Raw genomic sequence first — 1,111,429 nt, forward strand, 5'->3', positions numbered from 1 at the left:
TTGACCACGTCACCACTGTTCTACTATCTGAACATTTGATTGTGTATCAGATTCAAAATCCTTGCTCTAGTCTTCAAGGGCTGTCTACCATCTGCTTCTACCTATATTTCCAATCTCCTTATTCCTTATGTCTCTACTCGGATGCTCTACTCTTAGAATGACAACCTCCTTGTGGTTCCTTCACTTTTTGCCCTTCACCTTACGATCTTCTAAGAAACCACCTTCAGCCACCTGTGCCCAAAACTGTGGAATTCCCTCCCTCCACCAAAAACCCTCTCTTGTGCGGTTTAAACCTCTACGCAAAGCCTTCCTCTTCCATGAGCCCTTCAGTCTTCCTTCTTGCTAATTTCTCTGCCCCTTCTTCCCCTTTTCCTACTTTCCCTTCTTCACCTATGTTGTAAACCACATAGTTGTCATGGATGGACATTTTGTGGTATAGCAAGCACTGGGGAAATAAAGAAATTAATTACTTAAAAAAAACAAATACAGAAAAAAGTGAATACTTTATTGTGAAGAGTTTAATGGATAGTTTTTATTTCTAACTTGAAGACAGACAAAAGTAATTTATAGTTCACAATCTCATTCTCATAATAAGTCTGTCTGGACTTCGTTATGTTTCCCAATTCCTTCTTCATTCTTTCTCCTTGGCATCATCACTCACCAAGTGGAGCAGTTTACAAAATCTGAAATAATGGAGGGAAAAAATTGCTGTGAACAGTAAGGTAAAATCTATCAAATTCCTGCCAACCTGCAGTCTGCAGCTTCTATTCAAACTTCTGTCTGTCTGATCTCAGAGTTAGATAACATTTAATTTCCCCAAATAGATTACATTCATTTTAATTTTGTTAAGATGGAGGCTTACCAACTTCCAAAAGCTTGTGTAGACCAAATCAATTACCTATGCCCTTTTTATAGTGAAGAATTGCATACACAAGGTTTCTGAGGTACTACATGTCATGTAAACACAAAGCACTGAGGTCAACTGAATATTAATGGCTGCTAAATTAAGTGCTTAACAACAGCTTTTCTTGAGAAAGGGTAACAAAGGAATCATCTGGAAAAGGTTGTTTATCACAGCCTGTACATTGTCATCTGCTCATTCATCCAGCCAGCCGGCTCTCATGGAGAAACAATACATTTTTTATCCAGCTGCTTTTTCCTATAGTGCAAATTAATTTTGCATAGCTAGTTTGAACGGCCTTTTAAACTGAAGGACCTATACAGGCCAGGTTAGCATGAATGCTAAGTGTGTTTAGCATACACTAAAATGGCATAGAGTAAAGCTTCATTGTGTATGCTTAATTAGTTTGAAAATACTTTACTGTCAGGCTTATTTTCAAAAGAGAAGGGCACCCATCTTTTGACACAAATCGAGAGATGGGCTTCCTTCTCTCAGGGTCACCCAAATCAGCATAATCGAAAGCCGATTTTGGGCATCCTCAACTGCTTTCCGTCGCAGGGACAACCAAGTTCACGGGGGCGTGTCGGAAGCATAGCAAAGGCGGGACTGGGGCGGGCTTAACTCATGAGCGTCCTCGGCCGATAATGGAAAACAGAAGGGCGTCCCTGATGAACACTTGGCCGACTTTACTTGGTCCTTTTTTTTATGACCAAGCCACAAAAATGTGCTCTAAATGACAAGATGACCACTGGAGGGAATCGGGGATGACCTCCTCTTACTCCCCCAGTGGTCACTAACCCCCTCCCACCCTAAACAAAATGTTAAAATATTTTTTCCAGCCTCTATGCCAGTCTCAAATATCATATCCAGCTCCATGACAGCAGTATGCAGGTCCCTGGAGCAGTTTTAGTGGGTACTGCAGTGCACTTCAGGCAGGCAGACCCAGGCCCATCCCCCCCTACCTGTTATACTTGTGGTGGTAAATGTGAACCTCCAAAACCCACCACAAACCCACTGTACCCACATCTAAGTGACCCCCTTCATCTCTAAGGGCTATGGTAGTGGTGTACAGTGGTGGGGGTGGGTTTTGGGGGGCTCAGCACACAAGGTAAAGAAGCTATGCACCTGGGAGCTTTTTCTGAAGTCCACTGCAGTGCCCCCTAGGGTGCCCGGTTGGTGTCCTGGCTTGTTAGGGGGACCAGTGCACTATGAATGCTGGCTCCTCCCACAACCAAATGGCTTGGATTTGGTCATTTCTGAGATGGGCATCCTCAGTTTCCATTATCGCCAAAAATCGGGGATGACCATCTCTAAGGATGACCATCTCTAAAGTCGACCTAAATGTTGAGATTTGGGCATCCCCAACCGTATTATCGAAACGAAAGATGGCCGCCCATCTTGTTTCGATAATACGGGTTTCCCCGCCCCTTTGCGGGGACGTTCTGCGAGGACATCCTCAGGAAAACTTGGCGCCCTGTTCGATTATGCCCCTCCACGTGATCTAAAATTAGCATTTATGTTAATTCAAATGAAGAAATGTCACATGCAAATGAATTTACAATGATGGTCCCGGCTGAATATCTGCTGGTACCTATGTTAGAGTTGGCCACACATCCCCTTGATTGGTATTGGCAGCCCCTCCTGCCATGCTGATAAGCATCACCCCCCCCTCCTGTCTTCTCAGTCAGTATGAGCATATCTTGCTGCCCCTGAATAGTATTGTCACCCCTCCTGCCTGCTTAAATTGCTTTGAATATTGACCATAAAACATATGTTTATCATCCCATATCAATTACCCATATGTTCCTTCATTTTTGCATTGGATTCTTATGCATGATATTTAAAGTAGGGACCAGTATTCATTTGTGCACAGTAGGTTAAATAGTGCTCCTTTAAAAAAATTGGATGCTATAACAAATTAACATATGCTACAGTGTAATATTTATTTATTTATTAGGATTTATTTATCGCCTTTTTGAAGGAATTCATTCAAGGTGGTGTACAGTAAGAATAAATCATACATGATCAATAGGCAATTACAGCAATAAAAATATTCAAATAACAGTACAAAGTATGGCCTAATACACTACTTACAATGTCAACACAATACGTAATAGAAGATTTTAATTGACAGTGAAGGGTATAAGCAAAGATGGAACATATAGATAGGTAAGAGAGTAAGAAGAGTTAGAAAGTAAGGCAACTAATTTAAAGAAAGTTGCACATGAGGTCAGAGAGATGGGTAAACATGTCCTGCTGCAGTACGTGCAGCCCGTGTCTCTCCTTGTGTGTATGAGTGAGACTAACAAGTTAGTTACTTCTTCCATTAAAGACCTGATTGAAGACCCAAGCTTTCACCTGCTTTCTGAAGTAGAGATAGTTTTGTGTTAAGTTGAGCCTTTCAGGGAGTGCGTTCCAGAGTATGGGGGTTACTCCGAAGAAAGCTCACTTGCGGGTATCACATCATTAGTGATAGTCCTTGAGAGGACCTTAATGTCCTTGGCAGTGTGTAGAGGGTCATCCTGTTCTTCAAGTACTCAGGGGCCATTTCCTTTAAGGGCTTTGAAGATCAGACATATGAGGTTCTACCACCAGTTTCCGGGGAGCTCAGCTTCTGGCAGGATTTTGTTAATATGAACTTCTGAACTCCTACCAATTGGTGTCAATGTGCCCCATCAGTCAGGCTGACCATGTTTGTTTACTCCACGGCTGCTATTTTGTGCCAGAAGCTATCTTGTTCCTTTCTGGACTTCTTTGTGAATCTAGTTGCTGTTTGGTTTCTTTGCCAGAGCTTTGGTTTCCTTCCACTACTTGGTGCTGTCTTGAGTTTGGCCTACTAGTTTATCACTGTATCCTACTCATCTCATTAAAGGCTTCTTCATTCTATTCAAGGTGCTGCTAAAGCTGAATCAAGAAGCTTTTTACTCTTGGCTTGCTTCCCATTGATGAGTACCCTATGCTTGTGTCTCAGTTGGCATTCCTCTGCTTTCTGATTCATTCCTCAGGTGTGGTTCCAGGCAGTGAATACCTAGTGGCCACTAGCACTAAAGCCACAGCTCAACCCAAAATGAAGGTGCACAGATAACCCTCCCCTATCTTCCTCTGTACCTGGGGTGTCATTCTCTCCTGGGTATCTGTCTTTAGACCTAGCCTGCTCACCACTCTAGGGTCTTCTTCATGGTTAGCACAGTGGGCTAAGAACTTGGAAACTGGAGTTGATTCCCACTATGGGTAAGTCATAAAACCTTCCAATGCCCCAGATACAAAACTTAGATTGTGAGCCTACTAGGGACAAAGTACCTGCATATAATAAAAGTAAACTATTTTGGTTGTACCACAGAAAGGTGGTATATCAAATCCATGACCATTTACCCATTGTTGACAAGAACAATCACAGTTAAGACAAGTAATGTACTTTAAAAAGTTTCAGTTGGACTGATCTCTGCAAAAATAGCTTCCAAAATGTGTCCACTGAAAATGATTCTCAGTCAAATGCATCTCTATGTAAACATGTAGTCATGTCTAGATTCTACCAACAAATAATACATTAAAAAGTTTTCTTAAATACAATCTATGGCAGTTGTAGTTAAAAAACAAAATATCTAGGGTCCATCAAGTCCATACTAGCATCAATTCCTTTTACTCTTATTTTAGCGTACTATTGTTTCTATGTTGCCTACACATTCTACCAGAATGATTGCAAGAGAAAGTGGAAAATTGCTTATTCTATCAGTTATTTTGTCTTTCCCAGTGGAGTAGAGCACTATTTATTTAATCTTAGCAAAACCCTCAGAGTAGGATATTAATCACAAAGTATTGATCACATAATCCATGAAGAGGGCAGTCTTATTAACCTGTAATTACTCTGTATTAAACATCTTCAATTTTAGGTCTTCAAAAAATATAGCTTAAGGTGATATAATATATAAACCAATGTCTTTCAAGCAAGCATGCAGAGGAACATTTTAGTAATAAACCAGGCATTTACGTTTCATGTGATCATCATGGATTCATTGCCTTCCCTAAACAAAAAAAAAAATGCAAACAATATTAATGCAGAGTATCTTGAATATTAGTTTTTCTGCTTTCCATAGTCCTGATCCTTGCTTTTTCTTTAACAATTTTCATTCTCATATCCATCTGGCAACATCCAGCTGTGGTCAAATGTAACTAGAGCTTCCTTTTCATGTTTTTGGATGCTCACTTTAATACTAGGAAGCACATTTCACTTCGGGATCTTGAGTCTCATCCAGGAATGAACTTCATAAATCCTTAATTATTGGATTGAACTCTCATTGGCAGTATTTAGCAAGTCTAGTTTACCCACCATTTATTAACATTCCCTTGTTAAACAACCCCTTTCCTCAGTCTGTTTTCAATAGATATGCATTAAGGTGTAATAGAAGTGGTTGCTATAATGACTGTCAGTAGTTTTCCTAAGTTTTCATTTTGAAATTGTTTTGATTGTGTATCAGATTTAGCAAATGATACTCATAGCCAAGACAAATATACAAAATGTCCATTATTGTTACTCTCAAGCTATTAAGCTAATACGAATATCATATAAAGTATGATTATATCAACATTTAATATTCAGAATGATTCCCTAATCCTTGATAAATAAACCTGACTAAATCTGATGCAAATAATATTTAGGGACTTTTTTTCTGGAGAGTGCAAAGCCTGAGTAGTACGCCCAGCATCTGCCCTGCATTTAACACATAGTACAGACACTTACTACATCGGCACTGCATTACATGTATTGACAGCTCAGGATCACCTACACTATCTATCAAGGCATGTATCCCTTTGCTGGCTGAGCACAGCTCTTCTGAGGTGCCACATGTAACATGGAGTAAAGGGGGAATGAGGAAAAAAAAAAACTTACCTGGGGGGGGGGGTAAACATCGTTGTTTTGGGCTTCCAATTAAGTTTGGGGCCAGTTGGGGCCGGGTGCAGGGTGGTGGCGCTTAAGGAGCGCTGCAGGGGGGTTCGGCAGGCTCTGGGGGGCTCGGCAGGATGGCAGGGGCTGGCGGCGCCATTTTGAGAGCTCGGGGACCGGTTTGGGACCGGTTGAGATGGCGCCACGGTGTTGGGCTTCCGGGGACGTTTGAGCACGTCCCCGGGAGTGAAGAGCGGTGTGGGACGTTTTGGGCCCTGTTTGGGCCAGCAAATATCGGGGGTGACGGTTCGGGGGCACATCCCCGGAACCGGAGCGGGGGGGAGCGCTCTAGGTGTGAGAGGCGCCGGGTCTTCGAGTCCTTCGCGAAAAGAAGATGGCCGGCGAGGGGAAGACGTCGGCGCGCATGTGCATGAGGCGGCGCGCCTCATGCACGAACCGGCAACGCGCATTTCCGTGACTAGGCCGAAGCCGGGGCCTAAATTTTGGGCCGGCTTCGGAGGTTTTTTGTTTTTGCCTCCGATTTTGGCTGAGGACGTCCGGGACCGGATACAACGGGAGTGGTCGTGTGTGAGGAAAATCGGGAAAGCAGGTAAGGGGTTTTTAACCCAGAATTTAAATTAGTTTATTTTTAAATTGTATTTATGCGGTTTTTGATTTTTAGAAATTAAACAGTTAATGATTTTTAAATTCTGTTTTTGGATTTGGGGTCGGGGAATTTTTTGGGATTTTTCTGGTATGTTAATTTTTGAATTTGAATATTTTAAGGGGGTCATTTGGGAGGGTCTGGTTTTAAGGGGTTAAGAAAGGGTTAACTGGTTAAATTCGACGGAGTAGGTTCAGAGGGGAATATTAAAATTGTTGAAATAGGTTTTAAATTTTTTTGGAATTTTTTCAGGGATTTTTAGAAGACTGTTGATTGGCGGGGGTTAAATGTTGGGATATTTAAATTTTAAAAACACCATTTAATAGAGGATGGGAGGTTTAATTGGCATGGGAAATTTGGGGTAATTTGATGAAAATTTATAGGTGTTTTATATTAATTGAAGAATTTCCCATTGATTTCTATGGGGATTTTTCAATTAAAATGGGGATTGAGCAGTGCTGCTCAACATTCCGCTTGTCAGCAGGGAGAGTTGGAATGTTGAGCAGGACTAGGGATTGGCTGGCTGAGGGCGGAATCCCAAGCCAAGCAGCCGTCTCCTAGGAAACGGTCATTGGGACAGTTGGCAGAGCGCTGGTGACTGTGGAGGTGGAAGGAAGTGTGTTTGGTGGTGTGTCTGATGTGGTGAGTTTGGAGTGATCTTGAGAAGGTTGGAAGTGGGATTTTGACTGAGCTTGGTGATAGGAGGGCAGTGTGTGAGGGGAAAGTGGTGAGTTGGAAGTATTTTGTAATTTTTTCTGGTGGAATGTGGAAGGTGTAAGGAGGTGTATATATGTTTGTGCTCATTAGTTTAGGGAAAAATAAGTAAGGTTAGGGGGTTTAGCGAGGGTATAGTTATTTTAATTTTCTTAGTTAAGTGTTGCCCAGTGTTTTAAATTGTATATATTTAAGTCATTTAGTGTGGGAAGGGGTTGGTTAGGGTTTTCCTTCCATTTATTTTTATTAAGAGCGAGGTGTAGGGTGACGGTGGCAAAGAATTCTGGAAAACCTGAGCTCCTATGCAAGAAAGACCGCGGAGGATTCTGCATCAGAATAAAGCGCAGCTAAGTGACAACACAGTGACAGGACAGAGAAATAATTTTTACTTACCTGAGTTGGGTCACTGGGGTTGTCTTACGAGGTCCTGTGAGAAAAGGGAAAAGAAAAAGGACACATGGAGGCTTATTTTCAAAGCACTTAGCCTCCCAAAGTTCCATAGAAACATATGGAACTTAGCCTCCCAAAGTGCTTTGAAAATATGCCTCAAAGTATCAATTCTTTAAAGTTGAGATACAAGGCAGAGTTAAGAAAGAAATTAGTCAGAAAGAAAAATTTACACTTAATACTTATCTGATAAGAATCTTGGTATCGATACCAGAGGGGGAAATTCTGAAAAAGAGAAAAAAAGTTATACAATTGTAAAATACATTTGGTTTTGCACTAGAATATAAATGTTGATATATTATTGTAATTGAGGGAAATTGGGGTATTGGAAAAGAAAACATACTGTTGTAATCAAATTCTATAAGGTTAGTGGTTAAAGTCTGTTAGTTAATAATTTATCCTTATAGTATTTGAATTGAATTAAAATATTGTTGTTTTTGGTTAATCACTTTTTCCGTTTGGTTATTTCAAAAGCAGGACAAATCCAAATTTAGCTTATTTTTCCCCTCATTTTCTTTGAGATTTTGAGGCGTGGTTAGTGAACTGTCGGCCTCTCCGTCCTTGGTGAGGTGATTCTGGGTACTAATAGTAATTTTAAGTACTCAGGGACACTTTACACTGAGGAACGAGGGGGGTACAATGACACCACAACTTCATCATTACAATCTGATTTTCTACACATGTCACTCTCCAATCTGATCTTCCACCGAGAGCAGACCTCTCCTAATCCAGTCTGCCCCCCAGAGCAGAACCCCAATCTGATCTGCCCCCAGAGGATATCTCTCCCTTATATGGCCTCCCCAGAGTAGACTTTCTCAATACACTAGCCCTCTCCACCCCGCCCTCCCCCCCTCCAAAAGCTACCATTTTGTTGCTCTGGTAATCTAATATTTCAGGAGAGATTGATCCCTTTCCATTCCATTCCTGGCACTGCTTTGTGTTCAAAATGATGTCTATACCCCCTAGTAAGTATGGTACATTTTAATCATCAGCTTGGAAAAGAGACGGATGAGAGGAGATATGATTGAGGTCTACAAAATCCTGAGTGGTGTAGAACAAGTAGAAGTAAATCGATTTTTTACCTGTTCCAAAAGTATAAAGACTAGGGGGCACTTGAGTTACATGGAAATACTTTTAAAACAAATAGGAGGAAGTATTTTTTTACTCAACAAATAGTTAAGCTCTAGAACTGCTTGTTGGAGGATGTGATAACAGCAGTTAGCGTATCTGGGTTTAAAAAAGGTTTGAACAAATTCCTGGAGGAAAAGTCCATAGTCTGCTATTGAGGCAGACATGGAAAGCAACTGCTTGCACTGGGATTTGTAGTATGGAGTGTTGCCATGATTTGAGTTTCTGCCAGGTACTTGTGACCTGGCTTGGCCTCTGTTCGGAAAACAGGATACTGGGCTAGATGGACCATTGGTCTGACCCAGTATGGCTACTCATATGTTCTTATGTTCTTTATTTGTTTAACAAAAAGCCCAATTTTTTTGATCAATGATAGAAATTTACCATACTCAAAAGTGTGAAGTTAAATTGGTAATTGTTTCTAAAGTCTTTTGATTGTGTGATTAGAAATTTTGATTGAGGGAGAGTGCTAGACTTGTTGTACATATATTTCAGCAAAGCTTTTGAAACAGTTCTACATAGGAGATTTATAAATAAACTGAGCATCTTCAATATGGGCCTTAAACCCCTGGGTCTAAATGGCAACTAAAGTTGCATATACAAATCAGTGCGTATAATCAGTGCTGATAATTGGCCACTAACAAGCAATTAGCACTAATTGGCACTAATTAGAATATATGCACATAACTTTCTAATTGTATTCTGTAAAGTGCTGCACGTAAATTCTAATGTGCAGATCACAAAAGGGGTGTGTCCATCGGAGAGGCATGGGTGGGTCATGGGCATTTCCTGAAAATTACTCACACTGTTACAGAATACACCTGATCTGCGCCTCAATTAGGCACAGGCTTTTACACCAGGTTTTATTTGGTGTAAAATTTCATGCCTAAATTTTAGTCACAGGGATAGGTGCTACAGGTATTCTATAAACTGCACCTAACTTTAGGTGAGGTTTATAGAATAGCACTAAGCACATTTTCTTCAGCACTGATTTATAGAATTTGGTCCAAAGTGACTAACTGGATGAGTTAAAGATGACCAAAAACTAATGATAAATGTAGTTCTCTTTGATGAAAAGTATATTACCAGCAGTATGCCACAGAGATCAGCTATTGGTTTGGTTCTTGTTTTTCATTTGTGTAACTGATATTGTAGAAAGACTATCTAGAAATGTTTCCCTTGTGCAAATGACACCAAAATCAGCAATAGGGTAGACTCTCTGGATGGGGTGGATAACATGAGGAAGGATCTTGCAAAGCTTGAATAATAATCTAGAATTTAGCAGCTAAGATGTAATACTAAAAAAATAAAATGAAGGGTCATGCATGTAGGCTGCAAAACCCCACAAGAGCTATACAGTATAGTGAGTGAAGCATTTCTGTACATGAAAGAGTAGGACTTGAGCATGATTATATTGGATAAGCTTAAGGAGGCCAAACAGTTAGAAAAAGTGATGGCAAAAGTGAGAAGGATGTTTGGATACATAGGGGGAGGAATGACCAGCAGGAAAAAGGAGGCAATATTTCCTCTGCATTAGTCTCTAGTGAGACTTAATATAAAGTACTGTGTACAGTTCTGGAGACTACGCCTTTAAAAATATATAAACAGAATGCAGTCAGTCCAGAGGGTGGCTACAAAACTGGCCAGTGGGCTTCATTCTAGGCCTGGTGCTTACAAATGGGGAAAATGTTTCTGATGTTACAGTGGGAGATCATTTGGCATCTAGTGATCACTGTATGGACACAGGAGGAGAGGGCTTATTCAAGATTGAAGGTCCTAGATATCAAAAGAACTAACTTTGTGAAGATGGGAGAATTTCTCAAGTAAGAGTTAGTAGGTTGGGAAGAGCTGAAGGAAGTAGAACATCAGTGGGCAAAAATGAAAGGAGCTATTTTAATGGCAACAAATCTTTATGTTAGAAAATTACATAAAAGTAAGAGGAAAAGAAGGTTGCTCTGGTTCTCAAATGTAGTAGCTGAAAAGGTAATGGAAAAAAGGTTAGCTTTCATACATTATAAGATGACTCAGAAAGAGGAAGACAGGCAAAAATACCTGAAAAATCTAAGAAAAGGTGAAAAAGCTGTCAGGAAAGCAAAGATGCAAATGGAAGAAAATTTAGCTGATATGGTAAAATTAGAGAACAAGACATGTTTTTGATATGTAAGTGACAGGAAGAAGTGTCATAATAGTATTGTGAGGCTCAAATCTGAGGGGGAGGAATATGTAGAAGCTGATAAGGATAAATCTGAACTGCTTAACGATTATTTGTGAGTGGCCTAGTGGTTAGAGTGGTGGACTTTGGTCCTGGGGAACTGGGTTTGATTCCCATTGCAGGCATAGGCAGCTCCTTGCAACTCTGAGCAAGTCACTTAACCCTCCATTGCCCCAGGTACAAATAAGTACCTGTATATAATATGTAAGCCGCATTGCATCTGCTATGAGTGGGAAAGCGCGGGGTACAAATGTAAGAAAAATGAAAATGAATGAAAGGCTGGGGTAGGACTGCAGTAAACAAATGTTAATGGATGTATGGTGGCTCAGAAGACTGTTTGTGAGGAGCTAGCAAAACTAAAAGTAGTTAAAGCGATGGGGCCTGATAGGATACATCTGAGGGTACTCAAGGAACTCGGAGAAATTCTGGAGGTTCCACTGTCTGAGCTCTTGAATGCTTCCTCAGAGTCTGGAGTGGTCCCTGAGGACTGGAGAAGGGCAAATTTTGTCCCTCTGCACAAGAGCAGAAGTAAGGAAGTGGTTGGGAATTTCAGACCTGTCAATCTGACCTCAGTGTTGAGTAAATTATTCGAGCAAAAAGCCACAAGCTGTGGAGGTGCAATGATTCCTACGAAAGTAGCCAGGTCAGGGAGAGAGGGTTAGGACAGGTTGGCTCTATCCAAAACCACCATATATGTATCAAAATGATTTGTGGCAATTGAGAAAACTGGGATACTGAGCCACACTACAAGGCAGGGAGATGGTTTGGTACGGAGTGCTTGCCAACATTCCACTGCCTCTAATAAGCACCATTATCTTACTTAAGGTCTCATACACAGGCACCAACACACTGATGGAATGTTTTCACTATTCTGAAACACTTCTAGCTCCTCTTTTCCAGCAGATATTTATTTTTTCTTTGCAATCACAACACACATGTTTGCATTCTTTGTGAAATGTAGAATACCCAGGTACTCAATTTATAATGTAAGATCCTCACCATTCCCTTCTAAAATCTAAACTGGAAAGTATTTCCAAAGTTTTATACTTGCATGCTTCTGTATGTGTTCTAGACATTGCTTCTTAATAGGTTTTTTTTCCTAGTATATCAGTTACAGGGAAGTGCTTTGTTCATGTGTGGCTGCCCTAGGGATCTCATCAACCAGAAGTGTTTGTTTGTGTGGAGAAAAGGAGAAGGGAATCAAGAAAGGAATACATTGAGAGCTGCTTATATACTGCTTATATTCCCTCTTTCAATTTCTGATTGCTAAAATGATTATTGCCTTTCATGTCTTGTATCTGCTCTATATTTAAGTAATCTTTCAAAATAATTCTAACACCCTTTTGTACCTGCCTTCAGTGTAAGGAAGGTCAGAAGATGGATGAAAGCTTTTTATATGCATGTATATACTGAGATTATAGCAGATATTCCTAAATAGACAAATAACCTGTTATCTCCTTTTGTCAAGGTATTTGCAGAATTACAACTTTTATTTCCTTAAAAGATGACTTAAATTTTTTTTCTTCTTTATAGGATACATGTCTGTAAGAATGTGCATTATCATAGAACCTTGTATACTTTGTCAGTTTCACATTTTGGGGAGACGAAGGGGGACAGCAACCATTGAGGGATTAAGGATGTGTTGTGCCTTAATCCCTACAATGGACAGCTGCTCAATCAGAACAACCTTTTGGAATCTGGATATGCTAACTACCAGGTCTAAATAACAGTGTCTATCTTTATAAATATGGATGTCCCTTCTCCTTATGATCAGAGTTGGACATTCATATTTTGGTTCCTTCCTAGTCCCGTCCAAAACATGCCCCCTTGCTGGTAGCCGGTCAAATGAGTCCCGTCTAAATAGTTTCGTCATTAAAGCCCCGTCAAAATAGCCAAGAGACAATATTGCCCAGAAAAGAATAACTCGTTTCAAAAAAGACTGTGAATTGAGTTCCTGGCAATATCGTCATGTGTCAAAAATGCCCTCCCACATAAAGGCTCCAGTCATTATAGTTTCCGACAAAACAGCAAATTTAGTTCATTTTTTTAGAGAGTATCTTCTTTTTTAAGGTGTAAGGTGGCTTCCGGTCACATACCTCAAGGTGTGGTGGTGGTCTAATGTTTGTTTCGGGGTGGAAAGGTTCCACTCTTTTTTTATGTTGTCGGGGTATTGTTTGTCTTGTTTGCAATTTTTTAATGCTGGTTTCCAGAGTTATAGTGGAAGTCTCGCGAGACTGCTATTGAAGTCTTGTGATGCTGTAGCTGATTTCTTGCGAGGCTGGCTGTGAAAGTCTTGGCAGTCTAGTTGAAAAAGTGCTGTAGAGAGGATTGGCGTCGTGGTTCCGGCCAAGAGACGCTGCAGCGCCACTACAAATTCGTAGAACGAGTAAGTTGACTTACCTTTAAACTTTATGTGTCACATTAGTAACTCTTTCCACTGGGAGCTTGGTACTCTAAATTCAGAAACCAGTAACAAAAGATAAAAGATATGTACATCGTTTTCCAACTCCTCCCCCATCTTTCCCTTTCTCACTCAATAAGTTTCAGTATCACTCATCTGCTCGGATGTATAATAATTTCTACATCAACTAACATAAGGCCATATATATTTTCTATTAGATACAAGGATTGATGCATAAGATCGTAAAAGGTAACAATGTGCTGTTTCCTATTGCTAGCCCATGACGATAGCATTATAAATTTAAATATATTTATCTAGTTGACATTTTCTTAATATATTTTAAATAATTGTTTTATTACCAGTCCATACATGAATCTAATTTTTGATGTTTAAACCATAGAATTTATATAGATTAGAAGCAATTTGTAAAAATTGAGATGCAGCTTGCATAAATAGAAATTAAGTTGCAATGTTACAAAAAGCTTGGCTTCTTTAAATACTTACTGCAATAAACATCTCTTTTATGCCAGCATTGTGACTTTCATATCAATGAAATAATTTGTTTTCATCAATTATGATTTTTACTTGTGTCATTATTTTTTCATGTATTATGTTGGCAATGATTATGAATTTTAATTATGTTATTATTATTTTTTATGGATTATGTTGCCATTGATTATGATTTCTAATTATTTTTTCATGCATTATGTCTTTGTCTCTTTTGTTTTTAACTTTCACAAGATAAATATTGATGCTCTTTTTGATAAATCTTAATAGATGGTTTTCCTCTGCAAACAAATTGTAATAGATGGTTTTCCTATACAAGTATTCTAAAGTGTCCATTATGTTCTCATCTCATTGGAACAAAAATTAAAAAAAAAATGTTTTTGTTTCTTTAATTTTCAATTCAATGTTTCATATTTTTTGTGATTTAAATTTTTTTTATGTTATACAATGGTGTTATATGGATGATTGCTTTTATTGTGGCATTATTCATTTTTATATTTGATATTTTATTTTTTTAAGTTCTGAAATCTTAATGATCAATAAACAGTTTTATTTGGATTTTTATCTGAAGCGTCATCATCCTCATTTTTTTGTCTTCTTCGCTGTTTTGTTTTTCATTAGTAAACAGGGCCCATAATATTAATTATTTTGAGTAGACAATGATTTTCTTGTTTGAGGCTGGTTGGTATGTAAATATTGCATCATGTATTACTTATTATGTTCCTTTGGTCTTTTACTGGTTATAGTATTTGGATTTTTTTTGGGGGGGGATTGTGGTGTAGTTTGATTGTATATATATTATATATTCTAAAAATGTAAATGTGTTTTTCATTATTAGTTTTGTATAGAAAGTTATCGCTTATTTTTAGAAGGGTTTTTTTTTCAGAAGTTTTGTGCTTTATTAGGTCCATGTGGTAATATTGGTAAGTTGAGATCATTATTTGTTGTTAATTTTATATTATGGTAATTGTTTTGAGTAGTTTATAAATCTTTTGTCTGAGTCTGCTTGCTATGTGAACATTTTATTCTGTAACTGAGAGGGGCATAATCGAACGGGGTGCCCACGATGTCATGAGGGCACCCTCACAGGATGCCCCCGTAAAGGGGCGGGGCGACCCATATTATCGAAACAAGGTGGGCGTCCATCTTTCGGTTCGATAATATGGTCGGGGACGCTGAAATCATGAAATATAGGTCAACCTTAGGACGTTTTTGAGATGGTCATCCCCGGTTTTCGCCGATAATGGAAATCGAGGATGCCCATCTCAAAAACAACCAAATCCAAGCTATTTGGTTGTGGGAGGAGCAAGCATTCGTAGTGCACTGGTCCCCCTCACATGCCAGGACACCAACCGGACACCCTAGGGGGCACTGCAATGGACTTCACAAATTGCTCCCAGCTGCATAGCTCCCTTACCTTCGGTGCTGAGCCCTCCAACCCCCCCCCCAAACCCACTCCCCACAACTGTACACCACTACCATAGCCCTAAGGGGTAAAGGGGGCACCTACATGTGGGTACAGTGGGTTTTGGGGGGGTTTGGAGGGCTCAACATTTACCACCAGAAGTGTAAGAGGTAGGGGGGGATGGGCCTGGTTCCGCCTGCCTGAAGTGCACTGCACCCACTAAAAACTGCTCCAGGGACCTGCATACTGGTGTGATGGAGCTGGGTATGACATTTGAGGCTGAGTGTGATGGAGCTGGGTAAGACGTTTGAGGCTGGCATAGAGGCTGGCAAAAAATGTTTAAAAATTTTGGGGGGGAGTGGGAGGAGGTTGGTGACCACTGAGGGAGTAAGAGGAGGTCATCCCCGATTCCCTTCGGTAGTCATCTGGTCAGTTCGGGCACCTTTCCGAGGCTTGGTTGTAAAATAAATTGGACCAAGCACTTGTCTTGATCTTGATTTGTCCCTGCTATTTTCATGGCATAGGCTGTAGAAGTCTACCCATTACCAGCTTCGCCTCCCAACCACCAGTGATGCCACTCAATCTCTGCTAAGCTTCTGAATAGGATTCCTTTATGTTTATTCCACATAATCCTGCTTCTGATGTTCCGAAGAATGAAGCATTTCGTAGTGTTGTTCAGATGAGGAGACATGCTGAACAGGGAAAGGAGAAGCCTAGGCAGATTATACAACAGTGTACTAATGGGATTTCTCTGGAGTCTGCTGTTCATCTTCCAGCATATGTTGCTTCGCAACCGGCCATACAGCGTAGATGGAAATGTGTTCATCATCCTTATGTTGATCCCCGAAGTGTTGGTGAGATTGATATTCCCAGTGGACTTTGCTCTACATTTAGAAATTCAAACTTTCTGTTATGGGATTTAGGTGCTGGCGATGAGAATCGAATATTGATATTCGGAACAAGTGAAAATTTGCAAATTCTTGAGAAAAATAATCATTGGTTCATTGATGGTACATTTAAAGTAAGTCCTGAACTGTTTTTTCAAATGTTTTCCATTCATCCATTGGTTGATAGAAGTGCTTTGCCGTTGGTTTATGTTCTTTTGAGGGATAAAAAGGAAGAAATATATATTTGTGTGTTCAGAAAACTTATGGAGTTAAATGTGAATTTGAATCCTGTAAGTGTATTAACTGATTTTGAAAATGCAAGTCAAAATGTGGTCACTAAAGTTTTTCCAGGTTCCTGTTTAAGTGCTTGTTTATTTTATCTTGGTCAGTGTCTTTGGAGAAAAGTGCAGGATTCTGGGTTGTCTGAGTTATATAGATTGAATGAGGATGTTAGGATTAGTCTAAAGATGTTGCTTGCATTAAGCTTTCTACCAATAGAGGATGTTTCAGTTGGGTTTGAGAATATTGTTGACAATTGCTCTCCTCAGTTAACACCAGTGACTGAATATTGGGAGGATACTTTTATTGGACATCAGCGTCGAAAGCGCAGAGCAGAGCTGCGTTATTCAATTTCTATTTGGAATATACGTAACCGTGTTATGGATGGTTTACCACGTACTAATAATTCTGTGGAAGCTTGGCATAGATCATTTCAACAAACTATTGATTGTCATCATCCTTTGATAGTTATTTATTTATTTGTTGCATTTGTATCCCACCTTATCCCACCTCTTTGCAGGCTCAAAGTGGCTTACAATACATCATGAGTAGTGGAAGAGTGTTAGTAATATAAACATTTAGTATTGCATGATTTTGGTTAGTATGATGATAAAAACAAAGTAGTAGTATACAAGCAGATTTTAAGAAACAGTTCCGAAATTGAATAGGCGAGTTTAAACTTGTTTAAACTTGTTGATCGTTTTAGGAGGGAACAAGGTCGTACTGAGATAGAAATTGCTCGCTATCTTGCAGGTTTTCTTCATCCACAGTGTTCTAAGTCAAACTATATACAGTTAGAGAAATGTTTGAGAGCCCTTGTTCCAACCTATAATGTAGATGATATTATTATGTTTCTTAAAAGTGTAGCTCTTAATCTGACTATTTAGAGGATGTTGTATTTTTGCAAGATGTCATGTTTTATTGAGGGTTAAAAAGGAAGAAACATATATTTGTGTTATTTGAAAGGTTTTGGACTTAAATTTGAATTTGAATCTTGTAAGTGTGTTATCTGATTTTGAAAAAGGGAGTTAGTATGCGGTGACTAAAGTTTTAGCAGTTTGCTTTGTAAGTGCTTTTGTATTTCATCATTTTTCAATATTCTAACTTGTTGATCATTTTAGGAGGGAAAAAGAGTGTGTTGAGATAGGAATTTGTTGCTATTGTGTAGGTTTTTGATATTGCTAGTGTTCTAAGGTAAAGTATTTACAATTATAGAAATGTTTATGAGCACTTGTTTTTTAAAAGTGTAGCTTATAATCTGAGTATTATAAACTAAAATTTAAAAAAGTTTTTCTGGTTTCTGTGTAAGTGGTTGTGTATTTTATCATCTTTCAATATTCTGAATTGTTTATCTTTTTAGGAGTGAAGAAGATTGTACTGTGATAGGAAGTTTTTGCTATTGTGTAGGTTTTCAACATTAACAGCGTTCTAAGTGAAAGTGATGGGCTCTGTGCTGGGACCGCTGCTTTTTAACATATTTATAAATGACCTAGAGATGAGAGTAACTATCCTATATAATAAAAACCAACCTCAACGTTCTGAAGCTGACTCTGTGGCTTCAGTGAAGAGTTTGTAACCTCTGAAGCTCACGCTCCATCTCTGCAAGCTCCGCCCTCACATCCAAATGTCATGATGTCGAGGGCGGGTCAATCGCCATAAAAGAATTGTGCTTCAAAAAACAGAAACAAACAGAGGTCTAAACTCCCGACGGAGGAGTACCGGCGAGGCAACAACAACAAAAAAAAAGAAAGGGAAATGTAGCTCCGCCATCGCGTCACAACGCGATGACGTCGAGGGCAGGGCGGTACACACAGCTGCGACGACAAAGGACTTGGAGGAGATCCCGGAACCCCCCTCGGTATTTCGGAATGGAAAGCCTGCCCGATCTCTTGCAATAACGCAAGCATGGAGGAGGAGGAAGTCAGGGAAGGAAGGCAGAAACGCTTAACAGAGGGAAAAGGAGGCGGGGAGGGGGTCCTCACAACAGAGAGATGGGGGTGGGGACCCTGCCAGAGGGGAGGGGCTCACACTCACTCACTCAGTAGAGGGAGGGAGGAAAAGGAGGGGGGAGGCCAACGGAAGGGAAAGGTAGGATGGGGAGGGAAGGGAGAAGGGGGAAAACCAGACTCTCTCTCAAACAAACTGTATCTCTGAGAAAACTTTGTCTCTCTCACTCACTCGCACACAGTCATTCTGAAAAACACACACTCACTCACAGATACACAAGCACCCCGTCTCAATCTCTATGTAACACACAATAGCACAGTCACTCTCTCTCACACACTCACTCTCACACACACACACACTCACTCAAACATACACACTACGAGGAAAACCTGCCTAGCGCCCATTTCATTTCTTTCCGAAATGGGCCTTTTATACTAGTAACTAGTATATACTGTATATAATTAGAGAAATCTTAAAAGTGTAGCTTATAATCTATTTAGAAAATGTAATAGTTTTGCTAGAATGAATTGGTATGTACTGTATGAAATGCCCTTTGGATATTTTAATGTAGTTATTTTATTTTGGAAATGCTATTTTTCATGGGTTTAATAAAGAATGCATGTCATTTTTTTGTGATGTGGTGTTTTGTTGTAGTGGGCTATTTTGTGAAGGGGCTGTTTTGTTGAGGCAGCTGTTTTGTGTATGGTTTGTTTTGTTAAGGGTTAATTTGTGGGAGGGACTATTTTGTCTAGGGCTGTTTTGTTCTGGGCTATTTTGTCAAGGGTTATTTTGGTAGGGGTTGTTTTGCCAAGGTCTGTTTTGTTATTAGCTTGTTTTGGTGGGGCCTTTTTGTCGGGTCTCTTTTGTCAGGGCTAGTATGTAGGGGTGCCCCCTTGCCATATGGATGTACTGCAGTATTAGATGTTCATATCCTGGCTTAATATAATCGGTATTTGTACATCCATGCTTTATGGACATCTAAATGCAAGTTTTCAGACATCCAAAACAAGAATTGAGCTTCTTAAATAACCACCTATGCTTCCTTATAAAATACTAGCAAAAATCTCAGCTTGAAAGTGCCTACATTTATGTCTGATTAGGAGGCTCCTGCACTCTGTTCTAATTTCTCCTTTAAATATACCTACCATAAAGTCACTTGCAAGCATGTGCATAATTGGATTGAACATACCTTTATGTATGTGGCACATTTATAAGAAACCTTTGATATGTGAAATTTAGCATTTTATGTGTGAAAAACAGTTATAATATGACCTCATTTGTGACATTGAACAAGTTGCTTTATCTCCCACTGCTTCGGTTTACAATGTGTGAGAAATAATAATAATGAGGAAAAGAACAATAGAGAAAATTTCAAGAAGGCTGTTATTGTTATTCAGCCTTAAGAAAATATCTTGTATCAAAAATTACTCAGCTTCTTCAGATATTTGACTATAGTTAAGACAATAGCTTTGCTCAAAATGAGGAGTTATTCTGAATTAAAATTGTTCATTTCTGTTTTGACACTCACACTGAGACAGCCCTTAATTGTTCAAGAGCAGGGAGAGTGCTGAATCTTCATGCAGAAATCTCTTCTTGTCCTTATTCTTCAGTCCTCATTCTTTATCCTTTGTTTTTCTATCTTCAATGACCCAATGCTTTATATATATAAATACTCTCTCTCTCTCTCTCTCTCTCTCTCTATATATATATATATATTGAAGATACATACCTGTAGCAGGTATTCTCCAAGGACAGCAGGCTGATTGTTCTCATGATTGGGTCGTCATCCGCGACGGTCCAAGAGACCGGCAAATCTCTAAGCAAACAAAAACTTTCTAGAATGCACCGGCGCATGGGCAGAGCAAACCATGCATGCGCGAATGGCTTCCTGCCCGCGGCGCGAGCGTGCCCTCCTCAGTTTAATAAAAAGCAAAACAGAGAACTAGAACAACTCCAAAGGGGAGGAGGGTGGGTATGTGAGAACAATCAGCCTGCTGTCCTCGAAGAATACCTGCTACAGGTATGTATCTTCACTTTCTCCGAGGACAAGCAGGCTGTTTGTTCTCACAATTGGGGTATCCCTAGCACCCAGGCTCACTCAAAACAATGAACATTGGTTAATTGGGCCTCGCAATGGCGAGGACATATCAGAGATTGACCTGAAAAGAAACACAACTAAGTGAGAGTGTTGCCTGGAACAGAACAAAAATGGGCCTAGGATGGTGGAGTTGGATTCTAAACCCTGAACAGATTCTGCAGCACCGACTGCCCAAACCAACTGTCGTGTCAGGTATCCTGCTGAAGGCAGTAGTGAGATGTGAATGTGTGGACTGATGATCATGTTGCAGCCTTGCAAATCTCTTCAATAGAGGCTGACTTCAAGTGAGTCACTGACGCAGCCATGGCTCTGATATTATGAGCCGTGACATGGCCCTCTAGAGTCAGCCCAGCTTGGGCATAAGTAAAGGAAATGCAATCCGCTAGCCAATTAGAAATTGTGCATTTTCCAATGGGCTCTGTGCTGGGACCGCAGCTTTTTAGCATATTTTAAATGACCTAGAGATGGGAGTAACTAGTGAGGTAATTAAATTTGCTGATGACTCCTCGGTACCGAAGAGGAGGACGTGGAATCCTCACACCTCCATGGGGCTGGGTCTGACGAAGGTCGATCCTGGGGGCCCTGCATAGCAGTAGGCCTCGAGACAGGTGGAGACCCACTCGATGCCTCGCTGCTCCCAGCGTGATATGGTCGTTCGGCAGCCATTACCTGCGCTCTCGGAGTTGATGCTTCCCTTGACGTCGATGCCGCCGACCTCGGTACCGATGTTGATGCCGACGCCGAAGGACCGGACCGATCCACAAAATGTTTTACACATTGAGGCTCCTGAGACACTTGGGTCTGTTTTTTCATTAAATAACACAGCTTACAAGCAGCTGGCAAACGATCGGGCCCAAGGCACTGGGGACACCATGCGTGGGGGTCGGTACCCGAGATGGTCCGGTTGCACCGAGTACAACGCTTGAAGCCACTGGGTGTCCTCAATGACATGGATGGAAAAACAGCAGCTGAAAAATTAAAGGACGTGATTGTGCCAATTAAAAAGGCACAAAAAAGGAAAATAAATCCCGGCCGTGATGAAAAAAGAAGGAAACTTAAACTTTAGTGGAAAAAACTAAAGAAATAAAGGGAAAATTATATTGTTTTTTTTTTTTTTTTTAATTCTGTGAAAACACAAAAACAAAGACGAAGAAAAAGGGAAGCAGTAACGCTAGAAGAAGTCTCCTGGGCCAAAAATGAACACAGCGGAATAGCGTGTCACACCGGACGCAGATGAAAAAGAACTGAGGAGGGCACACTCACGCCGCGGGTGGGAAGCCGTTAGCACATGCGCGGTTCGCTCTGCCCGCGCGCAGGTGCGTTCTAGAAAGTTTTTGTTTGATTAGAGATTTGCCAGTCTCCTGGGCCATCGTGGACGACGACCCAATCGTGAGAACAAGCAGCCTGCTTGTCCTCAGAGAAATATAGATATATAGATATAGATAGATAGATAGATAATATTGTATAAATATATTATATAATACTTTATATATACTGTATTATAACTCCTCGTTTTGAGCAAAGCTATTGTCTTAACTGTAGTCAAGTAACTGAAGAAGCTGAGTAATTCTTGTTACAAGATATTTTCTTGAGGCTGAATAACAATAACAGCCTTGTCTAAATTTTCTTTATTGTTCTTTTCCTCATGATTATAATTTCTCCCACATTGTAAACCGAAGCAGTGAGAGAGAAAGCTACTTGCCCAATGTCACAAATGAGGTCATTTTATAAATGTTTTTCACACATAAAATGCTAAATTTCACATATCAAAGGCTTCTTATAAACGTACCACATACATAAAGGTATGTGCAATCCAATTAAGCACCTGCTTGCAAGTGACTTTAGGGTAGGTATGTTTAAAGGAGAAATTTGGGCAGAGTGCAGGAACCTCCTGATCAGGCATAAATGTAGGCACCTTCAAGCTGAGATGTTTGCTAGTATTTTATAAGGAAGCATAAGTGCCTATGGTGGTTATTTTAGAAGCTCTATTCTTGTTTAGAATGTCTGAAATATATATACTTTTCTGAAATGCCTTGAGGATACAGTTAAGAATACTTGGCATTCACTAGTTGGATCTTAGACTTTCAAGATCCTACAAAAGGACTCCATAAATAATGTAACATAAGAAGTGTGATCTTATATAGTCATGTCTATAGATCATCATGTTACCAAACAACAGATAGTCAGTTGTGTCTAAAGTGAAACCAGCCCATTACCTGACATCCAAATTATCTTTGTTCAGTCTGTTTTCAGCCTTTGCCTTTCTATTGTCCATGTTTAGAAACTGTATTTTATACTTCAGCCTTTTTATGAATCAGTGTCAAATAAATGCAGTAAAAAAGAAAGAAAGAAAAAGAAGAACTAAAATAATCATCTCTCCACCACACTGCAAGTTATTGTAAGCTTTTGGGGGCATGATCATATTGTACCTGAATACTTATCTCTGTTATATGTCCAGTAGTGCTATAAAATAATATTGATATTCAGCAGGACTTGTCCATCTAGGAGCAGTTCCTACCTGGATAAATGCCGTTCACCAAACTGAAAATCATCTCTGACTGCTTTGGCACTATTCGAGTGGTGTCGTGGCAATCTGGAGGGGAAGTCAGAAGTTATATGGATGTTGATGATTTTCAGCATTGGTGCATTATCCAGGCAAATTAGGACAGAAACATAACAGTCATAATTTACCCGGAGAGTTATCTGGGTGCTATTGTTAAATATTTTCCAGCAGTCACTCTTTAGCTGACTATTCAGTGTAGATATTCAGGTAACAGCCAGCACTAAATATCCTTACAGTTTACAGTTTATTGGAGTTTGATATATTGTTATTTGGAATACTGTCATGGCTATTTACAAATAATAAGGAAATACAATTTCACATAGAACAGGTAAAACAAAAAATAACTGCTGAATGTCCCAGACCTATCATATCATGGCTGCCCCACCCCACCTAAATTTGGATGTCTGGAAAGATATGAAGAATATCTTTACAATTTAATCAGTACCAAAGGCATCTAGGAATAAAAAAGCCTTGAGGCCCTTCTTAAAAGCCTGATAAGAGGGCTCCAGTCATTAAAAAAATAGGCAATTTATTCCATAATGAGGAGCCAACAAAGCTGAGAATAGACTGGTGGATTGTATGTAAGCGAATAAAGATGGGACCACAAAAAGCTGGCGTATTGTATCTACTGTAAGGGGTCCTTTTACTAAAGTGTGCTGAAAAATGGCCTGCACAGATCTATTTATCAGAGTACCTGTAAAAAAATGTCTTGTTTTTGGCCAAAAATGGACATGCGGCAAAATGAAAATTGGCGTGCATCCATTTTGGGTCTGAGACCTTATCACCACCCATTCATTTAGCAGTAACGTCTCAAGTGTTAACCGGGCAGTAATCATCAATGCCCATACATTGCCGATTACTGCCCGGTTACCGTCGCACGCCCGAAAGTAAAATATATTTTAAGATGCATGTAATGGATGCACGTAAAAAATGAGATTACTGCCCAGGCCATGCAGTAGCCAAGCGGTAGTTCAAAATTGACATATGTGGCTTAGTAAAAAGGTCCCTAAGTGAATATGGATGGTATCACAAAAAGATTCTGATGGGCTGATCCAAGTGATCTGGATGAATCATAGGGTGTTAACAGACAAGATAGGAAGACTGGAAGTCCTGACTGATGAATCTTACAGATAAGTATTAGCATTTTGAAATTGATCCTTAGATAGGTTTGATATACAGTATATCAAATTTAATAAAACTTTAATAAAATATGAAGAATTGGGAGCCAATGCTCATCTTTCAATAGTGGATATAGATGGTCCCACTTTTGGACCCTTTAATGAGCTCTGTTTTGGATTATTTGAAGATGCTGAATGTCAATCAATTGATGACAAAGCAAAGAGTTGCAGTAATCAATGTTGCTTATTACTATTGAAAGTGCAAGTGTTTCTGGGAGAACAATGACAGAACATATTGAAGAAACATTTTTGGTATAAATCCAATATTGACCATGGAATTTAAATATCTGGGTGGGGGTGAGGAGATATACATAAGTATTAAATAGACAGATACCCAAGTGTGATGGTTTATAGAATTCACTCAAAGGAAGGAAAGGTTAGTAGTATAGTAGTCTCTTTGTATCAGGTGTTCAGCGCTGCGTGCGTCTGGTAGCCCTATACAAATGCTAATAATAATAATAATAGTGCTATTGCTGATTCTATTCAATTTATTTTAAGTGACATTGCTGCAGGTTTAGAAGGTAAGGTTTGCTTTTTTGCACATGATACAAAGATTTGCAACAGAGTGAATCCCCTGGAGAGAGTGGACAACATGAAAAAGGATCTGCAAAAGTTAGAAAAATTGTCTAATGTTTGGCAGCTAATATTTAATGCAAAGAAGTGCAGAGTGATGCACTTGGGGAGTTAAAATCCAAGGGAGCCATACATGCTAGAAGGTGAGAGGCTGATATGCAGAGACAGGTAGAGGAACTTTGGGATGATAGTGTCTGAAGATCTAAAGATAAGGAAACAGTATGATAAGAAGATGATGAGTGAGACCAGAAGGATGCTAGGGTGCATAAAGAGGGGCATAACCACAGAAGAAGTGAGGTGCCGATGCCCCTATACAAATCATTGGTGAGGCCCCACTTGGAATATTATGTTCACTTTTGGAGGCCATAACTTGTTAAGGATGTACAAAAGACTTGAATCTGATCAGAAGAAGATGAATGTTATGGAGCTTGCACCAAAAGACTTATGAAAAGAGACTAGAAGAAAGGGGATAGAGGAAAGGAGGGATAAGGAAGATATGATACAGATGTTTAAATACTTTTTTAAAATGTACTTTTTAAGTACATTTTTCCACATAAAGGGAAATGGTAAAACTAGGGGCATGAATTGAGGTTGCTGGGTGATAGACTTAGGAGTAATGTCAGGAAATTCTTTTTCACGGAGAGGGTGATCAATGTCTGGAATGCCCTCCTGAGGGTGGAGGTGAAGACAAAAATGTTGGTGGAACTCAACAATGTTGCGGATGAACACAGAAGATATATAATTAGAAAAAAGATGGTATAGAAAACAGAACTTAAATGACTGTATGTGTGTTGATATGGAGAAGGGTAGTTAGTGGGGTTCCTCAGGGGTCCGTGCTAGGACCGCTGCTTTTTAATATATTTATAAATGATTTAGAGATGGGAGTAACTAGCGGGGTAATTAAATTTGCTGATGACACAAAGTTATTCAAAGTCGTTAAATCGCGACAGGATTGTGAAAAATTACAAGAGGACCTTACGAGACTGGGAGACTGGGCGGCTAAATGGCAGATGATGCTTAATGTGAGCAAGTGCAAGGTGATGCATGTGGGAAAAAAGAACCCAAAATTATAGCTACGTCATGCAAGGTTCCACGTTAGGAGTTACGGACCAAGAAAGGGATCTGGGTGTCGTCGTCGATAACACACTGAAACCTTCTGCTCAGTGTGCTGCTGCGGCTAAGAAAGCGAATAGAATGTTGGGTATTATCAGGAAAGGTATGGAAAACAGGTGTGAGGATGTTATAATGCCGTTGTATCGCTCCATGGTGCGACCGCACCTTGAGTATTGTGTTCAATTCTGGTCGCCGCATCTCAAGAAAGATATAGTAGAATTGGAAAAGGTGCAGCGAAGGGCGACTAAAATGATAGCGGGGATGGGACGACTTCCCTATGAAGAAAGACTAAGGAGGCTAGGGCTATACAGCTTGGAGAAGAGACGGCTAAGGGGAGACATGATAGAGGTATATAAAATAATGAGTGGAGTGGAAGAGGTGGATGTGAAGCGTCTGTTCACGCTTTCCAAAAATACTAGGACTAGGGGGCATGCGATGAAACTACTGTGTAGTAAATTTAAAACAAATCGGAGAAAATTTTTCTTCACCCAACGTGTAATTAAACTCTGGAATTCGTTGCCGGAGAAAGTGGTGAAGGCGGTTAGCTTAGCAGAGTTTAAAAAGGGGTTGGACGGTTTCCTAAAGGACAAGTCCATAAACCGCTACTAAACGGACTTGGAAAACTCCACAATTCCAGGAATAACATGTATAGAATGTTTGTACGTTTGGGAAGCTTGCCAGGTGCCCTTGGCCTGGATTGGCCGCTGTCGTGGACAGGATGCTGGGCTCGATGGACCCTTGGTCTTTTCCTAGTATGGCATTACTTATGTACTTATGTACTTAGATGGTGACTCTAGCTATGCAGACCTAAGGCCAGTGCCATGCAGACTTCTATGGTCTGTGTCCCATATATAGCAAGACAGTTTAGGATGGGGTGGAGAGGACTTCAATAGCAATTCCAGTAGTTGAAACGTGAGGACAGTGCCATGTGGATTTCTATGGTTTGTGTCCTAGAAGTGGCAAAGAAAGACCAGGATCAGGTACTTTATAACACATTAATTGTTGGTTTAATCATGAATTGATAATGAAAGTGACTGTTGGGCAGACTGGATGGACCGTTCAGGTCTTTATCTGTCGTTATCTACTATGTTACCACGTTATCATGCTAGCAAGCCTCTAGACAGACCTCTTGACTTCAGCACCTGTATTTTTTACTAGGACTCCTAGTTATTACAGAACATGCAGTATGCCAAGCAGACCTAACAGCTTTTTGCTTCTGCTATCTCAGCCTTTCAGAAAATTTAGCCTCATGGTTACTTGTGCAACATTTTTTTTATTACCTTCTTGTCACACATTCTGACAGCCCCAACTCCAAATGCCTTACCAAGTGGGAGTACACAATTATAAATGTTAAAACATGTCACCAGGTTGTGCTGCTATCTCCACTACTAGAAAATAAGGATCATCTTGATTTAGCCTCATGGCTTAGAAAAAGCCTAAGGCTTGATGGAACTTCGGTCTGTCCCAGTATGGCAATACTTGTGTGCTTATTTCATGCCCTCTAAACTCGGTTTCTATGTTAGCTGCTATCAGCTATCCTGGAAGGATACCCCATATATCAGCTGTCATTGAATAAATTTTATGCATTTCTTTTCTGAACAAATACAGGAGGTTAAATCAACTTTTCTTCAAAGAAACTCACTCCTACTTTTGTGAAATGGTATAGAGACACTGTTAATTCTATCCAGTGCTTTTGCTAACTTTCCATATCCTTGTATGTTACAGAACTCTACCAGTCATTCCCATAGCAACAGTTTTGAGTACTAACAGTGCAAACATTTTAAATCTTTTTCTAGCTCATTGAAGTGCTCTGGGCAATGCTCATCAGTTTTAAAACTAGTTCTCAATTTTTCTATTCATAGTATGTCAATGGACTGTAAAATGTTCATGTCAGTCTGGCTCACGGCTTAATTCATCTTTCTGTTATATTGTTCCTGGAGGTACCATGATAAAAAGTGAAGGTATAAGCTGTCTTTAAATTTTTGCTTCTATAACTTATAGTACTCTGTATATTCATATTGAACGTAATCCATATTTTGTTAAAAAATATCTATATCTATATTTATAGATATAGATATATAGTTCACTGCAAATGTGGTACAGAATAAAGACAGCAAAAAAGCCTTAAAAGTTTGTGTCAGTGAAAGAATTTCTCAAAACTGCTTTCAGCAATGCCAAGGGTGATAACTATTGGAAAGACAGCAGCCAGCAATATTCCCCTGTTCAGCTCTGTCTACTACTTTTTCTTTCTCAGTTTTATTTACAACTTTTCAGTAGGTATTATATCACCCTCGACCTAATCCAGAAGCATGTTACATTTTTAAAAAAGCTTCTAATTATTTTTTTATAGGCTTATGCTCTCTGGTGAGTATGAAATGTTCTTTCTGAAAATCAAGCAATTTAGACAGAAATGTTGTCTGAATGATGGATAAAAAACTATCCTCCTAATTCTATAGTAACGTGAGTAGTAACATAGTAAATGACAGCAGATAAAGAGATATTCGGTCCATCCAGTCTGCCCAACAAGATAAACTCATTTTACATGGTACGTGTTACTTTATATGTATACCAGAGTTTGATTTGTCCTTACCTTTCTCAGGGCACAGACCGTAGAAGTCTGCCCAGTACTGTTCTTGTACTAAGTTCTGAAGCTAACATCAAAGCCCCTTAAAATTTACACTCTAGCCCATCCCTATCTATTCAGTCAAGATCAGGGCGTATAAAAGTCACCAAAATGTTTGTGTGCACACAGGTCACCAAGAGAGGGGGGGGGGGGCAAAGTTCCCAAAGGCCCGGGCCTCCGGGGGGGGGGGGAGGGCTGCGACCTCTCTCCATCTCCTGCTCCCAGGCCGCCAGTGCCGTAGTCCCCAGTCTCCACCTGCCAATTACCACCCGTTTAGTGTCACATGCAAGAAAGTTTCCAGTGCACTTAGTGGACGCGCGTAAAAAATGAAATTACCACCTGGGCCACGTGGTAGCTGGGTGGTAGTTCAAAACTGATGCGTGTGGGATGTGCGTACGCGCCTACGTGGCTTACTACAAGGGCCCCTCAGTTATAAGCCAACTTTGGTGCTCATTCAGTCATAATTACATATGGCACTTGGTCCTCCTGACATAAATCACATGGGCACAAGATAATATATGTTACATATTCCAATTTACGGTTAGTAACATATTTAGCTACTAACAATTTTTAGTATTTGGATGGAAGCAGGAAGTACTTGCTATATTGTATGCATGGCATTGGCAATGACAACAGGGAGAGTGGCCAAAATGATCTAATTCTTCTTTCCCAACCTCATCCTATATAATAAAACACACCTCCTACATTCTGAAGCTGACTGCATGGCTGAGGCATTCCTGCTCTCTGTATCCATCTCCTGAATTGACATCATGTACTTCCGGGTTCGTCACAAGCAGAAGTGACCAACCACACAAGGTTTCTCGGCTTCAGAATGTTGGAGGTGCATTCTATTAAATAGGATTGGTCAGTTCCTTGAAGCACAACCAGAGCTCAGCGTCCTGCACAGTAACGCTCAGACACCAGAAAGGGGGGGGGGGGGGGCTGACACCAGAGAGAGGGAGGGAGGGGGGCCTGACACCAGAGAGGGGGGGAGGTATCTCTGTCACACACACACACTCTCTCACACACACTCTCTCTCTCTCATACACACACTCTTTCTCACAGTCAGTGTCTTTCTCTCACTCTCACACACCGTTTCTCACACACTCTATGTCTCACACTGTATCACATTCACTCTCTATGTGTCACACAGTCACTCACACACTCTCTTGGTTTCATACACTCAGTCTCACAGAGAGTCTGTGTCTCACACACACTCTCTCTCTCTCGCACACACTGTATCTGTGTGAAACACACTCTCTCTCTCACACTGTGTCTCACATACGCACTTGCACACACTCTCATTCTCATACACACACTCTCTCACAGACACACTCGCACCCAGACTCACTCTCTCTCTCTCACACACACACACACACACACACTCGCACATTCACTCTCTCTCTCTCACACACAGTCACTCTCACATACACTCTCTCAAACATACACACTCCGAGGAAAACCTTGCTAGCTTCTGTTTCATTTGTGTCAGAAATGGGCCTTTTTTACTAGTATTTATAAAAAAGATGTTCTCCAATATCTTTAGTGCATTGATAAGCAATAACCAGATACTCTACAAATTCACCATGCATGTCATATATACCTACTGGATATCATTGTAAAAGTCTTTATAAAATAGGCTTTTACAATGATATCCAGTAGAACATAAATTCTCTCAAACAAAATTTGCTTCAGTTCCAAAGAAGATGCAAATGTGTTCTTGTACTCCATGTGTTCAGGTGTATTTTATAAAATACATGTGCACATTGCAACTCCACCCCAGCTGAACTGAAACTACTCCCCTAAAGGTGAGTGTATTTTTGTGGTGTGACATCTATGTGCAAAATATGCACAAAGGCATAGGTTAATCTTATACTAAACTATGTTAACACATGAAAATGGTCATAGTCCCTGTGAGAATCCGCAAAACACATATTGTCCCTGCTTTATGATGATTCTCTCTTTTCTACCTCACATGTACCACTGACAATCTACATCATATACACATCTGCTCTCACCCTTACCAGACTGAACTTAGTAAATATTACTAATAGAAAATTAATGTCATACTGCCCATTAATCATGAACCAAATAACGTTATATTTTACCTTCATTAATCATGTACTCTACTTAAGTTATATGTAATTATCCAATGTATCTTTTCTTTTTTATATTGTAAGCCACATTGACCCAAATGTTTCTTTGGATAATGTGAACACAAGAACTAAATGCATGCACACATTTTTTGTTTGGCGCCATTGTGAAACCGCCAACATGCAGCATGATGTGTTTAAGAGATTTGGTTTCCAACCAATCGGGTTGAAGTATTTCGTTCTGAATTTTTATAGTTCTGCTTTTGATCAAGTCCTAATGCAGGTGTTCTGATGCCGAAACATGGCCTGCGTCGGGTCTCATAATAAAGGATCTTTTATCCCACTCTTGATGGCTCTTTGTGCTGTTTTTCTGCAGTTTGTGCCATGTTCTCTGACCCTATTTCTGCTGTGTTGCCACACACAATTTTATAACGGCTATTTTTCACGTGTAAATCATGCTTTTCATGAAGAAATGCTTTATAGAACGACCTCCATTTGTGCTTTTTCCAATTGTTTTTACTTTTTTCCTGGTCTAGCCAGTGGCATACCAAAGGTGGGGTGATGAGTGCATTCCACCTCAGATACAGGCAGTAAGGGGGGTGCATCAAATAGACACAGAGCCACAGCCTACAAGCCGTGGCCAGCTGTAAGTTTGCGACTTCTTAATGAACCCCCCCTTACTGCTTGGAGGAGGGGAGGAGTTAATACGCTTGAAGAAGGGGGTGCTTTGCTGTGGGTGGCAGCCAAGCTAGGTACACCACCGGGTCCAGCTCTTTAAAGAGCATTTATTCTTGTTTTGCACATTTTGTTGCTTTTTCCTCTATATATGCTGATTGATTCTCAAACATTCTTTCTATTCATTGGAGTGCCTGTTCAGGTTTAAGGTGGAGAACATTTTGTGGTTGATTTTGTGAGAATTGGGCCCTTGCTTCCTAGACTCACAATCTGCTTTCCCAATGACTATGCTACTCCTCCACTCCACATTGCACATGTCCTATCCCAAGGACACTTGCTTCCCAAGTATAGGACAATCATGTACCTTGTTATACTAATGGCTCTTTTTGTCTATTAAAACTTGATGGGCAGGAGCTGGCTCCTTAGCTTATCATTCTGTACTGCAGGATGAAAGCCCTGGTCTAGTCCATGATTAATCAGTGCCATTCAGGAGTGAGTACACCTCAGAGATAATGTGTTAGGTCCAGTGAGATAAGGGAGACCCATACTTCTATCATGGTGGCCCTGTGATAACCTTGTGAGGGCCTTCTTGGTTATCACAGCATATTGTTTGAGGGAAAGTGCATGTCAGAAACTGCTGGACAAGAAGAAAGGGAAAAGGCACTGATTTTTTGATATCGTAAAACTGTTTGACATTCTGGCTTCCCTTCACTTCAAGATAAAAATACAACTTCAGCCTTGCCTTTGAATCTCTGTTTTATAGATAATTGATGTGGTTTGTCCTCAGAATGGTCAGTATGAATGGTATGTCAGATGGGGTCTATTGGAGCAAGTATTCTATCCAATGAAGGAGTGTACAAACTGAAAGCTGAAATGATCAATTCTTTATGGAATGAAAGCCTCTGCTCAAAAAAAGACTCAATAAACCCTTTCTCTCATTCTATCTTCTTTGTACTTCATTTTTCATTACCTGTGCCCATGCTGAGTTTGTCTTCACTCCCTTTGGATTTTCAGCAGCACAAAAGCTATTTCTAATTGAGAACAGATAGGAGGAAAGATTCCTGCCTGCCACATTGCTTATTTATTTATTTCATTTATATATTACTTTCCCTTTAAAAAAGCTCAGAGTAATCTGTAATGGAATAGCATTCAGTCATAACAAATAGCACCACAGGGCTCTCATGAAACTACTATGACAACAGGAAAGGGACAATGTACATTCCTGTTAGAGTGCTCTTATGAGTGTAGCACCCCCCCCCCCCCCAGGTTATCCTGTATGACATTTGCCAGAGGAAGGGAGAACTCATCAAAGAAAGACAACCCCCCCCCCCCACCAGGTATCACCATATAGGAACTTGGAAGGCTGCAGATTGTAAATGGTTCAGAGAAAGATGAATCCCCCTGTTCTGCCTTTGCACATCCTGAGTACTTTCCTGTCCCCAATAACCAGGGGTGCCACATCTTCAAATACAAAGCAACTTTTTAATCAAATAATTGTATTCAGCAGGGGTTATTGGAAAAGTAATGGAAGCGATGCTGAATGAAAGGATAGCGAATTTCCTGGAAGCCAATAAGTTGCAAGATCAGAGACAACATGGTTTTACCAAAGGTAAATCGTGCCAAACGAATCTCATTGAATTCTTTGATTGGGTGACCGGAGAATTGAATCATGTACATGCTATAGACGTAATCTACTTAGATTTCAGCAAAGCTTTTGACATGGTTCTCCACAGGAGGCTCTTGAATAAACTTGACAGGCTGAAGATAGGACCCGATGTAGTGAACTGGATTAGGAACTGGTTGACGGACAGATGCCAGAGGGTGGTGGTTAATGGAATTCGATCGGATGAGGGAAAGTTGAGTAATGGAGTGCCTCAGGGATCGGTGCTGGGGCCGATTCTGTTTAATATATTTATGAGTGACATTGCTGAAGGGTTAGAAGGTAAAGTTTGCCTTTTTGCGGATGATACTAAGATTTGTAACAGAGTGGACACCCGGGAGGGAGTGGAAAACATGAAAAAGGATCTGCAGAAGCTAGAAAAATGGTCTAAGGTTTGGCAATTAAAATTCAATGTGAAGAAATGCAAAGTACTTAGGGAGTACTTAGGGAGTAGAAATCCACGGGAGAGGTATGTGTTAGGCGGCGAGAGTCTGATATGTACAGACGGGGAGAGGGATCTTGGGGTGATAGTATCTGAGGATCTGAAGGCAACGAAACAGTGTGACAAGCCGGTGGCCGTAGCTAGAAGGTTGCTAGGCTATATAGAGAGAGGTGTGACCAGCAGAAGAAAAGAGGTGTTAATGCCCCTATATAAGTCGTTGGTGAGGCCCCACCTGGAATATTGTGTTCAGTTTTGGAGGTCGTATCTTGTTAAGGATGTAAAATGAATTGAAGTGGTGCAAAGAAAAGCTACAAGAATGGTACGGGATTTGCATTACAAGACGTATGAGGAGAGACTTGCTGACCTGAACCAGTGGTGTAGCTACGTGGGGCCACGGGGGCCTGGGCCCCCATAGATTTGGCCCTGGACCCCCCTGCCGACGACCCTCTTGACCCCTCCTCCCGCTGCCAACCCTCCCCTTCCACCGCCGTCGGCTACCTTTGCTGGCAGGGGACCCCAACCACTGCCAGCCAAGGTCCTCTTCTTCCGGCGCAAGGCTTCGTTCTGTTTCTGTGAGTCTGACGTCCTGCGGTAGGGGAGGGTTGGTGGCGGGAGGGGGGGGGGTCAAAGTTGTTGGTGGTGGTGGTGGTGGCAGCGGCAGCGGGGGGGGGGTCGGTGGTGCTGGGGGGGGGGGGCTAAAATGTGCCCCCTCACCTCGGGCTCTGGACCCCCCTCCCGCTGGTCTGGCTATGCCCCTGACCTGAACATGTATACCCTGAAGGAAAGGAGAAACAGGAGTGATAGTAAAGGATCACTCATACAATAGCCAACATTAAAGAAAGAGAAAGAAAAACACACGCAGTCAAAATTAAAATTTATCCAATCAAGTCAGTGAATCTACAATGCACAGTAGCCATTTGCCACTACATCTCTGAATGCTTTCTGAAACAAATGTGTCTTCAATGCAAAATCTGGAATGTGAAAGTTCAAGCTGGACTTTAGAAGGAAGGACATTCCATAATGATGATGAAGTGTAATAAAATGCACATCACCCAGGGATCCATTCTCTTCCCTCTTTTATTTAACTTATTCCTTAGACCCCTGGCTACCCTCATTCAACCTCTTGGCATCTTGGCATACTACTGTGCTGATGACATTCTTTTGGTCTTCCCTGTTTCACCTTCATCCTGCCAATCTATTGCTCCATTGAAAGCATGTCTTAACGAAGTGACCAACTGTTTACTTAAACACTGACTTGTACTAAATAAAGAAAAAACAGTTGCTTGCTGGCTTACTGGTTCTTGTTCACCTCCTATAATTCCTATTTCACTTTTTGGTTCAGCATTTATCCCAGTATCCAACTTTTACTATTTAGGAATTACCCGGGACTGGTCACTTTCATTTATTCCACAGATCTCACATCTGTCTAAAAGTTCATTTTTTTCTATTTCGTCAATTACACACCGTTCACTATCTTTTTGACTCTCATCATTTTCATGCCTTTATTCTTTCATTGTTCACCAGTCGACTCGATTATTGTAATATCATATATGTAGACCTACCTCAATTTGTGATAAAAAGACTACAATCCCTCCAGAACATTGCGATCAAATTACTTTGCCATGCCAGATGCCCTGATCATGTAATTCAACTACTCAAACATTATCACTGGTTACCGGTTGATAAATGTAAAATGTACAAGATAGCTCTCCTCATTTTCAAAGTCCTAAGACATAGCCTCTTAGATTATCTTTCACCCCTGACCATCCTCAATGCCCCAACCAGGCTTCTCCGCTCCATCAACAACCATCGTCTTGTTCTTCCCAGCCCAAAAAACTCACACTACAAATCCACAAGAAACACTGAATTCTTTTTCCTTTCCCCTTTCATCTGGAACTCTTTTCTCATTCACCTGCACAGTGAATTCTCATTGAACTCTTTTAAGGCTAATTTAAAAACTTATAATTTTGAACAGGCCTTCAGGGACATGGGGTGATGGACACACCGGCATGGGATTTTTAATGGGGGGAGGGTTCTTAACATCTCTTGACCTTACCTTTTAAATATGAATGAATGGCTTTTCTATTATTAGATTAGTGTTCTTTTTTTCTTTTCACTAACTCTATATTTGTTATAATTTTATGTAAACCTCTCTGCTCTGCCTTGGTTGTTAGAGTGGTATAACAAGTTTTAATAAATATAAACAGTAGCTTCTAGCATAGTAACCCTAGAAGCACTTTTGCAAATAAAAATCATTGAGAGAACGAAGGATCTGAAAAGGCACATAGGGTACAGACAAAGCAGTAAAATATGAGGGTGTACCATGATGCAGAGCTTTAAATATATGGATTAACATCTTAAATTGCACTTAGTAGATCATAGGAAGCCAATGAAAGGCAATACAGAGAGGAGTTACATGCTCAGAATGTTTTGTACGGGCAAGTGCTTAAATGGCCGTATTCTGTACTGTTTGAAGTATATGTAAGGAAGACAAAGGTAATCCAAAATAAATGGAATTGCAATAATCTAAGTGAGATGTTATGAGCCAAATTGTATAAATGGTGCCTTAAAAGTGGCCCAAAAATACATGCGCTTAGCGTGATTCTACAAACTACACCTAAAGTTAGGCGTAGATTATAGAATATACTTAGTGGCTATTTTTGAGACTAAAATTTAGGTGCACCCATTTAAGCCACCTAAAACCAGGCCTAAATACCTGAACCTAATTTAGACTCAGGTGTATTCTATAATAGTGTGCATAGTTTTTTGAAACACCCACGACCACCCATTCCATGCCCATGGCCATGCCCCCTTTTCAGCTGCACACATTAGAATTTACACATATCATGTAATAGAACGTGCCTAGAAAGATGTGCACATAAATTCAAATTAAAGTCAATTAGTGCCACTAATTTGTTGTTAAGTACCAATTATTGGCACTGATTGGCTTATTAATCGATTATGTTGTGCTCATAATTTGATGGTGTGGCAAAATTCACATAAACAACTTAAGGCACCATTTATAGAATTTGGGGGTATGAGCGTATGAAGAAAGGTCGTCTGAGAAGAAAGATCAAGAGAAGGCTGAGCAATATGGAATTGGCAAAGGAAGTTAAAAAAAGTCTTAATAAGGTTCGTAATTGGTTCTTTGAAACAAAATATGAAAGTGCAAAACCACTAAGAAAGAAACTACATTGGCTTCCACTTAAAGAATGCAACACATTCAAGATCTGCACGATTGTTCATAAAATCATATACGGAGATGCCCCATTGTACATGATGGACCTCGTTGACCTGCCACCCAGAAATGCTAAAAATTCTGCCTGAACATTTCTTAATCTACACTTCCCCAGCTGCAAAGGAGTAAAATACAAACTGACACACGCGACCAGCTTTTCCTACATGAGTACGCAGTTGTGGAACACACTCCCAACTCAATTGAAACTAATCAACGAATTAACTTCCGCAAATCTCTGAAAACCTACCTCTTTAACAAGGCTTACCAAGAGATCCCATAACTAACTACGACACAATTCCTATCTACCTTAACATTGACATTCACACTTCAGGCAGCCCTTAACACATACCGTATTTTTCGGACTATAAGACGCACTTTTTTCCCCCAAAATTTGGGAGGAAAATGGGGGGTGCGTCTTATAGTCCGAAGGTAGCGTTTTTGGACCTCCGTTTCGTACTTACATGATTCCATGTTCCCTGGTGGTCTAGTGACGTCGGGGCAGGAAAGAGCCCCCTCTTTCCTGCCCATCGCGCTGCTCTCCGTGCTTCTCAATGCTTTCTGATGGTCTCGGCGAGATTCAAAATGGCCGCCGAGAATCTCGGCGGCCATTTTGAATCTCGCCGAGACCATCAGAAAGCATTGAGAAGCACGGAGAGCAGCGCGATGGGCAGCAAAGAGGGGGCTCTTTCCTGCCCCGACGTCACTAGACCACCAGGGAACATGGAATCATGTAAGTACGAAACGGAGGTCCAAAACCCGGACAAGACGCACCGGAGCACCTAGGTTTTAGAGGAGGGAAAGAGGAAAATTTTTTTTTTCCTATTTCCCTCCTCTAAAACCTAGGTGCGTCTTATGGTCCGGTGCGTCTTATAGTCCGAAAAATACGGTACTTAAAATTTTTTAAATAATTCAAACAACAATTTCTTTTTTGGAATAAAATTTGGCTGCAGCTTTATTTTCAAATATTAATAAATTCATTTACTTAACATCAACTTAGTAACATATAATTTTCCACCAGGTTAACTTCAGAATGTGGTTAATAATGTTAAGCCCTTCGGTAACGAACTGGCTCACTTTCTCCCCACTTCACAGTGTGATTAATAATAATGTTAAGCCCTTCGGTAACGAACTGGCTCACTTTCTTCCCCCCTTACCCCCTTCCCCCCAGGTGACTTACGGTACCGTCAAGCCACCTCTTACTCATGGCGGTTCCGCCCACGAGTTCATTTCCATTTCATATATTTCATACAATTCCTTTAACCGCTTCTGGTGCCTCTTAAACCCCTCATCCAGGCACCCCTTTCCATTTAAAAGCTGCTACCATTTACCCCCAAATCCTCCACTTTCCTTAACCATCTCAAAATTTTGTCCCCACCACACACCCCCCCACCAAGGGCGGGCTGGGATGGGTCTTTCACTCCCTCCTATTCACCCTAACCCTCTCCTACCTAACTAAAAACTAATTCTGAGCGCCCAAATCTTCCCTATCCTAGCACTTCCCTTCCAGCCAATCCTATCCCTTAATTCCTACCCAATCCCCTTTCTCCCTTTCCTGTTGCTAACCTAAACACTAACTACTTCCAAACTAACTCCCTCCTGCAACTCCCCCCCCCCCTTTCCTTTCTTCTTCTGGCTGCCTGGCTTCAGTCAATGTTAACACCCTCACAGCTTAACTGTGAGGGCTTCCTAACATTGACATTCACACTTCAGGCAGCCCTTAACACATACTTAAAATTTTTTAAATAATTCAAACAACAATTTCTTTTTTGGAATAAAATTTGGCTGCAGCTTTATTTTCAAATATTAATAAATTCATTTACTTAACATCAACTTAGTAACATATAATTTTCCACCAGGTTAACTTCAGAATGCGGTTAATAATGTTAAGCCCTTCGGTAACGAACTGGCTCACTTTCTCCCCACTTCACAGTGTGATTAATAATAATGTTAAGCCCTTCGGTAACGAACTGGCTCACTTTCTTCCCCCCTTACCCCCTTCCCCCCAGGTGACTTACGGTACCGTCAAGCCACCTCTTACTCATGGCGGTTCCGCCCACGAGTTCATTTCCATTTCATATATTTCATACAATTCCTTTAACCGCTTCTGGTGCCTCTTAAACCCCTCATCCAGGCACCCCTTTCCATTTAAAAGCTGCTACCATTTACCCCCAAATCCTCCACTTTCCTTAACCATCTCAAAATTTTGTCCCCACCACACACCCCCCCACCAAGGGCGGGCTGGGATGGGTCTTTCACTCCCTCCTATTCACCCTAACCCTCTCCTACCTAACTAAAAACTAATTCTGAGCGCCCAAATCTTCCCTATCCTAGCACTTCCTTCCAGCCAATCCTATCCCTTAATTCCTACCCAATCCCCTTTCTCCCTTTCCTGTTGCTAACCTAAACACTAACTACTTCCAAACTAACTCCCTCCTGCAACTCCCCCCCCCCTTTCCTTTCTTCTTCTGGCTGCCTGGCTTCAGTCAATGTTAACACCCTCACAGCTTAACTGTGAGGGCTTCCTAACATTGACATTCACACTTCAGGCAGCCCTTAACACATACTTAAAATTTTTTAAATAATTCAAACAACAATTTCTTTTTTGGAATAAAATTTGGCTGCAGCTTTATTTTCAAATATTAATAAATTCATTTACTTAACATCAACTTAGTAACATATAATTTTCCACCAGGTTAACTTCAGAATGCGGTTAATAATGTTAAGCCCTTCGGTAACGAACTGGCTCACTTTCTCCCCACTTCACAGTGTGATTAATAATAATGTTAAGCCCTTCGGTAACGAACTGGCTCACTTTCTTCCCCCCTTACCCCCTTCCCCCCAGGTGACTTACGGTACCGTCAAGCCACCTCTTACTCATGGCGGTTCCGCCCACGAGTTCATTTCCATTTCATATATTTCATACAATTCCTTTAACCGCTTCTGGTGCCTCTTAAACCCCTCATCCAGGCCACAAGCGGTGACAGACTCCATCTTGTCACCGCTCCCCCATAACCAAAGCTGCCGCCAAATCCTTCTTTAAGCAATCCTCCAACAAATCTTGGAGTGCACTCAAAAAGATATCAGTTCCAATATCGGACAGATGAACTCCATCCTGCCTATACAAACCTGCACAATCTGACGAGATCAAATCATGTGCTAACACCAAACCCCCCATTCTCCCCATAAATTTTGACACTTCCCAATTCACCCTGCGCCTCAACCGCTCAATACCTTTTGGATTAACTGCCCCCCTCCACATTCTTCTGGGAATAATCTGTGACCATACAATCACTGCTCCTGGAAAATAACTCATCACCTCCAATAATTCTGCTTTCATTAAACGAATTAACTGAACTCCTTTTACAGCACATAAATCATTTCCCCCCAAATGAATACAACTTAGAACTGGAGAAGAAAATCGCCGAGCTTGCAGTAATGCTGGCAACAACTGCTTCCAAGTCATTCCTCGTATGGCCAACCAGCGGATTCGAATACCGAATTCCACCAATCCCAGGTTGGATCCCCACTTTGATTCCAGAGCATGCTTGTGTGCCCAAAAGACATATGAATGTCCGCAGATCCATACACATATGTCCAGAGGCAATACATCTGTAAAAGAAACTAGAACAATTAGCATAAACCTAATCACTTCTCATCCTGAACATACCCTTTATATCTATTAGACCTCCATCTTCCCACCCGCTGAATTAAAGCCACTGAACCCCCTTCTTGGGCTACATTGGAAGCAGCACCAATTCGAAAGGAATGTGTCCCATACTCCTTCGGCTCCAAACCCATATATCTCAAACCTTTATTAAGCCCTGCTGCAAATTGATACCTCGTTAAAGGCATACCATTGCTATGCACCAACCAAACCTCACCACCCACCGGTCTTACACCATTGAACTCCACTGCACATTGCACTGGACAAAATTCCAAAGTCTTAGCCGCTCGCAGACTAATCCAAATGCCTTTTCCATCTTGGTCCGTTTTAGACTTCCTTAAATATATACGCAACACCCCCTTTTCCACCACCACATCCCTTCTTCTCAAACCTTCATCATCCATAGCTCGCGTTGATGAAGCTACCAACTCCCCAACCCTGCAAGCTGAAAAGAAGGCTACCACAAAAGCCACCTGAAATAACAATATTTCATATTTTGAAAAACAAATATTGGTTAATACCTTGCACAATTGCACTACCTGTGCATAAAATAGCGGCCTCCTCACCCTCTCCATTCGTGATTTCCCATGTTCTCTGGAAAAACCACACAATAACTTACGAATCAAATATTTCCCAGCTGGATCTCCCCAACCCAGCAATTTAGACACAAATGCTATTGCAGCCATCGTCTGAGATACCATCCCAAACGACCATTTATTATCCACTGCAAAAGCAATAAGTCGGACCACTCTCTCTTCACAAATTGGGAAAACCAAATCCCAACCTCTGTCAGCCAGAAATGATAGGAATCGCCTCCATCCAACTCCATAAGCCTTCCCAATATTAGGAGCTAATGCTCTCATCAACAGCGCCTCACAACCTCCTGAAAATTGTGCCACAAATCTTCGGACATCCGTGTAGGCTCCCAATCTGCTGACGGAGCCAAAGCTCTGAAGCGATGTAACTGTAAACGAGATAACGCATCAGCAATCTCATTACAAACACCAGGCACATGTCTCGCTGTTAGCCATAAATTTAATTGCAAACATTTTAACACAATCAATCTCAACAGCTCCACTAACAGCGGACAACGCGAATACTGCTTATTGATTGCCCATACTACTGACATGTTATCAGAATACAAGGCAATCCTCCTGTTACACAACCTCCGTTCCCATAGCCACAAAGCCACCCAAATTGGAAATAATTCCAACAAAGCTATATTCTTGCACAAACCCATCTCTCTCCACCATTGAGGCCACTCTTCTGCACACCATGCCCCTCCAAAATAAATCCCAAATCCAATTTCTCCCGACGCATCCATGAATAATTGTAAATCCACACTTGAAACCAATACATCTTGCCAAACACAAGTTCCATTAAACACCGACAAAAATTCTCTCCAGATTTGCAAATCCGCTCGCACTGCCTGTGTCACACGCACTCTAAAATGCGCCTTCCGCAAACCAACTGTTAACAATGCTAAACGTCTCGAAAAAACTCGTCCCATAGGAATCACTCTCGTTGCAAAATTAAAATGCCCCAACAACGACTGAATCTCCTTCAACGTCACCTTTTTCTTGATGCATACCCTATCAATCTCCTGACGCAAAACCACAATCTTTTCTTTAGGCAGACGAGACTCCATTCTCACTGAATCCAACTCTATCCCCAAAAACACCAATTTGGTAACCGGGCCCTCACTTTTTTCTTTAGCCAAAGGCACACCCAACTCCTTTGCCACCGTTCTAAATGCTGACATCAAGGAAGCACACTGCAATGAATTTTCTGGACCCTCAACAAAAAATCATCCAAATAATGAACAATAGAATCCCAACCACTAACCTGTTCCACTACCCAATGTAAAAATGTAGCAAATGCTTCAAAATAATTACAAGAAATAGAACAACCCATAGGCATACATTTATCAAAATAAAATTTACCTTCAAACTTAAATCCAAGCAACCTAAAAGCTGTAGGGTGCACTGGCAATAAATGGAAAGCTGCTTCAATGTCCGCTTTTCCCATCAATGCACCTTTTCCCAAATTCCTCAACAAATCCACCGCTTGTTCAAAACTAGCATATTGCACTGTACACAAATCTGGATCAATAAAACTATTTACACCAAAACCTTCAGGATAGGACAAATTATGAATCAACCTGTATGTACCCGGCTCTTTTTTCGGTATCACACCCAATGGAGACACTACCAAATTTTTAAGCGGCGGGTCAGCAAACGGTCCTGCTATCCGCCCAAGACTCAACTCCTTCATCAACTTCTTCTGAACCACCTCCGCATGCTGAATCACAGATACTGAATTCTTACACTTATGATCCAACACCGGTCCCTCAAACGGGATCGGGAAACCTTCTGAAAAACCTACCCACAGCAAATATGCATCACCACCACACGGATACAGACCCAACCAATTTTGTAACGCCACTACCTTAATAGGAGAAGGGGCCTTGCCAGCCCACACCTGGGCCGCCCATAGCTCCTCCCCTCCCCGACCTTCCCCGACCTCCCAATCCCCCTCTTGGACATTTAAACACAGGGTGGAATCCCTGACAGACACTGCAACAGTGTCTGAATCTGCAGGCAGGCCTATTACATCGTCCTGCATTAAATTGGAAACAAGCATTACCGGGGCTACTCCCCTTTCCCCCCAATCCGCTTGTCCCCACACTTCCTCCTCCTGCCATTCCGAAACTCCCTGTTCGACCAACGCCCATTCCCCCGGTATTTCCAACTGAGCCACTACCATACCCGGGAAATCCAGCAGAGGCTCCCGAACGAAAGGGAGGATTAACCGAAGGAGTAAAATTAGCAATCCACAAATCCACATCTCTCACACCCCAATTCTCAGATTTGTCCTTCGCCAAACTCCGCCTAAACTGCTCATCATAATTTACCCAAGCCCAAACTCCATACATTTTATAAGCTCTCAAAATTAAATCACAGTAATTCCATAAACCCGGATAAAGAGCAGGTTTCTGACCTCCCAACACACTCGCAAAAACATGAAAACTTAACAACCAATTCATGATTGTCTTTGGTACCCTCCCTCTTTTCTTCTTTCCTTCTTCCTTACCCCCATCCTTCCCCCCATTAACATCCCTATCACGGACTAACAAGGCAAATAAATCTATATATTTTCCTTTTAAAATTCTCTGCTTCCATTTTAACGTTATATAACAATCCAGAGGGGCAATATTACATAATGTATGACCCATCCTCGAACCCATAAATATACCTGCCCTTTGATTCTCCCGCATCCCACTTACAACATTCCCCCTTTCCACCTCTACTTCATCCGAAGAAGATGAAGAAGACCCTGATGAATCCCAGGAGTCTGAAGATTCCCATACGTGCATAGGATCACCTGTTCCACCCCTCCTCTGCCTTTTTTCACTATCCAACCGCCTTACCACATGACACAAATTCCGCATAAATTTTTTATTCCGCAGCTTCTTTCTCAAACCTTTTCCCGACACCCCTTTTTCCCAACTACCCCGATCTCTAACCCCCTCCCGTACTTCCCCTCCCCCCCCGCCCCCTTCTATATCCAGTTACACACAATTCCTCCAACTCACCCATTGCTCTCCCAGCAGAAGGCCCCTCCAACGGATCCTCCGCCGCAGCATCCTGCAAAGGAACATCACCACGGGTCCGCATACCACCTGCCATCGCACTGGTTGCCATCCCACATTGCATCCTGCTACCCCTCTCCTGCTCGATATTCAATCCCACCTGACACCCCATTTCCACACCTTGTCCACCATTCACCCCTTCTGCAACATCAGCATCTCTCCCTATATTCCCCATACCCCCTTTAGCACTCCCCCCTCCAGACACATTCATCCCATGTTTCTTTTTTCCACTCACTTTACCCCCACTTTTCACAATCTTCTTTGGCCCCATTAAACAGTATTTTTATTTATTTATTATTTATTATTATTATATATATATATAATTATTTATTTATTTAATATAATCAATTACCCACAATCACTCACTCTCCCTGCTCCCAAGCAAACACCCCTTCAATTTTGAGTCCCTTAATCTCTCCTTTTAAAAGGTTACACTGCTGATTTAGGTCCCCTAATTTACCCATCCAGTTCCTGACCAGGGTTGCACCTGCTTAGCTTCCTGCTTTTGCCATGTGACATACACCTTCACCATGTGGGTGGCCCCCAATAAAAACTCTACCCCTAACACCTCACAAACCGGAAGTGCCTTCCCAACACACTTTAACTCACCCACCCCCCCACCCCCAACGTAACACACACTTCAAAAAACCCCGTTTGTCCGCCCAGCAATCAAAAAACCAACCCAAATTCCCCTCACCTCCGCGAAACCGGAAGTGCTATCGCGATGTTTTCTACCACGCCACTGCCAAACACCAGCCTCCCCCACCTCAGGTAATTTTTAAAGGGGAATTGAACCAGCAACCTTCTGATTACAAGCTCAGTGCTCTAGCCAGTGCTCCACTGATTAGACATAAGAATTTGTTTTGTTTTTTCCACTTTAAACCCCCCCCCAACTTCTCTTTCACTCCCTTCTATTCACCCTAACCCTCTCCTACCTAACTAAAAACTAATTCTGAGTGCCCAAATCTTCCCTATCCTAGCACTTCCCTTCCAGCCAATCCTATCCCTTAATTCCTACCCAATCCCCTTTCTCCCTTTCCTGTTGCTAACCTAAACACTAACTACTTCCAAACTAACTCCCTCCTGCAACTCCCCCCCCCCCTTCCTTTCTTCTTCTGGCTGCCTGGCTTCACTCAATGTTAACACCCTCACAGCTTAACTGTGAGGGCTTCCTTATTCAGATAGCATCCTTCTATAAATGCTTGACCAGTTCTTCTTGTTTTCCTTGACTTCTGTATAACATCAATTGTATTCTGTACCCTGGGATGGCGATGCCATAACAGGTCTTTGTAAGCCACATTGAGCCTGCAAATTGGTGGGAAAATGTGGGATACAAGTGCAATAAATTAAATAAATTAAATAAATAAATAAATAAGTTCTTGATCTATTATGATCCCCAAATACCTAAAGGAAAGGACTACTTTAATTAACTATCCATTTTGGGTGCCAAAGAAGGAGCAAAACATTTACCAATAACCCAAGTATGACTGTTTTTTTTCCTTTATATTAAGGATATGATGCCTCTCATTTAGCCAGGCAGAAAATAGTGACAAAGCAGGAATTAAGTTTGGTAAGATCCAAACACAAGGAATCAGTACAAAAAAACAATTAGAATGTTTTCTGCATAATAAAATGTATGAAGACCCTGTTCTTGTATATTAGTAGCAAGAGGACTAAGAAACAGCTTAAATAATAAAAGGAGCCTTGTGAGACCCAAGTATTTAAAGGATAGAACTTAGATTCAGAATTAATTAGGGAAACAGAAAATGTATGAGGCGATAGAAAAAAAGAAAACCAACAGAATCACCTTCCCGGCGACACCCATCTGTGGTAACCATGTGAGAAGCAACCCATGGTGAATTGTGTCAAAAGCAGATGTTAAATCCAAAGAAACTAAAATAGAAAAGTCACTTTTATTGATTGTTGAGTGAAGTTCGCTATTTAAGGCAGTTAAAATGCTCTCAACTATGGCCTACACAAAATCCAGATTGACAAGAATGTAATAAATTATTGCTCTCTACAAAAGTTGTGAGTTACTAAAAGACCACTCTTTCAGTAAGTTTTGAAATATAGCACAGATTTGAAATGGGTGAACATGAAGGCAGAGTTCAGAAAAGATGAACTGTTAGAAACAGAAAGTACATTTTGACTTATTTGAGACACTTCTACTTTAGAAACAAAATTTCTTTGATGCAAGGATATCTTGGAATGAAACTATTGAGCTAACTCTTCAACACTAGGGTGATTAGAGGAATTTGTTGAGCCTGCTGTATGTAGTAAGTTCCTTCAGAATAGAGAATAGTTTTTTTTATGTTTTTTTGGTTTGTTATTTTTTCAAGGTTGGTGTTTTAACTCATAAGACATTGTATGGTGATTTACCGGAATACTTGCAACCCTATTTTCAATGTTTAACTGGAAGTGGAGTTTACAATCTTAGGAACAAATTACTTTTAATTTTTCCATCAGTCAAGTCATCTGAAGTCTAAAAAACAGTTCAGTGCAATGTTTTCCTATCAGGCTGTGTTATTATGGTCTCTTAGATCAGTTAGGAATTACAATCAGTTTAGAAAACAGCTGAAGAAATTTTTTATTCACTGAGGGGTCTGTTTACAAAGCAGTGCTAACAGCTGTCCATGTGCTAGTGCCAACACAGCCCATTCAAAGTGAATAAACATAACAATGGCAGACCAAGTACATTTTCCTCCAGGAATTTGTCCGAACCTTTTTTAAACCCAGATATGCTAACTTCTTTTACCACATCGTCCGGCAAAGAGTTCCAGAGCTTAACTATTCGTTGAGTGAAAAAAATATTTCCTCCTATTTATTTTAAAAGTATTTTCATGTAACTTCCTCGAGTGTCCTCTAGTCTTTGTACTTTTGGAACGAGTAAAAAAATATATATTTACTTCTACTTATTCTACACCACTCAGGATTTTGTAGACCGCAATCATATCTCCCCTCATCTGTCTCTTTTCCAAGCTGAAGAGCCCTGCGGTAGTCCAGTGGTAGTTCCGTGTTGGCGCCCAGTAAGTCCACAGTGGACTTACCACTGCTTAGTAAAAGGGCAGTTTAATATGCTAGAAGGAGGAGAAGCTTTCTTTTTTGAAACTTTGAATACCAAGAGTTCGTGTAACAGCTGGTAGGTTAGGTAACTTCAGTATTGGTATTTATTAGTATTCATTTTGAACACGAATTTTGCTTAGTTATGATAGTAATTTTATGTGCTCTTCTGTTTTTTAGAGAGTTATTCAGTGTTGCTAGATGTTAACCATTGCTAGGTGTATGTGCCAATTGGGACCCTAGTAGGTATATGCGCCTTTTAAGGCTGTCCATTAAAAAGAAAAAAATCTGTTTGAAAGTTATTTTTAAGATTGATTACATTTATAAGTTGTACTAATACCAGTATGTTGTATTTATTATCTGGATATTAAAATGATATGTATGTTTTAATAGTAACTAATTTGTGATATAAATATGAGAGATTTTTTTAATGATTTGTAATAATTATATTTTATTTTATGTGTGTATTTCAGTGTAAAGTAAATACCTTGACACAGCCTCTTGGGAGGTGAAACGTGGCCACAATGGTTTTTTTAATAAACGTTTTGTGTTTTTTGAACATTGACTGAGATCCGTTCTGTTCTTTGATTGCTGTGATCTACGGACTTCTATTGCCTCTCTTTTTCTGGATTCTTATTTTATAAACCATTCAGCCCTTTCTGCACAGTTCTTAAAGTACAGGTGCATATTAAAGTGTCCCTTTTTTCAGACACATACATCCTCCATATATAAAATAAGCTTCCCCTCCTCCCATGTCTTTGCAAATCTTTTGTTTGTACAATCTCTAAGCAATTTTATAAGAGATGAATTGAGCACATAAAACATTATTAATATGGTTAAAAGTCTTTTTAGAATTGCACTCATAAAGCACTACTTTGCTATCACAGAATCTTTTTAGAATATCTACCCTGTGTGTTAAAGACTGTAAAACATAGTTTCTGTCACTATCTAGGATCTGTTGAATGGTGTAATGTTTTTCTGTTATGAAAATGGTTAAGAACAATATACTTTATTTTTAGATTTTTCAGTTGGGGGAGGGGATTTGTATTTAATGATTCAAGAGAGTTAAATGAAAAATCATCATCTAAATTTTTGTATTACTACTTAGTAAACTATATCTAATTATCCTGACAGTTACCAATTATTTTGGTAATTATGTTTTCCTAATCCAGTCTTGTGCATTGAAATGGAACATCAAATACCATGGTCTAAATATATGTTTACTTTATATGCAAACTCCGTTATGAAGAATGACTGAAAAGATGGTAAGAATTTCTGCTAAATTCCTATGCAGTGTACAAGCAAATTAGCTAGATCGTAGCACTTAAGCAATCAATCAATGAACTTACTGCTACTGCCCCCTATGCAATCAATCCTAGTACATTAAAGAAGATAAATTTAAAACTGTGTAAATTATATGGGCAAACGTTTTTATGGACTTTGCACCAAACCTGAGATGGCTATCTGCACTAATAACAACATGCAATAATTAATCACATGCTAACTGCAATGCACTGTTCACACTCATTCTCCACCCATTAGTTGCTCATTTTCCAACTCATAACAAGGTATAGCGCTCATTTACATAGCAGATGGATATCTCAAAATGGCCAAAATACAGGTCCATCTGCTGAAAATATCCAAATTGTGATTTTAGAAAGGCAGAAGTTGGATGTTTTACACTGCAGCTCATTCAAATAGCAAGGGGCGTATTTTGGGCAGACCTAGAGCAGGCCCATAATCAGGACATCTTTCAGTATGAACTCCCCCTCAAATCACAAGTCAGGAACCTTGGAATACAGTTAGATTCAACATTTACTCTGATTCCCCAAATCCAAGCAACCTTCAAGAGCTGCTTCTACTATTTGCGACAGCTACGCTGCCTCTCTCCTTACGTCGAGAAGGTAAATCTTATCCCAGTTGTGCATTCCATGGTAACATCAATACTGGATTACTGCAATGCACCATACAATGGTCTGACTACAAAGGGCCTGCACCAGCTCCAGTTGATTCAGAATGCAGCAGCAATACTCATAGAAGGTTACAAGTGACGTGACCATATCACACCATTTATGCAAAAACTTCATTGGCTACCAGTACAATACAGGGCTAAATTTTAAACTCTATGTCTGATCTTCAAGGCCCTGAAAGGAAATGGCCTTGAGTACCTGAAAAATAGGATGATCCTCCACACACCACCAAGGACACTAAGGTCCTCCCAAGGACTTTCACTAACAACACCCTCTCCAAAAGACACTACACGATGTGATACCTGCAAGTGAGCCTTCTCCGGAGTAGCCCCCACACTCTGGAATGCACTGCCTGAAAGGCTGCGCTTAACACAAGTCTATCTCTACTTCAGGAAGCAGGTGAAAGCTTGGCTCTTCAACCAGGCCTTTACTGGAAGAAGTAACTAACTCGTTAGTCTCCCTCACACACACAAGTACTCAGGCTGCATATACTGCAGCAGAACATGTTTATCCACTCCTACTCTAGCTGAGATAACATTTAACCATTTCTCCGACCTCATGTGCAACTTTCTTTAAATCAATCACCTTACTTTCTAATTCTTCCTACTTTCTTACCCTTCTATATGTTACATCTTTGCTTTATTTATTTATTTCTTGCATTTGTATCCCACTTTTTCTTACCTTTTTGCATGCTCAATGTGGCTTACAATATGCCGTAGTGGCGATCGCCATTTCTGGAATGAGAAATACAAAGTGGTATTGCATTAAGTGCATAAATGGTAGAGTAGATTACAGATTAAATTAGATAATCAGTTCATTTCGGTGTGAGAAATAAGGTGGTAGTGTATTAACATTCGATAGTGACAGAGTTATAATGTTCTATTACGTATTGTGTTGACATTGTAATTAGTATACCATGAGGCATATTTTCAAAGCACTTTGGGAGGCTAAGTTCCATAGGTTTCTATGGAACTTTGGGAGGCTAAGTGCTTTGAAAATGAGCTTGTTTGCCATACTTTGTATTGTTTTTGAATATTTTTACTGCTGTTACTGCCTATTGCTTATGCTAGATCTATTCTTACTGTACACTGCCTTGGGTGAATTCCTTCAAAAAGGCGGTAAATAAATCCTAATAGTCAGTATGGCTATTCTTATATTCTTATGTTCTCAATACTCACCCCTGTCTTTCCTTCTGCTTCCCTCCAGAGGTGAAAGAGGCTACCCATGGCAAACCTGGCTCATGACAATGTTCCCTTTACATGGTTGCTCACAAAAATGTTTTTTGTGCTATATACAGAAACACATTGTTAACACTGATGCTCAAAAATTGTTGCTTTTTAAAACTTGTTGTTTACAGAAAATAAAATTGCATACACCAGGCCACTCCTTGGAGAAAACAATGCTCATGACCCCCAAACTGTGGTGGAGGAGGACTACAATAGCAGGCATGAGACCACATGCTGCATCATAGAACGCACCTTTCTTCAGCTCAAGAATCAGTTCCAGTGTCCCAATTGGTCCAGAGAGGAGCTCATCTATAGCCGTGAAAAGGTTGCAAAGATATTCTCGGTGTGCTGCACGCTGCATAACCTGGCTCTCTGAAGACAATAGCCCCTGCCAGAAGAGACACCACAACCACAGCAGAAGGCCCAAGACCCAGAGGAGGAGGATTCCCTGCTTCTGTCCCCCACCCACAGAGCTGAACTGGGTGCACACCAGCTGGGGGAGCGAGGCAGGGAAAGACTCATACAGACCAATATTTCACAAATGTATATAATATTTATTTAGTGTAACATACCAACCCCAAACCTCCCCCACCACCACCCACTTCATACACACCCTCTTCCCTACAGTACACCCCTCCCTCACTACATCACATACTCTCCCCTACTCTCACCCCGACAAACACCTCCACCCCCTCCCCTTCCCCAGCACACACCCCTTCCCCCAACCCATCAAACACACCCTCACTACTTCACCCTCCCCCTTCCCCCAGTGCACACCACCACAGAAAGGCATGTAGCTGGCTAGCCAACCTACTTCTCCTCCCCCTCCCTCACCCCTCCCACTCCCCATCCTCTCTGGGCTGCACCTCACTACCCCACCCCCGAGCAACTAGCAATTAGCTGCCCCTCCAGCTGCAGATGGATTGTCCGTGCCTTTCACTGTGGGGCTTGCACTGTCCTCGCTTTCAGTGGAGGTTATAGCCGCCTCTGCTGCTGCATAAAAGTCAAGTCACCTGGCTGTTGGGCTTCTCTTCAGCCACATTTTGCTGGAGTTTGTCCTGCAGCAGCTGACACAGCACTGGTTGAGGTTGTTTGTGGTGGCTCTGTGGCCTCTAGACTTGATACGGCAGCAGTACCCATGGAGATCCCTGCGGATCCCTAGGTTCTGGTGCCAGATGTTCTCATTTGTCTGCTGGTTCTTCTCCTGCATGAGTTGCTGCTGCTCAGTGCAGTCCTGCAGCGCCTGCACCGCCTGCCACAGTAATTTTCTGGTGCCGGTAATGTGAATGAGAATAGTACTCTCAAGCCTCTATGACAGTCTCAGATGTTATAGCCAGATCCATTAGAGCAGAATGCAGGTCCCCAGAGTAGTGTAGTGGTGGGTGCAGTGCACTGTAGACAGGTAGACTCATGAACCCTCCAAAACTCACCATAACCCCACTGTACCCACATATAGGTGCCCCCTTCACCCATAAGGACTATTGTAGTGGTGTACAGTTGGGGGTAGTGGGGTTTGGGTGGGTTTTGGAGGACTCAGCAGACAAGTGAGCAATTATAAGATTGTATCTAGGAGCATTCATATGAAGTTCACAGCAGTAACCCCTAGGGTGTCCCATTGCTCTTCTGGGGTGTCTGGGGGACCAGTCTCCTAAAATGTTGGCCCCTCCTACATCCCAATGGTTTTATTTTCTATGTTTTTCACATGTGCATTTTTTTAATGACCTGAAAAGCTAAATGCACAGGGCACAAATCCCTGTTACAAACGGTAATTTTGACCAAAAAAAAAAAGTTTTGCTTTTTTGAAACTGGTTACATGTGCTATTCAGATTTGGGACATGTTAGCGCAACACACCCAAAGTCCAACTTCGATGTCATATCAAAAATGCCCCTCAATGTATTTTATCTTTATTCTCCTCTCCACCTTGGGGCTATTCTTCCTATTATCTTACTCAAATTCTATCGGTCACTCCATCAAGATTCCTTTATGTCACCAACCCTTTAGCAAGCAGTTCCTACCATCCTCTGCTATGAAAGATTATCGGTGCCAGGCCAGAATGAACAGACAGATGATGAAATTTAAACAGAAATGTAAAAAGCTAGCAAATTTGACAACACTATAATAATGTGTGATTTAAATTACCTCAGTATTGACTGGATAAGTGAATGTAAAGGTGATGAAGTTTTTTTTTTTTTGTTACATTTATACCCTGTACTTTCCCACTCATGGCAGGCTCAATGTGGCTTAGATATTGTATACAGGTACTTATTCGTACCTGGGGCAATGGAGGGTTAAGTGACTTGCCCAGAGTCACAAGGAGCTGCCTGTGCCTGAAGTGGGAAGTGAACTCAGTTCCCCAACACCAAAGTCCACCACCCTAACCACTAGGCCATTCCTTCCTAGATGAAATAAGTAAGGGGCCCTTTTACTAAGCCATGTAGGCGCTTATGTGTGCCCAACAAACGCAAATTTGAAACTACCGCCTGGCTACTGCGTGGCCTGCATAGTAATTTCATTTTTTACATGTATCCAGTACGTGTGCGGGAAAATTTCCAGTATGCGGTGCTAACCAGGCGATAATCGGCAGTGTACGCACGCTGGCAATTACTACCCGGTTAACGCATGAGACCTTATTGATGTCAGTGGATGGTGGTAAGGTCTCAGGTCCAAAATGAATGCATGCCAATTTTTATTTTGCCGCACATCCAATTTCAGGCCCAATAAAGGACTTTTTTGCAGGGGCGCTGAAAAATGAATCTACACGCATCCAATACACGTGTCTACACCAGCACAGGCCATTTTTCAGCAGCTAGTTCAGAAATCAACAAGAGGGAGAGCAATTTTAGATCTAGGCGTAAGTGGAATGCAAGACTTGGCACGGGAGGCAATGGTGTTGGAGAGGATTGCCAAAAGTGATGGAGTCGATAGAACACCGTTCACTGAAGACAGTGTGTATGAACAACTTGAAAGTCTAAAGGTGGACAAAGCCGTGGGACTGGACGGGATCCACCCCAGGATATTGAGGGAGCTCAGAGAGGTTCTGGCGGGTCCTCTTAAAGATTTGTTTAATAAATCCTTGGAGACGGGAGAGGTTCCGTGGGATTGGAGAATGGCAGACGTAGTCCCTCTTCACAAAAGTGGTGATAGGGAAGAAGCTGGAAACTACAGGCCGGTAAGCCTCACTTCGGTTATTGGAAAAGTAATGGAAGTGATCCTGAAGGAAAGGATAGTGAATTTCCTGGAAGCCAATAAGTTGCAAGATCCGAGACAACATGGTTTTAACAAAGGTAAATCATGCCAAACGAATCTCATTGAATTCTTTGACTGGGTGACTGGAGAATTGAATCAGGGACGTGCTATAGACGTAATCTACTTAGATTTCAGCAAAGCTTTTGAAATGGTTCCCAACAGCAGGCTCTTGAATAAACTTGACAGGCTGAAGATAGGACTCGACATGGTGAACTGGATTAGGAACTGGTTGATGGACAGACGCCAGAGGGTGGTGGTTAATGGAATTCGCTTGGATGAGGGAAAGGTGAGTAGTGAAGTGCCTCAGGAATTGGTGCTGGGGCCGATTCTGTACAATATATTTGTGAGTGACATTGCCGAAGAGTTAGAAGGTAAAGTTTGCCTTTTTGCGGATGATACTAAGATTTGTAACAGAGTGGACACCCAGGAGGCAGTGGAAAACATGAAAAAGGATCTGCAGAAGCTAGAAGAATGGTCTAAGGTTTGGCAATTAAAATTCAATGCGAAGAAATGCAAAGTGATGCAGTTAAGGAGTAGAAATCCTCGGGAGACGTATGTGTTAGGCGGTGAGAGTCTGATATGTACAGATGGGGAGAGGGATCTTGGGGTGACAGTATCTGAGGATCTGAAGGCGACGAAACAGTGTGACAAGGCGGTGGCCATAGCTAAAAGGTTGCTAGGCTGTATAGAGAGAGGTGTGACCAGCAGAAGAAAAGAGGTTTTAATGCCCCTGTATAAGTCGTTGATGAGGCCCCACCTGGAGTATTGTGTTCAGTTTTGGAAGCCGTATCTTGCTAAGGATGTAAAAAGAATTGAAGCAGTGCAAAGAAAAGCTACGAGAATGGCATGGGATTTGTGTTACAAGATGTATGAGGAGAGACTTGTTGACCTGAACATGTATACCCTGGAGGAAAGGAGAAACAGGGGTGATATGATACAGACATTCAAATATTTGAAAGGTATTAATCCGCAAATGAACCTTTTCTGTAGATGGGAAGGCGGTAGAACTAGAGGACATGAAATGAGATTGAAGGGGGGCAGACTCAAGAAAAATGTCAGGAAGTATTTTTTCACGGAGAGAGTGATGGACACTTGGAATGCCCTCCCGCGGGAGGTGGTGGAGATGAAAACGGTAACGGAATTCAAACATGCGTGGGATAAACATAAAGGAATCCTGTTCAGAAGGAATGGATCCTCAGAAGCTTAGCGAAGATTGCGTGGCAGAGCCGGTGGTGGGAGGCGGGGCTGGTGGTTGGAAGGCGGGGCTAGTGCTGGGCAGACTTTTACGGTCTGTGCCCTGAAAATGGCAGATACAAATCAAGGTAAGGTATACACAAAAAGTAGCACATATGAGTTTATCTTGTTGGGCAGACTGGATGGACCGTGCAGGTCTTTTTCTGCCATCATCTACTATAACATAATCAAATTTGAGCTAATAACTGGAATGAAGACACTAAGAGAGTATATTACGAATGAGTAGCATTCTTACCAGAACCAAATGTTATCACAATCAGACAACTTGCCTTATCTTCTATAGATATAATTACTTGCTTTTTTCAAGCTCAAGGCAAGTTACAACCAGGTGCACAACTTAATTCCCTGCCCACACGGGTTTACAATCTAAGAAATGTCTGAGGTAATGGAGAGCAAATAAACTTTCCCAAAGCCACAAATGCTAAGTTCCCAGTTTAACAGCCTGTTTCTCTAACAACCAAGCTACACTTACACATAAATAAAATGACACCTAAATATATATATATATATATATATATATATATATATATATATATATATATATATATATATATATTTATTTATTTGTTGCATTTGTATCCCACATTTTCCCACCTATTTGCAGGCTCAATGTGGCTTACAGAGTTTGGTTATGACATAATCATTCCATGATATCAGATACAATTAGTAACGTACAAAGATTAGGTGAGGGAAGAGAAAAGGAAGGTGTTAGGCAAGATATAAGGTGGACTGTAATGATTGGGTGAGTTGGTGAGGTAATTTTGTAAGGCTATGGGTACTCTTTGTAGGCCTTGTTGAATAGATGTGTCTTCAGAGATTTACGGAAGTTAGTTATTTCATCAATAGCTTTCAGGGCTGTAGGTAATGCATTCCACAATTGCATGCTCATGTAAGAGAAGGTGGTGGCGTGTATCAGCTTGTATTTTAATCCTTTACAGCTGGGGAAGTGTCATTTTATTTATGTGTAAGTGTAGCTTGGTTGTTAGAGAACCAACATAGAAAATCAAGCCATTGGGATGTAGGAGGAGCCAGCATTTTAGGAGACTGGTCCCCCAGACATCCCAGGAGAGCAATGGGGCACCCTAGGTGTTACTGCTGTGAACTTCATATAAATTCTCCTAGATATGTGTCTCACAATTGCTCCCTTATCTTGTCTGCTGATCCCTTCAAAGCCCACCCAAATCCCACTACCCCCAACAGTATACCACTACAATAGCCCTTTAGGGTTTAGTTAAAATCTTTAAATAAGAAATGTTGTCCTAAATTAGCTGGCTGTCAGACACTAACACTTTCCATATTTCAGGTAGAAATACTTTGTGGTTATAAGTAAACAGTAGATACTACAGTATTAAAACATCTTTCCCTCCAGCAAGTGAAGTGCTTCCCATATTGGTGCCCACATTCCTTAACATAATTCCATGATAATACATATTGCACGGCAGCTTTTTGAGTGGTATTAAATCCTTTTCAAAAGAAGTTATCATTAGGTACTGAGGAAAGCAGACCATTCACATGAGAAGGCAAGGCATTTTAAAATAGTCTGGTGGGCTTGGAGAAATGATTTCCAAATGTTTGTTCTCTCGAGCATAACAGTTTATGTGTTAAACTCTAATTTTCCACAGATGGCAAAACTGAAAGTTTGCTTGTCAGAAGTGTTTAAAGATTTAGGACAACCTAACATTTTTACTCTACAGCTGCTGAGCAAAGTAATGTACTGAGTAAATGTGTCCTCTTAACCCTGCCTTTCATCTCTGTTATAAAGCTATTACAGGTAATGAAAAAAGGCTTCACATGCACTTCGTTGTTTCTTGCTCAAGTGCTCACTGCATAGTTCTGTTTTTAGAGATTAAAGATTTTTTTCTTTGTTTTATCCCCCATATAGGTATCCTTTATTCATTAAATTCCCATCTTTCACAAAAACTATCAGAGCAGAACCATTGTGTGCCTTCAAAAAATAGCAAGAATGATAAAAGGCACTGCTTTTTCTTACCACAGCTGTGCTTTTAATGTCTAGTTAAAATAATATCAGTCCATTAGTGCAGCTAGAGTGCATGTTCACTACCCTATAAAAGCAAGCCTGTTTACCTCACGGCTTTATTTAGCAAGGCAAAGCTTGAAGAAGATGTTAGTGTACTGGAAAAGGGGATTGCAATCTCAGTTTTAAAGGATAGAAAGTCAGATATGGCATCTAAATATGTTATTCAGAAAATTTAGGCATACATTTTTTTAACTTTTAATAAACAGAAGAAAAAAAAAAGCAAAATTATGAAGTTCATCCACTTAAAAAGGTAACAATATATGTTTTGGCTAGTTTGCAAAGGCTAAAACCTTTTTTTCTCAGTTCAAGACAGTATGAACAAAAGATGACAATGTTTGAATGTTTCAGTGACACACAAGAGCATTTCTATGACATAACTCTGGCACTTGCACCCATTTCCATAACATGCATCCTTACATCATCACTGTAATTGTAACATCAAATTTGAGCTACTATCTAGGGTGAACCCGCAAAGGAAATCTACTGTAGCTGCATTTAATTTTAGAAAGGGTGACTATAATAAAATGAGGAAAATAGATAAAAGGAAGCTAAAAGGGTCAGCTGCTAAAGTTAGGACACTAAGGCGTGGACGTTATTCAAAAATCTCATCTTGGAAGCCCAGACCAGATGCATTCTACTTTTTTGCAAAGGTAGAAAGAAGAGAAAAATGCTAGCCAGCATAGTTAAAAGGTGAAATAAAAGAGGCTATTATAGCCAAAAGATTGTCCATCAAAGAATGGAAAAAGGACCCAAATGAAGAAAATAAGAAGCAATATAAGCACTTGCAAGTCAGATGCAAAGCATTAATAAAGAAGTCTAAAAGAGAATATGAAGAGAAACTTGCCGCAGAGGCTAAAACTCACAGTAACAAAATTTTCAGGTATATTAGAAGCAGAAAGCCTGCTAGGGAATCCATGGGACTATTAGATCATGAAGGGGCAAAAGGGGCACTCAGAGAGGACAAAGCCATAGTGGAGAAATTGAAATGAATTCTTTGCTTCGATCTTTACGGAAGAAGATGTATTGGAAATGGTTTTCAAGGGTGTTGATGCAGAGGAACTGAAAGAAATTTCAGTGAACTTGGAAGATGTACTGAGCCAAATAGACAAATTAAAGAGTAGTAAATCACCTGGCCTGGGTGGCATACATTCAAGGGTACTCAAAGAACTCAAGCATGAAATTGCTGATCTGCTGTTAGTAATATGTAACCTGTCATTAAAATTGTCTGTAGTACATGAAGATTGGAGGGTGGCCAATATGACAATGATTTTCAAAAAGGGTTCCAGGGGTCACCCGTGAAATAATAGACTGGTAAGCCTGACGTCAGTGCCAGGCAACAGAGTGGAAACTGTTATAAAGAATAAAATTACAGAAAAAATAAGCAAACATGGTTTAATGGGACAGTGTCAGCATGGGTTCAACCAAGGGAAGTCTTTACTCACCAATTTGCTTCATTTCTATGAAAGCATGAATAAACATGTGGATAAAGGTGAGCTGGTTGATGTAATGTCTCTAGATTTTCTGAAAGCTTTTAAAGATCCTCAAGAGAGACTCCTAAGAAAATTAAAGAGTCATGGGATATGAGAAAAAATCTGGTATGGATTAGAAATTGGTTATTGGACAGAAAACAGAGCGTAAGTTAAATGGTCATTTCTCTTAATGGAGGAGGATGAACAGTGGAGTGCAACAAGGATCAGTACTGAACCCGGTGTTATTTAACACATTTATAAATGATATGCAAAACAGAATGACAAGTGAAGTGATTAATTTTTCAGATGACTGTGAAATATTGCAGGAAGACCTTAGTAAATTGGAAGACTGGGTATCCAATGACAGATGAAATTTAATATGGACAAATGTAAGGTGATGCACAATGGAAAGAATAACCCAAATCATAATTACCTGATGATGGAGAACCATGATTGAAATATAGTTATACCAGGCTCTAATCTATTCAGGAATGACAGGGTAGGAAGAAAAAGAGGAGTGGTGTTATATTGTATGGAGTATAATCCCCAGCCACAACATAACTAGTGCATTACAGAGCTTGATTATACCAGATCACAGAATATACAATGCTCTATGCTAAAATAAAAAAAAAAGACTTTTGTTCAGACATGCCCAGATGTGCCTTTCAGAAGGAAGGAACCTGTGACCCAGTTAGAATGGTCGAGATGGCAATCTGACTGATACAAGCAAAAAGGAAGTGGGAAATGTGCATTTTGGAAGCACCTCAGAGACTTTCTCCTGTTCAAGACTTTTCATTGTTTAGAATAAGTGATGTATCTGTGATTTGACCTGATTTTTCTGCTTTTTGTAATTTGTTTATTGTATATTTTATAGATGTTTTTTATTGTAATCTGCCTTGCATAAGGGCAGAAAACAAATAAAAAACCTAATTTAATAAGGGCCCTTAGTCACATTGACCACAGCCTTCTGGAGCCTGGAATTCAAGGAAAATCATCCAGAGTGACATCAAAAAACATTCCTGTGGTTTGACAAGCCATAACAAAAGGGCACAAGCCAGTCACCTCCTGTGATGTTATAAAGCAACAGAGATATTGCTGCTATCAAAATGATATAAAAGGGCATTTACTGTGCAAGAAATTATAACTGTACCATCGTACCCGCCATCAACTTCTACAACATCAGAACACTTCAGTAGAAGGTCAAATGCGAGCACTGCCTGTGACAATGCAAACACCTGCTGTTCCAGTCATCCCTGAAAAGGAAGGAAAAGACTTATATCACATACTCAGGTTGTATACTGTAAGTCAAGATCTGTAATCACTATTCTATTGTGGGACAAACAGGTGGCATTTTACCATAGAAAATGTACATTTATTCCAATTGATACCTGACTAGTATTCATTCTACCATTTACACATCTTTTATTCTAATCTTTTGGCATTCTTGTCTATATTCTATCTTTGTAAATAAATTCTGTTATTGTTAATAGTTAAGTGTGTTTTTGTTGTTTATCACTAAATATCTAGAGAGAGTTTGAGCTCATCAGCCATACAGGAGATGTGATTTTATTATTCTAGTGTGCTAAGCAGTAATTTTATACATGTCTTTATCCTACCACACCTAGTAGTGATTAGGGGTGGTACTACCATCACAGTAATTTAGAGTTGGTTCCACTGAGAGAGAGAAAATATGATAGATATTTACTGATAAACTGCCTTTTTTTACTGAGCTGCATTTAAAATAAGATTTGTTCACTTTGAGTTCCTAGTACTAATTCAGCTTTTTCACTACTTACACTAGTGCTACAATGACAAGAACAGGCTTGATTCATAGCCAAGACAATTATCATAATGACCTTGGCTGACAGAGAGAAGTTTTTCTTTTATTTTGTACACAGTCTTTATAGGCAGTCAGCCCAGAGAGACATCTTTGTTTTCTGTGCACTGTAAGAAGTGAAAGAAAAAAAAAATACTGCATTGCTATTTAAATACTTTTGCCCACTCTAGCTGTAATAATTGATAAAGCCACCTTATTTCTTTGATGTGTGCTATATATTGCAATTAACTCTATCTTTATATAGCCTCAAACTAGTCATCATTGCACTAGCCTAGATCTTCAAGATTCCTTGTCTGCTGGAAGGGTTAAAGTCACCAGAAAACATTGCATACAAGAGATCAGTGTGTTATTAACTTGTAGTCATAGTACTGTGGGTGGATTATATTCGCTCCCTGAACACAAGCATTCATCATTGGTTTGATCTTACTGAGCTTTACTTTAAGTATTGGGGGAAAAAGTATTTTTTATATCGAATGTAGGAAGGTATGTTGGGGTTCTACAGAACCTGTGATTGTATCTGATCCTTCTGCTAAGTTTATAGCCTCTATATCAGATGTGAAGAGGAATATGAATCAGACAGGGAGTAGCATGAAATCTTGCCTTTCTGCCAGAATGTGATGCATCTGAAGCAGCCTCTCCCATGACAGTAGATAGGGAGGAAAGATCCTTGTGCTTAATCATGGACCCACTTCAGACCTTGACAGTAGAAATAGGGGTGGGGGGAGTGTATCCTCTTGGTTCTGTATCTGTATAGCAAACTGACAGCTGTTGGATCAGGGAAGTATCTATGTAATGTTAACATAAAGGAGTTTATCTATCTGCCAGATATCTCTAGTTCTGAAAGGGAGCAGGAAAAAAAAACAAAAACAGTTTTGCTCTTAGATGTTATAAGCACAGTTATTGAATCCCCTGCACCTAATCGCATAGAGGTAGATAAGTAGGTAAGGAAATATATCATTTGCCTAAGAAGTTAGAGGTTACAGAAGAAACCCCTGTCTGTATAATGTTTAATCAACAGAGCCCAGTAATAGAAGCAGTATAGAAGCTAGTGGTTGGATGCCCTCTACATACACATGCCGAAACAAGAAGTTGGTGTGGTGCATCTCCTAAGGGGGTAATAAAGTATCTACTCTGTGTATGGTTTTGACAGCTAGGGAAGATAGTGACAATGCTAGCAAAGTGGGACCAAACACAGTTACCAGGTTACCACATGATCTAAAAATCACACCTGTTGCTATATGCCCTAGTTGTAAGCTACCTAAGATCAGAAGGCTGCAGGAGTCCTTTGATAAAAGGGGGAAGCAAACAATTCTTTGACTAAATATGTATGCTTCCCCATTTCCTTTAACTCTGTTACACAAGTCAGAAGGAAGAAACGAAAGCCTTAAGGCACTAGATATCATCACAGAGGGGCCCTTTACTAAGCTGCGTAAGTGTCTACATGTGCCTAATGCACGCCAAAATGGAGTTACTGCACGGCTACCATGTGGCTCTTGCAGTAATTTCATTTTTGCCACGCATCCAATATATCGAATGTAGGAAGGTATGTTGGGGTTCTACAGAACCTGTGATTGTATCTGATCCTTCTGCTAAGTTTATAGCCTCTATATCAGATGTGAAGAGGAATATGAATCAGACAGGGAGTAGCATGAAATCTTGCCTTTCTGCCAGAATGTGATGCATCTGAAGCAGCCTCTCCCATGACAGTAGATAGGGAGGAAAGATCCTTGTGCTTAATCATGGACCCACTTCAGACCTTGACAGTAGAAATAGGGGTGGGGGGAGTGTATCCTCTTGGTTCTGTATCTGTATAGCAAACTGACAGCTGTTGGATCAGGGAAGTATCTATGTAATGTTAACATAAAGGAGTTTATCTATCTGCCAGATATCTCTAGTTCTGAAAGGGAGGCAGGAAAAAAAAAACAAAAACAGTTTTGCTCTTAGATGTTATAAGCACAGTTATTGAATCCCCTGCACCTAATCGCATAGAGGTAGATAAGTAGGTAAGGAAATATATCATTTGCCTAAGAAGTTAGAGGTTACAGAAGAAACCCCTGTCTGTATAATGTTTAATCAACAGAGCCCAGTAATAGAAGCAGTATAGAAGCTAGTGGTTGGATGCCCTCTACATACACATGCCGAAACAAGAAGTTGGTGTGGTGCATCTCCTAAGGGGGTAATAAAGTATCTACTCTGTGTATGGTTTTGACAGCTAGGGAAGATAGTGACAATGCTAGCAAAGTGGGACCAAACACAGTTACCAGGTTACCACATGATCTAAAAATCACACCTGTTGCTATATGCCCTAGTTGTAAGCTACCTAAGATCAGAAGGCTGCAGGAGTCCTTTGATAAAAGGGGGAAGCAAACAATTCTTTGACTAAATATGTATGCTTCCCCATTTCCTTTAACTCTGTTACACAAGTCAGAAGGAAGAAACGAAAGCCTTAAGGCACTAGATATCATCACAGAGGGGCCCTTTACTAAGCTGCGTAAGTGTCTACATGTGCCTAATGCACGCCAAAATGGAGTTACTGCACGGCTACCATGTGGCTCTTGCAGTAATTTCATTTTTGCCACGCATCCAATATGCACGGCAAAAAAATTATTTTTATTTTCTGCCACGCATATTGGATGCACGCCAAATGGCATTTGGCACGCATAGGTCATTACCGCCCGGTTACTGCATGAGACTTTACTGCTAGGTCAATGGCTGACAGTAAGGTCTCAGACCCAAAATGGACGTGCAGCAATTTTCATTTTGCCGCACGTCCATTTTCAGCAAAAAATTTTTAAAAGGCCTTTTTTACAGGTGCGCAGAAAAATGATTCTGCATGCACCCAAAACCCACACCTACACTATCGCAGGCCATTTTTCAGCACACCTTAGTAAAAGGACCCCAGAATTTGCAGGAAACCCAGATGTGTCAGATCCAGGCAACACACAGCTCAACACACAACTCAGAAGCAGGAGTGCCTCAGACTAATCTTGAAGGAAAACAGAGCACTAACAAAGCATTTTAACCAGGGGTCTGTCAATGACTTCTGTCTACATCTAGTAAATAAAAGGTTGGTAAGTCTAAGCGGTGAACATCAGTAGCATCCTGAACGGCGTGTTTACCTGCAGATCAATGAACTTCAAATGTAGGAGGTCAGATGATTTGGTAAGTCTCTTTGCTGGGATATGAAAGAAAGATAAATATTCAATAGAGTGAGAAGAAAGAGAAATTTCACAAAAGAGTTAAGTAAAAGCAAAAGTGCTGTTTGATGTAAAAACTCCTTTCTTGTCGCGGGGACGACCGAAGTTCACGGGGGCATGTCGGAAGCATAGCGAAGGCGGGACTGGGGTGTGCTTAACACATGGGTGTCCACAGCCGATAATGAAAAAAAGAAGGGCGTCCCTGACGAACACTTGGACGACTTTACTTGGTCCTTTATTTTTACGACCAAGCCACAAAAATGTGCCCTAAATGACCAGATGACCACTGGAGGGAATTGAGGATGACCGCCCCTTACTCCTCCAGTGGTCACTAACCCCCTCCCACCCTAAAAAAATAAATTAAAATATTTTTCCAGCCTCTATGCCAGCCTCAAATATCATACACAGCTCCATGACAGCAGTATGCAGGTCCCAGGAGCAGGTTTAGGGGGTACTGCAGTGCACTTCAGGCAGGCGGACCGAGGCCCATTCCCCCTACCTGTTACACTTGTGGTGGTAAATGTGAGCCTTCCAAAACCCACCACAAACCCACTGTACCCACATCTAGGTGCCCCCCTTCACCCATAAGGGCTAAGGTAGTGGTGTACAGTTGTAGGGAGTGGGTTTGGGGGGGGGCACAGAACACAAGGTAAGGGAGCTATGCACCTGGGAGCTTTTTCTGAAGTCCACTGCAGTGCCCACTAGGGTGTCCGGTTGGTGTCCTGGCATGTCAGGGGGACCAGTGCACTACGAATGCTGGCTCCTCCCATGACCAAATGGCTTGGATTTGGTCATTTCTGAGATGGGCGTCCTCGGTTTCCATTATTGCCGAAAATCGGGGACGACCATCTCTAAGGGCGACCATCTCTAAGGGCGACCTAAATGTTGAGATTTGGGCGTCCCCGACCGTATTATCGAAACGAAAGATGGACGCCCATCTTGTTTTGATAATATGGGTTTCCCTGCCCCTTCGCGGAGACGTCCTGCGAGGATGTCCTCAGGAAAACTTGGGCACTTTGTTTGATTATGCCCCTCCACTTGTACCCATCGTAGGTAACCAAACAGAAGATATGAGTTGCCTAACCCATTGCCTGTCATATCTTAGACAGGGATGTTTCCAATGCATAAGTGTGGATGAAAGTTTGTAATTATATCTGATCCTTCTTCTCAGTCCATAATCTCTATATCAGACAGTGAAAAGGAACATGAATCAGACAGGGGGGTAGCGCAAAACAAGTACTCAGCCAAATTGACAAGTTAAAGAGTGTTAAATCACCTGGACCAGATGGTTAACACCCAAAGGTACTGGAAGAACTCAAAAATGAAATTTCTGTTCTGATGTTAGCGATCTGCAAACTGTCATTAAAATCATCTATAGTACCTGAAAACTGGAGGGTGGCCAATGTAATGTTGATTTTTAAAAGGGGTTCTAGGGGTGATCAGTGAAATTACAGACTGATAAGATTGACTTCAGTACCAGGCAAAATAATGGAAACTATTACAAAGAATACAATTATGGAACACATAGACAAACATGGGAAAGAGTCAGCATGGGTTCAGCCAAGGGAAAGTATTGCCTCACCAATTTGCTTAATTTCTTTGAAGGTGTGAATAAGCATGTTGATAAAGGTGAGCCAGTTGATATAGTATATCTAGATTTTTGTAAAGCATTTGACAAAGTTCCTCATGAGAGAATCCTGAGAAAATTAAATAGTCATGGGATAGGAGGCAATGTATTTTTGTGGATTAAGAATTGATTATTGGACAGAAAACAGAGGGTAGGGTTAAATCACCATTTTTCTCAATGGAGGAGGGTGAATAGTGGAATGCCACAGGGATCTGAACTGGGGCTGGTGCTATTTAACATATTTATAAATTATCTAGAAATTGAAATGACAAGTGAGGTGATTACATATGCAGATGACACAAAACTATTCAAAGTTGTCAAAACACATAGACTGTGAAAATTTGCAGGAAGACCATAGGAAACTGGAAGATTGGACATCTAAATAGCAGGTGAATTTTAATGTGGACAAATGCAAGGTAATGCACGAAATTTAATGTGGACAAATGCAAACTGATGCACATTGTGAAGAATAATCCAAATTATAGTTATTTGATGCTAGGGTAGATAATACGCTGAAATCTTCTTCCCAGTGTGTAGCAGTGACCAAAAAAAGCAAAAAGGATCTTAGGAGTTATTAGGAAGGGGATGATAAATAAGTTCAAGAATATTTTAATGCCTCTGCATCACTCCATGGTGCGACCTCACCTTGAGTATTGTGTTCAATTCTGGTTGCCATATCTCAAAAAAGACATAACGGGATTAGAAAAGATTCAAAAAAGAACAACCAAAATGATAAAGGGAATTCCACTAGACATGGACAAAATTGTTCTTACACATTTGCTGCAAGGCTCAGGTCTAGACATAACCTTGGCTGCAAACTACTGCTGAGTGGCCATCATACCTCTCTTCACAAAAACGTTGGAAACCTATGTCAGTAGGCAATTTCCTATATACTTGGAACGATTCTCCATTTTACACCAATCACAATTTGGTTTCAGACCTGCGCACAGTACAGAATCCTTATTGATCGCCCTAACATAAGAGCATAAGAACATAAGAGTATACATACTGGATCAGACCAATGGTCCATCTAGCCCAGTATCCTGTTTCCAATAGTGGCCAAGCTAGGTCACAAGTACCTGGCAGAAACCTAAATTGTGGCAATATTCCATGCTACAAATCCCAGAGCAAGAGTTGCTTCCCCATGTCTGTCTCAATAGCAGATTATGGACTTTTTCTCCAGGAACTTGTCCAAACCTTTTTTAAACCCAAATATGCTAATCACTGTTACTACATCCTCCATCAATGAGTTCCAGAGCTTAACTATCGTTGAGTGAAAAACTATTTCCTCCTATTTGTTCTAAAAGTATTCCATGTAACTTTCCTGAGTGTCCCTAGTGTGTATTCTTGGAATGAGTAAAAAATAGATTTATGTCTACTCATTCAACACCACTCAGGATTTTGTAGACCTCAATCATATCTCCCCTCATCCATCTCTTTTCCAAGCTGAAGAGCCCTTACCTCTTTAACCTTTCCTCATACGAGAGGACCTCCATCCCCTTGATCATTTTGGTCACTCTTTGAATCTTTCCTAATTCCAAATACGTTAAACCAGTAGCGTAGCCAAGGGTGGGCCTGAGTGGGCCCAGACCCACCCACTTTAGGCTCAGGGCCACCCAGTAGCAGCACACCTATGATGTGGCTGGCAGGGATTCCCAAGCCCCACCAGCCGAAAACTCCCAATAACTGTCCCTCCCGCATACCTTGTAAATAGCAGATCTTTGCCTGCAGTGAGCAGCAACAGATACATGCTGTGGGGCCAACATGAGCAGTGTGTATTGGTTGCTGCTGGTGAAAATCTGCTATTTAAAAGGTATGTGGGGGGAGGGGGCGGGGGTTGTTTGAGAGATCATATGGTATGCAGGCGAGAGAGAGGGAGAGCCCAAATTGTAGGACAAGACAGAGTTCTGCCCACCCATCTTGGGCCCAGGCCCACCCAAAACTGGGCGTCTAGCTACGCCCCTGCGTTAAACAACATCTTTGCAAGAGTGATCAGGTGATATTACTCCAGTTCGATCATTTTTTTGTACCAGAAAACATTCACATTACTAGTCCAAATGCTGATCTTGCCACATTTTGACTACTTCAATATCCTATTGTTTGACATTAAGTCTCAATATCTAAAGAAACTGCAAATAATGCAGAATACTGCAGCAAGAATAATTTTTAAATTAAATAGATACAACAGTTTTTCATACTCTATATGGCCTGATCCAGTAGACTCAGGGCCCTGTTTACTAAGCCGCGCTGTAGGCGCGCTAACTTTTTATCGTGTGGTAAAAATTAGTGCATGCTAATGATAGAGACACCAATGTCTCTATTATTAGCATGTGCTACTTTTTAGCACACACTAAAATGTTTGCGTGCTTACAGCATGGCTTAGTAAACAGGGCCCTCAAAGAACAATTGTTCTTATCTGCTCCGTCTTAGAAGGGAATTAGATCTCAGAAGACTTTTAGCTCATTCTTGTCGGGAACTTCTCTATGGAACTCCCTTCCCATTGATATCAGGATAGATAGCAACTACCTCACCTTTAGGAAGACCTTAAAAACCTTTTTATTCCCAAGACAGCCATGTGATAAACCATCATCTTAACTGTTTACAGAACTTTTTTTTAATGTCTCTGAATCTTCTCACTGTTTATAGGTTTGATTTCTCTTGTGCTGTGCTAAACAATGTAACTGAAATAAACTGGCCTGAACCCTGGAAAGGGGATTTTAGCAGTATATAAGATCTAATTTGAATTTGAATTGAAAGGCTAAAGAAGTTAGGGCTGTTCAGCATGGAAAAGAGATGGTTGAAAAGGGGATATGATTGAGGTAAACAAGATCCTGAGTGGTGCAGAACGGGTAAATGTGAATCGATTTTTCACTCTTTCCAAAAGTACAAAGACCAGGGGACATTCGATGAAATTAAATGGAAATACTTTTAAAACAAATAGGAGGGAATATTTTTTTTTTCACTCAAAGAATAGTTAAGCTCTGGAACTCATCGCTTGAGGATGTGCTCACAGTGGTTAGCATATCTGGGTTTTAAAACGGTTTGGACAAGTTCCTGGAGGAAACGTCCATAGTCTGCTATTGAGATGTACATGGGGAAGCCACTGCTTGCCCAGGGGTTGGTAGCATGGAATTTTGCTACTATTTGGGTTTCTGCCAGGTACTTGTGACCTGGATTGGCCACTATTGGAAACAAGATGCTAGGCTAGGTGGACCATTGGTTAGATCCAGTATGGCTATTCTTATACTCTTATCACAGCTTTTGTTCTAGTAAAGATAATATTTAGAAAAGGTGGAGGAGTTCACAGAGGTACCTGTTTCTATCAGTTGCTTCACTGGGATTTGTTATAGAAATGAGCTGATCTGGAAGCAAATATAAAAGGTGCTATAGAAGACTCACAAGCTGATATAAAATGAATCTGAACATAAATGCAATTAGTCTTTCAAACTAAAACCATGGAGGTCCTTTTACTAAGGTGCGCTGAAAATGGCCTGTTCTTGTATAGGTGCGTGTTTTGGACACACGCAGAATCATTTTTCAGTGGGGGGAGGGATAGGTGGGGGGTGGTAGGGGGAGGGGGGGTGGTGGGGGGGGGGGGAACACTTGTGGAACTTGATTGAATTTTGACTTGTTGGAAAGTTGTGGGAGTCATGGGCTCCAGACTGTTATATTGATTGATGTTCAATAAAAATTTATAAATTACAAAAAAAAAAAAAATGCCTTTTTTTAGGGGGGAGAAAATGGGCGTGCTGAAAAATGAAAATTGGCAGGCGTTCAATTTGGGTCTGAGATCTTACCACCAGCCATTGACTTAGCGGTAAGGTCTCACGCGTTAACCAGCCGGTAATGGTCAATGCGTGTCCAAATGCCAGGCAGTAACTCGAAACTGGCATGTGTTGAGCGTGCATAGGCGCTTAGGCGGCTTAGTAAAAGGGGCCTCTTTATGTTCTATCACTATAGTCAGTTTACATGCATGTTAAAGTACTTTGAATTAATTAATTATGCTTAATATCCTATTAATTATGTATTCAAAATTATATAAGAAATACTTAATAATTTGTTCTGAGAATAAGTAGTGTTAATAAGTTTGACATGTCAATTCCAACTTTTGTGTCCCAGATATCGTTGAAGTATTGCACCCTAGAATTCTGTTAACTTTAACTCATTTCTCATCTTGGTCCTGCTATTCCTTCTCTATGAATGTAAACATATGGAACTAATTTAATTCAGGTTCAAGCATAAATTTCTTTTCATTTAAGGTTTGTCTATTACACCTTTATATGAGGATATGTAACAAGCATTTTTTATTTATTTTTATTACCTGATAAATGCTACCAGTTCAGACAAGTACTAACAAATTCCTCGGTATCCCACCCTCAAGTAATACAATCTGTTTCTCCCCAGATTTAAAACTAGTTTCTAGATCACAAAGAGTTCCATATGTAAGAAGCAACTTCAAAAGAATATTTTTCCGGACCCGCATAAGCATTGTGGTGTCACATTAGAGATTTCAAACATCTAATCCTGTTGTGCTTTTATTCCCACAGGACCTGAGACAGTGCATCGCCACTGCAGGAAGTTAAAGTTTCAGTCTAACATTTAAGTTAACCTTAATCATTTCTTTTATTCATAGCAGACCTGCTTTCATCTGTGTCTACACCGTCATGCTTACGATTTATAGCAGAGCTGACTTTACATATGTCGGCTGTGAATGCATAACTCATTGTGCTTTCTTCCCTAATGGAGGTTATAAGAAGATCTTCATGTCATTGGGGGGGGGGGGGGGGGGGGGGGGGGGGGGGAGGAAAGAGGCATTGTTTAATACACTAATAACCTAAAATCCTACAATTCCAGCCTGAGAGTGACCCTGTGATACTAGGATACGTATTGTTTTATGTGTGAAGTTAACAGGACATCTCTAATCATAAATTAATAACTCACAGCAATTACCACCTATGCTATTTTTCATGTTTCATGTGATCTTTCTGCCTTTGTGTTCCTGACGGAACCACATAAAGTTGTTTTCCTGCTTTGTCTTGTCTCCTTTATTCCCAAACCATACACTACTACTACTACTACTATTTAGCATTTCTTTAGCACTACAAGGCATACGCAGCGCTGCACAAACATAGAAGAAAGACAGTCCCTGCTCAAAGAGCTTACAATCTAATAGACAAAAAAATAAATAAAGTAAGCAAATCAAATCAATTAATGTGAATGGGAAGGAAGAGAGGAGGGTAGGTGGAGGCGAGTGGTTACAAGTGGTTACGAGTCAAAAGCAATGTTAAAGAGGTGGGCTTTCAGTCTAGATTTAAAGGTGGCCAAGGATGGGGCAAGACATAGGGGCTCAGGAAGTTATTCAGGCATAGGGTGCAGCGAGACAGAAGGCGCGAAGTCTGGAGTTGGCAGTAGTGGAGAAGGGAACAGATAAGAAGGATTTATCCATGGAGCGGAGTGCACGGGAAGGGGTGTAGGGAAAGACGAGTGTGGAGAGATACTGGGGAGCAGCAGAGTGAGTACATTTATAGGTTAGTAGAAGAAGTTTGAACAGGATGCGAAAACGGATAGGGAGCCAGTGAAGGGTCTTGAGGAGGGGGTAGTATGAGTAAAGCGACCCTACATATATTCACACTTGACAAGCTGTCCGAGATGAAAAATGAAGTTTAGTATGGCTGCAGCATTCTACAACTTACATATGCAAAGACATTCACAATAGTAAGCAATTACATACATGGATACAGTTTATAGGAACAAGAATTGAATACCTGACCCAATCCTCTATCTAGAGGCATTTTTGGGCAAGGGGTCTAGCCTTTGAGTCACACAGCTCCCTCTACTTCCACCTTACTCACGAAATAGATTCTCTGCTCCACTTGGGACATATACCGTAGACATTACTAGGCATTAAAATCATAGCTTGGCCGGGGGGGGGGGGGGGGGAGGTTGCCATAAAATCATCATTCCCTTCTCAACTGTTGACTCTCAACCATTACACTCTTTCTTCAAGCGTTTCAGCCTCCTCATTCCATCAAAGTCTGAGGTAAGCACCACCGTTCCTATGTCACTCGAGCACTAACTCCCTCCATACAAGAGGGGGACATCATCCATGCCACTGCTAGCATGGGACAAAACCACATCACATTTGACATTGAATTGGTCTAATACATACTGCTGTGTACTCTATTGGGCTAGGACCCACTGCTTGCCAATTGCTGTGACAAGATCCTATCCTCCCTGACATGGGGCAAGGTGGGATGGGTGATCCATTGGAGCAGCCTGCAAAATGGTGAGTTCACCTTGGCAAACGCCGTTTTTACTGCCTCCAATGGCCATCCCCTTTTTCCACCTCCAGGACTTCCCCTCATGTCACCTGACTCTAGCCCCCTACTCCTTCCTATTTCCCCTCCCTTTCTAATCCTGATCTAATTTACCCTCACCTGCCTACAAACCCTTCTCCGACTGCACAGCCCCCCTTCCCTCCCCAGACCACATTACTGGCTGTGCTGGGCCACTGCCCATTTGTGCATTTGACCGCCTATATGTCTGGGTCATCGTTCTTTTATGTACCTGGTAAAGTACTTTCATATTATACTGCATATGCCTATTGCGTTCCCATGTTGGTAGCAATCTATGTAGATTATCTTAATACACTGTGATCATTATTTTATCTGATACTGTTTGCTCAGTGATTCCACCAAGGCAGGCTACTCTCCCAGCTCTTTCCCATCCCTGAGGGAGGTCAAGGGAAAGAAAATACACACACACTCTCACACCACACCACTGTTTGTTAGATAACAAAACCCTTTGCAGACTAGACACGGAGTCCATTTAACAGCAGTAGTATTGTCCCAGACTAGCTTAACTCCGCAAGCACCTTTGCCTTTTTATTAGAGAGTTGTCAGGTCATGGGTTAACAGGTCATCAATTTACATCATTAGTCATAAAGGTGCAAATATTGACCATCAAAGGGTAAGTGCAGCTCCAATCAGCAGGCTATTAGTAATTCAGGACAAAGTTCAACAACGGTCAACAATTTAGTTCATTATCAGTGGTAATGGATCAATAACAGGAACTTAATATGGTTGGCACATGTACGCTGTTTTCGGCTTGCATATGCAATGTGCTCAGGGTCAAGGGTATGCAGGTTAACGATGTATAATCACCCTTAGTTCTCTGTTCTGGCTTACATAAGATATGCATATCACTTCAGACAATTTCTAACATCTGCACAGGACATTAGTTGTATGGTGAAATTCAAACTGCTTGTTTAGCAAGAAAGTGCTTTTACTATTGTGTATCTTATTCTTCCATCCCAATGTTTAACCCTTGATATTCTTCTTTGGACAGGGGGATCCTATTCTCATAAATGTTTTCAGGGTCATCAATACTAGGATAAACTGAAAATGTTTTAACATTTTCTTATGTGCCTTATGCTTAGCTATTGCATTATTGTTGTTATATCAGATTATTCTGTTCAATATCCTCCATATTATTGCTAACAAATTATTCCATTATTGATGTAGTGTACCAGACATGTTATACTAACAACCACAACCCTGCATGGAATCATGCGCTGCATATACCAGAACTGCTATCCTGTACCAGGCCTGAAACAATATACAAACTGCAGCTATAGTGTGAATTGACTATTAAAACATTTTTTTCTTACATTTGTACCCCGCGCTTTCCCACTCATAGTAGGTTCAATGTGGCTTACATATATATACAGGTACTTATTTGTACCTGGGGCAATGGAGGGTTAAGTGACTTGCCCAGAGTCACAAGGAGCTGCCTGTGCCTGCAGTGGGAATCAAACCCAGTTCCCCAGGACCAAAGTCCACCACTAGGCCACTCCCCTCCTTAATTGACTATTAAAACATTTTGGGAGAAATTCTATAAATGGTGCTTAAAATCATCACACAAAAAAATTATCACTGAACGGTATTCTATAATAGGTGTTCCACTATCAATGCCCTTTATATAATAGCACATAGTGCCAGAATTCACACTTTTCTTTACTTTTTCAGACATCATCTCAAAGCCCTTGGAAAATCCTCTGCTTACTTCAGTGACCAGTTGTCATTTCCCACTGCCAGCTTCAGAACTCTACCTCACTCTCAATTCAAGTTCTCCCCTCTTATTAGCTTCTGCCCCCAGTACAAGCTTTATAAGAGGGGACCATTTTATCAGTCAGACCAGAGGATGCCATTTGCTCAAAGTCCTTTACAACAGCACACCCTCTCTTCAGCAGCACCCCACTGTCTTGGGACTGTTAATAGTGTATACCTATCCCCCACTGACACCATCCCATGGTTAACACTCGGATCTGGGACCTGTTCGGCAGGACACCTACCAAACCCCCCCCCCTTTTCCCATCTCCCCCATCTACCTTCCCCTTACAATACCTTAATCAATAAAACTCACATACACTTCAACTTGGGATAACAGTAGGCCGCAGCTTAATTTATTAACAACTTTCAAACATATCCCAACAGACAGTACATACCCCCCCCCCCCCGAGCTACAGCTGGCAACATGGTAACAACATACATAACCCCGCTCCCCCAATCCACCGCTCGCCATGTCAGCAAAGCAGCACATCCGCTTCCGGTGGTTGCCGCCAATCTTCCTGTTCCATCTCCGCCATGACAGCAAGAGACCCAGTCTGTGTGGACCTCCACACCTTTAATCAGGGTCACCCAACCCGTCTTTGAATGACCTGGTTCATCCCCCATGAGCCCTTGCTCCTATAGCTCGGGTTTTTCCCCCCGCTGCAACACCTTAACATTTAAAAGAAAGGTCCAAATCTCCTTAACACTTGCCATCTGAAAAAAGAAGACTGCAACGCATGCCATTTCATCCACAGAGGAACAAATCATGGGCAGGCCGGAGGGAGGGAAAGCTGCCTCCGAGGAACAGGAACACCCTGATCTTCAGAGGGGGGCAACCTAATAATGAACATCCTTGTCCCACCTCTATCCACCTCTCCCAGCCATCCTTCTGCCCAATGGGCTCAGAGGCAAGCCCCTGCCATTACCCTGTCCAATCATAGATGAGAAAAAGCCCGCCGGACCTACAGGGCCTGCCCCCTGCCAGAATTCTCTCCTGCCCGTGCCTGCTCGAACGGTCCAGCCCTCGTTTAATCGGGCCCATCGAGACAGGCTCTCGGGCTTGTCTTTTCAGCTTCCTCTAAGGCTCTGTGTCTCTTCTTTGGTTCCTTTTCCATATGTGCAGGGTGAAGGCCTAATGTTACTCAGCATTGGCATGCATTGTCAGCTGTGGATGAGTTCTCCTCACTTAATCACTGTGAAATGGAGCAACTAAAATTGCCTCAGGTTGCATGGCTTTGACCCCCATGGCATCAGAGTCTGACACTTCTGGGTTTGTGTGTGTGTCACAGGACTCGCAATCATTTCCCTTGGATTGACTACTCTCACTCCTTCACCCTTGCAAGTCCTTTCTATAGTGACAAACAAGAAGAACAAGAGAGGCACACCACCATAAAATGAAAATCAGTCACAACAATGGAAGGGAACACCAGAGGGGAATACAAGTCTTATTGAAATAGTTAAAACAAAGAATTCACAAGTCTGACTTGTTCAAGTTTCAGCAATGAGCTTGTAACAAAAGTGAGCTCATATAAATTCTGTAAAACACACACATTTTTATACAAATGAAAACACATACAATACCTCCCTCCCATACATAGTAACCAGGTCACCCTTCTGGCTGGGACGGAGGCCATTCCTGCTTAGCTTCCTTTGCCACCTGTGAGCTGAGCCAGCCGGCAACCTCTCCTTCTTGCTGACTCCTCTCCTGTTGCTTTTAGAAACTCTTGCACACTCCACATCATTCTAAAATAATCAAAGGTTTTTATTATTTCAACGCTCTTAACATCAGATTTTTCTTGCTGGAGAACACCTTTCAGTCCTTATAGCTTATCTTATTATTAACAGTCCTCCTTTCTTTACATAGTGCAGACTCATTTCCCACATGACAGTTGCACGTTTCTGCTTCAAAATCCCACCAAACCTCCAGCAGCACTATCTCTTAACAGCAGACAGTTTTGGTGGTTAGGTGTTTCCACATCATCTCTTACAGAGTACAGTCTGAGTTTTCACCTGCACAATCCCATTCAGCAACACAATCCAACTTTTAGCAGCACTACCTTTTATTTATTTTATTTATTTATTGCATTTGTATCCCACATTTTTCCACCTGTTTGCGGGTTCAGTGTGGCTTACAATACATTGTGTTGATGGAAATACAATTTGTTACAACTCGATTATGGATACATGTGAGGAGTTAGGTTAAAACAAAGTCTACGTATCGCTAAGGGGAATAAAACAATGGAGTAGAACGATGGAACAATGGAAGAGCAACAGACATTGATAGGATTACATAATAATAGCGTTCGGGTCTAACCTTATTACCTGTAGATTAAGGTGTAAGTGTGTTAAGATTAGGGGGATGAGAGTACAGATGGGAAAGTATAGATGCATTACTGACATCGTGAGTGGACTTCGTGTTTTGATCCTTTCGATAGATTTTTTCGAAAAGATAAGTCTTCAATAATTTGTGGAAGTCGGTCAGCTCGTAGGTCACCTTCAGGTTACATGGCAGTTTATTCCAGAATTGAGTGCTCATATAGGAAAAGGTGGATGCGTGCAGCACTTTGTATTTATGCCTTTGCAATTGGGGAAGTGGAGGTTGAGGAAGTTCGGGATGATCTTTTAGTGTTTCTGGGTGGTAGGTCTATCAAGTCAGACATGTAGGCTGGGGCTTCACCATGAATGATTTTGTGGACTAGTGTGCATACTTTGAAAGTGATGCGTTCCTTGAGTGGGAGCCAGTGTAGCTTCTCTCGTAAGGGTTCCACACTTTCGTATTTTGGTTTCCCAAAGATTAGTCTGGCTGCTGTGTTCTGGGCTGTTTGAAGTTTTCTCAGTATTTGCTCTTTACAACCTGTGTATAGTGAGTTGCAGTAATCCAGATGGCTGAGTACGAGTGATTGCACTAGGCTGCGGAAGATGGATCTTGGGAAGAATGGTCTTATTTTTCAGTTTCCACATGCTGTAAAACATCTTTTTGGTTGTGTTGTTTGCGTGAGTTTCGAGTGTTAGGTGGCGGTCAATAGTGACTCCAAGGATTTTTAAAGTTTCTGAAATAGGGAGATTTAGTTTTGGTGTGTTTATAGCGGTGAATTCATTTGTGTTGTATTGGGAGGTAAGTATCAGGCATTGAGTTTTTTCTGCATTCAGTTTCAATCAGAATGCATCTGCCCAGGTGTTCATGATGTGTAAGCTTTGGTTGATTTCATTAAGGATTTCTTTAATGTCTTGTTTGAAAGGAATATATATTGTTACGTCGTCGGCGTATATATATGGGTTAAGGATATGGCTCGAAAGAAGTTTTGCCAAGGGTATCATCATTATGTTAAAAACGGTTGGTGAGAGGGGTGATCCTTGCGGTACTCCACATTCTGGTGTCCATGCTGCGGATGTAGATGAATTTGATGTGTCCTGGTATGAGCGTAAGGTTAGGAACCCCTTGAACCAGTTTAGGACATTGCCTCTGATGCCAAAATATTCAAGTATGTGTAGTAGGATTCCGTGGTCGACCATATCAAAGGCACTTCACATGTCAAATTGTAGGAGGAGTATATTGTTGCCGGTTGCAATCATTTGTTTAAGTTTAGTCATTAGTGTAGTTAGTACTGTTTCAGTGCTGTGATTCGATCGGAATCCTGATTGGGCGTCATGCAGTATCGAGAACTTGTCTAGATATTGTGAGCACTCTGGAGGGCTGGTGCGAGGGAAAGGGGATAGTGGGTCTTTCAGCCGGCATCATCCCCGTTCATTCAGCCCAGTAGGAGAACAGGGCGCCCTCTAGGGATCAAACTGCCAGGGAAAGCTGTAATGCAGGAGAAAAACTACACTTCCCAGAAGCCAGTGCAGGGTCAGCTGAACTCCCAGGAGGGGGAGGGTGGAGTGACTGATTGGGAGATGAGGTCTGATCCTGGAGATGGGGAACAGCTGGTGGAGCTTGGGGAGGAGGAGATGGAGTGGAATAAAGAGGAGTAGAAGGAGAAGGTAAGGAGTGCATGGAGGTTGGAAGGTTTGCTCAAACTTCCTCAGGAAAGGTAAAGGCTTTGGTGGCGGGAGTGTGGCCCAAGCTGTGCATACTTGGAGAGGATAAAATAATCCAGTGGGGAAGCCACTGGTGGAAGAAGCTAACCCATAAACTATCTAAGGGTAGAAGATAGTGCTGATGAGGGGAGGCTACAATTGGGAGCAAGACAAAGGTTTATATTCTGAGTTACAATGGGAGCAAGGGTATATTCTGAGTTAAGATTGGACTGTGTTAATAAGCTGAATGTGGAAAAACTGAACTGACTCTTGCATTCTTGAGGAAGTAACTGCTTGAAGATTAAAGCTGTATTAAAAGATGCTGAGAGAATAAAGACCTGTGGTTTTCAAGAACTATAAGACTGCTGGAGTTTGTGTGTCCCAGTGTGAGCTGATCCTGGGCGCAGGTCAGCTGGGCAGCAGTTAAACTAGGCCAGAAGCAGTGCAGCAAGGCGGTGGTTGCAGCTCGTACCGGGGAAAAGCTAGCCAAGCTAAGCAGGGTCGACCCCGGCTCTCACCTGGAAGGTGACCTGGTTACAGAATGGTGGCAGTGGTGGGATTGTCTGAACAACCCGCCGGCAAAAGAAGCGTGTATTTCCGAGTTCTGGTAAGCATATACGGGACTCGGGTAACCAGGAGGAGGGGGATATAGAGGGCCGGAGCTGTGTAATACCGCACTTGGAGAGTGTTCTTTGTTGTTCCCTTTCTCTCAGGTACCGGTGGCTAAGGCGACATGGAGTCGAAGGAGCTGCTGTCTTTTATGGCCCACCAGTTCCAAAAGCAGCAGGAAATGGCTCAGAGACTTCTAGAGGATTCCTTGGCTGCTTCTCGAGCACAGATACAACCGGTGCTGGAGGTGGTGCAGGAATTGTTACGGGCAGTACCCCTACCGAGGAAAGAGAGCCCTCATTGGAGGCTATAGCCACTGGAGCTGTGCCTGGAAGCCTGGAGCCTGGACGGGTTAATTGGCTGCCTTGGGGCAAGTTAACAGAGCAGGACGACATTGAGGATTATCTGGGGACTTTTGAGCGGGTAGCATTGGCGGCTGCCTGGCCTCAAGAACAATGGACCATCAGACTGGCTCCCGCCCTGTCCGGGGAAGCCCTGGCAGCTTTTCGGAGCCTGTTGCCAGGGGACGTGGTGGATTATCAAAAGCTGAAAATGGCTATTTTGGACCGGTATGGGGTAAGCAGACAAACTTATCGCAGGCGCTTTCGGAGTGGAGGTGGGGGGGGGGAGACTCCGAAGGCCTTGGCCCAGAAGCTGATGGACTTGGCTATCAAATGGTTAGAGCCTGATAAGCGGGCAGTGACTCAGTTAATGCAGGATCTGGTGCTGGAGCAGTTTTTAGAGGCTCTGCCGGAGAGTATCAGGGTTAATTTGATCAGGAAGGGATGTGAGACTCTGGAAGAAGCTATCAAAGGCTTTGAATACTTTCTGGAGTCACAATACTCTGAGGGGGGAGAGGGTGTCTGGCGGGGTGGTCGGGGTAAAATGTTCAAAGGATCTGGGAGGGGGAGGAAGGTCCTAAGGAGGATGATAGAGTGTGCTACCGATGTGGGAAGTCGGGACATCTGAGGAGGGACTGTCGGGCCAAGTTGGGGCTCATATCTCAGGTAACCCCCTCTAAGGAACCCCAGTTTACGCATTGGGTTAAGATAGGAGGGGGGACTTTTGGACTCAGGAGCGGACCAGACAATGTGCTCCCAGAAGTTGTGGGGGCAGATTGCCCGGAAAGGGGGTCAGCAGGGTAGGAAGAGAGACCGGTCTGTGGCTATTCAGTGCATACACGGGGCCTCCTCAAGGTATCCAGTCCGGCTAGTAGACATACAGGACCAGGAGGGCCTTCAGTGGGTGTGGGTGGCTGTACTTCCTAGGCTTCCTCAGGATCTCATTTTAGGAGGGATTGGGCTCCATTCACATACTGCCTTGGTGGTACGCAAGCCTTGGTATCTACCCGGGCCCAGGAGAGGCAGGAGAAGGAGCAGGAACTGTCCCTGGCGCAAGTATTTCCATTCCAGGGAGAGGTTATGGGGGGCCGGGGAAGACAAGGAAAGGCTCTCAGCAAAAGAAACGAGGTCAGGAGCAAAGGCGGCAGCATTGTCAAGAGCTCCTTCATCAGGGGAGGTTCCCAGGGGATACGGAACAGGTGTTAGAGAGATTCCCTGATTTTTCCAAAGAGCAAAAAGATGACCAGACATTGCAATATGCGTGGGAGCGGGTAGATCAAGAGGGAGAAACCAGCTTCCCTCGGTTTGTTAGTGACAAGGGGTTGCTATATCGGCTGTCCTGTTTAGCAGGGGGGAAGGAACCTCAGAAACAGTTAGTAGTACCGAGGGGGTTTAGGAACCTGGTGTTACGGGTATCTCATGATCATATCTTAGGGGGTCACAAGGGGGCTCAGAATACTCTCCGGCAGGTATTAAACAGATTTTACTGGCCCGGGGTGTATAAAGAGGTGGAACAATTTTGCAGCTCCTGTAGTCAGTGTCAGAGGGTATCAGAGCAAATACCGAACAGAGTGCCCCTACGACCCCTTCCCCGTATAGGGACTATTACCCGTATGGCAATGGATATGATCGGGCCCATTGATAAGTCCCGAAGGGGGTATTCCTATATTCTAGTGATCATGGATATGGCCACAAGTACCCTGGGCCGTGCCGCTTCGTACCACCTCAGCGAAAGTTATTGCGGCCCAGCTAATTCGGATCTTTTGTGAGTGGGGTTTCCAGGGAAATGATTACCGACCGGGGGACCAATTTCATGTCACGAACCCTGGCCCAGGTGTGGGAGGCTTTCGGATACAGCATATTCGGACCGCAGCTTACCATCCTCAGACTAATGGCCTGGTGGAGAGATTCAATAAAACCTTGAAAATGTTGTTGAGGAAAGGGTTAGGTTCCTCCCATGAGGAATGGGATCTATTGTTACCATTTGTTTTGTATGTGTGTAGGGAGAATGTTCAGGCCTCTCTGGGCGTATCACCATTTGAATTGATGTATGGGAGATCACCCCGGGGAGTGTTGGATGTGTTAAGGGAGCAGTGGGTTCCTCCGGAAGAGGAGGATCGGGATGTAGTGAACTATCTAGTGAAGCTGAAGGAACGGTTGCATAAATTGAGCCGCGGGGCTCAGCAACACTGGGAGAGGAGTCAGGATTACCAGAAAGCCTATTATGACCGGAAAGGGGTGGAGAGGGCATTGAGGTGGGGGACAAAGTCTTGATCATGTTTCAGACTCACCTCATAAGTTCGTGGGACGCTGGAGGGGTCCTGCGGTCATAGAAAAGAAGTTAGGTCCAGTCACCTACTTAGTAAGGAATGAGCAGGGCCGGGAGCAGACCTATCATATAATGTACTTAAACCTTGGCAAGAGCGAAGGGGACTATTTGGTCAGGCTAGGGGGAAGCTGAGGAAGAATTAGGACCACAGATCACGGAGATATAAGGCAGGAGAACCGCAGATTGCTACATTGCCAGGGAGTCAGCAGAAAGAGGTTCAGGCACTTGTGGAGGAGTTTCGGGATGTCCTGACTCCTTGCCCAGGGGAAACTCACCATATCATGCATGATATCATCTCGGAGCCGGGCCGGGTGGTCAGACAGAGACCTTACCGTCTCTCACCCCCAAAGAAACAAGAGGTGGTCCGACAGGTACAGGAGATGCTGGATTTTGGGGTCATTGAGGAATCTGTCAGTCCATGGTCGAGTCCTGTGGTGTTAGTGCCCAATCCGATGGTACGTGGCGGTTTTGCATCGACTTTAGGCAAGTTAATGCGCTCTCGGATGCCGACGCCTATCCGATGCCACGTATTGATGAGCTGGATCGCTTGGGTACTGCACGATATCTGTCCACCCTGGACTTGACAAAGGGTATTGGCAGATCCCTCTGACTCAGGAGGCCAAGCCTAAGACAGCCTTCTCTACACCCATGGGGCTCTATCAATTTAAACGCATGCCGTTTGGCTTAATTCAGCGGCAGCTTCCTGCCAGCGGTTGTTAGATCAGGTGTTAAGACCGCATCAGCAATATGCAGCGGCTTACCTGGACGATGTTATCATTCAGAGTGAGGATTGGCCCTCGCATATTATAAGGGTGAGGGCGGTATTAGAGGCTTTCGTCAAGCAGGTTTGACTTTGAACCCGCAAAAGTGTTGTTTTGGGCAGGAGAAGGTTAAATATTGGGATACTGGGTGGGGAATGGTCAAATAACTCCGCTCTGGGATAAGGTAGCGAGTATCCAGGACTTTCCATACCCCAAAAATAAGAAGCAGTTAAGGAGCTTTTTGGGCCTAGTGGGGTACTATAGGAGGTTCATACCCCACTTTGCCTCCATTGCTACACCCCTCACTAATAAACTTCAGAAGGGGTCCCCCAACAGTCTACGATGGGAGGAGGAAGGGCTGCGGGTGTTCAATGAGTTGAGAGTGGCCCTGTGTCAGGAACCCCTGCTGAGAGCCGTGGATTTTGATAAGCCCTTTGTACTGCAAGCTGATGCCTCGGGGGTAGGTTTGGGGGCCGTGTTGTCTCAGGTACACGAGGGGCAGGAACATCCCCTGATGTACCTGAGCCGGAAACTGCCCCCATGAGGTCAGGTACTCAACCATAGAGAGAGAATGTTTAGCGATAAAATGGGCAGTGCAGATGTGCCATTACTTTAGATGGTCGGAAATTTACTCTGATTACGGATCATGCGCCTTTGAGGTGGTTGGGCCAGATGAAAAATAGTAATGGTCGTCTCACAAGGTGGTATCTGGCTTTACAGCCCTATCAATTCAAGGTGGAGCATAGATCAGGCAAATTTCTGACAAATGCCGATGTTCTTTCGCGAATTGCCAGTGCAGGCCAGGAGAAGACTGGCAATCGTTTGAGCAGGGGGGTGTGTGAGCACTCTGGAGGGCTGGTGCGAGGGAAAGGGGATAGTGGGTCTTTCAGCCGGCATCATCCCCGTTCATTCAGCCCAGCTAGGAGAACAGGGCGCCCTCTAGGGATCAAACTGCCAGGGAAAGCTGTAATGCAGGAGAAAAACTACACTTCCCAGAAGCCAGTGCAGGGTCAGCTGAACTCCCAGGAGGGGGAGGGTGGAGTGACTGATTGGGAGATGAGGTCTGATCCTGGAGATGGGGAACAGCTGGTGGAGCTTGGGGAGGAGGAGATGGAGTGGAATAAAGAGGAGGTAGAAGGAGAAGGTAAGGAGGAGTGCATGGAGGTTGGAAGGTTTGCTCAAACTTCCTCAGGAAAGGTAAAGGCTTTGGTGGCGGGAGTGTGGCCCAAGCTGTGCATACTTGGAGAGGACAAATAATCCAGTGGGGAAGCCACTGGTGGAAGAAGCTAACCCATAAACTATCTAAGGGTAGAAGATAGTGCTGATGGGGAGGCTACAATTGGGAGCAAGACAAAGGTTATATTCTGAGTTACAATTGGGAGCAAGACAAAGGTTTATATCTGAGTTAAGATTGGACTGTGTTAATAAGCTGAATGTGGAAAAACTGAACTGACTCTTGCATTCTTGAGGAAGTAACTGCTTGAAGATTAAAGCTGTATTAAAAGATGCTGAGAGAATAAAGACCTGTGGTTTTCAAGAACTATAAGACTGCTGGAGTTTGTGTGTCCCAGTTGTGAGCTGATCCTGGGCGCAGGTCAGCTGGGCAGCAGTTAAACTAGGCCAGAAGCAGTGCAGCAAGGCGGTGGTTGCAGCTCGTACCGGGAAAAGCTAGCCAAGCTAAGCAGGGTCGACCCCGGCTCTCACCTGGAAGAGTGACCTGGTTACAATATTTGTGAGTTGTTTTGTTACCATCCCTTCGGTTATTTTGGTTATTAGTGGTATGGATGCTATTGGTCTGTAATTAGTTATTTCACTTGCGTTTTTCTTTGCGTCTTTGGGTATTGAGGTAAGTAAAATTTTTCCTTTTTCTTTTGGGAAGAGTCCATTTTGCAGCATGGAGTTTATATGGTTCGTTAGGTCTGTTATGAATTGTTGAGGGGCTGATTTCATGAGGTTGTTTGGGCATAGTATCTTTGCAGTAGGATTTGGCGAATCTTTTGAGTGTTTCAGATGAGGTCTTCTGATAGTAGTTCGAATTCCGTCCAGGTTCTGTCTGCTGGGTATATTTCGTCTACTGGGTCTAGACAGTCTAGTAAGAGCAGACAGTTCTGCAGCAAGGCTTTTCGCCCAGCCTCCTCTCCACTGCCTTACTCTCGACTTCCCCAAACTCCACAGTTGGGGCAACACAGAGGCCACAAAAGCTCTCATGTTGTCTGCATGAGATAGAGCCAAACCACCCACCATACACTCCTCCTCCCCTTCTCTCTCCCCCTCTTTATTACAATCCATCTCTTCCTCCTCCCCAAGCTCCACCAGCTGTTCCTTATCTCCAGGATCAGACCTCATCTCCCAATCAGTCATTCCTCCCTCCCCCTCCTGGGAGTTCAGCTGACCCTGCACTGGCTTCTGGGGAGAGTAGTTTTCTCCTGAACTAAAGCTTTCTCTGGCCGGCTCCAGAGTGTTCACAACATACAAATACACATGGCAAAGGACTACACTTACTAGAAAATTCTGACTTACCTTTCACCTATCAGGTCAGATCATACAAAACTAGGTGTAAAGATTTATAAACTGTTTGATTGAAGAGATTATATATATTAGCCCCCAAATCCCCCCCAAAACCCACTAGCCACAATTCTACATTACCATAGCCCTAAGGGGTGAAGGGGGCACCTACATGTGGGTACAGTGGGCTTTGGGGTTTTTTGGAGGGCTCTACATTAACCACCACAAGTGTAACAGGTGGGGGGGGGGGATGGGCCTGGGTCCACCTGCCTGAAGTCCACTGCACCCACTAAAAACTGCTCCAGGGACCTGCATACTGCTGTGATGGAGCTGGGTATGACATTTGAGGCTGGCAAAAAATGTTTTTAAAGTTGTTGTTTTTTTTGGTGGAGGAGGTTGGTGACCACTGGGTGAGTCAGGGGAGGTCATCCCCGATTCCCTCCGGTGGTCATCTGGGCAGTTCGGGCACTTTTTTGGGACTTGGTTGTGAAAAAAAAAGGGTCCAAAAAAGCGGACCAAATTTTTCCTACAGCCGCCCTTCTTTTTTCGATTATCTGCCGAGGGCGGCCATCTCTTAAGCACGCCCCGGCACGCTCCTGTCCCGCCTTCACTACCCTTCCAACACGCCCCTGGGAACTTTGTTCGTCTCCACAACAGACTGCAGTTGGGGGCACCCAAAATCGGCTTTCGATTATACCGATTTGGGCACCCACGGGAGAAGGGCGGCCATCTTCTGATTTGGGTCAGAATATGGCCATCCTTCTCTTTTGAAAATAAGCCTGTTAGACACATAAATGGTTATGAAGAAACTTACTGAAACCTAAGGATGACAGACTGAAAGCTGTAGCCTGGAGCAGTGGGTTACAGATGAAATTATTCACAACAAGCATAGAGAAAAATGATAAGAAGGACATATGCAGATTCTGGAGGAAAGAGCTGGAAACAATTCTTCATCTTAATTACTCGTAACCATAGTTCAGCAACCAAGGGATTCTGAGCCTATCTTGGCAGTCTTCTCAATTACAAACATTCAATCTTGGAATTCCTTCACACATAAGCTTCAGATTTCTTCTCATTCAACATACAAGGTCTGGGCTAGGGCCAACCTTCTTCCCTGGAACTCCACCGGGTACTATAGCCTAAGCCAGTTCACCTTGTGAGGATCCTTGCCCTCAGGACGTCTCCTGGAGACCTTTTGCCTCAGGGCCTCTCTGATGCATTATGCTCTAGGGCATTTAATCACCTTCCAGCCCGAGTCTCGCCCCTCTGACTCAGTCACTGACATGGCAGGTTTAGTGCCATTTGCCATAAGGAGGCTAAACTGCAACCTCAATGAGGGAGTATTCCTAGGGACAACTTCTGCTATACCACTCACTCTCTCACAGCAGCCATTAACAAAAATTACCATGTGAGCCCTTACTGCTACCTATTTTGTATACAGTAAGGGCTCACATGCTAATCCTACACTATTCAGTACACAGCAATGCTGACACACTAACTGAATTGCACAGAAACACCCATTCTCCACCCTCCAGACATGCCCCCTTGGGCTAAAAAAATTATATATATAATTATGCACATTTGAAATTTACTGCGGGACACCTCGGTGTGTGTCCCACAGTAAACCCGTTTAAGCTGCGGTAAGTACATGTTAGTTCTTACTGCAGCTTAGTAAAAGGACCCCTAAGAGAGTTATGGAGAAGGAAAGGTTTGTGATCGCTATCATCCCAGCTTTCAGAGCACACCCAACCAATCTTTTTAGGATATCCACAATGCACATGTATGAGATAAATTAGCATGCATTCCCTCCATAGTATGCAAATCAATCGCATGCATATTCATGTGGGCTATCCTGAAAACCTGACTGGTTACGTGTGACCTGAGGACTGGGTTGAGAACCAGTAACTAGAATAGTCCCATTCCGAACAATAAAAAACCAAACATAATGGTAAAGGAGAAAACCATGAGAACTGCATTGATAACAGAAGTGTCAGTGTCAAGCGAGTCATATGGAGAGGGAGAAGATCCTCAAATACCAAGAAATATAGTCAGGCCACAAAAATGTGGCAGAAAGATACAAAAATATTTTCTACTGTACTGAATGCTACAAGCCCAGTTAAAACTGACTTCATGCACACCTGGATAGGCTGTCTGTACTACTCCAGAAGGAAGCTCTCTTTGACACAATTCAAATAATGGTGAGATTGAGATCAATCCTGCCTTAGACATGAGATTCATAACTGATATGGTAGACATAAACCTAGTTCATTTGGAGACATTGTTCCTCAGAAAGCAAACCAAAATGAAAGCTCTGTGGGAGAATCCTTTACAGACCCAAAGCATTGTGGGGATCCTTTTACTAAGCTGCGTAGGCGCCTACGCGCACCCAGCACACATCAATTTGGAGTTACTGCCTGGCTACCGTGAGGCCCCAGCGGTACTTTGATTTTTACATGTCTGCTACATGCGCCAGAAAATAATAGTTATTTCCTGCATGTGGCGGAAACCGGGCAGTAATCATTATTCTGTGTGTGTAGATGATTACCGCACGGTTAACGCGTGAGACCTTACTGCTAAGTCAATGGCTGGCAGTAAGGTCTCAGACCCAAAATGGACACACGCCAATCTTTATTTTGCCGCACGTCCATTTAAGGTCCTTTTACAGGCAAGCTGAAAAATGGGCTGTGCTAGTGTAGTGTAGTGTATGATGAAGATTCTAAGAGGATCCAGGATCATAAGACTTTTGAAGTTACATGATAAGCAAGAAAAGATCATCAAAATCTTGGTTTCTTTCACATTGTAAACCACAACATTCTATTGCTTTGTCCGCTTTTCAATTACCATCATCTTGTCTTTCTCTTCCCCTCTCCCTTTCTCCCCTTGATATTATCATGGAATGTCTTATGAGTCACTTATATATCCTACTATATTTTTATCATACTGTCTTGACCTGAGGAAGGAGGTTTTAACCTCTAAAGGATAGTAAAAAATGTATGTTAGTTGAATAAAAAGGTATCCCCTTATATTCTTTTTTTTTTGCTTTTATTTAATTACCATACCTACTGACTTATCAAATCAGTAACTGAAGCAATCAAAAGAAAAACCTTAAAATATAAACCTGAAACTGTTTGCATTCATACTATTTATTTGTAAGAAAAATTATAATGGGGTACCTGAAAGAAATATGATTTAAGCATTTATTTTCATTTGGAATATAGCGAACACTCAAGGTTCTATTATTTCTGCTCTTATAAAAGGTTTCCAAAGTAGTGCAAAAAGATATATCACTGACAAAAGACTTAAATAAAGTGAGAATATGACAAATCTGTTCATTATTCCCTGCTGGTCTCAGTGTCAAGGTTATTTGTTTCCCTTGAGATATACATTAAGTGAAGTTACTCACGGAACACTTTGTAATGTGAAGCTTTCTAAGTAATGATATCACATGTCAGTGACCTGGCTCACCTCTGTGAAATCAAGAATCCATGGGAGGAAGTAGCAGACTATCTTGGGCACAGGTGCTAGTTTTAGTAGGGAGCCAGAGGGATTTTGTGGAGAGTGGAGCTACTGAGGATGGTGCTCCATCCACCCCCCCCCCCCCCCCCCCCCCCCCCCCCCCCCCCCCCCCCCCCCCCCCCCCCCCCCCCCCCCCCCCCCCCCCCCCCCCCCCCCGCTACATCATTACACTGGAGTGCACTGAAAAACAGCAGTCTCTCATGACATGGTCACATTTCAACCCCTCTTAGATTACATCCTTTTGGTGCCTGTGTGGAGTTTGTAAGACCCAGCATAACTTATCAATAATAGGGAAGAGAAAATTTAAATCCAGAGTATATGTCTCAGCTTTACCTCCTGTAAGTACTGGTACTATGGATAAGCATGTTCTGCCTGCCTCTCGATTAAGAATGTGCCTGGTATTTCTGGTTCACCTTCCAGGGGCTTCTTTGAGCCCTGTTAACAGGACCCCTCCTTTACCACCCCAGTTCGCTATTGGTGAGGAGGGTGATATATCTGCTCCCTACACCTGTCTGCTCATTCTGTACCCTTATCAAAGAAGGTGGTTCCCTTACCATCTGTTCTTGAAATCTGATCAGATTAGGAGGGGGCCAGAACATTCCTAGTGAAGATTCTCAAGTGGATATTTCTTGAAGGATATGCCTAGAATAGACTTCCTGAGCCAGTATATCAAGCTCCATCTCTGTTTGTCTTCAATCTAGGCTAAAAGTCCATCTTACATAAGTACATAAGTAGTGCCATACTGGGAAAGACCAAAGGTCCATCTAGCCCAGCCTGTCACCGACAGTGGCCAATCCAGGTCAAGGGCACCTGGCACGCTCCCAAACGTAAAAAACATTCCAGACAAGTTATACCTAAAAATGCGGAATTTTTCCAAGTCCATTTAATAGCGGTCTATGGACTTGTCCTTTAGGAATCTATCTAACCCCTTTTTAAACTCCGTCAAGCTAACCGCCCATACCACGTTCTCCGGCAACGAATTCCAGAGTCTAATTACACGTTGGGTGAAGAAAAATTTTCTCCGATTCGTTTTAAATTTACCACACTGTAGCTTCAACTCATGCCCTCTAGTCCTAGTATTTTGGATAGCGTGAACAGTCGCTTCACATCCACTCGATCCATTCCACTCATTATTTTATACATTCTATCATATCTCCCCTCAGCCGTCTCTTCTCCAAGCTGAAAAGCCCTAGTTCTCAGCCTCTCTTCATAGGAAAGTCGTCCCATCCCCACTATCATTTTCGTCGCCCTTCGCTGTACCTTTTCCAATTCTACTATATATTTTTTGAGATACGGAGACCAGTACTGAACACAATACTCCAGGTGCGGTCGCACCATGGAGCGATACAACGGCATTATAACATCCGCACACCTGGACTCCATACCCTTCCTAATAACACCCAACATTCTATTCGCTTTCCTAGCCGCAGCAGCACACTGAGCAGAAGGTTTCAGCGTATCATCGACGACGACACCCAGATCCCTTTCTTGATCCGTAACTCCTAACGCGGAACCTTGCAAGACGTAGCTATAATTCGGGTTCCTCTTACCCACATGCATCACTTTGCACTTGTCAACATTGAACTTCATCTGCCACTTGCACGCCCATTCTCCCAGTCTCGCAAGGTCCTCCTGTAATCGTTCACATTCCTCCTGCGACTTGACGACCCTGAATAATTTTGTGTCATCGGCGAATTTAAATTACCTCACTAGTTATTCCCATCTCTAGGTCATTTATAAATACATATAAAAGCAACGGACCCAGCACAGACCCTGCGGGACCCCACTAACTACCCTCCTCCACTGAGATACTGGCCACGCAATCCTACTCTCTGCTTCCTATCTTTCAACCAGTTCTTAATCCATAATAATACCCTACCTCCGATTCCAATGACTCTGCAATTTCTTCAGGAGTCTTTCGTGCGGCACTTTGTCAAACGCCTTCTGAAAATCCAGATATACAATATCAACCGGCTCCCTATTGTCCACATGTTTGCTTACCCCCTCAAAAAAATGCATTAGATTGTGAGGAAAGACTTCCCTTCACTAAATCCGTGCTGACTTTGTCTCATCAGTCCATGTTTTTGTATCATGCTCTGCAATTTTATTCTTAATAATAGCCTCCACAATCTTGCCCGGCACCGACGTCAGAACTCACCGGTCTATAATTCCCTTCCCGGATCTCCTCTGGAACCCTTCTTAAAAATCGAGTAACATGGGCTACCCTCCCAGTCTGTTCCGGTACTCTACACTCGATGTTAGGGACAGATTGGCATATTTCTAACAGTAGCTCCGCAAGTTCATTTTTTAGTTCTATTACTACTCTGGGATGAATACCATCAGTCCCGGTGATTTACTACTCTTCAGCTTGCTGAACTGACCCTTACATCCTCCAAGGTTACAGAGAATTTGTTTAGTTTCTCCGACTCCCCCGCTTCAAATATCTTTCCGGCACCGGTGTCCCCACCAAATCCTCCTCGGTGAAGACGAAGCAAAGAATTCATTTAATTTCTCCCGCTACGGCTTTGTCCTACCTTGATCGCCCCTTTAACACCATTTTCGTCCAGCGGCCCAACCGACTCTTTGGCCGGTTTCCTGCTTTTAATATATCTAAAAAAATTTTTACTATGTATTTTTGTTTCCAACGCTATTTCTTCTCAAAGTCCTTTTTTGCCCTCCTTATCTCCGCTTTGCATTTGGCTTGGCATTCCTTATGATCTATCCTGTTACTTTCAGTTGGTTCTCTTCTCCACTTTCTGAAGGATTGTTTTTTGGCTCTAATGATTTCCTTTATCTTACTGTTTAGCCACGCCGGCTGGCGTGTAGTCTTTTTTCCCTTTTTTCTAATACGTGGAATATAGTTGTCCTGAACCTCCAGGATGGTGTTTTTAAACAGCATCCACGCCTGATGCAAGTTTTTTACTCTGCGAGCTGCTCCTTTCGTCCTTTTTTCACCATTTTTCTCATTTTGTCGTAATCACCTTTTCTATAGTTAAATGCTAGCGTACTTGATTTCCTAGTTTCACTTCCTTCAATGCCAATATCAAAACCGATCATATTATGATCACTGTTATCAAGCGGCCCTCGTATCGTTACACCACCCCCTGCACTAGATCATGAGCCCCACTAAGGGACTAAGTCTAGTATTTTCCTTCTCTTGTCGGCTCCTGAACTAGCTGTTCCATGAAGCTGTCCTTGATTTCATCAAGAAATCTTATGTCCCTTGCGTGTACAGATGTTACATTAACCCAGTCTAATGCGGGTAATTGAAATCCCCCATTATTATGGTTTGCCCAGTTTGTTTGCGTCCCTGATTTCCTTTAACATTTCCGCATCCGTCTGTTCGTCCTGGCCAGGCGACGGTAGTACACTCCTATCACTATCCTTTCCCCTTTGCACATGGAATTTCAATCCACAGTGATTCCAAGGAGTGTTTTGCTCCTGCAGAATTTTCAATCTATTTGATTCAAGGCTCTCGTTAATATACAATGCTACCCCTCCACCAATCCGATTCACCCTATCACTACGATATAATTGTACCCCGGTATGACAGTGTCCCACTGGTTATCCTCCTTCCACCAGGTCTCAGAGATGCTATTAATCTAATTTTTCATTTAGTGCAATATATTCCAACTCCCCCATCTTATTTCTTAGGCTCCTGGCATCGCATATAGACATTTCAAACTATGTTGTTTGTTCCTAAGTACATCATGCTTAGTACTTGACAGTATTAATTGGCAAGCTTTTGTCTGATTTTTATTGTTATTTAAAGATACCCGATCTACTACAATCTCTTTGCAACCTCACTATCAGGATACTCTATCTTCCCTGTTATGGTGATATCTTTGAAAGATACCTTATCCCGAACCAGGCTCTTTGAGCGACTGTCGGCCTTCCCCCCATTTCTAGTTTAAAGCTGCTCTATCTCCTTCTTACACGCCGATGCCAGCAGCCTGGTCCCCCACTCTGGTTAAGATGGAGCCCATCCTTTCGGAATAGGCTCCCCTTCCCCAGAATGTTGCCCAGTTCCTAACAAATCTAAAGCCCTCCTCCCTGCACCATCGTCTCATCCACGCATTGAGACTCTGGAGCTCTGCCTGTCTCTTGGGCCCTGCGCGTGGCACAGGTAGCATTTCAGAAAATGCTACCCTGGAGGATCTGGATTTTCAGCTTTCTACCTAAGAGCCTAAATTTTGCTTCCAGAACCTCTCTCCCACATTTTCCTATGTCATTAGTACCCACATTTACCAAGACAGCCGTCTCCCTCCCCAGCACTATATAAAATCCTATCTAGGTGACGCGTGAGTCCGCCACCTTCGCACCAGGCAGGCAAGTCACCAGGCGATCCTCACGTCCACCAGCCACCCAGCTATCTATGATGTTGCTTTTAATTCCTAGCCCCTATTCACTTGTTCAGTACCCATGTCTGTTTTATCATTCCTCCCTTAGTAATATCCCTTATCCCTTATTTGTCCTGTTTGTCCTGAATAGATTGTAAGCTCTGTTGAGCAGGGACTGTCTCTTCATGTTCAAGTGTACAAGTGCTGCATACATCTAGTAGCGCTATAGAAAATGATAAGTAGTAGTATTTGGACTCTTGTATCAGAGATTAAACTATATAAGTACATAAGTACTGCCACACTGAGCAGACCTAAGGTCCATCAAACCTAGCATCCTGTTTCCAACAGTGGCCAATCCAGGTCACAAATACCTGGCAAGATCCCAAAAAAGGTCAATACATTTTATGCTGCTTATCCCAGAAATAAGCAGTGGATTTTCCCAAGTCAATTTAATAATGTTCTATGGACGTTTCCTTTAGGAAGCTGTCCAGAACTTTTTTTAAACCCCGCTAAGCTAACTGCCTTTACCACATTTTCTGGGAACATAGTAACATAGTAGATGACGGCAGAAAAAAGACCTGCACGGGTCCATCCAGTCTGCCCAACAAGATAACTCATATTTGCTGCTTTTTGTGTATACCCTACTTTGATTTGTACCTGTGCTCTTCAGGGCACAGACCGTATAAGTCTGCCCAGCACTATCCTCACCTCCCAACCACCAGCCCTGCCTCCCAATCACCGGCTCTGGCACAGACCGTACAAGTCTGTCCCAGCACTATCCCCGCCTCCCAACCACCAGCCCCCGCCTCCTGATCTTGACTAAGCTCCTGAGGATCCATTCCTTCGGCACAGGATTTCTTTATGCTTATCCCACGCATGTTTGAATTCCGTTACCGTTTTCATTCCACCACCTCCCGCGGGATGGCATTCCAAGCATCCACTACCTCCTCTCCGTGAAAAAATACTTCCTGACATTTTTCTTGAGTCTGCCCCCCTTCAATCTCATGTCATGTCCTCATCGTTCTAACCATCTTCCCATCTCCGGAAAAGGTTCGTTTGCGGATTAATACCTTCAAATATTTGAACGTCTGTATCATATCACCGCTGTTTCTCCTTTCCTCCAGAGTATACATGTTTAGTTCAGCAAGTCTCTCCTCATACGTCTTGTAACGCAAATCCCATACCATTCTCATAGCTTTTCTTTGCACCGCTTCAATTCTTTTTACATCCTTAACAAGATACGGCCTCCAAAACTGAAGCTGCTCAGTTCTCTCAAGCAGACTGTGAATAAGCTTGCAGAACATAACGCTAGGCTGGCTAACTTAGAAACCTTTTCAGGGACTTTAGAGATCCAAGTCTCAGCTATTCAGTATGGTAATACTTTGTTTATTAAGAATAACTTGTTCCTTCAAAGGCAGGATGAGGTTTTAGAAAATTCATATCAAACAATTTTCCTAAATTTAATTTATTAGATGCTAAGGAGCTGTTTATTAAATATCTAAAGGAAGTTTTGGAGTTGCATGAGGATGATTCTATTTTGATTTCTAACATTTATATTTCTTCTGCTAAAAACTGTTTCCAAAGAGAGGGTTATTTTACTAAACTATGCTAAACGTTCCTGTGGTATCAGTAACGAGGGGCTTTCCCGCATGCTGATGCCACTTTTAGCGTGACTGTAAAATGGCTGCAATATCTATTTCCCCATTGATGGCCACATGCTAATTTCCCAATTAACGTGTGGTCATTTGTGTTTGAGCCCTTATCGCCACCTATTTATTAGGCAGTAAGGACTCATGTGCTAACCATGGCGATAATCAAGCAGCAATCTTTGATTTACCTGTGCTAATAGATTAGCACAGGGCATGCCTACTCTCTGTCTCCAAACATGCCCAAGCCTTAAAAATAAAGCTTATTATTTAGTGTGTGAGTAGTGGGTTAGTACTTACCACTATGAAGAGGGGCATAATCGAAAGGGGCGCCCAAGTTTTCCAGAGGAACGTCCTCGCAGGACCGTCCCCGTGAAGGGGCGGGGAAACCTGTATTATTGAAACAAGATGGTGTCCATCTTTTGTTCGATAATACGGTCGGGGATGCCCAAATCTTGACATTTAGGTTGTCCCTAGAGATGGTCGTCCTTAGACCTTGGGTCGTTTCTGATTTTCAATCAATAATGGAAACTAAGGGAACATCCATCTCAGAAACGACCAAATGCAAGCCCTTTGGTCATGGGAGGAGCCAGCATTCCTAGTGCACTGGTCCCCCTGACATGTCAGGACACCAACTGGGCACCCTAGGGGGCACTGCAGTGGACTTCAGAAAAAAGCTCCAAGGGTGCATAGCTCCCTTACCTTGTGTGCTGAGCCCCCCAACCCCCCCCCCCCCCAATCCCATTCCCCACAACTGTACACCATTACCATAGCCCTTATGAGTGAAGTGGACACCTAGATGTGGGTACAGTGGGTTTCCGGTGGGTTTTGAAGGGCTCACATTTACCACCACAGTGTAACAGGTGGGGGGGATGAGCCTGGGTCTGGCCTGCCTGAAGTGCACTGCAGTACCCAGTAAAAACTGTTCCAGGGACCTGCATGCATAGTGCTGTGATGGAGCTGGATATGACATTTGAAGCTGGCATAGAGGCTGGCAAAAATGTGTTTACATTTTATTTTTTTGGGGTGGGAGGGGGTTGGTGACCACTGGGGGGAGTAAGGAGAGGTGATCCCTGATTCCCTCCGGTGGTCATCTGGTCAGTTTCTGGCACCTTTTCAAGGCTTGGTTGTGAACAAAGAGGGACCAAGTAAAGTCGGCCAAATTCTCGTCAGGGTCGGCCTTCTTTTTTCCATTATCGGCCGAGGCCGGCTGTCTCTTAACCACGCCCCCGTCCTGCCTTCGGTACACTCCGACACGCCCCCTTGAACTTTGGCCGGCCCTGCGACAGAAAGCAGTTGAAGCCGGCCAAAATTGGCTTTCAATTATACCGTTTTGGTCGGCCTTAGGAGAAGGCCGGCCATCTTCCGATTTGTGTCGGAAGATGGCCACCCTTCTCCTTCGAAAGTAAGTAGGATAGGCACATGGGAAAAATTACTGTTGGGACATCCTGTGGTATGCAATTTTTGCTGTGGGTAAGTGTATGCTAGTGCTTGCTGCAACTTTGAAAAAAAGCCCCTTAGATTGTAAGACCTCTGAGAACAGGAATAAGCCTGAATGAATCCTATCTTGAGCTACAACTGAACAGGCACAAATTAAAACCAAATCCAACTGTATTTGTGTCTGATATGCCTGGGTGTGTGTGGTACCTTCTCTTCTTATCACTCTCTTCCCCCTGTTCTCGCCCTGTACTCTCCTCTCCTCTCCTCTTTCCTCATTCCACTTTTAGTTCTCTGCTCTCTACTTTCTTCCCTCTCTTGCCCTCTTTTTCTTACCTCCCCTCCCTTCTGTTTCCTTGTATTCCTCTCTCATGCCCTCTCATTTCTTCTTCCTCTCTGACTCCACCTCCTTCTTCTATTCCGGAAAGCTTGGGGGTGGGGGGCATGTACACAAAAACACCCTAGTCCTGTAGCAGCAAGAACCTAATGCATTCACACATACCCAAGTGTTTGCAACCCTGGACCACAGAGACAAATGCACACCTTCAGCCCTGTATTATCAAAAGTGAAAATCATCTCCTCCCCTGACAGTACTGGTGCTTAGCCCATAACAAATGTCTCAGAAACAAACAAAGGGATCAGTGATGGTTGGAAGGATATACTTTTGACAGGTTTAGCAGTCCCAAGCTTGAAGGCAGTGACTATTCCCACTTCTTTGCTGGGTCTCTAACTGCTTTCTTGGAAAAGGAAAGGGGGAGGAGGATTTGAGCATTGGGAAAGTTTAGTAAGGAGGACTAGAGAGAATGGTGCAAGCCCTTAGTCATAGGAATTTGTAGATGAGGGGGGTATACTTAGCTCTCATCAATCTGGATATGGCTGTATCACAGTACAGAGTAAGCGTGTGCAGGCCGAACAAATGTTTTGTTTTGTTTAGTTTCCCATAGAAAGAAAGAAAATGAAGGCATATCATCTACTATCTCAGGCTCTCCCTTAAAAAAACCCTATGTACTTGTACCAAGCTTTCTTGAATTCACACACAGTTTTCATCTCCATCACCTCCACCAGGGGCTGTTGTATGAATTTACCAGCCTTTCCAGGAAGAAATGTTTCCTTAGTTTACTCCTGAGTCTGTCCTCTTTCACCTTCATCCTAAGCACCTTCATTATAGAACTTCCTTTCAATTGAAAGAGACTCACCTCCTGTGCACTTATGCCATGAAGGTATTTAAATGTCTCTATCACATCTCCCCTCACCTACCTTTTTTTCCAAAGTAACAAATTGAGATTCTTAAGTGTCTCCATATTTTGTATAATGAAGACCACTGACTATTTTATTAGCAGTCCTTTGGACCATCTCCATCCTGTCTACATCTAAATGAGGACTAAGTAAAGACTTATACAATTTACCAAACTTGGTATATGGTAAATATATTTGTACAAGTATATAAATATATGGATTGATATCCCCCAAAACTTAATTATACCTTTAAGAAGTATAGTTAGTTTTTTTTTTGCATTAAAACCTGTGTGAAGCATTTTACATGTGTGCTTTTTTCTACACTAATAGCTAATTAGCTATTTTGCATCATTGCACCTCATTACCCCATTAGTATATATTTCACTTCAACACTATTGTAAAGTAGTTATGTGGTTTAACAGTACTGTTATTGCATCTTAACCATTATGATAATGTTTAATGCATATTAACACATGTAATAGCTTCAAAGCCATGTCTTGAGTATATAAGTATTGCCATACTGGGACAGACCAAAGGTCCATCTAGCCCAGCATCCCATTTCCAACAGTGGGCAATCCAGGTCACAAGTACCTGGCAAGATCCCAAAACAGTGCAATACATTTTATGCTATTTTAGTCTTCAAGCAGGATTTTTTTTTTAACCATTTGAGGTACCAGCTATTGGTTTAAAACTGATATATTCTGGAGGCTAAGGCTCTCAAAGTTGCTAAATAAATCCATCTGTGGGACATTTATGCTTTATACAAGGCAGACAGGGCAGAGAAGGACAGACCATTGTGTAAGAAATGCTATATTTATCATCACTTAATGGTGCCCAGACAATCTCTTGTGTCACTTGTCAGATAACAATGTCTCCAAGACCAAAGTGACTGTATTCTAGAATTTTAAAGAAAGACTCTTTGCTCTTTAATACATTACAGATTGTTTGATTATCATTTCATAAACTGAATACCCAATGATTAATACTCACTTTCTGTAGCACAGTGTGTGTATTGAGATTTCATTTCTGGATGTACAAAAAAGAACACTAGTCACTGAAATTCATAATGCAGAAATTATAAATGTGAGAATTAATGATGAAAATATGGAGGGGGGCACGTATATAGTCAATCAAGTTAGTTTTAATTGACTATCACAATTCTATTTTTTTCTAGCCTTTCAAGAGCGGTATTTTATTGTTTCAGCTGAAAAAAATGTCAATTTGCATTTATTCCTTAAAACTTATTAGTAGATAGTTAGTAGAATTATTTCAAAAACCAAACAAGTAATTTAAAAAAAAAATATCCTTGAATTAACTGGGAGCTAAAATAACAAAACAATAAGCCTAGAAGCAGTATTCTGCAGGAGCTGGAGCTTTCTTTGCAACTTTAAAGATAGTGTTCATTACAGGGAATTACAATAATCTAATTACAGAAGTTGTAATGCTTCACTCAAGCCTTATGACTGTTCTGCTACCTTACTCCCAGAATGATTAACATGCAGTTTAATCCCAATACTGTAAGCATACATCACCAAGATAGAGTCTCAAAACCTTTCTTTAATGTAGTACTTTGAACAAGGAGAAAATAACGTAAAGGTATGTTGCTTAAGAAGTATTGTAGCCTTTGCTATCAAAGTCCACTCTCAAACTTGTGCCCTAAACTCATGGACCTGGAAGAGGAATTTCAGCACACACAGAAGTAATGCTGTACAGTAATATAGCAGGGAGTAGATTGGGTACAATGTGAGTGGTAAAAAGACAATGGAATTACAGTGATTTAGGAGACATGCATTGCTTGTTAAGGCAGACAGCTGCTTTTACCATGCTCTCAGGGGAGAGAGAAAAGGAAAAAAGGAGGGGGGCACTACTAGCCCAGCATGCTTAAAAGGCAAGCAACCAATAGGAAGCCTCTCATAAACCACAGGGAGCTATGCAGGGAGGTAATTAAATTTGCTGATGACACAAAGTTAATCAAAGTTGTTAAATCGCGGGAGGATTGTGAAAAATTACAAGAGGACCTTACGAGACTGGGAGACTGGGCGTCTAAATGGCAGATGATGTTTAATGTGAGCAAGTGCAAAGTGATGCATGTGGGAAAGAGGAACCCGAATTATAGCTACATCATGCAAGGTTCCACGTTAGGAGTCATGGACCAAGAAAGGGATCTAGGTGTCGTTGTTGATGATACGTTGAAACCTTCTCCTCAGTGTGCTGCTGCGACTAAGAAAGTAAATAGAATGTTAGGTATTATTAGGAAAGGAATGGAAAACAAAAATGAGGACGTTATAATGCCTTTATGTCGCTCCATGGTGCGACTGCACCTCGAATATTGTGTTCAATTCTGGTCGCCGCATCTCAAAAAAGATATTGTAGAATTAGTAAAGGTGCAGAGAAGGGCGATGAAAATGATAAAGGGGATTGGACGACTTCCCTATGAGGAAAGGCTAAAGTGGCTAGGGCTCTTCAGCTTGGAGAAAAGGCAGCTGAGGGGAGATATGATAGAGGCCTATAAAATAATGAGTGGAGTTGAACGGGTAGATGTGAAGCGTCTGTTTACGCTTTCCAAAAATACTAGGACTAGGGGGCATGCGATGAAGCTACAATGTAGTAAATTTTAAAAGAATTGGAGAAAAATTTTCTTCACTCAACGTGTAATTAAACTCTGGAATTCGTTGCCAGAGAATATGGTAAAGGCGGTTAGCTTAGTGGAGTTTAAAAAAGGTTTGGATGGCTTCCTAAAGGAAAAGTCCATAGACCATTATTAAATGGACTTGGGGAAAATCCACTATTTCTGGGATAAGCAGTATAAAATGTATTGTACCTTTTTGGGATCTTGCCAGGTATTTGTGATCTGGATTGGCCACTGTTGGAAACAGGTTGCTGGGCTTGATGGACCTTTGGTCTTTCCCAGTATGGCAATACTTTTGTACTTATGTATATATGCTCTGAAGGAGCCCATCAAAGAGAACTACAAAATACATAGATTTGTAGTTGAAAGGCACAATTTAATCCAGATCAAATAAATAATACGTTCTATAGGCAATATAGTTCAATATGGCCATTTTCGGCAAAAAGATTGCTTGTGTCAGGGGTCTAATCACATAAGCAGCTGATGTTAGGAATTATTAGGAAAGGAATAAAAAACAAAACTGAGAATGTTACAATGCCTTTGTTATTGCTCCATGGTGTGACCACACCTTGAATACTGTGTGCAGTTCTGGTCACTGCATCTCAAAAAAGATATACTAGAATTAGAAAAGGTAAAGAGAAGGGTGATGAAAATGATAAAGGGGATGGGACTACTTCCCTATGAGGGAAGGCTAAAGCAACTAGGTCTCTTCAGCTTGGAGAAGAGATGGCTGAGAGATTTATAAAATACTAAGTGGAGTGGAACATGTAGATGTGAATCACTTGTTTACTCTTCCCAAAAATACTAGGACTAGGGGGCACGAAGAAGCTACAAAGTAGTAAATTTAAAACAAATCAGAGAAAATATTTCTTCACTCAATGAGTAATTAAACTATGGAATTTGTTGCCCCTCCGAAGGGACACCACCTTGCAAGTGGTGGAGGGGCTTTCGTGTTTCAATGACTCAGAGGGCTATGCTGTAGGGTTACCCATATCAGACAGGCCTCTGAGGAGAAACCAGACAAAGAGTGTCCCAACCTGGAGGATCCAAGATGGCATTGAGGGAGGATGTACGCTAGTTGAGTTCCCATTTTACACCAGAATGCCTGAAGAAGAAGGCGCGCTTCCCAGAGAATGGGGAAGAGAAAAGGCAAAGCCGTGGTGCTGTCCTCCTCAAACACTGCTGGGGTTCCCACCACTTCTCAGTCTATTTTGGAGAGATTCAGGGTCATAACGTCGCTTTGGGGAACAGCAACGCTTTATTGCCGAATCTCAGTGGAGGGAGTGACTTTGAGTCCCCCTGTTGGCACGACCCCTCCAAGACCCAGAAATAGTAATGCTTCGCTATGGAGGTCAATAATGGAAACGCCCGAAGTGGGTTAGGATTTTCATGTGACCCGAGGAGGTCCTGGCACAGCATCGACTCCAGATAATAAACCAACTGTGGGATTGGAGAATGAGCTCTTCCCCCTGAAGATATCTGGAGCGGTTTCTGTGGAGAAATTGGACTTGGTGAAGCCAATAATGTCATAATGGACATACTATAGGAACTGTAGCAGAATGTGAATAACTCTCTTCTTCAGATGTTTAAAAATTTTCACTATGTGAGTTAAAGAATTTATATTAATACTTATCTAACAAAGTGGAAGTCCAAGATATAAAAATAGACTTTGATTACAGAAATGGCTTCTCTATGAAAATCAGATAATATGGTAATGAAGGATAGTTATTTTTCTTGTAAAAATTGGAATTTCTGGAGAACCAATTAAGGGAAAATAACTTGAGAATGATAAATTTACCTATAATATCCTATATATCAGCTACAAGAGAGACTTATGTGTTAGGCGGTGAGAGTCTGATAGGTACTGAAGGGGAGAGGGATCTTGGTGTGATAGTATCCGAGGATCTGAAGGCGATGAAACAGTGTGACAAGGCGGTGGCTGTAGCGAGAAGGTTGCTAGGCTGTATAGAGAGAGGTGTGATCAGCAGAAGAAAGGAAGTGTTGATGCCCCTGTACAAGTCATTGGTGAGGCCCCACCTGGAGTATTGTGTTCAGTTTTGGAGGCCGTACCTTGCGAAGGATGTTTAAAAAATGGAAGCGGTGCAAAGAAAAGCTACGAGAATGGTACGGGATTTGTGTTCCAAGACGTATGAGGAGAGACTTGCGGACCTGAACATGTATACCCTGGAGGAAAGGAGGAACAGGGGTGATATGATACAGACGTTCAAATATTTAAAAGGTATTAATCCGCAAACGAATCTTTTCCGGAGTTGGGAAGGCGGTAGAACGAGAGGACATGAAATGAGGTTGAAGGGGGTCAGCCTCAGGAAAGATGTCAGGAAGTATTTTTTTCACGGAGAGGGTGGTGGATGCTTGGAATGCCCTCCCGCGGGAGGTGGTGGAGATGAAAACGGTAACGGAATTCAAACATGCGTGGAATATGCATAAAGGAATCCTGTGCAGAAGGGATAGATCCTCAGAAGCTTAGCCAAAATTGGGTGGGGGGAAGAGGGGTTGGTGGTTGGGAGGCGAGGATAGTGGAGGGCAGAGTTATACGGTCTGTGCCAGAGCCAGTGATGGGAGGCAGGACTGGTGGTTGGGAGGCGGGAAGTACTGCTGCGCAGACCTGTACAGTCTAAATAAGGCAGGTACAAATCAAGGTAAGGTTTACACATATGTTTGTCTTGTTGGGCAGACTGGATGGACCGTGCAGGTCTTTTTCTGCCGTCATCTACTATGTTACTGAATTCTTGAAGAAATATTTCTCTGATACTTTGCTAATACCTTCTGATAGCCACCTTTTGGTGACTAAAATTATATTTCCTTTAAAATCTTCTTTATCAGAGAAAAGAGATGCAAGTTTAATTGACATTTTGGAAAATTCAGAAGTTATAGATAGAGTTATATTATTAGTGACTTTCGTCTTTGATTTAGATAGGAACAATGTTTTGAAATTGTATTTCCGATACACGGTTGATAGTTTTTAGGGTTCAAAGATGAATATATTTCCTGACACATCAAGGGAATCGCAGACTGGGAGGTGTGAAGTCTTGGCTTTTAAGCCAGGAATCATTGCCCTAGGTGGGACCTTCCTAGCGCAATTCCCTTGTAAGTGTTTTATTTCCTTATTACTTATTTGTTTGAACCTAAGAAATTATAAGAGTTTATGGAAACAGATGAAGAATCCTCTGCAGCAACTTCCTTCAGTTACCACTGTACCGGCTGCAATAACCGATTAACCTTCCTCCCTCAGAAAATATGAAGTGTAAGATCAACCATTTTGAGTTTTTCTTATTTTCTTTAAGATAGTTTTCCTGATCTTTGATCTTCCAATTGTGGACAATTATGTAAATATATATTGTTGAGAGAAAATGTTTTCCTTTTTATATTAATTTCTGTATTTCCTTACATTTATGTGATAAATGTGAATGTAATTAAATAAAATGATAAATAAAAAAAAAAGAATTTGTTGCCACAGAATGTAGTAAAAGCAGCTAGCTTAGCAGGGTTTTAAAAGGTTTGGATAATTTCCCTAAAAGAAAAGTCCATAAGCCATTATTAGGATGGACTTGGATAAATCCACTGCATGTTCTAGGATATGCAGCATAAAATCTGTTTTGCTGTTCTGGTATCTTGCCAGGTACTTGTGATATGGATTGGCCACTATGGGAAACAGGATACTGGGCTTGATGGACCTTCGATCTGTCCCAGTATGGCAATGCTTTTGCTCTTATGGTGATTTCATACAATGTCAAAGTATGAACCATGCATCAAAGAATAACCCTTCAGTGTGGAAGTGACAATGAAAGAGCAAACTCCAAACACAACTTCAGAGTTTCCTGCTCATGTGATTAGACCCCTGACACAAGCAATCTTTTTGCTGTAACACAGCCATGTCGGGTCATCAGCATTATACTGTGTCTGCTGGTTGGAATAAAGACTATTGGTTCCATTATGCATTTCAATTTCCTCACTGTGTCTGGCATTTTTGATTTTCTTCATAAAGTTCTGGTCCTTCTCTGCTGATTACCATTTTTTCTTAACACAGTAACTCTATTTGGTTAAAAATTCTCTGCAGCAATTTAATACTGTACTGGTCACACCCAATTAACTTAATTTATACAACAATTTTGAATGATCTACAGCTTCAAACACGGCTGAAATATCAAACCGAAGGAGAACCACCTGTTTCCACTTACTCAGATAACTTCTAACGTCAGATGTTAAAGTTAACAAGAATGTTTCTGTATTATGCTGATATCTAAAACCATGTTATGTGAAATGCAAACTATCAGTTAAATAAACAGTTAACCACAAATTCAAAAAGTTTAGCCACCAAAGGAATACTAGCAGTGGTTCTAAATTTATCCACAATTGTAAGATCTGATCCAAATAGCTGTAGCTAAAACTATATCAGCCAATTTATCAGGATAGGAGTTAATAAACCAGGTTAACTAAAGCACAACTTCCACAGAAATAGATTTCAATTAAAAAAAAAAAGATGGGCAGATATCCAGAGAACAAACCTTATTTGAAAGCTTTATTGGTATGTTAGACACAGAATCTGATGTATCTGTATAAAAAAAGACTAAAGTCTACCTCCTGGTATACTTTCTACATAATTACTCTCAGATGATCTTAACAGAGAGAAAACTTCTATTTCAGAAGTTTGAAAGTTTAGACAAACAGATGGAAGATCTGAAAAGGCTCAGTGCCTTGTTGGTTAAGGACAAGGATATGTTACATGAAGTACCTGAAAAACCAATCACAGAAATCTATTCTTAGGTTTCTGAACTTTCTGAAATCCGCTTTGATTTCTACAGGGGAAACAGTGAAAGACTACAACCTTTTACAAATCTTAAAGAAAGTAATGCCGTCTGTTGTTAGGTTGCAACATTTGTCTTCTAATTGTCAAACTAGCTGTCCTTGGAAATATTAGGACAAATGCCATTTGATATTCTAAAACTGACTGGATTTCTGGAGAGCTCCCTGGAGGTTATTACTGAAAGAACCTCCCTTTAGGTGACTGCAGAGGAAAAAGGAGGAATTCTTGGGGTTATGTACCCAGGATACTTCCATAAGACATAAGAAATGGCAAGTCAAATGCAAACCACTGATAAGGGAGGCAAAGAAAGACTTTGAAAAAAAAGATTGCCTTGGAGGCTTTTATTTCACCTCTTTTACATATTTATTTACCTTTACATGCTTATTTGTTGCTCCATTTTTACGTTAAAACATAGTATTTATGTTTTATTCAGTATGTTTAGTTTTATCATGTTTTGAAGAATGATGTTTATATATTTATTCATATAATTTTCTTGTTATTTGACTAACATATGTTCTTTTTTGCATATATTAACAGCTCTTTTATGCCCCTGATGCAGCTCATGTGTGAGTGAAATATAAGGCTGTGTTGGACACTTAGGTTTTTAATTTATATGTTGTGGTGATTAAAATTGGAGATGGATGCCTTTCTTCTGGTCTGCTACTCTTTTGTGCCATTTTGTAACCTAGGTACAGGACTTCACATCAAAGTTCCTCCATTTTCAGAGGGAGTAATGATTTTTAAAAACTGCACATGAGAGAACCCTACAGTTTAAGTAGAACCATCCCCCCATCCCTTCACACACACACACACACACACACGCGCGCACGCACACACACACACACACACACGTGCTTTCTAAAATTGCTACTCCCTCTTTATAAAGGGCCTCAATTCCTGCATTGATGGTCCCCATTGGATCACAGGTCCACCATGCCACAGTCTTCTCCAAACAAGGCCCCCTTACCCCTAAGAAGAAGACCTCCCCATGGAACAGTCACTCCCCTAATTGAGTCCCGTCCCCCCCAAGTGAAAGTCCTCATATGTGGGCAATAGTCCAACACATGCAGCCTCTCCCCAGGCCAACCCCCCACTGAGGTGAAACCTATTAACATGGTCCCCCTGCAGCCTTGACCCTACCCTCACTTGCTACAGTTTCAAGGTTAGGGCCATCTAAGATAGCCACTGAGACCTCTAGTTGTAGTACCATGATACTATCACTAGATGTCTCATGGCTACTTTAGAAGGCCTGAGCCTCAATGAAGCTAGATACTAGGGGCCCATTGTAAGCCAGAAAACCTGGGAAGTGGGTCATGAATATTTTATTTTATTTATTTGGATTTATTTACCTCCTTTTTGAAAGAATTCACTCAAGGCGGTGTAAGCAGGGGTGTATCTGCGTGGGGCCACAGGGGCCTGGGCCCCTGCAGATTTCGCCCTGGACCCCCCTACCATCGAACCTCTCCACCAGAGGGTGGTGGTGAATGGAATTTGCTCGGAGGAGGGAAACGTGAGTAGTGGAGTGCCTCAGGGATCGGTGCTGGGGCCGATTCTGTTCAATATATTTGTGAGTGACATTGCTGAAGGGTTAGAAGGTAAAGTTTGCCTATTTGCGGATGATACTAAGATCTGTAACAGAGTGGACACCCGGGAGGGAGTGGAAAACATGAAAAAGGATTTGAGGAAGCTAGAAGAATGGTCTAAGGTTTGGCAATTAAAATTCAATGCGAAGAAATGCAAAGTGATGCACTTAGGGAATAGAAATCCACAGGAGACGTATGTGTTAGGCGGGGAGAGTCTGATAGGTACTAGGCAGAGAGAGGGATCTTGGGGTGATAGTATCTGAGGATTTGAAGGCGACGAAACAGTGTGACAAGGTGGTGGCCGTAGCTAGAAGGTTGTTAGGCTGTATAGAGAGAGGTGTGACCAGCAGAAGAAAGGGGGTGTTGATGCCCCTGTATAAGTCGTTGGTGAGGCCCCACCTGGAGTATTGTGTTCAGTTTTGGAGGCCGTATCTTGTTAAGGATGTAAAAAGAATTGAAGCGGTGCAAAGAAAAGCTACAAGAATGGTATGGGATTTGTGTTACAAGACGTATGAGGAGAGACTTGCTGAACTAAACATATATACTCTGGAGGAAAGGAGAAACAGGGGTGATATGATACAGACGTTCAAATATTTGAAAGGTATTAATCCGCAAACAAACCTTTTCCGGAGATGGGAAGATGGTAGAACGAGAGGACATGAAATGAGATTGAAGGAGGGCAGACTCAAGAAAAATGTCAGGAAGTATTTTTTCACGGAGAGAGTAGTGGATGCTTGGAATGCCCTCCCGCGAGAAGTGGTGGAAATGAAAACGGTAACGGAATTCAAACATGCGTGGGATAAGCATAAAGGAATCCTGTGCCGAAGGAATGGATCCTCAGGAGCTTAGTCAAGATCAGGAGGCGGGGCTGGTGGTATGGAGGCGGGTACGGTCTGTGCCAGAGCCGGTGGTGGGAAGCGGGACTGGTGGTTGGGAGGCGGGGATTGTGCTGGGCAGACTTGTACGGTCTGTGCCAGAGCCGGTGGTTGGGAGGCGGGGCTGGTGGTTGGGAGGCGAGGATAGAGCTGGGCAGACTTATATAGTCTGTGCCAGAGCCAGTGGTTGGGAGGCGGGGCTGGTGGTTGGGAGGCGGGGATAGTGCTGGGCAGACTTATAAGGTCTGTGCCCTGAAGAGCACAGGTACAAATCAAAGTAGGGTATACACAAAAAGTAGCACATATGAGTTATCTTGTTGGGCGGACTGGATGGACCGTGCAGGTCTTTTTCTGCCGTCATCTACTATGTTACTATGTTACTATGAGTAGAGATGCTGTTTATACTCTGTTGAGTCTTTCAGATGATTCATTCCTCTCTCCCCTCCCCTCCCTCCTCTTCTCCTCCTAAACCTCTCTTTGTGGTGGATTCACCTCGAGATCACCCACTCCTTCCCCTGACACCTGCAATGCTGCATATTGATTACTCTGGCTCTCCAGAATCTCTGTTCTCCCCGCTCAGTCTATCCCCCTCCCCTCCTTTCTCCAACCCCCTTCCCTCCATGTTTCATTACCAGGGTCCATGCTTCCCCTTCTTCTCCCCCCTTCTCCCCACCTCCTTCTTCCATCCTTTCACTAATGCCCCTTCTTTGAATTTGATCCAAACCTGATGCCCTTTTCTCCCCCTTTCCCTTTTCCTTAGTGCCTGCCTCTGTGTGGATAGCGATATTTGATTTCTCCATTAGTCCCTTTAATGCTTCTTGCTTCTGTCCTTGTATCCTTGTAGCTTCTGCTTGTGCCCATTCCTCCCCCCTCCTCTCTCCCTCTGCCTGATTGTGCGATGCTTGTGGGCACTTGCTAAAAGGGTGCCCAAAGCCCCCACACAGGTTATAGCGTATGGTAGTGCAGTCGCTGGTGTCATGATCTGTACTGCCACATTGAGAGCACTTTAAAACTGTACAAGACATGCTTAAGTGACGGAAAGATCCACACCTGTAGCACTGTCTGGGTTGCCCTGCATAAAAGCATTGAATTCGATCCCTTCCAATGTATGCGGCTGAAGGTATGTGTTGGGTGACTTTGAGGGGCATAATCGCACAAGGCGCCAAAGTTTTCCTGAGGACGTTCTCGCAGGACGTCCCGGCGAAGGGGCGGGGAAACCCATATTATTGAAACAAGATGGGCGGCTATCTTTCATTTCGATAATACTTCGGGGATGCCCAAATCTTCACATTTAGGTCGACTTTACAGATGGTCGTCCCCGGTTTTCGGCGATAATGGAAACCGAGGACGCCCATCTCAGAAACCACCAAGTCCAAGCCATTTGGTCGTGGGAGGAGCTAGTATTCGTAGTGTACTGGTCCCCCTGACATGCCAGGACACCAACCAGGCACCCTAGGGGGCTCTGCAGTGGACTTCAGAAATTTCTCCACGTGCATAGCTCCCTTACCTTGGGTGCTGAGCCCCTCAACCCCCCCCCCAAAACCCACTCTCCACAACTGCACAACACTACCATAGCCCTAAGGGGTGAAGGGGGCACCTACATGTGGGTACAGTGGGGTTCTGGTGGTTTTTGAAGGGCTCACATTTACCACCAAAAGTATAACAGGTAGGGGGGGATGGGCCTGGGTCCGCCTGCCTGAATGCACTGCAGTACTCACTAAAACTGCTCCAGGGACCTGCATACTGCTGTGAAGGAGCTGGGTATGACATTTGTGGCTGGCATAGAGGCTGGCAAAAAATATTTTAAAAGTTTTTTTTAGGATGGGAGGGGGTTAGTGACTACTGGGGGAGTAAGGGGAGGTCACCCCAATTCCCTCCGGTGGTCATCTGGTCAGTTCGGGCACCTTTTTGAGGCTTGGTTGCAAGAAAAAATGGACCAAGTGAAGTCGGTCAAGTGCGCGTCAGGGACGCCCTTCTTTTTTCCATTATCACCCGAGGACGCCCATGTGTTAACCACGCCCCAGTCCCGCCTTCGCTATGCTTCCGACATGCCCCTGTGAAGCATATGCAATTATCTGAATTTTTATTCCAATACAATTAAATATGAATTAATAATATGAAGGTGCATTTGGTGTGGGCAAAGTGGTATCTAGAGGCAGGCACTAATGCATGTCAAAGATGCCATAAAGTGGCAATTGGGTACTTATGCGCTCTAGGCAGTATTCTATAAGGTCAATATAGAGAAATACATGTTATAATCCAGCAGAAGTTGTTTTTTTTTCAAGGATTTATCTGCACAGTACAAAGTAGAAATAATTTGAACACAAAAGATCGTAGTCATTAAATAAAATGTATGTGTGCTAAACAACGTAGACTTCAGAAATACAAATTGTGTAGAATGTAGGAAAAAAGAAAAGTGATTGACTACTTTGGTTGCAAAATTCAGTAGAATTCATATACAAAATGAATTGAAATGCTTACCTGAAATTTCTGTAAATGCTTATGCATGCAGCTCCTTGTGACTCTGGGCAAGTCACTTAACCCTCCATTGTCCCATATAAGCCGCATTGAGCCTGCCATGAGTGGGAAAGCGCGGGGTACAAATGTAACAAAAAATAAATAAATGAGACAGAGACACACAATTACTGTTTAATAATTGCATTTTATAGTATCAGTTAGTAATAAAATAAACCAACAGAGTTAATACAATCAAATGAATCAATTCCATAGATTAGTGCCTCAGTCTAGGTGCCCCAGTGCCGTGTGTTTAGCATTAATTCTATAACAACATATTGGCACCAAGATTCTGTTATAGAATACTAGAGTAAGGTCGGAATTGGTGCGTCCCTGTGTACGTATGCCCTCTTATGCCATGTCAATGGCAGACTTATGTTGGTGCATCAAGGTGTGCCAAGTGACATAAGTAGTTTATAGTCTGTGGTGTGCTGGAGCCAGCTTGCACTGGCTCGCGAAAGCCGGTTGTTGTTCTTTCCCAAATTTTGCAAGTCGGTTGTTGCGCCAGATCAGCTGGAGCAGGAGCGATTTTCCTACATTCCTGCCCATGCAATTTCCACTGTCTGTACAGAAAGTGACTGCCGTACGTTTTAGCAGTAGTCTCACAAGATTGCTGTGGGACCTCGCAGCAGTCTCATGAGATTTTTGTGGGAATTCATGGCAGCCATTTTCAGTACAGAAAGTGGAGACTGCATGGGCAGAAGCTTAGGAGGTCTGCTCCTGCCCCAGCTGACCACTGAACCACCAGGTATGTATAATGTAAAAGAAGGAGGCAGTAGGGGGAGGGGTTTTTGATAAACATGCTGTGCAAGGTAAAGGACAAACTGTGTGGATGAGAGGGAGAGAAGAGGACAAGCTGAATGAGAGAGAGAGAGAGAGAGAGAGAGAGAGAGAGAAGGGGACAAGCTGCATGGATTTCAGGGAGAGAAGAAGACAAGCTGCGTGGATGAAGGGGAGAGACGGGACAGGCTGCATGTGGATGAGAGGAAGAGGAGAGATAAGAGAGGGACAGATGTTGTACATGGAGGGAAGGGAAAAGGGAGAAAAGAAGGACATAGAAGGGGATGGAGAGGAGAGAAGAGGGGGACTTGCTGCTCATGGATGGGAGGGAAAGGAAAAGGGGATATGCTGTTCATGGTGGTTTGCTTTTTTTGAAAATATATCTTTTCCAGTTTTGTATTTAACAGAGTATGAAAGAAAATGCATTTTTGTTACTTTTAACAGTATTTTCACTGCATATAGGATATGGCTTTCTTGGGGGGGGGGGGGGGGGTGTCTGCAGTTTTTATCTGCATATTTTTTTGTGGTCTTCTATTTTGTATTAGTTGAGGGTCTGTCCATGTTCTGCATGTGCGACTGAGGTGAACGATTCTGCTGACATGTAGTGTCTGTGTAGGAATGAGTAACAGTCCAGCTAGTTCCAGTTTTCCAGTAGTGGGTATATTGGTATCTTGGCAGAGAAATAGCCTGACAGTAAATCATATGTCAGATTTAATGTCAATAAATTTATTGTGAAAAGAATTAGAAGACTGGGATGAATAGCAAATATAGGTTGGCTACAGATTCAAGAGTGCAACAAAAATCAACTGGCCGTTTGGAATTTACAGTAAAGAATATTGTATGTTTCAATATTACTTTTAAATTTGTTGCTGCCTGCATATATATCATTTGTATCAATAGAATGTATAATACAGTTACTTACATATCTACACGTTTTTTTTGGTTATTTTTTTAGAGAGAGCCTGTTGTTAAACATTTACCAGCACACCACCGTTTATAGTATTCTACACAACTATGTGTGTACCTGGGAGACACACCCATGGCCTGCCCATGTTCCTCCCACATGTATATCCCCCTTTCAGTTAGATGCTATGGCACTTAGGGAGTACCTCATAGAATAGCACCTAGTGCACATAGGTTCTTAACTGCCAATTTATGACACCTTTGATGCATGTAGGTGACATCTATCTCTAAGATCCACTTTATAGAATTGCATCCTTCATAGTGCTAATTCATGTTTAATTGTATTGGAGTAAAAATTTAAATAATTGTATGTACTTCATCTGCACCTAATTCTTCCCTTGCTCTTCCTGTGTATTTCCAAGAAATATCATTGGAAGGGCATCCAAGAAGATAAGGATAAAGGGGGGTATCACTTTAGAAAGTGAGGGACTTCTAACATTAAGGTGGTCTTTTACTAAGCTGCGGTAGCATTTTTAGCTCATGGTAGAAATCAGCTGGTGGTAAACGCCGAGTCACCCATAGGAATATAATGGGTGTCTCAGCATTTACTGCAACTGATTTCTACCGCGCATAGTAAAAGACCCCCTAGATGTACCCTCACCAATAAAGAATGCAGATTGTCCCATAAAGCGGACTCAGCCTTTGCATTATTGAACTCAATAGGCTCCTTAAGTAAGGGAAATGCTGGTCCAGCCTTATTTTTATTCCACTGTACACACAGATTTGCAATCCTGCCTTTCACAGGAATCGCAATAAGGAAATCAGATGATGTGCAAGCCCTGCATGTAAAGAAGGTACAGTAAAACCAGAGTTGAATTGAATTATCCTGGAAAAAGGGTATGTTGACAGCCTATGATTTTAGTTCAGTTTTAAGAGCTATGTCGGAGAAAATTAGCATGTTTATAGGTTATGATATAATCTAACTGAGTGACCAAAAAATTGCTAGAATATATGGCCTTTAAAGCCCACTTGTGTCTCAAATGCAAATGGACTGAAGCACATTTTCTTTGTGGAACCTTAAAAGAAATCATAACTTGCTAAGACTGTCAGCACTGAAAATGAAAGCAATAATTCATTTTTAATATAATCACTTCCTTTTTTTCTGTAGACTAGATTATAATAAATGTTAACATGGAAATGTCTCATATCTAGAAATGTACTTGCAAACATTAATACAAGAAATGAAGATGGTCAAACTATACTGAAAAAATGTAGAGCCTGTCTGAACATGCCAGAATAGAATGGACTTCTATATCAGCAAACTTGTGTTTTAATGCTTTTTGCATATTTTCTTCTTTGTCTTTCGAAATGAATGATGGAAGTAATCATAAATGTTCAGCGTAGGAGCTGAAATATTATCCTACTCTTTAATGTACTGCCTGCAGAGACAAAGGAAAAATAATAACATGCAACAGTTACAAAAAGCAAAATTAAAACAAAACATTTTTTGCAAAGTACAAATGCACTCAATCTGCATCCCCTCATTACCTCTCTACCCTCATTTCCCCTTACGTTCCCGCCCGTATCCTCAGCTCACAGGACAAATCCCTCCTCTCAGTACCCTTCTCCACCACCGCCAACTCCAGGCTCCGCTCATTCTGCCTCGCCTCACCCTATGCTTGGAATAAACTTCCTGAGCCCTTACACAAAGCCCCCTCCCTACCCATCTTCAAATCCTTGCTCAAAGCCCACCTCTTCAATGTTGCTTTCGGCACCTAACCTTTATACCTTTCAGGAAATCTAGACTGCCCCTATTTGACTGACTGTACATTTGTCCTTTAGAGTGTAAGCTCCTTTGAGCAGGGACTGTCCTTCTATGTTAAATTGTACAGCGCTGTGTAACCCTAGTAGTGCTTTAGAAATGTCAAGTAGTAGTAGTAGTAGTATATAGTAAGGAGACAAAAAAAATCAATGTTGCAAGCTCTCTTCCCTTACTCCCAGGGTAGTTATGAACATAAGAAAGGGCCTCAAGGTTGTCTTGGGATCTGTGTGTTAAAATGGCAACAACAACAAAAATGTTTTGTAGATGGTAAAAAAGTTCCAGGAAATATATGAAAATTAAAGAAAGTGCAATAAAAGAAAGAAAAACATACAAATTCAAATGAAGTAAAATATGCAAGAAATATCTTACTTGAGCATATACTATTTTGCAAGCCCAGATGGCAAGATAAACACAAGAATAAATTTTTAAAATGTTATATATATCTTTCTGAGAAGTTCTGAGAGAAGAGGACATTTCTCTGGTAAGTGAACACTATTTTGCTTTGTGCTTTGGGAACTCATTTGGGGTATAAAGGAGGAATTATAGGTTAGTGATAGGCAGAATAAAAATATAAAAAAGCAAATTTTATCAACTAATCTCCATAGTCTTTTCCCCTTAGTTTTAAAACTTGAACTTTGTACCACAGCATTAACAGATAGCCTCTAGCAGGCACTGCAGGATCTAGTTTAGTCTTCCCGCCCACCCCTAGGACAACTCTTCATTTATAGTCAGTTATTGTAATTAGGGTAACAAGCAAGGAGTGCTCTTACAGAGTTTAAAATACATTTCATTATTATCTAAGAAGGAAACACTAAATAAATAACACAATATACTATTAGGCTCATTTTCGAAGGAGAAGGACGTCCATCTTTCGACATAAATCGGAAGATGGACATCCTTCTCCCAGGGACGTCCAAGTCAGTATAATCGAAACCCGATTTTGGACGGTTCCAACTGCAGTCTGTCGCAAGGATGGCCAAAGTTCAAAGGGGAGTGTCAGGCGTAGCGAAGGCGGGACTTGGGCGTGCCTAACACTCGGACGTCTTTGACCCATAATCGAAAAAAACAAGGACGTCCCTGATGAACACTTGGACGTTTTCACCCGGACATGTTTTTATTACGACTAAACACTAATCATACAAACCAGGGTATAGTCTAATGGAAATAATACAAGTGAAAGGATTGACTCAAGAGTGTGCCAAAATGAGGTGCTGTATATATATGGATAGATGTATAAGGGAGTTCTCAGAGTATAAACTCACCCAAGCAACACAACACAAAGTGTTTTACGTCTCTAAGGGTGAACAAGTATCTCAATCATAGAACTTCTCCTTTATACTTGCAAATGAACCCCCGTGCTACAATACAAATAAAACAGTCCAAAAATGTGCACCCTCTGCCAATGTAGGCAACTGATAGATCAATGCTGTCACTAGTTTCCAATAACCTCATATGCACAAAAAGGTTTTTTAAAGTGCTGTAGTAAAGCTGACTAAATAGCTTATATATTTTTCTACTCTCTATAATCCTATGTTATAATGAAAAATAGGATAAAAGCACTTAGCATTATGTGGTCAAGAATGCCTCGGATCGAGTAGATGAAATTTCGATCTGTGGGGAAAATCTCATATAGCTATATCAATGCTATAAGTCAATTAAGCCAGCTGTTTTCCACTCATCAGCTCAATTCTGTCCATATCCACGAATAACTATCCGCTCTGATGGAATTTTTTCAAGCTAGACTTATAAAGAGTCCAATTCTCATATTGTTCAGCTGTCTTCCAAAGTAAATAAACTAGCTGTAGGCCAAGTCCTGTTAACACCAAACGCGATGATAATGTGGCGTTACCGCTCTGCTCAAACACAATTTTCTAAAAATGAAATCAATGAGAGTTCTAATCTCCATAGTCTTTCCCCCAATGAGGACTCTCATTGATTTCATTTTTACCAGAGGTAATCTGGGAATTTTTTGGTTTTTGACCATTGGTTTATTACGACTAAGGCACAAAAAGGTGACCAAAATGACCAGATGACCACTGAAGGGAATCGAGGATAACCTCCCGTTACTCCCCCAGTGGTCGTTAATCCCCTCCTACCCTCAAAACATCTTTAAAAATATGTTGTGCCAGCCTCTATGCCAGCCTCAGATGCCATACTCAGGTCCGTGACAGCGCATGCAGGTCCCTGGAGCAGTTTTAGTGGGTGCAGTGCACTTCAGACAGGCAGACCCAGCCCCATCCCCCCCTACCTGTTACGTTTGTGGAGGAAACAGTGAGGCCTCCAAAACCGACCAGAAACCCACTGTACCCACATCTAGGTGCCCCTTTCACCCGTAAGGGCTATAGTAGTGGTGTACAGTTGTGGGTAGTGGATTTTGGGGGGCTCAGCACACAAGGTAAAGGAGCTAAATACCTGGAAGTATTTTATGAAGTCCACTGCAGTGTCCCCTAGGTTGCCCGGTTGGTCTCCTGGCATGTCAGGGGAACCAGTGCACTACAAATGCTGGCTTCTCTCACGACCAAATGGCTTGCATTTGGCTGTTTTTGACAAGGACATCTTTGGTTTCGAAAATCGCAGAAAGTCAGAAACGTCCATGTCTAGGGACGGCCAAATCTAGGGACGGCCAAATTTAAGGCTTTGGTGGCTCTGACGGTATTTTCAAAACGAAAGATGGACGTCCATCTTTTTTCGAAAATACAGGTTTCCCCACCCCTGGATTCCGCCATTTTGCAAGGACGTCCAAATCGCAACTTGGACGTCCCTTTCGAAAATGCCCCTCTATATAAACTAAAAGACATTCTTATATTAGGCTAATATCCTTAATACTTTAGCAAGTTTTAAATTATTGAAAAACTCAAAAATACTAAGATGGAGTCCAGCAGCGAGAGAGGTGCTATCCAGTCTTTTGCATTGAGCGTCACATGTATGATTATCTCCCAGTTGGTGAGATGTCATATGTGTGTGCCCGATGCAAAGAGCTCCTAGCTCTCAGAGAATGTGTCTATTCTCTCGAGGCTAGAGTAGCAGACTTGGTGGAGCTGAGGAAGACAGAGAGGTACATAGAGGAGACCTATAGGGATGTTGTAGAGAAGTCCCACCTCCATCTGGTAGCCCTTGTGCTACCTTGGAGGAGGGAGGTCTCCTAGAAGGAGAGCATCACCCTGGTGAAGTAGGAAGTACTCCTGTAGCCAGGACCTGCCCACCAGGGGATGTACTATCTTCTTGCACCGAGGATATGTCTCCAAGTGCTGCCCAGGAGGGAAGGGTTAGGACAGCTGTTGTAGTTGTTGATTCAATCATTAGTCATATAGATAGCTGGGTGGCTGGTGGATGTGAGGATCGCCTGGTGACTTGCCTGCCTGGTGCGAAGGTGATGGACCTCACACATCACCTAGATAGGATTATAGATAGTGCTGGGGAGGAGCCGGCTCTCTTGGTACATAGGGGTACCAATGACATAGGAAAATGTGGAAGAGGTTCTGGAAGCCAAATTTAGTCTCTGAGGTAAAAAGCTCAATTCCAGAACCTCTAGAGTAGCATTTTCTGAAGTGCTACCCGTTCCACGTGCAGGGCCCAAGAGACAGATAGAGCTCCGGAGTCTCAATGCATGGATGAGAAAATGGTGCAGGGAGGAGGGTTTTAAATATCTTAGGAACTGGGCAACATTCTGGGGAAGGGGGAGCCTATTCCGAAAGGATGGGCTCCACCTTAACCAGGATGGGACCAGGCTGCTGGCATCTGCATTTAAAAAGGAGATAGAGCAGCTTTTAAACTAGAAACTGGGGGAAGGCTGACAGTTGCTCAAAAGCGCATGGTTTGGGATATGGTATCTTTCAAAGATATCACTAAAACAGGAAAGATAGGGTATCCCAATAGTGAGGTTGCAAAAGAGATCATAGTAGATCAGGTGTCTTTAAATAAAAATAAAAATCAGACAAAAGATTGCAAATTAATACTGTCAAGTACTGAGCATGATGTAAATAGGAACAACAAACATAGTTTGAAATGTCTATATGCGAATGCCAGAAGCCTAAGAAATAAGATGTGAGAGTTAGAATATATTGCACTAAATGAAAAATTAGATATAATAGGCATCTCTGAGACCTGGTGGAAGGAGGATAACCAGTGGGACATTGTCATACTGGGGTACAAATGATATCATAGTGATAGGGTGGATCGAATTGGTGGAGGGTTTGCATTGTATGTTAAGGAGAGCCTTGAATCAAATAGATTGCAAATTCTGCAGGAAATAAAACACATCTTGGAATCCCTATGGATTGAAATTCCATGTGTAAAGGGGAAAAGGAAAGTGATAGGAGTGTACTACTGTCCGCTTGGACAGGATGAACAGACGTATATAGAAATGTTGAAGGAAATTAGGGAAGCAAAGAAACTGGGCAACACAATAATAATGGGTGATTTCAATGACCCCCGATATTGACTGAGTAAATGTAACAACAGGGCATGCTAAGGAGATAAAATTCCTTGACAAATTCAAGGACTGCTTATAGAGCAGCTGGTACAGGATCCGATGAGAGAAGGAAAAATTCTAGACTTAGTCCTTAGTGGAGCACATGATCTAGTGAGGGAGGTAATGGTGCTGGGGCCGCTTGATAACAGTGATCATAATATGATCAAATTTGATACTAGCTTTGAAGTATGTAAACAGAGGAAATCCAATACATTAGCGTTTAACTTTAAAAAATTTAACTGGTCAGGAACTGCACCTGGCCAGTTAACTGGTATTTAGCTGGCTATCCGCTGATATTCAGCAGGAGATAGCTGGCTGTCTCCCATTGAATATTCCCTGTTAGCACTTTGTGGATAGCCAGTTATATCATGTGACATAACCGGCTGCTATCTGCTGATTTTCAGCACATCACTGGTATGTTTGGCAGCCAAATCTGGCCATGTAAATAGCAGGTCTATCTTTGGCTGCTATGAACGTAGCTGGCCAGCACTGAATATTGATTTGGCTGGCTATGTTCTAAGTGGCCAAAAATAAACGAGATATTCAATGCTGGTCACCAGAAATGGCCTGTCATTGAATATCCAAGCTCAATGCTGACCGCAAGAGACAGCCCAGCTACCTCCTGTGATCTGAGTATCGAACCCAATGTGACCAAATCAAAAGCAATGATTTTTGGCTCCAATTCATATTCATCATTGTCAGTTTCCCAGTTGTTTCTTCTCAAAAGATTCTTAGAATTCAACTAGATAGATCTCTTAATTTTCAGTCTCATGTTTTGTTTCTTGTTCAAAAATGATTTTTTTTAGACTAATATAACTCAATTCCATTTTAGGATGATATATGAAAGCTTTAACACTCTTTTACGATGAGTAATTTAGACTATTTTAACTTGCTTTTTTCCAGTATCCGTTTAAAAGATTTTAAGCGTTTACAATTTACTCAGCATACTGCTGTTAAGTTATTACTGGGTGCCACTTGTCGGATCATGCTACTCCTCTATTAAAACAACATTGGTTACCAGTCTCTGCAAGAATTCAGTACTAAATATTGATGTTGATTTATAAAATTTGTTCTTAACCAGCATTTTGTGCCTTATATTCCATCGCAATATCTCTGGTCCTCACAAGATCTGCTTCACATCCCTTCAAAACATCAATTTAGCTTGGAGTGTACACATTATACATTATACAATTTTCCCAGTTGTAGTCCCTTCATTGCGGAATAATCTTCCATTATTTCTCTTTAAAGAACAATCTTTCATTTGTTTTAAATACTATTCTGGGTGAATGACATCTACTTCAAAGATTAACTTTGGCTGGAACACAGATGATTTTCTGCATACTGATTGTATTTATTATATCTTTGATTAATTTTTGGATTTTGTAACTTTTTTCTTTCTTTTAATGATTTTATTGTAAACCGCTCAGATGACACTGTCAATGGGCAGTATATCAAATGAGAAATAAACTATGTTGATGTTACTGATGTTTTAGTATAACTACTGTACCTAGTGATTTTTTTGAATTAAAAATATTCAAGCTAAAGAACAGTAAAATAATGTTATTCAAATGATACATTAACAATGTATCAGAATTTTACAGTCACTGTGAATGTTCAAATGGGCCAATATTCAAAGCATCCCCCTGATGAACTGGCCGACTATCAATATTCAGCAGCACTTAACCAGATAGTGCCACTGAATATTGCTGCCAACCAGGGGTCCAGGGACTGAGTTTAGATGGAGCCAGAGCTTGGTTAGCAATCATATTCGGTCCACTAAACAGCTAAGTATGTAAGCAAAGTTAAGACAGCAAAAAGGCTGTCCTAACTTCATGCGTTTGGTTAACCAGGCACTGGTTTAATACTTGTCAGTGCCTAGTTAACTTTCAGGTCAACACATATTCCCAGATATTCAGTGCTGGGGAGCTGTACATGCCTAGGCAATGAATATCTGGGTTGCATTCAGCCTGTGGCTGTGAGCGGCTTACAATCCGCTTACTGTCTCGGGCTGAATGTTGGGCAAAATTATGTTACTTTCCTATCATAATACTGGAGTTATTTTCTTTTTTTATTTGTTTAGACATTGAAACCTCCATGACCTCTTTGATTTGGCGGTATAGTACATTTTTGAAATAAATGATAATTTGGTGTATGCCTCCTTCAAAGCAGGTGATTACTTGAAATTCCATTGAGTAACTGGAGTTCAAACCAAACTAGTCCCTTCACAATAGACGGTGATACTATGGCCCAGATTCAGTAAATGGTGCTCAAAAATTGGTGATGAAAAAGTTGATGCTAACATTTATGCCAGCTGAACCGTGGTGTAAGTGCCAGTGCCCAACTCATCAATGATCTATTTCCCAAATACTTATAGTTTCAAAATTTAAGTGCCAGCAGAGTAAATAGCACTTCGAAAGAACTTGCATACATGACTCAACAAGTTCTAAATATGTCTAGATACATTTTCATTTTCATAATTCATTTGTTAAATTTTTTTGAGGATCATTAGAGTTAACAGCATGAACGTTGCAATCCAAATTTCCAAGGCAACGATATGCACATCTTTATCGATCCATATTTTTTCAGTTTTTCAAATAGTTATTTCAATTATTCAAATAAATTCAAAAATGTTTAAAATCCATGCATAAACATCTCTAATTTTACAAATGTCACTGGTAGCGCTTAACTGGCAGCTGTTTTCCATGGTGTGACCTTACTTAAGACTAAGGGCTCTGTTTACTAAGGTACGCTAGTGTTTTTAGCACATGCACAAAATTAGCGTGCGCTGTGTAGGCACCCATAGGAACACTGTGGGCGCCTACACTTTTAGCACGTGCTAATGGTTATCACGCATAAAAAGCACTAACGCGCCTCTAGCGTGGCTTAGTAAACGGGGCCCTAAGTCTTAGTCCGTCATATATGAGTGCCCAACTCATGGCATTTGGCCATGTGAATGGTCACTATTCTATAACACTGCATCCTAATTTTCAGAATGCCTCTGACTCCTCATACTCTTTCCCTTTTTGGGTTGCACACAATGGATTTTGGTACCCAGGGTTATAGAATAGCAACTTGGCAGATGTATATGCAAATCCAAATTAGTGCCAATTAATATCAGTAATCGATTATTAGCATCTAACTATTGACTAAACTTGGCTGGTTAACTAATAAAGTTGTTGAAACTTCTATTTAATTAATATTGACCAGCAAGAGCTTAGTTACTAATGTGCGTTAAGGGAACAACACACTATTGTAGCCCCTTAAAGTATGTTAAGTAGAAAAATCATATGTTATTTTTTTACCATAATATACACTAGTTTAAGGTGTCATGGGCCGCAAAATAATAAATTCCAAAGGCATGCAGAACACTTCAGTTTTATGTAAATTGAATAATTCAGCATGTGTTGAACTCCATAAGTTGTGTTATTCATGGGAAAATAACATCAGAATTCAGCCGGCATGATTTTTTCAGCTCAGAAGCATTGGGATATTAATATGTGGCCCAGTGCTTCTGGATGCCATCAACAAGACATGAGGACCGGGAGACTTTCTCTTTCTTCCCTCTTACCATCTTTCCAAAGGGGGCCGATAGGGAGTCTTGGGAGGATCTAGGTGGCAAGCATGGCCTAAGCTCTTCTCTGACTATGGAGGGTAAGGAGTCTGAGGGTTGAGGCTCTCAAGACGGGTCTTGGCTGAGCAGGGGGAAGGAAGAAAGGGGGGCATTGGTGCTGATTTAAACCCAGAGTCTGATAGAGGGGGGAAATGCTCCTATCTTGTTCCTGTAGACCATCAGTGATTGCCCCCTGGTAACTCCTGGGGTGCTGGGGGGGGGGGGGTCAGTGGGTTTGGGAAGGATCAGGTTAAAGTAAAGGGAAGGGGCTTTTGTGGGGTTGAGGCTTCACAAAAGGTTTGGATTTGAGAGGTATAGGGTTTTCTGGGGATAAGATCAAATGGGAGGGGCTTCTTGGTGGGGGGATCAGATTGGATGAGAAAGCTTCTTAGTAGAGAGGCATCAGATCAGATGAGGAGGCGTCTGGGAGGGTTGATCAGGGAGTGATTAGACTAGGGAAGATTAGATGGGGAGGGTTAGATCTTGGGGGGAAACAGACCAGAAGGACAATGTGTGGGGGTGCACACCTGCAGCTTAATTTTTTAAATTGTGTCGGCATTGCATTACACGCTGTGAAATATTATGGGTGCTCCCACAGTATCTGCCACTGCACGTAATGTGGTGCCCATGCAGTAAGTGTCTGCCCACTGGAAAGATGCAAGGCAGATGCTGGGAATGCCCTCTGCATATACCACACAGGCTTTTCACTTATCGTGTGCTAGGTTTTGCACCTAATTCATGGTAAGAGCAAAATCTTACTGCACTTTAGTAAAAGGGCTTCTTAGAGTAGACGTACATGGTTACACCAACTTTGAAGCACATACAAATGTGTGAAACAGCTGTTGCATGGTATTGGGCTGGCTCGCAGTGTTTATATGTTTCTTTTAAAGCAGTGGCTTAAAATATATGCATTTTTGGACATCCCTATAGGTGTCCTGTTATAAAACTAGGCCCACAAATGGGTAAGTTGGGGGCTGCCCAACCTACAGAATATCTCTCCTGTGTCTGAGCTCTAGTACAGATGTTCATGTTTGGCTAGAAAAGCACTCTGGTGCTTTAATTTGGAGAAAAATGTTGTGAATAAGGAGAGAACTGAGACCAGAAACGTTCAGAATACATGCTGTCGCTTGGCGGCATTTAATCAGGGTTTTCTCATTTCTATCTGCACCAGTACAAGTTGTTTTTCGCTGTAGGATATCAGAAATCACATCATTACCTATTATTAATTATTGCATTATCTTTTTCTTTCTTCGGTGCCTGACTCAGTGATCTATCTCTGGCTTTGGTAACCTTTCTCTGCACGCTTGTATATTTGTTTTTCTTAATGTATGCATTGTGTTTCAATGCAATTTGATATGATGTGTTCATTTTCTAACAAAGTACAAATTACATTAAAAAAAAAGAAATCAAAATTGGATGAATGTAACATTGTCTCCTTGTTTTTCTATTTTTACAGAAATCCAAAATATTAATTTTGCTATTTGAAGAAATCATTTCACAGAAATTATAATTTCTATTGCATTTATTTAAAAAAAAGGAAAAAAGAGAAAGCAGAGTTGAAGAACATTCTAAGTATAACAAATCTAATATCTAAATATCTCTGCTGTCCAGAAGTCCTGTGTATATCTTTATGTTTATCTCTCTATATATCTATGGAGAGAGAGAGAGAGAGAGAGAGAGAGAGAGAGAGAGGGAGGAAGACTTAATACCAGAAAAGGTGTGTCGACAAAAATACCGATATAACAATGCAATTCAAAAACATCAAGAACAGTAGTGCTCAAGAACATGCTTTCAAATTGAAAAAAAAAAAATCACAATTTAAGAAAAAGAAGGGAAAAGGCTTCAGAAGTCTGCTGTAAGCAACTTTTTCATATAGCAACATGCAGACATGCAACTGATAGTACTCCATAAGTTGTTTAAACCATTTGTTGACACACCCATGACATGCAGATGCTCCAACCATATGTTTGCTCCCCTGACAGTTGCATGCTAAGCAATTTAGGCATAATCTCCCTGATATTCTTATCAGGGAGATCACCTCTCGCTTAGACTATTGCAACTTGCTTCTCACAGGTCTCCCACTTAGCCATCTCTCTCCTCTTCAATCTGTTCAAAATTCTGCTGCACGACTAATATTCCGCCAGTGTCGTTATGTTCATATTAGCCCTCTCCTCAAGTCACTTCACTGGCTTCCTATCCGTTTCCGCATACAGTTCAAACTCCTCTTATTGACCTATAAGTGCATTCACTCTGCAGCTCCTCAGTACCTCTCCACTCTCATCTCTCCCTACATTCCTCCCCGGGAACTCCATTCACTGGGTAAATCTCTCTTATTTGCACCCTTCTCCTCCACTGCTAACTCCAGACTCCATTCCTTTTATCTTGCTGTACCATATGCCTGGAATAGACTTCCTGAGCCGGTACGTCAAGCTCCATCTCTGGCCGTCTTCAAATCTAAGCTAAAAGCCCACCTTTTTGATGCTGCTTTTAACTCCTAACCCTTGCTCACTTGTTCAGAACCCTTATTTTATCATCCTCACTTTAATATTCCCTTATCTCTTGTTTGTCCTGTTTGTCTGTCCTAATTAGATTGTAAGCTCTGTCGAGCAGGGTCTGTCTCTTCATGTTCAAGTGTACAGCGCTGCGTACGTCTAGTAGCGCTTTAGAAATGATAAGTAGTAGTAGTGATATTCAGCACAATTTAACCAGCCAGGAATAGCTCCTGGACAGTTAGATAGTGTTTAGATGGTTAACAAGTAATAGACAGACGTAGAGGAGCATAATCGAACGCAAACGCCTATCTCCAAGGGGGTTTATCTCCGAGAACGGGTCCGTGAAGGGGCGAACCGAACCGTATTTTCGAGAAGATGGACGTCTATCTTTAGTTTCGAAAATACGGTTTGTGCCAGGCAAATGCATTGGATGTGGGCGTTTTTTGAGCTGGGCGTTTTCGGTTTTCAGCGATAATCAAAACCGAAGTGTCCCAGCTGAAAAACGAACAAATCCAAGGCTTGGGTCGTGGGAGGGGCCAGGACTCGTAGTGCACTGGTCCCCCTCCCATGCCAGGACACCAACTGGACACCCTAGGGGGCAATGGTAAAAAATAGAAATAGACATTAAATTACCTCCCAGGTGCATAGTTCCCTTCCCTTGGGTGCTGAGCCCCCCAAATCTCCCCCAAAACCCACTGCCCACAACTCTACACCATTACCATAGCACTTAAAGGTGAAGGGGGGCACCTACATGTGGGTACAGTGGGTTTTGGAGGCCTCCCATTTACCAGCACAAGTGTTACAGGTAGGGGGGGGATGGGCCTGGGTCCACCTGCCTGAAGTGCACTGTGGTACCCACTAAAAGTGCTCCAGGGACCTGCATACACGCAGGCCTCTAGAACTTGTTGCTGCTGTATAACATTGGCACACCAGTTGACACCTGAAGACTAATCTCTCCGAAAAAATCTTTTATTGGAATAAGCACGTTTACTCACAGTTAACTGCAGATCAGAGGTTGTGCCCCACTGGCAACGAGTCTCCCTGGTACATAAGTACATAAGTAGTGCCATACTGGGAAAGACCAAAGGTCCATCTAGCCCAGCATCCTGTCACCGACAGTGGCCAATCCAGGTCAAGGGCACCTGGCACGCTCCCCAAACGTAAAAACATTCCAGACAAGTTATACCTAAAAATGCGGAATTTTTCCAAGTCCATTTAATAGCGGTCTATGGACTTGTCCTTTAGGAATCTATCTAACCCCTTTTTAAACTCCGTCAAGCTAACCGCCCGTACCACGTTCTCCGGCAACGAATTCCAGAGTCTAATTACACGTTGGGTGAAGAAAAATTTTCTCCGATTCGTTTTAAATTTACCACACTGTAGCTTCAACTCATGCCCTCTAGTCCTAGTATTTTTGGATAGCGTGAACAGTCGCTTCACATCCACCCGATCCATTCCACTCATTATTTTATACACTTCTATCATATCTCCCCTCAGCCGTCTCTTCTCCAAGCTAAAAAGCCCTAGCCTTCTCAGCCTCTCTTCATAGGAAAGTCGTCCCATCCCCACTATCATTTTCGTCGCCCTTCGCTGTACCTTTTCCAATTCTACTATATCTTTTTTGAGATACGGAGACCAGTACTGAACACAATACTCCAGGTGCGGTCGCACCATGGAGCGATACAACGGCATTATAACATCCGCACACCTGGACTCCATACCCTTCCTAATAACACCCAACATTCTATTCGCTTTCCTAGCCGCAGCAGCACACTGAGCAGAAGGTTTCAGCGTATCATCGACGACGACACCCAGATCCCTTTCTTGATCCGTAACTCCTAACGCGGAACCTTGCAAGACGTAGCTATAATTCGGGTTCCTCTTACCCACATGCATCACTTTGCACTTGTCAACATTGAACTTCATCTGCCACTTGCACGCCCAATCTCCCAGTCTCGCAAGGTCCTCCTGTAATCGTTCACATTCCTCCTGCGACTTGACGACCCTGAATAATTTTGTGTCATCGGCGAATTTAATTACCTCACTAGTTATTCCCATCTCTAGGTCATTTATAAATACATTAAAAAGCAACGGACCCAGCACAGACCCCTGCGGGACCCCACTAACTACCCTCCTCCACTGAGAATACTGTCCACGCAATCCTACTCTCTGCTTCCTATCTTTCAACCAGTTCTTAATCCATAATAATACCCTACCTCCGATTCCATGACTCTGCAATTTCTTCAGGAGTCTTTCGTGCGGCACTTTGTCAAACGCCTTCTGAAAATCCAGATATACAATATCAACCGGCTCCCCATTGTCCACATGTTTGCTTACCCCCTCAAAAAAATGCATTAGATTGGTGAGGCAAGACTTCCCTTCACTAAATCCGTGCTGACTTTGTCTCATCAGTCCATGTTTTTGTATATGCTCTGCAATTTTATTCTTAATAATAGCCTCCACCATCTTGCCCGGCACCGACGTCAGACTCACCGGTCTATAATTTCCCGGATCTCCTCTGGAACCCTTCTTAAAAATCGGAGTAACATTGGCTACCCTCCAGTCTTCCGGTACTACACTCGATTTTAGGGACAGATTGCATATTTCTAACAGTAGCTCCGCAAGTTCATTTTTTAGTTCTATTAATACTCTGGGATGAATACCATCAGGTCCCGGTGATTTACTACTCTTCAGCTTGCTGAACTGACCCATTACATCCTCCAAGGTTACAGAGAATTCGTTTAGTTTCTCCGACTCCCCCGCTTCAAATATTCTTTCCGGCACCGGTGTCCCCCCCAAATCCTCCTCGGTGAAGACCGAAGCAAAGAATTCATTTAATTTCTCCGCTACGGCTTTGTCCTCCCTGATCGCCCCTTTAACACCATTTTCGTCCAGTGGCCCAACCGACTCTTTGGCCGGTTTCCTGCTTTTAATGTATCTAAAATTTTTTTTACTATGTATTAGTAGTAGCAGTAGTACCTTTCCGCTCTCATCTCTCCCTACACTCCTCCCCATGAACTCCGTTCGCTGGGTAAATGTCTCCTGTCGTCCCCCTTCTCCCCCACTGCTAACTCCCGGCTCCGTTCCTTCTATCTCGCTGCTCCCTATGCCTGGAATAGACTCCCTGAGCCAGTACGTCAGGCTCAGTCTCTGGCTGTCTTCAAGTCTAGGCTTAAAGCCCACCTCTTTGCTACTGCTTTCGACTCCTAACCATGACTCTCTTACTCAACACCCTCACTTATCACCCCTACCACTGCAATTCCCCCACCCCTAGCTGTCTGTTCGTCTGTCCAATTTAGATTGTAAGCTCTGTTGAGCAGGGACTGTCTTTTCAAGTTAATTTGTACAGTGCTGCGTAAGTCTAGTAGCGCTATAGAAATGTTTAATAGTAGTAGTAGTAGATCAGAGCTGGCAGAATGCTGTACAATGCCCTCTTTCAGCCACATTCAAGGTAATAACTAAGTTCTCTAATGTGGCTAACACATGAAAGGGATCTAAAACTGGCTTACAAAAATGGCCACTACCTCATGGACTACCGGAAACAAAACTGGACACACTCTGACCCAGTTAGCAGGGGGAAAAGCACCATGGGAGTACAGCCTACCAACTACCAACATCGTGAGCATTTACCACAAGCTAGTGGAATCATGGAGCCCACTACCCTACACCCATCACAATGCATTGCTGATGTGACTCTGTAGTGCGCATAACAGAAAAGGTGTCACACTCACCCGAGAGCCACATCAGAACCAGGGAAAGGCTGTCACAGGATAGAACACATTCTGCTGTCATGGAGGTGGGTACGGCATTTGAGGCTGGTATACAGGCTGGAAAAAAGTTTTTAAAGTGGGGTTTTTTTTGGTGGGAGGGGGTTAGTGACCACTGGGGGAGTCCGGGGAGGTCATCCCCAATTCCCTCCAGTGGTCATCTGGCCAGTTGGGGCACTTTTTTGGGACTTGTTCGTGAAAAAAAAGGGTCCAAAAAAAGTGACCCAAAATCGCGGTAAAAACGCCTTTTTTTTCCAATTATCACCTAAAGACGCCCATCTCTCCTCGGCCAATAACCACGCCCCAGTCCCGCCTTCACCACGCCTTCGACATGCACCCGTCAACTTTGACCGTTTCCGTGACGGATTGCAGTTGGAAACTCCCAAAATCAGCTTTCGATTATACCGATTTGGTCGCTCACGGGAGAAAGTCGCCCATTCCCTGATTTGGGTCGAAATATAGGCGTTGTTCTCTTTCGAAAATAAGCAGGATAGCCATTTATCTGCTCTGGATATTTACGATCAGTGTCAAAAAGTTAACTGGCTATATTGCGCGATAACTACTACTACTACTACTACTACTACTATTTAGCATTTCTATAGCGCTACAAGGCATACGCAGCGCTGTACAAACATAGAAGAAAGACAGTCCCTGCTCAAAGAGCTTACAATCTAATAGACAAAAAATAAATAAAGTAAGCAAATCAAATCAATTAATGTGAACGGGAAGGAAGAGAGGAGGGTAGGTGGAGGCGAGTGGTTACGAGTCAAAAGCAATGTTAAAGAGGTGGGTTTTCAGTCTAGATTTAAAGGTGGCCAAGGATGGGGCAAGACGTAGGGGCTCAGGAAGTTTATTCCAGGCGTAGGGTGCAGCGAGACAGAAGGCGCGAAGTCTGGAGTTGGCAGTAGTGGAGAAGGGAACAGATAAGAAGGATTTATCCATGGAGCGGAGTGCACGGGAAGGGGTGTAGGGAAGGACGAGTGTGGAGAGATACTGGGGAGCAGCAGAGTGAATACATTTATAGGTTAGTAGAAGAAGTTTGAACAGGATGCAAAAACGGATAGGGAGCCAGTGAAGGGTCTTGAGGAGAGGGGTAGTATGAGTAAAGCGACCCTGGCGGAAGATGAGACGGGCAGCAGAGTTTTGAACCGACTGGAGAGGGGAGAGGTGACTAAGTGGGAGGCCAGCAAGAAGCAGATTGCAGTAGTCTAAACGAGAGGTGACAAGGGTGTGGATGAGGGTTTTGGTAGAGTGCTCGGAAAGAAAGGGGTGGATTTTACGGATGTTGTAAAGAAAGAAACGACAGGTCTTGGCGGTCTGCTGGATATGAGCAGAGAAGGAGAGAGAAGAGTCAAAGATGACCCCAAGGTTTCGAGCTGAGGAGACAGGGAGAATGAGAGAGCCATCAACAGAAATAGAAAACGGGGGGAGCGGGGAGGTGGGTTTGGGGGGGAAAATGAGAAGCTCGGTTTTGGTCATATTTAATTTCAGGTGGCGTTGAGACATCCAGGCAGCAATGTCAGACAAGCACGCTGAGGTTTGGATGCAAGGTGAGATATCAGGGGTAGAAAGGTAGATTTGGGAGTCATCAGCATAGAGGTGGTAGGAAAAGCCATGGGATGAGATTAATGAACCAAGGGAAGAAGTGTAGATAGAAAAGAGGAGGGGACCAAGAACAGAACCCTGAGGTACGCCGACAGGCAGAGGGATAGAAGTAGAAGAGGATCCACCAGAGTGAACACTAAAGGTGCGGAGGGAGAGGTAGGAAGAGAACCAGGAAAGGACAGAGCCCTGGAATCCAAGTGAGGACAGGGTATCGAGAAGTATGCTGTGATCGACAGTGTCAAAAGCAGCGGAAAGATCAAGAAGAATGAGGATGGAATATTGACCTCTGGATTTAGCCAGTAATAGGTCATTGGAGACTTTAGTAAGCGCAGTTTTGGTTGAGTGGAGAGGGCGAAAACCAGATTGTAATGGGCCAAGAATAGCATGTGAGGAGAGAAAATCAAGGCAGCGGCGGTGAACAGCACGCTCAAGTAATTTGGAGAGAAAAGGAAGGAGGGAGATGGGTCGGTAATTAGAGGGACAAGTAGGGTCAAGTGAAGGCTTCTTAAGGAGAGGTGTGACCACAGCATGTTTAAAGGCAGCAGGGACAGTCTCAGTGGAAAGTGAGAGGTTGAGAATGTGACAGATAAAAGGAATAAGAGTAGGAGAGATGGCATTAAGAAGGTGGGTGGGAATGGGATCAGAGGAACAGGTGGTACATTTTGAGGAAGAAAGGAGAAGTGTAGTTTCCTCAATAGTAACTTCAGGAAAGGAGGAAAGGGAATGAGGGGAAGGAGAGAGAGGGGAACGGACTAGTGGAGGGAGAGCTGGTGAGGTAGAGAAAGCAAGGTTTATCTTTTGAACCTTGTTGTGAAAGAATTCAGCAAGGGTCTGAGGAGATAATGAAGGTGGAGTTGGGGGAGGGGGCACCTTGAGGAGAGAGTTCAATGTGGTGAAGAGAAGTCGAGGATTAGAGCCAAGAGAGTTGGTCAGTTGGATATAATAATCCTGTTTGGCACGTAAAAGAGCAGATTGGAAGGAGGTCAGCATGAACTTAAAGTGTAAGAAATCAGCAAGGGCCCGAGATTTCCGCCAGAGGCGTTCGGCGGAGCGGGTACAGGAACGTAGGTAGCGGATATTAGAAGTCAGCCAAGGTTGGGGTTTTGTACGCCTTACAGGGCGGGTCATCAAAGGTGCAAGAGTGTCTAAGGCAGAGGATAGAGTATTGTTGTAAGAAGAAACAGCCTCGTTGACAGACGTGGATGGTGCCACAGTAGAGAGGAGGTTTGAAACATGGGAGGATAGAGATGAAGGGTCAATGTCGTGAAGATTCCTAGATAAATTAGATAGGATAGGACGGGACTGGGAGGGAGGAGATTTAAGTGTGAAAGTTATAAGATGGTGATCAGAGAGGGGAAGATCGGAGGCAAGGAAACTAGAGGGTGAACAGTTGGAGGAGAAGATGAGATCAAGACAGTGACCATTTTGATGAGTGGGGGAGGTGGAGCATAGTTGGAGATTAAAGGACGACGTTAAAGCGAGTAACTTGGAAATATAAGAGTTGGAAGGATCATTAGCAGGAATATTAAAGTCACCAAGGATGAGAGAGGGGGAGGAAGGATCATTGAAGAAGGCAAGCCAGGCATCAAAGTCACTGAGAAAGGATGAAAGGGACTTATCAGGGGGACGATAAATGACCGCTATTCGAAGAGGCAGAGGAGAGAAAAGGCGGATAGAGTGGACTTCAAAGGAGGAAAAACAGTGAGATTGAGGTGGAAGAAGGGGTTGAAATCTGGAGGAGGGAGAGAGAAGTAGTCCAACACCGCCCCCACGGCCAGCAGGGCGAGGAGTATGTGAAAATAGATAACCGCCATGGCATAGGGCTGCGACTGAAGCAGAGTCATCAGGGCAGAGCCAGGTTTCTGTTATGGCGAGCAGATGGAGGTGACGCGAGATAAAGAGGTCCTGGATATAGGGGAGTTTGTTACAGATAGAGCGGGCATTCCATAGGGCGCAAGAGAAGGGCAGAGAAGAGGAGGGGAGTAGAGGAATAGAGATGAGGTTAGAGAGGTCACGGTGAGATCTGTAGAGTTTGGATAATAGTTGGTGAGGAGGGCCAGGATTGGGATTGATGTCACCAGCTGAGAGTAAGAGAAGGAGTAAAAGAGAGCGGAGGAGAGTAGGAGAGGTGTGGCCACGAAGGCGTCGAAGGCGAGAGGTATTTAGGTGGAATGGGGAAGGCAAAATGGAGGGAAGAAAGAGACGGAGATTAAAAGCCAAGAGGGAGGAAGAGGGTAGGAGAGAAGGTGAGGTGATGAAGTCAATGGATGGGAAGTGAGTTCCTGTAGTGGAGAGAGGTAGGGGGTGAGGGAAAAGATTAGGAAGGGACAGAGCTAGGAAGAGAATGTGAATAGGGGCCATAAACGATTAAGGTACTTTAGCAACTGGAAAAAGATTAGATACAAAGAGAAAAATGCCCCACCTAGAGCGGAGGCCCTGAGTGGATCGAGGTGGACCTGGGTGTCGCCCGGAGAAGGCTGTAAGGATATGCAGATGAGCTGCAAGTCCTCCACAGCACCTGAAAGGCAGCCGGTGGTAGAGGTGGGTACCTCTCAGCTGAGGAAAGGCTTACCAGGGGTTAGGCCGAAGCCAGCATTCCTCCCCCTGAGGGTCGCCTGATAACTGGCAACATTCAGTGCTGACAGCAGTCCTATCGTTGCCAGCTATTAACTTAACCAGCCAGCGCTGAATATTGGCTTAGCCGGTTAAATTAGCACTAGTCAAAAAAAAATATGGCTATTCAATGCAGGCCACTGGAAACCAGCATTGAATATTTGGATTCAGTGTCGACCGCACCACTTATGCAGGCTGCCTCCCACCAGCTGAATATTGGGCTCAATGTTTACAGAATAGCGCCTAGCATTTATGTGTGTAACTGTCAATTATGGTGCCAATCACATGCGTAAGTACTACTGTTCTATAAGCTAGGGCACTATTGGTGCCTAATTTTGGGAGCCAGCTTTTAGAATTGCCTTTAGAATGTTATGTGTAGACAATATCATTGTGAGTTCTATGTATAAACCATATTGTTTGCTGGTCCCTTCCAGACAGTCCTGGATGCCTCCTAAGCTCTTTGGGTCAGGTACCTGGACTAGTACAAGCAAAAGAAGGTAAAGTCTCTATTTTCAGCTGTGCACAGGCCAGGGCCGAGCTAAATTCCGGTAGGCCAGGGGGCTTCAGCCACCACCTTTATCACTTTAAAACAGTCCCAGAAAGAATCACTTTCACTCCAGCAGTTGCTTTTGTAAACTCTTCAACTTTTACTAACAGATCTTTAAACATAAACATTCAGCAACAAGTCAGTTTAAGGGCCTTAGATCTTTACTCCCTCAGAGGTAGGCCAGGGGGCTTAAGCCACCACCTTTATCACCTCTTCCAGTATCAATTCTTATTTAACATAAGGCACTTCAGCATCTGAAAAAATATTACAGGGTTAGGAAATCTTTTTTCCCCTCTCAAACTCTGCCACGCTTTAAAAATGGTTCAACCTTGTAGAAGATAGCTTGAGAATTTCCAGCCTGCGGCTGCTTCAAGAATTTTCAGGAGCTGAATCCAGTGCTGTAGTAGTGGAAGCCAAGGTAAATATTTCTAACACACAGAAGAGGAAATCTGTTTGTGCTTCAAGGGTGAAATGAGTACTAAAAGTCTATAGAGTATATAATAATATTTTGCATTGTGTGTATTTTAGAAAGTAGCTCCCTAATGTAGTTATAGTTTTATAAAATATTGCTTATAAAAATGTGTCATGATTTGAGAATAGTACCACAGGAGCACTGCAATTCTCATTTTCATTATTCATTTTTTATAGAGCAGGCATTTTTCTTTTATTTTATGCTTGGCAACAAACGTATGCAGTACAGTCTCAACTAGCATTGCTAACTACATTCTTGAAGTGTGAATATTTCTTTTTGTTGGGATCCTGATAGATTTTGTTCTTCGAGACTTGAACGATGTGCCTGGAAAACGTGTAACTACTTTGATATGTGTAAATAAGGGTCAACAAATGAATTAAAAGTAAAAACTAGACTCAATAAGAAATTATCCCCCTGGTTTAGTGACTCTCTTTTAGAAATGAAGCATAAGTGCAGACGGTAAGAAAGAGTCCGGGCTAAAATTAGAACCATGGACCAACGGATTCTTTGGAAAACAAAATCTTAAAAGAATATAAGCACTCAATTATTAAGGCTAAAACTACTTATAGGTGAAATAAAAGTCAACCCTAGGAAATTATATTCTTTGGTTAATAACTTATTTAACACTCAATCTGTTTCTAAAATTAATGAATCCCTGCCTTCAGCAGATCGATTGGCAAACTATTTCGAACAAAAAATAATTAAAATCAGACTGGAACTATATAGCTCCCCTCCTTCAACTGAGCATTTCCTGAATCAACATGATCAGTCATCCTCTTGTTTGCAAGCTGACAGAATTTGGTCTGTATTTCATTCTTTTTCAGTGGATCAAGTCAGACAGTTATTATGCAAATATGCCAAACTGCAATGTCTGTCTGACATTTGTCCAAACTATCTGCTTAGGTCCGCTCCCACACTGTTTTTTTTATTATATACACTCCCATCTTACTTTTATGTTAACCCTTGATCTATTTCCTCTAAGAAGTGGCAACATTACCCTGACTCCTATCTCTAAAAATTCCCAAACAAGCAAAAGCATTGTTTCCAATTATAGACCTGTAGCCTCAGTCCCATTTTTTGTCAAGGTCATAGAATGACTGGTCTCACAACAACTATTGGAATATCTCCAACTCCATTCCATTCTGCACAAATTGCAATCTGGATTTAGACCTTCCTACAGCACAAAAACTGTTCTTACCACTCTCTTAGCCAGCTTCAGATGGGAGCTCAGCATTGGTAATAAAATGATAGTACTCCAATTCAAAATGTGTAGCGCATTCAATTCTGTCAGCCACAATATTCTCTTCAATATTCTTGACCATTATGGTATTTGTGGTGCTGTACATGATTGGTTCTCAGGATTTTTGAAATCTAGATCATACCAAGTTAAATAATTAGACACTATTGGACTCATTTTCGAAAGGGAAGGACGCCCATCTTTCGACATAAATCGGAAGATGGACGTCCTTCTCACAGAAACGTCCAGATTGGTATAATCGAAAGCCAATTTTGGACGTCCCCAACTGCACTCCATCACAGGGATGGCCAAAGTCCAAGGGGGCATGTCGGAGGCATAGCGAAGATGGGACTTGGCCGTGCCTAACACTTGGACGTCCTTGACCCATAATCAAAAAAAAGAAGGATGTGCCTGATGAGCACTTGGACATTTTAACCCGGACCTGTTTTTCTAACACTAAGGCACAAAAAGGTGCCCAAAATGACCACTGGAGAGAATTGGGGATGACCTCTCGTTCTCCCCCAGTGGTCACTAATCCCTTCCCACCATCAACAAATATCTGTAAAAATATGTCGTGCCAGTCTCTATGCTAGCCTCAGATGTCATACTCAGGTCCATGACAGCAGTATGCAGGTCCCCGGAGCAGTTTTAGTGGGTGAGTGCACTTCAGACAGGCGGAACCAACACCATCCCCCCCTACCTGTTACATTTGTGAAGGAATCAGTGAGCCCTCCAAAACCCACCAGAAACCCACTGTACCCACATCTAGGTGCCCCCCTTCACCTGTAAGGGCTATAGTAGTGGGTAGTGGGTTTTTTTTTTTGGGGGGGGGGGGGGGTTGGTAGCCTCAGCAGACAAGGTAAGGGAGCTATGTTCCTGGGAGCATTTTATGAAGTCCACTGCAGTGCCCCCTAGGGTGCCTGGTTGGTGTCCTGGCATGTCTGGGGGACCAGTGCACTACAAATGCTGGCTCCTCCCATGACCAAATGGCTTGTACTTGGTCGTTTCTGAGATGGACGTCTTTGGTTTCGAAAATCGCCGAAAATCAGAAACATCCATGTCTAGGGACGTCCAAATCTAGGGACGGCGAAATGTAAGGATTTGACATCCATGACGGTATTTTCAAAAAATGGGTTTCCCTGTCCCTGGATTGGGACATTGTGCAAGGACATCCAAATCGAAACTTGGACGTCCCTTTCAAAAATGCCCCTCCACCTCTTTATCCTGGCTTTCTAGTTGTGGAGTTCCGCAGGGTTCTCCCTTGTCTCCCATCTTATTTAACATTATGATGATTCCTCTTGGTAATCTACTTGAGAGCAATGGTCTTTCTACTTTTATTTATGCTGATGACATCACAATTTATATCTCATTTTCTAAAACTCTTTATGATATTATTAACAAAATCAGATTACGTATCGCATTAACTAAATCCTGGGCTTCTAATTTTAAAGTTAAACTTAATACTGAGAAGTCTAAATTTTTATTAACAAATCCTTATCATCTGACTATTCTCAAAGATTTTACAATTGATAATATAACCTCAATGATAATCTTAGAGGTTACAATTGATCAATTTTTATCCTTAGAAAGTCAGGTCTCAAATGTTGTCTCTAGTTCCTTCCATATGCTTTGGAAACTAAAGAGATTGTGATCATTTTTCATAAGACCAGTCTTACATAACTTAACCCAATCTCTTATTCTAACAAAAATCAACTATTGTAATTCCATCTATGGTGGAATTAAATACAGCCTTCGTAAAAAAAACTACAAACTGTTCAAAACACAGCTGCCTGTCTAATTTGTAAATCACCTTGCTTTACTAAAGCTGTCCCACTCGTTCATAATCTACACTGGTTACCTATAAAGAGTAGAATTTCATTCAAGCTATGTACATTGGTCCGTCAAATTTCATTTTACATTTCCCCAGTTGAAGAAATGTATCTTACAAAACAATCCACAATGCTAACTTTTCTTTTCACAGTCAGGCTTTTGCCCCCTCCACAGCATGGAAACAGTATTACTCACTCTTCTAGCCAAATTCAAGCAGGAAATAGCAACAGGCAAAAACATCCTTCTCCTCCAATTCGACATGTCTAGTGCATTCGACATGGTAAACCATAATATATTAATAAGGTTACTAGATAAGTTCGGGATTGGTGGAAACATACTTAACTGGATCAAGGACTTCCTAACCACAAGAAAATATCAAGTAAAATCAAATTCAAACATATCATCACCATGGAAAGCAGACTGTGGAGTATTGCAAGGATCACCGCTATCACCGATCCTATTCAACTTAATGATGACCCCCACTTGCCAAGTCCTTATCCAACCATGGCCTTAACCCTTCCATATAGCCAGACGATGTCACATTCCTTATAAAACCAAACTGACAGAAATCACCAACGAAATCAAGCTCGGCCTGAACATCATGGATTCATGGGCAAATGCATTTCAACTAAAACTCAATAAAGAAAAAACTCATTGTCTCATCCTCTCATCCCAGCACAGCGTGGACATCCCCACAAGTATCAACACCTCAGATCACACCCTTCCTATCTCAGACAGCTTGAAAATCCTTGGCATTACAATGGACCGTAACTTAACACTAGAGAGCCAAGTGGCATCCACAACAAAGAAAATGTTCCACTCAATATGGAAACTCAAACGTGTGAAGCAATTCTTCCCAAGGGAAACATTTTGCAACCTGATACAATCAGGCCACTTAGATTGCTGCAATGGAATTAATGCAGGATGTAAAGAACAAACCTTAAAGAAACTTCAGACCGCTCAAAACACGGCAGCTAGGCTTATATTTGATAAAACGTGATTTGAAAGCGCAAAACCCCTCTGCGAAAAACTACACTGGCTCCCAATTGAAGAACACATCACCTTCAAAATCTGCACCCTGGTTCACAAAATCATCTACGGAGAAGCCCAGAGTGACAGACTTGATCGACTTACCAATTAGAAATACATCCAAATTAACATGATCTTATCTAAATCTGCACTACCAAGCTGCAAAAGACTTAAACACAAAACAACTTACACATCTAGTTTTTCCTACATAAGCACACAACTGTGGAACTCATTACCAAAAGCCTTGAAAACAACTTCCGGAAATCACTAAAAAACAACCTGTTTAAAAAGGCATACCCTACCGATCCAATTTAAATGCCTAATCTCTGCAACACAACCAAACTAAAGCACATAATGGACATAACACAACTCGTTCTCCGATTCCCTAATGTGGCTGTGCCACATGAACTTGATCTTACCACAACATCACCCTGTATTTGTTCACACTGGAGCCTGCAAAGGTCTCTCCGGTACTATGTAAGCCACATTGAGCCTACAAATAGGTGGGAAAATGTGGGATACAAACGTACTACTACTACTACTATTTAGCATTTCTATAGTGCTACAAGGCGTACACCGCGCTGCACAAACATAGAAGAAAGACAGTCCCTGCTCAAAGAGCTTACAATCTAATAGACAAAAAATAAAGTAAGCAAATCAAATCAATTCATGTGTACAGGAAGGAGGAGAGGAGGGTAGGTGGAGGCTAGTGGTTACAAGTGGTTACGAGTCAAAAGCAATTTTAAAGAGGTGGGCTTTCAGTCTAGATTTAAAGGTGGCCAAGGATGGGGCAAGACGTAGGGGCTCAGGAAGTTTATTCCAGGCGTAGGGTGCAGCGAGACAGAAGGCGCGAAGTCTGGAGTTGGCAGTAGTGGAGAAGGGAACAGATAAGAAGGATTTATCCATGGAGCGGAGTGCACGGGAAGGGGTGTAGGGAAGGACGAGTGTGGAGAGATACTGGGGAGCAGCAGAGTGAGTACATTTATAGGTTAGTAGAAGAAGTTTGAACAGGATACGAAAACGGATAGGGAGCCAGTGAAGCGACTTGAAGAGAGGGGTAGTATGAGTAAAGCGACCCTGGCGGAAGACGAGACGGGCAGCAGAGTTTTGAACCGATTGGAGAGGGGAGAGGTGACTAAGTGGGAGGTCGGCAAGAAGCAGATTGCAGTAGTCTAAATGAGAGGTGACAAGGGTGTGGATGAGGGTTTTGGTAGAGTGCTCGGAAAGAAAGGGGCGGATTTTACGGATGTTGTAAAGAAACGACAGGTCTTGGCAATCTGCTGGATATGAGCAGAGAAGGAGAGAGAAGAGTCAAAGATGACCCCAAGGTTTCGAGCTGAGGAGACAGGGAGAATGAGAGAGCCATCAACAGAAATAGAAAACGGGGGGAGTGGGGAGGTGGGTTTGGGGGGAAAAATGAGAAGCTCGGTTTTGGTCATGTTAAATTTCAGGTGGCGTTGAGACATCCAGACAGCAATGTCAGACAAGCACGCTGAAACTTTGGTTTGGATGCAAGGTGAGATATCAGGGGTAGAAAGATAGATTTGGGAGTCATCAGCGTAGAGATGGTAGGAAAAGCCATGGAATGAGATTAATGAACCAAGGGAAGAAGTGTAGATAGAAAAGAGGAGGGGACCAAGAACAGAACCCTGAGGTACGCCGACAGGCAGAGGGATAGAAGTAGAAGAGGATCCACCAGAGTGAACACTGAAGGTGCGGAGGGAGAGGTAGGAAGAGAACCAGGAAAGGACAGAGCCCTGGAATCCAAGTGAGGACAGGGTATCGAGGAGTATGCTGTGATCGACAGTGTCAAAAGCAGCGGAAAGATCAAGAAGAATGAGGATGGAATAGAGACCTCTGGATTTAGCCAGTAATAGGTCATTGGAGACTTTAGTAAGCGCAGTTTCGGTTGAGTGGAGAGGGCGAAAACCAGATTGTAGTGGGTCAAGAATAGCATGTGAGGACAGAAAATCAAGGCAGCGGCGGTGAATAGCACGCTCAAGTAATTTGGAGAGAAAGGGAACAAATAAAATAACGGAACAAATAAAATAAAAATAAAATGCACCAAAATCTGGAATTCTCTTCCTAAACAAATTAGATATACTAGTGATTATGGGTTATTTTGTAATTTATAGAAAATTTACTTTTTTAGCTTAATCTTCAACAATGTTAGAACTCAGTGCTGAATATTATTTAGTTCCTTATATTTCACTTCTTCCTGATGCCCCACTGAATTTGCCCCTATCATTTCATATACAATAGTTTTTCCAATACAGAACTCAGATTTCAAAGATTTTGAGAATGTATTGGAGAATAATGAAGGCACATCAATGAAGATAGCAAGTTGAAGACTGCTTGCTTACTCAAGGAATCAAAACTTAAAAGAATTGTTGAACCCTTCTATGTTGCCATTGAAGGATGATATACAGAAGATCATAACATTAACAAAGGGATGGTTGACTGGTCACTTTAAATGTGACCAATGCAAGAATTTTTAAGATTGTGATTCCCATAAGGAATTTGTCAACCCTGTAGAATGAAAAAAATATAAATGAAGACGTTTCATGGCCTTGTAAACTGATTATGTTGTATATGGAGTTCAGTGCCCTTGCAAAGAAAAATGTATCTTGGAAAAACCATACAAGCACTGAAGAACATGGACGAACATAAATCAAGTGTTCATCAGAAGAAAATGACAGCTCCTTTGATAATACATTGCTTGAGATTAGAAAATCAGTTTTAGTCTTTAAAATGTTTTGTGTTGGAATACAGGCATATATATGAGAGGACAGAGTGAAAAAAACTGCTTCATCGAGAGCTAATGTGGATTTATAAACTGCACAATCTGGAACCAAACAGTTTGAACAATGTTATAGAATGGAGTGTTTTTTTTTAATCAGTTTGTTGAAGTCAAGATTCTTTAAAATATAAGATTTTTGTGATAAATATCAGTTATGGAAAGAATCTTTTGACCTATGTTGTGAGAAATGATTGAAGTGTTAGCATTCATAAAGTGTATAGCCATCAGTGAGATACATTGGAAGGGGGTTATTTTTGAAGTAAGGAAGGCTAAAGATAAAGAAGTGTGCTTTAAGTTCATATGTTTGCTGATAATCTGTTTTGTTTTGCAGTGAAATTTTGAAGCCCAGCTTCTGAGAAAGCCAAAGAATGAAACAGCAGGCCACCACTGTCATTAAGTCAATTTTTGAGCTAAAATGATATATCAGAATAACACTGTAACAATACTACATTGACAAAAAAGTCTTTGAAAGAGATTTAAAGAAGTATTTATGGATTATTTTATGGCTGATGAAATACTATGTAGCACTAACCACTTTATCTTTGGTCACTTGCCTGCCTGATGCAAAGGTGATGGATTTCATGTGGCACCTAGGCAAGATTTTAGACAGTGCTGCAGAGGAGCCTGCTGTCTTGGTAAATGTGAGTACCAATGACACAGGAAAATGTGGGAGAGAGGTTCTGGAAGCCAAATTTAGGCTCTTAGGTAGAAAGCTCAAATACAGAACCTCCAGGGTATAATTTTCAGAAGTGTTCCCCATTCTACTTGCAAGATCCAAGAGACATGCAGAGCTCCAGAGTCTCAATGAATGGATGAGGCGATGATACAGGGAAGAGGGTTTTAGATTTGTTAGGAACTGGGCAACATTCTAGGGAAGGGGGAGACTTAACCAGGGTTGAACCAGGCTGCTGGAATCAATATTTAAAAAGGAGGTAGAGCAGCTTTTAAACTAGAAACTGGGGAAAGGCAAACAGTCACTCAAAAGTGCATGGTTTGGAACAAGGTATCTGTCAGATTCTCAGGTTCAGAACCTGCGGGGCCGGGCTCTGGAGCAAACGTGAGCCCTTGGGCTGCTGACGAGGAGCAACAGCAGCAGGCAAAACTCATCAACCAATGCTGGGCAAGCACACCGGCACCGGCAGGACTGCAGGCACCGCCCAGCGAGCCGGAACACACAGACTGGAATCCCCCAGACTGGAGGAAACAGGACTGGAACACTGGACCAGAACACACTGGACTGGAGCACCCCGGACTGGAACACACTGGACTGGTCCTTACAGCTTCACCTGCACTTAGCCACTGCCCCCCAAGGGTTGAGCCCTTGGGTTCGAGTGGCCGGCAGGACTTACCGGATACCGGATGACACAGGGACCAGGACTGGAAACAGAAGTACTCCTAAATCCTAAACTGACCTAAGAGCTCCCAAGCCCTAAACCAGCAGAAGTGTTCCTAACAGCAAACTAACAAAAGGACTTCCTAAGCCCTACACTAACAGGAGTGCCCCTAGGCACTGACCTAACAGGAGTGCTTCTCACAGCACCAAAAGGAAAAGCAGGGGAGCCACAAGGAAGAACAGGGAAGCTAGAAGCTAAACACATAAGCTAATAAAGGTGCTTCCTAAGCACCAAACTCAGCAGACCTAACACAGGTGCTCTGAGCACCAAGCTACAGAAGCTCTACAACTCTAAACTAACTAGGGTGCTCCCACGCACCAAACAACCAGAGCACTAAAAGGGAAGACAGGAGAGCCACAAGGGGAAAAAACAGGGAAGCTAAACACGTAAGCCAAAAGTGCTTCCAAAGCACCAAACACAAACAGCAAAGACTGCAATGCTCCCAACAGCACAAACACCCGAAGTACTTCTAACAGCCAAATCTGCAGTGATCCTAACAACACCAAATCCTGAAGTATTTCTATCAGCAACAGAGCTTCCAAAGCCGTACACACAGCAATGCTACCAAAGCACCAAGAAGGAAAAGCAGGGGAACCACAAGGGAAAAGGAGGAAAGCTAAACACACAGTCACCAGTGCATACTGTACTAACACTAACCTGGACCTTTAGCAAAAGCAAGCAGGGAAACTAGACACAAAGTCAGAAGTGCACACTGCACCACCCTACCTAAAGCAAACGTTGCAAAGGCCCTGAAGGGAAGAACACCACTTCCTTATCAAGGCCCTCCCTGATGATGTCACACTCCCTAGAGCCAGGCAGACAGCACACTGAAACCCCGAGAGGCCCAACCCACACCAATGCAGCACCGTGAAGCTCTTGAAGCCAGTACACTCAGAGAGAGGTAGAGCCAACTCAGTCCACACACACAGCTGCAGTATAGTGAAACAATTAACCCCATGCTGGTAGCAGCCAGCACAGCGAGAGAGAGAGCTAGCTCAGAAAGGACAGACAGAAGGAATGGAAGCCAGCTAAGAAACTGACCACCAGGAAAAAGGTAAGTTTGAGAGGGGTTCTGACCACGATCATAACAGTATCTTTAAAAGATATCACTAAAACAGGGAAGATACAGCATCCTGATAGCGAGGTTGCAATAGAGACTATAGTTGAAAGGGGTGGGGGGGCTTATTTACAAAGCACTTAGACTGACAAACATCCATAGGTTACTAACAGGCTCATTTTCGAAAGAGAAGGACATCCATCTTTCGACATTAATCGGAAGATGGACGTCCTTCTCCCAGAGACATCTAAATTGGTATAATCGAAACCTGATTTTGGATGTCTCCCAACTGCAATCCGTCGCAAGGACGTCCAAATTTCAAGGGGCCATGTTGTAGGCGTAGCAAAGGCAGGACTTGGGTGTGCCTAACACTTGGACATAAAAAAAAGACGTCCCTGACGAACCCTTGGATGTTTTCATCCGGACGTGTTTTTATTACGAATAAAGCACAAAAAGGTGCCCAAAATGACCAGATGACCACCGGAGAAAATCAGGGATGACCTCCTGTTACTCCCCCAGTGTTCACTAACCCCCTCCCATTCTCAAAAAACATCTTTAAAAATATGTCGTGCCAGCCTCAGATGTCATGCTCAGGTCCATGACAGCGCATGCAGGTCCTAGGAGCAGTTTTAGTGGGTACTGCAGTGCAATTCAGACAGGTGGACCCAGGCCCATACCCCCCTACATTTGTGGAGGAAACAGTGAGCATTCCAAAACCCACCACAAACCCACTGTAGCCATATATAGGTGCCCCCTTCACCCGTAAGGGCTATGGTAGTGATGTACAGTTATGGGTAGCGGGTTTTGGGGGCTCAGCACACAAGGTAAGGGAGCTATGTTCCTGGGAGCATTTTATGAAGTCCACTGCAGTGCCCCCTAGGGTGCCCGGTTGGTGTCCTGGCATGTCAGGGGGACCAGTGCACTACAAATGCTGGCTTTTCCCATGCCCAAATGGCTTGCATTTGGACGTTTTTGACATGAACGTCTTTGGTTTCGGAAATTGCCGAAAGTCAGAAACGTCCATGTCTAGGGACGTCCAAATCTAGGGACGTCCAAATTTAAGGATTTGGACGATTCTGACAGTATTTTCAAAACGAAAGATGGATGTTCATCTTTTTTTGAAAATATGGGTTTCCCCACCCCTGGATTTGGACGTTTTGCAAGGACGTCCAATTCCCAACTTGGATGCTTCTTTTGAAAATGCCCCTCCATGTAACTTTGTAAGTCTAAGTGCTTTGAAAATATTCCTCCAGGTGTCTTTAAATAAAGAGCAGACAGATTTTCAAGATTAAACATTATCACTGTAAATAGGAACAACAAACATTGTTTGAAATCTCTATACACAAATGCCAAAAGCCTAAGAAATAAGATGGAGGAGTTACAATATATTGCACTAAATGAAAAGATAGATATAATAGATATCTCTGAGACCTGGTAGAAGGAGGGTAACTAATGGGACACTGTCATACTATTGTACAAAATTATATCACAGTGATAGGGTGGATTGAATTGGTGGAAGAGTAGCATTATATGATAAGGAGGGCCTTGAATCGAATAGACTAAAAATTCTGCAGGACACAATACACATCTTGAAATCCCTATGGATACAAATTTTATGTGTAAAAGGAAAATGGATAGTGATAGGAGTGTAATACTTTGTATGAAGCAGCTGGTTCAGGAACCAACAAAAGGGGGACAATTGTAGACCTAGTCCTTAGTGAAATGCATGGTCTGGTGCAGGAGGTAATAGTGCTGGGATCACTTGATAACAGTGATCATAACATGATCAGATTTGATATAATCTCTGGAGTAAGTACACACAGGAAATCCAATACTTTAGTATTTAACTTTGAAAAAGAAGACTATGATAACATGAGGAGAATGGTAAAAAAATAAAAACTAGAGGAGCAGCTGCAAAGGTCAAAAATTTACATCAGGCATGGATGCTATTCAAAAATGCCGTCATTGAAGCTCAAACCAGATATGTTTAATATATTAAAAAAGGAGAAAGCAAGGCCAAACAACAGCCAACAAAAGTGATGTGAAGAAAGTTATTAAAACTAAAAGAAAATCCTTCAGAAAATGGAAGAAGAATCTGACTGAAAATAATAGGAAATAGCATACGTAATGGAAAGTCAAATGCAAAGAGCTGATAAGGAAAGGGAAAGGGACTTGATATATCACCTTCCTGTAGTTACAATCAAAGCACTTTATATACTATATACACGGTACTTATTTTGTACCCGGAGCAATGGAGGGTTCGGGGTCCTTTTACTAAGATGTGCTGAAAAATGGCCTGCGCTAGTGTAGGTGGGTGTTTTGGACGCACACAGATCCATTTTTCAGCACACCTGTAAAAAAATGCCTGTTTTTTATTTTGGCCTAAAATGGACTTGTGGCAAAATTTAAATTGGTACGCGTCCATTTTGGGTCTGAGACCTTTCCGCCACCCCGTTGACTTAGCGGTAAGGTCTCACATGTAAACCAGGTGGTGATAGTCTACTCATGTAGAATGTCTTTTATCACCTGGGCCACGCAGTAACCGGGCGGTAATTCCAAATTGACGCACCTTGGACATGTGTAGGTGCCTACGCAGCCAAATAAAAGGGCCCCTAAGTGACTTGCCCAGAGACACAAGGAGCTGTAGCGGGATTTGAACCCAGTTCCTCAGGCTCAAAGCCTGGTCAATTAACCATTAGGATAAGGCAATGAGAGATTTTGAAAAGAAGACTGCATTGGAGACAAAAACACATATTAAAAACCTTTTTATGTACATTAGAAGCAAGAAGCAGTAAAAAGAATCAGTTGGGCTACTAGATGACTGAGGGGTAAAAGGAGCACTCAGGGAAGGCAATGTCAAGAAAGATGTGAGAGAGATCCCAGTGCCAGAAATGGTAGTCAATGCTGATGAGTCAGAGAAACTGAAACAAATCTCTGTAAATCTGGAAGATGTAATGGGGCAATTTGACATATTAAAGAGTAACAAATCACCTCGACCAGGTGGTATACATCTCAGAGTACTGATATAATTGAAAAATGAACATTCAGAGCTATTGTTAGTAATATGTAATTTACGTTTAAAATCAAACATAGTACTGGGAGATTGGAGAGTGGCCAATGTAGCACCAATTTTTTAAAAGGGTTCCAGAGGTGAACCAGGAAATTATAAACCAGTGAGCCTGATGCACCAGTGAGCCTATGTCAGTGGCCGGCAAAATAATAGAGACTGTTATAAAGAATAGTTACAGAGCATATACAAAAGCATGGAATAATGAGACATAGTCAACATGGATTTAGTCAAGGGAAATGTTACCTCACCAATCTATTGCTTTTCTTTGAAGGGGTGAATAAGTATGTGGATAAAGGTGAGCCGGTTGATATTGTGTATCTGGATTTTCAAAAGGCATTTAACAAAAGTACCTCATGAAAGATTCCTGAGGAAATTAGAAAGTCATGGGATAGGAAGTAATGTCCTATTGTGGAGAAGGGTTAAATGGTCAGTATTCTCAATGGAGAAGAGTAGGTAGTGGGATTCCCCAGGGGGTCTTTGCTGGGACCGCTGCTTTTTAACATATTTATAAATCATCTAGAAATGGGAATAACTAGTGAAGTAATTAAATTTACTGATGACACAAAGTTATTCAAAGTTGTTAAATTGCAAGAGGATTGTGAAAAAATTGCAAAAGGACTATGATGCTGGGAGACTGGGCATCTAAATAGCAGCAAACGTTTAATATGAGCATATGCAAAGTGATGTATGTGGAAAAGAGGAACCCAAACAATAGTTACATGATGCAAAGTTTCTCATTAGGAATCAAAGTCCAGGAAAATGATCTAGGTGTCATCAAGAATGATATGTTCAAACTCTTTACTCAGTGTGCAGAGGTGGATAAGAAAGCAAATAGAATATTAGGAATTATTAGGAAAGGAATAGAAAACAAAAATGAGAATGTTATAATATCATTATATCACTCTATGGTATGACTGCACCTTTCATACTGGTCACCAAATCTCAAAAAAGATGTTGAGGGGCATAATCGAACGGGGCGCCCAAGTTTTCCTGGGGCCGTCCTCGCAGGATGGCCCCGTGAAGGGGCGGGGAAACCCGTATTATCGAGACAAGATGGGCGACCATCTTTTGTTTTGATAATACGGTCGGGGAAGCCCAAATCTCAACATTTAGGTTGACCTTAGAGATGGTCGTCCATAGGTCGTCCTTAGAGATGGTGGTCCTCGGTTTTTGGCGATAATGGAAACCGAGGACGCACATCTCAGAAAGGACCAAATCCAAGCCATTTGGTCATGGGAGGAGCCAGCATTCATAGTGAACTGGTCCCCCTGACATGCCAGGACACCAACCGGGCACCCCAGGGATCACTGCAGTGGACTTCACAAATTGCTCCCAGGTGCATAGCTCCCTTACCTTGTGTGCTGAGCCCCCCAACCCCCCCAAAAACCCACTACCAAAAAATGTACACCACTACCATAGCCCTAAGGGGTGAAGGGGACAGCTACATGTGGGTACAGTGGGTTTGTGGTGGGTTTTGGAGGGCTCACATTTACCACCACAAGTATAACAGGTAGGGGGGGATGGGCCTGGGTCCACCTGCATGAAGTGCACTGCACCCACTAAAACGTCTCCAGGGACCTGCATACTGCTGTCATGGAGCTGAGTATGACATTTGAGGCTGGCAAAAAAAAAAGTTTATTTTTAGGGTGGGAGGGGGTTAGTGACCACTGGGGGAGTAAGGGGAGGTCATCCCTGATTCCCTCCTGTGGTCATCTGGTCAGTTCGGGCACCATTTTGAGGCTTGGTTGCAAGAAAAAATGGACAAAGTAAAGTCGGCCAAGTGCTCGTCAGGGATGCCCTTCTTTTTTCCATTATCGGCCAAGGACGCACAACTCTTAAGCACAACCCAGTCCCGCCTTCGCTACGCTGCCGACACGCCCCTGGGAACTTTGGTCGTCCCAGTGATGGAAAGCAGTTGAAGGCGCCCAAAATCAGCTTTCGATTATGCCAATTAGGGCGACCCTGAGAGAAGGACGCCCATCTCCCGATTTGTGTCGGATGATGGGCGTGCTTCTCTTTTGAAAATAAGCCTGATAGTGGAATTAGAAAAGGTACAGAAAAGGGAGACAAAAATAATAAAGGGATGAAATGGCTTCCTTATAAGGAAAGGCTAAACAACTAGGGCTTTTCAGTTTGGAGAAGAGACAGCTGACAGAAGATATGATAGAGGTCTAGAAAATTCTGAGTGGATTACAATGGATTGACACGAATCGCTTGTTTACTCTTTCCAAAAATATTAGGACTAGGGAATACGCAATGAAGCTACTAAGTAGTAAATTTAAAACAAACCATAGAAAATATTTCTTCACTCAATGTGTAATTAAGCTCTGGAATTCGATACCAGAGAATATGGTAAAGCAGTTAGTTTAGCAGTGTTTAAAAAAAGTTTGGATAATTCCTTAAAAGAAAAGTCCATAAGCCATTATTAAGATGAACTTGGCTAAATCCACTGCTTATCTCTAGGATAAGCAGCATAAAATTTGTTGTACTGTTCCAGGATCTTGACTTGGATTGACCACTGTTGGAAACAGGATACTGGGCTTGAAGGACGTTTGGTCTGTCCCAGTATGGCAATGCTTATGTTCTTATGAAATCTCACATTATTCAGTTAGAGTATGCAAATCAGAACATACTAGCTGGATAATGCTTCCATACGCATGGCATGTCCTCTCCTAAATATAACAACATAAATAATACATGATTAATGTGTGCTTAAAGGCAAATTACCGCAAAGCACTTTAATGCAAATTATCCTCATTGATTTCAAAGCAGTTTGTAGATGCTAGGAAAAAACACAAAATCTGAAGTGTCTATATACAAATGCTAGAAGCCTAAAAAATAAGATGGGAGAGTTGAAGTATATAGCACTAAATGAAGAGGTAGATATAATAAGCATCTCAGAGTCCTGGTGGAAGGAGGACAATCAATGGACACTGTGTTATCAGGGTACAAATTATATTGCAGTGATAGAGTGGATCAAATTGCAGGGGCAATTGCTCTATATGTTAAGGAGGGAATTGAATCAAACAAAATAAATATTCTACATGAAACAAATTGGGCAACATTATAATAATGGGTGATTTCAATTAACAATGCATGAACAATTCTACCTCATACACAATAAGTGTGCCTGTCAGAGTGCCCTCAAACTTATTGTGTATGAGGTAGAATTGTTCATGCATTATTGATATCTTATTCTACCTATTCCAGGTGATTTCAATTAACCCAATATTGACTGGATAAATTCTACATCAGGGAGCACTAGGAAGGTAACATTCTTAGGTGTAATAAATGATTGCTTCTTGGAGCAACTGATCCAAGAACCAACAAAAGGGAGAGCTATTTTAGATCTCGTCGTTAGTGGAATGCAGGACATGATATCTGGAGTGAAGTCACTATAGGAATCTATTGGAGCAGGATTCAATTTTCGAATGGTGACTAGACAAAATGAGGAAAATAGTTTTTAAAAAACTGGGTTTGCAACAAAGGTTAGGCCTTTTAATCAGGCATGGACGTTGTTTAAAAATACCATCGTGGAAGCGCAGACCAGATGTATTCTACATATTAACAAAGGTGGAAAAAAGAACAAACGACAGCCATTGTGGTTAAAAAGTTAAGAGAAAGAGGCTATTATAGCCAAAAGAGCATCCTTCAAAGAATGGAAAAAGGATCCTTATGAAGAAAATAAGAAGCAACATAAGCAGTGTCGAGCTATATGCAAAGCACTGATAAAGAAGACTAGAAGTAAATATGAAGAAACCTTGCCTTGGAGACAAAAAAATCATAGTAACACCTTTTACAGGTAGATCAGAAGCAGAAAGCCTGTGAGGGAATCTGTGGGACAATTAGATTATGAAGGAGCAAAAGGGGCACTCAAGAAGGACAAGGCTATAGTAGAGAGACTGAATGAGTTCTTTGTTTCCGCCTTTATGGAAGAAGATGTAAGAGATTTACACATACTGTAAATGGTTTTCAAGGGTGACGATGTGGAGGAACTGAAAGATATCTCAGTAAACCTGGAAGACGTACTGAGCTAAACTGACAAAATTAAAGAGTGATAAATCACCTGAATGGATGACATACACCCAAGGTACTCAAAAATCACAAACATGAAATTGCTGATCTGTTGTTAGTGATCTGTAACCTGTCATTAAAATCATCCATAGTACCTGAAGATTGGGTGACCAATGTTATGCCAATTTTTAAAAAGGGCTCCAGGGGTGTTCTGTGAAATTACAGACCAGTAAGCCTGAATTCAGAGCCGGGGAAAATAGTGGAAACTATTATAAAGAATAACATTATGTAATAAATATACAAATGTGGTTTAATGGGACAGATTCAGCATGGGTTCAGCCAAGGGAAGTCTTGGCTCACCAATTTGATTCATTTCTTTGAAGGTGTAAATAAACATGTGGATAAAGATGAACTGGTTGATGCAGTGTATCTAGATTTTCAGAAAGCTTTTCACAAAGTTCCTCATGAGAGACTCCTGAGAAAATTAAAAAGTAATGGAATAGGAAGCAATGTCCTTTTCTGGATTTAGAATTGGTTATTGGACAGAAAACAGAGGGTAGGGTTAAATGGCCATTTTTCTCAATAGAGGAAGGTGAACACTGGAGTGCCACAAGAACCTGTACTGGGACCAGAACTATTTAACATATTTATAAATGATCTGGAAAATGGAATAAGTGAAGTGATTAAATTTGCAGATGACACAAAACTATTCAAAGTTGACAAAACACTTGTGGATTGTGAAAAATTGCAGGAAGACCTTAGGAAACTGGAAGAGTGGGCATCCAAATGGCAGATGACATTTAATATGGACATATGCAAAGTGATGCACATTGGTAAATATAATCCGAATCATAGTTACATGATGCTAGGGTTGATCTTAGAAGTCAGTACTCAAGAAAAAGATCTAGGTGCCATTGTAGAATACGATGAAATCTGTGCAGGATGCGGCGGCAGCCAAAAAAGCCAATAGGATGCTATGAATTATTAGGAAAGGGATACACAAAAAGACCAAGAATATTATAATGCCTCTGTGTTATTCCATGGTGCAACCACACCTTGATTATTGTGTTCAGTTCTGGTTGTCATATCTCAAAGAAGATATAGCGGAATTAGAAGAGGTTCAAATAAGAGCGAACAAAATGATAAAAGGGAATAGGAATCCTCCCATATGAGAAAGGCTAAAGAGGTTAGGGCTCTTCAGCTTGGAAAAGAGACGGATGAGGGAAGATATGATTGAGGTCAATAAAATCTTGAGTAGTGTAGAATGGGTCGAAGTGAATCAACTTTTCACTGTTTCAAAAAGTACAAAGACCAGGGGACACTCAAATTAATTTTTTTACTCAAAGAATAGTTAAGCCCTTGAACTTGCTGCTGGAGGATATGGTAAGAGAGGTTAGTGTGTCTGGATTTAAAAAAGATTTGGATAAGTTCATGGAGGAAAAGTCCATAGTTATTGAGATGGACATGGGAGAATCCACTGCTTACCACGGGATTGGTAACATGGAATGTTGCTACTAATTGGGTTTCTGCCAGGTACTTGTTACCTGGATTGGCCAATGTTGGAAGCAGGATGGACCATTGATCTGACCTAGTATGGCTTGTCTTTTGTTCTTATGTTCTAATGCATTTTGCAGTAAGTGGGTTTTTTTCTCACTAACCATGCATTAGGGCTGAATGTCCTTTAGTAAAATGGCCCCATGGTGTTTATTTTCTGATAAAGTAACAATCCATTGTCTTAAGAAATTTATGAACTTCAGTTATGGTCTTGGTTACAATGTTGAAAATCCTGTTTTGTTTATAATATAATTTGTTTTTTTAAAAATCAATTATAACATGATCTTAAATTATTTTTTATTATTATTTTGAATTTAGATCACCCCTTCTGATTACTCAGTTGTGCTGTTTTTTAATTATATTTTAGAAAACTACTATACATGTGAGTCTTTTTATAATTTAATTCATTTTTATTTATTCATATTATTATTTCACATTTTTTAATTCATTACATAATGATTTTTATTATTTTTCTGATTACTTTCTGTATTTTTCAGTTTTTATATCTACACACATATCTACTTAATCTTGACAAACAAAATAACATAGTAGATGACAGCAGAAAAAGACCTGCACAGTCCATCCAGTCTGCCCAACAAGATAAACTCATATGTGCTACTTTTTGTGTATGTTGCGTTCTCGGGGGCCTTGGCATGCTGTCAGGTCCTCGAGGCGGAACTGGGAATAGTGAGTCCTTGGACCCCTGCCGAGGAGCGGCAGAGGCAGGCAAGACCACCCTGGACTGGAACACAGGGAAGGCCCGGACTGGACCTCTGGATTGGGAGCAGGCAACTGGAACTAGCAGAACAGGAACCTCTTCACCTGCACTTAGCCACCGTTCCGCTGGAGTTGAGCTCCAGCGTGCAGGCGGCCGGCAGGACTTGCAGGACAAGGTGGAACTGGAATCCAGAGGACCCGACCCCGGGTCTAGGAAACATGAGGGAACAAACTATACTAGACTGCACTAAGCGCTGCATGCAGCCGCTAAGCCAGACACACCAGACAGACTAGACAGACAGAAGCTTATCAGGAGCAGGGACTAGGGCAGACATGCAAGCAGGGAAAAAGGGGAGACAGGGAATACCCACAGGGCAAACCCACTAGCTAGGTCGAGGCAGATAACAGGATAAATCCCCCAGAAGATACATGCTAGCTAGACAGATACAGGAATCAGGATACATAAGCAGGGATCCGGATAAGCACACAGGATATACAAGCAAGGTACAAGGTAGACACCCGGGACAGAAAGTAGCTAGGCAGAGTGGAAAGCCGGATAACACTAGCTAGCCAAAACCAGGACTCAGGATGAACAAGCAAGGACCAGGATGTGCACACAGGATATACAAGGTTCAGGATGTGCACACAGGGAAGATGGCAGCTAGGCAGAGTGGAAAGCCGGATAACCCTAGCTAGCCAAAACCAGAACTCAGGATGAACAAGCAGGGACCAAGATGTGCACACAGGATATACAAGGTTCAGGATGTGCACATAGAATATACAAGCAGGGAGTAGGGCAGGCTGCAAACACAGACAAGGAAACCCGGGCTGACCTGCAGAGGCTACCTCCACAGCGAAGGCAGAAGGACTAGCAGCCAGGATGTGCACACAGAATATACAAGGTTCAGGATGTGCACACAGAATATACAAGCAGGGGGTAGGGCAGGCTGCAAACACAAACGGGGAAACCAGGGCTGAACAGCAGGCTCCAAACACAGACTAAAGGCAGAAGGTATAGCAGCCCACGCAGAAGGGCAACCAGCCCACAGGTACTGGGAACAGAAGGGCACCAGCCCACACAGAAGAGCAAGCAGCCCACAGGTACTAAACAGAAGAGCAAGAAGCCCACACAGAAGGACAAGCAGCCCACAAGTCCTAAACAGATGGTAAAGCAGCCCACAGGTACAATACAGAAGGGAAAGAAGCCCACACAGAAGACAGGCTTAGAAGCAGCGCAGCAACACACTGACTAACCTGTAGGCCTCTGGGCATGACACCAGACAATGACACCATGCGAAGGCCCTGACTGCAAGCACAGGCCTTCCTTATAAAGGAACTCACTGATGAGTCACCACCAGTAGGACAGAAGCAGGAAGTTCCTTGCCTCCACACAGAGGCTTGACACACAGAGGAAGTGAGCCCACAGGAAGGACAAGCAGGAGCCATTTTGGATACTGGCATAGAGGAGGCGGCAGCCATCTTGGAAGAGGCATAGCCCACACAGGTGAGGTCCAGTAAGGCAATCAGCACACAGAGCCAGAGAGAAACTAAGACAGAGACAGACACAGAGACAAGCAGAAGCCAGCACAGCCACTGACTACCAGAAACAGGGTAAGTATGAGGGTGGTCACGGCCACAGACATGACAGTGTATACCATTCCTTGATTTGTATCTGCCATTTTCAGGGCACAGACCGTAGAAGTCTTGCCCAGCACTAGTCCCGCCTCCCAACCACCAGCCCCGCCTCCCACCACCGGTTCTGCCACCCAATCTTGGCTAAGCTTCTGAGGATCCCTTCCTTCTGAACAGGATTCCTTTATGTTTATCCCACACATGTTTGAATTCCGTTACTGTTTTCATGTCCACCACCTCTCGCGGGAGGGCATTCCAAGTATCCACCACTCTCTCCATGAAAAAATACTTCCTGACATTTTTCTTGAGTCTACCCCCCCTTCAATCTCATTTCATGTCCTCTCGTTCTACTGCCTTCCCTTCTCCGGAAAAGGTTTGTTTGTGGATTAATACCTTTCAAATATTTGAACGTCTGTATCATATCACCCCTGTTTCTCCTTTCCTCCAGGGTATACATGTTCAGGTTAGCAAGTTTCTCCTCATACGTCTTGTAACGCAAATTCCATACCATTCTCGTAGCTTTTCTTTGCACCACTTCAATTCTTTTTACATCCTTAGCAAGATATGGCCTCCAAAACTGAACACAATACTCCAGGTGGGGCCTCACCAACAACTTATACAGGGGCATTAAAACCTCTTTTCTTCTGCTGGTCACACCTCTTTCTATACAGCCCAGCAACCTTCTAGCTATGGCCACTGCCTTGTCACACTGTTTCGTCGCCTTCAGATCCTCAGATACTATCACCCCAAGATCCCTCTCTCTGTCTATACATATTTTTTTGTTGTTGTTGTTGTTACATTTGTACCCCGCGCTTTCCCACTCATGGCAGGCTCAATGCGGCTTACATGGGGCAATGGAAGGTTAAGTGACTTGCCCAGAGTCACAAAGAGCTGCCTGTGCCTGAAGTGGGAATCGAACTCAGTTCCTCAGTTCCCCAGGACCAAAGTCCACCACCCTAACCACTAGGCCACTCGTCCACTACATATCAGACTCTCACCTACTAACACATACGTCTCTCGTGGATTTCTACTCCCTAACCACCCTGTGGCGTCTGTCCGTCAACCAGTTCCTAATCCAGTTCACCACGTCGAGTCCTATCTTCAGCCTGTTCAGTTTATTCAAGAGCCTCCTGTGGGGAACCGTGTCAAAAGCTTTGCGTCGATAGCACATCGTTGATTCAATTCTCCGATCACCCAGTCAAAGAATTCAATGAGATTCGTTTGACACGATTTCCCTTTGGTAAAACCATGTTGTCTCGGATCTTGCAACTTATTGGCTTCCAGGAAATTCACAATACTTTCCTTCAGCATCGCTTCCATTACTTTTTCAACAACCGATGTGAGGCTTACTGGCTGAGTTTCCAGCTTCTTCCCTATCACCACTTTTGTGAAGAGGGACCACATCTGCCATTCTCCAGTCCCACAGAATCTCTCCCTTCTCCAAGGATTTATTAAACAAATCTTTAAGAGGACCCGCCAGAACCTCTATGAGCTCCCTCAATATCCTGGGGTGGATCCTGTCCGGTCCCATGGCTTTGTCCACCTTTAGGTTTCCTAGTTGTTCATACACACTCTCTTCTGTGAACGGTGCTATATCCACTGCATTCTCATATGTACTTTTGCCAGTCAATCGCGGTCCTTCTCCAGGATTTTCTTCTGTGAAAACAGAACAAAAGTATCTATTTAGCAAATTTGCTTTTTCTTCATCATTATCTACATAGCGGTTTGCAGAGTCTTTCAGTCTCACAATTCCCTTTTTAGTCATTTTCCTTTCACTAATATACCTGAAGAAATTTTTGTCACCCCTCCTTACCTTCCTAGCCATTTGTTCTTCCACTTGCGCTTTCACCAGACATATCTCTCTCTTGGCTTCCTTCAGTTTCATCCAGTATTCCTCTCCGTGTTCCTCTTCTTGAGTTTTTCTGTATTTCTGGAATGCCAACTCTTTAGCCTTAATTTTCTCAGCCACTTGCTTGGAGATCCATATCAGTTTCCTTTTTCTCTTGCTTTTATTTACTCTCCTTACATAAAGGCTTGTGGCCCTATTTATAGTTTCTTTCAGCCTGGACCACTGCCCTTCCACTTCTCATACGTCCTCCCAGCCCATCAGCTCCTTCCTCAGGTGTTCCCCTTTTTACTAAAGTCAGCATGCTTGAAATACAGGACTTTGAGTTTTGAGTGGCCGCCCTCCACTTCAGCCGTCATAGCAAACCAAACCGTTTGATGGTCACTGTTGCCCAGATGGGCACCCACTCGGACATTTGACACACTATCCCCATTTGTGAGCACCAGATCCAGCATCTCTTCCTCCCTCAGGGGTTCCGTCACCATTTGTCTGAGCAGAGCACTTTGAAAAGCATCCAAGATCTCTCTACTTCTTTCCGACAATAAAGGAAAACTGTGTAGGTGGGTGTCTTATTTAATTTGCAAATCAACTTACAATTGTTCATGTATTAGTTTTTCAAGTCAGTCCTTTTGATTACAATAGATGTTAATGTTAATTTAAACATTTTGACATTTACAGTTAAATTTATTTAGGTTAATTGATGCGTAATATATTAAAATTTTGATTACAATAGATGTTAATGTTTAATTTAAACATTTCTACATTTACAGTTGACAAAGTTATTTAGGTTAATTGATGCATAACATAATAAAAAACAGTTTCTAAAAATTATTATAGTATGTGGGATATTTACATTTAGATATTGTCAACTTTTATGTGTAATAACTGTTTTACATTTATTCATATATTTTTATATATGTTTTGTTGTCAAAATATTTTTAATGATTTTTTAATGATTTTGTATTGAGTATATATACATATGTATTATATTTGCATTTATTTGTTTATCAACATTTAGATTTTCATATTAATAATATAAGTATTTATATACATTTTTAACTTTTAACTTGTTGCTTGTAACAGTTAAAGTTTTTATATGTTATGTTATTTATCTTGTAGCCCCTGACGCAGCCCTGCTGGGCGAAACACAGCCTGTGTTGGGCTGATCTGAACATTTGGTTTTCATTCAATAAATCTATGTTTATTTTGTACTGATCTGCTTTGTTGCTTTTCCATCTTAGAGCTTGCAGATCGTCTGCCTTGTTGTTTTGTTGGATGCTGCCGATTTTAATGCAGGGGGCCCGGTGGCGGATAGAGCAGAGGGCAGGCAGGTGAGACTGGGGACTGCAGCGCCGGCATCCTGACCCCAGTGCTGGACCCCCCCTGGAGGTCTGGGGAATTTTGTCTCCCCTGCCCCCCCTCTCAGCGGCCCTGCTTGCTATGCAAAATCCATATAATTTTCATTGCTTTTCTTTGAACTGTTTCAAGTCTTTTTATATCCTTTGCAAGATACAGCCTCCAAAACTGAACACAACAATCCAAGTGGGACCTCACCAATGACTTGTACAGGGCCATCAACACCTCCATTCTTCTGCTGGATATGCCCCTCTATATGCAGCCTAGCATCCTTCAGGCCGCAGCCACAGACTTATGACATTGTGTCCTCACCTTCAGATCCTCAGACACCATCATCCCTAGGTCCCTGTCCTGAACCGAGCTTACCAATCTCTCCCCTCTTATCTGGTACATCTCTTTTGGATTTCTGCACCCCAAATGCATCACTCTGCACTTGGCATTAATTTTTAACTTCTTATGTATAAGCAAAATTTTATTCTTTGGAAGAGCAAACGTTCAATACACAAAATTCCAAAATCTTCTGCTCTAAAAATTAAGAGAGAGAAAACAAGACTACAAATCTTGCTAGGGTTACAAAAATTAGCCTCAATTGCCCCGGGCAAGTTACAGACATTTATGTTACACAATATTGTATAACAACCCTAAGGGGCTAACTCTCGTCGGTTTATATAGCACTGCTAAAACAGTCATGGGAAATAACTCTATTGAATAACAAGACAAAAAAAACACTGCTGAAAAAGTAACCTACAACTTAGGCATGAGTAAATAAACGGTGTTGTCTCTAGTTCATTTTCTACTGGTAGCATTCGATAAAACAGTTCCTGAAGCGCCTTAGTGAAATAAGGGGACCCTTGTCGGGGTCATAGAATTGAGACTTGTGGCATCTTGAATTTTAGATAGTTTGATTTTGATGGTGACGATGCAATGACAGCTGTAAAGTTGGATATTACACTACAAGATGAGTAGAGCATTTTTTTTGGCATGCCAGGCTCTATCCTATGAAACTATTTTATTGAATGCTACCAGTAGAGAGAACACCATTTATTTAGTCATGTCTAAGTTGTAGGCTGATTTTTTTCAGTAGTGGTTTTTTTCTCTTGTTTTTCAAACCTATATAATTAGTCATATTTTCATATGTGGCATTTGACTTACTTTCTTGAATATCTTTTTTCATCTTTGCACACATACTCATTCCATTTCCATGTTGATGATACCCTGTATGTACATCTACTCTTAGGGTCCTGTTTACTAACCCGCGCTAGAGGCATGTTAGTGCTTTTAGTGCGCGCTAACCATTAGCGCATGCTAACTGTGTAGGTGCCCACAATATTCCTATTGGTACCTACACAGTTAGCACGCGCTAGTTTTTTGCACGCGCTAAAAATGCCAATGCACTGCCATTAGATATGTATTTTACTTGTCTCATCGTATGCTAATGTTCTATTTTTTTTAATTATAGACCCAGTGAAGAATATACACAACAAGTATCACCCACACATTCATCTATATAACAAGTACCACCCATACATTTATCTGCATAACATAAGGAGGTACAACAAGTTTTTACTCTTTTTTGTTTTACTTATGGTTGGCAAAATTTGGATCCAGGTGTATATAGATAAAGATGTATATACTATACTTTTGTATATTTTATTATTATTTTTATTTGTATGTTTATTTTCATGACATTCTTTGTATTTTACCATTTAACTGTGTTACTGCACATTTCTTTTATATTTAAAATGGATCTTGTTATTACTTTTTCTTTGTATAATTTATTTCATTTTTTTTTACACCTAGGCATTTTTATGACATTATTTTATTTCTTATGTGCTTTCATTTATTTTTATGCATAGACTCCTGAGGCAGGCCGAAGGGCCAAAACACAGCCTTGTTGTATTGATCATAAAACTGTTGTTGACTAATACATCATCTAGACTATACACAGCATCATCCATTTTATTGAGTCACCTTCGCTGTGTTCCTTTTGGTATTTTTTTCTGCAAGGTTCTTTTGTTCTTCTGTATCTTTGTGGGAAAAATATTTATCAGAAAACGTGCAAAACAACTAATAGAAGAGGTAAATAAACATTTTCTGATATTAAAAAAAATGTTTAATAAAAAGATGCACTGCAAATATCATAGACTTTCTAAGATAAACATCTTCACCAATCGGAAATACACTACAGAAATCATGCAATGACTGTAGTGGTCCTCATGTTGAGAAAATGTCCATGACAACAGCAGGACGGTCCCTCCACAATCAAAACATGCATATACACTTCTGCATGTTTAAAGATGTTCCTCATTGTGGACAGCAATGTCTCTGTGCAGAGAGCCTAATTTCTCTATGGAGGAGTCTGGGCTCCTGGTCTTCCTGTGCACAGAAGAGAAGTATTTAAGCACCACCACCACCATATGGCATCACACAATGTCTTCATGACAGCATGGAGATCTATCAGGAGCAGCCTAGAAAGGTGAGTGTGAAGCAGTGCCTCCAAGAACTTCTTCAAAAGACTTGTGCGAGTACCATACATAGGCAGAATCAGATACAATGAGTTCTGAAGGAAGACCATCAGGCCCTCTGCCCATGGCCCATAACTGCAGAACAACCCAGAACATCTTCCTCAGGTCCCAATGGACCCTCTCCACCAACAATTAAATGCAGAAATTAGGGACTGTACATTTCTGGACACCCTACACTTGCAGCCCCAGCATGTTGCCTCATACATACATACTGATGGGAATGTTGGCAGCTGCTCACAAAGGTACATGTTTCCTACTACTGCTACTACTACTACTTAGCATTTCTATACCGCTGCCAGGGTTACGCAGCGCTGTACAAGTTTAACATGGGGAAGGACCGTCCCTGCTCAAAAGAGCTTACAATCTAAAGGTTACAAACTATGTAGTCAGTGTAGGTATCATGAGTGGGGAAGGTGGTTATGCGCCAAAAGCAAGGGAGAAGAGAGGGGCTTTGAGTAAGGACTTGAAGATGGGCAGGGAAGGCACATGACGTATGGGCTTGGGAAGGCTGTTCCAGGCATATGGTGATGTGAGGCAGAAGGGGCGGAGTCTGGAGTTAGCGGTGGTGGAGAAGGGTACAGATAGGAGTGATTTGTCCTGAGAGCGGAGGTTACGGGTGGGAACATATGGGGAGAGGAGGGTAGAGAGGTACTGGGGGGCTGCAGATTGAGTGCATTTGAAGGTTAAAAGGAGAAGCTTGAACTGTATACGGTAGCAGATCGGGAGCTAGTGACGTGACTTGAGGAGAGGGGTGATATGAGAGTATCGGTTCACGCGGTAGATAAGATGTGCGGCAGAATTTTGGACAGATTGAAGGGGGGATAGATGGTTAAGCGGGAGGCCAGTGAGAAGAAGGTTGCAATAGTCAAGACGAGAGGTGACGAGCGAGTGGACGAGGGTTCTGGTGGTCTGTTCAGAGAGGAATGGGTGAATTTTGCTAATATTATAGAGGAAGGAGCGACAGGTCTTAGCTGTCTGCTGGATATGGGCAGAGAAGGAGAGGGAGGAGTCGAAGATGACTCCGAGATTGTGAGCTGAAGCAACGGGGAGGATGAGGGCGTTGTCAACAGAGACGGAAAGTGGGGGAAGAGGAGAAGAGGGTTTGGGTAGAAAGACAAGGAGCTCAGTCTTTGCCATGTTCAGTTTCATCCAGGTCCGGTTGGACATCCAGGCAGCGATGTCTGAAAGGCAGGCCGAAACTTTGGCCTGGGTTTCGACCATGATGTCGGGAGTGGAGAGATAAAGCTGGGTGTCATCAGCATAGAGATGGTACTGGAAACCATGTGATGAGATCAGCGAGCCCAGGGAAGAGGTGTAGATCGAGAAAAGAAGCGGTCCAAGGACAGAACCTTGAGGAACCCCAACAGAGAGCGGGATGGGGGTGGAAGAAGAGCCATTAGAATATACTCTGAAGGTGCGTTGGGAAAGATACGAAGAGAACCAGGAGAGGACGGAGCCCTGGAACCCGAATGAGGACAGTGTGTCAAGAAGTAAATTATGATTGACGGTGTCAAAGGCAGCAGATAGGTCGAGGAGGATGAGGATGGAATAGTGACCTTTGGATTTGGCAAGGAACAAGTCATTACAGACTTTAGAGAGTGCTGTTTCTGTCGAGTGTAGTGGGCGAAAGCCGGATTGGAGCGGATCGAGGACGGCCTGAGAGGAGAGGAAATCAAGGCAGTGGCTGTGGACAGCGCGTTCAAGTAATTTGGAGAGGAAGGGTAGAAGAGAGATGGGATGGTAGTTGGAGGGACAGGTGGGGTCTAGTGATGGTTTTTTGAGAAGTGGTGTGACTACAGTGTGCTTGAAGGTGTCAGGGACAGTAGCAGTGGAGAGAGAGAGGTTGAGGATGTGACAGATTGAGGGGTTGACTGTAGGAGAGATGTTGTTAAGCAGATTGGTGGGAATGGGATCAGAGGAACATGTGGTGCACTTAGAGGAAGAGAGAAGGTGAGCAGTTTCCTCTTCGGTGATCTCAGGGAAGGAGGAGAAGGAGGAGGAGGCCAGGCTAGGTTGGTTGGGGGAGTGGGTTAAGAAGTCACAGGGAGGAGAAGGCTTGGAAGTGAATTCAAGGTTTATCTTCTGCACCTTATCGCAGAAGTAGTCAGCTAGTGTTTGAGGAGAGAGTGAGGGGGGTAGGAGCGGAGGGCACTTTAAGTAGGGAGTTGAGGGTGGCGAAGAGGCGATGAGGGTTGGAGCCAAGAGAATTAGTTAATTGAGAATAATATTCCTGTTTGGCAAGGAATAGGGAGGACTGGAAGGAGGATAGCATGAATTTGTAATGGGTGAAGTCTGACAGGGTGCGAGATTTCCTCCAGAGTCGTTCAGCAGATTGGGTGCAGGAGCAAAGGTAACGGATACAAGGGGTTAACCAGGGCTGAGGATTAGTGCGCTTAGTGGGTCAAGAGACAGATGGTGCTAGGGTATCCAGAGCAGTGGAGAGACAGCCGTGTCGACAGATTCGGAAGACGAGATGGAAGGGAAGAGATTGGAGATGTGAGAGGATAGGGTAGGGGGGTTGACGGCCTGGAGATTCCTGAAGGCAGTGGCTATAGTTGGGTGAGGGGGAGGGTGATGAATTTTAAGGTGATTAGGTGATGATCTGAGATAGGAAGGACTGAGGTGCAGAAATTGGAAGGTGAGCAGGAAGAGAAGAGAACGAGGTCGAGACAATGGCCATTACGGTGAGTAGGGGTGGTAGAGCATAGTTGGAGGTTAAAGGAGGATGTCAGAGTGAGGAATTTAGAAGCGTAGGAGTTGGATGGGTCGTCAACGTGAATATTAAAATCACCAAGAATGAGGGATGGAGATGAGGGATCAAGAAAGACGGTGAGCCAAGCATCGAAGTCAGTAAGGAAGGAAGAGAGGGGCTTATCAGGGGGGCGGTAGATGACTGCAACTCTGAGTGGTGTCGGGTAGAATAGCTGGATGGCATGAGTTTCGAAGGATGAGAAGCAGTGAGACTGTGGCAGGGGGAGGGGTTGGAAACTACAAGAGGGTGAGAGAAGAAACCCAACGCCTCCACCGCGTGCATCTGGACAGGGAGTGTGGGAGAAAAGATATCCTCCATGGCATAGGGCTGCGATTGAGGCAGTGTCGTTATTGGTTATCCAAGTTTCAGTTAAAGCGAGCAGTTGAAGGGAACGGGAGATGAACAAATCGTGGGTGAAGGAGAGTTTGTTGCATACTGAGTGGGCATTCCATAGGGCACACGAGAAGGGGAGGGAAGCGGGGGGGGGGGAGAAGGTGAATACTACTACTACTTAAGATTTCTACAGCGCTACTAGGGTTACGCAGCGCTGTACAATTTAACAAAGAGAGACACAGTCCCTGCTCAAAGAGCTTACAAGAGATGAGATTGGAGGCATTCTGGGATCGGTTACATGGATACGGAGAGGAGAGGTGGGGGAGACCTGGATTGGGATTGATGTCACCTGCAGAAAGTAGGAGAAGGAGTAAGAGAGTGCGGAGGAGGGTGGGGGGGAGGGTCGATGAAGATGGGATGTGTTAAGGAGGAATGGGGATGGGTTAATGGTGGGGAGGAAGTGTAGAAGGTTGAGAGCTAGGAATGACGAGGGGGGCAGGAGAGCTGGGGAGGTGGTGGGGGGGAGGTAGGGTAGGGGAGTAATGAGCAGGACGGGAGGGGACAAGGGTGGGCAGTGAGTTCCTGAGGTAAACAGTGGAAGGGGAGGGGGGAAGAGATTAGGAAGGGACAGGGCGATGAAGAGAATGTGTATAGGGGCCATATATAGGGGCTAAGGTGAATGCGGGTAGATGTGAAGTGGCTAAGGTGATAGGAGTAGAGGAGGAAGGCAGGAAGGCTAGGACAGGGAAAGCAGGCAGCAGCTAAGGCATAGGGAGTGATAGTGTTTAAAGGAATCCTAGCCAAAAAGCACCTGGAGACTCTGTGCACTTGGAGCGAGGGCCCTGGGAAGCTCGGGGTGGACCTGGAGTCACCCCGGATACAGCTGTGAGGAAATGCAGAAGGGCTGCAAGTCTTCCACAGCACCTGGTGGGAGTGCTGGGCACCTAGAGCGGAGGCCCTGGGTGGATCGGAGTGGACCTGGGTGTCACCCCGGAGAAGGCTGTAAGGATATGCAGATGAGCTGCAAGTCCTCCACAGCACCTGAAAGGCAGCCGGTGGTAGAGCTGGGCACCTCTCAGCTGAGGAAAGGCTTACCAGGGGTTAGGCCGAAGCCAGCATTCCTCCCCCTGAGGGTCGCCTGATCTAAAGGCACACCTGATTTACCCTACTGCCCATCCCCACCTCCAAGCAACAGTGCACATACTCCACAGAAAGAGCACCATGTTATCCTCAAAGAATAGTTAAGCTCTGAAACTCGCCACTGGAGGATGTGGTAACAGTGGTTAGTGTATCTGGGTTTAAAAAAGATTTGGACAAGTCCCTGGAGGAAAAGTCCATAGTTTGTTATTGAGATAGACATGGGGGAAGCCACTGCTCACCCAGGATTAGTGGCATGGAATGATGCTACTAATTGGGTTTCTGCCAGGTACTTGTGACCTGGATTAGCCACTGTTGGAATCAATATACTGGACTAAATGGACCATTGGTCTGACCCATTATGGTTATTCTTGTTGGAATGTATTGTATTTTTACATGCATTGCCTGTCAGATATTATTTCTCTGTGATTACTCTGTGACCTCTGATGTGAATTACTTAGAGAGGTCACACAGCTATGCAACTTCCTGTGGGGGTTAGATGCAGCACATGCAGCACATGGAGCACATGGAGCTCATGATCTCTCCTAACCTGAGAGGATCTATGGTGGTGTGAGCATCCATTACCATCTAAGCACATGGAAGGAGCTGATAATACAAATGTATAGTAATATGTATATATAAGCCTGTCTGATTATAATCTAACTACAAACTGTGAGTAAACAGATGTTTTGTTACTTCAACTTTAAAGTGACTCAGCAGTGAATTATTCAGGGGTGAATGAGAGAGAGATGAAGAAAGAAATTAACATTTCTAAAGCTGAAGCTGTGTGTACTAAAATCTGCTAATTATTTACTACAAATAATCCAACAAAAGGGTTATGGGCCCAGGGCCAGGAATTGAAAAAGAAGAGAAATATTACCAGGCAGAAAAAAAGGCCACATTTTTCTCTTAAGTTTTAAAGGAAAGATTCAGTCTGTCTCTCTCTCCCCCCACACAGCAGACAGAAGGCTAAGAAAATGGCTGAGGGAAGAAATTCACCATTTTTCTATTCTCTCAAGGTGCCTAGATTAACTGAGTTTAATTATCGGCAGTGGGAACTAAGATTCATATGTCTCCTTCGAGCAAAAAGATTAATATATGCTTAGACCAAGACAGAACAGATGAAAATATGGCTGAATGGGACAATGCAAACTATTATGTGAAGTGCATGCTTTTGGAAGCTCTCTCAGAGAAACAAGCCATATTAGTGGAGGGAAAAGATACACCAAAGGACATTTTATATAAACTGAGAACTATGTATGCAACTACATATGCAAAGCAGCAACCAATTTGGCTGGCAGAGTTGAATGAAACCAAATTAAGGGATAAAAGTAAATGTAATGATCACATTATGCATCTTATGTCTTCATTTCAAAAGCTAGAACTTTCTGGAATTCCCATGTGTGATGCATTGAAAAGAGCATTTCTTTTTACCTCACTATCAAAGAAGTTTGATGTTTTTAGGTCTGTAAATGAGGCCATTGAAGGGCAATCTTTTGAACAGACAACATCAAAACTAAGGCAGGAATGCATAATAAATGATTCTGAGGAGATGTGTTCTCAAAGTCAGTCAGAGAGAAATGAAACAAATTTCTTGGCAAAGAACAGAGGAAGGCGGAGCTATGGGAAAACTCCACCCAAGGGCAAGCTGATTTGCTACTCATGTGGAAAGGAGGGACATGTATCTAAATGGTGTAAGGAAACACAAAACACTCCCTCTAGCTCACCTAAGCCAATGGAACTAAAGAATTTTCAAACCAGGAAATGTATGAAGGACAAAGATAAACACAAGGGCTTTCTAATGGCAGAAAAATCTTTGACTATGGTAAATAATAATTCAAATGAAAGTACTTGGATTTTGGATTCGGGGAGTACATGCCATTTAACCAATTGTAAGAATTTCTTTCAGGAAATGTGTCCAGAGGAAGGTATTCTTAAAACTGCAAACGCAGGGACTGCTAAGATCCAAGCAAAAGGTATTGGATTCTTAAAATGCAAAGTGTCTAATGAAGTTAAAGAAATTCCTGTAAGTGATGTCTTGTATATTCCCCAAGCAGTTTGCAATATGCTTAGTGTATCTACATTAGATAAGAAGGGATTTGTGATTCATTTTGAAAATAGTAAGTGCACAATCTCTAAAAATGATGAAGTGTATGCTGAAGCTTTTATGCATAATGATGTTTATAAGCTGAACATTTCAGGTGAAGCCTCACATATGGCGCAAGTAAGGAAGAATGATGGTAAATGTAGTCTGGAAATCTGGCATCGCCGCCTGGGACATCGTGATTCTAAGGTGATCCAGGATCTTTACAGTAAGCAACTGGCCACCGGCATTCAGATAAGTGCAGATGCTGGTAAAATGGAGAAATGCATAGACTGTGTTACTCAAAAAGGTGTGAGACCCTCATTTCCTGCATACACAGGAAATAGGAGTAATAAAGTGCTGGACTTAATACACAGTGACTTATGTGGACCGTTTAATATCCCATTATTGGGAAATAACAGATGTGTGCTAATATTCTTGGATGATTTCTCTAGATATTGTGTGGCCTATTTGCTGAAAGAAAAAAGTCAAGTCACAGACATGCTGAAGAAATACGTAGCCATGGTGAGCAATAAATTTGAAAGAAAACCAAAGGTTCTTCAGACCGACAATGGTGGTGAGTTCACTTCACAAAGCATGCGCACATTTCTAGAACAAGAAGGCATTCAACATATCACAACAGTAGCTTATACACCAGAGCAAAATTCTGTTGCAGAGAGAAAATTTAGGTCACTTGTGGAAATGACCAGATGTATGCTGTCAGATAGCAATCTCCCTAAAAGACTATGGGGGGAAGCCATTCTCACAGCAGTGTACCTACAAAACAGAATGCCAACTAAAGGCGCTGAGCGCACACCACATGAGACATGGCATGGTAGGAAGCCAAACCTGTCACACATAAGAACATTTGGAAGTACAGCATATGCTCATGTACCAAAGCAAAGAAGGCATAAGCTGGATTCCACAACAGAAAGGGGCATTTTAGTTGGCTATACTCCAGGACACAAAGGATATAGAATTTTGAATCTGAAAACTGGCATTGTTGGCATAAGATATGTTACATATTTTGATGAAAACAAAAGGGTTGATAAAGGCTGGATTATCCCAGATGAGCCTTATCATCCAGAATATGAAACTAGAACCATAATAGACATGCCAGTGTATATAAATGCCATACCAAGGCAGATGTCTGAAAGCAACTCACCTGTATCTAACGAGGAACAGGCAGAGGAAACAGACACAGAAAGGATCATTGAAGAAGACAGTACAGTTGGAGAAGGGGAATCAATTGGAGAAGGACTCTCAGATTTTGAGGATGCGGAAAGGTCAGACCAACCTGTTGTCAGACGCTCATCCAGGGAAAACAAAGGTGTTCCACCCCCAAGACTGTCTTACCTAACAAAGTCAGCAGAAGCTCAAGAGCCCTTAACATGGGATGAGATTGAGAAAATGCCAGCAGAAGAAGCTGCTGAATGGCATAAAGCTGCACAAGAAGAAATTGATGCATTGGATAAAAATAATACTTGGATTCTTACAAAATTACCTCCTGGCAAGAAAGCTATAGGATGCAAATGGGTATTCAAGTTAAAAAGGAATGCACAAGGAAAAGTGGAAAGGTATAAAGCCAGATTAGTGGCAAAGGGATATCTTCAAAAATATGGAGAAGATTTTGATGAAGTGTTTGCACCTGTAGTGAAACACACGACAATAAGAACACTTCTGAGCATTGCAGTCTCAAAAGGCATGCAAGTCAAACACATTGATGTGAAAACAGCGTTTCTTCACGGAGATATAACTGAGGACTTGTACATGGAACAACCAACAGGTTTCATAAATACAAAACAAAGACAGCTAGTGTGTAAATTAAACAAAGGTCTTTATGGATTAAAGCAAAGTGCAAAATGTTGGAATGAAAAATTGCATGAAATATTGACAAATTTAGGATTTAAGCAAGGTGAAGCAGATAAATGCTTGTACACTAGGTGCAGAAATGGACAATATGCATACATTTTAGCTTTTGTTGATGATCTGCTCATTGCAAGCGAAAGTGAGCAAGAGTACAAGGGCATTGTAAAGTGTTTAAACCAGAATGTTGAGATAAAAGAACTTGGTAATGTGTCATACTATCTTGGTATAGAAATTGAGAAACAAAATGATGGTTCTTATCTTCTAAGCCAGAAGCAGAAAATAAATGAGCTTATTGAAAGTTTAGGTATGCAAGATGCCCAAGTTGTAAGCACTCCCATGATCACTGATTTTCTGAAGGATGAAACAGTAAGAGAACCTTTACCAGATAACATCCAATATAGATCAGCCATAGGTAAGCTTTTATATCTAGCTACCACATACAGGGCTGATATAGCAAATGCAGTAGGAATTTTGAGCAGAAGGGTCAGCTCACCTACCAAATCAGATTGGACTGCAGTTAAAAGGATGGTAAGGTATTTAAAGGGTACCATTGATTGTAAATTAAAGATTTCAGCCAATAGTAATCCAAAACTAATATGTTACTGTGATTCAGATTGGGCAGGGGATCATTCTGATTATAAATCCACAAGTGGATATGTGTTTATGTATGGAAATGTACACATTTCATGGGCCAGTCATAAACAAAGTATTGTGAGTTTGTCTTCTACAGAAGCTGAATACGTGGCCGTATCGGAAGCGTGCAGAGAACTGATGTGGATTGAAAAACTTTTGCTGGATTTCGGAATAGCTGAAAAGAGACCAATCCAGATAATGGAAGATAATCAGAGCTGCATCCGACTGTCACAGAATGACAAGGTTCAGTCACGCACCAAGCACATCGCAACGAAATACCACAACGTGCGAGAGTTGGCAAAAGAAGGGGTCATCAGTCTACACTATTGTCACACCAGTGAGATGACAGCTGACATCATGACCAAACCGTTACCCAGAGAACATTTTGTGAATCTGCGTATAAAGCTTGGACTTTGTATGAATAAATAATTGCATGACAGTTATGCATGAGAAGGGGTTTGTTGGAATGTATTGTATTTTTACATGCATTGCCTGTCAGATATTATTTCTCTGTGATTACTCTGTGACCTCTGATGTGAATTACTTAGAGAGGTCACACAGCTATGCAACTTCCTGTGGGGGTTAGATGCAGCACATGCAGCACATGGAGCACATGGAGCTCATGATCTCTCCTAACCTGAGAGGATCTATGGTGGTGTGAGCATCCATTACCATCTAAGCACATGGAAGGAGCTGATAATACAAATGTATAGTAATATGTATATATAAGCCTGTCTGATTATAATCTAACTACAAACTTTGAGTAAACAGATGTTTTGTTACTTCAACTTTAAAGTGACTCAGCAGTGAATTATTCAGGGGTGAATGAGAGAGAGATGAAGAAAGAAATTAACATTTCTAAAGCTGAAGCTGTGTGTACTAAAATCTGCTAATTATTTACTACAAATAATCCAACAATTCTTATGTCATAAGTTAAACTCTTGAATTCTTTCTACCAAGTCTAGAGGCAGCCCAAGGCAAGATGCTGCCTGAGGCAGGGCTGAGATGCACCCCTCCCCCCCAGCTGCAGTCTGGCATATTCACCCTTGCTTCATCTACCCCTTCCCTAAGTTTACATTCTTTTTCTATTTTCCAAAAGGCGGTGGCAGCAGTGATTCCCATACACTGTTGGCACTGGCCTCTTCTCTATTGCAGCCTGCCTCTGAGGAAACAGGAAGTTACATCAGAGAGGTGGACCACAGTTAAGAGAAGAAACTGGTGCTGGTGGCAGGGCAGCATATGGGAATCATTGCTGCTGTCGCATTTTTGGAAAATAGGAAAAGAAGGTAAGCTTGGGGAAAGGAATGGAGGAAAGAAGGGGGAGATGCTGCTCCAGGACCACTGCCAACTGAGGCCACTGCCTCAGGTGGCCTAATGGTAGAGCCGCATACTGACTAAGCCACATCTAGTTTGTAATTAAAGCACCATATCTGTTGTAGATGTGACAATATTAGTTGAAAACATTTCATTGTATCTTCAAAAAGCTGTGACCGCAGCAACTTAATCGATTAAGCTGATATCCAGTGCTAACTAGCTAAGTGCTCAGGACTAGATTCTATATATGATACTAAAAAATCGGCATAAAAAAAATAAGCACTAAGAATAGCACTTAGTGCCACACCTAACTTTTAGGTGTGAGGATTTAAACCAGGTGTAAATCCCCATATCTAAATTAGGCATGGATCAGATGTAATCTGTAACAGTGTGTGCAAATTCTGACCCTTCCATGCCCCTCCCATGGCCACACCCCCTTTTCAGATCCACACACTAGAATTTACGTGCATCTTTATAGACTATGCCTAGCAAGAGGTACCTGTAAATTCTAATGGTTGCCGGTATGCATCAGTAATTGATCATTAGCACCCAATTGTTATTATTATTATTATTTGTTACAATTGTATCTCACATTTTCCCACCTATTTGCAGGCTCAATGAGGCTTACATAGTACCGTAGTGGCATTTGCCGGTTCCAGTCTGCACAAGTACAAGGTGTGGTTGTGGTAGATTAGGGTCCATATATGATAGATACATTCGGGAACATTAAACACTTTAGCAGTGTAAACTTTTTCAAGACATCTGGAGGAAACACCCACCCTAAGTTTCCAAGATGGTGCTGATGAGAGAGAGCGGAGGGTGGACTGGGGGTATCACTGCTAATTAGTTTGTGATTCAATTAAAATGCATGCGCAAATTGGGCATACACTCAAAAACGTATACAATTTAAAGCACAATTTATATATTCCAGGGGCTAGTGTTTAGCAAATTTCATTTCAACATTCTTTTAAATCAGAGTGGTGGATTATCATATGCCACCATGAAAAACAATGCACATAATATGTTTTCAGATGTAACTATATGGATCACGTGTATAATTTTCTGTAGCTTGCCAAAAAGTAATTTTATTTCAACTTTCTAAAGTAGGGCATTTAGTAATGACTTTGGGTTTGTATTTATCAGGAGAGCAATCTCCTTGTTTATAGCTCTTTGAGACCTTTTTCCTGCTAGCCTGTAGACAACCTCCGTTGGAGGAAGTTTTTGTCATTTACTAACAGCAGATCCCCTCTTTTGGTTTTATTCATGATCGTTTGATCTGCATTTGAACCAACATCAGTATTTAGTTTATTCCTTTAGGAAGCCAGCCAAACCTTTTTTAAACCCCGCTAAGCTAACCACTTTTAATACATTCTCTGGCAACAAATTCCAGAGTGAAGAAATATATTCTATGATTCATTTTGAATTTACTATTTTCTAGCTTCATTGCATGCCCCCTAGTCCTAGTATTTTTGAAAAGAGTAAACAAGCGATTCACATCAATCCATTCTAATCCACTCATTATTTTATAGACCTCTATCATATCTTCCCTCAGCTGTCTTTTCTCCAAGCTGAAGAACCCTAGCTGCTTTAGCCTTTTCTCAAAGGGAAGTCATCCCATCCCCTTTATCATTTTTGTTGCTCTTCTCTGTACCTTTACTAATTCCACTATATCTTTTTTGATATGCGGCGACCAGAATTGACAAGGTGCAGCCGTACCATGGAGTGATAAAAAGGCATTATAATGTCCTCATTTTTGTTTTCCATTCCTTTCCTAATAATACCTAACATTCTATTCGCTTTCTTAGCGGCCGACGCACACTGAGCAGAGAGTTTCAATGTGTCATCAAGGTTGGTGACTCCTAATGTAGAACTTTGCATTGCATAACTATAATTTTTAATTTTATAATTCTGGACGTCCCAACTGTTTTCCTTTGCAGGAACAGCCAAAGATCAAAAGGGCATATCGGAGGCGTAGCGTAGGCGGGATGGGTGTGCCTAACACCTGGACATCCTCGACCTATAATTGAAAGAAACAGGGACGTCCCTGACGAACACTTGGACGGCTTTACCTTGTCATGTTTTTCTTATGACCAAGCCACCAGAGAGAATCGGGGATGACCTCCCTTTACTCCCCCAATGGTCACTAACCCCCTTCCCACCCTCAAAAAATATCTTTCAAAATATTGATTGCCAGCCACTATGCCAGCCACAGATGTCATACTCAGGTCCATCACAGCAGTATGCAGGTCCCTGGAGCAGTTTTAGTGGGTGCAGTGCACTTCAGCCAGGCGGACCCAAGCCCATACCCCCCTACCTGTTATGTTTGTGGAGAAAACAGCGAACCCTCCTAAACCCACCAGAAACCCTATGTACCCACATATAAGTGCCCCCTTTACCCGTAAGGGCTATTGTAGTGGTGTATAGTTGGGGTAGTGGGTTTTGGGGGGGGGGGCTCAGCACACAAGGTAAGGGAGCTATGTACCTGGGAGCAATTTATGAAGTCCACTGCAGTGCCCCCTAGGGTGCCCAGTTGGTGTCCTGGCATGTCAGGGCAACCAGTGCACTACAAATGCTGGCTCCTTCCATGACAAGATGGCTTGCATTTGGTAATTTCTGAGATGAACGTCCTTGGTTTCGATTATCACCGAAAATCAGAAACGACCAAGTCTAGGTATAACCAAATTTAAGGATTTGGATGTCCCCGAGCGTATTATCGAAACGAAAGATGGACGTCCATCTTGTTTCGAAATACTGGTTTCCCTACCCCCCGGATCAGGATATTTTGCGAGTACGTCCAAATCAAAATGAAGGACGTCCCTTTCGAAAATGCCCCTCCACGTAGTTTCCTATGTTGGTTTCTCTGATTTGAATTGTTCTTCCATGTTTCAGGTTTCTTCATTTATTTTACTAGTTCTGTTCTGTGGGGAAGAATTTTATTTGTTTGCTGTGCCTTCTGCTTTGTTATAAGAAATACTGAATCACCAGAAGCCTTACCATCTTCTATGGCTGAGTTCAGTTCCACCTGCTGGTAGATGGTCGCAACCCATAAGTTTCTGGATTCATCTGCTGCATTCTTTGTGTCAAACACAAGAAGTTACAAATGAAACATACTACGAGGATGCCTTCCAAAAGATATCTCAGTTAGCAAGGATGAGGATTGCCTCCTACTCTCAGGAAGAGGACCTTTGCCTTAATGGGGAGTGGAGGAGGGGGTTTAGCAGGTCCTAAAGATATATAAGTGCTCATCTTCAAAGCACATAGATTTACAACTGGGTGCATACAACTAGGTTCTAGAAGTAGGATAGCTGTACAATAGGTCTTATATAACTACAATGAGGTTTGTATATATTATTTCTGGGAGTGGAAATGGCTCTATTAGCATGTGATACCACATCAGCAGATCAGAAAAGGGGAAACAACAGATCAATACCACAGATTAAAGAAAAACCTGCTGTTAATACAAATTAAATAAGTATGGTGCAACCACCTGTCATAATTGCTATGCAGGCAGCACTCCAAAGTAGAGAAACTGTTTTCTTCAGGCAATACACCTCATTTGCAACATCCTCCCTGAGACGTTCAAAATGGTACCAGCACACAATGTTAGACACAAATAAATATACTGCAACAATGGCAGAAGGGCTGAAAATTAAAGGAGCAACAGCTCCTCCATCCAACATCAACAGCTCTAGAACAAGCAATGATAGTAACCCATGCAAAGTAGAGGCAGATTAGAGAAAAAAAAAGATTGCCATTCCGTTTGAGCATTGAAACCCACAGGTTCTACAGTATTCAATTTAAAAAACAAATCCAGCACCACCTGGAGTACTGTGTTCAGTTTTGGAGGCCGTATCTTGTTAAGGATGTAAAAAGAATTGAAGCGATGCAAAGAAAAGCTACAAGAATGGTATGGGATTTGCGTTACAAGACGTATGAGGAGAGACTTGCTGAACTAAACATGTATACTCTGGAGGAAAGGAGAAACAGGGGTGATATGATACAGACGTTCAAATATTTGAAAGGTATTAATCCGCAAACGAACCTTTTCCGGAGATGGGAAGGTGGTAGAACGAGAGGACATGAAATGAGATTGAAGGGGGGCAGACTCAAGAAAAATGTCAGGAAGTATTTTTTCACGGAGAGAGTAGTGGATGCTTGGAATGCCCTCCCGCGTTGGGAGGTAGGGCTGGTGGTTGGGAGGTGAGGATAGTGCTGGGCAGACTTATACGGTCTGTGCCAGAGCCAGTGGTTAGGAGGAGGGGCAGGTGGTTGGGAGGCGGGGATAGTGCTGGGCAGACTTATACGGTCTGTGCCCTGAAGAGCACAGGTACAAATCAAAGTAGGGTATACACAAAAAGCAGCAAATATGAGTTATCTTGCTGGGCAGACTGGATGGACCGTGCAGGTCTTTTTCTGCCGTCATCTACTATGTTACTCTTTCTCACGTAAAAATTGTTGTAGTATTGGAGACCAAATTATTTGAAATTTTGGGCAGCATTATGAAGAGTAACATTTAATATTATTTATTCAAATTAAATATATGTGGAGATTTTTTATGCCTATTATTTTTTTTCTCCATATTGAGAAAAATATTTTTGTTTACTAACATCATGTATTCCTCAAGTATCCTGATCTGAAGTTTTCTTTACGTTCTGAGAAGAAACATATTTTCATTATTTTAGGGGGGGGGGGGGAGAATTGATAAAACTGCATTAGGGCTTTAAGTTATGTTATTTAGCCCTTAACAGGACTTAAATGGCTGTAATGTCACCTGGCTAAAAATTCAGTAGTGATATTTAAGTCACTGTGGGTCACAAAGTAATGTAATGAAAAATATGCCAATGGATGTTTTGCCGCTCATTAATATATAAATATCATAACTCAACTTGTATTATGGCCCAGAAATCACAGTAAAATAACTTCAGCTTTTAGCTGGGGTTAATTTACCTCCTGGGATAATCAGGCTACAAAGTCATAGTCTGATGCTTTCAGGCTTGATGTGCATGGGACCATGGGGCTTCTTGTAACAGCCCTTCATTCAGCCACCCTCCCCCACACATATCATCCTTCCCTTTGATCCCTGCCCCTCTCTCTAGTCAGCATCTTTCAAACTCCCAAGCCTCCCTGCCTCCGGAGAGGGCCTTGGGTCCCTTATCTGGAGGTCCAGTGGTGACCGGGCAAAAGCAATCCCGTCACTCCTGTCTGGCACCACAACCAAAATGGTACAAGTACCACTATGTGTCTGATGTTCCTGGGTACACAGAATAACACTGCTTGTGATTTTGATTACCAGCAGCATTATTATTTTACATTGGATTTAGCAACCTGCAGTACCAGGATCCTGCATGTTGCTGAACCCCACAGGTGATCTTTTACCGCACCTTGATGAATTCCCCTCTTAATCTTAAAAATTAAAAAAAAAGAAAAACATCTAGCACTAGTCAATGTCTACATTTATTTATAACACCCACTGTCATCCCTTTTACAATATTCTCTTAAATAGTGCATTACTAATCTCAACTGCCTTTCTTAATGAACCTTGCAAATGTTCCTGGCGTCTACTGTAACTGGTAAAAGCTTTCACTTACTCTAGAAAGTGCTGCCAATTATTCAACTTGTTAAGACTGCAGATAACTGTCTTTCTGATTTAATTCTCTGCACTGACTTTATGATAAATTATGTCTAAGGGGCAGTTTTTATCACATAAATTATAAATCTGTTAAACTGCTGTAACCTTGGTTGAGTGAGCAATTAACAGGGCTCTTAAAAGTAATCTCTGCACCACATCTGACCAATATCATATGTCTCATAATAGAAGAATTGAGCAAAGGCAAATGAAAAGAAATGAGTCCTACAGACCTTGAGAACCTAGCAGCAAATGAAAGTAACTGGGAATTTGTCAGTAAAGTGGTAACTACAAATTGCTTTCTCCATAATTTAAACAGCATGTGATTTGCATTAGGGTTTTACAATGTCAAGAGAGTCGGATAATAGTATTCAACCCCCTGGGCTAATCAAAGTGTTCATTTATCTGTCCTTGAAGACATTGCTCTCCTGCAAGGTAACTACATCCATCCCCTTCCCATTTTCCTCCCAACAGAGTTCATTAGTATAGTTTACATTAACATAGCTAACACTGTATACAAACTGTAGCAATGTATCCTTCTCTTTCTGTTTGACCAAGGAGAATCCTACAATTTGAGGAAAGATTCTGAAACTTGAAAAGGCTTTCTTTTGTACAAAAATATCCTTATATCAAACTTTTTTATATTTACTTATTTTTCTCCAAGAATCCTTCTATGCCGGATGATTCTGTCTTGACCTGAGAAAGAGATGTTACTCCCAAAGACTAATCAAAGATTAGGGCCCTGTTTTTAGTGCATGCTAACCGTGTAGATGCCCATAGGAATATTATAGGCATATACACAGTTAGCTTGTGCTAAAAAAAACAAGGCAAAAGGCTAGAACTGAACTTACACAGGAACACGGCAAGACACAAGAACAAGGCTAGAACTGGGTTCAGACACAGCAAGGCAAGGCATGTTACGAACTGGATCCAGACACAGACTCGGCAGACACAATAGGACAGGAGCTGGGCAACAGGAACAAACAGACAAAGCAGTAGCCAGACTTGGCTTGTCAGGAACAGGAACCTGGAACAGACTTGACTTAGCAGGATCAGGAACCAGGAACAGACTTGGCTTGGCAGGTTCAGGAATCAGAAACAGACTTTGCTTGGCAGGAACAGGAATCAGGAATGGATCTTGACTGTAGCAGAAACCAGGAATGGAGCTTTGGAGGAACAAAGCTAGTCAGGAATCAATCTTGAATAGACTGTAGCGAGGCTTGGATAGCAGGAAAACAGGCAGCAGATGTGTCACTAGTCCTATGGATCAGCTATCTCAGAGTATCCCTCCTTCAATACTACGTATAGGGACAGCATCAGATTAATAAGTTTCTATAAACTCTGGGGATAGACCCCCCTTTTATTTATTTACTGCATTTGTACCACACATTTTCCCATCTATTTGCAGGCTCAATGTGGCTTACATTGTTCTATCATGGCGATCGCCATTCCAGAGTGAGAAATATAAGAGCTATTACATAAAGATCATGAATAACAAAGTAGATTAAGCAATCAGGTATAAAGAGTTCATGTTCGGAATAAGAGGTAGAGTGGTATTCCAATAAGAGTTCATAGGATGGATCATAGGCGTAGTTTGACTGTTTCATTTGGGGGGGGGGGCAAAGGAAGGGGCGGGGCATATTAGCATATTCATTTGCATATATGTATATTGTAAAAAGGACACACATGAGACCTCGTAGCACTCTGCTGACTTGCCTCTGGAACTCGACCGCTCCCACTATCCCCCACACAAGAGACCTCCTCTGGAGACTGATGCCTTTTCCATTCAGCTTCACTTTGAGTTCTCTAGTCCCCCCTGGGGATACAATTATTGCCTGGGTCCCACCAACCCTCTGCTCTTCCCTTGGTTTCAACTTTCAGACACTGTTATTCAACTGCCAAGGGTAGCAGGGATTCTCTGATGTCCTTGTCTTCAGGGGTGTATTCAACAACAAGGTTCCATCTGGGATAGTGCCCTTTGTAACTCCCACAGGGGTGCTCTGGTGTGCAGTGGCCCTCTAGTGGCTCCGGCCTGGCCTCACCAGCCTTTTACCTCAGGGAACCACCTTGAAACCAGACTTCTCTGTGACTGCATTGACTCAGGCCTCTAGGTTTGGTCCTCCCCTTTCCCTCAGGGTGACCTCTTCCTTAACCTGCAGTCCTGGCCAGGCCTCCCCGCTGTATCATCTGGTAACTGCCCCACCTTACCAGTTCTTCTGGTGGGGCCCCCAGGTCACCCTTCTCTGGAAGATAGCCCAGCTTCCTCTGCTTGCAAAAATATGCAAATTAGCTGGTTGCATGTAAATTCAGTTTATTAGCTAGGTTACAGTCTTGTGGGCCTGGCTTGCCCACTATTAATCTGTTACTGCGATTCACCCCCCTGAGACCATTTACTGGGGACATCTGGGTCTCAGGGTATAACAGCCTCCTCCCCTGGATAGGACCTTCTTTATTCACATTAACCTTACGGTCCTATCCTCCACCCCACGGCTGGTAGTTCTGTCTCAGTAGCAATTGTGCATAACAATCATATCCATTGCCTGCCCCCCCCCCCCCCCCCAACCAGGTAAGTACCTCTTTGCCCTTTGGAGGGAATCTTCTCCTGATCTCTCTCTTGAGCTCTACTTCAGCCAGCCTCTTTCTTCAGTCCCTGGCTTATAATTCTCCAGTTCTGGGTGTTGCAGGTCCCCCCATCTTCTCCTCTCTCCCTTGGCTAGAGGATGCTTTTTATAGGGTGCCCAATAGGAACAACAAACATAGTTTGAAATGTCTATATGCGAATGCCAGGAGCCTAAGAAATAAGATGGGGGAGTTGGAATATATTGCACTAAATGAAAAATTAGATATAATAGGCATCTCTGAGACCTGGTGGAAGGAGGATAACCAGTGGGACACTGTCATACCGGGGTACAAATTATATCGTAGTGATAGGGTGAATCGGATTGGTGGAGGGGTAGCATTGTATATTAACGAGAGCCTTGAATCAAATAGATTGAAAATTCTGCAGGAAACAAAACACTCCTTGGAATCACTGTGGATTGAAATTCCATGTGCAAAGGGGAAAAGGATAGTGATAGGAGTGTACTACCGTCCGCCTGGCCAGGACGAACAGACGGATGCGGAAATGTTAAAGGAAATCAGGGACGCAAACAAACTGGGCAACACAATAATAATGGGGGATTTCAATTACCCGCATATAGACTGGGTTAATGTAACATCTGTACACGCAAGGGACATAGGATTTCTTGATGAAATCAAGGACAGCTTCATGGAACAGCTAGTTCAGGAGCCGACAAGAGAAGGAAAAATACTAGACTTAGTCCTTAGTGGTGCTCATGATCTAGTGCAGGGGGTAACGATACGAGGGCCGCTTGATAACAGTGATCATAATATGATCGGTTTTGATATTGGCATTGAAGGAAGTGAAACTAGGAAATCAAGTACGCTAGCGTTTAACTATAGAAAAGGTGATTACGACAAAATGAGAAAAATGGTGAAAAAAAGACTGAAAGGAGCAGCTCGCAGAGTAAAAAACTTGCATCAGGCGTGGATGCTGTTTCAAAACACCATCCTGGAGGTTCAGGACAAATATATTCCACGTATTAGAAAAAAGGGAAAAAAGACTAAACGTCAGCCGGCGTGGCTAAACAGTAAGATAAAGGAAATCATTAGAGCCAAAAAACAATCCTTCAGAAAGTGGAGAAGAGAACCAACTGAAAGTAACAGGATAGATCATAAGGAATGCCAAGCCAAATGCAAAGCGGAGATAAGGAGGGCAAAAAAGGACTTTGAGAAGAAATTAGCGTTGGAAGCAAAAATACATAGTAAAAATTTTTTTAGATACATTAAAAGCAGGAAACCGGCCAAAGAGTCGGTTGGGCCGCTGGACGAAAATGGTGTTAAAGGGGCGATCAAGGAGGACAAAGCCGTAGCGGAGAAATTAAATGAATTCTTTGCTTCGGTCTTCACCGAGGAGGATTTGGGGGGGACACCGGTGCCGGAAAGAATATTTGAAGCGGGGGAGTCGGAGAAACTAAACAAATTCTCTGTAACCTTGGAGGATGTAATGGGTCAGTTCAGCAAGCTGAAGAGTACTAAATCACCGGGACCTGATGGTATTCATCCCAGAGTATTAATAGAACTAAAAAATGAACTTGCGGAGCTACTGTTAGAAATATGCAATCTGTCCCTAAAATCGAGTGTAGTACCGGAAGACTGGAGGGTAGCCAATGTTACTCCGATTTTTAAGAAGGGTTCCAGAGGAGATCCGGGAAATTATAGACCGGTGAGTCTGACGTCGGTGCCGGGCAAGATGGTGGAGGCTATTATTAAGAATAAAATTGCAGAGCATATACAAAAACATGGACTGATGAGACAAAGTCAGCACGGATTTAGTGAAGGGAAGTCTTGCCTCACCAATCTAATGCATTTTTTTGAGGGGGTAAGCAAACATGTGGACAATGGGGAGCCGGTTGATATTGTATATCTGGATTTTCAGAAGGCGTTTGACAAAGTGCCGCACGAAAGACTCCTGAAGAAATTGCAGAGTCATGGAATCGGAGGTAGGGTATTATTATGGATTAAGAACTGGTTGAAAGATAGGAAGCAGAGAGTAGGATTGCGTGGCCAGTATTCTCAGTGGAGGAGGGTAGTTAGTGGGGTCCCGCAGGGGTCTGTGCTGGGTCCGTTGCTTTTTAATGTATTTATAAATGACCTAGAGATGGGAATAACTAGTGAGGTAATTAAATTCGCCGATGACACAAAATTATTCAGGGTCGTCAAGTCGCAGGAGGAATGTGAACGATTACAGGAGGACCTTGCGAGACTGGGAGAATGGGCGTGCAAGTGGCAGATGAAGTTCAATGTTGACAAGTGCAAAGTGATGCATGTGGGTAAGAGGAACCCGAATTATAGCTACGTCTTGCAAGGTTCCGCGTTAGGAGTTACGGATCAAGAAAGGGATCTGGGTGTCGTCGTCGATGATACGCTGAAACCTTCTGCTCAGTGTGCTGCTGCGGCTAGGAAAGCGAATAGAATGTTGGGTGTTATTAGGAAGGGTATGGAGTCCAGGTGTGCGGATGTTATAATGCCGTTGTATCGCTCCATGGTGCGACCGCACCTGGAGTATTGTGTTCAGTACTGGTCTCCGTATCTCAAAAAAGATATAGTAGAATTGGAAAAGGTACAGCGAAGGGCGACGAAAATGATAGTGGGGATGGGACGACTTTCCTATGAAGAGAGGCTGAGAAGGCTAGGGCTTTTCAGCTTGGAGAAGAGACGGCTGAGGGGAGATATGATAGAAGTGTATAAAATAATGAGTGGAATGGATCGGGTGGATGTGAAGCGACTGTTCACGCTATCCAAAATACTAGGACTAGAGGGCATGAGTTGAAGCTACAGTGTGGTAAATTTAAAACGAATCGGAGAAAATTTTTCTTCACCCAACGTGTAATTAGACTCTGGAATTCGTTGCCGGAGAACGTGGTACGGGCGGTTAGCTTGACGGAGTTTAAAAAGGGGTTAGATAGATTCCTAAAGGACAAGTCCATAGACCGCTATTAAATGGACTTGGAAAAATTCCGCATTTTTAGGTATAACTTGTCTGGAATGTTTTTACGTTTGGGGAGCGTGCCAGGTGCCCTTGACCTGGATTGGCCACTGTCGGTGACAGGATGCTGGGCTAGATGGACCTTTGGTCTTTCCCAGTATGGCACTACTTATGTACTTATGTACTTATCCACTCCACCTTTCTTTAGGCCTCTCCCCCTGCTTCCAGAGAGGTCCGCACCCAGAACTTTCTCCACCTATCCAGCTTCCACTCAGAGAGTCCCCCTGGTGGCCTCCCCGGGAAGTACAAGTCCTATGCCAGGAGCACCCCCTAGCTGTTCCTTCTGGTCACTACCATGGACTATACTCTTTGGCTCCCTCTAGTGGCCAGATCAGGACATTTTAGGTTTTCAATGGGAGAGCGCCCTCTGGCGGCCTCCTCATGTAAGGGCAGACACTGTGGTTATCACAATATGCAAATTATGCTAATATGGAGGAAGGAAGGGAGCAAGAGCTGGCTTTTTTGGGAATAACCAGTGTTCGTTTGCCAATGGATAGCAACTGAATCGGAGAGGCAGCGGGTTTGGCGGCAGGCAGTGGTGTTCTGGTAAATGTTTAACAACAGGCTCTCCCCCCGGTCCCCCTCTGCGCCCCCCCCCCCCCCCCAAATTGCAGAGCTGGCTATAGCCGGGGAGAGAGCCTGGGGGGGGGGGGTATAAATAAGTAAATATAAACTTTTAATGTTGAGCACCTGATTCTCAAAGTGAACATATTCCAAACACTATAATGAAAATAAAATGATTTTTTTCTACCTTTGTTGTCTGGTGACTGTTTTTCTGATCATGCTGGTCCAGTATCTGATTCTGCTGCTATCTGTCCTCTTAACTCCGTTTCCAGGGCTTCCTTTCCATTTATTTCTTTCCTTTCCTCCTTTCTTCTTCATTTCTGGTCCTCAGCTTCTGCCTATTTTCTTCATCCATGTGCAGTTTTTCTCCTCTCTTCCTTTTCCCTCATCTCATCTCCTTCCTCACTCTTTCCTCCCCTCCATACATGTCCAGCATTTCTTTTCTCTCCCCTGCCCTCCATCCACCCATGTCCAGCGACCCTTCTCTCCCTTTGCCCTGCAAGCACCCATACTCAGCGACCCTCCTTTCCCCTGCCCTCCATCCACCCAGTCCAGCAGTGACCCTCCTCTCCCCTGCCTCCATGCCCAGTGGCCCTCCTTTCCCCTGCCCTCCATCCACCCAGTCCAGCAGTGACCCTCCTCTCCCCTGTCCCCATACCCAGTGGCCCTCCTTTCCCCTGCCCTCCATCCACTCAGTCCAGCAGTGACCCTCCTCTCCCCTGTCCCCATGCCCAGTGGCCCTCCTTTCCCCTGCCCTCCATCCACTCAGTCCAGCAGTGACCCTCCTCTCCCCTGTCCCCATACCCAGTGGCCCTCCTTTCCCCTGCCCTCCATCCACTCAGTCCAGCAGTGACCCACCTCTCCCCTGTCTCCATACCCAGTGGCCCTCCTTTCCCCTGCCCTCCATCCACCCAGTCCAGCAGTGACCCTCCTCTCCCCTGCCCTCTCTTCATCCCGCCCTCTCCCCGTTCCTTCTCCTCCCCCCCCCCCCCGCAGCGAGCCAGTTCTCCTCCCTCCCTCCGGATCCGTCCCTCACCAACTTGATCTTCGAATTCTTCACCTGCCCGCTAGCGCTGACTCTCCCCTGCTGGTTCGCGCTTCAAAATGGCCGCCGAGAGTTCAGCAGAAGTCTCGCAAGGCCGCCTCTTGAAGTCTCGGTGGCCATTTTTAAAGTGCGAACCAGCAGGGGAGAGAGCGCTAGTGGGCAGGCAAAGGATTCGAAGATCAGGTCGGTGAGGAACGGATCCGGAGGGAAGGAGGAGAGCCGGCTCACGGGGGAGGAGAAGGAACGGGGAGAGGGCGGGGCGAAGGGAGAGCTGCCTGGTGCCGGCCCTGCATTTGGGGGGGCATTGCCCCCCCTCGCCCCCCCAGTCTACGCCCATGGGATGGATCGTTGGAGCATGCCTTGATGAGGACATAGTAGATTCAAATTTGGAATGGGAGATAAAGTGGTATTGCGTTATCGTTCATAGAATATTATCAGCACTATCCCTCTTTAAGACGTCTGCTGGTTCCATACCACTCCAGGTCCGGGGTGTCGTCAGGGAGGTTCTTCTTTTTTCCATTATCGGCCGAGGACGCCCATGTGTTAGGCACGCCCCAGTCCCGCCTTCGCTATGCTTCCGATATGCCCACATGAACTTTGGTCGTCCCCGCTACGGAAAGAAGTTGAGGATGCCCAAAATCGGTTTTCGATTATGCCGATTTGGGCAACCCTGGGAGAAGGACACCCATCTTGCGATTTGTGTCGAAAGATGGGCGCCCTTCTATTTTGAAAATAAGCCTGATAGACATTCATGTGAAGGAGTAACCTAATGGTTACAACAGCCAACTGAGAACCAGAGCAGAGAATCAGAGGTTGCAAGTTCAAATTTCAATATAGCTGTTTATAATTTTCTTGTTTTTATTATTTTTTATATCGTATGCCCTCCAGGAACAGAAACATATCTACTGTGACTTCCTTTATTCCCTACAGTGGAGAACTGCTCAATATTTAAGACACTGACTAAGACGCTAGCATGTTCAACTACTAACTAATAATACTGGCAGTAAGAGAGGTTTGTGATGTTTGAAGAATATTATAGGATATTAATCCATTGTTTTATGTTATAGCAGATTTAATGAACCACTCCCCTGAAGAATATTATGAAATATCGGCCATGTCAGCAGTGGGTCCAGTTATTTTTTAAAAGATAAGTAAATAAATAATTAATCAATGCATGGAGTGAACTGCATAAAAATACATTATATAAATTGAGGACCAATTGAGGACCAATGAGGATTTGGGGCAGTTTTTCAGTACTTCTTAACTGCAAAGATTTTACATGCCAGTTCTGATGGTCCACAAATTTTTTTTTAATTCTTTAAAAGATTAAACGTTTGATTCTGTGCCTATAAAAATAATGACTGTTGGAATCTAATGAAGAAGATAATATTTATGGGTAATGTGAGAACATTTCTTAGGGCTGTACTTAAGTACCACAAGAGATATCAAATTGTAATTGCTGGGACATTATATTTGATTTAATCTTTCCCCAGGGCTATTATATAAGTGGTTTTGTCATGTAAGGGTGAATTTTGTGATTTAATGATGGCATACCCATAACTGGAGATTTTTGGATATTCGGATGAACAATTGTCTAAATTAATACAATGGTCAGCTTTTCTTGATGAAGATATATCTATTAACACTATGGCATCTTGGAGTGAACTAGACAACTTGAATAAATGCCTAATTCAGGCTGAACTGCATGGGGACATGCTTGTACAATATATAAAGAAGGATATGGTACCAAGAGGTTTGCATCTGCAAAAAGCTCATATATTATTTGCATATAATGATGCATTTGTGAATAAAAGGCATACCATTTTGAGTAGATGCAGTTGTAACCTAATGTTATTGATTGTGAAGACTAAACAGGACTTAAAGGCCAAGATGGAAGAAATGTCTCAAATAAACAACGAAAGACATTAAAGGAATACATCCAGCCTGTTTCAGAGAATGTCCAGCTCTACAATACCTGATGTTAGTAGTTGTACCTAAATACCTCAAGCTGCACCTCTAATACATCTGGGGACAAATGGACTAACCACGTCCTCCTAACTCAGAGTTTGGAAGAGGAAAAGGAAAATAGATTCAGGATTTTCCCAGAAATTAATGTCCAGAACCAATTAGTTGTGTATAAAAGTTTAATGCAAACTGTAAATGTGTTTTATATTCAGAAAGATTTTTTGGAAGCCTACCGACAGGAACACCCTGTTACATTATTCGAGCCATCATCATGTAGCGTTAAGGCAGGGTGTTCCTGTCGGACAACTTTTGAGATTAAGAAGGTTGTGTTGGTCTCTTGAAGAGTTTAAAATTCAGGCTCGCAAGATGACTGAAAGGTTTAGGCAGCGTGGGTACTCTATGCATATTTTAAAGCGTGCATATAAGAGGGCACGCTATGCTCACAGATCGTGGTTGTTATCCCCAAAGCAGACATCAATGGTCAAGCCCATAGCGTGTGTGTTACCGTTTTCTCATCAGGCTCCCGCGATCGGTCAGGTCATTCATAAATATTGGCATGTACTGGGTGTACATTCAATATTTAAAGAACATCCTAAGATTGCTTATCGCCAAAAATCTAATCTAGGTGAATTGCTGAAAAGATCCAGTACACACAGCCACGGGGGTCAACATTCTCCATGCAGTGTTTGTGTCTACTGCAGGTATGCTATCACTACAAATGCAGTTAGGATTCCAGGAACTAACAGGTATTTTTATTTACAAGCTGCTACTAACTGTAATAGTGAACGGATAGTATACTGCATTATGTGCCCCTGTAGCCAGTATTATATAGGGCACTCCAAGAGGAAATGAAAAAACAGGTTGGCTGAACATATCAGTAATCTGAGAAATTTGAGAATGGAAGCCCCTTTAGTTTCCCATTGGGTAGAACACAAACACAGCGTGGAGGACCTCCGATGTTTAGTTTTGGTACAGGCTCCAGTACCGTCACGAGGTGAAGATGTCAGCAGTTTATTATTTAATATAGAGCAGCGGTATATATTTCAGTGGAATACCGTAGCCCCGGGCGGTTTAAATCTTGAAGTTGAATGGCTGTAAGGGTTATGACGTAGGGCGATGGGCGGACAGATGAGAGGGTATTTAGCATGAAGGTGATTTTAGTAGAGGGAACGTTCGGGCGTCATTTCCGGTCTCTCAGGCTTAGAGAGCAGTCTCATGGGTAAGCTGCCAAGTATTGGTTTGATAGTGATTTATTATGTATATGAAGTAATTATTAGATGTAAGTAGGAAATAAAGTGGATATGTTAAATTAGGACTTGGTATATATGCATTCACAGATTGCGAGGTTTGGTTCTCCTGAGGAAGATGTTGACGAAATGCGGTCTCGCATTGAGAACCAGAATGTGTTAAGAACATTTTAATTGATGCTTTGGTGGTATCCCCAGCAGCCTACCTCTAGCTCCACACTATAATCTCACCAGGATGTAGCCAATTCAGCAGAGAAGGAAAAGGCTTTCATCGTGGACTTGGCAACATCTAATACGCCTATCATCATTTTTTGAAATTGATTGCAAGTAAACTCTGAAGGAGTTGAACATGGACAGTTGAGTGGTTGAATACCATAGGGAGGGGTGTTGAGATTCATCTTTAATGTAGAGCAAAGGTCACATGTCATGTCATGTCATGAAATGATGTATTTGGATATGTAGAAATCAAGAATAGATGGTTTTGGATGACTGAATTATATAATATATGCTTTGTGTGAATGTGAGCGGCTGAGGGGCTAGTAGTTAAGGAATACTGGGGTTGCTTTGTGTTATATGTGAAGGTTGTGTGTATCCTCTGATTATAACTGAATAAAAGGTTATAAGTAAAGGTACTATTATAGGAGTAAATAGTGAGTACTTTGTGAGTTTGGCATACTATGCTGGGGCCAATTTCTTCGCAGAAAAACAGTTGTGTTGTGAAGATTATGTTAGATATTAACTTATAAAACAGTTGTGTTAAGATACAAATCAATCATGTTCAAGTTTGAAATTGCATATTTAGAGGTTTTTCAGCCTATGATGAATGAAAGGGGGCTCGCTTAAGTTGGTTCATCAACAAAGGAGTTCTCCTTAGCATTTGAGGCTTTTCCTCATTTAAATCAGAGCATCACGTATACATAGTAATTGGATATCTTTGTATACTTTATCGTTGATAGATATTTGATGATAATCCAAGCCCCAACTTGACATTTAGAGTTATCATATGGTAAGGTATGTCACCAATCCTGACCAATATTCATTGATAGAGGAAGGCACCATGCTAACCCCCCCCCCCCCCCCCCCCCCATGCTGCTGAACCCACAGGATACTGAAGCCCTAGCTTAACTCTGATGCCACTCTTGATTCATTTGCCAGATAGGCAGGTTGGGCTGTAGAGAGATTTGACAGAAACTCCAGTAATTTGGAATGTGAGGACAGTGCTGGGCAGACTTTTACGGTCTTTGTCTCACAAATGACAAGACATATTTGGATAGGCTACAGTGGGCTTTGATGGCAACTCCAGTAGTTGGAACATAAGGACAAAGCTGGGCAGACTTCTATGGTCTATGTCCCAGAAACAACAAAGAAATACCATGATCAAGTGTATAATATCACATTCATTGCTGATTTATTCTTGAATTGAGAATGAACGTGACTGTTGGGCAGACTGGATGGACCATTCAGGTCATTATCTGCCATCTCTTACTATGTTACTATGTTACATAGCTTTTTATGGAGCTTATATGAAATGACTTCTAAATATGCCTCCCTTTCATTCCAACCTTATGGATATCTTTGATCAGATCCTTGTCCAATTTCTCCATTTGTGTTGGGGGGTCTGTAGATAACACCTGTATGGATACAAATCCCATCTTCTCTTTCCAGGATTATCCAAATAGCTTCTTCCTTTCCCCAGGTCCCTGCATTTCAATTGCTCTGATATTATTTTCCACATACAGTGCCACTGCTCCACCTCTTCGGCCCTCCCTATCCTTCCTAAAAATATTATAGCCCAGGATGGTCACATCCCATTCATGGGAATCATTGAACCATGTCTCTGTAATAGCAACAATATCCAAGTCTTCTGCAAACATCAGGGCTGGCAAATCTTGAACCTTTTTACTTAAGCTCATGTGTTAAGTGAGTTATTTAGATGTTTTTCTATATTAACATTTCTATATTAACAATATAATAAATATGTTAAATCTTATTATCAACTGGATAGTTGTCCATCTCATATTATAAAAACTCTCCTACTTGAATTTAAATTTATAATCACTTATTGGGCGCAAATATCATTTTCAACATGAACATTTCCAATATCCTTAAAGACATTCTTTTAACTCCAGTAGTGAAAGACCCTAAAGTGTCTCTCCAACGTGTATCTAATTTTAGACCTGTTGCAATTTAATTGAATAATGAGTTAATTAGCACCAACAATTGGTTTGTTAACCAATTATTGGCACTAATTAGATTTAATTGAAATATATGTACACTAATTATTTTGCGTGCAAGATCTAAAAGGGAGGGTCATAGGCAGAACGAGGGCATTCTTAACATTTGTGCGCATTATCAAAGACTGAGGGTTAATATGTGCCTAATTTAGGCACATATGTTTGCACCATGTTTCAGTTGGTGCAAATGGCTGCGCTTAAAGTTAGCTGCGATTCCCGGCTTAACTTTAAGTGCGGTTTATAGAATAGCGCTTTTTTTCAGTGCTGATTTTTTTTACATCATATATAGAATTCACCCCAACATATATGAACAGTTTTCACCTGTTATGCTAATATTCTATAAAGTTGGCTCTTATATGATCGAATAGGTTCCTAATAGGCAGTTGGCATCTAAAAATAAGTGCCCCTCTGAACTTTCCTTTAAAGGGTCACTCTTAAATTATAATTATTATTTCCCAACTCCCAGAGAATGTAGATACTGCCTTTAGAGCATCCCCTGCCCTAGATGACCTGAAACATGAAAGACTCATCACTAGGAAAGTATTAGTTACCTTCTGCATAGCACTTACACCCTGAGCTAGTGGACTGGCCAAATATATTTTATATTTTTTAGATATAGCAGTTGCATAGATTTTTTTGTCAATTTTTTGGTTTGCAATTTAACTTCCTTGATCTTTATTTCTAGTAGTAAGATGAATGCATAGCTTGAAAAAAAAAAATCACCTTGTGAAGTGTACACTGAAATGCTTATGGTTCTGTTCCCTCTTCAGTTTGTTTTCACTGCTTTCGTGATTCTAAATGATATATTCCATTATCATTGAACTCATTCTTTTGCTGTGTGCACTGCCTTTTGTAGAGTTCGTGAATGAAATGCATTTTGTCATTTTGTCAAACGATTCAACAATTTTCAGCATTAGAGACATACAAAAGCAGTTTGTTGCAAAAATGATTTTTTGTAGAAAAAAACTAAATGTCTTTTACTGGTACTCCCAAGTGGTTATAAAGTTCTCAAAGAAAAATATAAAAGATTTCATCTGTAATTATATTGAGTTACCAAAGTCCAGAGTGTTTAATTTCACTAGCTTTATTTTCACTTTCCTCAGTGTCTGATACCCAGTGGATACTAACAACTCTATAAGCATTTTGATAACTTGATATAAATTTCACACATTCAATCACAGACTTAATAAAAAAAAGCTATTATAGAACATGTCAACCTTCCCTAGAACCTAAGTTGCATTTGAATAAAAATTATCTGGATGATTTTCCATGGTAAATTGGCAACATTTCCAGAACCTGAAGTTGCTTAACCTGAGTGCGACTAGAATAATTTGCCAATTGTTTATTACTTGAAATAGGATGGCTCAAGATTTCAAACTTTGCACATACATTTCTTGGTAAAAATCAGTAATCTAATTTATCTTGATTTAACTTTCAATTTCCTGTGAGTCATAAATCATTCAGGGCTTCTTTTACAAAGCTGCATTAATGATTCCCACCCGGCAAATGAGAGGAAGCCCATAAGAATTGAATGTGCTTGCTCTCATTTGCTGCACCGAGAATCGGTAGCGCGGCTTTGCAAAAGTGGCCCTCAATATTTGTACCTGAATGTCTAGAAATACAAAAAGAGACTTAGATGAAAGGAAATCCATTTGAATATCTTTGTGAAACTTGTGATTTTATAACAAATAAATGCAACCAGTATGGGCGTTAAAGGAACTAATCTTTAACCAAAACATTTGTGGATTTCGGTCCTTGAATTCCATTCTGTCAAATAAACAGCCTGTGATTTGTTTACTCACCTGAGTTTCTGCTAGTAACTTAAGATGCAATGTCTGTTATTTGATCCTCTCAATTTCAGTACAGTGTTGTAAAGAGGACTGAGCATGCTGGGAGAGTAATCTAATCAGACGGTTCACTCAGGGCTCCTTTTAAAAAAGCTGCGGTAAAAAATGGCCTACAGTAGCATGGGTGCTTCTTCTAGGTGCACTGGGCCATTTTTTACCATAGCTGGGAGAAAGTCAATTTTTTAATGGGCCTGTGCTAATATTAAAACTAGCGCGTGCCTACTTACAGTCAGAGCCCTTACTGCCACCCACTGACCGAGGGGTAAGGGTTCACAAGCTACACATGCAGTAACTATGCAGCACGTGCCAACATGGAGGTAATGCCCCCACAGTAGAAAATAGAAAATTATTTTCTACCACTGGATTCAGCATGCGTCAAAATCAAAATTACCGCCAGGTGCATGTGCTACCCAGGCAGTAGTGCTGATTGGGCGCACACTACCCATGCATTAGCCCTCCCAAGATAGTGCTCGCACACTTAACTCCATAAGTTCAATGAGATTGAGGTCTTCTGCTCCTTCAGTCTCCTGGCAGTTTGTTTCCTCCACTTCCATCTCTACTGATTTTAAAAGGGGTTTGTTCACAGTCCATGGGCTCAAGATCCTCCCCTTCCTGTCTCAACTTCCTCTCTTCTTTTGGGCTAAGGGGCATACCTCTGTCTCTCAGGATCCTCTTTCCCTTGAGTGTTGTCCCTTGGCTGAGGTTTACTCTCCCCCCCCCTCTTCTTGTTTCTATTGCTAAGCTTAGGGGTCTTCCAGGGATACACAGTCTTATAAAAGGGGGGGTAGACAACTAAGCAGTTTACATTAAGCACATAAAAGGAGCAAATAACTAAGAAGTTTACAAAATCAGATAAATACAAATCAGTAGTAGATGTGGAGGGGCATAATCGAAAGGGACATCCTCGTTTCGATTTGGATGTCCTCGCAAAACATCCCCATCTAGGGGCGGGGAAACCTGTATTTTTGAAACAAGATGGACATCCATCATTCGTTTCGATAACACGGTTAGGGACATCCAAATCCTGAAATTTGGTCGTTCTTAGAGATGGTCGTCCCTAGACTTGGTCATTTCTATTTTTTGACAATAATGGAAACCAAGGACGTCCATCTCAGAAATTACCAAATGCAAGCCATTTGGTCATGGAAGGAACCGGCATTTGTAGTGCACTGGTCCCCCTGACATGCCAGGACACCAACCGGGCACCCTAGGGGGCACTGCAGTGGACTTCATAAATTGCTCCCAGGTACATAGCTCCCTTACCTTGTGTGCTGAGTCCCCCAACCCCCCCCAAAAAAAAAAACTCACTACCCCCAACTGTACACCACTACCATAGCCCTTATGGGTGAAGGGGGCACCTAGATGTGGGTATAGTGGGTTTGTGGTGGGTTTTGGAGGGCTCGCTTTTTCCTCCACAAATGTATCAGGTAGGGGGGATGGGACCAACATAACAAAGTGCAGAGTGATGGGAGGTGGAGAGCAGAATTGGCATGGGGGTAGTACCAGGAGGTTATTGTCAGCTGAACAGAGACACTGAAGAGAGGCATATGTAATGAGGTGGCTGTTAAGATAGACAGGGGCTGAGGGGAGCCTGGGCTTGTAAACTAGAAGGACCTTAAATGTTATGTGAGCAGAAACTGCATTATGTAAATGAAATAATGCAGCTGACATTATTTTTCTTGCAAGACAGCATCAGACCACTAACCAACAGCCTGATGTTCCAAGGCAGTGCCATAAAAGGGCTGGAGCTAAACTTTAGTTTTGTCCACCCCCATTAGGCCCCCACCCTTATAGGCATCCTCCAATTCTCCCTTCAAATATCTTCAGTGAAAAGCCCCACTGCAACAACAGCCCAAAGAACGACCCAAACTCAGCCCCCAGAAGAGACCCTATTCTCTATAGAAATGTCCCCCCTCCCGCTTATCTCATCCAATCCGTGGCAGTATAGGAGGTTCCAGGGCAGGGTTAAAAATGGTGCCTGTGACCCTTACCATGAGGGGTCAAGCTGCCATATAAATGCACATTATTTTTCAGTCTGTGGTGATTGCTTACTTATTTCATCAAACATCTGCATATGCAGGAGGTGAGCCTTTTTCAAATGAAAGAAAACTCTGGAATGAGGGGGCATATGATGAAGTTAAGAGGAAATAGACTTAGGGGAAATCTAAGAAGATACTCTTTTACCGAAAGGGTGGTGGATATGTGGAATGGCCTCCCGGTGGAGATCTTGGAGACGAGGACTGTGCCAGAATTTAAGAAAGAGTGGGACAGGCTTGTGGGATCCCTTGGGAAAGGAAGAATTAGTTTTTACTGAGGATGGGCAGACTGGATGGGCCTTTTGGCCCTTATTCCATCAATCAGAACATCACGAACATATCTAAATCTTCACCACCCTAGCTGCAAAGGACTCAAGTACATATCAATTTACAGATCCAGCTTCTCCTATATAAGCACACAACTATGGAACGCATTACTGAAAGCCATAAAGACAACGCACAACCATCTCAACTTCCGGAAATCACTAAAGACCGATCTGTTCGAAAAGGCATACCCTACTGACCCAACTTAAGTGCCTGAATTCAGCAACACAACAAAACCAAAACTTGCAACGAACATTATATAACTCGTCCTCTCTCGTTCCTCTAATGAGTCTGTAATGCATATATATCATTCTCTAATGTGTCTGCAACGCACATATCTCATTCTCTTTAACATTACTCTGTATATGTTTCATCACCGGAGGTGGTAACTCCTCATGGTACTATGTAAGCCACATTGAGCCTGCAAATAGGTGGGAAAATGTGTGGTACAAATGCAACAAATAAATAAATGTTTGCTTCAGATATATATTTTTTCAAATATTTGCCTTCCAGACACCAGAAAGATTTGAGAGCCGGTGGTGGGAGGCGGGGCTAGTGGTTGGGAGGCAGGGCTAGTGCTGGACAGACTTATATGGTCTGTGCCAGAGCCGGTGGTGGGAGGCGGGGCTGATGGTTGGAAGGCGGAGATAGTGCTGGGCAGACTTATACGGTCTGTGACAGAGCTGGTGGTGGGAGGCAGGGCTGGTGGTTGGGAGGCGGGGATAATGCTGGCCAGACTTATACGATCTGTGCCTTGAAGAGGACAGGTACAAATAAAAAGTAGCACATATGAATTTATCTTGTTGGGCAGACTGGATGGACTGTGCAGGTCTTTTTCTGCCGTCATCTACTATGTTACTATGAGATGACTTGAACCAAGAGTGGATTAGTTCACAAGAGACTTCAGGTAATACAAATATACTTTACAGAAAAACAAAATATTCAAAATGAATTGTGGAGCCAAATTACCCCTCAGCATATTTATGTATCATTTTTCAGAAAGTGGGCACTTTATATTTTGAATCAGCATTTCTGTGGCTTATTGCATTTGTTTACCTTTCCACTCTCATACATTTCCTTGAAGTCTTAAACTTTATGAAAACTGTAGGGGTCAATAAATTGTGCCAGCACTACCCATCACTTCTGTAATATGAATGCATTTTTCAAAACCGGTGCCCTGTTTAAGAGACTCAGAGACAAATAGTACTGCTTTTCGAAACAAGTAGAAGCAGTTCTTTCTGGAAGCTTTTTAAAAACATCTATTGTAAATACATTGCAAATAATTTACTTCAGCTCCACTAAACCTGCATATGTCTCCTTTAAAAGTGCACTGTGTGTCAGATGATAATATTCAAGTTCTACAATACATTTTCTTTTGTGGAATAAAATCCAGCTAAATGGAAACAGGCATACCATAATTCAGATATGCTATTCATGAAAAGAAAGGAATGAATTTTTAAAACTGACCTCAAAGACATCTTGGCTTTGACCTCTGTAGTGCTAGAAAATCAGAATTGATATTGTACAATATTGTTTAAAAAGTGATTGAATTGAGCTAGATCCATTTCTTTTGGTACATTTTCTTGTTGCTTATATTATCAGTCAGACCTTAAATAAAGAGAGTTTTGATCAGAAAAATTGAAGTCCCACATTTCAGCTGGGGCTGAATAACAGAGTCTGAAATAGTCCCTTCTCAACCCCCATTGATGATTCCTCTGAAAGTGGCGGGCAGAGCAGTGAGCTGGTAAGCATAATAATAGTAATAATAATGCAATCCAGCTTGCAAGCTATGTTACTCTGGTCCCTTGGAGCATTGGGCTATTAAAACACAGCTCAATGTTCCCAGGGAGCCTTCTTTAAAGGGGCAGAGCTGTATAAATGGTGGCCTGTCTTCTTCTTTTGAACAGAACTCCCCTCCCTGCTAGCACCTTTTCAGGCAGTCCAGCCCCCCCCCCCCCCCCACCTCTGTAGAGTCTCTTTACCCACCTGAAGCAATCTCTGGTGGTTCACTGGAACAGGGTAGAATCAATCCCTAGCTGTTTTTTTTTTCTATTAGATTGTAAGCTCTTTGAGCAGGGACTGTCTTTCTTCTATGTTTGTGCAGCGCTGCGTACGCCTTGTAGCGCTATAGAAATGCTAAATAGTAGTAGTAGTAGTTATTATTATTATTATAAAATTTATAGCCAGATATTCTAATATGCTCAATGCACTACAACAGACTATGGGGTTCATTTTCGAAAGAGAAAAAACATCTAAAAAGTGGCATAAAGCAGCATTTGGATGTTTTTCTCATACAAACATCCAAACTGGTATTTTCAAAACCATATTTTAGACATTTTTTCTATGAAGTCCGCCAAAAGTGCGTTCAAATCACAAGAGGGTGTGCTGGGGGCATTTCAAAGGTGGGATTAGGGTGTGCCTAACACTTAGACGTTTTATAGCCATAATGGAACAAAATAAAAATGTCCAGGACTAAGACCTGTTTTCAGGATGAATAAAGCACAAAAAGTTGCCCTAAACGACCAGATAAATACTGGAGAGAATCAGGGGTGACCCCCCCCCCCAATACCCCCCAGTGGTGACTGACCCCCCTTCCACCCCCCCCTAAAAAAAGTGAATAAAACTATGACTTACCAGCCTCTATGATAGCCTCAAATGTTAAAGTCAGGTCTATTAAGCTGCATGCAGGTCCCTGGAGTACTGCAGTGGTCAGTGCAGTGCAAAGTGGGGGACCCAGGTCCCTATCTCCCTCTACCTGTCATACTTGTGGTGGAAACTGTGACCCTCCCAAAGTCACCAAAACTGTTCTGTGCCCACGTATATGTGCCCTCTTCACCCATAAGGGCTATTGTAGTGGTGTACATTGGGGGTTGTATGTTTTAGGTGCATTTTGGAGGGTTCAGGGACAAAGGAGCAAAGGTGAGATGTGTACCTCGAAGCATTTTCATGAAGTGCACAAATCTGCCCCCTAGGGTGCCCCATTGCTCTCTTGGGATTTCTGGGGACCAGTCTACTAAAAATGCTGTCTCCTCCTGCATCCCAATGGCATGAATCTGTATATTTTGCACTTATTTGTTTATATATATATATATATATATATATATATATATATATATATATATATATATATATATATATATATATATATATATATAATGGATTAAAAAAACATTGAAAGCACAAAACCTTGTTTGAAACAGTATTTTCGAAAAAACAAAACAAAAAAGATAGACGTTTTTCTGTTTAGAATTAGGCAGACCCAATAAGAGGAGGCCACCCACAAATGGGCCGAAGGCCAGCGAAGACAAGGGGAAGGGGAGGGGTTTAGGAGAGAGTAGGGACAAAGAGCAGCTACAGGGGAATGAGGTGAGGAAAGAGTTAAGAACAAAGGGGAGGGAGGAGGAGGGGAGGGGCGACAGGCCGTTCGCTCCACTCCTGCTGCTGCTGTCATGTTAGTTTCGGCCGCGGACAGTGTTGCAGCGCCGCTTGGACATGGGTGGTTGTTTGCCTCCATGTTTGCATTGCTGCCCATTCCTACACAGCGCTGCAAAGAGAGCGGGTTCAGATGCAGTCTGTCGGTGGCGGGCTAATGCACGGTGGACAGGGCAGGAATGTGCGGTTCTTTTTCCACAGTTCCCCCTCTGGTCAGGGGCTGCTGTGTGAGCCATTTTCCTTCACTGCCCCGTGTCGCAGTTCAGTGCTGCAGGTGATTCCAGGGGGTCTTGAATGACTACATAGACCTGCACAGCTGTTCAGTACAATACGCCTCATTCGATTACGCTATAAAAATCATAAGAAATCACAGCACACATACACATTTTTGGGCATAGAGCTATACCTTCTAAAGCAATACTCCAGGCTTCCGGAAGACAAAATACGCAGGATCACCATAGCTGTCAATCAGATGCTACAGATCAAGAAGGCAACCTTAAAACAATTTCAGGAACTCCTGGGTCTCCTCTGCTTCGCCACCAGAGTCATTCCCATGGGGCGTATCTTTGCTAGCAAGTTAGCATTAGCAACCACGGGGGTAAGAAAACCACACTATCACATCAGAGTTACAAAAGACATTAAAGAAGATCTAGTTATATGGATACAGTTCCTCAGGGCATTTAACAGAATATATTTCTGGCAGGACGCTCCAATAGAAGCTATTGCACTACAATTATATATGGACACAGCAGGGGGAGAGGGGTTCGGTATATATATCCAGGGGGCCTGGTGTGCGGCTTGTTGGCCTCAGACTTGGATTGATGTAGGGACCACGAGAGATATTACATTCTTGGAGCTGTTCTCTATAATGGCAGTTTTCTATTTCTGGGGTCAACGCTTAGCAGACAGGGCACTCATCTTCCACTTTGACAACATGGCTGTGGTGGAAGCCCTTAATAAATTGCCTGCCAACAAACTCCCAATGATGAACCTGCTTAGAGAGATAGTGTTACACTGTCTAGTCCTCAACGTTGCTATTAGAGCTAAGCATATACCTGGCAAAGAGAATTCTATAGCAGACGCTCTCTCTCGTTTTAAGTTCTCAGAGTTCAAGGCCCGTGCCCCAATGGCAGACAAGATGCAGACTCCAGTTCCAGACAGAGTTTGGCAATTTGGCCCATAGAGGTTTGGGACTTGGTGCTACAATCCTTGTCAGACTCAACATGAAGAAGATACACGGCAGCATTCCTATCATTCATCCATCACATGGAACAGCAGGGTTGTGCGGTCATATTCAGTGTAAACGCCCTAGTCCACTTCATTCTGACGTCCCGTAGAACAGGAGTTAGTAAGGCACGTGTAACAACTACAATAGCCAGCATCAGTTTCTTCATGAAAGCAGTAGGTATAGATAACCCGACTAGGATATTTACCATCACTAGAATGATGAAGGGATGGAACAGGGCGACGGTGACACAGCCAGATAACAGACACCCCATTACACTCAATGAACTGACCCACCTATTTGGTACAATCAGTGAGGTATCTACCAGCGATTACGAGCCCTGCCTATTCAAATGTGCTTTCTCCTTTGCTTTCCATGGCGCCCTACGAATTAACGAATTGGTTGCAAAATCTAAATCAGCCTGCCTAGACATGGGTTTGCTACTCCGAGATGTAACCATAAAAGGCACATCCATTGATTTATTTATTCGGAAATCCAAAACAGATCAATTGGCCAAAGGAACCCACATCCTTCTAAACCAGAATGTAGAGGACCTCACGTGCCCCATCAACAACCTCAAAGTATATTTGATGGAAAGGCCACAGGGACCCAGTTGGCTGCTGATTCTTGCCAATAATACCCCGTTAACCTGATTTCAATTTACTAGGGTGCTGCACCTTTGTGTCCAGCGAGCAGGCATGCAGCCAAGTAGTTACAGCATGCACTTATGCAGAATTGGTGCAGCTACCTCAGCAGCAGCCCAGGGATTGCCTAAGGAACGAATCAAGGAGCTAGGACGATGGAAATCTAATGTATATAAATGATACATTAGACCCAATAATTAAGCAACACGACAGCACAACGGTTACTAATTAATCAATGTGGTTGACCCAATGTTCCTTGTTGTACTATACCTTTATAGCTTGATAACATCCCACTTCACATATGACTTACAGGTCGCCAGGACAAGCAGAGGCGAATTTGAATATGTGGACACTCATACGTTCACTGGGCACATAGAAGGGCAGCTTTCAGACCAGCCGGGGAGAACTTTGGTATGCATGCAGAAAGGTATCAGTTACTTGGATAGGTATTAGAGGGATGACATGGCCACAGCTAATGCCGACCTTATTATGGAAGCTGCAGACCCAACCGCCTACGTATACAATAATAGTACATCTGGGGGCAACGATCTGGCACAGGTCAACAGCTGCCTGCAGCGCTTCCACACGGAGGAGAGAGGCGCTGTCATGTCAGTACAGGGGGCCCGATATGGAGGGGGACGGGAGCGGCGGGTGGCGACGACGTCGGGGATGGGGGTGGTGGAGGTTGGTTAGCCGGCGCTGTTCCTGCATCTCCAGGCTCCAGCGGCAGCATCCATTTCCCTCTCTGTTCTGACGGCCGAAACACAACAGTTGTGTCGAGTCTTTTCATCAATAAGCAAGCTTTTTAAGATTCTTGTCTCCAGGATTTGAATTTCCGTGGTCAAACATCCCACTCTCACTTATACTTGTGTTTTCCCGTGGGGAGTTTGAGTTCTCCGCTTGGCTGCGGATTCTTCTGAGCAGCTTAAACAGGGCCAGATTTCACCTCCTATTGTTCCGATTAGGAACAATAGGAAGGCAAACTGTAAAGGAGAAGCCAATCTGCAGGCCACAATGATTAAAAATCACCCAACCCGGCCAAAAATAGCCCAAAAAGCCTCAAACTGTGGACATTCAAAATAATCCACAGGGAAGAGTGGGAAATTGGCAACTTTAGTTACTGGGAAAGTCCTAGACAGCTGTAGCGTGGCAGGCAGGGTTTCTTTTCAGATAAAGCTGCATTGCTGAACCTACCCTAGAGTGTGACTGTTCCTGATGGGGAAGCTGACCTCCATCCAGAAGTAAGGAGGCTGGCCAATGCCAGTGAAGACACAGGAAGATAAGTTTTGGGTATTTTTATTTGTGTATTTTACTTTTCTCCTATTAATATTATTATTATTACTTTTTTTTACATTTATATTTTAGGCATAGTACTCAGGTCTGGGGAAAGTGAGATTTTAATGTGGGAGACGTGAGTACATAAGTATTGCCATACTGAGAAAGACCAAAGGTCCATCAAGCCCAGCATCCTGTTTCCAACAGTGGCCAATCCAGGTCACAAATACCTGGCAAGATCCCAAAAAAGAACAAATCATTTTATACTGCTTATCCCAGAAATAGTGGATTTTCTCCAAGTCCATTTAATAATGGTCTATAGACTTTTCCTTTAGGAAGCCGTCCAAACCTTTTTTAAACTCCGCTAAGCTTTTACCACATTCTCTGGCAACGAATTCCAAAGTTTAATTACACGTTGAGTGAAGAAAAATTTTCTCTGATTTGTTTTAAATTTACTACATTGTAGCTTCATCGCATGCCCCCTAGTCCTAGTATTTTTGGAAAGCGTAAACAGACGCTTCACATTTACCCTATCAACTCCACTCATTATTTTATAGACCTCTATCATATTTCCCCTCAGCCGCCTTTTCTCCAAGCTGAAGAGCCCTAGCCGCTTTAGCCTTTCCTCATAGGGAAGTTGTCCCATCCCCTTTATCATTTTTTGTCGCCCTTCTGTGTACCTTTTCTAATTCCACTATATCTTTTTTGAGATGCAGCGACCAGAATTGAACACAATATTCGAGATGTGGTCACACCATGGAGTGATACAAAGGCATTATAACATCCTCATTTTTGTTTTCCATTCCTTTCCTCATAATACCTAACATTCAATTTACTTTCTTTGCTGCTGCAGCACACTAAGCAGAAGGTTTCAACGTATCTTCAACGATGACACCTAGATCCCTTTCTTGGTTCGTGACTCCTAACATGGAACCTTGCATGATGTAGCTATAATTCGGGTTCCTCTTTCCCACTTTGCACTTGCTCACATTAAACGTCATCTACCATTTAGACGCCCAGTCTCCCAGTCTCGTAAGGTCCTCTTGTAAATTTCACAATCCTCCCGCGATTTAACGACTTTGAATAACTTTGTGTCATCAGCAAATTTAATTACCTCACTAGTTACTCCCATCTCTAGGTCATTTATGAATATGTTAAAAAGCAGTGGTCCCAGCACAGACCCCTGGGGAACCCCACTAACTACCCTTCTCCATTGAGAATACTGACCATTTAACCCTGCTCTCTGTTTTCTATCTTTTAACCAGTTTTTAATCCACAATAGAACACTATCTCCTATCCCATGACTCTCCAATTTTCTCTGGAGTCTTTCATGAGGTACTTTGTCAAACGCCTTCTGAAAATCCAGATACACAATATCAACCGGCTCACCTTTATCCACGTTTGTTCACCCCTTCAAAGAAATGTAGTAGATTGGTGAGGCAAGATTTCCCTTCACTAAATCCATGTTGACTTTGTCTCATTAATCCATGCTTTTGAATATGCTTTGTAATTTTGTTCTTAATAATAGTCTCTACCATTTTGCCCGACACCGACGTCAGACTCACCGGTCTATAATTTCCCGGATCTCCTCTGGAACCTTTTTTAAAAATCGGCGTTACATTGGCCACCCTCCAATCTTCTGGTACCACACTCAATTTTAAAGATAAATTACATATTTCTAGCAATATGTCCGCAAGCTCATTTTTCAGTTCTATCAGTACTCTGGGATGAATACCATCCGGTTCAGGAGATTTGCTACTCTTCAGTTTGTAGAACTGCCCCATTACATCCTCCAGGTTTACAGAGAATTCATTAAGTTTCTCCGACTTGTCAGCTTCGAATACCATTTCCGGCACCGGTATCCCACCCAAATCTCCCTCGGTGAAGACCGAAGCAAAGAATTCATTTAATCTGTCCGCTATGGCTTTGTCTTCCCTGATCGCCCCTTTTACTCCTCGGTCATCTAGCGGTCCAACTGACTCTTTTGCCGGCTTCCTGCTTTTAATATACCTAAAATAAATTTTACTATATGTTTTTGCCTCCAACACAATCTTTTTTTCGAAGTCCCTCTTAGCCTTCCTTATCAGTGCTTTGCATTTGACTTGACATTCCTTATGCTGTTTCTTATTATATTCAGTTGGTTCCTTCTTCCATTTTCTGAAGGATTTTCTTTTATGTCTAATAGCTTCCTTCACCTCACTATTTAACCACGCCGGCTGTCATTTGGTCTTCCATCCTCCTTTTTCAATATGCAGAATATATTTGGCCTGGGCTTCCAGGATGGTGTATTTGAACAGCATCCATGCCTGATGTAAATTTTTGACCCTTGCAGTTGCTCCTCTAAGTTTTCTTTTCACCGTTCTTTTCATTTTATCATAGTCTCCTTTTTAAAAGTTTTTCCTTTGTATACTTACTTCAAAGCTAATATCAAATCCGATCATATTATGATCACTGTTATCAAGCGGCCCCAGCACAGTTACCTCCCGCACCAGATCATGTGCTCCACTAAGAAATGCTAAATAGTAGTAGTAGTAGTAGTAGGACTAGGTCTAGAATGTTTCCTTCTCTTATCGGCTCCTGTACCAGCTGCTCCATAAATCAGTCCTTGATTTCATCAAGGAATTTTACCTCCCTGGTGTGTCCTGATGTTACATTTACCCAGTCAATATCAGGGTAATTGAAATCACCCATTATTATTGTGTTGCCCAGTTTGTTTGCGTCCCTAATTTCCTTTAACATTTCTACATCCGTCTGTTCATCCTGGCCAGGTAGATGGTAGTACACTCCTATCATTATCCTTTTCCCCTTTACACATGGAATATCAATCCACAGTGATTCCAAGAAGTGTTTTGTTTCCTGCATAATTTTCAATCTATTTGATTCAAGGCTTTCGTTAATATACAATGCTACCCCTCCACCAATTCGATCCACCCTATCACTACGATATAATTTGTACCCCGGTATGACAGTGTCCAACTGGTTTTCCTCCTTCCACCAGGTCTCAGAGATTTCTATTATATCTAATTTTTCATTTAGTGCAATATATTCTAGCTCTCCCATCTTATTTCTTAGGCTCCTGGTATTCGCATATAGACATTTCAAACTGTATTTGTTGCTCCTATTTACATTATGCTTAGTACTTGACAGTACTAGTTTGCAATCTTTTGTCTGATTTTTATTTTTATTTAGGGACACCTGATCTACTACGGTCTCTTTTGCAACCTCATCATCAGGATACCTATCTTCCCTGTTTTAGTGATATCTTTGAAAGATACCTTATCCCAAACCATGCGCTTTTGAGTGACTGTCAGCCTTCCCCCCATTTCTAGTTTAAAAGCTGCTCTATCTCCTTTTTAAATGCCAATGCCAGCAGGGTGGAACCAGGCTGCTGGCATTGGCAGTCTACAGGTGAATTCATTTTATGATCACTGGCAGGAGGCTAGGGAGGACTTACGCACATATGTGTATGGGCTGCAGGAAAGGTTGACATGCATTGAAGCAAACAATTCCCAATGTTTCAGTAATTGATAGAAAATGCTGAAGGAAAGATTTGTTCTGGGCATCTGGGAGAAGAGCCTAAGAAGAGAAATGAAGAAGCGACTGGAAAGGGTGCAAGAGTTGACGTTCGCAGAGCTGCTCCAGGAGGCAGGCAAATGGGCTGAGGAAGATGTGCCATTTGATTGGGATAAAAGGCCTCTGTGAATTCTGACTTGGACCCGAAGTAAGGCTACCTTGTGGGGGGCAAAAACAGAAACCAATCTGAAAGCAGAACTGGGCGAGTTATGTCGGATGATGGTGGAGCTGTTAAAAGATAAAAAGCAAGTTCAAAGAGACTTTGATCTTTTCCATTGACCTTGATCTTTCCGTTCTGGTGGGGCTGAGACTTACATGCAAAGATCGGAGAGGGTCAACCAAGCTGAGGCCAGTCCTTCGAATGAAGATGAATGAAGGACAGGAGGAGAATGCCATTGAGAAATAAGCAGGGTGATCTGGGGTTCTACTTATGCCAGGAACCAGGACATGTGGCAAGGGAGTGCCAGAGCAAAAGAGTGAGAGGCACCTCGGATGTGGAATAGGCCGGATCCACTAGTGGGTTATCTAGTTCTGCAACAAGTAGGGTGATGGGTGGAACATCCAATGTGACACCAACTACAATCTCCACTACCATTCTCAGAGAACTGAATCCATCTCCAGTAGTACCAGCGATTCCTAACGCTTCTTTCACTACAAAGCCATCTACTTCAGCAGATTGGCTCTAGAGGGCAGATGCAGATACTCTGTTGTCTAAAACAGAGAAAAACAGAACTTTTGGCACAAGCCCAGTTCTTGAAATGTTGGGGGGGGGGGGGGGGGGGCGTGTGCCTGTCCAATACTGCTTAGAAACAGGGTCTGAGGTGACCACCATTACAGCCAGTTATTTTCAGCAACATATGGGAAATTGTGGTGGCTTCAAGAAAATACTAGTGAAATTGTCCGCCATTAATGGAATGAACATTCTGATCATCGGATGTATTGAAAATGATGTGATCTGTCTGGGACAGTTGATACAAAATTGTGGCATTTTAATAGTGCAAGATGACGCTGCCTATCAGCGAGTGAATTCTATTCCCAGAATTGTGGGAATGAACATATTGCAAGAGCTGGATTGGAATCAGTTAGCTGACAGCTGGTACCGAAAAGGAGAAGTATTCAAAATTTGGAAGCAAGTCAAAAATAACGAGCACAAAAGGATTTGGTTCATTAAACTTGTGGGAAGGAAGAAGATGGTTTTTCCCTCACTCACTGAGTCCATGTTGTTGGGAAGCTGTGTTCAATTACGTGACTGCGCAGAAATGCCTAAGGTGGTGTCAGGAACGGTGACAGCTATCTTAGGTATATGTGTGGCAAATACCCTTGTCAAGTCTGACCGTGATAAAGTGGTAATGCGAACCATGAATGGTGGTCAGCGGAGCATAAAGTAGCCATTGAGAATCCAAGTGGCAGAGGTATACTACTACTACTTAACATTTCTAGAGCGCTACTAGGGTTACGCAGCGCTGTACAATTTAACAAAGAGGTATACAGGCTCAAAGAGATTCAGGGTCTCTTGCCAGTATAGTGTTATCTGGAGGGAGACACGATGGTAGTAAGGAGCCAAAAATGAGAAATGCCAGAGGAAGATGAAAAAAAAATGTATCCAGAACTTGGCTGTTTAAATAAATTAGGCCGAATTGAAAATAGAGCAGAGTGAACAACTTAAATAAATGTCTGCTGTGTAAGCACCGGCGAGTCTTCTCGAAAAACAACAGTGACATAGGGTACACAGACTGGATCTGTTATCAAGTAAACACTGGGACACATGCACCTATAAAACAGCCTTATCGATGAGTTTCTTCCCATGTGTATGAAGAATTCAAGAGATACATGCAAGATTTGGTGACACAGGGCATATTAGAGCCAAGTATGAGTCCTTGGGCTTCTCCCGCCATGATCATCCACAAGAAGGATGATCCTCTACATTTTTATGTGGGTTATAGAAAATTAAATGGCATCACTGCCAAAGATGCTTACCCACTGCCACGCATCGATGAATCTCTGGATGCCTTGAGTCAGGCAACACTAATCTCAGACCTGATATTGGGTTATTTCTAAGTTGCTATGCATGAGGATGATAAAGAGAAAACTGATGGTACCACACCACTTGGGTTATTCTACTGGATGTGAATGCCTTTTGGCTTGACTAATTCCCCTGCTATGTTCTAGCACCTCATGGAATGGGGATTCAGTGATTACGTTGATGAGCACCACTGTAAAATTAAGGGTCCCTAGTAAGATTTAATAAATATATAGAAACCCATAATTTAATTGGAAAATACGGCCACTGTACTTGGATTCTCTCCTATGAAAGAACAAGGCACACCCATTAAAGGGGGGCCGAACACAACCGGGCTGAAGGCCAATGAAGACAAAGTGGGAAAGGGGGGGAGGGGGTGGGGAGGAGCAATTAGGAAACAAAAGGAAGCAAGGGGACAGGCAAAGGGAAGAGGGGAGGAGCGAGGGAGGAGACAAAGGAGTAGTAAGGGAAGGAAGGATAGGAAGGAGCCATTTCGAATTGGGAGGCAGGAGAAGAGCAGCGTGATCCCTCCCGCCCACCCAATACGAAGGGCAGATTGTCGCAGCGAGGCATTAGGCTACAATGCTTATGATCAGACAGCAAGGGGTACACAGCACCTTCACAGCTAGCAGTTACAAGCGTTGGGGTAACTGCTGCTGCAGAAGGAGTTATTTGCAAGCTGTTTGAAAGTTGAAAAGTTGATAAGTGTTGGGCTCGCAGGCGATGCAGCTTTATGATAAGCAAACTACATGGCCACTGCTTGTCTCCTGGCTTAGACGGCTGGGAGGCCGTGAGCGTCACCTGGTAACCAGCGGCTGGTGCCTCCTTCAACGGGTGACGCCAGGTGACAACGCGAGACCCAGGTGCATGGTCGCCTGGGGCTCAGAAGATTTAACTACGCTTAGGAGCTGTGTACCCGGGTAGAAATATGTGCGTAATGTAAGGTTATTGTAATGTTATTGTAATGTCATATACTTTTTAGTTAATGATTTAAATTTTATTTTGTGATGTATTAATATGATGTTAATGTGATTTCAAGATGTTAAATATATTGCATTTAAGTTGTAATATATAACGTACCTGGCTGCAGCCATAATAAATCCAAAATCGAACGAGGTTATGGCTTGACGAGTGGTATTTGGGTTAGGCGTGGGTTGACATGTCGGAGTGTGTGCCGAATGCCCGAGTTGTGTTGTATCAACTAGGCAAAAGTAGCACTATTTGTATGCTATGAGAAAATTGAACGCAAAGAAAGGAAATCATTGCCTAACTATAAGCAATAGTGCACACAAGGTGTGTTTTTCAGCCTTGTGCCTCGCAGCATTTCTAAAGTGTTATTTAATGAATCAATAAAGTATTACCTGCTACTTTTATTGTATAATAAGCATAGTCTGAAAAATAAAATGGAATTTGCTCAATCACAGAAAACAGACAGGGTGATTTGTTTTTTTTTTTTATTTAGGAAAGAGCTATATATGAAAGGCAGCTATGTTTTAAATATATTGCTGTGTGGCAATGCTCCTTTTGTAACCCTGGAAGGGATTTCATTTATTCAGTTGATTGTATGACAGAATCCAGCTTGTTCCAGTAGATGCTATACCCCTTGCTTTTTGTGAATGATTACACCATAGAAATGTGCACTGGGTAAAATATATTTAAAACTTATTTACAAATACATTAAACAATGCAGAAAGGTATCAGAGAATAGAGAAGTAAAGTTCTCAGTGTGAGTTACTGTTCTGAGGCTTTAGTTTTGGCTTATGGCAAAACGAAAGCAATCTGCATGCATATTTAAAAAGAAAAGCAGCTGCAGAATAAACACTGCATTGTTTAAATGTCTCAGCAAATTATAGCTCATATTAACAAGAGATAATCTGTATACTCTCACTTTGAAGGAGGAAACCAGACAAAGGATTACAAAGAAAGAAAAAGAACTTGCTGTGTATTTGGAGTTGTTTTTCTCCCTACTGGCACAGTATATGCTTTTTCTTATCCTTATAAGAATTTCTTGAGAATAAAAAAAATTAAAGTCGAATGATAAAGTAATACAATATAAACACAACTGAAAGGAGGCTTTGATACAAATGGTCATAGAATGAAGGTTAAAGAGAATAGAATCAGGAGTAATCTAAGAAAGTACAGTATTTCTTGTAGAAAGGTGAGTAGGTGTGTCAGCCTCCTAGTAGAGATGGTGAAGATGAGGACTATATCTGTATTCAGGAAAGCCTTATCTGAATTCAGGAAAGCCTGGGGCAATTACAGAGGATCTCTGAGAGTTTGGCTGGGAATTCAAATAGAGAATTATCTTAGATGATTTCAGAAGTGATGACTATCCTAGAGCAGGAGAATGATAGGCAGGTTACACAGGAAAAATATGAACATTTTTCAGAGTATTTCTAACAAATAATAGTCTTCATTATGATTGAAATGGCACAGCCATACTCTGAGTACAGATGGTACAGAAAGATCAGAGCTAAAGCAGGGGCAGTTTAGTTGTAATGCTTTTTAGCAAGTATATCAAGAGAAGGTGGTACAGATTGAAGAGAACATTAAATCTACCATGTGTATCAGATCAGTGCCCAGCTTAGTTGGTCAAAATGATTAATGAAAATTTGAGTGGGTTACTTTAGCATCTTATTAATGCTGTGTTAACTGAAGAAAAATATGTTCTCCGTGGACAAGCAGGCTGCTTGTTCTCACATGTGGGTCGACGTCCGCATCGGCCCAGGAAGCGGCAAATTTTGCAAGCAAAAAAGTTTTGCCAGAGACTTCCCGCGCACAAGCAGCGCACCACATGTGTGAACGACTTCTTGCCCGTCACGCGAACGTGCCCTTTCAGTTTTCTTTTTTCTGCATTGAGGTGCGGTAGGTTTTTACCTCCGCTCCTCTCAGGCCCAGGAAAAAAGAGTCTTCGCGAGTTTTTCGCTATTTTGTTCTACTTTCTCTTTATTTTACTTTATTATCATTAAAAAAAAAGAAATCCCATAGTGTCTTTCAGATTTCTTCACTTTTTCAAGTTTTCTTTGTTTTTCGCGGTCGGGTTATTCCCTTATTTTTTGTGCCCTTTTTTTCTTTTAACAGGCACAATCACGTCTTTTGATTTTGCCGAAGCTGTTTTTCTTTCCATGTCATCGAAGACACCCAGCGGCTTCAAACATTGTACTCGGTTCAACTGGACCATCTCAGGTACCAATACCCAAGCATGGTGTATCCAGTGCCTTGGGCCCGACCATAGCTTGTAGTCTGTGTCTTTGTATGAAGAAACGGACCCAAGCGTCTTGAGAAGCCTAACGAGAAAAGCTTTTTGGGGCTCAGTCCGGTCCTTCGATGTTGACATCAGTACCGAGGTCGGCGGCATTGGCGTCAACATCGAGAGGAGCATCGACGTCAGGAGGAGAGGTAATGCCTAGTTAGTGCTCAAGCTGAGACCGGCTATTTTGGAGGCATTCTGGGGCACAGCTGGCACTTAGCCAGTTAAGGGCCTCTTTTTATCAAGCCACACTAGCAGTTCCTATATGGCAATACTGATGGAGACCATTCAAAGTGAATGGGCTCTGTTGGCATTGCCGCACCTGGAGCCACTAGTGCGGCTTGATAAAAGAGGCCCTAAACGATCATTTTCATCATTTCCGTCTAAGAGGTCCTTTTATTAAGCAGCGCTAACAGATAGGAATACAATGGGCTTCTTATCATTTAGTGAACACTAAATCCATTAGCACACCTTAGTAAAAGGACCACTAAGATAATCGAATAAATAGGACTGCATATAATGTGGGTCTTCATAGCTGGTTAATTGCCAAATATCGCACTTAACTGGCTATGTTTTGCCTGTTCCATATGCCTGTTCCATGGACATGGCCTGGCACTGAATTTCTAGGTGTAATGCCAGCAGTAGTCAGCAAAACACTGGTCACTGCTGGCTAAATATTGAGCTCTTTATATTTTTACTGACTTTTCAAATAACAATATAGAAAAGTACAATAACCCACTATAGCTACAGTATATACATAAGAGCTGCAACAAGAAATGCATTATTTAAATCAGTAGAGAGAGGGCTAACAAAAAGAATGAGGCCAACAAATTATTCAACATTCAACTGACTTCATTAACAAAATATTAATGAGAAAATCCTAGCAGACATTTCTGTCACAGGTACCTAACTCCATTACATCCTCCTCATTGAAGATTGAAGCAAAGAATTCATTTAGTCTCTCTCCTATGTCCATGTCCTTCCTGATTGCTCTTTTTACTCCTTGATGATCTAATGGTAAAGGGTACAACAAAGCAGTTTACTTTTCTCTTTCCCTTAGTAGATTAAAAATCTAACTCACTTTTTGTACCGACTCACACACAGGCTTTCTTCTTCTAATGTACCTGAAAAAGATTTTAATATTAGTATTTGCTTCTATGGTAAGATTGTTTCCAAATTTTCTTTCTGTCTTCTTTATCAATGTTTTGCATTTAACTTTCTAGTGCTTATTCTGCTTCCTGTTTTCTTCATTCTGGTCTTTTTGCCATTTTTGTTTTCACTCGTATAGGCTCTTTCACCACGCCTTTTAACCATGTCAACTGTCATCTGGCATTCTTTCCAGAATTATAAACAGAAAGTAGTATTAAATGGTCAGTATTCTCAATGGAAAGGAGTAGAGAATAGGGTTCCTCAGGGATCTGTTCTGGAATGCTGCTTTTTAACATATGTGTAAATAATCTGAAGATGGGAAAAAACAGTGAGATAATTAAATCTGGTGATAACACGTGGAGAGGCTTTTTCAATATGACATCTAAGTCCAACTTTGGATGTTTTACACCTCTGAGAGAGAAAAGAATGGACAGGGAGGTCCAGTCCAGAGGAGGTCCAGCGACTGCGCTTGCCTGCAGAAGGAGCAGGCAGCCACAGCCTTGGATTGTTCTGTCAGAAAGGTTGGGTATAGGTGGACTGGATAGTGTTATAAATATGTAAATACTATAGGATTACTCAAGTTTATCAATTCAAGTACTAAGACTTCTACCAATAACAAGGACTGCTGTTAATGTCTTTACCAATAATGTGGACCACTGTTAAGTGAATAAAATGAAGTTTGGATATCTGCCTGTTGCAGCATTGCAGTAAAGTTATTTTCATTTATAAAAACCATTGCATAGAGAGTTTTGTGTAGTATGAGTATTTTTGCTCAAAGATTAAGAGAGAAAAAATAAAGAGAGTGGCTTAACACCCTACGGCCTACTGGGATCAAGCCTGGTCCTGACCTATGCCCAGCTTAGTAAAGTAGAATTTTGTATGTGGTCTTGGTCTCAGGTATCCAACACTACAGTTTAGGATTTGCAGTGAAGACCAGGGTTACACTTATAAACCTTTTCCACACCTAAAATGTTGATATATGCATGGAGAAGGTCTCCCTATAAAAATACATCATGCCTAAAAGAACACGTGGTGTAAGCCAGTGCTTACATGTACAGTAGGCATGCTCAGTGGTGGAGTTTGGACAGAACAGGATGTAAGCTAGATGATGTCAGAATTTTATTAAAAATATCCAAAGACTTGACACGAGTCGTATTTCAGCCACAGAGTTCTTGGAAAGCTAGTACATTTTATGACATCCCACAGAAGACTCCTAAGGCAGGTCTTTGCAGCTGAAACACAACTCATCTTGACAAAATAACACCTAGAGCTTTGTAGGTCCAGAATTTAGCATCAATTCTAAATGCAAGGTGCGTTCTCCAAAAACGCTGAAGAAGAAATGTGTCTCAAACTCTTTCAATCAATAATCACTGCTGCTCAAACAGCAGTAAAATGCTCTAGCTGTTATTGTTTGCTGTAATTTGTGTACAGACTCCTGAGGCAGACCATATAAGCCAAAACATGGCCTGTGTTGAGTTTTTTAGAAAACATTTAATAAATTCAGCTTATCACCATTTGTTGCTCTGTCAAGTTGGTCTTCTCATAAGCAACCAGTGTAGAGACTTCAGAATAGGAAAAATATGACAGTAACGTGATGAACCAGTAATTACCTGCACTATGGAATTCTGGGTGACTTGTAATGCCTTCAATAAACTACTTACAGTGTCAAACAAAAAGCCAATACAGTGGTCCATTAAAGGAACAAATTCTCTCGGTCACTTATCCATACAAAAAAACACATCATCAATAAATCTCTTCCATAAGAGTTTTAGATGAAAAAATAGATTGATAAACAATTCTTCAAAATGTGCCAAATAGAGGCCATTATAGTCGGGGCCACAGTAGCTCTCGTAGCCACCCCTCTTGTCTGGAAACAGAAACTATCATCAAACATGAAATAGTTCCTCCAAATAATCATAGAGGCTGCTGTGACCAAAAAATCAACATGTAAATCAAAAACAGATAAGCAACTAGATGACCTTTTTACTATATCAATAGTCCCCTGCTGAGGGATATTAGTATAAGGGCATTCACATCCTTAGATACCAATAAACTAGTTCTTCATATTTTATTCAACTGTACATATAATTTGCCTTCAGTTTGTGCTGCCTATATATCTCGATTGCACTTGCCCCCTTATGTTGCATTGAATTGTTGGAACTACCTTAGCATCATATCTATATTATTTGAATGTTCTAATGAGTGTCTATTAAGATGTTTCACCTGCATTGTGGTGACTTCATGAGTATTATATCTCTCTTACATAGTAACATAGTAAATGTTAGTAACATGTACGGTCCATCCAGTCTGCCCAACAAGATAAACTCATTTTACATGATATGTGATACTTTATATATATATACTCAAGGTTGATTTGTCCTTGCATTTCTCAGGGCACAGACTGTAGAAGTCTGCCCAGTACTGCTCTTGTACTAAGTTCTGAAGCTAACATCGAAGTCCCTTAAAATGTACACTCCAGCCCATTCCTATCTCTTGTTATATGAATGTTCTTCCATGCTACCTGTCATGGTGTCATTCATATTCTGATTACATCGATCATATTTCTGTTACATGATAGCTTTACGATACCGTTAAATGTTTATGTTTCTGATACTGTTTCATGTTAGTCCTCTTACTAGGATTGAATTTGCCATCTCCAAATTTACCTCATTGATTATATTCATGCTTAATTTTGTTCATTTTACTATTGTTTATACTGTTAAGAAAATATTAAATTTAATATCAAGCTGTACCCTGCAGTAAATAGATTTTTTACTCAATCCAAAAGTACAAAGACTAGGGGACAGTCAAGGAAGTTATATGGAAATACTTTCAAAACAAATAGGAGAAAATATTTTTCACTCAACGAATAGTTATGCTCTAGAACTCTTTGCCAGAGGAGATGGTAACAGCAGTTATCATATCTGGGTTTAAAAAAGGTTTGGATATATTCCTGGAGGAAAAGTCCATAGTCTGCTATTGAGGCAGACATGGGAAGCAACTGCTTGCCCTGAGATTTGTAGTATGGAGTGTTGCCATGATTTGGGTTTCTGCCAGATACTTGTGACCTGGCTTGGCCACTGTTTGGAAAACAGGATACTGAGCTAGATGGACCATTGGTCTGACCCAGTGTGGCTACTCTTATGTTCTTATGTACATCGCCTTGGCTTCATAAAAGGTTAATAGATCCTAATAAATTACAGTGGCTGTACTATCTTTAATGTAATTATGGCAATGCTGCTATGTGCTGTATCTCCTTAGTTTGGTGTATTGGGCTTTAAGTCTGATACACTGATAGCATTAAATCTTGTGGGTAACTTGCATTACAGTTCTGGTTTCTACATTGACTTCTCAGTCACCAGTCTTATTCTTACTTCACTTCCACCACAGAACAGAGAAATGATGGTGGTTAAGTATCTACAAGGCCCATCTAGTCTCTCCATTTTTCTGTGCAAGACTCTTGTTACTATTAGTGCAGTAGCCTGAGAACTAAGGGAACCAGGTCCAATTCCCACTGCAGCTCCTTGTGAGTCTGGGCAAGTCATTCAACACCCTCCATTGCCCCAGGTACAAAATACTGTAAGTAGAATAAGTGTAAACCGCTTTGATTGTAACTGCAGCAACACAGTATATTTCAAATCCCATCTCCTTTCCCTATAACGGAGTAGCTATATATCACCTGGTTCAATTCTCCTTTTTGGACAAAAAACAGTCATATTTAAGCAGTGAAATGGAATGCTTATCACCATAGCCAATTTTAATTTTTTTTTGTGACTCCGCATTGACTGTATAAAAAGTCAGGCCATATTAGGATTGCTAGGATTGTAATTTGTCATATTTATGCAACCCAGGCTGTGAGTGGCAAGTACACATTTTTTACTACCTTTAACTCATTTTCTTTTTAATATCCTTCATGAGAAGAAGACAAATATTTCTGGCTATCTACTCAGTTGTCACCCACTAAGGGATAAACATTTAGACATGAGTACCACATCCCATTCGTATAAAAAGCAGCTCGATACAGTAAAGCTGCCATCAAAATGTGCTCACAGATTCTTTTGTGAATTTTTGAGGTCTTTTGCAGTCTTCAAAAAGAGGAAACGTGAACAGGAAAGAAAAATGTCTGCACTGCACCATTAAGAGAGAAAAGAGAAATTCTAAAGGCACCTAAAGCAACTGAGTGACTCAAACGATTCAGAGAGAAAACTTAATTACAAGAGCATCAATATACTTGTCGTGAAATCAATATTTAGCAGACCTGCTCACATTAAGTCTGCTTGGCAGGAGAGATCAAAAGTTATGTAACTGTTTCTGGAGAAGAGAAACTGGATATGTATTACTGAAATAACTCTATATAAATGGCTCAAGAATTGTGTCAACAGTCGCATCAACAGTATATTAAAGATAACCCTGCTCAGCTTTCCAAGATGAACAGGGACATTAAAGAGCGATACTTAATGAAGGTTTCTCCTGTAATAACAAGGGCATTTTATTCAACAGCCTGTACAAGAGCAACCTCAGTCCTTCCAATGATTTATTCTGCTTACCACTTATGAAATATAAATTTTCTCCAAGAATAATTGGGTAATGCAATGAAGACATCCAATATGGAAGATGAAATGATATGTGTAGCACAGTTATGAGCAATATAGTTAATTTCCTAAACACATGCTTCTACTGTAAGGGGAGAAAATTTATTAGTTAGCAATGTAAGTATCTAGGCTAACTTCCTTTGTTAGTATTATTCTGGGAATAATATCCCATTTGGCATCTCTTCTAATATATTAAGTTGTCATTAGTGGAATATAAATGTTAAATTAAAATAAGGAATTGCTATTCATCATGGTTTACACAGTTAGAATCTCCTTCTGCCCATTTAAACCCTACATTGATCCAGCCAGCCGCCAATATTCTGTGGCACGTAACCAGGCACGGCCATTGAACATCAGCTTTAACCACCTAGGTACTGTCGAGTTAGTGGTAGGGTGGTTCATGGGTAAGTTCAAGGATGAATCAGCATATATGCAGGCATGGACCGTATTCAGTGTTGGTGCCCTCACAGCTAGCTTAGGCCACTTAGCTATGCAATTGCCAGCAATTAATATTGGCTGGCACCTGCATATCTTCTGGGTAGCAGCCTGAGGTGTCTCCCCCAACCTGGACCTACTTCAGATCCTTGGTGGTCTAGTAGGTTGTCAGGGCAGGATTGAACCCATTCACTTTTACTTCTGCTGGCTCTTGATGTAAGATGGCAGCCACAACCTCTAGCAATAGACAAGGTACTATCGCTGGGGGGGGGGGGGGTTGGCCTTCCATATAAGGGCAATTGCCCTAATATGGAAGGCCTACCCCTAGGCTGTTCTATCTTTATCCACTGAGTTAACAGGGCACTGGTCTGAATGTTGATTGATGCCTGAATAACTTCCACGTGACTCAAGTGGAGGAGTAGCCTAATGGTTAGTGCAGTGGCCTGACAACCAATGCAACTGGATTCGATTCCCATGGCAGTTCCTTATGACTCGGGGCAATTCACTTAACCCTACACTGCCCTAGGTACAAATGCTTAAATTGTGAGCCCAATAGGGACAGAATAAAGTGTTTGTATGTTACAGAAAGGCAGTATATCAAATCCCATCTCTTCTCCCTTTCCCTTGCCTGGATATTCAGTTCTGGAGCCTGGGCGTGGACTGGCATTGAATACCAAAGTGTAGTGATGTGAATGTAACATTGGGAGAAATTCAGCATATTAGCTGCATGAAATTATCCCTGCAGTTTCTAATTATTGTTTTTGTGCCTGTGTGCCTAGCCCTATGCAACCTTTTGCTGTTTTAGGTGTCCTGCCAATGAGAGAAGATTGCCTGAAAGATCTAGCAGCACTTTGTTTCAAGTTTTTTTTTTAAACAATCCTGGAGCTCCTAGGTTGCCCTTTTGGTGAACTTTTGTTTCCTGCATCTGCTAAAAACCCAGACCTTCTGGCACTAGAACTTTCCAGAGACTTGGGGAAGTCAATGGAATGAAATGGATGTGAAGGAGGGGTTAGATGCTTGGAGGATGTTCCTGGTGGTCACCCTAACTCTCTCAAAGTAATTTAAGCCCTTGCTTTTGCCCACCAAAATTTGTCTTAGGTTTTCTCCTGCCTCTGATCAATGTCCTGAGGGAGACCCTACTTGTTATGCCTGCAGCAGATATCCTATGACCAGTGAGAGCCACAAATTAACCCCATTTAAGCAGCTGCTACAGGAAGCCATCAAAAGAATCGATTGGACAGCTAGATGGCCGAGAGGTAAAAGGAGCGATCAGGGAAGTCAAAGCAGAGATTAAATGAATTATTTGCTTTGATCTTCACCGAGGAAGATTTGAGAGAGATACCGGTGCCAGAAATGATATTCGAAGTTGATGAGTCAGAGAAACTGAATGAATTCTCTATAAACCTGGAGGATGTAATGGGGCAGTTCTACAAATTGAAGAGCAGCAAATCCCCTGGACCGGATAGTATTCATCTCAGAGTACTGATAGAACTGAAAAATGAATTTGCGGAGCTATTGTTAGTAATATGTAATTTATCCTTAAAATCGAGCACAGTACCAGAAGATTAGAGGGTGGCCAATTGATGTAATGCTGATTTTTAAAAAAGGTTACAGAGGAGATCCAGGAAATTATAGACCGGTGAGTCTGACGTCGGTGCAGAGCAAAATGGTAGAGACTATTATAAAGAACAAAATTACAGAGCATATTCAAAAGCATGGATTAATGACACAAAGCCAACATGGCTTTAGTGAAGAGAAATCTGGCATCACCAATCTATTACATTTCTTTGAAGGGGTCAACAAACACGTGGATAAAGGTGAACTGGTTGATATTGTGTATCTGGATTTTCAGAAGGTGTCTGACAAAGTACCTCATGAAAGACTCCAGAGTAGGGTCCAACTGTGGATTAAAAACTGTTTAAAAGATAGAAAACAGAGAGCAGGGTTAAATGGTCAGTATTCTCATTTGAGAAGGGTAGTTAGTGGGGTTCCCCAGGGGTCTGTGCTGGGACTGCTGCTTTTTAGCATATTTATAAATGACCTAGGGATGGTAGTAACTAGTGAGATAATTAAATTTGCTGATGACAAAAGGTTATTCAAAGTCGTTAAATCACGGGAGGATTGTGAAAAATTACAAGAGGACCTTACAAGACTGGGAAACTGGGCGTCTAAATGGCAGATAACGTTTAATGTGAGCAAGTGCAAAGTGATGCATGTGGGAAAGAGGAACCCGAATTAGAGCTACGTCATGCAAGGATCCATGTTAGGAGTCACTGACCAAGAAAGGGATCTAGGTGTCATCGTTGATGATACATTGAAACCTTCTGCTCAGTGTGCTGCTGTGGCTAAGAAAGCAAATAGAAATTTAGGTATTATTAGGAAAGGAATGGAAAACAAAAATGAGGACGTTATAATGCCTTTGTATTGCTCCATAGCGCTACTGCAGCTCGAATATTGTGTTGTGTACTGTGGCCATCCCTTGTGAACGTGATCCTTTATTATTCCTTCCTTCTACATTCTGAGTCCTGCAGCACACAAAGTCAAGAGGTGAGAGGAATCTTTCTTTTGGGGGCTAGAGATGAGGGAGGGGGAAGGAGGGATGGACTAGGGGAAACATTTCAAAGGTTTCCTAATCTGACCTATCCTGACCTGAGAGTCCTGACCCAATCCTCAAGATCTGAGTTTTTGAGGCAATCATAAAAAGTCATCACCTTCTGGAGAGAAGAAAAACATCTGGATAAAGGAACCAGGTAGAGAGTTTAAATATATATTTTCACTGCTTATAGAATCTGACTTTCTTGGGGAATCAAGGTGACTGTGTGGCTGGGGCAGCATAAGGAGCAGGGCCAGGGGCAGGCTGAGGTGGGGCTAGGGTTGGGGCAGCAATTCATGTTTTTGTCTCCTCTTTTTTGTCTCTGTAAATATGGTAACCCTACACAGAGGGAAGAGGACAAGTATCAGATGTTATGCTATGTTATGTTATGTTATGCAGAGTTTATTGTCTGCAAATACCAATATTTAGTTCATTGCGGGTCACAAATCAAAAACACTGAGACATAAACCTCAGGAAGTATATATTATTATGGTTAAAACAAACAATTATAATTATGAGAAATGAGGAATGGCCTAGTTGTTAGGGTGGTGGACTTTGGTCCTGGGGAACTGAGGTCAATTCCCACTTCAGGCACAGGCAGCTCCTTTTGACTCTGGGCAAGTCACTTAACCCTCCATTGCCCCATGTAAGCCACATTGAGCCTGCCATGAGTGGGAAAGCACAGGGTACAAATGTAACAAAAAAATAAATAAAATAATTATCCCAGATATTCATGGAAGAAAAACATTTTGATGGCTTTACGAAATACTTGATAATTCCTAAGCATATGCATCTCCAAAACTAGAGAGTTCCATAATGAAACAATCTGATAGTGAAGAGAAGAACTGAACAACTTCTTGGATCTTATAGAACAGACTATTGGGAAATTTAACAACATGCGATTGTGGGTTTCCTCATATAGGTAAAAGAGTGCAACAATGTAGATGATCTTAAATGCAATTGTATACAGCTTAAACTTTGCCCTGGCTTCATCCGGGAGCTAGTGCAATATCATGAGTAAAAGAGTGACTGATGTATATTTGCGGCTGAAAAAAATAATGCTTACCAAGTGTCTTTGCCAACCATTATAAATAATGTCACAGTAATCCAAGCTAGACAAGGTCAGAACCTGAACCAATAATCTAAACTCATCAGGATCAAAGTAGTTCCGAATTTTTCTAAGTTTCCTTAAAGTATGTAATGATTTCTTGGTTACAGATTTTACATGATTGGAAAATGTTAATAAACTATCTACTTCCACCCCCAAAATTCTGGAGCAGAAGTCAAATGAAAAAGTGTTTGTTCCTAGAGAAAAATGTGAGGGAATCTTAGAAGGATCAAACAAGCCTATCCAGAATAATTTTGTTTTTTTCTGGATTTAATTTGAGTCTATGGCTTAAAATCCAGTCCTCAATAACCTGTACACAAGTTCCCAACTCTTTCAGTGTGCCAGCTCAAATCTTTCACCAGTCTTTGGATAGATGAGTATCTTAATATTAATGTTTACATTGCACACTAAGCATGATTCACACTTGTGGTATCCCACAAGTGTCTCTGGCTTCCTAAATTTGTATATTGTGGAAGTGCTGAATGAACTAAGAGGTTTTACCAGCTGTAAAAGCTCAGGTGTCATCTACATTGCACAATGCCCATATTGACTACTTTATATAGGGAAAACCATAAGACCCTTGAATAAGTGGATTGTTGAATATAAAAGTGCAATTAAAAGGAAAGTACTAGAGAAACCACTAGTGGAACATTGTCTAAAAAAGAATCATGTATTTGAAGAGTTTTACTTTTTTGTGCTGTGTGTGCCAAGCCCCTCACAGAGAGGGGTGATTTGGACAACCTTTTATTACAGATGGAACAAAGATTTATAAATAAGTTTAATACAGTAACCCCACACTTTTATATCAGGTCTAATTCCACGGGAAAACCATTTTGCTATCCGTTATGGGCTAGAGATGTTCATTCCATAACATAGACCAAAGTCACGCCTATGAAATGCCCCCCTCTGGAGACATCTTAGACTAAACGTATTGGCAATTTAGACTGACTTTTTTCTTTTGTTTGATAATTTGCTTTGGATGTTTTTCTGCGAAAAATATGTCTATCTGCCTTTTAGGTCAATTTTTGCATGTTGTTCTGTTTTGAAAATAATCCTCTTAGGCTGCTTTAGAAAATAATACATTTTGTTGGATAGTTCCTGAAGGAAAAGTTCATAAATCATTATTAGCCATATAGATTTGGGAAAGCCACTGCTTAACCCTAGGAATGAGTTTCAAGCAGTGAATCTAGTCTGTGGGATCCTGCTAGATACTTATGACCTGAATTGGTCTAGTTGGATGCCTGTCTTGATGGAGCTTTTTTCTGGCCCAGTGTTATACATCTAGGGGGGATTCTATATAAAAAAAATCAGCACCGAAAAAAGCACGTAGCGGTATCCTATAAACCACGCCTAAAGTTAGGCACAGATTATAGAATAGTGCTTAAGCCCAGAGACTGCAACTACATGTAGGCATGGCAATTTGCACCAATGAAAATGTGGTGGAAATGCCCATGCCTATATTTAGGCTGAGTCCCCTTATTTTATAATTACGTGCATAACTAAAATTTATGCCCCCGATCTGCCCTGATCTTCCCAAGGCCCTCCCATTTTCATCCCCCCTTTTCTGACTCATGCCTAAATTTATGTGCATACATGTTAATTGAATATAATTAGTACCAATAATTACTTGTTAAAAAGCCACGTATTGATGCTAATTAGCTTGCTATTCAATTAAAATGTGCACACACATTTTATAGCGTTTTATAGATCTAGGGGGCTAATGCTCTTACTCTATGTTCCTATAGTATATAGACTACATTATAAACTACATTCACTAACACTTTTTGCTATGATTGTTTTGAAAAATGAAAAATGATGAAAAGGAATCTTTGAAACAGAATGCATACTCTTAAGTCTTCACTGGCTAATTAATAGATCAGTAGACTGAGAAAGTCTTCCCCTGTGAGTTTCTTTTGTGAAATCACTGTTAAACTTCAGTTATAAGTATGTATATGAGGGAAGTTAAATCTATTTCCTAGAACTTACTTTTGTTCAGGATAATTGCTACTTTTGAATAATGCCTTTGGGACTTATACAGAGAACTATTCAAATTTGTAAAGGAAAACTATTCTGCTGGTCTCTAGCAATGCAATGTTCTATTTTATTGAAAGGTACAGTGAGATACAGTTATTTTTGCATTGATAAAACAAAAAAAAAGCAATTCACATCAGTACTGTATCCCACAAGAAAGCAGAGAAGTCCCCAATGACCTATTCACAGTAGGATGAGCTGCATAGGAAGGTGAAAGGAGATGACTCAGAAATAACATGAGGAAATACTTCTTTGTAGAAAGGGCGGATAAATTTGAAATGTGTCAATAAAATGAAAACTCCAAGAAGCCAGACTCTCCATGCAATACAACCTCAGAAGAACACAAACAGAAAATCATTTTTCTCATGTACTAAGTAAAATTTCAAAGACAAAAGAAATGCACATTTCCAAAGCTGACACATTACAATAACTAAAGTGGAAGTAAGCTTTTTTTTTCTTCCTTTGTTGTCTGAACTGATTTTTTTCTAATCATGTTGCTCCTGGTCTCTCTCTCTCTCAATTTTTAAATCCATTTTTAGGGTCTACTGTCCTTTTTTTCTCTCTCCTCCTCCCCTACATCTCACATTTATATTTCACTTTTCATCTTATTTTGTTCCATTTCTGTGTTCTCAGATTCTGCCTCTATCTCTCAATCTATTCTTAGCCGCAATCATATCTCCACTGATTGTCTAATCATCCCCTTTCACTATTTTTATCTCTCCACTGGTTCCCTAACCATCCCCTTTCACTATTTCCTCTTCCAATCACCTCTTCACATTTCTAGTCACCATTTATTCACCGCTCCCTCCTTGCTATTTTATGACATCTTTTTTCTTCCATTCTTCTTCATTCTGTGATATTATTCCTCCATTTCCCATCCCATATCTTCTTATTTTAACCACATTTATCCCTCTTGTTTCTCAATCATCCTTTTTTTTTTTTTGCCCTTAGGAGCTTTTACTAAACCATGTTATGCAGTTAAGGTGGAATTTATTTAAAAACAATCCAACACTCACAACTTATATGGGGCCCAACAGCTCCATTATACCCGTGACTCGCCTATCTCCTCATCGGTCCTTAAATATATCGTTAAACAGTTATTCCTCACAATATTTTTGTTGCAGGTCCTTTATAAAGATAAGTGAAATAAGATATAATAAATGAGATGGAAGCATTTAATAATTAAATAGATTTTGCAAAGCAATTATGAGGAATAACTGTTTAACGATATATTTAAGGACCGATGAGGAGGTAGACGAGTCACAAATGTAATGGAGCTCATGTGAAATGAGTCGGCACTGAGGTCTAGTAGAGCTGGTTGGCTCCATATAAGTTGTGAGTGCTGGGCTGTTTTTAAACAAGTTGTTATAGTGGCCCTCATGTAGTATTGGTTAAGGTGGGAATTAGCATACTGTCAGCACACACCCAATTTAAATGTTAACACAGTGGTATGGCAGGGATAATTCTAGAAAGTGGACACAGAAACTTAGCATATGCACACATAAATGTCCATAATCTTACTATGCACTATTGTGTAACTACATGCATATCTTTTATAGCATGTAATTTGCAGTTAAGTGTTCACATGGACAATGTGTGGGAAGGACTCACACTTATGCACATAACTTATGGAATATGTATGTTATGCGCATATCTCCGGAATCTAGGAGGAAGCATTTGCACCAACTCTATGGCTGTCATAAGTGGTTATACCTAACCACATATAGGCTTATATAAATGGTTATCATAGGATTCTGTAAAGGAAAGTAGGAATCAACTTTCCTATGTAGGACAGGCTCCAAATATAGGTGCCCCTTTATAGAATTATCACTTAGAGTGTAATTTTGAAACATCTTTAATCGCACATACAAGGATTTTTATAAAATTATCTTGGGGGTTAGATGTGTAAAGGTTTGCAGGGTACCAACAGACATGCACTTTGAGACAGCCTACCCACAGGTATGTTCATGGGTAGAGTCTGGGTGGTGCATTGGCAGACTTGCAATTTCAACATGCTATTTATAGAATGTGCTTGAGTAAGAGTAAATGTCCACAGCTTCAATTTAGATGCAATATCTATCTCTTTGCCCCTATTTATGTTCAAGAAATTTTTTATTGATGTTCAGCAGAGTACACACAACTGACCTGCTCCATATTAACATTAACATTGGTTTCATTTTTTTGCCCCTATTTATAAAAGCACATAATGCCCTATGAGGCCCTTTTACAAAGGCACAGTAGGCTGTATGTACGTGCAGCACCAAAACGAGACTACCACCAGGCTAACGCACCCCCCCGGCGGCAATTTTGTATTTGGTGTGTGCCCATACCGCTGGGACAAATTTTTTTTTAATGTCCTGTTCTGCACGGTGTTTCCGCCATTAATTGGTAGTTGATGCACACCGACCGGTCACCATGTGTGTAGCGCATGAGCCCTTACGGCTAGATCAATGGGTTGCGTTATGGGCTCAGGGCATAAATAGGCATGCAATGGTTTCAATTTTACCGCAGGCTCTTTTCCCGGCCCATTGACAAAAAGCCCTTTATCCCAGACGTGGTAAAAACTGGCCCGGCATGTGCCAAAAACACGTGCTTACACTACCACAGGCCACTTTTTGCCGTGGCTAAATAAAAGGACCCTTATGTGTCTTTTCAAAATAGGCAACTACTTGCGTTTATATATAGGTGCTCCATCATCCCTACTTTCTTCAGTAACTGAGAAGGGGTGGGGAATAGGTGGTGACAGTGCCTTACACTTAATGGTGGTAGATACATTATGTTAACTGTTAAGGGACCAGAAAATGCACAGCGGTTAGTGTTACCTTGCTAGATGGCATTAAGTGTATCTGTCTAAATATCAAATTCAGGGCTTTGAATTATCACTAAATATCAGTCAACGATAAAGTATCAAAAGATATCCAAATGCTCTATACGTGATGTGTTGTGTCTTTTATGTTTGAAAGAGGAAAAGCCTCAAATGGTAAGGAGCACTCCTTTGTTGATAATTCTACCAACTTTAGGAAGCCACCTTTCATTCATCATAGGCTCAAAACCTCCAAAATGTGAAATTTCAAGCTTGAACCTTACTTATTAGTATCTTAAAGGTTCTAAGATGCACTTATCTTGACAGCCTTGTAGTCGTGTTTCACCGCCTATGGCCCGACTTCAGCCCGAGTTTCGATTTCTGCCTCAGGGTCCGTGGTGCCATTAACTGTATCTGTGTCATCTGCAGTGTCTTTAAAATGTGCTAAGCTTATTTTCTGTATGTTAACTGTATTGGCAGTTGCTGTAAATAACACCAACAGTTATCACTGAAGCTTTACAGTTACCAAGTTTACAAGTTTATTGAGAGCTTGATATACTGCAGATTGGGCTGTAGGAGCAAAACAAGCAGTATGAAGCACTATGGGGGAGATTCTATATATGGCACCTGAAAATCCGCATGGAAATCATTTTCACCTAAGCATATTCTGTAAGATTTAGGCACGGTATATAGAATATGATTAGTTGATATCCCAATGCCTAAAATTACGTGCCTCCATTTACACCAATAAAAATGTAGTGTAAATCCATGCATATAGATTTACGCAGACTGGGCCATATTCTATAACAAAGAAAGTAAATTTGGGAACGCCCATTTCCTCACCTGTAATCATGCCCCTTTTTGGATGTGTGTATTAGAATTTAAGCACAGTGAATTACAGCATATGGTTAGCGAGTTTTGCGCGTAAATTCTAATTATTGCCAATTAGTGCTCATTATTGCTTGTTTAAGTGCTATTAGCAACGCTGATTGGCTTGCCTAAGTTACATGCATTGTTATGGAATACACAGATTTAGGCATGGAATGCTAGTTGTTATATATAGAATCCGGCAGTATATGTGTTCCTATATAACAAAGATATATGGGATTATAATACATGGCACTATCCAGCATTAATAACCTGACTTCAAAAATACAGACTCAAGCATATTCTAGCTTTCAATATAAAACCTATTGTTTGCTGAAGCTGCAACCTTATGTACAGATGAAGATTGCTGACAAGGATCCTGATGTGCTAGAATAACAAGGTTGTTATCAACATTGATGTCATGGCCAGAAGAGCCAAGGACTCTTGGAATTACCCTTGCAGCTAGAGAAATGCTGTTACTGGCAAATTGCGCAATGTTTATGGAACCCCGACTTCTTGTCAAGGTGACTTCTTCAATGTGGTGCCAGTGAGACAATCAATTGTCCCTTGAAGCCACAATATTTGAAGTAAAAAAAAGTTATGTGTGTATCACCCCCCAAGGCCAGAATGTATGTCATTAGCACCCATGTTTACTATATAAAAAGGGTCTTTTCCCTGAGGCAAGGAGGCTGCTGTGTTGACATTCCATCCAAGGAGCAGACTGCGCTGAATCTGATTGAAGATCTGAGGAACACACTGCCACCTGCTAGAAATCTGCATCAGGTTGTATGTGTGCCATGTACTTTTTTTTAATATAAGTGCTGTGGGCTCAGTGTGACTCTTTTACTTAGGAGTCTAGGTAAGGATTATGTGTGTTTATTCTGACCTGTTGCTATGATAAGACTTCTGTGTCTTTATTATTGCCTTCTTTGCACATTATCTTTGCTACTATTTTTATAATACGTGGTTGTGGAATTAGTTATTTCTATTATTTAGGGCAAAGTGAGCTTGGATCTAAGGATAAAAGGGAACACATTTGCTTCTGACCACTCACTAAGTCTGGATTACCAGAGACCTATTCCTGTTTGAATTTATGCTAAGTGTCAGGTACCCTAATAACACCCCCAAAAGGGTTGTATCTGTATGTGCTCACAGGGCAACAATCTAGGTGGTCTACAAAAATAAAAGTAGGGGTCAAATGGTACATCAATAGTAGTCAGAAAGGGACCAGGAGAGAGAAAGAAGGAAAGGTTGGTGAAAAAGAGGCAAAACTAAGGATAGAAAAGTGGAGAGGAAGATCAAAGCAAGAGGGCGGGGGGGGGGGGGGGGGGATATAAGTTGTGTCCAGCAGGTTCACCCAGAGATCAAACAGTACATACCTACATATAGTCCTCATCTCAAACAAATCAACACCATACTAATTATACTTATGAGAAAACCACAAAGAACCTCGGCACCGACTTATTTCTCATAAGCCATACACTTATGGCTCGCTTATATTCATAATTGGTTCTTAAATCATCATGACACTAGAACATTACTTACTTTTATTTGAACTCATTATTTGTAATTTGTTTTTTGTTATTTTTTTGTACAAAGAATATTTTATCATCCCTAGATAATTTGTAAAAAAGGTGCACTGGACCAACTGCTGACAGCTTCAGGGGATGGTCCTAATGTCTACCAATTATTATTGCTTTTCTCTGAGCTGGGGGGGGGGGGCAAAGGGCCCCTGCCTAAAGCACTATATACCAAATGTTAATATAAAAAATCCCAATGTAAACCATCGGTACTCAAACCACATATACCAATACAAAACCGGGGTACTACTTTCAAAAACATTTTTGAGAACATATATTCATGAATTACCAAAAATACTTTTACATATAGAGTATATATATACATATATATATATGTATATATATATATATATATATATATAAACCAGTAGCTAAAACACCAATCTGCATATATGGATCATATAGACCATATAAAAAAGCTTACCTAGTATGGGCAATTAAAGTTTTAAAGGGGAATTCTCACAATCAAAACTTACCCATGCAGGGATACGCACTTTTTTAGGATAATACCCTAGAAAGTGAATGTTTCTCAATCATTGAATACCCCACAGTATTCTTCTAATTTCACAAGTAGCCATTTAATTACAATGCTCTATATATGTAATAAAATGTACTAAATGTGTTCATTATTACATAAGTACAATATATCCTATCTTCTATATGCTCACTGCTACCCAGTCTTTCATTATTTCAATAGCATGTTCCCCCCCCCCTCAAAAAACATTTTTATAAAACAAACACATTATTTGTACTTTCCTAATCATCACCTATGCGAAAAATAGAAAAGCACCACCCGGCAGACCTTGCAGCACAACTGTTCTTCAATCCACCTGAGCTTCCCTATGCAATGGTTACCTCTACTGGCAGTGTCCCTCCTGACACCTGACACTGTGGGGTTTTGATGAACTCAGGGACTTGGGTTCAATCTGCCACAATCTTCAAAGAAACAATAACCTGCTTATAATCGAAATAGAAAAACGCCTATATTGTGACCCAAATCGTTTATCTCACAAAAATGAATAAAGCGGTATAATCGAAAGCTGAATTTGGACGTTTTCAACTGCACTCCATCGCGGATGCGGACAAAGTTGATGGGGGCGTGTTGAAGGTGTGGTGAAGGCGGAACTGGGGCGTGGTTATCGGGCGATCAGAGATGGGCGCCTTTCGCCGATAATGGAAAAAAATATGCGTTTTTAGTGAGAATTTAGGGCACTTTTCCTGGACCCTGTTTTTCCACGAATAAGGCCCCAAAAAGTGCCATAAATGACCAGATGACCACTGGAGGGAATTGGGGATGACCTCCCCTGACTCCCCCAGTGGTCACAAACCCCCTCCCACCACAAAATATGCCGTTTCACAACTTTTTATTTTCACCCTCAAATGTCATACCCACCTCCTTGGCAGCAGTATGCAGGTCACTGGAGCAGTTATTAGGGGGTGCAGTGGACTTCAGGCAGGTGGACCCAGGCCCACCCCCCCCCACCTGTTACACTTGTGCTGGTAAATGGGAGCCCTCCAAACCGCCCCCCAAACCCACTGTACCCACATGAGGTGCCCCCCTTCACCCCTTAGGGCTATAGTAATGGTGTAGACTTGTGGGCAGTGGGTTTTGAGGGGGATTTGGGGGGCTCAACACCCAAGGGAAGGGTGCTATGCAGCTGGGAGCTGTTTTACCTTGTTTTTTTTTTTTTTTTAAGTGCCCCCTAGGGTGCCCGGTTGGTGTCCTGGCATGTGAGGGGGACCAGTGCACTACGAATCCTGGCCCCTCCCACGAATAAATGTCTTGGAGTTATTCGTTTTTGAGCTGGGCGCTTTCGGTTTCCATTATCGCTGAAAAACAAAAACGCCCAGCTCAAAAAAAGATAAACGTCCATGTTTTTTTCGAAAATACGCTTCGGTCCGCCCCTTCACGGACCCGTTCTCGGAGAGAAACGCCCATGGAGATAGACGTTTCCGTTCAATTATGCCCCTTCACGTGCACCAACATCTCTACCAAATGTGCATGACAACTAACAACTTTTATAACACTCCTCTGACAGGAAATTATGTCACCGACATACATGAACACCTGGAAACAAAGAACCTTCTAACAAATTCCAAAATGAAATCTACAATTAAAGTCCCGAAGGGATCAAACAATAACTTGCATCTCACAATGCCTGTGCTGAATTCTGGTTGACTTTGTACTGTGTGTACTAAACAGTGCTTTCTGTGCTATAGTTTCTCTGTGCCATGTATGCAGAGCAATGTTCTTTCCCTTATGACTCGCCATCATGAGATTGTGAATAAAAAAAAAAATCATAAGCTGGTCTGTGCAAGTACTGATAGAGGTGAATTAACTTGGAGACATTAAGGTGCTGATGATCAAGCTAATTTGCAGTCTAAAGAAAAGGAGACTTCCCATGCCCCTTAGGACTTTACCTAGGACCTGATGAGGTGCCAGGATACTGATATATACCTCTTACAGCTGGAACCAGGGTTTCCATAGTGCTGACTTGCAGGAATGTGGGGCTTATCCATGTGGTGCAGTATAACTTTATATATTCTTATCAATTTGTATATATAATGTATGCTATACTAATAAAATTATATCTAATTTCTATTCATGACTGCAGTTACTAAGACAAGGCAGTGGCGTTGCCAGGGGGCACCAGAGGAGCGGCCGCTCCCCCAAACGGAGTTCTGCCGGCGCGGGCGCCTATTTTTTTTCAATGTGTTGCATTGAAAATGTGCTCTGGCACCGGCGGAAGTCTGTTCTCGCGCTGCTCTCGCTCCCCCTGCGCTGTCAACCTGGCTCCGCTTCTGAGACAAGGGAGAGGGGAGGGAAAAACCAAGTACTTGTGGAGGACAAAGCTAACAAGAACCATGCACCTGCAACTCATCCTTGCTTGTCATCAGTTTTACAAGCTCATCTTCAGGGCCAACGGAATGCGTTAAGCAGGGTATGCAGGGCAGTAGGAGGGGGGGTGTGCAAACATTTGGGGGCACCTGGCTTTAGCCCTCCCCAGCTGCCCTGCTTTTTTTAGTACATAAGTAATGCCATACTGGGAAAAGACCAAGGGTCCATCGAGCCCAGCATCTTGTCCACGACAGCGGCCAATCCAGGCCAAGGGCACCTGGCAAGCTTCCCAAACGTACAAACATTCTATACATGTTATTCCCGGAATTTTGGATTTTTCCAAGTCCGTTTAGTAGCCTCTTGTCAAGCGTATCTAGTGCACCAGCACCATGTACTTCTCTAAGTCACAAAATTAATTACTTCCAGTGTTGTGATACCAGAAGTAGTTAATCTGTGGCTCACCTCAAAGGAGCACACATTGCCAGCATGCTAGACCCGTTTGACTAGAAGCAGAGCTGGAGGTGGAAGCTGATCCAGACGACAGGTGAGAGAATGGAGCTGGGGCTGAAAAAGGGGGCAGGTTGGAGAAGGGGGAGGGAGAAGAAAGAAAGGCAATACTGGACTGGGATGGACTGGGGCAGGGCAGGGGTGACTGATAGTTTGTAGGGGGAAATGCCACTTATAGTTTGCAGTGGGGTGCCAGAGACTCTAGCACCAGCCATGGCTCATTCCATCATTCCAGGATCAGACTAAGGCATAGAAGGCAGCTAACTAATGCACAGGGCCCTTCCTAAAAATTGTGTGGACCCTAGGCATGCACTTAATTTGTCAAGGCCTTAATTCAGCTCTGCTTCTACTTGCTAGATCAGCTGAGGCTGAAATTGGTGCAGAGACAGAGGGAATCCAAATTATCAATCAATGGTGGACTTAGAACCCATGATTTCAAGGTTCCAGAAGGAGCCCAGATGCATGGTAAGAATTGTTGCTGCATTTAGTAGACTAAAGTAGGTTGGGAGTGGATATAAAAATGTGGAAGATGCTCCCCAAATAGAAATGAATGAAGACAGAGCCATGATCTAAGCCCTGATTTTAATTGAGACAGAAATAAAAATTGAGCAGGTGGAAACTTCCAAGCAGTAGCTCTGGTGGTACCCTGCTTAGATAGGGTCATCCCCACAGGCAGGTATTAAGAGAAAAGATAAGGTGTCTTCCTGGAGACCAAATGAGGAGTAAGGTAAAAGGTACAATCAAGGCTGCCAAAATCCCTCAGTTATATGTCTTGACATCAGCAGCAACACAAATTAGTGTGGGGTCTGTGAACCAACATATGTTTGCATACTCTGTACCTTCCTCCCACAGAGTTCCTCTTACCTAAGACACTCATCTGGAAGGACAGAGTGCCACCAGGGTCTTCTTACCTAGGATGCTCATGTAGAGGACAAGAGTGTCAGCTTTTAGTTATTCTAATATCTAGATCTCTGGAATAGGAGGATTTGGCATTTTGAGTCTGCCATTTCAATATTTTATTAAAAACTGTTATATTATGGGGAAAATCTTTTGACTTCTTGATCTTCTATTCCCTTTGCTGTTTTTTGTTTTGTTACATTTGTACCCCACGCTTTACCACTCATGGCAGGCTCAATGCGGCTTACATGGGGCAATGGAGGGTTAAGTGACTTGCCCAGAGTCACAAGGAGCTGCCTGTGCCTGAAGTGGAAATTGAACTCAATTCCTCAGGACCAAAGTCCACCACCCTAACCACTAGGCCACTCCTCCACTCCTAGTTACCTACTTTAATCTCTCAGCCTTTCTTCTAGCTTTTCTACTCCTGCTGCATCTTGCTTTTTTTGTTGTTATTTTTTGTTTGTTTTATTTTTGTCATTTATATTTCCCATTTATTTTTTTTCTGTGTTCTTGTTAATATTAGGATTTAAAGCGCTCTTAGCTTCCAGAGTTGTTTCATACTGTTAAGTGTTTTTTTTTTTTGCTCTGCTGAACCCAAAAAACAGAAAACTCTGCTCCTGTCATGTACTGTTAGAATGTTTTAAGCAGAAGATTTGTCAATTCCATGACTCTTTAGGCTCTGGATGTTGCAGTAGTTTAACTGCTGAAACAAACCCACTGAAGAATAAGTGAACTTTTTATTTTCGGCTGAGTAATGATGATGTTATCTGTTACTGGAATGAAAATTGCATGTTGTATATTGGACCCTGTTCCAAATCCTTTGATCAGGTCATCTCTGAACATCTTGAGTCTTATCATTGTTGTAAACACATCTTTACAGTGTGGACTTGTGCCACTGAACTGGAAGGAAGTTGTGTATGTCCAGTAAGTTGTGTATGTCCAGTATTTAAGAAGCTGACATGAGATGTACCGATCTTCTAAGCTTCTGTCCTATCTCAAAATGTGCCTTTTCTAACAAAGCAACTAGAAAAAGCAGTTTTACATCAGTTACAGAACTATTTAATTGACAACAATATTTTGGAAGCTTTTCAGTTTGGGTTTCATCAAAAATATAATGTATTACTTGTTGGATGGATGTCATGAGATGATGGTGGTACTTCTATATTACAGCAGAATTTAAGAACATTAGTCATGAGATCTTATGAACTTGGTTGCTATTTCTTGGTACTGGTCCTGTTGCCCTGCAGTGGTTTTGCTTTTATCATTGTGGGTATTATCAGAAAGTTTTAATTGGGGATTCTGCTTCTGTGTTGTCTAGTCTTACTGCAAGCGTTCCTCAGGGTTCCATATGGGCTGCTACTTTGTTTAATATCTATTTGTTGTCAATATGTAATGTGCTGGGATCACTTCAAGTACAACGTATAGACTGTACCCTGATGATATTCAGGTTTCCAGTGCCCCTCCCCCAATTTCTGATTCATGGCATGGAGTGAAGGCTTTCTGCACTAATTCTACCTTTATGTTATCAGACTGGATGACTATAAATTGTTTAGCTTTATATTTTTTAATGAATGAGTAATCAATATTTCTCATGCTTATGCCCTTTTGTCAGCTATGCTGTGGAATTTCAAATAAATGATTATCCCATTTAATTAAATCATGTTGTAAGGGCTTTAGGTGTGTGGTTTGACTCATTTTTCTACGTGGGAACAAATTAAATCTGTCGTTAACATGACCTATTATAAACTCAGATTGTCGAATCATTTAAAACCTTTTCTTCAGTCAGAAAGGTTTAGAACCATGTATATGCATTAGTGCTTAGTGTTCTTGACTATTGTAATACACTGTATATTAGTTTATTCAGGGGTGGCCTTGCCATAAGATGAACTAAGCATCCAAGTAGGGGACAGTGTCATGGCTCTGATGCATGAGAAAAGCCATCTTCATACCATGCCTGCTGCTGCAGCTGCCATCCCCCTGCCTGCTCTCAGGCTTGTCCAAAGCTTAAATAAAGCTGAGCACTGTGAAGCTTTCTAAGCACAGGCCCATACTCAAATTCTACCATGTCCCACCCCCTTCGGACAGTAAGTCTGCCTTGAAGAGGGGTGAGACACTGCAGTGTTTGATTGCAGGCTTGTGCTTATAGGGCCTGAGCAGTGCTTAGATTTCTCTAAGACTGTGGTCAGCCAGGAGGAGGTATGGGAGAGAAAAATATATGAAATGCTGACCACCTGGGGGGTAAGAAAGAGGAAAAGGAGAGATGCTGACAACCTAGCAGAGGGGAGATAGAGGAAAAAGAAGATCCTGGTGGTGGAGGAGGAAAAAAGGAGGGGAAAGAGAAATGCTGGCCACATAAGGGGTAAAGAGGAGAAGGAAATATGCTGGGTTACAGGATAGGACTTGTAGGGCAATTGGGGCAAGGGTTACAGGATAGGGCTGGTGGGTTTGTAGGGCAATTGGGGCAATTAGCTGATAAGCTAATTAGATAATCATTATTCTGGTTAAAAATTATGTTTTTTCTCATCTGTTTGGAGTATGGCTTTGCCCTTAGGAGATTCCAGAACAAAAATAAGGTTCATACAATGGTTTGCTGGCAATATAAGGAAAAACTGCCAAGTTCTGGTAATATAAAAATATATGTATATTGGTCTGGCAAAACAGTTGCAATACTAGCAGCAAACTATTATCACAAGATAAATCACAGTGATCAGTAGCAATTTGCAGCACAACTGTAATTTTCCTAGGGCAACCTTAGTATTTCCTAACAAATAAATAGTAGTGATCGTACCCATGCACCAATGATACTGAAATACTGCTCTTCCCCCATCTCTCAACTCTCATTCTTCTTCCTCCTTCACTCTCTCTCTCTCTCTCACCTCTCACTTTTAGCACATAAGAATAGCTATACTGGGTCATGCCAATGGTCCATCTAGCCCAGTATCCTGCTTCCAGCAGTGGCTAATCCAGGTCACAAGTACCTGGCATAAACCCAATTAGCAGCACCATTCCATGCTACAAATCCCTCCCTTTTCTCACCCTTCTATTTTCCCATCTGGGTCCTTCCTTCCCCTCATACCATTCCCTCTAATATCACTTCTTTCCTTCCACCGCCTTTCCTTTTACTACTACTACTACTATTTAACATTTCTAGAGCGCTACAAAGTGTACGCAGCGCTGTACAAACACAGAAGAAAGACAGTCCCTGCTCAAAGAGCTTACAATCTAATAGACAAAAAGTAAAGCATTTAAATTAAAAATATTTAAGCAGTCAAGCATAAGAGAACAGTCACAGAAGGACTGAAGATGTTGAAGGGTGGTCAGTGTGATTAGGTGTAACTCTGGTTGGAGTAGTGGGAGAAGGTGATAGAAGAATAGAAATGGGTGATGTAAAAGTAATGAGTGGGTTGATAGGGAGGTTATATATATATATATATATATATATATATATATATATATATATATATATATATATATATATATATATATATATACTTCTCCCTTTCTCCTCCTACATCTCTCTTTCCCATTGCTTTCTCTCTCACCTCTCCCATTCTTTCTCACTTTATTTTCCCTCCCATCTCTTTCTTCCCCTCTTCCTTTCTGAAGGAATGTCAATGCTGTAGGGCTCTGCTGAGAACATCAGTAAGAATGAAGGTGGCAGGTGGCAAAGGCAGCGGAGGAGATCATAGCCCTCCTGCCACCTATACTCCAGTCTTGATTGTACTATAAGCCACAGGAACTCAGGTCATATGCACTTCTGCCCATTCCCATGGACTCCTTCTTTCTTCTACCACTTCATCCATGGCTGTTATCAAAGTTAGTGGTGTTGGAATGTATTGTATTTTACATGCATTGCCTGTCACCTATTATTTCTCTGTGATTACTCTGTGACCTCTGATGTGAATTACTTAGAGAGGTCACACAGCTATGTAACTTCCTGTGGGGGTTAGATGCAGCAGATGCAGCACATGCAGCACATGGAGCACATGGAGCTCATGATCTCTCCTAACCTGAGAGGATCTATGGTGGTGTGAGCATCCATTACCATCTAAGCACATGGAAAGAGCTGATAATACAAATGTATAGTAATATGTATATATAAGCCTGTCTGATTATAATCTAACTGCAAACTGTGAGTAAACAGATGTTTTGTTACTTCAACTTTAAAGTGACTCAGCAGTGAATTATTCAGGGGTGAATGAGAGAGAGATGAAGAAAGAAATTAACATTTCTAAAGCTGAAGCTGTGTGTACTAAAATCTGCTAATTATTTACTACAAATAATCCAACAAAAGGGTTATGGGCCCAGGGTCCAGGAATTGAAAAAGAAGAGAAATATTACCAGGCAGAAAAAAAGGCCACATTTTTCTCTTAAGTTTTAAAGGAAAGATTCAGTCTGTCTCTCTCTCCCCCCACACAGCAGACAGAAGGCTAAGAAAATGGCTGAGGGAAGAAATTCACCATTTTTCTATTCTCTCAAGGTGCCTAAATTAACTGAGTTTAATTATCAGCATTGGGAACTAAGATTCATATGTCTCCTTCGAGCAAAAGGATTAAATATATGCTTAGACCAAGACAGAACAGCTGAAAATATGGCTGAATGGGACAATGCAAACTATTATGTGAAGTGCATGCTTTTGGAAGCTCTCTCAGAGAAACAAGCCATATTAGTGGAGGGAAAAGATACACCAAAGGACATTTTATATAAACTGAGAACTATGTATGCAACTACATATGCAAAGCAGCAACCAATTTGGTTGGCAGAGTTGAATGAAACCAAATTAAGGGATAAAAGTAAATGTAATGATCACATTATGCATCTTATGTCTTCATTTCAAAAGTTAGAACTTTCAGGAATTCCCATGTGTGATGCATTGAAAAGAGCATTTCTTTTTACCTCACTATCAAAGAAGTTTGATGTTTTTAGGTCTGTAAATGAGGCCATTGAAGGGCAATCTTTTGAACAGGCAACATCAAAACTAAGGCAGGAATGCATAGTAAATGATTCTGAGGAGATGTGTTCTCAAAGCAAGTCAGAGAGAAATGAAACAAATTTCTTGGCAAAGAACAGAGGAAGGCGGAGCTATGGGAAAACTCCACCCAAGGGCAAGCTGATTTGCTACTCATGTGGAAAGGAGGGACATGTATCTAAATGGTGTAAGGAAACACAAAACACTCCCTCTAGCTCACCTAAGCCAATGGAACTAAAGAATTTTCAAACCAGGAAATGTATGAAGGACAAAGATAAACACAAGGGCTTTCTAATGGCAGAAAAATCTTTGACTATGGTAAATAATAATTCAAATGAAAGTACTTGGATTTTGGATTCAGGGAGCACATGCCATTTAACCAATTGTAAGAATTTCTTTCAGGAAATGTGTCCAGAGGAAGGTATTCTTAAAACTGCAAACGCAAGGACTGCTAAGATCCAAGCAAAAGGTATTGGATTCTTAAAATGCAAAGTGTCTAATGAAGTTAAAGAAATTCCTGTAAGTGATGTCTTGTATATTCCCCAAGCAGTTTGCAATATGCTTAGTGTATCTACATTAGATAAGAAGGGATTTGTGATTCATTTTGAAAACAGTAAGTGCACAATCTCTAAAAATGATGAAGTGTATGCTGAAGCTTTTATGCATAATGATGTTTATAAGCTGAACATTTCAGGTGAAGCCTCACATATGGCGCAAGTAAGGAAGAATGATGGTAAATGTAGTCTGGAAATCTTGCATCGCCGCCTGGGACATCGTGATTCTAAGGTGATCCAGGATCTTTACAGTAAGCAACTAGCCACAGGCATTCAGATAAGTGCAGATGCTGGTAAAATTGAGAAATGCATAGACTGTGTTACTCAAAAAGGTATGAGACCCTCATTTCCTGCATACACAGGAAATAGGAGTAATAAAGTACTGGACTTAATACACAGTGACTTATGTGGACCGTTTAATATCCCATCATTGGGAAATAACAGATTTGTGCTAATATTCTTGGATGATTTCTCTAGATATTGTGTGGCCTATTTGCTGAAAGAGAAAAGTCAAGTCACAGACATGCTGAAGAAATACGTAGCCATGGTGAGCAATAAATTTGAAAGAAAACCAAAGGTTCTTCAGACCGACAATGGTGGTGAGTTCACTTCACAAAGCATGCACACATTTCTAGAACAAGAAGGCATTCAACATATCACAACAGTAGCTTATACACCAGAGCAAAATTCTGTTGCAGAGAGAAAATTTAGGTCACTTGTGGAAATGACCAGATGTATGCTGTCAGATAGCAATCTCCCTAAAAGACTATGGGGGGAAGCCATTCTCACAGCAGTGTACCTACAAAACAGAATGCCAACTAAAGGCGCTGAGCGCACACCACATGAGACATGGCATGGTAGGAAGCCAAACCTGTCACACATAAGAACATTTGGAAGTACAGCATATGCTCATGTACCAAAGCAAAGAAGGCATAAGCTGGATTCCACAACAGAAAGGGGCATTTTAGTTGGCTATGCTCCAGGACACAAAGGATATAGAATTTTGAATCTGAAAACTGGCATTGTTGGCATAAGACATGTTACATATTTTGATGAAAACAAAAGGGTTGATAAAGGCTGGATTATCCCAGATGAGCCTTATCATCCAGAATATGAAACTAGAACCATAATAGACATGCCAGTGTATATAAATGCCATACCAAGGCAGATGTCTGAAAGCAACTCACCTGTATCTAACGAGGAACAGGCAGAGGAAACAGACACAGAAAGGATCATTGAAGAAGACAGTACAGTTGGAGAAGGGGAATCAATTGGAGAAGAACTCTCAGATTTAGAGGATGCAGAAAGGTCGGACCAACCTGTTGTCAGACGCTCATCCAGGGAAAACAAAGGTGTTCCACCCCCAAGACTGTCTTACCTAACAAAGTCAGCAGAAGCTCAAGAGCCCTTAACATGGGATGAGATTGAGAAAATGCCAGCAGAAGAAGCTGCTGAATGGCATAAAGCTGCACAAGAAGAAATTGATGCATTGGATAAAAATAATACTTGGATTCTTATAAAATTACCTCCTGGCAAGAAAGCTATAGGATGCAAATGGGTATTCAAGTTAAAAAGGAATGCACAAGGAAAAGTGGAAAGGTATAAAGCCAGATTAGTCGCAAAGGGATATCTTCAAAAATATGGAGAAGATTTTGATGAAGTGTTTGCACCTGTAGTGAAACACACGACAATAAGAACACTTCTGAGCATTGCAGTCTCAAAAGGCATGCAAGTCAACCACATTGATGTGAAAACAGCGTTTCTTCATGAAGAAATAACTGAAGACTTGTACATGGAACAGCCAACAGGTTTCATAAATACAAAACAAAGACAGCTAGTGTGTAAATTAAACAAAGGTCTTTATGGATTAAAGCAAAGTGCAAAATGTTGGAATGATAAATTGCATGAAATATTGACAAATTTAGGATTTAAGCAAGGTGAAGCAGATAAATGCTTGTACACTAGGTGCACAAATGGACAATATGCATACATTTTAGCTTTTGTTGATGATCTGCTCATTGCAAGCAAAAGTGAGCAAGAGTACAAGGACATTGTAAAATGTTTAAACCTCAATGTTGAGATAAAAGAACTGGGTAATGTGTCATACTATCTTGGTATAGAAATTGAGAAACAAAATGATGGTTCTTATCTTCTAAGCCAGAAGCAGAAAATAAATGAGCTTATTGAAAGTTTAGGTATGCAAGATGCCCAAGTTGTAAGCACTCCCATGATCACTGATTTTCTGAAGGATGAAACAGTAAGAGAACCTTTACCAGATAACATCCAATATAGATCAGCCATAGGTAAGCTTTTATATCTAGCTACCACATACAGGGCTGATATAGCAAATGCAGTAGGAATTTTGAGCAGAAGGGTCAGCTCACCTACCAAATCAGATTGGACTGCAGTTAAAAGGATGGTAAGGTATTTAAAGGGTACCATTGATTGTAAATTAAAGATTTCAGCCAATAGTAATCCAAAACTAATATGTTACTGTGATTCAGATTGGGCAGGGGATCATTCTGATTATAAATCCACAAGTGGATATGTGTTTATGTATGGAAATGTACAAATTTCATGGGCCAGTCATAAACAAAGTATTGTGAGTTTGTCTTCTACAGAAGCTGAATACGTGGCCGTATCGGAAGCGTGCAGAGAACTGATGTGGATTGAAAAACTTATGCTGGATTTTGGTATAGCTGAAAAGAGACCAATCCAGATAATGGAAGATAATCAGAGCTGCATCCGACTGTCACAGAATGACAAGGTTCAGTCACGCACCAAGCACATCGCAACGAAATACCACAACGTGCGAGAGTTGGCAAAAGAAGGGGTCATCAGTCTACACTATTGTCACACCAGTGAGATGACAGCTGACATCATGACCAAACCGTTACCCAGAGAACATTTTGTGAATCTGCGTATAAAGCTTGGACTTTGTATGAATAAATAATTGCATGACAGTTATGCATGAGAAGGGGTTTGTTGGAATGTATTGTATTTTACATGCATTGCCTGTCACCTATTATTTCTCTGTGATTACTCTGTGACCTCTGATGTGAATTACTTAGAGAGGTCACACAGCTATGTAACTTCCTGTGGGGGTTAGATGCAGCAGATGCAGCACATGCAGCACATGGAGCACATGGAGCTCATGATCTCTCCTAACCTGAGAGGATCTATGGTGGTGTGAGCATCCATTACCATCTAAGCACATGGAAAGAGCTGATAATACAAATGTATAGTAATATGTATATATAAGCCTGTCTGATTATAATCTAACTGCAAACTGTGAGTAAACAGATGTTTTGTTACTTCAACTTTAAAGTGACTCAGCAGTGAATTATTCAGGGGTGAATGAGAGAGAGATGAAGAAAGAAATTAACATTTCTAAAGCTGAAGCTGTGTGTACTAAAATCTGCTAATTATTTACTACAAATAATCCAACAAGTGGAACAGTAGGTATTTATTAAATCTTCATCTGCTGGATTTTTTGTGAATTTCCATGTATGTAGCAGAGGGATGACCACCAGTAAAGCTCTTAAGGGATAATTTTATAGCAGGGCACTTATATGATACCTTTCCTATAAGGAAAATAAGTACCTACTTTTCTTTATAGAGTAATAGTTTAACCAGGTATATACAAACATGTAGGGGTAAACCCCCTGCCACAATATAGCCAGTTCATTACAGAGCTTGATTATACCAGACCTGGGGGGGTCCATCCTATACAATTCACAGACTATTGCCTAGAAATGCCTTTTTGAAGGAAAGAAACTTTGACCCTTTTGGAACTGACTAAATGGCAACTTGGCTGATTCAAGCAAGAAGGAATGTGAGCAATCATCATAAGGACCCTAATTAGTCACCTCAACTCATCCTGCCCGGAGCCCAGAATCTGGGGGAAAAACCTCCAGAATAACGTCAAAGGACATTGCTGTAATTTCTTTAGTCGTAACAAAAGGAGACAGGCTAATCACATATCACAATGATATCAAATTATCAGCTATATAAAGGCACATGCTGTGGCAAGAGATAACCATCCTACCAATGTTACCTGACCTACTTTCTTCCCCTCATATTATCACCATTGGAACATTTCTGAGCATCAGATCTCCATCAACAGCTGAAGGCCAAGCGCAAGCACCACCTGTGGCAAGGCAAACCCCAGCTGTTCCAGTTGTCCTTGAGAAAGAAGAGACTTACATCATCTACTCAGGTTGTATAAGTCAAGATCTGAAATCATTATCCTGCTTTGGGGGGTGGGGTGGGGGGCAGGGAACAGTTGCCAAAGGAAGTGTGTGTGTTTGATTCCAATTGATTCTGACTAGTGTTTGTTCTAGCATTCTAATAACTTTTATTCTAATCTTTGCTCTGTTCATTTTTGTTCCATATTGTATTCTTGTAAATAAATCCTTTGTTATTGTTATTAGTTACATGTATCCTTGTAGTTTATCAGTGAAATACAGAGGAATATAGGACTTAGGTCAGCTAAATAGTACAACTACTACTACTAATCATTTCTATAGCACTACTAGACATACGTAGCACTGTACACTTTATGGAGGAGATTCTATATATAGTGCCTAAAAATTGGTGCTGAAATCAGTGCCGACTAAACATATTCTATAATCGGCACCTAGATTTAGGTGCCGATTATAGAATACGCTTAGTTGATATCTCAGCACCTAAAACTATGTGCATCCATTTACACCAATGAAAATGTGGTATAAATCCCTGCGCATAGATTTACGTGCACTGGGCCAAATTCTATAACTATACACGTAAATGTTGGAATGCTCATGACAGGGACAGGGACAGTCTCTTTTAAGGACAAATTTCATAGCTTGCACAGCTGCAAAGTCAGTGCATACTTTTTAATCATGGATTTTGCACCAGTTCCCAAAGTGAAAGTATATATATATATATTCATTCAGGGCCCTGTTTACTAAGCCATGTTATAGGCACTTTAATATTTTTAACGCGTGTTAACCATGTAAGCGCGTTAACTGTGTACACACCTACAATATCCCTATAGGTGCCTACACAGTTAGTGCATGTGCTAATTGTAGGAACGTTAAAAATGCTAACGCACCTTAGTAAACAGGGCCCTCAATTTGATAATTTTCTGAAGGAAAGTTACAAACACACAAATGCTTGACCTTTTTTCAGGTTCTTTTTAAGAAAAAACACACATACTTATGAAAAATACCAACATGCAGACATTGTTGCGCTAAAAGAGCGCACATTATGGAGCATACTGCTACCCTTGCAGAGTTTGAAAAATGTTCAATCGGCTTCCTTCCAGCACTAAAAACTATGTTTCACTCATGGCTTTTTCACAAATTGTCAAAGTGAAATGATGCATGCATTTGTGCTTTGAGAATTGCCTAGGGAAAGAAAAAGTATTTTCCAATACTTGCCCCTCCATATTTCTGCAGGTACCTTTTCTGTCCAAACAATGCAGGAACTCTTCCAAAATACAAAAGAATGCTGGGAGATTAATTATATAACAGGACACCTACTTTAGGCCTATTTTAAGACTATTCTATAAAGAAAAAAAAGGCAACTACATTGCTTTACAGTCTATTGGTGCAAGTGGCGTCTATGTGCGACACCACCCCTATAGCTGGTGTAAATGCCTGTTCCTAGATGTGAACCAATATAACACTACACAAAGAAAATAAACACTACCCACTATGAATACAACTCTCTGGGGTCAATATTCAGACTAACTCCTTTGGTCCATGGTGATGCCAGATATTCAATGCTGGGCCATTTCTGGTGACCAAGATTAAATATCCAATTTATTTTTGGCCAGTTTGAACTTAACCGGCCAAGCCAATATTCAGCGCTGGCTGGTCAAGTTCCAAACATGTCAAACATATACCAGAAATGTAAGTGGCCAAACATGGCTGCCAAGCTCACGCTGAAAATCAGAAGATAGCTAGTTGTATTCAATTCTGGTTGTGTTCAATTCTGGTCGCCGCATCTCAAAAAAGATATAGTGGAATTAGAAAAGGTGCAGAGAAGGGCGACGAAAATGATAAAGGGGATGGGATGACTTCCCTATGAGGAAAGGCTAAAGCAGCTAGGGCTCTTCAGCTTGGAGAAAAGGCAGCTGAGGGGAGATATGATAGAGGTCTATAAAATAATGAGTGGAGTTGAACAGGTAGATGTGAAGCGTCTGTTCACGCTTTTCAAAAATACTAGGACTAGGGGGCGTGCGATGAAGCTACAATGTAGTAAATTTAAAACGAATCAGAGAAAAATTTTCTTCACTCAATGTGTAATTAAACTGTGGAATTTGTTGCCAGAGAATGTGGTAAAAGCGGTTAGCTTAGCGGAGTTAAAAAAGGTTTGGACGGCTTCCTAAAGGAAAAGTCCATAGACCGTTATTAAATGGACTTGGGGAAAATCCACTATTTCTGGGATAAGCAGTATAAAATGTTTTGTACATATTTGGGATCTTGCCAGGTATTTGTGACCTGGATTGGCCACTGTTGGAAACAGGATGCTGAGCTTGATGGACCTTTGGTCTTTCCCAGTATGGCAATACTTACTGTATGTGTTTAGCACGTTCGCTTTATCCTTATCACTCTCCACATAGCTATTCTGAGTATCTTTCAGCCTTGAAATTCCATTCCTATTTTTCTCCTTTCCCCAATATATCTAGAAAAGGTCTTGTCACCTCGTTTTACATCTTTAGCCATTTTTTCTTCTACCCACGCTTTCACTAGCCATATTTCCCTCTTCGCTTCTTTGAGCTTAATCTGGTAATCTGTTCTATGATCTTCTCATTGTTTTCTTCTGTATTTTTTGAACAAAGCCTCTTCTGCCCTTATTTTTGCAGCCACCTGTCTGTAGAACCATATAGCTTTCCTGTTTCTCTTGTTTTTGTTTACTTTACTTACTTAAACATTGGTTGCCATATTTATAGCAGTTTTCAGCTTGGACCACTGCACTTCCACTTCTCCAATTCCTACCCCTGCTGTCAGCTCCTTCTTCAAGTATTCCCCCATTTTATCAAAATCAATATGTTTGAAATCCAATACTTTGAGTTTTATGTGTCCATACTCTGCTTTTGCTCTTACATCAAACCATATTGTGTGATGATCTCTATTGCATAGGTGGGCATCCACACGGACATTGGAAACACTTCCTACATTTATGAGCACTAGATTCAACATCAACCCTTCCCTCGTGGATTCCATCACCAGTTGTCTGAGCAAGGCACTTTGACAGGCATCCACTATATCTCTCCTTCTTTCTGATTCTGTTGATGGGATGTTCCAATCCACATCAGGTAAGTTGAAATCTCTCAACAATAGCACCTTCCCTTTCATACCAAGCTTATGAATATCTTCTATCAGGTCCTTGTCCAGTTTCTCCATTTGTGCTGCAGGTCTGTAGATAACACCTGTGTGGATAGAGGTTCCATCTTCTCTTTCCAGGATTATCCATATAGCTACTTCCATTCCCCAGGTACCCTGCATTTCAGCAGCTCTGATATTGTTTTCACATACAATGCCACTCCTCCATCTTTTCGGCCTTCCCTATCCTTTCTAAAAAGATTATAGCCCAGTATGGTCACATCCCATTCATGGGAATTATTGAACCACATCTCTGTAATAGCAACAATATCCAACCTTTCCTCTAACCTCAGTGCTTGCAGATCTTGAACCTTTCTACATTGATTACAAGCATTTGTGCTAATTTCTTTCCATGTGCTAATTGAGTTGGAATGTTTTTTTATTTACATTTTTTATTTATTTCCCTCTGCTATCATGTTTTTTTTTCTGGGTGTGACTTTCTGAATTCCTTTGTTTCCTTTTGTCGCCCCCCGCCTTCTAGTATAAATGTCTAGAAACATATTGCCTGAATTTCTCCCCAAGGATCCTTTTTCCTGTCACAGAAAGATGTAGCCCATCATTACAGTACAGCCTATGATTTTGCCATGAACTGCCCCATCCTCCTATGTATTTGAAACCTTCTCCTTTACACCAAATTTTGAGCCACTTATTGAATTCCTCTGTTTTATGTGGAGGGGTATAATCAAACGAGGCGCCCAAGTTTTCCTGGGGCTGTCCTCGCAGGACGGCTCCGTGAAGGGGCAGGGAAACCCATATTATCAAAACAAGATGGGTGTCCATCTTTCGTTTTGATAATACGGTCGGGGACGCCCAAATCTCAACATTTAGGTCGAGCTTAGAGATAGTTGTCCCCAGTTTTCGGCAACAATGGAAACTGAGGGCGCCCATCTCAGAAACGACCAAATCCAAGCCATTTGGTCGTGGGAGGAGCCAGCATTCATAGTGCACTGGTCTCCCTAACATGCCAGGACACCAACCAGGCACCCTAGGGGGCACTGCAGTGGACTTCAGAAATTGCTACCAGGTGCATAGCTCCATTACCTTGTGTGTTGAGCCCCCCCAAAACCCACTCCCCACAACTGTACACCACTACCATAGCCCTAAGGGGGGGAAGGGGGGCACCTACATGTGGGTACAGTGGGTTTCTGGTGAGTTTTGAAGGGCTCACATTTACCACCACAAGTGTAACAGGTGGGGGGTGGGTGGGTCTGCCTGCCTGCCTGAAGTGCACTGCAGTACCCACTAAAACTGCTGTGTTGGAAGATGGGCGCCCTTCTTTTTCGAAAATAAGTCTGATAGTCTCTCTTCTCCCTTCCCTAGGAATAACTTCAGAAAAAGCTGCAGTCCAAACCAAAGATTTCAGTCCCTCCCCAAGCTTCTGGAACACTCTCTGTTCTCTGAACTTGTTATTGTTGATCAGAGAGAGCTGTATTCATGGTGGGTAGTGTTCCTCGATGTATGCATGAATGCAAGTAAGTTATAGTATTCTATTTATATGCATAAATGTGTATTCTGCTCATGTTCCATGCAAACTGTGCCCAAATGCATGCTCACCGGCAAAGTATTCACCATCAAAGCATGGCATATATTTTTCTGATAGTTGGTATTTTATAAGAGGTCATTTATGCACATAAGTACCCATTTACGCATATAGATGACTAGAATGCCACCATTTATGTATCTTCTTACTACAACTCATTATAAAATTACTCCCATTACTCCAATCCCCATCCTAAAGCCTTGTCGGAACATCTGCACTAAATACAGGTACAAATTGCACACAATGTGGAAACATGTTCATATTTCTATCTGCACAAAAGGTGGATCATTTTCAAATAATCCTTTTCCATTAGTAAAATACTGCTTTTCTTGATGGGATGCCTTTGATAACAGCTCTCTATATATACCTGTGTATAGCACTGGCAAATCCTTTTAACACTATATAAATGTAAATGCAGTAGAAAAGTAGCAGAAAAAAAGAAACATGAAAATGTCAGCAAATGATCATTTTCAGGCATATTAGCAAGGGGAAGAATGGACCCACTACGGTTAAAGTAGGAGAAAAAGCAAAAGCAGAAAGATTAGCCTTCAAGAAATACTACTGCCGAATGAGGAGGACAGACAAAGTTAACAAGAGAAATAAAGAAAGAGAAAAATGTGCAGTTAGTCAAAAGGCTCAAAGAGAGCAGCATATTGCCTAATCAGTGCAGATAGGGCAGATGTATCAAAATTCACACCTGAAGGGCTGCAAACTAGTCTTGTTTTTAGGATATTCATGAGATATTTGCCTACAATGAAGGCAATGCATGAAAATATATCTTATCCCTGATAGTTACGTAGCTCTTTCATTTGTTTTATAATATATTAATTGCTCTGTAATGTCTAGAATGCATCCAGTCTAGTGCTGTCAATTAAGCCACAGTTTGGTGGGAAAACCAGGTTTTAAGCAGCAGCTAGCATACTGTGTTTGCATTTATATTGAGGAGTAGGAGCAGCATAAGGCTTTCTTCCCTGAGATTAGTACAGTTAAACATACTGAGAAGCACTGTATTAACAGTATTTTAAAAGCTTTTCATAGGATAAGTTATATCTATTATTATTATTATTAACATTTGTATAGCGCTACCAGACGCACGCAGCGCTGAACAACTGACACAGAGAGACAGTCCCTGCTCGATAGAGCTTACAATCTAAAAATACAGACAGACAAGACAATTAAGGGCGAGGAAAGTACTGGGTGAGAAGGAACAAGGATAGGGGAATTGAGTAGTGGTTAGGACTCAAAAGCAGTGGTGAAAAGGTGGGTTTTCAGCATAGATTTGAAAACAGGTAGAGATGGAGCTAGGTGTACAGGCTCAGGAAGTCTATTCCAGGCATAAGGTGCCGCGAGGGAAAAGGAACAAAGCCTGGAATTAGCAGTGGAGGAGAAGGGGGATGACGAGAGATTTGTCCAGCGAGCGGAGATTACGGGGAGGAATGTAGGGAGAGATGAGAAAGGAGAGGAGAGGTAATGGGGGGCTGCCTTTATCTTGAACTGATGTTTTTATTTGTTTTAGAGACCATCTGTTTTTAGCTGGGCAGTTTGGAAAGATGATCCTGATGATTTAAGCAACAGTGTAAGGTTCTCATCTTTTGACCATCTGTAAGGTAATCTGTATTTCTTCATCTTTCTTTTAAGGAATAACCAAATGGTTGTTTTTATTCTTACAAAAGAGATATAGTTTTGTGAAGCGGGATTTTTTTTATTGTAATTTTTGTTGACTGTTTTGGCTGCCTTTTAAGGGCTGTTACCAGATGATCCTTGTTCTCCTTTTTGGGTAGATACAATTTTGACTTGTAAAGTTTTTTGTTTACAAGAAAAGGCAGGCAGGAGGGCAGCTTACTGGAGTGGGATGAAAGGAAATTGCACTGCACATCAGTAAAAAAGAAACAAAAAGGGAGATGCACTGGGCTCTCGGAAACAGTACCAATTTCACATGATTGAGCTGAGATTGAGGCTGAGCTGAGACTGGTAGTGCATCTGTGCATGGTTGGTAACTACACCTGTAATGGTATCAGTTTATTACTGAAATATGTAGCATATTTCCTGGATTATATATACACCAATATATTTGTGTATCTTTTAAAAATATATATTTGACACTGCAGCAGAGAAAATAGTCTCATTCCAAAAGCCCTCTTCCCTCTCCCTTTGGGGCCTCACCTTGCCTTTTCTCATTTCTCAAAACAAAAGACTTAAGACTGCTTTAAAGTTTTAAATTGACTCTATTCCTCTGATCAACACAACAAAGATTGGACCTAACCAGAGGATGCAAGGAGACAGAGAGTCTGGAGAACCCATTGAAGACAAAAGACTTCAGAGGGGAGACCATAAACAGGACATTTGCTTGTCAAAGGTATACCTGCCCCTCCCATCAGCTTTCAGACATGTGCAGAAAGGAAGGACTTATAATGTGGTCATGTGAACAGACTACATTAACCATAATGCCTTGCAAAATATCCAAGGCATGCACACACCATGCTTCTCTGCTAACATTATAAAAGGCCTGGAAACAGCCCAGCTCTCTCTCTTGGAACCTGCCTCCTCTCGGGACCTGCCTCCTCTTGGGACCTGCTGCTCTCTTTGGGGTCTGCTGATGCCTTGCTCCTGAAACATGTGCTCATCAATCAGCTGGACCACAGCATGCTTGTAACAAGGACTTGTAAGTTAACCTACCTGCTACTTTGTTCTATTTTATGCACAGATTACCTGTAAAGATCTCTTAAAACCTACCTCTCGTGTGCAAGTGTATATTAAATCAATCTTTTGAAGCTAAAAATACGGTCTCTTTGTGTTCTGAATATATATATACTTAATTTATTTAATTTATTGCAATTATCACCTTTAGTGATTGGTGGAGAAATTAATATCCTAAAACTTATAAATACAGCGCTTGCTCTTAAATTATAAACAGTAGCGAGTTGCTCTCGAGCTATTTTCCCCAAAATAAACAATTTCTTGTAACACACCTACACTGCAAACCTGGTTTTATTAAAATGGAGTCACATTTTCTGCACATTTTTACTTCATCAATATTCACACATACATGAACCATCTAAAGATTTAAAATTAAACTACTGAAAGACTTAAAGTTCATGAACAATTACCTACTATTTTTAAAACACCTGAAAACCCACTTTTTCCAAAAATTACTTTCCAATGATCCCATGTGGCAAAGCAGACTGAAGGAACAACTCCACAATCATGAAAATGGACAGAACTGAACTAATCCTCCATCACCCCAAACATCAGTACTACACTCAATTAAACTGACAAAAGTTAAATGTAAATCATACTGTAACATGGTAACGATAAGAGAATGGTATACCTGTCCTTCTACTAAGGTGTGATCACAAATGGGCAGTGCCAGTGTAAGCATGTGTTTTGGGCGCACACAGATCCATTTTTCAGCGTTCCTTTTAAAAAAAAGGCCTTTTTAATTTTTGCCAAAAATGGATATGCTGCAAAATAAAAATTGGAGTGCGTCCATTTTTGGTCTGAGACCTTACCACCACCCATTGACTTAGTGGTAAGGTCTCATGCTTTAACCGTGCAGTAATCATCTACATGCATAGAATAACGACTACCCCCTGATTTTTTAAGGTATATTAAAAGCAGGAAGCTGGCAAAAGAATCAGTTGGACTGCTAGATGACTGAGAAGTAAAAGGGGCGATCAGGGAAAACAAAGCCGTAGTGGAGAGATTAAATGAATTCTTTGCTTCGGACTTCACCAAGGAAGATTTGGGTGGGATACCTGTGCCGGAAATGGTATTTGAAGCTGACAAGTCGGAGAAACTTCATGAATTCTCTGTAAACCTGGAGGATGTAATGGGGCAGTTCTACAAACTGAAGAGTAGCAAATCTCCTGGACCAGAAGGTATTCATCCCAGAATACAGATAGAACTGAAAAATGAGCTTATGGAGCTATTGTTAGAAATATGTAATTTATCCTTAAAATCGAGCATGGTACCGGAAGATTGGAGGGTGGCCAATGCAACGCCGATTTTTTAAAAAGGTTCCAGAGGAGATCCGGGAAATTATAGACCGGTGAGTCTGACGTCGGTGCCGAGCAAAACAGTAGAGGCTATTATTAAGAATAAAATTACAGAGTATATTCAAAAGCATGGATTAATGAGACAAAGTCAACATGGATTTAGTGAAGGGAAATCTTGCCTCACCAATCTACTACATTTCTTTGAAGGGGTAAACAAACATGTGGATAAAGGGGAGCCGGTTGATATTGTGTATCTGGATTTTCAGAAGGCGTTTGACAAAGTACCTCATGAAAGACTCCAGAGGAAATTGGAGAGTCATGGGATAGGAGGTAGTGTTCTACTGTGGATTAAAAACTGGTTAAATGATAGAAAACAGAGAGCAGGGTTAAATGGTCAGTATTCTCAATGGAGAAGGGTAGTTAGTGGGGTTCCCCAGGGCTCTGTGCTGGGACTGCTGCTTTTTAACATATTTATAAATGACCTAGAGATGGGAATAACTAGTGAGGTAATTCAATTTGCTGATGACACAAAGTTATTCAAAGTCGTTAAATCGCGGGAGGATTGTGAAAAATGACAAGCGGCCTTACGAGATTGGGAGAGTGGGCGTCTACATGGCAGATGACGTTTAATGTGAGCAAGTGCAAAGTGATACATGTGGGAAAGAGGAACCCGAATTATAGCTATGTCATGCAAGGTTCCACGTTAGGAGTCACGAACCAAGAAAGGGATCTAGGTGTCGTCGTTGATACGTTGAAAACTTCTGCTCAGTGTACTGCTGCAGCTAAGAAAGCAAATAGAATGTTAAGTATTATTAGGAAAGGAATGGAAAACAAACATGAGGATGTTATAATGCCTTTGTATCGCTCCTTGGTGCAACCGCATCTCGAATATTGTGTTCAATTCTGGTCGCTTTATCTCAAAAAATATATAGTGGAATTAGAAAAGGTGCAGAGAAGGGCGACGAAAATGATAAAGGGGATGGGATGACTTCCCTATGAGGAAAGGCTAAAGTGGCTAGGGCTCTTCAGCTTGGAGAAAAGGCAGCTGAGGGGAGATATGATAGAGGTCTATAAAATAATGAGTGGAGTTGAACGGATAGATGTGAAGCGTCTGTTCACGCTTTCCAAAAATACTTAGACTAGGGAGCATGCGATGAAGCTACAATGTAGTAAATTTAAAATGAATCGGAGAAACTTTTTCTTCACTCAATGTGTAATTAAACTCTAGGTTAGCTTAGCAGAGTAAAGGTTTGGATGGCTTCCTAAAGGAAAAGTCCATAGACCGTTATTAAATGGACTTGAGGAAAATCCACTATTTTTGGGATAAGCAGTATAAAATGTTTTGTACATTTTTGGGATCTTACCGGGTATTTGTGACCTGGATTGGCCACTGTTGGAAACAGGATGCTGGGCTCAATGGACCTTTGGTCTTTCCCAGTATGGCAATACTTATGTACTTATGATTTTGGCTGTGTGCCGGCAAATAAATATTATTTTCCAGCTCGTGTAGTGGAGGCTGATAAAAAACAAAATTACTGCCCAGGCCACACGGTAGCTGGGCGGTAACTCCAAATCGATGCACGTTGGGCATGTGTAGGTGCCTACGTGGCTTAGTATAAGGGCCCCTCAACCTTCATAACTGTAACTGATCTAATTTTAGACAACTGTAAGCCACATTGAACCGACCAATAGGTTGGAAAATGTGAGGTACAAATGCAGAAAATAAAAAAAAATAAAATGTGCTCTACACATGTAAATTGTGACTCTGCCCAAACTCTACCCCTAGAATACACATTTCGGCATCACACATTGGACTAGATTCTATATATCACACCTAAAAAATTGGTGCTGAAACTAAATACACCTTGGCATATTCTATAAAGTATGCCTAAATTTAGGTGCACTTTATAGAATAAGCCTGAATTTCCATGTGATTTATAGAATACGCTAAGTGCTAATCCACATGACTAAATTTAGTCACGGGCAGTTATGCCAAGAAAACGTGTGCGTAAATGCCAACACCTAAATTATGCGCAGACTGGGTGTATTCTAGAACAACGCACATAGATTTTATAAACACCCACAACCCACCCATTCTACACCCATGCCCCTTTTTCAACTATGCAACTTAGAATTTACACACATCACGTTATAGAATATGCTTAGATAGTGCAATTATCAGCACCGATTGACTTGTTAAATAATTAAGTTGCCTGCGCAAATCCAGAATATGACTGTTTTTCACTGTTCCAAGTGGACCCAGGAAGATACACACTGATCCATGTTGGTGGTGTGTTAAGATTTGCACCATCTAGTATTGCATGCCCCTGATGCAGTCTGTGTTCTAGGTGAAACATGGCCATGTCGGGCATTTGAGAGTGTATCCTGGGAGCATTAATAAAGACTGCTTATTTTTCAGCAAAGTTCTGCTCTTTGTCTTTTGTTCCTCAGTGGATATTGTGGACTGATTGCCTTCTTGCTTTCTTACCTAAGGTAAAAGAACTAGCAATTACCAAGCAGCTTGGGGTCATCAACTCTGACCAACTCAGGTTCACCCGTCATTGTGACAAAGCATTTGGAAAAGTTGTTTGGCTACCAGGGAACATAAGGATAGGTACACAATAGAAAAAGAGAAGTAATATTGACTATCTGCAGATCTTTAGTGAGGTCACAAAAACTCTGTTTTTTTTTTTTTTTTTTTTTTGGGGGGGGGGGGGGGTAAAAAAAAAAGATTTCTACATGCCTCTCTATCAGCCCATGATGTGACCTCACCTTGAGTATTGTGTGCAATTCTAGTATCTCAAAACAGATATAGTGGAATTATAAAAAGTTCAAAGAAGGGCAAACGAAATGATTAAAGGGATGAAACGTCTCCCATACGTGGAAAGGCTAAAGAAGTTAGGGCTCTTCAGTTTGGAGAAGAGACAGCTAAGGAAGGATATGATAGCAGTCTACAAACTCCTTAGTGGAATAGAACAAATAAATGTGAATTGTTTGTTTACTGTTTACCACATCCTACAGCAACGAGTTCCAGAGCTCAATTATTAGTTGAGTGAAAAATAATTTATTCACATTTTTGGGGGGTGGATGAGGGTCAGTAACCACTGAGGGGGGGGGGGGGGGTCATCCCTGATTCTCTCAAGTGGTCATTTGGTCATTTAGGGCACCTTGTTGTGCCTTATCCATTATAAAAACAGGTCTAGCTCAAAATGTCTTAATGTTTTGTTTTGTTCAATAATGGCTGAAAAACATCTAAGTCTTTGGAACACCCAAATCCCATGCTTAACATGCCCCTGGCATGCTCCCTTGAGATGTGGATGCACTGCAGACAAACAGCATATAAAAACATCTGAAAATAGGTTTCAAAAATACTGATTTGGAAGTTTTAGTGAGAAAACCATCCAAATGCTGCTTTATGCCACTTTTTAGACTTTTTCTTTCTTTCTTTCTTTCTTTCTTTCGAAAAGGAGCTCCATGGAAAGCTTGGTGTATCTGATCCAATAATCAAAAAAATTGTCAGAGAAGAGAACAGAGAAGTAGATACTATGATGTACAGAACAAAACTATTATACCTCATCAGAGAGAGTCTGCAAGGATGTGTTCTATAACTTGTGGATCCTGGAGAATAATGACATTAATAAAATTTCCGTTCCAGGAGTGAGCAAGGAGTATAATGCAGGGAGAAATGTGTTGTCACAGTCAAATAAGTTCCTGCTTGCAAAATATAGGTAGAAAGCTTTTAGGCAGCTCAGGACATCTAATATATCAATTAATTCGGTTGAGTGATCCTCTACAGTAAGGGACTCACCTCGGGCCGCAGTAAGCAGTAATTATACGATCTGAGATTTTGCCAGTAGCACAGAAACAGATGGCACGTGCTGGTGCCATGCACTGCAGGAATATGTGTAGAAGCACTGCAATATAGAAAAATTGTATGTTCATAAGACCTCTCGGTCTGTGGCTTTGCTGTAATTTAGAGCAACTAGATTGGGGGTCAATATTTTAATAGTCTGTTATTATTTCTGGAGAAGATTATATGACTTCCAGATTCAGGCCACAGCAGGTAGCAGGCCCATGGTAATATACACAATGATGCCAGCAGCGCTGAAAAGGATAACTCGCATCAGCTCTGTGCATTACAAGAATGTATGTATAATCACTGTGGTACCTAGAATGTGTTCATTGATGTAATTCCAATCTTACATATTTATGGTACTCTGAAGCCGCTATTCACTTATTAACTAATGATGAAGAAGTAACTAATACAGATTGGTATCTTGCAAAACAAGAGATATTGTTCAGGTCCAAAAGATTTAAATACTAAAAATTGGGGAACATAAAAATTATAACAGTAATATTCAGTAGCATTTAGAGTTAAAGATTTAGGTGGTAAGGCTTGCAGAGTCATCATATCCTTTCAAGTGTATACTGTAACAAGTTGTGGTTGTGCAGCAGGGCCTGTAGAGGTGTACATGTGATGTCAGCATCTTCCAAACTAGGTCTATCCATATGACCTGGGGTCACTACTGATGATCAGGTTTCATGCCCCTTGTATCATAGTATAACCCGGGCCTCACCCATGCGCTAGCTCCGATCCCAGACCACAAAGCAAAGTTCAGTTCAGTCTCACATTCAGGGCCAATCTCACCTCACTCATCCATCCCAGTTCACCTGCAGTCAAGCTTGGGAGTGGGTCAATTGTCTGGAATAGAAATCTGGGGGTTTGATAGGCTATGCTTTATCTTCTAGAGCTGATCGGTTCCCTCAGCTCTCTTTCTTCCACAAACCAGGCAGTACTCAAAAATTCTCAAACAGATGCAAACCTTTTATTTGAACTCTTGCAACAGGGAAACAGCAACTGGCAAATTTTCAATCTAAAGTACTCATTCCCAAAAGGGAACACCTTTTTCCACTTCTTCCCCAAATTATATTGACAGGATATTTGGTGTTATATTTACATGTATTTACAGCTTCTCCCATCCATACCTATCCTGTAGAGAGACATTATCCCCAAAGGTTATACTTCTCTTCTTTACACCTGATTTACTCCTCCAGCGGTGAACCCACCTTTGGTTCACCCTGGTTATGGGATGAGCTCTCCCTGGCTCAAGTTCCCTGATCCTGGGTTGGGCCTTCTTATACCCACCCTTTGCACATTATCTCCCAGTTTCCACTTACTGGAGTCGCAACCTGCCTCTCACATCCAGTGGATCTCTCCAATTCTCAGGACTCCCCTCTCTCTCTCCTCCCCTTCAATGACAGGGGATGTTCAGCAACTCCAGACCTGCAAGCAAACAAAGACCCCCCCCCTAAAGGGTATAACTCTAGCTTTATATAGCTTTATAACCTTCTCTACTCCCCCCCCCCCCCCCCCGATCACTCTTCAATATCAGGGCACTATTTCTCTGCATTCTATTTCAAAACTATTCCCTGTGGGCTGGGCTTCCTCCTACCCAGGGATATCCTACCACTTCAGCCCTCTGGCAGGGACCTCCCTTCCTCCAGGGCTCTGGAAAAATCTATTACTCTAGTAATACCCATCCCATGGGGTAATACACTAGCAAGTCCAGGCCTCTGGTTTTGAATATTCAAATGATTAAATAATCATCAGGTTATGAGAATTTCTAGCCATTTTGATCTGTGTGTATAGTGTGATAACTGTAAAGTCACAAGCAGCATTACAGCAGGGCATGCTTGTTGGTGAACCATTATGGAGGTAAGGAAGCATGCCTTGGCTACAGGCTTTCATTCACTAATCTAAAACGTAGCTCCTGAAGCTTACCAATTTTCAATTATGGCTTGAGGAGAGCAGAGAAAGGAACACATAGAACATCACACTCTTCAAAGTCTACTATCTTGCTGGTGATGCATAATCACTTTTCCCATGTTATTTGGTTGAGTTGCAAGTAAAGATACTGAAGAGCAGCTGGGATTTGAGTATCACACTTGTGATAGTTATAGGTGAGAAAGGCTCTCACATCATGAGAAATTCAAATTTAAGCATTCCAGCTATAATAAATAAAACAAATTAGCTGAAAGTATGGCAGAGATAGCGAGTTAAGTGGCCATCTTGTCAGGCTTGCAAGATCCACCCTCTCAACATTAAATATTAGCTGTCAAATTGTAGACCATTCTTCAAGCTTCACTAGATTCTTCCTTATGTTACACATACCTTCCAGGGTGTTTACCATATTGCAGTTTTTGGCATCTTCCACAGAGGCAAACCTTACCAGACAGTCCTTCTGCAATATCACTTACAAAAATGTTAAAAAGAAGCAGACCAATAACTGATCCCTGTGGTACACTGCTCGTAATGTCCTTTTCCTCGGAGTGAACTCCATATACCACTGCCCTTTGTCATATTCCACTCAACCAGTTTCTAAACCAGTCAGTTACTTTGGGGCCTATACCAAGAGCACTCGGTTTATAAGTCTTCTGTGCAGAGCAGTATGAAAAACTTTGCTGAAGTCTAAGTATATCACATCTAGTGTTCTCCATCGGTACAACTCTCTGGTCACCCATTCAAATAAATTAATCAGTTTTGTCTGACCTACCTCTAGTATATTATGCTGCCTTGGGTCCTGAAAACCATTGGATTCCAGGTACTACCCTATCCTCTGTTTTAGAAGTGTTTCCATTAATTACTCACCTCAGAGGTCATACTAAAGCCCACCTCTTCAATGCTACGTTCGGCACCTAACTCTTACTGTTCAGGAAATCCAGACTGCCCCAATTTGACTGCCCCTCTCGGACTGACTGTTCACTTGTCTTTTAGATTGTAAGCTCTTTGAGCAGGGACTGTCCCTTTATGTTAATTTGTACAGCACTGCGTAACCCTAGTAGTGCTTTAGAAATGTTAAATAGTAGTAGTAGTAGTAGTAGCTTTGTGGAGAGGAACCACATCAGCCCTTCTCCAGTCCTCTAGGACCACTCCTGACAATAAAACACACTGAAAAGATCAGACACAGGAGCCACCAAAACTTTCCTAAGTTCCTTCAGTACCCTTGAATATATCCCATCTAGCCCAATTGCTTAGTCTACCATTAGTTTAGGTAGCTCCTCATGAACATGGTGTTCTGAAAATCGTTCAAGGTCTACATCCCTTCCATTCTCATTTGTGTTTGTTTTACATGTTCTTACTCCTGGGTCTTCATCTGTGAACACAGAACAGAAATATTTGTTAAGCAATTCCACTTTAACCTCATCAGCTTCTATATATTTCTCCTGTTAACCCTTGCGTCTCATCACTTTTACAAATCCTCTTATCACTAACATCAAAAAATGCCCCCTCTCTAGAGTATTGGCTATTTTTTTCTTCCATTTGTATCTTTGTTTTCCTCATCACTTTATTGTCTTCTCTTAACTTGTCTTGATGTTGTACCTGTATTCCTCTGCTATCTCTTGTACAGTAAATTGTGGAGGCTAACCTGTTTTCCTTATCTTTTCACATACTTCTTTTGAGAACCAAAGTGGTCTCATTTTCCAATTCATTTTATCTTCCTAACAAAAAGGTTTGTTGGCGTTAATGTGACTCCTTTCAGTTTTTTCCTTTGCTTTTCTAGTTCCCCAAGGTGTTACATCCAGCTAACTCCTCCTTGAGGTATTCCCCTATCTTGACTTAGAAAGAAAAAAAAAATCAAAGCACTTGACATTAAAAAGTCAGAAAATCTTTCCTCAGTTTCAAATATGTTCATTGCAGAAAGGCCATCTTGTCACATTTTCTTCTAAATGTTTTCACCCTGTTGCCTCTTGCTCACCATATTTTTATGTTCCATTTCCAGCCATTTGTTTTGTTTAATTTTTACTTTTGTTTCTCTTTATCCTATTTCATGGTATTTACCATGTTTCCCTTCTCACTCTTTCTCTCACATGCATCCCTCTTCCTCACACACACCTCACTCCCCTCTTGCTAAACACACATTCCTCCCCAGCATAGGCGCCCCTTAGAAGAGGCTTGGGGAGGCTTAGCTGTGTGAACTTCCCCGCCCATGGGCATTGCCCCCTCCCCCCCGAAATGTAGCCACTTTCCCTCCACCCAACACAAACCCAGACCTGCGAAGTCGGGAGACTCCCGCACTCCCGCCAAAGTGGGAAAGTCTCTGCTTCTCCTCTTCGGCGCGAGTCGCGCCACAAAACAAAAAATGTAAAGCGGCAAGAGCGGGGCCGTAGTAGCCTTCAAGCATGGGCTGTCTGCGCTGCAGCCGCTTCTCTCTCTGCCCCTGGAGGAGCAGGAAGTTGACATCGACTTTCTGCTCTGCTCCGGGGACGGAGAGGAGCGGTTGCAGTGCCGCCAGCCCATGCTTGAAGGAAAGCTGCTACTGTTTGCAGTTCTCGTGTGCGGGCCGGCCCCTCTCCGGTGCAGTTCCTGCCCAACGCTCCTCCAATGCGGTTGCAGCTGCGTGGTGTCTCCCAGCTGATTCCTGCTTTAGGGGCATGTAAGTAACGCGTGTTACTTTTTTTTTATGTCGGGGCGTTGCTGCTGTAGAGGAGAAGCAGCAGTGGCCAACAATTTAATACCTGGTGGAAGGGTGATCAGGAGGCACTAGGCAGGTATGATGGGAAGAGAAGGAGGGGGCATGGAGAAGGGCTGGAGTCCTGGAGAAAGGAAAAAGCTGCTGAAAATGAGCAGAAAGTGGGGGGGGGGGGGGGGGGGGGGAGGTGAAAGAGGGAAGACGCTGGAAGGAAGGGTAGGGAGAGAAACTAACAGCAGGAGAAACATTGAAGGATGGGGAGAGAGAGGGGGCATGATGAATGGAAAAGGGTAGAGAGAGAGAGAGACACTGGATGGAAGGAAGGGGATAGAGAGAGAGACACTGGATGGAAGGAAGGGGATAGAGAGAGATACTGGATGGATCGGGAGAGAGGGGGGTAGACGTTGGATGGCAGGATCGGGAGAGGGGGTAGACGAATGGAAGGATATGGAGAGAAAGAGAGAAGAGGAAAACAGAAGGATGGGGAGATAAAGAGGGAAAACGGATGGAAGGATGAGGAGAGAGGGGGTAGACGGGACAGGGGAGAGAAGAGAAATCACTGGACATGTAGGGGAGGGCAGAGGAGAGAGGAGAATTGCTAGATATGGAAGGATGGAGGGATCAGGGGAGAGAGGAGATTTGCTAGATGGATGGATGGATGGAAGGACCAGGGGAGAGAGGAGATTTGCTAGATATGGATGGAGGGCAGGGGAGGCAGGACAGTTGCTGGACATGGATGGATGAATGGAGGGGAGTGAGGAGAAATGCTGAATTTAAGGACTGGATCGGAACGCTTTGAGGGCAGATGCTGCAACTGGAGAAAGGATAGGGACAGGGTGCCACAGATGCTAGACAGAACGCATAAGGACACAGGAGGATGGTGGACATGGTGAGTGAAAGAATATCAAATGGAAAGAAGACACTGCATAAAACAGAAGACACTGGGACCAAAACGAATAGATCAGACAACAAAGGTAGAAAAAAAGTATTTTATTCAGAATGTATTAATTGGAATATGTCAGCTCTTGGAAATGTGCATCTGTGATATTTTGCATGTAAGTTTCAATTTCTCTAGTATTGCTGCATGCCGAGTCTGACTTCTTGAGCTAATTTTCCAGTTTAATATTTTGCCTTCATATCTTTTGATTTCTAGTTCCTTTTGTCATATCAGTTGTCATGTGTTTTTCATGTGTGATCAAGGTGCAGTATTCTGCTAGCATGTAGTATTTGCAGCCCTTTTTTTTTCACTAGGTAGTGTACTGGTGTTTTAGAGCCCGGTGTAATTACAGTGCTGCCTTTCCATGCATAAGGTTGTAGCTCGTCCTGTCCTTGGAATTAGTGCTGTTATGGTTTGGTAAGGTTATGAGTGGGTTTTTGCACAAGTTTGTGTATAGTGTTTTACAGTGGAAAGATTGTGTAGTTTTATAATATTTTGGAGGATCTGATGTTGAATTGTTAAAGGTATTAATTGTGACTATTTTACTTTTATTTATTTATTTTTCCTGTGTGTTGTCAGACAATTATGGATGTAAGCCCCACCCCCGGCACCACCCATAACCCCGCCCCCTTTAGCCTCCCCAAACAGTTGGGCCACCGACCGCCTATGCTCCCCAGGTTTCTGTCTCACACACAATGCTTATCTGTTCTGTTCTCACACACTATACCCCCCTTCCTCCTGCTTTTCCTCCAACCCTCATCTCTTCTCTATTCTTCCCTCCCTTATCTCTTCCCTAAACCTCTCTTTTCTCCTCTCTATTATCTGTATCTTGCCTAGTTTCATCATCTCTGTCTTCCACTCTTTCTTCTCCGTCTCTTCATCACTCTCCCCATGTTTGTTCCATCCATTTTCCCTCCCTCCCTCACTCCTTTCCTTTCCTTCAATGATGATCCTTCTAAGCCAGTGATAGATCTGCTTGCATGCAGTGTCTCTCTAAAATGGAGCAGTGAAACCTATGTGAGCTGTTGGGTCTCTGAACTTGTGTAGCACTGCTGCTCCCATGACTCACTTTATTTGAAGAGGAGGCACTGGAATTCAGAAAGGAAGCAGGCTGCAGGGAGAGGCAATACTGTGCATTTTCAGAGACTCCACAGCATGCACTGCTTTTACTGCTTTATTACAGCATTTTTATGCAGGCAGGACTGCCATTGTCTTCACTGGGAAAACCAACATTTTGCCCAGCACCGCCACGGAAACCCTGCCCCCAACCTCACTTCCTGATTGTGGCTACACCATTCCCATTGCAAATTAGTACAGTAAAAAGGGCCATGCTTTCACCTATGGGTAGTAATGCCCCCCCACCCCCTTTTATGCAGGGCTCAATGCAGCTGCTCCTTTTGCACATAGATAAAAGAAGCACTGCATATATGTGTGTCAATTTTAGAAAGGAAAGTATAGAACCACTTATGTAGCCATTCTAAAATTGCCTTCCGAATGAAATAAAAACAACTGAAAGGAAGACAAACAAAATTATGAATATTTTATTTATTTCATAGAACTTCATATATCGTTGTGGCCTGACAAACAGGCATAAAGCGGTTTACAAAACAAACAAACAAACAAACAAACAAACAAACGTAAAGCAGTCTATAAAATAGAAAAACTTAAAACAATAAAAACTATACATAAAATAACATAAATACTGTAAAAGGAGAAAAAAAATCACGAATTAAAGAGAAAAGACAAGGAAAACAGATGGGTCTGCACGGCTCATTTAAAGGATGGGAGAGAGAGTTGATTATAGATACTGAAGGGGCGGTTATTCCATAGTTTGGGGTCAAGATAGCTGAAAGTGGTGTCACAGGTAGATATTAAACAGATCTGTATAGGGGAGGGGAAGGTGAGAAGGTTGTTGTCTGGTGATCGAAGAAAGTGCAAAGGTGCATAAGGGATAAGAAGATTAAAGAGATAAGAAGGGGCAGAGAAAAGTTTTATGTGAATACCAGAGTTAGAATTTTGAATTGTATACATGCAGATAATGACAAAGGGGATGGGACGACTTCTCTATGAGGAAAGGCTAAAGCAGCTAGGGCTCTTCAGCTTGGAAAAAAGATGTTTGAGGGCAGATATGATAGAGGTCTATAAAATGAGTGGAGTTGAACGGGTAGATGTGAAGTGTCTGTTTACGCTTTCCAAAAATACTAGGACTAGGGGGCATGCGATGAAGCTTCAAAGTAGTAAATTTTAAATGAATCGGAGAAAATGTTTCTTCACTCAACTTGTAATTAAACTCTGGAATTTGTTGCCAGAGAATGTGGTAAAGGCAGTTAGCTTATCAGAGTTTTAAAAAGGTTTGGATGGCTTCCTAAAGGAAAAGTTCATAGACCATTATTAAATTGGACTTGGGGAAAATCCACTATTTCTAGGATAAGCAGCATAAAATGTTTTATACTTTTTTGGGATCTTGCCAGGTATTTGTGACCTGGATTGGCCATGGAAACAGGATGCTTGGCTTGACGGAAATTTGGTCTGTCCCAGTATGGCAATACTTACGTACTTATGGACTAACTGTAAACGCTTAAGGGAGTGTAAAGGAAGACCAGTATAAAGAAAGTTGCAGTAATCTAAATGAGAAATGACTAGTGCAAAGATCAAGGGACGGAGAATATAAGCTATTCAGAGAATGAGAAGGAGCTAAAGACGTAATATTCAAAAGAAAAAAAAAACACACACACACACACACAAAAGACTAGTGCCCCTCTTTTCAAAGCCACACCGGGGTAGGTATGTTAGAATAATTCAAATTTCTAGAAGGCTTCAATTAAGTTCTAAAAGGTAGCACTGAGAACAATTTTTCCCTGATAATTCTTGTGGGAAATTTTAGGAATGCATGGGATTAAAAGAAAGAAACAATGATGGTGGCATGAAAGAGAAGACCACAGCATGTAAGATCCATGAATGCACAATAGTCAGGAACAAATATGAAGACTGGATGAGCCAAATTGTACTTTTATGCTGACTATTTCTCTGTTTCTAAGGTTTTCAATCATTACCAGTTTTGTCTATGGAAAAATACATCAAGCTTTAGACCCCATATGGGACCTTGTCATTTTCTCTCTGTGTGCTACAATCTACCTCACTGTAATTGAGAAGTAATTGGTATGATATTCAGTTCTTTAAAATTAGCTCTGCACTCTTTTTAACATGGACAGATCAGAGCACAGCACAGTGCACTGCCTATTATTAATAAATATTTGATTAGTGAAATTGTAAATTTTAAATGACATTGAGTAATTGTACTTTAGTTTTTATGTCACTGGTGGATGATCAAACAGTATGGGGAATGATAACCCTGATGTTCAGGTACTTGATCAGAATTCTAAATTAAGCTGCGTTCTGCTTATCTTCCTATGGGATATGTTGAGAAGCAGAAATGCTGGCAGGGAGATGGCAGCAGATATTGTGCTCATTTCTTACCTAGGTATGAATTCCACACTGTATATTTGTTTTATACAAATCTGTCATTTCTTTCTAGCCGATTTATAATGCATAATATGCAGTTAAGACAGGTGATACACGGCTGAGTAAATTAAATTGATTTTTATAATATTTTAACAACCCACATTTTCTTAATCCAGGAATTTTGGGCCTTACACTAGGTTTAATGTTCCTTAAAACACAATCAGACCCCTAAATCCAGCTCTTGTAGGAAAATTCAACTATGCACAGAGACTTGCTGCAGGATCTAGCAGCCCAACACGAAATTCTGGGCCTTATTGTCATAGAGCTCAGGATTTTCCATCAGGAGCAGTGCCAACCTCAATAAAGTCAATGAACAATAAACATTGTGTTTATAGTTTTCCAGTTTTATATTTTACAAATACAATGTTTACAGATTTTTACATACAAAGGTCTGCTTCTACACTCTGTAAAAAAAAAAAAAGTGATTTCCTGTTGTGCAAGGCTGACAGGTGCTGTGGTTCCAACACTACTTGGCGTGCCCTGGGAAAGGGAGACTGCAGAAATGGTGGAGGGGTAAAGGTGACAGATGGGGAGAGAAGTGTCCATAGGGCCCTCAGTGTCCACGATCAGAGTATCTCTCCCTGAATTCCAAGTTCTCAACCAGAGGGATCTAATGTGCCCTGCAGTAGAAGAAGGCCCTGTGGGACTCAAACCTGACCCCTCCAGCATCCCAGGCCACACCCCAAACCATCATGCTGTGCTTCCAGTAGACCAAATTTAGGTGATGACAAATGTCTTAGGGCCTGCCACAGCCAGCGATAAAGGTGCTGCACCACAACACTTGACACAGATATAAAGTCTATACAAGCTACTACCTAGTTCCCTGAGGTGAAGGGGAACATGCAGGATTGCAGTCTCCCTTTCCACTCCTTTCTCCAAGATCATGGCTGTAGGATATCTGGGGAATGGGGCCATTCACAAGCTGACTCATGTGGCCAGATATTTCCCTGCTAGATCTTGGGACCAGACCAGTCCCTCAGTTGGTTAAGAAATGGCCAAGACAAATGTCCAGCATCTGAAGGAAATGTTGCTGGTGCATGCCAATGTCTCTCTAACAGATTCCTGGACCAACTCCTTACTGAGGGGCAGGACCTGGCAGGGCAATACCTAGTCTCTGGACTCGGCTCAGGAAGGTCCCCACTTCCAGATGCCCTACAACCACAGCCAGTGTCCCTCCAAGGATTAGGGGAAGGTTTTGAAGGTGAAAAGAACAAAGGAGATAATCCCTTATTATAATTACAGTTACCCAGAAATGATAATATAAAGTAGGTCATAGAAATAGCATTGTGGGTCACAGTATGGGCCAAACTACCCACCTACATCACCACTGCACTCTGTAGCCACCTGTCCTCTGATGATTCACAATCTGCCCATTATCCTATACTTATGCTGCCAACAGACATCTGGTCTGAGGAAAAGTTGGGGTTGATGGGAGTGCATGGTCCATGACATTAACAACCTAGCATGCTGGTCTCCCAGTCCAGCAACATGTTGGAGGCTGGAACCAAGTTCACATCACAGGTGTCCCTTGACAAAGAATCTAGGTAGACATTTGCACTGCTGGTCACAGGTAGGAGGCCACATGTGCTGATGTTGGCCACAATTCCCTACTCTAAGCATTTTCCTGTCTGTTCCTGACCAGCCCCATAACCTCCTTTACCCTGTAGCCCCACACCCTTTTGGCAGACTGCATAGAGCTCCTCAAAGTTAAGGTGTGTTGTCTCGCACTAGCCATCAGGCTGGTACCAACCAGCAGGTGTGCATAGGCAGTGGCTACATTATACTCTCTGCTCTGCATGCTTTCTTGCCCACAACCAGCAAGGTTGAGGGCTTTGGAAGATGCGCAAACAGATGCTTCATATCTACATATTGACATATTTACAGCAACAATGAATATTGGAGGGGAGGGAAGGGAAACAAACTAGATACAACTATGGGGGATATATACATGAGGAAGGAAAGGAACTGTTATACACGTCTGTTCTCTCACAATAGCAACCAGTCAGGTAGTAAGCAGGGCCACTTAGAGGGGAGGGCAAAATTCCTTGAGCCTGGCCTCCAATGGTGCAGGCAAGGCTTCTGGAGTCAGGCAGAATGTTCTGCTCCCTCGGTCTGTTTCTCTCCTGCTCCTGCTTCTGGCACACAGGAACAGAAGAATGACAGGCACAGGAAGGTAAGGAGTGGGAGTGGCAGTGGCAGTGGTGTGAGTGTGTGTGTGTGTGGGGGGGGGGGGAAGCCCTGCCCTGGGCCAGGTCTGTCTCCCAGTGACCCTGGTAGTAAGCAGCAGGTATCCTTGGACATAGCAGAGTTGTGCTAAGCAGGCCAGAGGACAAGAGATTAGGGTAGGCCCAGGCTCCGCTCATTCTGCCTCGCCTCACCCTATGCTTGGAATCAACTTCCTGAGCCCTTACGCCAAGCCCCCTCCCTACCCATCTTCAAATCCTTGCTCAAAGCCCACCTCTTCAATGTTGCTTTCGGCACCTAACCTTTATACCTTTCAGGAAATCTAGACTGCCCCTATTTGACTGACTGTACATTTGTCCTTTAGATTGTAAGCTCCTTTGAGCAGGGACTGTCCTTCTATGTTAAATTGTACAGCGCTGCGTAACCCTAGTAGCGCTTTAGAAATGTCAAGTAGTAGTAGTAGTAGTAGTTTTAGTAGTAGTAGTAGTAGTAGTAGTAGAAGAAGAGCTGGAACTGTTACTGGAGGAACCTCCCCCTGTGGATTTTGCAGATGGTCCTGTAGAGGGTGAGGTGCCCTACCTGAGGGACTACTGAACATGAAGGGCAGGATAGGGATAATGTTAGAAGAAGCTGGAATTCTGATTTTTGTGGGGGTGAGATAACTTTTTAGACAATTGCAATACATAAATAAAATGGTCCCCTTCAACCCTGGGAATGAGTAGGCACATGGGCAAATTGAATGGGGTCTATCACACAAATGAAGATGTGGAGGACTGTTAGTAAACAGTAGGAGCCAGCAAAAAAAAAAAAGAAAAAAAAGAGAGAAGAGAAGTGCAAGGCTGGAGAGAAGCCACCAGATGTGGGCCTCGTGAACCTCAGGCCTATGAGTAACATGATGCACACATCCTTTCCCAGGGCATCCTCTCCCCCAACCCCCTTGCTGGTTAGACAGGCAGCCACAAATGGGTGTCTCAATGATATTCACAGCTGCATATATCCCCACTATCCCACTTTGTCAGTTTTTCAACAACAAAGAGGTAAGCAGCATGAACTCAGTTTGTATCACAGGCCACTGTTGTTCCTTGGGTTGCTGCTGACCACTGCCCGTGCTCTATCTTGTCAGGAAGTGAGATTCTACAAGCAAGGAGTCCTTTGTTAGCAGAGTCATAAGGCAGACCAGGTCATCTCCCTAGCAGAAGAGGAAGGGCTGGATCAGAGGTCTCTGCTTACCTGGAGACAGTGGCAAAAGGGGACTTCAGCTGTTTCATGGCTTCCAGGGTTCAGCTGCCTGTTGCTGCAGAGACAAAGTGAAGAGCAAATGACTTAGTTTCCCTGGTATGGAAGATCCCAGGCAGATGAGAAGCCACTTCCCCCATAGGAATATTTAGGCAACATAGAGGTTTGAAAATAGCATTTATATCACAGGATATAAATATCCACTACTGCCAACTCCAGACTTCGCGCCTTCTGTCTCGCTGCACCCTACGCCTGGAATAAACTTCCTGAGCCCCTACATCTTGCCCCATCCTTGGCCACCTTTAAATCTGGACTGAAAGCCCACCTCTTTGGCATGGCTTTTGACTCGTAACCACTTGTAACCACTCGTCTCCACCTACCCTCCTCTCTTCCTTCCCGTTCACATTAATTGATTTGATTTGCTTACTTTATTTATTTTTTGTCTATTAGATTGTAAGCTCTTTGAGCAGGGACTGTCTTTCTTCTATGTTTGTGCAGCGCTGCGTATGCCTTGTAGCGCTATAGAAATGCTAAATAGTAGTAGTAGTAGTAGATTTAGACGCCATTCTTCCCAAAATGTTTCCATGTGTGGGTCATAATTAAAAAAAAAAAAAAAATCTATCTCCCAAACGTCAAAGTGGCTGCAGCTGAAATGTCTCCAGCGCCCTATAAAAACATGAAATTTTGGGATTTTCAACCCTCCACGACTCCATTATTGTGAAGGCACCCAAAAAGAATTCCACAAGCAGGAAGTGCAATTTCAGTGATGGCAAGATTGAGCTCCTTGTCAAGGAGATCATGGTATGTCATGCCAATCTCTTTGCTCCCAAGGGCCAAGCTATATGTGCATATACCAGGAAAAATGGCTCACGTGTATGCAACAATCTTAATGTGGTCCACCATGCATAGGGTTACCATATTTGACCTAAGAAAAAACGAGGACACAAAATATTACCTGCCCCAGCCCATCACACCCCACCCATCCTCTGTGACACCCCTGCCTTGTCCCCTGTCACTTTGACTCCTCCCCCCCAAAGAAAGCCAGATTCCCTCGCTCTCCCCCATATATATCCCCTCCCTAATTTTCCAGCCTCCCTCCACATACATGACTCCATTCACTACCCCTCCCCTTCCCTCCTGTACCTGTACTGTGCCCTGGTGGCCTAGTGGCCTGCTGACCTGTCTTGCTCCTGGTGCCGTTTCAAAATGGTTGTCGAGCGTTCAAGCAGTGACTTGATAGAGGCGATTTTGTACTTGTGGTTTCTTTGGATCTCTTATCGGTTTTCTACATCATTGGCCACTCTCTCTTACTGACCCACCTTTCCAGCATCAGACTTGCTAGTACTGTCCTTAACTGTTTTTCATCATTCCTGTCCTCTCGGTCTTTCTCGCTTCACAAAAATTCAGGCTCTTCTAATTGCTACTCTCTCTCTTGCAGTGTTCCTCAAGATCTTTCTTATCTTTCTTACTTTTCAACGTCTTTATGAGCCCACTGGCTACTCTTATACAGGAATTTATTATCAAAACTTTCTTCTATGCTGATGACATCTTACTCATATTTCCTACTTCCCCTCTCAACATTGATCTTGGTCCACTGTGGATTGCTTATTCTCCCTAGCATATTGGCTTTTGTCGAACAAACTTGTTTTAAATCCAGACAAAACCAAAACCTGCTGGATCACTGGCCAACTGCCCTCTCCTGATTTTGCCCCAGCACTATTTGAATGCCCCATGTCACCAGTCACTACTTTCAAATATCTGGGGACCTGATTTGATTCCCAATTATCATTTATGAAACAGATCTCTGAAGTTTTAAGATCTTGTTTTGCTTCTTTTCACACTCTTCGTCGCCCACATGATTTTCTAAACTTTTCTGCTTTACACACAGCCTGTCGTTCATTCTTGATTTCATGGCTAGACTACTGTAATTTTATCTATGTTGGTTTACCACTCTCTCAAATCAAATGACTTCAAACTGTACAGAATATGGCAGCAATAATTCTGCAAGTTTGATCATATTACTCCTCTTCTTACTCGCCTGCACTGGTTACCCATTACGTATTGGATCTCATTCAAGATTCTCATTTTGATACATAAAGCATTTTTTCTTGGGTAGCCCTCATATTTTTCATCCCTGACCATCCCTTATACCCCATGTCATGTACTGCGCCCTTTGGACTCAAATCAGCTAGTGCTACCTCACCCTAAGAATGCACATCTCAAATCTACCTGGCACACTTCCTCCTTCCTCTCTCCCTAATTGTGTCATGATCTCCCACCTCTTATTCTCTTTTGAAAAAGGCACTTTTTTGCTCTAGCTTACACTTCCTGAGCTTTCCTATTGTGGATCTGGGCTTGGCTGATGACAGGATAGACAGAATAAGCAAATAATACTATTGATAATTGGAGTGGTTGTTCTTGTATGATCGTAGTCCTCTTTCCTTTTAATGATGGAGTTATAAGAACATAAGAATAGCCACCCTGGACCAAACCAATGGTCCATCTAGCCCAGCATCCTGCTTCCAACAGTGGCCAATCTAGGTCACAACTACTTGGTAGAAACCCAATTAGTAACAACATTCCATGCTACCAATCCCGGGGGAAGCACTGGCTTCCCCCATGTCCATCTCAATAAAAGACTATGGACTTTTCATCCAGGAACTTGTCCAAACCTTTTTTAAAACCAGATACACTAACCACCATTATCACATCCTCTGGCAATGAATACCAGAGCTTAACTATTCTTTGAGTGAAAAAAATATATCCTACTATTTATTTTAAAAGTATTACTATGTAATTTCATTGAGTTTACCCTAGTCTTTGTACTTTTTGAAAGAGTGAAAATTTGATTCACTTTTACCCATTCTACACCACTCAGGATTTTATAGACCCTCAATAATATCCCCCCTCAGCTGTCCTCTTTTCCAAGCCAAACAGCCCTAACCTCTTTAGTCTTTCCTCATATGGAGAAGTTCCGTCCCCTTTACCATTTTGGTTGCTCTTCTTTGAACCTTTTCTAATTTTGCTATATCTTTTTTGAGAAACAGTGACCAGAATTGAATGCAATACTCAGCTGAGGCTGCATCACAGAGTGATACAGTGGCATTATAATTTTCTTGATCTTATTTTGCATCCCTTTCCTAATATTTCTAGCATCCTGTTGCTTTTTTGGCCGCTGCCGCACACTGGGCAGAATATTTCAGTACATTGTCTACAATGACACCTAGAACTTTTTCTTGAGTGCTAACTCCTAAGTTGTACCCTAGGATTAGGTAACTATTATTCGGATTATTCTTCCCAATGTGCATCACTTTGCATTTGTCCACATTAAATATCATCTGCCATTTGGATGCTCAGTCTTCCAGTTTCCCAAGGTCTTCCTGCAATTTTTCACATTCTGCATCTGTTTGAATAGTTTTGTATCATCTACAAATTTAATCACCTCACTCGTTCTGATTTTCAGATCATTTACAAATATGTTAAATATCACTGGTCCCAGTACACCTGCATCTGTGCTGTACACTATTACCCTCCTCCCACCGATTGGGTCACAACCACCTCTGGGTGAGTCTCCCGCTCTCAAATTATCCCCAGTGATTTCAAGGTTACTGGAGCCACACTCCCAGTGGTCTCACAGATCCCAGAAAACACTCACAGACCCAACACACAAATCATCAGAATTCTTTATCAGTCTAGACAGAGAGGCAATAACTAAATAGTCTTTATTGTCTTAAAAATTGAACAGTACACAAAAAATGTGCAATCAGCAAACAATAACAGGTAACTAAAATATGGATCAATTTTAGAGCTAACTAAACATTTGTTTACTTTCTAAAAAGTACCTGGGAAGATCAGGACATATAGCTGCTCACAAGATATGTAACTGTTTACAGGACCTTAGCAAAACGATCTGTTTCTTTCTTCTTCCTGGCTAAGACTGGAGCAACAGCCAGTACTCTCCAAATGAAAATGAGAACCTGGGCCTATCAGAGCCCAGAACAAGAACATTTCAAAAATATACTACTTCTTGCTTCCTGTTTGTGTGCAAAAACTAAAGAAAAGAACATTCATTTTCTCTGTAACAGCTGTACAGCAAAGAAACACTACCTGCTGGCCAAATAGGACAAATACACTTCAGGACATAATGCTGGAAAATATCCAATACATTTTACAGACTTAAAGCACACCATTTCTTCATACTTACCCTATATTTTCTGTCCTAAAACCAGTTCCTAATCCACAACAGAACATTGCCTCCTATCCCATAATTTTTTTAATTTTCTCAGGAGTCTTTTATGAGGAACATTATCAAAATCTTTCTGAAATTCTAGATACACTACATCAAACTGCTCACCTTTATCTACATGTTTATTCACACCTTCAAATAAATGAAGCAAATGGGTGAGGCAAGAAAGTGTTCCTTTCTTTATTTTATGTTGTTTTAGATTGTACACCACTTATGCCTGCTTGTGGTATACACGTTTTAATAAAACATAAACATAAAATACTTGATCCTAGTCTTTCTTTGCCATTTCTGGGACATAGACCTTACGTTTCCAATTACTGGAGTTGCTATCAAAGTCCATTCCAATCTATCCCAATCTGTCTTTCAGTATACAGGACACAGACAGTAGAAAGTCTGGCCCGGCACAGGCCATAGTTCCTCACAACCAAATCACCATCTAAGCATCACTCAACACATCAGCACACATTCAGTCATTCAAATTTTATTTTTTCTACCATCTATTTTCTAATTAGGGATCCCACATCTTTTTGAATTCCATCACCAATTTTCTCTCAACCACCTCCCTCAGAAGGACATTCTAGGCATCAACCACCCTCACCATAAAAAAGAATTTCCTGATGTTACACGTCAGTCTATCAGCCCACAACCTCAATTCATGTCCTCTAGTTTTACTGTTTCCCCTTCTCTGGAAAAGATTTGTTTCTATATTTATATATTTCAAGTGTTTAACACTGTATAACATTACAATTAAACTTTCTGCCTTAAAACTCAGCCATTATCTGAAAAGGAGCTAAATTATTATTATGAAAGGGGAAACAAATTAAAAGAAAGAAAACAAACATTGCTCTCCAAGGAGGTGCCTGACAAAATAAGAGCAAAATATCTAGTGTTCACAAATTACAAAGAATCACCGAAGAAAGAACATAGAAAACCCAAGGATTACTGATTGGTAGCTGCAGCTCAGGACACAATATTACAGATAAGATGGTTCACAGCATGTATAGAAAATACTGATACAATAGACATCTATAGATTCTTTAACAAAGAACACGAAATGGCCACTCATCTCAGTTTACTGTGACATTCTGATGGCAAAAAAAAATTCTATACAGAAAGCACAATAATGGAGACACATATAATTCATTGGAAATATTGTAAACATTACAGAATTATTGTACTGGAGAAGCAATGGATTATAGCCTAAGAGAATTATGGGAGAATGAAAAGGTTATTATCACTGGGGACATTCCCTTTCCAACTGATAAAAGCTGGATACAAGAAAATCAGACATAGTGGTAGAGGAGAGAATACAAGAACTGCATTGCCAAGTGATTATTCTATGAATCATGTAGAGAGAGGAAGATCCTCAAGTACCAAGAAGTGCAGTTGGATAACAAGAAAAACGGTGACAGAAAGATACGAAAATATTTCCCCATCATTTGGGAAGATATAAGCTTGCTTAAAAGGAATTTTCAAGCACACCTAGCTAAGTTGCCTACGCATACTATATTGTATGAACTCCAGGAAGCTCTTTTTAGTACTATGAGCTACTGATGCCAGCACAGCCAGCATATTGAGTACTGGTGGGTAACACTGCCTGATGCTGATCCTGCACTTTTGCACTGCATTACACAGCTGACTCAAGGTGAACTCTGGATTTCTTCAGCTAACAGGGCTTGGGAATCCGTACCAAGTACATGAATGGTTCTCTTGGCTGCTGGATGGGACTGAAGAAAAGTAGAGAGGCTCAAGTTAGTCAAGGTGTGGCTAAGTCCCTGCTCTATATAGTTTATTGGTAAAGCCTCACTTGGACTACTGTGTTCAGTTTTGGAGGTAGTAGCTTACTAAGAGGAAATAAAGACACTGAAGTTGGTAGAGAAGAACGTGATCAAAAGTGATAAGCGATCTCCATCGGAAGACATATGAGAAGAGACTGGAAATCGTTATTCCCCAGATTCTATATAGTGCAACTAAAGTTGTGCACACAAATCTGAGTGTATTCTGTTTTGTGCGCATAACTTAATTGGTTAACAAGCCAATTGGATGCTATCAAGCAATTATCAGTACTAATTAGCACTAATTAGGATTTACGTGCATATATTGCTACGTGCATTCTATAAAGCAATGTATATAAATCACACCGCATGGAGCTCAAAATGGGGGTGACTGTGGGAGGGACATGGGCACTATGCATTCACATGGTTATAGAATTTGGTGCTCTGTGAGGAAATCTCAGTGCACATATTTACATCAAGTTTTCCTTGGCATAAATAGACATCTACCTGAAGGACGCAGATCGCAGCACTAAGTGTTATACTATACATGGTGCCTTTGATTTAGTGCTCCTGTTGAACAGATTTCTTCTCCCATAAGGTAACCTGTTCTTTTAGTTTTGAATTCTGAGATATTTCCTTTTGTTCAAGCCATGCTTTTCACTTAGTCACAACAATAAAACATACACATTTGCCTTGTTTGATGGGGGATAGTTGGGTGTTCCTGTTGATTTGGGAGAGCTTCCATGCCACAGTTGGACTGACATTTCCAACTGTGCTGAAAGGTGTCTCCTCACAAGGTCAGGAGCCAGCTTGGTAGTGTGGTCCAATGCCTAGTACATCAGCCTTTGAACTAAGCAGTCAGGGGTCAAGTTCCACTGTAGTAGCTGCTGAGCAGATACATCAAATTCAGAGTTTTGTCTTGGGAACACAGACCGATCCCATGGAGAAATGTGTATTGGCATGTAACAGATGTCTCACAATATTTATTTTTCCAGGCCATTACATATATGGAAATGGTAAGCTTACCTGCTGAACTTGAACACGCTAATCTCCCAAAACATCTTGGCAAATGAAAGCAAAATTAGGCAGTGTTAAGTTTAGAGCAGTTGCCCTATCATTCAGCTGTAGCAGAGGGTGATTACTGGACTGAGCTATTCTACCACATGTCCTCATCTTTTGTGGTCCAGAGGCTCATAGTTTCAAAACAGGCTGACAATTCGGAGGGGGGGGGGGGGGGGGGGTGGGTGGAGGGTGTGTAGGTATGGGACCAGAAGCTCCTAGGACTGTCATTATAGTATCCAAGTGAGTACACAGAGCATTGGTCTGGGTGCATCATTGTTCTGTTTTCAAGCAGGACTCTGTCTTAGGGTACCAGTTGGCCTTTATCTGCTTCCTACCATTTGCTGAGCTGCCCTGACTCTGTTGTCTTGTATCAGTTCATATTCTGTTTAATGTGATTGTGGAAGGCCAATAAAGGCCTCATAACCTCATACTCATTCTATCATTCTGTGGTAGTGTATTATAGAAGGGCTTGGGCCCACTGAGCTAAGGTAGTGCAGCTCATCCCGCTCTTTAAAATAGCAAATAAGGTCAAAAGACATAAATAAAAACACAGGGAAGGCAACATATTCACTGGTGGGGGGGGGGGGGGGGAATGAATATGAATAATAACTAAAAAAGTGAGGAAGGGGAAAGGATCACTGTGGACAGGGAGAGAGGCCTCCAACCAAGAGCTGCCTCAGGAGGTGGGGCAGTCTAGGGGTCCTGGGATGAGTCTGTGCCCAGGAGACCAGAATGCTCAAGGGCAGATAAGACATGCCCTTTAGAGTGCTCCATCCTGGCCAGACCAGCTTCTTTGACCCTTAGCTGCTGGTTGAGGGCTTCACGCATTGCCTCTATCCTTTCCAATGCAGCAGCCTGACTTCAAGGGGCAGATACAGGGCAAGGTGCAGCTGTATCTGCAGGTGCACCTGCCTCTGGAAGCATCTGAGCCTCAGCTCTCTGTATTGGGGAGGAGGAGGAGGATGCAGGAAGCCATCACTCCTCCAGTAGAGCCACCAAGCACCTCCTGATGCATAGCTTGGCAGGGTAGCAGGTAGCCTAGTGGTTAGAAGACTTAGCTTCTCATACTGAGGTGACTGGTTCAAATCATAGGAGCCAACATTTTAAAATTATTGGGGGTGCTAAGCCCAGTGGAAATAACCCCTCCCTGGACACATACAAGGAATTTTCTCAATTATTGGGGGTGCTCAAGCACCTATAGCACCCACAGAGTCAGCTCCTATGGTTCAAATCCTAGCACTAGCAGCTGAAACCCAAAGCTACTACCTGACCTACTTCCATTTTGCACTCTTCCCCCAAGTCCTCCTGACTTGCCTGCAGTGTGCACTTGCCTCCCCAGGGATGCAGGCTTCCCTCTTGTAAGAGACATAAATGAGCCAGGGAGCAGATAGTCTAGTGCTTAGAAAACCTGGACTCTCATTCCAAGGTGGCCAGTTGAAATCCCAGTACTGCTTCCCAAGCTAGTTACCCCTCCCAGCACTGTCCCAGGAGCAACTGACCAATACAACCTGTAACATAACTTGCACACTATACTTTGCATAGCTTTTGTAGTTACATTTCTGGAGAAGGAAGTTTGGGAATTGTAAGCGACAGTAGACCTGTCACAAACCCTCCTGTAGTGCAGGTATGATATTCTATGGCCTGGCAGCAGAAAATATAGTTTTTCTTTCCAGAGAAAGAACTTGGCCAGGATCTGGGTGTCATGGACAGAAAATTTGGGCTTACGTCTCTGGACGCTGAAAAAATCAGCACGATTGATCTGGTAGGATTTTATAAAGGCTGCAGTATCTTAGGCAAATTCTATAAATGGTGCACAATCTAGTTAAGAGTATTCTATAAAACCTACAGTAATTTAAGCACATTCTGTAAATGGCATGGAATTTGACGCTGAACGCAATTCTGTAAAAGTTGCTCAGCCTTTGCAGAATGGCGCTCTATGCTTAAATCTTCCGTGTCAATTTTTTCAGCACCATGTATAGAATCTGGCCCTACAGGGCAATTCTATAAAATAAATGTTAACTTTTTCACACATTCCATGAAAAATGTTTAGAATACTTGCATATACATTCATATACAGTGGGGGAAATAAGTATTTGATCCCTTGCTGATTTTGTAAGTTTGCCCACTGACAAAGACATGAGCAGCCCATAATTGAAGGGTAGGTTATTGGTAACAGTGAGAGATAGCACATCACAAATTAAATCCGGAAATCACATTGTGGGAAAGTATATGAATTTATTTGCATTCTGCAGAGGGAAATAAGTATTTAATCCCTCTGGCAAACAAGACCTAATACTTGGTGGCAAAACCCTTGTTGGCAAGCACAGCGGTCAGACGTCTTCTGTAGTTGATGATGAGGTTTGCACACATGTCAGGAGGAATTTTGGTCCACTCCTCTTTGCAGATCATCTCTAAATCATTAAGAGTTCTGGGCTGTCGCTTGGCAACTCGCATCTTCAGCTCCCTCCATAAGTTTTCAATGGGATTAAGGTCTGGTGACTGGCTAGGCCACTCCATGACCCTAATGTGCTTCTTCCTGAGCCACTCCTTTGTTGCCTTGGCTGTATGTTTGGGTCATTGTCGTGCTGGAAGACCCAGCCACGACCCATTTTTAAGGCCCTGGCGGAGGGAAGGAGGTTGTCACTCAGAATTGTACGGTACATGGCCCCATCCATTCTCCCATTGATGCGGTGAAGTAGTCCTGTGCCCTTAGCAGAGAAACCCCCCCAAAACATAACATTTCCACCTCCATGCTTGACAGTGGGGATGGTGTTCTTTGGGTCATAGGCAGCATTTCTCTTCCTCCAAACACGGCGAGTTGAGTTCATGCCAAAGAGCTCAATTTTGTCTCATCTGACCACAGCACCTTCTCCCAATCACTCTCGGCATCATCCAGGTGTTCACTGGCAAACTTCAGACGGGCCGTCACATGTGCCTTCCGGAGCAGGGGGACCTTGCGGGCACTGCAGGATTGCAATCCGTTATGTCGTAATGTGTTACCAATGGTTTTCGTGGTGACAGTGGTCCCAGCTGCCTTGAGATCATTGACAAGTTCCCCCCTTGTAGTTGTAGGCTGATTTCTAACCTTCCTCATGATCAAGGATACCCCACGAGGTGAGATTTTGCGTGGAGCCCCAGATCTTTGTCGATTGACAGTCATTTGTACTTCTTCCATTTTCTTACTATGGCACCAACAGTTGTCTCCTTCTCGCCCAGCGTCTTACTGATGGTTTTGTAGCCCATTCCAGCCTTGTGCAGGTGTATGATCTTGTCCTGACATCCTTAGACAGCTCCTTGCTCTTGGCCATTTTGTAGAGGTTAGAGTCTGACTGATTCACTGAGTCTGTGGACAGGTGTCTTTCATACAGGTGACCATTGCCGACAGCTGTCTGTCATGCAGGTAACGAGTTGATTTGGAGCATCTACCTGGTCTGTAGGGGCCAGATCTCTTACTGGTTGGTGGGGGATCAAATACTTATTTCCCTCTGCAGAATGCAAATAAATTCATATACTTTCCACAATGTGATTTTCCGGATTTAATTTGTGATGTGCTATCTCTCACTGTTACCAATAACCTACCCTTCAATTATGGGCTGCTCATGTCTTTGTCAGTGGGCAAACTTACAAAATCAGCAAGGGATCAAATACTTATTTCCCCCACTGTATGCACACTTAAGCATATATATTCCAGAATGCATATCTAAACAATATTCTGCAAATACCTGTTTAACCTAGATAGCGCATATTTGCAAAGGAAGCATACATATGGGTGGAGCATGGGCAGGATGTGGGTAGGGCTCTCACTTACACATATAATTTACAGAATATTGTATGTCCCTGCTGCCGTTATCTTTTACAATGCTGCGGTAGAGCTACTGCAGCGTTGGCACATGCCAATCCAGCACCATTGCTGACCCACCATGGGAGCTGGCGGTAGTGCCGCACCCAGCGTGTGCCATTTCCAGTGTGACTGGACATATTTTTTATTTTTACTGCCGAGTTAAATAGGAGGCAGTAAGGGTCCCCTCAGGAAATGGCTGAGCGGCAAGTTTGTACTTACCGCAAGGCCATTTCCTTTTCTTAAAACAAGACCCGCTATGGTAAAAGGGGCCTCGACACACAGCAAATCCACACACCAATGCCACCACAGGGCCCCTTTTACCGCAGCTTGGTAAAAGGGCCCTTTAGCCATAGAACTGGTGCAAACGTGAGTGCCTAAGGGCAAGCACCTAAATCTTATGCGTGTAGGTACTCAGTTACAGTAGTATTCTATATGGAAAAATAGTCTCCTACTTTCCTTTATAGAATAAGTTGCTACTGTGCACCTGCCAGGTGCCTAATTGAATGCATCCACTTATAGAAATGCCTCTTTAATATGCAAATTTGCATATGCTAACTGCAAGCACATGAGGGTGGTAACTGTTACCATAGCTCAAACTAATTCATACATTAAACTGCATGCTGGGGGTTTTATTTTTTTTTTTTTTTGGGGGGGGGGAGTGGATTGAGTTGAGAATGGGCATGGAGTGCATATTACAGTTAGCACATGCTACTTCTCACATGCTGTCACTTGTGCAATCAGTGTGATCACACTTATTACCTCCTCGAGAGGAGGTGTTATGTGTACCCATACTAATTGTGAATAATTTTAGCGCACGATAAGGAACGTTTCTGTGCAGTAACTGCAGGGGACAATATGAACAAGTTTCTAACAGTTATCATATAGCCTTTGTACATACTGTATGTCAATATTTTGTTGTTAAAGTGCAGTAAATGCAAATTTTAATGTACTTTAGTAAAAGGCCGCTAAATGCAGAAACAGCAGTAATAACTTTAACTGAATAAGTAATCTATTTAAAGTTATTCCAGCACCAACATTCACACTTGAACACAGAATATACACGTAACTTTAAAAAGAAAACTTATCCGTTTAAAATGATACATTGGCCATCCTGCTGAATATTGATTGTCCTCTGTCAAAAGATTTTTCAGTAAAAATAACTACAAAATATTGTAAAGTAAAGCAAGACAGATGTTTGCCATAATTACTATGCTGCCTGTATTTATATATTACTGTATAAATCTGTATCTTTTCAATCTTCTAGGCAGAAACATTATTTCAGAAAGGCCTATAGGTTGGCATGTTGTCATTGTGCCTTTCTTCAGTAAATTATACATTTTTCTCAGGTGTAAATTAATGAAAAGAGAGAAAGGAGGAGTTTTCAGAAAAAAAAACCAAATCATAGGGATTGAAAGCTTACAAAATCCAACTGTTCTGTCTATAATATAATTTCAGTAATAATTTACCAAACGATGATTCCTCTGTGCACAGACAAGTACAACAGTGACATCTACTGTTGGAGAGCTGTGTGACAAATTTTCTATTCAATTATTGTTCCATTATAAGGGTCTCTTTTATCAAGCTGCACAAGTGGTTCCTGCGCGGCAGTGCCAAAAGAGCACATTCAAAGTTGGCTTTGTTGGCTTTACCGCACTGGGAGCCACTATCGCAGCTTGTTAAAAGAGGCCCTAAATTTGACAATAGTGCATTGATTCAAACATTGCATTGTGTGCAAACAATTTCAGAAATACTAGTGTTACCCTTATGTTCTGGGGGTCTTAACATAACAATGCAAGTTCTTAGTATATTTGGTTAAGCAGATGGTGAACCTCAAGTGGTAGACAAATATAAAAGTGTACATTCTTCAGTGAAAAGCTCCACTCCATCCTGTTACTCTCTTTTAATTATGCAGACCACAAAGTTTCTTGGCAAAGTTCCATGGATGCTTTGTTAATACAAATCTATGAAATATGAAATAAACAGGATTCATTGCTTTGATCATTCTGCAAACAGGAATTCTATTCAGACACTGTACAGAATTCTCAAGAGGTCAACTTTTCTTACCTGCAAAGAGTTTCAGCCTAATTGCTTTCTAGGTAAAACTTTCACTTGCAGTAACAGTAGAATTGAAGCTCCCTAAACTTTCCTCAGACTCTTTGATCTGACCCTATTATCTCTACCCACAATCACGGTTCCCTCTAAGCTGAGTGAGAGTCCTCCGCTTACACTCCTGTCAGTGGAGAGTGCTGTTTCACTATCAAAGTGACAGACAGACAAACTCTGTGAGACTCCAGGGAACCTGCTTATCCCTAACAATTAAAAGCACAGTATTGAAGCACTAGCCCACACTGGAAGAAATGCAGTTGAATGACTCCCTCTCAACTTAGAGCAGGGGTTCTCTACCCAGTCCTTGGGACATACCTAGTTAGTCAGGTTTTTAGGATACCCATAATGAATATATATGAGATAAATTTGCATTCGATTGAGGTAGGATTTGCATTCAATTAATGTACGCCATGCAAGTCAATCTCATACGTATGTATTGTAGGTATCCTGACAACCTGACTGGGTTGAGAACCCCTGGCTTAGAGGGAGTAGTGCACAATAGTACTATTGGAACTCCCCAGGTCTCCTACAGCATTTTAGCTGGCACTATGCTTTCTCACTAGACAGCAGTACTATGGAGGCTGTCCAGAGTTTCTTTAGGTGTTCCAACTAACAGCCTTCTCCAGCCAGCCTTTGTTGACACTAGCCTTTATCCAACATTCTTAATGCAATGACATTTACAATGTTCAGAAAACCTCCTTATTCATCTGTAGCCATATCCATTTCCTCATCTTTGGTTCACACATAGGAAACACTTCCTACAGGACAATTAATTATTTAACTACTGAAGCTCTGATCCTCCCTGGGGTCATGAGGTAACCTCACCAAGGAGCCAGTTGGTGAGCACGAGAAGAAATTTACAATTTTAGTTCAATATTGCTACAGCCAGTGGTTGGGAGGCGGGGATAGTGCTGGGCAGACTTATACGGTCTGTGCCCTGAAGAGCATAGGTACAAATCAAAGTAGGGTATACACAAAAAGTAGCACACATGAGTTGTCTTGTTGGGCAACTGGATGGACCGTCAGGTCTTTTTTCTGCCATCATCTACTATGTTACTATGTTACTTATAAATTATATTGAGGAAGAAGGTGAAATATAGACATCAATATAATGTACACTGTAATAGCACTCGGAGAATTAATTTTAGAAGTACAGCAAAAATCACATTCACCAATTAAAACTCAGTAAAGGCCCATAGTTTTTGTTTGCCTTAGAAGCTTGTAGTGTGGGAGCACCATGGCTTAGATAACTGAGCGCAACCATTATCTTTTCACATTTATTCTTTGAGGAATTTTTTGTTTCCAATGTGTACATCCCCTGCCATTCCTCACATAGGGGATATTTGTGTTATACAAAAATTTCCAACAGGCATCAGGCAAGGGAAGGAAAATGTAATGGTTGTAGTGAATGGGGTCACCTTTTTTGTATATGCTTTACATCGAGGCCTTCAAAGAAATCTTCAGCTTTTTTTACAGTCCTCACAGTGGAGCTCTGTTGCCCCATAAACCGCATTAATCCAGGCAATGAAATAGCAGAAGATAAGGTCTTGTTATTTTGACAGACACTCCATTAGTCTATTCATATGTTCTGAAATGCCCTAAAGAGAAAATGCACAGTACTGAACCCCATTAATCCAGTATACATAAGGCTCTTTTATTTTAGTGTGTCAGGCTTTATGGGTTCCCTACATCTTGTGAAGTCTTCATGCTGTATTCCTCAAGCTGTTTTGATTAAATGAACGATTCATTGTTGAAATACTAAGAACATGCTTGGGTGCTCTAGTAATTTTCTCTGTTCCATTTATTTACAAATCAAGTCAGGAAGGTCACCATCACCATGAAAAATATAAATGGGGCTTTGTATCGCAGTCAGAAACGTTTTTCTATCTTTTAAAATAAATGAATGGAAATACTTGGAGACAAGGTCCTCTCTATAGGTCTTTCTCAGAACAAGACACACACAATTAGGGAAATAAAAAGGAATTCAAAAAATAATATAATATAAAACTGTCATGTTACTTTAAAACATTGTATTTTAAAAATCATTATATAATAAAATGAATAGCTGTGCTGTCATTTAGCACATTCACGGTGCAGCTCATTTAAAATTTAAAATTATACATTGCAGCTCATGACATGGAATGTTCAAAATTAAAGTATGTCCATCATTATGGGGTCCTTTTACTAAGGTGTGCTAACAGATTTAGTGTGTGCTAACAATTAGCATGTGCTAAATGATAAGATGCCCATAGGAATATAATGGGCTTCTTATCATTTAGTGCATCTTAACGGTAGCCTACATTGATAATTTTCCCCCTTAGGAAGTTACCCAGGTCAGGGGCAGGGGAAAGGGGCATACAGCCCCTTTGGCCCTTTAAGATGCTGCCTTGGAGCACTAGTCCAAAGCTTTAAGGCCTGATGCTCTTGGTCTGTTGGAATAATGCATCTTGCAAGGTGATAAATCAAGGTGTGATAAAAGTTCTCTATTTGCAGCACCTTGATAACTTTCCCCCTAGATCCCATTGTATAATATGCAACCTATACTAAAACAGCATGAGCTAGTGGTAAAATAACCCATCTTAACAGTAGCCCACATTGATAAACTTTTCTGCTTAAATGTTTACAGGCTATACATACCCGACTCAGAGTTATCAATGTGAGCTATTGTTAAGATGCATTTTTAATGTTAACCCATTATTAGTAACTAGGTGTCATTGTATAAGATGGGATCTGTGCTAAAATAGGACGTCTTAGTGGTAAAATGGTACGTCTTTAACAGTAGCCCACATTGATAACTAAGCCCATTAATGGAGGTAATTTTTATACATGTTGTTTTTGCATGTGTGGCCTGTTCAGATGGCCTCTTATAAAACACCAACAGGCATATTTTCAAAGCACTTTGGGAGGCTAAGTTCCTTAGGTTTCTATGGAACTTTGGGAGGCTAAGTGCTTTGAAAATGAGCCTCCAAGTGGCATAAAGTACATGTCATGAAATGACTGTGCGTAGTTTGCCAAGTGTGTACGGGAAGAGTTTCAGTGGTGTAGGTTGAGATTACAAGTAGATAATAAAATATGCTAAGGTATGCGCATACTCAAATAATGTAGATGCAGACATTTATTTAAAATCAGGTGCAAATATCTATATCTATGAGGTAGGCACAACTTCTGCTCCTTAATGCTAGTACTTTAAAGGCACATAGGCCAGCTCCTTCCTTCACCCTCCTTTCCCATTTGCTCTTTTAGCAGGGTCAGCAAACTCTCCCACCTAATTTGCTGCAACAGGGGCAGTTGGGAATGGTAGAAGAGGGAAAGTTCAAGACATTTCGCCCGGATTCTTTATAGTGTGCCTAGAGATCTGTGCCGAAATTGGCACGGATTCTAAAACAATGCATGCAACTTAATTGGTTTAATAAGCTAATGAGCGCTGATAACAGCACTTAACAAGCAATAAAGAGCATGAATTGGCACTGATTAGAATCTATGTGAACAATTCACTAAGCGTATTCTGTAATGATGTGCACCTAACTTCTAACACGTACAGGCAAAAATGGGCATGGTTATGGGCAGGGAAATGGGTGTTTCATGGGCATTCCAAAATTTACACACCTACTTATATAATATGGCCCAGTGCGCCTAAATCTGTGCGCTGGCATTTACGCCACAGTTTCGTTGGTGTAATTGGATGCGTGGTGGGAGGCAGGGATAGTGCTGGGCAGACTTATATGGTCTGTGCCAGAGCTGGTGGTGGGAGGCGGGACTGGTAGTTGGGAGGCGGGGATAGTGCTAGGCAGACTTATACAGTCTGTGCCAGAGCTGGTGGTGGGAGGCGGGGTTGGTGGTTGGGAGGCGGGGATAGGGCTGGCCAGACTTATATGGTCTGTGCCCTGAAGAGGACAGTACAAATAAAAAAGTAGCACATATGAATTTATCTTCTTGGGCAGACTGGATGGACCGTGCAGGTCTTTTTCTGCCGTCATCTACTATGTATGTATGTTTACTATCCTGCTTATAATCGAACGAGAAAAACGCCCAAGTTCCGACCTAAATCGGGAGATGGACGTTTATCTCACAAAAACGAATAAAGCGGTATAATCGAAAGCCGATTTTGGACGTTTTCAACTGCACTTCGTCGCGGATGCGGACAAGTTGATGGGGCGTGTCAGAGGGTGTGGCGAAGGCGGAACTGGGCGTGGTTATCGCCGAACAGAGATGGGCGCATTTCACCGATAATGGGAAAAAAAGTATGCGTTTTTAGCTAGAATTAGGACACTTTTCCTGGACCCTGTTTTTTCACGAATAAGGCCCCAAAAAGTGCCCTAAATGACCAGATGACCACTGGAGGGAATCGGGGATGACCTCCCCTGACTCCCCCAGTGGTCACTAACCCCCTCCCACCACAAAAAAATGAAGTTTCACAACTTTTTATTTTCACCCTCAAATGTCATACCCAGCTCCTGACAGCAGTATGCAGGTCACTGGAGCAGTTGTTAGGGGGTGCAGTGGACTTCAGGCAGGTGGACCCAGGCCCATCCCCCCTACCTGTTACAATTGTGCTGCTTAATGCTTATTAGTCGTCCAACCCCCCCAAACCCACTGTACCCACATGTAGGTGCCCCCCTTCACCCCTTAGGGCTATAGTAATGGTGTAGACTTGTGGGCAGTGGTTTGGGGGGGATTTGGGGGGCTCACACACAAGGGAAGGGTGCTATGCACCTGGGAGCTGTTTTACTTATTTTATTTTTTTTTTGTAAAAGTGCCCCCTAGGGTGCCCGGTTGATGTCCTGGCATGTGAGGGGGACCAGTGCACTACGAATCCTGGCCCCTCCCACGAACAAATGCCTTGGATTTATTCGTTTTTTGAGCTGGGCGCTTTCATTTTCCATTATCGCTGAAAAACAAAAACGCCCAGCTCACACATTGTTGAATAAAACATGGACGTCTATTTTTTTCGAAAATACGGTTCGGTCCGCCCCTTCACGGACCCATTCTCGGAGATAAACGCCCATGGAGATAGACGTTTTCATTCGATTATGCCCCTCCATGTGTAGATTTAGGCACTAAAATATCAACTGAGCATATTCTATAATTGGCGCCTAAACACTGTTTATAGGTAAGTCGGCACTGATTTCAGCGCCAATTTTTTAGGCATCATATATAGAATCCCTCTTTCACGGCTAACAGACCTATTTCCTTCAGTATACTAGGCACCAACCAACACACATTTGACTAGATAATAGTTTATGCTGTCTAGAAATACCAACATAGTAGAATTTTATGAAACTATCATGTTTCAATCACAGTTTCCAGGGTTGTGAGGTACACAAGCCTAGAAACAAAACCACCCTATCTGGAATGGTTCCCCATCCCACAAAGTTAAGAGACTCTCTTAATAAGGGTCACTTTGGGTTGCATGGTCTTGTGTTTGAGGCAATGCTGTATTAGTCTAACTGGTGTATGGTTTGGCATGGCACTTGGGGTGCTTTAGGTAACGAATCCTATCTTGAGTTGGTTCTAGTGTAATCTGATGAGGTTGGCCTTAGGTTAAACATGGTAAGGCTCATTTCCCCTTTCCATAAATTGTTGCATACATTTTATCAGGGCCGTGCCTAGGGTCTCTGGCGCCCCCCTGCAGACCATCAGTTGGCGCCCCCCTGCAGACTATCAGTTGGCACGCGCGCCCCGATTCCCCGGTGCTTTAAATTTACCTCTCTCCGCCTCCGACGTCTGCGCAGCGTCAGTGAAAGCGCTGCCTGTCTGACGTCTCTCCACCAGCCTTCCCTTCGCTCGTTTGTTCCCTCTGTGTCCCGCCTTCTTCTGACACCATTTCCTTGAGGGCGGGACACAGAGGGAATGAACGAGCAAAGGGAAGGCTGGTGAAGGCTGACGCTGCGCAGACGTCGGAGGCAGAGCGAGGTAAATTTAAAGCACCGGGGAATCGGGGATGGAGCGGGGGAGTAAGGTTTTTAAAAAAAATACAACTAAGGCGCGGCGCCCTTGAAGGCAGGTGCCCCCCTTCGGCGCTTACCGCGCTTACTGTGTTGGCACAGCCCTGCATTTTATAGTTAAATTGACATTTCCTTTTCTTCTTATAATCTCTTCTTGTTGATTGAGAATAGTGGGAGCCTAGAAATAGCTAGACGTTTTTATCCTATGCACTTAAATGTTGACATATTTCCTCTGATAATTAACTAATAGGGTTGCAGTACCACAGTTCAATGTTTCACCATTTTTTGTTACATTTGTACCCCACGCTTTCCCACTCATGGCAGGCTCAATGCAGCTTACATGGGGCAATGTAGGGTTAAGTGACTTGCCCAGAGTCACAAGGAGCTGCCTGTGCCTGAAGTGGGAATTGAACTCAGTTCCTCAGTTCCCAAGACCAGAGTCCATCACTCTAACCACTAGGCCACTCCTATTTTGATCTATTAACTTTGCTTGCTAGGATATTGCTATTTTTTGCTCTATAAGGCTTAGTTATTTTTTTAATGTTTAGTCATATTCTAACATTTTATGAACCATATTATTCTACCAAATCCTTAATAGAATCCATATATCATCCATCATAGCAAATCAGTTACTTGATATGCTAAAAACCTATGCGAGAGCGAGAGAGAGAGATCCTTTTGGAAAGATTTTGTGATGTCCAGAGTCGTTAGTTTCATTCTATTGGATGTTTTCTGGCAGACATAAGTATTGTAGAATAAAATAAGACCACAAAATTTTAAACATATCTATTTTAAACAGAGCATAGCACATTTTTCTAAAATGTCACCTCATTGTCTGAACTAAAGACAACTTAAGTGGATACATATGTACTGAAATATAACCTGGCTCATATATCATGCAGGTTTGTGAGTTTGTAATTCTTGCAGCAAAGACCTCATACTTTTACTCACTGAACTTCAGGTTTTTGGAAAGCTCACAATATTAAAAAAAAAAACAACAACAAACTTGACTTGTTTAACAAAAAAACTCTAGATGTTCATCAAATACAAATTGGAATTTGGTTACAAACATAAGTGATGTCTCTTGATATTTCATTTGTCATTTATTTCAAGCTCTGTAACCGACCACTTTGTACTGTTGACCCTACACTATTAGCTCTGGCCTTTAGACCTTAAAGTTGAATCTCTGTTTCTAGATTTGAAAGAAGAAAGCTTTGTGATATGGATTAATTACATTTGCAAATTACCATCTAAGGATAAGCAAATCAACTACAGTTTCACCTTGATTTGCAATCTTTAATCTAAGAATTTACAAAACACAGCCTTAATTTTGACATGTATTACAGTTGTCAGAAAGATTAAACTCAGAGTTCAACCAAATATTTCACTAACATGGGTATAAGTCACTTCTTGATATGGCTACCTTTCAACTTTGGGGCACGGAGAAAAGAATCATTGATTTATCTACTACTGTAACTCTAAAGACGTTGAAAAGTGCATGAAACAAGCATTACACAGTTGCATTTCCTGCTCCTGCCATGAATATTTCAGTCAATGGGTGTGAGGGGAGGACTGTTTTTTCAATGAGAGGGGGAGGAGTCAGAGATATGATGGGAGTTCTTGCTCAACTTCCATCACCAAGGGGGAAGGCAGAGAAAAACCAGAAACATGCACAAAGGCATCCCTGAGGAAGACCTTTTGAAATGGAAATTTCTGTAGGACATTTGAAACTCATGGTGTATGAGCAAAGAAGTTCAGATAAATCTGCTTGTGTTTGTTTCTTCACTTCCAGTGTTGTTTAGAGTTAATGAGGTTCAATATATTAACCTCATTCAATATACAAACTTATAAAGAGGTTTGCCCTTTTCTTCCATCTTGTGGATTTTGGTGATGTAAAAAGTTACATAAGTACATAAGTACATAAGTAGTGCCATACTGGGAAAGACCAAAGGTCCATCTAGTCCAGCATCCTGTCACCGACAGTGGCCAATCCAGGTCAAGGGCACCTGGCACGCTCCCCAAACGTAAAACATTCCAGACAAGTTATACCTAAAAATGCGGAATTTTTCCAAGTCCATTTAATAGCGGTCTATGGACTTGTCCTTTAGGAATCTATCTAACCCCTTTTTAAACTCCGTCAAGCTAACCGCCCGTACCACGTTCTCCGGCAACGAATTCCAGAGTCTAATTACACGTTGGGTGAAGAAAAATTTTCTCCGATTCGTTTTAAATTTACCACACTGTAGCTTCAACTCATGCCCTCTAGTCCTAGTATTTTGGATAGCGTGAAACAGTCGCTTCACATCCACCCGATCCATTCCACTCATTATTTATACACTTCTATCATATCTCCCCTCAGCCATCTCTTCTCCAAGCTGAAAAGCCCTAGCCTTCTCAGCCTCTCTTCATAGGAAAGTCGTCCCATCCCCACTATCATTTTCGTCGCCCTTCGCTGTACCTTTTCCAATTCTACTATATCTTTTTTGAGATACGGAGACCAGTACTGAACACAATACTCCAGGTGCGGTCGCACCATGGAGCGATACAACGGCATTATAACATCCGCACACCTGGACTCCATACCCTTCCTAATAACACCCAACATTCTATTCGCTTTCCTAGCCGCAGCAGCACACTGAGCAGAAGGTTTCAGCGTATCATCGACGACGACACCCAGATCCCTTTCTTGATCCGTAACTCCTAACGCGGAACCTTGCAAGACGTAGCTATAATTCGGGTTCCTCTTACCCACATGCATCACTTTGCACTTGTCAACATTGAACTTCATCTGCCACTTGCACGCCCATTCTCCCAGTCTCGCAAGGTCCTCCTGTAATCGTTCACATTCCTCCTGCGACTTGACGACCCTGAATAATTTGTGTCATCGGCGAATTTAATTACCTCACTAGTTATTCCCATCTCTAGGTCATTTATAAATACATTAAAAAGCAACGGACCCAGCACAGACCCCTGCGGGACCCCACTAACTACCCTCCTCCACTGAGAATACTGGCCACGCAATCCTACTCTCTGCTTCCTGTCTTTCAACCAGTTCTTAATCCATAATAATACCCTACCTCCGATTCCATGACTCTGCAATTTCTTCAGGAGTCTTTCGTGCGGCACTTTGTCAAACGCCTTCTGAAAATCCAGATATACAATATCAACCGGCTCCCCATTGTCCACATGTTTGCTTACCCCCTCAAAAAAATGCATTAGATTGGTGAGGCAAGACTTCCCTTCACTAAATCCGTGCTGACTTTGTCTCATCAGTCCATGTTTTTGTATATGCTCTGCAATTTTATTCTTAATAATAGCCTCCACCATCTTGCCCGGCACCGACGTCAGACTCACCGGTCTATAATTCCCGGATCTCCTCTGGAACCCTTCTTAAAAATCGGAGTAACATTGGCTACCCTCCAGTCTTCCGGTACTACACTCGATTTTAGGGACAGATTGCATATTTCTAACAGTAGCTCCGCAAGTTCATTTTTTAGTTCTATTGACAGAGAACTTCATTTTTCAAATGTTTAATTTCACCAATTTTGGGTTTTTGCACTTTTATAATCACAACTTTATTTGCGAGTTCTTATAGGAGAGCAATTTATGATGTACAGAGCTTTCAAGTGAACTGCTTTCTGGCAGCCTGACTCACTGAAGTTGTGCTCGGTTGCAAGTGCAGTCTATATTGAGCTCTCTTTTGAACTCTCACAAAATGTATTTATACATTTACCTTTCATTCTTTGTCACATTTGTGATTATTTGTGGAGTCCTCTGCTTACATTACCAAATTTCCAGTATTTGGAATTGACTTTTTTCGGTGGTTGATCATTTTTGTCTCTCCCTTGGGGTTTTTTCTAGTTGGTGCATCTCTTCTGGCAACACAGAGGTAATAATCATAGAAATCTGAACAATAGCAAGTGTAAGCTGATATGCAGCTGATGTTGCTGTTTTCACTACAGGTGTTACATTTATTCCCATCCTCTTGATGTTTCTTACTGCAAGTCAGTGATGGGTAAGGGTCAATAGGCGGTGGCACTCACCAGGCAGGTTTCTTGTGATGTATTTTGGTAGCTGGCATTATCCATGGCATGCATTTAGAGTTGGGGTAAAGGAGGAATAAAATGGGCCCTGCCGCAGATAAGTCGAGCTAAGCTTTAGTAAAAGACCCCCCTAAGTAGTCATATACCATCAGGGAATGATACTAGTTTTTATTATAGAAGACCCTTTCTATTTTTTTGTTTCTTTGTTTTGTGGAGCTGTCAGCGTAAGTATATCTTGCCAGTGGTAAGTATATCTCCTAGCTACATCCATAGGTTTGTCCCAATCTAGGACAGGGATTGATTTCTTCCATTTCAGTTCACCATACTAGGCTGACAAGTCCTGCACTTAATTCCTTCCAACACCCTACCTTTCCTATGATTAGATATAGAACCCTGAATAATATAAATAGCCAGCAATATCTTGTCTCCTGGATCTCCTGTGTAGTCTACCAGACAGATCCAGTGCTTGCATTTCCACTAGAATTTGATATTAGTTACAGAATTTGCAGAGTGCTAGATAAACCCAGCTGCTAGTTTGATTATAACATCTAAGAAGTATCTATACAGCTATGGAGAGGCATTTTCAATATGACATCTGAGTCAAACTTTGGGCATTTTGCACTAAATATCCAAAATCTGAATAGAAGACATGACCATTTTCAAAACAACAAAAGTTTAATCTTTTTATCTTTCAGGTCATTAAAAAATAAACAATGTACAATTGAAAAACATAGAAAATCAAGCCATTAGGATGTAGGAGGACCCAGCATTTTTAGCAGACTGATTCCCCATACATCCCAGGAGTCCAATGGGGCAACCTAGGGGGCACTACTGTGGACTTCATATAAATGCTCCCAGGTACACATCTCATTGTTGCTCCCTTATCTTGTCTGCTGAGCCCTCCAAAACCCACCCAAAGCCTACTGCCCCCAATTGTACACCACTACTATAGCTTTTATGGGTGATGGGGCACCCATATGTGGGTACAGTGGGTTTCTGGTGAGTTTTGGAGGACTCATAGTTTCCACCACAAGTGTAACAGGTAGGGGGAGGTATGGGCCTGGGACCACCTGTCTACAATACACTGCACCCACCATTGCACTACTCCAGGGACCTGCATGCTGCTCTAATGGACCTGGCTATAATATCTGAGGCTATCATAGAGACTGGTGAGTACTATTTTTATTCACATTTTGGGGGGTGGGAGAGGGTCAATAACAGCTAGAGGAGTAAAGGGGGGGGGGGGTCATCCCTGATTCCCTCCTGTTGTCATTTAGGACACCTTTTTGTGCCTTATTAGTTCTGAAAACAAGTCTAGACATTTTCATTTTGTTCCACTATGGCTGTAAAACATCAAAGTGCTAGGCATGCCCTAAGCCCACCCTTTAAAAAGCCCCCAACACACCCTCTTGTGATTTGGATGCATTGCAGGTGAAATGCATAGATAAATGTCTGCAGGTTTTCAAAAGTACCGATTTGGAGAAGAAATCCATCCAAATGGTTTTTTATGACACTTTTAGACATTTTTCTTTTGAAAATGAGCTCCATGAGCTCTATAGAGGCTGCCATGTTCCTTTTCTAGCCTGCCAAACTGACTGAGTTACAGTGGGGGAAATAAGTATTTGATCCCTTGCTGATTTTGTAAGTTTGCCCACTGACAAAGACATGAGCAGCCCATAATTGAAGGGTAGGTTATTGGTAACAGTGAGAGATAGCACATCACAAATTAAATCCGGAAAATCACATTGTGGAAAGTATATGAATTTATTTGCATTCTGCAGAGGGAAATAAGTATTTGATCCCTCTGGCAAACAAGACCTAATACTTGGTGGCAAAACCCTTGTTGGCAAGCACAGCGGTCATACGTCTTCTGTAGTTGATGATGAGGTTTGCACACATGTCAGGAGGAATTTTGGTCCACTCCTCTTTGCAGATCATCTCTAAATCATTAAGAGTTCTGGGCTGTCGCTTGGCAACTCGCAGCTTCAGCTCCCTCCATAAGTTTTCAATGGGATTAAGGTCTGGTGACTGGCTAGGCCACTCCATGACCCTAATGTGCTTCTTCCTGAGCCACTCCTTTGTTGCCTTGGCTGTATGTTTTGGGTCATTGTCGTGCTGGAAGACCCAGCCACGACCCATTTTTAAGGCCCTGGCGGAGGGAAGGAGGTTGTCACTCAGAATTGTACGGTACATGGCCCCATCCATTCTCCCATTGATGCGGTGAAGTAGTCCTGTGCCCTTAGCAGAGAAACACCCCCAAAACATAACATTTCCGCCTCCATGCTTGACAGTGGGGACGGTGTTCTTTGGGTCATAGGCAGCATTTCTCTTCCTCCAAACACGGCGAGTTGAGTTCATGCCAAAGAGCTCAATTTTTGTCTCATCTGACCACAGCACCTTCTCCCAATCACTCTCGGCATCATCCAGGTGTTCACTGGCAAACTTCAGACGGGCCGTCACATGTGCCTTCCGGAGCAGGGGGACCTTGCGGGCACTGCAGGATTGCAATCCGTTATGTCGTAATGTGTTACCAATGGTTTTCGTGGTGACAGTGGTCCCAGCTGCCTTGAGATCATTGACAAGTTCCCCCCTTGTAGTTGTAGGCTGATTTCTAACCTTCCTCATGATCAAGGATACCCCACGAGGTGAGATTTTGCGTGGAGCCCCAGATCTTTGTCGATTGACAGTCATTTTGTACTTCTTCCATTTTCTTACTATGGCACCAACAGTTGTCTCCTTCTTGCCCAGCGTCTTACTGATGGTTTTGTAGCCCATTCCAGCCTTGTGCAGGTGTATGATCTTGTCCCTGACATCCTTAGACAGCTCCTTGCTCTTGGCCATTTTGTAGAGGTTAGAGTCTGACTGATTCACTGAGTCTGTGGACAGGTGTCTTTCATACAGGTGACCATTGCCGACAGCTGTCTGTCATGCAGGTAACGAGTTGATTTGGAGCATCTACCTGGTCTGTAGGGGCCAGATCTCTTACTGGTTGGTGGGGGATCAAATACTTATTTCCCTCTGCAGAATGCAAATAAATTCATATACTTTCCACAATGTGATTTTCCGGATTTAATTTGTGATGTGCTATCTCTCACTGTTACCAATAACCTACCCTTCAATTATGGGCTGCTCATGTCTTTGTCAGTGGGCAAACTTACAAAATCAGCAAGGGATCAAATACTTATTTCCCCCACTGTATGTCAATGCCTACATTTCTGCTACATCTTTTAGGGGGTCTTTTACTAAAGATTAGCTCGAGTTATCTGCAGCAGGGCCCATTTTATTCCTATGGGCCCTGCTGCAGATAACTCGAGTTCATCTTTAGTAAAAGACCCCCTTAGTTAATTACATAATTTTCAGTCTGCCAGACAGACCTAGTTGCCAGTCAATCCCAATCTGACAGAAAACCTGTTCATGTAGATGCCTATCCAGCTTATAATCGAAAGTAATCGCCGGCTATTTCCCGACACAAATCGGGATATGGCCGGCGATTTTGCAAAAGCGGCGAAAAGCGTATAATCGAAAGCTACATTTCTGATAGCTTCGCCGCTTTCCCTTCGCCGCGCCGGCGAAAGTTCAAAGGGGCGTGTTGGCGGCGAAGTGAAGGCGGGACATGGGCAGGCTTGGGCGTGGCTACCAGATGGCCGGCTTTCGCGGATAATGGAAAAATAAATCCCGGCGATAAGCAGTATTTCACCGGGTTTACTTGGTCCTTTTATTTTCATGACCAAGCCTCAAAAAGGTGCCCCAACTGACCAGATGACCACTGGAGAGAATGGGGGATGACCTCCCCTTACCCCCCCCAGTGGTCGCCAACCCCCTTCCACACTAAAATTATTAAAATACAAACCTTTTTTGCCAGCCTGTATGCCAACCTCAAATGGCATACCCAGCACCCTGACAGCAGTATGCAGGTCCCTGGAACAGTTGTTGTTGGTTGCAGTGGACTGCAGAAAGGCAGAGCCAGGCCCATTCCCCCCTACCTGTTCCACTTGTGGTGGGTAATGTTGAGCCCTCCCAAACCCCCCCAAAACCCACTGTACCCACATGTAGGTGCCCCCCTTCAGCCCTTAGTGCTAGGGTAATGGTGCACACTTGTGAGCAGTGGGTTTTGGAGGGGATTTAGGGGACTCAGCACACAAGGGAAGGGTGCTATGCACCTGGAAGCTAATTTGGTTGTTTATAAAAGATGTTTGAAGTGCCCCCTAGGGTGCCCGGTTGGTGTCCTGGCATGTGAGGGGGACCATTGCACTACAAATGCTGACTCCTTCCATGGCCAAATGCCTTGGATTTCTCCGGGTTTGAGATCGCCGGCAGTTTTTTCCATTATCGCGGAAAAACAAGAGTGGCGATCTCAAACCCGGCGAAATCCAAGGCATTTCGCCGGCCGGAACCGTATTATCGAAAAAAAAGATGGCCGGCCATCTTTTTTGAAAATACGGTTCCGGCCGGCTGTTGCGCCGCCGCCAAAATAGATCGCCGGCGACCTATTTCGCCGGCGACGTTCGATTATTCCCCTCTTATGTTAATTCTAGGAGCACTGAGGCAGGATCTGCCACTGCTAGTAAGGAAACTGAGCATTAACCTGCTGGGAATTTGGTTCTTAAGACTTGGGAAAACAGAAAATGGGGGGGGGGGGGGGGGGGGGGTTGTTGGTAAACTAATAAACAATGTGTTTAAATAAAATTAAGTTAAGCAATAGGCTACTTAAAAGCTTCTTGTTATATTAAAGCAATAGGCTATTTACAATCTTTTATTAGTGCTTGATATTTCCCCCTCCCCAACTCTCAACTACCCCAGGCTCATTCTTTGATTTATAGATTTTTATGCAAATTAGGAGAGCAAAATAAGTCTCTGTGGGTAAGTGGACATTGATATGCTGGGACATGTGATGACTTGAAGCTTAGGATAGAAGACAGATTTATACTTGAATTTTATTAAAAGGCAAAAATTAGATGTTAACTTATTTAAAGGTTCTAAAATCAACTTGTACTAGCTTCAGTTGTTCTTTCACAGCCCAAGAGCACAAAACTGTTAAGAATTAGCTTTCTTCTTAGAGTTTGAAATTTACCTCCCTGTTTACTAAGCCACGTGCTAATGTGATACAGCTAATTCACTTTAAACGGGCTGTGTCAGTATTGCTGCACAGCTTAGTAAACGGGGATTATTTGTGCTAGTTTCAGATTACACAGCACAACAAAAAACGTTTTTTGTGTGCTATTGGGCAAAACCCATTTGTCCTATACTAAATTCAGTGTGTGTATTCCAAATCCAAAGTCAGAATTGTTGTAACATGTCAGGAAATTTTGTTATGCATAAGTTTGCCCAAATGAATTAAACATTGAATAATTTTTTATAGAATGAGTTGTACTCAAACAATTACCTGATCTACATCAAAGTTTTCGTAGTAAACAGTATATGAAAATGTAATGGAATAACAAAATTTCAAAAAAGTCTCGTATTCCAGTTTAAAAGTCTTACTTCAGCAAGGCCCAGTACTGTTAAAAGTGCTTCAGGCATCTGCTTTTGCGTTTGTGACCGGTCAAATTTTTCCGTTGCAAAAACCAGCAGTAGTCCCCCATCATGTTGGGATTCCAGCGGCCTTGATATCTGTTCTCCATTGTAGAAATGTCTTTTTGGACATTACTCCATGTTTCTAATATATAATGCATTAATATTATAAGTGAACAGGCTTTGCATGTATAACTTAAAATCTAGATGTGTCAGGCAAATTCGGAGTTCGTATTTGGAATCGGCGGGTTCAATTTAGTATAAATCACATGTTTTTCTCTCAGTAGCAAAATCATTGTTGCTTTGTGTTATCTTTTACAGCCTTAGAACATACAAATTTAGGTGTCAATATTCAAACACCAAAATATAGAAGACAAAACTGTGTGTCACTCAATATTTAATCTTCAAAAAAATCTTGCATAAAGTAATTCAATATAAAAATTAAGGGGGATCTTTTACAAAGTGGCCGGAAGCCCAACGTGGGTTTACTGCTCATTAAAACAGAAGTACCACCAGGCTACTGTAGCAGCCAGCAGTAGTTCCCACCCCCAGTGCATGCCACTTCCGTCGCTACAAAAATACTAAATACAAAAATATCACAAAATTATACCCATCCAGTATGCTCCAAAATAAGGAGATGTTAAACCTCTCTTCAAGATTAGATCCACCCAGTATACCCCAAAATGAAAGATTGTTAAACTTCTCTCCTCTCCTCAACACAAAATCATATTTCCCAAAAAGCTTCTTTAAGAGAAAAGTTTGCAATATAACAAAAAAAAATATTTAAAAAAAAAACACATAATGAGCAGTGCTCTGAAAATACTACTTAACAAAATAATCACTATTAAAAAAGTTTTATTTTATTAAATAAACTAAAAAGCATGTTAGAAAAATAATAATGACCATGATATTTATATGAACCATCTAGCCCTTATTGACTGTCACAATTTGAAGAAAGTAAGCCCTTGGATCAAAGCAAGGTTGGCTCCACCTTTGTGGTACAATCATAGCTCTGGTCCTCACTGATGGCTGCTGACACAGACACCTGATAATGTCCAGGACACAGGCTGGCTGGAATGCTAGAGCAAGGCATGGCAGGCCCAGGTTGGCTGGAATACTGAATAGAGGCAAGTTAGGAACACTGAAGCAAGGTAAGGCAGGAGCACTGAAATAAAGTGAGCCATGAACACTGGAACAAAGTAAGGCAGAAACACTGGAACAAGGCAATGCACACTGAAGTCTGCAAGACACCAGGAAGCTTGTGGCTGAGGCCCAGGTTGAGTGTAGGGCACTTCCATGCTACCAATCTCAGGGAAAGCAGTGACTTCCCCCATGTCTATCTCAAAAGCAGACTATGGATTTTCCTCCAGGAACTTATTCAAAACTTTTAAAAAAAAAAGCTTGATACACTAACCACTGTTACCACATCCTCTGGCAATGAGTTCCAATGCTTAACTATACTTTGGCTGACAAAATATTTTCTCCTATTTATTTTAAAAGTATTTCCATGTAATTTCATTGAATATCTCTTGGTCTTTATATTTGTTGAAAGAGTGAAAAATTGATTCATTTTTATCTGTTCAACACCACTCAGGATTTTGTAGACCTCAATCATATCCCCGCTTAGCCATTTCTTTTCCAAGCTGAAGAGCTCTAACCTCTTTAGCCTTTCCTCATATGAGAGGCGTTTCATCCCCTTTATCATTTTGGTTGCTCTTCTTTGAACCTTTTCTAATTCCACTATCAGGCTTATTTTTGAAAGCGAAGGGCGCCCATCTTTCGACACAAATGGGGAGATGGGCGTCCTTCTCCCAGGGTCGCCCAAATCAGCATAATCAAAAGCCGATTTCTGGGGGGACAACCAAATTCACGGGGGCATGTCAGAAGCGTAGCGAGAGTGGGACTGGGGCGTGCCTAACACATAGGTGTCCTCGACCAATAATGGAAAAAAGAAGGGCGTCCCTGACGAGCACTTGGGCGACTTTACTTGGTCCATTTTTTTTACGACCAAGCCTCACAAAGGTGCCCAAACTGACCAGATGACCACTGGAGGGAATTGGGAATGACCTCCCCTTACTCTCCCAGCGGTCACCAACCCCTCCCACCCTAAAAAAAACCTTTTTAATATTTTTTGTCAGCCTCTATGCCAGCCTCAAATGTCATACCCAGCTCCTTCACAGCAGTATACAGGTCCTTGGAGCAGTTTTAGTGGGTGCAGTGCACTTCAGGCAGGCAAACCCGGCCCATCCCCCCTACCTGTTACACTTGTGATGGTAAATGTGAGCCCTTCAAAACCCACCAGAAATCCACTGTACCCACATGTAGGTGCCTCCCTTCACCCCTTAGGGCTATGGTAGTGGTGTACAGTTGTGGGGAGTGGGTTTTGGGGGGCTCAGCACACAAGGTAAGGGAGCTATGCACCTGCGAGCAATATGTGAAGTCCACAGTAGTGCCCCCTAGGTTGCACGGTTGGTGTCCTGGGATGTCATGGGGACCAGTGCACTATGAATGCTGGCTCCTCCCATAACCAAATGGCTTGGATTTGGTCGTTTCTGAGATGAGCATCCTCGGTTTCCATTATAGCCGAAAATCGGGGACGACCATCAATAAGGTCGACCTAAATTTTGCGATTTGGGCGTCCCCAACCATATTATTGAAATGAAAGATGGACGCCCATCTTGTTTCGATAATACAGGTTTCTCAGCCCCTTCGCCGGGACGTCCTGCGAGGACGTCCTCAGGAAAACTTGGGTGCCCCTTTTGATTATGCCCTTCCAAATCTTTTTTGAGATATAGTGACCAGAATTAACAATAACCCCCCCCTCCCTGTTTACTAAGCTGCACTAGCAGCTGCTGCGTGGTAATGCGTACACAGCCCGTTCATCGCTAGTGTGACTTAGTAAATAGGGTGGTAAAAAAACTAATGGCATAAAACTTGTCACAATGATAAATATCAAGGCAAACAACAGCAAGTAATAATCAACACTCCACTGAGTATTCTTTAAAAAAAATAGGAGGAAAAGACTTCAGATGCAATATGTGCACACTTACTGAGGAGCTTCTTCACAAGTCAGAAAAACCTTCTATTGCTTTTATTTTTTCCATTTAAGTCAATATATTTTTATTCAATTTTATATATTTAGTTCTATTGAAAAGTAATCACATATATAGAAGATCACTTGTCTACACATCTTTTTGGCAGATAAGTGGTCTTCTATATAAGTGATTGCTTTTCAATTGGAGTAAATATATAAAATTGAATGAAGATAAAATATATTGACTCAAATGGATAAAAATAAAAGTATTAGGAGGTTTTTCTGACTTGTGAGGAAGCTCCTCAGTGAGTGTGTGCCCATATTGCACTCCACATATTATTTTGGTCATTGAGTGTCTGAAGTCTTTTCCTCTTATTTTTTTTTTTTAAGAAGAAGAAGAATACTTGGTGGAGTGTTGATTATTACTTGCTGTTGTTTGACCAGAAACGAACACAATACTCAATGTGAGGTCGCACCTCTATATTTTGGTATTTATTAGTTTGGAAAGACACTGTTTGATATTTGATTTACTCCCATTTTCTTTCTGTCAATATTAAAGTACGTTAACTGGGCAGGAAAGGATCCTGCCTGGTTAAATTGTGCTGAGTAGGTGAGAAGCTTTTAACTGGAATTTAACTGCTGCAGCACTGGCTGGTTATTGTCAGGTGGTCCAAGGGCAGAGTCTGGTAGAGTTGTGAGTTATTGCAGGCATCAGTGATATTTGGTTCCAGTGCACACATAGCAAACTGGGCAATTATGACCACATTAAAAAAAAAAAACAGTTCTAACTTTTCACTGAGCTCCTTATGAGGGTAGTGCACTGAATATCAGTCATATATAGATGGCTTCCAGGCACCACCAAGGATGCAGGCATTCACTGTTGGTGTTTGGATAGGGCATAACACTGAATATCTGGGTCTAATGTATCTGGCAGCAGTCAGCATTTAAAAAAATAGTGACCATTAAAAAAATAGTGACCATTGTGGCTGAATATTAACCACTTAGATATTAGATTTTTAAACATTTAACTTTTTCTTTCTTTCTTTTCTTTTTTTTTAATGCTTAACAACCTTAAGAAAGGGAATCTTCATTGTAATCGGATGAGAAAACTGTGATATGCAGCTGAATAGATGTTACCAATGGTATTAACTGAATAGATGTTAATTAAGGGAAAATAATGGAGTTGATGCTGAAGGAAAGGATACCTAACTTTCTAGAAGCCAATGGGTTAGAGGATCCAAGGCAACATGCCTTTACCAAAGGAAAATCCTAGCAAATGAATGTGATTTGAGTTCTTTGACTGGGTGACCAAAGAACTGGATGAAGGTCGTATAATCTACTTGGATATCAGCAAAGCCTTTGATATGGTCCCTCACAGAAGACTCATGAATAAGCTAAGAGGGCTGAACTTAGGACCCAAAGTGGCGAACTGGATTTGAAACTGGTTGATCGATTGGAGGCAGAGGGTGATGAGTAGTGAAGTGCATCAGGGATCGATGCTGGGGTTGATTCTGTTTAATGTATTTGTGAGAGACATTGATGAATGGTTAGAAGGAAAAGTCTACCTTTTCACGGATGACACGAAGATAGCCAATAAAGTGGATACCCTGGAGGGTGTAGAAATCATGCAAAGAGATCTACAACATTGGAAGAATGGTCAAGGGTCCTGCAGTTAAATTTGATGCTAAGAAGTGTAGAGTGCACTTAAGGTGCAGAAATCCAAAAGAAATGCACCAGATAGGAGGCGAGAGATTGGTAACTTTGGCTCAGGACCTTAGGGTGATGGTATCTGTGGATCTCAAGGTGGTGGCCATGCCCAGAAGGATGCTAGGCTGAATATAGAGGGACATAACCATCATAAGAACAGAGGTGTTGATTCCCCTGTACAAGTCATTGATGAGGCCTCAATTGGATTATTGCGTTCAGTTTTGGAGACTGTATCTTGCTAAGGATGTAAAAAGATGAAGAGCTTCAAAGAAAAGTGATGAAAATGGTATGGGGGTTTGCGTTGCAAGACATACGAAGAGAGGCTTGATGACTTGAACGTATATACCCTATAGGAAACGAGAAACAAGGGTGATGTATGTGAAGAAACAGTATATTTTAAGCCTGTAAAACATTGGATATTTTCCTGCATTGATTATGTTCTGAAATGTATTTCTCCTATTTGGACAGTAGGTGGTGTTTCTTTGCTGTAAAGCTGTTACAGAGAACTGAGTGTTTTTTTTTCTTTAGTTTGACACAAACAAGAAGATATTTGAAACCTTGTTGACTTGGATCTGATTGGCCCAGGAGCTCATCTCATTTGAATTTTTTGGTTTGAGTTTAGTTTCAGCCTGGAAGGAGAGAGATCTCTTTGCTGGAGCTCTGTGAACAGATATGTCCTGATCTCCCCAGGTACTTTCTATGAAATATGCAAGTGTTTAATTAGTGTTATAATTGATCCATATTTCAGTTACCTGTTATTGTTTGCCAATTGCACTATTTTGTTCTACCGTTCAATATTTTTAAAGAGAATAAACATAATTGTTTGCTCGTCCTATTTGTCCGGACTGATAAAGAATCCTGGTGGTTTGTATGTTGGGTCTGAGTGCTTTCTGGGAACTGTGGGACCACTGGGAGTATGGTTCCAGTAACCTACAACTCACTGGGGATAACTGGAGAGCGGAAGACTCGCACAGAGGTGATTGTGACCCACTTAGTGGGAGGAAGGTCCTACTGTAGAGTACAAGCAGTAGATGCAGGCAGAACTGAGCTGTGCTAGGGATAGACCCTCTAAGTGGCCACTGGGTAGCCCCAGGTAGGTGGCTATGTGTTTTGTGACAATATGATACAGATGTTTAGTTATTTGAAAGATATTAATCTACCAACAAACCTTTTCCAGAAATGGGAAGGTGATAAAACTAGAAGATTGAATTGAGGTTGAAGAGGAGCTGACAGGCATAATATCAGGAAATATATTTACACCGAGATGGTGGTAGATACCTGAAGTGCCCTCCCCTGGGAGGTGATTGAGATAAAAATGATAACATAATTCACAAATATTTGGGACAAACACAAAGGAATCCTGTTTAGAAGGAATGGATCCAAGGAAGCTTAGCAGAGATTAGATGGCAACACTGGTAATTGGGAAGCAAAGCGAGTATTGTGTCCTAATCATGGCTGGACAAATTCAGCTTCAGAAATTGTAAAACAAGGAAAGTGCTGGACCCTGATCCTGGTTGAGTAGATTTGGATGGGCTGGACTGGAGCTTAACTTTGGCTTCAATGACAAGTTCAGAAGTTTTAGAACAAGAATGGTGCCAGACAGATTGCTATGGTCTATTCCCTGAAAATGGCAAGGATAAATCAAGGTCAGGTAAACATATTAAGTATTACATCAAACCTTATATAATGAGTTTATCTTGTTGGTCAGACTGGATGATATGTACAGGTCTTTATCTGCCATCAAGTACTATGTTACTATGGGGCTCATTTTCAAAGAAAGAGTTACAATGTTCCATGGAACTTTGTAACTTTAAGTGCTTAGAAAATATGCCTCCAGTATACTGACGCAGACTAATTGCGTTTTGTGTTAATCGTCAAAGGGGCTTGTTGGAGCAATTTCCCCTAGAAAAATATATAGAAAAAGAAGATTGTAAGCATCATGTTTCTCTGAAAGAGTACTGAGAGCAGAATAAGCCTCTGCGCATAAGTGGGCATTGCTTTGCTGTCAAATTTGATATATTGAAGCTCAGGAAAGAAGATAGATGTAGGGGTCTATTGATAAATTATATATTTTAATTTCAGTAACTAGCAAAAATGAAATATTAACTTGTTTATGAGTCTAAAATCATGTTGTGCTAGATTTAGTCTGTCCCCCTACCTAATTTCCACCACTTTGGTCACAGTCAGTTAAACTACTACTACTTATCATTTCTATAGCGCTACTAGATGTACGCAGTGCTGTACACTTGAATATGAAGAGACAGTCCCTGCTCGACAGAGCTTACAATCTAATTGGGACAGACAAACAGGACAAATAAGAGATAAGGGAATTACTAAGGTGGGGATGATAAAATAAGGGTTCGGAGCTAAAAGCAGCATCAAAAAGGTGGGCTTTTAGCCTAGATTTGAAGATGGCCAGAGATGTGGCTTAGTTAAAATAATCAAGATAAGAAGAAGGAAAAATGTAAACAACATGTGTTTTTAATCAACAAGTAATTAAGAATAGATTGAAAAATCATAGTTACATAGAGGGGAGGCAAAATGGCATAAGTATGGGACAGAGGGAAAAGATTTACAGTAGATGAAAGACATCAAATATTACAAGCCCCCAGTTCTTTCCCAATTAGTAGCAGATAGCATGGCTGATGCTACTTGGACATAGTTGCTGTCGGATTACAAAGATCATGTAAGATTTGAATTACATAGTGCCACATTGGTGGACTATTGTAAACAAGCGATCATACCAAGGGGCTTAAGAATGCCTAAAGCACCTAAACTATTTCCAGATGATGTAATGTAAGGGAAAGGGAAATGGGACTTGATATACTGCCTTTCTGTGGTATTTTGCAACTACATTCAAAGCGGTTTACATATATACAGGTACTTATTTTGTACCTGGGGCAATGGAGGGTTAAGTGAATTGCCCACAGTCACAAAGAGCTGCAGTGGGAATCAAACCCAGTTCCCTAGGATCAAAGTCCGCTGCACTAACCACTAGACTACTCCTCCAAATGTAGAACATTGGAAAAGCATCTTGAACCAATGCTCACTGGATCTTATGTCATTATTAATTCAAACAATACAGAAAACTTTAGCACAGGATAAACCATTGCTTGAAGAAAGAATCACCTATTTAAAATCATTAGCTGATTATGAAGCAGCAAGGGAGGAATTTGACAGAAAACTTGATAAATTTGTGAAAGAAATTAAAATGAATAAATGTAAAAAACTACAAAGGAACCAGAAGGATTACACTGAAGGATATCTGTGTAATTGGCAGCACCCTAAAGAGCCCCATGAGATGAACAAGCAACCCAAAAATGTAGGGTTTGCTTTGTCTACAGATTCCTCCAGTGGTAATGACAATGAAGCTGGGGGATCAAAAACAGAGGGGCCACCTTATACAAGGAATTACAGAGCATGAGATGCAACTAGGGTCAAGATGACCTAGAGGATGGGGACCACAGAACTACAGGGGTCCCAGTACAAGAACATGAGGAAGGGATGATTCTCTATAATTAATTTGTCTAGGTACCAACTTACTTCTACAGAAAAATCAGTACTTCAGAAAGGTCTGTCATTTGTCCCTACAAAAAAAACATCATCCTTTCCAATTTAGGGTAGAATTTGAAAACTTTGTTAGAGTGTTACAACATAAGGTGTATTTTGCAAATGAGTCAACTACGAATATTTCATTTTCAAATTGTGATAACAAAAGTACATGGATGCCTCCAGGCCCACTTGATCTGGCTATTACCATTTTTCAGCAATTGGTTTTAAAAGAAGTTGAGCAGATAGAACAAACTTATCACAACACAAGATATAATTTATCCAAAGAGCATTATAAGGCATTACAACATCTAAGGCAGGAACCTTCGATTGTTATACAGAATGCCGATAAAGGTGGGGAGATAGTAATCTTATCCAAAGAATACTATTATATGGCAGAAATATATGGGCAACTTAGAGGGGCATTTTCGAAAGAAACATCAAAGTCGGAATTTGGACGTTTCACAAAGACGTCCAAATTTGGAGGCGGGGAGAAGGTCATTTTCAAAAAAAGATGGATGTCCATCTTTCGTTTCGAAAATAGCAAGGACGTCCTTGGATTTGGACATCCTTATTTCTGCGATTTTTGAAACCAAAGACATCCAAGTCAAAAGCATCCTAATGCAAGCCATTTGGACATGGGAGGAGCCAGCATTTGTAGTGCATTGGTCCCCCTGACATGCCAGGACAGCAATCGGGCACCCTAGGGGGCACTGCAGATGACTTCATAAAATGCTCCAAGGTACATAGCTCCCTTACCTTGTGTGCTGAGCCCCCAAACCCCCCTCAAAACCCACTACCCCCAACTGTACACCACTACCATAGCCCTTACAGGTAAAGGGGGCACTTGTATGTGGGTACACAGGGCTTCCAGTGGGTTTTGGAGGGCTCGCCGTTTCCTCCACAAATGTAACAGGTAGGAGGGGTATGGGCCTGGGTCCACCTGTCTGAAGTGCACTGCACCCACTAAAACTGCTCCAGGGAACTGCATGCACTGTCATGGACCTGAGTATGACATCTGAGGCTGGCATAGAGGCTGGCACATATTTTTAATGATGTTTTTTGTGGTCGAAGGGGGTTAGTGACTACTGGGGGAGTAAGGGGAGGTCATCCCTGATTCCCTCCAGTGGTCATCTGGTCATTTGGGGCACCTTTTTGTGCCTTATTCGTAATAAAAACAGGTCCGGGTGAAAATGTCCAAGTTTTAGTCTTGGACGTCTCTGCTGCTTTCCATTATGGCTTAAAGACGTCCAAGTCTTAGGAACGCCTAAGTCCCGCCTTCACCATGCCTCCAATACGCCTCCCTCAGATTTGGAAGTCCTTGCGACAGACTTCCGATAGAGACGTCCAAAATTGGGTTTCGATTATACCAATTTGTTGAAAGATGGACGTCCATCTCTTTCAAAAATGAGCCTGTTAGAGACAGAGGTACTTATCAAGTGTTAGAAGACGATCCTTCATTGGACATCTTAATAGCACTGTAGAAATTGACAAAAGCGACAATGAAGGAAAGTTTCCTTACCCAAAAAGAAAGTCAATTGCTTTGTCGTTTACATGCTACAATACTGATCTTTTATATGGTTCCAAAAGTACATAAAGACTTAATAAATCCTCAGGGAAAGCCAATTGTATTGGCACGCATTTCACTTTTGGAATGGTATGCCAGTATGTGGATGTTTTTCTACATCCTCTAGTAGAAAATATTCCTTCATATTTAAAAGATTCTGCACATTTTTAAAATATTTGTTACTCTGGATGTCCACTCTCTCTACAGTTCAATTCCACAGATGGAAGTGGTAGAAATGGTACGGAAAAAGCATTGGATTCCACAGAACGTCCATGGACGGTTCCTACAGCTTTTTTGCAACAGCTCACAGAGTTGGCCTTAACCCATAATTTTTTCTTGTTTGATGAGAGATTGTACCTTCAAACATCAGGAATTGCTTTGTGGGCAATGTTTGCCCCATCTATTGAGAATTTATTTATGAATTTAGTTTGAACAGCAATTTGTCTATTCTTCCCCAAAATTTTGAAAGGTAAAATATTGGGGTAGATATATCGATGATAAATTTGTTCTATGGGAAGGAACCACAATAGAAATGGAGCAATTCTTAGGAAAATTAAATGGAAGTCATCCTAAGATTAAATTTGATTATAATTTTCACTAGTCACAGATGAATGTTTTGGATATTTGGATGTATAAAGAGGGTGACATAATACATACAGAAGTATATACAAACCCAAAAGACATTAATTCCCTTCTGGCATATGACAGTATGCATTCAAGGCATTTAGTTACCAGTCTTCCATTTTCTCAATTTCTGAGGTATAGAAGAATATGCAATTCCTCACAACAATATTGAAGACTTGAAAGAAAAATTTAAAGACAGAGGATATCCTTCTAAAATTAAACAGACTCAAAAAATAGGCCGGTTTAACAACAGAGATTGGTTGTTGAATTCAATAAGGAAGCACAAAGAAGAGAAAGTGAATTGCATTTTAAAATATACAAAATAGTCAGAAAAACTCTCTTTAATTATTAGAAAACATTGGAAGATATTACAAACTCATGAAATATTTAAAGACCAAAGTTTGATGATTTCTTACACCCGGAACAGTAACATACAAGATAAAGTTTGTAGTTCAGATGTATGGATGAAACAGGAAATAACTAAGGGTCAACATCGGAAATGTGGCAGGTGCTCTATATGTTATAAAACAATTGAAGGTTCGGTATTGGCGTGGCAGCAAGGACAGAGTAAAATTGAATTGAAGCATAATACAGATTGTGAATCCACCAATGTTATATATGCATGTAAATGTACCTGTGACAAAATTTATGTTGGACATACCACCCGAAAATTTAAAACTAGGATGATTGAACATAAACATTGTATTATTAATAAGTAGAGAGGTGTGGTAGCCGTGTTAGTCCACTTTTAAAGGTAATCAGTAGAAATCAAACAAAAGAAAACATGGAAAAGAAAATAAGATGATACCTTTTTTATTGGACATAACTTAATACATTTCTTGATTAGCTTTCGAAGGTTGCCCTTCTTCGTCAGATCGGAAATAAGCAAATGTGGTAGATGACAGTATATATAAGTAAAACATCCAATCATTTCATTGACAGTCTAACAGGGTGGGGATGGGTAGGAGGTATGCATGGGAACATCAAAGCATTTCAGAGATAGTCTAACAGGATGGGGTGGATAGGTGAGAGGAGGGTGATAAACAGAGCAATACAACTTTATGGTTTATAATGGGCTAGAAAACCCAGATCTTTGTTAAGTCCTGTCTGTTGGGTGTCAAAATATTCAATCATTCTGACTTCAAAGGTCTTACATTCCTGTATTGTTTTAAAGTTACCTTTTAGGATTCTTACTATGAAGTCACTGGTACAGTGATCTGGTTTTGTAAAGTGCTGACCCACAGGGGTGGGAACCCGGCTGGCACCAGTATTCTTCATGTGATGTCTATGTAAATTAAATCTTGACCAGTAGGTGCGTACCAACTGCTGATTACCCCCGGAAAGGCCGTACATGGGAGGAAATAAATAAATCATCCAGGCATTATGGGCATGGTAGCCTGGCAGTAGTCTCATTTTGGTGTGTGCTGCCAGCCTAACGCACCTTTTTAAAAGGGCACTTTAGATTTATTAGGAATGGGAATATTCAGGAAAAAGAGAACCTACTCCAAAAGGATGGTCTCCACCTTTTGTTAAGGCAGAACCAGGATCTAAATGCTAAAATTTATAAAGAAAAAAAAGAGAAGCTTTTAAACTATAACCTGAGGAAAATCTTACAGTTACTTTACTCTGAACCATATACTACTAAGCATCTTCAAGATATACTGGAGAGATGCTGAAATTAGAATATCCCGATAGAGAAATTATTGTAAAAAATGAAGTAGTCCAGGAATATTTAAATGAAGTACAGATAAATGTTTCCAAACTACCCCTAGAAACTGTTTAATAGATTGTGAATACAATTTAAATAGATTATTTAAATTGTTTGTATGTTAAAGCCAAAAGTCTAAAAAAGATAAGGTGGAGGAGTTAAAATGTATAGCAATAAATGAAGAATTTGACATAATAGGTATGTCAGGGACCTGATGGAATGAGAACAACCACTGGAACACCATGATACTGGGGTACAAATTATATCAAAATGGCTGAATCCCATGTGAGATGGGGAGGAGCACAGTACTGGGTGTATACTATTGTCCACCTGGACAGGATTAAGAGACAGTGAAATGCTAACAAATTTAGAAGCTCATTTTCAAAACAACAAAAAATATCATAAGGAGGTAGATGGATGTTTTTCTTCCAAAAACATCCAAGTTGCTATTTTCAACACTCCAATTTTAGATATTTTTCTCCACAGTTCATCCAAATTTCAAGGGGGCATGTTGGAGGCGTGGTTTGTTCAGGAAATGGGTAAGACATGGGCAGCACCAAAAGATACAAGTTTTTCTGCAACAATGAAACACAACAAAAAGGTCTAGGCCCAAAATTAAAACATTTTTGGCTAGACCTGTTTCAATCATAAATAAGTGACCAAACGGTGCCCTAAATATGTAAATGACTACTGGAGGGATGAAGGCATAAACCCCGTTTACTCCCCCATTGGTCACAGACACACTAAGATGTGACTGTTCAGTACATACCATCAAAAAAGATAAAGCGGGGGGGGGGGGGGGGGGGTTAGAACTCCTGATCCCCCTTATGAAGAAAAGCTAAACAGTTTAGGAGTTTTCAGGTTGGAGAAAAAAGATGACTGAGAGGGGATAACATAGATGTTTCTAAAATCAAAAACAGTTAATTAGTGAACTGCTGTTTAACCTTTCAAACAATGCAATAACGACAGTCCATGTAACTAAGAACCAGCAGACTGAAAACATCGTGGATTTTTTTTTATGCAGTGCTTAATTAAGTTATAGAATCTGTGGTCAAGACAACTAACACAATGGGATTCAAAAGAGGTTTTGACAAATTGCTGGAGAAGAAGCTTTCATCACTGGTAAAAAACTAGTAACCATACACAGAAGACTTTTCAGAAAAACCAAGCAAAATGAATCAACAAGCAAATGCAAGTGTTTGTTAGTGTAAAATATGGTCTATGGAGGGGGAGGGGAAGGTTTTTGAGCAGTGGAGGGTGGAATTGTTCAGGGGATTGTTGTCAGAGGCTCAGAGGGCCCCACATTTTAAAAGGGGGGGGGGGTCTGTGGTGGAGCAGTTATTAGTTGGAGGGTTGGGGATGTGGTTTGGGGTTAGGATGGAGGGGTGAATGGAGGGGGATCAGGAAGGGAGTACTGAGTGACTGGGGTTGGGACTGCTGATTCAGCCAAGTGTTTGCTTATTTATTTATGCTATTGGCCTGCATCGCATTATGTACCTCCGCTTTGCCAGGCTACCGCAGGAGCTCAGTAGTAATGCCTGCCTCCAAAGCGCACCATTTCCGGCGCTGAAAAAATACTTTTATTTTTTTAGTGCCGGGGACTTACCCGGCGGTAATTGGGCAGATACATGTTCTGCCCAATTACCGCCAGGTTAGCACGGGAGCTCTTAATGCCTCTTAAATAGGTGGCGGATAGGGCTCCCCCAGGAAATAGCTCCATGGCAAGTGGTTCACTTGTCCTTTTTATTAAAAAAAAAAAAAAGAAGCCTTTTCTCTACTGTAGTAAAAGGAGCCCTCAGCATGCAGCAAATCTAAGTGCCAATGCTACCACAGGGCCCCTTTTACCACAGCTTTGTGAAAGGGGCCCTACATGCTGTACTTGATAGTGTGAGAACCAGGTGCGTAGCCAGACTTTGGCGGGAGGGGGGTCCAGAGCCTGAGGTGAGGGGGCACATTTTAGCCCCCCCCCCGGCACTGCTGACACCCCCCCCCCCCCCGCCGCCATTGCCGACACCCACCCACCCCCGCCCCGCCATTGCCGACTTTGCCCCCCCTGCCGCCGACCCTCTCGACCACCCCTCCCGCCGCCAACCCGCCGTCGCCTACTTTTGCTAGCGGGGGACTCCAACCCCTGCCAGCCGAGGTCCTCTTCTGCTCGCAAAAGGCTTCCTTCTGTTTCTGACATCCTGCACGTTGTACGTGCAGGACATCAGACTCACAGAACGAAGCCTTGCAGATCAGAAACAGAAGGTAGCCTTTTGCGAGCAGAAGAAGACCTCGGCTGGCGGGGGGTTGGGGTCCCACGCCAGCAAAGGCAGGCGACGGCGGGTTGGCGGCGGGAGGGTGGGGCTGGGCGGGTCGTCGGCAGGGGGTTCAGGGCCAAATCTATGGGGGCCCCGGCCCCACGTAGCTACGCCACTGGTGAGAACACCAGTGCTATCAGGCACTGCATTCAATGCGGTGTCTCTGTGGTAACCGTCTGCCCTTTGCGATAAATGCAGGGCAGATGTTGGCCACCCCCCTGCATTTAGTACATAATCTTTGCACTTACCACATGATACTTTTTGTGTTACCCATGCACTAAGTGCAAAATTTACCACATTTAGTAGAAAGGCCCCCATATTGGCCATCCTTTATCTTCAAGTATCATGGCGGCTTTAAATGGTAACTTATAAATTAAAAATTATTGTATCGCATTCTAGATGTCAAATCTCAAGAACAGGAGTCCAGAGGAGGACCAAAATAATGCAGTCTGATTCATAAGTCCAATGAGGTGAGACTGAAGCGTTCAAATATATTGCATGTTCCTGATCAAAAGAGGGAAGGTGTAATAAGGAATGTCTCGTAATTACCTTAAGGGGAAATATTTTTCTGTGGCATGCATTTCCACGACAAAATAGAATAAAAAAGCTGGGGTTGTTTGGACGGGGTGTCTAAATTCTAAATAAAATCATAAATGTTTTAGGTCATGACAATACAAGCATCAAGGGCATTCCAAAATGCACAGACAGAGACCATGGATCCTCAGCGGTAAGAAAGAAGAAAGGCTAGAGATCAAGCCAGGTTTGTGGTTATGACTGAGGTAAATAAATAGTGAAGACTACACTTTAAGCCTTTACCTGTTGTGAAATTCTTTGTTCCTATACATAGTTTTAAAGTATTTAAAACAGATCTATTATACATATCCCTTATAAAGGCATATTTATAGGACAGGTTTAAAAAATAACTAAAGGGTCCTTTAATGTAAGGTGCACTAACAGATTTATTGCACACTAACAATATAATGGGTATCTTATTACTTAGTGTATGCTAAATCCATTAGCATACCTTAGTAAAAGTCCCTAAGAGATAAGTAAACTTGGTTTGCCAAAAAGTTATCAAGCCATCCTTATGTTAAAAAAAAGTATATTGATGAGGATAAGCCTAAAGTAATGCAAAGATAATAAATTGTGAATGCTGATGCCTGTGCACAACTATTATTATTATTATTAGATTTTATAAGCTGACATTTTCTGAATCCAAGCTCAAGCATGTTACATGTAGGCACACAAGTTGTTTCTCTGTCCAAATGGACTTACAATCTAAGGGGTAAATATTCAGCTGGTGGTTATGAGCATTTTGCTGACTGCCGTGGGCATTATTCCTGGATATTCAATGCCAGACCATGTCTGGGCTTCAGCATTCAATACCTGGTTTATGCAGCACTGGATAACACATAGCCCAGTTGTCGATATTCCAAACTTAACCAGCCATGGGTTGCTGCATGCAGGCATGCAGTTACCTTGGCTGGTTAAGTGCTGAATATTGCCACTTAACCATCCAAGTGCTGACTCCACCCCCCCCCCCCCCTTAACACCCCTAAAATAGCCGGCTTTCACTTAGGTGCTTACCACTAATTTTCAATGACACTTAGGGCCTCTTTTATCAAGCCACGCTAGCGGTTCCCATGCAGCAATACTGACGAAGCCCATTCAAAGAGAATAGGCTTCATCGGCATTGCTGCACTGGGGACCACTAGTGTGGCTTGATAAAAGAGGCCCTTAGCTGGTTAAGTGCCACTCAAAACTAGCAGTTTTCCCAGAATGAGCGATTTAATCAGTCAGCGGCTGTTTCTGGTTAGTTAAATCATTTTGAATATTGACCAGTACATTTTACTTAAGGTAGTGGAGGAAGAAATAACTTGCCCAAGGTCACAGGAGCATCAGTGAAAGAATTTGAACCTTAGCTTCTCTGGGTCTCAGCCTGCTGGTTTAACCACTGAGATACTCCTTCACACAACTGTATTGCATTTTTACCATTACACAACTATGTGCACACTCTGATTTTGTCCTACAGTGCAAACAGCTTAAAGCTGGCATGGTAAAAATCTAGAGTCATGTCATTTTCATATAAGCATGTCGCATTATTTGCATTATCTCAAAATAAGCTTTGTTGTATCCAAAAGCAAGACCTGTGTTGCAATCGAATTTGTGTGGCTAAGAAAAATTTATTGGACAAAATAATGTGCTATAGAACTTTCCTAATAATTGTAATGTGTTTTTTTTTTTTACGTGTGAGGATATAATGGTAGCAAAGTAATCTCATCCGTGGTTGAGATAGGTGGAAGAATCTACACGTCCGTCTAGTGTTAAAATATTTTTTAAAATAAAATTGGTGCCAGAGGATGTACACTATATGATAGCAGATAAAATAATGCCAGATTTGTTTGGAAGCTACATCACAGGATAATAAAATATTATTTTGTGAGTGCATTGTAATATTTCATTTGAATGTTGTTCCTAATGGGTTTGAACTCTTATGATCTATTTTCAATACCTTAGAAGAAAAGTTGCTACAGTCGGGGTTTTGGTAGAATTTAGCACATCAAACAACAAATTAACAGTTCAACCATACAACATATTTCAGCCTTTGGGAATATTCATTCATACATACTTAAATAGCACACATCATGACAAAAGCCACAAATGTCCTAAAGCACATATAATAGTTCATTCAATTAAGAATCTATTCCTATTATCAGAAGCAAGTCACTTTATATACATCAGACACTGAACTATTCAAATGGTGTGTTGGAAGATTTGTTTTTGTACTATACATATAAATGTTCAAGTTGCAAGATTATCAAATGAAATATGCATGTGCAAGATCTGTTTGATCATGTGCGAGATTTCTAAGGCAATGGTAATTGTTCCATAGGACTTAGTGCTGCCCTTGCAATGATCTCTTCATACATTTGCTGTCTTCTTTATTCTTCAGATGCAGTCAGGCACAGTGAGATATTCATGATCTGCAGTATTGTTGGCTCAAAGGTTTAAAACTTTTGCTGTTGTGTTCACAGAATAGCACCATAGGAATACTCTTGCAACCACATACTCCTTTGTTATTTCAACCATCCTTTAATTAATTTGCAGCAAACAGGCTCTTTTTCCGTTAGGTCCAATCAAGGGGATTGTTCCTTCTCATCAGCACCATTTGCCCACTAGTTTAAAAAAGAACAGACACATTTCTCCACGAAAGAAATATACTGTAGCAGCGGTTACAATTATAATACTGAAAATGCAATCTGCAGGGTTTTTTTTTTTTTAATGAACCATGTCCTTACCATTTTTGAGCTTCTGTTTCTCTGGCTAAAGAATTTGATTTGTGAAATAAGTTTGTAAAACAAGACAAAGTCCTTAATCGGGTCTGATAGACATTAACTGTACATTACCCAAATGGCAAACTTGATCAGAACATTGGACACATTTAATTTGTTAAAGCATCCAAATCCTTAATGTAACAATGAAGATAGTTTTCATAATGTTGGTAGAACAAAATGCACAAAAGGCCAGTTAATTGCATGGATGTAAGAGTGACATACATATGAAAAAAAAATGAATATTCCAGTTCCCAAAGATCTGTAAGAAATTCATTGGACTGATGAATGTCTAATAAGATCAGGCCACCCTAAGAGGACTTTTGTTATTTCCTATCTTTTCACTTCTTTGCATTGTATCCTGGACACACAGCCAAACACAAAAAATAAAACCACCCCCTCCCCCGCCAAACAACAAAACAAAAAAATAACAAAACAATAAATTCAAACTAAGATAACAGAGCAGAATTTTAAGTGACTAGCTTGCAAATTAATTTTATAGTTTATCCTTGGAGACCAAAGAATTATCAGAAGTAGGGGCAACTGCAGGATTCTGTCCCGTTTTGAACGAATTGAGTCTGCAGGTACTCTATCTGACAAATGTTTTTGAAGCTTCCGTGAAAGCATGCCATGCTCTTTCGCCACCATTCCAGGCACAGTTCAAAAGTGGTTTATGCATATTACCACCTTCTTCATCAACTCTATCACCATCATCCAAACATTCCCCTGGGATAGATAAACCTCAGTTTTTAAACTGAGATGCTCTTGGTCTTTGAGTATCTTTCCACTTGTACTTAGATAAAACATTAGTACTTATCACTTCTGTGAGAAATGTTTTTTCCCCCCTCAGCCTCTTTCTCCTTTTCATTACTGGCATAGAGGTGGTGAAGTCCTTATTTGGTTTGCAGCATGTCTTGCAATGTTATGCTTCTGTATCGTATATGAAATCCCTTCTTGCTGATTGTATCATCGGTATGAAAGAGGATTAAGATGACGTCTCCTGCTGAGGAGATCTTTCCTGGTGGCTAAAAAAGAATCAGACAGTTTCAGCAACAAAATAATTTTCCTTACACAATAGATTAGCACAGTAGCTTAACTCAGGCCTTGCAGCACCTCCCAACTGTTTTTGCTTCTGATTGCTATATATGCTTCTAGGCAGTGAACAATCCACCTATGAAATATGTATAATAATAGTCATAATATCATTTTATTTTGTAACTGTGTACATTATTTCATTTAGTGCACACTAAGAGGAACAGTTCAAACCTGCAGTAAAACAAACCATTTTACCATAGCAAAATGTACCATGCAAGTCATTAACCTGTGGTACCTCAGTACCATAGGTTAGTGACTCATGTAATAAATTTAATCTTGCTGCAAATAAAACTAGCCTCAGGTTAGACCCATTACCTTGTAAAGGGCCAGACCAATGGTTGACCTGTACCCTCACCCACCCCAGTTTCACAATCCCCTTTTGACAACTCCACCCTCAGACCCTTAAGCAAGATCAACCTAACTCATTAATTCTCCTCAGCACCTACCCGAGGACTCCCTGTTAAGGAGGCTTAAGTAATTCTTAGACGTTCTCAACCTGATAGCTCCCAGTTTCAAAATGATTTCCTCAGTCTCTCAGCACTAGTCTTGTGATACTGTAACTAGGGGGTCAGGCTGCCAGATGAGGGAATGCTTCTCAGAGGTGTACAATTTATCTCTGCTTTCCCCTTTTTTCCTGTGTCTGTCAATTGGTGAAGTGATAGAGCAGAACTGTGTGTGGTTCACTCTGCCCCACTCACCTCTATACAGCCTCCTCCTCCTTTTCCCCTTGTCTCACTTTTCTTTGTCAACAACACTTTGCCACCCTTTATCCTATCCCCCCCTCCTCTCATTCTACTCTCTTGCTTCTATCTCCTCTTACTTCCCTCACACTCATTTTCCTAGTCCTAAAAACCTGGGCAAACACTCTTAAATCCTGTATCACTAAAAGTGGAAGCATGCCAATCACAAAAGCAATGGTGCCCAGTCCTTGACATGTGGGAGCCAGGGCTGAGCTATGATTATGGGGATCAGAGGCAGTTGGGTGGATTCGCCTTTGGCAGGTTGAGCAGTACTAGATTTGGAAGCAGAGATCATCATGGTCCCATCCTTACATCAGCTTATTTTGGGGTGTGGGGAACAGAACATTTTTTGTTTGGGGGGGGACTTCTACCCCAGCACCACTCCCACCCCAGCTCCCTGTCCCTTTCTCCAAGACCCAGCATTAGATCCCTTATCAACACTTACCCCCATTTCTTGTGTCATATCTGAGCCCCATTCTCCCTATCCAAATATTGAACCCTTCTCCCAACCCTAATATCAGCGCCCTTCTGCCACCTACTCCCCAGCATCAAACCCCTTCTGACATCCCCACCATCTGCTCTTTTAAGCCCTCTTTTGCCATCCCTAACCTTGCATGAGATCCTGGCCTTCTTCTTCCAGCCTCTGGCCTACACCAGATCTATCTCCAAGCTCTAACTCCCATCTTCCACCTGCCCCATTTTCAGCCCCCAGCCCCACCTCCTTTCCTATTCCCAGCATCAGACTTGTCTCCCAGGTCCTATTTCCAGCACCTTCCCCCTTCTCCTACATGCCAGCAGCTTTAAATCAGGTTGTATTTCCACAGTTGCAACTTTTACTGGTCACCGTGTGATTGTTAAAATCAGAGAGCAACTACATCCTGTTTCTTAATGAGATAATCTGAGCAGTGGGAAAGCTCAGTAGGAAGGGATAGAGAGAGAGAAGGACTGCTGATATTGAGGCTGGACTGTTCACCGTCTGCTAGCTTCAATTTCAGAGGTGGGGGAGCGAGGAATCAAAACAACTTATTCCACTGATTCCACTAGCTAGATCTGATGTGGGGCAGAAAAAAGTATGGAGGACAAGAAATAGTTGCTCCAAGGCCTGCATCCAGCAAGTTGGCTCATTGTTTGCCCCCACCCCAAAGAACACATCTAAATCCTGATTTTAAAATGCCAGGATATACACATCTAAAACACAAAAAACTGAATCTGGCAAGGAGGATTGATCTGGGGGTGTTTTGGGTGGGACTAAAAAATAAACATGTGTAAATACCCCATGATATGAGAGCAACTGTTAGTAATATATAATTTATCTTTAAAATCAAACATGGTACCAGAAGATTGGAGGTTGGCCAATGTAACATCAGTTTTTAAAAAAGGGTTCCAGAAGTGATCTGGGAAATTATAAAACAGTGAGCCTGATGTTGGTGCCAGGCAAAATGGTAGAGATATAAGTATAGGTTAATGAGACAAAGCCAACATGATTTAGTTAAGGGAAATCTTGCCTCACTAATCTACTACATTTCTTTGAAGGGTTGAATAAGCATGTGGATAAAGGTGAGCTGGCCGATATTCTGTATCTGGATTTTCAAAAGGCATTTGACAAAGTACCTCCTGAGGAAATTAGACAGTCATGGGATAGGAGACAATGTCCAATTGTGGATTAAAATCTGGTTAAAAGATAGAAAAGAAAGAGTAGGGTTAAATGGTCAGTATTCTCAATGGAGAAGGGTTGGTACTCCCCTCATCTAAAATGGCCGATTATGAATCGACGAGGTGCCTTTTTTTTCCTTGCCCCTTGTCTTTGGAATTCTATCCCCCAATCAATACAAGGACTGCTCCACTTTAAATCCTTTGAGATTGCTTTAAAAATAGTTTTCTTTGAGCAGGCATTTTCACCATCACAGGGCTGATATTGAAAGAACAACCAGTTTGTCTCTCTTGATTAAATGTGTATTAGGTTTAAAATTAAATGTTTTAGCAGTTTGTTTTTGTGGTTAAGTATCTCTGTCTCTTTCTTTTCAATGATGACATTCTTTTCCCTGTTTGTTTTATTAGTCTATACACCGCTTTGACCTACCCAAAAAAAGGCAGTATAGAAAGTCTTTTAATAAACTAAACTAAAACTAAAATGTGTCCAGGCTTGATCAACATACAGTTCCTAGAGTAACACTTTATATTTGCCATTGGTTTTTCTTTGTTTGCAGATCTACTTCTTTAAAGAGCTTTTTCTCCTGTTTTGCATACTCTGTTCTATTCCTGTACTTATAGGTGGATTCTCGTTCATTCCTTCTGCTCACTGGATATATATCTCTATCTCTGTATATGATATATGAATATATAATCCATGAGTACTATTTTAGATGATGTCGATAAAACACCCATCCCTTAATCTAGCTAGAATTATGTGTGCTATGGAACCCTATGTATGCACTTTTAACCGGAGAGTGAAGGCAATTTTCACACATCCATTCAATGTGGCTAAACAGCTTTGACAATTGCTCTCTAGCAAAGCATGCAAACATGATTATATCACACTAACCTTTGGTAAATGTTATCATCACAAATGCATTTAGCCTCCTTTTAAGGATTTCCTCAGTGAAACGGGCTGATTTTTGAATCAACAAAGAGTAGGACATGATCCATACCTTTACACCACGCCCAATTCACTAAGATCAGGATCTATGACTGAATTTTAGCAACCAATAATCCAAGCTTAAAAATATAAGTTCCTGGCTATGGTTAGCATGTTGCAAAAAATGTATACATCTTTACAGTTATGGACAAGTACACAATGTAAAACAATATCTTACAGTAATGTATTCCAGACTGAATATCCTGTCTGATAAAAGATGTTCTGAAATATTGTTACTGTACCTTTAGCATTTGGCTTTGTGACATCATTCTCCAGTTTCTTAAGAAACCTTTTTCTTAGCAAATTATATTTTTTTAAGTATACAAACTTACCCCAGATCCACAGAACTGACCAAGCCGCATAGAAGTTACATCCTGCCCATCAAAAACTTCAACATAATCATAACCACAGTCCGCTTCTTCTTCGACCTCAAATGTTATAAAACTTAATTCTATTTGGTGTCCTCTTTCTGTCACTAGCAGCCACTCGCAGTCTGCCTGGACTGGGTAGTTATTATCACCAAACTGAGCATGAGAGTAGAAATCTCTTGGTTTTGCTTCAGCTTTCAATCGACCTCCACATTCTATTAGAAGAAGACAAAACTGAATGAAACAATATATACAGATACAAACTCGTAGCATCACAGAAGAACATAACTACATTTTTTCTAAAGGGATATAGCCATAAATCTTAGCCATTTGACAACTTCATATGGATTCATTTGAAATTGCAAGGTCAAGGGAACGATAGTTTATGAATTGGTCAATATTTGTCTTGATGACATCATCAAACTTGTTTTCCCTGATTTTTAAAAAATGTTTTATGTTTTGATGTTAATCTTATTTATGGAGGTCTTTTACTCAAGATGTGATAGTGTTTCTAGCTCACTCTAAAAGTCACCTGGTGCTAAACGCTGCTAAACCTCTCCGAGAAAAGCTGCATTGGCTTCTTCAAAATCTGCACTTTGGTCCATAAAATCATCTACGGCGTAGTCCCAGGATACATGACAGACCTCATAGATCTACCAACTAGAAACAGATCCAGATAGCGCGATCATACCTAAACCTGCATTACCCCAACTGCAAAGGGCTAAAATACAAAACAACATTTGCATCTACATGAGCGCACAACTATGAAATGGACTCCCGTATGCTGTGAGAACAATACATGACCACCTAAACTTCTGGAAATCATTAAAAACTCACCTCTTCAAAAAAGCCTATCCCTCCGATCCAACATAACTCCCCACACCGAGCAACACAACATAATCAAAGATCGTACTGGACAACTTACTATCATCATTCCCCTCAACCTAATGACGCCTGAATCACACCTACCTCATCTGACCACAACACAATCTTGTATTTGTTATCAACCATAATGGCAAATGCCTTTATGGTTACTTGTAAGCCACAATGAGCCTGCAAATAGGTGGGAAAATGTGGGGTATAAATGTAAGGAATAAATAAAATTATATTTCTATTGGAGTCTCAGTGTTTAGTGACAGCTGATTTTTAGAATGAGCTAAAATGCTAGCATACCTTAGTAAATGACCTCTATCTGCTCAAAACAGTGGATGATGTAGAGAATAGATCATTTTAAACACATGAATAGTATACAAATATAGTATATTCTTACTCTTAAGCTTGAAGAAGAAATGACTGAGGGAAGATTTGATAGAGGTCTATAAAATCCTGAATGGAGTGGTACAGGTAAACATTAATTGATTGTTTAGTCTTTCAAAAACTACAAAGACTAGAGTACACTCCATGAGCGTACACAGTGGCACATTTAAAACAAATAGGAGAAAATATTTTTCCACTTAGCATGTGGTTAAACTCTGGAACTTTTTTTTTCAGAGCAAGTGGTAAAAGCTGTTAATGTAGCTGGATTTAAAAAAAACGTTTAGACAAATACCTCGAGGAAACGTTAATAAACCATTATTAAGGTAGACCTGGGGGAAAATCACTGCTTATAGTTGAGATTAAGTGCCACTTTTGGGGACTCTGCCAGGTACTTGTAACTTGTACTGGCCACTGTTGGAAACAGGATACTGGACTAGATGGACCCCTGGGTCTGACTAAATAAGGCAACTCTTACCCTCTAATGCTCCACAATGCCAACACAATAGACATGAAGACATCTTAACAGACAGTGAAGGGGACTTGCAGAATTAGACTATGTAGATAGAGAATATAGGGTATAACAACGGAATTAGGATATGTAATGGTGGATGATTAACAATTTAAAAAATTGCAAAGATTGCAGTGTAAAGAGATTACATTACATGTTTAACTGTATACTGCTAATTCGCCTATTTTAATTTCAATATATTCTTACTTTCAGGAAGTATTCTGGATAAAGTTCACAATAAAAAGAAACATATTTAACAAGACAAGCAGAGAGATTTTTGAGATGCATTAGTTTTGCACTCCATGAATGTATACATACTGTTATAATTCTATATTGCCCACTAGGTGTCACCCTAAGTCAAGTGACTTCACAGAGAAGCAAGAAAACCCATCTTAATAAGTAAACAAGCAGAAAAAAAGGATTCTATATTATAGTGAAAACTGTTTGTATTTTATTTTGCACCTTTTTGTTGATAACTCCTCATTGACTGTCAGCATCTTACAAGATTAAATTTAAGATCCTATTGTTGACCCATTGAGCACTGCACTTGGATCAACCTCGTTATTTGGAGAACTGTTTGACTCCTTAAATTTCAGCTCAGAATCTATAATCATCAGTCAGAACTCCTAACCATTCCTTCTCCATCTCAGATCAGACATGATGTGACACATCACGCTGTTTTTGCAGCTGATCGCCCTTCCCTGTGGAATTCCCTTCCAGTGTTTCTATGACAAGAATCCTCATTAATAAAGTTTTAAAGGGTTTGAAAGCATTATTTTTTCAGACAGCCTTCTGGGAGCTCCTGAGTGAGAGGGTGGGGTGACTTTTTCTGCAGATTAGTTAATATGTGGATTCTGTTTCTTCAGTTATATTATTTGCTGTTCAACATATTTGGTTAATGTCTGTTCTGTGCTGTACATTTTTGATTTTAGAATTGTAAATCGCCTTTATGGTCTTGCTTGCGTAAAGGGTGGTACAGTAAATCACTGGAAACAAATAAATAACTCAATGGAAGTTGGGTTCAGGTACAGAAGTTATTTCCTTTTTTTCCAGAGGGCCCAATTTACTAAGGGGCCCTTTTACCAAGTTGTTGTAAGTACTAAAACATACTTACCACAACTTAAAATGGTGTACTGTGGGGTGCGCTAAGGCATCCTGTGGCACTTGTGACATGTGTGCGCTACCAGTGTTCTAAAAATAGAAAATGTATTTTTTCCTTGAGGAGGCATGTCTGGGGATGGAGAGTGGGCATATCTGCGCTTATCAGCACAGCCACGTTGCTGCACGCAAACTGATCAGCACATCAAACAGTCCTAAGGGCATGCTATAGCCATGTTTTGCTGCAGCTTTGTAAAAGGACCCCTAAGTATTTAGAAAACCATAAGTAAATAGACTCCCAAGTTTGTATCTTAATCAGGGCTTTTTTTGAGGGGGTACTTGGGGGTACGGAGTACGGCACCTTTTTCATTGTCTGCTAAAATTGACTCATGGTCCCCAAGTTATAGTAAAAGAGATCAGGCTCTACATACCAATTCTACCTTTTCATAGATTCTGTGACTGGTTGCAGGGGGCCTGGCTATTGTGGGGTGGGTCCCTCAGTGATCACCCCACCCCTGAAGGGTGGTCTGGCATTTGAGTACCGGCACCTTTTTTGCTAGAAAACACGTACTGATCTTAATCAATGGAAGGTGAAGGGATTTGAACCCTGGCTCCCAGCCATTAGAGATCACAATGCCTATTAAGGAAGGGAAGGAATTCTGGATTTAGACTATGCTTCTTCAATAACAGCTCAAGACGAGTTATACTCAGGGACAGTAGGTATTTCCCTGAACCCTGAAGGCTTACAACTTAAGGGGTCCTTTTATTGAGTTGCAGTAAAAATAGGCCTATTTTGTCAGTGGTAAGCGCTCCTGCATTATCTGTACGCTAACAAGTTAGCACATGGTACCATAGATGCGCTAACAAGATAGAGTAGGAATGCTCACTCTCTGCCCCTGTCACGCCCCTTTAAAAAAAATTACCATGTAGTTAACGCATGCACACTTCAAAACTACTACGATGCTGTACTGCATCCTGTGGTAGTCCATGTTTTGATGCTTTAGGTGCACGTTAGCGCCAAACCAAACCTAGTAAATGGGCCTCTAAGTTTTTACCTGAGGTAATGGAGGGTTAAATGACTTGCCCACAATCACAGAAAGCTGCAGTAATGATTTAAACCAGGCTTTCCTAGTTCGTGGCCGACTGCTCTAACCATAAGACTACTCCTTCACTCCAGTTTAAAAGCCCAAGGGCAGATAAAATTTGTATACTGAGGCAGAATGCCCGAGGACCCCATAATCTTTTACCTATATAAATCAAAGTATAGACATTATGCATTTTATTGTCAGCTTTAGGAAGCATCTTATTACAAATATACATATGATGCAAATAATAATACCAATTAACTCTCACATGGCTATAAAGAAAGATATTCAGACATGCTAAGCAGTTTGCAATGATTTGTATAATTAGCTTAGAAATATCTTTCAATATGATTGCAAATTCTTCAGCCAGAGAGGAAATCAAAGGAAAGACAAATAGAAAAATGTCCTATATCGGAGAGAGAAAGCTCATATCAGATGGGAGAGAGAAAGAAGAGGCAACTGAGGAAGAGGAACAGAATAGCTGTGAGACGGAAGAAAATGCTCCTTTTGCTGCTGAGTTAAGTAGAAGCTAAAGCTAAGGGTTAGGGGTTGATGCTGAAGCTTGGGGACTGGAGGCTTGAAACTGGTGTGGAAGCAGAAGGACTGGGAGAAGGAGAGAGAGAGAGAGAGAGGTTTATGCTGGGGCTGGAAGAAGGAGAATGGAGTCTGATGCTGGGCTTGAGGGCTAGGCATTGGGAGAAAGGAGCTAGAGGCTGGGGCCTGGGAGAAGGGGCTGGAGGCTACTGCTGAGGCTAGGGAGTAGGAGAAGAGAGATGGAGGCTGATGCCAGGGGCTGAGGACTGGGAGAAGGGGGCTGGAGACTAATTCTGGGGCTATAGACTGGGAGAAGGAAGCTGGAGGCTGATGATGGGCAGTGGGAGAAGGGAGCTGTAAACTAACGCTGGGGTTCAGGACTAGGTGAAGGGGGCTGATGCTGGGAGAAAGGAGCTACAGGTTGCTGCTAGGGATGCTAGTGATGCTAGGACTGAGAACTGAGAGAAGTGAGCTGGAAACTGATGCTGGGGTTGGAAGTTGAAGAGGATACTAGATTCTATGAGAGAGAGAAGCAAGGGCATATGCCTGGGAAGATGCTAGAAAAGAAGAAAAATAGGCATAGTGAAAAAAAAATCAGGGGAATCACATGCCTAGGAAAGGTGAAAAGGAGGCACAAGGGCAGATCTAAAGACAAAGGGATAAGAGAGCATGGATTCAGACTTAGGAATAGGCTCTAGGATTCAGTAGGAGACCCAAAGACGGCAGACTCTAAGATTGAATATCCGATGTATAAGTGAGGATTCAAAGATTGGGTAAAATGGAAGAGTGAGGATTAAGAAACTGAGCAGGAATTATGAAGGACAGTGAGGACTATGTGATTGAGTAAGGATATAAATAGGACTGTGAGACTGGAAGTAGAAAAATAGGGAGAGGAGACACTTTGATGGGCCTGAAAAGGTTAGGATGCAGTGGAAAGGGACAGAGGGCTACAGGATCAGTGAGAGGCAAAGGGAAGTAGCTTTTAAAGGAAGCAAGAGGGAGTAGAAATAGGGGGAAGGGTTAAGGGAGGAACGGAAGTTTGGATGAGGGATACGATGTAAGAAAGGGACTAGAGGTGGTTGAGTGACAGAGATGTAGCTGGGCTATTAGGGAAAAGGTATGTGAGGCTGGGGAGGGTGGAAATGGGGGACTAGAAATTGGGGGACTAGAAAGGGCGATAGGAGGCTGTGGAAGGATTGAGACACAAGTGGGGAATGGAAAAACTAGGGAAGAGTAGGAAATGGAAAGCTAGTAAGTAAGTGAATAGAGGGAAACTAAAGACTGGAGAGGGGAATAAGAGGAATTAAATCTAGCTACAGGCAGATAAAATGGCAGATGAGATAAATGGAGACAAAAGATTAAACAAAAGGCTCAACATCAGACACGATGTAGGCGAGGGAAGGAAGGAGACAGGAAGCAGGAAGAAACAGAAAATGGAAATAAGATCCTAGAAAAGCACTTAGGAGAAAGTCAACAAAAAAAAGTGGTAAACAGGAATCAGGATCAACCGAAATGGAAAAGTAAAGTGCCTAGGCAACACAGTTATCTTAGGATCTGGGGCCATTCTCATGGCATGAACCCTGCCATCTGCACGATTCGTACTGCAAGACTGAACCAAAGATGGGAGCACAAAAGCAAAAGTTGGCTCAAGGCACCACAAAGCCTTGGGCTGGTACTGTGATCAACATGAATCAGCAGCAAAAGTCTCTGCTATCCTCAGCAAAGCAGCATTTAGCTGTTTGCTTACATTGTGCAATGCCTTAAGTGCCATAAGGCAGAGTAGTATTCTGTAGCACACAATATAAAAGCCAGGTGTTGCAGTACAAAGTTTCTGGCTCTGTGTTTACCCTATAATATTCCAGCAAGTTTCTGGATCAGATTCACTTTGGTCAGTGTGGAGGCGAATACATAAGAGTCATCTGTAATTACTAACTACAGTTACACCCAAATATTATGAGTAAGACCCAAAGGGCAAGTTGCCTTGCTGAAACACATCATAACATACAGAAGAGTGGAAGTTTAAGTTAATATAAGAAAAGAAAAAGAGTATTCAAATAAAGCCACATATTTCTAAATTGCCAACTTTGACATGCATAGTATTACATGTTCAATGAAGCATGTAAACGTTAGCTCTATGTATTCTAGCTGAGAGCACTGTTATGACCTTGAGGTGCAAGCTGCAACCACCCTGCAGACGCAGCCCCTGAGCTTCTAAAGAATCATTGGCTAGATTTATGAAAGAGCAAAGTGCAGGTCTCATTTTATGCAGTGGGTTCTAATTACTAATAATGGAAGCAATTTTATAACTGTGCACCTACATTTCAGAATCACATGCATGTGTGAGTGCATAGAATATCTGAGTTGTGCATTTGGTTCATAGCAGTTCTTCTCAAATTCCAAGGGTTGATAATGCGATCTTGGTGGGCAAACTAGAAGGTTTTACTTTATCAATGACTAACATTTATGCACTCTAAGAAAACCCCTCAGGTTTCTTCAACAAATGTTTTACAGTTACATACCAAGGGAGCAATTTACCTAGGTAGTGATTTTAACTGTTTTTCTACTGCTTCAGATAGATCTGGTATCCCCAGATCTCAGGGTGAGGGTACTAAATTACTATGTACTTACATGAAACAATGCGGTTTGCATCATATTTGGCATACTACCCATCATAACAAATGGGTTAAACTTTATATTTAGTATTTCACAATTCTTTTCTGAAATAGATTATTTGCTTATTTCAGAGGATATTATGAGATATGTCCATCTTGTAACATAGGTGTTGTAAACACTTCAGATCATGCCACAATGAGCTTTTACTTGGATAATCCTGGATCAATCAAATCATCGTGGAATCAGTCTTTTAATAGATGCCATCTTAATGACCTGAATTTCTAGAAACACTCACTGACGCATGGTCTGAATTTGCTCATTTTAATTATAATTCAGGGGCCTTCAGTTCAGCCCACAGTGGTAAGTGACTGGTATGCTGCTTTCAGTCATTGAATATCTACGTACATCTGCCAACCCGGAAGTTAACCAGGAACCAGCTGATATTTAGACCGGTGCCAGGGTAACTCACTTCATAATGTTAGAAAGAAATAGGCAGAACCAGTAAGGGGATGCCGACCACAAATGGGCTGATGGCCAGCAAAGGGAAAGAAAAGATGGGAGGAGGGGGGGAAAGGGGGAAGGGTCAAGAGAGTAGGGACAAGGGAGTAATTACAGGGGAACGAGGAGGAAAGGGTTAAGGAATAAATGGGGAGGGGCGAGGGGGAGGGGCAATGGACGAGAAGGATCCAAAGGGAAACCTGCAGAGTCCTTTTTGAGCCAGCAAGAGTGGGAGGAGCAACTCTGACCCAACCCACCCACCTGGTTAACTGGCAGCATCTGTCGCAGTAGGCGTCAGGCTACAATAGTTATACAGTAACAGCGACAGATACACAGCAGATTAATAGAGAAAAATTATAAAGCAGGTGGTAAAACGTTATGTGGAAAAGAGTTGATTGGAAAATTGAAATGTAAGCAAAGAAATATATGTCTACATCATAGCTGAGTCACAGCTTGTCTCCTAGCTTCGAAGGCTGGGAGGCCCAGATCATCAGAGTGAAAAGATGGTAGATGCATCCTTCAATGGGATACACCGGAAAGACAACGGGTGCTATGAGAGACAGCACAGAGAGGAAACAGGGTGCTTGGATGGCACAACCGGTGGATAGAAGCTGTGTACCCAGGCAAGAAAATGTTAACATTTATAATGTCGAGAAAAGAACATGTTATGTATTAAGTTAGAATTACAATGTTAGATGCTCCTGGCTGCGGCCAAATAAATTCCAATTTTCTGTCGAAATCAGACTCCAGTGTATGTATTAAGGTGTGATGCGAGAGGCTATGTCTGAATATGTGCCGAATGCCCGAGTTGTGGCTGTTTTGCTGTCCTTGCTTTATACAGCTGCTTAGTCGGTTACCAGACTAAAACGTCTATGTCTTAAAAGATCAATGTCAGAAGTTACACCTGCTACTAAGCATGTTTAGCATATGGTAAATAGCTGCTATGGAGTAGCACCAGTGGTTTTTATTCCTCCCCAAATGCCAAACTGGCAAGGGAAACGGGTCACTGTGAGAGCATCAGAATAACTGAATCGGTTCAGATGGTGTGGGACATTTTGAAGATGGAAAGAATGTTCAGGGCCTCTTTTATCAAGCCGTACTAGTGGCTCCTGGTGCGGTAATGCCGACAAACCCCATTCATTTTGAATGGGCTGCATCTCATTGCTGTGTGGAAACCACTAGCGCGGCTTGATAAAAGAGGCCCTTAGGATTTTAACTGATGATATACATGCTCAACTGAATACATCGTTTGTGTTTGTTTGAAATTTTTGTCTTTTTCTATGATTCAGGTATTTTATATGTGTATAGATGGAGTGATCTAAACATTTTTAATATATAAAATAAAAAACATAATAATACATGGATATGTTTGTAAGATCACAAAAATAACCAGTTAAGTGCTGGCTTTGAAACCATCAATGCACCCAATGCATAAACGTCCATTTCTCTTATATTTCAAAACAGGCTCTGTTGGCAGATTCTATTCTAAAATACTGGCAAAACGTGAGATACACTGACCAGCACATGTTAGTTTCTACTTCTATGACCTGAATAAAATGGGGCTCATTGGGAGTATTTGGAAAGCCAATTTTTCCAGTCATTTCAATGTCTTACATATTTATTCAATAAGTATCACAAATTACCCCTTTTTCCTACTTACCCTCTCTTTCTTCTCTAAAGTTTTTATTGATCGCAGATGGTTTGTAAACTGGCCAAAATATCCTCAACTTTCTCTCCATATGCCTTGGCTAATACTTGTGATTTTTAAAGATATATGGGCACTTCCATATATATGACCAATCTGGCAGCTAAACTTCAGGGATTTCTTTCTTTTTCAAAAATTTTAAAGATCAGTTATTTGAAACTAGAGCTGACATTCTTTCCTGTCTGGGAATCAAATTATCCTTTCTCCAGTATTTTCAGCTTAGACACTTCCTGCTCACCCTTGCAGTCAAATCGGCAATTACCTACCCTTCATGTGGGTTTGAAAAGCTGATTATTAAAAATGTATGTACTTAGAGATTGTTTGTTTTTATAAAACTTTGGCAACCGCTCTCAAGTTTTGGAAAACTGGTTACATCTTTTTGTGAAGACATATGGATGTGATGTGGTATCACAGTAGGTAGAGTTCAAAAGTTTAAGATTCATATTATTGACTAAGGGGCACTTTTACTAAGCCACGATAGGCTCTACACATCTACAGCGTGTGCCAAAATGAGACTACTGCCAGGCCAGCACACCCTCCTGGTGGTAATTTCAGATTTGGCAAACACCCATAACGCCTGGATGAATTATTTATTTCATTCTACTTGCGGTAATCGGCACTTGGCACGCAAATGTAGCGCATGAGCCTTTACCACTAGATCAATGGGTGGTGTTAAGCGCTCAGGCTAGTTTTGGGTGTGTACTGGTTTCATTTTTACCGCAAGCCCTTTTCCCGTCCCATTAAAAAAAATCACACACACACACATTTTTGTAGATGCGGTAAAAACTTGCCCAGCACGTGCCCAATACACACACCTACACTACTGAAAGCCACATTTTGCCATGGCTTAGTAAAAGGACCCCTCTGTCATTTGAAAATATTGATGATTATTTTATATATTAGATAATATATGTATGGGTGGGATTTATTAAGAGGATAGTGGGATTTATGTTTGGTGTTTTGGTTTGTTTTATTGTTGTGTTTTAATTGTATTTTTATATATGTTATTTTGTACTTTGCTTAGTTATAGGCAGAATATAAATGAGTAAATCTATGAACCAATTATTGAAGGACATGCTTAGCTTCCAAAATGAGAGTACTTTTTGGAAACTGGTGTGGCAATTGCTTATTATTGTTCTCTCTCTCTCTCTTTGTGTCTTGTTCATACACAGCTTAAACTATTGTATAGATTATATCACATTGTAGTGAAGACTAGTAAATGGGACAAAAATAGCTCTTCTTTATGCTGGAGATGCTATGGAGGTCTGGGTACATTTATATGTACAATCATATGCACAATCATATCTAGGGGCATAAGTGCAAGAGTACATAAGTATTGCCATACTGGGAAAGACCAAAGGTCCATCAAGCCCAGCATCCTGTTTCCAACAGTGGCCAATCCAGATCACATAATACCTGGCAAAAGATCCCAAAAAAGTACAAAACATTTTATACTGCTTATCCCAGAAATAGTGAATTTTCCCCAAGTCCGTTTAATAATGGTCTATGGACTTTTCCATTGGGAAGCCGTCCAAACCGTTTTTAAACTCCGCTAACCTAACCACCTTTACCACATTCTCTGGCAACGAATTCCAGAGTTTAATTACACGTTGAATGAAGAAACATTTTCTCCGATGCGTTTTAAATTTACTACATTCTAGCTTCATCGCATGCCCCCTAGTCCTAGTATTTTTGGAAAGCGTAAACAGATGCTTCACATCTACCCATTCAACTCCACTTATTATTTCATAGACCTCTATCATATCTCCTCTCAGCCGCCTTTCCTCCAAGCTGAAGAGCCCTAGCCGCTTTAGCCTTTCCTCATAGGGAAGTCGTCCCATCCCCTTTATCATTTTCGTCGCCCTTCTCTGTACCTTTTCTAATTCCACTCTGGGGCTCATTTTCAAAGCACTTAGCCTTCCAAAGTTCCATAGGTTTCTATGGAACTTTGGAAGGCTAAGTGCTTTGAAAATATGCCTCAATATATCTTTTTTGAGATGCGGCAACAAGAATTGAACACAATATTCAAGGTGCAGTTGCACCAATAACATCCTCATTTTTGTTTTCCATTCCTTTCCTAATAATACCTAACATTCTATTTGCTTTCTTAGCCGCAGCAGCACACTGAGCAGAAGGTTTCAACGTATCATCAACGACAACACCTAGATCCCTTTCTTGGTCTTTTACTCCTAACGTGGAACCTTGCTTGATGTAGCTATAATTCGGGTTCCTCTTTCTCACATGCATCACTTTGCACTTGCTCACATTAAACGTCATCTGCCATTTAGACGCCCAGTCTCGTAAGGTCCTCTTGTAATTTTTCACAATCCTCCCGCGATTTAATGACTTTGAATAACTTTGTGTCATCAGCAAATTTAATTACCTCACTAGTTACTCCCATCTCTAGGTCATTTATAAATATGTTAAAAAGCAGTGGTCCCAGCACAGACCTCTGGGGAACCCTACTAACTACCCTTCTCCATTGAGAATACTGACCATTTAACCCCACTTTCTGTTTTCTATCTTTTAACCAGTTTTCAATCCATAGTAGAACACTACCTCCTAATCCCATGACTCTCCAATTTCCTTTGGAGTCTTTCATGAGGTACATTGTCCTTAAAAACTGATATTCTTGCATGTAATTGGTAATATGATTCAAAAGATTATTCAAGCTTCTATTCTTTCATGGCTCTTCAGAGGTAAGCTTACGTGATGATAATCGGCAACTAACTTGAGTTTTGTGATTGGCAGCAAACAGTGTGATAGTGGGAATGAGATAAGATACCAACTGAATGGGTTCAGAAGGTGTGGGACATTTTGAAGATGGAAAGAATTACATGGATCCTGAAATGTAAATCTGGAAAACATACCTCCAAGCCTCTCCCAATATTATGACATGGTTCAGGGTGATTAAGATTTCTGAATGATTTTGTTTTTTTTACTTCTAGCATTACATTTAAATAAAATGATAATCTTAAGATATTAACATTTGCTTGCCTCCAGATCACTCTGATTATTAACCTTGTTCTTATTATTTTATTTTTGAGTTGGGTTTTCACTTCTAGTTGGAGGGAGGGGGGATTAGATAGGTCTACTGTAGGGGGTGGAGACTACCAATAAGGCAAGATAGGAGGGGGGGGGGGTGTGAAGTATTACTGATTTTTATAATAACTTCATTTGTTTCAGTAACATCCAATGTTATAAAACACTTTGGTCTTGAGAAGAATAGTTTCTTCATTTAATCTTCATTTAAGATGAAGTGTTTTACAGAATTGAATGTTACTGAAACAGATGAATTATTATAATGAACCTGAAAGTGAGTTGTTCATATATATTTAAAAGGACCTATGAAGACTATTGGTGTTGGTAATGGAATAAGTCAGTTTTAGGTAACCCACCTTCTGAAGGTCCACCAAAAAAACCCTCTTTTTTTATAACACTAAAGAGAGCTGTTTAGGATCCTGATTTTAGTTATGCATATGCTGTCTGGCACGTCTATTTGTACTTTTAGCAGGCATTTATTTTCCTAGCACTAGCTTGTGGTAGATGCATTTTTCTGTTTTCTGATAGCAATGGGGGTGGGTGTGTATGGGGGGAGGGGGTTATAGAATTCTATCACAAAATGTTAACACATCTTGAGGAATTTCCAGCATCTCTGCACTTACCCCAGGATTCTATATAATGCACCTAGCATTCTGCTCTGAAATCCAAGTGTATTCTGTAATGACTTGTGTAACTTAATTGTCTTAACAAGCTACTCAGCATTGTTAACAGCAATAATGAACACTAATTGGTAATAATTATTTATTTGGATTTTGCTTACACCTTTTTCAGTAGTAGCTCAAGGTGATTAACATTCAGGTACACTGGGTATTTCCCTGTCCCTGGATGGCTCACAATCTAATTTTGTAGCTGAGGCAATGAAGGGTAAAGTGACTTGCCCAAGATCACATGGAGCAGCAGTAGGATTTGAACCAGCCACCTCTGGATGTCAAGACTGGTGTCCTAACTAGACCACTCCTCCATGCCACTAAATTAGAATTTATACACATAACTTGCTAAGAGTATTCTGTAACACACTGCGCCTAAATTTTAATGCACGCAGGCAAAAATGGTGTGGTTATGGGTGGGGAAATAGGCATTTTGTGGGCATTCCAAAATTTGCGCTTGCAGTTATAGAATATGGCACAATACACCTAAATCTATGTGTCGGGATTTACGTCATGTTTTCATTTGTGTAAATGGAAGCTCATGGTTTTAGGTGCTAGGATATCAATTAAGCATATTCTTTATACTGTGCATAAATATAGGCACCCCTTATAGAATATGCTTAAGGTGGAAATGTTTTCCACACAGATTTTCTAGCCCTTTAATGACTGTACTGGAGGCATTATTATTGCTTACAGAGAGACATCTGTCCAAGGATGCAATCTGCTTTTGTACTTATGGTTATTGCATCACACATTTTCATCTTGTTATTGTACTTTGCTCAGATATACTGCTTAATAAAGACCTCTTTAAATTAAAAAAAAAAGAGAGAGAACAAAGAAGGCCAAAAGGTTGAACGTTTAATAACCTGTAGAGTGCGTAGCTTGGAAGCCTTTTCTTTGTACTGATGCATCTGAAACGAAGTGAAGAAACATTCTGTTTCCAGTGGCAATAAGGGGATCTGGTATCTTATTGCCACACAGGCGCCCCAGGATAGGTGACTTCTCTGTGTCCCCATCAAACACCTCCAAGTGGTCATAAGCACACTCCTGATGTTGCTCAATTTCAAATTCACTGAAGGTCTACAAGGTAAGCAAAATGGGCACAGCATCAGATTCACCAGTTCACTTCCAGGCAAATTGTAAGACCAAACATTCTGGACATGTTTCCAATGTATATTTTTTCTGTAGATTAGATACTTCTGAGGCAAGGAACACTATACCAATAATGCTGACTTGTAGAAATGTACACTATGAGTCAGCTGTGTTTAATGGTTTTTCCCCTTTTGCATCTGTGGGAAAAAACGATTCGTACATCTGGTCCTAAGTTTGAAAGTTGGCAACTTACAGTACTTAAAACATGAAAGAAGTGCTCATGCCTTGCAAGTAATCAGGACATAACCTATAGAAATAGGATTGATATGTATTATATTGTATGCATGTATCATTCATAATTTTACAGATTCCTTTCAACACAAAATCTACAACATCTGTAGGACATACTGCATTGCAACTGACATGTTTGTGTTTGCAGTGATACTGAAACATGAGACACTTTGAGGATCATTGAAACTTTATGTTCACTCCAAAAAATGGGAAAATAATTAGATTTTTTTGGCAAATATGTGCTCCTGAATAATTTGTGGATAATGATATCACTGAGATGGAAAAGTTTATATCACCATTTTTATGGAGTTCATTGACACTTCTGTTTATGTTTTTACTCAGATATTCCTGTTTCTGAATCTGTCAGGGGAGTGTGACTAAGGCCACCTGAACCAGACGTTCTAAATTCTTTTCCTATATATACCAAGAGGGTAATTTCACAGCAGGTTACCTAAATTGTATGGTAATTTCAAAGGAAAATACATACGTAGAGGGGTATAATCGAAAGGGGTGCCCATATTTTCTGAGGACTTCCTCGCAGGACGTCCCGGCGAAGGGGCGGGGAAATCCGTACTAACAAAACAAGATGAGCGTCCATCTTTCGTGTCGATAATACGGCCGGGGACGCCCACATCTTGATATTTAGGTTGTCCCTAGAGATGGTCGTCCTTAGATTTGGTCATTTCTGATTTTCGGCGATAATGGAAACTAAGGACACCCATCTCAGAAACAACCAAATGCAAGCTCTTTGGTCATGGGAGGAGCCAGCATTCGTAGTGCACTGGTCCCCCTGACATGCCAGAACACCAACCGGGCGCCCTAGGGGGCACTGCACTGGACTTCAGAAAAAGCTCCCAAGTACATAGCTCCCTTACCTTGTGTGCTGAGGTCCCCAAAACCCACTACCCACAACTGTACACCACTACCATAGCCTTTGTGGGTGAAGGGGGGCACCTAGATGTGGGTACAGTGGGTTTGTGGTGGGTTTTGGAGGGCTCACAATTACCACCACAAGTGTAACAGGTAGGGGATGGGCCTGGGTCCGCCTTCCTGAAGTGCACTGCACCCACAAAAACTGCTCCAGGGACCTGCATACTGCTGCGATGTATCTGAGTATGACATTTGAGGCTGGCATAGAGGCTGGAACAAAATATTTTTTAAGTTCTTTTTTGAGGGTGGGAGGGGGTTAGTGACCACTGGGGGAGTAAGGGGAGGTCATCTGGCTAGTTCAGGCACCTTTTTGTGCCTTGGTCGTAAGAAAAACTGGACCAGGTAAAGTCGTCCAAATGCTCGTCAGGGACGCCCTTTTTTTTCCATTATGGGTTGAGGACGCCCATGTGTTAGGCATGCCCAAGTCCCACCTTTGCCACGCCTCTGACACCCCCCCGGTAACTTTGGTCGTCCTCGCGACGGAAAGCAGTTGGGGATGCCCAAAATCGGCTTTCGATTATGCCGATTTGGGTGACTCTGTGAGAAGGACGCCCATCTTCCGATTTGTGTCAAAAGATGGGCGTCCTTCTCTTTTGAAAATAAGCCTGATAGTATCCCTTTGAAAATTATCCCATAGAAAGTACTCACACACACTACTTACTATGCACAAATTCCCTGGATTATTTAATATGTAGATGTACATACTTTATACAAATATGAGCAAAAATACTAACCTTCCCAATTTCATCACTGAATACCTCTGCTCAGGTTGAATAAATTTATGTGTGTGGAGGCTGTGTGTGCATAAGTTTATGCATGTTGGGGGTTCATTTTATATGCTGTATATATGAATATTTTTTAAAAAGCAAATATTTTATAAAGGCTGTTTTTCTTTATTTTTTTTTTTGTTTGTTGTTTTACAGACCATGTAATGCACTGAGAGGAGAGGACGTGTTTCTCTTCCTCGCTGGGCTTCCTGTTTATGGAGCAGCCTCTCACACACCTAACGGAGGCCATTGACTAAGCTTTGGAACCACAACTAGAACAATTATCAGGGCAGATTGCTCATGTGGAATCTCTTTTGGCTGACACTAATCGGAGGATGAGGGAGTTTTGAGCAATGAGTCTCCTCTCAGGATGAAGCCTCTTCACAGGTGGAAGCGAACCTCACAGCACTGGAGAAACAAGTCAGAGAACAGGCTGAAAAAATTGAAGACCCTGAGAATCATTCTCACTGAGGTAATTTGAGAATTATGGGCTTTCTGGAGCAGGTCCTGGAGAGGTCACTAGCGTCTGTGCTTGGAAGCTGGCTCTCTAAGTAATTTGTCAGACAGTGCGGAACCGCTATGCCTAGAATGTATGCACCAAGTGAGTCGGATGCAGGATGGTCACTGGATACTATGGTGTGATGATCATTAAATTGCACAATTATCTTCATAAAGTAGAAATACTCCGGGAGGTTGGCAACCCGTGAGCTGTGCAGAGGAGCACACTTTGGTCAGAGTTTGTGGCTGGAAGGTCATGCACTACTGGAGACATCTGCGACTGTGAGTAGAATCCCCCTGATGTCATCGGGGGTGCCTCCAACGGATCGTCTAAAAGCAAACCAGTATCTGTGGTGTGTGGCCCAGAGGGGAACGGTGGTTCTTGAAATTCTGATCCTGTGTTTTTCCTATAATTGTGAGTACTTTGCCTTTTGTTACTATAGGAAAAAATGCAAGGTAAAAGAGTGATCCCTAAAGGTCCAACGGAGAGATATTTATCAATACATACAATGACACAGGTTTCAGATACCAAGACTTTATTATCCTTTGGTGCATTTCTTAGTCTGGGCAAACCCTCAACTCCTCCTCTGCCAAAGTCTTCCTTTTATGAACAACCTGTGTATAGACTCCCAAGAGGTGGTTTTATCTCCTGGTGCTGCTGAAGCAGGGTCTAATTTGGATGTTCTTCCTCTTGTAACAGACACTGTTTTTTGGAGGGGATCTTAAACTATCTCTGCATTGCAAGATGCCTCTGGGTCTACAGTTAATCATAGTGACCAGATTGCAAACATTTTCTGGACCATTTTCATAATTTTTATGCTGGGAGTCAGTGGCCCCTAGTGTAGTTTACTCAAAATGTCTGGACCAGGTGGGATCGTCAAGACTGTCTGAGGAGGTGATGGAAGCATTAAATGTGCATGCAATTTTGAGCACCATTTATAGAATTTGGGGGATAGTGCATTGAGCCTGCCATGAGTGGGAAAGCGCGGGGTACAAATGTAACAATAAATAAATAAATAAATGCAAGGTGGCATTGACATAGGTGGAATATAAGAATGCGTGGATGGTGCAGACATTTGCACGTGCAACTTACAGAATACTGTAAGGTATGTGTGTCCTTGATGCATTTAGGTGACCATAGTTATGGCAGATCTATGGCTGGAGTAATTATGGGCACCTAAGGTGTGCCAATGCTTGGTTGGCGTGGAGGGGCATAATCGAATGTCGCCGGCGAAATAGATCGCCGGTGATCTATTTTGGTGGCGGTGCAATAGCTGGCCGGAACCGTATTATCAAAAAAAATGACCGGCCATCTTTTTTTTCGATAATACGGTTTAGGCCGGCCAAATGCCAGAGGGATCTAAAACTGGCTTACAAAAATGGCCACTACCTCATGGACTACCGGAAACAAAACTGGACACACTCTGACCCAGTTAGCAGGGGGAAAAGCACCATGGGAGTAGAGCCCACTACCCTACACCCACCACAATGCATTGCTGATGTGACTCTGCAGTGCACCTAACAGAAAAGGAGTCACACTCACCCAAGAGCCACATCACAACCAGGGAAAGGCTGTCAGAGGATAGAACACATTCCGTCATGGAGGTGGGTATGGCATTTGAGGCTGGCATAGAGGCTGGCAAAATATGTTTATAATTGTGTTTTTTAGTGTGGGAGGGGGTTGGTGACCACTGGGGGAGTATGGGGAGGTCATCCCCGATTCCTTCCGGTGGTCATCTGGTCAATTGGGGCACCTTTTTGAGGCTTGGTCCTGAAAATTAAAGGACCAAGTAAACCTGGCGAAATACTGCTTAACGCTGCTTTTTTGTTTTCCATTATCCACGGAAGCTGGCCATCTGGTAGCCATGCCCATGCCCGCCCATGTCCCGCCTTCGCTTCGCCACCGACACGCCCCCTTGAACTTTTGCTGGCGAGGCAAAGGGAAAGCGGCGATGGTGTCAAAACAGAAACTTTAGATTATACGGATTTCGCCGCTTTCGCAAAATCGCCGGCCATCTCCCGATTTATGTCGGAAAATGGCCGGCAATCACTTTCGAAAATGAGCTGGCTAGTTGGACACCCAGATACCAACATAGCTCTCACTGCGTGACATTTGAGTGTGTAAAAAGATGCTTCCATTTATAGAATTGCCCCTTAACAGAGTAAATGTATAATCTATTTTTCATGTAAAATGCTAAATGTTTTATGTGATTTGAATTTAGCTCATACCTTTTCAATAGTCACACAAAGTAACTTATATTCAGGTAAAATAGATATTTCCCTGTCCACAGAGGGCCTGATATTCAAGCCAGCAGTGATTGGTGTTTTGCTGACTGCCGCCGGTGTTAAACCTGAAAATTCAAATCCAGGCCATGTCTGATCATAGGCACTGAATTTCTGGGTTTCCAGATCCAGCTAGCGCATAAGCGGTTAAGTGTGATATTCAACACTTAACCAGCTAGAAGGCACCACCTAAAGGCAGGACTGACTTTTATGTGATCCAATTTATATAGTTACACTCGCTGGTTAAGTGCTGAATATCACCAGTGTCCAGATAATTTTGGGAACCACGCTGACTTTGACCACGAACCACTCCGTCACTTGTCAGATAGCCCCAAATAAAGACTAAAGAAATAAACGAGAGACATAATATTTATAAATGAAAAGAAGGACTATCAGTCAAACGGACCTTGTGCCCAGGTCCCATGAGTTTACTCACAATTTGCCAATTTAAATGGCAAATCTTTGAGCTCCAAAGACCTCTTGAGTTCTTCCTCTATATAAATTCACCAAAATAATAAAGTGAACCTCAGGTGAATGCAAATGATAAATCTCAAAGTCCACAAAAACCAAATAGTGGAAATAAATCCAATATCCCTTGTAGGTCACAGTCCACTATCCTGTGGCAAACATAGAGGCGTTCCTGCTCTCAATGCAAAATCATGTGCGATACTGTAACTCATAAGGTAAGGCTAAATTTAAACAATGAATTTATCTAAGCCCTGTAGCTGTCCGACAGAGTACCCCATTTCAGATGACTTTCATCGGTGGCAGTCTGCGTCACAGCAATGAGAGCAGATATTCAGCTTTACTACAAGTGCCGCTGCATATGTGCTCTAGGGCCAGTCAGTGGTTTTTAACTGGGTAGGATAATTCCTGCCTGGTTAAATCCTGCTCAGTATTGATCCCACTGTTTTATGAGAATTAACATGAACTACTGGTCAAATTTCAAAATAGCTTTAGTACATTGGGCACTCCAACAAAATTCCTGAAACTGCAGTTCAATGTACGACATTGTCTAGACAGCTCAAGACAAGAGTATATTGAAACACTTACCAATTTAACTCTGTGGCCAGGAGTAGCACTGATTTCCCATGTGCATTCCTTTCGACTAGGGTACTTGTCCGGCCAGTTTGGGCTTGTAATGATTCCCATCGGGCTGTGAGTCCTCTGCTCACACTCAGCTAAAACAACAATAGTATCAGGTAAGAAGTTTGCATGGCAAAAGCACTAGGTTCCTAGACCTGTCTTACACACTTATGAAATAGAAAGTTTAGATGTTATATTCTGCTCCAACTATAATACATTGCTCAATATTGGCCTTTTGGGTGATTACGGAATATAGATTAGTTTATTAACTTGCTGTAAATAAACCATGTACATTCCTATATAACACAGCATAACACAGAACTATTGGATTTACTGTAAGTTAGCACTTGTAACTTTTTTTTTCTTTAGTTTAAAAAAAATGAGGTGTGGATTGACATTTATAGAACCAGACTTTCTGGAATGTATTTATGCTCCATCACTGACTCTCTTTCTAACATTCAACAAACAGTTGTGTTTTCTCTGTACCTCAGTTTATGTGTAGTTGGATAAATTGTCAGCAATAATAATGATCATCAATTACATTGTCTTTTCTATTTTCACTGCTGCCAAGCTACCCTCATCTTAGGATGAGTGCATGCATGATTCCAAAATGCTATAGCTGTAAAAAAAGAAAAAAAGTACTACAGCAAAGTTTATTAGCTGGAAAGTGTTTTATGAATGTAGAGTCTACTACTACTACTACTACTATTTATCATTTCTATAGCACTACAAGGCATACGCAGCGCTGTACACCACACACAAAAAGACAGTCCCTGCTCAAAGAGCTTACAATCTAGATAAGACAGGTAAACAGACAGAACAATTAAGGGTAAGGGAATAAATAGATGAGGTTAAAGGACAGGGCAAGTGAGTAGTGGTTAGGAGTCAAAAGCAGCTAACCACTGTTACCACCTCCTCAGGCAAAGAGTTCCACAACTTAACTATTTGTTGAGTAAAAAAATATTTCCTCCTATTTGTTTTAAAAGCATTTCCATGTAACTTCCTTGAGTGTCCCCTAGTCTTTGTACTTTTTGGAACGAGCAAGAAAATCGATTTACTTCTACTTTTTCTACACCACTCAGGATTTTGTATATCTCAATCATATCTCCCCTCATCATTAACAAAGAACTTCCTAACAGATTAAACTGTCTTTAATATTATTCAAACACTGGGAACGTCAAGCATCACTGACCAGTACACCTGCACATGGATGTGGCTAGTGGTAGTGACAGAACTCATATGAGTACAGGGCCCACTAGTCATTGTGTGCTTATTTATGCAGTAGTAAGGTCATCAATTTGCAGGTGATAAAAAAAGTATTCAAAGCTGTTAAATGTTTGTTTATTTCTAACTTCATATACTGCCTTTCAGGACTGGAATTAATGTGGTTTACAGTCAACAAAATCAACAAAGGGAGAGGAAACAGAAATCACATGCAGCCTGTGAGAAATTGCAGAAGGACCTTTGAAGACTGGGCATCCAAATGGCAGATGAATTTTTTAACGTGGACAAGTGTGTAGACATAGAGAAGAATAACCCAAAATATAGATGCACAATGCTAGGTTCTATATTAGGAATCACCACCAAGGAAAAGGATCAAGTGTCATCATGGACAATATGTTGAAACCAAAATGATTAAGGAGATTGGACGACTCTCATATTGGAAGTTGGGGCTCTTCAATTTCAAGAAGAGATGGCTGAGAGGAGACATAATAGAGATCTATAAACTCCTCAGCGGAGTGGAACAGGCAAATGCAAATTCGATTGTCTATTTTCTCAACACAAAAAAGACCAAGGAGACTGAAATGAAATTGCTAAGTAATACATTTAAAACAAACCAAAGAAAATATTTTTTCACTCAATACACAGTTAAGTTCTGGAATTCATTTCTATAGAATGTGGTAAAAGCAGTTAGTATAGCTGGGTTTAAGAAAGGTTTGGACACATTCCTGGAAGAAAAGCTCATAAACTATTATTAAGGTACATCTAGAGAAGCATGGGTGGGTAGCATGGCACCTTGTTACTTTCTGAGATCCTGCCAAGTAATTGTGACATTTCTTGGCCACTGTTAAAAACAGGATGCTGGGCTAGATGGACCTTTAGTCTGACACAATATAGCAATTCTTATGTAGTCCTGACTCACACACAGGTTTCCTTAAAAACAAACAAACAAACCAAGAATTCCTTCAAGAGGGGGAACTGGAGCTGTGGAAGAACCTGTGAGCACATGAACCCTCCCCCCTGCCATCCATTACTCTACTGCCATCCATTCATTTTCAGGTCCATTTCTGCCCCTTGTGTCTACCCTTCCTCTGTTCCATCTCCTCCTCTTCCAGAGAGTGCAGCAAATAAGAGAGGAGATCAAGAAAGAAAGAAGTGAAATATAGAGGAAAATGAGGAAAAGAGGTGAGGGAGGAAAGGAGAGGGAAGGGAGAGCAGCAGAGCCGAGGAATTTAGTAAAGAGGGTAAAGGACCAAGAAGATGGGAAGGAACAGTAGATAGGAGCTTAATGGATGGGGTAGCAGAATATTGACAGCAAAATATCTTCTAGAGTGGAGTCTGACTGAGTCTCTAGGTTTAAAGAAAATGACTTAAGAACCAGTGGATAGGTAAGGAGAAGGGTGCTAATACAGGACGGGGAAACAATGATTTTTTTTTTTTATCAGTCTGGAAAAACAGGCAGCATGGATTCTGCCTCCAAGCTGCACCCTCCACTCCCTCCCAAAACATTGAATTAGGATCTATGGGTCATACCTCAACCCCCCAAAATATAAATTATGGCCTCTGCAATGTACTGAACCCTAGAACTGGCTCAGAACCCTAAGGAGTATGCAGAATCTCCACCAACAATATAAAGGTAGTATCCCTCTTGCCGGCAGTCGTGCCAAATTTGAAATGGTGCTGGTGGTACTCTGACCAGTGCACCTTTTAAACATGAGTCAGAGTGTCATTAGTCCCATGTTGCATTTGGTGTTACTTCTAGCAGGAAGAAAAGTAGTTCTCTTTTGCTAATGAATATTTTGAATGTCTTCTTTTTTCAGGGTTTGGGGTGTCTAGAGGGTAATTTTGAGCTCAAGGATATTTATTTATCTATTGCATTTGTATCCCACATTTTCCCACCTCTTTGCAGGCTCAATGTGGCTTACAATACATCATGAATGGTGGAGATGTATAAGAAACGGGGAAGTATGGTTCTAAATATTTGTGGAGGATTGGAAAGGTAGCTCAAAGGAACTAATTTGTGTTTCATGAGAAGATATAACCCAGAAGCTCTAATTTGTTTTTGGGGATGGGACTGGGGTGGTGACAGAGGTGGGAGTCTGACTCATTCATTTTTGCTTGGTTGTGTAAGTACACAGGCATATTTTTAAACTGGGGATGGTAGAGGAATTTGAAGGAGACTTATGGCATGCATTAATGTGGATCTGCTAGGCCAGAAAAAAAATAATTCTATCTCCTGAGATGTAGCTCACTTTGCTACAATTACTATCAGAAAACTGGTGGCATCACTAACATATAAATATAAATATAAATATATAAATAACATGCAGTGCTTATAGGCCTTTGCTAACAACTGTAGGGTAATTCTAAAATGGGGCACCTAAATAAAAGTGCTAGAAAACTGTGTATCTGAAGCGTATTCTATAAAGAAAAGTAGGCACCTACTAGCCCAAGTGGTCGATAATATGCCTATATCAATTATACCAGCAATAGAGCTGGGATAAAGGCTTGCACCTAAACTGCAAAAGAGCATGTGTAAATGATAGTATTTCTCACCAATGTTCCACCCATTTGAATACCCACCTGCAAAGTAAGCATCATTGAATACTGGCACATACTTACAGAACAGCATGTAATATGGTCATTTATGCACATAGGGGGATTCTATATATGGTGACTAAAAAAATCCGTGGCTCCTAGATTTAGGTGTGGTTTATAGAATATGCTTGGTTGATATCCCAGCACCTAAAACTATGTGCATCTATTTACACAGATAGTTGCACACGTAAATTCTAATTATTGCCAATTAATGCTCATTATTGCTTGTTAAGTGCTGTTATCAAAGCTAATTAACTTGTTAAGTCAATTAAGTTACGCACATTGTGATAGAATTCACCTAGATTTCGGCATGGATCTCTAGGCCTGCTATATAGAATCCGGGGGATAATCCCCCCCCCTAATTCTATAACGTTGTATACCCAACTTTTCAATTAGCATGCAAAGGTGTGCATGCAAGTTACAGAATAAGGGCAGTTGTGAATGTAATTTAATTAGCTAGTGAGCTGTTAATTTGCATTAATGACCAATTATTATCTATAATTAGTGTTAATAGGCACTAATTGGTGGTAATTAGCAGTTACACACGTAACTGCTCCTAGTTGGCATTCCAGGGGCATGGACCTAGGAGAAACATGAATGGGCTGGGGGTATCTAGCAGTTGTGCCTGCGGGTTATAAAATACATGTTGCTACACGTCTAACTGCCTAAAGTTTATGCAAGCATTTACACCAGCTATTTGGCTAGTGTAAGTGCTTGTGCCTAAAGTTAGCCACTTACGCTAGCATTCTACAATTGTGCACACAATTTCTATTATAGAATCTGCATTCAGCATGCAGCATCCCAGTGCCTACTTTTAGGCAACCTTTGAGAATTACCCCCTATCCCCCAGATTCTATATATTGCACCAAGATATCGATATGGAAATCGAATCGTATTCCATAACAATGTGTATAACTAGTTAACAAACTAATCAGCGCTGATAATTGGATGTTAACAAGCAATTAACAGCACTAATTGGCATTAATTAGAATTTATGCACACTGCCCACTAACCTATTCTGCAAAGCAGTGCATGTAAATTCTAACGTGTGCTTCTGAAAAGGGGGCGTGGGTGGCTATGGGCATGGAATGGGCAAGTTGTGGACATTCCAGTAAACTATGAGCGGGGCTATAGAATACACCTGTTCTGCACCTAACTTAGGTGCCGGTATTTACATCAAGTTTTACTTGGAGTAAATGGCTGCCCCTAACGTTAGGCGCTGTCGTGGAGGGGCATAATCGAAAGGGGCATCCAAGTTTTCCTGAGGATGTCCTCGCAGGACATCCAAGTGAAGGGACGAGGAAACCCGTATTATCGAAAGAAGATGGGCGTCCATCTTTCGTTTTGATAATACGGACGGGGATGCCCGAATCTTGAAATTTAGGTTGTCCCTAGAGATGGTCATCCTTAAACTTGGTCATTTCTAATTTTCGGCGATAATGGAAACTAAGGATGCCCATCTCAGAAACGACCAAATCCAAGCCCTTTGATCATGGGAGGAGCCAGCATTCGTAGTGCACTGGTCCCCCTGACATGCCAGGACACCAACTGGGCACCCTAGGGGGCACTGCAGTGGACTTCAGAAAAAGCTCCCAGGTACATAGCTCCCTTACCTTGTGTGCTGAGCCCCCCAACCCCCCCCCCAAACCCATTCCCCACAAATGTACACCACTACCATAGCTCTTATGGGTGAAGGGGGGCACCTAGATTTGGGTACAGTGGGTTTCTGGTGGGTTTTTAAGGGCTCACATTTACCACCACAAGTGTAACATGTAGGGGGGGGATAGGCCTGGGTCCACCTGCCTGACGTGCATTGCACCCATTAAAACTGCTCCAGGGACCTGCATACTGCTGTCATGGAGCTAGGTATGATTTTTGAAGCTGGCATACAGGCTGGCACATAATTTTTTTTTTTAATTTTTTGAGGGTGGGAGGGGGTTAGTGACCACTGGGGGAGTAAGGGGAGGTCATCCCCGATTCCCTCCGGTGGTCATCTGGTCATTTAGGGCACCTTTTTGTGGCTTGGTCATAAGAAAAAAGGACCAGGTAAAGTCATCCAAGTGTTTGTCAGAAGAGCCCTTTTTTTCCCCATTTTTAGGTGTGATATATAGAATCTAGTCCCATGGGTCCACTTACATGTGTAAATGACAAGGATATGGGTATTTATGTGTGTTCTTGCCATTAAAACTAGACAGCACTTTATAGAATTATACACCTGAGGGCAATTCCATAAGGTGCCTATGTTTCTTTATAGAATGCTAATGTGACCGGGCCCCTTTTACTGCAGCTTGGTAAAAGGAGCCCTGCAGTAGCGTCAATGAGGGGATTTGTTGCATGCCAAGACCCCTTTTACCGCAGTGGGTAATTTATATGCATAACTTTGTATCCTGCCCAAATTCCACCCATGTGTAAGCAAACTATGTGCCATCACATTTAGGCATCTTCTTCTGTATAGCTGGAATATTGTCATTTATATGAGTACTAGTAAATAAGGCCCGTTTCCGACACAAATGAAACGGGCGCTAGCAAGGTTTTCCTCGGAGTGTGTATGTTTGAGAGAGTGTGTGTGTGAGAGTGACTTTGTGAGAGAGACAGATTGAATGTGTGTGGCTGCAAGTGTGTCTGTTAGAGAGTGTGTGTGTGAGATTGACAGTGTGTTTGAGTGGGTATGTGAGCGAGAGCGAGAGTGTATGAGAGTGATAGAGTGTTTGACAGTGACTGTGTGACACATAGAGAGTGAATGTGATCGAGTGTGAGACATAGTGTGTGTTGTAGACAGTGTTAGAGAGTGAGAGAGACAGTCAGTGTGTGAGAGAGAGAGAGAGTGTGTGTGAGAGATAGTGTGTGTGACGGAGATACATCCCCCCCCCCTCCCTATGTTGGCTGGAAGGACCCCCCTCCGTCTGCGTCTGCCACTGTGTTGTCGCAGAACCCCTCATTTCCCTGTCTGGTCAGTCTCCCCCCCTCCTTTCAGGTCTCCCTACAGCCCTTCTCTCAGGGCTGTGGGTCGCCCCTCCCCCCTTCACCTGTGCTGTCAGGACCCCCTCCTCCGCCTCCATCTGTGGTCTGTGTACCTGTTCTGGCCCTCATCCTCCCCTCCTTGTGCCTGAACTGTTGCTTAGCCTGTGGCAACAGTGGAGAGAGGTGTGCAGGACCTCCTGTTCCAACCCCCTTGTCATGTTTGTAGAGAAAGAAAAGAGGGAAAAAGAGGAAAAGTGGCATAATGTTTGTAAAAAGGAAGAGGGGCACGGCAGGCAGCGAGCAGCTATCAGCTGTGCAAGTATAAACAAAAGAAAACAAAAAGGAGTTTTGTGTATGCCTGTGTGAGAATGTGGGTGTGACAGTGAGACAGAGTGTGTGTGTGTGTGTGTTCGAGAGAGTGTGTGTCACAGTGACACAGAGAGTGAAAGACTGTGTGTATGTGTGCACGGCCCCCTCCTTCTGTGTGAAGTGCAGTCGCCCCCTTTCTGTTAGTTTTCCCCCCTTCCCTCCTGTGAGTGGCAATGTAAGGGTGCCCCCCCCCCTGTGTTTCTGTTTTGAATTATTTCTTTTATCCAGGGATTGTGCTCTCTTTATGCCCTCCATCTGCATAATTTTTCCTCTCCCCTTCCCTCCCATTCTGTTCTCTCACCCCCTCTCCATGTGTTTGTCTGTCTCCCCTTCAAGTTCCATGCCCCCTCCCTTAAAGTGAACCTCATCCAGCTTGCCCTGTTGTTACTGCTGCAGTATCAGGGCGGTTCAGGGCGGCTGTGAACCTGGTCCAGAGAAGACTGCAGTTGGTTTTATCTTCCTGCTTTCAGTTTTTGTGAAGTCCCCTGTTGAGGCGGCTGGAGGCTGTTTATTCACCTTTTTTTTTTTTGTTTTGTTAGTGTGTGTCCCGAAGGCTGCTGGAGGCTTTCTTCAGGTTTTTTTTTTTTGGGGGGGTTAGTGTGTGTCCCGAAGGCTGCTGGAGGCTGTTTCTTCAGGTTTTTTTTTTTTTTTTTGGATTAGTGTGTGTCCCGAAGGCTGCTGGAGGCTGTTTCTTCACGTTTTTTTTTTGGGGGGGGTTAGTGTGTGTCCCGAAGGCTGCTGGAGGCTGTTTCTTCAGGTTTTTTTTTTTTTTTGGATTAGTGTGTGTCCCGAAGGCTGCTGGAGGCTGTTTCTTCACGTTTTTTTTTGGGGGGGGGGTTAGTGTGTGTCCCGAAGGCTGCTGGAGGCTGTTTCTTCACGTTTTTTTTTGGGGGGGGGGGTTAGTGTGTGTCCCGAAGGCTGCTGGAGGCTGTTTCTTCACGGGGGGGGGGGGGGGTTTTTTGGGTTAGTGTGTGTCCCGAAGGCTGCTGGAGGCTGTTTCTTCACGGAGGGTTTTTTTTTTGGGTTAGTGTGTGTCCCGAAGGCTGCTGGAGGCTGTTTCTTCACGGGGGTTTTTTTTTTTTTTGTTAGTGTGTATCCCGAAGGCTGCTGGAGGCTGTCTGTTCACTTTTTTTGTTTGTTGGTGCGGGTTCGGATGGCAGTTTGGAGCGGCAGGTTCTGCAGGATAGCACTGTCAGGGCAGCGGTATTCTCCTCAGCTGGGCGGCAGTCTCGTGCTGTGCGAGCCGTAGGTCCGCCCCTTCTTTTGTTTGAGTTGTTTGATAGGTGCATGACGCGTGATTGCATTCCGTTGCGTGGCAACGGCGACTGACGCCTTCGCCTCAGACGCTCCTCCCTTGTTGTATTCCTATTGGTGTGTTGCAGCTGTGACGCTCGTTTCAGATCATGGCGGCGCCCAGATGTACTGTGGTTAAAAGTGGTTACAGAGCTTCGAACATACAAACTTTTGAAGCTTCAAAGTGTGGTTCAGAACGTTCATGGTGCTTTTTATGTCCAGTTGGGGCGTGGCGTAGGTCGCAGAAGGGGCGTGGCTGAGGGCGGTGGTGAGTAGTCCGAATAGCCAGGAGGACTACAGCAGTTCAGGACTTCACTGCCACAGTTGGAGGGAGTTTCAGAACGTTCAAGGTGGGATTTATTTATATAGATGTGCACACATACACACTGATATGTCTGTATTCTGATTATTTATGTTGCCACCCACTATATAATATAACTTTCCCTATGCTTAAATGTTTTTAAGGTGAGCATTAGCACCACTGTACCTTCTAAGCTGTGTGGAAGTCCTCCAACTGCATTGCTGCCAGTAGGGTGAGTGGTGCTTTAATATTGTGTTTTTTAATCACTAGGGAAAGGCACGTTCCCTGAAGTCCTACAAAGCTTGCCTGCCTCTCACTATTGAGAATGTGATAGTGAAAGAGCACCCCCCACTGGTAGGATTGTAGGTGGAGGACTCCCACATGGCTTAGAGGGAACAGTGATTAACTCTAATATCCAGATACCTTAGAATAGTACCCAAGCAGCTGGTCAATTTCTTATTGCTCTTCTTTCTACCTGTGAAATGAAGACTAGCCTGTTTCACGGCATTTAACTGAGATATTCTTATTTAAATATTGCCCACAAAATCAGTATGCAGGACACAACATTTGTACTATTAAAGAGATTTATAGTATAGCCAGTTCCAACAAAGAAAGGCCCAACCACTTTACCAGTAACGTGCCTCCAAAATTGAGAAAGCAAACCTAATTGAAAGGAAGAAATTAACCTTGTAGTTTGCATAATCTCTTCAAATATTCTGCCACCTACCTTCTTTGCAGTCATGTTTGTTCTCGTGGAGCACAAAGCCATTGCGGCACTGACAGACGTAGCTTCCTATGGTATTGATGCATTCGTGCTGGCAGCCACCGTTATCTTTAGAACATTCGTCTTTGTCTAAGGGGGACAATTAACAAAGAAATAGAGAGATATATTTATTTTAGGACCTGGCTCTTCTCCCCTTCTATCTCATTGGTTACAAAATGCTTAGTAAATCAAACACTATACTTTTTGATCAGATGTTAGGAAGAGGGAAGCATTTAGGAGTCATTTTACTAAGCTGCGGCAAAAGGGGGCCTGAGCTGGCGTCACTGCATTTTTTTATGCTAGTTCGCAGCGGGTAAAAGGCTGTTTTTTTTTTTTTAAGTAATAGCTGTGTGGCAAGTAAAGCACTTGCCATGGGGCCATTTCAGAGGGGAGTGCTTACCACCACCCATTGAGGTCTGTTTTTAGTTCATTATTTTCAAAAGGTATTTGAAGTTTTTAGTTGACATGTGTTCAATAGTTTTTGTTATGTTTATATTTTGCAACTGTTATTGCACTATGTATGTTCATCTGTGAGCCACTTAGGGCCCTGTTTACTAAGCCGTATTATAGGCGCATTAGCGTTTTTAACGCACGTTAACCATGTGCACGCATTAACCGTGTATGCGCCTACAATATCCCTTATAGGCGCCTACACGGTTAGCGTGCACACTAATTGTAGGTGCGTTAAAAACGCTAGCGCGCCTTAGTAAACAGGGCCCTTACTAGTTTATGATAGGCGGACTATAAGTATAATAAATGAAATGAATGAATACATTTGAATTATTTTTTTTACAGTTTTCAAACAAATGCTTTATGCACTCTGAACATCTCAGAGCATGTATTGAGGTACAACATGTTTACTATTTCTAAGCAACCTTGACAACAGCCACTTCAGTATATTAACATATAATCCTTTGAAAGAGCTTTTAGTGGCTTAGAAGTACAGAAGACCTTAGTTGATGAAAGATGAGCAGCACTAGAAGCAACCGTCAAATTTGCAGCAGGGGAAAAAAAAACTAAATCTGCAGGCAATCATTCCAGAGAGAGCCATCAGCTACCATCCTTCTATGCCAGCTGTTATTTTAGTTAAGAATGGGTTGATCCATTAAGTCAACACTGGCAGACTGTTCTTGAGACAGATACAAAACACCAGGTCACACACACTGCTTGCTACTACAAGATGCAAAACATATATAAATAAGAACTGCAATCATATAACAAGTGTGATAGATGTGAAAATTGCCCCAGCAGCCTTATGGCTCCTTGGTGAAAAAAAGATTCCTTTATCCTCTGTGCACCCTAAGCATGAAAAGGGTTAACATTATTCTTCACTCATAATAAATTGGCTGACTGTAAACTACCTATCCCCAATGCCGCTAAGGTTTTGTGCTTTTTTTCCGCACTTTCCTGCTTATAATCGAATGAGAAAAACGCCCAAATTCCGACCTAAATCAAGAGATGGACCTTTATCTCACAAAAACGAATAACGCGGTATAATCGAAAGCCGAACTTGGACGTTTTCAACTGCACTCCATCGCGGAAGCGTACAAAGTTGATGGGGGCGTGTCAGAGGCGTGGTGAAGGCGGGACTGGGCATGGTTATCACCCGAACAGAGATGGGCGCCTTTCGCCGATAATGGAAAAAAAGTATGCGTTTGTAGCTAGAATTTAGGGCACTTTTCCTGGACCCTGTTTTTTCACGAATAAGGCCCCAAAAAGTGCCCTAATGACCAGATTACCACCACAGGGAATCGGGGATGATCTCCCCTGACTCCCCCAGTGGTCACTAACCCCCTCCAACCACAAAAAATGATGTTTCACAACTTTTTATTTTCACCCTCAAATGTCATACCCACCTCCCTGGCAGCAGTATGCAGTTCCTGGAGCAGTTGTTAGGGGGTGCAGTGGACTTCAGGCAGGTGGACCCAGGCCCATCCCCACTACCTGTTACAATTGTGCTGCTTAATGCTTAGTCGTCCAACCCCCCCAAACCCACTGTACCCACATGTAGGTGCCCCCCTTCACCCCTTAGGGCTATAGTAATGGTGTAGACTTGTGGGCAGTGGGTTTTGAGGGGGATTTGGGGGGGCTCAACATACAAGGGAAGGGTGCTATGCACCTGGGAGCTCTTTTACCCTTTTTTTTTTTTTTTTTGTAAAAGTGCCCCCTAGGGTGCCCGGTTGGTGTCCTGGCATGTGAGGGGGACCAGTGCACTACGAATCCTGGCCCCTCCCACAAACATATGCCTTGGATTTATTCGTTTTTGAGCTGGGTGCTTTCATTTTCATTTTCGCTGAAAAACAAAAACGCCCAGCTCACAAATTGTCGAATAAAACATGGACGTCTATTTTTTTCGAAAATACGGTTCGGTCCGCCCCTTCATGGACCCGTTCTCGGAGATAAACGCCCATGGAGATAGACGTTTCTGTTCGATTATGCCCCTCTACGTGTACTCGGCATTGCATTTCAATGAGGCATTCCTATGGAATATGTTTTAGTCAGAGGAGTAATCCATGCACATATTTCTTTCATGAAAAATGCCAACAGTAAAAACAGGGGCAACTATCTGTGGCCACTCTCTACCTGTGATGTTTCAAAGTGAAAGTAGGCATATATTTTTGCTTTGAAACATTGCTTGAAGTATCTGCGGACCCAGGACCAGATCAAATATAAGGCAGACCAAGCGGTCTCCAAGGTTGGCAAAAAGCAACCGCAGGCAAAACAATAGCACCCTGAGAGTCACACAAGCTCAAAGAACCATCAACATACATATTTACCTGCAGGTCTACATAAGTACATAAGTACATAAGTAGTGCCATACTGGGAAAGACCAAAGGTCCATCTAGCCCAGCATCCTGTCACCGACAGTGGCCAATCCAGGTCAAGGGCACCTGGCACGCTCCCCAAACGTAAAAACATTCCAGACAAGTTATACCTAAAAATGCGGAATTTTTCCAAGTCCATTTAATAGCGGTCTATGGACTTGTCCTTTAGGAATCTATCTAACCCCTTTTTAAACTCCGTCAAGCTAACCGCCCGTACCACGTTCTCCGGCAACGAATTCCAGAGTCTAATTACACGTTGGGTGAAGAAAAATTTTCTCCGATTCGTTTTAAATTTACCACACTGTAGCTTCAACTCATGCCCTCTAGTCCTAGTATTTTTGGATAGCGTGAACAGTCGCTTCACATCCACCCGATCCATTCCACTCATTATTTTATACACTTCTATCATATCTCCCCTCAGCCGTCTCTTCTCCAAGCTGAAAAGCCCTAGCCTTCTCAGCCTCTCTTCATAGGAAAGTCGTCCCATCCCCACTATCATTTTCGTCGCCCTTCGCTGTACCTTTTCCAATTCTACTATATCTTTTTTGAGATACGGAGACCAGTACTGAACACAATACTCCAGGTGCGGTCGCAGCATGGAGCGATACAACGGCATTATAACATCCGCGCACCTGGACTCCATACCCTTCCTAATAACACCCAACATTCTATTCGCTTTCCTAGCCGCAGCAGCACACTGAGCAGAAGTTTCAGCGTATCATCGACGACGACACCCAGATCCCTTTCTTGATCCGTAACTCCTAACGCGGAACCTTGCAAGACGTAGCTATAATTCGGGTTCCTCTTACCCACATGCATCACTTTGCACTTGTCAACATTGAACTTCATCTGCCACTTGCACGCCCATTCTCCCATAACATATTTGCACCAGACTGTTTGAAAATATGATACTCACCGTGTACATGATAAACAGTATGTTTGACACAGTAGGAATTTCCAAGCCATCACTAAGTTGCAACTAAATTATTTGCAATACTTGAATATGGTACATTTCCTAGAAAGATAGCACTGTTTTAGCAGAAAGTTCATCTCCTTCTAATGGGTTAAGACTGGCAGGCTCGTTTAGAACTCATTGATGCCAGCATTAAGCAGCGGCAGAAACTGAAATCAAATTGGCAAATTAATATGGGCACCACATTTTAAATGAGCTTTAATTTGGGGAAAAAATCTTAAATCATGACCTGGGAAGTCAGGATTCAAATCCTGATTCTGCCATTGGCATTCCTTATAACCTTGGGCATGTCACTTTTTCTCCCGTTGCTTTATGTATTTATTTATTAGGATTTATTTATACCTACTTATAGATTGGGGACATATAGAAGGTAATTCTATAAGGCACACATAATGTAAGGTGCCAAGTTGAGCACGAAGTTTATAGAATAGCTGAATTATGCATATGATTGGGACCATGTATTGACAATCTTCATACGACTCGACATGGCCGTGTTTCGGGTTACAAGACCTGTATCAGGAGTCTGCTTTTGTTACTTGATGGAAGTGCAAAAAGCAAGCCAAGGCTTAGGAATCAATATGGATTATGTAATGACAAAGCTACAGTTTTTCTGTAGGTCAAGAAAACTTCAAAACCAGAAAGATGATTTTAGGAGGAACACCCTTAGATGGGGAGTGCTGAAGGCTTAGCTGTCAGAACAACAAAATCTCCCGCAAAAAATACAAGACAACAACAAAACAAGTGGAAGATATCCAGAAGGACCAGACTGAAGCCACAGATGTTAAAAACCAAAAATGATATATTAGGACCCAACACAGTCCATGTTTCGGCCAAAAGGGGTCTTCAAATTGGCATATACAGGTATTCCTCCAAAGAATCTCACAAAAATGAGATGATCGCTAATACTGTCCGAATAGACTTGCTAGTATGCAAAAACCGGCAGTAGCGAAACAAACTGTTATTTAAAGAAAATGGACTGACGCCACCGACCGTCTGAGATAATTAATGATTAATTTGTTGTTGTTGTTGTTAGCTGTCAGAACCTCAGATAAGGAGGCATTGTTGATAAGGATTTTCGTCACTACCTCAATTTACATTTCCAGAAAGGTTCTATGGATCATAAGCTCCAGCAGATAATAATAGATAAGATGCAATCTCTACCTCAGAACAGTGCCATATATTGTTGACTCCTAAGGAGTCCTAACCTTCACAGCGATAAAATCAAAAGTGAAGGCGGAGCTCTGAAGTCTTTTCCTCTGTAATTACAATGCAGTAGAATTGCAGTAAGGAGTAATTACAATGCAGTAGAATTGCAGTAAGGAGAGCCTAGCTTGCTTTACTAGCTTGTTGAATTGACTCCTAAGGAGACAATAAACCTTCTTCTGTTTAGTCCCTGCATTGGAATAGAATTGTTCCTCCCTTCTATGTAAGTTAGGCACCAAGTGTTCTCCCCCCCTCCAAAAAACAAAAATTCAGCTGGTGGGAAAACGCTTCTTTCCACCTTGGCGGCAGTAATGCACTGAAACTGAGCATGCACAGGTGCCGGTGTCGTGGAGAGTAGCGTTTTTGTTACCATCAAGGGGAAATCTTCAGCTGGCGGAGCTTGGGATTCCCACCAGTTACCACTAAACATGTGCTACTGTTGGGTGGGCTTGAGCCAGAAATGGGTGGGCCCTGGCCCACCCAAGCCCACCTGTGGCTACGCCACTGCCTGGGGGTATGGAGGGTTAAGTGACTTGCCCAGGATCACAAGGAATTGCAGTGGGAACTGAACACAGTTCCCCAGGATTTCAGTCTGCTGCAATAACCATTAAGCTACTCCTCCACTTAGGCATGCAAGAGGGACACACATGCAGGCATCTAGACTATAAAGTTGCCCTTCATGTGTTTAACAACACCGCTCTGCACTGCACCTGGCTTTATGAGCACCAGAGTTTGTAAATGACCCCCTGCATATTCCGAAATACATCAACCCTTCATGATTTTCACATGGTGTATTCCCATTGTGTGCCCATTGCAAAACTGACTGAAACAGGAAATTATCCAAACCCTTTAGGATTTCTTCTCTCGGATGTAAACATTCAGTAGTCAATCTAATAAAATAAATGGAAGGGAAACATGCACGACCTTGGAAATGTGATCAGTGATGTGAAAAACTACTGTGACCCTTAAACAATTTTAATTAAAAATGATCTCGTTTTTTCTTTTGCCAAAACCTTTCCAATTAGAAAGAAAAAAAAGAGTTTTCCCCAAAAGAAAAAAAGTAATTGCTATCAGGGGAATTTTTGAAAGAGAAGGGCGCCCATCTTCCGACACAAATCGGGACATGGGCGTCCTTCTCTCAGGGTCGCCTAAATCGGCATAATCGAAAGCCGATTTGGGGCGCCTGAGTTTGGACGCCCTCAACTGCTTTCCGTCGCAGGGACAACCAATTCTGTTCTTCTTCAAGCATTCTAATAACCAAAGGAACATTCATCTTAAAAGGCAGGCTGTTGCTGCAGGTGGGTGAAATAATGCATGACAGCCACCACCAAATATGATTTGTACTGAATACATCATGCTTCACTTGTGTTTATAGTAGAAGTTAATTAATATTGAATGAAAGTATATGTTTTGCAAGTGAAAATACAGATTTTTTTTCAGGTTTGTAAGCCAGAGCTTTCAAATAAAGAAATAATGTGCACAAACAGATCTTTAATTTGAATTAGATTTGGAAACAAATGCTTTGTTGATGGATAACAAACCCATTTGTGGTACTCCCTGACAGAAGCCAGGCACCCAGTTTTGAATGAATGTTGTTTTAGTCCACAGAGGAAGGCAGGAATTATTTCCAAGATCCAGATTAAAACTAACTGGAGAATGCTATCATAACTGTGAGACTCTCAGAGGCTATGAATCTGCCAATAGTATGCACGGCCTGGAGGGACAACATGTACATAAGTAATGCCACACTGGGAAAAGACCAAGGGTCCATCGAGCCCAGCATCCTGTCCACGACAGCGGCCAATCCAGGCCAAGGGCACCTGGTGAGCTTCCCAAACGTACAAACATTCTATACATGTTATTCCTGGAATTGTGGATTTTTCCCAAGTCCATTTAGTAGCGGTTTATGGACTTGTCCTTTAGGAAACCGTCTAACCCCTTTTTAAACTCTGCCAAGCTAACCGCCTTCACCACGTTCTCTGGCAACCAGTGCTTTTTTGTGCCGGTACGCAACGGTACGGCGCACCGGCACCTTTTTTTTTGCTTCCCCCGCCCCGTGAGTCCATGTCCCGCACGCAGTGCCAGCCCCCATTTCTGGCCGCTGCTGCTTCTCCTGTTGAGCAGCAGCGGCCGCTACACAAAGAAAAAGATTTAAAAAAAAACTTCAAACCTGGCTGAAACGCGGCATCCCGGCACTGTAGACAGCCATTAGGCATTGGCTGTTGCCCCGCAGCCGATCCTCCTCTTGCCTCTATGTCACTGCGCTCCTCCGGGGTCTTCCTCCAGGGGCAGTGACGTAGAGGCAAGAGGAGGAGCGGCTGCGGGGCAACAGCCAATGCCTAATGGCTGTCTACAGTGCCGGGGTGCCGCGTTTCAGTTTCAAAATATTTTTTAATCTTCTTTTTCTTTGTGTAGCGGCCGCTGCTGCTCAACAACAGGAGAAGCAGCAGCGGCCGGAAATAGGGGCTGGTGCCGCATGCGTCGCGACTTCGCGCCGTTCGTGGGAAACGTGGCAGGGAGAGGGAAACCAACAGAGGGAAGGATTGGGGAGAGAGAGAAAGAGGGAAACCAACAGAGGGAAGGATTGGGGAGAGAGAGGGAAAACAGATGGAAGGATTGGGGAGAGAGGGGAAAAAACAGATGGAAGATTGGGGAGAGAGGGGAAAACAGATGGAAGGATGGAGAGAGAGAGAAAGAGGGAAAACAACAGAGGGAAGGATTGGGAAGAGAGAGAAAGAGGGAAAACAACAGAGGGAAGGATTGGGGAGAGAGAGAAAGAGGGAAACCAACAGAGGGAAGGATTGGGGAGAGAGAGAAAGAGGGAAACCAACAGAGGAAAGGATTGGGGAGAGAGAAAAAGAGGGAAACCAACAGAGGGAAGGATTGGGGAGAGAGAGAGAGAGGGAAAACAACAGAGGGAAGGATTGGGGGGAGAGAGAGAGAGAGGGAAAACAACAGAGGGAAGGATTGGGGGGGAGAGAGAGGGAAAACAACAGAGGGAAGGATTGGGGGGAGAGAGAGAGAGGGAAAACAACAGAGGGAAGGATTGGGGAGAGAGAGAGAGAGGGAAACCAACAGAGGGAAGGATTGGGGAGAGAGAGAGAGAGAGAGGGAAAACCAACAGAGGGAAGGATTGGGGAGAGAGAGAGAGAGGGAAACCAACAGAGGGAAGGATTGGGGAGAGAGAGAGAGGGAAAACAACAGAGGGAAGGATTGGGGAGAGAGAGAAAGAGGGAAAACAACAGAGGGAAGGATTGGGAGGGGGAGAGAGAGAAAGAGGGAAACCAACAGATGGAAGGATTGGGGAGAGAGAGAAAGAGGGAAACCAACAGAGGTAAGGATTGGGGAGAGAGAGAGAGGGAAAACAACAGAGGGAAGGATTGGGGAGAGAGAGAGAGAGGGAAAACAACAGAGGGAAGGATTGGGGAGAGAGAGAGAGAGGGAAACCAACAGAGGGAAGGATTGGGGAGAGAGAGAAAGAGGGAAACCAACAGAGGGAAGGATTGGGGAGAGAGAGAGAGAGAGGGAAAACAACAGAGGGAAGGATTGGGGAGAGAGAGAGAGGGAAAACAACAGAGGGAAGGATTGGGGAGAGAGAGAAAGAGGGAAAACAACAGAGGGAAGGATTGGGAGGGGGAGAGAGAGAAAGAGGGAAACCAACAGAGGGAAGGATTGGGGAGAGAGAGAAAGAGGGAAACCAACAGAGGGAAGGATTGGGGAGAGAGAGAAAGAGGGAAAACAACAGAGGGAAGGATTGGGGAGAGAGAGAAAGAGGGAAAACAACAGAGGGAATGATTGGGGAGAGAGAGAAAGAGGGAAAACAACAGAGGGAAGGATTGGGGAGAGAGAGAGAGAGAGAGGGAAAACAACAGAGGGAAGGATTGGGGAGAGAGAGAAAGAGGGAAACCAACAGAGGGAAGGATTGGGAGGGGGGGAGAGAGAGAGGGAAAACAACAGAGGGAAGGATTGGGGAGAGAGAGAAAGAGGGAAACCAACAGAGGGAAGGATTGGGAGGGGGAGAGAGAGAAAGAGGGAAACCAACAGAGGGAAGGATTGGGAGGGGGAGAGAGAGAAAGAGGGAAACCAACAGAGGGAAGGATTGGGGAGAGAGAGAAAGAGGGAAACCAACAGAGGGAAGGATTGGGGAGAGAGAGAAAGAGGGAAACCAACAGAGGGAAGGATTGGGGAAAGAGAGAAAGAGGGAAAACAACAGAGGGAAGGATTGGGGAGAGAGAGAAAGAGGGAAAACAACAGAGGGAAGGATTGGGGAGAGGGAGAGAAAGGGAAAACAACAGAGGGAAGGATTGGGGAGAGAGAGAGGGAAAACAACAGAGGGAAGGATTGGGGAGAGAGAGAAAGAGGGAAAACAACAGGGAAGGATTGGGGAGAGAGAGGGAAAAACAGATGGATGGGGAGAGAGAGGGAAAAATAGATGGAAGGATTAGGGAGAGAGGGGAAAACAGATGGAAGGATGGGGAGAGAGAGAGGGGGAAAACAACAGGGAAGGATTGGGGAGAGAGAAAGGGAAAACAACAGAGGGAAGGATTGGGGAGAGAGAGGGGAAAACAGATGGAAGGATGGGGAGAGAGGAAAAAAACAGATGGAAGGATGGGGAGAGAGAGGGAAAAACGGATGGAAGGATTGGGGAAAGAGAGGGAAAACAGATGGAAGGATGGGGAGAGAGAGGGGGAAAACAGATGGAAGGATGGGGGGAGAGAGAGGGAAGACGCTGGATGGAAGAATGCAGAAAGTAATAGGGGAGACACTGGAAGGATGGGGAGAGAAAGCAGAGCTGCTGGATGGAAAAGGGGAATAGAGAAAGACTGGAGAATAAGAGGAAGGGGCATGGGGAGAACAAGGGTGAGGAAAAGATGAAAAGCCACAGGTAGATGAAGGAAATTAAAGAATGGATAGTAAGAATGAATTAAATCTGGACAGAGAGAGAGCCTGAAAAATATTGAAGAAAGCAATGAAAAAGGAGACAAAAATGACAAATGGCACAGAAGAGTTAAGCGAAAACAAAGGAAAGGAGAATCACAGACTGGGACCAATATGGAAAGAAAAACAGTCACCAGACAAAGGTAGAAAAAAATCATTTTATTTTCATTTTAGTGTTTGTAATATGTCCAATTTGAGAATTTACATTGGCTGTCTTATTTTGCACTGGGTATACTGGAGCTGTAAGAGCTTACAGAGATTATTTATAATGAAAAAAAATCACGTTATTTTTTTCTCCTATAGTACTGTAATATTTTCAATGATGTCTGTTTATATGCGCCATGGCTGGTATAGGGGGTGTGGTTAATGTGGGTGTGGCTATCATAGGGGTGGAGCCATATGTGGTGGCCCCGCCCATAATGAGTACCGGCACCTTTTTTTCTACAAAAAAAGCACTGCTGGCAACAAATTCCAGAGTTTAATTACGCGTTGGGTTAAAGTCCTTGCAAGATTCAAAAACAAACATTTTCTCCTTATAGGCAGCTTTCTTGCCTGTTGAGAAAGATATCTCCAAAAGAGGAGGGAAAAAAAATCTTCCACAGAAGGTCCACATGAAAGCAAAAAAGGTGGAAGTCAACAAAAATGACAAACATGATGAAAGAAGTTCTCTAGAGGCTAATAATATTTAAAAATCCATCATGTTCATTCATCCAGCATGATTAAACCTCAAAGAGGGGCATAATCGAATGGGGCGCCCAAGTTTTCCTGAGGACGTCCTCGCAGGACGTCCCAGAGAAGGGGCGGGAAAACCCGTATTATCGAAACAAGATGGGTGTCCATCTTTTGTTTCGATAATACGGTTGGAGACGCCCAAATCTCAACATTTAAGTCGACCTTAGAGATGGTTGTCCTTAGAGATGGTCATCCCCGATTTTCAGTGATAATGGAAACGGAAGACGCCCATCTCAGAAATGACCAAATCCAAGCCCTTTGGTCATGGGAGGAGCCAGCATTCGTAGTGCACTGGTCCCCATCACATGCCAGGACACCAACCGGGCATCCTAGAGGGCACTGCAGTGGACTTCACAAAATGCTCCCATGTGCATAGCTCCCTTACCTTGTGTGCTGCGCCCCACAACCTCCCCCAAACCCACTCCCCACAACTGTACAACACTACCATAGCCCTTAGGGATAAAGGGGGGCACCTACATATAGGTATAGTGGGTTTCTGGTGGGTTTTGGAGGGCTCACATTTACCACCAAGTTTAACAGGTAGGGGGGATGGGCCTGGGTCCGCCTGCCTGAAGTGCACTGCAGTACCCACTAAAACTGCTACAGGGACCTGCATACTGCTGTCAGGGAGCTGGGTATGATATTTGAGGCTGGCATACAGGCTGGAAAAAATATTTTTAAATTTTGTTTTGAGGATGTTATTGGCCACCTGGGGAGTAAGGGGAGGTCATCCCCGATTCCCTCCGGTGGTCATCTGGTCATTTAGGGCACATTTTGTGGCTTGGTCGTAAAAAAAAAGGACCAAGTAAAGTTGTCCAAGTGTTCGTCAGGGACACTTTTCTTTTTTCCATTATCGGTGGAGGACGCCCATGTGTTATGCACGCCCCAGTCCCGCCTTCGCTACGCCTCCAACATGCCCCTGTAACTTTGGTTGTCCCCGCGACAGAAAGCAGTTGAGGACCCCCAAAATCGGCTTTCGATTATGCCAATTTGGGCGACGCTGTGAGAAGTACGCCCATCTTGCAATTTGTGTCGAAAGATGGGCATCCTTCTCTTTTGAAAATAAGCCTGATAGGATTTATCATCAAAAGAAATACAACATTAGCAAGGAAATCGTAACAAAAAAGACATACCCAGAGCCTGTACACGAGGGTGCAGTGACAGGAAATCCTGATGACGTTTCTGGGTACACTTTGAAATATCAGGAAATATTCTAATCTTAGAACCTAAAAACAATCTCTGGAGAATATTCCTGTCCGGTTTCAAGGCAAATGTCACTGGGTCACTACATCCAATGATGATTCCAAGAACTCAGTCAAATTGAGTCCAGTAGTGGAAACTCCAGGCAGGGCCTCACCTTCTCTAGATCTCGATAGAGATAGATATTGAGCTCTCACAACTGGTGGTAATGCTTCTGATGGTATTAACAAGACTTCCTTCAGATATTTTCTCACTATATCAGTTGCTGGTATTAATGGTGATTTAAGGAAGTTTAAAAATCTCAGAAGATTCCACATAGTTTGATTCTCCAAATATTTTATTTTCCTTGTCATAAAGATCTTATCCTTAGCTAAAGCATTACACACTTAGATACACTAGAATCCAGAGCAGATAACTATATACCTTGCTGATTTGCAACTTGTATGTAGGCAGTCAATGTTCCATTCAAATTAACTATTTCCATAGAAAATTATTAACCACCTTGACCAAGGATGAGTTTAAAGCATGTATGGCATCCCAAAGTGAGTCCATAAAAGCACAGGCCTTGAAAGCACATACACTGCAACCGAAGAAGCTACTTCCCCCGAAGGCTGAGAGGTACTCACTGTCCGATGACGCTGCGCTCTCAGCTGTCTCCCAATCGATGGACAAACATCGTGGGTACATACCAAGCTAGGAGTTTCTCTGCGTGAACCTCAGACTTGCTTACCGTTCCAAGGATTTAGCTCCTCAAACCGGCACTTGCTAAATTTTCTGGTTGCAGTGGGGTCTGCACGGGTGCAGGGCTCAAGGAAACCCCATCTGTACTGCTGTCTGACCATCTCTCTTGCGGCAAGACTGAAGTGCCTGTAATTCTTGAACCAGAAAAAACTCGTAAATCCTCCAAAGTGGTCTGTTTCAGAAGTGAGCAAATTCACAGAGGTAGGACACAGAGTACTCCCATGAGTGTCCATTAAAATTTCCATCTTGGATCCTTTTTAAAGAAAAGGCGAAGAAGCCAATCATGGTCAGAAGGCAAAGCAAGAGTAATTATCAAAGTAGCAAGAGTTACTGATTCAGAGTCAGAAGTCTCCAAAAACTCAGACACATTTAAAACATCCATTTCTGGATTACAATTTCCTTGTGCCAAAAGTGGTTCTTTCTTTCCAGCTGGCAAATAGTATACTCTAGTTAATAGAGGAATAGATTCCTCTGGAACCAACAAAATCTCCTTGAGATAGCATATCCTTAAATGTAACAAAAGGAAGTCTAGGAAAATTAATGATCCGTAGGTTAGAGAATCTTGCACTATTTTCCAACGTTTCAATCCTCCTTTTCATAAGAGTATTTATATTAGAAGTGTGAGACTGAACATTTAGATTTAAAGTTGTAAACTGTGCAGAAAGTGCTTACCTAAATCAGCAACAGCCTTCCAAATCACTTCAAGTGTGAAAACTGAAGGTCTCTGAAGAGTAAACTCTAAAACCATGCCCATCACAGGTAAAAATTGGCCCAAAGCAGGTGCCGCCTCATCTTTAGGTTCAGCAGCTCTTGTCTGGCCTGTTGCTGCTGGTAGTTGATCCAAAGAGGAGGAGAGTACTTCGTCTTGCACAACCGAGCCCTTCCCTCATAGCCCAGAAGCTTCAAACATCCTACGCAGAGCGTCCGGGTCTGGACTCGTTGTCCCAAGCATCATTGATTGTGGTGGCAGGGGGAGGGGCATTCGTAAATCAGGAGTCAAAGAGATCTCCATGCCGAAGTCAGACGATGCCCCTCCAGGCTGCTGAGTCTGACAAGCCTGCGACTCATTGAAGAGCTTGTTCCCTTCATGCCTGAGGTAGGAATCCACTGAACCGGTAGAAACTGGAGTGGAATGCGGCTGTGGTTCAGTGGGATATACCCTCAGCTTGCCTTTCTTCTTTACCATAATTAACAGCCATAACAGCTATACACTATGTTGCCGGACCCATCTTGACTCATACCCTCATGTTGTGTCTTTTTGTATGTCTTTTATATGTAATCTTTCAAAATAATGCTTGCTATTCACGAACAGTATATACTCTTTCAGAGTGTTTACTCTTTCCAGACAATGCATGATGATTTATGCATGCATGCACTATTGGGAAAAAGTGTGCATTCTTTTGGAACAATGCACAGCATTAACACATGAAAACACACACTATCAGGCTTATTTTCGAAAGAGAAGGGTGTCCATCTTCCGACACAAATCAGGAGATGGGCGTCCTTCTCTCAGGGTCGCCCAAATCGGCATAATTGAAAGCCGATTTTGGGCCGTCCTCAACTGCTTCCCATTGCAGGAATGACCAAAGTTCACGGTGGTGTGTTGGCACCATAGCGAAGGCGGGATTGGGGCCTGATTAGGAGATGGGTGTACTCGGCCGATAATGGAAAAAAGAAGGGTGTCCCTGACGAGCACTTGGCCGACTTTACTTGGTCCATTTTTTTCTTGCGACCAAGCCATGAAAAGGTGCCTGAACTGACCAGATGACCACCGGAGGGAATGGGGGATGACCTCCCCTTACTCCCCCAGTGGTCACCAACCCACTACCACCCTTTTCCAGCCTCTATGCCAGCCTCAAATGTCATACCCAGCTCCATGACAGCACTATGCAGGTCCCTGGAACAGTTTTAGTGGGTGCAGTGCACTTCCGCCAGGCGGACCCAGGACCATCCCTCTCTACCTGTTACACTTGTGGTGGTAAATGTGAGCCATCCAAAACCCACCCGAAACCCACTGTGCCCACATGTAGGTGCCCCCTTCACCCCTTTAGGTCTATGGTAGTGGTATACAGTTGTGGGGAATGGGTTTTGGGGGGCTCAGCACTCAAGGTAAGGGAGCTATGCACCTGGGAGCAATTTGTGAAGTCCACTACAGTGCCCCCTAGGGTGCCCGGTTGGCATCCTGGCATGTCAGGGGGACCAGTGCACTACGAATTCTGGCTCCTTCCTTGACCAAAGGTCTTGGACTTGGTCATTTTTGAGATGGGCGTCCTCGGTTTCCAGTACGGCCGAAAACTGGGGACGACCATCTATAAGGTCGACCATCTCAACATTTAGGTTGACCATCTCTAAGGTCGACCTAAATGTTGAGATTTGTGCTTCCCCGACCGTATTATCGAAATGAAAGATGAACACCCATCTTGTTTCGATAATACGGGTTTCCCCGCCCCTTCGCCAGGACGTCCTTAGAGATGTTTTTTCCTGGTTTCATTTGAAAACAGGATGAGATAACAGGGAAAATATAATTTCAAACAAATGTATATCCCTACTGTATAACAGCTTCCCTAAAAGCTACAGCATCTCAGAGTCAAGCATACCTTGTACACCTAGATATACAAGGATATGTACATTTTTTGTAACAATGTGAAGAAATATTTATAATGGAGGAAAAAACCTTAGGAAAAAACCTTAGAAGCTGTAGACACATAAATCTGTTTTACAGTTTTTTTAAAGAAATTATAGGGCTCATTTTCAAAACAAAAAAAGTCCAAAAAAATCATAAGGTAATGAAAAGTAGGTTTTCTATCAAAAACAGTGATTTTTGATAATTTGTTCCACAGTTTGTCCAAATTTCAAAGGGGCAATGTTGGGGGTGTGTTTTGGTCAGCACATGGGTGGCACCGAAAGACAGACATTTTTCTGCAATTATGGAGCAAAATGAAAATGTCCAGGGGCCAAAATTAAGGTTTTTTTTTTTCACCAGACCTGTTTCTGTCACGACTAAGAGGGGAATTCATCAAGCAATGTTATGGCCTTCACAGAGATGTTAGGGTCTTATGTGCATTAAGGGAATCAACATGCACTAATGCACCTTAATTTTCTTAATGCGTGTTAAGGCCCTAACGCCCACGCAAAGGTCCTAATGCTGCTTGATGAATCATCCTCTAACAGACCAAAAGGTGCCCTAAATGACTAAATGACCATTCGAGGGATTAAGACATAACCCCTCCCAGCCCTATAAGATGTGACAGTGACAGTATATACCAGGCTCTATTACAGCTTCATGTATGATGGCCATTCCTATAATAGCAGCAAGAAGATTCCAGGAATAGCCTAGCAGTCTACGCAATGGGCTGTAGAGAAGGGGACCAAGGCCCATATTCCACTCTTTGTGGTGGAATGTGTGAGCCTCCAAAAAAACACTAAATACCTACAATACCTACATATAGGTGACACCTGCAAGCATAAGGACCATTGTAGTGGCGCACAGTTGGGTACAGTAGGTTTTTGGTGGGTTTTGGAAGATCAATATAAAGGGATAACAGTGAGATGTGTACCTGGGTCCTATTATGTAAAGTTCACTGCAGTACCCCCTAGGGTGCCCCACTGCTGTGCTAGGATGTCTGTGTGGTAAGTCTATTAAGAATGCTGCCCTCCCCCCACCAATACATCCCAATGTCCTGTTTTTGTATGTTTTGCCCTTGGTCTTTTTTTTTTTTTTTTTTTTCAAAAATGGTCCTAAAAATAGGCACAATGAGAACAAAAATATCTAGCAAGCCATGATCGCTACTGGATCATTGGACATTGTGTTTCGCAAAACATCCAAAATAAGATTTAGACATCAAATCAAAAATGCCCCACTATGTGCATATATGTCCTTCAAATGGTGTAAAATGGGTGGCCACAGTTGGGTGCAACTAAGTCAGTTTTTATAATAAAAGGATTTGTAGGACACGTATGCACATCATGTTTAAAAAAAAAAAAACTCTGTAAAACACATTTAGGAATTATTTTAAATGTGGATGTTTTTGACAAATGAAGGAGATCTAGCTGAAGTATTGACATATTATCTAGGTGTCTATAGCTTCTGAGGTCTTTTCCTCTATTATAAATATTTCTCAACATTGTTTTGGATTCTGATATGACACCAATTTGTGGATTATAGTCAAGATATTTTGTCTAGTTGATTTTGGTGGTTTCATATTTATAACATGCATGTGTATGTTGTATCTCTAACCTAGCTCTGTACAACGTTGTCTCAGAAATGTCTACACATATACTGAGTAAAAGCACATGACTGTCAGTAGCTCGTCCTTTAATATGTTTATATTTCAGGGCATGTTCATAGATGCTTACATAAATACATAAGTATTGCCATATTGGGAAAGACCAAAGGTCCATCAAGCCCAGATCCTGTTTCCAACAGTGGCCAATCCAGGTCACAAATACCTGGCACGATCCCAAAAAAGTACAAAACATTTTATACTACTTATCCCAGAAATAGTGGATTTTCCCCAAGTCCATTTAATAATGGTCTATGGACTTTTCCTTTAGGAAGCCATCCAAACCTTTTTAAAACTCCGCTAAGCTAACCACCTTTACCACATTTTCTGGCAACAAATTCCAGAGTTTAATTACACGCTGAGTGAAGAAACATTTTCTCCAATTCGTTTTAAATTTACTACATTGTAGCTTCATCGCATGCCCCCTGTTACGTCTGTGGCCGTGACCACCCTCAGACTTACCCTGTTTCTGGGAGTCAGTGGCTGTGCTGGCTTCTGCTTGTCTCTGTCTCTGTCTTAGTTTCTCTCTGGCTCTGTGTGCTGATTGCCCTACTGAACCTCACCTGTGTGGGCTATGCCTTTTCCAAGATGGCTGCCGCCGACTCCTCTATGCCAGTATCCAAGATGGCTCCCGCTGGGCTGACTGCTCTGTGTGTCAAGCCTCTGTTTGGATGCAAGGTGATTGCTGCAGCTGTGTCTGTGGTGTGGAAGGGCTTTATTAATCACTTAGAGACTACAGCCCTGGCCTTTGCATTTCATTTAGGGCCCTGGTGTATAGAGTGCTCTGTACACTGTTTCAGTGTTTGCTCTGTGTGAGTTTCTATGTTTGACTAGACAGCTTAGGCACCGTGTGGCTTGTTAGCCTGTGTATAGCTTTGCTAGTGCTCTGTGTTTGCTTAGACTAGCCAGCTTAGGCACCTTGTGGCTTGTTAGCCTGTGTATAGCTTTGCTAGTGCTCTGTGTTTGTTTAGACTAGCCAGCTTAGGCACCGTGTGGCTTGTTAGCCTGTGTATAGCTTTGCTAGTGCTCTGTGTTTGTTTAGACTAGCCAGCTTAGGCACCGTGTGGCTTGTTAGCCTGTTTACAGCTTTGCTAGTGCTCTGTGTTTGTTTAGACTAGCCAGCTTAGGCACCGTGTGGCTTGTTAGCCTGTGTATAGCTTTGCTAGTGCTCTGTGTTTGTTTCCAGTGCATGACTTGTTAGCTTGGGCACAGCTTGGTTGTTAGCTGGTGTATAGCTTTCAAGTCTCCTGAGTGTGCTCTGTGTATGTTTCTTGTGTATGACTGGTTTGCCTGGGTATAGCGTTTCTATTAGCCTAGGTACAGTTTACTAGTCATTGTGTTTAAACCTGCCGACTGCCAGAACCCGGACAGTCCCTGCCTGTCGGCCCTGCCTGCGCCTAGGTGCCAGGGGGCACTCCTGGATCTTCATTCCTGTTGTTCCTGCTTGCAAGTTCCAGTTCCGGGTTTTCCTGTAAGTCCTACCGGCTGCCAGAACCTTAGGGCTTAACCCTCGGGGAAAGGTGGTCAAGCGTAGGTGAAGCCTAGGTCCAGTGTGTTCCGGTCCAGTGTGTTCCAGTCCTGTGGGGCCCTCCAGTGTGTTCCAGTCCAGTGGGCTCCACTCCAGTGCGCACCCGTCCGGTGCGTTCCAGTTCCGTGTATTCCGGTGTAGAACTCCAGTCCGGGGTTCTGGTCCAGTTTTGTCTCATCTCTACCTTGGAGGTGATCTTGCCTGCCACTGCCGCTCCACGGTAGTGGCCCATGGGCTCACGAACCCAGTGCTCCCGGGGAAGAAGCCTGACAGCATGCCAAGGTCCGCGAGCACGCGACAGAATGCAAAGGCCATGAGCCCGGCAAGAACCCCCACCCAGCCGACCCAGCTGGGGTCCAGCTCCGTCATTGTGCTTGATCCTTCTATGACTCTTCGTCAGTATCGTGGGAAACTGTTGTCTCATCCTGTTTTGAAGAAGACCCCTGAAGCGGCAGCTGAGAGAAAACGTGTCCGGTGGCTTGGAATCACTGAAAACCCAGTTTCAGATATGGACCCTTTCATCACGCTCTCAGAATATCGCCGCAGCCTTGTCCTGAATCCAGCTTTGTGGGATACTCCGGAAGCTGTCGCTGAGAGAAGATGTCTTGGGAATTCCACGCGCTGGGCCCAGCAGGGGTCCAGTCCCAGTCAAGCAGAGCGTCCAGGCAAGCCTCTGAATCCAGTCCGAGCAGCGCGTTCAGCCAAGCTTCAGAGTCCAGTCCGAGGGACGCTGCTGACCGAGCCTCCGATCCCAGTTCAGGTGGCGCTTCCACTCAAGCCTCTGAATCCAGTCCGAGGGATGCTCCTGACCGAGCCTCCGAGTCCAGTCCAGAGGGCGCGTCAAGCCAAGTCTCTGCGTCCAGTTCAAGTGGCGCTGTCTACGGAGTCTCCTAGTACCAGTGTGGATCCCAGTTCCAACCCCATTTTTGAGCTGGATCCGTTTATGACGCTGCAGGAGTACCGGGTTGCACTTTTGTCTGATCCAGTCCTGAAGAATACTCCTGAAGCTACAGCGGAAAGAAGGCGTGTCTCCTGGCTTGGGTTTGAAGAAAACCCAGTTTCTGCTATTGATCCCTCTACCAAGCTGTTCTTTTACCGCTTCCAACTCCTCTCGGAGCCAACCCTACGGGATACTCTTGAAGCCCAAGCTGAAAGAAGGTGGCTTAGTAGTCCCGGACCAAGTGCCAGTCCCAGCCAAGATGCTGAGTCTGGATCGAGTTGGAGTTCCAGTCAAGATGCTGAGTTTGGATCGAGTTGGAGTTCCAGTCAAGATGCTGAGCCTGGATTGAGTTGCAGTTCCAGTCAAGATGCTGAGTCTGGATCGAGTTGGTGTTCCAGTCAAGATGCTGAGTCTGGATCGAGTTGGAGTTCCAGTCAAGATGCTGAGTCTGGATCGAGTTGCAGTTCCAGTCAAGATGCTGAGTCTGGATCGAGTTGCGGTTCCAGTCAAGATGCTGAGTCTGGATCGAGTTGGAGTTCCAGTCAAGATGCTGAGTCTGGATCGAGTTGGAGTTCCAGTCAAGATGCTGAGTCTGGATCGAGTTGCAGTTCCAGTCAAGATGCTGAGTCTGGATCGAGTTGGGGTTCCAGTCAAGATGCTGAGTCTGGACCGAGTTGCAGTTCCAGGCAAGATGCTGAGCCTGGATCGAGTTGCAGTTCCAGGCAAGATGCTGATTCTGGACCGAGTTGGTGTTCCAGTCAAGATGCTGAGTCTGGATCGAGTTGCGGTTCCAGTCAAGATGCTGAGTCTGGATCGAGTTGCCAGTTTCATGTCCAAGATGCTGAGTCCTGGGATCGAGTTTGGAGTTCCAGCCAAGATGCTGAGTCTGGGTCGAGTTGCAGTACCAGGCAAGATGCTGAGCCTGGATCGAGTTGTAGTTCCAGTCAAGATGCTGAGTCTGGGTCGAGTTGCAGTACCAGGCAAGATGCTGAGCCTGGATCGAGTTGCAGTTCCAGTCAAGATGCTGAGTCTGGATCGAGTTGCAGTTCCAGTCAAGATGCTGAGTCTGGATCGGGTTGCAGTTCCAGTCAAGATGCTGAGCCTGGATCGAGTTGGAGTTCCAGTCAAGATGCTGAGTCTGGATTGAGTTGCGGTTCCAGTCAAGATGCTGAGTCTGGATCGAGTTGCAGTTCCAGTCAAGATGCTGAGTCTGGATCGAGTTGGGGTTCCAGTCAAGATGCTGAGTCTGGACCGAGTTGCAGTTCCAGGCAAGATGCTGAGCCTGGATCGAGTTGCAGTTCCAGGCAAGATGCTGATTCTGGACCGAGTTGGTGTTCCAGTCAAGATGCTGAGTCTGGATCGAGTTGCGGTTCCAGTCAAGATGCTGAGTCTGGATTGAGTTGCGGTTCCAGTCAAGATGCTGAGTCTGGATCGAGTTGCAGTTCCAGTCAAGATGCTGAGTCTGGATCGAGTTGGGGTTCCAGTCAAGATGCTGAGTCTGGATCGAGTTGAAGTTCCAGCCAAGATGCTGAGTCTGGGTCGAGTTGCAGTACCAGGCAAGATGCTGAGCCTGGATCGAGTTGTAGTTCCAGTCAAGATGCTGAGTCTGGGTCGAGTTGCAGTACCAGGCAAGATGCTGAGCCTGGATCGAGTTGCAGTTCCAGTCAAGATGCTGAGTCTGGATCGAGTTGCAGTTCCAGTCAAGATGCTGAGTCTGGATCGGGTTGCAGTTCCAGTCAAGATGCTGAGCCTGGATCGAGTTGGAGTTCCAGTCAAGATGCTGAGTCTGGATTGAGTTGCGGTTCCAGTCAAGATGCTGAGTCTGGATCGAGTTGCGGTTCCAGTCAAGATGCTGAGTCTGGATCGAGTTGCGGTTCCAGTCAAGAGGCTGAGCCTGGATCGAGTTGCGGTTCCAGTCAAGAGGCTGAGCCTGGATCGAGTTGCGGTTCCAGTCAAGATGCTGAGCCTGGATCGAGTTGCGGTTCCAGTCAAGATGCTGAGTCTGGATCGAGTTGCGGTTCCAGTCAAGATGCTGAGCCTGGATCGAGTTGCAGTTCCAGTCAAGATGCTGAGTCTGGATCGAGTTGTAGTTCCAGTCAAGATGCTGAGCCTGGATTGAGTTGGAGTTCCAGTCAAGATGCTGAGTCTGGATCGAGTTCCAGTTCCAGTCAAGCTCCTGAATCCAGTTCCAGTTTCAGTCAAGGGGTTGATTCCAGTCCGGGTCCTAATCCCGGCTCCGTTTTGGATGCCAACCCAGGTTTCAGTTCCAGATCTGCTTCTGTTCAGACTTCTAGTTCCTGTCAAGACTGGGATGCCACTTTGGGCCCCAGCCCAGCTTCTGATGTCAGCTGGGGTAGTGGCTTCAGCCTTGCTCTTGCCATTACACGGAATTGCCAAGAGGTCCAGGACATTGTGGGTTCCCTCTGGGAAGGGTTACTTTTGAATTTTGTTCCTCTTGATGCATCCATGTTCCTGAGGTTGCCCCGTGGTGATTCGAAGGAGCCTCCTGGTCACAGGTGCTACTTTTGTCTGCCAGTTTTGAACTTCCTTGTGACTTCCAGTCCAGTGATCTATGTCTGGCTTTTGAGACCCATCAGAAGGTTTCACCATAGTTACCCCTGGACACCTGAACTCCTCAGGGAGACCGAGAGGGGGGTCTTGAGGAGGGGGTACTGTTACGTCTGTGGCCGTGACCACCCTCAGACTTACCCTGTTTCTGGGAGTCAGTGGCTGTGCTGGCTTCTGCTTGTCTCTGTCTCTGTCTTAGTTTCTCTCTGGCTCTGTGTGCTGATTGCCCTACTGAACCTCACCTGTGTGGGCTATGCCTTTTCCAAGATGGCTGCCGCCGACTCCTCTATGCCAGTATCCAAGATGGCTCCCGCTGGGCTGACTGCTCTGTGTGTCAAGCCTCTGTTTGGATGCAAGGTGATTGCTGCAGCTGTGTCTGTGGTGTGGAAGGGCTTTATTAATCACTTAGAGACTACAGCCCTGGCCTTTGCATTTCATTTAGGGCCCTGGTGTATAGAGTGCTCTGTACACTGTTTCAGTGTTTGCTCTGTGTGAGTTTCTATGTTTGACTAGACAGCTTAGGCACCGTGTGGCTTGTTAGCCTGTGTATAGCTTTGCTAGTGCTCTGTGTTTGCTTAGACTAGCCAGCTTAGGCACCTTGTGGCTTGTTAGCCTGTGTATAGCTTTGCTAGTGCTCTGTGTTTGTTTAGACTAGCCAGCTTAGGCACCGTGTGGCTTGTTAGCCTGTGTATAGCTTTGCTAGTGCTCTGTGTTTGTTTAGACTAGCCAGCTTAGGCACCGTGTGGCTTGTTAGCCTGTTTACAGCTTTGCTAGTGCTCTGTGTTTGTTTAGACTAGCCAGCTTAGGCACCGTGTGGCTTGTTAGCCTGTGTATAGCTTTGCTAGTGCTCTGTGTTTGTTTAGACTAGCCAGCTTAGGCACCGTGTGGCTTGTTAGCCTGTGTATAGCTTTGCTAGTGCTCTGTGTTTGTTTCCAGTGCATGACTTGTTAGCTTGGGCACAGCTTGGTTGTTAGCTGGTGTATAGCTTTCAAGTCTCCTGAGTGTGCTCTGTGTATGTTTCTTGTGTATGACTGGTTTGCCTGGGTATAGCGTTTCTATTAGCCTAGGTACAGTTTACTAGTCATTGTGTTTAAACCTGCCGACTGCCAGGAACCCGGACAGTCCCTGCCTGTCGGCCCTGCCTGCGCCTAGGTGCCAGGGGGCACTCCTGGATCTTCATTCCTGTTGTTCCTGCTTGCAAGTTCCAGTTCCGGGTTTTCCTGTAAGTCCTACCGGCTGCCAGAACCTTAGGGCTTAACCCTCGGGGAAAGGTGGTCAAGCGTAGGTGAAGCCTAGGTCCAGTGTGTTCCGGTCCAGTGTGTTCCAGTCCTGTGGGGCCCTCCAGTGTGTTCCAGTCCAGTGGGCTCCACTCCAGTGCGCACCCGTCCGGTGCGTTCCAGTTCCGTGTATTCCGGTGTAGAACTCCAGTCCGGGGTTCTGGTCCAGTTTTGTCTCATCTCTACCTTGGAGGTGATCTTGCCTGCCACTGCCGCTCCACGGTAGTGGCCCATGGGCTCATGAACCCAGTGCTCCCGGGGAAGAAGCCTGACAGCATGCCAAGGTCCGCGAGCACGCGACACCCCCTAGTCCTAGTTCTGTGTATAAAACAACGTACAAAGGATCTCTAAGGAAATGAAAAGGAAAGTAGATGGCATGGAAGGGCAGACTTGAAAAGCCGTATGGTCTTTATTTGCCTTCATTTTTTTAATGTTTCTATGTTGTGTGCCAAAAATGGTTTATTACATTGCCTCCATAATATGTACTAGAAAATGTAGAGGACGATATTAAAAAGACTTTTAACCAAGTAAGAGAGGCTCCAAACGAGTTAAATTGTGCTTGGCTGCTGGATATTCTAACAACAAAAATAGAAACTGGCTATTTTGTGGGTGCTTTGGGGGAGGAGTCACCATTAACCCAATAAGTGCTGATATTCAGGCCTTAACCAGTTAAATTAACCAGCTAAATAGGACTACATAAATTGCAGTCCCATCTTTGGCCAGTTTAACTTAACCAGTTCAGGGCTGAATATTGGCACTTAACTAATTAGTATGTGCTCTTACTGCCTACAAATTAGGTTTCGATAAGTGCTCACATACTAATGACCACAAGCTAATGGGAAAATTGGTCTTTTCCCAGCAGTGCTAAAAGTGTCCTTAGTGTGCAGGGAAGACTTAAAGACTACTTAGCTTTGTAGAGGTACAGTTTTTTTCTTTTAATTTGACGCTGAGCACGACCACGACCAACGATGGCCAGCGTTTCGTTACCTGCCTCAGCGTCAAATTAAAAGAAAAAAACTGGACCTCTACAAAGCTAAGTAGTCTTTAAGTTTAAGATTATGTACAGTGTATATATCTTCACATTGAGAGAGAAGAAATAGAAGAACGAAAAACGATTAGATATATAAAAAAAAGATATTAAAATTTATATGAGGTGTTTGCCAGTGATGAAGCAGCCCAGCCCCACGTGAGCTTTCATTGTTATAGAGCCGGGGGCTTCTTGAGGCAATACCTCTTTAATCAAAAGATTTAATCTTCGGTTGGAAGTAATGCCAGTTGTGCTTATATATATATCTCCTTCACTACTGTATTAGTAATTGGATAGCGCCATAGAGGTCTTTGCTGATATTCAGGAGTATTATCTGGTTAAGTGATACTGAATATCAGCAGCAAAGCCAGCCTGCTGGATTTAAACAAGTAGGAGTCTACCTGCATGGGTAAGGGGCATAGTTATTTTATTTACATTTGTACCCTGCACTTTCCCACTCATGGCAGGCTCAATGCGGCAGGCAATGGAGGGTTAAGTGACTTGCCCAGAGTCACAAGGTGCTGCCTGTGCTGGGAATCAAACTCAGCTCCTCAGGACCAAAGCCCACCACCCTAACCACTAGGCCACTCCTCCACAGTGTGGACTACCTTAATATGTGTTAGTTTACCACTAACTCATGCTATTTTAGCACAGGTCCCATTTTATGTAATGAGAACTAGTTACTAATCACTGGGATTAACAGTAAAACAACATCTTAATGGTAGCCCACATTGATAACTTCCTCCCTAAATCCTTTTAAACTATTTTTCTGTGTATAGTCAACTTGTCATAATTTAGAATGTTCCTCCTCTACTTCTTTCACTTTTCAGTACATAAACACAAAAACATTTTATTTCCTAGGCAAGCACAGAAACTGCGTAATCACACCCCATGTGAAACCTGTGAGAATTATTAACATCACTTGTCTTCCTCTAACACATACCAAGCAGCTATCTGACTATCCACCCAAAATTTTAGTCATTTTCTGAATGTGAGAAATTTTCCCTAAAGCTATAACACTGCCAAGTCCTTGTTTCTGTTTAATACAAAAACAATAACAGTAATCAAAGTCCAGAGCAGTACTGAATGATGATGTCACATGAAAAACTAAAGCCATATGCGTATTTGCCTTCATTTTAAAATCAACTTGTTCTTGCTGCATCTCCCATCTGTCCGGTCTATTCATGACACTTGACATGTGAACAGAGTTCTTTTATAAAACATTCCTAAAAGATTTTAATGTAATACTGCAGTCAGTGTTAAGCACTGCATATTCTGTTAGTCAACTGATAAGTTATCGGGTTACTTTAACTGGCTATTCAGATAACTTATTCAGTTAGTTGAACCACTGAATATGTTGAGCTAATTGGATAATTTATTTGATTTACTTTAAAACAGGTACATTGCTCCCTTGTCATAAAGTGCACTGTTATAACGCAAATTTGGTTTTAATGCAGTAGTGAATATGGCTTCTGGAATTATTGTACCATTTGCTTGATTATACTGTATATACCTAGTATGACTCCCAAAACCCTTGTACCTTTTCTGTGATTATATTGTAGAAGCCTAATATAAAAAAGTCACATGGCTGAAGCGTAGTTCCAGCTAATCAATGACACAGGGATAAAATTTGTCCTTGTCCCCGGCCCCTCCCCATGGGTTCTGCCTCCATCCCCATCCCATCCCTGAAGCCCCGTCTCCATCCCCGTCCCATCCCCGCAGGCCCTGTCACCATTCCCGCCCTGTCCCCGCAGGTTCTGTTCCCGTCCCTGCCCTATCCCCGTGGACTCTGATCTCATCTGCAGAGGCCTCGAACACTTATCTACTATAATAATTTGCACCTCCAACATTCTGAAGCTGACTCCGTGACAGACTTCAGTGAAGGGTTTGAAAGTCTGTCACCATCTCTCTCTATCCCGCCCTCGCGTCAAAATGTGATGAAGTCGAGGGCGGAACAGTGAGAGGGAAGGGCACGCTGCAGAGTTGCCAGGCAAAGGAACGCAACGTCACACGCATGAGGGTGTCATCGTCCTTCCCTTCCTCCCTCCCTCCCTTCCAGTTCCAGGCCCCCTCCCTCCGATTTTTAAAAGTCATCTTCACTTACCAAGTCATGGTTACGGCGGCCGGCAGCAGCGGTAAAACGCGTGCAGGCTTGGCCCTTCTTTCTCTCTCAACTGTGGTCCCGCCCTTGCAGAAAAAGGAAATGAGGGCGGGACCACAGCTGAGAGAGAGAGAGAGAAGGGCCGAGCCTGCACGCCTTTTACCGCTGCTGGCGGCCGCCGTAACCCCAACAAGGTAAGTCAAGATGACTTTTAAAATACGTAAGGGGGCCTGGAACAGGGAGGAAGGAAGTGAGGGACGACGACTCTGGAACTGGGAGGGAGAGAGGACCCTGAAACTCGGAGGGAGGGAGAGGATGACCCTGGAACTTGGACGGAGGGAGGGGCGACCCTGGAACTCGAAGGGACGGAGGGAGGGAGAGAGGGGGGATGACGACCCTGGAACACACTCTCTCTCACAGACACACTCGCACCCAGTTTCACACTCTCTCTCTCTGTCACACACACACACACACACTTGCACATTCACTCTCTCTCTCTCTCTCTCTCTCTCTCTCTCACACACAGTCACTCTCACACACACTCTCACAAATATACACACTCCAAGGAAAACCTTGCTAGCGCCCATTTCATTTCTTTGAGAAACGGGCCTTTTTTACTAGTGATTTTATATTTAAATCTTTTTATTAAAGTAGAAAAAGGAACAATTACAAATAGAAAACAATAATAACAACGAGCAAGTATAATAAACCCTTCCACCACCACTCCAACCCCAACAATAGCTCATTTCTACTACCCTAAAGAATCCTAATCCACTCTGTTAAAATGTCCAAGGGTACAAAATACAACCTATTTTGTATGCCCTAGAGGGAAGAAATATGCCCTATGAAGCACTGTTATGATTTTTTAATCTATGGATGAATAAGAAGTCATCAACAATCTCAGGATTCAGTCTAGCTCTCCTCTCTTCCACAGTCTCCTGCAATAGAGGATGTCTTCTTAGAAGTTGTGTTGGTAGTAGGATGTACAGGATCCCCCATGCAAATTTTGCTAGCTGTGGTCAGCACATTTGCTTGTTTTTCCAAAAAATAAATATATAGTTGTTGTCTGCATCAATTAAACATAAATAACAGTCCAGATTATTAACAGTCTTCAAAATAAAAAGTGACACGGGGACAAAGTTTGTCCCCTTCTTCATGGGCTCTGTCCTCATTCCTGCCCCATCCCCACCCCGTCCCCGCAGGCTCTGTCCCCATCCCCACGGTTACTGCAGGTCTCCGTCCCCGTGTCATTCTCTAGTTCCAGCTCATAACTCTTTAAAATGGCAAGTGTTCTTTTGAAGTGCAAATCACATTGTTGAACTGCCCTTCTGGCTCACATGGTTGATGCATACCGTTCCAGCTCACATGGTTGATGTTCAGTCCTGGCTCACACTGTTGAAGTGCACTTCTGGCTCACATGGTTAATGTACCCTTCCAGTTGAAGTGTAGTTCCAGTTCATTGCTCTTGACAATGACAAGTTAATTGCATTCATAAAAAGGTTCTTTACTTCCTACAATACAGAGGACATATAATACTAAACCCCACTATCGTGTATTGTAAGTTTGATTTGCAGTCCGGAAAAGGATTTTATTGAACCCGTTTTGTCATTGTAAATTCAATTTGCATTCACTAAAATGACTAAAAGAATTTAATTGATTGGATATTGGCAACCTAATACATACACATATGCACAGGCTTTTCATTATAGCACAACCTTTGTTACTAGGCGGTACTGGTTGTGGCTGCCAAGTACCACGTTATACCGAGGGAGAGATGTATTTGAGTTTTCTGGACAAAAGTTATGTAATATGATTGTTGCAGTTTTCAAAAGCTAAACTGTTTTTTTAGGTAACTCCCACAGTTACCCAGACAAGCTGCAGCAAAAGATCCCAGCTGATATGCAAAGCGGCTACTGAGCAGTTAACTCGCTTGTATGCAGCTATCTAGTCATTTTCAGCGCCACTTAACCAGTTGGCACTGAAAGCGACTGGTTAGCACTGAAGTGGAAGCCTGCTCTGTTGGGGGGCATTCTGGGGGCATTTCAGGGTTGGAGTCCGGTTAGCTCCCAATATTGAGAACAAACTGGCTATGTTTAGCACATATATAGGAATGCATAAATAGCTGTCCTATTTTTATGTGCTAGCCCATAGCCGGTTAAGTCTAAATATTGACTTTTAAAAAACTGGAAATTCAATGACAAAGCCTGCACAGAGCAAAGCATTGAATTTCCGGTTTTAGCATTAGTGGTGGACAAAAGAACACTGTCCGCCACCAGCTGAATATCAGCTGGATCATGTTTTAAAGCAGTTACATTTACCATGTATGTCCCTAACCTGCAGTACCTCCGTACCACAAGTTAGTAAACTCCTAAGCTAAGTTTAAATTTGCATTGCTAAAGCACAGAACATCAGGTATTCCTAGCAATTGCAAGCCACAAGCCAGGCCTGTTATTTTTTTGTTTTTATTTTAAATTTTTACAGTATCTGCAAACACAATAAAGAAAATCAAGAAATTAAATTCCAGATATAAGAATATAACATCACAAACACATCATATAGATGTTTTGTGATATTTTATTCTATATATGAGAGGAAAAGGAGCTAAAGAAAAACAAAAGAGGAAAAAGATGAAAGAAGAAATCTTGACCAGAGATAGAAAATCCAACCTCAGTAATTATCTAGTTGGTGAAAACATTATAACTCCAATATAGCCCTTAAGGACTAGATTCTGTGTATCACACCTAAAATCTCAGCGCCAAAATGACATTAGCATATGTGTATTCTATAAAGTATGCTTTAATTTAGGTGTACTTTATAGAATTGACTTAAATTTCCACATGGTTTACAGAATACGCTGAGCACTGGTCCAGACAACTAACTTTGGTTATGGTCAATTACACCAAATCAAACCTGGTGAAAATTCCCTAAATTACACATGGAGCGGGTGTATTCTATAACAATGTGCCTAGATTTAAAAAACACCCACAACCCTCCCATTCCACACCCATGACCACGTACACTGTTCAACCATGTGACTTGAATTTATGTGCACCACGTTACCAAATACGCTTAGCAAGTAGTGCGCATAAATTCTAATTAATGCCAATTAGTGCTGATAATTGCATAACATTCAATTATCAGCACTGATTAGCTTGTTAACCAATTAGGTTATGCACATTGATATGGAATACACTTCAATTTCCACGTGGAAATCGAAGGTGTGATCTATAGAATCCCAGGGTAAGTGTCTCAGTCAAGCTTTATGATTAAAAAAAAAAGAAATCTTTCCACATGAGCGGAATCCCAACATACAAAATTAACTTTTTGATATGCAATTATATATTGGCAAGGAAATTTTAAGAAACAAGTTGCTCCCAGGACTAAAACAAATGGTTTCAAGACTTAGAAAATCCTTTCTTCACAATTGTATGGCCCTGGAAACATTTGGAAAATCATAATTTTAGCACCACAGAATGTCATCTCTATCTTTTTAAAGTACATTTTCAAAACTGTAATTTTATCTCTCTTATCATCAAACAGGCCTGTTATCTTTTAATGGGGTCAGGGTGTAGAGAATTGCTCCCCTCGATCATCCCATCAGCCAACATCTAACCCCCCAACCCCTTGACCTTCCTCTGGCACCTAACACCTAACACCTCAGCCCATGAACTCCACCTGGCACCCAACATCTAATGTCTCACTGCCATGAATCTCATTAGCTGCCACCCTCCTCCCCCCCTTCAGAAATCCCAGGTAACTGGGTAACTGCTCATATACATAGTCCAAATGCATTTGGACTGAATATCCAGTCTAAATTTTACCAAAGTTGGTTCATTTTGTAATTGTTGGAGAGCATTAAAAAACAGCAACAATTATATTTGTAGCCAACACATATTTAAATAAATTCTTAACACAATTTTGTACCATAACTAGACACTGTTAAGCAGGTAAATTTATGACAACAGTAAAATTTTCTTTGTCAGTAGAGTCCAGTGTTCTCAGGAAAGTGATGGGGTTTACCTGAAAAGAACTGGGCTCTGAATCCTTTCTTTGAGACTGTGTTATCAGACTTGAATTCAATTCTCATGTTGTTGTATTGTGAGGTGATGACTTCAGGTACATCCGTACCACAAAATTTGCCATGAAGTTTGGATTCAGATGAAAGGCCACTCCGAATCTCCACATAATCATACTTACAAACCTACAACAAAAATGAGATCTTGATTGTAATGTAAAAAAAAAAATTCTAGCTTTCCAAAAAGAAACACAACAACAAAAACCCTAAAACTGTGCTTGTCAGATATATTTCACAGAAATCTGCAGTTCAAATTAACTGCTTTTCATATATGATGAATGTTTACACAGTCGTGATTTACTAAGCATTCTTTCCCATAGACTCAGAATGGAAGAAAATCTTTATTGAATCAGGCTCTATTACAGTCCACATTGCTGATTAGGATGAAAGATCATTATTGTGTCCATCCTTTGGCTGTTTACCAGTTACCACCAGGTAGTAATTCATGAGGCGAATGCAAAAATATTGTGTCGCTGCATACAACTTTGCACTATGAAAACAAATTTCTTTCCTAATCCAAATATGTCAACTAACCTAGGTTCAGGGATCATCACTTGTCTCTGAAGACTAATTGCATTATAAGTATTGCTGTTGAGTATAAGAATAGCCATACTGGGTCAGACCAATGGTCCATCTAGCCCAGTATCCTGTTTCCAAGAATGGCCAATCCAGGCCAATCTATGGTGCCCCTTAAACATGAAGACCTCCACGATGGTGCCCCCACCAAAAAATCAAACCTTCCCCTGGGGATGCCCCTTAAAACATCAACACTGCCCCCTGCGTCACATCAGACCCCCTCTCCACTCCCTGATATCAGCTCTGGTTCATACTTGAGGGTCCTTGGTAGTGTAGAAGAAGCAGGAGCAATTTTGTTCTTTTTTTATCTGCTTGATCCTAGAGGTGATATCTCAAGATTACCACTAAGAGTTGTGGGTGTCATTTTGATTCCAGAGCCTCAGAAGCAGAAGAGATGGGGGGTTATTCTTGCACATTCTACACTATTCAAGACCCCCAGTAGGAGCCAAAGCTAGGATCGGGGGATGGGGATTCTGCCAGGGGACCCTCAGGTGGACGTGCTAATGTCAGGGGACAACCCTGGTGAAATTGATGTCTAGGAACACTATTGGGGGAGGTCTTCATATTTGGGTCAGACCCAATCAAGGTCTGCAGTAGGGAGGGGGTACAGCAGAGGGAGGTTGATGACCACAGTGGTGTCAGGAATGCAGAGGTCACTGCTGTTATTGTGGGAGGGGGGTTTGGTTTGTGAGTGGAAATGAGGCTGTGGGGCATAGTTTAGGTTTTAAACATACAAGAAAAAAAGGCTTTACTTCTCCCTGAAGTCTGAGAGGGTAGTGGTTTTCATTGTTCCCACACAGTCCTTTCCCTGCATGCGTCCACTAACTCCTCCCAATCTTCTGGGTCCCCTTTACTGAACATTTCCGCCCATCTGTGCTTTTAAGAAACATCCTTATTCAATACAACCTTTCTTAATGCTTCACAGATAATAGGAACAGAAATTATGTGTCCTTATAAATCTAATTTCTCATGTTTAGTAGGCACATCTGGAAATAATTTGAAGTCTTACCCCCACCCTGTTCTAAATCTTATGGGAAATCCTATGATGGTCAGACAGAACTCTAACAGTATTATATTTCTTTATAGAAATCAGACTAGGCAGGTTAATTTTCTTCTCTGCAATACAAATTAATTCTTCTGTCAACACTGAGTTGCTCAAGTCTCAACTCCTGATCTCTTTCAAAGGAAGGGTAAAACTCAGCAGCGATTGTCAGCATTTTAATTTTAAATGCCAGTCATGGTGTTTAAACTAATATAGATATTTCAGCACTGTTATGTGAACAGCCAGTGGCACCAAATACATGTATTGGCCACTCCTGCCACCATCTGTTTAGTTTAGCTCTGCTATTCAGGAAGTTTGACCAGCTGCCAGTAAATGTATAACTTCGCTTGATTGACCCTATTGTATAAACTTACAAAACCTACAAGGCCACTAGCATGGTCACAGAAGGTATTACGAGTCATTGAGGGGCATTTTCAAAAAAATATCCAAGTCAGAATCGGGGTGTTTAGCTCATTACATCCAAAAAAAGGTCCATATTAGAGCCAAACAGGAAAAAAACATCTGGGTTTTCCTTTTGACAATGGCTCCAAGATGGCCATTTTTGTACAGAAGACATCTACAAAGAAGAGACATTTACCAAACTAACATGTCCAAATTATAAATGCCAAAAAAAACAGGCACTTGAACACATGTCTGGTATCATTTTGAGAGGAACGGCCAAACAGATGTCCCTGCAGATCAGAGGGGCAGCTTAGTGGTCAGTGCAAGGGACTTTAAACATGGCACCCAAGTACAATTCCTACCATAACTTCTTTATTTTGTATTCTGAGCACTTCGGGAACAGAATAAAACCTACTGTACCAAACTGTACACCATTAAACTTTCACCCTGCAGGTGTCTCCTATATTTAGGTACAGTAGGTAATTTGGTGGTTTTGGAGAGCTCATAATTTCCACTACAAATGTACTAGGGGGAGTGAGATTTGGACTTGGATCCCTTTGTTCACAGTCCACTGCACTGATCACCAAACTACTCTTGGGAGCTGCTTGCAGCTCTGTTGGATATGTCCATAATATCTGATGCTGTCATAGAACCTGGTATCCCCTTTCAGTTTCAGCTCTCAGGGAGGTGGGAAGGGGAATATCCACTGGGGGATTAAGGAGAGGTCAAGTCTTAATCCATTCAGTGGTCAACTGGTCATTCAGAGACGTGATTGAAACAGTGTCTAGTTAAAAAACATACTTCTTTTTAGACTTGGACATTTCTTCCTATTCCATCATCACTGAAAGAAGTCCTAATGTTGGGATTGCCCTAGTACTGCCCACAACATGCCCCCATGCTTTTTGGATGAGCTCAGTAGAAAATATCCAAATTTTCCCTGTTCAAAAATCACAATTTAGATGTTTTTGGAAGGTGGACGCGTTTTTTTTTTGGTCATTTTAAGACATCTATATGCTTCAAAAATGAGTGCCATTATGTATAAGTAAAATCTTCACCTCATTCAACTATGAATGCGCTAGTTGTGGTGGGTTTGGGGAGAAAGACCGGTCTACTAGTGACTTGAAAACAGGTTTATCTATTAATTTCCTTCAGGTCAATTTTCAAAGTGATTTAAAGAGCCAGGAAAGTCTCTAACTTAACCGATTAGTAGCACTGAATATTCACACTAACCACTAAAGATGTAGTCGGTTATTTCGTAGGCAGTCTGGGCACAGAATCGGCATTTATGCAATTAAGTGCCGATATTCAGCATTTAACTGCTTAAGGGCTTCTTTTATACAGTAAATGAGAGGAAGTCCATTCAGTTCCTATGGACTTCCTCTCATTTGCCGTGTGGGAATCATTAGCGCACCTTCGTAAAATAAGCACTAAGTTAAATGGACAAACTGACAACATAAAATTCAGTTCTATCTTTATATGGTTTCACTTAGGCAGTTAAGTGCTGAATATCACACTTAGGGGTCCTTTTACCAAGCTGCAGTAAAAGGACCCCTACAGTCGCTTTGGTGCATGTGTTTGCTGCACACTGATGTCCTCTTTTACCGCAATGGGTAAAAGGCTTTAAAAAAAAAAATGGAAATGGCCATGCGGTAAGTGAAACACATACCGCGCAGCCATTTCCAGGGGAGCCATTACCACCACCTATTTAGGAGGCAGTAAGGGCTCCTGCGCTAACCCATCATGAACCCCCCATGAGTGGAGTGAAACAGGTGGATGTGCAGCGTCTGTTCACATTTTCCAAAAATACTAGGACTAGGGGGCATGCGATGAAACTACAGTGTAGTAAATTTAAAACAAATCGGAGAAAATTTTCTTCACCCAACGCATAATTAAACTCTGGAATTCGTTGCCGGAGAACGTGGTGAAGGTGGTTAGCTTGGCAGAGTTTTAAAAAGGGTTAGACGGTTTCCTAAAGGACAAGTCCATAAACCGCTACTAAATGGACTTGGGAAAAATCCACAACTCCGGGAATAACATGTATAGAATGTTTGTACGTTTGGGAAGCTTGCCAGGTGCCCTTGGCCTGGATTGGCCGCTGTCGTGGACAGGATGCTGGGCTCGATGGACCCTTGGTCTTTTCCCAGTGTGGCATTACTTATGTACTTAAGCAATGAAGGGTTAAGTGACTTGCCCAGAGTCACAAGGAGCTGCAGTTCCCCAGGATCAAAGTCTGCTGCACTAGCCACTAAGCTACTTGTGATCATCTTATTTTTTATTAGCATCTATCCATTTGCACCATAATGCTTGTGACTCTCATTGTCTCATTACCAAATGACTCAACTCACTTGTTGTCTTGTTGGTTCTGGAGGTTATTACTATAATCTATTTGGGTTCTTTCAAATAGCAACTGATCTTAATGGGATACACTGCATTATTCACAGCTAAAAAATAAACTGGTCAATATTCTGCCAGTGATGATTTGTGATTTTTTTTTAACAGATCATCACTAGCTAAGTTAGACTTCCATATTCAATAAAAAGGCTTGCGTGGGCAGTGGCACTGAATACCCAGACCTGACCAGACAGGAAGAAGCCAATAGGAATAATGCGGGTCACAACCACAAAAGATACTAGATAGTTGTGCGAGTCCTGACTGAATATCTGTTGGAACACGTGTAAGGGTACCTGGCCAGTTCCTAGTCTCACCTTCCTGATTAAAATCACTTGTCCCTCCCTCACACCCCACACCCCCAAAACAGTATCTGACCCCCCCCCCCACCCAGAATAGCATTTGACCCTAAGAAAATCCCAACCTCTGTAGCTGGTTTCCCCGCCCCTGGATGGGGACATTTTGCGAGGACATCCTCATCAAAACTTGAATGTCACTTTTGAAAATGCCCCTCCACGGGTCTGAGACCATCTTTCTTCTTTGGAATTGGAAAATAACGGGAATAAAACCCCTGATTGAATCTCCTGGGATAGGGTATTGGCTTGTTGAGCTGTTGTTTGCAGAAAGATAGGGTGAATTGTTGTTGGCGGTAACTGACTGAAATTGATTTTTAACCATATTTGATGATATTGAGGACCCATTGGTTTGTGGTGATGGTCCGTCATGCTTGGTAGAAAAATGAATGTGATCCCCAAGGGAAAAAGTGTCAAAAACTTGGAAATTACTTTACAGGCAAGGAGTTAGAAGAAGATGTAGTCTTTCTTTGTCAGGTCATGATCTTTGGAAAGAAGATTGCTGTGGAGGCCTCAGTTGTTGAGGGCATGAATGTGGCTGAAGTCATTTCTTGTATGAAAACTGATGAGTATGGCTTCCTATAAGAAAAGGAAGACCATCTTTTGTATGAAGATGAAGACCATCTTTTGTATGAAGATGAAGACCATCTTTTGTATGAAGAGGAAATTTCTATTGCAGACGTACATAATTCTTTGTAAGCAGAATGATCTTCCTTGGCCTGTGTGACTGCGTCCTTCACTTTATCTCAGAAAAGAATGTCCCCCAAACAAGGAGCATCAGCCAATCGATCATGGAAGTCATCCCGAAGACCAGATACCCAAACTCAGGCCACTCTTGTGGCTGCAATGGATACAGCCTCTAAACGTGATGTGGAAGGGCATAATCGAACGGGGTGCCCAAGTTTTCCTGGGGCCGTCCTCGCAGGACAGCTCCGCAAAGGGGCGTGGAAACCTGTATTATTGAAACAAGATGGGTGTCCATCTTTCCTTTCGATAATATGGTCAGGGACGCCCAAATCAGCAAATTTAGGTCAACCTTAGAGATGGTCGTCCCCAGGACTTGGTCATTTTCAGCGATAACGGAAAGCGAGGACGCCCATCTCAGAAATGACCAAATCCAAGTCATTTGGTCGTGGGAGGAGCCAGCATTCGTAGTGCACTGGTCCCATTAACTGAACAGGAAAAGCCCTTCCCTTACCGATCTCTTAGCAATTCGGAAAGGAACAGGCATGCATGAAGGAAATTGCATGCAAATGAGCTGCTTGCTTTTAGCTCATTTGCACACAATTTCCTTCCTAAGGAGGGAAAGCCAGTGCAGAGCAGCCAAGTGTTATGCGTGGCTGCTCTGTGTATGCCAAAGACAGCTTCATACATACAGACAAGCTGCGTGTATAATAGCCGTCTACAACCTTAGAAAAACACAAGACCAGGTGAAAATGTCCAAGTGCTCATCAGGGATGACTTTTTTTTTTAAGAGTATGGGTGCAGGATGTCCTTTGCTATGCCTCCATCCCTGCAACAGCAGTTGAGGACGGCCTTCCTATGCCTCCATCCCTGCGACAGCAATTGAGGATGTCCAAAATGCAGATGTTTCTGTGAGAAGGATGTCCATGCCTTTGCTATGCCTCCAACACCCCCTTTGTTTATTTGGATCTCAAGTAGCACCAGTGGGATTTGAACTGGCCACCTCTGGATTGCAAGACCAGTGCTCTAACCACTAGGCCACTCTGCCACTGCTCCATGTGACTGCCTTGAAATTTGGCCATTCCTGTGGGGGGGGGGGGCAGTTGAGGACATCCAAAATGTTTGAAAGAAGGATGTCCATGCCTTCATTATGCCTCCGCTGACACACTCATACCTCCCCCCACCCTAGGGACCTGCATACTGCCCCCCTCAAAGGGATGGTCAAACTCCAAGGGCATGGAGTGGACTAGTGGTTAAAACACTGGTCTTGCAATCCAGAGGTGGCTAGTTCAGATCCCACTGCCACTACCTGTGATCCAAAATCCAAATAAATAAAACCTGTGTGTTCACATTCTTTCATCTTGTAGATGAAATTTGTCATATTATTTGGTGGTCATTGGCTGATCCTGATGATATTTTTTGTGAACTGCTTTGTTGTTCTACTCAGCACAAGAAATTAAACTAAAGATTTTCATCATCGGAGAGAGGTGGTGGAGAAATTAACAGTAACAGAATTCAAACAGGCATGGGATGAACACAAATGATCTCTAATTAGAAAATGAATGGTATAAAAACCAAAACTTAAATGAGTGCATGTGTGCTTGCATGTTCAGTGGTGCTTAGATGACAACTCTGTCTTTGAAGGCCGGTGCTGGGCCCCTGATCAGTAAGGGAAGGGCTTTTTCCGTTCAGTTAGTGCATCAGTTAGTCCACTGCAGTGCCTTCTAGGGTGCCCGGTTGGTGTCCTGGCATGTCAGGTGGACCAGTGCACTACGAATGCTGGCTCCTCCCACGACCAAATGACTTGGATTTGGTTGTTTTTGAGATGGGTGTCCTTGGTTTCCATTATTGCTGAAAACCAGGGATGACCATCTCTAAGGTCGTCCATCTCTAAGGTCGACCTAAATGTTGAGATTTGGGCGTCCCCGACCGTATTATCAAAACGAAAGATAGCTGCCCATCTTGTTTCGATAATACAGGTTTCCCCGCCCCTTCGAGGGGATGACCTGCGAGGACACCCTCAGGAAAACTTTGGCGCCCTGTTCGATTATGCCCCTCCACGTAAACCACTTTGAATGTAGCTGCAAAAACCACAGAAAGGCAGTATATCAAGTCCCATTTCCCTCTATCTGCTGTCAGTTACTATGTTTCTGCACAGTCCAACATTATGAATTTACAGAACATGCTAGTCCATCTGGATATTAGGTTCCCTGCTAGAAATGATGGCAATGATCACAGACATCGGCTGTGTGAATAACATAAAACATGTGCTTTTGCTCTGATGACATCAACATTTGTTCATCCAATGTCCAAGAAAATGGATGTTGTGAAATTCACTTCTGACTGAACAACAACTCATGCAGTGTATGTTATTATGTGCCACTACACAGGATCTGGATGGCATGGGTAGGTTTAGTCATGTATTTGGCCATACAATTTTATAAAATGTGTTTTGCACATAGAAACAGGTATTACTATTCAACCTCAAAGAAAAAAAAACACTTAGAAATTCCCTTTTTCAAGAAATACAAAACATTCACCAAACAGCCCATGCTATCCAAGCTGAAAAGACATCGATAAAACCTGTTTAATCCACATGGATCAAACCCAGAATGAATCATAGTCTTCTATTATACAGAACTTTTCCAAACATTTTATAATCAGTATATAATAAGGAAATTAGTCAACAACTAGCAGAAAGAATGAGGTCCTTCCCTTCTTTTGGGATAACAGAAATAACAGCTTCATAGAAGGTATCTGGGAGTTGACCAAAATGATTACTCCATTAAAAATTTCCAGGAATAAGGGAGCAATCTGCTCCTTCATAGATTTATAGAACTCAATCAGAATTCCATCTGGACCTCCTGACTTATCCTTAGGAGACCTAAATGACTTTATACACCTCAGCAAGATAGAGGGGTCTATTAAGAGTCAGTAACATCATCCATCTTAGGGATACAGAGAAAATGAAGCCATTCCAGGATTCATGAGGGGGGAGCTGAATACTTTGAAATATACATATCACAAAAATATAAAACAAAGGCATCCATGCAGTAATTTCATTTTTTATGTGCATCTGCTACACGTGCCGGAAAATATATTTTATTTTCTGGCGCGTGGCAAAAATCGGGCGGAAACTCCGACTTGATGCGCGTAGGCGATTACCGCACGGTTAACGTGAGAGACCTTACTGCTAAGTCAATGGCTGGCAGTAAGGTCTCAGACCCAAAATGGACGTGCACCAATTTTTATTTTGCCACATGTCCATTTTTGGCAAAAATTTTAAAAAAGGTCTTTTTTACAGGTGTGCTGAAAATGAATCTGTGCATATCCATAACACGTGCCTACACTTCCACAGCCCATTTTTTCAGCGTGCCTTTGTAAAAGGACATCTTAAAAAAGCAAGATGAACTCCTAAATACTACTACTACTACTTAACATTTCTAGAGCGCTACTAGGGTTATGCAGCGCTGTACAAATTAATAACTTTTACTCATGAACAATTAGACCTGCTCCTGAAATTGTTAGAGGGTGGTAGATACTTGGAATGCCCTCCCATAGGAAGTGGTAGAGATGAAAATAGTAACAGAATTCAAAAATGCATGGGACAAACACAAAAGAATCTTGTTTAGAAGGATCGGATCCAAAGAAGCTTAGGGGAGATTAAGTAGGAAAGCCAGTGCTGGGCAGACTTCTACAGTCTGTGCCATGATCGAGGCTGGATAGATTTGGATGGGCTGGAGTGGAGCTTTTCAGGGGTTTTGACACAACTTCAGAAATTTTAGTACAAGGCCAGTACCGGACAGACTTCTATGGTGTATGCCCTAAAAAAGGCAAGGATTTATTTATTTATTTATTTATTTATTTATTTGCAGCATTTGTATCCCCCATTTTCCCACACATTAGCAGGCTCAATGTGGCTTACAAGTCACCGTATTTGGGAGCTCCAATACGGTCGATGTTAAAAAATACAAATAGAATCGGTAAGGGAAGGTAGGAGCCAATGGAACCAATAAATGGCAAAGATATAAGAAATAACATTGTCTTTTAAATCAGTGCAGTGTTGAGGCTGCTAATCAGAAACAGCAGGGTAGGCCTTACAAAAAGGATAAATCAAGATCAGGTATACATATGATATATCACTTCATGTAATGAGTTTATCTTGTTGGGCAGATTGGATGGATCTTACTGGTCTTTATCTGCCGCCATATGTTACTACATGTTATCAAAGTATGTGACTATAAATGTCAGCAACTTCATTTTAGCTATGATTTCTGCAGCTTTGTGGAGCAATCTTATAAAGACAAATAGGCCCAAAATAGGCCCTTCCAAATGAGGCAACTGATCAAATTGTTCAAGCTAAGCTATCCACAAGTTTCATACTTCTCTAAGTTTAAGAACAAACAGTGAGAAAGGTTCTCTCAAAGCTTAGACTGCACTTTAGATCCACATTTAATTTAATAACTTTTGATTTTTATAGTCATGCAACACTGCAGAAAGAAAATACTTTTTTACAACAAAGACTTTTAAGAATAGTGCTCCAGCTTCCCTGTAGTTTCCATAAAAATGATTTGCTATACTGTGTCATATTTTGTTTTAGTTCGTGTGATGATGAAAGCACATGTGATCATTGGAACCATATTTTGTATTTTGCACATGTTGAAAACACTTAATACAAGACAGACCTGCATCTTTTAAGTGGTCCCTGACTAAGGATTTAGCTTTATTTCAGTTGGCAAAGAAGTCCCTTCCGTACTTATGCATTTGGAAACAACTGTGTAATCCTGGTATATATTAGCAGGCTCACTTACTGGAAAGATCATGTTTTAGAAGATTTGAGCTAATAACATGATTATCTAGTACTCCTAAATCTTAAAGAGGCTCGTTTACAAAGCTGCACGTACTTACTGCAGGGTAAGAAGCACTACCCAGGGCCTCCGAGAAACAAAACTGGGCCCGGGGAAACAATCTTCAGGGTCCCGCCGCCACCGCTGATCCCCCTTGCCACCACTGCCCCCCTCCCAAAGTAGCAAACGAAAGAAAGTGCTCTGCCAGCTACAGGTCCTTCTTTCTGCCACGTCACAGACTATAGGCAGGACGCAACAGGAAGAAGGACCTGTGGCTGGCAGAGCAGTCTCTCTTGATCGCTGTCACTGGGCCCTCCTTGGAGGCCAGACCTGGGGAATCTTGCTCCCTGCCTTCCCCCCCTCCCCCCCTTGGCAGCCCTGGCACTAAGTACATAAGTATTGCTACACTGGGACAGACCAAAGTTCCATCAAGCCCAGCATCCAATCCAGGTCACAAATACCTGGCCAGATCCCCACCAAAAAGTTCAATACATTTTATGCTGCTTATCCCAGAAATAAGCAGTGGATTTTCCCCAAGTCATTTTAATAATGGTCTATGGCCTTTTTCTTTAGGAAGCCGTCCAAACCTTTTTTAAACCTCGCTAAGTTAACCACCTTTACCACATTCTCTGGCAACGAATTCCAGAGTTTCATTACACGTTGAGTGAAGAAATATTTTCACAGGTGTCCTGTGGCAGTTTTGGAATTGTCACGTTCATCCCATGTGCTAAAATATACATTTTATTGTTAGCACTGGGGGCATGCCTGGGGGCAGACAGAAGGTATGTACTGCAGTAATCAGTGTAGCTACATTGCAGCACACTATCTGATTAGCATGTGAGCCCTTACTGCCTAGAAAATAGGTGTCGGTAAGTGCTCACCTGCTAAAGGGGAAATTAGTGTGTGGCCATTAATAGAGAAAATGGGGCCATTTTACTGCCATACTAAAAGTGAAAAGACCCACGCCGGGTATAGCACTGGCCACTTTTTAGCACAGCTTAGTAAAAGGACCCCAAAGGGTAAGTTTTCACTGTAAACGGTTTACTTCCTCATACAATCCTCTCAAATTTCAAATAGTACCCTTCAATTGCAATCATGGTCATGGCAGCCTTTTCCTCCAATTGTGTCTTACCAGAATTACGTAGGACATTGTTATGTGGAATATAAGATTGTACTTTTTCCAGAGGGAAAGGAAACCAGACTGCCTCAGGGACTGTGACTATGAGCCATATCACTTCAAGACCACTGTATGCTTCTTCTGCATGGTTCTAGAGGCAGCACTGCTGAATATCATCTCTGACCCACCATTTCAAAAGCAGGGAGGAGAAAGGAGTTGGGGAAGAGTTGGCAGCTCTACAGATGTTGGAAATATTCAGAGCTAGTGTCTTCATAGGTAAGTGACAAAATAGGTCCGCATATATAGCAGTTCTGAATATCAACCAGCACCGGTATAACTTCCTAGTCACCACTCTAATGTCTCCCTTCCCTTTCTGGACCTCCTCTGATCACTGAAACATGCTCTCCTCCCTTTCAAGATCCCCCAGTTCTTAAAGCAGGACTCCCACCTCTGATACTCATACCCCTCTGAAGCAGGCCCCCCCTGATCCTGACACCCCCCCCCCCCCACTCCTATGAAACCAAAGCCCTCTCATTGGCACCAACCACACAGCCACGCATTTGTCTCCAAGATGCCAGCGTCTCTCATTCAACCTTTACCTTCGACAGGGAGGATCGATGAGAACACCGCCTGCGCACCTAGATGCTTCACCCTCTGACCCAAAGCCACGAAGTCTCGTATGATACGTTCAGTAGGATACTTAGCTGTATCATTTGTGCCAACATGGATGAGTAGCATAGGAGCATGGTCCGTAGACTTGATGAGTCTAGGCAATCTTTCAACAATATCTTGAATCTTGGCACCAGGCAGACAGCATATCTCTCTGGACAACATATCTGGCCGGCAGATGGGCGCTTCGGTACCCCTGAGAAGTGAATCTCCAACCACCACTACCTTTCGCTTTCTTTGGGCCAATTTTCCAGCTGTGATGGCAGTTTTGGTCATTGTTTCATCCCGTTTTGTAGATGTTTCTAGCTCTTCTACCTCTAGGGTTGTGAACCGATTCTTTAGCTGAATAGAAGGTGGAGATGGGGGATTCATCTTGTGGGACTTGGTGATCTGCAGCCCCATGTCTCTAGCAGTCAGTTCATTTGGACAAGCAGTTGTATAGGGGGTAATTCTTTTAAAGGGCACTTAGATGGAGTTGCCCATATGTATCTGGGTAACTAGATTTTTTAAAAATAGAAAACTAGGGTAAATCAACATTTGCAAACATAAATGTAAGTGCACCCACTAAAGCCAGGTCTTTGGCAGGCATACAGCGCACATATGCCCAAATTCTATATATCCCAACAGGAACGGACTGCTATCTTCTTTAGCAAGTAGTTAAGGAATGTACTACACGTGATATAGAAAATTCTACCTGCTTGAAAATATGATTTTACATTGATTTACAGTAATAAAGCTCTTAAGTATGCTTGCCTCAACGCTTTTTTAGGATAACCACGTTCCTCAAATCTTTTGGTAAATATCATCGCTTCATGTTTGAAATCTTCCAATGTTGTACAAATTCTTCTGCACCTCAGATATTGACTGAGATATTCGAACAACATCCTGTCAAACTTTGGAAACAATTTCTAGATGATATTTTTTTTTGTAGGCAGATTCGGAAGCTATGTTGAAGTCATGGATAAACACCCTTGATTCAAATGTAAAATTCACCTTGAAATACCATTTCACGGAAATTGAATTTTTAGATGTGAAGATTATAAAGCAGGAATGGAGCCTTTGAACTACCTTATACCGCAAACCAGTTGACAGGAATAATTTCTTGTGGTTTTCTAGCTATCATCCATATAAATTGAAATACAATTTACCAATCAGTCAATATCTGAGATGCAGAAGAATTTGTACAACGTTGGAAGATTTCAAACATGAAGCGATGATCCTGACCAAAAGATTTGAGGAACGCAGATATCCTAAAAAAGCATTGAGGCAAGGATACTTATGAGCAAGTTTTGCCCAAAGATCTTTACTATTACAGGACATGACGCCAAAACAGCAAGACCACTTAGTATGTGTGTTACTATTTTCTTTTCTGACGCATTGAATAGTTCAATCATTGGAATATTTTACAATTATATCTGGGTTTTGAAAGAATTTCCTTTGATGGCATATAAGAGAGGAAAGACGATTGGGGAGTTATTAACTCCACAAAGATATTTTCAACCCTCCCATAATATGGTCAAAGGATCACAAGAGAAATGTGGACATTGTCAATGGTGTACTCAGGCACTCACTGGATCCGAGTGGACAGCTCCGAATACATTCTATAGATTAAAAGCGAAACACCACAAGACTTGTGATAGTAGTAATGTAATTTATACTATAGTATGTTCTTGCAGTATGTTATATATTGGCAGACGTAGACACCTGATTAAAGTAAGACTAAACAAGCATAAATCTAAGATAAACACAGAAACATTACAAGCTCCCTTGGCTGCCCAATGGCAACTTCATTCCCATCAATGGCAAGACATACAATGGCCTATAATAGATGTGCTTACAACTGGGTGGGAGGGTGGTCAAGTTGAAAAACTTCTAAATTACATGCTGAACACAGTGACCCCTAGGGGATTGAATGCGGAATTAGAGTTGTCTATCCTCATTTAAATTACCATTCAGATCCATGCTTTCTGATAGGTACACATCAGTATTAGCAGAAGCTTTAAATTCAGACCGGGATGCCGAACCACCATCTTGACGGCTTTAGACCAGAGCATTCGGCATGATAGTATAACGTTTATAAGAGGTGTGTTTTAGTGAAGTTTGTTTGCTCCTAATACAAATTGTTAATTGTTAACGTTAATCAAAATAAAGTAGTTTTTTTTATTTAAACATTACTTTTCACTAACATTTTTTATTTCATTCAGGGGGGCTATCCTTGATAAAGCTGATAGATGGCGAAATGTGCCATGTTGGATTGAAAAACCCACTGAAGCCAACATTATTTTGTTGATTAAGCTAAGTACATTTTTCATTGAATTACAAGTTTAAACAGTAACCGTGAGAAGTTGGGTGCCCGGAGGAAGCCACGGGCTGGGAGCGATAACAAAGAGAACACTATTCCTTCCAAATTGTTAAACTACAAGTCCCAGAGTTCCATTGGGGCTAGACTCTGCCCCCTTGGGGGAAGGGATCAAGTAAGCAACCAGGGAAGGAGGGAGAGGCATAACACCCAGAGGCCTTTGACACAAGGGAAGGAACAGGAAGAGGAAGACTACATCTCCCAGCAGCAGGACGAGGGAGGGGAAGATTGGGAGATGGAGTCTAATCAGGAGAATGAGGATCAGCTGGGATGTCAAGGAGGGTTAGAGTTAAAAGACTGGGATAAAGGTGACACAATGCAGGAGGAGGAGGAGGAGGCAGAGGAGGCAGAGGCATAGACAGAGAGAATGGAAGTCTCTGCACTGGCTCAAGGACAGGGAAGAGTATAAGCACTGTGAGTGATTATCAGGAGGGTAAGGACTCTTTGCTTGTTGTTTATAGTGATTGCTGAGTTTCCTTTTTGTCTTTTTCTCCGCTCTATTAAAATCTGAGGCAGTAAAATCCAGACCTATGTGGGTGATTGTCAGACGTTGGTTATCTGGCAAATGCGGGAAGTGGGCCCTTTCTTCTCCAGTACAAGCTAAAGGGGGGGGGGGGGGGGGAGTGTGGGTTTGAACTGTGATGGTGAAAAGGCAGAGAGTTGGGACTGACAGAAAGGGAAATAAGTTTGCAGCATTGTGAATGAAGGGGAATAAGGCTACAGAACTGTGAAAGAAGCGTCTATAAGGCCAGAGTTTTGGCAGAGCAACTGCGGCCAGTCAAGGCTGTAATGAGACACAGCCGGGTACACTGAATTGAAGAGGAGGTGTAAAGGTGTTGAAAGTGTTCCTTGGACTTTATAATTTTTGGAAGTGTTCATTGAACTTTATAATTTTGGGAGAAAGTAATATTTATCCTGTCAGAGGTGGTTGAGAGACCAATGTGAATTGCCCAGCTGCCCCTATTCAGGATTCCGGCGGACCTGAAGATCAGTTGTGGCTCACATAACAAAACAAAAATTAAAATAAATACAATGTAAGAATAGTTAGTATGAAAATGTATGTGGACCAGTGACGATATGGGGAATTATCTAAGCGACATTTAAATGGACTAATTGCTTAGTTTCCAAGCTGAGATCTATATAAGAAGATTATAGATTTATTACTTTTCATAGTAAATCAATGTGAAATCATATTTTCAAGCAGGTAGAATTTTCTATATCAAGTGTAGCAAATTCTGCATATGGCACCTAGAGTTATATATGTTAAATTGAGCACGTGCCCAATTTAATGCACATAACTTAATTGAATAATGAACCAATCAGCACTGATAATTGATAACAGCCAATTATTAGCATTAATTGTCCCTAATTAGTATTTACTTGCATATTGCATTCTATACCGATCTGCGTGTAACTCCTAACATGCATAACTATTTGGGGGCATGGTTAGAGGCATTCCAGAGGCGTTCCTAAATGTTATGCACGTACATATAGAATTGTGCCCAGGGCCGTGCCTAGGGTTTCTGGCGCCCCCTGCATCAGTTGGCGCCCCCTCCTCCCCCCCCCCCGTGTGGCATCTCCTTTCTCTCTTCTCCCACCCTGCCCCCTTTTCAGCCCATTACCATAAAAGGTGAATGACAAGTGCTGTAGAAATTAGGCTTTAAAGTAGAAAATGACATGGGGACAAAGTTTGTCCCCTGTCACCATCCCGTCATTCTATATTCCATGCATCAAATTATTTTCTCTCTCGGCTCCAGATGTAGTGGACTGCGACTCTTTAAACAGCAGTTTTCAAACCATTTCATTATTGAAGTAACTATATAATTACAGTCCCTGGTTTCCTGACTCTGCAGATATAAAAATTCATATGGAAATAGTCTACTGCTGTAGAGAGACTACTTCCATGTTAATATTTTCATGTAAAAACGCTGCATTTTTACGTTAATAAAAATGTGACATGAAAAGCAAGTAAACATTTATCAAAAACATACATTTTCAATACTTCAAGAGGTTTTCGCCAATTGTGGATTTGATTTGAGATAGAAGATGTTAACTATTTTTTGAAGTTAAAAATGTAATAAAAATTAATGAAACAAAAAGAAAATGCTAAACTTTGTCCTGAATGAAGAAACATAAGCACATTTCAGTCCCTCGAAGAACACATGAAAAAAACAATGGACTGCGGCGCTTACCCGGCTTACTGGGTTGGCACGGCCCTGATTGTGTCTAACTGTAGACGCCTACAACTAGGGCTGCTCATAGCATACCCCTTCTAGAATCACTCTGTGTTCAATTTTCAGTGCTGATTTTTAGACACTACTTATAGAATTTGGCCCACAGCGCATAAGTGGGAGACACACCCATGTCCTGCTCATACTCCGCTCACATGTACACTTCCTTGCAATTGCACTCTATGCCAGTTATGCGTGTCCATACAAAATAGTGCTTAGGACTCTTGCACACATAATTGGCATTTTTTGCTGTAATTTCAATTGCCTTTAAACTCTTTTCAATTAATAGCTTCTCCAACAATATGGCCACTGAAATATGATAAATGAAAATATGACAACTGTCAGTTATAGGTTTCCCTGTGAGTGTGTCTGATCCATCTTCCTTATCAACGGAAAAAAAAATAAAGTTCTTTACCTGTGATGGTAGCTGTGCTCGTAGCTGTGCACAGACAACAGGATAAATGAAACATATGCACCCACCTTGACAAGGAGTTAGTTTCTAAGCTTTGCACCAGTCTAAGGGAACTTATGAGGTAGCAGCTGCATGAGGAGTCCCATAGATGCTCTGAAAATTTAATTAGATTTTTTTTTTTATCTCAAAGAGCTATCCATCTTTGTGCCATCCAGTGACATCAGCCACTTGTGTGTCTGATTTATCCTGCTGTACACAGAGAACATCCATTACTGGCAATAACTTTGCTTTCCTTGCCAAGAATTTTTTTTTGGAAGATAAAATAACAAGGCAGACCTTGTAAAAATACACAGTTTTTATTAATAGATTAAAAGCTCCCAGAAATTTAACATAAAATGCCCGACATGGCCATGTTTTGCCAGTATAAAATGGCTGCGTCAGGGGCAGTGAGTCACCAGCTGATATAAAATTCCAAAAAGAGCTTGGCTGGTGTAACTGTTAAAACATGTGCAAGCTAGATTGTGGGATCAGTCTCTTATAAAAATGCATACAATCACAGCAAAACATGGCCATACTGGGCATTTTATGATAAATTTCTGGGAGCTTTTAATCTATTAATAAAAACTGCAGGCCCCTTTTACTAAGCAGAACGCACGCCAAATTGGAGTTACGGCACTATCCAAAGTCTGTAATGACCTGTTCCTCGCCAAATCCAAAGGTCATTACTCCATCCTCATTCTCCTCGACCTATCCGCCGCTTTTGACACTGTCAATCACAACTTACTTCTTGACACACTGTCCTCTTTTGGGTTCCAGGGCTCTGTCCTCTCCTGGTTCTCCTCTTATCTCTCCCATCATACCTTCAGAGTACACTTTCATGGTTCTTCCTCCACCCCTATTCCGCTCTCTGTTGGAGTCCCTCAGGGTTCTGTCCTTGGACCCCTTCTTTTCTCTATCTACACCTCTTCCCTGGGCTCCCTGAGCTTGTCTCATGGCTTCCAGTATCATCTTTATGCTGACGACACCCAGCTTTATCTCTCCACACCTGACATCACTGCGGAAACCCAGGCCAAAGTATCGGCCTGCTTATCCGACATTGCTGCCTGGATGTCCAACCGCCACCTGAAACTGAACATGGCCAAAACCGAACTTCTTGTCTTCCCACCCAAACCCACTTCTCCTCTACCTCCACTCTCTATTTCGGTTGATAACACCCTCATCGTCTCCGCCTCATCTGCCCGCAACCTCGGTGTCATCTTCGACTCCTCCCTCTCCTTCTCTGCGCATATCCAGCAGATAGCCAAGACCTGTCGCTTCTTCCTCTATAACATTAGCAAAATCCGCCCTTTCCTCTCTGAGCACACCACCCGAACTCTCATCCACTCTCTCGTTATGTCTCTCCTTGACTACTGCAACCTACTCCTCACTGGTCTCCCACTTAGCCATCTATCCCCCCTTCAGTACGTTTAGAACTCTGCTGCACGTCTTATCTTCCGCCTGAACCGATACACTCATATCACCCCTCTCCTCAAGTCACTTCATTGGCTTCCGATCAGGTACCACATTCAATTCAAGCTTCTGCTACTAACCTACAAATGTACTCGATCTGCAGCCCCTCCTTACCTCTCAACCCTCATCTCCCCTTACGTTCCTACCTGTAACCTCCGCTCTCAAGACAAATCCCTCCTTTCAGTACCCTTCTCCACCACCGCCAACTCCAGGCTCCACCCTTTCGGCCTCGCCTCACCCCACGCGTGGAACAAACTCCCCGAGCTCATACGCCAGGCCCCCTCCTTGCCAATCTTCAAACCTCTGCTTAAAGCCCACCTCTTCAATGTCGCCTTCGACACCTAACCTCTACACCTCTACCCAGGAAATCTAGACTGCCCCAACTTGACATTTCATTCTTTAGATTGTAAGCTCCTTTGAGCAGGGACCGTCCTTCCTTGTTTATTTTGTACAGTGCTGCGTAACCCTAGTAACGCTCTAGAAATGTTAAGTAGTAGTAGTAGTAGTAGTTACTGCCCGGTTACTGTGTGGCCCTTGCGGTAATTTCAATTTTGGCCCGTGTCCGCTACGTGCGTCTGAAAAATATTTTTTATTTTCTAGTGAGCGTAATGGATGCACGCCAAGTGGCATTTGAAGCGCTTAGGTCATTACCACCCAGATTCTTTACTGCTAGGTCTATGACTGATGCTAGGGTCTCAGACCCAAAATGGACATGCGGTAATTTTCATTTTGCCGCATATCCATTTTCAGCAAAAAAAAGGCCTTTTTTTACAGGTGCCTTGAAAAATGGATCGGCACACACCCAAAACCCGTGCCTACACTACCGCAAGCCATTTTTCAGTGAGCCTTTGTAAAAGGACCCCTGTGTTTTTTACATGGTGTGCCTTGTTGTTTTATTGTCAATATTGTATTTGGCGGACCACCTGCCTTGCTGCTTTTTTACTTGAGTTGTTTTTTTCCCCCATTTCCCAAGTCTTTACTTCTCATTTTATTAAATGTTCTCTAATTAAAATGAGGTCAAAGCAAGACAGAATGATCTAAAAAAAATTTAAAACTACTGAACCTTAAATTTTATCTGAAAAACTGCATTGTTTCCTCTGAATGGTGTATAGTGTCATCTGAGGAAGCTGTATATTGATCATTCAGAAAAACTGATGCATATACGTAGCTTGGTTTCCTGCATATTCAAATATGCTCTGGCCTGTAAAATTTTCCAATTTCAGTAGCAAGATTTGTTGTTGCTCTGCGCTATAGCTTTTGGGATAGCCTATAGCAGCAACATTTCAAAACACTGGTTCTACGAGGACGCCTGCCCTTAGGACCTGCTTCAAGACAGGACTTTGCAAGGGTAAGAGTCTGATTTTGAAATCAGAAATGGAAATACTCTCTAAAAAATGAAGATATTCTAATTTTATTAGATTATATTTGGTCCCATCCATGCCTCTGTATTTTCACATATCAAAAATCAGGTTGACTATAATGAAATAACATGTCATTAAACAGAAAAAGAAATTCACAGGCCAAGTGCAAGATATTAACTTGTTAATGTCTTAGAACTGGATTCACTACAGATTTTCTCCCATCCTGTATCTATATGAAAATGCTTAGTTAATAGGTCCCTAATAGGATATATCAGGGGTCCTCAAATCAAGTCGTCAAGGTCCACAACCCAGCCTGGTTTTCAGGATTTCCACAATGACTACATATGAAATCTGTTTGCATTCACTGCATGTAAATAGGTCTCATATATATCACTATGGAAATCCTGAAAATCAGATTGGGTTGTGGACCTCAGGGACTCGATTTGAGGATCCCTGGGATATATAGTTAAGAGTCTGTTCTTCTACGGAACTGTTTCATATTATGAGACATCCGGTTATTACCTCTTCTCATCCAGTGTTTACTTACTTCATTGCCTTCTAATTCAAAATTCTCAAACTTCATAGATATTCTGTACTGAGAAGGAGCCACCACTTGCCACACACAGTTTTTGTTTGGAGGATATTCTTTGGGCCAGCCTGGCGTAGTTATGGTCCCATTCAGCTTTGTTAATAGTCCTCCACAAGCAGCTGAAATCAAATTAAAAGAAAGAAAGCCATCATCATTTTGGCTTCCCCTTAAGTTATGTGAACACAAACACAGGGTACACTGTTAAAAAAAACCACTTTAAATTCTAGAGTAGAGGGGCACATTGGCAAAGTAACATAGTAATTAATTGGAAAAAAAATGACCCACCCAGTGTGTTTATTTATCTTCCTCTCTGATGCTCTGTCTTTGTGGATGGATGAGTATAACAATTCCAGGGTAGATAGTCAAAGCAATTAAAATGACCAGGAGAGACTCCTGGCCTTTTTAAATGGCTTGTGTGGGGTTATTTGGGGATATTCAGCAGAACTTAATGGATAGTGCACTGAATATTCCTTCTAACTGCCCATGACAAAACTGGGGCAGTTCAGGTGTGAAGTTAGGGCAGAGTGGAAACCTAGCTGGTTAGCAGAGATTTTCAGTTTGCTAACCCACTGAGCAACCACATAGAGTTAGGACAGAAAAAAAGGCTGAATATCGGCCAGTGCCTGGTTAACTCCAGGGTCCTGGCCTGAAGTGCTTCCATTCCCCTCATTCCCTTCCCTCCCTTACAACGCATCCCTTCAGAACATCCAAACTCCCCCTTCCAATCCCCCACCCGCTGAACACAGCAAGACCGTCTTCCCTAACACCAACTTCCTGAATGTCATGCAAGACCTCTCCTTCTGATGCCTGCTTCCCCCATCCCCCAGAAGCACAGCACACCACCTGCTGGATCCTTCTCCCTCACTCTGCCAGAACACCAAGACTCCTCTAGGGTTTCAGGCTTACCTATTTCCCTGGTGGTCCCTGCTGACTATTGCGGCTGCCTCCCTAAGATTGCTGTTGCAAGTTCTAGTAGCAGCCTTGCAGGGGGGGTCTTGCTATATTTCTGGAGGGGAGGGGGAGAAAGCATCGGAAGGAGCAGATATACTTATGTGGGTCCAGTAGAATGTGCAGAATATAAATATTTTAAATCAATAAACAAAAATACAGGTCCTGGTTGAATATCATCCCGGACCCGAATAATACCCAGCAGCCAGCGACTGAGGAATTAGCCTTGGATATTCAATATCAGTGGCTGTCTGCTTTTATAAAAATGCTAACCACTGTGAGCTGAATATCTACCTCTCCATATTTAACTGAAAACCTCTTCCTCATCATACACACATATACCTTGTAACCAACTGTCAAACCCGATTCACTGTTTTCTATATCTATCCTGATAAATTTAGGGGTCAATATATAGCCTGTGGCAATGAGCAGCTTATAATCTGCTTCCAACTATGGGCTGATTTAACCCCAGATATTGAATGCTGAGGCATGCGTGGGTATGTCCACTGACCCAAAGTTAACTGGGAATGGCTGACATTAAGACCAGGGCATGGTTAACTCAGCACATAAATTTAGGACAGCTGTTTTGCTGTCCTAAATTTAAGGGGTTACTTAGTTGGCTAGCAAATTGAATATCACCGCTAAGTTAATGCTCCACCTCTGGCCCCACTAACCTAGCTGTTTAGGGGATGGCTGATTAGGGGGTGGGTATTCAGTGTCATTAACCTGTTAACTACTGCTGAATTTCAGCAGCTGGTTAGCTCAATGGAGTTGAACCGGACAGGAGCCTCTCCTGCACATTCAAACCCTTTTGAATATCTACCCCTTAATTTTTATTAGCACCTCAGCTGGTAGATGTTTCTCAAATTTAAATTCTATTACAGTGATGACTGACTTCCACTACTTTAGCTGGTTGACTATTCCTCTAATAGTCCTATTTGATTCTTACCAACTGATATTCAAGTCAAAACACAGACATTTTCCAATGCTTCACCCTCAAGTTTCTTTAAGTGCATATTAAGCATAAAAAGCTATCAACAAATATCAATGCACAGAAAGCACATCAAACTGTACATGTTCCTCACTAGGAAGAATTTACATCCCTTGCCTATGCTAATTACTCAGAAATTTTTATGCTACCAAGCTTGTATGAGAACATTGGTAAGCAAAAAATCTGAATATGGTTGGGTAGTAACTTTTCATACATGTGTTCATTCAAGATTCTATTCTATCATAATTTAATTCACTTAGAAATGCTAGAATGTGGTGAAACGTGGACCCCATATTCACATAAAAATAACAATTCACTTTCTTATCGGTTGTATAGTGTAGATCTGTTTTCAGCATCATCGTTATATTTTGTCCAATAATCAGTACTACTGGCTAGTGTCATTCAGAAACGGAAACAAGAGACGGTGTTGTCATCAGTGCTTAAAGTGATCTTCTGACATCACAGAATTTCCAAAACTGCCCAGAAAAAAAGGATCTTAAGTCATGGTAGTCATTGGAAATACCATTTACTGTCAGTTAATGTCATGATGGAAAGGGCTGAGGGCTAGAAAAAATACAAAGGCTCTAAATTTGACAGGGTATTAATACCAAGAAAGGTTATGCTCTGAAAATTGCCATGCTATTTATAAACTTCCCATCTGTTGTTTGTAAAATAATTCTAAAAAAAAAATAGCTGCCATATTAATTCAGTTTTTAGGGGCCAATTCAAAGGCTCTATAGTACTGCTCCACAGAGGATTTTGGTTGGCTCCTGGGCAAGTAAAATCTATGGGTGCTTCAGAGTTTAGAATCAATGCCTCAGGGGCGGGGGGAAATCACTTTTTGACTAAATTCAGAGCATGTTATAGGAGGAGTTGTGGTCTGTGTGGCTGTTGAACAAGTTACTGCAGTAATGGCTGGGCATTTAATAGAATGATGTGATTTCTTTTAACTAAGCAAAGCTATCAAGTTCAGTTTGAGGGATCACTTTCTAGTCCATGGTTAACTGGTTGTGGTGTCCTTCAGGGGTCCCCCGTATTTCCTGAATTTTTTCATGAGGTCTCATAGTAAAATAAGCCTGCAGGTGGAGGAATTAATTCTTTCTTATGCAAATTAATTCTTTCTTATTTTCCTTTTGTTACCAGTACCAATAAGCATTACTGATTTGTCTAACAATGTTCTGGCTGGAATGAATAAAAATTTGGGCTATAACTAATAAATTAAAACTAAATCCTGATAAAGCCAAAGATGTATGGTTTAAAAATCCTGGAGTAACAGTACCATCATCATTACTGTTACCAACAATAAAGTCTTATTAGTCGAATCAGAATCTAGGGTTCTAGGAGTTATACTAGATTCATCATTGCAATATAGTTCCCAAATAAACCATTTTTGGTGCAGAACGTTTTTCAGATTACAGCAATTAAGATTAATAAGAGCTTTTTTTTCAATACTGAAACATTTGCTCTTTTAGTTCAGTTGCTTTTCATTCCTTATCTAATGCAGGCCTATCTGCTAGACATTTAGGGGCCCTTTTACTAAGCCGCATAGGTGCCTATGTGCGCCCAATGCATGCCAATTTGGAACTATCACCCAGCTACCACGTGGCCTGGGCGGTAATTTCAATTTTTTACATGCATCCAGTATGCGTGCCAGAAAATTTCCAGCACGCAGCGCTAACCGGGCAATAATTGGCAGTGTACGCGCGCTGATGATTACCATCTGGTTAACGCGTGAGATCTTACCGCTAAGTTAATGGGCCACCTCTCACCTGCTTGACAGGCTTATTCTTCATCCACTTTCTTGTAGCAATTTGCATTTTGTCAGGATGGCTAAAACTATGTTTTCACCTGTAGGTGTTAATCTTCTGAATTCATTTCCTACTTTACTATGACTTGAGCAGAGCTACTGGAAATTAAAAAAAAAAATCAATTCTTTTTGATTGTTCATAATTTGATTGATATATTTCTTTATTGTTATTATGAATTATTTGCTTAATTTTGTTTTTTATGAGTATTTCATGGATGTTGAAATCCTGTGAGATCTTATTTGTAAGGTAAGGTCTCAGGCCCAAATTGGACGTGTGCCAATTTTTATTTTGCCGCACGTCCATTTTCGGCCAAAAAAAAGGTCTTTTTTGCAGGTGCGCAAATACACACATCTAGACCAGCCCAGGCCAGTTTCAGCTCACCTTAGTCAAAGGACCCCTTAAGAAAGCTACAACTAATACAAAATATTGCTGCTCAGCTGATTTTTGGAATCTCTAGGTTTGCTAGTATATCCAGTTATAATGTTCAATTCCACTGGCATCTGGTTAAGAGAGAGGATCCTATTTAAAGTAGCCTGTATTTCAGATGCTGTATGGTATGACATCTGTTTTACTGACTAATGCTATTATCATTCCTTTATTTAGGATGTCCTCTCACCTGCTTGACAGGCTTATTCTTCATCCACCTTCTTGTAGCAATCTGTGTTTTGTCAGGGTGGCTAAAACTATGTTTTCGCCTGTAGGTGTTAATCTTTGAAATTCATTTCCTACTTTACTATGACTTGAGCAGGGCTACTGGAAATTTTTTTAAAAATTCTTTTTGATTGTTCATAATTTGGTTGATATATTTCTTTATTGTTATTATGAATTATTTGCTTAATTTTGTTTTTTTATGAGTATTTCATGAATGTTGAAATCCTGTGAGATCTTATTTGTAAATGTAATTGTATACTGCATTGAACCCATATAGAGGGTAGAACGGTCTATAAGCATTGTACTGTTAATGGTACTGCTTATTTTTAGGATAAGCAGCATAAATCTGTTTTACTCTTTTGGGATCTTGCCAGGTACTTGTGACCTGGATTGGCCACTGCTGGAAACAGGAAACTAGGTTTGATGGGCCTTCAGTCTGTCCCAGTATGGCAACGCTTATGCTCTTATGTTCCTACTGTTATCTTTATGGCAGGTATTAGTATGGGGTCCATATTGAAAAAAATACCCAATCACTTAATTTAGCTGGCTAAATTAATATGGTTTTCAGCTGAATCTAGCTGACTAGATTGAAAATATTCCTAAATGTAGTCAGCACTAATATGTAGTGCTTCTGTATCCATAGGCACCCCTTATAAGAAGCTAGAGGAGGCTTAGCCTCCCCAATGACAGTCCCAACCTCCACCTACTGTCCCGGGCTGCTGGCAGGTTTCTTCTCTCCCTCCAGCCTGCTCCCCACGGTCTGAGGGTGCTTGCTAACCTGCCTTAATCGCTGCTGGCAGGGCCACCGCAGTGATTGAAAAGAGCTGCCTGGGTGCTTGGATCTTCCCTGTGATATGTTCTGTCCACGCAGAACAAGGAATTGCATCAGAAGAGGAAGAACACATCACAGAGAAGACTGAGGCACCCAGGTAGCTCTTTTCAATTGCTGAAGTGCCCCTGTCGACAGCAATTGAAGCAGGTTAGCAAGCACCGTTGCACCACAGGGAGCGGGAGGGAGGGAGGGAGAGATGCTGGAACTGTAAGGAGGGGATGAGAAATGGGAGAAACTCTGGACTTGCAGGCGAGATGGAGAACTAAGTGTTGCTCTGCTGGAACATGAGGGGAGAGGGAGGGACAGAGACAGGATGAGGTGCTGGAGGGAGAAGGATAGATGCTAAACCAGCTTGGGTGTGGGGGGGGGGGGCAAGAGAAATACTGACTGGCTGAATGACTAGGGAAAAAAAGAGGAAAGACCCTGGAGACCTAAGAAGAAGACATATTGAACTGTGGGGAAAGGGAGTGAGGTGAGAAAGGGAGACATCCTGGCCCCAGTTTGGGGGGTGTAGGAAGAAGGGAAGAGTTAGGAGACAGACATGGAGATAGAGAAGACATGCTAGGTAAAGAGGGAAAGGGATAAGGACACAGAGGGGCTACACTGGATGGGGAGCAGTAGGGACACAGAGGGGCAATGCTAATCACAGGAGGGGATAGGAACAAAGTGGGGGAACTGAAGGATAAGGCAAGACAAAACATAGAGGGGAAACTGCTGAATATAAGGGATGGATCGAGATACTTTGAGGGTAGATGGTGAAACAGGAGGAAGGATAGGGGGACAGGTCCACAGAGGGGAGATGGTGGCCAGGACGCATAAGGACGCAGGAGGATAGTGGACATGGAGAGAGAAAAAATGTCAAATGGGGAGGAGACATTGCAAAGAGAAGAAAAAAAACTGGGAAAAGTATAAAACAGACACTGAGACCAAAACAAATAGAAAAACAAAAATGCTGAAGACAACAAAGGAAGAAAAAAGTATTTTATTCAGAATTTGTTAACTGGAATATGTCAGCTTTTGGAAATGTGCATTTGTGATATTTTGCATTTTAGTTTCAATTTCTTCAGTATTGCTGTATGCTGAGTGTGACTTCTTATTTATTTATTTATTTATTGCATTTGTATCCCACATTTTCCCACCTATTTGCAGGCTCAATGTGGCTTACATAATTTGAGCTTTCCAGTTCAGAGGGTTTTTTACTAAGGCGCACTTACGTTGTTAGTGCGCTCTAAAAATGTAAGCATGCCTTAATAAAAGACCCCCTCAGTTTTTTTGTCTTCATATCTTTTATTTATCTCTGGTCCCTTGTGTCATATTTGTTATGTCATATTTTTTTTTCATATGTGACTAAGGTGCAGTATTCTGCTAGCATGTAGAATTTGTGTACAGATCCTGTTGCAATCCTATTTGGGTTTGTATTGGTGTTTTACAACCCAGTGTAATATTTATAGTGCTGCCTTTTCATACATAAGGTTGCAGCTCTTCCTGATCTGGGAGTTTGTGCTGTTGTAGTTTGCTAAGGTTCTGAGTGTGTTTTTGCACAAGTTTGTGTATAGTGTTTTGCAGTGGAGGGACTGTGTGTTGGCCTTGCTGAGGTTATACCAAGACATCAGAAAGAGTTTTAGAACCTCTTGAGGGATCTTTAAATACAGTTGAATTGTTTCTTTGGTGTGTTAGCTGAGGGCAAGTGGGATGTGTAAGAGAGAAAAGAGGCAGTCTGGCTGCAAGCCTCTATTGAGGCGTACACATAATCTGCAAACACTTTTTTTTTTTCAAACCGCTTTAATTTAATTGCCTAAGAGACCTATATGTATCTATTGAAGGCTACACTGTTTAATTTTCTTGCCACTTTATTCTTTGGCATTTGATATATATTTGTAGACTCAGGCCCCTAACAGCTGAAACATCGACCACCTATGACTGTATCTAATAACTGTGGCTTGAAATGAACTGATCTCCTTTTTGTCTTGAACACTATTTTGCATAGTTTTCCACATACCTTCACAGCTTTTCTTGTCTGGTCCGAGTTCATATCCAGGGTCACAAGAACACTTGTAGCTGCCCAGAGTGTTCACACAGCGCTGCTCGCACCCTCCATTGTCTGCCTTGGCACATTCATCTTCCTCTGTTATTCCGGGAAGGAATTGGAAAGCATTAATAAAGCTCCTTTACCTCTCCTCATCTCTAATTACGAAACAAAACAGGGGTGATGCTCCAGAAGTAACCTGTCACATGCCTATCATGTATACTACATGCACATTTTTAATTTAGATGACTATGACATTTTTTTACATGCCAAAACCTGTTACCTGAGAAAATAAAATGAGGAACTCCTCCTCTCAACAAAGGCATCTGACATATATAATCTAATTTACAGGCACCTCGTGGGCTGCAAAGAATACTTTAGAGCATCACTCTTAAGGCTGCACAGAGCACAGAAAGAATGTTTGAAAATGATGATCCACTTAGTCCCAGATTCTATATAGGTCACCCAAAGTTGAGAGCAGAGCTCAGATGCGCTCATAAGCTAATTAGTCAATTGGGCTTTAACAACCAATTATTGAGGTTATTTGGACTTAATTGGCACTAATTTGGATTTACACGTTCATCTGCCTTTGCGTTATTCTATAATGCTGGTGCCCAAAGTGTCTCACGTGCAACTCAAAGGGGGTTATAGCCATGGGAGGGACACAGGCAGGCCAAGGACATTGTTATAGAACACCAGGTTTATGTACCCAAATTGCATGCCATGATTTACGCCAGGTTTCAGCTGACATAAGTCCTCATGTTGAAAGTTGGGTGCAGGAATCTACTTTAAACGCTATTCTATAGCTCTTGCACTTAGCGCAAATTTTTCCCAGTCCCTAAATTTGAGTACCATTTACTGAATAGCCCTTGGAGGGCACTTGAAGGGCAATTCTATAAGGTATGCCTATAGTTAGGCAACAATAACATCCATATATTTAAAGAATAGCAGCATTTATGGCTTGATTGGTGCCAATAATTGGTAATTACGCATATCCCTGCTAGTCAATAAAATGTGCAATTAAGTCTCTTAGCACAAAACTGCATGAGGGGTATTAGCATGAGTGGAACATGGATGTGTCATGCGCATTTCACCTAGTGATGCATGCAATATACAGAATAAGTTGAACGTATGGTATGGCGTACGTATGCCCACTTACTCCTGCCATTGAGTTGACACAAGTGGCTGCAACTCTATTTTGGTGATCCAATGTCGCCCTTCAACTGTTTAACAGCTTAGGTACACTTAAGTTCCATTTAGAATTAGTTCTAAGTGTGTTCTTTTGTGTGGTTTCTAATTTATGCCACTAATTTATAAAATTTGCCACCTTTATCTCTGGAAAATTAAATCTGCATTATCCTGAATTCATACTACAAAATGGATCAATGGCATTCTTAAATCCAAGAAGGGAACAAAAAGAAAAGCCCAATACCTCAAATGGTGGGATATCAAAGATAATTCTTCAACATACTGTCTCTGACAGTAGCCAGTCTGGGGTCATTTGGGAGTACCAGGCAGATCTTAATAGGAAAATCAGATCCTTGTTACTCATTCCCAACTATAGGAACTGATGATGCCCCATTTGTCCAATTAAAGCAGATATTAACATGTACTGCAAGTAAGATCCATCCAATTTCATGAATGCATAAGGGAGGGATTACCAAAAGAAAAACAAAACACACGGCAGCAATTCTTAACTGGGCACCCCCTTGTAAGATACCATTATGGAATATTAGGATAACCCTTATATTTAAGTGCCTGCAGCTATAGACCTGGCATAAATGTAGTAAGGGTGCACATAACTTCCAGTATTCTGTAAGTTGTGTGCAATGGGCATGTAAATGCAGGTGCCTCGTCATAGAATTGCCCCTACACTGTGTATTTTGGGGTCGAACAGTGGGCATTCTAATGGTGTTATGCTCCAATCTCAATTCAGCTCTAACATTTATTTCTGTTAGATCTGAGAAGTCCTTCCACACCGAAGGTCAACTATGGAAAAGAAATACCAAAAAGAAAGTGCATTGCATTTTATGCCTCACTGTACACCTTTTAAAAAGTTAGCAGCAAATCCTGCTTTATTAACGGTTCCATCAGAAACAAACTTCATCCACAAGGTGTTAGAGGTAGAGCGGATGTCTTCTGGTTTATCATAGCCACAAAAATGGCCTATCAGAGGGCTGTTTTCACTGTTTCCATCTCTAACTTCAAGGTAATCGTAGGCACAGTTGTCATGGCGCTCGACCTGTGAATACACACAGAAGATGACTTCAAAATTATTCCCCAGTTTTTGACAAATTGCACATTCTAATAGCATTGAAAAATATTTATGAAATCACACACAATATTTCACTCATACTGAGGTTTTCTAGGGTAAAGAAATGGACATATCTATAAATCTGTGCAGCTGTAGTCCATATTTACCGTACCTCTCAGTGCCTCCTACATATATCATTAAGGTGTTTTCTATGATACAAAGTAAAAGCTTCATATTTTATGTCCATATCTGCTAAAGCCGCATGCTATATTATGACCCATAACCCCTAATTCTATATAGTGCAATACAAGTTAGATGCCTAACTTTAAGCACCCAAATGGAGGTAAACACTAGTTAGGCACAAAGGGGATGTGGATATATGGACGTAGCATGGGAAGGTCACACACTTTGGCACCAAACATAGAATACTGATAAGTTGTGTGCATTGCTACAAGGTGGGAAAGCTGCTTTGCAATTTTATTTCAGTATCATTTAAGGGCTCGTATTCTATGTCGAGTGGTACCTTCCAAAAGATGAACATATTCTAGGGAACCTGGACATTTGTTCACCTTTTGATGGTGTATTTTGAAGAATTTGTTTTGTAATTTTTTTTATGTGATTTTATGTATGTACTTCTGTTTGCCGCCCTGGACAAGGGCAGGTTATAAGTAATAAATCCAATCCAGTATTATTATCTGAGTCACTATTAATGTAACATTCATCCCTAAGACTCTGTTCTATAACCGAATCTGAGTGCAGAGATGCTGTTATATAACAGTATCTTAGCACATAGATTTTGGACACATGGAGGGGCATAATAGAACGGGCGCCCAAGTTTTCATGAAGGGGTGGGGAAACCCATATTATCAAAACAAGATGGGCATCCATCTTTTGTTTCGATAATATGGTCGGGGACGCACAAATCTCAACAGTTAGGTCGACCTTCGAGATGGTCGACCTAAATGTTGAGATGGTCAACCTTACAGATGGTCGTCCCCGGTTTTTGGCCATAATGGAAACCGAGGATGCCCATCTCAAAAACGACCAAATCCAAGCCCTTTGGTCATGGGAGGAGCCAGAATTCGTAGTGCATTGGTCCCCCTGACATGCCAGGACACCAACCGGGCACCCTAGAGGGCACTGCAGTGGACTTCACATATTGCTCCCAGGTGCATAGCTCCCTTACCTTGGGTGCTGAGCCCCCCCCAAAACCTACTCCCCACAACTGTACACCACTACCATAGCCCTAAGGGGTGAAGGGGGGCACCTACATGTGGGTATAGTGGGTTTTGGGTGGGATTTGGAGGGCTCACATTTACCACCACAAGTGTAGCAGGTGTGGGGGGGGGATCGGCCTGGGTCTGCCTGACTGAAGTACACTGCACCCACTAAAACTGCTCCAGGGACCTGCATACTGCTGTCATAGAGCTGGGCATAGGCGCCCGGTATAAGAGGCTTGGGGAGGCTAAGCCTCCCCAGCCGGGCGAGTGGCGCCGTGAGTGTCCCCTTCCTTCCCTCGAGGAAATGATGTCAGAAGGCGGGACTCTGTCTGCGGCACGAATCACGTCGCGAAGGGAGTGAGGGGAGAATAGAGACGGGCAGTAGGGCGGGTTTTGAAATGATGCGGCCGAGTCGACGCTGGGGACGGAGCGGAGGTAAATTAAAGATGGCGCGGGGCAGATAGTAAGTAAGGGGAGGGAAAGGGGAGACCCAGGGCGCCGCTGGCCCAGATGGATGGAGGCAGGGGAGAGGAGAATCGGGCTGGGTATGGATGGAGGGGGGCAGGGGACAGAAGGGAATTGCTGGATGTGCATGGAGGGCAGGGGAGAGGAGGGTTGCTGGAATGGGTGGGTGGATAGAGGGGATGGCAGGGGAGAGGAGGGTTGCTGGACATGGGTGGGTGGTTAGAGGGGAGAGCAGGGTTGCTGGACATGGGTGGGTGGATAGAGGGGATGGCAGGGGAGAGAGGAGGGTTGCTGGACATGGGTGGGTGGCTAGAGAGGAGAGCAGGGTTGCTGGACATGGGTGGATGGAGGGCAGGGGAGAGAACAGGGTTGCTGGACATGGATGGAGGGGACGGCAGGGGAGAGAGGAGGGTTGCTGGACATGGGTGGCTAGAGGGGAGAAGAGGGTTGGTGGACTTGGATGGATGGAGGACAGGGGAGAGAGGAGGGTTGCTGGACATGGATGGAGGGTAGGGAAGACAGGAAGGAGATGCACATGAATGAAGGGGAGAAATTCTGGACATGCATGGAGAGGAGGGAAGACAGATGAAGGAGATGCACATGGATGGAGGGAAAGGGAGAGAGAAAAAATGCTGGGCATGGATGGAGGGGAGGGAAGAGAGAGGAAGGAGATAAGATGAGGGAAAAGGGAGAAAACCTGCACATCGATGGAGAAAATAGGCAGAAGCTGGATCCACTGGACAGTCAAGTCTGCAGAGGACCCAGCTTTTACTTACGGATGTAAGGCAAGAAATGAAGAAGAAAGGCGGAAAGTAAAGAAATAAATGGAAAGGAAGCCCTGGAAACGGAGTTAAGAGGACAGATAGCAGCAGAATCGGATACTTGGCCAGCATGATCAGAAAAACAGTCACCAGACAACAAAGGTAGAAAAGATCATGTTATTTTCATTATAGTGTTTGAAATATGTCCACTTTGAGAATCAGGTGCTCATCATTAAAAGTTTATATTTTTTACTTATTTATGGCATTTTATCCCACATTAAACATGAATTAGGGTGTTTTGTGGCTCTACATGAGAATTGTGATATTATGATCCCTTGTTTCATATTGTTGACGGTCTGCATTTTCCGTATGGGTGGTATATTGGTGTATTAGGTTCTGCCCAGTGTAATATTTATGGTACAGTAAGGTTCTGAGTGTGTTTTTGCACAAAGTTGTGCATAGTGTTTTGCAGTTGAGCGATTGTGGTTAGTATATGCTTTGAGCAACCACTTTATTCTTTGACATATGATACATAGCTAATATCTAAATTTAATAAAAGGTATTAATTGTGACTTTTATTTTTATTTATTTATTTTTTCTGTGTGTTATCAGACAATTATGGATTTAAGCTCCACCCATGGCCCCACCCCTAACCCCGCCCCCTTTAGCCTCCCCAAACAGTTGGGCCACCGACCGCCTATGGAGCTGGGTATGACATTTGAGGCTGACAAAAAAAAATTTAAATTTTTTTTTAGGGTGGGAGGGGGTTGGTGATCACTGGGGAAGTAAGGGGAGGTCATCCCCGATTCCCTCCGGTGGTCATCTGGTAAGTTCGGGCTCCGATCTTGATGCTTGGTTGCAAGAAAAAATGGACCAAGTAAAGTCGGCCAAGTGCTCGTCAGGGATGCCCTTCTTTTTTCCATTATCGGCCAAGGAAGCCCATCTCTTAATCATGCCCCAGTCCCACCTTCACTACAGTGCCGACATGCACCCGTGAACGTTGGTCGTCCCCGCAACGGAAAGCAGTTGAGGACGCCCAAAATTGGCTTTCGATTATGCTGATTTGGGTGACCCTGAGAGAAGGACGCCCATCTCTCGATTTCTGTCGGAAGATGGGCGCCCTTCTCTTTTGAAAATAAGCCTGTTAGGAGCCCTTTTACTAAGGTGCACTGAAAAATTGGCTGCGGTAGTGTAAGTGTGTGTTTTGGGTGCATAAAGATCCATTTTCAGCGTGCCTATTAAAAAAACGCCTATTAAAATTTTTGCCAAAAATGGACATGTGGCAAAATAAAAATTGGAGTGCGTCCATGTTGGGTCTGAGACCTTACCATCAGCCATTGACTTAGCGGTAAGGTTTCACATGGTAATCATGCAGTAATCATCTATGCATGTAGAATGATGGTTACTGCCCAGTTTCTGCTGCACGGCAGAAAATAAAAATAATTTTCCGGCGCGCATAGTAGATGAATGTCAAAAGTGAAATTACCGCATGGGCCACGTGGTATCCAGGCAGTAACTCAAAATTGACATGCGTTGGGCGCAAGTAGGTGCCCAACACGTCTTAGTAAAAGGGCCCCTACATTTTTTAGCATCATTTATAAAATTGCCCATAGGTAAATAAAACATAATGCCTCAAATATAAACAAAGAACAAAAATAGAGGCACAGATCTGCACTCAGATAAACTAAAGCACGGAACAGAGCAGATCAGTGATAAAAACCTCAAGTGGTTTTGGGTAACAACTTAATAAACCACTTAATATTTTTATCACTGATCTGCTCTGTTCTGGGTTTTTTTAAATTACCCCTATACTGTATCCCCTGGATTCTATATATGGCACATTGAATTGCATTGAGTTGCACGTGCAAATTTAGATATGTGTGAAATCTGTATATGTAACTTAATTAACAAGCCAGTTTGTGCTGATAATTGGGCAAAACAAGCAATTATTGGCACTAAATGGTAATAATTAGAATTTACACACATATCTGTTCAGGCATATTCTATAAAAAGGTGCGCATAAATTCTAGTGTGTGGATCCAAAAAGGAGGCATGGTCATGGGAGAAGCATGGATGGATCATGGAGGTTCCTAAAATTTATATTTATTTATTTATGTTTCATTTCTACCCCACATTTTCCTACAAATGCAGGCTCAATGTGGCTTACATGAATTATAAAAGAAGAAACATACAATACATGGATGATTACAGAAGAAGACTGAGGTAACGCGAACCACAATAACAATGACTAAACAGCAGAGTTATTGATGGAGTAAGTTTTTTCAAAGAGGAATGTTTTCAGCAACTTCTTGAATAGATGGTGATCAGCTTGCGATTTTAAGAACAAGGGTAAAGCATTCCAAGTCCTTGGGCTGGAGTAGTGGAAAGACGAGGCAAAAAGAAGCTTGTATTTGACACTCCTACAAGATGAGTAATGTAGTTGGAGATAGGAGTGAGCTGTGTTTATGGCATTTCTTGGTGGAAGATCAATTAAAGGGATCATATATTCCGGAGCCAATCCGAAAATTATTTTATTTGTTAACGTGCAGATCTTGAAGGCCAAACCAGGTTTTCATTGGTGTAAATGATCACGATTCCTGGTGCTAATTGCTACTCTATAAACGAAGCCTAACTTGTGGTTTATAGAATAGAGCTAAGCACTGTTTTTTTCAGCACCAAAGTATTTTTAGGCTCCATTTATAGAAACCAGTCCTATATGCTTTGCTTACAGGTGCTGTTTTGGTTTTAATGTGTACAAATTTGATCAAAGATTTGAGATAGTATCTTCATCATTGTTTAAGTCTCACGTGCTTTGCAGAACACTTTTTTCCCATGTTATTTGTGCTTAATGCAGTTTAGTAAAAGGGCCTCTTAGGTATCTAACTTTGAGGTTGAGCATGGGAAACGGTTTAATGGGATCTCAACAAAACCCTTTTATACTGTTCCAAAAAAATAATAAACTGAGTAATCTTGGAGTGGCTCAAAGCTAGTAGACTGTACTGTATATGAAACTGGTTGAATGATAGACAGCAGAAGGTAGGGGTAGATAGAATTAATTATAAGGAGGAAAAAATGATTAATGACATGCCTCAGAGATTGGTCCTGGAACCAGTTCTGTTTAATATCTTTGTGAGTGATAGAGGGAAAAGTTTGATTTCTTGCAGTGGCCTAGCCACATTTGGGCCTGGGCCTACCTATTTTGGGCTCTGACTCACCCACAATTCCAGCACTCTAACTATAGTTGGCATTATGAATGTAGACAGTTCCTGGCTGTGCTGAAGTTGCTTCAGATGCTAGAGCTAGTGGTATATATGTTTCTGCAGGGGGTGAGCTTGTACATTGTCCAAAATTAAAAAGAAAAGGTTTGGAGTGGGTATGTGCGAGTGAGATTGGGAAGTGATAAAAATAAATAGCAGTGATTGCTCAAAATATGTAAACATATATGGTTAAAAGTTTGTGCTGAGAATCTACACTGAGAGGACAGTATGCCTGCAAGAAAGCGTGCATGACAATTAGCAGGAGATCTGGAGACAGCTAAAAAAAATTGTATTTATTTATTTCGCTTGTAGTCTGTCTACAACCTAAGCAGATTCCAATATAAAAACATTCACAATTTGATTGGCTGATGGCTCAAACAGTAAGTTCAAAGAGGAATTTTAGTTGAAATGGTTATTGTTGGGGGGGGCGGGGTAGGGAGACAGTAAGCTGGACAAAAGAATGTTGTTGCATCTAAAGAAAATCCTTTCAGGTTCAGCAGTGTTTGGTATGGAAAGAGGTGAGTGAAATTCTGACAGCTTTCCATTTGGTAAAAGAAAAACAGGTGTGTGTGTGTGTGTGGGTGTTGAGAAAAGCAAGTGAAAGTGTAAACAAAAGTACTGATTCATGATTAAGATATACTGCTTGGGTAGGAAGGGTTAGTGATTTGTGAAAATATTTTTCTAGAACATTTGCCTTAGTGAACGTGCCAAAGTTTAGAGTGAGAGAGTCTCTGAAATTGTGAGACAGTGGAGAATAAACTGAATTGAAGACTTGTTATTAGTGAGGAATAAATATATAACCCTCTGGTGATTTAGCTTAAAGCAAGGAGGAAACAGTATGCAGGGCTGCCAAGGGGGGGGGGGGGGGGTAAGATTTCCCCAGGCCTGTCCTCCTAGGGGGGCCCAGAACTGGGGTCTCTCTCTCCTGCTCCTGACGGCACCTGGGTGATCGCGTCCCGACAAGAGCAGGAGAGTCCGGAAAAAAAAAAGGAATCCCTAACATTTTTCTAAATAACAGAACAACAAATAAGAATGACCATACTGGGTCAGAGCAATGGTCCATCTAGCCTAGTATCCTGCTTCCAACAATGGCCAATCCAGGTCACAAATACCTGGCAGAAACCCAATTAGTAGCAACATTCCATGCTACCAATCCCAGGGCAAACAGTGGCTTCCCCTATGTCCATCTCAATAAGAGACTATGGACTTTTCCAACAGGAACTTGTCCAAACCTTTTTAAAACCCTGATACCCTAACCATTGTTACCACATCTTCCAGCAATGAGTTCTAGAGCTTAACTATTCTTTGAGTGAAAAAATATTTCCTCCTGTTTGTTTTAAAAGTATTTCCATGTAATTCATTGGGTGTCCCCTGATCTTTATACTTTTTGAAAGAGTGAAAAATCGATTCACTTCTACCCATTCTACACCACTCAGGATTTTATAGACCTTAATCATATTCCCCCTCAGCCATCTCTTTTTCAAGCTGAAGAGCCCTAACCTATTTAGCCTTTCCTTATATGGAAGGAGTTCCATCCCCTTTATCATTTTGGTTGCTCTTCTTTGAACATTTTCTAATTCCGCTATATTTTTATTGAGATATGGCGACCAGAATTATTACTATAATTGACAGGTGTTTCTACAAGATGCTGTGAAAACTGGATGATCCCTGTTTTCAAAATGACATCATTCAGGAACTGACCATTAAGCTCTGTTTTAGCAAAATGACTCTTTAGCAAAGCAGATAAAGTTATGATTAAAGTTTTTAACAAAATAAGGCATACAGCGCAAAGCATTTGTTAAGGGAGTTTCCTAATAAAGGTTGGACTAATGTATTTTCAAATGTCATACTAAAGGGTCCTATTACAAAGCCATGCAAAAAGGTGGTTGGTGGTAGTTATAACGCGTGGGTTTCCCACACGTGCCACCATTTTTTAGTGTGGCTCAAAAGTGGTCAAATTTCAATTTGTTTTATTAATAGCCACACACTAATTTCCAAATTAGTGCGCAGCCATTACCACCTGAGCCGTTCACGCCTCCTATTTAGAACACGGTAAGGACTCACAAGCTACTCATGCAGTAATCGCGCAGGTCGTGGCAATGTGCCCTTGCTGCCCAATTACCTCTGGGAACACCTACTCCCCGCCCACTGCACTAGAAAATAAAAAATTATTTTCTGGTGCGTGGCAAAACCATACTACCGCAGGACTCCTGGCTGCGACTGGCAGTAGTGCTGCTTTGCAGTGTCTTGATAAAAGGACCCCTATATGTTTAAACAATTGAAAAATATTTTGAAACTACTTATGGGGTCCCATTCAAACACCACGTATAATGGCAACTGCATGCATAATTGCTGATATAGAATTTGCACTTAGCGCATTATCCCAGCACCTAACTTTAGGCAACTGCTGGGACTCTTCATGCTTGACTGCAGTCAGCCGCTTGGTAACTTTTCTTTGGAATATGCTTCCCATTGACCTTTGTTTGGAACCAAACTAGATCAAGATTAAATCTAAGCTCAAAAGTTGGCTTTTCTGTCACACCTATCCTTACTCTAGTTAATTTAACACCAGGGGTGAGTCACATTTTTTGACAGTAATTACTTGATTCAGGGTCAGTTTTCCCTCCTTTCCATTTGTGTTGTTTCTGGTTAATTATTATTGTTCTACACTACCCCTTTCTTTTGTCTCTGGCCCTTTGCTGTTTGTCATAGTTTGGTAATTTGCTCTCCAATCTTTTGCTTGTTTTGTTGATTGTTCAGGAAACTTTGTGCAATGGTGTTAGCCACTTTGATGGTTCAAACAATCAAATGTGTGGGTCATAAAGGGTGAACAAATTTCAGATAGCTGGTTTACATGGATGAAATATCCCTATATATCCATCACTCTAAGGAAGAGATTTTTGGTGCAACTCCATCTTAATTACTGTGTGCAAATCTGAAGACAAAAATTTGGAAAGGACACAAAAGGTAGAAGTAATACTATAAAGGACCCACAAGGTGGTGCACATCCTGCACTAAAGCCAAGCACAGTTTGGATGTGCACAGGTGGGAAAAAAAAGAAAAGAAATGAAAACCCTGTGGTTCAGTTTTGGGGGGTTGTTCACTAAACCTTAACTCGAGTTATCTGCAGCAGGGCCCATAGGAATAAAATGGGCCCTGTTGCAGAAAACTCCAACTAAGCATTAGTACACAGGGGGGTTGGATTTTTCACTTTCTCCTGATTATTTTGAGATGTTTCTTACAGTTTATTTCAGCCATTTGTTTTAATAATTAGAAATTGAAAGCATGCAAAGATCAGTTGTCCATGTATTAATTTATAGGTTAACTGTAGTAAACTGATTTTGCATTCCATAAATGTTTAAGACAAGTTAATGAAATGAATACATACTGACAAATGCACCTCTCTAATGCCCAGAAAAATGTAAAAGCTTAAAAGTATTCTCTAGAAAAAAAGAAGAGAAAAAGAACATTTCAGTAAGGTACTTCTTCCTGGGACGTCCAAAGCTCTTTTTGCGCCAGCTTTTGCGCCAGCACAGGGCCTTCCTGTACAAATGCATTTCCTGTCAGGCAGAAGGTGGGATAAGGCAGTATGCCTGATCATGAGCCTGTACAGGAAGACCCTGAAGCAGCTCAGAAAGAGCCTTGGAAGCCCAGATCTCTCCTACTGTCATCCCTTTTATCTGTCATATCCTCAATCTTTCACTGTCCACTGTGACTGTTCCTGATGCCTTCAAACATGCCGTAGTCACACCACTCCTTAAAAAACCTTCATTGGACCCTACCTGTCCTTCCAACTATTGCCCCATCTCCCTCCTCCCTTTCCTATCCAAGATTCTTGAACGTGCTGTTCACCACCGTTGCCTTGACTTTCTTTCATCTCAAGCTATTCTTGATCCACTTCAATCTGGCTTTCGCCCCCTTCGTTCAACTGAAACAGTGTTTGCTAAAGTCTCCAATGATCTGTTCCTAGCCAGATCCAATGGTCTCTATTCTATCCTCATCCTTCTCGATCTATCTGCTGCTTTTGACACTGTTGATCACTGTTGACCATCCAATTACAGCTTTACAACGCAGAAAATGTGGGTGAATTGATTAAATACAAACCTCATAAAATGACAAAGATGGTAGATGCTAAACATAGTCACCGTGGGTCCTGCCAATGGTGTACCCTGACGATAGAAGGGAACAGTTGGATTGCTCCCTATACTAATCACAAAATTGAGGCGTACAGGAATACTGATTGCAACACAAAAAATGTAGTATACATTATTCAATGTCCCTGCAATAAAGTCTGTATAGGGAGAAGCAGTAGACCTGTTAAAGTTCATTTAATCGGGCATAAATCTAAGATCACTACACAAGCGGAAGAAGTGCCACTAGTCAAACATTGAACACAAATGAATCACACCACTGCTGATCTATGTTGGAGAATAATCGACATAGTCATCAAAGATACGCAGGGAGGTAATATCGAGTAGATATTAAATTATAAGAAGCAAAGCTGGATCTATAAATTAAATGCTGTTAAGCCTAATGGGCTCAACAGTGAAATCGAATGGCAGTCTTTAATTTGACAGATTCTGTTATTGGCTGGTAGAATCACCTGACTTTGACTTTAAAATGCTAGGAAAAAGACGCCGCAGCCATGTTGGCTGACAGAGTCTGAATAGTTGATACTCGGTACTGAGACACAAAGGTAATAGACCACTATAATGTAGCTATAAGTATGTATGTAAACCATATTGTGGTCTGATGTTTGACTGATTTGTTTTTTCCATAGGGGCATACTTTGAAAAAGCTTTTCTGGCAAAACACGTGTCGGTATGCAGCCCCACCTTTCAGTCTGAAGACATCGAGACTTTAAAGCTAAGTAAAAGGATTTTGTTTCCTCAGGAATATATGTGGAAAATACTTTTGAAAATATAAAATTCTAAAAAAATATACATGAACATTTGAGACTGACGACGAGAAAGGTATGAATTACGTCACCATGTGTAAATTGCGATATGGTGTACAGCCAGTGAACTAAGTTCTACCTCTGATGGTCTGAAGAAGAAAATATAAAAAAGGTATATATAACAGTAATCATTTATTAAGCTTTGTATAACACAGGAGATGAAAACAGTAACAGATATTTAAAAATGTGTGGGACAAACACAAAGGAATCCTGTATAGAAGGTATGGAACCAAACAAGCTTAGAGGCAATTGGATGGCAACATTAGTAATTGGGAAGCAAAGCCAGTGCTGGGCAGACTTCTACGTTCTGTGCCATTATCATGACTGGACAGATTTGATGGCCTGGCATGGGGCTTCAATGACAACTTCAGAACAAGGCCAGTGTCTGGCAGAGTTCTACAGTCTGTGCCTTGAAATGGCAAGGGCAAATCAATATCAAGTATATATATGTAGTATCATATCATACCTTATGCTATGAGTTTATCTTGTTGGGCAGATAAACACAGATTTTAGCACAAGGTCCCCTTGTATGCAATAAGACCTAGCTATTAATAACCCAAATTAACAGTAACATGACATGCTTTAACAGTAGTCTGTGTTGATAACTTCCCCTCGTAGATAGGCAACTTATAGAATACTGTAATTTGCCTGTGTGCCTTCTAAATTTAAGCGCCCCCATTTATGCCAAGTATATAGCAGGTATAAATGGAGGCACCTAAATGTACACTAACACTGGGTGCCCAAATGTATACTAGCATTCTATAAGGACACTTGCAGGCTTATTTTCGAAAGAGATTGCCGGCGATCTTCCGACACAAATCGGGAGATCACCGGCGATCACTCAAAAGAGGCGAAATTGGTATAATCGAAAGCTGCTTTTTTTGACACCATCGCTGCTTTCCTGTCGCTGAGCCGGCGAAAGTTCAAGGGGTGTGTCAGCGGCGTAGCGAAGGCGGGACATGGGCGGGCATGGGCATGGCTACCAGATGGCCGGCTTTCACGGATAATGGAAAAAAAAAAGCTGCGTTAATCAGTATTTCACCGGTTTTACTTGGTCCTTTTATTTTCACGGCCAAGCCTCAAAAAGGTGCCCCAAATCACCAGATGACCACTGGAGGGAATGGGGGATGACCTCCCGTACTCCCCCAGTGGTCACCAACCCACTCCCACACTAAAAAAATAAAAATAAAAACCTTTTTGCCAGCCTGTGTGCCAGCCTCAAATGTCATACCCAGCTCCCTGACAGCAGTGTGCAGGTCCCTGGAACAGTTTTTTGTTGGTTGCAGTGGACTTCAGGCAGGTGGGCCCAGGCCCATCCCCCATACCTGTTACACTTGTGGTGGTAAGTGTTGAGCTCTCCAAACCCCCCAAAACCCACTGTACCCACATGTAGGTGCCCCCCTTCACCCATAAGGACTATGGTAGTGGTGTAGAGTTGTGGGGAGTGGGTTTTTTTTTGGGGGGGGGGTTGGGGGGCTCAGCACCCAAGGTAAGGGAGCTATGTACCTGGGAGGTATTTGTATATATTTTTTTTAATTTTTAGAAGTGCCCCCTAGGGTGCCTGGTTGGTGTCCTGGCATGTCAGGGGGACCAGTGCACTACAAATGCTGGCTCCTCCCACGACCAAATGCCTTGGATTTTGCCGGGTTTGAGATCGCCGGCATTTTTTTTCCATTATTGCTGAAAAACAAAAGCGGCCATCTCAAACCCGGCGAACTCTGGCATTTGGCCGGGCCAAACCGTATTATCGAAAGAAAAGATGGCCGGCCATCTTTTTCGATAATACGGTTTGGCCAGCTGTTTGCGGTGCCACCAAAATAGATCGCCAGCAATCTATTTCACCAGCGCCGTTCGATTATTCCCCTCTTGCGTGCCCAACTGTCAATGCAGAATAGGCTTGTACCCTGCTTTATCGGTGCATCTAAATAGAGACATCCCATTGTAGAATTGTGCTCTGTGTGTTCAGGAGCTTTCTATAATTCACACATTGTCTGCCAACCCAAAGAGATTCTTGAATGAAGTGCATCACAGGCACAGCAGAACTATAAATTTGATGCATTTAAAAATGGCAAAATATGTAATATTATTGTAACCCAATACTCTACTATATCTCTGTATTCATTAAACATTGTTCCTTGTCATGAAGTCCACTTATCTGCAAATTAGCAACAACCATCCTTCACTGTGGTCTGATGAATCATTCAGCGCCATCTGTTTTTACACAGTATTCTATTTTGTAATAGATTTTTGTACATGTGGAAATGGTCCCATTTTTCTAAAGAACCTCAAAGCAGCCAAATAGAATTGCATTTGTCAAAAGAAGTTATTTTCAACAATTTGAACATGCCAATTCGGACAGCACACCTTTAGCCTTTTCGAAAATGGCTGCAAGAGGAAAGGTCTCAAGACAGCCAAACTTTGACTCGGAGGGTTATAGCTTCAAGACAATCCTGTGCTTTCTAGCTAGTTTAATGAGGGGTCCTTTAAATGCTAAAGCCATCTCTCTCTTCAAGGATGTGCCGAAATTAGTTAAAAGGTTTTACCTCAAATGCCTGAAAGGTTAATCCAACGTTGTAGTTCTCTGACACTTTTATTCTCCATACACATTCCTTCAGTGGTCTGTAGTCATCTGGATAATTGGGAGACTGGATCTGACCTGCATCTTTGTGGATCTCACCTCCACAGATTGCTAATTGAAGAAGAAAATGCATTCTAAGCACGGAGTCGGAAACAACATTTTGTTTTCCATCTTTTTCTTAGCTAACATTTTATAGCTTTTTTATATCATTCAAGTTCAAGAAAGGTCATATATTCTAATGAATATGGTACACACTGTAAACACTTTTTTATGATCTGCTGGTAAGGTGGTATATTATGCCTAAATAGGTGATAAACAACAAATGATACAAGGAGAAACCACTTCAAACCAACAAAATTCAGACTGTTCATCACTGCTTCCAACTCTGTAACACTTAAAACCCTTTAATGACAAAGAAGCAGCACAATGGTGTCAGTTAAAATAACTAGTAGGATATTATGGGGCTCATTTTCAAAACAGAAAAACATCCAAAAAGTGGCACAAAGTGGAAGATGGACTTTTTTTTTGCCAAAACGTCCAAATCTCTATTTTTGAAACCCATTTTAAATACTTTTTCTATGCAATTCATCTGCACTGCAACCAAATCACAAGGGAACATGTCGGGTGCGAGATTTAGGCATTCCCAGAACTTGGATGTTTTTCTGCCATAATGGAAGAAAGCAAAAATGTCCAGGGTTAAAGATAGCCATTTTGATCTAGACATAGTTTAATCACAACTAAGTCACAAAAAGGTGCCCTAAATAATCAGATGACCACTGGAGGGATTAAGGCATGACCCTCCCCTTAATCCCTCAGTGGTCACTGACCCCCTCTCACCTTCCAGAGATGTGAGAAAGTAAATACCAGCCTCTATGCTGTTATGGCTAGTCCTATTAGAGCAGTAAGGAGGTCTCTGGAGTAGCCTAGTGATCGATGCAGTACAGTGTAGAGAAGGGGACCCAGGCCCACATCCCACTCTGTTACACTTGTGGTGAAAGTGAGAGCTCTCCAAACCCCACATATAGGTGACACCTGCAGACATAAAAGTATAATAGTGGTGTACAGTATGTTTTTGGTGGGTTTTGTAGGGCCTCCCATACAATATAAGGGGGTAAAGGTGAGATGTATACCTGTAACCTTTTATGTGAAGTCCACTGCAGCATTCCCTATGGTGCCCCACTGCTCCGCTGAGATGTCTGTGTGGCCAGTCCAGTAAGAATGCTGCCCCCCCCCCCATACGTCACAATGGATTAGTATTTGTGCATTTTTCCCTTGGATTTTTTTTTTCAAAAATGGTCACAAAAGAAAAACTCACTGAGCAACATCTAAAAACATCTAGGAACTGGCCATTTTCAAAACGAAAAAGAGAAGACTTTTTTCTAGTTCGAAAACTGCTATGTTCATCACTTGATTTTTGGATGTTTTTTTTAAATATTTTGTTTTATTCAATTTATTCATAGGCTCAGTTTTATAAACATAAATATGTTTTTTATACGTATGAAAGACATGAAACAACAAAATATACATCCCTGTTACACAAAATGATAGATGACAGTGCCTGCTCATACATGTTACACTGTTGGACATCAGCAATCTCCTTTCATGCTACAGATCTTTCCAGATATGAGTTGAGATTCGGAAAAAAAAATCCTTAAAGTTCATAATTCAAATACATAAATCAGTACAGGCCACAGCATCTATCCACTTTTATGGGGCAATTCTATAACAGTGTGCCTATATATGGTGCCTGTTCTAGAAAAGAACATAGTTTTTAGCATAACAGATGTAAATGTTCACACCTAAATGCTGTAGATATGTATGAAATTAATAGCATTCTATAAGTTACACACATGAGAGTCCTGCCCACTCTGCCTATCTGTATGCCACCCATAAAACACATGTTATTGTCACGTGATCGCTCTCTAGCATAGAAGTGAGCTCTTGTGTCACCACTATGTGTTGGTAGCCAGCTGCCGAGAAGCCCCAGGATCTTCACCTGAATCAACCACCGTTCCCCTTGGGTTGAGCCCTCATGTGCTGATGGCCAGCAGGACTAGGAGGGTCCTCAGTCGGTAAGTCAGAGATGCCGAGAAGAGCTAGGGCTGGGTCTGGCATAGTGAAACATGGAGTGACTCCAGACCAGGGGATGTCCTGGTATAATGCAGGTGTCCCAGGCAGAGGTCATATCGGGTGATACTCCAGACAGAATCAGAATACAGGCTGAGTCAGTTCAGGCAGTAATCCAGGCAGTGTCAGAATTCAGGCAGAGGATAGATTAGGCAGCAGTCCAGGCAAGGTTGAAATACAGGCAGAGATCAGGAATCCAAGTAGGGTCAGGTAAGCAGTGATCTAGAGTACACAGTCAAAGCAACTGCAAACAGGAGGCGGGAAGAAGACATGCTGTGAGGAAGAAACCGCCTGTGGCGGGACACGCCACCAAGGTAGGGCAGCATGACAGTTATGTAAGAATTGTTCTAATCTTTTACATGTGTCATTGGCTTGTAAATTTTAGTGCTTAGAATTACCCCTCTGCAGAAGAGTAACAATGGTTTTCAAAGACTGGTGTGAAGCACCTTTTTGCAAAGGATGTCTAGGTAGGAACTGGGACATCTAGGTCTAGATATTCATAATTCCTAGAGTAGCTTAGAAAGGATCATCTGAAGATGAAGCCTTTTATAAAGTATGTATAAGAAAGTCAACATATAAACATTCATTTGACTGCATGAATATATGGGAGCATTGATTTTGCAAACCTATACAGTCTAAAAAAGAACAGCATTACATGGCCGTTTGCATGTATAGGTGATAATTTTATGCAGTTTTTTGTGAACATAGGGCTTGATTCTATATATAGTGTCTGAAAAATCTGTGCAAAAAATTTTATAGAATCAGCTTAAATTTTCATGCGGTATATAGAATTATGCTGAGCGTCTCTCCAAGCCACCAAATTTGCCTCCGTCCCTGTGATGGGCAATTGAGGATATCCAAAATGTGAATGTTTTGGTGAGAAGGATGTCCATGCCTTTGCTACACCTCCAACACCCCTTTTATTTATTTGTATTTTGGATCACAAGTAGCAGCAGTGGGATTTGAACAGGTCATCTCTGGATTGCAAGACCAGTGCTCTAACCACTAGGCCACTCTGCTTCCTTGAAATTTGGCCGTTCCTGTGGAGGGGGGCAGCTCAGGATGTCCAAAATGTTTGAAAGAAGGACGTCCCTGCCTTCGCTATGCCTCTGCTGACCCCCCCCCCCCCCCCCCCCAGGGACCTGAATACTGCTGCGATGGTCCTGAGTATGATATTTGAGGCTGGCAAAAAAAGTTTTTAAAGTTGTTTTTTTCAGGATGGGAGGGGGTTAGTCACCACTGGGGGAGTCAGGGGAGGTCATCCCCGATTCCCTCCGGTGGTCATTTGGTCAGTTAGCGCACCTTTTTGAGGCTTGGTCGTAAGAAAAAATGGACCAAGTAAAGTCGCCCAAGTGCTTGTCAGGGACACCCTTCTTTTTTCCATTGTCGCTTGAGGACGCCCATGTGTTAGGCATGCCCCAGTCCCGCCTTCGTTACGCCTCTGACATGCCCCCGGGAACTTTAGAAGCAGTCGGGGATGCCTAAAATCGGCTTTCGATTTTGCCGATTTGGGCGGCCCTGAGAGAAGGACACCCATCTCCCGATTTGTGACGAAAGATGGGCACCCTTCTCTTTCGAAAATAAGCCTGATAGTATACTATTTACAATGTCAACAAAATACACAACAAAACATTTTAATAGACAGCATAGGATATAAGCAAAGATGGAACAAATGGGGGTCTTTTAAAAAAGGTACGGTAGCATTTTTAGCACATGCTAAACGCTAGAGACACCCATAGGAATATATGGGTGTCTCTAGCATTTAGTGCACACTAAAAACACTAGCGCATTTTTGTAAAAGGCCCATACAGATAGGTAAGAGAGTAAGAGGAGTTAGAAAATAAGGACACTAATTTAAAGAAAGTTGCACATGAGGTCAGTGAGGTGATTAAATACTGTTTCAGCTAGAGTAGGGGTGGAGCGTTTTGAGTATTTAAGTGGGCACTTTGTTGTCTGTTAGGCACCTAACTGCTACATTTAGGTGCACATTTACACCTGCCACCGAACAAGCATTAAGTGGTGGTGCCAACATTTAGGCACCTAATTGCTGACTTAAGCTAGTATTTCTGTAACAGATTAGATGCACAACTTTGCCCTTATAGAACACTAGCTTGATGCCTAGATTTTTGTGCCTCTTACAAAATTTCCCCGAGTCTTTAATGTATTCAGCTTTATCTCATACCTATTCATTCTCAATATCCTGAAAATATGACTGGTTTTGGTGGGTCCCCTTAATAGGTTTGTGAAGCCCTGCTGAAAATACTGGAATGCAGAACATGAGAGGAAAATTGAGAGATAATTGCTCATATAAAGTTGGATATTCTGCTGTGAGAGACCAAAACCTTTGTCCAGTCTTAACCAGAAATGATGATCCTTCGATATTCTATTTTGTCTATAAGGTGTTGGAGGAAAGTGAACTCCATTGAGTCTGTCATTAATGTGTTTTTATTAATGTACTACTGGATATTAAAAGTACCATGATGTAAAGAGTTATCATCCCCTCTCAGACTTGTTTACAGTGTACAACACACGAGGGAATGACTGGATGAGCTCATGGAGCTAAGGGAAGAATTTCTTCTGCCCAATATCTTTTATTAGAACACTACATCAGCACTACAAGGGAGGTGTTAAAACACAGCAACCTGGATGAGTCCTGGTTCATAGAGACACAACCTGTATCAGATACTTCTCTGGCACACATCCAAGTTCAAACTTTCAGGACTGTTTCACACTTTCCAGCTGGTTTGACTAAAATGTCACATGCACATGGGTTCAGATATTTCTGCTTTAGTAAACAAGAGAACTGAGAGGGGAAAGTAAGGGAAATGGTACAGGAAGATTTCCTCAGACCTGCAATTTTCCCCTCTCAGAAGGTTTTTCAGCATCACTCAAACAATCAGAAATTATTATTATTATTGTTTATTGCATTTGTACCCCACATTATCCCACCTTTTTGCAGGCTCAATGTGGCTTACATAATGTTGTTATGATATAGTCATTACATGATCTTAAATACAGTCGATAATAGGCTGAAGTTAGGTGATTTAGATGCAAGGTGCTAGGTAGGGTATTGTGCAATGAGAAGCTAGATTGAAAAACAAACTTTCTTTCTTTTTTCATTTATTTAACCGTTTTACACTTGTTGAAACTGAACATGGCCAAGACTGAACTTATTGTCTTCCCACCCAAGCCCACTTCTCCTCTCCCTTCACTCTCTATCTCAGTTGATAACACCCTCATCGTACCCGTCTCATCTGCCCGCAACCTCGGTGTCATCTTCGACTCCTCCCTCTCCTTCTCTGCACATATTTAGCAGATAGCCAAGACCTGTCGCTTCTTCCTACTACTACTACTACTACTATTAAACATTTCTGTAGCGCTACTAGACTTACGCAGCGCTGTACAAATTAACATGAAAAGACAGTCCCTACTCAACAGAGCTTACAATCTAAATTGGACAGACAAACAGTGGTGTGCTCCTCTCTGAGCACACCACCCAAACTCTCATCCACTCTCTCATTACCTCTCGCCTTGACTACTGCAACCTACTCCTCACCGGCCTCCCACTTAGCCATCTATCCCCCCTTCAGTCCGTTCAGAACTCTGCTGCACGTCTTATCTTCCGCCTTGACCGATATACTCATATCACCCCTCTCCTCAAGTCACTTCACTGGCTTCCGATCAGATACCGCATACAGTTCAAGCTTCTCCTACTAACCTACAAATGCACTCGATCTGCAGCCCCTCCTTACCTCTCTACCCTCATCTCCCCTTAAGTCCCCACCCGTAACCTCCGCTCTCAAGACAAATCCCTTCTTTCAGTACCCTTCTCCACCACCGCCAACTCCAGGCTCCGCCCTTTCTGCCTCGCCTCACCCCATGTTTGGAACAAACTCCCTAAGCCCATACGCCAGGCCCCCTCCCTACCCACCTTCAAATCATTGCTCAAAGCCCACCTCTTCAATGTTGCCTTCGGCACCTAACCACTACACCTCTACTCAGGAAATCAAGACTACCCCAACTTGACATTTCGTCCTTTAGATTGTAAGCTCCTTTGAGCAGGGACCGTCCTTCTTTGTTAATTTGTACAGCGCTGATAAACCCTAGTAGCGCTCTAGAAATGTTAAGTAGTAGTAGTAGTTGAAAGACATATGCAAACTATAAAACAGACCTTCAATATTTTAAACTCTGCAGTTAGTGTCGCTTAAAAATGCCAGCCTCGGCTTCAGGCGAATAGCCAGACCTCAGGTTTTGTGGAGGAGTGGGGAGTAGAGCCCAAATTTGGTGGGCACAAAATTTTGCCCTGCCTCCCCACCCCTGCTGCAACTCCATATACCTGAGCTGGCGGGGGGGAGTCCCTAAGCCCCACCTGTGGAAGCTGTCCTCCAGCCAATATTTGTTGTCCTAAGTTGCCCTGATGCCTGAACTGCTTTCCGCCGTGCATGCTTGGTTTTACTGAAATTCAGCATGCTTGAGGAAGCCCCCCCCCCCCCAAACTGTGCATGGCTCAGTTTACACACATGCATGAGAAGGGGCAAGCCTCCATCATGCAAGCTCTATTTCACTAAAACCAAGCATATGCATGAGGGGGGAGGGCATAGAAGGCTCAGGAAAACATGCATCAGCTGGAGGAGGGCTTCTACTGGCAAGGCTTAGGGACCCCTGCCAGCCAAACCAGCAGACAGATCATCAATTTGGGGGGGGGGCATGAACCCAAATGGGGGAGACTCAGGCCACCAGCCCTCCCCCCCATGGCTATGCCACTGTGCAGTCTTAAATACCTGGATATTCAGTGTCGGGACATACTTAGATACTGGCAATATCCAGGTATAAAACAGACACCAGAAATTATTTGGGTACTGCTAGTATCCAGCTGAATATCAGAAGACATAGTTAACTTCTGGCTCTGCCCTTGGATCACCTTAGTAGTTTCTGGATATGCTGGGGAAATCAATAAAGATTTTCAGTGGGATTAGTTGGATAATGCCATGGAAAATCAATGGCTAGCCCCACTGAGCAGCATTAATCTAGGTAATATAGTAAATGACGGCAGATAAAGAGATATACGGTCCATCCAGTCTGCCCAACAAGATAAACTCATTTTACATGGTATGTGTTACTTTATATGTATACCTGAGTTTGATTTGTCCTTGCCTTTCTCAGGGTACAGAGCGTAGAAGTCTGCCCAGTACTGTTCTTATACTAAGTTCTGAAGCTAATATCGAAGCCCCTTAAAATTTACACTCCAGCCCATCACAATCTATTCAGTCATGATCAGGGCATAGACCGTAGAAGTCTGCCCAGCTTCTGTTTTGTTTCCCAATTACCGGCGTCGCCACCCAATCTCTGCTAAGATTCCATGGAACCATTACTTCTAAACTAGATTCTTTTGTGTTTATCCCACGTATATTTGAATTCCATTACCATTTTCATCTCCACCACCTCCCACGGGAGGGCATTCCACATATCCATCACCCTCTCCGTGAAAAAATACTTCCTGACATTAGTCCTGAGTCTGCCCCCCTTCTACCTCAATTCATGTCCTCTAGTTCTACTGCCTTCCCGTCTCCAAAAAAGGTTAATTTGCAAATTAATACCTTTCAAATATTTGAACGTCTGTATCATGACACCCCTGTTTCTCCTTTCCGCCAAGGTATACATGTTCAGGTCAGCAAGTCTCTCCTCGTACAGTTTGCAATGCAAATCCCGTCAATTTTTCTCAATTGTCTGGAGTGCAATAATATACAAAAATATATACAATAGTTCACTCCTGCTGTATGCTTTGTAGAATTATGCACCACTATGAACTGAAATATATAATTTATATAGAAAAAATAGCCTCAAAGGCCCAGGGAACCTCGAATTAGGACTCCACTGAGATGGCCAACATCATAGGCTCCTCCTACCTTCCGAAAAAACCTCCACAGGTACCAAAAAAACTCCCTAACTTGGGGAGAAAAAGGCCCTGTGAAAACAAAAAACGGAAAGTGGAGTCATTCAATTATTTATTAAGAAGTCCAAATGAGTGCTCAGCTCTACAAAGAATACTAAATGGAAGAAAAGAATTTGTGTAATCACTTCAAAAAACCTCTTAATAGTGTGAAAAAACAGTTTTAAATAGGAACGCAATTGTGTGTAGGACTCGTCTATAGGAGTCCATTCCGATATTCAAAAGAAAACACTTATCTTGAGACGTAGATACTTATATCTCTTCTACATCCAGGAGAAGCTGGTCTTGCGTTATCGATCAGTGGAAAATTCCATTCATATATTAATTGTTATAAGTCACACAAAACTCCGGTTCTGAAGTTACATCGTTTCAATGTGGGCAATGCTGTGAATATTGCTCTCACTCTGATTATCTTGCTAGATTTCCCGACAGCAAGGGACCCACTGTTTCGCAATCTTCGTCAGGAGAAAATGTTGAAAAACAAAAAAATGTGTTTCTTTTCAATCCATCGCGAATAATGGTTCAGAAAATGGCGGATGGTGATATAGGACGCCGACTAAATAACTCCTCCCCGTGGGCATTACGTCATCAATATCTAATATCCAATCATCTGGCTCCATTCCTCAGTGTCAATTAACACACCCCTAATCATGAAAAACCCCAATGGGCTATCATTGAAAAATCCCAAAAACAATATTCATCTGGTATAGCTCTATACATTTATTTTAGCGCTCAAAATCTATAATCATGAGAGCGGGACACATTTATAAGTCTAGAAAAAGACACATTCTTGGTTCAGAAGCAAGCCCTCCATTCCGATAGTCCATCCATATCCCTAGACCAGATGGTCAGTGATTAACAAGTCCTTTTCTGTTCATCTTAATGACGGACCCATGGAGTGTCTCCTCTTGTATCATTGTTGGCAAGCTGTTCTGTCGCCAAACACCGCAACCGGCTAAACTCGTGGTTCTTCTCAGTGCTATGCATAGCCAAAGGCATATAAACCTTTCTAGACTATATAGCATATTTGTGTTGATTGCTCTCACTTTAATTTAGAGAAAGGCACATTCTTGATTCAGAAAAAAGCCTCCCATTCCATCGGTCCATTTAGGCCCCTAGGCTGAATGGTTTGTAGTTGATAAATCCATTTCTGTTCTTTTTGGTGAAGGACCTGTGAGATGTCTCCTCTTCTGTTGTTATTAGTAAGTTGTTCTATTACTAAACACCGCAACTGGCTAAACTCGTGATTATTCTCAGTACAATGTTTAGCCAGAGGCATATGAACCTTTCTAGATTGTATGGCATGTTTGTGTTCAGACAATCTGACTTTAAACACTCGTTTCGTTTGTCCTATATAGCGCAAACCACATGGGCATGTGATCATATAGACCACTGCTGTTGATGTACAAGAAGTTTCACCCTTCAAATAGAACCAATCTTTTTTCGTTTTATCCCAAAATTTATTTGTTTCCTCCATCACTGCACACATGATACATTGCCCACATTTCTTATGACCAAGCATTTCTTGTTTATGTTTATACGTGTCTGTTCTAACATCCGGATGACAAAGCACTTCAGATAAGTTGGCACGTCTCGAATAAGATATGAGACATTTTTGTCTAGCAAACACTTCATGGGCCGATAGTATTTTCCAATTCTTATATATAATGTTGGCAACCTTAGGTGTCAACGATGTATATTGCATAATACAAACAGTTTTTTGATTTTTCACTTCTTGATTATTCTGAGATTTGGATTCCAATAGATGTTCACGATGATTGTACAGTGCTCTTCTGTACGCATGTTTCACAATTTTTGTAGGATATCCTCTTTGAATTAATTTGTCTTTTAATCGGACAGCCGAGTGTTTATATTTCTGTGAAGTGTCACAAATGCGCCTGTAACGTAAAAACTGTGCAAATGGAAGATTATTCCTAATGTGTATAGGATGCATACTATCATAAGACAGCAATGAATTACGATCTGTTGGTTTCGTGAAAACATCAGTTTCAAATCTATCTCCATGTTTGGTAATCTTTACATCCAAAAAACTGATTTCATTTATGTGAACTGTATGTTGGAATTTAATGGTAGGATGGCATGCATTGAGATCTATCAAAAAAGAATCTAGCATTTCTACTGTTGATTCCCATATTATAAAAATGTCATCGATAAACCTCCACCAACATTTAACATGTTGGTATCGTGGAAGCTTATAAATGACTTTTTCTTCTAAATGCGCCATGAATAGATTAGCAACCGTAGGAGCAAAAGTCGCTCCCATGGCGATTCCAGATAGTTGTAAAAAAATTTCTCCATTAAACAAGAAATAGTTATTATATAGTCGGCGTCCTATATCACCATCCGCCATTTTCTGAACCATTATTCGCGATGGATTGAAAAGAAACACATTTTTTTGTTTTTCAACATTTTCTCCTGATGAAGATTGCGAAACAGTGGGTCCCTTGCTGTCAGGAAATCTAGCAAGATAATCAGAGTGAGAGCAATATTCACAGCATTGCCCACATTGAAACGATGTAACTTCAGAACCGGAGTTTTGTGTGACTTATAACAATTAATATATGAATGGAATTTTCCACTGATCGATAACGCAAGACCAGCTTCTCCTGGATGTAGAAGAGATATAAGTATCTACGTCTCAAGATAAGTGTTTTCTTTTGAATATCGGAATGGACTCCTATAGACGAGTCCTACACACAATTGCGTTCCTATTTAAAACTGTTTTTTCACACTATTAAGAGGTTTTTTGAAGTGATTACACAAATTCTTTTCTTCCATTTAGTATTCTTTGTAGAGCTGAGCACTCATTTGGACTTCTTAATAAATAATTGAATGACTCCACTTTCCGTTTTTTGTTTTCACAGGGCCTTTTTCTCCCCAAGTTAGGGAGTTTTTTGGTACCTGTGGAGGTTTTTTCGGAAGGTAGGAGGAGCCTATGATGTTGGCCATCTCAGTGGAGTCCTAATTCGAGGTTCCCTGGGCCTTTGAGGCTATTTTTTCTATATAAATTATATATTTCAGTTCATAGTGGTGCATAATTCTACAAAGCATACAGCAGGAGTGAACTATTGTATATATTAATGCAAATCCCGTACCATTTTTGTAGCTTTTCTTTGCACCGCTTCCAGTCTTTTTATATCTTTAGCAAGATATGGCCTCCAAAACTGAACATAATACTCCAAGTGGGGCCTCACCAATGACTTGTAGAGGGGCATCAACACCTCCTTTCTTCTGCTGGTTATGCCCCTCACTACACAGCCTAGCATCCTTCTGGCCACGGCCATCTCCTTGTCGCATTGTTTCTTCACCTTTAGATCCTCAGACACCAACACCCCAAGGTCTCTCTCCTGAGTTGAGCTTACTAATCTCTCCCCTCCTATCCAGTATCTCTCTTTTGGGTTTCTGCACCCCAAGTGCATCACTCTACACTTCTTGGCATTAAATTTTAACTGTCAGACCCTCGTCCATTCTTCTAACGTTTGGAGATCCCTTCTCATCGTTTCTACTCCCTCCAGGGTATCCACTCTATTGGCTATTTTCATGCCATCTGCAAAAATGCACACCTTTCCTTCCAACCCTTCAGCAATATCTCCCACAAATATATTAAACAGAATAGGCTCCAGCACTGACCCCTGAGGAACTCCACTGCTCACCTTCCTTTTCTTCGAGCGGATTCCATTTACCACCACCCTCTGTCACCTGTCGGTCAACCAGTTCACCACTTTCGGTCCTAAATTCAACCCTTTCAGCTTATTCATGAGTCTTCTGTGGGGGGGCCATATCAAAGGCTTTGCTGAAGTCCAAGTAGATTACATCTAGTGTGCGTCCCTCATCCAGTTCTTTGGTCACCCAGTCAAAAAAGTCAATAAGATCCTTTCTTTCAGCAGTGACTCCATTATTTTTCCTAGGTAAGAGCCCCCCTACCTGAATAAATATGGTGAAACATTTACCCCAAAATTTCCAATTAAAAAATCATTCAAAAACTATACAAACAACATAATCTACATACAACATAACATAAAAAACAATCATAAAACAAAACACCTGCCATTTTCTCTCTCTGCCAGTGGTAAAGAGTAGGCACCATTAAACACATTGCAGATTTTATGGAAACAACCAAGTCTTCATCAATATGTAAAAGCATAAATAATTTTGTTTATATTGAATAGAAATGAGAAGCCTATTCCTTAGCAATAGTGCTACAACAGAAAACACAGTCACCCCAATATTCAGAAATATTTAACCAGTCAGAACTGCTGACCGTTTAAATAGTGCTGAACCAGCCATCCACCAGTATTCAGCAGGGGATAACCAGTTATCCCCGTTGAGTATCTCTGGCTAGCAACTAGCCGGTTATATCGCGCAATATAACTGGCTATCCTCTGATTTTTAGACTGGGTTTAGAGACAATGTTTTGCTGCATCAAATAGTAGAATATCTTTGGCCAGTTTGAAGATAACCGGCTAAATCTTAATATCGATTTAGCTGACCAAAAATAAACTGGATATTCAATACTGGTCACCCGAAACGACCCGGCATTGAATATCTGGGCTTAGCACTGACCGCAGGAGTTTGCCGGTCTAGCTCCCATGGTCTGAATATCAGCCTGAGTAAATCAAAGCCTAGAATGGGGTATTGCAGCAGATCCTGGGGAACTGGGTTTGATTCCCACTGCAGCTGCTTGTGAGCCTGGGCAAGTCACTTAATCCTCCATTGCTCCATGTACATCCCCCCCCCCCCCATTTACTAATGGCTGCCATGCAGCAAAAGCGACACGGCCCATTCAAAATGAATGGGTTGTGTAAGCATTAGCGAACAGCAGCAGCTAGCATGGCTTAGTAAACAGGGGGGTTAGATTTTGAGCCACTAGGGACAGAGAAAGTACCTGCATATAGAGCTAGATTGTATATATGGCACCTTAAAAATCGGTGCCCCCCAAAACTGTGCCTAGGTGTATTCTATAAACTATGCCTAAAGTCACGGGAATTTATGCCAAGCAAAACTTGGTGTAAATGCCGGTGACTAAGTTAGGCGCGGAACGGGTGTATTTTATAACAGCACACATAATTTAAAGAAACACCCATGATCCGCCCATTCCACGCCCATGACTACACCCCTTTTCTGCAGCATATATTAGAATTTACGCCCATTACTTTATCGAATACGCTTAGCAAGTTGTGCGTGTAAATTCTTCTTATTTATTAATTTATTTGGATTTTGCTCACACCTTTTTCAGTAGTAGCTCAAGGTGAGTTACATTCAGGTACGCTGGATATTAAAGCCAATTAGTGTCAATAATTGCTTGCTAATCTGCAATTATTGTCACTGATTGGCTTGTTAAGATAATTAAGTTGTGCATGAAATACAGAATATAACCTGAATTGTGGGTGCAACTCAAGTCACACTATATAGAATCTAGAGGATAATGTGTATGGCACTGCATTATCTAGTAGCGCTATAGAAATTATAGTAGTAGTAGGGTATCACACAAATAGAAGGAAGCAATAAATAAATAAAGCTCTTTTTTATTTGACCTAAGGATATGTCAGTTAATGTGAAAATTAGGTTGGGCTAAGTGTCCAACGGCTGTGCTAAATGATTGCATAGGTGTGTACTAACAGCTTTGATTTGATTTATTAATTTGATATACCGCATTTACACAAAAGCATCAAAGTGGTTCACAATAAAGCAATAATTAAAAAATATACATATAAAACATCAGCAATACATCATAAAAACAAACTAAACTCAACAAATTTAAGCACAAAAAAATCATAATTTCACAACTGCCAAAAAGAGCTTACATAAACCATACTTACAAGGTTTACAAAACATCCAATAACTATCCATATCTATCTATCCATCTATCTTTGGTTTATTTTATTCTTTTTTTAACTATTTGGCAAAAATTTATAATTTGACAATCTGGAGAAACATACTTGTCCTTGGTGTAGTGCAATAATATATGTGGAGTAGCATTTTAGAAAGGACATCCAAATCAGGTCAGGATGTGTCAAGTTCCAGTAGTATTTTAGAACACAAACTGCTGATGTAGACCCTGTTCTAAGATTCATGAAGTAGAGAGGTGTGGTAGCCGTGTTAGTCCACTCTTAAAGGTTATCAATAGAAAATCAAACAAAATAAAACATGGAAAAGAAAATAAGATGATACTTTTTTTATTGGACATAACTTAATACATTTCTTGATTAGCTTTTGAAGGTTGCCCTTTTTCGTCAGATTGGAAATAAGCAAATGTAGCTACCACATTTGCTTATTTCCGATCTGACGAAGAAAGGCAACCTTCGAAAGCTAATCAAGATTCATGAAGAAATAGATTTTTATGTATGGCAGGAGAATCCATATTATAACCATAAAAATCTAAAATATCAACGGGGTTGAAATGGGCACATGAATGATTAGATGATGGAACTTAAAACATTTATATCAGCCATTTTAAAAACATCAGCGTATACTTTTTCCTAAACTGTCACAAGTTCAATATCCCTTGCCAGTTTCGCATTCAGGAAGGAAAGCAACCACTGGGGGAAAGAAGGGTGACTTTCCCTAATCCCTCCAGTGGAATATTCTTCACTTCAAGTATTTTTTCTGAAACACAGACATCCCTAATAGCAAATATAAATCTCCTGACATCAATCTTTTTGGACATAGCTTTTTGGAATGCACGTCAATATGTTTAGCCTGCCCTAATCCCTCCCAAAACATGCCCAGACCATGCCCTCTTGCCACGTGCATATTTTTCAGTTTTAGAAGTAAATATCCCAGCTTTGTAAAAATAAAAACTGGGATTTAAGCACTATAACCTTCTAAATGCCAGTTTATGCATGTCTAAAGGGTGAATAGCATTTCTAAAACAACCACAACAGGAGATAAGCTAAAATGTTAATCATATGTAACAAGACATAAATAAAATACATACACACTATTACATCAAATAAAATTATAATCCTCTATAGAGCAATAAAAATCCCTCTGAGCAAAGTCCACAAAAATATACTGATCCATATGTATCTGTTAAATAACAAGGCCTTTATTTTCTAGTTCTTGTTTGCTGTGAAACTGCATCTGATCCTGTTACCCATATGTATTGTTTGCTTCAAAACACTGCTTTACCAGTAATGACTTCGTTTTAGAAAACTGCAAGACCATTGTGCTTTGAGCTCTGAAGTGGAGAATACCTTCTCCCTTTGGCTCTCATTGGATAATCCATTCCAGGGTGTATAAGTAGTCAGTGGGGCTTAGTCCAGGTCTATAATGGATACCCAGAAGAGGGATGACATAAGAAAGATTAGCTTTGATGTGTTGCTAATTTTCTGGGGAAACCACATTCAGATTTGAATTAAAGACCCTAAGTAAAATGAGATCCCATTCCTCTGCCAATTATCCTTTGACGTCATTCTTCTCTGTAATGGCACCAGAGGAACATATTCAAAAGAAAAGGAAAAAAAAAAACCTTGTGTGTGGTCTCAAATGTGCTATTACTGCCATTTTAATAGGAACAGAACAAAAACTATTTTGACAATTACATTTAGAAGGATGCTAAGTTACCGTAATCTTACTCTCGAGAAATAGGAATCACTTTTCAAGAAGGGGTAAGCTTCTTGATTAAACGTGAAATGAAGTAAATGTCAGTTCTTTCAAGTAATTATTGTTCCAATTCCAGGTGGTAAACTTAGTCAAGTAATACATGTAGTTACACAATTTTAAAAGTGACTTACCCTCATAGACTGCTGCAAAGCCCTTCCCTACCCAATTACTGCTGCTGCGAAACTCCACCCACATTCTGCTGTCTGTAGTCGTAAGGAGCTCCGGTAATTTCTCACCACAAAACCTTCCTGCAAGACAAAGGAAAGGCCTGGATGGCTACAGCCTGAATCGGAACGCCAAGTCCATGCTCTTCAAAGACTTTTGTTTGGTCCATTATATGTTAATAGCGTTAAGATACTTTCTGTGCTTGTTTTATTTGGCTAATAAAATTCTTCTCAGGCAGCTGAAGCACTTAACTTTTCACTTGGTACCTTATAACACCTCAGGGTATATTTTATGTTACATATTATCCCCTGGATTCTATAAATGGTGCATAGAGGTGTGGTAGCTGTGTTAGTCCACTCTTAAAGGTTATCAATAGAAATCAAACAAAATAAAACATGGAAAAGAAAATAAGCTGAATGGAGGAGTGGCCTAGTGGTTAGGGTGGTGGACTTTGGTCCTAAGGAACTGCGTTCAATTCCCACTTCAGGCACAGCTCCTTGTGACTCTGGGCAAGTCACTTAACCCTCCATTGCCCCAGGTACAAATAAGTACCTGTATACATAAGCTGCACTGAGCCTGCCATGAGTGGGAAAGCAGCATGGGGTACAAATATAAATAAGATGATACCTTTTTTTATTGGACATAACTTAATACATTTCTTGATTAGCTTTTGAAGGTTGCCCTTCTTTGTCAGATCAGAAATAAGTAAATGTGTTAGTTGATAGTATATATAAGTGAAGCATCAAAGCATTTCAATGACAGTCTAGCAAGGTGGGGGTGGTAGGAGGTATGCATGGGTACATCAAAGCATTTCATTTCATTGATAGTCTAACAGGATGGGTGTGGATAAGTGAGAGGAGAGTGATAAACACTGAAATACAACTTTATGGTTTATAATGGGCTAGAAAACCCAGATCCTTGTTAAGTCCCGCCTGTTGGGTGTCAAAATATTCATTCATTCTGACTTCAAAGGTCTTATGTTCCTGTATTGTTTTAAAGTTACCCTTCAGGATTCTTACTGTGAAATCACTGGTGCAGTGTCCTGGTCCTGTAAAGTGTTGGCCCACAGGGGTGGGAATCTGACTGGCACCAGCTTTCTTCATAAATTTATGTGTGCAAAATTGCATGAAATCTTGAGATGCACGTTCAACTGAATTGGCTAATAAGCCAATTAGCGTCAATAATTGGGTGCTGATTGGCAACAGTTTTGATTTGCAGGTTCATCTTGCTATGCGCAATTCTATAAAGATCTGTGCACAAATTTTATAGCGTGCAACTGAAAAGGGATTGTGATCATGGGAGGGACAGGGCTTTCACTAAACATGTGCACAATATTACTGAATACCAGGGATCTGCACCTAACTTACATGCCAGGATTTACACCAGGTTTCAGTTGGTGTAAATCCTTGCAACCAAAGTTTGGTGTAAAAACCGTCTCTATGTGTTATTCTATAAATTGCACGCCGTTTATAGAATAGCGCTCCACGCTGATTTTTTTTCTATTTTTTGCACCATTTTTCAGCCCCTTTTACTGAATCTAGTCCTATATTCTAGCCATTAGTGCTCAACAGGAATTAGCAGTACTGCTTGTGTTGAATTTCAAAGACAATTTGGTTACTGCACCTCATTCTTGCTCTGACAAAACTTTCTCCTTTAAAGCTTAGGTTTTTTTTAAAGCAGATATTGAAAAATACACCTAAGTGTGTGATGATTTTGTAATGTGGAGAAATATGGACATTCGCTTGGCTACAAACCTTGACTCACATTACTCTTTCTACATATGACCAAAATGGTGGACATTATAACAGCCCACAGGACTACCTCACTCCCTCTAAGCATGTGCACTTAAGTTAATAAAACATGATCCATTATGCTTTCTCACATGAAGAAGAAATTACATTTTTTCTACCAGTAAAAGTGAGTACAAAGGAATGACATTCTAATCAGTCAAACGTGTTTAAAGAAAGTCCTCCAAATTAATAACTGCCTGAAAGAGGATATGGCCAATTCCTTCCCAGCACTAGTCCTGTAGAAGGGAAACTGAGGAGTACAATGACTAAAGCTGTGCCGGCATCTCATGTTTCCACTGGACAAACGAATCATTATACTGGGCGTCTTTGTAGGCTACAATACCTTTTAAATGTAAACAAGGAAATTGAGCAGTTTAGTATGAAGAAAAGAAACATGAAGAGCAAGGCAGCATCATAGTCACAAACTAATTAGGGGCCACATTAAGCATGGTAGAAAGCTTAAAAGAGGAAGGCGTAAAAAATGTGAAAATTGATTAATAGTTAGAACATAAGAATTGCTCTACTGGATCACACCAAGGGTTCAACTAGCCCATGTCCTGTTTCCAACAGTAGCCAGTCCAGGTCACAAGTGCCTGATTGAGGGGTCCTTTTACAAAGCTGCAAGAAAAAAGGCCCTGTGCTAGCAGCAGGAGCTGTTTTTCCCATGCAGTGGTTAAAAGCCCCTCCGACACACATGGCCATGCAGTAAGAGAACTGTTACCACGTGGCTATGCGATGGGGAGCCCTTACCATCACCCACTGAGGTGGCAATAAGGGTTTCCACTCTAACCCGGCAGAAACCAGGCAGCACACAGCAATGCCCGGTTACTGACGGGTTACCACCATGCAAGCCATTTCTGGGGGTTTTCTTTTTTCCCCGGAAATGGTGCGTGCTCGGGGCAGGACTACCTCCGGTGGCCACTTGCTATTTAACCTTAGAGATAGGCAATGGTTTTCCCCACATCTACCTTAATAATGGTATATGGACTTTACCTCCGTAAAATATTTCAAACCTTTTTTTAACCCAGCTACATTAACTGCTTTTACCATTTGCTTTGTCAGTGAGTTCCAGAGTTTAACTATATGTTGAACATTGTACTTTTTGACAGAGTAAACAATTAATTCATGTTTACCTGTTCCACTCTACTCATGATTTTATAGACCTCTATCGTATCTCCCCCTCCTCAGCAGTATCTTCCCCAAGCTGAAGGACAGTAACTTTTTAGATCTCCCTCATATGAGAGTTCCATCCCCTTAACCATTTTGTCACCACTCTTTTTAGCTCTATAGTTACACAACTGCAGCCAAATTCTATAAATGGTGTCCAAACATAGGTGTACAGTTATAGAATAAGGCCAGTTTTGTGCATAACATAACTAATTAGCACTAACTTGGCAAATAATTGGTGATAACTACCAGTATTTGGTGTTAACAAGCACTAATGGATGCTAACTAGAAGTTGCACATCTAACAGACTTCTGCTCCTATTCCATAAACAGTGCACCTAACTTCTCTTGAACACTAATGCATAGGAGACATTAACATGAGAGGGGCATGGATGTGTCAGGGGCGTTCTGACTATTCTTGCATGCATTTTATAGAATAGTTGCATTTATGCACCTGCCACATTTAGGCGTCATCATTTATGCCAATCATAGACATGAAAATCATGCCTATAGTTTGGCATGTAACTACGGACTTGAGCTAGTGTTCTCTACCAGAGTTGGGGGGTCTTTTTACAAAGGCGTGCCTAGCATTTTTAGTGTGCGCTAAAAATAAGCATTCTATGGGTGTCTCTAGCATTTAGCACATGCTAATCATTAGTGCTCACTAAAAAATGCTACTGCGCCTTTGTAAAAGGACCCATTGGTGCGCAACTATGCCCTTATAAAATTCTAGCTTAGTGCCCAGTTTTTGGGTGCCTAAATTTTAGCGCCATTTATAGAATTGCCCCCATCTGTATTCAACTCTGGTATGCATTATCTCCAAAACTCCAGTACAATATATCTTTATTACAAGAAATCACCTAACGTGGTCCATGTTTCACCCACTCATGGGCTGCCTCAGGGGTATAATTGCTGTTTGCTGGGAGATGAGCCACTATCTGTTCTATATATTGCCCTGCTTATTCCGTCTGTTTGCTGCTTATAGAGCTTTGCTCTCTTTACAGCTGAAAATGCTAGGCTTTTGGCACTCTTGTCATTTGCATTATACCCCTGAGGCAGCACATCAGTGGGCGAAATGTGAACCACATCAAGTGATTTCTTTTAATAAAGATATATTGTATTGAGACCATTTCTGGACCTACGTTGCGTTGCATCTGTTTCTGCTGTAAATCCAAAGAGCCTCTCTGTTTTGTGTTATCTACAAAACTCTACAGAAAAGGACAGCATGAATCCAGGGCCAATGAATCCCTTCCCCATCATCCTTACTGAATAGTCCAGGAGATCTCATTCTGTCTGCACTTAAAAAAGGAGAGAGAGCAAACAGGGGCATAGTGTTATTACTGATTAATTGCATTTAGCATCAAAATTGGTTACACTGCACTGACTCAAAGTCATTCTAGACCTCATTTTCAAAAAGCTGTCTGCTATGAGAAGAGCATCGGAAAACCTTTTGGACAGTCATTCCGTCTGTGTTCCAGCTCAAGGCTCACAGAAATGTTGCAGCTAGTCAAAAGCCGCTGCTACAATCGGGAAAAACAGAAAAAAAGCCATCACTATTGCCCTAGAGCCTATCAAATCATCTGTTTGTTTAGATTACTTATGAAAAAAAAAACCTAAGCTATTATGAAATATAATTCAGTTCCAAGTTCTCAGTTCCTACAATGAATATTTTAACACTTCTGTAGTTAATAAAGCGTTTCCCAGTTTTCCCACAAACTGAAAGAAAAGCAGACCAGAATCTTTCTAGCTCTTACTGTTGTTTTCAGCCAATTTTACATTCTGTAGTCAGTAGGGAAGCCCTGAGGTTTTCATTTACGATTTTACAAAGTCATGGTGGTGTAAGCTGTCAGAATAATATCTTGAAAACAAACATGCATTCTCCTTTAACGATTCCATTCTCATTTTACAAACTGAGACGCAAAATGTTTTCCCTTACTGTGAAATACAGAATGAAATTGACTAGAAAAATGTACATTTCCTGATTAATGTCACAGTGCAGATACATTTTCACAAGCTGCCTTATATGCCGTTGTCTGGACAAAGACATTAGCTCTCAAGCTCTCTCTCATCAAAGTTAGATTGCTGGACTTTTGTGTTTATGTTTAACTCAAACACTAGGCTGAAGCCATTATTAGCAGCACATGTGGTTTGAAGCTGTTGGTTGTCAAGCTGTCTCAAATTTCTTGTTAATAATAATCTATGTCTCTACTGATTGAATTTATTAGCATGAAAATCTATTCAAGCCCTGCACAGGGCTTAAGACTAATCTGCAGCTGCTGTGGGTTGCTTGGCCTGGAAACTAACACATCTGAGTAAACCGAGCCCAGATTAACCAGCACTGGCCATAACACTCAGCCCTGATTCACAGGGATCACAAACAACTCATTTCCAGTGTTGGTAAGTATTCAAAATAGTAATTAAAATACATAGGAAATACGTTGTGCTTGTATTTGAAATATTATCCTGCTTTGGTACTTGTATCTGTACTTTAAATACTTATCCCCAGGTATTTAGTATTTTCAGAATACTTTGGTCAAAATACTTTGCCACTAGTCTACTCCTTCACTCACTTTATGCAGTTCTCCAAAGTTGGACCAGTATAAGAAAAGGCTCAGCATTTGGTAAGCCACTCTGTAGTAATTAATTTGTAAGTAGGTAGATTTGTGGAAGAGAAACACTCTATCTAGGGGGGCTCCAGAGAGATGTAGTCTGCAGCAGGCGGCAATACAGTATTGGTACAGGAGGTGGACTCATCACCTATGATTCTTCACTGCTTGCAATGGAAGGCACAGGATTGGAACAGGACTGCCCACATGACCCTCCCATCCTTTTCCTGCACTCAATCCATAGGAGAGTAAGAACTGGTGTGTTCTGACTGGTGAGCTTATTACAGCCCAAAAATCCCTAGTGATATAAGGTCTGTGGTGCTTTCTAAAATGGTGGAAGGGCAACAAGGCAATGCAATATCAGCGATTATAGATGGGAAATTCTTTTCATTATTTAAGCAAGATGCTGTGTCCGAACAATACTTTAAATGCATGGATAGATGCCACATCGAATTTACCAAAACATTTTAAGGTAAGGAATCTAATTTGCCTAATTCATTTAATAAACCAACATAAAAGTCTAATAAAGTTACACAAAAAGGTATGAATTCTGTTTGAATGTGTCACTTTATAATTAATATTTCAGACAGTCCATAAAAGCAAGGTAAATGCTTATACCAAGCATAAAAAAACAAGCAAAAGACCAGCAGCATCTATATCAGCTGAAGAATTGGCCACAGGAATGTTGAGAAGGACTAAGAAAATCTGCATTCATGAAAATCAGTCACTGACATAATTTCAAACCTGCTACACAAGTCAAAGTTGACAAACTGGTGATGAATTTGTGCACAGTGGAAAAAAACTCTTCAAAGATTTAATTACTGGTTTGTCACCATCACACAATGTCAGAAAATATTGACAAAACAACAGGAAGACAAATTTAGCTCCCTCATGTGTGACATGAGTCAGCAGATTTCAGAACCCGCAGTTTGCAGAAAAGCAGATATATGGAGCTGTCTTTAATAAAGTTTTGTTGGCATAACAGCTCACTGGATTGCACATGACCTGAAGAGAAAGTCATTTGCACTAGCACGTTCCTGCATCAAGGGTAGCCATACATATGACACAATTTCTGAACATATCATCAGTGCTCACTCAAAATTTGGGCTGAACCACAAGATTACTTTTACCATCACAATGGATTGAATATGATTAAAGTGTTCTCAGAGCATCAGGAAAAAGAAAGTGAAGCAGAAGGGATGGCTTTGGATGAAGTTAGGAGGTCTGGACTTTTCGAGGATGAGTCTTCTGATCTTGATGACGTAGCAGGCAAGTAAAAAGAGTAGATGTGGACAATATTTTGTCTGGAGATTCAGAACAAAATGATGTTTTACTACCTAAGCATATGCTTAATCTGATTGCAACCACTGATTTCCAGAAGTTAATAACCACTGATGAAAGCACTTACAAGTGCCAGATAAGAAGTGCATTAGCAAGGTGTTCCAAACTATAGGAAGCATACGTAGAAATACAAAGGCCTCAGTTGCTGTTGAGTCTATAATAGGTTTGTCTCTTCACACTGCCGGTGAGACTAGATGGAATGTAACATATGATGCTATGCACTGCCTCATGGAACCATGTGTTTGTGACAAGCTGTAACAGATACCATGGATATGTCTCGCTTCAAGAAGATCGAATTAGATGTTCTTCAGGATTACCTGATGATTATCAGGCTTATTTTTGAAAGAGAAGGATGCCTATCTTTTGACACAAATCGCAAGATGGGCGTCCTTCTCACAGGGTCGCCCAAATCGGCATAATTAAAAGCCAATTTTGGGCATCCCCAACTGCTTTAAGTCACGGGGACGACCAAAGTTCCCGGGGGCGTGTGGGAGGCGTAGCGAAGGCAGATCATAGGCATGCCTAACACATGGGCATCCTCGACACATAATGGTTGATGTCCTGGCCTGTCCGGGGGACCAGTGCACTACGAATGCTGGCTCCTCCCATGACCAAATGGCTTGGATTTGGTCGTTTCTGAGATGGGCGTCCTCAGTTTCCATTATCGCTGAAAATCAGAAACAACCAAGTCTAAAGACGATCATCTGTAAGGTCAACCTACATTTCAGGATTTGGGCGTCCCCGACTGTATTATCAAAACGAAAGATGGACGCCCATCTTGTTTCGATAATATGGGTTTCCCCGCCCCTTCACGGGGCCATCCTGCGAGGATGTGCCCAGGAAATCTTGGGCATCCCTTTCAATTATGCCCCTCCACGTCAACCATTGCCATGGCCTTAGGAAAGCTTCAAGGAGAGAATGACTGTTACCTTGGATTGCTCATGCCAACTATTCAGCAGATCATAAAGCAGTTGCTAAGTATTGCATCTGCTATGGAATACAGTGGTTCTGTGGCAGAAGAACTGAGTCGCTGTGTCAAACGACGCTTCCCTCATTATTTGCTTATTTTAGTAACTCTAAAGTTTATGCAGTAGCAGCAGTTGTCATCCTAATTTCAAGTTATGCTGGGTGTCACCTGCCAAGAAAGATTGGGTAAAACCAGCCTTTCTAGATGAAGCAAGAAAAATCAGTTCAGATGTTGGTGAAACAAATGAAGGTGCCTCCATGACTACAGCAGATGATTTGTTTGATTTTGATGATGATGAAAATTCTGGCACTGAATCAGAAAACTCAGCTGCAAAGGTATATCAACTAGCTACATAAATAAATTTTCTTATAATGACTATTAATATTAAAATGATTAAATATTTGCATATTAAGGTAGAGCACAAATAATTTAGAGGTCAAAATCTTCTTGTTGAGCTTGTTTTAACTCTACACATTTGTTAGCTTTATATCAATAACTTCCTGAGCTTTAACATTTTATGATTTTAACAATGTTGCATTGCCTTTTAAGGTGACAGCAGAATGCCTACTCTATCTCGGGGAGCAATGCTTAAACTCCCTCGGCTGCTTGAATCAATATCCAGTAGTCAAGCTAGTATCTTGCAAGATAAAAGCAACACTGAAATATTCTTCACCTGTCAAAAATTTATTCTCAAAGGGTTCTTTAATTTCATTGCCGAAATGGAATTGCTTAAATGACAATTTTTGAAAAACTGTTGTTGCAAGCAAATTTATAATAAGTCACATTGTTATTGTTAAGGAATGTCATAGACTCTTGGACAATGGGGATCATTTTCAAAGCACTTAGGGGTCTTTTACTAAAGCTTAGCTCAAGTTATCTGCAGCAGGGCACATAGGAATAAAAATGATGGATCCTCAGAAGCTTAGCCAAAATTGGGTGGCGGAGCAGGTGGGGTAAGAGAGGTTGGTAGTTGGGAGGTGAGGATAGTGGAGGGCAGACTTATACGGTCTGTGCCAGAGCCGGAGATGGGAGGCGGGACTGGTGGTTGGGAGGTGGGAAATACTGCTGGGCAGACTTGTATGGTCTGTGCCCTGAAAAAGGCAGGTACAAATCAAGGTAAGGTATACACATATGAGTTTATCTTGTTGGGCAGACTGGATGGACCGTGCAGGTCTTTTTCTGCCGTCATCTACTAAGTTACTATGTTACTATGATGCCTGCTGCACATAACTCGAGCTAAGCTTTAGTAAAAAATCATCTTAGACTTACAAAGTTCCATAGGTATCTATGGTATTCATTTTCAAAAGAGAAAAAAATGTCCAAAAACTGGCATAAATCTGCATTTGGATGTTTTATTTATTTATTTGTTACATTTGTATCCCACATTTTCCCACCTATTTGCAGGCTCAATGTGGCTTACATAGTACTGTAAAGGCGTTCGCCAATTCCGGTATGAACAAATACAGTAATGTTGTGGTAGAATAAGGTTCATGTGTACAGACACATTAGGGAACCATAGAGAGGAAGAGAATCGTAGAGAGGAAGAGTTATTATATGTCCATTACGAGCTTTGGTTTCGTTGTGTTGCAGAGTACAGGCATTTAAGTTGGGTCGGTAGGGTATGCCTTTTTGAACAGGTTAGTTTTTAATGATTTCCGGAAGTTTAGGTGATCATAAGTTGTTTTCACGGCTTTTGGTAATGTGTTCCATAGTTGTGTGCTTATGTAGGAAAAGCTGGATGCATAGGTTGATTTGTATTTGAGTCCTTTGCAGCTTGGGTAGTGGAGATTTAGGTATGTTCGTGTTGATCCTGTTGTGTTTCTGGTTGTTAGGTCTATGAGGTCTGTCATGTATTCTGGGGCTTTGCCGTACATAATTTTATGAACCAGGGTGTAGATTTTGAAAGCAATACGTTCTTTGATTGGGAGCCAGTGCAGTTTTTCTCGGAGGGGTTTGGCGCTTTCAAATAGCATTTATCCAAATATAAGTCTGGCTGCCGTGTTTTGAGCGGTCTGAAGTTCCTTTATAATTTATTCTTTGCATCCTGCATAAATTCCGTTGCAGTAGTCTACATGGCTTAGTACCATTGATTGTATGAAGTTGCGAAATGTTTCCCTCGGGAAGAATGGTTTCATGCGTTTGAGTTTCCACATTGAATGGAACATTTTCTTTGTTGTAGATTTCACTTGGTTCTCTAGTGTGAGGTTATGGTCGATTGTAACACCGAGAATTTTCAGGCTGTCTGAGATAGGGAAGGTATAATCTGGGGTGTTTATGTTTGTGGGTTTGTTTGTATTGTATTGGGATGAGAGGATGAGACAGTGTTTTTTCTGTGTTGAGTTTTAGTTGAAATGCGTTTGCCCATGAGTCCATGATATTCAAGCTGAGCTTGATTTCGTTGGTGATTTCTGTCAGATCACCAGGAATGTATATTGTGACATCGTCTGCATAGATGAAAGGGTTAAGGCCTTGGTTGGATAAGGATTTGGCTAGTGGGGTCATCATTAGGTTGAAAAGGATCAGTGATAGTGGTGACCCTTGAGGTACTCCGCATTCTGCTTTCCACGGTGGCGATATGTTTGAGCTTGATTTCACTTGATATGTTCTAGTGGTTAGGAAACCCTTGATCCAACTAAGTATGTGTCCGCCAATGTTTTCTCACAAAAACATCCAAATTGGCATTTTAAAACCAATTTTTAGATGTTTTTCTATGACGTCTGCCAGATATGTGTTCAAATCATATGAGGCATGTCAAGGGTGTGTTTAGGGTGGGATCTGGGTGTTCCTAGCACATGAACATTTTTTGCCATAATGGAACAAAATAAAAACATCTTTGACTATAAATTGAACATTTTGGTCTAGACCTGTTTTATTATCAAATAAGCCACAAAAAAGTGTTCTAAATGATCAGATGACCACTGCAGGAATAAAGGAATGACACCCCATAACTCCTTCAATGGTGACTGACCCCCTCCCATCCCACAAAGATGTAAATGAAACAGTACATTCCAGCCTTTGTGACAACTTCAGATGTTATTGCCAGTCCTATTACAGCAACCTATTACAGTTGGTTGAAATAGCCTAGTGGTGGGTGCAGTGCACTGTAGAGAAGGTGACCCAGGCCTAAAAACCACTCTAACATTTACACTTGTGGTGAAAAGTGTCAGTCCTCCAAAACAAAACCCCAAACCTGCTGTACCCACATATAGGCAACACCTGCAGCCATAAGAGCTATTGCAGTGGTGTATAATTGGGTACAGTAGATTCTTTTGTGGGTTTTGAAGGGCTCATCATACAATATAAGGGTGTAATGGGGTGATGTGTACCTAGGACCTTTTATGTGAAGTCCACTGCAGTCCCCCTAGGGTGCCCCGCTGCTCTGCCGGGATGCCTGTGTGGCCAGTCTACTAAGAAAGCTGGCTCCTCCTATGCCCCAATGACTTGATTTCGTGTGCTTTTTACTTGGATGCTTTTTTTTTTTTAATGGTCCAAAAAGATAGATGTACTAGGCACAACATCATCTAGGAAATGGTCATTTTCAAAGAAAAAAGATTAGACATTTTTCTGGTTTGAAAATGGTCATTTTCACTACTTGATTCTTGGATGTTTTCAGCAAAACATCTAATGTCGGATTTACACATCATATTGAAAATACTCCTTTATGTAACTTTGTAAGTCTAAGTGCCTCCACAGATTCTAAAATGGTGAAAAGAAAAACAAACATTATGAAGTAATAACATTTATTGAAAACTTGGATTTTCTGTTCAGTGTTGATTGTCAAAATGGTATTTTGTATTTAGTATTTTAAATACTTTTTTCTAATTAAGGGGGTATTTTAAAAGTAATAAATAGAAATAAATCAAAATATAGAAAAGATGATAAGAAAATACCTTTTACAAAGCTGTGTTAGTGTTTTTAGCCTGTGCTAAAAATCACCATGCGCTAAATGCTGAGACTGCCATAGGAATATATTGGGTGTTTCAGCATTTAGCACAGCTTTGAAAAAGATTCCCTTAATATTTCATTGCTTTGGAAGGGCAGTATTTGTACTTGTAAGTATATTACCCAACACTTCTCATTTCCAGAAACAGTTTCCTACCCAAAAGAGGTGATTTTCTCCAGTAGCCATCTCTCACTTCAACATAGTCATACCAGCAGAGGCTGCTCTTGTACAGATCCATTGTTGTAAAATTCAAAACAATCTGCAATTCAAAATGGAACAAAAAGGACAGAAAAGTGAGACCAGATTCTAATCTAAACATTGTTTCATGTATGTACATAACCAGATATTTAGTAGTAAGCACTGGCATAGGGATACGCAAATTTAAACAAACTCATGTGACCAAACCCAAGGATTTGTGGTCCCAGGATTAAACAGGTGAATTGTGTCCAATGAGACTCTGGATACGTATCCTTTGAACAAAGAGATTAAATTTGCCAAACAGAACTTTGGCAGAGACCAGAAAGAAAACAAAACGTGAGAATAGCTGCCAGTTGTCAGGCTGAACACACCCAATCTCCATGAATCTTATGGTGCCCTAATTGGCCACAATGTTCACAAATTTGTTTAGAGAACACATTCACCAAAATTTGTGTTATTCTATTTCGAAGGAGCTGGCTCCTCGGGAGGGAATCCCCTTTGGTTGCAAAAGAGATTTACTGTACTGTGCTCTAAAGTCAGAATGCATTTATGTTCTGATGTAGCTGTTAAAAATCTTAACCAGAAGAAAGTCATTGCCTTCTGCAATGTATTTAATTATTGCAGCCTGATGATTCGAGAGCAACAAAGAGGGGACAAGGAGCTCCTACCATTGTAAGCCCACAGATGCTGACACTAAATAGGGTTCCTTAGTACTTTGATAAATCAGCAAATGACAGTAATATGCTTGGAGTAGTTCTTAAGCCGTTTAACGGCACATTTGTGGATTTGTATTCATTAAGCAGGCAGTGGACTACGCTGGAATCATGCTCTGGCACAGCTGCAAAGGCATCACCAGGATCAGAGGAAATAAAATTTCACTGGCACTCAAATTAAAACATTATGTCTAATTTCTCTGGGAACTCGCTTTGTCATACTTAGAAGTGAAGAAAATCATAATTCAGCAGAAAGGAAGCATAAACAAAAGCAGTTATGAGAAAATGAAGAGAAAGAAGGCAGCAAAACTGCAAGAAAAAGGATTAGCACGCCTAAGGTGCCTTGTCTGCAAATCGTCATCCTCTATCCAGCATGGGTTTCCACAGCGTGGGAAAAAGAGGCGTTCCCCTTGGCAGGGGATCACAATCACATGTATTGACTATGTATGGGGAGAAAAATAGTGCATGGAATTGGCTTTTTCAAAAGTATGTGTGCTATTTTAGCCTCCTCAGCTGCCCAACACATTTGCATGCAGAGTTCACACTAACTTTGAAAGAGAACCTACCCAGCAGGCTTGGATTAAGGCATAAGTAAAGTAGGCAAAAACCTAAGACCCAAAGGGCTTTTTTTGTGTGTGTGTGGGGAGGGGTCAGATGCACTCAGGACTTAGGAAGCTATGATTGTCATCTTATGGATTTTTTCAAGATTTTACCAATTCATAAAATTAAATGTCTGAAAGCTAGAAGGATGGCTAAAGTGTCTTGATATTTTTAGAAGTTAGCCCTCTATAGCTCGTCCTCCAGTACAAAAATAGGATACAGTGGGAAGGCTTCTAGTCACAGGAAGGCTTGGCTGAACTGTGGAAATGGGTACTGAGCTCTGCATGCAGCCTTGGAGACACCTAGAGGGGCATAATCGAATGGCACCGGTGAAAGATTGCCGGCGATCTATTTTGGAAGCGCTGCAAACAGCTGGCCGGAACCGTATTATCGAAAAAGATGGCCGGCCATCTTTTCTTTCGATAATACAGGTTGGACCGGCCAAATGCCAGAGTTCACTGGGCTTGAGATGGCCGCTTTTGTTTTTCAGCGATAACGGAAACTAAAAGCGGCCATCTCAACCCCAGCTAAATCCAAGGCATTTGGTCGTGGGAGGCGCCAGCATTTGTAGTGCACTGGTCCCCCTGACATGCAAGGACAGCAACCGGACAGCCTAGGGGGCAGTTCTAAAAATTAAAGAAATATATACAAATAGCTCCCAGGTGCTGAGCCCCCCAAATCCCCCCCAAAACTCACTCCCCACAACTCTACATCATTACCATAGCCCTTATGGGTGAAGGGGGGCACCTAAATGTGGGTAGAGTGGGTTTGGGGGGGGGGGGTTGCAGGGCTCAACACTTACCACTACATATGTAACAGGTAGGGGGGATGGGCCTGGGTCCGCCTGCCTGAAGTCCACTGCAACCAACAAAAACTGTTCCAGGGACCTGCATACTGCTGTCAGGGAGCTGGGTATGACATTTGAGACTGGCATACAGGCTGTCAAAAAAGGTTTTTATTTTTATTTTTTTAGTGTGAGAGGGGGTTGGTGACCACTGGGGGCGTACGGGGAGGTCATCCCCCATTCCCTCCAGTGGTCATCTAGTGAGTTGGGGCGCCTTTTTGAGGCTTAGTCGTAAAAATAAAAGGACTAAGTAAAACCGGTGAAATACTCATTAACGCCGCTTTTGTTTTTTCCATTATGCACTGAAGCCGGCCATCTGTTAGCCACGCCCATGCTCGGCCATGTCCCGCCTTTGCTACGCCACCAACACGCCCCCTTGAACTTTCGCTGGCTCGGCGACGGGAAAGCAGCAATGGTGTCAAAAAAGGGGGTTTCGATTATACCAATTTGGCCGCTTTTGAGAGATCGCCGGCCAACTTCCGATTTGTGTCAGAAGATTGCCGGCGATCCCTTTCAAAAATAAGCCTGCTAGTGAAAACAGTGATTTCCCATTCTATAATCTTTGTGCCTACATGTAGACACCATTAGTGCACTAAAATTATAGAACAATAGCGCTTACATGGGTGAATGTACTATTTTGTAAATTTAGTGCACAACACATATAGCATGTATCTGCATGGGAGGAATACATATGAGCAGGGTCTAGCAGGGCATGGGCAGGACCCCACACTTACATGTCTACCTTACCGAATACAATAAGTTACACACTTCAGTGCAACAAAAGCAAAGAAGAGAAATCTCCACAGAATATGCAGGGGAAATCAAAGAGCGAAGGTGGCCAAAAACAGAGGCAAACCCACACATCCTAACACAGATTTTTTATTAGTGGCTATCCTGACATGGTCATGTTTCAGCACAATGCCTGAATCAGGAGTTGTTGTCTGTGTATAATGAGGATATCTGTACCAAACTCTTGGTGTTGTTCCATCAAATAATACACAAAGGGCTAGGATTCAGTAAATGGCACTCAAAAATTAGCACCAAATAAATCAGTGCATAACGATATTCTATAATGGGCAATCAAAGATGAGTGCCCATTATAGAACAGCATTGAGTGCCAATTGGGGTGCCAGGATTTATGCCTGCTGAAACCAGGTGTAATTATTGGCTCTCAATTTGGGTACACATCCCTGGTATTCTATAATATTGTGCACATATTTTAGCAATGGCCCTGACCCATCCATTTATCTCCCATGGCCATGCCCCCTTTTGGATTGTGCACTATAGAATTTGGGTGACCGTTGTTACAGAATAGCATGCAGAAATTTAACTGGGCGCATATCTTAGATTGGAGCCCAAATAATGGTGCCCAATTTTGGGTGTCATATGTAGAATCTGGGTAAAAGTATTTTAATGCTTAGCATATTGTGGAGTCCTGGCAGACGTTGCTCTCACTAATAAAGGATCTGTGTTTTGCCTTGTGGTTTTGTCTCCATTTTTGGCCATCTCCACTCTTTGGTTTCATATGTTTTAGATAATCGCTAACCTGGAAAAATTTCCACAGTATGAAAAAAGTTTATACTAATCAACAATTCTCCCATTCTTTATTATAAGAAGGAAAAAAAAGGCCTCACAGAGCTCCTGGACAGTATTCATCCATCGTAGCTTAAACGAACCTCGAGTTCTCTGTTCATCATTGGCCAAAAACCTTCTCAGTTGTACCGTTATAATATCCTCAATAAACTAACAATAGATATAAATCTTGCATCCAAGTACAACTCTTACACATTGATGTGCGGGAATATGGTGATTAGAATAAGTTTGAGAGAACACTTATCTTTCAAACTGGCACTAGGGATTTCTTCAGTAATATGCTCCCTCGCCCCAAGCCAGGTTAGCGATTATCTAGCGACTGTATATTTTCACAGCCTAAGATAATCTGTATTCATATGCTTTAGTGCAACATCTACAGGCGTAAATGTCAACTTATGCTCTATTCTATAACAGCATCTGAATGCCCAAATGTCATTGTACAACAACTCTTATGCCCAGCATTTCACCCATATTTTGAAGCCTATTTTTGGGCATCCTCTAGTGAATTGATCCCTGAGTGTGACGGGCAAGAGTGGAATTCCTGAGAAGGGGTAGAAATGTAAGAAACATGGGCTGATGTGTGAGAGGTCCACTGTTGCAGACTGAGAAAAAGGTTTCATTCTTTTAGGGCGTTTTTACTGAGGCGTGCTCATATTTTTATCATGCCCTAAAATTGTGGGTGCACTAAAGGTTAGAGATGCCAATGCATTTCTAATGACGTCTCTAACCTTTAGCGCACCCACAAGTTTAGCATGCGCTAAAAACGTGAGTGCGCCTTAGTAAAAGATGCCCTTAGTGAATGAAAGGAGATGGCTGCCATTACGAATGTCCACGTGCTAGCACGGTAAGAGAGAATTCTATATAGATTGCCAAACGTTAGGCACCAAGATGCAGTGCACTAACGGCATCTGGGCACCTTCATTCCATTATAGAATACTACTGTAAGTCGGCATTTACCTGCCATCATGTGGATGTGCCCACTTATGGTGTAAATGTGTGTGCCAAAATATACACTTTAGCATGTAACATATAGCATTCTGTAAGTTACACATGTAAATGTGGGACCTGCTCATGCCACACCCACACCCTGTATACACCCCTCACATTTACATGCTAAGCAAGATGAGTGCTAAAGTTCTAGAATACCACTGACCTCCAGATTCTATATAGCATACATGGAGATCCAAGCCAAAATCCAGGCATATTCTATAACAATGTGCTTAACTTAATTGGCTTAACAAACTAATTAGCATTGTTAATAGCACTAAAGCAATAATGAGCACTAATTGGCATTAATTAGAATTTACATGCACAACTCACTAAGCATATTCTGTAATTTAGTGTGCACAACTTCTAATGTGCGCAGGCAAAGAGGGGTGTGGTTATGGGTGGAGAAATGGACGTTTTGAGGGTGTTCTGAAATTTACGTGCGTAGTTATAGAATATAGCCCTATGCACCTCAATATACACACTGGTATTTATGCCACGTTTCATTGGTGTAAATGGAGGCGCATAGTTTTAAAGTCGTTGGGATATTAACAAGCGTATTCTATATACGGCATCCTAAATCTAGGCACAGCTTGTAGAGTACACGTAGGCAGAAATGTTTTCTGTGTGGATTTTTTAGGTGCCATAAATAGAATCTGGCCCTGAGTGCCCAACTAGTACTTACACACGAAACTAACAGCTTCTCACATAAGTGCTAGTATTCTATAACTTACCCGTGTTATTGACACTAAATTTTAGGTGATCTGTTATAGAATGAGGGTGTTAATCTTCATGTTAGTACCTAGATCTTGTTGTATAAAATGAGACTTGCAATAAATTACACTCGCCAATCAGTAACGCAGATTAGTACTTACGGCCCTCAGTACGATAATCCAAGTTGGTCAATTTTTGATCTAAATTTTTACCTGAATACCTAGCTGATTATGTTCAGCTAAATTCTCTCCTAAAGATAACATGCCAATATTTGTCTGTCTTACATACTCAGTGGGGTTTTGAATATTTACCTCACAGTATAGCATATAGTCATACTTGCCAAAATTTCCTCAAAGCAAATTACTGATTATACTTGTTAGACCGTTTCCTACCATAAGTGTCCATTTACAATATACAATTTTACGAACACAGAGTTAAAACCATGATGCCATTTCATCCTATTTATGTTCTATTTATGGGTAAAATTATTTTCAGTTTCGTCTTTAACATTCTCTACAAGACTGTAGGTAGACTGTTTAACTGTGAATGGTTTTCTGATTGATATGAGATCAACTATGACTGATACAGTTTTTATGATTTTCTTTTTATATGCATACTTTCAGCATGATCTGTGCCTTTTTCAGCCTGGTTTCAGATCCTGCCACCACAGAATATGTGTAACTTTATTTTAACTGAACACTCTTTGTTTGAAAATACAAAGCTCAGAAAGTCAAGTTTCTGTAACTATTGCTATCATCAAAGTAGCTTATGACAAAAGATGTCTGTCACATTCTCTGCTGTTACCTGCTAAAGAAAGAATACATTTTGAGATTAGGACTCAGTCTTTAGTGTGTAAAAAGTGTGTTTAATTTTCTCTAGGGGTGGGCGATAATTTTTATTTTTAAATACAATTACATTTTTTAATCATGATCACAATTTTTTTTACTCCTGTCTGTTGTCCAGCATTGCTTTCTTTCCCCTTGCCATTACATAGCAGAGAGAAGGCATCAGCATCAGGTGCAAGTAGCATGTGGGATTCGCTACCAGAGACCTTATGAAGAGCCAGATAAATATTAAGTTAAATGCAGGGAGTGGGGGGGGGGGGGGGGGGGGGGAAGCTGGACCTGTATGCTGGAGGGTCAGCAACATAAGAAGAGATAAATGGGTGTCTGTGTGTCAGGGGTAATAGGTTTATAGCAGAAGGGGAGACACTTGGATGTATGTACAGGGGATGGATGTAGTAGGAGAAGAGAAAAGCAGGTATCTCTATGGAAGGGAGGAGGAACAATGTGCTGTGGGAAGAAAATGTGTGTATGGAACTTTTCATTATATTCAGCAGGTTTTAAAAAATGTTCATGTAGTGCAAATTTACTAGAACCAAGACATCCAGCCCAGAGGTGCAACTATATGATTAAAAGTTTTAATACCACGATTAATTTTGATTAACATTTTTCATCGTTGCCCACCCCAAATTGAACAGCATATTGTGAAGGATAATCAGCCACACTGAGCATTTGTTCGAAAGGATATTTGGGTCAACATAAAAAAAGAAACTTGGAAAAGCATGTGCCCAAAACACATGCCGTGCTTAAGTGTGATTATTCGTGCGATCAAAATGTTTGATCGCTCAATTAATCACGATTACAATTTTTAAGCTTTGCCCACCCCTAATGTTCTCTGCAAACTCAGTCAATATAACAGACAGTTCCCAATGTAGGAATCTTAATTTGGATCTCACAACTTTTCTCACCAGATGGATACAGTAGGAGGAGAATATAGTTTAGTAATATAATAGCATTTGTTTTTCTTTGTCTTTCTGCTATTATCCTGGAAAAGGTACAGTGCAAAATGCTTACAAGCACTGTGTCATCATACCATTGCCTAATACTGATATCATGTCCTGTTGCTTCTGAAATATGAAAATAAATACAAGCATCTGGTTCCAAACTACGTAAACATGGTGTGCAGTCAATTAGTAATATTTGAGCACAAATGTCATGTCTCTTTTCTAACCAGTTCACTTGCATCAGCATTGCATTCTTAACCTACAATGGTTATGAGCCCAGAATATGCAATTAGGCATGAGATATTCTGTGATCATGATGGTTGGAGTAATAACTAATATGCAATCCCCACCCATTTCCTATCTGACTCTATATTTATCAGTTAATAGAGGAATTAGTGTGACCTAAGGAGGCATTTCTGTAAGTGGGCTCCTCTAGTTCAGTGCTCCAGTGAGATGCGGTAAAAGCCTATCCTATAATGGCATCTGGGCACCTCCTTGCAATGACACCAGCCAGGGGCCTGGTGTAAATTTATGCGCAGATCCGGGCCCATAAGTTTACACTCATCTTGGGTGAGTGAGTAAATGCATGATTGGTTAAGTTGTTTGGCTAAAGTAGTATACTGGAAAGCAAAAACTGTATAACTATCACTCTTTAATCACTGGATAATTGGTCTGGTAGAGGGATTGAAGGGGGGATACCCAGATGACACCAATCATGATATAAGGGGAGAGAGAGTATTGAATTTGGTTGTGAAATATGGGGGGGAGGGGGCACAAAAAGGAAGGCAGGGGAGGGGCTGGAGTGGGTTCAGGTGGTTAGGGTTAAGTACTGGTCTTTATAGGACAATTAATACCTGATACTTCACTTCAACATAAAGCTACTGCAGTGCCCAGCTCTCACCCAGATATGGACTTAAAGACCTTCCTTAGGAGCTTAAATCTGTTGGATCCATGGAGGTTGCTATATCCTACCGATATGGATTTTACTCATATTTCTAAAGGTTCTGCGGATATAGGTCCATTAATAATTTCTGATCATAGATTAATATTTCTGAAGCTGGAGATAATGAGGCCTCATATGAAAGGAAACACTAGATAACAATTTCCGTTCCACCTTCATAAAGGATGTATTCACTTATCCCCCTCCATGTTACCTGTATGGTCCATCCAGTCTGCCCAAAAAGGTATGTATACCTGATCTTTGTTTGTCCTTGCCATTTTCAGGACATAAGTCATAGAAGTCTGCCCAGCACTGTCCTTGTTCTAAAAATTCTGAAGTTAATGTCGAAGCCCCTGAAAAGCTCCACTCCAGACCATCCAAATCTATTCAGCCACGATCAGGGCACAGACCGTAGAAGTCTGCCCAGCACTGGCCTTGTTCTCTAACTTCTAAAGCTGAATCTGTCCAGCTATGATCAGGGCACAGACCATAAAAGTCTGCCAAGCACGGGCTTTGCTTCCCAATTACTCGTGGTTGCCATCTAATCTCCACTAAGCTTCTGTGGATCCATTCTTTCTAAACAGGATCCCTTTTTGTGTCTATAATTCTATTACCGCTTTCATCTCCACCACCTTCTGGATGTTTAAATATGCAGCACACACAATTTCTAAAGGAGTATGCTCTGTGCAGGGTGGAAGAGTATATATGTTCTGACTTTTCCATGGTAATAAATGCTTACTGTACAAAAACAGATGCTGGTGTATTAGCGAACAGCTCATTAGGACTTGAGTGACTGAGGGGGTAATTGCATTTATCTATGTGATGTTTAAAAACACATCAAAAACGTAATCAAAATAGCTTCTTCACTCTGCTCTTTAATTGGCTCTTCCTGAGTATACAATTCAGCACTTACATGTCTAAAACCCCTAGAAATGGAGCTCTTCATCTGAATGTCTTCCTCTCTACAATAGCTGTTCCTACTGTACATGGTGCATGTTAGATAGATATTTTGTGTATCTTTATACATATTTTATAAATATTTCTGAATTCAGTAAGCCTTTTGTAAAATACACTTTTCTTATTACCTTTTATAAAGCTAGTCAGTGTCGACCTAGCTGCACATATTTATTCCATCAAATGTATTAGTACTTCATGAACCCCCTTGTAAAGTGAGACCTGCAGTGACATCAAGGCCTCACTTCTGCTTCTGGCGGTTTCGCACACAAGCAGATTACACTGTAAAATCCATATAGCCAGTAAATTCATTGTCCTTAAATGAAGGCTGCTTGAAAAATTCTCATTTTAATTACCACAGCTGCAACTTAAACTACCCCTTTTAACATCCGTAAACATTGATATCCCAACTACAACATTACCCAAGATCCCAATCCCAACCTTCACTCTTCTAAATTTTTGGGAGGGATTGGGTAGGAAGAAATTTCTTGCTTCAGTTCCCTCAACTAGCTTTCCTCCTTGCTGCCCATCAATTCTCCTCAGCCCGGAGCCCGTCAATTTTCCTGACGTTCTTCTGCTCTTTTGCTCTTCCCTAACCTTAAAAAAAACCCCAAACAACTTACATACCATTCTTTCTGCTCTAATTTGAATGCTTTACTAAACCTCAACATCTCTTCCCAGTTATCCCTTCTTATTTGGTTTACCCCTTTTTGCTAATTAATTTAATTTAATTACATCAACATTTCATTAATTTTAATTCCTAAGTCTTTATAAGATTCCCATTGCAAAATAATTAAATTATCTTCTTATCAGGTATATATCTCCACCGCCACCACCCATTTTTCTTTTATGCCTTCACCATAACAAAATATATGTAGGCACTACTGCAGCAATGCCAGTATTATCCACCCATAATTGATCTTATGGGGTTTCTTTAATGAATTTTGATATACCGCTCTACTGTAACGCCTATAATAGCTCACTTTGGATCCCTTTTACAAAGCTGGGGCAAAATGTGGCCTTAGTAAGCCCTTACACGACTCTTTCCAAATTGCTAAGACCACTTTTTGCTGTGGCTAGAAAATGGACGATTTTCCATTTTTCAATTTAATATCCTTGTGCTAACATTGCCATTAGTGCACAGCCATTAACAAAAATTAGTACATGTCCCCTTTCTGTCACCTATTTTGTAGGTGGTAAGGGCTCATGCACTAATCTTATCGGCAATGCCGAACACTAACTGATTAGTGTAGAAACACCCACTCTTTGCCCCTCAGACATGCCCCCTTGACTAAAAGATTTTAAAAATATATATTTTTTACCATGTGGGTACTCTGTGCACATTTACAACTTGCAACATGATGCCTCAATATGCCCCACGGTACGACATTTTAAACTGTAGTAAGCACAGTACATACTACAGCTTAGTAAAAGGATCCCTTTGAGTGCATGTATTTGTAAAATGGCATGAAACAAGTATAAGATTAGGTAAGATTGACTGTCTTATTCATGTTTCTTTTGGGTTTTTTTTATCTTAAAACAATTTGATCATGTAAGATACCACTCTTACAACTGGGTTTTCCCTTTTTAACTACCTATGTCAATGTTACTTCAAAAACTTAGAACCATTTATCTGCCAAAAAAAAAAAAAATTACCTATGCAACATTTTCCTTCCACAGGGTACATTATATACAATAATATAAAAAGTTAAAACAAGATAAACAACTTCCGAATCCCCTACAAATCACGTAACATAATCATAAGCATACAATCAATTCTCATTCTTGCTCACTTCTCACCCCTTACTCCAAAAGCCTCTACTAATAACAGAGTCTTAAGCTGTAATATCAATGGTAAATGATTCCAAAGAACCAAACCTACAATGGAGAAAAAGTGGGCCTTAGTAGTAACCAATTTTGCAGCTCTGCAAGAAAGAAGCAGTGCCAGATTCTTATCTTCTCATGCACAAAGCCCAACCTGGATCATGAAAACTGAGTAACCCTTGCAAAGACACTGGGCTAACCCACAGGAATCCAACGCATCAAAAGAAGAATCTTAAATTTTATTTGTCTTCCAATAAGAAATCAATGATGATCACACAAATATGGACTAATGTGTTCATAACCACAAAACGCTCATGTTGCTGCATTCTGTACTAATGATAACACTATGATAGAAACTATTGGCAAACCTAAACTAAATTTGTATGTATTTATTAAAAAACCTAGGTGATTTCCAAAAAAAACATACATAATAAACATAAAATACATAAGACAAACCTGGTCATATATAAGACATTAAAATTAATTTCTCCGTTCCTAGCTTCTATTAACAAAGGAATTAACAACTTGCAGGATATAAAACAGTCAAATCTTAAAGAAATGCTACCACAAATAACTGTGTCTTCAAAAGCTTTTTTTAAACTAAGCCACACTGCTGCAAATATGTAAATATCCTGCAAGTGCATTCCACAATAAGGTTCCTGCCACCACAAAGGTGGATGCTCTTGTTTTGGAATAGCAGGTTTATACCACTGGGTCAACAGAGAGCTTCATAGCATTGTCTGACCTCAGAGTCCTCCTTGGGTGATACACATTTAAAGCTTGCTTAAAATACAGAGGAACATTGGAAAAAGAAGTCCGAATTACAGTAGTCCAGTCCTGATGCAACCAGAGACTGCATCGTTGTTCGAAAATCAGATTTCTTCAAACGATGCAGTTTCCACACCAATTAAAAAAAATGCAGCCCATGCTACTAAATAAATTTGCTTATGCATAAACAAAATGTACATTCTCCATACAATGCTTCAAGTCAGCAGATACCAATACCAATATGCTCTTATATTCCGCAAAACCATGCAAGTTTTACGCGGATAACATTACAAAAAAAAACCCAGACAACCACTGGAGAAGAACAACATACTGAGACATTTCTAATTAAGCTTGTATTAAAAATGTCTTTAAAAAGTAAGGGCCCTGTTTACTAAGGCACGCTAGTGTTTTTAGCGTGCGCTTAACTTTAGGGACACCCATATATTCCTATGGGTGTCTTTAGCTTTTATCGCATGCTAATGTTTAGCACGCGCTAAAAACACTAATGCACCGTTAGCGCAGCTTAGTAAACAGGGCCCCAAGCCTTTATATGTTTTCTGAATAAATCATATTTTATAAGTGTTTTTACTTGAACAGAAGAGCATTCCAAGCATGTGCAGCCAGATAAGCAAAGTTGGATGAAAAATAACCTTAGAATGAAGGCACTTTGGGCTAGGAAACTGCAGCAAAAATGGATTTCTAGACATAACTGGTCTATTTAAGGATGGAAAACGAATCAGCCCTGACATTTAAGATGAGGTATCTCTATATAATATATTGAAAATCATGGTGTATATAATTTAAATTGAATACATGTTTTCTCAGGTCATCTGAAACAGGAACAATCAAATGAACAACAGAAAGCTCTTTTAAAAGACAACAAAGTGGAACAACGTAATATTAAATAGTAATGGAGAAAGACTGGATCCTTAGTGAACCCCAGATGTGAAGATCATATTTCTGAATGGTTTCTAATTACATTTCACCTTAAAAATCTGGGCCTACAAAAAAGATTTAAAACAAGGCTAGTATTGCCCCTCCTCCCTCCACCAATCACTGCAAGCTATTGAATCAAGATCTATGATTCATCATGTCAAATGCAGACAAGATTTCCCGTAAAATCAACATTTGAATCCAAACCTCTATATAATCTATCCAGCACTAAGACTGCCACACTTTTGGTGCTGAAACCTCTTTGAAATCTTGATTGACCTTCATCAAGCACTTCCTTAGAGGAGTGGAGGAGTGGCCTAGTGGTTAGGATGGTGGACTTTGGTCCTGAGAAACTGAGTTCAATTCCCAGCACAGGCAGCTCCTTGTGACTCTGGGCAAGTCACTTAACTCTCCATTGTCCACCACATTAAGCCTGCCATGAGTGGGAAAGCACAGGGTACAAATGTAACAAAAATAAATAATCTGACAATTGTCTACACACCAATCTTTTCAAAAGCTTACTTAACAAAGACAAATTGGTCTATAGGAGGATGGAAACAAAATCCAAAGATGATTGCTTTAAAGGTGAGTGTGCTACTGCTTATGACAAAACTCTAGGGGGGGGGTGGTCTTTTACTAAGGCACGCTGGCATTTTTAGCGTGTGCTAAAAATAGGCGTGTGCTAAACACTAAAGATGCCAATGTATTCCTATGGGCGTCTTTGGCGTTTAGCGCACGCCTATTTTTAACACGTGCTAAAAACACCAGCGCGCCTAAGTAAAAGACCTCCTGAGTACTTCACCAAGATGTAAAGAAGCCCTAGTGAAAGAGCAAAACATCGGAAGAAAATTCTGTTTCTGCTTCACCAAGGCCAAGGGACATGGATCCAGACTGGGACAAAGAGATCATAATTGCCCAACATCCCCTAGTATGTGAGGAAGTTAATAGTCCTTCTCATCCCTCACAGGTGAAATATAGTCAAAACATAAATATTTTTTGATTACTTATGAGAAAACGACATCAAATCTCAAACAGGTATTAAAAGTTAAAAAGAAAATAATTAGGCTTTGATGGAAAGTGTTCTATAAACAAATAGAATAATGTATGCATTCAAGTATGAATAAAGTATATATCTGCATGTACATATGTTCTTATATAAATAACATATGCAATTGAATATCTCTGTATGGAAGAGAGGTGAACAGAGCTGTGAAGTGATACAATAGTTTGAAAACGATATGCTTTATTTTCAGTACCTTCTCCCCTGGTGTGACGGATACTCGCCATATACAGTGAGTATATGAAGGATAGCCATTTGGGAAACCTGGAGATGAAAAGTTGCCTGTGGAATCCTGCAGCGTTTCCCCACAAGCTAGAAGAAAGAAACACAGAGAATAAAAACAGAGGGAAGGACATAATACAAACATCTGTTGGGCAGAAACAACAATTTTGTAAGAGTAAAAATTGTTATAAAAGCCATCAACTGGCTAAATGCCTCAATGTAATGGAGGAAAAGACTTTAGAAGTCTTTATCATTGCAGCATAATTGTCCTTACCTTTAGCTGAATCATTGGCCAAAAACCTCATTTTCTTTTGTGACAAACTCTTCAACTTATTATTATTCCATACTCTTCAACTTGATGCATTTAAATAATGATTCAGCGCTGGATAGAGACTAGCACTTAACTTAACAATGATCCCTAAGTGCTGGTCTCTATCCCATGTTAAATCATTATTTAAATGCTATAAGTTGAAGAGTGTGGAATATATAACAAATTGAAGAGTTTGTAACAAAAGAAAAGTTGATTTAAAAAATGGAGGGTTTTGACCAATGAGCTTCAGTTGGAACTACCAACAGTGAACACATTGGCCAGCAATAGTCCCAAGTTAGCATGTGGTAAGCCCACGTTGAACTTACTAACACTTTGTAAAAGGGCCCCAGAATACTGCAAGTTACATGGGTACCTGACACACGTGGGTGCTCGTCCTTATTCCAGCTCCATGGTTGGCATAAATGCTCATGCCTAAACGTTAGGTGTATTAATATCTGGTTATGCCGCCATTCTATGCAGGAAAGTCAGTGCCTACATTCCTTTATGGAACAACTACTGCACACTCTCCAGAAGCATAATTCTAGGTGCCCTGACATACAATTGCCCTCTATTTGAACAACAGAATAAACTATTTAGCAATAAAATGTACTACTGGTGATATTGTCCCTGGAATGAAAAAAAAATGTATACCCTAATTAAAATGAAACATCCTTTAAATAACATAAGGAACTAAACAAAATAAACATCTTTTGGCCTGCACACCTCTAAATATAGGTGATTTTGGTAATAGGATATTTTCATACCTATTAAAATTTAGAAAAAACACATCTATGTTATGGCTATTGTATAAAGGCAACAAAGGCATATATGGACCTTTATAAATAAGTTCATAGAATAACCTCAGTAGTGCACAAATTCTAACCATGAACTGACACCTCCTTCAAAGTAGTTTCAACTATGTGTGTGAACTCTATGGGGTCAATATTCAGCCGGCGGTGAGCATTTTGCTGACTGTGGCCAACGTTGTTTCTGGATAGTCAATGTTTAAGTTTATGTTTATTAAAATGTAATACACTGCCAAGCTGGCTATAGGATCTAAACAGTTCACAATAATTAAAAAAAAAGATATAAAAACAACATAGAAAAGAACTTCATAAAAAATGATAGGAAAGGCCTATTGCCTATTTCCCCGTGATCAGGAATATTATAGACCAGTGAGCCCAACATTGGTGCTGGGAAAAATGGCAAAGACTATTATAAAGAACAAAATTACAGCGCATATACATGAAACAAAGTCAATATGGATTTAGTCAAGGGAAAACTTGCCTCACCAATCTACTACATTTCTTTGAAGGGGTGAATAAACATATGAATTAAGTTGAGCTGGTTGATATTGTGTATCTGGATTTTCAAAAGGCATTTGACATAGTACCTCATGAAAGACTCCTGAGGAAATTAGAAATTAAAAACTGGTTAAAAGATAGAAAACAGAGATTAGGGTTAAATAGTCAGTATTCTCAATGGAGAAAAATGGTGGGGTTCTCCAGGAATCTTGCCGGGACTACTGCTTTTAAACATATTTATAAATGATCTAGAGATGGAAATAACTATTGAGGTACTTAATTTTGCTGATCACACAGTTATTTAAAGATGTCAAATTGCAAGAGGATTGTGAACAATTGTAAGACGGCCTTACGAGACTGGGAGACTGGGCATCCAAATAGCAGAAGACATTTTATGTGAGCAAGTGCAAAGCGATGCATGTGGGAAAGAGGAACCCAAACTATAGCAACATGATGCAAGTTTTCACATTAGGAAAAGGATCTAGATGTCATCATTGATGATACATTGAAACTATCTGTTCAGTGTGCAGCGACGGCTAAGAAAGCAAATAGAATATTAGGAATTATTAGGAAAGGAATGAAAAACAAAAATGAGAAAATTATAATGTTATAATGTAGCACCTTAAATACTGTGTGTAGTTCTGTTCAATGCATCTCAAAGAAGATATAGTAGAATTAGAAAAGGTACAGAGAAGGGTGACAAAAATGATAAAAGGGGATGGGACGACTTCCCTATGAGGAAAGGCTAAAGAGACTAGGGCTCTTCAGCTTGGAGAAGAGACGGCTGAGGGAAGATATAATAGAGGTCTGTAAAATTATGAGTGAAGTGGAAAGGGTAGATGTGACTTGCTTGTTTACTCTTTCCAAAAATACTAGGACTTGGGGGCACGCAATTAAGCTACTTTTTAAATTTAAAACAAATTGGAGAAATATTTCTTCTCTCAGTGTGTAATTAAACTCTGGAATTCACTGCCAGAGAATGTGGTAAAAGCACTTAACTTAGCAGGGTTAAAAAAACAAGTTCTGGCTAACTTCCTTGAAGAAAAGTCCATAAGCCATTATTAAGATTGACTTGGGGAAAATACACTGCTTATTTCTAGGGTAAGAAGCATAAAATTTGTTTTACTGTTCTGGAACCTTGCCAGGTACTTTTGACCTGGATTGGCCACTGTTGGAAACAGGATACTGGGCTTGATGGACCTTTGGTCTGTCCCAGTATGGCAAATGAAATTCAAAACAAACAAACAAACAAACAAAAGAATCCACACATATATGCTGGATTACTGTTACCATGGAAATATGCCTTACCTTCATTATCCAGCTCTATAACAAACAGTAGTAAAAAAAAAAAAAAGGTAAGATTTTAAGAGCACTTTGAACTTTTTGAAAATTTCTTCAGCAACAACGTATCTTGGTAGCCTGTTCCTTAAGGAAGGGACTAACTAAAAAAGGGTCTTTCATGTGTTACTTCCCAATGTGCTTCTGCTACATGAGGAACTACCATTCTAAAACTGCAATGACCTAAAAATTCTTCTAGGGATATAAAGAACTGTCAAAGAACTCAAATAAGGCACTGATGTAGGCAGAAGGCCTTGTGGGCCATACATAAAAAAATCTTAAAATTAATTCTATACTTAAGTGAGAGTCAATGAAACTGTATGAATAATGGAGTAATGTGATCAAATTTACGTACAATTCCCAATAATCTAATAGCTGTATTTTGTAATGTTTGTAGGCGCTTTAACCCCCCAGTTTACTAAGTCGCATTAGTAGTTGCCGTGCGCTAATGCCGTGCGCTAATGCCGACATAGCCCATTACCAAGCTGCGGGAAAAAGGACCCTGCGTTAGCAAACCTTTTTACCGCAGCGGGTAAAAAGCTCCCAGACAAACATGGCCATGCAGTAAGAGAATTCTTACCATGTGGCTATGCGGTGGGGAGTCCGTACCACCAGCCACTGAGGTGGCGATAAGGGCCCCCACGGTAACCCAAGGGTAACCAGGCAGCAAGCAGAAGCAGAGATGCCTGATTACTGCAGGGTTACCATCGCACATGCCATTTCCGGGAGTTTTCTTTTTCCCCCAGAAATGGTGCGTGCTCAAGGTGGAACTACCACTGGCAGCCGCATTGGGCCAGCGGTAGTCCTGATTTAGCGTTTGGTAAGCCCACTTTGGGTTTATGGACGCTTTGTAAAAGACTCCCACAAAGTATTGCCATAATTTAATCAAGATATAAGACATGTATAAGTGTATGTAAAGCATTTTCTTCCAATAGATGTTTTATCAAACAAATAAGTACATAAGCACCAACATACTGGGAAAAGACCAAGGGTCCATCAAGCCCAGCATCCTGTCTCCGACAGCGGCCAATCCAGGCGTCAAGAACCCGGCAACCTCCCCCCTCTCCTCCCCCAAATTTAATAATATTCAATGGACTTTTCCCTCAGGAATCTGTCCAAACCCCCTTTAAATTCCGTAAGGCCAGTTGCTGTCACTACATTCTCCGGCAACGAGTTCCGGAGTCTAACTACACGCTGAGTAAAGAAAAACTTTCTCCTATTTGTTTTAAATCTACCATATTCTAGCTTCATCTTGTGTCCCCTGGTTTTGTTGTTGTTTGAAAGTGTAAACAAATGCTTCACATCTGTCCGCTCTACTCCGCTCATTATCTTGTAGACTTCTATCATATCACTCCTCAGCCGCCTTTTCTCCAAGCTGAAGAGCCCTAACCTGTCTCAATGTAGCAAAACCTGTCTTAATTGAAGAGGAGATTTGATCATTAAACCATAACTATTAGTCTATAATTATGCCTAAATACCTGTAACTGTCCACCACTGGAATAAGACTACCTAAGAGGAAGAGAATCAATTTGGGTTGGTCTAAATGGCCTGTGATCCATCCAACAAGCAGTTGTTTCATGTATATTTAGAACTAACCAATTCTCCTCTAACCAAACAGACACAGAATCTATATAATTGTGGAGAGTTGAGAGGTCTTTTTTTTTCTTTATATTTTTTTAATAATGTTCAAGATAACATTACAAAAAAGAGCTTTGTTATATAAAATGATGACTCAAGCAGATAATAACACAAATATGTATCAAAGACAAGAAATAGAAAAAAAGAATAAAGAAATAATCAACCCTTGAGTATAAAAGTCCAAGTCCACAAGAAAGGAGGAGAGGCGACAGAAAAATGAGAGATGTTGCCAAGCAAATAATACTCCAAAATATATTGTAAATGGAAGAGTGACTATGTAGGAAATTTTACAAGTTATCCTGTCTACTATCTAAATAACAACAACACACAAATCCTATCATTCAAAGGCTTTGGTAATAGAGCAACATCATTTTTCATGTCCAGAAATGATTTCAATTGTTTAGGGTCCTAAAAAATATATATCTGCTCATTCAACTTTATCATACATTTAGCAGGAAAACACAGAAAAAACTGACCATCAAGTGCCAGTATTTCCTGATGCATAGTAAGGAAATTTTTTTCCTGTGTCTGCTTAAAGACATTGGTAAACATCCATATTCCATATTCATTGACTCAACTTGCTGCTTATGGAAAAAGTATTGAGTCTTGATCAGATTCAAGTATAAAACAAATAAGAAGAGTATCTCTTTCTTTATCATCATCTTGAGATCTAGAGATGTCTCTAAAAAGGTACATTTAAACTATCAGGGGAGACAGTGTCCATCATTCTTTGAGGTCCTAGTTCTTCACTTTTTTTTATAGGGCAAATAAACATTTTATTACGTGGAGGGGCATAATCGAATGCGAACGCATATGTGTAAGAACGTCCATCTCCGAGAACGGGTCCGTGAAGGGGCGGGCCGAACCGTATTTTCAAAAAAAATGGACGTCTATCTTTTTTTGCAAAAATACGGTTTGTGCCAGGCAAATGCATTGGATTTGGTCGTTTTTTGAGCTGGGCGTTTTCATTTTTTACCGATAATTGAAACCGAAGCGGCCTAGTTCAAAAATGACCAAATCCAAGGCATTTGTTCGTGGGAGGGGCCAGGATTCGTAGTGCACTGGTCCCCCTCACATGCCAGGACACCAACCTGGCACCCTATGGGGCAATTTTACAAAAAAAAAAGTAAACGAGCTCCCAGGTGCATAGCATCCTTCCCTTGTGTGTTGAGCCCCCCAAATCCCCCCAAAACCCACTGCCCACAAGTCTACACTATTACCATAGCCCTAAGGGGTGAAGGGGGTCACCTACATGTGGGTACAGTGGGTTTGGGGGGGGGGGGTTGGAGGACTCAGCATTAAGCAGCACAAGTGTAACAGGTAGGGGTGATGGGCCTGGGTCCACTTGCCTGAAGTCCACTGCACCCCCTAACAACTCCTCCAGTGACCTGCATACTGCTGTCAGGGAGCTGGATATGACATTTGAGGGTGAAAATAAAAAGTTGTGAAACTTCATTTTTTGTGGTGGGAGGGGGTTAGTGACCACTGGGGGAGTCAGGGGAGGTCATCCCTGATTCCCTCCGGTGGTCATCTGGTCATTTAGGGCACTTTTGGGGGCCTTATTCGTGAAATAAAAAGGGTCCAGGAAAAGTGTTCTAAATTCTAGCTAAAAACGCATACTTTTTTTCCATTATCGGTGAAATGCGCCCATCTCTGTTCGGCCGATAACCACGCCCCAGTTCCGCCTTCGCCACACCTCTGACATGCCCCCATCAACTTTGTCCGCATCCACGACGGAGTGCAGTTGAAAACGTCCAAATATACCGATTTATTCGTTTTTGGGAGATAAACGTCTATCTCCCGATTTGGGTCGCAATATAGGCGTTTTTCTCTTTCGATTATAAGCAGGATAGTGGCATAGAGGGGCATAATCGAACGTCAGCGGCGAAATAGATCGCCGGCGATCTATTTTGGCGGCAGCATAACAGCTGACCGTAACCGTATTATTGAAAAAGATGGCCAGCCATCTTTTCTTTCGATAATATGGTTTGGCCCGGCCAAATGCCAGTGTTCGCTGGGTTTGAGATGGACAGTTTTGTTTTTCAGCAATAATGGAAAAAAATGCCAGCGATCTGAAACCCAGCGAAATCCAAGGCATTTGGTCATGGGAGGAGCCAGCATTTGTAGTGCACTGGTCCCCCTGAAATTAAAAAAAATATAATGATCTGAACAAACATAGGGCCTCTTCCTGGTGCGGTAATGCTTACAAAGAGGGGCATAATTGAACGAAAACGTCTATCTCCATGGGCGTTTATCTCCGAGAACGGGTCCGTGAAGGGGCGGACCGAACTGTATTTTCGAAAAAAATAGACGTCCATGTTTTATTCGACAATTTGTGAGCTGGGCGTTTTTGTTTTTCAGTGATAATGGAAAATGAAAGCGCCCAGCTCAAAAACGAATAAATCCAAGGCATTTGTTCGTGGGAGGGGCCAGGATTCGTAGTGCACTGGTCCCCCTCACATGCCAGGACACCAACCGGGCACCCTAGGAGGCACTTTTACAAAAACAAAAAAAAAAAGGTAAAAGAGCTCCCAGGTGCATAGCACCCTTCCCTTGGGTGTTGAGCCCCCCAAATCCCCCTCAAAACCCACTGCCCACAAGTCTACACCATTACTATAGCCCTAATGGGTGAAGGGGGGCACCTACATGTGGGTACAGTGGGTTTGGGGGGTTGGACGACTAAGCATTAAGCAGCACAATTGTAACAGGTAGGGGGGGGATGGGCCTGGGTCCACCTGCCTGAAGTCCACTGCACCCCCTAACAACTGCTCCAGGGACCTGCATACTGCTGCCAGGGAGGTGGGTATGACATTTGAGGGTGAAAATAAAAAGTTGTGAAACATCATGTTTTGTGGTGGGAGGGGGTTAGTGACCACTGGAGGAGTCAGGGGAGGTCATCCCCGATTCCCTCTGGTGGTAATCTGGTCATTTAGGGCACTTTTTGGGGCCTTATTCATGAAAAAACAGGGTCCAGGAAAAGTGCCCTAAATTCTAGCTACAAACGCATACTTTTTTCCATTATCGGCGAAAGGCGCCCATCTCTCCTCGGCCGATAACCACGCCCCAGTTCCACCTTCACCACGCCTCCGACACGCCCCCGTCAACTTTGTACGCTTCCGCGATGGAGTGCAGTTGAAAACGTCCAAAATCGGCTTTCCATTATACCGATTAATTCGTTTTTGTGAGATAAACGTCTATCTCCCGATTTGCGTCGAAATCTAGGCGTTTTTCTCTTTCAATTATAAGGTGGAAAGCCTATTCTCTTTGAATGGGCTCCATTGGCATTGCCAAGTGGGAACCACTAGCACAGCTTGAAGAGGCTCATAGCTATTGTAACTGTTACCTGAATATTGCCAAAACTATGGTTTTAAAAATATAAAATGATGTTATGTTTCTACTGTGGAGATTATGCATATGATCATCTTATCCTTGGAGTATATGAAAGTGAAAAAAAGAAGCCTTCATGCTATCTCCAAGTACCCAAAGTCTCCGAGGAACACAAATACCAAACTGGTTGCTTAGATGAGATCACCAATCTATAACAAGGTGACTGTACTCACTTTGCCTGCTACTTGTACACTATTGCATATTCATGCTTATAGATGAAAGTCAATGTAAAGCTTTATACAACGAGATTTGTTTGTGAGTAGAAGCACATATGAAGACTCAAAACAGTGACTTTTTATTTTATGTTGAGGGGCATGTTCAATATGATGTCTAAGTCCGACTTTGGACGTTTTGCACAAAATGTCCAAAATCCAAACATTTTCAAAAAAGAAAAGTGTCTATCTTTTTTTTTTCAAAAATACTGTTTTGAAAAAGGTTTTATGTTTGGACATTTTATTTTTGATCCCTTAAAAAAAAACAATACTTACAAAATGTAGAAAATGAAGTCAGTGGGATGTAGGAGGAGCCAGCATTTGTAGCCGACTGGTTCCCCAAACATCCCAGGATAGCACTGGGGCAACCTAGGAAGTACTTCTGCATACTTAAAAACAATGACCCCCCCAGGTACACATCTCACCTTTGCTCCTTATCTTTTCCCCTGAGCCCGCCAAAACCCACCCAAAACCTACCCAACTGTACAGTACTACAATAGCCCTTATGGGTGAAGGGGGCACTTATATGTGGGTACAGTAGGGCTTTGTTGACTTTGGGAGAGGTCACAGTTTCCACCACAAGTGTGACAGGTAGAGGGAGAGAGGGACCTGAGTCCCCCACTCCTTAGTACACTGCACCAACCACTACACTACTCCAGGTACCTGCATGCTGCTCTAATAGACCTGGCTATAACATCTGAGACTGTCAAAGAGGCTGGTAAGTCATATGTTTATTCACATTTTTGGGGGGTGGAAAGGAGTCAGATTTTCAAAATGGCGCACCATTTTGAAGTCATTTGACTCCAGCTACAGTCTTTCCTTAACGCTGCCTGATACTGGGATTCCTGAAGAAAATTACAAAACGGAGCTCTGTAGAGTTTTTACTACCAATCTGTTGATTTTCAAATTAGCAACTTTTTTAGTGACTGTTATGCTGAACTGAACTCTTGTTATTTCTTGTATTTTGGAGTCTTTATATTTGGGGGGGGGGGGGGGGGGACAATTCCTTTATATTTGGGAAGTTTTCACTTATTTCACATTCTGACACACACGGGAATGGATGTATCTGGGCACCAAATGTAAGAGCCTGAAATAGATGGCTCAGAGTTCTTGCTGCCTTAGTAAGCTTTAGCTGCGTGGGCATCACAGCTTAGACAACTGAGAGTCACCATTCTTTTCATATAAATTTACCATTATTAGTAGTGTTGTTTCATCCCTGTTGTTATTGCTTTTGGGATATTTTCTTTTTTATATATTTTGAGTATTCCCTATTTGTTTGGTTTTTGTTTTTAAAAAACATCTAAGTCATAGGAATGCCCTAATCCTGCCCCTAACACGCCCCCAACATGCCCCCTTGAGATTTGGACATACCGCAGACAAAAACTATAGGAAGGCATCTGAAAAATAGGTTTTGAAAATACTGATTTGGACGTTTTTGTGAAAAAAACATCCAAATGCTGCTTTTTGCCACTGTTTAGACGTTTTTCTCTTTTGAAAATGAGACCCATAGACACTATTAGTTATATCTGAGATGCCAATCAGATCCTGGGGAAACTGATTAATAATTTTCTCTTTCCACTTTGTTATCACAATTTCCTGCTTTTCTCTCATCATTAAAATTGATTTTGGCAATCTTTCCCCAACCAGCCATACCACCACATGACATGTAAGCAACAAAGTGTTGTGCCCGATAGTTCGGCAGGTATGACCTGAGAGATGTGAACTTGAGTATTACATCTGTGACAGACAATGCAATCAGAGTTTACTTATGTTGAAATGACAGGGCTACAGCTGCCAGCAAGTGACCTCCATCTTATCATCAGAATCTAAATGGATCATAAATGATACAGAAATCTTTAGATAAAGGAGGACAATGAGGGAATTCTGTTTTTCAAAGACAGACAATACACACCTAAAGTAAGGAGACGTCTTTGAATGCATACGCGATTTAATCTGACAACTGCACTGCAACAGAGATTTAAGCTCCACATGAACTGAGCTTGACATTTAAGATGCAATGTCATTGTCAAAAAGAAGGACAAAAGAAGTGCATCTTCTATTCAGGACAACTATGGTGAAGGTCAATACGACAAGCTATTAGGGATCAGATCACTTTTAGGCTTTATCCCAATGTTTGGATGCTTTTTTTAAGGGGGGGGGGGTATTTTAAATTTTTTTGTTAATAACATTTTTTAACACACCTGATTCAATTAGGAGCAAGATGCAAAAGCTGTTTCAAAAAGTTTAAACACAAATATTTGTTCTCTCATTAGAAATGGAAAAAAATCTTTTAAAAGGATACTAAATAAATATTGCCATTACTATAGCTTTAAATATACATAATGATGTTCAGTTTCTACTGCAGAAACATATACATATGATCATGTTATCCACTGGGTATATTACAATGAAGATTTTAGCATGTGAAAATTGACTTTGTGTGTGCTAATTCATAGGGTAATATGTGTTAAAATGATTTTGTGCATATTAAGGGGCTCTTTAACTAAGGCAAGCTAACAGAATATAATAGACTTCTTATCATTTAGAACATACTAATTATTAGCATGTGCTAAATCTGTTAGTGCGCCTTAGTAAAAGGACCCCTAAATCTTTTAAGAAACACTAATGAATTAAATATGTTCTAATACATCTATATCCCTACATGCTGTCTATGACATTTAGTAGACATAAAATGGGGTAAAATTCCACTACTTTAAGGAATTACTTTAATTTGATTATATAACTACAGTACATACTGCCAAATACAGACTCCCGATTGGTTCAAGGCAGTTTATGTTATAAAACAGCCAACCCTTTACATATTAAATAGAGGAAGAACATATGTAAAACCCTTTAACAACATTCTACCATAACACCTAATCTATCTTCCTCCATTTTGTAACTCCTACACAAAACTCCCAACTCACCAAAAAGAAACAAAAAGCACACCTGTCCCAAAACAATGTTCCTGTCCTGGCAAGCCTCTGAAGTCTTGACTCTTCCCCTTGATTACTCTCATAATAAAAAAAGCTACTAACATTCAAATAGAGTTCTGTTAATCTCAATGACCAACATTCTTCATCTGTACTGGTAACATATTCCACAGAGTAGAAAATGTTGTTTCTCTTATACTGACAAGCCAACCCTACTTGGATCAAAGTACCCACATAGCTGATATCATCCAGTCCTACACTTCAGATATTCAGGACCAGCACCTTTCAAATACAGCATTTTAAACTTAATCCTGTAAGTGTTTAAAGCAGGGGCATAGCCAGCCCTCAAATATATTTAGAGAAGTGCCACTGATGCCGGGAGTGAGCATGTGCAAAAAATCCTGGACAGATCCCCAATGTTTACCCCCATATGGTTACACCACTGGTTTTAAACTCCATCAAAAGCAACAAGGTCTTGTCCTAGGGCTTAATATCCTGGATAATCTTTGCTACTCTATTGCAGATAACTTGTAACCTCATGGCACTACAGTAGTCTCGATGACTAAGGATCAAACCTGTGTCAAAATCCTACCAAAAGAATGAGCATATTAACATGTCCTTTTCTTACCACCATGGAAACCTAACTCTGAAGTGAAGAATCTGGAATGACTTCTGAACTATTAATGTTCTACTGAATATGAGACCACTTCCTCATACCTTTTCTTTGGAAAATTCTCAGGAGAAGGAGACATACTCATCCATAAAATCTCCATTGTCTCTAAATTTTGTTTTACAAAATTCTTCCCCATCCAACATATGATTGACGTCATACACCCTAAGAACATACCAATTTTATTTCTCAAGTGAGCCCTAATCAACAAGCTTAAGTATATATTACACAGAATTGGAGAAAATGGAAAATTCTATGGTACTTCCCTTACAACATCCCTTAAGCACAGTGTTTTAACTTTTGTTCTCTATAAAAAAAACTTGAACCAACAGTCTTCCCTCTTTAATAACCAGCCCAGATAGCTTCTTCAACAATATCCCATAATGAAAGATATCAAAAGCAAATAAAAAATCAAGGACTAGATGGTTCTATCTGGTATAATCCAATCACTGTGCCATGTTATCAAGAGGACAGTCATCATGATCTCCATATTAAAAAATGGCTCAGAATCTGAACTGTGCCATATCCAAACCATCTATCTGGGTCAAATGCTCCTGCACCAATTCCACCAAGTTAGCCCCTGTTAAGATATTCATAAGATAAATTGCTGTCTCTCAGATCTAATCATCAGTCCAGCTTCTATTTGATTAACCAGCACCTGTTATACAAGTCCAAATATTTCACACATAGATTGAAATCAACTAATCTTGAATAAAAGTCAACTTATCTGAAATGCAGAAAATCTCTGAAGAAGAGTTCCGACATATCGTGTTTTGAGCCCCCAGCTATGCCTCAGGGAAACCTCCTCACAAAGTTTCACAAAATTTATGGTCCACAGATCTTTACTGGATTCTTGATTGCTAGAACAGAAAAAATGGCGTCAGTGTATTCTCTTATCCCAAATCACATGAATTTTCCAAACCATTTAAAAAAACACATTTGTTCAAACTACCATTATCCATTCTAGATCTCTATTTAAAACCTCAGTGTGCATAGATGATAGTGTAAATTAATATTGTTTTGCAAAATTCAACTGATAGTTCTGAACAAAACCAAGATTCTCAAGTAACACTGAATCAATAATCTGCCAATTCATCAATTCTATGGATTTTCCCATGAGAAACAAGAGGAGCCACCAAAGCCCTATTTTAACCCTACTACTATGCTTGTTTAATGACATTCACATAGAGCATTTGGTCTTACCTACACATAAATGAGCAAGAGCAAATTATCACGTAAATCACACATGAGGAATCACATTTAGTACTGAATCTGATCTTGATTTTATAATCATTACTTGGAGATCTCCAAAGGGGACCTTCAACCATTGAGCTACACCAGGATCATTTCTCACACATTTTTATGTACACAAGACTTATTTGCTTAGGTTGTCTTAATGGTCAACATCGCTCCAATATTTCTTTCATGTTGAAATACTATCAAAGGAGACTCCTCTAAAATTCAAAAACTGATAATGCATGCCAAAACTTATATAGGGTTTTAACAGCATGAAAAAAGCCAAATGTTTAAGGCAAAACAGATGTCAAAGTACTGTACGATTCTCTCTTTAACAAATATTCATGATGGTCATACTTAGTCCTTTAATATCACCATTTGATTACAGCCATTGGATACCTCCTTTGTAAAAACAAAGTTAGATATTTTGCTTTATCTTTAAAATCATGAAAAGAGGAGCAAGTACATTGAGATTTCAAAAATTGACTGATTGGTAAGCTTGCTTTCAATTTATAAAGACAAAGACTTTAAAACCACAAATAACACATTTCTCTCCATGTCCTTACAATATTAAGCGGTAGTTGTAGATACTTGATGTTTTATAATCCAAAAACTCAAAGATGATTAATTTGTTTGTTACATTTGTACCCTATGCTTTCCCACTCATGGCAGGCTCAATGCGGCTTACATGGGGCAATGGAGGGTTAAGTGACTTGCCCAGAGTCACAAGGAGCTGCCTGTGCTTGAAGTGGGAATTGAACTCAGTTCCTCAGGACCAAAGTCCACCACCCTAACCACTAGGCCATTCCTCCACGCCATAATGAACTATAAGTTAGTATTCACTGGATTGATTCAACTGACGAATCCATCTAACTCATCTCTTGACTTGGTCCATGTTGAAGGTATTATTACCAAATCTTATGAAAGAGATATTTTGACTAAAAAAGAAGAGTAGTTTTTAACAGAATGATATCCATGGGGGAAGTTATCAACATGGGCTACCGTTAAGATGGGTTATTTTACCACAACTCGTGGGGGCAGACTGGATTGACTGCTCAGGTCTCTGCTGTCTTTTACTATGTTACTATATATATATGGCTGGTGTAATATCCAGCTGCATTAGAATTCTATAACAGAAAGTAGGCACCTACTTTCTGTTTTAGAATAGGCTTCTACTGGGTGCTCTCTGAATGTCTAATTGGAGGCATACAATTATAGAATTGTTTACTTTGGGCCCAATATTCAGACCACGGGAGTTAGTCTGGCTAACTCCCGTGGTCGGCGCTCAGCCCAGATATGCAATGTCTAGCCACTTCCAGGAACCAGCATTAAATATCCAGTTTATTTTTGGCCAGTTTGACTATAACCGGCCAAGCCAATATTCAGCTCTGGTCGGTTATGGAACCAACCAAAGATATTATAACTATTAATGCAGCCATATATGGCCGCCTTTAACATAGATGGCCAGACACTGAATATTGGTGCCAACTGGCTATCCTGCTTATAATCGAACGAGAAAAACGCCCAAGTTCCGACCTAAATCGGGAGATGGACGTTTATCTCACAAAAACGAATAAAGCGGTATAATCGAAAGCCGAACTTGGACGTTTTCAACTGCACTCCGTCGCGGATGCGGACAAAGTTGACGGGGGCGTGTCGGAGGCGTGGTGAAAGCGGAACTGGGGCGTGGTTATCACCCGAACAGAGATGGGCGCCTTTCGCCGATAATGGAAAATAAGTATGCGTTTGTAGGTAGAATTTAGGGCACTTTTCCTGGACCCTGTTTTTTCACGAATAAGGCCCCAAAAAGTGCCCTAAATGACCAGATTACCACCAGAGGGAGTCAGGGATGACCTCCCCTGACTCCCCCAGTGGTCACTAACCCCCTCCCACCACAAAAAAATTATGTTTCACAACTTTTTATTTTCACCCTCAAATGTCATACCCTCCTCCCAGGCAGCAGTATGCAGGTCCCTGGAGCAGTTGTTAGGGGGTGCAGTGGACGTCAGGCAGGTGGACCCAGGTCCATCCCCCCCTACCTGTTACAATTGTGCTGCTTAATGCTTAGTCGTCCAACCCCCCCAAACCCACTGTACCCACATGTAGGTGCCCCCCTTCACCCCTTAGGGCTATAGTAATGGTGTAGACTTGTGGGCAGTGGGTTTTGAGGGGGATTTGGGGGGCTCAACACACAAGGGAAGGGTACTATGCACCTGGGAGCTCTTTTACCTTTTTTTTTGTTTTTGTAAAAGTGCCCCCTAGGGTGCCCGGTTGGTGTCCTGGCATGTGAGGGGGACCAGTGCAGTACGAATCCTGGCCCCTCCCACGAACAAATGCCTTGGATTTATTCATTTTTGAGCTGGGCGCTTTCATTTTCCATTATCGCTGAAAAACAAAAACGCCCAGCTCACACATTGTCAAATAAAACATGGACGTCTATTTTTTTGCGAAAATACGGTTCGGTCCGCCCCTTCACGTACCCGAACTCGGAGATAAACGCCCATGGAGATAGACGTTTTCGTTCGATTATGCCCCTCTATGTTATGTAACATAACCAGTCATCTGCTAGCCTCTAAGCACCAATATTCAGCTGAGATAGCAGGCTATCTCATGCTGAATATTAACACTTAGCTGGCTAAGTACATTTAACCGGCCAGATGCTGTTCCTGGCCGGTTAAATGGTTTTGAATATCAGGAGGTTTATGTCTATGTGAAATACTGGGATTTGTTTTTGAGACCTAGGGTAATGCAAGCATAATATTTTGTTAAAGACACATCTCATATGTTGTAGTCAGTGATGGATATTAACAATATATTAGTGGAAGCATCGTTGGACATCTTAGATATGATAGCTTTATATACCCAAATAACACAGAATGAAACATTTAATGCTATCATAAAAATGTTATCATTGGATGTCCTCTCGGATTATTTCCATGTTGACGTTATTTTTTAATTTTGAAATAAGGTTTTTCTTTTTTTAGCAAATTATGATTTAGCTATAGGAGCAACATTAGTGCTACCTCTGGTTACATGTAATACGTGTAACTGAGTTTGAAGAGAGATATGTCTATCATGCACCACAGTGTTTAAATATATTGACTTGTCAAAATGTTTGGTGACATAATTTTATATGGACCATGGCATCAGTTGAATAAATTCAGTGAAGACCAATGAATTGTCATCAATCCTAAGATTTTGGATATTCAGATTATAAAACATCAAGGATCTATAAGTACTATTCTATATTATAAGGAAGTAGATAAAATTATTTGCAGTTTGAACGTCATCCTCCATATACACTGAAAACAAGTTTATTTCACTCAATTTTTGAGTCTTTGAAGTATCAGTTCCTGTTTCCAGGATTTAAAGATAAAGTGAAAGCTCTAACTAATCATTTCTACAAAAAGGCTCTTCAATAACTGTAATCACATGGGAATATAAAAGGACTAAGTATGACCATCATGAGCTTTTGTTAAATTTCTACTAGTGAGAGTCTACCAATAGAGTGACGTGTTATACATTATACATGGTATTTCTCATGTCATTAAGGGGCCCTTTTACTACACTACCGCAAGCCATTTTTCAGCGCACCTTAGTAAATTGACCCCTAAATACCTAGATAAGTTTTGGCATATATTATCATTTTTTTTTTTCAGGAGCCTTTTTTTTACTAGCTTTTCAACATGGAAAAAATATGTAAACATCTCTGGGAAAAGGCGACTAAAGTAGCAGATCTAGAATGTTGAGAATGGCCAATTTTTCATGTCATGGTCCTAAAGCAGTCTGAAAAAATTACATGTTTGCACTTCTGTAACTTTTTAATATTTCCACAAAAAGGATGGGGTTTGGACTGTTGTATTACAATTTGTTTGCTCTGTTGGAATTCATTAAAACCTCATTTTTTTTGTTTCTGGTGACTTTAGTCATTTTTCCCCAGAGATAGTCACATATTGGAGAGATCTTAACCATTAAGATAAGATGACCCAATCAAAAAAGTCTTTAACCCATGAACACAAAGTGAGTAGAACATGTTCCTGGTGTAGCTTTATGGTTGAAGGTCTTGATGGTATTGAATATAGCCTTGATTTTCATAACCATTACTAATTGTGATTCCTCATATGTGATTTATATGGATGTGTACTCATTTGAAACAACATTTCCCATGTTGTTTTCTCTTATTTTTAGTCTGACACAGGGAAAAATACTGACATTTTGGATTTTTTTTTCTGTCATCAATAGTGTAGACCATTTTTCAACAAGGCACACTATTGCAACAAAAGTGGGCACTATTTTGCAATAGTGAGCATTATTTTGAATCAGTGTTTACTATTGCAAAATAGTGCATACTGTTGGCATTGCCCTGAGATGACAAATTAAAAAAAAGATATGAAAGAGAAAAGCAAAATGTTCTGCAAATGACAGAGAAGACTACACAAAATGACTTTTTTGCCTTTTCATACACTAGTGATTAGGTGTTAATTTGCCCTTGCTTGTTTGAGAATGTAGGTAGGACCAAATGTTCTATGAGATTGTGACTGAATGAATTAAAAATAGGATTAAAATGGGGCTTTTGAAAACTCTCCTTGTTTCTTACTGGAATGATAACATTCACAGAACTGAGGTTTGGTAATGGAATATTATTGATTCAGTGTTATTTGAAAATTATTGTAGTGATCAACACCATCAACTGAATTACAGCGAATAAAATTAGACATATATCTTACAATCTCTATATCCCAAGGGTCTGATCTAAGAACTTAAATGGATTATGTTAGTTTGAACAAATATGGTTTTTGATTTGGAAGATTCATGTGATTTTGGATAAAAGAATGCGCTGACACCATTTTTTTCTATTCTAGAATTCAATGGTCAAGAATCCAGTAGAGATTTATGGCAATAAACTTTGTGAGAAGGTTTCCCTGAGACATAGCCAGGGGCTCAAAGCATAATGTTGTATTGAAGCTCTTTTTCAGAAATTTTCTGCATTTGAGATAAATTGACTTATTTGTTAATTTCAATCTATATGTTATAAAAGATGTTATTCAATGAAATAGAAACCTGACTGATGATTAAATCTGACATAATGCAACCTGTCTTATGAATGGCATAAAGATTAAGATTTTAGAAAGGACGTCCAACTCAGAATATGGACATCAAAGTGTGTGCATCACATATGGATGTCTATTTTTCATGTATTTTAGAACAGGATCTGCAGCCTGTTCTAAAATACATGAGAAATGGATGGCGAAATGCTGGCTACGTCAGCATGAACATCCATTTCACAAACTGAAACGTTCAAATTATGAGGTAAAACAAAGGGCATGGAGGACTTTGCAGCAGCATAGGAATGTTCATATTATAAAATGGCCACAGAGTCCTCCAGGTGGAGGAGTCGTCTCATGGTTAGAGCAGTCAGATGCAAACCTGAACAGAGAGCCATAGGTCACAGATTCAAATCCTACTGAGCTATTTGTAATTTTCTTCTCTTTAACATAAATAAATAAATAAATAAATAAATATCTTAGGGGTCCTTTTACAAAGGCACGCTGAAAAATGGCTTGCAGTAGTGTAGGCACGGGTTTTGAACGCACGCTGATCCATTTTTCAGCGCACCTATAAAAAAGGCCTTTTAAAATTTTTTGCTGAAAATGGACGTGCGGCAATTTGCCGTGCGTCCATTTTTGATCTGAGACTTTACCACCAGCCATTGACCTAGTGGTAAAGACTCGTGCGGTAACTGGGCAGTAATGACCTGTACGCGTCCGCTATGTGCGGCTGAAAATAAAAAATATTTTCCAGACGCACGTCAAAAATGAAATTGCCACAAGAGCCATGCCATAGCCGGATGGTAACTCCATTTTGGCACTCATTGGGCGCATGTAGACGCTTACGTGACTTAGTAAAAGGACCCCCAAATAAATTGTGAACTCTTCAGGACAAAAAAATACCTATTGTGACTTCCCTTACTCCCTCTAGTGGAGAACTGCTCAATCAGAGCACCTTTCTGTAACCTGGACATGCCAAGTACCAGGTCTAAACACAGATGTCCATCTTTTTGGACATGGATGTCCCTTCCCATTCTGTAATCAGAACTGGATATCCATCTTTTGGCCCCTCCCTGGTCCCACCCAAAAGACACCCAGACCATGTCGGACATACTGCAGTTTTAGGCATCCATATCCTGTTTTTTTTTAATGGGGATTTGTACATCCATGCAATATTGATATCTAAATGCTGGTTTTCTGATGTCCAAAACAGGAATAGAGCTTCTAAAATATTCACCATAATTTCTTTTGTATGATAGTTCATAAATATGAATACAAAAATTGCTTTATTGACATAATGAGAGTGGTTTGATGGTCTGTACAATAGATTTCTCATGTAATTTGGAAATTGCTGATGGCCTTTACAAATCAGACACAAAACAGTTACATTTTTATAGGTGCTCTGTTACAAAATTATCCCCCAACATGAACAAAAAGTCACTTCAAGCCAGAGTTTGTTGCAAGCAAGAAAACATTTACAGTACTTTCAACTTCAGCTAGTTTTTAGCCATGCACTTTGACATTTTATGGCCCAGTAGCCACTATGTAAAATAAGCTATCCAACTACTGCCAACATTTGCAATCATTTGTAATTTCTATGGCTAAATGTCTACTACTAAGAACAGATACAAAGAACCAAAGATCAATGCTATATATAGCAGGCTAACAGCAAAATAAGGTAAAGAACTTTTTAATACTTATACCGCAGCACTCATGATGTGAATTTGTAAATCTCTCAATGCTTTTGTTAAAAGAGTACCCACAGAAAAGCCAACCTGTTTTAAGACAATATCATTGGTTTTTGCCCAGTGGCATAGCACATCTTTCATAGGGCTAACTCTTAATCACAAGTGTAAGTGCTATTGCCTAAATCAAGAAGTGCTAGCAAATAATATAGTGCACAATGTTGAAAAACGTGAACTTATCTTTAGACGTTTTTTTCAAAGAATGTTTTAGTAGAAATGCTCCACTTGCTCATTTGGTGAAAAATACTCGGCTTGCTTGTCCAACTTGCTTCCCAGTCACAAAATGTGACTGCCCAATCAGCTTCCCCTGATGACGCTCGACTCCGCAGGTTTCAACAATTTCCTCAGGGACTTGGGTTAATGCCGTGTAATACCTCCTTTCAAGCCAGATGCTGTCGACTGCACCATAGTCGCCACCGGGCAAAAAACAATGATATTGCCTTAAAATAGGTGGACTTTTCTGAGGGTATTCTTTTAACAAAAGCATTGAGAGATTTACAAATTGACATCATGAGTGCTGCGGTATAAGTATTAAAAAGTTATTTACCTTATTTTGCTGTTAGCCTACTTTATATAGCATTGATCTTTGGTTCTTTGTATCTGATACATCATTTTTCCGAGGATTGTGGGGTGTCTTTCTGTATTTTTCCAGTTTTTGTATTACTAATAACAAACAGTCACACCAATTCATGCAAGTTATTTATGTGATTAGGAAGGTGCAAAAATACACGACCTTCACTGGCATGCAAAATTAATTTAATATTCTAAATTATGATGAAAATACATTATGATATGCATCATTCCTTTTCTTCACATCTTGCAGAAAAACAGGATACATTTTTAAACTTATTTTGTTTATCCAGGTAGGCAAACTGAAACAAAAGAATGGATTTTCTCTTACCTACTGCAAAAATAATAGCGAACAGTAGAAATATATCCAGCAATTAAAGGTACACTGGAGTGACTGAATTGTCAGCAATATTAAATACTGCCCTACTCTCTTGCTAGAGATATAGAATTACATTCACTGTTCTCAGAAACAAATGCTGTCCTAAAGCTTATTTGTATCTTAATTCCAGGGTTTAGAGAATGCCAGCAACTCTATATTCCCTCTACAGCATAAGTTGGGCCTAGCAAGAAGCCAGAGAGAAGCTAATAAATTATAGAGCAGATACCGCTATTTTTAAAATTATTTGTTCTTTAAAAAACTATATTATATTGTATACAACCACAAGGTTGCATCTTAGCCTAGTAGACTCTTGGTTGGTTAGGTTAATGCTACATTACAATAAGATTTTAAATATTGCTGAAAGGAACCCCTGTGTAAGTCACAATTGTCTGAGTTTATAAGGGAGTCATGTTTACTATCAAAAATCCAAACTTCTTTCCCTGGTGTACTTTATTCTGAATTCTCTTGTTTCCTCATGAAGGTGACAAATACACTGTTTCACCACGATGCTGTGGTGTACATCTACTCAAGTGTGGTAGTAAATGGGTTTAGTGGGACTTTCCCAAATGCTAAGTCCATTTGTAGCAAGCACAGGAAATATGGTAAATTCTAGTATTTCTCTTTCAGTTCGTGCACTAATATTAGCATTAGCATGTGTAACCTGAAAAGAAATTGATGGCGGGAGCAGTTACCGCCAGGGCTGGTCTTAAGCAGGGGTGACAGGGGCGGTCACACAGGGCCCTGCGCTTCTGAGGGCTCCACATCTCTGGCATGTCTGTCTTCCTGTCTCGTAACACCTCCCTGCTCCGTACCTTAATGTGGATACACATTTCAGTAGAGAGCATCAGGCAGCGATGTTCATATCTACCGCGTGAACCGATACTCTCATATCACCCCCCTCCTTAAGTCGCTTCACTGGCTCCCAATCCACTACCGTATACAGTTCAAGCTTCTTCTATTGACCTTCAAGTGCACTCAATCTGCTGCCCCCCATTACCTCTCTACCCTCCTCTCCCCGTATGTTCCCACCCGTAACCTCCGCTCTCAGGACAAATCACTCCTATCTGTACCCTTCTCCACCACCGCTAACTCCAGACTCCGCCCCTTCTGCCTCGCAGCACCTTATGCCTGGAACAGACTTCCTGAGCCCATACGCCATGCGCCCTCCCTGCCCATCTTCAAGTCCTTACTCAAGGCCCATCTCTTCTCCCTTGCTTTTGGCGCCTAACCACCTTCCCCATTCCTGTTACCTACACTGACTGCGTAGTCTATTACCGTTAGATTGTAAGCTCTCTTGAGCAGGGACTGTCCCTCCCCGTGTTTAAACTTGTACAGCGCTGCGTAACCCTGGCAGCGCTATAGAAATGCTAAGTAGTAGTAGTAGTAGTAATATCCCGTCAACTGCCGAGCCCAGAGCCTCCTCGCTGCTGTGCCCTTCCCCCTTTTGATGCCACTTCCTGCTTCCACAAGGGTGGGATGCAGCAGCAAGGAGGCTCTGGGCTTGTCAGCTGATGGGATATGAACACTGCTGTCACTGTCTGACGCTCTCTACTGAAATGTGGTGGATGCACATCAAGGTATGGGGTGAGGTGGGGTTCTGAGAACTCCTTTTAAACTCTGATAAATTATGGCTTATGGTGATAGACGCAGGCGGGGGGGGGGGAGGGGGAATGCAGATGGTAAAGATGGTCTAGTGATCTAGTAAAAAAAAAAAAAATTGTACCTGGCAGCAATATTACCTCTGATACACAACTGATATAGAAGGTATAGGAGTACTGCTGATAGGACAATTGGTCTTTCTTGGCCTGATTGTCCATGATCTGTCAAAGCATGCATATCTTCTAACAAAAAGATGAGGAACAATTTAAATTCCAAGGCCAGTTCTCTAATCAAACTATGCTGCATCCAGCCTACCAGTTCATTTTAGGAAAACATGTAATCAAGCTGAGAGACAGGATTGAATAATTATGATCAAATCCAGTAAGCTAAAAATTGGTTGGTAACTGTTCATAAACAAAGGAGCAGAGTTGCATTTTAAGGGTAATTTTAAGGGGGTGTGTATCCTAAGTGGTAAAATGCATGCCCACTATGGTGGTATTTTCATGACTACATGTATATATGGACACAGACGAGTGTAAGTTACCTTTTATATAATACAGCCTGGCACAAAAGGATGTGTTTTAGCATGATGGTATATACTTTGCCAGTAGGTATGAACAAGGGTGAATTTTGGATAACAGATAAGCACACACACAGATTATGAAATACTGTAACTCACCTAAACGATATTGGTGTAGACATTTAAACCAGCTCTAGGGCTGGTATAAAATGTATGAACTGGCACTAAGCCAGTTCTGGAAAGTATTTCAATGGGTAACTAGGATACGGGTTGAGGTAACAATTAGCCTTACATAATCTCAATGTCAACTTTTCTATGTGAACGATGTCAGGCTGATCAAAGGTCCACTAATGAAGAGGATGAAAGAGTCAAATATACCACTGATTCTCAAAATATTCTCCCATATACTAAGCCCAAATTAATTTCCAAACTTCAAACAATGCCCATGGAACACAAAAAAATCCTGAAAGGGAAACAGCCTCAATACCCTCACCTCCACCTGTTGCACAACCTTACAGGGTGATAAGGACTTTACCAATTGATTTGAAAGGGGTTTTTTTATGCCTGTGGTGCAAGATTACCCTGGTAAAGTCCTTCTCACCCTGTAAGCTTGTGCAATGGGTGGAGGTGAGGATACTGAAGCATTTTCCCTTTCAGGATTTTTTGTACTCCATGACCAAAGTTTGAAGTTTGGAAAGTTCTTTTGGTTTAGTATATGGGAGAGTATTTTGGGAATCAGAGGCTGATCAAAGGTACCAAAATTGTCAGGTAATGACTCACAGATGGAACACAGTGACCTAAATTCTAATGGACTTTTGAAAATATATCATATTTCAATCTACAAAAAACAAACAAAAATAACTGAATGAACACTGGAGGGTCAACTGCTGAATAGATATCTGCTTAAAGGTTTCTGTTTCCCTCTCCAAGTGCCTTGGGTCCTTCTACCCATGGCGGTATTGCTATACCCTCTGCCAGTGCTTTAAGGTCTTCCTATCAATTTTGCTGCTGCTATCTCCATAGATAGGTATTGTTTTTTTTCAGTTATATAACTTAATCATTGTGTATATATCTTACCCTCTGTTGAAAGTGAACCTCTAATAAAAGTCTCATTTACCTAATACGAATCCAAAAGAATCCACAGTAATTGTTGAGTAGTCTGTGTTAGTGCTGTGTCAGTGAGACAGGCTGTAAAACCAGGTCAACTAGATCCTTGGGGTCTTCATGCCAATGTTGATGCTACTCTGCACTCTAGTTTCTTGGAGTCTTCCTACCTATATCAGTGTTACTTTGCCTATCACTCAGTTCCCTGAGGTCTCCCTATCAATGTTGGTGATGCTGCAATGCCCTCTCCTGGTTTCTTGGGGTCTTTCTGCCAATGTTATACTGCTTTGCTCCTATCCTGTTTCCTTGGGGTCTCGATACTGATATTGGTGATGATGCTCTTCCAGTGCCTTGTGTCTTCCTACCAATAACAGAATTGCTGTATCCCTCTCTTGGGGGCTGATGCTCAGAATCTAATGCTAGCGTTGCAAGTGATTAGTGCCGGACTACACATAAGTTAATTTGTGCAGAATGTTCAGAGGGCTCTAATGCAAGAAACAATGTGAGCACCAAAGATGGCCGCAAACTGTATTTAAATGTACTCAAACGGATGTTAATGAGGTCATTTGGAATTCCTTCCCAATGCTCAGAGAACAACGCAGAAACAAAAGCTGCCCTTAATGCTTGAAACTTACCACCAGCTTAGGGGTAGCATTGAAGGTTTTCAAAAGAGGATTTCTTCACTTTAAATTGCAAATTTTGGTTTCTTTTTTTCCAAAGGGGATGGAAGCCCATGCAGTCTGTGCTGATAGTGAGAAACAAATGTGTGCATACCCAAGCAAAACAGAAATGGCAAGCACATATCAGCACCATTCTTCTGTGCTTAAATATGAGTCTTTCAAAACACTTTTATTTAAAGGTGCAGAAGAACAGTGCCAATGTGTAATTAAACTCTGGAATTCGTTGCTGGAGAATGTGGTAAAGGCAGTTAGCTTAGCGGGGTTTTAAAAAGGTCTGGACGGCTTCCTAAAGGAAAAGTCCATAGACCATTATTAAATTGACATTGGGAAAATCCATGGCTTATTTCTGAGATAAGCAGCATAAAATATATTGAACTTTTTTGGGATCTTGCCAATTATTTGTGACCTGGATTGGCCATTGTTGGAAACAGGATGCTGGGCTTGAACGACCTTTGGTCTGTCCCAGTGTGGCAATACTTATGTACTTATGTAACGTGTGATTGCAGTTCCGATCTTGCCTCAGCATGCACACAAGAGATGTGCTTACCATGAAATGATTGTGCACATGCACCAGGGACAGTACTTCCCCTTGATTTCATGCATATAATTTGAATACCATTTGCTTTGAGCATTGGAGACCTAAGTTTCTGCACTGATCTTATGCTATGGAGTCTGCACTGTTGGCTTTAGTGCTGGACCTTTATGCATCGGCCCCCTGGTGTCTTGTGATGTTTCTGACATTTATGGTTGCTCTATCCCTCTCCTAGTATCTTGGGGTGTTCCTGGTAATGTTGGTGTTGCTTTTCCTATCTTCCAGTGCCTTGGTGCCTTTCTGCCAAGATTGGTGTTGTTGCGCCTCTCCCCCAGTTCCTCAGGATTTTGATATCAAATTTGGTGCTGATCTGCGCACTTATGGTATCTTGATGTCTTTCTGTTAATATCAGTGCTGTTCTGCCCCTATTTTGGCTCTTTGAGGTTTCCATGTCAATGTTGGTGCTTCTCCATCCTTCACCTTATGCTTTGGGGTCTTCCTGCCAATATCAGTACTTGATTTTTCGCTCTTTCAAAAAAGTACAAAGACCAGAGGATACCCAAATTATAAAGACATACTTTTAAAATAAATAGGAGGAAATATTTTTTCACTAAAGTACAGTTAAGCTCTGGAAATCGTTGCTGGAGGATGTGGTAATGGCAGTTAGCATATGTGAGTTTAAAAAAGTCTTGGACAAGTTCCTGGAGGAAAAGTCCATAGTCTGTTATTGAGATAAACGTGGAGGAACTGCTGCTTGCTCTGGGATTGATAGCATGGAATGTTGCTACTATTTGGGATTCTGCCAGATAGTGTGACCTGGATCGGACACTGCTGGAAGCAGGCTACTATGCCAGATGGACCATTGGTCTGACCCACTATGGCTATTCTTCTGTTCTTATATTGTTACGCTTCCAGTACCTCAGGATCTTTGTAATTTTTGTAATGATTTGCCTTCCTCCTGGTGCCTTGGGTCTTCCTGTCAATGATGGTTTCTATTTAACCCTCTATTAGTGCCCTTTACTCTTCTTTTGTTCCCATGGGGTCTTCATGCCACTCATAATGTGATGGAGTGTTGTTGCCTTTCTGGCATATGCCTGCCACTAACATTTAAACAAGTTTGATTGAAAATGATAGAAAATTCTATTGTTAAGAGCACAAAACTGTTTTTCTTTCCCATTAAATTTAATGCACTTAAATTATCTGAATATCCCTCTCTCCCTGGCACTTCTCTGGGTAGAAGTCCTTTGAATATTGAATCTCTGTGTCTTTAGGAAAAATGCTTAGTACACAGGGTCCTTAATTTTGTCATGTCCTGGGTTCCACACATTTCTATTTCTATTTTCATCAATTACTTGATATACCTCAATTATAAAATATATATATTGACAGAGAATAACAATATTATTTTCAACATACTCATTGATAAAATATGCATACGTTTATGTATATGAACAACTATTCTGATTATAATAATTAGTATTATTACTACTGATCTCTGAAAAACAAAAAAAAATGTATATATAAAGTTTATATCTTCTCTCTACATGCTTGTAAACCTCATGAGGTCAATGTTCAGCACATTATCCAATTAATTTTATCAGGATATTTAAAGAGAGAACCAGTTATCTTCAAACCTACTATTTAGTAGACTGATTTATCCAGTTAAGTTTTTCAGGATATTACTATCTGTTTACAACATAACCATGCTCATAACTTGCCTCTCAGCCCTCCTCCTTTTAACCAGTTACCTTTGAATGGACATCAAGCTGTCTAGCAAAACATTAATCTTTCTGGAAACCTGAATGTTTAAGATTTGTTCTACTAACTCCCTATCCTGCTTATAATCGAACGAGAAAAACGCCCAAGTTCCGACCTAAATCGGGAGATGGATGTTTATCTCACAAAAACGAATAAAGCGGTATAATCGAAAGCCGATTTTTGGACGTTTTCAACTGCACTCCATCGCGGATGCGGACAAAGTTGATGGGGGCGTGTCAGAGGTATGGCGAAGGCGGAACTGGGGCGTGGTTATCTGCCGAACAAAGATGGGCGCATTTCACCGATAATGGGAAAAAAGTATGCGTTTTTAGCTAGAATTTAGGACACTTTTCCTGGACCCTGTTTTTTCACGAATAAGGCCCCAAAAAGTGCCCTAAATGACCAGATGACCACTGGAGGGAATCGGGGATGACCTCCCCTGACTCCCCCAGTGGTCACTAACCCCCTCCCACCACAAAAAATGATGTTTCACAACTTTTTATTTTCACCCTCAAATGTCATACCCACCTCCCTGGCAGCAGTATGCAGGTCACTGGAGGAGTTGTTAGGGGGTGCAGTGGACTTCAGACAGGTGGACCCAGGCCCATCCCCCCTACCTGTTACAATTGTGCTGCTTAATGCTTATCAGTCGTCCAACCCCCCCCAAACCCACTGTACCCACATGTAGGTGCCCCCCTTCACCCCTTAGGGCTATAGTAATGGTGTAGACTTGTGGGCAGTGGGTTTTGAGGGGGATTTGGGGGGCTCAACACACAAGGGAAGGGTGCTTATGCACCTGGGAGCTCTTTTACCATTTTTTTTGTTTTTGTAAAAGTGCCCCCTAGGGTGCCCGGTTGGTGTCCTGGCATGTGAGGGGGACCAGTGCACTACGAATCCTGGCCCCTCCCACGAACAAATGCCTTGGATTTATTCGTTTTTAAGCTGGGCGCTTTCATTTTCCATTATCGCTGAAAACCAAAAACGCCCAGCTCATAAATTGTCGAATAAAACATGGACGTCTATTTTTTCACAAAATACGGTTCGGTCCGCCCCTTCACGGACCCATTCTCGGAGATAAACGCCCATGGAGATAGGCGTTTCTGTTCGATTATGCCCCTCTATGGGTCTTAGAATTGGATCATTCCCATCTACAACATGCTATCTAGACAGTCTATCATTCAATGCAAACACTGTTAACTATGTTATATGCACTCCTTTCTTTGTCTTGGATCAAAGCATAGAATCAGTGAAATGAACTATGGCCTTTGGGCTAAGACTTAGAGCCTGCATTAATATTGGAGAGAGGAATAAGATCTTGGCACTCCGACCCAGTAAAAACTCAATTATATTATGATCATTGCCAACACGGGAGGATTAAACCTTCTGCTAAGAGTATATTACAGTATTTTGAGTGTTTTAAGTCCTTATATTGTTTTGATGTTATTGTGGATTTCGAAACGGCAAAGGAGGAATTTGACAAAAAATTAGACAAATTCACCAAAGAGATTTAGATGTCTAAATACAAGAAATTACAGAGGGATAAAAAAGACTACTCTGAGGGGTATGTCTATAACTGGCAATGCTCCAAATGAGAATCGCAGGATATGAATCGACAAATAAAAAGAGAAGGATTTACATTGTCAACAGACTCATTCAGTGGTGAGGATGAGGAAACTGGGGGGTCAAAATTGGAGGGGTGTGCTTATATAAGAGAATACAGAGCAAGAGACACACAAATGGGACCGAGAAGATCAAGGGGGCGAGGGCCTCAAATGTACAGAGGTCCCAGCACTAGAACCAGAAGAAGGGAAGATTCACTATAGTGAACCTGTCAAACTATCAGCTTACTGGGGATGAGAAATCGGTACTCCAGAAGGGACTGTCTTTTGTCCCCACAAGAAAACACCACCCGTTTCAATTTCGGACAGATTTTGAAAAATTTATCAGAATTCTACAACTGAAAACATATTTTGGTAATGAAGTAGAAACGAGGAATTCTTTCTCCAACTGTGCTAGCAAAAGCACATGGACACCAAAAGGTCCTGTATACATGCCAGCTTATAATTGAAAAAGAAAAACGCCTATATTGCAACCCAAATCGGGACATAGACGTTTATCTCACAAAAACAAATAAAGCGGTATAATCGAAAGCCGAATTTGGACGTTTTCAACTGCACTCCGTCGCGGATGCGGACAAAGTTGATGGGGGCGTGTTGAAGGCGTGGTGAAGGCGGAACTGTGGCGTGGTTATCGGGCGATCAGAGATGGGCGCCTTTCGCCGATAATGGAAGAAAAATATGCGTTTTTAGCTAGAATTTAGGGCACTTTTCCTGGACCCTGTTTTTCCACGAATAAGGCCCCAAAAAGTGCCCTAAATGACCAGATGACCACTGGAGGGAATCGGGGATGACCTCCCCTGACTCCCCCAGTGGTCACAAACCCCCTCCCACCACAAAATATGCCGTTTCACAACTGTTTATTTTCACCCTCAAATGTCATACCCACCTCCCTGGCAGCAGTATGCAGGTCACTGGAGCAGTTATTAGGGGGTGCAGTGGACTTCAGGCAGGTGGACCCAGGCCCCCCCCACCTGTTACACTTGTGCTAGTAAATGGGAGCCCTCCAAACCGCCCCCCAAACCCACTGTACCCACATGTAGGTGCCCCCCTTCACCCCTTAGGACTATAGTAATGGTGTAGACTTGTGGGCGGTGGGTTTTGAGGGGGATTTGGGGGGGGCTCAACACCTAAGGGAAGGGTGCTATGCACCTGGGAGCTCTTTTACCTTTTTTTTTTGTTTTTGTAAAAGTGCCCCCTAGGGTGCCCGGTTGGTGTCCTGGCATGTGAGGGGGACCAGTGCACTACGACTCCTGGCCCCTCCCACGAACAAATGCCTTGGATTTATTCGTTTTTGAGCTGGGCGCATTCATTTTCCATTATCACTGAAAAACAAAAACGCCCAGCTCACAAATTGTCGAATAAAACATGGATGTCTATTGTTTTCGAAAATATGGTTCGGTCCGCCCCTTCACAGACCCGTTCTCGGATATAAACGCCCATGGAGATAGACGTTTTCGTTCGATTATGCCCATCATGGTGATTAATATTTTCTAGCAGTTGGTCCTCAAAAAAATTGAGCAGATGGAACAAACATATGAGAATAGCAAGCAGAATCTCTCGAAGGAACAAAAGAAAGCATTACAACATCTAACACAAGAATTGTCTATAGTCATCCGTCGTGCAGACAAGGGAGGCGCTATAGTGGTATTATCAAAGGAGTATATTATATGTCAGAAATCTATAGCCAACTTAAAGATGCATTAACATATAAAATTCTGGAAGAGTACCATCTATGGACATTCTAGCAGCTTTACAAGCGTTGAAAAAACCTGCGATGAAAGCAGGTTTTCTAACCCCGAAGGAAAATAATTTCTTCTGTTTTTGGCAAGCAACAATACCAATCTTTTATATGGTTCCAAAGATACACAAGAATTTGGAAAAACCACCGGGTGGATCAATAGTGTTGGCGCGGAATTCCTTGTCAGAACGTATTTGCCAGTATGTGGACGTATTTCTACACCCCCTTGTGGAAAAAATCCCAGCATATATACGAGATTCCACAAATTTTTTGAACCAGCTGGCTGGGCAAAATATTACTAACACAACAATTCTAGCCACTTTAGACGATCGGGCACTTTATACATCTATTCCTCAAAATGAAGCCCGGGAAGTAACACAGGAAGCGTTAGACTCTACAGAAAGACCTTGGCCCGTTCCCACAGAGTTTTTGCAGTATTTGATTGAATTGGCATTAAGTAATAATTTTTCTTGTTTGATGAACAACTATACCTTCAGATATCAGATATCGCTATGGGGGCAACATTCGCACCCTCGATAGCGAACCTGTTCATGGCACGCTTTGAAAAGCAACATGTACAGTGGGGGAAATAAGTATTTGATCCCTTGCTGATTTTGTAAGTTTGCCCACTGACAAAGACATGAGCAGCCCATAATTGAAGGGTAGGTTATTGGTAACAGTGAGAGATAGCACATCACAAATTAAATCCGGAAAATCACATTGTGGAAAGTATATGAATTTATTTGCATTCTGCAGAGGGAAATAAGTATTTGATCCCTCTGGCAAACAAGACCTAATACTTGGTGGCAAAACCCTTGTTGGCAAGCACAGCGGTCAGACGTCTTCTGTAGTTGATGATGAGGTTTGCACACATGTCAGGAGGAATTTTGGTCCACTCCTCTTTGCAGATCATCTCTAAATCATTAAGAGTTCTGGGCTGTCGCTTGGCAACTCGCAGCTTCAGCTCCCTCCATAAGTTTTCAATGGGATTAAGGTCTGATGACTGGCTAGGCCACTCCATGACCCTAATGTGCTTCTTCCTGAGCCACTCCTTTGTTGCCTTGGCTGTATGTTTTGGGTCATTGTCGTGCTGGAAGACCCAGCCACGACCCATTTTTAAGGCCCTGGCGGAGGGAAGGAGGTTGTCACTCAGAATTGTACGGTACATGGCCCCATCCATTCTCCCATTGATGCGGTGAAGTAGTCCTGTGCCCTTAGCAGAGAAACACCCCCAAAACATAACATTTCCACCTCCATGCTTGACAGTGGGGACGGTGTTCTTTGGGTCATAGGCAGCATTTCTCTTCCTCCAAACACGGCGAGTTGAGTTCATGCCAAAGAGCTCAATTTTTGTCTCATCTGACCACAGCACCTTCTCCCAATCACTCTCGGCATCATCCAGGTGTTCACTGGCAAACTTCAGACGGGCCGTCACATGTGCCTTCCGGAGCAGGGGGACCTTGCGGGCACTGCAGGATTGCAATCCGTTATGTCGTAATGTGTTACCAATGGTTTTCGTGGTGACAGTGGTCCCAGCTGCCTTGAGATCATTGACAAGTTCCCCCCTTGTAGTTGTAGGCTGATTTCTAACCTTCCTCATGATCAAGGATACCCCACGAGGTGAGATTTTGCGTGGAGCCCCAGATCTTTGTCGATTGACAGTCATTTTGTACTTCTTCCATTTTCTTACTATGGCACCAACAGTTGTCTCCTTCTCGCCCAGCGTCTTACTGATGGTTTTGTAGCCCATTCCAGCCTTGTGCAGGTGTATGATCTTGTCCCTGACATCCTTAGACAGCTCCTTGCTCTTGGCCATTTTGTAGAGGTTAGAGTCTGACTGATTCACTGAGTCTGTGGACAGGTGTCTTTCATACAGGTGACCATTGCCGACAGCTGTCTGTCATGCAGGTAACGAGTTGATTTGGAGCATCTACCTGGTCTGTAGGGGCCAGATCTCTTACTGGTTGGTGGGGGATCAAATACTTATTTCCCTCTGCAGAATGCAAATAAATTCATATACTTTCCACAATGTGATTTTCCGGATTTAATTTGTGATGTGCTATCTCTCACTGTTACCAATAACCTACCCTTCAATTATGGGCTGCTCATGTCTTTGTCAGTGGGCAAACTTACAAAATCAGCAAGGGATCAAATACTTATTTCCCCCACTGTATATGGTTCTCCTATATGGGATAAAATAACATACTGGGGTCATTATATAGATGATGTATTTGTTCTCTGGAATGGCACAGTACAAGAATTTGAACAATTTGTAGACGAACTCAATCAATGTCATCCCTCAATTAAATTTGATTATAAAGTACATCAACATCAAATGCATTTTTTGGAAATTTGGATCCAAAAGGAAGGGCAAGTGCTGCATACGGACATCTACACAAAACCAACTGACAGTAGTTCGCTACTTGCGTTTGATAGCATGCATCCGAAGCATTTGATCAATAGTCTGCCATTTTCACAATTTGTAAGATATAGAAGAATCTGTGACTCCACCCAGCAATATGGTGAAAAATCTGGAAATTTAAGGGAGAAATTTTTAGAAAGAGTTAACCCTGGGAAACTGGTTAAGCAGGCTCAAAAAAGAGCAAGATTTAATAATCAAGATTGGCTTTTGAGAATTAATTGTATTTTAAAATATACCAATCAGAGAGGGTAGTGTTGATCATCAAAAAGCATTGGAAGATATTGCAGATGCACAAAGTGTTTAAAGAACAGAGATTGATGGTCTCCTACATCAGTAACACTAATTTACAAGACCCACTATGCAGATCAGATGTGTGGATAAAATGGGAGATTGGTAAAGTGTATCATAGCAAATGTGGTAGATGTTGTATATGTTCAAATATTATCGAAGGTTCTTTATTAATTTGGCAACATGGTCAACAAAGAATATAAGTCAAGGGGAATTCAGACTGCGATTCCACAAATGTGATCTATGCATGCAGATGTCCCTGCAGCAAAATTTACATTGGCATACATCCCGTAAGTTTAAAATGAGAATAATTGAACACAAACATGGTATAACGCATAGAAAACTGGAAGCACCGATGGCACAACACTGCATGAATGAAGGGCATACGTTTGACCAAATGAGATTTATGGTCATAGATAAGATACAAAAGGGTAACGGGGGGGGGGGGGCATTAAAAAATAATTATGGCAAAAGGAGCAGAGATTAATATTTCAGTATAATACAGTAATACCATATGGTATGAATAAGAACATTGAATGGAAGGTGTTTTATTAGGACTGTGTGCCCATTAAGAAAGTACTAGCAGGCGATTGGCTGGTAAGCTTGGAGGGTGTCCGCATAAATTCCACAGCCATCTTGGAACAGAAAACCGTACTTGGCACAATATTGGTTGAATATTTCCTTCCTGAAGCAGCAGTTTGTGAAACGAGATGTTCTTGTTGAAGGAGCAGAAAGAAGTCATGAAGAAGGAATAACAGCAGTATGCAAACCCACTGAAGGAGAACTCAGCACTGGGATAGTACCGGGAACACACCAGCCGGCTGGGAGATGTTGGAGAGACTGCAAAGGGACAGCACCAGTGAAAGCACAGTGCAGTGAAATGCAGTGCAGTGGAACAGAAAAGCAAACGAGATAAGTACGGGGCAGACTGTGGGCAGTTGGAGTGCTTGGACCTTCAGGTAGGGAAGAACTGCTAAAATAGTTAAGGATTGTTAAAGTCAAATTTCACACTTATGAACACGGGTTGTTTGTTCTCACAGCGGGTGTTGATTTGCATAAAGACTGATAGTTGGATAAACCAATGGTTTTTCTCTTAGTATGAGTTTTTTACATTAGTTTTTGAGCTATCCATCCTGGTAATAAAAGAAAAAGGACCAGTGATAAGATTAGCTCCAACAATAGCATTGGCGCTTTTCTGCAAGCAAAGAGCTTTCTTCACTCTTTGGGTGAATTGCCAAGCGTGGATGCATTGAGGTCCACTTAAATAAAGCAGTTAATGCAGATACAAGCTGGGAGAACAATACCTTAGTACCACTTGGTAAGAGTTTAAAGAAATTGATTTGATGTTATTCTACCATATTATATATTGAAATTGTATTTCTATAGCCATGATTGATGTATTTTAATATTGTGCATATTTTCATCACCCTCACCCTATATGGATAGGCACACAATATATTGATTTTATAAACATGAACTTAACACCTTCCTTTCTAAAGTCAGGGTATTTCTAGTGTGGTAGGTTTTTCCAGAGCCCTAGGGGGGTGGACGATCTCTGCCAGAGGGTTGGAGTCGTAGTATGTCCCTGGGTGGGAGGGAGTCCATGGGGAGTAGTTTGGAAATAAAAATGCACAGAAATAGTGCCATGGTACTGAAGAGTGACAAGGGGAAGGAATTTGGAAAGAGACCCCATTTAGGGAGGTCTTTGGTTGCCTACAGGTCTGGAGTTTCCTGTTCATTCTCTGCCATTGATCAGGAGGAGAGAGAGGGAAGTCCTAAAAACTGAAGAGATCCACCGGCTGTGAGACGTAGGTTGTGGCTCCAATAAGTGGCAACCGGGAGATAGTGTGCTATGGGTGGGTAGAAGAGGGCCCAGCTGGGAGCAGGGAACTTTAGCCAGCAAGAGCTCATCCCAGAACCAGGGTGGACTAAAAGTGAGGTCACCACTGAAGGACGATCAGATCAAGGGATGTCTGAGCTCGCAAAAGTAAATCAGTGCAAAGAAGCATACAGCCTTTGGGGATAATATCTCTCTACAGGATATGCACGGACATAGCATTAAGTATCCTGTAAATATAATTTGGGAAAGAAGTGGAAAAAGGAGTCCCCTTTGGGAATAACAACAAGGAAAACTTTGGATTGATAATTTGCCAGTTGAAGTTGCCTGTTGCAAGAGTTCAAATAAAGAGTTTGCATTTGTTTGAGACTTTTTGAATACTGCCTGGTTTGTGGAAGACAGAGAACCGATCAGCTCCAGAGGATAAAGCATAGCCTCTCAAACCGCTGGATCACTATTCCGGACCACTGACCCACTCCCAAACTCAACTGTGTGTTTGCTGGAACTGAAGAGTGAAGGGAGATTGGCCTTGAAGGTGAAACTGAACTGAGATCTGTTTTGTGGCTCGAGGCCGGAGCTAGCATACAGGAGAGTCCCGGGTTACACAAACTTGCACAAGTAGTTTCTTTTCAACATAAATTAAGATTCTGGTTTCAGGATAGAATGATCACTCTATTATTCTTATCTGAACACAACCCAAGGCATTGAAGACAGAAAGTACAAGACATAAACAATCACTCTCTCCAGTCATCAAATGAGTATATGAAACCAGTGAACAAAGTGCTGTGCAGTACATTTCAGTTCAAGCAGTTTACCTCCACATCGGCTTGTTGTAATACAGATTCTTCAGCTGTAAAACATATTTTATGGCCCCTGACTGTTGAACTGTGTAGATCACTTGTCAGCATGGAAACAAAGTGAAAAATAATTGCCAACAAGGACTGTTTGCTTATCTTGATTATAACAAAGCAAACCACACCGCTGCTTGCATATTGTTCTTACAGTGCAATACCTGGACATCTATACAGCTTTCTTGCCTGTGCAATGTCTCCTTTACTTAGGCGTGTGCGCTGACCAATAGGAGGCCGAATACCATTGTCATCACGGGAAGGGAGAATCGTATCCAGAAACATACCCCTAAAATGGCACATTGAAATAAAAACAGCATCAGTTTTATTCCGTTAGTTAACATGTTTATTTTTAATATCACCATGTTTCCAGAGACACTGTTCATGCATTTCCTGCCATTACATTTGCTATCATAATTTATTTCCTTTTCTATAATGAACTACACTACTCAAATATTTAGAAACATAGGGCTTGATATACCAACATAAACTAACAGATCTCATTTTATTTATGTATTATTTGTTATTTATTTAGATGTATCAACGGTCTCTAAAGAGAGATTCAGCCAAAGCGGTGTACAACAGGTATGTGGCCAGTTTTTATTGTAGTGAAAGTATAACTGTACTAAAATGTCAATATAAAACACAATTGGAACAGTGAGCTAAACTTGGAAATAGCCAAATTAAAAAATAGATACAGTGTCAGTATCATACACATTACAACAGCACAGTAGACATCATTTAACAGAAAAATATGTCAGCACAATACAAATGAAACCTCTTAAAAGGCACCCCAGTATAACAGGACCTACTGTAATTAATAACAACATGAAATTAACACAGTACTGTGCTTAAATAAATCTAGCCCATTGTTGCTCTAAGTTTAGATACTGGTATGAAATCAAATCATAAGATCTTTAAGGTCCTCAGACAAAACCTATCAGAGTATCTAAAGAATAAGGTATCCCTTCTCTAAGGTCCTCTTAAGGGGTACCATTATTTGTACCCTTGTCAAAAGAAGTTACACAATATCATACTCACTAGTGAGCTTTCTCATGGGTAGCCTCTCCACACGCCCCCCTTCGGGTACTCTGTTCTGTAGATAAATCTCTCTTATCTATCCCCTTCTCCTCTACTGCTAATTCCAGACTCCGTTCCTTTTATCTCGCTGCACCTCACGCCTGGAATAGACTTCCTGAGCCTGTATGTCTAGCCCCGTCTTTGGCCGTTTTCAAGTCCAGATTAAAAGTCCACCTCTTTGCCGCTTCTTTTGATTCCTAACCTCTATTCACTTGCCCTGTCCTTTTATCCCCACCTTCTTATTCCCTTACCCCTTAGTTGTTCTGTCTGTTTACCTGTCTTAACTAGATTGTAAGCTCTTTGAGCAGGGATTGTCTTTTTGTGTTTGATGTACAGCGCTGCGTATGCCTTGTAGCGCTATAGAGGTGACAAGTAGTAGTAGTAGTAGCCTCTATACTCTGGAGGAGCTATGTTGAACACAAGACTGCCTCTACTTTAGGAATCATGTGGAAAGCCTGGTTGTTTTCCCAAGCTTTTAATACATATGGTGACTGACTATCCACTCACTCTGCTTCTGAATAGCTTGCTCCACACTCTGTAACTTAGACCACTTCCTCATATCTTATTGAACTGCACTTACAATTTGCCTTCAGTTTAGTTTATCCCAATGACTTTGTACTATTCATCTTGTTCCATCTATATCTCAACTTCACTTGCCCCTCAGTCACCTATTAAGATGTTCATTGTACTGTACGAACAGCATTGGCATCATATGTATGTTATTTGAACATTCTAATGTATGCCTATTAAGATGTTTCATTTCTATTATGCTGACACCGAGAGTATCAGATCTATGTTATATGTATAGACTTCAAAAAAGCTACCTTTATTCAGATCGGGGGGGGGGGGGGGGGGGTTACCTCAAGGAATTGCTGTCTGGATGGAAACATCTGTAAGAAGTTGGAAAGCAGTGGAAAAAACTGAAAGGAGCTATTGTAAGGGCAATAAACCTTTTTTGTAAGGAAAGTAAATAAAAGTAAGAGGAAAAGGAGGTCGCTTTGGTTCTCAAAAGTAGAAGCCAAAGAGGTAAGGAAAAAAAGATTAACATTTATAAACTACAAGATCTCAGAAAGAAGAAGACAGGTGACAACATGCAGAAAAGCTAAGAGAAGCCGGTAGAGTAGTCAGGAAACCAAAGATGCAAATGGAAGAAAAAATTGCCAATATGGTAAAATGGGAGAACAAGACATTTTTATTTATTTATTTTAGAGATGTTATTGATAGGAGGAAGTGCAAAAGTGGCATTGTGAGATTCAAAGGTGAAGGGGAGGAATATGTAGAAGCTGATAAAAATAAGGCAGACTTGCTTCACAAATATTTCTGTTCTGTGTTCACAGCTGAAGGGCCAGGGGCAGGACCGCAGAAGACAAACACAAATAGAGGGGTGGTAGTCCCTTAATTTTCAGAGAACTGTGTTGATGAGGAGCTGGCTAAACTAAAGGTGGACAAAGTGATGGGGCCAGATGGCATACATTTAAGGATACTGAAGGAACTTAGGTAAGCTGTAGTGGCTCCACTGGCACCTTTTCAATGCTTCTCTAGAGTCAGTAATGGTTCTGGAGGACTGAAGAACAAATGTGGTCCCTATCCACAAAAGTGGAAGTAAAGAAGAGGTTGGGAACTACAGGCCAGTAAGTCTGACTTCTGTGTTAAGTAAATTAATGGAAACGCTTTTAAAACAGAGAATGCCACAACTACCACTAGGAGTCAGATTCCCATATAAGGAAAGACACACACTCCCCGAGGACATCCCAGACACCTGCCCCAGGACCACTAATGGCATTTCTCAAGTAATCCCTGGGTGGGGTGGGGTGGGTGTGTGCATCACTACAAGTTGCATTTGTGCTTTTGCATAGTAATGTTATGCAAACATCAATTTGCATATTTTACATCTCATTACTACCTAACCTACAGTGACTTAAATGTTGCTGTGGTATTTTAAGTCAGGCAGCATTAGGGCCTTTTAAGTCACATTAAGACTCAAATAATGTGTCTTAAGGCCCTAACGCTGCTTGATGAATCCCCTCCACAGTAAATTAAGATGGCCAGCAAAACTAAATTCAAATATCTGCATGCAAACCCCATACTGGTCTTTAACACTGCAAAAAAAAAAAAATCAGGGCGTCTTTTACTAAGGCATGCTCTAGACGCCCATAGGAATGCATTGGTGTCTCTAACGTTTAGCCCACCCACAATTTTAGTGTCCACCAAAACTGTGAGTGTGCCTTAGTAAAAGACCCTCTGAAACTTTGCAAGCTTCTCATCATTCAGAAAAGGCATTCGAATAGAGATTGATCCCAACATAAAAGATATCATTTAACTCAAATATTAAAAGATAATTGGACTGGATTACATGGAACAGTCAAATGAAACATCTAAATTCTATAAAATATAAAATAATGACACATACAAACTTAAATGAAAATAAATATGGAGCCATACTGTTGAACAAAGCAGAAAACAAATCAATAAATGCATGTACTTCTTAAGTATGCTAACATTTAGTATCATTAATATTTTACATACATTTATTGATTTGTTTTCTGTTTTGTTCACCAGTATAGCTTCATAATTATTTTCATTTAAGTTTGTATGTATCATTTTGTAAAATTTTAGGTATGCCATTATTTTTTATTAATGTATTCTATAAATGGTTTTTAGATTCTTGATGCACCCTGTAGAAAAAAAGTATCATAAAGACAATATAATCAATGAATGTGGTACATGGAGTGGCATTTTCGATATGAAGTCTAAGTCGGACTTTGGATATTTTGCGCTAAACATCCTAAATCCAAATAGGAAATATAGCCACTTTCAAAACCGAAAAACATCTTTACATTTTTTTGAAAATAGCCACATGCTAGATGTTTTTGTACTCTTTGCATTTATGTTTTTGGTCAATTTTTGAAAAAAAAAAAATGTCCAAGTGCAAAATGCACAGAATCAAGCCATTGTGATGTAGGAGGAGCCAGCATTCTTAGTAGACTGGCCACACAGACATCCCAGAAGAACAATGGGGCACCCTAGGGAGCACTGCTGTAGACTTCATATAAAAGCTCCCTAGGTACAAATCTCACCATTGGTCCCTTATCTTCTCTTGTGAGCCCTCTAAAACCCGCCACCCCCAACTGTACACCACTACAACAGCCCTTTTGGGTGAAGGGGCCACCTATATGTGGGTACAGAAAGTTTTTGGTCAGTTTTAGAGGACTCACACTTTCCACCACAAGTGAGACAGGTAGAGTGAGAAATGGGCCTGGGTCCCCTTCTCTACTGTCCACTGCACCGATCACTGCACTACTCCAGGGACCTGCTTTGTGCTCTAATAGAACTGGCTATGACATCTGAAGCCGTCATAGATACTGGCAAGAACTATTTTTATTCTTATCTTTGGGGAGTGGTAGGGGGTCAGTGACCACTGGGAGAGCAAGTGGGGGTCATCCCTGATTCCTTCTCATAGTCATCTGGTCATTTAGGCATCTTTTTCTGCCTTATTCTACTAAAAACAGGTCTAGATCAAAACGTCAAAGTTTTGGCCCTAGACGTGTTTATTTTGTTCCATCATGGCTATAAAACATCCAAATGTAAGGAATGTCCTAATCACCCCCCCTAAAACACCCCCAACATGCCTCATTGTGATTTGGATGGACTGCAGATGAATTGCATAGATAAACATCTGCAAAATAGGTTTCAAAAATACCAATTTGGATGCTTTGAGAAGAAATACATCCAAATGCTGCATTATGACTGTTTTTGAACATTTTTTTTCTTTCAAAAATGAGCCCCACAGTGTCAAAGACTGAAAGGAAACTAATAGAGTAATCAATTAGAGAAGAACTTTCAAGACTAGTTGAATAAATTTAAAGTTACTTTTCTATAGTATATACAATAATGCTACAGAAGGGAAAACTAATACTGCAGTCCTGCTACGTCTCTGACTGACCTTGACTAATCAAATTTTCCCACTCCAACTTATGTTGCCTAGCTATAATTAGGCAGTAAAAATAACAAACAAAAAATTGATTCAACAGGGTTTTGCTCTAAATAAATATGCATGAAAAACATTGATTTTCACAGGTGGATTTTTTTTCCGATATTTGGGGTTATTTTGCTCTTCTGTGGCTCAAAAAAAAGCTTTGACTATTAAAATGATGTTGTTTAGCCCATTAGAGCAGAGGTGTGCAATTCCCAACACATACGCTAACTCAGCACCATCTTAAGATGCCTCAAGTCAAATTCCTTACCTCATCCCTCACTCTCCCCCCACCCCAGAAATGCAGCAAGTAGGAGAGCAACAGTAGCTGGTACAGCTGCACCAGGAACTATTGTGCACCTCAATTAGACGTCCACTGGGCTACAGCAGAACCAGCAAGTGGAGGAGCTCAAACAGAAGCAACTCATATGTAGAGTGGCCAGCGCACAGGGGCATCAGCATTCCTGCTGTCAATAAGGAACTCTTGTGCAAGGTATATTCATACTCATATTCTTCAATTTCTATCTTTAAAACGCTAAGTATAAAAGGATGCATTCTCAAACTTTAACTTGCCAGGCCCCACAAATTTGGAATGCTTAACCTATTAGTCGTAGGTCAGAGACTAATTACAAAGGGCCCGATATTCAGCGCCATTTAACGAGCCAGGAACGGCTCTTGGATGGTTCAATAGCGCTTAGCTGACTAATCACTAATATTCAGTGTCAGATAGTTGGCTATCTCTGCTGAATATTAGCAGTTAAAGCAGCTAGGCAATAACCAGCTATGTCGTGTGACTAAGCCGGCTATCTGCGAATATTCAAGTTCTTGGCCAGCTAAGTTTGGCAGGCAAATCAGACCACATAATTAGCAGGCATATCTTTGTCTGCTATCAACTTAACCGGCTAGCACTGAATATTCACATAGCCAGTTAAGTTAGAGCCAGTCAAAATATACCCACAATATTCCATGCTGGTCACTGGAAATGGACCATTATTGAAGATCTAGGGTTACTGCCGCCAGCATCAGCTAACTACGCTGTCTGTCATTGGTTGAGTATCAGGAGGTTAGTATTTAGGAGAAAATTGAAAACGTTTTTATTTTCTAAAAGTGTATATGTCAAGATGATGATTAATAATGTTGTAAATTCTTCCTAGTATTGTGCTAGCCTCTTTCTACTGTAAACCCCACAGAAATAGACAGTTGGGTAATAGCGGTATACACAACTTTATTGTACTGTATCGTATATCTCCAGTTTTCAGTCAGCAGCATGGACTTATGGACAGTTGACAGCAGTGTGAGCCAAAGCAACGCTAAGCATACATAGCACTGCCAACCCTCTGGACCCCTCCCCCTTCTACCAGTACACTGCAGACTTGAAAGAGGACACACACTAGTAGAGGGAGGAGGAGTCATGAGCACAAGCACCTATGAGTATGCATTGAGTTCCCATGGCAGATAGAACAAGAAGCGAGTATGGAATGAGCACATTGCACACTTTCATGAAGGGTTTGAACTGATACTATCATAGCTGGTTGAAAATATTGAGGGTATGAACTGACGGAGGATGGTTGAGAACAGGGGATCATCGACACCATCAAATAGCATCAGCACAAGGGATTACGGACACCATCAGATAAGTCCGATTTTTTATCCTCTGATTAATCTATTCATGACTTTTGGTGAAATTTATGGCACAATTTACTACTGCTTCTACATCTGTGATTTTTGAACCCATTGTTTAGGTAGGGAGCTGGACTTTAGTGCAATGATGGTGATTGGTGTTGGTATCAATGGAGATGGCTCCTGGTTTAAGATATGCACTCAGTTTTGAGCATTATTCACTAGTTTAACATAAGTTTTAATGATTTAATAAATAAAAATATAAACATAAGTATTAAAGGTTTCTATATCAGTTTGGGATCTAACTTTCTGTGCCATTCTTGAATTTACCCCACAATGTCTAATTTCCTTGGCATTATCCATATAAGGAACGGGTAGAGGGCATGTTAAGTGAGGGCGGCAACCAAAAACTATCCATTTAGTGGTGACATTCAGCTGCTATATGGAAAGTTTCTCTATTTAGTTTAGACCAGGGGTGTCTTACCTCGGCCCTCACCAGGTCAGGGTTTCAGAATGTCCCCAATGAATATGCATTAGATTTATTTGCATACAATGGAGGCAGTAAATGGAAATAGATCTCATGCATATTCCCTGGGGAAATCCTGAAAACCCCACTGGATTGCTGCCCTCAAGGACCAAGGTTGGACTTTGTACATAACAGGCGTAACAAACAGAGAGGCACTGCATTCACATAAAGCATTCACAAGTATATGGCCGTGAAGCAAGTCTTCCCCCTATTTCCCACAGAAGGAAAGGGAAGTAGTTTCTCTATTGTGTATATTCCACCGAGCCACAAACAGCGCTCAGAGTGGAATATATAACCAATACTGACAAATATAAAACACAGTCATTGAAACCATAAATACAAGCAATTCTAAGGGACAACCTTGAAGGCATAACTGAAAAAGAATGCATTTATCATCTGGTGAAAGGACAGAAGCAAATGACATACGCTAGGTCCAGCAATGATCTCTGACAGAAGAACATCTTTTACATAGAGAACAGCAAGATGATGACTGCTAGTCTTACATACAGACAAAAAAAACATATTGTATATACAATACACAGGTCTGCTCTCCTTAGACACTCTTCCAAGTAACCATCTTAAACTGCATTTACCAGATAATTAGAAACTAATATAATCCTCAGAAATTGACTTATAAATGCATGTGTACCAGCATATACCAATAACCTGGTAGCAGAGTTTTGGATAAGCTGTAACATTCACAACACTTGCAACAAAGCAATGAAGTCCTGATGTACATGACATTATAATAAACTCAGACAGAAAAGATTAAATGCTCTAAAAGAAAAGTCCAAAAATTTTGAAGACTAAAAATGTATCTTCACAAATGTAGCCTTTTGACACTGCTAACAAAAGAAAAGAAAGAAAGAACAGGAGCCCAAGGGGATTCTTCTGGCTTTGGTCACCACCAATCTGTCTCAGATATGATCACTCTCAAATCATGCTCTTGTGTTACTCACAAAACTTCACTCCAAATACTATTCCCTTTGGGCTTATGCAGCCCAATTTCATTACACTGCATTTTTAGCCTTAAGTCTTAGCTTCACTAGATCTCTATGTTTTCCATATCTTTTAGGTCATCTACTCAGTTGCAGATTTTGGCATCATCCAGCAGCCCTTCTGCAATAATCACTTACAAAAATGTCAACAAGAACAGTGTCAAGGTCTGATCCCTGCAATACACTGCTGGTAATGCCTCTGTCCTTGAAGTGAATTCCATTTACCACTTGCCTTTGTCATCTCCCTCTCAACCAATTTCTAACCCAGTCAGTCACTTTAGGGCCTTTACCATAGGCACTTAGTTTATACATAAGTTGCATAAGGTTTTGGAGACCTCTCATTTACCAGCACAAGTGTTGACAGGTAGGTGGGGGGGGGGGGGGGGGATGGGCCAGGGGCCACCTGGCTGAAGTGCACTGCGGTATCCACTAAAAGTGCTCCAGGGACCTGCATACACGCAGGCCTCTGGGACTTGTTGCTACTATAAAACATTGGCACACCAGTTGACACCTGAAGACTAATCTCTCCGAAAACATCTTTTATTGGAATAAGCACGCTTACTCACAGTTAACTGCAGATCAGAGGTTGTGCCCCACTGGCAACGAGTTTCCCTGGTACTGAGATTAGCAGTAGGTCAGAGCTGGCAGAATGGTGTACAATGCCCTCTTTCAGCTACATTCAAGGTAAGAACTAAGTTCTGTAACGTGGCTAACATGTGAAAGGGATCTAAAACTGGCTTACAAAAATGGCAACTACCTCATGGACTACCGGAAACAAAACAGGGCACACTCTGACCCAGTAGAGGGAAAAGCACCATGGGAGTAGAGCCTACCAACTACCAACATCGTGAGCATTTGCCACAAGCTAGTGGAATCACGGAGCCCAATACCCTACACCCACCACAATGCATTGCTGATGTGACTCTGCAGTGCGCATAACAGAAAAGGTGTCACACTCACCCGAGAGCCACATCAGAACCAGGGAAAGGCTGTCACAGGATAGAACACATTCTGCTGTCATGGATGTGGGTACGGCATTTGAGGCTGGCATAGAGGCTAGAAAAAATGTTTTTAAAGTGGGTTTTGTTTGGTGGGAGGGGGTTAGTGACCACTGGGGGAGTCCGGGGAGGTCATCCCTGATTCCCTCCAGTGGTCATCTGGTCAGTTGGGGCACTTTTTTGTGACTTGTTCGTGAAAAATAGGGTCCACAAAAAGTGACCCAAAATTGCGGTAAAAACGCCTTTTTTTCGATTATCAGCTAAAGACGCCCATCTCTCCTCGGCCGATAACCATGCCCCAGTTCCGCCTTCACCACACCTCCGACACGCCCCCGTCAACTTTACCCGTTTCCACGACGGATTGCAGTTGGAAACGCCCAAAATCGGCTTTCAATTATACCGATTTGGGTGCCCACGGGAGAAAGACGCCCATGTCCCGATTTGGGTCGCAATATAGGCGTTTTTCTCTTTCGATTATAAGCAGGATAGTCTCCCAAGTGGTTTTACAGCAATTTACATTGATGAAACTGCATAATTATTGGGAATATTTAGATGTACAAAACAAAAGTTATATTCTAGCTGAATTTGATTGTTGAACTGAAATTGTTTTATCAAGCTGTATCATTGCTGGCCACACCTAGAGACCTTTTTTTGATACAGCACTTGGCTGACTCACTGGGACTTATGGTTCCACCCACCCTCCCCAGGGTTCTCTAGTCATGTATAGACAAACCAAAAATCATTAACTTTACTCCTCAGTCATACACAGGAGACTGTTAACCCTATCTTAGTACACCTGTTCATACCCATTGCAACCAATCAAGATGAATTTTATTCTCTATAATAATTGTGGTGCTTTAGTTCCAAGGCAAACCACCTGGAGACTTATGACTTGTGCTATCTGTCTTCAGCTTGCTCGTATAAAACAGGAGCTCAGCAAACTAAAGCAAGGATTGGATGCACTTAAAGCAGCTTCTATCACTTCTTACCACTGCCACAGAGGATAAAACCACCTAAGAACAGATGGTTCACAGTAGGCTCAGGCAGAATATTTATTTGTTACATTTGTACCCCCACATTTTCCCACCTATTTGCAGGCTCAATGTGGCTTACATAGTACCGTCAAAGACGTTCGCCAAGTCGGTTGATAACAAATACAAGGTTATATAGTGATCGAGTGAGGTAGTTGTGAAGGGTCGAAAGGAATGAAGATTTATGTTGTCCAGTACGATCATTGGTCATGCTGTGTTGCTTGGTGTAGGGGTTTACGTTGGATTGTTGGGGTAGGCCTTTTTGAAGAGGTTGTTTTTTAGTGATTTCCTGAAGTTCAGGTGGTCATGGATTGTTTTCACAGCTTTTGGGAGTCCATTCCATAATTGTGCGCTTATGTAGGAAAAGCCTGATGCATAAGTTGTTTTGTATTTTAGTCCTTTACAGAGTTGGGTAATGTAGGTTTAGGTGTGATCGTGATGATCTGATTCTGTTTCTTATTGGTAGATCTATAAGGTCTATCATGTATCCTGGGACTACTCCATGTATAATTTTGTGGACCAGAGTGCAGATTTTGAAGATGAACCGTTCTTTGATTGGAAGCCAATGCAGCTTTTCTCGGAGGGATTTGGCACTTTCGAATCAGGTTCTGTGCCACTACATCATGTGGCACAGAAGCATCCACCCTCACAATTCTGTGATGCCCTTGAAAATAGAACTGAGGTGAAACAAAAAGCAATGAATGTGCCCAAAGATAAAAGACACCCCCAAAGCAGTAATATTGAAACATTTACAAGAAAACTGTTGCTACTAGGGGATTTCATTATCAAAGGCATTAACTTTGAAACACAGTTCAAGGGGCCAAACAAAGTGAAATGCCTTCCAGGCTCCTCAGCTACCAGGAGTACCAAGCAAATAATGACTATAACCAGAGAAGAATCTAAGGAGTCAAACACTGATGTTGTTATCCACCTTGGAACAAATGACCTGCCTAATAATACCCCACTTGCAGTGCAGAGAGCTTTTCAGGAATTAGGGGAGGGGTTAAAACCATTGGTACAAACAGTAGCTTTTTTCTGAAGTACTACCTACTTTTGGAAAGGGAGAGAAAAGATTGGAAGTACTGAAAATTTCAATAGCTGGTTCAAAACCTGGTGTCATTGGGCAATACATAGAAAAACAAAAGACTATATTGTAAAGATGGGCTGCATCTCACTGTGTCAGGAAAAGAAATCCTTGGGGAGAAATTTAGGGCTAGATGCATTAAAGTCCTCGAAAGATCCGTTCCCTTACTGATTCCATAGCGAATCGGTAGGGAACGGTCATGCATCAAGGAAATGGAATGCAAATGAGCCACTCATTGTAGCTCACTTTCATTCTCTATTCCCTCGGAAACCAGTTGGCCAGTCGGCCGGTCGAGCATGCGCAGAGCAGCCAAGCATTATGTTGGCTGCTCTGCGCATGCCAAAGAAGTCCAAAAAGGACGTCCCTGATGAGCACTTGTCAGAGCCGTGGGCCGGAGCGCAAGCTGCAGCTGCTGGTACAGCCGGTGATCCCTGATGCTCCACTCTCGGAAGAAGGGGGTGGATTGCGGCTGACTGTGCAGACCCTCCTCCCTGGGAACGCGCGGCTCTGGGGACGATGGGAGGGGGTGAGAGTTGCACCAAATTACCACCACCGGCATCAGGACGCGTGTGTGTACTGTGATGCGTGTATGTACTGTAAGTATGCTATTCATACCAATGCGATTAAGATCCCTGGATTTAATAGATATTTTTATCTACAATCGGTTACTAATTGTAACAGTGAGCAAATTGTATATTGCATAGTGTGTCCCTGTAATAAATACTATATAGGGCATTCTAAGAGGAAGTTAAAGAATAGGCTGGCCGAGCATGTTAGCAATGTGAGAAACTTGAGGATTGAAGCTCCTTTAGTTTCTCACTGGATAGAACAGAAGCACAGCGTGGAGGACATCAAATGCTTGGTTTTGGTACAAGTTCCTTTACTTTTCCGGGGAGGGAATGTGAGTAGTCAGCTGTTCAATATAGAACAGCGTTATATATTCCAGTGGAACACCGTTGCCCTGATGGGTTTAAACCTAGAGGTTGAATGGCTGTGAGGGTCATGACATATGAGGGGTGGTATGAGCGGGTATTTAATTTGTGAGCGAGCTTGGTTGATGCATGATTTGGCGTCACTTCCGACTTCTGAGGTTTGGAAAACAGCCCCTTGGGTAAGCTGCCGGACAGTTTATTTGAGGATTTACAATGTTTATTATATATGATTATATGGAAATATTTGAGAAGGTAGATATGTGTAAACAGGGATGTGATATGTGTATGTTTTGAGGTTGTGGAGTGTGGTTCTCCTGAGGAAGATGGTAACGAAATGCGGTCTCGCACAGAGAATCAGGAATTGTTTTTTTTTAACTTTGAATTTTTATTGAAATAACATCTCAAACATAACAACGAGCCATTGGCTCCAGCTCATGACAATGCAACAATTTAATTTTTTTTTTTTTATTATCATTTTTATTAATGACCAAAAGATACAGGTGACAATAAAGTGGAAAAAAAAAACATTGCATTACAAGTGTGTTCCAATAATCTAATTACATCCATGTTCAACCTGGTCATTTATAATTTTTGCTTTCATAATGTGCCTATCTAACCTCCCACCCTCCCACCTCCCACCCACCCTCCACCCTGCAAGCTTACCCATTCAGAATTCTACTGCGAGCCATGGGAGTCAAGGTATCCCAGAACAGTAACCAACATTGTAATAGTCGATCTCCTTTTGGGGATGCTAAGTCATTTATTTCCCTACGTTCTAGGGCTCCTAGGGAGATCATAAGGGATCGCCACCGTGGCATGGAAGGGGGTTCCGATGAGATCCAATTCAATAAAATCGTTTTCTTTCCCATAGCAGTCGCCCTGCGTAGGAACGGTAACATACCCCTCCTTCGGTTCCCTCTCACCTTATATTTGTCAAATAAAAGGGTAGGTAAGGGGCACCACTGCAACCCCCAGATACTCGAGACGAATGCACAAAGCTGTGTCCAGAAGACACGGACCTGGGGGCACAACCAGAACATATGTCCCAAATGCGCCCCAGTTCCCGCACACTTAGGGCAGTCATCCAAAGGTCTTAAGGCAGCTCTAAACGCTCTATGTGGCGAAATATACATTCTCATGTTAAATTTATATTGGGATTCCTGCAGTGTCACCTCTCTAAAGGTCTTATACCCCATTGCCAAATTAGCCTGTACCATCACTCCAGTAATAGAACAGCCCAAGTCTCTAGTCCAGGCCCCAGCAATCTGATCATATGATATCTCCGGGCAAAGCTCTTTGAGTTTAAAATGATAGAATTTTAGAGGAACCGAAAGCTGCGCCTCCAAATCTAGCAAATCTGTAATTTGTCTTCGTCTCTGCGAGGTCAACGACGCTCGGGGGAGGGAGGCAATGTAATGGCTCAATTGCAAGTAGGAAAGGGTAGCCTGTGCTGGAAGTCCAACATTCTCACACAAATCCTTGAAGGACTTACATTTGCCTTCTTTTGTTAATACTTGAAACAGGAATATTATCCCCCCCTCCCTCCATGTCTGAAAAGTCTCAGTATCCGTGCCCACTGAAAAATCTACATTGCCACCAATCGGTAGGAAGGGGGAAGAGTGGCACTCGAACCCTCCAGCTTTGCCCAGCCATCGCCATGCACGTCTCAGCGGCGTGAAAAGGGGAGCATATCCTTTGGCGGTGGGTGCTTTGCCAACTGGTGCATGCAACCAATAGCTAAAGTGATATTTGCTCACTAGTTTAGTTTCAGGAATGGGAAAGGAAAAAAAGGATGTGCCCCTAAACCAATCCGTAAGATGTCTCATGCAACCCGCCACTGACATACGTTGAATGCTGTGTACACCCAATCCTCCCTTTTGTATTGGAAGGTATGTTTGTTGTAGTGTAGCCCTGGGTCTCTTCCCATTCCATAGATATCTAGCTAGTAATCTGTGTAGTTTCCGCTCGTCTTTATATAAGAAGAATAGAGATAGCACCTGGACCACATATAGCCATTTCGGAACCAGGACCATATTGTACAGAGCTGCACGCCCCCACAAGGACAGGGGAAGGCGCTGCCACATTTCTAAAGTGTGTTGAGTCTCTTTCCACAAGGGGGCTAAGTTGATTTTATAAAGTTGCTTGAGCGATGTTGGCAATCTGATCCCCAAGTAGACCAAGTAATCAGCGGTCCACTTCAACGGGAACCTTCCCTCCCAGCGCTCCCGCACGGAGAGAGGTATTGGTAGCACCTCGGACTTCTGTGAATTAAGTTGGAACCCCGAGTAATATCCGAATTCTGCTATGTGATCTAAAGCTATTGTCAACGATGTCTGAGGTTGTGTCAGTACTAGGAGAATGTCATCTGCATAAGCCAATACTTTAACATGAAGCTGTGGCAGCTGAACTCCCTCCACCCCTGGGTCTTTTATAATATTGCGCAGCAGGGGCTCCAAGTATATCAAAAACAGAAGTGGAGACAGGGGGCAACCCTGTCTCGTGCCCCGTCTTACCAAAAAACGTGGAGAACACATTCCATTCACTAAGACTCTGGCTCCAGGATCCGTATATAGTGTATCAATTGCATGCAAATACCACCCGGACAACCCTATGTATTTAAGTGTTTGAAAGAGATAATCCCAATTCACTTGGTCAAATGCTTTAGTAGCGTCCAGGCCTGCCAACATTAAGGGATGACCCGTGGCTTCCGCATACGCCACTGCCATCAGGGCCCTACGGACATTGAGACCTGGGTGTCTCCCCCGCACGAATCCCACCTGATGGTCCCCTACTAAAGCCGGGAGATGTATAGCCAGCCTGTCAGCAAGGACTTTAGCTAAAATTTTTACATCTACATTGAGAAGAGATATTGGCCTGTAAGACCCTGGCAAGTCGGGTGGTTTACCCGGTTTCGGGATGAGAACAATTAAGGCTTCATTCGAATCCCTGGGCAGCCTCCCCACTCCCACAGCTGCTTCAAGGTGAAGTGTCAGGGGAACACTCAGTTGGGTCGACAATAATTTATAGTATTCTGTAGAGAAACCATCCAGGCCCGGAGATTTTCCCAAGGACAAACCCTTGATCGTTTGTTGAATCTCTCGGGCCTGGAGGGGAGCATTCAACTGATCCCGGACCACCTGTGGCAGTACCGGGAGGCCTGCGTCTCTCAAATAATCATCCAATTTTGGTCCCCCCTGCTGCGCCTCCGGTTGGTATACTCGGGAAAAATAGTCTCTGAATATGGTCAATATATCCTTAGGACAAGATTTACGGGAACCATCAGGTGCCAACACCGTAGAAATAAATGTCTTCTCCGACCAGGCCTTTGCAACTTTAGCTAGTAATTTCCCAGGTCTATTACCATATTTGAAATAGTGATATTTACGGCCAAAAGCTTGCCTCTTGGCCCGTTCGTGGAGTAGTGAGTCTAGGGCCACCTGTGCCGCAATCACATTGTCATAATTGGTCTGGGTTCTACATCGTATGTGCGCACGTTTAGCTTGTTGGTATTTACGCTCCAGTAAAATTATGCCTTGGGAGATCTTTTTATTTCTTGCGCTTAAGTATCCGATAATTTCCCCTCTCATAACTGCTTTAGAAGTTTCCCAGAACAATGTCGGGTTGTCTTTGTGGGCTACGTTATCAGATTCAAACAGTTTCCATTTTTGTACTAGGAAATTGCCAAAGTCTCCATCCCCCGCTAAGTAGGATGGGAACCTCCATGACTTAAATCTGTCTACATTTTGTCCCAGTACTATATCAGCCCAGACTGGAGTATGATCTGATATCGCCATTGTTGCCATATCTGTCTTAACTACCCGAGAAAAAAGCGATGTGGAAACTAAAATGTAGTCTATACGGGACCAGGTTTTGTGGGCCTTCGACAGATGGGTATAGTCCCGCCTTTGCGGGAATAGTAACCTCCAGGGATCTACTAAGTCCATTAATTTACAGAGATAAGGTAATCCTTTACTGCGGGGTAGTGCGCTCCATGCCCCGACCGTCGAGCGGTCGAGGTCCGGGTCAAGCACTTGGTTAAAATCTCCCGCCACAATCCAAGGGGCCGTATCGTATTTGAGACCCAGATTTATCAATGTCTGGAAAAACTCTGCATCATAACCGTTTGGCCCATAAACCACACATAGGTAGTATTCCTGTCCCATAATATTGAGATGAAGTAGGACGTATCTTCCCTTAGGGTCTTTCCCTATTAATTTAGAAGTGCATGGGAGCCCTTTCCTAATCAATATCGCCACTCCTCCCCGTCTAGCCCCGGAGGAGGAGTAATAACACTCCCCCACCCATTGCTGGCGCAGCTTTCGGTGTTCCTCGTCTGAGAGTTTGGTCTCTTGTAGGCATACTATGGAAGCCTTTAGGCGGTTCAAGTGTGTTAAAATTTTTGATCTCTTAATTGGAGAGGTAATCCCCGCCACATTCCAGGTCACTAATCTTAAATGTTCAGTCAAAGCAATCTTCTAACTTCGTCAATTTAACATATAGCAAACCTAACTTAACGCCCCGGTTGCCCAGCCTCAACCAAAGGCTCCTTATATCAGCCAACACACATTCATACCATGGTTTACCCAAGCCCACAGCTCTTCTTTGTGTCCCTTCATCAATCTGCTCGCTTCTGCTTCCATTCCCTCCCTCTCCCTCCCCCTTCCCCTGTATCTCCCCCCCTTGTCCTCCCCCCATCTTCCCCCCACTAACTATCTGGCCTGTCTTACCAATCTCACTGCGTTCAGTGAGTGTAGCAGGCAGAGGTCTAGATGCTATAGGAGCCCTACCCTTCTTTCATATCAAAATAAATGTATCATAGTTAGTGTCTCACATAGCCCAGAAAGCCACCAAGATCACACCGTCAGGTATTCGAACAGCTTTCCGCTCCAGTCCATTCCTGAGCCATTCCGCCATATGTCTCTGGTCTACCATCTTGTTCACCCAGCCATTCGGTCTCACTCTTTTTCACAGTCAATTTTCGCCGTTAGCAGCCCAACAAGAACTTTCTAGAACTCAAGCAAAGTAGCAATCCAACCGGCAACTGCCAACCAAGAACTCCATCAACATATTGTGTGGTTAAACCATCTGTGGAATATAATGGCAATCCCCCCAATGTCAGGTCTGGTGATGATTCAACCACTCCGCTACAGCATCTGGTTCAGTATAAGTTGTCCAGGTTCCATTCGCCAAGATTTTCAAGGTTGCTGGATATTGCAGGGTGAATTTGAACTTTTTTTCCACTAAACAGGTGCAAACCGTGGAAAAAGCACGGCGTTGTGCTGCCAAAGCCGCAGAGTAATCCTGAAAGATACGTATTAAGGTTCCATCATACTTTGTAGTTTCCCTGCAGCTTTTATACTGTCGCAATATTGCCGCTTTTTGGGCATAACAGTGAAATTTTGCTATCACCACTCTGGGCCTCGATTCTCTTGTCGGCCTAGGTCCTACACGATGTGCACGTTCAATTCGGATCGTACGGCCTTCTCCAGCCTCCGGGAAATGTGCCTGAAGCCATGTTTCCAATGTGCGTTTTAAGTCTTTATCTGCCAAGGATTCTGCAAATCCCACAAAGCGGAGATTATCGCGGCGCGAGCGGTTTTCCAAATCTTCTACTCGCTGCACATTCTCCTGGACCAGGCGTTGTAGTCTTTCTATCTCTCCCGAGTTGTTTTGTTGACCATCTTCCACCTCCGCAACCCGGGCCTCCAGCTCCCCAGTCCGACGTGAAAGTTCTGTCGTGAGCGCCGACAGCCCCGTTATCTGGGCAGAAAGCTGATCAAACTGGGGGGCCAATGCGCCCACCACTGCTTCTGTAAGTTCTGGCAGCGTGAAATCAGAGGCCGGGCGGGAGGGTGAATTCGCCGGCGAGGCGGCCGCCATCTTGGATTCGCCAAGTCTCGGTTTCTCCTCTTTTTTCTTCGTGTTTTTTGCGGTTTGCGCCATCGCCGATCGCGTTAAATATTTGTCCATATACTGGGAGAGCGTGTGCGCCTTAGATTCTCTACTTTCTGGGGTCGGAGACGTCTTTAAAGGTTCGAATTTCGGGCAGGGCTCCCAGCAGCCGAAAATTCACTTCCTTCCCAGCTCACAGCATCACGTGACCTCCCCTGCAACAATTTAATTTTTATTTTAACATTATGCTTATAACCCTTTTATCCCCCCCTATTCCCCCCACCCTTCCCCCCTCACCCCCCCCCCACTAACCCCTCAACAACTGATTCCCCTAACAGCCCAAACCCCCCTAAACCCCCTCAATATCTGTTAGATGAATCCATTCAGGTGCCTCTGGAGAACCAGGAATTGTTGTGAACATTTGTATGCTGACGCGCTGGGGGTGTCCTCAGCAGCTAGGCTCTAGCTCCTCGCTACACTCTCTACAAGAAGTGGCCCGCATAGCAGTGGGTTTTGGAGGGCTCCCATTTACCACCACAAGTGTAACAGGTAGGGGGGGATGGGCCTAGGTCAGCCCGCCTGAAGTCCACTGCAGCCACTAAAACTGCTGCAGGGACCTGCATACTGCTGCGATGGACTGGAGTATGACATTTGAGGCTGGCAAAAAAAGTTTTGAAAGGTTTTTTTTGAGGGTGGGAGGGGGTTAGTGACCACTGGGGGAGTCAGAGCAGGTCATCCCCGATTCCCTCCGGTGGTCATCTGGGCAGTTCGGGCACTTTTTTGGGACTTGGACCTGAAAAAAAAGGGAACAAGTAAAGTCGGCCAAATGCTCGTCAGAGCCAGCCTTTTTTTCCCATTATCGGCCGAGGGCGATCATATGTTAGCCAAGCCCCCGCCCCACCTTTGCTACACTTCTGACATGCCCCCTTTCATTTTAGCCGCCCCTGCGATGGACTGTAGTTGAGGCCGGCGAAAATCGGCTTTCGATTATGCCGATTTCGCCAGCCTTGAGAGATGATGGCTGCCTTTCTCGTTCGAAAATAAGCTGGAGAGAGGCTCATTTTCAAAGCACTTAGACTTTATAAGAGCTTTGAAAATGAGCTTCATTGTCTCTTACATGTAATGTGTATGATTATTTCTAACAGTGCTGTATAAATAAGTCATAGTAATAGTAGTAGTACCACAAGGTTTAATTTTAGGCCTTCAAATACTCGGGTATATGCAATCCCACGGCTGAACAAATACACTGACCCTTTTAACCTCTCAGACTGTGATTATTATAATTTCAGCAGGCTTCTCTAAGCAGTTGTCTGAAAATTAAAATAATTCACTGTCACAAAGCTAGTGAAAAGCTATAAAAAATGTATACATGCTTTCAGCTAGCAATTTCAAATGTCAGAAGCATTAAGAAATTGGAACTACTGAAGAAAGGCAATATCTGAAAGATCAAGAAAATAGTTGATAAAACTAGCAAAAACTGATCAGATTTGCTACAGATCACTGCAAATGATCTTAAACACAAGTTTGATCAATATTTGAAATAATTCAGCTGGACAACTACTCCAGTGTTGGCTAAACGTTTTAAAATGTTCAGATTAACAGTACCAACCATGCAACACAGCCACAGGAAATTATTTCAGCAACTATCACCAAACAAATAAAATCAGATAAGTACTTGTACACTCTATTTCTTTCTTCTTAACACCCATTATTCTTTCCTTACACCTGTTATTCTTGTTTTGTAGGTTCCCCAGATTTGGGAGATCTTCTGGATACTCTGGTAAGTGTTTTATCCCAAACTTGTACTTTCCCGCATTAAAAGGTGCTAAGCCCAAATGTTACTGCACCTTAGTGGAAAGGTGGAAAAAGAAAAGTCCAACAAAACAAAAACAATTTCTAAATATAAAACAATTTCTAGATACAGTGAACTTCTGAATATAATTTAAAAACACAGAAGTGCAAAAATTTACCCACAAATAAATCATCAAAATTTCTCATTAAACAAATGCTTATCAATTTATTCATATAGAACAATAGAGGTTGTGATCTACATGCAGATAATCCACAGGAGGCTACTCTAGCTATGACTTATCTTCACTTTCTTGCAACTAACAAGCAACTGTGCTTATTCCAGACAGAGGAATGGAATTAAAAGTGAAAAAGGTATAACCTGAGATTCCAACCTTGAGAAGGTGTTCCTGGCATAGTGCATAATGCTGTCAAAATCATATGATTCCCCTAAAGAGTTCACTTCTCCGGGCTCCATCTTCAGAAAGTTGTACTCCTGACCTGCAATTTTGTGTAAGACAAGATTTTGATAACTCTTTCACAGTAACGTTGAAAAGAATTCTTCCTTCTTGTTTGGTCCTTAAAAGGGACTAATGAAATAAGTAGGCATACAAGATAAACTGGACATTAATATTAAGCAAAGATGGAGAGGGCAATTTTCAGTCCCCTTGTTGAAATCACAGGCTTGCAAGTAAAAGTACCTTTCAAAAAGACACGCTACAGCTTTTCTCTTTAAAAATGGCTTATCCAGTGGAGGCAACTGATAAAATTTGCAGTGCAGAATCATGAAATATGTACAGGGAATTAAGGAAGTAATATTCATCACATAAAAATGTGACTTAGGGTTATACATTCAAAAGTATACATTTGTTCAATGATGTGACATAAATATTTACATGTGTGCAAAGTCAATCTAAGAAACAAAGGAAGGAGGTCCAAGTCCTCACAAAATGTGCAACAGCAAACAAAAAAAAGTGAGGCAACAAAGAAACAAGGGTTCCAGGAGTGTGATTTAACGCCTTTAATTCTATCAACAATTCCAGTCACCTAGTGCCTGCATCAGGAATCGAAAGTGCCTGCAAGCAGAACGCCACTGGTTCTCTCATACAAGCGCTGTTAACTGCTGAATGGTTTAATGCCAAATATTGTACATATTCTGAATTACATTGTATCGCTGGATGTGACAGGTACTTTGAACTCTTGACACAGGCATATATGCCAAAATGCAGCCATATTGAGTTTAGTACATATATGCCAAAACGCAGCCATATTGAGTTTAGTACATACTAGGCAGAAGCTTAGCTGAAATTGGGTGGTGGAGCAGTTGGGGGGACGAGGGGGTGGTGGTTGGGAGGCGAGGATAGGGGAGGGCAGACTTATACGGTCTGTACCAGAGCCGGTGATGGGAGGCGGGACTGGTGGTTGGGAGGCGGGAAATACTGCTGGGCAGACTTATATGGTCTGTGCCCTGAAAAGGACAGGTACAAATTCAAGGTAAGGTATACACATATGAGTTTGTCTTGGGCAGACTGGATGGACCATGCAGGTCTTTTTCTGCCGTCATCTACTATGTTACTATGTTACTATGATACAATTAAAGGCGCTAAATCACAATCCTGGAATCTTCATTTTTTTGTTGCCTCACTTTTTTTCTAACACATTTAACCTAAGAATTAACTTGAAAAGTCAACTTTACATAGCACTTTATTTTTATAGCCACAATACCTTGCAGTTCAATCAGGTTACATACAAAGAAACTGGACAAACCAGGAAATACACTTACAAAATTAATAATTTAAAAACTAATACAATCACTCCCTTCCATAATTCAGAAACAAATGTGTCTTAAGCAATCACCTGAAATGTACATAACTTGATGCCTGCACTATCAAAGTTGAAATGTATTTACCTAATTTAGCTGCCTGATAATAAAGCAAAGAATGTATATATTTCTTTCTTACTTTACCCTTCATAGATGGAAAAGAAAATAAATTTGCTGATCGAGTAACACACGCTACAGTTGACAAAACAAATAAAATGGAGCTGAGCCATAAGAAATCTTACACATCAAACAGGATAACTTAAATATAACCCTTGCAGCTACTGGCAGCCAGTGAACCTTGGAATAATACATTGATAGGTGATCAGAACATTTTAAAGAATAAATCAGCCTCAATGCTGTATTCTGAATCATCTGTAACTTTCGCATTAGTGCTTGAGAGCAGCCTAAATAGATGATATTTCAATAGTCTAAAGAGCTAAGCAACAAAGCCTGAACCAACAACCCAAACTGATGATCCTCAAAATATTTACAAATACAATGTAATTTACGCATACGAAAACATGTTTTCTGAACCACCTTACTAACTTCAAGTTCCAAAGAGCCCATAGAATCCAAAAGCACCCCAAAAATCCTCATAGAGGAGGGAAAGGAGTAAACCTGATGATTAATAAAAATATTGGGTTCTATTACATAAGTACATAAGTAATGCCACACTGGGAATAGACCAAAGGTCCATCGAGCCCAGCATCCTGTCCACGACAGCGGCCAATCCAGGCCAAGGGCACCTGGCAAGCTTCCCAACGTACGTCCCTTGGAGCCAGTAAATCTACTGATAAGTTCTAACACACATTATAAAATTAACAAAAAGTCTGAAATGAATCAAAAAATATCTGAAGTCTGAGAAATAGTTTGAAAACAACCCAAAAATGAACCAAACTTTTATTTTTTCCATGCATATTCTCCTACCTCCTCCCCCTCCCCTTGGATACATGTAAAAGTGCACATAACAGGAGTGGACTTAGGCTTAAAGTACATATGGAGGTTTCATTTTGAAAATTTCTTTCGCACCTTGCTAGAAATATTTTGAATCTGCTTTCGTGCACGTGCGAAGTACAAGGGTACAGATACTCTGGCAATTCTGCACAACATGTGACTGCTCCCTCCCTTCCCCCCTCCCATCTCAGAGAATGGAGGTCACACACATTAAAATATATGGCACCAATTAGGTTAATTATATAAAAGTATTTTGATAATCAGCCATTTGCAAAGACATCATAAAGGTTTGCAGCACCAAAGAAAAATCAAATTGCACAAATAATAATCAATAATAATCCAAATCACAAAACAAGGTGACAGTCTACTATTGGGGTTCTCAGTCCAGTCCTCAGGACACACCTAGATAGTCAGGTTTTCAGGTTCTCCAGAATGAATGAGATGAATTTGCATACAATGGAGGTAATACATGCAAATTTATCTCCAGCATATTCATTGTGGGTATCCTGAAATTCTGACTTACTGGGTGTGCCCTGAGTATTGGCTTGAATACCCCTTGTCTAACAGGAGGGGGAGAAGTGAATTGCAACAGTGAATTACCATATAAAAAAGTATGATAACAGAAAACAAAAGGAAAGGTAGGAATAGAGGAAAATTGAAAAATAAAGGTCAATGATAAAAAGGGAAAGGCTGCCATTTTAATCATGTTTTGAGTGCAGTTTTTAACTTCTTTCTTCAAAGATTCTGCCTGTAATTCTGAAAACAAAGAATTCTATAGAGAAGGAGCAACACAGCAAAAGTCTGCTGAACAAGATGAATCAAGGTTGAATTTAGTTAAAGATGGGACCAATAACAGATTAGCCTTTGATGACCACAATGAGTGAGGAGTATATGAAATAAGCATGGACGAAAGGTAGAGAGGAAAGCAAATATGCAGAGCTCTATGAGCAAGCAGGATAATTTTAAATTGAATTCTAAATTTAACTGGCAACCAGTATTGGGAATCCAGTAAAGAAGTAACATTGTCAAATCAAGAAGCATTCTACAGACGTTTAACTGCCAAATTTTGTATAAGTTGTAAACATTGAATTAAGTAAAGAGAAAGATCTACAAAGAAGGAGTTGCAGTAATCTAGGTATGCAAGAACAAAAGCATGGAGGAGAGATTTAAGGGATATATTGTCTAAAAGATGTTTCCAAAAATTAATTTTCTTCAGGGCCCAAGATAATTTTTGAGTGGAGGAGTGGCCTACTGGTTAGAGAACTGATCTTCACATCCAGAGGTGCCTGGTTCAATTCCCACTGCTGCTCCTTGTAATCTTTGGGCAAGTCACTTAACCCTCCATTGCCTTAAGGGGCCTTTTACTAAAGATTAGCTTGAGTTATCTGCAGGAGGGCCCATAGGAGTAAAATGGGCCCTGCTGCAGATAACTTGAGTTAATCTTTAGTAAAAGCCCCCTCAGATTGTGAGCCCTTCAGGGACAGGGAAATACCTAGTGTACCTGAATGTGAGGTGTGAGCAAATCTAAATAAATAAAATAAGAGGCAATGGAGGATCCAGCAAGACACCCAAAGATGTAATGGTGCGTTTGAAAGGGATACCTGTTCCAATTCAACTTAGAGGAATTTACAATCAACTTGTTTGGTGATGACCAAGAGGCAGTTTGAGAAAGTGACTAAAGTGAGTGTGAAAAGATTCATCCCAAGTTTTATGAGTAATTAATAAGGGGTCAGTATTCAAAGTAATTGAACCTACTAGTGAGCAGAATTTTGTCCTTGATATTTAAGGCCAGGTTTGGCACTGAATTTCCATGTTTAATACCAGTGGCAGTCGACAGAACACCGATTGCTGCCAGCTAAATAGAGGGCCTTAACTGAATATCATCTGATATGTAATACCCAAATCCTGAATGAGTTGTTCGAGGAGTAATGAAAATATTAAAGTACAATGTTGCAAGGATAGAGCCTTGTAACACCCCACAAGAAAATGGCAAAGATGATGAAGAAGAGGTGTCAATGGTAACCTGGTCAGAATAAAATGAAAAATAACCGCAAAAACCAATTCAATGTGATCCCACTCAAAACTGCCTCATATAAACGTAGTTACAGAATATGCTCAGCAAGTTGTACACATAAATTCTAATTAGTGCCAATTACTGCTCACTATTGCTTGTTAAGTGCTGTTATCAGCACTTATTAGTTTGTTAAGTTATGTGCATTGTTATAGAATCTGCTTGGATTTCAGCCTGGATCTCTAGGCTCGCTATATAGAATCTGGGGGTTAGTGATATTCTATAAACATCGGTTAAAGTTAGGTGTCATTTATAGAATAGTGCTTAGCACTGGGAACCATGACTATATTTAGGTGTGACCATTTACACCAATGAAACTTTGGTGTAAATCCCCATGCCTAAATTAGGTGCAAAACTCTGTTATTCTATAACAATGCACATAAATTATGGGAATGCCCCCAATCTGCCCAATTCCCCTTTTTGGACTCATGCTTAAAATTTACATGCAGGTCCTGTGCCTAAATTTATGCACATAAATTAAATATCACCAAATAGCACACTGTGGGGACTAGTCATCCAAGCAAGTAATAGATGTCCCAAACAGTTATATCTAAAGCAGGAATTCACAGCATATCATCTAATGCGTCTAATGCATGGGGATAATCAGATTAGAATGCTTCCCACAACCATATGAACAATGTTGTTCCCTCGCACAGGCGAATTGGTGTGGAGCAAATCCTCATATAAATCCCCTTACTTCTTTTTTCTTTTTATCGATATACATCCATCTTTTATATATCAAAACTGTGCAAATTCACATCAATAAATATATACATCCTTTTTAAACAGTCACTTATCTGTAAAAGGCAGCGATTTAACAGTAACATTTTTTGAAATACAGGGATAGATGCAGGATGAAACGTGAGCCTCTTCCTTGATAAAGCTTTATGCGAAACTTGGCCATGTCGGCGGGGGTTCCCTGTTACTGTTAAATCGCTGCCTTTTACAGATAAGTGACTGTTTAAAAAGGATGTATATATTTATTGATGTGAATTTGCACAGTTTTGATATATAAAAGATGGATGTATATCGATAAAAAGAAAAAAGAAGTAAGGGGATTTATATGAGGATTTGCTCCACACCAATTCGCCTGTGCGAGGGAACAACATTGTTCATATGGTTGTGGGAAGCATTCTAATCTGATTATCCCCATGCATTAGATGCATTAGATGATATACTGTGAATTCCTGCTTTAGATATAACTGTTTGGGACTTAAATTTATGCACATACATTTTAATTTAAACCACTTAGAACTAATAGTTGCTTGCTAAGATAATTATCAGTGCTAATTGGCTCATTATTCAAATAAATTCTACGCATGTCCAAAATTCTGCAGGCAATTTTTAGCAACTTTGATAGAATTTGGGGGAAGTTGTCTACAGATTGAGGAAATGTTGGGTGACTAATAAAATGGAATAAATAATGATATAAATAAAATATACGTACTAGAATTATAGTTCACACATTTTTACTGTAACATCTTGAGGCAGAGTAAGAATTTCCATTTCCCTAGGAGGTAAAAATGGCTTGAAAGTAGCATCCTTGCAATTTAGACCTTGGTTTCAATGGTTGGTTTCAACTATTTCTCTTCCACTCCACTTTTAGCAATAGAGGTAGATTTCATTCAGTGGTGGGAGAACAGCAAAGGACTACTGTCACTGCATGGCTCTAACTTACTCTGCTAAATTTTATCACACTGGGAATGATGGGAGGAGAGGGGGAAAGAAGATTATGGCAGCATCAGGTTGGGGGAGGGGAAATGATATCTTTACAGGGCAGAATGTGAAGAGATGGAGACAGTAGCAGCACTGGGAACAGCAGCATCAAGTATGGGCAGGGTAGGAAGAAAAAATAAAGGAACGAAGGAAGGAAGAAGTTAAGAAAGCACTGGCATCAAATTAGGGACAAGAGGGAAAAAAACATGGTGGCTTGGGTTGAGGAGGAGAAGAATTATTATTATTATTATTATTATTAGCATTTGTATAGCGCTACCAGACACACACAGCGCTGAACACCTGATACAAAGAGACAGTCCCTGCTCAAAAGAGCTTACAATCTAAGTAATACAGACAAACAAGACAGTTACGGATGGGGGAAGTAATGGGTGAGAAGGGAGAAAGGGACAAGGGGTGGCTAGGAGCTAAAAGCAGCAGTGAAAAGGTGGGTTTTCAGTATAGATTTGAAAACAGGTAGAGATGGAGCTAGACGTATAGGTCCAGGAAGTCTATTCCAGGCATAAGGTGCCGCGAGAGAAAAGAAGCGAAGCCTGGAGTTAGCAGTGGAGGAGAAGGACGACAAGAGAAATTTGTCAAGCGAGCGGCATTCACGGGGAGGAATGTAGGGAGAGATGAAAGTGGAGAGGTAATGGGGGGCTGCAGAGTGGATGCATTTAAAAGTCAGTACGAGAAGTTTAAACTGAATGTGGAAGCAGACAGGGAGCCAGTGAAGTGACTTGAGGAGCGGGCTAGTATGGCTAGTATGGGTATAACGATTCTGGCAGAAAACAAGTCTTGCCGCAGAATTTTGGACAGATTGGAGAGGAGAGAGATGGCTGAGCAGAAGACCAGTGAGAAGTAAATTGCAAAAGAGTGAATGGACATAGGTAGATAAGAAATAGCAGTAGCCTCAGCACCGGATAGAAAATAAGAAAAGAGAATAGTGGCTCTGAACTGGTGGAAAGAAGAAAATACAACAGAGAAACTGGATGGGGTACAGAAAAGCCTTTAGCATTGTACAGACTCTTCAAAGCATAGACTTAGTTTGCATTCTGAACAATCAATAATTCCCCCGGCACATGAAAATTCTGATGTCATTAGCCTAAGTAGAGTTTCAATAAAGTAAAAAACTATACAACCAGACAGCTATATTGACAGGGGTTCCAGTGAACACTATGCAAATATAGTATTGACTTTTGTCGCAGTTAACATCAATATTTATTGATTGAAGAGGTAAATGTTGACAGAGACAAAATGGAGGCTTATACTTCCCTCAAAGGACCATAAATCTTCATGTTCACTGGAAAAACAGCCAACATTATTACATATAATTGTTAAGATGACTCAAAAAAAAGCTTTTGGAAGCAGTTAATTTGTATGAATAAGTTTTGTTTTCTATTTATGTATTTAAAAAATATATAAATAGTGCAGTCTATTAGTCTCTTCCAGGGAACAGAGAGTTAGATCTGCAATGTCAGCAGCTCTTACAGCCAATAAAACGATTTGACTTCTCAGGAAGACATGTCATGGCAAAATGTGTATACATCAATCCATCTGGTTAAATACATCCAAATGATATATGTTTATAGAGAACCATACCTATCAGAAAAGAAGAAATTCCTTAAGACTGCAACAAGATTTACTAGTTCTCCAGGAACATATTGACCCTGACAGTACCTCAGCTAAAATGTACCCCTTCCATCACTACAGCTTGATGCTCACAATTTGCAATGTCAGTACATTTGAGAGATTGAGATTCATTATGCCATGGTATGTGTAAATTAACCTACTGGAGATGCCCCACAGAGAAGTCAAATTGCACTTGAAAACTTCATAGGCCTTTGGTAGAAAGAAATTATTTTTTCTGGCCTGCTGGTTGTTTTTATTGCTGAGAGAAAACATAATTTTGTATTTCAAAGGTCTAATAAGGAGATAAGATGATCTGGGGGGGGGGGGGGGGGGAGGGGTTCCATACTAGTTTAAATTATTCTAAAAAGGAAACAAGGAAATTGTAAGTGCCCTTTATAGAACAACAGCTTAGCACAGATCTCATGACTAACTTTGGGCAGGGCACATATACCTGCTGAAATCTGGTGTAAATGCTGAATCACAACTAATGGCAAAAATGACCCTATTTTATAACATCACGCCACACCTAATTTCTGGGAGTGCCCCTGACCCACCCATGCTCCTCCCATGGCCATGCCCCCTTTTGGTCACATACATTAAAATATTGATATGCATGTTATAGATTAGGGTAGTGTTTTCCAAGTCAGTCCTGAAGTAGTCCCTTGCCAGTTAGTTTTCAGGATATCCACAATGCATATGCATGAGATTGATTTGCATACATTGCCTCCATTGTATGCAAATCTATTTCATGCATATTCATTGTGGATATTCTGAAAATCTAACTGGCAAGGGAGTACTTCAGGACTAGGGCACAGGGCAGATCAGCATGTCAACCCAAATGAGTGGCAATTAACACCAATTGTTAACTAATTAGTTTGCATATGGATCTGGGATATGCACCCAAATTTGGGTGATCTATATACAATCTGGGGAATAATTGAGTTCTCTTAACCACTGGCATTGTTTAAAAACTATGAATTCTGAATTCTTATCTAAGGATCTCACCTGGCTGGATGTTTTCTCTAATGATGGTCACATGATCATCTCTGTCTGGCCGTGTGTGCTCATGCCAAAAGCCTATCACGTGCCCCAGTTCATGCACAACAATCCCAAATTTGTCACAGTTTTTCCCAATAGATATAGCCTGAGGCCCGTTACCTCTGCGGCCCACATAGGAACAGCACCTGTGATTAAAGAAAGAACAGAGAAAAAAGCAACTTATAAAATATGTACCTGAGAAAAGATATCAAAAACATGGAAGTTTAATATGCTCTGCTGTATGGCATAAGCAGAACAAAGTGAAATTAAGATTTTAATATAAAATGTTATCTCAGAAGCCTCAGGTATTTCATATTTAATGTGAGGTTACAATATTTTATCATTTTAATTTAATTTTGGCTTTTACAATCTGCTTACCATCAAGTCAGAGGACAATTACATATTGTAAGCAGGTTCTTCCTCTGTCCCTAGAAGACTCACAATCTCAGTTTTTGTATTTCAGGCAATGAAGGGTCAAGTGACTTGCCCAAGGTGGCAAGGAACTGTAGTGGGAATTGAACTGAGGCTGTCTGGCTCAAAGTCTGCTGTGTTAACCATTAGGCCACTCCTCTATTTTTTGTTACATTTGTACCCGGTGCTTTCCCACTCATGGCAGGCTCAATGCGGCTTACATGGGGCAATGGAGGGTTAAGTGACTTGCCCAAAGTCACAAGGAGTTACTCCTCCACTTCACTAATAATGCCCTAAGGTTATTCATTTTCAAGTTAAATCTGCCTTTACTGTAATACAATTAGAATATTACTTGAAAAGCTTTAACTTATTTTAAAATTAATAAGGAAAGGTAAGCAAAGAAATCATAAGTTACCAAATTGGCTGTACAAATAAAGCACCCACATTTACACATGAGTAGCCACTCATAACTAGTAAAAAAAAGACCCATTTCTCAAAAAAATGAAACGGGCGCTACCAAGGCTATCTTGTAATGGTGATTATATTTTTAAGGCTCTCGGCGAAACGATTTCTCCTTTTTCCCCTGCCCTCCCCTCCATGTCCAGCGATTCTTCCCTCCCCTCCCATCCTCTCCATGTCCCGCGATTCTGACCTCCCCTCCATGTGCAGCGATTCTCCTCTGCCCTGCCCTCCCCTCAATGTCCCGTGATTCTGTCCTCCCTTCCATGTCCAGCGATTGTCCTGTGCCCTGCCTTCCCATCCGTGTCCTGCGATTCTCTCCTCTCCTCCCATCCCATCCATATCCATCGATTCTCCTCTGCCCTGCCCTCCCCTCACCTCGATGTCCCGCGATTCTGTTCTCCCCTCCATGTCCTGTGATTGTCCTGTGCCCTGCCCTCTCATCCATGTCCCGCGATTCTGCCCTCCCATCCAGCATTCCCTGCAGGTAGGTTGGGCTCGCGTCTCCTCCCCTCCAGCATTCCGTTGCCTTCACTTGCTTGCCTTGCGTTGGTAACATCCTGATGTCAGCTCGCCTCCAGAGTTCCCTTCCCTTTCACTGTTCTGCCCTCCTCTGATGTCATTTCATCTTTATGCGAGAGCGGGACAGTGAAAGTGAATGGAACGCTGGAGGCGTGCTGACATCAGGATATTATGAACCCAGCTAGCCGTAGAACGTTGACGGTACAAATTATTATATTAGATATCAGCTTTTTCACGGGTAAGTGTACACTTTCCCTGGGATTCTATTAATTTTTGCATGGAAATCAAAGCGTATTCTATAACATTGTGCGTAACTTAATTGGTAAACTAACAAATCAACACTGTTACTTGGATGTTAAAAAGCAATTATCAGCACTAATTGGCATTAAGATTTACATGCACAACTCGCTATGCATATTCTATAATGTGGTGCGCTTAAATTCTAAGTTGCACAGTTGAAAAGGAGGCACGGCCATAGGCGGGGCATGGACATTTCTAAAATCTATGTGCACCTAATTTAGGCATCAGGATTTACACCAAGTAAAACATGGCATAAAGGGCCACGACTAAATTTGGTCGTGTGGAAAGGCGCTCGGCGTATTCTATATATTGCATGGAAATTTAAGCCTATGCCTAGGTGTATTTTTTCTGCGTGAAATTTTCAGACACCATGAGGAGTGGCCTAGTGGTTAGAGCAGCGGTTTTGTTATCCAGAGGCGGCCAGTTCAAATCCTGCTGCTGCTCCTTGTGATCCTGGGCAAGTCACTCAACCCTTAATTGCCTCAGTTACAAACTTATAGCCCTGTTTGCTAAGCTGCGCTGTAGGCATGCTAACATTTTAACAAGTGGTAACAGTAGAGACACCCATTATATTCCTATGGGTGTCTCTACTGTTAGCGCGTGCTAATTTTGCACGTGCTAAAAAGTTTGTGTGCCTACAGCGCAGCTTAGTAAACAGCGTTCTTAAATTTTGAGTCCTTCAGGAACAGAGAAATACCCAGTGTACTTGAATGTAACTCACCTTGAGCTACTACTGAACAAGGTGTGAGCAAAATATAAATAAATAAATATATGGTATCTAGCCCTTTATGTAAGTAAGTAGTAGCAAAGTGACAGTCAGCCGCAATCCACCCCCTCCTTCCGAGAGTGGGGCGGCAGGGATCACCGGCTGTACTGGCGGCTGCAGCTTGCGCTCTGGCCCGCGGCTCTGACAAGTGCTCATCAGGGATGTCCTTTTTGGACGTCTTTGGCATGCACAGAGCAGCCAGCATAATGCTCTGCGCATGCTCAGCTGGCCAACTGGCTTGGAAGGAAATCCCATGCAAATGAGCTAGCAGCAACCAGCTCATTTGCATGCGATTTCCTTAGTGCATGCCCGTTTCTTATCGATTCGCTAAGGAATCGGTAAGGGACGGGCTTTAACGATGATTTTAGTGCATCTGCCCCTAAGCCCCTATCTGTAAGGGGATGTGCAAATGGCATACCCACTGATTCTATATAAGATGCAGCAAGATGCAGGAACCTAAAAGGAAGTGTCCCTTACAGAACTATCCACATATTGCACAAAGCTAAACTGTCTTTTAATGAGAATGTTGCAGTAACTCATAGGCATATATTTAAAGCACCACTGAGTGGTAGCTAGTTAAGTAGAATAGTCTACTGAACCTAGGTGGCCAGATGTTTTGCTGAATATTTGCCTAAATGTTGCTGGTCAAAATATGACTGGATAGATTTAGTGCAGCAGAGCTCCCTAGCTAAAAATATCTGTTCAGTGCTAGAATGTCTTTGTAGAAAAGTCTGGCAATCCCAATCTCCCTCTCCCCGATTTAACAGCTGCATGGTGTCACTAGGCACGGGCTGATTCCCCCTCCCTCAGCCTAAAAATGGTGCCATGGGACTGACAACCCCATGGGGGTTCCCACATTTCTTGTGTTTGAAATAACATGTATTTTGTACAGAGCATCCCAAAGTGCCATTTTTCAATGGACCTACACTAGGAGAACCCACAACTGCCACACAGCCTGTGCCATGAACACCAAAGGACAACACCCAAGCAGGAAAGTCAAGAAAGAGAAGGAATGGGATCAGAGGCATCCTCTGCCAGCCCTGGAAGAATGATCTCTTTGATGGAAGGGAGAAATGTGCCATCCTAAAGTCAGATGGACCCTATTACATCAGGACAGCAGCATCTGCATGACTACCTGTGAAGGTCTCAAGATTTAAAGAAAGAGTTCTATCTTGGAAGCAAATTCATTTGCAATATTCAAAATGTCATCCAAGCCCAGATCGCTGTTCAAGATCAAGCCTCTGAACATCTGCACCACTCATTAGATAGACTCATCATAGCTATGACAGACTTCAGACAACCAACAACCCTAACATGATGAGAGGGTTGTGCACTAGAGATGGCCAGGCAGCACAAGGGTGCCAAAGGTTCAGGAGGAAAATGCTACACAATGACCACTTTTCACCATCAGACTTGATGCCCTGTGTCACAGATCTTGGGCTATAATGATACTGCCTTCTGAGTGTATACTGTATGGCTGCCTACCTCTCCATTACAACCTCCTGTCTTGCACAATGTTCAGAGCATCAAAGGACAACCTGCAGCACTACAGTTCACCAGATGCAATGAACTGATTGTGGTCATTCAGGCCACAATGTATGAACTTATTGGCTTATAAAATGTCAAGTGCCATAATGTGTATTACTGCAAACTAGTGCCAATTAGAGCCAACTAACTCCTATTACAGGCCAATTATTCATTGTTAATACAAATTAGCACCTAACTATTATGCATAACTGGTAGTATTCTATAACCTAAACATGCAAATGGGTGCAGAATATAGAACTGGGGATAAGTGACTTGCCCAGAGTCACAAGGAGCCACAGTGGGAATCAAACCTAGTCCCCCCTTCCCTCCCAGGTTCTCAGCCTGCTGCACTAACAATTCGGCTACTGCTCCAGATAGCAAGGCCCCTATCCAAATAGTCATGGCGGTGGTGGTGCTGAAGATTACTGTTATCCAGATAACTTCAGTGGTCTATCCAGATATTCAGCACTGCTGTCCGGATAGCGACTGGTGCTGAATATCTAGGAATATTTTAAAATGCTATAAATCAATGTTCTTTTACAGAAATAGCGACTGTGGAGTTTAAATATTAGCGCAGTTGTTTTTATTGTCACATGTGGAGGGATTTGGAGAAGTTTAAGCAATTTTATATGACACTATTTGTATCACAGTAATGGACGAAAGCTCATTTTGTGGTTTTAGTTATTAAGTTCAATTTTATGTTGTAGAATTTAACTATGGCAATTGAGTGTAATACTGTTTATATTTTATTTCCTTTGCTGATTGTAAGCAGATGAAAATAAACAGAGAGAAAGATGTGCCTACCCCTTTTCACTGTGACCTACCCATTGCCATAGCAATCCTCTAGATGAAGGCAAGGATGTGGCTCCTTCTAGATCCTATTCAAAGCCAGACATGAGGGAAATAATTGTATAATTATTGTGCAGACCAATATTTTACATGTTCAAGCTAGTGTTCATAAAATTGCCTCAAGGGTATATATGCAAACAAGTAGGTATTCACAATGCATAACACTACTATTATTCAATGTACATGTAGATGTTTGGGGGATGGAAAACGGGGGGCGGGGGGGACCAGCATTATAAAATGCATACACAGTAAATGGCAGTAGAAGTTGGTGCCATTTATGGACATCAAAGGTGCCATTAAATTGACATTTAGATGCCATTGAGGCATATTTTCAAAGCACTTAGCCTTCCAAAGTTCCATAGGTTTCTATGGAACTTTGGAAGGCTAAGTGCTTTGAAAATATGCCTCAGTGTGTACTAGGTGCTATTCTATAAAGTAGTGCCTAAATACTATACTGGCTGATATTCAAAACCATTTAACCAGCCAGGAACAGCACTTGGTTGGCTAAATGGTACTCAGTTATATTCAGTGGGGGAGATAGCCAGATATCTGCTGCTGAATATCCCAGTGCTTAGCGGATTTCCAGTTATATAGTGTGATATAACTGTCTATCTGTTAATTTTCAGTGTTATCGCCTGGTAATTTTGGCATCCAAATCTGGCCACATCAACATCAGCTCTATCTTTGGCTACTATGAACTTTGCCATCCAGTGCTGAATATTGACTAGGCCAGCTATGTTCTTAACGGCCAAAGATAAACCAGATATTCAATGCCGGTCACCGGAAACAGGACTCCATTGAATATTTGGGCTCTGCGTTGACCACCAGAGGCAGCCTGGCTAACTCCTGTGGTCTGAATATCGGGCCAATAGTGCCTAACAGCAAGGGGGGGTGTACACATTGCAGAGCATGGGCAGGTCATGGGCATGCCTCCCAGCTATGTGTGTAGTTTATAGAATACTATAAATTACGCATGTCACTGGATGCACCTAGGCATGCCAAAAAATGCATGCCATTGGCATGGCATAAGATGCTTTAACTACATATAGGCATGTCAATTCTGACCTTATACTAGCATACTATTAACAGAATATTGGTGCCAAGTTGCCATTATAGAATTGATGCTAAGCACACACCATTGGGGCACATAGACGGAGACTCTAATTTAGAGAATTGCCTTTATGTGCTAATTATTCCTGGCACACACATGAACAAAATTACTCTTGCCTCAGAACAGGCACAGGAGCTGTGGGGAAGGTTATTTTATGAACACACATATACCCCCAGATTCTATAAATGGTGTGCAAATTTCTGCTTGCAAAATTGCATGTTATTCTGAGATGCACATGTAACTAAATGGGATAATTATTGGTGCAAATTGGCAACAATTTGGATTTGTGTGTGCATATTACTAAGTGCTATTCTATAAAGATCCAGGTGCAAGTCTTATAGTGTACAACTCAAAAGGGGGAATGACCATGGGAGGGGCATGGGTGGGTCACGGTTATTCACTGCAGAGGTACACAGTATTACTATATCCACATATAGGTGACATCTGCAGATATAAAGGCTATTGTAGTGGGGTACAATTGGGGATAGTAGGTTTTTGATGGGTTTTGGAGGGCTCACCAAACAATATAATGGGGTAACAGTGAGATGTGTTCCTGAGAGCTTTTATTTGAAGTCCACTGCAGTGTCCCCTAGGGCATCCCAGTGCTCTGCTTGGATGTCTGTATGGTTAGTCTACTAAGAATGCTGGCTCCTCCTATACCCCAATGGCTGGATCTTGTGCATTATTCACTTGGATTTTTTTTTCTAAAATGGACCAAAAGGATAAACACACAGATCACAAAAACATCTAGCAAGTAGCCATTTTTGAAAAAAAAAAAGATAGACATTTTGCTGTTTTAAAAATTGCTATATTTGCCACTTGGACTCTGGACGTTTGGAGGAAAATATCCATCAGATTTATTTATTTATTTATTGCATTTGTATCCCACATTTTCCCACCTCTTTGCAGGCGCAATGTGGCTTATAATACATCATGGATAATGGAAATGAGAAGAGAATAGACAATTGGTGTTACAGAAGGATGTTGGATTGCATGGTAATGGAATACATGATAGTAATATAATAGAGGGCATTATTAACATTTCTGGATATAAGTGGGAGTTTCACATGATTTGATCTTTGTGGTATATCGTGTCATATCAAAAATAGCCCTCCACATAACTTTGTAAGTGCTTTCAAAATATGCCTCTAAATTATCTTGCATGCAACTCAAAAGGGGCCATGGCCATTAGAGGGGCCTTCCCCAGAAATTAGGTGCAATGTTATAGAACACTTGGATTTGCATGCTATTGAGACCGACATGAAGAATCCACTGCTTCCCCTGGGATTGGTAGCATGGAATCTAACTATTTTTGGGGTTTCTGCCAGGTACTTCTGACCTGGATTAGTCACAGTTGGAAACAGGATACTGGGCTAAATGGACCATTGGTCTGGACCAGTATGGCTATTCTTATGTTCTACTAAATATCAGGGGTGAGGATTTATACCAGCTTTTGGCAGACATAAGTCCTCGCACCCAAAACTGAGCATGGGAATCTTCCCTAAGCGCTATTCTATAAAAGTTGGTTGCACTAAGCAACCATTATAGAATTGGCTCTTAGCATCTCCTGGGGCCTCCATGGCTTTGCCTAACTCCAAGATTTTCTTCTTCCTAATCTGGGCCTCATCCTCCTGACTAGGCTTCATCATCCTTGCTTGGTTAAGGTGCCCCAGAGAGCATGTGGCTTAAAGAGAACTGGAGTTCCCCTAGCCATTTCTTCATATCCCTGCATATATATATGTATGCACAATGACCAGAACTCACATGCTTTTATATGACTCGGGTGTAGACATGATTAGGGGTGGGCTTTGGGTGGAGTACAGGCAGAACCGCAATGTATAAATGCATTTGTGTGTTCAAGTGTACCCAGGGCTTTTTTGTGCCGGCACCTTTTTTAACCCCATGTGACATGCCCAACATCCCTTTCTCCCTCCATACTCCCTGGATCCGGGTCCAGGACTGGGACACCCCCTCTCTCTCCTGCTAACACTCTGGTTTAATTCTGTAAGAAAAAGAAACCAAGTCCACACGGTGCACTTAACTCGCCTGAGACCACCTGATCCTCTGCACTGATGCCAGAACTTCTGTATGCCATGACCTAAGCCTCCTTCATGTAACTTCCTTCTTCCTCAAGGGCAGGCTGCAGCAAAGGGATGTTCCAGTGTCAGCACATAGGATCAAGCCTCAGGAGAGTAAAGGACTCGGTTTCTGCTTCATATAGAATTGCACCAGACAAGAGTGTTATTGGGAGAGAGAGAGGGTGTCACTGTCCTGGACCTGGATGGGAGGGGAGGGCAGGGGAGAGAGAAGAATCACTAGACATGGATGGATGGAGGGGAGGGCAGAAGAGAGAGGAGAATTGCTGGACATGGATGGCGAGGACAGCAGGAGAGAAAGGAGAACTGCTGGACATGGATGGATGGATAGAGGGGTGGGCAGGAGAGATAGGAGAATCACTGGACATGGATGAGAGGGGAGAGCAGGGGGGAGAGAGGAGGATCACTGGATATGGATGGAAGGGAGATCAGGGGAGAAAGGAAAACTGCTGGACATGGATGAATGGAGGGGAGGGCAGAAGAGAATTGCTGGACATGGATAGATGGATGGGAGGGCAAAGCAGAGAGGAGAGTTGCTGAACATGGATGGATTCAAGGGATGGAAGAGAGGAGAAATGCTGGACATGGATGAAGGGGAGGGAAGAGAAAAGAAGAAGATGTACATGGATGGAGATGAGGGAAAGGGAAGAGAGGAGAAAAATTGCACATGGATGGAGAAAATAGGCAAAAGCTGGTTCCCAGCTTTTACTTATGGATATAGGGCAAGAAACGAAGAAAAAAAGGAGGAAAGTAATGAAATATATGGACAGGAAGCCCTGGAAATTGAGTTAAGAGAACATATAAAGAGCAGCAGAATCAGAGACTGGGACCAACATGATCATAAAAACAAAGTCACCAGACAACAAAGGTAGAAAACATCATTTTATTTTCATTTTAGTGTTTGGAATATGTCCAATTTGAGACTTTACATCTGCTGTCTTATTTTGCACTGTATAGGAGGAAACGTGTTTCTTTCTGTTTTCCTGGTATTGTGCTGAATGCAGAGTCTAGCTTCTTAGGATTTCAGATTAATTTTTTGAAGAATTTGAAGAGGGGCTATCTATGCTCTGCATGTCTGACTGCAAGGGCAAGTGTCTGAATAGGGATTTGTTTCTTAGGTTCTAAGATTTTGATAACATATTGTGTTTCAGATTTGGCAAGACTGTTCTCCTAATTCCTGGTCTGTATGCTAATTTGGTTTGAGTCATTCGGGGTATACTGGAGCTGTAACACCTTATAGAAATTATTTATAATGGAAAAATATCACAAGTTCTTTTTCTCCTACTATACTGGTGTAATATTTTCAATGATGCCTGTTTATATGCACCATGCCTGGTAAAAAGGATGTGACCACAGTGGATGTGGCTACTGTAGGACGGAGCCATAGATAGTGACCCCACCCCTAAGGTAAACCGCCTTTAAATAAATTAATGCGTATTAGTACCTTCTTTCCTACAAAAAAAAGCATTGTGTGTACTTTAAACAAACATCTGCAACTTCATTATAGTCATGAAATCTGCACAACTTGTGCTGGTATTTTATGAAGATACATTAAATTTATTCATCTTTTAAGATATGCTACACTACAAAAAGATGCCTTCTCGCCCTGTCAGACTAGGCAACCGGTTATAAAACTACCCTCTAAGTAAAAGGTAAAGTCCCTGTCCATTCCCTGCCTCATTCCACATTTGTCACTTAATACAGGAATTAGTGCACACGAAGAGGGTAATTCTATAAAGTATGTGCTAACAGTTACATGGTGTTTACATGCATAAATCATTAAAATAATGGCCTATATGACAAAATTATGCCTAAGTGCCATTCTGTAAACATGAAATATCTTACATAGCATAGATTTACTTACATGTATAACTTACAGTATTCTATAAGTTATGCATGTATCATTAGAACTTAAAGACACACTTATGCCAGTTCTACACCTGGCACAAGTGCTCATACCTAACTTATAGAAGCTGAAACTATACAAAACACTTCAATTTGTTTGATTATTTTTCACATAATATTATAATGTCTCTCTGTCGCTCTATGGTATGACTTCACCTTGCTATTGTGTGCAATTCTGGTCACTGCATCTTTTTTTTTTCCAAAAGTAGTCCTAAAAATGAGTGGAGGAGTGGACTAGTGGTTAGGGTGGTGGACTTTGGTCCTGAGGAACTGAATTCAATTCCCACTTCAGGCACAGGCAGCCCCTTGTGACTCTGGGCAAGTCACTTAACCCTCCATTGCCCCATGTAAGCCACATTGAGCCTGCCATGAGTGGGAAAGCACAGGGTACAAATGTAAAAAAAAAAAAAAAAAAATACACTGAGCACAAAAACCATCTAGCAAATGTCCATTTTTTAAACAAAGAAGTGGACGCTTTTCTAGTTTGAAAATGACCATGTTCACTACTGGATTTTACATTTTTTTTTGCATAAAGTCCAAAATCTGATTTAGATGTCATATCAAAAATGCACCTTCACATATGCTGTTTAACTTAAGTGGGTATTGGTAGAATAGAGCTTACGCAGCATGCTAACATACTAGCATGTTTAAGTGTGCACATATGCATATATATGCTAGTATTCTAAACATGTATATGTAACACATGTATAAACTTTAGTGTCTATTCCATAGAATTGCCCTGTATTTGCCTATTAATGCATGTTTAATTGTCATTATGCAAATTAGTGCAAAACTAGTACAGGTCCTAAGGTAATGAACTGGGTCACAGGCAAATATATGAAAATCAGCTCATTACTATGCATATAAAATAATATAGATTATGTAAATTTTACTAGGGATCAGGTGACATCTATTTAGATCATGATACTGCAGGGATAGGAATGACTGGGGTCTGTGCCTGCAGAAGTAAACCTCCTGGGAATAGCCTGTGGGTGTGAGGAGGGGTTTGGTAGTCGCTGCAAAGTTTGAGGGGGTGCAAGGAGCAATTTTGTTATGAACTTGGAGGCCGATGCAATAAAGTGTGCTCACATGTTTTGTGGGTTAGTATGGCTTCGGCATATTTAAAATAATGGTAATAAGACTATTTCACTATTCAGCACAGGTGCAAAGGACAGTGTAGAAGAGTGAAGGGAGTTGATACCGGTCATTCACACTTCAATGCATTTCTCTGCATCTGCACAAACAGTATTAATACCATTATTTCAAATACGCTGTGCATTGGTGTCTAGCCCAAGAATTTGGACAGGGTTAGCTTATGCGCAAAACCCCTTTCTGTATAATGCACTCACAAAATAGCACACTAATTATGCACAAAACCTGAGCACACTTTATTGCATTGGCCCTCCAGACATTGCAGGATAAAGGCCTTCTAGTAAGGACAATGGTGCTTGGCCAGGATTTTACCTGTAAACAGATATGTTTGGAGGAGGGGTTCTTTAAAGATTTTTATTATTTAGACTGAGCTCAGGATTCAAAGCTGCTGTTCTTTCTGAACAGATTCCAATGGCCACAGATCCTCTTTACCATGATTCCAGGAGTGTATATGTTGGCTGAATATGAGCACTTTCAATCGCACACTGAGGAGGAAGAAATTCTAACGATGGGAACAGACAGAACAGTCCTAAACATCTGCAAGCACTTAGGACAAAGAATTAACATCAATTCTCACACTAAATGAGACTCAGACAAAGGGTTTGTTTGTTTTTTTTATTTTGTTTTTAATGATTCTTTATTCAAGAGGCAAAATGTTTTACACATACAATGGTTCAAAAATAGCTGAGTTATATAGAGCATCAACAATATTCTTCACAAGCATTACAGTATTATAGAAAAATGCAACAAAGGGCAATTCTATAACTGCACACATGTAGTTACATATGTCATGCATGTGTAAATGCTGAGGTAACTCGCATGCATGAGTACATATTACACACTATTCCATTCTCAACTCCTAAAGCAGCTCCAACACCCCCCCCCCCCCCAAAGCAGTTCTGCTTCCCCTCCTACCCTGTCAAAGCAGCTACAATCCCTTTTCCTGCACTCCCACTCAAGCTCTAGAAGGCACCCTTGGGTCCACTTCCTAGCCCTGGTGGTCTAGTGGTCATTGGGGTACCACTGCTAGAGATTATGGCAGCCATTTTTGCTAAGGCACCATGAGGGGCAAGAGAGAGTGGGCTTCACTGATGCCCCAAAGGCCACAAGACCACTAGGGATTGGTTCGGAATGAATGCAGGAAGTTGGGGGGGGGGGGTCAGAGCTGCTCTGGAGGCAGAAGGGGGTGGATCTGCTTTGGGGGAATGGATGGGAAGTTAGACCTGATTCAGGGAGGACAGGGGATATTTTTTGCTTCGGAGGGGTGATGAACTTTGGGATAGTGCTCACCACTTATATAGTATCCCTTATAAGTATCTTATGTGGGTCCCGCTGAATTTTGTCCAGAACCTGCATAACGTTTGGCAACCAGTAGCAGTCTGGTCAGGCCTAAATATTCAATAACAATGCCCTTCTATGGCCCAGTATTAAATAAATGGGCCTAATTTGGCTGGCAATACTCAGTGTTTAAAAATAATGATGACCACTGTGGCTGAATATTGACCAGCTAGTTTTTGATAGCATCTTTAAATTGCTACACAATCTTCTCCAGCCCGAGTTCCCTAGGTAAAACCATTCCATTAGCTGGGTCCCATAACTGAAAACAATCTAGCTCTACTTACAGTAGAACATCCAGTAAAAAAATTCTGACTCGATCTCAATGATCTGCCTGGAATATGTCTTTTCAATGTGGCATGAAAGTATGAAGAAGCAAAAAGGCTGCAGTTAGAGAGTTTTGACCAAGATGGCTGCAGTGGTGCGAGACACACAAGGATTAGTTCTGCCACTCTCTTACCTTTTCTTGGGAAATTATGCCTAAGCTTCATGGGAAACTATCGGCTTAACCTGCTTGTCAGGAGGTTTTCCCTCAGTTGCAGCAGGCTGAAATCATAGTGTATTCTAGTGCTGCTTTGGGCATATCGGTTGGTCGAGCAGAAGAGAAAACCCAAACCACCAGAACTAGATTTTACTCAGTCCTGTGGCATCAGGTAGAATAGTGGAAAAGTGAAATCCCAGGAAAGCAATAGGGCATCCTTGGGGGCACTGCAGTGGACTTCATAAAAAGCTCCCAGATACACATCTCACCATTGCTCCCTTACCTTGTCTGCTGAGCCCCCCAAAGCCCACCCAAAACCCACTACTCCTAACTGTACACCACTACCATAGCCTTTACAGGTGAAGGGAGCACCAATATGTGGGTACAGTGGGTTTCTGGTGGGTTTTGGAGGACTCACAGTTTCCTCCACAAATGTAACAGGTAGGGGGAGGTAGATGCCTGGGTTCACCTGTCTGCACTGCACTGCACCACTACTAGACTACTCCAAGGACCTGCATGCTATTCTAATGGACCTGAGTATAACATCTGAGGTTGGCAAGTAATATTTTTAATCATAATTTTGGGGGTGGGTGGGAAGGGGGTTAGTGACCACTGAGGGAGTAAGGGCACCTTTTTGTGTGGAGTGGAGGAGTAGCCTAGTGGTTAGTGCAGTGGACTTTGATCCTGGGGTAGGGGGTTCAATTCCCACTGCAGCTATTTGTTATAAAAACAGGTCTACCTCAAAAGGAGGGGCATAATCGAACGGGGGCGCCCATCTCTAAGGATGTCCCAGCGAAGGGGCAGGGATACCGCTATTATCATTAATACAGTCGGGGACGCCCAAATCTCAACATTTAGGTCAACCTTAGAGATGGTCGTCCCCGGTTTTCAGCGATAATGGAAATCGAGGATGCCCATCTCAAAAACAATCAAATCCAAGGCATTTGGTTGTGGGAGGAGCCAGCATTTGTAGTGCACTGATCCCCCTCACATGCCAGGACACCAACCGGGCACCTTAGGGGGCACTGCAGTGGACTTCACAAATTGTTCCCAGGTGCATAGCTCTCTTACCTTCAGTGCTGAGCCCCCCCAAACCCCACTCCCCACAACTGTACACCACTACCATAGCCCTAAGGGGTGAAGGGGGGCACCTACATGTCGATACAGTGGGTTTCAGGTGGGTTTTGAAGAGCTCACATTTACCAGCACAAGTGTAGCAGGTGGGGGGGGATGGGCCTGGGTCCACCTGCCTGAAGTGCACTGCACCCACTAAAACTGCTTCAGGGACCTGCATACTGCTGTCATGGAGCTGGGTATGACATTTGAGGCTGGCAAAAAAAACTTTTTTTAGGGTGGGAGGGGGTTGGTGACCACTGGGGGAGTAAGGGGAGGTCATCCCTGATTCCCTCCTATGACCATCTGGTCAGTTTGACGCAGTAACCGGGTGGTAATGACCTATGCGCGCCAAATTCCACTTGGTGCACGTCCATTACGTTTGCCCGAAAAAAATGTTTAGACACACATATTGGGCGTGCGCCAAAAATGAAATTACCATAACAGCCACGTGGTAGCTGGGCAGTAACTCCATTTTGGCGTGCGTTGGGTGCATGTAGACGTTTACGTGACTTAGTAAAAGAATTCCTAATTATTATGTTTTCCTGCTCATTTTCATTGGATAATGACATGAAATAACATAGGAAATGTCATTACATCTCCTATATCATTTTCAAAGGAATGCACATCCCTGTTTAGGGCTGTCATTTCATCTCCCTCTTTTACTATAGCACATTCAAGTTGAAGAGCATACAAGCAATCCACATTGTTCCTTCCGGCATTTACCTTTCTCATACTTCCCCACCACAAGGCTTTATAATGATCTAAATAGCATCAATATTAATATGGTCATTGCCCAAGCATCTGAGCTCCTTGGCCCTCTATGTAGCCTGACACATCTTCCTGGCTAAATGAATACATGAGTTACTAAGACAACTAGTTAATTACAGAATATGCCAGAATGACCCATCTGTTGTTTAATTCTACAACTGGGATCTGTCAGATAACCTAGACATGCGGATGCCTGTATTACCATTAGGGCATCTAAGATTTCATATTAACCTCTTTGCCATGCATTCTGGCAGTCTCAGCACTTTTTATTCATCAGTAATAATCTATCAGTCAAAAATTTTAAACCATATGGAAAAGTTGGGTCTTACATTACGGCAAATGTAAGCCACATTGAACCTGCAAATTGGTGGGAAAATGTGGGATACAAATGCTACAAATAATAATAATAATAATAATAATAATAATAATAATAATAATTATAATTATTATTATTATTATTATTATTATTAAAGATGAAAAAATAACGAAGCCATCTTTCATTGTTCAGAAATCAAATATATATGATTTTAAGCACCAGTAATGCTGGAACTGAATGTGCATTCACTGCGGAACTTTATTAGAACAAGCAAGAATCATTCTCTCCACTGGTGCAATAAAATGTGTGCCTTCTGGGTATTTGTGTTCAATGAAAAATCTTATACTGTTATTGCTAAGAAAGAAAATGAAGGTGCTGACAAATAGCCAGCAGCAGCACCAGCAACTGCATCAATCCTAACTCAAAGGATCCTGGAAAAAAACCCCACACCAAAGCAACTCAGAACATAGTAACAGTAAGGCAGTCTACTGTAATATAAGAAGTGTATACAGAAACATAACAATTAACAGCCCCAAAGATTCTGCAGCACAAAATGATGAGATCAGTTGGGATCTAACCCTATGTTGCTGAGCCCCAAGCTCACAAATCAAGAAAAAATTCTGTCACCTTAGAAAAGTAAAGGAGCTAATGGAAATGCCAGACAGTGCTAAACTTGCTGAGCAGACTGGTCATCAATATTCAGCTACATTAAACCAGGTACTGCCACTAAATATTGGCTCTGACCAACCTGGCACAATGGGAGCAATTCTCTATTACTTGGTACCAGGGGCGTAGCCAGACTTCAGCGGTAGGGGGGTCCAGAGCCAAGGTGAGGGGGCACATTTTAGCCCCCCCCCTGCCACCGCCGACCCCCCCCCCCCCCCCCCCCGCTGCCATTACCAACACCTCCAACAATTTTGACCCCCCCCCCCCTGACGACGACCCTCTCGACTCCCCGCCCGCCATCGCCTACCTTTGCTGGCAGGGGACCCCAACCCCCGCCAGCTGAAGTGTTCTTCCTTCGTTTGGTTTCTCAGTCTGACGTCCTGCACTTTGTACTGCACGTCAGACTGAGAAACCAAACGAAGGAAGAAGACTTTGGCTGGTGGGGGTTGGGGTCTCCCCCAGCAAAGGTAGCAGGCGGCGGGTTGGCGGCAGGAGGGGGGTTTGAGAGGGTCACCGGCAGGGCCCTCGTGGCCCCATAGCAGCTACGCCCCTGCTTGGTACCTTGATTTAGGGGCCATGATGGGGCATGCTTACCCTCAGATTCTATATAGTGTACCTAGAAATCAGCATCTATTTCAGCGTGGATTCTATAACAACGCATGTAACTTTTTAGATTGTAAGCTCCTTGAGCAGGGACTGTCCTTCCATGTTAAATTGTACAGCGCTGCGTAACCCTAGTAGCGCTTTAGAAATGTTAAGTAGTAGTAGTAGTAGTAATTAGCTTAACAAGCTAATGAGCGCTGATAACAGCATTTAACAAGCAATAATGAGCATCAATTGGCACTGATGACAATTTAGATGCACAACTCAAAAGTGTATTCTGTAACAATTTGTGCTGAACTTCTAATGTGTGCAGGCAAAAAGGGGCGTGGTTAGGGTGGGAAATGGGCGTTCTGAAATTTATGTGCCTAGTTATAGAATATAGCCCAGTGCACCTAAATCTACGTGCCAGGATTTTTTTCAAATGGCCACATGCTATGGCAACATTAGCACGTGGTAATTAGTACTAAAAATAGAAAAAGATCATTTTTACAGCTGCAGTAAAAATGGCCTTAGCGCATGAGAAAATTGTCGCAAAGGTGCACTAAGGGCACTTTTACCACAGCTTAGTAAAAGGATCCCTTGATTTTCCCTTTGGTCTCGTCACACTTTTCTTTTTCCTTATTTCTTGAGAATATATTTATTTAAAAATTTATAGACCATCTAAAACTAGGTGGTTTCCAATAAAACATTCATAATCCATTACAAATTATAGCACAAAATAATACATAGAGAAACACACTACAACAAAGTCTCCACAATATAAAAAAAAATAGCCAAAAAAACGCAGCCACAAAAAAACTTAAGTCTTCAACAATTTTTTAAACTGTACAAGACTAACACAAAAACAAAAACGTACAGGGAGATCATTCCATAATGAAATTCCCGCTGACACAAATGCAGAATCCCTTGTGTCAGCAATGCATATTGTAAATGCACTACCTCATCTGTTGACAGTCGCATGGCAGTCTCTGATCTTAAGGGCCCTTTTACTAAGACGTAAAAATCTCCTTATTGATTTGATAAGAAAAGCCTCCTTATTGATTTTGGACTATACCTATGGAATACTTTTTGTATTTCCATTTAGGAAACTGAGCATATATATATCCTATATAATAATTCTCACCATATATATATGCTCAGTTTCCTAAATGGAAATACAAAAAGTACTTAGCTCCGCGTGATTTTCTTTTTCACCACAGTGTTCCATATATATAATAATTCTCACCTCCAACGTTCTATGCGCCTGGCTGCCTGTGTCCGTGGCTTTTTTCGGAGTTGGTCTGCTAGGCTCCGAAGCCCTGGCTGACGTCACCGTTGCCATTGTGGCCACACCCATGGGGGGCGGGGGCTGACCTAAGAGGGGGCAGGGCACGTGACTTCTTACCTTAGGTGCCAGGAGGCGGGCAACCACCCTACTAACGGTAAGTAGAGACATAGCGAATAAGTGAACGGCTGCTGTAGCTATAACAAGAACTGGCTAGCGGTGCCAAAGGCGGCTCTCAAGCCTGCGCGACTGTGAAGACAAGGTTGAAAAGAGGACTTCCTCCACTGGAGAGGAAACCTCACCCACCTCTACGCCGACCCCGCCCCCTTAAATGAGTTGGGTTCAAGGGATTAGTCTAGGCAAGATAGGAAAAGCACGAATAGCAGGTGGAAAGAAGGAGCGGGGCTCCGTGAAGGTGACCATTGCCATTGCTCGACTGAAAAGTCGTTAAACCAACCTCCTTGGAAAGGTCAGTGTTTAGCTGTTGCTCTTTGCTCCCAGAAGAGGTTGCTGTTTGCAAGAGTAACGGACTTTGGGGCTTAGGCATGGTCGTCGTCATCATGCTTTTGCATGAGTTATGACTATCATGTAGCATCCTTACACTTTGCTGTTCCTTATACTAGCGAGAGGCCGTATTTCCTAACAGCAAATGCTGGACTGGTTCCCTATTAGCATAACTCGTTATCTGCAGAGTTCCTAAACTCGAAGGGAGGGAGACAGACCCTGAAACTCGAAGGGAGGGAGGGACCCTGAAACTCAGAGGGAGGGAGGGGGGGACGACCCTGAAACTCGAAGAGAGGGAGGGGGTGACCCTGGAACTGGGAGGGAGGGGGGCCCCTGGCACACACTCTCATTCGCACACACACACTCTCTCTCTCTGACAGACACACTCGCACCCAGTCTCACTCTCTCTCTGTCACACACACATACTCGCACATTCACTCTCTCTCTCTCTCTCACAGAGTCACTCTCACACACATTCTCTCTCTCAAACATACACACTCCGAGGAAAACCTTGCTAGCGCCCGTTTCATTTGTGTCAGGACCGGGCCTTTTTTACTAGTATATATATAAATTTATACAAAAGAAATATATAAAATTGCAAAGTTGGATCGATGTGACCTGAATTGACCACTGTTGGAAATAGGATACTGGGCTGGATGGACCACTGGTCTGACACAATTGACTATTCTTATGTTCTCAGTTAAATGAGTAATTGCAGAGTAGCATATAAATGGATTTTGGGCATTTAGGTTCATATAAGTGCACAAACATGTGTAAGCATCATTATTTAAACATTTACAGATTTAATATGTGCATAAATGTTAGCACCTAGCTTCTGTTATTGAATGCTAACATAACCTGGTATTGACACACCTAACATTTAGGTGCCTGAACTTATGCCAGCCATAATGCATAAACTTATGATTATTATAGCTGAATAGCAAGCAGACAACAAACTATTCACTATTGCAAATCACTGAAAAGGCACACAGATGATCAATATGCATAGAACAAGGAGCAATCATTCCATAAATATGTATGAATTTAAGTACATCAATATTCAATAAGCCTGGAAGTTTTGACATCTGCACTTTAAATTACATTATGATTTCAAAAGTCTCTCAATGTTTCTGTGCTTGTGTTTAATCTATATGATTAAAGTGCATTTAGTTTGCATTGAAATGTCACCCAATTAGATAAATCAAGTTGGATGTCATCAAGAAGCATAATTATGTCAAAGAAATGCTTCACATTCCATTAAAAAGAATAATAAAATTTTATACTGAAAAATTGCACTAGTCTCCACGAATATCATTTGAGAACTAAGGGGTCCTTTTACAAAGGCACACTGAAAAATTGCCTGTGGTAGTGTAGATGTGTGTTTTGGGTGCACGTAGAATCATATTTCAGTGCATCTGTAAAAAATGCCTTTTTAAAATTTTTGCCGAAAATGGACACGCGGCAAAATGAAAATGCTGCGTATCCATTTTGGGTCTGAGACCTTACCACCAATCATTGACCTAGTGGTAAAGTCTCCGGTAACCAGGCGGTAATGACCTACATGCATCAAATGCCACTTGTTGCGCGTCCAATATGAACGTCCGAAAAGAAGAACTAAGCCGATACTAGGAAGGAGTACACCATCATACATAATCTATCTGAGCTGACTTATATATCAAGCAATTTCAATAAACTAATTATTTTAAATAGATAGCAAATAAGTAATAACTTGCAAAATCTCAAAGACACAATCAAGCTGAATTCCAAAGGAAGAGAGTTCCAACATTCTGCTGAGCAATATACAAAGCCAGAATCATGAAAAGATTTGCATTTCAATTTTTTTTACAGTAGGAAACTGCATCAAGCAATGATCCCACTAAATAGTCTGGAACATAGCCATAGAAATATTTGTGCACTAGAGTGCACAGCTTAAACTTACATCAAACCTCGATTGGAAGCTTGATGAAGAGATCGTAAAAAGGGAGTTTCATGATCAAACTTACTGCAGATCAATTTTGCTGTTGTGTTCTGAAAAATCTGCAGGTGTTTCAAGGATGTTTTTGTGAAAGAGGCACAAAATGTTAGTGTAGGGACGCCCGGGCAGACCCTTGTTCAGGGGCGTTATCAGACAATGGTCTAGTAGGGCAGGAGGAATTATCTTTAACACTCTCACTCTTACAGATATCTTATGGTATTTATTCACTATTCTTTGACCTTCTCTGTTCAGGTACTCCCTGAAATAAGTTCATTCTAAACACATTCAAGTATCTGTAACTCCTTCACTATTAAACTTTAAGAACAGCCATTATTTGAATGGAACACTTTAGGTAGTTATCAATTCTTCTATAGATGTTGAAACACAGAAACATAAAAAATGAAGGCAGACAAAGAGAGGAGCATAGCTAGGTGGGGCCACGGTGGACTTGGTACCCCCCAGATTTAGTCCGGGCCCCTGGTTTTGCTGGCGGGGGTCCCCAACCCCCACCAATCGAAACCTTCTTCAGCACCGGTCTGTTAAAGGAATGAGCAGGACATCAAGACGTCACGAGGAAGAAAGAACAGATCAGTGAATGCGGCGTGCCTGCATGTTCCTTTAAGTGAAACTGAGCATGCTCAGTTTCACTTAAAAGAACGTGCAGGACATCAGGACTCAAGAAAGCACAGATCAGCGAACGCGGCACACTGCAGACTGGCGCCGAAGAAGGCTTCAGCTGGCGGGGGTTGGGGACCTCAGACAGCAAAGATATTTGCTGTTGTGGGGTGCAGCGAGGCAGCAGGGTGGCAGACTAAAATGTGCCCCCCCCACCTCTGCCCCCCTCCCACCGTGGTCTGGCTACACCACTGAGACAAAGACTATATGGCCTATCCTATCTGCCCATCCATGTCATCTACTATCTCTTTCTCTCCCTTAGAAATCCTACATAGTTGTCTTAAGTTTCCTTGAGTTCAAATACAGTCTTTGTCTTCACCTCTACCAGGAGATTATTCCCTAAATTCACTTCCCTTTCCATGTAGTAGTGGAGGAGTGGCCTAGTGGTTAGGGTGGTGGACTTTGGTCCTGAGGAACTGAGTTCAATTCCCACTTCAGGCACAGGCAGCTCCTTGTGACTCTGGGCAAGTAACTTAACCCTCCATTGCCCCATGTAAGCCACATTGAGCCTGCCATGAGTGGGAAAACACAGGGTACAAATGTAACCAAAAAGATATATATATATATTCAGGTTACTCCTGAGTGTGACCTCTTTCACCTTCATCCAATACCCCCTCATTCCAGAGCTTCCTTTCAATTGAAAATAGTTCTGTCCAATTGATTCATCAATTTGTTTTGGGCGAATCGATTTGTTTTAGAAAAAAAATCAGGAGTCCCGATTTGGGATTTCCCCATCTCACCCAAGCCACTTCTACAGCTCCTTTCCTCCCTCCCGCTGTCACCCAAGCCTCTGCTGCTGCTTCCCTCCTTCCCTCCATCACTCAAGCAGTTGCTGCTGTTTCCCTCAGCAGCGACAAGAAGATAAACGCTACTCACCACAGGGCTAGTCTCTCTATTGGCACAGACTGTTAACTCTGCACGCGAACAGGAACTGGCATCAGGGGGTGGGGCTGGCAGCCACACCAAGCCACCAATGCAAGGAGGATTGATTGAGAACTTGCGCCAATGGAGAGTCCCAATTAGGATAGGTTATAAGAACAAAAAGAACATAAGAGTAGCCATACTGGGTCAGACCAATGGACCATCTAGCCCAGTATCCTGTTTTCCAAACAGTGGCCAAGCCAGGTCACAAGTTCCTGGCACAAACCCAAATCGTGGTAACACTCCATACTACAAATCCCAGGGCAAGCAGTTGCTTCCCATGTCTGTCTCAATAGCAGACTATGGACTTTTCCTCCAGGAATTTGTCCAAACCTTTTTTAAACCCAGATATGCTAACCGCTGTTACTACATCCTCCGGCAAAGAGTTTTAGAACTTAACTATTCATTGATTAAAAAAATATTTCCTCCTATTTGCTTTAAAATTATTTCCATGTAACTTCGTCGAGTGTCCCCTAGTACTTCTAGAACAAGTAAAAATTCAATTTACTTCTACTTGTTCTACACTCAGAATTTTGTAGACCACAGTCATAACTACCCTCATCCATCTCTTTTCCAAGCTGAAGAGCCCTAACCTCTTTTGCCTTTCCTCATACAAGAGGAGTTCCATCCCCTTTATCATTTTGGTCACTCTTTTTTAAACCTTTTCTAATTCCAAGTCAGCGAAAACATAGCCAGTTAAGTGCAATATTCGGCACTTAACCTGCTATGAAGAACCACATAAATATAGGCCTGCATTTTATGTATGTTATATTGTTCTCTGCCTATGTGTTAGGTGGTTTGTAACTGTTATAAATATATGTATTATAGAGTAGACCATGAGGGACATTTTCAAGAAAACATCTACATAAAAAAGTCCTGCTCATAAAGTCCAAAAAACTTGGCCATCTCACAACCATAATCAAACAGGATATCTCGATTTCCTGATCTATTAAAGCTATGAAATGGACGTTTTTGCACTGATAATGCCCAAAATAATTAGCCATTCTCCAAAGTGAAATATCCAACTTTTGAATGGCAAAAAAACAGGCACATGAATGTCTGTCTGGCATCATTTTCAAAAATAAGGCCACACAGACATCCTTACAGAACAGAGGAGTAGCATAGTGGTTAAGGCAGTGGACTGTAAACCAATGGACATACGCTCAATCCCCACTATAACATTTTTGTAAACATGATCCCCCCGGGACTTGATAAATACCTGAAATACTATAATGCATACCACTTCAATAGCCTTCAGGATTTCAGGTGTCTTATTTATTTAGGAATAGAAGGTACTTTTCTGTTTCCAGAAGACTGAGAATTATTTAAAAAACACAGAGAGTTAAAGTGGGACTTGAACCTGGGTGCTTTGGCTCACAGTTTACTGTATTAACAACTAGGTTACTCCTCTAACCTACTGACGATTTTGTTCAGAATGGTCATAATATCTGCAGCTGATAGAGCCTGATTTTCCTTTCCAGTTTCACTTTCAGAAGAGAGAGAAAGGAAGAGCAACAACCATACCTTAATCCCTCCAGTGGTCAGCTGGTCAATTAGAGCAACATTTTGTAACTTGGAAGTGACTGAAACAGGTCTAGATAAAAATGTCCTTTTTAGAGATGGACTTTTCCTCCCATTCACAAACCTGTTGGACATCCTACATTTGGGCCTTCCCTAGTCCCGCCCCCCCCCCCCCCCCCCCCCCCCCCCCCCAACACATCCCCTTGCTATTTGGATGAACTGCAGTGTGAAACGTCAAAAATCCCGACTTTCCAAAATCAGGCTTTGGATGTTTTTAACGGATGTTCTTTAGGCATTTTAAGACTTCCATCTGCTTTGAAAATGAGCACCCATATGTATAAATTCTATTTCTCTCTGACTGAATATTCTATAATTCATTGATCAAGGGAATTGCTTCTCAGCTAATAAGGCCTCACAATTTTTATAGAATTTTTCATGTTTAATTTAGTAGTATAACTCATTGCATCATGTTTTCACAAGAATCATATGAATAGAGTAAATCATTGTAAAACAGTCTCTGATGTTTAAGTCCATAGACTAAAATTGTTCAGTTTATGATGCTTCATGATTATCAGGTTTAGGCATGCAATTAAACTGCAAGATGTGAATTCTGCCTGTCAAAAAGAATACATTAAAGAAGCAAAACATTGCTGGTGTGTTTGGCTCGGAGCCAGTCTTTTCTCTACAAAGCAACTGCCTGTCACTCTCATCAGACCAAATCTATACAGATAGACATTAAAGCTCTTGGATCACTTTAATCTTTATTGCATCTGACGGCACTTCATGTCAATAACAATTTATGAATCTTTAATTCTACTTAATCCATCAAACTGATCATTACTAGCAAAGGGAGAAAAGCACCTGGCCATGACAGTGCATTTGTGGCACATTTCCCTGATTTTAGCCTCCAAACCCCAAAGTGTTCTGTTCTCATTTGCATGGAGACAGGCTGTTTGTTGTTTATGTATATACTAGACATTGTTTATACCTTACATTATCTGTAATTAGATAGCATTGTGCCCTTCAACTACAAATCCCAGTAGTCTTATAGTTCACTGTAATAGGCTCTTCCAGAGTTCATGTACTGCTTCCTGTGTCTTATAGGACTCTATTCGCTTTCCTTCTTCTCTGTGCATGATGGACTAGTTCCACACCCCTCCACTTACCTTTCTTTCAGATAATCCTTGGACTATATTGGGACCTAAAGAGACATTTTTACCTTTCAGTCTCCACCCAAGAGAAACCATATACACAGAGGGTGTCTTGTCCACAGTCAAGAATCTGTATGATCCAAAGAGTCTATATGATCCACTGGGATTTGTGGCTCCAGTCATCATTTGAGGAAGATCTCTACTGAGGAAGCTTTCCCAAAGGAACTGATGGATGGGCTGTCCCACTGCCACCAGAAAGGCAACAAGAATGGGAAAAAATGGAAAGATTCTCTAAGACTCTTGAACAACGTCATATCCCAAACACTTACATCCCTGCAGCATTCAGTACTGCCTGTCACAAAGCTATTTATTTATTAGGATTTATTTACCACCTTTTTGAAGGAATTCACTAAAAGCGGTGCACAATACGAATAAATCAAACATGAGCAATAGGCAATTACAGCAGTAAAAATAGTCATATAACAATACAAAGAGGGGCATAATCGAACGCGAACGCCTATCTCCATGGGCGTCTATGTCCGAAAATGGGTCCGTGAAGAGGCGGGACAGACCGTATTTTCGAAAAATGGATGTTTTTCAGCTGGACGTTTGGTTTTTTTAGCGAAAATGGAAACTAAAAATGCCCAGCTCAAAAACGTCCTAATCCGAGCCATTTGGTCATGGGAGGGGCCAGGATTCGTAGTACACTCGCCCCCCTGACATGCCAGGACACCAACTGGGCACCCTAGAGGTCAGTGCGGTGGACTTCAGACAACGCTCCCACATGCATAGCTCCCTTACCACGGGTGCTGAGCACCCAACCCCCCTCCCCCAAAACCCACTACCCACAAATGTACAACACTACCATAGCTCTTAGGGGTGAAGGGGGCACCTACATGTGGGTACAGTGGGTTTTGGAGACCTCCCATTTACCAGCACAAGTGTTACAGGTAGGGGGGATTGGCCTGGGTCCACCTGGCTGAAGTGCACTGCGGTACCCACTAAAAGTGCTCCAGGGACCTGCATACACGCAGGCCTCTAGGACTGCCAATATAACATTGGCACACCAGTTGACACCTGAAGACTAATCTCTCCGAAAACGTCCTTTATTGGAATAAGCACGCTTACTCACAGTTAACTGCAGATCAGAGGTTGTGCCCCACTGGCAACGAGTCTCACTGGTACTGAGATGAGCAGTAGGTCAGAGCTGGCAGAATGCTGTACAATGCCCTCTTTCAGCCACATTCAAGGTAAGAACTAAGTTCTGTAACATGGCTAACACGTGAAAGGGATCTAAAACTGGCTTACAAAAATGGCCACTACCTCATGGACTACCGGAAACAAAACAGGGCACACTCTGACCCAGTAAGAAGGGGGAAAAGCACCATGGGAGTAGAGCCTACCAACTACCAACATCGTGAGCATTTTCCACAAGCTAGTGGAATCACAGAGCCCAATACCCTACACCCACATAACATAAAAGGTGTCACACTCACCCGAGAGCCACATCAGAACCAGGGAAAGGCTGTCACAGGATAGAACACATTCTGCTGTCATGGAGGTGGGTATGGCATTTGAGGCTGGCATAGAGGCTGGAAAAAAAAAGTTTTTAAAGTGTTTTTGTTTTGTGAGAGGGGGTTAGTGACCACTGGGGGAGTCCGGAGAGGTCATCCCCGATTCCCTCCAGTGGTCATCTGGGCAGTTGGGGCACTTTTTTGGGACTTGTTCGTGAAAAAAAGGGTCCAAAAATAGTGACCCAAAATCGCGGTAAAAATGCCTTTTTTTTTCAATTATCAGCTAAAGACGCCGATCTCTCCTCGGCCGATAACCACGCCCCAGTTCCACCTTCACCATGCTTCCGACATGCCCCCCCGTTAACTTTACCCATTTCCGTGACGGATTGCAGTTGGAAACGCCCAAAATCGGCTTTCGATTATACCGATTTGTGTGCCCACGGGAGAAAGAAGCCCATCTCCCAATTTGGGTCGCAATATAGGCGTTTTTCTCTTTCGATTATAAGCAGGAAAGTATGATATAGTATATTATTTACAATGTCAATACAATACATAATAGAACATTATAATTGACAGTGAAGGTTATAAGCAAAGATGCTTCTGAAAATTCCATAGCTGCAGTGGCTTTCTGGGTGGATTCATGTTTGGCAAAGCCAAGTTAGCATCACAACTCAATCATATCATTCAACGCTTAGAATTGTGTAGAACACTACGGACAGAGAGAGAGCAGAAATAATACTAAGAACATAAGAATAGCCATACTGGGTCAGACAAATGGGCAATCTAGCCCAGTATCCTGCATCCAACAATGGCCAATTCAGGTCACAAGTACATGGCAGGAACCCAATTAGTAGCACATTCCATGCTATCAATCTAGGGGCAAGCAGTGGTTTTCCCCATATCCATCTCAATAACAGACTATGGACTTTTCCTCCAGGAACTTGTCCAAATCTTTTTTAAACCAAGCTATGCTAACCACTGTTATCACATCCTCCAGCAATGAGTTCCACAGCTTAACTATTCTTTGACTGAAAAAATATTTTCTCCTCTTTGTTTTAAAAGTATTTCCGTGTAATTTCATTAAGTGTCCTCTGGTCTTTTTACTTTTTGAAAGAGTGAAAAACCAATTCACTTTTACCCTTTCTACACCAATCAGGATTTTATAGACCTCAATCATATCCCCGCCCTCCCCAGAAGTCTATTTTCCTAGCTGAAGAGCCCTAACCTCTTTAGCCTTTCCTTATATGGGAGGAGTTCCATCTCCTTTATCATTTTGGTTGAACGTTTTCTAATTCCACTATCTTTTTGATATACGGCGATCAGAATTGAATGCAATACTCAAGGCGAGGTCATACCATGGAATGATAAAAAGGCATTATAATGTTCTTGGACTTATTTTGCATCCCTTTCCTAATAAATTTCTAGCATTCTGTTTGCTTTCTTGGCTGTCACTGCACATCATAGACAATATGCTGAAATCTTCTGCCCAATGACATCTTTTTATTGATTGCTGACTCCTAAGGTTAACTCCAGTGTCAGGTAACTAGGATTCAGATTATTCTTCCCAATGTGCATCACTTTGCATTTTTTCCACATTAAATTTCATCTGCCATTTGGATACCCAGTCTTATGGTTTCCTAAGGTCTTCCTGCAATTTTTTCACAATCTGCAAGTGTTTTGACAGCTTTGAATAGTTTTATGTTATCTGTTAACTTAATCACCTCACTCATCGTTCTAATTTCCAGATCATTTATAAATATGTTAAATAGCATCGGTCCCAGTACAGATCCGTGTAGCACTCCATTATTCACACTCCTCCATTGAGAAAAACGGCCATTTAACCGTATCCTCTGTTTTCTGTCTAATAACAAATTCCTAATCCACAGAAGGACGTTGCCTCCTATCCTATGATTTTAATTTTCTCAAGTCTCTCTCATGAGGAACTTTTTGTCAAAAGCATTTTGAAAATACTTTTATCCACATGTTTATTCACGTCTTCAAAGAAATGAAGTAAATTGTTCAGGTAAGACTTCCCTGAGTTGAACCCATGCTGACTCTGTCCCATTATAACTATGTTTGTGTTCTATAATTGTATTCTTTATAATAGTTTCCACTATTTTTCCTGTACTGAAGTTAGGCTTACCAGTCTGTAATTTCCTAGATCACCCCTGGAACCCTTTTTAAAAATCGTTGTTACATTGGCCACCCTCCAATCTTCATGTACTACCAATAATTTAAATGACAGGTTAAAGATTACCAACAGCAGGTCAACAATTTCATGTTTGAGTTCCGTCAGTACCCTGGGGTGTATACCATCTGGTCCAGGTGATTTATCACTCTTTAACTTGTCAATTTGGCACAATATGTCTTCCTGGTTCACAGTGATTTCTTTCAGTTCCTCCACATTGTCCCCCTTCAAAACCATTTCTGTTACAGGTAGATCACTTACATCTTCATCCTACATACCAAAGCAAGGAATTCATTCAATCACTCCACAATGGCCTTATCCTCCCCGAGTGCCCCTTTTACTCCTTCATGACCTAATGGTCCCACAGATTCCCTCACAGGCTTTCTGCTTCTGATGTACCTGAAAAAGGTGTAACTATGAGTTTTTGTCTCCGCAGAAAGTTTTTCTTCATATTCTCTCACAACCTTCTTTATCAATGTTTTGCATCTATTTTGACAGTACTTATATTGCTTCCTATTTTCTTCATTCAGATTCTTTTTCCATTTTTGAAGGATGTTCTTTTGGCTTTCACTTCACCTTTTAACTATGCTGGCTGTCACTTGCTCTTCTTTCTACCTTTGTTAATGCGTGGAATATATCTGGTCTGAGCTTCTACATTGGTACTTTTAAACAGCGTCCATGCCTGATTTAAAGTCCTAACCTTTGCAGCCAATCCTTTTAGCTTCTTTTTAACAATTTTCCTCCTTTTGTTCTAGTCACCCTTTCGAAAATTAAATGCTGCTACAGTAGATTTCCTTAGTGATTTCACTCCAGATATCAGCTCAAATTTGATTGTTATAATCACTGTTTCCCAGTGGATCTAACACCATTTCCTCTTGTACCATGCCCTGCATTCCACTAAGGACTAGATCTAAAATAGCTCCCCCTCTTGTCAGTTCTTGGTCCAGTTGCTCCAAGAAGCAGTCATTTATTACATCTAAGATTTTTATCTCCCTAGCGCTCCCTGATGTTAATTCATCCATTATTATAATGTTGCCAATTCAACATTCAAATAGACACAGTCAATTTTTCACTGACAGTAAAGTCGTCCTGGACGAGACCTACAATCAACCCAGGCGATTTTACATGTATGTCAGCAACAAAGATGAGCATATACAGAAGTCAGCACGACCAGAACAGTGGATTACAGCTGAGCCTATGATCCACATATATCAAAAAGAGACATAAATTCCATTGACCATTGTTTGTGTTGTCAGTCTCTCATTTCAGCCCCTGTGACACTGCGAGAAAGAAGTCACCTGAACATCAGAAAACGTGAGACATGCAAGGAGTTGTCAACTTTCAAGATTTAAATTTTTTTAATTGACTTTGCATGATTATAATGTTGATAGTTTAGTAAATTAAATAGTAGTATCTACCAAAACCAGGCAGGCATTTGAATGGAGACGGGCTGTTTGTTGCATATTTATTCATTAGGCATTGTTTATATGAACTTACATTATCTGTAATTGCATAGCATTGGGTCATTGAACTACAAATCCCTGTAATCTTGTAGTTCTCTGTAATGAGCTTTGGAAGAGCTTATGTTCTGATCCCTGTGTTATATGGAACTCCATTGGCTTGCCATTTTCTCTATGAATGTTGGGCTAGTTGCTTCTCTTCTCTCTCTATCTTGAGAGTAGACTGCAGCATATCTCTCCTCTGTGAAATGAAACTATCTATGCTGTATTTTGCTGTATGCCCCCTCCCCCCTGAAGCTACTGTAACACTATCAAGATTTTACCTGTGTAAAAGTATAAACAGAACTACTCTCAGCTTATTGTTGAATTCCTCCCAGGTTCTCTCTTGCATGGAGCAAGAGCTGGTTGAGAACAGGCTCCCTTGCCCAGCACATCTGAACTGCAAGTTATTTTTCCTTGTTTGATTACTGCATTAAAAAATATTTTGGTTTAAGAGTTCTGAGTCTTCTCATAGTGTTATATACTCTGGTTTAATCTACATGCCAAATGAAAGGGCAGAGCACAAAGCTTTCAGAATGTATGAAGTCAAATCTCCCTGTTTCAAAGCAGAAGAATTTTGAATCCAGCTTCTAAGACACATAAAGGTGGAAAAGTTTTCATGGATGGGTGATAGTGAGTTATGTTTCTGTTAGAAAGATAATTTTAAATGCTTTTTATGTGTTATTTTTGATGGAAACCACATCAAATTCTTATGGACAGATGCAGGCTATAAATGCCAATTTCAATTAAATTCAATAAAACTAAAATATTTTTCCCTTAACCTTTGGAAAGAAGTACAAGTATTTTTTTGGTAAATTGTTGTAGGTAATTATTAAAGACATTGATTTATGCTGTAATAAAATAAGGTTTTTTTTTTTTTTTACCAAACCATGAAACACAAGACACAGTAGTATTGTACGCCAACCAGAATGACAACTCGTGTCTTCTTGTTTATCAATGAACAAGTACCTTGAAGTTGAAATATTCAGATGGCAATTTTCAAAATCCACTTACACCCCAAGGGGTAATTCTATAAAGAGGACACTAATAACATGCCAAATATGTGTGCACATAAGTACATAAATGACATAATTCTGTCTAAGCCCTGTTCTATAAATATAGGCACATCTTACATAGCTTAAATTTTAACAAGTATGTATATACATAAGTAGGGTCTGCGTGAAGTATGAGCAGGCCTCACGTGCTTATCTCTGGCATGGGTGCCCTCATATAATTACTCACTAAAGGTTTTGCTAAAACAGAAGAACTCTATACTTTGGGGATTAGAAACCACTCCTTAATGACCAGTGCTGTCATTAGAACTCCTTGATAAATTAGTCCTTGGTGGGTAAAATATGGTCATGTTGGATGGTATAATTTTAGGTGGAGTACCGGTTACTATAATACCCTTTCTTTGAATGCAGACACACTAAGGGGACTTTTTACTAAAGCTAAGCATGCCCTAATGGACATTAGTGTGTGTTACACAGGGGCGTAGCCAGACCTCGCCGGGAGAGGGGGCCAGAGCCCGAGGTGGGGGGCATTGTTTAGATGCAGCCCCTGCCGCCCCCTCCGAGCCGCCACCACCGTCACCACATTGGACTCCCCTGCCAGCCTGCCGACGATCCCCTTGAACCCCCCTCCCGCCACCAACCCTCCCCCGTCGTCACCACCTGCCCCGCCGCATCAGATACCTTGTTTGCTGGCGGGGGTCCCCGAACCCCGCCAGCCGAAGAGAGTCTTCTTCAGCGCCTTCGTTCAACAAAGTTCCTGGTGCAGTCAACTGTTTCTGACACCTTACCTCCTACACAGGGCTACATGCACAGAGCAGGACATAAGGCATCAGAAACAGCTGATCACACCAGGAACTTCGTTGAACGAAGGCGCTACTCCGGCGCTACTCTGGTGCTACTCCGGCGCTGAAGAAGACTCTCTTCGGCTGGCGGGGTTTGGGGAACCCCGCCAGCAAACAAGATATCTGATGTGGCGGCGTAGCGGGCGGCGGCGGGGGAGGGTTGGTGGCGGGACGGGGGTTCAAGGGGATCGTCAGTAAGGGGCCAGGGCCAAATCTATGGGGGCCCAGGCCCCCTCAGGCCCCACGTAGCTACACCACTGGTTACGTGTCACATGGCGCATAGGTATAAAACAGGACACACAGCATTTAGCATGTGCTGTGTGTTAGCACACTATGCTTTAGTAAAGGGGCCTCTAAGATAAAGAGTTTTGGTACTTTTTTACCTGTTTTATAGGTGCTACTGTGTTAATACATATTATTTACCATAAAACCAATGTTATTCAAGGGACCAATTTACTACTAATGCATGTTAATGGCACGTGCTAATGCAATAGCCCAATTTATTAGTTATTTATTTATTAGGATTTATTTACCACCTTTTTGAAGAAATTCATTCAAGGCAGTGTACAGTAGTAAACTAAGCCTAATATTTAGTGAAGCCATTGACCACTGGATGGTTGGACAAAACCATATATGAGTATATTTTATTTACTGTTTAAAAGTAGAAATATTCTTTGGGTCCTTTTGGTGTATAGTCCAGTGCACTAACCACTAGGCTACTCCTCAGCCTTTAGAAAGAGTTCCCTGAATCCTATTCAGTGAACTTGGTTTCACTCCCTTCTGGATGCAGTGTCAACTGTATAATAAAAAATTCTCAGGTTCCAATTCTAAGGAAAATATCCAGAGAACTGAAATATTTATATCTCCTTTAGCTACAGCAATCTGGGGATATTAGGCAGCATGATGTAGATAGTGCCACTGCATCGGCTTAAAGACCAGCTCAACACTATCTGGACAATGTTAAGGCAGTCTGTGGGTGGAGCTGAGGCAGATTTCACAGTTATCCAAGTTAGCAGCAATATTTAGGGGAGCAATGCTAGCCCAGTACATGAAAGCCTATTGAATTGTCCTTACTACAAGCAGTTCTGTTAAATCCCTTCTAATTGGGAATTAATGCCAATTTTAATAAATCATGAATTACAGAATTTTCCACAGAAAATGTGCTCATGCAGACTGATAATAGTGCCATATAAAGTCAGATTAATGGCATGTTGCACAATTGTTCTCTGTTATTTCCCCAGTATAACTAATTAATGTCATGTGAATTAGATGGCATTTGGGTTTGCTGAATCACTTTTGGGTCGAGCTAGAGTAACTGTATGCCAACCTGCTTTTATTTTACATAACAGCACAGAAATCATTTAACAAATCAGGTTACAGACTCTAATTTAGCTAATGGAGTGGAGGAGTGGCCTAGTGGTTAGAGCACCGCTCTTGCAATCCAGAGGTGGCCAGTTCAAATCCCACTGCTGCTGTTTCTTGTGATTTTGAGCAAGTCACTTAACCCTTCATTGCCTCAGGTACAAACTTAGATTGTGAGCCCTCCTGAGACAGAAAAATATCCAGAGTACCTGAATGTAACTCACCTTGAGTTACTACTGAAAAAGGTGTGAGCAAAATCTAAATAAAATAAATAATGTGTCTTGCTAACTCATATACCAAGTCACATATGAATATGGAAAATATATTTGTCATTACCCACCTAAGAAAACTTTTTCCCAATATTCAGTGCTTCTTAGGCAGGTAATAGAAGCTTCTATCCAACTGGGTCATACCTAGATTTTCAATAGCACATTACTGCTTTAGTGTCAGGATGGTCTGAGACAGAGTCTGGATGAAGCTGGTAGTTACCCAGTTCCTCCCTAATTCTATAAACTCACATGTAAAATTTTACACTTTCCCCTGGATTCAATATATGGCACCCAAAGTTGTGCACTCAACTTTGGACATGCTTCCAAGATGCTTGCATAAATAAATTGGATAAAGAGCTCTGAACCATCAATAATTTGGTGGTAACATCCAATTATTGATGTTAAATGGCATTCATTAAAATTTGCAAGCACATCTGGATATGTGCTATTCTATATGGCATTTAACTCCCATGCTGTGTATCTCAAAAGAGAGGATGGCCATGGGCATGTTAGGGGAGTTCCAAATGGTTTATCATTTATTAATTTGATATACCGCCTCTTTTGTGCACAAGTCAAGGCCGTTTATTTAAAATTCTAAAATTTAACATAAAAACAAGCTTTTGAAAAAGAACACCATTTTTGAAAGGACAGAACAACACACATCAGATATCATCCAGAGATTATTCAGTCAAAGACAGCAAACATATCAGGTAATATTAGAAGGTTATTAACTCAAAGACCGTCACTCACCTCCCCCACCATAGGTGCTCCAGCTAAAGGATCATTGGTTATCAAAAACCTTGTGAAACAAATAAGTTTTCAGGGCCATCCTGAACGATGTATATGACTTCTCTAATCTAAGATATTTTGGCACAGAATTCCATAGCGAAGGTGCCAAGAAGTAGAAAGTGCTGCAGTAAGTTAACTCCCATTTTGCTTTGTATGGATGAGGCAGGTTATCTGAGAGGAGTGTATGGGATAATCAATGACGAAAAGTAGCCAGGCTTGTTACTATAGAATGTTTTGTGAGTGAGTCAGGATTTTAAACTTAATTTTAAAGTAAATAGAAAGCCAATGTAATTGCTTCACAAAGGTGTCACGTGGTCGTTCCGCTTTGCCCGGCACAGAACCCTAGCAGCGGTATTGAATTATTCAAGAAAGCAGACAAAATCAGCCCCATGCATGTTCAAACAAAAATGTCTTAAGTAACTTACTGAACTGACCCCTACTGCTACACAGTCTCAAATAACCTGGTAATTTGTTCCAGATTTGTGGACCCGCTATTGAGAATGCAGTGTTCCATGTATTAGCATATGCCACAGTTTAAGTTTAGCATTCACCGAAAACTTCAAATTTTCAGACCACAAAGATCTAACAGGAGGAACACAATCAGAGTACACTGCTCGGTGTAACAACCTTATCACCTTTTAATGTACTCGAGAATGTACTGGCAACCAGTGCAAAGAGCGTAAGATTGAAGATACATGCTCAAAAGAGCACACCCCACAATCCTAACAGTCAGAGAGCAAGTCTATAATACAGCGCCTAGATAAATAGGAATGCTTATAATTTATATGTGAATGCTTATGTCAGCCTTAAAGCTGGTGTTAGTGCCCATACCTAAATGCCAGAGATATGCATGTAACTTATACTATTCTATAAGCTATGCACGTTAAGTGTGAGTTTTACATGCATATCTTTATAGAATAGGCCTAGCAAGATGCATGTGAAAATCCAGATTGTTGCCAATAAGGACCAGTAATTGATTGTTAGCACCCAAATATCTTGTTAATTAAATTATATGCGCAAATTGGGCACATGCAACTTTTGAGCACCATATAGAATTCCTCTGCTAATGTGTGGTATATGCAAAAACACATTTTACTAAAATGGTCCCTGAATGATTTACATTTTATACCTGAATTGTTATTATTGGTCTGCTAGATACTGACTACATTGCACCTAACTGGCCCTTAGGTTTTGCAATATATTTGAACTGCTACTTGTTTTATTACACCAAATGCATTACTCTGTGAAATGCTTATTTTGTTCAGAAACCATTAAATAACCACAAAATCATTTGCATAAGTCTACATGAAGAATATTAATAATCACATCTTCACCTCCTACTTACCCACAGGGTCTATATGTGAAGACAATGTAACTTTCTTCATCCATTCGTTCAATAAATGTAACACATGTATGCTTTTCCCAGTGCCGCATGGCCTGTTTGAACATTGCCCGCTGGCTACCTAGAAAAAATGGATGATGTGAAAAAATAAAAAATCATTTTAAGACTTTTTTTTTTTACTTGCACAGAGTGGACCTCTTTTACTAAGGCGTGCTAGTGTTTTTAGCGTGCACTAAATGTTAAGAGACACCCATTCATTCTTATGGACGTCTCTAAGGTTTAGCGTGCCCTAAACGTTAGCGTTCGCTAAAAACACTAGTGTGCCTTAGTAAAAGAGGCCCAGTCTGAGTCACTTTCAAAGTCACATCAGCTGGTGGAACAATGTTTTAACAATGGCAATCACCTACTGCCTATGAGGGTAAAATTTCAAACATAGCTCCACTATCCCCCAAATTCTATATGTATTGCCTTGATTTCAGCATGGAAATCAAAGTGTATTCTATAACAACATGCATAACTTGGTTAACAAGCTAATCAGCGATGTTAATTAAATGTTAAGCAATTAGTAGCAGTAATTGGCATTGAGATTTATGCTAACAACTCCTTAAGTGCATTCTGTAACATGGTGCACCTAAATTCTAAGTCATATAGTTGCAAAAAGGGGGATTGTCATAGGCGGGATCTGGGCATTTTTACAAATTATGTGCATTATTGTAAAATACACCCACTCTGCGCCTAACTTAGGTGTTGGGATATACAGCTAATAAAGGGGCCCTTTTACTAAGCCATGTAAGAATCTATGCACGCCCAACGCACGCCAAAATGGAGTTACCACCTGACTACCACGTGGCTCTGGCAGTAATTTAATTTTTGGCGTGCGGCCAATACTTGCGGCAGAAAAATAATTTTTATTTTTGGACATTCGCCTGGTTACCATGTGAGACTTACCGCTAGGTTAATGGATGGCAGTAAGATCGCAGACCCAAAATGGATGCGTGGCAATTTTGATTTTGCCGCACGTCTATTTTTGGAAAAAAAGTTTTTAAAAGGTCTTTTTGCAAGCATGCTAAAAAAAATCGATCAGCGCGCAAACAAAACCCGCGTCTACACTACTGCAAGCCATTTTTCAGCACACCTTAGTAAAAAGACCTCAAAACATGGCCTAAATGGACATGATCAAATTTGGTTAAGTGGAGAGGTGCTCAGTGTATTCTATATTCCATGTGAAAATGTAAGCCAATTCTATAAAATTTAGGCGTACTTTAGAGAATACGCTTAGATATTTTTTCCACGTACCATATATAGAATCTAGTCCTATATGCACAATATTACCTGAAGAGAAGGGAAGCATTTCTGGGAGACAACGGGATGTGGTTTAGAAATATGCACCTGAAAAGTATACACCTATGGTTTACAAGAAAATCCACCCATAAAAATTAGTAGTGTGCTAGCAATTTTCTTTAGGCAGCCTTTAGAACTAAAATATGTGTGTGCTTCATTTGAAACTAGTGCAAAGTCCACAACCTTAGCAGAGATGCAGGTAGTCATAAAATTACCCTTTTAAGAGTAAATTCTATACGTGGTGCATATAAATCGGTGTCAAAATGTTTACACACTCAGTGCGATTATATAAAGGATACACATCCTTTATAGAATAATGCTTAGGGCATAACCCCTGCCTAACTTTAGGCGCTGGCAGTTATACCTGCTAAAAGCTGGTGTAAATGCGAGAGACTAACTTAGGCACAGTTCAGCCAAATTCTGTATTTACCCATGTAAAATTGTGGAAGGTCCCTGAAATGCCCAAGGTCACACACCCAAAAATTTGCACACGTTAGGATTTATGCGAGAATCATTATAGAATACAATCTTTGCATAAATCCTAATTAAGGCCAATTAACACCAATAATTGGTTGTTAGCAGTCAGTTATTGGCACTGATTGGCTTGTTAAACAATTTATGCGCACAAATTGGCTACATGCACTAATTCGCGCACACAACTTTAGTTGCAGTTTATAGAATCCAGGGGTTACTGTTGAATCTAAATCTGTATCAGCCCCTAGAGGATGGGATTTTTACTTCATGTTACTATAAGATTGTCCCTGGCTAGAAGTCACTCCTAAGAGTTCATCATGTTAAGTAATTCTACTTCCTTTTGGAACTTGTGCCTGAAGCAGGGTGTCAGTGTTGGCCTGGATCACATGGCAACATTTATTCATTACCCTTAAGTTTCTCTTGTGCAATTGGCCTTGTAAAACAGTCTTCAATTTACACAAGTTAGCCTACTGGCTATACAGTTAATACAGGATTAGAGACAGGCATTCAAATTATAAAATCTCTCATTGAATTTGATTGTATAATGCTGAGCCGATAAGCATTTACTCTGGATCCTTGTTAAAAGGTAATTTTGGATATTGTAGAGATTAGATATTATCAGTGACAGTTGTATTCTATTTTATTTCTTTCAAACCATATAGTGTTTGCCCCACCCCTTCCCTTTATTATATATCTATTCATGCAGGGGTCACCTGGGGGCTCATTTTTGAAAGAGAAAATGTCCAAAAGGTGCCATAAAGCAGCATTTGGACATATTTCTTCTCAAAATGTTTAAATTGGTATTTTTGAAACCTATTTTGCAGACATTTATCTCAGCAATTCATCTGCAGTGCATCCAAATCTCAAGGGGTGTGTTGGGGGTGGGATTAGGGTAGGCTTAGGGCATTTCTAACACTTGGACTTCCAGAGTAGGGCAAATCTTCATTGGTAAGTTATTTTCTGGGAAATTGCTTATAAAGTTGGGAAATGTTATCTCAGTGTCTTTATTTTTAAGCTACTCTACTTATTTAGCAAAGGCAATTTAAGGAATTATGGTTTTCTTTGTTGATTGCTTAGCATTCAAAGTCTCTATTATAGTTCCATAGGCTAGCAGTTAAGGGACTATTCTGGAGTTTTACCATAGCATCAGTGTAGAGCAGAGCTGATAGTCACAGAAAACCCCAGTTTAGGAGTTCTAAATTTAGTTTTGCAGCACAGCTTAGTTTCCATAATATAAAGCCCTTTCCCCTATAGTTTTAAAATTTGAACTTTCTGCCACAGCCTACAACATTAACAGCCTCTAGAAAGCACAAAGTAGGGCCTAGCTTAATCTTCATTCCCACCCACCCTCCCCAACTCCCCACCCACCCCTAGCATGACTCTTCATTGATAGTTATTCTAAATTAGGAAAACAAGAGAGGAGTCCTCTTGCAAAGTTTTAATTACATTCCATTACTTTCTAAGAAGAAAACACTACATGAATTTCACAATATATCATATAAGCCTAAGGCTCTTTTATACTAGACTAGTATCCTTAGTACCCTAGCAAGCTTTAAATTATTGAAAAACTCAATATTAAGATGCAGACAGCAGTCCAGCAGTAAGAGGGGTGCTATCCAGTCTTTTGCATACAGTGTCACATACAGTGGGGGAAATAAGTATTTGATCCCTTGCTGATTTTGTAAGTTTGCCCACTGACAAAGACATGAGCAGCCCATAATTGAAGGGTAGGTTATTGGTAACAGTGAGAGATAGCACATCACAAATTAAATCCGGAAAATCACATTGTGGAAAGTATATGAATTTATTTGCATTCTGCAGAGGGAAATAAGTATTTAATCCCTCTGGCAAACAAGACCTAATACTTGGTGGCAAAACCCTTGTTGGCAAGCACAGCGGTCAGACGTCTTCTGTAGTTGATGATGAGGTTTGCACACATGTCAGGAGGAATTTTGGTCCACTCCTCTTTGCAGATCATCTCTAAATCATTAAGAGTTCTGGGCTGTCGCTTGGCAACTCGCAGCTTCAGCTCCCTCCATAAGTTTTCAATGGGATTAAGGTCTGGTGACTGGCTAGGCCACTCCATGACCCTAATGTGCTTCTTCCTGAGCCACTCCTTTGTTGCCTTGGCTGTATGTTTTGGGTCATTGTCGTGCTGGAAGACCCAGCCACGACCCATTTTTAAGGCCCTGGCGGAGGGAAGGAGGTTGTCACTCAGAATTGTACGGTACATGGCCCCATCCATTCTCCCATTGATGCGGTGAAGTAGTCCTGTGCCCTTAGCAGCGAAACACCCCCAAAACATAACATTTCCACCTCCATGCTTGACAGTGGGGACGGTGTTCTTTGGGTCATAGGCAGCATTTCTCTTCCTCCAAACACGGCGAGTTGAGTTCATGCCAAAGAGCTCAATTTTTGTCTCATCTGACCACAGCACCTTCTCCCAATCACTCTCGGCATCATCCAGGTGTTCACTGACAAACTTCAGACGGGCCGTCACATGTGCCTTCCGGAGCAGGGGGACCTTGCGGGCACTGCAGGATTGCAATCCGTTATGTCGTAATTTGTTACCAATGGTTTTCGTGGTGACAGTGGTCCCAGCTGCCTTGAGATCATTGACAAGTTCCCCCCTTGTAGTTGTAGGCTGATTTCTAACCTTCCTCATGATCAAGGATACCCCACGAGGTGAGATTTTGCGTGGAGCCCCAGATCTTTGTCGATTGACAGTCATTTTGTACTTCTTCCATTTTCTTACTATGGCACCAACAGTTGTCTCCTTCTCGCCCAGCGTCTTACTGATGGTTTTGTAGCCCATTCCAGCCTTGTGCAGGTGTATGATCTTGTCCCTGACATCCTTAGACAGCTCCTTGCTCTTGGCCATTTTGTAGAGGTTAGAGTCTGACTGATTCACTGAGTCTGTGGACAGGTGTCTTTCATACAGGTGACCATTGCCGACAGCTGTCTGTCATGCAGGTAACGAGTTGATTTGGAGCATCTACCTGGTCTGTAGGGGCCAGATCTCTTACTGGTTGGTGGGGGATCAAATACTTATTTCCCTCTGCAGAATGCAAATAAATTCATATACTTTCCATAATGTGATTTTCCGGATTTAATTTGTGATGTGCTATCTCTCACTGTTACCAATAACCTACCCTTCAATTATGGGCTGCTCATGTCTTTGTCAGTGGGCAAACTTACAAAATCAGCAAGGGATCAAATACTTATTTCCCCCACTGTATATAATTATCTCCCAGTTGGTCAGAGGTCATATGTGTGTGCCTGATGCAAAGAGCTCCTAGTTCTTAGAGAACAGGTCCATTCTCTTGAGGCTAAAATAGCAGACTTGGAGGAGCTGAGGGAGGCAGAAAGGTACATAGAGGAGACCTACAGGGACATTGTAGAGAAGTCCCACTTTGGAGGAGCGAGGAAACTGTGATGGCAAAAGCAAGAAGGATGCTTGGGTGCATAGGAAGAAAAATGGCCACCAGGAAAAAGGGTCAATCTAGCCCAGTATCCTGCTTCCAACAATGGCCAATCTAGGTCACAAGTACCTGACACAAGTACAATTTTGGAGGCTGCACTTAGACCAGGATGGAGTTGGCTCAGAGGACAGCTATTAAATTCTTCAGTGGTCTCTTTCATAAAGCATATGGGGACAGACTTATAGACCTTAATATGTGTACATTGGAAAAAAAGATGAAAGAGGAGATGTGATAGACATTTATTCCCTAATTCTATAACAGTGGCCAAAATTTGTGCGTTGAATAACAATTAGCTTAACAATTAATTAGCTTTTAACAAGCAATTATTGGCACTAATTTGATTTAATTTGGATATATGCACCTAACGTTTACACACAATCTGAAAAAGGGGGTACAGAACTGGGTGGGTCATGGGCTTAATGGGGACATTCTTAATATATGCATTGCTATAGAATTACAGGGATCTGCTCCTAATTAAGATGCGTTCATCTGCACAATGTTTCAAAATGGCCATATCTGAAGTTAGGGGTGATTCTCAGGTGATCTAATGCAACTTAATAGCGATTTTTTGGCACCAATTTTTTGGGGGCCCACATATAGAATCTAGCCCTTAATAACTCTGTAGCATAAATGTGCAGGAGTCAAGTCTCTTTCAACTGAAAGGAAACTGAATTAAGGGGGCATAAGATAAAGTTGCAAGGGATAGAGACTCAGGAGTAATCCAAGGAAATACTTCTTTATAGAAAGGTAAGGAAATACTTATTTACAGAAAGGTTGGTGGATGCATAGAACAACCTGCTGATGGAAGTGAGATGGAAGTGGTAGAGTCAAAAATTGTATCTGAATTCCAAAAAGTGTGGAATAAGCACATCGGATCCCTCAGGAGAGAAAGAGACAGTACACGGTATTGATGGGAAGGCTGGATAGACCATATGGCCTTTATCTGCCATCATTTTCTATGTTTCACAAAAAGATTTTTAGAGCCTTAAAAACAATTAAGGAGCAGAGGAGTAGCCTAATGGTTAGAACAGCGGGCTGGAAACCAGAAGGACTAGGTTCAGATCCCAAAGCAGCTCCTTGTGACCTTGGGCAAGTCACTTAACCCTCCATGCTTCAGAAGAAGATAGTGATAAACTACTTCTGCTGCTGGTCTGGAGAAAAAGCAGAAGTGCTAGAGGTGGCAGAAGGAGGAAGGTAAAGAAGGTCTGCCATATACCCTCTGCTGAAGTCTTGCGTACCTATTGGAACGTGCAGACTGCTTGTTGGGAGAACCTCTGCTATAGAAGATAGCATTTACAGCGCTTGTAGGGGAGGAAGTCATTTTGCAACGGTGACATCTAAGGGACAATTCTATAAAGGGTGCTAAAAATTAGGTGCCCAAAATCCGTGTGCTGATAGCTTTCCATAACAGCATCTAGGAACACAGATTCCATTATAGAATGGAGCCTAAGTTTGAGTTTGGGTGCCCACATTTAGGCACCTAGCTTTAGGTGTCCAAATTTAGGAGCCCACACTCACGCTATGTAAAAGGCAGGTGTAAGTGTGGATGCCACAATTTTGGCACCTAGGTATGCAACTTACAGTCTTCTATTAGTTTGGCACCTAAGTGTCTGACTTGTGGTGCACTGTATAGAATTAGAAGACTAGTGCCTGGGTTAAGACCTATAACTGTAATATTCACGAAAGAACACTAATACAGGAGGCCCTGGCTGAGTACAGCCACCACAATGACAGGCCTATGTGATTTAGGAGAAGTAAAGCAAGGGAAGAATCTCTGGAGTGAATTCGTAATTCCATAACCCAACAGAAGTTAGTTCTGATAGTGTGACAACCAAAAAAAGCAGAAGGAAAACTGGTAGACCAATTTTTTTTTAAAAACCCCCAAAAAAACCTGAAAAGAAAAACATATATCAGCACACCGGTCTAACATTCATAGAGCAACAGTAAATATTTGCCAGGCAATTAAACATAACAGTTTTACTACTTTAATTTTTATCACTGTTAAAAAACAAACAAACAAACAGGAGATACATCATAGGATAAAACTTGGAAATCATAGGTGGTTTTAACATGCCTATGAGTCAAGACACATTTATTGCTATATTCATTTCACACTATTAAAGGCTAATGTCATTGCAGAAATGAAACAGTAAATCATAAGTTCTCATTTGCATTTAAAATCTAAATTCAATCAATTTAATCTTAAATAATTAAAATATGGCTTGAAAATGGTTTGAACGCCTCATCCAATGGATGCAGAGGCTTAGCATGCACATATTTCCCATATTAGTCTGAAGAAAAGAGCAATTGAAAACACATCTTTCATTTGCTAACCCCCTGGCTTTTAATCATACAAACGGCTGCACATCTTAAACTATTTTGTAGAACAGTAATTATCCATGTGTAAACTCTTAGGGCCAGATTTACCAAGGATTTCTCTCCCAAGCATATCATAATTTTTTTTTTAAATCATTTTTTGACAACATGGGCCAAAATGTTTCCAGTATAATGTTGTTTACATTCATGTAAAATTTATTTAAGAATAATTAATTCCTTTAGTACTTTTTATTGTAGTAGCAGACTTTTCCCTGTATAGCAAGATACATCTAACAGGGCTCGTCAACAAGTGCAAATTACAAATCATTGTGAATTCTTCACTGTGAAAGGAGTCATGGATAAGTTTCAGCTGAGCAGGCTTCTAGTTAGCTAGATCCTGGGAAAAATGCCTCAACCTCTGGAATCCATGGGCATGGAATGAAAGTTTAACAAATGCTAGGGATGAATTCTAGCAACATTCATGCACTACAATAAAGCCATCTATGTTTCAATGTGCTACAGATTTCTCTGCTGTAGCATGGGAAACTGAAGTATGAACTCCTGTGAAGAAGGAAATGTGACAGACATTTGTAGTACACTGGTCCCCCTGACATGCCAGGACAGCAATCGGGCACCTAGGGGGCACTGCAGTGGACTTCATAAAATGCTCCCAGGTACACAACTCTCTTACCTTGTGTGTTGAGCCCCCCAAAACCCACTACCCCCAACTGTACACCACTAACATAACCCTTACAGGTGAAGGGGGCACTATGTTTCCTCCACAAATGTAACAGGTAGGTGGGGTATGGGCCTGGGTCCACCTGTCTGAAGTGCACTGTACCTACTACTAAACTACTCCAGGGACCTGAGTATGACATCTGAGGCTGGCAAGTAATATTTTTAATCATGTTTTTGAGGGTGGGAGGGGGTTAGTGACCACTGGGGGAGTAACAGGAGGTCATCCCTGATTCCCTTCAGTGATCATCTGGTCACTTTGGGCACCTTTTTGTGCCTTATTCGTAATAAAAACAGGTCCGGGTGAAAACGTCCAAGTTTTAGTGCTGGACGACTTTGCTTTGTTCCATTATGGCTCAAAGACGTCCAAGTCTTAGGAACACCCAAGTCCCGCCTCGAACATGCCTCCGATATGCCCTCTTGAGATTTGGACGTCCTTGCAACAGACTTCTGACAAAGATGTCCAAAATTGGGTTTCGATTATACTGATTTGGACGTCTCTGTGAGAAGGACGTCCAAGTGCTGATTAATGTCACTTTTTGGACGTCCATCTCTTTCAAAAATGAGCCTGATAGTTATTTACACATCTCCATCATATTTCCCCTCTTTTGCCTTTCTTCCAAACGATACATATTGAGATCATGAAGTACATAAGTACATAAGTACATAAGTAGTGCCATACTGGGAAAGACCAAAGGTCCATCTAGCCCAGCATCCTGTCACCAACAGTGGCCAATCCAGGTCAAGGGCACCTGGCACGCTCCCCAAACGTAAAAACATTCCAGACAAGTTATACCTAAAAATGCGGAATTTTTCCAAGTCCATTTAATAGCGGTCTATGGACTTGTCCTTTAGGAATCTATCTAACCCCTTTTTAAACTCCGTCAAGCTAACCGCCCGTACCACGTTCTCCGGCAACGAATTCCAGAGTCTAATTACACGTTGGGTGAAGAAAAATTTTCTCCGATTCGTTTTAAATTTACCACACTGTAGCTTCAACTCATGCCCTCTAGTCCTAGTATTTTTGGATAGCGTGAACAGTCGCTTCACATCCACCCGATCCATTCCACTCATTATTTTATACACTTCTATCATATCTCCCCTCAGCCGTCTCTTCTCCAAGCTGAAAAGCCCTAGCCTTCTCAGCCTCTCTTCGTAGGAAAGTCGTCCCATCCCCACTATCATTTTCGTCGCCCTTCGCTGTACCTTTTCCAATTCTACTATATCTTTTTTGAGATACGGAGACCAGTACTGAACACAATACTCCAGGTGCGGTCGCACCATGGAGCGATACAACGGCATTATAACATCCGCACACCTGGACTCCATACCCTTCCTAATAACACCCAACATTCTATTCGCTTTCCTAGCCGCAGCAGCACACTGAGCAGAAGGTTTCAGCATATCATCGACGACGACACCCAGATCCCTTTCTTGATCCGTAACTCCTAACGCAGAACCTTGCAAGACGTAGCTATAATTCGGGTTCCTCTTACCCACATGCATCACTTTGCACTTGTCAACATTGAACTTCATCTGCCACTTGCACGCCCATTCTCCCAGTCTCACAAGGTCCTCCTGTAATCGTTCACATTCCTCCTGCGACTTGACGACCCTGAATAATTTTGTGTCATCGGCGAATTTAATTACCTCACTAGTTATTCCCATCTCTAGGTCATTTATAAATACATTAAAAAGCAACGGACCCAGCACAGACCCCTGCGGGACCCCACTAACTACCCTCCTCCACTGAGAATACTGGCCACGCAATCCTACTCTCTGCTTTCTATCTTTCAACCAGTTCTTAATCCATAATAATACCCTACCTCCGATTCCATGACTCTGCAATTTCTTCAGGAGTCTTTCGTGCGGCACTTTGTCAAACGCCTTCTGAAAATCCAGATATACAATATCAACCGGCTCCCCATTGTCCACATGTTTGCTTACCCCCTCAAAAAAATGCATTAGATTGGTGAGGCAAGACTTCCCTTCACTAAATCCGTGCTGACTTTGTCTCATCAGTCCATGTTTTTGTATATGCTCTGCAATTTTATTCTTAATAATAGCCTCCACCATCTTGCCCGGCACCGACGTCAGACTCACCGGTCTATAATTTCCCGGATCTCCTCTGGAACCCTTCTTAAAAATCGGAGTAACATTGGCTACCCTCCAGTCTTCCGGTACTACACTCGATTTTAGGGACAGATTGCATATTTCTAACAGTAGCTCCGCAAGTTCATTTTTTAGTTCTATTAATACTCTGGGATGAATACCATCAGGTCCCGGTGATTTACTACTCTTCAGCTTGCTGAACTGACCCATTACATCCTCCAAGGTTACAGAGAATTTGTTTAGTTTCTCCGACTCCCCCGCTTCAAATATTCTTTCCGGCACCGGTGTCCCCCCCAAATCCTCCTCGGTGAAGACCGAAGCAAAGAATTCATTTAATTTCTCCGCTACGGCTTTGTCCTCCTTGATCGCCCCTTTAACACCATTTTCGTCCAGCGGCCCAACCGACTCTTTGGCCGGTTTCCTGCTTTTAATGTATCTAAAAAAATTTTTACTATGTATTTTTGCTTCCAACGCTAATTTCTTCTCAAAGTCCTTTTTTGCCCTCCTTATCTCCGCTTTGCATTTGGCTTGGCATTCCTTATGATCTATCCTGTTACTTTCAGTTGGTTCTCTTCTCCACTTTCTGAAGGATTGTTTTTTGGCTCTAATGATTTCCTTTGTCTTACTGTTTAGCCACGCCGGCTGACGTTTAGTCTTTTTTCCCTTTTTTCTAATACGTGGAATATATTTGTCCTGAACCTCCAGGATGGTGTTTTTAAACAGCATCCACGCCTGATGCAAGTTTTTTACTCTGCGAGCTGCTCCTTTCAGTCTTTTTTTCACCATTTTTCTCATTTTGTCGTAATCACCTTTTCTATAGTTAAACGCTAGCGTACTTGATTTCCTAGTTTCACTTCCTTCAATGCCAATATCAAAACCGATCATATTATGATCACTGTTATCAAGCGGCCCTCGTATCGTTACCCCCTGCACTAGATCATGAGCACCACTAAGGACTAAGTCTAGTATTTTTCCTTCTCTTGTCGGCTCCTGAACTAGCTGTTCCATGAAGCTGTCCTTGATTTCATCAAGAAATCTTATGTCTCTTGCGTGTACAGATGTTACATTAACCCAGTCTATATGCGGGTAATTGAAATCCCCCATTATTATTGTGTTGCCCAGTTTGTTTGCGTCCCTGATTTCCTTTAACATTTCCGCATCCGTCTGTTCGTCCTGGCCAGGCGGACGGTAGTACACTCCTATCACTATCCTTTTCCCCTTTGCACATGGAATTTCAATCCACAGTGATTCCAAGGAGTGTTTTGTTTCCTGCAGAATTTTCAATCTATTTGATTCAAGGCTCTCGTTAATATACAATGCTACCCCTCCACCAATCCGATTCACCCTATCACTACGATATAATTTGTACCCCGGTATGACAGTGTCCCACTGGTTATCCTCCTTCCACCAGGTCTCAGAGATGCCTATTATATCTAATTTTTCATTTAGTGCAATATATTCCAACTCCCCCATCTTATTTCTTAGGCTCCTGGCATTCGCATACCTATACGCTTTATGAAGACCAATGGTCATTTTAGTAGCCTCTATCTGGATCGACTCCATCCTGTTTATATATTTTGAAGGTGCAAATTGTATACAATATTCTATACTAGTAAAACATACCCGTTTCTTGTGGCAATGAAACGGGCGCTAGCACGGTTTCTGTCCGGTCCTCACCCCCTCCCTACTCACCCTGTCGGCTTTCGTCCACCATTGTTGCGAACCTCGGCACACCACCGTCAATCTGCTGACATTGCTCTGCCCTCGACGTCATCACGTTTGACGCGAGGGCGGGGCCCCAACACAGTGTTTTCGGTGGCTTCACCACCACGAAGGCTTCGAACCGGAAGGAAGTGCCCGGAGGACCTGACTGTGACGTCAGTGTCCTCAGAACGTTGAGGGTGAGTTTTATTATATAGGATGAGGACTCACCAAAGTCTTATACTGAAGTATCATCATCCCATTTTACCTATTGGCTATTCTTGTTCCTATGCATCCTTCTAGCTTTTGCTATCAACTTTTAAATCTCTTTGGCCACCATAAGATCATCACATACGAACACTCCCAAGTCCCACCTCTTTTTCATGCAGAAAAGTTCTTCACCTCCTAAACTGTTCTGTTCCCTCAGGTTTTTGCAACCCAGGGCATGACCCTGCATTTTTAACATTAGATTTTAGTTGCCAAATGTAATTATTTAATTTGGTCACTGTTTTTCTCCCCACCACCTACCCTGAGAGGGTATTCGAGGCATCAACCACCCTCTCCTTGAAAAAGTATTTCCTGATGTTACTCCTATGTTTACCTCCCTGCAACTTCAATTCATTCCTCTAGTCCTACCACTTCCTCGTCTCTGAAATATCCTTATTTGGCAGTACTAGTGACATTGGGACTCTGAGGGAATGAAGTTGAAGGGAAGGCTACAGACGGGCAGGGCTTTCAAAGAGGTGGCCGCTTTGACAGAGGTAAACAGGGGAACGAGGAGAATCGATGGGTGGCTGGAGGGGGGGCAGGGGAGTGAGGAGAATCTCTGGGTGGCTGGAGGGGGAGCAGGGGAGATGGGAGAATCGCTGGGTGGCTGGAGGGGGGCAGGGGAGATAGGACAATCGCTGGGTGGCTGGAGGGGGGCAGGGGAGAGAAGAGACTCGCTGGGTGGCTGGAGGGGGGCAGGGGAGAGAAGAGAATCACTGGGTGGCTGGAGAGGGGCAGGGGAAAGGAGAATTGCTGGGTGGCTGGAGGGGGCAGGGGAGAGAAGAGCATCGGTAGGTGGCTTGAGGGGGAGCAAGGGAAAAGGGAGAATCGCTGGGTAACTGGAGGGGGGCACGGGAGAGAGGAGAATCACTGGGTGAATGGAGGGGGAGCAGGGGACAGAGGAGACTCGCTGGGTGGCTGGAGGGGGGCAGGGGAGAGAGGAGAATCGCTGGGTGGCTGGAGGGGGGGCAGGGGAGAGAGGAGAATCGCTGGGTGGCTGGAGGGGGGGCAGGGGACAGACGAGATACACTCGCAGCCAGCGGTCTCACTCTCTCCCTGTCACACACTCGCACATCCACTCTCTCTCTCTCACACACACAGTTACTCTCACACAAACTCTCTCAAACATACACACTCCGAGAAAAACCTTGCTAGCGCCCATTTCATTTGTGTCAGAAACAGGCCTGTTTTACTAGTTTGCTAATAAATTTGTGGAGAAAAAGACCTCAATACGAATCAGAGACACCCCAATTTGAAAGATGTTCTTCCATTTACAAATAGGGCTCTTTTTAATCCTAAATCTAAAAAACTCCACTTTTATGTAGAAAAATCCTCTCCAAGATGCAGAAATAAGAAGAGACTGCCACTAAATTAATTAAAGTTTAAAGTTATGCACTTATCTTTGATGCAGTAAACTTGTCAATCCTTCAATGAAATACAAATACACTCAAAGTCCCGATCACTTCATTTTAAATCCCAACAGGGGTGTCCTGTTTCACCATCATTTGGCTGCTTCAGGGGAAAATAATTTCCATAGGACCCATCCAAGACCACAGTTTCAATTCACCACGGTCAGCTCTTCTGATTTTTCACAAAATGGTGGCTGCTTCATAAGAGACGCCGAGAGCTTTAAATCCCCGCGCCAGGATTAAGTCAGAACATCTCAGGTGCCAAATTATAGGAACGCCTTCCATTCAATAGAGATATTTAATCATTTAGGGATAACTGTGTGTAAAGTAAAAATCCATCTTTGCTCCCTTTGGTGAAGCAAACGCCTTATGTCTCCTCTTCGCTTCGTGACTTTTAATTCAGGAGAAATGGACATTTATACAGTGGGTGCAAGCAGTACAAATATCCATTTAAGAAAAATAAATGTACATGATACATTAACAGATTCAAAGTCAGCACATATCTGGTTATGTTAAAAACAATGGCAACATAACTTGTTATGTGACGGAACATACGTGGTTATCTATCCAACTTATAAACGAAATTTTTCGCAGGCGATCTTCCGACACAAATTGGGAGATGGCTGGCCATCTCCTAAAACCAGCCAAATCGGTATAATCGAAAGCCGATTTTTGGACACACTCGCCGGCATTTGGTCGCGGAGGCGGCTAAACCTCAAGGGGGCGTGTCGGCAGGGTAGTGAAGGCAGGACGTGGGTGTGCTTACGAGATGGCCGGCTTCAGTTGATAATGGGAAAAAGAAAACCGGCGATGACGAGCATTTGGCCGGTTTTACTTGGTCTATTTATTTTCACGACCAAGTCTCAAAAAGATGCCCAAACTGACCAGATGACCACCGGAAGGAATCGGGGATGACCTCCCCATGCTCCTCCAGTGATCACCAACCCCCTTCCACCCAACAAAAAAAAAACTTTAAAACATTTCCTTCCCTAGGAGGGGAAGCCAGTCGGCCAGCTCGTAAAAAAAAAAAAGGATCTTGCTGATCAGTTATGTTATGACTTACTTGTTCTTGAGTGTTGTATTTTGTGATACTGTTTTGATAAACGTTCAAGAAAGACTTCATACAAATTAAAAAAGTCTCTGCCGTTCATTTTCCCTTGATGGCTGTCCCTGATATGCACTTCCCTTAATAGCCGTCTTTCTCTCCGAAAGTGCAATTCTCTTAATGGCCGGCTTTCTCCCCGAACAGGGAAATCAAAACAGTTTTTGCTTACCGTTTTTTTAGTAGTAACAGGGGGATTTGAACTGGCCACCTCTGCATTACAAAAGCCATGATGTAACCACTTGGCCACAGCTCCACTTACTTGGCTAACCCTCCCTTTTCATTATACCCCTTCAGGTCTCTCAGTCAATCACAGTGCGTTTAGCTGTCTGTGAGTGGCTGAGAGAGACCTGGAGGGGTATAATCAAAAGGGAGGAGCATACAAGGAAGTGGAGCTGTGGCCAAGTGGTTACATCACTGGGCTTGTAATCCAGAGGTGGCCTGTTCAAATCCCCCTGTTAATAACGAAAAAAATGGTGAGGTGAGCAAAAACTGTTTTGATTTCCCTGTTCAGGGACAAAGACGGCCATTAAGAGAAGTGCACTTTCGGAGAGAAAAATGGCCATTAAGGGAAGTGCATGTCAGGGACTGCTATCAAGGGAAAATGAATGGCAGGGACTTTTTTAATTTGTATGAAGTCTTTCTTGAACATTTATCAAAACAGTATCACAAAATACAGCACTCCAGAACAAGTAAGTCATAACATAACTGATCAGCAAGATCTAAACATCCAGAAGTACCAGTGCACTACGAATGCTGGCCCCTCCCATGGCCAAATGCCCTGGATTTGGCCGGGTTTGAGATGGCCGGTTCCAATTTCCATTATCGCTGAAAAACAAAGTCGGCCATCTCAAACCCGGCGATCTATGGCATTTGGCCGGCCCCAACCATATTATCGAAACAAAAGTTGGCCGGCCATCTTTTTCGATAATACGGTTCCGGCCAGCTGTTGCGGCGCTGCCAAAATAGATCGCCGGCGATTGATTTCGCCGGCGCCGTTCGATTATGCACTTCCACGCGACCTAAAGGGTCCTTTTACTAAGGTGCACTGAAAATGGCTTGTGGTAGTGTAGGAATGTGTTTTGGGTGTGCACTGATCCATTTTTCAGCGCGCCTGTAAAAAGGCCTTTTTAAAATTTTTGCTGAAAATGGATGTGCGGCAAAATCAAAATTGCCACCAGCTATTGACCTAGCGGTAAAGACTCGCGCAGTAACCAGGCGGTAATGACCTATGCTCATCAACTGCCTCTAGGAGTGCATCCGATACGCACATCCGAAAATAAAAATTATTTTTCAGACGCGGGTATCGGATGCGCGGTAAAAATAAAATTACCACAAAAACCATGCGGTAACTCCATTATGGTGCGTGTTGGGCATACATAGACACTTACGCGGCTTAGTAAAAGGGCCCCTTAGAAAAGTAACCATAACCAAGTATTATCCTGATGTTACCTCAGTAACCAGTTTCCATTGCCAGTTTGACATTTGGGGAAAGACAAAAACAACTGGGAGATGAAGTGGGACCCCCCCCCCCCCCCCCAAATCCCTGGAGAGCTGCTCAATAGCAGCTGTTTACCAAATTCTAAAAGTGCTTGGGAACAGGTGTAACTCCCAATGTTGATCTTTTAGGACATAGAAATGGGGCCTAACCCCCGGATTCTATGCATTGCGCTGAGATTTCCACATGGAAATTGAAGTGTGTTCAATTTCCATGTGGAATTTGCTTCTTATATGCATTGTTATGGAAGTGTGTTCCATAACAATGCATATAAGAAGCTAATCAGTGCTAATTGCCAATTAAGAAGCAATCAGCACTAATTGCCAATTAGAATTTACATTCAGAACTGTCTAAGCATATTCTATAACATGCTGCACGTAAATTCTAAGTCGCATAGTTGAAAAGGGGGCATGGCCATGGGGTATGGAATGAGCAGGTAGTGAACGTCTGTAAGATCTATGTGCATGGTTTTACACCTGGTCTGCATGTCAGCATTTACACCAGGTTTTACTTGGCATAACTGCCCATGACTAAGTTTTAACATGAGGGCTGGTGCTCAGCGTACTCTATAAACGTGCTTAGGCAAAATTCATTTCGGTGCCGAATTTTTAGGCATGATATATAGAATCTAGTCCTATATGTCTATGAACTTGCCACACCCTTGTCCTGTCCAAAAAAACGCCCAGTCCACTTAACCCTCCATTGCCCCAGGTACAAATAAATACCTGTATTTAATATGTAAACCGCTTTGAATGTAGCTGCAAAACCCACAGAAACGCAATATATCAAGCCCCATTCCCTTTCCTCCTTGTCATTTGCACGCACCTGAGTTTGACACATGCATATCCAGGCTTTATAAAACAGAGACTTAGACTTTTATGCAAGATAAACATTTAAGCCAGCTTGTGCACATCTCTAATGCAAATAGGGCTTGTAAAATGAGGGCCAAAGTACATAGAAAAGCAAATGCATGTACGAACTCTCTCCGTAAAATAGGCAAGGAAAATGTCAAATGCAAGAATATAAAATGAAGAACATAAGATGTTAATCACTTGTTGGGTTCCTCAAAAAACAAGCTGGAACAGAGCAATAAACTGGCAGTGGGTTTTATTTTGCATGTTGCTTTAAGGTATTCCTGCCAAACAACACAATAGCAATGTATCTTACCAGTAAAGTTGCCTCCAATAACATAAGGAATGACGCCTCCAGGCCATATTCTTTCAGTCCGTGAAGTAGCAGCTCTGGGAACTCGTTTTTTCTCGCTCTTCCCTGATGCTTTTACGGATAATCCTTCTGTAGTTATATTAGCATGTTCATAACCTGAAATGATATATTGTGTGAGACAAAATGTTCATAAATGAAAACAACTGACTTCTTCTCTTGTCAAAGCTAATTAGCCATTAATGCATAATTCCTAAAGCTCTTAAAGTCATGCAAATGAAAAGAATAAAGCTGTTTTAAGATCAGAATTCACACGTAATAGAGCAAGGTTCAAAGAACTTGTGTCTTGAATATGCTGAGTATATCTTTCAGTAGTTAATACTCGATGCCCTGTAGACACACACTATGCAATTTGGAATGCTTTCAAAATTATACAAAAGCTTTGAAGCCCAGATTATGCATGCCAGTTGCTTTGGAGATTTAATTAATAAGTCCGTTAGTAATTAAGGGCTATTTTTACTAAGGGCCCCTTTTACCAAGCTGTGGTAAAAGGGGGCGACACTGACATCGGCGTGTGTTTTACATGTGCACCAAGACCACCTTTTACCTCACCTGGTAAAAGGGAAGTCTCACTTTCCTGCAGGAAATGGCCATGCAGCAAGTAAAGCACTTGCCACGCAGCCATTTTTGGGGGGGAGGGGGGAACCCATACCACCACCCACTGTGATGGCAGTAAGGGCTCCCGTGTTAACCTGGCAGCAACTGGGCAGTGCATGGCACTGCCCAATTACCGCCGGATACTCTATGGCGCTACAAAAATAAATACATTTTTGTAGCAACAGAAATGGCAGCACGCTAGGGGTGGGAAGTACCGCCGGCAGTACTTCCTGTATAGCGAGCGGTAAGCCCATGTTGGGCTTACCGCCACTTAGTAAAAGGAGCCCTAAGCTTAGTAAACACTAAAACACATTTACTGCAGCTTAAAATAGCGTACCACAGGATGAGGAGGGGTTGGGAAGGGTGTGTCTGGGTGTAGAGTGTAGGCATTTCTGTGCTAATCAGGTTATTGCAGCTACATTACCATGCACTAACTGATTAGTTCAGGATTACTACATGAGCCCTTACTGCCTACAAAATAGGTGTCAGTAAGTAGTGATGTGGTAATTTTTCTTAATGGCTGTGTGCTAATGACATCAACATTAGCGCATGTCCATTAATACAAAACATTTTAAAAAATTAGCTATTTTGTTGCTGCAGTACAAATGGCCTTAGCACATAGGACAAACCCTTTCGAGGATGTACTAAGGCCACTTTTTACTGCAACTTAATTAAAAAGGGCCTCTTATGAGGGTATTTCTACATGCTAATAGCTTGGGATCATGCTAACAGTAAATGCATGTGGTAATTTCCATGCAAAACAGCTAACATAGAAGGAGAAATGAAATGGGCAGTGATTGTTCCTAATACTTGGCACATGGGTCATTACCATATGTTAACTATTAACATGGTAGATAATGCAGTGCAGTTATCTGTAATACAAGTGAGATGATGTAACCAACTTTCCCCAATGAATATGCATGAGGTCTATTTGCATACTCTGGAGGCAGAGCATGCAAATAGATCTCATACATATTCATTGGGGAAATCGTGAAAACCTGACTGGGTTGCAGCCCTCAAGAATCAAGGTTGCCTACCCCTGCTCTAGAAGGATACCTATGGATCAGCTCAGCTTTCACTTGCTGGGGGGAGGGAGGCTACCTTTAAAATGTATTATTTTACTGTTAACCATAAGCTATTAGTAACTAGGCCTCATTGCATATAATGGGACCTGTGCTAAAATAACACAACTTAACAGTAGCCCAAATTGATAACTTAGTGAAGATGATTTAAATCATGCCACTTCAACATGGGCTACCCATTTTCCATATGAAAGATGCGGCCTGAACATCAATTTTTACCTCATAAAAGTGAAAGGGAAAATTCAGTTGTGCAATTTATTTATTTGTCCTTTTATTTTATCCCCCTCCATCACTACCAATAGAACAGCAACAATCAAATGGCAAGAGCTAGAGCCTTGGACAATATGGCATTAATATGAAGTGCTATGGAAATTCTTTGAGGGGAAAAGAAGGTCCAGTTACATAATTTCATCAGCCACTCATTAAAGTAAGAATATCATATCAATAGTATTTCATGTTTGTCAGATGTTGATGGGACGACTTCTTTATGAGGAAAGGCTAAAGCGGCTAGGGCTCTTCAGCTTGGAGGAAAGACAGCTGAGGGGAGATATGATAGAGGTCTATAAAATAATGAGTGGAGATCAATGGGTGGATGTGAAGCATCTGTTTACGCTTTTCAAAAATACTAGGACTAGGGGGCATGCGATGAAACTGCAAAGTAGTAAATTTAAAACAAATCGGAGAAAATGTTTCTTCACTCAACGTGTAATTAAACTCTGGAATTCGTTGCCAGAGAATGTGGTATAGGCAGTTAGCTTAGCAGAGTTTTACAAAGGTTTGGGCGGCTTCCTAACGGAAAAGTCCACAGACCATTATTAAATTGGACTTGGGGAAAATCCACATGTTTTGTACTGTTCTGGGACCTTGCAAGGTATTTGTGACCTGGATTGGCCACTGATGGACCTTTGGTCTGTCCCAGTATGGCAATACTTATGTATTTATGTAAGTGTAATGACCATCCATCTGAGCAGGCTCTCTTCTGGTACCCAAGACAAGAATATCTTTGTGTCCCTGAAACAATCTAGTGAGCCAGACCATTCTTACCTGCTTCGTCAACACCTGTGCAACTAGATATAAAAATAATTCAGTTGTATTGATGTATGGTATAAATGTGAAAGTGACAAATACCAGGATAGGAATGGCCATTAACAAGGGAAAGTTGCAATTGTTATCTTACTCCTATTCAGTGCAGATTGTGGCACGTGTCCTCTATTAGTCCTCTATTTTCTTTTCCCAAACTCCTCAGATGAATAGATGCATGCCCTTGCTATTAACTGGAAACCACAGCAGATATTTGGAGACTGATTTTTTTTTTACTTTATATTTATTGAAATTTTATAACAAATTTCAAATTTACAAGCAATGAATGAATAACCATTCAATTTGTTCAGAAAATGAGATAAAATATAAAGTAATAATAAAACCTTAAAAAATAATACATTTTCAGGAAAGTTACATTTCCTCTGTAGTCCCCAATATAAAGAGAACTCAGCAATTCATGAGAGATTCAAAAAGAAGAAAACAGCATAACCAGCAGCCGGATGGAAGCCCCTTGCCGTTCCATATAGCACTCTAAAATTAGCACAGGAACAGTGCGGGGCTATACCACCCCTATGATCAAGCTAATAGCATGCGAATTTAAGCACGCTAATAGCTCTGATCATTGGTTGACAGGTCCGGGATGTCAAAAGCCCGGACCTGTCAAACACAGGGACTAGAGGTCTGTGAGACCCCTGGACCCTGCTCCAACAGCAAGGCCCTGGTGGCCTAGTGCCTCCCAAACTCCTACACTGCCCCCTGGGACAGCAACACAGGGGCAGGAGGTCCTGTGGACCCCCCTCCACCCAAGAAAACATCCATGATGGCCCAAATAGGCTGTCAAGATAATCCCCCACCCACCCACCCTGATGGTTTAGCGGCCAACCCGCTCCCTCATACCTCCGCATTGGAGGAGGGTATATCACTCCCTCCACTTCCAGCACTGCCTTCACAATTGCAGCACCCTGCCCTACCCAGTGCATTCTGGGATGTGCTGGGTGGAGCTTCCCTACCATATAAGGGAGTTTTGTGGTGTTGGGGGGGCTGGAGGTCCACTGGACCTCCGTCACCTCCCCCTGTGTCTGGGGGGTGGGGGAGAGAGAAAGCCACTGGGCCACCATTGAAAACTGGGGTTAGGGGGCCTGCATATGGTAGGGTTTGGGGGGCCTGCAAGCATTCAAATGCATACTGCCAGGGCTCTCTATTCCTCCTCAATGCTCCACAAACCCTAACACCAGCTCTGAGCTGGCAAAGAGTTTGCTGCGGGAGGAGCACCGATGTTTGGCATGCTGCCCGCTGAGCATTGGGGAGGAATAGATAATGCCCTGTTTAATATGCATTTACTTCTGATCATCAGGGCACAGGAAAACAAGCCTACGAGCACTTCCATCATATTGCTTTCATAACAGAGTTTCATTCTAACTGGCAGTAATCTTTGCATCATGAAAACGTTTTAACTGCTTAGGGTCATAAAATATATAATGATCATTCTGTGTTTAAATTAAACATTTAGAAGGAAATCTTAAGAAAATTCACCACCAGTTTGAATCACCTTGCACATAGCTCCAGGAAGGAAGATCACTCCTGGATCTCCATGCAAAGGTCAGAAAAACAACATGTTCTCTGATCCCAAAACATATCTGTATATTGTTTAAAGTACATTTGTAACAGAAATGTTTTACAAACCAACACAGAGTGGGACCCAAAGCATAGAACAAAGTCCAAATAGCCAAAAGAAACAGTAGGAGCCTTCAAATACAGGACACAGAACCTTTAATCATATAGCTTGAGCATCAATCTTTCATCAGTGACCCAATATGGGCTGTGTTTCAATAGGTGGGCTTTTGGTACTCTGTTCCACACCTAACTGGACTCCTGCAGGAGAGGTGAGTAATCTGGCACCAACTACTAGTGCATAAGAGCTAACCGCCAATGACTGCAGGGGCATTCAGGCAAGCAGGCTGAGTGAAACATTCTTCTCAAGGCATGACAGCTCTCTCTCAATGCTGACGCACCAGCAAGGACACCTCCTGCTCTCATCTGCGTGGTAACTTATCAAGGAAGCTTGTCCAGGCAGGAGCACCTCAGAAGCCGCTGCCCTGACTTTTCCCCTTACCTTTGGCATCACCAAAAGCCCCAAGGTAAACAGCCAGCCTACGTAGTGCTAAGTCAGCCATCTTAGCCTTCTCCACCACCGCCAACTCCAGGCTCCGCTCATTCTGCCTCGCCTCACCCTATGCTTGGAACAACCTTCCTGAGCCCTTATGCCAAGCCCCCTCCCTGCCCGTCTTCAAGTCTTTGCTTAAAGCCCACCTCTTCAATGCTGCGTTCGGCACCTAACCCTTACCGTTCAGTGAATCCAGACTGCCCCAATTTGACTGCCCCTATCGGACTGACCGTTCACTTGTCTATTAGATTGTAAGCTCTTTGAGCAGGGACTGTCTCTCTTTGTTAAATTGTACAGTGCTGCGTAACCCTAGTAGCGCTCTAGAAATGTTTAGTAGTAGTAGTAGTTAGTTCCCCCAACTGAAGACTATGATTTTGATAAAAACAGCTATTTCAAAAATCTGAGTCATTCTAATTATGGTTCTGTGGTGCTGCAAAAGTCAGAGCTTGACTTTATCACAATTATTAAACTACTATACTGGTTATCACTACAGTTCCATATCTAGATATTCATTCCTGTTTGGATCTTGGCAGCCGTTTCTCATTGTTACAGTCAAATTACAATCAGCTGCCTTCTCTGTATCATTTTAAAATAGATTACAAATAAAAAGTGGACACATGCAAAAGAGCCTCTGGACCATTCACTAAGGTCTAAGATCCTATCAGACACGGGAATAAGACTGGAAAAAGTAGCGAGAGGAACAAATCATTTGTCATGCTCTATCCATTAGAGTGGCCTCACTGATTTACTTCTGGATGTTGCCTAGACAAAATTCTAGTCAGTTGGAAAGTGGAAGGGAACTGGAAATAAAAGAAGCCTGCTTACTGCCTCCCAGTTCAGAAGAATATAAGTATTGCCATACAGGAACAGACTGAAGGTTCATCAAGCCCAGTATCCTGTTTCTAACAGTGGTCACTCAAGGTCACAAGAACCTGGCAAGATCCCAAAAGAGTAAAACTGTTTTTATGCTGCCTATCCCAGAAATAAGCAGTGGATTTTCCTGTCCATTTTAATGGCTTATGGATTTTTCTTTTAAGAAATTGTTCAAACCTTACCTTTTTTTTTTTATAAACCTTTGCTAAGCTAACTGCATTTACCATGTTCTCTGGCAACAAATTCCAGAGATTAATTTTATGTTAAGTGAAGAAATATTTTCTCCAAATTGTTTTAAAATTTACTGCTTAGTAGCTTCATTGTGTGCCTCCTAGTCCTTGTATTTTTGGAAAGAGTAAACAAGTGATTCATGTCTTCCCATTCCACTCCACTCAGTATTTTATAGATCTATCAAATCTCCTCTCAGCTCCAAGGTGAAGAGCCCATCCTCTTTAGTTTTTCCTCTTAGGGAAGTCATCCCATCCCCTATACAATTTTCATCTCCCTTCTCTGTACCTTTTCTAATTCCACTACATCTTTTTTGAGATACAGTGACCAGAATTGCACACAATATTCAAGGTGTGGTCGCAACATGGAGCAATACAAAGGCATTATAATATTCTCAGTTTTGTTCTCCATTCCTTTACTAATAATTCCTAACATTCTATTTGTATTTTTAGCTACCACTGCACACTGAGAAGAGGATTTCAATGTATCATCCTTTTTCTGGGCAGTGACTCCTAATGTGGAGCCTTGCATCATGTAGCTTAACATGGACATTTGAACATTCTGAAGATCACCCCCCATTTCTTACGCAAATGAATAACTCCAAGACAACTTGTGGCATAAATCAGTCACAGCTTTATTAAATTTGTCATCAAATGTCCCAATCATTTATTTTAATACTTAACTCATAAGAGAAACAATTTTAAAATAGTAATCATTGCATGGTCTGACAGTAACAAACTGACCATAACAATTTATCACTGACCCACGGTACCCCTGAACCATTCCCCCCCCCCCCAAAGTCCATGGTGGTACCACACATGAAAACATCCCGAAACTTCCTCACAATGTTCTTTCCCATATTGATTTCTGGATTCCAAACTTGAATAAAGGAATTTCCCTTCAAACACTGCTACTAGAGGTGACAGCTTAGCTTGTCATCACTTCCCCACATAGACAGCTACTCACTGACTCTACTGCACACAAGTCTCCAATAAATCCTGAATACTAGACAGAAAAATATGTAACCCAACATTAGACAGATGCATGCCATTCGCCTAATATAAACCCAAGCAATCAGTAGTCAGTAAACTGTGTATCAAAATTAACCCTTCCAAATTTAGTTACAAATCAAGATACTTCAGCATTAACTCAGTTCCGAAGCAGCTTGATTGCTTTCACTTTTTTGGCACCCCTCCAAATTAACCTGGGAATAATCTGAGACTTCATCCGCCTAGTCAGTTCCACTCTTTTTACAGTACGCAAGTAATTTCCTCCCAGATGAATAAGGAGTATGGGGGGAGGGGAGAGAAAAAAAACGATGGGCTTGTAACAGTAAAGGCAATAATTGTTCCCAACACATGCCACGCAGGCCGATCCATTGAATCTGAACTCCCAAAAGAGGCAAGGCACAAATGAAGACCCCCATCGGGATTCAATACTCTCATTTGGCCCAGAATATAAATTAATGGCCAGAAAGCCAGATACAGATCTTGTCATTTACAGCTTGTTCAAAATACAGCCATCAAACTCATTCATGGTGCTTGAAACTATGATCATGTTACGTCTACTACAGTCCTTTCACTGGCTCCCAGTCTCCTATCGCATTACATTTAAAATCCTACTCCTGGTATTTAAAATACAATCTACTGGGGATCCCTCATTTCTTGCATGTCTACTGTCTCCCTATGTTCTAATTCGATCCCTCCGCTCCTCCTCTCCGCAAGCTAGCCCCTACTGTTTGAGACACTGCGCACGCTAGGATTAGATGTGTTGTTTTCTCTATACAAGGCCCAGAGCTCTGGAACCAGCTTCCGGAACATCTCAGATCTCAATCCTCCCTCCAACAGTTTAAAACAAATCTAAAAATTCACTTTTTTTCAAAGGCCTTCAACTGTCCGCTATCAACCCATGCATAGGCCCTGGTATCCATATGTATTTTCCTTCCCCCTCTTTCCTATCAAGATATTGTAGTTCTCCCTCCTTCTCCTACTTTATGTGCTGTCTTTTACATCGCCTTTTCTATTCTTTATTAGTCGATAGGCGGGATAGCAAGTACCCAAACTTGAAACTAGATCTCAGGAACAGGAATCCATGCATCAGAAACTAAATGAAGAAAATTAGCAAGTGTCAGTCATCCACTGTTCATACATATCCCTGAAGCTTGTTAGAGTGCCACTAATCCACTCTTAATTAGATCGGCAGACCCACCCCATTCAACAGCGCAGGCAGCCACCCCAATGTGGAAAGAATGAGTCTCATATGACCAAAGGTCCAGTCCACAAGAAAAAAAAAATAGCACTTCAATACTGCTATGAATTGGATTCTTATCAAGGGGAATCCATCCACATATGCTTACCACAATGACATAAATGATGTCCTCTTGAACAGAAAGGCATTTAAACACTGCCAGGAGCAAGTGTCTAACCCTGGTACATGATGTAAAACTGTCATAATCTTCTTGCTTACTAATCTGTTTTAGAGTGCCAAATCAGTAGACAGAACCAATTATCAATATAAACATCTCCTCTCAACAAACCTGCCTGTCCGGTGTAGGCTTTATTAGTCACTACCAATTCATCAACGCTTAGCGCCCCAAAGAAAGTACAAGAAAATGTCACCTTAATATGTTACTATGAGGCTCATTGTCAAAGCACTTAGACTTACAAAATTCCATAGGTTACTATCAAACTTTGTAAGTCTAAGGGTCCCTTATTACCAAACTTCAGCAAAATGGGGTCTGCGCTGGCATCGGGGTGTGTTTTTGACGTACACAGAGGCCCCCCTTTTACCGCAGCTGGTAAAAGGGTATCTTTCTTTTCTGCAGGAAATGGCCACGTGGCAAGTAAAACACTTGTCACGTGGCCATTACAGGGGGAGACCTTACCGCCACCCATTGAGGTGGTGGTGGTAGGGGCTCCCGCTCTAACCCGATGGTAACTGGGCAGCGTGTGGTACTGCCTGATTACCGCCAGGTAAACTCCGGTGCTATAAAAATATATATATGTTTGTAGCACTGGATATGATGGAGCGCTGGGGGTGAGAAGTACCACCAGGCTGCTGCAGTAGCCTGACAGTACTTCCTGTTTAGCGAGTGGTAAGCCTGCATTGGGCTTACCACCGCTTTGTAAAAGGGGCCCTAAGTGCTTTGAAAATATGCCTCCTTGTGTTGTTGTTTAACATAGTAGACGATGGCAGATTAAGACCTATATGGTCCATCCAGTCTGCCCAACAAGATAAACTCATAGCATAAGGTATGATGTGATACTACATATGTATATATGCAGCAGGAGAAGGAAAATAACTCCAGAAATGGAATGAACCACAGATGAAAGAAAAAGTGGAGTGCACAATTGTTAAGAGGAACCAGATGATTCTTTATTGCCAGCATCAATTATAGCTGAAAAATGACCCGACATATGCCTGCATTAGGGGTCTCAAGAAAATCTTAAAATCAAATGCTAGAGAAATGGAATCAAATTGCTGATAGGAGCAATATTGAGGTAACAGCACAACTGAAGAGACTTAGTCTGATGTTCAAATGAACCATATCGTACACAAGTTTTGTACCCACATAAAGGTGACACCTGCAGTCATAGGGGCTATTGTAGTGGTATATAGTTGGGTACAGTAGTTTTTTTATGGGTTTTGAAGGGCTTAAATTAGGAAAGCTAGCAAATTGGGCAACATTATAATAATGAGTGATTTTTATTATGCCAATATTGACTGGATAAGTTTTACATCAGAGAGTACTAGGGAGGTAAAATTCCTAGATGTAAGAAATGACTGCTTCTTGAGCAACTGATCCAGGAACCAACAAGGGGTGGAGCTATTTTAGATCTAGTCTTTAAGGGAATGCAGGGCATGGTATGAGAGGTACTGGCATTGGATCTGCTGGAAAACATTGATCATAACATGATCAAGTTTGAGCTGATATCTGGAATGAAGCCACAAAGGAAATCTACTGTAGCAGCATTTAATTTTCAAAGGGGTGACTATGATAAAATGAGGAAAATGTTTAAAAAGAAGCTAAAAGAACTGGCTACAAATGTTAGGACTTTAAACCAGGCATGGGTGTTGTTTAAAAATGCCATCTTGGAAGCCCAGACCAGATGCATGCCACATATTTACAAAGGTGGAAAGAAGAGCAAGAGACAGCCAGCATGGTTAAAAAGTGAAGTGAAAGAGGCTATTAGAACCAAGGACCCAAATGAAGAAAATAAGTAGCAACATAAGCACTGGCAAGTTAGATGGAAAGCATTGATAAAGAAGGCTAAAAGATAATATGAAGAGAAACTTGCAGCAGAGGCAACAAAAAAAATCACAGTAACAACTTTTCAGGTACATTAGAAGCAGAAAGCCTGCAAGGGAATCCATAAGCCTCTTAGATCATGAAGGAGCAAAAGAGTCACTAATGTAGGACAAACCCATAGTGAAGACACTTAATGAATTCTTTGCTTTGATTTTTATGGGAGAAGATGTAAGTGATCTACCTGTACCAGGAATGGTTTTCAAGAGTGATGATATGGAGGAACTCAAAACGTTTCGTGAACCTGAAGATGTACTGAGCCAAATTGATAAATTAAAGCGTAGTAAGTCACTTAGATTGGATTCAAGAGTACTGAAAGATCCCAAACATGAAATTGCTGATTAGCTATTAGTAATCTGTAACCTGCCATTAAAATCATCATTTAGTTTCTGAAGATTGGAAGGTGGCTAATGTAGCGCCAATATTTAAAGAGGGTTCCAGGGGTGATCCAGGAAATTACAGACCAGTAAGCATGATGTCCGTGCCAGGCAATATAGTGGAAATTATTATAAAGGATAAAATTATGGAACACATAGATAAACAGCTTGGAAGAGGGCTAAGGGAGATATGATTGAGGTCTAAAAAATCCTGAGTGATGTAGAATGAGTAGAATTTAATTTATTTTTTTTTACTCTTTCAAAAAGTACAAAGACCAGGGGACACTCAATGAAGTTACATGGAAATACTTTTAACATAAATAGGAGGAAATATTTTTCAATCAACAAAATAGTTAAGCTATTTGGGATCTTGCCAGGTACTTATGATCTGGATTGGCCACTGTTGGAAATAAGATGCTGGGCTTGATGGACCTTCGGTCTGCCTCAGTACTCTGGAACTCAATGCCGGAGGATGTGGTAAACCTAAAAGAGGTTTGGACAAGTTCCTGGAGGAAAAGTCCATAGTCTGCTATTGAGACAGACATGGAGAAGCCACTGTTGACCCTGTGATTGGTAGCATGGAATGCTTCTACTATTTGGGTTTCTGTCAGGTATTTGTGACCTGGAATGGTCACTGCTGGAAACAGAATACTGGGCTAGATGGCCCATTGGTCATCTGACCCAGTATGGCTATTCTTATGTTGTTATGTAAATATTTTAAAAAGGAAGGCCAGATCCATAAGTCCTCTTTGACTATATGTGAAATGTGAATAGAATGTCATCGTTGGCTAATTCCCCTTGCCCACGTTGCCAAACACTGAGTAAGCACCCTCCCAACCTTGCCAAAGGTCAAGTAAGCACCCTCTGATCCCCGTAAGGATTATTCTACTAGCAAAATTAAATAATCCTAACAGAGATTGGATTTATTTCAGAGTAAAGTTTTATTTTTAGATGCACAAGCTTCCTCAGTGGCCTGTACCAGCTTAGCTACTTTCTCACTGAGCAAATGCGATTCCATAGCCTCTGAGTCCAACTCAATCCTCAAGAAAGTTAATCTGGTAGTTGAACTGTCCGATATATCTTCCGCTAAATTCATTCCGAACTCACTAGCCACATACTGAAAGGCTGCTACCAAATGTGCACACAATGTAAACCTAGCAGGACCCACCAACAGGAAATCATCTAAATGATAAACCACATTAGCACAACCTGCAACAAACTGAGTCACCCACTGCAAAAATGTATGCAAATAGCACTCACTTTAGTAAATGGTACTGAAAAATAGCACTCAGGCCTATTCTATAAAAGGGCACTCCGGGATGAGCGACCTTTATAGAAAAGTGCCTAGTGGTGATTCCCATAACGGGAACAGATCCCCATAATTCCATAACAATGTTCACATCTTTTGATAATGCCCCTAACACGCCCATGCCCCCTTTTGGACTGCACACTAAGAGGCCCTTTTACCAAGTGGAGGGAAAAAGTGACCCGCCCTAGTGTTGTTATGTAGAATTGCTACGCACTGAGGCTATATTTTACCCCAGTGGGAGAAAGGCATTTTTTGGAGTCATTAATTGTTGTGTGCTTATTTCAAAATTAGCGTGCAACCATTTACTGCCTGAGCACTTACCACCACCTGTTTAGTAGGCGGTAAGGGCTCACATGCTGACCCGGCAGTATTGGGGCAGAATGCGGCAATGTGCCTGAGCTGCCCAATTACTTCCGGAAATGCCTCCTCCCCACCCCTTTGCTAGAAAATACAAATTATTTTCTAGCACAGGAAACAGTGCGTGGCAAACTCTGAACTACAGCTGGGCACCTGGGCACACAGGGCGGTAGTGCTGTTTTTCCACACACAAGCACCGATTCCTAAAGCACATGTATCCACAGACTTACACTTGCCTCAGAGCCTTTCAGATAGGGTTATGTAAGACTTTGCACAGATTATCAACAGTTTAAGAAATTGTTGAAAACTGATGGATGAAGATTAGTTTGTTTTAGCAGCTCTTTCTGGTATGTTTATGGCACTTAAGATTTATGAGTTTCTAGGGCCCCTGTTTACTAAGCCACACTACAAGGCTTTAGATTGTAAGCTCCTTTGAGCAGGGACTGTCCTTCTATGTTAAATTGTACAGCGCTGCGTAACCCTAGTAGCGCTTTAGAAATGTCAAGTAGTAGTAGTAGTAGTAGTGTTTTTAGCATGCACTAACACTAGAGACACCCATAGTGGGTGTCTCTAGCGTTAGAACATGCTAATTTTTACTAAAAATGCTAGCGCACGTTAGTAAGCAGGACCCTGTGTCTATGGATGTGTTTTATATTATGAATGTTTTTATTCTAACCTGCTTTGATTTTAAAACAGGATATAAATCCATGAAATAAATAAATACAATTTTATAAAAACACATAGGTACATGTGCGACCTTTATGAAACAACCTCAATACATGTGTATATGTGCCTCCCTTTCAAAGGCACTGTGTTGTAAAAGTATCAAACTGGATAATAATTTTAAAAGGACTCTCTATTGTTCCAGTCTTGAAGGCCCATTTGCGTTTCTTTTTTATGCTATTTGTGTTTTTGTACTTTTAAACCATATCTTTTGCTACCTAATAATTTTACTGAAAAGCCATATCCTGACTAGTACTTTAATTCAGTGCCACAACATCTATCACTCCCAGATCCCAGGAAAGCAATCCAGCATGGGTTACGTTTCGCTCATTGCCATGGAAATGGTCCACTAAATAGTTCCATATGCTGCTCTTTTAACTTCCCCTCTGATAACTACGTCATTTTATTAGAGTTTCAAACATGTTCGATGAAAAGGTTTTGAAACCTTAATGGAATGGTTTTCAAACTCATTAATGAACTCCAATATGCTTATGTTAGGCCCGGGGGTTCTCAGCTCTGTCTTCGGGATACACCTAGCCAGTCAGATTTTCAGGATACCCACAGTGAATATGTATGAGATAGATTTGCATAGAATGGAGGGAGTGCATGCAAATTCATTGTAGGTATACTGAAAACCTGACTGGCTATGTGTGTCCTGAGGACAGGGTTGAGAACTCCTGTGTTAGGCCTGTGCACTAACACTTAGCATATGGTTTCCTAATGCAAACCTTTAGCTTCTCAGTGCTATAAGCAAATAGAATGCAAATTACTGTAACATTAAACAGTGTGTGCTGTCAGTAAATAAAAGAAATAAAAAAATAAAGCACAGCCCACCATGGCAATTTGCAGTCATTTGCTGCATCCAGAGTAAAACATCTCCCTCTCTGTCAGTACCTGTGCGGAGCCTGGCCCACTCACAGACAAAAAAAGAGACACTATAAAAATAAAACAGCCTGCCACTCATCATTCCCTTTGCCCCCAACAACCCACAAAATAATCCTTGGCGGTCTAGCGAACACTTCCTCTCCAGACCCTCCTCATCCCCCCCCCCCCCGGCCCACTGCAAGGCAGGAGCAATGCTCACTTGCCACCACCATCCAAAATAGTAGTGCCTGACTCCTAGTGGTATATCCTGATGCATTGCTAGGGTTAGGCACCACCATTTTGGATAATGGCAGTGCTGGAGGCAGAAGTGAGTGAACATCGCTCCTGTGAAACCACCATACATGAGGAAAAGAGCATGTCCTCTTCTACATAGTGAGCACTATTTCTAAAGAGTATAAAATATTATTGGCAACTGATAAAACACCACAATGGCCAAGTAAAAACAAAATTCCTTGGGAAATTACACAAGGCAAACGTTTTCTGGCTGCCCTTCCCTTAATTTAGCAATTTTCTCTATCCCACAGTAATTTCTAATGCAGAGATTTGTTTGTACTATGCATGCTCACAGCACTACCCTCTAGTGCAGTGGTTTTACACTGATTTTCCTGCACTAATATTTCTTCCTGCATTGGGAAGTAGGATTTGCACAGGTAAGTCAAGAGTAAACCATTGCACTAACACGTAGCACATCCCACTGCATCAGCTTCCTAGTGGAAACATACAACTAAACTAATTCAGCGAGTCTGTCAATTAAAACAGTACATTTGAAATACCAGAGCCAAATCTTCTTATCCTGTCAATTAGCTGGTAGAGGTTACTTCTTGTTCTTGCTATGTCCTGCTCGCCAAGGCCACCTTGAAAATAAAAGAAAAAAATATTGAGACAGATAAAATGCAGTTTTCGTTCTTCACAGATATTACACTCTAGCAAACATACAATGAAGAAAGGTATTAGGGGTTATCCTCTGGAAAGTGGAACCTCTCTATAATAGCATTAGATTTGGTGACCTGCCACTCTTACAACAAAGAAAGCAAAATCCATTTGGAAGCATGGGATCTAAAAGCACACAACAGACTGCAGAGAAGTTAACATTTGCACCACACTGACTGGCTTGTTCTCATGCTTACCAACAACAGTTCAGTTTGAGGGGCATTTTCGATATATCATCTAAATCCAATTTTGCACATTTTGCTGAAAATGTCCAAAAATCAAGTGGCAAACACAGACATTTTTCTGGTTTGAAAGTCATTATCTTCTTTTCAAAATGGCCATTAGATGTTTTTGTGCTCAATTCATCTATCTTTTAGGACCATTTTTGAAAAAAAAAAAAAAAAGTCCAAGGAGAAAATGCACAAAAACAAGCGATTGAGATGTATGGGGGGCAGCATTCTTAGTAGACTGGCCACACAGACATCCCAGCAGAGCAGCGGAGCACCCTAGGGGGCTTCACACAATATGTCCCAGGTACACGTAAATGTAATCCACTACAATAGCCCTTATGACTGCATGTGTCTCCTATGTGGGTGCGGTAGGTTTTTGTGGGTTCTGGAAGGGACACACTTTCCCCCAGAGTTAGAGTGAGATATGGGCCTGGGTTACCTTCTCCACAGTGCACTGCACTGACCACTAGACCAGGGGCATAGCCAGACTTCGGCGAGAGGGGGGTCCAGAGCCTGAGGTGAGGGGGCACATTTTAGCCCCACCACCAACAACTTTGACGACCCCTGCCGACAACCCTCTCGACCCCCCCGTCCCGCCGACAACCCTCTCCCGCCGCCTCCGCGGGCTACCTTTGCTGGTGGGGGACCCCAATCCCCGCTAGCCGAGGTCCTCTTCTTCCCGCGAAGGCTTCATTCTGTTTCTGACGTCCTGCACATTGTACATGCAGGACGTCAGACTCACAGAAACAGAACGAAGCCTTCGCGGGAAGACGAGGACCTCGGCTGGTGGGGATTGGGGTCCACCGCCAGCAAAGGTAGCCCACGGCGGCGGCAGGGGAGGGTTGGCGGAGTGATGGGGATCTAGAAGGTCATTGGTGGGAAGGGGGGGGGGTCGAAAGGGTCATCGGCAGGGGGTCCAGGCCTAAATCTACGGGGGCCCAGGCCCCTGTGGCCCCACATAGCTACGCCACTGCACTAGACTCCTCCAGGGACCTGCTTGCTGCTCTAATAGGACTGGCTATAACATTCAAAGCTGTCATACAGGCTGGTGTATACTGTTTATTTTATATCTTTGGGGGGTGGAGGGGTTGGGAGGGGTCAGTGACCACTGGGGGAGTAAAGGGGGTCATGCCTTAATCCCGCCAGTGGTCAGTCAGTCATTTAGGCCACCTTCTTCTGACAGTCGTGATTGAAACAGGTCTACACCAAAATGTCTAACTTTAAACCTGGATGTTTTTGCTTTGTTCCATTACGGCAGAAAACTGTCCAAGTTTTGGGAATGCTTAAATCCCACCCCCAACATGCCCTCAACACAGCCCCTTGTGACTTTGATGCACTGTATACAAACTACATAGAAAAAAAACATCTTAAAAATGGGTTTTGAAGATATTGATTTGGTGGTTTTAGCAAAGAAAAGCAAAACAAAAAAGTCATCCATGTGCTGCTTTTTGGACATTTTTCTGTTTCAAAAACGAGCACCTTTATCTCCTTAGAATGCGTCTGGCCATCCAAGATCATTGAAAATGCTCCACCAGATTTTTAAATCTTTTCTTAAGGTTTAAAGCAGATCTCCAAAAACTCCAATCCTATACAGTTTTTAATCATACAGCAGTTATTAAGCTAGTGGATATTTCAAGAGTGTAATAAGACCTTTAAGGTACTGCCATGTAGACCCAGTAATCAGAAAGATAGGGAAGCTGAAAGTGAACCACCAAGAGGGAACACTAGGGTTTCATTGTCTTTTCAAAATCTAGCTCTTCTATATATATTCATTCAGATAATTCTTCTAGATCTGTCTCTTCTAGGTTTCAGATGAATCTTTTGCTAATTAAAGTTATTTTCAGATTGAATGATCTGAAATATTAATAGTAATAGTATTTAGAATGCTCAAAACACCAGTTTGCTATTTCTTAATTGTTTGGTTTTGCTCTTAAATCTCTGTTTGTTCCAATATGTTAATGCAAGTGGCAGAGTGCTTGTGGGAGTGGACTGATGAAGACAGAAACCCCTCTCCCTTTTCTTATTTCATCATTGGTCACCTTTTGCTTGGAGAGGTCTAATAAACGAATCTCCTGTCCCACCCAACACTGATGTTCTGTTGGTTAAAATATTGGTGAGACCATGGCCCTCCAGTGTCCACCCCAAGCAAAAGCAGTGGAGATGACAATGGACAACTAGGTGCTTAAAAGTCTTTAATGATCAATCTTCTCGCGACTCAACCCGGGCCCTGTTTCAGCTACGAAACCTGCATCAGAAGTCCAATAACTTTCTCCTAAGGTGTATGGAGAGAGAGAAAGAGAGCGAGAGAGAGAGAGAGAGAGAGAGAGAGAGAGAGATTTACAAATTGCTTTGTGTCAAATACAATGGTACTAAATTTACCAGGTGGTGGGGTGGAGCTCAAATACGCTTTTTAACAGATATATACCAAACAACCGTTCATGCGCTAGGAGACCAGAGCCTTCCCAAACCTTGGTTTCCAGTGATTCTCACAGACTTTCTTTAGGACACAGGGTACATCTCATCTGTGTCCATCATCAGCAACAATGATTTCCAGGAGGATCTTGCCTCTCTGGGCAGCCAGAACACCAGACTGAAGTTTGGAACACTCATTGGTTGAATAGCGAAAACCACCCAAAAAACTGTGAGAAGCTGTTGGGATCAGGAGGAAACAGAGGGATGCGACAGAGTATTCTTTCTCTCCCATTGAAAGAATCCTCCTGGAAAGCATTGATGCTGATGGTGGACAGAATAAATGGATGAATACAGAATAAATACTGGTGTGCAGGGGAGTTATTTTTTTTCTTTTATATTTATCATTTTATAGCAGTACTTGACATACCAGTGTTATGATAAATATTCAGATTCAATGCATCTCTGCCACGTGGAGCTTACAATCTAAGTAGGCTTTTTAGTGGGTTTTATTTTACAATAGAATATATTAAAATTTAAACATAACAAAGAAGAAAACTCTCCCAGGCTTGGATAAAGCCCTCTTCTGAAGGGCTTCCACAGCTCATCTTGCTCTTTCTGTGGATCACAACAGGGCAGAAATTTCTAGTCATTCATGCTCTACTTGTGCCATATTCCAAAATGGTCATATGCAAAAATGGTGATCTCCTTGGTCAGCTAATGACTTTGTGGAATATGGAACCAGAGAGACAGGAGTGAATGGGGAATATGGAGTCACTTGGGGAGAAGTGTTTTGGTTAAGTCTGAGATGTTTTAAGTTTATCTGTGGGTAAGGAGAGGTTGGAGGAGGGGGGAGGGTTGGCTAAGCTTAGGAAGATTTTTTTTTTAATATGTTGGGCAGGATCCCTATCAAAAAGAAAGAAAATTGAAAACAAACTGTGTCTTTCTTTTTTTGAAAATGCAATGAAACTAAATAGCAAAGTTGTTGCAATTTCCTTTCAAATAAAGATTCTGTAGATGGGAGGATGTGTGTGGTAGGGAGGGAAGATTATATTTAGACATTTGCTGACCTTGCATGTCAATAGTTTCTCATGCATTTACCTTGTTAAAGCTTTGGCAGCATTTTTTTTTTAATTCTAATAAGATTTTTTTTCTATGGACATGACTGCTGGAACTTCTCCGCTGGCTGCTTTTCATACCTTTCCCTGAGATATTCCAGATAACTTTTGAAACTAGGTATTATTCAGGAAATATTGATATTCAAGCCCAACTTCAGACTCAGACCTCTAGAGCTTAAGTCACGCTGAGGTCCTTACATCTCAGACTTGCCCCCAATCTTGATCTTCATTTGTTTCTTTTTTCAGGTAAGGATTCCTTTTAAACTAGCTTGTTTTGTTTTGTTTTTAATATTTCAAGTGTCATGGCTCCTGAATGTCTGTCTGTCTATCCTTACTAGTCTCTTTTCCTTTTGGCAGTGGTCCTTTCAGGTCAGGAGACCATTATTCTTCTTGTCTTTTAAAAAGTCAGTTCTTATAAAGCAATTCAGATTTGGAATGATCTCTCTTATCAATTCAAAACAATCTTCTTATTCTGTATTTTTCAAACATTTAAAAACTTTTTTTTTGTTTCAAAAGTTCTTGAGTAAGTGCTAACTCTTCTTGTTTTTAGCTATGTGTGCATTGACACTGTATAGTAAACCACTCTAGGCCAAAGTATGGGGGGTGGGGAGGGGGAAAGCAGTCTATAAGTGCTTAGATTAGATATAGATGCTATACATCTGTTTCAAAATAACCTCCCAAATTTACACATGTATGAATGGCAACATTTTCACCATATAAATGGTATATACATATAATTAACAATTTTCCAATGCCACAATTTTAGACATGTAGATGCTGCATGACACTACATTTAAAGGGGATGTGTTTTTTACTTCAGTTCAGGTGGCCCAAAAAATCTATCTGGGCAATTCGATAAATTGTTGCCTCAGTTCCACACGCTTACTGCCAATTCTATAACTGCCATCTTGGCAATAAAATTCCATCTTAGAATAGTTCTTGGCAAACCTATGTTTAGACATGTGCCCTTATGCCTTATCAATGGCAGGTTCAAGTTGGCATGTCTGGCTGTGCCAGGTGACACATATAATTTATGGTATTCAATAAACTACGCATGTAAGTGGGAGACATACACATAGCCTGCCATGCTCAACTCATGTGTACCCCCCTTTTAGTTAGGCATTATCCTATAGAATACTATCTGATGCACACAGGTGCCTAGCTGTCAATTAATGGTGCCTTTTATACGCATAAGTGCATGTACCTCTAGGCTCCAGCTTATAGAATTGTGCTGTCTGTGGGGAAATTCTATAAAAAGAGCACCCATAGTTAAGGGGGTCTTTTACTAAGCCACGGTAGCATTTTTAGCACTCGGTAGAAACCAACTGGTGGTAAACGCTGAGATGTCCATTATATTCCCTATGGGCAGCTCGGCATTTACGCCAGCTGATTTCTACCACGTGCTAAAAGTGCTACCGTGGCTTAGTAAAGACCCCCTTAGGCCCTAAGAAGTCTCATAAATGACCAGAATACCAGCATATGTGTGTGTAAATGCCAATATTCCAGCTACAAACTATTCTATAAGAAGGTGCATAAAAGTAATAGACAGTTGTTTGAAGGTGGGCATACATATGGGTGGAGTCTGGTTGGAGTGTGGATGAGGCACACAGTTACACACATATAAAATACTATAATTTACACATTTATTTTAGCATTTACATCTTCTCTGTGACTGGTGTAAGTAGTCACACCTAATTATCCCGGTGAATCTTACATGTGAAGCTAGTAGTGTATAAAGGAATGTAGATGCCTACGCTCCTTTCTAGAGTAGACCAGTGATTCCCAAACCTGGTCCTGTAGGCACCTCAGCCAGTCAGGTTTTCAAGATATCCACAATGAATATTCATGAGATAGATTAGCATACACTGCCACCGCTGCATGCAAATCTATCTCATGAATATTCATTGTGGATATCCTGAAAACCTGACTGGCTGAGGTGCCTACAGGACCAGGTTTGGGAAACACTAGATAGGAACACTCTAATTGCTTATAGATGCTTCTTTGTAATCTTACCCTTTAAAAGCATGTATTTTCCATTTTCGATGGCAATACACTTATTTTTAAATACTTTTCCCTATCAGCATTTACATCTGCTCTGAGAAACAGGGTCAATGTCCTACTCATTTGGGCCTGGATCTCTACTAGAGATTGAGAGGATAATTGAGCTTACCTCAGTGGTACCTAACACCATCTGAAACATTTTTTTTAAAGAGCTGCAAGTGATATAATTCAGTTTTTGAATATATCATTTTTGTGAAACTGATGTCTCTGCTGTATGTGCCAGCCAATACATGTGGATTTGTCAACATCCTTATTAACATTTTAGGAAAGTCTCCATGTTCAGCAGTGCGTTTAGTAAAATACTCAAAGTATTATAAACATCCCAACCTGGATATCTGAATTCCAGCCTAGATAGAAAATGATGCTTCACATATCTCTCTGGGAACAAATCTGGCATCAGAATGATATTGGGGTACACAGAAAGACACTCTGGAACATGCCATTGATGAAATATAGAATAAATGCTTTCTCTTAACTATAAAACAGGCTGACAAGAAAGCAGTGGCATAGCGAAGGGTGGGCCTGAGTGGACCCAGGCCCACCCACTTTGGGCTCAGGCCCACCCAGTAGCGGCAAACCTCTGATATGACTGGCAGGGATTTCCAAGCCCCACCAGCTGAAAACTCCCAACAATTGTCTATCCTGCATACTTTGTAAATAACAGATCTTTGCCTGCTGCACGCAACGGCAAATACATGCTGTGGGGTCAACATGAGCAGTGTGAATTAGTTACTGCTCGCTGCTGGTAAAAATCTGCTATTTAAAAGGTATGAGGGGAGGAGGATGTTTGAGAGACCATATGGTATGAAGATGCAAGAGGGAGAGACCAAAAAACTCATTGACAAGGCGGAGGTTCTTCTGCCCACCCATCTTGGGACCGGGCCCAGGCCCACCCAAAATTGGGTGTCTGGCTATGTCCCTGCATGAAAGTACTTTTGAAACAGCAATTTTTATTAATTCCTCAGATACTTTGAACATTAGGAAAAAATCAGAACATTTAAAGTCCCATTTCAAAAATCAAAGTTTCCCAGCAAAAAAAAATGGTTCTTTACCACTTTTCTGTATCAGGACAGTACCAAAAGGTATAGGCATTTCAGCCTGGCCACTGATAGTACAGTCTCTCACAGATGCTCAGGAAAAAAACAACAACAAATAAACAAAACAAGAAAAGATAGAACATTCATCCACATGGGTGTTGTCTACAGAACTCCAACACAAACAGAGAAGTTGGACAAATATTTGGCCATAGATATCCAGAAGTTGGGAATGAAGGGGGAGCTGCTGTTGCTGGGAGATTTCAACCTGCTGGATGCAGATTAGAAGGTCCTATCTGCGGAATCATTAAGAGGTAGAGAGAATGTGGATGTTTTTCAAAGTGCATTGCTGACACAAATGCTGATGGACCCAAGAGGGGAGGGGCAACGCTAGATCTTCTGCTCACAAATGGAGATGGTGTATCCAACTTTCAGGTGGGTGCCCACCTGGCCACTAGTGATCACCGCACTGTATGGTTTGATATAAGAGCTAAAGGAGAATGCGGAGACACAAAGCTCAAAATCTGGATTTTAAGCACATTGACTTTATTAAAATTAGCAAGTACCCGAAGAAAGAGCTAATGAGACAGAAGGGCATAAGCATGGTGGAGGATCTGTGGTTCAAACTGAAAGGAGCTATAATTTTGCAGTTTAAGTGGCTATTGAAGACTGCATTATTTATGGAAGCATTTATGTAAAGCTAACATGTATTGGTACAGTTTTTGTTGTCCGTTTCTAAAATGATATAATGTATGTATTTTTTTTGTGATTTTATATTTTGGTATGTTTTTTATTGCAAATCACTTTGATTTAAGTGGTCTAAAAGTGTGAAAAATAAATAAGTATAAAATCAGCAACAGATCTTTATATAAGAAAGATAAACAAGAACAAGAGAAAAAAGAAATAGATATCATTTACCAAAATAAGTCGCTGCCAAATTACAGGCAAAAGAACACAAGAAGAGGAATACAGAAGAGGTTACTGGATAAAAATGAAAGAAGTGAAGAGATAAATATGGCTGGCAAAGACTATGGCCAGAACAACAAATGGCTAAAATCATAAAGAAGGGTGATGATACTTTTTAGGTAATTAGTGAATGGAGGAAGGCTAGAATGGATTTGTACATTGAAAGATATTATGAATCGTTATGTGGAGAGTGATGAGTTAAAAGCAGATGTGCTTAAATACTACTCTTCTGTCTTCACTGAAGAAAATCCTGAAGTACGAACTTGGTTGGCTAATAAAGGCAGATATGAAAATAAAGTTGATATTGCACCATTTACAGAAGAAAACATTTATGAACAACTTGAAAAACTGAAAGTGGACACAAAGCAGTGGGGCCAGATGAGATTTATTCCAGAATCTTGAAAGAGCTCAGAGAGGTTCTAATGGGCCCTCTTAAAGATTTGTTTAATAAATCATTGGTGGCAGGCGAGGTTCTGCAGGATTATAGAAGAGTGGGTGTGGATCCTCATCACCACAAGTGGTAGACAGAGGAAAATTAGGAAACAATGGGGCTGGTAAGCCTTACTTTAGTGGTTGGAAAGGAAATGGAGGCGCTGTTCAAGGAACGGATATTGATTTTCCTGAAATACAGTGGGTTACAAGATGCAAGGTAACATGGTTTCCCCAAAGGAAAATTGCACCAAATGAATCTGATCAATTTCTTTGACTAGGTGACCAGAGAATTGGATAGTGGACATGCTGTAGATGTAGTTTACTTGGATTTCAGTAAGGCCTTTGACACAGTCCCTCATAGGAGTCTCATAAACACATCAGGTTAAACGTAGGATATAAAGTGGTAAACTAGATTGGGAACTGGTTGATAGATAGCAGAGGGTGGTGGTAAATGGAATTTACTCAGAAGACAGAAAGGTAAGTAGTGGAGTTTCTCAGAGATCTGTACTGTGGCCTATTCTATTCAACATATTTGCAAATGACATCATTGAAGAGTTAGAAGGAGAAGTTTACCTTTTTGCGGATGACACCAAAATTTCAAACAGTGTGGATTCCCCAGAGGGAGTGGACAATGTAGAAGAGATGCAGTAGTGGACTAAGAAGAAATGGAGAGATTGTGTAAGTCATATGAAGAAGAATTATTAAAGTTGATGGAGCCCATATGGAGTGGTGAGCACAGCTCTGGCCACCATGTCGGCCAGACTGGATGGACCATGCTAGTCTTTATCTGCCATTGTTTACTGTGTTATTGTGTTAACACTGAAAAATCAAACGCTCATCTTTTTGGGTTGTACAAGTCCCCATACTCTATCCTCTTCAGTTCTTGTTGTAGGCATGCCAATCTCCTCTATCTCACCATGAAAATCTTTGGAGTAACACTTGACAGTACTTTGTCCTTTCAACAGCATATATCCCATATGGTCAAAAATATATATTCAGTTGACATCTTTTCACGAAACCTCTGCTATGCACTCTTATTCATTCCCTTGTAATACACAGCTTAGATTACTGTAATGCTCTCCTACAGGGGACCACAGCCTGCAATATTCACTACCTCCAGATCATTCAGAATGCGGCTGTGTAGTTGCTGGATGTCTTCAAAATGTTCGATCACACTACTCCACTACTACATGAAGAACATTGTCTCCCTGTGTCAATAGAATTTCCTGTAAAATTCTCTAACCAATAAGTTAAACCAATCTCTACCCTCACTATACCTATCACAACTTCTGATAGCATAGTGTATGCTCCCTCAAGGAATACCTATTCCTCACAACACAACTGCCCTATTATATCATCATTTGAACACATATCTTTTGACATCATTTGGACCAAACTCTTCAGTGTTGTCAGTCTGTCACAATGGAATGTTATTTCGCTAATTGTTCTTTATTGTTTAATAAATTTTGACTTTATATATTTATTTTTTTACAATTAGTATTTATTTGCAATTCTTGTATATTATTATTTAAGATGCTTGTATATGTGTTTTTAATATTTTCACAGATGTAGTTTGACTTCTGGGGCAGCCGCATATGGCACCAAAAAGCAGGACTGCATTGAGTCAGTTATATCTTGCCTTTTAAGTTGATTGACTATTGTTAATAAACATCCCTGTGTTGGAACTACATTGGTCTCCCCCAATATTTTGTGTGTTTGCAGAAACAGAACATATCAGCCTCTATGACAGCTTCAGATGTTATGGCTAGTCCTACTGGAGCAGCAAGCAGGTCCCTGGAATAACCTAGTGGTCAGTGCAGTGCACGGTGGAGAAGGGGACCCAGGCCCATAATCTATTCTAACTGTTATACTTGTGATGAAAAGTGTCAGCCCCCCAAAACTCACCAAACTCCTACTGTATCCATATATGTGACACCTGAGACCATAACTGCCATTATAATTGTGTATAATTAGGTACAGTAAGTATTTGGTGGGTTTTGTAGAGCTCATACAATATAAGGAGGTAAGGGTGAGATGTGTACCTAGGACCTTTTATGTGAAGTCCACTTCAGTGCCTCCTAGGGTGCCCCACTGCTCTTCTGGGATGAGTGTGTGGCACAGAATGCTGGCTCCTCCTACATTCCAAAGGCTTAATTTTGTGCATTTTTCAGTTGGACATTTTCTTTTTCAAAAAGAATCCAAAAAGATAGATGCACTAAGCAGAAACATCTAAGAAATGGTCATTTTTGAACATAAATGGTCATGTTCATCAATGGATTTTTGGACATTTTTCGCAAAACGTCCAAAGTCAGATTTAAACGTCATATCGAAAATGCCCCGCCATATAAACTATTAAGAGGCTTACAACAACTCTCAACATGCAGTAATTCAGGCATTAAACAGTTAACATGGCTTAGTAAATTCAGTAGGGTCCTTAAGAAGTGATAAACCATTAGAATGTGAGTTCAATTTCTTCTTTTACCATCCTTTTTCCTAGGCAACTACTGCTGACAACAGTGGAATTAACTGAGCAATATAAGAGATGAAGTCCCAATGAAATATCTCCTCACTGTAATCCTTGGATTGGTTACACAGAACCCTCCACATTAAAAGGAAACCCCTTTATTCCCTCTTTGCCTTCTAAACCAACTATCTCCAAAGCAAACAAAAACATAAGGTAAACAAGGAGCTTGCAAAATAATTTTCTAATTTTACATGTTTCTGACAACCAGTTGGCAGTTCACACATCAGATTTAAATAATTTTCAAAAAATGTCAACTCCACATGCCAGCTGGGAACTGACTGAATCAGATGCCCATCTGAACACTCATCAACAGCTTCACTCCAGCTTTTAATCAATAAATAAGATGGGGGCCCTTCATGCCTTATACAACATTTCCACTGTCAACTTATGATAAAATGAAGGTTCAGATCCAAATTTTGAACACACAGAGGACATATTGGCTTGGGATGTATGTCCCTGTAACTTTAGAAAAGGGCCAGGCTTCAGAGGCATGGACATATCACACAGCAACCTTTATCTACAGTTTTTTGACAGAATCCTTTCCCAAACTGTGCTTGAAATTAATGAACCATCTTAACTAAAAATTACCACATACCAACTGATATTAGTGTGCACTAAATGCCACACAGCCCATTGCCGCATGGCTCATAGTAATGAAGGGCTAGATTCAGTATGGGGCTCAAAAATCAGCACTCAATGCTGTTCTACAATGACCACTCAAAGATGACTATCCATTATAGAATAACCTTGAGTGCTGATTTTGGCACCCAAATTTGGGTGCACATCCCAGGTATTCTATAACACTGCATGAAAATTTTAGGACTGCCCCTGACTCGCCCATGTACCTTCCATGGACACACACCCTTTTAGGTTGCACGCTATGGGATTTGGGTACACATTGTTATACAATAGCACGTAAAATGGGCATACTAAGCTTTAGTAAAAAAGGGCCTAAACCTCGGTCCTGGTGTGCAAGTTAAATTAGGCTACTCTACCCCCACTTGCTTGCTGGTTTCTTAGGAATGGCCATAATATCTGGACCTGTCACACAGCCTGGTATGTACTGTCACATCTCTGGGGGATGAGAGGGGGGTCATTGACCACTGGGGGATTAATAGGGGGCCATGACTTATTCCTCCAGTGGTAAGCTGGTAAGTTAGAGCACTTTTTTCTGACTTAAACAGGTCTAGATATAACCCTACTTCTTTTTTGCCGTGGACCTTTTTTTCTGTTTCATTAGCACTGAAAAAAGTCCAGATTTTAAGCCCGCCCAAGTACTCCCCAAAACACACCTCCAACATGCCACCGTGTGATTTAGATGAACTGCGGAATAAAATGTCCCAATTCTGAGTTTTGAAAATCACAACTTAGACAGAGATGCTCAAAGTTTACTGTGCTTGCAACATTTCATTTAGATTGGTTTTAGCCAGCCTAAATGAAACGTTATTGTGTTACTAATGCACAGAGGCTTTCAGCCACTGGAGCTGGCAGTAGGTTTTAGTTGTTAAAGCAGGATGACTTTTATAGTCCTTTCTGCCCAGAATGTCTGCTGGAGTGTGAAAGCGATGACATAGAAAGGTAGAAGACTGCACTTTGGCACCTGTAAAGATCAGGCCACCAATTCCCTGCTTCTGGAGAACAAAAGGTCCTATTCCTACTGTTTGAAAGGGGTGGTTCTTTAACAGGAGGCGAAGCCCATGACTCTTAAGCACACCAGGAAGCACTACCCCCCCCCCCCCCCCCAATTACTGGACATGTGCACAAGAGCTATATCTACCACACAGCTCTTGTGGGCATGTGCCAGGAATGTTCCAACCCCTTTACCAAGCAATTCTCAACACTAATAGCATGCATATAATTTGTATGCTGTTAGTCTTGAGCATTGGTCATTATTTGTTTCTCATTGTGAGAGCCGAGAACAGCGCCAGAGTTTTGTTAGATTTTGTTGCCATAAAAACACTCAGCTGCCTCTTTATGCTACATAGTACATAAGTATTGCCATACTGGGACAGACCAAAGGTCCATCAAGCCCAGCATCCTGTTTCCAACAGTGGCCAATCCAGGTCACAAATACCTGGCAAGATCCCAAAAAGTGCAAACATTTCTATACTGCTAATCCCAGAAATAGTGCATTCTTCCCAAGTCCATTTAATAATGGTCTATGGACTTCTTCTTTAGGAAGCCGTCCAAACCTTTTTTAAACTCCGCTAAGCTAACTGCCTTTACCACATTCTCTGGCAACGAATTCCAGAGTTTAATTACACGTTGAGTGAAGAAATATTTTCTCTGATTCATTTTAAATTTACTACATTGTAGCTTCATTGCATGCCCCCTAGTCCTAGTATTTTTGGAAAGCATAAACAGGCACTTCACATCAACTCCACTTATTATTTTACAGAGCTCTATCATATCTCCCCTCAGCCGCCTTTTCTCTAAGCTGAAGAGCCCTAGCCACTTGCCTTTCCTCATAGGGAAGTTGTCCCATCCCCTTTATCATTTTCGTCACCCTTCTCTGCACCTTTTCTAATTCCACTATATCTTTTTTGAGATACGGCGACCGGAATTGAACACAATATTTGAGGTGCTGTCGCACCATGGTGCGATACAAAGGCATTATAACATCCTCATTTTTGTTTTTCATTCCTTTCCTAATAATACCTAACATTCTATTTGCTTTCTTAGCCGCAGCAGCACACTGAGCAGAAGGTTTCAAGGTATCATCAATGACGACACCTAGATCCCTTTCTTGGTCTTTGACTAACGTGGAACCTTGCATGATGTAGCTATAATTCAGGTTCCTCTTTCCCACGTGCATCACTTTGCACTTGCTTGCATCATCTGCCATTTAGACAGCCAGTCTCGTAAGGTCCTCTTGTAATTTTTCACAATCCTCCCGCGATTTAATGACTTTGACTAACTTATTAGTGTCATCAGCAAATTTAATTACCTCACTAGTTACTCCCAACTCTAGGTCATTTATAAATATGTTAAAAAGCAGCGGTCCCAGCACAGACCCCCTGGGGAACCCCACTAACTACTCTTCTACATTGAGAATAGTAACCATTTAACCCTACTCTCTGTTTTTTATCTTTTATTAAGTCTTGGTATTTTTATTGTTTTTAATACAGGAGAAGCATTAGTAACAACAAGTGTAATCTACAATTTGATTTAATATTGGGAGTACAGAAAGAAAGGGAGAGGAAAAAAAACTAATGAGGATATAATATAAATCAAAGTACGTTTCATGCATGTAGCATAATATAAATACAAGAACACTTCTCGTTTTACATCTTGAAAATAAGATATCAAAGGAGAGACCACTTTTCCTTATACAAAGCAAAACAAAATGATTTTTTTGGCAAAATATGTTTCATATTTATAAGTTTGGAATAAGAAATTCCACCATTCTTGATAATTAGCTTGATGGAGAACTTTCCAGTGTGAAAAGACTACTCTCAAATTCAACATGTTTTCCATCTTTTAACCAGTTTTTAATCCATAATAGAACACTACCTCCTATCCCATGACTCTCCAATTTCCTCTGGAGTCTTTCATGAGGTACTTTGTCAAACGCCTTCTGAAAATCCAGATACACAATATCAACCGGCTCACCTTTATCCACGTTTGTTCACCCCTTCAAAGAAATGTAGTAGATTTCAAAAGAGAAAAAAATGTCTAAAAAGTAGTAAATGAGTACTATAGATGGAACACCCCCCCCCCCCCCCGAAAAAAGGTGCCATATTAAATTTGGACTTTGCACACAGTAAAATCCTGCATAACAGTACATTAAGCCAGATTCTAGCACATCAACCACAAAAGAGAGGACTTTAAGTGTTCCAGGGGTGGGAACAGAGTATAGGTGATTAGCACTGAATATCAGAAATCTCCAGCTAAAATTAAATGGAAAAGGAAAGCCACTAAAATGCGTTAAGCCACCTTTAACTATAATATTCAGCAGCTGGATTTAACCACTTCAGTCTGTTGAGTATCTGGATAAAGTGATCCAGAAAACATTTATATATAGGTTTATTTGGTCATCAGCCATTGAATATCAACCTCATTACATTTACAGCTATATTTATTGCTCATTTCTAGATTAGGCAGTGCCTTGTCCAAAACAGCATCAGGTAACATGAACGTCATTTACAGCTTCTCAGGACGGTCCTGGACAAAGAGGCAGGGACCACAGCTCCCTTTCAAGATCAGTACAAGCACATCCTGTGACCAACCAGTAAGTGTCACTAATACACAACGGCAAGGCCCCCTCCATGGGCTATGAATACAGTCTCTGCAAAATCTTCAGGTTCAGTCAATTCAAGAAACAAGAGTTGGGTCCTACAGTTGAATCCGATATCCTATGTTGCAGGGTACCATAGAGCTGATGATATATTAAAGAGATTGCATAACAGAAGCACAGGCAATGCCATAGCTTAGCTGAAGTAAGATTGTTCACCAAATAATTATGTGCCTAATTAGTAAGCTTGCTTTGCCAAATAACTGATATATCCATGGGGAGGTTTTTTTTTTTTCTTGCATAGAGGAATGAGGTAATACTTCAATATGCTATTTTTGTAACAGTGTCGTAACTGTTACCTTATACTTTATGTAACTAAAGGCCATATAAAATGAAATAGTCCTTTAAGTCTGTGTTTTATGGCAAAACTGCACAAATAAGAACAAAATGCCATATTTGTTCTTGATACATTGAAAAAATAATACACATTTTTAACAATTATTAGTCTTGAAATTCAAGAACAAATCAAGAGGAATAGCACTGTTTTGATCAAATCCCTTTTGTAAAGTACCAGGAAAATGTGAGCATCCCTCTATGTAAAATAGGATTTCATACATCTGAGCAGGCCCAAAATTTCAAACACAAAGAATTTTTGGTTAACTCTTGAAGCCAATTAAACAACTCCTTTGAATATCGACCCTAGAGAGATAGCAGTTTCAGATTTTCCTAAATGTATGCCTGTGCGGTCAATATAACCTAAAATGACAGTGACTACAACTGTTTAATTAAATAGACTCAAAGATGATGAAAACTCTAAGCAGCAATTCTATAACTTTGTATCTCCAGTTAAATACGCCTTTGCCACATGCTGAGTGCCAATTCTATTATGGCAATTGTACGTCAAAATGCCATTATAAAATACTAGTGTAAACCTGAACTGGTGTGCCTAAAAGGCATGACCATTTACGCCAACTTAATGACAAGCATAAATGGGTGCACCTAAATGTGCCACGCAAAGCATGTAACTTACAGTATTTTGTGAGTTGCATGTATATGTTGGAGATGTGCCCCACCCCTCCCATGTTGCCCCCACATGTATGTCCCCTTGCAGTTAAGCACTCTCTTGTAAAACACACAGCACACACATAAGTGGTGCTTTTCTGTGCACTTAGGCATATCCGGTTGGAGGAATATAGATCAAAAATGTTTTATGCTGAAGGAGCACAACTGTGGAATGCACTTCCAAGTGATTGCCTACCATGTAGAGCTACCTACAGTTTGGAAACAATTGAAGGCTTTGATGTTTCAAGAGGTATTTTGTTGATATTTGGGCTTTAGTTTTTAATTTAAGTTTTTACCTTGTATTAATTTTATGGAAGTTTATTTTATTATGTGTGTTGATTTTGTAAACCTTCTAGTTCTTTGGATAGTGTGGTATATAAACTGTACAATAAAATAATAATAAGTTTCAAGTTTATTTAAAACGTTCTTCCCTGCGCATCAGACAAGCATCTGGGCAGCTTACAGACTAAAATGTGAAGTGCCCAGTTGTACAATTGCCCTTTACCTGATTTATGTAAAAAAAAAATGGTAATATGTCTGAGGTGCAAAAACTAAAAGGTTTCAATTTACCATAAACAAATATCCACGAGTAATTCATTTTAAAACCAGTCGAAAGCTCCTACCATTTCTAAGACTATTCAAGTGGGAGAACGATGCAGAGATACAGAGACATGACTTTGGGAATGCCTCCCAACGCAGATGTGTGTGAGGGTGTGTGAAGGATTTGTGGTACGGGTGTGTCTAGGGTAAGGATGTTTGTAGTGACTGTAGATGATGAGTGTTTGAGTGTATACTATGGGGCATGGAGTACTTATCTTAGTTGCCACCTGGGGAAAGCACCCTCCCAGGAGGAGGAGTACCCCCTCACCTGAATAAAGGGGTATGCAGAGCAGGCGTGCAGCAATCGTCTCTGCTGCTCCACCACCCCAGAACAGGAAGTAGATGTCAGAGGGGGCAGGGGACCAACACTAAGCACCCCCTTGCCCCCCAACGCCCTACCCCTGCAGGCTTGCCCCACCCCTGCAGGCTTATTTTTGAAAGAGAAGAGCGCCCATCTTCTGACACAAATCGGGAGATGGGCGTCCTTCTCTCAGGGTCGCCCAAATCGGCATAATCAAAAGCCGATTTTGGGCATCCTCAACTACTTTCCGTCGCAGGGATGACCAAAGTTCACGGAGGCGTGTCGGAAGCATAGCGAAGGCGGGACTGGGGTGTGCTTAACACATGGGCGTCCTCGGCTGATAATGGAAAAAATGAAGGGCATCCCTAAGGAGCATTTGGCCGACTTTACTTGGTCCATTTTTTCTTGCAACCAAGCCTCAAAAAGGTGCCCAAACTGACCAGATGACCACCAGAGGTAATTGGGGATGACCTCCCCTTACTTCCCTAGTGGACACTAACCCCCTCCCACCCTAAAAAAAAACCTTTTTTGCCAGCCTCTATGCCAGCCTCAAATGGCATACTCAGGTCCATCGCAGCAGTATGCAGGTCCCTGGAGCAGTTTTAGTGGGTGCAGTGCATTTCAGGCAGGTAGACCCAAGCCCACCCCCCACCCCATCTGTTACACTTGTGGTGGTAAATATGAGCCCTCCAAAACCCACCAGAAACACACTGTACCCACATCTAGGTGCCCCCTTCACCCCTTAGGGCTATGGTAGTGGTGCATAGTTGTGGGGAGTGGGTTTGGGGGGGCTCAGCACCCAAGGTAAGGGAGCTATGCACCTGGGAGCAATTTCTGAAGTCCACTGCAGTGCTCCCTAGGGTGCCCGGTTGGTGTCCTGGCATGTGAGGGGGACCAGTGCACTACGAATGCTCCTCCCATGACCAAATGGATTGGATTTGGTCGTTTTTGAGATGGGCGTCCTCGGTTTCCATTATCGCAGAAAATCGAGGATGACCATCTCTAAGGTCGCCCATCTCAACATTTAGGTCGACCATCTCTAAGGTTGACCTAAATGTTGAGATTTGGGAGTCAACGACCGTATTAACGAAACAAAAGATGGCCGCCCATCTTGTTTTGATAATATGGGTTTCCCCGCCCCTTCGCTGGGCCGTCCTGCGAGGACGCCCTCAGGAAAACATGGGCGCCCCATTCGATTATGCCCCTCCTGGTATGCTAGAACAATGGAGGCTGGTAGAATTGTGCCTCAGAAGAATGTACACGTGTGCATCAGTGCCTGTATGGTCCTGTATGAGTACTGTGTGTGGATGAGTAGAGGAATGTGTGGGTTGGGCGTGTAGATGTGTGCAACTTTTGGGGTATGTGTGTTGGCTATGGCTGTTGAAATATGTTCATTTTTTAGTGTCATTTTGTTCATTAGTATGCCCTGAAATATTTCATTCAATCATAGTAACATAGTAGATGACGGCATAAAAAGACCTGCACGGTCCATCCAGTCTGCCCAACAAGACAACTCATGTGTGCTACTTTTTGTGTATACCCTACTTTGATTTGTACCTATGCTCTTCAGGGCACAAACCGTTTAAGTCTGCCCAGCACTATCCCCGCCTCCCAACCACCAGCCCCGCCTCCCAACCACCGGCTCTGGCACAGACCGTATAAGTCTGCCCAGCACTATCCCCGCCTCCCACCACCGGCTCTGGCAATATAATGCACATTAACCTATTGTAAAAAGTAATATAACAGAGCATCTGATTTAAGAAGGCAAATAGGCACCTACTTAGGACTATTTTATAAAGACACATAGGGGGCATTTTTGATATGACATCTAAATCCAACTTTGCATGTTTTGCTAAAAACGACCAAAATTCAAGTGGGGAATATAGCCATTTTCAAAAAAGAAATTTTTTTTTTCAAAAATAGCAATTTGCTAGATGTTTTTATGCTCTGTGTGTTTATCTTTTTGGTCCGTTTTCGGAAAAAAAATTCTAAGTGAAAAACATAAAATTACACCATTAGGATATAGGAGGAGCCAGCATTCTTTGTAGACTGGCCACATAGACATTGCAGGAGAGCAATGGGACACTGCAGTGGACTTCAAATACATGCTCCCAGGTACATCTCACCATTGCTCCCTTATCTTGTCCGATAAGCCCCCCAAAACCCACTACTCCAAACTGTACACCACTACAATGTGATGTTTGAGAGCCCTTGGCCCAGAAGTGGCCACGTGAGAATCACCCAACCACCTCTTTTTAGACTGAGTCCCCTCAGAACTAAGAGTGCTCCCAAGAACTGGACCGGAACACAAGTGGAGATGAACTGAGGCAGCTTTATTACCAGCAAAAACATAGGGGTAAAAGGGTAGCCAAATGGCACAGAAAGGAAAACAGGCAGCCTAGCTATACAGTCTAACCTGGCTGAAGCAAAGCAAACCTAAAACATAAAATACGGTAAAGTAGAACAGCCTAGCTATATAGGGGAATCAAACATAGGCAGCCTAGATGCACATATGACTACTGGCGGAAACAATGCAAAACATAACATATACAGTAAAGGTAAAGTAGAACAGCCCTGCTGTATCATAAGCAGCCTTGCTGCACATCTCAATACTAGCAGAGCAATGCAAACATATGGCATACAGTAGAACACAATACACTAGGCAAAAGGGCCCGCCCTATCAGGACAAAGAAACAGGCAATATTTGGCTAACAGAGGTAACACTGCTAGTGGTTAAGAAGAGGATTCATTCTGTCAGTACACTCAGATGAGCCACGGAACAACTGCGGCAAGCTCCCTCAAAACCAGAGTGGAGCAGAAGCAAAACAAAGAGAAAAGAAAGACTCTCTTGAAGACCTGCACCACAGGTAAAGGCAAGAGCGGGTCACTCTGCTCACAGAAGACTGGGGATGTCATCTAAGACAAGCAGTCACTGAGGCGCCTGAGCCGGATGCTCCCAAGGCAAGCAAGATAAAGCAACAAAGCTCGAGCCGACGCTCTCAAGGCAAGCAAGGTAAAGAAGCCAAACCTGAGCCGACACTCCCAAGGCAGAAGACTCAATGGCCTTGCACAGCACCCAAGGGCCAGGATTAGCCCACATGGACCCCTCCGTGCTCCAAGCACTGCTCCCACGTCCAGAGCTACCTCACGACATGGTCTCAGCTGCTGTACTTTTAGCATTCCCCATCATCCAGCCCACACAGTCTCAAACACAGCACAAAGTCACTCGCTACATACAGCAAGTAAGGACACATGGTGGGTGACTGGAATCTCAACTGAGGCACGGGAAGCTCTGGACTCACAGGCCTGGCAGCAGGCTTCACTGGACCTAAGCAAAGGTGAAAGCTGAAGGCAGAGCTATTACTCCTCAGAACTACCAAGCTTGAAAGCAGACTTCCACTGGAACACAGCATAAGGTGAAAGCTGTAGGCCAAGCTTTACTCCTCAGGACTCCCAACCCTGAAAGCAGGCTTCACAAGAACACAGCATAAAGAAAAGCTCAGGACTCCCTGGCTTGGAAACAGTTCTCCACAGGAATGCCCACTCTGTAACAAACTTTCCTACATCCATGACCTCTTTATCTCTCGTACTCTCCATCTGCTTGCCCTAACTGAAACTTGGCTTTACCCTGAAGACTCTGCTTCAGTCACATCCCTATGGCATGGAGGTTATCTTTTCTCCCATACTCCTCGCCCAGTTGGCCGCGGAGGTGGTGTCGGGCTACTACTTTCATCCTCTTGTAGATTTCAACCTCTTCTTCCACCTCAGTCTGTTTTTCTTCCTTCGAAGTCCACTCTATCCGTCTATTTGCTCCTCTGCCTCTCCAAGTAGCAGTCATTTATCGACCCCCTGATAAGTCCCTTTCTTCCTTTCTCACTGACTTTGATGCTTGCCTTTCCTTCTTTCTTGAACCTTCATCTCCTTCCCTCATTCTTGGGGATTTTAGCATTCATGCTAATGATCCTGCTGACTCTTATGCGTCGCAGTTTCTTGCTTTAACATCCTCTTTCAATCTTCAACTGTGCTCCACTGCCTCATTCACCAGATTGGCCACTGTCTTGATCTTATCCTCTTCTCAAACTGCTCACTCTCCAGTTTCTGTGCCTCAACTCTTCCCCTCTCTGACCATCATCTGATAACTTTCATACTTAAACACCCTCCTCCCCAGTCCTGTCCAATCTTAACCAATACATTTAGGAATCTTCAGGCTATTGACCCTTCTACTCTGTCCTCCAATGTTTCAAATCTCTTCTCCACCGCTATGTTATCCAAGTCTGTCAATAAGGCTGTCTCTTCCTATAATCATATTCTTTCCTCTGCTCTGGATACTCTCGCCCTTCCCATTCCCTGTTCTGTAAAACGTTCCAAACCCCAGCCTTGGCTGACCTCTAGAATCCGCTACCTACGTTCCTGTGTCCGCTCTGCCGAACCACTTTGGCTGAAATCCCGTGCCCATGCTGACTCCATACATTTCAAATTCTTGCTGACCTCCTTCCAGTCTGCTCTTTTACTTGCCAAACAGGACTATTACATCCAGTTGACAAATTATCTTGGCTCAAATCCTCGACGTCTCTTTGCCACACTGAACTCTCTCCTCAAAGTGCCTTCACCTCCAACCTCCCCTTTACTTTCCCCTCAGACTCTGGCTGAGTTCTTTCATGATAAGGTTCACAAGATTAAACTTGAGTTCTCAACCAGGTCACCTCCACCTCTCCTTCCCTTAGTCCATTCTCTCAACCCTCCAACCCCTGCCTCCTTTTCTTCCTTTTCTGAAATCACTGAAGAGGAAACTACACATCGTATTTCCTCCTCGAAACTAACTACCTGTTCCTCTGATCCTATTCCCACCTATCTACTTAATACTATCTCTCCTACTGTCATCCCTTTTATCTGTCATATCCTCAATCTTTCACTGTCCACTGTGACTGTTCCTGATGCCTTCAAACATGCCATACTCACACCACTCCTTAAAAAACCTTCAATGGACCCTACCTTTCCTTCCAACTATCGCCCCATCTCCCTCCTCCCTTTCCTATCCAGGATACTTGAACGTGCTGTTCACTGCCATTGCCATGACTTTCTTTCATCTCAAGCTATTCTTGATCCACTTCAATCTGGCTTTCGCCCCCTTCATTCAACTGAAACGGCGCTTGCTAATGTCTCCAATGATCTGTTCCTGACCAGATCCAAAGGTCTCTATTCTATCCTCATCCTTCTCGATCTATCTGCTGCTTTTGACACTGTTGAACACAGCCTACTCCTTGATACGCTGTCCTCACTTGGATTTCAGGGCTCTGTTCTTTCCTGGTTTTCTTCCTATCTTTCCCAGCGTACCTTTAGTGTATACTCTAGTGGATCCCCCTCTACTTCTATCCCACTGTCAGTTGGTGTACCTCAGGGATCTGTCCTGGGACCTCTTCTTTTCTCCATCTATACTTCTTACCTTGGTACTCTGATCTCATCCCATGGTTTTCAGTATTATCTTTATGCTGATGACTCCCAGATCTACCTCTCCACATCAGAAATCTCAGCCGAAATCCAGGCCAAAGTATCAGCCTGCCTGTCTGACATTGCTTCCTGGATGTCTCGGTGCCATCTGAAACTAAACATGACCAAGATCGAGCTTTTCATCTTTCCCCCTAAACCAACCTCTCCTGCTCCCCCATTCTCTATTTCTGTGGATAACACTCTCATCCTTCCTGTCTCATCAGCGTGTAACCTTGGGGTCATCTTCGACTCGATCACTTGGATTGGAATTTTGAACCAGAATGCAATGATGAGAGAATCCAATGGATCAATCAAATATAATTAGCATCAGAGTCAGAAGCTTAGGAGGTCAACGTTCAACAATGGCTATGACATCATAAAGGCAAATCGACAGCTATAACCATCTCAAATCACCTTGAAATGATATTACAAGACACTTTGACATCTCTTTTTAAACATGTCACTCATTTTCATAAATAGGGAGCATAATAAACTCCTGTTAACATGCCTACTTTATATGCCCTGTTTGCTTGTAAGGAAATGAATGTCTACATGCAATCAATTAATTATGGAGACATTTCTGATCATTTATGAGATGAAAACCTTTATATAGTTTCAAAGGCAATCAATTATGTATTCACTCCTCTCATTCAGCTGGTGCTAATTCACATGGCAGGGAAAGATCAGCATGATGACATCATAAACATTGCTGATTATTAGAATAATTCCATTAAGCAAAAACAAATTGACAGCTTTGTTTTATAACAGAAAATTATTGCCACCCCCTCTTCTTTGGATGGATATATAAAATGAATTAACACTAAAGAAGGGTTCAACTCCTGCTGGCACTCTTTGTATTCCTGGGTAAATCACTTCACCCTTTGCCTCAAATATATATGTAGAGGTCTGAAGCTGCAGTAAAATAAGTTTGTGTGCTATTTTACTACCAAAAAATTAATGCGGGAATCTCATAATAGTTTTGTAGTCACCTCACCTCACTATCTTTTAAAGGTGCCTATGTGTAAAAAACAGCCCCCACTTCCCTCCCTAGCACCAATCCTTGGTGGCCCAGAGAAAGGGCCATATCCCTCATTCCCTTATTTGGCAGCCTAAAATCTGGTAGTAATACCATAAGACTATATCTAGGGAACAGACTGTACTTTTTTGAGCAACCAAGGATATCTCCTGTCCCCCACTGATACCAGAGATGCCCTGGTTGGTGCTGAGAAATCCAAGATCCTGGGGGGAGGGGGGGGGCGGGGGTTCACAGAATTTTAGTATAAGGGGTCATGGGGTGCAAGAAAAGGAAACTTGGTCTTAACATTAGACTACCAAGGACTGCTGTGGGGAAGGGAGGAGGCAGGGAACTTTTGTCAGACCATGCCTGTCCCTTTAAGTCCCTTCCCAGAAGTATTGGGTCAAGCTGTACCAGATTGATGCTCTCAGTGGAACGTTAACAACATCTCTGTAAATGTTGTAAAGTTCCAGGAAAAATATAGCTTGCAAAATCTACTGTAAGCTGTAGTATTTGATTTGCAGATCAATGATCTATTTTGGATGCATTTGCTTATGACATATTTCATTACTTTTTAACTTGTGTTGTCCCAGGTTTTCATATCTTACAGTAAAGTAATGAATATTAATTGTTACAATGTGACAATGTAAGCCCTCTGAAGACAGGAAACCTTTACCTCAGTGGTCTTCACTAATTTTTAAGTCGGGCCACTTTCAGGCTTATTTTCGAAAGAGAAGGGCGTCCATCTTTCGATACAAATTGGGAGATGGGCGTCCTTCTCCCAGGGTCGCCCAAATCGGCATAATCGAAAGCCGATTTTAGGCGTCCCCAATTGCTTTCTGTCGTGGGGATGACCAAAGTTTCCAAGGGCATGTCGGAAGCATAGCGAAGGCGGGACTGGGGCATGCTTAACACATGGGCGTCTTCGGCCAATAATGGAAAAAAGAAGGGCGTCCCTGATGAGCACTTGGCTGACTTGCCTGGTCCATTTTTTCTTGTGACCAAGCCTCAAAAAGGTGCCCAAACTGACCACATGACCACCGAAGGGAATCGGGGATGACCTCCCCTTACTCCTCCAGTGGCCACTAACCCCCTCCCACCCTAAAACAAAAACTTTAAAAATATTTTTTTGTCAGCCTCAAATGTCATACACAGCTCCCTGACAGCAGTATGCAGGTCCCTGGAGCAGTTTTAGTGGGTGCAGTGCACTTCAGGCAGGCGGACCCAGGCCCATCCCCGCCCCCCACCTGTTACACTTGTGGTGGTAACTGTGAGCCCTTCAAAACCCACCAGAAACTCACTGTACCCACGTGTAGGTGCCCCCTTTCACCCCTTAGGGCTATGGTAGTGTTGTACAGTTGTAGGGAGTGGGTTTTGGAGGGGGTTGGGGGCTCAGCACCCAAGGTAAGGGAGCTATGCACCTGGGAGCAATTTGTGAAGTCCACTACAGTGCCTCCTAGGGTGCCCGGTTGGTGTCCTGGCATGTAAGGGGGACCAGTGCACTACAAATGCTGGCTCCTCCCACGACCAAAGGGCTTGCATTTGGTCATTTCTGAGATGGGCGTCCTCGGTTTCCATTATCGCGAAAACCGGGGACGACCTAAATTTAGGTTGACCTAAATGTTGAGATTTGGGTGTCCCCAACCGTATTATCGAAACAAAAGATGTTCCTTGCCCCTTCGCCTGGATGTCCTGCGAGGACATCCTCAGGAAAACTTGGGCGCCCCATTCGATTATGCCCTTCCATGTATCCAAATGAGCTGAAGAAGAGCTATTAAATATCTTCCAATGCTGGTCCATGACACTGCAGGCCAACATGTGTCAATGACATCTATCCCCATCTCCTGGCCTTCAAACTTTTCATTAGGAGGAGGTGGGTGTTTCCAAATGTATTCTCTTCGTCTATGTAGAAATTTCTTGTCCTTCAAGCATGTGGCTTTTCCTCTCATCCACTTCCTCCTTTCTGTCCTGAGCTTGGGTAGAGAGGCAGAGTAGTGGAAAAAAAAACAGAATGACAATGGGGGTCACCCCAAAGCTTTCCAAGTGCCACTATTAGCCCCTGGGCCTTGCTTTGAAGAACATTGTTCTACCTGAATGTAACTCTCCTTGATCTAATTCACCTTGATCTACCACCAATATTAATATAGTCTTAACATTGAGGAACGAGTAATTCAATATGATCAGGATTTTGATGCGCTGGGGAAGTGTGTGGATGTGCTGGACACAAAATATGATGATCTTTTATCTCGCATAGAACATGGAGAGAATAGAGCAGGGTGAAATAATCTACAGGTGCAGGGTGTCTCTGAGGAGCTGCAAGACCCATCTGCTCTCATGCTGCAAGTGTGCCAGCAGTTTCTCAGGACAGCAACCCCGACAGTGAAGCTGCCTACTATTGATTTTGAGCGAGTTCATAGAGTATTGGGGCCAAAGCTGGTGGGGCCTCTTGGACAGCAACATTAAATACCGGTGGCTGTACCCCTTCAGCTCATCCTTTGGCCTACTTAATAAAACAGATCAAAGTTGCCCAGCCTCCAGAAGCACTAACAACACTTAAAGAAGCTAAGTTACGGTATGATGCTATGTCGACATCCTTCACGGAGGAAGGAGCAGACTTTCCCTCTGCTAACATGAGGTGGCGGAGATATGACCAGAAGAACAGGCGGTATCGCAGCCCTCCCAGTACTACACAGCCAGCCTGAGTACTTTTGCGGATGCTGAAGAGACCACATCTAGATGCTGTTCCACGTATTGTAGAGGCCTGACTGTACTTTGAGGATCTATTGGAAGCATTGACGCCTATTTTGGACCTCCAGCAGTCCTGTTTGGTCGACAAATATTTTTTTATGCTAGCTAAGTGGAGAGCGTTCTTTTTGTTTCCTCTACCCCTAATCCACCCCCCCCCCCTCTTTCTCCCCCCCCCCCCTTTCTTTCATGATGGCGGGACACATTGGACATAATCTGCTCACTTTGAGACTTATGACATGTGGAGTTTGAACTGAGGGAGGGGGGTCAGGAGATGGTGTCTTTTCTCTCCTAGGCCTACTATAGGAAGCCTGATGACAGTGGAGTGGTGGGGTAGGTTTGGGGAAGGGGGGGAGGGGTAAAGGAGAAGCATGATGTGAGTAGGTGTGTTTGTGGGGTGAAGTGTGTGATAAGGGTTGTTGGGATGAATGCTTATGTAGAGTTCTGTGTATGACTTGGGGTAATTGCTGATGTGGAGATATATGACTTTTTATATATGCTATAGATCTTGAAATGTTGAAATGTTTGACTTTTAATGTTCTAGGCCTTAATACCCCAAACAAGAGACAGCTCTTCTTTAAAGAGGCGGAGAGACTTCAGATGGATATAGCTTTTATTCAGAAAATACATCTATTACCAAAGCATGAGGCTCTCTTTTGCCATAAGAGATATTCTAAGATATTATTTGCCTCCAACAGGTTGAAATCTAAAACTAATGGGGTGTGTATTCTCTTAGCTAACTCCCTTTCATCGGTGGTACATGAGGTAGTTAGGGACAAGGAGGGGAGGTATTTGCTTCTTAAAGTGGAGATTGATCAGCAGCTCTATACTTTACTTAATCTATATGCTCCTAATACAGAGCAAGGCCATTTTTTCGGGTCTCTTAGTAAGATTCTCCTTGCAAAGGCTGAAGGCCAGCAGTTGGTTGGTGGGGATTTTAATATGACCCTGAATGTGACGTGGGACAACACTGCTCGGGTGGTGAGTTATGGTAGGGCAGGTTTTATCATCCTAATGACACAGACTACACATTCCATTTGAGGGTTCATGATTCTTATTCTCAAATTGATTAGTGGCTGACAAACAAGGAGATGGTGGCGCGCGTACGGACTGTCATTATCGAATCGATGACTTGGTCTGACCATGCTCTGCTCCTTTTGATGCTTCTCCGAGACACCGGGTATCAGGGGAGGAGGCTATGGCGTTTTCTGGAGGCTTTGCTGCGAGACCCTTTACATGTACAACAGGTATAAAAAGACTTACTACTACTACTACTTATCATTTCTAAAGCACTACTAGACATACGCAGTGCTGTACACTTGAACATGAAGAGACAGTCCCTGCTCGACAGAGTTTACAATCTAGTTAGGACAAACAGGACAAATAAAAATAATATTTTGAGTTTAACGACTCAGAGGGGGTCTGTCCTGAGACTTTTTACGAATGTTTGAAAGCAGTTTTATTGGGAAAATATTTTGCTCTTGAGGTCAAATGTCATAGAGAGAGTGTCCAGCGGCATACTGAGATTCTTCAGCAGCTCTGCTCTCTAGAACAAGCTCATAAATATGGTAGAGATATGGCTTCATTGATATCCTGGATTGATAGGCTCCGAACGGAGATCAGGGAGTTTGATCTGGCTGCCATTAATGAGAAATTACTTGCCTTGAGACAGGAATATTTTGAAGGGGCTAATAGAGCAGGTAGACTATTGGCCCATAAGCTGTGGATGAGAGTACAATGCAATATGATTCTTAAAATCCGAGACGGGTCGGGCTGCGAGCATAGCACCCCGTGGTGATTGAAGAGGGTTTTGTGCAGTTTTACCAACAGTTGTATCGACCAGAATGGGAGTCAGCTCCTGAAGAATTAGATCAATTCTTTGCGTGTCTTGAGCTGCCGGGGTTAAACCCTACGTAAGCAGCTCACCTCTCGCCCATAACAGAAGAAGAAGTGGGATGGGTGATTAGAGATCTGCCCCAAGGGAAGGCCACTGGATTGGATGGCTTCACCTCAAAATTCTATCAGCTATTCAGGGGCCATCTAGTTGGCCCACTGGTTTGGTTGCTAAATTCCTTAAAAGACGGATCAGTGTTGCCACGGTCCTGGCACTTAGCCGGGGTGACCCTGATTCCCAAGCCAGGAAATGACCCCTTGAAGTGTGGATCCTATCACCCAATCTCTCTGCTAGGGGTGGACTATAAGATTTTCATGAAAATATTAGACAACAGGTTAGAATGCTATACGCCAAATTTAGTGATAGGTGAGCAATCAGGATTTATTCATGGGTGTCACAATATAAGGTGGATTTGTCATATAGTTTGGTTGGCCCATCAAAAAGATGCACCCTGGCACTGATTCTCAGTATAGATGCTGAAAAGGCCTTTGATAGGGTCTCCTGGCCATACCTTTTCCGAGTTTTGGAAGGAGTTGAAATTACTGGACAGTATCTGGCCTGGATTAGGACCTTATACGCACAGCCACTAGCAGGGTTGTGCTCTCTCACCAGTCCTGTTTGCCTTAGCTATAGAGCCCCTGGCTCATCTGGTCCGTAGTTCAGATTTGATTCGCGGTATCCAATGTGGGAGAATACAGAACAAGATTCTCCTATTTGCAGATATTTTGTTTACGCTCTCAGATCCCATGGAGTCCTTGTCAGCTGTGCAGGAAGTGTTGGAAGCCTTTGGGCACATATCAGGATTTAAGATTAATACATCTAAATCTGAGGTATTAAACCTAACGGTAGTCAAGCCAAAGTTGGGTCAGTTGAAAAGGCGTTTTGCTTATAGTTGGGCTGCTGATTCAATAAGGTACTTGGGGGTCAACTTGACGCCCACTTTAGAGGGCTTCTTTCATGCTAACTACCCTGGTCTTCTGCGGAAGCTGTGGGCAGATTTAGACTGCTGGCACAGTTTGCATATTTCTTGGTTGTGTAGAATACACACAATCAATATGGTTTTGCTCCCCAGACTCTTATACCTATTTGCAGCTCTACCGGTCCCTGTTCCTGATCAGTTTTTCCGTAAGCTGCATAGAAGGGTTTTTCAGTTTATCTGGCAGGGGAAGCCTACAAAGGTGCAGAGGTAGATTTTTTTTCAACATCGGAGAAGGGGAGGGATGGGGATGCCTAACTTTAGAGCCTATTATAAAGCTGCCCAGCTTAAATATCTGGTGAATTGGAAGTGTGATTGGAATAAAAGCTGGGTTAAGATGGAACAGTCTCTTATGGGGGAACACCCCGCTATGTGTGCTGCCTTGGTTGTCAGCACTGCTTCTAGGCAAGCTCTTATACACTGCCAATCCTATAATTACCCAGACCCTTAAGCTCTGGCACATGACGCATAATCGCCTTCTCCCGGGTCAAGCTTATTTTTCTTCCACCCCCATTCACTTTGCAGAGGGGTTTACCCCCGGTCTGGAGGATCGTACCTATGCACTGTGGGAAGGCAATGGTTTGTGTACCTTGGGGCAAGTATGGGAGAAGAGGCTGTGGGTGGATTTTTCAGATTAGAGGGAGAAATATGGGCTGGGCCAGAAAGATACTTTTCCATATTGGCAATTGGTAGATTTCATTCAGCATCGTGTTAAGTGGGAGCTGCTGATCTCGGTCACTCCACTTGAACAAGCGATGCAAGGGAGTAATGGCAGGGGATGTATATCATGTTTTTATAGAGCCCTGCCGGACCAGTTGCCGCCTCCCTTAAAATATGTTAGACAATGGGAGGAGGACCTGGTAATCCACTATACAGATTGTGAATGGGAGGTGATATATAAAAACCTTTTAAGAGTATCTGTATCTAGTAGACTAGCTGAGAATGAATGAATATAAACTGCTGTGTCATTGGCAACTCACCCCGGTACGCCTGAAAGCTATATATTGGAATGGGCCAGACAGGTGTTGGTGTGGGTGTGAGGGCCAAGGTACCTCTATTCATATATGGTGATCCTGTCCTAAAGCTCAGCAGTATTGGGGATGGATAGCTGGTTGGGTGTTGGAGGTTCTGGGGGTTCGGGTGACCCTGGCTGTGTCCACCTGCTTGCTTCATTTCGGACCCACTGAGTTGCCTGTGCGTAGTCAGCGACTGGCCCATCAGATTTTTATGGCAGATCATCTGCTATTAGCTGCAGCCTGGAAACAGTGGGAGGTCCTTTCGCTCCTTCAGGTCCAGAGTAAGATGAATTTTGTGTACCTTATATCTAAGCTTACTGCCCTTCGCAGAAATAGGCTAACACAAATTTTGTAAGCTATGGGAGGCCTATATAGCCTGGCTTGAGAGGTTGCCTAAGTCGCCTTGAGTGGTATGCAGTTTCCTTGAGTTTGAGGGAGGGGGTATTTGCACTACTCACATGGGATTTGGGGTTTTGATATACTGCAATATTACAGGGTGAGTGGAAGGGGGAGGGGGAGAGATAAGAGGAATACATTAGGAATTAGCAGTGTGAGCCACGTACTGAAGTATGACATTAGCCATGTAATTGTGAGGGATTGGGAAGTTTCATGTTCTCCATGTTTAGTTGTACTATGTTTAAAGTTTAATAAAAAAATACATAAAAAAAAAAAAAAAAGAAAATAGCAGTACTTTGTACAGTATATCCAGTCTACAGACTAAGCAACAGAGCAACAACCTTCAAGCACAAAGCTGCCATTGATGCTGGTCATAGTTTATGCACCTCAAAAGTTGTTTCATGGTGTCATACATTTCCTTCATATGAAGTGCATGACCAACTTGAATTGATGGCTACTATCTGAGATACTGTCAGGTACTTGTGACCTGAATTGGCCACTGCTGGAAGCAGGACATTAGGCTAGATTGGTTTATTCCAGTATGGCTATTCACCTGAAAGGGTTGATCCAGGCCTGGGTTTACCCCATTGCATGTAGGAACTTATAGTTCTGATTACCCCATTGTATTCCCTAAGAAAAACAAGTCCCTGCATGCAATGGGGTAAATCCAGGGCTGGTTCTAGCTGGCAACCTTAGCCAAAGATATATGCCAGTCATAACTTTAAAGCAGACCTCACATCCCACCTAAACTACTTACTCCAACAAGGTCTCTTCCCTAAGGAAAATGGCAACATCCTACTCACCCCAATTCCCAAAGACACAAAGAAAAAGACAAGTGAACTCACCAACTACCGCCCAGTAGCATCAATCCCACTAGAAGTCAAAATGATGGAAAGCATGGTAACCAAACAACTTGGTGATTATATAAACAAATTCTCAATCTTACATGAATCACAATCAGGTTTTCGCCCCCTCCATTGCATTGAAACAGTACTCATTACACTCATGGCCAAATTCAAGCAGGAAATAGCAACAGGTATTCATGTGGAAACTCAAACGCATGAAACCATTCTTCCCGAGGGAAACATTTCGTAGCTTGATACATCAATGGTACTAAGCCATGCAGACTACTGCAATGGAATCTATGCGGGATGCAAAGAACAACTCATAAAGAAACTTCAGACTGCTCAAAACACAGCAGCCAGGATTATTTTTGGAAAAACACGATTTGAAAGCGCCAAACCCCTCCGAGAAAAACTACACTGGCTACTACTCAAAGAACGTATTGCTTTCAAAATCGGCACCCTGGTCCATAAAATTATATACAGCGAATCCCCAGGCTACATGACAGACCTCATAGACCTACCAACAAGAAACACAATCGGATCATCACGAACATACCTAAATCTCCACTACCCAAGCTGCAAAAGACTCAAATACAAATCAACTTATGCATCCAGTTTCTCCTACATAAGCACACAACTGTGGAACGCACTATCAAAAGCCGTGAAAACAATGTACGACCACCTAAACTTCCGGAAATCACTAAAAACCAACCTGTTCAAAAAGGCATACCCCATCGACCCAACTTATGTGCCTAAACCCTGCAACACAATGAAACCAAAGCTTGTAATAGAATATGCATAACTCTTCCCTCTATACGATTCCCCAATGTGTCTAACACATGAACCTTATCCGACCACATCAACTCCATGTATTTGTTTCTCTACCGGAGATGTCAAATGCCTCTACGGTACAAGGTAAGCCACATTGAACCTGCAAATAGGTGGGAAAATGTGGAATACAAATGCAACAGATAAATAAATAAACAATTGGCAAACCAAAAATAACTCATTCTCCTGCTCCTGGGTATACAAAGCATTTAACTTGCTCTCTGACCCCTACTCAGCAAAGCAAACAGCCATTATCAGAGCTGCTGTTACTCACTTCAAGAAAGGACACTTTTTAGTCAGTCCTGGTTTTGAACTTATATCCCAAAAGCAATGTGGTATTTGTAATTCCCTATTCTACCCATCAGAGTCAGTGGTGGAGGTCTTATAATGCTTCAGGAGAGGAAATCTAGGACTGGCTTAACTGAGTAATTTGACAGCTGTACATTATTCAAAATCAGTTAAAACACTATTCTACATCAACTTAAAAGAATCACGTTTTGCATTAAGTATATTCTCTACAAAACTAAATATGGTATAGATTGGAACAACCAGGTGATTTGAAATACTATTGAGAATTATAGTGTATCTACTTCATAACCATGATGACTATAAAGTTTATTTCAATTACAAATTTGAAATACGTACTAGCTTAACATTGTTACTCCCATGAGATAGTGAAGCTCATCTACAATATTGGACCTTGTTCATCAATCAGCTTAGCAAGGCAACACTTTGCAATTCCAAAAGTGCTTAGTAATCATTAGCACATAAATACACTGCTAACCGTAACAGCTAAGGATTGAAAAACTGGATTTTACAATGAAGCCTTACTATCTCCTGGGAGTAGCCAAGAGTAACTGGAAGTGTTAATTACATTTTACTAAGTGTTCTTAACACAGAGGCTCTGTAACTGCCACTTGTGCTTTTGGGCTTTCCTCTCTTTTTTAGATTATGTATTGTACAACACTATGATGTACATACTTCGGTGACATTTAATCCATGGGAAGACAAGGAAAACAGAAATGTCCAAAAGACTATGGGGATAAATGCTTAAAGTCTATGAAATTCCAGACCTGCAAGCCCTAAAGCCAGAGGAAGACAGACAGTGTTGCTTTTACAGATGTGGTTCGGTGAGTCTCATGATTGTGTGATATGGCCATATCAGGTCATTATCTGTTTATGAAGTAAAGGACATACAGAAAGGGGACAACATAGCAACAATTGAAATACAGGGGATATGAGGAAAGAAGGAAGAACTGGTCTATCTCACATAAGAGGAGGTAACATTTCCATATACACGGGTATACTCTACAGACCTCAACACAGGCAGAAGTGATAGTTCAAGACATGCATGGGACTACAGTGAAGGAAGAGAAACCTCTGATGGGAGATTTTAATTTGCTGGATGTCAACTGGTCCTAACCAACTACGGAATTCTGAAGTCTTTCTAAAGCATTATCCCCAAGCAATTGGTAACAGAACCAATGAGGGAGGGATGGTACTGGAACTAGCACTTACATATTGGAAGAATGTTTCTCATGTTCACTAAGCTCAAGTGATCATGATATAGTTTAGTCTTCATAGCCCTTAAGGTGACTAGGTTGAAACCAGCAGGCTAAAACTTCAAAAGCTCGCTGGGCCAATGCTGGCTGTGTATTGTCCAAAGAAAACATATGAATCTGAGCAGTCAAATGTTGAAGCAATAAAATCCCTAGCTTTTAGGAAACAATTGTAGCTGTTTAGACTATTACAAATTAGGCCACTTAGCTATGCAGGTACCAGCACTGAATATTGGCATACCTGCATAACCCCGGGCTCCTCCCCAGTGCCGCCCCTGATCTGCCAGTGTTTTGGTTGGGCAGTCTGTGGGGATATTCAGCAGCAATCTCTTGTTAAGTGCTGCTGAATATTCCCACTTAGATGACAACAGGCAATTCAAGCAGGCAGAAGAGGCTCCTGCCCACTTAAATCACTTTGAATATCAGCCCGAGAGATACCAAGATTCATCCATTAGGACTGTGTCACACTCACTTGAGAACTCTCTCACTCTGAGCCCCTTCTCTCACTTACTACTGTGAGTGCACTGATCCTGACCACTATTTTCATGAGATACAATCCTAAATGAAGAAAAAACAAGGTGCCCAACTACTACTACTACTACTAATAGCATTTATATAGCTAGCAGGAAGAAAGCTGTGAAAGCCTTCCATGTAATGCCTCCCCCTGCCATATCCCTTTCCTTGCACCTGCAGATACATGTGCTCTGAAACCTATGCATATATTTTTAAGAAGAGCAATTTTTACTCCAGAGAATTTACTCATATTGTGGGAGATTCTATATATGGCACCTAAAAAAATGGCTCTGAAATCAGTGCTGACTAAGCGTATTCTATAATCGGTGCCTAGATTTAGGCCCTGATTTATAGAATATGTTTAGTTGCTATTTCCGTGCCTAACTCTATGCGCATCCGTTTACACCAACAAAAATATGGTGTAAATCCCAGCGCATAGATTTAGGTGCACTGGACCATATTCTATAACTAGGCGTGTAAATTTCAGAACACCCATGAAACACCCTTTTCCCCGCACATAACCATGCCCCTTTTTGCCTATGCACTTTAGAAATTTGGTGCACATCATTACAGAATACGCTTTGCAACTTCTGCGCCTAAATTCGAATCAGTGCCAATTGGTGCTCATTATTGCTTGTTAAGCACTGTTATCAGTGCTCATTAGCTTGTTAAGCTTGTTAAGTTATGCACATTTTGTTATAGAATCTGCGTCAATTTCAGTGCGGATCTGTAGGCACCCTATATAGAATCCAGTAATTGCCTCTACTCAGAAGCTACAGAGCAAAGTAAATATTTTTGCTGCTTTTTTCATTTCCTAAGTAAACTACACTTAAATATTTATCTTTAGACTTATACCCCGGGCAGACCATTTAGAAAATCTCACTCTTTGGCCTCCATTCTCAATCATTGAGATGGTAAATTTCAGTCTTTGGGATAGTTCACTATTGACATCTCAGAAAACAGTAGTAGAATTCAAGAAGGTATTGATTAAGCATATGGGAAGGCAACAATCAACAGGGCCCTAAGGCAATATTAGTGAAATTAAATTTAGAAGATTGGACAGGCCTTTGGATTATTATCTGTCATCATACTGTATGCTTCTATATTTCATATGAAAGCTAAGAGAAGTGTTGCTAGCTCATGGTTTTGTCCTAGGGAAGTTGACCTAAAGATTAAAGTATTGGGCCTCTTTGGTTCTTTCTTGATTCTGCTGCACTTTTGAGACATCTGAAAAAATATTAAACTCTATGCTTAAACATTTGCAAAGGAAAGTTGATGAGAAACATCAATGAGGTAAAGATTTTCACCTTCCCAGAGTACCACACTCCCAAGGGAAAATTAAACTCAACTGTGTAAAGACACAAACCCCTTAAAACAGTCCACATTTACTGATACCCACCATGGTATAACAGAGCCATTAAAAATCAGTCTATATTTAATAAAATTAAATGCAAGCACATTTTAAAATAAAACCTTACCTGTGGTATGTCCCAGTCTTTCATTTGAGTGCTGTGTAAGGTCAATTGTCCTATCAATCTGAAACATTTTTAAGTCTTCTTCATCTAAGGCAATATCTCCCCAAAAGACAGCTTGAAATAAAGAAAAAAGTTTGATTACAATAAGAATTCATACTCTAGCCATATTTTCTTCAAAAGAAAAACACACCTTGTTTAAACTGCATATATGTCCATTGAAAATTAACTAGGAAATAATCATGCGCCCAAGACACAATCCTCCCATAGGAGTTGTTTGACAAGTCCGGGCTATCAAGAAAAAGCCTGGACCTGTGAAACATAGGGGCCGGAGGCCTCCCCATCCCATCCCCGACCAAGAAGGCCCCCCCCCAACAAGCCCCACAAGCCTCTCGACACGGGGAGGCTGGAGGTCCGGTGGACTTCCAATCCCCCCCCCAAACCCCCACTGACAGAGCCCTCCTCAAACTCCTCCCAGACAAAGAGGACTAGAAGGGTGGAGATCCAATGAACCTCTAGCCTCAAGCCCCCCCCCCAGTGGTCTAGCACCCTCCAAACCTCACCCCCATACCTCCTCCTTCCAGCGCCACCTCCAAAATGACAGCACCCTGACCTGCCCAGTGCATTTTGGGATGAACTAGACAGGGCTTCCCTACCATAGCAGTGCATACTGGGAGGTGCTGGGTGGGGCTTCCTTACCTAGCCCGGAAGTTAATTGGCGTGTCTTTACAACGTGTCTTGGTGGGATTACGGACATCAATGTAACAGTGACCATATGGTCATGGTCTAAAAAAGACTAGTAAGAACTATATTAACCTTATCTTACTTTCTGGCTGTTTGTTGCTGTTGCTAACATTTTCACTTTTTATTTTGTTTGGCTTTTTTTTATTATTTTGCAAGAACTGTTTTTTTTTTAGTTTAGTTTAATATTGCTTGCTTTTATTTTATGACCTGGCTTTCTAGAAATAAAGTGCATTCCTCCTTCAAATTTCCATGGGATGAGCCTGCAAATAGGTGGGAAAATGTGGGATACAAATGCAATAAAATAAATAAATAAATAATATCTTTCATGGGTTGGTAAACAAGTGAACAAATGTGTTTGAAAGTTTATTTATTAATTTTTCATGCTTTGTATCCCGCTCATCCAAGATTACGTTTGTCCACAGCAGGTAACAATGAAATAGTCAAAATTAAAGCAGGCAATAACAGACAATTCTAATCAAGAAAAACTAAACAAAAAAGAAATGTCCTTATATGAAACGCCAAAAATATCATGAACAACATAGGTAACATAGGAGTTGATATTCAAAGCTAGTTAACCTAATAAAAGAGCCTCTTGTCCATTTAACTGGCGCTGAGCAGGCCCCAAGGGAGTATTCAGCAGTATTTATCTGAATAGTGCCACTGAACATCCCCTCTGGTAGTTAAAGCCTAAACCAACTATTGTATGGGCAATCCAGGGATGAACTCAGGGCAAAGTAGGCACTTAACCAGATATGTGCCAATATTAAGCCCTTAACCTGTTTATTTATGCGGTCCTATTTGGTCAGGTAACTTGAGTCCTATTTTTGGCCGGTTTAACCATAAGGGCTGAATATGTTGGCATCTACACATACCTGGACATAGCCAAGCTGAATTTTGGTGTTGCAGTCACATTAAAAACAAAAACACTGAGTACTGTTGGCTGAATTACCCCCATAGTAAATGATGGCAGATAAAGACCAGCATGACCCATGGCCCATTCAGTCTGCCAAGAAATGTGCCCAGGGTTATACCTGCTGTTCTGTTAAGGTTAGCCTCCTCTCCCCCCTCCTCTTGCCATATATAGATCCTCTGTGTTTTTTCCACACCTTTTTGATTTCTTTCATTGTTTTTGTCCCCATCACCTCCTGTGGAAAAGCAACTGGCAAAGAATTCCAAAGACAGTAACCAGCCATTGAAAATACATAGCCCCAAGTGGAAGCCAACCCCACATAAGGAACCACAGAAACCAATATCCCTGAATTAGGTGACCACAAGTTTCTGACAGGTACCTGTGAGAGAACAAGGTGCTGCACATATGAGGGCCACATCATCATGCAATGCATGCAACAATAAAAATAAAAAATAAAAAACTTAAGTAACCTGCCAAATGATAAGTAACTGAGGGCTAGGTTTACTAAGTGGTGCTAAGGGTGCATTAGCATTTTTAACACGCGTAAATGGTTTATGCACATTAAACGCTAATGCGCCCATAGAAATGTATAGGTGCTTTAGCGTTTAATGTGCCTTAAATTTACAGACGAGTTAAAAATGCTAACGCACCTTAGCAAACATACCCTTAACTTAGCAATTTTAAGAAGGGGGTTATGTGGTCTGTTTCCCCACAATTAATAGTCTTGCTCTTGCATTCTGATTCATTTGAAGGGCACTCAGCACACACACAGGTGCCCTCATGGAACTGGAAGTTCTTACAAATTCATTTGTGGTAAGTTCAAAGTGGATTGTCCAGCTATACTAAATTGTATCTTTCCTCTGCTAGTTTACAAATTCAAGGACATATGTATATTACTGATTCCTTGGCTCTTCTTGAAAGCACATTACACTTTATGAAGCAGACACGACGTGTTCATGAACAGCCTGTGCTTAGGCGTTGCTCATCTCACTCATGAATGAATCAGCTGAGTAGTACCAGCAAGAAGCAATCTGAAGTCTGTTGCTCAATGGAAGAAAGATGCTATTCTATGAAATTATGCAGGACAGTAGGTCTTCTGCATCCTGGTATAGCCAGGGTTGAGGATGCTGCAAAAAGCGAGTATGAACATAAGAACATAAGAGTAGCCATACTGGGTCAGACCAATGGTCCATCTAGCCCAGTGTCCTGTTTTCCAAACAGTGGCCAAGCCAGATCACAAGTACCTGGCAGAAACCCAAATCATGGCAACACTCCATACTACAAATCCCAGGGCAAGCAGTTGCTTCCCATGTCTGTCTCAATAGCAGACTATGGACTTTCCCTCCAGGAATTTGTCCAAACCTTTTTTTAAACCCAGATACGCTAACCGCTGTTACCACCTCCTCCGGCAAAGAGTTCTAGAGCTTAACTATTCATTGAGTGAAAAAATATTTCCTCCTATTTGTTTTAAAAGTATTTCCATGTAACTTCCTTGAGTGTCCCCTAGTCTCTGTACTTTTGGAACGAGTAGCAAATCAATTTACTTCTACTCATTCTACACCACTCAGGATTTTGTAGACCTCAATCATATTTCCCCTCAGCCATCTCTTTTCCAAGCTCCCAAAATGATGAGTGCCTCCTTCAGAGCAATTCTATAACACACGTTCTCACAGTTACACGTGTATTTCATTAGGGGACCCTTTTACTAAGGGACAATAAGCCCAACACGGGCTTATCGCTCACTATTCCGGAACTACCACCAGGCTATCGCAGCGGCCCAGTGGTAAGTCCCACCCCCCAGTGGTGTCATTTCTGGTGCTACAAAAATATTTTTGTAGCGCTGGTGTTTACCCGGTTACCGACAGGTTAGCACAGGAGCCCTTACTGCCATCTCAATGGGTGGAGATAACTGCTCCCTCCTAAAATGGCCACACGGTAAGTGGTTCACTTACTGCATGGCCATTTCTTTAACAAAAAAAAAGAGTCTTTTACCAGCTGCAGTAAAATGGGCCTCAGCGTGGGTCAAAAACATGCGCCGATGCTAGCAAAGGGCCCCCTTTTACTGCAGCTTATTTATTATTATTGTATTATTTTAGAACTAACTCATGCTACTTTGGCATCTTAGGTATATTAAATATTTCCCTGCTCCTGGAGGGCATAAAATATAAGGGCCCAGTATTCAAAGGATTTATGCTCCTAACTTGAGGTCCTTTACTAGGTTGTGGTAATAAATGGCCTTTTAATGTGCCCTTATGCAGATCATTTCCGTACATCAAAGCCATTTATACCACAGCTGCAAAAAAATTCAATTTTCTATTTATTTCATTAATGACTATTCCTAATGTTGCCCTTAGTGTGTGGCCATTTTTACAAATTACCACAGGAGCAATTACCATCATCTGTTGTGTAGGCTGTATTGGCTTCTACATTATCTCTGTGCTAACTAGTTAGCACATGGTAATGAAGATGCGCTAACTGGTTAGCACAGGAACATTCGCTCTAAAACCTGACACCCTGCCACAAAAAAAATAAATTAAAATAAATTAACATGTGGTTAGCGTGCGCATACCCCAAAACTAATGTGGAACCCACATTAGGTTTTTTTTGTGTTAGGCACATTTTTTGCACCTAACACAGCTTAATCAAAGTACTCCTTTGAGAGTTATGCTCCTAACAATGGTGGACTGAGCATTCAGGCAAATAGACAGTGCCCGAGGGCCCACAGTCTCTTTCCCCCACACACTATAGCTTGCTGAGCCCCAGTGGGCCTTCCTTGGTCCCACCTTGAAGGTCCCTGGTGGTCTAGTGGCCTCTGCAGGGGCAGGAAAGAACAAAACTCTTCCCTGCCCATTGCTGCTATGCTGCCTGGTGCATCAGTGAGAGAAATAAGATTTGAACCCTCCCTTCCCTAGAGGTTTGTCTGATGCTCTGACCATTAGGCTATTTCGCCACTTCATAGGTGTGCAAACCCTCGCTAGAGAAACAAAAGTATGATGCACGCTGTTTGTATATAGTAGACTCATTCTGTAAACAATCTTTCCAATTATTTTTTCCCATTTATTGAACACATTCTCTTCTAAAATTCCTACTTGTTCCTATTTTTCCAGACCCACAGACCTCAGGGTTCACGGTTTTGGAAATAAAACTGCAACATGTTGATAGTCAATATAAGAACAAGTTGAGACAAACAGACCAAGATGCTGATAGTTGTAAAGAAACCTGTAAAGAAGATAAAAAGAATGAGCTGCAAAAAGAAGCAAACAGAGATGCAATTAGAAATTATCCAGGAGCAAAAATTACATTTTCCTTCATGTTATGAGAGCTGGAGAAAGACAGAGAAATGCAGTGATGGAGGACAGGAATTATTTCAGTATAGGTCTTCACCAGGATGTAAAGCAAAGAAAATTGTAAGAAAGCGGAATGAAAGGAGAATGTCTACAAAAAGAGAAAGAAGAAATGCTCTAAGGGCTGATAGAGAGAGCTCAGATCTCAAAGTGGGATTTAGGAGTCACTCGGGGATAACGTCACTAGAAAACTCCAAAGTCTGAGGGGAAAAAATAAATGTCATAACGGTGTAAGGAGTTCACTATGGGAAAAAATGATCATTTGACTTGTAAATGTTAATATTTTGAAAAATTTTAAACAAGAAGTTTATGCTGTATATAATGAAAAAAGTTAATGACAATAGGGATTGAGTTAAAGGGAATTTTATAAGGTTGCATGAATGAAATGTATATGTAAAATATTAGAGGGAGATTTTTTTTTGTTAATGATTTTGCTAAATATATTTTCCCTTCCCTGTACAAATGTAACCTAAAGGGTTAAATGTTTTGGTTTTGTTTTTGTTTTTTTACCTTGGGGCTGCCAGGCTGGATGGGTTCAGCATTAGGCTGCCAATTAAAAACTGTACAGCAGAGCCAGAGAGCTGTGACTCACATGCGTTGTGGTTGCTTGGATACAAGGGAAGCATTCCAATGCTGGTGACACTGTCACTTCTGGAGAGGCAGTTGGAAGGGAACCTGTAAGGAAGAGGTGGATGAGGTGGAAGATGTCTGAATCAGTGAAAAAATGCTTAGTTTAAGGAATTTTAGAGTAGTGTGTGAAACTGAGGAAACAGTGTCAGTGAGAGTACATGGGTTCCATGTAGTAAGGATAGTGTGTCTGGGTGTTCAGTCGAGAATGACAGTGGGATAAAGTTTGTCCCCATCCCCACAAATTCTGTCCCTGTCCTGCCTTGTCCTTAAGATCTTCAAACCCGGCTAACGCTATCCTTGCAAACAGAGAATTGGACTATTAAAGCTAAATGACTACTTTCTTTACTCAAAGTGTGCATACCTTGAGAAGGGTATCATTATTTAATTGAAAGAGTTATACTTATCGGAAAACTGTTTTATTGGTGTTATTCAATATCAGAATGTTAAAATCCTGGAAAAGGAATGTATAAATTGATATTTGTTTGACTAAATTAGAATTATATTTTTTTAACTTTTAATTATTAACGTGATGACAAATACATTTGTAATGTCAAGTTCTCTGAATGGTGTTGAGTTTACTGGGAAACCCATTGCTTTAACTTGTTAACAACCATTTTCTTAAATTGTAATACCATTGCTCCACCAACAGGGGGTTTACATTATTACATATGGTTTATTACTGAAAACTACTTGAAAAAGCAACATGTAAAGATCATAGGTACAAAATTAATTTAGAACACTGAAAACTGTTCTACTGTCATAGAGGAGGATGAAAGTCTCTTTTGGAGAAGACCATAAAGTCTCTTTACAGCAGATTTTACAAGAGCATTGAGAATAAAGCCAGTGCAAGAAAGTTAAGCAGCATTTACATCCCACTACTGACACCAGTTTTCAAGGACTATTTGCAAGAGGTAATAGGTTGCTACCTAATTATCTTTCTAACTGGTACACTTTGATTTGATTGTTAAAATTACAGCAGACTGAGTTGTAAACTGCAGTAAGAAACCTGTTCTGCTTCAGATTTGCTGCTACAGAAAAGAAGGGGCAGATTTAAACATTTCCTCCACATCCAAAAGGGATTTTTTCCAGTATAAATTTGTGCCCTACACTGGGACAGTTTGATATATTCCATCTTTTTAGACATCAATTTCAAAAAATAGGGGTTGATATTTAGTAGCACTTAGCCGGGTAGGAGTTGCTTCTACCCAGTTAATTGAAGCTCACCAAGGCCAGCCACTGATTTTCTGCAACACTATATGGATAATGTAGTCGAAAATCATCACTGACCACTTCCCAGATTATCCCCTCATTGTGTAACTTGGCACCTAAGTGGAGTGCAGGAGTGGAGTGGAGGAGTAGCCAAATGGTTAGTGCAGTGGCCTGAGGAACTGAGTTCAGCTCCCACTGCAGCTGCTTGTGACTCTGGGCAAGTTACTTATCCCTCCAGCACCCCAGGTACAAAATAAGTACCTGTATATAATATGTAAACTACTTTGATTGTAACCACAGAAAGGTGGTACATTAAATCCTTTTTTCCTAAATGTACGCACTATTTGTGTGCTTATATCACAGAATACTAGCACTTATTTGGGTAAATGTACGCTCCTGATGAGCGCCCTTGCCCCCTCCCGATCCTTTTTTTATTTTTATTTATTTTTGTTTTTCTGACGTCCTTTGGACCAATCACAGCGCTTTTAGCTCTGCTAATGCGCTGGGATTGGCTCAAAGTTTCACTTTACGATTTTTCCTGGCACAGAGCTGTCCTAACGAGAGGTCCAGACCTCTCGTTAGTTTTCCTGCCTTTTTCCTGCGTAAAGGCAATCGGAAAAGGTTAGTGCATGTCGTTTCAATGGGGTTTTCACACTAATTGCTCATCTCCATTCCGTTTTCGTTAGCTGCTGGCTTCCTCGGTAAAAGCCCTTTGATGCATGCAACGGATCAAATTTTCCTCGTTGGAGAGTCATTAAAGGCTCATTTAGCTTTAGTGCATCTGCCTCTAAGGCCTCCCACATTATGGACACACTAAACAATTAGTGCAGTGGTAATTTCATTGTGCTAGCTAAATAGCACGGCCATGCCCATTCTTGACCCCTGACACACCTCTTCCAAAAAATGAGAAAAAAATACAGCATGGATAGCATTCATAGATGGCAAAACTCGCAAAGAACACATTCAACAATAGGCCATTTTCCTGTGTTAAGCACACATTAGTGCTTAATGCTGCTTAGTATAAGGGACCCAAAATCTTCTACCTAAAGACACCAGTAATTGTAAGACTTGTGTAATAAACATAATATTTTTGACACTACTATTCAACTGAAAAAAAAAATCAACATGCCCCCCTCAAGAAGTTTCTATTCTACTGCTACTTACCATCTTTTTAGTGCTACTAGACATACAAAGCGTGTACACAAACACGTAAGAGACAGTCCCTGTTCAACAGAGCTTGCAATTTACAGAGCTCAAAAATGAGAACTACAATTTTCAGTAAAGAATACAATTAGGTTGGGTTTTAATCAAGAACAGTAACTTGTTTTAGTATGTGCTAGATGAAAAATTTGGTATTGAACAATGCTTTATATCATGCCCCAGGGGACTTGAGTAGAATACCATTCATCTGATGAACGAGATCTTGTTAATTTATTGTCTTACTGATGATTTGGGGATTCAAATTATCTGCGTGTGGGCATTTGGAAGGTGTTGGTTAATTCAGCACCACAGCTTGTAATTCTTTTACTTATCTTTATTTTTTTATCAAACTTTGAAAGCTAAATCAAGGCACAAGGGCCATGGACTAGATATACTGCCTTTCTGTAGTACATCCAAAGCATTTTACATAATCTATACAGGTACTTTTTCTGTCCCCACTGGGCTCACAGTCTAAACTTTTGTAACTGGGAGAAAAGAGGGTTAAGTGACTTGCCCAAGGTCACGAGGAGCTGGAGTGACAATTGAACCCAGTTTCCCAGGTTCTCAGCACAATGTTCTAATGATTAGGCCACTCAGCAGGATAAACAAGTAATATACACCTTTCTCACATATTCAGATTGTATTGAAAAACAGTTAATATATGTCTTCAATCAAAGTTTAAGAAAATATAAATTTGCCAATGTTAAACTCACCTTGCTGGAAATACTTTGCTACCAAGGACAGCTCAGTGAGGGGTAGGGTTCATTTGTGTCACCATGAGCCAATGATAACATGTGCGATTACAATGTGTTTCACTCTCATGCCACATTTAGAAAGCTAATGCATGCGTCATCAGCATAGCAAATAGCACAGTAGCAGTGCAATGAAAGAATTCAGCTGGCAACTAGTTTCCAATTCAGACCATAAACACATTACGTTCAGAATATGGAAAAGTGAAGTAAATGCCAGGGGCTGAAATACTTGTTGTTCTCCCATCCCTGCATCTTGTTAACTCGCAAATTCCTGTGCTTGTTCTTGCACATAACTGGCTAGAGCCACCTTGCTCCAGTGCTGTTCACTAAAGGCAGGGTAAATCCATTTCACATACTGCATCTCATTCAAAATGCCAACAATAACCTCCAGCCAAACGAAACAACTATCTAAAGAATCCTGTGCCTCTATTGAAAGAGATATTTTCTAACCCACTAAACCCTTACTGGTCACAGATTACTTAATCTGCACTTAAAAATGGAAACAATATTTTACATATTACCACGTTTCAGGAACTTCAAAATACAAAGGCTACAAAAATAAAATTGCAAATGTTTTTCTCTTTCTTTTCTCTGTTGGTCTTATTCTTAATATTTGTTTTCACTTTTGTTCTGATACATACATTGTAGGGGCAGCATTCAGAACCACCTATGTGGTCAGCATCACATGGTGATAATATTAATGGTTTCAAAATACTGTTACTGGATATAATATGTCCAAGTTGATATATATCAAAAATGGATCTGGCTTATTTTCGAAAGAGAAGGGTGCCCATCTTTCAACACAAATCAGGAGATGGGCATCCTTCTACCAGGGTCACCCAAATCGGCATAATCGAAAGTCGATTTTGGACGTCCCCAACTGCTTTCCGTCGCAGGGACGACCAAAGTTCCCAGGGGCATGTTGGAAGCATAACGAAGGGGGGACTGGGGCGTGCCTAACACATGGGTGTCCTCGGCCGATAATGGAAAAAAGAAGGGTGTCCCTGATGAGCACTTGGCCGACTTTACCTGGTCCTGTTTTTCTTGTGACCAAGCCTCAAAAAGGTGCCCGAACTGACCACATGACCACCGGAGGGAATCAGGGATGACCTCCCCTTACTCCCCCAGTGGTCACTAACCCCCTCCCACCCTAAAAAAAACCTTTAAAAATATTTTGTGCCAGCCTCTATGCCAGCCTCAAATGTCATACCCAGCTCCCTGACAGCACTATGCAGGTCCCTGGAGCAGTTTTAGTGGGTGCAGTGCACTTCAGACAGGCGGACCCAGGCCCATCCCCCCCTACCTGTTACATTTGTGGTGGCAAATGTGAGCCCTTCAAAACCCACCAGAAACCCACTGTACCCACATGTAGGTGCCCCCCTTTAGGGCTATGGTAGTGGTGTACAGTTGTGGGGAGTGGGTTTGGGGGGGGCTCAGCACCAGGGCAAGGGAGCTATGCACCTGGGAGCAATTTATGAAGTCCACTGCAATGCCCCATAGGGTGCCCGGTTGGTGTCCTGGCATGTGAGGGGGACCAGTGCACTATGAATGCTGGCTCCTCTCACGACCAAAGGGCTTGCATTTGGTCATTTCTGAGATGTGCGTCCTTAGTTTCCATTATCGCCAAAAACCGGGGACGACCATCTCTAAAGTCAACCTAAATGTTGAGATTTGGGCGTCCCCGACTGTATTATCAAAACGAAAGAAGGACGCCCATCTTGTTTTGATAATATGGGTTTCCCCACCCCTTCACCGGGACGTCCTGCAAGGACGTCCTCAGGAAAACTTAGGCGCCCCTTTTGATTATGCCCCTCCACATCTTCTGAGTTGGGGAAAGTCAGATAGACTCCAGGAGAACCCAAGAGAAGCCTTCAAGACCCTGCCAACAATAGCTGAGGGAATCTTCCAAGTCTATGGCAGCAATATCTGAGGGACCCCAAGTATTCCATATCCTATAGGTCTGGCTACCTACAATACTATTCTGAATAAAGTGATTTTCTTGGCTCCTGAAGCTGCCTCAGTGTTTTTTTTCTCTAAGCCTCCAAGAGGCCCAGGGCTCAAGTAATAACCTATTCTTATTGAAGGCATGTATTTTGCCAGTAAGCATGTATAGAGCAGAGTTTGGAAAAAGCATGGGCAGAGTTCCCAAGCGCATGCATAGATTATAAAATACAATAACCTATGCAAGCACGTGCATAATCCAGGCACAGAAATTAATACCTGCTTGAGAACGGGTATAATTGTCCATGCCTGTAAGACAGGTGCAGTTTTGCTGCTTGCACTGGTATTTTATAAAGACACATGGAAGGACATTTTAGAAAGGCCATTCAACTCAGAATATGGATGTCCAAGTCTGTACATCACATAAGGACGTCCATTTTTCTTGTATTTTAGAATAGGATCTGCCACAGCCCATTTTAAAATACATAAGAAATGGATGTCCAAGTGCAAGCTACATCTAGCATGGACATCCATTTTACAAACTGAAACATTTAAACTATGAATAAGGCAAAGAATTAACATGGACATCTTTGTGGCAGCATAGGACTATCCATATTATAAAATGGCCACAGTCATCCATCTATAAGAATAGACAAATAGACCTCTATATATCTTTATGTAGATTACCTCTATTAAAAATGCACTCCATAATTTCTTACCTATTTCATACTTTTTTACAGGACTGGGTCAAGGGTTGTGGTGCCCTGAGCCAACTCTTGCATCTGCACCCCTATCTTGAAGTCAGTCTTTCAGTAAGTTTTTTTTACACTATTATTGTTTAGTTACATACCATTTTTTAGCTCCCATTAATTCCCTCACCCGTAACTGTCTTGTCTGTCTGTATTATTTAGATTGTAAGCTCTTTTGAGCAGGGACTGTCTATTTGTACCAGGTGTTCAGCACTGCCTGCGTCTGGTAGCGCTAAACAAATGCTAATAATAATAATAATTTTTGTTATTGTTGTTAGATTGATGTCAATATTGTAAACCATTCTGAGCTATCTATTGGATACAGTATATAAGATTTGCTATGTTATGTTGTATAAACCAGGGGCATAGCCACGGGCGGGCCTGGACAGGCCCAGGCCCAGCCACTTTCCCTCCAGGCCCATCCATCCAACATCCTGCTGCTGTCACTGCCTTTTCTCCCTTGGCTCCGCCGGGTCCGGGAAGCAGCGTTCAGCAGCGTTGCCTGCCTGCCTTTTAAAATAATTCATCTCCCCAGGCTCAGCTGCATTTACTTCTTCGCCCGTCGCAAAGCGCTGCCGTTCGCACAGGCAGCTCCGCTCCCCTTTGCCGCGTCCATCTGGCCCTACATATCCACTACAGGACGTGGATCAGAGAGGGCCGGATGGATGCGACAAAGGGGAGCGAAGCTGCCTGTGCAAACGGCAGCGCTTTGTGACGGGCGAAGAAGTAAATGCAGCGGAGCCTGGGAGATGAATTATTTTAAAAGGCAGGCATGCAGGCAATGCTGCTGAACGCTGCTTCCCACCATGCTTGTGAGTGGCGCAGAGATGAGACATCTCAAGCCTTGGGGGCCTCCAGAAGATTCTTCAGCTGGCAGGGCCCGGAGATCCCCGCCAGCTCAGGTATTTATCTTTACGGGAGGGGGATGGACAGAGAGGAAATATGTGGGTCATGCCCACCCAGTCCACCCCCAGGCCCACCCAAAAATTGAGGTCTGGCTACGCTACTGGTATAAACCATGCAAATGTCAAGGCACATACCACAAAAATGGCCACATACAAGAAGGTATCAGTTACCAGTTGGGTTGGTCCTAGACTCTTTATACCACTCCCTCTTGTTAACTTTCTCGTGAGCCCTCTTCCAGCATCTCATTTCTTTTTTCTGTTTCTACACTCTACCTGTCTTCTTCCCTTCCTCTCTTACATGTTTCTGACACTCATCTTTAACCTTTTATCTCCTTTTCTCTCACCTGCAATTTTATCTACCTATAGTTTGATTTTATTCCCCCATGCCCCCTCCAGTCTTCAAGTTCCACCTTTTTACCGTGCTTACCAACTGTCCATTTCCTACCCTTACTACTTCCATTCTCCACCACTGTCTCTCTTTCTTTCCCCAGCCTCTTATCCTTCTTTATCTTCTGAATATTCCCCATAACCCTCAAATGCTGACAATAACCTTTACTGTTTCAGCACACAAAAAGAAAACACAAGAATTTTTTTTTAAGTTTAAAGATTTTCAACTTCCACTACTTATGGTAAACAAACTAGAAGTTTGATATTGAAAAGCATTTATATAGTCAGAACATGTGGAGGACAATCCTATAAAGGAGCATCTGCAGTATATTTAGATGCCTATCTGGAGCCTATTCTACAAAGCAACACAGGTGCCTACTTTCCTTTATAGAATACTAGAATAACAGATAATGCATGCATGTGTTTAATTTAGGCATAACCACTTACATCAGCCACAGAAAGGGGTAAATGCTTACATCTAGACTATTTAAAAATGTATGTAGATTATAGAATTCTATAGTTTAAGCACATTTATTTATTTAATGTAAATGTATATATAGTTAATCGCAAAAATTACAGCAAAGCGGTTTACAAAATTAAAAGCCCAAGGAAGGACAAGACGGGAAAAGAAGGAAGGGGGAAATAAATAAGATAGGACAGTAGATTTTTGAAAACTGGATATAAAGAATCAGATTTAATGTCCATAGGCAGTGTTTTCCAAAGTTTAGGATGATGAATAAGAACAAAAATACTATAATACCTTTGTATCACTCCATGGTGCGTTCGTACCTTGAGTATTGCGTTCAGTTCTGGTCGCCGTATCTCAAAAAAGATATAGCGGAAATAGAAAAGGTTCAAAGAAGAGCAAACAAAATGATAAAGGGGATGGATCTTCTCTCGTATGAGAAAAGGATAAAGAGGTTAGGGCTCTTCAGCTTGGAAAAGAGATAGATGAGAGAAGATATGATTGAGGTCTATAAAATCCTGAGTGGTGTAGAATGAGTAGAAGTAAATCAATTTTTTACTCGTTCCAAAAGTACAAAGACTAAGGGAAACTTGAGGAAGTTACACAGAAATACTTTTAAAACAAATAGGAGGAATTATTTTTTCACTCAACGAATAGTTAAGCTCTGGAACTCTTTGCCGGAGGATGTGTTAGTGTATCTGGGTTTAAAAAAGGTTTGGACAAATTCCTGGAGGAAAAGTTCATAGTCTGCTATTGAGACAAACATGGGAAGCAACTGCTTGCTCTGGGATTTGTAGTATGGAGTGTTGCCACGATTTGGGTTTCTGCCAGGTACTTGTGACCTGGCTTTACCACAGTTTGGAAAACAGGATACTGGGCTAGATGGACCATTGGTCTGACCCAGTATGGCTACGTTCTTAGCATAAGCAAATGCAGTCTCACAGGTGACGTCTAAATGTATGCTGAAAGATGATAGAAGTTGTAAGGGTAGATCTCGAGAAGACCACAATGTATATGTCGGAATGAAGGAAGTGAGAAGATTAGAGAGATAGACAGAAGCAAAATACTTTAATTTTTATGTACCAATGTCAAAAATTCGAACTGAATCAGAGCTCAAATAGGCAGCCAATGTTCCATTCTGAGTAACATTGTAAGATGATCAGATCTATGAGCACCATGAAGGAGTTTAACTATTGTAGCTTGTACTAATTGTAACTGTTTAAGAGAAGAGTGGAAGGCCAGCAAATAATGAATTACAGTAGTCCAAGTGTGAAATAACTAATGATAACGGATGCATACCTACACATTAGATAGGCAGATAGGGTTTAACTGGACAGATATGTTGTAAGGCACTGAAAGAAGATTGTAAAGCCTTGTCAATGTGAGCTCCGAATGTCAATTTCTGGTTGAAAATAACCCCTAATATCCTAACTTTATCTGAATATTGTAACATTTGTTCTTGAATTATAGGTGGAGATGGAGTCTGGATAGTAAGCATATAACTGTGTGACCCATCCAGACTCCACCCACTTTCAAACTACACACAATCACTTATAGGGGAGGACTTTGAGTGGAGTATAGGTAAAGTTCAAATCTATATGCACATTTTATCAAAGACTTGCATGCTTTACAAGCTAATATTTACACTTGGTCCTGAGCAAGCAAAATGTCTACACAGTTTGTGCAAGTATTTTATAAAGGCTGCAAAAGTTAAGGAGTGGTAAGTGTAAAGCCCTTGTGGTAACTACAGGATGTGTGACAAGCATCTGCCCTGTATATATTGCACAGGCACCACATTACATACTTTGGGAAACATTTTATATCTATGTTTATTTCACACTTGATATATCGCCTTTCTGTAGATACAGTCAAAGCGGTTTACACGTATGATTTATTTATTTATTTTTTTTGCAGGTACTTTTCTGCATACTATCTGCCTACACATGTAACATGATGCCAGGCCCAAAAAAAAAAAAAAAACATGTAAAAGATAACGTCCACATCTGCAAATTCTCCATTCTCCCCTCACCAACTTTTCCCCAACAATTTACTACCCCAATTTCCCGCAAATAGAATACCTCTCTATCCCACCCTGAAAGGCCATAGCCCCAATCATTCCCAAGAGCATACCCCCCTGATTCAATTTCCCCTTAAAGACCATACTCCTTGATCCCCAAAGAACATGCCCCCCAAACATATCCCCTCGTAAGGCCATTACCCTTGATTGGCAAACCCCAAATGTAACCCTCTCATCTTCCAACCCTCCCCCTCCCTCTGGGACTTACCTGAAGATCTCTCTGATGCTTGAATGTTCCGATATGGGAGCAGACCCTTCAAAATGTTGGCAATGACACTTAACAGTAGTCTCATGGTACTATCATAGGGGTCATCCTTCTGCTGTGTTTAGTTTTAGGGATCATCATCACCAGTTTGAATCCAGGCTAGCTCTACAACAGGAGCAAAAAGGGACTGCCTCTGTCATGGAATACTAGACCACTAAGGACACTCCCTGTGGTAAGTTCTGGGAAGGATTGGATGTAGAGTGAGGGCCAGGGTATAGGAAGGTTACTTTAGGGGAGTTTCTACTCTGGGGAGGTATGGCATTTCAAGGTGATCAGATCAGGAGGCCATGAGATCAAGAGGGTATGCTCCTGAGTTGGGAATGTATGCTCTTGGGGGAGGATCGTAGGGATCAGATCAGGGGGTATGCTCATGGGGAAATCAAATTGAGAGATATGGTGTTGGGGAATATCAGGAGAATGCCTTTAAGGGGGATGAGATCATGGGGATGCTTGTTGGGGAGTGACTGGGGGGGATATGGCCTTTCAGAGGGGATTGTATTGGGGGGAAGGTCAGGGGAATGGTCTTTAAGGGAGGGACTGGATTAGGGGAATGTTCTTGTGAAGGGATTGGAGGACATAGCCTTTCAAGGGGGATTCGATCAGGAGGAAATGTCAGGGAGATGTGTCGTAGCATTGCAGCAATTTGCTGTGTTGTTTCTTTGGCCTGCAGCTGTGCTACCAAAGTGCCACTAGTGTGGCTGCACTTAATGCCATCTCTTGAGGCATCATTAAGTGCAGCCATGCTATTGGCAGTCATGTCAGCTTGTGCAAGGCATCATTGATACCTGTGCACCATCATAGCCAGCCATACCTATGTCCTTACCTGTCACACTCAAGACCTTCCCACCCCCACCTGCTAGCATGGGTTTTTACTGTGCTGTCTATTTTAGCAGCAATTGCAGATACCACAAGTCATAGATGATGGCAGAAAAAGACCTGCATGGTCCATCCAGTCTGCCCAACAAGATAAACTCATGTGTATACCTTACCTTGATTTGTACTTGCCTTTTTCAGGGCACAGACCGTACAAGTCTGCCCAGCAGTATTTCCCGCCTCCCAACCACCAGTCCCGCCTCCCATCACCGGCTCTGGCACGGACCATATAAGTCTGCCCTCCACTATCCTCGCCTCCCAACCACCAACCTCTCTTCCCCCACCTGCTGTGTTAAGAGCTACCATGCAGTAATACCAATGCTAGATGTTTAACTCAGCTTAGTAAAAAGCCTCATAGACACCTATGTGTCTTCATAAAATAAGCAAAAAATGTGGACCTTCCAGCCTAAACAATTTTGGCAAATTACCTTCCACCAAATATCAGGCATAATGATAAGCAGATTAGTCATCTAATTATCTTCATAAAGTAGTTGTGCCTTTGAATATTGATCCCTACTTTTCTATCCCATTTGTCTGCTAACATCACCAACTGAAAATGATTTCTTTTTGAATGGCAAAGACAGAGTAGTATTTTATAGAATTTCTCCACATTATTTAATTCCAAGTCCTTAGGACTGAGATGATGGTGCACCACAAGCAACCTTGGTTCAGTTCTCTTATTCACCAATTCTAGTGCTTTTGTGAGAGGCTGTATAACAAACCTTGAATAAACATAAAAATAAACATAGTGGTCAACCTTGGACATGCTGTTTAAAAAGACCATGTGTTCATTGTTCAGCTACTGCTTCTTGAGAACAGGTCAAGGTAACCACTTGTATAACGTGTATAGATGTTAGCACAATACAAATAAATACGTGTGATTCTATCCTGTTTTTAATGGATTTATTTTTCTATGTGTTTTCATCTTTTTAATTGTAAACCGCTGTGATCGTATGTATTTAAGCCAAGTGGTATAGCAAATGTAATAAACTATAATGTTATTGAGAAGGAAAAAATGTGTTAGTTGTCTCTAAGCTCTTCACATTTTTTCCAAGCTTTTTTATTATGAATAAAGTGGATTTGAATCCCAGATTCGTTCATGAAAGATTCATTATATAACTATTTGTCAGAAGGAAGTGTACCCATGCTTTTTTTAGGTATCTGCTCCAGATTTGATATTTTCTTAAACAGCTCACCAGGCCATCTGTTTGATATGCATGGCTGATAAAAGTAACTAAAGCTGTTCAATATGTTGAATTAATACATCTAAAATTAGTTTTCAGGATGAACTGTGTGCTGTGCTTGCCAGTTGCAATCTACATGGCTTCCTTCTCAACTAGCCTGCATAGAGGACAATGGCTATTCCCCTCCTTCCAAATTTTCTTTGCTCAAAAGAAAAACCTATCTTAGTTATTGCATTTTCTTTTTTCGGATTCATTTTGGTGTCTTGAGTAGTACAAGATTTGAGGTATATTTATATAGTGTGTTGCTTCCCATCCTTCATTTCTTTTATTTTCTAATTAATTTAGAAAATTATAATCTGTCCATCTATAACTTAAGGTAGTGGACAAACAACATGGAAATTAAGTTATAAACATATAGACATTTCTAAAATAATTAAAAAAACAAATATATTACAAATGAATAACATAAAGGTTCCTCTCATAGAAGCATTATTCATGTTTTAGACATTCATAAACTGGCACTTATATGTCCAAATTATATGGACATCAAAATCCTGATTTTACAAAGCCAGTATATTAAAATCTAAAACTGCAGAATGTGCATTTGAGAAGGGGGGAAGTGCTCTAGGCATGTTTAGAGCGGAACTTGGGCAGGCTAAAAATATGGACGTTCATTCCCCGATCAGTGGTGTACCAAGGGCAGGGTGGTGGGGTGGTCCGCCCTGGGTGCACGCCACAAAGGTGTGTAGGGAGCAGCCATGCGGCTGTCGACTCCACCGGTTCCCTGCGCCCTCTGATGTTACTTCCTGTTCCAAAGCAGGGAACCGGCAGAGCCGTCAGCCGCGCAACTGCTCCCTGCACCTCCAGGAGGAAAGGGCGATGTGCTTCGGAGAGTGGAAGTGATGCGCCGGGGGGGGGGGGGGGATATCATGATTCGCAGGAGGAGAGTGATTTGCTGGTGGGTGATGCGCTGGGAGGGCACAGCGGCAATGCTTGCAGAAAAGGAAGGAACGTCCATATCCATAAAGGAGGATATCAGGAGTTAGACCTGCTAGCTGGAACATCCATTTGCTTCTTAATGTGCATTAAACAGCAATATTGTGCATTATACTACTGTAATGCACATTAGCTTAGATTATCAAGAGATAAATTAGATTGTAAGCTCTTTGAGCAGGGACTGTCTTTCTTCTATGTTTGTGCAGCGCTGCGTATGCCTTGTAGTGCTATAGAAATGCTAAATAGTAGTAGTAGTAGTAATACATAATAATGAGATGCAAAGCATGCACATCTCATTATTATATAAATCTAATAATGTAGCTTGCATTGAACTTTGCAAGTTGCATTATTCCAGGAAAAATAACATTTAGCTGGCAATCACAGGAAAAAGGGAAGTGGCTTCCCAGATTCCCCCCCCCCCCCCCCCTCCAATACACCCAATGAATCCCTGACAAAGATCTGCAATGCCTCACTTCTAGAAACCCCCATCCACTCTGTTAGCACCCATTACCTTAAACCATTTCCAGTTATTCCTTCCCTTCTGATAAGGGTCAGGCTACTATATAAAGGCTAAATGTCCTTAAATGGCAGCTTGGCCCATAGTGGCACTATCAGAACACTACTAGAAACTGCTGTGTCATTTTGATCACAGGAATATAAGGGGTAGGAGCGACTGAGGATTGCTTCTACCTGGTTCCACTGGACCACCAGTGATTTCTGCAGGTAAGCCCAAGGGGTCCACGGGGATAGGAGTCCTACAGCAGGGGTCTTCAGGGGATATGGGTTCTGTTGGGGGAGTCTTCAGGAAGGGAGTGTTCAGATAGGGTGTTTGGGGTGGGTGGTCAGCATTGGTCCCTTTAAGAAAGCTCCCTGAGAGCTTCAATCTGAGTGTCAGCAGGCCAATGCTCCTAGGGAGCAGAATAACACAATCTGCAACGTTGACCACAAATTGCATTACTCATTTACCATAGGAGTCAATAACCTGCGGTACTAAGCTACCACAAGTTTGTGACTCCTCCATTAAACTAAGCTGTAGTAAAATTGCAACTCTTGTACTTATGTCATGGTTTTAAATCTTCACTTCTGAACCACAAAGGCCAGCAAAGCTAGGGGCAATGGCCACTGGTCTCATATCTGTTACACATTAGAGTTCAATTACTGCATCATCAACCCTGCCTTCATATATATATCCTTTCTACAAGTGTCCTAAAATTTTCAACACAGCCATCATAGACCTTTCCAAGCTGGGATGTCCTGCATGCCTCCTTCTTTCAGAACTGAGAAGAAGGATGCATGTAATGTGGTCTACACAGGAATCTCTAAATATGAGCTTAAAAAACTGCACACGCTCTAGAACACTACAGTACTTGTTCTTTGTAATGCTAAGCAAAGAGATCATATAATCCCTCTTTTCAGGAGACTTCACTGGCTTCCATTAGAGGAAAGGATTAACTTTAAATTTTTGACTATGACATTCAAAGCACTCCGTACCGATCTTCCAGACTACTTAGTAAGGTTGACAATTTCCTATTCCCCTGCCCAACTCCTCCATTCAATAAACGATCGTAGACTTGTTCTTCCCAGCACACTGGGAATCTACCAGGAAAAGTGTCTTCTATTTTCTGGCACCTTTCCTGTGGAACAATTTGCTTCTATCACTAAGGTCAGAACTATCATTTACCATTTTTAAAATTGCTCTAAAAACACATTCATTCTCACTAACATTTCACTAACCCGCCCCTTTGATGGGGAGTCTCTGTAGTTAAGTAGCCTGGTTAGAAAGGTTAGAAGTATGATTTTTACCTTAATCCTATCGCTTCTCTTTTTTAGTTATGGGATGTTTGTTCTGTGTGAATGGTGACCCCTTCCCTATATTTTACAGAGTTATTTTCTTACCTTTATCATTTTATTTATTTGGATTGTTCTTTGCTCTGATTTTCTATGTAACACGAGTGATTTTATCAAGCTTGAATAAACATAAATATAAACATAATGGAGGTAATCACACCATAAACAAATTAATACATCTGGAGGTGCCTATTTAGAATATGTATTATTTTAAAAAGTAGGTGACTATTTTATAAAAGCTAGCATAACCCTATATATATGGGGAATCCTGCACAGTTAAACCCCACTGAGCTAGCCAGCCACCTATATTCAGCGTAGAACTGCTGATCATGGACTGTAACTAGTCTTTGTGTAACCAGATAGGTTAGGAGTGGGATGGGTACAGAATTTGGGCAGAGAGGCTACATAGACAATTAGCTGGGCTGGAGAAGGTCAAGGCTCAGGCAGGCTAAAGTCTGGGTAGGTGGTGATCAAGGCACAGGCAGGAAGGCTGAAGTCTGGGTATGTGGTGACCGAGGCATGGGCAGGGAGGTTGGAATCTGGACAGCTGGTGATTAAGGCATAGGAAGGCAGACCGGAGTCTGGTCAGGTAGCAGACAAGGCATATCCAGAAGAAAACCAGGGTCAAAGCCGAGGAGTCAATCCTAGTAAGGAAGCAGGTACAAGGACAGGTGGACTGGAGAGACAGGCAGGAACTAGGACAAGGGCCAATGCAAGAGCAGGAACTGCAGGCAGGAACAAAACCAAAGGCAGCAACTCACACCAAGCAGAGGTCAGAAGACCTGTTGCATAGGCAGGCAGAAGAGTCCCAAGAGCTCCTGAGGATGAAGTCATCATTGCACATCTCATCCTATTCCTACCACTGTTTTTTAAAAAATAGGCCCCCTGCATGCACATGCACCTAGGGGGGACCGACGCCAGATGCAGCAAAGGGACGGGCAGCCCACATGATCAGCAGGATGCTCCGGCATGCCAGAGCTGCAGCACTGGTGGCCCACCGCGCTGGGAGAACAGTCTGGAGCACCAGAGGAAGCTGCGAAGCCCGACTCCACTTTTTCCTAATGGCAGCAGGTAAGCCGGGTCATGGGGCACAGCCATGGCCAAAGCATATGGGAAATAAGGTCCTGGATCTAGAGGCTATGTTGGAAGAGGTTGATTTGGATTTAGTGGTGGTCACGGAGACTTAGTTCCCAAATAATCATGACTGAGATATAGTTATACTGGACTGTAATCCATTCAGAAAAGACAGAGTAGGAAGAAAGGGAGGGGTAGTGGCAATATACAAGATGATACATGCCACTACCTTCTCTTACAAGAGTACGCAGATATGGAATGCATTACCTACAGACCTGAAAGCAATCAAAGAAACATCTATCTTTCGAAAATCTCTGAAAACATTCTTCTTCAACAAGGCCTACAATGAGAACTTATAACCTCACTAAGTCCACTCAACTATGAACGCACACCTCCTATAATTACCCTAACAACTCTCTTCTCTCTTCCCTGACCCCTTCCTAAGCGCTACACATTACTAACTGTATCCGATATCCTGCTTTGACAGTGTTATCAAATCTATGTAAGCCACATTGAGCCTGCAAATAGGTGGGGGAATGTGGGATACAAATGCAATAAATAATAATAATAATAATATATGTTAAAGATAATATTAAAGCCACACAATTGCAGGACCTACAGGGTAAGGAAGAGGCACTGTGGGTCAATCTGGAAAGATGGAATGGCAAATGTATTTACATTGGAGTGATATACAGGCCTCCTTCACAGACAGAAGAAGGGTTCAAAGATTTAATTGACGACATTCAAAATATAGCTGTAAAAGGGGAAGTACTACCAATAGGTGATTTTAATATGCCAGATACTAATTGGGGTATCCCTATTGTGGGGTTGTTTAGAAGTAGGGAGATCCTGGATTCTCTACAGGGAGAACTGTTCAGCATTTAGTAATGGAACCCACACGAGATGAGGCCATACTAGACTTAGTGTTTACGAATGAGGAGACTGTTTCTGATTAAGTGGCCCTGAGAATCCAGAATCCCGGAATCAATCAGGCAGGAGCCTCCCCAGTCCCGTTAAATCAATCTAAATATTTACCTCATTGTATTCATGAGACTGCAAGCAGATTTTCAAAGAGAAACCCTGTAAGGGGTATTTAGTACTTGCACATGTTTGTCCTCCTTTAAAACAAATAAAATGTACACATAGGAAGTGAATGTAGCGCTTTAAAAATGAAAGGCTTGTCACTTGTGCATGTGCTTTCCCTCCCCCAACAACCCTGTACCTTTTTGACATGTGTAAAAGTACCTATGCTGTGAATAGTGCAGACACTGTTATCTGTAATGAGGTATTAATTATGAGAACTAATTTTGTTCCTTTAGATTTGCTTTTTTGTTAGTTACAGAAATTATTTAGTTCTTGGCCTTCTCTCATTTACTTACTGGATCTATACATTGGATTTTTGTTATTGTTTTTGATTATTTTCATTGGTTCTTAGGTCTCTTTTGCACTGCTTTATTTGGAAAATATTTTATTATTTATCCTGCCATTTTGGCAAGTCTTGCCTCAAATTCTGTCATTTGCCCTCTGAGGGGCTCTTTTACTAAGCTTTTGCATTGAGTGACACATGTATGATTATCTCCCAGTTGGTGAGCAGGTGTGTGTGTGTGTGTGTGTGTGTGTGTGTGTGTGTGTGTGTGTGTGTGTGTGTGTGTGTGTGTGTGTGTGTGTGTGCCCAATGCAAAGAGCTCCTAGCTCTCAGAGAAAAGGTCCATTCTCTTGAGGCTAGAGTAGCAGACTCGGAGGAGCTTAGGAAGCCAGAGAGGAATATAGAGGAGACCTACAGGAACATTGTAAAGAAGTCCCAACTTCAGTTTGGCAGCCCCCCTGTGTTGCCTTGGAGGTCTCCTAGAAGGAGAGCATCACCCTTGTGAAGTAGGAAGTACTCCTGTAGCCAGGACTTGCCCACCAGGGGATGCACTATCCTCTCGCACTGAAGATATGTCTCCAAAAACTTCTGCCCAGGCAGGAAGGGTTAGGACAGCTGTTGTAGTTGGTGATTCAATCATTAGGCATGTAGATAGCTGGGTGGCTAGTGGAAATGAGGATGGCCTGTTCACTTGCCTGTCTGGTGCAAGGTGGTGGACCTCAAGCGACACCTAGACAGGATCTTAGATAGTACTGGGGAGGAGCCAACTGTCTTGGTGCATGTGGGTACCAATGACATAGGAAAATGTAGGAGGGAGGTTCTGGGAGCCAAATTTAGGCTCTTAGGTAGAAAGCTAATGTCCAGATTCTCCAGGATAGCATTTTCAGAAATTTTCCCCTTTCTACGCACAGTACCCAAAAGGCAGACAGTGGTTGAGATGATGGTGCAGGGATGAGGGATTTAGATTTGTTAGGAACTGGGTGACATTCCAGGAAAGGGGGAGATTGTTCCAACAGGATCAGCTATGGGCTCCACCTTAACTGGGATGGAACCAGGCTGCTGGCACTAACTTTTAAAAGGAGATAGAACAGCTTTTAAACTAGAATGGGGGGAGGGTGGAAGACAACAGTCACCCAGGAGCACATGGCTCAGTGTGGTGTATCTTTGAAGGATACTATTGAAACAGGACATTTAGGGAATCCATGTAGAGAGGTTTCAACAAAGCTGAAAGTAAGCCAGGTGTGCTTAATGAAAGAGCAGGATAAAGGATGCACATTATCCCCTTACTTCTAAACAGCTTGTAGATCCAAGGAAAAACACAATCTGAAGTGCCTATAAACAAATGATAGAAGCCTAAAAAATAAGATGGGAGAGTTAAGAGTATATAGCACTAAATGATGAGGTAGATATAATAGGCATCTCAGGGACTTGGTGAAAAGAGGACAATCAATGGGACACTTTGTTAATAGGATACAAATTATACCACAATGATAGACAGGATCAAATTGGAGGGGGGGTTGCACTATATGTTAAAGAGGGAATTGAGTTAAACAAAATAGACATTCCACATGAAACAGATTGCAGCGTGAAATCATTATGGATAGAAATTCAATGTGTGAAGGGAAGGAGTATTCTTGTAGAGTTATACTACCATCCACAGAGACAGAACGAACAGACAGATGAAGAAATGTTAACAGAGATTAGGAAAGATGGCAAATTGGGCAACACTATAATAATGGGTGACTTCAATTACCCCAATATTGACTGGATAAATGTTACAGCAGAAAGTGCCATGGAGATAAATTTCTAGATGTAATAAACAACTGCTTCTTGGAGCAACTGGTCCAGGAACCAACAAAAAGGGGAGCCATTTTGGATCTAGTCCTTGGTGGAGTGCAGGGCATAGTTCGTGAGGTGGTGCTGTTGGGTCTCCTGGAAAACAGTGATCATAACATGACCAGGCTTGAGCTACTATCTGGGATGAACGTGCAATGGAAATCTACTGTAGCTGCATTTAATTTTTGAAAGGGCAACCATAATAAATGAGGAAAATGGTTAAAAGAAGCTAAAAGGATTGGCTGTTAAGGTTAGGACACTCAAGCAGGCGTGGACATTATTCAACAAAAACGTCTTGGAAGCCCAGACCAGATGCATTCCACATATTTGCAAAGGTGGAAAGAAGAGAAAACGACAGCCATCATGGTTAAAAGGTGAAGTAAAAGAGGCTATTACAGCCAAAAGATTGTCCTTCAAAGAATGGAAAAAGGACACAAATGAAGAAAATAAGAAGCAACATAAGCATTGGTAAGTCAGATGCAAAACATTAATAAAGAAGGCTAAAAAAGAAGATGAAGAGAAACTTGCCACAGAGGCTAAAACTCACAGTAACAACTTTTTCAGGTACATCAAAAGCATAAAACCTGCAAGGGAGTCCATAGGACCATTAGATCATGAAGGATCAAAAAGGGCACTCAGGGAGGACAAGACCATAGCAGAGAAATTGAATGAATTTTTTGCTTCGGTCTTTACGGAAGAAGATGTAAGAGATTTGTTTGTAGCAGAAATGGTTTTCAAGGATGATGATGCGGAGGAACTCAAAGAAATCTCTGTGAACCTGGAAGATGAACTGAGCCAAATTGACAAATTAAAGAGTAGTACATCACTTTGACCGGACAGCATACATCCAAGGGTAATCAAAGAACAAGCATGAAATTACTGATATGCTGTTTGTAATATGTATCCTGTCATTAAAATCATCCATAATACCTGAAGATTTGAGGGTGATCAATGTGACGTTGATTTTTACAAAGGCTTACAGGGGTGATCCAGGAAATTATAAACCAGTAAGCCTGACGTCAGTGCCTGGCAAAAGAGTGGAAATTATTATAAAGAATAAAATTACAGAACACATAGACAAACATGATTAAATGGGACAGAGTCAGCATGGGTTCAGCCAAGGGAAGTCTTGTCTCACCAATTTGCTTCATTTCTTTGAAGGCAAGAACAAACATGAAGGTAAAGGTGAGCCAGTTGATGTAGTATGTCTAGATTTTCAGAATGCTTTTGATAAGTCATGAGACGTCTGAGAAAATTAAAGAGTCATGGGATAGGAGGCAATGTACTGGTGTGGATTAGGAATCAGTTATTGGATAGAAAACAGAGGGTAGGGTTAAATGGTCATTTCTCTCAGTGGAGGAGGGTGAACAGTGGAGTGGCACAGGGATCAGTACTGGTACTGGTGCTATTTAACATATTTGTAAATGATATGGTAATCGGAACGAGGAGTGAGGTGATTAAATTTATAGATGACACAAAACTATTCAAAGTTGTTAAAAACATGTGCAGACTCTGAAATATTGCAGGAAGACCATAGGAAATTGGAAGACTGGACATCCAAATGGCAGATGAAATTTAATGTGGACAAATGCAAGATTATGCACATTGGAAAGAATAATCCGAATCATAGTTATCTGATGTTAGGGTCCACCTTAGGGGTCAGCACTCAAGAAAAAGATCTATGTGTCATTGTAGATAAATCTGAAATCTTCTGCTTAGTGTGCAGCGGTGGCCAACAAACAAGATGCTGAGAATTATTAGGAAAGGAATGGTGAATAAGACCAAAAATAATATAATGACTTTGTATCGCTCCATGGTGCGACCACACCTTGAGTATTGTGTTCAGCTCTGGTCGCTGTATCTCAAAAAAGTTATAGAGGAATTAGAAAAAGTTCAAAGAACAGTGACCAAAATGATAAAGGGGATGGAATTCCTCTCGTATGAGGAAAGGCTAAAGAGGTTAGGGCTCTACAGCTTGGAAAAGAGACAGATGAGGGGAGATATGATTGAGGTCTACAAAATCCTGAGCGGTGTAGAACAAGTAGAAGTAAATTGATTTTTAATTTGTTGCAAAAGTACAAAGTCTAGGGGACACTCAAGGAAGTTACATGGAAATACTTTTAAAACAAATAGAAGGAAATATTTTTTCAATCATCAAATAGTTACACTCTGGAACTCTTTGCCAGAGAATGTGGTAACAGTGGTTAGTGTATCTGGTTTTAAAAAAGGTTTGGACAAGTTCCTGAAGGAAAAGGCTATAGTCTGCTATTGAGACAGACATGGGAAGCACTACTTGCCCTGGGATATGTAGCATAGAATGTTGCCTCTATTTGGGTTTCTGCCATGTACTTGTGACCTGGCTTGGCCACGGTTAGAAACAGGATACTGTGCTAGATGCAACATTGGTCTGACCCAGTATGGCTACTCTTGTGTTCTTATGTTCTTATGCGGTAAAAAATGGCCAGCACTATCCCCAGCAGAGGTCTTTACTGCATGCTGAGGCCACTAAAATGGCCCCATTTTCCATTAGTTCCATTAATGGCCATGCACTGATTTCCTCATTAGCACATGAGCACTTACTGACACCTATTTTCTAGGCAGTAAGGGCTCACGTGCTAACCATTCCCTAATCAGTTAGCATGCAGCAATATAGCTGCATTAACCAAATAGTGCATAACACACCTACTCTCTGCCCCCAGACATGCTGATCCCAAAACTACCACAGGACGCCTGAGCATGCCCTGCAGTAGTGCTTTTTAACCTGCAGTTAGCACGCATTAGTGCTTATCACTGCTTAGTAAAAGGACCCCTTAATGTTTTTTGTCTAATTTTTCAGCTAGTGAGTCTTTCACTGACAAAAACATATCATTACTGTCTGAATTACTGATTTTCAAATGCCACATTGTTGCCAGTTTTATAAGGCTTGGCATTTCTTGCAAGGATTGTATAGCCTAAACATGGAAGTGATGGTAAAGTGGGTAGATTGCAATGATCATTGGATAGTTCTATAACACTTTTTTTTTTATTTTACATTGTGTTGAAAGGATCAGGAAGGACTGGACCATTGAAACATAACAAATTTTTCCTGTTGGGAATATAAAAAACGCAACACAATGAGGAAAAAGGTTTGGAAAAGGATATCCAGTTGATTGAGGGGGAAAGATAGGATGAGCTGTTGTAGATCATGGCACTGGGCAATTGCTCCTGGGCTAGGCTACAGCAATGGAGAAATAAATCACCAGATGCAAGGGGGGGGGGGGGGGGGGGAAGATGCATTTGCAAATAAGATTACTTCAAATGCAGCACTGTAATTATTGAGGGCTTCAGTGATTTTGCCCAGACAGCATGCCATAACTTCAAATGACAGCAAGACTCTGACACAGCTATTAAAGCATGGGCATAATTCCTAACTATTATGCATCTGAGCTAACAATAGGTGTCTCGACGTGATGTTATCAAGAAAATAGCTGCTGTGTTTGTATTATAGTTCAGCATGGTTTGGAGCTCCTGTATAAACTTCTATCATAACAACATTTCTACTAAAGCTGTCAGTTAATCAGCTACAAATCATTGGAAGGTCTTGGAATAGTGATAACAGCCATTTGCTCCAATATTATCCCCGTTTGTCTAACAGTCTGTCATGGTTTACTTAGGACAAGGAGAACCATTTTCCTGCATACAACAGCACAGTTGTGCAAGCCCTTCAGTCTCTGCCCTGCAAATTTTCAGAGTCAGATAAAATGCTAGAAGATCTATTCAAGCCCAGGCATTTTTTTTAAACTGTCAAAACAGAATGGACAATACTCAGAGTCAGATGCACTGACCCTAATGAGCCAGCAACGTGGTTTTTAAACCAGTTCTAGCCAGTCTAGCGAGCAAGTAGTAAAACGAGACATGCACAAAAGGGTTCTCCGAGCCATTTTCCTGTCACGGTAGCAGCTACCGAAAAGAGAATGCAAATGATCAAAAAGGTATTATAATGAGCTAATTAGTATTATAATGTGCATGCAAGGCAGATGCACAGCCGTTTTCCGACCCCATGCACAAAAGCAGTCCCTACCATGGAAAACCTAATGGGAGGTCTGCACCTCTCGTTAATGCTGGCTGCGGCTGCTGTGAGCTTCTGTGGCAATTTATTGGAGGCTGCAGACAGCTATTATGCATGCAGCTTGTCTGCGTGTATGAAGCCGTCTTTGGCATTGTGCAGCAGATGGAAAGAAAGCGGGATCCTGGAAAGAGAGAACTGCAAAGATCGAGGGAGACCCAGGTCTCTCTCAGCCAATCACAGCGCGTTTAGGAGAAATGCAAAGATCGAGGGTGACAAAGCAGGTCTCTCAGTCAATCACAGCGTGTTTAGTTAACAGCAGTGACAGCTAAACGTGCTGTGATTGGCAGGCACTTCTTTTTAGTGTTATGCTTCTTGCATTAAAAAAAAAAAGTAGAAGTGCCTGCCAATCACAACGCGTTTACCTGTCACTTTTGTCAGCTACACGCACTGTCATTGGCTGAGAGACCTGGGTCTCCATTGGATCGTTTAGTTCTCTCTCTTTCCAGGGTCCCGTTCTCTCCCTCTGCTGCACAATGCCAAAGACAGCAATTTATTGGTGGTTGTAGACAGCTATTATACATGCAGCTTGTCTGCGTGTATGAAACCGTCTTTGGCATGCGCAGAGCAGCCATGCATAATGCTTGGCTGCTCTACGATGCTCAGTTGGCCAACTGGCTTCCCCTCCCTAGGATGGAAATCGCTTGCAAATGAGCTAACAGCGAACAGCTCATTTGCATGCGATTTCCTTCATGCATGCCCATTTTTCTCCAAATCGCTAAGGGATCGGTAAGGGAAGGGCTTTTTCCATGGAGTTAGTGCATCTGGCCTTCAGTTTTGTCCTATAGTTGATACATTCATGTATATAATCTTATTCCTCACTTTCCCATTTCATAGAATAGCACTTGGCTAGATACTTCTCAGTTACAGTGATGAAGAGTCAAATGAGGCCACTTGAATAATGATGTAGCTGAATCTACACTGTTACATTTACCACAAGAAATGTCAAAGTGCCTTGAGAGAACAGGGATCCTGCACAGCATACTGCCGTAAGCATCATAACAAGAACAGTATTAGTTGCTTTAAAGCTTTTGCATAGCTGCTAGTGAACACTGGAGATGGATAACAACCAGCCAAATCATCTGAGTGGGACTGCCCTGCCCCCTACCCAGCTGATTGGCCAGAAATTTGGAAGGAAACTCTGCCCGGATACTACTCAGAGTGCTGATTAATAGTCAGTGAAACACGGTAGCATCTCCAATCTCCTCAACACCCTCCTACATGCTCAAATTAAAAAACTATAGCCACACCAAATACCCACTGCCTAACTTAAGTACATAAGTATTGCCATACTGGGACAGACCAAAGATCCATCAAGCCCAATATCCTGTTTCCAACAGTGGTCAATTCAGGTCACAAGTACCTGGCAAGATCCCAAAAAGTACATTTTATGCTGCTTATCCTAGAAATAAGCAGTGGATTTTCCCCAAGTCCATTTTAATAATGGTCTATGGACTTTCCCTTTAGGAAGCCATCCAAACCTTTTTGCAAAAACTTAAAACCTTGTTCATTAGAAATCCCTCCCCACTTCTGAGTCTTCCACAGGCTTACCCCATAAACCTAAAGGACTAGATTCTATATATGGTGCCTGAAAAATCGGATCAGAAAATATTTCCACCTAGGCCTAGATTAGCCATGGTTTATAGAATATACCTAGCATTTATGTCAAGTAATTGAAATACCGGTGCCTAAGTTAGGTGCAGAGCAGATGTATTTTATAACCCTGCATGTAGATTTTCAGAACGCCCATGATCCGCCTATTCCATGTCCATGGCCACGCCCCCTTTTGACAGCCCACATTAGAATTTAAGCACACCACTTTACAGAATATGCCTTACAAGTTGTGCATGCAAATTCTATTAGTGCCATTTAGTGTCAATGATTGCTTGTGTCAATTATTGGAGCTGACTGGTATGTCAAGTAATTACATTGTGCATGCAAGTCCAGAATACGACTGGATTTGCGTGCACAATTTTGGTCATGCTATCTAGAATCCCAGGGAAAGTGTCTTTCTGGGGCAGGACCTATCCCTATTCATTCCTGCTTGCCAGCATCATCTTTCAAAATGGTGCCAGCTTGTCCCATGCTCATCTATGCCTTTTGCATTTGGGACAAAGAAGAGCCTGGGGACAACTGGTACAATTTTGAAAGATGTTCCTAGTGGAGCAGGAAAGAGTGGGAATCTTTCCTGACCCCTAAAGACATGCCAGGCTTCTAGAGTAAGGTTGAAGAGAGTCCTGGGATAGAGGGGGATTCTTAAAGGGAAGTTTCTTTTTTGCAAAGGGGGTGAAGCTTTAAAACCAGGTGCAGAGCTTAAATATGACTACTTTTTTGAATGCAAAATTGAGTGTATAGGGAAATCAAAGGCTCTCCACTGTCCTACATACCACCAACAAAACTTTGCAGGGAAAGTGGAGGTATTAAGAAGTCTTTAGAGCTTATTTAAAAGATAGCTGCTCATGGATGGGGTTTGCAATCAGACTTTGCCACACTTTCAAAATTGTATGTGAATGGGAAAATACTTGCAGCAAAAAAAATTGTGCAAATTTTTACAGGTACTTCCAGGAACTTTTCAACGGAAAAATATGCTTATACTTTCTACTATGTGGGCTGTTTGGAAAAATAGCTTCAAATGAAGAAAATATTATGCAGTATAAGCATTTGCAAGTTAGATGCAAGGCATTAATAAAGAAGGCTAAAACAGAATTTGAAAAGAAACTTGTACAGGCAAAAATGTTTCAAGTACATATGAAGCAGAAAGCCTGTGTGGGAGATAGTTGAATTGTTAGATTCTCAAGGAGTTAAAGGAACACTCAGGGAGGACAAGGCCATAGTGAGGAGACTAAATTAATTTTTTGCTTCAGTCTTTATTGAGGAGCATGTAAGGGAGTTATCTGTACCAGAAATTATATTTAAGGATAACAATATAGAAGAAATCTCAGTGAATCTGGAACATGTAATAAGCCTAACTGACAAATTAAAGAGTGGCAAATCACCTGGACTGGTTGTATACACCACAAGGTACTGAAAGAGCTCAAAAATGAAATAGCAGATCTACTATTGGTAATCTATAACCTGCCATTAAAATTGTACATGGTACCTGAAGATTGGAAGGTAGCCAATGCAACACCAACTTTTTAAAAAGCTTCCAGAGGTGATTCAGGAAAGTACAGACCAGTAAGCATGACATCAGTGCTGGGCATACTGGTAGAAACTATTAATAAAAAAAAACAATTACTGAACATATACACAATTATGGTTTGATGAGACAGAAAGGCTTATTTTCAAAGCACTTAGACTTACAAAGTTCTATAGTAACCAGCCGCTAGTGAGGCTTGATAAAAGGGGGCCTAAGTGCTTTGAAAATGATCCCCAGAGTCAACATGGATTCCGCCAAAGTAAGTTTTGTCTCACCAATTTACTATATTTTTTGTAGGTGTGAAAAAGCATGTAGATAAAGTGAGTCAATTTTAATGCAGTGTATCTTTTGACAAAGCCAGATGTCCTCGTCGCTGGAGGAGCCCCGGCGGCCGCGGAGCCACCATCTTCTCAGCGGGAGTGGAGCATGGAGTTGTGAAACCGAAGAAGGGCTGTGCGATCCTGACTCCGGCCCCTAACATGGCAGAAGTGCGAAGTCCTGGGGTCCAACTCATCCACGAATCCAGTTCGGTAGAAAAGAGTCACCTGTCTCAACTTCTCCTGCAGCCTGCTTTTTCGCCTATCCTGTTGCTCCAATCTCATCTCTTCTCAACCTTCAGGGGCTGGCTTGGGAATACAGGGGTTCAGCCTTCACCTTGGCCCTAGATGTCACCTGTACTCCTTCTTGCCAGCATATTTGGACCAAATTGGACTTTTTACACCTGTCCTGATGTACCTCTCCTGATCTGGCCATTAACTTACAGTGCATTTCCCTTCCCACCCTTTTCCCTCTCATCCTTCTGCCTCCTATCCTGTCATTGATATTGTAATTGTAATTTTGTTTCTGCCCCCTATCATGTCATTGAAATTGTAATTTGTTTCCTCAGTTCATTGTAAGCCGCTTTGAGGCCGCTTTAGTGGTATTAAGCGGGGTATAAATGTTCTGAATAAATAAATAAATAAATGAAAGACTCCAGAGAAAATTAAAAAGCTATGGGATAGGAGACAATGCTCTGTTGTAGATTGGTAACTGGTTAAAAGATAGAAAAACAGAGAATAGGGGTCAATGGCCAGCTCACTCACAGGAGAAAGGTAAATAGTGGAGTGCCACAAGGATCTGTATTGGGACCAGTGTTTTTTAACATATTATAAATAATCTGGAAATGGAAATGATGAGTGAGCTGATCAAATCTGAAAATGACATGAAATTATTCAAAGTTGTTAAATTGCATGCAGGTTGTGCGAAATTGCAGGAGCACCTTGGGAGGCAGATGAAATTTACAAGTACACGTGATGCATGTTGGGAAGAATAACACAAATTATAACTACATGAAGCTAGCTTCCACATGGGTTGAAATCTTCTGCTCAGTGTGCGGTGGAAGCCAAAAAAGCAAACAATGTTAAGAACTATTAGGAAAGGAATAAAACAGAAAGAATCATAATGCCTCTGTATCACTCCATGGTGAGACTGCATCTTGAATACTATCAGGCTCATTTTCGAAAGAGAAGGCCGCCCATCTTTCAAAACAAATCGGAAGATGAGCGTCCTTCTCACAGGGTCATCCAAATCAGTATAATCGAAAGCCGATTTTGGACGTCCCTAACTGCTTTCCATCGCAGGGATGGCCAAAGTTCAAGGGGGCGTATTGGAGGCCTGGTGAAGGCAGGACTTGGGCATGCCTAACACATGGACGTCCTCGACCCATAATGGAAAAAAAAGGGCGTCCCCAATGAGCATGTGGATGACTTTACCTGGTTCTGTTTTTCTTACGACCAAGGCACAAAAAGGTGGCCAAAGTGACCAGATGACCACCAGAGAGAATCAGGGATGACCTCCCCTTACTCCCCCAGTAGTCACTCCTCCCATCCTCAAAAAACATCTTTCAAAATATTTTTTGCCAGCCTCAGATGTCATACTCAGGTCCATCACAGCAGTATGCAGGTCCCTGCAGTGCACTTCAGGCAGGTGGATCCAGGCCCATCCCCCTCCCTACCTGTTAGGTTTGTTGAGAAAACAGCAAGCCCTCTAAAACCCACCAAAAACCCACTGTACCTACATCTAGGTGCCCCCCTTCACCCATAAGGGCTATGGTAGTAGTGTACAGTTGTGGGTAGTGGATTTTAGGGGGGGTTGGGGGGCTCAGCACACAAGGTAAGGGAGCTATATTCCTGGGAGCATTTTATGAAGTCCACTGCAGTGCCCCCTAGGTTGCCCAGTTGGTGTCCTAGCATGTCAAGGGGACCAGTGCACTAGAAATGCTGGCTCCTCCCATGACCAAAGGGCTTCCATTTGGTCGTTTCTGAGATGGGCGTCCTTGGTTTCCATTATCGCCGAAAATCAGAAACAACCAAGTCTAGGGACGACCATCTCTAAGGACGACCTAAATTTCAAGATTTGGGCGTCCCCAACCGTATTATTGAAACAAAAGATGGACGTCCATCTTGTTTTGATAATACGGGTTTCCCTGCCCCTCCATCAGGACATTTTGCGAGGACGTCCTCAACAAAACTTGGGCGTCCCTTTCAATTATGCCCCTCCACGTGTAACTCAGGTCACTGCATCTCAAAACAATGTAGTGGAACTGGAAAAGGATGACAAAAATGATTGAGGGAATGTAAAACCTCTCATGCATGGTGTACTTAAGAATGCTTATTTACACCTGCCATTGTTTCGGATAAATAATGTCTTATTTTTTGCATATCAGTGTGGATTTATGCTACCATAATGGAATCTGGGCATAGGTGCCTTTATAAAATAGGTATTTTCAGGCCTAGTCAGTGCTTTTCAGCAGTCTAGGCTATAGAGCTCGGCCCACCACTATTCCAGTGGAGGGGTCTCAAGTTGTAACACATATTAACAACATGTATTAATATGCTTCTTGAACTTATTTTAATTTGTGTTATATTCTGTACATTATTATGTTTTATTCACTTTATTGTTTATTTGTAAGCCACATTGAACTTGAGTCTGTTTTGGGCTAATGTGGGGTATAAATGTCATGAATAAATAAATAAAATAAAGAAATTGAATTTTTAGATGAGCAGGGACTGTCTTTCTTCTATGTTTGTGCAGCGCTGCGTACGCCTTGTAGTGCTATAGAAATGCTAAATAGTAGTAGTAGTAGTAGAACATCCAGTTACTCCAACAATCTATATCTTACCAAAGATACATAACTCTCTCACAATACCACCTGGAAGACCCATCATCTCTGCAATAGGTTCCTTACCTAGATGGTCAGTTTGGGCACTTTTTTTATGCTTGGTCGTGAAAACAAATGGACCATTAAAGTCGTCCAAATGCTCGTGAGGGACGCCCTTCTTTTTTCTATTATCGGCCGAGGACGCCCATCTGTTAACCATGCCCCCGTCCCGCCTTTGGTACACTGACGACACGCCCCCTTGAACTTTGGTCATCCCCGCGACAGAAAGCAGTTGAGGATGCCCAAAATCGGCTTTTGATTATGCCGATTTGGGTGACCTTAGGAGAAGGACGCCCATCTCTCGATTTGTGGCGGAAGATGGGCGCCCTTCTCCTTCAAAAATAAGCAGGATAGGCCCCTACGCATGCCCAACACACGTCAATTTGTAATTACTGCACGGCTGCCGCATGGCCCGGACAGTAATTTCATTTTTTACGTGCGTCCACTACGCGCACCAGAAAATAATTTTTATTTTCTGGCGTGCGGCTTTACCGGGTGACATTCTTTACCAGATATGCTGGACCTGTGGGGGGGGGGGGGAGGGGGGGGAGAGAGAGATGCCAGACTATGAAGGCAGAGAGCAGAGTCTGAGAGTAGGCCACTGGTCTAACAGCAGGTGGCCCCTACCCAATAGGCAGCTTTGGGCTTTTTGCCAGGCTCACTCAATGGTAGCTACATCCTTGTATCAGTGCCCCAGGGATCTCAGGAGGAAGACCAACTAGTTCAGAAGGTTGGGTAGCTCCCCCGGCTCTAGGCTTGATGTTACTTTCTCTCTCAGTAGTTTAGAATCAGGGTACAAAGCATAATCCCCTCCTTCAAAGAAGTATTTATGATCAAGGAGAAGGCTGTTCACGTTCACCAACGAGAAGGTTGTAGACCTCTCAAAATTCACTTGACTTAATTTTGTTAGTGGATTGCAATAACTGTTCACATGCTGCTGCATTTCCTCCCTAATAATCATCCATCTCCTTAATGCCTTTTTCCTCCATTGACCCCTGTGCTTTTGTTAAGAAAGCTTATATCAACACTAGCAACAACTACAAAAAATAATAATAATAATAAGACACCATGAACTCTTTTTCACTGTGCGTGATTGTATCTGCCTATACACTTTGAAGAAAAACTGTTAATAGGATGCATGAATGAGCAAGTGTGTGTGACATTTCCAGCTAAGAGGCAGGATACAGACTACCAGGAAGAGATAACTAAGTCAATGGTGAGTGCATGTAAAATGTAAGCAACTTTGGCAGGACTTAATACTGTACGGCAGTCGGGAAATTAGATAACAAAAGGTTGGCAATGTGCATTTTGCTCTTTAATAGAAGAGATACTATCAGATAAGCAAACAGCCAAATATTCACATCATGTCTTTCCTAACAATAACATGAACAGGAATACCTGGCACTGTTAAAGTTTTCATGTTATTTTCTTTGGAACTGATTGCAGTTTGGACCATTTGCTCTCTAAGACAAGTATATATTTTCTCCAAATTATTTTTTTAATCATCTTTTTGTAAGGACAATATTTCCATAATATTTTCCAGATTACACATTTAGTGCTTCTTTTACAAAGCCGCACTAGCGATTCCCGCGCAGCAAATGAGAGGAAGCCCATAGGAATAGAATGGGTTTCATTTCATTTGTCACACCGGGAATTGCTAGCACGGTTTAGTAAAAGAATCCCTTAATGAGATATTTCATTTTCAAAAGTCCAAAAAAGGTATAAAGTGGCAGATGGACATTTTTTTTTCACAAAAACATCCTAATCACCACTTTCAAAACAAATATTTTTCTGTGCAAGTTATTTAAATCTCAGGAGTGCTTGTTGGAGGCACGTTCAAGGTGGGACTAGTGCGGGCTTACGATTTGGATGGTTTTCTGCAATAATGGAACATTGTAAAAACGTCCAGGGCAAAAACTAGGAGATTTTTGGCTAGGCCTGTTTCAATAATGACTAAGGGTCCTGTTTACTAAGGCGCAATTAGCATTTTTAACACACCTACAATTATTCCGTGCGCTGTGTAGGCGCCTATAGGGATATTGTAGGCAAGTACACGGTTAACGTGCATACATGGTTAACGTGCTTTAAAAATGTTAACGTGCCTACAAAGCAGCTTAGTAAATAGGGCCCTTAGTGCCAAAAAGGTGTCCAAACTGACCAGATGACCACCGGAGGGATTAAGGCATGATCCCCTCTTAATCCTCCAGTGGTCAATGACCCTCTTCCACCCCCTAAGAGGTGAACATGACCGTATGTACCAGGCTCTATGATAGCTGCAGACATAATGGCCATTCCTCTTAGAGCAGCAAGTAAGTCCCTGGGGTAGCCTAGTGGTCAGTGCAGGGGGACCCAGGCCCATATCCCACTCTAACGTGGTGGAAAGTGTGAGTGCCCCCAAAACCCACAAAATACCTACTGAACCCACATATAGATGACACCTGCAGGCATAAGGGCTATTGTAGTGGTGTAAAGTGCATTTATTTTGCTATTGCTGGAGAGTTCACCATACAATAAATGGGGGTTATGATGTGATGTGTACCTGGGACCTTTTATGTAAAGTTCATAGCCGTGCATCCTATGCTGCTCCACTGCTCTGCTGGGATGTCTGTGTGGCCAGTCTAGTAGGACTGCTGGTTCCCAGAAATCCCAATGTCTTGCATTTGTGTGTTTTTCCCTTGGACATTTTTTGTTTGAAAATGGCCCTAAAAAATACACACTGAGCACAAAAACGTCTAAAATAGGGAAATTTTCAAACCGAGAAGACAGACATTTTTCTGGTTCAAAAATGACCTTGTTTGGCACTGGATTATTGGACATTTTTTTTTTTTTTCAAAACATTCAAAAATGGATTTAGACAGAGTGGAGAAGTGGCCTAGTGGTTAGAGCACTGGTCTTGCAATCCAGAGGTGGCCAGTTCAAATCCCACTGCTGCTCCTCGTGATCTTGGACAAGTCACTTAGCCCTCCATTGCCCCAGGTACAAACTTAGATTGTGAGTCCTCCTGGGACAGAGTACGTGAACGTAACTCACCTTGAGCTACTACTGAAAAAGGTGTGAGCAAAATATAAATAAATAAAAAATATCAAAAATGCCCCTCTATATATGTTAGATTATTCTATTGTTAGCCCTCATAACTTTATGGGAGGATAATGATTTTTTTTTTTTAAATGAAGGAACTTTAAAGTTCTCTCCCTGCCAAGGAAGCTCTGTGGGTTAACTTTGTGTGTAGAAGAAATTTCATCTATATTTATAAAAATCTATTAGAACCAATCACATATTGTTTAAATAGTGTGCTGCTATCTATGAGCAGGCAAACAGCAAAGGAGACACAAAAGATGATGAAAAACAACCAATGGACTAAGAGTTCACATCAGAAGTTTATTCCACAGTAAGTACTGGACTCGACACAAATCGTGTTTCGGTCACAGGAGCCTGCCTCAGGAGTCCCTGTGGTTTACAAATTTCTTAAAGTGTAGAAACATCTGTGCATGGTGAACCAAACAGAAAACTGAACCACCTCGGATATGCAGAAACAGTATACAGACGCACACAGCTGTCTTGTCTGAAAAGAAGGTGAGCCCTTAGGTCCCGCAAGGCCCCGAAGGACCTCAGAGGACAGCTGTGCAACCCCAAGTCTTCACCCGCGGCGACCGCCGTTCACCGAGGGTTGAGTCCCCAGCTGCAGGCGGCCAACGGGACTTCCGGAACCGCGGGGTTGACGAACTGACCCAATACTGGAACCAGGAGCAAAGAGGGCAGGTGGGAAACAGAGAAGTCCAAAAACAGGCAACAGGTCAGGGCAGGCAGCTCACAGCATAGTCAAAACAGGCAATAGGTCAAGGCAGGCGGCTAGCAGAGTCGTCCAGAAACAATCCAAAGGTCAGAACCAGGAGAGCAAGGAAAACGAACTGAAAACTAGAACACACGGAGACTGGCCTCGGGAAACAGAACCTGAAGCAATGTCCTGTCTCAGGCCCGCTCCTTAAATACTGTCAGCATTCAACCGCCCAGCCCCAGCCGACATGGCCGGCCAATCGGAACCCGGTTACTGACGAAATCCTTCTGGTTGGTTCCGTCCGACCACCCAGGCGGGACTACAGCACCGGCCTCCCAATCTAACTCCTCTGAGGCGGAGCTTCGGGTTCCCGCGCCCGAAAGTGGAGGAGACGCCGGCCATCGCGTCTTGGCGCCATTCTCCCCGCTGGCGCAAGCACGGACCTCGGCCCCGGCTCTCCGCCGCGGCCTCAAGAAGGCCGGCCCTCGCCGCAATGGACACCGGTTCTTGTTTCCCGCAGAGGAGCAGCCGGAGGGAGCGACGGATGTGACAACAGCAAACATGTGACAAAACGATATGTCAAACAGAGGCTACTAGATATAACGTCATGCTGCTATCTATAACACTGGTTATGAAAATACCTAGGTGAAAGGGAGCTTAGAAGAAAGCTGCTGCATGAAATAGGGGATTCATCGCTATGACCATCCCCTCACTTTTCCAATGCAAAATCTCAGTTTCTCTCTTACAAGTGCCCTACATTCCTGACAGCATATTTTTATAAAATGGATCTCTCTCTTTTGTAAAAATATTAATATGAATTCAGCATACCTGGCTCCTGCAAGTCGGTATTCTAAGAGGTAATTTATACACATAACTGGCCACTTATCCAAGTAAATGACTAAAATACTATCATTTACGTGTCTTCTTGCCACTTACAACTATGCAGCTTCTTATAGGATTATATCCCTATGAAAATTCCAAATTGGCTTACCTTCTGTGATTTTCCACTGATGGAAACGTAAAGGGTATGAGGACTTATGCCTGTGTTATCCGGTTAGTATGCACTAATCAGAACATGCTAATAACAGTGGTTAGCATATCTGGGTTTAAAAAATGGTTTGGACAAGTTCCTGGAGGAAAAGTCCATAGTCTGCTATTGAGACAGACACGGGGAAGCCACTGCTTGCCCTGGGATCGGTAGCATAGAATGTTACCACTATTTGGGTTTCTGCCAGGCACTTGTGATATGGATTGGCCACTGTTAAAAAGAAAATACTGGGCTAGATGGACTATTGGTCTGATCCAGTATGGCTTTTCTTATGCTTTTATGTTCACCCATTCCCCGTCCATGACATTCTCTCTCCAAAAATTATTTTTTTTTTAAATGATGTATGGTTAGTGTATGGCAAAGGCACGTTAAGTGCAGGTTAGAACTTAACACCCTTTAGTAAAAGGGCCCAGTATTTCTTTTATGACCTTGTTTTCAGCTTTCTGTACAATTAGGTTTACTTAATTGTATTATTTAGAAAATTATTAATACACATTTTTAAACAGAATTATGGGGTCCTTTTACTAAGGTGTGCCAAAAAGTGGCCTGTGCTGGTGTAGACAAGTATATTGGACATGTGCAGGTCCATTTTTCAGCACACCTGCAAAAAGGCCTTTCTTTGGCCGAAAATGAGCGTCCAGCAAAATGAAAATTGGCACACATCCATTTTGGGCCTGAGACCTTACTGCCACCCATTCACTTAGTGGTAAGGTCCCATGCATTAACCGGGAGCTAATCATCAGCGCACGTACAATGTCGATCACTGCCCGGTTAACGCCACACACCAGAAAATAAAATATATTTTCCAGCGCACATAGTGGAAACACATAAAAATTTAAATTACCGCCCGGGCTATGCAGTAGCTGGGCAGTAGTTCTGAACTGGCGTGTGCTGGGGGCACATAGGCGCCTACACGGCTTAGTAAAAGGGCCCCTATGCCCTTTATCACAGCACTGAAATAGCCCTTGTGTCTATGGTTAATGACATCATTTGTTTTTTGGATGTAGGGCACGAAGTATTGTTGCTTCAATTAGATCTTAGATCTCATTTTGATTTAATCGATCATGAATTGTTAGTCATCATCACATAAACCTACATTACCCAAATTGCAAAGGACTGAAATACAAAACAACTTATGCATCCAGCTTCTCCTACCTAAGCGCACAACTATGGAATGGACTCCCTAAAGCTGTGAAAATTATCCATGACCATCTGAACTTCAGGAAATCATTAAAAACCACCCTCTTCAAAAAGGCCTACCCCACCGAGCCAACGTAAATCCCCACACCCAGCAACACAACACAACTATGATCGTACTGGACAATATACAATCTTCATCCCTCCCATCCTCATGGTGCCTGATACACACCTACCTCATTTCGACCACAATATAACCTGTATTTGTTATCAACCGACTGGCGAACGCCTGTACGGTATACAATGTAAGCCACATTGAGCCTGCAAATAGGTGGGAAAATGTGGGGTACAAATGTAACAAACAAATAAATAAATCTACAAGAATCAGGTATTAATGAATCATCATTAAAATGGTTTCATTCTTATCTTCCTCCTTGCTCATTTGTATCTGCTTTAAACTCATTCGACTCTGATTCTTACCCTTTGTCATGTGAGTCCAGCAAGGCTCATTCTCTCCCCTACATTGTTCAACCTTTTTCTTGCCCCTTTAGCTACTCTTATCCAATCTTTAGGCTTTCATGTTTATGTATATGTTGCTGACATTCAGTTACTGTTTGCATATGTTCTCTGGGATAATTTCTTGATTGAATTAAATAACAAATTTTCAAAGATTGCTGTTCCTCTAGTCCACCATGTATAGTTTTTAATTAGACAATAATCCTGATCAAGCATAAACTCTTGTCCTTTCGATATGTCTTTGCTGTTCAAATCACACATATCTCGTATTGTGCAAAATTCCTTTGTCTCATTACAGAAAATCACATCTTTAAAACCATTTGTGGAAATTGATGCATTGAAAACTTTAGTTCATGCATTAATTTGTAATTGCCTAGATTACTGCATTGATGTCCCACTTTACTCACTCAGATGCATCCAAATGCTATGAAGTACTGCAGTAAGATTGATTTATAATGCAAAAAATTTAGACCGTGTAACATCACTCCTATATGATCAACATTGGTTACATATCTAATATAAAATTCAATACAAAATATTGCTTTATGTTCACAAAGTTCTTTTTACCAGTTCCTCTTTATAACTTATCTCCCTTCTTATCCTTTACTGGCCACAAAGATTTTGTTGCTCATTTACTGAGGAAATTATTTTACTTCTTCCTGTGAATCAGCTTTTCATTGTATGGCTCCTACTCTTCAGTACTTATTTCCTCTTGATATCCATAATGAATCCTCATTGCCAAAATTTTAAAGTGCTGTTGAAAACTTAGCTCTTCCAATGGGCCTTCTCAGAATTTGCTTCTTAAGAATTTATCTTTTTTCCTCTCTGCTCTACTCCTACCTTATGTTTCATTGGGTATTTTGTATAATGGATGATTATCATTGTCCCACTCCATATTCCCCTCCTTTTGTGTCTTGTATCTGTTAGTTGCAATCCAGGTTGGTGTTAACTTTACTGTTTTATTGATGAGATGTTTTTGTTGAGTTGAACTTTTATGGTTCACCGCCTTGATGGATCTGGAATGGCAGTATACCAAATGTTTCAAATAAATAAAAATAACACACTGCCTAATTCAATAGGACAGGGAGGAATCAAATTTTAGTCTATTTTATAAAGACACATGGAGGGGCATTTTTGAAAACATGTCCAAGTCAGAATAGGGACGTCTAAGTCAGAACTTCACAAACAGATGTCCATCTCAAATGTATAATTGAACAGAATACAGCCTGTTCAAAAATACATGATATGAACATCTATGCGATGGAAACATCCTGCATGAACATCTATTTTACACATGAAATGTCCAAAGTTTGAATGAGGGAAAACAAGGGACATGGACATCTGTATAGCAGCGTTCTTAGAAAATAGCCACACAGACATCCATGAAGAACAGAATCAGCCTAATATAGTTATGTACAGTAGATATTTTTCTGTCTCTGCAGGCTCACAAAGAAAACAAAAGAGCTGAAGTGGGATTTAAACTTGGTTTACAGTCCACTGCATTAATCACTATGCTACCCCTCAGACCTGCTTCCTGCTCTGTTATGAATGACTATAATACCTGACACTGTCATAGAGTTTGGCATCCTCTTCTGGTTTCATATTCAAGGAAGAGGGAGGGGAACATCAGCCACTGGGGGATTAAGGAGGTGTCATGCCTTAACCCCCCAGTGGACAGCTGTTCCCTGGAAGTAGCTGAAACAGGTATAAATTAGAACGTCCTCCTTTTTAGACATGGATGTTTCTTCCCCTTTGATAATCGCTGTTGGATGTCCTGATTTTGGGTTCTCCCTATCCCCGTCCAAAACACACCCTGAATATGCCACCTTGCTATTTGGACATACTGCAATGTTGTCCATATTCTGTCTTTGCAAAATCGGGATCTAGACGGTCCAAGCACATGGACATCCATTTCAACCTTTTGAGACATCCATATGCTTTGAGAATGAGCGCCATAGCCATCTCTATGAAATACTACTACTACTACTTATTTCTATAGAGCTACTAGACGTACGCAGTGCTGTACACTTGAACATGAAGAGACAGCCCCTGCTCGACAGAGTTTACAATCTAATTAGGACAAACAGGACAAACAAGAGATAAGGGAATATTAAGGTAAGGATGATAAAATAAGGGTTCTTTAACCAAGCCTTCTTAGCCACCTGCTCCTTAAATTTATAGCTTTGGAAACCAACAATGTTGCATGGAATGTTCTGTCACAGGGCTCCCAGAGACCTATAGGCCTGTTCAATCTCATCACTCCAATCCACTATGCCACCATAGCCCAGGCCCATCAAATACTGCAACACCTTTTCCCACCACTCCCATTGGATTAGTATAGTCTTCCTGCTCCGGGTTATCCCCCCCCCCCAAAAAAAAAAAAATCATTCTTAAATTGCATCACCAACTAAGGATCTCCGGGTCTTCAAGTTTAGCCAACAACTCTGCATAAGCCTATTTCCAAATGTAGCAGTCTCCACAGAATCCATTTTTCTGATTGATCCTCCAATTGAACCTCCATATCCTCTATTCTGTGGCCCAAGTCCACTATATCTGATTTCAAATCAACTGCAAGGGCTGCAATTTCTCCTCGTGCCACCATTATGTCTTGTTTTAGCCCATATAGAATGTCCTTAATTTTCTCCATGGACAGCTGACACACATTGTCCAAAGGTAGGCTAGTATTGGCATCATTATTTTCCTCCCTCCGCCATCTTGTGGCTTCAGCATCCACTATCATTCCACCCTCACAGCATGGGCTCACCTGCACCAAGAGAATTTTTGCAGATCTATCGGTTTCTTATTAGTGCCCATGGGATGCACACGCACACACACACTAAACCAAACAATGGATACTTCTCAGTGCTTTAGGCTCTCAATACAAGTGCTTTAACCAATTAGTGCCCATATGGGAACATTGGGCACTAATGGGTTAATAAAGGAATTGAGTGGAGTTCACTCTGTAAACTCCCATTAGGGGCAGTGATGTCATTTCCTCACCACTAAAGGAATACATTAATCATTCTGAAAAATTTACGCTGAAAATACAAAGTATATTTAAGTTCCTTGTCTACACTATCTTAAGTAAAAATGTTCCTGGCCTGCTAGTAGTTTTTAATCATTTTTAGCCAATTCAAGGTTTAAAATAAAATGCTACTTCATTTTACCTCAAACCATATTAGCCTCTATTCTGCAAAAAGTGTAAGAACATAAATCAAGAATCCTGTAAGAGATGCATGTTTTTAACAGAAAGGGAAAGAAAATCTGTAAGCCAAATCTCCAAACAATTGTTCACTTGGGTGAATTGGGAATTTTGTAGTGCAAATCCTGTAGAACTAGCACCTAGATTAAGGTGTGGACATTACACCTGCTGGAAATCAGGTGTAAATATGCACAGATACAATACAAAGAGTCCCACCTATCTTATAAAATACATGTGTACATCATGAATCTGCCCAAACTCTGCCCCAACAAGACTACGCTGACCTGCCTTACATGTACTTTTAGGCATGACTAATTTTATCAGAGCCCATTTACACTTATAAAGTAGTGTTTTAACAATGAAAATGGCTTTTAGATTTACCTTTTTCATGAATTTTAATTGCTTTATTTAAATTTCCTTTATAGGCATTTTGTAAAAGAAAATCTATTATGAAAACTGTATTTTATTTGGTTCACTTAAAAGAGTTATGATTAATGAAAGCAAAGACGTTTTGTACAGCAGAAATTATATAAGAATATACAGTATGAATAGACATACTGGGTCAGACCAATAGTCCATCCAGCCCAGTATCCTGCTTTCAACAGTGGCCAAGCCAGATCACAAGTACCTGGCAGAATCTCAAATAGTAGCAACATTCCTTCCTCCTATTTCTTTTAAAAGTATTTCCATGGAACTTCTTTGAATGTCCCCTAGTCTTTGTACTTTTGGAATGAGTAAAAAATCAATTTACTTCTACTCGTGCTATACCACTCAAGATTTTGTAATTGTAAGCTACAGGATGGCATAGGGGAAGTGAATCAGGCTAGCATGCAAGGAATTCAAATTCCATTTCATGCAGAAAAAAATTAATTCGCTCATGGAAGAAAGAACAGTATCCCCAGTCATCTTTGCCTCAGTATGAGTGGTTGGAGATAATCCACTTGGAGCACTGATGTTTGCTATTTAAATAGGCTTAATTTAATTTCTGATTACTAATTCAAAATGGATGATGAGCCAAAGGAGCTCTTTTACTATAATGCAGTAAATTTTTGTGCTTATCGTGTATTAGATGCAAAAAATATGTGTTAAGTGCAAAGCCTGTATACTCTAAATCCCAATAAATATTAAACATTAGGGCTGTTCACAGCATTTTCCCATGTAATTACTGCATAGAAAAGTTCTAACGCACTCTGCTCCTGACATCCACCTAACATCCAATCTCCTACCATCTAATATCCATAATTTGATCCTCCTAGCTCAAACCCTGTCTCCTCCCAAAACAAAATAAAACCTGCTTCTCAGGCCTAAATGATTTCCCCTAGAGCTTGCCCTTCCACTCACCCATCAATCTCCTCCACCCTGTTTTCTCCCCGCTGGATCAGAGACCACCACTGGGGCGATGGATTGGTTTTCTTTCATAACATTGTTATGTACCATTGTGTTGTATTTCAATTTTGGTAATTGCTTCTTGGTATTTGTTATATGACCAACACTACTTAATAAAACGATTTACAAAAAAAAAATCCCCTCCACCCAGGACCTACTTGAGAGCCTTTACTGGTAGCTCAATGGAACCCAGTTGGAAGAGCTACCACTCTGCTCCTGCCTAGCACTGTGCTGGATTCTAAAATGGCCACAATGACCTCCAGTGTTAGTCTCACAGTACTATCACTATGAGTAATCCTTCTATATAAGGGCAATTTGGAAACCAGAGTCAGATGAGGCAGGAATGGTGGGGGACTACTCATGACCCTGGGTAAGTCCAAGATTCCTTGAATGGTCCATGGGAGTGGAAGAAAAAGTTTCACTGGGGAATTATGAGAGGGGCTTTGTATTATGGAAGGGACTTGAGGATCAGTTCATGTGTGAAAAGATGGGATTTTGAGATTGTGGGATCAGATTGGGGAGTGGGAGATGGGATTTGTGGATCAGGGGAATTGAGTTGGCATGGGGAATGGGATTTGGAGATCAGGAGGATTGCTCAGGATGGGTGAAGGGATTTGGAGATCAGGGGGGCTTGGACCTGGGAGGGTTGGATTTGGGGTTGGTGGATTGAATTTCTGAATTGGGGGGCGATTAGAGGTCTCTTACATGCTACTGGACTTCCGGTAACGCTGCTGCACTTATTGCTCTTGTGGTAGATGCAGACATGCTAATGACATTCATGACAGCTAGTGCTTGGTACTGCTCTGCAAGTTAACTGTCAGTACTGGCCACTCCTGCAACTTGCCCATGTCATATTCTTTTTCCACCCCTAAGCACATTAAGCAGCTAGCTCAGGTTTTCGCCTGCATTGACTTGGTTTTTAACATACTGTAGAAGTTAGCACAAGTCTGCGCTAATGTCTACCATGTGGTAAACCCCACACTAGCTGCTTAATGTAGCTTAGTAAAAGTGCTCACCCATTATTATTTCAGCTGCATTGGCTTCCTGTCAAAGAGCACTGTCAATTTAAATTATTTCCTTTATTGTTTAAAGTCATGCATAATTCAAGACCACAATATTTGCTATACTTCTTGCTATACTTGCTATACTTCTAGCAGAATCAGGTATTAAGAAATTCAGATATCTGAAAATGGAGGAAATGAATGTTCAGAATTATTGGTCCTGAATACTAGAATCATTTATATTAGAGCTGAGGGACCAATAGTCCTTGCTTGCTTTTAGAAAGGGTTTGAGGGCATTTTTTTTATTTGCTCAGGCTGGCTGTATTTTATTTAAGTTTTAGATAATGTTCTTGTTTGAACTGGAATGTTATTTTAATCTTGTTCTTAATTTATTGTGTTATTTGTATTTGTCAAACCATTTTCAATGATTATTTCACTATTAATGGTAAAAAAAAAAAAAAAGGTTTATAAATAAATACTATAAGGGCCACATTTTATATTCAGAGCATGGATGCTTTTACCACTTCAAGATGAAAAATGAATCTGCACTGCTGCAGTCACAGTACAAGGTAAAGTGTTGTGTGCTAAATATAATGTGCAGTCCACACCCATACCCACCCATTTCCCTCCCTATAACAACCTATGCAGTTAACCCCTCATTTTACAATCCTAGTGCCTAAACGTATAAACATATGCACTATTTCTGTGCTAAGTTTACAGAATACTAGCACTTATATGCATGAATGTTACATTCACATGCTTAAGTGCAGGTTGGAGGCTACAAGCTTAGGCCCCTATTTATAAAGCCAAGTGGCAAAGTGAATGGGCTTTGTTGGCATTACCGCACCACCAGTCACTAGCGTGGCTTTGTAAACAGGGGAGGTCAGTGTGCAGCCTGCATATCATGGGATTCTATATATGGCGCTTTAATTTCCGTATGAAAATTGAAGTGTATTCTATAACAATGTGCATAACTTAATTGGTTAACTAGCTAATCAGCACTGTTAATTGGACATTAACAAGCAATTATCAACACTAATTGGCATTAAGATTTACACACACAACTCACTTAGCGTCTTCTGTAACATGGTGCGCGTAAATTCTAAGTCACATAGTTGAAACGTAGGTGTGGTTATGGGAGTGGAATGGGTGGGTTATGGGCGTTTCTAAAATCTATACACATTGCTATAGAATACACCTGTTTCAAATCTAATTTACGTGTCAGGATTTACACCAGATTTTAGTTGGTGTAATTGACTGTGACATGGAGCAGCACTCAGAGTATTCTATATCGTATTCCTAAATTAAAGCATATTTTATAAAATACACTTTGATTCTGCATGGAAATTAAGGCACAATATATAGAATCTAGCCCATAGTGCACAACTGCAAAGGGGGAGAATACATGAACAGGTCATAACCGGGACACACATTTACTATACATGCACAACTACTTGACATTTCGTCCTTTAGATTGTAAGCTCCTTTGAGCAGGGACTATCCTTATTTGTAAAACTGTACAGTGCTGCGTAACCCTAGTAGCGCTTTAGAAATGTTTAGTAGTAGTAGTAGTAACTACTACTACTTATTATTTCTATAGTACTACTAGAGGTACGCAGCGCTGTGCACTTGAACATGAAGAGACAGTCCCTGCTCGACAGAACTTACAATCTAATTAGGACAGACAAACAGGACAAACATAGAATACTAAAAGCAACGCACTAAAGTGCAACATTTATGTTCTCAAATTTACACCTGCTCAATATATATTCTTCCTAAGATCACACATTCATAATTTATTTACGGTACAATTTGTTTTTTCAAAAACTTGTATTGTGCCTTCCCAGTAGCAAAGTTTGTTCAAAGTGGTTAAATGATTCATGTTCAGAAACACAGAGGTCGATATTCAAATGACTTGTCCGAGTAACTTTGGGAGTTACATGGCCAAATTTGAATATCAAAATCCCCACCGACCCCAACTCAACAATCCACTCAGTGAGTTAAGTTGTTCAGTCACATACTAAAGGCTCTATTTACTAAGCTGTATCAATATGTTAATGCAGACTGTGAGAAACTGAAGGAGGACCTTAGGAAATTGGAAAACTGGCATCTAAATGGCAGATTAGATTTAATTTTGTCAAGTGGAAATTGATACACATTGGGAAAAATAATCTAAATCATTGTTACTTGATGCTAGACTCCACTTTAGGAGTCACCACCTAAGAAAAAGTTGTAAGTGTCATTATGGACAATACGTTGAAACTGTCTGCTCAATGTGCAGTGGCTCCAAGAAAGCAAACAGAATGTTAGGAATCATTAGGAAAGAAACAGAAAAGAAGAAAATGAATGTTATATTATAATGCCTCTCTATCGCTCCATGGTGCAACCTCAAATTGAGTATTGTGTGCAGTTCTGGTCATTGTATCTCAAAAAAGATATAGCAGAAAAAGAAAAGCGCAGAGAAGGGTGACCAAAATGATTAAGGGGATGGAACTCCTCTCATATGAGCAAAGGCTTAAGAGGTTAGGGATCTTCAGTTTGCAGAAGATATGGCTGAGGGGGAGATATGATAGAGTTCTATAAAATTCTGAGTAGAGTAGAATAGACAAACATGAATTGATTGTTTACTTTATCAAAAAGTACAAAGATGAGGGGTCATTCGATAAAGTTGCATGGTAATACTTTTCAAATGAATAGGAAATAATACCTTTTTACTCAGGGGTCCTTTTACCAAGGTGCAGGAAAAAGGGCCCTGAGCTAGCAGTGGGGCCGTTTTTCCTGCTCACCAGGGCCCTTTTTACCACAGTGGGTAAAAAGCCCCCAGACACACATGACCATGCGATGAGAACTCTTACCACCTGGCCATGCGACGGAGCATTTACCATCATCCAATGAGGTGCCAATAAGGGCTCCCATGCTAACCTGGCATTAACTGCCAGGTTACCGTTGTGCAAGTCATTTCCAGGGGTTTTCTTTTTCCCCCATAAATGGCACGCACTCAGGGCGGGACTACCACCGGCAGCCGCGTTGGACCAGCGGTAAGCCTGCATTGGGCTTACCGCTGTTTTGTAAAAGGACCCCTCAATGAATAGTTCTATTTATTTGTTTATTTATTTGTTACATTTGTATCCCACATTTTCCCACCTATTTGCAGGCTCAATGTGGCTTACATGGTACCAGAATTGGTGTGAACAAATACAAGGTGATCTTGTGGTAGAATAAGGTTCATGTGTGATATACATATTGGGGGGTTTTAGAGAGGAAGAGTTAAGTATGTCCGTTACGTACTTTGGTTTCGTTGTATTGCAGGTATTCAGGTTTTTATGTTGGGTCGGTGGGGTATACCTTTTTGAACAGGGTTGTTTTTAGTGATTTAGGAAATTTAGATGGTCATACGTTGTTTTTACAGCTCTTGGTAGTGTGTTCCATAGTTGTGCGCTTAAATAGGAGAAGCTGGATGCATACGTTGATTTCTATTTGAGTCCTTTGCAGGGTAGTGGAGATTTAGGTATGTTCATGCTGATCTTGTTGTGTTTCTGGTTGGCAGGTCTATGAGGTCTGTCATGTATCCCGGGGCTTCGCCGTAAATAATTTTGTTAACCAGGGTGCAGATTTTGAAAGCAATACGTTCTTTGATTGGGAGCCAGTGCAGTTTTAATCAGAGGGGTTTGGCACTTTCAAAATGTGTTTTTCCAAATATAAGCCTGGCTGCTGTGTTTTGAGCAGTCTGAAGTTTCTTTATGATTTGTTCTTTGCATCCCGCATAAATTGCATTGCAGTAGTCTGCATGGCTTAGTACCATTGATTGTATCAGGTTGTGAAATATTTCCCTCAGGAAGTTTGGTTTCACATGTTTGAGTTTCCACATTGTGTGGAACATTTTTTTTATTGTAGATGTCGCTTAAGTTAAGTTATGGAACTCATTACTGGAAGATGTAGTAAAAGCAGTTAGCATCTCTCGGTTTAAAAAGGTTTGGACAAATTCATGGAAGAAAGGTCCATGAACTGCTATTATGAAAGACATGGGGAAAGCCACTATTGATTCCTGAGGTCAGCAGCATGGAGTCTTGCCATGGAGACAAAAACTCATAGTAACACCTTTTTCAGGTACATCAGAAGCAGAAAGCCTGTGAGGAAATTTTTGGGACCATTAGATCATGAAAGAGCAAACGGGGCATTCAGGAAGGACAACACTACAGCAGAGATATAGACATTCTTTGCTTCAGTCTTTATGGAAGAAGATGTAAGAGATCTACTTGTACCAGAAATGATTTTCAAGGGTGACAATGCAGAGACATTGAAAGAAATCTCGGTGAACCTGGACGACGTACTGAGCCAAATCGACAAGTTAAAGAGTGATCAATCACCTGGACCAGAAGCTATACACCCCGGGGTACTGAAAGAACTCAAGCATGAAATTGCTGATCTGTTGTTAATGATCTGTAAGCTGTCGTTAAAATTGTTCATAGTACCTGAGGACTGGAGGGTGGTCAATGTAACACCAATTTTTAAAAAGGGTTCCAGAGTTGATCCAGGATCTTACATACTATTAAGCCTAATGTCAGTGCCAGGGAAAATAGTGGAAACTATTATAAAGAATAAGATTACAAAACACATAGACAAACATGGTTTCATGAGACAGAGTCAGCATGGATTCAGCCAAGGAAAGTCTTGCCTCACCAATTTGCTTCATTTCTTTGAAGGTGTAAATAAACATGTGGATAAAGGTGAGCCAGTTTATGTAGTGTATCTAGATTTTCCAGAAAGCTTTAGACAAAGTTCCTCCTGAGAGACCTTTGAGAAAATTATAAAGTCATGGGTTAGGGTTAAATGGCCATTTTTCTCAATGAAGGAGTATTGGAGTGCTGCAGGGATCTGTGCTGGGACTGGTGCAATTTAACATATTTATAAATGATCTGGAAAATGGAATGATGAGTGTGGTGATTAAATTTGCATATGATACAAAACTATTCAAAGTTGTAAAAACACATGCGGATTGTGAACAATTGCAGGAAGACCTTAGGAAACTGGAAGACTGAGCATCCAAATGGCAGCTGAAATTTAATGTGCACAAATGCAAAGTGATGCACATTGCGAGGAATAATCCGAATCATAGTTACCTGATGCTAAGGTCCACTTTAGGAGCCAGCACTCAAGAAAAAGATCTAAGTGCCATTGTAGACAATAAGCTGAAACCTTCTGCCCAGTGTGTGGCAGCAGACAAAAAAGCAAACAGGATGCTAGCAATTATTAGGAAAGGGATGCAAAACAAGACCAAGAATATTATAATGCCTTTGTATCGCTTCATGGTGCAACCTCACATGGAGGGGCATTTTGAACAGGGACTCCCATCTCTAAGGGCGCCCATCTCTGAAGATGTCGCCGTGAAGGGGCGGGCATCACGTATTATCGAAACAAGATGGGCATCCATCTTTTGTTTCAATAATATGGTCGGGGACGCCCAAATCTCAACAGTTAGGTTGACCTAAATGTTGAGATGGTCGAACTTAGAGATGGACGACCTTGGTTTTCTCCGATAATGGAAACCGAGGATGCTCATCTCAGAAATGACCAAATTCAAGCCCTTTGGTCATGGGAGCAGCCAGCATTCGTAGTGCACTGGTCCCCCTCACGTGCCAGGACACCAACCGGGCACCCTAGGGGGCACTGCAGTGGACTTCACAAATTGCTCCCAGGTGCATAGCTCCCTTACCTTGGGTGCTGAGCCCCCCAACCCCCCCCCCCTGCAAAACCCACTCCCCACAACTGTATACTACTACCATAGCCATAGGGGTAAAGGTGGGGCACCGGATGGTATCCATCCTAGAGTACTGATAGAACTGAAAAATGAGCTTGCGGAACTACTGCTAGTGATATGCAATTTATCCTGAAAATCGAGCGTGGTACCGGAAGATTGGAGGATGGCCAATGTAACGCCCATTTTTAAAAAAGGTTCCAGGGGAGATCCGGGAAATTATAGACCGGAGAGTCTGACTTCAGTGCCGGGGAAAATGGTAAAAGCTATTATTAAAAACAAAATTACAGAGCACATCCAAGGACATGGATTACTGAGACCGAGTCAGCACGGCTTTTGTGTGGGGAAATCTTGCCTGACCAACGTACTTCAATTCTTTGAAGGAGTAAACAAACATGTGGACAAAGGGGAGCTGGTTGATATTGTATATCTGGATTTTCAAAAGGTGTTTGACAAGGTACCTCATGAAAGGCTACAGAGGAAATTGGAGGGTCATGGGATAGGAGGAAAAATCCTATTGTGGATTAAAAACTGGTTGAAGGATAGGAAACAGAGAGTGGGGTTAAATGGGCAGTATTCACAAGGGAGAAAGGTAGTTAGTGGGGTTCCTCAGGGGTCTGTGCTAGGACCGTTGCTTTTTAATATATTTATAAATGATTTAGAGATGGGATTAACTAGCGAGGTAATTAAATTTGCTGATGACACAAAGTTATTCAAAGTCGATAACTCGCGACAGGATTGTGAAAAATTACAGAAGGACCTTACGAGACTGGGAGACTGGGCGGCTAGATGGCAGATGACGTTTAATGTGAGCAAGTGCAAGGTGAGAAAAAAAACCCGAATTATAGCTACATCATGCAAGGTTCCACATTAGGAGTTACGGACCAAGAAAGGGATCTGGGTGTCGTCGTCGATAATACACTGAAACCTTCTGCTCAGTGTGCTGCTGCGGCTCGGAAAGCGAATAGAATGTTGGATATTATTAGGAAAGGTATGGAAAACAAGTGTGAGGATGTTATAATGCCATTATACCGCTCCATGGTGCGACCACACCTTGAGTATTGTGTTCAATTATGGTCGCCTCATCTCAAGAAAGATATAGTGGAATTGGAAAAGGTGCAGCGAAGAGCGACTAAAATGATAGCGGGGATGGGACGACTTCCCTAAGAAGAAAGACTAAGGAGGCTAGGGCTTTTCAGCTTGGAGAAGAGACGGCTGAGGGGAGACATGATAGAGGTATATAAAATAATGAGTGGAGTGGAACAGGTGGATGTGAAGCGTCTGTTTACACTTTCCAAAAATACTAGGACTAGAGGGCATGCGATGAAACTACAGTGTAGTAAATTTAAAACAAATCGGAGAAAATGTTTCTTCACCCAACGCGTAATTAAACTCTGGAATTCGTTGCCGGAGAACTTGGTGAAGGTGGTTAGCTTGGCAGAGTTTAAAAAGGGGTTAGACGGTTTCCTAAAGGACAAGTCCATAAACCGCTACTAAATGGACTTGGGAAAAATCCACAATTCCAGGAATAATATGTATAGAATGTTTGTACGTTTGGAAGCTTGACAGGTGCCCTTGGCCTGAATTGGCCGCTGTTGTGGACAGGATGCTAGGCTCGATGGACCCTTGGTCTTTTCCCAGTGTGGCATTACTTATGTACATGTGGGTACAGTGGGTTTTGGGTGGGTTTTGGAGGGCTGCCATTTACCACCATAAGTGTAACAGGTAGGGGGGTGGGCCTGGGTCCGCCCGCCTGAAGTGTACTGCACCCACTAAAAACTGCTCCAGGGACCTGCATACTGCTGTGATGGAGCTGGGTATGACATTTGAGGCTGGCAAAGAGGCTGGAAAAAATGTTTTTTGTTTTTTGAGGGTGGAAGGGGGTTGGTGATCACTGGGGGAGTAAGGGGAGGTCATCCCCAATTCCCTCTGGTGGTCATCTGGTCAGTTCGGGCACCTTTTCAAGCCTTGGTCGTGAAAAATATTGGACCAAGTAAAGTCAGCAAAATGCTCGTCAGGGATGCCCTTCTTTTTTCCATTATCAGCTGAGGACGCCCATCTCTTCACCAAGCCCCCGTCCCACCTTCGGTACACTGCCGACATGCCCCCTTGTACTTTGGTCGTCCCCGCGATGGAAAGCAGTTGAGGACGCCCAAAATCGGCTTTTGATTATGCCGATTTGGGTGACCCTGGAGAAGGACACCCATCTCCCGATTTGTGTCGGAAGATGGGCATCCTTCTCTTTCGATTATGCCACTAATAGAGTATTGCATTCTATTCTGGTTGCCTTATCTCAAAATAGATATAGTGGAATTAGAAAAAGTTGGAAGAAAATCAACTAAAATGATAAACGGGATGGAACTCCTTCCATATGAGGAAAGGCTAAAGAGTGTGAGAGCTCTTCAGCTTGGAAAAGAGATGGCTAAGGGTGAATATGATTGAGGTCTGTAAAATCCTGAATGGTGTAGAATGGGTAAAAGTGAATCAATTTTTCACTCTTTCAAAAAGTACAAAGAGCAGGGGACATTCAATGAAATTACATGGAAATACTTTTAAAACAAATAGGAGGAAATATTTTTTTCACTCAAAGAATAGTTAAGCTCTGGAACTTGTTGCTGGAGGATGTAGTAAAAGTAGTTGGTATATCTCGGTTTAAAAAAAGGTTTGGACAAGTTGGTGGAGGAAAACTCTATAGTCTATTATTGAGTTGGACATTGGGGAAGCATCTGCTCTCTCAGTGAGTGGTAGCATGGAATCTTGCTACTATTTGGGTTTCTGCCAGGTACTTGTGACCTGGATTGGTCACTGTTGGAAGCAGGATTCTTGGTTAGACAGACCATTGGTCTGACCCAGAATGGCAAATTTTTATGTTCTTATGTTCATTAATACACAGAAATTAATGCAATTTAACACATGTTAAATAACAGAAACCCCATTATTCTCAGTGAGACCTACTGTATTTTCTAAGGTATCTTCAAAATCAGTTAAGCAAGACAGCCTCTTGCCCGGTAACTGATACTGAGAAGGCCACAAGGGAATATTCAGTGGCACTTATTCGAATAGTGCTGCTGAATATCCTCTCTAACTGCTAAAATGAAATTTGGCTACTTTACGTGGAGGGGCATTTTTGATATGACGTCTAAGTCCGACTTTGGACGTTTTGCGAAAAACATCACAAATCCAAGTAGGAAAGAAGGTCATTTTCGAAAGAGAAAAATGTCTTATCTTTTGTTTTTGAAAATACAGTTGTGAACAACTTTTTGTGATTTGGATGTTATATTTTTTGACCCATTTTTGAAAAAAAAAAAAAAAAGTCCAAGTGCAAAACACACAAAGTCAAGCCATTGGGATGTAGGAGGAGCCAGCATTTTTAGTAGACTGGTCCCCATGACATCCCAGGACAACAATAGTGCACCCTAGGGGGCACTGCAGTGGTCTTCATAAAATGCTCCCAGGTAAACATCTCACCATTGCTCCCATGTGCTGAGCCACCCAAAACCCACTACCCCCAACTGTACACCACTACCATAGCCCTTACAGGTGAAGGGGGCACCTATATGTGGATACAGTGGGTTTATGGTGAGTTTTAGAGGGCTCACAGTTTCCTCCAGAAGTGTAACAGGTAGCGTGAGGTAGGAGCCTGGGTCCACCTGTCAGCAGTGCACTGCACCCAACACTAGACTACTCCAGAGACCTGCATGTAATGGACCTGAGTATAACATCTGAAGCTGGCAAGTAACGTTTTTCATCACATTTTTGTGGGGTGTGAGGGGGTTAGTAACCACTGGAGGAAGAAGGGGAGGTCATCTGGTTATTTAGGGCACCTTTTTGTGCATTATTCGTTCTAAAAACAGGTCTAGTTCAAAACGTCTTAGTTTTAATCGTGGATTTTTTTTTTATTTTGTTCCATTATGGCTGAAAAAGTCTAAGTCTTAGGAACGCCCATGTCCCCACCTGAACACGCCCCTCATACACCCCCTTGATATTTGGATGTACTTCTGACCGACTTCATAGAAAAACATCTAAAAAATGGGTTTTGAAAATACTGATTTGGACGTGTTTGTGAGAAAAACATCCAAATGCTGCTTTATGCCACTTTTTAGACATTTTTCTGTTTTGAAAATGAGCCCATTAGTAACATAGTAGATGACAGCAGACAAAGACCTGTACAGTCCATCCAGTCTGCCCAACAAGATAAACTAATTGCATGTGATACTATATATGTATACCTGACCTTGATTTGTCCTTGCATTTTCAGAACATAGACTATAAAAGTCTGCCCAGCACTGGCTTTGCTTCCCAATTACTGGTGTTGCCACCCAATCTCTGCTAAACGTTTGTAGATCTATTCCTTCTAAACAGGATTCTTTGTGTTTATTGCAGGCAGTCTGATGTCGGAGTTGGGACGGAGTCAGCACTTAACCAGAATAGTGCCTGCATTCAGCCTTTAACCAGTTAAGTTAATGGGCCAAATAGGACCACATAAATAGCCATATACCTGTATATTTAATTCTAGTACTCGGCAAAAGAGCACTGAATACCTCCTGCTGAATACTGACTCTAAGCATTTAAGTCAAACTAAAGTGCATTACTGCCTGATTACACAGTTCAGTACATTTGAGTCCTACATTTCTTCAAGGTTCTTGGTAATTTCTTCTGTTCACAGAGTGTATGAATACCAAGACAGCAGACCGGAAGGGACCATTAGGTTATTATGTTATGCTGCTTGTGTGTGTTTGAGAATCCTTGTCATTTAACTTGGTTCCTCCAGGAAGTTACTGATTTATATACTGTCGCCTACGCATGGGAAGCAGTAAAAACTACATTAGGACTTGTGAATCTAATTGTCCAACAACTACAGATCTGGATTTCATGCAGCTGCTACCATCCAGTCTCCAAATACATGCACTTCTTGCCTTTTGTTGGCCTATGCTTGTTTCCCACAAGAGAAATTTAAGGACAGGGTGTTAGAAATGGAAACTGATGTGTTTTACAGCTCACAGACAAAGAAACCTAATGAGAAGAGGGAGAAGCGAGGGATAAGATAAAAATATTCAAGTACCTCAGAGGCATAATTTGTGCCATAAAATCACATATTTTTCAGTAGAATGAAATTCTAGATCAAGGGCGTGGTAGGAGGCTGAGAGGTGGCAGACATAGAAAAAGTGAGGAGATACTTTTTTGCAATAAAGAGGTAATAGATTGTTATCATTTGCAAAGAGGTACAAGGTGTACACAACGCTGTACAGATATAAATAAGAGACAATTCCTGCTCCTTAGAGATTATGACCTAGTTAAGACAAGCAGTTAGACAAACAAAGAACAAATGAGACCTTCAGTTTGAACAGTGAGGTCATGATTAAGAGAATTAAAGCTAAGCGAGGTTAGTTCAAGAAGGAGAGGCATCAAGAAAAGCTGCAAAGAACATGACCCTTTTAGAGCCAAAATAAGGAAAGTCAGTGATAAAGGAACATAGTTTATGCCCTTAAATCTTGTGGACAAGAGCATTTTAAAAGAGAAAAATCTATATAAGCTACTTAAAACATGATATATCAAATGACAATTTTTGGGCACTGGAAGGCAGTTCTGGACAAATTAGGCATGGCTTCATGTAAAGCACTGGGATTTCCTGCAGATGCTCACAGATTGTCAACAGATGGCCCGTGGGTATCTGCAACTTTGAAACAGTCTGTGCTGAACACTTCTGTTCTCTGATGAATTACAGAAATAACAGTTCCACTACATGTTAATATTAATTACACAGAATGGCAGATAAAGAATGACGGTTATGAACTCAAGATTAGGCTCCTTGACCTCGACCATCACATGAAAAGCAATGGCTGTACTGGAGAGGATGAAATCCTTAGGTGGCAAAATACCAAATGGAAAGTCTCTTCCAACACTGACCCAAACTGAGGTCTTTGCTGCCATATAACAAGAATGTGCTTGCCATTCAATTTTTATTATGTTCCTAGTATCCTGGAGTTACAGGACAACATTTTTATGTCATTGCACGACAGTCTGTCTGACTACTTGTTATAAACCGTGCTGAAATAATCTCTGCCAACTTAATTTATTCATCTTAGTCAGCATTGTCTCTTTCCTTTCCTGACACATGGTGCCACAGAAGTACTTAAATGATGGATTTCAAATGCAAAAGGTTGTGGAGGACATTTCAGTTCAGGAAACTTCCTTAAACAGACAATGGCGACTCTGGCTCTTTTTTTTCGCAGGGGGGGGGGCGGGGGGGGTTGACTTAACTCACACCTTTTTAGTAAGGAGTCAAGGCAAATTACATACAGCTATTTTCCTGCCCCAGAGGGCTTACAATCTAATTTAGTACTTGAGACAATGGAAAATTAAGCACCTTGCTTAAATTCACCAAGAGTGCCAGTAGGATTTGAACTCTGGCCTCTCTGATTCTTAGTCCTTGATCTAAACATTAGGTTTCTCTTCCACTTCATAGTAATATATCTCCCCCCTCCCCCGTTTACTAAGCCTCGCTAACAGCTGCAGTGAGCTAATGCCGACACAGCCCATTGACTTTGACTGCAAGTCGCGTTAGTACTCATAAACCACAGTAAAATAACCCCAGATTTTGTTCTGGTTATTTTACCATCCAGGAGCAACGGGTTGCAAAACTGCAGGCCAGTGCTTCTGGGCCAGTAGTTCAGGGTCCCCCCAGACTTCTACCCCCCCCCCCCCCCCCAGGATTTGAAGATCCCCCCCTCACTCCCCCTCCTTTGGAGGGAAGATGGCATACACCACTCCTCCACATACATTCAGAACTGTCTTATAATATCTGCTTGTTATACTACTATCATGTTCTATTATTATCATGTCACCCAAGATTCTTCTGTAACACTAAATGTCTACTTTCTAATATATTTCCACCATTCATGATGTATTGCAAGCCACATTGAGCCTGCAAATAGGTGGGATAATGTGGGATACAAATGCAATAAATAAATAAATAAATAATGTGATTCTCATTATAAGATAACAATTTTGGATTCTGATTTAGAAGGTGTGACACCAAAAGGACCATTCTATAAGAGGGTGCTTAGAATTAGGTGTTCAGAGGACACACAGTAGGGAGCTGATATTCAGACTGCGGGAATTACACTGGCTATTCAATGCCAGGCCATTTCCGGTGACCGGCATTAACTATCAGGTTTATTTTGGGCCGGTTTAAAGAAAATTGGCTAAACTGATATTCAGCGTTAACTGGTTATCTTTAAACTGGTCAAAGATATCTCACATTATTACGCAGCCAAATATGGCTGCTAAACCAGCTTTAAAAAATCAGTGGGTAGCCAGTTGTATTGGGCAATATAACCGGCTATCTACTAGCTGCTAACTGGTAATATTCATTCAAAGATAGCTGGTTATCCCTGCTGAATATCGCCAGATAGCCAGCTATGTACTATTTAACTGGCCAGGTGCTGTTCCTGGCCAATTAAATGGTTTTGAACATTGGGGGGTAGGAGCCTGTTCTAGGCACCTAATTTCCTTTATAGAATATTAGTGTAACCAGTTACATAAATGCTTAATGTTTATGCATGAGCACTTAAACTAGCCATGGAATTGGTGTAAGTATGAGCACCTCAGTATGCGAATACCCTTGTAACTTACAGAATTCTGTAAGTTACACATATGGGATCCCACCACGCTCCACTTCATGTATGCCCTCTTTGCAAATATGCACTATGTAATTTAATTGGGCATTTGCAAAATAGCATGTGTGCAGATAGTATTCTAAATATTTACAAGCATAACACACATATAAATGTGAGTGCTAGGTTTTACAATTACCTCTCAAGTGGATTGTTATCAACATGGGCTATCATTAAGAGATGTTATTTTACCCGGGAATGGTCCTTAAATTCAACATACCAGCAGTGTTTTCTCAGGTCTGTATTTGGCACTTATGTGAAACAGCTGTTTGCAGACACCTGACTGAACCATTGACCTGATTCTTGCAGTTACTTGCCTGCAGTGCTGGCACACCAAGTGATCGCCCAATGTAAGCCCTCCCACCTGGAAGTGGTCCTTAAATTCAACATACTAGCAGCATTTTACGTTGTTGTGGTGCACCAAAGGATCAGGTCTGGCTCCTTGGATGAGCTCCTTGGGGCAAATTCCAGGAACATTTTACTGCTACTCTTACAATGTTCTTTACTTTGCTTTCTGGTCTGGTGATTTGTGCTTCTCCCCTGTACTCTTCACAGCTTGACTCACTATCTCTCATGGCTCCCAATTCCTGGGCCATCCCGGTTTTATGGAATCATCGTTCTCAACACTGTTGTTCCAGTTTTCCCTCTAGGTAGGTAAGACACCTTGTTGACTGTCTTTCTCTCAAGCCTTTGCAAACCTCATCTCTTTTGCTTCCAATGAGATTGTTGAACTGTTGCACTATATGCTCCAAAACCTCTCTTATTCACAATCTTCTGCTCAGTAGTCACACCTGTTTTCTGTGCCTCACCGAGACCTGGTTAAGGGAAGGACATAAGGTGTATCTATATCAGTGCTTCCCACCAATCATTCAACTACATATTCTGCCCACTCATCTCTACTAATCTCTCATTTACTGAAATGCCCTCTTCTACTTTCCTCTACTCCTAGGTGATCAGTATCAAACTAGATTTTCATCAACCCCTCCATCTTTTAATTTTCTATTGCCCACCCAGAATGACTCCAGGAAGGCACTTTCATAAACTCTAGTGGCTGTCTCTGTCAGTTGACTTCAATATTCATGTTGATAGTCCTACTTATAACAGATCTTCCTTCATTTCTTTTTGGCCAACTTGAGTTTGTCCCAAAGCACTGTAGAAGTTAGGAGTTCTTCAACCCACCAGGGTGGTTTTCAGCAAGATCACAACACTAATGCTATCACTACAGCACTTATAAGTGAACTTCATACCATTTTTGACACCACCAATGCTGCTCTTGTGGTTTCGACCTGTCTATGGCTTTTGATCTGTCTTTCAGATAGGATTTGCTGGGGACAGTACTTGGGTGGTTGTCCTCTTTCTTACATAATTGGTCCTTGTCAGTTGTCACATTCACTACTATTTCCCTTCCTTGCACTTGCATGTGGTGTTCCCTGGGTTTCTATCATATTGCCCTTCTTATTTAATATTCTCTTGAGCATCTCTTTTGTAAAATTAAAGCATTTATTATACTGATTATATTCTTTCCTACTTCATCTATCAATCCTGATCCTCAGCCTCTGCAATCTTGCCATAGGTCCTTAGTTAACTGGCATTTTACTCACAAACTGGTCCTAAATCCCAAAAAGCCTGTTGGATCAAAGGTCATCTCTCTTAGCCATCCTCAGTTCCTGTAGTGTCTGATTTATCTATTTCACCTTCTGTTATCTGGGGATAATACTCGATTCTCAACTTACTTTACCGTCCATTCCCCTGATATTTAAAACCATTTTGAAAGCCAGGAACGGATCCTGGCCAGTTAAATGTAGCAATATTCAGCAGGAGGTAGCCAATTATCTCCTGCTAAACTTTTCTGGTTAGCACTTACTGTAGCTGATAACCATTTATATCACACGGTATAACCAGCTATCCACCGATATTCAGCATATCGCCAGCTAAGTTTGGCAGCCAATTTAGGCTCTAAATTCAAAATATGGTACACATGTAGGAAATACAGGAAACACAATCCCTATTATTCAAAAATAAGGAGGAAAAGACCTCATTAAGACCAAAATCCACAATGGTGGGGAAGTAGCCACCTTTATTTGTGTTTGGTCAAATAAGTCATCATTGGTCAGAAAAACCTCTTGTAAAAAAGTTGTATAGTAGAGCAAAATCACAAAACTTTAATTTTCAATCAAATTACTGCCAACAACCAAATAATAGAAAAATATTACTTAGCTTGAGTTGCACAGTAGGGTGGCTTCACTTTGATAGATTCATGTCATTCCATCAGTCCAAAAACTTGCAAAAGATCATCTCTGCAAGTATTCTTTAGTAATCTTAAAATAACTCCAAAATGACTTATACCTGGGGACCTTTGCCTGTGACTGTCCAGCTTATAATCGAAAGTGATCGCCGGCCATCTTCCAACACAAATCGGGAGATGGCCGGCGATTTCTTAAAAGCGGCGAAATTGGTATAATCAAAAGCGGCATTTTTGACAGCATCGCCGCTTTCCCGTCGCTTCGCCAGCAAAAGTTCAAGGGGGCGTGTCGGTAGATTAGCGAAGGTGGGACATGGGCGGGCATGGGCGTGGCTACCAGATGGCCGGCTTTCGCCGATAATGGAAAAAAAAAGCGGCGTTAAGCAGTATTTCGCCAGCTTTACTTGGTCCTTTTATTTTCACGACCAAGCCTCAAAAAGGTGCCCCAACTGACCAGATGACCACTGGAGGGAATGGGGTATGACCTCCCCATACTTCCCCAGTGGTCACGAATCCCCTTCCAAACTAAAAAAATAAAACTAAAAACCTTTTTTGCCAGCCTGTATGCCAGCCTCAAATGCCGTACCCACCTCCATGACAGCAGAATGTGTTGTATCCTCCGACAGCCTTTCACTGGTTGCGATGTGGCTCTCGGGTGAGTGTGACACCTTTTCTGTTAGGTGCACTGCAGAGTCACATTAGCAATGCATTGTTGTGGGTGTAGGGTACTGGGCTCTACTCCCATGGTACTTTTCCCCCCTGCTAACTGGGTCAGAGTGTGCCCTGTTTTGTTTCCTGTTGTAGTCCATGCGGTAGTGGCCATTTTTGTAAGCCAGTTTTAATTCCCTTTCCTGTGTTACCCACGTTAGAGAATGTAGTTCTTACCTTGAATGGTGCTGAAAGAGGGCATTGTACACCATTGTGCCAGCTCTGACCTACTGCTAATCTTAGTACCAGGGAACTCTTTGCCAGTGGGGCACAACCTCTGATCTGCAGTTAACTGTGAGTAAACGTGGTTATTTCAATAAAGGACTTTTTCAGAGAGATTAGTCTTCAGGTGTGAACTGGTGTGCCAAAGTTATACAGCAGCAATAAGTCCTAGAGGCTGTATGCAGGTCCCTGGAGCAATTTTAGTGGGTGCAGTACATTTGTTGGTAGTGGGTTTGGGGGGGGGGGCTCAGCTCCCAAAGTAAGGGAGCTATGCACGTGGGAGCTTTTCTGAAGTCCACTGCAGTGACCCCTAGGGTGGCTGGTTGGTGTCCTGGCATGTCAGGGGGGGCCAGTCCACTAAAAATGCTGGCTCCTCCCACGGCCAAATGTCTTGAATTTGGCCGGGGTTTGAGATGGCCGACATAACTTTCCATTATCGCTGAAAAACAAACCCGGCCATCTCAAACCCGGCGAACTCCACGGCATTTGGCCAGACTAAACTGTATTATCGAAAAAAAAGATGGCCAGCCATCTTTTTTGATAATACGGTTCTGGCCAGCTGTAGCGCCGCCAGCAACATAGATCGCCGGTGATCTATTTGGCCGGCGACGTTCGATTATGCCCCTCTGTGTGTGTGGAAATTGATGTGCAGGATAAGCACAATATTCACATTTGTGTTATTGACAACCCTTCCTTCCAACATGAAATATCCCTTTATTCTTTTTTTTTTTTTACATGTTTTTTCTTACTAGCTCTTGCTAGTTTGGCAGCCTGATATAATTCAGAAGTATACTGATATTTATTTACAGTGATTTTTTTATGATTTTCCTGGTAGAAAACTGGAAAGAAACCTGCTCGCCAGTGTCTATAACAATCACTAACGATCAAGTCTGAAACAATTGCTTATTTTTCTAGTAAAATGGACTTGAAAGTGACCCTTTCTTCAGTAAACATCGTTTGTAAAAATAAAGTCTGATACACATTATTACACTGACATTTGCTTACCCAAATAAGCAGCTCAAGAGTTATTCAATCCTCTTTATGACTGAAATGGTACAAAAGGCTTCCAGGAGAGAATGTAACAGCTGCCAATGTGGGGCTTGTGTAATGATGGCTTCCATGTCAGGCCACAAGTCTTCTTGTCTTTTTTTTTTTTTTTTTACTGTTCTTAGCTGTGATCCTTTAGATATACAGCAGAGTTTTTCCAAACCTGTGGTACCCTCTCAGTAGCATGACAGTGGGGGATTGGGAGGGCCTGGAAGTCAGTCTGAGAGAGGAACTGGGGGAGATGCTGGAAGATCAAAAAATGAAAATACCTTGCCTTTGTGGCATGTGTTGGAAAGGGGACACAAATGTAAATAATGACCCCCCAGGTGCTAGAGACTCATGATATGCATTTGGTTTCTCTAACATTGTTATTCCCTAGGACTCTGCAGCACTACCAGCATTTCCGGTAGAGCAACTGTTACCTTCTGGCACCACACAGCTCTCAGTCAGTCTGAGTCATTCCATGCCCAGTCCTCTGTGCTGTCCTAGCAAGACTGTAAATACAATGCAGGATTTTAGGTCAAGGCAGCTCAAATTACTAAGATCCAGTGGTGCCAGAAGGGATTAGCTGTTACTGGAGTGAGGCTGGCTGAATGGAGGGGGGGATGACAAAGCTGCAGGGACTGAACAGACTGGTTGCAGGTGAGGAAGGTTAGTAAGTATTGACAGAGGGACAATTGAGGATGGAGGGAGCTACTGAGGGAGGGATGTTTGAGGCTGATGAAGCACTGATAAGGGTGATTGAGGTTTGGTGGGGGCACTGACACTGGTAGTTTAAGCTTGGTGGGATTGATAGGGGCATGTCACTGTTTCTTAACCCAAAAAAGGTTTTAAATTACCCCATATTGAATATTATAACTGAATTTATATGAGAGTAATTTTCTAAAAGATTTTCACATGTACAAAGCTATATACAGACAAAATGATTCCTATAAAATTATTTTTTTTATTTATTTTCTGCATTTGTATCCCACATGTTCCCACCTATTTGCAGGCTCAATTTGGCTTACAATATGTTACAACGACAATCACATTAATAGGATAAGAATTTCAGAATGTAGATACAGATAAGGTGCAAATTACCCCTCGCACACTAGTATACACAACGACAATAACATGCATATTTGTAAGCAACTCAAGTGTAGGTGTTTTCGAGGGCAGGTTTTCAATGGTACATGGACAGAATCTCAGATTTATGCATATTCTTTGTAAAATACAAATGTTGTGTATAACTGTTCGGATCTGCATTTATACCAGCTCACATTGTGGTGTAAATGTGCATGGCACTTCATTACAGAAGTGATTTCTGCAGCTGTTGTGGAGCAATTTTATAAAGACAGGTGCAGCAACATTTTAGATAAGTAGTGGATATTGGAATAGAGACATTTTAATGAAAATATGCTGAGCCTGTGACATAGTTTAGATTACCATGGCTGTATGTGTAAGTACATAATACAATCAGCGTGTCTCCATCCCTCCACCAAGGCATCTAAAAAGCATGAAAACCATACAAGAGATAGACATCAATCTCACAAAATGCTGTCATTGTAAATGTGGAAATCCAGAATGTTCAAAAAGAGTGCCTGCAATGCTGAAACCAGCACCACACAGGCAAACATGTGCATGACCTACCCCTACATATACTAATTAGCATCCACAAGGTCCCTTTGCTGTTGAAGCTGTCTGTCTACTGCCTTCATGGAAAAAACATCTACTAGGGTTCCGGCAGCAGCACTAAACATGAGGCATTATATGAATATCAGCATTAGACGTGAAACAGTATACATACAGCACTATCTGTACAGGCTGTGGCTGCAGCAGTAGGCATCTAGATACACACGGCATGTAGACGGCACCTGCTGGCAGTGACCTGGGCAATCATGTACCTGTGGGCCACCTCATACAATCAAGCCCATTTTAGAAAGGACAGAGAAGACAGAATTGAGATGTTCAGCTCAGGACGTCTCCAGTTTCAATAGTATTTTACAACAGAATCTTCTGACATAAAGGCTATTCTAAAATGCAGAAAAATATACGTTTATGCGCTGAGTAAGAGCATCATTAACATCCATTTTAGAAAAATAAACATATACTTCCAAATTCTACATATCGTGCCTTGATTTCTGTGTGAAAGTAGAAAAATATTCTATAACAATGCGTGTAATTTAACTGGCTAACCAGCTAATCAGCACTGTTAATTGGATGTTAACAAGAAATTATCAACAGTAATTGTCATTAATTGAGATTTACCTGCACAACTCATTGGGACAAGCACATGTAGGTGGTCTACTACAGTCTAAAAAGGGCGGGATATAATACCAACCTTCAAGCTTCTTTTCCTTTTCAGGTTATATGCTGTTTCTTAATGCTGTGATCTAGTTTAGGCATACTAAATGTCAGTTCCTAATATCAGGTCTCAGGATTGTGTAGTAAGTGGAAACTAAGTCACAAGGAGTCAGCCTTAGGGGCCCCAAGGCAGAGGCTGCTACGTTTTCAACAAAGAAACAATGCATAACTCCAATTCTGGTATAATTTCAAACAAAGCATAGGTGAGAACAATCTAGTCTTCCTGTAAAACTGATTCTGGAATGACATTAAAGCTTACATCTCAGCAATTTGCATACAAGGCTTTAGACTAGTATTGCTAAATTAGGCATAAGATACAGGAGCTGAAAAAAACTAATCCTCTTATATGTTTATTAATCCTTTTGTTAGGAACAATGAAGTTACTGTGCTTGCTTAATTTCCTTTAAAACAACAAGGTGCAGAGACTTGACTTCCCAACAAATAAGAACAAACTTCATTAAGACCTAATTTTCCACAGCAAGGAAAGTAAGACACAGTTTAAACACTGCTTTATAGAGATAAGCTTGGGGATGTTTGCTTAACCAGCAGGGGTAAACAAACATCCTCAATGGTCTTTGGCCCTTACAACTCTGGCAAATCCTGATTCAGCAGCAGTGGAGGGAGAAGAAATTCAGCCCCAGTGTACATAAATTAGTATGAATGAATCTCCTCAAAAAGGCAGTTAATAAAGTGTAATAAATATATAATGCATGTAATTGCAAGGCTGCTAAGGGTTTACCCAATTTACTAATTTTGCAACATGCACATCTCTGAATGGCTACCCTTCACTCTTTTTTTCTTGCTTCCAGACCCTGAAGGCTGCAGAAAAAGGTTTTAGAAAGCTTTAGCTAAAGAATTAAACTCCCCCCCTTTACAAAGCCACACTAGTGGCTGCTACCTCCATTTCACTTTGAATGGGCTGTGTCAGCATTACTGCACCGACTGGCGTTAGCGCTACTTTCTAAAAGGGGGAAGGGGTAAAGCAGTAATTCTACTTAGTTCATTCAAAATGTCTTCTGATTGGTTGGTTGATTCAGTTCCTTCCTCCTTTGATTTCACTACTAGGTATTTTTTTTCTTTATTTTAATAATTTTCAACTTTAGTGCAAAAAAGGTGCTTATGTGCTGGTTAAATTCATCCAGGGCTGTTTTTTTTTTTGTTTGTTTGTTTTTTTTAAAGGCACTTAACAGTACTGGGAGCAAAGCAGGCAGGCACTCAGGAGCAAATGAGATGGAAGAGTTTAGAATGTATGGCAGTAAATGAAGAGTTAGTCATAATAGGCATCTCAGAACCAAACGCAGGCACTAGAGGTGATTAGCGCCAGACTAGCACCCATATTAGTGAGCACAGAATGCTCAGAAGCTCTAGCGCAGGAGATGTGTGCAGCAAAGATTACAGCAAATAGCATGCTAATGTAATCAACGGATTTTAATGAGATCAATTCCTATTCTCTCTCAATGCTCAGAGAACAGCACACAAAACAAAACCATCTTACTGCTGAAAAAATAACGCCAACTCGGAGCAGGGTTAGGTTATTTGAAGAGAAGATTTATCGTGATTTGTTTTCTTTAAAATCTTGATGTTTTTCAAGCCAGCACATAGAAACAAACTTTTTTTTATCCCAATGCTGTCACAATGACCGGTTCATTTACCAGTTTGGATTTCTGGTGTAGGCGGTATATCAAGCGTTTTAAATAAATAAATAATCAAACAAAAAATAACCTTCCCGCCCATCTCTCCATTGGAGTGCTGCTCAATCGAAGCTGTTTACCAAATCCTAAAAGTGTTTGGAAGCATGTATAACTCTCAACCTCAATCTTACGACATAGACATGTAGGGCTAGATTCTATATATGTCACCTTAAAAATCAGCGCTGAAAAGTATACACCTAAGCGTATTCTATAAACTATGCCTAAAAAGCATTATGCTACTACTCAAGCATCAGCCTTTTCAACTGCAGGACCACTTCTGTGGAGTGCTTTGCCTGGCTAGTTGCGATAAGTATTCACAGTGCTTTTTTTTCCAGAAAAAAAGGCGCCGGTACTCATTATGGGCGGGGCCACCATATATGGTTCCACCCCTATGATAGCTACACCCACATTAGCCACACCCCTTATACCAGCCATGGTGCATATAAACATACATCATTGAAAATATTAGACTAGTATAGAAGAAAAAAAAATAGCATGATTTTTTTCATTATAAATAATTTCTGTAAGCTCTTACAGCTCCGGTATACCCAGTGCAAAATAAGACAGCAGATGTAAATTCTCAAATTGGACATATTTCAAACACTAAAATGAAAATAAAATGATTTTTTTTCTACCTTTGTTGTCTGGTGACTTTGTTTTTCTATCCATATTGGCCCCAGTCTCTGATTCTGCTGCTCTCTATCTGTTCTCTTAACTAGGTTTCCAGGGCTTCCTTTCCATTTATTTCTTTACTTTCCTCCTTTCTTCTTCATTTCTTGCCCTGCATCCATAAGTAAAAGCTGGGTCCTCCTCCAAGGAATAGACTGGAGGAGGTATAACGTGGATCCAGTTTTTGCCTATTTTCTCCATCCATGTGCAGTTTTTCTCCTCTTCCCTTTCCCTTATCTCTATCCATGTGCATCTTCTTCTTTTTTCTTTCGTACCCTCCATCCATGTCCAGCACTTCTCCTCTCTCTTCCCTCCCCTGTAACCATATAAAGCAATAATTCTCTCTCCCCTCTCCTCCATCCAAGTCCAGCATTTCTCCTCTCTCCTCGCCAACCACTCCAACCATCCATGCCCAGCAATTCTCCTCTATCTCCTGCTCTCCCTCTCCATCCATTTCCAGCATTTCTCCTCTCTTCCCTGCCCTCCCATCTATGTGCATCTCCTTCCTCTCTTCCTTCCCCTCCATCCATGTCCAGCATGTCTCCTCTCTCCTCTGCCCTCCCATATCCAACGATTCTCCTCTGTCCCATCCTCCCCCGCCATCCATGTCCAGCGATTCTTCTCTGCCTCCTGCCATCCATGTCCAGCGATTCTCTCTCCCCTGCCCTCCCATCCCATGTCCAGCAATTCTCTGTTCCCTTCCCTCTCCTCCCCTCCCATGTTCAGCAATTCTGTTCCCTTCCCTCCCCTCCCATTTCCAGCAATTCTGTTCCCTTCCCTGCCCTCCCATGCCCAGCAATTCTCTGTTCCCTGCCCTCCCCTCCCATCAATGTCCAGCAATTCTCTGTTCCCTCTCCTCCCAGCGATGTCCAGCAATTCTCCGTTCCCTGCCCTCCCCTCTCCTATGTCCAGCAATTCTCGGTCTCAGCAGCGCGAACGGTGCAGGCTGCGATTGAAAGAGGTTGTCAGCATCGGAGCTTCCCTCTGCGAGTCCCGCCTAAGCAGAAACAGGAAGTTGTAACAACATAGGCGGGACTCACAGAGGGAAGCTCCGACGCTGACAGCCTCTTTCAATCACTGCCTGCACCGTTTGCGCTGCTGAGTCTTTAAAACAAAGTAAGTAAAGGGACTGAGAGGAAGTGCAGGACTCATCGGGAGGGTCACCGGGGGGGGGGGGGCACAAAAAAAGCACTGAGTATTTATCAGTTTAAGAAAATGTTAAAAACACAGCTTTTTGTACAAGCTTTTTTTCTGATGGGCAATGTAGGGTTGGAGAGCTTGTGAAGACAGTACTTTATTTTATGTATGTTATTGAAGATTTTTTTTTGTTATTTTTATTTTGTATTTTAATATGCATGTTTTTATGGAAACCACTTAGTGGCTAGGTGGGTTAAAAGTGTTTAAATAAATAAATAAAGAGGTAAAGAGAAATAGTAAGGGAGCAGAAAATCTGTTAGAGAGGAAAAAGGAGTGACGGAGCAGAGGAAGAAGGTTGGGAAAGAGTAGGGAAAGGGAAGCATGACAAGAGAATTCAAGAGGGGTGATATCAGTGTGAAAAAGCAAAAGAAAAAGAAACTGACAGGAGTTTTTGAGAAACATACAGAATAAATGAGTCAAAACAAATGGCTTTTCAGACTCATGTAAAATTGCAGCCACTAGCTTTTCTTATTCATTTGCCTCACATGGAGCTAACCTCTCCCAAAACTAAAGTCTGATTCCATCCCAAATTTATAGGATAAAAAGTTAAAATAATCCAGCAACATTTACAATTAAACCATTATGAAAATAAATATGAAGAAATAATTGACTACTACTACTACTACTATTTAGCATTTCTATAGCGCTACAAGGTGTACGCAGCGCTGCACAAACATAAAAGAAAGACAGTCCCTGCTCAAACAGCTTACAACCTAATAGACAAAAAATAAAGTAAGCAAATCAAATCAATTAATGTGTACAGGAAGGAGGAGAGGAGGGTGGGTGGAGGCGAGTGGTTACAAGTGGTTACGAGTCAAAAGCAATGTTAAAGAGGTGGGCTTTCAGTCTAGATTTAAAGGTTGCCAAGGATGGGGCAAGACGTAGGGGCTCAGGAAGTTTATTCCAGGCGAAGGGTGCAGCAAGACAGAAGGCGCAAAGTCTGGAGTTGGCAGTAGTGGAGAAGGGAACAGATAAGAAGGATTTATCCATGGAGCGGAGTGCACGGGAAGGGGTGTAGGGAAGGACGAGTGTGGAGAGATACTGGGGAGCAGCAGAGTGAGTACATTTATAGGTTAGTAGAAGAAGTTTGAACAGGATGCGAAAACGGATAGGGAGCCAGTGAAGCAACTTGAGGAGAGGGGTAGTATGAGTAAAGCGACCCTGGTGGAAGACGAGACGGGCAGCAGAGTTTTGAACCGATTGGAGAGGGGAGAGGTGACTAAGTGGGAGGCCAGCAAGAAGCAGATTGCAGTAGTCTAAACGAGAGGTGACAAGGGTGTGGATGAGGGTTTTGGTAGAGTGCTCGGAAAGAAAGGGGCGGATTTTACGGATGTTGTAAAGAAAGAAACGACAGGTCTTGGCGATCTGCTGGATATGAGCAGAGAAGGAGAGAGAAGAGTCAAAGATGACCCCAAGGTTTCGAGCTGAGGAGACAGGGAGAATGAGAGAGCCATCAACAGAAATAGAAAACGGGGGGAGTGGGGAGGTGGGTTTGGGGGGAAAAATGAGAAGCTCGGTTTTGGTCATGTTTAATTTCAGGTGGCATTGAGACATTGATGGGTACAGAACTGGCTCAAGAGATTGTGACCCCCTGATCCATCATTTACTTTTGTGCCCCTATCTTTGGGCTAATCTTCCATTTAAGTTAAATTCTAATACAATTGCTTAATTTAATTTGTATATCTATTTAGGTAATGGCACTAAATATACAAAAGAGGACTAGATTCAGTAAAATGGTGCCCAAATTTGGGCGCCGAAAAAAATGACAACTGATCACTATTCTATAAACAGCGCTCCGAGTTCCAACATGTGTATCTGAAAAGGGGTTGTGGCCATGGGAGGAGTGTGAGCATGTTGGGGTGTTACTCAAATTTATGTGTGTTGTTATAGAATTCATGAGGAACGTGCTTACAGTTAGGCGCAGATATTTACACTAACTGTTCACTGGCGTTAACATCAGCATTTGCACTACGCCATGCTCAATACACACACATAATAAACTAAACCACATAAATTATCATCTGGGGCAACAAAGGGGCTACAGCTTTATTAACAAATACCGATTAATAATACCAGTAACATTGTTCATTCAAATACCCATAACTGCCATACCTAATTCCAACAGAGAGGCATTTCCCAACACCTAAAGCCAGTCGGTGCTGAACTAGCATCATCACTTACTTTACAGTACACATAACCCCACCTCCTACAAGTCCGCGGTGATTGAGGACCTGCAAATACTCATGGCGGTGCTGCACATGATGAATCTTATTCATCCTTCAAGTACCTCCCCACTTCCAAAGGCTACCAATAACAGTATCACAATCCCCCATAATTTCGCTATGACCAACCCACCCAAACTCCCTCCCCCCTAATACACCACACCAGTAACCCCCCACAAAAAAAAAAACAACAGGAAGGGAAGGGTGGGGAAACACTTCAACTTCCCACATGATCCCGCTCCTTACCACCCTCCCAAATACAAATGATTTTTGCCCACCAAAACACCCTACTAACATCTCCATAGAACCACTCAGAAACTAAAAAACCCACCAATCCCCACCATCCATCTCCCAACCCTGTTGCTCACTCCTCCTCTTAACCTCTCCTACTTCTCTCCCCCTTCCCACAATCACACTGAAACAGAACGGATATGCACAGCTGCTGTTATCAGCTCACAGACTGATACTGTGAGCTCCCAAATGGCCGTGCCTAAATGTAAGTGAGTTCCACAGTCCTATATGCTGTTCTATACATTGCACCTAACTTTAGGCACATTATAAAGAATAGCGCTAAGCACATTAATCGGACACATCTAGATTTTAGATGCCATTTACAGAATCTGTCTCTATGGTACAATTCAGTAAATAGCACCCAAGGTTAGGTGCCGGGATGATTCGCACTAAGCTAGTATTCTATAAAGGGTTTTAAAAAAGGTTTGAGCAAGTTGATGGAGGAAAAGTCCATAGTCTGCTATTGAGACAGACATGGGGAAGCCACTGCTTGCCTTGGGATTGGTAGCATGGAATGTTGCTACTATTTGCGTTTCTGTCAGGTACTTGTGACCTGGATTGTTGGAAACAGGATATTGGGATAGATGGGCCCTTGGTTCTTATACTCTTAGAATATTAGCTTAGCACAAATTTCATCCCTAACATTGGTGCCAGCATTTACGCCTGCCAAATGTTGGTGTAAATGCTTGTGCCCAATTTATGTCATGTTGGCCATGCTCCTTTGGAGTTGCGCACTATGAAATTTAGGCACAGATTTTATAGAATAGTGCCTAGGGCAGATGTGTATGTATCTGCAAATTGATGCCAATTAACATCAATTATTGATTCTTTATGCCTCATTAGCTAATTAATTTGCATGCAGATCTGTGATTGGTGCCCAGCAGTATGTAAAGTAACACAAGACCCTGCAAGTGGACACTCAGAAGCTTACCATACCAACAAGAAGTTCAAGAACTAAAACTGCACTAACCCTATCTATGAAAAGTCATCACAGCAAATATTCTATAGCACATCCAGTTAGCAAAATAGAATAAGCTGGAATGATACAGATTCCTACATGGAACCTACACAATAACAGAATCCCTCTCACTTGCTTACAAGTGAAAACAGACCATCACCTAGTAAAGAATAGGAAACTAGAAATCAGAAACAAAAAAAATGACATGGAAAACCCTGCAAAAATGAGAGCTGTAGATCACCAAAGAAAGAGAACAGAAAGACATCACCTCCTATTCTGAACAAAATCTAGCAAATGCACATTTGCAAAACTAACATATCTCAATTCTCTAAAATACTTAACATCTTTGCCAAATCACTGTTTTACCTATCAGGTTGGTCCTGGTCTCTCTTTACCATTTCCTCTTGTTAGTGTTCTCGTAAATCCTTTTCCAATGCCTTCATTCCATTTTCTGATTCTTCATGCTCTGTGTCTTCTTCCCTTCATCTCTGTTATTGATCTTTCTGTCTCATCTGTTTTCTCTGTTTGTCACATCTGACTTTTTATATAACTATAACTAGATTTCACTCCTCTTCCTCCCCCATCCAGTCTTCAGTCTCTCTTTTTACCTTGCAGCTGCTCACCAGCATTCTATGTCTTAATCTTACTTCCTGATTCTGCTGTTTCCCTACCTCTCTCATTCCTTCTCAAGCTTTCCATTCCTCTGTCTTTCATCCACTTTCTAGTTCCCCACTTCCTCTGTCCCCCAGCCTTATTTACCTTCTTCCTCTCATCCCATCATCAGCCCCAGCTCCTTCCCTTTCATTTATCACCTCGTTACCTCCAGTCCCTTTCTTATGGCTTATCCCCTATCCAAGCTCCAGTTTCCCCTTTTATATCCCCCATTTCTACCTTCTCACCTCATTCTAAGACATGTCCCTACTTTATGTCTCATCTCATCTGTGCCACAACCATCTGTCCTTTTCAACTACCTCCCAAATCCCTCCTTAACCCCTTCAGATCCTGGAAACTTATTTATCTATTGTAATGGTTAGTGCAGTGGCCTGAGAACCCAGAGAACTGGATTCAGTTCCCAATGCAGCTCCTTCTGGGCAAATCTCCACTGCCCCAGGTACAAAATAAGTAGCTGCATATAATATGTAAACTGCTTTGATTGTAATTACAGAAAGGCGGTATATCAAATCCCTTCCCTTTTTCTTTATAAACAACCAGGTTTTAACCATCCTCCAGAATTTCATGTAATCCCCTCCATATGAAAATGAATAACAAAGCTAATCCACAATGTGGAACCAAAATAAGCAAAAGCTGACTGTCGAAAACACTGAAGACGGACCCAGTCAGGAACAGGAAAATAGAGAAACTGTAAAAAGCAAAGTACTCTGCTAGAGACATACGGAGATAACAAAACAGCTAAATGTGAAGGAATATTGACATGCACTACCCCCCCCCAAAAAAAATCTAATACTGAGGTCCTTTTACTAAGCTGTGGTAAGCACTAGCGCATGATTATCACAGTTTAAAATGGCTTATTATGGGACACACTCAAGCGTCCTGTGGTAAGTTTTGGATCTGCCCGCGCAAACCACGCGCTAAAAAATACTTTACATTTTTCTGGGAGGGGGCATTTTGGGGTGGAGAGGGGGCATTTCTGCGCTAATCAGTTAACCCATCTACATTATCGCACACAGGATTAGCATGTGAGCCCTTACTGCCTACAAAATAGGTGTCATTAAGGACGTACATGATAATCTTTGTTAATGGCTGCGCACTAATGGCAAAATTAACGCATGGCCATTCATTGAAAAAAAAATGGAAAATCAGCCATTTTCATGCTGTGGTAAAAATGGCTTTAGTGCACAGGAAAGGGGTATACAGAACACTGCCCCTCTATCTTAAGAAGGATCCCGCAGGTACTACAAGCCACCTTAAAACCCTTAGCCTCACCCAGGGAGGAAGTGAGATGAGCGCAATGAAGTCAATATCAAAAACTATAAAAGTCAGGGCCAGGGTGGGTTTAAGGAGACCCAGGGAAGGAAGAATGGAAGCCCCAGAGTACACCCTTAATGAATACTTCTAGCTGCTGTGACCTAGCTGAGGTAAGCCAATCTTTTATCTGAAGACTTTTGAGCCTTGTTCTGAGGCCTGGCTGGAGCCAGACCTGGAGATTCCAAAGGGAGAAAGTGAAGGAAACTACAAACTGTGTTTGGGGTATGGCAGTTACAGGCCATAGACTATGTTTTGGGCCCTGTTAGTCACAGGCCCCTTTTAGGACTTTTCCCCCTCTGAAGATAAGAAACTTTACCTTTGTTTCTAGGCCTGTGAAGTAACAGGTCTTAGATTCAAGCTAATAAAATACTTATTTCACATTTACAACTTGGTTTGGCTGTGTTATTTTGAAGGCCCATCCCCAAGCCCTCGCTCATAGTATCACAGGCACGCTAAGGCCACTTTTTACTACAGCTTGGTAAAAAGACCCCATAGTACTGTAAATTTGATTCAAGCTTAAATGATCATCCATCTCCATATTTCTGCTCTCTGCCTTACAGTCCTAGTCATATCCCTCATTCAATCACCTAATCCCCACTGCCTTCTTATCCCTGGTCAATTTCGTAGTCTCTGCTATTTCCCCCCACCCCTCTCCCCAGCTAACCCCAAGTACACAGTCTTCTACCCTACCCAGACCTGGAGTCCTCATTCAGTATTCATGGAGTTCTTATGAACACTCCCAATATGCAGTCAGTCATAGATTATATCTTCTTCTGGTCGCCCACCCAATTTTAGAGTCTCTACCTATGTAAGTCCCTGCTCTCTCATATCCCTCATGTCACCTACATCTTTCTCCCCTTCTCCAGAATCCATCTATCTAGTTCCTTCTGCAATATTCATTTTCCCTGCCTTTCCTCCTCCATATCCCACCATTCATGCCTATACCATCCCCCTCAACTTTGCTTCTTAGCCCTAAATCTTCCCCTTTCTTTCACTCTAATCTCAGTATCTGCCAGCATCCCCCTTCCAGTCGCAGCCTAAGCATCAGCCTCCTTGCTGTCCAATCCCTCATCCCAGTATCAGCCCCATTCCAGTCCCTGCCTCCAGAATCAGCCCCTAGCTACTTTCCAGTCCCTTCACATCCTTCACATTAGCCCCTTTAATTCCCAGCCCTCATTAGTCTCCCTCAAGTGTCAGCCCCTCAGCCCCAGTATCAGTGCCCTTACATTCCCAGCCTCCCCTACATCATCAGTCAATTTCTGATTGAAGTCCCCCCAACACCAGCCCCCACCTCCATCAGTCCCCTTCATTCTCAGCCTCCACATTAGTCCCTTCCATTCTCAGCCCTCTCAGCATCAGCTAATTTCCAGTCTCAGACCCTTTCCACCAACATCATCAATCTCCTTACAGATCCACCTACTTAGCCCCAGAATTATTCATTCACACAGTGGCAGAAACATGTTCCTTCACTGCAAAGTGATAGCTGTTAATTGTCAAGAAAGCAAATAGAATGTTAGGCATTATTGGGAAAGGAATGGAAAGCAAAAATGAGAATGTTATAATGCCTTTGTATCATAAGTACATAAATGTTGCCATACTGGGACATACCGAAGGTCAATCAAGCCCAGTATCCTGTTTCTAACAGTGGCCAATCCAGGTCACAAGTACCTGGCAAGATCCTAAAACAGTACAATACATTTTATGCTGCTTATCCAAGAAATAAGCAGTGGATTTTCCCAAGTCCATTTTAATAATAGCTTCCTAAAAGAAAAGTCCATAAGCTATCCAAATCTTTTTTAAACCCTGCCAAGCTAACTGCCTTTACCACATTCTCTGGCAATGAATTCCAGAGTTTAATTACATGTTACGTGAAGAAATATTTTCTCAGATTCATTTTAAATGTACTACTTTGTAGCTTCATAGCGTGCCCCCTAGTCATAGTGTTTTCCAAAAGAGTAAACAAGCGATTCACGTCTACCTGTTCCACTCCACTCAGTATTTTATATAGTTCTATCATATCTCTCCTCAGCTGTCTTTTCTCCAAGGTGAAGAACCCAAGTCATTTCAGCCTTTCCTCATAGGGAAGTCATCCCATCCCCTTTATCTTTTTCGTCGCCCTTCTCAGTACCTTTTCTAATTCCACTATATCTTTTTTGAGATGCGGTGACCAGAATTGCACACAATATTCAAGGTGCGGTCACACCATGGAGCAATACAAAGGCATTATAACATCCTCATTTTTGTTTCCCATTCCTTTCCTAATAGCACCTACCATTCTATTTGCTTTCTTTGCTGCTGTAGCACACTGAGCAGAGGGTTTCAAAGTATAGTCAATGATGACTCCTAGATCCTTTTCCTGGTTGGTGACTCTTAATGTGGAACCTTGCATCAAATAGCTATAGTTTGGGTTCCTCCTTCCCACATGCATCACTTTGCACTTGCTCACATTAAACATCATCTGCCATTTGGATACCCAGTCTCCCAGTCTCATAAGGTTGTTTTGCAATTTCTCATAATCCTCTTGCGATTTAACTTTGCGTCGTCAGCAAATTTAATTACCTCACTAGTTTATTCCCGTATCTAGATCATTTATAAATATGGTAAAAAGCACCGGTCCCAACACAGACCCCTATGGAACCCCACTATCTACCCTTCTCCATTGAGAATACTGACCATTTAACCCTACTCACCTGGTGTGACCGCATCTCAAAAAAGATATAGCAGAATTAAAAAAGGAACAGAGAAGGGTGATGAAAATAACAAAGGGAGTGGGATGTCTTCCTTATGAGAAAAGGCTAAAGCAGCTAGGGCTCTTCAGCTTGGAGAATAGATATCTGAAGGGAGAGATATGATAGAGGTCTATAAAATAATGAATCAAATGGAATGGGTGGACATAAATCACTTGTTTACTCTTACTAGGACTAGGGGGAACTCTATGAAGCTGTTAAATAGTAAATTTAAAACAAATTGGAGAAAATATTTCTTCATTTAACGTGTAATTAAACTCTGGAATTTGTTGCCAGAGAATATGGTAAAAACAGTCAGCTTCACAGGGTTTAAAAAAGGTTTGGATAACTTCCTAAAAGGAAACTCCACAAGCCATTATTAAGATGGACTTGGGGGAAAATCCACTGCTTATTTCTAGGATAAGCAGGATAAAATCTATTTTACTGTTCTTGGATCTTGCCAGGTACTTGTGACCTGGATTGGCTACTGTTGGAAACAGGATACTGGGCTTGATGGACCTTCTGTCTGCTCCAGTATGGCAACCTTGTGTTCTTATGTTCACCAATTACCAATGTTCACCAATTACCAATCACCTTGTGTTCTTATGTTCACCAATTACCTCATATTAGCTTAACACAAAAAATGACTAACCTTCTTGAGTTGCAAATAAAAATGTAACATAGTCAATGAGGCAGAAAAAGACCAACATGTCTCATCTAGTCTACCTAGTTAGGTTTGGAACTTATTTATTTATTTGACTTGATTACACATCTTACAGAAACACCCAAAGTATGGTACATTAAAAACTGTCAAACATTAGAGACCCACAACTTGTGACTGTATTCCATGCCTGCGCTCGCCTTGCCTCCGACCAGGTCCTATGGTTGCAGTGGACTGTTTTTTTCAATTTCCCAGATGGCTTCCAGGTCCCATTCCGGTCCTGATATTCAGCTCTCCCGACTTGCCTTGGTGGTTCTGCTGCCAAGCCTCACAGGTGACATCATCTGTAATTGCCTTTATTAAGCACCTGGGAACTTTCAGGCTTTGCCTTGGCAACAGAGGTCTTCTGATGTGCTTTTGTCTGAGAGTTTTTGTTGCTGATCTAGTATCTGCTTTGTGTGTCCTTAGCTTTAGTTTCTTCTGTTTGTTTTTGCCTTGTGTGTCTTTAACTTTAGTTCCTTGCTGCTGTATCTGCTCAGCCTAGCTTCAGTTCCTTACTGTTTGTTGCTGTTTTGCTCATTGTCAGTTCTAGGTTCCCTCCTGCTGTTTCAGCCCTGTGTGTCCTTAACTTTAGTTCCTTGCTGCTATATCTGCTGTGCCTAGCTTCAGTTCCTTACTGTTTGTTGCTGTTTTGCTCATTGTCAATTCTAGTTTCCCTCCTGCTGTTTCAGCCCTGTGTGTCCTTAACTTTAGTTCCTTGCTGCTGTATCTGCTGTGCCTAGCTCCAGTTCCTTATTGTGTCCCCGATCTGTCTGTCTTCTGCTATAGTCCCCTGCCTGCTTGTTCCACCCTGGTTGTCCTTAGCTTTAGCCCTTCCCCGTTCGTGTCTGCTTTGCCCGAGTACTTCAATCTGGTTCCAGTCCAGCCAAGTCCGCTCCAGTTTGTGGTTCCAGCTCTGCCAAGCCAAGCCCGCTCCAGTTTGTGGTTCCAGTCCAGCCAAGCCAAGTCCGCTCCAGCTTGTGGTTCCAGTCCAGTCAAGCCAAATCCGCTGCAGCTTGTGGTTCCAGTCTAGTCAAGCCAAGTCCGCTCCAGCTTGTGGTTCCAGTCTAGTCAAGCCAAGTCCACTTCAGCTTTTGGTTCCAGACCAGCCAAGCCAAGTCTGCTCTAGTTTGTGGTTCCTGTCCAGTCTGTTGGTGTAGTCCGCGTTTCCTTCCTGCTGTTGCCAGTCTCTGGCAGCAGTCCAAGGGCTCACTACTCTGGATCATCGGCAGTGGCGTGACACAACTGAAAGGCATAGGGGAAGTAACTTGCACAAAGTGGTGGTTACTAATCTAACCAGCTGTCAGGGCAGACTAGACTATATATTCCTTCCTTCCTTCCTCCCTCTCTCAATGGTTAGCCATTTTTACTGTTAATGTAAACATAATCAGTCATCATACTCTTCTAGGCAACTAAACATAATAACAAAGGTTTAGGACCTGATATTTAGCCAGCAGCAGTCAGAGTTTTGCTGACCACCGATGGCTTTATTCCAGATATTCAATGCCAGGCCATGTCTATGCGCTGGCATTGAATATTCAGGCATACGTGGACAGATAAAACTTATCCAGTTAAGTGCGATATGCAGTACATAACCAGTTAAAGTGAATCACATAAAGATAGGATTGTGTCGTATGCGATCCTATTTATACGGTTACCTTATGTAAGTGCTGAATATCGGCACTTAACTGCATAAGTGCCGACTCTGCCCCCAGACTACCCACAAAATAACCGGTTATGGCTTTGGAGCTAACCGGGCATATTCCACATTTTTGGCCATTTCAATCTAACTGGAATCTAACCCATACCTGCCCATCCCTGCTAAGATTCAATTGTGTCCCCACCCATCCCCCGCAAGTAATCTCCTCCATCCCCACCCATACCTGTAACCTTCAGAATTAGTTATTTCATTTAATTATACTACTGAAATACATTAGGGCACCAATATACCTGCTACTGGGAAACCGGAACAAGATGGACTGTTACACATTGCTAGACAAACACCACGTGCCAGCAGAATCCTTCACCTCATTTGCAGATGCAGAACATGAATCACACCTCATACAAAATAGGGGAACTGCAAAAATCATGCAGACAAAAACTGCAAGCAGAGATACAGGACTCTGCATGTCAGGCAACACCAGAGAAATAGAAAGAAATACATGTCCTCCTGTACAGTACAAGTATAGCTGTCAGATGTAAATTCTCAACACCAACATAATTCAATCACTAATCTGAAAAATAAAATCATTTTTCCTAGCTTAGTAGACTGGTGATTTTTATTATTCCAATCATCTTGTTCCCAATCTTTGTTTCTGCGTTCCTCTGTCTCTGCTGTTAACTCTGGGGTCCTTTTACTAAGCCATGGTAAAAAGTGGCCTACAGTAGTGTAGGCGTGTGTTTTGGGTGCACGCTGGGACAGTTTTTGCTGTGTCTGCAAAATGGGGCTTTTCTTTAATGGGACGGGAAAAGGACATGCGGTAAAACTGAAACCAGTACGTGCCTAAAACTGGCCTGAGCCCTTAACAGCTCCCCACAGAAGTATACTCACAGAGGAGGAATGCAACATTCTATAGCCCATGTACACGGGTGGGACTACATATGGATGTTCAGTGTTCTTTTGATTTTTCCTGAATTACCATATTGACTGAGAGAGGGCTATTAGTCAATCAGAAGAGGACTGGACTCCAGTTTTCTTGCAACTTATCTATGAACCTATAAATGAAAAACATTTTTGGAATCATCAGGCCTGCTGAGTTACTGTACCACTAACTGCAGGACACATACAGGCTTGTTTTCGAAAGAGAAGGACGCCCATCTTTCGACACAAATTGGAAGATGGGTGTCCTTTTCACGGGGTCGCCCAAATCGGCATAATCTAAAGCTGATTTTGGACGTCCCCAACTGCTTTCCATCGCAGGGACAACCAAAGTTCACTGGGGTGTGTCGGAAGCGTAGTGAAGGCGGGACTTGGGCGTGCCTAACACATGGGCATCCTCAACCCATAATGGAAAAAAAAGCCTTCCCTGACGAGCACTTGGACGCTTTACCTGGTCCTGTTTTTCGTATGACCAAGGACAAAAAGGTGCCCGAACTGACCAGATGACCACCGGAGAGAATCGGGGATGACCTCCCCTTACTCCCCCAGTGGTCACTAACCCCCTTCCAACCTCAAAAAAATCTTTAAAAATATTTTGTGCTAGCCTCTATGCCACCCTCAGATGTCATACTCAGGTCCATCACAGCAGTATGCAGGTACCTGGAGCAGTTTTAGTGGGTGCAGTGCACTTCAGGCAGGTGGACCCAGGCCCATCCCCCCCACCTGTTACACTTGTGGTGGTAAATGTGAGCCCTCCAAAACCCACCAGAAACCCACTGTGCCCACATCTAGGTGCCCCCTTCACCCATAAGGGCTATGGTAGTGGTGTACAGTGGTGGGTAGTGGGTTTTGGGGGGCTCAGCACGCAAGGTAAGGAAGATATATACCTGGGAGCAATTTGTGAAGTCCACTGCAGTGCCCCCTAGGGTGCCCAGTTGGTGTCCTGGCATGTCAGGGGGACCAGTGCACTATGAATGCTGGCTCCTCCCATGACCAAAGGGCTTGCATTTGGTCGTTTCTGAGATGTGCATCCTTAGTTTCCATTATCACCGAAAATCAGAAACGACCAAGTCTAGGGACGACTATCTCTAAGGACGACCTAAATATCAAGATTCGGGCGTCCCCAACCGTATTATCAAAACGAAAGATGGACATCCATCTTGTTTTGATAATACGGGTTTCCCCGCCCCTCCACCGGGACATTTTGCGAGGACGTCCTCAGCAAAACTTGGGTGTCCCCTTCGATTATGCCCCTCATAGGGGCCCTTTTAACAAACTGTGATGAAAAGTGGCTTTAGCATGTCCTTACGTGAGTCATTCTAGCACACTAAGACCATTTTTCCTGTGGGGCAAAATGGTCAATTTTTCTATTTTCTGTATTAATGGCCATGTGCCAAGTTTCCAATTAGCGCATGTGTCTCACTGCCATCTATTTTGTATGCAATAAAGGTTCACACGCTAACCAATTAGCACAGAGCACCCCAAATCTCCGCCCCCAGACCCACCCCAGCACTAAAAAATTAATTTTGGCGCATGGGTATGGTGTGTTGATCCCAAAATTACCATGTGACGCTTAAGGCCTTTTTTAGCTGTGGTAGGCACAAGTTAGTGCTTTCTGCAGCTTAGTAAAAGGACCCCAAAGAAAGATGCTGGGTGTCATGAAACACCCTGCTGTAAAAAATGGAACGTAAAATAATCAGCATCAGAAATGCCATACTAAACACCACAGAATCAGTGAAGTTAGCAGAGGCATTAATTGTCAGTCTTACACAGAGAGCGAGCAGAAGAAAGCATTTGAATTATATGTGGCAACATTTCATAAATCACAGTAAACTGTAATTCCCTATAGCCGGGCTTTCTTTTTACTTTGACATGGGTTCTATAGAACCCAAAGATGCCCAAATGCCATATCATTAACAGTAGATATGCATCAATTTTTGAAAGCAAGAACTTCAGAGGCAGTAATCATTATCTAGTTTTTCCCGTACTTTCAGGATTCCTCTTGAGTAGCCAATTTTGTTGACTTTTTCAAAGCTAGCAGTGACAAGGCTGCTAAAAAGAATTTAGCAGCCTTGTCACTAATCAGTGGAACAGTGATCCACTGATTAGTGACAAGGCTGCTAAATTCTTTTTACCTGGTATGTTCGATGTCTGCAATTTGAACCATGAAGAGTATGCTGCTTATATTGAAGGATCCTCACCATACTTATTAGATTTGAAACTCCTTCATTTGGAAGAAACGCAAGTGGTTAGAGCCACTAAACTTACAAATTGTGTATTAGACTCAATCACATCAGCTGGGATTACAAAGGATTCTGGATCTTTATTACTTCCCGTTCTTAGGCAGATTATTCATGTTTATCTGGATTCTGGCCCAATTCCCTAAACTGCTGAAAAGGCTTTTGTACAGCCTGTTGTAATGTAGCATATTATGCCATAATTTGCATTGTTGTTTGGATATTTTTACTTGTGTAATTGTCTGTTGCTTATGTTTGACTTATTCTTGTTGTACACTGCCTTGAGTGAATTCCTTCAAAAAGACAGTAAATAAATCATAATAAATAAATACTATTTTATAAACAAAAGCTAAACCAGATTGCAAATCTGCCTTTTTAAAGTATGTTTATTGAAAGAGGGAAGGTATTGCAATTGACTCATTGACTAGAAAGTAATTAAAGATTTCAGCCCAGCCAATCTGGCTTTCTGCCAAGACATGACTTGGAGACAGCTTTGATATCCCTTACTGATGACCTTAGCAGATTGGTGAAGGAGATCTATCCTCTGCCTTCAATACTGTTAATCATGGTGTTTTGATTGATTGGTTAGCATCAGTAGGTGACAGAGGCAAGGTTAAAGAGTGGTCAATTTCTTCCTTAAAGAGCTCTTTTCAAATACAACTTGGTGAAGTTATCAGTTGCATATTTTGAAAATAGGTGTAACATATTATTTCTATTCTTATCTCACTTCTTTTTAACATTTATATTCAACCTACCATCCAATTAACAAATATGGATCAAACTGCATGATATGCATAGACAATATTCAGTCGGTTATATACTGGTAGTGTTTTATTGTTTTGTTTTATGATGTTTCTGTGAATCATCTCAGCTCTGGGTGTAGTAATATAAGTTGACTTAAATAAATAAGTTAAAAATGAACTTGGGACACAGAGATATGAGTGACTGGCTAAACTCATTGTTTGCTTCCTCTCCAACAATGAACGGTAGACAATCATCTCTTTTGGAACTGGTAAAAATCCAAGTTAACTTCAGTAAAAAAAATTTGCTTAATTTTGCTCTTCCTTTGATTTCTCTTCAAGGTTTTTCTTTAACATTAAAAACTAAGATTTAGATCTTGGGGACTGTATTAAATTCAGGACTGCAATGTGGCAGCTTTGTATCACACATACATATGCTAGAAACACCAATGTATTCCTACATATCCCTGTCTTTCCTCCTCTGTATCCCAGCATTCATGCTTATACCATCCCCCTGAACTTTGCTTCTTATCCCTAAATCTTCCCCTTTCTTTCACTCTGATCTCAGTATCTGCCAGCAACCCCCTTCCAGTCCCAGCCTAAGCATCAGCCTTCTTGCTGTCCCAAACCTCATCCCAGTATCAGCCCCCTTCCAGTCCCTGCCTCCAGAATCAGCCCCTAGCTCCTTTCCAGTCCCTTCACATCCTTCACATTAATCAGCATGCCTAAGTAAAAGACCCCCTCAATATTATTGTGATTCAGGCATTAATTTATGCAGTCCCTTGTATTGTGGGCTGAAAAAATCAACTAAATAAATTACAAATTATTTATTGTAGCACATATTTTTAAAAGGTTTAAAGTTATCAAATGATATATTTTCTGCTTTAAAATGTTATACTGTTTACATATAGGTCAGAGAATTGATTTCAAGCTGTTTTAATGGACATTTAGGGGGCCTCGTACCAAGCTGCGGTAAAAGGACCCCTGTGGAGGTGTCGGCGTGTGGGTTTGCCGCGCACTGAGGCCCCCTTTTACCACAGTGGGTAAAAGGAGTCTTTTGTTTTAAAGAAGGAAGGAAATAGCCATGCGGTAAATTAAGCCATTGCCACATAGCCGTTTCCTGAGGGAGCCCTTACTGTCTCCTATTATCTCCTATGTAGGAGGCGGTAAGGGCTCCTGCTCTAACCCAGTAGCGTGCAGCACGTAGCACATGCCAGAACTACTACTGGGCTCCTGCAGTAGCCTGGCAGTGGATCGATTTGCCATGCATCATTGCCACAGTAGTCCTACCATGGCTTTGTAAAAGGGCCCCTTAGAGTTTTGAAAAAATACCTGCCACATTATTTGGTACATAAATTTTCATTTCATTTTATTACAATTTATATTCCGCTCTTATTCAGAGCAGAGGACAAATGAACATACATCATAATAAAACGTATAAAACAAACAGTACAGAAAGAAACAAACTCAAGACCAGCAATGCAATCAACCAAAAGTCCTTCAATAAGTACTGCATAGTTCATGAACCTGCCTGTGCTAACAGATGTTTCAAGAATTCATGTTATGTTCCTAGCATGCAACTGCAATCCTTGCAAGATCTTCTTCTATCTTTGCCTTCATCCAGGGATGTTAGATTGCTATATACCAATGGCTGTGCAAATGAAACTCCTCAAATATGGAATTCAGTCCCTACAGATATCATTTATCATTTATTTATTTACTATACCGTTTCTTATTGCATTCACAAAACAGAACGGTTTACATCTTAAAAAGAAAATGTATATTAAAAACATACAGGAAATCCATTAATTTGATAGAAAAGCACAGCAAAACAAAAAAAAACATCCATATTACAAGGTGTGTAGACAATAGACAACCATCCATGCCAAAAATATAATTATACATATTGCTAGTTAATACATATTCATTCTGTCTGTTTTTCCCTTTCATCCCAGATTATTGTCAAACCTATTCTGAAACAAATATGTTTTCAGGAATTTATGGAAGTGAATATAGGACTCTTCTATTCTAATAGTTTTTGGAAGGCAGTTCCAAAGTGAAGGGGCTAGAAAAAGAAAGCTGAGGTTCTGGTAGACTCCCATTGTTCTGATCGTGGTCAGAACCCCTCTCAAACTTACCTTTTTCCTGGGGGTCAGCTTCTTAGCTGGCTTCTGTTTCTTTTGTCTGTCCTTTCTGAGCTAGCTATCTGTCTCTATGCTGGCAGCTTCCAGCAGCATGACTCTAATTGCTACAGTATACTGCAGCTGGGTGGGTGGACTGAGTTAGCTCTACCTCTTTCTGGGTGTACTGGCTTCAAGTGCTTCACGGTGCTGCATTGGTGTGTGTTGGGCCTCTCGGGGTTTCAGTGTGCTGTCTGCCTGGCTCTAGGGAGTGTGACATCATCTGGGAGGGCCTTGATAAGGAAGTGGTGTTCTTCCCTTCGGGGCCTTTGCAACGTTTGCTTTTGCTACAATTGCTATAGGGCCAGGTCAGTGTTAGTGCAATGTGCACTTGTGCCTTGGATGTGTTTAGCTCCCCTGTTTTTTCCCTTGTGGCTCCCCTGCTTCCCCTTCTGTGGCTTTTGAAGCTCTTCTGTGCTTGGGGGTTAATAGCCTTCTGTGTTTGGGGCTTTAGAAGCCTTCGGTGTTTGGTGCTTTGGAAGCACTTCTGGTTCTGCTGTGTTTAAAGCACTTCTGCTTTGCTTGTGTTAGTTTCCCTGCTTTTCCCTCTTGGCGCTCCTGCTTTCCCTTTTGTTGCTGATAGAAGTACTTCAGGTTTTGGTGCTGTTAGGAGCACCTTTGGTATTTTAGTGCTGTAGGAGCTCTGTGATAGCTTGGTGCTTAGGAGCACCTGTGGTAGCTTTGTTTTGTACCTTCCTTGCTTTTCTCTTGTGGCTTCCCTGCACTTCTGTTAGTGTAGGGTGTAGGGGCACCCCTGTTAGTTTCTGTTAGAAGCACTTCTGTGGGTTAGGGCTTGGGAGCACTTAGGTCAGTTTAGGATTTAGGAGTACTTCTGTTTCCAGTCCTGGTCCCTGTGCCATCCGGTATCCGGTAAGTTCTGCCGGCCACTCGAACCCAAGGGCTCAATCCTTGGGGGGCAGTGACTAAGTGTAGGTGAAGCTGTATGGACCAGTCCAGTGTGTTCCAGTCCGGTGTGTTCCAGTCCAGTGTGTTTCGGTCCGGTGTGTGTTCCAGTCCGGTGTGTGCCAGTCCAGTGTTCCAGTCCTGTGTCCTCCAGTCCAGGGGATTCCAGTCCGTGTGTTCCGGCTCGCTGGGCAGTGCCTGCAGTCCCTGCCGGTGCCGGTGTGCTTGCCCAGTGTTGGTTGGTGGGTTTTGCCTGCTGCTGTCGCTCCTCGTCAGCAGCCCAAGGGCTCACGTTTGCTCCAGAGCCCAGCTCCGTGGGCTCTGAACCTGAGAACCTGACACCCATCTGGCCTTTTGGGATGATGGAATTACTAATCTATTATCTGTAAGTGATCGAAGTGTTCATATTGGAGAGTATGGTATAATGAGATTGGCTAAATATGATGGAGTTAATAAAAGTAAGGCTTTATGTGTCAGACTGAGAATCTTAAATTTTATTCTGGCTTCAACTGGGAGCCAGTGAAGATGGTATAGGAGAGGTGTAATCCTATCATATTTTGAAGCACTACAAATAATACGGGCTGCTGTATTTTGTATCATTTGTAACCGTTTTATATTGATCTTAGTAAGGCCTGCATAGATGATGTTGCAATAATCCAGACGTGTCATAATATATGCATATGTTAGAGTACATAGCGAATCTTTGTTTATCGAATTTCTAATTGAACGCAGTTTTTGTAGATGAGAAAAAAAATTCTTTACTATCTCAGATATTTGCTAATTAAATGATAGAGCTGAGTCAATAATGACTCCTAAATATCTAAAAGATTGTACCATTGGTATCTGTTTATTAAACAGTGTAGGTATTACAGAAGGAACTACTTCACGACCTGTTATCCAAGATGTAACAGTCTTATCTGGATTTAAGACTAAATGATGTCTTTTAAGCCAACTAGCCACCTCATCAAGGCAGTTTTGAATTTGTGTTAACTCAATGTCCAATGGTTTCACATAATGGATCAAGAGAAAGTCATCCGCGTACGAATATGAACTAATACCCAAAGACTGGATAAGTAATGAAAGAGGACTAATGTACAAATTAAACAAAATCGGTAATAAAACCGATCCTTGTGGTACCCCACAGGAAACAGAGTGAACTTTTGAAATGGAACGATTTTGTACAACTTTAAATGACTGATTCGTAAGAAAAGAAGTGAACCAATCATAGATCGTTCCTGAGATGCCAACTTCCTTCAGACGATTAAGTAATAGATCATAATCAATTAGGTCAAATGCTGCTGACAGATCGAGCGAAATAATCAATGCAATATAACCCTGCTCCAATCTAGTATGTATTTCACTTAAAAGAGAAGTCATAACTGTCTCTGTACTGTGCCCTTTCCTTAAACCGGACTGTCTCGGGTGTAGTATATTTTTTGTTTCTATATAGAATTGTAACTGAGTAAACACAACTGTTTCTAATCTTTTAGATAAAAATGAAAGATTAGACAATGGACGGTAATTACCTGGGGAGTATGGATCTAATGAGGGTTTCTTTAAACTAGGCTTTACCAAGGCCTCTTTAAGAACTTTTGGAACTATCCCCTCTATAAGACTTCTTTTTATAATTAAGTATAAGTGAGTGTCTAGCTCTAACGATGAAGTTTTTAGCCAATTTGATGGTATTGGATCTAACGAACTATAAGTAGGTGAGATATGCGACATTCATTTTTGAAAAGATATTAAAGACAGAATCTCGAATTGGTGCCATGATCCTGATAAAGATGAAGTGGGCATCTCCTCTGCATTTATATCCTTAACAAACAGATCTTAACTTATCAATTTTGGAAATGAAAAATTTTGCTAATGTTTCCGATTCTATATATAATTTCTCTGTATTTGTACCTGGCTTTGTTGTTAGATTTTTCATAATGAGGAATAACTGTATAGATGAATTTGAAGCCTCCTGTATTTGCTTAGAAAAATAGGTGTTTTTGCTATCTTTATCTGCATTATATAGTAACGTTGACATTGCTTACATTTATCTTTTTGTTCTATTGTTTTTCCCTTGCGCCATAGTCGTTCAGCTCTACGCATTTGCTGTTTACATAATTTATATATGTTTATACAAGATTATTTAGGATTTAGGAAGGTGTGTAAGCCATGGCTTTATAGGGCATTTAATTATTTTCTTTATCTAGTGTTATTATTTTATTATTTGAGGGCTAGACATGTTTAAATACCTATAGGGCCCTTTTACTAAGCTTCAGCAAAAAGTGGCCTGCGGCAGTGTAGGCACGTGTTTTGGACGCGCACCGAGCCAGTTTTTACCACGTCTGCAAAAAAGGGCTTTTTTTTTTTTAATGGGACAGGAAAAGGGCATGCAGTAAAACTGAAACCAGTGCATGCCTAAAACCAGCCTGAGCCCTTAATGCCACCCATTGATCTAGCAGTAAGGGCTCACACGCTACACACACTACACACGCGGTGACTGGTCGGCACGTGCCAACTGCCAATTACCACCGGAAAGGTCGCACGTGGGGGGAAATAAATAAATAATGTATCCAGGCTTATGGGCATGCGGCAAATCTGAAATTACCACCAGGGGGCAGGGTAGCCTGGCGGCAGTCTCATTTTAGTGCATGCTACACATCCATAGAGCCTAACGCCCCTTTGTAAAAGGGCCCCCATGTGACATAAATGTACAGGAGGCAAGTCAATTGAAAGGAAGCTCTGAAATGAGGGGGCATAAGATGACGGTGAAAGGGGATAGACTCAGAAGTTGAGGAAATACTACTTCATGGAAAGGGTGGTAAATATGTGGAACGGCCTCCTGGTGAAGGTAGCGGAAAAAAAACTGTATCTGAATTTAACAAAGCTTGGGACAAGTACATAAGATCTCTAACGGAGAGCAAGGGAGAGTTGATGGCATGGATGTGAAGACTGGATAGGCCATATGGTCTTTTTCTGCCTTCATTTTTCTGTTTCTATGTTATCATGTGGTCCAATTTATTAAGGTGCTCTGGTATCTGTGGTATATTAAATTATTTATTTAAAATTATTTATATGCTACCAATCAATAATTTCTCAGGGACCTACGAAAAATGTATCACAATCATACAACAATAATGTAAGTAAATTAAAACAAAAGTACATAGAGCAATAAGATAAGAATAACATTAAAAAAGTTAAACAACCCTAAATTCACAACATTCAAATCAGTACCGAAATAAAACTAATCATTGTGCTGATAGCCATGCCTTAGCTTTCTTCTGAAATTTTAGAAAATCATTCTCAAGCTGTAGATCACCTGGCAGAGAATTTCATAAAATTGGTATGGCATACTAAAAAGCATGCACCCATTTTTCTTCCTTACAAAAGGGTCTTTTTAACTAAGCTATGCTAAGAAATGGGTTTAGTGCATCCATACTGCCAGATTATATATAGCATGCTTAGAGTTTCGTGCCAAAATCCAAGTGTATTCTGAAACTACGCGCATAACTTAATTGGCTTAAAAAGTTAATCAGCATTGATAATAGGTCTTAACAAGCAATAATGAGCACTAATTGGCAATAATTAGAATTTATGCGCACAAATCCCTAAACATATTGCACTGCGCCTAAATTCTAATGGCCAAAAAGGGGCATGGTTATGGGTGGGGAAATGGGTGTTTCGTGGGAGTTTCAAAATTTGCACATGTAGTTACAGAATATGGCCCTGTGCCTGTACATTTATGCACAGGGATTTATGCCACGTTTTCATTGCATCAGGGGAAGAAAAAAAAAAAACAGCTGGTGTATACAGCACACTTCACCTAGTTTGGTCCAGCAAAGTTCTTATACATGGAGGCTTGTAGGCTGAATATTGTTTATTTATTTACTTAGATTTTGCTCACACCTTTTTCAGTAGTAGCTCAAGGTGAGTTACATTCAGATACACTGGATATTTCTCTGTCCCAGGAGGGCTCACAATATAAATTTGTACCTGAGGCAATGGAGGGTTAAGTGACTTGCCCAAGATCAGAAGGAGCAGCAGCAGGATTTGACCCAACCACCTCTGGATTGCAAGACCGGTGCTCTAACCACTAGGCCACTCTTCCACTCCTATACTGTATCACTTTGCTGGACCAGACTAGGTGAAGTGTGCTGTATACAGCAGCTGGTTTCTTCTGCCCCTGATGCAGCCATTATTACTGGCAAAACATGGCCATGTCAGGCACAGATGATTGTTAACCTAGGAGCATTTTACTTTATTAAAGACTGCCTTTTTATATGATCTGCCTCCTTGTTTCATATCTGCTGCACTTTTAGTGCCATTTATTGAATCCAGCCCAATATATGCATGCATCATACATTACCCAACAATTTCAAACCAGCTCCGAATCTCCCACTTCAATTTCACCACAAATTTCTCAAAGTTACCGTTATACACTTCTGTTCTTTCAGTTGGCTTTTGGGAACCTCAGCGGTGCTCATTGCCAATACTAATGAGAAGCAATGTATATAGCACCCACCTCTTCATTGGCTCACCCGATTACCTCCTCTTTGGCTATTTATATTATTAGCATCTATATTTATTTTCAATTCAAATCTCACTATTAAAGTTTTGGCCAAGGTGATAGGTATTTGCATCATACATTAGGCAGTATGCCTGTATTTAAGGAAAAATGTGTAATAAACCATTATTTTTCCCTTAATAACCCAAGTTAGGCAGTCATCCAAGGGACAAATAGAGTTTGACAAACTTTTACTTGCTCTCAACGCCTCAACTTCACCCACTAAGCAAAATTGATTCTGCTTGGGGACATTATCAAATTTTGAACCAGTTAAAACAGCCATCATGACAATCTGTCTAAAGAAGTATCTAGACTAAATCTTTCAATGGAGCAGAGTGATAAACTGGCTTTTACAGTAAAATAAACTGATAAATCTCACACATTCACTTCAGGCAAAGCAATCAAATTCTGAGCTGTGGAAAACAAACTCAAAGAATGATTTAACGATCTCTGAATGCAACTTGTATAAAAAGATGTCTTAACACTTATGACTTTAGTACAATATGCTTCAATTGCAATCTCATAGCTCACTTTTGTCATCTGGCCTTAAAAGAGGAAATACTTTTGTATTTTTCCTGAAATGTTATTACAAACAAGAATAAACAGATACAGTCAAGTACCTAGATAACAAAAGTTGGTGCTTAATGCTACCAACCATCAGGAAATATCCAAATACAGTTACAAATGGGAGAAAGCCATTGACTTCACGGTAAGGGCTCACATGCTACCTGTGTGGTAACCATGCAGCACATGCCAATGTGGCCGTGCTGCTGATTACCGCCGGGAACACCCTCACGGTAGAAAATAGAAAAATATTTTCTACCACGGGACTTGGCACACGCCAAACTCAGAATTACCACCAAGCAAGAGGGATCATTTTGCTCAAATTTTACTGAGTGATTAAGTATATTTTATTGGCATTTAACAGGACAATTCATCTTACTTGTCACCCTTAAAGGAGCAAGTTCTTTTGCTTCTTAGATGTCACAACTTTTTGATCCCTGATGCAGGTGCTTTGAGCCAAAACAAAGCCCATGTTGGGTCACCAAGGGAAGAACTGATGTTCAAGTTAAAGAAATTGTGTCCCGATTTTGAAGGCTCCTGGTGCTTCTTTTTGCTATTTAAACAACCAATTATTGGCACTAATTATATTTAATTGAAATATATATGTGTAAATTTAGGGGCAGGATCCGCACCTAAATTTTATGCTTCAGTTCAAAAAGGGGTTGCAGAAATGGGGGGGGGGTGTCATGGGCAGAAAGGGGGCATTCCTAGCACTTACGTGCATTGTTATAGAATTGGGTAGGGGGAATATGCGCCTAATTTAGGCATGTAGATTTGAACCAGTTGGCAACAAGGGGTCAGGGTCTGGTTCAGGGTATAGGACAGACTGGGTAGGAATTTCCTTTCCATTGTAGCTTTTGGTCAAGGAGTCATTTCACTTCTAGTCCATTTTAGGGGATAGACTCAGAAGTAACCTGAGGAAATACTTCTTCATGGAAAGGGTGGTGAATTTGTAGAATGGCCTTCCAGTGGAAGTGGTGATGAAAAGAGAGCTTGGGACAAGTACATAGGATCTCTAAGGAAGTAATAGGGAGAGTAGATGGCATGGATGGGCAGACTGGATAGGCCATATGGTCTTTATCTGCCTACATTTTTTCTCTGTTTACAGTGGTTTTTCTTTAATAGTGCACTTATATTTAGGTGACCAGAGCTTGCCTATATGACACCTATTCTATGACATTTTTCTAATCATTTATGCATGCAATTGGTGTGTAAATCTTAGTGCCTATTTTATAGAATTATCTGCTACATGTTCCATGATTGATCACATAAATACAGCAATTTGACAAAATGAATCCTAGAGATATGAATGCTGATTTAGTCCTGACTGTTTCTAAAAAGGAAAATTGTGTTAATTTGCAGATAGAAGTGATTGTTACATCACAGGCAAGACTTTCACTGGGAGAGTACTTAAAGATGGTGAGTGTCCAACCTCCAACATATTTATTAAAACTTAGACATTTAAGTCAGTCACATTGACATTGTACACAAGTATTGAGCATATTTAATTTTTTACCCCTCGATACAGTTGTTAGCTGAAATGTTAGTTGACACCTGTAGATTTGCAGATGCAAATAGCAAGGGGGTGTGGTCTGAGTATGTTTTGGGTGGGACAGGGCCATGGCAAGTTGATAGATGTTTATTCCCTATTTCAGAAAGGGGCCAATATTAAGATTGTGGGAGGGAGCCCATTTCCCACAGTCGGCAGCAAACTCAGAAATTCAATGCCAGAGCTCTATCTGGCAACCGGCATTTCATTTCTGGTGCTTCTTGGCCACAAAAACATGCCGGTTAAGCCAAGGATAGATCTGCTATTTACATGGGTCTATCTGGCCACTAAACTTAACCCTTTAGCCAATGAATATTGGTGCAAACCGGCTATGTTGTGGCATATTGGCAGTTACCGGGCTAGCCACTAAGCAGTAATATTCAGCCAAGATAGCCAGCTATCTTGCGCTGAATACTAGTGCGTAGCCAGCTATAGGCTATTTAACCGGCCAGGAGCCATTCCTGGCTAGTCACATAGTTTTAAATATTGGCCAAAAAATGTCTGTGTCTGAAAAAACTGATGTTAGAAGTTACACCTGGTAAACAGCTGCTGTTGAGCAACACTCAGGACCACTGGCAATCCACTGCCAATAGATCAAAGTCACACTAAAAGAGCAATTCTATAAACTGGAGTCTAAAGTTAGGTGCCAAATACACATGTAGTTTATAGAATTCTAGCACTTATGCACATAATTGACATTTACTCACATAATTACAAGGCATTATTCTATACAGTATGGGCCAAATATGTGACGAATGCAACTTATAGAATACTATCAGTTGCATGGATTGCATGGCACACTTAGGCACCAACAGACATCAGCCATTGGCCTGGTGTAAGTGGACGCACCAAACTTTCAACACACCAATGAGCCTTTACGCTGGTATCCTATAACAGCTTAGGCACGCAAACTACCAACTCAAGGACTTTGGTGTAGTTCTCCCCCCGTCTATGTCATCCACCAGGCTGAACTCAGCCTAGCATCACAGCAGTAGCTCCCCTCTTCTTGCTTCTGGCGGTTGGTGCGAATTGCAGGCTCGCTGCAGATTCTAGGGTGCTGCAGAGCTAGCACTAGCACACCAGGGAAGGGGAAAGGTGGTAATGGTTTGTCTGGAAAAGGCTAACATCAGAATACAAGCTGCCAGCTGCCACATGTGCCTCCCTACACATTCTCATAGATGGCCAGAAGCAAGTGTGCTATCCGTCTGAACACTGAGTACATGTGACCACTTACCGTACACTAGGGTGCCACCCTACATGGGCCTTAACAACAAATATGAGTGTGCATGTGTGAAAGAGAGTGACAGAGACAGAGAGAGAAGAGTCAAAAGGATACATGTCACATATAAAACATAAAACGTGAAAGCTGAGATGCCTTCTTGGATTAGTTATACAGGGTCAACACTTCTAGTCAGATTCAATTTCTTTTATGTTTAAACAATGCACTGTGTATCTCAATATTTGTTAAAGTTGACAAACTACTCTGAAAAGAATGTATAAACATATTTAGGGGCTTAGCATCAAAGCCTGATCTACCGCTGGCATTGAGACCAACAGGTAACATACGCTGCAATGCTAACTTTTATGCTGGTTGGTACATAAAAATGTACTTCAAATCACCCTATCTAATGGGAAGACAAGTCATGTCTCCATGAGCATTCAAATGAAATAATGCTGAAGGCCAAGCCAGCGCTGTTGCCACACACATTTTTGGATTTTTATTGGATCTGGTTGTAGACGTAACCCCTTCGCTGAGATGTAACATTAATAATATACTATTGAACACCAATGTCATACTAGCACAACCACAGAAAAAGAATAGTACCCACTTTAAAAGGAAACTGCTAAATTAGAGGTACATATCAGTAACATTATCTAATGCCATGCACACATATTTTTATTCCTAATGTTAGTTGGCTGGCCTTAGACAGAACTGCATGGCCTTTGTGAGATACAGAATTGCAAAAGGTCATTAATAAGAGCTGGTGTTAGTCCTTGCACATATAACTGGCAACTAACGGGTCAATACTGAGTCGGCGACAGTCAGTATTTTTAAAAAAATGCTGAATGCTACTGGCTAATTTAGACCCAGATATTCAACATCAGGCCATGTCCAGGCACTGGCATTGAATATCAAGTCTGCAGCGGCAGCTGAAGTTATAGGGCTATGGCCGATAATTTGGTGCCGTACCTGCATATCTAACTGGGCAAAGTTAGGATTGCCTTTTCTGCAGTCCAGCTTGTCCAATTAGGTATGTGGACACCAGAACTGAATATCTCCAGCATCTGCAAAACTTCTGAGATCATGCCAACTCTGTCCCCAGACTGCCCTGGTACTGCCAGGATAGTAAGCAGAAAAAAAGGAGGAAAAACCTCACATAAACATGAGCAATGAATAAAAGGAGTGAGGTATACTCAATTGAGTGTATCAAGAAGCCTTTAACGTGAACAACATAAGAGCGACCTGACATAGCTGTGTTTCGGCACCGTGGCCTGCCTCAGGGGTCAGGTGTATCTCTTGTGTTATGGCGGGAAAGCTAAACTCAAGAGTAAAGTCAAGAGTACCGGTTGTGGAACTTCAAAAAAATCCTCAGCTGATTAGATGCTGTGTTGCAAAATGCCATCAAAACCAGCAACCGTCAGTGACGCCAATAATGCAAAAAACATTATTGACGTTACTGATGATTACCGGTTTGACAGCATTTTGCAGCACAGCGTCTTCTCAAGCGCCCTGCGGTAATTCTGTTTTTGGCACACTCCATTTCCTGCTCTAGAAAATAATTTTTATTTTCTAGCACGGGAGGGGGGAGTATGCCAATTACCACAGGAGTAGCGCATGAGCCCTTACTGCCTTCTAAACAGGTGGCGGTAAGGGCTCAGGCGGAAAATGGCCGCATACCAATAGGAAGATTAGTGCACTGTCATTATGGACCTCAATTTTAAAATAGGGCTTTTTCCACCGTTGTAAAGAGTGGCCTTGGCACATGGTAATCCCATGTGCCCATGCTACTGCAGGCTACTTTTTACTGTGGCTTGGTAAAAGGGCCCCTTAGTGCAGGGCCATTAATTCAGAAAATAGAAAATCAACCACTTTCCAGCTATGCTAAAAATGGTCTTAATGTGCAGGAAAGACCCATATAAGGGCATGCTAAAGCCACTTTTTAATGCAGCTTAGTAAAAGGACCATTTAATGATGTGTAATGGTGTGAGTCAAAGCACGCCAGAAGTAGTATATGTTCAAGCCACATTTGGACTGAGAATAGGAGATTTCAAGCCTTTCAGAAGTGTATTCTGAAACTACGCACATAACTTAATTGGCTTAAAAAGCTGATCAGCGTTGATAATAGATCTTAACAAGCAATAATGAGCACTAATTGGTAATAATTAGAATTTATGCGCAATGATGCTGAAGGCAGTGCATCTAGTGCTTGTTAATTCAGCATTGTATTTACTTATTTAAAAAATGTATTGCCTACATTATCTAAAATTTAAGCAGGCTACTACCAACATACATACAATGACAAAAATAAAACTCAAAATAAAGAAAATTTTTTTAAAAATACAGAGAATATCACTAAAATCTTCCTTTGAAATAGAAAGTTAACACTCTGCCTTAAACCTGTCAGATTTTTAAAAACCTTTATTCAAAACATACATGTCATATGATGTTATTATGAACAATTGTGTGAAAGCCTGCTTGAATAAGTGCTTTTTAACAATTTCCAGAAAGATGCAGTCGTTAAAGCTGTTGCTACTACTACTACTACTACTATTTAGCATTTCTATAGCGCTACAAGGCATACGCAGCGCTGTACAAACATAGAAGAAAGACAGTCCCTGCTCAAAGAGCTTACAATCTAATAGACAAAAAATAAATAAAGTAAGCAAATCAAATCAATTAATGTGAACGGGAAGGAAGAGAGGAGGGTAGGTGGAGGCGAGTGGTTACAAGTGGTTACGAGTCAAAAGCAATGTTAAAGAGGTGGGTTTTCAGTCTAGATTTAAAGGTGGCCAAGGATGGGGCAAGACGTAGGGGCTCAGGAAGTTTATTCCAGGCGTAGGGTGCAGCGAGACAGAAGGCGCGAAGTCTGGAGTTGGCAGTAGTGGAGAAGGGAACAGATAAGAAGGATTTATCCATGGAGCGGAGTGCACGGGAAGGGGTGTAGGGAAGGACGAGTGTGGAGAGATACTGGGGAGCAGCAGAGTGAGTACATTTATAGGTTAGTAGAAGAAGTTTGAACAGGATGCGAAAACGGATAGGGAGCCAGTGAAGGGTCTTGAGGAGAGGGGTAGTATGAGTAAAGCGACCCTGGCGGAAGATGAGACGGGCAGCAGAGTTTTGAACTGACTGGAGAGGGGAGAGGTGACTAAGTGGGAGGCCAGCAAGAAGCAGATTGCAGTAGTCTAAACGAGAGGTGACAAGGGTGTGGATGAGGGTTTTGGTAGAGTGCTCGGAAAGAAAGGGGCGTATTTTACGGATGTTGTAAAGAAAGAAACGACAGGTCTTGGCGGTCTGCTGGATATGAGCAGAGAAGGAGAGAGAAGAGTCAAAGATGACCCCAAGGTTTCGAGCTGAGGAGACAGGGAGAATGAGAGAGCCATCAACAGAAATAGAAAACGGGGGGAGCGGGGAGGTGGGTTTGGGGGGGAAAATAAGAAGCTCGGTTTTGGTCATATTTAATTTCAGGTGGCGTTGAGACATCCAGGCAGCAATGTCAGACAAGCACGCTGAAACTTTGGTTTGGATGCAAGGTGAGATATCAGGGGTAGAAAGGTAGATTTGGGAGTCATCAGCATAGAGGTGGTAGGAAAAGCCATGGGATGAGATTAATGAACCAAGGGAAGAAGTGTAGATAGAAAAGAGGAGGGGACCAAGAACAGAACCCTGAGGTACGCCGACAGGCAGAGGGATAGAAGTAGAAGAGGATCCACCAGAGTGAACACTAAAGGTGCGGAGGGAGAGGTAGGAAGAGAACCAGGAAAGGACAGAGCCCTGGAATCCAAGTGAGGACAGGGTATCGAGAAGTATGCTGTGATCGACAGTGTCAAAAGCAGCGGAAAGATCATTCTGCAGTGATGAGAGGGCAGTATCTGTATAGGTTGCCCACCCCTTATCTAAAGACTAGTTTTATATTATGATCTCCAGTGGAGTAGCTACGGGTGGGCCTGGGTGGGAACAGGCCCACCCATTCTTGGCTCAGGCCCACCCAGCAACGACACTACAGCACCTTCTCCCCTCTCTCCTCCATGGTGCCCCAGCATCTGCCCTCCTGTCGCCAAACCCCGTCCCTCCCAGTGCACCCAAAAGGTGTTCCCTGCTCCTGCTGCTATCCATGCCCACTGCTTGTGCCGGCCCACAGGCCTCCACTTCTGTGTCCCACCTTTGCTGACATCATTTCCTGTTTCCTGTCTCGCAGGAAATGCTACATCACAGCAAATGGAAGCCTGTGGGGCCAGCGCGTGCCGCATCTTGGCAGATGGAAGCCTGTGGGGCCAGCACAGGCAGCAAAAATGAACCATTGCAGGCACTGGGGATGCTCACAAGGTACACTGGGGAGGGATGGGGCCCAGCAACAAGAGGACAGATGCTGGGATGCTGCGGAGGAAAGAGAGGAGAGCTGTTAGATGGGGTGTAAGTAAAAAAAAAACAAAACCTGTAATTTTTGGTTTTTTTTTTTTTAATCTCAGGGTGTGGGGGGGGGGGGGGGGCATGGAAGGGCCCATCCAAACTACTGGGCTGGCTACACCCCTGATGATCTCCCATACGTGTGAACTGAACAGAACCCTTTACCCTTTACCTTTAATGAAATATTATTTTTGTGTTCACCTTTAACCCATTGTGTGGCTCCATTTCTTTGGGTTCTGGGCCCACCCTTGTTTGTGTTATCACAGCGGGTTACATTCTGGTTAAAATCAAAATCAGTCAGAATAAAAAGATCATCCTTTCCTATTGCAATTTACCTATTTCTTTATACTTGAAAAACTGCTTACAGTTGTTGACCTTTAAGTCATCACTCAGCTTTGCCTCTTGTTTTGTTTTTGTCTTGTCATGCCTTTTATTTAAATAGCTGATTCATCTAGGCTTCTTTGTTAATGGTCCTCCACAGGTGATTCCTAGCATTTTCACTCAGGACCTACAAGCTACAGCAAGACCATGAAACCCACGCCAATACTTATTTCAAAATCCAGATCAACTTAAAATGCTTTAATGCATCTTTAATGCTTTACATGTCAGTTTAGCATTCCTTATATACTGCTTTCTATTCTTTTGCTATGCATGCTTAATTTTCCTGATGGCTTGTTCACAGTGGGGTATTATCTTACAATCAACATAGAGGTTATTAAGAAGGACCAAGCCTTAATTTGTAGACAAAAGAAAGTGGAACTGTGGAACTACGGAAGGAATTGGGCAGGCCAGGTCAGACACTACAGGAGAGAAAGGGCTGGCCTGGAGTAGGGTACAGAGTGACTGTTCTCTGTTCTGCTCCAAGCACACCCCTTTCTTCTGTTTCTCTGTAGGCTCCCTGGAAAGGGAGGGCCGAAACTGAACACCTCTGTTGCTCTGGAGTATAAAAAGAAGTGACAGAACTGCATTACAGGCCACTGCCTCAGAAATTAAGCCCTGCCTAGGACCCACAGTTTAGGGGCCACTGTGCTAAGCAATTAAAATACTGTATACTGCCAAAGGACAAGAGAACATGTGTATTTAAAAGTCTTTTAATTCTTTGTTCAGGGATTTCGTCCAGGTGCCTTGTCTCACCTACCCTCTAACCCCCTCCCCCACCTCATCCGCCACATAAATTCCCAAAGAATTACTGTGGAAGCAGGCTGCACCATGACAGTTTCAACAAGGTGTTGGGGACATGACAATGAAGGTAATAAAAAGATTGTTGATGCACACTCATCCTCATATCACATGGAAAATCATTAGCACAGTATAGTGTGCATTTTAAAAATGATGGTTCATGTCTTTTTCCATTCAGACAACCTGGACATGATGTGGCGTACTTAGATAAAGTAGTGTGGCTGCCATGTTAATCCACCTTAAAGCTTAGTAAATGGAAATAAAACAAAGCAGAAAAAGAATATGATAGCTTTTTTTGAACTAACAATACAGTTTTTGGGCTAGCTTTCAAAGGGTAGAACCTTCTTCCTCAGGCTAGTTTAAAAATGTATTAAGTTAGGCAATTTGTTTTATTTCTGTTGTCTAACATTGTACTTAGTCATCACAGCTGGCATGAACCAGCTCTAAAGGTGTCATTCTTGAAGATCATTTCTCCTACAGCAAGAAAGAACCTTTTGCTTGGGCAATCATTCAAGTGAGGTAGAAACAGAAAACCAGTGGTGGTGGGGGAGGGGGGGACATGTTCTCTTTCTTTGGACAGATAAGACTATAGTAAAACTATTTTAGCATTTTGCATCTCCAGGGATGCTCACTTCAATTGTTGCCAAGTAGGGCTGCCTCCTTAAATACCTTCTAGTGGACAGCAACCCATAAATTTCCAGTAAACTGCAGTGTTTGGAAAAAACAGGACCCCCAACATTTTTCAAATAACCCAAAAATGTCCTACAGCAGCAGAAATGTCTGCCTGAAATTTGAGACATTTCTGAGTACTTTATTTTCAACAGGATGGAGCTCCAGTGCCTCAAGCTCCCAAAACAGTTGAGCTCTTAATTAAGGAAACATTCAGAATTCATTGAGCCAACAGCTCAGTGGCATCGAAGACTTTGTGAATGTGTCAAGATTGAAAAAGAATACTTTGAACGCAAATTATGAATTAACTAAGAAAAGAAAAACATTATACTAATGTATTTTCAAAGGTTACAATAGCCCCCCTGTTTACTAAGCCAGTGGTTCCCAAACCTGGTCCTGGAGGCACCCCAGCCAATCAGGTTTTCAGGATACCCACAATGAATATTCATGAGAGAGATTGCATGCACTGCCTCCACAGCATGCAAATCTCTCTCATGAATATTCATTGTGGGTATCCTGAAAACCTGACTGGCTGGGGTGCCTCCAGCACCAGGTTTGGGAACCACTGTACTAAGCCATGCTAGTGGCTCCCGTGCGACACGCTGATACAGCCCATTCAAAGTGAATGGCTGTATTGGCATTAGCACACAGCAGCCACTAGTGCGACTTAGTAAACAGGGAGTAAATGTTTAAACAATTGCAAAGTATTTTGAAGCTATCGGGCTTATTTTCAAAAGAGAAGGATGCCCATCTTTTTTTTTTTTGTTACATTTGTACCCCATGCTTTCCCACTCATGGCAGGCTCAATGCGGCTTACATGGGGCAATGGAGGGTTAAGTGACTTGCCCAGAGTCACAAGGAGCTGCCTGTGCCTGAAGTGGGAATTGAATTCAGTTCCTCAGTTCCCCAGGACCAAAGTCCACCACCCTAACCACTAGGCCACTCCTCCACTCCATCTTTTGACACAAATCGGAAGATGGATATCCTCACAGGGTCGTCCAAATCGGTATAATCAAAAGCAGATTTTGGACGTCCCCAACTGCTTTCCGTCCCAGGGACGGCCAAAGTTCAAGGGGGCAAAATGGAGGCGTAGCGAAGATGGGACTTGGGGGTGCCTAACACTAGGACATCCTCGACCCATAATGGAAAAAAAAGGATGTCCCTGATGAGCACTTGGATGACTTTACCTGGTCATGTTTTTCTCATGACCAAGGCACAAAAAGGTGCCCGAAATGACCAGATGACCACCGGAGGGAATCTGGGATAACCTCCCGTTACTCCCCCAGTGGTTACTAACCCCCTCCCACCCTCAAAAAATATCTTTCAAAATATTTTGTGCCAGCCTCTATGTCAGCCTCAGATGTCATACTCAGGTCCATCACAGCAGTATGCAGGTTCCTGGAGCAGTTTTAGTGGGAGCAGTGCACTTCAGGCAGGCGAACCCAGGCCCATACCCCCCCCCCTACCTGTTACGTTTGTGGAGGAAACAGCGAGCCCTCCAAAACCCACCAGAAACCCACTGTACCCACATCTAGGTGACCCCTTCACCCATAAGGGCTACGGTAGTGGTGTACAGTTGTGGGTAGTGGGTTTTGGGGGGCTCAGCACACAAGGTATGGGAGCTATGTTCCTGGGAGCAATTTCTGAAGTACACTGCAGTGCCCCCTAGGGTGCCCGGTTGGTGTCCTGGCTTGTCAGGGGGACCAGTGCACTAGAAATGCTGGCTCCTCCCATGACCAAAGGGCTTGCATTTGGTCATTTCTGAGATGGACGTCCTTGGTTTCCATTATTGCCAAAAATCAGAAACGACCAAATCTAGTGACGACCAAAATTTCAAGATTTGGACGTCCCTGACTGCTGTTGTATCAAAACGAAAGATGGACGTCCATCTTGTTTTGATAATATGGGTTTCTCTGCCCCGGGACGTTTTGCAAGGACGTCCTCATCAAAACTTGGACGTCCCTTTCGATTATGCCCCTGCTTGTCTAACTATGGGGACATAGTTTCAAAAAACTGTGGGGTCCTTTTACTAAGGTGCACTGAAAAATGGCTTGCAGTAGTGTAGGTGCGGGTTTTGGGTGCAGGCAGAATCATTTTTCAGTGCACCTGTAAAAAATGCCTTTTTAAAATTTTTGCCAAAAATGGACGTGCGGCAAAATGAAAATTGCCATGCGTCCATTTTGGATCTGAGACCTTACCACCAGCCATTGACCTGGCAGTAAAGTCTCACGCAGTAACTGGGCGGTAATGACCTACGTGTGTCAAATGCCACTTGGCGCGTGTAGCTGATGAACGCCAGAAAATAAAAAATATCTTTTGGATGCGCGTAGCGTACGCATGCCAAAATGAAATTACCGCAATGGCCACATGGTAGGTGGGCAGTAACTTGGAATTGGCGCACGTTGGGCACACGTAGGCGCTTATGCAGCTTAGTAAAAGGGCCCCTACGTTTTTTTCCGGACACTGTGTACAACTGTGCAAATACAATATTTATTCAAAGCCAGCAACATGTAAAAACTGAAAACAAATTCTCTCCAAAGAGAAACTTGAGGTGTTACAGCTTGTGTTTCTGTACAACAGACAGGGGAAATCATAATTTAAAGTACTAATTATAGTTACAAACAGCACGTCAAACTGCTACAAATAAACTTACCTAACAGAGGAATGATAAATCTGTCAGTGTTCATTGTTAACATTAAAGTAGGTCACCAGCACATAGCTAATTTCTTTTATTTATCTCAGAAATTTGTATGACCTCGCTGATCCAGAAACATACTTGTCCTGAACAGGTAGCAAAACATATAACATAAAATACCAAGGCTGAGAAAGCTAAATAGTACACTACAGAGTACCGAATGGGGAAAAGCTATCATGAACCTTTACTTGATCATGTTCTGGTTAGATATCTACTGGCAAGGAATTCCATAATCATGGGTCAAAAATTGATAACGCCACCAGCAAAATTAAACATGAAAAGCAAGAGAGTAGGGCGCAGCATGCAATGTTTAAGAGCCAATGGATTACAAGTGTTAACACACTTTAAAACACCTGCATTATCAACTAACCTGCATAAACTAGCTTGTGATGCTGTTAACATTTAATCTAATAACGAGGTAATGAGCCCTCATTCCTATACAAAATGCAGAACATATTTGGTTACACATTTATGACCAGTTTTAAATCGGCAGGGTGGGGGGTGACCTATATGTGAGTCTACCAGCATTTATTATCCCTTCTCTACTCTCCCACACCAATTACAGCATCTTCTCTTCCCCCCAGGGTCCAACATCTCATTTTCTGGCTCTTCTCTGGTTCTGCAGGCAGCAAGTGCCAGCAGATTCTCTTCCCCTCCCTAGGGTTACCATATTTCTTCAACAAGGCCTACAAAGAGAACCTATAGCCTCACTAATCCACATCACCAACCCATCCAGTTATGAAAGTCCACCTTCTATGCATGAACAGGAAGGATGCATGCAGGTCAGCACTCCGGGCAGGAAAGAGGGGGCTCTTTCCTGCCCCGAAGGCGGAAGAGGTCACTAGACCACCAGGGCAGTAGTAAGTAAGGGAAGGGGAGGCTAGCAATCTGCTCATTTGTCCGGATTTGGATGGCCAGCCTGCCAGCCTGCCCATTTGTCCAGAAATCTGGACAAGTGGGCAGATTGGCAAAACCCACCCGGTTGCCCAGACATGTCCTCAAAAAGAGGACATGTCCGGGTAAATCCGGACATATGAAAACCCTACCCCTCCCCCCTCCAAATCTGTTTCTATGCTGGTGCGGGGCCTTCCTGTACAGGCCCACACTCAGGCACACTGCCTTGTTGTGCCCTCACTAGAGTTCCCATGATGAATTTCTTGTCAGGCAGAGGGCAGGATGCAGCAGCACACCTGAGTGCAGGCCTGTACAGGAAGGCCCAATTTGGTGTAGAAACAGCATTGGAGTACCAGCAACAGGTACAGAGGAAAGCAGCCATAAATTTGATCCCAGTGGTGACAGGAAGGAGAAGGGGAATTGCTGACCATACAACCTATATTTGAGTCATCAGATGGAGTGAAAGTTAGGGTGTGACTTTTATGTGAAGCTGATTTATATGTGAGTATCTATAGTAACTCATTACCTGTTAGTGTAAAGAAAAATGCACATAATTAATTCAACAATTTAACAACATCTTGAGGAGAATTAGTTGTGTTTTTTGTGATACTATTCACATACTTTACTATCTTTAGCAAACCTTACCTGCTAATTTGCTTTCCTTTAGTCTCTCTGGACTGGCCCAGGGTTGGACTGATGGGTTGTGCACGCCTTCCAGCAGGTGGAGACTGAGAAACGTCTGATTCTAGAGAGCCAATAAGAGCCCTGGCCATGTGACCATAGCCTCAGTATTTTCTCAGTCTCCAGCAGGAGGTAGAAGGTGAGCCCATTAGTCTCTCTCTTTCTCTTTCTCTACTTGAAAAAAAAAAATTACCCTTCTGGGCCTGGGGAATCCTGTATAGAGGCTAGGAAGAGAGCAATTTTTTCCTGTCCAGCCTCTGGGGTGCTAAACTCGGGGATCCTCTCGTGTCTCGGCTCCTGTTTTGAAAAAAAGAAAGACCCCATGGCACGAACGAACAAGCAGCTCCGCCGTGATTGCTGGTTTCTTTTCAGCTGTCTCTCTTCCTCGCATTCAGTGTCGGCTGTATTTGTAAAAAAAAAAAAACTTCACAGGGGCGCAGAGTGAACGACGCTATGGCAGAGAAGTTAAAGTGTTATGCTGTGTGCCAGCGCAGGGGAGTAGGTTCGCTCGGGGCGTGTAAATTTTGCACCGCGATTGCTGTATCAGAGCCGCCCCTTCCCCCGAACGCTTCGCAGGCTGTGCCTGTCTCAGCGTCCTCCCATTCATCCACATTAGCAACATTTTTACCAGTGCTAATGGCCAGGATTAATGTAGATGGTTCCATAATCCCCATAGTTATACAGTGCCTACATCTATTTTAATCAAATGCTGTATCGCCTTTAAGCAGATATCTGATCCTGGCAGTTGTTTCTTACTTGGCAGTTTCTTTACATATCTGCAGCTGAAACCGTACTAATGTTTTGTTTTTTCCTAGAACCAGGTCTTAAGAGTTTCATGCATTCTTAATTTTAGAGGATTGTATTTTTTATATGTTATCAATCCCATTCCGCAGATTACCTGCACTACTATAAATCATACAAGCTGCAGAAAAACAAAATCTCTTTTCATAAGCTAGTGACCATATCCAAAGTATCACAGCCATTTAGCACAAGGCAGCATTATCATCTCTTTTCCTCCTCCAGCTCATAAAAGCAAGAATGTGAGTACTATTTTCTGAATGCCTGGTTCAGCAAGATGCCTCATCTGGGCACATGCGAACACAAACGTTAACAGCAAGGATCAGGAAGACAAGAGTTTAATGTGAGGCACAGACAGAGAAGCAAACCAATCTAAGCACTGAGCAAGTTCAGGCAAGAATGCTGCTCCTCAAGAGCGATGAGAAGTTCCAACTTGACACACAGACTAGCTATGATCTTAATTCAACAAACTGATACCAGTGAAGTTGCACCATTAGTTCACGGCAGAATGAGTAATAAGAAAATGAAAACGTAGGATATTAAAGCCAGAGGGGAAAAAAGATTTCAGCAAGTGTTCCTCATACTATTGTCCTTTTCAGATCAGGATGTCAATTCTCTTTTAGGGCCCTGTTTACAAAGGCACACTAGCGTTTTTAGCGCACGCTAAAAATTAGCGTGCGCTAACCGTGTAGATGCCCATAATATTTCTATGAGTGTTTACACGGTTAGCGTGCGCTAAAAACACTAGTGCGCCTTTGTAAACAGGGTCCTTAGTGTTTTTAGTTTTTTTTAAAAAGCCATTTTCAAAGGAATTTCAACACCTAGACTGAGGTTTACCAGCAAACTCCCCCTCCCCTTTGAAAAAACTGACCCCTGCAGAATAGCAACAGGAATATAGTGTACCAATTCTGGAGGTGAGCTAATGTGGGATTTGATACACCTTACAGGGTGGGGAAGGGGAGGCCAAGTGTTTCAAAAGAACAAGAGAGTATAGTGTTATAGAAAGAAACTGATAACATAAAGGCAATTCTATATGTAGTACTTAAGTTGGGTGCTAATTGTATGTCAAGGTTTATAGAATGCAAGCAAATATATATGGGCTTGGAGCCCTATTCTATAAGGGGGCCTCCTTACTAAACGGTTCCTGCAAGGGAACGGGCTTGCTGCACAACAACCCAGAACTATCGCAGGTCTGACATGGACGCCGGCAGTAGCTGTACCTCGAGCATGTGCCGTTTTCAGTGCTACGGAAAATAATTCCATATTTTCTAGTGCATTGCTAACCCAGCGGTAAGTGATACTGCCCAGTTGCCACTGGCCTACTGTGGGAGTCCTTACTTACCACATGGTCATGTCTTTTGTAGGAGCTTTTACCTGGTGCAGTAAAAAGGGCCCTGGCCCCCACCTGCTACCACAGGGCCCTTTTTACCACAGCTTGGTAAAAGGACCCCTAAAATTGGTACATTAGTTACATGGCACATAACAGCATATGGGCTGTACCGGTAGATGTGTCATGGGTATTCTGCCTACCAATATACCCACCTAATAGAATAGTAGCAAATACACATATTTCAAGGCATATTTAGGTGCACCAGCTTATATCTGCCATTGATCTGCTGTAAGTTTTTGCGCCTTCGTTTTAGTATGCCAAAGTACTGTTCTATAACTATTCTTAATGACATTATAGAATCGATGATTTACGCACTACTTTGTCACACCTACGTTTGCCTCCATAGTGGATGAGAGGAGAAAGGAATGCTGGAGATTTGTAAATGTGCTGGTGGTAACTGGACAATAGTGAGGGGAAGGGTGATTAAGTGTGGAGGTCAGAGAGGAGAAGAACTGAGGTGATGAAATTTGAGAGAAAGCAGTAAGAGAAAGGGCTTAGATTGATGTAGTGGCTATCCTGGTGAGTAGGAGTGGCAGAGCTTAGCTGGAGATCTAACGAGGAGAATAAAGCAAGGAGAGTTGAGGCATCCACAAGAGAAATGGTAGGAAAGAGAATACCAATCTGGTACTGAAGACTTGAGGAGCAGTATGGAACAACACTTTTGACAGATGGAATAGTTTCTTCTAAGAAAGGCAAGCACTCATTAACAAAAATAGTCAAGCGATCCTTAGCTTGAATAATCTGGGGAGAATATCATGTTTTAAAATCTCAGGGATAATGGGCGGAGCCAAGATGGCGGCATGACTGCTGGTGGTGTCTCTCAAGAAGACTGAAGCTTACTGCTACTTTGATTCTTCTTTATCATATCCTAAATGCCTCATACAAAGTGGAAAGGGATAGTTAAGGCCACTGCCTCTGGGATCTGTACATCCATTTCAGTGCAGCAGTCTATCATCTGTTATACCACTGGTACCCTAGTGAAGTATGTATTAGGAGAGCTTGCTGTTCCTGTAGGCATGGGAGAGCCTAGAAACATTGCTCTCTCCTCCTATCTGCAATTCATCTTTCTGCCCAGCAGAATCAAAGGGTTTGACTGCGCCTGACTTGGATGCACAAGCGCTGCCAGGAAGTTGCTAGAGGTGGTCTACCCTCGAGGTTCTACCTCTGCTGTGATTTCCTCCGCTCATGTCAGTTTTTCATCTTTTGCCTCTGTTGGAGTGAATCTGGAAGGTGTGTGACAAATGCTACAGAGAATGAACACTTCTTTAACCAAGACTTCAACTGACTTTTCTGCACTCGTGGGTAAGATCAATATTTTATCTAAAAATGTTGAGACAGTCAAGTCAGTTTTTTCAACACAAATTCAACAGGTTACAAAGGATGTGAAATCTGTGCAAGATTTAACAGCTTCTTTGGTAAAGGATAACAATTTAAGGGCCCTGTTTACTAAGCTGCGCTAAGAGTGCGCTATTGTTTTTAGCGTGTGCTAATGATTAGCACGCACTAAACGCTAAGTTGCCCATAGAAACATATGGGCAACTCTAGCATTTAGCACATGCTAATTTTAACATGTGCTAAAAATGCTAGTGCACCTTCGTAAACAGGGCCCTAGTTCATGAAAAGATAGAAGATTTCAAAAACTATAATCATCACTTGAATGCGCATTTTCTGAACTTTCCTAAATTTGCTGGATTGATTCCAGGTGAAGCCTTTAAAGTACTTGATTGAAATTTTACATTATTCCCCTGAACATATTCCCCCTGTTATTATTTGCCTAATACTTCAAATAAATAGCCTGGTGAAATTGTTGCAAGCAGAGAAGCTGGAACTGTGCAAAAAGAACATTTACTCAAGGATTTTGAAGAGGAATGTAGATTTGGACTTAAATAACCTGCCCGCCTTTTTGAGCAACCTTAGTTAAGTTCATTTTTTAGCAGGATTTAAATGCCTTGATGAGGTTGTATTTTTGGAAGTTTGGTGATTTATTCTGTGGGCAGAAAATCTGGATTTATTTGGAAGCATCTAAAGCAACACAAGAAAGGATGAGAGACTTTCTTTAAGACAATGTGCTAAAGATATGGGTGCCTCCTTTTTACATTTCCCTTGCAAATGTGTTATGAAATAGTTAGGTGTGAAGTATGTTTTCTTTGTACATGAATAGTTAAAATCTTTCTTGGATTTGAAGCCTTTCCATTGTTCCGGATATCAATGCTAAGGATACAGAATTGAATGAATGTAGTAGGGATTGTCATGTTACTACTACTACTACTATTACTACATTCAGGGGCCCTTTCACTAAGCCACGTGTCCACGCATGCCCAACGTGCGCCAAAATGGAGATACCGCCCAGCTACCACGTGGCTCTTGCAATAATTTCATTTTTGGCACGCATCAGATACTCACGTCTGAAAAATAATTTTATTTTCAGCGTGCGCCAAATGGCATTTGATGTATGTAGGTCGACACTGCCTGGTTACCGCATGAGACTTTACCACTAGGTCAATGGCTGGCAGTAAGGTCTCAGACCCAAAAAGGATGCGTGCTAATTTTGATTTTGCCGCATATCCATTTTCGGCAAAAATTTAACAAAGGTCTTTTTTATAGGTGGACCTGCACATGCCCAAAACCCGCGTCTACACTACCGCAGGTCATTTTTCAGTGCACCTTAGTAAAAGGACCCCTCAGAGAAGGAAACTATGGAAAGGAATATCTATATCTCTGCACAGCACCCTAGGGGGCACTGCAGTGTACTTCAAATAAATGCTCCCAGGTGCACATCTCACTGTTGCTCCCTTATCTTGTCTTCTGAGCCCCCACCCCACTACCTCCAACTGTACACCACTACACAATAGGGCATCTATATGTGAGTACAGTGGGTTTCTGGTGAGTTTTGGAGGGCTCACAGTTTTCACCACATGTAACAGGTACAGGGAGGTATAGACCTGGGTCCACCTGTCTGCAATGCACTGCATCCACCACTAGAATACTCCAGGGACCTGCATACTGCTCTAATGAACCCGAGTATGACATCTGAGGCTGGCGTAGATGCTGGTAAGGGGGGATATTGACCACTGGGGGGGGTGAAGGGGAGGTAATCCCTGATTCCCTCCAGTGGTCATCTGGCCATTTAGGGCACTTTTTTTTGGCTTATTCATTAATAAAACAGGTCTAGGTCAAAATGTCCAACTTATAGCCCTGGATGTTTTTGTTTTGTTCCATTGTGGCAGAAAACGTCCTAGTGTTAGGCACGCACAGATTCCGCCCTTTACATACCCCTGACACGCCCCCTTGTGATTTGATTGCACTTCTGATGGACGTCTAAAAATTGGTTTCAAAAAGGCCAATTTGGATGTTTTTGTGAGAAAAACGTCCAATGCAGATTTATGCCACTTTTTGGACATTTTTCTCGTTTGAAAATGAGCTCCATCGTGTCTTATGAAGGGCTTTGAGGCTGGTATTTTGTGTATTAAAAAATTATTGTAAAATGAATATTGCATTCAAACTGCTTTTCCAAACAAGCACTGTTGCTTGAATTGCAAATTTGAAATTATAAATAAAATAAAAAAAATTATTGGGAACCAATCGTATAACACATATAAATGTCATTCCACCTTACAGTTCTGCATTCATATACAGCTGGTCTTTCATTGACTGGGGTGAGGATTGCCCTAGAGATTCTACATAAGAGATTTATAGTCTAGTTTTTCTGTGGCTCCACTGGGTAAAACTCCAATACAACACAAGTCTACAGCTCACAGATCATCACTAAAGGGTTCTCTGGGATTGGAGCTCAATCTCAGAGCCTAGGGTGGTGCAAAATATGAGCAGGCACACAAAAGTATGCAGGGGCTCTGGAGGAACATTATATAAAAATACCTTTAACATGCAATTCTCAATAAAATTAGGTATGCATAACAAAAAAATAGGAAAAGCAAAAAGACAACTGACGATGTGTTTAACAAAGCCTGGGTAGTTATAGTTCTCAGGTCCTTGGACTTTTCCAGTATCCTCCTTCCCACGTCTGAGATCTTGCAAAGGTGCCCTCCCCTCCCCCTCCCATGACTCTATAGACAGTTGCAGTGGCCGATGCCATACATACAGTTGTTGTGGTGGCTGCTGCCATACAGGCGTCAGAAGTTGCAGGTGCATACAGGTGGCAGAGTGATAGAGGTATCTGTGGTAACTGGCAACACACCAGTGGCCGCTGGCTCTGAAGCCATACATTTGCATGCTGCATGCTATAAGATATAACATGCACTTGCCATATCTGAAATATGGGTGGATACTGACTCATATGCTCTATTTATGGTTATGACAGCCAATGACATACAGTCAGCTGCTGACTGGGATGCCACATAAATGTCCATCCAATGTACCACAGATAGCTGGAACATCTGATACCACATAGGCAGGTTTGAAACTGTGCCATACATGCACCTTCCATTACTGGGCCATAGAGCAGTTGCTGGAACTATGCAATGTAGACAGCTGGTGCCATACCTCCTGCTGCTGCAATTGCCCATACATGGTGACAGAGTAGCTGTGTTGCACAGCTTGCTACTAGAACAGCCTATATAACTGACTTAGAACCCTGGGACATGTAGGCGACTGCTGAAAGTAAAGAAGAAATTTGGCTATTGCAGCCACACAGCACAGCTGATCATGCAACCTTATAAGACAGATGATTGTCATACCTATGAAATACCAGTACTGTACAACCCATGTGGTTGTTGCTGACACAGAAAAGAAGCAGCTGCTTAAGCTGAGTAATACCAGCAGTTGTTGCAACTATAGAATGAGCCAGTTATTGCAGGTAAGCAAACAGTGACTGATGCAACTACACAACAGAGGTGATGGTAGAAGAAATGACACAGGTAGATGTTGCAAGACAGCTAGACCAGCAACTGCTTTAGGAGAGCAATACAGGTGGTTGGTGCAACAGGTGAGCAACCCAGAGAATTGCTGTATTTGTGCAATACAGGTGGTTGCTGCTATAGGGGAGCAACCTAGAGGAGTGCTGCCATTGTGCAACCCAGGCGGTTGCTGCCATCGTGCAACCCAGGCGGTTGCTGCCATTGTGCAACCCAGGTAGTTGCTGCAATCATGCAATGCAGCTGGATGTCACCACTTTGTAATATCAGTGGGTGCCACTAGTGAGCAGTACCAGTTTCACTGAGCAACAGTGCCAGTGGGTGCAAATGTGCAACCCAGGTGGACAACAATATAAACGGGCTGAGAAGCCCAGGAATATATAGAAGAACTGTGCACTGCATGTGGAGGGGAACCTTAGTTGAATGGAACAACTGTGCAACTGGGCCAGCTCCAAATCATCAGTGGCTACCAAACTTCTTTGACTACACTATTTCCATAACAAAAAAAAAAACTAATGCAACTGTCCTGAATCTGGAAAGGCAGATGAGTAATTCATGTTGAAACAGAGTGCACCCATCAAATTTGGTAGAACACAGCCAAGAGCTGCAATAGGGTTTAAAAAGAAAAAAAAAAAGAATAACACTGGTAATGAGGGGGGGGGGGGGGGGGACAAGTTTGGCAGTTTGTGCCAAAATATAGTCAGCTGGCTGAAGAAGTTAGAACAGTTAATTCTTAGTTAACTGCTAGATATAGGAACAGACTTAGCCTAATTAATATTCAAATTAAACAGAGAGAAAAGTAGTGGAATCTGAATTTACTATCAGGCAGCCACAGTAACCATTAAGGTAACTGCACCAGAAATTACAAAATTAAATAAAATTGCAGCATATAGCAATGAACCAAAGAATAGAAGCAAATGTCCTAATTTTTTTTTAATTGGGGAGAGCTAATAAATGTCTGAATTTGCTTACTGTGAATCAAACAGCAAAAAAAACCCAAACACCAGCTGACAGAAATGGAAGAAGAATTTTCGTGGGAAAAATTGTAATAGTCTGGAACACTAAGGAAAATTTAATGTTGCACAGAAACAGGAGTAGTTAATCCTCTACATAAGAGAGCCCAAAAATATTCACAGCTTATAGATAGTCACATAGAACATTTTACTGCTTATAGAAACCGGAAGAACAAAGGTTCCTGTCAGTGATCCCTGCTGTGAGAAAAGGTCAAGCCAGATACCAGTGAGAACTTAATGTGGAACAGAGGCACAAACCCCAGAATGCTGAAATAACTGAAATCAAAGCAGGCTCACCCAATGCAGGCTGACTTTTACAGGAGATGTTGGTGGTCCAATGGTCTGATGAGGGGTGGTAGGGATCTCTGAGACCTCAGAGATATACCACAACTCCATAGAACAGCTGCCTCTTTTTAAGAAAAACAGGAGCTTATGTCAAAGAAGACACCCCAACTCAACTGAACCCCAGGAATTAAACTGGATCAGGAGAGCAAGCCCAGGAAAGCACTCCCAACTCAAATGGAGCACAGCTGTGAAGCTGGTTCAGGTGAATACGCCAAATAGGTATCCACAAACTCAGTTGAGTCTCAGTATAAAACTGTCTCAGGAGCAGAAAACTCCAAAAGGGTAAAAACTCAACTGAAACTAGTTATAAACCAGGTCAGAAGCAGGGCTGTTGGCCCATCATCCATCCACTCTGGAGACAGAAGAAATACTGAACAGTCTATGCTGCATAATACCCTTAAGAGGCAAGTCACAAGAACTATTTTCTTCCTTTGTCTCCATTCACTGATAGAGGGACACAACCCATTGATCTGGACTGATCTGATAGGATGCTATGGAAACCTGGATTTGCACCAGGTTTTTGCAAGTGTAAGCTGATGCCCAAAATTAGTGCAAGATGCGCACTAAGCTAGCATTATGTAAAGATTGTTCCACATAGAGTACCTTTTGCAGAATATTAGCTTAGCATGGATCTTCCAGGCACCTAACTTTGGCCGCCATTTACTGAATCTCCCCCCTTCTTGTATAAAGTACAGTAGTTCAAGTTCTATGTAGAAGAGATAGTTGCATGTAAATGAAATGGCTGGATGTTGAGGCTTCACAGCTAAGTGCCTTTTTACACACAGATTAGACTGCATTCTATAAATGGCGCCAAAAAAAATCAGTGCTGAAAAATGGAACAACGCATATCTTTAGGTGCTGGCAATTACGTCTCCTGAAAGCAGATATAAACGCTAGTGCCTAAGTTAGGTGCAGTTTGAATCTATTCTGTAACAATGTGCGTAAATTCTGGGAATGCCCCTGGAACATCCAAGTCCACACCTCCTTGAAATTGAGCTCTATAGGAGTTCCGTACACATCGTAATGTTTTAGAATAGGATGTGTGCATAACTCCCAATTAAGGCCAATTAATGCCAATAATTGGTTATTAGCAGCTAATTATTGGCACTGATTACTCAATTAAGTTGCACACTGAAATCGGCAATGTGCACTGATTTGCACACACAAATTTAGTAACCATATATAGAGTCCCAGAGATTTTGTGTGCACCTGAAGTGAATGGGTTTGCATATTTCAGCAAACCAAGCTTCTATAAACAAAGGTGTGGAGAAAAGATATTTACATTGAATACGATTTCACTTGTTTAAGCTAACCTGAAGGAAGAAATAACATAATTAGCATTTCCACTAGCCTTATATACTTTTGCAACTTAAATCAAGAGCTGTCTCCTTGCCTTAGCACTATAGACTGTCAGTTCCATGCATTCATGATACAGCTGAGGCAGTCTGCATCTCCACAAAAGATTTAATGTGAAGAGACAAAAAAACAACTCTGGTAAGCAAATTTCACCAGAAATGTCACAGTGCTTTTATTATGGCGTGTGATCATATATCTGAAAACAGAGTGAAGAGCAATTCTATAAATTGATACCTTGGTCTAGACTACCCAATGCCATGTACTTAGTGCCAATTCCATAACAGCATCTTGGTGGCAAGATTCCATTATAGACATTATAGAATACTAGTGTAAGGTTGGCATTGGCATGTCCATGTGTGGGGGCACCTCTTATACAATGTCAATGGCAGGTATAAGTTGGCACACCTAGATGCACCAAGTGACATGCATAGTTTATAGTATTTTATAATCTGGCTGAGAACGGTCACCAACCAGTTAACTCAATCGGCAGCTATCTAGTCATTTTCAGCAGCTCTTAACTGGTTATCTTCTCTGAAAATGATTGGTTAGTGTCAAAGTGCAAGCCATCTATGTCAGAGGCATTTCGAGGGTGGAGTCCAGTTAGCTCTCCATATTCAACTGGTGAGTGTTAGTGCATAAATAAGACCACAGAAATAGCAGGCCTATCTTTATGCTCTAATGAATGGCCACTTAGCTCTGAATAGGGAGTTAACCTGGCATGTGCTATCCAGCTTTAAAAAAAAAACAAAAGGATATTCAACGCCAGCAACTGGATATGGCGCAGCATTGAATATCTGGGTTCAATGTCAGTGGCAGACATTAACAGCACTGCCTGCTGCCAGCTGAATATAGGGGGGGGGGGGGGATTGCCTAACTAGGAGACATATCCGTGGTCCACCTGTGCTCTGCCCACATGTACACTTCCTTGCAGTTAGGTGCTATGGTACTTAGGCCACTAAAGGCCCAATATTCAAAACTATTTAACTGGCCAGGAATAGCTCCTGGCCAGTTAAATGGAGTTTTAATGCCTAAGCGTGGATATTCAGCGAGAGATAACCAGTTATCCATGGCTATCCACGATTAGGGCTAGCCGTTTAGGGCTCCATATTCAGTGCCAAACTAGCTATGTTTAATGGTTAAAATAGGCCGCATAAATAGCAGGCCTATCTTTAACTGCTAAACACTTAACCAGTTAGCACTGAATATCGGCTTAACCGGTTAAGTTGCTGCAGTCAGCAATGAAATTGGATATTTATTGCTGAACACCGGAAACAGCCCACTGCCAGATGAATATCGGGGGTTACCTTTACAGAATAGTGTCTAGTGCATTTGATGCACTTCAGTGGCACTCACCTCTAGGTGCTACTTTATAGAGTTTTTCCCATAGTTTATTTTTCGCACTGTTTGTCATAAAGCTATATAAATATGATGTTCTGCAGTTGTGCTAGTTTGCTGCTTGCTAAGGAAATAGGGTATGACAATGCAGCTTTGTTACTACACTGGAGTACCTTTTACCAGGAACAGTCTGTAGCTGAGGTTGGATCCTACTGGAAATTTGCTCTTTAGATATGTAGATAGCTGAGGCGTTGACGGGAACAAGGATCACTTATAAAATTGCCTACCTGCTGCAAAAGTAGCAAACCTCACATATCTATTTCACATGGCAGAAAGTGCTGGGGAGGAACCTGAAATCATGGGGCATAGCAGTATTAATGACATAGAAAGGAGCAGGATAGAGGCTCTGGAAGCCATATTTAGGAATTTTAAGAAGTTTGAAATCAAGAGCCACCATGGTAGTATTCTCAAAAATGTTGTCAGTACTATGACAAAGACCCCCAGAGGCAGGCTGAGTTCTAGAATCTCAAAGAGTGGGTGAGACAACAATACAGGGAAGAAGGCTTTCAATTTATCAGGAATGAAGAAAATGTTGAGAAAGGGAGAGCCTAGCCCAACAAAATGAGTTCCAGTTCAACCAAGATGAAACCATGGGGTGGAAGCAAAAGTCACTCAGGAGCACATGTTTCCATAAAAGCAATCGAGAGAAGTTGTAGTTAAAAGCTGACTAAAAGGTGAATTTAAATGAAGAGCAGACAGAGATGAATACTTCCAAAATTATCTGAATGATCTGCTAACATACAATAAATTGTGAATACGGGAAAAAATGGAGATTAAGTTGAATGTATACAACTATCAGGTGTAAAAGTGGGGAGTTAAAAAATATAACACTAAATCAAATTCAATGAATCAATTAATTAATAGGGATGTAGGCATTTCAGAGTCCTGATGAAAAGAAAATAACCAATGACAAACTGTGATACCAGGGTACTTGTATGCCACACAGAACCTCAGGTTGCGTGACACAGACATTTTCCAAGGGCTCTTTTTACTAAGCTGCAGGAAAAAGTGGCCTTAGCACATCCTTACATGGGTCGTTCCCACGCGCTAAGGCCACTTATAGCACAGCTGGAAATGGCCAATTTTCTATTTTCCAAATTAATAGCCATGCACTAATGTTGCCATTTAAAAAAATTAGTGTATGAGTACTTACTGACACCTAGTAGTAAGGAGGGGCATTTTCGAACAGGGACACCCATCTCTAAGGGCGCCCATCTCTGAGGATGTCCCCGCGAAGGGGCGGGGTATCCCGTATTATCGAAACAAGATGGGCGTCCATCTTTCGTTTTGATAATACGGTCGGGGATGTCCAAATCTCAGAATTTAGGTCGACCTAAGAGATGGTCGACCTAAATGTTGAGATGGTCAACCTTAGAGATGGACGACCTCAGTTTTCGCTGATAATGGAAACCGACGACGCCCATCTCAAAAACGACCAAATACAAGCCCTTTGGTCATGGGAGGAGCCAGCATTCGTAGTGCACTGGTCCCCCTCACATGCCAGGACACCAACCGGGCACCCTAGGGGGCACTTTTACAAAAACAAAAAAAAGGTAAAAGAGCTCCCAGGTGCACAGCACCCTTCCCTTGGGTGTTGAGCCCCCAAATCCCCCTCAAAACCCACTGCCCACAAGTCTACACCATTACTATAGCCCTAAGGGGTGAAGGGGGGCACCTACATGTGGGTACAGTGGGTTTGGGGGGGTTGGACGACTAAGCATTAAGCAGCACAATTGTAACAGGTAGGGGGGGGATGGGCCTGGGTCCACCTGCCTGACGTCCACTGCACCCCCTAACAACTGCTCCAGGAACCTGCATACTGCTGCTTGGGAGGAGGGTATGACATTTGAGGGTGAAAATAAAAAGTTGTGAAACATCATTTTTTGTGGTGGGAGGGGGTTAGTGACCACTGGGGGAGTCAGGGGAGGTCATCCCCGACTCCCTCTGGGGGTCATCTGGTCATTTAGGGCACTTTTTGGGGCCTTATTCGTGAAAAAACAGGGTCCAGGAAAAGTGCCCTAAATTCTAGCTACAAACGCATCCATTATCGGCGAAAGGCGCCCATCTCTGTTCGGGTGATAACCACGCCCCAGTTCCGCCTTCACCACGCCTCCGACACGCCCCCGTCCACTTTGTCCGCATCCGCGACGGAGTGCAGTTGAAAGCGTCCAAAGTTCGGCTTTCGATTATACCGCTTTATTTGTTTTTGTGAGAAAGACGCCCATCTCCCGATTTAGGTCGGAACTTGGGCGTTTTTCTCGTTCGATTATAAGCTGGAAGGTCTCATGCGCTAATCCTGTAAATCAGTTAGCGCGTAGTAATGTAGCTGTGCTGATTAGCACAAAAACACCCACTTTCTGCCCACAGACTCTGTGAAAAAATGTAAATGATTTTTTATCACGTGGTTTGTGTGCACACATTGCAAAATTACTGCGGGATGCCTCAGCACATCCTGTGGTGAGCCCTTTTAAGCTGCGGTAAGCATGTGCTAGTGCTTACCACAGCTCAGTAAAAGAAGCCCTAAATAAATTAAATTAAATTAATAAATACTACTACTACTACTACTAGATAACATCTTTAGCTGAACAGGATTTACTCAGTCTGTGGTCTTCCTCTTTTCTTTTCCTGCCACTATAACCTTCCCCCCCCCCCCCCCCCCCCCCCCCAATATTCAGCTGAAGGCAGGCAGCATGTTTAACTGTGGCTGCTGGCACTGACCCCAGATATTCAGTGCAGGGCCATTTCCATGGCCAGCATTGAATATCTGGGGGGTTTTGACCAGCTGTAACTTAACAGACTATCCAGCTCATTTTCGAAAGAGAAGGGCGCCCATCTTCTGACACAAATTGGGAGATAGGCGGCCTTCTCTCAGGGCCAGCCAAATCGGCATAATCAAAAGCCAATTTTGGCCGGCCTTAACTGCTTTCTGTCGCAGGGACTGCCAAAGTTCAAGGGGGTGTGTCAGCAGAGTACCGAAGGTGGGACGGAGGCTTGGTTAACAGATGGCCGTCCTCGGCCGATAATGGAAAAAGGAAGGCCGACCCTGACGAGCATTTGGCCGGCTTTACTTGGTCCCTTTTTGTTCACGATGAAGCCTCAAAAAGGTGCCCAAACTGACCAGATGACCACCGGAGGGAATCGGGGATCACCTCCCCTTACTCCCCCAGTGGTCACCAACCCCCTCCCACCCAAAAAAACTAATTAAAAAACATTTTTCCAGCCTCTATGCCAGCCTCAAATGTCATACCCAGCTCCATCACAGCAGTATGCAGGTCCCTGGAGCAGTTTTTAGTGGGTACTGCAGTGCACTTCAGGCAGGCAGACCCAGGCCCACCCCCCCTACCTGTTACACTTGTGGTGGTAAATGGGAGCCCTCCAAAACCCACCTGAAACCCACTGTACCCACATCTAGGTGCCCCCTTCACCCTTTAAGGGCTATGGTAGTGTACAGTTGTAGGGAGTGGGTTTTGGGGGCTCAGCACCCAAGGTAAGGGAGCTATGCACCTGGGATCAATTTGTGAAGTCCACTGCAGTGCCCCCTAGGGTGCCCGGTTGGTGTTCTGGCATGTGAGAGGGGACCAGTGCACTACTATTGCTGGCTCTTCCCATGACCAAATGGCTTGGATTTGGTCGTTTCTGAGATGGCCGTCCTCGGTTTCCATTATAGGCGAAAACCAAGGCCGGCCGGCCATCTCTAAGGTTGGCGATCTCAACATTTCGGTCGACCTAAATGTTGAGATTTGGGCGTCCCTGACTGTATTATCGAAACGAAAGATGGACACCCATCTTGTTTCAATTATACGGGTTGCCCCGCCCCTTTTTGGAGCTGTCCTTAGAGATGGGCGCCCCGTTCGATTATGCCCCTCTGTGTGAATATTCAGCACTGGTTGGTTATTTATTTATTTGGATTTTGCTCACACCTTTTTCAGTAGTAGCTCAAGGTGAGTTACATTCAGGTACACTGGGTATTTCTCTGTTCCTGGAGGACTCACAATCTAACTTTGTACCTGAGGCAATGGAGGGTTAAGTGACTTGCCCAAGATCACAAGGACAGGATTTGAACTGGCCACCTCTGGATGTCAAGACTGGTGCTCTAACCACTAGGCCACTCCTCCACTCCACCAAGCTAGGACTGCTATTTATGCAGTCCAATTTGACCTCCAAACTTAGCCATACAGCGCTTGAATATTTACAGATAGCCGGCTATATCACACGATACAGCCGGGTGCCACTAACCTCCAGATTCTATATAGCGCGCCTAGAGATCCCTGCTGAAATTCAAGTGGATTCTATAATGATGCGTGTAACTTAACAAGCTAATGAGTGCCAATAACAGCACTTAACAAGCAATAATGAGCACTAATTGACACTGATTAGAATTTACAGCTCACTAAGTATATTCTGTAACAAAGTACACCAAACTTCTAATGCGCAAGGAAAAATGGATGTGGTTAAGGCAGGGAAATGGGTATTTTGTGGGCATTCTGAAATTTACACACGTAGTTATAGAATATGGCCCAGTGCAAGTAAATCTATGCACTGGGATTTATGCTACCTCTCTACCCTCATCTCCCCCTACGTTCCTGCCCGTAACCTCCGCTCACATGACAAATACCTCCTCTCAGTACCCTTCTCCACCACTGCCAACTCCAGGGTCCGCCCATTTTACCTTGCCTCACCCTATGCCTGGAATAATCTTCCTGAACCCCTACGCCAAGCCCCCTCCCTATCCATCTTCAAATCCTTGCTTAAAGCTCACCTCTTCAATGCTGCTTTCGGAACCTAACCTTTCGAACATATAGACTGCCCCAATCTGCCTGACCTATCAGATTGACTGTACATTTGTCTCTTAGATTGTAAGCTCCTTGAGCAGGGACTGTCCTTCCATGTTAAATTGTACAGCGCTGCGTAACCCTAGTAGCGCTTTAGAAATGTTAAGTAGTAGTAGTAGTTTTCATTGGTGTAAATGGATACATGTAGTTTTAGGCACTGAGATATCAACTAAGTGTATTCTATAATTGGTGCCTAAATCTAGGCGCCGATTATAGAATACACTTAGTCGGCACTGATTTCAGCACCATTTATTTTAGGCGCCACATATAGAATCTCCCCCTAAGTACTAACATTCAGCGGCGATAACCAGCTATCTCACGCTGAATATTAGTGCTTAGCCAGCTAAGCGCTATTTAACCGGCCAGGAACTATTTCTGGCCAGTTAAATAGCACTGAATATTGAGCCTTTTGTGTCTCTCTTGATCAAGCTTAAATTCTGTCACTGTTTTAATTCCTCTACTTGTGCTAAAAGTCTACTCAAGCTGTCCACTATTCTTGCGGTGAAAAAAAAAGTGATTCTTTTTACATTCCTTCTGAGCCTTCCTTTGGCCTCATATGACTGCAAGCCATATGTCACTAAAATACATACAAGTTAATTACTTTTAGCGTAATAACTGTTTAGTGTTGAAAAATACAGGCAGGCAATTCAATTCTTAGCTTTCTTGTTGATCACCCACCATTTCACTCAGCCTAATTACATCAATCTGGGCTTGTGGTGAAATCAGGGAAGCCAAGAAGCAGGGCCTGCAAGGTCTGTTCTCAAGTATTTCATTGACTTCATAATTTTATTTGCCCTGCTTGGGTCATCTTGGAATGAGTGTGAAATCACATTTCAGAAATCTGCTCCAGTTCAGCAGAACTGTAAATGGATGGAAGGTGTTTTATTTCCTCATCCCTTCAGCAGTTTCCAAGGCAGTGGCCATCAACCCGAGAAAGGGCTGTAGGCCTATGGTAAAGTGCTCTTATTGTAAACCATGCTGATATCCTAGTTGGATAAAGTTCTTTTTAGAGATGAAAATCATGAATATTCAAAAAAACAAAAAAAAAGACCTTTCCTCCAGGCATTGGAAATACAATAATGGAAATCTGAATTCTAACACCTCTCAGGCAAAAGCTGACAATCACTCAAGCAGCGTTGAAATATGTTCACTCCAGCTTGACAACAAAACAACTGCATGAGAAGAAATAAAGTTAATGAAAGGAAACTGTGATGCACTTATGCTTGGAGGTGGAAGGTGAGACATGCTTCTGATACTCACCCCCCTACTTCAAAAATAACACATTTGTATTAAAAAAAAAAAGAGGCTTAATTTATACGCGATGACAATGCCGTCCTAGAAGCTTCTTTTGAGTCATAGAACAGCTAAGATGGAGAGAATCCATACGAATAGTTTTCCCAAGGGCTGGAGTACAACTGGGGAGTTGTAAGGATACTTCAGATAATATAATATTTAGTCGTTAAGATTGTAAAAACTGATCACTAGTTCTGGACTGTGATATTTTTGTGCAAACTGCTCCACTAACCACAGTAATTCACACACTGACAATATATCCTCTTGTCTTCTGTTGTGTAACTGGTTGGACAAAGTTTCAGCTTATGATCAAAAAGCAGTAGCTTGATAAGGAATTACTAATGCAATTTCTCATCGCAATACACTCCACCAAGCAACAGAGCTGCAAACAAGCAAATCAGGCCACTGATGGTATGAGAGGGCATGTAAGGATCTCATACTAATTGGAAACATCAAACTATTGCCCTTTCTGTTTCTTGGTACTTTTTCTGACTCATATTTGTTACATTTCCTTTATAGTATTTTCTGTTCTGATATATTGCACTTATATATTTCCATACTTTTTTAAAATTTAAACCGTCTAATGTTTGCTCTGTTGAGTTCAACAATCTAATACCTCAATAGCAAACTTTATGTTACCAGTCTCCTGGTTTAGAGGTAAAAAGACTTCAGATCCCCGGTGCACATTCACTGTCTTTTGAACAGCACCACTCCGCTCAACCACTGGTTCTTACATATACCAGTGCGGTAACAGGCGGGAATCTTCATCAGTCAAAATTTCCTCTATTAGTTGCTGCTATGCATTCAATATATATTCCAATAAGCAGTTTTTAGCACTTATCTTTTCTTAAGGGCGTTTTTCTGGTAGGTTCGCTCTACAGCGAGCTCCTGTTTCACGTCCGCTTCATTAGGAGCCGAACCTCTGTAAATACTTTTTTTTAGCATAAAATATGCACACCTTATCTTCACTCATCAGCTGTTTGTTTGTTTTTTTAATTTTAATCATTTATAACCCATCTATTAACTAGGTGGGTAGGTAGCTTATGCTATACTTGTTCTAGAGACACCCATATATTCCTATGGGCGTCTTTAGTGTTTAGCATGCGCTAATATTTAGCGCACACTAAAAACGCTAGTACGCCCTTAGCACTGCTTAGTAAACAGGTTCCTCAGTCACTTATCTTCCAAAGTTATTGATTCTTTAACACGCCACTGCTTGAGATAAAGATCTGAAGCACAGTTCATTAAACCCCAACAAGGGTGCTTTGTTTCGTAGTTGCTGTGTCAGGAGGTATAACTCTAACCTGGGACTGTCAACATTTTCAACTGACGAATGTGGCTTCGAGATGGCAACTGAGTTTTAACAAAAATGCCAACACAAACTGACCAATCACAGCACTTAACAATTTTAAAGAAACACATATCTAGAAAAATGTGTTCCATTCAACAGAAGTATTCAAGCCTCTAGGCTCCACAGTGACATAGTAACATAGTAGATGACGGCAGAAAAAGACCTGTACAGTCCATCCAGTCTGCCCAAGATAAAAATCAAGTAGCACATATGAGTTTATCTGTCACCACCAGCACTACCACCCAATCTCTGCTAACCTTGTTGTCTCTTTTTTTTCCCTACCCATATTTATCTACTAGCCTTTTAAATAATGTTCACTGTAATTTCTATTTAGGAAACAGGTGAAAACTTGGCTCTTCAACCAGGCCTATAATGGAAAAAGTAACTAACTTGTTAGTCGCACATAGTGCCCAACCTGTAAGGGCTCCTCAAAAGCTTCTTAACATCTCAACCACACAACATCAATCACCATACATCTCATTTGTTCAAAGGTATGTTAGAAATTGACACAGTTTTTAACCATAGGAGCTTCTAATTTGCATTGCTTAATGCAATGGCGATGTTTGAGTAATATAACAGGTCACAAGGGCATCTAATCACATAAACAACATTCATGGACTCACAAGTCATAGAATGTATTAATCGTATCTTTTGTTGACCTTTATTCCATAGTTTTTGTGGCTGTTCTTTTCTTTCCCTGCTTTTTTGAAACCAAAGATATGACTGAGTCTCCATAAGGCAAGTTAATGCTGTTGAAAAATTGAGTGGTGCCTGGAATTTTGAGGTTATTTGGTGAATTTTTATACCTCAGCGGGTGGTGGTAACAGCTCCCCCTTGCATGGCCACACGGTAAGAGCAATCTTGCCACATGTCCGCGTCTATTTTCAGCCTTTTTCCCACTGTGGTTCTTCCACAACTTTGCCTTTTATTAAAAGGCCACAGCGCATGGTAAAAAGGGCTGCAGCACATGGCGAAAACAGCCCCCGCTGCTAGCGCAGGGCCCTTTTTACCACAGTTTAGTAAAAGGGCCCCTTAGTGTATGGCAATCCCTCCCTACCCATCTTCAAATCTCTGCTAAAAGCTCACCTCTTCAATGCTGCTTTCGGCACCTAACCTTCCGTGAAATATAGTATGCCCTATTAGTCGGACTCTACACTTACTTGTCTTTGACTGTACACTTGTCTCTAGATTGTACACCTGTCTTTTACATTGTAAGCTCCTTGAGCAGGGACTGTCCTTCTATGTTTGAATTGTACAGCGCTGCATAACCCTGGTAGCGCTTTAGAAATGTTAAATAGTAGTAGTAGTAATGTTTGCAAACTAACTTTGTTTTATGTAGGGTATATACAGTTTGCTTCTCAGTAGAATTTTTTTTTTTTAATCGCAGGCCCCATAATGAGGTATTTTACTTACTGCATGATTGGCAGTGCTGAGGAAGATCTCCTTTCATGAGCTCAGTAAACAAACAAGTAATTTATAAGCCACTTTTTCTGATTCAAAATCTGGAGAATGTGATGTGGATGGAACTGTATTCGCTGAACAACTTTGCAGCTTTTGCTTTCTTCTGCCAGGTGTTGATAGTACAGCTGAGATCTTGCAATATATTATGTCTAATAGTTTATGTAAAGTCTACGCAAATGGACTTTGAATATTATTGACAATGTCTGAGTCTGTTGCTTCAGCTACACACAAGTTCATGGAAAGGTATTTAAGGTCTAACATGAGCCAAGAACATTTAAAGATGTGTCCATTATTGCAACTGAGCGAGAAGAAAGTCAGAAAACTGAGTGAAACCAAGTATTAGTTGAATTTATATCCAGCAGAGTTCAAAGACTGATTTTTTTTTTTTTTGTAGTCTGGATCTTGAAATGATGTACTTGTAATTAGATCTAGTAACATTACTTGTTTATACTGACGGTATTTCAGATATGATTGACTATATGTTGCTGTTACTATCATTTACTAATATGCAATTGTCCTATATTTATTATTAGTGGAACAGTTAGACTTACAGCGACTGTGTATTTCAATGTTTAAATCTATAATTCTTACTATATTTTGAACTTCTTCAGAAATAAGCTAAGATGGTTCCCAAAGCCCCAATATTTTATACCAGGGGTCCAAAAATGTCCAGTACCACCCCTGTGTGAGAGTGAACTGCTTGGGAAGAGACAGACTAAGGGTGGAGAGGGATTAGTGGGCAGAAACAACATAAGAATAGCCATGCTGGTTCAGACCATTGGTCCATCTAGCCCAGTATTCAGTTTCCAACAGTGGCCAATCCACTGGAGTGGAGGAGTGGCCTAGTGGTTAGTGTGGTGGACTTTGGTCCTGAGGAACTGAGTTCAATTCCCACTTCAGGCACAGGCAGCTCCTTGTGATCCTGGGCAAGTCACTTAACCCTCCATTGCCCCATGTAAGCTGCATTGAGCCTACCATGAGTGGGAAAGCGTGGGGTACAAATGTAACAAAAAAAAAATCACAAGTACCAGGCAGAAATCCAAAAAGTAGCAACATTCCATGCTACCAATCACAGGGCAAGCAGTAGCTACTCCTATGTATATCTCAAAAACAGACTACAGACTTTTCTTCTAGGAACTCGTCTAAACCTTTTTTAAACCCAGGTTCACTAACTGCCTTTACCACATCTTCAGGCAATGAGTTCCAGAGCTTAACTATTCTTTGAGTGAAAACAAGATTTCCTCCTATTTGTTTTAAAAGTATTTCCATGTAATTTCATTGAGTGTCCCTTGATCTTTGTACTTTTTGAAAAAGTGAAAAATCGATTCATTGTTACCTGTCCTACACTACTCGGGATTTTGTAAACCTCAATCATATCCCCCTCAGCCCTCTGTTTTCCAAGCTTGAAGAGCCCTAACCTCTTTAGCCTTTCCTCATATGAGAGGAGTTCCATCCCCTTTATCATTTTGCTCACTCTTCTTTGAACCTTTTTTAATTCCATGACATCTTTTTTGAGAAACGGTGACCAGAACTGAATGCACAATGGAGTGATACAGAGGTGTTATAATATTCTTGGTCTTATTTACCATCCCTTTCCTAATAATTCCTAGTATCCTGTCTTCTTTTTTTGCCACCGCCACACACTGGGCAGAAGATTTCAGCGTATTGTCTACAATGACATTTAAATCTTTTTCTTGGGTGCTGACTCCTAAGGTGGACCCTAGCATCAGGTAACTATGATTCAGATTATTCTTCCCAATGTGCATCACTTTGCATTTGTGTGATAGCAGTGTGGAGAAGGGTTGAGAAAGAGAGAGAGAGAGACTTGTGGTATGAGGTTGATGGAGAGGACCTGGGCAAGAGAAACTGATGGGAAAGGGCTGGGGGGGGAGGAGAAAGAGACTGCTCAGGGAGAAACTTGGCTGTGGAAGGGAGAGATACTCGTGAGGAAGGGTTGGGCAGAGAAGGGAAAACCTGAGGAGGAGGGGAGTGAGATTTGTAGGGATAGGTTGTGGGTCTTTAAAATTTCTGGATATAAAAAGGGGTCCCTACCCCCCCCCCCCCAAAAAAAAAAAAAAAAGTTGGGAATCTGACCTCCTAAGTTAAAAGAACCAAGCATAAAATGGTACAAACAGCTAGCCCATAAGTTCATAGATAATTACAGGTCCTTACAGCAAAGTATTTCCTTGAAAGTTTTACATTTCCAAATACACTGCTGTTTCTTAAAGACAAGGCAGAATCTGTATACTTTAACTTATGAAACCTTTGATTCCAGAAAGTATAGGCCAAAGAGCTACAAGTACTGAAGCCATAGATAGTAATCTAAGTTCATTTATAATGATTAGTCCTTTATTTAACATTTTTCTCATCAAAGTGTTTCTATATGTTAATGTTAAAATGAAAAACAACAAGGTTATTTGGGATATAAAATACTTAGAGAAGTCCATTTCTTTTACTGACAAGACTACGTTCTTTATTTTTCTCTGTATGAAATCCTTGTCATACATGCAAACAAAACCAAGTCAAAATCAGAATATTGATTAGCACATTTTTCCAGAATAAACATATATTGGGTTTGTGTCTGATCAGTCATTCTTGTACTAGAAGTTTTCAAAGGCCTTGAAAAAATGATGACAGCTGGTATGCAACATTATACAAAAGCACTAGCTTATCTTTTGTTAAACAACTTTTTCCCCTTTTTTTACTCCTGAATTTCAAAACAACATACAAGACAAAAAGTTCCTTGTAAGAAATTCAGGTTTTATATCATACATATCTCAAAGTAGAGAGTAAGATTTTAAAAACGACTCAATACCAAATTCCTCAAACTTATTCCCCTGATTTTTCATCAAACATCTGCAGGGAAATTTAATAGGCATTGGGCAATCAAGGAACTAATTCATGAGCGCAAAACAAAAATCTTCTATGCCTGATTTGAATAGTCCTATACATTTTGGTAAAACATATATTTCTAGACCCAGAAAAAGGAAAATCTCTTATTTTAGGAGGAAAAAACAAAAAGATAGGTGGCACCTTAAAGACCAGTGATTATCAAGCCATCCCTCCAGTGGCATAGGAAGGGGGGGCGGGAGGGGTGGTCCGCCCCGGGTGCACGCCGCTGGGGGGGTGTTGGTTCCGCTGGTTCCCTGCTCCATCTGCCCGGGAACAGGTTACTTCCTGTTCCAGGGCAGAGAGAGCAGGGAACCAGCGGAGCCGACGCAGCTCCCAGCGACGTGCACTCCCACCCACCCAACCTCTTTTCTACACCACTGGTAAGAATGCACTCCGGGGGGGGGCAGATATGCCGAGGGGGGATGGGCACTGGGGGGGTGCGCCATGGCGAACCACCCCGGGTGGCAGCCGCCCTCGCTACGGCACTGCATCCCTCAGAAGACACCCAGCCAGTCAGGTTTACAGAGCATTCACAACAAATAGGAGTAGTTTAATGGTTACAGCACCAGGTTTGACATCCAGGGGTGCCTACTTCAAATACCACTGCTACTGTTTGTCTCTCCCATCACTCTCAGCTACAAAATTAGATTGTAAGCCCTCCAGGGACAAAAAAATACCTAGTTTATGTGAATTGTAGCTCATTTTGAGCTACCACTGAAAAAGGTGTGAACAAAATCAAAATTAATAATTAAGTATGCATAGATTCCCATACAATAAAGGTAGTGCATAGTTATCCTGAAAACCTAACTGGTTGAGAACCACTATTACAGCTACAAATGGCTGCTACTACTGCTAACACAATGATCCCTTCAGATGCAAGACTAGACAACTTGGAGTTTTCAGGATATTGCTAATGAATATGCACAAGATAGATTTTTATGCAAATCTATCTCATGCACATTAATTGATGAAATTCTGAAAACCCCAGCACACTAGTATTCATAGGTTGGCTTTTCCACTCTAATATTTGGTACATTTAAGAAAGAAATGACAGCAATCCACTGAGCCCAACAGTCTTCTAATTGCCAAACCACTAGATCTACATGATAAACCAGATGTAGGTGAAAATCCCTCTTCATTTCCAGCCAGTTCTATAGCAACTAAAAAAAGAAATCCTTCCCAGTCTTCAAATATGCATGTCTCAGCACTTTTCCCTTGAACTTTAATTATATCAAGTTATTTAGGAGGTAATTTATACCAACATTCAAACTATAAGAAATGTTCCTGTTAACACGAATTGATTATGTCATAACCAAACTCTGTAAGCCACTTTGAGCCTACAAATAGGTGGGAAAAGGTGGGATACAAATGCAATAAATAAATACCTATGCACATTCATAAATAATATGTACATACACCTCCCTGAGCAGGAACCAGGGAATTTTCAAAATGAGATTACGAGGCCCTTATTGTATGCTATTGGTATAAAATGTGCTTCACAGCATTTAGCGCATGATAATTCTGATAGCGCACACTAAACTTCAGCAAAGGACCCCTATGTGTATATTTTCATTTTGAAAATCACCCTTGAGATATTCAGGGGGTTACTTGCTTAGGGGTGGAATGTAAGCAAGTGGCGAATGCTGATGACATATTGCTTTTTTTTTACAAACTGCGTCCATTCCAGCTCTGATACAGCTGATCCAAAGGTTTGGTGCCCATTCTGGTTATGCTATTAACTGGCAAAACTCAGAGGTCATGCCCTTGAATATAACAGATTCTGTTTTGCACCAGTTTTGTAAAGTGCCTCAAGTGCTCAAACCTTAGAAGAAACAATTTCATGCTAGCATGATTGGCAGAAACAGGTATTAATGGAACAGTACTTGCTTGGTTTAGATCCTATGAGACAAGCAATAGTCCATACTGTTTGGCAGCAATCCATCGCCACCATGGGCACAGACCTGTGGGGTACCACAAGGATTGATACTGTCACCTATTTTGCTCAATATATACCTCAAGCTATTAGCTGAGCTGATTGGGTCAATGGACACTCAGTTCTACATCTATGCAGCTGATGTACAGCTACTCAAAACCATTGAACCTGTCTTACCCACAGCCCTGATTAATCTGACTACCTGTTTAACATTAGTTCAAGAGTGGGCTAAAAACAACAAACTTTTCCTGAATCCAATTAAAACCGAGCTTCTATGGGTCCCTAACACAAGTGGGCACATACCTGACATCAAAATCTCCTTTGGGATATATGAACTCCCCCTCAAATACAACTAGGTTCAGCACTTACTCTGATTCCCCAAATCCAAGTAACCTTCAAGAGCTGCAACAACTATGCTGCCTCTCTCTTTATATTGAGAAGGCAAATCTTGTCTCAACTGTGCATGCCATGATAACATCAAGACTGGATTACTAATGCACTGTACACTGGTCTGACTACAAAGGGTCTACATCAGCTCCAATTGATTCAGAATGCTGAAGCAAGACTAATAGAAGGTTGTAAGTGACATGTCCACATCACACCACTTTTGCAAAAACTTCACTGGCTACCAGTACGATACAGGGCTGAATTTAAAAACTCTATGTCTGATCTTCAAGGCCCTTAAAGGAAATGGCCCAGAGTACTTGAAGAACAGGATCACCCTCTCCACACCTTCAAAGACAATAAGGTCCTCCAAAGGAGTATCCCTAACCACACTCTCTCCAAACATGAGAGGTAAGCACTTATTTCAATATAAAAAAGCTTGAGGCTATAATGATATGCCTTCTACATTCCTATAGGTATATGCATGCCTTTAGCACTACAGTTTTAGCACATTATTTATCTTTGTTATAAAAAGGATAAATAAGAACCAAGTACTCAGAGCTACCACCAGGCAAAACCCCAACTAAGGGCCTCTTTTTATAAAGCCGTGCTACCGATTCTCGGTGTGGCAAATGAGAAGTCCATTCAGTTCCTATGGGCTTCCTTTCATTTGCCACATGGGAATCGCATAGCTTTGTAAAAGAAGCTCTAAGTCAAAAAGTAGGACATATGCTTCTAGAGCTCTCCATGAACCTTCGTACCCTAGAAATACAGAAGAAAGTGGTTTTTGCTATCACTAACCTTCAACTCCTGTAAGTGTAGGACGTTATAAAATTGCACTAAATATTCCAAAACACGTATGTTTTAAGCTCTTCCAATGACAGGTCTTACTTGAAAGCCATCTTGTCACTGGGTCATGGAGTACAACAAAACTTTTTGCACTAAATTTATCAGTGTCTTCTCATATACTCAGTACAGCTTAGTAAATCTCAGTATCACACTTGCACATAGTGGCAAAATTGAGGTCCTTTTTTTACCATTTATGACATTCTACCTATGTGAGATGTTCTGCAAATCCAATCCTTTGCCCACAATACATAACCAATTTCAAGAATTATTATCAAGATAAGGATAATTAAGAAGGATAATTCTTAACAAGCATATAGGAATAACACAGAATTTTTTCCATTTCACATGTCACACGGCAAATCATACATATGTTATTTTACCCAACACACATTAATTTACTACAATGTCAATATCAATAATGAGATGCAAAACATTCAAATGCATACAAAGCACCTCATTATTATGTAATTTGTGTTCAATACAATACACTTTTATCTAAAATTGTAACTAAAGAAACAAAACTTTCACAAGTGACTCTGCCTTAATACCATCATGACTTCATCAGGAGAGATAAAATATACTGAAAATTCATATATAGTCCCATCACATTTCAAGGTTCAGCAGTATACTCCTTTAGCAAGGGGCATGTCTCAAAGAAATGGTCTATTCAGTTATATATTTCACTGCTGCCTCTTCATATCTGTAGTATATATGCTCAGACTACCACTATAATGAATAATTCACCCTACCATTATTTTTCCAATGTGCCAGTATCTGTTATACTACTGAAATTGGTATTCAGAGAGCTTACAATATTCTTTCTCCAATTTATCATTCAGCAGTGTCAACTTCAAAATTATTACAGCATAACTCAATGGCTCTTGCATATGAAAGATGCAGAGAACATAATCCCACACTTGTACCCTCAAAAGTAAGGTTACATTTGGAACACTGAAAATCCATTAACATAATAGTAACATAAAAAGCCATGTGAATCTGCAACATGTACTTGTGGAAGGGGGCATGGTCTGGGTATGGGTTGGGCAGGACAAGGCCAGAACAAAAAAAACCACATATATTTCCCATTTCAGAATGGGAATGCATGTCTATGATCACTCATATCAATGTTGGGGTTTTGTAAAAATGCTCACTTTGGGTAGTGCTCTCCAGGAGGAATTAGAGGAGGTCAACCCTTAATTTTCTATTGTTGGCTCCCCCCCCCCCCCCCCCACTCAAAATCAATAGTGATAATAGTGACAATAGAGATTGTGGCCTCACTTAGGAGTATTTAGATGTGTAGATTTACAAAATGATTTCCAAATGATCCCTCAAATTTCAGACCCATTGCTAATTTACCCTTTCTTGCAAAGGTCGAAACCATTGTCAACTCCCAGCTTACTACTTTTGTCTCCAATACCAATATACTATACCATAACCAAACAGCCTTTTACCTAAACCACAGAACAGAAACATCCTTGCTAGTACTGCTGATCATAATTTGCTACTTCCTTGATAAATTGTATTCCATACTACTTCTCTCACTAGACCTCTCTGTAGCTTTTGACCTTATTGACCATACAGTTCTGCTTGCCTGCCTACACTCTATTGGTATCACTGACTCTGCCCAACAATGGTTCAGATCTTATCTTGCAAATGGACAGTATGAAGTTCATGCCGCAGACACTACGTCCGCACCATTTCATTCTATATCTGGTGTCCCTCAAGGATCTATTCTCTCCCCACTACTCTTTAACATCTTCTTAGCACCTCTTCTTACCCTAGCACAATCAATAGATCTAACGATATTCGTATACATAGATGACATCCAAATTCTGTGCATCATTAACCCTGCAGATGAAGAAGATATTTCATCAGTTAATATGCGTCATAATTCTATCACAACTTGGTTATCCAACAATAAACTGGTTATTAATCCAAGGAAATCCAAAATGCTTTTATTTACTCCTACAGGATACCCATCCTTCTTCTCTCCCATACTTCTAAACAGCTTTCCTATTCATCGAGTCCAATCTGCACACATCCTGGGATTTATCTTTAACTCTGCACAAACATTTCAAGACCAATCTCAAACATCATCCAGTGCTCATTCTTTAAAATCCATACAACCTACTAACCCTTTCAGCTTTGAACATCCAGATATATTCTTAGGTTATCTCTCAACTTAACTACTGCAATTCCCTCTATTTAGGCCTTCGAGTCAAAGATCGTCATCACCTATAATTAATCCAAAACACCACTCCATCATCTTAAAAAATATGACCATATCACTCCTTATCTTAGATCCTCTCATTGGCTCCCTATTTCTCACTGCATTACTTATAAAATACTTCTATCAATATTCAAAACTCTTGCTACTTCTGAACCCCATTTTCTCTTGAGATATCTCACCCCCTATACTCAATCCAAGACATTTCGTTCAGCCCAACTTAATCTTCTAATAGTTCTATCACGCCGAGAACTCTACCATGAGCATAGTCGACAACAATGTTTTCTTTCCAAGGCCCTAAATTATGGAATTCTTTCCCACTCACTTAAGACAGATTACCTCTCTACCCCTCTTCAAAGAAGAGCTCAAAACCTTTCTTTTCCAAGATGCCTATACCTAACTCTTCCACTGAAAAGGCTACAGATACTCAGACTTTCCTACCTTTTATTCTTTTCCTTATTACCCCTCGCTCCTATCTATATTTTAGTTCTACCCTGAAGCATTTTGTTTCATATTAGTTTTGTATATCATTTCCTATCTCTTTTTCTTATAGACTGTATGCTGCCCAGATGGCTCGCTGTTGGGCAGAATACAAAGTTCTAATAAAGTTGAAAACTGATCTATGAGTGGGCACTTACACATCTAGGTTCTAAAATACCAACTCACATGTATTAGAGCCAACACTTAGTTGTCCATGTTGCCAATATTGCTTCTGCTGATGTTTTAGACTGTGCCAAGTGTAAAATGATTGCTCGTACCACATGTAGTCTGTGCATACAAGTGAATTCATGCTTGTATTTTAGAAAAGACTCTACATTAAGGGATACGGATGGTGTCTCAGGCAGTTATAGACTGTCTGAACCCTGTAGGCATTCTTTGCAATGGAGAAGAGGAAAGAACAAACTTGTTCTTACCTGTGAAGTTCGAGATCTTCTTCCAAGCTGATTCAAATGACAACTGCTACGAACATACTGGCTGTGGGTAGTCCACCAGGGTCTTCAGTGGATTTCAATGCAGATCAGGCATCACATAGCCAAAACCTGAAAGTAGTTCTCCAGCATCAGCGGTGCTTGTGTCAGAGGAAAAGCAAGCGTTGCCTTACCTGGCAGGTGGGGAAGCACCGCAGAGTAGCTTCCCTCATAGAGTGAAGGTGAATGCTGGCAAGAAAGATCTCACCAGAACTTCTACCACATCTGACATTGCTTGGTCTTTTTTGCCCAGCACCTGTTTTGATTGGTTACAGAAGCCAGCAACAGTCAATTTGGATGCTTTATGGGAAGCCATTAAGGATTTGGACATTTCATGTCAACAAACTGTACAGGTACATTTTGACAGTTCTGGGGAAATTTGGGCAAAAGTTGAAGAATTTTCCAAACAGAAGGAGTAGTTTGTTAATATAGAGGGTGAGATTAGAGAAATTAAAGACTGGAACTCTCTCAGATGTTAAGGAGCTGTGTAAGATCGAATAGTAGAAAACCAGTCACGATGGAATAATTTAAGATTTATTGCCTTTCCCAAATTACTACTAATACTGCCTTTGCAAATGGTTAGGAAGTATTTTCAAGAAATGTTGCAATTAACAGGTGAGGCTATTCCATCTATTGTGAGGGCACAATATTTGGACAGTCTTACGGGCAAGTGGGCTAACCCATTTTTCATACCTGAGGTGGTTGGTCCAGTTGTCCATGTGGCCAATGGGGATAGCTTGTTCAATCACATGCAAAAATTCAAGTGAAATTCATTGGCTTTTAGCTTAGTCCACTTGTCCATGGGTAAATATTGATATCTTGATACACTAGATCCAAAAATCCACAAATTGGCAAAAACTCTTCAATATCTCCTTCATACTTTACTACACTTTCAGTTCTTGAACCAAAGAACAAATGGATGGTCTTACAAACAAGAGAAGCTGGAGGAAAATTAGGGCTATGGGGGGAACAGAAATAGGGAGACAGAGGAGAGGCAGTAGACACAAGGGAGGAATAGGGAGACACCAGGGAGATGCTCTAGACAAAGGGAGATGTTGGACACAGGTGGGGTATGGTGAACACTGGGTGGGGAGATATTGGACATGGGGAGGGAATAGGGAATAAGGAGACAAGGGAGATGCTGGACACTGGAAAAGAACAGGTTGATGGGGGAGATGTTGGACACTGGTAAACTGAATAGGATAGGAGACCCTGGAAACAGAGTTAAGAAATGATGGACAGAAAAAAAAAGGACAAAATAAAATGGCCATATAACAAAGGCATTAAAAAACAAAATTTTCAATTTTGTAATTGGAATGTCAATTTTTGTGATGTACAACTGCTATCAATGTACAGTATGACTCTGATTATCCAGATGTCCAATCACCTGGACTAGTTCAGCCAGAGTGGGAACATGTCCACCCGTATCACCCCCTGTCTCACTTCCCTCACCTGTGACCCCTTTTCTGCCCCTCTTGTAAATCTACCATGTAGAACAGTACAGTACCTTCAAGCCAATCATCCTCACAGTCCATGCAGTCTGCTGCAGGAATTGATGTAAACAGGAGTGGGGACACAGCAGAGAAAAGCCTTGCCATTTCAGTTTACAGGGACACAGCAGAGAAACACCTTGTCCTTTCAGATTCACACGAGAGTGAGGATGTAGCAGTGTTAAAAATGGCATCAAGAAAAAAGGCATGTGTTTTGTCATTAAAAGACAAAATTGGCATAGTGGAGAAATTAAGAAAGGGAATGTCAGGGAAATATTTGGCAGAAGAATATGATGTAGGAACATCAACAGTGTCTGACATAAAAAGACAAAACGATGCTATTGTAAACTATGTCCCATTTCTTGAAAAAGAGGAAGGGAGTTGTTCCAGAAAAAACATGAAAAGGTCACCTATTGAACAGGTAGATAAAGATCTATATCTTTGGTTCCCGCACAAAAGACTGTTGGGCCATCCAGTTTCTGGACCACAGGTTGCTGAATCCCATTTTAGAGGAATTGCAAGCCAATTCACAAGCAGCTTTATTCTCATGGCCCAGGATTATTGGACCAAGAAGCCACAGCCCAATGCTCTCAGGCCTGCAGATCCTCTGGCTTGTTCTCTCCCCCCCCCCCCCCCCACCTTAAGCAGACCCCCATGAAAAGGCCATCCCAAACCCGACATGGGCTACCTTCACAAATCATTGATGATCCAAGGGAGTCTGAGGGGTCTTTGAGGGTCCAGAGAGGGTCTGGGGTATGGGAGGTGTCATCCTGGAATTCCAGGGGTCTTCGGCAGGAGCTATGCCCAGTTGCTTCTGCTTTGTACTGCGCCACCTTCAAAATGGCACCCCTAGTGGTAATTTCACGCAACTATCCCTGGGGGGGGTCATGTTTCCATATAAGGAAAATTTTCCTTAAATGGAAATATGACTCCTAGAGGTAGTCGCAGCATTTTGAAGGTGGTGGAGCACAGGACCAGAGCTCCTGCCAAAGACCCCCTGGAACTCCCCTGGACCACCAATGATTTGTGAAGGTAGCCTCTATGGGAGGGGAGGGCCTTGTTTATGGCAGGGGCTGAATTGAGGAATGCAGAGAGGATTGTGGGGGACCCTCTCCTTGTGGCCCAAGAGCATCAGACCACAGCTCTGCGGTCTGGTGATCCCAGACAGTAAAATTTTACCATGGTTCTGTAGCCTTAATGCATCCTGCAGTATATCAATGCATTTGCAAAACATGCATTTGCATATTTTGCATCTCATTACTGCCTAACCCACAGTGACTTACTTATTGCTGCAGTATTTTAGCTCAGGCACTGTTAGGGCCTTTTAAATCGCGTTAAGGCCCAATTAATATGACTTAAGGCCCTAATGTTGCTTGTTGAATTCCCTCCCTCCCCAATGGCTAGATTTATGGTCCATAATTGCAGGGTTTTAGGAGGAGCCCTAATAAATGGCCCTCGGCTACATGGCTATATTAGGTGTGTTGGGGGAGGTGTGAAAAGATAGGGATATATAAAATAAGGCAAAACAAAATTAAAATAAAATCCTGAGTAGCTGCAAATGGAGGCTCATGGTGCCATATCCTAGTCCTGGTTCTGACGGAACTAAAAGTGTAGGGGAGCAGATAATTGCCAGGTCAAAAAAAAATCGCCTGGCTACAACTTTATTGTCACCATTGTTTCTCTGTATCCAAATGGACTAAGACATGCAGACAAAGAGAAAAAATATGCTATATCAGCCATGTTTTTTCAGTGACAGTGGGAATACTGGTTAATTTTAAACCAAGAATTATATTTTGTGGGTCACTGAACTGACCTTGCATGTATTTTAACAAGTACATACTGCATGCAATTTTTTAAAAAAAGGCCATTCTGAGGCTTACTTTATGACCTGTTATTGTAGTCTATGCATCATGTTCTATTAACCTTTGCCATGTAAAACATATTCACATCAGATTAATGAATGATCAGGAAATGCATGTCTATCAAGATATATCCTACAAATGGTACAGTAAGTTCTCATCATCAGAGACTTCTTAGCGGTTGCAACTTTCTGCTGCAAGAGGCATCCTTTGAAGCCTGATTTTTAATCACATAACCACTGCTTAAAAATGCATTACTCAGCTGTCTACATCACTGTTTCCCAGCAAGGTACATCTGCTGTGCTTCTAATCACAGAGCAGAACTCTGAGCAAATACAGGCCTCATGTATTAAAGTGTAAATTAACTTTGCTAGTGTTTGCTTTATGGAAAAAACAGCAAATACCTGGAAACTTGCAGAAAAGCCACATTTACAGTGTTTTGTACTATTTTTCTTTAAAGAAAATTGCCAAAATCACTTCACAAAACGTACACCTTTCTGTAGTCCACTATATGCAATTTTAATTTGCAATTAAAGAGCTGTTGCTACGCAAAATCATCCAAAAGCAGTTCATTAATGCAAAAATATGTATAATGAGCTGTGCAGGCCCGATATTGCAAAAAATATAACTACATGTCCAGAGGTGTAGTTGTTTCCAGAGCTACATTTAAAAAAAAAGAAAGAAAACCGCAACTTTGCATGGCAGTAGTGAGATTTGAAAGACCACTGGCCTGAATTGGAGGTCCCCTCCAATCCCTGGTATCAAGTGAGTCCCCCAAGTCTTCTCCCTGAGCTCTAACCAGATGTCAAACTTGTGAGTTCTTGTACCAAAAAGAACACTGCTGAGCCCAGCACTCGGACCAGGTTCTGCTTGGCAGCTGGACAACCCCGGGTTTCACCTGCGCTGACCGCCATTCCCCAGAGGTTGAGCCCCTAGGTGCGGGCGGCCTGCAGGACTTACGGGATGGAGCTGGAAGCGGGGTGATGAATGTATCAGCCAGGCAGGCAGCAGGTCGAGAGTAATCCAGGTACAAGCAGCAGTCAGTAGGCAGGCAGCAGGCAAGAGAGTAATCCAGGTACAGGCAAGTCAGTAGGCAGGTGGCAGGCAAGAGAGTAATCCAGGTACAGGCGAAAGTCAGTAGGCAGGTGGCAGGCAAGAGAGTAATCCAGACAGGCAAATCAGTAGGCAGGCAGCAGGCAAGAGAGTAATCCAGGTGCAGGCGAAAGGCAGTAGGCAGGCGGCAGGCAGAAGGGTAAGCCAGGTACAGGCAAAGTCAGCAACAAGGGACCCGTAGATAAGAAGCAGACTACAGAGTTAGAAACACCTACCAAAGTAGAAGCCGAAGCATGGAGTCCAGGGAGAGCTCAGCTGATAAAGTGCTGGCGTTTGACATCAGCAGGGAGAAGGGGCACAGCCATAGGACAAGAGCAGAGGAAGGAGGAACTGGAAGACCAATAGAAGAGAAGCAAGGGAAGCCAGGCAGAGGACGAGCAGACCCAGGTGGGTGGAAGCAAAGTAATCAAGAAGCCTGGAAGCCAGGCAGAGAAAGAGAGCAGAAACAGGTGCATGGAAGCAAAGCAATTAAGGAGCCTGCAACCACCGCTCTCTGAACAAACCCAGAGAGGACTACACACACATGGCTCAGGCAGTGCCAGTCAAGTGTGCGTGTCGACGGGACCCCGCACAGCCCGAGGACGCCGCTTGTGTTGAGGTAGAGGACATGACACCAGAGGCTAAAATGAATTTTAAAAGGGTTGCCTTTGGATCTAGCACTAGGTATCTATATTGCTGAATCTCCCTCCATTCCCAGCCTTATTTACTAGACATAAATATTTAAAGACTCCCCTGTACACAGAAGCCTGCTTCTTAAATAGAATAATCTGAGGTTCAGCCACATCTCCACTTTCCCCCTCAGCAGCATACCTAGCTTGGTTGCCACCTGGGGAAGAGCACCCCTCCTCCTCCAGGCACATCAAACTCCCACCCTTCCTCCTTCAAGCAAGGGGGCACACTGAGCAGTCATGTGGCTGTTGGCTCTGTCAGTCCCCTGCCCCTCTGACGTCAACATCCTTTTCCAGGGCAAGGGACAAGCAGAGCTGACACCTGTGTGACTGCTCAGTGCACCATCCTGCAGCCTGCACCTGGGGAGGACCACACTCACCGCCCCACACTTGGTACACTACTGTTCCCTCTAGTCCACCCCATCTCACCATAGGAGATCTGGAGGCAATGGGGACAGGAGCTATCACTACTCATTCCTGCTCTAGTGACTGCTGCATTCAAAATAGTGCTGCCTAACCCTAGAGGTAGTCTTGTGGTATTACTCAAAGGGATCAAACTGCCAGATAAATGCACCAGGACAGAAGGAAGTGGAGGTGCTCCTGTCCCCGTTACCTCATTACGCCTTGGAGAGAATTGGGATCCTTAAGGGAATGTGGGGCAGGACTGAACCTCAAATTATTTTGTTTAAGAAGCAAAGCTTCAATGTGATGGGAGTGGTTGTCAGACATTCTTACTCTGCACTGAGGCTCTGAAGGATGCTTCTATAACATTAAACACCAGGAATCTGACCCCTCCCCCCTGGAAGTTCAAGGGCATCTGATATCTGATTTTGCAAACCAAGACCTTTGCTGCTGCTGCTGCATGAAGAGGAAAGGTTCTCTTCATTTCTCAGGCATTGTAACAGAGAGGAACACATGCAAAATTTCATGTAAAGTTTAGTTAAGGCATGTAACCAACAGCTCATCTACATCTCATGGCTAAACTTCTCAAAAATAGAATTAACCCACAAACATTTCTCTGGGTTAGCACAGGGGAGTCAGAAAGGTAGGCAAACACATCACCACCATCTCATTTTATTAGGAACTATATCTTCAAGAAAAGGTGTTGAACACATGAACCAGCCTCACAGTAGAAGCGATAGAGGCAAGATAGTAAATAAATTCAAGAAAGCATAAGATAAGCATAAAGGACTCTTATTTACAAGGAAGTGAAGGTAGAGTCGGAGTCCCACTATGATCTATATGACATTGCAACAGAGGTAGGGATGTGCATTTGTTAGTACACATTAAATTTGCCAGCATGCCTTAAAAACCTTTGCCCCCCCCCCCCCCCCCCCAAAGAAATGATTTGACTATACACCGTATTGGCCTTGAAGAAGCCAACCAGATGATCAATGTGGAATAATGAATTAGACGAGTAATATCTGGGGATAATCAGGTTAACACCACGGGGTTTTTTTCTGTTGATCTCCTTATCTTGTTTCACTCTCCCTATTTAGTGGTCTAAGGAAGAGAATAGAATTACCTGACTGAAATAATTCCTACATATTACTTTCTCTGTATTTCCAGCAAGTTATTTTATCGCTTGTGAAAATTTAAATGGTTATAAATTATAAAAAAAAAAAAAAAACCCTTTGGGCCCCTTTTACTAAGATGCACTATGACATTGGCTTAGTGTGTCCTAACACAGGATTATCCTATGCGCTAAGCCCATTTCTAGCATATCCATAAAATAGGGCTTTTTCAATATTTTTGTTTGTAGGTCATGTGCTAATGTTGTCATTAGTGTGCAGCAACAACAAATAATTAATGTGACAGCACTTACTGCCTCCTATTTTTAAGGCAGGGGTGAACTGAGAGTGGTCTGTGCCTCTGGCAATGAGGACATTTGGTTGAATGTCTCTCCCGGTCCTGCTGCCTCCCTCTCTCCATGCCATTGACCTTTTCCTTTGGTCCAGCAGCTAAATTGGAAATCTGCCACTGACACTGGAACTTCCCGCTGCAGCGACTTGCGCATGTGGAAGAAGGAAGTGACAACAGAAGGGGGCAGGCCATGGCAGAGAGAAGTTCCGACATCAGAAGCAGATGCCAATAAGTTCATAACTGTTGCTATACTGGGACAGATCGAAGGTCCATCAAGCGCAGCATCCTGTTTCCAACAGTGGCTAATCCAGGTTACAAGTACCTGGCAAGATCCCTATCACAAAACGCCTACCCACACACCTGGGGTTACCTGGTGGCCACTTAGAGGGTCTATCCCCAGCACAGCTCTCAATCCCCAAAATAGTGCAATGCATTTTATGCTGCTAAATAAACAGTGGATTTTCCCCAAGTTCATCTAAATATTTTTTTTTGTTACATTTGTATCCTGTGCTTTCCCACTCATGGCAGGCTCAATGTGGCTTACATGGGGCAATGGAGGGTTAAGTGACTTGCCCAGAGTCACAAGGAACTGCCTGTGTCTGAAGTGGGAATTGAACTCAGTTCCTCAGGACCAAAGTCCACCACCCTAACCACTAGGCCACTCCTCCACTCCTAATGGCTTCTGGCCTTTTTTTTAGGAAGCTATCCAAACCTTTTTTAAACCCCACTAAGCTAACTTCGTTCACCACATTCTTTGGCAATGAATTCCAGAGTTTAATTATACGTTGAGTGAAGAAATATTTTCTCTGATTTGTTTTAAATTTACTACTTTGCAGCTTTATTACATACCCCCTAGTCCTAGTATTTTTGGAAAAAGTAAACAAGCAATTCACATCTACCTGCTCCACTCCACTCATTATTTTATAGACCTCTATCATATCTCCCCTCAGCCATCTTTTATCCAAGATGAAGAGTCCTAGCTGCTATAGCCTTTCCTTATAGGGAAGTTGTCCCATCCCCTTTATAATTTTCAGTGCCCTCCCCTGTACCTTTTCTAATATCTTTTTTGAGATACAGTGACCAGAATTGCACACAGTATTTGAGGTGCGGTCGCACCATGGAGTGATACAAAGGCATTATAATGTCCTCATTTTTGCTTTCCATTCTTTTCCCAATAATACTTAACATTCTATTTGCTTTCATAGCCACTGCTCCACACTGAGCAGAGGGTTTCAACATATCATCAATGATGACACTTAGATCCCTTTCCTGGTCAGTGACTCCTTATGTGGAATCTTGCATCATGTAACTATAGCTCAGGTTCCTCTTTCACACAAGAATCACTTTGCACTTGCTTACATTAAATGTGATCTGCCATTTGGATGCCCAGTCTCGTAAGGTCCTCTTGTAATAATTTCACAATCCTTTTGCAATTTAACAACTTTGAATAACTTTGTGTTGTCAGCAAATTTAATTACCTCACTACTTACTACCATCTCTAGATCATTTATAAATATGTGAAAAAGCAGCAGTCCCAGCACAGACCCCTGCGGATCCCAACTATCTACCCTTCTCAATTGAGAATACTGACCATTTAACCCTATTCTCTGTTTTCTATCTTTTAAGCAGTTTTTAATTCACAATAGAACACTACCTCCTACCCCATGAATTTCCAATTTCCTCTGGAGTCTTTCATGGGGTACTTTGTCAAATGCCTTTTGAAAATCCAGATACACCACATCAACTGCTCACCTTTAACCACGTTTGTTCACCCCTTCAAAGAAATGTAGTAGATTGGTGAGGCAAGATTTCCCTTCACTAAATCCATGTTGGCTTTGTCTCATTAATCTGTGCTTTTGAATATGCGCTGTAATTTTGTTCTTTATAATACTCTCTATCATTTTGCCTGGAACTGAACTCAGGCTCAGCGATCTATAATTTCCAGGATCACCTCTGAAACCTTTTTTTTTTTTTTTTTTTAAATCAGTGTTACTTTGGCCACCCTCCAATCTTCCGGTACCATGCTTGACTTTAAAGATAAATTACATATTACTAACAATAGTTCTGCAAGTTCATTTTTCAATTCAGTACTCTTGAATGAATACCATCCGGTCCAGGTTATTTGCTGCTCTTCCATTTCTCAAATTATGCCATTAAATTTTCTAGGTTTATAGAGATTTCATTCAGTTTCTCTGACTCATCAGCTTTGAATACCATTTCTGGCACCGGAATCTTCCCAAATCTTCCTTGGTGAAGACCGAAGCAAAGAATTCATTTTATCTCTCTGCTATGGCTTTGTCTTCCATGAGTGTCCCTTTTACCTCTCGGTCATATAGCAGTCCAACTGATTCTTTTGCCGGTTTCTTCTTTTAATTAATCTAAAAAAGTTTTTACTATGTGTTTTTGCCTCCAACACAATCTTTTTTTTAAAGTCCCTCTTTGCCTGATTTAGCTGCCAGTGCCTCCATCTGCGAAGAGGGGTTCAGGGATGGGAGCACAGGAGGGGGAGGAGATGGGGGCACCCTGGTCCTGGTTCCAGAGGAGAAAGAAGGACATTGCATATTGGGTACATAGGAGGGAAGCACTAACCCCCCCCCCCCCCGGTCCTGGTTCCAGAGGAGAAAGAAGGACATTGCATATCGGGTACATAGGAGGGAAGCACTAACCCCCCCCCTCCCCCCCCCATAGCCCTGGGGCCTCGGGCACTGCCTGGTTGCCCGTATGCTCAATCCGCCCCCGTGCTAAGGGCTCCCGCATTAATTCTGCATTATTCGGCTAGCACACACTCCCTCAAAAAATAAATTTAAAAAATACATTATTCTACATTACACTAGGGTCTTATCACCTGCAGAAGCCATAAAGTTTAATGCAGGTAACATTAACTAAAAACTGAAGAATTCTTCAGGAAATTATAGTATCAAAAATACATCAAATAAGCTAGTTAATAATAACTCCAACCCTTAAAAATATTTCTTAAATATAAACATCTTGAGCAATTTCTTAAACTGTTAATAGTCCTATGGCCTTCTAATAAAAAGGTGGAGAGTTCCAGCATGATGTCATCTGATACACAAAAGAAGCTTGCAACATTTTCTTACATTTAATTCCTTGAACTCTTAACAAATACTAATTTCTATTAAGCCTTATAATGTTTTGATTTTAAAAAGACAAACAAACCATCAAATAAACTGGGAGTTCTCCATGCAATGCCTTAAAAGCTAGAACAGCTATCTTTTTAAATTGAGACCTTGCTTCTAAAGGCGACTAATGCAATCATCACAGAAGAGGATTATATGTTTGTACCTATCAACAGCAAATATAACTCGCACTGTAGCGTTTTGTACCCATTGCAATTTGGACTTTAGCATCTTAGAGCAACTACTATAAATAGAATTGCAATAGTCCGATTGCAAGAGTACCAAAGTCCGGACCAACAACCTAAATACCAACACATTAAACAATTTACAAATAATTTGCAATTTCCAAAGCAACATGAAAGACTTTCTTACTACCCTATGAACCTGTTTGTCTAATGGTAATTCAATATCTACCTTGACCCCCAGAATTCTAGAACCCTCCAATTTTACCATCCAATTATTAATTTGAATAATGTTAGAATTCTAGAAGAACCCTTCAATTTTACCATCTATTATTAATCTGAATAATGTTATCACTCAACACTGCTGGTGTATCCAACCATAAAAATCTAGTTTTATCTTGGTTTAATTTCAATTTATAAGATAGAAACCATGAATCCACCAATTCCAAACATCAAATAATGTCATATTCGTACTGATAATTACCCACAGCAAAAGTCAACAAGTTGGTAATATCATCCGCAAAAATGCAGCAATAAATTCTCTAAAGCTTGAGCTATTTGTTGCATCAAGATGTTAAATAATGTCAGAGACACTGGGGAGCCCTGAGGTACTCTACAAATTGCTCCCAAAGAATCAGCCAGTTCCTCCTGCATTTTTCCCATATAGGACTTCTTCAAGAATCCACACATCCAAGTCAACACTGAACCAGAAATACTAAAAAATCCAAAAGACAAAGCAAGACCTCATGCTCTACCAGATCAAATGCACCAGAGAGACCAAATTGAATCATCAAAAAAGTTTGACCCTGACTCAGTAACTTCTGACCTGAACTAATCAGTGATGTAATTAAAGTTTTTATGCTAAAACCTTTACGGAAATCTAATTGGGGATCATGCAATATCTGGAATTTATCCAGCTGAGAGACAAGCTATTCAGTCACCTAGCCCTCCATCAGCTAGATAAACAAGGGGATGGAGATCACTGGTTTATAATTAAATGGTTTCTGAATATTTCCCTGGGGATTTTTCAAAATAGGGGTAAGAACAATCTCATCTTTGGACATAAAAACTACCTAATCTAAATTGCAAATTAAGCCAACCTGTGAAAAACTGCAAAAAATGAAGGCTTGGCTTAGCAAATATGCTGGGCAGATATTCAATGAACAATGAGATGTCACATATTTTTTTTAATAATCTCAACACTGCCTTAGGTATAATAGGTTCAAAAACATCCCATGTCCTATCTGATCTTACACTAATCAATAGTGGGTAAAGTTTTAATATTAATAGCTGTACTTAATATTATCAATATGCACCACACTAACAGCTATTCTATAATTGCTCTTTTATTCTGTATTACGAATATCAAAAATTGTTTCCTATTTATCAAAACATACCACATACATGCGCATTCACACTCTTCTCAGAAACCTTGTACCAACTAACTAATACATCATATTTCTCACTACCCCCATGAACCTGTCCAACAGTTCTTGTAGCGATCAACAGTTACAACTCGTTAATCAATTCCCACTCCATGCACATGTGGAAACTCTCAATAAAACTCCACCCCACTACAGACTACAACCACCTGCTTAGGTAGTTATACTGTTGATCACTTCATACGTCATAATCATTGTCCGTGCACCCTATTTTGTCCATATTATTAGTCCTTGGACTCGGATTACTTGAAAATAACTCATCCTCACCACGATGATTCTTGCAATCCACAGGCTTCACAGTTATGTAGCACTTTAATCCTATATGGATATTCAAGATTGGTCTTCACATCAGGTCCCTTTACTGCTCACAATATCCCAGACCCTACACAGTCTGCGTTTCGCTACTTGAATTTTTGATATTCGTAATACAGAATAAAAGAGCAATGTGCATGTCCTATCTGATGGAGTGCTGATCCAGTTAAATGTAAATATCCATATCCTTTCTATTTTATTTATTTATTTATTTATTGCACTTGTATCCCACATTTTCCCACCTATTTGCAGGCTCAATGTGGCTAACAAAGACCTGTTATGGCATCACTATTTCAGGGTACAAAAAATACAATTGGTGTTACAGAGATATTAAGGATAACAAGAATAACAGTCGATCTAATCAAGCAATTATAGAGAGAAGACAGTCATAAGGGAGGAGTGGTGATGTGTTGTAGTTAGTTATGGGTGAAGAGATATGTATTTCTAATATTATCTATCTTTTTATTAAAGTAGACAGCCAACTCAATGGCACTAGGAACAGTGCCACTACTTTTCACGTAATTTGTCACAGATACAAGAGAATGAACTAATTTAAAAAGTTTGGAGTTAATGCGCGCAAAAAGGGAAAATTACCGCAAGATGCTTTAGCATGTCCCATGGTAAGCCATTTTCAGTATGCTAAGCCTGCATTAAGGCTTAGTGCACCTTAGTAAAAGGATCCCTTGATGCCCACTTAATCATTTTAACATGCATTAACCTGCACATTAGAACGTATTAAACAAATGAAATAAAATATCCAAAAATTGAGGGGGTGGGAGTCTGAAAATGACCCAAACACAAACTACTAATCAGATGTAAAAAAAATTCACATGATCCTATATGATGACAAAAGCAAAATAGCAGACCTAACTTCTCTCAAACACTTCTTCTTCTCTCCACTTATACAAAGAATTAAGGCAGCAGCAGCAGTGGTAGTGGCAATGGTAGCAGCAGTCAGCACAGAAACCTGTAATTCAGTATGCGTTCACAGGCAGGGACTTGGATAAATGTTTTTCTCTTTTCTTTCAAAGGGTACAAAAGCTTGTACAACTAAAGTATGACTGGGAAACAATATGTCATCAAAGGTGTTGCCCCTTGACACCTTCTTCCTCTTTCCATACAGACAGCATGATCCAAGGTGAGGGATTGTTTCCATATGCAAAATACCTGCAGGTTGAATTCCTCATGAAAAAAGTGGAGAAAATGAGAGGGAAGATGCATCTATGACAACCCAAATCTCAAGCAAAGTAGGATGCAACTGTACTGAAAGAAGACTGTAGGACACTGATGAGCAAACCACATGCATAGTTTGGGGGGTGAGGGGGGGGCACTGCCCTACCCCAATGAGCTGACCTTATCTGAGCAGGGGTAAGGACATAGGCACTCAACCACTAGCTTCTCTTCCCAGCCATTGCTGTGGAGGTCTGGAGGAACCACAAGCTGCCGTACTTTGATTGAGAAACCTAAAGAAATGTTCAGAATGGTCTAGATTTGGCAACTAAGAACTCATGCTAAAAAATGCAGGATCACGCATTTGGACTGCAAAAACCTGATGAAACAGTAGAGTGTAGGTCATGAAATACTTCTGTGCATGAAAAACAAGTGGCACCTGGGAGATCATATTTGATGATCTCAAGGTAGCCAAACAGGCAAAGATGATTGGTTACATAGAAAGAGAAGTGGCCAGCAGGAAAGAAAAAAAAAGGTGATAGAAGCTCTGTGTAAGTCTTTGGTCAGACCTCATTTGGAGTACTGTGTACAATTCCTGACACTGCCCCTTTCAAAAGATATCAATAGAATGGAGTCAGTTCAGAAAGTGATTGCTAACATGGTCAGAGGTCTTCATCATAAAGCATATGGGGACAGACAAAGACTCATTTTCAAAAACGAAAAGCATCTAAAAAATGGCATAAAAACAACATTTAGACATTTTGCTTGCCAAAATGTTCAAATCACTATTTTTGAAACCCATTTTGCAGATGTTTATCTATGTATTTCATCTGCAGTGTGTCCAAATACAAGAGAGCGTGTTGGGGGCATGACCGAGCATTCCTAACACTTGCACATTTTTCTGCCATAATGGAACAAATCCAAAACATCCAGGACTAAAACTAAGATGTTTTGAGCTAGACCTGTTTTAGTAATGACTAAGCTACAAAAAGTGCCCTAAATGACCAGATAACCACTGAAGGAATAAATGAATGACCCCACTTACTCCTCCAGTGGTCAATGAGCCCCTCCCACCTCTCAAAGATGTGAAATAAACAGTACATACCAGCCTCTATGACAGCTTCATATGTTATGGCCAGTCCTAATAGAGCAGCAAAGAGGTCCCTGGGATAGCCTAGTGGTCGGTGCAGTGTACTGTAGAGAAGGGACCCAGGTCCATAATCCACTCTAATTGTTACACTTGTGGAGACAAGTGTCAGCCTCCCCCACCCCCAAACCCACCAAAAATATTGTACCCACATGCCATAAGGGCTATTGTAATGGTGTACTGTTGGGTACAGTAGGTTTTGTGGTGGGTTTTGATGGGCTCACCTAAAATATAAAGGGGTAATAGTGAGATGTGTACCTGGAATCCTTTAGGTGAAGACTAAGGCAATTTACAGAAGGTGATGAATGCATGCAATGGCTTTTGTGGAATCAAGAACTGTAATTGAATTAAAGGGGATCGGTAAGGGAGAGGAAAGTATTGTAGAGCTTATCAATTAGTAAGAATGGACAGACTAGATAGGCCATATGACCTCTATCTGCCATCATTTTCTGTGTTGTTGTGTTTCTGTGCCTCTTTGTTTGATTTCTGTCTGGATAAGGCAGGAAGCCAGTATGGCAGTCCTAGCAGCAGAACTAGCAAGGAAAGTGCAAGGTCAGAACATAATGAAAATGTGCTTTAAATCTCACAAAATCAAGAAAAGAATAAGGTCTACATTGTAGGCATCACTGAAAATATATCTCCCAGACAAAACCTGACAATAGCCTGTAACATCAACTTTTAAAAGAGTGTAGGAGAAATAATGCAAGAGCACACACTAAAAAAAAATGAATCCAAGTGCATCACTTTCTTCTCACAAAGACATTTTAAATTGGTTGAGTAATATTTTTCACAAGGATCTGCACTTTCAACTATGCTTTTTAATCTGTACTTAGGTCCCTTATGTAAATGGTTGAAATCATATGGGGTGTCTTACCGGATTTACGCAGATTTATTATCCCAATGGAGTCACCAATGGTAGACACTGTAGGGAGGTTACTGAAGGTATTTCTGGGAATTCAAGCATGGATGACCCAAAATCAGCTACAGTCAAATGTGAGCACAACAGAGGTACTATTTGTGTCCTCGGATGTGGCCCATAGTTTTCCTTCCACTGTTCTATTTGCCGGTATTCCCATTAAGGTAGCAAGTGAAGTGCAGTCTTGGACTCCTATTAGATTTCTTTTTGTCTTTTAGACATCAAATCTAGGCAGTGATTAGAAATTCATATTTTTAGTTATGATTGTTAAGCAAGCTACATCCTAAGTTAGCAAAGAGACTTTCGAAAAGTGGTACAGGCTATGATTTGTAGTTCTCTAGACTATTGTAACATTGTATGTTTAGGGCTTCGTGTTGCATGTGTACATACTTTACAAATTAGTTGTGCAAAATTCTGCTGCAGGACTCATATTTGGACTTTCAAAATTTGCAGATATATCTCATCTGCTATGACAATTGTACTGGCTCCCTGTGGTACAAAGGATAAAGTTTAAGTTGCTGTTATTAGTACATACAGGGTTGTATCAAGACACACCTTTTTATCTGGGTAATGTGTTGCACAGATATGAACTGTCAAGGGTATTACACTAGGCAATGCCTGTGTGCTTGTTGTCACAAATTGTGAGAGACTTGTGACTGAATATCACCAGAGCGGTACCTTCTTTGTGGCAGGACCCACATTTCTTTTTTGTTACATTTGTACCCCGCGCTTTCCCACTCATGGCAGGCTCAATGTGGCTTACATGGGGCAATGGAGGGTTAAGTGACTTGCCCAGAGTCACAAGGAGCTGCCTGTGCCTGAAGTGGGAATCGAACTCAGTTCCTCAGGACCAAAGTCCACCACCCTAACCACTAGGCCACTCCTCCACTATAGTGGAACAAACTACCTTTGGCACTAAAATTTAAAAAAAAATGTCACCTCCTTTATGGCAAAGTTAAAACAGTATCTGTTGGGTTAAGCTTATGATATGTTTTGACTCGTATGAGCCTTACATGGCTGTTCTTACTCCATTGCACTTATGTTATTGTTGGTTTGTTGTTTCAAATATGTATGGTATGTTGTAAGCCGCCTTGGATAAAGGCGGGCTATAAATTAATAAATTAATAAAACATAACCATAAAAAGGAACCCTTTCACTTTGGCTTCTTCAGTACTGCACCTGGGATGATGCCGAACCAGGTGCGCTGTCTGATGTCAGAGCTTCCAGGTCAGCTTACAGATGTAAGGACTCCAGTTTCTCCACCTGCCTCCCTACCTATGTTTTAGCTGGGGACACCAAGCCAAACTGCTCCCTTCTGAGTGTCCAGGTACCAGAAAAATATATTTTCCCTTCAAAGTCATTGGTATATATAAGCTCATTAACTGCCTCCCAGTCCCCATGGGGTTAGGCGTAATAGTTGCTCTATGAACGTGAACTTTGACTGATTTCAGGGCACAGACTGTTTTTCTGCAACTCAGCAGGGACCGACAGTAGTTTAGTGACACTTGGTTAACATATATTTTGTCCAACCAGATGTTAAATTTGAATATTGCTAGAATGTCCCACAAAAATAATGCAGGAAATCATTTGCAATCAACTAAGTCGCATGATAAAATATTTTGTGACATCAACCCTAGGATTCTATGTGTGGCGCTCAAAAATCGCATGTGCCCAATTTCCACATGCAATTTCATTGAATAATAAACTAATTAGTGCCGATAATTAGGCACTAATCAATTACTGGTGCTATTTGGCAACAATTAGAATTTACGCACACATCTTGCTAGGCACTATATATAAAGATGTGCATGTAAATTCATATGAAAAGAGAGTATGGCCATGGGAAGGGTATGGGTGGGTCATGGGATTCCAAGAATGTGCACGCATTGTAACAGAACACGCCTGATCTGTTTCTAATTTAGATGTGAGTACTTACACTAGGTTTCAATTGGTGTAAATCCTCGTGCCTAAAAGTCAGGTGCATATCCTGGCATGAAGTGCTGTTCTATAAATGGCACCCACCTTCCAGCACCGTTTATAGAATAGTCATTAGCGCTTATTTTTTCAGCACCAATTTTTCAGTGCTATTTATAGAATTTGGTCCCAAGTGTGATGCATATCCTGATGCTGATGAGGAAGCAGATGACTGTTTTCTGCAGGGCATTGGCTAAGAGGGTTGGGGTACCAGTCCTGAATGCTGTCACTTGGCATAATATAGAAAAGCTCTAGAACTGGTAATTATTATTATTAACACTTGTACAGCGCTACCAGACACACGCAGCGCTGAACACCTGACATAGAGAGACAGTCCCTGCTCAATAGAGCTTATAATCTAAAAATAATACAGACAGACAAGACAAGGGCAAGGGAAGTACAGGGTGAGAAGGAACAAGGGGAGGTAACTGAGTAGTAGCTAGGAGTCAAAAGCACTGGTGAAAAGGTGGGTTTTCAGCATAGATTTGAAAACAGGTAGAGATGGAGCTAGACGTACAGGCTCAGGAAGTCTATTCCAGGTATAAGGTGCCGCGAGGGAAAAGGGACGAAGCCTGGAGTTAGCGGTGGAGGAGAAGGGGGACGACAAGAGAGATTTGTCCAATGAACGGAGTTCACAAGTGACCCTTTTACATATTGTTTTGCATATATTGATCCTGGTGAACTGAAGGCCACATTTATACTTTCAATTTAAAATATATATAGAGAGAGAAACAGGACTCATGACTGAAATCATCAGAGCTGATTTCTATGTTGCCAAGAGATTTTCTCTGGCAGCAGCTCCCTCTTCTTCCATACTATTGACCATACTCCATCCTATCATTTTAATTACTGTTATTAGCAATATTCTTGCTTTTTATTTCTCATTCTAACCATTTGGGAGGCAATTTTATAAGACTTTCTGGGGCATAAAACTAAATTTTATATACAGAAATAGGCACTTAGAAAAACATATGTGCTACCAACACATACCATATGCTTTTTTTGAAGTGTATGTGTAGGCATTTCTAGGAGCAGAGGTTGAATGGAGCTAGGGCAGAGTTATGAGATAGGCATGTATATTATAAATTACTGACACAGCTATACAACTTTAGATAGCCTATTTGTACCTGTTACAAGCAGAGATAACTGTGTATACCTACTTTCCTGTTGGAGTACATTTGGAAAGATATGTAGGTGCATATGTTGCCCTTATGAAATGGTGATATGTGCCTATGCACATTTACAGCCTAGGCACCCTGTTAAAAAAGTTACCTGTCCACACAGGGTTGACCTTAAACAGAGGCAAAGGGGGCAGCTGCACAGGGACCGGTGCTCCTAGGGGCCCTGCCCACATATGTCCCCCTGTCTCCGAGCCTCCTCCACACTCCACCCTCCATCACCCTAACTTAAAATGTGCATTTCTCCATAGAGGGCTCAAGATAGTGGCAGCGATTCACATAGGCCATCTACTGCAGACCCTGGAGCCTGCTCTCTGCCACATTCCACCCTTGTAGAAGCAGGAAGTTACATCTGAAGGGGGCGGGACATGGCAGAGAGCAGACTCCCGGGTCAGCAGCAGATGGCCTATGCAAATTGCTGCCACTGCCCTAATCCCTCTATGGAGAAGCACATGTTTTAAGGTAGGGTGGGGAGTTCAAAGACCAGAAGACATACCAGACCGCCAAAGGGCCCCCCAAATTGGTCTGCACAGAGCCCCACAATTGGTAAGCCCAGCCCACATGTATTACTTTGCAATGTTCAAATCTTATCAGGTCAGTCTTAAATATGAGAAAACAAGCAGTGGTGAGGGAGAGGAGACACAGAGTTTAATACCTGTGGGGGATGAAAGGAAGAGAAAGAAAGACAGAAAAACAATGATATCTCTCTCTATTTCCCTCCCTCCCTCCCTATATTATGATGCTGTGGAGTTGGCACCAGCAGGTAAAGGGTACTGGTCTCTTATGCCCCATGTCTGCAAAAAGGAGGATGGGAAAGGGTAAGAAGGTGCAATGCATATGCTCTGCAGCCAGTTGCAGGGGCGGGTCTATCAAAAGGATACAGAACACTGATTTATCGCAACAGTTCTCTCCCCACAAGGACATCCTTGCATCTGATTGCCAGCACTTCTTTCTGTACATCAGGCCCTAAATGTTTGTACTCAGAGAAGCCACAAGCAGTGATTCTCCAGCAAGGCAGTCACATGAAAGGCAGGTTTTGTTTGTGCTATACTATATTCACCCATTGACAAAATGTGAGCTCAAGTTACTGTTTCTTGGACTAATATAATGGTTTTCACAGTAGTGAGAAGCTGCAAATCAATTTTCCATGCTGTATGTGCCTCCTGGACTCTAATCATTAGAAACTAAGAATGAGGAAAAGGGGGAGCAGTAAATATTCTCTCTAGACAAATGTCCAAGGCATTTTCCTGTAGACAGAAACTAGTCACACATGTGTTGAGTTAGTCCAATAAAAGAAGTTCTACCCATAGCTCATTTGTCGAATCCTTATTTCTTCCCATAGACACAAAATAGGAAAACCCTTTTAGTACATTAGGATGCTCTGCTAAAGCATGTTACTGTTTTATATTTTAACAAATCCACAGGAAAAGAGGAAGAAACCTCTACGGAGAAACAAGATGCAACAAGGAGTAGAGGGTGACTCACGACTCTCAAGACAGAAGTAACAGATGAAAAATTCTTTATTGAGGCACCAAAGTGGTGTCTTAATAAAGACTTTTTCATCTGTTATTCCTATCTTGAGAGTCGTGAGTCACCCTCTGCTCCTTGCTAGGGTTTTTAAAAAACATATCTAAGTCAACTTTTTCTCTGACACATGCATATGGTAAAACGAAATGGTCTACTGCACACAACCTCCTAATCCATCTATGACATCACTGCTGTTACAATATCTATAATTTTGAGCACATCTTTTTTCAAACTGGATCTCATGACTTAAGCAAGGGAGTCTGTGTTTGACAGAATTGATAGCATACATCTGTGGAATATGCAAGACATATTTATGCAGTTTATACCAACCTAAAATGTTCCTTAGAAGAAAAGAAAACCACATTTAAGCTTGTCAATTATTCCTTTCTCATGGGTGAATTTCTAAAATTTCCACAAGATTTGCTAAACTCTGGTATGTATCACAATTCCAAAGTATAGCTATGTAGTATATGATGTGGGAGTTGTACTCAAGTTGCTGCTGCTGGGAAAACTGTGCATTCCTGGCTGACCAGTTAGATGTAAGGGGCATGTGACCCTGTAAACCCCTCTGCCACACACTAACAAATGTTTACAAATTCTTCACAACTGTGGTACAAGGCTGCCATAACAGCTCTGTCGTGCCCCCCCCCCCCCCCCCCCAGCACAACGGCCTCCCATCTTTAGCCAATCCCTCCCTTCCTGGACAAAATCCAACTTAAGCCCTGGCTCCTCATGTTTTTATCCCTCTCACTGCTTTGTAGCTACTGGGAGAGGTAGTATATCAAACTGGAAATAAATGCATTGGGCCTGATATTCCAAAAAAGCTGAGTGCCTAAATTTATGCACCCACTACCTATCGAGTCCAACTTGGCACTGGGTTTCAATTATTTATTTATTTATTTAGATTTTGCTCACACATTTTTCAGTAGTAGCTCAAGGTGAGTTATATTCAGGTATACTGGGTATTTCTCTGTCCCTGGAGGGCTCACAATCTAATCTTGTACCTGAGGCAATGGAGGGATAAGTGACTTGCCCAAGATCACAATTAATCTGCTTCAAGGACCAGCATAATGGCAAAATCTGTTCTGATAAATTATGGCAACGCTATGGGAAGAGGGACACCATTGCGAATGAGAACAGCTTGTCATAACCAGGGCATATTTTGCAATAACACTGGTTCCTGAGGCAGATTAACTGAAACCCAGTGCCAAGTCATAGTAACATAGTAGATGACGGCAGAAAAAGACCTGCATGGTCCATCCAGTCTGCCCAACAAGATAAACTCATATGTGTATACCTTACCTTGATTTGTAGCTGCCTTTTTCAGGGCACAGACCGTACAAGTCTGCCCAGCAGTATTTCCCGCCTCCCAACCACCAGTCCCACCTCCCATCACCGGCTCTGGCATGGACCGTATAAGTCTGCCCTCCACTATCCTCGCCTCCCAACCACCAACCTCTCTTCCCCCACCTGCTCCGCCACCCAATTTTGGCTAAGCTTCTGAGGATCCATTCCTACTGCACAGGATTCCTTTATGCATATCCCACACATGTTTGAATTCCGTTACCATTTTCATCTCCACCACCTCCCGCGGGAGGGCATTCCAAGCATCCACCACCCTCTCCGTGAAAAAATACTTCCTGACATCTTTTTTGAGTCTGCCCCCCTTCAATCTCATTTCATGTCCTCTCGTTCTACCGCCTTCCCATCTCCGGAAAAGATTTTTTTGCGGATTAATACCTTTCAAGTATTTGAACGTCTGTATCATATCACCCCTGTTCCTCCTTTCCTCCAGGGTACAGTATACATGTTCAGGTCAGCAAGTCTCTGTTCATACGTCTTGGAACGCAAATCCCATACCATTCTCGTAGCTTTTCTTTGCACCGCTTCCATTTTTTTAACATCCTTCGCAAGGTACGGCCTCCAAAACTGAACACAATACTCCAGGTGGGGCCTCACCAACGACTTGTACAGGGGCATCAACACTTCCTTTCTTCTGCTGATCACACCTCTCTCTATACAGCCTAGCAACCTTCTCGCTACGGCCACCGCCTTGTCACACTGTTTCGTCGCCTTCAGATCCTCGGATACTATCACCCCAAGATCCCTCTCCCCCTCAGTACCTATCAGACTCTCACCGCCTAACACATAAGTCTCTCGTGGGTTTCTACTCCCTAAATGCATCACTTTGCATTTCTTCACATTGAATTTTAATTGCCAAACCTTAGACCATTCTTCTAGCTTCCTCAGATCCCTTTTCATGCTTTCCACTCCCTCCCGGGTGTCCACTCTGTTGCAAATCTTAGTATCATCCGCAAATAGGCAAACTTTACCTTCTAACCCTTCGGCAATGTCACTCACAAATATATTGAACAGAATCGGCCCCAGCACCGATCCCTGAGGCACTCCACTACTCACCTTTCCCTCCTCCGAGCGAACTCCATTTACCACCACCCTCTGTCGTCTGTCCGTCAACCAGTTCCTAATACAGTTTACCACTTCGGGACCTATCTTCAGCCCATCTAGTTTATTTAAGAGCTTCCTGTGAGGAACCGTGTCAAAAGCTTTGCTAAAATCTAAGTAGATTACGTCTATAGCACGTCGATGATTCAATTCTCCAGTTACCCAATCAAAGAATTCAATGAGATTCGTTTGGCACGATTTCCCTCTGGTAAAACCATGTTGTCTCGGATCTTGCAGCTTGTTGGCTTCTAGGAAATTCACTATCCTTTCCTTCAGCATGGCTTCCATTACTTTTCCAGTAACCGAAGTGAGGCTTACCGGCCTGTAGTTTCCAGCTTCTTCCCTATCACCACTTTTGTGAAGAGGTACCACCTCCGCCATTCTCCAGTCCCTCGGAACCTCTCCCTTCTCCAAAGATTTATTAAACAAATCTTTAAGGTTTGTTTAAACCGCTGCCTATCAAGTCGGACTTGATAGGCAGCGGTTTGGAAGACATTCTGGACTTGCAGTTCTAGTTGCTATTGTTTGTGTCCCTTTTACATATTGTTTTGCATATATTGATCCAGTTGAACTGAAGGCCACATTTATACTTTCAATTTAAAAATATATATACAGAGAAACAGAACTCATGACTGAAATCATCAGAGCTGATTTCTATGTAGCCAAGAGATTTTCTCTGGCAGCAGCTCCCTCTTCTGAAGGTCCCTGTTTAAAGAAGGGGGGGAGGGAATTGTATATATTTTGTCCTTCATAAAAAGGCATAACATAGGTGCATTGGTGGACTTTTTAAGCAGGTGCCATTATGAAGTTATCCCTTTGGGGTGGGAGGAGAGAGAATTTTATAAACAATGTGGTAGATGTAAGGGCCATGAGTACTTTTACCTGCAAACTTTTCTTCAGTTCTCAAAGGAAAACAACACATGGGAATTGTCAAGAAAAAATACCTGCAGTGATCTGCACCTGCTTTTCTCTAATTCTATAAACTTGAGTGCTCGATTTTGTCACTAGCACGTAAACATGCAAGTGCTAGTTATAGAATAGCACCTAACTTATTTGTTTGAGTGGGTGTTAATTGGATTTAACTGCCAATAATGGCCCTTAAGTAGTGTTAATTGTCATCAATTGCAGTTACACACATAATTGTGCTTAGGCGCTATTCTATAAACCAACCTCAAGATTCTATACATAGCACCCAAATCCCAAGATATGCGTCAAAACCGTCAATAATTGGGTGCCATCCAATTATTGAAGTTAATTGGCTCCCATTAGAAATTGCACACACAGATGGCTGCTCGCTATTCTATAAGAGAGTGAGTCTAACTCCAATAGCACATAACTCAAAAGGCAGCATGGCCATGGGAAGGGCATGGGCATTTCAGAGATGCGCCAAAAAGTTGCATGCTTAGTTATAGAATACTGGGTCAGCATGCCCAACTTGGGCGCCAGCATTTACACCAGATGTCAACAGGCATAAGTATGATACTTAAAGTTTGGGCTTGGGAATTGGCGCTAAGTGCAATTCTATAAAGGATGTGATACCTTTTTGATCATGATTTATAGAATCTGGCCCCTCGTGTCTAAGGGGGAAATTCTATATGACTCTTTAAAATTTGGTGCCATAAAACCATGCGCTGAGCGTGATTCTAAGAGAGGCACAGTTTATAGAATATGCTGACGTGCCATTCTTGTGTCTAAAATTTAGGTGCACCCATTTAGGCCACCTAAAACCAAGCCTAAATACCTGCACCGAAGTTAGGCACAGATCAGGTGTATTCTATAAAAATGTGGATAGTTTTTTGAAATGCCCATAAGCCACCCATTCCACACACCCCTGCCACATCCCCTTTTTGATTGTGCTCATTAGAATTTATGTGCACTGCGTTATAGAATACACCTAGAAAGTTGTGTGTGTAAATTCTAATTAAAATCAATTAGTGATGTTAATTGGTTGTTAAGTGCCAATTATTGGCGCTAATTGATTTGTTAATCAAGTTATGTGCGCAATTTGGCCATGCATTCAAATTAGTGTGCATAACTTAAGGCACCACATATAGAATTTGGGGGGTAAGTCTATAGCACATAATTGCAAAGGGGGTGTTACCATGCGAGGGAAATGGGTGGGTCATAGGCGTATGAGACATGCATTGTTTACATGTGCAACTGACAGTATTTAGGTACAAGCATTTACACCAGCCTTTGACATGGTATAAATGCTCAAGCCTAAAATTAGGCATTCAACTACTAAGTTATGTCCAACTTGGCCATTATAAAATACTTGCTTAGCACTAAATTCTTTTGTACCTAACTTGGTGCCCTTCCTTCAATCTTCCCCATTGTTCGCTGAAAAACAACATGCCTAGTTCACCAAATGCAAAACTACACACAGTCCCCCAAATTCTATAGCTGGGTGCCCAACAGAGGCGGCCTAAGGCAAGATGCCGCCTCAGGCAGGGCTGAGATGCCACCCCCCCCCCCCCCCAACTCCGGGCCAAGTTGGAGTGGAGGACTGGCCTAGTGGTTAGAGCACCAGTCTTGACATCCAGAGGCAGCCAGTTCAAATCCTGCTGCTGCTCCTTGTGATCTTGGGCAAGTCACTTAATCCTCCATTACCTCAGGTACAAAATTAGATTGTGAGCCCTCCAGGGACAGAGAAATACCCAGTGTACCTAAATGTAACTCACTTTGAGCTACTACTGAAAAAGGTGTGAGCAAAATCTAAATAAATAAATAATAATCTCCCCCTTCCTTCCTCCACCCCTTCCCCAAATTTACCTTCTTTCTCCATTTTCCAAAAGTGGCAACAATTCCCATACACTGCCCTGCCACCAGCATTGGCCTCTTCTCTACTGCAGCTGCCTCTGAGGGAACAGGAAGTTACATTAGAGAGGCGGGCCACAGTAAAGGGAAGAGTTGGGTGCCGGCAGCAGGGCAGAATACAGCAACTGCTGCCACCGCTGGCTTTTATAAAATGTAAAAAGAAGGTAAAATCGGGGAACAGGGTGGAGGGAGGAAGGAAGGGAGAGATGCTGCTACCAAAACAGTGAATCCTGAGGCCCTCACCTCAGGTGGCCTAATGGTCGGGCCGCCCCTGGTGCCCAATGATGCTCAGAATGCAAAGTTGAATGTGCAAATTACAGTGGGGGAAATAAGTATTTGATCCCTTGCTGATTTTGTAAGTTTGCCCACTGACAAAGACATGAGCAGCCCATAATTGAAGGGTAGGTTATTGGTAACAGTGAGAGATAGCACATCACAAATTAAATCCGGAAAATCACATTGTGGAAAGTATATGAATTTATTTGCATTCTGCAGAGGGAAATAAGTATTTGATCCCCCACCAACCAGTAAGAGATCTGGCCCCTACAGACCAGGTAGATGCTCCAAATCAACTCGTTACCTGCATGAAAGACAGCTGTCGGCAATGGTCACCTGTATGAAAGACACCTGTCCACAGACTCAGTGAATCAGTCAGACTCTAACCTCTACAAAATGGCCAAGAGCAAGGAGCTGTCTAAGGATGTCAGGGACAAGATCATACACCTGCACAAGGCTGGAATGGGCTACAAAACCATCAGTAAGACGCTGGGCGAGAAGGAGACAACTGTTGGTGCCATAGTAAGAAAATGGAAGAAGTACAAAATGACTGTCAATCGACAAAGATCTGGGGCTCCACGCAAAATCTCACCTCGTGGGGTATCCTTGATCATGAGGAAGGTTAGAAATCAGCCTACAACTACAAGGGGGGAACTTGTCAATGATCTCAAGGCAGCTGGGACCACTGTCACCACGAAAACCATTGGTAACACATTACGACATAACGGATTGCAATCCTGCAGTGCCCGCAAGGTCCCCCTGCTCCGGAAGGCACATGTGACGGCCCGTCTGAAGTTTGCCAGTGAACACCTGGATGATGCCGAGAGTGATTGGGAGAAGGTGCTGTGGTCAGATGAGACAAAAATTGAGCTCTTTGGCATGAACTCAACTCGCCGTGTTTGGAGGAAGAGAAATGCTGCCTATGACCCAAAGAACACCGTCCCCACTGTCAAGCATGGAGGTGGAAATGTTATGTTTTGGGGGTGTTTCTCTGCTAAGGGCACAGGACTACTTCACCGCATCAATGGGAGAATGGATGGGGCCATGTACCGTACAATTCTGAGTGACAACCTCCTTCCCTCCGCCAGGGCCTTAAAAATGGGTCATGGCTGGGTCTTCCAGCACGACAATGACCCAAAACATACAGCCAAGGCAACAAAGGAGTGGCTCAGGAAGAAGCACATTAGGGTCATGGAGTGGCCTAGCCAGTCACCAGACCTTAATCCCATTGAAAACTTATGGAGGGAGCTGAAGCTGCGAGTTGCCAAGCGACAGCCCAGAACTCTTAATGATTTAGAGATGATCTGCAAAGAGGAGTGGACCAAAATTCCTCCTGACATGTGTGCAAACCTCATCATCAACTACAGAAGACGTCTGACCGCTGTGCTTGCCAACAAGGGTTTTGCCACCAAGTATTAGGTCTTGTTTGCCAGAGGGATTAAATACTTATTTCCCTCTGCAGAATGCAAATAAATTCATATACTTTCCACAATGTGATTTTCCGGATTTAATTTGTGATGTGCTATCTCTCACTGTTACCAATAACCTACCCTTCAATTATGGGCTGCTCATGTCTTTGTCAGTGGGCAAACTTACAAAATCAGCAAGGGATCAAATACTTATTTCCCCCACTGTATAGAATAAGGTCAGTTGCTTCAGATTCCGTTCCTTTTATCTTGCTGCACGGTACACCTGTAATAGACTTCCTAAATCAGTACGTCAAGCTCCAGCTCTGGCCATCTTCAAATCTAGGCTAAAAGTCCACCTTTTTGAGGCTGTTTTTTCTCCTTACTCCTATTTACTTGTTCAGTACCCAAGTCTGTTTTACCATTCCCACCATAAGTAATTCCTCAGTCCCTTATTTATCCTGTTTGTCTGTCTTGATTAGATTCTACACTCTGTTGAGCAGGGACTGTCTCATTTGTGTTTAGTGTATAGCACTGCATACATCTAGTAGTGCTATAGAAATGATAACTAGTAGTAATAGTAGTAGTAGTAGTAATTAAATTCAATAACTGGCCTCAATTGGTGCAAATTGGCAGAACTGCCATTATAGAATTCACGTTTAGCACGCATCAACCCGGCACCTAAATGTCTGCACCATTTCTTGAATTTCCCTTTATAAAAACACTGTAATTACACAGGGAATTTCAAATTTAATATTGTAGATTCAACAATTCCTAAAAGTTTGAATGTTAAAAATATAGTTTGTGGGTGTCTCCCCCCTGGGTTAGTAAAGATTCCAATGAATAATCTGTAACAAATTACATAAATAGGAACCTCAAAGCTCCTGATAGGGTAAAATATTGTATTGATGAAACCACTATCAATTTAGCAGTCCATTACTATCATTGGTTCTTATACAGAACAAAGGAAAAAAAATGATCAAGCGCAAAAAACTCACTTTACCTGAGAAAAGTGAATGATCTAAAAAACTCCAATGTTCCTACCTTTTCACCTAGTGAGAGACACCGAACACCAAACTACTACTCGAATAGACTGAGCCCGACTCAAATACTAACTGCACGGGCAACCCCCCCCCCCCCCCCCCCATCTACCCAGACATGCCAATAAATCTACACCTAAGACCCAGGACCTTCTAAACTCAACTTGAACGGTACCTGATACTTAACTACAGTTTGTAATGAATCCTGAGGATAAGTGGCTGATATCGGCTTGGACGGAGAGGCGAACCAGCAATCCTGCTTTTTTTCTTGGCTACATCCTACACCGCAATCAGTCTATACCCTTCAACAAGTGCACCCTGTTTCACCAACTCCTTGGCTGCTTCAAGAAGGGCGCTGTGATGACTCCAAATGCCAGATACGACAAAAAAATCTGAGTCCCAGTCGTTGGTTACACAAAGAAGGCGCCTACAGTTTGTCTAAAATTCAATTCGTCCAAAGAGACAAGTCATCTAATGGACAATTGGTCTAAAAAATTAAATAATCAAGCTAAAGATGTTTTGTATACCACCACATTCAACATGGACCCGTAGCAGTTTACATTCCAAGAGACCTCAACATCTGAGGGAAATATAATCAACTAAAACATTTGGCAGATCACTTTTTTAAAGTCAGTAATGAGAACACACCACATGCTTTAATCTAATCAAGGCATTAACCTTGAAAGCCACTTGGTATTGTAATGCAATAAGTAAAACTTTAACTGAATATGATAGAGGTGCAAATTCACAAGTGTTTGATGTGGAAGAGTAAAGACTTCAGTCATGAATGAATATACTGAGTTACTAAAAAATCAACTCCGTTGCTTCCACCATCTCTGTGGTTGGTCAATGTTCATGTTGACCTGGGCATACGTTGAACACAGAACATAGTGGAATCATTATTTTTTTTTTGTTTGGATTTTGCTCACACCTTTTTCAGTAGTAGCTCAAGGCAGTGGCGTACCAAGGGGAGGCGGTGGGGGCGGTCCGCCCCGGGTGTCAGCGGGTGGGGGGTGCTCCGCGAGAGCCGACAGCTTTTTTTTTTAAATCCATGCAGCGATCGCCGATGCAGGCAGCGCCTCGCGTCTGCCCTGCATGAACTGAAAAGAGGAAATCGCTTTGCTGACATCGGGCCTTCCCTCGCTTGTTGTCCCGCCCTCGAGGAAATAGGAAGTTACAACAAGCGAGAGAAGGCCCGACGTCAGCAAAGCGATTTCCTCTTTTCAGTTCATGCAGGGCAGACGCGAGGCGCTGCCTGCATCGCTGCATGGATTTAAAAAAAAAAAAGCAGTGTGGTGGCTTTAGGGTGAAGAGGGCTCAGGCCTCTCGACGGAGGGGGAGCTCAGATGGGAGAGGGGGGGCTCAGAGGGGAGAAGGGGATTGGGGAGGGTGCTTAGAGGGGAGAAGGGGATTGGGGAGCTCAGAGGGGAGAAGGGGATTGGGGAGGGGAGTGCTCAGATGGGAGAAGGGGTCTGGGGGTCTGACAAGGGGGCAGGAGGGAAAATGGGTCCATGCCTGGGGCAGGTGGGAGAATGGGTCTGGGACTGAAAAGGGGGGATGCAAGGCATGTGGTGGATGAAGGGGGCTGGAACTGGGGGCTGAAAAGGAGGGTATTTGGGATAAGGGGGCTAGTACTGGAACTGGGGGCTGAAACGGAGCAGGAGCTGAAACTGGGGGCTTTAAAGGGGACAGGGAGAACTGGCTGGGGCTGAAGCTCGGAACTGATGGGAGAAAAGGGCTGGGGACTGGTGGGATAGTGGGGCTGAAAAGGGGGGCAGGTGGGAGATGTGGGCTGGGGCTGGAACTAGGGGCAGGTGGAATAAAGGGGCTGAAAAGAGGGGGCAGAGAGAGAGGGGACAGACCCTGGATGGAAGTGGGGAGCGTGAGGGAGGGCAGACCATGGATGGATGGGAGAGGGAGGGCAGACGGATTGAAGGGGCAGAGAGAAAGGGCAGATGGTGGGTGGAAGGGGGAGAGAGAAAGAGGGCAGACTGGGGTAAATGGTGGATGGAAGGGGCAGAGATAGAGGGCAGATGTGGATGGAAGGGAGAGAGAGATGGCAGACTGGGGCAGATGGTGGATGGAAGGGGCAGAAATAGAGGGCAGATGTGGATGGAAGGGAGAGAGAGGGCAGACAGTGGATGGAAGGAGCAGAGAGAGAGAGCAGACACTGGATGGAAGGGACATTAGAGGGGACAGACACTGGATGGCAGAGAGTGAGCGAAGACATGCTGGATGGAAGGAAGACAGTGAAAAGAAGATGAGGAAAGCAGAAACCAGAGACAACAAACTGTAAATATATATTTTAATTATTTTGCTTTAGGATATAATATTGTAGCTGTGTTAATAAATGTTTATAAGTAGAACATGTAAATAAGGTCATCTTTTTATTGGACTAATTTTAATACATTTTGACATAACTTTCAGAGAACAAAACCCCCTTCCTCAGGTCAGGATAGGATAATGTAACAGCACTATACTGTATTGACCTGAGGAAGGAGATTTTGGCCTCTGAAAGCTAAATGTATTAGTCCAATAAAATGATATTATTTGTTTTATTTCTATTTGTTAATTTGTAAAGTGGTGATTGGTATTTGTTAGTTTTTTCAAATTTACATCTGCTGTCTTTATATTTTGCACAGTACTAGGGGACATTTTCTGTTTCTGTGGCGTTGCATTGTATGCAGAGTCTGGCATCTTGGAGGTTCAGTTTAATTTTTGTCTAAATAGAAAGTTTAAATATTACTACTTATTCTATGGTGGATTAGGGTATATCTGTGTTTGTGAAAAAGACATGGCTTTCAGTTGGCATTGACTGTGCAGGATCGACGATCTGTATTATTCTGTCTGGTTTCGTTTTACAATAGGTGAATTGATGTTCTAGTGCTCACTGTAGTGTTTAAGATGCTTTCCTTTTCCTTGTGTGACTCGTAGAAATTACTGCTTATGGTATGGTAGAATTGCTGTATAGGTCCTGATGTTTTGTATTCTCGGTATGCCTAGTACTGGATTTGGGGGGGGGGGGGGTGTTAAAAAATGACTGGCCCCGGGTGTCAACTACCCTAGGTATGCCACTGGCTCAAGGTGAGTTACATTCAGGCACACTGGATATTTCTTTGTCCCAGGAGGGCTCACAATCTAAGTTTGTGCCTTGAGGCAATGGAGGGTTAAGTGACTTGCCCAAGATCACAAGGAGCAGCAGTGGGATTCATGGGAATCATTTCATAGAAGACTAGAATAGCATATGTTAGAGTTTCTAAATTGATTGCTGGATTGCAGAAAGAGTAGAAAGATATTGAAGGTCAGATGGAAAGCATGATATGAGGTGAGCAATGAAAGAAACAGAAAAATGATGAAAAAAGCCGTGAAGATCGTATTATGTCCATTTTACACATCGAGCCTCCTACAATATTTTGGATTTACTATATGTCATTGCCCACAATCTGTGCTTTTAGAACAATATTCAAAAACGTTCTTGCTTTTTAATTTTCTCATATTAAGTTTCTTCACTCATATATATAAGTTTATAAAATTAACATTTCATAAAGATTGTGTGCTAATCATTAATTTCTGTATCTTGCTGATTTTTGGATCAATATCCTGTCTCCTCTTTTGTTTAGACCAACTGTACCAATTTATTCTAAAAATGTATATGGCCCATAACCTAGGTGGTTCAAAGATAACATACATAATAAAAACAAAATTTAAAAAACAATCACATTCCATATATCACAAACTACATGTACTGCTCTTTGTTAATAGATTAAGCACAGATCGCTCCTATATAAAAGCTCCCACAAGCAATTGTCTTTTAGATCAACCTACCCATTAGCCATTGTGTATTTTAGATCAATTGTTCATTAGACAAGCTGTCATTAGACCAACTGTCAGGGACCCAATATCCCCTATATCAGGAGTGTTCAACCTCAGCCCTTGCCAGGTCGGGTTTTCAGGATTGCCCCATGATTGTGAATGAGATCTATTTGCATACAATCGAAGGCAGTACATGTAAATAGATCTCATGCATATTCACTGGGGAAATCCTAAAACCCCAACTGGATTGTGACCCTCGAGGACTGAGGTTGGACAACACTGCCCTATATTCATAAACTGTGCAATGGCTTTCAATATACCTTACCTGACAAATGTTACAGACCATCAGCTTATTGCATTAATGAGGGCTTTATCATTTTGTACAAGAAATGCTAAACTATCAGAGATAATTCTATCACACCAGTAGCATTACAAAGCTAAGCTCATACTCTGCACAACAGGATTTATGGAATCAGCAGCCCATTCAACAATATCCCCCGGATTCTATATAGCACGACTTATGCTGTGTGTGTGTAAAACGGTCATATTCTGGATTTGTGCGTGCAACTTAATTATCTAACAAGTCAATAAGTGCTGATTATTGCCACTTAACAATTGATACTAATTGGCATTAATTAGAATTTACGCGTATAACTGTCTAAGTGTATCCTTTAAAATGATGAACGCAAATTCCAAAGTACATAGCTGAAAAAGGGGGGGGGGGGGGTGGCCACAAGTACGGAATGGGTGGTTCATGGGTGTTTCTAAAAACTATGCACGCTATTATAGAAAATACTCAATCTGCGCCTAATTTAGACGTCGACATTTACATCAAGTTTTACTTGGCGTAAAAGTTTTACTTGGCATAACTACCTGTGTTGAAATTTAGTCATATGGACAGGGGCTTTGCGGATTATATAAACTGTGCCAAAATTTAGGCATATTCTGTAAAGTATGCCTAAATTTCAGTGTACATTATAGAATATGCCTAGGCATTTTTTGTGCCAATTTTTTAGGCGAGATATATAGCATCTAGCCCTATATGACAAACTAGAACCCTACTGCTTTTTAAATTCAAAGCACCCTAGAGAGCAGTTCCATTTCAACAAGAACATTATTCACAATACAGAGAAGGAAGCAGAGAAACTAAAAAGAAAGCATAAATGTAAAAATCAGATTTCATAAATTCTTTCTCATGGTTTCTTATATTTCCCAGTCAGAGTTGTTGCCAATAAGGATATCTTACACAGTTCGAATGGTAATGTACTAAGGGTGGCTACCCTGTACATTTCATGAATCCATTAATCTCTCTCAGCAGTGAAGGAGATCACACTTTTTCAACATGAAAGCTGTGACAATCAACCCCTGACATTCAGGAAGCCAACTCTCAAAGAGCCATATTCAACCATTAACCTTATGTGAAGATAAGAATTGTAATTTTTAACTCTATCTTGCTAAAAGAAAGAAATTATAGAAACCTGTGATCTACAAGAGCCTGAGAAATCACTTGTAGTCCCCAAGCCTCAGGTTAAACATCACTGCTAGACAATTAGTTTTTATTTATGTGATAAACTTTGAATGCTCCCTCTTTATAACAATGGACTGGCAGCCAAGGCACATGCTCAGTTGATACAAAATAATGTAAGCACTGCACAATCATATCTTGAGACACGTGGAGGGGAAGTTTTGATATCTTGAGACATGTGGAGGGGCATTTTTGATATGACGTCCAAATGGCGAAAAAAAAATTTAGCGGAAAACATACAAAACAAATAGGCCAATATGCAAGAGGTAAATTAAACGTTTTCCGATATCCAAATATACAAAAAAAAAGTTTTAAAAAGTGATGCACTGCAAACATCATAGATGTTTTGAGATAAACATCAAGCTGAAAAGTATTTGACTATCCCAGTCCTGTTCAAAAATGTGCAAAATCAATGAAATAAGTTTCACTTTTTTCTTATTTAAAGTGGAGAAAGTGGAGTGCTATTATGACACTGCTGCCATGCTTTGACTACTGAGGTCATTTTTCTCCACTTTAAATAAGAAAAAAATGAAACATTTCATTGATTTTGCACATTTTTGAACAGGACTGGGATAGTCAAATACTTTTCAGCTTGCTATTAGTATTTTACTTTTTTCGCTGAAAATTGGGTCTAGTTTTATCTTGAGATAAACATCTCCACCAATCAGAAATACAATACACAAAACTTGCAACGGCAGTTGTGGTCCCTGCGTCGAGAAAACATCCGGCACAATGGCAGGCAGTTCCCTTCATGTGCAAAGAAGTCTCCTCATTGTAGACAGCAATATCACTGCGCAGAGACTCCAGTTTCTCAGTGCAGGAGTCTGAGCGCCTGGTCCTCCTGTGTCTGAGAGATATTTAAATGCCACCACCACCTGCCACCAGGGCATGAAAAGCCATCAGGAGCAGCCTAGAAATGTGAGTGTGAAGCAGTGCCCCCCCAGGATCACATCACCACTGATGTGCAAGCACCATACATAGGCATGGTCAGATACAGTGAGGTCTTTTTTTTTTTTTTTTTAATCCCAAGCACCAGCATACTGCACCTCACCTACATACTGATGGGATCGCTGGCAGCAGCTCAACAAAGTACATGCAGCCACCTAAAGGCACCTGCTTTACCCCACTGCCCATCCCCACCACTCAGCAACTGTGCACATGCTCCATAGAAAGGCCACCATGCCATCCACTCTCCCCATGGCCACCTCAGTGCACACAGCACCTGTGCCTGTGTACAGCATATCCACCCCCTCAGCCCCCACCCCAAATCTGGCTGTTGCCATCTGTCGCAGACTATGTGAGAAGCACAGCATGTCATGTATGTGAAGCCAAGAAGCCCCATCACCTGAACCACAGACAATTTGGCATACACCGTGACCTTGAGGTGCATAGGCGCTGGTAAAGACAAATACGGTGGGAAGACTCAGACCTCATCCTATGCATGAGGGAGTACGTCAGGGCCTGACATAAGTTCAACTGACATAGCACCCCTCTAACAGCTCTGTCCAGGATCAAGGCCTGAGTGTTCAGCTATCTTCATTACAGTGTGTCCACAAGCCTCATATCCACTAGCATGTGCTGGTACCAAACCCAAACCTTTGAGATGACATGGAAAGGAAGGGTGGGGTGGGGGGAAGGGATGTTGTTGAGCACTCTCCTGTGACCAACTGAAAAATGGTCAGCATGTCATACACAACCTACCTAGCACGTTACAGCAGCTATGGCAGGGTAAATAAAAGAGTAACCAGAAAGACCCACAGTGGGAATCAAATCCACATCCCTTGCATTGGGGGCCACAGCCTTAAGCCCTATGCCACACATGTACCTGATAAAGGAATGTTCAAGGAGGACAGTACACTGACTACAGAGGGCTGTGAGAGCAGAAGTTGCCAACCAAATGGATGGCCTCTCATGGCCCAGAGCCCACACTGACTGTATATACCACTGTGAAGCCAAAGTTAGGTATACTGCCCTGTGAAATATCCCTCAAGGCTAAAGCTGGGGCCCTTGAAACCTCTACATGATAGTAGAACAAAACCCCTTCTTAAGAAAACTACCACCTATGCGTATTCCTCCCCCCCCCCTCCCACACACACACACACTGCCCCCAAGAACATACCCATGAGTCGTGGAGTAATGTGCAGCCACTGGCATCAGTGAGGTCCCCAAGCTAGCTAGCATGATTACGTCACAGATAGATGCTCCCAAATGCAAGGTGGGAAACCTTTCTCGTGGGCACACCAGCAGAGGTGGCCAGAAGGATGGGAGGAACAAACAGGGTCGATTGCCATCTCCCAGCCAGCTGTATGCCACATAGGTATGGGGATGCACACACACACCCCCACATCCCTTAGAAGGGCTATAACAATGGCCCCATCCATGCAACAGTGCAGTGGCATACTACCTCCCAGCAAGTGCCTGGTCACCCATTGTTCATTGTTTATTTAAAAATTTGCTATATCACCCTTCCAACCAGGTCAGAGCGGTGTACAGGCTAAAATAAAGAGAGAAAGGAATGCCATAAAAATTTTAGAGGACAGAGTCTACAATACAAGCAAACCAACAATAAGACAGGTAAAAGAAAAAAAAAAAAAAAATATATATATATATCTAGGGCCAGGACCCAAATTGCATGCCCATTGGGAGACAACCCTATCAGGGGACAAACAGTTATCATATCATTGGTTCAGGGGGTCCCTGCTATAAGGAAAGGAAAAGGGGATGGGATTTGATATACCACCTTTCGGTGGTTACAATCAAAGTGGTTTACATAGAGGGGCATAATTGAACGGGGACGACCATCTCTAAGGGCGCCCATGTCTAAGGACGTCCCGGCGAAGGGCGGGGAAACCCGTATTATCGAAACAAGATGAGTGTCCATTTTTTGTTTTGATAATACGGTTGGGGATGCCCAAATCTCAACATTTAGGTCGACCTTAGAGATGGTTGACCTAAATGTTGAGATGGTCGACCTTAGAGATGGTCGTCCACGGTTTTCGGCCTTAATGGAAACCAAGGACGCCCGTCTCAAAAACTACCAAATCCAAGCCCTTTGGTCGTGGAAGGAGCCAGAATTCATAGTGCACTGGTCCCCCTCACATGCCAGGACACCAACCAGGCACCCTAGGGGGCACTGCAGTGGACTTCACAAATTGCTCCCAGGTGCATAGCTCCCTTACCTTGGATGCTGAGCCCCCCAAATCCCACTCCCCACAACTGTACATCACTACCATAGCCCTAAGGGGTAAAGGGGGCACCTACATGTGGGTACAGTGGGTTTCGGGTGGGTTTTGGAGGGCTCACATTTACCACCACAAGTGTAACAGGTAGGGGGGATGGGCCTAGGTCCGCTTGCCTGAAGTGCACTGCACCCACTAAAACTGCTCCAGGGACCTGCATACTGCTGTCGTGGAGCTGGGTATGACATTTGAGGCTGGCATAGAGGCTGGCAAAATAAATTTTAAGTTTTTTTTTTAGGGTGGGAGGGGGTTGGTGACCACTGGGGGAGTAAGGGGAGGTCATCCCCAATTCCCTCCAGTGGTCATCTGGTCAGTTTGGGCACCTTTTCACGGCTTGGCTGCAAGACAAAATGGACCAAGTAAAGTCGGCCAAGTGCTCATCAGGACCGCCCTTCTTTTTTCCATTATCAGCCGAGGATGCCCATCTCCTAATCATGCCCCAGTCCCGCCTTTGCTATGGTGCCGACACGCCCCCGTGAACGTTGGCCGTCCCCGCGATGAGAAGCAGCTTTCAATTATGCTTTCAATTATGCCGTTTTGTGCGACCCTGAGAGAAGGACGCCCATCTCCCGATTTGGGTCGGAAGATAGGCGCCCTTCTCATTCAAAAATAAGCCTGATATTATATACAGGTACTTATTTTGTATCTGGGGCAATGGAGGATTAGGTGACTTGCCCAGAGTCACAAGGAGCTGCAGTGGGAATAGAACCCAGTTCCCAGGCCACTGCACTCACCTTTAGGCTACTCCTCCACTATCATCTCATTGGTGCCACAGGTTATAGATGTCCCCCAGGTAACGACCAACAGCCCCCAACTGTCCCTGCCTACTGCTAGCCAACTGCATCACTATACAAGCCATGTAGGATGTGTTGACCAAAATTGCAAACATTTTCAACACACAGGTTACCCTTCAGCTGGCACTCAGCCTGTCCTGGACCAGCCTGCTGCCAATAGGGCCTGGGAGAAAGTAGTGTTGAATCATGGGTACCCAGCAGCAGATGGAAGTAGAGGAGGAGGAGGAGGAGGAGAACCCCTGCAGGGACATGCCCCCACTGGAGGGGGAAGAAGGGGCAGACTAAGAGTTCCTTAGGCAGGAGGTAACAGCAGTTGAGCCTCCCCAGCAAATGCATGACCCTACCAGTGGAACCGGTGAGGTCCTCAAAGGCAACTGCTACCATCAACAGAAGGCAGCAAACAAGCTGGCCCTGCGTGGCCCCAGCAGCAGCTATAGGGAATTCAACAGTATTCTATAACCCATGTGCGTATCTGCAAGGCATGCCCCTCTCCCTTGCAGTTGCATGATAGAATTTGTACGCACAATTTGTAGAATCCTAACTAAGGGTATGTATATGCATAACTGCTAATCAGTGGCAATTAGCACCAAATAACTACTACTACTACTACTTAGCATTTCTATAGCGCTGCCAGGGTTACGCAGCGCTGTACAAGTTTAGACAAGGGGAAGGACAGTCCCTGCTCAAGAGAGCTTACAATCTAAAGGTAATAAGCTATGTAGTCAGTGTAACACCAATTAACACCAAATAACACCAATTAAAACCAATAATTAGTTCTTCAAGCTAATTACCAACTAATTGTTAATTCAGTGCATAACTGAAACTGTTCTATAACTTGCACTTGCAACTTTATGCACCAAGGGCTAGGATTCAGTAAATGGAGCTGAAAAAGTCAGTGCTGCACTCAATCCTATTCTATAATGGGCACTCAAAGATGAGCCCCCATTATAGAACAGCACTGACTGAATATCAGCACTTAACTAGACAAGCTTTGACTCCGCCTGTGGAATGCCCCAAAGTAACCAATTTTACTTTAGGTGCTAACTGGTTAAGTGCCACTGAAAACGACCAGTTTTTAACTCACCAGAAATAAGTTAAGTTGCTTTGACTACCAACCCCCGAAATTATAAAATCTTTCGCCCTTATGCAGTATTCTACAAGGTTAGCGCACAACCCATATCGTGCACAAATGTAAGGAGGCATGCACATGGGCAGGCCCTACACTTACATGCAGAACTTATAGAATATTGTGTTACATTCCAAAATGCAACATTTACACCTGCCTTTTTTCACAGAGGTGGACTGACCATTCAGGCAACCGGGAAATCCCCAAGAGCCCAGAGCAGTTGGAGGGGGCCCAGTGCCTCTCCCCTTTGTCCCAAGTCTGGCACTCCTCCTCTCTCTCAGTCCCTCTCCTGCTCCAGCATTTCCTTTGTCTTTGACACCCTCTCCCCTCCCCCTGTGTGTTTACCTCAAAAGTTCCTTTCTCAATACAGGGTCCCAATATAGGCTGTCTGTCACTGACCAGAACCTTCTCTCTCCTGTGACCCACCCCTTTCTGATGTAACTTCCTGCATCCACAAAGCCGGGCCGCAGCAGCAGGCAGTCTATGCCAGGCCCTGTATGGAGAAAGGAATTTTTCAGGTAAATGTGGATGGGGGGGGGGGGGGGGAGCTGAACCTGTGGACGGAGGACAGAGGAGGAAATGTTAGCATTAAGAGGGAGAGAGATGTTGAGCCTGGGGAAGGGAGAAAGGGAGGCAGAGATGTTGGATCTGATTGTGGGGGAGGGGAGGGGAGGGGCAGAGATGGTAGAGCTGTAGAGGGAGGGGAAAGAGATAGTGCCCCCAGGAGAAGAGAGAGGCACAGATGGTGCACCTGGGGGAAGGACAAAGAATGAGAGTGAGAGATGTTACATCTGGGGCGGGCAGGGGGGGGGGAGGAGACAAAGAAAGATGTTCAATCTGGAGAGGGGGAGGGGGAGAAAGATGTGGGATCTGGGGAGGTGAGGAGGAGAGATGTTGGATCCAGGGGGATAGAGAAAGGGAGAGATGTGGGACATGAGAAGGCCTATGACCCTTATTGCCCAGGGCAGGGTCCAGGTCTCTGCTAGTCCACCCCTGCTTTCATGTGCGTGATAGCACCTAAATGTTGCTGTGCTAATGCCAACTTACGCTTTACTCCATGCCCAGATAACCTGTGCTCTGCATTTCAGGGCCCAAATTTGGTACAGTTTTATAGAACTGCTCCCTAACTGAATGGCAGACAACACAATGCATTTAGCTGCTGCTATTCAGATGGTATTAGCTGTGCCTTGTTACCAGAGCAAGTGCAAAGGTAATAGGAAGCCTAGGCAAATCTGCAGCATTACAACCCCACCCCCCAATTAGCTTTCATGCCCCTAGACTGCACCTCCCCAGGAGATGTCAATAATTAAACTCACCAATCATGGTCACAATAGAAACATTCTATAAAGTGTAGGTTACAGGATGCAATGATGCTTCTTTCAGTTTGTGATTCTGCTAAGATCTATTGTTTTGGTTTGACTGCAGCTGCTCTTTGCTGTACCCAAGAAGCTGCTGCCCTAAGCACATGCCTAGTCTTGTCTAATTGTTGGGCCACCCTGCATGTTAAGAACATAAGCGTTACCACACAGGGACAGACCGAAGGTCCACCAAGCCCAGCATCCTGTTTCCAACAGTGGCCAATCCGATCACAAGTACCTGACAAGATCCCAAAACAGTACAATACATTCTATGCTGCTTATCCTAGAAATAAGCAGTGGATTTCCCCATCTTAATAATGGCTTATGGGCTTTTCTTTTAGGAAGTTATCCAAACCTTTTTTAAACCTTGCTAAGCTAACTGCTTTTACCACATTCTCTGGCAACAATTAACATGCAGTAACTTCCCATATGTTAACTGTAAAGCACTCTCTATCCTCTCCCTTCTCCTTTATGTTCCACATTAGCTGTTAATGCAAAAATTACCATGTGCTAACTTCTAAGGCATCATGTTAAGTCTTAATGCATATTAATTGCTAGAGATGGACAGGCAGACATTTTCATTTCATGTCATTGTTCATGTTATTCATGAAAATGTCATTTTATACAGCTTTTCTAGCCATTTTGTCCTTATGGAAGCAATGTTATTAACAGTGTGCCCCAGAGGAGTATCCATACCTTGATTTTGGAGGGGGGGGGACCTGAACCCAAGGTGAGGGGTTACATTTTGATCTGCCTCCCCGCCACTCTCTGCCCCGCCACAACCCATATACCTGGGAAGGCGGGGTTCCCCAAATCCTGTCAGCTGAAGCCTTCCTGTGGCAATGCTCAGCACTGTACTGCCTGCCCTGCTTTCCTGCCCCGGTGCTCATGTTCGGTTTTAGTAAAATTGAGCACCCGCGAAGTTCGCGCATGCTCGATTTCATTAAAACCAAGCATGCGCATGAGGAAGGGGAAAACAGGGCAAGCAGTGCAGCGGTGAATATCGCTGCAGGAAAGCTTCTAATGGCAAGGCTTGGGGACCCCCACCAGCCAAACCAGCAGACTTTGGGAGCTTGAACCCAAATTGGAGGGCGCCAAGGCTCCCAAGCAGCGCCAGCCCAAGGCAAGATGCTGCCTGAGGTGGAGCTAAGATGCTACCGCCCCGGCTGAGATGCAGCCGCCGCCCCCCCTGACAAAGATGCTGCCTCCCCCCCCCCCCCCATCCTATCTCCAGCCCATTCATGGCATTTACCTGTTTCATCACTTCCAAACTCGGTAGCGGCAGCAATTCCTATACGCTGCCCTGCCGCCGGCACCCGCCTCTTCCCTTGACTGGGGCTGCCTGATCCTCTGACAAAACAGGAAGTTACATCAGAGAGGCGGCCGCAGTAAAGGGAAGAGGCCGGTGCCAGCAGCAGGGCAGCGCATGGGCATCGCTGCTGCTGCCATGTTTGGAACATGACGAAACAGGTAAAAACCGGGAACGGCGTGGAGGAAGGAAGGGGGAGATGCTGCTCCTGAAGAATGTCAACTGAGGCCCCCACCCCTACCCCCAACGCCCCCCTGTGACTACACCGCTAGTGTGCCCTCTTTGCAAACAGCGTGGTGGGCCTTTTTTTGCAAATGGTGTGCACTATTTGCAAAGACTGCACCCTATTTGCATAGAAGAGGCTCTCTTTGTGGAAACCTGATAGTGCATGCATGCATGGGCATGTGCAATAGTTTGTGTACGCAAGCATTATCAGGAAAGCGTGCACTATTATCGGCAAACAAAACAAAGCATAACGCTTGGCTGCTCTGCGCATGCTCTACGGGCTGATTTTCTGACGGTTTTATGAAGGGTTAGAGAATGCAAGTGAGCTGCAACGAGCAGCTCATTTGCATTCCCTTTCCTTCATGCATAGCCGTTCCGTACTGATTCGTTATGGGATTCGGTATGGAACGGCTCTAACGAGGACTTTGGTGCATCCCCCCCCCCCCCAAAGAATCAGATTCTGTAAATGGGTGCATCCAAAAATAGTGCTTAGCACTATTCTGTAAACCATGCCTATGGTTAGACATGGTTTCTAGAATAGTGCATAGGGCCGGGGAATGTGCCTCCATTTAGTTGTGGCCCTTTATGCCACTGAAAACCTGGTGTAAATATCTGTGCCTGAATGAGCTGTGGCTGCCATGAATTCTCTAACCATGTGCGTAAAGTTAAGGAATGCTCTTGACACGCTCCACTCCTCCCTTGGTCACGCTCCCCTTTCTGCTACTCACATTACAATTTACTTGCGCCTCTTTTTAGAAATTCCAATTATTGCCAATTAGTGCTGATACAGAATTGGTTGTCATCCAATTATCAATGCTAATTCACTCATTACTCAATTAAGCTGCGCACATGCCCAATTTGCTGCACCTTATATATTGCCAAGCAACAACAGCCCATCCCTAGTAATTAATGCAGTTTAGTAAATAGGCTCCTACGTTTTCTCCTACTAGTTTCCATAACAATGGAATATAGAGTAGTACCATGTGCAATTTATGTGGACCAGTGGGGCCAGCCAGTATGTGGTATTAAAATTTGTGACCTATGGGGTTTTTGTTTTTTTTTTGCATTTGTAAGGGAACCCCAGAAAAGCAGCCTGGAGATGAAGGAGCTAAATCCACAGATTGCAACATCAACTTTCCCACTTTCTTCATATTGGACTGGAAGAGTTTTAAGTCTAGAAAGTTCATCACAAAGGTGTCAGGTTGGTTCAATTAAAACACCTGGGATGGGTTTGCTGGCTTTATTCTGAGCAATTTTACACTGACAGCGAAACCCCTGGAATAGCTGAAAGCTGGGCTAGGAATGTTTGTTTATTTATTTAGCACATTTATACCCCACTTTTTTGCACATTGTGCAGACTCAAAGTGGCTTACAATGTACTGATTAGGCTATCGCCAGACCAGTGGTTATACAATTAAATTAGAGAAGATAGAAGAAACAGAATAAAAAGAAAATAAGGAAAGGGTAAAAGAGACTAAAATGGCCCATGAAATGTAGTTAAGATGGACTTCATTATACGTTGAATCCTTGAAGTAGCCTGAACCTGTTTTAGGCTGGAAATTGACCGGACAGACCAAGTTGGCCCTGCAAGGTGGAAATGGAGTTGAAAGCAAACAAAATACATAAAACCAATGTCAAGAGTACAAACGAGAGCGGCAATCATTTGAGAGAAGGGAGACTGGACCGTGCAGAGCCGATCACAGAAGCCCAAGCCCAGCACCGGGACAGTTTTTCATTCATCCCTCGGCAAAAAAAGTTCCAACGTTTCCTGAACAAGCAGGAAACGGGAGAGATAACTCATATCAGGCTCCAACACTTTGGGTGTTAAGACACGTAAAGGAAATTAAATCTCTTTCACTGGCCTCTCAAGAGCTTCTTCCCTCCTGACGATTTCTATGCGACCCATGCTTTTGTTAGCATCGCAATCACAACGTCCAGCAAAGTACTTTTGCAAAGTGCAATTTGCTAGTTTTCACGGGCTTTCCCGGAGATTACTCACAAAGGGGACGAATTAGCACGCATAGTTCTGGAGATTATCCCAAAATTCAGTCACAGAGGAAGCAGGTGAGTTCCCCTCCCCCCAGCCTCCACTCCTGTCATAAATACAAGGCAAAAGCACTCATCTGCCAGCCGGCGTAACGTAACCGTACAAAAAGAGTGAAAGTCACTTACCAGCTTTGCAGGGATCCTTGTAATCTACACCCTCAGCTCGTTCCTGCTCGTTGGAATCGTACATGTAATCATAATCGAGGCCGTGGCATAAAGAGAGCGTCCCACAGAAAGTCAATCCAGCCAGGGAAAAGATGACCCAGGGAGGCATTATCATAATGTATTGGAATAAATGTTACAAGAGAAATCTGACAGAGTCACAGATTTTTTACTGCCGAAGGTTGCAGGTCTCTTATCTCCCGTACCAGTTAGAGCTGATCAGCGCTGCTGGATTGCATCTGGACGTGTCAGTATCTATCAAAATATTTCAAAGAGAAGACAAGTTTGAAGATGAGCCAGTGCAGGAATGCAGTGGATTCCCCGCGGGCTTGTCAGGGTCAGTCTGCAGTGGGTTGATGGATGAGTGGCAGCCGATGCCGGACTTCAGCCTCTTCCAGCCGCTCTTCCTCTCGACCGGCAGCAATGCTCCGGGGCTGCTGCTGCTCCGTCAGTCAGCACAGCTCTTACCCAGCCTACAGAAATCCGGCTGCACAAACTGCCGAAGAAGAAAAAAAGAATCAATAGGACTTATTAAAAGAGAAGCCTCGCAATCATCACATCAGAAAGCACCAAATGAGAATCCCAGATCTTTTTCCTCTCCTGTCATTTCACTAATTTAAAAAAAAAAAAAAAAACCAATAATAATCTTGTAGGCATTTAACAATCGTCAGCATCCTGCTTACTTTTTTTTTTTTCAGAGCGTCCCAGGGTCATGATAGACTAAGGCTGTCCCTGATCTGCTCTCTTGAGAGCGCTGGGACAACACCTACACGCGCACACATCAATTCAATAAAAGTAACAACAGCCAGACTAAACAGCACTGGGGCACTAGTGAACGGAAAGAATCACCACCACCAGCGGCCAGAAAGTCTGTGTCTGCGGCTCTCGCTCCGCTCCTGGTTAATGTCAGCCGCAAGTGAATAACGCGCACGTGCTCAGAGTTTGCTGAAGTAAGGAAAGCACGTATATATAAAAAAAGGCTCCATTGATCTCTGAAGTGCAGCCACGAACATGCGTGAAGCAATTTCACCACAGGGAAAGTGCAAAAAAAAAAAAAAAAAGGTCTCACCGCTTTCATAAAACCGTGAACAAGGTGGCGGTTGCTGTGGGTGCTGCCTCCGCACTGCTCGAGGTTAAAATAGGTTTTCTTAAAACTTTTCTCACTTCGTGCTCTTTCAAACGGTGCCAGTGTGAATTCAGCCTCCGCGCGTCGATGTGAGGTTTTATTAAGTTTGCAATGGGGCCAAGATATATTAACTCACGTTTTGCCGATCATCTTTAACCCCCCCCCCCCCCCCCCTTTACACTGGCATGCAATGCTTTAGTGATACTATTAAGTGTTTGCACTGTAATCCAGCTGTCGCACTGACATCTGAAAATAGTTTCAGACTGTGGTGAGACTTTCAGTGACAAGCTCTGTACTCCTCCTTTTCCAATATCTAGGGGTGGGGGAGGAGGTAACTGGGAGGTTGTACTCTAATCCCGCCAGGGTGTCACATTTAGCACGAGGATTTTAAACCCACTTGTCGGCTGCCTCTTTACGTTCATCTCATAATTTTTTTCTCCTCAGATCATAGGGACGGTGTATTGTTACTGATCATTGTATGGGAGCAGGGAGTCAGACTTCATTACCACCACACTATCCACTAAGGCTCTGAGAATCCGCATGCTTCCTGCCTATGTATGGAAACAGGCACAATATTAATAATGCAAATCTGTAGGTGTAATTTATTGCTTTTGCTATGCCTATAGCGCTCCTTGTGTTTACTAAAGCATAGCCTCGCTTGCAAAAAAAAAAAAAAAAAATTCTTTGGAACGATCTGTCCTGGCTTCCTTCCTTCCTTCTTGCAGTATTTCGTTTGTCTCTAAAAGCCCCGAGCCAATTTATACTGCTGGGTTTACTAAATGGATGTACGATCAGCCTTTAATCTGCTACCCCACGTTTGTGCTGGAGCTGAAAAATACTGCAGCCGATTGAAAATTACCTTTATCAGATGTTTTTAAAAAATGTAGAGATTAAACCCTGAAGCTTTAGAAGACTAAATCAGCAAAGAAAGTTTGAGACCACCTACTATATCACTAAATCGTAGTTTTATAAGCCGGGGTGCTCCACTGCAGGAATAATAAATATATATTTTTAAAAAACATTCTCGGAACAGCAACCAGTCTGTTTCAAAGATCCACTGCAAGAGTGTTTAATTTTAACGCTACCACACAACACTGTTCTGTAATGCCTTCAAAAGTTTAGCATTTTCTTACTGAAGGCATTAATCACAGTCATGCTTAAGTGGCCATGTTCAGCGCTCAAGAGAATTGGATGGAAAGGAACCCTTGTGCTTTTTATCTGATTAAAATCTAGACAATGACAGGCAGAAAGTCATCTTCCTTTAAAAGAGATCCGCAGGCTGGGTCGTTTGTAGTATCTGCTCAGATCTGCCAACTGTATTTCTACATTTTAACGCTGAAAACCAACAATCAGGCAACTCGGCAAAACTTTAGTGCTGGCATTACATTTAGAGGTTTATTTCAAGACAACAAGAAATATTTACTGTAATGGAGTCCCGTTCATTATTTCTGATAAAAACCATTCAAGTAAATATGAGTAAAATATTGCTCTTTCCAACATGGATTGTTATATATGGCCCATATTAAAAAAAAAAAATATTGTTTCGATATGCAGGAAAAAAATCAGTATTTTAGACATGAATACATAGTACACAAAGTTTGCTTTCTGGGAAGAGATGGAGGAAGCAATATCCCCTCACCTACTTAGGTGGGTGTAACTGTACGACAAACCTTCTCATCTCTCTCTCTCTCTATCTAATCATCATAAATTACACACGATCATTCATTCAGTGTTTGATGAAATGCAGTTGCAAAAATCTACAGATGCCTTACCTTAGGAATATTAATTTGCTTGCAGATGCTGTCCGGGAACACACGCCTGATGTGATGCGGGAACACACGCCTGATGTGATGAACCTGTAACAGATGTGTTTACATGTGACAGTGAGTACTCTTAATGGTGGAACTCCTCCGTTGTCTAGCGGCAGCAGGATAAGAAGAGGAGGCAGCCTGCATGATGTCAAACGTGCCCATCTCCCTAGTGAGATGATTATTAGACAGGCGTGCTCTCTCTCTCTCTCTCTCTTTCTTCCTCCCTCCCTCCAGAGAGAGATTAACTCTCCCAGCAAGGTACGTGCTGACGTCACCCTCAGCCTCCAGCCTGCAAATCTGCCCCTGACCTGAGCATCACCAGTAAGAGCAGCAGCAGCAACAGCAGGCATCAGCCGGGAGGGGGGCTGCTGTGCCTGCAGATCTGCCTCCTGGGAGTTCTCTCTTACACTGACATGTTTGCTTAGATAAGGAGATTTAGCCATTGTCACTTCAGTGCACACAAATACAGGAGAGATGCTATTCACCTGAGCTTCAGTCAATTCAGCAGTACAGGCAGGTCAGGCCAACCTCTCATTGGAAAGAGTGGCCCTGGTCTAAAAAAACAAACAAAAAAAAACACAGTTGAAGGTTCTTTCAAGATTTTTATGTTTAATTTTTGCACAAAGAATCGGTCTTATGTGATCTCCCTCTTTTGGTCTGAGTAGGTTCCCTTCAATGATCTGGTCTCACACTGTGCAACTGTCCCATCCTTTTTCTTTTCTGAATTTATTCCATGTATCCAGTGCTTCCAGGAGATTCCAATTTTTTAAAAACATTTCTGTTAGAAAAGAAAATCAGTTCAGTATATGAAGCTTAAAAAGACCAAATGCTAAAGTGATTCTTATTTTTAGGAAGCAATTTCCAAAAGCAAGATACTTTTTCAAAATGTATTAAGACCTGGTCAATTTGCGCCTCTTTTTCTTAACATGATTCTTCTTAACAACTGCTTTAAATGAACCTGCATACTGTGACTTGAGTCTTAAGAGTTGTCATGTTTTTTTTTTTGGCATCCTGCGACCCCTAGTGAGAGGCAGAGGTTAACAGCTGCTTTCTCTCAGGACTCTGCTTTGGTTGGAGAGGTTTAAGGTCCATAGAGCTGCAAAGAATGCCAGCAGAACTGGGATTTAAATGGGGTCCTTTAATAAAGTGCAGTAAAATCTGGGTTTAACCCATTTTAACCTGGGACTTTCCCATGTGCTAATCCCAGATTTAACCATTTTTATTAGCGGGTTTGTGATATTGGCATTTATAGGCCTCTGCTAATTTTCCGAAGACCTCAGTTTTAAGGAACTATGGTGCACTTAACATTTTTGCGTACCACTCTCCACTCGTCACCAGTCTTCTAAAGAAAATATTTTTTTCATTTACTTTTTTTTTTACTTATTTTATGTATTCTTAAACTTTTTTTGAAATAATTTGTTTAACCCTTAGGTATTCAATTGCTTTGCATTTTCAAGCAGACACATTTACTATAGGTTGGTACTTCAAAAAGCACTTAACTTAAATACTCTCTTGCCAAGGGGCTCTCTTGTCCGATACAACACCATGTTTTGCCGTTTGGCTGCTTCAAGGCTACGTCCCCGTCTCGGTGTTGTCACTGTCTTTACCGATCCCAAATTTAATGCACGACTTTGTATGGCATTTCTTTTCCCTATTTCTTCTTTTGCACCTTATAGTAACCTGAAGGAGGGCAGGCCCGGAGCCCAAGTATGACAAAGCCACACAGCAGTTGTAGGTAAAGGAAAAGAACATTTTGGAAAGTTGTTAGGTCATGAGTCCTTTTCCATTCACACGTAGGAGGAGGAAAAAGATAACACAAAAACTAATCCATAAATGTAACAATGTCCTTATTTGGCCTGCTCCTGCAGGGTCACTGTGTACCTTATTCCTCTCAGTAATGTAAACTGCTTAGGTTGTACCACAGAAAGACGAAATAGCAAATCCAATTACTCTTATACCTTACAGCAGCACACTTTACTTGCCCCTGGCCCGCCTGCAGTGGTGTGCTGGAGCAGGCTCTCACAGGCTCGCAAGAGCCGGTTGTTAAGTTTTTAAGAATTTTGGGAGCCGGTTGTTAAAGTAGGGCCCTCCATGGCTACTTTAACAACTGGCTCCCAAAATGTGGGCTTGGGCCCCCTGCTGAATTATCTTTTACTTTGCTGGTGGGAATGATGAGCCCTGCCAGCCAAGTAAATAGACTACTGCTGCTCCCCGCTCCTTGTTTCCAGCTCTGGGCAGCAGGCTGGGACTTCTCAAGCATGTGAGAGAAGTTCCAGCATGCTGCTCAGAGCAAGACGTTGGGAGTGGTGGCAGTCCATTTATTGGCTGCCAGCAAAGGTATGCCTAGCGTGCCCGCACAAAGGGAGGGAGGAGAGAGAGGCAAGTGTTGCCCCCTCCCCCCCCCCCCCCGCCACCCCTGGCCCTTCCAACTGCAGAGCTGGCTACGTCCGGAGAAAGAGCCTGTTGTTAAAAATTTACCAGCACACCCCTGCCCGCCTGGTTCCTCAAAGTTATTATGGAAGGCTTTGGTCAAAGTACAAAATCTACAAGGTTCCAAGTGGATCTTGGCATACCTAACTGCAGCAATTGCAGTTCTCATATATGTGGTGGAGGCACACGCTTCCAGCTGGGTGTTGCTGCTTTCCTCTGGGCTTCCTTAACCTAGCCATGGCCTTAGCTTTTATACTTCCTGGACCATGCCTTCCTGGCTGCACTCCTCCTGTGTCACTTCCCCCTGGGCAAGACTGTAAGTCTTAAGGTGACTCTAACACTGTGAGGGAGTTCTATCAAGGAAGAAGGGCAGCATCATATAGACTCCCTCATACAGATGATGCGCTATTGTCATTAGTGCATGGTACCTGCAAAAATTAACATAGGAGCACTTACCACCTCCTATTTAGGAAGTGCTAAGTACTCCCGCATTAACCCTGTATTATCCAGTTAGGCTATGCTAATCCTAATGCACTAGCTGGATGACGCAGGGGCACCCACTCTCCATCCATGACACGCTCCCTCCTAACAGGTAAAATACCACAAAATGCATTAATCCATCTTGCAGTAGCCTGTTGGTGTGCGCTAATTGTGAGTTAGTAAAAGGGGCTCCTAAATTAGATGTAGTGTTCACTAACATTAATTTTAACAAATACATTTTTACTCCAGAGTTGTCCTTGTACTGTGGAGCAGATAAATTATAAAGCAGCACATTTTAATGTATTGCTTTATGAATCTGCTTATATACTGTTATTGTTGTTGCTCCAACTGCTTGAATTCAAAGTTGTTAAATCTGGTTGATAATTGGGAGTATATGTGCCATGGAAGCTCATCAAGACCCTCATTGTGGCTCTTTCTCAGCTGAGAATTTTGCAAACAAAAGAGAATAACAGTTTATGGACTTTTCTTTTAGGAATTTGTCCAAACATTTTTTAAACCCTGTTATACTAACTGCTTTTACCACATTTTCTGGCAATGAATTCCAGAGATTATTTATTTACATGTTGAGTGAAGAAATATTTTCTCTGACTTGTTCTAAGTGTACTACTTAGTAACTTCATTGTGTGTCCCTTAGTCCTTCTGCTTTTGGAAAGAGTAAACAAGCAATTGACATGTACCTGTTCCACTTCACTCATAATTTCATAGACCTCTATAATATCTCTCTTGCAGATGTCACAAAACTATTGAAGGTTGTTAAAATACATTCAGACTGTGAAAATTGCAGGAAGACCTTAGGAAATTGGAAGACTGGGCATCCAAAATGTAGACAAACGCAGACAAATGCAAAGTGATGCACATTAGGAAGAATAATCTGAATCATAGTTACCTGATGCTAAGATCTACCTCGAGGGTCAGCACTCAGCAAAAAGATCCAGGTGTCACTGTAGACAATACACTGAAATGTACTGCCCAATATGTGGCAGTGGCCAAAAAAGCAAACAGGATGCTAGGAATTATTAGGAAAGGGATGGTAAATAAGACTGAGAATACTATAATGCCTCTGTATTGCTCCATGGTATGACCTCACCTTGAATATTGCGATCAATTGTGGTCACCATACATCGAAAAAGATATTGCAGAATTAGAAAAGGTTCAAAGAGCGACCAAAATGATAAAAGGAATGGAACACCTCTCATATGATTGAGGTCTGCAGAATCCTGAGTGGTGTAGATCGAGTAGAAGTGATTTTTTTTTTTTTTACTCTTTCAAAAAGTACAAAGACTAGGAGACATTCAATGAAGTTGCATGGAAATACTTTTAAAACAAAATAGGAGGGAATATTTTTTCACTCAACGAATAGTTAAGCTCTGGAACTCTTTGCTGGATATAGTAACAGTGGTTAGCATATCTGGGTTTAAAAAAGGTTTAGACAAGTTCCTGGAGGAAAAGTCCAAAGTCTGTTATTGAGAAAGTCATGGGGAAGCCACTGCTTGCCCTGGGATTGGTAGCATGGAATGTTGCTACTAATTGTGTTTCTGCCTGGTACTTGTGATCTGGATTTGCCACTATTGGAAACAGGATACTGGGCTAGATTGACCATTGGTCTGATCCAGTATGGCTATCCAAGATGTAGAGCCATAGCCTCTGAACCACAAAAAACTACTTTCACCCATTGTAACCAAACGTTTAAATGGTGCTAATGGCACCTGCTAACCTTTTCCTTGGGACTTAGGAAGGAATTCTATAATTGGCACCTAAAGTTAGGCACAGGGAAGATCCATGCCAAGCACCAATTCTATAAAGGTCACCACGTGTTAATCAACCATTATAAAAGAACTCTTAGCTTGGATTCCCATGCCTAACTTTGGACATGAGGACTTACGCCTGCTGAAACCTGGTAGAAATGCTGGCATGCTACCAATGGCAGTTGGGCATGTAAATGACCTTATTCTGTAACACTGTGCCTAAATTGTGGGAACACCATAGGCGCCCCGTATAAGAGGCTTGGGGAGGCTAAGCCTCCCCAACCCGCCACTGCCTCGCCGCCGCCCGCCATACCTTTAAATATTATATTTTTGCTGGAGTCGCGGGCAGCGCCGGCATTGAAGGCATCAGCAGGCTCAACGCGGTTCCAGCAGCCTTCCCTCGCAAGTCGGATGATGGCTCCGCCCTCTTCTGGCGTATTTCCTGTTTCTACGAGGGCGGAGCCATCATCCGACTTGCGAGGGAAGGCTGCTGGAACCGCGATGAGCCTGCTGATGCCTTCAATGCTGGCGCTGCCCGCGACTCCAGCAAAAATATAATATTTAAAGGTACGGGGGGGGGGCAGGAAGGAAACGAGGGCAGACGGGAGAGGAAAGGATAGTTGCTGCAGATGGTGGATGAAGGGGAGAGGAGAGGGCAGGGGAGCGGAGGGTTGCTGGACATGGGTGGATGGAGGGGAGGGGAGAGGAGGGTTGCTGTATATGGTGGATGAAGGGGAGAGGAGAGGGCAGGGGAGAGGAGGGTTGCTGGACATGGGTGGATGGAGGGGAGGGGAGAGGAGGGTTGCTGCACATGGTGGATGAAGGGGAGAGGAGAGGGCAGGGGAGAGGAGGGTTGCTGGACATGGGTGGATGGAGGGGAGGGGAGAGGAGGGTTGCTGCACATGGTGGATGAAGGGGAGAGGAGAGGGCAGGGGAGAGGAGGGTTGCTGGACATGGGTGGATGGAGGGAAGGGGAGAGGAGGGTTGCTGCACATGGTGGAAGAAGGGGAGAGGAGAGGGCAGGGGAGAGGAGGGTTGCTGGACATGGGTGGATGGAGGGGAGGGTAGGGGGGAGAGGAGGGTTGCTGGACATGGAGGGGGAGGGAGGAGTGAGGAAGGAGATGAGATGACGGAAAAGGAAGAGAGTAGAAAAACTGCACATGGATGAAGAAAATAGGCAAAAGCTGGATCCACTGGACAGTCAAGTTTGCAGAGGACCCAGCTTTTACTTATGGATGTAGGACAAGAAATGAAGAAGAAAGGCGGAAAGTAAACAAATAATTGGATAGGAAGCCCTGGAAACGGAGTTAAGAGGACAGATAGCAGCAGAATCGGATACTGGGCCAGCATGATCAGAAAAACAGTCACCAGACAACAAAGGTAGAAAAGATCATTTTATTTTCATTATAGTGTTTGGAATATGTCCACTTTGAGAATTAGGTGTTCAACATTAAAAGTTTATTTACTTATTTATGACATTTATCCCACATTAAACATGAATTAGGGTGTTTTGTGGCTCTACATGAGAATTGTGATATTATGATCCCTTGTTTCAATATTGTTGACGGTCTGCATTTTCCATATGGGTGGTATATTGGTGTATTAGGTTCTGCCCAGTGTAATATTTATGGTACAGTAAGGTTCTGAGTGTGTTTTTGCACAAAGTTGTGCATAGTGTTTTGTAGTTGAGCGATTGTGCTTAGAATATGCTTTGAGCAACCACTTTATTCTTTGACATATGATACATAACTAATATCTACATTTAATAAAAGGTATTAATTGTGACATTTATTTTTTTTTCTGTGTGTGATCAGACAATTATGGATTTAAGCTCCACCCCTGGCCCCACCCCCTAACCCCGCCCCCTGTAGCCTCCCCAAACAGTTGGGCCACCGACCGCCTATGTGGAACACCTCTGACATTCCCATGCTCCTCCCTTGTCCACACCCAATTTTGAGTTCCACATGAGACAATTTAGATATGCAGTGTTATAAAATAGCGCATAAGCAGATCAGCCCATAAGTTCTAAGTAGTGTCAATTAGTGTCAATAATTGACTGTTAATGGCTCATTAACTAATTAGAGTCCGCTCAAATTTGGGTGACCTTTATAGAATCCAGGGGTTAATGTTTCTTTTTTTCTTCCAGCAGGAACAACGAGCTTCAACACCAGCATCACTGACCTTTTTCCTTCTTTTCCTCCCCTCTGCTATCCCCCATTTATCCACCCAGCCCCAGGGTGATCAAGATGCAATTCCTATCAAGGACATTTTTCAGGGATCCATGGGACAGTCTGAAGGCCAAACTGCGGTGAAACGCCCTTCAACAGAACTGGCTGGGACTGGTGAAGAGCAAGACTTCCACCAAACAATTCCTACCTGTTTTGTAAATATTGGGGGTTCTGTTCACCTCCTGTATCAGATCTTGCAGGTAGCCCAAGAGAATCAGGGAGTCATTACGGGATTAGTGTCTGATGTGCAGAGCCTGGCTAATACTGATATGTGTTTTATTTCCCCTTTGCATCATGAGGAGGGGCATAATCGAAAGGGACGCAAAGTTTTGTTGAGGATGTCCTCGCAAAATGTCCCGATGGAGGGGCGGGGAAACCTGTATTATCGAAACAAGATGGACCTCCATCTTTCGTTTCAATAATACGGTCGGGGACGCCCAAATCTTGAAATTTTGGTCATCCTTAGAGATGGTCGTCCCTAGACTTGGTCATTTCTGATTTTCGGCAATAATGGAAACCAAGGATGCCCATCTCAGAAATGACCAAATGCAAGCCCTTTGGTCATGAGAGGAGCCAGCATTTGTAGTGCACTGGTCCCCCTGATATGCCAGGACACCAACCGGGCAGCCTAGGGGGCACAGCAGTGTACTTCATAAAATGCTCCCAGGAACATAACTCCCTTACCTTGTCTGGTGAGCCCCCCAAACCCCCCTAAAACCCACTATCCCCAACTGTACACCACTACCATAGCCCTTATGGGTGAAGGTTGGCACCTAGATGTGGGTACAGTGGGTTTGTGGTGGGTATTGGAAGGCACGCTGTTTCCTCCACAAATGTAACAGGTAGGGAGGGGGATGGGCCTGGGTTTGCCTGCCTGAAGTGCACTGCACCCACTAAAACTGCTCCAAGGACCTACATACTGCTGTCATGGACCTGGATATGACATCTGAGACTGGCATAGAGACTGGCAAAAAATATTTTGAAAGATATTTTTTGAGGGTGGGAGGGGGTTAGTGACCACTGGGGGAGTAAGGGGAGTCCATCCCCGATTCTCTCCGGTGGTCCCCTTGGTCATTTCGGCCACCTTTTTGTGCCTCGGTCGTAAGAAAAACAGGACCAGGTAAAGTCATCCAAGTGCTCATCAGGGACGCCCTTCTTTTCCATTATGGGTCGAGGACATCCATGTGGGAGGGAATCAGGGATGACCTCCCGTTACTCCCCCCAGTGGTCACTCCAAAACCCACCTGAAACCCACTATACCCACATCTAGGTGCCCCCTTCACCTGTAAGGGCTATGGTAGTGGTGTATAGTTGTGGGTAGTGAGTTTTGGGGGGTTAGCACACAAGATAAGGGAGCTATTTCTGAAGTCCACTGCAGTGCCCCCTAAGGCATGTGAGGGGGACCAGTGAACTACAAATGCTGGCTCCTCCCACAACCAAAGGGTTTGCATTTGGTCGTTTCTGAGATGGATGTCCTTGGTTTCCATTATCGCCAAAAATCAGAAACAACCAAGTCTAGGGACGACCATCTCTAAGGACGACCAAAATTTCAAGATTTGGATGTCCCTGACAGTATTATCAAAACGAAAGATGGATGTCCATCTTGTTTCAATAATACGGGTTTCCCTGCCCTCCATCGAGACGTTTTGCGAGGACGTCTTCATCAAAACTTGGATGTCCCTTTCAATTATGCCCCTCCACGTACATCCTTTGATGAGTTTGAAAGGCAGACCACAACAATGACAAGACAGTTCCAAGAAAGAGGTTACCTGCAACAACATATCAATGAAGGCTTGAATAAGGTGAGAACAGCTGGCCGGGACTAGGACTGACAGAATAAGACCTGACATTGTATGTTGTCTGAGGTTTTCTAATATGTCAAGTGAACTACAGAAGGTATTGAGGAAACACTGGCATTTAGTGGAAGGACATTCATGTTTCAAAAATAAGAAATTGACAGTTGCTTATTTTCGGGGTAGAAACATCAAAGAAATAATAGCATTATCAGCCCTGCCAGTTGAAAGAATGTCATCTACTAGCTTTTCTGGTCATCGCCCTTGTGGGAAATGTTCAATCTGCACTCTATCCTTAACATTGAATACCTTTACACATCCACATACAGGTCAAATTTATCATTTGAGACCTAATTTACTAGACCACCAGGGTGGGTGGGGCTGGTGCCTACTGAGCCACCAGTGAAGCTGTTTTGTACTGCATAAAATTGGACACACGAGTTTTTAGAATTAGGGGTAAAAGACTAGATAGTGCATCTTATATAGAACATAGAATATACAATGTTCTATGCTTTACCAAAGGAAAGACTTTTGCTCAGACATGCCTTAATTAAAAAAGAGCCTGTGACCCTATTGAAAATTACTAGATGGCAAATTGTAGTAAGGAGCCTTGTTGATAGTGACCAAGCCTGCCTAGAGCCCAGAATTCAGGGAAAATCTTCCAAATTGATGTTAACAGACATTCCTGTGATTTGTCAAGCCATAACATAAAGGCACCAGTAAATCACCTATTGCAATGTTATCATATCATCAGATATTCAAAAATAACAATCCCAAAATAGATCCCTGGTAGAGGCACTTTTCTTTGCTTTATTTTACTTTGTTTATATCATATTGGAGTGCCTGAGGAAATTTACATGAAACCCTGCAGAGTCGGACTCTTTATGATTTGTGTAGGGCGCAGCAGCGCTTTTGTATGAAGACAATAAAATGTTTGATTCGTCCCCAGAAAAAGAAAAGAATTTTGGAAAAGACAAAGACAAAGCAATTGAGATATTTTTTCTGACTAGAATGCAACATTGAATATCCAGAAGTGGTACACTTTATCCGAATGATACATTCAATATCCAGAAGGAGAGAAATTAGCTACATAACGATAAGTGTCTAATTGCTATTATAAGTATTGGAGATCTCATAGAGGCTTATAAATGTATGAGGTTGGATGGAGCAATAGGTAGGATTGATTGATTCAGACACTTTTTTACAAGTTTTATATTTCTATATTAGGTTATTAACCAGTTGGTGAAAAGAGCACGGGTGTGTTGTTTTGCTCACATAATTAAATACAAATCACTGAGAAGTTCTATGATTGAGAAGCTTGTCCACCCTTAGAGGCATAAATCATTTCGGTGTAGTCTCGCTTGGGTGAGTTTATACTCTGAGAACTCTCCATTATTATATAAAATATTTATTTATAGAGATTGGTAGTGTCTGGTCAATCTTCTATCTATATTTTGACTCCTCCTTATTGTACTCTGGTTCTTGGATATTTTACATCATATCATCAGAGACATTGCTGATACCAAAATGATATAAAAGGGCATCTGCCATGGCAAGAGATTGTCACCACTACCATCCACATCTACAATTTCATTTCAGACACTTCAGCTGATCGACATCAGATTTTTCAGAACATCTAACATTCCAGAGCATCAGATCTCCAGCAGTGGGTGAAGGTCAAGAGCAAGCACCACCTGTGGAAAGTCAGTTATTCCTGCTGTCCTTATGATGGGGAATAATTTGATCATTAACCCAGACTGTATAAATTCAAGATCCGTAATCACTGTACACATGGGGAAAACAGGTGGTATTTTGCCATAGGGAGAGTATGTGTGTGTTATTTCTAACTGACCTCTGCTAACTGCCATTCTAAACACTTTGACATAGCTTTTAAATCCTAGTTATTGTTTGTTTCAATTTTTGTTTATATTCCATCCTTGTAAATAAACTCATTTGATATTAGTTCATCATCTTAACTGGTGTAGAATGAGTAGAAATGAACTGATTTTTTACTCTTTCAAAAAAATGCAAAAGTAGGGGACACTCAATGAAGTTACACGGAAATACCTTTAAAACAAATAGGAAGAAATATTTTTTCACTCAACATATAGTTAAGCTCTGGAACTCTTTGCCAGAGGATGTAGTAACACTGGTCGGTGTATCTAGGTTTAAAAAAGGTTTGAACAAGTTCCTGGAGGAAAAGTCCCAGTATGTCTATTCTTATGTTTTTATGTTCTTAACTAAGGTCAATTAAACAGGGGAGGTGGTTCTATTCCAGAGTGCTATACTACTACTACTATACAATCCACATATCTCTGTCCTACACTGCCCAGTAGGTTTCAGTGTGATCACTGGTATTTCTCTCACAGGCACACAGATGGAAGTGATGATTTTTTTCAACTTTCACATGTAAAATGCCACCACTTCCATGTGTAGTTGTCTCATTGTACAAACCCACACATATAAGGGCAGCCAATTAATTAATGAGACAACAATTTTTATATAGTTTCATTTTGAAGGTGGACAAAAACTACATGGGATTAAAGAAAATAACTTCCTTAGGGGGAATTTACCTATGTGGGCTTCCCTTATGATGTGTTATTTTACTATTAACCCCTAGTTATTAGTAATTAGGTCTCATTGCATTAAATGAGACCTGTGCTAAAATAGCACGAGTTAGTGGTAAAATAATGCATCTTAACAGTAGCCCACATTGATAACTATACCCTTAATCTTTTGTTTACAGCTCTGGCAAAAATTAGCACTTTTAGAAAACTTAACTTACCATTAAGCAAGTATAAAAGTCCAAATGGAACTTTTTCCCCATACAAGTGTGTAAACATGCAATACATGTCAGATTTTAGTCCTCCACAAGTCCTATCCAAAAAATGCCCAAATCATATCCTCTTAAAATCGCTGTAGCATGGATTTCCACATGTAAATAGCTGGTTTCTGAAATCATTTTTACATGTCTATGTGATATCCATATGTATATGCTGGTATTTCCGTGTTGAAGTCATGAATAAGGCTTCTAAATTAACTCCCATAATTTGACATAAGTGTAGAGACCTCCATAGTTTTGTTCCAGGTGGATAACAGAGACCTCTAGTGGCTCTACTAAAATGCTGGACTTTGAGTTGTAAATGCTCCTACAACATCCAGAAAAGGGAAAGGCACTCCTGACCAGTGAGGAAATGATAGGAGGAGACCATTTTTGGAGGAAAACTGTAACGTATATACTACTACTACTACTACTATTTAACATTTCTAAAGCACTACTAGGGTTACGCAGCACTGTACAATTTAACATAGGACAGTCCCTGCTCAAAGAGCTTACAATCTAATGGACAAATGTACAGTCAATCAAGTAGGGGCAGTCAAATTGGGGCAGTCTAGATTTCCTGAAAGGTATAAAGGTTAGGTGCTGAAAGCAACATTGAAGAGGTGGGCTTTGAGCAAGGATTTGAAGATGGGTAGGGAGGGGGCTTGGCGTAGGGGCTCAGGAAGTTTATTCCAAGCATAGGGTGAGGCGAGGCAGAATGGGCGGAGTCTGGAATTGGTGGTGGTGGAGAAGGGTACTGAGAGGAGGGATTTGTCCTGTGAGCGGAGGTTTGAGAGGGAACGTAAGGGGAGATGAGGGTAGAGAGGTAATGAGGGGCTGCAGACTGAGTGCATTTGTAGGTAAGAAGGAGAAGCTTGAACTGTATGCAGTATCTGATCGGAAGCCAGTGAAGTGACCTGAGGAGAGGGGTGATATGAGTATATCGGTTCAGGCGGAATATAAGACATGCAGCAGAGTTCTGAATGGATTGAAGGGGGGATAGATGGTTAAGTGGCAGGCCAGTGAGTAGGTTGCAGTAGTCAAGGCGAGAGGTAATGAGAGCGAGGATGAGAGTTCGGGTGGTGTGCTCAGAGAGGAAAGGGCGAATTTTGCTGATGTTAAAGAGGAAGAAGCGACAGGTCTTGGCTGTCTGCTGGCTATAACCCCAACCATGTCTGAATTCAGTATCTTTGGCTCCTGTTTCCATGGCCATTGCACCACAGAGTGAGGTGAAAGGTCTCTGGCTCTGGTATCCCAGCAAGTTTGGAAGGGATCAAGGACTTTGGTAGCTCAATCCACAGTGCCATAAGGAATAAGGAAGTATTATTCAGTTGATCGGCTTGCTGAGGCTTCTGCACTTGCTTGGAGGTGTAAGCTGGAATGGGAATGAGCCCACCACTACTTCTGAGAAAATGATAGAGAGTGGAGTAGTTAGAGAAAGAGGAGAAACAATAGGAGATCCTTGTTCTGAGAAGCAGGAGTGGGCATGGAGGACAACAATCTGCAAAGAGAAGAAAACAACAGTGGTAATTACTTCTGGGTTTCAACTAACTTTAAATGCGTACATAGGTGCCTAGTAGAAGAGGCTTGGAAAAGTTAAGCTCCCCCCAGTCATAAACACAACCAGCCTCTACCAATCAAAAACTGGTTATAGCCCAACACAGCGAGAAGCAAAGAGCCCATCTCAGCAACCATCAACCAGCAACTTAGGGGATCTGAGAGGACCTTCTCTCTGCATCGGTTCCCCCACCCATCCCTCACTTCAGGAAGGCATTATCCTAAGCAGCTGGAGTCTTTTCTTCTCCCTTGATCGTTGCTGGTAGTGGCACTGCATGGATTACAGCAGGCTGCCTCAAACCCTTGGTCTTCCCTGTGATGTTCTATATGCCCCACCCCTGCAGAACAGAAAGTTGCATCAGAAGAGGCAGGATGCATTGCAGCATCACAGGGAAGGCTGACACTCTGTGGCAGCCTGCTGTAATTTCTACCGACAATGATCAAGGCAAGAACAAGGATATATCAGAGTGAAAGAGGGGAGGGAAAGGGAGGGTTGCTGAAACCATGTGCAGGAGAAGGGGAAGAGATACACTGGACTTGTAGAATGGAGAGAGAGATGCAGGTGCTGTTCTGCTGGACCTGGGGGGGGGGGGGAGGGATAGATAGACAAGAAGAAATGCTGGACCCAGGAGGGGGAGGGGAGTTATAGATGTGGACCAGCTAGGGAAGGGGGAGAGAGACCAGACTGGGGGGAGGGCAAGATAGAGGGAAAATGCTAGACAGAATAGAGAGGACGAGCCACTGGACCCAGGAGGGAGAGATACAAGAGTTTGAATGGGGTGGTGGAAATTGAGAGGGAGAGATACTGGCCCCATGGTAGTGGTTGCGGAAGGAAGGGAAGAGAAAGAGGAGGGTCAGGGAGACAGAGAAGAAGTATTGGGCAAGGAAAGAGTATAGGTACTTGGACACAAAGGGGCAATGGTGGACAGAGACAGGATAGGGACACACAAGGGGAATGCTGGACATGGAGAAGAGATAGGAGCACAGGGGAAATGCTGATCACAGGGGGAGTGATAGGGACATGAGGGAAATACAAGACAGGTCAGGATAGGAACACAGAAAGTAGATGCTGAATCAGGGAGGATAGTGACATTGAGAGGACAGATGCTGAATATGGAGAAAAGGGTTGGAACAGGGGCACAGAGGGGAGATGCTAGACAGGATGGATAAGGACACAGAAGGAAGATAGATGGTGCACATGGAGAGAGAAGAAATGTCAAATGGACAGGAGATCCTGCAATGACAGTAAAAAAGAACAGAGAAAAGAAGAATAGAGACATTAGGACCAAAGTGAACAGAAAAATAAAATGCTCATAGGACAAAGGTAGAAAAAAGTATTTTATTTTGAATTTATTCATTAGAATATGTTAGCTTTTGTAAGTGTGCATCTCTGATATTTTGCATTTAAGTTTCTATTTCTCTAGTATTGCTGGTCGATACACAGGCCTCTGTTGAGTTGTGCCATGATTTGAATTAAAGTTTTATCAACACCATCACTGACTGTGTGTTGCTTCATTGTCATCTTTGCTGTGTTTGTTTGCATTTGCACAAGCTTGTACATAGTGTCTTGCAGTGGAGGGATTGTGTGTTGGCCTTACATACTTACATAAGAACATAAGTATTGCCATACTGGGAAAGATCAAAGGTCCATCAAGCCCAGCATCCTGTTTTCAACAGTGGCCAATCCAGGTCACAAACACCTGGCAAGATCCCCAAAAAGTACAAAACATTTTAATATCGCTTATCCTAGAAATAGTGGATTTTCCCCAAGTCCATTTAATAATGGTCTATGGACTTTTCCTTTAGGAAGCCGGCCAAACCTTTTTTAAACTCCACTAAGCTAACCGCCTTTACCACATTCTCTGGCAATAAATTCCAGAGTTTAATTACACGTTGAGTGAAGAAAAATTTTCTCCGATTCGTTTTAAATTTACTACTTTGTAGCTTCATCGCATGCCCCCTAGTCCTAGTATTTTTGGAAAGCGTAAACAGACACTTCACATCTACCCATTCAACTCCACTCATTATTTTATAGACCTCTATCATATCTCCCCTCAGCCACCTACTCTCTAAGCTGAACAGCCCTAGCTGGTTTAGCCTTTCCTCATAGGGAAGTCGTCTCATCCCCTTTATCATTTTCGTTGCCCTTCTCTGCACCTTTTCTAATTCCACTATATCTTTTTTGAGATGCGGCGACCAGAATTGAACACAATATTTGAGGTGCAGTCACATCATGGACCGATACAAAGGCATTATAACATCCTCATTTTTGTTTTCCATTCCTTTCCTAATAATACCTAACATTCTATTTGCTTTCTTATCCGCAGCAGCACACTGAGCAGAAGGTTTAAACGTATAATCAACAATGACACCTAGATCCCTTTCTTGGTCCGTGACTCCTAACGTGGAACCTTGCATGATGTAGCTATAATTCGGGTTCCTCTTTCCCACATGCATCACTTTGCACTTGCTCACATTAAATGTCATCTGCCATTTAGACGCCCAGTCTCCCAGTCTTGTAAGGTCCTCTTGTAATTTTTCACAATCCTCCCGCAATTTAACGACTTTGAATAACTTTGCGTCATCAGCAAATTTAATTACCTCACTAATTACTCTCATCTCTAGATCATTTATAAATATGTTAAAAAGCAGCGGTCCCAGCACAGACCCCTGGGGAACCCCACTATCTACCCTTCTCTATTGAGAATACTGACCATTTAACCCTACTCTCTGTTTTCTATCTTTTAACCAGTTTTAATCCACAATAGGATACTACCTCCTATCCTATGACTCTCCAATTTCCTCTGGAGTCTTTCATGAGGTACTTTGTCAAACGCCTTCTGAAAATCCAGATACACAATACCAACCGGCTCACCTTTATCCACATGTTTGTTCACCCCTTCAAAGAAATGTAGTAGATTGGTGAGGCAAGATTGATATTGTGGAGGAGTAGCCTAGTGGTTAGTGCAGTGGACTTTGATCCTGGGAAACTGGGTTTAATTCCCACTGCAGCTCCTTGTGACTGTGGGCAAGTCACTTAACCCTCCATTGCCCCAGATACAAAATAAGTACCTGTATATATGTAAACCACTTTGAATGTAGTTGCAAATACCACAGAAAGGTGGTATATCAAGTCCCATTTCCCTTCACTAAATCCATGTTGACTTTGTCTCATTAATCCATGCTTTTGAATATGCTCTGTAATTTTGTTCTTAATAATAGTCTCTACCATTTTGCCCGGCACCGATGTCAGACTCACCGGTCTATAATTTCCCGGATCTCCTCTGGAACCTTTTTGAAAAATCGGTGTTACCTTGGCCACCCTCCAGTCTTCTGGTACCACGCTCGATTTTAAGCATAAATTACATATTACTAACAATAGCTCCACAAGCTCATTTTTCAGTTCTATCGTACTCTGGGATGAATACCATCCGGTCCAGGAGATTTGCTACTCTTCAGTTTGTAGAACTGCCCCATTACATCCTCCAGGTTTACAAAGAATTCATTAAGTTTCTCCGACTCATCAGCTTCGAATACCATTTCAGGCATCGGTATCCCACCCAAATCTTCCTCGGTGAAGACCGAAGCAAAGAATTCATTTAATCTCTCTGCTACGGCTTTGTCTTCCCTGATCGCCCCTTTTACTCCTCGGTCATCTAGCAGTCCAACCGATTCTTTTGCCGGCTTCCTGCTTTAAATATACCTAAAAAAAAAAATTTACTATGTGTTTTTGCTTCCAACGCAATCTTTTTTTCGAAACCCCCTCTTAGCCTTCCTTATAAGCGCTTTGCATTTGACTTGACATTCCTTATGTTGTTTCTTATTATTTTCAGTCGGTTCCTTCTTCCATTTTCTGAAGGATTTTCTTTTAGCTCTAATAGCTTCCTTCACCTCACTTTTTAATATCACTGGCTGTCGTTTGGTCTTCCGTCCTCCTTTTTTAATACGTGGAATATATTTGGCCTGGACTTCCAGGATGGTGTTTTTGAACAGCATCCACGCCTGATGTAAATTTTTCACCCTCGCAGTTGCTCCTCTAAGTTTGTTTTTCACCGTTTTTCTCATTTTATCATAGTCTCCTTTTTTAAAGTTAAACGCTAACGTATTTGATTTCCTATCCAGCTTATTTTCGAAAGAGAAAGACGCCCATATTTCGACCCAAATCGGGAGATGGGCGTCTTTCTCCCGTGGGTGAACAAATCGGTATAATCGAAAGCCAATTTTGGTCGTCTTCAACTGCACTCCATCGCAGGAACGAACAAAGTTGATGGGGGCATGTCGGAGGCGTGGTGAAGGCGGGACTGGGGCATGGTTATCGGCCGAGGAGAGATGGGCGTCTTTAGCTGATAATCGAAACAAGAAGGGTGTTTTTAACGAGAATTTGGTCCGCTGTATTTGGACCCTTTTTTTCAGGTCCAAGTCCCAAAAAAGTGCCCCAACTGACCAGATGACCACCGGAGGGAATCGGGGATCACCTCCCCTGACTCCCCCAGTGGTCACTAACCCCCTCCCACCAAATAAAAAAACCCACTTTACAAACTTTTTTCCCAGCCTGTATGCCAGCCTCAAATGCCGTACCCACCTCCATGACAGCAGAATATGTTCTATCCTCTGACAGCCTTTCCCTGGTTCTGATGCGGGTCTCGGGTGAGTGTGACACCTTTTCTGTTACGGGCACTGCAGAGTCACATCAGCAATGCATTGTGGTGGGTGTAGAGTATTGGGCTCCGTGATTCCACTAGCTTGTGTTACATGCTCACGATGTTGGTAGTTGGTAGGCTCTGCTCCCATGGTGCATTTCCCTCTGCTTACTGGGTCAGAGTGTGCCCTGTTTTGTTTCCGGTAGTCCATGAGGTAGTGGCCATTTTTGTAAGACAGTTTTAGATCCCGTTCATGTGTTAGCCACGTTACAGAACTTAGTTCTTACCTTGAATGTTGCTGAAAGAGGGCATTGTACACCATTCTGCCAGCTCTGACCTACTGCTCATCTCAGTACCAGGGAGACTCTTTGCCAGTGGGGCACAACCTCTGATCTGCAGTTAACTGTGAGTAAACGTGCTTATTCCAATAAAGGACGTTTTCTGAGACATTAGTCTTCAGGTGTCAACTGGTGTCAACTGGTGTGCCAGGATTATACAGCAGCTACAAGTCCTAGAGGCCTGCGTGTATGCAGGTCCCTGGAGCACTTTTAGTGGGTACCGCAGTGCACTTCAGCCAGGTGGACCCAGGCCCATCCCCCCTACCTGTAACACTTGTGCTGGTAAATGGAAGGCCTCCAAAACCCACTGTACCCACATGTAGGTGCTCCCTTCAACCCTAAGAGCTATGGTAGTGTTGTACATTTGTGGGTAGTGGGTTTTGGGGGAGGGGGGTTAGGGGCTCAGCACCCGTGATAAGGGAGCTATGCATGTGGGAGCGTTGTCTGAAATCCACCACACTGACCTCTAGGGTGTCCAGTTGGTGTCCTGGCATGTCAGGGGGGCGAGTGTACTACGAATCCTGGCCCCTCTCATGACCAAATGGCTTGGACTGGGACGTTTACGAGCTGGGCATTTTTAGTTTCCATTATCGACAAAAAAAACAGCTTGGAAATGACTAAATCCATGGCATTTTGGTCTGTACAAACCGTATTTTTGAAGCAGAAGATGGACGCCCATTTTTTCGAAAATACGGTCTGTCCCACCCCTTCACATACCCATTCTCGGACATAGACGCCCATGGAGATGGGCGTTCGCATTCGATTATGCCCCTCCACGTATACTTACTTGAAAGCTAATATCAAATCCGATCATATTATGATCACTGTTATCAAGTGGCCCCAGCACCATTACCTCCCGTACCAGGTCATGCACTCCACTAAGGACTAGGTCTAGAAGTTTTCCTTCTCTCGTCGGCTCCTATACCAGCTACTCCATAAAGCTGTCCTTGATTTCATCAACGAATTTTACCTCCCTAGCGTGCCCTGATGTTACATTTACTCAGTCAATATCAGGGTAATTGAAATCACCCATTATTATCATGTTGCCCAGTTTGTTTGCGTCCCTAATTTCCTTTAACATTTCTGCATCCATCTGTTCATCCTGGCCAGGTGGACGGTAGTACACTCCTATCACTATCCTTTTCCCCTTTACACATGGAATTTCAATCCACACTGATTCCAAGAAGTGTTTTGTTTCCTGCAGAATTTTCAATCTATTTTATTCAAGGCTCTCGTTAATATACAATGCAAACCCTCCACTAATTCGATCCACCCTTTCACTACGATATAATTTGCACCCCGATATGACAGTGTCCCACTTGTTATCCTCCTTCCACTAGGTCTCAGAGATGCCTATTATATCTAATTTTTCATTTTGTGCAATATATTCTAACTCTCCCATCTTATTTCTTAGGCTCCTGGCATTCGCATATAGACATTTCAAAGTATGTTTGTTGTTCCTATTTACATGATGCTTAGTACTTGATAGTATTAATTTGCAATATTTTGTCTGATTTTTATTTAAGGACACCTGATCTACTATGGTCTCTTTTGCAACCTCATTATCAGGATACCCTATCTTCCTTGTTTTGGTGATATCGTTGAAAGATACCTTATCCCAAACCATGCGCATTAGAGCGACTGTCGGCCTTCTCCCCGTTTTTAGTTTAAAAGCTGATCTATCTCCTTTTTAAATGCCGATGCCAGCAGCCTGGTCCCACCCTGGTTAAGGTGGAGCCCATCCTTTCAGAATAGGCTCACCCTTCCCCAGAATGTTGCCCAGTTTCTAACAAATCTAAAACCCTCCTCCCAAATCGTCTCATCCACGCATTGAAACTCCGGAGTGCTGCCTGTCTCTTGGGCCCTGTGCGTGGAACAGGTAGCATTTCAGAAAATGCTGCCCTAGAAGATCTGGATTTGAGCTTTCTACCTAAGAGCCTAAATTTGGCTTCCAGAACCTCTCTCCCACATTTTCCTATGTCATTGGTACCTACATGTACCAAGACAGCTGGCTTCTCCCCAGAACCATCTAAAATCCTATCTAGGTGATGCGTGAGGTCCGCCACCTTCACACCAAGCCTTTGACACGGTTCCGCACAGGCGACTGATAAATAAATTGAGTGCCCTCGGTGTGGGACCTAGAGTAACTGATTGGGTTAAAAATTGGCTGAATGGTAGGAGACAGAGGGTAGTGGTAAATGGAACTTGCTCTGAAGAAAAGGATGTCATCAGTGGAGTACCGGGATTGGTCCTAGGGCCGGCTATTTTTAATGTCTTTGTGAGCAATATTGCGGAAGGGCTGTCTGGTAAGGTTTGTCTCTTTGCGGATGATACTAAACTCTGCAACAGGGTGGACACCCTGGAGGGTGTGAATGACATGAGGAAGGACCTAGCGAAGCTAGAGGAATGGACCGATATTTGGCAACTAAGGTTTAATCCCAAAAAATGCAGGGTCATGCACTTGGGTCGCAAAAATCCGAGGGAACGGTACAGTATAGGGGGTGAAGTGCTTCAGTATGCAAAGGAAGAGCGGGACTTGGAGGTGATTGTGTCTGATGACCTTAAAGCTTTCAAACAGGTAGAAAAAGCAAAGACCAAAGCCAGAAGGATGCTTGGGTGCATAAAAAGAGGCATGACCAGCAGGAAAAAGGAGGTGATAGTGCCATTGTCTAAGTCTCTGATGAGGCCCCATTTAGAGTACTGCATGCAGTTCTGGAGACCGCATCTTCGGAAAGATATAAACAGAATGGAGTCGGTCCAGAGGGCGGCTACGAAATTAGTAAGCGGTCTTGAATGCAAAAATTATAGGGACAGGCTTATGAACCTAAACATGTATATGCTGGAAGAGAGGAGGGAGAGAGGAGACATGATAGAAATGTTTAAATATCTCAAGAGCATTTATGTACAGGGAGAGAGCCTTTTCCAAATGAAGGAGAGCTCTGGAATGAGGAGGCATATGACAAAGGTAAGAGGGAATAGGCTTAGGAGTAACCTAAGGAAGTATTATTTCACAGAAAGGGTGGTGGAGGCGTGGAATGGCCTCCCGGTGGAGGTGGTGGCGTTGCAGACTGATCCAGAATTTAAAAAGGCATGGGATAAACATGTGGGATCACTTAGGAACAGGTAGAATTGGTTGATACAGAGGATGGGCAGACTGGATGGGTCATATGGCCTTTATCTGCCGTCATGTTTCTATGTTTCTATGATCCATTCCTTGGATGACACTGCAGCAAACAATTGCCACTGATGTGATTGACCAAACTGTAGAAAATATTTGGAAGCAGAACAATTTTCTTGGCAACTAGATAGAGCCTTGATATTTCTAGTGTAGCACAGTTGGTGGTTACCATTTGGGTTCCAGACATGATTTGTTTTGCCAAATACTGATTTCAAGATCAAGTGGATAAGAGACATTTTTTTTTAGGTCCGTTGACTATCCCAGGGAAATGTACTACAGAGGCTCTTTGAACTTTAGCATGAAGAAGGCCAGGCAACACTGCTTGCAAAACTTCAAAGATGATTTTTGATGTTGCAAAATTACCCTGTTTGACATGCTTTACAAGCCAAATCATCCCCATTTATCCTGACAAGGCACTGAGAATAGGATAATCCCAATGGAAGAAATACTCAATGCCTTTTCCAAAAATGAATTCTCTTTGGCTACACCAAGCACTTTCAAGAAATCTGACAACCCTTCTCTATTCTGGCATTTTTTGTTGAACAGAATAAACGAGGAAAGCATACACTTTATGTTGTCATCACTCATTTGGAAAAGATGCAGCCAGAGTTTCAGTCATATTTTCCATACTTAATTGAAGATTCTAAAGATGAAAATGCTTGGTTCACCATTTAAAACAGACAGCAGTACAAATGCTGATCTTTCACATACCTCTAGGTCAGCGGCATCACTAGTTAGAAGCGTGTGAGGGCCAAGAAGGAACAAACCAAAGTAAAATTTTCATACATCATACCCACCACATCATAAAAATCTCAAGTGCCTTCCATGCATAAGGCACAGTTTCTTAATCTTCTGAAATTCAAGGAACATCTCATTTTCAAAAATATTATGGGGCACACTACCTTGTGGAGCAGGCAGTGGGGGCATAGGAAAGGACTCATATAGCCAACAAAAAAAGCTATGGAAACAGTGAAAGTCTCACCAAAGATGAAGGACTCACACAAGGAAACTGATGGGAGGGAGAAGGGAAGAGGAGGAAAAGGAGAGTGTAATGTGTCTACTACAGAAAGCGCAGCTCTGCCATCCATGCCTATATGCTTCCTGTTAATTACTACATTGCAGGCTCATGCTGTATCTAAGGAGAGAGACATATGTGATCTCCATGCTCATAGAAAGGAGCTCCTGACCATTTAAGAGCCACCAATGGTGTCTCTTGTTGGTGTGATGTGCTAAAAAGCATACTTTTGGGAAACACTGGCGTAGGGATTCCCCCCTCCCCCCAGGTCAGTTTCATGAAAACTGCCATAATGTTTGATAACATCATTCAGTAAATTCTATAAAGTCTTTAGATTTTATATAGGATAGGACAGAATCGTAATATAAACCTGGCTCTTCCACTTTTGTAGCATTCATTCCCCAGCAATGAAACTAGGATGTTTCCTCTTACAATTCATGATGACAAAAATATATAAATACTGAAACTGTGGTGTTGGGAGGGGCAAGATGGCGACAGGAAACAGACATGCAGTGTGGTGAGCTCTGTGTTTATAAAGTTGTACTATAGGAAAGTACAAGAGCAAAATTCAATCGTACCTGAAAGAGAATGTTTTGATTCTGCCTATTCAACGGCTCATTACAAAATACATGGTTCTGTGATTTCAGGAAATATTATGAATTTGGAGGGCGCAGCTCCTGGAGGGGAAGCCCACACTATGTTGGAGATCTCACTGAGCCCAGACCATTGTGAGACTACCCCAAGGCCTGGTTAGGGTGGTTCTGTGGCAGGAACGCAGATGAATACAGATGTGGACGTCACTGTTGCTTCAGAAGGTGATGTTAGGGCTTTCAATGGAAGCAAAACCTGGACTGGATCAATGTGTCCTCCTTTTTCTGGAGCCATATGATAACCCTAAACGAGACTGATCTTTTACCATTTTCTATGGATATTTTTGTCTAAATAATTAATTAAGAAAAAAGGAGAAAGTGTTGTGTTATAAAGTGAATTGAGACATTTAAGTAGCCAGGAAGTTGCAGACATTTTGAGAGTCTCCACTAGTTCTTAAAGACATTTTTGACCATTTAGTTGATTACGCCTGTTATAAGCAGGCATTAGGATTTCAGTGCTCATCATTATAGAATACAAAATGTGTGTAAATCCAAATCAAGGCCAATTAATGCTAATAATTGGTTATCATCCAATTATCAGTGCTGATTGGCTCGTTACGCAACTACATTTTTTAAAATTTTATTTTTGTAAATATTCACAACATTTCAAGAAAACTCTTAATTTGGAAAATAGAGGGGCTTAGAATATAGATTCAAATTATACAAATATTTAAATTATAAGATGTATGTTATCCCCCCCCCCCCCCCCCCCTCCAGTCTAGTCTACAATATAGGAGAGAAAGCAAGGTACAGTTCCATGAAATATGTTTTCCACTGATTAAAGCTAGGAAATAAAAAGGAGAACTTAAGTGCCATCAATAGCTATTATGGAGTAGATGTTAATATTACTGCTGGCTGTAGATTGGAAGCAACCTTCGAATCTGAAAAGGAGCTCAAGTGAGTAGGGTCATAGAAAATATATTTAACTGAATTAACTTTCAATACACATTTGCAGGGAAAGTTAAGCCAAAATAAACCACCCAACTGTATGACTCAGGGACGAAGTTTTAGGAACAATTGACACCTCTTTTGAGTTGCTCTTGCAATATCAGGAAATATTCTAATCTTGTAATTCATGAAGCGTTCGTCCCTATGATGGAAAAATTGTCTCAAAATTCAATCGCGATCTGGTTCCAATACAAAAGTCACTATTAGGGTTGCTGGTATAGTACCTGTCACATCATCTTGAATTATTTGTGTAAGGTTCAACATATAGAATGAGACTTCTGCTCCTTGTTCAACTTAATTGATTGATGTTTTCTTTTTTATCCTCTTTATATGGTGGAATATAGTATATCTTAGAGACTGGCGGATAGGCCTGCTCCGGGATCTTTAATACCTCTGATAGATATTTCTTAAAAGTTATTAAAAGAGCAATAGATGTAACTTTAGCCCTTAGTTGATTTTGTAAATTTTCATTTTTATAATGTATCAACATATTTTCCTTAATCAAGTTGGACTGAGTTTGTTGAAGACATTTTATATTGTCATTATTTGTTTCTATTATTTTCTCAGTATTTAATATTCTTGTTTCCAAGATTGAAATCGTTTCCAAGGGCAATTTGGTAGTTTGAGTTACCAGTTGCAATTTCTGTGAAAATGAAGTTTCTAAGCTCATAAAAGCGTCCCAAATTGAGTCTAGAGTAATAGTGGTTGGTTTTACAGGCAAAAAGGACTTACTGAGTGCAGTGAATTCAGCTAAAGTTTCACCCGATGGCTGCTTCTCCTCTACTGCTCTGGAGTCTGCCAGAACATTGTCTCTCCCCAGTATTTCTCCTCCGGTGCTGACATCCAGTGGCTCCACGCTGCAATCCGGCCCCACTGGAGGAAGCACTCCTTGGTCGATAACACAAGGGGCTTCCCGCCCCTGTTGCAGTTCCACCGCTGGCATTCTCGGAGGCCTCCGCTCATCGGGGCTAAACGAGATCTCTGCCTCAAGTTGGGGGAACGAGACACCTCCCACCGCTCCCTCCAGCAATGAGGCTCCTGGCCCCCGAAGAACTTCCAGGCACGGCGAAGCGGTCCATTGACCCCAATGGTCTCACAGGTATAGCGGGGCCAACACGCTGTTTACCCCTCCTTTTCGGCATGAGCACAGGTAAAGAGTTTCAGCAATGAAGATAATCGGGTAATGAACCACTTTGCAGTATTCTCCTCAAAGCACCGTCTTGTTTCCCTACTCAACTAAGTTGCACACATAAATTTACAGCACACTCAATTTAATACATGTAAGACCATATGCCATATATAGACTCTGGGCTATATCACTTAGGTGCTACCTTATAGAATAGTACCTAGTGCACTTTCATACATAACTATGAATTATTAAATTAAATTCAATGAGGTGTGTAAGTGCCACAAACATCTAGGCACCAATTTATAGAATTATCTCCAAAATTCCCAGACAACAAAGGTAGAAAATTTTGTTTTGCTTTGAATTTATCAACTGGAATATGTCAGCTTTGTGAATCAGGTATGAATGAATTTCACCATATATGCCAAACTTCTGCCCAAGCACTATTCTGTAAGTATGGAAACAACGAAGCAGAACAGTACAAATGTAAACAAATTTTATTGAAAATGTATAAAGAAAAATGCCCGACACAGGCCGTGTTTCGCCCAGCAGGGCTGCGTCAGGGGCTACTCATTGGTCTTTACTATAAATACTTTCTGATAAATATGTGTTCCAGTGATAATTATTGCTCAGGAGACAAAAAGAATAAATTGTCTTACAAGCTCAGAGTGCAAAGAAAAAACAACACAAACCATATCCTATATAATAATTCTCACCACCAACGTTCTAATGTGGGACTGCCTGTGTCTGTGGCTCCTGGAGTTGCTGAGCTAGGCTCTGTAGCCAGGATGATGTCACTAACAGCTGATTCCCCTGCCTGGGAATCAGCTGTCAGTGCGCTACTCCCTGCCACTTCGGAGCAAGTGGCAGGGAGCGGCGCATCAAAAAACTACAATCGCGGCACCACAGAACCCCCCCCCCTCGGCGCATCACCCAATCCCCCCCAAGCACATCAAACACCCCCCTCCCCCCCAAGCACATCAAACACACCCCTCCCCCCCAAGCACATCAAACACCCCCCCCCCCCCCCGGCGCATCAAACCCCATCGCCACCCGCAGATGCCAGTAGTAACGCTGTCCGGCCACTGCTGCTTCTCCTGTTGAGCAGCAGCAGCTGCTACAAAAAGAAAAGAAGCAATAAATGTTTTTAAACCCAGCCCAAATCATTCGCAAATGCCCGAGTCTTACAACGCAGTCTCTGCAGTCGCTCTTCCTCTCGCCTCCACGTCACTGCCCCTGAAGGAAGACCCCAGTGGAGCACAGTGATGTGACAGGCGAGAGGAGGAGCGACTGCAGAGACTGTGTTGTAAGACTCGGGCATTTGCGAATGATTTGGGCTGGGTTTAAAACAGTGGCGTTCCTAAGGGGGCTGGCACCCGGGGTGGATCGCCGATTCGCCCCGCCCCCCGGTGCAGCGCCCCCCCCTTGATGCAGTCCGGACCCCCCCTGGCGAAAGGACCCCCCCATGAAGGCCCCCCCCCCCCCCGCCGGGTGCATGCCGCCGGGGGGGTGCCGCGCGCGCCTGTCCTCCGTTGTTCCATGCTTCTTCTCTGCCCCGGAACAGGAAGTAACCTGTTCCGGGGCAGAGAAGAAGCATGGAACAACGGAGGGCAGGTGCGCGCGGCACCCCCCGGTGGCGTGCACCCGGGGCGGACCGCCCCCACCGCCCCCCCCCTAGGAACGCCACTGGTTTAAAAACACTTATCACTTCTTTTCTTTTTGTAGTGGCCGCTGCTGCTCAACAAGAGAAGCAGCAGCGGCCAAACAGCATTACTACTGGCATCTGCGGGTGGCGATGGGGTTTGATGCGCCGGGGGGGTGTTGATGTGCTTGGGGGGGGGGTGTTTGATGTGCAGGGGGGGATTGGGTGATGCACCGGGGGGGGAGTGTCGCTGGACATGGGTAGCTGCGGGGGGCAGGGGAGAGGAGGGTTGCTGGACATGGATGGCTGGAGGCAAGGCAGGGGAGAGGGAGGTGGGGAGGGGGTCTTGAGACCAAAGAGGTGGGGGTGGGGAGGGGGCCCTGCGAGAGGGGGGTGTGGGCTCACACTCACTCACTCACTCACTGTCTCTCACATACACTCTCTCTGACACACTCCCTGTCTATCTGTCACGTTTTCCAAAGCTGGAACTAAGTTTGTGAGCCCTTGGGCCACTGCCGAGGAGCGGCAGTGGCAGGCAAAACCCACCTCAAACCAGGAACAGGGCAGAACAGGACTGGAACCCCGGACTGGGGTTGCAGCAGAGGCGAACAAGCTGGAACAGGCTGAGCAGGAACCCTAGTCTTCACCTGCGTTTTGCTGCTTTTCCCCAGGAGTTGAGCCCCTGGGTGCAGGCGGCCGGCAGGGCTTTGCAGGACAGGGCAGGGGCAGGATACCAACTAGCAACACACAACAGAAAAGGACTAAAAGCTGCCAGGCAGCCACTAAACAAGACACACAGAGAACCAAGAACTAGATACAGAATAGCAGAATAAACCAAGGAACAAGCCAGGTCGTGGCAGGCAGCAGACAGAAGAGAAAACCAGGATACTAGACGGGTCAGGGCAGGCAGCAGGCAGTAGAGAAAACCAGGAAACAAGCCGGGTCTGGGCAAACAGCAGAATCAGGCAAGAAACTAAAACAAGAAACCAGACTAGGCAGAAGTGCAAAACGCACCAACATGCCAGGGATCTTAGACGATGCAAAGGCAGAGAGTTTCCAAATGGCTAATAAGCCCAGCAGCAACTGAGGCTTAGCTGCAGCAATCACCAGGCCGCTACGGGAGTTGTGCAGGGTCAAACAAGACAGACAAATCCGGCAGCCAGGAAGATCCGGACTGGACTGGGCTAAAGTCTGGAACAGGTGATAGTCGATAGCAGCCACCGGTTCTGGCCACCAGAGGGCAAGGTGCGCACAGATGTAACACTATCACACTATCTCTCTGTCACACACACACACAGTCTCACACACACAGACACTCTGTCTCTCACACACTCTCTCTCACACAAGCACACACACGCTGTCTCTGTCTCTCTCTCATTCTCTCTATGACACACACACTCCATCTCTCACACACACTGTCTCAAAAAACATACACACTCCGAGGAAAACCTTGCTAGCGCCCGTTTCATTTGTGTCAGAAACGGGCCTTTTTACTAGTGATAACATAAAACGGCTAATAATCTTCTACTAAAACTATAAAAGCAACCTATTCAGAAGAAAAGTACTCCATTAAAAAATATTATCTCCAAAATTCCCAGACAACAAAGGTAGAAAATTTTGTTTTGTTTTGAATTTATTAACTGGAATATGTCAACTTGGGGAAACATGTATGAATAAATTTCACCATACATGCCAAAATTCTGACCAAGCACTATTCTGTAAGTAGACATATATCTTACCAAGTACATATTTTACAGGTATGCATACACATAAGCAAAATCTGGGTGAAGTGTGAGTGAGACTCACACTTATGCATGTAACTTGTAGAGTACTAAATGTTATACACATATCTCAGGCATTCAAGCACAGTCACTTACAGCAGCTTTATGGCTGGCGTAAGAGCTTGTGCCTAATACTATATTCACATTTATACCCAGTTATATTAGTATTTTATAAGGGAAAGTAGGTACCTACTTTCCTTTAAAGTGGTAGTTTTCAAACTTTTTTTCAGTCGGGACACACCTGATAAACAATGTTTGCATGTGTGTCACACTGCCCTCATGACCCTCGCAGAACTTTGGTCTGGCATAGTATGGCAGTTCTTATGAATTAACTGTAGGCATAGAAACGTAGAAAAATGTGGCAAAGACAGTATGGCCTATCCAGTCTGCCCATCTACGCCATCCAATCTCCCTATTAATCCCTTAGAGATCCTCTGTACTGTTTCTGTCTCCACCACTTCCACCAGAAGGCCATTCCGTGAATTCACCACCCTTTCCATGAAGAAATATTTCCTCAGGTTACTTCTGAATCTATCCTCTTTCACCTTCATCCTATGCCCCCTTGTTCCAGAACTTCTTTTCAATTGAAAGAAGCTCGCCTTCTGTACATTTATGCCACATAGGTATTTAAATGTTTCTATCAAATATCATATCTCTCCTCTTCCGCCTTTCTTCCACAGTATGCATATTGAGATCTCTAAGTCTGTCCCCATATGCTTTATGATGAAGACCACTGACAATTTTAGTAGCTACCCTCTGGACCAACTCCATTCTGTTTATATCTTTTTGAAGATGTGGTCTCCAGAATTATACACACTATTCTAAATGAGGTCTCACCAGTGTCTTATAGAGGGGCATCATCGCCTCCTTTTTCCTGTTGACCATTCCTCTCCTTATGCGCCCAAGCATCCTTCTAGCTTTTGCCATTGTCTTTTCTACCTGTTTGGCTACCTAAAGAACATCACATATGATCGCGCATAAAAGTTCTAAACTACACCATTCCATACAGCCCAAATTTATGATCCTGAAATGTTTAGCATTAAATCTTAGCTGTCAAATTTCAGACCATTACTCGAGCTTTGGTAAGTCATTCCTCATGTTATCCACACCATGAGGGGTGTCTACCCTAATGCAGATTTTGTTATTATCTGCAGAGAGGCAAACCTTACCAGACAGCCCTTCAGCAATATCGCTTACAAACATATTAAAAAGAACTGACCAAACAACCAAACCTTGCGGCACACCATTGGTAACATCCTTTCCATCAGAATAAGATCCATTTATCGCTACCCTCTGTTGTTTTCCAGTCAACCAATTCCTAACCCAGTCAGTCACTTTAGGGCCCATACCAAGGGCACTCAGTTTATTTTAGCATATTTAGATTTTAGCAAAGGCTTTGCTAAAATCTAAATATTCCACATCAAGCACTCTTCTTCAATCCAACTCTCTGGTCACCCAGTCAAAGAAATGAATCAGATTTGTATGACAAAATCTGCCTCTAGTGACACCATGCTGCCTCGGGCCCTGTAATCCATTGGATTGCAAAAAACTTTATTATTCTCTGTTTTAAATGTATTTCCATTAATTTACTTACCACAGAAATCAGACTTACCGGCCTGTAGTTCCCAACATCTTCCTTACTTCTGCTTTTGTGAGAGGGACCACATCTGCTCTTCTCCAGTCCTCTGGGACCACTCCCAACTCTAGAGAAGCATTGAAAAGGTCAGCCAGAGGAGCTGTTAGAACTTCCCTAAGTTTTTTCATTACCCTTGGATATATGTCAACATGCTCTGGAGCCACTAAAGCCCTATCACCACCCCCCCCCCCCCCCCCCAGCAACAGCTGGACATCAGAACTAGCATATTTCTACATGGAAGTTAGCATACAAAAAAAAAATTCAGATTCCTTTGTCATCTGAGTAATAGCAACATAAATATAAATAGGAGCCATTTCTACAACCTTCCCAAACTCTACTCATTACCCCCTCCCCCTTGCATTTTAGGAGCACCATTACAGGATAGTGCGTAAATGCCCTGCTGGCACTTTCATGGGCAAGTGTGTATACATTTATGCATCTAAGGAGCATGTAAATTCAGGCACCTACTTTATAGAATTGCCCTTTTGGTGATTAAGCACTTGTTTGGCTACTGATTGAGAGAAGGGGTTGAAAAAGCAGAATTTAATTAAAGAAAGACATCAGGAGGCAGCTTGGAAACACTGTAAAAGGTAAGAATAGTGTCTGTCGTGCTTTGCTTTCATCCCTACAGTGTGAAGATCACCGAGCCCTCTCTGTGCACTGCAGCACATGTATGCAGGGATTGCTTGAGCGGTATTTATGCCACTGATTTATGCTGTTTCTTACTGCAGTAAGTAAATGTTTGGTGGTTGTTAATCTGCTGTGTGTGCTATTACTGCTTTTCATGACTCAGAGGATGGGAGCAGGAAGGATGGAGTGGAAAATCAATAATGTGTTGTTATATAGGCTGTACATATGTAAACTGCACTCAAGGAACAGAGGGACCTATAGAAAAAAAATCTATTTGGTAAAGGACTCCTGTGAATGTAATTATTGTGAAAAGTGTATGTATATATATTATTTTTTACTGTGATCCCCCTTTCTATTTTGGTTAAAGAACCTGGAAAGAAGTTAACTTAGTAAATGATCCCCTTTATGTTTCTATGGGGTCCTGTCACTGAAGTGCATTAAGTTGTGATGTGCATGAATTAACACAGGCTCTTAACACTGGTCTAACCCACTGATCTTAGTGGATGAGCCCTTGCGCCTCAACCATCCCCCCTTCCAAACCCAGAGGTCAGAAGGGTCCCAACTGATGGCAGGCGAGCCACTTCTTCAGAGGTAGCCAGTAGGTGGCTCTGAAAAGTGCCCTTGGGGGCAGGCCCGGCAGAACCATAGCCTGGGGTAGGTCTGAAAAGAGTCCATTGGATGCAGGCCTGGCACCAGGATCTAGGGTAGGCTAGAGACAGAATGCTGAGGCAGGACTGGTCTGAAAACAGGACACAGAGACTGGGCTGATATAAGACATAGGGGCTGGGCGGGAGACAAGATGCTGAAGCAGGACTGGACTGGAGAAGACTAGCAAACAGGAACACCAACACCAGATGACACGTTCTGAAGGCAATCAGGAGAACACCCCAGCCCCCTTAAATAGGACTTCCCTGGTGATGTCTCCTCCGACAAACCGGTCCGATGCAGGAACCCAGCCAGCAGTGAGAGCCTTCCTATGGGTATCTTGGCGTTTACTACCAGCTGATTTCTACCATGAGCTAAAAACACTACTGCAGCTTTTTAAAAGACCCTCTGAGTGATTTTTGACTGCATGAGTAATGAATGGTTGGGTCCAGTGTGTTACCCATTCCCTCCCCTTTAATCTTCCTGCTCTCACCTTTCTTCCCTCTCATACCTACTTTGTTTTTGGCTTCCCTTACCTTCCTTATCTCATGTCACCTTCCTTTACATTCATCCTCTGCATCTAGCTTCCTTCCTCTTCTTTTATACTCCCCTCCCCCCATCATCTCCCTCTTTCCATCTCCCAGGCTCTTTCTAACACTCCCACCACAGGCTCACCTGCCCCTAGACTTAATCACTCATCCACTCTAATCCCAAATTAGCACCTCTCACACACATTTCAAGTTCACTCCTGCAGGTTCATCCCCTCATTCTCAAGCTTTAGAAACATTCTGTCATTGAATGGTGTAAGTGGAATGCATGGGTGAAAGATAGGTTGGAACTGGAAGCAGTGGAAAAAGTAGTAAGAGAATTTTACAAATGCATCGTTGGGGCATACCCCACCGATCCAATTTAAATGCCTACTCTCTGCAACACAACAAAAGTAAAGTACGTAATGGACATAACAGAACTCTCCTGTTGACTGTTCCACATGAACATTATCTAACCACAACATCACCTTGTATTTGGGACTTGTGCGTTCCTAAGATATGGACGTCTTTCAGCTTAATGGAACAAAACAAAGACGAGCAAGACTAAAAGATGTTTTGAGCTAGACCTACTTTTATAATGGATAGCTGTAGTGGGAATTGAACCCTCTTCTCCAGGATCAAAGCTTGCTGCACTAACCACTAGGCTGCTCCTCTACTCCACACAAGAGCTGCCCCAAATGGCCAGATGACCACTGGAGGGACTCAGGGATCACCTCCCCTTACTCCCCCAAATCACAAAACATTTTTCCAAACAGCACTTTCAAAAGTAAAAGAGAGACTTTTTTTGTAGAAAATTACCTTTCCTGTTCTGATTTTACAAAAATGTCCAAATTCAGACTTAGATGTCATATCTAAAAATTCCCCTTGTGCATTTGACTTGCCCAAAGTCACAAGGAACAGCATTGGGAATTGAACCCATATTGCCAAGATCAAAGCCTGCTGCACTAACCATTAAGCCACTCCTCTCTTTTGGACAGCTTGCATTTGGACGCCTTTTGTTTGAAAATGGGCCAGAACAATGGGCATCTAAATCACAAAGAAGTCAAAATCACAGGACGTCCTTAGTATTTTCGAACACAAAAGATAAACGTCCATCTTTTTAGAAAATGACCTTCATTCCTGTTCGAAATTTAGACATCTTTGTAAAACATCCAAATTCTGATTTAGACATTTCTTTTGAAAACGCCCCTTCTTGTGCCATATGCCCCCAGCACTGCCACCCCATCCATTGCATTGCAGCCAAGCAGTGGAGGCAATGGATGGGATGCACTTTTGGTGCCTCCACCTCCCTGGTCTCCTTTGCAGTCATACTGCCCACAAATGGCTTGCCCTTTTCCTTCCCACCCACCTCCAAACACATCCAAAAATATTAGAAATGTATCTGCTACCTACCCCTCCTACCTACACAAAGTAGGAAATAGAGCCCAAAGCACTAGGATATCCCCTTAGGATAAATTACTTTATTTTATAATGTATCTGACCAGAATATTAACCCTCTCTTTAAAACACTCCTCCCCCCCCCCCCCAGCTGTCTTCAGGTGGGGAGCAGACATCCAATGATCCCTCTAATTCACTGCATAGAAATAACCATGTTTTTAAAGCTTTCCTAAATCCCCTATAATGATCTAATAATAAAGCTGGTTTCTTGTTTTGGGTAAACAGAGTTCCCAAAAAATTTGATTAGTTTTCATTATTCTGACTTGTGGGAACTCAGTTTTCCTTATCTCAGATTTGAATTTTAGTCACTGTGGAACTCCCACTTTCAGTCTGATTTCACTATCTGGTCTCAAGTCTTACTCAGTCAGTAAGTTCAGTCTTCTCCATACCTGGTCAATAAAACCAAGGTGGAACTGTAGAAACTACTTTATAAAGCAACTCTCAAAGTTCTAAAGGAAAATATCGCTCTAGTCATACTGTTATCTGACATGTAGTAATTACTATTATTTTCTGTCTTTCTAGACCTCTCATCAAGATGCATTATTTATGTTAACTGACATTTCTTCTATTTCTTCTATTTCTATTTAAACTTATATCCTACCTTTCCTTTCTAAAATAGCTTGTCCAAAGTGATTTACAAAATATAGTATTATAAATTATTAATTAACCACAATAAAACCTAAAAATACTATTACAGCATAAGCATATATAGCCAGTCTCTAGGTAGACTATCGTGCAGCAGCTTCAAGGGCCTAGAGACTTTAGTGGGGGGGCTCTCCTAACCTACTTTTGGGGGTCCTGATGATTAGAAGAAGATCAATATACAATGCCCTTGCTTACTGGAGGTTCACTCAACACTGCTCATGTCTTTTACCCTTCCTGCCATGGTTCACACTCACTCCAAAGATGTTCATTGTCCTCTCTGGAAGGCTACATATAAAAATCATATTTTACTGGGTGAATCAAGGGAATCAAAGAAGTTCATCTGTTGAGCTTCAAATACATGATTAAAAACAAAAGCAGGATGGAAACAGGGAGGTACATTTAGGAGTAACATCAGGAAGTACTTTTTCACAGAGAGAATGTTGATTGTCTGGAATATCCTCCTGGGGATGATGGAGGCAAAAATAGTGAGATTTCAAAAATGCATGGGATAAAGAGAGGATCCCTTACTACTTATCTACTAGGATAAATGCATTCATTCTACACTGGAATTCAATCCCTTCAGCTGTATCATATTCAATCTATGAATCCATCGTTCTTCTCTTCTCAGGAACTGCAGGCAACAATCTCCCCCTCTACTGTTTCTAGACACATGATCTACCTCAAAACATCTTAACTCCTCAAACACATGGTCTTCGACTAAACAATGCTCTACCATAAGTGTTTCCTTGATCTTTCTGTGCATCACTCTCGAATGTTCAATTAACTTTGTTTTAAGTTTTCTAGATGATTGTCCGACGTAGATCTTCCTACATATTTACAGTACACTACAAAATCACAATCACACATATTTGAGTGCCATAATTCAAACTCTTTCACATCATATGTGTTCACAAATTTCTTCAAAGTCAGGGTAACCTCACATGCTCAACAATTCATGAAGGGACCATGTCAAGTGCTGGAAGATTCTATAACCGACGTATCCAGTAAAGAAGCAGGAGATAAAAGTTATTTTAAATTCCTGCCCCATTTATACCCCAGTCTAATCCATTTGTCAATAAAAACAGGGAGACCTCTCAATACTTCCCAATGTTTTTTCAAAATTTTTGCTACTGGCAGCTGCCTGACCCATATTGTAAAACACAATCTGTTTCAGTCTGATTCCCACATCGCTCTTGACATAACAAATCTTGATTATTATATAAAGCTCTCTTGAACGCAGCCTTCACTACTTTCCTCGAATATCCTCTCATCTGTAATCTTTCATTCAAGTTTTTCACTTGTTGTTTATATTCTTCTTGCGAGGAACAATAGCTGCCTATATCGTAAAAATTGTGAAACAAGGAGATTGTTTAGGCAGATTTTCCTTCTGATATAAAAAAATATATATAAAAATATTCAGACATTTGTTTGCTGTAAATTTGATATTAGACATGGTTTAGGTGAAGTGGTTTTTTTTGTTTTGTTTTTTGGATTTACTTCCCTCCTCTTGATTTGTGATCTTTAACTGCTGTCATTTACTATGTTACTACTATGTTACTATGTCAAAAGACACTAATTATTCCTTCCCCTGTATTCTCTTCCTTATAACTCTTCTCCTTTCAGATTATTTGGATCCTGTTTAAGGACTCCTATATTTTTGCTGGGGCTCTGGGGATCTTGGTGAAGAATCCTTTCTTTGGTTAACCAACTGTTTGGCCAGCAGCTCCTCTTTAACTCTGAAAAATATTTACAAGCAACCTTTCCTACTGCGCTCTCTCTCTCTCTCTCTCTCTCCTATGGGTTTCCTTTTATTAGGCAAATTGTCACATCAACAAAATCTATTGATGGATGTTGGTAAGCTCTTTTGAGCAGGGACTGTCTTTATGTGTATGGTGTACAGTGCTGTGTATGCCTGGTAGTGCTATATAAGTGTTAAGTAGTAGTAGTAGAGTGCTCTTACAGAGTTTTAAATACATTTCATTACCTTCTAAGAAGAAAACGCTAAATAAATCACACAATATGCCATATAAACTAAATACATCTTTATATTAGGCTAATAACCTTAATACTTTAACAAGTTTTAAATTATTGAAAAACTCAAAAATACAAAGATGGAGTCAGAAGTCCAGCAGCGAGAGGGGTGCTATCCAGTCTTTTGCATTGAGTTTCACATGTATGATTATCTCCCAGTTGGTGAGCAGTTATATGTGTGTGCCCGATGCAAAGAACTCCAAGCTCTCATAGAACGGGTCCATTCTTTTGAGGCAAGAGTAGCAGACTTGATGGAGCTGCAGGAGACAGAGAGGTAGAGAGGAGACCTACAGGGATGTTATAGAGAAGTCCCACCTCCAGTCTGGTAGCCTCTGTGCTGCCTTGGAGGAGGGAGGTCTCCTAGAAGGAGAGCATCACCCTGGTGAAGTAGGAAGTACTCCTGTAGCCAGGACCTGCCCACCAGGGGATGACCTATCCTCTTGCACCCAGGATATGTCTCCTAGTGCTGCCCAGGAGGGAAGAGTTAGGACAGCTGTTGTAGTTGGTGATTCGATCATTAGGCATATAGATAGCTGGGTGGCTGGTGAACACAAGGATCACCTGATGACTTGCCTGCCTGGTGCGAAGGTGGCGGGTCTCACACGTCACCTAGACAGGATCTTAGATAGTGCTGGGGAGGAGCCAGCTGTCTTGGTACATGTGGGTACAATTGCAAATGAAAATATGAGAGGGAGGTTCTGGAAGCTAAATTTAGGCTCTTAGGTGTATAAAACTGAAATCCAGATCCTCCAGGGTTGTATTTTCAGAAATGCTCCCCTTTCCATGTGCAGGACCCAAAATGCAGGCAGAGCTCTGAAGTCTCAATGCATGGTTGAGACAATGGTGCAGGGATGAGGGATTTAGATTTGTTAGGAACTAGGCAACATTCTGGGAAAGGGGGAGACTGTTCCGAAAGGATGAGCTCCACCATCACCGGGATGGAACTAGGTTGCTGGCGCTAACTTTTAAAAAGGAGATAGAGCAGCTTTTAAACTAGAATGGGGAGAAAGCCGACAGTCGCCCATGAGCGCATGGTTCGGTGTCACAACTGTGAGGAATGATCCGGAGTAGTGAGCCCTTGGGCCGCTGCAGGAGACCGGCAGCAGCAGGTGAACCACCCAACAGGAAGCAAGACTAAACTCAGAGAGATTGGTACACGATTCAGGACTCTCAAACAGGCTTGGCTGGACAGAATTCTGGAATGGACTTCACTTGGCTGGACCTAGATGCAGGAACGGACTTGGCTTGGCTGGAACCAGATGCTGGAACAGACTTGGCTTGGCTGGAGCCGGATGCTGGAATGGACTTGGCTTGGCTTGGCTGGAACCAGATGCTAGAATGGACTTGGCTTGGCTGGAACCAGATGCTGGAACGGACTTGGCTTGGCTCGGCTGGAAGCGGATGCTGGGATGGACTTGGCTTGGCTGGAACTGGATGCTGGAATGGACTTGGCTTGGCTGGAACCGGATACTGTAACGGACAGCTTGGCTGGGATAGGATTAAGGATACTGGAACAAGATTCAGGATACTGGAACAGGCTAGGCGGGAATGAAAGCTGAAAGCAAACAGGGCAGCCACAAGCAGGATTGGAACTGAAACTAAAGACAACCAGGGCAGACACAAGCAGGAAGGGAACTGAAGCTAAAGACAAACAGGGCAGACACAAGCAGGAAGGGAACTGAAACTGAAGACAACAAGACAAGAACTAGCAGGGCTGGGACTGCAACAAGTATTCACAGACAAAAACTCATCTGAAGACCTCTGTTGCAAAGGAAAGTCTGAAAGTTCCCAGGTGCTTAATAAAGGCAATTACAGATGAGGTCACAGGTGAGGCTTGGCAGCAGAAACACCAGGGAAAGTCTGGAGTGCTGGAATATCAGAACTGGAATGAACTCTGGAACATGTCTGGGAAACAGGAAGAAGACAGTCCACAGCAGCCATAGGGCCTGGTCCAGGGGCGTATCTGCGTGGGGCCACAGGGGCCTGGGCCCCCGCAGATTTCGCCCTGGCCCTCCTCCCCGCCATCAACCCTCCCCTTCTGCTTACTTTTGCTGGCGGGGTGCCCCAACCCCCGCCAGCCGAGGTCGACCCGCAATCTCCATATTTCGTCTTCCTCCGTGGCCATGTGCTTCAAGGAAGTAACGCTGCAGTGCTGATTGGTTGAATCCAGATCAGCATCTGACGTCGCTGCGACGTCAGACGCCGAACTAGATTCAACCAATCAGCACTGCAGCGTTACTTCCTTGAAGCACATGGCCACGGAGGAAGACGAAATATGGAGATTGCGGGTCGACCTCGGCTGGCGGGGGTTGGGGCCCCCCGCCAGCAAAAGTAAGCAACGGGGGAGGGTTGACGGCGGGGAGGGGGTGGAGAGAGGCGGCGGCGGCGGCGGCGGCGGCGGCGGCGGGGGGGGGGGAGGGAGGCAAAAATGTGCCCCCCTCTCTGGCTCTGGCCCCCCCTACCGCCGGATTCCAGATACGCCCCTGGCCTGGTCACCCGGAGGTGAGGTGAGTGTAGGCATGGAATACAGTCACAACCATGACAGTTCGGTGTGGAGTATCCTTGAAGGATACTATTTAATCAGGACATTTAGGAATCCCAGTAGAGAGGTTTCAACGGTGCTTAAAGTAAGCCAGGTGTGCTTAATGAGAGAGCAGGATAAAGGATGCACATTATCCCCTTCAACTTCTAAGCAGTTTGTAGGTCAAAGGAAAAGACAATTTGAAGTGCCTGTATACAAATGCTAGAAGCCTAAAAAATAAGATGAGAGAGTTAGAATATTTAGCACTAAATGATGAGGTAGATATAATAGACATCTCAGAGACTTGGTGGAAAGAAGACAATCAATGGGACACTGTTAACAGGTACAAATTGTATTGCAATGATAGAGAGGATCAAATTGGAGGGGGGTTGCATTATATGTTAAAGAAGGAATTGAGTCAAATAAAATAAACATTCCACATGACACAGGTAGCAGCGTAGAATCATTATGGATAGAAATTCCATGTGTGAAGGTAAGGAGTATTCTTGTAGGGCTATACTACTGTCCGCCGGGGCATAATGAACAGATGGATGAAGAAATGTTTACAGAGATTAGGAAAGCTGGCAAATTGAGAAATGCTATAATAATGGGTGATTTCAATTACTCTGATATTGACTGGATAAATGTTACATCAGGGAGTGCCAGGGACATAAAATTTCTAGATGTAATAAACAACTGCTTCTTGGAAAAGCTGGTCCAGGAACCGATGAGAGGGGAAACCATTTTGGATCTGGTCCATGATGGCATGCAGGGCATAGTGCAAGAGGTGGCGGTGTTGGGTCCTCTGGGAAACAGTGATCATAATATGATCAAGTTTGAGCCACTATCTAGGATGAACCCGCAAAAGAAATCTACTATAGCTGTATTTAATTTTCGAAAGGATGACTATAATAAAATGAGGAAATGGTTAAAAAGAAACTAAAAGCTGCAAAGGTTAGGACACTAAATCAGGCGTGGACATTATTTAAAAATACCGTCTTGGAAGCCCAGTTCAGATGCATTCCATGTATTTGCAAATATGGAAAGAAGAGAAAACATCAGCCTGCGTGGTTAAAAATTGAAGCATAAGAGGCCATTACAGCCAAAACATTGTCCTTCAAAGAATGGAAAAAGGAGCCAAATGAAGAAAATAAGAAGCAACATAAGAACTGGCAAGTCAGATGCAAAGCATTAATAAAGAAGGCTAAAAAAGAATATAAAGAAAAACCTGCTGCAAAGGCTAAAACTCACAGTAACAATGTTTTCAGGTACATCAGAAGCAGAAAGCCTGTGAGGGAATCCGTGGGACAGTTAGATCATGTGGAGGGGCATAATCGAACGCAAACGCCTATCTCCATGGGCGTTTATCTCCGAGAACGGGTCCATGAAGGGGCGGGCCGAACAGTATTTTCGAAAAAATGGATGTTTTTGAGCTGGGCGTTTGGTTTTTTTAGCGATAATGGAAGCTAAAACCGCCCAGCTCAAAAATGTCCTAATCCGAGCCATTTGGTCATGGGAGGGGCCAGGATTGGTAGTACACTGGCCCCCCTGATATGCCAGGACACCAACTGGGCATGCTAGAGGTCAGTGCGGTGGACTTCAGAAAAAGCTCCCACATGCATAGCTTCCTTACCACGGGTGCTGAGCTCCCAACCCCCCTCCCCCAAAACCCACTACCCACAAATGTACAACACTACCATAGCTCTTAGGGGTGAAGGGGGCACCTACATGTGGGTACAGTGGGTTTTGGAGGCCTCCCATTTACCAGCACAATTGTTACAGGTAGGGGGGGATGAGCCTGGGTCCACCTGGCTGAAGTGCACTGGGGTACCGACTAAAATTGCATACACACAGGCCTCTAGGACTTGTTGCTGCTGTATAACATTGGCACACCAGTTGACACCTGAAGACTAATCTCTACGAAAATGTCCTTTATTGGAATAAGCACGTTTACTCACAGTTAACTGCAGAAGTTGTGCCCCACTGGCAACGAGTCTCCCTGGTACTGAGATTAGCAGTAGGTCAGAGCTGGCAGAATGCTGTACAATGCCCTCTTTCAGCCACATTCAAGGTAAGAACTAAGTTGTCTAACGTGGCTAACACAGGAAAGGGAACCAAAACTGGCTTACAAAAATGGCCACTACCGCATGGACTACAACAGGAAACACAAAAGGGCACACTCTGACCCAGTAGGCAGGGGAAAAAGCACCATGGGAGAAGAGCCTACCAACTACCAACATCGTGAGACTGTAACACAAGCTAATGAGATCACGGAGCCCAATACCCTACACCCACCACAATGCAATGCTGATGTGACCCTGTAGTGCACCTGAGAGCCACATCTGACCCAGGGAAAGGCTGTGAGAGGATCGAACACATTCTGCTGTCATGGAGGTGGGTACGGCATTTGAGGCTGGCATACAGGCTGGGAAAAAAGTTTTTAAAGTGGGGGTTTTTTTGGTGGGAGGGGGTTAGTGACCACTGGGGGAGTCCGGGGACATCATCCCCGATTCCCTCCAGTGGTCATCTGGGCAGTTGGGGCACTTTTTTGGGACTTGTTCGTGAAAAAAAAGGGTCCAAAAAAAGTGACCCAAAATCGCTGTAAAAACGCCATTTTTTTTTTATCATCAGCTACAGACGCCCATCTCTCCTCGGCTGATAACCACGCCCCAGTCCCACCTCCGACACGCCTCCAACACACCCCTGTCAACTTTATTCGTTTCCGCGATGGAGTGCAGTTGGAAACGCCCAAAATCGGCTTTTGATTATACCGATTTGGGCACCTTTGCGAGAAAAACGCCCCTCTCCCGATTTGGGTCAAAATATAGGCGTTTTTCTCTTTCGATTATAAGCTGGATACTGAGCAAAACTGACAAATTAAAGAGTGGTAAATAATCTGGACTGGATGGAATACATCCACGGGTTCTCAAAGAACTCAAGCATGAAATTGCTGATCTGATGTTAGTAATATGTAACCTGTCGTTAAAATCGTCCATAGTACCGGAAGATTGGAGGTTGGCCAATGTGACACCTATTTTTGAAAAGGGTTCTAGGGTTGATCTGGGAAATAATAGACCAGTAAGCCTCATGTCGGTGCCGGGCAAAATAGTGGAAACTATTATAAAGAATAAAATTATAGATCATGTAGACATGGTTTAATGGGACAGAGTCAGCATGGGTTCAGCCGAGGAAACTTTTGCCTCACCAATTTGCTTCATTTCTTTGAAGGTGTGAATAAACATGTGGATAAAGATGAGCCGGTTGATGTAGTGTATCTAGATTTTCAGAAAGCTGTTGATAAAGTTCCTCCTGAGAGACTCCTGAGAAAATTAAAGAGTCATGGGATAGGAGGCAAGGTTCTGGTGTGGATTAGGAATTGGTTATTGGAAAGAAAACAGAGGGTAGGGTTAAATGGTCATTTCTCTCAATGGAGGAGAGTGAACTGGGACTGGTATATTCCATATTTATAAATGATATGGAAATCAAAATGATGAGTGAGGTGATCAAATTTGCAGATGATACAAAACTATTCAAGGTTGTTAAAACACGTACGGACTGTCAAATATTGTAGGAAGACCTTAGGAAATTGGAAGACTGGGCGTCCAAATAGCAGATGAAATTTAATGTGGACAAATGCAAGGTGATGCACATTGAAGAATAATCCGAATCATATTTACCTGATGCTAGGGGGGGGTCAGCAACCAAGAAAAAGATCTGGGTGTCATTGTAGATATTACCCTGAAATCTTCTGTAAAGTGTGCGGCGGTGGCCAAAAATGCAAACAATGCTAGGAATTATTAGGAAAGGGAGGATGAATAAGATCGAAAATACTAAAATGCCTTTGTAGCGCTCCATGGTGCGTCTGCACCTTGAGTATTATGTTCAGTTCTGGTCACCATATCTCAAAAAAGATAGAGTGGAATTAGAAAAGGTTCAAAGAAGAGCGACTAAAATGGTAAAGGGGATGGAACTCCTCTCGTATGAGGAAAGGCTAAAGAGGTTAGGGCTCTTCATCTTGGAAAAGAGATAGATGAGGGGAGATATGATTGAGGTCTACAAAATCCTGAGTGGTGTAGAAATCGATTTTTTATTCGTTCCAAAAGTACAAAGACTAGGGGACATTCAAGGAAGTTACATAGAAATACTTTTAAAACAAATAGGAGGAAATGTTTTTTTCACTCAATGAATTGTTAAGCTCTGGAACTCTTTGCTGGAGTATGTGGTAACAGGAGTTAGCGTATCTGGGTTTAAAAAAGTTTTGGACAAGTCTATAGTTTGCTATTGAGACAAACATGGGAAGCAACTGCTTGCCATGGGATTTGTAGTATGGAGAGTTGCCACAATTTGGGTTTCTGCCAGGTACTTGTGACCTGGCTTGGCCACTGTTTGGAGAACAGAATACTGGACTAGATGGACCATTGGTCTGACCCAGTATGGCTACTCTTATGTTCTTATAGTGTAGGCGTGTGTTTTGGATGCGTGCAGATAAATCTTTCAACGCACCTGTAAAAAATGCCTTTTTAAAATTTTGGTCAAAAATGGACATGCTGCAAAATGAAAATTGGTGCGCGTCCATTTTGGGTCTGAGACCTTACAGCCACACATTGACTTAGCGGTAAGGTCTCATGCGTTTACCAGGCGGTAATGGTCTATGTGTGTAGAATGCCTTTTACCGCCCAGTTAGCACTGCGCACTGGAAAATAAAAATTATTTTACAGCACCAGAAAAAATGAAATTACGCCCAGGCCACGTGGTAGCTGGGCGGTAATTCCAAATTGACGCACATTGGGCCTTCATGGCTTAGTAAAAGGGCCATAATTTTAGTCACATATAGCTCAAGCAGTCTTTGAAAAGCTTCCTTCTGCTGGTTAAATATTGCTTTTACCCTTGAAAACACCTTCTCTCCCTGTGTCAGCAGAACTCATGTAAAACACTGATTAATCAGAATCTTAGGATTTCCCATTTTTTGAAATTGTGAAACTTCAGAAAGGCTGAAGCATAGCAGTAAAATGAGCATTTTATCACAAAGCTGGACCTGCAAGAGAACCAGAAAAGCTACAGGCAATGAAGGCTGTATCTGACTGTGAATTATACTGCAGGAAAGAGCATGTGATTTATTGCAATCATAAGTGAATGGCCCTAACTTAGCCTTGGGGATTAAGGGGAGCTCCATTAGATAAATCACCTATTTTCTGTAGCTTTGTGAAAAGCTCAGTATGTTGTTGGAATAGAATTATCCTTTCTTAAAAATGAAACAACTGGAAAAAAAAAATCTCAACTCTGATGTCTTAGGAAGACTGCTCATGATATTTTTCAGCAATTTTGTTAATAACAGTTAGTTGTAGGTCTCCTTGGTCTTATGAATCTGTAAGACTCCTAAAAGGTACAGTACCATATTGATTTTCATTTCAGTTTCAGTATTACATTTTGTAAATACATATGACACTTTTAAAGTTTAAGTTACAGAACCACTAAAATATTGATTTTAACTTCATTTTGTTTGAATTACACTTTATGAGTAAAAAATGTCTTTTTAAATGCATGGCCAAGGACGCGATTAAAAGTTTTAATCGCGTGGCTGCTCGTTACTGGAAGTTTTTATAGTTGTCCATCCCTACAGTTAATGCATTGCCTCAGGGGCCTTTTTACTAAGCCGCGTAGGCATGTACACACATCCTATGTGCATCAATTTTGAACTAACGCCTGGCTACCGCATAGCCCGGGAGGTAATTTCATTTTTTATGTGCATCCGCTACGCACGCCAGAAAATTTTCTGGTTTGTGGAGCTAACCGGGCGGTAATCAGCATTGTATGTGAACTGACAATTACCATCCGTTTAACGCATGAGACCTTACCACTAAGTCAGTGGGTGATGGTAAGTTCTCAGGCCCAAAATGGACATGCACCAATTTTCATTTTGCCGCATGTCCATTTTCAGTTAAAAAAAAAAAAGGCCTTTTTTGCAGGTGCACTGAAAAATGGATCTGCATGCATCCAATACATGTGTCTACATCAGTGCAGGCCATTTTTTGGCGCACCTTATTAAAAGTACCCCTCAGTGTTTGATGGCCTAATGTGTTTGGTGCTGTAGAGGTATCACTTGCCCTGATGACTGCATGATGTAGCTATGTATGTGGGAATGAGGATGCAGATGGCTTTCTCATTTTGAAGGCTATGAGAGGAGAATGGATAGGTTTAAGGTTGAAGGTTGAAGGTTGTTTTTATTTGATTGCCCACCTAAAGCAAAGCCATCAAAGTGGATCACATTAAATAAAATCAATAGGAAGAAAGGAACAAGATAGTAGGAGGAAAAAAAAAGTGGATAGAGGAAGGGGGACAATGAAAAAAGAGAAATAGCTACATACTACAATCCACAGACGCAAAGGACAAAGAAGTCCTCCAGGTTACATGCAGGTCATAGGTTAAAAGCTGACCGAAACAGGTGTGTTTTCAGCATAGCTTTGAATTTAGGGAGGGTATCCTCAGCTCGCCATGCCAACGGACAGGCGTTCCATAGTGAGGGCCCAACAACATTAAACATCAGTTTCCACAGTGTACTCAAAAGTAATTCCTGAACAGAAGGTACTGCCAGAAATTGCTGTTGACTAGAGGGTACATAGGGTGTCAATAAAGAAAACAAAAAACAGGGGAGCCTGAGTGCAATACCTTAAAAATCAACAACAAAATTTTATAAACAATTCGGGATTCTACTGGAAGCCAGTGCTTGCACCTAAGCAAAGGTGTCACATGGTCAAATTTGTGGGCATCATATAGTAATTTAACTGCAATATTGTGAACCAGCTGTAGTCATTCGATCCCCTCCGTGTAATGCCCCTCAGCAAAGCATTACGTGGCACTGGGAGCAACTTTTATATTACGCTTTCCTTGTTATTGTAATGTAATGCTTGAGGGTAAACAGTTTCAATTTGTAGACCCAAAACAGTTAAAACAATTTCTAGATGCTAGAGTGGAATTGAATGTTGTGTGCCCGCCCTAAATGCAGGCTGGGGTCTGAACCAGAGGTTGCAACCACTAGTCCTTAATTATTGCTATATGTTTTACTTTAAATTCTAAATTCTTGGATTCCAAATTTCCTAAACTTGTGGACAGAAAGGCTGTTAATGATATTTCCTTTTATTTATTTTTGCCTCTTGTATAAATGCCGATTGCATATTCACGTATTGTGATGATATATTGAAATATATGAATAAAGAAATAATTAAAAAAAAAAAAAAGCAAAGCATTACAATAATCTATATGAGTCACTAGAAAGTCATGAAGAAGGATGTGAAGTGCATCTTGAGTTATTAGGTGGTTTACAGACTGAATGTACCATAAATGGAAAAAGCAGGTCTTCACCACGTGACACATGTGCATGAAAATAGAGGTTGTAGTCCGACACAACCCCTAAGACCTTAATAGTATCACTTGCCTGGAGTGTAACTGCACCCCAACTGCAATGACCGTGGGATAGAGGAGTTTTGGGCCCTGCCAAAACTTTGAAAGTGATTTTTTTGAGCATTAAGGACTAATTTTATGTCCATGCCTGGTTTAAATTCCTAACCTTTGCAGTTGAGACTTTTAGCTTTTCTAAAACCATTTTCCTCATTTTATCATGGTTACCCTTTTGAAAATTAAATGTGGAGGTGTAACTTAATGGTTAGTGTAGTGGACCTTGATCCTGGGGAACTAGGTTTGATTCCCACTGCAGCTCCTTTTGACTCTGGGCAAGTTACTTAACCCTCCACTGCCCCAGGTACAAATAAGTACCTGTATATACTATGTAAACCACTTTGAATGTAGTTGCAAGACCCACAGAAAGTCAATAAGTCCCATTCCCATTTTTCCTTAGTGACTCCACTCCAGCTATTAAGTCAAATTTGATCATTTTATGATCATTGTTTCCTAGAAGACCCAACACCGTTACCTCTTGTACTAAGTCCTGCATTCCACTAAGAACTAGATCTAAAATAGCTCTCCTCTTGTTGGTACCTGGACCAGTAGCTCCAAGAAGCAGTCATTTGTTATGTCTAGGAATTTTACCTCCTTAGCACTCCCTGATGTGGCATTTATGCAGTCAATATTGTAGATAACTGAAATCACCTATTATACTGTTGACAAATTTGTTAGCTTTTCTAATTTCTGTTAACATATCTTCATGTGCCTGATCGTTGTAGCCTGGTGGATGGCCCTATGCATATATTGTTTCCCTTCAAACATGGGATTTCTATCCATAAGGATTCCATGTTGCTGTACTGTTTCATATAGAATTTTTATTTTGTTTGATTCAATTCCCTTTTTAACATACAGTGCACCCCCCCCCCCCCCTCCAATTTGATCCACCCCATAATTGTGATATAATTCTTACCCTGGTAACACAGAGGCATATTTTCAAAGCACTTTGGGAGGCTAAGTTCCATAGGTTTCTATGGAACTTTGGGAGGCTAAGTGCTTTGAAAATGAGCTTGTAGTGTTCCATTGATTGTCCTCTTTCCACCAAGTTTCTTAGATACCTATTATATCTACCTCTTCATTTAGGGGTCCTTTTACCAAGCTGTGGTAGCAGCAGAGGCCATTTTTGCTGCACACCAGGGCCATTTTTACTGCAGTGGGTATAAAGCTCCTAAAAAAGACAAGGCCATGCAGGGGGAGCACACACTGCCACCCATTGAGGTGGCAGTAAGGGCTCCTACAGTAACCCAGTGATAACCAGCAAACAAGCAGCGCTGCCCAATTACCACTGGGTTACTGCCACACTACAAATTATGGAAAAATTTTCCATAGCACTAGACATGGTGTCAGTGGCGTACCAAGGGGGGGGCGGTGGGGGCGGTCCGCCCCGGGTGCACGCTGCTGGGGGGTGCCGTGCGCCTGTTGGCTCTTCGTTTTCATGCTCCCTTTGCCCCGGAACAGGTTACTTCCTGTTCCGGGGCAGAGGGAGCATCAAAACGAAGAGCCGGCAGGTACGCGGCACCCCCCCCCCCTCCAGCGGCGTGCACCCAGGGGGGTTCTTTCGCCAGGGGATCGGGGTTCTTTCGCCGGGGAAGGGCATCGCGCTGTTCCGGGGGGGCGCTGCACCCGGGGGTGGGGCGCATCGGTGATCCGCCCCGGGTGTCAGCCCCCCTAGGAACGCCACTGCATGGTGTGCACTTAAGGCAGAACTACTGCTATATTTAAAGATGAAGATTAATTCTAATCTTGTTCTTCTAAAGATAGAGATGAGAACAAGTCTTAAGACAGATTCAAAATCTGAGGGGTCATTCATTTTCAAAACAAACAAACAAAAAAAAGTCCAAAAAACATCATAAGGAGACAGAAAGTTTTTCTCTCAAAAACGTCCAAGTTGCAATTTTTGACACCCGATTTTAGACGTTTTGCTCCACAGTTCATCCAAATTTCAAGGGGGCGTGTTGGGGGTGCGTTTTGGGTGGGACATGGATGGCACCAAAAGTAGACATTTTTCTGCAATAATGGAACAAAATGAAAACATCTAGGGCCTAAATTTTGGCTAGATCTGCTTCAATCACAACTAGATGACCTAAACTTAACTCTGTCTCCTTGAATACTTATAAAATCTATCATCTATGATCATTAACACTTGACCATTCTATATTTCTCTTACCGGGATTGGCGATCGCCATCACAGTACTATGTAAGCCACATTGAGCCTGCAAATAGGTGGGAAAATGTGGGATACAAATGCAACAAATAAATAAATAAATAAAATAAATAAATAAATAAAGGTGCCCTAAATGACCACTGGAGGGATTAAGGCACAAACTCCCTTTCTTCTCCAGTGGTCACTGACCCCCTCCCAGACCCCTAAGATGTGATAGTGACAGTACACAGTGGCGTACCAAGGGGGGGGGCGGTGGGGGTGGTCTGCCCCGGGTGCACGTCGCTGGGGGGGTGCTGCGCGCCTGCCGGCTCTTCGTTTTCATGCTCCCTTTGCCCCAGAACAGGTTACTTCCTGTTCCGGGGCAGAGGGAGCATGAAAACGAAGAGCCGGCAGGCGCACGGCACCCCCCCCCAGCGGCGTGCACCCAGGGGGGGTTCTTTCGCAGGGGATCGGGAGTTCTTTCGCCGGGGGGGGGGCGTCACGCTGTTCCGGGGGGGCGCACTGCACCCGGGGGGTGGGGCGCCTCGCCGATCCGCCCTGGGTGTCAGCCCACCTAGGAACGCTACTGACAGTACATACCAGGCTCTATGACAGCTTCAAATATGATGGCCATTCCTATTAGAGCAGCAAGCAGGTCCCAGGAGTAGCTTAGTGGTCAGTGCAGCGGACTGTAGAGAAGGGGACTCAGGGCCATATCTCACTCCAACTAGTACACTTGTTGTGGAATGTGTAAGCCCTCCAAAACCCACCAAAAATCTACTGAATCTATACATAGGTGACATCTGCAGGAATAAGGGCTAGTGTAGTGGTGTATATTTAGATATAGTAGGGTTTTAGTGGGTTTTAGAGGGCTAACCATACAATATAAGGGGGTAACAGTGAGATGTGTACCTGGGACCTTTTATGTGAAGTCCACTACAGTGCCCCCTAGGGTTTCCCAGTGCTCTGCTGGATATCTGTGTGGCCAGTCTACTAAGAATGCTAATCCCCTCCACCCCCCCCCCCCCCCCCATACATCCCAATGGCTTGTTTTTTTTTGTTTGTTTGTTTGGTTTTTTTTTTTTTTTTTTGCATTTTTCCCTTGGACTTTTTTTTTTTAATGGCCACTTTTGAAACAAGATGCTGGATGCTTTTCTGATTTCAAAATGGCCATGTTTGCTACTAGGTTTTTGGATGTTTTTCACAAAACAGCAAAAATCAGATTTAGATGTCATATCAAAAATGCCCCTTCACATGTCTAAAATTTCTGTAATTCTTGTCATATTTTCAAGAATTTCTGGTAATGGGAAAACTAGTACAAGATTGTGGTCTGTCTTTTCAGGGTAAAGGCAATAAATAAAACTTATCTAAGGTGGTAGTAGAATAAGCTGAAACAAAAACAACATCCATAGTGTATCCTGCATTATGAGTTGGAATACATGTTGCTTTAAAGACAGATCCTGAATGAAGGGCCCAATATTTTTTTCCCTATAGTAAATTGAAATGATACTTTGCTTTTTATGCTGCAGAATTTGCAAATTGAATGGGAAATGATTTATGTACAATGAATGAAATGTTTCTGTTTTGGGGTGCCTTTTATCGGGATTTGAAGCCGAAACATTTTTGCTTTGTTTAGTTGCAGAATAAAGTGATGTAGTGATGTAGAATCAATATTGGTATTAATGTTTACAATCTCGTCTAAACAAGCAGATCAAGATGGTTTACACAATTAGTGGTATTTAACTTTTAAAAGTTAAATATATATACTTGAAATCTGTTGGAGTTAAATGGATTTTAGCTTGTGTTACCTTCAAACAGAAAAACGTTAGCTTTGCAGTTTTTTTTTTTTAATGCATGGTAACTGCTAGGATTTAACACTGACAGGCTCATATTCAAAAGAGATAGACGTCCAAAAAGTGACATAAGTCAGCATTTGGACATATATCTCACAAAAATGTCCAAATCATTATTATCAAATCCTCTTTTTTGACATCTTTCAGAAGGACATTCAAATCTCAAGGGGGGAGGGGGGTGCCAGGGGCATGTTCAAGGTGGGACTTGGGTGTTCCTAAGACATGGAAGTCTATGTTTTGAGCTAGACCTGTTCTTATAATACATAGCTGCAGTGGGAATTGAACCCAGTTCCCCCGGATCAAAGTCTGCTACACTAACCACTAGGCTAATCTTCTACTCCGCACAAGAAATGCCCCAAATGACCTCCCCTTACTCCCCCAAATAACAAAACATTTTTCCAAACAGCACTTTCAAAAGGAAAAGATAGACTTTTTAAAATAGAAAATGACCTCTCCTGTTCTGATTTTGGACATTTTACAAAAAATGTCCAAATTCAGACTTAGATGTGATATACAAAAACGCCCCTTGTGCATTTGACTTGCCCAAAGTCACAAGAAGCAGCAGTGGGAATTGAGCCCATGTTGCAATGATCAAAACCCACTGCACTAACCATTAAGCCACTTCTCCTCTGTTTTGGACGTCTTGCATGTGGACGTCTTTTGTTCGAAAATGCACCAAAAAAAGGACATCCAAATCACAGGACGTCCATAGTATTTTTGAGCAAAAAAGATAGATATCCATATTTTTTTGAAAATGACCTTCTTTCCTGTTCGGAATTTGAACGTCTTTGTAAAACGTCCAAATTCTGATTTAGTCGTTTCTTTCGAAAATGCCCCTCAATATCACTTAGAGGGGTATAATCGAACAACGCCGGCCAAATAGATAGCCGGCCATCTATTTGGCCGGCGCCACAAAGAGCAGTCCCGAACCGTATTATCGAAAAAGATGGCCTGCCATCTTTCGTTTCAATAATACGGTTCGGGCCAGCCAAATGTCAGAGATGGCCGGGTTTGAGATGGCCAGCATCGGTTTTCGCCAACAATGGAAACCGAGGTCGGCAATCTCAAACCCGGCCAAATCCAAGGCATTTGGTCGTGGGAGGGGCCATAATTTATAGTGCACTGGTCTCCCTCACATGCCAGGACACCAACTGGGCACCCTAGGGGGCACTGCATTGGACTTCAAAAATTGCTCCCAGATGCATACCTCGCTTACCTTGGGTGCTGAGCCCCCCAAATCCACTCCCCACAATTGTACACCATTACCATAGCCCTTAGGGGTGAAGGGGGGCACCTACATGTGGGTACAGTGGGTTTTGGGGGGGGTTTGGAGGGCATAACATTTACCACCACAAGTGTGGGGGGGTGGGCCTGGGTCCACCTGCCTGAAGTGCACTGCACCCACTAAATACTGCTCCAGGGACCTGCATACTGCTGTCAGGGAGCTGGGTATGACATTTGAGGCTGGCATAGAGGCTGGCAAAAAAATATTTTTTTTATTTTTTTTTTGGGTGGGAGGGGGTTAGTGGCCACTGAGGGAGTAAGGGGAGGTCATCCTCGATTCCCTCCGGTGGTCAATTGGTTAGTTGGGGCACCTTTTTGAAGCTTGGTCCTGAAATAAAAAGGGACCAAGTGAAGCTGGTGAAATGCTCATCAAAGCCGGCTTTCTTTTTTCCATTATCGGGCGAAGCCAGCCATCTCAAAGAATGCCCCCGTCCCGCCTTCACTACCCTACCGACACGACCCCTTGAAGTTTGGCCAGCTCTGCGACGGAAAGCAGTTGGCGCCGGCCAAAATCGGCTTTCGAATATACCGATTTGGCCGGGTTCAGGAGAAAGCCGGACATCTCCCAATTTGTATCTGAAGATGGCCGGCGATCTCCTTCGAAAATGAGCTGGTTAGTGATCCTTATAAGTACATAAGTATTGCCACACTGGGACAGACCAAAGGTCCATCAAGCCCAGCATCCTGTTTTCAACAGTGGCCAATCCAGGTCACAAATACCTGGCAAGATCCCGAAAAAGTTCAATACATTTTATGCTGCTTATCCCAGAAATAAGCAGTGGATTTTCCCCAAGTCAATTTAATATGTTGGAGGCACTAAGTGACCAAGCCTTAACTCAGCTGTTATCCAGTTAGTAAGCACTGGGCTGGATTCAGTTAATAGTGCTATAAATTTGGCACCAAAAAAATTGTACTGAATGATATTCTATAATGGGCATTCTGAGATCGACGTCTTTTATAGAATAACACGTAGCTCCAGGATCCGTGCTCAACTGTGGGCGTTAGGAGTTACATCAAGGAGCAAAATTCCCCGGGCACAGACTCCAAGGGGGGCCCGGCGCCGGCAAGCTTCTTCCTGCCTGCCTGCCTGCTTCCAGGTCTGTCTTTCTCCTGCTCCTGTGTGCCAGGACCTGGATGATTGTATTAACGCAATAACCCGGGTGGTTATCGCATTAATGCAGTCATCTGGGTCCCGGCACACAGAAGCAGGAGTCTGAGACGACCGACCAAGGGAAGAGCAGTTAGACCATCAAACCTCCTTGAGTCAGACACAGGAAGGTAATGGGGCAGGCGGGCAATTGGGGGCAGTGGCCCAAATGTGGGGGGTGGTTCGAGTGGGGGGCATGGCACAGTGTGGCGTGTCGGCCCAGGTGGGGGGGAAGTCGGCGGTCCTGCCCCAGGCCTGGCTGTGTCTCATCACAAGTACCTGGGAGAAACTCAAACAGTAGCAAGATTCCAGTAGTGGCTTTCCCCATGTCCATCTTAATAACAGACTATGAACTTGTCCTCCAGGAACTTGTCCAAATCCCTCACTGTTCTATAACATTGTATGCATTTTAAGTAAACGCCCCTGACTCGCCCATGCCCCTCCCATTGCCACAGTCCCTTTGCCCATGCTCACGCAAACACTTAGGTGCTATTCTATAAATGGGTGCATAAGTGTGTTTTCGTGCAGATCTGCTGTTTCTGCCCCATTGCAGCGCCTTGAATCTGTTAGAACGCTTTTCCATGCCGAAAATTTGGTGTGGAAGTAGCACCTAACATTCAGCACTATTTCCCCTGAATACCTAGAACATACTAACAAGGTAATGTTTCCATGCCTATGCCAAGCCTTTTCCCAGAAAAATTCCTTAATGAACACACTAATAGCCAGTTAAATCGCATTGAATATCGACCCCCTAAATATATGAGCATAACTCTTAAGCTCCTAAATTAAGATTAATTTTTAACTGAAAAAAGTTATGCTCCTAAATTTGTCTGAAAATAGGGCACAAATTTAGGACGCTAATTTAGGAGCATAAATTTAGGAGCCCAGCATTTTATGAATATTGGGCCCTATGCTTATTTTGATGTGCTTGGTTTGTTTTGTATTGTATTTTGTGGGGGGAATTTTGTTTTGTTTTGTTCTAATGTTATATGTTACTGTTGTGATCCTGCCTTAAAATCTTTGTGGTTAGGCAGATTAGAAATCTTAGATTAAATTATATTAAAGGAAATATGTGAGCGAGTTGAAGCAAAAAGAAACTTCTTGGCATCTTACAGGCTAGACAATGGAAATCATGGACGTAAGAGAAGAAAGGAAAAGGTTTTAGTGTTTTGCAGGTCAGGAGTGCATATTCCTGAGTGTGAGCCCAGAGAAGAGGAGAGTTCCTGGCAACAGCTGCAAAGAAGCTCCTGGACTGAAAGTGAAGAAGAGGAGTCCATGAGTGAAAGAAAAGGAAGTTTCCAAGTATTGTTTCTTTCTACTTTTGTCGTTCTGCTTTTAATCACCCAGAAAAGATTTGGGGTAGATATTCAGAACAATTTAACCAGGCAAGAGAGGTTCCTGCCTGTTTATATCAGTGAGTGGACCATGGTTGAGTTTTAACCGGCATTTAATCATATAAGGGTCCTTTTATATAACCATAGTAAAAAGTGGCCTGCGGTAGTGTCTTTTAGGCGTGCGCTGGGCTATTTTTTAATGGGCCGTGAAACTGTTCTGCACTAATATTAAAACTAACGTGCACCTATTTATGGCCTGACCCACCAGGAACATCTCCCCCACCCCGTAGCAGAAAATAGAAAACTATTTTCTACCGTGGTATTTGGCATGCACCAAACTCAGAATTATCACCCGGCACACGTGCTACCCCGGCGGTAGTGCCAATTGGGTCCATGCTGCCTGCTCGTTAGCCCTCCTGTGCCTTTGTAAAAGGGCCCCATAGTGCTTCGAAAAAACCAGTGTGACTGGCATGACACTAACTGGTTAATCACCAGAACTAATGTGCAATTGCACATGTGCGCTTAACCATAATATGAAATACAAACAATCAACTGCACGTGTTGTCAGATAAACCTCAAAATTGTACATAAGGCTCTACTCGTCACTTCTAAAACCTTTCACTCTTATCTTGTTTTATTTTGAGTATTCATCGTTACGTGTTCAGAGGAGAAAAGACCTCAGAGCCCTCTACTGGGTCCACACTGCGAACACATTAGCAGCATAGCTGCACCATCGTGAGCTGCCCTCTTTTAATCATTGGTCTTAAAAACTCCTCATTTTTTTCTTTTTTTGTTTACTTCTTTGAAATTAATTTGTGCAACGGAACAATTCAAAGGACACCATGACAATGCAGCACTTATCTTAAAGAGCCAAACAGGGCCACCATTTCACTCCCATTCACGCTTCCTCAGGGGCAGTGATGTTTACTGCAGTGTCATAGAATAACACAGATACTCCGCTTCTTTTTCAAAATGTTGTCCATCCTGGTTAGTGTCAGGTCAGTTCAGCGGCGGAGTCAGGGTGGTGCCAGATTAGCAGAGATATTCAGTGCACAAACTGGAAAGTACCTAGATAAAGTGAGGACAACAAAAAGACCGTTATCCGGGCACCCAGAGAAATTTGGCAGCCGCCAGACCAGAATATTAGTGCCAGTACCCAGATTAGGCACAGCATTGAAAATCCAGGTCAAATTCAGCTGTTGAAAACACTGACTCTCACTGGCTGAATATTTGTGTGTGTGGGGGGGGGGGGGGGGTTATTTTATAAATATATACAAATGAAAAACCTGGACTGGATCTGATATCATTTTGAGTCAGTAAGAAGAGAGATTCTGTTTCTACATAAAGCTTTCCCTGAACATAAGGCCTTAAAGTTTGTCATCCTGCTGTTCCCCTCCACACACCCTGCCTGTCCTTTAGATATAGCTCATAAGGACAAGTAGCCCAAGGGTCCGTTACATTAACAAGAAAAAACTGAATGAACAAACCCTAACAGATCTGAGAAAAAACAGTCACATCAAATTTTACATTTATACTTTCTCTGGTGTTTGGTAACAAACACAGAACAGCTATCCATGTTTATTTTCTGCTGTCCCCTTCTGCCTATTTCAATAATGCTTTTTTTCTGATCACTGTGGGTCTTGACATTTGTATTTAAGATGTTGCATATACAATATATTACAAGGCAGTGGCCATGTGCAGGCTTATATGGGCCATGTTCTATGACAGGCAGGGGATGTAACAATTGGAACATAGCAGAAGGGAAGGTGGGAGACAGTGACGGGGTCTCTCAGTGGCAATTTAGGGTTCAATTAACATCTTGGTGTAGAATGGTTGTCCATATATTATGGTGGTCATCCATCAATGATGTCATGTACAAAGGGGGGGGAGAGACCTTTGTGACAATATATGAGAAGGAGGGGGTGAACTATCATGATGATATGAAAGTCTTAATATAACCACTACTATGATTTTGTACTGTTCAACTAGATGAACCTCCAACATTCATGAAAGTGTCAGAATCACTATGGCAGTCATTTCAACAAAAGAGGAAACACAGACCAGGCTTATAATGAGTTCATTCTGCTCCATTCTCTAATTAATGGTACCATCTTTCATTCAACCATGTTGAATGCACTTCGGCCAGGAGCATTTGTTGCGATACAGCGTCCAGATCATGTTGAATAAAGTGATGAATGCCAACCTTTATGACTTTTGGTAGTATGAATTTTCATCGGGGCCTACTTCTTCAGTTAATACAAAATGTTATTAACCTGTAGCGTGGCTCAGCTGTTGTTGAGGACATGATACAGTGCTTTGGTTTTCATTGGTTGTGCGCAGGCCAGGCTTGTAATAAGGTAACACACAGTCTGACCTCCAACTAGGCAGGTTTGGCTGTATCTTGCACCGTGTAGGCTAGTTTTAGTCTCAGGCTGATGCATCTGTATGTTGGACTGATCTTTAGTGACCTGCAAAATCTAAGGAATGCTGAAGCCAGCTGCTGCTAATGCTGATAGCAGGGCCGGATTAACACTGCATTTGTAAGGCAATCCCTACTATGGACTCCCATTTACTTGGTTTTTCCAACTTCCTCGCTTGAATCACATTCATTTTCCCTGCTTTCCTCCCAAGGGTTGGTGTTGGGGGGGGGGGGGGGAACAGGGTAGCTGCCCCGGGCCCCAAAGCTCCAGGGGTCTCCTGTAGGCCAGCATGTCTTTTCCTTCTCTCTACCCTTGTCTGGCATCTCCCTCACCTTCCCGGTTTATTTTAAAAATATTTTTTTCTAAGCAGAGGGTTTGCTGCGCAGGAGCAATTGAAACATGTTGCCTTCGGAAAAATTTGGCCTCCTCGGCACTCTTCCTTTGCTGCTGTGGTCCACCCTACCACTGACACGTCCTGTTTCCACTTGGGCCTAGTGTTCCAAACACCAGCTATAACCTCAAAAGCAATGCTTTCATTTTTCAGAAACTTGCACCACCACTCACTCCTGTATACTCACATTTGCACAATAGAACCCTGGGACACATTCTTTTCATGCACACTTTCCCATAATCCAGAATCCACTTTCTCCTATACCTCAGGCTCATTTATCTTCAGCTAGCAGCACATATCATGGCCAGCCACTTCAGCACAGTTTCTATCATGCCTACAATATCTGCAAGGGTCCCCCAGCAATGCCACCACTTCCTAGGTCACCTTAATGATAAGCTGCCACCTGCTGCCTCATGCAGCCAGACTGACCGCCCCCCCCCCCCCCTTGCATGCTCAATGTGGCTTACATTATGCCATAATGGCGATCGCCATTTCCGGGTGAGGAATTACAGATGATATTGCATTAAGGTGCATACATGGTAAAGTGGAATACAGAGTGGTATTACATATAAGTTCCTACTTAATAGAATAGGTTATAACACAAGTTAAATAGTCAGTTATTGAAGAACATTTCCAACATGAGAGATAAAGTGGTAGTGCGTATTGCGTGGCTTATATTGGCTGACAAATGCATAGGTAAGTGTATGAAGAGTAGAAAAGTCAAGATATTTAATTTGATGAAGCCAATAAAAACCTTTTTTGACAACCTGGAAAACAATTCTTCAGTGGAAATGCCAAAAAACAGTTGAAGCCAGGCATTTGCACTGAAGAATTGTTAGTACAGGAATCAAAGCACCTGCATTAAGCCTCATTGATTTGGTTTGGAAACCTGTGTGACACCTGACAAAGGTTTGTCTGAAACTTAACCAGGTTGGGTCCTGTTTTCCAATTTAATCTTGTTTAGATGAGCTCTTGCCTACTCTTCTTTCCCTGGATTGCTGCTGCTGTTGTGTCATTTGCTTCTATTCTGCAATGGGCTGTCTCCTGTTTGTTTTCATTTTAACCATATCTTGGTACATGACCTTCCACATACCTGTGTACATTTTGGAGTGACATCAGATGATGATATTTGCTGTGCGTTCTTCTCCCTGCCATGGCTTGACTCAGGGCCTGAGATTTCTAGAGTAGAAGATAAACCTTGTCAGGGTGTACAGCGCAGACATATTGGTCACTGTCACATTTTGTACACTTGATAGCTGCTTATTAGCCATGTGATTGGATAAAAAAAAGTCTGCACTTTTAAAACAGTTCTTTGTGTTCTTTTAAGGGTTTCTCCCTAAACCCTCAACATTTTCTGAGAGGATGAGGTTTCTTGTCTATAGGACCCTGTCAATATAGATCCTCTGCTTTATCTGTGGTAGAAGAAAGATCAGAAAGTATGGATGTTGTAGGGGACACCTCTGCCTTATGTACAGATATAGGTTTACTGGTGTGGCCATACTTCTTGGCTGGCTTCTCATTTAGGAAATGGGTTGTTTTATTTATTTATTACACAGTTTCTATACCACACTATCAAAATTTCTAGGTGGTATACAATTTCCATATATACAATAAAAACAGATCAATAACAACACTTGCTCTTCCACAAAACAAACAAAAATCAGAGATGACAAATATCCCAAAGCCTTCAGATCAATACCAAAGGCCTCCCTGAAAAGGAATTCCTTCACACATTTTCTAAATTGACCATACATTGGGGGCATTTTCAATATGACATCTAAGTCTGATTTTGGACGTTTTGCACAAAATGTTTAAAATCTAAATAGGAAAGAAGGTCATTTTTTAAAAAGAAAAATGTCTTTCTTTTTTTTTAATACTGTTTTGAACAAGGTTTTGTGCTTTCAATGTTTTGATGTTTGGTCAATTTTTAAAAGAAAAAAAAGAATAGGTGCAAAATGTAGAGATTCATGCCATTGGAATGTAGAGGAGCCAGTATTTTTAGTAGACTGGTCCCCCAGACATTCCAGGAGTACAATGGAGCACCCTAGAGACCCAACACTGCCACCTCTTGCATTATGCCCTGCATGCCACCAAGGGCATGATTCAAAATGGCTCCCCCTCTCAGTTCCTAGACCAGTTGCTCTAAGAAGCATTCGTTTATTACATCTAGAAATTTTATCTCCCTGCCACTCCCTAATGTAAACATAGTAAATGACGGCAGATAAAGACCTGTATGGTCCATCCAGTCTGCCCAACAAGATAAACTCATTTTACATGGTATGTGATACTTTATATGTATACCCGAGTTTGATTTTCCTTGCCTTTCTCAGGGCACAGACCGTAGAAATCTGCCCAGTCCTGTTCTTATACTAAGTTCTGAAGCTAACATCGAAACCCCTTAAAATTTACACTCCAGCCCATCCCTATCTATTCAGTCATGATCAGGGCGTAGACCATAGAAGTTTGCCCAGCTCCCATTTTGTTTCCCAATTACTGGCGTCGCCACCCAATCTCCGCTAAGATTCCATAGAACCATTCCTTCTAAACAGGATTCCTTTGTGTTTATCCCACGCATGTTTGAATTCCATTACCATTTTCATCTCCACCACCTCCTGCGGGAGGGCATTCCACATATCCACCACCCTCTCTGTGAAAAAATACTTCTGACATTAGTCCCGAGTCTGCCCCCCTTCAACCTCAATTCATGTCCTCTAGTTCTACCGCCTTCCTCTCTCCATAAAAGGTTCATTTGCGGATTAATACCTTTCAAATATTTGAACGTCTGTATCATTTGAACATTTGAATATTTGAATATTGAATATTTATTTGTTTATTTATTTGTTGCATTTGTACCCCACATTTTCCCACTTATTTGCAGGCTCAATGTGGCTTATACAGTAGCGTAAGGTATTTGCCAAATCCGATAGAGAACAGATACAAGGTTATGTTGTGTTCGAATAAGGTAGATGTATTCCAAGCTCCATTAGGGTCGAAAGGAGGGAGGTTGTGTATTGTCTAGTACAGTCTTTGGTTTAGTTGTGTGGCCGGATGTGGGGATTTACGTTGGATCTGTATTGTAGGCCATTTTGAAGAGGTTGGTTTTTAGTGATTTTCTGAAGTTTGGGTGGTCGTGGATTGTTTTCACAGCTTTTGGGAGTGTGCACTTATATAGGAGAAACTTGATGCATAGATTGTTTTGTATTTGAGTCCTTTGCAAGTTGGGTAGTGAAGGTTTAGGTATGTGCAAGATGATCTGGATCTGTTTCTGGTTGGTAGGTCTATGAGGTCTATCATGTATCCTGGGACTACACCGTAGATAATTTTGTGGAAAAGGGTGCAGATCTTGAAGGTGATCCGTTCTTTGATTGGAAGCCAGGGTAGCTTTTCTCGGAGGGGATTGGCACTTTCAAAACATGTTTTACCAAATATCAGCCTGGCTGCTGTGTTCTGCATGGTCTGGAGTGTTTTTGTGAGTTGTTCTTTACATCCCGCGTAGATTCCGTTGCAATAATCTGCATGGCTTAGAACCATTGATTGTATTAGGTTTCAAAATATTTCCCTTGGGAAGAAAGGTTTTATGTGTTTGAGTTTCCACATTGAGTAGAACATTTTCTTTGTTACAGAGTTTATGTGGCTCTCAGAGTGAGGTTGCAGTCGATTGTGACGCCCAATATTTTTAGGCTGTCTGAGATAGGGAGGGTGTGTTCTAGGGTGGTTATGATTGTGGGTTTGTTCTTGTTGTGTTTAGATGAGAGGATGAGGCAATGTGTTTTTTCAATGTTCAGTTTCAATTGGAATGAGTTAGCCCATGAGTCCATGGTGTCCAGACCTGCTTTTATTTCATTGGTTATTTCTGACAAGTCATGTCTGAAGGGAATGTAGATTGTAACATCGTCTACACAGATGAACGGATTGAGGCCTTGATTGGATAAGGACTTTGCCAGTGGGATCATCAATATGTTGAACAATGTTGGTGACAGTGGTGATCCTTGGGGTACTCCTCAGACTGCTTTCCACGGTGATGATATGTTTGTATTTGATTTAACTTGGTATGTTATGGAGGTTATAAAACCCTTGATCCAATTGAGTATATTACCATCAATCCTGAAGTGGGTGAGGAGTCTTATTTGTATATTGTGGTTTACCATGTCGAATGCGCTCGACATGTCGAATTGGAGGAGAAGTATGCTTTTAGCTGTAGCTATTTCCTGCTTGAATTTGGCCAGAAGAGTGACTAGGACAGTTTCAGTACTAAGGTGGGAACGGAATCCTGATTGTGAGTCGTGTAGTATTGAGAATTTGTCCATGTAATTGGTAAGCTGTTTGGTCACCAAGCTCTCCATCAATTTGACTACTAGTGGGATAGATGCAACTGAGCAGTAGTTGGTGAGATCATTTGTGTTTTTCTTGGTGTCTTTTGGTATCGGGGTGAGTAGGATGTTGCCATAATCCTCAGGGAAGAGACCTTGTTGTAGCATGAAGTTTAGGTGGGATGTGAGGTCTGCTATGAAGCGGTAAGGGGCGGATTTAAGTAGATAACTGGGGCAGGTATCCAGGTTACAGTGGGTGTTGGCGAACCTATGAATTGCTTGTGTAACTGATTCAATGGTGAGGGGAGTAAATGTTGTCCAGGTACAGTCAGCTGGGCATCCATCAGGAGTTAGGGCTAGACCATCAATGAAGTTTTCGATGTCGGTGTTGTGCTGAGGAAGTGTACTGCATAATTTTGTTATTTTTTCATTAAAGTAATTAGCAAGTTTGTCTGCGGATGGGATGTCTGTTTTGGTTGTGGTGATTGGAGTGGTGTCTAATAGCTTATTTATGAGTTGAAACAGTTTCTTCATGTTTTTATAATCCGGTCCTATTTTAGTTTTGTAGTAATTCCTTTTGGCCTGTCTTATTGCACATTTGTATTTTCTGTGTATTTGTTTCCATGCGTTGAGTGTATGTTTATCTTTCCTTTTTTTCCATGTTCGTTCAAGTTTCCTGGATTGTGTTTTGAGTCTTTTTAAGTCGTCGTTAAACCATGGTATCGAGTTTTGTCTTCTTGATATTCTTGTTTTTAATAGTGCTATTTCATTTAATATGCTTCTACATCTCTCATCCCATTGAGAAGGTAATGTATGGTGTCCGGTTGTGCTGTCCATTCGTTTTCGTATATCTGTTGCCAGAATATTTTTGGGTCTATTTGCCCTCTCGTACTGCACGATGTTTGTTCTGGTATGCAATTTAATCCCTTCTTCCGCCAGTTAAGTGATAAGTTCAGTTTGTAGTGGTCGGTCCAAGGTGTTTCTGACCATTTGATATCTGTTATTAATATGTGGACAATTTGTGTGATAAGAGGTCTAGTGTGTGAATATCATTTGACTATTCAAATATTTGAACGTCATGTAACATTTATCCAGTCAATATTGGGGTAATTGAAATCACCCATTATTATAGTGTTGCCAAACTTGCCAGCTTTCCTAATTTCTGTAAACATTTCTTCATTTGTCTGTTCATTCTGTCCTGGCGGATGATAGTACAGCCCTACAAGAATACTACTTCCCTTCACACATGGAATTTCTATTCAAAATTATTCTAAGCTGCTATTTCATGTAGAATGTTTATTTTATTTGAATCAATTCCCTCTTTAACATATAAAGCAGTCCCCCTCCAATTTGATCCTTTCGATCATTGTGATACAATTTGTACCTGTTAACACAGTGTCCCATTGATTTTCCTCTTTCTACCAAGTCTCTGAGATGCCTATTATATCTACCTCATCATTTAGTGCTATATACTCTAACTCTCCCACCTAATTTTTTAGGTTGCTAGCATTTCTATACAGGCACTTCAAATTGTGTTTTTTTTTTTCCTTGGCTCTACAAGTTGACAGGGATAAGATGCATCCTTTATCCTGCTCTCTCATTAAGCACACCTGGCTTACTTTCAGCATTGCTGAAACCTCTTAACTGGGATTTCCTAAATGTCATGCTTCAACAGTATCCTTCAAGGATACTCCACTCTGAACCATGCACTCCTGGCTGACTGTCAGCTTTCCCCCCATTCTGGTTTAAAAAGCTGCTCTATCTCCTTTTTTAAAGTTAGTGCCAGTAGCCAGGTTCCATCCCAGTTAAGGTGGAACCCATCTTTTCGGAACAATCTCTCCCTTTCCCAGAATGTTGCCCAGTTCCTAACAAATCTAAATCCCTGATCCCTGCACCATCGTCTCATCCATGCATTAAGACATCGGAGCTCTGCCTGCCTTTTGTGTCCTGCACATGAAGGCTTCCAGAACCTCCTTCCCACATTTTCCTATGTCATTGGTACCCACATGTACCATGACAGCCAGATTCTCCCCAGCACTATCTAAGATCCTGTCTAGGTGATGTGTGAGGTCAGCCACCTTCGCACCAGTCAGGCAAGTGACCAGGTGATCCTCATGTCCACCAGTCACCCAGCTATCTACATGTATATGATCGAATCACCAACTACAACAGCTGTCCTAACCCTTCTCACCTGGGCAGAAGTTCTTGGAGACATATCCGTGGTGCAAGAGGATAGTGCATCCCCTGGTGGGCTGGTCCTGACTACATGAGTACTTCCTACTTCACCAGGATACTGCCCTCCTTCTAGGAGACCTCCCTCCTCCAAAGTAGCAAAGGGGCTACCAGACTAGAGGTGGGACTTCTCTACAATGTCCCTGATGGGCTCCTCTAAATACCTCTCTGTCTCTCTCAGCTCCTTCAAGTCTGCTACTCTAGCTTCAAGAGAACAGACCCATTCTCTGAGAACTTGGAGCTCTTTGCATTGGGCACACACATATAACCTCTCACTAACTAGGAGATAATCATACATGTGACACAGTGCAAAAGATTGGATATCACCCCTCTCACTGCTGGACTGCTGTTTCCATCTTAGTATTTTTGAATTTTTCAATAATTTTAAACTTGTTAATGTACTAAGGATAATTGTCTAATAAAACTTATACTGTATGATTTATTTAGTGTTTTCTTCTTAGAAAGCAATGAAATAAACTCCTCCTTTGTTATCCTAATTACAATAACTGACTACAAATGAAGAGTTCTGCTAGGGGTGGGTGCTGTGCCTTCTAGAGGCTATCTGTTAATGCTGTAGGCTGTGGCAGAAAGTTCAAGTTTTAAAGTTTTAAAACTATAGGGAAAAGAGTTTTATACTATGGAAACTAAGCTGTGCTTGCAAAACTAAAGTTAAATCTCTAAACTGGGGTTTCCTGGGACTATCAGCTCTGTATTCCTTATTTGAACTGGCTAAGCTGTGCTGCAAAACTAAAGGTACATCTCTATACCGGTGTTTCCTGTGTCTATCAGTTCTGCTCTACACTGATGCTGTGGTAAACTCTAGAATAGTCCCATAACTGCTAGCCTATGAAACTGTAATAGAGACTTTAAATGCTAAACAAACAAAGAGAACCCTAAACTCTTTAAACTGACTTTGGTAAATAAGTAGAGTAACTTAAAAAATAAAGGCACTGAGATAACCTATTTAACTCTAAATCTACCTTTCCCAAGTTTAAAAGCAATTTCTCAGCAAATAACTTACCAATGAAAATTTGTCCTGCCTTGGAAGTCTTCACTTCTGGATAGAGAAGAACAGAAAGTATGGTTTCTTATCTGCTTGTGTTGTTTGGATGACTCACACTGTAAGCTGTGTGATAATAGGGCCCTTTTCAACTTTCCTCTTTAATTAGTTCCTGTGACTTGATTGACAGAAAACTGAAAACTATCACAGTGTTTTTTAGTTCCTAACAGGAAGACCCTTTGTAAAAGATTCTCTGTGAAGGTAACTTTCTTTTAACAAACAATTTTAAAATAGAGACACAAAAGTATGACTCTACCTTGTTTCCTGAAGGTATCTTTTTTTGTTTGTTTGTTTGTTTTAAATGGTCAAGCTGTGTAGCAAACAAAAGTTAAAACCCTAAACTAGGGCTTCCTGTGACTATCAGCTCTGTATTCCTTGTTTGAACTGGCTAAGATGTGCTGCAAAACTAAAGTTGAAACTCTATACTGGGGTTTCCTGTGACCATCACACAATATACAAGAAAACATTTTAATAGCCAGCACAGGGTGTACGCAAAGATGGAGCATACAGATAGAGTAACAGGAATAAGAAAATAAGGGGACTCATTTAAAGAAAGTTGCACATGAGGTCAGAAAGGTGCTTGAATATTATCTTAGCTAGAGTAGGAGTGGATAAACATGTCCTGCTATAGTATATCACTCTCTGTGTGAGTGTGTGACTAGCAAGTTACTTCTTCCATTAAAGGTCTGGTGGAAGAGTCAAACTTTCACCTGCTTCCTGAAGTAGGGATAGTCTTGTGTTAGGTGAAACCTTTCAGGGAGTGTATTCCAGAGTGTGGGGGCTACTCCAGAGAAGGTCCGCTGGTGGGTTTCATATTGTGCGATGTCCTTTAGAGAAGGTGTGGTTAGGGATAGTCCTTGGGAGGACCTTAGTGACCGTGGAGGTGTGTAGAGGGAGATCCTGTTCAAGTACTCTAGACCATTTCTCTTAAGGACCTTGAAGATCAGACAGAGTTTTAAATTTATCTCTGTATTATACTGGTAGCCAATGAAGTTTTTGCGAAAATAGTGTAATGTGATCACGTCGATTACAACCTTCTACCAGTCAGACCAGTGTAGGATGCATTATAGTAATCCAGTCTTGATGTTAGCATGGCATACACAACAGAGAGAAGTCTTGCCTTCTCAATGTAAGGAGAGAGGCAGCGTTGTTGTCGCAAAATGATAGAAGAAGCTCTTGAAGGTTACTTGGATTTGGGGGATCAGAGTAAGTGTTGAACCTAACTGTATTCCTGACTTGTGATTTAAAGGGGAGTTCGTATTTCTCAAAAGAGATTTTGAATTCAAGAATGTGCCCATTTGTGTTAGGGATCCATAGAAGCTCATTCTTGAATTGATGTTAGGATATGAAAATAATATGAGCACACAATAGGCTGCATTTTCTATTTTTTGTTTAAAGATTCACCAAATACTAGACAGAGAGACTGATTAGTTAAAGTAGTAGCTCCTGAAGAAGCTTTATTTAGTGAAATGGAGGGGCTCCGTAGAGCGTGAGTGAGCGCTGTAGCCATAAAAATATTCAAGCTGCTACACTGAACAGCTGAGAAGAGAACACCATCAGTTAGAACTGAGTGAATGGTGATCTGTATCAAAGTTAAGTTTTATCTTTCTATCTATTTTAACAAAAAAAAAGAAAAAATTAAAAAGTGAATAATTTAAATAAATATCAAAAAGAATAAGGAAGGGGGAGGTTTTTGACTGATGATGTAGCTACTAAAAAAGAGAGTAGCACTACTTTACTGAAGTCTCTCCTCCTATATAGCAATGTATTGAGTGCTGTCAGGTACAGACTAATTGCCTTTGGTAACAGGGAACATAAAATTTCAGTAAGAAGTATTAAAAGTATGTAAAAGTAACATTCTGGTATTTAGATAATGTAATGTCTGGGATGTAATTACGTTCCCTTTTAGTAATAGATCCAAATTCTAAAGCCCAAATGCTAACATAAGTGACACTGCACTCAAAAGTGTTATAAAAATAGATTGCATATTTATTTACACAGCAGCAGAAGGTGCAGAGTAGGAAGATGCAGAATAAGAATGTGGAGGGTCTTTGAGGGTAGTAGGGTCTCCATCTAGGCCCATGAGAACATCTTAGAAGAGGAGGATGCAGCTGGAGGCTGCCGAAAAAGGGACTAGATGGTGTGAGTGTGTTTCTTAATGAAGTCAGCAACCTCTTCCATCTTGTCCCCCAAAGGTTGTCACTTCAGCAAGGTATTTCCACCAACCTCTCTTGAACGGCTGGTTCCAGGTCAAAGACACATAGCCATGAGAGTCTATGCATCCCCATGCCCACGACAGAGAGCCCGAATGCAATATCAAAAGTGTTATAGGTGCCCCTGGCAGCTACATCCTGCACTCCAGCTGCTTTGTGGTCAACTGGTGAAGCTCTGCAGCCTGCTCCTGAGGGAGAAACCCACAAGACTAAGTGTACTGCATGTCAAAGACTTCAAGTAAAGGCTCATATAACCTTGAAGGTCTGGATACGGGCAAAAAGCATAGAGGCCTGATAAAGCTTTCTTCCAAATGATCCAGACTCTTGGCCTCTCTATCTAGGGAAGCTGAGGCATGAGTCCTGGTACTCCTGGCCCAGTTGACAGCGGATTCAACTACAAAGAAGAGGTGAGGCAATTGTGCCCTTTTGAATCCAGGAGCTTTCTGTACAGAATACTGGGTATCTATCTTCTTTGGTACAAACTGTACTGGGCACTGAGAGGGGAGATTCCCAGTTCTTCATCACTGCATCCTTCAGGATATCTGTGACCCCTTCCTTGGAAGGAGATTCATAGTTCAAGTCTGATAGCATCTCAACCCTGGGCTACTCCTTGGTCTCCAACTTTAAATGGGATAGCAGATGCCATCTCCTTAACAAAACCAGTGAAAGAGAGAACCTCAGGAGTGGATTTACACCTCTCCAGTGGTGAGGAGGGATCAGAAGGGATACCATAGGACTACTCACCCGAGAAGTAATGTGGATTCTCCTCTGACTCCCATGAATGGTCCAGATCAGACTTCTCAAATTACTCTGGATGGACTGAGTGAGTGTGTGCTGCTCCAGCTCAATGGGATCCTGCCCATGCCTTGAAGGGTGCCAAAGTACAGCCCTACCTTCAGACTTTGGAGAAGCTTCCTCAACCAAAGTTCAGTGTGGTGCTGCATGGATCGATGTCAATGTCAATGCCCATCAAGGTGCTGGCATCAAAGACCACTCCACAGGCAGAAACTGGATCTCAGGAAAGAGCTCAAGCTGAGGTGCAGTTGGCACAATCAACCTCAATGCCTGAGTGGAGTGCAGCTGGAACATACTACTACTACTTGACATTTCTAAAGCGCTACTAGGGTTACGCAGCGCTGTACAATTTAACATAGAAGGACAGTCCCTGCTCAAAGGAGCTTACAATCTAAAGGACAAATGTACAGTCAGTCAAATAGGGGCAGTCTAGATTTCCTGAAAGGTATAAAGGTTAGGTGCCGAAAGCAACATTGAAGAGGTGGGCTTTGAGCACTCCACAGGCAGAAACTGGATCTCAGGAAAGAGCTCAAGCTGAGGTGCAGTTGGCACAATCAACCTCAATGCCTGAGTGGAGTGCAGCTGGAACATCTGCATCAGCTCCTCCCTAAGCATGGTCCAGTACCATTCATCGAGGGCATTGACAAAGTCTGGGGAGCTGATTCAAAGATAGCCTGGAGATGTGTTGGTGTTGAGTTGAAAGTGGGAACCTGGCTGCCTGACGACTGGCGCACCAGCACCTTCACTAAAGACAGAGAGCGCTCCTCTCAGTGCTAACACTTCTCTGGTACTAGTGACTCTGATGCCCTGGCACTCCTGACACTGCTTTTTGAAGAGGAGCAATGCCAATGCTTCTTAGGCTTCCCTTGACACTCTGCATCACGGTCCTTCAATGCTGATGAGGATGCTAAGAGGTCCTGGGACCTGCTATCAGCACCTGATGTCGAGGGAGGTGGAGACCTCCTCAATGCTGGGAAACTCTCAGTGGCTTATGCAGTCTGAGCAACTATTGAGGTTGATGCTTCCAGTGCTGATGTCAATGGACTGGCCTTCAAGGAGCCAAAAGGTTTCTCCTCTTGGACCTGATGTGCTTTCTGTGTCCTCAACTGTATTTTTAAACACAAGGAACAAGAATTAGCCTGATGATTAGGCCCTAAGCACCTGATGCACCAATTGAGCGGGTCCATCATAGAAATCACCCGATTACATTGGGTGCACCTCTTGAAGCCACTGGAGATCTTCTTAGACATCAAGAAAAGAAACACACAAATTAAACTCCTCAGTCTTGAAAGTAAAGAGCCGCTTAGTCCTAGGTGGGGTATAAATTTAAAAAATAATTAATTAAAAAGGGGAAAAACTCATAAGGAGGGTGTTGCTCAGGCCTAAGTGGGCCTGAAGAGCTGCAAAAATGAAAGAAAACTTGAAGGGTCAAAAATAAGATTTAACAGGGAAAGGTACAAAAATTAAAATATTGAGAAAAATAAGTAAAAAAAGGTATAAAATCCTACATGGAAAGGTACTTGAAAATTGAAGGAAAATGTACACTCAGAGGAAACCACAAAGATGCATCCTCCTAGCTCCACAGAATAGATGAGACTGATGGACCCACTTCAGGCAAGAAGGTACCTGTGCATGCACGGTGAGATGCTGCTAGAACATTCTTTAACTAATACCCACTAGGCAGTGTCCGCACCGGGCTCCGTCAGATGACATTCCCACATGTGAGAATACAACTAGCCTACTTGTCACTTACCTGATGAACAAAGCTCCCAGGGAGGATTATACTGCCAGGGCCGCCGAGAGGCGGGGGCAAGGGGGCAAAATTCCCCAGGCCCTGGCATCCAAGGGGTTAAAAACTGGTTAAATAGGAGGAGACAGAGAGTAATGGTAAATGGAGCTTGCTCTGAGGAAAAGGATTTTATCAGTGGTGTACCACAGGGATAGGTCCTTTGACCGGCTCTTTTTAACATCTTTGTGAGTGATATTACGGAAGAACTGTCTGGTAAGGTTTGTCTCTATGCAAATAATACCAAGCTCTGTAATAGTGTGGATAGCATGAGAAGGATCTAGAGAAGCTTGAAGAATTGTCTGAAAATTGGCAACTATAATTTAATGCTAAGAAGTGCAGGGTCATGCACTTGGGTTACAAGAATCCAAGGGAATGATACAGTATAGGGGGTGAAGTGCTTCTGTGTATGAAAGAAGAGCGGGACTTAGGGGTGATTGTGTCTGATGACCTTAAGGTGGCCAAAAATGTAGAAAAGGTGATGGTCAAAGTCAGAAGGATGCTTAGGTGCATAAGGAGAGGGATGACCAGCAGGAAACAAGAAGTGATAGTTCCCTTGTAGAAGTCTCTGGTGAGACCCCATTTGGAATACTGCATGCAATTCTGGAGACCGCACCTACAGAAAGATATAAACAAAATGGAGTCAGTCCAGAGGGTGGCTACAAAATTGGTAAGAGGTCTCTGCCATAAGACATATAGGGACAGGCTTATAAATCTCAACATGTATAAGCTGGAAGAGAGGCGATATGATAGACTGTTCTCTTGTGCTTGACTGCTTAAATATTTTAAATTTAAATGCTTTACTTTTTGTCTATTAGATTGTAAGCTCTTTGAGCAGGGACTGTCTTTCTTCTGTGTTTGTACAGCGCTGCGTACACTTTGTAGCGCTCTAGAAATGTTAAATAGTAGTAGTAGTAGTAGAGATGTTTAAATACCTCTGTGGCGTTCATGTACAGGGAAGTGAGCCTTTTTAAATGAAGGAAAACTGTGGAATGAGAGGGAATAGGATGAAGTTAAGAGGAAATAGGTTTAGAAGGAATCTAAGGAAATAATCTTTCATGGAAAAGGTGGTGGAAACATGGAATGGGCTCCCGGTGGAGGTCATAGAGATGAGGACTGTTTCAGAACTTAAGAAAGCGTGGGACAGGCACGTGGAATTCCTTAGGAAAAGGAGGATTTAGTGGTTGCTGAGGAAGGGCAAACGATGGGCCTTTTGGCCTTTATCTGCCGTCATGTTTCTATGTTTCTAAGTCACAGTTATTAACTTCTCAAGCAACCATTAATTGCTAAATATTACTCAAGAAACATGATATTTTCTTCATATCCAATGTCTCTCTTTCACTAAATCTTGCAATTAACCCTCCATGTATTACCTCTTCATCTAAATTTGTAGGTTGTAGAATGATGGACTTAGTTGTGTACAGCCCTTTCCATGGGCTGAGAAAATCTGTTTGGTATTCAGCAAGAAAGTGAGGAAAACTTTCATTAGAAACATAAACCCTGAAGGAATTTATTTATTCCAATTGCTTGCAGAATTATTTCTGCTCCACATATAGAATCAGTCCCTCTGAAATGTTAAAGCTGGGGGTTTTGGTTTTGCAGTCTGCTAAGCTTCACATGTCTGGAGATTGATCAGACTCATTCTGTCTGGATCAACTTTGGGGAGGGGTGGGCACCAGCATATCCACAATCACAGAGAATCCATTCATGATGATGGACTAAGTTAACCTTTTAGGTATGGAATAAAGCTGTTTTTATTTGAATTCTGAGGATAAGTCCTTTAGTGTTCCTCTCTTCATAAACAATAAAGATACACATTATTTTTTATATGTTGAAAACAGAAGTGCCTCCTGCAAATAATTGAAAAAGAGCTGTCAGCAAGGAAACACAGTGTATCGTGCAGTGCTAAGTAGATCAACATAGGAAGCATAACCTTCACTGAGCAGAGCTCATTTTGTCATCACACTGATTGCTGTATAAAGAAGATTTCAAAATATTTCATGTGAATGCATGCTGTGAAAAAGGAGAAATATTAACCTGTTATAAATACTGTGGTGTTACATATTTTGGATTTTCAGAGGGAATTTACAATCTCATTACTAGTTGAGATGAACCTAATCCAATCTGCTACTCATTCAATAGAAGTTCATTGTTACTGGATCTATATCCTATGGGGCAGAAAGGGTGATAAGAAACCAAGGAATGTGATAGAACCAGTAACCCAGGTCAGATGAGTTAGAAAAACACAGATCCTGAGGGAAAGTCAGGAAAAAAAGAAGAATTACCTGTAACAGGAGATCTCTGTAGACACATTGATAATGCTTCCATATAGGTATGTGTTCTTAGAAGATTAACCACCTGATGGATCTCCTCTCCAAGGTCTCAGAAAATCTAGAATGTGGCATCCCCAGAAATCCCTGTATAGGTGCAGCCTCCCTTTTCTCTTCAGACCACATACAAGCTGATATTAGGAATGTACAGGTCAAAAATTTCATTTTGTTTAGTTTCCTGTGTGGTTTATGGAATACTTTTTTTTTTTTAATTTGGGTTTAAAAAGGAAGTTTTTTGTTTGTTTCAGGGCAATATTTTCAATAGTGTGTACTATTCAACGGTATGACCTATTGCTCAAATTGTGTGCCCTATTGCTCAATAGCTTGCATTATTCTTCAGGTTAAAAAGAGCATGAAATAACATGGGAAGCATTGCTGACATTTCCCATGTCATTTCAAAAGAGTGCACTTCCTAGCTTGTATCACTTCAATTGCCAAGGTTATAGTAGGAGGGAATGAGTGGCTGCATTATCCTGCTATTTACAGAGATCCCCATTACAGCTAAACTACTTTGCTTTATCTTGATAAGCAGAGGTAACGTTTCCACAGAGATGTGACTCCCAAGCTGAGCGTTTCTTAGTTTCTTGTATTGAGTGGCAGCATGAGAATAAGTGTGGTCTGGGGTGAATGGATTTGAAGCAGTGGCATGAACTGAGCATGTGCGAGGAGTCCTGTCATCAGCGACTGGAAGCATGCCGCTGACTTTCACTTTACTGCAGCAGCATGAGGAGGAAGGGAGCAGCTCGGGCAATTAATTTTTGGGGCTGGCAGAGCTTCAGCATCCCTGCCAGCAAAGGAAATACTTTTAACGTATATGTGTGTGGGGTGGTGGGAAATGTGTCGCCCTCCCCCAGTTCACCCCTATGTCCCTCCAAAAGCGGAGGCCTGGCTAGGCCCCTGATTTAAAAGACATCATTCAAACAGGAACTGAAGAACAGTCTGTCCAAAGGTGCTATCCATTCTGGTTTATTGGTTAAGGTATTTGGTGAGATGGGGGAAAAACTAACTATGTTGAAATGGGGGATTACCTCAGGGAATTGTTAGTTGGATGGGAACATCTGGAATAAGTGTGATAGCAGTGGGAAAAACTGAAAGGTTTTCTTTTGGTTGGCCCCACAATATTGGAATGAATTGCCTATGTCTGTCCGAGGGGAATGGAATAGTAATAAGTTTAAGGTTTTTAAAAAAAACTTTATTTTTTAAGCTTTTTCCAAAGGGAAGATATGAGGGTACACTGTTGAAGGTTCTGTAAGATTTATAAATGATTTAGAGATGGGAGTAACTAGCGAGGTAATTAAATTTGCTGATGACACAAAGTTATTCAAAGTCGTTAACTCGCGATAGGATTGTGAAAAATTACAAGAGGACCTTACGAGACTGGGAGACTGGGCGGCTAAATGGCAGATGACGTTTAATGTGAGCAAGTGCAAGGTGATGCATGTGGGAAAAAAGAACCCGAATTATAGCTACGTCATGCAAGGTTCCACGTTAGGAGTTACGGACCAAGAAAGGGATCTGGGTGTCGTCGTCGATAACACACTGAAACCTTCTGCTCAGTGTGCTCCTGCGGCTAGGAAAGCGAATAGAATGTTGGGTATTATTAGGAAAGGTATGGAAAACAGGTGTGAGGATGTTATAATGCCGTTGTATCGCTCCATGGTGCGACCGCACCTTGAGTATTGTGTTCATTTCTGGTCGCCGCATCTCAAGAAAGATATAGTAGAATTGGAAAAGGTGCAGCGAAGGGCGACTAAAATGATAGCGGGGATGGGACGACTTCCCTATGAAGAAAGACTAAGGAGGCTAGGGCTCTTCAGCTTGGAGAAGAGACGGCTGAGGGGAGACATGATAGAGGTATATAAAATAATGAGTGGAGTGGAACAGGTGGATGTGAAGCGTCTGTTCATGCTTTCCAAAAATACTAGGACTAGGGGGCATGCGATTAAACTACAGTGTAGTAAATTTAAAACAAATCGGAGAAAAGTTTTCTTCACCCAACGTGTAATTAAACTCTGGAATTCATTGCCGGAAAATGTGGTGAAGGCGGTTAGCTTAGCAGAGTTTAAAAAGGGGTTGGACGGTTTCCTAAAGGACAAGTCCATAAACCGCTACTAAACGGACTTGGAAAAATCCCAAATCCCAGGAATAACATGTATAGAATGTTTGTACGTTTGGGAAGCTTGCCAGGTGCCCTTGGCCTGGATTGGCCGCTGTCGTGGACAAGATGCTGGGCTCGATGGACCCTTGGTCTTTTCCCAGTATGGCATTACTTATGTACTTATGTACTTAATATGGATGACAATTAACATACTTGATGGAGGTCAAGTATGTTAATTGTGTTTTTAATATCTTAGGTAGAGTGAGTGTGATTGAGTGCTATTTCTGGTTGGATGGTTTTCCTATTATTTTATGGCATTTTTTAGTTTAGCCAAGTTTTATATATTTTGGAAGTGTAAACCACTTTGTACTATGTAGTTAAGTGGTATATTGAGGGGCTCATTTTCAAAGCACTGCTAAATCGGTGACCTGTTGACCTGGGGGAAATTGCAACACTTCCACTTGTGCAGCGCACTCCGATGGGTGTCCTCCAAAGAATCTTGAGAGCAAGACATCATTGGCTGAGGCGTGGGCGTTCGCATGTCAGGAAACAAAGATACATCAGAGCCAAAATCCAATACTGTTCCACCTGGCTGTGATGTAGGACAAACTGGCTGCCACCGACCTCCGAAGTAGTCGTTCCATCCTGCTGAAGAAAGAAATCCATCGGACCAGTAATATCAGTCAGGGTTCTGCAGCATGGGCTCCAAGGGAAAAGCCCTTACTTTCCCCTTCTTCCTAGGTATTATTGAGCATCTTAACTCCTCCCCTCTTAATTTTTTACTCTTTCAAAAAGTACAGCGACTATGGGACATTCAATAAAGTTACATGGAAATAATTTTAAAACAAATTTGAGGAAATATTTTTACACTCAATGAATAGTTAAGCTAGAGGATGTGGTAACAGAGGTTAGCATATCTGGGTTTAAAAAAGGTTTGGACAATATCCTAGAAGAAAGGTCTATAGTCTGCTATTGAGATAGACATGGGGAAGCCACTGTTCGCCCTGGGATTGGTAGCATGGAATTTTGCTACTATTTGGGTTTCTGCCAGGTACTTGTGACCTGGATTATCCACTGTTGGAAACCGGATTCTGGAGTAGATGGACCATTGGTCTGACCCAGTATGACTATTCTTACGTTCTTTTATGTCATATGTGTGCACATATGTGCATTAAGGTCAATATTCCAGCTACATGCTAATCTTTAAAATGGTGCCTAAATGTGATGGCATATAGTTTGAAGTTACATGCACATATTGACAGAGTCTGGGAGGAGCGAGACAGTAGGCACAGTTATGTGCAAAATTTAAAGGATGCTCTAATTTACATGTATATTTTAGTAATTTAGGTGTGAGCATTTGCACCAGCTCTATGACTGGCATAAGTACTCATGCCTAGATTATAGGCGTGCATTTTACCTTATACACTAGTATTCTGTAAAGGACAGTAGGCACTTCTTTCCTTCATGGAATAGGTGCTCTTTTATAGAATTACACTCCACATGTTTTGATGTAATGCCATGCTAATTATTAACATGTATTAAAAGCCCCTTTGAACACATAAAACAGCTTAGTACAGTGGTTTCCTAACCTGGTCCTGGAGGCACCCCAGCCAGCCAGGTTGTTTTCAGGACACCCACAATAAATATTCATGAGGGAGAGGAGAGATGGAGAGGAGCAGGTAGAAGAGTTTTTTTTTTCCTTTCTTTCGAGGGTGGGGGGAGGTTGGATAGAACTGTGAGCAGGGGGAGGGTGGTTAATATGGAATGCTTGGACAGGGTATGGGAAGGGCCGGTAGGGAACTGTCTGACTGGGCTAATGGGCTGGCATGTTTAAATGGGGCAACTACACAAAATGGTGGTAATACAACGAAAGCCTACTATGTGATATTAGAAGCAATAAGTACATTAGTGTATTATTTGATTCATAAAAGTACGCCATTAGATTTGGATCTGGTGATTAAGACCTGAAGGTGGGAGAGGAGGAAACTTTCCCAAGCATCAATGTTTCAAGACGCTGGCTTATTCCTGCAAGAAAGCTTAGCCGTAGCATCAGTACCCTGTCAAATGTATTGCATATGCTTATTGAGTAATTTGGTAAATAAACGTTGTAGTAAATTTTCGATAGCTGGTAAGGAAGGGGGTGGGGAGGGGGTGGGAGCGGGGGAGAGAGGGAAGTTCGATGAAGTAAGCAAAAGTATTGCATGAGATGTGTAACATGTAGATATCAATTATGTTTTTGTTTGGATATTCATGTCATACAGTAAACGCAAAGATATTGTATATGGAGAAATGATTGGGAGGGGGGGGGGGAAGAAAATGATAAAACCATTGATGATAACTGATATGGATGAATATATACGAAAATGTTGTATTCCTTAAAAGGTCAAGTAATCGGTTATGTTGATATTGTTGAATCATCAATAAAAATTGTTAAAACCTAAATACACTGCCTCCACTGCATACAAATCTCTCTCATGAATATTTGTTGTGGATATCCTGAAAACCTGACTGGATGGGGTACCTCCAGGACCAGGTTTGGGAATCACTGGCTTAGTACTGTAAATAGACCCCTTTCTGAACAGATTCCACTGAAAAGGAATGGAGCCTGTGATAAATAATGGATGTATTAACTCGCACTAATGCTAATATGAGTTACTGCAAGTTAGTGAATTGTCTTTTGGTTTCTGATCTGCAAGATGTTGAAGGAAAAAGGCATTCTTTCTATCAGCTTCTTGCTTGAAACTTTACAACTTTAACATGTTTGCAAGAATGATTGTTAAGATTTATATAATGTATGCAGAGACATTTAGGGGGAAATTTATCAAGGTATGATAAAAGGTTTGCTTTTATCGCACCTTGATTTACAATGAGTATCAGAAACCTGAGGTTTCTCAGTAACACAGATTGCTGATTCTCCTGTGAAATGAATAATTCTGGTTGCAAGTCATCTTGCAAGCAGAATTGCTCCAGTACATCAAGAATATCAGGCCTCATAACTGCTTTACGTCGCGGGGATGACCAAAGTTCATGGGGGCGTGTCGGCAGCGTAGCGAAGGCGGGACTGGGGCGTGCTTAAGAGATGGACATCCTCGGCCGATAATGGAAAAAAGAAGGGCGTCCCTGACGAGCACTTGACCGACTTTACTTGGTCCATTTTTTCTTGCAACCAAGCCTCAAAAAGGTGCCCAAACTGACCAGATGACCACCGGAGGGAATCGGGGATGACCTCCCCTTACTCCCCCAGTGGTCACCAACCCCCTCCCACCCTAAAAAAAACTTTAAAAATTTATTTTGCCAGCCTCTATGCCAGCCTCAAATGTCATACCCAGCTCCATCACAGCAGTATGCAGGTCCCTGGAGCAGTTTTAGTGGGTACTGCAGTGCACTTCAGGCAGGCATACCCAGGCCCATCCCCCCCCTACCTGTTGCACTTGTGGTGGTAAATGTGAGCCCTTCAAAACCCACCAGAAACCCACTGTACCCACATGTAGGTGCCCCCTTTCATCCCTAAGGGCTATGGTAGTGGTGTACAGTTGTGGGGAGTGGGTTTTTGGGGGGGTTGGGGGGCTTAGCACCCAAGGTAAGGAAGCTATGCACCTGGGAGCAATTTCTGAAGTCCACTGCAATGCCCCCTAGGGGCATGTGAGGGGGACCAGTGCACTACGAATGCTGGCTCCTCCCATGACCAAATGGCTTGGATTTGGTAGTTTCTGAGATGGGCGTCCTCGGTTTCCATTATTGCCGAAAACCGGGGACGACCATCTCTAAGGATGACCTAAATGTTGAAATTTGGGCGTCCCCGACCATATTATCGAAACAAAAGAAGGATGCTCATCTTGTTTCGATAATATGGGTTTCCACGCCCCTTCATGGAGCCGTCCTGCGAGGACGGCCCCAGGAAATCTTGGGCGCCCTGTTCGATTATGCCCCTCGCGGTGACCTAAATATTGCTGTGGTAAGGCAAGACAAGCTGTGTTAAGCCCTTTAAGTCACGCTAAGGGAAAGGGAATGGGACTTGATATATCACCTTTCTGTGGTTTTTGCAACTACAATCAAAGCAGTTTACCTGGGCAATGGAGAGTTAAGAGACGTGCCTAGAGTCATAAGGAGCTGCAATGGGAATCAAACCCAGTTTCCCAGGATCAAAGTCGGGTGCACTAACCACTAGGCTACTCTAAGGGGCAATTAATGTGATTTAAGACCCTGACACAGCTTGATAATTCTCTTCCCCACTCTTCTCCAGTACAGATTCAACAAGGTCAGGACGAGAACGAGGAGAAAATGAGAGAAGAGAGTCGGTGTCTAGTTATATATGCCTACTAGAAAGAATTATGTATTTGGAAGCAGAAGCTTGGAAAACATCTGTTGAAGTTGGTTCCTTTCATGAAAGTTACAATCAATCCACTGTATGTAACTGCCTACCGTTGCCAGGAATTGTAGGATTTAACATTCTTAACCACATGTATGATTTCTTTCTCACTGTATTACTTAGATTTTGGCTTACAGTATGTTAGACACGGAAGGAAAGACTCTGGTGTGTTTTTGTTAGTTTTGATTAGCTTTGATGTATGGAAGCCCATGTGTACACACTCGTTAGCTACCCCTGTCATTCTGGCTCTTTCCTGATAAATTTTCTGTAAGACTTCAGAATGGTTTCTGTACTTTAACAAGACAGCTGCTAGAAGATTGTGGTTGATAAAATTTTGTATGGTTTTGAAAATAAATGTGAATATTCGGTTGCAATTCGAAGTATATATTAAAGGGCTAATCTACTGAGGTGTATTAGATGTTAATGCAACAATTAAAGCAGGCTAATGTTTGACGCAGTGTTTTAGTAATCAACACATGGTAATTTCAGCTAATGCAGAATGGGGCAGAGGATGTCCAGGGATTGCACTTTACAGTTATTGTGGCATTAAAGGGGTAATTCAATACAGGTCACCTAAAGATGGGTGTCTAAAGGGTATATGCTAAACGTGAATTCTGTAATGGCTATTATGCAGATAATTGCCATTGTAGAATGCTAGTTTAAGTTTGCATTTATGCACATAGAGACTAGATTCTATCTATCACGCCAAGAAAATCAGAACTGAAAAAAATACACCTAGGCATATTCTATAAACTACACCTAAAATTAGGCATAGTTTATAGAATATGCCCAGTACCCATTTTCTGCAACTATATTTAGTCACAGCCGTTTACACCAATGAAAACTTGGTATAAATGCCAATGCTTAAATTGTGTGTGGAATGGGCATATTCTATAGCACTATGTGCAAATTCAGGGAATGCCCATGTGCCTCCCATGGTCATGCCCCCTTTTCAGATCCATGTCTAAGAATTTACGTGCATCACTTTATAGAATACACTTAGGGCCCTGTTTACTAAGGTGCGCTAGCGTTTTTAGTGCATGCACAAAATTAGCGCATGCTATGTAAAAGCATTAATGCGCCTCTAGCACAGCTTAGTAAATGGGGCCCTTAGACAGTTATGTGCGTAAATTCTAACTATTGCCAATTAGTGTCAATAATTGTTAAGTGCAATTATTGGTGCTGATTGGCTTGTTAAGCTAATTAAGTTGCACATGAAAATCCAGAATATGACCTGATTTCCACTTATAACTTAAGTAAACAATAGTAGGAGGATAACCACACAGGACTCCAAGATACAAGGTCACCAAACATATAAAGAGGAATCCAATAAAATTTATATGGAAATATGATGTTTGATTTTAACAAAATATTTCTAAAAAGCAAGGAAAAGACCTCAAAATGCCTGACCGCTTACTTTCAGTTTTCAGCGGCTTTAACTGGGGGCGTGGTGTTCATCACTGGTCATAAAAACCTTGCTTGGAAAGAATTATTTTAACTTTTAATTCATTTTCAAATTTATTTCCAAAAAGATTTTAGCAATTTTGCTCTTTTTTACAAAAACGTTTTTTTTAATATATTGACAATATCAATGCTAACTTCAAAATGTATTTAGTTCATAAAAACCTTCACTGACTCTCATGAAGTGCTATAAAGCAGCTTTACAAAAATAAAGTCGAGCACTTATCCGTTGCCCGACGGTGGTCCCATCCGTTTCGCTTGTAAGCTTTTTCAAGGGCTGTGCTTCGACAGAGAAAGCACTGAGAAAATTGTTTTCCTCTCTCTTGATCTGATCATGGCTTAGTGCTGCTTTGAACCAAATTTGTGGGTAGTGGGGAGTGGGTTTGGGGGGATTTGGGGGGCTCAGCACCCAAGTTAAGGGAGCTATGCACCTGGGAGCTTTTTTTGTATTTTTTAAACATTTTTAGAAGTGCCCCCTAGGGTGCCCTGGCATGTGAGGGGGACCAGTGCACTAAAAATGCTGGCTCTTCCTATGACTAAATGCCTTGGATTTCGCCGGGTTTGAGATGGCTGGCATTTTTTTCCATTATTGCTGAAAAACAAAACCGGCGATCTCAAACCCAGCGAACTCTGGCATTTGGCCGGGCTAAACTGTATTATTGAAAAAAAAGATGGCCGGCCATTTTTTTTTATAATACGGTTCCGGTCAGCTGTTGCGCCATGCCAAAATAGATTGCCGGCAATCTATTTCACCGGCAACGTTCGATTATGCCCCTCTATGACATCTAATTCAAAGAAAAGTCTTGCAATAATCAAAGAATTACTTCTTTCATGGAGCCCATTGCACCTTTCCTGGTGGGGAAGATTGGAGTCTATAAAAATGGTAGTAAAGCCAAAAATCAACTTTATTTTAAGTATGATACCAGTTTTTTTTCCCCGCACTGTTTATCAACAAATAGATAAACTTCTATCACAATTTTTGTGGGCTTCCAAAGTCCCAAACATTGCTTTGAAAACATTAAAAAATCCTAAAGAACATGCTGGTGTTGCTTTTCCAGATTTCTGGACATATCACAAAGCGTTCATAACACAACAAGCATGTTATTGGATTGCTACATATTCCAATTATGAACCCATATGGTTGAAAATTAAAAAAGAACTATGGTCTCAATACTTACATCCACAACATATTCCTTTCTGTATACCGAAACACTTACAAGATAATTCTGTTATTGTTTCGTCTCATAAATGCTTGATTGAACTAGATAAATATATGGAAACCCCTAGTGACAACTCATTACTCTCCATAATTTGGTGTAATTCCATTTATTTAAATCAACAAATCATATATATTCTGGTTAACTTGGTATAACAAAGGCATATATTATATAGATCACTTATTATCCAATGGAACACTGCATTCCTTTTCTTTATTGCAGAGTAAATATCTATTATCCTTCAATCAGTTTTTTCAATGGTTGCAATTGCAGCATTGCCTTACCAGAAATGAAAATATCAAAACACTTTCTTCACTACAACCAACTATAATTTTCTTTGTTGAGAAACTATTTAGTACTTATTTATTTATTTATTTATTTATTGCATTTGTATCCCACATTTTCCCACCTATTTGTGGGTTCAGTGTGGCTTACAATACATTGTGAATGGTGGAAATACAGTTTGTTACAACTTGGTTATGGATTACATTGTGAGGAGTTATGCGAAAACAAGTCAAAGTATCGTTAAGGGAATAGAACAATGGAGAAGAACAATAGAACAATGGAAGGAAATAACGGGAAACTGGCAGGGCAGCTAAACAATAGTAGGAGAACATTCGGTATAACCTTTTTCTGTGATTAGAGGTATAAATGTGGTGAAATTACGGGGGATGGGAAATTCAGAAGGAGTGTATTGTATCACTAACAGTGTGTGTGGACTTCATGTGTTTTCATCCTTGCAGTAAATCTTATCAAAGAGATGAGTTTTCAATGATTTGCGGAAGTTGGTTAGTTCGTAGATCGCTTTCAGGTTGCGTGGCAGCGCCAGAATTGCGCGCTCGTATAAGAAAAGGCTGACGCGTGCAGCGTTTTGTATTTTATGCCTTTGCAATTAGGGAAGTGGGCCCACCCACTTTGGGCTCAGGCCCACCCAGCGACGATGCAGAGCGAGCAACAACAAAAGAATTGATCCCCCTCCGGCACGCAGGCCTTCTTTCCCCTCCCTCCCTCCCTCCCCTTCGGGCAGCACCGCACTCTATCGCTACAGCTGAGCAAAGCTGCACCGCACCGGGTTCGTCTCCGTCCTGCCGCTACTTCTGCCCTCTGGCTCCGTGACCTTTGTTTGCTCTTTTGCAGCTTATCTGCAGCGGTTCCGGATCTGTGCGCTCCCAGGGCTGTCTGTGTATGCTGCCTGCGACTGCTTCCTCTGCGCTGGGCCCCGCCTCTTCAGAAGAGTAGGCGGGGCCAGCGCAGAGGAAGCAGTCGCAGGCAGCATACAGACAGGCCTGGGAGTGCACGGATCCGGAACCGCTGCAGATAAGCTGCAGAAGAGCAAACAAAGATCACAACGGAGCCGGAGGGCAGAAGTAGCGGCAGGACGGAGACGGACCCGGTGCCGTGCAGCTTTGCTCAGCTGTAGGGATAGACTGCGGCACTGCCCGAAGGGGAGGGGAAAGAAGGCCTGCAGCCAGGTGTCAGACTGTCGCTGGGGAAAGGGAGGGAAAAACGTGTGTTTGTGTGTGTGGTGGTGTGTGGGTGGGGGGTCGGGGAGAGACAGGAGCACTGTTGGGATGAGGGAGTGAGACAGGGTAGAGCTGGGGAGGGACAGAGAGATGCTGCAAGGGGAAAGAGAGGGAGAATTGTTGGATATGGGTGGGATGGGGAGAGGGAGAGAAAGGGCATGAGAGAAAAAAAACATTTTGGACATGGAAGTGGAAGGGAGAGGTGAGAGGGGAAATGTTGAACATGGCAGTGAGGGAAAGGAAGGATGGAGAGATGATGATGGTGATGGTGGTGGTGGGGGGGGGGGGCAGAGAGAGATGTCAAACCAGGGGCTCAAGGCAGGGAGAGGGAGAAAAGTTGGACATGAAGGTGGAGAAGAGGAGGGTTACCATATGGCTCCAGAAAAAGGAGGACGGATTGAGCCAGCCGGGTTTTACTTCCATTGCTTTCAATGGAAGTAATTGAGCCAGCCGGGTTTTACTTCCATTGCTTTCAATGGAAAGCCATATGGTTAGGAGAGATGCACAAGTGAGGGAGGGGAGAAAGAGGGAAGATGGATCCAGGGAGAGAAGCTAGACAGTGGATTGTAGGGAAGAGAAAGGGAAAATGCTGGACAATGGGGGAGGGGAGAGAGATGGGACAGGAAGATGCTGGTGGTGGGAGGTAAAAGGGATAGGGAAATATCAGGCTACAGGGTAGAAAGAGGGAGGAGGGAGACACTGGGAATGGTGGAAAGCATGGGGGAGAGGCCCAGGGAGTGGAGAGATGGCAAGGAAAAAATGAGAGAATAGTGATCACTGGGGGTAGAAATATGGTAATGGCGCGTAGATCGAAGATAGAAGGGAATGGAAGGCTGAGAAGGAGAGAGATGGGGGAATGGGACAGCTAGTGGGTGAAAGGAGATGGAAATGTGAAAGATATCTGAAAAGTAAAAGAAGGAAAAGATTTAGGAAGCGGATGAAATTTGAGTGTACAGAGGCAGAAAAGAAAAAAAGGAAGGAAAGAGCTAAAATGGAAGGATCAAAATTTCAGAGGTAGGTGTAGTGAGGAAATGAAACGACAGGAGAAAAATGACAAATGGACAACCGCTTGAAGAATTAGCAGAATACAGACAGAAAATTGGAACCAACATGATGGAAAATAAAATGTCCAGACAATAAAGTAGGAAAATCATTTTACTTTGAATATTTTAAATGGAATATGTTAACTTTGGGAAATGTGCATAGCGGATGTCTTTTTATTGTGTTAAGTAGAAAAGGAAATGCGCTTTTGTTTTGATTTGGGTTTTTTTTTCTCCAGTATTGCAGTACATGCTGAGGTTCCCACTTCAATTTTGTCTATATATTTTTATTTCTAATTTGAGGGTTTGTCAGTGTGACTTTAGCGGCAGATGAGGAGATTGGAGAGGAGAGGGAATTGAGGGAGGGGCTTTATTTTCTGCCCTGGTCACCAGCATGGCTAATGGCAGCCCTGACCCTTGCTGTAGCTAGTGGGGATTCCCAAGCCCTACTAGCTGGGGTCTCTTCTGAAGCTGGCCAGAGATGCCTTCTACTGAGCTTGGCAGATGGGAGCAGCATCCTGGAGCCACTGACAACTAAGAATGTATGGGGTGCTGGCATCAGTGGCTTGAGGAGTTGCTGCTGCCTACTGGGCTTTGTGGAGAGGAGTTCTGGCCATCTTTACTGGAGGCCTTCAGCTGACAGAGATTGGGGATCCTCATCTGCTAAAGGATTTATATTTTGAATTGGGAAGTGCTGGGGAAGAGAGAAAATTTTGTGCCCATCCACTTTGTGCTCAGGCCCACCCAAAATTGGCTGTCTGGCTACGCCACTGCCAGTAACTTTTCTTTTTGCATCACAAAGCCATCTGGACTCCACAAAAACTAGCAGTTGCAGGTCTACTACCTCAAAATCTCTGTTGGTCATGTAAGATATATCCTGGAACTCTGAAACATGCAGTCTCACTCATGCCTTTTGGAAACGACATGGAACATTATTTCCAAAATTCTACATATTCAACAACCAATCTCCTGGAAAATGATTATTTTTGGTTCTCTGGCATTGGACACCTCTCTGGATAAACATGACTCTAAATTGCTCAACATTTTATTAGCAGTTGCTGTAAAATCCATACTATCCAATTGGAAAGATAACTCTCTTCTAAATATTCATTTCTGGTGGCAATCTGTATTGCAACTTCATCAATTTGAAGTCTCAGTAATAGATAAGAAAGATCTGTCTCCATTGGCACTTAAAGTATGGTCTAGTTTGGAATCCTATATGCCCAATACTTAAATACTTACTTAACAGCTTTGATATATGTTTCTGATATTTTCTAGACACTGTACTTGAAAGGTGATGACTTTCTTTATTTTCACATCCAGCAATTCATCTGACAAATTGTTTTTCTTTGTTCTGCTTGGTCTCATTGAATTCTTTGAGTATTTTGTTGTACACATTTTTTTGTACTTTGTACTTTTCAAAGTTAATAAAGATATTTGGACACAAAAAACAAACCACAAACATCTAATGTGTTTTACAGTACAAAAAATATAAAACAAATCATAAAACAGAAACAAAATAGAAAAAAAAGAAGAAGAAAGTTTTGTTGAAAGTGAATGCAAAATAGTTGTGATTGTATCCCATTTCTTAATAAACAGTATCTTAGCTAATGTGGATTTTTCCCCTCTTGCTTTTCTGATCCAGCAAATTGAAGAAATTTGTCAGGTAGATTTTAACAAGAGGGGCACCAGGACCACAGGAAGTAATGTTTCTGACCAGGTGATGATCTGGAAGATTCTGCCAACATGTCAGTAATATTAATTCCTCCCTTCTGAATGTTTTACAAACATGGTGAAATAGTACAAGAATGGAGAGGGAGGGAGTGACATCAGTGGGGATGTTGACATACCCACAGCCTCAAGGGCAGACTCAACCCATCTAAGAATTGCTCTATGAGAATGACCTTGACTATTTCCACTCCTCATGACTTCCCTTCAGATTACAGTCATTTCCATGCAACATCCCATTGTAGTGCAATGGGATTACCACTAGGGGTCACAGATGCCATTTTGAAATTTCAGACTAGCAAATCAGGAGATATTAGGGATTGCTCCTGTTCCCACTGGAGGGATGGGGAATCTGTGGCTGAAACTGTGGGGGTGGGAGGAGTGTCTTCATGATGGGGAGTATCTTCATGTAAAAGTGGTAATGTATCATCTTTACACTGATAACTCCCAGATCTACCTCTCCACACCAGAAATCTCAGCAAGAATCCAGGCCAAAGTATCAGCCTGCCTGTCTGACATTGCTGCCTGGATGTCTCAGCGCCATCTGAAACTAAACATGACCAAGACTGAGCTTCTCATCTTTCCCCCTAAACCAACCTCTCCTCCTCCCCCATTCTCTATGTCTGTGGATAACACTCTCATCCTTCCTGTCTCATCAGCTCGTAACCTTGGGGTCATCTTCTACTCCTCCCTCTCCTTCTCTGCACATATTCAGCAGACTGCTAAAACCTGTCGTTTCTTTCTCTATAATATCAGTAAAATTCGCCCTTTCCTTTCTGAGCACACTACCAGAACCCTCATTCACACTCTTATCACCTCTCGCTAGACTATTGCAACTTGCTTCTTACAGGTCTTCACTTAGCATCTCTCTCCTCTTCAATCTGTTCAACATTCTGCTGCACGACTAATATTCCGCCAGTGTCATTATGCTCATATTAGCCCTTTCCTCAAGTCACTTCACTGGCTTCCTATCCATTTCCGCATACACTTCAAACTCCTCTTATTGATCTATAAGTGCATTCACTCTGCAGCTCCTCAGTACCTCTCCACTCTCATCTCTCCCTACATTCCTCCCTGGGAACTCCGTTCACTGGGTAAATCTCTCTTATCTGCACCCTTCTCCTCCACTGCTAACTCCAGCCTCCGTTCCTTTTATCTTGCTGCACCATATGCCTGGAATAGACTTCCTGAGCCGGTACATCAAGCTCTACCTCTGGCAGTCTTCAAATCTAAGCTAAAAGCCCACCTTTTTGATGCTGCTTTTAACTCCTAGCCCTTATTCTCTTTGTTCAGAACCCTTATTTTATCATCCTCACTTTAATATTCCCTTATCTCTTGTTTGTTCTGTCTGTCTGTCCTAATTAGATTGTAAGCTCTGTCGAGCAGGGACTGTCTCTTCATGTTAAGTGTACAGCGCTGCGTACGTCTAGTAGCGCTTTAGAAATGATAAGTAGTAGTAATGTGGGGGAAGATTGAATACCTTGGGAGTCAAATACCTCGGGGGATTGGGAGAAAGCTCAAATGCCTCAGGAGTCCTTTTACTAAGGCACTAGGTGCCTACACGCATCCAACACGTGCAAAATAGGAACTACCACTTGGCTACCAAGTACCACGGGCGATAATTCCATTTTTGATGTGTGCCCAAAACACAAGGTAGAAAATATTTTCTATTTTTCTATCGCGTGGTGCTTACCTGGCTGTAATTGGCAGTTTACATGTGCTGGCCGCTTATTGCCCGGTAATGTCTAAGGCTGAAAATGGACATATGCTGGTTTTAATTTTGCTGCACGTCCATTTTCAGCCACAAAAAAAATGCCTTTTTTTCCAGGCGTGCTGAAAAATTGACCTGCATGCATCCAAAACAGCACAGGCCACTTTTAGGTGCCCCTTAGTAAAAGGGCCCTCAGGAAGGAAGTCAGAGGAAAGAATCAGATGCCCTCAGGGGCAGGTGAGAAGGTAGGGAAAAGATCAAATGTGTCAAGGGCCTTTACAACTGCTCCTACAAGAAGGCCTATAATATACGCTTAGGGCCAGTATGTAAATGCCGACATCTACATTTTTTTTCTCATCAACATGTATTGCTCCTGTCCTGATATGGTAGGCTTGCCCTTACCACTCCCTCTCCATATCCTCACTACACCTCTTGAAAACCAAAACATGATGTGCATGACCATACGTAAATAGCCCCTTTTTTCAAAATGGTATTTATATATGTAATACCTAGTGTATCTGAATGTACTCACTTTGAGGTATAACTGATAAAAGGTGTGAGCTAAAATGCAAAATAAAATAAATTAAGGTCTCAGAAAGCAAATAGAATGTTAGGAATTATTAGGAAAGGAATGGAAAACAAAAATAAAAATGTTACAATGCATTTCTATTGCTCCATGTTGCAACCACACCTCAAATACTGTGTGTAATTCTGGTCACCACATCTCAAAAAAGATATAGTGGAATTAGAAAAGGTACAGAGAAGGGCAATAAAAATGAAATAGGAGGTGGGATGACTTCTCTATGAGGAAAGGCTGAAGTGGCTAGGTCTCTTCAGCTTGGAGAAGAGATGGCTGAAGGGAGCTATGATAGAGGTTCTATACATACTGCGTGTGGACAGGGTAGAGATAAAACATTTATTTACTCTTTCCAAAAATACTAGGACTAGGGAGAACACAATGAGCATAAGACTAGCCATACTGTGTCAGACCAATGGTTCATCTAGTCCATTACCGTGCTTCCAGCAGTGGCCAATCCAGGTCACAAGTACCTGTCAGAAACCCAATTAGTAGCACCATTCCATGCTACCAATTCTGGGGCAAGTAGTGGCTTCCCCCATGTCCATCTCAATAACAGATTATGGACTTTTCCTCCATGAACTTGTCCAAACTTTTTAAAAACCCAGATACACTAACTGCTGTTACAACATCTTCTGGCAAAGAATTCCAGAGCAACTATTCTTTGAGTGAAAAAATACTTCCTCCTATTTGCTTTAAAAAGTATTTCCATGCAATTTCAAAAACCGATTAACCTCCACCTGCTCCACACCACTCTGGATTTTATAGACCTCAGTCATATCCCCCCTCAGCCATCTCTTTTCCAAGCTTAAGAGCCCTAGCCTCTTTAGCCTTTCCTCATATGGGAGAAGTTCCATCCTCTCTATCATTTTGGTCACTCTTCTTTGAACCTTTTCTAATTCTGCTATATCTTTTGTAAGATACGGCAACCAGAATTTAAAACAACTGGAGAAAATATTTCTTCACTCAATGTGCAATTAAACTTTGCAATTTGTTGCCAGAGAATGTGGTAAAATCAGTTAGGTTAGCAGGGTTTAAAAAAGGTTTGGACAATTTTTCTAAAAGAAGAGTCCATAAGTTATTATTGAGATGGACTTAGAAAATCCACTTCTTCTATCTAGTATAGGCAGCATAAAATCTGTTTTACTGTTCTGGGATCTTGCCAAGAGCTTGTGGCCTGGATTGACCGCTGTTGGAAACAGGATTCTGGGCTTGATGAACCTTCGGTCTGTCCCAGTATGGCAATACTTATGTTCTTATGTCTTAATCTCATTGGCAAGAGAGAAAGAGAAATCAAAGGAACCAGATGCATTGTTCATGTAACACCAAAACAGAAAAATCTTTACTATAGCCCATAAAGCCACAAACAGAAAATATACCGCAAATGCCTCAACTAAAAATGGCATCATAAAAGCCTTCTTCCAGAAATCCATACTTTGCTTGTCCATTCTGTATTTATACTTTATCAGTAATACTTAGAAGACAAAGAGGGCAGATGTGAAGAGAACTGAGAGAAGGATCAACACCTGGAAGGCTATGAGCTCAAATAGTCTGGGTAATAAAATTTCAGATTTGCAAACTTAGACGGTAGAGGCAGAGCTAGATTTGATATTGCTGTAAATTAAACATGGTTCAGTGAATCTCATGCCTGGGATGTGGTCATACTGAGCTATAATTTTCTCAGAAAAAATTTAAAAAAAGTACCCAAGAGGCAGTATAGTAGGTTTTGTTTATGTGAAACATATTTGAAAGGAACTGAAGTGCAGGAAGTCTGGGGAGATGAGGAGGGTACTCTGGGTCATCTGCACCAGAATAATCTATAGACCTTCAGAACAGCTGGAACTGTATAAAGATCTAATCAAGAGCTATATAAACAGCAATACAGGGGGAAGTAATGCTGGTTGAGATTTCAACTTGCAGGATGTTCTATGCACCCCATCTTGGTATCAAGTAGAAGAAAAGAGATCCTGGAATTCCTTCAAGGGACTTACGACCAGGCAAATTGTAACAAACCCATGAGGAATAGGACAGTACTAGAAAAATGTTTCTAATGTCCAAGAAGCAAGTAACCTGAACTCTAGCAATTATCAGAGAAGAGAGTGATCACACAAAAATAAAAGTTCTACGTTTCAAAACTAACAAGTGTGTCAAAATGGGCAAATACCTTAAGGAAACTATGAGAGGTTGGGATGCTCCTTGTTAAAGAGAACAACAGTTGACAAAACCTATCCAAATGAGATGCCTAAAAAATAAGGGCAAAAAGATTAGGATAAGTGCAAAGGATCATTGAAAGAGGTATACTGGAAAGATTATCTGAAGAAGGAAAGGCAGGCAGGATGGTAAAGACACTAATGAAAGAGAAGAGAGCAAAAGTTATGGAATGAGAAGACACAACATTTTTCTGGTACATTAATGAAAAGAGAGGAAGGCAGAATTGGGTTATAAGACTAGAAGGAGGAAAAGTTGAAATTGTGGGATAGTGTCAATCGAAAGCAGACAAACTCATAAATACCTATGTTCAGCATTCCGTAGAAGAAGGAAAATGGGGAAGGCCAACAGTTGCTCAAAAGCACGTGGATAGGAACAAGGTATCTTTGAAGGATATCACCAAAATAGGGAAGAAAGGACATCCTGGAAGAGACGTTGCCATAAATGCCATATTAGGCCCCGGTGTCTTTAAATAAAGATTTTAAAGATTGCAAATTATTACTCTCAACTGCTGAGCAAGTTGTAAACAGAGACAAAAATCATTTGATTAAAATGTCTGTATGCAAATACCTACAAGTGTAAAATTAAGTAGGGAAAGCTAGACATATATTGCACTAAATGAAAAAATAGATATAATAGGCATCTCTGAGACCTGGAGGAGGAAGATACCCAATGACACACTGTCATACCGAGTAAAATAATATCACAGTGAATTGAACTGTGGAGGTAGCATCGTATGTTAAAGAGGGCCTTGAATCAATAGACTAAAATTCTGCAGGACATAAAATACACCTTGGAATCCATATGGATAGAAATTCCATGAGTAAAGAGGAAAAGGATAGTGATAGGAGTATACTACCATCCACCTGGCAGAATGTGCAGACACACGTAGAAATATTAGCAGAAATTAGGGGCACAAACAAACTGTGTAACCACAATAATAATGGGTGATTTCAATTAGCTAGATATAATACAGCTAGAAACCTAATAATTCAAAAATTCCAAAAACTCCACATACACTATAAATATGCAAGGAACCCTTCCACGGTCCCACAATAGCACAACAGTTAAATGGGTGGAGAAAAAAATCAGAATACTTAGTGCTATTCAAAACATACATAATCACAAGTCCATAGTAAAAAAAAAAAAACTCAATCTTATGGTGTGCTATTTAATTAACAAAAAAATCCTAATCAGGATAAAACTTGCATAGATAGATAGATAGATTCTCTAGATGGTTGCAGCTTTTTTGAAAGAGTCTCTTCCAAATCTACTACCAAGTAAGTTGCTTTATTATGGTATACTGCATGTGGAGATATTTCCTTAAAGGAGGAAAAAGGCTTCAGATGCTCGACTTACTTCTGCAAGATAAACTTTTGCTTGTGCCGGGCGAGCTTCTTCGCCAGCCTTTAAAAACCTCCAACCTCCACTTTATTATTATTTTTTTCTCTTTTTTTATAATGCTATAATGCTTTTTGGTCCTTCCTCAGGAGTCAAACTGTGCCCTTTGATTTTTCTAAGTCTTGTTGGTAGCAAAACAGACCATAAGAATTCCAGGATTTATCCCGCTATAACAGCAAGCGAAGTTATCTATTCTTACCCTTTCTATTTCTCTAAGCAACTTTATGGCAAATGTTTGTGTCAATGGCGCAAATTTGTTTTAAAGGGACGCCTATATCTTGTGCCCAATTGGCTGGAAGTATTCTACATTCTCTTCCTGTTCCGGTTTTTAGTACCGTAAACTTTTTAGATGGGGAGGATTTTGATATTTAGGCCCTTTGAGATCAAAGTTTGCAATCTGAATATCCAGCATTGTTCTATTTGTGTCAATTGGCGATTTTGCAAGTCTCTTCTTCGTTCTGATGGTTTTATCTGGTCTATGGCTAGACATTTATAGTCAGCAAATTCGTGTTGGTAACGAATGCTATGATTTACTATCGGAGCTTCTATTTTTGGTACTTCAAATTGTGTTTGTGCTCACTGAGACGTTGTTTCAGCAATCTTATAGTTTACCTACAGTGGGGAAATAAGTATTTGATCCCTTGCTGATTTTGTAAGTTTGCCCACTGACAAAGACATGAGCAGCCCATAATTGAAGGGTAGGTTATTGGTAACAGTGAGAGATAGCACATCACAAATTAAATCCGGAAAATCACATTGTGGAAAGTATATGAATTTATTTGCATTCTGCAGAGGGAAATAAGTATTTAATCCCTCTGGCAAACAAGACCTAATACTTGGTGGCAAAACCCTTGTTGGCAAGACAGCACGCGGTCAGACGTCTTCTGTAGTTGATGATGAGGTTTGCACACATGTCAGGAGGAATTTTGGTCCACTCCTCTTTTGCAGATCATCTCTAAATCACTTAAGAGTTCTGGGCTGTCGCTTGGCAACTCGCATCTTCAGCTCCCTCCATAAGTTTTCAATGGGATTAAGGTCTGGTGACTGGCTAGGCCACTCCATGACCCTAATGTGCTTCTTCCTGAGCCACTCCTTTGTTGCCTTGGCTGTAATGTTTTGGGTCATTGTCGTGTGGAATGACCCAAGCCACGACCCATTTTTAAGGGCCCCTGGCGGGAGGGAAGGAGGTTGTCACTCAGAATTGTACGGTACATAGGCCCCATCCATCTCCCACTTGATGCGGTGAAGTAGTCCTGTGCCCTTAGCAGAGAAACACCCCCAAAACATAACTTTCCACCTCCATGCTTGACAGTGGGGACGGTGTTCTTTGGGTCATAGGCAGCATTTCTCTTACTCAACACGGCGAGTTGAGTTCATGCCAAAGAGCTCAATTTTTGTCTCATCTGACCACAGCACCTTCTCCCAATCACTCTCGGCATCATCCAGGTGTTCACTGGCAAACTTCAGACGGGCCGTCACATGTGCCTTCCGGAGCAGGGGGACCTTGCGGGCACTGCAGGATTGCAATCCATTATGTCGTAATGTGTTACCAATGGTTTTCGTGGTGACAGTGGTCCCAGCTGCCTTGAGATCATTGACAAGTTCCCCCCTTGTAGTTGTAGGCTGATTTCTAACCTTCCTCATGATCAAGGATACCCCACGAGGTGAGATTTTGCGTGGAGCCCCAGATCTTTGTCGATTGACAGTCATTTTGTACTTCTTCCATTTTCTTACTATGGCACCAACCGTTGTCTCCTTCTCGCACAGCGTCTTACTGATGGTTTTGTAGCCCATTCCAGCCTTGTGCAGGTGTATGATCTTGTCCCTGACATCCTTAGACAGCTCCTTGCTCTTGGCCATTTTGTAGAGGTTAGAGTCTGACTGATTCACTGAGTCTGTGGACAGGTGTCTTTCATACAGGTGACCATTGCCGACAGCTGTCTGTCATGCAGGTAACGAGTTGATTTGGAGCATCTACCTGGTCTGTAGGGGCCAGATCTGTTACTGGTTGGTGGGGGATCAAATACTTATTTCCCTCTGCAGAATGCAAATAAATTCATATACTTTCCACAATGTGATTTTCCGGATTTAATTTGTGATGTGCTATCTCTCACTGTTACCAATAACCTACCCTTCAATTATGGGCTGCTCAGTCTTTGTCAGTGGGCAAACTACAAAATCAGCAAGGGATCAAATACTTATTTCCCCCCACTGTACGTACAATTTTGAGCACGGGCATACTAGTATCTAAACTACATGCGTGCTTGTGCAATTTGTTTCTGTTTGTAACTTGTATTGTCTGTGGTCTATCAGGTTGGTAAATTTCTGAGTTGTTAACATATTTGGGCAGTATTTGCATGCTCCACAGATTCGATGTCCTATTGTTTCTTGTTTTTTATTTCTAATTGAATTTGATGTTTGTAATATTTCTCTTATGTTTCTTCTCCTGGTTAAAAGATAGAAAAACAGGAGAAGGGTTAAATGGTCAGTATTATCAATGGAGAAGTGTAGTAGGGTTCCCTAGAAGTCTGTGCTGGACACAGGTGCTTTTTAATATATGGGACCCCCTAATTAACCCCCTGTTTACAAAGCCATGTGGTATTACCAACATAGCCCATTCAAAGTGCACTGCCAGCCACTAACGTGGCTTTGTAAACAGAGATCTAAATTTGATAATGACAAAAAATTATTCAAACTTGATAAATCACAAGAGGATTGTGAAAACATTGCCAGAGGACCTTACGAGACTGATAGTTAGGCATCCAAAGGGCAGTTAACATTTAATATGAGGAAGTGCAAAGTGAAGCATATTGGAAAGTGAACCCAAACCAAAGCTACATGATGCAAGGTTCCACATTAAGAGTCACTGCCCAGGAAAGGATCCTAGGTTGGTGATACTTTGAAACCCTTTGCTCAGTGTCCAGTAACAACTAAAAAAGCAAACAATGTTTAGGAATGATTAGGAAAGGAATAGATAACAAAACTGAGATATTATAAGTCCTTTGTATCATTCCAATGTTGTGATCACACCTTGAATATTGTGTGTAATTCTGGTCATGCATCTAAAAAAGGTATAGCGGAATTAGAAAAGGTCCATAGAAGGGTGATGAAATGATAAAGGGAATGGGACAATTTCCCTATGAGGAAAGGCTAAAGCAGCCAGAGATCTTCAGCTTGGAGAAGAAATGGCTGAGGCTGCACAACTTATATTCCACCAGTGTCGCTACAAATTGGCTCCCTATTCATTTCCACATACATTTCAAACTCTTCTTATTGACTTACAAGTGCATTCACTCTGCCACTCCTCACTACCTCTCCACTCTTATCTGTCCCTACAGTCCTCCCCAGAAACTCCTTTCATCGGGTATATGTCTCGTCTGTGCCCTTCTCCTCCACTGCCAACTCCAGACTACTACTACTACTACTACTTATCATTTCTATAGCGCTAGTAGACGTACGCAGCACTGTACACTTGAACATGACGAGACAGTCCCTGCTCGACAGAGTTTACAATCTAATTAGGATAGACAAACTGGATAAATAAGCGATAAGGGAATTACTAAGGTAGGGATGATAAAATAAGGGTTCTGAACAAAGTGAGTAAGGGTTAGGAGTTAAAAGCAGCATCAAAAAGGTGGGCTTTTAGACTAGATTTGAAGACGGCCAGAGATGGAGCTTGACGTACTGGCTCAGGAAGTCTATTCCAGGCATATGGTGCAGCAAGATAAAAGGAACGGCATCACAGTTATGCATTCTCTGTTTCCTCTCCCAGGTGAGTGATTTTACCTATCAGAAGAGGGCTCGCCCATAAGGAAATGAGATGATGCCTCATTTTGAACTCATTTGCTTTCTGTTTACCTATATGTGGCCTCTTAAAGAACCTCTAACAGAAGTCATTTTATCCCCTTCCCAAGTGTACCCCAAGGAGCTTGTCTAAAAAAAATTCACCAGTGTTCCTTTAGAAAAAATAAGTGTGTTCTGGCTTCTCTCAACATTTTTAACTCAAATATTTGCATAAGGTCTTGATGCTTTAAATGTAGTAGAAAAGTACATTTACAACCTCTAAAATATACATCATTTCTCATACTGCAGTCAAATGAATAGAGTACTATTTATGAAACTTCTGTAATTGCAATAAATCTCATTGCAAAAAGAAATAATAAAAGTACAGCTGTATTATATCTGCTCCTGCTCGTGGGTATGAGGGACTGGCTATGAATACTATATGCTGGTACTCTGGGAATTATAAATCTTGTTATAACTGTAAAAAAAATATATATATACGTATATATATATATAAATTACACATAAGAACTAGTGCAAATCATATGTCGACCTCTGGGTAAATGTAGTTGCCTGGGAGAATGACATTTTCAAAAATAATTCAATGGTGTCAAGCATTTGGCTACTGCCAACTTATGTCAGCAGCTGAGGATAGTCTAATTTTCAGAAGTTATTTTCTATGGGGGCCCTTTTACTGAGTGGTAGTAAGCAGGGACTAACATGGGATGCGCTCAGAAATTTCTCAGTAGTTCTGGGATCGGTGCATGCCATTATTGGAAAAAAAGAAATTGCATCCATTTTACTGCCACGCTAAAAGTGGCCTCAGAGCATGGGAAACCCACACACTAAAAACTCTACAGGTCACTTTTTAGCTCAGCTTTGTCTTTTATTTTTTACTTTTTTTTTATTTATTGGTTTTAAATAATACACTCAAGTTTTACAGAAAGCTGAAACAAGAAAATAAAAAAGCAATAATTTTTCCACAATATAAGGCAAATACATTTAGCTCAAGTCCACCAAATGGGGAAAAAAACAATGTTATCAGAGGACAAGAAAGGAAAGAAGTTATTTTCTTTGGTATTTTGGAATATATGGGCTCCTTTTACTAAGCTGCAGCAAAAGGGGGCCTGCGCTGGCGCCGGTGCATGTTTTTCATGCGTGCCGAGGCCCCCTTTTACTGCAGCGGGTAAAAGGGAAGTCTCTCTTTCCAGCAGGAAATGGTCATGCGGCAAGTAAAGCACTTGTCGCATGGCCATTTCAGAATGGAGCCCTTACCACCACCCATTGAGATGAAGGTAAGGGCTACCGCACTAAACTGGCAGTAACCAGGCTGCACGTGGCATTGTCGATTACCACCGAGTACACTCCAGCACTACAAAAATAAATAGATTTTTGTAGCGCCAGATATGATGGCACACTAGGGGTGAGAAGTACTGCTGGGTTGCTGCGGTAGCCCAGCGGTACTTCCTATTTAGCGAGCGGTAAGCCCGCATTCCATGTTGTGATCACACCTTGAATATTGTGTGTAATTCTGGTCACTGCATCTAAAAAAAGGTATAGCGGAATTAGAAAAGGTCCAGAGAAGGGTGATGAAAATGATAAAGGGAATGGGACAACTTCCCTATGAGGAAAGGCTAAAGCAGCCAGAGATCTTCAGCTTGGAGAAGAAATTGCTGAGGCTGCACAACTTATATTCCGCCAGTGTCACTACAAATTGGCTCCCTATTCATTTCCAAGTAAAAGGGACCCTCAGTTTTCAGATTGAGATGGTGATGAATTTATTTTGTAGAGCAGAATAAAAAAATTTAGTTGTTGGTAAAAAAAAAAAATACAAGAAAAGAATGTCTTTTCAGCTACTAAGAAAGCCATCAACTAAATCTATTACTACTACTACTATAAATCATTTCTATAGCTCTACCAGTCTTACGCAGCGCTTCACAATTGAGCATGAAGAAAAGACAGTCCCTGCTCAAAAGAGCTTACAATCTAAATCAGGACAGACAGACAGGACCAATAAGGATAAGGGTAGGACAGACAGAAGGACACATAGGGAAGGGACTATTGAAGAGAGGAAGACAAGCTAAAGGTTACAAGCAAGTGACAAGTAGGAGTCACGCTGTAGGCCGCGTTATCCTTTTTAGCACAACATTAAAAAGTAGCTCGCACATGACGCTAGAAGACACCCATAGCAATATAAATGGGTGTCTCTTTCATTAGCGCACCCATTTTTAGTGCACGCTAAAAACGATATCGCGCCTACATGCGGAGAACTTAGTACAACAGGGTCCTAAGTGCTGAGTGTTATTTATAAAGGATCTGTGCCCTTGATAGAATAGTGATAAATTGCAGAACCAGCAAGCCTACAGTTAAGGCACCAGGCCATACGCTTTGCTGAAAGCAGGTGCAATGCCGGCACCTAACTATAGCGCCAATCAGGTCCATTCTGTAACAATGCAAATTAATTTCTGGGGAGATGCCCTGAACTGCCCTGACTATCAGGCTTATTTCTAACGTGATCGCCAGCCATTTCTCGACATAAATCTGGGAGATGGCCGGCGATCTCTCAAAAGCGGCAACATCGGTATAATCGAAAGCGGCTTTTTGACAACATCACCGCTTTCCATCGCCTCACCGGCAAAAGATCAAGGGGGTTTGTCGGTGGCATAGTGAAGGCGGGACATGGGCAGGCATGGGCGTGGCTACCAGATGACTGGCCTTTCCGCGGATAATGGAAAAAAAAAACGGCGTTAATCAGTATTTCACCGGGTTTACTTGGTCCTTTTATTTTCACGACCAAGCCTCAAAAAGGTGCCCAACTCACCAGATGACCACCGGAGGGAATGGGGATGAGCTCACCGTAAGATTGTGAGACCACTAGGGACAGTGAAGTACCTACATATGTGTTCAGTGCTACGTACATCTAGTAGCGCTATAGAAATGATTAGTAGTAGTAGTAGTCCCCCAGTGGTCACCAACCCCCTCCCACACTAAAAAAATAAAAACCCACACTAAAAAAATAAAAACCTTTTTTTTACCAGCCTGTATGCCAGCCTCAAATATCATACCCAGCTCCCTGACTGCAGTATGCAAATCCATAGAGCAGTTTTTAATGGGTGCAGTGCACTTCAGGCAAGCAGACCCAGTGCATCCCCCTACCTGTTACACTTGAGGTGGTAAATGTTAAGCCCTCCAACCCCCCCCCCCAAACCCACTGTACCCACATGTAGGTGCCCCCCTTCACCCATAAGGGCTATGGTAATGGTGTAGAGTTGTGGGGAGTGGGTTTGGGGGGGATTTGGGGGGCTCAGCACCCAAGGTAAGGGAGCTATGCACCTGGGAGCTTTTTTTTGTATTTTTTAAACATTTTTAGAAGTGCCCCCTAGGGTGCCCGGTTGGTGTCCTGGCATGTCAGGGGGACCAGTGCACTACAATGCTGGCTCCTCCAATGACCAAATGGCCTTGGGATTTCACCGGGTTTGAGATGGCCGGCATTTTTTTTCCATATCACTGAAAAACAAAACGGCGATCTCAAACCCGGCGAACTCTGGCATTTGGCGGGCCTAAAACCGTATTATCGGAAACAAAGATGGCCGGCAATCTTTTCGATAATACAGTTCCGGCCAGCTGTTGCGCTGCCGCCAAAATAGATCGCCGGCGATGTTCGATTATGCCCCTCCATGCCATCATGAATTTGTGCACTATAGGAGTTCTGCACACATTGTTATAGAATATGGTGTGCACATAAATGCCAATTAAGGCCAGTTAAGGCCAATAATTGGTTACCAGCAGCCAATTATTTTTGTTGACTGGCTCCTTAATCAATTAAGTTGTGCATGTAAATTGGCAATGTGCATTGATTTGCATGTGCAAATTAGTCGTCATATATAGAATCCGGGGGTTAGTATTTGGTGAGGGTCTGTAAGTGTTTTGCATGTGTCATTCCATTTGCATGTAGGTTCTATGTAGAGATCTGTAGCAGTTCCACTTGTTCTGTTTTACTAGTATTACGTGTATTGATGTTCTAGGGCCCTGTGTAGTATATGTAGTGCTGCCTATGCATAGGTAGGGTTCTTGCTATTTGAAACATAGGATTTGTGCTACTGTTGTCAGATATGGTTTCTACATGTAAGATAAGTTAAGATTTTTTTCAGGGGTTGTATTATTTCACAATGTGTCTGGTAGTGGGGAGATTTAAGTTAGTATTGCTCAGATAACTTGAGAACAGTATATTTTTTTGTATAGTGACTTCTGTGGAGGAATGTCCTAGTTCTGATTTGCACTTGTTGGGGAAAGGTTGGATATTTTGTAGATGCAAAGCATATTTACATTTAACTCATAAGAACTGCTATACTTTGTCAGAATAATGATCCATGAGGGTCAATGTGTCACCAGCCAGGAGTCACCTGCAGGGGAAAAAGGAGGAGGACCAATTAATGCTTGAATCCACACACACACACATACACACACACACACACACGCCCCCACCCAGATTCCCCTGTAGAGGCTAAAGAGCCATAAGAGGAGCTGCAGTTTGCCCATAGGGGACCATCCCACAACAGGTGGCAGGTTGTTGCAAGTGGTCAACAAACTCATGACCCAAAATGTGCAGCTGGCTGACTACCAGCGCCAGAAGCTAGAGCTACTGTATGAGGGGGTTCAGGTTCAGCAGCAGAGGCTCCAAGCCCAGGATGACTGCCTGCAGGTGCTATGTACTATGCAGCAGGAGAGCAGGGACACTAGGCACAATATGTGGATGCAGCTTTGGGGGATCCAGCAGGATCTGCATGATTACACAGTAGCCTTGTCCAGCACATTGCCCACCCAGCAGGCACCTGACCTTCCCAGGGGAACTGGTGAGGTCAGCATTCCAGCAGCACCACCCTCCATACCAGCCGCAAGTGGTACCAGTGTCCATACAACCCAGCCCAGCTTCACAGCAACACCCTCAACTCCAGGCAAACAACAAGCATCCAAGTGGGCACAGATGGGACTCATAGGTCCCCAGGCCCATTGGGTCTGCCTTGCAGCCAGATCTCTCTGGGACAGCACACACTGGCTTGCTAGGTGCTATGCCCAGCAGCAACTCAGCCACAGGACCAACCAAGTGGGCCGATTTCCAAATACAGCTGAGTCTCCTGACACCTCTGAGGGCAGTGGCAGCCTCACAGGGAGGGGGACTCAGACACTGTGTTTGCTCCTGCAAGGCCTGAACCATCTCCTGCAGCTATTCAGAGTACTCAGACACTCTATTGATGTTACGCTAAATACATAGTAACATAGTAGATGACGGCAGAAAAAGACCTGCACGGTCCATCCAGTCTGCCCAACAAGATAAACTCATATGTGTATATCTTACCTTGATTTGTACCTGTCTTTTTCAGGGCACAGACCATATAAGTCTGCCCAGCACTATCCCCTCCTCCCAACCACCAGCCCCCGCCTCCACCACCGGCTCTGGCACAGACCGTATAAGTCTGCCCAGCACTATTCCCCGCCTCCCCACCACCAGTCCCGCCTCCCACCACTGGCTCTGGCACAGACCGTATAAGTCTTGCCCACCACTATCCTCGCCTCCCAACCACCAACCCCTCTTCCCCCCCACCGGCTCCGCCACCCAATTTCGGCTAAGCTCCTGAGATCCATTTCTTCTGCACAGGATTCCTTTATGTATATAGCAGACCTAATTTTAAAATGCATAAGCACCAGTATGGTTGCTGGTCAGTTTTATCTTCAGAAGCACTAGTTAATGGATAGTACCACTGAATAGATCAACAAAGTTATGTGCCAGCGATTTATATGGTGCCAGGCCAGCTGAATATCACACCCTATATCTTTTATTTATAAATATGCAGTCTGGAAAGCCTATAGAAAGAAACATTCACAACATTGTAACTTTCATATCATATTTATTTTCTGAAATTACTTTAGAAATGTTCACCAATTGCCACTGACACACTAAAGAAATCATGCATTTTGCTAGGTGAAAGAGTCCTTTTCGCTGAATTATATGTAAAGGTTATTTTCAACATCTTTCTGCGGCTGAGAAATGCATCAATTTAACTTAGAACCAAAATAAACCACACAGTGCAATTCAGTAAAGGAAGGTTACAAATTAGTTTTATTTATTTGAAGTTTCGTATATACTGCCTGGAAGCCCAAAAGCTATAGAAGCAGTGTGCTTTCAGGTACAATAGTTATTTTTAGTTTAGAGGTCTGAATTCATTAACTGCATTACCTTGTTACATTTCAGTTACAAGTCTGTTGTAACTATTTGAAGAGGACAGTATTAGAAACAAAAATTACTTTTTATTGGCAGCAAATGACAAGGCACAAGCTCAGCACACTTCCATTTTAGGGATCCTTGAGTGGACTCATTATCCTTAGGCTGGGTGGAGATTGAGGGAGGACATTTTCAACATAGGCTACTGTTAAGTTGGGTTATTTTACCACAATTCAGTTTATTTTAGTACAAGTTTATGCAAGAAGACCCTATGCTAAAATATCCCAACTCATAGGAGCCGACTCTGTGGGTGCTGTGGCTGTTTGAGCACCCCTAATATTGAGAAAATTCCTTGTATGTGTCCAGAGAAGGTTTATTTCCACTGGGCTTAGCACCCCCAATAATTTTGAAAGGTTGGCTCCTATGTCCCAACTTGTGGTAAAACAACCCAGTTTAACAGTAGCCCACGTTAATAACTTCCCCCCCCCCCCCCTCTGAATGTACCTTGGAAATGGTGTTCATAGTTCCTTGGTTATCAGTTATAAACTGAGGTAGGTATTCATCCGGCAGCGGTGAGGGTCTTTTTTAGCTAGCGGTGGTGTTATTCATGGATATTCAATGCAGGGACATATCCAGGCACTGAATATCCGGGTTTATGCGGCCTGGTATCTCTTATGTGGTTAAGTGCGATATTCAGCACTTAACCACCTAAGTGACATCACATAAAGATAGGACTGACTTTTATGTGGTCTGTCACGGCCACTTAGCCTAAGCGGTTAAGAACTGGCTCTGCCCCCGACCGCCCACAGAATAGCTGGCTTTCACTTTAGCAGTCTGTGGTGATATTCAGCGGCACCAACCAGTTAAGTGCTGCTGAATATCACTGCTGAATATCAGTGGCTAGGCCCACATAAGCGATTTAACTGACCAAGAGCTATTTCTGGTCAGTTAAACCATTTTGAATATTGATCTCTCTTTGTCTAACTCACTGATTTATATAAATCCAAAGCCTGGACCTATAAATTTATAACATAGAAAAGGATAGGCCCAAAACTTAAAACAAGGGGTTGCAAAGAAAACCTCTATACTTCATGAACTGTACCATGCAGGTGACAATGAGATTGTCCAGCTCATAATCGAAAGTAATCGCCGGCCATTTCCCGACACAATCGGGAGATGGCCAGCGATCTCGGAAAAGCGGCGAAATCGGTATAATTGAAAGCTGCGTTTTTTGACAGCATCGCCACTTTCCTGTCACCTCGCCGGCGAAAGTTCAAAGGGGCGTGTCGGCGGTGAAGTGAAGGTGGGACATGGGCGGGTATGGGCATGGCTACAAGATAGCCGGCTTTCGTCCATAATGGAAAAAAAAATACGGCGTTAAGCAGTATTTTGCCGGGTTTACTTGGTCCTTTTATTTTCACGACCAAGCCTCAAAAAGGTGCCCAAACTGACCACATGACCACCGGAAGGAAGCGGAGATGACCTCCCCGTACTCCCCCAGTGGTCATTAACCCCCTCCCACCCAAAACCCCCCACTTTAAACACTTTTTTTCCAGCCTGTATGCCAGCCTCAAATGCCGTACCCACCTCCATGACAGCAGAATGTGTTCTGTCCTCCGACAGCCTTTTCCTGCTTGTGATGTGGCTCTCGGGTGAGTGTGACACCTTTTCTGTTATTTGCACTGCAGAGTCACATCAGCAATGCATTGTGGTGGGTGTAGGTATTGGTAGTTGCTAGGCTCTACTCCCCTGGTGCTTTTCCGCTGCTTACTGGGTCAGAGTGTGCCCTGTTTTGTTTCCTGTTGTTTTCCATGCGGTAGTGGCCATTTTTGTAAGCCAGTTTTAGTTCCCTTTCCTGTGTTACCCACGTTAGAGAACATAGTTCTTACCTTGAATGGTGCTGAAAGAGGGCATTGTACACTATTGTGCCAGCTCTGACCTACTGCTTATCTTAGTACCAGGGGACTCTTTGCCAGTGGGGCACAACCTCTGATCTGCAGTTAACTGTGAGTAAACGTGCTTATTCAAATAAAAGACTTTTTCAAAGAGATTAGTCTTCAGGTGTCAACTGGTGTGCCAAAGGTATACAGCAGCAATAAGGTCCCTGGAGCAGTTTTAGTGGGTGCAGCACATTTGTGGGTAGTGGGTTTGGGGGGGGGTTGGGGGGCTCAGCTTCCAAAGTAAGGGAGCTATGCACGTGGGAGCTTTTCTGAAGTCCATCGCAGTGACCCCTAGGGAGCCCGGTTGGTGTCCTGCCATGTCAGGGGGGCCAGTGCACTAAACATGCTGGCTCCTCCCATGGCCAAGTGCCTTGGATTTGGCCGGGGTTGGAGATGGCCGACATAACTTTCCATTATCGCTAAAAAACGACGCAGGCCATCTCAAACCCCGGCCAAATCCAAGGCATTTGGCTGGCCGGAACTGTATTATCGAAACAAAAGATGGCTGGTCATCTTTTTCAAAAATACTGGTCTGGCCAGCTGTTTGCGGCACCGGCAAAATACATTGCCGGCCATGTATTTCGCCGGCGCCGTTCAATTATTCCCCTCTGTATGGCATAAAGCCCTTATCATTAAATGAAGAGGTCGACTCATAGTTTTTTCCAGGTTTAAGGGGTTCAGTTTAAGCCTGAATATACTAAGCATGGGGCAACATTTTTGGTTTGTTTTCAGTTTGTCTGGCTGTATCTTCCAATTTTCAAATGCCATTTTGGTATATTTCATACATAGTTTTTAGATTAAAAAAAATTTTTTAAATCATTTATTTATAATTTTTCATTTTACAAGGGTCACTTGCAAACAGTAATACAGAGATGACTGTACATTAATACCGCTAAGTCAATAGCAGTAAGGTCTCAGGCTGAAAATGGACGTGCACTGGTATTATTTTTGCCGCACGTCCATTTTTGGCCACAAAAAAGGACTTTTTTTACAGGCGCACTGAAAAATGGACCTCCACATGTACAAAAAACATGCCTACACCAGCGCAGGCCATTTTTTGGCGCACTTTAGTAAAAGGGCCCCTAGGAGCACTATATAGAATTCGGGGGTTAGTGCCTAAGTGAAAGCTGGTTATTTTGCCGATATTCAGCACTTAACCGGTCAGAGTATCTGCAAACATGGGACCACATAAAACACAGTCCTATCTTCATGCGGCAACCCATGGCTGCTTAAATTCTGAATATCGACTTTAGAGGCCACGTGTTAGCCGGCATCTCATAAACTGGGTATTCAGTGCCGAAGCCCAGACATGCCCTGGCATTGAATATTTGGGAACAACGCCGGCGGTGGTCGGCCAAACATTCACTACCATCTGTTGACCCTAGTATTCTTTTAAATGTGCCTAACTATGCTCCTCTCCATGCTCTGCATGGACCAGTGGCTTAGCTACATGGAGCCACAGGGGTCTGGGCCCTCCCCCCCCCCCCCCGAATTTGCTCTGGGCCCCTGATTTTGCTGGCGGAGGTCCCCAACCCCCGCCAGCTGAAGCCTTCATCCAGCGCTGGTCTCTGGAGCCACCGCATTGCCTGCCCTGCTCACTCTTCCCCTCACAGTCCGATGTGCTCATTTTAGTGAAACTGAGCATGTCCGCATGCTCAATTTCATTAAAATGAGCATGCCGGACGTGAGGGGAAGAGAGAGTAGGGTAGGCAGTGCCGGAGACCAGTGCTGGATGAGGGCTTCAGGTAGCGGGGGTTGGGGACCCCCATCAGTCAAGGTATGTGCGGTGGCGGTGCTTCAGCTGGCGGGGGTTGAGGACCCCTGCTAGCCAAGATATGTACAGCGGTGGCAGTGGGTGGGTAGCGGCAGGGCGGCGGAGGGGGGAGGTGGACCAAAATGTGCCCCCACACTTTGGGCTCTGGCCCTCTCCCATCTCAATGTCTTGCTACACCTGTGGCACAGACTCCATCTTTGTATATATCCATTGCCAAATTATGCATCATTGTAGATAGATGTCATTATATAGAATAGTGTGTAGCAGAATATTGATATGTATGTGAATATATGGATACAAACACGTGTATATGTCAGTATTCTGGTCATTCATAAATATTCTTAGCAACTAAATGTTGCCATCCTCTTTATAGAATTACCTCCGTAGCTTGAGTAATCACCAGAATTTGCTTAAGTAAATAGACCAAATAATTTCAGCCAGCTGCTATTCATGTTCAGTTGTCTACCTACATGGCTTTGTCCAGAAAAACTTGGACTGAATTAATAAAACCATTTCACGTCTACAAAACAAAACCCAGAAATCTATACCAGATCACACCCCTTGTCTTCTATCCACAAATTATAATGGCTAATGCTAGATTTTGCAGGCTTCAATCAGTGCTGCTCAATGAAAGAAAACAAATGATTTTCGAATCACTCATGCTAGCACGTTAATTATCTCTATTCATAGAAGCAGCTTGTGAGTCAGACCTCAAGGCCTGACTCAAGCAGCATAGCAAAACTATCGGAGCCAAAGCATAGAGAACACACTGGGGTTTTTCTCTGTTATAAGTACTAGGAAAAACTGGGAAAAATGTGATAGGCAACTAAAAAGAATGCTTGAGGGGTTGTTTACTAAACCTTAGCGCAAGTTATCTGCAGCAGGGCCCATAGGAATAAAATGGGTCCTGCTGCAGATAACTCGAGCTAAGCTTTAGTAAACAGGGGGGAAATGGAATGTTAAACTTTATTCTTGTGAGCAGAGTGTTTTTTCTAAGCCCCCACCACCACCACCAGGAGTCTCAATTACTATCAGAATAAAATATGCTTTTACTGAAAAAATATTTGAGAGAAATTCTTGGTTTCCCTCAGGCTGAATCTCTATCTGTGGAACATATTTGTTATTTATCATAAGGGATTAAATCTGAGAGGGGAGAAGATGAAGATCAACTGAAGTCTGTGGATAGCTTAAAATTAACTGCTTTCCTAGAGGCCCTTTTACAAAGGCACGCCAAAAAGTGGCCGGCGGTAGTGTGGGCGCATGTATTGGATGTGTGCTGGACTATTTCTCCACCACGTCTGGAAAAAGGGGATGGGGGGGGGGGGCAGGAAATGGACATGTGGCAAAATTAAAACCAATGTGCATCTATTTATGGCCTGAGCCATATCTTTGTAAAAACACAATTTGAAAGCGCAAACCCCTCCGCGAAAAACTACATTGGCTCCCAATCAAAGAACACATTGCTTTCAAAATCTGCACTCTGGTTCACAAAATCATCTACGGTGAAGCCCCGGGATACATGACAGACTTGATCAACCTACCAACTAGAAACACATCTGAATCAACATGAACGTACCTAAATCTGCACTACCCAAGCTGCTAAGGACTCAAATACAAATCAACCTACGCATCCAGTTTTTCCTACATAAGCACACAACTGTGGAACGCATTACCAAAAGCCTTAAAAACTATGTACGATCACCTAACTTCCGAAAAACACTAATAACTAACCTGTTTAAAAAAGCATACTCTACCGATCCAGCATAAATGCCTGATCTCTGCAACACAACAAAACTAAAGTACGTAATGGACATAACACAACTGTTCCATTTTACGATGCCCTAATGTGGCTTTGCCACATGAACTTTATCTTACCACAACATCACTTTGTATTTGTTCACACTGGAGTCTGCAAACACCTCTCCGGTACTATGTAAGTCACATTGAGCCTACAAATAGGTGGGGAAATGTGTGATACAAATGTAACAAATAAATAAAATAAATAAATAAATGCCACCCATTGACTTAGCGGTAATGGCTCACACGTTACCCGTACAGTAACTGTCCAACGCATACCAACTGCCGATTACAGTCAGGAACGCCCCCACGGTAGAAAATAGAAAATTATTTCCTCTGCAGGTTTTCGGCATGCACCAAACTTGGAATTACTGCCAGGCGCACATGCTTGCTAGGCAGTAATGCTGATCTGACACGCGCTGCACACGCATAGGCCCTTATGATCCTTTGTAAAGGGCCCCCTAGCATCTTTCCAGGAAATAAATTCACAGGGAAATAAATTCATCACAGGTCACTTTGCTGATTACTTTTAATACTGACTTAGAAAAAATGTTGGTTTTGAAATTGTTCTTTACTTTGCCTGGTTGGGCTGGAGGAAACCTTTTCTTGACCTTGTATTGTTACCCATGTTTCTCTCACATACATAACCTGGCAGATCTCACATTGTTATAAATGGCTGATTGCTTCTGTTTTCCTCTGTGGTGGAACTGTTAATAAAGACTTCATACAAATTAAAAAATAATCAAAAAAATAAAAATGTTCCATTTAGTGGACAGGGTGTAAACATATTTCCTAATTTGTCCAGAGTTACACAATTTTTGCAGGAAATCATTTTTACAACTTAAGCCTCATGTTTTGGCTGTGGGTGACTCCTTTCTTTGAAATTTCTGTCTGAGTATCTGGTTACACATGAGAGTAGTAATTTTGTTCTCATGGACCATTCCCATCTGAAAAATTTCTAGTTGTGAAAAAAAGTGCCTGGTTAATAGTCTTTTAGATTTCTTATTGAGTGAGAATTATAAATTAATAACCCCCCACCCCTGTTTAGTGTCGGTGTGGTAATGCCAACACAGCTCAATCACTTGAATGGGCTGTTTTGGTATTGCCACACGGCAGTCGCTAGCATGGTTTTGTAAACAGGGGATTAATATTTTGTTTATACTCGCTTGTGAGATGATTTTTCACATTTCTGTTAAATGGCAAGGACAAATCAAGATCAGGTATACATATCAAGTATCACATACCATATGTAATGTGTTAACTTGTTTTGCAGACTGGATGGACTGTACAGGTCTTTATCTGTCGTCATCTACTATGTTAGTATCCAGCTTATTTTTGAAGGAGAAGGGCGTCCATCTTCCGACACAAATCAGGAGATGGGCGTCCTTCTCCTAAGGCCACCCAAATCAGCATAATCGAAAGCCGATTTTGGCCGTCCTCAACTGCTTCTGTCCCAAAGGCGGGACGGGGGCATGGTTAACAGATGGGCGTCCTCGGCCGATAATGGAAAAAAGAAGGGCGTTCCTGACAAGCATTTGGCCGACTTTACTTGGTCCATTTTTGTTCACGACCAAGCCTTGAAAAGGTGCCCGAATTGACCAGATGACCACCGGAGGAAATCGGGGATCACCTCCCCTTACTCCCCCAGTGGTCACCAACCCCCTCCCACTCAAAAAAACTAATTAAAAAACATGTTTTCCAGCCTCTATGCCAGCCTCAAACGTCATACCCAGCTCCATGACAGCAGTATGCAGGTCCCTGGAGCAGTTTTAGTGGGTGCAGTGCACTTCAGGCAGGTGGACCCAGGCCCATCCCTCCCTACCTCTTACACTTGTGGTGGGAAATGTGAGCCCTTCAAAACTACTACTACTACTACTATTAAACATTTCTATAGCGCTAGTAGACTTACGCAACGCTGTACAAATTAACATGAAAAGACAGTCCCTGCTCAACAGAGCTTACAATCTAAATTGGACAGACGAACAGACAGCTAGGGGTGGGGAAATTGCAGTGGTAGGGGTGATAAGTGAGGATGTACCCACATCCAGGTGCCCCCCTTCAACTGTAAGGGCTATGATAGTTTTGTACAGTGGTGGGTAGTGGGTTTTCAGGGGGTGGGGGGGCTCAGCACACAAGGTAGGCTGATAGGCACGGACGGGGAGAGGGATCTTGGGGTGATAGTATCTGAGGACCTGAAGGCGACGAAACAGTGCGACAAGGCGGTGGCAGTAGCTAGAAGATTGCTAGGCTGTATAGAGAGAGGAGTGACCAGCAGAAGAAAGGAGGTTTTAATGCCCCTGTATAAGACGTTGGTGAGGCCCCACCTGGAGTATTGTGTTCAGTTTTGGAGGCCGTATCTTGGAAGGATGTTTAAAAAATGGAAGCGGTGCAAAGAAAAGCTACGAGGATGGTATGGGATTTACGTTCCAAGACGTATGAAGAGAGCTTGCTGACCTGAACATGTACACCCTGGAGGAAAGGAGGAACAGGGGTGATATGATACAGACGTTCAAATATTTGAAAGGTATTAATCCGCAAACGAATCTTTCCGGACATGGGAAGGCGGTAGAACGAGAGGACATGAAATGAGATTGAAGGGGGGCAGACTCAGGAAAGATGTCAGGAAGTATTTTTTCACGGAGAGGGTGGTGGACACTTGGAATGCCCTCCCGCGGGAGGTAGTGGAGATGAAAACGGTAACGGAGTTCAAACATGCGTGGGATATGCATAGAGGAATCCTGTGCAGAAGGAATGGATCCTCAGAAGCTTAGCTGAAATTGGGTGGCGGAGCAGTTGGGGGGAAGAGGGGGTGGTGGTTGGAAGGCGAGGATAGGGGAGGGTAGACTTATACGGTCTGTACCAGAGCCGCTGATGGGAGGCGGGACTGGTGGTTGGGAGGCGGGAAATACTGCTGGGCAGACTTATATGGTCTGTGCCCTGAAAAGGACAGGTACAAATTCAAGGTAAGGTATACACATATGAGTTTGTCTTGGGCAGACTAGATGGACCATGCAGGTCTTTTTCTGCCATCATCTACTATGTTACTATGTTACTATATAAGGTAAGGGAACAATGCACCTGGGAGCAATTTATGAACTCCACTGCAGTGCCCCCTAGTGTGACCGGTTGGTGTTCTGGCATGTCAGGAGGACCAGTGCACTATGATTGCTGGCTCCTCCCATAACCAAGGGGCTTGGATTTTGGTCGTTTCTGAGATGGCGTCCTTAGTTTCCATTATCGCTGAAAATCAGAAACGACCAAGTCTAAGGACGACCATCTCTAAGGACAACCTAAATTTCAAGATTTGGGAGTCCCCGACCGTATTATTGAAACAAAAGATGGAAGCCCATCTTGTTTCGATAATACGGGTTTCCCCGCCCCTTCGCCGGGACGTCCTGTGAGGACATCCTCAGGAAAACTTGGGCCCCCCTTTTGATTATGCCCCTCTAGGTACCCTCCAAATAATTTTTCTACAATAGTAAAATCAGTCACCATTTGCCCTTTAATTCTATAAATGGCGCTTTAAATTCCACAAGCAAACCATATGGGGAGGCATAGAGATCGGAAACTCATACAGGCAGAGCAACGTTGGATTTATAGATTAAAAACACTAGCCCCAGTGGGCCTGAATAACAGAGTCAAATAGAAAGCCTTCCTTTAAACCGATAAGTAGAAATGCCAACAGAAAAAGAAGAAAGAAAACCAGAGAGAATAAGGGGGTATCCCGTTAGATGGACAAAGTTGAGGTCCCTTTAACTAATGCAGATTCTGTGTCCCCATTTGATTGGCTCATAAGAGCGTCGATAGTTTAAAAACAGCTGCCATTATTGAGTAAAAGTGAGGCACATAAGACGGAGGTAAAATGGAGAAACAGGTAAACTATGAGTATATTAAAAATTATAGGGAAGTATATGGTATATTAGATTGAAACTTTTTAAAAACCTTCTCTAACGTCACTTATTATGTTATTGATTTCATAGCGAGGGAGACTAAGGGATCTGCTCCTTATGAAGCATTCTGCGAAACAGGAGCTCGCTGTCAGGTGTTACCCATTAGTCCAAACCACATAACAGATAAGTGCCAAAGCATCATTAAAAATGCTGATATATGCATGAAATAAAGTTACAACAACACATAGATAGGAGAGGTTTTTTGAGACTCGTGAGGATGCTCGCCAGTCAGTTTATATAAAGAAAATTCATTTTCAAGAGTAAACGCTGAGGTACAGCGAAGGGCGACGAAAATGATAGTGGGGATGGGACGACTTTCCTATGAAGAGAGGCTGAGAAGGCTAGGGCTTTTCAGCTTGGAGAAGAGACGGCTGAGGGGAGATATGATAGAAGTGTATAAAATAATGAGTGGAATGGATCGGGTGGATGTGAAGTGACTGTTCACGCTATCCAAAAATACTAGGACTAGAGGGCATGAGTTGAAGCTACAGTGTGGTAAATTTAAAACGAATCGGAGAAAATTTTTCTTCACCAACGTGTAATTAGACTCTGGAATTCGTTGCCGGAGAACGTGGTACGGGCGGTTAGCTTGACGGAGTTTAAAAAGGGGTTAGATAGATTCCTAAAGGACAAGTCCTTAGACCGCTATTAAATGGACTTGGAAAAATTCCGCATTTTTAGGTATAACTTGTCTGGAATGTTTTTACGTTTGGGGAGCGTGCCAGGTGCCCTTGACCTGGATTGGCCACTGTCGGTGACAGGATGCTGGGCTAGATGGACCTTTGGTCTTTCCCAGTATGGCACTACTTATGTACTTATGTACTACAAAATATGTAGTTGGGTTATCAAGCGTCTGAAGTCTTTTCCTCTCATTAATTACAAAATTGGAGTTAGATAAGAAGGCTTTTGCGTAAATAGTGAATTGTGAATGAGACTTCTGTAGATACGGCCTTAGTGGAGTTTACATGTAAATTTACGCAACAGGATCTGCACATAAACCTTACACGTGGCTCCAAAAAGGGAGGGACACGGGTGGATCAGAGGAGTTCCCACAATTTATGCGCACAGTTATAGAATAAGGGGGAACTGTGCCTTATTTAGGTACAGGGATTTACATGAAAGTTCTGTTGATGTAAATGGTCGTGTCTACTTGTAATCGTGATTCCTGGTGTTTAGTGCTGTTCTATAAATGGCGCCCAACTTTGAGCGCAGTTTATAGAATAGTGCAAAAGTGCTATTTTTTTTCAGCAATGATCTTTAGGTGCCATTTATTGAATATACTCTGTTGTGTCTTTACATAAGTTTCAAAGGACTAGATTCAATATATGGTGCCAAAAAAAGCGCTATTCTATAAACCACACTTAAAGTGCTGTTAAATGTGTATATTTTTGATCCTGTTTCATGGTAGTCCTATTATTGTTTCAATTTGCTTTTTTCTAAGTTTACCTTCTCTCAGGGGTCTTTTTACTAAGCCATGGTTAAAAGTGGCCTGTGGTAGTGCGAGCGTGTCTTTTGGGCGTGTCCTGAAACAGTTTTTACTGCATCTGGAAAAAAGGGCTTTTTTGCAATGGGCTAGGAAAAGGGCCTGTGCTAAAATTGAAACTAGCGTGCGCCCATTTACGGCCTGAGCCCTTAATGCCACCCATTGATCTAGTGGCAAGGGCTCACGTGCTACATGCAGGGTGACTGATCGGCACGCGCCACCTGCCAATTAATGCTAGAAACGCTACGTGTGGTAGGGAATACAAAAATAATTTGTCCAGGCATTATGGGATATGCCCCAAATCTGAAATTACCACCAAAGGTGTTAACTAGCCTGACGATAGTCTCATTTTGGCACACACTGCACACGCATAGAGCCTACCGTGCCTTTTTAAAAGGGCCCTTCATTGTATTTATGTTTATGCTTGGTCATTTTACTACTGTTATGCTGTTAACAAAATTGTAAGTTTTATGTTAAGTTGTATCTGCTGTACACCGCCTTGGTTGAATCTTTTCATAAAGGCAGCTAATAAATCCCCATAAATGAAGTTACTTCTGATTAAATGTAATTAGTGTCAATGATTGCTTGTTAAAAAGCCAATTAGTGGTACTAATTGGCTTATTATGTAATTGAATTGCATGCACAATTTTTATAGAATTCGTAGGAAAGTCTTATGTGTCCCAAATAGATATTGTTTTCATTTGTTTAAACTATTGCAAGGGAATTATCTTGATTTTGTTAAATTTGTTTAGTTGGGAGTATGGGAGAGAAAAGGAACATTCTCATATTGTCAGTCCTGTAGTAGACTGAACCTATCTTAGTAGAAACTCAGGCACCCATGTAGCCCGGTTTAACTGGCAGGCTAGGAGGCCAGATGTTTGAGCATCAGTCTTGTGCTTAGGCACTGGAGACTTGCATGCTCTGCTACCCAGGATGATGGTGAGGCACAAAGGTGGCAGATATTTTTTAAAAAGTCTGTGTTAGATAAGAAGAAATCTTGTGGCTGGTCACACTCTGTGACTGGCAGCTCAGATGCATGCTTAGCAATGTGGGCAGAAAAACTGAGCAGATTGTGTGAGCCACATGGCCTTTGTCTGCCGTCATCTGCTATGTTACTGAAAAAGCTAATACGGCTTATTCCGTGAAGCACTGCATGGGTCACTTGAAGCTCCAGACAGGATACTGTACATGTATTGAATTATAGTTAATGAATAAAATACAATCTTTGGTACATTTTCAAAACTGCATTAATTTTCCCTTAGGCAATCAATACGTTGCCAGGGTGTACTTTATGCTAAAAAGGGCTGAGAGAATTGTCCTTTCAACATGTTCCAGTGCTTCAGATCAGAAAAGATAGAAAATGGTTTACATGAGATGATTAGATCTTAATAAATAAGAAGCCGATGAATCATAAGAATTTAAATTCCACAAATCTGTGCAAGGTACGTCTCAAATTACCAGCATCTACCGTATCATAAAGAAAAAACAACAACAAACAATAACGAGAATGGACATGTGACTCTCTTGTTACCTAACATAATTTTTTAAGCATTTCTAACTAGTGGTTTAAATTTCCTACAGAGTGAAGAGCTGGCAGCAAGAGAGCTGACCCTGATCACTGCACAATCTCTGCTAAAGGACATTATCAGGAAATGGTCAGCCTGGGGACACAATGAAAGGAAACATAGCAGCAAAGATTTCACAGATAACACACAGCCTCATGTGACAGCAGTGAGTAGATTCAGTCAGTCAGCCAAGTTGCTCAGGCCAAAGTCTAGCTGTAGTCTGCTGACTCCAACACAATCATGTCACGCAAACACATGTGTGAGACTGATATCAAGTGTTCTGCTACAGCTAAAACAAAATGTTTCAGTAGAACTAAATGCTAGCCAGTGCTAAAATTCAACACTAGCCAACTAACTTTCTTCTCTTGAGTAAGCCCCATTCCTAGGACAGCTAAACTTAGCAGCTTAGTGGAACCCTAGTGGAAATGTTCAGATTTGCGGATCTAACTGGTTGGAGGCCCTGGTCAACCAGCTTAGGGGGTCTTTTAATAAGGCATGCTCACATTTTTAGTGTGCGTTAAAATTGGGCGTGCACTAAATGTTAGAGATGCCCATAGCAATGCATTGGCATCTCTAACATTTAGCGTTCGCCCAATTTTAGCATACGCTAAAACGTGAGCGTGCCTTAGTAAAAGGGGGTCACAGTCACTTGCTGCAGCAACAGCACTACCTGGGTTAATGATGGATTGGAGATATACATGGAGGGGCATTTTTGATGTGATGTCTAAATCCGCCAACCAAACGTCCAAAAATCAAGTGGTGACCATGGCCATTTTTGAACCTGAAAAACGTCTTTATATCAAAAATGGCCATTTCCTACACATTTTATGTTTAGTGTGTCTATCTTTTTGGATCATTTTCAAAAAATGTCCAAGTGAAAAATGCACAAAATCAAGCCATTGGGATGTAGGAGGAGCCAGCATTCTTAGTAGAGTGGCCACACTGACATCCCAGCAGAGCAGTGGGGCACCCTAGGGGGCACTGCAGTGTACTTCACATGAAAGGTCCCAGGTACACATCTCACCTTTACCCCCTTATATTGTATGGTGAACTATCCAAAACCCACCAAAAATGTACTGTACCCACCTATACGCCACTACAATAGTCCTCAAGGTTACAGGTGTCACCAATATGTGGGTTCAGTAGATTTTTGGTGGATTTGGGGGGGATGACACTTTCTACCACAAGTGTAACCATTAGAGTGGATTATGGGCCTTGGTCCCCTTCTCTACAGTGCACTGCATCAACCACTAGACTACTCCAGGGACCTGCTTGCTGCTCTAATAGGACTGGCCATAACACCTGAAGCTGTTATAGAGGTTGGTATACACTGTTTCATTCACATCTTTGAGGGGTAGAGGTGGGAGGGGGTGCCATGCTTTAATCCATCCAGTGGTCATTTGGGGCACCTTTTTGTGACTTATAATTTTGTCGTTCTGAAAACAGGTCTAGCCCAAAAGTCGCCCAAAAGTCTTAGTTTTAATTCTGGACATTTTAGTTTTGTACATCCAATTGAGAAAATCCTTCCCCCCCACCCCACCCCCTTTTTGTGACTACTAGCTCCTTTATCATTCAAGGTTTTTTTGTGGGTTTTTTAAAAATTATTTATTAAAACGTAGGAAAAAGCCTCAACAGACTCCATTTGGGCTAAAGATACCTCCAGTGCGTACGAGTTCTCACTGTCATCATGGCTAAAAAACCTCCTTAATACAAAATCCACAACTTCTCTTAAAGAAATATGGTTACTTAGCTTTGAAAAAATGCTCAAACACTCTCCTGCAGCTAGCATTTTTTCAAAGGTGGAAGGATAACTATGAAAATAATTCGGTAACGAGGATGGGGAAAAGTGAAGGTTCTGCTGAAGTAGACCCTATTCTAAAATACATCTAGGAATATAACTTATGCACTGATTGCGTGCGGTGGGAGAATCCATTTTAGAACCATAAACATGTAAATTATAAACGGGGTTGGCATGTCAACATAAATGATTATGTGATGGCACGTAAACATGCAATGTTCTGAAATATCAATATAAACATTTATATTGCATAAACATCTTTATATCTGAAAAATATGCAAATAGCAAGGGTGTGTTTTGGCAAGATTAAAGCATAGCTAAAAAATAATCTTGTATTCCCCATGTCAGAGAGTACACATCTAAGTCTAAACAGATTGACGTTGGTATTTACACTTGCTACCAGAGTATCTAGGTTTCAGAAAAGTATTTGTATTAAGCAGCTCACCTACTGGAAGAATTAAGGGAGGTTGCCTTCTTAATCCTTTAGTGTTTGATGTCCCTTTGAATGGAAAGCTGGCATAGATTACCGAATACTGTGACAGCTTTGGAAAAGCAAACATGCACATCTAAAATGCAAACAGCACTTCTAAATAAGCGCTATGGGAGAATTCTATAAACGGCCCTCACATTTTGGCACTGGAAAAAAAATCAGCGCTAAGGAGGAGATTCTGTATATGGCACCCATAAAATCATTGTGGAAAGCAGTGCTGACTAAGCGCATTCTATAAGCGGTGCCCAGATTTAGGCATGGTAAATAGAATAATAACATAGTTGATATCTCAGTGCCTAAAGCTACATGCTTCCGTTTAACCCAAAAGAACTGTAGCATAAATCCCAATGCGTAGATTTACACACACTGGGCTATATTCTATAACTACATGTGTAAGTTTTAGAATGCCCACGAAATACCTATTTCCCCGCCTAGAACCACATCCCTTTTTGCCTATACAAGTTAGAAGTTCAGCACACTCCATTATAGAATACGCTTAGCGAGTTGTGCGTGTAAATTCTAATTAGTACCAATTAGTGCTCATTATTGCTTGTTAAGTGCCGTTATCAGCACTCATTAGCTTGTTAAGCTTGTTAAGCTTGTTAAGTTACGCACATTGTTATAGAATCTGCTTGGATTTTGGCGTGGATTTCTAGGTGCGCTATATAAGATCTAGGGATAAATGCCCATGCCTGACTAGGCACCAGATTTACTTGGTGTAAATGCTGGCACTGAAGTTAGGTGCTCTAAGGCAGAATTCTGTAACAACGCATGTAACCTTTCGGAATGCCTGACACACCCATACCCTACCCATGACCATGCCCCCTTTTGAGTTATGCGATATTAGAGTTAGGTGCCATGCCTTATGGAATAGCATGCAGCTAGATGTACGCACACATTTTATGAGTGCCAATTTACTTCAATAATTAGTTGTTGCACCCAGTTGATGATGATAGCTGACTCATTAGCCAATTAATTTGCGTCTGCATCACGGAAGCACCCAAATTTTGGTGCAAAAATCTAGGCTGTAAAGATAAATTTAAGACAGCTTTATGTCTGGCCTAAACTTATCCATGTGGAGCCCTATTTTTGACAGAAAGTAGAAATTGGAATTGACATGTCCAGGTCAAAGCATGTACAATTCTGATAGTATTTCAGAAAAAGTTCTACTGATGTAGAGCCTGTTCTGTAATAGAAACAGGAATGCATGTTTACGTGGTGGTACCTATGACAGAAGCATCCATTTGCCAACTTTGAATTATGTATGTTTGATTGTGACCTGCTTTGGTAAAGCACGCTATAAATGCAAAAATAAATAAATAAAATTTATAGGACTAAACGGGTACACTTACACATGTATATGCTTACACGTATGTAAGTTGAAAAGTACCAACTTTCACATTTAAGTGTCAGCACATACAAATGCATGTTGACAATTTTGCACAACTAAATGGCTTGCATTTGACACTCAGGCTATAATAGTCATTTCATACCAAACTGGAGAGGCCAATGGACAATGCAGGATTCCTTCCTTTTGTAAAGGTCCAGGCAATATGTGCACTTTTGCAATATATGTGGACCCCAAAGCGTACAAAGCATAGGTGTCCCATATACCCCTGTATTCTCTTTGTGAAATAGGGAAAATACATGTAGATTGCGGTCCTGCCCAAGCTCCATCTTTATCATGCCCCTTTTGCAATTTAAATGTTTTGCAGGAATATACGTTAAATACCAGCTTTCTAAAATTGGGTTTTATATCTCTGTGTAATACACACTTTTTAACTGCCATTAATTACATGTGTACATTATGAGTAGGGCTTCTAAAATAGGGGCAAATATCTATTAGGAATATGCATTCATTTGAAACAACATGGGGAATGTTGTTTTAACCAGAAGTGGTATGTTTTTTTCCAGTCTCGAAAGAGTATGCTTTGAGGCCAGCAAAACACCCCAACCCCCCAATCACACTCCCAACCCCTCCAATGCCTTTCATGCCTCTCAATCTCAGCTTGAAGCATCTCTCGACCCAACCGACCCAACCCAATCTCTGTAGTACCTGCTTTAGACAAGGTATCACACTCCCCCCAACTTCCAATCTCCCTTAACAACCCCCCCAGGGGCTAGCATCATACTTTCTCCCCAACCCCCAAAGAAGAGGCAGCTGATCCTTCTCCCGCCTTCATCCCTTTACAACCCCCACCAGCACTTACCAGGAGTATTAGTAGCATAGTGTTGAGGCAGGAATGATCACCTTCACTCCCAGCCCCATTGAAGCCTGTACTCAAAACAGTGACTGACCTGTAGCGGTAGTCTCATGATTTTACTGCTAGGAGTCAAGCTGCCAAATATCAATTGCTCCTTATTTTACAGCTTCATCATTACCGGTAGTAAGTATCGTGACCATTCTGAAGAAGAAGGCAGAGTAAGTAGAAAGAAACCTGGAGAAAGGGGCCAAGGAAAATCAATAAGATGGAGAAATGGGTAGAAAATGCTGAGCCTACACAGGTAAGAGGAGAAGAAGAGGATGAGAGAGAGGTGGAACGTCAGAGCCTAGTTACTATGCAGGAGAAATATGGTGAAAGAAAGGAAGAGAGGCTACAGACAGAGGAATAAACAGCAAAAAGTCACAGAGGGAACAAAGGGCTGAGCTTGGCAGACCCAATAGAAAGGGTACGAACGCACCCATTTTATTTTACAGTTTAGTCCCAGCCAATATTTGGAATAAAGTGAAACATAAATCTTCAACTGAAAGACAGCAAGAGAAATACTGTTGAATGCATGTACTTTTATCCATCTGTGAAAGAAATGTTCCCGGAAAACGATGCAGGGACTGTGTATTCAAGCTTACGCATGGAAAATCTATCTGCACAAAATTGGTTCAAAAGTCCACAGGCACATTGCACCTGCAGCAAGTTTCAAAGCAGAAGCATTCACATACTTCTTATGTGAAGCATGATACCAAAATATACCCATGGGCATTTTCTGAAAATTGCCACCACATTCTCATCTACCTGTACTGAAAATGCTCTTTTGACTGTTACAAAAAATTACAGTTTTACCACAGCAACATAAAATATGTTGGCAGATAAAGACAAAGTTCATCCAGTCTGCCCATCTTCCTTCCCGCTGACTGCAAACCTGAATCAGTCTTTGGCATTTAAGTTATTTTTCCTGCCACTGAACTTCTCTGACATTGGAATATTTCTCCTATTTACATAAAGTGCTGCTGTATGATTCAGAAACAGGTTTAGATATGGCTTCAGTCTTATTAATATGGTTAGGTTTTTTAGTAATATTTTAATTGTTTTCACTGCTTCTGATGGTTAATGTAAAATTAACATCAGTACTAGAGGATTGATTGTTGTTTTGGAATGTGTACTTGACTTCTTACTGGGTTTATGCCCTGAGGAAGTAGTCTTCTGAAACTGGGCTCTGGAACTCCCGTTTTGAATCCTTGCAAAGGCCAATCCTGTGATTTTGAACTTCCATTTTTCCTGCCCATACTAATATAAATGTTTACTTTATTCCTGGATGCACTTCTCTTTCCTTCCTTTGTACTAAAATGCTTGATAAGGCTTTGCCTACTGCCGGAGTTCTCCTGAAATCATTCTTGAGTAACCTTTCAATGAATTTTTTTTTTTTTTACTGGTCACTCTACAATAATGTATTCAGAGATGATACTTTTAAAACTTCAGGAAAATGTAATAATGTTATCAATAGTAATGACATAAATTTGGATTTTTATAAAATTTTTCTCAGTTAAAAAACACACACAGGAAAATATGTATCCAAGCGAAAATATGCTGAATAAGACAAGCATGTTATCACCCAAAATGCACATATACATTGGTTTTAAAGTACTAAGCGGCCCTTTTACCAAGCCACGTAAGCGTCTATGTGCACCCAACACGCGCCAAAATGGAGTTACTGCACAGCTACCACGTGGCTCTTGCAGTAATTTCATTTTTGGCACACGTCCAATATATGCAGCCAATAAGTAATTTCTATTTTCTGCCGTGTGTATCAGACACATGCCAAGTGGCATTTGGTGTACTTAGGTCATTACCACCCAGTTACCGCATGAGACTTTACCGCTAGGTCAATGGCTGGTGGTAAGGTGTCAGACCCAAAATGGACGCGCGGCAATTTTCATTTTGCCGCACGTCCATATTTGGCAAAAATTTTAAGAAGGTCTTTTTTACAGGTGCGCTGAAAAATGATTCTGTGCACACCCAAAACCCACACCTACACTACCACAGGCCATTTTTCAGTTCACCTTAGTAAAAGGACCCCTAAAGCAAAAGGATGTTATCTTTTTTAACATCAAACCAGAAAGATGAAGTGAATACAGTACAGTCAGGTCCATTTCCAGTTCTTACAGTCAGTGGATTTTTTTAAAACTGTGGTTTTAAAAAATTTCATATATTTGAGACTCAGTTCTGTATATGGCATCCAGCTTGCCTTTCTTTCATAGTCGCTGTCAATTCAAGATGGCATCTGACTCAAAAGTGGCACATAAATATTGCCACCTATGATTAACAATTAACCCCAATATGTCTTAACTGAGAAATCAACATCAATAAGTTCCTTGGCCAACATCAGTGCAATTTTCAGGACATTAGTACATAAGCATCATCATACTGGGACAGTATCCTGTTTCCAACATGTTTAATCCAAGTCACAAGTACCTGGCAGGATCCCAAAGAATGTAATAGACTTCTTGCTGATTATCCCTGGAATAAGCAAATCATTTTTCCAAGCCCATCTTATTAATGGTTCATGGACCTTTCTTTAAGGAACTTGTCCAAACCTTTTTTTAAACTCTGCTAAGCTAACTGCTTTTCCCCCATTATCTGGCAAGGAATTCTACAGCTTAATTACACATGGAGTGAAGAGTTATTTTCTCCAATTTGTTTTAAATTTACTTTTTAGTAGCTTCCTTGCATGCCACCTAGTCTTGTATTTTTGGAAAGAGTAAATAAGTGATTCATGTTTATCTATTTCACTCCACTCAGGATTTTAGAGACCTCTATATTTCCCCTCAGCTGTCCCTTCTCTAAGTCGAACAGCCCTAATCTCTTTAACCTTTCCTTATAAGGGAGTTGTTCCATCTTCCTATGCTCCCAGATGTTGCTTTAAAATTAGCCAATGCCGAATGAGTGCAGAGTAAAATGCATATATTCTTTGAATAATGTAGTGACAGCAGCTGGCCTTATGGAGTTTAAGGGGGGTTTGGACAGATTCCTGAAGGAAAAATCCATTGAACATTATTTTAAAAATTATTAAAATTTTTTTTTTTTTTTTTTTTTTGGGGGGGGGGGGGGTTGCCGGGTTCTTGAAGCCTGGATTGGCCTCTGTCAGAGACAGGATGCTGGGCTTGATGGACCCTTGGTCTTTTCCCAGTATGGCAGTGCTTATGTGCTTATGTGAACAACAACATAAACAACATAAAACTTTAAGAGGTATGTTTAATAAAGTGTGTTAGTGTTTTTAATGCGCCTTTAAATTTAAGGCACGTTAAACGCTAATGTGCCTATGCATTTCTATGGGTGCATTAGCATTTAATGCATGTAAACAATTTACGCACGTTAAAAGCGCTAACGCGCCCATAGCGCTGCTTAGCAAACATAGGCATAAGAAATGCTGAAGCAGCCTTTTTGACTACCAACTTCAATGAATGTGAACTACAAGACTCATAAAACACTAATGAATTTAGCACCTTTTGCCACTTTCCACCCCTTTTATATTGGCTGCATTGTCATAGCCCTGTTCTCTCATTTCTGCAATATTAACATCCATTTCCTTTAACATTTGGAGAGTCCATTTGTCATTCCAGCTTCTGCACTGTCATCTATGTCAATGAATTCCAGGAAATGTTCCCTGACACTTACTACAGAAGTTTCATTTTTTTATTTTATTAAACTTTTCAACAATTTCCAAAGCGGAACTCACAAAATAGAAAAAGGGAACAAAAACATATTCACATTTAATAGTAGAAAAAGAGGTCATGGATCATACTAATTATAATAATTGTAATAAAAAAGAGGAAATCATTACCTACCATACCTTCACAAGCTCCAAAAAAATGAAGAAAGAATAGATGACTAACACAAAGAAGAAAAAGAAAATACAATATTGCCCTTATTTTAGCAGCAGTATCCAGTTTTGAAAGACTGGCCTACAACCTTGAATAGCTTTCAAAATTGTCTATGTTTGATAGAAAGTCAGATTTCGTCTTCTTTTAAACTAAAGTTGAATAGGGACAAAACTGAATTCTTATGGTTAGGCTCCAGCAACAATCCATTGAGATGCCAAGATCTTATTATTTGAAAGGATCGATTCTCCTCCGATGCCTCCTTTTGGGGTTGAGGGGTTGAGATTGATAGCTCACTTTCTATGAAGAACCAAGAAGACTTAGTAGTTAAAAAAAAGTCTTTCTATTTGCTTAGAAAACTGAAAGACATCAGAAAATATTTTTGACTTATTGGCCTTTAGACTTTTAGTACAAATATTGATTTTATCAAGTGGACTACTGCAATATTGTCTTCTCTGGTTGTACTAAGGTTTTGATTAGACAGCTTCAAACATAGGCGTCAGAATGGGGGGAGCCACAGGTGCTGTGGCACCCCCAAAAAATCTGAAGCAGGAGGCACACCAGGCTCTCCCTACTCCCACCCAACACCCCGGTGCCATGGCCGACAGTACTGCTGCTGCTGTTTCAGCAGTGGCGGCAAAAACAAAAAGGAAGAGATCACAGGGCTGCACTGTTCCTCCTCATGGTTGCTGGTCCTGCCCCCTCTGATATCATTTCCTGTTCTGGGGCAGAGCCAGCAGCTGCAAGTAGGAACAGTGTGGCCCTGCAACCTCTTTGATTTTGCAGCCACTGCTGAAACAGCAGTAGCAGCAGTGTGGCTATGTACATAAGTACATAAGTAGTGCCATACTGGGAAAGACCAAAGGTCCATCTAGCCCAGCATCCTGTCACTGACAGTGGCCAATCCAGGTCAAGGGCACCTGGCACGCTCCCCAAATGTAAAAACATTCCAGACAAGTTATACCTAAAAATGCGGAATTTTTCCAAGTCCATTTAATAGCAGTCTATGGACTTGTCCTTTAGGAATCTATCTAACCCCTTTTTAAACTCCGTCAAGCTAACCGCCCGTACCACGTTCTCCGGCAACGAATTCCAGAGTCTAATTACACGTTGGGTGAAGAAAAATTTTCTCCGATTCGTTTTAAATTTACCACACTGTAGCTTCAACTCATACCCTCTAGTCCTAGTATTTTTGGATAGCGTGAACAGTCGCTTCACATCCACCCGATCCATTCCACTCATTATTTTATACACTTCTATCATATCTATCATATCTCCCCTCAGCCGTCTCTTCTCCAAGCTGAAAAGCCCTAGCCTTCTCAGCCTCTCTTCATAGGAAAGTCGTCCCATCCCCACTATCATTTTCGTCGCCCTTCGCTGTACCTTTTCCAATTCTACTATATGGCAGCAGGATATTGGGCAGTGGTGTAGCCATGGGTGGGCCTGGCTGGGCCAGGGCCCATCCTATTTGGACTCAGGCCCACCCAACATTTTGGTACTCTTGCTATGGCTGGCAGAGATCCTCAAACCCCACCAGCTGAAGATTTCCTCCTCTTCAGGAAGCCAGTGCTCTTTCAAACCGCAGCTGGCAGAATTTGCCTCGAGCCGACACCAACATCAGCCCCTCTGCACACTCTTAGTTTTCATGCATGCACAGCTTGCTGGCCGTGGCATCAGCTCAAGGAAAGTGCTGCTGGCTGCTGTTAGGAAAAGTGCTGACTGCCTGAGCAGGAGGAAATCTTCAGCTGGCGGGGTTTTTTGGATCCCTTCTTGCTCAGGTATTTAATATTTTGGGCTTGCAGGTGGAGGGAGGGACAAAGAGCAGAGAGTGGAGCAAATCAGAGCAGAGGGGGGCTAGGGATGGGGGAGCATGAATTCCGTGCCCACCCACCTTGGACTCAAGCCCACCCAAAATTGGCCATCTGGCTATGCCCCGGTATTGGGTGGGAGTGGGGAGAGTCTGGTACACCAGTATTGGTGGAAATGTTGGGTGGGAGGGGAGAGAGAGTGGATTTTGGATGTTTGCAGGGGCGGAGAAAGGGGATAGATTTTGGATGAGGGGGAGAGGAGGACCATATCCTGGGTGGAAGGGAGCAAAGAGGGGACTGAAGCTAGACGTAGAAGGGAAAGGGGCAGATGCTGGACGAGGGGGATAGGGTAACATGCCAAATGGAACTGGGGAGAGAGGTGACATGTGCAGAATGGAAGGGGGAGAGAAGTGAAAGATGTTGGATGTAGGGGGAAGAGGGAGCAGATGCTGGATAATATGGGGGGGGGGGGAGAAAGAGAAGGCAGACACTGGATGGAACTGGGAAGAGAAATGGGCCAGATGCTGGATGGAGGGGAACAAAAAGAGGAGAGAATCTGGATGGAAGTAGGAAGAGAGAAGGGTCAGACATTGGATGGAAGGGAGACAGAAAGGAGGCAGATGCTTGATGAAAGGGCGAGAGAGGGGCAGATGTTGGATGGAAAGGGGAGAGAGAGGGGGGGACAGATGCTGGATAGAAGGAATCACAGAGGGGGGCAGATGCTGGATGGAAAGGGGAAGAGGGGGGGGCAGACACTGGATGGAAGGAAACACAGAAAGAGGGCAGACACTGGATAGAAATGGGGAGAGAGAGGGACCAGACTCTGGATGAAAGTGAAGAGAGAGAGAAAGGTCAGATTATAGATGGAGGGGGAAAAGAGGACAGATACCCTTTCCTCTCTGAGCACACCACCCGAACACTCGTCCACTCTCTCATTACCTCTCGCCTTGACTACTGCAACCTACTCCTCACTGGCCTCCCACTTAGCCATCTATCCCCCCCCCCTTCAATCCATTCAGAACTCTGCTGCACGTCTTATCTTCCGTCAGGACCGATATGGCCATATCACCCCTCTCCTCAAGTCACTTCACTGGCTTCCAATCAGGTACCGCATACATTTCAAGCTTCTCCTACTTACCTACAAATGCACTCGATCTGCAGCCCCTCTTTACCTCTCTACCCTCATCTCCCCTTACGTTCCTACCCGAAACCTCTGCTCACAGGCCAAATCCCTCTTCTCAGTACCCTTCTCCACCACCGCCAACTCCAGGCTCCGCCCTTTCTGCCTCGCCTCACCCTATGCTTGGAATAAACTTCCTGAGCCCATACGCCAAGCCCCCTCCCTGCCCATCTTCAAATCTTTACTCAAAGCCCACCTCTTCAATGTCGCCTTCAGCACATAACCACCTCCTTCGGCACATAACCATTATACCTCCATTCAGGAAATCTAGACTGCCCTAACTTGACATTTCATCCTTTAGATTGTAAGCTCCTTTGAGCAGGGACTGTCCTTCTTTGTTAAACTGTACAGCGCTGTGTAACCCTAGTAGCGCTTTAGAAATGTTAAGTAGTAGTAGTAGTAGTAAAAGGGGGAGAGAGGGGGCAGACGTTGGATGGAAAAGGGGAGAGAGAGAAGGGACAGATGCTGGATAGAAAAGAGGAGAGAGAGGGGGACGACACTGGATGGAAAAGGGGAGAGAGGGAGGGGCAGATGCTGGATGGAAAAGGGGAGAGAGAGAGGGGGCAGACTCTGGATGAAAGTGTGGAGAGAAGGGGCAGATGCTGGATGGTGTGATGATTTGGGGTAGTGAGCCCTAGGTCCATAGTCAAAGGCTTGACTGCAGCAGACAGGTCACCCCTAAGGCCAAAACAAAGGAGACAAATCAAATCTAAACTGCTAAGAGGGAATGGATCTCAAGAACAGGCGAGGCTGGAATTCAGGAGCAAAGAGACTGAAACTCAGGAGCAAAGAGACCAGAAATTAGGAGCAAAGAGACTGGAACTCAGGAGCAAAGAGACCAGAACTTAGAAGCAGCGAGACCGGAACTCAGGAGCAGCAAGACCGGAACTCAGGGGCAGCGAGACTGGAACTCAGGGGCAGCGAGACTGGAACTCAGGGGTGACAAGACTGGAACTCAGGAGCACAAGGCTGGGACTCAGAAGCAATGAGACTGAAACTCAGAAGCACAACATAGTAACATAGTAACATAGTAGATGACGGCAGAAAAAGACCTGCATGGTCCATCCAGTCTGACCAACAAGATAAACTCATATGTGCTACTTTTTGTGTATAAGGCTGGAACTCAGGAGGAACAAGACTGAAAATCAGGAGCAGTGAGATTCAAAGGAATAGGAAGGGGGTCTGGGCCTCCGTAAACTATGCCCAGACCTTTGACATCACGTGGACATGGTCCTAGGAGTTCCTGCCACAGGACCAATAAACTGAGGGCTGTGGCATACATGTGTACCCTAGGAGGGCAGCATTCAGCAATTGGGAGGTGAGATGCCATCCCACATTGGACCAGCACTGAGGGGAGAGAGCATTGGACCGGAGGAATCATGGTAAGGCAGTGACAGAGAAGGGGCAGACACTGGATGGAAGTGGGGAGAGCGAAGGGTCAGGCACTGGATGGAGGCAGAGAGAAAGAGGCAGATGTTGGATGGAAATGGGCACACCTAGACCCATCAGGTTTTTGGGATATCCACAATGAATATTGAAGAGTTAGATTTGCATGCCATTGACGCAATATATGCAAATCTCTCTCATGCATATTCATTGTGGATATCCTGAAAATCTGATGGGACTAGGTGTGCCCCAAGGACTGGGTTGGAATGGCAGGGTTAGACTCTAGATTAGTGGGGAGAGAGAACCGTTAGATGATGGCTAGAGGGGGGAGTGAAAGAGGACAGGTACTGGGTGGAACAGGGAGAGGGAGGGGGCAGATGCTGGATGAAAGGGGAGAGAGAGAGAAGAGTCACTGAATGGAAAGGAAAGTAGATGCTGGGTGGAAATGGGGAGAGATAGAGGTTAGACTCCTGATAGAAGTGGGGAGAGAGAAGGGTCAGATGCTGGATGGAGGGGGGGGGAGCAAAAGAGGACAGATGCTGGGGGTGTAAAGGGGAGAGGGGGCAAACTCTGGATGAACGGGGATAGATGGAAAGGGAGAGAGTGAGAGGCTGGAGCTGGGGGTGGAGCATGGGTGGGGTTGGGGGTAGAGCTTGCCCCCCCCCCCCAAACACACACACAAAAAGGTGTTTCCTTGCAGCTGGCTTCAAATAATTTAGAATACGGCAGCTAGGCTGATATACTGTTTTCATAGATTTGATTCTGTCACTCCTGCTTTTCTCAAATTGCACTGGCTCCCAATTGAAGCCAGAGTGCAATTAAGTTGTGTATAACAACCTTTAAAATACTACATGATAAACTTTCTTTAACCCGGTTTAAAATTTTACTGAAAACTTACATTTTCCATTGGCTTTTCATGCTTCCTTAATTCTACTCAGTCCTTGGACTACAGCACAAATGTGTAGGGCTTTGTCTATTATTATCTTTTGTTTTATGTCCTTGTCTGAATAAATGGTTGTGAAACTTTTTGACTGAATTCTTTCCTATCACAATTGGCATTCTTTTCTTGTTGTTAATGTTTTTAATTTTAAATTTTACACCACTTTGACCTCCAACAAAGTAAAGGTGGCATATCAAATCTTAATTAAACTTAAACATATGACTGATTTAGTATACCATTTAGCTAGTTATAATTTTTATAGCTTCTGTGATCAATCACTTTTACACTATCCTTCAGAAAGAAAATTTACATCTGTAAGATTGCTGGCATCCTCACTGTCCTATCAGGCTGTTTCTATGTGGAATTATTTACCTTTTTGTATTAGAGCTAACAGGAATTATTTATGGTTCAGAAGAATTCTAAAATATTTCTTATTTCACAAATTGTTATAATTGAAATGACCAAACAACTCACAGAGTATCTAAACAAGTTCTCGTTACTGCACGATTCCCAGTCAGGATTTCGATCTAATCACAGCACGGAAACCGTACTAGTCACGCTTGTGTCCAAACTCAAACAACTGATAGCAAACGGCAACAACTTACTACTGCTACAATTCGACATGTCAAGCGCATTCAATATGGTCGACCATGGTATTTTATTACACATTCTAGAATACTTCGGAATCGGAGGTAACGTTCTCAGGTGGTATAAGGGTTTCCTAACCACCCGCTCATATCAAGTGACATCAAACTTGACAAAATCAGCCACATGGACACCTGAATGCGGAGTTCCACAGGGATCCCCCCCTCTCACCGACCATATTCAACCTAATGATGACACCCTTGGCTAAGTTATTATCAAATCAGAATCTAAACCCATACATATATGCTGATGATGTAACAATCTTTATCCCATTCAAACACGATCTAAGAAAAATTTCCGACGAAATCAACCAAAGCCTACACATTATGAACTCCTGGGCAGATGCATTTCGACTGAAACTAAATGCCGAAAAAAAACCAATGCCTGGTACTCACCTCGCAATACAACAAGAAGGAATTCACCACCATCAACACACCCAATCTAAGTCTACCAGTCTCAGACACCCTAAAAATCCTTGAAGTCACCATTGACCGACATTTAACACTTGAGAACCATGCAAAAAACATAACTAAAAAAATGTTCCATTCAATGTGGAAACTAAAACGAGTCAGACCATTTTTCCCAAGGAATGTCTTCCGATACCTGGTACAATCACTGGTACTTAGTCACCTGGACTATTGTAACTCACTCTACGCCGGTTGCAAAGAGCAAATACTCAAAAAACTCCAGACAGCCCAGAACACGGCAGCCAGACTTATATTCGGCAAACCAAAATACGAAAGCGCAACACCCCTCCGCGAAAAACTACACTGGCTCCCACTCAAAGAACGCATCACGTTCAAACTCTGTACCTTGGTCCATAAAATCATCCATGGTGACGCCCCAGCATACATGTCGGATCTAATAGAACTACCACCCAGAAATGCAAAAAAATCCTCCTGCAAATTCCTCAATCTTCATCCTCCTAAATGCAAAGGCTTGAAATACAGATCGATGCACGTATCAACCTTTTCCTACACATGTACACAGCTCTGGAACTCACTGCCACGTAACCTGAAATCGGTCTACGAAGTGACCACTTTCCGCAAATTCCTGAAGACTTACCTCTTCGACAAAATATATCATAAAGAACAACATGCGTAACTCCACCTTCTTCTAGATATCCAGGAATGTTCTTTATGTCTTTTGCTCCCATACCTTCTTCTACCTAATGCCTTTGACTCTAACACTATCATGTATTTCACCATCATGTAACCAAAACTTCTGCTAAAACAATGTATACTCTTTTCTATTCCCAATATTATGTATTTCACCATCTTGTACCCAAAACTTGCTGTAAATCCAAATGTACATTCTTTTCTATTTCCAATATCCACGATGAAATGTAAGCCAAATTGAGCCTGCAAAAAGGTGGGATAATGTGGGATACAAATCTAATAATAATAATAATTTGTAAAGTAGTTTTCTTTTTTAAAACAAGGCTATCAGATTATTTATATTGTTATTCCTGAACAATTGTTGGTTCAGCTCTCTTGAAGGCCCTCTTAATAAGCCGCGTAGGTGGCTATGCACGCCCAACGTTCGCCAATTTGGAGTTACCGCCCAGCTACCACGTGGCCCTTGTGGTAATTTCATTTTTGATGTGCATCTGCTAAGCATATCCGAAAAATACCGCATAGCGTCAAGTGGCATTCTACATGCGTAGAAGGATAGGAAACAGAGAGTGGGGTTAAATGGGCAGTATTCACAATAGAGAAGGGTAGTTAGTGGGGTTCCTCAAGGGTCTGTGCTAGGACCGCTGCTTTTTAATATATTTATAAATGATTTAGAGATGGGAGTAACTAGCGAGGTAATTAAATTTGCTGATGACACAAAGTTATTCAAATTCGTTAACTCGCAACAGGATTGTGAAAAATTACAGAAGGACCTTACGAGACTGGGCGGCTAAATGGCAGATGACATTTAATGTGAGCAAGTGCAAGATGATGCATGTGGGAAAAAAGAACCCGAATTATAGCTACGTCATGCAAGGTTCCACGTTAGGAGTTACGGACCAAGAAAGGGATCTGGGTGTCGTCGTCGATAATACACTGAAACCTTCTGCTCAGTGTGCTGCTGCGACTCAGAAAACGAATAGAATGTTGGGTATTATTAGGAAAGGTATGGAAAACAGGTGTGAGGATGCTATAATGCCGTTATATTGCTCCATGGTGCGACCGCACCTTGAGTATTGTGTTCAATTCTGGTCGCCGCATCTCAAGAAAGATATAATGGAATTGGAAAAGGTGCAGCGAAGGGCAACTAAAATGATAGCAGGGATGGGACGACTTCCCTATGAAGAAAGACTAAGGAGGCTAGGGCTTTTCAGCTTGGAGAAGAGACGGCTGAGGGGAGACATGATAGAGGTATATAAAATAATGAGTGGAGTGGAACAGGTGGATGTGAAGCGTCTGTTCACGCTTTCCAAAAATACTAGGACTAGGGGGCATGCGATGAAACTACAGTTTAGTAAATTTAAAACAAATCGGAGAAAATTTTTCTTCACCCAACGCGTAATTCGTTGCTGGAATTCGTTGCCGGAGAACGTGGTGAAGGCAGTTAGCTTGGCAGAGTTTAAAAGGGGGTTAGACGGTTTCCTAAAGGACAAGTCCATAAACCGCTACTAAATGGACTTGGGAAAAATCCACAATTCCGAGAATAACATGTATAGAATGTCTGTACGTTTGGGAAGCTTGCCAGGTACCCTTGGCCTGGATTGGCCACTGTCGTGGACAGGATGCTGGGCTCAATAGACCCTTGGTCTTTTCCCAGTGTGGCATTACTTATGTACTTATTACCGCCCAGTTAACATGAGACCTTACCGCTAAGTCAATGGCTGCCAGTAAGGTCTTAGACCCAAAATGGATGTGCGCCAATTTTGATTTTGCCGCACTTCCATTTTTGGCAAAACATTTTTAAAATGTATTTTTTTACAGGCATGCTGAAAAATGGATCTGCAAGCGCCCAAAACGCACACCGACATTACCACAGGACATGTTTCAGTGCACCTTAGTAAAAAAGGCCCCTTGTTTTGTAATCCACAGTGAGCTGAGTAGGTATTTGCGGACTGTATGGCTTGTATAAAGTAAAGTAAAGTAAAGTAAAGTATAAAGTAAAGCCCTATTTGTGATTTAAATGTGTATATTGAATACATTTTCAAAAACACAATTTCGGAAAGCCAGGATTTACAGGTGTAAATCTGCAATACATGCATATAGCAAGACAGATGAAGGTGTACCTTGATGGAAAGATTTAAAAGCTATTAAAGGTTCGGTTCTATAAATCAGATGCAGGATGTTTTAACAAGGAGTTTCAATTATAGATGAATAAGAATTAACTCGTTTTTAAAGTCAGAGAAAACTAAGATTTTGTGAGTAGGGGGACAGGACAAAGAAAGACCAAGTCAGAACATAGAAAAATTGAGGATTAAGATTCCATTAATGGAAAAAACTACCAGTCTGGGAATTGTGACTGACTCCAGGTTAGTTTTTTAACCACGTGTGATGTCATTAATAAGAAAAATATTTCCTAAATCATGATGGTTACATGACGTTCTCTCTTTTCTTACTAAGAAGAATCTACAAAAATTGTTCAGGTATTTACAATTGCAAATTTGGATACGGCAGTTTCTAAGATTAAATAAAAAGCCGCTACTGAGATTACAATTAGTATAAAATAAAAAGATTAATGGTGGGATACAGCTTCCTCAGTTCTAGCATAACTACATTGGTTACTGATCAGTTCTCACATTATATTCAATTTGCTAACTATGACTCACAAAGCAATTTGGGACATGAACCTGAGTCATATGTTATGTTACATTACATAAGTCAATAAAAAAGTGGAATCAATCAATGAAGATAGGAACCAGATGATTCTTTAATATATTCAACGACTGAAAACAAGGGAAACCTGACACAGCTGTGTTTCAGCACAACATGTGCCTGCTTCAGGGGTATAAACTCTTGTGTGGAAATATCAGATATAAAAACGTGAAATCAGTAACTGTTTCTGTATTCAGTGATTCTCAGTGTACACCTTAACCAAAGTTCAGTGAGTGAAAGCGTTCATTTTGTGTGACCTTAAAAACGTGAGGCAAACATCTCATCAGGGTCATAAGAAAAAAAATCTTCAACAGCATTGAGTAGCGAGTAGTAATAGCTGCTACTGGCAATGTTTTTAAGGTCACACAAAATGGGCATTTTCACTCACTGAACCTTGCTTAAGGTGTACACTGAGAACCATTGAATACAGAACCAGTTACTGATTTTACTTTTTTACGTCTGATATTTCCACACAAGAGTTTATACCCCTGATGCAGGCACCTAAACATTGCTGTGTCAGGTTTCCCTTGTTTTCAGTCATTGAATATATTAAAGAATCATCTAGTTCCTACCTTCATTGATTGATTTCACTTTTTTATTGACTTCTGGTTTGCTCCATCCGTGGAGGTTTTCTCCTTCTTTTCTTTTCTTTACATTACATTACATATCTGTTTTATATTCTGCAAAAGTTCTGCAGTTTCATGTGGATCACAATATCAATAACCAGAACAATTTATCCAGGAATTACAAATCTAACATCATGTCTTATACTGTAAATCAACTCACATATTTTTTTAAATAAAAATGCCTTCAGTTGCTTATAAAAAGTTAAATAATCCCATAAAGAACACACTGAAGTAGGAAGAGAGTTCCAAACTGAAGCTGCCTGATAAGGCAAAGATAAAGCTAACAACTCTGAATTCACTGTACCCCACATACAGGAATCTAGGCATCCAATACAACTCCCTGCATCTTTACTCTGTAACGATGTCCTGACAAGAAACATTAAAACCAATTTAACACTGCTCCTCTCATACTAAAACTATCTAGCAGGAATAATAATATTTCATGATTTATGAGCCTGAAGGCACTTGACAAGTCAAATTGAATAACCATAGTGCATTGACCTTGACTTATGTTACACCAGTTCTTGCATTCTGCCTATACCTATTCAGTTCAAGGATGGATTCCATAAAGCAAGAGCCAGTCTAGTTTGTCTGGAAATTACAGAAAGAGGTTTCAACATTCAACAAATTGATTAAACAGTAGCTAAACCAACTTTACAAAACAGAAAAGCTTTCAAATTCTTTCTAAACTTAAAATAGTGACTACATGATCTTAAACAAAAAGAGAGTGGATTCCAAAAATGAGTCAACTCAAGGGTAGAAGAAAAGAGGTGTCTAACCAATTTTAACCTCCTGAACATTGGCGGTCTAGGTTGGAAGAGACTACGCATTTTATATCTTGCAGTAGACCCCTGTAGCAAGGTCACTAGATCTAACATGTAAGCAGGAGTGCTGCCTGTTAAGATTTTAATAATAGTAGCACCTAATTTCCCACCCTGTTTACAAAACCACGCAGCATTGCTGTCACAGCCCATTCAAATTGAATGAGTTGAGTTGGCATTACCGCACTGGCAACCACTAGCCCAGCTTTGTAAAACATAAGTACATAAGTAATGCCACACTGGGAAAAGACCAAAGGTCTATCGAGCCCAGCATCCTGTCCACGCAGCTGCCAATCCAGGCCAAGGGCACCTGGCGAGCTTCCCAAACATACAAATTCTATACATGTTATTCCTGGAATTGTGGATTTTTCCCAAGTCCATTTAGTAGTGGTTTATGGACTTGTCTTTTAGGAAACCGTCTAACCCCTTTTTAAACTCTGCTAAGCTAACTGCCTTCACCACGTTCTCTGGCAACGAATTCCTAATGAAACACAACATTCTATTCGCTTTCCTAGCCACAGCAGCACACTGAGCAGAAGGTTTCAGTGTATTATCGACCATGACACCCAGATCCCTTTCTTGGTCAATAACTCCTAATGTGGAACCTTGCATGACGTAGCTATAATTTGGGTTCTTTTTTCCCATATGCAACACCTTGCACTTGCTTACATTAAACGTCATCTGCCATTTAGCCGCCCAGTCTCCCAGTCTCGTAAGGTCCTTCTGTAATTTTTCACAATCCTGTTGCGAGTTAACGACTTGAATAACTTTGTGTCATCAGCAAATTTAATTACCTCACTAGTTAATCCCATCTCTAAATTATTTATAAATAGAGAGGTTAAATTGTATTCTCACAGTGACAGGTAGCCACTGAAGTTTGGAACAGAAAGGCCAAAGTGACTCAAATTTAGGTATGCCAAAGATCAATCTAACAACCAAATTTTGGACTAATTGTAAATGGTTAATAAGTGATTTTCAACAGATGGCTAAAGTAAGATTACAATAATCTAATCTTTAGAGAATTAATGATTCTACCAAGATCCTAAAAACCACTGGACTGAAATATATTCTAATAGTTCTCAATTTTTTCACTATAATGAAAGAATATTTAATAATTGATTGTACATGACTGTGCATAATCAATAGATTGTCAACTTCTACCCCCAAGAATTTAGAGTGAAGGTCCAAAGAAAAATTATTCCCATGTAAAGGTGTGATCTCAGTATATCGCAGATCTGTTTTAGGACCAAACCATAAAAACTTAGTTTTATTCTTGTTAAGTTTGAGTCTATGAGCTGAGATTCAATTATCTATAAGTTCTAAACCAGACCATAATTGGGAAACAGTATCACAGTAATGTCATCTCAATAAATGAAATGTTTTATCCCAATTTGGCCAAGGGCTATTCCTAGAGATCGCATAAGTAAATTAAAAAGAGTAGGAGAAAGTGGGGAATCTGGTGGAACATCTCTTAAAGGATGCCAACTTTCTGAGAAAATCCCATCCTTTTAAAATTGTATTTATTTATAATTGTTTTACAACACTTTTTACAAGCCATACACTTGTTAAACAGAAACACAGCAGATGCTAACATGCTAGTGAAGAAAACATCATATCATGAAATTAAAGTCAGCTTTCTTAGTCCACATTAAGTGGGAGGCGTGGCTGAATCACAGGACCTTTATCATAGGTAAAGTTCAAAAATATTAAAGGCTACATGTGATACCTCACCTATATTACAATTTCCAACATTATTTTAACTTTTTTAAATGAAGAAAAGCTTTTAATTGCTCAGGTGCATAGAATATATACTTTGTCTCTCCAAATCGAATCAAACATTTACATGGGTAATCTAGGAAAAAGGTTCCCCCGAGTTCCAATACTTCCTGTTTCATTGCCCAGAAAATCTTTCTCCGTTCTTGAGTCAATTTAGTAACATCTGGGTAAACCCAAATTTTTCCTCCTCCAAAAAGTTCTTTTGAACGTTTAAAGTAAAGTCTTAAGATGGCATTGAAATCTTGTTCAAACACAAAAGACACTAAAAGCGTGGCTCTCTCCGTGGCATTTTCTATCGATTGCTCCAAAATGGCAGATATATGATTCACATCAATATTTATATCTTCCCCACCTCTAGTTTCTCCTTCATTCTTCCCTGGACTCTTAGGCAAATAAAAGATCTTGTTGATAGGAGGAATAGCGTCCTGTGGACTTTTCAAATTTTCAAGCAAATATCATCTGAATAAGTCCATAGGCAAAGTCCCAGGAACTTTAGGGAAGTTCAAGAGGTGAAGATTCAAATGCCTGTTAAAATTCTCTATCTACTCAATTTTTTTCTGGAGAGCCAATTTATCTTTAACCATAGTAAAGTTAAAGTCTTGAAGCTGTTTCACTTCATTTTGAATTTGTTTAACCCAGGTGGAAAGATCTTCCTTCACTGATTCCACTGTCTTAACCAAATCTTCAAATTTAAGATACAAAGCAGATACCTCACCTGAGGATTTCTGAAGAGTAGAGCCCATCTTGTAAAGCATTAACCAAATCTTTCAGAGATTTACCTTTCGATGATGTATCCAAGACTCTGATTAACCCTCGGGCCTCACTCTCCAGGCTCCTTTGCTGCGACACGGGACCCTCGCCAGAAAGCTCACACACTACACTTCCGGGAGCGTGTAGGCTGTTTCCCAATGAAGCAGCTAACACCGGGCATGGAGAAATGTTGGAAGCGGAGGGGGGATATAACGATGTTTCTTGCCCCAGCAGAGGTTCTACTCCTCCGATTTCCTCCACAGCGGAAGTCGCCACCCTCACCTCACTTGGAGAGGCTCCGACGAGGAAACGATCCAATCTCTGCTGGATTGAGGATGAAGTTGAGGTAGGCGGGAGAACAAACTTCACATCACTTTCCTTTTTGTATGGGGCAGAAAAAACATCCAGCGAGAGCGCAGCATTTCACACACCGCCGGTCACACCGCCATCTTGCCAATCCCATCCTTTTTAACTGTATAATGACAATCAGTCAGAAAACCTCTGAACCAGGATAAAACTTGGCCCTAATTCCAAGATGCTAAAAATTTCTATCAACAGTTCAAAATCTACTAGGTCAAGTGCACTACTGAGATCAAATTGAATGACAATAGCACATTGACCTTTACAAAGTAACTCTTTACTGTACTGGTTAAGGGAATACACTCCAATGAGATCATTATAATTGGAGAAAGAGGTGCTGCTAGATGTTTATAATATTAAAGACTGTATATTGGCTTCTACTTAAAATAAAACTCTGAAAGATTCGGCAACAAAGAAATGGAATCAACTACCTAAACATTTGAGAATGGACAGGAGTTTTAGAAAACGTTAACCTGGATTTTTTTTCTGACTGGAATTTTTAGGAAGAGGATGTCGATAGTTTGATATTTGGATTTTATTATTTCCTAAATCAATGATGGTAAAGTCTATTCAGATTAGTTAGGTATTTTATGTAGATAGGCAAATATGAATAAGATTCTAAATGCCTGAGGGCCCTGTTTACTAAGGTGCACTAGCATTTTTAGTGTGTGCTAATGCTAGAGATACCCATAGGAATATATGTGTGTCTCTAGTATTAGTACGTGCTAAAAATGCTAGCGCACCTACAACGCTGATAAGTAAACAGGGCCTACAGCGCTCGCTAACTGTGTAGGCGCCTATAGGGATATTGTAGGCGCATACACTGTAAACAGGGCCCTAAATTTGTTATTGTTAATTTTGTGTAATTCACCTGGAACCTCAATATGAAAAAAAGGCAGAAAGTAAATGTCATTTTAAATTAAAAATTAGATTAAATTAACCAATCTGTTAACAGAATAAGCTGTTGAAAGCTGTAATGGGGCTTTTCCCAGCAAGAGACCACAGGGGTAGAAAAGAACTCTCCACTAAAAGAAATTCACACTATAAGGCATGTTCCCTTTCCAGGGTCAGTGTTTTGGATCCCCCTTTAACTCGGCAAATTAGGAGAAAATAGTCAAGGCATCACAACTTGAAAAACAATAAACACACAAACATGGTGGTGACATGTCCCACTTTGACAATATCGAGATTTCAGTTTCCCTTTCTTTGCACAGAACCTTAAAAAAACAATCATGGATTATGGGAGCTTTATGCAAATGAGCTCCTCCATAGCAGTTCCCTTTACTACTTTTTCAAAAGAGGGTCCCTTTCTTTTAAACCACTGAATGTCTGTTCCTTTTCCTGAAACTATGTTTACCAGGGAAATAGTCTATGGCTCAGTTTTTAGGCAATAAAGTTCTCAAATTTCCTGCTTCCCAAACAGTCTCATTCATGAAAATGCTGGTGCAATAATATGTAAACCACTTTGATTGTAACCACAGAAAGGTGGTAAATCAAGTCCCATCCCCTTTCCTTTCTGTTTGGCCCCTCTTACAAGCCTAGGGCTCAGATAGCTAGCAGATCCCTTGCACAGTCGCTCATAATACAGAAGGCCTGTCCTCTACTTGGCCCTCCTCTCATCTGCTAGCATCAAAGAAAATACTTGCTTAGAAAGCAAGCTGCTGGATTAACTACCAACTTTTCACTTGTCCAGGAGCAATACAGGGATCTGATTGTTGGATACAAAGCACTAGTGTGTTAAGTGTTAAGTGTTAAATGTTGTGTTGTGTTATGTTACGCCTTTACCTCTAAGTTCAGGGCAGATTACATCCGAAGAGGCTAGATAAAATATCCAGGAATTTATACTACAAACAAATGGCAACTAATACAGGTCATAAACAATACACTCCTATCAATTAGAAATTGAAGATACAAGGCCGACATCCTGAAATAAAAAAGTTTTCAGCTTTTTCTTTAATATTAGGTAGTGAGGACAAGTTCTCACTGATAGGTAGAGGTGTTATACTGACTGAGCTCATGGGCTCCTCCTTTACTTCATCTGGAGTATTAGGGGCTTCCACTTCTATGGGTCATGGAAAATGCTCCTCCTCCTCCTCTTCCCAGTCCCAAGTTCTAGGAGTTTTAAAGTTTTCCCAACCTCTCTGGGTAACCTGGATTTTTCCTGAACCTCCTTCACCTTTCCTTGGGTGCCTAGCAACCTTTTACTAGAAGACCCTGGGTGCCCTCTGTTGGCTGCAAGTTTACTTGCAGCTGGTTTTCTTAGACTGTCTTTATTCCATTAAGGGGTAGGAGAGCATTGGGCTTGAGGTGGCAGGGCCCTTACAGCCCCCCTTCTTTCACCCTCACAAAGCCTATCAGAATCAAGGTTTTTCTTTCTCGCTTTATTTTTATTTCAAAATTTCCTTGTGATAACAATCAAACAATTATGCCATGTGTATACGAAAGCAAGGGATATATTCAAAGTTCTTTAAACACGAAGTATTATAAATCTACTTTCCAGGACCCTTCAAGTAGAACCAGAGCAACAATTAAAAAAAATTCCTGCTAGTCAGTTTACTTGCACATTCTTAACAAATCTTTTTTCCAAGGGATTTAATTTCCTGCAGTTTCTGAAAAAGAAAAAAAAATCAATAAACTTCTGTAAGCAAAAACTTGTGTAAAGGGTGCTGTCACACTTTGGCCTGATATATAAACTTCACACCTCCAAGCCAAACTGCCACAGAACATGCTGCAGATGTTGTAACTTATATGCTTTTCTTATTCCTCTGATTTTTTTTCTTTTCATTTCCAAATGTTGCCAAAATGAAGAATGCTTGAGCAAACTGTGGAAGCAAGTGGACGTACAGGCTCTTTATTTAATCCTAGTTTTTGTCTGATGCACAAAATTGGCCACAAAATCTCCAGTTTAAATCAAGTGCATGAGTAACAACACCTGCGGGTCCTCTGACTGGATGATTCTGGTTAGACATCAGTAGTGTGAAATTATAGACAATCAAAATTGTTTCCTTATGGATATAGAACAATCTACTAATTGAATAAGTACTGACCGGGTGGCATAGCAGGATAACCAAACATGCTGTAAAATTTAATTCTTGACACTTTGATGAAAGGCAGCTAACAAAATAGATATAGCATAATGGAGTTATTATTACTAAATAACACTATTATATTAATTGCACTGGTTTTGCTAAAATTTGACATATCTATTAATACATGATTAAGGCTGCCAACTGGATCCAGATTCACAGGACAGGGTTGATCCAGTCCTGGGCTTACCCTGTTGCATGCAGGGACTTGTAGATCCGATTTCCCCACTCCCTAAGAAAAGCAAGAAAACAGGTCCTAGCATGCTACTACTACTACTACACTATTTAGCATTTCTATAGCACTACAAGGCGTACGCAGCGCTGCACAAAACATAGAAGAAAGACAGTCCCTGCTCAAAGAGCTTACAATCTAATAGACAAAAAATAAAGTAAGCAAATCAAATCAATTAATGTGTAAAGGAAGGAGGAGACGGAGGGGTAGGTGGAGGCGAGTGGTTACAAGTGGTTACGAGTCAAAAGCAATGTTAAAGAGGTGGGCTTTCAGTCTAGATTTAAAGGTGGCCAAGGATGGGGCAAGACGTAGGGGCTCAGGAAGGTTATTCCAGGCGTAGGGTGCAGCGAGACAGAAGGCGCGAAGTCTGGAGTTGGCAGTAGCGGAGAAGGGAACAGATAAGAAGGATTTATCCATGGAGCGGAGTGCACAGGAAGGGGTGTAGGGAAGGACGAGTTTGGAGAGATACTGGGGAGCAGCAGAGTGAGTACATTTATAGGTTAGTAGAAGAAGTTTGAACAGGATGCGAAAACGGATAGGGAGCCAGTGAAGGGTCTTGAGGAGAGGGGTAGTATGAGTAAAGCGACCCTGGCGGAAGACGAGACGGGCAGCAGAGTTTTGAACCTGCTGGTCCAACTCTGTCCTAGAAACCTGGATCCAGTTGGCAGCCTTAGTATAGATGTTCCTTAGTAAGGTGTACTTAAAGCCCGATTCGTCAAGATTTTTTCCCCACAGATACAGAATAGGAACAAAGTCCTAAGTGGAGGATGTCAGAATGGGGCGTTAGAAGATTCTGCAGGAGAGGTTGTTTAAAGGCTGAAAGAGGTACATTTTACTAATGACAGATTTAATGATTCTAATTTACCCATACTACCTGCTAAACAGGTGATGAATGCAAATTAAAAATAGGCTTTCAGCCCTGGAAGTGGAGGAGGTAAAAGCATCTCAAGGACAGAAGGAACCAAAGCTTGAACTCTCCAAAGTTGCTAGATCAGTGACTACTAAGAGGCGAAAGGCAGTGGTGGTTGGCGATTCCCTTCTGAAGAGTACAGAGGTGTTCACCACCAGACCAGACATGATGTCCTGGGAAGTGTGCTATCTGCCAGGTGCCAATATTTGAGATGTTACAGAGAGCTTGCCGAGACTCATCAAGCCTAATGACAATTATCCAATGCTTCTCTACATGTTGGCACAAATAATACTGCTAGGTACCCCTCCAAACTTATGAAAAGTAACTTCAAGGCTCTAGGAGAGAAGGTAAAGCACAGGTGGTGTTCTTGTCAGTTCTCCCTGTTGAGTGTAAAGGCCAAGGCAGAGAAGGTTGCATCCTGGAGATGAATGCATGGATGTGCAGATGGTGTCATTGAAAGCATTTCAACTTTCTGGACCATAGGATGATTTTCCATGGGCTACTGAGCAGGGATGGTGTCCATCTATCAAAGAAAGGAATACGTGTCTTCAACAGCAGACTGGCTAATCTACTGAAGGGGGCTTTAAACTAGAATAATTGGGGCTAGGTGATCAAAGCTCCCAGTTAGGTATAAGCCCTTAGGTAAGTGAAGCATTAAATACCTCTACACAAATGAGAAAAAAGAGGCAACATCTGGAAAGCAATGTATACTAATGCCTGTAGTATGGGAAATAAGGTTCTGTATTTAGAGGCTGTGATAGAAGAGGCTAATTTGGATTTAGTAGATGACTGGGATTTATTTATACCGGGCTATAATCTGTTCAGGAAAGACAGGGCAGGAAAAAAAGGAGGTGGAGTGGCATTATATGCTAAAGATAATATTAAACTACACAATTGCAGAACCTACAAGGTAAGGAAAAGGCACTGTGGGTCAATCTGGAAAGAGGGAATGGCAAATATATATTATATTGGTGTGATACACAGGCCTCCTTTACAGACAGAAAAAGTGGACAGAGATTTAATTGAAGACTTTCAAAATATAGCTGTGAAAGAGGAAGTACTACTAATAGTGGTTTTAATATGCCATTTGTTGATTGGGGTAGCAGTCTAGAAGTAGGGAGATCCTGGAATCTCTACAGGGTAAACTGTTCCAGCAGTTGGTAATGGAACCCACGCAGGACGGTACCCAACTGGACTTAGTGCTTTCAAATGGGGAGAGTGTTTCTGATGTTACAGTAGGTGTTCATCTGGCATGGTGTGGTTTAATATTAAGACAGGTGTGGAGAGGGTTCATTCAAACGTGAAGGTTCTAGACTTTTAAAAAAACTAACTTTGTTCAGATGGGGGATTACTGTAAGGAGTTGTTAGCTGGAAGGAAACATGTGGAAGAAGTAAGAAAGCAGTGGGCAAAGCTTAAAGGAACTATTTTAAGAGCAACAAACCTTTTAGTAAGAAAAGTAAATAAAACTAAGAGAAAAAAAGGCCACTTTGGTTCTCAAAAGTAGTAGCTTAAAAGGTAAGGAAAAAGAGGTTAACCTTCATAAACTACAAGAGGTTGCAGAAAGAGGAAGACAGGCAACAATATCTGGTAAAGCTAAGAGAAGCTGGTAAAGTAGTTAGGAAAGAAAAGATGCAAATGGAAGAAACAATAGCCGATATGGTAAAATGGGGGGACAAGACATTATTTAGGTATGTTAGTGATAGGAGGAAATGCAAAAGTAGCATTGTGAAGGGAAGGGATATGCAGAAGTTGATAAAGATAAAGCGGAATTTTTCAACAAATATTTCTGTTCTGTGTTCGCTGCTGAAGGGCAGGGAACAGAACTATAGAAGACAAACACAAATAGGAATGGAGGTTATTAGAACCTCTTCAGAGGACTGTAGCAAGCTCAAATCCAGAACTTTCTGGGTATCATTTTCAGAAGCACTCCCAGTTCCACACACTGGACCCAAGATGCAGGCAGAGCCACTGAGTCTCAGTGAGTGGATGGTGCAAGTAGAAGGCAGTGGCGTAGCCAGACCTGACATTTTGGGTGGGCCCAGAACTAATATGGGTGGGCACTATGTATACAGGTATGAATAGTGTTTCTTGGGATAATGCCTTTGAATGCACTTGATGATTGAATTACTGACCCTAACCTTTTCAAGAACGCTGGCACTTTCCAAGTTTGATAAGACTGTCTCCTGTACCCAGACCTGCCAAGTTACCCAGTTCCAAGACAGCGATTACAGATCAGTCCTGGCTTTCTAACATCCTTATCGGGATATTTTTATGGGACCTGCAGCATAGATTTAAATGGGTAGAATCAAAGACTATAAATTCCACACAAAGTCAGCTCTGGCCAAAAAGTCTTCCTTGTGGAACTGAGCAATCTGGCATCTGTGTACATTGCATTGCTTATCCTCCACACCAGCCAGTTACAACCAGCAAACTTCCTGGCTGTTCACAAACCCAGAAGTACTAAATTGTTCCTAAAAGAGGTGTACATAGAAGTGCCTTGTGCTTTCCTTTTTGGAGGTGGGATGGCGGATCCCCAAGCCTGCACAGACTGCAGTGCTTCAAAGCAAACTTTTCCAAGGCACCAAAGCAAAGACCAGCTGTGCCATTTTCTCAGTCATCACGAGCAGAGAGGGCAGCCAGCTGGCACACTTACCTGCAAAATCCAGGTAGAGAGCAGTCAGCTGGCACACTGGACGTATCAAGAGCCAGGGAGATGCACGACATGGAGCAGCACCTGGAAGTGCAAGCAGAAGACCGAGCTCAGAGGCAGTCGTGTCACAGAAGGAATATCAGGATTCGCCCCGGAGCCCTGCGGGTGGGGCATGGAACCCGCCTCAAAACAAAACATGCTTGGCTTGGAGTTTTCTGCTTGCTGCAGTCACTTCCTGCAGCATGGGCTGCAGGCTTTTAGTGTGCATAGGGACACCCCGCTTTCACCTTCACCCCCTCATCCTCGGAGGGCTTTTTAGGCGTTCTCCGGTACCTCGTTGTACAGGGAGGGGGTCTGGGTAAAAAAAAGTCGAGCATTTGATCAGAAAGTTCTAGTTAAGCAAGCATACACTTGGAGTTTGTTTGGAATTACACAATCACTTCCACTGTTGCTTGTTAAAGCCTTCTCCCCTTTCTTCATCTGCATAACAAATATGCCTGCAGCCTAATTACTGCTCAAAGAAAATGCCGATAACTTGTCAGCATGTGTGCACTCTACGCTAAGACTTGCTTCAGTAAATACTGATAGTGCAGAAAAAAATATGCAAAATAGGGATCAGGAACCCGAGGATCCCGCTTTATCCGTTTTTTACCCTTTGTCGGAAAAGCACATTTGTAAGTCCATTTTTAGCTGTGAAATATTCTTCTCCTTGGCATTACTGTATGATTCAGTTGTAAGGATATAAAATTAGGCACGAACTAGTGAACCTACGGGGAAAAAAATAATTTAGAAACACGGCAGCCCCATAAATCTTCAGCAGATTTCACGCAGAGATTCAGAAGCAGATTAATTAAAACTACGCCAGGAAGGGCAGTAGGTGTGTGGCACCGCGCTACGACAGACCCCTGGATCGGTGCACTTTAAAAAAAAAAAAAAAAGGTTGGTACTGTGGAGGAGGACCAGAGGAGAGCTTCTGGCTGCAGTGCAGGCTGCATGTGGATGAGCGAGCGAGCCACAGCAGAAAGGCTGTGTACTCCCACTGTTAACGTGCGCCTATCAGGATAAATTGGGCGGGCCTGAGCTCAGATTGGGTGGGCCTGGGCCCACCCGGGCCCACCCGTAGCTACGCCCCTGGTAGAAGGTACAAGAAGGAGGGTTTTAAATTTCTTAGAAACTGGGCAACATTCTGAGGAAGGGGGGAGTCTGTTCCAGAAACATGGTGTCCACTTTAACCAGAGTGGAACCAGAGCAATGGAATCAGCATTTAAAAGCTTTTAGACTAGAAACTGGGGGAAGGCTGACAGTTGCTCAAAAATGAATGGTTCGGAACAAGATATCTATAAAAGATATCACAAAAACAGGGAAGGTAGGGCATCCCGATAGCAAGGTTGCAATAGAAACCATAGCAGGCCATCCAGCTTATTTTCAAAAGAGAAAAACGCATATAGTGCGACCTAAATCGGGAGATAGACGTTTGTCTCGCAAAGGCGCCCAAATCGGTATAATCGAAAGCCGATTTTGGGCGTTTCCAACTGCACTCCATCGCGGAAACGAATAAAGTTGATGGGGGCGTGTCGGAGGCGGAACTGGGGCGTGGTTATCAGCCGAGGAGAGATGGGTGTCTTTAGCTGATAATCGAAAAAAAAAGGCGTTTTTACCGTGATTTTGGGTCACTTTTTTTGGACCCTTTTTTTTCACGAAGTCCCAAAAAAGTGCCCCAACTGCCCAGATGACCACTGGAGGGATTCGGGGATGACCTCCCCGGACTCCCCCAGTGGTCACTAACCCCCCTCCCACCAAAAAAAACCCCACTTTAAAAACCTTTTTCCCAGCCTGTATGCCAGCCTCAAATGCTGTACCCACCTCCATGACAGCAGAATGTGTTCGATCCTGTCACAGCCTTTCCCTGGGTCAGATGTGGCTCTCGGGTGCAGTACAGGGTCACATCAGCATTGCATTGTGGTGGGTGTAGGGTATTGGGCTCTGTGATTTCATTAGCTTGTGTTACAGTCTCACAATGTTGGTAGTTGGTAGGCTCTTCTCCCATGGTGCTTTTCCCCCTGCCTACTAGGTCAGAGTGTGCCCTGTTGTGTTTCCTGTTGTAGTCCATGCGGTAGTGGCCATTTTTGTAAGCCAGTTTTAGTCCCCTTTCCTGTGTTAGCCACGTTAGACAACTTAGTTCTTCCCTTGAATGTGGCTGAATGAGGGCATTGTACAGCATTCTGCCAGTTCTGACCTACTGCTCATCTCAGTACCAGGGAGACTCGTTGCCAGTGGGGCACAACCTCTGATCTGCAGTTAACTGTGAGTAAAGGCGGTTATTCCAATAAAGGACGTTTTCATAGAGATTAGTCTTCAGGTGTCAACTGGTGTGCCAAGGTTATATAGCAGCAACCAGTCCTAGAGGCCTGCGTGTATGCAGGTCCCTGGAGCACTTTTAGTGGGTACCGCAGTGCACTTCAGCCAGGTGGCCCCAGGCCCATCCCCCCCCCACCTGTAACACTTGTGCTGGTAAATGGGAGGCCTCCAAAACCCACTGTACCCACATGTAGGTGCCCCCTTCACCCCTAAGAGGTATGGTAGTGTTGTACATTTGTGGGTTTTGGGGGAGGGAGGTTGGGTGTTCAACACCCTTGGTAAGGGAGCTATGCATGTGGGAGCTTTTTCTGAAGTCCACCGCACTGACGTAGGGTGCCCAGTTGGTGTCCTGGCATATCATGGGGGTGAGTGTACTACGAATCGTGGCCCCTCCCACGACCAAATGGCTCGGATTAGGACGTTTTTGAGCTGGGCGTTTTTAGTTTCCATTATCTTAAAAAAAAAAAAACACCCAGCTCAAAAACATCCATTTTTTCAAAAATGCGGTTCGGCCCGCCCCTTCACGGACCCATTCTCGGAGATAAACGCCCATGGAGATAGGCGTTTCCGTTCGATTATGCCCCTCCATGTGTCTTTAAATACAGAGTAGACAGATTTTGAAGATTGCAAATTATCACTGTCAACTGCTGAGCATCTGTGAGACCTGTTGGAAAGAAGATAACCAATGGGACTATGTCATGTCAGGGAACAAATTATACTGCAGTGATAGGGTGCATCAAATTGGTGGAAAGGTAATATTATACGTTAGACATCTTGGAATCCCTATGGCTAGAAATTCCATATGCAAAGGGGAAAAGGATAGTGATAGGAGTGTACTACCGTTCACCTGGCCAGGATAAACAGACAGATGCAGAAATGTTATCAGAAATTAGGGAGGCTAACAAACTGATAACATAACAATAATGGGTGATTTCAGTTACACCAATATTGACTGAGTAAATGTAACATCAGTGCTTGCTAGGGAAGTAAAATTCCTTGATAAAATCAAGACTGTTTTATGGAGCATCTGATTCAGGAACCAACAATAAGGAGAACAATTCTAGATCTAGTCCTTAGTGGACCATATGATCTGGTACAAGAGGTACATAAGTATATAAGTATTGCCATACTGGGACAGACCAAAGGTTCATCAAGCCCAGCATCCTGTTTCCAACAGTGGCCAATCCAGGTCACAAATGCTTCTTATCCCAGAAATAGTGGATTTTCCCCCAAGTCCAATTTAATAATGGTCTATGGACTTTTCCTTTAGGAAGCCATCCAAACCTTTTTTAAACTCTGCTAAGCTAACCGCCTTTACCACATTCTCTGGTAATAGTTTTGGGGCCACTTGATAACAGTGATCATAACATGATCAGATTTGATATAATCTCTGGAGTAAATACACACAGGAAAACCAATACCATATAGAAGTTTTCTTATAAGGAGAAATATAAAGTAATATGGTAAATGAAAGAAGTTACATTAACAATCTTAGTTATATAGAACAGATGGGTTATTAATAGTACTAATAACTCCCAATCATATTGGTAGAATGTAAAGATATAAAGCATGCATTTTAAACTGGAGAAAGAGTGAACAGAAACAATTTATCTAGAGTTTACAAGTAAGAAAGGAGATATAAATTGTGGTTATTGTACCATGAGATGAATTATTGTATTTGTGTAGGGTGGTTAGTAGCCTCAAAAGGCTCATTAAGACACACCACTTGATTGAAGCTGATCCAGAAATTAAGTTAGTTGCTCTAGGAACTCAAAGTGACATGGTATTTACAGTTACCATCATGAGAGCCGAGTATTGTAATCCAAAACAGGCTCCAATTGATTTAAGATGTGCTCAAAGCTCGAGGAATGACATCCGTTTTCTGGCCATTGATTTTTGCATGATCGGGTACAATGAGGATTCTCTTGCCTTCAATTTGGAGAGCAGAGTTGGAGCAGGTTGATGTGAGAATTTGGAGTGCTTGTTGGAATCGAAGCAGTTTTGCCACTACATGTCTAGGATGTAGCTGGTCTTGCTTCAAGTGAGATGGTGCATGGAGTGATCGCTCTAATTCCAGTGGTGGATTAAAAGTGATATTCAGTAGCGCTGGAAGCCATTTTAGCAGGAATTCCATAAGGTTTGTATCTTCGACTCCTTCTTTTAGACCAATGATCCGTATATTATTATGGCAGGATCAGTTGGAGAGGTCCTCTAATTCCATTTCTAATTTTTTTAAGTGTTTGAGTAGCTTCTTCATTCTTGGCAATTGTGAGTGCCACATGGTCTGCACGTAGCTCCAGTTTTTCTACTCTTATTTGAAATACTGTGAGCGATGCTTTTAGTTCACATCTTGCTTCGAAGTGTTTAGAGGAAAGTTCCCGTAGTGATCGGATTTCTTCAAGCATTACTTCCGATGAAGAAGACATTTTTACTTGGCGAGAGTTTCTCAGGAGATGGTAAGTCCTGTTTGCTAGGTTTTGCTCCAGACAAGAGCAGATTAAAAGAGTCTTGTTTAGCAGATTTATTAGAGGGCATGTTCCACAGGATGTTTTATGATAAAATCTGCTTTTAGCAACAACAAAAATAATGGGGAGAAAAGTTGCATTAAGCATCCATGTTGTCTTGGGCTCACTAGTGCCCCCCAACTGTCAGGTTTCTGATTCCCCTCCCTTTGCAGCACACACTCATATACTCTGAATTCAGTGTCCAAAGCTCTACGTTACTGAAAATGGCGCTCCCTTTTCTTAGAGATGCCTATTACCTGATAACCAATCGGAGAGCACTGAACTTCTCATTCAGATGTAAGGTATTGGAATCATGGACCCGCTACTAATGCTGATGATCTGGAGCAGTTAAAGCTTAACAGCAGTAATTCAAATGCCTTACATCTGAATGAGAAGTTCAGTGCACTCCGATTGGTTATCAGCTAAAAGATGTCTCAAAGAAAAGGGAGCACCATTTTCAGTAAAGCAGAGCTTTGGACACAGAAGTCAGATTATATGAAAGAATGAGCCCAGGATCATCATAAAGGCAAGTCCAAGATGTTTTTATATTAATGCACTAATTGAAATGTATTTATGTATTTTTAGAACATTATGTTGGAGCATCCTTAAGATATAAGTATGTGCGATGCAAGTTTGAAAGCTGGAAACTTTGCGGTGAAACGGAGGGGCTCCATAGAGCTTATGCTGTGCTGATTAAAATTATCATTGCCAAAGTTAAGTTGCTGGTGTACATTTGGAGTTTAAAGACATAAAAATTGATTAAAAAATAAAAGTAGGAAAAGGAGGTTTTCTGACTAATGATGTGTTACATAGCAGCTGTGTTAAAATTTTAGTGCTGTTTTACTAAAGTCTTTACTCCACCTGAATGAATATTCTATTTTGTGCAATTTGATAGCAGATTTTGCTGTACTAGTGTATGTGGATTCATATATAAATCTGCGAGTCGGTTGTTATTAAAGGGTTACATAAATAAATGTATGAGTAACACTTAATAACAAATGAATAAATTCATATTATTGCTAACCAGTGCAGCAAGATAAGTGTGTCATTGCAAGCAACAGTGATCCATGTACAAACATATAAAAATATGTGAACAGAAAAATCTCTGTGGGCAAGAGAACACATACCTAGGGGAATATAAAACAAACTTCCTGCTAATAGCCAAATTTCTTCTCTCAAAACAGCCTACAAGACAACAGCATTAAATATAGAAGCACAAAATGCTTTTCCTTTAAAGAGATTTTATGACACTAGAGAGAGAATTAGGAATATAGGTAGGATAGAAAATAGGCCTATTGTTGAGAACAGAAGTCCCCCTAGATGAAACCTGTCGATTTTTCATTTAGGCAAAATATGGAAAAAAGGATCAACTATAGAGACACCATTACCAAAGCTAGAAAGAATACAAGTAAATGTGCCATATTATATAGGGAGGGGGCCCCATGATTTACCAAACCAGAGAATTAGATAAACTATGGAGGTAAGATCAATCCATACTGATGACATTATGCTTGAATAGGTTTTTAATTTATCACATAGACAATTAAAAAGATCCTGCAGTTCTCGAAAAGGGAATGTCCTTCGTGCCAACACCAAAGTATAATGCCTAGAATATACAGGACAAGAGCTTGGCATAGCAGGAAGCTAGGAGACAAGGCTTAAGCTTGGCAAAGCAGGAACCCAGAGGCAAACTGGACTTGGCAAGCAGCAACAAAGAGACAAGTGGAACTTGACAAAGTAGGAACCAAGAGACAAGCTGGACTTGGCAAGCAGGAACCAGGAGACAAGCAGGACTTTGCAAAGCAGGAATCAGGAGAAGAACCAGGAGACAAGCTGGACTTGACAAGCAGGAACCAGGAGACAAGCGGAACCAGTTGAGAAGGCACAAGAGGCGGGACTAAGCTCCCTTAAAAGCTCTCAGCCCCATGATGATGCCCAGATGTGCCTCCTCCGACATCCCGCTGCTAGCCCTATATCCAGCGGGCTGCCACGGGCATGGGATGCCATCAGGGTCGGGGCCAGAGCCACGGCAGAGCCATGACAGACCCCTTCCATAGTGTGACAAGTCAGTAGCCAAGGCTTGTCATGGTAGTAGGAAAAGGCCAACTCCAGGTCCTAGAAGGGACCACAAGCTCAGAGTAGGGGTTTGATGAAAACCTGCTTGCAGTGTCTCCTTATTGGAAGGGGTTTGCAGCTGCCCTTTGAAAAGGGAATGAAATATGGGATGAGGCAGTTCTCAAAAGTCCCTCTAGAGGGCAGGGACCCTGTAGAACAACCCCTAGGAAGAAGACTCCCAACCTGGCAACTAAGGGGAGAGAAAGGAGTACCAGAACACCATCAGGAAGGGAGGTTGGGGCTATTCTCTCTGGGATAGTAGCAAAGCTATCCCATTTGGCAGCCAGGTGGATTCCAAGGGAAGAAGCCCAAGTGCCCTGGTCAATGAGGATCTGGTGGGGTGTGGCTATTCCCAGCCCAGCTAAAAGCCAGCTGAGCTGAGCAACAAGGAGGAGACCCAGGCAGAAGATCAAAGGGAGCTCTTCTAAGAGCCTGAGGCCATGGACAATGAGGAAGCAGGAGAGATGGAGTGGGAAGCTTGCTAAGGGAGAACCCCAAGGTACTGGAAAGGCAGTTATGAGAGGCTTCTCAGAAAGGAGTAAGGCTGGGGGGGGTAAGCTGCTAGTTCCTCAGTAGTGGGGCAGACAACATATGGAAAGCAGGGGCGTTGCTGCTATGTTTTGGAAGGGATAGCATGATGAATTATTAGATTTTTATGAGTGGTTGAACACCACAGGCAGTAATTTGAAGTTTCAACTTAACTATAGTAAAGAAGAGATTTCATTTCTGGATATCAAAATCACGTGTGCAATGGGTGTTTAACCCACTATATATCGCAAAACTACAGATGTGAATAAGCTACTGCATAGTAGGAATTGCCATAACATGGCCCTGAAGTGCAATCTGCCTTACAGTCAATTTCTGAGAGTGAAAAGAATTTACTCTGAACATCAGGATATGGTCAGTGAGGCAGAACTGATGGCTTCCAGATTTTGTGTTAGGGATTATCCAGTCAAACATGTTAGTGAAGCCTTAATTAGAGCAGAGAAACAGTACAGAAAATCTCTTCTGACTGCTCACCCCAAGAAACGCCTATACAAGGTAGTCTGTACTTTGTACTATGATCATCTGTCTCATAATATTATCCATATACTTAGAAAATATTGGCCCATTGTAGAATGTATTCCACATTTTGCCAACAAAGACATAATGGCAGCCTTTAAGAGACATAGAAATCTGAAAGACATTCTAGCACCCTCAGCTCTCCCAACTGTTCAGAAGAGGGATATTGTTTGGGGTCACCTCTTGTCTAAACTGTTCTGTGTATCATGTCAATTTAAAAGCCAAAGATTTTACACATCCAGTATCTGGGGGCCGATATGAACTGTGGCAATATTCCAGTTGCAAAACTGAACATGTGGTATACGTGGTAAACCTGTCCATGTAAATTGTTATACATTGGCAAGACCAAAGCGGCTCTAATTAAACATATTGAGCATTGAAAACTATAAAGAGGAATAAATGTGATAAACCACTTGTAGAACACATGCAAGCAAAGGAACTTAAGTTTGATGATCTAAGGCTTATTATATTGTACAAAATATTTCAGCATTGGAGAGATGGAGATATTGAAAGGTTATTATTACAGGTGGAACAAAGATTTATTTTCAGATATGATACTGGTGACGAAGGGTCTCAAGAATCAGACCTTTCTGTGTTTTCATAATCACCCAAAGAGGACACCGCTTTTAAAGGAAATGAGCACACATTTTTGTGCAAATATTTATGATTTTAATAGACATTTTAATATGGCAGTTATATGTATATTTATATGAGAAGTGTTTGTAACATCTATTTATTTATTAAGTGACTAGTATATTTATATACCATGAGCACTGCATGTATTAACATGGCCATTCTTTTATTTTTTTTTGTGTGTTTTCTGGCAATTTTTAACTGTTTTGTATTGGTCTAACACCCTATATAGCATTTTCAGCTGTTTTCATGCTCTACACATCACTCTCCCATTCCAATGATGTCATTTGCATCATTGGAATACATCCAAGATGGCCACTGGAATGCATATTTATTTTATTTATTGCATTTGTATCCCACATTTTCCCACCTATTTGCAGGCTCAATGTGGCTTACATAGATTTTTTAATGGCTTACATAGTTTTCTTATGACAATATCATTCTAGAATATCAGAAAAAATTAGTAACGTGCAGAGATTGAGTAAGGGAGGAAAGAAGGAAGTGATTAGGCGGGTAAGTATTGAGGTGGACTTTCGTAGCTGAGTGGGTTGGTGAGGTGGATAAATGCAGCTATGGATTCTCTTTGTAGGCCTTGTTGAAGAAATATGTCTTTAAGGATTTCCGAAAGTTGGTTATTTCGTCAATTATTTTCAGGTCTGTAGGTAGTGCAGCATAAATTTTAGCATCTTTTTTTTTTTTTAGAAATTTTAAAGATTTTTGTGCAAAAAAAACTAACGATAACGATTCCAGGTGAACAGAGTTGACTGCATCTAGTTTCATTCTTGGTTTGCCTTTTTATATGGTTTTAAAAGATCAGTGTTTTTGAATACAACCAAGCACTTAAATAGTACCTATGCATTGTCAGGAGAGGCACTGCTGTGTGTTTTCAGTTTTATTTTTTATAGTGTTATGGCTATAATATATGGTTATTTTTGACAGAACCTCAGCAGAGATACTTGAGACTCTTAGGGGGTCTTTTACTAAGGTGTGCTAGGGTTTTTAAGCTTGCACTAGAAATCAGCTGGACCTAAATATATTCCTATGGGCGTTTTAGCATTTAGCACCAGCTGATTTCTAGAATCAGCTATAAATGCTAGCGCACCTTAGTAAAATACCCCCTTAATGTTTGGCATAGAGCTTTACACACATAGGGCCCCTTTTACAAAGCTGCAGGTAAAGGGGCCCTGTGGTAGAATCAGTGAGTGGATTTGCCATGCGCCTAGGCCCCCGTTTACCTCAGTTCAAGTGTGAGGAGAAAAGCCCCTCAGTTGTGCACCTGCAGAGCTTGGGCTTGTTGTCAGAGCGAGGACGTATGTGCCATTCCTGCAAGGAGAACATTCTGTTGCTGCACATTGAATCCATTAGATGTCACATCACATTTGACCCCTGATGCAGGTGCTGTGTGCCGAAACACGGCCCATGTCAGGTCATCAATGGAAGATTATTTATCAAGTCATATCATTATAGGAGTTATGTCCCAATTTTAAAGGTGCTTGGTGCTTCTTTTTGTTTTCTGTACTTTATTTTGTACTTTGGAACCTTCTCTGTGCTTGCCTGTGTTAAGTGAACTACTTGTGGTGCGGCCATTTTCCGGGTCAGATCTTACCGCCACCCCTTTAGGAGACAGTAAGGGCTCCCGCACTGCCAATGGCGGTAGAAAATAAAAATGCTTTTTCTAGCACTGGAGTTGGCACGCGGCACAGGCCAGGACTACCACCGGATTCCTGCAGTAGCCTAGCAGAAGGCCCGATTTGCCACATGCCAACATGGTGGTAGCCTTACCGCCCTTTAAAGGGCCCCTTGCTTTGTCATCATATCCCCCAGGCCAACAATTATTTAGTTGAAGTGAATAGTTTGTAAAAAAAATAATAATAATAAAATTTCAAATAAGTAACATTTTTCTTAAGAGCCAATGACAAAGGATCCTGTTTACTAAGCAGCGCTATAAGCGCATTAACGTTTTTAACGTTCATTAACCATGTACGTGCCTACGATATCCCTATAGGTGTTTATATGGTTAGCACGCACGCTAAGTGTAGGCTCGCTAAAATCCCTAACGTACCTTAGTAAAGAGGGCCCAAATTGTGTTAAGCTCAATGGCAAACATTGAATCTCGAGTATCACTGCTGAGGTTCTGTCAAAATTTGCTTTACTGTAATATGGTTATATATCTGGTACTGAAGATCGATTGTGTTATTTTCACATTTGACCAGTATTTATATATATTAATGACCATCATTAGTTGAGGTATATGTCTTTTTTATTTATGTATTTAACTAATTTATGACCCTTGACCCCAGCAGTACTGATAAAGTTAGTAGTATTAAACAAAGCAGATTTTGCTTTCCAGGTTGTATGGTGGAGATGCTGCTGCTCTGTAGGAAAAGTGCTGTGCTGGGTGTAGCTGTGTTTAAGGAAGATCATTTTTGTGCTTTTATATTTAATTGCTTTTTACCTACTGTTGTCTTGTAGGCTGTTTTGAGGGCAAAATTTAGCTAATTTGTTTTATATTCCCCTTTAGGTATGTGTCCTTTTTAGTGTTTTTTACTTGCCCATACAGATTTTTATCTGTTCACACACTTTTATATATTTGTACACTGATCCCTGTTGCTTGCCATGACACACTTATGCTTGCTTGCTGCACTGGTCTATTATAGGAATTTATTCATTTTGTTATTAAGTTTTACTCATACATTTTATCTATATAATCCTTTCATGACTACCATATAATGTATTTATTTATTCACATCATGAGTCTGATTGCATGATTACTTATTTGTTTATGTAATTTCACTTGATGCTAAATTTTGGTTTTTTATTGATTTGATTATATTTTTACATTGAGTCATGCTTTTTATCATGTATGTGTATGATTTTAATTAATTTATATGTTTCTACTGCAGCTTATCCTGATGCAGCCTTTTGGGTGAATAGTTACCTCTACTCTTTCAAATAGTACTAAAATGAGGGCATACTTCATAAAAATGATAGCACAATTAACAAACAAATTGGAGGAAGCATTTTTTCACTCAGCGTATAATTAATCTGAGAAATATATTGCCAGAATATATGGTCGAGACAATTAGCATAACTGGATTTAAAAAAGGTTTAGACATGTTCCTGGAGGAAACATTTAGACATATTCCTGGAGGAAAAGTTCATAAGCAAGTAACAAAAAAGAACCAAAACCTAACGAGAAAGATCAAGAACACCAAACAGTGAGGAGATGGAAACACCTTATGGAACCAACAGTCTTTATTCTAACCCGTAGACATAGTAAAGCGCTGATGACCCAACACAGCTAAAGCATTACTGTGGTCCTGTGAAGCTTCCTGTGATTTCACATTTCTTCATTATTATTCCAACATTGAAAGGCAGCTATTGCGTACTGTCTGAGTGTGAACGCTCTCTTTTCTCACCAGATGTTCATGTGATAAGACCACTTACACAGGCAATGTTTCTACGAAAACACAGCCGTGTCTGGTCATCAGCACTTTACTGTGTCTGCTGGTTGGAATAAAGATAAGGAGTCTCTATCTTCTCACTGGGAAAAGTACATAAATCATTATCAACCATCTAACCTTGGGAGAGCCACTACATACAGGGGTCCTTTTACTAAGGTACGCTGAAAAATGGCCTGTGGTAGAGTAGGCACAGGTTTTGGGCACGCACAGAATCATTTTTCAGCGCACCTATAAAAAAGGCCTCTTTTTTCCCCAAAAAAATGGACATGCGGCAAAATCAAAATTGCCTCATGTCCATTTTGGGTCTCAGACCTTACCGCCAGCCATAGACCTAGCGGTAAAGAATTTGGGTGGTAATGACCTGCGCGCATCCACTACGCACCAGAAAATAAAAAATATTTTTCAGACACGCATATCAGATATGTGCCAAAAATGAAATTACCACAAGAGCCACATGGTAGTCGAGCGGTAAGTCCATTTTGGTGTGCATAGGCGCTTACGCGGCTTAGTAAAAGGGGTCTATAATTAGATGTGGATCTACTTCTTTGGTACCACCTTCTGGCTTTGATGGACCTTTGGTCTGGCCCAGTACAGCACATCTTACAGTCTGTTCCTTTCTTCTTATGGGAATTAGCTGAGAATACAGTCTAGTAATCAAGTGCACATTAGAATTCAGGAACAAAACGAGCATGAAGTCAGTAGCATAAGCTATTGGGACAACCTCCCCAAATACTTTTGAATGCTTTTCAGATGGGATCTTCTTATTTAAATCTGTGTCACAATTTCATGAAAGCAGACCCACTTACTGTACGTGTGATATTTTTTTTAACATTAAAAGAGTGTGTTTCAGTTCCTTTTGATCTCACTAGCTATAATGGTATAAAGATGAGCAGCAGAATGGGAAGTCTCTTTAAAGTCTGATTTGTACTGTTGTCAAAAAAACCAACAATAGAAGATTTTTCTGCAATTGTCTCTTGAATATTTTTTTTCTGTCTATTTCCTTTGAGAACATCTACACTGCAGTGCTCTCATGCCCCTGGTGAGTTTGCTGTCCAATTATCTATCATCACCATGTTGTAGTCTACACCCTGAAGCTAGATCAAATAATTATAAGTTCACCTCCAGCACAGTTCAAGTGGAATGGGTCAAAGAAACACACAGTGGGGAGAGAAAAGTGTAGGTCTGAGCTTGCAGAGGGAAAACATTCTTACATTGTTCATCTACTCATTCACAAGCACAAGTACTATAACAAATCCATTGGTCCTAATTTGTTCTGGATTGTTGAGCATTAAAGTCATAGAAAAGAATGTTTTGTGAAAATCAAATGAACCAAAACTGTAAAGAATGAGCTGATTAGTGGACGCGGAGCATTCCCAATGCAGAATCAACTGAAGCTTTATAAGGATTTCACGCACAGTATTTCATACCTTAATCAATGGTCAGCTGGTGCAATGTGACATACCATGCTAAAGGCTCTATTAAGCAAAAACAGAATTCACTACATTCAATGGACGGTTCTCTTTCATGCATTACATTTAATACAGTGGGAAAGAGGTACACATGACAAGAAGAAAATAAATACTGAAATCCCATGCGTAAGCTGCCATATTTTATATACCACAACACATTTAGTAGATTTTAAGACAAAACTGCATGGAAATTGAACAAAATTCACATTAACATTCGAAGTTATAATTAGCCTAGTTCTTCAGGATATGAAAAATTTCCTTTTTAATAGTAGCTCTGATAAAACTGAGGTGTGCAATGTGCGCCAGCAATCAAAGGAAAGGCCTGCCCTATGACTGCCAATTGAAAAGCCACACACGTGGCTCATGGAGCTGATGCTAAATGGCTGGTAAAGACCATCCTAAGAGAAGCTGAGGAGAATCCATGTATCCCATGACTGCTGGATACATTCTTTGGTGCAGGATGAAGAGGAAGGCTATGGAGAATGTGAATTTCCAGACCATGAGTTCCCCTCCTCTAACTTCCAACCCCTGTCATCTGCACACTTAAGTTAGGCATCTAAATCTAGTGAATTACAAATTTTCCTTATTTGAGCATCTAATTATAGGAAACTAATTTTATGAAGAACCCAAATGAAAGTTCCTAAAAAATAAAATAGACCAAACAAGGGGAGGGCATAGGCCAGTGAGTATGAAGCAAGGAACTCAGTACTTATTTCCAATGCTAGGTGCCCAACTTAGGTGCCTAGCATAGAATTGCCATACTGGCTCAGACCAAAAATCCATCTAGCCTAATATCCTGTTTCCAACATTGGCCAACTTAGTCACAGGCATGAACCCAAAGAATAGTAAGGTCTTATGCTACTTACCACAGAGGATAAGCAGTGGTTTCCCCCAGGTCTATAGTAATAATGGTTATGGACTTTTTTTTCCAGGAATTTGTCCAAATCTTTTAAAACCCAGCTATAAGAACATAAGAGTTGCCCTACAGGGTTAGATCAAGGTCCATTTAGCCCAGTATTTTTTTTCTAACAGTGTTATTTCAGATCACATGTACCCGGCAGGATCCTATAAGGTAGCAGGATTCCATGCTATTTACCCCCAGGGATAGTAGCAGGTTTCCCAGGCTTTTCCTCCAGGAATTTGTCCAAACCAGCAATGAGGTCATGAGCTTAACTATGCATTTTGAAAAAAATATATATATTTTTTTCTGAATTGTATTACTTAGGGCTCATTTTCGAAAGTGAAAAAACGTCAAAAAGTGTCATAAAAGCAGCATTTGGATAAATTTCTTCTCAAAACATCCAAATTGATATAATCAAAACCTATACTGAAACTTATTTGCAGATGTTTATCTATGAAAATCAAAAAATTTATATAACACTCCTGCTATACTATCTGTAGGTGAATGCACAACTGTGATATATATTATATAGATAGAATAATTTATAAAGTAGCCTCAATGGCCCAGGGAACCAATTGCTATTCAATCTAGAAAGATTCATATGCCTTTGGTTAAACATTGTTTAGACAATAACCATGAATTTAGTCAATTACGATGTTTAATAATTGAACAACTTAAAAATAATGACAGAAGAGGTGACATATCACGAGTTCTACATCAGAAGGAGCAGAGATGGATTTATTATTTACAGACTGTACATCCTAATGGATTAAATGGACCAATGGAATGGGAAGCATTTTATTAATATCTAATCATAGTGCATAAAAATTAGTCTTGGCTTCAATATAAATACACTAATGATCAGATTATTATTTAACATCATTCAACAAGAAGGGAACACAAAATTCATATAAATTATGCAATGGAATGAATCACGTGCGTGTTTTTGAGCATTTAGTGTTTTTGAAACATGAAGATTATTTTTTTCTCAATAAGATATTTTTTCTCAATAAGACATTTTTCATTTTTTATTTTTTGTATCATTTATTTTTGATTTTTCATATATAGCAAGGTTATCTCCATTTTAAAAGATAAGAATCCTTCCTGATAATCTTGTTGACACTACCTCTTTAAAATTGTTGAGTTTAATGATATGCTAATTTCAAGATGACAATGCAGTTTGCTGATTGGACCGAGGGTACAGTGACGCTACTCCCAATGGGTGGAGTTATATATTTGGCGTCCTATATTAACAGGCGCCATGTTTTGAACCAAGGTTCGCGATGGATAGAAAGGAATTAATTTTCTTTATTTTTTGAAACTTCTCCTGATGAAGATTGCGAAACGGTGGGGTCCCTGGCTGTCGAGAAAATTTGAGATATTTTGGTAGACTCTGCGAGCGAAAATAAGGACTTTCTTTAATACTACCCACGTTGATAATAATTTTACTTCAACACCGAGATAACCGGAGACTCAAGCAATGCTAAGTATACATTTATATCTAAAATCCAAGAATAGAGAAACGAGGAACCTGATGATTTGAATTTTGAATTGGCCATACAAAGCAAGCCTCAAGATAAGTAATTTGTTTTGAAGAATTTTGAAGAATTGCATTCATAGGTTCTCTCTAATTAAGAATTTCGGTTTAGACATCTGTATATTTTGAGTGGCATTGTTCTTTAGTGCTCATGACAAATGAGGTATATGAAGTAATTGTATAAATTCTTTACTTCCGTTTAATACCCTCTGAAGTGGGATGCATTTATACTGACACTTTAACAGAATACCCCTCTTTCCGTTTTTTATCCACTAAAACTTTTTCTCCCTATGATAGGGAGTTTTTTGATGTTAGTGGTTTTTTCGGAAATGAGGAGGAGCCCATGATGCTGGCCATTTCAGTGGAGTCCTAATCAATTGGTTCCCTGGGCCATTGAGGCTACTTTATAAATTATTCTATCTATAATAATATATCACAGTTGTGCATTCACCTACAGATAGTATAGCAGGAGTGTTATATAAATTTTTTGATTTTCATAACGTTACTACACTCCAGACAATTTGAGATTTTTCTACTTAGATGTTTATCTATGCAATTCATCTGTAATGCATACAAATCACAAGGGGGCATGTTGGGGATGTTTCAGGGGAAGGCTCGAGTATTTCTGACATTTGGACATTGTACAGCCATACTGGAACAAAACAAAAACATCTAGGGCTCAAACTTCAATGTTTTGGTCTAGACCTGTTTTTAGAATAAATAAGGCACAAAAAGGTGCTATAATTTAAGTATATAAGTATTGCCATACTGGGACAGACCAAAGATCAATCAAGCCCAGCTTCCTGTTTCCAACAGTGGCCAATCCATGTTACAAGTACCTGGCATGATCCCAAAACAGTACAATACATTTTATGCTGCTTATCCTAGAAATAAAACACCGTATGGCTTGACCTTCTCCAATTGTAAGTATCAACTACTGAAAAACATATATTGAGGAGAAAATCCCTAGGAATACTTGCAGTTAACAACCAGGTGGAGTCTCATATCACTTGGCACGGATATTCATATCACTCCCCTGGTGACTCTATCAACGTGCATAGATTTAATCATCGACTAAAAACCACCTCCACCCTAATGTTGTAATTGCAACAGTGAGGACAGCTTTTTCCCGGTCCCAGAATTTAAAGGAGATTTTAAGTCTAGCTTACTTACCATCCATATCAGACAACAACAAACCTGATAGGCAGGAAAAAACAGGACACTTTATGTGTGGCAGACCTCATTGCAAGACATGTGAGATCACAGAAGAGGGCGATCATTTTTTACACAATGGTAAACTGTACAAGTTGAGAAACTATTCAACATGTCGCACTCCGGGCATAATATATTACATCAAGTGCCCATGTGGCAAGTTATACGTGGGTAAATCAGGTCATTACATGCTAGATTGATAGAGCACAAATCACGGATCAATGCATGTAATTTTGGGGCCCCTTTAGTCCAACACTGTGTGGTTAAGGATCATATTTTTGAAGATCTTAAATGTAAAGTAATTGAACGAGTCGATCCAGCAATTAGAGGAGGCAACTTCAACAGGAAGTTGCTACAACGAGAGACCTTCTGGATACACCAGCTGAACACGGTGGAACCAGATGGTCTCAATACAATGTTGCAATGGAGTAGTTTCATGTAAGCACCCAAGTTCTCTTGTCACGGAAATGATGAGCAGCAATTTCCGGTAACCCGCCAGTTTTAAGCGAGTAGAGTCGCCATTTTATACTGACAGCCAAGAAGCTGCGTTCAGACACAATACAGTAAGTCCGCGTTAGTGAATATGAATGTTATTAGAATACCTGCAGTTGGGTTAAAAAAATATATGTGATACTTTGTGATTTGTTTTTATCAGGCTAAATGGTGTGGGTTCCCCCCAGAAGAAGCATAGTGAAACAAGCACTGTCGGGGCTTCTACACACACCAGTCTGAATTGTGGAGTATACATGCTCCTTAAGCTAAGTGTCGTTTTGTATATCCACATATTTGCATATGATAGTGTGAGAAATTAAGTTATTATTATTGCAATTACAACATTAGGGTGGAGGTGTTTTTAGTCGATGATTAAACCTATGCACGTTGATAGAGTCACCAGGGGAGTGATATGAATATCCGTGCCAAGTGATATGAGACTCCACCTGGTTGTGAACTGCAAGTAATCCTAGGGATTTTCTCCTTAATATATGTTATCCTAGAAATAAGCAGTGGATTTTCCCCAAGTTTATTTTAATAATGGCTTATGGACTTTTCTTTCAGGAAGCTATCCAAACCTTTTTAAACCCCACTAACCTACCTACTTTTACTGCATTCTCTGGCAATGAATTCCAGAGTTTGATTACACGTTGAGTGAAGAAATATTTTCTCTGATTCATTTTAAATGTACTACTTTGTAGCTTCATTGCATGCCCCCTAGTCCTAGTATTTTTGGAAAGTGATTCACTGGAGGGAATTAGAGATGACCCCCTCCACCCCCCCCAAAGTTATGATTAAAAATATTACTTACCAGCCTCTATGACAGCTTCAGATGTTATAGCCAAGTCTATTAGAACAGCAAACAGGTCCCTGGAGTAATGTAGTGGTCAGTGAAGTGCACTAGAGAGAAGAGGACCCAGGCCCATATACCACTCTACCTGTTACACTTGTGGTGGAGTGAGCTCTTCCACGCTCCCCTAAAACCTACTGTACTCACATAGAGGTGACCCCTTCACCCATAAGGGCTTTTGCAGTGGTGTAGAGTTCAGTACAGTAGGGTTTTGGTGGGCTCAGCATACAGTATAAGGAGGTAATAATGAGATGTGTAAATGGGAGCTTTTATAAGAAGTACACTGCAGTGTCCCCTAGGATGCCCCATTGCTCTCTTGGAATGTCTGTGTGGCCAATCTACTCAGAATGCTGGCTCCTCCCACATCCCAATGGCTTGATTTTCTATGTTTTTCACTTAGAATTGTGTTGTTTTTTTTAATGGCTCAAAAACAAAATGGCCATATTTCCTATTTGAATTTGGGACATTAAGCACAAAATGTCCTAAATCTGACTTCGATATCATATGAAAAATGCCCCTCTTAGTATCTATTGGGCATATCCTCTAGTCTTTGTACTTTCTGAGAATGTAAACAATTTATTTGTGTTTATCCATTCCACTCCATTCAGAATTTTACAGATTTCTATCATATCTTCCTTCAGGCATCTCTTCTGTAAACTGAAGAGCAATGTGTACCTGGAACCTATTATGTGTTCACTGCAATGCCCCCTAGACTGCCCTAATGCTCTGCTGGGATATCTGTGTGGCCAGTCTAGTAAGACTGTTGGCCCACAGGTAACCCAATGGCTTGCTTTTATGCATTTTCCCCTTGGATGTTTCTTGTTTGAAAATGGCCCTTAAAGAAAGATGCATTGAGCACAAAAACGTCTAAAATAGGATGATTTTGAACCAAAAAGATAGGTATTTTTTCTGGATAGAAAATGATCATCTTTGACACTGGATATTTGGACATTTTTTGCAAAACATCCAAAATCAGATGTGAATGTCATCTTGAAAATGCCCCTCCACATCAACTGATTCACCTTTATCCACATGTTTATTTGTGCCTTCAAACAAGCAGAATGGCGAGGTAAAATTTCCTTTGGCTATATTCATGTCTAAGTAATCAATTTTGCTCCTTATAATGGTTTCTACCATTTTGCCTGGCACTGACGTCAGGCTTACCAGTCTGTATTTCCTGGATCACCTCTGGATCCCTTTAAAAAAATTGGTATAACATTAGCTAACCTACAATTATTTTAATGATAGGTTACAGATTACTAATAATAGACCTGCAATTTCATTTTAAAGTTCTTTCAGTAGTCTGGTGTGTATACCATCCAGCCAGGTAATTTGCTGCTCTTTAGCATGCTGATTTGTCCTATTACATTTTCCAGATTTACTAACATTTTCTTTGGTTTCTCTGAATTGCTACCTTTAAATACCATTTCTGGCATGGCTTGCTCCCTTACATCTTCTTCAGTAAAGACCAAAGCAAAGAATTCATTTAATGGGGAAGTTATTAAGCAGTGTTAGGGCCTTAAGCTGCCTTATTTGCCTCTTAACTCATCTTATACAATCAGAGAATAGGGATATCATCGTCCATGCAGCTAGTGTTCATACTGTACATATGTATGGCAAACTGATAAAGTAATGATCCTAGGAATAAAAATATTTTACATTTTGAAGCATGAAACTAACTGTGATACATCCCAGGTGGTTTATTGCTTCTTATGTCCATGAATGAAGTATTACATTGGTCAGACTAGGAGGAAAATAAAATTGAGAATAGCAGAGCACTGATGAGTAATTATACAGCACCTTAGTAGTTTGCACTGTGGCAAAGAAGAAATCTCATTAGTATTTCATTGGAGAACAGCTCAACATCGATTGCAAGATTTAAAATTTGTAGTGTGACTTCCATGAGTTGGTGATGTGTAAAGATTGTATTACAGCGGGAGTAGAAACTGATATTTGAATGAGGTACCGTGCAACCATGTGGGTTCAGTAAAGAAATAGACTCAACGTTATTTTAAATTGAATTTGCAAAAAAAAGACCCCTGTTAATAATCTCTTTGAGATGTAACGGGGATTTGGACACATGCATGAAGATTTAGATTTAATGAAGTATTGAAGAACTTGAGCATATGCGTAAGGATTGAAATCTGATGGCGTCTTGCCGTCAGCAGCAGCCATTTTGGAGAACCAGAAGCGTTTCTGCTCCTATTAGTGTGTAGAAGATTGAGAATTTAATTTATTTTTCGATTAAAGCTATGCAGTAGTGATTTTATAATCACTACTGCATAAGAGTAGCCTAGTGGTTAGAGTGGTGGACTTTGGTCTTTGGGAACTGGGTTCAATTCCCACTGCAGGCACAGGCAGCTCCTTGTGACTCTGGACAAGTCACTTAACCCTCCATTGCCCCAGGTACAAATAAGTTCCTGTATATAATATGTAAGCCGCATTGAGCCTGCTATGAGTGGGAAAGCGCGGGGTACAAATGTAATAAAAATAAATAATATTTTATAGGTATCCCTGATGAAGCCAATATGGTGAAACCCAGATCCGAATTGGGAAACATGAGCACTGTTACCACTCGCACTTGAGAAAAAAGAACTAAGATGTTGAGAGTTAAAGATCTATGGGGTCCTTATATACAGCTGCCGGAAAAAGGGCCCTGCGGTAGCAGCAGGGGCCGTTTTTCCCATAACAACTCTTACTGCATGGCCAAGTGCCAGGAAGTGCTTTACCAATGCCCATTGAGGTGGTGATGGTAAGGGCTCCCACGTTAACCCGGTGGTAACTGGGCAGCGCGGGGCAATGCCCGATACTGCCGAGTTAGTGCCGCACTATAAAAAAAATTTTACGGTGTGCCGGAAATGGTGTACACTGGAGCCAGAACTACTGTCGGCAGCTACGTTCGGCTAGCAGTGGTTCCGGATTAGCATGCAGTAAGTCCACTTTGGGCTTAGAGGGTTTGTTTTCCTCTTTCAGTTGTTTGGTCCTGGTTCCTATGATAAGATATTGTCCTCCCCGTTATTCTTTCCCCTACTCCAGTGGTTCCAAAATCTGGTCCTGGAGGCACCCCATCCAGTCAGGTTTTCAGGATATCCACAATGAATCATAATGAGAACCACTGCACTGCCCTACTTACTGTCATCTGAACCTTCTTCCTCCCCTTCCTGAAGCCAGTCCAGGTTTCTCCTCTGACCCTGGAGTTGACCCTGGAGTTCCAAACCTGCCTTACAGGGGATAATCATGTAGTGAGAAAGCAATTGGGGTACAAGGATGTGGTCTTATCTATCACATGCAATGGAAGCATTGAATGCAAACAGATCTCATACATACCCATTGTGGAAATCCTGAAAACCCGGCTGGGTTGTGGACCTTGAGGACCTCTGCCTTAAACTAACCATGTAGCTCCACTGCAATTCATTTAAACCAGATTCAACCCTCCTATCAACTGCACAGCCATCGTCTGCAATAACTGTACATGTCTCAACACCTTTTTATGATATATAGAATATGCTTAGTTGATATCCCAGAGCCTAGAACTACGCACATCTATTTACACCAAGGAAAATGTAGCTGAAATACCAGTGCATAAATTTAGGTGCAGACCACCGGATTCTATATAGTGTGCCTAGATTTATGAGCGGTTCTGACGTAACTTGCGTGAGGGTGGGACACAGGGAGGGAAGGCCCGAAGGGAGGCAATCTGCAGACTGCCACTGCTGCGCTTCTTTCACATGGAGCGAGGTTGAGGTGAGGCGCTATGATTTGAATTCAGGGGGGCTCGGTGGTGGATGGAGGGGGCGGTTGGAGGGGGCGGCAACGACGATGACCTCGGGGGGGGGGGGTCGGGCCTGGCCCAGTCTCTCAGTGGCCCTGGTTATTATTGTTTTCTATTTGTAATTTATACACAATAGTTGCACAGCATCCTGTTCCTTTTCATACTTTAATAAAAATATTTAAATATAAAATCATTTTTCATGGCTTCTGTAGTTGAGGACAGAGCCCATGGGGATGGGGACAGAACCTGCTGGGAAGGGGCGGGGATGGAGACATGGCCAGTGGGGACATGGCGGAGACAGAGACAGGGCCTGCTGGGATGGGTGGGGACAGAGACAGAACCCACAGGGACGGGGCGGGGACGGGAACAAACTTTGCACCCGTGTCATTCTCTAGTTCCTGCCCTTTCCTTCTACACAGGCTGCAAAGTGGAGAGCAAAAAGCAGTTGCTCCAGCTTCTCTTCTCCTTCTGCTCCTGCCCCAGTCTCAACCATTCCCTCTCCTAGGCTCCACAATTCCTCTTCATTTTTGTCTACAAATTAAAGGGTATGTTTACTAAGGTGAATTAGCGTTTTTAGTGCGCCTATAAATTTAAGGAGCGTTACACGTTAACATACCTATACATTTCTATGGGCGTGTTAGCCTGCGGAAAGCATTTATGTATGTTAAAAATGCTAACGTGCCCATAGCACCGCTTAATAAACCTATCACCAAGCCTTGAATAAGAACAGTAATACACAGTATTTATGTAAGCAGATTTTTATGTTCTGTTACTAATGATTGATTGCAGTAGTAATTAACAAATTATGCTGTGCTATTCCAAAAAAACTGATTTAAATCATATACTTTACTTCAAAATTGCTAAGGTTATTCAAAAACTGATGAACCCTCATGTTGCAGGGATGTACTTTTCCTATAAATTCATCTGCGTGTGAGTAGAATGTATTTTGTTAAATAAAACAATTTTACCTAGGATAATGGTCCAAAAAAATAGTTCACTTCCTTTTAATAGTCAAGGGTTCCTCTCAGGAAGCAACTGCCTTCCTGACTAGTCCCACAGCTTGAAACGCAATTTACTGTATTTATTGTTAATAGAAGCCTGGAATCCCCATCATAATGAGAAAAGTCTTTTAAACTAATGCCAGAATACTCTGTTAAACTGTATTTCATGAGCTAGCTTAATGACTCAGTAGCAAGTCACATATGCTAGGGTTCCACTCAGACCTCTGTTCAAATGGAGTAAGAGCAATGTGAAGGCAACATTCAGACCTCTGAGGATGGTGAGGAAAGTGATAAAACTCAGCCACTGGTGAAAGTTCCAGGAGTTTCCATTTACAAAAACCAAGATGGAGGAGACCTACAGAACAGTGAGTGAGAGAGAGGACAAGAAATCAGTTCAGAGCATGGTACTTGAACAGAAAAGGCTTGAGGCGGATGAGACATGACACAGCACAGCCCCTTTCAAAGTGGTTCTCAGCCCAGTCCTTGACTCATAACTGTGGACACCTACAGCAATAAGAGTGTATGTAACTTACTGTATTCTGTAAATTGTGACATGTGATAGCCCGCCCCCTTGTATTTACATGCAATGAACCTTACAGAATAGCACCTAGTTGATCCTGACACTTTTGTACATAAGTGTTGGTTATTAGTACATTTGCATGCACAAGTGGAGTGTAACTTTAAACAGCCTGTTAAAGAATAGCTTTTCTTGTTCGTATCCAAAGCAATGAAGAGCTAAGGGGCCCTTTTACAGAGCGGCAGTAAGCCCAACGCAGGCTTACCACTCACTCATCTGGGACTACCGCCGGCCCAAGGTGGCTGCTGGCGGTAGTCCCGCCCTGAGCCTGCGCCATTTCCAGGGAAAAAAAAGAGAACCCCTGGAAATGGCTTGCGCAGTGGTAACCTGGCGGTAATCGGGCATTGCTGCGTGTTGCCTGATTACCACTGGGTTAGCATGGGAGCCCTTATCGCCACCTCAGTGGGTGGCAGTAAGGGCTTCCTGTCTCATGGCCATGCAGTTTACTGCATTATCATGTGTGTCTGGGGTCTTTTTACCCGCTGCGGTAATAAAGGTCCCTGGTGCATAGGAAAAATGACCCCTGCCACTAGCACAGGGCCATTTTTCCCGCAGCTTGGCCAAAGGACCCCTAAGTGACTTGACCACAATCACAAGGTGCATCAATGGGAAAAACAAGATTTAAACCCTGGTATCCATAATTCACAGCCAGCTGATCTAACCTCTAAGCTACTCTTCCATTCTTCATTTGGTTGCCTACTGTTTTTGTATTTTACCCACATCAGTTCTTCAGACTACAACAGGTGGGTCTAAGAATTCTGAAAGGAGTAGCTAAATTGATTGGTTTGATTTTCTCCAAATTGAGACTTGTGAGACACTTGAGATATTTATTGAATCCATTTAATTTCAGAATGGTAGTGCAGTCTTTGGTATTTCCTTGTTTTGACTACTGTAATAGTCTGTTAGGACTTCCAAAATCTTCTTTAAAAGCATTGCAATCAGCACAGAATGCCACAGCCAGAATTCTGGCAGGGCAACTAGGTACACCTATAATACTCCTGTTCTCAAGGGCTTCCATTGGTTATTGATAGAGCAATGAATAAAATTGCAAATACTTTTTGAAGCACTGCATCAAATGCTTTCTCCTATTCTTGCTTCCTATTTATGACTATATCAACCAGCCAGATCTCTTCATTCTATTTCCCAGGATTTACTGGAGGTTCCTTCTTTTCATCACAGACTTGGAATTTAACAGGAAGTCTATGTTTAAGATTATGGGTCTTAAACTCTGGAAAAAACTCTGTATCACTTCTTTTGTTCAGTTCAAGAAGGAACTAACAGCATTGTTGTTTCAAGAGGTTTATGGTGATTAGATTCATTAATTGTTATAGCTGCCATGATTAGCTTGTTTTATGAATTTTATTTTTGTATGACAATACTGTATATGATATGTTTGTAAAGTATTGTGTATGTTTTTTCTGTAACCCGCCCAGATCTGTGGATGGAGCAGGATATAAATTTGTTAAATAAATAAATTTATAAATATGTATTGGTTTGGGATTCATTTTTATGTGCATCTACATAGACTCCAGAAAGTAGGCTCCATTAGCTCTGCATGGGACTTCTTACGATTAGAAACTAAGCAATAAGCTCTAAGTAGCTCTATAAAGTAACCATGTTAATATCCATATGGTGAATAATTTTAAATACTTTTAAATAAAAAGGCCTCAATAGCCCAGGGTACCAACACCTGATAAGGCTTTTATCATGGGCCAACAACCCTCTGAAGAAACCTACAGAGTGAAATACTTCAAACAATCTGTAGTAAAAAAAACAGAGAGGTTGTGATATTAATGATAATTCAAATATTGGACCACGTTATTAACATAGTCAACAATGTATGAGCATAAGGATGACAAAATACCAATCGGAAGGGAGAAAAAATAACAATATCAAGAGAAAAAAAGACAAAAAATGTTGTAAAATACTTCAATAATAACTGGAGTACTTAGCTTCAAATCCCGGGAGAAAAACAAACGGGAGGCGCCTCCACATGCGAAGATATACAAATAGTCAGTCTCTTAATCTCTTAGAATTTCTCTCTCTCTGGTATTGTGTCATCCTTATGCTCATACATTGTTGACTATGTTAATAATGTGGTCCAATATTGGAATTATTATCATTAATATCACAACCTCTCTGTTTTTTTACTACAGATTGTTTGAAGTATTTCACTCTTTAGGTTTTTTTCAGAGGGTTGTTGGCCCATGATAAAAACCTTATCAGGTGTGTCCACTGAGTTGGTACCCTGGGCTATTGAGGCCTTTTTATTTAAAAGTATTTAAAATTATTCACCATATGGATATTAACATGGTCACTTTATAGAGCTACTTAGAGCTTATTGCTTAGTTTCTAATTACAAGTTAGCTCTATGCAGATTTGTTTAATTTTTTGACTTCTTACGATTGCCATAAAGTTTAGTGCAAAAACCTTTTCTATTCAAAGTACAGTGTTCCAAATATTTAGGTCTACTTTTCAACCCATCTTTAATATTCTGCATATATAAATGTTTTCAGCCTTGGGTATCACTGCTAGTCTTCAACCATTTACTTAAGATATAATGTCTGACTTGCAAGTCAGTTTTGCTGTCTGTATAGATTTTATTATTTTTCTGGCAGGAATTCATACTCAAGACAAATGTTCACCTCTGATCTTTTAATAAACCTGTCTTGAAAAAGCAAAAATATATTTCTTCTTTCATCTCTGTGTGGCAGTTTTACATAATTTCTTTCTATAGAATTGGATAATCCTATGAGAGTTGCTTTCTCATTCATGAGAAAGTCTTTGAATAAACAGCTTCCAGTGCTGGTTCTCAGCACTATATTTCCTCTTTACTGAAAATAAGGAAGCACATTATGTAAGTAAACAAGAAAAGATGAATCACATTCCACCCATTCTCCTGCTCTGGAATGTTTACAAACCTACATCCTTTGCTGACACAGTCAGAAATGGTAAACTTTTTAAGACCAACAGGTTTCTGTACTGAATCACTTGATATCTTCGGGTGATACTTTTTAAACTACTGATTGATTTTTCCTTTAAGGTAGTGTTATTAGATCACTGAAACAAAAATAAAGCATCAGCATCCTACAGATTTGAAGAAAGCTTATCCTAAAAGCGATCCCAAGCCAAAAAAAAAGAATACTTGAGTGGGAAATAATCAAAGGCTAATCCCTTATAGAAAAACAAAGATTAACATTTACCGCCCCTTCACTCCCCAATATTCAGGTCGTAGCAGTCGGTGCTTTAAAGCCACTGACTGCTGAGGCCTGAATCTAATCTGGAATACGGTGTCAGATATAGCAATCTCAAATGGTTATACAGTTTCATCATTTCCAAGAATTAACTATCTTTTGAAAAAGTCCTGGAACTTCTTAAGTTATGTGCATAAGTGGAAGCCACGCCTATGTTCTGTGATGCTCCACCCATGTGTATCCCCCCCCCCCCCCCCCCCCCCACACACACACACATAATATGCACTATGCAAGATAGGCACAGATTGACAGAATAATGTTTTGGTTGAATAGTGTTCTAAATATTTACATATGTAATGAGCATGTAAACGTTAGTGTCTGTTTTACAGACTTGCCCCATGCACTTACCTCTATGCCCCATATTCTATATATCATACCTTAATTTCTGTGCAGAAATCAAAGCATATTCTATAACAATGTGGATAACTTAATTTGTAAACTAGGTAATCAGCGCTGTCAATTGGATGGTAACAAGCACTAATTGCCAACATAGAGACTGTTAACATTTGAATTACACTGCTAGCGTTGATGTAAGCACTTTCTAACAACATAGGGAGACCTTGCTCTGAGACGTCTAGTTCAGCTCTGAGCCACAGGTCACTTAGCTGCGAGTCCTTGCTGCCAGGACAAGTTTCTCTCTTGCCAGCATACAGACTGTTGTTTGAATTGTGCTGCTAGAGCTGACATCAGCACTTTCTAACAACATAGGTTCAAGGTGTCATACCGAGGGAGTGTGCCAAAGGGGAAAGTCCCTTTATGTGGCCCTTTGTGCAGAACGTTTGGCTGTGTCAGGTGTGGCTCCTTGGAGAAGGGCAGCTTCACTGTCCTTTGTCTGCCCTGGATAATCTGCTAGTGTGACTTTTACCATGGTACGTCGAGTGAACTTTGTTCCTTGGCTCTGCTGCTTAATGATTTGTGCAGTTGCTCTGCTCTCAAACTGCTGCACTTGAGGTTCCATGTTCGATCTCTATTATGATCTCTTGAAGGATTAATTGCTCAGTCCCTGCCCATACAACCTTGTTCAAGTCAAGCTTCTCTCATGTTCATGTTCACACAAGCTCCCTGTGGACCATGTGTGACACCTCCCTGCTAATTACCTTGAAGGTGCTCTGAAGTTCCCCTTCCCCCCTGCCTCCAGCCAAAACCAGAAACAGGAGCCCTGAAGACTCTCTGGGCAAGGAGGAAGGATTGCAATTAGTCGCTAAGAGACCGAACTAAGGAGGACCCTGACCCAGAACCACTCTTCTTACCCACCTCTCCCCCCCATCTCCTCTGTTCATTAACCAATCACTGAAACCTTAACAGTTTGAAAGGCAAGCTGAAATAACACACAAGACCAGAACACCAGACCCCGGAACACGGTCTCATTAGTAGCCCCAGAGAATAGAAACCAAAATGAATACCTTCAAACTACTCTTAATAATCTACTCCTTAACACTGATACACCTGACACTTACCACCCCTCTTGCAGAAAGTAACACTATACCCATACTATACAATCATCAACGATTGATCAGATACACCATGCCTAAACAAACTGACAACAACTTAAACAAAGGAAGATCACCAACATGCGGACAACCACCACAGAATGCAAAGAAGGGTCCAAACAAACTCATATCAACAAAGAAACGACAAATAATAAAAGTCCACACAACACCAAACGCAGGAGACCCATTCCAAACAATCCAAGTAGGCTACATCAACGCAAGATCCGCAGTAAACAAAACAGAAATACTAACTGACTGGATCATGGCAGAAGACCTTGACCTACTCTTCATCAATGAAACCTGGATCCATGACCAAAAGGACCCTATAATCCTAGACCTATGCCCTCCAGGATACAAAATCACACATTGGACCAAAAAAGGAAACGAGAGGCAGAGGCATAGCACTAATCTATCAATCTCACTTTACCACCAAAACTACTGCCCAGTCCATGGCACCTCAACTTGAAATGGCCTCAATCAGAATCCACAACAAAACCCTTCGTGAACATTTGTCTTGCGTCCTGTTTTACAGACCTCCAGGTAACTGGAACAAAAGCCAGACTAACTCATTCTCACATGGGCATCCCTGAGAGCATATTTAAGTGCCTTTCTCTGTATTTTCGATTCTTTGCATCGCATTGGTACAATGGCACCAAAGCAAGCACCCACCCGCAAGGGTAATTTCACCGACCCTGAAATTGAGCTGCTGGTTCAAGAAATACAGAGGAGGCACATACATCTGTTTGCTCCCACGGACAAGAGGCTAGCTGCTACAACAAAGCAGCGAGAATGGGAAGCAGTAAGAGACCGGCTCAATGTGGTCTTCCATTGTGGCAGGGATGTGGAAGACTGCAAACGAAAGTGGCACCGGCTGAGGCAAGATGTCAGGAGGAAGGCTGGTGCCAACCCCCCAGCAGATGACACTGCTAACTTCACCCCCATTAAGCGCATCATTCATGGGCTCTTGCTCCAGGAGGGGATCCATGGCATTAGGTCCCTTGACACATCAGCACAGCCTGAGGGCTCAGGTAGGTTCACCATTAGGAAGCTGGGGTATCTGTTGTGCTGGACTACACTCTGTTTTACACAAGTGGGGGACACTGTGGTGCTCCTCAGTAGGGAAAGGGGGGAGAACACCACATGCAATGCAAATCACTATTCATTACAGACCATGATACAGGGAGTAGCAGGGGGGAAGGGGGAGAGTGGAGGGGGAGGGTTTCCAGCAATGTATATAATATATGTAAATAATATATTTAAAATGTAAAATATAAAATATAAATAAAATAATTAAACTGTGTGTAGGTTAGCACTGTTTCACAGCTTTGGGGGCCTTCCCCATCACCAAACTCTGTATATCTCCTTCCCACACCTCTATGCTGTAGCCACTGTGTCTTCTGCACTCCTTCCACAGTTCTATGTCTACCCACCTGCCTGTGTGGCTGTCTTGCACATCAGTCTCTGTAGTACACTGCACTCCTTGTCTCCAGCTCTGTACCACGTACAATGACATCTGTGGCTTGCCTGACAATCCCATTCCTCAACATCTCTTTGCTGGTCTTTGCCTGTGGGGCTATGTATATGAATGCTGAAAAACAAAAGTGGGTTATTTTGACTAACACACTTCCTCCCCTTTTGCTATGCAGGTGATGACAGCCAGTCAGAGAAAGAAGCTGGCCCTAGTGGCCACCAGCCCCAGCACACAGAGCAGCAAACCAGTGGGCCTGCACAAGAAACCACACAAGACCATGGGGTGGAACCACAGGACCCAGTAGCAGCACCACCCACAGCAGAGGTTCTCCCTCCACCACCCACAGCAGCGACTTCCCCTCCACCACCCACAGCCTTTGCTGATGGTGGCACTAAAGAAGAAGCTGAAGATGCAGAAGGGGGGCACCTCCTCAGCAGAGGCCATCCAGCCAGAGGAGGCAGCTACTGCGTCTCGCACCACACAATTGCTGGGCCACAATGTGCAGATGGAAGACTACCGGCGCCAGAAATTGGAGCTGCACTGGGAAGCGCTCCAGGCCCAACAGGAAGCGATCCAGGTGCAATGGGAAGCGCTCCAGGCCCAACAGGAAGAAGCGATCCAGGTGCACCGGGAAGCGCTCCAGGCCCAACGTGATGTGATACAGCAGCTCCAACGGCTGGAGCACAGCATCGAGGGCCTACACCCTGACCTGAGAGCACCTAATACAGCCCTGATGCAGCAATAACAACCGGCGTCGACTTCCACCACTGCACATGAACCACCTGCTAAGAAGTGGAGCTTGAGATCCTCAGCCTCCCCAGCCACTAGTCCAGCAGCCACCACACCAGCTCCCCTTCTGGGTCCTGTGCCCATGTTGCAGGGCAAGCCACAGAGTGCAAAGTGGCCGGACTTCCACAGGGCAGCCCAGGCAGCAGGCTGCCTTGTGGACACAGAGGAGGAGAGTGGGAGCTCATCAGAGGACTCTCAACAGAGTCCCCTGCAGCACCAGCTGCAAAGGAACATGGTGGGAGGGGTAGGAGGGGACGGGGCCAGGGGAGGGGGCGGGGAAAGTAATGGAACATGCTTGGGGGTGAGGGTTGGAGGGAGGGGAATATGCACAGAGTGGGTGATGGTGGTGGGAGGGGGGTGTTGGTGTGTAAATACTGTGTGATATAAATAAATGTCAACTTACTCTCACAGAAAACTTATCTCGATCAGTCTTTGCCTGGCTCTGACCCCCAGCTGGTGTGCACTCTGCTCTGTGGGTGGGAGGTGGAGGGGGCTCCTCATCCTGTTCATCTGGGGCCTGCTGCTCTGGTGGCTATGGCTCTTCTGGGAAGGCCTGTCCTCTGCGCATTGCCAAATTTTGTAGCATGCAGCAGTGGCGTAGCCACAGGTGGGCCAGGGTGGGCCAGGGCCCACCCACTTAGGGCTCAGGCCCATCCAACAGTAGCACATGGTAATGAAAATGCTGCTCTCCACAATACTGGCACCTTCGTATGCTCAGTTTTCAGCGCATTTTCCCACCAGCTGAGATATTTTTTTGATGTGGGGGTGGGGGAGAGAACATTTGGTGCCCACCCACTTCTTGCCTAGGCCTACCCAAAATCTGCTGTCTGGCTACGCCCCTGGCATGCAGCAGGCCAGGAATATCTTTGCTACCTTTTGGGGGCTGTATAGGAGCTCCTCTCCAGAACGGTCCAGACATCGGAACCTGTTCTTAAGTTGTCCGAAGGTGCGTTCGATGATGCCGCGGGTGGTCCGATGTCTACTGTTGTAGTTCTCCTCTGACCTTCTTTGTGGGTGCACTATGGGGGTCATGAGCCAACTCCGCTGTGGGTAGCCTCTGTCACCTTTGGAGAGAAGCAGGATGAGAAAGATGAGTGTGTATTGTTTGGAGCGGGTACCTTGTGGAGGTGTGGGGAATAGTGGGTTGTGGAATGAGCTGGAGGGAGACAGTGCTGAGGGCTGCCTGTTGGAGGAGATATAGTTTGGGCAGATCCATGCTGCACTTACCTAGGAGCAATCCACAGGTGATCTCCCCTCGGTCAAACCTGTGGAAGATTCCTGAGTGCTGCAATATATAGGCGCCATGGGTGGAACCTGGGTATCGGGCACACACAACTATAATCTATAATCTATAATCTCCCCCTGGGTGTCACACACAACTTGCATATTCATGGAGTGGAATGCTTTCCTGTTCCTATAAGTGGCCTCTCATGCCCGGGGAGGGGTCTGAGTGCGACATGTGTGCAGTCAATGGCGCCTATGACCGAGGGGAAGCGAGCTACGGCGTAGAAGTCAGCCATGTTGTTCTGCAGGGCCTGGGGGGTGGTGAGGAAGGTGATGTACTCAGAGGTGTGGGTAAGGAAGGCATCAAGGAACTGGGTGAGGCAGTTAGAAATGGAAGGCTGGGTGAGACCCGTGTTCACAGCTAGGACAGACTGGAAACTCCCAGTGGCCAGAAAAGAGACAGAAGCAGTGATCTTTAGGTGCACAGGGATGGGGTTGTTCCTATGGGTCCCGGGCTGCAGGAGGGGTTGGAGCTGGTCACAAAGGTGCAGAATGGCAGCCCTATCAAAGTGATATCTAGTGAGACACTGCAGATCAGTGAGGTCTAGGAAAGTGCTACGGGGCCTGAAAACTCTGGGGTATGCATACCTCCTGCGGTGCCTCCCCTCTTCCTCCAACATGTAAGCCACCTGTGCATTTAGTGCCTCCATTTCCCCACACTACAGGTGCAATGCAGTGACACTAGTGCTCACCTCTCCCTACCAACTTGGTCAAACACAGCAGGAACAAACAGAAGCTGACACTCTCCCACCACTGACAAACAATGCAGTCACACGCAGCAGAGCCACACTGCAAGCACTCCTGCCACACCCTCTAGCCAATCACTCTCCAAGCAGTCTTCACAAACATGGTGCAGCAGTACACAGGACAAAGAGACAAACAGAGACTACAAACAGGTAAGGGAATGAAATATGAACTTGAGGACAGTGAATGGAGAGGGATAGGGGGAGGGGATGGGGGAGATAGAGGAAGGAGTAGTGGTGTCTGGGTTTGGGGGCTAGAAGGGGTAGGTAAGGAAAGGTGAAAAGGTAAAACACAAATGAGGCAGGTGAGGCTGAAAACGTTCCGACCACAGCACACAAAAAAAGGTAACAGGTACTCAACAAACTCTCAGCTTTCTCTGCAAACAACAATTCAGCTTTCTCTCTCAACAACAATCTCACCAAGCTCCAACTCCACAAAATCACTAATGGGTCTAAAGACGACTTCCCCCTTACTCTGGTCGCTTTTATTTCAGGTCTAATTAAAAATGCCCATGTTCCGACCCATGCGAAACCATTTTGCAAGGCATTATACGCTGGGGGAGCACATCACGTAACACCGCCCATAACACGCCCCCTGTGGGGGTGACCATAGATGGGCGTCGTCACGTTGAGGACTCCCTTATGACCCGGTTTTGATTATTGGATTTGGTCGAACTTCTTTCACAGGGACGCCCATCTGCCTTTTGTGTCGCTTTTTGGCCGCCCTTCTCTTTCGAAAATGAGCAGGATAAGCTCTTTAGCCTTCTTAATAGTCTTCTATTGACCGAAAATTTACATCAGTAACTGTAGCCACTCCCTCTGCTAATCAATTAGCCATGTACTTTGAATAAAAATTTAACTAAAAGTAGGGGGGCTGTACTGCAACTTAAGGTCACTAGCGTTCAATCTCGCATCAAGCAACTTATTCTGGATGTTGGTATTACAGATGACCAACTGTAGTCCTCCTTTCTGCTACCGACTCATGACACTGTCAAATCCTTTCTCAAAAAGTATTCTTCCTCACTTTGCCTTCTGGATCCGTATCTAAGTTATTTATTAAAAATTGCACCGACAAGATTCATTGACCTCCTTCAAGCTCCTATCTCATTTATGCTGACTCGGGGTACTTTTCCTCAGCAGAAAGTTTCTATACTTACCCCAGTTCCTAAGAGCATCTCGGCTTCATTGGGAGACATTACTAATTACAGGCCTGTCACTTCTATCCCATTGTTTTCTAAGGTAATGGAAGGAATAGTTGGTACTCAGCTCCTGAATCACCTTTCCTCTTTCTCCCTCCTGCATAAATCCCAATCAGGCTTAAGGCCTTGTTATAGTACCGAGACAGTCTTGACCACCTTAGGATCTGATTTTAAGAAAGTAATCAGTCTAGGCTTTGCAATTCGATATGTCAAGTGCCTTTGACCTTGTTGATCATGAGTTGCTTTTAGACCTATTGGACCAATTTGGACTGTGTGGGAAGGTTCACCAGTGGTTCCATGACTTTCTTAAAATTTAGATCATATCTGCTGAAGTTGTCAGGTTCTCTATCACCATCCTAGTCTCCTGACTGTGGGGTGCCACAGGGTTCACTGCTATCTCCAATCCTGTTCAATGTTAAGATGGTTCTGTTAGGTGAAAGACTAGAGGCAGTGGGGTTCTGCATTTTCAATTATGTGAACAATGTCACAATCTATATCCCTTTCAAGACTGGTCTTCCAGAAATTGTCCCTAAGATTAGGCATGCTCTTGATTTGTTGAAATCCTGGGCTTCCAAATTTAAATTTAAATTCAAATCTCCATTACCCAAGTTGCAAAGGACTCAAATATAAATCACTTTATGCATCCAGCTTCTCCTACATAAGTACACAATTGTGGAACGCACTACCAAAAGCTGTGAAAACAACGTATGACCACCTTAATTTCTGGAAAGCATTAAAGACCCACCTGTTCGAAAAGACATACCCTAAGGACCCAACTTAAGGGCCTAAATCTCTACAGCACAACTGACGAGAGAAGGAACAATTCTAGACCTAGTCCTTAGTGGAGCTTATGATCTGGTGCGGGAGGTAATGGTGCTGGGGCCGCTTGATAACAGTGATCATAATATGATCGGATTTGATATTAGCTTTGATGTAAGTATACGTGGAAATCAAATATGTTAGCGTTTAACTTTAAAAAAGGAGACTATGATAAAATGAGAAGAACGGTGAAAAGAAAACTTAGAGGAGCGACTGCGAGGGTCAAAAATTTACATCAGGCGTGGATGCTGTTCAAAAACATCATCCTGGAAGCCCAGGCCAAATATATTCCATGTATTAAAAAAGGAGGACGGAAGACCAAACGACAGCCGGCATGGTTAAATAGTGAGGTGAAGGAAGCTATTAGAGCTAAAAGAAAATCCTTCAGAAAATGGAAGAAGGAACCAACTGAAAATAATAAAAACGGCATAAGGAATGTCAAGTCAAATGCAAAGCGCTGATAAGGAAGCTAAGAGGGACTTCGAAAAAAAGATTGTGTTGGAGGCAAAAACACATAGTAAAAAAATTTTTTAGGCATATTAAAAGCAGGAAGCCGGCAAAAGAATCAGTTGGACCATTAGATGACCAAGGAGTAAAAGGGGCGATCAGGGAAGACAAAGCCGTAGCGGAGAGATTAAATGAATTCTTTGCTTCAGTCTTCAACGAGGAAGATTTGGGTGGGATACCGGTGCCAGAAATGGTATTCAAAGCTGACAAGTTGGAGAAACGTAGTGAATTCTCTGTAAACCTGGAGGATGTAATGGGACAGTTCTACAAACTGAAGAGTAGCAAATCTCCTGGACCGGACGGTATTCATCCCAGAGAACTGATAGAACTGAAAAATGAGCTTGCGGAGCTATTGTTAGAAATATGTAATTTATCTGTAAAATCGAGCGTGGAACCAGAAGATTGGAGGGTGGCCAATGTAACGCCGATTTTTTAAAAAGGTTCCAGCGGAGATCCGGGAAATTATAGACCGGTAAGTCTTACGTCGGTGCTGGGCAAAATGGTAGAGACTATTATTAAGAACAAAATTACAGAGCATATTCAAAAGCATGGATTAATGGGACAAAGTCAACATAGATTTAGTGAAGGGAAATCTCGTCTCACCAATCTACTACATTTCTTTGAAGGGGTGAACAAACATGTGGATAAAGGGGAGCTGGTTGATATTGTGTATCTGGATTTTCAGAAGGCGTTTGACAAAGTACCTCATGAAAGACTCCAGAGGAAATTGGAGAGTCATGGGATAGGAGGTAGTGTTCTATTGTGGATTAAAAACTGGTTAAAAGATAGAAAATAGAGAGTAGGGTTAAATGGTCAGTATTCTCAATGGAGAAGGGTAGTTAGTGGGGTTCCCCAGGGCTCTGTGTTGGGACCGCTGCTTTTTAACATATTTATAAATGACCTAGAGATGGGAGTAACTAGTAAGATAATTAAATTTGCTGATGACACAAAGTTATTCAAAGTTGTTAAATCGCGGGAGGATTGTGAAAAATTACAAGAGGACCTTACGAGACTGGGAGACTGTGCATCTAAATGGCAGATGGCGTTTAATGTGAGCAAGTGCAAAGTGATGCATGTGGGAAAGAGGAACCCAAATTATAGCTACGTCATGCAAGGTTCCACGTTAGGAGTCGCGGACCAAGAAAGGGATCTAGGTGTCGTCATTGATGAGACATTGAAACCTTCTGCTCAGTGTGCTCCTGCGGCTAAGAAAGCAAATAGAATGTTGGGTATTATTAGGAAAGGAATGGAAAACAAAAATGAGGATGTTATAATGCCTTTGTATCGCTCCATGGTGCGACCGCACCTCAAATATTGTGTTCAATTCTGGTCGCCGCATCTCAAAAAAGATATAGTGGAATTAGAAAAGGTGCAGAGAAGGGCGACAAAAATGATAAAGGGGATGGGACGACTTCCCTATGAGGAAAGGCTAAAGCGGCTAAGGCTCTTCAGCTTGGAGAAAAGGCGGCTGAGGGGAGATATGATAGAGGTCTATAAAATAATGAGTGGAGTTGAACGGGTAGATGTGAAGCGTCTGTTCACACTTTCCAAAAATACTAGGATTAGGGGGAATGCGATGAAGCTACAATGAAGTAAACTTAAAACGAATCTGAGAAAATGTTTCTTCACTCAACGTGTAATTAAACTCTGGAATTCGTTGCCAGAGAATGTGGTAAAGGCGGTTAGCATAGCGGAGTTTAAAAAAGGTTTGGACGGCTTCCTAAAGGAAAAGTCCATAGACCGTTATTAAATGGACTTGGGGAAAATCCACTGTTTCTGGGATAAGCAGTATAAAATGTTTTGTACATGTTTGGGATCTTGCCGGGTATTTGTGACCTGGATTGGCCACTGTTAGAAACAGGATGCTGGGCTCGATGGACCTTTGGTCTTTCCCAGTATGGCAATACTTATGTACTTATGTACTTAAACAAACCTTATAATGTTTACTATACAGCTCTCCTTCTCTACTTTTCCTAACTGTTGTCTAATCTATAAACTTTATAAGACTATAACATCAACCTGTATTTGTTTCTATACCAGAGCTGGCGAATGCCTTCACGGTACTATGTAAGCCATATTGAGCCTGCAAATAGGTGGGAAATGTGGGATACAAATGCAACAAATAAATAAATAAATTTAAGTTAAATAGAGATAAGACTAAGTTTCTTGTGATACCAAACTCCTTTGACTGTACCACATATAATAGTTTTACCATTGACAAAGCCTCCCACCCCCTAGACACTATGCTTAGGGTACTGGTTGTATAAATTGATAGTCATCTCACGTTTGAGCTTCAGGTTTCCTCAGTAGTGAAAAAATCCTTCAAGTTTCTTTGGAACCTGAGGTGAATCAGATCATATTTCTCGCCTGACATCTTTTAGACTGCTAGTTCAATCCTTGGTTTTAACTTACTTTGATTACTGCAATTCCATCTATGCTGGATGTAAGGAGGGTGTCCTAAAAAGGCTGCAAATGGCTGCTAGGCTTGTCCTCAAGGTATCGCATTTTGATAGTCACTCCATTAATATGCAAGCTGCATTGGCTGCCCATTAAAGCCAGGATTATTTTAATGTGCTTTTGTCTTTCAAATATTATATGGCATGACACTAGATTACATGCAACCCTTAATAACTATTCCCCTTTGCAATATAACCTCTTGTTCTAGGGACTACCTTAGACTTCATCTTCCAGATTGCAAGAGAGTGTGCTAGATTGTAACTGGCCATCAATGTTTTTTTATTTTTATTTATTTTTTTTTTGCTACTCTTGATATTTTGTTTATAGTATTGTAAACCTTGCCTGTTTTATTTATTGTAAGCCACATTCTACTTGAGTACATTTGGGATAATGTGGGGTATAAATGTCAAAATAAATAAATAAGTCTTGGCTTTATTAGTTGTTTAAGGAAGATATGTTTAAATGTTAAAAATGATTATTATAGGAGCCAATGAAGAATAAGACAAGTCATCAGCATGACCTCATGTGAAACGAGTTGCCACTCATGGCTCAGAAGAGTTCAAACTATATGCATTGATTATAGCCTTTGTGTTATTGTCAAGTGTTGAAATTGATGAGCAACTGCTTGAGCACTGGGATTCTAATAAATTGTGTGTGATTGCCACTGCTTGAAGTCTACTCCAATTGAGCAAATTGAGATTAATCTGCTGAGAACTGCATAAAAAGCAGTGTTAATTTGTCTGCTTAGTTATCCGGAGTCTAGCTCTGAATATTGCCAGTACTTGGAGAATTTAAGAAAGCCACTAAATACCCAGATATTCTTTGGATATAATTCAGGCTGTGGTAGTCTTTATTTTAAAAAATGCCTACTACCATGGATGAATATTGGCCCATTAATACTGAGAGTCACCTTAAATAATATGATTATAAATCATGGGTGCTGTTGGGTGATGGGCACTGATGCTATGATTTTTTTCCCTTAGTGTTACGCAAGAGTCTGCTGAGTAAAAAGTAAGTGCCCACACATTCATTTTAAGCTGCAGTAAAAAGTGGCTTTAGCGCACCCATATGCGGGTCTCTCTCGCATACTAAGACCATTTTTACTAGTCATAAAAATGGCTTTTTTAAAAATTAATGGCCATGTGCTAATGTTGCTATAAGTGCACGCCTATTTTTTAAATTCTAGTACGAGCACTTACCACCATCAATTTTGGAGGTGGTAAGGGTTCACACAGGGGTCCTTTTACAAAGGAACACTAGCATTTTTAGCACACATTAAAAATTTGCATACGCTAAATGCTAGAGACACCCATAGGAATATATAGTTTCTCTAGCATTAAGCATGTGCTAAACTTAGCGTGCACTAAAAACGCTAGCGTGCCTTTGTAAAAGACCTCCACAGTGTCCATGTGCTAAACAATTAGCATGTGACAATGTAGATGAGCTAACTGGTTAGTGCAGGGACATCCATTCTTCAACCATGATATGCCCTCCCCCCCAAAAATAATTATTTTTAATTGATTTGCATGCAATTAAGGTGCACAGATTTTCAAGTTACCGCAGGATGCCTGAGCGTGTCCCAGGTACTCTATTTTGTTTTGCTGCATTAGGCATGCATTAGCGCCTAACACAGCTTAATGAATGGACCCCTTAATTAGATTTACTGATCATGACTTACAAAACATACTCAGAATGATGTACAGAGAAAATCATATAAATACATAAATTAGAAATACAATATATTAAATTTAAAAGAAACAACCCACAATAAAACATTTCTAAAATAAGTTAAAATAGTACTGGTACATAAAACACTCTAATACAAAAAGTAACATTTCAGTTTTAAAAGAAAATCTAAAATTAACCCAATGAAGAAAAGTAGTGAAAACTTGGATCACAAGACTAATTTTCCAATATAGGCAAAATCCCAATTAAAGAGAGTGATCATATACGTTTTAGGTTCCAGTTACACAAAAGTGTAAATTCTGGACTGAGAGGTGTCTGATGGTAGGCTCTTTAATCCAATTATTATATAGCCTTTACCCTCTCCTTCTTCATCTTTTTGTGATCTTTCAGGGGTCCTTTTACTAAAGTGTGCTGAAAATGGCCTGCAGAAGTGTAGGCAAATGTTTTGGGCATGTGCAGATCCATTCTTCAGCACACCTGCAAAAAAATGTCTTTTTAAACTTTTTGCCGAAAATGGACGTGTGGCAAAATGAAAATTGGTGTGTGTCCATTTTGAGTGTGAGACCTTACCACCAGCCATTGACTTAATGGTAAGGTCTCATGCATTAACCGGGTGGTAATGACCTACGCATGTTAAATGCCACTTGGCGCGCATCAGCTACACGCCAAAAATGAAAATACTGCAAGAGCCATGTGGTAGCCGGGCGATAACTCCAAATTGGTGCACGTTGGGCGCACATAGTTGCTTATGTGAGATAGGAGTAACTAGCGAGGTAATTAAATTTGCTGATGACACAAAGTTATTCAAAGTCGTTAACTCGCGACAGGATTGTAAAAAATTACAGAAGGACCTTACGAGACTGGGAGACTGGGCGGCTAAATGGCAGATGACGTTTAATGTGAGCAAGTGCAAGGTGAGGCATGTGGGGAAAAAAGAACCCGAATTATAGCTACGTCATGCAAGGTTCCACGTTAGGAGTTACGGACCAAGAAAGGGATCTGGGTGTCGTCGTCGATAATACACTGAAACCTTCTGCTCAGTGTGCTGCTGTGGCTCGGAAAGCGAATAGAATGTTGGGTATTATTAGGAAAGGTATGGAAAACAGGTATGAGGATTTTATAATGCCGTTGTATCGCTCCATGGTGCGACCGAACCTTGAGTATTGTGTTCAATTCTGGTTGCCGCATCTCAAGAAAGATATAGTAGAATTGGAAAAGGTGCAGCTAAGGTCGACTAAAATGATAGCGGAGATGGGATGACTTCCCTATGAAGAAAGACTAAGGAGGCTAGGGCTTTTCAGCTTGGAGAAGAGATGGCTGAGGGAAGACATGATAGGGATATATAAAATAATGAGGAGTGGAACAGGTGGATGTGAAGTGTCTGTTCACCCTTTCCAAAAATGCTAGGACTAGGGGGCATGCGATGAAACTACAGTGTAGTAAATTTAAAACAAATCAGAGAAAACCTTTCTTCACCCAACGCATAATTAAACTCTGGAATTCGTTGCCGAAGAACGTGGTGAAGGCGGTTAGCTTAGCAGAGTTTAAAAAGGGATTAGACAGTTTCTTAAAGAAGAAGTCCATAAACCACTACTAAATAGAATGGGAAAAATCCACAATTCCAGGAATAACATGTATAGAATGTTTGTACGTTTGGGAAGCTTGCCAGGTGCCCTTGGCCTGGATTGGCCGCTGTCGTGGACAGGATGCTGGGCTCGATGTACCCTTGGTCTTTTCCCAGTGTGGCATTACTTATGAACTTAAAGGGCCCCTCAGTATGTAGAAGTCTATGTCCTGCACAATTCAGTGTTGCTTAAAAACTGTTAATAAAGGATAAACAAGTTCTTTCCTATTTTTTCTTACTTATTCTCTCCCTTATTATATCCATATTATGATCCAGAAACCAGTTAACACAAGTTTCTTATTATTGATTTGGCTGGATGTATTTCCATGAATACCACTTGTAACTAATCAGAACAATCCACCAACTATCTAAGAATCTCTCCCAGATTCAAGCCTTGCTTACCTGCTTTTGGAACGTGCATAGAGAAAAGATAAATGAAACAAAATGACAGACACAATATTATATCATTCCTTGTTCAGTTATGTATTTTCCATTTCAAGGTATAAAATCCACATTTTTGAGCTGCTTATTTTATTTTAAAAAGATAGACATATATAATAGTAGCATAGTTGTCAAACTTTCCTTAAATTTCCTAAATAAAATTATAAAAGGTCTTTGAGCCCTGCAGATCTGTTTTCTATTGAGAGTTGGCAGCTCTATTTGCAATGAGGCTAAACAAACCATTCAAGAAAAAATATTTGCTATCTATTTTGCCAAAGCTAGTAATAATAAATAAAAAATTATGGTAATCACTATGGGGGAGATGACTGAGGTCTATAAAATCCTGAGTGGTGTAGAGGTACAAAGGGAAAACTTGAGGAAATTACATGGAAATACGTTTAAAACAAATAGAAGGAAATATTGTTTACTCAATGAATAGTTTAGCTCTGGAACTCTTTGCCAGAGGATGTGGTAACAGCGGTTAGATCTGGGTGTAAAAAAAGGTTTACACAAATTCCTGGAAGAAAAGTCCACAATCTGCTATTGAGACAGACATAGGGAAGCTACTGCTTGCCCTGGGAGTGGTAGCATGGACTGTTTCAACTATTTGGGTTTCTTTCAGGTACTTGTGACCTGACTTGGCCACTGTTGGAAACGGGATACTAGGCTAGATGGACCATTGGTCTGACCAAATATGAATATTCTTATGATCTTATGTTGGCTACACCAAAACTTCTCTGGCCAGTGGTATCGTCAACATAAAGGGGACTCATGATTCTTAGTTTCCATTTTCTTTTCTTAAATGTTCTTACTCTTTGTGTTATCTATCTTTAGGAGCTCTTCTACTAAAGTGTTCCTTTAGGAAGCTGTCCAAACCTTTTTTAAACTCTGCACGTTGAGTGAAGAAAACGTTTCTCTGATTCGTTTTAAATTTACTACTTTGTAGCTTCATTGCATGCCCCCTAGTCCTAGTATTTTTGGGAAAAGTAAACAAGTGATTCACGTCTCTCTGTACCACTCCACTCATTATTTTACAGACCTCTATCATATCGCCCCTCAGCTGTCTTTTCTCCAAGCTGAAGAGCCCTAGCTGCTTTAGCTTTTCCTCATAGGAAAGCCATCCCATCCCCTTTATCATTATCATTGCCCTTCTCTGTACCTTTTCAAATTCACTATTGGGCTCATTTTCGAAAGAGAAGGACACCCATCTTTCGATATAAATCGAAAGATGGACGTCATTCTCCCAGGGTGGTCCAAATCGGTATAATCGAAAGCCAACTTTGGACGTCCCCAATTGCTTTCCGTCGCAGGGACAGCCAAAGTTCAAGGGGGCATATCAGAGGTGTAGCAAAGGCGGGACTTGGGCGTGCCTAACACTTGTACGTCCTCGACCCATAATCGAAAGAAACAAGGACGTCCCTGATGAGCACTTGGATGACTTTACCTGGTCATGTTTTTCTTATGACCAAGGCACAAAAAGGTGCCCAAAATGACCAGATGACCACCGGAGGGAATCTGGGATGACCTCCCGTTACTCCCCCAGTAATCTCTAACCCCCTCCCACCCTCAAAAAACATCTTTAAAAATATTGATTGCCAGCCTCAGATGTCATACTCAGCTCCATCACAGTAGCATGCAAGTCCCTGGAGCAGTTTTAGTGGGTGCAGTGAATTTCAGGCAGGCAGACCCAGGCCCATCCACCCCTACCTGTTACATTTGTGGAGGAAACAGTGAGCCCTCCAAAACCCACCACAAACCCACTGTACCCACATCTAGGTGCCCCGTTCACCTGTAAGAGATATGGTAGTGGTGTACAGTTGTGGGTAGTGGGGTTTGGGGGGGGGGGCTCAGCACACATGGTAAGGGAGCTGTGTACCTGGGAGCAATTTATGAAGCCCACTGCAGTGCCCCCTAGGGTGCCCGGTTGGTGTTCTGGCATGTCAGGATGCACTACAAATGCTGGCTCCTCCCATGACCAAATGGCTTCCATTTGGTTGTTTCTGAGATGGATGTCCTTGGTTTCAATTATCACTGAAAATCAGAAACAACCAAATCTAGTGACGACCAAATTTAAGGATTTGGACGTCCCTGACCATATTATCGAAACGAAAGATGGACGTCCATCTTGTTTTGAAAATACGGGTTTTCCTGCCCCTGGATCGGGACATTTTACGAGGACGTCCTCATCAAAACTTGGACGTCCCTCTCAAAAATGCCCCTCCACATCTTTTTTGAGATGCGGTGACCAGAATTGCACACAAGTATTTGAGGTGCAGTCACACCATGGGGCGATACAAAGGCATAATAGCATCCTTATTTTTGTTTTCCATTCCTTTCCTAATAATACCTAAAATTCTATTTGCTTTCTTAGCCACCACTGCACACTGAGCAAAGGGCTTCAACGTATTATCAACGATGACACCTAGATCCCTTTCCCGGTCAGTGGCTCCTAGTGTGGAACCTTGCATCATGTAGCTATAGTTCGGGTTCCTCTTTCCCACATGCATCACTTTGCACTTGCTCACATTAAATGTCATCTGCCATTTGGATGCCCAGTCTCCCAGTCTCGTAAGGTCCTCTTGTAATCTTTCACATTCCTCTTGTGATTTAACAACTTTGAATAACTTTGAATCATCAGCAAATTTAATTATCTCACTAGTTACTCCTATCTCTAGATCATTTATAAATATGTTAATACTAGTAAAAAAAGGCCCGTTTCTGGAACGAATGAAACAGGCGCTAGCAAGGTTTTCCTGGGAGTGTGTATGTTTGAGAGAGAGAGCCAGAGTGAATGTGCGGGTGTGTGACAGAGTGAGACTGTCTGTGTGACAGTGTGTGTGTGAGAATGAGAGTATGTGACAGGGCCCCCTCCCCTGTTCCTAATGCCCCTCACCCTGTTCCCTCCCCTCCTTTTTGTTTTAATGCCCCCCTTTTAGACCCCTTCTTGACTCCTCTGGGAGGCATCAGAAGGCAGAGTTCACACCTTATTCCCATGACCACAGCTTTCTGTCTAATAGGGTCTAAGGAGATCTTTGGCCATTTATGTTCCCACATATAAAGATCTATCTTAGTTAGTTCAGGGAGTGAGGATCTCTTGTGTATGGTTTTCTTTGTAGAATAAATGACAGATAAAGAATAAGTAGAAATAAAGACACAGTTGGTTTTCAGAAAGTAGGTTCAATTTATTCTTACCAAGATTAAATCTTCAACTTGGTACATTCATCATCAGACAGATTCTGGGTTCAATTGCACAGAGCTGTGCCTTCCGAGAAGAGTTGGAGAAATGTTCCAACTATCTGGCAAAATCTTCTCTCTTTTATAGGCACAGGTCTTAATACAAGTTAATGGCAAGAGCTTTTTTTTTCTTAATATTTCACAACCTCTGAATCATTTTTTTTCCCTTTTCCGGCAGATGTCCATCTGTACCTTCTTCTTTCCGGTTTTAGCTATTACAAGATTTCCGCTATTGTCAATAACATGTTTTTTTCTTATTACAAAAATATCTTGCACCTGTTTGTGACATTTCCGCTTTTGTAAACATCTTATTTTTCTCTTCTTGATACAAAATTATCCTATTATTGACATCTCAGTTTCATATCTACTTTCATATGCTCTTATGATCTGAGTACCACAAACTTCATTTTAAAAACCAGATTTTATCCATTTTAGTCCATTATTCAATCATCATATGTGCTACATTCAATTTGTAAGTTGTACCAGGTTTCATCAAGACTCCTCCTGCAATCCTGCTTTTGCAGGTTCTCAACTATAAGGCCATCAGTGGGTTATCAGGCCTAGTCAGGGCTCCTCAGCTGGTTAAAACCATGTAACTTGGCCCGCCACCATTCCAGTGGATAGGCCTCAAGCTACAACACATATTAACATTTTCCTCCTCCTTCCCACACTTTGGGTTCCTTAAGGCTTTCAAAAGTCTATGTACCCCCGTGACCCTAACGCCCAGTATCCGGATACCCCACCGCTTTCCTCCTCACCCCTCCCCAAGATGTAATACTTTCACGTCCTTCATTTAAAAAAAAAAAGTGTCCTATCTACCCTGTGTACAAATGCCGGGCATTCAGATTGTGTTCCTCTCGTAAATTTTCATTTCTTTCATTCATTCAGAACTTCCCCCCTCCCCCCCCAAACACTTTTGGTTCCTTCAGTCTTTTAAAACTATCCTATGTACCCTGTGTGCTAATGGCCAGCATTGAGATTGTTTTCCTGTCCCAAATTTGCATGCCTTTAAGTCATTCACAACTCCCCCCCCCCTTCTCCAGTTTAACACTTTCGTTTCCTTCAGTCTTTTAAAACTCTCCTATCTACCCTGTGTCCTAATGGCCAGCATTCAGATTGTTTTCCTTTCCCAAATGTTCATGTCTTTCAGTCATTCAGAACTCCCCCCTCCCCCCATTTAACACTTTCGGTTCCTTCAGTCTTTTAAAACTCTCCTATCAACCCTGTGTCCTAATGGCCAGCACTCAGATTGTTTTGCTTTGCCAAATTGTCTGTCACTGATGTCACTGAGGTCAGTGCGTGCCTGCCTAGCAGACCACTTCCAGCAGGCATGGTCCCAAGCACATCCTGTTGGAGGTGAGAATTATTATATAGGAAGTACAGGTCCCAGCACAGACCCCTAGGGAACCCCACTATCTATTCTTCTCCATTGAGATTACTGACCATTTAACCCTACTCTCTGTTTTTTATTCTTTAACCAGTTTTTAATCCACAATAGGACACTACATCCTATCCCATGACTCTCCAATTTCCTCTGAAGTCTTTCATGAGGTACTTTGTCAAATGCCTTTTGAAAAAAACAGATAAACAATATAGCCCGGATCATCTTTATCCACGTTTGCTCACCCCTTCTAAGAAATGTAATAGATTGGTGAGGCAAGATTTCCCTTCACTAAATCCATTTTGGCTTTGTCTCATTAATCCATGTTTTTGATTGTCAGGCTCAGCAGTCTAAAATTTCTGGATCACCTCTGGAACCTTTTTTAAAAATCAGCGTTACTGGATAAAACTGAAAGAAGTGAAGAGAGAAATATGGCTAGCGAATGTTCTGGCTGAAGAACAAATGGCTACAAACATAACAAAGGGTCACAAGACTTTTTCAGGTATATTAGTGAAAGGAGGAAAGCTAGAAATGGAAAATACTATGAACTGCTATATGGAGAGTGATGAAGAAAAAGTAGGTGTGCTTAACAAATAACTTCTCTTCTGTCTTCACCAAATAACATCCTGGAGTAGGACCTTGGTTGACTGATAAAGGTACATATGAAAATAAAGTTGATATTGCACCATTTACGAAATAAAGTGTTTATGAACAACTAGAAAAACTGAAAGTGAACAAAGCCATGAGGCCAGATGGGATCCATCCCAGAATTCTGAGGGAGTTCAAAGAGGTTCTGGTGGCTCCTCTTAAAGATTTGTTTAATAAATCTTTGGAGATGGGGGGAGGTTCCACGGGATTGAAGAAGAGTAGATGTGTCCCTCTTCATAAAAGTGGAGACACCTTGAGTGAGTTCCTTCAAAGAGGTGGTAAATAAATCCTAAAAGGATCCAACTGAAGATAATAGGAAACAGAATAAGAAATGATAAGTCAAATGCAGAGCACTGATAAGGAAGGCAAGGAGAAACCTTTTGAAAAGAAGCTTGCTTTGGAGGCAAAAACACATAATAAGCCTTTTTTAGGTACATTTGAAGCAAGACGCTGGTAAAAGAATCAGTTGGACTGCTAGATGATTGAGAGGTAAAAGGCACTCAGGGAGGATAGAGCCATAGTAAAGAGATTAAATGAATTCTTTGCTTTAGCCTTTACTGAGGAAGATGTAGGGGAGGACTCATGCCAGAAATGGTATTTAAATGGTGATAAGTCGGTGGAACTGAAGCAAATCTCTGTGAACCTAGAAGTAGTAATGGGGCAATTTGACAAAGTAAAAAGTAGTATATCACCTGAACTTGATGGTATACAGTCCAGAGTACTTCTAAAACTAAAAAAAAAAAAAAAAAAAACGAACTTGTAGAGCTGTTAAGAAAAGAAAATAAGATGATACCTTTTTTTATTGGACTAATGTAATACATTTTGGATTAGCTTTCAATGGTAACCTTTCTTCTTCAGATCAGAAATGAGCAAATATTCACAAATATCAGAATATACAAGTGAAATACAAAAATATTCCAATGACAGTCTCACTGGAAGAGAGTGGGGTGGGTTAGGTGAGAGACAGGCAGAGATGGATGGGTGATAAAAGGGTGACAAAGCAATATAGTTGTATGGTTTATAGTGGGATAGAAAACCCAGATATTTGTTAAGTCCTGTCTAGTGAGTGTCAAAATATTTAATCATTTTAAATTCAAACGACTTATATTCCCAAACAGTGAGAACCTCTTCTGAAGAGATTAGATCTGCACATTTAACCCTCAGAACAAATACTAACTTCTCTGTGTGTCTCAGAATTGAATCTCACTTAAGGGTTCTTGCTGATGTTTTAAAGTGTATGAAACTGATCTATCTTGTCTTGGAGAATTTTAACAAAATCCATACTGGAAATATTTCTGCATGCTAAAGTATTTTGCTTACTGTTTCCTATTAAATGGGAGAGAATTGACAAAACCTGCTGTGGTCTTCTAGTTAATGCTTTTCCAAGCTACTGGTATGATTTTTCTTACTGACAGGAATAAGCTGGTGATAACTTGTACTAAACTCTCTACAATGCTTTTTGTCTGTATGGTCTCTTTTATACCATTTTATCTCCAAATGTTTGATATGCTGCCTCATCATTTGCAATACAGAATGAAACTATCTTTTATCCAGCAGGAAAAAAGAGGTGATAGTACCCTTGTATAAGTTTCTGGAGAGGCCCCATTTAGAATACTGTGTGCAGTTCTGGAGAACTGGGTGATAGACTGGCACATACAGATCAAGAGAGAGACCTTGGGGTGATGGTGTCTGAGGTTCTCAAGGCAGTGGCTGTTGCTCGAAGAATACTAGGCTGCATAGAGAGAGACATAACCAGCAGACAAAGGGAGGTGTTAATGCCCATTTACAAGTCATTGGTGAGTCCCCACTTGCAGTGTTGGTGAGTCCCCACTTGCAGTATTGGAGACCATATATCTTCAAGGACATAAAAAGACTTGAGGCAGTCAGAGGATGGCGACAAAAATAGTATAGGGTTTGCGCCATAAGACGTATGAGAAGAGACTGGAGGACTTGAATATGTATATGCTAGAGAAAAGGAGAGAGAGAGATGATAGGATACAGACATTTAAGTACTTGAAAGGTATTAATATACAATCAAACCTCTTCCAGAGACGTAAGGGAGGTAGAACTAGAGGACATGAATGGAGGTGGCAGGGACGTAGACTTAGGAGTAACTTCGGGAAATACTTTTTCACAGAGAGGGTAGTGGACGCCTGGAACTCCCTTTCAAGAGAGGTGGTAGAGTCAAAAATGGTGAAAGGACCCCTTAATGAGCTAATCAGTGTTGATAACGGCACTTAGCAAGCAATAATGAGCACTAACTGGCAATAATAAAAATTTACATGCACAGATTGCTAAGCGTATCCTGTAATGAACTGCACCTAAATTCTAATGTGCACAGTTCAAAAGGAGCGTGGCTATGGGTGGGGAAACGGCAATTCATGGTTCCAAAATTTGCATGTGTAGTTATAGAATATGGCTCAGTGTGCGTAAATCTACATGCAGGGATTTACGCTACCTTTTCGTTGGTGTAAATGGAGGCACATAGGTTTAGGCGCTTGGATACCAACTTTCTATATACCATGACTAAATCTAGGCACCACTTATAGAATACACTTAGGCGGAAATGTTTACCATGTGGATTTTTTCGGCACCTTATATAGAATCTGGCCCTTAGTATCCAGATCAGCAGTGATTTTGAAGATGGCTGCTGAGAGCTGTAACACCCATTCCACAAGGGTTTCCATCTATTTATGCCAAACAGTGAACACCACTTCCAGTACTTTTTCTTCTGTCCTGTAATAACTCTTAAATCTCAACAAGAACGCAAGCTCTGTAATCTAGCCAGCCATTGCTCTGCTTCCTTTTCCTTTTCTCATCCTCTACATATTCCTCCCTTTCGCCTTTCAGTCTTATGGTCCCACTGTGCACTTTCATATTTCACTAACACCTTTTCACTTTGCTTTACTGGCTTACCTACATGTTTATGCCTTTTCTGTCCTGATTACCTTTCCCACTTCTTTCATTCATCATAAATGTTTATTCCTACCCTGCCTTCTTCTATCTGAGGCAATCACACCCTATTATAAGACTGTAGATATTGCTAACAGGATCCATGTGTGTGAGAAGATTGCCAAACATAATTGCCAGAAGATGAAAGTAAAATAAAGCTGAAACATTAAAAAGTAAGACAAATCAATCCCTTTTCCCTACATATCCTCAGGATAATAGCAGCAAGGTCATGGTAGATCAAATAGATGATTTAAACATATGGGTTCATGTCTACGCTTGCTTTGATTTGTTACAGGTTTTCCTCACCACTGGCATTTCTTCTGGGCTGTAGAAAATAATAGTAAATAAAAGCCACTTAAAGATTTCTCAACAAATCACTATAGACTAAAATCATAAAGCAGTCAACAACTGCTGAGAAAGCAGCCAAATGCTAAGCAGCTGAAATAATACATAGTTATGGTTAACATCTTTTTTTTTCCTTTTTAACTTAAGTGGCAGCAAGTAATAGGAACGTGGCACTTCCTAATTAGTGCTTACATAGAACTTGTACTACATCAAGGCTCTGCCAGCTGATAAGAGCTTCCTGAGCTGACCTTGGCAATTGTAGAGGGGACCTGGCCACCAGGACATTAATGAACAGCCTCAAGCTGCTTGATAAGAATGAGTACCACAGTGTGTATATATGTATATAGATAGATGGATGTTTCAGGAGCTGATGGAGACAGCTACTGTGAGTAGAAGGACTCAGTTCCTGTAAGCTATACACGCACATTAATGGGTACAGAAGGCTGAAAGGGGTTCATCAAAGCAAATTTTATTTATTTTATTTAAAACATTTATAGCCTAACAAAAATTGCTTGTCCTATGAAAATTGAACACTGCCTTTTACATGTGCGGCTTCAGGGAAGCAAAAGGTATGCGCATCAACTGGCCACGCAGATATTGGTGGCTAGCAAACTGGTGCTGGCAGCGGCATGGAAACAACAATCTCTGCCGGGACTACGGGCGATCCTGCAGAAGCTGGACTATATTCAGTTGATGTCCAAGCTAACTGCAATGCGTTTGGGCCACCTGTTATCTTATCATCATGTTTGGGATCCATACACTGAGTGGTTGGCACAGCCCGACCCTACCTTGCCGGTTAATTAGGGGGGAGGGGGAGAGGGGAGGGGGAAACAGACAGTGGGTTAAAGTTTAACAGAAGTTTTCAATACTTGAAGTTGGAATTATGTGTGCTGAACATTTGCAGTTATATTTGTATGTCATGTTTATATTTAATAAATAAAAATTTAAACAAAAAGGGGAAAAACATTTATAGCCTGCCTATTAACTAGGTGGGTTACAAAATAAACTCAGTAATGTAGACAAAATCGCATACAAAAATACATAATCAGCATATATATTATTTCTTCATCATCTTAAAATGCATGCATACTAAATTAAATACCAATAGCATAACATAATATAACACTTTGTTCTTAAAGCCTGCAATACCTTGCAGGTCAATACAGATTACATACAAAGAGAACTGGACATTCCAGGAAATACAACAAAAAATTAATCAGCGAGCCTATCACATTCACCTTCTTCCATGGGTCCTAAATAAATAAATCTTAAGCAATCATCTAAAAAGTGCATAATTCCACTCCTGAATTATCAAAGGAGAAACATCTTTGCTTAATTTAACTGCCTAATAAGAAAGCACAAAGTCCCTGCATTTCTTTCTTACTTTACTCCTCATTGATGGAGAGGAGAATAAATTGATAGATCTGTGAAAATAGAAATGCCTTTAACTGTCTCTTAAAAATATCAAGCTTCTGCAACAAACGAAGCCTCATAGGTAAATAATTCTACCCGCTAGGGTCAGCATAAGATAATGCTGACTTCACTGTAAAAGAAAAGTGCAAACACCTCAAGCATGGAACAACCAAACGCTGTGCATTTTCAGAACATAATGCTCGTGTCGGCCTATAATACTGCAACCTTCCTAAAATAGATAGGAACTGAATCACGCAAGATCTTAAAATCCATTAAAAGCAATTTAAAACAAACTCTATAGGCAATTGGCAACCAATGAAGAGCTTTCATTGCACCTGTAAAAGACTCAAAATGACCCAAACCAAAACCTCATGTGCACTGCAGCATGCTGAACTGCTCACAGCACATGAATTCTGCCTTCTGTACTGCCCAATAAAAAAAACTATTGCAATAATCTACTTTTGTAAGCACCAAACTTTGACCTACTATCTGAAAACCATACTTTGGCAGTAATTGTTTCAACTTGCTCAGAACAAACAGTTCATAAAGATCTCTCTTTAAAAAAAGAGTAAAAATTAAATATGTGTATTAATTATAGTACAAACATTCCAAATCTTTCAGTGCAATTGAACAGTCCAAAATATTTAAAGAACCATTCTCTCAAATAGAAGAAACAACCATGACCATATTTACTTAGTGTTTCAGAGATATTCACAATTTGAAATTTCACAGCCAACTTTTCTAACGGCTTTGAGCCTTAAAGCGTCTTCAGTCAAAAACATATCGCTGTTTGTTTTTTTTACTTTGAAAAAAAAACTTGTCCTTGCATCTTCAATCTTGAATCAATAACGGCCAAACTTGTAATCTGGTTCTTAATTGGGATCTCCACCCCCTCAAACACAACAGGGTTGTGAACTATATTATTATTAGATCTCGTTACAAGCATCACTTCTGTCTCTGATAAATCCAGTGCTAAGTAATTCGCTTGCATCCATAGCTGAATCTTTCTCAAATACTCAGCCAACACATGTGCAGAACACATTAGCGCACGGTATATTAAAACGCAAGGTAATGAGGTATTCTGCCACAATGCACAGAAATAAACAGGGGATTTCAAAACACGCACAATGCAAGAAATTTCCTGCCAAATCCGAGGCAAAATGGAAGGGTTGATTGAGAAGATTTTATGCCATTTTGGGAGATTTACCAGCAGGTTTTTCTTTTCCTTTTTCTGCAACCATAGCAAGTACCTGCAACTTTAAAAGGCAGAATGGACGTAATAGCTGTGCACAGAGGTAAAAACAGCTTCACTGGGGGGCCCTTTTACAAAGGCACACCAAAAAGTGGCCTGTGGTAGTGTGGGTGTTTTGGATGCACACTGGACCATTTCTCCACCAAATCTGGAAAAAAAGGGGAGTTTTTGGAAGGCCAGAAAATGGATGTGCAGCAAAATTAAAACCAGCGTGTGTCTCTTTACAGCCTGAGCCCTTAACGCCAACCATTGACTTAGCGGTAAGGGCTCACACATTACCCGCACTGTAACCATCCAGCAAGTACCAACTGCCAGTTACTGCTGGGAACGCCCTCATGGTAGAAAATAGAAAATCACTAGTAAAAAAGGCCCGTTTCTGACACAAATGAAATGGGCGCTAGCAAGGTTTTCCTCGGAGTGTGTATGTTTGGGAGAGTGTATCTGAGAGTGACTGTTTGAGAGTCAGAGTGAAAGTGTGAGTGTGTGAGAGAGAGAGTGAGTCTCTCCCTGAGCCCTGCCCTCCCAATCCATGGCCATCCATGTTTCTCTGTCACCTGCCCCCTCCATTCATCCCTATCCTGCATTTCCCCTCTCTGCCTGAGGCCTGCCCTGCAATCCATATCCATCCATGCCCATCTGTCCCCTCCATTCATCCCTATCCAGCAATTCCCCTCTCCCTGAGTCCTGCCCTTCCAATCCATGCCCATCCATGCTCCTCTGTCACCTGGCCCCTCCATTCATCCCTATCCAGCAATTGCCCTCTCTCCCTTAGGCCTGCCCTGCAATCCATATCCATCCATGCCCATCTGTCCCCTCTATTCATCCCTATCCAGTAATTTCCCTCTCTCCCTGAGTCCTGCCCTCCCAATCCTACTACTACTACTACTACTATTTAGCATTTCTATAGCGCTACAAGGCATACAATCCATGCCCATCCATGCTCCTCTGTCCCCTGCCCCCTCCATTCATCCATTTCCAGCAATTCCCCTCTCTCCCTGGGCACTGCCCCCTCCATTCATCCCTATCCAGCATTTCCCCTCTCTGCCTGAGGCCTGCCCTGCAATCCATATCCATCCATGCCCATCTGTCCCCTCTATTCATCCCTATCCAGCAATTTCCCTCTCTCCCTGAGTCCTGCCCTCCCAATCCATGCCCATCCATGCTCCTCTGTCCCTTGCCCCCTCCATTCATCCCTTTTCAGCAATTTCCCTCTTTCCCTGAGCCCTGCCCTCCCAATCCATGCCCATCCATGCTCCTCTGTCCCTTGCCCCCTCCATTCATCCCTTTTCAGCAATTTCCCTCTTTCCCTGAGCCCTGCCCTCCCAATCCATGCCCATCCATGCTCCTCTGTCCCCTGCCGCCTCCATTCATCCTTTTCCTGCAAGTCCCCTCTCTCCCTTCCATGGCCCCCCCTCGCATCCATGCTCCTCTCTCTCCCATGTCCCAGCCTGGCCCGCCCTCTTCTCCCCCCCCCCCCCTTCGCATCCATGCATCCCTTTTTTGTTTTTTTATTCTTTTTAACTTTACCTCCGTGGCGTTTCCGGCAGCGAAGCGTCAGGGAAGGAGGCGGCGCTCCCGACGTCTAGCTTTCCCTTCGCTGTGTTCCGCCTTTTTTTGAAGGCGGAACACAGCGAAGGGAAGGCTAGACGTCGGGAGCGCCGCCTCCTTCCCTGACGCTTCGCTTCCAGATTTGTTTGTTTAGACGCGAGGGCGGGGCAGGGACGGCTGGCTGGCTTGAAGGCTTCACACCACGAATCCACGAACCCTTCAGCCTGGCTGGGAGTGACGTCAGATGGCTTCATGGCTTCACAGAACGTTGTCCTCAGAACGTTGAGGATGCGTTTTATTATATTAGATTTTCTACCACGGGATTTTCAGCACATGCCAAACTCAGAATTACTACCAGAAGCATGCGCTAGCCGGCAGTAATGCTGATTTGGCATGCGCTGCATGCACATAGGCCCTTACACACCTTTGTAAAAGGGCCCCTGCTTGCGTTTCTGAAGAAAATGAAAGTACCAGCGTACATTTGCCAATGTTGTTCTGCACATAAATATTAGCCTTGCAAAAATTTATTGTGCACAAAATTTTTGCATAGCTAACATTTATACGCAGAACATCATTCAGGTTCTTACACAGATATGCTGCCATTTTCTTTCTCCTTGGATATGTGCACAGTGAAGCCTCCTTACTGCAAAATCTTCATGAACATTTGTGTGGCAGGTTAGAGCATAAGCTCTGCATGCTTTTAATTTGTATCTCATTAGCTTACTGCATCGTCATAGAATGTCTTGCTAATCTCATTGTAGACACCGCATGCTCAGCCATCGGCATGCAGCTCTACTGTTTGGCTTTCTGTATCAATGTCTCAGAGAGGACTGTGTTGCCAAGCAATAACAGGTCTAGCAAGGGCAAAGCAAACTCACCTGATCAAAATTTTATCGGCATCTAGAATAGGGGAAAAAAGGAGAGGGGATGGGATTTGATAAACTGCCTTTCTGTGGTTGCAATCGAAGTGATTTACATATTATATACAGGCACTTATTTTGTACCTGGGGCACTGAAGAGTTAAGTACAGTGGCCATCGCTATAAATGAAGCCAGATAAAGACTGGGTGGTCCATCCAGTCTGCTCAATATGCCTCCATATCTCTTGTTCACTACCAATTTTGGAGGTACACATATAAATTCCCATGTTTTTAAATCTACACCTTGGGTCCTCATCCATCGTTTACTCTAACTCATAACACTGTTACTACCACTGCCATCCAGATCTGTAGTTAGTATGTCCAAATTGTACAGGATTGGTCTCTACAGGTAGACTGTTTTAGTAAGGACCCCACCTCAACCCAAAGGCCCTCAGCCACTGTTGCATCTTTCAGACCCCTGTCTGATCCCTGTTCCTAGCCTCTGGCTTCTCTCATTGTTCTGTAGCTGGTGGAGATTTGGGGAATGGTGCCTGTCCCATGGCTTCTCCTACCTTTATTCAGCTGGTGTGGGGGGGGGGGGGGTCTGGGGAATGCCTATATATGGATGCCTGACACCTAGCACTAATATACACAATCTTCTCAATACTCTTTCTAAATTTAGCTTGCAGTACTTTCAAATGTCAAAACTGCCACTGGAATACAAAAAACTCAAAAGGGGAAAAAGCCTCAGAATTCTTACTTCCATTTCTGTGTAACAGAAAAACATGTAGTAGATGTAACAAGGGTAAAGTAACTTCACAGGCATAAAAACAACCCCTTGAGAAATAATGTGTTAAAACTTCAGTGGAACCAGCGTTCATGGGTCCAAAAAAACATGAGGTTAAATATAAATTAAGAACTTAGCTTTGATGTTCATGTAAATCTGCTTCCGCTTATAGCACCCAGTGATTGTGGCCAAAGTTTCACCAAACCAGGCAGTGTCAAGGTGCAAACCCATGCTTCAGCTTGTTAAACAGTTGAGCTTTTAAGTAATGAAAACCCAGAATTGATTGAGCCAACAGCTCAGTGGTATTGAAGACTTCATGAATGCGACAAGGTTGAAGGAGGACACTTTGAACACAAATTATGAGGGGAAAAAAGCCATTATACTAACATGTTTTCATACCAAGGCCCCTGTTTACAAAGCTGCACAGTACTGCCGACACAGCCCATTCACTTTGCATGGGCTGCGTCAGCAACACCGTGTGGCATCTGCTAGTGTGGCTTTGTATACAGGAGGATAAATGTTTAAACAATTGGAAAGTGTTTTAAAACTATGTAAGGGTCCCATTTTTTCCAGACACCATGTATATGTTTTACCTCTACTTACGTAAGGACTTCTGAGATCCTCTATTTTTTGATGGTTCTTTCTCCGCCTCTACTTACACCTTATGCTATCAGTTAAGATGTTTTATATTGTATAGTGTTGGCATTGTAAGTAGCATACTATGGTATACTATATACAGTTATTTAAATTTTTAAAAAAATTATATTTATACTGTATATATCAAACATATAAATTGCGAGTGACCGTACTCACCGCAAATGCGCAGTAGAGACCGAACATTCAAGGAGCAACACTCCAAACCCCGCCTCCACCAGCAGCTCCTGTACCGAACGTAATGCAGCCAATAGGGAGGGAAGGAGGGGGCGTGGAAATTGGAGGAGGACGTAATGCAGCCAATAGGGAGGGGAGGGGCGTGGAAAACGGAAGAGGACATAATGCAGCCAATAGGGAGGGAAGGAGGGGGCGTGGAAATCGGAGGAGGACATAATGCAGTCAATAGGGAGGGGAGGGGGCGTGGAAAATGAAGGAGGATGTAATGCAGCCAATAGGGAGGGAAGGAGGGGGCGTGGAAATTGGAGGAGGACGTAATGCAGCCAATAGGGAGGGGAGGAGGGGGCGTGGAAATCGGAGGAGAACATAATGCAGCCAATAGGGAGGGGAGGGGGCGTGGAAAACGGAAGAGGACGTAATGCAGCCAATAGGGAGGGGAGGGGGCGTGGAAAACGAAGGAGGACGTAATGCAGCCAATAGGGAGGGAAGGAGGGGGCGTGGAAATTGGAGGAGGACGTAATGCAGCCAATAGGGAGGGGAGGAGGGGGCGTGGAAATCGGAGGAGAACATAATGCAGCCAATAGGGAGGGGAGGGGGCGTGGAAAATGGAAGAGGACGTAATGCAGCCAATAGGGAGGGGAGGGGGCGTGGAAAACGAAGGAGGACGTAATGCAGCCAATAAGGAGGGAAGGAGGGGGCGTGGAAATTGGAGGAGGACGTAATGCAGCCAATAGGGAGGGGAGGGGGCGTGGAAAACGGAGGAAGATGTAATGCAGCCAATAGGGAGGGGGCGTGGAAATCGGAGGAGGACGTAATGCAGCCAATAGGGAGGGGAGGGGGCGTGGAAATCGGAGGAGGACGTAATGCAGCCAATATGGAGGGGAGGGGGCGTGGAAATTGAAGGAGGACGTAATGCAGCCAATAGGGAGGGAAGGAGGGGGCGTGGACATCAATGGGGGAGGGAGAGAGGGAGGGAGGATGGAGAAGAGAACCACCATGTACAAGGGCACAGCAGGAACGACGAAGTGGCCGAGGCAACTAAAAAAACAGAAAAAGGTAAACAGGTGTATTCACTCACAGCACACACACACAAGTCCTGCTTTGCAGCATGAAGCAAAGACATAGCTGTCCCGCCCCTTTGGCTCACTGAACAGCAGGAGTCAGCAGAAGGGGCGAAACAACAACATGTATGCGGGAAGGGGGGAGGGAGACCAGCACACGACTGAAAAATGAGCCTGTGTTTCAAACTGCTCTAACAACTGCCTAAAAGGAGACACTGAACCTCCACTGCCACAAAGCTCCAACAACTGACTAGAAGGAGACACTGAACCTCCACTGCCACACAGCTCCAACAACTGACTACAAGGAGACACTGAACCTCCACTGCCACAAAGCTCCAACAACTGACTACAAGGAGACACTGAACCTCCACTGACACACAGCTCCAACAACTGACTACAAGGAGACACTGAACCTCCACTGACACACAGCTCCGACAACTGACTACAAGGAGACACTGAACCTCCACTGCCACACAGCTCCGACAACTGACTACAAGGAGACACTGAACCTCCACTGACACACAGCTCCCACAACTGACTACAAGGAGACACTGAACCTCCACTGACACACAGCTCCAACAACTGACTACAAGGAGACACTGAACCTCCACTGACACACAGCTCCAACAACTGACTACAAGGAGACACTGAACCTCCACTGCCACACAGCTCTAACAACTGACTACAAGGAGACACTGAACCTCCACTGACACACAGCTCCAACAACTGACTACAAGGAGACACTGAACCTCTACTGCCACACAGCTCTAACAACTGACTACAAGGAGACACTGAACTTCCACTGCCACACAGCTCCAACAACTGAGTACAAGGAGACACTGAACCTCCACTGACACACAGCTCCAACAACTGAGTAGAAGGAGACACTGAACCTCCACTGCCACAAAGCTCCAACAACTGAGTACAAGGAGACACTGAACCTCCACTGACACACAGCTCCAACAACTGACTACAAGGAGACACTGAACCTCCACTGCCACACAGCTCCAACAACTGACTACAAGGAGACACTGAACCTCCACTGACACACAGCTCCAACAACTGACTACAAGGAGACACTGAACCTCCACTGCCACAAAGCTCCAACAACTGACTACAAGGAGACACTGAACCTCCACTGACACACAGCTCCAACAACTGACTACAAGGAGACACTGAACCTCCACTGACACACAGCTCCAACAACTGACTACAAGGAGACACTGAACCACCACTGCCACACAGCTCCAACAACTGACTACAAGGAGACACTGAACCTCCACTGACACACAGCTCCAACAACTGACTACAAGGAGACACTGAACCTCCACTGACACACAGCTCCAACAACTGACTACAAGGAGACACTAAACCACCACTGCCACACAGCTCCAACAACTGACTACAAGGAGACACTGAACCTCCACTGCCACACAGCTCCAACAACTGACTACAAGGAGACACTGAACCTCCACTGCCACACAGCTCCAACAACTGACTACAAGGAGACACTGAACCTCCACTGCCACACAGCTCCAACAACTGACTACAAGGAGACACTGAACCTCCACTGCCACACAGCTGCAACAGCTGACTACAAGGAGACACTGAACCTCCACTGAGACAGGGAGTACTAACAGCTCACAAGCACTCTCTCTCACTCACTCACACACTCTCTCTCATTCACTCACTCACACACACACACAGAGACACCCAAGCACACACACACTAGCTGCTCACTCTCACACTCACTGTCTCTTTGGGAGGGCAGGGAACAGAGGACTGTGGCTTGACATGGGGTGAGGGAAGAGGACAGAGGAGGGTTGCTGGACATGGGGGGAGGACAGGGGACAGAGCAGACTTGCTACACATGGAGGTGAAATTAAAAAAACTCGCCCGTTTTAACGGGCTTAACGGCTAGTATACTGTATATATAAATTCCTTTTATGTGTTTCTCTGGCATTGCATTGAATGTTTCTGATCCATCATTAATATATATATATATATATATATATATATATATATATATATATATATATATATATATTAATGATGGATCAGAAACATTCAATGCAATGCCAGAGAAACACATAAAAGGAAACCATTTCCAAGAATACAATGAATTTACAAAACTTGTAACAAAATCTATAACTAAACTACATTAAATTGCCCATCGGTAGTATGACAAGATGTGTACAATGTCTCACATCCAACTGCTGTAATTGTCTATTGCCTGTGCTTGACTTATTTTTGCTGTACACTGCCTTGGGTGAATTTCTTCAAAAAAGGTGGTCAATAAATCCTAATAAATTATGCCAGAGATTGGAGCTTACTTGGCAGAAAAATAGAACAGCAAGGAATAGGGATGAGTGGAGAAAGGCAGTTAATATATACAAACATCTGATTAAATCAAAGAGGAAATATTATTATTCAGATTTAGTGGATAAAGAACTGCTTAATCAGAAGAAGTTATTCCAAATAGTGAACTATTATATAAAACCATCTGGAACATCACAGATGGACAAATGTTGGCAGATCACTTTCAGGGAAAAATTAGAAATAGCCCAGTTTAAGACATCAATAGACTTTAGATGCTTCTCAGACTTTTATTGGTTCCATTCCTGCAGATAGATACTGGTCTGATTTTGATTGGTAAAAATAATAAACATGAAGGAACATTTTCGATATGACATCTAAGTCTGACTTTGGACATTTTGCTCAAAACATCCAAAATCCGAATAGCGAATATAATGATTTTTGAAACGGCAAAATCTCTTTATATATTTTTTTTTTAATTGCCACTTGCTAGATGTTTTTGTGCTCTGTGCATTTATCTTTTTGGTTGATTAAAAAAAACACACATCATAAGTACATAAGTAATGCCACACTGGGAAAAGACCAAGGGTCCATCGAGCCCAGCATCCTGTTCACAACAGCGGCCAATCCAGGCCAAGGGCACCTGGCAAGCTTCCCAAACGTACAAACATTCTATACATGTTATTCCAGGAATTGTGGATTTTACCTAAAGCTCCCAGGTATACATCTCACTGTTGCTTCCTTGTATAGTGAGCCCTCCAAAACCCACCAAAAACCTACTGTACCCAACTATACACCACTACAATAGCCCTTATGTCTGCAGGTGTCACCTATATGTGAGTACAATAGGTTTCTGGTGGGTTTTAGAGGGCTCCCACTTTCCACCACATGTGTAACAGAGTGGATTATGGGTCTGGCACCCCTTCTCCACAGTCCACTGCTCTGACCACTAGGCTGCTCCAGGGACCTGTTTGCTGGTCTAATAGAACTGGCCATAACATCTAAAACTGTCATAGATGCTGGTATGTACTGTTTCTTTTACATCTTTAGGTGGGTGGTGGGTGGGAGGTGGTCGGTGACCACTGGGGAGAGTAAGGGTTTTATGCCTTAATCCCTCACGTGGTTATTTGATCATTTAGGCCTTCTGGTCACTTCATTGTGGTTGAGACAGGTCTAGCCGGGGGACTGTGTACTCATAAGAAGAGCTAGCCGCAGTGAGGATAGTTGGAGCATGCTAGAGATTTCCTTTCAAAAATTGCAGCTGATTAGGGAGAGGCAACGCTTGGGACTGACATCATCACTAGGAGCCCGGGAACAACTTAAATACCGGCAGCGCTTGTGGTGCATGGCCACAGGGTATGGCCAAAGGGGCCTGCCCTAAGAGACATGCAAGGCCCCTTTGGAGCACCAAGGAGTATGGAGGAGCAATAAGATCTTTGGAGATGATGGAAAGCAAAAGAAAAGCATAGCACAAGAGCTCTGTAATCATAAGTACCCCTGTGACAGACCCTATGGACGAGCAAATGGTGACTGTTAAAGGTGGACAGTCTGGGGTGTCTGTCTCTCCTGATGGTATCTCCATCAATTCACCAGAAAGGAGCCCCCTCTCATGCCTATACCATCCTTAGTGACGTCTCCTTTGGAGTGGCTTGAAAATTTGCAGAGATACCGGGAACCTGAGGTTTTTGAATTTCCCTCAAACTAGATTGCTATCTATAGAACTTTTGCAGAAACAATATTGTAAGGAGGTTTTGAAGCTTTCTCAGATAGATGAAATTGTTCTCAGTGTTATTATATTTCTCAACATTCTTGAGTTGTAAATCCAACAGAGGGGTGGCTTGGACTCCCTTGTGGAGTCAAGTTTCAATTTGACTAGAATTGTGTTTTGAATATCTGTGCTAGTGATTTCATCTTTTTATGCTGGAATTGTCTTAAAGGTGTTTTCATTGGAACTGTGTTTTAACCTGTGCCAAGTGTTTTAAACCAGTGACTTAATCTGGTGACATTGAATCTTGTGTCTGTTTTCATTAGAATTGTGTGTTGAATCTACACTGCCAGAGACTTAATTCAATCAATTTTGGTTACATAGCATCTGGTGACTCACAGCTCTGGAGGAGAGGCAATTTTGTTTTGAGCTGGGTAGTAGAACCTAAGTTTACCTTGTGAGCTGGGAGCTGTGCTGGGCATTTTGAGACTTGGTTTGATTGGTAACTGAGGTTACCTATGTCCTGCTCTTAATATCTTCCTGATAAACTATTGACTCCTTTATTCTATTTCACCGGTTCATGTACAGACGTTCATTGCCGGTTGGGAGGTTAAGAGAACAGTTCCTACTGCAGATTAATGTTCCCCTGACGATGCCAGATATGAATAACTGGAAGGGAACCATTATTTTAAGCACAGCCTTATCACAGCTTTTTTCACGAACCATACAAGGCTGCCGCTGAACGTCACAGCACCCACAGCCATCTTTATAGAAGATAAGTGATCCAATTAAGTACAGTTGATGTAGTAGATTAAGATGTGGTAGTTTAGTCAGAATCACTTTATTTAATAGATATAACGGAGGTAGGAGGTTTTGGTGCTATGATGGCTGATGGGGTATGACACAAATTCAGAACTGCCAGTCAGTTCGAGTGGCAACCTGGTTACTGAGCATCATTTAGAATATAAAAAAATGTTTAAATAAAAGTAATGACAATTTCTGGTTTCTTGATTGTATTAAAATTAAAATTTAATGCTAAGAAGTGTAGAGTGATGCACTTTGGGGTGCAGAAACCCAAAAGAGAGATACCACATAGGAGGGGAGAGATCAGTAAGCTCGACTCAGGAGAAAGACCTTGGGGTGTTGGTGTCTGAGGATCTGCAGGTGAAGAAACAATGTGACAAGGTGACAGCCATGGCCAGAAGGATGCTAGGCTGCATAGAGAGGGGCATAACCAACAGAAGAAAGGAGATGTTGATGCCCCTCTACAAGTCATTGGTGAGGCCCCACTTGGAGTATTGTGTTCAGTTTTGGAGGCCATATCTTGCTAAAGATGTAAAAAGACTGGAAGCAGTGCAAAAAAAAAGCTATGAAAATGGTATGGGATTTGTGTTGCAAACCGTACGAGGAGAGACTTGCTGACTTGAACATGTATACCTTACAGGAAAGGAGAAACAGGGGTGATATGATACAGATGTTCAAATATTTGAAAGGTATTAATCCGCAAACTAACCTTTTCCAGAGACGGGAAGGCGGTAGAACTAGAGGACATGAATTGAGGTTGAAAGGGGGCAGACTCAGGACCATAGGAGCCGACTCTGTGGGTGCTTGAGCACCCCCAATATTGAGAAAATTCCTTGTATGTGTCCAAGGAAGGGTTATTTCCATTGGGCTTAGCACCCCCAATATTTTGGAAAAGTGGCTCCTATGCTCAGGATTAATGTCAGGAAGTATTTTTTTCACGGAGAGGGTGGTGAATATGTGGAATGCCCTCCCGCGGGAGGTGGTGGAGATGAAAACGGTAATGCAATTCAAACATGCGTGGGATAAACACAAAGGAATCCTGTTTAGAAGGAATGGTTCCGTGGAATCTTAGCGGACATTGGGTGGCAATGCCGGTAATTGGAAACAAAACGGGACCTAGCCAGACTTCTACGGTCTATGTCCTGATTGTGACTGAATAGATAGGGATGGGCTGAAGTATAAATTTTAAGGGGCTTTGATGTTAGCTTCAAAACTTAGTACAAGAACAGTACTGGGCAGACTTCTATGGTCTGTGGGTTAATATTACATATTTTAGATCTTGTAGATCATGATTCATACTGTCCCAATGTTCGACCAAAGGGGCTTCTTTCTTTTTTAGTCGCAGATTGCTGATGTGCTCAACTATTCTCTGTTTTATTTTTCTGGTTGTGTATCCTATGTACCACTTTTTGCATGGACACATTATGCCATATACAACTTGGGATGACTCGCTGACTGTGTTGGTTGTGATCCAGTATGGTTTTCCCATTCTGGGGTGCATGACTATATTAGTCTGCCAGATGTATTTGCAATAAACACATCTGGAGCATGGTTTATGTCCTTCTTCGCCTGGACTTATTTGCCTGTCGCTGCTCCTAGACTGTTGTAACAATTCACCCGTGTTTTTAGCCCTTGTGCATGCAAATAGTGGAATTTCTTTAAAATTTAGTAAGGATAATATGGACCAATGTTTTCTGATTATATTTTTCACTTGTCCTGTTTGAGTGGAGTGCGGTAATATACATGTAAATGTATCCTGTTGCTCTTTTTGTCTTGTTCTGGGTTTTAGCAACCATTGTTGGTGGGTGTTAGAAGCCATTTAATGAGCTTTCTTAAATTATTTTAGAAGGATACCCTCTGGCTCTGAACCGATTGTACATCTCCTTTGCTTCTATCTTGAAATTATCCTCTGTGCCACACAGTTTCCTTATTCTTAAGAATTGCCCTGTCAGAATGCCGGTTTTCACTGCTCTTGGATGAAAACTTTTAAAATGTAACAACGTGTTGGTATCTGTAGGTTTTTGAAATATTGTCATTTCAAATTTGTTCTGATTATATATGATAGTAATGTTTAGATAATTGATCGATGACCCACCCACAGTCGATTCAAATATGATATGTTTATCACATTTATTTTAATGTAATGAAAAAATTCTTCTAATTCTTGGATATCCCCTGTCCATACCAAAAATATGTCATCAATAAATCTTTTACAGATTTTTATGTGAGCACTAAACTTGCAATTATACACATATTGGTTTTTGAAATTTGCCGTGTATAGGCATGCTATTGTTGGTGCTACTGTCGCTCCCATTGGTATACCATGGATCTGAATATAGTACTGATCTTCAAAATGGAGAAAAAAATTTTTTATCACTATTCTATCTATGTGATTTAACAAATTAATCTTTTCCATTGGCAAATCCATCTGATTCATTTGTGCTGCAATAAGATTTATGGCGCTTTGATGGGGAATTTTGGTATATAGGGAAACCACATCCATGGATATCAGCTATACGGATTCATTCTGAATATCCGTAGTTTGTAATAACTGAATCAAGTGTGCTGAGTCTCTCACAAATGAACCAATGTTGTAGATGAGGGGTTGTAAGTAAAAATCTAAATATTTAGATATGGGCTCATTCAACACATTTTTACTTGATACTATTGGGCGACCTGGTGGGTTTTGTAAAGTCTTGTGAATCTTTGGTACAAAATAGATGTGTGGTGTTGATGGATATTTTTTGAACAAATTTTGAAGCACCGACCCCTGAGGAACTCCACTGCTCACCTTTCTTTCCCCCAAGCGGATTCTGTTTACCACCACCCTCTGCCACCTGTCGGTCAACCAGTTTCTTATCCAGTTCACCACTTTCGGTCCTAAGTTCAACCCTTTCAGCTCATTCACAAGTCTTCTGTGGGGGACCATATCAAAAGCTTTGCTGAAGTCCAAGCAAATTACATCTAGAGTCTAGGAAAATCATTCAAAATCACCGCCCTCAAATATGTGAAACCCTATTTTGCATTGAACATAGAAATCAGAATTAAGACATCCAGGTTGAGACAGGTTTAGTCCACTGGTATTTTAGAGCGATGTCTGTCAAAGCTGACACATACAGTAGACACACCCATTATAGAAACATACAAGTGGTTAAAATGAATGGCACAAACCCTGCAGTAAATGTTTGCACTTCCACATGTGAGTGGTGCTGCTTCCATACATAACTGACCCCTTTTTGGAAATATACAAGTGCCACCAGTTAAGTACGAGGCTGCAATTTTAATTTGGCTTTATTGTGATGATGGAAATAAACAATGGGAGATTAAGCAGAATAGCTCCCTTAATTTAATGGAGATGGGAAGGCGGTAGAACGAGAGGACATGAAATGAGATTGAAGGGGGGCAGACTCAAAAAAGATGTCAGGAAGTATTTTTTCATGGAGAGGGTGGTGGATGCTTGGAATGCCCTCCCGCGGGAGGTGGTGGAGATGAAAACGGTAACGGAATTCAAACATGCGTGGGATATGCATAAAGGAATCCTGTGCAGCAGGAATGGATCCTCAGAAGCTTAGCTGAAATTGGGTGGCGGAGCAGGTGGGGGGAAGAGGGGTTGGTGGTTGGGAGGCTAGGATAGGGGAGGGCAGACTTATACGGTCTGTACCAGAGCCGGTGATGGGAGACGGGACTGGTGGTTGGGAGGCGGGAAATACTACTGGGCAGACTTATACGGTCTGTGCCCTGAAAAAGACAGGTACAAATTCAAGATATGAGTTTATCTTGGGCAGACTAGATGGACCATGCAGGTCTTTTTCTGCCGTCATCTACTATGTTACTATGTTATGTAGAATAGCTCCCTTAATTTAATGTAGACAAATGTAAAGTGATGTACATTGCCAAGAATAATCCAAATCATAGTTGCCTGATGCTAGGGTCCACCTTAGGAGTCAGCATCCAAGAAAAATTTCTAGGTGTCATTGTAGAAAATATGCTGAAATCTTCTGCCCAGTGGAAAAAAAGCAAGCAGGATGATAGGAATTATCAAAAAAGGGATGCAAAATAAGATGAAGAATATTATAATGCCTCTGTATCGATCCATGGTGCGACCTCATCTTGATTATTACGTTCAATTCTGGTCACCGTATGTCAAAAAAGATATAGCGGGATTAGAAAAGGTTCAAAGAAGAATGGCCAAAATTATGAAGAGGGTTGAACACCTCTCATATGAAGAAAGGCTAAAGAGGTTAGGGCTTTTCAGCTTGAAAAAGAGACGGATGAGGGGAGATATAATTGAGATCTACAAAATCCTGAGTAGTGTAGAACGAGTAAAAATTAATCGATTTTTTACTCTTTCAAAAAGTACAAAGACTAGGGGACACTCAATGAAGTTACATGGAAATACGTTAAAACAAATAGGAGAAAATATTTTTTTCACTCAATAAATAGTTAAGCTCTAGGACTTGTTGGCAGAGGATGTGGTAGCAGCAGTTAGTGTATGTGGGTTTAAAAAACATTTGGACAAGTTCCTAGAGGAAAAGTCCATCGTCTGCTATTAAGGCAGACATGAGGAAGCCACTGCTTGCCCTGGGATTGGTAGCATGGAATGTTGCTACTATTTGGGTTTCTGTTGCAGAGTTTGGTACCATCCGCAAAGAGACAAACCTTACCAGACAGCCCTTCCGCAATATATTTATACAGAGAAATGTACAGTGTGTCAGAAGAAACTATTTATACTTTTCTCGTCTGCAAGAGCTCCAGGCTCCAGGCTCGAGGGCGAAGTCGAGTGGAGCAGTGACAGATTCCCGGCCTGGGCGAGTTCTCAGCCCCAAGTTCTGAGGGTGTACTCCAGCAGAATGACAGATGGTTCCCAGTCGGGCGAGATGCGCCTGCGGGAGACCAGGGCCTGAACCCAAAGCCTGAGTTGGGCAGCGGACGGCGCAGTGGACGGCGCCCCGGTCTGAATTGGGACACGCCAGAGGGAGCCACCTAGCCTGGAGGTCAAGGCCCGGGCTGAGCAGAAGACATGTTATAGTTGTGTTTGCTGTAGTTCTATCTTTTCTGAGGTCTATATGCAGTTTTCTTATCTCTACACATCTCCAACAGGTCTCCCTTCCCTCTCACTGACTGTTGTCTCCTCTCCTGTCCCTGCAAATACATGAACACAGAAAGTAGAGCATGGGTTGCAGGAACTAAGAACTTTGCTTTCCAACCCCCTGCTATTGCAGTAGCAGAGGGTAAGGGAATAGCTGCAGTAGGAAGCAGTGACAGCTCCTACACAGATTTACAAGATCTCCTTTAAGTTTACTCACTCATTTCTTCTATAAGCTTTCAGTGGAACTACATTTCCCAGCAGCTCTTTTAGTGGGGAGGTGGATACATTCCTGTGTCCTCTACTCTTCTGGTCTCCTTAAACAGTCTAGCACAAGGAATCTCAAAAAAGCTGAAGTACAGTCTCTTTCCTTCTGGCTGCATACAAGGGCTTTGCTTTTGAACAGCTGTTTCTGCTGCTTTAGTTCCACAGTCCTTTACTTACAAGGAAAACATTTGAAGACCCCAAGGGAGAGCACATATAGATATGAAATGTATACAGAGCATGCTTGAAGAAAATTATATTAAAATTGTTTTCATTAAAGATAAAATAGTTCATTCCTCCAATACATATGTGATTTTAAAAATCTGCAAGGTATTTATTAGAAATCAAAGCATGTAGTCTTTGGATGCCTAAGTGGATTTTCTTTACTATGTTTTGTACATACTGCTCTAATTAACCCTGAAGGCTAAGGGTTTCTGTAACATATCAGTTGAACACAAAATGTTATTTTTGCTTTATGTATTTTATGCATATAGCAAGTCAATTTTCAGTAAAACATCTGGGGAAAATTGTTCCTGTATTTGGAGGCACTATGGAGGGAATTCAATAAATGGCACAGAAAATTCAGAACTAAGCACTGTTCAATAAAGGACACACGCCTTATATAGAATAGCATTTAGTGCAGATCCCGCACTGAACTTACACCTGCTGAAACCGTGTGTAAATGCTGGCACCCAAGTTAGGCATGGTTAGGCAGTATTCTGTAATTCCGTGCAAAACACCCTGATACATTCTATGCTACCAATCCCAGGGCAAGCAGTGGCTTCCCCATGTCTGTCTCAATAGCAGGCATGGGGAAGCCAATCAATAGCAGTGTCACAAAATGCCTAGCTACCCACCAGTGGTTACCCCGTAGCCACTTGGAGGGTCTATCCCCAGCACAGCTCAGGTCTGCCTGCACCTGCTTCTTGTGCACCCTCCTCCCATTGACTGGATCACAACAACCTCTGTGTGAGTCTCCTGCTCTCAAACTATCCTCAGTGATTTCTAGGTTACTGGAGCCACACTCCCAGTGGCCCCACAGTTCCCAGAAAACACTCAGAGACCCAACACACAAACCACCAGGATTCTTTATCAGTCCAGATAGGCAGAAGCAACAAACTAAATTGTTTATTGTCTTAAGTAGAGAGGTGCGGTAACCGTGTTAGTCCACTTTTAAAGGTAATCAATAGAAATAAAACAAAATAAAACATGGAAAAGAAAATAAGATGATACCTTTTTTATTGGACATAACAATACATTTCTTGATTAGCTTTCGAAGGTTGCCCTTCTTTGTCAGATCGGAAATAAGCAAATGTTGGTAGATGACAGTATATATATAAGTGAAACATCAAAGCATTTCAGTGGCAGTCTAACAGGATGGGGGTGGATAGGTGAGAGACAGGGAGATATGCATGGAGACAGGAGGGTAACAAACAAAGCAGTACATTTTTTTTGTTTTGTTACATTTGTACCCCATGCTTTCCCACTCATGGCAGGCTCAATGCAGCTTACATGGGGCAATGGAGGATTAAGTGACTTGCCCAGAGTCACAAGGAGCTCCCTGTGCCTGAAGTGGGAATTGAACTCAGTTCCTCAGGACCAAAGTCCACCACCCTAACCACTAGGCTGCTCCTCCACTCCATGGTTTATAATGGGCTAGAAAACCCAGATCTTTGTTAAGTCCTGTCTGGTGGGTGTCAAAATATTTAATCATTCTGACTTCAAAGGTCTTACGTTCCTGTATTGTTTTAAAGTTACCTTTCAAGATTCTTACTATAAAATCACTGCTACAGTGTTCTGGTTTTGTAAAGCCCATTACAAACCATAAAAATGTACTGCTTTGTTTGTTGATATATATATGGTGTGTAGCCCCGCCCAGTGCATCTCAGGATGCAGTGGGCAGGGCTGGGCGCCACCATTTTGCGGCATCAAAGAAAGAGGAGGGAGGCAGGCTACCTCCCTCCTCCAACCCACAAGGTAGGGGGGTAGGGGGGTAGGGATGGAGGGGGCGGATTGATCACTGGACCACCAGGAACCCTTTGCTGGGAGGGTAAGGGGGGCTGGAGACCCACCGGATCTCCAGCCGTCCCTGAACCTGGGGGGGGGGGGGACCGGAGGTCCGCTGGACCTCCAGCCCCCTGTTGCTTGGGGGGGGGTTGGTCGCCCACCAGGGACTGTTTTGGAAATGTTGAGGGGAGTTAGGGGGGGGATCATCGGGGGACCGGAGGTCTGCCAGACCTCCAGCCCCCTGTCGCTGGGGGGGGTCTTCAGGTTTGCTTTGTTGGGGGTAATGGGGGCCTGCTAGTACGCAAATGCATGCTGGACAGGGCTCACCATTCCTCCCCAATGATCTGCAAACCCTAACGCCAGCTCGAAGCTGGCGTAGGGTTTGCTGCGGCCAGCTACCCAATCTTTGGCATGCGGGTCGATGCTCATTGGGGATGAATATGTTTTGCATGCATTTGCATGCTAGTTGCATTCAGAGCCCTCAAGTGCTTTGTTTCACGCGCTTGGCGACTCTGATCATTGGGCGGTAGCAAACGCCGGTGCTAGTATGGCGCTAACAGCCTCTAGCGCCGGCATTTGCTTTTGATCATCCACTTGTTAATGCTCATGTATTAATTTGCTTCTTGAACTTATTGTAAGTTGTGCTATATTCTGTACATTATTATGTTTTATTCACTTTATTGTTTGTTTGTAAGCCACATTGAACTTGAGGCTATTTCGGGCTAATGTGGGGTATAAATGTCATGAATGAATGAATAAATAAATAAAAACTCTGGGATTTAAAAAAGAAAGAAAGGAATTCACAAACACAGACATACTTACGTACTGAGTATTTCAGATCCTGTAGAAGGAAGAAATATTTTTTGAAATTTTAATTCACATTTAATACACTTTTAGGGGCCCTTTTACTAAGCCGCGTAGGTGCCAACGTGCACCCAAAGTGCGTCAATTTTGAGTTACCACCTTAGCTACCGCGTGGCTCTTGTGGTAATTTCATTTTTGACATGTGTCCGCTACACATGCTGAAAAATATTTTTTCTTTTCTGGCACGCAGCAAAAAACGGGCGGTAATCGTCATTCTACATGTGTAGATGATTACCACATGGTTACCACTTGAGACCTTACCACTAGGTCAATGCTGGTGGTAAGGTCTCAGAACCAAAGTGGATGCACAGCAATTTTCATTTTGCCATACGTCCATTTTCAGCAAAAATTTAAGAAGGCATTTTTTACAGGTGCGCTGATTCCTTATGCGCCCAAAATACACTACCGCAGGCCATTTTTCAGGGCCCCTTTAAGACTTAAAAGTTATACTTACTTCATAGTTCAAATTACTTTAAAAGAATTTACTTACTTCATAGAACAGACCCTGTAAGAAAAAAAATGATTTAAAACAGTGAGATGGTTTTACATATTAATCAAAACTATTTCAAATTTGAATATTTACCCGAATGTTGGTTGTGAACATCTAGCTGTAAAAGAAAATTAGAATTGTAATCACCTGGATCCAGTAGGGAGGTTTTTAACATATTTTAATTATTTATTGTGCACTTTTAATATTTTAATTCATTTTAACTAGTTTTAAATAATAAGTGCAATAAAACACTTTGATTTGCACTTTAATATAGTGTTTGCTCATCCTTACCAGAGTGAGATATCTGGAATCCTGTAACATCAATTGATTCTCTACCTATCTCAAACACTTACTCTTAAAATAACACTCATTAGGTTTATTTATATGGCTAGAGTACCTCCCTTCTGAGAAGTTTCCAATCTGAGGTAACTTGGCTACCCACGACTACACAACAGGTAAGACAGAGATCAACTCTCGACAGAGGGCGACTACATTAACAACCCTGAATAGTTTTGTGTCCTCTTCAAATTTAGGGCCCTATTTACTATGCAACGCTAAGGGCGTATTAGCATTTTTAGCGTACACTAATGATTAGTATGCACTAAACACAGTCACCCATAGGAACATATGGGCAACTCTAGCATTTAGCGTGCACTAAAAACGCTAATGCAGCTTAGTAAACAAGGACTTTAATCACCTCACTTGTTCCAATTTACAGATGATTTATAAATATGTTAAATAGCACCGGTCCCAGTATGGATCCCTACGGCACTCCACTATTCACCCTCCTCCATTAAGAGAAATGGCCATTTGACCCTACCCTCTGTTTTCTGTCCAATACTAATTCCTAATCCACAACAGAACATTGCCTCCTATCCCATGACTTGTTAATTTTCTCAGGAGTCTCTCAAGTGGAACTTTGTCAAAAGCTTTATGAAAATCTAGATACACTACATCAATTGACTCACATTTATCGACATGTTTATTCATGCCTTCAAAGAAATGAAACAAATTGGTGAGGCAAGACTACCCTTGGCTGAAATCATGCTGATTCTATCCCATAAAACCATGTTTATCTATGTGTTCCATAATTTTATTCTTTATAATAGTTTCCACTATTTTATCCGACACTGACATCAGACTTACCGGTCTGTAATTTCCCGGATTGCCCCTGGAACCGTTTTAAAAAATTGGCTTTACATTGGTCACCTGCCAATCTTAGGTACTACAGACAATTTTAACGACAGGATATAGATTATTAACAGCAGATCAGCAATTTCATGTTTAAGTTTTTTTAGTACCCTTGGATGTATGCCATCCAGTCCAGGTGATTTACTACTCTTTAATTTGTAGGGAATCTGTGATAAATAATATGTGTAAATGCATGTTAGCATATGGGAATGTTGTAGCACCTTTTAGTAAGTATACCCTATAGGTTTGCACTCACACAATCAAAATAGAACTATAGCTAGTAAAGAATAGCAGAGGAGAGATAATCATCCTACTTGGAAACAGTGCACTAAAGATCTCCATTACTCACTACCAACAGATTTACTCTTATTTTTTGAAAGGTCACAGTTGAAGTAGTAAGGGAAGAGATCACACATCCCACTAACCATGCCTTTATTACTTTAATCAGTTCTTGAGTGCCAGATGGACATGCATGGAAGACCATGATACTGAGGGCTTAGTTTCTACAGTCCCAATTGCTTATATTCTTACTGAAGAAGATAACTGTTCAGTTTTACATTTCAGGAAAAATCTCACATATTTCAGTATTATCAATTCCTTCATTGACACCCTTAAGCTGAAACCACACAGCTCTATGATCAACCTGTCAACACAATTTGGAAGATCTGTACATACATTGCCATTCAGAGGACCTTTTCCTAAAGGTCCCCTGAATGGCAACCTGGAACTATCGCCAGCCCACTGCGGCCACTGGTGGTAGTTCCGCCTTCGCACGCCATTTCCAGCACTACAGCAAATAATTCTATAATTGGTTACCACTGGGAGCTCTTACCCCCCCCCCCCCCCTCCATATGGCCATGCAGTAAGAATAATCTTACCGCATGGCCATGTATTTTGTAGGGGCTTTTACCCATTGTGGTAAAAAGGGCCCTAGCGTCATGCAAAAACGGCCCCCGCTGATACAACAGGGTCCTACTGTAGCTTGGTAAAAGGACCCCTCAATAAATTATTGCTACAATCAACCTCTGGACATACATGCTTTTTGGTTTGTCAGCATTCCATCCTTACTGCTCCTTCTCTGGTATACCATAGGGATTTTTTTTTCCTTATTTGTGGTGGTGTTAGTACCTTTTAAGCCAATCTCTTCCTAATATCACATCATATATCATATCATACAGTATATATCCAGCATGCCACAATTCTAAACCACGGGGCCAACAAATTACTTCCATGTAAAATACACTGGCATTTCATGTAATACCTTTTCAATGATGACCTTGAAAAGACTGCAGTTAAGTTTGCTTTGCTCTATCTCCCTCTTGTGGCTTGCTTCAAATTAATGTAACAGCTGATTCAGTATTAAGGAGGTCTTTTACGAAGCGGCAGTAAATCCAATGCGGGCTTACAACTCACTAATCCAGAAATACCACTCTGATACCGCAGCAGCCCGGCAGTAGTTCCCACCCCCAGTGCATGCCACTTCCTGTGCAAAAAATGTTTTTATTTTTGTAGTGCTGGTCTTTATCTGGTGGTAATCGGGCCCTGCACTCCCCTCACTCCTGCCCCTCGCGATGCCCTTCCAAAATGCTGCACCCTCTCGCAGCAGGTCATGGTTCTTCATGTAGTGCTATGAGTGATCATGGCAGCCATTTTGGAAATCACCTCAAGAGGCAGGAATTAGGTGACTGAGCTCCTGCCCCAAATGACCACCACTGGACTACCAGGGATACAGGTAGGCCCTGTAGAGCCTACCTGGATGGTGGGGGGGTTGGTGTGGGGGGAACTAGTTTCTTTCCGTGGGCTGGGGAAGGAGGCAGGGAAGAAGAGGGCTTTGTCAGGGGTGGGAGGTGGCTCAGGATCAGATTTAAAAAAAAAAAAAGTAATGTGGATGACAGCCCGATATTCAGCCAGGGCATCAATTCCGCCTAAAATTAGCCCCCTATATTCAGTGCCGGTGCTCGGACATGGCCCAGCGCTGAATATTGGGGGCTAATTTAGCATTTTAAACTGGTCTGCTGTCAATTTAACAACAGAAAACATGATACATAAGAACGGAAAAAGAAAGAAGAATAGTGGTCCTGAAATGAACTTATAAATTTATGTCTTTTTAGTATTTTGAAAGCAGAGTATAGCTCTTTGTCCTTCTATTTTCTGGCTTGCTGTTTGAAATGTCACTACTTTCTTCTGTATTGTGGATTCAGCATTCATGGTACTCTCATTACCATCTATATTACGTATGTAAAGTAGAAGTGCTAAATCAATATACATTAAATGAACACCTGCTGAAGACTGATTGCCTCCCTCCTGAGAAGGAAAACATTTTGATTTGAATTTAGACTTAATTACTGGCCTTTCCATATCTAAGCTCAAGGCAAGTTGTGTTGAAGTTCAGGTGCCAAGAAAGGATAGCTTGTGGTAATTGATACATTTACTTTCCAAAGGATTTGTTAACTGAATGGTCCTGAAATGTGGTGTACAGGAGTGAGTTAGAATGATCTCTGCTACTAGCACTAAAATGAAATAAAACAAAGTTGAAGGAGCAACATTCTATTTAGCCTCCATTTGAGTCTCAATTGATTTCCTATAGAAACTATCAAAATTTCATCCCCTTCCCACCCCATACAGTAATATCCAAATTTGAAAAACTAAAATTGTCTAATGCTCCTTCAATAACCTAGCTCAACACCTAGGGGTCCTTTTACTAAGCATCGCTAAAAAATGGCCTGCGCTATCCCCAACACAGGTCTTTTCCACGCGCTAAGGCCACTTTTGGTTCTTCCAAGAAATTACTGATTTTTCTATTTCGACAATAATGGCCACATGCTAATTTTTCCATTATTGCGTGGCCGTTAGTGTTTGAGCACTTATTGACACATTTTGTAGACAGTAAAGGCTCACATGCTATCCACATGCTAATTGCCTACTCTCCACCCCCAGACCTGCCCCCAGTGCTAAAAAATAAATTTTATTTTTTAACACATGGGTAGCATGTCCACATGCAAAAACTACCAATGAACAGCTGAGCACATCCCACAGTAGTGCATTTTAGCCTGTGGTAAGCACATGTTAGTGTTTACCGCAGCTTAGTAAAATGACCCCAAAGTTTGCTTGAATTAGATGTAGCTTTTCACAGAGCTGGCAGAACACAGTAAGCAGGGTAGGCATGGCAGGGGGGGGGTGCCAGAGATTGTCATGCTTACCCTTGCTTACCCTTCCCCCACCACCATAGCAATGCTGCCATCCCCCTCCGACGTACTATTACCTTGCCGCCCGCCCTGGTGGTGTAGCGGCCTCTGTGGCTGTGGGGGCAGGAAAGAATCCCACTCATTCCTGCCCGCTGACACTACTCCATCTCCGGTGCTCTCCACTTTTCTCATCTGTGTCACGGACAGCCCTGCCGTATTTTAAAAATGTCTGTGTTCTAGTCCACATCTAGGAAGCCAACAAGTCCAGCAGTTGAAAACGCAAATAAATAAATAAAATAACCAAAGCAAATATATCAATCACATCAATCTCCTCATTATTGTAACCTTAAAAATTACCCCCCCCCCCCCCCCCCCCCCCCGTTTACTAAGCCATAAATACACAGAAACTTATAAACTGGCAGGCACTCTTGATATCATTGACGGTACACTTTTGGAGTTTTGGTACTATTTTTTAAGGATGTTTCCTGCTTGGTTTCAATGCCTCCATTTAGAAGTTTTATGAATGTTTAAATGAGGACTTTTTAACTGTTTTTATGTGACAGTCCTTTAATGATATACTTTTATTTCCTCATGTATTTTTTACATTTTCACTTGTTCATTTTTTTAAATTTGATAGTGCCCATGTCTTCTCTGTACACTCTTTAGAGTAGCCCTTGTTGGATAATCTATCAATAAGATTTGTGCTCCATATACCTATCTATGTATATTTTTTTTGTGCCATGGCATTTATCTTGCTATCCCTCTGTCTTGTCATCCCTCTATTTTGTACCCCCTTTTATGCCTCCCAGTTTTTTCTGCCAATTTTATAAGTTTCTGTGTATTTATGGTATTTATAATTGATACTTATATGATATATTTTTAATTGTTCAAGACCACCCAATGTTGTTCTGGTATTTATAAACCCCCCTTTTTAATTTTTAAAATTTTATTTTTAATTTTATTCTTTGCCAGGTTATGTTTTATAAGTTTTTGTGTATTGTTGCATTCTTATTTATTCGAGCCTTTGCATAAATTTGGATGTCTCTATTTACTTGTAAACTTACATTTACATTTATATCATTTTATTTATTTGTCTATGACTCAAATGTAATTTTTCTATTTCTCTGTGTGTCTCTTATATACTAACTTGTATACATTTGTTACATATACAATTTCATTGTTCATTAATTTTCATAAACAATGTTTAAATTGCCAATAGGAGTCTTGGGGGCCCTTTTACTAAACCGTATAGGCGCCTACGCATGCCAAACACTCGCCAAATTGGAGTTACCGCCCGGTTACTGCGTGGCCTTTGCAGTAATTTTAATTTTGGCACGCATCCGCTATGCGTATCTGAAAAATATTTTTTATTTTCTGGCACGTGAGTAACAGGCTAGCGCCAAGTGGCATTTGATGAGCGTAGGTCATTAGCACCCAGATTCTTTACCACTAGGTCAATGACTGTCAGTACGGTCTCAGACCCAAAATGGATGCGCAGCAATTTTGATTTTGCCACATGTCCATTTTTGGCAAAAAAAACAGAGGCCTTTTTTACAGGCACCCTAAAAAATGGATTGGTGCGCGCCCAAAACCTGCACCTACACTACCACAAGCCATTTTTCAGCGCGCCTTTGTAAAAGGACCCCTTTGTTTCATGACTTGTCTGGGAATATGTTTGACATGAAAAATTCCTAAGTATGTACCTTTTACACTTTTTTCCATACTTTGATTTATTTATATTGATTGAATACTGTTTTTATTTTTATGTTAAAAATGTTTAGAGTTTGATATGTTTATTATTTATTTATTTGTTTTTAACTTTTTAAGACCCCTGATGCAGGCTGATAGGGCAGAAACACAAGTCATGTCGGGTCCCCTTTATTGCTTTTGAAGATTGTTTGTAATAAAGACCTTTCCTGGACACCATCTGCGAGAGGTTCTTCTTTTTTTCTTTCTCTACAGTTTGATGCCATAGACAGACGGTAACCATACAGGGGATCCTACACTGAAAAGATGAGTTCCACCTTAAGACAGATGGAACCAGGCTGCTAGTGCCAAAGTTTCAAAAGAAGATAGAGCAGTTTTTAAAGAAGAACCTGAGAGAAAGCCAACAAACAGGAGTGCATGGCTTGGAGTGAGGTATCTTTGAAGGATACTATCAAAACAGAGAAGTTAGAGCATGCCAATAGAGATTTTACAACAAAGGCAAAAGTAAGCTCGGTGCTTTTAAGGGAAGAGCAGACAGAGAGCAAATTATCCCTGTCAACTACTAAGCACGTTGTAGATATAAAGAAAAACACACTTTGAAATGTCTGCATATAATTTTTAGAAGCCTAGAATTAAGAATATATAACACTAGACAAAGAAGCTGGCATAATAGCCTTCTTGGGGACCTGGTGAAATAAGGATAACCATTGGGACACTGTGATAGGTTAGATCAAATTAGAGGAATGTGTCAAGCAGAATAGAAATTCTGCAGGAAATAGATTGCAATGCGGAATCCTTATGGATCGAAATTTCATGTATAAAGGGAAAGAGAATGCTGGTGGGACAGCTACGACAGATGAGGACATGCTAACAGAAATTAGTAAACTTAACAAATTTGGCAATACTATAATAATGAGTGATTTCAATTACCAATCACTAAAAAAAGAGGGAGAGATAACAACATCAAAAACCAAAGGAATGCAACAATATCTGTTATCAAAATTGAAGCTAAGAAGTACTTAAAACTTCCGTGCCATGTGGAGGGGCATAATCAAAAGGGACATCCTCGTTTCAATTTGGACATCCTCGCAGAACGTCCCAATCCAGGGGCGGGGAAACCCTTATTTTCAAAACAAGATGGACGTCCATCTTTCGTTTCAATAATACGGTCAGGGACGTCCAGATCCTTAAATTTGGTCATCCCTAATTTGGTCGTCCCTAGACTTGGTCGTTTCTGATTTTTGGCGATAATGGAAACCAAGAACGTCCATCTCAGAAATGACCAAATACAAGCCCTTTGGCCGTTGGAGGAGCCAGCATTCGTAGTGCACTAGTCCCCCTGACATGCCAAGACACCAACCGGGCACCCTAGGGGGCACTGCAGTGGACTTCATAAATTGCTCCCAGGTACATAGCTCCCTTACCGTGTCTGCTGAGCCCACCAACCCCCCTCCCAGAACCCACTACCCACAACTGTTAGTTGATAAAATTTGTTTTTTATATATTTTTATTCTGCCTCTCACTAACCTACAATTCCTCCTTTAAACCCCAATCTTTAAGTTCCCAAAGCACAAAGCAAAATAGTGTTCACTTTGTCAGAAAGAAAGTTCAGTGGGACCTTTCCTCTTTATATACTTTTGAATCTAAGGGGACCAGAGAAATGTCCTCTTCTTTCAGAACTTGTCAAAAGTGGTGCACCAGTGGTTCTTCTAGCTTCTCTTGGTTTCCACAATGGCAATGATCAATCATCCTAATTTTAAACAACCTAGAAGTTTGGCCACATAATCAAGCAAATCATGAAAACAAGTGATGGTATGCTTAAACACATATGCCCATCCTTTTGTCAGATCTTCTAACTCTGCAACTCCATTGTTATATCAGAAATGGAACACTAGCACACTTTCTGTGACCCAAGTGCTCTTTAGATTGCTTGATCCAAACATTCAATTTACACATTAAAAAACCCATTTAAATTTCGATTTCACAATATACCATCATACTGCTAGTTGAAATAAAAAATTGTGAACCTCTAGAACCAACCACTTATTAATTTTTTGCCAAAGCTTCAGATGATGTAGGGCCCTGTTTTCTAAGGTGCACCAAACACTAGAGGCACCTACTGTATATATTCCTATGGGCATGTGCTAATATTTAGTGCATGCTAAAAACGCTAGCGCACCTATAGTACAGCTTAGTAAACAGGGTTCCTAGCATATTTAAATACAGAAGCAATGATACCTTCCATAGGAAGATTTCTACATTGGGACAGTAATTGTTCTCTATCATTATATAAAGCTTATTATTTGGTTTGTTTTATTATGGATAACCTCTATCGAATAATTTTTGAACACAAGTAGAGGAAGCAATCCAATATTCACTGGCTGAATAACAAATACTTCGGTAAAACATAAAAAATGAGAAAAATGCAGACTTATCTTTGCATGGGTAGGATACATACTATCATAAGTACATAATACATACATAAGTATTGCCATACTGGGACAGACCGAAGGTCAATCAAGTCCAGCATCCTGTTTCCAACAGTGGCCAATCCAGGTTATAAGTACCTGGCAAGATCCCAAAACAGTACAATCCTAGAAATAAGGAGTGGAATTTCCCCCAAGTCCATTTTAATAATAGCTTATGGGCTTTTCTTTTAGGAAGTTATCCAAACCATTTTAAATCCTCACTAAGCTAACTGCTTTTACTACTTTCTCTGGCAACGAATTTCAGAGTTTACACATTGACTGAAGAAATATTTTTTCCGTTTCTTTTTAAATGTACTACATTGTAGCTTCATTGCATACCCCCTAATCATAGTATTTTGTGAAAGAGTAAACAAGCGATTCACGTCTACCCATTCTATTCCACTCATTATTTTATACCTTAAGAATATTTCTGACTGTAAGTATAGAATAAACAGATGTCCAAGACTCTCCATTTTCAAACTTTACCACCACATCTAAAAAAGAATTCGGGGTGGATGACAAAAATATGCAAACCAAATTGTAGGATAATGCCCATGTAAGTAATTCACAAACTGCCAAAATTGATTTTCAGATCAAATCCACAATATAAACACGTCATCAAATAGTGGTTTCAACAAAGCAAGAAAAGTTTTGCCAGAAAAGTATACAGGCACTTGGTCTTAAAGTCAGCCATAATTAAGTTAGTTTTGGCAGGAACAGAAGATGCCCCCCCCCCCCCCCCCACCCATACTCACTCCTGACAATGTTGATATGAACAAACTAAAAATAAAGTAGCAACAGTATATCACAAAGTTAGCGTAGCTAAGGAGCTCATTTTCAGGTCTATTAGAGCAGCATGTTGGTCCCTGGAGTAGTGTAGTGGTCGGTGCAGTGCACTATGGAGTGGGGGACCCAGGTCCCTATGTCCCTTTAACTGTCAAACTTGTGGTAGAAACTATGACCCCTCCCAAAGTCACCAGAACCCTACTGTACCCATAGTGCCCCCTTCACCTATAAGGGCTACTGTAGTGCTGTACAGTGGAGCGGCAGTAGGTTTTGGGTGGGTTTCAGAGAGCTCAGGGGACAAGTTAAGGGAGCAAAGGTGAGATGTGTACCTGGGGGCATTTTTATGAAGTTCACAGAAGTGCCCTCTAGGGTGCCCCATTTATTTCCTGGGATGTCTGGGGGACCAGTCTGCTAAAAATGCTGTCTCTTCCTACATCCCAATTGCTTGATTTTCTACATTTTGCACTTATTCTGATTTTTTTTTTAATGGACCAAAAACCAAAACGTCCAGAGCACAAAACCTTGTTCGAAAACAGTATTTAAAAAAAAAAAAGTTGGACTTAGATGTCATATCCAAAATGCCCCTCTAAGGGCCCTGTTTACTAAGCCAGAAGCCTCCCAGAAACGCCACAAAATCATCCCGAAAATTTCTCGACCTGCACTTCCCCAGCTGCAAAGGACTAAAATACAAGCTGATGCATGATACCACCTTCTCGTACTTGGGCACAAAGCTGTGGAACGCATTACCTAGAAACCTGAAAACAATCAACGAAACAACTACCTTTCGTAAATCCCAGAAGACATATCTCTTTAACAAAGCATACAATGAAAACCTAGAACCTTACTAATCCACTGCTGAAAACCTACTGTTCACTATACCTAATAAACGCCTCCCTTCTACTCTCTACTTCTCCCTTAACTAACCTCTATACTACAATAATTGTACCTGACATCCAAGAATAATTGTGTTACAAAACTATGTAAGCAACTTTGAGCCTGCAAATAGGTGGGAAAAGGTGGGATCCAAATGCAATAAATAATAATAATAAATAAGCAGCATCATAGGCGTGTTAACATTTTTAATGCGCGTTAATCATGTACGTGACTACAATATCCCTATACGCGCCTACATGGTTAGCGTGTGCGCTAAGTGTAGGCGCACTAAAAACACTAACGCACCTTAGTAAACAGGGCCCTAAATCTACTAAAAATTGTGTGAGGACACAGTGAGGATAAGAGTATGTTTCCAAGCCAGGGAGACAACTTGAATCACATCCAATTGACATTTTGTGTAGTTCCCTCTGTCATAATTTTTTTGCTTTTCTCTTTTATATTTGTTTTATTTGTCATCTCAGGGCAATGTCAACAGTATGCACTATTTTGCAATAGTGAGCACTGATTCAAAATAACGCTCACTATTGCAAAATAGTGTCCACTTTTGTTGCAGTGGTGTGCCCTGTTGAAAAATAGTCTGCACTCTTGATGACAGAAAAAAATCCCCGTCTTTTCAGGCTGAAAACAAGAGGAAACAACAAGGGAAATGTTTCAAATTAATACACATCCATATAAATCACGTATGAGGAATCACAATTAGCAATGGGTATGAAAATCAAGACAGCTTCAATAGTTTCAAGACCTTCAACCACAGAGCTACACCAAGAGCATGTTCCACTCACTCTGGGGTCCTTTTACCAAGTTGTGGTAAAAAGGGCCCTGCGCTAGTGACGGGAGCCATTTTTGCTGTGCACTGTGGCCCATTTTACCACAGCAGGGAAGAAAGGTTGAAAATTGCCATGGCCATATGGTAAGATTGCTCTCACTGTGTGGCCATGTGAGGGTGGCAATGAGGACTCCCGCGCTAACCTGGCAGTAACTGGGTAGTGCGTGGCACAGCCCGATTACTGTTAGGTTAGCACTACGCTAAAAATACAGCCCTGTTTTCCCCAGTGCGGGAAATGGTGTGCGCTGGGACTGGAACCTCTGGCGGCACCCATGATTGGGTCATCTTAATGGTTAACATCTCTCCAATATGTGACCATCTTTGAGAAAAAAATGACTAACGTCACCAGAAACAAAAAAATGAGGTTTTAATGAATTCCGATACAACAGTACAAACCCCATCCTTTTATGTGGAAATATTAAAAAGTAACAGAAGTGCAAATATGTAAATTTATCAGACTGCTTTATAACTATGACATGAAAAATCGGCCACCTAAATAGGTGGCGGTAAGGGCTCCTCCCAGAAATGGCTGTGCACCAATCCCTCTAATTAGCACAGGACCATTTTTTTTTTGGGGGGGGGGGGCAAAACGACCTTTTACCTGCTTCAGTAAAAGGGAGCCTCAGCGCACAGTAAATCCATGTGCCGACACGACTGCAGGCCCCCTTTTACCACAGCTTGGTAAAAGGGGCCCTTAGTGCTTCATCTACCCACTACTTCTCATCACGTTTAGACTACTGTAATATAGTGTATGCAGGTCTTTCAAAATTTAATCTAAGACGACTACAGATGATACAAAATATGATAGGATTACTCCATTGTTATATCAATTGCACTGGCTTCCAAAAGAAGCAAGGATAAAATTTAAAGTTCTGATATTGACACACAAAGCTTTTTATTCATTTAGTCCATCATATCTGTCTAACCTTACTATCCCCTAATCCAACTCGGACACTGCGGTCATTGACAGATAATAGACTTGTAATTCCATCTCCATCCAAAGCTAGATGAGAATCAACGCGAACATCGGCATTCTTTTTTCTAGCTCTGTCTCTTTGGAACTGTCTTCCTAAAGAACTTAGACTTGAGGACTCTTATACTCATTTTCGTAAAGCTTTAAAAACACATCTCTTTCAAGAGTCACTAGAAATAATCACCTAAAATCAAAATATAGGAAAAGTATAACAAACTGAAAGGGGAAAAAAAAGCCCACAGTTTGTGAAATCCGTACATGTGTTGACTTTTTGTAGTGCTTTCCTATCACAAATGGATTTCAGCATATGTTTATCTACTGTTTTTAGTGTCATTTTATGTTATTTTATATTGTAAACCATTCTGATTTACTTTTGCAATAAGTGACGGTCTAGTAAATGAATAAACGATAAACGATACTTATGTAATTTAAATGTTTCAGTGTGCTTCATTGTGAAGTTTGCAGACATTTAAATGGAAAATAAGGGGATATCTTTTTATTGGACTAACAATACATTTTTGACTAGCTTTTGGAAGATAGTCAAGACAGGCCTCCAAAAGCTAGTCAAAAATGTACTGTTAATCCAATAAAAAGATATCACATTATTTTCCATTTTTATTTTATTTATTAGACTTAAATCTGATCCATCCTCATGCTCATGGAGCAGACACATACTTAGCTGTAAAATATAAGTCTGCATTAATGGATATATGTTAGCTCTGTTCATTGTTCTCAGATTTACTGTGCTTCAGTTAAGGAGTCAGAAACTTAAACTGAAGGCTGGAAGCAATGGACGAGCACTCGTAATCTGTAAGACTATGTAATATTTCTTTTATCCCATTCATTCTATTTGTTACCACATCCTTTATCTTTGGATGGCATTAACATAGCAAAAAAAGGTATAGAGTAATTTATTTGATATATGGCATGAATAAAAGAACAATAACAAAAAGGAAATACTAATTAGCATTCAGTTTCACATAAACAGCAGAGTTGGGAGAGATTTGTTTTTTTTTTTTGGGGGGGGGTCATTTTTCCCCTCCTCTGTTGTGTGTTCTCCTACTCTCCGTTTCATTGTGCTGTTTTATTTCCATTCCTTCTCTCTCTGTCTTATTGTTCCCTTCCCTTCTCCCCATCTTCATAGTTATGAAAGATGATCGAGTAACTCAAATTTAATCTCCGACAGGCTGGTGTTGTCCATAGTGCTATTTGTTACTAGCACAAACTAAAGGCAATTCTGTAACAGTGCACCTGATATGCATAAGGACATGCACTGTAGCATATGCACAACTGTTAGGGGCATACATAAGTACATAAGTATTGCCATACTGGGAAAGACCAAAGGTCCATCGAGCCCCGCATCCTGTTTCCAACAGTGGCCAATCCAGGTCACAAATACCCGGCAAGATCCCAAAAATGTACAAAACATTTTATACTGCTTATCCCAGAAATAGTGAATTTTCCCCAAGTCCATTTAATAACGGTCTATGGACTTTTCCTTTAGGAAGCCGTCCAAACATTTTTTAAACTCCGCTAAGTTAACCGCCTTTACCACATTCTCTGGCAACGAATTCCAGAGTTTAATTGCACGTTGAGTGAAGAAACATTTTCTCTGATTCGTTTTAAATTTACTACATTGTAGCTTCATCACATGCCCCCTAATCCTAGTATTTTTGGAAAGTGTGAACAGATGCTTCACATCTACCCGTTCAACTCCACTCATTATTTTATAGACCTATATCATATCTCCCCTCAGCCGCCTTTTCTCCATATGGACAGAGCATATCTCCCACTTATAAATACTGTACGTTGCATGCTCTCCTTGCTGCATTTGAAGGTCCTTTTACTAAGCAGCGGTAAGCGCACCGTGGGCTTACTGCACACCAATCTGGAGCTACCGCCAGGCTATCACAGGAGCCCGGCTTTAGTTCCCACCTCTAGGGTGCACGATTTCCAACACTACAAAAATATGTCCTATTGTTGTAGCGCTGGTGGTTAACTAGCAGTAATCAGGCAGCACTGCGTGCTGCCCAGTTGCTGCCTGGTTAGCGTGGGAGCCCTTACTGTCACCTCAATGGGTGGCGGTAAGGGCTGCCAACCGAAATGGCTGTGTGGTAAGCGGTACACTTACCACAGGGCCATTTCTTTTTCTCAAGAATGGACAGCCTTTTACCCACTGTGGTAAAAGGGGGCCTCGGCGTTTAACAAAAACACACACTGATACTAATGCAGGCCTCCTTTTACCGCAGCTTAGTAAAAGGACCCCATTTATTCCTGCATACACTTGGTGTAGTGGGCATGTCTACATTTAGATGTAAAAACAAAATAGTGAGGAGAAACCAAGGAGGATACCAAAAACCTTTTAATTGGGTTTCTAAAAAACGACCCGACATGGCCGTGTTTCGGCCCTAAGGCCTGCCTCAGGGGTCTTGATCAATCTCAGGTGTTGCAGTGTAATATTATACACCGACGAGAATTTTAGGAAAATCAAAAACTTCTCCTGACAACACGCCATTTGCAAAGGAGAACAGACCAAAGAAGTTTTTGATTTTCCTAAAATTGTGCATAAATTCTCATCACTGTATAATATTACACTGCAACACCTGAGATTGATCAAGACCCCTGAGGCAGACCTTAGGGCCGAAACACGGCTGTGTCAGGTTGTTTTTTAGAAACCCAATAAAAAGTTTTTTGGTATCCTCCTTGGTTTCTCCTCACTATTTTGTTTTTACATCTCACGGTATCGTGAGGTTTTTTACCTCCTTTTTCATGTCTACATTTAGGCACACTAATGTGGGTTTATATTAGTATTCTATAATAGAATCTTGGCACCCAGATAGTGTTATAGAATAGGTTCTCCCTATGTTGCATCAGCACACTTACGTCTAGGTCCCCCTTTATATAATTTCCCCCACCAGGGCCTGAGCTAACTGCCCAACCCAGCTTCTGATGCAAGTATAAATCATATCCCAGTACCAGAAGTGCCTCCTCCCCTCTTTCCTTGGCTTAATACACACAGTTTTCATCCCAACAGAGGAGATATGAATGAAGCTAGCTTGTATAGCTGCCTCACATCCAAGCCAAATCTCAACTACTTGAAATAGAGAGAGAATGCTACCATAATTTTCCTACCAACAGAGGCAGATGAGTAAAAAGGAGTCACTTATCCCCATCCATAGTTTTCAGTTCATCCAGCTCTTCCTCAAACCCAGGTAGTATGAGAGCATTAAGAAACTGAGATGATAAAGCAATAAGCTAAAGATTGTCCTGAGGAATATAGGAGGCAGACTAGACAGCAAAGGAATAGGTGCCTTCAGCACTGGCAACTGACATGTGATGGACTTTTAACTGGACTTACATCTATACAAACTTAAAGGAGTTTATTAGACATGATAGCATGACAGAGAGGTTATGTTTATGTTTTTATATTTATTAAAACTTGATACACCACCTTTCAGGTAAAATCAAAGACGTTTACAACTATAACAAATTTAAAAACAGAAAGGAACTGCAAAATAAACAGGACAGATATAGTAAGAATTATAAATCAAGCAAAAAGCATAAAGAGGAAAAAAAGGCATGAGAATAAAGAAAGGAACCTGCCAAGCCAGCTAGTTCTGTTGAGTTCAGTCCAGAAGAGGTGCTGTGAGAGGACGTCCAGAGCGGGAGATAACTGTTAAGAATTTGCTGGGAAATTGCTTTGAAACTTGAGTAAAGGTAGACAAATCACTTAGCAAAGGATTTTAAGAAATAGCTTTTCTTATCATATGTTCCATAGGCTAGCATTTAAAGGGCTACTTTAAAATTACTATAGTATCAATATAAAGCATAGCTAATAGGCACAGGGAGATTTTTTAAGCCAAATTTAGGCTCTTAGGTTTTGCCAAAGCTAATTTGTATATTTTTGACAGGTGGTCATGCCTACTTCTGGTCACATTATCCAATCATAATTGAGGATCTTCCCAGGCCATGTCTACTTTTCCATGTTAAATACAATTGTTTTTCAGGGTCTCAAGTGAAGCTTAAGGATCACCTTCCCATAGTGAAATGAGATGTGTCTGTTCTGGGCCATCTTTATTTCAAAGCAAATAGTATCGATGTAGTGCTTTTTCATGGGGTCAAAATGGGGTTTATCTATATAAATAAAATCCCCCCCCTCAGTGTTCTGAAGCTCACTCCATCTGTCCTGAACTCCTGTCCTCCTGGTAGGCTAAGCTATTCGGACTACTCACCCTCAGTCTCAGCCACGCCCATCTGGGCCGTAGGTCACGCCCCATCTGCACATAAAAAGCACCCTCAACATTCTAAAGCACACTCTGAGGCTTCAACAGTTCGTATGTTCGAAGCTCTGTAACCATTTTTAAGCACACTACATCTCTGCCCCGCCCTGACCTATCAGAGAAGGGAGGAGTGTCACAGCTGCACCGCTCTGACCTATCAAAGGGAACTGAAACAGGAAAAGGGAGGAGCGTCACACCAAATGATGGACCTATCAGAGGGAAGTCAAATAGAAGAAGGGAGGAGCGTCAGAGGCCAACTGACCTATCAAAGGGAACTGAAACAGGAAAAGGGAGGAGTGTCACACCGAATGACGGACCTATCAGAGGGAAGTCAAATAGAAGAAGGGAGGAGCATCAGAGGCCAAGGGGACGGCCGTATCTACGTCTCATAGGTTTCCTTGCTTTCTTTTCAGTGTATTGCAGCTGCAGCCACTTAGGTAAGTCTAGCAAGCCTGTCAGCTACTGAATACAGAAAGCAAAAGATAGCATGTGGGAACTTGCTCCATTTTGTTCTCTGGAATGCAGTGATTATTATACAAATGGTCTTGCTTTCATTATTTTGGTAGGGGCTGCCTTCATGACTGTCCACAGTCCCCCCAGTCCTGACACCTGACAGGGGGGACAGGGAAGGACACTCACTGTCTCACATACGCACTCGCACACACTCATTCTCACATACACACACTCACTCTCACAGACACACTCACACCCACTCTCTGTCACACACACACACTTGCACATTCTCACTCTCACACAGTCACTCTCACAGACACTCTCTCAAACATACACAATCCGCGCAAAACCTTGCTAGCGCCTGTTTCATTTCAGCCAGAAACGGGCCTTTTTTACTAGTTATATATGAAGGTGACAAACTCGTTACCTTTCCCTTTAACCGGCGCACAGTGCAGCAGTGGTACAAAATGATCCAAAGGTAATTGATGCTCCACGATATCTGTGTAGAGACACAAGGTGTTAAAACCACCTGTGATGTCAGTGGGAAAGATTGTACTACTAGTAAAACCATTAGGCTCTAACCCCAAAATGATTGCTAATTCGTCATCTGCTTGGATGAGTGTCAGTGATTCCATATTTCTCATTATGGTTCTACATTTGATGGGGGTCATAAGAGATTATTTATTTATTTATTGCACTTGTATCCCACATTTCCCCAACTATTTGCAGGCTCAATGTGGCTTACAAAGCCCTGTTATGGCATTGCCATTCAAGGGTATAGAATACAATTGGTGTTATACAGAAGTCAAGGAAAATAAGAGGATCTGGTCAAGTAGTTATAGAAAGATATTTTCTGAATATAGGTAGATAGGTGTAGTGTCCTAGTTAGTTATGGGTTCTCCTGGTAAGCCTTGTTAAAGAGGTAGGTTTTCAGAGATTTGCGGAAGTTACTTAGTTCATTGATCGTTTTCAGGTGTGTTGGGAGTGCATTCCACAGCTGCGTATTTATGTAAGAAAAGCTGGTCGCGTGCGTTAGTTTGTATTTTACTCCTTTGCAGCTGGGGAAGTGTAGATTAAGAAATGTTCGGGCAGATCTTTTAGCATTTCTGGGAGGCAGGTCAACGAGGTCCATCATGTACGATGGGGCATCTCTGTAAATGATTTTATGAACAATTGTGCAGATCTTGAATGTGGTTCTTTCTTTAAGTGGTAGCCAGTGTAGTTTCTTTCTTAGTGGTTTTGCACTTTCATATTTTGTTTTTCCGAAAATGAGCCTAGCTGCGGTATTCTGGGCTGTTTGGAGTTTCTTGATGGTCTGTTCTTTACAGCCGGTGTAAAGTGCGTTGCAGTAGTCCAGGTGGCTTGGTAACATTGATTGTACTAGTTGGCGAAAAATGGCCCTTGGGAAGAAAGGTTTAACTCTTTTGAGTTTCCACATGGAGTGGAACATCTTCTTAGTTGTGTTTTTTACGTGGTTTTCGAGTGTGAGATTTCGGTCAATGGTGACTCCGAGAATTGTCAGAGTATTTGAAACGGGGAGGGAAAAGTTTGGTGTAGTAATGGTAGTGAATTTATTTGTGTTATGTTGGGAGGTGAGTATAAGGCATTGTGTTTTTTCTGCGTTAAGTCTTAGCTGAAACGCATCCGCCCAGGAGTGCATAGTTTGGAAGCTTTGGTTGATCTCGTTGGTGATTTTGTTTAGCTCATTCTTGAATGGGATGTAGATCGTGATATCGTCTGCATATATGTATGGATTGAGGTTTTGGTTGGCTAGTAGCTTGGCGAGGGGAATCATCATTAGGTTGAAGAGGGTTGGCGAGAGGGGGGATCCTTGGGGGACTCCACACTCAGGTGTCTACGGGGCTGAAATAGTCGCATTAGCAGTTACTTGGTATGATCTTGTGGTCAGGAATCCTTTAAACCAATTAAAAACATCACCTCCTAATCCAAAGTATTCTAGGATATGTAAAAGTATTCTGTGGTTGACCATGTCAAAGGCACTGGACATGTCAAATTGTAGGAGAAGTATGTTATTGCCGGTTGCGATTGTTTGTTTGAATTTATTCATTAGAGTCACTAATACCGTTTCAGTGCTGTGTTCCGCCCGAAATCCTGATTGAGAATCGTGAAGAATTGAGTGTTTATTTAGGTAATTAGTGAGCTGTTTCATCACTACACCTTCCGTGAGTTTAGTCATCAGTGGGATGGATGCCACTGGACAGTAATTGGTTATGTCACTTGTACTTTTCTTTGTGTCTTTAGGTATAGGGGTGAGTAGAATGTTTCCTTTATCCTTTGGGAAGAGACCATTTTGTATCAAGTGGTTAAGATGGTTCGTGAGGTCTATTTTGAGTTGTTTTGGAGCAAATCTTATAAGATTGTTAGGGCAGATGTCTAATTTGCATTGTGACTTGGCATATCTTCTGAGTGACTGGGAGACGTTATCAATCGAAAGCAAATCAAATTTGGTCCATGATCGGTCTGCTGCGTGTTCCTCGGGAGATGGGTCTAAGCATTCAAGGAGGTTTAGGTAGTCACTTGTGTTGCTAGGTATCAGGAATCGTAGTTTTATGATTTTCTCTTTGAAGTAGTTTGCAAATTTGTTTGCTGACGGGATATCTGCGTTGTTAGAGGTTACCGGTGTGGTGTTTAGTAGTTTGTTTACGAGTTGGTAGAGTTTGTGTGTGTCCTTGTAGTCTGGTCCTATTTTTGTTTTATAGTATGTTCTTTTAGTTTGTCTGATTGTGTATTTCTATTTTCTTTGAAGTTGTTTCCAATCGTTGAGTGCGGGGCTGCTTATTGTAGCAATTGGCAATTTCTTCATTTATACTTTGTTAAATAAAGAATCCAAGCTTGGGTAGTAGCCTCTCCATCCAGTAAACCATACACCATCAAGACATAAAATTGGTCTTTTGTAACATTGCCACTACCATGCGGGTATTGTATTTCATAGCATTTTGCATTTGCAAACGTTTTTCACGAGAGGAGTATTTACAGGCCAGTTCCTGATCATTACCAGAATTTTTTCCAAAGAGAGGAGAGATCCAAGTGGGTCCGGCTTCAATATTCTTCTCAGAGCGTATGTACATCACACTACCTGAGATTGTAAAAAGACCCCTGAGGCAGGCCTTTGGGCCGCAACACGGCCGTGTCGGGTCGTTATCCTTCAATATATTTTTTATATGAATAAATATATTTTTTGGTATCCTCATTCGTTCTCCTCACTTTTTGTTTCATATCTCACGGATCCGTGAGGGTTTGTACCTCCTTTTTTTTGTTGCGGTATTGTATTTCCATCAAACCCACTTCCCAAAGGCCTTATAGATTCAGAGGTCTTGCTAAACATACTGTAAAATTAGAACTGGTGTTTTGCAGAAATATTTCTGCAGAGGCGTTGCTAAATACTGTGATGTAGAACCCCTCATCGTACATGTTGCTTCTTCTGCACAGCTTAGATGTCTTGTACCTCACTGGCTAACACCCAACTGTTACATTTCTCAGATTAGCCTCGCCATTTCACTAGACATTTTTTGTTTCCTTCTTTCTTGAACCTTCATCTCCTTCCCTCATTCTTGGGGATTTTAACATTCATGCTAATGATCCCTCTGACTCTTATGCTTCTCAGTTTCTTGCTTTAACATCCTCTTTCAATCTTCAACTGTGCTCCACTGCCCCTACTCACCAGAATGGCCACTGTCTTGATCTTATCCTCTTCTCAAACTGTTCACTCTCCAGTTTCTGTGCCTCAACTCTTCCTCTCTGTGACCATCATCTGATAACTTTCACACTTAAACACCCTCCTCCCCAGTCCCGTCCAATCTTAACCAACACATTTAGGAATCTTCAGGCTATTGACCCTTCTACTCTGTCCTCCAGTGTTTCAAATCTCTTCTCTACCACTATGTTATCCAAGTCTATCAATGAGGCTGTCTTTTCCTATGATACTATTCTCTCCTCTGCTCTGGATACTCTCTCTCCTCCCATTCCCTGTTCTATAAAACGTACCAAACCCCAGCCTTGGCTGACCTCTAGAATCCGCTACCTATGTTCCTCTGCTGAACGCCTTTAGCTGAAATCCCATGCCCATGCTGACTTCATACATTTCAAATTCTTGCTGACCTCCTTCCAGTCTGCTCTTTTACTTGCCAAACAGGACTATTACATCCAGTTGACAAATTCTCTTTGCTCAAAACCTCAACGTCTCTTTCCCACTCTGAACTCTCTCCTCAAAGTGCCTTCACCTCCAACCTCCCCTTCACTTTCCCCCCAGACTCTGGCTGAGTTCTTTCATGATAAGGTTCACAAGATTAAACTTGAGTTCTCAACCAGGTCACCTCCACCTCTCCTTCCCTTAGTCCATTCTCTCAACCCTCCAACCCCTGCCTCCTTTTCTTCCTTTTCTGAAATCACTGAAGAGGAAACTACACATCTTCTTTTCTCCTCAAAACTAACTACCTGTTCCTCTGATCATATTGCCACCCATCTACTTAACACTATCTCTCCTACTGTCATCCCTTTTATCTGTCATATCCTCAATCTTTCACTTTCCACTGCGACTGTTCCTGATGCCTTCAAACATGCCGTAGTTACACCACTCTTTAAAAAACCTTCATTGGACCCTACCTGTCCTTCCAACTATCAACCCATCTCCCTCCTCCCTTTCCTATCCAAGATACTTGAACGTGCTGTTTACCGTCGTTGCCTTGACTTTCTTTCAACTCAAGCTATCCTTGATCCACTTCAATCTGGCCCCCTTCATTCAACTGAAACAGCGCTTGCTAAAGTCTCCAATGACCTGTTCCTGGCCAGATCCAAAGGGCTCTATTCTATCCTCATCCTTCTCGATCTATCTGCTGCTTTTGACATTGTTGATCACAGCCTACTCCTTGATACGCTGTTCTCGCTTGGATTTCAGGGATCTGTTCTTTCCTGGTTTTCTTCTTATCTCTCCCAGCGTACTTTTAGTGTATACTCTGGTGGATCCTCCTCTACTTCTATCCCACTGTCAGTTGGTGTACCTCAGGGATCTGTCCTGGGACCTCTTTTTTTCTCCATCTATACTTCTTCCCTTGGTACTCTGATCTCATCCCATGGTTTTCAGTATCATCTTTACGCCGACGACTCCCAGATCTACCTCTCCACACCAGAAATCTCAGCAGGAATCCAGGCCAAAGTATCAGCCTACCTGTCTGACATTGCTGCCTGGATGTCTCACCGCCATTTGAAACTAAACATGACCAAGACTGAGCTTCTTATCTTTCCACCTAAACCAACCTCTCCTCTTCCCCCATTCTCTATTTCTGTGGATAACACTCTCATCCTTCCTGTCTCATCAGTTCATAACCTTGGGGTCATCTTCGGCTTCTCCCTCTCCTTCTCTGCACATATTCAGCAGACTGCTAAAACCTGTCGTTTCATTCTCTATAATATCACCAAAATTCGCCCTTTCCTTTCTGAGCACACTACCAGAACCCTCATCCACACTCTTATCACCTCTCACTTAGACTATTGCAACTTGCTTCTCACAGGTCTCCCACTTAGCCATCTCTACTACTACTAATACTTAGCATTTCTATAGCGCTACAAGGGTTACACAGCGCTGTACAAGTTAAAACATGGGGAAGGACAGTCCCTGCTGTTCAAAATTCTGTTGCACGACTAATATTCCGCCAGTGTCGTTATGCTCATATTAACCCTCTCCTCAAGTCACTTCACTGGCTCCCTATCCGTTTCCGCATACAGTTCAAACTCCTCTTATTGACTTATAAATGCATTCACTCTGCAGCTCCTCAGTACCTCTCCACTCTCATCTCTCCCTACACTCCTCCCCAGGAACTCCGTTCACTGGGTAAATCTCTCTTATTGGCACCCTTCTCCTCCACCGCTAACTCCAGACTCCATTCCTTTTATCTTGCTGCACCATATGCCTGGAATAGACTTCCTGAGCCAGTACATCAAGCTCCATCTCTGGCCATCTTCAAATCTAAGCTAAAAGCCCACCTTTTTGATGCTGCTTTTAACTCCTAACCCTTATTCACTTGTTCAGAACCCTTATTTTATCATCCTCACTTTAATATTCCCTTAACTCTTATTTGTCCTGTTTGTCCTAATTAGATTGTAAGCTCTGTCGAGCAGGGACTGTCTCTTCATGTTCAAGTATACAGCGCTACGTACATCTAGTAATGCTATAAAAATGATAAGTAGTAGTGCTCCAACCCTTTCCTGTTACTTCTAAAACATTTTCAGTACAGTATACCTTACCAGTGTCAAGATTGATTTTTTTTATAGTTCTTCGGAGTAGAAAGAACCTTCCATGGTTTCCCTGTATATTGTAAACAGGCTTATGCCCCCTGTTTAACACATCCATTATTATAAATATTTCATTGGCCCACGTCTGTTCATAACCATTTTGAAAAGCACATTTTGTTTGCAGCAGTCATACGTGGTCACCTACTGGAAATGTTTCACAGCCATTTCTAGTTTCACATTCCCTGTATAGATTGTTTTCCAGACCTGTAGAGAATTCAGAGGTATCAAGTCAATAGGTGTGCCCTGTATGGTTCTGTGAAAACTCTGATTATAGCTATGTAATATGGCCTGCAATATATCTACATAGCAAAAAGTGTTGCATGACATGAAATACTGCCACATTTTAGACTCTGCTCTTCCTCTCTCAGATCATCACCTGATCACCTTCACACTTCATCACCCTCCCTCTCAATCCCGCCCAACACTAACCACTACTTTCAGGAATCTCCAGGCTGTCGACCCTCCCACCTTATCCTCTTGTATCTCTAATCTCCTCCCTTCCATCATGTCCTCCGAGTCTGTCGACAAGGCTGTCTCTGCTTACAATGCCACTCTCTCCACTGCTCTGGACACACAAACACCATCCATCTCCCGTCCCACAAAGCGTACTAATCCCCAGCCCTGGCTGACCCCTTGCATCCGATAACTTAGCTCCTGCGCCCGATCTGCCGAACGCCTCTGGAGGAAATCTCGCACCCATACCGACTTCATTCATTACAAATTCATGCTATCCTCCTTCCAGTCCTCCCTATTCCTTGCCAAACAGGACTATTACACCAAATTGACTAATTCTCTCGGCTCTAACCCTCGTCATCTCTTCGCGACCCTTAACTCCCTCCTCAAAGTGCCCTCTGCTCCCACCCCCCCCCACCCCCACTCTGTCCTCAATCACTATCTGACTACTTCCGTGACAAGGTGCAGAAGATCAACCTCAAATTCACTACCAAGCCACCTCCTCCACCCTTTAACTCACTCCCTCAACCAACCAACCCAGGCCTCCTTCTCCTCTTTTCCTGATATCACCGAGGAGGAAACCGCCCACCTTCTTTCCTCCTCGAAATGCACCACCTGTTCCTCTGATCCCATCCCCACCAACTTACTAAACACCATCTCTCCTACTGTCACCCCCCCCCCCCCCATCTGTCATATCCTCAACCTCTCTCTCTCCACTGCAACTGTCCCTGACACCTTCAAGCATGCTGTAGTCACACCACTTCTCAAAAAACCATCACTAGACCCTACCTGTCATTCCAACTACCGCCCCATCTCCCTCCAACCCTTCCTCTCCAAGATACTTGAACGCGCCGTTCACAGCCGCTGCCTTGATTTTCTCTCCTCTCATGCCATCCTCGATCCGCTTCAATCTGGTTTTCGCCCTCTACACTCGACAGAAACGGCACTCACTAAAGTCTGTAATGACCTGTTCCTTGCCAAATCCAAAGGTCACTACTCCATACGCATCCTCCTTGACCTATCCGCCGCTTTTGACACTGTCAATCATAATTTACTTCTTGCTGCACTATCCTCATTTGGGTTCCAGGGCTCTGTCCTCTCCTGGTTCTTCTCTTATCTCTCCCACCATACCTTCAGAGTACATTCTCATGGATCTTCCTCCACCCCCATCCCGCTCTCTGTTGGAGTTCCTCAGGGATCTGTCCTTGGACCCCTTCTTTTTTCAATCTACACCTCTTCCCTGGGCTTGCTGATCTCATCTCATGGTTTCCAATACCATCTTTATGCTGACGACACCCAACTTTACCTCTCCACACCAGAAATCACTGCGGAAACCCAGGCCAAAGTATCAGCCTGCTTATCCGACATTGCTGCCTGGATGTCCAACCGCTACCTGAAACTGAACATGGCCAAGACCGAGCTCATTGTCTTTCCACCCAAACCCACTTCTCCTCTCCCTCCACTCTCTATTTCAGTCGACAACACCCTCATCCTCCCCGTCTCATCTGCCCGCAACCTCGGAGTCATCTTCGACTCCTCCCTCTCCTTCTCTGCCCATATCCAGCAGACAGCCAAGACCTGTCGCTTCTTTCTCTATAACATCAGCAAAATTCGCCCCTTCCTCTCCGAGCACACCACCCAAACTCTCATCCACTCTCTCATCACCTCTCGCCTTGACTACTGCAACCTACTCCTCACTGGCCTCCCACTTAACCATCTATCCCCCCTTCAATCCATTCAGAACTCTGCAGCGCGTCTTATCTTCTGCCTAGACCGATATGCTCATATCACCCCTCTCCTCAAGTCACTTCACTGGCTTCCGATCAGGTACTGCATACAGTTCAAGCTTCTCCTACTAACCTACAAATGCACTCAATCTGCAGCCCCCTCATTACCTCTCTACCCTCATCTCCCCTTACGCTCCAACCCGTAACCTCCGCTCACAGGACAAATCCCTCCTCTCAGTACCCTTCTCCACCACCGCCAACTCCAGGCTCCGCCCTTTCTGCCTCGCCTCACCCTATGCTTGGAATAAACTCGCTGAGCCCATACGCCAAGCCCCCTCCCTGCCCATCTTCAAATCCTTGCTCAAAGCCCACCTCTTCAATGTCGCTTTCGGCACCTAACCATTGTACCTCTATCCAGGAAATCTAGATTGCCCCCAATTTGATTGACTGCACTTTTTTGTCCTTTAGATTGTAAGCTCCTTTGAGCAGGGATTGTCCTTCTTTGTTAGACTGTACAGCGCTGCGTAACCCTGGTAGCGCTTTAGAAACGTTAAATAGGGTGCAGCTAAACCTCTCTACCATGGCCACTTTTATATCATTGTTGGTCAAAAAATGTCAGACTACTTTTCTTTTCAGTAACGTCTGTACAGGTTAATTTAAAAACTCTTTACCCTTGTCCATCTGTATATTTTCAGGTGTGCAGCCTAAATATTGTATCTCCTAGATTCTAAGACACGCTTTTTTACTGATTTTGACATTCAATGGTGCCTTAGAATCAAGGCCCAAAAATTGAAATCACTCAGTCTAAATCACATCAAATGGTCTAATTCACATATAGGCATATAACAAAGGACAGGGAACGAAGTACAAACTAAAGTCCAAACAAAAAAAAAAAACAGCACCACGGGCCTTTAAAAATGGAACACAGTTCTTTAATGAATGAGCCTTGACAAAAAGACCCAACACGGGCCGTGTTTCGGTGACTATCACCTGCGTCAGGGGTCCCCACGTCTCATATAGTAAAAGCTACAAAGCACCAAGGCACTGTACAGAAAGTGAAAGTGCCTTGGTGCTTTGTAGCTTTTACTATATGAGACGTAGGGACCCCTGACGCAGGTGATAGTCACCGAAACACGGCCCGTGTTGGGTCTTTTTGTCAAGGCTCAATCATTAAAGAACTGTGTTCCATTTTTAAAGGCCCATGGTGCTGTCTTTTTTTTTTGTTTGTTTCTAATTCACATAGGCACCTGGGGCCTTGGGGTCCTGCCCCCCCCCCCCCAAACCAGTATCTGTACCATACTGAATCTGTTGAGGGGCTGGCAGGGAACAAAACCTAGCGGTACAGTTTCTGCATCTGGACTCGTGCTGCCACGTGTTTCTGGTTAATTCAGAGCCCTTCACTCATCTACTCTGTTTTTTCTTGGGGGGGGGGGGGGGGAGTTGCCCACCACACCTCTCTGGTCTGTGCGGTAGACTCTCTGCATCTGGACACTTGCTGCCTCGTGCATTTCTGGATAACTCAGAACCCTTGTCTTGTACACTCTTTTAGAATTCAGCAAAAAAGAGCTCTCAGCCTGAAATTTTTTATTTAAAAAAAACAACAACAACAGAAAGACCGGTCTTGGTCCTGCTTGAATAAACATGATTTAAAGTCTTAAAATCATTGAAACAGTAGTTTAAACAGCACAGGATCCTTTTGAAAGAAAAAATAGAAAAAGAAGCAGGTAGTCTGAAGGCTACAAAATGCCTATTTTCTTTCCTGACAGAGAAAGAAAGTTTAAGCTGCGCATGGTCCTCTTAGGATGTAGAGGGTGGTGTTCAGTGGGGCGTTTGATGTCACTTCCTATCACATGACCCATCCAAGATGGCAGTGAGTAGTGTGAAACAGGAAGTGATGTTGGTCATCCAGTAGTCATCACCTTCTTGGAAATGGGGCATGGCCTGAGTGGAGTTATGATATCACTTCCTGTGATATCATCAAAAAGGTGATGTTTGGGGCTGGGTTACTAAAAGAGTGGTGGGTTTATGCAAATAAGATATGATTATACAAAAGGGGCAGGGCATGGATGGGGCTATGATGTCTTATCTGGTGATATCACCAAAGGGGTTGGGTGGGTGGGGTTTAGGCTGAGATTGGGCGTGGGCTGTGTGAATCCTAAATTCTGATTAGCTGACGTGACTTGTCAAAAATATGCAAATTAGCTTTGACAAATGCCGGTGAGGTATGCTATCCTCCAAGGTAGCATTTTCAGAAATGCTCCCTAGTGGAGTGGACTTGGTAGATGTGAATTGCTTGTTTACTCCTTCCAAAAATACTAGGAGTAGGGGGCCCATAATGAAGCTGCTAAGTAGTACATTTAAAACTAATCATAGAAAATAGTTCTTCAATCTACATGTAATTAAACTGTGGAATTTGTTGCCTGAAAATGTGGTAAAATGCACTTAGTTTAGAAGGGTTTAAAAAAGATTTTTATTTGTCTCAAACAAAACCCTATAAGCCATTATTGAGATGGACTTGAGAAATCTACTACTTATTTCTAGTATAAACAGCATAAAATCTGTTTTGAGATCTTGCCGGGTACTTGTGACTTGGACTGGCCACTGCTGGAGACAGGATACTGTGCTTGATGGGCCTTTGGTGTCTCCCAGTATGGCAACATTTATGTTCTTATATTCTTACCTGTAGGAAACGCTTGCATAAAAAGGTAGATCTTCACTAAAGTCCTAAATTTGGAAAATGATTGTTCCAATTGAATATCAGAGGGCATGGAGTTCCAAAGTGAAGCGGCAATAGAAAAAGCCAGAATGGCAGGTTGATTCTCATCTAGAACCATGAAGAGAAGGGGGAGGGGGAGGTGGTGACTAGATGAGGAATGTAATGACCAAGACAGAATATAGAGGGTGATGAGGGAAGAGAGATAGATCCTAAAAAGCTGAGAAACTTGTAAATGTGAAAAATCCTGGCCTGTACTCAATAAGCCGGCTTCCACTTGGGCCTGGGAAGTAAGACTGTGGCTGCAGTAACAGGACCATTTTTAAAAGCTGAGATTTTTAGTCTGGTTATTCTTTAACTTTTTGGAAATTGAAATGAAGTTTGGAACCTAACAGAGGATGGATAATTAGAGCTACAGATGATGCCAAAGCTGGATCCTTGAAGCTGGAAACAAAGAAACAGAAGATAAACCCCACAAAGGAATTAGGTGATAGATAATTAGAGCTACAGATGATGCCAAAGCTGGATCCTTGAAGCCTGAAACAAAGAAACAGAAGATAAACCCCACAAAGGAATTAGGTGATATCTCTATTTCTATTCATACTGTTTTGCTTGGAGCTTTAGTTGCAGTGAGAGTAGTTTCATAATTTCACTTTTATTTGCTTAACGCATAAAAGACATTTTACTGGTTAATTTATGATTCCTTCTTTTTTTAATCAAAGTAAAAGGAAATTATTTTTGTGTTATTGGCAGTTTATATTGTTTCCCTGTAAAGGTGAGGACTGTTCTAGAAAGGCTGTAGTGGAGAAAGACTTTAGGGCTCAATATTCAAAGACGGAGGGGTCAATATTTATAAGGGTTTAGCCAGGCTGAGAAACTCCTGACCAGTAAACCCCACTGAGCTGGCTATCTGGCAATATTCAGCAGCACTTAAGCAGGTAATGCAACAAAATATTGCCTGCGACCACCCAGGCACTGTCTGATTAATCTCACTATAGTAAACTTGGGTTCAGAATAATTTATCTTTTTATATATATATATATATATATATATATATATATATATATATATATATATATATATATATATATATATATATATATGTATGCACTTTAAAAAATGCTAAAGTGTTTTAAATTGTTTTAAATGTGCTCAGACCATACCGTTTACACCCATTATATCCCCAAGAGGAATATGTGGTGGTGTCACAATGGAACCATCATTGCACATATGATGTTCCACCTTCTAATATTTGTATATGTACATACAGCTGCGCCCAAGTAGATCTTACTCACCGATGTATGCGTATATCTATAATACATATGTATAAGTCATGGACTATTCACATTAAATATTGTTAGACTTGAGCTCAAACCTCCGCCCATAAATTATGGTACATTCCATATTACCTTCTGATACATGGATAATAAAACATACAGTTCAACGTTTGTTTAAACCTAAAGGAGGAATATGTTAATTCATGACACCCTGATTTCTCTTCCCCCACATATCTTACGCAAACCAACCCACAATGTGATATACACACATATTCACATAATTATTTCACTTCCCTTGGGGTATATTGTGCTCGTGCTTGTGCTTCATTAAAATCACATATCATTCATCCATTCCAATCTTGCCATCAAAATAACTGCATTTTTAGGTATAACTTGTCTGGAATGTTTTTACGTTTGGGGAGCGTGCCAGGTGCCCTTGACCTGGATTGGCCACTGTCGGTGACAGGATGCTGGGCTAGATGGACCTTTGGTCTTTCCCAGTATGGCACTACTTATGTACTTATGTAACCAATGTCACTACTTTCACAAAAACTGTGACAATTCAAACATATGGTTTCACGATATAAATCAATCTACCCATGTCCTTCCTTCTGAAAAAAGCATTCACTCATTCACACATCCAATCATTCACTCACTGGTCTGTCATATATAGAATAGCTAAAAGGTAAAGCTATATTCCTCAATCTTTGGGATCTTGCCAGCCAGGTATTTGTGACCTGGATTGGCCACTGTTGGAAACAGGGTTCTGGGCATGATGGACCTTTGGTCTTTCCCAGTATGTTAATACTTATGTACTACAACTTAACTGTTATTCCTATAATTGTTGGCATACTTGTTTAACCTTATTCTACACACTCTACACAATCAACCATTCCAAAGTACACACTACCCTACGAGGAGAATAGCTTGATCAAATAGTTTTCAGCTAAACAAAATGTATAAATGCTGAAATGTCTCTTAGCTAGATTTAACTACTTCTTGACTAAACATAACATAAACACTTATAATGCTAAGATGTTTATATAGAAAAGCGCACTTATCTTAAGGCTGCCGGGTGTGTGCATTACACCTGATATCCTTAATATTAATACAGTAAATCAAATGTAGGAAGTTAGATTCCAAGATTGGTTGCGATTTGAAAAAGGAGCAGTCTTAATATGAACTTTGCAACAGATCTATATTCAAATATTTGTTCTGAAGAATGGTGCAGAATAGTTCAAGGATATAATGATTGGATGAATGTCTACAGAAGAGAAAATTCAGAAATGTGCTTGAAATAAGAAAGATTGTGGGACTGGAACATGGATGAGGGAACTAGTAATGGGAAGGGATTAGATTTCTTGGGATTACTTCCAATTGCTAATGTTAGATCACTGTTTTGAGACCTGTTGGAAGGAAGGAAGGTCTTTCATAAGAAATGCAGACTATGGGAAGAAAAGGTTGGATTACAGATTCTTCTTACAGGTTTTCAGAATGCAACTCATAGGGCCAATTGTTTGTTCTAGGGTAATTTTACAGTTTATAAACTGTTCTGGGAGAATTCAATTGCAGAAATTGGAAAAGGTTTAATGTATGTTGGGTGCTGGTAGTAAAACAATGTTCTTTGATACTCTCATACAAATTTTGATTTAAATAAATACAAACTAAGTAATTCATCTGGTGTATGTATAATATATTTATGTTTCTTAGAGTGATAAGATAATAATCACAAATATATGTTATTATTTTGCAAGTTTAAACTTCATCTTTTGCTCATGTGAGGAATGCCTGCCTTTTTTTTTTTACTACAAAAATAAGTGTCAGTATGATCATTACCATGGGTTGGATGGGGAGAAGGGAAATTTAGACCTATGAAGGCATTCATCTTGTATTAATTAGCTAAAATTATAACAAAATACATTGGTATCAGAATTTCATTTAATCATATTCATCCTAAGGGTAGCAAACCAACACTGTGGTAAACAAAACTGTGAGGCAGGAGTTCTATATTCTATCTCTCTATATAGGAATGAAGTGGAATGAGAAAACATATGAAGTGGAAATTATGGAATTCCAAGCAAGAACTTTTGATAAACCAGTTAATAAATCTCCAAATAGAATTCTTACATCAGTGGTACAGGCAACAACAACATTGTGTTTCCAAAAAGCCATTGGTTTAACCTACACAAAGTGGTTATTAACGCCCAGGAACAGCTTTGGCACTGCATTGTGCTTTCTGAGATGGCACTGGGGTAACCTGAATTAGTGTGACAATTGCAGTCTTGAACAACAGTGCTATAATTGCATTGGTTCTCCAAGACAGGTGGGGGATCTGCATGGAGGAACCATCAGCATTGAGAGACCAGATTTTAACATGCAACGGATTCTGGAGATTAGCTTGAGTGTTGATCTCATTGGAAGAAAAAGGCCCATTAACTGAGGTGGTGAAAATCATCACTATAAGAGATTTGGGGTATGCTGGGGAGGATATGGAGGGGACTGGAAGGTCAGGTAAAAGGCTAGGAGAGGAAGGAGTTGTGTGAGGGAACTTGTATGTGCATCTAGACAGAATGCATGAATTTTAAGTGGACAGAATAAATGAGCCATTTTGGTCTTGTCCTGCCATCATTCACTATATTACTATGGGGCCATTTTATTAAAGGGCTCTAAGCCCTTAATGCACAGTTAGCATGCAAGAATAGGTTACCACACAAAAGTGTTACATCATTGTACAGTAATCTCCCTGTTATCTCATGCTAAACTGCACGCTAAGAATGTTCTAAAAATATTATGTAGAGGGGGCATGGCTTGAGCAGGGAATGGGCATGTTTGTGTTAACCAGATAGAGCATTATGATTATTTATTTTAAAAATGTATACACCGCCTACACCTAAGCACTAAGATTGTATATATGATTCCTAAAAAAGCAGCGCCAAAATGAAATACGCCTAGGTGTATTCTATAAAGTACACCTAAATTTAGGCGTCCTTTATAGAATAAGCTTAAATTTCTGCAAGGTGTATAGAGTATGCCGAGTGCTCATCCGTGTGACTAAATTTAGTCATGGCAGTTATGCCAAGTAAAACTTGATGTAAATGCTGATGCCTAAATTAGGTGCAGAACAGGTGTATTCTATAACCACATGCCTAAAGGAGTGGCCTAGTGGTTAGAGCACCAGGCTTGAAATCCACAGGTGGCCAGTTCAAATCCCACTGCTGCTCCTTGTGATCTTGGGCAAATCACTTAACCCTCCATTGCCTCAGATACAAACCTAGATTGTGTGCCCTCCAGGAACAGAAAAAAATACCCAGTGTACCTGAATGTAACTCACCTTGAGCTACTGCTGAAAAAGGTATGAGCAAAATAAATAGATGTTAGTGATATTTGTTAGGCAAACACAGTATGCACACACAGTAAAGGGAACATACTGAGCAGATCTGGAGCAAGCTGGACTGTGCACCCATGATTGAAGTTCCTATGGTGAAAAGCAGTGGGTGACCCGAGAGCAAAGGAAAAGCCACAAAGGTTGAAGATTTATTCCAACAAGAGCATCTCCATTGCCTGTTTTGGGCTGGGCAAGCAAAGATGAGGTGTGGCGAAACATTTCTTTTCTGTTTCCAACTTGGCCCTGATGCTCATACACCCTAACGCTAGCTCTGAGCTAGCGTAAAGTTTACAGCAGAAAGAGCACCTTTGTTTGGCTGGCTGTCCTCTAAGCATTGGAGAGGGATAGAGAATGACCTCATCAGCATGTATTTACATGCTCATTACGCTGTGAGCCAGCAAGCTCATTGGTTCACACACTCGCAAATGCGGGCACTAGTCTGGCGCTAATTACCTCTAGTGTCCGCATTTGCTTCTGAGCATCAAGGCCTAAGTGCTCCTGCATTAAGTTTTGCAGGTCTTGTGCTAATGGCACTATTGTGCTAATGGCAATATTAGTGCAGAACCTGCAAAAAAGAAAAAAGAAAATGCTCTACAAAACACACACGTTCATTTGCAGGTAGCAGGCTGGAAAATCCCACTTTAAGTTGCTTTACCTGCAAGTTTTAGTGTGTTTTAGTAAAAGGCTCCTATGTTATCTTGCACCACAGATATCCATGATCCATAACTCTGTCACATGTGGGGGGCAATTGTTACCACAGAATGGCAGTCACTTCTATGAAAGTGCCTTTATTTTATTGAAATGCAAGCATACATTGATCTGCCAGTCCCAAAACAATGGCTTGATAATAGATTTTGACCTTTGGTCTGCTCTATAAATGTTAAAAATAAATATATGAAACAGTATTGTTGAAGCAAAAGGTAGTTTGCCTCATGAGGCACTGAATACAGTGCTAGTGTGACATTCACAAAATGGAATCATTGTATTTACACATTCCTTAATTGTTTTGCAAGGAGACCATCTGTCTGCAATGATCCCACAGCAGCAGTGGTAATTATCTAACCAAGTTTGCATGTCTGAAAGGTTCCCTGGTTATACTGGAGATTTTCTATTTCCCACCTCAAAATAGTGCAGTGGAGTCATGACTGCAGAACATTTCTCTTAACTATGACAGTTGATTGTAACTTGAGGGAATTTCTGCCATACAACTTTCCTTTTTGTGTATTTTTATATTATTATTTTAATGGGAATTCACAGCAACACAATTGGATGGATTCCTCTTGTTATCAGTGCTCTGTTCCCCTACCTTGTCAGTGTGTCTTTGGCTATACACCATACATAAGTACAGACATAAGTACATAAGTGTTGCCATACTGGAACAGACCAAAGATCCATCAAGGCTAGTATCCTGTTTCTAACAGTAGCCAATCCAGATCACAAGTACCTGGAAAGATCCCAAAACAGTAAAAAAGATTTTATGCTGCTTATCCTAGAAATAAATAGTGGATTTTTCCAAGTCCATCTTAATAATGGCTTATGGATTTTTCTGTTGGAAAATTAGCCAAACCCTGCTAAGCTAACTGCTTTTACCATATTCTTTGGCAATGCATTCCAGAGTTTAATTACACATTGAGTAAAGAAATATTTTCTCCAATTTGTTTTAAATTTATTACTGAGTAGCTTCATTGCATGTCCCCTAGTCCTAGAATTTTTTGAAAGAATAAACAAGTGATTCACGTCTACCCATTCCACACCACCCAGTATTTTATAGACCTCTTCATATCTCCCCTCAGCCACCTCTTCTCCAAGCTGAAGAGTCCTAGTCACTTTAGCCTTTCCTTATAGGAGAGTTGTCCCATCCATTTTATCACTTTTGTTGCCCTTCTCTGTACCTTCTCTAATTTTGCTATATCTTTTCTGAGATGGGGTGACTAGAATTACGCACAGTATTTGAGGTGCAGTCGCACCATAGAGCAATACAAAGGCATTATGACATTCTCATTTTTGTTTTCCATTCCTTTCCTAATAATTTCTAACATTCTATTTGCTTTCTTAGCCGCTGCTGCACACTGAGCAGAAGGTTTCAACATATCATCAACAATGACACCTAGATCCTTTTCCTGGGCAGTGATTCCTAATTTTGACATACTTCTCCCATACCTCTCTTCAATGGTCACTACAAGTCTTGAATCCGGACAATTTCCCACAGTTTAGAAACAGGCCTATATTCGCCTGGAGACCAAAACTCCACCAGCTGCTGCCATTCAACTGCCAAACTTTCACCCTATACCGAATATTTCTTTCATTTTTAAAATAACTGAATCTTTAGTCCAAGATCAACTTACAGACTTAGAAAAAACTACTTCATTGCATCTTAATCAAACAGAGTTCAGAAGATACCAAACTACTGAAATAGCTATAAATCATCATTTGGCACAGAACAAGGCCGTACTTCTCCTATCACTCGACTTTACAGCTGCTTTTGATCTAATTGATCATATTCACAGATTCAGTTAATGACTGTTTGTGTTTATACCTTAATAACCAGACTAACACAATTGTATGGCAAGATACTCAGTCCGAGAGGTACAGTCTTCTGTGTGGGGTGCCACAAGGGGCCATACTCATCCCTATGCTTTTTAATATATTTATTTCACCACTCCTTACTCTAGTACAATCGTTAGATTTAACTTCCTACATATATGTGGATAACCTACAAATTCTGGGCATTCTTGACGATGACTCACCTCAAGATATTACTGCACTAAATACTAAATTAGATCTTATCTCTCGTTGGCTAATGTGACATGTAGGTTATTAAATCCTGATAAAACCCAAGGTGTTCTGTTCTCCTGGAAGGGTGATCCAAAACCATTTATTCCTCTCAGTATAATTGGTTCTGTTGTGACGCTTCAGCCCACTGTTAGAGTCTTAGGTGTAACTTTAGATCAACACCTTAATTTCTACTATCATATGCTCCTGCTTTTATAGCTCCATATGCTGTATTTGTCAAAAATCTATTTTCACAAACAGTTCTTCAGATGCTAGTACATGCTTTTGTTATTAGTAAGCTTGATTACTGCAATGCCCTGCTTTAGGTACTCGCTCATCCAACATCCAACGACTGCAAATAGTGCAAAATACAGCAGTTAAACGTATCACTAATTCCTGGAAATAAAATCATGTAACCCTGCTATTGAGCCAGGAATACTGGCTACCAGTTGCTCATTGAATAATTTATAAAATCTTGACCCTTACTCACAAAATTCATCATTCTGAGCAACTAATGTATCTCTTCCACCTATTGACCCCTTACGTTCCTTCTCATCCTCTCCGATCATCTCAACAATCTTATTTTGTATTCCTTAATTCCAGTACATTAGATTAGATACTATTCAGGCTCAAATTTTTAGTGTAGTGGCCCCCACCTTGTGGAATTCATTGCCATTACACTTAAGGTTAGAAAAACCCCAGTCCACTTTCAAACCCCCATGATTACAAAGCCACACTAGTGGCTGCTGGTGCGTTAATGCCAACACTTTGAATGGGCTGTGTCGGCTTTGCCACATGGCATTGTAAACAGAGGGGTTAGAGATGCCTTTCCCACAAACTAATCTGACTTATACACCTGCCTTTTGGCTTTAGGGTCCTTTGTCTTGCCCCCCCCCCCCCCCCCCCCCCCCGATGAGTGGGACATCAACTACCAGCATTATGTTTTAGTGAATGTATCTTTTTTTTAAATTATATTCTTTTAATTTTATCATACTACTTTCATATCATTATTTTTAGTTCCTTTCATTTTTATAATTGCACTTTACTGTAGACCACTCAGATAGTGAACTCTGGGGCGGTATATCAAGACTGAATAAAACTTGAAACTTGAACCTTGCATCACTTAGCTATAGTTTGGGTTCCTGTTTTCCACTTGCATCACTTTGCACTTGCTCACATTTATAAATGATTTTGGTTCAGCTATGACACCCTACCTCAGGCACCCCACAATGAGATGAAAATATACAATGTATTAACAGGCAGTCCATACAAAGTTAAACAAGAAGAGATCAAAAGTATACTGAGGGGCTGATGCAGAAAGCCTTGTGGTAGAGCATGCAAATTACTGCCATGTTATAACTGCAGCCACATTAAAATGTCAGTGTCTAAGCCAATCGCTGCTCATTGCAGTCAGTGTCTGAGCAGCAATTGGCTCAAGCACTGACAGGAAATGTTGACATTTTAAAAAATAAATAAATGTACTGGCAGTCCGTATGGGCCCTGATATCCCTTCCGTCCTGCTTGACCAAGCTTACCTGACTCTGCTCCCTTCTCTCCCCCTTGCAGCATCCCCCTCCCCCACATGACCAACATTGGAAATTCCCCCCTCCCGATAGGACCGGTCCCCTTCCCTGCTTTCCTCTCAACTCTAAAACAAACTGCCCTGATATCTAATGGCACTTCTCCCTCTCATCTCCACCTGACGCTACTCCCCTTCCCTCTAGCCTGACTCAAAAAAATTCCCTGGCATCTAGTGGCCCCCTCCCCTTCCCTCAACTTTAAAATTCAAACCCTGGTATCTAGCAGGACCCAATGCCTTCTCAACCCCTCCCCCAGGCCTCCTCAACCCTCACTCTAATCCATACCCTAAGAGGCAGGAGCAATGCCCACTCAATTCTTCCTCTGGTACCACCATCTTGAACAATGGCAGTCCCTAGCCCCGCCCAGTGCATCCGCTAGTCACCAGGGAACGTATTTTTAAATATCAGGGGGAGGGAGGGTGGTTGGATCAGAGTCCTGATGTGGAACGCTATCAAGGCAAGGGGGTCACATTGGACTTCTCTGCCCTGGACCCAGTGAAAACCTCCCCATGGTAACCACACATGAAAAGTCTCTGATTTCTTCTCTTCATCACTTCGGAATAGTTAATGGTCTCATGTGCATTCATTTTAATGTAATGTGAAGTCATGTATTCCATGGGAGTTAACATCCTCACTCCAATCCCTTCCTGCATTGCTCAGCATATATAACCCATGTACAACCGGCAGTAACTGCACGGTTAGACTTGCGGTAGTTTCCTGCATCTTTCTGAAGAATTAGGCATCAGAATCCTGTGCATGTTTCTTCAGAATAAAACAGAACACTCTTATCCTGAAGAAATCAGGGACAATGTTATATATACATTCTAAACACTATCCTTTGCCCTTAACATCTGAGGCATTTCAGTTGTAAATACTGGGGTTAATAATCAAAGGAAGTTATCTGGGAAGGATCGACTTCTACCCAGATAATGCCTGCTGACCAGGCCAAACCCAAATATTCAGTGGTTCTTACCCAGATAGTGCTGCTAAATATCCAGCCAGACCACCGCAGCACTATTCAGGTGGTTCTGGAGCACTTCCAGGGCAGAGTGTGTATTAGCTCTGGCCACAGGCCACGAAAGAAAATCCTTATCCTTTCATAAACTTCACAGTCTTCACTCACTCTCAGGCCATTCTTACCACACACCTCGTTTCCAGTCCACTTAAAGTCGAGCTGGGGATGGTCAATGATCCACAATAGTGATCCAGAGGTTTGGGAGATACTCTTTTCAGTTCCAGGTTCCACTCAGCTCTTCAGTCCACACACAGCACTCCAACAGGTTCAATAACAAAATCAACATTTATTTCAACCTCTGCAACCTGCAAACTTTAACTTTAATCTTCTTACAGTCACTTAATAAACTCCAGCACAATTCAATCCCCAACTTCTTGTTCCTGGGGGGGAGCACCTTTTCCACTATTCTCCTCAGGTATATTTACAGGGGCACTTTCTTTCAGGGGCTATATGCATATTCACAAACCTCCTGTCCATGACTATCCTGTTCGCCAGATGTAACCTCAGGGCTTTTCTCCTCTCCACTAATTCACTCTGCTACCACCAGGCAGAGTCCTTTATGGCTGTCATCTTTCCATGATTGTACCTTACAGGACAGCACCCTGGCCTTGAGCAGGCGATGTCCTGCCCTGAAATCTGTTTATGAGCCAGACTCCCCAATTCACCCAAAGCTCTGACTCCTTCAGCAGTTATTGTGAGTGGGGCAATAACTGCTCCTCATTTCTAGCTCATTCTAGGGGCATAGCCAGACCTCGATGGGGGGGGCACATTTTGACCCACCTCCCTGCTGCCACCGCATGATAGTACCTTGTCCCCAACCCCTTCCAGCTGAAGCGTTAGTCCTGCTGTGGTCTCCCATTGCCTGCCCTGCTCTGTTCTCCGTTGCACCACTAAAATGAGCGTGCACAGTGCGACTGAGAAGAGCAGGGTAGGCTATGCAAAACGCTTCAGCTGGCAGGGGTTGGGGACCCCTGCCAGCCAAACCATGGGCCCCAGAGCAAAATATGGGGGTCCAGGCCCCTGTGGCCCCCCCATAGCTATGCCAGTGACCCAGTATTAATGTGCTGCTTCAGGATCCCCCTTCTCCTCCCCCCTTGTCACTCTTCAGAATGAGGGCAGTATTTCCAAACTACTCCCCTTGGGTTGGACTTCTCCCCACCCAGGGACCTCACAGTCACTCTGCCCCCCCCCCCCCCCCCCCCATAACTCTCGACAGGGATTCTCTCTCTTAGTAATCCCCATATAATGGGAGATCACACCAATGATAATGGAGTTCCGCCCCTTTCCTCCCTCACTATTCTGTCTTGTCCTACTACTCACTATATATTGGCTAAAATTGTAAACCGCCTAGATGGCCTGTCCATGTGGTGGGATAGTAAATCCCAATAAAATTGAAACTAAACTTGAGTCTAGTTACCTGATTAATGGCAATATTCAATCCACTCATTGGGTTACTATCTGGACAAAGTTAAGACAGAGACAAGGCTGTCCTAACTTTATCTGGGTAATTATCTGGGTAGCCAGTGGCTGCATTATACCCAGAAATTCAGCCACAGTATCCAGGTAATATGCCAGGCAAAGAAATTGAGCACCGATACCCAGCAAAGAATATTCAGGTATAAAAAGCCCACAGCAGCTGGTATTTAAAAAAAAAAATGACTGTCACAGGCTGAATATTGACCCATCTATTTTTTTTTCTTATGGGAGACAGAAGAAATCCCTCACACGGCCACATCCCCTAAACTCAGTTCCGCAAACTCTTGCTCTCGGCTATTCCTACTTACCAATCTCATTTACACATTTCAGTAGCAGGTGACACATGAAATGGAACAGGCCTAGTAGTGTTATATAATTATTTATTCCAATCCTCTTACAGAAAATTGCTTTATATGGCTTTAGGGCTGACTCTGTTCCATACACTGACACCTGCTGATAAAAAAGTAAAGTAAGCTTGAGGGCATTTCTGCCTTACAATTTTCCTTTCTATGTATTGTTTTTTATTATTTTTTTTTAATGGAAATTTACAGCAACATAATTGGTTGGATTCCTCCTGTTTTCAATGTTCCTATTCTTTACCTTGACGGTGTCTCTTTGGCTATATATCGTACACTAAATACATATTTATAAATGTTTTTATTATTTATTTTCAGCAATTGCAGCCTGCCTTGGGCATCCCACAGTAAGATGAAAATATAAGGTGTATTAATAAGCAGTATTGTACAGAATTAAACATGAGAGGATCAAAAATGCATGCATTGGCTGCCAAATAAAATACTTGTGGTAGCATTTTACAAAATTTAAAATGTTGACCTCTCTCTCTGTTTTTCTGAGCTTTCTTCTTTTATTTTATGGGAAAACACACAGTTGTCTTAGTAAAGAGACATCTAAATATTTATATAAGTCAATATTTAAATGCTAGCAATGGCATTTAAATCTAAAAATTATGTTCAATATATATATATATGCACAATGGTACCCACCGGCGGTTCTAGGAATAACTGATATTCAGCCGCTATCCATATACCTATGTGGTTTAATTAAGAGCAGGGCTTTTTTGAGGGGGTACTTGGGGGTACTGAGTACCGGCACCTTTTCCATTGTCTTCTAAAATTGACCCATGGACCCCAAGTTTTAATGAAACAGCTCAGACTCTACACACCAATTCTGCCTTGTCATAGATTCTGTGACTGGTTGCAGGGGGCCTCGCTATTGTGGGGTGGGTCCCTCAGTGATCACCCCACCCCTGAAGGGTAGCCTGGCATTTGAGTACCGGCACCTTTTTCGCTAGAAGAAACACACTGATTAAGAGAGTCTTTTTGCTGGCCTAAATTAATCCAAATAGCTATGCAGATAGCAGTTAAATGTTGCCAACTGTCCTTAGACTTCGGCAGCATGTCTACACTTCTCCCTGGCACTATCCAGATATTGTCACCAACCTATTTAATTCTATAAGAACTAACAATGTAATACTACTGAGTCTAAATTTGAAACAGTACTAATAAACTCTCAGTATAGAATTAACACTGACATAAACATTTTTTTAATATTCTCAGTTCTATCCCTTCTTACCATGGCATCCCCAAGGGAATATGTGGTAGAAACAGAGGAACCATCACTGCACATTGAGCATTCCCAGAATGTTCATAAAGTATGTACATACTCATACGATAGGCATGTCCACCCGCTGTTACTATTATAGAGCTCAATGTATCATACAAACGTAAACCACAAAACACAGTATTGCATTATCAATCTACATAAATGCTTGCCTATACATAATTACTCTATCTGTAATGTACACATTCATGAGATACAATGCCCCAAACGTGCTGTGAATCTTTTTTTATCAGTGATGGCGCGTGAATTAATAGATATTCTTGATGACAGACATTTTTCAGCCATAATGGAACAGAGCAAAACCGTCCAAGACTTACACTAAGACATTTTGAGATAGACATGTTTTTATAACGAATAAGGCACAAAAAGGTGCCCTAAATGACCACTGCAGGGAATCAGGAGTGACTTCCCCTTACTCCCCCAGTGGTCCCTAACTCTCTCCCACCCCCCCAAAATGTGATTAAAAACATTACTTGCCAGTCTCTATACCGACCTCAGATGTTATCCTCAGGTCCATTGGAATAGCATGCAGGTCCCTGGAATAGTCTACTGGTGGGTGCAGTGCACTGCAGCCCGGTGGACCCAGGCACATACCTCTCCCTACCTGTTACACTTGTGGAGGAAAATGTGAGCCCTCCAAAACTCACCAGAAACCCTCTGTACCCACATATAAGTGCCCCCTTCACCCGTAAGAGCTATGGTAGTGGTGTACAGTTGGGGGTAGTGGGTTTTGAGGGACTCAGCAGACAAGATAAGGGAGCAATGGTGAGATGTGTACCTGGGTGCATTTTATGAAGTCCACTGCAGTGCCCCCTAGGGTTACCTATTGCTTTCCTGGGATGTCTTGGGGACCAGTCTACTAAAAATGCTGGCTCCTCCTACATCTCAATGGCTTGATTTTGTGCATTTTGTACTTGGAAGTGCTTTGTTTGAAAACAGAGCAAAAAAACAAAATGTCCAAATCACAAAACCTTGTTCAAAACAGTATTTTCGAAAACAAAAGATAGATGTGTTTCTTTTTTGAAAATGACCTTCATTCCTATTCAGATTTTGGACATTTTTTGCAAAACATCCAAAGTCGGACTTAGACGTCATATCGAAAATGCACCTCCACATCAGCTAATACAGAACTCAATATTATCATGGTTTACTCCATTGTACTCACATAGTTCATTAACAAACAATTTTCAGTCATACTCCATGATGGGTACCCCAAAACTTCACCCACCCTCAGCGTGTGACGTATCCACCATCACTTCTTGATAACATTGTAAGTAGTATACTATCAGGCTCATTTTCAAAAGAGAAAAATGTCCAAAAAGTGACATAAGTCTGCATTTGGACGTTTTTCTCACAAAAACGTCCAAATCAGTATTTTTGAAACCTCTTTTTAGACGTTTTTCTCTGAAGTCCATCAGAAGTGCATCTAAATCTCAATTGGGTGTGCCAGAGGCATGTTCAAGGTGGGACTTGGGTGTTCCTAAGACATGGACATTTTTCAGCCATAATGGAACAAAACAAAAACATCCAGGACTAAAACTTAGATGTTTTGAGCTAGACCTGGTTTTGAGCTAGACCCAGGGCCGGCCCTAGGGTTTCTAGCGCCCTCCTGCAGTCTATTAGTCGGCGCCCCTACCCATCCAGGGGCGGGATCACTATGGCTCCGTCCCCACAGTAGACACACCCCTTTTACCAGCCATGGCATCATTGAAAATATTACACCAGTATAGAAGAAAAATAACTTAGCACACAGACTAGGAATTAGGAGAACAGTCTTACCAAATCTGAAAAACAATGTGTTATCAAAATTTCAGAATCTAACAAACAGATCCCTATTCAGACACTTGGCCTTGCAGTCACAAATGTAAAACAGAGATAGCCCCTCTTCAAATTCTTCAAAAATTAACCTGAAATCCTAAGAAGTTAGACTCTGCATGCAGCACAATAGCCTTCCCATCCAGCACAGCTTAGGATCTAGCTAGGGCAGACTTAATCAGCATAAACTAACATATTCTACAATCTGAATTGGACAGACTAAAAGGAGTTACTGAAGTGGGAATGAGAGATAGGAGATTGGTGATGGTTAGGAATTGAAAGCAGGCATCTAGCCCTCCTGTCCAGTGAGTTGCTGTGTTGGGTGGGTGGGGGGGGTGGAAAAGGGTGGGTCAGGTGCAGCACTAAACAGCAGTCTCTGACAAAACAAGGGTCCAGGCTCTGCTGTGCTGTCTCTGAGCCCTCTCTGGGCTGGATTCCAGCTCCTGGTTTCACTCTCAATCCCAATGTGTTGAAGGGGTTGTTGGATTATTTGTAGTAAATAATTAGCAGATTTTAGTACACACAGCTTCAGCTTTAGAAATGTTAATTTCTTTCTTCATCTCTCTCTCATTCACCCCTGAATAATTCACTGCTGAGTCACTTTAAAGTTGAAGTAACAAAACATCTGTTTACTCACAGTTTGTAGTTAGATTATAATCAGACAGGCTTATATATACATATTACTATACATTTGTATTATCAGCTCCTTCCATGTGCTTAGATGGTAATGGATGCTCACACCACCATAGATCCTCTCAGGTTAGGAGAGATCATGAGCTCCATGTGCTCCATGTGCTGCATCTGCTGCATCTAACCCCCACAGGAAGTTGCATAGCTGTGTGACCTCTCTAAGTAATTCACATCAGAGGTCACAGAGTAATCACAGAGAAATAATAGGTGACAGGCAATGCATGTAAAATACAATTACATTCCAACAAACCCCTTCTCATGCATAACTGTCATGCAATTATTTATTCATACAAAGTCCAAGCTTTATACGCAAATTCACAAAATGTTCTCTGGGTAACGGTTTGGTCATGATGTCAGCTGTCATCTCACTGGTGTGACAATAGTGTAGACTGATGACCCCTTCTTTCACCAACTCTCGCACGTTGTGGTATTTCGTTGCGATGTGCTTGGTGCGTGACTGAACCTTGTCATTCTGTGACAGTCGGATGCAGCTCTGATTATCTTCCATTATCTGGATTGGTCTCTTTTCAGCTATTCCGAAATCCAGCAAAAGTTTTTCAATCCACATCAGTTCTCTGCACGCTTCCGATACGGCCACGTATTCAGCTTCTGTAGAAGACAAACTCACAATACTTTGTTTATGACTGGCCCATGAAATTTGTACATTTCCATACATAAACACATATCCACTTGTGGATTTATAATCAGAATGATCCCCTGCCCAATCTGAATCACAGTAACATATTAGTTTTGGATTACTATTGGCTGAAATCTTTAATTTACAATCAATGGTACCCTTTAAATACCTTACCATCCTTTTAACTGCAGTCCAATCTGATTTGGTAGGTGAGCTGACCCTTCTGCTCAAAATTCCTACTGCATTTGCTATATCAGCCCTGTATGTGGTAGCTAGATATAAAAGCTTACCTATGGCTGATCTATATTGGATGTTATCTGGTAAAGGTTCTCTTACTGTTTCATCCTTCAGAAAATCAGTGATCATGGGAGTGCTTACAACTTGGGCATCTTGCATACCTAAACTTTCAATAAGCTCATTTATTTTCTGCTTCTGGCTTAGAAGATAAGAACCATCATTTTGTTTCTCAATTTCTATACCAAGATAGTATGACACATTACCAAGTTCTTTTATCTCAACATTGAGGTTTAAACATTTTACAATGTCCTTGTACTCTTGCTCACTTTTGCTTGCAATGAGCAGATCATCAACAAAAGCTAAAATGTATGCATATTGTCCATTTGTGCACCTAGTGTACAAACATTTATCTGCTTCACCTTGCTTAAATCCTAAATTTGTCAATATTTCATGCAATTTATCATCCCAACATTCTGCACTTTGCTTTAATCCATAAAGACCTTTGTTTAATTTACACACTAGCTGTCTTTGTTTTGTATTTATGAAACCTGTTGGCTGTTCCATGTACAAGTCTTCAGTTATTTCTCCATGAAGAAACGCTGTTTTCACATCAATGTGGTTGACTTGCATGCCTTTTGAGACTGCAATGCTCAGAAGTGTTCTGATTGTCGTGTGTTTCACTACAGGTGCAAACACTTCATCAAAATCTTCTCCATATTTTTGAAGATATCCCTTTGCCACTAATCTGGCTTTATACCTTTCCACTTTTCCTTGTGCATTCCTTTTTAACTTGAATACCCATTTGCATCCTATAGCTTTCTTGCCAGGAGGTAATTTTGTAAGAATCCAAGTATTATTTTTATCCAATGCATCAATTTCTTCTTGTGCAGCTTTATGCCATTCAGCAGCTTCTTCTGCTGGCATTTTCTCAATCTCATCCCATGTTAAGGGCTCTTGAGCTTCTGCTGACTTTGTTAGGTAAGACAGTCTTGGGGGTGGAACACCTTTGTTTTCCCTGGATGAGCGTCTGACAACAGGTTGGTCTGACCTTTCCGCATCCTCTAAATCTGAGAGTCCTTCTCCAATTGATTCCCCTTCTCCAACTGTACTGTCTTCTTCAATGATCCTTTCTGTGTCTGCTTCCTCTGCCTGTTCCTCGTTAGATACAGGTGAGTTGCTTTCAGACATCTGCCTTGGTATGGCATTTATATACACTGGCATGTCTATTATGGTTCTAGTTTCATATTCTGGATGATAAGGCTCATCTGGGATAATCCAGCCTTTATCAACCCTTTTGTTTTCATCAAAATATGTAACATGTCTTATGCCAACAATGCCAGTTTTCAGATTCAAAATTCTATATCCTTTGTGTCCTGGAGCATAGCCAACTAAAATGCCCCTTTCTGTTGTGGAATCCAGCTTATGCCTTCTTTGCTTTGGTATATGAGCATATGCTGTACTTCCAAATGTTCTTATGTGTGACAGGTTTGGCTTCCTACCATGCCATGTCTCATGTGGTGTGCGCTCAGCGCCTTTAGTTGGCATTCTGTTTTGTAGGTACACTGCTGTGAGAATGGCTTCCCCCCATAGTCTTTTAGGGAGATTGCTATCTGACAGCATACATCTGGTCATTTCCACAATTGACCTAAATTTTCTCTCTGCAACAGAATTTTGCTCTGGTGTATAAGCTACTGTTGTGATATGCTGAATGCCTTCTTGTTCTAGAAATGTGCGCATGCTTTGTGAAGTGAACTCACCACCATTGTCGGTCTGAAGAACCTTTGGTTTTCTTTCAAATTTATTGCTCACCATGGCTACGTATTTCTTCAGCATGTCTGTGACTTGACTTTTCTCTTTCAGCAAATAGGCCACACAATATCTAGAGAAATCATCCAAGAATATCAGCACAAATCTGTTATTTCCCAATGATGGGATATTAAACGGTCCACATAAGTCACTGTGTATTAAGTCCAGCACTTTATTACTCCTATTTCCTGTGTATGCAGGAAATGAGGGTCTCACACCTTTTTGAGTAACACAGTCTATGCATTTCTCCATATTACCAGCATCTGCACTTATCTGAATGCCGGTGGCCAGTTGCTTACTGTAAAGATCCTGGATCACCTTAGAATCACGATGTCCCAGGCGGCGATGCCAGATTTCCAGACTACATTTACCATCATTCTTCCTTACTTGCGCCATATGTGAGGCTTCACCTGAAATGTTCAGCTTATAAACATCATTATGCATAAAAGCTTCAGCATACACTTCATCATTTTTAGAGATTGTGCACTTACTATTTTCAAAATGAATCACAAATCCCTTCTTATCTAATGTAGATACACTAAGCATATTGCAAACTGCTTGGGGAATATACAAGACATCACTTACAGGAATTTCTTTAACTTCATTAGACACTTTGCATTTTAAGAATCCAATCCCTTTTGCTTGGATCTTAGCAGTCCCTGCGTTTGCAGTTTTAAGAATACCTTCCTCTGGACACATTTCCTGAAAGAAATCTTTACAATTGGTTAAATGGCATGTGCTCCCTGAATCCAAAATCCAAGTACTTTCATTTGAATTATTATTTACCATAGTCAAAGATTTTTCTGCCATTAGAAAGCCCTTGTGTTTATCTTTGTCCTTCATACATTTCCTGGTTTGAAAATTCTTTAGTTCCATTGGCTTAGGTGAGCTAGAGGGAGTGTTTTGTGTTTCCTTACACCATTTAGATACATGTCCCTCCTTTCCACATGAGTAGCAAATCAGCTTGCCCTTGGGTGGAGTTTTCCCATAGCTCCGCCTTCCTCTGTTCTTTGCCAAGAAATTTGTTTCATTTCTCTCTGACTTGCTTTGAGAACACATCTCCTCAGAATCATTTATTATGCATTCCTGCCTTAGTTTTGATGTTGTCTGTTCAAAAGATTGCCCTTCAATGGCCTCATTTACAGACCTAAAAACATCAAACTTCTTTGATAGTGAGGTAAAAAGAAATGCTCTTTTCAATGCATCACACATGGGAATTCCAGAAAGTTCTAGCTTTTGAAATGAAGACATAAGATACATAATGTGATCATTACATTTACTTTTATCCCTTAATTTGGTTTCATTCAACTCTGCCAACCAAATTGGTTGCTGCTTTGCATATGTAGTTGCATACATAGTTCTCAGCTTACATAAAATGTCCTTTGGTGTATCTTTTCCCTCCACTAATATGGCTTGTTTCTCTGAGAGAGCTTCCAAAAGCATGCACTTCACATAATAGTTTGCATTGTCCCATTCAGCCATATTTTCAGCTGTTCTGTCTTGGTCTAAGCATATATTTAATCTTTTTGCTCGAAGGAGACATATGAATCTTAATTCCCACTGCTGATAATTAAACTCAGTTAATCTAGGCACCTTGAGAGAATAGAACAATGGTGAATTTCTTCCCTCAGCCATTTTCTTAGCCTTCTGTCTGCTGTGTGGGGGGAGAGAGACAGACTGAATCTTTCCTTTAAAACTTAAGAGAAAAATGTGGCCTTTTTTTCTGCCTGGTAATATTTCTCTTCTTTTTCAATTCCTGGCCCTGGGCCCATAACCCTTTTGTTGGATTATTTGTAGTAAATAATTAGCAGATTTTAGTACACACAGCTTCAGCTTTAGAAATGTTAATTTCTTTCTTCATCTCTCTCTCATTCACCCCTGAATAATTCACTGCTGAGTCACTTTAAAGTTGAAGTAACAAAACATCTGTTTACTCACAGTTTGTAGTTAGATTATAATCAGACAGGCTTATATATACATATTACTATACATTTGTATTATCAGCTCCTTCCATGTGCTTAGATGGTAATGGATGCTCACACCACCATAGATCCTCTCAGGTTAGGAGAGATCATGAGCTCCATGTGCTCCATGTGCTGCATCTGCTGCATCTAACCCCCACAGGAAGTTGCATAGCTGTGTGACCTCTCTAAGTAATTCACATCAGAGGTCACAGAGTAATCACAGAGAAATAATAGGTGACAGGCAATGCATGTAAAATACAATTACATTCCAACAGGGGTGGCTGCAGTGAATGCAATGCTGCTACTTAGCTCCTGAGCTCAGCCAGGCATAGTGAGTGCCTCTGCTGGAGTCTCCTCAGGCTTTCCTTCTTGCCCTTGAAGCAGCTTGTAACCGGGGGGGGGGGGGGGGCAGGGGGCAGAGGTTAGCTCGCTGAGCTCCCACAAGTTATTTGGAGCCAGATTCAGTTGGAGCAGTGACATCCTCTGACAAACACAAGGAGGATATTTCTCTGCTTGGGAGGGGGGGGGACAGGACGATTTGGAGCCAGACTGAGATGAGCTGCAGAGATTAGATAAAGAAAAGCCTCATTAGAGCTTGCTTACTGCGCCCTTGAAGGCAGGCGCCCCCCTGCAGTGCTTACCCAGTTTGACCGGCCCTGGCTAGACCTGTTTTTATGGTTAAATCATTTTTATTGATATATAATGCTTGATAGAATACAATCAAGGTTTGTAATCATGAAAACACTAATACAACAAGCAACTAGCAGTAACTTTGTCAACGCCAAGTATTTTTCGTTTGTCCCCCTCCCCACTCCCCCCCAAAATCCCACCCTCCCAAAAGTATGACCCCCCCCTTCCCTTCCCCAAACACAAGCTGTCTTGTCAGTGATCTGGGTGGAATCTCTCGTTCCGGCCCCTCTAATTTAGAATCTTGCTTCTTGCCAGGGGCTGCAACGTGTCCCAAAAGTTCTCCCATGTTCTCTGGAACCGCTTGCCCTCCTCCGTAGATAAATCCAGATAGCCACGTCTCTCTAGTTTCAAAAGTTCAATCATTTGTATTCTCCAGGATCCAATTGTGGGAGCTCTGGTGTTACGCCAATGTTGCAAAACTACTCTCTTTCCCATCAGCATCGCTCTCTGTAGAAAGGATAGGAAGCCCGATGGAGCCGGCTTGACATATTTATATTCTCCAAAAAGCATCAGAGGGTGCCTCTGTATTGTGCGTCCCCAGTATCTCTTAATCTCTCTCAAGATTTGTGTCCACAGTTGCAAGAAACGTGGGCAGTACCAAAACATGTGGGCGAGTTTGGCCAGAGATTGCTCACACCATGGGCAGGTACCAGTTCCACCAAAGCCAGCCCTCCTCGCTCTATCCTGGGAGATGTATAGCCTTAGAGCAAATTTATATTGCATTTCCCAATGTCGGGTAAAGATGGAAGACTTATGAATGGAAGTAATGAAATTACTCAATGTCTCCTCTGTTACTTCTGCTAACAGGTCCCTAGCCCAGCGTTGAGCACTGGCTCGAAAATCTATGTTCTCAGTCGAATCCTGTAAGGATCTGTGATGATATTTTAGGGGCACCACCGTTTGCGCCCCCAAAGTCAGATCAGAACTCAGTGTATCCTGAACATCTTCACTTAGATTCGACCAGCCCAGGGATCTGATGTAGTGTCGAACCTGAAGGCAAAGCGGTCCGACTCCTTGAGCTTAAACTGCGTTTGTAATTCCATGAATGGTTTGGTCTCACCCTCCTCGGAGACCAGCTGATAAACATATTGAATCCCCAGTTTTCTCCAGCGACCAAAGGTCTTCGAGGAGGTGCCCTCTGGAAAATCAGGGTTGTGAAACAAAGGTAGGAAAGGTGTCGCCATCCAATCAAAGTGATATCTACCCATTAATGAAAGCGGGCAGGATCTCCAGAGCTGTAACAATCTCTTTGTGGTGTTTAATAAGGGTCGCACGTTCCTATCATATAAAGCCTCCATTTCTATTGGGATAGTAACTCCTAGGTAACAAAAATGTTGGTTCGCCCAAGGAATCGGGGGCCGCCCCCTCCAGGAGCTCCTAACCCCCTCATCCAATGGCAGGGCCAGCGACTTTGTCTGATTCAGTGTGTATCCGGATAATTTGCCATATATGTCAATAACGTGTAAGAGATTGTCTAGGGAGGCCTGAGGGTCACTCAGCAGCAACAGGACATCATCTGCATATGCAAGGACTTTAAGTTCTGTCCCATGAACTTGAATGCCTCTAATGTCTCTATTTGCCCGTATCGCAATTAGCATGGGCTCCAGGGTTAGCAAGAAAAGAAGTGGGGAAAGAGGGCATCCCTGCCGCGTGCCCTTGTTTATCTCAAAGGCTTCTGTTAGGACCCCATTCACTCGAACCATGGCCCGTGGCTGATTATATAGCGCCTGTATGGCTTGCAGAGTCCACCCCCCCAGACCCATCTGTCCCAGTGTTTCAAACATGAATGCCCAGTCCACCTGATCAAAAGCACGTTCTGCATCTAAGCTCACAATCATCCTGCCAGTGTTAGTTTCATCCCCTGAGAGCATGGCCATGATAAGTTTCCGAACATTTTGTACCGACTGGCGTCCCCGCACAAATCCCACCTGATCCTCCCCAACAAGGTTTGGTATCAAGGGCGCCAGTCTTTCCGCCAATATACGAGACAGTAGTTTAACTTCTACGTTTATGAGGGAGATAGGTCTATAGGAGCCAGGTTGCAGTGGGTCTCTACCCTGCTTGGGTATTAAGCTTATTGTGGCCAGATTGGTGTACTGCGGAAAGTGACCAACCTCCACCACAGTATTTAGATGTTCGGTCAGAGGACCCACTATCTGCATTTTCAGTAATTTATAGAACTCTCCCGACAGACCATCAGGCCCCGGTGCGGAATGCAGCTTCAACGCACTTATAGCTTTTTGCAATTCTTTTGCTGTCACTAGACTATCCAAAATCTCCACATGATCTGCCGGGATCCTTCCCAGTCCCCGTGCCTGCAAATACTGTCTTATGTCACCCCCAGTGTGCCCTGTTTTACTGTTCGCCCCGTATAATGCAGCAAAGTGGTCCCGGAACGTCTGTGCTATTTCAGCCATATTAGTTGTTACTTTTCCTGTGGGCTTCTTTATAGCAGGGATAAAATGGGACTTCCGGGAGCCTTTCACCACCCTGGCCAACATCCCGCCTACTTTGTCTCCGAATTTGCATAAATTAAATTTCCTATATAGCAGGGATCTTGTGATTCTCTCATGTAATAGACTATTTAACGCTGCCCGGGTGGATACCAATAGCTCATACGTCGCCTGAGTCGGGGCTCTAGCATACTTCCCCTTAACTGTCCTAAACTTCTTTTCTAAATCCACTTTCCCTTGTGAGAGACGTTTATTTCGGGCACTAACATAGGCGATTATGTCACCCCTTAAGATAGCTTTAGCTGCTGACCAGAATAAAGTTGGGTCTTCTTTGTGGGCCTGGTTATTAGTCGAATACTCCTCCCATTTTTTCTGAAGGAAACCCTCAAATTCTTTTGAGCGGTACAAGTAGGCTGGAAACCTCCACCCTGGGGATTGTCTAAAGTATTGTGGATTTTCCACGTCCAACCAGACCAAAGCATGGTCCGAGATCTCTTCTGGTCCAATTTGAGCGTCTCTGACCCTAGGAAAGAGGTCCTGTGTTGTAAGAATATAATCAATTCTGGACTGCGTATGGTGCGCTCTAGAGGTGTGTGTATAATCCCTCTCCTCCCCGTGCAAAATCCTCCAGGGGTCTAACAGGCCCATTTCCCTACAAAAAACCTGCAGTAATGAGGTAATGGGGTTTTGTTTCGGCTGTTGTTTCCTAGATCTATCCAGCTCCATGTCCATCGTTTGGTTTAAATCACCCGCCATAATTAGCGGTAATGTTGGTGAGGTCTTATATTTTGCTAAAAGTTGGGCATAAAAGGAATGTGCTGGGGTGTTAGGACCATATACAGAAGCCAAATGTAAGTCTGTCCCTTGCAGATTAATTTTGATCCCCACTAACCTCCCCTCTCCATCTTTAAATACCATTTGTGCTTGGCACATTAGGGATTTGTGGATTAGAATGGCAACCCCTCCTCTTCTATTAACTGTTGGGGAACAAATACCTCTCCCACCCACTGACGCCTCAACTTCTCGTGTTCTTCCTGAGAGAGCCTAGTCTCCTGGAGGCACGCTATTCCCGCCCCATGCCTCTTCAATGCCGCCAAAATTTTCGCTCGTTTAATGGGGGAGGTGATGCCACCCACATTCCAAGAGATTATGCGGACTCTACTTGTAGACCTGTTTTTATAACAAATAGCTGCACTGGGAATTGAACATATTACCCCAGGATCAAAGTATGCTGCACTAACCACTAGGCTACTCCTCTACTCCGCACCAAAAGGAGCCCCAAATGACCAGATGACCACTGGAGGGAATCAGGGCTCACCTCCTCTTACGCCCCCAGTGGTCACTAACCCCCTCCAACCCAGCCCCAAAAAATGTGATTAAAAATATGACTTGCCAGCCTCTATGACAGCCTGAGATGTTATAGCCAGGTCCATTAGAGCAGCATGCAGGTCCCTGGAGTAGTCTAGTGGTGGATGCAGTGCATTGTAGACAGGTGGACCCAGGCTCATACTTCCCCCACCTGTTACACTTATGGTGGAAACTGTAAGCCCTCCAAAACTCACCAGAAATCCACTGTACCCACATATAGGTGCCCTCTTCACCCATAAGGGCTATTGTAGTAGTATACAATTGGGGATAGTGGCTTTTGGAGGGCTCAGCAGACAAGATAAGGGAGCAACAGTGAGATGTGAAACTGGGAGCATTTTTTATGAAGTCCACAGCAGTGCCCCCTAGGGTGCTCCATTGCTCTCCTGGGATGTCTGTGGGACCAATCTGCTAAAAATGCTGGCCCTTCCTACATCCCAATCGCTTGGTTTTCTATGTTTTTCACCTGTACTTTTTTTTTTCTTTTCAAAAAAATGGCTTGAAAAAATAAATGCACAGAGCACAAAATCTTGTTACAAATGGTATTAAAAAAAAAAAAAGGATAGACATTTTTCCCCAGGTTCTATATAGTGCACTTAGATTTAAGTGCCGAAATCGGCATTGGATTTTATAACACCGCTCGTAACTTAATTGGCTTATAGATATGTTTACTAAGGTGCGTTAGTGTTTTTAACGTGCCTACAATTAGCACATGCACTAACCATGTAGGCGCCTATAGGGATATTGTAGGTGCATACACAGTTAACATGTACATTGTTAACGTGCGTTAAAAATGCTAACGTGCCTATAACGCAGCTTAGTAAACAGGGCCCTTAACAAACTAATGAGCACTGATATCAGCACAACACACAATAATGAGCACTAATTGGCACTGATTAGAATTTAGGCGCACAACTCGCTAAGCGTATTCTGTAATGATGTGCGCCAAACTTCCAACGCACACAGGCAAAAAGGGGCATGGTTATAGTGGGAAAATGGGCATTTTGTGAGCGTTCTGAAATTTAGGTGCCTAGTTATTGAATATGGACCAGTGCGCCTAAATCTATGTGCAGGGATTTACGCCATGTTATAGTTGGTATAAATGGAAGCACACAGATTTAGGCACTGAAATATCAACTAAGCATATTCTATAATTGGCACCTAAATCTAAGTGCCGATTATAGAATGCGCTTAAGTCAGCACTGATTTCAGCATCGAGTTTTTAAGCGCCATATATAGAATCTCCTCCTTTACATTTTCAGAAATGGCCATATTTCCTATTCGGATTTGGGACGTTTAGTGCAAAACGTCCAAAGTCTGACTTAGATGTCATATCGAAAATGCCCCTCAAAGTCATATAATTCCTAATGTTGCAAATGGTAGATGGAAACAGATTTCAGAGTTCCAGACCTTTGCCAACCAGCACATAAGCACATAAGCACCGCTATGCTAGGAAAAGACCAAAGGTCCATCAAGCCCAGCACTCCGTCTCCGACAGCGGCCAATCCAGGCCCCAAGAACCTGGCAAAACCCCAAAATTTAATAACGATCAATGGACTTTTCCTTCCGGAATCTATCCAGACCCCCTTTAAACTCAGCAAGGCCAGCTGCCATCACTACCTTCTCCGGCAATGAGTTCCAGAGTCTAACTACGCGATGAGTAAAGAAAAACTTTCTTCAATTTGTTTTAAACCTACCACATTCTAATTTCATCTTGTGGTTCTATTATTGTTAGAAAGTGTAAACAAACGCTAATGTTCATTGTTCCGTAGCTTTCAGTTTGCAGAGAGCCTTAGATTAGCCAGTTTTATTTCCGCCATTGAACACAAGCTTCATGCAGGAGTAGAAAATTTAACAAAATCAGTCAAATACCAGAAGTTATGCAGGTACCAGCCTATATTCATTGCCAGCACCCACATAGCTAACTGGGTGTTGGAACTGAATATTGCTGGTACCCGCATAACTCTCAGCTCCTCCCTGACTCTGCCCCAGTAATGTGTCTGTGTGGCCCGGCTTCAAAATAGTTGGATGGTGTTGACATTCAGCAAACACTGCTCAGTTAGGTGCTGCTGAATATCAGTGGTTAGCCAGCTTCAAGAGATTTAAGGAGATGCCTCTCCTGCTCTCTTAAATTGCTTTGAATATTGGGCGGAGACACGTTTAGAAAGAGCTAAAAAAAAAAAAAAAGAACAAACTAGAAAAATATAAACGTAAAGAACTAGATTGTAAGCTAGGCCAGATCTAGTCCTGGAATAAAAACAGGAAAGAATGAACAGCTCAAAACTTATGAAAGATGCATATCCTTTAGGAGAAATATTCCTAGCACTGACTCTATAGAGCTACAAGATGATACAGTGAAAGAAAGGAGCAAAAAGAGAATTAGGCAAGATTCTGAGGATATATGGTCAGTATATCAATAAAGTGTCCTTCACCATACCGCTGCATGTTTTCTGATGTCCAACTCCTGGTGCTGTTCCTTTGTTTTTGGATCTTGGCCTCTCTTTTGTCATTGCTAGTCCTTGCTGTACAAATCCTAGACTGCTCAGTCACCTTATTCATTTTTCCTTTGGGATAGTCAGTCTATTCTTTGCAACTTTCTCCTGAAAAGCAGTAGATTGTGGCACCTGAGTACTGAACTTAGTTCCATTCGTTGATTTCTTTGCTTTCCTACATAATGTAACTTATTTATTTATTCCATGTGTGCCCATTGTGAGAACTTAGATCATCCAATAAACAGTTTTTTGCTGGATTGATTTATGAAAGTGGTCAAGGCCTTAGATCAGTGATATTCACTACCAGTCCTAGAAGGCCACCAATATAACTATGCATGAGAGACATTTGCATACAGTCTAATTCATACTTTCTCATTAATGAGTGTCTTAGATGCTGATATATCCCTCTTCTTATACATGGTTCGTCTCCCTCTTACTCCCTCCATTTGTAGATCTGTCAAGAAAACTTCTAGGTTAAAGACCTGGCTTTTTGAGTTAGACTTTGATTGGACTCAAAACTGAGAAATGATGCCTGTCAGGTTTCCTCTCTGCTCTCTCCTATACTTTTGTCTCCTAACTTCCTGTTCTCTAACCAATTGCTTTCAGTTATATTTTGTTTTTGTTTTTAATTCTAAACCACTCTAATGGTCATAATATCTCGCACTTATCTCACTGCTATTGTACTCCTCCATCCTTTCTCTGTGCCAGCCTACTGCATCACCTCTTCTGCTGGCCTTGTATCACCTTCCAGCATGACCTATTTCACATAGAATACTTCCTTCTTCTGGAAAACCATTTGTCTACAGGTTTCTCCCTATGTTAGTCGCTGCCACAACCAGTGGAGCAGGAGAAAATGGCTTTCCCTCTTTAACACAAAGTCCTATGGTGATAGTATCAAAAACGTAGGGCTGCATGTTAATTGCGATTAACATGTTATTTATTATTCACATCATTTCCCTCCTTTCGTCCTCCTCTTCCTGTGCACAGTATGTTCTCTGTCCCCCCCCCCCCCCCGATACAGTAATAAAAGAGAAAAACACCATAACAGCATGGATTATAGAGGTGTTGGTCCCAAACAATTACTTGGTGAATCACATGGAGCAATACACCATCAATAGGCAGATCAGAGGGAAAGTCCCAGTGCAGCCTGAGGGCAGTGTATAAGTATCACTGCACTGCTGCTGCCGGGAACAAAGCAAAGACTTAATTTTAAGGTACACCTGAGGTGGGAAGGGAGGGAATTGAGAAAGCTCTGTGGAACCGCAGGCAGGGCAGGGATGGGAGGAAGAAATGCCAGACCATGCATGTGCAGGGGGGAGAGAAGGAAAGAGGGAGAAATGCCAAACCAAGGGAGAGAGGGAGGGAGGATGGGAGTGAATTGGAGGGAGAAGAAGAGAGAGGGAGAGATGTTGGATTCAGAGGGAGGGAGGGAAGAGAGAGATAATGGATTTGGGGTGGAGAAAGTGTATGGAATGAGAGAGAGGTAATGGACCTATGGGTGGAGGAAGGGAAGGAAGGAAAAAAGAGAGAGGAATGTTGGACTCGTGTGAGGGATGGGAGAGACGGAAGAAAGAAAAATAATGGACCAGGAGATGGAGGGGAGGAAGGGAAAGATGAGCCTTCAAGTGGAATAGCCTAACCATTAGATCAGTAAGCTACAAATCAGGGATTCTGGTCCAATTCTCACTATAGCTCTTTCTGCTTTTTGTTGTTGTTGTTTTTTTAATTGTTGTTTTTCTATGTAAGCCTGAAAAGTAGGTATTTTTCTGTCCCTGGAGGGCTAACAATTTTAAAAAACCACAAAGACCTAGAGTGGGATTTGAACCAGGGCTCCTTCCACTCAGCCCACTGCTCTAACCATTAGGCTACTGCACATTAACATCTACGTGGCTGTTTTATAATATAGATGTTCCTATGCTGCCACAATAATGTCTGTGTCCCTTGCGTCCCCCGTTCATAGTTTGGATGTTTCTGTTTTAAAATGGATGGACATGAATATCACCAGCACATAGATGTCTATTTCTCATGCATATTAGAACAGTCTGTGCGTTGGCAGATCCAGTTCTAAAACATTAGCACCAGCAGCGACATACTGACCTGGTTGCCCTTATTCTGAGTTGGACATACGTTCTAAAATTCTGTTTCACATGTCCTTAGCTCTTGACCTCTAGATTTTGCTTCATATTGCTTTAATCTTGCTGCAGTTTTTCCTTGTAAATGTGTTTTTCCGTAGAAATTAAAAATATCAGTAAAAAGACTAGTATATAAATGTACCAAATCGTCAACTACTTTTACTGAAAAGATGGACCTCAAACCACAATGTTTAAATGATATTTCACAGCCTTATCATCAGTCCAGTTTTGAAAATATTTGTGCTGTCATTCAGTGTATATAAATCAATTTATCTTACAAAATTCTTCCTTCATTTAATCTTCATTTACTTGCATATATTGATTTCAAATTTTTAAAAGCTCACTTATTCAAGGGTGTAGAAGTAAAAAGATTGGGACACAAATATGTTTTTGTGTTCATTTCCCTAAAGAAAAATATGTTCTTCTAAATATCACTCTTGGAGGACTGTTCTGTGGAAATGAAAATGAAAAATCAAGACGACGTCTGTAATTTAATTCCTCCATTGACCTGTTCTCTAGCCCCTGGCATGCCACCTCTTATATTTCAGCAGGTTGATGTGAGAGGCAGCTCCCAACAGCAAATGTTCATTCATTCACTGACATTTCTCTGTGTTTATTAGAGTTGAAATGTCACAGAGTAAATGGTGCCGTTTTTACCCTTCAGCCATGTTCTGCAACTCAGCATCTTTCACGGATTCAACAATGTTTATTTTCTGAATTGTCAGAATCCATTTACATATTGTGGGAAATATTCTTCATGATATACAAGACATTTCCCAATTAAATATATAGACTCAAAGTTTATTTTGTTATTAATTTGATTTTGAAAAACAGACCTTTAAGATGTAACTCTACCTTTCTAATCTTGTAAGAAGTAATTTGGAGAAGAGACTTGTTCCAATTAATGTGCTGTTCTGTGGCCAAAAAAGTAAAATGTACTTGTCTGATTTCTTCAAATCTCAAAAAACACGATCTTACATTTTTTTTAATATAATATAGCATTGAGTCCTTCTTAGAACAAGGCATTTTCTCAGCATAATGTTTATGTCTCCTTGTACATGGGAACTCTTTAAAGGTACATTCTCTGAGATGTTAAATAATTGCTCTTAAATGAATTGGAAACATTATTCAAAGTGACATCCCAAAATACTATGGCAGCTGTCAACAAGCTCATCATCCTCCCTAGACTTCACTATAACATAAAATACAGCATGTAGTGATTATTGAAGAGAAGTAGTGGCTAATGTAGAAAGCAATGAGCTGGAAACCAGGAAAATCATGGTTCACATCCCATTTTCTCCACTGACACTCATTAAGGGCAATTCATTAATCTAAGAACATAAGAATAGTCATACTGGTTCAGAACAATGGTTCATCTAGCCCAGTATCCTGCTTCCAACAGTGACCAATCCAGGTCACAAGTACCTGGCAGAAACCCAATTAGTAACAACATTCCATGCTACCACTCCCAACTGTGTTGATATGAGTATTGTGCGTCACTGGGCCAAAAAATGTAAATATTGTGGACCAAGAATGGCTGATTTGAGTGATCAAATACGAAGCGAATGACCCGTGACTGCAATGGACAAGTCTCATACAGGAATGTTTGAAGACCTCGTAAACAGCAATCAAAGGATCAGTCAATCCTGAAAACTTTGAAAGAACAATTAAGAATAGTTCAAAAGCAGAAGAAGGAAATTTTGTTGCAATATGACAATACTAGGCATCACACAGCATGAAAAAATCAGCAAATATTATACAAGACTAAAACTGATATTGAAGAGTGCATTAACATCACAGAATACGATATTGACTATTAGTCAAAGAACACTTCTTGCACTCTCATTTAGCTTTGGTATAGTAGAATGGCTTCTTAAAGACCTTGAAAAACTGGATGTGCGAATAAGAAAACTCCTTCATGCCCAAGAGGTCATCTATAAGAATCAGTGTATGCCAAGACTGTACATTCCTAGAGCTGATAGAGGAAGGAGTCTCATAGACATAGATTGCTATAGCTATTATCCTAGGCCTCCAGACTTACCTAACAGCATCATCAGATCCCAATGCACAAAAGGTGTTGAAATATGGTTGATTATTAAATTTAGACAAGCATTCCAACAAGTAGATGGAATGAGTGAAAATCCATCGGTACCAAGAGGGAAGGATGAAACAGAATTTGTAAAGGAAAAGAAAAAGCTCTTCAAAGAATTTGATCAGCAAGTGAGAAACAGCAAGTGGCAAATGCATAAGTATAGTGGATAAATACGTGGAGGGGCATAATCGAACCGGGACGACCATCTCTAAGGACGCCCATTTCTGAGGACGTCCCCACGGGCATCCAGTATTATCGAAACAAGATGGGCGTCCATCTTTCGTTTTGATAATACGGTCAGGGTTGCCCAAATCTCAACATTTAGGTTGACCTTAGAGATGGGCGACCTCGGTTTTTGCCGATAATGGAAACCGAGGACGCCCATCTCAAAAACGACCAAATCCAAGGCATTTGGTCATGGGAGGAGCCAGCATTCGTAGTGCATTGGTCCCCCTGACATGCCAGGACACCAACCGGGCACCCTAGGGGGCACTGCAGTGGACTTCAAAAATTGCTCCCAGGTGCATAGCTCCCTTATCTTCGGTGCTGAGCCCCCCCAAACCCCCCCCCCAAAACACACTCTCCACAACTTTACACCACTACCATAACCCTTAGGGATGAAGGGGGCACCTACATGTGGTACAGTGGGTTTCGGGTGGGTTTTGGAGGGCTCACATTTACTACCACAACTGTAACAGGTAAGGGGGGGATGGGCCTGGGTCCGCCTGCCTGAAGTGCACTCTACCCACTAAAAACTGCTCCAGGGACCTGCATACTGCTGTGATGGAGCTGAGTATGACATTTGAGACTGGCATAGAGGCTGGAAAAAATATATTTTAATTTATTTTTTGGGGGGTGGGAGGGGGTTGGTGACCACTGGGGGAGTAAGGGGAGGTCATCCCTGATTCCCTCCGGTGGTAATCTGGTCAGTTTGGGCACCTTTTCGAGGCTTGGTCGTGAAAAAAAAGGAACCAAGTAAAGTCGGCCAAATGCTCGTCAGGGACGCCCTTCTTTTTTCCATTATCAGCCGAGGACACCCATCTCTTAACCACACCCCCGCCCTACCTTCGCTACGCTGCCGACACATCCCAGTGAACTTTGGTCGTCCCCACGATGGAAAGCAGTTGAGGACGCCCAAAATCGGTTTTCGATTATGCCGATTTGGGCGACCCTGAGAGAAGGGCGCCTATCTCCCGATTTGTGTCGAAAGATAGAAACCCTTCTCTTTCGATTATGCCCCTGAAAGTGTTCCTCCAGGACCATTCATGCATCAAAATCGGACACATGAATGGTTAAGGAGCAGTTAATTGAAACATAAGGAGGAGCAATCGATAGCTGCAGCTGCAGATTATAGATGAAATGGTGCAACAGACATTTATAGATTCTGTAAGAGAGAGCTAGAAGCAGTTTCTCATCTCGTGGCTAGCTGTGGAGTGCTGATGGCGGAAAGTTTTTATACAGAAAGGCACAACAAGATGGCACATCTGATTCATTGGAAACTCTGTAAGCATTAAAACATCAGTGTACTGGAAAAGCATTGGGATCATGACCCTAAGAGAATTGTGGAAAAGGAAAAGGTTATGGTCACCTCAGACATCCCCACCTCGACTGATAAAAAGCTAAATGCAAAAACACCGGATATAGTAATAAAAGAAAAAAATACCAGAACAGCGTAGATTATAGAGGTGTTGATCACAAACAATTACTTGGTGAATCACATGCAGAGAGAGAAGATCCTCAAGTTGCAAGAAATGCAAGCGAGACTAAGAGAATACAGAAATATTTACCATCATTTTGGGTGGGGAAAGCAACCATGTAACTTGGAGGAATACCAGCCCCTATGAACGCAGCAAAGACAGCCTATTGGAGTAGGGAAAAGGGAATGGCACTTTCAGTAACACAAGGGAGTCAAAGGATCTTCGAACACAATGTTTACTTCAGTCTGAATAAAGATGTACAGTGAAACGTGTGTTGGAACGCTGTGTACTTAATCTTCGATCGTGCAGTGTAGTCCTGGAAATTACAGACCAGTAAGCCTGACTTCAGTTTGGGGAAAACTGTGGAAACTATAATAAAGAATAAAATTATGGAGCACATAGACAAACATGGTTTAATGGGAAAGAGTCAGCATGGGTTCAACAAGGGAAGTCTCGCCTCACCAATTTGCTTCATTTCTTTGAAGGCATAAATAAACATGCTGATAAAGGTGAGCCAGTTCACATGGAAGGGAATTTTCGAAAGGGACGTCCAAATTGCGATTTGGAAGTCCTTGCAAAATGGCGAAATCCAGAGGCAGGGAAACCCGTATTTTTAAAACAAGATGGACGTCCATCTTTCATTTCGAAAATACCATCAGAGATGTCCAAATCCTTAAATTTGGAAATCCCTAGATTTGGTCGTCCCTAAACATGGAAGTTTCTGACTTTCGGCGATTTTTGAACCCAAAGACATCCATGTCAAAAACATCCAAATGCAAGCCATTTGGTCGTGGGAGGAGCCAGCATTTGTAGTGCTGTCCTGACATGCCAGAACAGCAACTGGGCACCATAGCGGGCACTGCAGTGGACTTCATAAATTGCTCCCAGGTACATAGCTCCCTTACCTTGTGTGCTGAGCCCCCCAAAACCCACAACTGTACACCACTACCATAGCTCTTACAGATGAAGGGGGCACCTAGATGTGGGTACAGTGGGTTTATGGTGGGTTTTAGAGGGCTCGCTGTTTCCTCCACAAATGTAACAGGTAGGGGGGGTATGGGCCTGGGTCTGCCTATCAGAAGTGCACTGCAGTACCCATTAAAACTGTTCCTGGGACCTGCATGCGCTGTCATGGACCTTAGTATGACATCTGAAGCTGGCATGACATATTTTGAAAAATGTTTTTTGAGAGTGGGATGGGGGTTAGTGACCACTGGGGAAGTAACGGGAGGTCATCCCCAATTCTCTCCGGTGATCATCTAGTCATTTCGGGCACCTTTTTGTGCCTTAGTCATAAGAAAAACAGGTCCGAGTGAAAACGTCCAAGTGTTCGTCAGGGACATCCTTGTTTTTTTTCAATTATGTGTCAAGGACATCCAAGTATTAGGCACGCCCAAGTCCCGCCTTCGCTACACCTCCGACATGGCCCCTTGAACTTTGGCCATCCTTGCGATGGAGTGCAGTTGGAGATGTCCTAAATCGGGTATCGATTATACCGATTTAGACGTCCCTGGGAGAAGGATGTCTATCTTCCAATTTATGTCGAAAGATGAACGTCCTTCTCTTTCAAAAATGAGCCCAATAGTGTATCTAGATTTTTAGAAAGCTTCTGACAAAGTTCCTCATAAGAGACTCCTGAGAAAATTAAAAATGCATGGGATAGGAGGCAATGTCCTTCTATGGATTAGGAACTGGTTATTGGACAGAAAACAGAGAGTAGAGTTAAATGGCCATTTTTCTCAATGGAGGAGGGTGAATAGTGGAGTGACCCAGGGATCTGTACTGGGACCGGTGCTATTTAACATATTTATAAATGATCTGGAAAATGTAACGACGAGTGAGGTGATTAAATTTGCAGATAACCCAAAACTATTCAAGGTTGTTAAAACGCATGTGGATTGTGAAAACTTGCAGGAGGACTTTAGGAAGCTAGAAGACTGGGCATCCAAATGGCAGATGAAATTTAATGTGGACAAATGCAAAGTGATGCACATTGAGAAAAATAATCTGAATCATAGTTTCCTGATGCTAGTATCCACCTTAGAAGTCAGCACTCAAGAAAAAGATCTAGGTGTCATTGTAGACAATATACTGTAATCTTCTGCCCAGTGTGCAGCAGTGGCCAAAAATGCAAACAGGATGCTAGGAATTATTAGGAAAGAGATGAAAAATAAGACCAAGAATATTATAATGCATCTGTATCGCTCCCTGGTGTGACCTCACTTTGAGTGCTGTGTTCAATTCTAGTTGTGTTATCTCAAAAAAACATATAGCATAATTAGAAAGGTTCAAATAAGCGCAACCACAATGATAAAGGGAATGGAACTGCTATCATATGAGGAAAAGCTAAAGAGGTTAGGGCTCTTCAGCTTGGAAAAGAGACGGCTGAGAGGTTATATAACTGTGGTCTATAAAATCCTGAGTGGTGTAGAACTGGTAGAAGTGAATCAATTTTTCACTCTATCAAAAAGTACAAAGACCAGGGTACACTCAATAAAATTACATGAAAATATTTTTAAAACAAATAGGAGGAAGTATTTTTTCACTCAAAGAATAGTTAAGCTTTGGAACTCTTTGCCAGAGGATGTGATAACAGTGGGTAGTGTATCTGGATTTAAAAAAGGTTTGAAGAAGTTCCTGGAGGAAAAGTCCATAGTCTTTTATGGAGATGAACATGGGGGAAGCCACTGCTTGCCCTGGGATTGGTAGCATGGAATGTTGCCACTAATTTGGTTTCTGTCCGGTACTTGTGACTTGTATTGGCCACTGTTGGAAGCAGGTTACTGGGTTAGATGGACCATTTATTCTTATGTTCTTATGAAACACAAAACTTACCTGCTGTCAGACTATGCTTCACACTGCATAATCCAAGTTTGTTTAAGTACACAGTGTTCCAATAGATGTTTTACTATATATCTTTATTCAGACCAAAATAAACACTGTGTCTGAAGATCCTTTGACTCCCTTGTGTTATAGGAAGTGCCATCTCCCTTTCCCTACTCCACTAGACTGCCATCATTTTGGGTGCCACAGGCTTGATCAAAAAGAACTTCCAAGCACACCTTAATAAATTTTCTATACATGTTACATCTTATGAACTCCAGAAAGGAGCTCTCTGTGGCACAAATCAAGTACTATGGTGAGCATTAGAAGTAGATTTGAGAGACTGAGATCATATTACATATGCCCTAGCTTAGGAATGAGGTTCATGGAAGTGTTTCCAATATCCAGGTGGGTGCCTACCTATGTAATAGTAATCATCACACAATATGGTTTGATATAAAGGCAAAGGCGAAGTTCGGTCGCACAAAACTCTGGATTTTAGACGTATTGATTTTGGTAGGGCAACCTTCGAAAGCTAATCAAGAAATGTATTAAGCTATGTCCAATAAAAAAGGTATCATCTTATTTTCTTTTCCATGGTTTATTTTGCTTGATTTCTGTTGATAACCAGTAAAATGGGGGAATACCTGAAGAAAGAACTGATGGCATGGGTAGGTGTAGGTGAAGTGGAAGATCTGTGGTCCAAGCTGAAAGCTGCTATGAATATGGCAACTGATCTTTACGCAAGGAAAGTAAACAAAAACAAGAGAAACAGGAAGCCTATATGGTTCTCCAAACAAGTGGCTGAAAAAAATAAGGGCAAAAGATGTTTCATTCAAGAAATACAGAAGAATGCAATGAGAGGATCACAGAAAAGATTATCTGATTAAACTCAAAGAAGCAAAGAGGGAAATATGGATAGAGAAATCACAAGTGGAAGAAGAAATGGCTAAAGATGTTAAGAGCGGTGGCAAGAACATTTTCAGATATATGGGGGAAGGGAAAAAAATAGGAATGGAATTGCAAGACTGAAAGATACTGAGAATGGTGTAGAATGGCCTAAGGGCTAATGCAGTGGGTTGTGGACCTGGGGAACTGGATTTGATTTCCACTGCTGGTTGATGGTTGGCAGTGGTTGAGATCCTGGGGAACCAGGTTCAATTTCCTCTGCAGCGCTGTGTGACACTGGGCAAGTCATGTAACCCTCCATTGCCCGAGGTACAACAGTAGTACAATGTATTACTTAGATTGTGAGCCCACTAGGGACAAACCCAGTACCTGTAAAATGAAACTGTAAACTGATTAGGTCTTAGTGGTATATAAATACTGTAATGAATAAATGAATGAATGTGGAGAGTGATGAGGATAATGCAAACAAATGGAGTAGATATTGTGCTGTTCATGGAGGAAAGTGTTTATAAACAGCTTGAGAATCTGAAGGTGGACAAAGCTATGGGGCAGGATGAAATACATCCCAGGATACTGAGGGAGCTGAGAGAAGTACTGGTGGGACCTCTTAAAGATTTGTTTAATAGATCTTTAGGGAGAGGTTCCACGGGATTGGAGAAGAGGGGATGTGGTCCCTCTTCACAAAAGTGGAGACAGGGAAGAAGTGGAAAACTACAAGCCGGTAAGTCTAACGTCGGTGGTAAGAAAAATAATGGAGTCACTGCTGAAAGGATAGTTAACTTTCTAGAAGCCAACAGGCTACAGGATCCGAGGCAACATGGCTTTACCAAAAGAATATCCTGTTAAACAAATCTTATTGACTTCTTTGACTGGGTGACCAAAAGAACTGGATGAAGGACATGTACTAGATGTATCTACTTGGATTTCAGCAAAGCCTTTGATACGGTCCCTTACAGAAGACTTGTGAATAAGCTGAGAGGACTGAGCTTAGGACCCAAAGTGATAAACTGGATAGGAAACTGGTTGACAGACAGGTGACAGAGAGTGCTGGTAAACGAAATCCGCTTGGAAGAAAGGAAGGTGAGTAGTGGAGTGCCTCAGGGGTCGGTGCTGGGGCCAATTCTGTTTAATATATTTGTGAGAGATATTGCTTGAAGGGTTAGAAGGAAAGGTTTGCCTTTTTGCGGATGACATGAAGATAGCCAATAGAGTGGATACCCTAGAGGGAGTAGAGATCCACCCATGAGAAGGGATATCCAAACATTAGAAGAATGGTCAAGGTTCTGGCAGTTAAAATGTAATACAATATAATTGGGAAAATTATATAATACTGCTGTGTTCAAATACAAAACTCTAATATAGAACCGTGTTGTTTTCTGGGCCTGTAAAAGTAAGACATGCCAATGCTGAGTTGCACTAGTATTCTATAACAGACTCTGGGCATCCAGATGCCATTACAGAATTCACAGCACAGAACTGGGGCACCTTCAGGGAGACACCCACTTAGCAAATTGCCCCCTTATTGTATTGACTTACCCTGTTTCATTTTCTCTCTGTCTTCTCTATATTTTATCTTCTTAAGGGATTTGCTGAGGTCTGGCAATGGTGAGTAATAAATCTAAAATCCAAACCCAAGTTATTCCCATGGGGGCCGATATTCAGACTGCGGGAGTTAGCCGGTCTGCCTCCAGCAGTCAGCGCTGAGCCCAAATATTCAATGCTGGGCCATTTCCAGTGACCAACACTGAATATCTGGTTTATTTTTGCCAGTTTATACATAACCAGACAAGATGATATTCAGTGCTGGCTGGTTAAGTTTAAACCGGCCAAAGATAGACCTGCTATTTCGGTAGCCCAATTTGGCTGCCAAAATTAGCCTGCGATGTGCTAAATATTTGCGGATAGCCAGTTAAGCACTATTTAACTGTCCAGGAGCCGTTCCTGGCTGGTTAAATAGCGCTGAATATTGGGTGGCTGGTATTTATGAAATAAATCACTAACAAAAATGCAGAACCCCAATACGGAGAGACAAAAAATACACGTCAGAAAGTCAAAAAGTCAATCCCAAACAATATGTATCTGAATGTTCAGCACATACTGACCTCTCCTTTGTCCCTCCCCCACCCTTGATTTGGTATATTCTTATTTGTAGGAATCGTCTCTAGGCACCTGATATTCTCTGTTATAACAGATACATATTGTTTGGTATTTATGAAGGCACATTTGCCTCTACGTAGTTGGCAACAAAAATATATCTGCTGAAGTGAAGTTAGCTGCTAATATTCTGACTGAGTTGGAGAACTTGTAGTGACATATGGAGGAAAGAGGGAGTGTCCTAGGTCTTTCCTTCAAACTCTACAGCACATACAATACTCTCTCCTTACACATGTACCCCTGCATAGCCCTACTGTCCAACACATGACCCCAATGTATGCTTCTGATGTGGTAGGACCATACAAATGCTAATAACTCAATGACTTGGGAGGCTGAAATTCAAATGCACAAATTTATGCTTTTAACACTGAAGTTCATTTTCCAAATCCTCGTCCAAATGGAAGAATGATCAAGGATTTAGGAAATGAGCTTAAATGCTAAAAAGTGTAAAATCATGCCTTTGGGATGTGAAAATCCATTAGTTCCACATCAATTAGAAAGACATTAGCTGGAAACTGCCAAACAAGAAAGAGATCTATGTGTAACCATCTTGGATTGATTTAAAGGTAGTCAATCAACATAATAAAGCAGCTGGGAAAACTAACAGTAAAGGATTCATCAGCGAGAAAAGGGAGGTAATATGGCTCTTGTATAACTCAATAGTGAAACTTCATTTTGAGTATTATGTTCCATTCTGGAGACCATATATCTTCATATAACCCCCTGATTGAGGTGATCCAGGATAAGTGGACCACAGGGTTGCACGCTATTATTTATTTGTTGGGATCGGGGCGGGGACTAGGATTTATCTATGAGGCCAAGCAAGCTCTGTAGCAGACTTCACACAAAGATGGAAACAACACCTGTTCTTTTTTTTTTGCTGAAAAACAGAACCTTTACTGTCCTTCAGTTGATGAGGGTACAACTTCAACATTCTCAAAACATATGGCTAACTATATTCAATGGCTTTCTCCTCTTCTCCAGTCAAGCACAAAAATTACAAACAGCTTCTCCTTATCTCCCTGTTGCCCAAATTACACATTAGTTTAGTGAGGACTTGGCTTGGCTGTGATTAAGATTTAATTAGTTGCTGAACACAGGGCTTCTGGGTGACTAAGTTATAAACACTGTGGCTCTGCAGAGATGATATTATCAGATGGTAAATGCTTCTTGTTTCTCCTCCTGCATGCTATAGATAAAATCGCAGGATGCCTGGATGGCAAAACAGGTATTCTGAATTAATCCTTTCTCCTTCTTCCCTGGACTACATAGGTTGAAAGGTTCTCCATACCTTCCCACTAAAACAAGCCAGCAACTGGGTTTCAGGTCTTTTATTTATTTATTTATAGCATTTGTATCCCACATTTTCCCACCAATTTGCAGGCTCAATGTGGCTTACATTTGCCGGAATGGCGGTTGCCATTTCCAAGTTACAGAATTACAAATGGTAATGCGTTTAGGTGCATACATACATGGTAACAAACAAGTGTTTACATACATAGTAAGGAAGAATACATTATGGTGTTGCAGGAAGGTTCCTGAGTAATAAATTGGATTGTAACATACATTAGGTTATCGGCTCTATAGAGACTCTATTCGACGTAGGTTTACAGTGGTAGTGCTTTGTCCCTAGGTCCTTGAACCCTTGCTCCTTTAGCAAATGCCTTTAGGTGACAACTCATGGGAGCATAGCAGGCTGATTCTGTATTCAGGATTTCTGCATCAGGCTGGACAGGAGGGATCTCCCTCTTGGCATGGATCAAAGCAGGAGACAGAACCCAAGACAAATTTGGCAGGCAAAACAGGGAGCTTATAACACATGGGGAAAGGTAACTGCTGCCACCAGACCCTTCCCCAAATTATTGTAACCCCCTAGTGGCAACATCTGGTATGACATCAAATAACCACAATCAGGGGCCCTTTTACTAAGCCGTGGCAAAAAGTGGCCCATGGCAGTGCCAGCGCATCTTTTATGCTCACAATAGGCCAGTTTTTACCACGTCCTGGAAAGAAGACCTTTTTTAAGGGGCTGGAAAATGGATGTGCGGCAAATTAAAAAGCAACGCGCGTCCATTTTTGACCTGAGACCTTACCTCCACCCATTGTTTTAGTGGTAAGTCTTACACACTACTGGGGTAGTAGGCATGCAGTGCACGCTCACTGACATCTACCGCTGGGTAAGTGCCACACAGTAGAGAATAGAACATATTTTCTACCACGTCTTTTTGGCGCCCGTCAAATTCAGAATTACCGCCCGGGTCACGTAGTAGCTGGGTGGCAATGCCAATATGGCACACACTGAATGCGCATAGGCCCTTATGCACCTTTATAAAAAGGCCCCTTAATTTTAAAAAATTGTGACCAAAGGGTAAGGGTTCCCAGAACAAATTTGATACCTACTAGGGAATTAAAATAGATAATATTTACTTCTTTCATGTATAATTAAAGTTTAAATTGCTAAATCATTTCAAATTGTCAAAAGGAATAGTATTTCTGTTTTTCTTGTTACAGGGTTCAACACCATAAGACCTTGTCACAACTTTCAGATAAATACATACAGCTTAAAAATTATGTTTTTACCTCCTCCTTTTTCACTTGTTTGGCTAACTTAGGGATCCTTTTACAACGCCATGGTAAAAAGTGGCCTGCGGTAGTATGGGTGCGGCTTTTTGGCGCACACTGGGCCACTTTTTACTGTGACTGGCAAAAAGGCCATTTTTTAATGGGCCTGGAAATGGGCTTGCACAAAAATTTAAACTAGCACACGCTTATTTATGGCCTTAGCCCTTACTGCCAGCCATTGACCTACTAGTAAGGGCTCACGCACTACCCACACGGTAATCATTCAACGTGTTCCAACAAGGCCATGCTGCCGATTACTGTCAGGAATTTATTTATTATTTTATTTATTGCATTTGTATCCCACCTCTTTGCAGGCTCAATGTGGCTTACAATATATAGTGGGTAGTGGAAATGAGAGGAGAGTTGACATTACTACTACTACTACTACTACTATTTAGCATTTCTATAGTGCTACAAGGCGTACGCAGCGCTGCACAAACATAGAAGAAAGACAGTTCCTGCTCAAAGAGCTTACAATCTAATAGACAAAAAATAAATAAATATATAAAGTAAGCAAATCAAATCAATTAATGTGAACGGGAAGGAAGAGAGGAGGGTAGGTGGAGGCGAGTGGTTACAAGTGGTTACGACTCAAAAGCAATGTTAAAGAGGTGGGGTTTCAGTCTAGATTTAAAGGTGGCCAAGGATGGGGCAAGACGTAGGGGCTCAGGAAGTTTATTCCAGGCGTAGGGTGCAGCGAGACAGAAGGCGCGAAGTCTGGAGTTGGCAGTAGTGGAGAAGGGAACAGATAAGAAGGATTTATCCATGGAGCGGAGTGCACGGGAAGGGGTGTAGGGATGGACGAGTGTGGAGAGATACTGGGGAGCAGCAGAGTGAGTACATTTATAGGTTAGTAGAAGAAGTTTGAACAGAATGCGAAAACGGATAGGGAGCCAGTGAAGGGTCTTGAGGAGAGGGGTAGTATGAGTAAAGCGACCCTGGCGGAAGACAAGATGGGCAGCAGAGTTTTGAACCGACTGGAGAGGGGAGAGGTGACTAAGTGGGAGGCCAGCAAAAAGCAGATTGCAGTAGTCTAAACGAGAGGTGACAAGGGTGTGTGGATGAGGGTTTTGGTAGAGTGCTCAGAAAGAAAGGGGCGGATTTTACGGATGTTGTAAAGAAAGAAACGACAGGTCTTGGCAATCTGCTGGATATGAGCAGAGAAGGAGAGAGAAGAGTCAAAGATGACCCCAAGGTTTCGAGCTGAGGAGACAGGGAGAATGAGAGAGCCATCAACAGAAATAGAAAACGGGGGGAGCGGGGAGGTGGGTTTGGGGGGAAAAATGAGAAGCTCGGTTTTGGTCATATTTAATTTCAGGTGGCATTGAGACATCCAGGCAGCAATGTCAGACAAGCACGCTGAAACTTTGGTTTGGATGCAAGGTGAGATATCAGGGGTAGAAAGGTAGATTTGGGAGTCATCAGCATAGAGATGGTAGGAAAAGCCATGGGATGAGATTAATGAACCAAGGGAAGAAGTGTAGATAGAAAAGAGGAGGGGACCAAGAACAGAACCCTGTGGTACGCCGACAGGCAGAGGGATAGAAGTAGAAGAGGATCCACCAGAGTGAACACTAAAGGTGCGGAGGGAGAGGTAGGAAGAGAACCAGGAAAGGACAGAGCCCTGGAATCCAAGTGAGGACAGGGTATCGAGAAGTATGCTGTGATCGACAGTGTCAAAAGCAGCGGAAAGATCAAGAAGAATGAGGATGGAATATTGACCTCTGGATTTAGCCAGTAATAGGTCATTGGAGACTTTAGTAAGCGCAGTTTCGGTTGAGTGGAGAGGGCGAAAATCAGATTGTAATGGGTCAAGAATAGCATGTGAGGAGAGAAACTCAAGGCAGCGGCGGTGAACAGCACGCTCAAGTAATTTGGAGAGAAAAGAAAGGAGGGAGATGGGTCGGTAATTAGAGGGACAAGTAGGGTCGAGTGAAGGCTTCTTAAGGAGAGGTGTGACCACAGCATGTTTAAAGGCAGCAGGGACAGTCGCAGTGGAAAGTGAGAGGTTGAGAATGTGACAGATAAAAGGAATAAGAGCAGGAGAGATGGCATTAAGAAGGTGGGTGGGAATGGGATCAGAGGAACAGGTGGTACATTTTGAGGAAGAAAGGAGAAGTGTAGTTTCCTCAATAGTAACTTCAGGAAAGGAGGAAAGGGAATGAGGGGAAGGAGAGAGAGGGGAACGGACTAGTGGAGGGAGAGGTGGTGAGGTAGAGAAAGCAAGGTTTATCTTTTGAACCTTGTTGTGAAAGAATTCAGCAATGGTCTGAGGAGATAATGAAGGGGGAGTTGGGGGAGGGGGCACCTTGAGGAGAGAGTTCAATGTGGTGAAGAGAAGTCGAGGATTAGAGCCAAGAGAGTTGGTCAGTTGGATATAATAATCCTGTTTGGCATGTAAAAGAGCAGATTGGAAGGAGGTCAGCATGAACTTAAAGTGTAAGAAATCAGCAAGGGCCCAAGATTTCTGCCAGAGGCGTTCAGCGGAGCGGGTACAGGAACGTAGGTAGCGGATATTAGAAGTCAGCCAAGGTTGGGGTTTTGTACGCCTTACAGGGCGGGTCATCAAAGGTGCAAGAGTGTCTAAGGCAGAGGATAGAGTATTGTTGTAAGAAGAAACAGCCTCGTTGACAGACGTGGATGGTGCCACAGTAGAGAGGAGGTTTGAAACATGGGAGGATAGAGATGAAGGGTCAATATCATGAAGATTCCTAGATAAATTAGATAAGATAGGACGGGACTGGGAGGGAGGAGATTTAAGTGTGAAAGTTATAAGATGGTGATCAGAGGAGGGAAGATCAGAGGCAAGGAAACTAGAGGGTGAACAGTTGGAGGAGAAGATGAGATCAAGACAGTGACCATTTTGATGAGTGGGGGAGGTGGAGCATAGTTGGAGATTAAAGGAGGACGTTAAAGCGAGTAATTTGGAAATATAAGAGTTGGAAGGATCATTAGCAGGAATATTAAAGTCACCAAGGATGAGAGAGGGGGAGGAAGGATCATGGAAGAAGGCAAGCCAGGCGTCAAAGTCACTGAGAAAGGATGAAAGGGACTTATCAGGGGGACGATAAATGACCGCTATTCGAAGAGGCAGAGGAGAGAAAAGGCGGATAGAGTGGACTTCAAAGGAGGAAAAACAGTGAGATTGAGGTGGAAGAAGGGGTTGAAATCTGGAGGAGGGAGAGAGAAGTAGTCCAACACCGCCCCCACGGCCAGCAGGGCGAGGAGTATGTGAAAATAGATAACCGCCATGGCACAGGGCTGCGACTGAAGCAGAGTCATCAGGGCAGAACCAGGTTTCTATTATGGCGAGCAGATGGAGGTGACGCGAGATAAAGAGGTCCTGGATATAGGCGAGTTTGTTACAGATAGAGCGGGCATTCCATAGAGCACAAGAGAAGGGCAGAGAAGAGGAGGGGAGTAAAGAAATAGAGATGAGGTTAGAGAGGTCGCAGTGAGATCTGTAGAGTTGGGATAATAGTTGGTGAGGGGGGCCAGGATTGGGATTGATGTCACCGGCTGAGAGTAAGAGAAGGAGTAAAAGAGAGCAGAGGAGAGTAGGAGAGGTGTGGCCACAAAGGCGTCGAAGGCGAGAAGTATTTAGGTGGAATGGGGAAGGCAAAATGGATGGAAGAAAGAGGCGGAGATTAAAAGCCAAGAGGGAGGAAGAGGGTAGGAGAGAAGGTGAGGTGATGAAGTCGATGGATGGGCAGTGAGTTCCTGTAGCAGAGAGAGGTAGGGGGTGAGGGAAAAGATTAGGAAGGGACAGGGCTAGGAAGAGAATGTGAATAGGGGCCATAAATGACTGAGGTACTTTAGCAACTGGAAAGAAGATTAGATGTAAAGAGAAAAATGCCCCAGAGCGGAGGCCCTGAGTGGATCGGAGTGGACCTGGGTGTCACCCCGGAGAAGGCTGTAAGGATATGCAGATGAGCTGCAAGTCCTCCACAGCACCTGAAAGGCAGCCGGTGGTAGAGCTGGGCACCTCTCAGCTGAGGAAAGGCTTATCAGGGGTAAGGCCGAAGCCAACATTCCTCCCCCTGAGGGTCGCCTGATCCTAGCCAAAGAGCACCTGGAAACTCTGTGCACTTGGAGCGAGGGCCCTGGGAAGATCAGGGTGGAACTGGAGTCACCCCGGATACAGCTGTGAGGAAATGCAGAAGGGCTGCAAGTCCTCCACAGCACCTGGTGGGAGTGCTGGGAACCTAGAGCGGAGGCCCTGAGTGGATCGGAGTGGACCTGGGTGTCACCCCGGAGAAGGCTGTAAGGATATGCAGATGAGCTGCAAGTCCTCCACAGCACCTGAAAGGCAGCCGGTGGTAGAGCTGGGCACCTCTTAGCTGAGGAAAGGCTTACCAGGGGTTAGGCCGAAGCCAGCATTCCTCCCCCTGAGGGTCGCCTGATCCTAGCCAAAGAGCTAGTGTTACAGAAGTATATTGGGTTGCATGGTAATGGAAAATATGATAAAGATATAATATGAGGCGCTTTTAACAATGCTTGCTAGATATATGTGGGGATTTCATATGTTTTAGTCATTGTGGTATGTCTTGTCGAAAAGATGGGTCTTCAGCAGTTTTCAGAAGTTGGTCAGTTCATAGGTCGCTTTTAGGTTACGTGGCAATGCATTCCAGAATTGCGTGCTCATATAGGAAAAGGTTGATGGGTGCATTAGTTTATATTTTAGGTCTTTGCAGTTTGGGAAGTGAAGATTAAGGAATGTGCGAGATGATCTTTTGGCATTCCTGGGTGGTAGGTCAATCAGGTCAGACATGTAAGCTGGGGCTTCGCCGTGGATGATTTTATGTACTAGGGTACATACTTTAAACGTGATGCGTTCTTTGAGTGGTAACCAGTGTAGTTTCTCTTGTAGGGGTTTTGCTGCTCAGGCCTGAACCCCTGGTGCTTCTGCACATGTGCAAGGGAAATTGCCTATGCGCAGAAGAGGTCCCAAGCAGACCCAGCATTGCCTGTTTTCTTATGCCCCTCACACTGCTTGAACATGCACACATCAGACCGAGCATGCACACAGAGGCCCGATCTCCACAGCTGCTGCATCCACAGGGCTCAACGCCACCCAACTCCATGGTAGACCTGTGGCACCCCAACAGCACTCCTGCACCAGATCCGGACCACCTGCATCTGGACCCGATCCCAAACTGGACCTCCAGGTACAAAAAGGTTTTAATCCTGTGGGGTTATATTATCATATACCGCTAGACTGTTGCTAGAGGTTGAAGCAGCCACAATGAGAAGGAGCAAATGGGCATTGCTCTTGACCATTCTTCACTAGACCACCAGAAATTGAGCAGGTAGGCCCAGGGGGATCCTGAGGGAGGAGATCTATTGATGATCCGGGAGGGTGGAAGAAGGGAAGAGGATCTGAAAGGGGGTAGTTGATGTTCTGGAGGGGTGGGAGGGAAAGAGAATGATCCTAGGGAGGGTTTGTTGATGCTTCAGGGGGTGGGAGGGAGGGATGGGGGATCAGAACACTTCAGGCTGTTACCCAGAAGTTATGTGGGTGCTGGCCAATATTCAGTACTCTCAAATAAAGTCTCAGCCGTATCCAGTGTTTTATTCTTTTTAAATCTCAGTCCCAAACAGCACAAAAAGAGTAATTAAATATTTATTTCAATAAAATTCACTGATTTCAATACATATTCTTAGCTTATTACAAATGTATCTTGCTTCTGTAGAAATGCTTTAGAATGATCCAAGGTAAAATTTCTTCTTCAAACTTATTTTGACATTCTATTTTGACATCTACTATGTTACTATTTTGCAGAGCATGGATGAGCCCACCAACATGCTGCATGTTTTGCAAATGCTGCCTCAGGGTGTGGTCCGCCAAAACTACAACATAAAATCACAAGTCAAAAAATCTATCTGTGCTTAAAGCTGACTACAAATAATTGAGATCTGAACCACATAAGAATATAAGAATAGCCATACTGGCTCAGACCAATGGTCCATCATTGAGTAAAGAAATATTTTCTCTGATTTGTTTTAAATTTACTACTTTGTAGCTTCATTGTCCAACAGATTAGAAACTTGGGGGTACAATTCAACACTACCTTGGCCATGAAAAATCAGGTTGGAAGTATATAGCTAGAATAATTAAAGGAGGCTTACGCTATGATCATGTTGTGCCAATTTTGAAATTGCTGCATTGGCTCCCTGTAAAATTTTGGATTGAGTTAAAAATTTTATTGTTAGTTTTTAAAATATTGAATTTTAACATTTCCCCAACTCTCAGTGCCACTCTAAGGCGTTACCAACCTGCTCGTTTTTTTAGATCATCTCACAAACAGCTATCTTGATGTGCCTTCATTTTATCAGGTTTATTTGGAAAAATGTAGATCTTCTATTTTTTATATCAAAGGTCCGAAATTATGGAATGCATTGCTCATTGAACTTCATTTAATACAGAATCTAGATCAGTTTAAAAAAGCTTTAAAAACTTATTTATTTTCTCAGGCCTTTGGTTCCTCTGAAGTATGACAGTATTGTATCTTAATAACATACAGTATATATTTACCTTGTAGCATGTTTTAGTTTAAGAGTTATATAGCAAATCTTTATATAGTTTTTTGAGTGATAAATAGTTTTTATTGTTATGTTTTTTGTTTTTATATTTTGTATGTGATTTGTTCCCCGCTTAGACTTTTACAGATATAGCGGGCTATAAATAAAGTTGTTTTATTATTATTATTCATTGTGTGCCCCCTAGTCCTAGTATTTTTGGAAATAGTAGACTGGTATCCCTTTCCAGTTTCATATTCCACGCAGCAGTGGAGAGCTGCTGAATTGGAACACATTTGTGTCACCTGTACTTACCAGGTACCAGGTCTAAATACCAACAACCACCTTTTTTGGTCATACAGGTCCTCTCCCATTCTGAAATTGGAGTTAGAATCCCTTTGGAAATGTTATGTACAACATCAAGAACACCTATCCAACTTTCTATTTTTCAGTATTTGACTTGGTTTTGAATTTCAGCATACTTGCTTCAGTACTGAAAGGTTTGATGAATGTATTCTTTCTTCAAGCAAGCAAAGCAAATTGTGACTGTTTCCCACTGCTGGCTATTCATCTCAGCTGTAGATTGAAATAGCCTCCAAGGCATCTGATACAGCAAAATGCAAAGTGTTTTGCCTTGAGCAATGTTGGTTATAAATATCAGATACTGATTGATCATAAAAACCTAGCTAAAGGTTATTCATTGAGTCATGATCTGATCTATCATGTCATTTTAAAGTAATGTCAAAACACCCCAAATATGGAAGTTAAACAATCAAAAGAAAACAGTCCCAACATCCAAAATATGATTAATGATAAAAATAATAAATATGTGTGTAGGGATATATTGTAAACAGTTCAGCATTGGAATATTGATGCTTCGGAAGGTTTCAGCATCCACCCCTTGCCACAGCTGTATTGGTAAAACTTCAGTATGAAGTCAGAAAGCTGGTGATCTAATAACCATTTTTGGACTAAGCTTAAATATTACAAGCTAAGAGGTCCTTTTACTAAGCTGTAGTAAAAATAGACCTTGGTACATCCTTACGTGGGTCTTTCCTGCATGCTAAGGCCATTTTTACCATGGCCATAAAAACCCCAATTTTAAATGTTTTCTATTAATGGCCATGTGCTAATGCTATAATAGATCAAAGACAATGTCTAAACGGATCATAAAGCCCTGGTAAACACTGAAGCAATTTGTAAATGGAACCGAGCTTATAAATATAATTGATTGAACTTCAAAGGACCTCAGTAGTGGGACTGAAAAAAAGAGATGTAAACTTTTTCTCTGTCACATTTCTACTCCATGAAAGGTATTTTAAATTTAAATTTTAAATTTGTCTAAATATGATCATCTGTATTCCAAACACAATGATTTCAAGTTTATTCAAGCTTCAAAAGCTGTAAATATAAATATTTAAAGGTTCAAAGAACTTATCTAAAAATGTCGGCTCTGGGGGGATTTTTAAGTCCGACATGAGTCATGTTTCGCCCGTAAGCTGTATCAAGGATCAAACCCCTGGAGAAAAGAAAGAATGTCAGAATCTTAAATGTTCATATAGTTAACTATTTTAAAAGTTGTTTCACATTACCTATGTCTGCCCCAGACCACACATGCCGACATCCCCCTCAGAGCCGACATTTCCCTCTTCAGTGGTGAAAAGGTGTAGTGCACTTTTTCTTCCATTTGTTTTTCAGATGATTTCAGCTAGCTTTATGCAGGGTTTGGTGCCTGCTGCCTGGAAGATAGCAGTCATTAGACCTCACTAAAGGAGCTTCGGATCAGGAAAGATATGTTTCAAATTATAGGCCTATTGTTCACCTTACATAAAAACATAAGAGCATAAGAGTAGCCATGCCGGGGCAGATCAATGGTCCATCTAGCCCAGTATCCTGTTTTCCAAACAGTGGCCAAGCCAGGTCACAAGTACCTGGCAGAAACCTAAAGCATGGCAACACTCCATACTACAAATCCCAGGGCAAGCAGTTGCTTCCCATGTCTGCCCCAATAGCAGACTATGGACTTTTCCTCCAGGAATTTGTCTAAATCTTTTTTAAACCCAGATATGCTAACCACTGTTACCACGTCCTCCAGCAAAGAGCTATAGAGCTTAACTATTCATTGAGTGAAAAAATATTTCCTCCTATTTATTTTAAAAGTATTTCCATGTAACTTCCTCAAGTTTCCCCTAGTCTTTGTACTTTTGGAACGAGTAAAGATTGATTTGCTTCTACTCGTTCTACACCACTCAGGATTTTGTAGACCTCATATCTCTCCTCATCTGTCTCTTTTCCAAGCTCACCAAAAGAAGGAAGTGGAAATCAAAACTTCAAGAGATCAATCCGCGACAAGGGTTGAGATGCTCCAGGAAAACTTTATTAGGACCCTACACAGTCCGTGTTTCGGCTTTTAAAAAAGCCTTCATCAGGGGTCGATCAGTGGATGCACAAAATGTATACTGATTGACAATGGAGCACATGAAATGTCGTCTCTCTCTCCAAGATCCCCGGGGGAATTTTTCCCAGCCTCAGCTCCTCCTCTTTCACTTTTCTTCTCCACGCTAGATTCCTGAACCCGCCTCCTCTGGACATTACAGAGGAGGCAGGTTCAGGAATCTAGGAAAAATATTCAACATAAAGGAATCCTTCACATGCTCATCTTCCAATGTGGTATATATCATTTAATGTAGAAAGTGTGACGAAGGGTGCTATATTGGAGAAACAAGCCAGATGCTAAAAAAAGAGATTTGATTTACATAGACATCATATGAAAAATGCCAGTGCCAACCAGGATGTTACCTCTGTGGGGCAGCACTTTACAAAACCAGAACACTGTATCAATGATTTTATGGTGAGAATACTAAAAGGAAACTTTAAGACAATCCAGGAACATAAGACCTTTGAAGTCAGAATGATTAAATATTTTGACACCCACCAGACAGGACTTAACAAAGATCTGGATTTTCTAGCCCATTATAAACCATAAAATTCTACTGCTTTGTCATCCTCTTATCACCATGCATATCTCCCTGTCCCTCATCCACCCAGCTCTCCCTGTCTCTCACCTAACCCACCCCACCCTCATCCTGTGAGACTGTCACTGGAATGCTTTGATGTTTCACTTATATATACTGTTATTTATCAACATTTGCTTATTTCTGATCTGCTGAAGAAGGGCTACCTTTGAAAGCTAATCAAAAAATGTATTAAGTTAGTTCAATAAAAAAAGGTATTTTCTTTTCTATGTTTTATTTTATTTCTATTTATTACCAAATTACAGGAATCTGTGTGATTCTAATACTGAAACTACATAGTTCCATTGCTTTTTTTGTGCTGGTACGCGCCAGTACGGCATACCTGCACCTTTTTTTCCCAGGGCCAGCTCACCTGCCCACCCTTAGCTCCCTGACAGCCCTGCTTCCTGTTTCTGCTGCCCCGCATTTAAATCTTGTATTTTTTTACCTGAAGTCGCAGCGGCATTAGTGTAAGAGGCAGGCTCGCCTCCTCCAGCCTTCCCTTCCCTCTCAGTGTCCCACCTTCCTCTGATGTAGTTTCCTGTTTCCACGAGGGCGGGACACTGAGAGGGAAGGAAAGGCTGGAGGAGACAAGCCTGGTGCTTTCACTAACGCCACTGCCAGCACTGCGACTTCAGGTAAAAAAATACAAAATTTAATGTGGGGAAACAGAAAGCAGGGCTGTCGGGGAGCTAATGGCGGGCAGGTGGGGCTGGGGTTGGTAATGGAACTCGACGGGGACTGAAAAAGAGGGCATGTAGCGGCTGGGATGAGTTACTGGGATGGGAGTGGAGGATAGGGGGCAGAGGAGAATCGCTGGACATGGATGGGAGGGAAGGGCAGGGGAGAGAGGAGAAATCGATAGACATGAATGGTTAGGGGAGGGCAGAGAAGAATTGCTGGACATGGAGGGGAGGACAGGGGAGAGAGGAGAATCACTGGACATGGTTAGGAGGGGAGGATAGGGGCAAAGGAGACATCCTGGACATATATGGGAGGGGAAGGCAGAGGAGAATCACTGGCATGGATGGGAGAGGAGGGCAGGGGAGAGAGCAGAGTTGCTGGACATGGCTGGATGGAGTGGAGGGTAGGAGAAATGCTGGACATGGACAGAGGAGAGGGAAGACAGGAAGGAGATGCACATGGATGGAGGGGAGGAGATAGAAGAGAGGAGAAATGTTGGAGGGAAGGAAAGACAGAGGAAGGAGATGCACACGGTTGGAGGGGAAGGGAGAGAGGAGAAATACTGGACTTGGATGGAGGGGAGGGAAGACAGAGGAAGTAGATGCACATGGATTTTAGGGGAGAGAGGAGAAATTCTGGGCATGGATGGAGGGGAGGGGGTAGAGTTGAAATGCTGGACACAGATGGAGGGGAGGCAAGAGAGAGGAAGTGAGATGAACATGGATGGAGGGAAGGAGAGAAGAGAAATGCTGGACATGGATGGAGGGAGAGAGGAAAAATGCTGGACATGGATGGAAAGAGGAAGGAGATGTATACTGAGGAGATGAAGGAAAGGGAAAAGAGAAAAACTGCACATGGATGGATAAAATAGGCAAAAGCTGGATCCACTCTATACCTCCTCCAGTCAAGTCTGCAGAGGACCCAGCTTTTACCTATGGATGTAGAGCAAGAAATGAAGAAGAAAGGAGGAAAGTAAAGAAATAAATGAAAAAGAAGCCCTGGAAATGGAGTTAAGGGAACAGATAGAGAGCAACAGAATCAGAGACTAGGACCAACATGATCAGAAAAACAGTCACCAGACAACAAAGGTAGAAAAAATAATTTTGTTTTCATTTTAGTTTTTGGAAGAAGTCCAATTTGAGAATTTATATCTGCTGTCTTGGAGCTGTATCTTGGAGCTGTAATAGCTTACAGAAATTATTTATAATGAAAAAAATTCATGTTTTTTTTTCTCCTATACTGGTATCATATTTTCAATGATACCGCTTATATGCGCCACAGCTGGTATAAGGGGTGTGGGTACTGTGGGTGTGGCTACCATGGGACAGAGCCATAGATGGTGACCCCCCCCCCCCCCCCGCCCATAATGAGTACTGGTGCCTTTTTTCCTACAAAAAAAACAGTGTGTAGTTCTAGCATATAATCTGCATATTGATAAGAGAGTTTATAGAAGGTCCATCTAACAAGATGTCACCTATTAAGAGTTATATATTCTACCCCTTTAGGGAAAGTAAGTGCAGTAAATCAGGATGTGTAGAAAGGCCACTTTAATTTCACATCGTAAAAGAAAAATGAGAAAATGGCCCTATAATGGGACGTCATATAGCCAACATCTCTAAGATGCTATTCAAAATGACAGAATCAGCATGTTGTTCTTTCTCCCACCTCCAAGAATGCCTCTTAACAATAAAAAAAAAATTGCCATAGGAACATAAGAATAGCCACACTGGGCCAGACAAACCGTCCATCCAACTCAGCATCCTGCTTCTAGTGGTGGTCAATCCTGGCCACAAGTACCTACCTGTCAAAAACCCAAATAGCAGCAACATTTCATGCTACCAAACCCAGAGCAAGCAGTGGCTTCCCCATGTTTATCTCAATAGCGGCAATTTACTTTTCCTCCAGGATCTTGTGCAAACCGTTTTTAAACCCAGATGTGTTAACTGCCATTATTACCACATCCCATTTGGTAGAACTAAATGGGTAATTTTCAATTACATTCAGGTCTTATATACTGCTAATATCCCGTTTTTAGGGTTCAGTGCGGTTTACGTCATCAGTGGGACAGAAGATAGTACAATATTATAAGTAAGACATTGGTTGAATATAATCTTGTTGGTTAGATACAATTGGTACAATGCTGTAAGTAGGACATTGGGTAAATACAATCTTGTTGGTTAGATACCATGTTATCTTCTCAACACTATAACACTATAGGGTGTGAGGGTGGTAGGTGTTTCATATAGTAGTTCAATAGTCTATCAGGGGTCAATGATTTTGCCCATATCTAAAGGAAGAGAGCCTGAATCTAGTAGCTCAATGAAGCAGTCTGTAAGCCATTGAAAAACCTCTGGTGGAGTGGCTTGGAACAGGAATTCCAGGCATTAGTCTAGGAAACAATGCGAGTGTCAGCATTTTAGCAGTAGTGATTTTGTATTTTCAAATGATAGCGGTTGAAAAGCTTTCCATATTTGGTTTGCTATAGCTCCCTGAATTGTGACTCAGCCAGAACAAGCTCCTGAGTTGTGGAGGGGCATTTTCAAAAGGGACGTCCAAGTTGCGATTTGGACGTCCTTGCAAAACGGCGAAATCCAGGGGTGGGGAAACCCGTATTTTCGAAACAAGATGGACGTCTGTCTTTCGTTTCAAAAATACTGTCAGAGACGTCTAGATTTGGTTGTCCCTAGACATGGACGTTTCTGACTTTCGGCAATTTTCAAAACCAAAAATGTCCATGTCAAAAATTGCCAAATGCAAGCCATTTGGTTGTGGGAGGAGCCAGCATTTGTAGTGCAGTGGTCCTCCTGACATGCCAGGACACCAACCGGGCACCCTAGGGGGCACTGCAGTGGACTTCATAAATTGCTCCCAGGAACATAGCTCCCTTACCTTGTGTGCTGAGCCCCCCAAAACCCACTACCCACAACTGTACACCACTGCCATAGCCCTTATGGGTGAAGGGGGCACCTATATATGGGTACAGTGGGTTTTGGAGAGCTCGCTATTCCCTTCACAAATGTAACAAAATCTTGAAAACCCATCTAGGTTGTGGCCCTCGAAGATCATGGTTGCCCACCCCTGTTATAGAGGGTGAGCAATTATCAACGTCCTTCTTTCCACAAGTAAAGCATTTTTTTTTTTACCCATGCAAATGTCTTTGATTATTGGCCTCTAAGTATGCAAAACACCTTTAATTCCTATGGCACCATTATCACCTCCTTATTTTTTTTTTTACCTTCTATAATTGTGGTGAAAGTTCTTTAGCTGTACTGGACCTGAGACAAGAATTAGAAATTTTAGAGGATTATGTTGAGGGAAAATCTACTTTGTTTCTTTTGAGATAAATCCAGACCATAATTGGAGTGTTAAACTTTTTATGCAGAAACACAATACAGCTTTTTTTTAAGATACAAGATAGGATTTTTCCAGCTGTTACTCATTCTTCACAGCTGATGTGAGAAAAATTTGTAAACTTGAAAGATAAAAATTAGGGTCAGTAAACACATTATAGGTGATATCTACATGAGATGAACTCCTGCAATTAGGGGCCCTGGTGATATTAAAACACCCTTGTAAATATAAACATGTCAATATTTAGTTCTCACAGTCTGCAGGTTTTTTGAAAGCAGACCAAGGCATTTTAAATCTATCAATCTTCAGCACTTCTATAAGTATAGTCAGTGAATATACAGATTCACCATTGGTCACAGTAGCTGTACAGATAGCAGTGACATTAAGAAGCAAGGAGGGTAATTTTCTAAAGGGGTGCCTAGATAGCACCTATATGGAGTCTATTCTATATAGGATACTAGTATGAACCCCCTGAAAAGTGCCTCTGCTACAAGCAGAAGCGGGGAGGATTTTCCAGGGGTCACTATGATAACAAAAGATGGGGCCACTAGCCCTGTGGGTGGATACAGAGAGTCCCAGTCCTAGATGGCAGGATAAGGAGGAGATAAAAAGAGTTGAGTTGGTTGAAACAGGGTCTTTGATTGCCCAACCCCCACCCCGAGACCCAAGGTGGAAGTCCTAGAACAAAGTGAGTGAAAATCTGTAGTGACTTGTGAATAAGATCCTTGCCCATGGGTAAAGGGTGCCTGCAGCTGGTTTTCCCGGTGTGGGGAACCTTAAGAGAAGGAGTGCCTGCTGGGAGAAGACACCACAGGCAGTGGCATAGGAAGGGGGGGTGGTGAGGCGGTCCGCCCCGGGTGCACGCCGCTGGGGGGGTGTTGGCTCTGCGCTGGTGCACTGCCCTCTCTGCCCCGGAACAGGTTACTTCCTGTTCCGGGACAGAGAGAGCACTGAACCAGCGCGGAGCCGACACACCCCAGCAACGAGCAGTCGGGGCGGATCGGCCCTCCTGCCCGTCCCTCGCCGCAGGTATGCGCTCCATGGGGGGGAGGTATGCGCTCCGGGGGGGGGGGGGGTGCGCTCCAGCAGGAGGAGGGTGCACCGTGCTGCACCCAGGGAGGGAGTGCGCAGCGGCGACCCGCCCCGGGTGTCAGCTCCCCTCGCTACGGCTCTGACCACAGGCAGTAGAGGAATGAGAGCAAAGGAGCCTCATTTCTAACGGAATGCTGCCAGTGCTCAAAAGAACCCTGATCCAGGATTGGCCAAAGATAAATGGAATATTATTTGAATTTGACTGATAGCCTCTATTTGCACTTGAACGGTATTTGTTAGACGGTTTTTATGAATTGGTTCTAAGTTTGCTGTTCAGTAAAAGGAAAATTGAAGTTACCAAGACTGCTGGTCATTTTTTTTTTAGAACTAATTATTGTGTATCCCAGGGGGGAAAGCCCTTCAGCCTACTGGGATTTAGCCCAACTCATCTGAAGTACCAATCTGTTCTGTGAATCCAGGGGTTCTGTGAATCCTGGTCCCGGCGGCCCTGACTGAAGAGGAAAACCAGGATTACAAGTCAAAGTCACACCTATATTTTAGGCATGAAACTTACACCAGCCAGTTGGTGTAAATGCTCGAGTCTGAATTGTTGGATAAAGCCTATAAATTTTATCATTTATGAGTGTAACTGTGTGCCAGCAGCATACCAAGGGTTGGACGGTAGGGACGGTCCACCCCGGGTGCAGGCATCAAGGGGGTGCACCGAGCAGGCACATGGCTGTCAGCTCTGCCGGTCCCCTACCCTCTCTCATGTTACTTCCTGTTCCGGGGCATGGGACCGGCAGAGCTGACAGTCATGCTCCTGCTCCGTGCATCCCCTTGCCAGGAAGAAAGGTGGTGGGGTGATGCGCTTCAGGAGGAGTGATGCGCCGGGTGTGCAGCAGTGACCTGCCCCGGGTGGCGAACCACTGCTGTTTGCCTTAGGTATGCTCTGCCCAGACTTTGTCCATGCATGTGCCCACTTTAGGCGCCTCTTTATAGAATAGTGTGTATTTAAACTATTGGCATTTTACACGCATTCTTGAGACCTAAATGTGGGCACCCTCTTTATAGAATTACCTCTTCATGTAGGTATGCAGGCTTTTTTTAGGACTTCTGTCATTATCTCTATAGGTAGTTGCACTGCCCTATCTCTACCCGAGCACTATCCAGATTGTGTCGAGGTGATTGGAGCGAATTTCCCCAGCACCAGATGGCTAATGTTGTTGAAAATTGCAGCCAGAGGATTTAAGCCATTATCATCTCACAGTGAACATTCTGAATATTAGGCTAAAATGTTTATGTTTTCAGAACAGGAATACTTGACTGCATTAAGGAATACATGCAAGAGATCAGATTCAGGTCATTTGTCTTGTATCCTTACCCAAGATAGTCCATTACTTGAAGGACCTAGTCGACTAACCAAAGAATTAGCCAACTAGCTGCCTTTCAAACATTTTCACATCCTCCCATTTATTCTACAATCTGCTGTTGGAAAACCACAGTACTGTGAGATTAAATCACCACTAGGTATTGATAGTAGGACAAAGTCATGTAAATAATGGCTTTAGAACTCTGGAAACAAATATGTCTTAACAACTGACCTACCCCCCTATTTACTAAGCCGCACAGCAATGCCAACAGCCCATTCGAAGTGAATGGGGTGTCGGCATTAGCAAATGGCAGCCGCTAGCGAGGCTTAGTGAACGGGGGCTAGAGTTCAGAATTTCCTCATATTATTCACTAAGAAACACAAGGACCACATGGAACTAATACAAAATATATAGGTTTTATTTACAAAGGCAAAATATGAAACAGAAGAAAGATGTAAGCGGGCAGAAGCCTATCCTGCTCTGTTAAATCATATTAAATAACAACTCTGATTTTCTTTTCCGTGATGTGCAAAGTGTACTAAGATGTTAACTTTAAGTAGATTATGATCGGCCCAATTAAGTGCTATGGTATTAAGCATAATAATCATTCAGGTTCTATATCAGCTCACAGGGCTAACACCAGGTCAATAGTGTAATTTCAGCCCAAGGTCCCTAAAATGTAACCTTTTATATGTGATGGGGGTTCTACTCCCACCCTGGTTACTAAGCTTAACGAATGTGGTTGAGCAGATAGTATAGTGGACCAAGCCCAAAGGATTACTAGATGCATTTCTTTTATTGACATCCATACCTCCCCCTCTGTTGCTGAAGAAGACTTCTCCCTCCTAAGCAATTGGTTATCTTCAGGCCTGCATCACTTGGCTGGCAGCCTCTACCTCATGCAATCCCAAATCCTAGATAATGTGATCAGTTTAACAATAAAACAGTTGTCTCAAGATGCAGAATTTATTTCAAGACAAATTTATGGTGTCTTCACAGATTCAACTGCTGCAGGCTTCCACAGCTAGAGCTGTGTTGGGAGGGCAGAGGTATTAAGGGGGAAGTTATCGATGTGGGCTACCCTAAAGATGGGTAACGTGCTATTTTAGCACAGCTCTCATTTTATTTAACGGTAACTAGTTACTAATAACTTGGTTAACGGTGAAATAACCTGTCTTAACAGTAGCTTCCCCCCTAAATGATACCTGTTGCTTAAATCTAAAACTATAAACCACAGATTCCCAACCAAGAAACCAACAGCATCCGCTTGTAAAGAAAGGTGTATGGATATGGTAAAGTTTTTTGGGCTCGATATTCAGACCGCGGGAGGTAGCCGAGCTGACTCCCACAGTGGGTGCTGAGCCCGGATATTCAATGCTGGGCCGTTTCCGGTGAGTGGCATTGAATATCTGGGTATTTTTTGGCCAGTTTCAACTTAACTGGCCAAGCCAATATTCAGCGTTACGTGGTTAAGTTGAAACCAGCCAAAGACAGGCCTACTATTTTGGTGGCCAAAACATAGCAGGACATAATTGAAACAGGTCTAATTTTGGACATCCTTCTTTTTAGACTTGACCATTTCTTGCTGTTTAATTATTGCTATTGGACATCCTCAATTTGAGCCCTCCCTAGTCCTGCCCACAATATGGCCCCTGCTATTTGGACATACTGCAGTGCAGGATGTCCAAATGCTGCCATTCCAAAATTGCAATTTGGACATTTTGGGCAAATGAACTCCTTTTGGGCATTTTGAGATGTTCAGCTGCTTTGAAAATGAGTGCCTAAGGCTCATGCAACAAAAATATATATATTTATAATAATTTTTTTTTAAAAACACCAAACTTCATGTTGGATAATGGGTGTGGCAGACAGCAGTGAAAGAGTTAAGGGCATAGTAGCTAGGGGGGGGGGAAACTCTGTGGTATCTCCGCCCCCCCCCCCCTTCCCTTGATGCCCTAAACACAAGCTTATTTTACTTAATGGTTAATCCAGGACTGGATACTATACACCCTCTGAACTGCTGGAGAGGGGCTCCACAGTGAGGTTTATCATACCACTCTGGAATCACTCATGATCCAAGAATCACAGTCACAAGAGCAGCTTGAAGCTTGAAGCACTAGCTTACAGAGAACCTCAACAGCCAGACAATGCACAAAAGCACCAGATGTTTGGTGCAGGAGACAGAGTCCAGTAGTACTGTAGGACATGATGTCTCTGGGGGTGTTAGAAATGGGGGTGAAAGCAGCACAGATGCAGGAGCAGGAAGCAATCTTCCTGCTTAGAATCTCCGGTCTTACTTAGACACAAGTATTGATTCACATTGATCTTATGAAGGCTTTTTTCATGGCTGAACTGTGATAAAACCTTCAGAGAGCAGATGACTAACACTCCTGAGATGTTATCAAAGTAACACAATATAGATTTGTGACTCAAACCTGACAAACAAGGCCCCAGGTAGGCAAACCCAGAACTGCCACTTTCAGGTGCTTACTAGTTTGTCCCTCCAAGAGAGGAGTAATCTTATTCTCCCCACTATTCAGCGCTAACCAGTCAGCAACAGCCACTGACTGATTAAATAGCGTTTAGACGACTAACCGCGAATACTCAGTGGCCAACCGACTATATTGTGCGATATAACCAGTTAGTGCCAATATGCAGCGCTGGGCTTAGCGGTTAAATAGGGCCACATAAATAGCAGTACTGTCTTTAACTGGTAGGAACTTAACTAGTTAGCTCTAAATTTAGTTTAACAGGTTAAGTTCCAGTGGCCACAAATAAAATTGGAAATTCAGTGCTGATCACTGGATACTACACAGCATTTAATTTCTGGATTCAGCACCAGCAGTGGGCTTTAACTGTGCTGCCCACTGCTGGCTCAATATCAGTCCCATTAGGTCCAAGGCATGTTTTTAGTTCAGTGGAAATGGCACCTCTTCATTTATTTATATTTTGCTCACACCTTTTTCAGTAGTAGCTCAAGGTGAGTTACATTCAGGTACACTGGATGTTTCTCTGTCCCAGGAGGGCTCACAATCTAAGGCAATGGAGGGTTAAGTGACTTGCCTAAGATCACAAGGAGCAGCAGTGGGATTTGAACCAGCCACAT

General features: G+C 42.0%; 1 protein-coding gene and 1 long non-coding RNA gene across 2 annotated transcripts; both read right to left on the reverse strand.

Moving 5' to 3' along the window:
• Positions 1-484: 484 nt before the first annotated feature.
• On the reverse strand, positions 485-5,551 carry LOC115461617. Its single transcript, XR_003940733.1, has 2 exons — positions 4,890-5,551; positions 485-683 (listed from the first exon to the last, which is right to left on the reverse strand). It is a non-coding gene; the product is annotated as an uncharacterized LOC115461617 (long non-coding RNA).
• Positions 5,552-306,764: 301,213 nt separating this feature from the next.
• On the reverse strand, positions 306,765-806,187 carry TLL1 (tolloid like 1). Its single transcript, XM_030191579.1, has 21 exons — positions 805,670-806,187; positions 626,006-626,116; positions 590,126-590,206; positions 575,357-575,509; positions 557,756-557,873; positions 522,508-522,686; positions 513,706-513,811; positions 493,553-493,677; positions 457,648-457,763; positions 443,694-443,796; positions 431,691-431,807; positions 415,822-415,967; positions 402,411-402,606; positions 400,338-400,463; positions 393,067-393,227; positions 372,515-372,695; positions 342,123-342,248; positions 332,620-332,747; positions 326,572-326,785; positions 312,662-312,912; positions 306,765-308,884 (listed from the first exon to the last, which is right to left on the reverse strand). Exons 1-21 carry the CDS (start codon positions 805,821-805,823, stop codon positions 308,753-308,755), a joined length of 3,024 nt encoding a protein of 1,007 aa, XP_030047439.1. The 5' UTR covers positions 805,824-806,187; the 3' UTR covers positions 306,765-308,752.
• Between the last annotated feature and the right edge of the window lie 305,242 nt (positions 806,188-1,111,429).

The sequence above is a fragment of the Microcaecilia unicolor genome, chromosome 2 (assembly GCF_901765095.1).
Source record: "Microcaecilia unicolor chromosome 2, aMicUni1.1, whole genome shotgun sequence".
NCBI lineage: Eukaryota > Metazoa > Chordata > Amphibia > Gymnophiona > Siphonopidae > Microcaecilia > Microcaecilia unicolor.

Bases quoted from the DNA above. Each gene is read 5' to 3' on its own strand.
- TLL1 (XM_030191579.1), bottom strand. From the start codon at position 805,823: ATGATAATGCCTCCCTGGGTCATCTTTTCCCTGGCTGGATTGACTTTC. The intron at 557,874-575,356 runs GTAAGATACATT...CATTTTTTCTAG, and splicing joins TATTGGAGGCAACTTTACTG to GTAGCCAGCGGGCAATGTTC. The intron at 522,687-557,755 runs GTAAGTAGGAGG...CTTTAATCACAG, and splicing joins TTCACATATAGACCCTGTGG to GTGCTGTTCCTATGTGGGCC.